The 1017658-nt window shown below is 41.3% G+C and overlaps 1 protein-coding gene, 1 long non-coding RNA gene and 1 other non-coding gene across 16 annotated transcripts; 2 read left to right on the plus strand and 1 right to left on the minus strand.

Moving 5' to 3' along the window:
• Window positions 1-31279: 31279 nt before the first annotated feature.
• On the plus strand, window positions 31280-954697 carry MAGI2 (membrane associated guanylate kinase, WW and PDZ domain containing 2). 14 transcript variants are annotated; one of them, XM_056573436.1, is made up of 24 exons: window positions 31280-31860; window positions 227750-227866; window positions 561184-561303; window positions 595980-596195; window positions 604369-604579; window positions 637446-637525; window positions 724532-724589; window positions 726987-727108; window positions 729389-729571; window positions 776018-776659; window positions 805712-805743; window positions 805860-806052; window positions 822650-822691; window positions 825252-825343; window positions 832432-832624; window positions 834217-834456; window positions 842247-842432; window positions 843978-844134; window positions 844513-844756; window positions 847355-847498; window positions 867352-867490; window positions 905949-906040; window positions 928288-928338; window positions 951677-951869. In XM_056573436.1, the coding sequence occupies exons 1-24, from the start codon at window positions 31563-31565 to the stop codon at window positions 951728-951730; spliced, it is 3906 nt and encodes a 1301-aa protein (XP_056429411.1). In that variant the 5' UTR covers window positions 31280-31562; the 3' UTR covers window positions 951731-951869. The 14 variants fall into 14 exon arrangements, 13 of the variants coding, with proteins under 13 accessions (XP_056429411.1, XP_056429410.1, XP_056429414.1 ...); XR_008892612.1 differs by having other exon boundaries at window positions 31282-31860; window positions 847352-847498; window positions 905927-906040; window positions 951677-951754; XM_056573435.1 differs by having other exon boundaries at window positions 31282-31860; window positions 847352-847498.
• Window positions 725639-756372, minus strand: LOC130368949 (uncharacterized). Its single transcript, XR_008892613.1, has 3 exons — window positions 756237-756372; window positions 729480-729544; window positions 725639-726559 (listed from the first exon to the last, which is right to left on the minus strand). It is a non-coding gene; the product is annotated as an uncharacterized LOC130368949 (long non-coding RNA).
• On the plus strand, window positions 746103-746296 carry LOC130267807 (U2 spliceosomal RNA). Its single transcript, XR_008843292.1, has one exon. It is a non-coding gene; the product is annotated as a U2 spliceosomal RNA (small nuclear RNA).
• Window positions 954698-1017658: the final 62961 nt, after the last annotated feature.

Raw genomic sequence — 1017658 nt, forward strand, 5'->3', positions numbered from 1 at the left:
CTCAGTGTTTCCCAATCCCAACCAGTGTGCCTCTAGCTGTTGCATAACTACAACTCCCAGCATGCACGGTCTGTCAGTGCATGCTGAGAGTTGTAGTTTTGCCCCCCTCCCCCCATGTGAATGTATAGGGTACATTCACATGGGCGGGGGATTACAGCATGTGAATGTACCCTAAAAACACTACACTAACCCTAAATAAAGAGTAAAACACTACATACACACTACACCCTTACACTGCAAATGCACCCATAAAATGCAAAAAATGTGTTGTACGTCAGTTTTTCCAAAACAGCCTCCAGCTGTTGCAATATAACAACTCCCAGTATTGCCAGACAGCCATTGACTGACCAGGCATGTTGGGGGTTTTGCAACAGCTGGAGGCACCCTGTTTGGGGAAAACTGATGTACAGTATTTTTGGTGGAGGAGGCAAGTGTAACGCTTGCATCCGGGTACACCCCGATGAAAATCCCAAATTTAGGCCTCAAATGCGCATGGCGCTCTCTCAATTCAGAGCCCTGTCGTTTTTCAAGGCAACAGTTTAGGGCCACATATGGGGTATTTCCATACTTGGGAGAAATTGCTCTACAAATTTTTGGGGTCTTTTTCTCCTTTTACCCCTTATGAAAAGGTAAAGTTGGGATCTACACTAGCATGTTAGTGTAAAAAAAATATTTTTTACTCTAATATGCTGGTGTTGCCCCATATTTTTCATTTTCATAAGAGGTAAAAGGAAATAAAGACCCCCCAAATTTGTAACACAATTTCTCCCAAGTACAGAAATACCCCATTTGTGGGCGTAAAATGCTCTGCAGACGCACAACAAGGCTCAGGAGTGAGAGCACACTATGTACATTTGAGGCCTAAACTGGTGATTTGCACAGGGGTGGCTGCTGGTTACAGCGGTTCTGACATAAACGCAAAATGCATTTTGGAAACTACACCCCTCTCGGAACGTAAAATGGGGTGCAGTGAGCATTTACACCCCACAGGTGACTGGCAAATTTTTGAAACAGTGGTCCGTGAAAATGAAGAATGTAATTTTTCACTTGCACAGCCCAATGTTACAAAGATCTGTCAAACTCAGTGGAGTGTAAATGCTCACTGCACCCCTTATTAGATTCTGTGGGGACGTAGTTTTCATTTTCTTCTTTTTATCGCCCTTGGGGGGGCTTACAGATTTTGTTTTGCCTAAGGCCTCAAAAAGTCTAGAGCTGCCTCTGATGCTGGGAGTTCTAGTTTTGCAACAGCTGGAGGCACACTGGTTGTGAAACACTGAGTTAAGTAACAAACTCTCAGTGTTTTGCAACAATTTGCCTCCAGCTGCTGCATAACTACAACTCCCAGCATGTATGGTCTGTCAGTGCATGCTGGGAATTGTAGTTTTGCAACAGCTCACTGCACCCCTTGTTACGTTCCTTGAGGGAGTAGTTTCCCAAATAGTGTGCCATGTGGGATGTTTTTCGCTGTTCTGGCACCATGGGGGCTTCCTAAATGTGACATGCCCACCAAAAACCATTTCAGCAAAATTAGCTTTCCAAAAGCCCACTGTCACTCCTTCCCTTCTGAGCCCTCTAGTGCACCCGCAGATCACTTTACATCCACATATGAGGTATTTCCTTACTTGAGAGAAATGGGGTTTCAAATTTTGGGGGAAATTTTCACCTATTACCCCTTATAAAAATGAAAAATTTGGGGTAACATCAGCATTTTAGTAAAAAAAAGAAAAATTTTCATTTTCACGTCCAACTTTATTGAAAATTCGTCAAACACCTGTGGGGTGTTAAGGCTCACTGTACAACTTGTTACGTTCATTGAGGGGTGTAGTTTCCTAAACAGTATACCATATGGGGTGTTCTGGCACCGTAGGGGCTTCCTAAATGAGACATGCCCCCCAAAAACCATTTCAGCAAAATTCGCCCTCCAAAATCTCATTGTCACTCCTTCTCTTCTGAGCCCTCTAGTGCGCCCAAAAAGCACTTTACATCCACATATGAGGTATTTCCTTACCCAAGAGAAATTGTGTTACATATTTTGGGGGGCATATTCTCCTTTTACCCCTTGTAAAAATAAAAAATATGGTTCTACAACTAGAACATGTTGGTGTAAAAAAAATGAAGATTTAGAATTTTCGCCTCCCCTTTACTCTACCTGCTGCTTTTCCTGTGAAACACCTAAAGGGTTAACCTTTCTGAATGTCATTTTGAATACGTTGAGGGGTGCAGTTTTCATAATGGGATTCATTATTGGGTATTTCTAACATAAAGACCCTCAAATTCACTTCAAAAATGAACTGGTCCCTGAAAAATTCAGATTTAGAAATTTACTTGAAAAATTGGAAAATTGCTGCTATACTTTGAAGCCCTCTGATGTCTTCAAAAAGTAAAAACATGTCAACTTTATGATGGAAACATAAAGTAGACATATTGTAAATGTGAATCGACATATCATTTATTTGGGATGTCTATTTTCCTTACAAGCAGAGAGCTTCAAAGTTATAAAAATGCTAAATTGTTCATGAAATTTTGAAAAATGATGCAAGTATCGACGAAAATTTATCACTAACAAAGTAGAATATGTCTCGAAAAAACAATCTCGGAATCAAATTCATAAGTACAAGCATCCCAGAGTTATTAATGCTAAGGCTAACGCAAGAAAAAACGGCAGTGCAATTTCCTGCGTCTGGTATTTTTTCTGGCGTTTTTTCATCTGTGTGGACATTGCACCTTGGCAGTTTTTTTTTGCACCCAAAATTTGTTGGGTACCAAAAAAAAAAAAAAAAAAAAATTTAAAAAAAGTTTAAAAAAAACAAACAAAAAAAGGATGCAGTAGTGATGGAAAACATTGTTAAACAAAATTTGTATTAATTGTTAATAAAGTGTGTGTGTGTTTCACTTTCTTTCTAAATTTTTTAAAATTTTTTAGGTAGTACTACTTCTCCCAGGATGGAACAGACTGTTCAATGATGGGAGTAGTAGTACCTGTACTAATAAACATATCGCCCCGGGTGTCAGTTGTGACACCCGATGCGATCGTCCATAATATAGCTGAGATGCTGCTCTATATAGCGCTCACATCCCTGCTCTGTACTCCGGCCAGTGATGTGAATAGAACATCACTCATTCATATTTTCTGCCCAGTGTGGTGATTGGCCAGATGGTTGCAGCCAATCACAGCTCTCTGAGGGAAATATGAATGAGTGAGTGGCCGGCCGGACTATAGTGCAGAGATGCGGAGTGCAGGAGAAAGCCGCTCCATCTCTGCAATAGACCGGACGATCGCAGCGGGTGTCAGTAATAATACCCACTGTGATCTGTTCTTACCTGCAGGTACTATTACTCCCAACATAGAGCACACTCTGCTCTATGCTGGGAGCTGTAGAACCTTCATTAATAGACAGATCGCAGCATGTGTAACTTCTGAAACCCACTTCAATCTGTCTATTAATGCAGGTACTACAGCTCCCAGCAGCTGGAGCAGATTGAGCTCCATGTTGGGAGTAGTAGTACCTGCAGTTAAGGAAAGATCACAGTGGATGTCACTCCTGACACCCGCTGTGATCCTCCTGTATAATTTATAGATGCGGGTGCCCGCTCTTCTATGCTCCCCTGCACTGACATATATATACACCTATTCATATTTCCACAGAGAGTTGTGATTGGCCAGATGGTTCCAGCCAATCACAGCTCTCTGTGGGAAATTTGTATAGGTGTATATATATGGCAGTGCAGGGGACCATAGAAGAGCGGCTGGTCGCATCTATACATTATACAAGAGGATCGCAAAGGGAGATCTGTTAATTAGTACAGGTACTACTACTCCCATCATGGGCTGCAGCACCCACCTGTTGCGGCTTCCCGCAGAGCTGAAGCTCTCATCCTAACGGCTCCCGACCACGGTGACGTGAGATCATGATGTCACGAGTCCGCCCCGTGTGATGCCACGCCCCCTCCCATAAACTTGCATTGAGGGGCGGGGCAGGATATCGCACGGGGGCAGAGTCGTGACGTAACGATCTCACGTCACCGTGGTCGGGAGCCGTTAGGATGAGAGCCTTCAGCGCTGCCGGAAGCCGCAACAGGTGGGTGCGGCAGCCGAAATCCCGGGGGTCCCCAGTCCCGCGATCTGACATCTTATCCCCTATCCTTTCGATAGGGGATGTGATGTCTAGGGCGGAGTACCCCTTTAAAGGATGCTCTAAGCTCGTTCATGAGGTTCAAGTTATAATTTATATAATCACTGTTTGAAAGAATGATGTTACATGGTGTATAAATAATAAAATCACCCAGGGATCACAAAATAGAAATTCAGACTTATAATCAGTGTTTGTTGACCAGTTGAGTGATCACAACAGTCTTCATACTTCCCAGGTACTTTCCTTTTATTTTACAATGTTCATGGTCCCAAATAATGTGTGGTTATTTGAAGTCACATCACCAAACCCAGATGCTCTGGACAGCTGGCAGCTTCAATATACTGGCAGCGAATCAGGAGTTGGAAAGGCTGGAAACAGAGTGGAAACAGAGTGCTCTTTTTTTTACTTACAACCTCCCCTTAAAGGGTACCTCTCATCAAATAAACTTTTGATATATTTTAGATTAATGAATGTTGAATAACTTTCCAATAGCATGTTAATGAAAAATATGCTTCTTTCTATTGTATTTTTCCCGATCAGTCCTGTCAGCAAGCATTTCTGACTCATGCTGGAGTCCTTAACACTCAGAGCTGCCAGCCTGCTTTGTTCACAGCCAAACAGGCTGTGAACAAAGCAGGCTAATAGCTGTGAGTGTTCTCCTATGTGAACAAAGCAGACTGGCAGCTCGTAGTGTTCTCCTTAGTGAACAAAGCAGACTGGCAGCTCGTAGTGTTTAGGACTCCAGCATGAGTCTGAAATGCTTGCTGCCAGGACTGGCAGGGAGACCCCTAGTGGTCATTTCTTCAAAGTGGAAAATTAAATAGAAAGAAGCATATTTTTTAATAACATGCAATTGTAAAGTTATTCTGCATATATTAATCTATAATATATCAAAAGTTTTTTTGATGAGAGGTACCCTTTAAGGACTGAGCGATTTCAAGTTTTTTGCATTTTCGTTTTTTCCTCCTTGCCTTAAAAAATCATAACCCTTTCAATTTTGCACCTAAAAATCTGTATTATGGCTTATTTTTTTTGCGCCACCAATTCTACTTTACAGTGACATTAGTCATTTTACCAAAAAATTCACGGCAAAAGGGAAAAAAAATTAATTGTGCGACAAACTTGAAGAAAAAGTGCCATTTTGTAAATTTCGGGGGCTTCCGTTTCTACGCAGTACATTTTTCGGTAAAAATGACACCTTATCTTTATTCTGTAGGTCCATACGGTTAAAATGATACCCTACTTGTATAGGTTTGATTTTGTATTACTTCAGAAAAAAAATCATAAATACATGCAGGAAAATTTATACGTTTAAAATTGTCATTTTCTGAGCCCTATAACTTTTTTATTTTTCTGTGTTCAGGGCGCTATGAGGGCTAATTTTTTGTGCCGTGATCTGAAGTTTTTAGCGGTACCATTTTTGCTCTGATCAGACTTTTTGATCACTTTTTATTCACTTTTGTGGTATAAAAAGTGGTTTAAAAAAAAAGCGCTATTTTGGACTTTTGAATTTTTTTGCACGTACGCCATTGAACGTGCGGTTTTAAAAGCGGTATATTTTTATAATTCGGACATTTCCGCACACGGTGACACCACATATGTTTATTTTTATTAAGGGTGCGTTCCCACAGGGTGTATACGCAGCGTATTTGACGCTGCGCAAAATTTATGGCAGCAGCAGGAAATACGCTGCGTATCCCTTGCTCACTATACACACAGCTTTGGAGGCGGGGCCGTGTGCCGGCGTGTCTGTGACGCACGGCCCCGCCTCCAAAACTCACTGCACACATAGGGCTGCCGCCGGAAAGCCCTGTGTGTATAGTGAGCAAGGGATACGCAGCGTATTTCCCGCTGCTGCCGTAAAATTTGCACAGCATCAAATACGCTGCGTATACGCCCTGTGGGAACGCACCCTTACACTGTTTTATTTTGTTACTAGGAAATGCCGGGTGATTTAAACTTATAATTCAGAAGGGAATACCTGACAGCGTTAACTTTTTTTTTTTTACACTTTTTTTTGGCGAGCTGATTGCATACACAGATTGTTGCCTTGCCGTTGCATGGCAACAAGCTGTGTAATCGGCGGTTGATTGCTCCAGCCTGTAACTCAGGCATGGAGCAATCAATCAGAGCCGGGACGCTGATAGAAGAAGGTAGGAACCTTCTTCTCTCCGGGTAGCTGATCGGGGCATCGCGATTTTATCGCGATGACCCCGATCAGCCCGACTGAGCAGCCGGGAAGAATTTACTTTCACTTTCACTACGTCGCTCAGCTTTGAGCGCCGCATCGGAAGGGTTAATAGCGCATGAACGATCGCGGCTGCACGCTATTAGCAGCGGGTCCCGGCTTTGAATAGGCGCCGGGACCATCCCGCTATTACGGGACCCCACGTTATAGACAGGGACCGGACTTAGGACGTACTCATACGTCCTTAAGGAGTTAAATTAAGTTTTTCATTGGGCAACCCCTTTAACCCCTCTGGGTCCGCTCCTCGTGAGGAATTCATGAGGAATTCACTTGAGTAATTCCTCGGGAACTTTCCACTTGAAGAAATACAACATCTCTTCTTCCCATAGACCTTAATGTATTTTGCTCTTTGTTCACACTGCGGAAATTCCGCTCGCGGAATTCCTCTCCGCTTGAAGAAAGAGCATGTTCATTCTTCAAGTGGAATCCACAATCAGAATCCCATAGAACTCAATTTTAAAAAAAGTTTTTTTTTTTTTTTTTTGGGGTAAAATGACTGATGTCATTACAAAGAAGAAATGTTTGCAAAAAAAATAAGACATCATGTGGATTTTTTGGTGCAAAATTGAAAGAAAGAAGGAAAGGAGGAAAAAATGAAAGTACAAAAACGGAAAAACCATGAGTCCTTAAAGGGGTACTACCGTGCTGACAACTTATCCCCTATCTAAATGATAGGCGATAAGTTGCCTGATCGGGCGGGGGATCCCCGCGATCTCGCAAGCAGCACCCCGCTCCCATCAGGCCCCGGAGCGAACATCCGCTACGGGTCTGATGACGGGGCCAGTGATCGTGACGTCACAATTCCGCCCCCGTGTGAAGTCGCGCTCCGCCCCTCAATGCAAGTCCTGTCATAGACTTACATTGAGGGGCGGAGCCCTGACATCACAATACTCTGGCCATGTGATCAGCAGCCATCAGACCCAAAGCGGACGTTTGCTCCGGGGCCTGATGAGAGCGGGGTGCTGCGTGCGAGATCGCGGGGGTCCCCAGCGGCGGGACCCCGCGCGATCAGGCAACTTATTCCCTATGCTTTAGATAGGGGATAAGTTGTCAGCACGGTAGTACCCCATGCAAATTTTTTTGCTGCCCTTTTATTTTCTCCTCCTTGTCCTTTAATAGCCATAACTTTAATTTTTTCATCTACACACTCATTTTTCTGTTAATGAGTTGCAATTGAAAAAAAAAAAAAAAACAATTTAGCAAATTTGGGATTGTTTATATTTTACATCATTCACTGTGTGGTCAAACTAACATATAATCTTGATACCATAGGTTGGCATGATTAAAGGAGGTATTCCAGGAACTCTTTTTATTTGACTATGCTACAGGGGCTGTAAAGTTAGTGTAGTTCATAATATAGTGTCTGTACCTGTGTAACGGTTTTCTCACAATTCTTCTGTGATTTTCACTCCAATATTTATTTTTAGCAGCATACAAAATTACTGTTGTCTCAGATTTTTCCCAGGTTGCAATGTGGCTGAGACCTGACTCACTAGTCAGCTGATGACAGGGAGCCTGTCTGCTTCAATGGGTGGAGGGATCGCTTGGTGGGAGAGGGATCAATCTGCAGCATCTGTAGGCACCCTGATTGAAAACCACACTGATTTGAATGGATGCAGCTCATTTATGTTTCAATGAGTGGGGTGGCTGATGTGTGGGAGGGAGGAAGATGGAATTGTGGGATTTGTAGTCAAAAAAAGAAAAGTCAAACAGGAAATACCAGTTCACAAAAGGCTAGCCACAGTATTATGGTAATCTCACAACATAGCCATTTAGCCCCAAGACAAGTGCGGATCCTTCCTAAGCATGTCCATTACTGTCTGCCAGGTATGTACTAAAATCCCCTTATGGTGGATAAACTCTTTAAAGCAATACCCAATTTGTTGTAGATTGCATCATGTTTTATTAATGTAAAAAAATTCGAAACTTTTTAGAAAAAAAAAATGTAATTACCATTTTCTGACCCCTATAACTTTTTTTTTTCTTTTTTTTGTAATTAGTTGTTTGTATCAGTACCAAACTTTTTGATCGCTTTTCACTTTTTACATTGGTTATGATGTGATAAAAAAATGCAACTCTGAGGTTTGATTTTTTTTATATTTACGATGTGCACTGTGGGATAAATAATGCTTTATTTTAATAGTTCTTACAATGATGCACGCAGCTATACCAAATATGTATTTTTTTTTTCAAGGGGGTGATTTAAGCTTTTGATATGGGGGTTAAACCTTTATTACAATTTTTTTCACCTTGCTGGTCCCCTTAGGACCAACAAGGTGTGTGATCTGTGCTCATTTGGTACAGTAGATCCTGCTGCAGACAGGCTCAATCAAATGCAGATCCACGGCAGCCATGGAAAGTGAGGTGAGCCCGCCGGATACCTCTGCAGTTGTGTGTGTGTGTGTGTGGGGGGGGGGGGGGGTAAGCATCCACTCCACCCCACTACACAACCAAGGGCAATTTAGATGTCCCTGGCAAACTAAGGGATTAATAGCCAGCCCAAGTCAGCAGCCTGTGCCATGTATGTATGTCATTGGCTGTTGGGGGTTAAAGATATCAAATAAAAGATCTGCAATCTATAGCAGGTTTAAAATCTGTATAGCAGGTAAATTTCCTTACAGATTTCATGCACGGTTCTCTGAGTTATATAAGAAATACATTAGACCCATTTCTGGTTTTGGCTTAACCCCTTAAGGACACAGACCATTTTGACCTTAAAGCGTACCCGTCAGATCCCCCCAATTTTTTTATTATATATATATATATATATATATATATATATATATATATATATATATATATATATATATATAATCACTCAGTACCTAATATTGACCTAATTTTTATGTGTCTAGCATCTTTATTTATTTTTTTATTACACTTTTAATTTAGCTCACTAGTCTGAATTCCTCTCAAACGGAGGGGGCGTGGCCTCACTGTGCAGGTCTCCGCCCCCTCCCTCAGTATGCTGTCTGCTCACATCTCCCCTAGCATTAGCAAAACTACAACTCCCAGCTTGTCCTCATTGACAGTAGCAGGACACAAGCTGACAGTCGGAGGATTTTTCCTCTAGCTGTGAGCCCTGCGCTCACAGCTGTCAATCAAGGAAGTGTGTCCGTGACATAGGTGATGACACATGGACACAGCAGGACTAGTATGTGTCCAAGCAGGCATGGGGGGCAGTTGTTTGACTGGCTTTTTCCATATGAAATACTGAAAATTTTCTAATTAAATCAATTGCAAAACCTATTGGTTTTGCATGCTTTAAAACATATCAAAAGTTTTTGTATCTGACAGTGCCCATTTAAGGACACAGGCAATTTTATTTTTGCATTTTTGTTTTTTTCTCCTCACCTTCTAAAATTCATAACTCTTTTTATATTTCCATTCCCAGACCCATATGAGGGCTTGTTTTTTGCGTGACCAGTTGTACTTTGTAATTACATCACTCATTTTACCCTAAAAGGTATAGTAAACCCAAAAAATTATTTTTTGTGTAAGGAAATTTAAACAAAAATCCTAATTTTGCTAATTTGGGGGGGGGGGGGGGTTCGTTTTCGGGCTGTACACTTTACGAAAAAAAATAACGTTTTTTTTATTTTCTGGGTCAATACGATTAAAATGATACCCATAATTACATACATTTCTATTATTGTACTGCTTTTAAAAATCTCTAACTTAAAAAAAAAAAAAAACTCAGCATGTTCAAAGTTGCCCTATTTTGACCACCTCTAACTTTCTTACTTTCCATATTCCATATTCAGGGATTTGTGATGGCTAATTTTTTGTGCCATAATCTGTAGTTTGTTTTGGTACCATGTTTGCGTATATGTGACTTTTTGATTGCTTTTTATTTAAAAAAAATTGAAGTTTGAAGTGACAAAAAAGCTGAAATTTTTTTCCCCCACATTTATGCCCTTCACCGTAGGGGATTATTAACATTATATTTTTTTATAGTTCGGACACGTAAGCATGCAACGATACCAAACATGTTTATTATTTATCCGTTTTTTACGCTTTTTTGTATTAATATGGGGAAAAGGGGTAATTTAAAACTTTATTGGGGAGGGGCTTTTTCAAATTTTTTTTCACTTTTTTTTTAAAAACTTTTGTTTCCATTTATTTTACTATTTTTTGTCCCCATAGGGGACTATTTATAGCAATCATTAGATTGCTAATACTCATCACTATTATCAGTGATCTTCTGCTCTGGTCTGCTGAAAGGCACATCAGTGCAGAAGAACCCGGGAGACGGACAGAGGCAGGTGAAGGGACCTCCGTCCACCATCTTGGCTGATCTGATCCCCGCGGTAGTGCCGCAGGTGATCAGATCAGACATTATAAGAGCTGCACTGCCGCAGATGCTGTGATCTGTATTGATCACGGCACCTGAGGGGTTAATGGCAGACATCAGTGCGAGATTGTTTTTTCATGACATTTTCTTCTTTATGTTAGTTGTAAATTTTTGTCGATACTTGCATCATTTCTTGGTGAAAAATTCCAAAATTTGATCAGAGGTCTTCAAAGTTCAGCATCACTTTTCCAATTTTTCACAGATTTGAAGTTGATTTGAAGGGCCTTCATATTAGAAATACCCCATAAATTACCCCATTATAAAAACTGCACCCATCAAAGTATTCAAAATGACATTCAGAAAGTTTGTTAACCCTTTAGGTGTTTCACAGGAATAGCAGCAAATTGAAGGAGAAAATTCAAAGTCTTCATTTTTTACACTCGCATGTTCTTTTAGATCGAGTTTTTGAATTTTTACAGGGGGTAATAGGAGCAAAAAGCCCCCAAAATGTGTAACCCAATTTCTATCGAGTAAGGAAATATGTCAAGTGTTCGGAGGGCGCAGTAGAGGGCACAGAAGGGAAGGAGCAACAATGGGATTTTGGAGAGGGAATTTTTCTGAAATGGTTTTTGAGGTGCATGTCACATTTAGGAAGCCCCTATGGTGTCAGAACAGCAAAAAAACTAAAACACATGGCATACTATTTTGGAAACTACACCCCTCAAGGCATGTAACAAGGGGTCCCGTGAGCCTTAACACCCCACAGGTGTTTGACAACTTTTCGTTAAAGTCAGATGTGTAAATGAAAAAGAAAAAATAATTCCCAAATTTACCATTTTTACAAAGGGTAATGGGAGAAAATGCCCCCCAAAGTTTGTAACCCCATCTCTTCTGAGTATGGAAACACCCCATGTTAGGGCGTAAAATGCTCTGCGGGCAAACTACAATGCTCAGAAGAGAAGGAGTCACATTTGGCTTTAGGAAAGCAAATTTTGCTGAAATAGTTTTTGGGGGGCATGTCCCATTTAGGAAGCCCCTATGGTGCCAGAACAGCACAAAATACCCACATGGCATACTATTTTGGAAACGACACCCCTCAAGGCACGTAACAAGGGGTACAGTGAGCCTTAACACCCCACAGGTGATTGACGAACTTTCGTTAAAGTGGGACGTGAAAATGAAAATTTTTATTTTTAACACTGAAATGCTGGTGTTACCCCAAATTTTCACAAGGAGTAATAGGAGAAAATGCCCCACAAAATTTGTAACCCCATTTCTCCCGAGTAAGGAAATACCTCATATGTGTATGTAAAGTGCTCTGTGGGTGCACTAGAGGGCTTAGAAGGGTAGGAGCAACATTGGGCTTTTGGAGAGTGAATCTTGCTGAAATGTTTTTTGGGGGGCATGTCGCATTTAGGAAGCCCCCATGATGCCAGAACAGTAAAAAAAAAAATAAAAAAAACACATGGCATTCTATTTTGGAAACTACACCCCTCACAAAACTTAATGTGTGCAGTGAGCATTTATACCCCACTGGCATTTGACAGATTTGTCAAAGACCTGAAGGGTGCTAAGGCTCACTATACCCCTTGTTACGTTCCGTGAGGGGTGTAGTTTCCAAAATAGGGTCACATGTGGGTGTTTTTTTTATTTGCGCTCATGTCAGAACCACTGTAACCGATCAGACCCCCCTGTGCAAATCACTAATTTAGGCCTCAAATGTACATGGCGCTCTCTCACTTCTGAGCCATGTAGTTTGTCCGCAGAGCATTTTACGTACACATATGGGATATTTCCGTACTCAGAAGAAATTGTGTCACAAATTTTGGGGGTCATTTTCTCCTTTTACCTCTTGTGAAAATGAAAAGTATGAGGCAACATCAGCATGTTAGTGTAAAAATGTTTTATATTTTTTTACACTAACATACACCAAAATTTGTAGTGCAATTTCTACCAAGTACGGAAATACCCCATATGTAGGGCTCTGAAGTGAGAGCACCATGCGCATTTGAGGCCTAAATAAGGAATTTGCAATAGGGGCGGACCCGCTTACCTACAGTAAAACCCTACAGCAGTGTTTCCCAAACAGGGTGCCTCCAGCTTTTGCAAGACTCCCAGCCTGCCAGGACAGTCTATGGCTGGGAGTTGTGGTTTTGCAACAGCTGGAGGCTCCCTTTAGGAATCACTGCCATATGAGTCATTTTTCATTTTTATTGGGGGGGGGGGGCGATGACGTGTAAGGGGGTGCATATGTAGTGTTTTATTTTTTATTATTTGTTACTGTAGTGTACTGTAGTGTTTTTAGGGTACATTCACACGGTGGGGTTCACAGTAAGTTTTCCGCTGGGAGTTTGAGCTGCGGCGGAAAATTTCCCGCAGCTCAAACTTGTAGTAGGAAACCCACTGTAAACCCACCCGTGTGAATGTACCCTGTACATTAACATGGGGGGGCACCCAAACCTTCACCTGTGGCAAAATGACAACTCCCAGAATGCACTGACAGACCGTACATGCTGGGAGTTGTAGTTTTACAACAGCTGTAGGCACACTGGTGGGGAACCACTGAGTTAGAAAACAGACTCTAGCTCAGTGATTCCAACCAATGTGCCTCCAGCTGTTGCAAAAGTACAACTCCCAGCATGTAGGTCTGTCAGTGCATTCTGGGAGTTATCATTCTGGGAGTTGTCAAGTTTTGCAACAGCTGGAGGCACACGGGTTGGAATCACTGAGTTAGGAAACAGACTCTAGCTCAGTCTTTCCCAACCAGTGTGCCTACAGCCTACAGCTGTTGCATTAGTTGCAGATTGATCTCTCTCCCACCAAGTGATCCCTCCACCCATTGAAGCAGACAGGCTCCCTGTCATCAGCTGACTAGTGATGTCAGGTCTTGGCCGCATTGCAACCTGGGAAAAATCTGAGACAACAGTCATTTTGTATGCTGTTAAAAGTAAATCTTGGGGTGAAAATCACAGAAGAATTGTGAGAAAACTGTCACACACAGGTACAGACACTATATTATGAACTACACTAACTTTACAGCCCCTGTAGCATAGTCAAATAAAAAAAAAATTCCTGGAATACCCCTTTAAAATACTAACTATATACCGACCAAATTACTACATCTGAACCCAACCTCAGAGATTTTTTTTTCCCAAATCCGGAAAGTAAGAACAGCATTAGTTTCCCAGTACTTTTCTTTCTGGATGAGAATATATTTCATGTATAATAGTAAAGTGATTTCTGCAGTTAGGTATATTTTTAGATCCCATTCACCTTCCATGCTGTTTCATACATATTTAAAGGCTTAAAAGGTGGCAAGAATTCCTCCAGTTGATTGCAAATGTGCTCTGTATTACTATATAATATAACACCAATAAACATGGTATTTAAGTTCTTCCTTTATATTTCCTGTTCCCTTTCAATAACATTTTTGCTTTTGGTTTAAGATACTGAATTCAAAACTGCCACAAAAACTGCACTGCATTGAAAGAAAACTCCTAAGTCTACATATTAAAGGGATATTCCAGGCCAAAACTTTTTTTTATATATCAACTGGCTGCGGAAAGTTAAACAGATTTGTAAATTACTTCTATTAAAAAAATCTTAATCCTTCCAATAGTTATTAGCTTCTGAATTTGAGTTGCTGTTTTCTGTCTAACTGCTCGATGATGTCACGTCCCGGGAGCTGTGCAGTTCCTATGGGGATATTCTCTCATCATGCACAGCTCCCGGGACGTGACATCATCATTGAGCAGTTAGACAGAAAACTTCAGAAGCTAATAACTATTGGAAGGATTAAGATTTTTTTATAGAAGTAATTTACAAATCTGTTTAACTTTTCAGAGCCAGTTGATATATGAAAAAAAAGTTTTTGCCTGGAATACCCCCTGTTTGTGTATTTCACAATTGATCAGTGGTGTAGCATGGGTTGCCAGCAAGGTAAGGAATTGCACCTTCCCCCAAATCCGGTTTGTAAATGTAAGTAAGCGGTGATGCAGACAGTATATGCATTGTCGCTCACCGAGGGCTTACACAGGATTTTTTCAAGGGTTGGAGTTAAAAAAAAAATTCAATAATACCTTAACACCAGAACTACATATTAGCACTACAGTGAGTAAATAATACCATTATACTGTTATTAAATGAAAACCATTACACACAGACCACTATAAACAATATTATGAGTATACAAGGGAAAAATAACACTCCCACTGCATGACTTTACATAGTAACTACACATGGGACTTGGTAATACCACCACACTGAGGCTGAATAAAAAACAGTAAAAACACATCACTATCCCCCTCGTATAAGTGATAACAGTGCAGTTACATCCACTGAGTCACAGGTGATGTCTTCTTGGAGTTGTTCAGTATGTAAATCCCCCCACATTAGGTTGATGCCCTCAATAAGTAATCCCCTCCGCCCATTAGGCAATTTCCCCAAGTTAGTGGGTCATTTTCAATGCCCCCATTAGCCAGGCCCCCTTCCATTAAGTAGATGGCCACATTATACAGGCCCTGCCTTCATTAGGTAGAGGTCCCCATTAGACAGGTCCCCGCATTAAAGGGGTACTCCACCCCTAGAAAACGTATTCCCTCCACCCCCGTGTGACGTCATGCCCCGTCTCCTCAATGCAAATCTATGGGAGGGGGCGTGATGGCCGTCACACCTTCTCCCATAGACTTGCATTGAGGGGACGGGTGTGATGTCACAGGGGGGCGGAGTCATGATAACACAAACCTCTGTTCCGGTGGTCGGGACCCAGACCCTCCAGCGGTTTGGGAGCAGCGGCGGGACCCCCGCGATCAGAAATGTTATCCCCTATGCTTTGGATAGGGGATAAGATGTCTAGGGGTGGAGTAACCCTTTAAGCAGATGCCCCCATTTGAATAAGGATCATTAATGTTCATGGCAAGTGAAGGTAAGCCTGCATGGTGTGATCCCACAGATTTATTACCGTAGCACAAATTGCTGTAAAATACATGCTGACTATAATAGAGAGACTTCAGAACAAATAGACAAATTACAGCTTGCTTTCTATGGGGCTTTATGGCCATAGAACTGGTCCACGTGCTTATGAAGTCCAGTGGCAAAGCTGCCCACAATGGGAATGTATACATTAGAACTGGATCATGGAGTACTTAAAGGGGTACTCCGGTGAAAACCTTTTTTTTTTCTTTTAAATCAACTGGTGGCAGAAAGTTAAACATATTTGTAAATTACTTCTATTAAAAAATCTTAATCCTTCCTGTACTTATTAGCTGCTGAATACTACAGAGGAAATTATTTTCTTTTTGGAATGCTCTCTGATGACATCACGACCACAGTTCTCTATGCTGACATTATTATAATAATAATAACGCTTTATTTATTGTTGTCCTTAGTGGGATTTGAACCCAAGTCTAACCACTGAGGCACCATGCTGCCCTTAACATACATCTGCTCTGCATGGTTGCTAAAATGGACAGAGATGTCAGCAGAGAGCACTGTGCTCGTGATGTCATCAGTGTTCCAAAAAGAAAGGAATTTCCTCTGTAGCATTCAGCAGCTAATAAGTACAGGAAGGATTAAGATTTTTTAATAGAAGTAATTTACAAATATGTTTAACTTTCTGCCACCAGTTGATTTAAAAGAAAAAAGGTTTTCACCAGAGAACCCCTTTAACACCTTAACCTGTTGGGGACGAAGGGCGTATGCATACGCCCTTGCGTCCTGGTACTTAAGGACGAAGGGCGTATCCATACGCCCGTGGGAATTTCGGTCCCCGCCGCGCGCCGGGCGGGGACCGGGCTGGGGTGACTGCTGATATCTTTCAGCAGGCACCCCGTGCAAATGCCCAGGGGGGTCATTAGACCCCCCCCATGTCGGCGATCGGCGCAAATCGCAAGTGAATTCACACTTGCGATTTGCGCCGATTCCGGGTCATTACGGGTCTATGGTGACCCGGTGACCCGGAATAGAAGGGGGATCGCGGGTGTCTAAGGCACCCACGATCCCCCTGTAGTGATAGGAGTGAGGTGGCACGGGTGCCACCCCTCCTATCCCTGCTATTGGTGGTCTAGACGCGAACACCAATAGCAGATCGGGGGCGGGCGGGGGTTTACTTTCGTTTTCCCCGTCCTGCCCACCCACAATAGGCGGGGCAGAACGGGGAAAACGAAGAGGACTGGGCGCCGACGTCCACTTACCCCTCCGGAGGCAGCGGAGCGACGGGGATCGGCGGCGACGGAGATCTGCGGCGGCATGCGGCAGAAGAGGACGGCTCCCGGATGCGACTGAAGCCGGTGAGTAGTTGCCTAGCAACATCTAGAGGGCTACAGTCTGAGACCACTATAGTGGTCTCTAGACTGTAGCCCTCCAGATGTTGCAAAACTACTACTCCCAGCATGCCCAGACAGCTGTTTGCTGTGTGGGCATGCTGGAATTTGTAGTTTTGCAACAGCTGGAGGTCTGCAGTTTAGAGACCACTGCACAGTGATCTCTATACTGCCCTCTAGATCTTGCAAAACTACAACTCCTAGCATGCCCACACAGCTGTTTGCTGTCTGGGCATGCTGGGAGTTGTAGTTTTGCAACATCTGGAGGTCCACAGTTTGGAGATCACTGTTCAGTGGTCTCTAAATTGTAGCACTCCAGATGTTGCAAAACTACAAATTCCAGCATGCCCACATAGAAAACAGCTGTCTCAGCATGCTGGGAGTTGTAGTTGCGTACCTCCAGCTGTTGCATAACTACATCTCCCAGCATGCCCTTCTGTGATCAGTCATGCTGGGAATTGTAGTTTTGCAACAGTTGGAGGCACACTGGTTGGAAAATACTGAGTTAGGTAACAGAACCTAACTCAGTATTTTCCAACCAGTGTGCCTCCACCTGTTGCAAAACTACAACTCCCAGCATGTACTGACAGAACGTGCATGCTGGAAGTTGTAGTTTTGCAACAGCTGGAGGCTCACTGGTTGGAAAATACTGAGTTAGGTAACAGAACCTAACTGAAGGTTTTCCAACCAGTGTGCCTCCAGCTGTTGCAAAACTACAACTCCCAGCATGTACTGACAGACCGTGCATGCTGGGAGTTGTAGTTTTGAAACAGCTGGAGGTTCCCCCCAATGAGAACGTACAGGGTACATTCACACGGGCGGGTTTACAGCAAGTTTCCTGCTTCAAGTATGAGCTGCGGCAAATTTTTGCCGCAGCGCAAATTCCTAGCGGGAAACTCACCGTAACCTGCCCGTGTGAATGTACCCTAAAAACACTACACTACACTACCACATAATAAAGAGTAAAACACTACATATACACCCCCTTACACTGTCCCCCCCAATAAAAATGAAAAACGTATTGTACAGCAGTGTTTCCAAAACGGAGCCTCCAGCTGTTGCAAAACAACAACTCCCAGCATTTCCGGACAGCCACTGACTGTCCAGGCATGCTGGGAGTTTAGAAACAGCTGGAGGCACCCTGTTTGGGAATCACTGGCGTAGAATACCCCTATGTCCACCCCTATGCAATCCCTAATTTAGTCCTCAAATACGCATGGTGCTCTCTCACTTTGGAGCCCTGTCGTATTTCAAGGAAACAGTTTAGGGCCACATATGTGGTATCTCTGTACTCGGGAGAAATTACAATACAAATTTTGGGGGGGCTTTTTCTCCTTTTACCGCTTATGAAAAGGAAAAGTTGGGGTCTACACCAGCCTGTTAGTGTAAAAAAAAAATTTTTTTTACACTAACATGCCGGTGTTGCCCTTTACTTTTTATTTTCAAAAGCGTTAAAAGGAAAAAAAGACCCCCAAAATTTGCAAAGCAATTTCTCCTGAGTACGGAAATATCCCATATGTAGGTGTAAAATGCTCTGTGAGCGCACAACAAGGCTCAGGAGTGAGAGCGCACTATGTACATTTGAGGCCTAAATTGGTGATTTGCACAGGGGTGGCTGATTTTACAGCGGTTCTGACATAAACCCAAAAAAATAAATACCCACATGTTATCCCATTTTGGAAACTACACCCCTCACGTAATGTAATAAGGGGGACAGTGAGCATTTACACCCCACAAGTGTCTGACAGATTTTTGGAACAGTGATCCGTGAAAATGAAAAATGTAATTTTTTTGTTTGCACAGCCCACTGTTCCAAAGATCTGTCAAACGCCAGTAGGGTGTAAATGCTCACTGTACCCCTTATTACATTCCATGAGGGGTGTAGTTTCCAAAATGGGGTCACATGTGGGGGGGGCCACTGTTCTGGCACATGGCCCCCGACTTCCATTCCAAATAAATTATCTCTCTAAAAGCTCAATGGCGCTCCTTCTCATCTGTGCGTTGTAGTTCGCTCGCAGTGCACTTGACGTCCAAACATTGGGTATTTCCATAGAAATGGGGTTACAAATTTTCTCCTATTACCCTTTGTAAAAAAGTTAAATTTGTGGAAAAACCAGCATTTTAGTGGAAAAATCTTTTTTTTCCATTTACACATCCGACTTTAACAAAAAGTTGTCAAACACCTGTGGGGTGTTAAGGCTCACCGTACCCCTTGTTACGTTCCTTGAGGGGTGTCGTTTCCATAATAGTGTGCGATGTGTTTTTTTTTTTTGCTGTCCTGGCACCATAGGGGCTTCCTAAATGGGACATGCCCACCAAAAACTATTTCAGAAAAACTCACTCTCCTAAATCCCATTGTGGCTCCCTTCGCTTCTGAGCCCTCTAGTGCACCCGCCGAACACTTGACATACACATGAGGTATTTTCTTACTCGAGAGAAATTGGGTTACAAATTTTGAGAGGATTTTTTTCCTTTTACCCCTTGTAAAAATTCAAAAACTGGGTCTACAAGAACATGCGAGTGTAAAAAAATGAAGATTTTGAAATTTCTCCTTCACTTTGCTGCTATTCCTGTGAAACACCTAAAGGGTTAACACACTGACTGAATGTCATTTTGAATACTTTGAGGGGTGCAGTTTTTATAATGAGGTCATTTATGGGGTATTTCTAACCAGAAGACCCTTCAAATCCACTTCAAACCTGAACTGGTCCCTGAAAAAGTCCGATTTTGAAAATTTTGCGAAAAATTGGAAAATTGTTGCTGAACTTTTAAGCCCCCTGATGTCTTCCAAAAGTAAAAATTCGTCAATTTTATGATGCAAACATAAAGTAGACATATTGTATATGTGAATCAATATATAATTTATTTGGAATATCCATATTTCTTATAAGCAGAGAGCTTCAAAGTTAGAAAATTTTTCACATTTTTCATGAAATTTTTGAATTTTTCACCAAGAAAGGATGCAAGTATCGCCAAAAATTTACCACTAACAAAGTAGAATATGTCACGAAAAAACAATCTCGGAATCAAATTTATAAGTAAAAGCATCCCAGAGTTATTAATGCTTAAAGTGACAGTGGTCAGATTTGCAAAAAATGCTCCCGTCCTTAGGGTCATAATGGGCTCCGTCCCCAAGGAGTTAAGGACCGGGGGTTTTTCCATTTTCCTTTTTTGCTCCTTGCTTTTAAAAAATCATAACTCTTTCAATTTTGCACCTCAAAATCCATATGATGGCTTATTTTTTGCGCCACCAATGCTACTTTGTAATGACATCAGTCATTTTGCCCAAAAATCTACGGTGAAACGGAAAAAAATATCATTGTGCGACAAAATCGAAAAAAAAACGCCATTTTGTAACTTTTGGGGGCTTCCGTTTCTACGCAGTGCATATTTCGGTAAAAATTACACCTTATCATTATTCTGTAGGTCCATACGGTTAAAATGATACCCTACTTATATAGGTTTGATTTTGTCGCACTTCTGGAAAAAATCATAACTACATGCAGGAAAATTTATATGTTTAAAAATGTCATCTTCTGACCCCTATAGCTTTTTTATTTTTCCACGTACAGGGCGGTATGAGGACTCATTTTTTGCGCCGTGATCTGAAGTTTTTATTGGTATTATTTTTGTTTTTATCGGACTTTTTGATCACTTTTTATTCATTTTTTAATGGTATGAAAAGTGACCAAAATACGCTTTTTTGGACTTTGGAATTTTTTTGCACGCACGCTATTGACCGTGCGGTTTAATTAATGAAATATTTTTATAGTTAGAACATTTATGCACGTGGCGATACCACATATGTTTATATTTTTTTTTTTACACTGTTTTATTTTTTTTATGGGAAAAGGGGGGTGATTCAAACTTTTATTAGGGAAGGGGTTAAATGACCTTTATTAACACTTAGTTTTTTTACATTTTTTTTTGCAGTGTTATAGGTCCCATAGGGACCTATAACACTGCACATACTGATCTCTCATCCTGATCACAGGTGTGTATTAACACACCTGTGATCAGTGTTATCGGCGCTTGACTGCTCCTGCCTGGATCTCAGGCACGGAGCAGTCATTCGTCGATCGGACACTGAGGAGGCAGGTAAGGGCCCTCCCGGTGTCCAGTCAGCTGTTTGGGACGCCGCGATTTCACCGCGGCGGTCCCGAACAGCCCGACTGAGCAGCCGGGTCACTTTCACTTTAGAAGCGGCGGCCAGCTTTGATCGCCGCTTCTAAAGGGTTAATACCGCACATCGCCGCGATCGGCGATGTGTGGTATTAGCCGCAGGTCCCGGCCGTTAATGAGCGCCGGGACCGACGCGATATGATGCGGGATCACGGCGCGATCCCGCTTCATATCGCGGGAGCCGGCGCAGGACGTAAATATACGTCCTGCGTCGTTAAGGGGTTAATGGGCACTGTCACTTGGAAAAACTTGTCCTAGCAACATGTCAAAAGTTTTGATCGGCGAGGGTCTGGGCATTCAGGAGAACCAGCTGGTAGAAGTCTGGGCTCAGCACATTCTCTCCCAGCTCTGTGTCACGTGATCGAGACACACTCTTAACGTAACTCTATGAAGCATGTCTTCATCATATGACACAGAGCACTCAGACCCCCGTCCATCAAAACATTTGAAATGTTGCTAGGACGTGTATGTTATTATAGCAATGTTATATACAAAACAGTCAACTCACTATACCCCATACAAAGATTTATATGTATATTCCGGGTTTTTTTTTTTTGTTGTTGGCTATGCTACAAGGGCTAGTTAGTGTTGTTCATAATATAGTGTCTGTACCTGTTTCATGATAGTCTCACAATTCTACTGTGATTTTTGACCCAAGATTTATTTTTAACAGCATACAAAATGCTAGTTGTCCCAGGTCGCAGTGCAGCCCGAGACATTACATTATTAGTCAGGTGATTAGAGGGAGCCTGTCTTTAAGTGGAGCGACCGCTGGGTGGAAAATCATTCTGTTTTTGTAACAGCTAGATGCACCCTGGTCAGAAAACACTGGTTTAATGCATTGAAGAGATCACACGTGTGTTTTAATGTGCGGGTGGCTGATGTGTGGGAGAGAGAAAAGTGACCTCACACTTACAAACAAGGAATTAGGAGATTTGTAGTTTAAGGGAACAAACTCAAACAGGAAATAGCCAGTTCACAAAAAGATAGCCTCAGCTTTATGGTAATCTCACAACATAGTCATTTAGCCCCAAGACAAGTGCGGATCCTTCCTAAGCATGTCCATTACTGCCTGCCAGATACATACCAAAATCACCTTAGGGTGGATAACCCCTTTAAGCTGTTAGCAGATGGTTTTTCTAACCACTCAACAACCTCTCATATATTGTTTATGAAACATGGGTATTGGGACACTGCAATAGTATGCAAAGAGTGGAGGTCATTTATATTAGGACCTAGGACAGTTATATACAGTACAACAGGCTACATCCTAGTATGCAGGTCCTTTAGTGCACTATATCTAGCACACAGCTGGTTACCTCCCAATAAACATATGAATAGGTTACTTTATTTGTATCTACTTTAAAAAAAAATTCAGTGAGCCACCAATTGTGCAAGCTCTCCCATTTAAAAAGATAAGAGAGGCCTGTAATTTTCATCATAGGTATACCTCAACTATAAGAGACATAATGAGAAAAAAAATCCATTAAATCACATTGTCTGATTTAAAAAAAAAAATGTATTTGCAAATTATGGTGAAAAGTATTTGGGCAATAACAAAAGTTAATCTCAATACTTATATACCCTTTGTTGGCAATGACAGAGGTCAAACATTTTCTGTAAGTCTTCACAAGGTTTTTACACACTGTTGCTGGTATTTTGACCCATTCCTCCATGCAGATCTCCTCAAGAACAGTGATGTTTTGGGGCTGTTGCTAGGCAACACAGACTTTAAACTCCCTGCAAAAGTTTTTTATGGGGTTGAGATCTGGAGATCTGGAACCTTGAAATGCTTCTTACGAAGCCACTCCTTCATTGCCCAGGCAGTGTGTTTGTGACCATTGTCATGCTGAAAGACCCAGCCATGTTTCATCTTCAATGCCCTTGCTGATGGAAGGTTATAAAGGGGTACTCCGGTGAAAACCTTTTTTCTTTTAAATCAACTGGTGGCAGAAAGTTAAACATATTTGTAAATTACTTCTATTAAAAAAATCTTAATCCTTCCAGTACTTATTAGCTGCTGAATGCTACAGAGGAAATTCCTTTCTTTTTGGAACACTGATGACAGCACGAGCACAGTGCTCTCTGCTGACATCTCTGTCCATTTTAGCAACCATGCATAGCAGATGTATGCTAAGGGCAGCATGGTGCCTCAGTGGTTAGCACTGCTGCCTTGCAGTCCTGGGGACTTGGGTTCAAATCCCACTAAGGACAACAATAAATAAAGCGTTATTATTATTATGATAACATCAGCATAGAGAACTGTGGTCGTGATGTCATCAGAGAGCATTCCAAAAAGAAAATAATTTCCTCTGTAATATTCAGCAGCTAATAAGTACAGGAAGGATTAAACATATTTGTAAATTACTTCTATTAAGAAATCTTAACTTTCTGCCACCAGTTGATTTAAAAGAAAAAAGGTTTTCACCGCAGTACCCCTTTAATTCAAAATCTCACCATATATGGCCCCATTCATTCTTTCATTTACATGGATCAGTTGTCCTGGTCCCTTAGCAGAAAAACAGCCCCAAGGCATTATGTTTCCACCCCCATTCTTCACAGTGGGTATGGTGTTCTTTGGATGTAACTCAGCATTCTTTCTCCTCCAAACATGACAAGTTGAGTTTTTACCAAAATTTTCTACTTTGGTTTCATCTGACCATATGACATTCTCCCAATCCTCTTCTGGATCATCCAAATGCTCTCTAGAAAACTTCAGACGGGACCAGACATGTACCGGCTTAAGCAGGGGGACACGTCTGGCACTGCATGATTTGAGTCCCAGGCAGCGTAGTGTGTTACTGATGGTAATCTTTGTTACTTTGGTCCCAGCTCTCTGCAGGTCATTCACTTAGGTCCCCCCATGTGGTTCTGGGATTTTTGCTCACAGTTCTTGTGATCATTTTGACGCCACAGGGTGAGATCATGCATGGAGCCCCAGATCAAGGAAGATTATCAGTGGCCTTGTACGTCTTCCAGTTTCTAGTAATTGCTCCCACTGTTGATTTCTTCACACCAAGCTGCTTGCCTATTGCAGATTCAGTCTTCCCAGCCTGGTGCAGATCTGCAATTTTGTTTCTGGTGTCCTTCCACAGCTCTTTGGTCTTGGTCATAGTGGAGTGTGACTGTTTGAGGTTGTGGACAGGTGTCTTTTATACTGATAACAAGTTCAAACAGGAGACAATAATACAGGTAATGAGTGGAGGACAGAGGAGACTCTTAAAGAAGAAGTTACAGGTCTGTGAGAGACAGAAATCAAAGGGTATATAACAAAGTATTGAGATGAAATTTTGTTATTGCCCAAATACTTTTCACCATAATTTGCAAAGACATTTTTTTTTTTAATCAGACAATGTGATTTTATGGATTTTTTTTCTCATTATGTCTCTCATAGTTGAGGTATACCTATGATGAAAATTAAAGGCCTCTCTCATCTTTTTAAGTGGGAAAACTTGCACAATTGGTGGCTGACTGAATACTTTTTTTTAAATCAGAATATCGAGCTTTAAGTTTAGAAAAAACAACTTAGGCAGTATGTTCCCCCACATTAGGTTGCAGTTCCCACACATTAGGTAGGCAGTATGTTCTCCCACATTAGGTTGGCAGTATAGTTCCCCCACATTAGGTTGGCAGTATGTTCCCCCACATTAGGTAGGCAGTATGTTCTCCCACATTAGGTAGGCAGTATAGTTCCCCCACATTAGGTTGTAGTTTCCCCCACATTAGGTTGCAGTTCCCCCACATTAGGTTGCAATTCCCCCACATTAGGTTGCAGTTCCCCCACATTAGGTTGCAGTTCCCCCACATTAGGTAGGCAGTATAGTTCCCCCACATAAGGTTGGCAGTATGTTCCCCCACATAAGGTTGTAGTTCCCCCACATTAGGTTGCAGTTCCCCCACATTAGGTTGTAGTCCCCCCACATTAGGTGCAATATAGTTCCCCCACAGACATACAGCCTTCAGCCATATACAGTGTATAGGCCATAGCAGTAGGTCCTGGGACCGGAGGAGCGGTGGTCGGAGCATCAAAGCTGAAGTGTAGCTGGTAACTTACCATGCCGGCCAGCGCATGTCCTCCTCCTCAATGCTCTGATGCTCTGCTCCTCTGTTCCTATGGGCGCACGCACAGAGCATCAGTGACGTCCCTGGTGCGCTGCCTCCCAGTGGCCCCTGCATTTTTAAAGTTAACGCGGGGCCGCAGAAAGGTAACCAGGACATCCTTGTGTTTCGAAAAGATCTTTCAGGACACAGGGATGTCCCAGTTTGCCCCGCCTGGTGAACTATGACCACGTGCCCACAGAGGGGGCTCGTCGTGTTAACTGTGGCACGGATGCCATAGGTTCGACATCACTGGTATATACTGTATATAGAGGTTTTAAAAAACACTTAAATTGATGTGATCTAAGGGGATACAAGGTGCTCAACTCCAAGTGCAGTTGTGCACCTAGTTGGAGTGGAGGACCTGCACCTATGGATCACAATGTGGTTTCACAACTGTGGTTAATGTAAACAATGACATTAGCTTAACCTCAAAACTGATGTAAAACTGAGACATTAGCCATTATATCCTTATATGAAGGAAACACTTGAGCTCGCACACCACGCCAAGGTTTCTCAAATGGTGCGGGTCCTATCAACTAACCTACCTGGCCAGATAAATAAAACCAGGAACCAAATTACGGCAGCGATAGGCCTGACTTGCAGATTGCTCCTCAGTCACCTCCAGTGTGAATCTAAGCACACATACAATGGGATTGAGTAGACAGGCTACAAGCCCCACCCCTGGTTGGTTCATTTATAGCAGGCCTCACAGGTGAAACCCTAATGCTACCCAGCAAGATAAAAGGGTGCATTAGTATAAGCCTTAAGCAAAGACATAATGGCTTATATTTGCATGAACATGGTTATAGCAGGAAAACTCAACCCCAAGTGCAGTTGTGCACCTTTGCTGGGGCGGAGGTCCTGCACTTGTAAACCGTTGCTAAGGTCGATCCCCAGCAGAAATTGCATGCAATGGAGGATGCCTGCAAACAGTCACAAGTACCACAATGGCATCCTAACACCAGATAAATGTGTATGTGGATGCGTTAAACATGAGGTATAAGATCCTTTAGTGCACTAGAGTCAAGCACTCTTATACAGTATACAGCAAGCTTCATCCTAGTAAACAGAGAGGTAAAGTCCTTTAGTGCACTAGGATCTAGAAGCTATATATTGCAGGTTACATATAAGCATGCAGAGAATTTAGGTGTTTTAAAATACTCGGATCTATCACAGTAATCCATAACGGCCTACATCCTAGTATGCCTAGTATGCAGGGACGCTATGAACTAGTCACTAGTATTTAGCACAGGCATATATAGCAGACTTCCTCCTCCTATACAGAGGGATAAGGAGGGGCATTTACTAAGGGGTTTAGTCATTTTTTCGGACTATTTTTGGCGCAAAATTGTCGCAATTGCGCCTACCCTATTTTTCGTGCGACTTTCTCTAGCAAGAGCTGGAAAGTAAAAAAAAAAATTCCCACTTGATTTACGCTAGTTTGCATTCTTGACTTGCAGTGGTCAGGTATTTATTAACAGAGACAGTCGCAGTTGCGCAATAAACTGTCGCAACGGCCGTAAAAATTGACTAAATTTACTCCAGCTCCAACATGGAGCAGGAAAAGCTACTGCCGCCCGGGCTCCGACATACTTTCTCCCCGCTACCCTCACTGCGCTACCGGGACACTGCAGTGATTTACATCCCACCCCTCTCACCTGCCAGCGCCACACAACTCCCATCTATCTGCTGTTGCAAGACTACAAGTCCCAGCATGCCCTTACAGTGAGGACACGCTGGGAGTTGTAGTCTTGTAGCAGCGGGAGCTGGGGGGGGGGGGATATCAGTGTCCCCTTAAGTGAGGGTAGCGGGAAGGCCGTATGAGGAGCCCAGGCGGCTGCACTGTAATGTCAGCCCGGGCTCCTGCCCTGACAGCCAAAGGCTTTGGCTGTCAGGGCATGCTGGGTGTTGTAGTTTTGCAACAGCTGGAGGGCCACAGTTTGCAGACCACTGGTTTGTGGTCTGTAAACTGTAGTCCTCCAGCTGTTGCAAAACTAAACAGATGAAGGGGACCGGCGAAGATGTTCACTTACCCTTCCGAGGCTCCAGCGACGATCGGTGATGGAGATCGTCGAGCGGCACTGTCACGCGGCATTGTCGCGCGGCAGTGTCTTGCGGCAATGTCGTGCGGCGCTGGATCCTACGGAATCCGGTAGGTTGCCCAAGCCCTAAGGCAGTGTTTCCCAACCAGGGTGCCTCCAGATATTGCAAGACTACAACTCCCAGCATGCCTGGACACCCTTTGGCTGTCCAGGCATGCTGGGAGTTGTAGTTTTGCAACATCTGGAGGCACCCTGGTTGGGAAACACTGGCCTAAAATGAAGTAGAAAAAAACAGGGTAAAATCCAGACTACATAGTAAAAGATTAGTAAATGCCCCTCAAGATCCTTTAGTGCACTAATGTCTAGCACAGATATACCGTATTTATCAGGGTATACCACGCACCGGCCTATAACACGCACCCTCATTTTACCAAGGATATTTGGGTAAAAAAAGTTTTTTACCCAAATATCCATGGTAAAATGAGGGTGCGTGTGTGCGCGTGTATACCCTGATACATCCCCAGGAAAGGCAGGGGGAGAGAGGCCGTCGCTGCCGGCTTCTCTCCCCCTGCCTTTCCTGGGGTCTAGAGCCGTGCTGCCGGCCCTTCTCTCCCCCTGGCTATCGGCGCCGCTGCCCGTTCTGTCCCCCTGACTATCGGTACCGGCGCCCCATTGCCGGCGCCGATAGCCAGGGGGAGAGAAGCGGCGCCGACAGCCAGGGGGAGAGAAGGGGCAGCGGCACCCATTGCCGGCGCCGCTGCCCCGTTGCCTCCCCCCATCCCCAGTGGCATAATTACCTGGGTCGGGTCCGCGCTGCTGCAGGCCTCCGGCGTGCGTCCCCTGTGTCGTTGCTATGCACGGCGCGGCGCACTGACGTCATGCGCCGCACCGTGCAGCGCATAGAAACGACGAAGGGGACGCACGCCGGAGGCCTGCAGCAGCGCGGACCCGACCCAGGTAATTATGCCACCGGGGATGGGGGGAGGAAACGGGGCAGCGGCGCCGGCATTGGGTGCCGCTGCCCCTTCTCTCCCCCTGGCTATCGGCGCCGGTACCGATAGTCAGGGGGACAGAACGGGCAGCGGCGCCGATAGCCAGGGGGTGAGAAGGGCCGGCAGCAGGGCTCTAGACCCCAGGAAAGGCAGGGGGAGAGAAGCGGGCAGCCTTTCCTGGGGCGGTATCGGCGTATAACACGCACATAGACTTAAGGCTAAAAATTTTAGCCTAAAAAGTGCGTGTTATACGCCGATAAATATGGTACATATAGTACACACAAAGTTATGTATCAATATTTGAAAGTTCAATTTTTACATGCATTTCTATATGCCCGGCTACTTTTTAAATTTTTTTTTAAATATGATCACATGATTCCTCTTAACATAACAATGTTTAAATTCAAATTGCACCAGATAAAGATATAATATCCCAGATAGTATACAGTTGGAGTCAGTCAGTTTCTAGAGCAACATAGAAAGTTTCTTAATTCAAATCTTTTCCCTAGGTCAAAAAGGGAAATTTGAAGAGCAACAAGGGACAGAGGGATTTGGGTCAAAGGTATGAATTTTGGGGGACTATCTCCTAATATAATGTTTCTCAAACTGTGAGTCACCCCCTAGTTTAAGAAACACTGATGAAGGCAGAGTTCACCAAAGTAACTATAAGCTGCACAGTTCTTTCCCTGGCTGCAAAAGTCACTGGTCAAGCAACATTGTTGCCTCATTCTGTACTAATTCTAATGTTATACAGAGTTAAGGAGAGAAATGAAAGGTGAACTGAACAATATATTTTGTTTCGAATGGACTTTCACCACAGATGCTCAGGCCCAGGTATCACTCTGACCTGTCTGATGAGGTCCAGGCAGTGATACAATTTAGGATGCCATATGCTAGTATACAGAGAGATAAGTTCTTTTGGTTTACCAGTCTAGAACTGTATATATATATATGTATATATATAAACATATATATATATATATATATATATATATATATATATATATGTAGCAGACTACCTTCTAGTATACAGAGGAATAAGGTCCTTTAGTCCACCAGGATTTAGTACAGTTATACACATTATAGTAGACTACCTTCAAGTGTACAGTAGGATAAGGTCCACTAGAACCTAGCACTGTTATGCATATAGCAAATTGTTTCATTTTAGTATACAGATGAATAAGGTCCTTTGGTATACTAGGACGTAGCACTGTTGTTTATAGCTGGCTATATGCTAGAATGTAGAGGCACCAGATTTTTAGTGCAATATGATCTCAGTTATGTAGAATAGGCTGCATCATAGTATACAGAATAATAAGGCCCTTTAGTGCACTGGGATGTAAGTGTACTAAGATCTAGCATTGTTATACAGTATATAGCTGGCTATGTGCTACTATGCAGAGGGATAAGGTCCTTTAGTGCACTAGGATCTAGTATTGTTATATATAGCTGGCTATGTGCTAGTATACAGAGGAATATGGTCCTTTAGTGCACTAGGATCTAGTATTGTTATATATAGCTGGTTACATGTTAGTATACAGAGGAATATGGTCCTTAAGTGCACTAGGATCTAGTAATGTTATATATAGCTGGTTATGTGTTAGTATACAGAGGAATATGGTCCTTTAGTGCACTATGATCTAGTATTGTTATATATAGCTGGTTATGTGTTAGTATACAGAGGAATATGGTCCTTTAGTGCACTAGAATAGTAATGTTATATATAGCTGGTTACATGTTAGTATACAGAGGAATATGGTCCTTTAGTGCACTGGGATCTAATATTGTTATATATAGCTGGTTATGTGCTAGTATACAGAGGAATATGGTCCTTTAGTGCACTGGGATCTAGTATTGTTATATATAGCTGGTTATGTGCTAGTATACAGAGGAATATGGTCCTTTAGTGCACTAGGATCTAGTATTGTTATATATAGCTGGCTATGTGCTAGTATACAGAGGAATATGGTCCTTTAGTGCACTAGGATCTAGTATTGTTATATATAGCTGGTTATGTGCTAGTATACGGAGGAATATTGTCCTTTAGTGCACTAGAATAGTAATGTTATATATAGCTGGTTACATGTTAGTATACAGAGGAATATGGTCCTTTAGTGCACTAGGATCTAGTATTGTTATATATAGCTGGCTATGTGCTAGTATACAGAGGAATATGGTCCTTTAGTGCACTAGAATAATAATGTTATATATAGCTGGTTACATGTTAGTATACAGAGGAATATGGTCCTTTAGTGCACTAGGATCTAGTATTGTTATATATAGCTGGCTATGTGGTAGTATACAGAGGAATATGGTCCATTAGTGCACTAGAATAGTAATGTTATATATAGCTGGTTACATGTTAGTATACAGAGGAATATGGTCCTTTAGTGCACTAGGATCTAGCACTATTATATATAGCTGGTTATGTGTTAGTATACAGAGGAATATGGTAATTTAGTGCACTAGGATCTAGTAATGTTATATATAGCTGGTTATGTGTTAGTATACAGAGGAATATGGTCCTTTAGTGCACTGGGATCTAGCACTATTATATATAGCTGGTTATGTGTTAGTATACAGAGGAATATGGTCCTTTAGTGCACTAGAATAATAATGATATATATAGCTGGTTACATGTTAGTATACAGAGGAATATGGTCCTTTAGTGCACTGGGATCTAGCACTATTATATATAGCTGGTTATGTGCTAGTATACAGAGAAACCTTGCTTCCACAAGGATCCAGGCACAGCCGTAAGAGCAGATCCATAAGTACAGTACAGGGAATTGATAGTAATAAGCTACAATACGGAGCTGTGGTGCTGGCCTCCTCCTCCTCTCTGGTTGCCTGGCAAACACACACAGCCTCTCTCTCACACTTCACTACCGGGTTATAAAGAGAGGAGAGAGCAGACAGCTCCCATCCCTCCTCCTCCTCCTCCCCCTACTGCTCTCCATCCTTCCCCTCCCTCTGCCCCTCTGCCAGTTATTACTGTACAACTAGTACACACACACGCTTACACACACTCACTGTGCCAGCTGCCAGCATGGAGATCAGCTAGTGACACTCACACCTGCATGTATGCCTATAGTGTGTACCAACATACAGCTGGAGCAAGAGGCTACACTACTTCTCCTCCTCCTTCCTATTCCTGCTGCTGCTGCAACCTCCCCATCCCCAAAGCCTGGCCATTCATCAGGAACCACCAAGGAACCCCCTCTTCATCTCCGCCACAGAACCAGGGGCCATGTCCAAGACCTTGAAGAAGAAAAACCACTGGACCAACAAAGTCCATGAGTGTGTGATTGACAGGAGCCTGGAAGGGGAGCTGGGCTTTGACATCAGAGGGGGTGCTGAGAATGGCCAATTTCCTTACCTTGGGGAGGTAAAGCCTGGGAAGGTGTCCTATCAGAGTGGCAAACTGGTACCTGAGGAACTAGTGTTGGAGGTGAATGATACTCCAGTGGCTGGACTCACTATCAGGGATGTACTGGCTGTCATCAAACATTGCAAGGACCCCATCAGAATTAAGTGTGTAAAACAAGGTAGGAGTGTTTCTTCTCTGTACTCGTACTGCTGTGCCAGTGTAATACGCATGCCATAAGCCCATGCACAGTCTATTGTGTAGTACACGCTGATTTGTGGCTTTGTCGTTGTGGCATGCCATTCCCTGATGACATACGGTGACTTGAGTTAGCATCATGTAAACAATACGGGCATGGCATGCTTGGGGTACCTGCAGGATGCCATTCTTTAGGCATCTCACATGGGAATGATCACAAGGAATAAGCCCAGCCCTGCAATGCAGCGTTATATGCAAAGGGAAACACATCCACATTCAGGAGTTGCCTGAGTAACTTTGTTTTCGCAGCTGTATTAATGACTTGTTGGAGTTTGGGGATTTCTTGGTGCTGGCACAGTGTGCGTGTGTGTGCCCGAAACAGCAAGGTGCTGTAAGTTCAGGACATGGACAGTCGTGTCGCAGAATGAAATGGAACTACTATGCTGGAGTATGCTAAAGACTGCACGTTGTTATTGATGATGGCTGCGTGCGCCCTGTGCGATCGTAAGCTTGGGTTTAGCATGTATTATTGATGGGCACCGTACGGATCCTGGCATATTAGAGCAGGGTAATGTGGATACATGCTTATTATCTGCTTGTTTGTTCGCTTTGAATGGGATTCGGAATTGATCTTTATTTCCTAGAACGGTTCTTCTCTATTTTTTTCTTCTGGTGGATTGTGTAAAGGAAAGAAACGTGAAAAATAAAAGACCTTGGGCAGAATGCAGGAGATAACATGACTGTAAATGAAATCTTTTTACAGTAGCTAGGTAACAGAATACATTGAGAACGGTAAAGCTACAACAGTACCGGCAACAGCAGTAGCATCAATGAGAGTACCTGTGACATCTCCACTAACAAGTCTTTAAATAACTTCCCCTTGTAGGGGTGTTAGGAGTAGTGTTGAGCGCTAATATTCGAAATGCAAATTTTTTTACGAGAATATCAGCACTTTGCGATTATTTAAAATATAGTAATATATATTCGTAATCATGAATATTCGTTTTTTTTTTTTTTTGCGAATATGCAAATATTCTCAAACATCGGCACTTCCAATCAGAGGACACTGATCCCTCCCTTCATTTAGGTGAAAGATATAATGGCGCATGCGCACTATGCGAATTTCATTACAAATATTCGCAAAAAGAGAACGAACATAGCGAATATGCGAATTTCGCGAACATAGGACGAATATTCATCTGTATATTCGCGAAATATCGCAAATTCGAATATGGCCCCTGCCGCTTATCACTAGTTAGGAGTGAGTGCCGGACAACTACATTAAGAGGGTAGCATACTAAAAGAGTCACCTAGCCACATACATTATGGGTCACACTACACCTGAGGACATACTGTGTATGGGTGAGAAGTGACTGGGGGGGGGGGGGGGGATATTGTTATGGTAGGATGGGAAATATTTATCAATAGAGATGAAAGAGAATCTAAACATGTTGTACTAATATCTAAAGCAACACTCAGATCTGGTTACCTGTTTGTAGAACAGTTGTTTACTCCACGAATGACTGTTCTGATATATATGAAAAACAGTACTGTCATTTTAACCCATTAACCCCTTAAGGACCGGGGTTTTTTCCGTTTTTGCATTTTCGTTTTTTGCTCCTTGCCTTTAAAAAATCATAACTCTTTCAATTTTGCACCTAAAAATCCATATGATGGCTTATTTTTTGCACCACCAATTCTACTTTGTAATGACGTCAGTCATTGTGCCCAAAAATCTACGGTGAAACGGGAAAAAAAATCATTGTGAGACAAAATTGAAAAAAAAAACGCCATTTTGTAACTTTTGGGGGCTTCCGTTTCTACGTAGTACATTTTTCGGTAAAAATGACACCTTACCTTTATTCTGTAGGTCCATATGATTAAAATGATACCCTACTTATACAGGTTTGAATTTGTCGCACTTCTGGAAAAAATCATAACTTCATGCAGAAAAATTTATACGTTTAAAATTGTCATCTTCTGACCCCTATAACTTTTTTATTTTTCCGTGTATGGGGCGGTATGAGGGCTCATTTTTTGCGCCGTGATCTGAAGTTTTTAACTGTACCATTTTTGCATTGATAGGACTTATTGATCGCTTTTTATTAATTTTTTCATGATATAAAAAGTGACCAAAAATGCACTATTTTGGACTTTGGAATTTTTTTGCGCGCACGCCATTGACCGTGCGGTTTAATTAACGATATATTTTTATAATTCGGACATTTCCGCACGCGGCGATACCATTTATGTTTATTTTTATTTTTATTTACACTGTGTTTTTTCTTTTATGGGAAAAGGGGGGTGATTCAAACTTTTAATAGGGAAGGGGTTAAATGATGTTTATTCACTTTTTTTTTTGCACTTTTTTTTTTGCAGTGTTATAGGTCCCATAGGGACCTATAACACTGCACACACTGATCTTTTACATTGATCACTGGTTTCTCATAAGAAACCAGTGATCGATGATTCTGCCGCATGACTGCTCATGCCTGGATCTCAGGCACTGAGCAGTCATTCGGCGATCGGACAGCGAGGAGGCAGGTAGGGGCCCTCCCGCTGTCCTGTCAGCTATTCGGGATGCCGCGATTTCACCGCGGCTATCCCGAACAGCCCACTGAGCTAGCCGGCATGCTTTCGGTTTCACTTTAGACGCGGCGTTCAACTTTGAACGCCGCGTCTAAAGGGTTAATAGCGCGCGGCACAGCGATCAATGCCGCGCGCTATTAGCCACGGGTCCCGGCCGTTGTTAGAGGCTGGGCCCGAACCGCTATGACGCGGGGCCACGCCGTGGCCCCGCGTTATAGATCGGGAGTGGACACATGACGTTCCAGTACGTCATGTGTCCTTAAGGGGTTAAGGACCGGGGTTTTTTCCGTTTTTGCATTTTCGTTTTTTGCTCCTTGCCTTTAAAAAATCATAGCTCTTTCAATTTTTCGGACAGCGAGGAGGCAGGTAGGGGCCCTCCCGCTGTCCTGTAAGCTGCTCGGGATGCCGCAATTTCGCCGCGGCTATCCTGAACAGCCCACTGAGTTAACCGGCAGCTTTCACTTTCGGTTTTAGCCGCGTGGCTCAGCTCTGAGCGCACGGCTAAAGGGTTAATAGCGTGGGGCCGCGATCGGCGCTGCGCGCTATTAGCGGCGGGTCCCGGCTTCACTATGACCTGGGCCCGCCGTGATATGATGCGGGGTTACCGTGTAACCCCGCGTTATATCAGGGGAGCAGGACCAAGGACGTACCAGTACATCCTTGGTCCTTAAGGGGTTAAGATAAGAACGAGCGCTATGATTCTACTAGTTGTGGTCACCAAACTGTGGACCTCCAGATGTTGCAAAACTACAACTCGCAGCATGCCCGGACAGCCGTTGGCTGTCCGGGCATGCTGCGAGTTGTAGTTTTGCAACATCTGGAGGTCCACAGTTTGGTGACCACTGTCCTAGAGTCTTAGAAATAACATTAATAATACTTATTGTATTCGAGTTTGATCCCTTAAACATCACACTACTGTGTATAACTACACCAATGAGCCAAGACCACTGACAATGTTTATGACAAGAAATCTATTCAGTCACTTTTGAATTAAATGATCAGTTTGAGTTAAATGATCATGATCAGGAACGCAACGAGAGGCATTATGGGTAGGATCTGGTGATCTGTATGGCACACTATGCCTTACATAAGACCCAGGACTTTACATTTAATCAGGGTTACTGAGTGTCAGATTAATGACAGCTCTGAAGGGATGAGAACAGTCAGGTTATTTACAAGAGCTTGGAGACAATGAAGTGATCTCATGACACTACTTCCATCTCCACCAGGCCCCTCCGCTGACATGAAGTCATCTTGGGAAGTAACACTGAATACATTTCTTGTGCTCGTGTGAAATGCAGCAATGCTGATCCTCAGAATTTACCTGTGAGCAAGCGTGACAAAGATTTAAAGGGGTACTCCGGTGGAAAACGCCACAGTGCCGGCCAGGAGATCACGAGGGGGTCCAAGCAACCGGACCCTCGCGATCAGACATGTCATCCCCTATCCTTTGGATAGGGGATAACATGTATAGGGGCGGAGTATCCCTTTACATCAATCAGGATTTGATAAGAAGAAATATACACTGCTTAAAGGGGTACTCCGGTGGAATTTTTTTTTTTCTTAACCAACTGGTACCAGAAAGTTAAACAGATTTGTAAATTACTTCTATTAAAAAATCTTAATCCTTCCAGTACTTATTGGCTGCTGAATACTACACAGGAAATTATTTTCTCTTTGGAACACAGTGCTCTCTGCTGACATCATGACCACATTGCTCTCTGCTGACATCTCTGTTCATTTTAGGAACTGTCCAGAGCAGCATATGTTTTCTATGGGGTTTTTCTCCTACTTTGGACAGTTCTTAAAATGGCAGTGTTGCCACCCCCTCCTATCCCCTGCCATTGGTCGCTCAGGCTGACCACCAATCGCAGGAGGGGGGCGGGGGGGGGGGGGGGCGGTTAGAGTTCATTTCCCCCCGCTCTGCCCACCGATAGAAGTTGGTGCAGAGCGTGGGGAATACGGGCGGCGAGGGGGGAGCATGGTCCGGCTTACCCGGACCGGTGGAGGTATCCTGGACCAGCGGTGGTGGCGACGGCAGTTGGAGCGGCCGGAAAGTGCGGCGTGCAGAAGGCTACAGTGAAGATGGCGGTAAGTGATCTTCTCTGTGGCCTTCTAAAAGCTGCAAAACTACAACTCCCAGCATGCCAACACAGCCAAAGGTTTTGCAACATCTGGAGGGTCACAGTTTGGAGACCACTGTATAGTGGTCTCCACACTGTGGTTCTCCAGATGTTGCAAAACTACAACTTTCAACATGCACTGACTGTCTGGGCATGCTGGGAGTTGTAGTTTTGCAACATCTGAAGTGGCAAAGTTTGGAGACCACTATAAGGTGGTCTCCAAACTGTAGCCCTCCAGATATTGCAAAACTACAACTCCCAGCATAGCTAGACAGTCAGGGTTGCTGGGCGTGTAGTTGTGCAATATCTGGCCCTTCATTTGTTGCAGAACTACAATTCCCAGCATGCATGGTCACTCTGGGATAACTTGAAGTTGTAGTTTTGCAACATCTGGAGGGCCACAGTTTGGAGACCACTACTTAGCAGTCTCCAAACTGTCCTTCCCCAGTTGTTGCATAACTACAACTCCAAGCATGCCCAGACTGTCCAGGCATGCTGGGAGTTGTAGTTCTGCAACATATGAAGGGCCAGATATTGCAGAACTACACACCCAGCATCCCTGACTGTCTGGCCATGCTGGGAATTATAGTTTTGCAACAGCTGTGGGCACACTGGTTGGGAAACACTGAGCTAGAGTCTGTTTCCTAACTCAGTGTTTCCAACCCATGTGCCTCCAGCTGTTGCAAAACTACAACTCCCAGAACGCACTGGGAGTTGTAGTTTTGCAACAGCTGGAGGCACATTGGTTGGAATCACTGAGCTAGAGTCTGTTTTCTAACTCAGTGGTTCCCCACCAGTGTGCCTACAGCTGTTGTAAAACTACAACTCCCAGCATGTATGATCTGCCAGTGCATTCTGGGAGTTGTCATTTTGCCACAGCTGAAAGTTTGGGGCGCCCCCCCCCCTCCCATGTGAATGTACAGGATACATTCACACGGGCGGGAGTTTACAGTGGGTTTCCTTCTACAAGTTTGAGCTGCGGCAAATTTTCCGCCGCAGCTCAAATTCCCAGCAGAAAACTTATTGTGAACCCTCGCCTGTGTGAATGTACCCTAAAAACACTACACTACACTAACAAATAATAAAAAGTAAAACACTACATATACACCCCCTTACAAGTCCCCTCCCCTCCCCAATAAAAATGAAAAATGTCTCATACGGCAGTGTTTCCTAAACAGAGCCTCCAGCTGTTGCAAAACCACAACTCCCAGTATTGCCGGACAGCCATAGACTGTCCTGGCAGGCTGGGAGTCTTGCAACAGCTGGAGGCACCCTGTTTGGGAATCACTGCTGTAGGGTTTTACTGTAGGTAACCGGGTCCGCCCCTATTGCAAATTCCTTATTCAGGCCTCAAATGTGCATGGCGCTCTCTCACTTCGGAGCCCTGTCGTATTTCAAGGCAACAGTTTAGGGCCACATATGGGGTATTTCCGTACTCGGGAGAAATTGAACTACAAATTTTGGGGGGCATTTTTTCTTTGCTGTTATGGCACCATAGGGGCTTCCTAAATGTGACATGCCCTCCAAAAACCATTTCAGAAAAATTCACTCTCCAAAATCCTACTGTCGCTCCTTCCCTTCTGTGCCCTCTACTGCGCCCACCGAACACTTTACATACACATATGAAGTATTTCCTTGCTCGAGAGAAATTGGGTTACAAATTTTGGGTGGCTTTTTCTCCTATTACCCCTTGTAAAAATTCAAAAACTGGGTCTACAAGAACATGCAAGTTTAAAAAATTTAGATTTTGAATTTTCTCCTTTACTTTGCTGCTATTCCTGTAAAACACCTAAAGGGTTAACAAACTTTCTGAATGTTATTTTGAATACTTTGAGGGGTGCAGTTTTTATAATGGGGTCATTTTTGGGGTATTTCTAATATGAAGGCTCTTCAAATCCACTTCAAAACTGAACTGGTCCCTTAAGAATTCTGATTAAGAAAATTTTGTGAAAAATTGGAAAATTGCTGCTGAACTTTGAAGCCGTCTGATGTCTTCCAAAAGTGAAAACATGTCAATTTTATGATACAAACATAAAGTAGACATATTGTATATGTGAATCAATCTATAATTTATTTGGAATGTCTGTTTTCCTTACAAGCAGAGAGCTTCAAAGTTAGAAAAATGCTAAATTTTCAATTTTTTCATGAAATTTTTGAATTTTTCACCAAGAAATGATGCAAGTTTCGACGAATATTTACCACTAACATGAAGTAGAATATCACGAAAAAACGTTCTCTAAATCAGAATGAAAAGTAAAAGCATCCCAGAGTTATTAGTGCTTAAAGTGACAGTGGTCAGAATTGCAAAAAATGCTCCCGTCCCTAGGGTTATAGTGGGCTCTGTCCCCAAGGAGTTAAGCAGTGTATATTTCTTCTTATCAAATCCTGGTTGAGGTAAAGGGGTACTCCGCCCCTATACATGTTATCCCCTATCCAAAGGATAGGGGATAACAAGTCTGATCACGAGTGTCCGGTTGCTTCGACCCCCTCGTGATCTCCGGCCCGGCACTGTGGCGTTGTGGTCATGGAAGCCTGGGGCTTCTGTGAGCGTGTTGTCATGCCACGCCCCCTCCATTCATGTCTATAGGAGGGGGCATGACGGCTAGTACACAGCCATCATTCCTCCTCCCATAGACATGAATGGATGGGGCTGTTTTTGCCAGTCATCCGGCACTGCATGGAGCTTGCTCCATGCTCGGATGACTGGGGTGCCGCGGCAGAGATCACGGGGGTCCCAAGCAGCCAGACCCCGTGATAAGACATGTTATCCCCTACCTTTGGATCTAGCAGCGGAGTATCCCTTTAATCCAAAATTTAGAGGAGAGAAGCCTAGAACATGTATTGAATATTTTTAGTTGGGCTAAGGATGTTTATCTGAAGGTTAGCTTTACCTTAGCTTTTTGATCTCATGGGTTATATGACTCATATTTCTCTTTGCGCACTTTTCATCCTCTATTCATTAATACTTTACTGATGTCAGGAACTGAGCTGTAGGTGTTTGCTGTACCCTGTGTGTGAAGAAATTGGCGGAGTATATGTTGGAGCTTCTGGAAAATGTCCATATCATAGACGAGGATATCAGTCTGACTAAATAGCATATCATAATTTGGGATTGTGCGTTATGCTGGTCAGAACTATAGTTACACTCTTTCTGAGAGATAAACATCTTGGTTTTGTTCGGACCCTAAGTGATATGTTATGAAATATGTAATTATCCAATTGCACAAATAAAAATATACTTAGTTCTACAGAGAGAACTATTTCACATCTGTATAGATTTCACTAACCTTATGCCTAATATAATCCCAGTGCAAGGGAGTGAAATTAGTAGGATAGTCTTAGGCAAGGGTCAACAATGCAAAACTAGTCATGTGTTGAATGTTTCTATTATCTCACAGCACTTGAAGCATATCTAAACATGTACATTGGGACATATAAGTAGCTAGAAAGTTTTATTATACCGTGATTAAAGGAGTACTCCAGGATATTAAACTTATCCTCTATCCTAAGTGTAAGATCGTGGGAGGGTCCAACCTCTGGGACCCCCCTGTATGGCGCCACGGCTCTCCTTCTAAATGGAGTGTGTCAACTACCATACAAAGTGATGGCTGACATGCCTCCTCCATGCAGCTCTATGGGAGAGCCGGAGATTCCTGAATTAAGCACTTCGGCTCTCCCATAGAGACGCATTGAGGGGACAAGTCTGCCACTGCTTCTCGCGGTGGTCAACATGCTCTATTCAGGAGGAGAACTGGGCGCCAAGTGGGAGATTGCGGGGGGGGTCACCTGAAACAGAAAGAGAATGTGCTGGCTCGTTTTGGTGGTTTGTTGGGATCTGAACACTCAGACCCAGACCAATAAAAATTTTGATATGTCTCTATGACATATCACACATTTTTTATTTCTTTTGCACTTTAAGTTTGCATGACAAATATTTGTCAGCTCTCCACTATGCATCCATGGAAGGATGGTGTGAGTCTTGATATGGAGCATGCAAGGTGCACAGGGCTAGGTCAGTTCCCAGGTGCATGTCAGTGAAACATCCAACAAATATTTTACCTCCAAGGATATAAAACATGTTGATGTGTATTTACTAAAAGTGATAAAATGCAGACATGGTTCAATCTATAAAAATTCTTAGCATTGTCAAATTATATAAAAATCATATTCCATGACAATAAACTGAGTATCAATTTTACAAGAGACTCAAAACTGGTATACGACCAATGATTTCTAGAAAAGCGGTATATAAAATCCTTAATAGGAATATAAACACATTATTTCATGTGATGGTTGTGGATGTTTTGCTCCTCTTTACAACTTTAAAGAGTACCTGTCACCAAATTAAAACTTTTAATATAGTGTTCCTTGTGTAATTAGCAGACAATTTCCAATTCACTTACTTTTCAAATCATCAACATAAATATGTTTAACCCCACAGTTTTATTTTTTTGCACTTTTGTATTTTCCACCTCACCTTGTAAATATCAGAACGCTTTCAATTTTGCTCCTACAGACCCATATAAGGGCTTGTTTGTTGCGCCTCCAATTGTACTTTTTGATGACATCAATCATTTCAACCAAAAATTTATGGCAAAACCAGAAAAAAATGATTTGTAACTTTTGGTGGCTTCCAATTCTACGCAGTGCACTTTTTGGTACAAATGACAATATGTATTTATTCTGTAGGTCCATATGGTTACAGTGATACCCAATTTATATAGTTTTTTATTTTTTTTATTTTACTACTTTAAAAAAATTATAACTACATGCACCAAAACTAGTAAGTTTAAAATTGTCATCTTCTGACCCCTATAACTACACTTTTTTTTAGCCCCCATAGAGGACTATTACATGCAATCCTTTGATTGCATACACTGAACAATGCTATGCCATAGCATAGCATTGATCAGTGTAATCTGTGCTCGATTTCTCTAGCCTAGATCTCAGGCTTAGAGCAATGGAGCTACGATCGGACAGCAAGGAGCAAGGCAAGGCACCCCCGCTGTCCTCTCAGCTGTTCGGGACGCCGCGATTTCACCGTGGCGGTCCCAAACAGCTCCGCTGAGCTAACCAGCAGTATTTTCTCCCGGTTTAGATGCCGCAATCAACGTTGATTTCTGTGTCTAAAGGGTTATACCGGACATCAGCCCGATCAGCGATGTCCGGTATTAGCCGTGGGTCCTGGCCGTTGATAGCAACCGGGACCCAGCAGATACGAAGCGCGGTCAGCTCCTGAGAGTGCTTCACATAACGGGAACCAGCCATGGGCATAAATATATGCTCGTGATTGTTAAGAGGTTAAAATGAAATTGAAAAGATCGCCACTAAATTAAAGCAATTAAATCAGTGAGTTTGATCTCCTCCCGGCCTGGCAGGAGTCCAAACTCAGGAAGTGTTTCTCTGGACGGAGCTTGATTTTCACAGACTGAAGGCTGTAGGAGAGCCTCACTCATAGCAACACATACTGAAACATGCACAGAGCCTGAGGTCTTCTATTCATCACAGTTCTGCAACACTGTGAGGGCGGAAGTGGTCCCTCAGCAGGCTTCAGTGATATCATGCCTGCTGGAAACTCCTACTTTCTCCTGTTGGGAGATTGCACTATGTGAGCAAAAAGAATGGTAAGATACACAGCTTTTTAAAGCTCTGAATTTTTTTTTTTAGGGGCTGGAGCGGTGTTAGGAGTAATTAGCCTTTTAGAACAGTTTATTTGGTGACAGGTACTTTTTACATTTTCGGCCCCACGTAAAATGTCTTTAAGAATCTCATGCCCTGATTTCCCTCTCCCTCGGGGAGTTCCTTTTCCATTAATAGGGTCAGTAGATGATTGAACATGGTTATTCATGTTACACTCCATATGAGTGAGCTTGCAACAACTCTGGCTAGACATAGTTCATCTTTATTATCAATATTCCTGTTTTATTTATTAGATACTGTATATGCATAATTTATAATAAAACAATGAATAAAATCATTCAGCTATTTTTATTTAAGGAATATATTATTTTGGGCACAATAACTTATAATACAAAAAGTGTGGGTTACCTAGTGTCTTTTTTCAATTGAGTATGAAAAATAAACCCATGAAGAAAAAACATTATGTGGAAGATATTGTCTTTTAGATATCATACAGAAGTAAGAATGAATCCTGACCATCTAATGCCACGTGTATTGTAAACATATATCTGACCTATTATAGAGCTCTGATACATGAAACAGGGTATAAACCACATCAGAGACACCTATCTATAGACAGCACTGGTCTAGAGATTTCCTCTCCTCATCACTTAGGCTAAGCGTGGCCCTGGGCACAATCAAAAGTAGGGCCCCAAAAGTCGTAATAGTGCACTAACCAGATTTGCTCATTTTTGATCATTTCAAATAGCATAAAAAAAATCTAAAAAGCAATTGAAAAGTCCCATGAAAACAAAAATGGTACCTATAAAAACTACAAATCACAGTGCAAAAATGACCCTTGTACATCCCCATATACAGAAAAATAAGAGTTATAGGGATCAGAATAGTACAATTTTATATTTTTGAATAGTTCCCCTCACATTAGGTTGTAATTCCCCCACATTAGATTGGCAGCACAGTTCCCCCACATTAGGTTAATGATCTAAAAGGAAAGCAGAAGGCGCTCCATGTGCGGGATCAGCAGGTCAGGCCCATAGGGAAAGGGAAACGATCTATCCCACGCCGCTTACCAGAGTTGGTTGTGTGCACACACACAACAATGGGAAGCGCCTGTAGATGCTTGTGTCCTCATCCGCAGCCCTCCTCAGAGGCAGTAGATAAGCAATTTGACAGTGTAATAGGAGATGTCGGCGCATGCCTGATGAAGCTGCGCATGCGCAGTGAAACGCGTTGCATCTAATAAACCCAACTTGATTTTATGCTTCACTCCTCCTGGTTTCTTCATCCAGCGCCGACATCTCCTATTACACGGTAAAATTGCTTATCTACTCCCATATTAGGTTGGCAGTCTAGGTCCCCCACATTAGGTTGGCAGTATAGTTCCCCCATATTAGGCTGGCAGTATAGTTTCGCCAACATTAGGTTGGCAGTATAGGTCCCCTGCATTAGGCTGGCAGTATAGTTTCCCCCCACATTAGGTTGGCAGAATAGTTCCCCCACATTAGGTGCAGTATAGTTCCCCCACATTAGGTGCAGTAAAGTCCCCCCCCCCACATTAGGTGCAGTATAGTTCCCCCCACCATTAGGTGCAGTATAGTTCCCCCACATTAGGTGCAGTATAGTTCCCCTCACATTAGGTGCAGTATAGTTCCCCCCACATTAGGTACAGTATAGTTCCTCCCACTTTAGGTGCAGTATAGTTCCCCCACATTAGGTGCAATATAGTTCCCCTCACATTAGGGGCAGTATAGTTCCCCCACATTAGGGTGGCAGTATAGTTCCCCCCCATTAGGTGCAGTGTAGTTCCCCCACATTAGGTGCAGTATAGTTCCCCCTCATTAGATGCAGTATAGTTCCCCCCACATTAGGTGCAGTATAGTTACCCCCACATTAGGTGCAGTATAGATACCCCCACATTAGGTGCAGTATAGTACCCCCACATTAGGTGCAGTATAGTTCCCCCCACATTAGGTGCAGTATAGTTCCCCCACATTAGGTGCAGTATAGTTCCCCCACATTACGGTATGTTTGGTATGTGTCATAAATAATTAATATATATATATAGTCTATAATAAGCCAAAAATATTCCAAAAGTGTGTTGGAATGTTATGTGTCAATATCAACTGCTTATTTTCTTATCAATAACAGCTTACATCCAGGTCCCTGGCCAGCATAAAAAATGAAAGGGGTTGCCATGATAAGTCAATTGTTATGACAGAGGAGAAGTGGATCCTCTGAACCTGTGTGGATGATGGCGTGGGCCATACCAGGGAGCGGAGTTTAAGGTGCTGCTGGTTTTCATCAGAGCCTGTCGCAAAGTGGGATGGACTTGCTGCGGCAGGCAGAATCCAGGTCGCTACCCTGATACGACTTGTCAACACAGGTGGCCAAGGTGTGACGTGGCACAGGTAGGATGAGGCTACATGAAGTCAGGACAGGCAGGAGGTCAGGGCTGGCGGCACAGTAGCAAGGTCAGGTCACATAGCAAGAGGTCAGAAGGCAGGCGGCACAGAAGTAAGGTCGGGATACGTAGCAGTAGGCTCAGATACACGTCAAGGCAAGACACAAAGTGAACGCTTTCTCTAAGGCTGAAAGGGCACTAAGATCCCGTAAGGGTAAAAAGGAAGTGCTTATACTTATAGGGTTATGGAGCAGCAACCAATTAAGTGTGTACTGGCCCTTTAAATTTCACAGAGCCAGCACGCGCGTGCCCTAGGAGGCAGGGACATGCGCACTGGCAAGCAGTAATAACAGAGGAGACATGGGGAAGGTAATGAGCAGAGGCCTGGGTTCCATCGCATCGCGGGATGCAAATTGCAAAGTGGTCTGGGTCAGACGGCAGAGAAGGAGTGCTTCCACGTCCAGCATGTCTGACCGCGTTGTGACTTCTAACATCAATCCTTATACTTTTGCAATTTACGTAGAGATAAAATTCAAAGGGTTATTCTTATCAAACAAAGTGATGGCCTGTTGCTAGTATATGCTATAAATTTGTATTTATTGGGTGTCTGACTGCCAGGACCAGCACCAATCCTGAGAATCAAGAGGCCAAATCTCTATTTAGCAATAAGCTGCCTTCAAAGTTTTCCCAGGACATTGGCATTCCCAGCTTCACATATATAGAGCTGTGCTACAGTTCCCTGAACAGCAGCTAGTCTGGACAGCAGTGCACAGGGAAATGCTGTAAGGGAGATGCAGTGCTGAAGCATTTCTCATGGTGGTGGGGGTCCTAGCAATCAGACCTCCACCTATCACAAAGTGATGGAAAGGCTTAGAGATATGTGTGATAGGAATAAACCTTTAAAGGGATACTCACGTGGAAAACTTTTTTTTTTTTTTTTAAATCAACTGGTGCCAGAAAGTTAAACAGATATGTAAATAACTTCTATTAAAAAATCTTAATCCTTCCAGTACTTATTAGCTGCTGAATACTACAGAGGAAATGGATTTCTTTTTGGAACACAGAGCTTTCTGCTGACATCATGACCACAGTGCTCTCTGCATATGTTTGCTATGGGGATTTTTTCCTACTCTGGACAGTTCCTAAAATGGACAGAGATGTCAGCAGAGAGCACTGTGGTCATGATGTCAGCAGAGAGCTGTGTTCCAAAATGAAAACCCTTTCCTCTGTAGAAGGATTAAGATTTTTTACTAGAAGTAATTTACAAATGTGTTTAACTTTCTGGCACCAGTTGATTTAAAAAATAAAAAAAAAGTTTTCCATGGGAGTACCCCTTTAACCCCTTAACGACGCAGGACGTATATTTACGTCCTGCGCCGGCTCCCGCGATATGAAGCGGGATCGCGCCGCGATCCCGCATCATATCGCGTGGGTCCCGGCGCTAATCAACGGCCGGGACCCGCGGCTAATACCACACATCGCCGATCGCGGCGATGTGCGGTATTAACCCTTTAGAAGCGGCGGTCAAAGCTGACCGCCGCTTCTAAAGTGAAAGTGAAAGTGACCCGGCTGCTCAGTCGGGCTGTTCGGGACCGCCGCGGTGAAATCGCGGCGTCCCGAACAGCTGATCGGACACCGGGAGGGCTCTTACCTGCCTCCCCGGTGTCCGATCGACGAATGACTGCTCCGTGCCTGAGATCCAGGCAGGAGCAGTCAAGCGCCGATAATGCTGATCACAGGCGTGTTAATGCACGCCAGTGATCAGCATAGGAGATCAGTGTGTGCAGTGTTATAGGTCCCTATGGGACCTATAACACTGCAAAAAAAATGTAAAAAAAAAGTGTTAATAAAGGTCATTTAACCCCTTCCCTAATAAAAGTTTGAATCACCCCCCTTTTCCCATAAAAAAAATAAAACAGTGTAAAAAAAATAAAAAATAAACATATGTGGTATCGCCGCATGCGTAAATGTCCGAACTATAAAAATATATCATTAATTAAGCCGTACGGTCAATGGCGTACGCGCAAAAAAATTCCAAAGTCCAAAAAAGCGTATTTTGGTCACTTTTTATATCATTAAAAAATGAATAAAAAGTGATCAAAAAGTCCGATCAAAACAAAAATCATACCGATAAAAATTTCAGATTACGGCGCAAAAAATGAGTCCTCATATCGCCCTGTACGTGGAAAAATAAAAAAGTTATAGGGCTCAGAAGATGACATTTTTAAACGTATAAATTTTCCTGCATGTAGTTATGATTTTTTCCAGAAGTGCGACAAAATCAAACCTATATAAATAGGGTATCATTTTAACCGTATGGACCTACAGAATAATGATAAGGTGTAATTTTTACCGAAATATGCACTGCGTAGAAACGAAAGCCCCCAAAAGTTACAAAATGGCGTTTTTTTTTCAATTTTGTCGCACAATGATTTTTTTTTCCGTTTCGCCGTGCATTTTTGGGTAAAATGACTAATGTCACTGCAAAGTAGAATTGGCGATGCAAAAAATAAGCCATAATATGGATTTTTAGGTGGAAAATTGAAAGGGTTATGATTTTTAAAAGGTAAGGAGGAAAAAACGAAAGTGCAAAAACGGAAAAACCCTGAGTCCTTAAGGGGTTAATGCTTTCCAGTCCTACCATTAGTGTTAGGCCTAGTTACAGATTTAACATTCAGCACATATAACACTAACATAGGGGCCCTAGAAATGATGCAGGAATTGTGATAGTCAGCTATGCATCCCTTGTGAGTGCTTTGTGGTGGGAAGATTGCAGAATTTACATAAAACAGCATTTGGTTAATTGTGGTTAATGAAAACTTAATGCACATAGTGAATGCTGGATGTGTGCGGCTAAGAGGCTAAAATTAACTCTATCATGGGTAGCAGAGGAGAATTAACATCTTATTATGAAGAAGGTGTAAAACTGACATAATTAAAACTGTGTACACTAGTGTGACTCTCATACCTTCGCCACTACTGACTGCGCAGCTATTATATGTATTCTGACATTCTTCTTTAATTATATTATTAACATGGTTGCCATTACCATGCCTGCATGTTGTGTTCATTGCTGGCAGTGGAAGAGTTCATTAGTAGCTGTGAGCATGGGAAATGACTTCTACACGTTGTTACACAGCGCTCACAATCCCATGTAAAAGTGTTAAGGTCTCATCAGTAAATTAAATTCCACAGAGAAGAAAATCGGCCATCTCAGCAGAATTCTTCCATTTTGCTTGCAGCATTCTTTTGTTTATCAAGCGACCCTGTTATTTATTTTGTCAGAGGGAAATATTTGCTTTGGCACATGTAATTAACTCCTTTCCCGCTCCCCTTGTTTTGGTGAGATTTGTGACAAAGAGGCTGGAAAGCCACCACAGTTGACAAGTTATCCAGCCAGGAGCCCTGCTTAAAATGCAAAATGTGGTAGGGAAAAATATTTAGAAAGTATTATAGATCTCAGATCAGTCTTCAAACAGAGAATTCAGGTTTGTCTATTTACAGCAGAGGGCATGTTTTGGAAAACATGACTTCCCCTGGCAATAACAGCTGATCACCTAAAGGCCGTCATGTGACAATGTCTGGAACACATGCCCTAGGTATTTTTCTCATCTATGTTATTTCGTGACCAGAGTTTGGAAAATTTGACATTGTGTAATATGGTCACAAAATTTGAATTCTTAAGTTTTCTGTAGGGTCTAATCTATTTAATTCTATGCAGAGAATGTAACATCAGTGCCAAAAGCCTGTACAATGGATGGGGGTCAAGGACTGATTCTGGAGAATACACTATTTTACCCCAAAAAAAACCCGAAAGACTGTTGTTGCATCTTACCGTATTTTTCGCCCTATACGACGCACCGGCGTATAAGACGCACCCAATTTATAGGTGCAAAATCTAAAAAAATAAAGATTTTGAACCCAATAGTGGTCTTCAACCTGCAGACCTCCAGATGTTGCAAAACTACAACTCCCAGCATGCCCGGACAGCCGTTGGCTGTCCGGGCATGCTGGGAGTTGTAGTTTTGCAACATCTGGAGGTCCACAGATTGAAGACCACTGCATAGGAGGTAGTACTCACGTGTCCCCGCCGCTCCGAACCCGTCATCGCTGCCCTGGATGTCGCTCCATCGCTGTCGCCGTGTCCCCGTCGCTCCGGAACGTCTCTGCTGCCGGCTGGGTATCTTCGCCGCCATCACGTCGTTACGCACGCCGACGCACCTACGTGACGACATGATGACGAGGAAGGAGAGCGCCGGCCATACAGGGGATCCCTGAACGGAGCAGACACCGAGGAGGCAGGTAAGGTCCCTCCCGGTGTCCTGTAAGCACTAACCCGGCTAGTCAGTCGGGCTGTTCGGGACCGCCGCGGTGAAATTGCGGTGGTCCCGAACAGCCCGACTGAACAGCCGGGTTAGTGTCACTTTCCCCTCAGACGCGGCGGTCAGCTTTGATCGCGCGTCTGAAGGGTTAATACAGTATTAGCTGCGGGTCCCGGCCGTTGATGGCCGCAGGGACCGCCGCGATAGGGGTGTATTTGCCATATAAGACGCACCGACTTTTCCCCCCCAGTTTTAGGGAAGAAAAAGTGCGTCTTATACAGCAAAAGATACGGTATATAATGATACCCTTTATTAATATGGCAGCATATTCCAAAGCACTTTACCATACAGAGGTGACATGTAGAAAGAAGGTCAGATATTAGGCTATGTTTACATCTCTGTTAGGGCTTCCTTCAGGGCTTCTGTCATCAACTTCATGCAAATAACCAGACAAGAAGTACCAAGCGGTAATTTTTTGCCAGTTATTTTACAGTAAATAATGGACACCAGATGAAAACCTGATGAAAACACCAGATGAAAACCCCTTATTAACCCCTTAACGACCACGGACGTAAATGTACGTCCTGGTTTGGCGGGGACCCGCCCGTAATGGGCGACATCCGCGATCGCGCGGATATCCGCCATTAACCCCTCAAATGCCGTGATCAATACAGATCACGGCATCTGCGGCAGTGCAGTACTTTAAAAGGATGATCAGATCGCCCGAAGCGCTGCCACGGCGATCCAATCATAAGCATGGTGGCCGAAGGTCCCCTCACCTGGCTCTAGCCATCTCCCGGGGTCTTCTGCTCTGGTCTGAGATCGAGCAGACCAGAGCAGAAGATCACCGATATTACTGATTGGTGCTATGTCCTCTGCATAGCACTGAACAGTATTAGCAATGAAATTATTGCTCTAGATAGTCCCTTATGGGGACATAAAAAGTGTTTAAAAAAAGTTGAAAAATGTAAAAATAAAAAGTAAAAAAAAGTAAAAAATCCCCTCCCCCAATAAAAAAAAAAATTGTCCGTTTTTCCCATTTTACCCCCAAAAAGCGTAAATTTTTTTTTAGAAACATATTTGGTATCGCCGCATGTGTAAATATCCGAACTATTAAAATATATTGTTAATGATCCTGTACGGTGAATGGCGTAAACGTAAAAAATAAAAGAAGTACAAAAATGCAGCTTTTTTTGTCACAGTTTATTTTTAAAAAATTTATAAAAATTATCTTAAAGTTTTATATATGCAAATGTGGCTTCAATAAAAATTACAGATGACAGCACAAAAAGTGAGCTGTCACGATTCGGCTGGCAGGAGATGGATCCTCTGTGCCAGAGAGGGATTGGCGTGGACCATGCTGGTGGACCGGTTCTAAGTTGCTACTGGTATTCACCAGAGCCCGCCGCAAAGCGGGATGGTCTTGCAGCGGCGGTAGCAACCAGGTCGTATCCACCAGCAACGGCTCAACCTCTCTGACTGCTGAAGATAGGCGCGGTACAAGGGAGTAGACAAGAGCAAGGTCGGATGTAGCAGAAGGTCAGGGCAGGCAGCAAGGATCGTAGTCAGGGGCAACGGCAGGAGGTCTGGAACACAGGCTAGGAACACACAAGGGAACGCTTTCACTGGCACAATGGCAACAAGATCCGGCGAGGGAGTGCAGGGGAAGTGAGGTATAAGTAGGGAGTGCACAGGTGAGAATACTGATTAGGCCTGCTGCGCCAATCAGTGGCGCAGCGGCCCTTTAAATGGCAGAGACCCGGCTGGGAGTAATATCGCAGCGCACCCGGTCAGCAGGTCTGACCGGGGCGCTGTGAATGAGAGAACGCTGCGAGCGCTCCGGGGAGGAGCGGGGACCCGGAGCGCTCGGCGTAACATGAGCCCTCATACCGCCCTATATATGGAAAAATGAAAAAGATATAGGTGGTCAAAATAGGGCGATTTTAGATTACTGATTTTGTACAAAAAGTTTTAGATTTTTTTTAAGCAGTACAAAAATATAAACGTATCTAGCCATGGGTATCATTTTAATTGTATTGACCCACAGAATAAAGAACACATGTCATTTTTACTGTAAAGTGTACAGTGTGAAAACAAAATCCTCCAAAATGTGCAAAATTGTGGTTTTCATTTAAATTTCCTCCCTAAAAAAAAAATTGGGGGGGTGGGGGTGGGTGGGTTCGCCGTACATTTTATGGTAAAATGAGAGGTTTCATTACAAAGTACAATTGGTCACGCAAAAAACAAGCCCTTACATGGGTCTGTAGATGGAAATATAAAAGAGTTATGGATTTTAGAAGGCAAGGAGGAAAAAAACGAAAATGCAAAAATAAAATTGGCCTGGTCTTTAAGGGGTTAAAGTCAGTGGGGTCTGTCCGGTTTTGCATCTGTATTACGAATGCAAGTCCCGTCTTGACTTTGGGTCTGATGACCAAACTGACAGCCCCCAGTACGGGTGATCTGGCCTGCAGTCAGCTGGGACCTGTGGCCAATTTACAACTGTATGTGAGAAATTATGGAAATTATGTTAAGCGAGACAAGATGGGTTAAAGGTTAAACAGAGGCACTGGGGTAGACTGGAGTGCCAGTGCTGGACTGGACAAAGTAAGAATACTCTCTTTTACACCACTAGCAGGCCTCAATTTATTTTTTATTTAAATCAATAGGCAAGTAGATAAATTAAGTTGATTGGATAGACACAGCCCTGTCTATATAAGGTTAAACAGCTGACAACGCACATCAGAACAAAAACCAAGAAATGAGGTGGAAGGAACTACCTAAAGAGCTTAGAGACAGGACTGTGGAAGGCATAGATCTGGAGAGGGGTACAAATATATCTGCTGCACTAAAAGTTCCCAAGAGCATAGTGGCCTCCATAATTCTTAAATGGAAGAAGTTTGGAAAAACCCTAGTCTTCCTAAAGCTAGTCACCCCTCCAAAATAAATAACTGTGGAAGAAGGGCCTTGGTTGGAAATATGACTGGACTCTGGCTGAGCTCCTGTGGGCAGATGGGCAAAACTCCCAGAAGGTTGAATAAAATTTTTTGTTCCAGTGGAGTACCCCTTTAAGAGGAGCTGCAGATAAAAATGGCAGAATATCCTCAAATCCAGGTATGAAAACCTGTGGCATCCTAGAAGACTGCAGGCTGTAATTTTTGCCAAAGGCGCCTCAACTAGAAGTTGAGTATAGGATCAATCCAATACTTTATTTTTTTTTTCTTTTCAATAAATTAATAAAGGTTTCTAGCATTCTGTCCTTATTATGGGGCATTGAGTGCAGAATAATGGGGGAAAGGTAGATTTGTTTTTTGTTTTCATTTTAGCACAAGGTATCAACTTAACAAAATGAAAAAAATAATAAAAGTATCTGAAAGCATGTATATAGCATCTAAAATGTCCAAATACAGACAATAGCAGCAGAGAACATTTTACCATTCCCAGGGCTCAAGTCCTGCAGGAACATGTGGGAACTGAGTTCCTGTACTTTTTCCACAGCAGGAACACCATTCCCATTAGCAGGAGTTGTAGCTATTAGCTTCCGCAATATAGAATTTTTTTCCCATTCTACAGTATAATATATATATATATATATATATATATATATATATATATATATATATATTCCTTATTGCTTTCCACAGTATACTATATATACATATATATTCTCCTTACTTTCCGCAGTATACTATATATTTTTCCTCTTTAAAGGGAACCTGCCACAAGCAGGATGGAGGTCACCAGAGGGCCCTTGGTCTCAGATTGCACTTTTTCCCATCAGCCATGTACAGCATGGTATATCCTGCGTATATGCCATAAATATCAAACTGGAAATACCTGTTTCACCCTTTCTTTTTTGCATGTGTGTTATCATTTTTATTCCTTACAGGGTAGGGCGGATTTGATGTATCTGTTTGTCCTCTTTTTTTGTCCAGATTGCTGGACCCGTAGTTTTAGCCATCTTAGCTGCATGAATTTCACCATGTCACCATGTATATTGTGGCAGCAAAGTCTCATATAGCTGTATTCAGTTTATGTTTTGCACAGGTCCCAAATATGACATCCTTAGCCTCCTTTTTGCCCATACACTAACTTCATGTGACTTCAGCAAGGGCATAGCAATAGAGGTAGCAGAGGTTGCAGTTGCACCGGGGCCCTGGTGCCTAAGGGGGCCCCAAAGCTACAAGCTACGCTTCTGGCCTCCAGTACCACATATAGCAGGCACCAATGTTTACTGTAATATGAAGGTATTTCACTGTCAATCACTGTCTCTAGTGGAGACTACGATAGTGTTTCATAGAGGCATCATACAGGTGCACACGAATTGCAGTGTAGATCTGGCCTTTGAACCCTTGCCTCCCTACACACAGATCTGCCCTGTGCATGAAGCCTGACTTGCTGCAGTAAGAAAGTTTGAGGATCCTCTGAAACAATAAACTACTTATAATTTATTTAGAGAGAAGTACAAATAGCATTCCCTAAATAGTTCTGGCCTTTATCAGGAATCCGATACCAAGAACATGATACGGTGGAAACCTGCTTCTGGATCATGCGTTAAAGGCTATTGTTCAGGAGCACATAAAAGCCCAAAGAAACCAATGCAGAAGATATCAGCGGCCCATCTTGAGAAGTGTCACTACACTAAGATGTGCTGAGTTTGCATTGTAACTATGAATCTAGTTTGATTTATCGCCCTCAATAGATCTTTATTCAAAAACGTTGCACTAAAAGCAGGAATGTTTGGTGCCTGTAGCAGCTTTTTAGATTGGTGAATAACTTCGCTCACTTACATTAGGAAGGTGTTGTAAAATGACAATTCTGATTGTTAAAGTTAAAGAAACTCTTCAATGTTTTGTAAAACAAAGCTACTGGTTGTTAAATATACTAGCATGGCTGAACATTGAGTGCAAAACACAACTTAAAGGGGTACTCCGGCGCTAAGACATCTTATCCCCTAACCAAAGGATAAGGGATAAGATGCCTGACCGCAGGGGTACCGCCACTGGGGACCCCCGTGATCTTCCACGCCGTACCCCGTTAGAATCAGCCCCCGGAGCGTGCTTGATCCAGGTCTGATTACTAGCGATCACAGGGATGAAGCATAGTGACGTCACAGCTCTGCCCCGTGTGATGCCACGGCTCCGCCCCCTCCATAGGCTTGCATTGGGGTCACACGGGGCATAGCCGTGACGTCACTATGCTCCGTCCCTGTGATCACTAGTAATCAGACCCAGAGCGAGCACGCTCCGGGGGCTGATTATAACGGGGTGCGGTATGGAAGATCACGGGGGTCCCCAGCGGCAGGACCCCAACGGTCAGGCATCTTATCCGCTATCCTTTGGATAGGGGATAAGATGTCTTAGCGCCGAGTACCCCTTTAAGTGCTAAAAGTGTTATTATTGGGGATCCTATACTACCCTGCCTGAAGGCAGCATACGATAGAAAAGGAGTTACTGAGCTCAATGATATATAGTTTTATAGAAATACGTAGAAGGAATAGATGATGGCACTCACTTTTTGTGTTGAAAAAACTTCACTTTCTTTATTGGTGAGGTAGCATGGCCATACAAACAAAGGAGCGGTAGCACGGGGTGATGACCGTTTTGCAGGTACTTCCTGCTTCAACTGGCCCCCTAGGGAGCCAGTTGAAGCAGGAAGTACCTGCAAAACAGTCATTGCTCCATGCTTCCGCTCCTTTGTATGGCCATGCTACCTCTCCAATGAAGAAAGTAAATTCTTTCATTCCAATAAGTGAGTGCCATCATCTATTCCTTCTACATATTTCTACTTGCCATTTGGGACTAGTCCTAAGATGATTGAGCACCTCAGAACATTGCGGACCACGACTAGCTTGAAAGCTGCGGTTGAACGGCCTGGTGAGCTGTCTGGATAGGCATCTAGATAGTGCCGACTGTCTACCTCTCCTCTGCATATATAGTTTTATGATTTCGTATTTATACGAGAAGCCTGTAAGTCCACAAATATTTATCCATTCATTCACTGTATACAAACTGTGGCAGAAAAGTCAGTCATTCGGTGGGAAAAATGTTACATTGCTTCATCAATGACAAGAATAAAAAGCCCCATTTTGCTGAGGTGAATTTAGTATTTGGCTACTGGACACATTTTGTGCACATTAGACCTACCAAATTTGACCATCGCATGTGTATGGAAGCTTTCTGACTTTTTCCCCATTGGCATATGTTGGAGGAGATAATAGAAGTTGAATTTCAACTGCCCGATTCTTTGATTCTTGGATAGGTAAGCTGCTGGCAAATGTTTCTTCCCCCTCTCCATTCCGAACACACATACACTCGGCTAGTAGTCCTGGTGGTAGTGCTTACATTTTGGCTTTTCAAATGTTTCTGGCTAATCTTGTTGCCTATATTGGTCAGAGTTTTGATTTGTTACTTTGAGCAATTATGACAAAACTTGGTTTCTAAAAGCCCTCTAGGGCACTCAAATGTCTACCGTATTTTTCACCGTTTAAGACGCTCCGGAATATAAGACGCACACAATTTTAAAGGAGGAAAAGCTAGAAAAAAAAGATTCTGAACAAAATGCAATGTAAAGTATAGGACAGTGATCTTCAACCTGCCGACCCCAGATGTTGCAAAACTACAACTCCCAGCATGCCCGGACAGCCAACGGCTGGAGTTGTAGTTTTGCAACATCTGGAGGTCCGCAGGTTGAAGACCACTGGTATACGAGGTAATACTCATGTGTCCCCGCTGCTCTGGACTCGTCACCGCTGCCCTCGATGTCGCCCTCCATCACTGTTGCCGCGTCCCCGGGGTGTCCCCGTTGCTCCAGAACGTCTCTGCTGTCCGATATCCTCGCTCTCCATCGCCGCCATCACGTCGCGATGGCGTGATAACGACGAAGGAGAGTGGCGCCTATGCAGGGGATCTCGGCACGGAGCAGTAATTCGCCGATCGGACACCAAGGAGGCAGGTAAGGTCCCTCCCGGTGTCCTGTAAGCTGTTCAGGATGCCACAATTTCACCGCGGCGGTCCCAAACAGCCCGACTGAGCAGCCGGGTTAGTTTCACTTTCACCTCAGACACGGCAGTCAGCTTGATCGCCACGTCTGAAGGGTTAATACAGGGCATCACCGCGATCGGTGATGTCCTATATTAGCCGCGGGTCCCGGCCGTTGATGGCCGCGGGGACCGCCGCAATATGACAGGATTTTAATGTGTATTTTCCCTATAAGTCGCACCAACTCCCCCCCCCCCCCCCCCCCCCCCCCAGTTTTGGGGAAGAAAAAGTGCGTCTTATACGGCGAAAAATACGGTATATGGCTTTCATTGTAGGCTGCCATATGAACATGCCTGTAAAAACAGGAACAGTAAGTAGCTATGGTATTTAACATCAGTGTTCAGGGATGGAACAAAGAGTAAGGTTTATTATTGTTGGTGAGGTGAGGTGCCACAATTTCTTCCTGGGCAGTTCCCTTCAGATATCACTGATTCTCATGAACTTTTTCTGACACATGCTACCATATTATACTGGATTTTCCCACTCAAATGTGCTTAGAAATCCAGCAACTTGTACCAGTGATAGTGTTACTAGTAGGCATGTCCCGATACCGGTATTGGTATCAGGGCCGATACTAGCCATTTGCATGGTATAGGGGACTCGTTTAATGTCCCCGATACCATGTCCGATACCTGCTGCCACTCTGCTGATCCGTTCTCCGGTCCTCCCGTCCGAATCATAGTGTTCCATGGAGGAGCATGTGACACACACGTCATTCCGCCTCCTCCCCTGTGCCCAGCGTAACGCTACGGAGGAAGCAGAGTGATTTATATGTCAGTATATGTCACATGCTTCTCCATAGGACGCCATGATGCGGCCCGGAGGACGGGAGGACGGGGCAGTGGAGCAGCAGCACCAGCACTCAACAGAGGAGGTGAGCTGCCTGCAAGGAGGGGGACTGCTACTAATGTCTACAGGGGGGGACTGCTGCTGTCTAAATGGGGGGCCCTACTGCTGTCTAAACGGGGGGCCCTGATGCTTTCTAAATGGGTGGCCCTGCTGTTGTCTAAATGGGGGGCCCTGCTGCTGTCTAAACAGGGGGGGCCCTGCTGCTGTCTAAACAGGGGAGGCCCTGCTGCTGTCTAATTGGGGGGCCCTGCTGCTGTCTAAATGGGGGGCCCTGATGCTGTCGAAATGGGGGGGCCCTGCTGCTGTCTAAAGGGGGGGCCCTGCTACTGTCTAAAGGTGGGGGGCCCTGCTGCTGTCTAAAGGGGGGGCCCTGCTGCTGTCTAAAGGGGGGGCCCTGCTGCTGTCTAAATGGAGAGCCCTGCTGCTGTCTAAATGGGGGGCCCTGCTGCTGTCTAAAAGGGGGGCCCTGCTGCAGTCTAAATGGGGGGCCCTGCTGCTGTCTTAAGGGGGGCCCTGCTGCTGTCTTAAGGGGGGCCCTGCTGCTGTCTAAAGGGGGGGCCCTGCTGCTGTCTAAAGGGGGGGGCCTGCTGCTGTCTAAAGGGGGGGGGCCTGCTGCTGCCTAAAGGGGTGGCCTGCTGCTGTCTAAAAGGGGGGCCTGCTGCTGTCTAAAGGGGGGGGGGCTGCTGCTGTTTAAATGGGGTCCCACTGTCTACAGGGGGGCTGTGGTCTACAGGGGGGCTGCTGTCTACATGGGGGGCTGCTGTCTACAGGGGGGGCTACTACTAATGACTGCCAGGTGGCTGCTGCTAATGTCTGCAAGGGGATACTACCTACTATTAAAGACAATCTTGCAGCAGAGTCACCTGCACTAACTTGAATTTATAGGTAGATAGGTCAGGTGACCCAGTTTCTACCGCTGCTCCCCATGTGATCATCAGTCTCGCCGCCAATGCAAATTTCCTGTTCTGTCCAATGGAGAAGAGAGAAATCTTGTCTCATACTACAGCAGCCGCCTCCATTGTACACAACAAGGAACCTAAATATATACGGTAACCAGTGGCAGAAACGGGGTCACCCTGGTGTCAGATTCCCTTTAAAATAAAAGTACTCATACTTGGTATCGGCGAGTACTAGAATTAAAGTATCGGTACTTGTACTCGATCTTAAAAAAATTGTATCAGGACATCCCTAGTTAAAAGATAAGGTTGCTTCAGATCACTGAAAATAAATTGTTGAACTAAGGCTTTATTCTGAATTCTACATTTGTACTGGGAATCAATTTTTCTCTGTAAGATAAAAAAAAGTTACCTTTCTGTGGATCAGCATTTCAGGATCACAGGCTGATCCGTATGGGTTAATGTCTTTTATTTTAGCCTTACAAGTTATGTTATTTTGTAGAATATTTATATGTTGTTGAAAAGGAATCGATGCCAAGTATTTCAAGCAACAATGTACATTTCTATTCAAGACAACAAGAAGAAAAAGATCATTTGCTGAGATGTTTCTTTGCATACAGAAAGAACCACATTTATTTGCAGTATATTTGAACGCTGCGGTAAAAGTTGTTCCATTTCTTCATAGTCCCAAAATGAATCCTCCAGAGTAGTATAATACATTTGCTTTGAATTGTGTGGCTCATCTTCTTGGTAAAGGAGAATCTATAACTATGTTATTGCAGTAGAGGAAGTTGTGAATTTACAGTATACTCTGAGAAATAATCAAAAGAAGATTTGCAGAGATAAGCCAAAAAGCCTTCCTTTTTATACTAAAGTAAGGAATATATTTATATTTAGCTACAGTATAAGTGTATATACGTGTATATGTTGTAAACGCACAGCAAAAAAGTACTGGACTAAATGTATTTCTCACCCAAATAATTAAAATGGTTTTCTGGGGTGTTTTCATTGATGGCCTATCTGCCAGAAAAAAAGGGCTTTTTAAGCCTGTAAGTGTTTTCATGCTGCACAAACTAGGGGCAATATGAAACCGAGACAAAGCCCATTAACACAACAAACTATGATTCTCATATTAAAGGGGTACTCCACTGGAAAACATTTTCTTTTAAATCAACTGGTGTCAGAAAGTTAAACAGATTTGTAAATTACTTCTATTAAAAAATCTTAATCCTTCCAGTACTTATCAGCTGCTGAATGCTCCAGAGGAAGTTCTTTTCTTTTTGAATTTCCTTTTTGTCTGACCACAGTGCTCTCTGCTGACTCCTCTATCCATTTCAGGAACTGTCCAGAGCAGGAGAGGTTTGCTATGGGGATTTTCTCCTACTCTGGACAGTTTCTAAAATAGACAGAGGTGTCGGCAAAGAGCACTGTGGTCAGACAGAAAAGAAAATAACTTCCTCTGTAGTATATAACAGCTGATAACTACTGGAAGGGTTAATATTTTTTTAATCGAAGTAATTTACATATCTGTTTACCTTACTGGAGCCAGTTGATTTAAAGGAAAATGTTTCCCAGTGGAGCACCCCTTTAAGATGTAACCCCCCCCCCCCCACCCCCACAACAATAGGGTAAATAGTCATAGGAGTGGATAACTATGACTTATTATTTGGTTCCTTGGGGCTGTTAAACCAATGATGTCTCTAAAACACCACTGTTATGTGCTGCCTGCTTTTCGTGCAGCATGAAACCACTGACAGGTTCCCTTTAAGTTGACATGTAGGAAAGCTGAGTATGCACAGTAAGCTTACTTCACGAGATGTTTTTTTTCTACTGATACATTTTTATAGAATGGTGGAATGTTGGCATTCGGCTGACTATTCCCTTTGGCTCCAGTAAAGGTTTTGTGTAATGGTCTTTGTATCCTCAGGTAAAGCTACTGGACTCATTGGTGGACTATATAGAGTCTTAGCCACTGGGCTAGAGAGGCAAGAAAGCCACACCTCACATAGGTGAGGAAACTTTCTTATGTTAAGCTAGGGCTTGGTGATATTAACTTCCTGTTTGTGGCTCATTAGTATATGTGAGGGGGGGAATTTTTCAAGATGTGTGGTGACCATGGCGGCCATTTTGAAGTTGGCCATTTTGAACCCAACTTTAGTTTTTTTCGATAGGAAGAGGGTCATGTGACACATCAAACTTATTGGGAATTTCACAAGAAAAACAATAATGTGCTTGGTTTTAATTCAACTTTATTCTTTCATGAGTTATTTACAAGTTTCTGACCACTTATAAAATGTGTTCAATGTGCTGCCCATTGAGTTGGATTGTCAATGCAACCCTCTTCTCCCACTCTTCACACACTGACAGCAACACCGCAGGAGAAATGCTAGCACAGGCTTCCAGTATCCGTAGTTTCATTTGTTGCACATCTCGTATCTTCACAGCATAGACAATTGCCTTCAGATTACCCCAAAGATAAAAGTCTAAGGGGGTCAGATTGGGAGACCTTGGAGCCATTCAACTGGCCCATGACAACCAATCCAATTTCCAGGAAATTGTTCATCTAGGAATGCTCGGACCTGACACCCATAATGTGGTGGTGCACCATCTTGCTGGAAAAACTCAGGGAACGTGCCAGCTTCATTGCATAAAGAGGGAAACACATCATCATGTAGCAATTTTGCATATCCAGTAACCTTGAGGTTTCCATTGATGAAGAATGGCCCCACCCCATATACCACACCATACCATCAATTTTTGTGTTCCAACAGTCTTGGAGGGATCTATCCAATGTATGAGCATTCCTAGATGAACAGTTTCCTGGAAAGTGGATTGGTCATCGTGGGCCAGTTGAATGGCCCCCAAGGTCTCCTGATCTGACCCCCTTAGACTTTTATCTTTGGGGTCATCTGAAGGCAATTGTCTTTGCTGTGAAGATACGAGATGTGCAGCACCTGAAACAACAGATACTGTAAGCCTGTGCTAGCATTTCTCCTATGGTGTTGCTATCAGTGTGTGAAGAGTGGGAGAAGAGGGTTGCATTGACAATCCAACACAATGGGCAGCACATTGAACACATTTTATAAGTGGTCAGAAACTTGTAAATAACTCATGAGAGAATAAAGTTGCGTTAAAACCAAGCACATCATTGTTTTTCTTGTGAAATTCCCAATAAGTTTGATGTGTCACATGACCCTCTTCCTATTGAAAAAACAAAAGTTGGATTCAAAATGGCCTACTTCAAAATGGCCACCATGGTCACCACCCATCTTGAAAAGTTTCTGCCCTCACATATAGCACCTTCTTGGTTGCAGATCAAGTACACCACTTTAGGCAATGTTATTACCTAACAGCAGGGGCCTCTTTTAGTAGGATAATACATTGTCCCACACTGTACACATGTAAAATAAATCAGGAATGGTTTTAAAAAACATGACAATGTTTTAAAGCCTCACCTATATAATCCTATACTCACTCCTCATCTTGCTGCCTGTCCATTACTGCCCCTTCTCTGAAGATGCCTTGTACACTGAGCATGGGATCATGTGGTTGTGGTGCTGGAGTGGTAGTGAGCTGAGAAGTGAGTATAGTTTATTTCTTTTGTACCACATTTCTTGTGCCTGTGTAATTCTGTAAAAATGAAAAAATAAATAAATAAAATAAACACGTTAAAGAATTAGTTTATAAATTCTTGCTGTCGGATACCACCGAACGGTCGGAGCTGTTCTGGGGGCACACGCGGGACCTGCACAGTCAGGCTACCTTCATAGCATCTAACGATAGAGTTATGACAGTCAAAGACCTCATTTACTTTAACAGGTGTTTTATTGGTGTTTTTCTCATGTCTCAAAGCAAGAATTTAGCAACAGACTGCACTATTCTTGCCGTCAAAAATATTTGAAACCTTAACCAAAACTTCAGCTAAATCCATAAATGTAACTGTGTACAAAGCTTTATCCTTAGTACAAAGCTTCATCCTCATACCGGGTCTATTATAATGGCAGCCATGCACTGCTGGTTTAGTTGCAGGAGCCTACTCGTTTGATATACCTCCTTCATGCTGTAGGTAATGTGCTTCAGGTAATCACATTCTCAAACAGGAGATTGTATTGTAAACTGTGTCTAGTGGATTGTTTGTTGTGTTTTATAGCTATGGGCTTTGCAAGACAGTGCCCTCCGGAGATTGCGATAACTGAGAATGAGATCATTCCCCTAATGTTCTGCATCATTTCATACAATAAATAAGTACGGTATTTCAAAGTCCCAGCCAGATAAAGCTACTGTGCAGATATTTCATTTCATGGACCAGCTAGAGGAACATTATGGATTATAAAATATGTATTTACCATCCAGTGTTACTGAGAAGAAACTGGCTTTAAAATGGATAACTTTTGCATGACTTTGTAAATAAAATTTATACAGTGATAATTTCTGCCACAAACAAGACACAAGCTGAAAGACTGTCGAAGACTCATTAAGGCAAAATGATATAAAAATAACATCTGCTATTTTTCGATCCAGTTATCACAATGTTTTACTACTCAGTCAAATTTTTTGTACAATTGACTTCCAGCAAAACAGTGCCTGCCAACAACAGTTTAGAAAGGAACAATATATACAGAGACACAACGCAAATGCCCATGACAAATGATACTGGCTAAATCCAGTTTGGTAAAAATAAATAATACACATTTTAAGGATCATTTTATGTAGGTTTTCTAATGATGGGCAACTGAAATGCTGAAAAAAGTCAAAAGAAATAATAATAATTATAGCAGTAGCCAGGTGTTACAATAATAAAACTAGATCCCATTAAAGGGGTTATCCGGCCAAAGAGCAGCACCCGCATTCTATGCACAACTGCGTCTCCAGGCTCAGAAAGCTCTTTGTTTCTGGGACTGGGGACGTGAAGTAACGCCATGCCCCCTGATCACGTCATGCCACGCCCCCTCCATTCATATCTATGGGACATGAATGGAGGGGGGCAAGGCGTTATTTACAAATCTGTTTAACTTTCTGGCACCAATTGATAAAAAAAAAATGCTTTACAGTGGAGTACCCCTTTAACCCCTTAACGACCACGGGCGTAAATGTACATTCTGGTGCAGAGGTACTTAGCGCACCAGGGCATACATTTACGTCCTTTACATGACCGCGAGCATCGGCCATCGGTAATGGCGCATATCAGCGATCGCGCTGATGTCTACCATTAATCCCGAAGATGCAGCGATCAATACAGATCACGGCATCTGTGGCAATGTGCACGTTTAAATAGATGATCAGATCGCCTGCGGCACTGCTGCGGGGATCCAATTGTCAAAAATGGCGGCCAGAGGTCCCCTCACCTACCACCGGATGTCTCCTGGGGTCTTCTGCTCTGGTCTGAGATCAAGCAGACCAGAGCAGAAGATCACCGATAATACTGATCAGTGCTATGCCCTATGCATAGCACTGAACAGTATTAGCAATCAACTGATTGCTATAAATAGTCCCCTTTGGGGACATAAAAAGTGTAAAAAAAAAAAAAGTTAAAAAAAAAGGTAAACAAATGTGAAAAATATCCCCGCCCCCAATAAAAATGGAAATTGTCCCTTTTTCCCATTTTACCTTCAAAAAGCGTAAAAAATAAAATAAATAATAAACATATTTTTTATCGCCGCATGCGTAAATTTCCAAACTATCAAAATATTATGTTAATGATCCCGTACGGTGGACGGTGTAAACGTAAAAAAAGAAAAAAATCCAAAATTGCAGCTTTCTTGTCACATTTTATTCCAAATTTTTTTTTTTTTTATAAAAAGTGATTTAAAAGTTTCACATAGGCAAATGTGGTATCGCTAAAAAGTTTCGATCACGGAGCAAAAAATTAGCCTTCATACCGCCCCATATACGGAAAAATGAAAAAGTTACAGGTGGTCAAATTAGGGCGATTTTAAAAATACTGATTTTGTACAAACAGTTTGATTTTTTTTAAGCGATACAATAGTTGAAAAGTATGTAAATATGGGTATATTTTTGGGGTTTGCAGTACATTTTATGGTAAAATTAGAGGTGTCATTGCAAAGTACAATTGGTCATGCAAAAAACAAGCCTTCATATGGGTCTACAGATGGATATATAAAAGAGTTATGGATTTTAGAAGGCAAGGAGGAAAAAATTAAAATGCAAAAATAAAATTGGCCTGGTCCTTAACCCCTTAAGGACTGAGCCCTTTTTCACCTTAAGGACTCAGCCATTTTTTGCAATTCTGACCACTGTCACTTTAAACATTAATAACTCTGGAATGCTTTTAGTTATCATTCTGATTCCGGGATTGTTTTTTCGTGACATATTCTACTTTAACATAGTGGTAAAATTTTGTGGTAACTTACATCCTTTCTTGGTGAAAAATCCCAAAATTTTATGAAAAATTTTAACATTTAGCATTTTTCTAACTTTGAAGCTCTCTGCTTGTAAGGAAAATGGATATTCCAAATAATTTATTTTTTTTATTCACATATACAATATGTCTACTTTATGTTTGCATCATAAAGTTGACGTGTTTTTACTTTTGGAAGACACCAGAGGGCTTCAAAGTTCCGCAGCAATTTTCCAATTTTTCACAAAATTTTGAAACTCGCTTTTTTTCAGGGACCAGTTCAGGTTTGAAGTGGATTTGAAGGGTCTTCATATTAGAAATACCCCATAAATTACCCCATTATAAAAACTGCACCCCCCAAAGTATTTAAAATGACATTCAGTCAGCGTTTTAACCCTTTAGGTGTTTCACAGGAATAGTAGCAAAGTGAAGGAGAAAATTCACAATCTTCATTTTTTACACTCGCATGTTTTTGTAGACCCAATTTTTGAATTTTTGCAAGGGGTAAAAAGGAGAAAATTTTTACTTGTATTTGAAACCCAATTTCTCTCGAGTAAGCACATACCTCATATGTCTATGTGAATTGTTCAGCGGGCGCAGTAGAGGGCTCAGAAGGGAAGGAGCGACAAATGGTTTTTGGGGGGCATGTCACCTTTAGGAAGCCCCTATGGTGCCAGAACAGCAAAAAAAAAACACATGGCATACCATTTTGGAAACTAGACCCCTCGGGGAACATAACAAGGGGTAAAGTAAACCTTAATACCCCACAGGTGATTCACGACTTTTGCATATGTAAAAAAAAAAATAATGTTTTCCCTAAAATGCTTGGTTTCCCAAAAGTTTTACATTTTTAAAAAGGGTAATAGCAGAAAATACCCCCCAAAATTTGAAGCCCAATTTCTCCCGATTCAGAAAACACCCCATATGGGGGTGAAAAGTGCTCTGCTGGCACACTACAGGTCTCAAAAGAGAAGGAGTCACATTTGGCTTTTTGAAAGCAAATTTTGCTCTGGGGGCATGCCGCATTTAGGAAGCCCCTATGGTGCCAGAACAGCAAAAAAAAAAAACACATGGCATACTATTTTGGAAACTAGACCCCTCGGGGAACGTAACAAGGGGTTAAGTGAACCTTAATACCCCACAGGTGTTTCACGACTTTTGCATATGTAAAAAAAATTTTTTTTTTTACCTAAAATGCTTCTTTTCCCAAAAATTTTACATTTTTAAAAAGGGTAAATGCAGAAAATACCCCCCAAAATTTGTAACACAATTTCTCCCGAGTACGGCGATACTCCATATGTGGCCCTAAACTGTTGCCTTTAAATACGACAGGGCTCCAAAGTGAGAGCGCCATGCGCATTTGAGGCCTAAATTAGGGACTTGCATAGGGGTGGACATGGGGGTATTCTACGCCAGTGATTCCCAAACAGGGGGCCTCCAGCTGTTGTAAAACTCCCTGCATGCCTGAACAGTCAGTGGCTGTCTGGTAATACTGGGAGTAGTTGTTTTGCAACAGCTGGAGGTTCCGTTTTGGAAACCGTAGCGTACCAGACATTTTTCATTTTTATTGGGGAGGGGGGCTGTGTAGGGGTATGTGTATATGTAGTGTTTTTTACTTTTTATTTTATTTTTGTTAGTGTAGTGTAGTGTTTTAAGGGTACAGTCGCACGGGCGGGGGTTCACAGTAGTTTCTCGCTGGCAGTTTGAGCTGCGGCAGAAAATTTGCCGCAGCTCAAACTTGCAGCCGGATACTTACTGTAAACCTCTGCCCATGTGAGTGTACGCTGTTGCAAAACTACAACTCTCAGCATGTACGGTCTATCAGTGCATGCTGGGAGTTGTAGTTTTGCAACAGCTGGAGGCACACTGGTTGTGAAACACCGAGTTTGGTAACAAACTCAGTGTTTTGCAACCAGTGTGCCTTCAGCTGTTGCAAAAGCTACAACCCCCAGCATGTACGGACAGCGGAAGAGCATGCTGGGTCTTGTAGTTATACAACAGCTGGAGACACACTGGTTTGCTACTTAACTCAGTGTGCCTTCAGCTGTTGCAAAACTACAACTCTCAGCAGTCACCGACAGCCAACGGGCATGCTGGGAGTTGTAGTTAAGCAACCAGCAGATGCACCACTACAACTTTCAGCATGCACTTTAGCTGTTTGTGCAAGCTGGGAGTTGTAGTTACACAACAGCTGAAGGTACACTTTTCCATAGAAAAAATGTGCCTTCAGCTGTTGCAAAACTATAAGTCCCAGCATGCCCAAAAGGGCATGCTGGGAGTTGTGGTGGTCTGCCTCCTGCTGTTGCATAACTACAGCTCCCAGCATGCCCTTTTTGCATGCTGGGAGCTGTTGCTAAGCAACAGCAGGAGGCTGTCACTCACCTCCAACGATCCGCGCAGGTCAGTCCCTCGTCGTCGCCGCCGCTGCTGCTGGGGCCCCGATCCCAACATTGACGCCGGGTATCGGGGTCCCCAGCTCCCGGGGTGCACGTCCCGCACCCGCTCACGTCCTCCGGAAGAGGGGCGGAGCGGTTTGCGGGAGTGACACCCGCAGCAGGCGCCCTGATTGGGGCGATCGTGAGGTGGCACCAGTGTCACCTCACCCCTGCTGGCTGTGGCTGTTCGGGGCCATCAGAGACGGCCCCGAACAGCCTGTAATTCCAGGTCACCGGGTCACTGGAGACCCGATTGACCCGGAATCTGCCGCAGATCGCTTTGCTGAATTGTCCAACGATCTGCGGCCATCGCCGACATGGAGGGGTCATCATGACCCCCCCTTGGCGATATGCCCCGATGCCTGCTGAACGATTTCAGCAGTCATCGGGCACCGGCTCCCCTCCAGCTAGCGGCGGGGGGCCGGGATTTGACAGGACGTACTCAAACGTCCTGAGTCCTTAAGGACTCGGAAAAGGGGCCGTTTGAGTACGTCCTGCGTCCTTAAGGGGTTAAGGTCAAAATGGGCTTGGTCATTAATGGCTTAAAGCTTTATAATCATCCTCTCATGCTCTAATATGACCGGATTGTAGAATACTGAATCTTCACCCACAGTTTCCAAAAATGTAATGCATTGAACAGCAAATAATTATTATGTTAAAAATACCAAAACCTCTGTTTCATTTAACAGACAATTGTAATAAAAATTGAATATTTCTCAATAAAAATACTTTCCTTTCTGTTACTTTACATTTACCTTGAATTTCATGGAAGTATACATGACTTTTATTTCTAGTGCTACTTTAATGGAGTTCAGGCGTAAGGTCAATTCTTTTCGAGATCAATGTGTTCAGATGCATATTTCAGCCAGTGTACATAAAATCTGTCTTTACTTTCCAAGATTAGGCCAACACCTGAGGTTGTCACTTGGCTCTCCCCAACCATGTAGGTCAATTGCCAACAATATAGGTGCAATTAACAAATGTCACAGCTATGACTATGGGTTACAGGTATGCCAGCAATACGAAATACAAGAACAATTGTTTTAGCTGTATTAAAGATGCTAAAAAAGTATAGATTGTTATCTCTTATAAACAGGGCCCTCACTTTTCTGTTTAAAGGATTAATCCGCCCTTGGAATCTTATCCCCTATGTCTGACCATGGGGGGGTCTTGCCGCTGGGACCCCTCACAATCTCCAGGTGGAAGCCAGGGATTCTAAACATTTTTGCTCAGAATGCTGGGTTCGGGTGGCCGTGGTTGTGACGTCACGCAAAGCCCCCTCCATTCATGTCTATGAGAGGGGGCATGATGAGCGACCACAGCGATCTCGCCCCCTCCCATAGACATGAATGTAGGGGTCATGGTGTGACCTCTCGACCATGGCCACCCTAACCCAGCATCTTTAATACACCCTAACCCACCATTCTGCCGCCTAGAGATTGTGGAAGCTTCCAGTGTCCAGACCCCAGCGATCAGACATCTTATCCCTATCCTTTTGATATGGGATAAGATGTCCTGGGGTGGAGTACCCCTTTAACCACTTAAGGACCAAGGACATACCGGTACGTCCTGAGTCCTTTCCCTTTCTATAATGCGGGGCCACGTCGTCATAGTGGGTCAGGCCCGGCCTCTAACAACGGCCAGGACCCGTGGCTAATAGCGCGTGGCAGTGATCGCGGTGCCGCACACTATTAACCCTTTAGACGCGGCGTTCAAAGTTGAACGCCGCGTCTAAAGTGAAAGTGAAACCATGCAGGTTAGCTCAGGGTGCTGTTTGGGATCGCCGCGGTGAAATTGCAGCGTCCCGAACAGCTGTTAGACACGAGGATGGTCTCCTACCTTGCCTCCTGGTGTCCGATCGCCGAATGACCGCTCAATGCCTGAGATCCAGGCATGAGCAGTCAAGCGGCAGAATCATCGATCACTGGTTTCCTATGAGAAACCAGTTATCAATGTAAAAGATCAGTGTGTGCAGTGTTATAGCCCCCTATGGGAGCTATAACACTGCAAAAAAAAAAGTGAAAAAAAAAAGTGAAAAAAGATCATTTAAAGGGGTTCTCCGGGGCTTACACATCTTATCCCCTATCCAAAGGATAGGGGATAAGATGCCCCACCGCTGGGGACCCCCGTGATCTTGCACGCGGCACCCCGTTTGTAAACAGTCCCCGGAGCGTGTTCGCTCCGGATCTGATTACCGGCGACCACAGGGCCGGCGGTGTGTGATGTCACGCCTCCGCCCCATGTGATGCTACGCTCCACCCCTCAATGTAAGCCTACGAGAAGGGGCATGACAGCTATCACGCCTCCTCCCGTAGGCTTGCATTGAGGGGTGGAGCGTGAAAGTTTGAATCACCCCCCCCTTTTCCCATTTAAAAAACAAAAAACTGTGTAAATAAAAATAAACATATGTTGGATCGCCGCGTGTGTAAATGTCCAAGTTATAAAAATATATCATTAATTAAACCGCACGGTAAATGGCGTACGCGCAAAAAAATTCCAGATTCCAAAATAGTGTATTTTGGTCACTTTTTTATCATGAAAAAATGAATAAAAAGTGATCAACAAGTCTGATGAATACAAAAACAGTACTGCTAAAAATTTCAGATCACGGCGCAAAAAATGAGCCCTCACACCGCCCTATACGTAGTAAAATATAAAAAGTTATAGGGGTCAGAAGATGACAATTTTAAACGTATAAATTTTCCTGCATGTAGTTATCATTTTTTTCGGAAGTACGACAAAATCATACCTATATAAGTAGGATATCATTTTAATTGTATGGACCTACAGAATAAAGAGAATGCGTAATTTTTACCGAAAAATGTACTGCGTAGAAACAGAAGCCCCAAAAAGTTACAAAATGGTTTTTTTTCAATTTTGTTTCACAATGATTTTTTTTTCACTTTCGCTGTAGATTTTTGGGTAAAATGACTGATGTCATTACAAAGTAGAATTGGTGGCTCAAAAAATAAGCAATCATATGGATTTTTAGGTGCAAAATTGAAAGGGTTATGATTTTTTAAAGGTAAGGAGGAAAAAATGAAAGTGCAAAAACGGAACCCCCCCTGGTCCTTAAGGGGTTAAGTGGACAATTGGTATGTTATTCTGTAATGTCTGATTTTGTCTGTATATGTCATCTCAGAATTGCAAAGTGCTGTGGAATATGTTCTCCCTCTATAAATAGGTGTATTTACAAATCTTCACCTATTCACAGGTCCTAGGACCAACTATTGTAGTGGGAAAACTGTAATGGGATAATTGTAATGGGAAAACTGTAGTGGAAAAATTGTAATGGGATAACTGTAATTGGATAACTGTAATGGGAAAACTGTAAAGCCTAATTGCACTTTGAACTGGAGTTAAAGGGGTTCTCCGGTGCTTACACATCTTATCCCCTATCCAAAGGATAGGGGATAAGTTGCCTGATTGCTGGAGTCCTGCCGCTGGGGATGCCTGTGATCATGCACGCGGCACCCCGTTTGTAATCAGTCCCCGGAGCGTGTTCGCTCCGGGTCTGATTATGGGCGACCACCGGGCCGGCGGCGTGTGACATCATGCCTCCGCCCCCGTGTGATGTCACGCTCCGCCCCTTTGCAATCCCTCTTTTGCCTAATGCCACACTCACAAGGGTCCAAGAGTTCTTTGGTGAGATGCTCACAATGTAGAGTTGCTTTAGTGATACTAGTGCTTTCTGATCCATAGCACAGCAACAAGATTTTTTACTCCTTGACCCAGTTGTCCTTCTATTCTGACTCTTTTCACACCATGCCAGTGGTGTCTGTTTGTGGGATGTCAGTAGTGTGTAGCGGCATAGGCCATATTCGAATTCGCAATATTTTGCGAATGTATGGACGAATATTCATCATATATTCGCTAAATTCGCATATTCGTAATATTCGCATGTTATTTTTGCATATGCGAAAATTCGCATATGCAAAAATTTGTATATGCAAAAGTTAGCATAAACAAAAATTAGCATATGCAAAAATTTGTATATACAAAAATTAGCATAGATGAAGATTCGCATATGCGAAAATTAGCATATGCGAAAATTAGCATATGCGAAAATTTGTACGCCAGTCTCACACAGTAGTATTAGAGCCTTATTTACACCACTCACGCTGGAAGCAGAGAGGGATGATCACTGTGATGTGTACTGTGAAAAAAAAAAGAATATTCGTAATTACCAATATATAGTGCTATATTCGCGAATATTCGCAAATTCGCGAATATGCGATATTTGAGAATAAAATTCGCATTGCGAATATTCGCGAGTAACACTAGATGTCAGTGGTGTTTGGGCATTTGGGCCTCTTTTTGGTTGGTTTCAGGTGAGGTATGTGTTTTTCTGCTACATAAAATATTGCACATTTCTGAGATATTAATTGAGCAGGATCCTGTAAAGAAAAATCTACCACTCAGTATATGGTTTTTTAACATGGGCACCATGTATACCACTTCGAACACCACAAAAAGGTAGGAAAATCACTGGTGAGTGTTTCCTTCTTGTCATTGAGAGGCAGACAATTTACAGATCTACTAAGTGAGGTCGCCAACAAACATTTGCCCATATCTTATTTGAGTGCCAGTAGCAGGGACCTAGGTGAAATGAACTACAGTCACAACTCTCATCTAGATGGAAGGTAAGGTTAAAGTCAAGTGAGCACATACAATATAAAAGATATCATTTTCTTAGACTTCACACCATGGATCTCCCAGAATGCATTTTATTGCACATACAAACAGCAGTAAAAACGATTTGTTTTACAGCCTTATTTGAGCCTTCATCTCAGTGTGTGAGAGTAAGGAATTTGCGATTTACTATATCATCTATATCATTTAAACCCACTATCTTTACACAGACCAAGGATTTGCTATGCACCTGTCTGCTATTACATTAAAGTCTTGAAGTTTGTAGGCCCCAATACTGCCTCCAAAACAACTCTGACCCAATGTAGTATATACTTGAAGCTCATTTAGCTGCAAGATAGAGCAGACTTTCCTTTACAGCACATCCCGCAGATGCTTGATGAGAGTGAGATCCAGGGAATTCGGAGCGGGCAGGGGTCAGTGCAGTAGTGACCATCCTTAGTCCGTAATTATCCTTGCATAACTAAGAAAGGAGTCTGAGGCTCACTAAGCAGGAACTCAATGGGGCAGATGTTGGGTAGGAAGGGAGTATGGAGGTGCCAGCTTGGTGACACTCAGAAGGAGGGGTAAAGGGAAGAGTATTAGGTAGGCTAGTCTTGATCTGGCACACCTCAAAAAGTTGACGGATGAGGGGAATCTTAGTTCAGGGGAAGCATTACTGCAGAAAAACACTGCCTCTGACAGCCAGGGGGGTGTCTGCTCTAGAAAGGAGGGAAGGAGAAGTGCAGCACAGACCAGACAGGTGCTGGTAGTGTGTTGTTGTCTCAGTGCTTGACATACTGTGGAGCGGGTTAACAGATTACAGGGAGGGGCTGGTGAAGGCCTAGTGCACATTGGTCCCAATGACAAAATAATGGGTGAAAGGTCCTTAAATTTTATTTTAGGGATTTAGACAATAAAGGCAAGGACCACAGGAAACAGACATTTCCAATGACAGATTACATATGGAGGGATAAGGCAAAGGCAGTGCTGCCTTAAAACATTAAAATATACAAATGGCTGGGCCCAGATGACATCCAACCCTGAGTTTCGCTGGAAGGTAGGCGATACAAACACAAGGAGGTGTGGCATGAAGACAGCAGCAGCAGGGAAGTGAAGGAGGATAAGTATAGGTTTTTCTGTGTCTTGAGCTCAGTTAAATAGAAAATAATTCTGCAGAATATCCTATGAACTCTTCTTTAAATAATGGAGCTATATCATCTAATGCTCTAACTTTACGGTAATGCTTAGTTACAGGGCTAAGCACGCCTGATTTCCCCCTCTCAGCACGTTATGTGCTGGGTACATGACCATGAAGCCATTGTTACATAATGAAATAATTTAGTGAAGTGTCCTTATAAATGTCTAGTGCCAATTAGTGCGCATGCAGTTGGGCTCTACAGTTTGACATAGAGGGCCCAATAAAAAAAGATAAGCAGATGTAAAAAGGTATTTAAACATCACGAAACACTGATAGATTCTCTTATCATTATGATACTGTATACAATTTACTCTGAACAGCCGTGCTGTTTCAGAGAAATCATGATCATCATTTTGGCTGGGAGCGGGGCTTAAATGGTCACTCTCATTAAAAAATATTTTGCTATTGCACTTCTTATGGTAAATAAAAAATATTTCTAATATACTTTGTTTTAAAAAAAAATGAAGTTTTCTATGTTTTATTTGTGCTTAAAAAAGCTCAAAAGTAAATTTTCCCCCATCTTATACACAGACTTAGGACCGAGGTCCAAACACAGGAAGTGCAGCCTGGAGTGCTGAGGGGAGTGTGTCCAACCAACAGCATAAGGCAGTTAAGTTTAAGAGGAGCTATGATTGGATGAGTCTGGACACCCCCCCCCCCCCCCCCCTCAGCACTCAAGGCTGCACTTTCGGTCTATAAGATGGGGGGAAATGTGCTCTTGAGCTTTTTTAAGCACAAATAAAACATTGAAAACTTCATTTTTTTTAAACAAAGTATACTAGAAATGTTTTTTATTTACCATAATGAGGGCAATAGCAAAAATTAGTTTTAATGAGAGTTACCCTTTAAAGTCATTGCAGTGGTCTGTAGGTCCTAATTAATGGATCTCTCTAGATACACAAATAGGGAGAGATCTATCATTCAGACCACAAGTGACCACTCCGATAACTCCCATCCAAAGTTACTACTCAGATGACTGTTCAGAGGGAATCATATATCATTGTGAATAGGAAGCCTGTCTGTGTTTCCTGCGGCCTTTTGTTTGGGCAGCATAAAACTTTTTTTTTTCAATTCTTAGGCTAGTGTGGTGAGGGTGTGATGCAGGGCAGATTGACTTACCCTAGGGGCAGATGGCATAAAACCCTTGTGTTCATGATGCCAGGGCGTGGTTTATCCTCTACACCACCTGAAGGTATACCGCTGGATCCTGGGCTAGGCACGGGGGCAAATAATGACTCCGACAGCAAGTTACGGAACAACATCAGCTTTACTGAGTCAGACAGGTGTAACAGTCTATACAGCTCAGCCAGACCCACGGAGGTGACCAGTGACTTCAGAGTCCACAGGCCTTGCTGGGACTGGGACAATTTGTTGCAGAGCCATGCTGACTTGAAACAGATTGACTTGGACTATCTTGACTATGACAGACTATGGCTGACTTCACCCCTTTCTGTAGCTTGCCAGGCTTTGACTTGACCTGTGAGGCAATAGACTTGAGAATCCGTGGATGCGTGGTAAACTTTAGGCCTCCTTGGGGCAACAGACACTCTCTGATAGGACTGGACTGCACTGAATCTCAGCAAAGACTCCAAGAGACTGAGAAGGCTCCACCCAGGGCTTATATGGGGGAGACTCTGGAGGGGTCCCATAGGTCACCCTGTAGGTCACATGGTCACTGGTACCTTCCCTGGTTACAATCACATGACAACAGGTCTGAAAGGCATAACACAATATATGTACATTACACTATATAACAAGCACATAAATAACTATACAAGGCACAGGTGAAGGAGGAGGGCCCAGAGGTCACTGGATGGAGTCTGCCAGACCGGGCAGCTAAGGTACAGGGGTGCAACTCCTGTACTGGGCTACCACACTAGTTTGACAGGGATTGGATCAGCTGCAGATTCCTCACTTGTGATATGTCAACAGAAAATCATCAGTAGATTATAATACCTTGGTTTTTTCTCTAAATCTATTTCACATCTATTTTGTCTTGAATGAAAATGTGGACATGATCCAAAGTAAAATAAGGTATATGAAAACCATGGAGAAACCAAGTAGGAATAGATTTCTGTGTACATTTCCTCTATTCTTTCTATTTCACATATTGCTTACTTTTCATTTCTTTTAATAGGAAGTTGTTCGCAGTCACATGATGAGATGAGAATTCTGATTCTTACTATATCATGTTATGTAAGGAAGGTGGCACAGTTCAGTTGCTTTACATGTTTTGATTTGTTTTTTACGGCAGAGATCCCATTGGCAGACAAGTGACACTCCCTCTGCAGCCTTACGGAACGTACATGGACTCATGCTTCTGGAATGCTGATTCCCTCTGATATTACAGAACAAGATTACATTTTTTAATGTGCTAGGAGATTTTCCTCCACTTTCTGGATGCCCCAGCGCACATTACATTTGACAACATTAACAGCTTTTCAGAGGTTAGAACATAAAAACAAGTCTTCTGCTTTCTATTAGAAATAAATAAGATTATCTGCAGAAGAGAATTCATGTATTAAAAGTCAAGTTGCATTTCTAAATCTTTTGTTGTGGAAAACTGACGCGCCTAGGGAAAGAATGATTAAACAACAGTGCCCAAAGGGATATGTTATGCTGCAGCGGCAAGCCTCAGATATTACATTCTGATAATGATGCATTTGTGTACTAAATTCTAGTATAGGGCCGGAAATAAAATACTTTAATAACGCGTGAAGGAGAGATGCCAAGTGCTGTACTGCTCTACATCATGATCAGCTACGTAATTTCTTTCTTAAAGTGAACCCAGCACCTTTTCACTATGTACATTCTCTGTATATGCCAGGAAACTTCTTATTTACTGAATACATTAAATGTGTCCATAGCCTAAAATGTATGCAAAACTATTAATTTTGACATGTTGTGTAGGAGGACCTACACAATATTAAACAAGTGCCATAATGTTATGGCTGATTTGTGTATTTTCACACAATGTTTACCATACTAATACTTGATATTTGAAAAATGGAGTGGTCTGTTATTCAGTGTGTTGTAGCAACTAGATGCCATATTTTTCTGATGTGTTTATATGATTCTTGCGTGCAATGACACATTGTAACAGACCCCTATTATGTATACTGTAACGGGTACTGGCAGGTGGTGGATCCTCTGGGCCTGTGTGGATGATGACGTGAGCCATGCCAGGGAGTGGAGTCTAAGGTGATGCTGGTTTTCACCAGAGCCCGCTGCAAAGCAGGATGGTCTTGCTGCGGCAGGCGGCACCCAGGTCGCTACCCCTGGCACGACTCTTCCACACAGATAGCTGGGAGGTGGCATGGCACAGAAGGAGACTGGAAGGATGTTGTTACGCCTAGCACTCCGGGTCCCCGCTCCTCCCCGGAGCGCTTACGGCGTCTCTCTCTCCGCAGCGCCCCGGTCGGTCCCGCTGACCGGGAGCGCTGCACTGTCATGGCCGTCGGGGATGCGATTCGCACAGCGGGACGCGCCCGCTCGCGAATCGCATCCCAGGTCACTTACCCATTCCCGTCCCCTGCTGTCATGTGCTGGCGCGCGCGGCTCCGCTCTCTAGGGCGCACGCGCGCCAGCTCCCTGAGACTTAAAGGGCCAGTGCACCAATGATTGGTGCCTGGCCCAATTAGCTTAATTGGCTTCCACCTGCTCCCAGACTATATCTGACCTCTGCCCCTGCACTCCCCTGCCGGATCTTGTTGCCTTAGAGCCTAGTGAAAGCGTTACTGTGTTGTCCTTACTGTGTATTTGACCTCCTGCTATTACCTTTCTGACTACGACCCTTGCTGCCTGCCCCGACCTTCTGCTACGTCCGACCTTGCTTTTGTCTACTCCCTTGTACCACGCCTATCTTCAGCAGTCAGAGAGGTTGAGCCGTTGCTAGTGGATACGACCTGGTCACTACCGCCGCAGCAAGACCATCCCGCTTTGCGGCGGGCTCTGGTGAACACCAGTAGTGACTTAGAACCGGTCCACTAGCACGGTCCACGCCAATCCCTCTCTGGCACAGAGGATCCACCTCCTGCCAGCCGGCATCGTGACAGTAGATCCGGCCATGGATCCCGCTGAGGTTCCCCTGCCTTCTATCTCTGATCTCACCACGGTGGTCGCCCAGCAATCCCGACAGATCGCCCATCTAACCCACCAGCTGTCGGAAGTGTCCACCATGGTGCAGCAACTTCAGTCGCAACTTCTGCCTCTGCTACAGCAGCAACCATCTCCTCCGCCAGCTCCTGCACCCCTTCCGCAGCGAGTGGCCACTCCTAGCCTCCGCTTGTCCCTGCCGGACAAATTTGATGGGGACTCTAAGTTTTGCCGTGGCTTTCTTTCGCAATGTTCCCTGCACTTGGAGATGATGTCGGACCAGTTTCCTACTGAAAGGTCTAAGGTGGCTTTCGTAGTCAGCCTTCTGTCTGGAAAAGCCCTGTCATGGGCCACACCGCTCTGGGACCGCGATGACCCCGTCACTGCCTCTGTACACTCCTTCTTCTCGGAAATTCGAAGTGTCTTTGAGGAACCTGCCCGAGCCTCTTCTGCTGAGACTGCCCTGCTGAACCTGGTCCAGGGTAATTCTTCCGTTGGCGAGTACGCCATACAATTCCGTACTTTTGCTTCTGAACTATCCTGGAATAATGAGGCCCTCTGCGCGACCTTTAAAAAAGGCCTATCCAGCAACATTAAAGATGTTCTGGCCGCACGAGAAATTCCTGCTAACCTGCATGAACTCATTCATCTAGCCACTCGCATTGACATGCGTTTTTCTGAGAGACATCAAGAGCTCCGCCAGGAAAAAGACTTAGATCTCTGGGCACCTCTCCCACAGTCTCCGTTGCAATCTACGCCTAGGCCTCCCGCCGAGGAGGCCATGCAAGTGGATCGGTCTCGCCTGACCCAGGAGGAGAGGAATCGCCGCAGGGAAGAAAATCTTTGTCTGTACTGTGCCAGTACCGAACATTTTTTGGTGGATTGCCCTATCCGTCCTCCACGTCTGGGAAACGCACGCTCGCACCCAGCTCTCGTGGGTGTGGCGTCTCTTGATGCTAAGTCGGCTTCTCCACGTCTCACGGTGCCTGTACGGATTTCTCCTTCAGCCAACTCTTCCCTCTCAGCCATGGCCTGCCTGGACTCTGGTGCCTCTGGGAATTTTATTCGGGAGTCCTTGGTGAATAAATTCCGCATCCCGGTGACCCGTCTCGTCAAGCCACTCTACATTTCCGCGGTCAACGGAGTCAGGTTGGATTGCACCGTGCGTTACCGCACGGAGCCCCTCCTAATGTGCATCGGACCTCATCACGAAAAAATTGAGTTTTTGGTCCTCTCCAATTGCACTTCCGAAATTCTCCTTGGACTACCCTGGCTTCAACACCATTCCCCAACCCTGGATTGGTCCACAGGGGAGATCAAGAGCTGGGGTACCTCTTGTTTCAAGGACTGCCTTAAACCGGTTCCCAGTACTCCCTGCCGTGACCCTGTGGTTCCCCCTGTATCCGGTCTCCCTAAGGTCTTTATGGACTCTGCCTGCCATAAGAAGTGCCTCTCCCCCCCCTCCCAGTCCAGTCAGGCAAGCCTCGGTGCCTCCTCATGGCCCCCGTCCTGGTGTCACACTGCCCCGTGCCAGGCCTCGCCCTCTGCCCTCCCTCCCCATTCCCACTCCTGCTGTACTGCCTGCCATTGAGGAATCCCTCCATTCTTTCCCGGTGTCCTCATCCCAGGGGAGGCAGTTACCGGACAAAGAGAAGGGGAGACCTAAGGGGGGGGGTACTGTTATGCCTAGCGCTCCGGGTCCCCGCTCCTCCCCGGAGCGCTTACGGCGTCTCTCTCTCCGCAGCGCCCCGGTCGGTCCCGCTGACCGGGAGCGCTGCACTGTCATGGCCGTCGGGGATGCGATTCGCACAGCGGGACGCGCCCGCTCGCGAATCGCATCCCAGGTCACTTACCCGTTCCCGTCCCCTGCTGTCATGTGCTGGCGCGCGCGGCTCCGCTCTCTAGGGCGCACGCGCGCCAGCTCCCTGAGACTTAAAAGGCCAGTGCACCAATGATTGGTGCCTGGCCCAATTAGCTTAATTGGCTTCCACCTGCTCCCAGACTATATCTGACCTCTGCCCCTGCACTCCCCTGCCGGATCTTGTTGCCTTAGAGCCTAGTGAAAGCGTTACTGTGTTGTCCTTACTGTGTATTTGACCTCCTGCTATTACCTTTCTGACTACGACCCTTGCTGCCTGCCCCGACCTTCTGCTACGTCCGACCTTGCTTTTGTCTACTCCCTTGTACCGCGCCTATCTTCAGCAGTCAGAGAGGTTGAGCCGTTGCTAGTGGATACGACCTGGTCACTACCGCCGCAGTAAGACCATCCCGCTTTGCGGCGGGCTCTGGTGAACACCAGTAGTGACTTAGAACCGGTCCACTAGCACGGTCCACGCCAATCCCTCTCTGGCACAGAGGATCCACCTCCTGCCAGCTGGCATCGTGACAGATGTGGCAAGATGGCAGTAGGTCAGGGAAGGTAACACAGGTCACCTCCTGACGAAGTGGGGAGACCCACGAAATGATGTCCGTTGAGGGTGAACGGGTTCCCTGGATGGCCACTGGAAATATGCCTGTTATAGATAATGTAGTAGTTCAATGTTTCACATTAGTGTGCATTTATGAATTGCGCCCATTACCTTTATTTTGGTGTATGGAGGATTCATTAGCTATATTGCATACTCCATTATTGTATTTGATGTGACTGGGGAACCCGTGCAATTATTGGGGTATATGTATTTTATGGGTTAGGGGCTGTCTGTCCAGTTGTATTTTGTTTTTTCTATGCTTTTGCTATAATAAAGTTTACAGATTTTGACATTATATGGTTGTTATTATTGTGGTGACAATTATAGGTGTATATACTGTGAGTGTGAGTGTCTATTGTTACCAGGTATATGATTCATATCAGATAATTTTCTTAGGAGGATTGTAGGTGTTATATAAGGTAACACAGGTGCAGGGGAGGTAAGGTAGCAAAGAACAGGTACATGGTAACAAGGACACAGACTATGGCACAAGGTAACCAAAGATCCAGCAGAGAGCCAAGGGAGGAGCTGATATTTAAGGACAGGTGTAGACACTTGATTAAATGAGCACTGGACCTTTAAGAGTAAGAGCTCCAGCGCGCGCACTCTAGGAGGTGGCGCCAGGGCTGCGAGGACACGGAGAGGCGAAAGATGAGGAAGGTGAGTGGCGGGCTGGGATTCACATGCGGGCGTGTCCCGCGATGCGAATCCCAGCCCTGCCGGCATCAGGGACATGAGCAAAAAGCGCTCACGGCCAGCGTGTCCGGCCGGAGCGCAGGCATTACATATACTATATAATTAATATCTTTTTTCTTCTTAGTTTGCTGTTTGCATTGACTTCTCTACTTGTCATGTGGATAGGGTACTGCTGCATATTCCTATTGGAATTATTTATAATATACAATATATGTGGTATTCTCACATTCACATGCCTTCCCGCTCTTTCACAGATCTGTTCTTGCCAACCCCATCTTACAAATTTAAAGGGGTTACCCACCATAAGGTGATTTTAGTATGTACCTGGCAGACAGTCATGGACATGCTTAGGAAGGGTCTGCGCTTGTCTTGGGGCTAAATGGCTATGTTGTGAGATTTCCATAATACTGTGGCTAGCTTTTTGTGAACTGGTATTTCCTGTTTCACTTTTCTTTCTTTGACTACAAATCACACAATTTTCCTCCCTCCCACACATCAGCCACCCCACCCATTGAAACATAAATGAGCTGCATCCATTCAAAAAACCTATGGTTTTCAGTCAGGGTGCCTACAGCTGTTGCATAAGTTGCAGATTGATCTCTTTCCCACCATGCGATCGCTCCACCCATTGAAGCAGACAGGCTCCCTGTCATCAGCTGACTAGTGATGTCAGGTCTCGGCCACATTGCAAGCTGGGAAAAATCTGAGACAACAGTCATTTTGTATGCTGTTAAAAATAAATAGTGGGGAGAATTGTGAGAAAACCGTCACACACAGGTACAGACACTATATTATGAACTACACTGACTTTACAGCCCCTGTAGCATAGTCAAATAAAAAAAATACCACTATAATGCTAATTTGATTTCATTCCAAAGAGCTATTTCCTGTTTTTTTAAATCATTTTATTTTGTTACAGAAATGTATCCAGCATGGTTATTTGCAGACTAGTTCAGTATAGGGCAAAATACACAATTCTGATTGGTTTTATTGTTGGTGAACTTTAACGTTCCTATTGGGAAATACTGGATTTTTACAGATAAAAGATTTGGTAAATAGAGCAGAATGGGCATGGGAAACATCAATGTGCTTGTGCCTGCTTGACCTAAACCTGCACATCCACACAGGGCTGGCTTCACCTATTGGCAAAATAGGCAGCCACCTAGAGCGTCCTCTTGATGGGGTGCCAATTTGCCCTCCGCAAGAAAGTTATTTCTCCAAGTCCTGACAGCCGCTAAGCTGTCACCCCAGTAGTAAGGTGAATACCTGAGGATAGGGTGTGTTACAGTGTGTCACCCCAGTAGTAAGGAGATTACATAAGGAGGAGGTTTGTTACAGTGTGTCACTCCAGTAGTACGTAGATTACATGAAGAGGGGGGTTTGTTACAGTGTGTCACCCCATTAGTGAGGAGATTACATGAGGAGGGGGTTTGTTACAGTGTGTCACCCTGGAAGTAAGGTGGGGCGTGTCAATGAGAGCAATCAAGGGGGCAGCAAAATTAGCTTTTGCCTAGGGTGGCAAAAATCCTTGCACCAGTCCTGCACCCACAGCACTGACCATAGTACACATTTGCTTTTACAGTGTCTATATTTTGCCAGTGGAGACAATACAGATAGACTGTTGGACTGTTGTGATGTTCTCTCCATTTACACAGAGCCTTTATTGTGCTGATACAGCTGTAGAGAGGGGGCACAAGCAAATTGTTGCCCTCTGTTATTACTCAAATTGCTTTCAGTTTGACTCTCTAGTATATAACGCAAGAAAGGTTCACAGAACGTGAGCCGGCAAGACAGTAAAAAAGCTCAAACTTCTCATTCTTCAAGTAAACAGCTGATTGTAAGCAGATCAATATGGCAGAATTCACAAGAATGGTGCCTGCACTTTAATCCTGTAAAATCTTAATAACTATTGATAGCAGTTGATAAAAAGAGTACCATAACAGTGACATGTTTAGGATTAAAAAGCATATGGCCAATTCAGTTGCTAAGGACTTGGGTGTGATGTTTTGAACTGGCATCAATTTGCTGCGTAAAGTTTAATGGTTGCCGTTCTTTTACTGAACTGTATTTTACAGGTCCTTTTAGATAAGCAGACCCATGCGCCAATCTGAAAGAGTTGTGCTTGTTTCACAAATAATAATCAACCCAGAAGTTTGAATATTTATTTTTTTTACATTTTTTATTTGCTTTTAACTGAAAGAGTACCTGTGATATCCCACAAAAAGTGATATGTTACTCAGTACCTAATCCTGATCATGTACATACACTTTTTTATGTCTATCACCTATATTCCTCTCACAAATACATTCTATCTATTGCTCACTTGGTTTGTCTGTCTGTGCTTTGGACAGGGCATGTCATCACTCTGCAGTCTGCTCTGTACCCCCTGCGAAAAAATTAGCTCTCACCCATCTCCATATACCGAAAAATAAAATAGGTATAGGGGTCAGAAAAGGACAGTTTTATGCATTCCAGTTTTGTTAAAGAAAAGTTTGTATTTTTTAATTAGTACAGTAATAAAACAACTATATAAATGTGATATTGTTTTAATTGCATTAACCTACAGAATAAAGATAATGTATCACTGTACCATAAAGGGAACTGTGTAAAAACCAAACACCCTAAAGTTGCAAAATTTCAGTTTTCTCATAAATTTCCAGTCACAAATAATAATTTTTTTGATGATATAATGGTAATAATGATTTAATGGTAAAATGAAAATTGTCATTACAAAGTACAATTGGTTGCTCAAAAAACAAGCGCTTACATGGGTCTGTAGGTGGAAAAATAAAAGTTATGGATTTTAAAAGGGAAGGAGGAAAAAATGAAAACACAAAAATGATAATTGGCTGTGTCCTTAAAGTGTACCTGTCATTAACTTAAATGTTTTATACAATGTATAAAATAACATTATATGTACCGTATATTTGTAATATACGTCGGTTAAAAAATGGGTATATTTTTGTTCCTGCAGCTATTGCCTGTGTGTCTCTGTGAGGAGTCCAAATACTGGAAGTGTGGGTGAACAAGCAGAGCTCTGTACACTGAGGACAAGCAGGGCGCTGTACACAGAGGATCTGTGACATGCCCCTGGCTCACACAGCAGGCTGAATGACAAACCAGGAGCCTGCACAGAGCCCTGCTTGTCCTGTCCTTACTTCCTGTATTTGGACTCCTCACAGAGACACACAGGCCATAGCTGCAGGGACAGCATTTTTCACCTAAAAATATACACATTTTTTAACCATTGTATATTACAAATATACATGTAATGGTATTATCTACATTATATTTAAAAGCTTTTGTTAAACTTAAGGGGTTAAACTAATGAACTCCTGACCTGGACTGGTGCACCCAGGCTAAGAGACAGTTCTGTCTAGTAAGTGGGATCAGATAAAGCTTTAAGCAATAAGAAATTTTACATACAGTTTATTGAACATGTGCATAAAAAAATAACTTATATTTAAAGGGGTTTTCCAGCCCCAGAAAAAGATTAAATGATAGTCAGGGTGTTCAAATAAAAAGAAGCCATACTTACCTATATTGATCCTTTGCTGCTGCTCTGACAGCTCCTGGTCCCTGCTGATCACTACTGCTCTACTACTGTTCCTGTGATATCAACCCTGCAGATACTGCTCATATAATATGTGAAAATATTCTACCTTTTTTGAATATTGCAGCCCAAAAAATGCTTAGATGATCAATTTCACATTTTATTCACATTTTATTTCTTGGGAAAACAAAGATCTTTCATATGAAAATGTGAATTGTGAAAAAGGATGAATTACATATCAGAAATAAGTTGATTTCTTAACGGTAGGCGAGCATGTTACAGAGATACTGAATGTTTCAGAGATTAACGTACTAACATAATCCTAGTAATCTTGTGAAATGTGCTTGAAGCTGAGTTTAGCACTGCGATTATCCGGGCTCTCTTTATCTCTCAGTATACAAATGCACATCTTATTCACAGATAACAATTATGTGAAGTTGGAAAAAATGCAAATGTACAACTATTATCAGCAAAAGTTGCGTCCTATAGGACTAAGTGCATTTCCCAGGGATGTACCTGAAATGAATTCTCTCTGAAGCCCATGTTACATGATGTAAAAAATCCCAGTGTTTGTTGGCAATTAACATACTGTATGCATTACATAAACAAGAAATAAACTAAATTTCACAGCGTGTGAAGTAAATTAGATGTAACAAATACATTATAAAATAAGACTTACTTGTATTTTTGTAGTACATTTCCATTAAAGGGGAATTCGACAGAACCATCCACAGAATAGGACTCTCTCAGTTAGGAGTGTGTGTTGTCTACCAATAGACAGCCAACGCTCCATTCATTTCTATGGGAGCCCCGATGATGCACGAGTGCTGTACTCTGGTCTCTTCATCGTGCTCCATTAGAAATAAATTGAGCTGGTGCCGTTTGCAGCACGCATTCTTCACTGAGAGCCGGGTCCAATTCTGGAGATCACGGGGGTCCCAGAGGTCAGACCCCCCCCCCCCAGGATCAGGGATAAGTTGAGTTTGGCTGGAGTTCTCCTTTAAGACTTCTTCCTGCATGAAAGCATGCACACAGCTGTGAAAACTCTAGACAAACAGTGGTGAGATCAGTTACTTTACATTTGGCTTTGTCATTTGATACCACCTATCTCTCTATGGAATGTTTTATTCTGCTAGATTTGTCCCTGTCAACTATCTAGTGGTTGTGTTTTTTACACAACCTCAAAAGGTGGGCACAAATGGAAAGTGAAGTTGAAAAAAAATCACATACGTTTTGCTATGTAATTTAGGTTTTACTGAAATTCACAAATAGAGAGGTGCTAAACAGTGGAGCCAAACAATATTCATTTTCAGCCATCACTTGGTCTTCTAAAATGCAGTAAACTCTCAGTCTACAATATTCTCAACAAACAGTGCTACAGACAGTCCGGATCTGTGGCTTGTGTGCATGGCTTGAAGATTCCACCAATCAAAGTGGGCATTTCACCGGTAAAAGTCCTGTATTAATGAAGGGAATGGACTGATAGACTGATTTGCTGTCTAGTAGCGCCTTCATACTGTATAGTGAGGCACTACATGTCATGTACTGCTTTTTACTCATGCCAGGGCTAGCTGCTTCATTGGACATCATATTGTATCTCTAGTACAGGACCCTGAAGAAGATAAAAAGGAAAAGAGAAGGGAACAAGCCCCTAGGGAAGTACAGTTAGATGATATTATCAAAAAGAAGATTGAATCTCACTCACCATATAGCGTTTTGCTAAGAGCACAACACCTCAAATCGCATGTAGAGTGAGTCTTTATTGGTCCTGCAGCTTACAATCCTTCCGAACACTCCCTGGAGTTGTCCGTGGTAACAGATGCAAGTGAATAAAAAAACAGATTTTTTTCTGCAGCGCTGGAGCAAGTGGAGTTAAAAGAGACCAAGCTCTTAAGAATATAATCAAATAGTGTTTACTTTCTGGCACATTTCTGGCCAAGAGTGGGCCCTTCATCAGGACAAGGTGCTAGACTAGCACATTGTCCTGATGAAGGGCCCACTCTGGGCCAGAAACATGTAGATGTGCTTCAAATAAACACTATTTGATTATATTCTTCAGAGCTTGGTCTCTTTTAACTCCACTTGGTCCAGCGCTGCAGAAAAAATCTGTTTTTTTTATTCACTAGGACCCTGAAGAAGAACCTGTCCTCTATATAGATAGGAATGTTTTGCTTCTATCATCTAGTTATGACTTTTGTATGTAAGGACTGGCTTTATCTGTATTAGTTATCTTGTCATTTCTCTTATTTTGAGTTGATATTTCCCAACCAATTACAGTACTAGTTTTCCATAGAGTTATAGTCTCAACAATTATTTCAACATACAATATTCATTCTGGAGCCAATTGATATTGTAACTTGAGGACCACTGTGCGGCTATCTGTAAAATAAAGTATTTATATAAGAAAATATTTTTGCTTTAGAATGATAAATTGAAAGGATGGCACACTTGCCTGGAAGTGCCTGAAAGTGAAATTATCCTTTCATTGTTGTAATCCCCGATGGTTTTAAGTCGTATGTTGTCAGGCAATTTTTTCACTTGACTGATTTAGTAAATTGCAAAGTTTAGAGGATTTAAGTGTTTTTTGTTTGACAAAGTCATGCTAAAATTCAGCAGTTTATTTACACTGATAAATAAAGTAGCTAGGAAAGACATACGCATTATGTGCAGTATGTGCCCTATAAGCAAGATGGGAAGAGGGTGGGGGGGAGTTGTAGTTTTGGAACAGCTGGAGGCTCGCTGGTTGGGAAAACGCTGACATAGAGTGACCCAATGCAATTCCAGCTGCCTGCAGATGCCCCTTGGTGGATATTAGCTTATACATTGGATTAATTGTGAGCTATATAGATTTATATACAGTAAATCACAAGCCTGTGGCATGATACTACTGTAGTTACGAGTAGTAACAGTATGTTGTAGTGTATATGTTTTTAATAAAATAATAATTACCAGATATTGCAAATTATTGGAAGCATATTGTCACGATTCGGCTTACAGGTTGTGGATCCACTGTGTCAGCGAGGGATTGGCGTGGACCGTGCTAGTGGACCGGTTCTAAGAGGCTACTGGTGTTCACCAGAGCCCGCCGCAAAGCGGGATGGTCTTGCTGCGGCAGTAACAACCAGGTCGTATCCACTAGCAACGGCTCAACCTCGCTGACTGCTGAGAAGGCGTGGGACAGAAGGACTAGGCAGAGGCAAGGTCAGACGTAGCAGAAGGTCGGGGCAGGCGGCAAGGTTCGTAGTCAATATGGATAGCAGGAGTTCAGGTAACATAGGCTTGGACAACACTAAACGCTTTCACTGGCACAATGGCAACAAGTTCCGGCCAGGGAGTGCAGGGGAAGTGATGTGATATAGCCAGGGAGCAGGTGGAAGCCAATTAAGCTAATTGGGCCAGGCACCAATCATTGGTGCACTGGCCCTTTAAGTCTCAGAGAGCTGGCGCGCGCGCGCCCTAGAGAGCGGAGCCGCGCGTGCCAGCACATGACAGCCGGGGACCGGGACGGGTAAGTGACTTGGGATGCGATTCGCGAGCGGGCGCGTCCCGCTGTGCGAATCGCATCCCCGCCGGCAATGTCAGTGCAGCGCTTCCGGTCAGCGGGTCTGACCGGGGCGCTGCAGGGAGAGAGACGCCGTGAGCGCTCCGGGGAGGAGCAGGGACCCGGAGCGCTCGGCGTAACAGTACCCCCCCCCCTTTAGGTCTCCCCCTTTCTTTGTCCGGCAACTGCTTCCCATGGGATGAGGACACCCGGAGTGATTGAAGGGTTTCCTCAAAGGCAGGCCGTACAGCAGGAGTGGGAATGGGGAGGGAGGGCAGAGGGTGAAGCTTGGCACGGGGCAGGGTGTCACCAGGACGGGGGCCATGAGGAGGCAAGGCACAGTCCAGATAAGCCTTGGGGGAACCAGGTGTAGGAGGAGGCACTGAGGCTTGCCTGACGGGACTGGGAGGGGGGGGAGAGGCATTTCTTGTGGCAAGCAGAGTCCCAGTTCTTGATCTCCCCGGTGGTCCAGTCAAGGGTGGGAGAATGAAGCTGGAGCCATGGCAGACCGAGGAGGACCTCAGAGGTGCAGTTGGGAAGGACGAAAAATTCAATCATTTCGTGATGGGGTCCAATGCACATTAAGAGGGGTTTTGTGCGGTAACGCACGGTGCAATCCAATCTAACTCCGTTGACCGCGGAAATGTAGAGCGGCTTGACGAGACGGGTCACCGGGATGCAGAATTTATTCACCAAAGAATCCAAAATAAAATTCCCAGAGGCACCAGAGTCCAAGCAGGCCACGGCTGAGAGGGAGGAGTTGGCTGAAGGAGAAATCCGCACGGGCACCGTGAGACGTGGAGAAGCAGACTTTGAACCAAGAGACGCCACACCCACGTGAGCTGGGTGCATGCGTGCGTTTCCTAGACGTGGAGGACGAATAGGGCAATCCACCAAGAAATGCTCGGTACTGGCACAGTACAGACAAAGATTTTCTTCCCTACGGCGATTCCTCTCTTCCTGGGTCAGGCGAGACCGATCCACTTGCATGGCCTCCTCGGCGGGAGGCCCAGGCGTAGATTGCAAAGGATACTGTGGGAGAGGTGCCCAGAGATCTAGGTCTTTTTCCTGGCGGAGCTCCTGATGTCTCTCAGAAAAACTCATGTCAATGCGGGTGGCCAAATGGATAAGTTCTTGCAGGTTGGCAGGAATCTCTTGTGCGGCCAGCACATCTTTGATGTTAATGGATAGGCCTTTTTTTAAAGGTCGCGCAGAGAGCCTCGTTATTCCAAGATAATTCGGAAGCAAGAGTACGAAATTGGATGGCGTACTCGCCTACTGAAGAATTACCCTGGACCAGGTTCAGCAGGGCAGTCTCGGCAGAAGAAGCTCGGGCTGGTTCCTCGAAGACACTACGGACTTCAGCGAAGAAGGACTGGACTGTGGCTGTGGCAGGATCATTGCGGTCCCAGAGCGGTGTGGCCCAAGACAAGGCCTTTCCTGAAAGAAGGCTCACTACTAACGCCACCTTAGACCGTTCTGTAGGAAACAAGTCCGACAACATCTCCATATGCAGGGAACATTGAGACAAAAATCCACGGCAGAGTCTAGAGTCCCCATCAAATTTGTCCGGCAGGGACAAGCGGAGGCTAGGAGCGGCCACTTGCTGCGGCGGAGGTGCAGGAGCTGGCGGAGGAGATGGTTGCTGCTGTAGCGGAGGCAGAAGTTGCTGTAACATGGCGGTCAACTGCGACAGCTGCTGTCCTTGTTGGGCAATCTGCTGCGATTGCTGAGCGACCACCGTGGGAAGGTCAGCGAGACTTGGCAGCGGCACCTCAGCGGGATCCATGGCCGGATCTACTGTCACAATTCGGCTTACAGGTTGTGGATCCACTGTGTCAGCGAGGGATTGGCGTGGACCGTGCTGGTGGACCGGTTCTAAGAGGCTACTGGTGTTCACCAGAGCCCGCCGCAAAGCGGGATGGTCTTGCTGCGGCAGTAGCAACCAGGTCGTATCCACTAGCAACGGCTCAACCTCGCTGACTGCTGAGAAGGCGTGGGACAGAAGGACTAGGCAGAGGCAAGGTCAGACGTAGCAGAAGGTCGGGGCAGGCGGCAAGGTTCGTAGTCAATATGGATAGCAGGAGTTCAGGTAACACAGGCTTGGACAACACTAAACGCTTTCACTGGCACAATGGCAACAAGATCCGGCCAGGGAGTGCAGGGGAAGTGATGTGATATAGCCAGGGAGCAGGTGGAAGCCAATTAAGCTAATTGGGCCAGGCACCAATCATTGGTGCACTGGCCCTTTAAGTCTCAGAGAGCTGGCGCGCGCGCGCCCTAGAGAGCGGAGCCGCGCGCGCCAGCACATGACAGCCGGGGACCGGGACGGGTAAGTGACTTGGGATGCGATTCGCGAGCGGGCGCGTCCCGCTGTGCGAATTGCATGCCCGCCGGCAATGTCAGTGCAGCGATCCCGGTCAGCGGGTCTGACCGGGGCGCTGCAGGGAGAGAGACGCCGTGAGCGCTCCGGGGAGGAGCAGGGACCCGGAGCGCTCGGCGTAACACATATAACAGTGACAGGAGATAACAGTGCATATTATAAGTATGTTTAGGAAGGCAATGGCGTTAGCAGGGTGGCAGAGTGGTAGGAATATAACTTCTTGAAATCTTCCTTCCCTGCATGGTAGATAGGGATTTTGACATGATGTGTTTATTTAATGCATTAGGTAAATTATTAACTGTGAAATCCATACCTGTCCCTCAGCAGAAAGATAAATTGACTACATTATAAGCGCCAATACCAAGTGAATAATGGTGAGAGATATATAAGTATACACCCCAAAGTGCTGTTTGCTTCAGCGCACAACATTTAGAAAGTGTCACTTTGAAGATAAAATCGCCTCTCCCCGGATAGTCTGTCAGAAATGTGATGAGATGCACTACTGAAGCTCTGACTGTTTCTTTCTATGTGCTTTGACTTTAAACTCCTTTGGGTTATACTTTATTAATCTAAAGAAATCACAGCTCATGGTAATTTCAAACTCTTTGAATTGTTAAATGTGGTGTGAATTGGTTTTCCATACATAAATAAGAGAGTTGTCTCACAGGCTGCTAACCATATTGCTTTCTTAAAGCGAACCTGTCACTAGTTTCATCCTGTCTGAACTTTGGGAAGCATGAAATACTGATAGCCCCAACAGCTGTGCCATTTTACAGAAATCATAGTTGCAACCTTGACCGAGAATGGGGACCTAAATGATCATGGTGGCCTCCTGGCCCTGAACAACAGATCTCCTCTCTCTATTTTCCTATCCCTTTAATGGGTATTCCTATCACAGATATTTAGGGTATATCCACAGGAAATAGGATACAGTTCCTACTTCTTGGATCCTATTTGTAGAATGACAACCCCCCCTTCCCTTCAACCCTTTTGCTGTTTCGTAAACCTGGGCCACCACAACCAGGCTGAATAAAGTCAGCGGGCCCTATAGGTGGTTTTGGCTGTTTTGTTACTTGCAACTATGTAAAATGGGGTCAGGATAAACCAGTTCTACAGATAGGTGCGGGTTAAAGAAGTAAGCCTGCATCTATTAGACATTCCAAATACTCTGTAGCTCACCAATACTCCATCATATTAATATAGTAGCCAATACCCTATAAATTGCATAGGTATACTACACATAAAATACATAAGGTGTATCTATGCAGTTATTGCTGCAGATTTACTTATTTATAGTTACAGATCATATTACTATTTATACGGATTGTTTTATTATTGCTGCTTGTTGCTGATTCATGTATGCAGGATCAAGGATTTTGTGTTGTAAAGACTGGCAGAAAACTGATACTGTACAGAGTATTATGTGATGTATATTTGCAACTGCAAGTAGTTGGCATCCCTAAAAGGTAGCAGTGTAGTGGACACACGTAGCAAAACAAAATCCATACTAAGGGGGTCAAACGGGCAGATTTGCTAGTGAACTCGCAGCAAGTTTCCCGCTGTGAGTTTGAATGGGGGCAGGCTCTCCACAGGCAGATTTTCGGCAGCAGAATTTCTGCTGGAGAAAATCTGCTATGGACCCCAATTACACCCCATTGACTTTAATAGGGTCTGCAGCTGATATTCAGCAGTGGATTCTCTGATGCTGAAAATATGCTGTGGAGAGCCCTCCCCATTCAAACTCGTAGCGGGATCCTTGGGAGTAAATCCAAATCTCCAGCCCTGGTAGAAAAAGTGGCACTGTTATTGTGAAGAAATTAAAGTTCCCTGTTTATCTGCAAAGAGGTCTGCATTGTTGAAGAGGATAGCCTGTGCATGGATTTATGTAGATTCTATTCACATAAATGGGACAAAAATAAAATCTCTGCAGCAAATCTGCTCCATGTGAACTTTACCTGTGATCGGTCTATTTTTATTTAGTTATTTACTTCTCTATATAGCTCCATGGAAGAAATAACCAGCAACAATCAGATTATGAGAGGATCACGGTAACAGGAGATAAGACTTGATGTTGTACAAAACAGTGATCTGTTCTTTTTTCTAATGTTATTAGTGTGAGGACGGATGCGTGTGTCAAGGCTGTTATATTTAAAGGCCCTACACTCCTTATAAACAGTGTAATATAGAAACCAGTGTTAGCAGTTCCAATGAACAAGGTTGATGTTAGGAGCGTAGTTTTTACTTTACATTCAACATCAATTTAAACTAGAATCCCTTTATGGAGAGTTGTGGTAGTTTATTGAAGGAAAAGGTTACCCCAGGAGAAGAGAACTAAATTTCTCATCTCTCTTATAGGCTCTGTTTACACTTACTTTTGTTTTTGTTTTATATCAAGTTTACATTGCCTTTTGACTATTAGAATAGAGTAGGATGTTGCACTATAACATAAAATATAAAAAAGCATGAAAACAAACCTATTATAATTCAGTAAGGGAGAAAAGGATCATAAGGTACCATAACAAATTAGACGGATCATAATGGATTTGCCAAATAGATAATATTGGATCCATCATTGATCTTGTTAAAAGAAACAATGAGCAGAGAATAGATTGTGGAGCTTAAAGGGGATTTCCGGGATTCACAGTAAGTTTTATATAGGCTTAAAATGGCTCAGAATATGGAAAATCACTCTAGACTGTAAAAAGAGCTTCGTGGACCGGGCGGACAAGTAGTATGGGAAATACATGATAATCAGACAGATGCAGTAACAATATTGTAAAATTTTTACTATACTATTTTAAGAACTATCATTATTTATAACATAATAAAATTATTATAAATCCTAGGAAGCACTTAGTTTTTGGATTTACTGTATAAACATATATTAAAGCATTTTGAATCATAGCTTTATAAATCCATAACAGATTCCTTGGTATGTCTAAACAACACTGAGATACAGTGCAAGATCTGTAATAAAAAAAAAATAGTGTTAACAGCAACTGATCTGATGAAAATAAAGCTACTGAGCCAAAGCCTTTCATTATTTTTTTGGACCAAAGTATGTGAAGTTCATTTACCTCTAATAAGGTTAAAAGGGCCATTAAACAGAAATCAAGTTGCTGAGAGCATTAAAACATTCTGTATTTTTAAAGTGTGTGGATATAAGGTAGAAGTTTTGGCATTGAATATATAGTCTGCAGTTGTACTTGTAAGACAAGTTTTTACATGGCAAGAAATCGATTGGCATTATATACATAAGAAATAATAAAATGTTTGTTTATTCAAGACAGCCCCTTCCAAAATTATTTTGAAGGCCTGTCTTTAAGATAGGGTGGAGACCATAAAATGCTAATTTCAATGACCAAAAATAGCTGATGACTAGGTATTTCTAAAGGCCAGCCCAGGAGGGTCAATTGGCCCTCTTTAATGTTAAAAGGGTCTCATTGCTGAAAAGGGTCTCAAGCCCTTTAAGCTACTTTATAAAATGGCAGTTACATCATGTCTAGATCTCTAATACATCTGTGTGCACTGAGCCTTAGGGTGGGTTCACACTACATTTTGATGATACGGTCACCAGAACCGGCTGGGGGAGTGAAAACCAGGCGCTCCCTTATGCCAGTCGGACCCGGCCCTAATCTCATTCATTTGAATGAGCCGACCGGAGTAAGATAGTGACTTTTGCCCTGTATCCGTTTTTCTGGCCGGACCTAAAACCACGGTATACCACGATTTTAGGTCTGGTCAGAAAACTGGAGATCGGGCCCCAGCCGGATCCGGTGACTGTATCATCAAAATGTAGTGTGAACCCACCCTTAGAGAGATAAACTAGTGACACAAGTTTCACTTAATGTATTTTACTCTGCTTGGGTCCGGTGTGTATCAAACTTTAACTAAAGCATTTCTGTATTGAGGACTGTCCATATGATGCCTTTAACTACTCATACAATTTAGTGAGTCTCTTTCATATTGAGCATTACACACTAAAAGCCACAAATCACAACCATTGTACTAAAATGTTATGTTTAGTTGCAGTGGCAAAAACAACCTCAAAGGTTTAGGTGCATTGTCTTTGGTTATTTTAACTTGACATTTTGATGCAGTTAAAACCATTTACCCTAAAATATGCATAGAACACTATAAAGAGCAATAAATGTTCATGTTAAATATTACTGTCATTAAAGGGAAACTGACAACTGGCTCGCACGCACTAATCTCAATACACAGGTTTATAGTGCAAGTGATCTGAATTGGTGCCGTCAATCTGCAGATAGACCCAGTATTAGCCTCCGGTGCTGATATGGAAGTAGCCAGTATTAAAAATGAAGGCAAACCCAGCATACCCAGCACCCCTGCCTCCTATCCCGCTTCTCCGATATGCCTTCTCACCTTGTGCTCTCATGGGCGGAGGGGTCTCATGAATATTTATGAGGTGGGTGGGCATATTGGAGCAGAGGGGCAGAGACAGGGATGCTGGGTATGCCGGGTCACGCCCTAATTGTGCAAAGCTGGGTATTTCCATATTAGCAACAGAGGTTATGAGGAGAGAGAGTAACCAAACCCAAACTGATCCAAATATCTCTAAGACTTGTCAGAAAGTTTTTAAATTACAATAACATTTTAAGATAAGATATAACAAATGTAACATACTGTGCACTTGTGGCTATTCAAGAAAAGCTAAACTATACAAAGTTACAGCAAGGTGATGCTGAAAAATGTACCCTTTGTTTATTGGGCATCCATAGGGGAACAACATTGCATACATAGATCTATGTGTGCTCAACAGAGCAAAAAGGCAGGCTGGACATCAGAACAATGGCCTAGATTCCCTAATAGTCAGACAGTTCAAACTTAGACTAAACTGTAGTTAAATATGCCTGAGTTATCACAATGCATCAAGCTGGAAATTCAGGCTTACTTAATTCCAAAATGTTGGCGCATAGTAACACACAATCCACACCCCATTTCACTGTAGCCACACCATATTCCTACTAAGCCATGCTGTTATTGAATGGGGTACAAAGTTTTGAAAACTCAAAAGTCATGTAAGGTAGTTTTTTTTCTTCTTTTTGCATTTTTGTTATAGCATTGTTCTACATCTCACATCACCATTTAGTGGCTTAAATAACAAACTATTCAATGCAAAGAACATTGCTTTTCCATTATCATCACACCATGACACTTTAATGAAAAGTATGACAACACATTGTTAACTGGAAGAGTTCAGTGACAAACTGGCACCTACTACAAACTGATATATACTGTGTTTTTAATACACTCTACAGGGAAATGAAAGACTAAATACAGAGATCATTGTAAAAACAACATAGCTATGGCTGATACTATCAGATGAGAAATTACTACTGTATAATAATATAATTTCAGTGAGATGGGAACATAGTAAGACTATAGTCGCTTATTTTCCAGATTTCTTATGTGAGTGTGATTGACTGAAATTCTAATCAGATGTGACATTTTTCAATGTTCTTTGCTTTCAGTCAAAAACATACCGTGCAACATTCATTTCCAGATTAGTTATACATCAGTAGTTTGTAATTCATTGGTTTCAAATTCCTTCTATATTTATTTGAGTTAAGGTTTTGTCAATAATTTATGTTAGGTTAAGAGATGACCTGTCATGTCCCCCCCCCCCCCCCAAAAAAAGGCAATCTGCCAACAGTTTTCTGTCCTATAGAGGTGACGGGGAGAGTCATACAACCTGCACGACCGAGAAAAACATTGTTTGATTGGAAGGCTATGGCTATGGCAAGTGCCCACAAAGTGGACTCTTTGTATTTGGTTCCCAAAGCTCTCTGAAATGAGAGCTTCCCTAGCCCCTCCTCTGAGCTCTGCGTGACAGCTCTAGCATTGAATTATGAGATTGTTAGAGCTGTAAATCATAGCTGAGGGAAGGGACAGGGAAGCCTTCAATAAAGAGAGCACTGGGCAGCTGACGTGAGGAGCCCACCTTCAGGGCACAGCCAAAGAGGTCACCAGGAAAGAGACAACAGTTGTCTCAGTAATGCAAGTTGTGTGACTAACGCACAAGGTATCATTACACTCCTCTCTCTGTCCACAATATCTTTACCCTGCCTTCCCTATGATACATAGCCTTTTTTTTTTTTATTCCTTTATGTGTCTACTATGTCATCTTTGGGGACTATGGGTTAACTGTCATGCAGTTAGGCCAGATGAGACTGATATCGACAGCACTGGTGAGGAGGTAATTCGTTCTTAGACTCAGGTAAGACATTTGGTTATCCCTCAGCATCTGTGTGTGAATGTATAAGGCAACGTTTGGGAAGCAGCATCCAGTGCATGTAAGGAACCTATAGGATGACTGAGGACAGTGGTGGAACTGGCAGGAAAAAGGACTTGAGGCAGGAGTGCAGAGGCAGCAGGTTATATTATCTAAGTGAAAAGATTGTATTTAGTAATGTAATATGCAAAAAAAAACATCAAATACAATGCTTTTATTTACACAGCTTTAACAGACACCCATAAGGGGAGCTTACAGCAAAATTAGTTGTGAAAACAATCAGTAAGCTACCCTCAGTCATAGGAAATATCAGGGAAAATATCTCTTCATATGTAACCCTTTAGAATCCCTCAATTGCAAAATAATTATAAGAACAATATTATATGGCAGCTCAAAGATGTGTTTGAAGGGAAAACCTGTTGAAGGCTAATCCACAGCCAGAATTTTTTATTTATTTTAACAGCCAACGAACGTGTTCAATCACCCAAGTGCAAGAAAAAGTGCAAACCTGTTACACAAAAAACATGCACGAAGATACAGTCTATCGCAAGCCTTTCTCAGAAAGAGAGGCCCCGCCCCCCAACAAATCATATCCTTCATCTGGGTTCAATGTCCCCTTTCACCAAAGCTACAAGGGAGATCACAAATGCTCCTAGCATCCACCTAGGCATCCGCCCAATGCCAACCTGGGAGTCGTTACAAGGCGGCATCCATGCCGAAGCAGGGACCCGGGGTTGCAGGGAGGTGAGGAAATGGCCACACACACCTCCCCTAGACCGACAGGAGGGACACCCAGAAAGGCGCCACACCCTGATTAATCCTAGTGTACAAATAAAGACACAAAAACTTTTACATAAGTGTGTGTCGTAAAAAAAAGCCTGGACATCCAGACTGATCTATAAAAAATCCTCTGTACTCGACAGCCAGAAACACAAGAGATGAGTGTCCAAATGAAGTGAGAGTAAATTGTGTGCTGTGTGCTTTCTCTCAAGTAGGGTCGCTACTCCCAGTAAGTTATGGCACCCTGGGGTTACAACTCCCAGCGTGCTTTTGCACCTGGGCTTTTACCCTGCTTGGACCTTAAGGCCAGATCTAGATTACCAGTCATGTGACCAACCCTGGCCCACTCTGTGTAGTTCTCCATTCTGCCTTGGTGGTCTTTCACACTGCCTACTAACAGAACAGATACTACACTTGATTTTAGCCAAAAGGCCAGAAGCCTTTGGCGCTGTATGGTGTGTAGTGGTGGCGCTGGTTACTGCAGTGCATCTCCTGTTCACTACAGTAATCAAGCCCCACCACTACAAAAGGTGCAGAGCAGATGCTTATATTTCCTTTCATTGTTTACATCCATGTGCCACAACTATATTGATTGGTGAGGGTGTCGGCATCCTGCTGATAAGCTATTGATGTTTTTTTTTCCCTGTAAAATCCCTTTAAAGAGGTACTCTGCCCATAGACATCTTATCCCCTATCCAAAGGATAGGGGATAAGATGTCTGATCACGGGGGGGGCCCCCACTGGGGACCCCCATGATCCCCCTGCAGCAGTCCAGTACCTCAGCAGCCCGAAGCTAAGTTTTCTCCAAGACTGATGACGCCCCTTCCATAGACTTGCATTGAGGGGACGGACATGATGTCACGAGGGGGCAGGCCCGTGACATCACAATGTCCCATCCCCTGCATAGCCCGTCATCAGCCTTGGAGAAAACTTAGCTCTGGGCTGCTGAGGTACCGGGCTGCTGCAGGGGGGATCGCGGGGGTCCCCAGCGGTGGGGCCCCCGTGATCAGAAATCTTATCCCCTATTCTTTGGATAGGGGATAAGATGTCTAGGGGTGGAGTACCCCTTTTAGCGTATTTAATCATCACTTCCTTGATTATTGCTGTGAAAAATTCTTGTCCTTTGTGTAGTAATGCAGCTTAGTCTTTGGAGTGAATCAAGCCCAGATGTAATATTACACATAAACTGAGGATAGATGTGGTGCTTTTTTTTTTTTTTTTTTTTTTCTTATCCTGGATAACACTTAAAGTCAAACCAGTACAGCACATTGCTAAGTATATATCAGAATAAGCCAAATATATACTGGCACCAGGTACATCAGTATAATAACATGACAACCATTTATCTAACCATTTATATTATTTGTGAGGACCAGTGATCTTTTGTAACACTTTAATGACATCATAGAAATAAGCTATTGAAATTATAATGATAAAATAAAGGTATTGAGACATACTTTATTGCTGCATCTAAAATTAGAAAAGACTTGAGTTGTTTATGCTACATTATGTCATATAGTTTCTATTGAGAAATAGTGCAAGGCTATGCTGCTCAAATGATCTCCAATAAACGTACTAGTCATTAAGGATGGTTCCTAAAATCTGTCATAAGCCATAACACAATAAATCGCCCCCGCCAATGATCATGCATGCTGTTCCACCATGTAACAAGATTATGTTGTTTTAAACTTTTGCCAGACATCTGTTTTCTGCGGCAGTGGAAATTGGTTGATCATTTGTGATAGTACACACAGATTTAATGCCACAAGGGTTTCCGCTGAATATTGAATTTCTGTCTGCTGACTAAGCATGATAAAGTGACATTACAGAGATATAAAAATATCACATCTGTATTTGGTACACACAGTTCTTCTGGATTAGTTTCTTGATGAAATACTACAGATGGTCCACTGCAACTCTTCTTTTTCACTATGACAATAAAAGGACCCAACACAACAAGTACATTGCATGCTGATCCAAATGTGCATCCCTGTGTCTTAACTAAGCCATGTCTATCTGGACAATTTCCCTTTTAGGTCCTCAACTTGTTCCATTGGTTTGTTGTAATCTTTATATGTTATGTTTATTTTTATAAACCTTAAACCCTTTTTTTTATAAGATTTGAATAGATCTTTTCTAAATGTGGATATTTTTAAATCACTCAGACCTGATTGCTAAACAAGATTGTATGATAAAAGATTTCTGCTCAAATACAACAATCTTTTGTGTATTTCTTTTAAAAGAGGCACAGACATGACCTAATTCAGATCTTTAGTGGAACTTATATTGGGTTCTCAAATTCAACTAAACCATAAAATGAAGGTGTTCAGAGTCATCAGTTTTAATGTACATCCTCAACTCGTGAAACTGATCTAGATCATCTTTGATTTTCAATGAAAAGAAAGTTCAGTTTCATATTTCAAAGTTTATGCACAGCTGACTTTACCTAGTATTTGCATTGGTATTGACTAAAAATGACTTTCTATCCAGGTGGTGCTGGATCAGGACTACCTCATCATCACCAATCATACCAGCTTAGTGTCAATAGATCAGCCGGTCTGGGTACTGTGCTCCCAGTCCAGCCAGTCTGTCCGGCCAGTCAGAATCAAACCAGACTTGCCTACTCCTTTTTATATAGCACCTTACCCAATACACAGAGGCACAGCTACATCTGTATGCCTAGGCTTAACCAAGGGTTGTAAGGCAGTTTCTAGCAAACAAATATACTGTTTCTATGAACCCAAAAACCCAAGTTATTATGATCACACCCTCTTATACAGCTAAAACCCACCACCTTACTAACTGCAGAGAACATACAATGTACAATGGACAGGACAGGACTACTCCTCCAACCTGGGTCACTGACAAAGCCTGCAAGAGAAAATACATACATGTTTGTAGAGCCTGCAGAGAGATAGTTGTGCAACACCACAGCCCCATTATCGATTTTCACTCACAAGACCCCACAAGTTGGCGGTGACCAGCAAAGGAAGAAAAAAACGCGTGTTTGCCTGTAAAGGGAAAATTCTTCCTAATATGAGGTTACTCACTGTTAGTTGTTAGATGTGCTCAATCGGATTCATGTCTGGGGAACGGGTGGGCCAGTCCATAGCATCAATGCCTTCCTCTTGCAGGAACTGCTGACATACTCCAGCCACATGAGGTCTAGCATTTTCTTGCTTTAGGAGGAATCCAGGGCCAACCGCACCAGCATATGATCTCACAAGGGGTCTGAGGATCTCATCTCGGTACCTAATGTTAGTCAGGCTACCTCTGGCAAGCACATGGAGGGCTGTGCGCCCCCCCTAAGGAATGCCCCCCCACACCATTACTGACCCACCGCCAAACCGGTCATGCTAGAGGATGTTGCAGGCAGCAGAACGTTCTCCACGGCATCTCAAGACTCGCCTGTCACATGTGCTCAGTGTGAACCTACTTTCATCTGTGAAGAACACAGGGCACCAGTGGTGAATTTGCCAATCTTGGTGTTCTCTGTCAAATGCCAAATGTCCTGCATGGTGTTGGGCTGTAAGCACAACCCCCACCTGTGGACATCGGGCCCTCATACCACCCTCATGGAGTCTGTTTATGACCGTTTGAGTGGACACATGCACATTTGTGGCCTGCTGGAGGTCATTTTGCAGGGCTCTGGCAGTGCTCCTCCTGCTCCTCCTTGCACAAAGGTGGAGGTAGCGGTCCTGCTGCTGGGTTGTTGCCCTCCTACGGCCTCTTCCACTTCTCCTGAAGTACTGGCCTGTCTCCTGGTAGCGCCAGGAGAATACGCTCTGGACAATACGCTGACAGACACAGCAAACCTTCTTGCCACAGCTCGCATTGATGTGCCATCCTGGATGAGCTGCATTATCTGAGCCACTTGTGTGGGTTGTAGACTCCATCTTATGCTACCACTAGAATGAAAGCACCTCCAGCATTCAAAAGTGACCAAAACATCAGCCAGGAAGCATAGAAACTGAGAAGTGGTCTGTGGTCACCACCTGCAGACCCACTCCTTTATGGGGGACATCATGCTAATTTCCTATAATTTCCACCTGTTGTCTGTTCCATTTTCACAACAGCATGTGAAATTGATTTTCAATCAATGTTGCTCCCTGAGTGGACAGTGTGATTTCACAGAAGTGTGATTGACTTGGAGTTACCTTATTTTGTTTAAGTGTTCCCTTTATGTTTTTGAGCAGTGTGCATTAATTTGTACCACTTGAATTGGGGAACATAGGATTAACTGCTGAGCCGTATCTGAACACTGTCAGAACGGCTGGAGATGCGCCACCGATGAGAAGCTTGGGGGGGCGTGTCCAGCAGTGACACGATCTCCCAAAATGGGATATGAGGTCAGACGCCGGCTTCTCCGGCAGCGTTCAGGTCAGGCAGACATAGCCAACCCTTCTGCCACTGCAGGAGTGTGCCACCATTACATAAACCACAGGACAACTAACAGTGAGTAACCTCTTAGGAGGAAGAATGTTCCCTTTACAGGGCATAGGTGTAGGGGATCTTATTTTCTTGTGGTATTGTTTTCTCTTTTTTGCAGGTCACCGCCAACTTGTGGGGTCATATGAGTGAAAATCAATAATGGGGCTGTGGTTTTGCACAACTATCTCTCTGCAGGCTCTAGAAACATATGTATGTATTTTCTCTTACAGGCTTTGTCAGTGACCCAGGTTGGAGGAGGAGTCCTGTCATTTATACTAAATATGGTGAAATTGTGGTTGCTAGGTTACTTTGTTTGCTGCTTTTTTTAAAGAATGTAAAATTAAAGAATTGTATATTTAGCCCCATCTGATAATCTAAAGACACTCCCCTGATGACGTAGCTGGTACAAGTGATAGAAACGTGTTGGGAGAATACGTATCTTTGATGCCATATTTGGGGATATGTGATGGGCATATATGCTACAGTGCACTCCAGATAGATTATTGATATATATTAGCAGCTTTAATAAGGATTGTTTTATAGATACCATCATATCAACACTATGAGACAACACTGAACTTATTTTTTTGGGGCTTTTAAAGGAATAATAAAAGTTATATTTTAAGCACCTTCTTCACAATGATAGAGTCAGCTGGTGTTTTGAGTTATATTATTTCCCTCCCTACTTTCACGTTTGGTTTCTTACTTGTTCCCTTGAACTTTGCAGTTTATTAAAGGGGTAACTCCAGTGCTCCCACAGTGCCTTCAGTGTCCTGATCCTGTCCCCAATGCGATCGTCTTCCAGAGCAGCAGCGATGTCCAGCGATTAACAAAGTTGCAGTATGACACACTGGACCCGGGTGTTTCCTGGGCCAACAGTCACACTGCAGCTCAGAAAGATGATTACTGCGGGGGGTGGGGGGGGGGTGTTAGAGTAGAATAATGGGGGTAAGTAAAGGTTTTTTTTTGTTATATCCCACACAATGGACATATCTTTGACTCCCCCTCCCTTTTGCTATAGAGCCGCATAACATAACATAATCCCTGACCGTGTTATGCTTTTTTGTACCCTTAAAGCGTTTGACGTTTTGTCCTAAATCTCTTCATTGTTGTTGTTGGTGTTCATTGTTTCTCTTATAATAAACTTAATACATTCTTCGAAACATAAAATAAGGGCAACAGTTTACTAGCAAATCTGGTGTTGGATGTTTTCCAGGCTCAATAGGGTACATGCATTGAAAAACAAAAACTGATGTTCATCCAGTTCATCACACTGATGCTGGAGGCATAAATCTGAATGTACTGTAATATGATAAAGCAATTGTAGCCACTGATGGCAAGGTTTTCTCATAGAGACCTCTAGAGACCAAAGCCACAGGCAAACTAGATATGTTGGATGGTCTGTCTGAGTGGTTCTTTTACATGGTAGCTTTATTCTAAAATGTATGTCTAATATATATATATATATATATATATATATATATATATATATATATAATAGATGCATACACATACAATTCTCTAGTGTGCCTGAGGGTGAGCTACTGTATACTGTATGACATAACCCATATTAAAACCACTGACAGGTGAAGTTAGTATAACATTCATTATACTGTGACAATGGCACCTGTCAAGCAATGGGATATATTAGGCATCAAGTAAACAGTTAGTTCTTAACCCTTTAATGACACTTAACAGATATATCCATAATGGCACTATTAAGAGTATATGAAGAGGTTTTGGGACTAGTGCGGCAACTAACAATTATTTTTATAATCAATTAGTTGGATAAAAAAAAAGGAGGGGGATATTATATGTAAGCTAAATAAGGGAGGAACTTAAAGGAAAACTGACAGGAGGGTCACATGCTCTAACCTGAATATACAGGCTTATGGTGTGGGTGACCTTCTTCCTAACAGTACATCTCTTACCACATTCCGTGCAGCTGTTGCCTAGATGTATAATTATGAGAAACTAGCATTCCCATTGCTCTCTTAGCAATTCTAATGCTGTCATCTCCTGGTCATTGGTGCTTATACTCAATAATGAATACATTGAGATGTTGTGAATATTGCTTTTCCATTTTTTTTTATTTTGTCTATTATATGTCTACATGTCTATTGATCCTGTGATTTCAATAATTCCATACTTTATTCCTTTTCAGTGTTGCAATTTCAATGTTAAGGAGTGTATCTTAATGTATACACTGCAAACAGCATTGGTTTAATGAGTTTTATCTAAATGGTTTTTACCATTTCTGTTTAGTTTTTTTTCATGTTTAGTAAAATTTTTGCATAAAAGTTTAATAATCTTTAATTGAAAAGCCACTGAATTTAGTTATCTGTTCTTAAAGATATTAGTAAATAAATGCAACTATCTGCATGTATGAAATCATTAGTTGAATTAGTAGGAATGATTGATGTAAGAACATTCAGCTAATGACACAGCATAGGCAACAGGTTGAAGAAATAATTCCTTAGCCCCCTGTTGGCCACATGCAAAATATAATTCTCAGAACTGGGCCCAACTAACAATAAAACTACTGCTTCGTGGCAAACCCAGATTGTGGTGAAATTTTCAGTTTTGGATAAGTCAGCAAGTTCTGAGGTCATCACCTCTACTGCTCTTCCATGTATAACAGAGCTTTAATTTCAAGTGGATGATAACTAGAGATGAAAAATCTGATTTGGCCGATTCGCCAAATTTTCCGAATTTTTTTTCCGGTACAAATTTATTTGCGGCGAATCGCTATTAAAAATGGCTAATTCTGGCCTACAGAGAGCCTCAGTAGGGTGTAGAACACTTTGCCTTGCTGTAACACACCTAGGGTGTGTGCTGGGTTAGGGAAATAATACTGTTATTCTGTATGACATGCAGATCAGAGGCATCGCTATTATAATCACTGTAACAGAGCAGCACAATGACAGAGCCTGGATCTGGCATCAGTATAAGGAGACCACATTTGGGCTGAATGACAGAGCAAGAGGTGGCTGCAGCATGAGGAGAACATATAGCGGCTGAATGACACATTGTGGAGGTGGCGGAAGCAGGAGGAGACCATATAGCCTCAATCGGAGTGTAGAACAGTTTGCCCTGTCCTAACACGCATAGCGAGTATGCTATGTCAGTGAAATAATACTGCTATGCAGTATGACATGCAGATTACAGGCATCACTATTAGAATCACTGCCGCAGAGAGCCTGGATGTGGCAGCAGGGAGACCATATGGCGTCAAAATTGAAAAGAATAAAGAGGATTTGTATGTAACTTTTATTTAATTTACTTTGAATTTATAAAAAAAATTAAGCACCCATTCTGGTGAGCATCAAGCTGGCCGTCCTCCTCCAGGCGAGATACCACCTGTTCCAGCCCCTGCCTCTCAGTGCCCCCCTGACTGTACAAGTGAGAATGTTTCATTTAATCAGTTATGGTTCATTGTCATCGCTCTATAAATTTTTTTTAAAAATTGAAATTTAAGATGTAATAATAAAATGTGTGGTTACAAAAGACCAAATACAACAAAGAGTCACAAGATACATGGAGGCACAATGACAGAGCCTGGAGGTGGAAGCAGCATGAGGAGACCACAATCTGGCAGAATGGCAGCCTGGAATTGGTGGCAGCAAGAGGAGACCATATAGTGGCTGAATGACACAACCTGGAGTTGGCGGCAGCATGAGGAGACCATAGGTGTCACGATTCGGCTAGCTTTATGTGGATCCTCTGTGTCAGCGAGGGATTGGCGTGGACCGTGTCGGTGGACCGGTTCTAAGATGCTACTGGTATTCACCAGAGCCCGCCGCAAAGCGGGATGGTCTTGCTGCGGCGGTAGCAACCAGGTCGTATCCACCGGCAACGGCTCAACCTCGCTGACTGCTGAGAAGGCGTGGGACAGAAGGACTAGGCAGAGGCAAGGTCAGACGTAGCAGAAGATCGGGGCAGGCGGCAAGGTTCGTAGTCAATGTGTATAGCAGAAGATCTGGAAACACAGGCTTTGGACAACACTAAACGCTTTCACTGGCACAAGGCAACAAGATCCGGCAAGGAAGTGCAGGGGAAGTGAGGTAATATAGCCAGGGAGCAGGTGGAAGCTAATTAGGCTAATTGGGCCAGGCACCAATCATTGGTGCACTGGCCCTTTAAATCTTAGAGAGCTGGCGCGCGCGCCAGGACATGACAGCCGGGGGCCGGGACAGGTAAGTGACTTGGGATGCGATTCAAGAGCGGGCGCGTCCCGCTATGCGAATCGCATCCCCGCCGGCAATGTCAGTGCAGCGCTCCCGGTCAGCGGGTCTGACCGGGGCGCTGCAGAGAGAGGAACGCAGCGAGCGCTCCGGGGAGGAGCAGGGACCCGGAGCGCTCGGCGTAACAATAGGGTCTCACAATCCCTAACATAAAAGAATTTTCACATTTAAATTGAAGATTTATAGTTGCTAGTGCTACCATAAAAATGTTTAGGTAATGTCCCAGCAGCATGAGGAGACCATATAGTGGCTGAATGACGCAGCCTGGAGTTGGCGACAGCATGAGGAGACGATAGGGCTTAACAATCCCTAAGATTAAAAGATGAATTTTAAAAGAAAATGTTTTTAAAGGTAGCACTACCTACCATAAATCTTCAATTTAAAGTAATGTACAAGCAGCATCAGGAGACCATATGGTAGCTGAATACAATAACAATAGAGAGGACCTATGGATGGAGGGTTATTATAGAATAATTATTTACAATTGATCGCTAAGCGATCACTAGAACCCTATATTTCCCATCCAATGTTAAAACATAACTTTTATTGAGCCATGATACTCACTATTGAAAAATAAATTGTGATTGCATGCTACTGCATGCTTAATAATCCCCGAATTGGAGATGTTGTGGCTGCAGTCCACAACTCTCAGGGTGAGTTGAAATGAAAATCAATGTCACATTGCCTGCCCGACGTTTGGCCACAAAGTGGCTTTCTCAAGTGGCCGTGAGATGTAGGCGCCACATCTCCATTGCCCTGACCAGCCAGTGTTTCCAACACGTGTTGTAGGAAATGAAGCAGTGGAATGATTTTGTTCATCCCGTAATCCTGGCGACTGACTGATAATGTGGCTTCTTCAAAGGGCATGAGCAAACGGCAGGTGTCACATATGAGCTGCCACTGGTTCACATTGAAGTTACACAGGGGAGTACCCCTATCTGCTTGGATTATCAAGAAATCGGTGATGGCTTTTCTGTGTTCATATAGACGTTCCAACATATGGAGGGTGGAATTCCAACGTGTGGCAACATCGCAAATCAGACTATGTTGGGGGATCCAGTTCTGATGCTGCAGCTCAAGAGGAGGGTGTGCTTTACGGTGTACGAGTGGCTGAAGTGCATGCAAAGTTTCCTTCCCATTGTTAGGATTTCTTGCAAATGGTGTTAACACTTCAGGAACCACTTGACAACCAGATTGAACATGTGTGCCACGCAGGGCGCATGGCTCAGCCTTCCTTGTCGCAGCGCAGACAAGATGTTCTTCCCGTTGTCAGTCACCATGATTCCCATTTCCAGTTTTTGTGGAGAAAGCCATGTTCCCATTTTTTTATGAATGACTTTTAGCAGTTCCTCCCTTGTGTGACTCTGTTCGTGAAAGGCAAACCATGTGAAGAACAGCATTACACCGCCGTGCCTAGCACACATGGTATACTGAAGGGACACTGAGACTTGTCTGTGCAGAGGAGGCTGAGGACACGGTGGAGGATGAGGAGGTGGAGTCGCACACTGTCCCAGGACCAATGGCCTGAGAGCATGGAGGAGGAAGCGGCGTGACATGTCCATGTTGCTGTTGTTGCTGTGCAGGAACCACATTCACCCAGTGGGCCGTAAAGGACATGTATTGTCCCTGACCATAGTTGCAGTTCCAGATGTCGGCGCTGCCGTGCACTTTGGTACACACCGACAGGCTCAAGGACTGGCCCACCTTCTGTTCCACAAAATTGTGCAGGGCTGGTACTGCCTTCTTCGCAAAGAAATGACAGCTTGGGACTCTCCACTCGAAAAGGGAGGGACTGCAGCACCAGCAACCTGGACAGGAGCAGATTCATCATCTGTGCCGTTGGATGAGTGGGCGCATACTGTTGTCTCTTGCACATGGCTTTGCTGATGAATTGCTGGTGGAATGACTGACCCAAAGTAGGAGGAGCAAGAGTATCTGAAGTGACAGAAGGAGGGCATGACACACAGCTCCCTTCGGCTGAGGTGGTGGAGCCTTGGCTGGCTGGAACAGGGAGCAGTGTGCCACTGGGTGATGCAGCAGGCTAGACCACCACATCAGAGCTACAGTTCTCCCAGGCTGCTTTATGGTGGCTCAGCATAGCCATGGTGCCAACATTGGGACCCTGGCCACGCTTCACCTTCTGCCAACACATCTTGAATGTGGCTATGTTAACCTCCTCCAGGTGCTTGATGAAAAACGGCCATACCGCCGAGTAGTTGATTTTCCCACCAACAGTCCTCACTAATTGACTGCTACTGCCGCCGTCTCCAGGAACCCTTGTTCCACTACTTCCCGAGAAGGTAGGCTACCGTGAAGCAGGTGGTCTCCCCAAGGCCCGTTTGACTCCAGATTTCCCACTATACTATATGTGTACAACACCAGCCAGTGAGTACTTTTGCCTGGCCTTTCACAGTATCTAGGCCCTTGAGACTTTAACAGGAACAAAAAAGTACACCACTTAGATGTACGTATGTGGTATGCACTTATAAGGGCAGAAAAATGTGCTACAGCATGCTCAAAAAAGTATTTGTGTACAACACCAACCAGTGAGTAATTTTGCCTCGCCTTTCACAGTATCTAGGCCCTTGAGTCTTTAACAGGAACAAAATAGTACAACACTTAGATGTACATATGTGGTATGCACTTATGAGGGCAGAAAAATGCGCTATAGTACGCTTAAAAAAGTATTTGTTTACACCAGCCGGTGAGTACTTTTGCCTGGCCTTTTACAGTATCTAGGCCCTTGAGACTTTAACGGGAACAAAATATCTAGGCCCTTGAGACTTTAACGGGAACAAAATAGTACACCACTTAGATGTATGTATGTGCTATGCACTTATAAAGGCAGAAAAATGCGCTACAGTGCGCTTAAAAAAGTATTTGTACACAACACCAGCAGTACACACCAGTACTACACCCAAAATCTCACTCCCTTCCCTATCAGTGCTTCTAGGCAAGATTTGTGCTTGAGCTGAATCACTGCTGTTCTTCTGTGCAACACACTGCTCTCTGACTGTGAGGTAAATTGCTGCAGTAAGAATTTTTTTCTGTGAAACACACACTGTTCTCTCTTCCTTTCTCTTTACAACAGAACACTGACTTGACTAGGAGGTGAATCGCTGATGGAAAAAGCTTTTCTGTGCAACACACAGTGTTGTATGTCCCTATCTATCTCTCTGCAGTGAAAGAATGAAGTGACTGGCCGCAATATGGCAGCTCATTATATAGGGCTGTGACATCACAGGGGAGACTGGCTGCTGATAGGCTGCATCCTGCATGTGATTCAGGGTCATCCTGCCTAACCTTTTTCTCACCTTCCCAGAATTCCTTGCCTCATGTCCTCACATGTGGATCCGCCATTTTAGATGCCCTGGAGCCTGGACCTCACTAAATGGAGTTTAATGAAGCGATTCGTTGCAAATCAAATTTTTCATGAAATTTGTAACGAATTTGGATTTGTCACATTCAATTCGCTCATCCCTAATGATAATTTTAGGAGAAACACATAGGTCATTCAGTGGTGCTGTTTATAAACATTTTAGCAAAAAAAAAAAAAAAATTGCTTTAGGTCAATTCACCAGATACACATTTTTAAAGTTGTGTTAATCTTTTAGTCATTTGTAAACCCACCTGTTGAAAAGGCTTCTGCACTGCAAAAACTATTTTTTCTGTCCATCCAATAAATGTATCATTTCTAAAATATGTCAATCATTTTTGACCCAACAATATTTGCTGACTAATCCAAAAAAATTGTCTGATGACCAGTGAAAAACAGGAAGCCGTATTTTTTTATTTGTTTTTCCTGAGTGGCTAAAAGGACTTGATCGACAAAGGAAGGATTATGCAGGAATAGTTGATAATAATAATAATAATAATAATTATAATTATTATAATAATAATAAAATGAATAGGTGTTATTATTATTATGATGATTATTATTATTTTAATAACTAATAATAATAATAATAGTTATATTCTGGTTTTAACAAGAATGAATCTATTCTCTGTATAGGTGACAACTGCAAGATAAGTGGGGGTTCAACTGTTGATTTCAGAATTGTGTTTAGCAGCTCAATTCAAAGTCTATGACATTGATAGAGATTTTTGTCAGTTCCATAGACTTTGAACAGAGAATCAACTCACATGTTTGACCACTCATCCAATGAAATTGGGAACAGAGGACCCCTGCTTTGACGATGGATCCCAGTGGTTGGACCCACACAAATCTTGTTCTCATCTATCCAGTGCGCAGGTGAAAACTTGTTACGAGAATAACAATGTAATGCCCAGTGACAGGAGTATTCATGTATATTTACAATAGTAACAATAGTATAAATTGTCATTACTCCATATAACACCTCCTAAAGGCATTCTGACAAATTTTAATTTTGATGTCTAAACCCATCTTCTCGTAAAAAGACGGTAGTCCTTCCTTTTTAAAAAATTTTTATTTAATGCTGGAAATGGATGGCAGAGCTTCTCTTAATGTTGTAATTTGGGAACCTGTCCTTCATGTCTGATTTAAAGATGAGAACAGATTTCTTCAGACACACTATGGGGACTAAATCCTGCTATGCTATAATTTCTTCAACTGGCTCCTCATTTGTTCTAGCTGCGGTCAGGACAGAAAGATGTGGGTCGTTCTAATTAAGACATCCTTTTTAAGCCGGTGAATAGATATATAAGGACTCCCGTAGAACGCATCAGCCAGAATGCAATGCGAAAGATGTCTGCTTTGCAGATCAGAAGTGCAGTATCACTCCTGCAGACAAAGTTAATGAGCTATGTCTAGAAGACTAAAGAGTACATTGTGAATGACTGCTGCTTAGGAGAGCTTAGGAGTCGCTGCATTTTAAGCATGTGTTACATTAGTAGTTGAACAGTCAGACAAGCATTACTCAAGCCCTATGTGTTTCCATTGAACTGACCCATACATCATTAATGTATCCTAATTTATTTTCACTTTTCAGAGCATATTAACCTGCAGGTCAATCTAATTATGCAAATGTCTGTTCTTAAGCATCAAAAAAAATGCTTTTACCATCTTGATGTTGAAGGTAAAGCTACCTATCTGTAATCAAATCACTCAGTGACCCCAGCGCCAGCCACATAAAGTTTGATCTATTTTAAATGATGTCGAAAATATGTAAAATAGGCAGAAGTTGCAGAATAACTCCTTCATAAGCACCCTTTTCTGTGCGTTTGTGGCCTCAATTTACATTGTTCTGCTTTAGAATGCAGAAACATTATAAAGCTATAAAGTAAGAGCACATTGATATAAGAGAACTTTACAAGTTAGATAATAGATATTTTTGTTATGTACCGTATTTTACGCCATATAAGACACACTTTTTCCTCCCCAAAACTGGGGGGAAAAGTTGGTGCGTCTTATACGGCGAATACACACCTATCGAGTCGGTCCCTGCGGCCATCAACGGCCGGGACCCGCGTCTAATACAGGATATCACAGATCGCGGTGATGCCCTCAATTAACCCTTCAGACGCGGCGATCAAAGCTGACCGCCGCGTCTGAAGCGAAAGGGACACTAACCCGGCTGCTCAGTTGGGCTGTTCGGGACCGCCGCGGTGAAATCGCGGCGTCCCGAACAGCTTACAGGACACGAGAGGGACCCTACCTGCCTCCTCGGTGTCTGCTCCGTGCCGGGATTCCCTGCATGGCGACGCTCTCCTTCGACGTCATCACGTCGTCGCGCATGCCGTCCCGTCATCCAATAGGAGTGGCATGCGTAGCGACATGACGGCGACATAGAGCATGGATCCTGGGGAAGAAGATGTCCGGAGCGTCGGGGACACCCCGGGGACGCAGCGACAGCGATGGAGCGACATCCAGGGCAGCAGTGACGGGTCCGGAGCGGCGAGGACACGTGAGTATTACCTCCTATCCAGTGGTCTTCAACCTGTGGACCTCCAGATGTTGCATAACTACAACTCCCGGGCATGCTGGGAGTTGTAGTTATGCAACATCTGGAGGTCCGCAGGTTGAAGACCACTGTTGGGTGCAGAATCTTTTTTTTTCTAGATTTTGCACCTTAAAAATTGGGTGCGTCTTATATGCCGGTGCGTCCTATAGGGCGAAAAATACGGTAACTTTGTACCAGCCAGTAGTTATGATACAGTTACCCGAAATGTAGAGCTCAAATTTAGGGGTACCAGATTTCTATAGCTTGTGTTAGGGTAAAGCATCCTCCTAATACTGTGTTGAAAAAGTCAAATGCACTGGGCACCACTGGAGGAAATTTTGCAGTTTTTTTCACCTCCTTCTAGTACAGTTCATGAAGATTATATTTAGAGATGAGCGAACTTACAGTAAATTTGATTCGTCACAAACTTCTCGGCTCGGCAGTTGATGTCTTTTCCTGCATAAATTAGTTCAGCTTTCCGGTGCTCCGGTGGGCTGGAAAAGGTGGATACAGTCCTAGGAGACTCTTTCCTAGGAATGTATCCACCTTTTCCAGCCCACCGAAGCACCTGAAGGCTGAACTAATTTACGCAGGAAAAGTTATCAACTGCCGAGCCGAGAAGTTCGTGACGAATCGAATTTACTGTAAGTTCGCTCATCTCTAATTATATTAATAATAATGATTATTATTTAGTTAAGCCTTTCTTGCACCAGATGAAAAATAATACCTACTAAAAAAGTAGTTATATATCTAAAATGTATTTATACTTAGCAGACAGACCAAGCTTGGGTACCAAAATGTAATACTCACCTGCTCGATCCCCTGTTGCTGCCGTTGTGATGCTTTTTACTAAGTTGAAGCAGTGGTGAAAAGTTTGTGAAATGATTTATAGATAGCTAGTTGACATGACAACAGTAAAACACAATCTCTTTACATGAAAAGTGTATATCATCTTAAAACTATTACAGATACTTATATATCTCATTAGTGGAGTATACATGAGAAAGGGAACTCTTCAACACATTTATAACCTTAAATGGGAGTCGTCGTAAAAAAAAACTTTGATGTGTCAGGTCTGATCAATAGATATATTAGAGTAAGCTAAGGATGTTCTCTCCCAGCTCTAAACCACCTGACCAAGATAGTTACAGTCTTGGCCGTAAATGTTGGCACCCCTGAAAATTTTCAAGAAAATGAATTATTTTTCACAGAAAAGGCTTGCAGTAACACATGGTTTGCTATATACATGTTTATTCCCTTTGTGCGTATTGGAACTAAACCAAAAAAAAGGGAGGAAAAAAAGCAAATTGGACATAATGTCACACCAAACTCCAAAAATGGGCTGGACAAAATGATTGGAACCCTTTCAAAATTGTGGAAAAATAAGATTGTTTCAAGCATGTGATGCGCCTTTAAACTCACCTGGGGAAAAAAACAGGTGTGGGCAATATAAAAATCCCACCTGTAAGCAGATAAAAAGGAGAGAAGTTCACTTAGTCTTTCCATTGTGTGTCTGTGTGTGCCACACTAAGCATGGACAACAGAAAGAGGAGAAGAGAACTGTATAAGGACTTGAGAATCCAAATTGTGGGAAAATGTCAACAATCTCAATGTTACAAGTCCATCTCCAGAGATCTAGATTAGCTTTTGTCCACAGTGCGCAACATTATCAAAAAGTTTGCAACCCATGGCTCTGTAGCTAATCTCCCTGGGCATGAATGAAAGAGAAAAATTGATGAAAGGAGTCAATGCATGATAGTCCAGATGGTGGATAAGCAGCCCCAAACAAGTTCCAAAGATATTCAAGCTGTCCTGCAGGCTCAGGGAGCATCAGTGTCACCGCTAACTATCTGTCGACATTTAAATTAAATGAAATGCTATGGCAGGAGACCCAGGAGGACCCCACTGCTGACACAGAGACATAAAAAAGCAAGGCTACATTTTGCCAAAATGAACTTGACTAAGTCAAAATCCTTCTGGGAAAATGTCTTGTGGACAGATGAGACCAAGATAGAGCTTTTTGTAAAGCACATCATTTTACTGTTTACCAAAAATGGAATGAGGCCTACAAAGAAAAAAATATGGTAGAGGTTCAATGATGTTTTGGGGTTGTTTTGCTGCCTCTGGCACTGGGTGGCTTGAATGTGAGCAAGGCATTATGAAATCTGAGGATTACCAATGGATTTTGGGTCGCACTGTACAGCCCAGTGCCAGAAAGCTTGGTTTGCCTCCAAGATCTTGGGTCTTCCAGCAGGACAATGACCCCAAACATGCATCAAAAAGCACCCAGAATTGGATGGCAACAAAGCGCTGGAGAGTTCTGAAGTGGCCAGCAATCAGTCCAGATCTAAATCCCATTGAACACCTGTGGAGAGATCTTAAGCTGTTGGGAAAAGGCGCCTTCCATTAAGAGAGACCTGGAGGAATTAGCTAAGGAAAAGTGGCTGAGAGGTGTAAGAAGCTATTTGATGGTTATAGGGAGCAACTGATTTCAGTAATGTTTTCCAAAGGCTGTGCAACCAAATATTAAGTTGAGGGTGCCAATCATTTTGTCCAGACCATTTTTTCTGTTTGGTGTGACATTATATTCAATTAGCTTTTTTTTTCTCCCTTTTTTTATTTTATTCCAATAAACACAAAGGGAATAAACATGTGTATAGCAAAACATGTGTTACTGCAATCCTTTTCTGTGAGAAATACTTAATTTTCTTGAAAAATATCAGGGGTGCTAACATTTATGGCCATGTCTGTACATTAAGCAGTTATATAGGACTGCCCTGGTCTTAAAGACAGGGAGCAGGGAGAGAAGTGTTCAGTTGGTGAAGGAGAGTTTACTTGTGTCGGTTAAATGGTATCTATCATTAGTAATAAAAATGATATGTTAAATGAATAAAATTTCTAATATACTTCTTAAAATAATTTATTAACTTTCTGTGTTAAATTAACTCCACCACCAGGGGTCGACCTTCTGGTCCTTCCGGCAGTCCTGCTTGCATATTGCCTCCTGTAGCAGCCTGGTAGAGATGAAAGTCAGGAAATGCAGGTGAAGGGTGGAGTGTGTACAGCTGAATATCACACAGAATACAATGGCTCCCTTTGAGATGACTGTAGAGTCATGATACCTTCAGTGCATAGTGCTAAATATTGTGCTGAATATTTCTGCTCCCTTTGCAAGCTACTGGGCAGAGCTGGCACTCTGTAGAATTCAGTGTCGAGAGCTGAGAGGTGTATATGGTTTCAACCAATCACAGCCCATCTCACACTGAACTACTCTTGACTGTGTGCAGCAGAGTGAGAGAGAAAGTTCTCCCCTGCAGGGCTTAAGATGATGTCAAGCCTTCTGGGGACTCCCCTTTGCAGTCTTTGGAGCTGATTGAGCAGAAATTACAGAACGATATCGAAGAAGAAAACGACAAAATAATTAAAAATAGAGGCAGGGGTGGTTTATCGTGATAGGAGGAGTGAACTGGGAGGATTAAAAATCAAGTTTATTACAGGTACTCTTTAAGAAAGTTAAAACAGAAAAACTGTTTACATTTTATAATAATTTTATTACAATTAAAAAAATGTGAGTACTTCTTACTTTTTAAGAAGCACAACACTGTGTCTATATATCTGGGATAAATGTATCTAAGTTTGTTGGCAGTTTTGTTGGCCCTCTGTAAACAAGTGGGTGAGATGTGCAAATGTATCTTTTTGTTGGAATGCTCTTGAAAACAGTGTAATGTTTGATAAGTTGTAGATCTCTATCTTCTTGTAGCTGACACTTTATTGTTATTACACAGTATGAGATTAAGTGATAGCATCATTTTACTAAAGTAGATTTGATTCTAAAGCAGTAGGGTGGTAGTCATTTTAGCAACAAAACAACAAATAGTAATGTTGTACTTTTCCAAACTCATTATTTGTTTGGTACCTAAATTGGAAATATTGATTCTCATGTATACAAAATGACATCAGAAAACAGTATGGGGGACCGTTATAAAGCCACACCAGTGGCGCAGACCCTCTAAAGTAACACTTTATGTGTGCAGAAATTGTGTTGCTATGTTTGAACATATGTTCCAGCAGGGATGCGCACCTTAGGTCCCACATTAGGGCTGATTTTAGGCACTTAAATTCAATTTGAAAAAATGTTGGAAAATGTTGAGGTATATTTTTTAAAAAAATATACCTCAATAGGTGGTGTATATTTGTGTATCAGGCACAATGGCAACCATGGGGCCATTTAACTTACTAAGAGTAAAAACAAAAATGGGCAAAGCTTAATTTACTGAATGTGTGGCGAACCAAAACACTGCAGAAGATTCATGTCCTCCTATGTGTTCAGAAGACTGAATGATAGTATAATTGATAAGTAAATAATGTATGTGCAAATCATGTTGTTTCCTAGATAAGGGCCATAATCAGGTAATGTGTTTCTTTGAGATCCTCCATAGTTTTAAAGGGCTTATCCTGGATTTAAAAAAAAACAAAAAACAAAACACCTGTCTTCAGATTGTCTGTGTTATTACAGCTTAACTCTATTAACTTCATTGGAACTAAGCTACAATATCACACACAACCTAAGGGCAAGTGTAGCACTGTTTTTTTTTTTTTTTCATTTTTATCAGTTTTTCTAATTCTGAATAACCTCTTCAACCACTCTTTAGTTGTAAATATATTCCACAGTGAGCAGACTCCTCACCTCTGTTTTAAGCTGCCTTTTCCACAATATCACAGGGGGTTGCATCTTTTTTTGTTGATCTCCAGCTATCACTCTGTAGTGAGGGCATTAGCTTATACCGATAAGAAACTAGAATAGTGTGGATTGGAATATTGCCAGGTGACTATATCCTTTAGGCATGTTTCCTACACTCTGCTTCAACAGTTACACGGGAGAGTCAAAGTATAACAGCTCACTTGGTCACTTTAAATCTAATTCCATAAATCTCTAAGTGCAGTTTCCCAAAAGAATAGTGGATTGTTTCTATTAGGCAATATAACCCTGTTTTGCATTTTTTTAAAAATAAGGTTTTGTATTATTTCCTTGCATTTTTCCTAATCTCCAGAAGATTTTTCTTACCTGCAGGTTCTCTGTAAATATCCATAAACTCTTAAGTCAGTAAAAAGCTGGTCTTTAATAACAGCGTAACTGAAAAAGTAAAAAAAGAGGAGAGACTCTGTACCAGGAAAACCCCACCTAGAAATGAAAAAGGGTAGAGGTGGACATCCGACAGATGGCTGTGTACATTTCTGGCTGCCTTAAATTTACTACACATTTATAGCTTGCTAAGGAGGATTGAATTGAATTTTAGAGTTTTAGGTGATAATTCTACACTATTAGGTCAAATGAATCCTAAAATGGCTTCTAGTTTGTAAAATGTTCTTGTTTAGTGTGTATTCACACCTACAGTATCCTGTGCATATTTGTAGTTTGATGCCGTGGTCAGTTATTTGGTTTACATTGAAATCTGTAGCGTCAAATATGTGCATTAAATATGCACAGAATACTGTACACGTGACTGCACCTTCAAAGGGGATCCACCATATTGTAAATACACCCTAACATGTGGGCAGCATGTTATAGAGCAAGTAGAGCTGAACGTATATACAGATATCCATATTAGTAGGGAAAGATTTAAAATAGCTAGTCATTTATTCTTTTAAACCTGGTCCTTCTAGGCTTTCATTGTGAAATTCTTTATATTCATAAATGTGTGTGAAATGGCAGCAAAAACAGGGGGAGGAATTTAATAAATGACTCAGATTGCGAATATATACATTTTGGAAAATTAGCTCATGCTGACTTTTGCTGAAAAAAGGGAATTTTTGGCACATTTGGCGCACAACATTAATCGAGTGAAATGCATTTGCCCATTCTTTTTACCAAACTTTACTAGGGTTGTTCTGCCAAAAAAAAAAACAACCTATGTATAATGTCAAAGCATAATAAAGCAACTTACTAATATAATGTTATTAGCCAGACGGCACAGGTATTCTATTATCAGTTGAGCTGATAGCTAGGTAGTCTGGCATGTAGCTTTGACCTCCCACCACTCTTACTAAAAGCAGTCTGCTCCATCCCTACTCCCCCCCCCCCTCTCTGCTGAGGACCAGACCAATGATGTGAAGTGGCGGATCTCATATTACTACTGAAGAGGGAAAGCTCATATTACTTTTCAATATATTTTAAGGCAGCAGGAAGCCTTTCTCAGTCAAAGTAGTAGTAGGATTGCTGCTTTCTTATCTGAGAAAGGCTTCCTGCTGCCATAAAATATATTGAAAAGTAATATGAGCTTTGCCTCTTCACATTAATGGTTTGGTCCTCAGCAGACATGAGTGGACTGGGAAGCAGGGACAGAGAAGACTGTTTTCAGAAAGTGTAACAGGACAATGTTATGTAATTTTCTTGTGTGGGCCATCTTTGCCTAGCCCCCACTTTTTTTTTTCTGGTCTTCTATGTACCTTTTGGGTTACTAGCTAGGTGTCGCCAGCTTTATTTAGTGGCTATTGCCAGTCCTATTTTTGTCTTCATTAGCCTAATAAATGTTAGGATTACTAGAAAGCCAAAGTATTTTTTTTCTTGTACACTACCCAATTAACCATAATTGCATACTATTATTTATTAGCCCAGTGCACTCGTAAATACCTTCTAAACCCATTCTACAACTTGCAGTTTGGAGTCTGGACTGCATTTTAATTGTGTAGGGAACCTTTATTTATTTTTTGGTCCCACAGTAAATATCTGCCCGTCAGTATCTGTCTTGAAAGTTTCATCATTATAAATTATTGATATATTTTACATGATATACATTACTTTTTTTTGTCTCTGTGCCATTTTGTCAGAAGTCTAAAGGGTCAGTTTGTGTCTGAACGGCTGAACCTGCAGGGTGGGATATGACCAATCAGGCGCAATGAAACTCAGCACAGTATGCAAGGTCTCAGAGCAAAATGTATTATCATATGTTTCTATAGTGATTGTGCAAGGACACAGGAAAACTGCATTTTGGTCACAGATACTTTTGAAGCAGTAGGTTTGTTAGTAGAAGAAAACATTCTAGACCTATTATTTTAAACAACAGTTTAAACTGTTCAAATAGCATAGTTCCCATTTTAGCTAATGGTGCATGAGGTTTTTGCCAATAATGGAAAACTTACAAAGGTACATGAATTTCTCAGAATCTGTTTAATGTGATTAATAAAATATGTAAATTGGATACAATAGAAATTACTCTATTAATTACATTTAATAGTCATTGAAAAACAAAGCAATATAATATTCTGTTTTCCATCATTAACTAATACTGATAAATATTAGAATACACAAACCACAGATTTATGAAGTCTAGTAATAAGTATACTCTGAATATCTGCATGCCTTTTAAACATTTCAACTCTTACTATGGTACTTTTTGCTTTAAGGCATGACTAACTTTGGTCTTTTTACAAAGTCAGATTTTGAGAAAAAAGCAAATGATACAACTAGAACTTAACATCTGGATGCAAAAGTATTTGAAGACATATATATATATATATATATATATATATATATATATATATTTGTATATATACAGTATATCTCAATCCACAGTATACACATATAGACATTAACTACAGCTTTCAATCGGTTGCCATTCAATTAGAAACCCTGTTCATATATACCCTTCATATACCCTAGTAGTGGTTGCCCCAATTTGGAGTCACAAGGTCTCCATGCACTTAACTATCCAGTATGCATTTGTCACGTTGGGCAGGGAATAGTGCAGCCCTGAGCTCACCCACAATGACTTTGTGGTGTCCCAGTACCGCATTTCATTCGGTACTTATTTATCTATGGGTCCCCGTAGCCAGAGTCCCTAGGACTTAGGGACTTAGTAATATCTGTTAGTCAGTCCGCCCCTAGTCGCCTCTATTATAGTGTATAGATTCCTAATTTATCCATAGAATAATGTATATAGTATTATTTCTGCATATAAATGGTTAATTACTTGTTTCCATGGTATCGCAGGGCCTTCGGGTCATGTGATGCGTTCCAAGCCTCATTCTGGATGCGTTCCAGGCCTCACTTTGTTATCTCTAGCCTCATTTTGGGTTTTGCAATGTATATAAATCCTGTGATGTAAGCAATCCCATGATACCATGTAAAGTGAGTGGCAGACGTTCGGACCAATCAAAATCGCCACGCCCCCTGCCCATATAAGGGAGCGGCGGCCATCTTATTTCTCTCTTGTTCCTGGGATAGCAAGCAAGCAAGACCTGTATAGAAGTAATCGCAGTTAGTTAGGCCTGAGCCTTGCGGCAACGGCTGAATGCATCCCCTAAGCACTCTGCAGTATCACCGGACCCAATATTTCCCCTAAATCCGGATGGATCTGCACATCACTCCCTAAATTCAGAGACTATAAGTTTAATGCAAGGTCCACAACTTCTGCCAGTTGCTAAGCAACTTAAGAACTGTTATATGACACTGTTACTAGGCATTGGATATTGCAAGCACTGCAGTAAAGTTATTCAATTTCAAGTTAAATCCGCTTATGGACCTTCAGTCATTTCATTGCACCTATCGCTTCTGGGAAGGGTGGCGATAGGCTGAAACATAGATTCAGCATACCTGCCCTCACCCTGGCGTCACGAGTGACTGGGTTAATATTAACCCCTCATATACCAACATCATACCATCCCTACCATACACCCCCCAAGGGCTACCACAACTTTCTCTGTCTGCTTGGTCAGATGGTCCACCCTAAGTGTAGGATCCCCAACTAGACCATAGTCCCTACTCTGGATAAGTGCAGGGGGTAGCAATGCTGACACAACTATAAAAACAAAACCAGTACTGAGATAAGGTAACAGGTCAAAAAGGGTAAACAATGAAACAGACCAGGAAGCACAAAACAGATATGCAGAAAATTGATAAACAGATAGCGCAAAGTCAGGCAGGCCAGAGTCAAAACCAGAAAGAACCAGGTGTACAAAACAGTAGGCAGCAGAGTTAGTTAAAGGGGTACTCCTCCCCTAGACATCTTATCCCCTATTCAAAGGATAGGGGATAAGATGCCTGATCGCTAAACAATCACGTATTGACGGGAGTTACAGGGGCTGGAGCATCGTGATGTCACGGCTTTGCCCCTCATGACGTCACGGCCCGCCCCCTTAATACAAGTCTATGGGAGGGGGAATGATGTCCGTCACACCCCCTCCCATAGACTTGCATTAAGGGGGTGGGCCATGACATCATGAGGGGCGGAGCCGTGATGTCACGATGCTCCGGCCCCTGTATCTCCCATCATTACGCACAGAACGAGTTTGCTCTGTGCAGTAATGACAGTGGGTGCTGCAGCCAAGATCTCGGGGGTCCCCAGTAGCAGTACCCCCACGATCAGGGGATAAGATGTCTAGGGGTGAAATACCCCTTTAAAGGCAGGCAAGGATTAGAACAGACAAACTACATGGCACAGGATGGCAGGCAGGAAAGAAGTCAGAAAAAAAGCCAAAAAGGTTAGAGCATAGGCAAGGCAAACAGGAATGCAAAAGCTACTAAGACAGGAAAACTACAATCAGGAGCAAAGTTTGAACAAACTGCTGGGATTAAAATATCCGGCTACTAGAAGTTGTGCACGCCGGGACTGCGGCTGATTAGCCTGGCTAATAACACTTCCCTTTGGCCATCTCAGAGCATGATGAACAACTCTGTGACTCCCATGGCCATTGCTACAGAAACCTGATACTCCACCTGGCATAAGAGATGGTGAAAGAGTCTATGCTGGAGCCCGAACAGATATTTATAGCAATGTTATTTACAGCAGAGTTATTTACAGCAATGCTACAATTTTTAAGACAGTGGAAGTGAATGCCCAAATTTGGCTTCTTCTGAAAATAACAGCTAATCACCAGGGTCTTGTAGACTGGCATAAATGTACTGTAGTCAGTAATACTAGAGTAATAGGGTAATTATGTCTTTTAGGTTTCCATGTAGCTGTTCTACACATTATATTGAATGTTATCAGCATCATTTTATATAACTATTATTCTGCGCCTTTTGAGGTGGACATCTCCCTGAAAGATTTTTTTTCCCAAACAACTTAAAATAAATGAGAAGCTTTATCTGAGCACAGAGCCTGTCCACTGCAGCAGTTTTAATGATGTTACTGTGAAAGTTCTGAAGATCACAACAGATCACATCAAATAAAGTGGTGGCAGGAGTGGCTGCACATTAGTGAGAGGTAATTAAGCCCAAATCATATTTGTCTGTGTTTCCCCTTCAGATGAACGTTTACGTCCTCATCATGTATTCATTTGGCAGGCTTTTTTGTTTTAACATTCTCTGTGACTCCTCTTTAAATGAGAGCCGGACTTTTATCTAGCCAATGTGGTGACGTTCTTTGATTTACTCTTACACAGAGAAGAAAGAACTTTCTCTCTCTTTAGTTTGTGCTTTACTTTTAAAGTAGTGCAATTATTACTGACAATATCACACTGCATTAATACAGTAGAAAGATGTGTGCAGCAGAGATTTCGTGAAGCTTTGATAAAGGAGTTGCATGGACATGACTCTATGCAGAAAGCTGTTGTACTTATTGGTTTGCAATTTCATTTACTCAAAGTTCAATTGAAGGTTGTCTTTTTTAATAAATATATTAGGGAAATGCTTTATTAACTATTTCCTATTATACAAGTATTATTGTTCTCTTTACAAACAGTAAAAATAGGACTAGGAGTTACCAAGAAATTCAAAATTTACTGACCCTAGTTTTGTCCAGATACCTATTTAGTAGTAAGTTGGCTGCCTTTTGTGCACCTGAATTTAAAACATTGTCAGCTATTTTTATTTGTATTTCTTTATCAGTGAAGGTCCAAAGATATTTTTCAAGATATCAGCAATGTGGTTCAAGCACTAGTACCATACCTATCACTAGAGGCATATAACATGAAGATGCTAGGCCAACATGCTACATCTGTGACAGGATCTCAAAGTATAATATTAGTCTCCTCATAGGGGGAAAAGAGACCTTAAGGGCTCCCTCAGGCCTCCGATTAAAGGAGTAATGCGGGATACAAAAATGTATCCCCATGCTAAGGATAGGCAATAAGTGTCAGTAAGCAGGGGGACCCTGAGATCTCTCTTACGCCCCCCCCCCCCCGCCTCTCCTCCTGAATGGGGTGTGTTCGGTCACCGCACAAAGTGACGGCAGACACACCTTAATGCAGCTCTATGGGAGAGCCAGAGCGCTGCACTCGGTGTTCTCTGGCTCTCCCATAGAGCTGCATTGAGGGGGGGTGTTGGGCATTGCTTTGTGCAACACACTCCATTTAGAAGGAAGGCGGGGCCCTGTACGAGAGATTAAGAGGGTTGGGGCAGCAGTCGGACCCCCTGTAATCTGACACTTATTTCCTATCCTTAGGATAGAGGAAGGGGATACGTTTTGGTATCCTGGAGTGCCGCTTTAAGTTCAGTGGAATTTCTTGTAATACGTTAAACAAATTATAAAGTCAAAAAAACACATGTATGAAGAGCTATCTAACCAGTCATGTCCCAGTGGCAGTGCCCACACCAGGAGCTGTAAAAGCCAGATCCTGATCACTCCTAAACTGCCCGGTCCCTATATTTGCCAGGGACTAAAATATTTGGAGTTCTTTGTTTGGCGCACTGCTTGTTATAGAATATTTAAGTGATATGGTCATGTTTTTATATAGGCATACTTCTAAATGTCATCAAATTGTCACATTTGTTAGAATATTGCATGACTATTCATATTATCCAAATAGCCTTGAAAATGCCAACAGCTATTGTTTTATCATGATCTACAAATGTCTTTACTTCTACACAAACAGTAGTGAAGTGTAGCGGTGTAACCGGACACTCCTGGGCCCTGGTCCAACATTATAACTCATCCCCCCCCCCCCTTATCCATCATATTTCATTTAATGAAATACCTTTATTCTGAAGTATTACATTGTATAGTCATATTTCTATGTCTATAGGTACTGCATTCATTTGCAAGTATTATTAATCTTCATCGCACTGCATTGTCCCTATGTAATTCTGCTATCTTTTTTGCTGGAGGATCCTTAAAGGGGTAATCTGGCCAAAAACATCTCATCCCCCATCCAAAGGAGGGAGATAAGATGTCTGATCACGGGGGCCTGCTGCTGGGATGCCCCGCGATCTCTCTGCAGCACCTGCATTCTATGCGGGGCTGTGTCTCCAATTTTGGAAACCTCCCATAGACATGAATAGAGGAGGCGTGTTGTGACATCACGCCCCCAGTCCCAAAAACTCAGAGATCTCTGAAATTGGAGACGTAGCCCCGCATAGAATGTGGGTGCTGCAGGGAGATCACGGGGGGTCCCAGCAGCAGGCCCCCCACGGTCAGAGGCCCCCTTTGGATAGAGGAATCAGATGTTTTTGCCCGGAATACCCCTTTAAGGCTCCCCAAGGCACCAGGGCACATGTGTGATTGTACCCCCTAAAGGTAAAGGGCTGAGTAGTTGATGTCTTAAAAGGACTTTGTAGTATTTTTCACAGTGGATTCTAATTTACAGGTATTATTTATAAATAACAGGTCTTATTTATAAAATAAAATTCCCTCCTATCAACGACTAAAATGCGGCTATAATAAATTTCCAAACTTACTTTCTAGTTTTTAATCTTTTACTAAAATATAGGCACAAATCTTTCACTAAATTGCAAAGGACAACAGATTTAGGAGAATTGATTTAATGAAATTAGGCTTTTGAGATAACTACCATTATACTTTTCTCTGAGAATGAATAGGCATCTTGGCAGCAATGGTTCCACATATATTAAAACTAAAATTCATTATTTAATCTGGCCAATGCAGACATTTTAAATTTTCTTTAAGATCAGAAATGCTAAATGGTTTCCTGCAACACTTCTTTTATGATTTGATGAATCCAGTGAATTAGTTTGGCCGATGTTCAGAAGCTAAAAATATTTTCCTCCCCCAACACATATTCTCTTATAGATCAACTTGAGTATCTCACCTTGCTTAGTCCCCAACTAAAAATAAATGGCCATTTTATCAGGTGTGAAATTCCCCAAAAGCAACCCTCACACCACTGTCTCCCCCCAGAATTGTACAGTCTACATCCCTGTACTTGTTCCTGGCCACTGTCTCTGTGACTGACAAACAAAGCCATGAGTGCCTGTGGAGTGTACCAGCTCCCCTCTTCAGTGTGAGTGACATTAGTCTGGAATAGTTACCCATGTGCAGTGTCCCTTGTGGCCAAGCATCCCATTCATATTCAGGCTGCTGCTTTGTAAACAGCTCAGATAAATCAATTGGTACAATGGGAAATGTGATTTCCAGAGTTCATCTTTATTAACCAGTTAAATCATCTTCATTAGGTTTAAAGGGGTTGTCTTACCAGACCAACCCTATTCCATATGTTCTATAAAACACTGGGAGGCTATTTCTACATTGATCAGCTTATCTCTGAAATGGCTATATTCCAAAGTGTTGTCCAGTTATAGAGGTTGTCACAGAATTAAGATTTGGGGGGTGGGGGGGATTTATCAAGACATTTAGAAAGCTTTTTTTTAAACAAATTCTCTATATTTGTTTCACAAAATGTCGCACAATGGGTCTGTGTGACTTTTTGTGCGAAAATTGCTTTCGAATAATTTCCATGATTCTTACCAATTTAGAGCACTTTGTGCAGTGGTCACCGATTTATTAAGTGCAACTTTTTGCGGAATGTCGCAAGATTGTCCCACGATCCCAGAAATAGACAGTTTGTCAGGTAATTTCAACCCTGCCCTACATTTTTCTGTGAGACTTTTGAGTCAGGGTATATGCAAATTTTCACACAAAAGTCTCAAGTCCGCAAATCTGTGACTTTCTTAGAAGTTGCATCAGCAAAATTTATCAAAGCCTGTGCTCTGTTTGATAAATTTGGTGCAATTCTGCAACTATCGCCACAACTTTTGTGCTCTAAAACAGTTAAGAATTTACACCACTATTTGCAAATGCCCCCCCTGGTGCTTATCTTCTGATCGGTGAGTAAAACCACTGTAAGGGTGCATGCATTCCCACTACGAATATGCAATACGGCTGCTGGATCTAGACCCGGACCCGTGCGGCATCCCATTCATTTGAATGTGCTGGACGGAGTTAGGTAGTGTCTCCGGTTGGCTCATTTTTAAACTGTATCAGTTTTTATTGCCGGACTGAAAACGGTGGTCTGCCACGAATTTTAGTCTGGCAATAAAACCGATTCATTTAAAAATGAATTGGCTTCCCAGAAATTTCCTATGAAATGATTGAGCATAAAAAAAATATTAGAGTCCTATTGGCTTCTGAGAAACTAATGTAAAAGCATCAATTGAATTTTTCTTGTTGATTTTGCAAAAAAAATGACCAATGAAATGAAATATGAAAATGCCAAAATTAAAACTGTGACTACTAATCTAAATTCTCATTTAGTAAAGGTGACCTTTTCTAAATTTTTGGTGTATATTTAAAGTACAAAATAAAAACATTTTGCAGATTACACATTACAAAATGGCTTCATCTTCAACTTTGGTGTTAACACAATAAACCATTAAAACTGAGCTTCTGAGCTGATCAAGGAACTTTAGCATGTAGTGAAATTGACATTGGTACTGCCATTACAACAATCAATAGTACAAGTAAATATAAGACACTTTGTAATGTATCTTATCATAGAAAAATGCCTACACAGGGGAGCTTGAACTCCTCTTCTGTGTGTACTGTATGGGAGACATCATAGCAACTAGTCACTGCTCATTCTGGAGATGAGCTCATGGAAAACTGATAATTAGACTCAGAGTCTACAGAATGGGAAACTTGTAAAAAAAAATCCTAAATACAAGTCATATAGTGGCCAATTTGCACATAAAATAAACTAAGGTAGGTAGCAAACCCTTGGACAAAGCCATATGATCCAGCAAAACCACCCTTAAGAAGTGATGGTACAATAAACCTCTTTGGAGGTACAATTCTTAGTTACAAATTACAGTTTCAAGCAAGTTAGCAATTGCAGCTGTGACCCAGTAATAAACACAAGCTATCAGTGCCCCCTACAGTCTTTACTTCACATTGTGTGGGGAATCACCTGAGGCATAACTTGAAGATTCTAGGCCAAAATGCAATATCTGGAACAGGACCTCACACTATAATGCTTTATTTATAGTACTGGTCTCCTCATATTGGAAAGAGAAAGCTTATGGGCCCCTCAGGCTCGTGGGCCCAGAAAAAACTGCACCCACTGCATATCCTCTAGTCACAGCACATGTCAAAAACACATGTATGAACACCTACCTAACCAATCATATCCCAGAGGCAGTAACAAGGCCAAAAGCTGTGAGTAAGAGCCAGATCTGGGCACTCCTGAGCTGCACAGTCCCCCCATTTGTCAGGGACTGAAAATATTTGGAGCATTTTCCACTCCAGAAACAAAAAAATTGTAAAATTACACAATATTACCTGTCTATAAAATGATTTACCTGGGTTTACATTTCACTACAAACCACAGCATCTTCTAAAGATATGATAAGCTTTGAATATGGAAAATTGTGTATCAGTACTGCAAAGCTGATGCAAAGGATCATTGAATGTGTTAATCCAGGATGGTTAAAGGGGTACTCCAGTGGAAAAAAAAAACATTTTAAAACTGGTGCCAGAAAGTAAAACAGATTTGTAAATTACTTCTATTTAAAAATATTTACCCTTCCAGTTCTTATCAGCTGCTGTATGCTACAGAGGAAGTTCTTTCCTTTTTGAATTTGTTTTCTGTCTTACCACAGTGCTCTCTGCTGACACTTTTGTTCATGTCAGGAACTGTCTAGAGCAGGATAGGCTTGATACGGGGGTTTGCTCCTTCTCAGGACAGTTCTTGACATGGACAGAGGTGTCAGCAGAGAGCACATCCTCTAGTCCAGAGGAGTTCTGTGTGAGAAGCTGTCGGGTGTGTCTCTTTTGAGCTCCAGACATCCAGAGAAGCAGCATTTTACATCAAGGCTTTCCCAGGGGTGTGGCAGGCTCCCTGGGAGAACTTTCCTGCATGGAGCCTCAGGCCTCCATTCCCCGTTCTTCAAGGCTGGCGGGGGGTGGAGAGAAAACTGCTACAGCCATTGTTCCAGCCGGAGGCAGAAGATCCAGCAGAGTCTGCAGCAATGCAAGCTCTGCTCATCAAGCAACAGGTGCCAGCCAGAGATCTGGTGGTGGAAGGAAAACAAGGAGGAAGAGTTTGGAGATGTGGGCTGAAAGAGGCCCCAAAGAATCAAGTGAGACCTACTGCTCCCGCATGGCCGCACGCTTTGCGGAATACGACCGCTGCAGTAAAGAGCTCAGGCTTGCAAGAGAAGATCTGCGTGGGACTCAGAGTCTGGCAAACTCTGGGTCCAGGAGAAGCAAGCCTGAGCTGAAGAAAAGGATCACAGCCCTGAAAGCCCAGATTGCCAAGCTGGAGGAGAGGAAGGCAGAGATCCTGGAGGGCAGCGGTCTTCTAAGAGAGAAGCTGGCAAATGATGAAAGGTTTGCCGCCATGAAATCCCCAGGTAAGGTGGAGGTTGAGGTGGATGATGGGGAGAGTAGTGGCGGTGAAGATAGTGAGGATGGCAGTGAAGGAGTTAAGGAGAAGGTAGAGGAAGGAGCGCATGTGGTGGAGGATGCTGTGTCTGTTCCTATGCCCTGTGACACCCAGGACAGCTACATAGAGCCAGCCCAAGTGGCGCTCCCTGTGACTGACAGTGAGGAGGACGATGTGGAGAGTGAGGCTGGGGGTTTATTGAGGGCAATTGTCATGCAGGAATCCCCAGTCCACCTCCAGAATTTCACCTTCGGTGAAGATCAGTGCGAGGATGGAAAAGTCAGGCGTAAAGCAAAGAAGCAGAAGACCCAACAATCTGTGCAGTACATGTTCGTACCTTTCCAGCAGTCTGGGTCAGCTGCAAAGCTGGTTCAGGCTGCTGAGCCCCCCAAACTGCAAGACGCCTTTCCTGTGGTGGAGCGGGGCCAGCAAGGGGGGTATAGAATGGCGTCTGAAATGGCTATGGACGCAATAGATGTGAAGCCCACCCGTCCTGCCGGTAGGGAAGGGCAGGATGGGCTCATGTTGGGCAACTCTGGCGCTGCTGGGACGCCCCAGGGTGGCGGGGGGCATGTCCAAATGCCAGAGAAGAGCTATGCTGCCGTGTGCTTGGGGGGCGGTTCCCCGAGTGCTGTGGGCACTACCGACGCTGCTGGGTACTCTCCTGTGAGGGGGGGGAGTGTCCGGGCGTCGGAAGCAGAGAATGGTCGGTCCGTGTGCTCGGGGGGCGGTCCCCCGAGTACTGTGGTTTCTGCGGGCGCTGCGGGGCACTCCTCTGTGAGGGGGGAGAGTGTCCGGGCGTCAGTGTCATCAGCAGAGCCTGAGCGGTCGGGCAAGCCTAGTGGTGGCATTGTGGGAGGAGCTAGGGTGCGCCCGGTGGGGCAGCCCCAGACTCAGGTGGTAAGATCGCCTATGAAGGAGGAGCCATCAGCGTTGACCCCAGCGGCAGCTAAGCCAGCAAGAAAACCTGTATTTAAACCGGCGGTACTACAAGTCCCAGCCAGCCCAGGATATGTTAGGCAGGAAGTGAGTGCAGGTTGTGAGAATGATGGGGGTGGTAGTGTTGTGATTGGGAGGAGTGCCAGTGGAGTGAATGATGGTGGGAGTAGTGGTGGTGTGAATGCAACATCTGGTATGGATGATGGGAGTTGTGGTGTGAATGGTGCTCCTGGGTCTGGGTCTGGTCCGGCTGCCCCCCCGGCAGTGACTGCTCCTAGGAGCTATGCCAGTGTTGCTGCCGGGGATTCGGTGGGGTCCCCATCTCCGTCCGGCCCCGGGGGTTGCTTGCAACAGAACCTCCTGGAGGCTCTGCGTAGGGGCGACAGGTCGATCCAGGTAGAGGGAAGGGGTGAGGTCTTTCTGGATAAAGAGGCACGGTTTGGGGGCTTTCCGAGAGCAGAATGGGGAGGTGGTCTGGTCCCTCCCGACACCCGGGCAGGACAATAACCGTAGGAATGTGGTCCGTCTGATTTGGAGGGGCGAGGATGCGTGCCCGCCTCGCGCTAAAGTGGTTGAGCTCCTCCTCCAGATGGAATTCAGGGCGAGTGACATCTTTGCCCTGATCCACCCCTACGGTTCGTTTGAATTTGACGTCAGTTTTGTTCGGCCGGAGGGTCTCAAACTCTTCTGGTCAAACTACGAAGTGGCGAAGAACGAGCCCTGCTGGCGGGATTTTGCTGTAAAGGCGATTTCCCGTCAGAACTCAGTCAAGAAAGTGACAGTTTTGACCCGTAATGAGTCACTTTCTTGTTATGACATCATGACCTGGCTCGGTCGATATGGGGATGTGACGGACATGCCCAAGAAAAATTTTGATGAGCACGGGATCTGGTCCGGGGCCTGGACGTTTTCCGTCAAACTCAAACGTTCAGGTAGTACAGTTGCCCACATTCCGTCAGCCGCCTTCCTTGGACGTGACAGGATCCAGGTCTTCTACCAGGGGCAGCCTAAGGTCTGTCACAGGTGCGGCAGCCCCACCCATTTTAGCGCAGCCTGTACTGTACAGGTCTGTGCTTTGTGTGGTGGGGTGGGTCATCTGGCCGCATCCTGTAGGCAGATCCGGTGCCACCTGTGTGGTGTTCTCGGGCACCCTTTCAGCCGTTGTCCGAGTGCTTTCGCCCGTGCTGCGACTGCTCCGGCCGGGGAGAGCTGTGAAGTTGCCTCGGCTGGGGAGGGTACGAGCAGGGATGGGGGCACAACAGGGCTAGTGACGAGGATAAAGGGCCCCGCCAAACTAAGGCGGGAGGAAACTCGTAGGAGGAGTAGGGAGCTGGAGAGTGCCCAGGTGACTGGGGTAGCTCCGGCCCCTGGTCCTGAAGCTGGCCCTGTAACCACTGAAGCTCTGGGGGAGAATGTGCTGAATGAGGAGATCAGGAGGCTGCGCAGAGAGGAAGGCAATATGGCCGACCCTTCCGATTCCTCCCACTATGAAAGTGTGGATGAGGAGAGTGGGGAGAGGCCAAAAAAGAAAGACAAGGGCAAAAGGAAAGGGAGAAAGAAGAGGTCGGAGCCCTCTGTTAAGCCTTGTACTACGGGCCAGGTCCAAAACGGAAGCCTGACTGCCCCCCCTCTGATTGACCTGTCAAACCGGTACCTCGTCCTCGATACCATCTCCTCCCCCTCCTTGGAGGGGGAAGGTGAGGGCGGGGTGCCTAGGGTGAGAGAGCCTCTGGGGGGAACTGGGCCCTGTCCTGCGGAGGCACCTTCCTCGGAGGGCAGGGCTAGACTGGGGCCGGACGGAGACGGGGACCCCATGGACCAATCAGAGTCTAAGAAAAGGTCGAAAAGTGGTCCTGCCCTTTCCTCTTCTTCAGGGGATGAGGGGGCAAAAAAGAAGGGGAAGCAGAAGTACAGGTGTGGCCGTCTAACTCAATCACCAATGATGGCGGCACTCACCCCATTGACGCTGGCATCTATTAACTGTGCCAGTATAAAGTCGGATACGGCTAGATTCGCAGCCTTCGATTTTCTCGGCCGTGTTGAAGCCGACATTTTCCTTTTACAGGAGACCAGGTTGTCAGATCTAGCCTCTCTGGTGAAAGCCAGAAGAGAGTGGAGGCGCGGGCCCTCCCACTGGTCTCTTGCGGCTGAGCCGTATAGTGGGGTGGCGGTCCTTTTTACCGCTCCGGTTGAATGCAGACGGGTTATTGAGTTAGAAATGGGGAGGTGCCTGATCTTAGATGTCCTCATGAAGGGACAAGAGCTCCAGCTCATAAACATCTATGCCCCACAAACAAAGCTGGGCCGTAAAAATCTCTTTATGAGGATTAAGCCCTTCCTTTTTACTAGCCGGCTGGTGATCTTTGGAGGGGACTTCAATAATGTCACAAGGTCCCAAGATAGGAGAGGCTCCAACGGTCCGCTGGATTGCGATAGTGTGGCCCTTAATAATATAGTTAGGGAAGCTCGCCTAGAGGATGCCCACATCCGGAGCCCCTCAGGCCACGCGGGTTTCACCTATCATCAAGGTAGTCGCAGGTCTAGGATAGACAGGTTTTATTTAAAGGAGGAAGCCGTCTCTTCCGCAGTGTCCGTGGTTGAGGTGGAGTTCTCTGATCACTGTATGATTTTGTTTTCCCTGAATGTTTCAGAGACCCCCCGGATGGGTAAAGGTTATTGGAAGCTGAATTCGTCCCTCCTGGAGGAAGCGGAGATAAGACAGTCCTTTGAGGATTTTCTTCAGAGTCAGGTACCTTTACTGGGCCTTTGTAGTAGTAAGTCAGAGTGGTGGGAGATATTCAAGAAGCGGGTTGCGGGGTTCTTCCGCCAGCTCTCGAGCCTCAGGTCCCTGAATAGATATCGCCTGTATCAGGGTCTGAGGAGGAAACTCGAGTTTCTTGTCTCGACTGGAGGTAGTCGTGATGATATCTCCAGAGTGAAGTCCTTGCTGATGAGGTGTCAGTACGATAGGCACGCATCTTTGGTTTTTGAGAGGGATTACGGGAAGTACCGCTCGCCCGACCCTTACAAGAACTGCAAGATGTCAGTGAGTAGTAAAGTAGTCTCAGGACTGGTTGATAGTACAGGATCTCTGAATCGGTCCAGATCAGGGATCCTGGAGGTCGTCAGATCCTTCTACTCACACCTCTTGGGGAGGAAGGATCTAGATCGAGACAGGATGTCGGTTTTCCTGGCTGAAACCATTCCTGAGCCAAGGGTAGACCCCTCTCTTGATGTTTTGGCAGAAGATATCAGGGAAGAGGAAGTGAGACTGGCGATCGAGGGGCTCGCCCCCAAGAAGTCGCCAGGTCCAGATGGCTTAACATCCGAGTGGTATAAGACCTTTAAGGAGTCTTTAGCTCCCCTCTTGACCAAGGTATTCAATGAGTGTCTCTCCTCGGACACTCTGCCAAAGTCAATGAGGAGGTCAGCCCTGATTCTTCTCTCAAAAGGTAAAGATCCTAGCCGTGTTGAGAATTGGAGGCCCATAGCTCTTCTCAATACGGACAGGAAGCTTCTGGCCAAGATACTGTTTAATCGGCTGGTGAAGTTTGCACCCCGGCTCCTTTCGGGGGCTCAGCACTGCTCTGTTCCAGGCCGAAGCACCTTAAGTGCTGTCCTCAGTGTCAGGGAGGCAGTGGAGCGGAGTAGTGCGGGTCTCTGGAAGGGGTGCTTGCTGTCCTTGGATCAGGCCAAAGCATTTGATCGGGTGAACCACGAGTACCTCTGGTCCGTCCTCCTGAGATATGGCTTACCGAGTACTTTTGTGAATTGGCTTAAGATCTTGTATGCCGGGGCAGAGAGTTTCCCACTGGTGAACGGGTGGTCTGGCCGCTCTTTTGAGGTGGGGTCCGGAGTCCGTCAGGGTTGTCCTTTGAGCCCGCTTTTATACGTGTTCTCGATTGATCCCTTCGTCCGGAGAGTAGATCGTGGGCCGTTGGCGGGAGTCGGGATGAGTCTGGTGGAGCTGGATGTCACCCAGAGAGTGGTGGCGTACGCTGATGATGTCACTATTTTCGTCTCCTCGAGGGAGGAGGTCGATGTGATGATGTCAGAGGTGGAGCGCTACTCGGAGGCATCCGGATCCAAGATCAACCGGGAAAAGTGTGAAAGTCTCTGGCTGGGAGGGGGGGATCCCACATTTGATCTCCCGGACACCCTCCCAGGGCCCCAAGACTCAGCAAAAATTCTGGGCATCACATTCGGCCAGGATGATTATCCCACCAAAAACTGGGACGGTAAGCTCCATGATGCCACTCAGAGGGTGAACCAGTGGAAGGGTTGGTCTATGACTCTCAGAGAAAGGGTACACCTGATCAAATCATACCTGCTCCCCTTGTTTATCTATCTGGGCAGTGTATGTATCTTGCCAGAGGCTTACTACACTAGGGTCTACAGCCTGTTTTTCCAACTGTTATGGGGGAACAGGTTGAACCTAGTCAAGAGGGAGGTTACGTACCGTACGAGGAGACTAGGGGGTTTATCTATGGTAAACCCTGTGGTGTTCTTAACAAACACCTTCTTGAAAGCTAACATCTCGAACCTCTGGAAAGAGAGGGCTTCTCCGTGTGTACTCTCCTGCAGGGAATGGTTTCGGCCTTTCTTCCAGGAATGGGAGAGAGGAGGGCAAGTGAAGGACCTCCGTACACCCCATGGATATCTTCCGGCTTACGCTACCCCGACTCTGAAGGCGTTACGTCGGTGGGGTCTGGGAGTGTGGGAGATCAGGACCCAGTCAAGGCAGTTCCTTGACAAACGGGTTCTGTTGACCCACTTCCAGAAGCCTCTGGCGCTCAGGGACTGCCCAGGTCGGGATCTGAGGGTGGGGTTGTATCTTTTAAACTTGAAAAGGATCCCCCAGAAGTTTTGGGACTTGGCCTGGCGCTGCTTTCAGGCAAAGCTAGGTGTAAGGGACAACCTGAAGTACAGGAACTCTGATGACCGGGGGTGTCCCAGAGAAGAGTGTGTGGACACGCTGGAAAGCATGGACCACTTCCTGCTTCATTGTCCCTTTAACGTAGGGGTCTACAACCGGGTGGGCGCTTCCATTGGCTGGAGTCAGCTTGCCGGCCTTACCTATCCGGAGTGGGCTTATGGGGCATTCAGGACCCTCGGTGGCCGAGATCGGGGCACTTTATTTTTAGTTAGCTTAGTGGTTAAGTATCACATGTGGAATGCACGGTGTTTAGTGTCAACCCAGCAGAAAGTCCTCTCCGAGGTGGAGGTCTGTAGGAACATCACCGGTGACCTCGGGAAGATCAGGTCTTTGGAGTATGACAGTTTTGGCACCAGTAGGGCTTCTCTCCTATGGAGAGGGTTTTCTTTTGATGTGCCCTAGGTACTAGACCTTTTTGGTAGAGTACCTTTATTTTGGTTAAGGAAAGGCATACAGGGATAGAGATAGGGTGATAGTAGGGTCAGTTTGATGAAGGGATAGAATTAGGGAGAATAGTAGGGGGAGTTAGGGAAAGAGTTTAAATTTCTTCAGTGTATCAGATCTGCCATCCTTCTCCCTGGTGGTGGGCTGTTGCATGTGCACCATAGCTTTTTGTTTTGTTTTCAGCTGATATGGTATGAAGGGCTTACAGGCACTGAACTTGGGCCTAAATTGGGTTGTGGTCTTGTATGTAAGGTTGTATTTAGTTGGTTGGTTGGAGTGCTAGGTGGGGAGGGGGCATTTGTGGGTGTTTTTATTTTTTTTTATTTTTTTTTATTTTTTTCTTCCTTAAGGGATCTGACATGGGGCAGTTAAGGACTGGACTTAAGAACTGTACGAACGGTTATGGACTGGCCCATGTACAGGAGGGGTGGTGTGGGAGAGGGCACAGTTTTAGTGTAGGATTTATTTTTGGGTTTTTGTAGGTATTTTTGTGAGGCACATTTATTATATTTGTATGTATACTGTGCTATGTATATTGTTTTATATTATTGTTTTATTTTATTTATTTGTTGGTATATTGTGTCATGTATTTTGTTTTATATTGTTGCATTAGCCATAAGAAAAGGGCAGTCGGACCAGTTGTAGTTATGTAGTATTATTATTGTATATAGGTGTTTTTTTGTCTGTGTATATATAACTTTTATTTAAAAAGCAGAGGTGTGCATTTAATAATAATTTTTTTTTTTTTTTTTTTTTTTTTTAATAAGCCAAGTTGTGCTGTTGTTATTTTCATTCTCAATATATGTGTGTGTGTGTGTGTGTGTGTCTTTCTTAGTTTTGGAGATTATGCGTGTGTTATGTTTTCTGTTGCTTTATTTATTTATTTATTTATTTTCCCAAGTATGGATGATTTTGAGTTATAGCCAGGTGGTGCTGAATTTTATGTTGGTTTATTTATTTCATTTAATTAGCCAAGTTGAGCAAATAATATTTATTTATTTATTTATTTTTTATTTTTTGTTATGTGTGTGAGTGAGTGTGAATTTCATAGTTTGCTTAGGTGTATAGGTATAGTATAGTTGTAGTTTGGTATATTTTGGAATTTATTAAAGCTGGGCTGGCCGGTTAGGCAGGGTTTTATTTTATTTTACATTTCTGTTGTAGCTAGTTAAGCTTGTTTTGTGTTCTTGTTTTTTGGAATTGTTTTGTATTTTTATAATAAAAAAGAGTGTCAGCAGAGAGCACTGTGGTCAGACTGAAAAGAATTCAAGAAAGAAATACAACTTTCTCTGTAGTATATAGCAGCTGATAAGTACTGGAAGGATTAAGATTTTTAAATAGAAGTAATTTACAAATCTGCTTAACTTTCTCGCATCAGTTGATTAAAAGAAAATTGTTTTCCACCGGAGTACACCGTTAGAGATGTGAACCTAACATTATGGAATATCAGAAATAACTAAACAAACTGCTTTATGTCATCAAACACTGACCCGGCCCGATCCCGGCTGTGTGCTGCTAGAGCAAATGTCCTACCCAGCAGGTCAGCTCGTACAAACACACCCCTGCTATGCATCTCTATGGGAGAGGCGGAGACACAGCATTCTCTCCCATAGAGATGAATGGAGGGGGCGTGTTTGTACCAGCTGACCTGCTGTGTGCGAAACGTCACACATAGCAGCTCAGCCTGGGCTGAGTTGGGGCCCTGTATGTTAGATTGCGGAGGATCCCAGCGATCGATCCCCCGCAATCTGACATTTATCCCCTATCCTGCAGATAGGGGATAAATTGCTTAACACTTTCTTCTTCTTTAACAAAAAATGTTAATAAATGTGAATAAGCTCCTTCCCTTATAAAAGTTTGAATCACCCCCCTTTTTAAATTTTTAAAAACATAAACATATGTGGTATCCCCATGTGTCTAAATGTCTAACCTGTCAAAATACAATGTTAATTAAACCGCATGGTCAATGGCATATACATAAAAAATACAAAGTCGAATTGGTGACTCATATGGGTCAGTAAGTGGAAAATTAAAAGCATTAAGAGCTGAACAGAAATATTTAAAATTTTACACCACTGTTTTTTTTTTTCTGGCTTTGCAGTATACTTTATTGAGAAATAAACTCTTAGAAGGTGAGGAGGAAAAAACAAAAATGTTGATTTTTTTTATGTGGGGTGAGGGGGTAATATTAGTATAAGTGATACATAAGATAGCGTGGTAATTACACTCTCTGGAGAACAGAACCGTAGACACTTATGTTCACTTATGTGTGATATGTTTCATATAAAGGCATGATCATCTTGTTACTTGGCATTTGCATTATGCGTATATTATCTTTTTGTTTTGATTGGCAGCTAGTGAACACTTGTAAATTTCAATCCATAGCTCAACCACAAGAGGGAACTGCATGTTAAAATATAAAAAAAAAAAAAAAAAATATCCAACTAAAATAAAAGAAATTATGTTAAATAGCAAGCCTTTGAGACCACTCTTGAAGAAACTGCCAGATGAAGAGGCCTAAAGGTCTTAAAATCTTGTTTTCTAACTTTTTTTTCCATTAAAATCTATCATAACTGCAAGACTTTTATTTTTTCTTATATTTAGAATAATTTGAGATATTGAAAGTTAAGTATTTAGGTTTCTTAAACTGTACTTTACAGAATATGGTTATTGGATCGGGGAAGGACGGAGCTGGGTTGTTTGCCAGCAGTACTCACAGCTGGACTTCCTTTACTTTACTTTTCTGATCAATCACAGGATCACACTTCCTCCTGTCTGCTATGCCTTGACATAGTGTTGGAGATACTGCAATGAACTGAACAGGATGGCACTTTTTGGGCCCTTTCTTCACTGTTATGCATTTATTTTTTAACACAAATGTGAAAGCTTCTTACAAATTGCTGACAAAAATTCACCCACTTTCCCTTTGGAATGAGCGTGTTTAAAATGTGATTGGTCCGAGGTGGAGTACAGATACGCATACTTTTGCAAAAATTATTATTATTTTTTTTAAATGCACTAATATTAAATAGCTGGGAAACACATGCACATTTAAAAACATAGCCCTAGAGGCTAATGATCTACACTTTGAAACTCAAAATTTGTTAGCTAATTCATATAATAAATCCCTTGAAAATTCCTTCCTACAACAAAGAGCAGCAATTAGCATATTTGGTGACATTATTGGCAAACATTTCCCACATAGTCTCACTCTTCCCCTCAGCATAGTACTGGCTATGATGGAATATATGTATTCTCCTAACAGGCTGTGAACAACAGATTGTAGGGAAAGGAGGCACCTAGTGGTTGAAATTGTCTGGCTTTTTTCTGGGGTCATTATAAGGTTATTTACAATTATATCAGGAATTTCATGGGCTATCATAAGAGGGGAGGTTGTTTGAAATAATAGTGGTCATTCAAATCTAATTTCATTAAAGCGCATAATAAAGCTTGAACTCACTGCATTTTCGTTTATGTTTAAAATGTTGTCTAAGGGTGCGTTCAGATGAGCAGATCTACAGCATATTTTATGCTGCAGATCTGCCACCAAAGGACTGCTACAGGGGGCCTTTAGATACAATACACCATTACGAGCAGACACACTGCGATGTGCGTGTCGCTGCGCGTATGCACAGTATACTCGCACAATGTGGCTTAGCTCAGGGAGAAGGGGGAGCGGCTGCGATGTGTGTGAGTACAGAGCACATGCGCGGCGACTCACACATTGCAGCAGTGTATCTGCTCATAGCAGCATAGTACCACTCCGAGCAGGCACATTTAAAGGCACCCTGTAGCGGACCTATGGCGGCGTATCTGCTACTCTGAACGTACCCTAACAGTTGATTAAATTAGGTTATTCAATCTTTGTACATAATGGTGAAGTGTTATATCCAATTAAAATGTGACCTTTTATAGTTCTACATTTGAATGTTTGATAATCTTTGATCTTGTTTTTGTTTGGCGTTATTTATAAAATATTTGCATGGAATTTCATTTAATTTCAGTGTTCAATCCTTAATCTCAAAATGAAAAGAATAGATAACAAGCAATATAAAATTGCAACAATATGGTTGGGAAAAAAAAAATTAAGAATGTTCATAATAGCGTAGCGCTATATTCGTGAATATGCGAAATTCGCAATAAATATTCGAATTGCGAACACTTGCACTCAACACTAATGCTGGGGCCAAATATAGCCAAATACTGGCCCTAACAGTAACTGGCATTAAACCGCTAAGGCCAGTGATTGGCTGCAGTGTGCCCCAGTATGTTCTGCCTGTCCAATTTACAGGGAATGAAAAAAAAAAAAAAAACATTATGGTGTATGGACCACTTGCATTTTTTCATTAACTGATGCCAGAAAGTTAAACAGATTTGTAAATTCTAAATACTTCTATATAGAAATCTTAATCCTTCCAGTAATTATCAGCTGCTGTATGCTCCAGAGGAAGTTCTTTTCGTTTTGAATTTATTTCCAGTCTGACCACAGTGCTCTCTACTGCCACCTGTGTCCATGTCAGGAACTGTCCAGAGCAGGATAGGTTTGCTATGGGGATTTGCTCCTACTCTGGACAGTTCCTAAAATGGACAGAGGTGTCAACAGAGAGCACTGTGGTCAGACAGAAAAGAACTATACAGGTGAAACTCGAAAAATTAGAATATCGTGCAAAGTTCATTTATTTCAGTAATGCAACTTAAAAGGTAAAACCAATGAGGGAGACTCAGTACATGCAAAGCAGGATAGTTCAAGCTGTGATTTGTCATAATTGTGATGAGTATGGCTTTCAGCTCATGAAAACCCCAAAGCTCCCCCCCCCCCCAATTACTATGATCTGGGGAGCCATGTCATCTGCTGGTGTTGGTCCAGTGTGCTTCATTAAGTCCAGGGTCAATGCATCCGTCTACCAGTAGATTTTGGACCACTTCATACTTCCTTTCCTTTTAAGTTGCATTAATGCAGTGTTTCTCAATTCCAGTCCTCAGGGCCCCCTAACAGGTCATGTTTTCTGGATTTCCTTAGGCTTTCACAGGTGACATAATTATGGTCAGTGAATCAGGCATCACCACAATTATATCACCTGTGAAAGACTAAGGAAATCCTGAAAACATGACCTGTTAGGGGGCCCTGAAGACTGGAATTGAGAGGCACTGCATTAATGAAATACAATAGACTTTTGCACGATATTGTAATTTTTTTGAGTTTCACCTGTACAACTTCCTCTGTAGTATACAGCAGCTGATAAGTACTGGCATAATTAAGATTTTTAAATAAAAGTAATTTACAAACCTGCAGATATATGAAAAGAAGTCCCACATTAGAGCGATGCAATCCAAATGCCTTTGCTTTATTAGATGAAATAACACCAAGATACAGACAGAAGGTAAACACTTTCTGACACGTTTCACGCTAATAGCACTTAGTCATAGAATAGTTTTACAGAAGTTAAACTCTCATTAAAATACTGTGGAATCACACCCTTCTTCCTGTGACGTTGATTTGCAATTAAACATGAACCTTCTGGACAGGTGAGTTCAGCCGCATGTTTACCTTTGCAAGCATAGTAAAGGTGCCTGTAGTAATTCTTATATCAGTAAAAGTAAAATAAACAAGCTAAACCCCTGTGTAAGCATGCAAGGTAACAGGCAATTTACATCAGCGGTAATGGGCACATCATACTGATCTAACATCCAAACGTATTATTCCACAAAAAAAAATAACATATCACATTATTCATCTTCATCTTTTGGAAAACCGCACAGTCTGAACAATCATTAATCCTTCTCCTTCTTAAAAATATGCAGTATTGAGAAGGTTTATGTAAATTCAAGAGGAGGAGATCTCAGGAAGAGATTATATAATCCTGAGACATATTGGATTTTTGTACTTGGTACGAGACATACATCCGGTCTGAATCGAAGACTGGATCTCATTACCACATATTAGAAGGATTAGTGATGAATAATGTCATATGTTATTTTCTTGTGGAATATTAAGTTTATATGTTATATCAGTATGATGTGTCTATTACCGCTGATGTAAATCGCCTGTTACCTTGCATGCTTACACAGGTGTTTAGCTTGTTTATTTCACTTTTACTGATATAAGAATTACTACAAGCACCTGGACTATGCTTGCAAGGGTTAACATGTGGCTGAACTCACCTGTCCGGAAGGTTCATGTTTAGTTGGAAATCCACGTCATAGGAAGTAAAACTATTCTATGACTAAGCACTGTTAGCGTGAAATGCGTCAGAAAGTTTTTACCTCCTGTCTGTATTTTGGTGTTATTTTGTCTAATGAAGCAAAGGCATTTGGATAGTGCTGGACTTTTTTACGTATATCTGCATCCTTGTTCAGCCGGAGAAGATACCTGTGGTTGTTTTTAATTTACAAACCTGTTTAACTTTCTGGCACCAGTTAATTAAAAAATATGTTTTCCACAGGAGTACCCCTTTAAGGTTCACTTTTGGACATTTTTCCCTTTCTCTTTTGTTCCTTATATTCTTTCCTTTTCCAACTTTAGCTTTTTTATGATAATATTTGAAACAAACTATGCTTTTCAAGTTATTAGCAACAGAAATCTCCAACATAGTAATTTATATAAACTCAACTATTGTATGTTTAATTGCATGTTCTAGCATAACGTCTAAATGGCTGAAGATATTTAGATGGAACTTGGTACACATGCTACATTTATGTCATCTTAAAATATAGTAGAGTTAAATACACTTTAAAGGGTACCTCTCATCAAATAAACTTTTGATATATTTTAGATTAATGAATGTTAAATAACTTTCCAATAGCATGTTAATGAAAAATATGCTTCTTTCTATTGTATTTTTCCCGATCAGTCCTGTCAGCAAGCATTTCTGACTCATGCTGGAGTCCTAAACACTCAGAGCTGCCAGTCTGCTTTGTTCACAGCCAAACAGGCTGTGAACAAAGCAGGCTGGCAGCTCGGAGTGTTCTCCTTTGTGAACAAAGCAGGCCGGCAGCTCGTAGTGTTTAGGACTCCAGCATGAGTCTGAAATGCTTGCTGCCAGGACTGGTAGGGAGACCCCTAGTGGTCATTTCTTCAAAGTGGAAAATTAAATAGAAAGAAGCATATTTTTTAATAACATGCAATTGTAAAGTTATTCTGCATACATTAATCTATAATATATCAAAAGTTTTTTTGATGAGAGGTAACCTTTAAATATCTTGTCGCCAGTCCAACATAAAGATAAAATATAATTTAACTGTCCAGTAGGCAGGAGCAGAAAATAGTTTGTGCAGGGGACAGGATATGAAGACGAGATGTGAGGTGGAGTTATGAGGTCGGTATATGACTTTGAGTTCTAGGGACAAGATATGAGGACATGATATGAGGTCAGCAGTGTCACTGTTGCTTTTCCTCTCCCACAAAGTTAAAGTAGGAAGACCAGCTAACAACGTGTACTCTGCTGATACAGTAATAAAACAAGTTGATTATTTACTTCCTGATAATATTATTCGTTTGCTGGTCAGTCTAAATGCAGTGCATCCCAAGCCATCTTATCAGCTGGCCGATGTATTGTAAATTTAGTGAGTGTTGTTTCCACTGTATCCCCTGTACACAGTATTTGGTATTCAGATATAAATGTACACTTGTAAACTTGTATTCTTTGTTTGTTGCTTTAAAACTGTACTAGAACTTGGCTATTGTATAGTGAATAGTCAGTGCTTTTGTATAGATACACGTGTGAATCACTGTATGTAAAGCAAGCAAGTGTTGCTAGGTACTGTAAATGAGAAGGATTTCCTCTACACTACAGCCTAGTAGTGTACATACAGTATGGCCCCAGATAACCTGTCTATGTATAGTATGTCTGAATCATAACATTTCTTCTCCTTCTAGTGTAACTGCTCATGCAATGAACTTTACACTTCCGTTACTATGACAAATGTTGGTTGTAATATTCATACGTAGAGTTATTTTGGTATTTTATTGTAGATAATTCTCTACCATCCGTAAAACCACTTCAGATTCATGGAAAGACTAGTGTGATATTATATTGGCACACAGCCTTTTTAAGATGTTATGCAACTGTAGTACCTCAGCAACAACCGTACTCCGGTGGAAAACTGGAAGCCTTTTTTTTTTTTTATCAACTGGTGCCAGAAAGTTAAACAGATTTTCAAATTACTCCTATTAAAAAACCGTAATCCTTCCAGTACTTATTAGCTGCTAAATACTACAGAGCTCTCTGCTGACATCATGACCACAGTGCTCCCTGCTGAAACCTCTGTCCATTTTAAGAACTGTCCCCACAGAAAACATATGCTGCTCTGGACATTTCCTAAAATGGACAGAGGTGTCAGCAAAGAGCACTGTGGTCATGATGTCAGCTGAGAGCACTGTGTTGCAAAAAGAACGTTTTCAGCAGCTAATAAGTACAGGAAGGATTAAGATTTTTTAATAGAAGTAATTTACAAATCTAGTTAAACTTTCTTGCACCAGTACATTTAAAAAAAAAAGTTTTCCACTGGAGTACCCCTTTAACATTAACCTGTTGGGGACGGAGGGCGTACCTGTACGCCCTCAGCCCGCTCTCTGTCTATAATGCGGGGCCACCATGGCTAATAGCACTCGGCACTGATCGCGGTGCTGCGTGCTATTAACCCTTTTCATGCGGCATTCAATGTCTTACATGACAGCAGGAGGGTCCCTACCTGCCTCCTCGATGTCCGATCGCTGAATGACTGCTCAGTGCCTGAGATCCAGGCATGAGCAGTCAAGCAGCAGAATCATTGATCAATGGTTTTCTATGAGAAACCATTGATCAATTTAAAAGATCCGTGTGTGCAGTCTTATAGCCCCCCTATGGGAGCTATAACATTGTAAAAAAAAAAGTTAACAAAGATCATTTAACCCCTTCCCTAATAAAAGTTTGAATCACCCCCATTTTCCCATAAAAAAAAACTGCGTAAGTAAAATTAAAAATAAACATATGTGGTATCGCCGCGTGTAGAAATGTCCGAGTTATAAAAATAAATCGCTAATTAAACCGCACGGTCAATGGCGTACTCTCCCATAAATTCCAAAGTCCAAAATAGCGTATTTTTGGTCACTTTTATATCATGAAAAAATTAAAAGTGATCAAAAAGTCCGATCAATACAAAAATCGTACCGCTAAAAACAAAACGCGGAATTCCGTAAGCGGAAAAATAAAAATGTTATAGGGGTTAAATGTATAAATTTTCCTGCATGTAGTTATGATTTTTTCCAGAAGTACGACAAAATCAAACCTATATAAGTAGGGTATTATTTTAATTTTATGGACCTACAGAATAAAGATAAGGTGTAATTTTTACCGAAAAATTTACTGCGTAGAAACAGAAGCCCCCAAAAGTTACAAAATGGCATTTTTTCTTCAATTTTGTCGCACAATTATTTTTTTTTTTCCGTTTCACCTTAGATTTTTGGGTAAAATGACTGATGTCATTACAAAGTAGAATTGGTGCTGCAAAAAATAAGCCATCATGTGGATTTTTAGGTGCAAAATTTAAAGGGTTAGGATTTTTAACCCCTTAAGGACCGGGGTTTTTTCCGTTTTTGCATTTTCGTTTTTTGCTCCTTGCCTTTAAAAAATCATAACTCTTTCAATTTTGCACCTAAAAATCCATATGATGGCTTATTTTTTGTGCCACCAATTCTACTTTGTAATGACGTCAGTCATTTTGGCCAAAAATCTACGGTGAAACGGAAAAAAAATCATTGTGCGACAAAATTGAAAAAAAAACGCTGTTTTGTAACCTTTGGGGGCTTCCGTTTCTACGTAGTACATTTGTCGGTAAAAATGACACCTTATCTTTATTCTGTAGGTCCATACGATTAAAATGATACCCTACTTATATAGGTTTGATTTTGTTGTACTTCTGGAAAAAATCATAACTACATGCAGGAAAATATATACGTTTAAAATTGTCATCTTCTGACCCCTATAACTTTTTTATTTTTCCGTGTATGGGGCGGTATGAGGGCTCATTTTTTGCGCAGTGATCTGAAGTTTTTAACAGTACTATTTTTGCATTGATAGGACTTATTGATCGCTTTTTATTCATTTTTAAATTATATAATTGACCGAGCGGTTTAATTAATGATATATTTTTATAATTCGGACATTTCCGCACGCGGTGATACCATATATGTTTATTTTTATTTACACAGTTTTTTTTTTATGGGAAAAGGGGGGTGATTCAAACTTTTAATAGGGGAGGGGATAAATGATATTCATTCACTTTTTTTTCCACTTTTTTTTGCAGTGTTATAGGTCCCATAGGGACCTATAACACTGCACACACTGATCTTCATCATTGATCACTGGTTTCTCATAGGAAACCAGTGATCGACGATTCTGCCGCATGATTGCTCATGCCTGGATCTCAAGCACTGAGAAGTCATTCGGCGATTGGACAGTGAGGAGGCAGGTAGGGGCCCTCCCGCTGTCCTGTAAGCTGTTCGGGATGCCGCGATTTCGCCACGGCTATCCCGAACAGCCCGCTGAGTTAACCGGCAGCTTTCACTTTCGGTTTTAGCCGCGCGGCTCAGCTCTGTGCGCGCGGCTAAAGGGTTAATAGCTATTAGCGGCGGGTCCCGGCTTCACTATGACGCCGGGCCCGCCGTGATATGATGCGGGGTTACCGTGTAACCCCACGTTATATCACGGGAGCAGGACCAAGGACGTACCAGTATGTCCTTGGTCCTTAAGGGTTTAAAAAGTGAGGAGGAAAAAACAAAAGTGCAAAAACGGAAAAACCCTCTGTCTCCAAGGGGTTAACATTGCAGCAATATTTAGAGGACATGCATTTCTGGGTGTTTCACATTGTTAAGCTCTTTAAGATAATGACACAGTAGGTGATAATGCTTGACATTCAAGCGCCAGTGATAGAAATATTCTGGTCTAGAAAACCCCAGCGGATTCAAGGTAGAGATGAATCATTGAGTGTTGTACAGGAATTATTGGAGAGGGCACACATGCTGACAGCCATTTATACAGATCCACCCTGCCTTCACAGTAGGATGCTCTATCATCTGCTCCTTCAGAAAAAACTGTTGATCAAGATTATATTCATCTTTAACCCCTTAACGATGCAGGACCTAAATGTACGTCCTGGTAAGGTGGTACTTAACGCACCAGGATGTACATTTACGTCCTATACATAACTGCGAGCATCGGAGCGATGCTCGGTTCATGCATGGCAGGTCCCGGCTGCTGATAGCAGCAGGGGAATCGCTGGTAATGGCGGACATCCGTGATCGCATGGATGTCTGCCATTAACCCCTCAGATGCCGTCATCAATACAGATCACGGCATCTGCAGCATTGCGGTCACTTAAAGGGATGATCGGATCGCCCTCAGCACTGCCGCGGCGATCCGATCATCCAGAACGGCAGATGGAGGTCCCCTCACCTGCCTCCGCTGCCTTCCACGGGTCTTCTGCTCTGGTCTGTGATCGAGCAGACCAGAGCAGAAGATGATGATAACACTGATCAGTGCTATGTCCTATGCATAGCACTGAACAGTATTAGCAATCGAATGATTGCTATAAAAAGTCCCCATAGTGAAAAAAAGTAAAAAAAAGTTACAAAAAAAAAGTTTTCAAAAATTGGAAAAACCCCCTCCCCAATAAAAACGTAAATTGTCTCATTTTCCTAATTTCACCCCCAAAAAGTGTAAAAAAAAATTTTTTATAAACATATTTGGTATCACTGCGTGAGTACATATCCGAACTATTAAAATATAATGTCAATGATACCGTACGGTGAACGGTGTGAACATTAAAAAAAGTCCAAAATTGCTGCTTTTTTTATGACATTTTATTCTAAAAAAATGTGATAAAAAATTATTTTAAAGATTAATATAAGCAAATATGGTATCAATAAAAAGTACAGATCACGGCGCAAAAAATTAGCCCTCATACCACCGTTTATATGGAAAAAGTTATAGGTCTTCAAAATAGGGGGATTTTAAACGTTCTAATTTGGTTAAAAGGTTTGTAATTTTTTTTAAGCGCAACAGTAATAGAAAAGTGTATAATCATGGGTATCATTTTAATTGTATTGACCCAAAGAATAAAGAACACGTCATTTTAACATAAATTGTATGGCGTGAAAACAAAACCTTCTAAAATTAGCAAAATTGCGGTTTTCTTTTTAATTTCCCCACACAAATAGTATTTTTCTGGTTGTGCCATACATTTTATGGTAAAGTGAGTGATGGCATTCCAATGGACAACTGGTCACGCAAAAAACAAGCCCCCACACTAGTCTGTGGATGAAAATGTAAAATAGTTTTGATTTTTTGAAGGCGAGGAGTAAAAAATTTTAACGTCAAAATAAAATTGTCTGAGTCCTTAAAGGGGTACTCCACCCCTAGACATCTTATCCCCTATCCAAAGGATAGGGGATAAGATGTCTGATGGCGGGGGTCCCGCCACTGGGGACTCCCGCATTCTACCATGCGGCACCCACCTGTAATGGCTTCCAGAACCGCTGGAGGCCCTCAGGCTAATACCATCCCGACCACAAGAATGGAATATCGTGACGGCACGAATCCGCCCCCGTGTGACGTCATACCCGTCACCTCAATGCAAGTCTATGGGGGGGGCGTGACAGCGGCGGGACCCCCGCCATCAGACATCTTATCCCCTATCCTTTGGATAGGGGATAAGATGTCTAGGGGTGGAGTACCCCTTTAAGGCCCAAATGGGCTGAGTCCTTAAGGGGTTAAGGACCCACTTTAAATACATTTTAAATGCCTTTTATGACTTATTTTTCAGCTATTCCAGCACAGTGTAAAATAAACTAAAAAGCAGCTTGTATGTTGCATGATCATATTCTAAAGCTCTACAAAGTTAGATTTTTCACTTTTAGCAAAACAGATTTTATTTTTTAAATCACCTAATAGGACAAAAAAAAAAAACATGCAATGCACCAAAAGAAATTTCCTATTATCATGAACTTACAGGTAGGCGTCATAGAGATGACACAGTTTATGTGCAACTATCCATAATTTTTGGGTTTATTTAAACTGTGAAAGATAGAATAAAATAAAAATCCCCTATCTCCTATTAGGTTTGTATCATCTGGGGAAAATGTGTGATTGTGATTATAGAGGAAAATATTGCGATTTCGATATGTGATTGCGATGTAATAAATTATGAAATTTCCCAATTTCATGTCCAATTTCCCCCATTTCATTTCTATCCCTCAATTTCACATTCCCCCATTTGATGGCCACAACCCGATTTCACATCTCCCCCATTTCATGTTCACACTCCTGTTTCACATCTATCCTTCCATTTTACCTTGGCCCAGTCCCTCTGAAGTCTGCCACAGATCCAGTTACTCTATTTGCAGTCCAGTGTCTTATGGGACTTACAGGACCTTCCTACTAAGCCAATCACTGACCTGACACATGGCACCGCTGCGGCCATTGATTGGTTGAGCAGAAAAGGTCCAGGAATCAGCTGTTTATCAGGAGCACAGAAAAGATACCAGATCCGCACAGAGGAGAACATCATCTTCAACAGACCTACAGGGACCAGGGCTAGGTGAGCATCAGGTTTTTTTATTCCCCTCCATGCCCCTATTATTACTTAGGACAATGTTTCTCAACTATGGTGCATTAAGCTGTTGCAATAGTATAACTCCGACCTGAGGGGACGGGACATATTGACATATCGCAGTTTGCAAAAATCGCAATGCGATATATCGTGCAGCCCTATCCCCTATCAATAAGCCAGAAATACGTATTTCACTGAGCAAAATGCAAATCAATTCATAACTTATTTGAAATGTGTTTTTCTGGATTTTTTTGTTATTCTGTCTCTCACTGTTTAGATAAACCCACCATTAAAATTAAAAATGTATAATTTTTTGTCAGTGAAAAACCTACAAAATCTGAGACTTTTCTGATGATATACTTTTTTCTTTCACTATATCTATTAGTTTATATTTATATAGGAGAAACTTGAACTATGTACCTGTAGTTTGTGCCATCAGTTCACTGTAGTATCTGCTACCTAGCTAGGAGCAAATAAATAAAATATTAAAGAAAACTATCCTAGAAGACCTGGGAACTGTAACAGTTGTTATGCATTTTCCTATTTTTTGTAAAATTATTGGATTCTTGACTATGTAAAACCGTAACATAGAATAAAAAGCAGATTGATGCCTAGGTTCAGCTACATTGATGCATCTGAAGTAAAACATAACGGATGTTTGCATATAGTCCTTATTAAAAATTATCTCTGATTTTGTGTTAACAGCACCTATGCAAACCTATGTTTCTTAGTGGTTACAGACTACAAATTAACCCTGAGCCTGCATCCGTGCTCCCTTCTATACTACCCCTATTTCATGCTAGCCTACCAGATGTGTTACCAAGAAGTAGGGAACAAACAGAATATAATTTAACAGCATCAAATCTATAGGGTTTGTTTGAAGCCTGTAACCATGAAGACACATAGGTCTGTATGGGTACTTTAGATGCAATAGGAGATTTTTTATTTTAGGTTGCTTAGTTTTCTATTTAACATGCAAAAGGGCAAAAATAATTGGTACATTTTTAGCTAAACTTTAATAGCTATCTAAAGTTTTATAATTTAAAGTAAAATAGTGTATTAGTAATTTTTTAGTATGGTATCTTCAATACATATTTTGCAAGATTAATTGGAATATAAGAAAAATCAATATGTATGCAAGCGCTTTAGACCTTTACTCCATGATTTAATTCAGTTGTTTATTTTATAGCATCATATGTTCTTAAACCCATAAAATCTGATTTTATTTTTAAGCAGAATTCTACAGCTTAAATATTTATATAAGCCGTGCTTTACTTATCTTGTACTGGTCTTAAATTATTTCATGCCCACTTTTCCTTTCGCGTGTGAGCGGCATCCTTAATTCTGCTGGCTGACTTGGAATCTGCCTGCACTGTATTATCATACACATCCCTGGGCTAGGCTATGGCTACACACAGACTTTTTATTTCTTCATACGAAAATATCGCAGTGATATTGCTGTCCATGGTAATAACAGTGGCTTTGAAATCTCTTCATAATCTTTACAGTCAAGCAAGTTTTCAAGGAAGTCTTTATTAATCCTTACATGCTGAGATTTTTTAAGTTATTTTAAAAGTAGTAGCCACTTATTACCTTTATAGAGTATCATAATAATTACTTGGAAAAGTGAGCCAAAAAACTATAGACCCTTAAAGTTAAAAAGCTATTGTCGGGAACACACAGATGTGATCACCACCAACTACATCGCCAATGCACTAAATTTGTTAGGAATCTCTGCTCTTTTCAGACTGTGACAGGAGTCCATACATCTCTACAAACTGCATAAAGAGCAGGGACTCCTGTCAAAGGACTTCTTGCATATGTACCTGTACATACCATACAATGAGGCATACACTGTATGCCTCACTGTTCATATACTAAGTGTAAGCTGGTGATGCATAAAGCATGACTGGCTTAGGGTACGTTCACATGTGCGTATTTTGCTGCAGATTTTCTGTTATGAGTCAATGATAAAATCAGCACATGTAAACTTACTCTTAGGACAAATGCATAGTAACATAGTTCATAAGGTTGAAAAAAGACCAGAGTCCATCAAGTTCAACCTATAATCCTAATGAGTCCCTACTGAGTTGATCCAGATGAAGGCAAAAAAAAACCTCATACTCAAGGTAAAAATTCCTACCCGACTCCAAATATGGCAATTAGAATAAATATCTGGATCAACCTTCTGTCCCTATAGATCTAGAATCCATAACCTGTAATATTATTATTCTCCAAAAATGCATCCAGACCCCTTTTGAACTCTTTTACTGAGTTAACCATGACCGCTTCCTCAGGCAGAAAATTCCACAGTCACTTACAGTAAAGAACCCCCGTCTGTGCTGGTGTAGAAACCTTCTTTCCTCTAAATGTAGAGGATGCCATCTTGTTATAGATACAGTCATGGGTATAAATAGATCATGGGAGAGATCTCTGTACTGTCCCCTGATATATTTATACATAGTTATTAGGTCTCCCCTAAGCCTTCTTTTTTCTAAACTAAATAACCATAATTCTGCTAATCTTTCTGGGTACTGTAGTCCACCCATTCCCCGTATTACCCTGGTTGCCCGTCTTTAAACTCTCTCCAGCTCCACTATATCTTTCTTGTACACTGGTGCCCAGTACTTTACACAGTATTCCATGTGTGGTCTGACTAGTGATTTGTACAGCGGTAGAATTATTTCCTTGTCATGGGCATCTATGCCCCTATTGAATCACCCCATGATTTTATTTGCCTTGGCAGCAGCTGCCAGACACTGGTCACTACAGCTAAATTTACTATTAACTAAGACTCCCAAGTCCGTTTCCACGTCAGTCATCCCAAGTGTGCTCCCATTTAATACATAATCCCAGCCTGGATTTTCCCCCCCATGTGCATAACCTTACATTTATCAGTGTTGAACCTCATCTGCCACTTCTCAGCCCAAACCTCCAACCTATTGAGATCCATTTGTAACAGTGCACTGTCCTCTATAGTGTTTACCGCTTAACAGAGTTTAGTATCATCTGCAAAGATTGCTACTTTACTCTTCAACCCCTCAACAAGGTCTTCATTAAATTTATTAAAGGGGTACTCCGGCGCTAAGACATCTTATCCCCTATCCAAAGGATAGGGGATAAGATGCCTGATCGCGGGGGTCCCGCCGCTGGGGACCCCTGTGATCTTCCACTTCGCACCCCCTTAGAATCAGTCCCCGGAGCATGATCGCTCCGGGTCTGATTACTGGTGATCACGGGGACAGCTGTCACGCCCCCTCCATAGGCTTGCATTGAGGGGGTGGAGCGTGATGTCACACGGGGCGGAGCCAAGGCGTCACTATGCTCCGTCCCCGTGATCGCTAGTAATCAGACCCAGACCAAGCACGCTCCGGGGGCTGATTCTAACGGGGTGCGGCTTGGAAGATCACGAGGGTCCCCAGCGGCGGGACCCCCGTGATCAGGCATCTTATCCCCTATCCTTTGGATAGGGGATAAACTGTCTTAGCGCCGGAGTACCCCTTTCAATAGAACAGGACCTAAGACAGACCCCTATGGTACCCCACTGATAGCAGTCACCCAATCAGAATAAGTACCATTAATAACCACCCTCTGTTTCCTATCACTGAGCCAGTTACTTACCCACTTGCACACATTCTCCCCCAGTCCAAGCATTATCATTTTATGCACCAACCTTTTATGTGGCACCGTATCAGATGCTTTGGAAAAATCCAGATATACAACATCCAGCGATTCCCCCTGGTCCAGTCTGGAGTTCACCTCCTCATAAAAGCTTATCAAGTTAGTTTGACAGGACCAATCCCTCATAAAGCCATGCTGATATGGAGTCATACATTTATTTTTATCAATATGCTCCAAAATAGCATCCCTTAGGAAACCTTCAAACAATTTACATACAACAGAGGTTAAACTAACAGGTCTATAATTCCCAGGGTCACCTTTTGACCCCTTTTTAAATATTGGCTCCACATTTGCACTGCGCCAGTCCTGGGGAACAGTTCTGTTACTATAGAGTCCCTGAATATTAAAAATAGGGGTCTGTCTATTACATTACTTAATTCCTTTAGAACACGGGGGTGAATGCCATCTGGACCTGGTGATTTGTCTATTTTGATTTTTTGTAGACGGCATTGTAATTCTTCCTGGGTTAGACAGGTGACCTGTACAGGGGCGTTTACCTTATCTTGCTGTATTTCACCTGGCATTTCATTTGCCACGGTGAATACAGCGGAGAATAATTTGTTTAATATATTAGCTTTTTTCTGATCCTTGTTTATAATTTCTTCCTCATCATTTTGGTTAATATTAAGTCCAGTAGGGCGCCCCCTCTGGTCGGGCCCTGCACCATTTGGGACAGATAATTGTCTTTAGCTATAGTCAGAAACCTGTTTCCTTTATGAGATTCACAGGTCTCAGTCTCCCAGTTTATATCAGGATAGTTAAAGTCCCCATTATTATCACATCATTCTGATTTGCTGCTTTGTTTATTTGCCTCCTTAATTGATCTTCTGCCTCTTCCATTTGGTGGCTTATTGCAAACCCCTACCAGAATTTTTTTTTTATCTCCATATATTTCTACCCATAATGACTCCACATTATCGTTTCCCTCCCATATATTCTCTCGCAGTGCTGCCTTCAGACTCGATTTCACATAAAGACAAACTCCTCCCCCTTTCTATTTTGTCCGATCCTTCCTGAATAGACTATAACCCTGTATGTTGACCGCCCAGTCACAGCTATCGTCCAACCAAGTCTCTGTTATACCCACTATGTCATAATTTTCTTCAGACAACCACTCCAGTTCCTCTATTTAATTGGACAGACTTCTGGCATCAGTCAACATGCAATTTAAAGGTATATGTTTTTTCTTCCTATGAAGCCTACCCCTATTAACTATTCTAACCCCTCCCACTGCTACACCCCGAGGTACATTAATAAGTCCCCCCTCTCTATCTACACTATCTTCCCCCTCTACATTGTAAGTTCCTTCCCCCCCAGTCCCTAGTTTAAACGCTCCTCCACCCTTCTCCCAAAGCACAGCTGCACCCTCCCCATTGAGATTCAGCCCGTCCCTACGGTAGAGCTGGTATCCGACATCAAAGTTGGCCCAGTTCTCCATGAACCCAAACCCCTCCTTCCTACACCAGCTTCTGAGCCACTTGTTCACCTCCCTAATCTCCCACTGCCTCTCTGATGTGGCTTGTGGTACAGGTAATATTTCAGAAAATATTACCTTGGAGGTCCTTGCCTCAAGCTTGCGGCCTAAGTCCCTGAAATCATTTTTTAGGACACACCACCTACCTCTTACTACTTACTTCTTACTCTTACTGTCATTGGTGCCAATATGTACCATGACTGCTGGGTCCTCACCAGCCTCACCCAACAACCTGTCAACCTAATCCACGATGTGCTGAACTCGAGCGCAGGAAGACACACACTGTTCGGCTATCCCGGTCTTTGTGACAGATCGCCATGTCTGTCCCCCTAATAATTGAGTCTCCCACTACCAGTACCTGTCTGGCCTGACCTGTACTCCTCCCTCCCTCCTTACTGGAGCGGACACCCCCCTGGTGGTCAGAGGCAGAGTCCTGCTGTAGTACTGCTAGCTCTGAAGTGGCATCCCCCTCATCTTTCAACTGGGCAAACTTGTTGAGGTGTGCCAGATCAGGATTAGCCTCCCTGATACTTTTCCCCCTACCCCATTTTCTAACTGTAACCCAGCTAGCTGCCTGACTGTCCTGCACCTCCGTCCCACTATCTTCCCCCACCTCTACCCCAGAGAGTACTTACTCAGTGAGCAGGAGACTCCTCTCTAAGTTGTATTGCATACCTTGTGCAAGATGCACACTGGACTACCTTGTCCAACATGGAGGCCATACTAGATTTGGGGATTGCAAAAATTGACAGTAAAAAAAACCAATCAAATATTTCAATTAAACTCCCTGAATTTAAAGTCCCTTAATTTTAAGTCCCTCTCCCTTTTATACTTGAATATTTTACACTCTTTTATACAGACACACAATCACTAGCTCAGACAATCGCTTAGTATACTTTCTTTTATAGTTACCAGACACCACCTCTCTCTTCCACTGCCTGGAAGTGAATGCAGCTTTTGTGTGCATACTACAGAATTGCTGCCCAGATTAATTCCATGTGGAGATTTTGTGTGCAGCAGGCCCTGTTGGAATGAATTAGTGCTATGACTGTGTTGATATGCTCTGTTCCCATAGACTGCAATATGCTGTGATTCCTTACTTGTTAGATACTTGTTATCTGGAATGACATTCCAGTTGATCACATGCAGAGTGAAGAGAGTCTTCCATGCTGGATTCCCTGCTACTCTCCTTCTACATACACATGGCTACGTAATTTGTAATCTCTCAGTGCCCTAGCTTTTAATTATTCCTTTTTGGAACATAGTATAAATCTGTGCTAGTTTATTCTCAATAAAGCAGCACAGTGTATGACTCAGCCCATTGATAGCACACAAGTATCTAGTAGAAGTTATGCCTCTCTGCAGGCTCCATTGCTCTCTATAATAGGCATGGAGAACTTGATTGCTTAGGTTTTTCTTCCTGGAAATGAGTGTAAAGCGTCAATTAGAAATACAATTTCTCTTCTCTAGTACTGCATGTAAAAATATAACCTACAATTATCAGACCTGTGGGATTCCAAAATATGAACTTTATTCCAGTATGTATTTGACTTATCTTTAAAACATATTAATACTATTACTAGACTACATGGAATGTATCAGTAAACAATGAAAATTTCTTAAAGCTCATTAAAGGGGTATTTCTATTTCATAACATGATGACATGCGACTAGGATATGTGTTTATGATTGGTGGGGATCTAATCTTTTGGATTCCCACCAATCTTGAGAATAAAATGGTCATGGTTTGGCCATGAAGCGAGTTGTAGCTCTCTGCACAGCCAGTTGGCTAGCCATGCCATTAAACAGAGGTAAACTCCTAATGGTGTATCCCCATTATTCATACAATCGGTGGATGTTCCAGAGGATGGACCACCACTGATTATAAGATGGCGGCATATACTATACTTGTGATATGCTATTAATTGATGAGATGGGAATACCTCTTTTAAAATATCCAATTACTGGCAGTATGATGGCTCAGTGGTTAGTACTGTTACCTTGCCTTGGGGTCAGGGGTTTAAATCCCACCAAGGACAACATCTGCAAAAAGTTTGTATGGTCTCTCCGTGTTTGTGTGGGTTTTCTCCCACACTTCAATGGGGACAGGGACCAATTTGTGTAGAGAAGTGTAGAGCACTGTGGAAGCTGTGCGCACTATATAAATAAAGAATATAGTAAGTTATGGTTACTAGATTTCTAAAGGCAGGATGTTGATCCAGGGATGTATTCTGATCAGAGTCGGGAAGGAAAGATTCCCCCTGGTATGGGACAATTGTCATCAGCCTCATATGGGTTTTTTCTCTTTTTCTGGGTCAACACAGCAGCTAGAACTTGATGGACTCTTGTCTTTTTTTTAACTATGTAACTAAATATATCCGTAGTCGACATGAGATCCATAATGTCTTGGTGTCACTGTTTGAAATGTCAGTCATTCCAGCTTTATTGCCACACAGTATCTTCCTGCAGTTTTATATACATACAGGCATAAAAGAATAGAATATTTTCAGTGGACCGAAATATTGTTCTCATTAGGTAAAGGAAATGTTTGAATCCAGCTTTTTCACAGGTCGATTTTATTTTAGGTTCATAATAAAAGACTAAATAAGATAAAAAATCAGGTTACACACATCCTCTGCTTACCAAATGTATTACGTTTACAACCCAGTGCTACAACACGTGAACAACAGTGTGCTTGCTTTCCATGTTCGGCATATTGGTAAATACTGCATTGGTATTACTAAGGCCAGTGTTTTTTCAACCAGTGTGCCTGCAGCTGTTTCAAAATTAAAACTTCCAGCATGCCCAGAAAGCCTTCAGCTGTCCGAGCATGCTAGAAGTCTTAGTATTACAACAGCTGGAGGCACGCTGGTTGGGAAACACTAACTTAGACCATAATAAAAAAGGACAGTGGATGAAATAACCTTTTTGGGTCCCCCTGTTTAATGATCTGTGGGCAGTATGATAAACATTAGCAGTGATAGCTTGGAGGTATGCTTTTTAATAGTTTATCTCAAAATAAAGCAAAAAAAAGAAAAGTAAAACAGTAAATTGTATCTCCCTTAAAACATGTTCTGATAATTCATTACTATATGACGTCAGAAAGTCCCCCCCCCCCCCCCATGCTCCAAGTCGGCCCCAGAACGTAAAATACATAGGAAGATAGTGGGAGAACGGGAGCACGGACTGTGACCAGTTAAGTATGGTTGTCATCAGTGTCACCTGCACTACCTGTCTGTACCCACAGTAAGGTGACAGTGATGACAGATTCCCTTAAATAAAAAAACATATACCGTAGAATCTCCCAATAGCAGACACTCAGGAAATAAAAAAGTGTCCACTATTGAGAGATGTCCCTTATTGGAAAAATGGCTCAAAATTCTTCCTGAAATGACGGAATACTGTCTAGTACAGTGTAATTACCTATGAAACACTATAAAAAGCTATATTACCGTAGAATCTCCCAGTGTTGTTTAATCTCCCCTTATCTCCCCTTTTTATACCCTGTACCATCTTATTCTCCCATGCATTGTGCAAAATTATCCCCCCTTACCCCCTGTGCCACATCATTTCCCCTTGACCCCCCCCCCCTCCCTGTGCCATTTCGTTCCCCCTTCATTACATTCTGTGCAAATTTATCACCCCCTCTTTATGAAGTGGCACAGGGGATAAAGGGGGAATAAAATGGCACAGGGGGTGGTAAAGAGGGGGTGATGAATTTGCAAAGAGGGCTATAAAGGGGGAATCAACCAGTTAAGGACCCAGGCGTATGCTCTGACACCCTGGTACTTAAGGACCCAGGGGGTAACCCTCCGGGCAGGAACCGGACCGGTATGACTGCTGATATTGATCAGCAGGCGCCCCGCGCAAATGCCCAGGGGGCTCATCAGATCCCTCCCCCCCATGTCGGCATGAATTCACACCGGCGATTTGCGTTGATTCCAGGTCATACGGGTCTCCAGTGACCTGGAAAATAAGGGGGATCAGGGTTGTCCAAGACTCCTACGATCCCCCTGAAGGGATAGGAGGTAGGTGGCAGGGGTGCCACCCCTCCTATCCCTGCTATTGGTCGTTAAGAAGCAAAGACCAATAGCAGATTGGGGGCAGGGGTGGTTAACTTTTGGTTCCCCCTTTGTGCCCACCCACAGTAGGCTGGGTAGAATGGGGAAACCGACAGGTACCGGGATTGGTGGCAGCAGAGGACGGCGATGCGGCTCCCTGGATCCTACGGAAGCCGGTGAGTTGCCTAGCAATATCTGGAGGGCTACAGTCTGAGACCACTATACAGTGGTCTCTAAACTGTAGCCCTCCAGATGTTGCAAAACTATAACTCCTAGCATGCCCACACAGCAGTTTTTTGTCTGTGCATGCTGGGATTTGTAGTTTTGCAACATTTGGAGGGCCACAGTTTGGAGATCACTGAAGGTTTTCCCACCAGTGTGCCTCCAGCTTTTGCAAAACTGCCAGCATGCACGGTCTGTCAGTACATGTTGGGAATTGTTACTGAAACAGCTGGAGGTTTGCCCCCCAATGTGAATGTACAGGGTACATTCACACGGGCGGGTTTACAGTAAGTTTCCTGCTTGAAGTTTGAGCTGCGGCAAATTTTTTGCCGCAGCACAAACTCCTAGCGGGAATCTCAACGTAAACCCCCAGCTGTGGCAAAACAACAACTCCCAGCATTTCCGTACAGCCTCTGACTGTCCAGGCATGCTTGGAGTTTAGCAACAACTGTAGGCACCCTGTTTGGCAATCACTGGCGTAGAATACCCCTATATCAACCCATATGCTATCCCTAATTTAGTCCTCAAATGCGCATGGCGCTCTCTCACTTCAGAGCCCTGTCGTATTTCAAGAAAACACTTTAGGGCCACATATAGGGTATTTCCGTACTCGGGAGAAATTGCACTACAAATTTTGGGGGGCTTTTTCTCCCTTTACCCCTTATGAAAAGGAAAAGTTGGGGGCTACACCAGCCTCTTAGTGTAATAAAATAAAAATATTTACACTAACATGCTGGTGTTGCCCCATACTTTTCATTTTCACAAGCAGTAAAAGGAAAAAAAGACCCCCAGAATTTGTAACGCAATTTCTCCTGAGTACGGAAATACCCCACATGCGGGCCTAAAATGCTCTTCGGATGCACAACAGGGCTCAGGAGTGACAGCGCACTATGTACATTTGAGGCCTAAATTGGTGATTTGCACAGGGGTGGCTGATTTTACAGTGGTTCTGACATAAACGCCACATGTGACCCCATTTTTGAAACTACCCCCCTCACAGAATGTGACAAGGGGTATAGTGAGCCTCAACACCCCACAGGTGTTTGAAGAATTTTCATAAAAGTTGGACGGGAAAATGAAACAAAAAGTTCTCTAAAATTCTGGTGTTACCCTAAATTTTTCATTTTCACAAGGGAAAATAGGAGAAAAGCCCCCCAAAATTTGTAACCCCATTTCTTCTGAGTAAGAACATACCCGATATGTGGATGTAAAGTGCTCTGCGGGTGAACTACCATGCTCAGAAGAGAAGGAGCGCCATTGTGCTTTTGAAGAGAAAATTTGTCAGGAATTGAAGGCCACATGTGTTTACAAAGCCCCCATAGTGCCAGAACAATGGACCCCCCCACATGTGACCCCATTTTGGAAACTACACCCCTCATATAATGTAAAAATGGGTGCAGTGAGCATTTACGACCCACAGGTGTCTGACAGATTTTTAGAATAGTGGTCTTATTACATTCTGTAAGGGGTTTAGTTTCCAAAATGGGGTCACATGTTGGGGGGTGCATTGCTCTGGCACTATGGCCCCTGACTTTCATTCCAAACAAATTCTCTCTCTCCAAAAGCTCAATGGCGCTGCTCCTCTTCTGAGCATTGTAGTGCACCAGCAGAGCACTTGACGTCCACACATGGGGTATTTCCATACTCAGGAGAAATGGGGTTACAAATTTTCTCCTATTACCTATAATATAAAATTTTGGAAAAAAACAGCATTTTAGTGACATTTTTTTTCTTTCTCATTTACACATCCAACTTTAACAAAAAGTCGTCAAACACCTGTGAGGTGTTAAGGCTCACTGTACCCATTGTTACATTCCTTGAGGGATGTAGTTTCCAAAATAGTATGCCATGTGTTCCTAAATGCGACATGCCCCCCCAAAAAAACATTTCAGCAATATTTGCTTTCCAAAAGTCAAATATGACTCCTTCTCTTCTGAGCATTGTAGTGCGCCCACAGAGCACTTGACATACACATATGAGGTATTTCCTTACTCGAGAGAAATTGGGTTACACATTTTAAGAAGATTTCTCTTCTTTTACCCCTTGTAAAAATTCAAAAACTGTTAACAAAGGTTGACAAACCTTTTGAATGTCATTTTGAATACTTTGAGGGGTGCAGTTTTTATAATGGGGTCATTTATGGGGTATTTCTAATAAGAAGGCCCATGAAATCCACTTCAAAACTGAACTGGTCCCTGAAAAATTTTGATTTAGAAAATTTAGTGAAAAATTGCAGAGAGCTTCAACGTTAAAAAAAATGCTAAGTTTTCAAATTTTTCATAAAAATTTGGGAATTTTTCACCAAGAAATGATGCAAGTATTGACAAAACTTTATCACTAACATAAAGTAGAATATGTCATGAAAAAACAATCTCGGAATCAGAATGAAAAGTAAAAGCATCCCAGAGTAATTAATGCTTAAAGTGAGAGTGGTCAGATGTGCAAAAAATGGCCGGGTCCTACGGTGAAAATTGGCTGGATCCTTAAGGGGTTAAATAGCACAGGGGATGAAGAGAAAATTATGTGGCACAGGGTGTAAAATAAAGGGGGAAAGGATTTGGCACAGGGGAATAAAATGGCACAGGGGGATCAGGGAAGGAGGAAGATGAATGATGTGGCCTGAGGAGGTACAGAAGCAGGAGATTACCGTTTAAACATTGGTCTTCTGCTTCTGTGCTGGTGCTTCTGCAGGGGGTACAACGGGGGCCTGTGCCCCTTACTGGGGTATTGGCTGTACCCCCTGACGGTAGCCCTATGTACAAGTTAGGGCCGGCACATAAGCTTGGTTGTCCCCTATTTGGAGTATTTTGTCTCCTATTGTCTTCTATTGTCCCCTATTGGGAGTATTTTGTCACCTAATGGGAGTGTTTTGTCCCCTATGGTCCCCTATTGGGTGTGTCCACAACCACTATTGAGAATGTCCCCTATTCGGAGGTTGCAAATACATTAAGTCTTATGAGACTCTGACGAGGAATTAAAAACTGTCTGCTATTGGGAGGTGTCCCCTACTGGGACGTGTCCACTAAGGAAGATTTCACTGTACTGCGTGGTAGACATTTTTTTTTTCTTTTTGCCCTAGAGCATTATTTATGACCCTGTTTTATTATTTTAGTCATGTATTAATAAATATTTGGATGTTATTCCTTTTTATTTTATTTTTCAAGTGAGCTGTAATTTTGCTTTTTTTTAATCTGTTTTTATCTACTACTACCCCCACCCCCAACTTTTTGACTATCACTACCATGTACTGTGGAAATGGGATCGAATTGACAACCTAAAAGCATTTTGATCTTGTTAGACCATAAAACCTTTTCTATTACCTCTACATCCTCTTTGGGAAACTATAGCAAAGATGAGTTAACCGGTGGTTTGCTTTTTATTATTGTTCCATAAAACTTTGATAAATAACTTAGGCAACGCCTATAGTATAAACAGTCTGTACTATCTAGGTCAGAGTAGCCTTTACTTTCTTAAGAGTTAACAGCATCCTGGCACTGTCATTAGTGGCATCACTAGGGAGCTTTTTGTTTTCTCTTCATTAAACTATTGTTGCAGGCAACAACTGGCCTGCTATATGCATCAGATCACCCATAGATGCAGCATAATATGTAGCATCATCTCTACACTTCCTATTCCAGTTACACAGTTGGCTCTCCATAAAAAACATACAAATTATTCCAGAATACATTTTTATTATATTTTGTTATAGTAAATAATATTAAAATCAGTTGTTAGAATTGTTTCCATGTAGTATTGGGGTATTGGGCCCTCATTTATTATTGCAAACCTGACCTGTTTTGTTTGGGTTGTGTGCCAGATTCTGGCTGTGCCATCATTTACGCCAGAATAAAAAAAAAAACCTGACTCACTCTCCATTTCACCCAGAAAACCTGAAAAAGGGGTGTGGCCGCCGGGGAAATGGGGCCTTGTTAACCAAAAAGGGGCATATCCCTGACATTTTCGGAAGATCACAACATATTTACTTTCATAAGGTTTCCACAGAAAATGTGGTGGATGTGAGCTGAGGAAAACCCCACAGATCAGAGCATGTGTAAAAAAAAAAAAAAAAGCAAAACGAAGGGAAAAGTGCAAAATATAGGGAAAATACAGTGGAAAAATATCTGTTTGGGGGAAAAAAACACAAAAGAAATACTCAGGGCTACTGTCTTTCTGTAAAAACTGGTGTATTTGCTCCACTGGTAACAGGGACTTATGACAGTTTCTGTGTAGAGTTTTGGAAGAGAATATTGTGAAGAGAAATAAATAACAGCAGTAAACATTTACATTCCCCTGCAGAGCAAATATGCTGAAAGTTTACTGTAAAACATTTCCCTCTGGATTTATAGAGTATTTACTGACTTTTACATGGTGAACATTAAGTTAAATAGATTGGCACAATGTTTTGACTGATGATTGTATCTGAAAAAGAAACAGGTTTTAAATAGTGTCTTTGCATAGTTTACAGGAGTAATACAGTATAAAAAAATCTATAGGTTGCTGGAGCTGGGGTGAAAAAATGGATACTTTTCTACCCTAGTCCCCTAAAGAAACCATTGTGCCTCTCTCCAGTTCTCTGTCAATCACTTCTCCTTACTTCCAAGAGGACATGTCTCTGCAGCCATATGAAATTGAAATAAGAGATAAAACAAATGACAACAAGGACCAATAAAGAAGAAGGGCAATGAAATAAGTATAGCCGGTGACAGCAATAAAGGAGAAAGTGAGCGCACAATACTGCCTGACTAATAGGTTAGGAGTAACCCACATGTTCTAGAAGGAAATGAAGAGCTGGAAAATAAGTGATGCTCAAGTAACAGAAAATGCTGTTATCCTCAACAAAGGGAATGAAGGTACATGTAGCTACATATGAGAAAAACCTCCATTGTTCCGTTTACTAAGTGGGGCCAAGCAATAGAGCTTCTTAAAACCTTGAATCTATACTACTTTTCATTGTATATAAAATGCCATTTTAGTTAATATAGTTCCTGTGATTGAGGATTTAATGATCGTTTTTCTATATAGTGGGATCACAATCCCCATCTTATTACTGATTATACCTTAAGCTATATAGCCGAGCAGCTGACTTGCTTTGTCTGTTACCAAACTGTCAATGTATTTTAAGCTAGAGATTATTTGGTGGGATGATCAGTCGCAATGTCAATAAGTAATATAAGAGTTGTAGATACTGTATTTATCGGCGTATAACACACATTTTTAAAACTAAAATTTGAGCAAGAAACCCTACCTGCGTGTTATATGCTGAAAAAGAGCAGAGGTGATCCATCGTATATGACGGTGCTGGTCGGTGTACTAAAAATGTGGCGGCCTGGCTGCTGATCTTGAATAATAAGCCATGGCCGTGGCCACTTTAAATCAGTGACCAGCACCGGCTGTCGGGACTAAGGAGTGACATTCTGATGCCGCGCTGAGGAGCTGTGCAGAGGACGTCACTCGTCAGTGTTGCAAAGAAGAGCGTCCTAGACGCCTTCTGAACCTGAGCCTGCCGGCGTGCCCAGAGACACAGGTCAGGTAAGTAAAAAAAAAAAAACAAGCACAGGATTAAAAAGATGGGTTAGAGGATGTGGTACTGTGGAAATGAGAGACGGGGAAACATGTGGCACATGGGGGAATCAGAGATGGGGAAATGTAGCACTAGAGGAAAAGCAGAGATGGGGAAACAAGGCACAGGGAAATCAGAGATGGGGAATCATGCAGCACAAGGGAAAAAGCAGTGATGCGGAAACAAGCAGCACAGGGGGAATCAGATATGGAGAAACATGCAGCACAGGGGGAATCAGAGATGGAGAAACATGGCACAAAGGGGAAAACAGAGATGGGGAAACATGTGGCACAAGGGGGAAAGAAGAGATGGGGAAACATGCAGCGCAGGGGGAATCAGAGATGGAGAAACATATGGCACAAGGGGGAAAGAAGAGATGGGGAAACATGCAGCAGAGGGGGAATCAGAGATGGAGAAACATATGGCACAAGGGGGAAAGAAGAGATGGGGAAACATGTGACACATGGGGGAATCAGAGTGAGAAGACAGATGTGGCATCAAGTTCAGAGCTTCTAAGTCATTTATTTAAAAATTTTTTAACTCAAATGATCCTGTTAAAATTAGGGTACGTGTTATACACCAGTGCACGTTATACGCTGATAAATAGGGTACTTGGAAACATGTATATCTAAACTAAGAGAAAATAAAATAAAAAGGAAATAATATAAAAACAGACTAGATCTTTTGTTGTTGTTGTTTTCCCTAACTCTAGCAACATGGTGATAAATGTTGGTTGTTATATTCTACAGAAAGTATATACAGCTATATAAAAAGTGAATGTAGGTAAATAGTAAACTGTTTAAATAGCCAGATGCCAAAGTGTTCTTTGTGAGCTTGTGCACGTCCATAATTCTAAAAGTAACAAATGCAATTTTTAAAAGGACATACAAACATTAAATTATCACAAGCCATCAAATAACATTTACTGAAAAGCATAAAGAAGACGGGTGCATTGATCGTTCTCGCAATTCTAGACTTAATGCAGATTGGCCAAAATGCCACCCTCTACTTAGATGCACCTCTGGTTAAAGTAATCCACAAGTAGCCTATTCTGGATTTGTATGTATCTCTGTTCTAGTATGGCTGCACTAGCTGAGAAATGAAATAAAGAACCGGAATGGAGATAAATGACCACAGAGATCTCTATGGAGACAAGGAGCTCTAGTAAAGCCAGGAAAGTTCATTATACCAGCGTCTCTTCATGAACTTCAGTTGTCTCTGGATTATTATTCATGTCTTCTCTATGCAGCCAATAGAAATGCTGATGTTTGGGTATAAAATGTAGTCAGGGACAGATCCAGGATTTTAAGAAAGGGAAAAAATTATTTTTACAGGAACTTTGTACAGAAATTAAATATGTAAACTACACCATCAAAAGAAAAAAATAAAAGTGGAATGCAGAAATGAAAGTCCTCACAGGGACACACATTATATAAAGACCAATATGACCAGTAATATCGCCATATAGTGATTATATAGTAGTCAGATGCCAATTGCATACAGGATGTAGCTTATTACCACACTGCAGACTATACAAGAGAACAACACTGATTCAATGCAGTCACAGGCAGGATACACCGTTACACACAGTGTCTAACAGGTGACGTCTTTTCTGATTGAAATTGTTCTCTTTGCTTCTTTTCATTCCTCCAGTCCAGAACACCATGACAACTGCAGAGTTTGCTTCCTTGAAATCTTTGGCACTTTGCTTTTGCAGCCCATACCTACCCTCGATAGCAACACAAATAAATTTAGACCCTAGATTTAGTTTACGCCAATGTCTTCATTCAGCAGGTATGATGTCTGAGGTTATTTTCACACTTTACTGTGCCTCAATATACTGCACGCTCTTCCACTTCCCAGCAGAAAGAATGTAATGATCATTTCATGGCTGAGAAAGTCACTTAAGATTTCTCTCTGAATACTTAGCAGAAGAAATTGTGGCTATCGGTTTTCTATTATTCTGTGTAGTCAACAATTATTTCTGACTAAATAAAGGAACATTTAATCTAAAAGTTCTTCAGCTGTACAGGCACTGTCCAGATCTCAAAGGAAGACAAAAGAACTTTTAACAGTGTTAGGCTTCTTTCACCCTGCCGTTAGTACGAGGCGGTGTGACGTCCATCGGGAGAGCAGTGCAGAATAGCGGGAGAAACATTACTGCATGTGCCGTCTTTTTCTCCTGCTATTCATAACGGCGCCCGGCACCCCCCATAATAGTAAATGGGAGCCGCCGGGACCCGTTGTTGCCTGTTGCTCCCCGTCATGAGAACGGTCGTTAAAGTCAGAAAAAAAATAAGAGACTTTAATGGCTGTTCCCGACGGGGAGCAACGGCAGTGTGAAAGGGGCATAACCAACTGAAAAGTTAATTGGAATCATGTCCCTTTTTAGTTTTTGTCAAATATTGGGATTCTGATATGTCTTATGAAGAATATGAACAGTGAACTATATTGGCAAAAAGCAACAATGTCTACATGGTTTTAGCCAGGTGTCAAGTCCTGGAAAAAAATGTGGGAACTCACCCAAGATATACAATCAAGGGCTGGTCCTGTAGGACTCCTGTTAATGGGAACAGTGTACCTGCTGTGGAAAAAGTGCAGGAACTCAATTCCCATGTGTTCCTGCAGTACTTGAGCCCTGGTTTTAGCATTGAAAATCCATTATGCAGTATATTCTCAGGAATTTAATATTCTTGGGTTTTAAAATTACACTGCATTATGTCAATATATAGCACTCCGTCTAAAATATGCTCAAAAAAATAACAGGAACACTTAAACAACACAATGTAACTCCAAGTCAATCACACTTCTGTGAAATCCCACTGTCCACTCAGGAAGCAACACTGATTGACAATCAATTTCACATGCTGTTATGCAAATGGCACAGACAACAGGTGGAAATTATAGGCAATTAGCAATACACCCCCAATAAAGGAGTGGTTCTTCAGGTGGTGACCACAGACCACTTCTCAGTTTCTACGCTTCCTGGCTGATGTTTTAGTCACTTTTGAATGCTGGCGGTGCTTTCACTCTAGTGGTAGCATGAAACAGGGTCTACAACCCACACAAGTGGCTCAGGTAGTGCAGCTCATTAAGGATGGCACATCAATGTGAGCTGTGGCAAGAAGGTTTGCTGTGTCTGTCAGTGTAGTGTCCAGAGCATGGAGGCGCTACCAGGAAACAGGCCAGTACATCAGGAGATGTGTAGGAGGCCGTAGGAGGGCAACAACCCAGCAGCAGGACCGCTATCTCTGCCTTTGTGCAAGGAGGAGTAGGAGGAGCACTGCCAGAGTCCAGCAAAATGACCTCCAGCAGGCCACAAATGTGCACGTGTCCACTCAAATGGTCAGAAACAAACTCCATGAGGGTGGGTTGTGCTTACAGCCCAACACCATACAGGACGTTTGGCATTTGCCAGAGAACACCAAGATTGGCAAATTCGCCACTGGCGCCCTGTGCTCTTCACAGATGAAAGCAGGTTCCCACTGAGCACATGTGACAGAGTCTGAAGACGCCGTGGAGAACCTTCTGCTGCCTGCAACATCCTCCAGCATGACCCGTTTGGCGGTGGGCCAATAATGGTGTGGGGTGGCATTTCTTTGGGGGGCCGCACAGCCCTCCATGTGCATGTCAGAGGTAGCCTGACTGCCATTAAGTACCGAGATGAGATTCTCAGAACCCTTGTGAGACCATATGCTGGTGCAGTTGGCACTAGGTTCCTCCTAATGCAAGACCTCATGTGGCTGGAGTGTGTCAGCAGTTCCTGCAAGAAGAAGGCATTGATGCTATAGACTGGCACGAGCGCTCGCATGACCAGCGGGTGTAAATCCAGCCAGCGGGCCCGCCTCCAGAGTGCAAGTCAGCGCTGAAAGAGGGGGACCTTTGGAGGATTGGGGTTTTGGACTGCAGGTTTTGCAGTGCTTCGTTGGCTGTCCGGGCATGCTGGGAGTTGTAGCTTTGCAACAGCTGGAGGTCCACAGTTGGAAGGGTGCTATTACCGTATGTTGCATCAATAAGTGAAAACCAGGAATGGGTCTAAAACATAGAAGAGAACTATTATAGTTTTTCTCATTGAAGCTTCCATTCTTGGTTTTGGCTTACAAATACTGATGTCAAATACTGCCATATGAAAGTATTCTGGCAAGTATGATGGATCTGTTTCCAAACCAATCTGAGAGAATAATAATGGAAGTCATTGATTCTCATTGATTGGAACACACTGAGTGAAATGTCTTTTCAGGGCCTCTTTGAAGCTTTTTTGGAGCTTTTTTTATTTATTTATTTATTTATTTATTTATTTTACACCATGTGAACACACCTTTATAATGTGGAAATTTAGACACAGGTCTCTTGCTTTTTAAATACTTTTTTTTCCTGTGAGCTGGATACTACTGTATGTGGATCTTGAGAGTGTGAACCAAGCTTAAATGGGGATAGTCCGTGGATGAGATCCTCTTAAAAAGGCGCTGGTACCCAGGAATGGATGAAAAGTTTCTTTTATTTGCCATCCATTCCTGGAACTTTTCATCCATTCCTGGGTACCAGCGCCTTTTTAAGAGGATCTCATCCACGGACTATCCCTATTGCTATTTACCGGATTGACGAGCGTCTTACCGGGCTTGGTCCTCGTGGCAGCGGTTTCCCGTTTACCTCCACACTTTGATGCTACTATAGGTGTTGTGCTCTGAGCGCAACACCCAGGGGTAAGAACCCATCTTTATGCTCACTCCTTTCATTGTTTAAACGGTCCTCACTAGGGGCGCACCTCTTGTGTGTTTTTTTTGTTTGTATTAACCAAGCTTAAATGGGCACTGTCAGATACAAAAACATTTTATATGTTTTATATCTTGGCAAAACATTAACCTTTCTAATATACTTTATAAAAAATTATATTTCCTTTTAATAGAAATCATGGCTTATAAAATCATGGCTTTGTCCAAGCTGAAGCACAGGCATGGACTAAGTGCAGTTAATGAGGGTGGGCTAGTACTCCTCTGTGCTCTCTCCTGTCTGATAGGGCTCCTCTGTTCTCTCTCCTGTCTGATAGGGCTCCTCTGTGCTCTCTCCTGTCTGATAGCACTCCTATGTGCTCACTCTTGTCTGATAGCACTCCTCTGTGCTCTCTCCTGTCTGTTAGTACTCCTCTGTGCTTTCTCCTGTCTGATAGCACTCCTATGTGCTCTCTCCTGTCTGATAGTACTCATGTGTGCTCTCTCCTGTCTGATATCACTCCTCTGTCCTCTCTCCTGTCTGATAGTACTCCTCTGTGCTCTCTCCTGTCTGATAGGACTCCTCTGTGCTCTCTCCTGTCTGATTGTACTCCTACGTGCTCTCTCCTGTCTGATAGTACTCCTCTGTGCTCTCCCCTGTCTGGTAGGAATCCGCTTCTGTCTGATAGTACTCCTCTGTGCTCTCTCCTGTCTGATAGTACTCCTCTGTGCTCTCTCCTGTCTGATAGTACTCCTCTGTGCTCTCCCCTGTCTGGTAGGACTCCTCTGTGCTATCTACTGTCTGAAAGGACTCCTCTGTGCTCTCTCCTGTCTGATATTACTCCTCTGTGCTCTCTCCTGTCTGATAGGACTCCTCTGTGCTCTCTTCTGTCTGATAGTACTCCTCTGTGCACACTCCTGTCTGATAGTACTACTATGTGTACTCTCTTGTCTTATAGGACTCCTCTGTGCTCTCTCCTGTCGGGTAGTACTCCTCTGTGCTCTCTCCTGTCTGACAGTACTCCTCGGTGCTCTCCCCTGACTGGTAGGACTCCTTTGTGCTCTCTCCTGTCTGATAGAACTCCTCTGTGTTATCTCCTGTCTGATATCACTCCTCTGTGCACTCTCCTGTCTGACAGTACTCCTCGGTGCTCTCCCCTGACTGGTAGGACTCCTTTGTGCTCTCTCCTGTCTGATAGGACTCCTCTGTGCTCTCTTCTGTCTGATAGTACTCCTCTGTGCACTCTCCTGTCTGATAGTACTACTATGTGTACTAACCTGTCTGATAGGACTCCTCTGTGCTCTCTCCTGTCTGTTAGTACTACTATGTGCACTCTCCTGTCTGATAGGACTCCTCTGTGCTCTCTGCTGCCTGATAGCACTCCTCTGTGCTCTCTCCTGTCTGATAGGACTCCTCTGTACTCTCTCCTATCTGATAGTACTCCTCTGTGCTCTCTCCTGTCTGATTGTACTCCTACGTGCTCTCTCCTGTCTGATAGTACTCCTCTGTGCTCTCCCCTGTCTGGTAGGAATCCGCTTCTGTCTGATAGTACTCCTCTGTGCTCTCTCCTGTCTGATAGTACTCCTCTGTGCTCTCTCCTGTCTGATAGTACTCCTCTGTGCTCTCCCCTGTCTGGTAGGACTCCTCTGTGCTATCTACTGTCTGAAAGGACTCCTCTGTGCTCTCTCCTGTCTGATATTACTCCTCTGTGCTCTCTCCTGTCTGATAGGACTCCTCTGTGCTCTCTTCTGTCTGATAGTACTCCTCTGTGCACACTCCTGTCTGATAGTACTACTATGTGTACTCTCTTGTCTTATAGGACTCCTCTGTGCTCTCTCCTGTCGGGTAGTACTCCTCTGTGCTCTCTCCTGTCTGACAGTACTCCTCGGTGCTCTCCCCTGACTGGTAGGACTCCTTTGTGCTCTCTCCTGTCTGATAGAACTCCTCTGTGTTATCTCCTGTCTGATATCACTCCTCTGTGCACTCTCCTGTCTGACAGTACTCCTTGGTGCTCTCCCCTGACTGGTAGGACTCCTTTGTGCTCTCTCCTGTCTGATAGGACTCCTCTGTGCTCTCTTCTGTCTGATAGTACTCCTCTGTGCACTCTCCTGTCTGATAGTACTACTATGTGTACTAACCTGTCTGATAGGACTCCTCTGTGCTCTCTCCTGTCTGTTAGTACTACTATGTGCACTCTCCTGTCTGATAGGACTCCTCTGTGCTCTCTGCTGCCTGATAGTACTCCTCTGTGCTCTCTCCTGTCTGATAGGACTCCTCTGTACTCTCTCCTATCTGATAGTACTCCTCTGTGCTCTCTCCTGTCTGATAGGACTCCTTTGTGCTCTCTCCTGTATGATAGCACTCATCTGTGCTCTCTCCTGTCTGATTGTATTCCTCTGTGCACTCTCCTGTTTGATGACACTCCTATGTGCTCTCTCCTGTCTGATAGGATTCCTCTGTACTCTCTCCTATCTAATAGTACTCATCTGTGCTGTCTCCTGTCTGATAGTACTCCTCTATGCTCTCTCCTGTCTGATAGGACTCCTCTGTGCTCTCTCCTGTCTGATAGCACTCTTCTGTGATCTCTCCTGTCTGATAGTACTCCTCTGTGTTCTCTCCTGTCTGATAGTACTCCTCTGTGCTCTCTCCTGTGTGATAGTACTCCTCTGTGCTCTCTCCTGTCTCATAGGAATCCTCTAAGCTCTCTCCTGTCTGATAGTACTCCTCTGTTCTCTCTCCTGTCTGATAGGACTCCTCTGTGCTCTCTCCTGTCTGATAGTACTCCTCTGTGCTCTCCCCGGTCTGATAGCACTCCTCTGTGCTCTCTCCTGTCTGAAAGTAATCCTCTGTGCTCTCCCAGGTCTGATAGCACTCCTCTGTGCTCTCTCCTGTCTGATAGTACTCCTCTGTGCTCTCTCCTGTCTGATAGCACTCCTCAGTGCTCTCTCCTGATAACACTCCTCTGTGCTCTCTCCTGTCTGATATCAGACAGGGAGTACTAGCCCACCCTCACTTACTGGACTTTGTCCATGCCTGTGCCTCAGCTCGGACAAAGCCATGATTTTATAAGCCAATGATTTCTTGAAAAAAAAGTGAATGCAATTTTTCTTATGAAGTATATTAGAAAGGTTAATATTTTGCCAAGATGTACAACATAGAAAAAGTTTTTGTATCTGACAGTGCACATTTAAGAATAGAATATGCACTGCTATGTAAGTGTACAGTCTATTACTCTACTCCTTTATATAATTGACAGATGTCACACAGAGACCATCTGTTACATGACCAGAATGGATTTAACTGAAAGTAAACAATTAAGTTATTATCAAATGACAGCAGAGAGATTAGAAACTGTAAAGCATACAGGAAGTTTATTTGAAAATTGTATACCTTTTCATTATAGAATAAATTACATGTATTTGCAGACAGCAGAATACGCTTGAAGATAACATGCACATATGAATCAGCATGAATTAAATTAAATGAATAAATAAAAAAGTATGTGAATTTCTGAAAACATATTTTCATCTCTTCAAGACTGCTTCAAGACAACTTTACTGTTTCCATACACAAAATGGGAATAGCTACCGCATAAAGCCTATGGACTACATTGCATCATGCATCTGTCTCCTGGTATCAGCATGGAAGAAATACTTGCTGTCAAACATATCACACCCATTAACCCAATTTCTAAAAGTTTAACTGTAGTTACATTACATCACTGGTCTGTGGTATTTGTATTCTTAAATGCAGCCATTTACTTTCGAATTACCAGGTGCTACCTATAGATGGCAGCAGAGAACTGACTTTGAGTGGCATTGTAGAATAGTATAAAGCGCTTGCAGTGACTTTATTGCTGCTTAGACTAATTGCATTGATAGAATATTGAAGTAATTATAATACAATAGAATACAATGGAGGCAGCAGTTTATATAATTGTTTCATAATGATAAATAGCTTTAAATGACTGGTCTTATATAACAAATGTAATGCATTGTGTCTAAATCAGATACAACTCGCTTTAAGTACTAAAAGGGGTTATCCTATTATTTATTTTAATACCAGAAGTCCAGAGATGGTGTTAATAGCTATTAAGTAGCAATTTTCAGAATTTAACTATCATAAAATATTAGCCTTTTCATTATCTTTTTATTCCTTATACCTCCCCTTGGTGCTACCGCTAATCTGTGCTGCTAAGGGTGGTCTTTGAAATAGCTGGCAGTACAGTCCCTTCTTACAATCCTCAACTACACTGTGATACTACTGCAGAACTCTATATTTCTTGGCTCTGCAGTGAACAGCGGATCACTGCACAGAGACCTGGCTGTAGGGGCATTGACAGCGTGTCTGTGCCCAACAACATGCAGGTCATTAGATCGACATGCACATTGCTATATACTTTGAACACTATATAAGTTCAGTTCATATATTTTTGGTGGATATTTTAATGAGCTTAATGCCTTAAAGGGCTATATCAGAAAACTTTTTATTTGTTGTACATCTTGGCAAAAATTAACCTTTCTAATATACTTAAATAAAAGAAAATGCTATCTCCTTTTTATAGAAATCCTAGGGGTCCCCATACTATTCAGAACATGGTCCTGTCCAGCTGCAGCATCATCTTTGTCCAAGCTGAAGCACAAGCAGGGACAAAGTCCAGGAAGTGAGGGTGGGACTAGCCCTCCCCTGTGCTAAGAATAGAGAGTTAGGGTTTTATAGAGCATCCTGTAGTGACTGGATGAGGAGACCCAGCACAGCAGACTAAGGGCAGAAATTAATGCATAATGAGTGAGGGCGGGCTCAGTGCTTGCCTCGGACAAGCATCTGTCTGAGCAGTGGATGTCAGAATTAGTGAGCAGCAAAACAGAGGGATTTGTGAGCCAAATACATAAGGTAGACACATAAAAAAAATACATGTAAAGCATCTGCATGACCTTGTGAGTAACAATTTTAATTTTTGCATTTTATTTTTTTTCTCTTCACCTTGTAAAATGTATAACTTTAGTTTACAATCTTCATAGCCCTATGAAGGCTTCTTATTTTTGTGGGACCACAATTGCACTTTACCATTGAACATATTGACAAACAAAAAATAAATATTTCTGAAGGTAAACAAAAAAAATTGCAATTCTGCAAATTTGACCCCTATAAGGTTTAAATTTTTTGGTCAGCAAAGCAGTGTAGGGGCTCTCTTTTTCACCATGATCTGAAGTTTTTATTGATACTTTTGTTGTGAACATTATACTTTTTGATTGCTTCATATTTCACTGTTTTTGGGATGTGATGTGACAAAAAACTATTCTCGCATTCGTTTTTGTTTAAGCTGTTCACCGTGTGGTTTCAATAACATCTATATTTTCTAGGTTTTTTTATTTGAAAAATATGAAAAGGGGATTATTTAAATGTTTTTTTTTTTTTTTTTTTAAACATAGATGTCTTTTTTTTTTTTTTAGTCCCCTAGGGAAGTCATATAAACAGCCATCCCATTGCTTATATAATTCAATGAGTATCGCGGAAGATCACTCATGGCAAAAGGCCTCCGGCTGCCACGACAATGGATTGGTTCCCCCCAATTGCATTGTGGAAAGCTGATCTAACCCCTGAACCACCAATGATAAGCAAAAGAACTGTTTAAATTCTGCTGTGAGCTTTGATAGCTGCATTTAAACAGCCAACAGCCACCAGGTATGGAGCAGGCTTAGCTCCTGAGCTTCTTCTACACATTTTAAATGCCACCCTGACATACAGGATTGTTCCCTTTTAAATGAGTGTGATGATAAAGTACCATAAAGTACATGTATACAGATGAAAAGAATAAGCCAAGTGCACTTCTGCTGATTTGTATGTAGCAAGGATCAATTAGGAATTGGCATATAGCTTATATAATCCTTTTATATTATTTAATATACCCCCCTAATATGTTTAATGGTTCTAATACTTGTACTCCAAAAATACCAAGAATACTAAATATAAACATATAAAAACAAATCTGTGTAGTGTATAGAAATTAATTACCTCAAATAAAAACACTACAAACGGTCATAATGTAAATTAAACAATATATCACTTTTATTTAGGAAACAAAAAATATCCCCTCAGGAACATACACAACATGAAGTAAATTATAGATAATTCAATTACATCAAAGACATGGTCACATGCTTATGAATAAGCCTATATAAACGGCCTAGTGCAAATATAAATTCCTATAGTAGGATCAACCACAGAATAATAACAAACAGATCTTGGTAGCTACCCTGTAAATAAACCTTACCCGAGTGCTTGCAAACCCCAACGTACATTTCGCTCTGACTGAGCTTCGTCAGGGGGCATGCTTCTTATACTTCTTTATCTGGCCCAGATTTATTCATAGTGGCTAATTCTTAGTGTAGACAGTTTACAAAAGCACTATTTATCAAAATGGATCATGCAGTTTAATACAGTAGTCAAATTCTTAGACTGTCTATTGTAAGTTTAAACCATATATTAGCTGGTTTAAACTGTACAAGGATATTGTGTCAGAATATTGGTGCATTTTTGTAATCCGATTTTGCATCTTAAGACAAACCCTTTAACCAAAATCAGACCCCTATTAACATAGATCATGCCTCCTTTTTGGACATGATGGAAAAGTGTCTAAAAAGTGTTGAACACTTTTTAAATTTGTCATGAGTCATGTAAGACAGTTTTCTTTTTTGGTGCAAATTGCACTAGAATTCTGTCTCATTTGCAAAGGCTTCATTCGTTACTCTCATGCACAGAATTTGTAGGTACATGAAATAGTTTTTTCATTGTTTCAGTTATAGAATTCCTCATGTTTCATAGGATTGGGAATCGGTCATCCACTTGTATTATCCATTTATATAGCCACATTAAAGGGTAAGTCCGGTGCTTAAACATCTTATCCCCTATCCAAAGGATAGGGGATAAGATGCCTGATCGCGGGGGTCCCGCTGCTGGGGACCCCCGGGATCATGCATGCGGCACCCCGTTTGTAATCAGCCCCCAGAGCGCGTTCGCTCCGGGCCTGATTACCGGCGACCGCAGGGCCGGTGGCGTGTGACGTCACGCCTCCGCCCCCGTATGACGTCACGCTCCGCCCCTCAATGCAAGCCGACAGGAGGGGGCGTGATAGCTATCACTCCCCCTCCCGTAGGCTTGCATTGAGGGGCGGAGCGTGACGTCACACAGGGGCGGAGGCGTGATGTCACACGCCGCCCGCCCTGCAGTCGACCATAATCAGAGCCAGAGCGAACATGCTCCGGGTCTGATTACAAACGGGGTGCGGCGTGCAAAATCACGGGGGTCCCCAGCTGCAGGACTCCCGCGATCAGGCATCTTATCCCCTATCCAAAGGATAGGGGATAAGATGTTTAAGCACCGGAGTACCCCTTTAAAGCTGTTTGTATTTATCATTTATCGTTTCATTATTACAGCAATAGGCCAAGTAGAGTGTTTTAGGGATTGCCATAGTCTTTCTGTCTGTTTTGACAGCAAATCTAGTAGACTTAAAGCTAGAAATGTGTCACTAGAAATGACTGACATCTATTTGTTGTGAAATCAACAGGCTGCCTAACAGGGTCTTTGGATTGCACCTTTACATTGTCATACTATTCTTTGCTTGAGGCATAAACAACCACAAGCCTACAATAAATGAAATCACACTGTGTCATCTGAACATGCAGAAACTCAAAGTATACAACAGTCAGGCTTGTATTTAATCTTAAAAAATTAACAATGATACCAATGTCAAAGCAGAAATGCAGCCTAGTGTCTAGAATGAAAGGATTGACCTTTGACAGAGTGATTACATTTGATGTTTTCAGATCACACCAAACCGCGGTGGCTGCCCTCACATGTATTCCGTGGCCTCCTGTCTATATTTGGCAGAATGTGTTACTTCTGCCTCTGTGACAAGAAGTGTAAATGGTTTTAAAGTAAATAAACAATTTAGTTTACATCAGTAACATTTAAGACTGTCTGAAATAATTCACTTCTTGTATTGCCATCAGCTATATGAACTTTCCCTTTGTCAGTAAAATGTAAAGCAAATGACAAGGAAATTCTGTCGAATTTCTTATTTTGTGGTCATACATAAATACTGTAAAGATTGTCTTTTACTCAGTACTGTCAAGATAGGTTAGAAAGTCTACATGTCTTATTACCTGAAAATTCCGAAAAAGATCATTGTGAGACAAAATTTAAAAAAAAAAAAAAAAAAACTTTTGTAACTTTTGAGGGCTTCCGTTTCTACACGGTACATTTTTCAGTAAAAATGACACCTTCTCTTTATTCTGTAGGTTCATACAATTAAAATGATACCCTACTCTGGAAAAAATCATAACCACATGCAGGAAAATGTATAAGTTTAAAATTTTCATTTTCTGACCCCTATAACTTTTTTATTTTTCCACGTATGGGGTGCTATGTGGGCTAATTCTTTGCACCGTGATCTGAAGTTTTTAGCGGTAACATTTTTGTATTGATAGGACTTATTGACCATTTTTTCATTATAAAAAAAATTACCAAAATACACTATTTTGGACTTTGGAATTTTATTGCGCATACGCCATTGACCGTGCGGTTTAATTAATGATATATTTTTATAATTTGGACATTTCTGCACGTGGCGATGCCACATATGTTTATTTTTATTTTTATTTACACAATTTTTTTTTACATGGGAAAAGGGGGTGATTCAAACTTTTCTTAGGGAAGGGGTTAAATGATCTTTATTCACTTGTTTTTCACATTTTTTTTGCAATGGTATAGCTCCCATAGGGGGCTATAACACTGCACACACTGATCTTTTACATTGATCAATGGTTTCTCATAGGAAACCATTGATCAATGATTCTGCCGCTTGACTGCTCATGCCTGGATCTCAGGCACTGAGCAGTCATTCGGCGATCGGACACCAGGAGGCAAGGTAAGGGACCCTCCTGCGGTCTCACAGCTGTTCAGGATGCCGCGACATCCCGAACAAACTCCTGAGCTAGCCAGCAATGATTTACTTTGACTTTAGATGCAGCGTTCAACTTTGAATGCCGCGTCTAAAGGGTTAATAGGGTTAATTAGCCACGGGTCCTGGCCAATGTTAGAGGCCGGGCCCGACCCGCTATGACGCGGGGCCACGCCGTGGCCCTGCATTATAGAATGGGAGCGGACTCATGACATACTGGTACGTCATGGGTCCTCAACAGGTAAGCCAAGTAACAGGTGGTCTAAACTTGGACAACAGAAATATCTAAAAATGCAACAACTTTATGTAACAACATAAATCACTCCCTTGAACCATTGCCTGCCTCATTGACTGATTGACTGAGTGGGCAATGGCTAGAACTGACCATGATCCTGGAAGTGTGGTGGATTGGGGAGCAGGGGTCTGTGAAAGATTCAGCTTCAGTGGAGTGTGGAAGGTAAGTATATGTCTTTATTTTGTTTTCAACCTGCCTGAGCACACATTAAGAAAAATGTTCTTAGCTGAAAAACTCTTTCAGGTCAGTTATGATTACAATTTATTAATTTATAAACTGTAAGTAAGTAGTGATAAATGATAAAACTGCATCTTACAAAAGTGAACGCTATTAGTAGTAATACAACATACAAATATGATTATTACAAGTGAGGAGGAGTTTTATGCAGCACTGGCTACAAAGATTTCCCTACTGAAAAACACTTGTCAAGCCTCATAGCCCTTGACAAAGCCTTGGATACAGGGAGATGTCAGGGAGGCAGTCTATGTTTTAAAACAGTGGTGCCTACAGAGAATTGGATTACCCCCACTATACAATATACAGTATTATAGCTAGTTAATAAAACAGCTATTGTTAGCAATTGAATTTGAGTGGGTGAAAACAGTAGAGGGTCGTAGCTCCACCTGGTGGTGTGAGAGACCACTAAGTGAAGGGTCATAATCATAGGAACTAACTGATTACTTTATTCATTTGTGTTTGTATGTGGTAAGATATCCCCTTTTAATCAGCATTAATAAAGGAAGATTTTTTTTTTTTATTCTTTTGGGGGGTCTTACGTTGAGGGCTTTCCCCACAGGGAGAAACTCCCAAGGGGTTGGTATCTTTAGCAGAAGATGCATTATAGCCCACCTGGAGTTTGCAAAGGACTCTCAGACTATTAAAACCAGACACTGCTTATCACCTACTAAGGAAACCAGTAAACCAGACACTGCTTATCACCTACTAAGGAAACCAGGAAACCAGACACTGCTTATCACCTACTAAGGAAACCAGGAAACCAGACACTGCTTATCACCTACAAAGGAAACCAGTAAACCAGACACTGCTTATCACCTACTAAATTCTATCCTTACAGTGAAACATGGTGGTGGCAGCATCATATGTGGGGGTAATTGGAAAAGGAAGACTGCTCTAGGTTAAGGGAAGGCAAATTGGAGAAAAGCACAAACATCTTGTTCATAAAAACCTGATCAAGTGTGTTCTGGTCTGGGTCTGAGACTGGGCTGAAGGTTCAGCAAGAGACCCAACTTGAATCCAATGAAACATCTTTGGAGAGACCTAAAAATTAAAGTGTAGACTACTGTCGCCATACCTACGTACCTGCTACACGGTCATTGGATACCGTTCTTCCTTAACTTCACCTCTCCTCCGCAGCAATCCGGTCTGAGGAAGGTAATTTTTGCCCGAAACATCACATACATATTTTTGGATTGCAAGAATAAAATTTACTACTATTTTCACCGCAGGTGGAGTGCTATGTTATAATTCCTTTGAATATTACATGGGTTGGGACCCACGCCCTCACAGAGAGTGCCGCATCTTCTATCAACATATATAAATAAATATATATATATATATATATATATATATATATATATATATTCATTTTAATAAATTAGTAAAGATTTTTAACATTCTGTTCTTGCATTTTCATTATTGTTACGCCTAGCGCTCCAGGTCCCCGCTCCTCCCCGGAGCGCTCACGGCGTCTCTCTCCCTGCAGCGCCCCGGTCAGTCCCGCTGACCGGGAGCGCTGCACTGTCATGGCCGTCGGGGATGCGATTCGCACAGCGGGACGCACACGCTCGCGAGTCGCATCCCAGGTCACTTACCCGTCCCGGTCCCCTGCTGTCATGTGCTGGCGCGCGCGGCTCCGCTCTCTAGGGCGCGCGCGCGCCAGCTCTCTGAGACTTAAAGGGCCAGTGCACCAATGATTGGTGCCTGGCCCAATTAGCTTAATTGGCTTCCACCTGCTCCCAGACTATATCTGCTCACTGCCCCTGCACTCCCTTGCCGGATCTTGTTGCCTTGTGCCAGTGAAAGCGTTTAGTGTTGTCCAAGCCTGTGTTACCTGAACCCTTGCTATCCATCTTGACTACGAACCTTGCCGCCTGCCCCCGACCTTCTGCTACGTCTGACCTTGCCTCTGCCTAGTCCTTCTGTCCCACGCCTTCTCAGCAGTCAGCGAGGTTGAGCCGTTGCTAGTGGATACGACCTGGTTGCTACTGCCGCAGCAAGACCATCCCGCTTTGCGGCGGGCTCTGGTGAACACCAGTAGCCTCTTAGAACCGGTCCACCAGCACGATCCACGCCAATCCCTCGCTGACACAGAGGATCCACTACCTGTAAGCTGAATCGTGACAGTAGATCCGGCCATGGATCCCGCTGAGGTGCCGCTGCCAAGTCTCGCTGACCTTCCCACGGTGGTCGCTCAGCAATCGCAGCAGATTGCCCAACAAGGACAGCAGCTGTCGCAGTTGACCGCCATGTTACAGCAACTTCTGCCTCTGCTACAGCAGCAACCATCTCCTCTGCCAGCTCCTGCACCTCCTCCGCAGCGAGTGGCCGCTCCTAGCCTCCGCTTGTCCCTGCCGGACAAATTTGATGGGGACTCTAGACTCTGCCGTGGATTTCTGTCTCAGTGTTCCCTGCATATGGAGATGTTGTCGGACTTGTTTCCTACAGAACGGTCTAAGGTGGCGTTCGTAGTGAGCCTTCTTTCAGGAAAGGCCTTGTCTTGGGCCACACCGCTCTGGGACCGCAATGATCCTGCCACAGCCACAGTCCAGTCCTTCTTCGCTGAAGTCCGGAGTGTCTTCGAGGAGCCTGCCCGAGCTTCTTCTGCCGAGACTGCCCTGTTGAACCTGGTCCAGGGTAATTCTTCAGTGGGCGAGTACGCCATCCAATTTCGTACTCTTGCTTCCGAATTATCATGGAATAACGAGGCTCTCTGCGCGACCTTTAAAAAAGGCCTATCCAGTCGCATCAAGGATGTGCTGGCCGCACGAGAGATCCCTGCCAACCTGCAAGAACTCATCCATTTGGCTACCCGCATTGACATGCGTTTTTCTGAGCGACACCAAGAGCTCCGCCAGGAAAAAGACTTAGATCTCTGGGCACCTCTCCCACAGTATCCGTTGCAATCTACGCCTGGGCCTCCCGCCGAGGAGGCCATGCAAGTGGATCGGTCTCGCCTGACCCAGGAAGAGAGGAATCGCCGTAGGGAAGAAAATCTTTGTCTGTACTGTGCCAGTACCGAGCATTTCTTGGTGGATTGCCCTATTCGCCCTCCACGTCTGGGAAACGCACGCACCCAGCTCATGTGGGTGTGGCGTCTCTTGGTTCTAAGTCTGCTTCTCCACGTATCACGGTGCCCGTGCGGATTTCTCCTTCAGCCAACTCCTCCCTCTCAGCCGTGGCCTGCTTGGACTCTGGTGCCTCTGGGAATTTTATTCGGGATTCTTTGGTGAATAAATTCCGCATCCCGGTGACCCGTCTCGTCAAGCCGCTCTACATTTCCGCGTTCAACGGAGTCAGTTTGGATTGCACCGTACGTTACCGCACAGAACCCCTCCTGATGTATATTGGACCCCATCACGAAGTGATCGAGTTCTTCGTCCTTCCCAACTGTACCTCTGAGGTCCTCCTCGGTCTGCCATGGCTCCGGCTTCATTCTCCCACCCTTGATTGGACCACCGGGGAGATCAAGAACTGGGACTCCGCCTGCCATAGGAAGTGCCTCTCCCCCCCTCCCAGTCCCGTCAGGCAAGCCTCAGTGCCTCCTCATGGCCCCCGTCCTGGTGACACACTGCCCCGTGCCAGGCTTCGCCCTCTGCCCTCCCTCCCCATTCCCACTCCTGCTGTACTGCCTGCCGTTGAGGAAACCCTCCATTCTTTCCCGGTGTCCTCATCCCAGGGGAGGCAGTTACCGGACAAAGAAAAGGGGAGACCTAAGGGGGGGGGTACTGTTACGCCTAGCGCTCCGGGTCCCCGCTCCTCCCCGGAGCGCTCACGGCGTCTCTCTCCCTGCAGCGCCCCGGTCAGTCCCGCTGACCGGGAGCGCTGCACTGTCATGGCCGTCGGGGATGCGATTCGCACAGCAGGACGCGCCCGCTCGCGAGTCGCATCCCAGGTCACTTACCCGTCCCGGTCCCCTGCTGTCATGTGCTGGCGCGCGCGGCTCCGCTCTCTAGGGCGCGCGCGCGCCAGCTCTCTGAGACTTAAAGGGCCAGGGCACCAATGATTGGTGCCTGGCCCAATTAGCTTAATTGGCTTCCACCTGCTCCCAGACTATATCTGCTCACTGCCCCTGCACTCCCTTGCCGGATCTTGTTGCCTTGTGCCAGTGAAAGCGTTTAGTGTTGTCCAAGCCTGTGTTACCTGAACCCTTGCTATCCATCTTGACTACGAACCTTGCCGCCTGCCCCCGACCTTCTGCTACGTCTGACCTTGCCTCTGCCTAGTCCTTCTGTCCCACGCCTTCTCAGCAGTCAGCGAGGTTGAGCCGTTGCTAGTGGATACGACCTGGTTGCTACTGCCGCAGCAAGACCATCCCGCTTTGCGGCGGGCTCTGGTGAACACCAGTAGCCTCTTAGAACCGGTCCACCAGCACGGTCCACGCCAATCCCTCGCTGACACAGAGGATCCACTACCTGTAAGCCGAATCGTGACAATTATGGGGTGTTGAGTGCAGAATGAAGGGAGAAAGGTGGCCCAAATATAGCCCTGACTTTCACCCAATTGAACATCTCTGGAAAGATCTAAATGGCTGTCAACTTCCAGTCGTTATCCATTCTGACAGCTTAGAGAGGATCTACAGAGAGAATCACAGAAAATCTCCAAATCCATGTTATCAAACTTTTTAGCATGATAGCCAATAAGAATGGAGGCTGTAATCGCTGACACATGGGCTTTAACTAAGTACTAAGAGTAAAGGGTCTGAATATATCAGTGCAATATTTAAGTCTTTGTTTAAATAAATGACCAAAGATTTCTAACATTCTGTTATCACTGTGTCCCTATGGGGTATTAAGTGCAAAATGATATGAGGAAAGTTATTTTTGTTTTATTATACATAACAAATGGGAATAAGTAAAAGGGACTGAAGACTTTGGAATGCATCAAGTGCACTTGAAGAGGTTTAAGGTATTGATTCATGTGTTGTTGTCACTGCCTGTTCCCTGCAGAAATTCCTTGATTAGAAGATAATTATATTGACACTGTTAAATATACTTTGCATAAGAACTGTGCACAGTGAGCTTTGCAATCATTATTCCCACATGTAGAGTTCTAGGAAAGGTGTTCTATTAGGCCAAAGTATTTTTAAAGCGTTGTGCTGCATTTCAACAAGGTCATTTATAATGTATTAATAACTTTAGGCACAACTTTTAGGCTTCCATCAGTCGTAATGTTACAAGATTCTTGAATCTTTAAAATTTGGAATTGATCACTTCCAGTATGCAGCTTTTAACTGCCTAATTTTATATTGTATTCATATTATTGGAATATCTACAAACAAGCTAAAGGGGTTATCCAGGAAAAGACTTTTCTTTATATATATATATAAACTGGCTCCAGAAAGTTAAACAGATTTGTAAATTACTTCTATTGAAAAATCTTAATCTTTTCAGTACTTCTGAGCTTCTGAAGTTAAGGTTGTTCTTTTCTGTCTAAGTGCTCTCTGATGACACGTGTCTCGGGAAACAACCAGTTTAGAAGCAAACCCCCATAGCAAACCTCTTCTAAACTGGGCGGTTCCCGAGACACGTGTCATCAGAGAGCACTTAGACAGAAAAGAACAACCTTAACTTCAGAAGCTCATAAGTACTGAAAGGTAATTTACAAATCTGTTTAACTTTCTGGAGCCAGTTGATATATAAAACAAAGTTTTTTTCTGGAATACCCCTTTAACCACCTACTACAATGTTGTGCATTCTAGATCCAACAAGATTACCAACCCTTTAAGTCATGTCCAGAAAAAGAAGGGACAGAACCATAATAGATGAATATATGAGTATTCTCAAATTTGAAGGAACTTCTGATTGCAATTGTCATTTTACAGTTTAAATTAAAAGCTGCTTCTTTATATATATATATATATATATATATATATATATATATATATATATATTCTAGACTGATTTTTCACATTGGTTTATGACAGTCTCTATCTTTTGACCCAGATGAACAATTCTGTACATTTTCTGAAATGTATATATTCCAGAAGTGACAAAAATACTTTTAGGTTCCCACAGCATATTGTTCCACCTAGAAATATGTGGAATACGCAGCAGGATTTCTAGGCATACCCTCCCAATTCTATAACGTGATTTAGTCTTGTTTTCCACTTTTTTTAGATGCAGATTTGCTTTATTTAGTGGGTCTGATCTGCGTCCTGGCTACTAGACACATTCTTTGTGTAGAACAAGTGTGGAAATCGTAATGTAATCGAAAATGTGACTATAGCTTTATTAACCCTTTCCCTTGTTCCAGCTGTTGGGGCCCCCTTCTACCATCCTGTGTTGGTAGGTTGGCTAGTCTTGGCCCTCTGTACTCCTGTATTACCTGTAGTGATTGGCCAATCTGCTCACCTTATTTGTTAATATTATGTATGATGCCTCATTGTAGACACCTGTAAACAGAGACCTGTACAACAGAAAAAAGGGGATGTTGAAAAATTGTCAAGGTATGCATTTTGAGTTATTATTGTAGCCTTTTTGTCAAACATACTATTCTTTTTATTCCCAGGTGAGCACTTTAAGCCACCTTCTATGTAGTAATTTGGGCAGTTTAGTGCAAAAAAGAGGACACATATTTTTCTGACTTTGAATATGTGCTTGATAAGCTTTACTGACCCTATTGCATTTTCTCTCATTTTAGTGCAATAAAAAATCATAACAATATTTCACTCAAAATATAGAATGTTTACATGGAGGATGCTGGGAAATGGGTAGTTTATTTTCAAAGATTAATTCAGGCAGATTTATCAAAAGTAGCTCTGCTGTGGTTGGTTGCTATGAGCAACACAGACAATTTTTCTTTTAGACAAAGTTTCCAGCTAAAATGCAGCATTGTAACAATAATTCCCAGAGTAGTGCTTACGGTATGAATATACATATCAAATAAACGTCCACCCTATGAAGCCCCTGTACAAAAGATATCCCAAGTCTTTACCATATCTTCTAATATAAAAGTAAACTAAGTAGAGTAATATAACAATTTTTACATGGTCACTGTCATTTCTGTATACTAGGGCATAAATCAATAGTGCAAGTGAATATAAGAAACTTTGTAATATATCTTATCAGAGAAAAATCCTTCTTTATTCTAGTAACAGGCTATGCTCAACAACTAAACTTTCATTTCTAACTTGTCTTTGCAAGATAGACTAGCAGCTCACCGAAGGATCAGGTTTACATGCTGCTCATACAAGTCCAAAAGTTTATACTGCTTAGCACTGCTCTATAATGTCTTCCATGCTACTGCTACTTCTTAGGGCTTACTATAAAGAGACAGAATATGAATATAACTATGTATATTCAGTGTATAAAAGACATCATAGCATCTAGTCTACACTCACTAGCTAAGGGGCAGCTAAAAAATAAGAGATGGTGCCTGAAGAAGGAACATCTGATAAAAATTGCTTTATACTATTATATATTGGACAGACCCTGAAAATATATCTAATACAGGTATTCTTTAAATATTGTTGCTATTAATCTTAACTTACTTTGCCATAGTGTGTTATTATTTGTATATTTATTTAGTAATGTGTATGGCCTGTAGACTATCTAGACCTATTTCCTTTCTGTATAAGACTCAGGAAAACATAATACAATAATCACAATAATTCAGGTCTTGTACAATAATTTGACTGCTAATTATTGCTGTGTGGATAAAATTATAGGTTATCTGATTATTTCCTCCATAAGACCTAGTTATAACATCATCTAGGTAATGCATTTGTGAGACTGTCCACATAAAAGTATTCATCACTTAAAATAAATAACTACGGAACTATTATGTTGATCTGGCACTCGGTTTATTTCATTGCAAACATTTTCTACAGTGGTATTCTATACTCTCTACCCTCTATCCTCACCACACAAAGAGATCATAAGTTTTTGTGAATGTAGGACACTTACTGTAAGCTAGTATTTGAGAAAAGAAAAGCTAAATAAAATATGATTATTATACTTATAAAGGCAAATAACTGTCACTTAAGTAAAAGATTAAAAACCAGTTGGGTACATGCCTTTTTGCTTTGATATGTATGATTAGAACATATATAACTACCTGGGGGTAACTCCACAACAATGGCAGTGCTATCTATACACAATGATGCACTGGCATTTTGATCCTTAGCTTTATTTACTGGTTTTTGCTTTGATGCAAGTTACTTTCCTTACCTCAGTATTGTGCTTAGTCCTCCCTGCATTACTTTGCCATGACAACAGCTGCTATCTGCATTCAGTGATAACTCTGAATTGTCATGGCAATGTGCCTTTAGCACGGTATCCAAACTCTGGTCTCTTTCCTTTTCTTTGACCTTTGTTTCTGTTGTCTGGAAAAAAAAGAAAATGAAAAACAGCAGACTGGTTTAAGAAAAAAAAAAGATTTACCCACCTCACAGAATCCCATCGCTGCCAGTCTGTCACTCATTCTTGAAAATTCCTAGTTCCTGGTCCTATCGCGAACTATGTGTATTTTATTTATTGAAACAAAAGATGAAGCAGCTGTGCTGTGAAACGCGTTGCATTATGGGTGAATAAACATTTGTTCTTACTACCTGGCTGTCAAGCGCCTTTGTATTTGTAAATGAAAAAGCTGAGTTGGAGGTACTCAATCTGCTTAGTATGTATTGTCCGAGATCTCTATCCTGGTGGAATCCTCAGACCACCTTGAAATTAAAGGAAAAGTAGTGATGGTAGTGGATGAGATCTCAAGGACTGGGGAATAAAGGGTGTGAAGTGGCTGGAATAAAAGATGATGCAGGGAGTTGAATGGATGAATGGATACAAAGTGATGGATGCGAATATAGATAGTGCGGCTTAGAGAATGACTCGGAGTATGTGTGATGCTTAATAGATGCAAGGCTGGTGACAAGTATGGAAAGATAGAGAGGTATATGTATAGTGTATATGTATAGTGTATAGTGTATATGTATAGTGTATATGTATAGTGTATATGCAAATGAATGGTGACTGTTGTGTGTATGTCTACTATGTTGCAAAATGAATCAGGTGTTGCTGAACTAACTACTGCAATAGATGTGTGAATAAAATTGATGTACTAAATGTCCAGGGTACAACACATTTATTAATCAAATAAAAACAAAATAATTAAGTCAATTTAAACAGTTAGGTAGAAATGTGGAGTAAGAGTGCAGGGCCCTTGCACTCTTTCCCACCTGTTATAATTAAAAGGTACAGATGAATATATAAAAAGATGAGAAATAAAACACACAGTATATGTGATTAGATGACAACACACTCTCAGTTTGAAAGTTCAGTGGTGGTTAGAGGCAGATCCACTTATGTGTACTCAGTGATCACTGAGGAAGGACTACGATAGTCCGAAACGCGTCTGATTACTCTCACACTGCCTGACACACCTCTCTAGAGACCACGACCAGATACCCCACGTTCACAATCTCAAGTCACCACCTACAGCTATCGCAGAGCGCTCCCTGGCTATCACCGAGCATTACCAGCATTATCACAAAGACCGAGACTCCCTCAGAGACAGAGACCGACAAATCCAGCGCACGGACTAGGCCACTGGCCTATCGGCAGACAGACCGCACCGCCAGGACATCCCAGCGCCACGGACATCGGGACCCCATCTCGCAGAGCCTCGCTCCACCTACCCACAGGACGGGAAAGTGGTACACAGTAACGAAGACTTTATTTTTACGGCCGCCGAGCCGCCAATTCATTTGCACTATTGAACAGCCACCGCTCTGTGTATGCAGGAACCATCTAACTATACCTTCAGTAGAGACATTGTTATCTATACCCCTGAACCTACGGATTAAGTGACTTCTTATTTATCCCCACCACTGTACTTTATTTAAAAACGGCCGAGCCGTACCTCTGTTTTTCCTGCAATGGTGGGCCCCAGACTGGGGGTCTCCATAGGTTGCAAGTACACATAAGTGGATCTGCCTCTAACTACCACTGAACTTTCAAACTGAGAGTGTGTTGTCATCTAATCACATATACTGTGTGTTTTATTTCACATCTTTTTATATATTCATCTGTACCTTTTAATTATAACAGGTGGGAAAGAGTGCAAGGGCCCTGCACACTTACACCACACTACTACATAACTATTTAAATTGACTTAACAATTTTTTTGTTTTTATTTGATTAATAAATGTGTTGTACCCTGGACATTTAGTACATCAATTTTATTCACACATCTATTGCAGTAGTTAGTTCAGTAACACCTGATACATTTTGCAACATAGTAGACATACACACAACAGTCACCATTCATTTGCATATACACTATACATATACACTATACATATACACTATACACTATACATATACACTATACATATACACTATACACTATACATATACATATACACTATATACTATACATATACATTATACATATACACTATACACTATACACTATACATATACATTATACACTATACATATACATATACACTATACACTATACATATACATTATACATATACACTATACATATACACTATACACTATACACTATACATATACCCTATTCATATACCTCTCTATCTTTCCATACTTGATCACCAGCCTTGCATCTAATAAGCATCACACATCCTCCGAGTCATTCTCTAAGCCGCACTCTCTATATTCGCATCCATCACTTTGTATCCATTCATCCATTTAACTCCCCGCATCATCTTTTATTCCAGCCACTTCACACCCTTTATTCCCCAGTCCTTGAGATCTCATCCACTACCATCACTACTTTGCCTTTGTATTTGTGTTTTAAAAGCAGTACAATAATAGAAAAGCACAAAAAGATGGGTATCATTTTAGTGGTATTGACCCACAGAATAAAGAGAACATGACAGTTTTACCATACACTGCACTGCTTAAAAATGAAGAACCCCAAAATTTGCAAAATTGTGGTTTTCTTATTATTTCCCACCATGAATAATAATATTTTGGCTGTGCCGTAGATTTTATGGTAAAATAAAAGTACAATTGGTCACTCAAATAACAAGCCCTCATATGGGTATGTAGATTAAAAAATATAATAAAGTTATGGTTCTTAGAAGGTTAGGAGAAAAAAAACGAAAATGCAAAAATAAAAATTTCCGGTGTCCTCAAGGCCAAAATGGGCTGCGTCTAGATTTTCTTTCTTTCTTTTTTTTTGTGGTTGTATTTATGAGACTTTTCATTTTGTTGAATGATTTATTGTTTTTTAGGAACCATTTTGGAGTCCATATATTGTATTTAGAGATGAGCGAACTTACAGTAAATTCGATTCGTCACAAACTTCTCGGCTCGGCAGTTGATGACTTATCCTGCATAAATTAGTTCAGCTTTCAGATGCTCCGGTGGGCTGGAAAAGGTGGATACAGTCCTAGGAAAAAGTCTCCTCGAATTTACTGTAAGTTTGCTCATCTCTAATTGTATTGAATAACTGTTCTTAAAATGCAGGTTGGGGAGGGGAGGGTGTTAAACTGTGAGTATTATTGCTTTTTTATTTTTTTATTTTTTTTTTAAGTCAAACACAGAAAAATCTTTTTTATATTTTTGTTTCCCCAGACTCCAACAGATGATCTGTCATATTAACATGCTATTTAAACAATGCCTTCCATATTATAGTATCACTGTATGCACCTAATCGGAGGTAGAGATCATGAAGCATGGGCACTCATGTTAAGACAAAGCAGAGCACCCATGGCAAGCTTTGCAGGGAAGGGGGCAAAAGTCACATGCTTCTCATCAGTGTCAGGAGACAGGTAGAAATCCTTCAGGGGCTTTAGAAAGTAGTATAGAAAGGAAGCTGTGCTCAAACATGAGAGTTAGCTAATAGGCTGTATTCTGGACACATAGACCTCATAAGCAGCCTGTATTACTGGAAGATATAAATATCTTAAACTAGGAACAAGTTTAAAACTACATATCAGGGGAGCTGAAATTGAATTAAGAAATACAGAAATAATACATTTACCACCAACCGATATACATTCAATATTTCAATGCAAAAGATTATCTACTGTATAATCTTTTGAGTGTTATTGTCATTTGGAAAAACTTTTGACATGTAATTCAGACATGTCAAAAGTTTAGATTGCACCAGATCTCAGTCCTGAGACCCACAAGTTATATGTCGGCAGTTCTATTCCCTCCAAGCCAACCATCCAGCCAACTCATTTACTGCATAGACCAGTCATAGGCAACCTTCTGCAGATGTTTCCGATTACATTTCCTATAATGCATTGGCAGCAATTTGGCTGTAAGAGTCTCAAGGGAGATGTAGTCCACAATATCTGCAGTGCCAAAAGTTGCCTATCCCTGGCATAGATTATGCAGTGAATGAGTTGGATTTCATTTACAGCCGGGGAGTAAAATGCACACTGCCAAGTACTGCACCAACTCCCAATCTTAGCGGTTCTCAGTATTGACAATAACACTTGAAATCTAAAAACTATTAGCATAGCAATTTCATAGAAAAGAATGTGTTCACTATGCTATCAGAGACAAGTATGGCTCCTTTTGCCCAGGCTCATGGAGGGGAATTCATCAATTGTTGTCTAGTATGTATACTATCTTAGAGCAGAAAAGTTGTGTTTGATGTTACCTTTCTGCGTCAAATTCATCAATAGTCGCAGGCCACTTGATGAATTTACCGAATTTACCCATGGTACCCGTTTAGACTGCTTTACAGGGCTAAAGTAAATTAATGCGGGTTTGTGTCTAAATGATGGCCTCTGTGACTTTTTTCGCATGTAATGAATCAGTGCCCACTGCATAAAACTAGTCTAAAGCACTGCAAATGGTGGTTTACTTTTAAATATGATCAAAAAATATGATCAAAAGCAAAAGTCTCACAAAAGTCACAAAAGAGACTTTTTGTACGACATTTTTAAACTAAAAAAAAAAAAGGTTCTAAATAGCTTGATGAATTCCCCTCATCAGGTGTAAGACAGCAAGGCAGCGCTTCAGCTTACACAAATGAAAGGAGGGGGATAAGCGGCCATTGTCCAAACCGGACATTCACTATAGTGGAGGTGTCATTACTACCCTATGCCTGAGAAAGTGGTGGAATACTGTGAAATGCATTGCATTGTGGGAAATAAAATATTTGTCCACTACCTTAGAAGTCTTGATGCGCTTGTCTGTATCCCATCACATTTTGGAGGAAAAGACTTAAACTATTACACCATGGCCACCTAGTAGTCAATGCTGTGCGAAAGCATTGTCTTATCGGGCCAGGAAAGACATTTACTTTTCCTGGTTATAAAACCATTGTTCTAATTGACTTTGTGTGTCTTTGTGTCTAACAATTAGATGAAAAAACACACTTTACATTGCTATTTATAACATAACATAAACTGTCACTTGGAGACAGATTGAAGTAAAGCTTTAGAAACACTTTAATTATACAGAATACTCTTGGGTGGCACAAAATGTAATGTAAGACAAAGACATGTTTTATCCAGCGATAACACTAAAATAATCTGTAGTAGACACATAATATGGTGTATTTACCTGCTAGTAAACCATACATGTCTACTGTAGAAATATTTATCTCCACTAATAATTCCAGTGTTTTAACTGGATGAAACATGTCTGGAGTTTAGAGGACAAAATAATGAATATTGGGGACACTTACTAATATATGTACTTGCAAGAAAAAGGGGGGCATATGATATGTGTATGTAGTTAATTTTTTAGTTCTTTTCTTTTTGAAAGTAATTTTTTTTTTGCGTGACTGCACCAAATTTATTAAATGGTTGCAGGGCATTTGATACATATTGTGCAGGTAAACATTTTCTGAAATTTCACTGTTCACATACACCAAAAAGCTAAGCTAAGTCTGGGCTGGTGTGATTTTGCAACTTTTTGGTGTTTTTTGCGACTTTTTTGCGACTTTTTGAAAATGTTGCAGTTGATAAATTTATTGCCACAGCACAAGACTAACCTTAACATTTCATCTATACGCTCTACTATACGCTATACTGGAAAGGCAGATTCTCGAGGACTTATAAAGGTATTACAGCTGTTTCATGCTTTACGCTTCATCGGACTTTATAAGGCTACTTTCTATTGTTAGGGAGATTTAGGGCTTATTAGGGGACAGTCCATGGGGCTGCCCTTTTAGGACAAATGCTCCACTAAGGGCTTATTAGGGGACAGTCTGTGGGGCTGCCATTTTTAGGGCAAGTGCTCCACTAAGAGCAAGAGTAGGGTCAGAGAAGAGGCAGTGGTTTATTATCTTATTCTCATTTAGAATCTGAACACTGAAAGAAACATAGAGAATAAAATTGTGTCCCTGCTTTTGCATGCACATTCTGTTGTGTGCTGCACTCATAGCCCAATATACCCTAGTCCAACACTGGTGTATTATTAAAACCAATACATACAAGTTGACTACAGTCTATTATAATATCAAAGGGAAATTCATTCATAAGAAATATAAAGTTAGAGTTCAATTTAGCCATTGAATGGTATGATTAGTTTTGATATATTTTTATAGGAAACTATCAGTTTTGATACATAGGGGGAGATTTATCAAAGCTGTCTATGTCCCACGTCAATATAGACCAAACTAAAGAGGGTTAGGCTGGTCTATTGTGCGCCTAATTTATCAAAAGTCGCATGGCTCTTGATAAATTTTGCGCACGGACTTCAGGATCTACGGTTTAGACTGTACTTAAACCTGCTTCAGCATGGTCTGACATTTCAGTGTATTTTCGCCTGATGCAAATTTACTCTGAAAATAAATTCAGCACCAATGCATTTTTTCTATCTAAAATAGACTAGAATGCATCAAGTACTAAAAGTCGCTAAAAAGTCGCACATATTTAGACTGAAACTTTCTGTGCGGGAAAAATCTGTCTAAATCCTTTGATAAATCCCCCAACCCATAATGTACCATTATTTAGTAGTAAATTATGACATTATCAGGTTGTTAACTGTGGTTTTGTGAGGATAAACTGGGTGAGGCCAATGTGCGAGAAGACTGTTGCGCTGACAAAATTCCAAACAGGCTATTATGTAGATGTCTTTTCTAATGTAATATTCAGTCATTTGTTTCTCAAGCACTAAGAACTAATCGGCTATATTCACAAAGATGCATATTAATAACTAGTCTTGATGTGCGATAGCCTGCATAAAGAAAAAGAGATAAAATATTATCGACTGAACAGGCGGCTTAATTATTTCTATCCATTTTGTGCTTGTAGTTGTTTTGTTTTCTTTAAAGATTTTGACTTGAATGCCAGCCCAACAAGCACGCTCCCCCTGTGCTTTTATTAGACTAATGTGTGAATTAGGATGTACGAAGCAAGGCTTTTCTCTTCTACTCGTTTCTAAACTTTGTGTTTTAGTCTGGTGGAACATAGCAATCTATTTTATCTGGTAAAGTAAATGATGTTCCTGAGTCTTTATAACAAGAAAAATGACTTCTTGTGGTGAGCAGTGCTAGGGTATGTGGACTGGTTTCAGTTAGAACTACCGGTATATCCATAGGGCTTTTATATATCCAGGCATTGTTTTATTCAAAATGCAGTAAAAAGAAAGATGAGAGGTGCACTTAACATTCAAAAAAATGGAGATTATTTCAAGTAGCATGGGACAGATCTGATGGAAGAAGGAGAGTTATTATAATTAATGGGAATTACAAAAAGTTATTCTTAAAGTTGTTTTCCCATTAAAAAACAATTAAATGTAGATTTTTTAAATGTACCAACATTACTGTCCTGTTTAAAACATATAAGATTATCCCCCATGCGTCTGCATTGTTTTGATAACTGTTGCTCTTGGTTACGACCATCTGAGGCAGGTCACTCATGCTCAGTTCAACTTGATTCGAGGGGCAACCCCTTTAATAAAAAGTCATTTTTTTAAAAAAAATTTTAAAGAACCTCAAAAATAAAAATGTAAAATCTGGTTCTCAATGGCAATGACTCCAATTATTTTCTATTATAAATCTACCATTAAATAGCATAGATATTATTCTGAACTATTTTTAAGTCTGCCAGAGAGTAGATCTCATAGTAGGAGGTATGATAGCGGGAAATTCTCCCTCTAAATCCAGCCCCTGGAAAAACAAAATGTGGTGTGATACAACCTTATCTTGAAAAGGGGTTAAAGGGGATATCCAGGAATAAAAAAAATAAAAAAACAGCTAATTTCGCTCTCTGTCTGTCTCCAGGTTGGGTGTGGTTTTACAACTCAGCTCTATTCACTTCAATGGAACTGAGCTGCAGAACCACACCCAACCTGGAGACAGAAAGGGAATGTTTTTTTTTAAAAGAAATTAGCTACAGTCAACCCCTTTAAGCCTTTCCATATTATTTTAAATAGCCTACTATCTAAGAGCTGGTAAGTACAATAGAACCTCAATGAACAGCTCCAAACCTCCAAATGAGTTTCCAACAACAATATATACTGTATGTAAAACAGCACGTCTCTTGTGGCTATTCTGTTAACCTTCTACTGGAGTCTTCTTCACCCTTATCCTAACAATCCTACAAAATTTTGTAGCAAGTCTTTCAAATGGGCCTGCTTTTCATATAGCACACCATCCTGGGAGTTCCAAATGTCGAAGTGAATGTGTCTCTATATGCTTTTAATAAACAAAGTCTAGGATGATTGCCTGTTCATTGTAGTATGCCATGCAAAGTTCATTTTAACCAGGAAATTATTGTTTGTTGCTATATGTCCACTGATGTAATATTGTACAGTAGTTTGTATAGGAAACCACATTCAGGTAGTTCACTCCTTCATGCAAAAGGTAGACATGAAAAACACACTTTTGAAAACTTGCCCATTGGGGACTTTATCAGAGCCGGCTCTGTTCAAATGATGACCTCTTCAACAAAGAGTGTAAAATAATACAATTCCGTCTTGTTACCAGGGGTTACCGGTTGGGCCTCAAAAATAGAGCGATGAATATTGTAAAAAAAAACTAAGAAAGAACACATTTTCTATATAGTGGCAAACGGCAACAAATAAATGATCACGGAACTACACACCCCAAGGTAGTTTTCTCAACAGTTTTCTCCAAACAATGCAAACAGATTGAAACTATTATCAACAATAACCTCCCTATACTCAAACAAGATCATATTCTTAACCAGATCTTAACTATGGACTGTAGATATGTTGCTAAGAAAAAATGCAACCCTCTGTAAACTTTATCTCTGAGCTTTTTCATGAGATCTCCAATTATTCCAAAATCAAGCACCAGGCTTTCCTTAGCAGGGAGTACACAATGTGAAAAAGTAGGTGCCCCTTATGTAAGTACATGATCAAGAATCAGCAGATTTCATCTTATACTACTGGCTACACATACCCCATTAATACTTAAATTTCTTGTGAATCCGATTACGTGGTGTATTGCATCAATTCTATAACTTGCCGCATGCAGTATTTCGGTTCCACCTCCTGTAAATTGAAGACGCGGATCTCAGAACATTTAGCAGGGTCTCGTGCACAGGAACTAGTTCACACGTGCACCCCAACATTTCCAAGAACAACATTAAGGGAATCTCTCCACCTTGCGGGTGGTCCCCATTAGGAGAGTGATCCGTCCACCCAGAGGTGGAGATTGAAAAGCTAACTATTAGCACGCAAGGCATGTTGGATCATAAAACTTGGTACACGCGCATCCTAGGGCTTGAATAACCGCTCCGACATCATGTTACATTACTAATATGAGCAACATTAATTTTCCTTATATGTACACAGCCGGTGGTATACATGCACCAGTAGGATATAGTTTTATTTACCTTGTTTATGCTTATATACATTCCAATGCACTTATCTGCTGCTTATTGGTATCGGTCATATATATATAGAAGCTATAGCATGAGATATATTTGTAAATATATACATATATATAATCATTTCTCTGCTTCGTATATACACTGTTTCATTCATTCATTTTTTTTCATTACTATTTTCATTTATATTTTCTGCAATTTATTATGTTTTGCAATATTCTATAATCATTTTATATCATTTTTGTATTTTTTCTTCCGTGTATTTTTTCCATAGAACTTTTTTGCTTTATTTCATTTATGTTTTGCCTAACATGCAATATAGGGTTAAAATCTAGAACACATGAAGTCAGGTGACCTTTAGAAATAAGTGTACGTATTCCAATAGTGTCTATTTATTCGGGCTTCATATTTTTACCGATCATGCCTTGAAGAAGGGTTATCCCTGAAACGCGTAGGTGTTTTTGCAGATTTTAACCTCTTTCTTTTTGTATGAAATTTTTATCATGGATTAAATAAAGCTTGAAGTTTTTATACCATTCACCAAGTATGGACTAGAGTGCTGGTTTCCCCCCTTGGTAAAAGGGATTCCTCTAATTTCTTTCATGGTTCTCCTGCTTGGCTTTCTGTGCAGTTTCCAATACATGCCCTGTCTGCCTTGGTGGAAGATGCTTTGACTGGGGGAGAATGTGTGCAAGTGGGTAAGTAACTGGCTCAGCGATAGGAAACAGAGGATGGTTATTAATGGTACTTATTATGATTGGGTGACTGTTACTAGTGGGGTACAACAGGGGTCCGTCTTGGGTCCTGTTCTATTTAATATATTCATTTATGACCTTGTAGAGGGGTTGAATAGTAAAGTAGCAATCTTTGCAGATGATACTAAACTCTGTAAAGTGGTAAACACAATAGAGGACAGTGCACTTTTACAAATGGATCTGGATAGGTTGGAAGTTTGGGCTGGGAAGTGGCAGATGAGGTTCAACACTGATAAATGTAAGGTAATGCACATGGGGAAGAAAAAATCCGGGCTGGGGTTATGTATTAAATGGGAGAACACTTGGGACGACTGACATGGAAAAGGACTTGGGAGTCTTAGTTAACAGTAAATTTAGCTGTAGTGACAAGTGTCGGGCAGCTGCTGCCAAGGCAAATAAAATCATGGGGTGCATCAATAGGGGCATAGATGCCCACAACAAGGAAATAATTCTACCACTGTACAAATCACTAGTCAGACCACACATAGAATACTGTGTACAGTACTGGGCACCAATGTACAAGAAATATATAGTGGAGCTGGAGAGGGTTCAAAGACGGGCAACCAGAGTAACACGGGGAATGGGAGGACTACAATACCCAGAAATATTATCAGAATCAGGGTTATTTAGTTTAGAAAAAAGAAGGCTTAGCGAAGACCTAATAACTATGTATAAATATATCAGGGGACCTTACAGAGATCTCTCCCATGACCTATTTATACCCAGGACTGTATCTATAACAAGGGGGCATCCTCTACGTCTAGAGGAAAGAAGGTTTCTACACCAGCACAGACGGGGGTTCTTTACTGTAAGAGCAGTGAGACTCTGGAATTCTCTGCCTGAGGAGGTGGTCATGGTGAACTCTGTAAAATAATTCAAAAATGGGTCTGGATGCATTTTTGGAGAATAATAACATTGCTGGTTACGGACACTAGATTTATAGGGACAGAACGTTGATCCAGGGATTTATTCTGATGCCATATTTGGAGTCAGGAATGAATTTTTACCTCTAGTATGACGGTTTTTGCCTTCCTCTGGATCAACTGTGGGACTCATTTAGGGTTGTAGGTTGAACTTGATGGACTCTGGTCTTTTTTCTACCTTAGGAACTATGTTACTATGACTTTGCACCTCTCCTCTTATGATATCACAAGATACAATTATTTTAACCTTTCACATGGTCCTCATCTATAGAGAGCATTTTCTGGCAAAAAGTTTTCATTCAGTATATAACACATCTTACTTACTGTTGTGTTGTTTTACTCTGTATTTAATAAACCATTCAGTCATCATGAGGTTCAGATGACTCATAAATTGTTTTTATTTATGGTAATTATAGCTTGAATGAAAAGAAATAACTTGTTTCCATGTATTATAAAACAGTGCGCGTCTTTACTGCAACCTTCCAAGTGATCTTTACTAGACCTATGCTTTGTGGTATAAATATTTTAACAAGATGAGCATAAGCAAGTAATTCCATCATGCAATATTAAGTAGGGCTTCAACCTTTCCCTTTATACCAAGACATAGGTCTTCTTACATAGAAAAAAATTCTGCTCACAGAAATTTGGCAATCTTCATTGTTTATTGGCATTGCTTGTTGTTGCCATTTTTTTCACACAATGCTATAGCAGTCACAAATAGTATCTTTGGGATTAAGACTGAATTTCCAAAACAATGTTTTAACCAAGCTTTCATGTAAGTACACAAATAAAAACATTTTAGATTCTATAGTTCCCCTCCCTTGACTGGCATGGGCCAGACATTCTTTAGACAAGCTCAATCCAAATACACATCTACAGTAATTTCCATGTGACCTATTCAGGAGAAATATCTGTAATTTGCTTTAAATCAAATGGGCACTGTCACTTTTAGATGGGTCTGAGTGTTCTGACCCTGACCAATCTCTAGAATAAGCTAGGTGAAGAGGATGCTAAACATGTTATTCATGGCTGTGTGCCATGTGACTAAGACAAAGTTACAATTTAAATCAATGGGATTGTTGCTATCACAGAGAGCAGGGAGAGAAGCACCCAGTTGTGCACTTCTCTACCCACTAATTCTAGCAATCAACCAGGGTCTAAACAGTCAGACCCAGACGGATCAACATTTTTGACATGTCTCTAGTATTTAGTTTAGTCTTAAAATATTGTTTTATTACCGTATTTATCAGCAAAATTTTTAGCCTAAAGTCTATCTGCATGTTATACCCCGATAAGCCGCTGCAGTTCAATGATTTAAAGAGGGAGCTTTAAATCAATGAACTGCAGCGGCTTATGCAGGTTCAGAGTCGTGCCGTCGCTGCGGGCTTCTCGGCCCCTGCCTATCCTGGGGTCCAGAGACTGCCGGTGCCGCTGCCCCATTATCTCCCCCATCCCCCCTGGTTTTTCTGACCCCGCAGAAGCCCCCAGGAAAGGCAGGGGGAGAGAGGCCGTCGCTGCCTGCTTCTCTCCCCCTGCCTTTCCTGGGGTCTAGAGCCCTGCTGCCGCCGCTTCTCTCCCCCTGGCTATCGGCGCCGCTGCCTCATTGTCGGTGCCGCTGCCCCATTGCCTCCCCATCCCCGGTTTTATGATTACCTGTTTCCGGGGTCGGGTCCGCGCTGCTTCAGGCTCCGGTCCCTTATGCGCGACGCCACTCGTCATTGCGTAGCGCAGAGCATAGCAACGACGCATAGATGCCACACCGGAGCCAGAAGCACTGCGGACCGGAGCCAGAAGCAGCGCAGACCCGACCCCGGCAACAGGTAATCATAAAACTGGGGATGAGGAGGCAATGGGGCAGCGGCGCTGGCAATGGGGCAGTGGCGCCGATAGCCAGGGGGAGAGAAGGGGGCAGCGACGGCCTCTCTCCCCTGCCTCTCCTGGGGGCTTCTGCGGGGTCAGAAACAGTGTATGGGGGTATACACATGCACACACATGCACCCTCATTTTACCAAGGATATTTGGGTAAAAAACTTTTTTTAACCAAATATCCTTGGTAAAATGAGGGTGCTCGTTATAGGCCGGTGCATGGTATACCCCGATAAATACGGTATTTTTGTGACACAGCAAATTGAATGGAAGACCATGTCAAGAGCATAATACAACAAGCATCCGATTAGATACACATACTTATAATAGTAGTATTTGATAACATTGGTGACCCTTACATGCCTATCGCACCTTAGAGACACACACCAAAATGATAAATCTAAGGTGCGATATGAAATGTTTTTTAAAGCAACAGATGTCAAAAGATCTTAAATTATTTTCCTTATGTTTATAACATTGTTTAAAACAATCTGCAGACATCATCTTTTTTCTTGATTAATTACTTTTTGCCATTTCTCTTTCTATTTGGACAGGTAAATCATTACTTTTAATGCAAGTATCTTGGTATTAAAGACTATTGGAATTTTTATGGCTTATGGAAAAGCTTACTTCAATGACTTAAGATTTAACCCTGCCAATTATAACGACAGTTTTCTTAAGGTTGACGAATATGCTTTCTGCAAATCTCTGAATGTATTTGATTTACAAGAGGAAAAAAAGTTAAATTGAATAGCTGTATAAAACCTCAAAGATAAAAATTTATTTCTCACACACTAAAAAAAAACATTTTGTTGATGAAAGCTCCTACTTCCATTTTATTTCCTTGGAGAATAAAAAGACCTATTTTACCAATATTGTTATAATCGCAAACATTTACGCTTTGATCTACAGTGTATGACAACCTTACTTCACATTAAAATGTATAAGCATAGCCTAAGGGTTGAATGGGTGGATAGCAGGCTTCAATGGAAGGGCAATAATTAAGAGTCTCACCCCCATAAAGGAGATATCCTGTACATGCTGCAGCTACATGCTTAAAAACCATCAAAATATAAGACAGCCAGTAATAACCATTCAGGTAGTCCTAGTGTATTAAAGGTATATTCCGGGATCTAACATTTTATCCCCAATCCAAAGGATAGGGGATAAGATGTCTGATCGTGGGGGACCCGCCGCTGGGACCACCCGCGATCTCCCTGCAGCACCCGCATTGTATGTGGGGCTGCATCTCCAGTTTCGGAAACCTCCGGTTTCCGGGACTGGGGACGTGATGTGATGCCACGTCCCCCTCGTGACATCACACCATTCATGCCTATGGGAGGGGTTGTAATGGCCCTTACACCCCCTCCCATAAACATAAATGGAGGGGGCGTGACGTCATGAGGAGGGCGTGGCGTTACGTCACGTCTCCAGTCCCGGAAACCGGAGATTTCTGAAACTGGAGACGCAGCCCCGCATACAATGCCGGTGCTGCAGGGACATTGTGGGGGTCCCAGTGGTGGGCCCCCCGCGATCAGACATCTTATCCCCTATCCTTTGGATAGGGGATAAAATGTTAGATCCCGGAATACCCCTTTAATATTTCTTACTTGGAATTGTAAAGTATGTACCAGTAAATCCAAACCTTTTTTTTCACCAAACCTTTGAAATAGCCATGAAGAAATTAAGGGAATATTTGGTATTAAATAAAGGTAACAATATAAATATCAAATAATATAATTTTTAAAGTACTATATGTGCTTATTTCTTGATGGTACAGTCAAAAAAAATTGTCATGAATGGTAATGAATCACCTATATTTTGTACTTTGGACTGAAACAAGGCCATATTTAAGGCACACTAGGACACGTGTTTAAGGAAGCAGAAGGAAGGATATGGCATTTTTTTTTTTATTACCTCTTTGGATGCTGCCGCTTTCCTGGTGATACTCACCTGCAATGCAGGACTACGGGGAAGCTACTTTACATGCCTTTAGCTCATTCTTAGCAGCCCTGTTACAAGAACTCATGAGTTGACGTGTGTGATAGCCATCTAACCCTGTATGGGCCATCTTGGAAGTTGGAAAAGCACCACAGCCAAAGGGTAGGGGGAGTGTGCTGCCTTGTTCCTTAGTTGTTGCTCTATGAATAAATGACTTCTTGAGAAATCTACTAGTGGATACAGCCAAAGGTTAGAGATTCTGTATCCTATTTCTTCTTAACTGCTTTGTGCCCTGCAGAAATGATAACTCAAGTATATTTGCAATAACAGTTTTAATCTGATTTGCATTAAATGATGGCAAAAACATTGTGGTTTTGCTGTAATTTGCATGAAATTTGATTTTACAAATATTTTATGCACCAGCTGTCATTGTGAATACTTCCAAGGTCAGGAAACTTTAAAGGAGTACTCATATGTGGAACATTTATGGCATATCTGCAACGTACCTTTTGCTCTGTCTGTTCTGCTTGACCGGAAAGGCAAAAAAAAGTGTAAGTGTGTTTACCCATTCATCCTCTTCAACATTGTGATGTCTTAGCCACACCCCTATAGGGACTTTTTTTTTCTAATCAGTCATACATTACCCAAGCAACTTACCAAAAAATTGTGAGCTGACTTAAAGGGGTTGTACGCTGCCCTGCCTTTTGGAGCTACGCTCGTAGCGTCCGGAAGTTCATTACTCCGAACGCTGTGTGCGGGCTTCCGTGTTCGCGGCCGCCCCCTTGTGACGTCACGCCCACCCCCTCGTGACATCACGCCCGCCCCCTCAATGAAAGTCTATGGGAAGGGGGCGCGACGTCACAAGGGGGCGGCCGCGAACACGGAAGCCCGCACACAGCGTTCGGAGTAATGAACTTCCGGACGCTACGAGCGGAGCTCCGAAAGGCCGGGCAGCGCACAACCCCTTTAAAATGTTATTGTCCCCTTACTGAATCAGAAATCTGTGCAGCAATTGGTGCAAATTCATAAAATTTGCAGAATCTGCAGTGGCCTTACAGTGGGTTTCAATTATTAGTTTTTCTGCCACTGATTTCATGCCATGCATGATTGTGTATAGTAGGGTGTCAGCAACAAGGGCACCATGAACTATAAATATGGCCCTGACTTAACCGTATTTTTTCTAATCTGTTCTCAGTTTATGAATGTATATTTATTTATTATTTATTCTATGTTTTCTTTACATGGCAGCCTTCATGCCCTGAGCTGTCAATGACACTTCAGAAATTAGCTTGACACCAACCACATGATCATGCGACAAAACAACTCGTTAACCTTTAGAGGGAAGTGTTGCAATATGTGCATAGTGTAGGTCACTTTTGAGCGGGAGGCGCGATCACTATAGTACTTGCTTCCAATTTTAATATATTGATGACATTTCTCATAATCCTTCCTGCGGTAAGAATAAGATGACTGCTAAAAAGTGATCTTATAGAACAGGAAGTGTCAGCCTATTTGTGGGGCTATTTGGTCTAAGTACTAGTTTTTGGAAAGTAAATACAGCACATGCAGTGCCACATAAATGACACAATAAATTGAATCTAGTCTGGTCTGACCATTGAAAAACTTTGTTGTGATGCTATTTAGTTTACTGTTAAACGCTTATCCCAAAGGAGAAAATTGAAAAAATTGTATCTTAAAAAATCAACAAAATATTTACATCCTTGTGTAACACCTCTGAACTACGAAGTCCGCATGACCTCTTTAGGAAAGCCTCTTTAACTTAAAGAAATATATGTCTATATTCTAACATTTTTTTATTAAATTTTTTTAGATTTTAGTTAAAAACAGAAACAAAAATAAAAAAGCATAAGTAAACAAGGGTATTAATACCATAAAATATGCATCCTCACAGGGATCAGCAATGAATAACAAAGAAAATCTAACCAAGTTATAAAAAGCTGATGCAAAACTGGAGTCAAATCTAAAATAGTATACCGTATTTTTTGCCGTATAAGACGCACTTTTTCTTCCCCAAAACTGGGGGGGAAAGTTGGTACGTCTTATACGGCAAATACAGACCTATCGCGGTGGTCCCTGCGGCCATCAATGGCTGGGACCCACGGCTAATACAGGACATCACCGATCGCGGTGATGCCCTGTATTAACCCTTCAGATGCGGCGATCAAAGCTGACTGCCGCGTCTGCAGCGAAAGTGACACTAACCCGGCTCAGTCGGGCTGTTCGGGACCACTGTGGTGAAATTGTGGCGTCCCGAACAGCTTACAGGACACCGGGAGGGACCTTACCTGCCTCCTCGGTGTCTGTTCCATGCCGGGATCCCCTGAATGGCCGTCGCTCTCCTTTGACATCATCACGTTGTCACGCACGCCGTCCTGTCATCCAATAGGAGCGCTGCGCTGAGCGACTTGATGGCGGCGACGTGATGACTGCGACGGAGAGCGTGGATCCTGGGGAAGAAAACATCCGGAGCGTCTGAGACACCACGGGGACGCGGCGACAGCGATGGAGCAACATCCAGGGCAGCGGTGACGAGCGGTGACGGGTCCGGAGCGGCGGGGACACGTAAGTATTACCTCCTATACCAGTGGTCTTCAACCTGCGGAACTCCAGATGTTGCAAAACTACAACTCCCAGCATGCCCGGACAGCCAACGGCTGTCCGGGCATGCTGGGAGTTGTAGTTTTGCAACATCTGGAGGTCCGCAGGTTGGAGATCACTGTTGGGTTCAGAATCTTTTTTTTTTCTAGATTTTGCACCTTTAAAATTGGGTGCGTCTTATATGCCAGTGCGTCCTATAGGGCGAAAAATACGGTAGATCATGAAGAAAGACTCTCAGCTATGTTAAGCTATAGGAAGTTGGAAAAGGGAGAGAGAGAGAAAAGATGAAAGAGGGCAAGATGATTTAGATACAAACATTATGGAAGTTATCCCTGAGAGCCTATTTATCATTGGAGTAATCAATAGGGAAGTAGTGTGGTAAAGTTCACTGGTGGTCAGAGGAGTTTGAGCCTTCCAATTTTTAGCAATAATGGATTTAGCCGACAGGACAATATGAACAATCGCTGTCCTACAATTGGAGGCAATGTTCTCAAGACCAATAGAACATAGAGCTTATTGTGCCAGAGGAGCTTATCAGAGTTTAAAGGGGTACTCCGGTGCTTAGACATCTTATCCCCTATCCAAAGGATAGGGAATAAGATGCCTGATCGCGGGAGTCCCGCCGCTGGGGACCCCCGAGATCATGCACGCGGCACCCCGTTTGTAATTAGTCCCTGGAGCGTGTTCGCTCCGGGACTGATTACCGGTGACTACAGGGCGGGCGGCATGGGACGTCACGCCCCCGCCCCGTGGGATGTCACGCTCCGCCCCTCAATGCAAGCCTACGTACGCTTGCATTGAGGGGCGGAGTGTGACATCACACGGGGGCGGGGGCGGGACGTCACACGCCGCCCACCGGGTCCCCAGCGGCGGGACTCCCGCAATCAGGCATCTTATTCCCTATCCTTTGGATAGGGGATAAGATGTCTAATCACCGGTGTACCCCTTTATTTATGGTGGAAATGTAGTCGAAAGAGGCTCTAACATCTATTTATATACATTTCAGTCTTTATTAATTACATGATTTATAGTAAACTCTGGACATACACATATCGTAAATAAATGACTTCAGAATATCCTAGGTTTTACTGTAGTCCCCTGTTTACACAATATCTTTTTTTATTCCATAATATTTTATTTATAATTTATATATTGGATAATTGCGGGTGATTGCAGAAATGATTGGTATATTCCACTTACATTCAACCCCCATCCTTTATATTTTCCAGTCCTTGGATATTTGTAATTCTATGAATGGACAGGTCATTGCTTCTTGTAAGTTCTGAACAATCATCTCCTACTGATGTTTCCCTTCTTAGGAAAGGACTGTTTCTATCTTTAAATTGTGTAGGATGAATTACTGTAGATCTGCTCTAATTTTCGCAGACCTATGTACAGTATGTGCCCTACAAGTACTGTTTAGTTATTGAGGACATAATTAAAATGTATGCAAACGAACCTATCATTCAATATAATGGTACCAATTCAGCACTAGTATCTGAATGGGTTTATAGTTAATATAAATATCTCCCGGATTTTATTTTCCAGCACAAACGATGCAAAATGTTCTGTTAAATTGCTTCTGGGTAAACGTGTTTTTTCTACTGAAGCATCTGTTTCATTCGTTTTACAAGGAAGTTAGACATTTTTTTTCTGGAATATGAGAAAATGCATCAAAAAGCAAATGAATTTGTACTTTTAGTGTTCTTCAGGTTACTTGTATTTCAATATTTCTAATTTCCTGCCATAAAATGTGAAATTTACATTTATTTCAGTCTTTTTACATTAACTTCCTCTCCTCCCTCCTGCACCCCTTATGAAAAATCTTATCACCTTACACCCATAAATGTATGTTGTTTATTATCTTTCACTACATCTCATGAATGCATCCACACTATGCAATTTATTTGCATGGGCCAATAAAATACTACCCTTATCCCCTCTATAGCAACATATGTCTCCGTAACCCCTATTTCAGAGTATTTCCACATTAAAAGACAATATTGCAGGGTTATCTTTGACTTGACTGTGGTAAGCAGTGGCATGTCATTGTGTGGAGCACATTATTATGGACAATAGTAATGGGACACCTACATATTGCACTTACAGGCGCTTCTAGGACCTTCCATTCTAAACCCTTAGACATTAATATGGTTCAACCTTTTCAGTATAACAGCTTCCACTCTTCTATAAAGGCTTTCTATAGGATTGTGAAGTATGTCTATGGACATTTTTGCCCATTCATGCAGAAGAGCATGGGGTCAGACTCAGTCTCCATTCTACTTTAGCAAAATGGTACCCTATGGGTTGAATTTAGGGCTCCTGCTTGTTGCAGTGGTGGTAACCAATAACAGTACCATACTGGAATTCAGTGAGCGCCTAGAACAAGCATGTCAAACTCAAAGGATAACATGGGCCAAAAAAACAAGGTTTAAATTCATGTGGGCCGCATCAAAAAAAAAAAAACATGCCCTCCCTGCACAACACCCCATGTCCCCTTTGCACAACAACCCATGCCCCCTGCACAAGACCACATGCCCCCCCTGCACAAGACCCCATGCCCCCCTTTGCACAAGACCCCATGCCCACCCTACATAAGACCCCATGCCCCCCTGCACAACACCTCATGACCCCTTCACAAGACCCCATGACCCCCCTTCACAAGACCCCATGCCCCCTTTTGTACAACACTCCATGCCCCCCTTTGCACAAGACCCCATGCCCCCCTGCACAAGACCCTGCCCCCATGCACAAGACTGTGCAGTACAGTTCCCCCACATTAGGTGCAGTATAGTTCCCCCACATTATGTGCAGTATAGTTCCCCCACATTTGGTGCAGTATAGCTCCCCCACATTTTAGGTGCAGTACAGTCCCCCCACATTAGGTGCAGTACAGTTCCCCCACATTAGGTGCAGTACAGTTCCCCCACATTTAGTTGGCTGTATAGTTCCCCCACATTAGGTTGGCAGTATAGTGTTCACACATTAGCTGCAGTACAGTTCCCCCACATTAGGTTGGCAGTATAGTTCCCCCACATTAGGTTGGCAGTATAGTTCCCCACGTTAGGTGCAGTATAGTTCCCCACATTAGGTGCAGTACCGTTCCCCCACATTACGTGTAGTATAGTTCCCCACATTAGGTGCAGTACAGTTCCCGCACATTAGGCTGGCAGTATAGTTCCCCACATTAGGTGCAGTGTAGTTCCCCACATTAGGTGCAGTATAGTTCCCCACATTAGGTGCAGTACAGTTCTCCCACATTAGGTGCAGTACAGTTCCCCCACAGACATACAGCCTTCAGCCATATACAGTGTAAACAACCACAGTAATCAGGAAAAAGGTCAGGGAACAAAAGGGTTAACTTACAATAGTACAGCAAAAAGACAGACAGGGAATGTACGTACAAATGTAAAACAAGAGTCGTAAAAGCCAAGTTGGAACTGTGAGAGAGTTGCACTACATATGTGGTAAGTAGAAGAATAGTTGGAGAACAAGCCAAGTTCATAATACATTTAAAGCAAAGCACAAGACAAGAACAAGTGTAGAAATAACACAGGCAATGAGTAAAAGCAGAATAAAGCCTAATAAAGACCAGCTCAGGAGGGTGCGGTCACTAAGGCCTGAGCTGATTGGCACAGTGCTTGCAGCTACTGAGTGGCCAGAGCCAGTATGTGATGCTTGGACAGGTACAATCATTACAGTAACAGTGACTGTGGGACTAAGGGAAACACGAGAATTAAATGATTTAAAGATGAGTCTCATTACTTATTGTTCATATGGAGTATGACATGTGCTATAATTTCGTTCAATATATGAAATATATTTAGGAAATGGTTAAGATCTTCCATATAAAAAGTGAGGAGACAGAGAAGTAATGAGATTGGTGCCATAATCACGATGATTTACAGATCTGTGATGTCACTGTTAGTTTCCTCAGGGTCATATTCTGAGAAGATATATGAGGCAGTGGAAAGCAATATCTTGTCAATAACTAAAAAGATTTATAGTTGTAATTTCATTAGGTTCATACAGGTTCTCAGCAGTGGCATAAACAGAAAATATGGCATACATGAAAAAGAACAAATTGGGTCTGCCACTGAGGTGTCATGGGTGTACCACCACTAGTTATCCTTGGGGACAGGACTAAGTAAGGCTCTATTCAAGGGCCCCACAGCAGCCCTTTGCCTCCATCTTATGTACCCCTTGGCTCTCAAAATGCAAGTAATACCTTGATCTCGTCATGGCCAAGCTCCTCAGGATGTCACACCCCCTCCCATAGACCTTCATTTATGGGGCGTGGCGTGTGCCTCATGACCCTCGCAGCCCACACCCAGTGTTCGGAACAAAATGTTCCGAACGCTGGGGCAGTGGAGTACCCCTTTAAGGCTGTGAGTTCAAGGAGACTTTGTTCATGCAACAGCAAATCTAATCTCAGTTGTGTGATCAAAATAATTTGCGAACCTTGTTATGACTTGCTGTTGCATGATTTTACTATAGTTGAGACTTGGCTGCAAAAAAAAAACGGTCAAATCACGCAGAAGTTGCCAGCATTATTATTGTCACTTGAGGCTTGCACTGAGGTCATTGGTGGAAAAATTGCATGCAATTTGTGACGTTAACCAAAAATTCATTTGGGATGGATCCTATTGATACTGTTGTGTTGCAGTCCAACTAGATGACATGCAATATCACTCACTAACCTTATGTGTGATGTTGTGCGATCTTTGTATTATGTTACCAAAGTTGCTGTGTAGCCCCAGCCTAAAGCAGCTGTCAGGGAGAAACCTTTTTATTCCCCTTGACCCTCCATAGAATTGTGCAGGAAACTTACTGAAATTGGTGATGATCTGGTGATAGCAATTCTCAGTTTCTGTTCATAGAGAAGGATCCTGTTTAGGTATCCCTTCTCTGTGGTTCACCAGGAAGTGTAGAAAGCAGACAACTCTGTTCATATGTCATTTATTTTATCTTTAAAAGCATAGCTATACATATATATATATATATATATATATATATAATTCTATGGACTACAATGTAATTAGCACAGTGTCAATGGCTTGCATGCACTTGAACATGTAAGACCTCATGCACTTGATCACACTAAAGTTCTTTACAACCTCTGTTTCATGCAGCAGGATACAGTTTTTTTTTGTTAGACGCTGTGTGAATCTACCAGTTGAATAAAATAGCATGGTCCATCTGATTTTGTGTTAAGGGAGGTATTGCTCATAGAGGAGCAGTGCCATAGTAAAGAAACACAAAAACACAATGTACATTGTACTTTGCCAAGGGCTCTACCTAACATTAAAGGGGTACTCCGGTGCTAAGACATCTTATCCCCCTCCATAGGCTTACATTGAGGGGGCGGAGCGTTATGTCACATGGGGGCGGAGCCGTGACATCACTATGCTCCGTCCACGTGATCGCCAGTAATCAGACCCAGAGCGAGCACGCCGAAGGCTGTCCGGGCAAGCTGGGAGTTGTAGTTTTGCAACAGCTGGAGGCACCCTGGTTGGGAAACACTGGTCTATGTAGAGGACTGGAGTTTCTTCAGGGTCCTGTACAGTACACGCAATTTCCTAAAAAAGTAAAATGGAGCTACCCTTACTTGGTGTCCAAAGGAGCAGCTAACTGTGACACAGGTTAAGAGTAGTACAGAACATGTAATACCTCCCTGTACTGTAGGGGGCGCTACCAAACAGGAATTCAGTGCATGCGCTTCAATACTACAGTGCACACGTTAATACAGGGGTTTTACCAGTGCATATCCATTCTGATTGGTCGGTTCTCCCGGCCATTGACATGTTTCACAGATCTGGACTGTCTGTACATTGTATGTTGAGTCTGGTTTCAAGTTACAATGGTCCAGAAAAGACCATTGTATGTTGAAACTATTGTATGTTGAGGCCATTGTAAGTTGAGGGATCACTGTACATGTATTTCAGGAAATATTAAATAACTTAGAGAAGTTACTGGTCAGTTTTAATTATGCAGTGATACTAAAGTTATACAAGTAGAGACTGTAAAGCAAAGGGTTATATACTTGACCTAAGTGCGGAACGTACAAAGGAGACCTATCAGTATGGTGATGCATGTTTTATCGTCAGTATGTGAAGCACATCAGACTGTCCTGGAGGCAGCAGTTTGCTGTTAGCATATTGTACACATGTAGGGAATGACTGCCCACAATGGAGCATATATGTAATGTTTGTTTGTCCAATGACCACAACACCATTTTCTCGGCAGAACTTCTTGGTTGATCAAATATTATCCATAAAGGGGTACTCCGGTTGAAAACAATTATTATTATTTTTTTTCCAAATCAACTGGTGCCAGAAAGTTAAACAGATTTGTATAGTACTTCTATTTACGTAATCCTTCCAGTGTTTATCAGGTTCTGTATGCTCCACAGGAAATTCTTTTCATTTTGAATTCATTTTCTGTCTGAACACATTGCTCTCTGCTGACACCTCTGTCCATGTCAGGAACTCTCCAGAGAAGGAGCAGATTCTGCTCTGGACAGTTCCTAACATGGACAGAGGTGTCATCAAAGAGAACTGTGGTCAGACAGAAAATAAATTAAAAAAGAAAAGAACTTCCTCTGTAGCATACGGCAGCCGATAAGTACTAGAAGGATTAAGATTTTTAAATAGAAGTAATTTATCAATCTGTTTAACTTTCTGGCACCAGTTGATTAAAAAATGTTGCTCTCTGCTGACACCTCTGTCCATGTCAGGAACTCTCCAGAGAAGGAGCAAATTCTGCTCTGGACAGTTCCTAACATGGACAGAGGTGTCATCAAAGAGAACTGTGGTCAGACAGAAAATAAATTAAAAAAGAAAAGAACTTCCTCTGTAGCATACGGCAGCTGATAAGTACTAGAAGGATTAAGATTTTTAAATAGAAATAATTTATCAATCTGTTTAACTTTCTGGCACCAGTTGATTAAAAAAAGTTGTTTTCCACTGAAGTACCCCTTTAAGCTTGATTCTGGGCAGTGTCTTATCTGTTTCTTGGCTGTGGCTGTCTGCCTGCAAGGACGCAATGTGCTCTAGCCAGATTACTTCTAGGTAGCCTAGTGTTTTTTTGTGTGTAAGAGCTAAAGTATATGTCAGTGACCTGTGCATGAAACGTGTACGGCAGAACATGAAACCTGTATGGCTCCTTAGCATAGACCAATAATGTGCTGGTGTGCAGACTGCATCAGACACTGTGTATGAATATATTCACTCCTTGCAGTGAACTTACCCGGCCCAGCTCCAGAATTTACTCTCTTTGGCAGCTAGAGGCAATCCCCATCACCCTGGCAATGGACCTGCATGTCGCAGGGCTGCAGATACCAGCTGGGACCTGTGGTCTATGAAGCAGTTGCAGCTCCTATTTGGGTCTGGGTGAGACTCAGGGTATACATGTACATCCTGGTGCACCAAGTACCAAATAGCTAGGGCGTACAAGTACGTCCTGTGTCCTCTAGGGGTGAAACATATGAAAACACTACATTTTGCACAACAAAGTACAGAGAACAAAAGTAGTTGGCAACTCACCGCTTCTTCTCAATCTTGGAGAGGGACACGAGTGGGGGGGTATGTGGAAGGCTTGCCTTCCACATAGCCCCCCACTCGTGTCCCTCTCCACTATCTGTGTTCATGTGAGTATTTTCTGCAATAAAGAAGATTGAGAAGAAGCGATGAGTTGCCGACTACTTTTGTTCTCTGTACTTTGTTATCGATTACAATAAAGACAATGTAGGAATACAGACCTCTAGATATAAATATAATGTTAAATAATTAGATTAAATAGCTAGTTGTACTAAAAACAGTAATGTATGTAATGGTATATCAATAGATAAGTCCAAGCAGGGCCCTTGTTATGGACTGCATACAATTAAAACACTCTGTCCGTGAATACATAAAATAAATAAATGAATGAATGGATAGATATCAGCAGTTACAGCCACCTACAGTCATGTGTAAATTCAACAAGGTATTGTTAATCCAATAGGTGTGGTTCAACAAGGTATTGTTATATCCAGTATTGTCATAGAAGGTTTGCTGTGTGAAGATCTCCGGAAAGTGAAAGTGTCAGGGCAGACTTCGCTTCTGTGGACTGGCACGGCTAGGGGGCCGGCCTGGGATGATATAGACGTCCGTATGAAGGTCTTACTGTGTCCGGAGTGGCACAAATCTGCGTCCGGCCATTAACCATGGTGGAAGGCTTGCAGCGGTCCGGCGGTGAGTGGGAGCGACGTCTTGGTGTATCAAGCGCAGGCAGGTGCATGTCTGAGCAGTGGGCCTCAAACTGAGGGGTTCCAGCAGTTGAGAATGGTGGATTTAGGTTCTAGGATGTATTTCTTCTGGTGGGTGGTCTGTGTTGCTGAATCATATATCAATGCTAGACGCGTTTTGGGGTGTTCCCTTCCTCAGTAGTAGTACAATGATATAGTGGTTACCCCATGTGGGTATTGGTCTTATATAGTCCATAAAATGGTGACGTTAATTAGTGTTACTTGGTGTCTCAGATGATTAGTGTTTCAGATAAATTATGGACCAGATTTTTCACCGGGAGAGACTCTAAATGCGGACCAGATTGACATTAGAGACTTGAATACAACTAGCTAGTTGATAAACTTGTTTTTAGTACAACTAGCTATTTAATCTAATTATTTAACATTATATTTATATTTAGAGGTCTGTATTCCTACATTGTCTTTATTGAATTTGTTTTGGCACGAAGGGTACGTGCAACACATCACCTCGATATACATATATAACCTATTTATACATTTTATATAGTGTGAGCCCCCCTAATTCCTGTTTTTTTGTTATCGGTACTGTGCTTAGTCAGAGCTCCTCCGCGGCTTAAGTTGCAACCACTACCCATCAAAGTACTTTCAGTAAATTTATGGTTTAGCTTAGTGGACCCCCGTGAAATCCTTGAATTTATCTTCCAGGGCACTGGACATACCATTGTCTAAATTGAACATGGTTCTGTTTTTTCATTTTTTGTTTTTCTTGTTTGTTAGTTTTTTACTAATTCAAATATTTTTGTTCCCACTTAAGTTCAAATTTTTTGTAATTGTTTTCATTTTTTCATTTATGAATTTTCTAAGAAGGAAACATACACAGAAACAAATTGTTGAATGCTTTTACCCTTGCAGTACAACTTAATAAAGACGATTATCAGCCACCAAATAACATTTCAGGTTTTATGGACATTGGCAATGAATGAATGTGTTTGTAGTAAAGCAGTTTTTCCTGTGGGTAATTTGCTTTGCCAGATGTCTTTTAATAATAAATCCTTTTAATGGCAATTTAAAAGACCGCACAGTGCCATCCCATTCAGGTATCAATCTTTTTCAATTCCGTGCTGGACTCAATCTTAATTACATTTATTAAAGGAACAAGAAAATTGTATACATCCCCTAAAACATTCATTTCCAGCCTCGTCTTTTATTTATTGTACAACTAAAAAACTACACAGAAAGTCCGCCTGCTTGACAAACTGTCAAATTTACACACAAGACGAGGTTAAAAACAAATATATCCTATTGTAAGATTTCTCTATACAGCATGTCTAAAATACATATAAGGAAATAGATAAAACATCCACATAAAAAAGCAATTATTTATATTTACAACAACTAAATAACCAGTCCCTGCTATTTTTTTTTTCATTTCACAGTTATCTTAGTTAAACTGCATGTCAGTCTTAACCCCTTAAGGATGAAGGGGGAATGGGTACGCCCTTGCATCCTGCTATTGAAGGACAAGGGGCATACCTGTACACCCTGTTTCCGTTACCGGTGTTTAAAGCACGCTTACAAGCTGAGCGTGCTTCAAACCCAGTGGGTCCCGAATGCTGATAGATTTCGGGACCCACTGGGTTTGAAGCACGCTTAGCCCGTAAGCTAGGACCCAGGGTTAATGCCAGGCATCACCGATCAGGCCAATGCTCTGCATTAACCCTTTAGATGCCACGATTAAAGTTAATCACGGCATCTAAAATGAAAAAAAAAAAAGCAATCCCGGCAGCTCAGCAAAACTGATCCGGACCATCACAATGAAATCTGAGTGGATGGCAGGAGGGCCCTTACCTGCCTACTTGCCATTCGATCGATGATCCTCTGCTGTCTCCAGCCTCCACAGGCTGGAGCAGCAGAGCACCGATAACACTAATCAATGCTGAGTCAAAGCTAAGCATTGAGCAGTGTATGCAATCGCAATATTGTATGTTATTGCCCCCTATAGGAGCTTGAATCACTCCCCTTTTCCCATTTTGTAAAGGAAATATTGTAGCAAAAAATTAGCATAAACATTTGTGGTATCACCGCATGCATAAATGTCCAAACTATTAAAATATAAGGCCAGTTCAACCGCATGGTCGATGCTGTACACATAAAAAATACCAAAGTCCAAAATTGTGCATTTTTGGTTACAATATACCATAAAAAAGGTATAAAAAGCGATCAAAGTCCTATCAAAACAAAAATGAAATGGATAAAAACTACAGACCATGGCGCAAAAAAAATTAGGCCTCTTATAGCCCTGTATGCGGAAAAATAAAAAGATTATGGGGGTCAGAAACATACAAATTTTGGTGCATGTACAGTAGTTAGGATTTTTTTTTAAAGTAGTAAAAGAAAATAAAGCCTACATAAATTGGATATCCTTGTAATCGTATGGACAGAATAAAGATAAGGTGTCATTTTTACCGAACAGTGCGCTGTGTAGAAACAGAAGCCCCCAAAAGTTACAAAATTGCATTTTTTTCTTTTCATTTTTGCAATTTGTTTATTTCACCTAATACTTTTATTTTTTGCTTTGTCGCTGATTTTGTTATAAAATAAGTGAAGTAATTCTCAAGTACAATTGGTGATGCAAAAAACAAGTCTTCATATGGATCTGTAGGTGCAAAATTTAAAGTGTTATGATTTTTAGAAGGAGAGCAGGAAAAAATGAAAGGTCAAAAACAAAAAATTGCCTGGTCCTTAAAGGGGTACTCTGGTGGAAAACATTTTTTTTTAAATCAACTGGTGCCAGAAAGTTAAACAGATTTGTAAATTATTTCTATGTTCCATAGGAAGTTGTATTTCTTTCTGGAGTTCTTTTTAGTCTGACCACTGCTCGCTGCTGTCCATTTCAGGAACTGTCCAGAGCAGGACAGGTTTGCTATGGGGATTTGCATGTATTCTGGACAGTTCCTGACATGGACAGAGGTGTCAACAGAGAGCGCTGTTCTCAGACAGAAAAGAACTCTAGTAAGAAATGCAACTTCCTGTGGAGCATACAGCATCTGATAAGAACTGGAAGGATTAAGATTTTTTTTATAAAGAAGTAATGTACAAATCTATTTCAATTTCTGGCACCAGTTGATCTGAAAAAAATTTGTTTTCCACCAGAGTACCCCATTTTATTTTTATTGCATCTATTTTGAAAATGGTAATAGTTTCTGAACTGTCTTCCATCCCTAAATAACAACTAAATAATAATTTAGATGTGAGTAATCAGATAAATGAGTTTACATCTCGTGTTTTACCAATATGACTCTTTACTCAACAATTTAGAAAATAAACTCTGACTGCAGAAAAACACATATTTCAAATACAGCAGAGATAATTACAAATACTAAAATGAAATGAAAATATTGGAAAAGCCACAGAAAAATTACTGAGTCTGTAATATATTATACAAACAATGAGTAATGTTCTCTTTGCCGATTCTACTGATTCTTATTAATAAGCATACTGCATTGTAGAAAGCAGTACAATCATCAAGTATATGGCCAGCTAATCGCCAGGGGTTTCAGGACAATTTTCAAACTTTCACAACATGAAACATTTACAAATAAAACCTCATTTCCATAAACTCATAAACAATATTATGTTCTAATGCCCATAGATTTAAATTGCTAAATGCAACAGAGGTGCCTTATTGTAACTTTTTACCAAAGTGTAACATTATGAAAAAATTGCCTGAAATTTCATGTTGAGCTGAAAGTTTAACTCAAGCAGAGTATGAGATAGGCTAAGCCTTTAAAAGGGTTTTCAAGTAATAGAGAACAGAGTTACTTTCTTAAAAAAAAAAAAAATAGGCTCCCTGTCTGTCTCCAGGTTGGGGGTGGTTCTGCAGCTCAGTTCCATTGAAGTGAATGAAGCCAAGTTATAAAACCACACCTGACCTGGAGACAGACAGGGAGCTGTTTTTGAAGGAAATAAGCTGTGTTTTTCTATTCCTGGATAACCCCTTTAAAAACCTTCAAGGTGTGCAGAGTTCATATGCTTATGGATAAAGTAAATATGCAGAGGACACCTAAAATGTATATACCATCTGTATTGTAATTGACACTGATGTTATCTAGCTTAGTAGCAAAAAAGTTCATATGGGGATACCTTGTGCTGACGGGGGCTGAGGAACTGAAGATATGCAACGTCTGTTATACAGCCTATTGTCCATTGGTAAAATCCCCCATGTTGCGTACCAGTAAACTGCCACTGACTGCTGCCATTAGCTGCTGTGCTCTTGATCTGTAGCACTGGTGTCATGTATGGGCAGGGAAGAAGTAGACACTATTCTCGCCCACTCTCCCTGCCTACTTACGTACGCGCCCTAGGTGACGGATCCGCAACCATGGTGACAGTCCCTCCCTATACAAGGGATGGGAGTCACTGTCAAAATAATAAATTACAATAAAACAGACACAGGTCAGGGTACAGTAGGGAGCAGACAGACTAATAGAAGCAAAACTAACACACTCACACCCAATAAGTCAATGTCAACTATCAGCATTGTCAAAGTACAAAATCACTAATACCAGAGAGAAGTCAAGAAGATAAGCCAAAAGTCACAGATACTGGGAAATCAAGAATAAACAGGGTAAATTGCTATCTACAGGAGTTGGACTCTTTCGCAGACACTGAATTAGAGCAAACTGCCAGGTTTAATAGGCAACCCAACAGGTGCTCTCATCAGAAGGTCAGCTGAACAGCCAGACAGCTAAGCGTAACCCGGCAACAAAACAAAGAACCTGTCAGAACCTTTTAACCCTATAGGTTCTGACAGCTGGGAGATCTGCCTCGGCCGGTGGCATCACACCACCGTGATGTCCACAAGTTGCGAAGGAGCAGGAAGATTAGGGACGTCACTACTGTTGCTTCGTAGGTCCAAATCATCAGAAATCCATCTACAATGGAGGGAAATATTACTCCTGTTTGCCCCTATTCCACAGCAGGGCTTTGATTCAGAGATAACATCCAATACGGTACCTATAGAAAATCATTTTTCTCCATTAAATGAGATTACAAATGAACCCTTGGAACATCAGCTTTAGATTGAGATTGAAGGGCCCTCTACGAGTCATAGGGTAGATAAATACACACAAAGAATAAGAAATAGGGGTCCTATTAACAATAAAGGTGGCTTGACTACTACCACTAAAATATTGGATAAGCATGATTTTTTTTCAAAAAAGAGAGAGAAAAAGCGCAAAAGAGGGACACGAGTGGGGAAACTCGCTCAAAAAATGAAACAACAAGCATTAGAAACCCCCTTATCCACTGCACTAACAGAACAACAACAAAAAATATATAATTTTAGTGGTTATAGCCTAAATGACCATGAAAGTAAGTTATTGCAGAAAGGGTTAAAATTTGCTCCATCTGTCCCTTTTAATCATTTTGAGGCCTTTATTGAGATATTTATTGGGAATCTTTTGTTAACTTTTTTTTTGTAAAATATCCCATTGTTAACCCTGAACCCCCAACCTACATGTACCTATCAGCATACATTTTCAGATGCATTTTGTACTTTTGATAATATGGTTATTAACGATATTCGAAAATTGAAAATTAACCATATGTATGCTCATAATAATCTTTCCAAGCATGAACAACTTGCCCTTAAATCACTACAAATCAACAACAACATTGTTATTAGGCCAGCAGATAAGGGGGGCAGTATTGTTATTTTAAAGGCAGAGGATTACCACCAAGAATCCCTCTCCCTTTTAGGGGATTCCCAAACTTTAAAAACAGGACCCCTCTGCAAAATTTCAAAAAGAATTATCATTTTTAGTTACACGGGGTCTGAATAAGGGTTTCCTGAGACAAAAGGAAGCAGAGTTTATTTTTATCTAAAACCCTAACAAGGCAGCTTTTTATCAAATTCCAAAGATACACAAGTCCACCACAAACCCCCCGGGTAGACCTATTATTTCAGGGGTGGGCTGTCTGACGTCCAACATGTCCCGCTACATTGACGTCCGCCTTCAGAAATGTGTTATTACAATACTCGCATATCTTAAGGATACTAAAAATGTTTTCCAGATTCTACGTGAGGTTGAGTGGTGTGACGATTTTCTTTTAGGCACCTTAGATGTTATGTCATTATACACAGTCTTTGAACATGATCTTGGAAGGCAGGAATACAAACTAACTTCTCCCCCACACAAGTTGATTATATTGGGGAATGCATCGCTTTCATTCTCACTCAAAATATTTTTTATGTACAATGACATTTTTTTTTTTTTTTTTTTTTGCTGGCATGTGGTACCGCCATGTGGACCAGATTTGCACCCAGTTTTTCTAATTTATATATGGGTTTCTGGGAATCTTCCACTATTTTCATCAATGGGGGTCTGGCCGCAAATCTGGTTCTCTGGCGTAGTTTTATAGACGATATAATTTTTATTTGGAAAGGTGATCGTGCTAGTCTAGATGTTTTTAGAGGATTTGAATAAAAATTTGTTTTATTTGAAGTTTTCACCTCATATCATTCAGACCGAGGTCAACTTTTTAGATTTGACAATATTTATACACAATGGTCGGTTACACACAAAAATGTATCAGAAACCCACATGGACAGTTGCCATCTCCCCATCTGGCTTCAAAATATTCTGCACAGCAAATTTATGCAACTCCGCCGCAATTGCAGCCAAATAGAGGACTTTAGGGATGAATCTTTGAAATTGTGTAACAAATTTGTACAAAAGGAATATGATGGTACCAAATTGGGAGCTATCATGAATTAAATTGGGAGCACAGACAGACCTCCTAAAAAAATAATGAACTTCAAAATAGTAGTGTTGTAAGTGAAATGGTAAAGGCCCAAAAAAATCAAGTTACTCGAAACATAGTTTTCTGTTTAAGCATATTGTGAACAAACATTGGAACATACTATGTAAGGATAAAATAGTAGGAGAGCTCCCCCCCAACCCTCTTTTATTTTAAAAAAAAAAGCACGTAATGCAGGGGACACAGTAGTACCTACAGTAAAAAAAAAATCAAAAAGAACCTCTAAAATCTGTACCCAAAAAAATGGGCTTTTACCCATGCGGAATGTGTAATCCCGGTAAAATCGGGGCCAACAAGGTCCCAAAATTATCGGTGACTAGTGGATACCTAGTGGAAAAACGTACATTGCTTGCACTAAGAGGGCATTATCCTCAAGTATAAAGCAACACACACACATATATATACATATATATATATATATATATATATATATATAATATCAGAAGAGAATATGAGGCTCACTTTCTTTCGAATCACTATAAACAGAAGCATGGCTCAGTATTTGGTGGTTCTATTTTTTTAAGGTATTGAAGTAATGAAACCACATTGGAGAGGAGGGAACTTTTTGGACAATTTGGAATTATTACTGACTTTGAACTTTTTTGCCTTTTTATAATGACTGCATCTGAAAAAATTGGTCACTATTCACATTGGGTGCGTTTTTTAATCTGGTCTGATATCTGCTGAACGCATATGCCATCGTTGAGAAAATTCCACTCCAGGAATTGCAAGCTGAATAGATCCAACTGTGGGCTGCATAAAAGGCAGCATAGTCCTATAGGTATTATCATTGAGAAAGGAAGGTGCATTCCTTCCAAAACACGTTGGGGACCTTTTTGGACCTCAGAAGTTACATCACTAATCTTCCTGCTCCTTCGCAACTCGCGGACATCACGCTGGTGAGACGCTGCCGGCTGGGGGAAATCTTTCAGCGCTACAGATCAAGAGCACAGCAGCTAATGCCAGCAGTCAGCGGCAGTTTATTGGTATGCAACACAGGGTATTTTACCAATGGACCATAGGCTGTATAACGGATGTTGCATCTCTTCAGTTCCTCAGCACCCATCAGCACATGGTATCCCCATATGAACTTTTTTGCTACTAAGCTAGATCACATCAGCGGCAATTACAATATATATATTTTAGGTGTCCTCTGCGCCAGTGTATTTAATTATTATATTTACATTTTGTTTGTTGGTGGTAAGATAGTGTCCACTTTTATACACGTGGGCAGCATAGTTATATTCCAGAGCGCCGGGGAATCCTAATATCTATTCTAAAGTAAATAAAGCACATAAGACAAAAGCACCAAAATTGAAGAGACCAACAATCCTTGAGATCTACATGATTGTAAATATTCAATTGGTCTTATTGGTAACATATATATGGTCTGATGTCCTAAGCATATATCTACTCACATAAAAACAAAGAAGAAAATCATACATCACTCCCCTGGAGTCACTAAAAGACTATATAGGTATATAAGACAGGTATTTCTTTTTTTTTTTCCCCTGCTGTTGTCACTTGCAGAAATGTTATAAAAGGGATTAGACAACACCCTTTGGATCAGTGCAGGTGCACCATAAAACTTTAGGAGAGATTCGCTCCTTTTTTCTATGTGTTAACAATTGGCATAAATTTGCCCAGATGCTTGTGTTCTTTTGGCATATGTCGTGTGATCTTTATTATGTCTTGGGCTAAAAAAAAACTTTGGTCACGGGTGTTTATGCGTTATTGTCTTTTATTGTGTAGCGACGGGACCTCATTCTTACTTTCAGTCTCTGTCCTCTGTACATTAGATTTAGAGCAAGTGAATGTCCCAGGAATATTATAGTCCTGGAGTGTGTAAGGTATACAAACCCCATCTGTAGTTATCATTTGGAAGCAGTTTTCGCAGGCCCTAACATTGCAGGGATAGGTTCCTTGTTGTAATTTAGAGGGCAGTGAGCTTCTTATTATAATGTTCCTCAGATCTATGAGTTGTTGGTAACACAGTACAGGAGGGTCTGGGAGAATAATTTTCAGACAGTCATTGACTTCATTGAATGCACTAAAAGAGAATGCAACAATTCTAAATAAATTATGATCACATTTATTAAACAATGAGTCAAAAGCACCCTATGTTGGGCGCTATAAAGTAGAACCTCTAACATGATACAGGTAAAGTCAGCTGTGTCATCATTGTCTTCTTATATTACAAACTCTGTAAAATAGATCTCAGAGTTCTATTGTACAAAAATGTCCATTTAAAGGGGTACTACCATGCTGACAACTTATCCCCTATGTAAACGATAAAGCAGTTATATCATACATGCTGTATAACTGGCATGATGGCAGCAAAGCAGAGTGCCCCCTCCCTCTGATCCCCTTCTGCCATTATCCCCCCCCCCTCCATCTTAATGCCCTTGTGCCATTATTCCCCACTCCCTCTGATCCCATTGTGCCATTATCTGATAATGGAAAAAAGGGGATCAGAGGAAGGGGGAATAATGGCACAACAGCATCAAAATGGAGGGGGGGATGGGGACTACCCCCCCCCCCCCCCCCCATTTTAATCCCCTGTGCCATTATTTCCCCCTTCATCTGTATCCCCCTGTGCCATTATTCCCCCCTCCATCTGATCTCCTTTTGCCATATCGGATGATAATAAGCACAAGGGGATAAAGATGGAGGGGGGAATAATGGCAAAAGGGGATCAGAGGGAGTGGGGAATAATGGCACAGGGGATTAAGATGGAGGGGTACAATCATTACCCCTCCCCTCCATCTTTCCATCTTAATCCTCTTATGCCATTATTATCTGATATTACATGCATAAAGCTTTGCTGTGCTGAGTTCCTATTTCACACCTGTCTATTACTGTTTCATCTTTGTTTCCTGTTTTAGTAACAGATAACATCTGGAGCACCGGGAAGTCTATGGGTGCATTCCTAACAATACTAGAAGTTCTAACTCTATGCCTCCAATACCAATATTTTGTTCTTGAAATGGGTATAAGGCTTTCAGTTTACCTGGATGGTGATTGAAGAAGTCACCTTTCTGTTCCTGTATAGTTAGACAATCGATGAATGTGACCACAATTGGTCCATATGTGACCAGTTTTCCATAGCAATGGATAATACCAGATTGTGTTAGAAAACAGGATTGTAAAGGTTCAGTGCCCAAAAATCATGTCATTAATTTTGTTTTCAAAACAGCAATCGATTCCCTTAAATGCTAAATGTACTGAAAGGAATTCATTACTGGTGATAAATATGTACCTCATCCACTCGTGGATAAATATTCATTATGGTTAATGCTCCGAAATGCATCCAAACAAGCTCAGATCTCAGTAAATTGTAACAGCATCCAATGCTTTATTATACTCCACATAAATTAGGAAACATAACACTGTGTCTTAATTTATGAGTTAAAAAGTAGAATGCAAAAGCAATAATGACAGTATATTACATAGCAACCTATCATCCATTCTCCAGATGCTGTAGCTAAATAGCTGTTACTTAAAAAGACATAGTAAACCATCTTGTTGAGATATAATTCTAGATGTCAATGACCATGATTCTTTGTCAGCATTCCCTTATTGCTTTCTTATAAATAACAGAAGATGAAGATTAACCCATTGAACACCCAGTCAAGTTTGTCTTGAAGACTAGAACATTTAAATGGTGCCTGCCACTTGAAAATGTTTGACATATCTAAGTGGCATGTCCAAAAGTTTTTCTGGTCAGGTTCTGAGCACTTACTATAGACTTACGTATCGCGCAAGATAGTTCCATAGACTTAAATTGTGAGTCCGTCTCAGTCACATGGCACAGAGCTGGTGGAGAACATGCTTAGTACGCACTTCTTCCAAGCTGTATCTAGTGATCAGTGGGGGTGTCAGCACTGAGGCTATGTTTGATCTCACTGCCCCTCTGATAACAATAAAGAGGTTTTGCAGAATAGTCATAAGTGATAGTCATAAGACAGTCTATAACAGAAGATCGATGCAGTGTGAGGTTTATAGTATAGACAACCACAGAGGACTATGTACATACAAGAAAAAGAAGAAACTGTTCATGAGTCTAAGTCCAAAGACATGCACAGATTAAGACTCATTGAGGAAAAACGTTTAAGTTTGAAGTCTTGCGTGAATTGGAGAAGACGCACGCATGGCGCTGGGTGCATGGCGCACATGACGTGCATGACACGTATGATGGAGCAGATCATGTGAGGATGTGAATGGTCATGTGATGATCACATGGCATTGTGAGGTATATATAAGAAAACACTCTATTGGGGAATAACAAGTACGAATAATAAACATTGTTCCCATTGGACCACGTCTGAGAAGGCCAAGACTGGAAGTGACATCAGAATAGAAGCTAATAAATAGCCGAACGAGCGTTTGAGCAGCCATAAGCCTCAATAACCCCTGACAAAGCCAGGTTATGGCGAAAAGTCGGGGAGGCTCTAGTTAGGATTTTAGGCAGTGCTGCCACTCTGCCATGTAAGAACAATAGAGATAATAAGGAGCTGATGACTTATATGCATCCAAGTAGCATAATAGCTACCATACAGAGGGAAGGCAAGTTAGAGACCTCCCAGAATTGGATAGCAGTGCTATCAGAGAGGCATTAAGAGAATGTATACAAAGGGATCCAATGGATGGTAGCCCAGTGTAAGTGCACTAAGCACAACAGTACTAAGAAGGTGTGAGAGACCTCCAATACTGGGGATTACCTATCTAATTGGAAAATATCCTTATACAACATTGGCAGCAAGTGAGCAGCACTGAGAATTTTAACTCACGTGTGGTTTTCTATGATTTAATAATATTAATATAATTCAATAAAAGTTATGTTTTTGTGAATCCCTAGTTAGATGGCTTTTTCTAGAGGGGGCTTCCCCAAAGGACTATGCTAATTGCAATACCACTTACAACCTGTGGACATACGTGGTCAGATCAGTATTTGGTTATATATAGGCATCTATCCGTGTCTATTAGAGCTGTAAAGTGAATAATTAGAGGCTTCTATTATTAAAATCATTTTCTTTTAAGTTAACTGGTACATGAAAGTTAAACAGATGTGCAAATTACTTCTATTAAAAAAAAATCCCAATCATTCCAGTACTTATCAGCAGCTGTATAATACACAGGAAGTTCATTTCTTTTTAGATTTCCTTTTTGCCTGACCTCTCTGTGCTCTCTGCTGAGTCCTCTGTCCATGTCAGGAACTGTCCATAGCAAAAGAGGTTTGCTATGGCAATTTGCTCCTGCTCTGGACAGTTCCTGACATGTACAGAGTTGTCAACAGAGAGCACTTGTGGTCAGGCAGAAAGGAAATAAAAAATAAAAATTCCTGTGTATTATACAGCAGCTGATAAGTACTGTAAGAATTTGGATTTTTTTTTTTATATAGAAGTAATTTACAAATCTGTTTACCTTTTTAGATAGAGACCAGAGCTAAAGGCTCTGGAGTATTGGTAAAACGTCTAGTGGAACAGTGTACATGCTTAACACAATGAACATTCATTTAATTATACAGTATTTCCTTACAGTTATTCTTTAGCAGTGTTTGTATTGTTACCCATCAATACATGAGATGCTTTTTCTGCTAATATTTTTCAGTAAAAATTGAAAAATGGGCAAATATTACAGACTCCATAGTACCTAGATAAGGAGTCCTGCATATAGCTGTAGTTACAAAATGTATCTTTTTATTTAAGTGTACCTGTCATTAGCAAAAACCACTATATAAGATAGAAAATAACATAATATATATATTTGTAATATACATTGGTTAAAAATGTGTATATTTGTGTCCCTGCAGCTATTGCCTATGTGTCTCTTTGAGGAGTCCAAATACAGTAAGTGTGGGATGACAAGCAGGGCTCTATACACTGAGGACAAGCAGGGCTCTGTACACTGCGGACAAGCAGGGTTCTGTACACTGAGGACAAGCAGGGCTCTGTACACTGAGGACAAGCAGGGCTCTGTACACTGAGGACAAGCAGGGCTCTGCACACTGAGGACAAGCAGAGCTCTGTACACTAAGGACAAGCTGGGCTCTGTGCACTGAGGACAAGCAGGGTTCTGTACACTGAGGACAAGCAGGGCTCTGTGCACTAAGGACAAGCAGTGCTCTGTGCAGTGAGGACAAGCAGGGTTCTGTGCACTGAGGACAATCAGGGTTCTGTGCAGAGAGGACAAGTAGAGCTCTGTACACTGAGGACAAGCAGGGCTCTGTACACTGAGGACAAGCAAGGTTCTGTGCAGAGAGGACAAGCAAGGTTCTGTGCAGAGAGGACAAGCAGGGCTCTGTACACTGAGGACAAGCAGGGTTCTGTGCAGAGAGGACAGGCAGGGCTCTGTGCAGTGAGGCCAAGCAGGGCTCTGTGCAGTGAGGCTATGTGACATGCTCCTGGCTCACACATCAGGATGATTGACAAGCCAGGAGCCTGCACAGAGCCCTGCTTGTCCCTCCCACACTTCCTGTATCGGTCTCTACACAGAGACACCCAGGCAATAGCTGCAGGGACAGTATTTTGTTACCTAGAAATATTTAAAAAAATTCTTCCCAAATATACATATGATGATATTATCTACATTATATGAAAAGTGTTTTGGTAATGACAGGTACACTTTAAAGATAAAATGAAGCAATAAGAAAGGATTTCAAATGTGTGCAAAGCCTATGGACTTTTAATAAAGAAATATCAGAGAGAAAACATGCATCACTACTTATAATAAGTTTAGGCTATGTTCACTCAATTTGTGTTAGTATTTTGTTTAGTATTTTCAACCAAAACTGGGAGTAAAAAGATTTACATCTCTTCTCTGTTTTGGATCCACTCCTGGTTTTGGCTAAAATACTGATCAAAATAAAGATCCTCAACCCAGATAAATGGGATATTCCAGGATTTAAAGATAACAGCTACACTCACTTTTCCTGATACACCCCCTGCTGCTCCTTTGGTTCTTCCATGCAGTATGATGACATATCAGAAGATGTGCAGCCAATTATTGACCGTGGTGATATTCCATTCATAGTGCACTTGGGAGATACTACTGCAAAATAATCTGAGCAGATCACTGCTAATTGCGATCTAATAGACAGCAGGCATTTACGGTTATTATCTGTTATCTACATAGAGAGAAAAGCTGGGAGGAAACAGAGTATTGTATCCAAGCTTCCACCCACCTAGGAAAAAGACTAAAATAAATAAATACAGATAAAAGACAAATAAAAATAATTTAAAAAGCCAGTGGAATTGAAACCGTTAGGCCCCTTTCACACTATAAAATTAATCAGTTAAAAGACCCGTTAGGATTAGAAGTTATTAAACAGGGGAGCAGACGGCATGCTCCACCACCCTACGATGTACGATGTATTTACTTTCATTTTTAAATCCCCCGCCGGGAGCCCTGAATGGCCGGTACTGAGGAGCCATTCAGGGCTCGTGGCAGGGTTTTCAAATTGAAATGCTATGGAGGGAAAGATATATAGAATCGCTGGGGGGGGGGGGGGGGGGTTGGTATATTTCTGGCCCCACAGCCCATATATCTTGCCCCCTGCAGTGCATTTATATATGTTCCCCCGCAGCACATTTATATATGTTCTCCTGCAGCGCATTTATATATGTTCCCTCCACAGCGCATTTATATATGTTCCCCCCGCAGCACTATGATAAGCCCCCTTCAGCAGCGCATCTGGCCGGCGCGATGTGCTGCTGAAAGAAAACTTGTCATTCATAGCGCTGCAGTGGCATCTGTATATAGATGTGCTGCAGGTGTCAGACATATATAACCATATGTCTGGCCCCTACAGCGCTTCTATAATCAAATGCCATTGCAGCAATATGAATGAAAAGTATTCTTTCAGCAGCGCATCTGGCCGGCGGATATATAGATATATTGAAGCGCTGTGGGGGCCAGATATATTACGCCAGCGATTCTATATATCTTTCCCCACTGCAGCACTTCTATTTGAAAACCCGCCGGGAGCCCTCAATGGCTCCTCAGTACCGGCCATTCAGGGCTCCCGCCGGGGAATTTGAAAATGAAAGTAAATACCTCGTGCATCGCAGGGGAGTGGAGCATACTGCCTGCTCCCCTATTTATTAACAGAATGAGACCCAATGCAATTAATCCCTCAGTCCCTGTACTACAACCCCCATCTTGGAACAGTCTGTTCCATGATGGGGGTTGTAGTAAAAACACTAATGTAGCCTCCGCAGCCACCGGTAGACTCCCGCAGCCGGGGAACTACTACTCCCATCATGGAAACAAGTCTGTTTTGTGATGGGAGTAGTAGTAGTCCCGGCCGTACATGAGGAGTGTTATAACGGGTCTTAACGGATGAATATGCCCTTATTTTGACAGACATTATTCAGCCGTTAGCACCCATTATTTAATCCATTATTATACATCTGTTTTTACACAGAAAACGGATGTTTAATAAAGGATGAATGCTCATAGTGTGAAAGTAGCCTTACCTGTTACATGCATTTTATGTGGACAACATAGACTTGTATAATGATGTGTCGTATGTTGAATCAAAATCAAACAACTGTCATTAGCGGTCAATATTTATTGTTTTCCTGGCCACGCCCCTTACATCTGCCTGTTCTAGACTACACATAGAACCTAAGGGTGTAACAGGCACTAGAAATACTGACTACTACTGTCACACATTAAGTACCCTCATGAATAACTGTCCAACAATAACATATATACAAATAGTTTATATTTATAAAGTCAGGGCCGTAAATGTTGGCACCCATGAAATTCTTCTAGAAAATCAAATATTTCTCACAGAAAAGGATTGCAGTAAAACGTTTTGCTATACACGTGTTTAGTCCCTTTGTGTGTATTGGAACTAAACCAAAAAAGGGAGGAAAAAAAGCAAATTGGACATAATGTCACAGCAAACTCCAAAAATGGGCTGAACCAAATTATGTGAACCCTTAACTTAATATTTGGTTTTACACCCTTTGGAAAAAATAACTGAAATCAGTGGCTTCGTAAACCATCAATAAGCTTCTTACACCTCTCAGCCAGAATGTTGGGCCACTATTTGTTTTTAAACTGCTCCAGGTCTCTCTTATTGGAAGGGTGGCTTTTCCCAAAAGCAATTTTAAGATCTCTCCACAAGTGTTCAATGGGATTTAGATCTGAACTCATTGCTGGCCACTTCAGAACTCTCCAGCGCTTTGTTGCCATCCATTTCTGGTTTCTTTTTGACGTATATATGGGGTCATTGTCCTGCTGGAAGACCCAAGATTTCAGATGCAAACCAAGCTTTCTGACACTGGGCTGTACAGTGCGACCCAAAATCCGTTAGTAATCCTGAGATTTCATGATGCCTTGCACACATTCAAGGCACCCAGTGCCAGAGGCAGCAAAACAACCCCAAAACATCATTGAACCTCCACCATATTTCACTGTAGGTACTGTGTTCTTTTCTTTGTAGGCCTTATTCCATTTTTGGTAAACAGTAGAATCATGTGCTTTGCCAAAAATCTTGATCTCATCTGTCCACAAGACGTTTTCCCAGAAGGAATTTGGCTTACTCAAGTTCATTTTGGCAAATTTTAATCTTGCTTCTTTATGTCTCTGTGTCAGCATTGGGGTCCTCCTGGATCTCCTGCCATAGCATTTCATTACATTTAAATATCGAAGGATAGTTCCCGTTGACAATGATGCTCCCTGAGCCCGCAGGACTGCTTGGATATCTTTGGAACTTGTTTGGAGCTGCTTATCCACCATCTGGACTATCCTGCGATGACACCTTTCATCAATTTTTCTCTTCTTTCCACGCCCATGGAGATTAGCTACAGTGCCATGGGTTGCAAACTTCTTGATAATGTTGCGCACTGTGGACAAAGGCAAATCTAGAGATGTACTTGTAACCCTAAGATTGTTGATACTTTTCCACAATTTTGGTTCTAAAGCCCTCAGACGGTTCTCTTCTCCTCTTTCTGTTGTCCATGCTTAGTGTGGCACACACAGACACACAGTGCAAAGACTAAGTGAACTTCTCTTCTTTTTTTACCTGCATTCAGGTGTGATTTTTATATTGCCCACACCTGTTACTTGCCCAAGGTGAGTTTAAAGGAGCATCATATGCTTGAAACAATCTTATTTTTTGACAATTTTGAATGGGTGCCAATAATTTTGTCCAGCCCATTTTTGGAGTTTGGTGTGACATCATGTCTAATTTGCTTTTTTTCCTCCTTTTTTTGGTTTAGTTCCAATACACACAAAGGAAATTAACATGTGTATAGCAAAACACATGTTACTGCAATCCTTTTCTGTGAGAAATACTTCATTTTCTAGAAAACTTATATACATTTAATTTCCATCTCAAGTCAAAATGGACAGTTTTCTGAATGTTTACAGGCTTAGCTGCTATAGCAGCAGCTCTAATGTTTCTTTTGATGCCATTGTTTTGATTATGTACTCCATTTACAGGAGGCATTGTTGACAAAGACCTTCGTCGCTACCTCAATTTACGGTTTCAGAAAGGTTCAGTAGATCATGAACTACAGCAAATCATACGAGACAACCTCTACCTCCGAACAGTGCCATGTGAGTACTGCACATCATGTACCGTATTTAATCTATTGAAGTGTATTCTCTTTATTCAGGTTCTTCAATGTGCATGAAAATTATGTGAATGTATCATTAAATATACCTAAATATGAAGTTAATGTTTACCTTACATGCTCGACAGCGGTGACTCCTATAACTGGACAGAAAAGTGTGTTGCTATTGGGGGAAAAAAGTGCTTACTAAAACTGATTTATCTCCTGAGACATCTGTTTAAGTAAATAGTTATATTCCCCTTAATATGAGGAATGCTGCACATCTTTTCTTAGAACTCTGACTTGTGCCATTCCTGTTACGGTCTGTTCAGAACACAATTCAGATTACCATTGAGTGTATACGTTTGAATGTGTAAAAAACTGAATCTTATCGGTTGATGCACTCATAGGCTATGTTCACACAGTATAAACTTCGGCCCATTACTTTTTTTAGGCGCACATTTTCAGCCGCAATCCGCAAAAATGTGGGTGCAACATAAAGTGCATGCATTTTTATCGACTTAGCACTCAACTTGCAGTTAATGTGAATTTATTGTACTGTACATTCGTTATATATACAACAATTATTGACTATTCAGACCTACCTGGACCTCCATCAGAATCATACAGGACTGTTACGGAAGCAAAGAAACGAGAATAGCGGGCCGCCAAGTGCCGTGCAGTGAGAGTAAAGTATCACTGACCTTAGTCACTCAGGCGATCGATCTGATTTAAAAAAAATCATGCAAAACCAACTTGCAAAAATAATGACAAAATAGGCAACTAACCAGTAAAAAAATGTTTTAAAAATCTCCTCTATTGAGCTTAAGCTAGTCTACTAAGGTAGAATGGAAGTTACAATCATATGAGCCATCTTGAGGCAACTAAGTGGGCAAGAATGCTAGGATAGTATTATTGGCATATAATGGGCCAAATTTTGAGCAGCCTAACCCAGTTTCATAGATACAATTGAACCACCTTGGCGATTGTCAGGTAACATATGTCTGTTATTTTATATTCCACATTATACTGAAGTCATTGCTGTTGAATTCAAGGTGCCAGATGACAACTTTCATTTAACTCACTGCATCAGTTGCCTTCATGTTTTTTACACTTCAGTATTGATTTGTGACCCTGCTTTAAATTCTGTGTTTATCTGTGACTGCAAGACACTTTGTTTAAATGCCATTGTATTACGCCATGATGAAAGCTGCATCCAAGCGTTGTTATGTCTGCAACTGACTACATGCATTATAGATTTGTCTATTCACACAGAGAAGAATCATTGCACTGCAGTTATTTTTTGTTGTTGTTTTGTTGTCTGAATTTTGCATTGCTTTTTTGTTTGTTTGTTTTTGTTTAGTATTTTCCAAATAATTATGTTTCCTGAACATGTTTTGCGTTTGTAGATCTGTCTCTTCATGTTGTCACAACAAAATACCTTAATTTTACATTCATATAGAAAAAGTAATAAGATTCAGGCTTATATTCCAGTGTGTATAAAGAAAGAAAAAAACACTATACCTAATTAAGATCAAATTAAAGTTAGGATGTTTTTTTGTTCCGTTGGGGTTTTTATATGCTGAATTAAATATTGCAGTATATAAAGCAGTATATAAACCAGTAATTATTTTTTTTTTTTTAAGTGGGCATTTATGTATGAGAGATGCTACTAAGCTTCATCATACAGGTGTATGTTGAGGAATCACCCCAACATATACCCCAAGTGGACACTGCACAATGTGAAAATGGTCTAAGGGTATGAGTTTTAGTCTTCAGACTAGGTGCAATCATAGAAAACTGGTTAGGTTTTAAAAATAGTATTTTAAAAAGAATATTTCCAAGACATAACAAGAATATATCTAGGAAATGGTGGGGAATTAAAAACAGACTATATATTTGAAACCTACATAACTATCCAATATGCAGTGAATTAAAAGGGTTGATGACTTTTAAGTAAAATTATTCAGTATACTGCATTTTTAAGGTTGTGTCTAGGGATGAGCGAATCGAATCTGACGAATCCGAATTTCAGGGAAAATTTGCTTTGCAACGAAACCGAATATTCGATCGCACAAATCGCTTCATTAAACTCCACTTAGTGTGGTCCAGGCTCCAGGGCATCAAAAATGGAGGATCCACATGTGAGGACATGGGGTAAGAAACTCTGGGAAGGTGAGTAGGTGGGATGACCCTGAATCACATGCAGCATGCAGCCTATCAGCAGCCAGACACTCCTGTGATGTCACAGCCCTATATAATCGGCAGCCATCTTGCGGCCAGTCACATCACTGTTTTATTTCAGAGAGAGCGTTTCATTGCATGGAGCGATAGAGCATTGTGTGCGCTGCACAGAAAAACAGCTTTACAGCAGTGATTCACCACAAGCCCAAATCACTGCATTAAAACATTGACAGAGAGAAAGTACACTTTTGGGTGTAATACACAGTGACTCCACTGCGGAAGTGGGGTGTACAGCAACTCTAAAGCTTAAAGGGATCAGTTAGGCAGAGCAGTAAAAGCCATTGTCTCCTGCTATTAGTGCCTCATAATGCTGTACTGGGCTCTACTACACACAGATTCTGTACTGCTGAAATTGGTTGTACAACAACTGTAAAGCTAACAGGGGCCAGTTAGGGTGAGCAAGAAAAGCCATAGTCACCTGATTACAGTGTGTAGCGGAGCTTATTGTCCTCTCAAAAGTGTAACCTGTGCGTACATAGGTGGTGTGCGTTTTTTTTCCCTGAAAAACAAATTTTGTCCCAGTTACTGTGGAAGGCCAGCCAAAGCTACACCCTGGTTTCTGTAGCCTTCTACAGTTTTAAGCGGAGCATATTGTCCAGCTCTCATAAATATAAAGTGTAGGCGCACCTACGTGGTGTACGTTTTTTTTCCTGAAAAACAAATTTGAGCCTAGTTACTGTGAAAGGCCAGCCAAAGTTACACACTTGTTTCTGTAGCCTTATATAGTTTTAAGCGGAGCATATTGTCCAGCTCTCATAAGTGTAAAGTGTAGGTGCACCTACATGTTGTACGTTATTTTTTCCTGAAAAACTGATTTTGGCCTAGTTACTGTGAAAGGCCAGCCAAAGATACCAACTTGTTTCTGTAGCCTTATAGAGTTTTTAGTGGAGCGCATAGACCTCCTCTCATAAGTTTAAACTGCACATACACCTATGTGGTGCCCTTTATATATTTCCCTGTAAAACTAATTTGGGCCTAGTTTCAGTGAAAGTCCAGCCAAAGCTACACACTTGTTTCTGTAGCCTTATACAGTTTGTAGTGGAGCGTATTGTCCAGCTCTCATAAGTGTAAACTGTACACTAGTTTTTGTAGTCTTATACAGTTTTAAGGGTAGTGGAGCGTATTGTTCTCCTCTAATAAGTGTAACATATACACAGTCAGCTGGTGTTTAAGTATTTCAGTCAGAGAAGTGCCAGGACGTGCACAAAGGAGTGGTAGAGGCCTAAATTCGTGAGGCAGAGCTCGCAGCAGACTAGGGGCGATTGGCAGCAGGAGTTGCAGCGAGGGGCCTGAGCTCCCGGTATCAGCTAGCGGTGGTGTCTCGACCAATAACCCATTTGCCATCATTGATTGATTAACTCGGTCATCCACTTCATCACAAGTGACATCTGACACCCCCAGTTAACAGTTGGTGAATTCCTCAGACACAACCCTCAGTTGGCATGGCCCGGGAGCAGTCCCCCTCCTCCTATTGCCTATGTCCTATGCTGTTCCTTCCCCCCTTACCCCTTTTTCCACACTTAGTGATTAGGAGTTTATATCCAAAGTAGGGACATTAGGTTAGGGATTCACCTGTACCTTTCTCCCTTCCCGACCTGTTAGTGTATTATATACCTTTGTCACTTTTTATTGTTAATTCAGTAAAAGTTATGTTTTATATCTGAGCCTCATTGGTGATCTCTTGTTGGTCATTTTCATCTCCCCTACAGAAGTATCTTATGTTGTGGGTTCAGCTCCATTATTTAGTGAGGACGATCTTCTAGAGGACAGTCAGAAGCTACTAACCAGCCAAGAAGTGGAGGAGACATCCGCCGCTTCCTCCACTAGGCAAGCAAGTAGTGATGAGGAGAGTGACGTGGGAGGTGGTGTTGCGAGTGTTCAGGCTCCTGAAGTAAAACACTGTTGACGAACCCGAGGAGGACATTAGTGACTTGTAGACAAAACTCGATGATGATGATGAAGCCAATTGCACTTGGGAGCCGGATGCAGAAGGGGCTTCATCATCATCAGGAGAAGAGGGTTGCAGGTTGCCCGTGAGGCAGCAGCTGAGCCAGCAAGGTGGTAGCATGGTTGGGAGTCAGCATGGTGGCAGAAGTGGGAAGTCTGGAGCCAGACGTGCCCGGGGTAGACCACCTGCTTTGTGGCAGCCTACCTTCCTGGGAGGTAGTGGAACAGGGGTTCCTGGAGTCAGCAGCAGTAGCAGTCAATCAGTGCGGACTGTTTGGGGGCATAATCAGCTAATCAGCGGTGTGACAATTTTTCATCAAGCATCCGGAGGATGTTAACCTTGCACACATGCAAGATGAGTCGGCAGAAGGTGAAGCGTGCCCAGGGTCCCAATGTTGGCACCATGGCCCTGCGTCAACATATGCAGCGTCACCATAAGGCTGCCTGAGAGATCCATTGCTCCGATGCGGTGGTCCAGCCTGCTGCATCACCCAGTGGCATGCCGCTCCCTGTTTCAGCCAACCAAGGCTACACCACATCAGCCGAAGGGAGCTGTGTGTCATACCCATCTTCTGTCACTCCAGATGCTCCTGCTCCTCCTACTTCGAGTCAATCATTCCGCCAGCAATCCATCAGCCAAGCCATGTCTAAGCCATGACAACAGTATGCGCTCATTTCCTTGCAAAAGAGACAGTACCAGCCCTGCACAATTTTGTGGAACAGAAGGTGGGCTAGTCCTTGAGCCTGTCGGTGAGTAGCAAAGTGCACGGCAGTGCAGGTGGAGCTGTAACTACGGTCATCTGGGTAAATGTGGTTCCTGCACAGCCACAATAGCAACATGGTCAGGTCACGCCGCTTCCTGCTCCATGCTCTCAGGCCGTTGGTCCTGTGACAGTGTGCGACTCCGCCTCCTCATCCTCCACCTCATGTCCTCAGTCTCCACTGCACGGACAAGTCTCAGTGCCCCTTCAGCATACCATGTGTGCAGGGCACGGCAGTGTCACGCTGTTCTTCACATAGTTTGCCTTTCGCGAACGGAGTCACACCGGGGAGGAACTGCTAAAAGTCATTCATCAAGGAATCAAATCATGGCTTACTTCAGAAAAACTCAAAATGAGAACCATGGTGACCGACAACGGGAAGAATATTTTGTCTGCGCTGCGACAAGGAAGCCTGAGCCATGCGCCCTTTGAGGAAGCCACATTATTAGTCAGTCGCCAGGATTATGGGATAAACAATGTCATTCCACTGCTTCCTTTCCTACAACACATTTTGGAAACAATGGCTGGTCAGGGCACTGGAGACATGACGCCTACATCTCACGGCCACATGAGCCCTGTGGGGGCTAAATTGGAAGAGGAGGGGGACAGTGGAGCACAATTTAGGTTTCGCTAAATGGGCGGTTTTATAGTCATCTGACAGGAGAGGAGGAACAGGAGCAGCCAGAGGATCTAGAGGCTCATGAAGAAGACAAGACAGAGGACCCAGACACACCATGGCAGTATGCAGTGGAGATGGAAGCAGGGAGTCCCTCCAAGTCACTTGCACAAATGGCACGATGCATGCTCACTTGCTTGCGTAGTGACCGCTGAATTGTCACCATTCGGCAGTGGGATGACTTCTGGCTCTCCACCTTATTGGACCCTCGCTACAAAATGGAGTCCTTTTTTACACTCACTGAGAGGGAGGACAAACTGACCACAGAGCGGGTGTTTAGTGCGGCGGGGGCCATAGTAACCCCAAGGAGATCTCGTCTGTCCACGAAAATTGTGAAGAAACTGACCTTGTGAATATGAATCATGCATGGATCAGCCAGGATTTCCAACCACCAATGCCTGATGCATCAGAGTTGATTGACCATGGTGCCACACCAATGCTTCACAAATATGGATAGTGCAAAACATATTTAAGGTGCTGCTCCCCAGTTACAGAAATGTTTCCACATCAGACCAGAAGTAAGTATTGTGAGTATTGAGGGTATGCGTTAGCTAAAACTTTTCTTAGGATAAAATATATGGACCCCAATTTTATTTTTATATCTAAGAAAAGGAAAGGTCTGCAAAAACACCATGTTCCACCTACACCACCAAGTATTGATATGATGCAAAGACCTCTAAAAGGTGGAAGGGAACAACGTATGGTCCATTGTAACTGGTGGGGGTAAAAACTAGCCCTGTAAGGGCCTACTCTCGCACTATTTATTCCCAAGTGTTACTCGCCCTAAAATGGGCAGCCCACACAGGAACCTCTGCCTATTTTCACCTACAAACACTGCCATTTCCCAGGGTTTTTAGGTGGAAATAGGGAGAGTTTCCTGTGTTAGGGCCGCCCTTTTTAGGGTGAGTAACATTTGCCAGGAAGGAAATTATTAGGGCTAGAGTAGGGCCTTACAAGGGAGGTTTTTACCTCCACCTGCTACAATGAACAATACGTTGTTCCCTTCCACCTTTTTGAAGAAAGTGTTACTCGTCTTAAAAAGGGCAGCCCCACACAGGAACCTCTCCCTATTTCCACCTAAACACCATGGGAAATGGCAGTGTTTGTAAGTGGAAATAGGGAGAGGTTCCTGTGTGGAACACTTGCCAAGAAGAGAATTAATAGTAAGAGAGTAGGGCCTTACAGGGGAAGTTTTTGCCCCCATCGGTTACAATGGACCATACGTTGTTCCCTTTCACCTTTTATTGATATTTGCATCACATCAATTCTTGGTGATGTTGCACACCTTTCCTTTTGTTAAATAAATAAAAAAATTGTGGTGCATTTATTTTATCCTAAGAATATTATTATTCAGCCACTATATGGTATCCTCATGCTGAGGCCAGCTCCAGGCTGTGTCATTCAGCCACTGTATGGTCTCTTCTTGCTGCTGCCAACTCCAGGCTGTGTCATTCAGCCACTATATGGTCTCCTCATGCTTCTGTTATCTTAAGGCTGTGTCATTCAGCCACTATATGGTCTCATAATGCTGCCGCCACCTCCATGCTGTGTCATTCAGCCACTATATGATCTCCTCATGCTGCTGCCACCTCCAGGCTGTGTCATTCAGCCACTATATGTTCTCCTCTTTTTGCCGCCAACTCCAGGCTGTGTCATTAAGCCACTACATGGTCTCCTTATGCTTCCGCCATCTCCAGGCTGTGTTATTCAGCAACTTTATGGTCTCCTCCTGCTGCTGCCAACTCCAGGCTGTGTCATTCTGCCAGATTATTGTCTCATAATGCTGCTGCCACCTACAGGCTATGTCACTGTGCCGCCATGTGGTATCCTCATACTGCTGGCACATTAAATAAAACATTTTATGTTCCTCTATTTGAAATCTTCGATTTAAATGTTAAAAAATATCTTTAATCTTTTCAATTGTGAGGCCCTATGGTCTCGTCAGGCTGTTGCCACCTCCAGGCTGGGTCATTCAGCTACTATATGGTCTCCTCATGCTGCCGCCACCTCCAGGCTCTGTCACTGTGCCGCTCTGCGACAGTGATTCTAATAGCGATGCCTGTAATCTGTATGTCATACTGAATAACAGTTTTATTTCACTAACACAGCACACTCCCTACGCATGTTACAGCAATACAAAGTGTTCTACACCCCTATTGAGGCTCTCTGTTGCCCAGAAATAGCTGTTTTTAATAGTAATTTGCCACGAATAAATTTGGACCGAACCAAATTTTTTCAGAAAATTTGCTGAATCAGCCCAATCAAATTTTGTCTTTTGTCATCTTTAGTTGTGTCATGTACGCACAAACAACTGCTCCTGCTGTGCTCCGTAGAATAGATAGAAGAAGCTAAGCCCCTTGTCATGACATCCTGTTTGGCGCCGTGAACAACAATCCCATCCATAATATGACTGAGCATGGAGGCTTGTGACCATGCACCTAGCTTTGCGTCCTTCCCTGAGCCTATATATGCCAAGAAGGATGCAAGTGACATGGTGAACCATATTTTGGAAGGGATTGCAATTTCAAGTGCTGAGCACAACAATGAGGTAGGTTTCTTATATGTGCACTACATGGAAAAGCAGAAGCAGTTGTAAGTACATGACATAGCCTAAGTATTCCAGTACACTGAATAATTTTACTACAAAGTGTCTGACCCCTTAAAGGGGTTGTCTCTACATTTACTTTCAGAATGCAGCCATAAATGCATTCAGTTGGCATCAATTTACCTTAATAGGGCATATGGACTGAGGTTGTACTCATATGACTTCCTTCTTAGGTGAAAACCCGTTTACTGTGAGATTTTTTTTATGTTCTTCTTTTACATTAAGAATACTCACATATCTCAATATTATCAAATCCCCATTCTCAATGTCTGAGTCAAGAGCACAGGTGCACACATTTCTTTGGTCAGATTAGTATACCAGAAGGGGCTGCAATAAACTTCAGGCTTTATAGAGGTGAATTCCAAATGCAATTATGTTAATTGTCTTACTTAATTACATTAAAAAATACATCTATTCAGAGCATTATATTTATGAAGGTTCCTCATCAGTTTTGCTAACAAAAAGGACATTATTCTAAGATGTGTAAAGTGAGCATGAAATTCCTATTGCGACTGATTCATAAAATCTTTCACTGATTTATATATATATTTTTTTAAACAGGAACATACAATGTATAATGCTATGAAAAACTATTTGCAGTTCGTTGGTGTAGGCCATGCATTCCCAACTAACCATGTACCCATTAACCGATGAACATACTACTCTAAAATCTAAATTTCCGATTAGTCTCAATTAATTAATACATTTTAATATATACATGCTTGGTTAAGCATTTTATTAAAGTTTATTTATTTATTTATTTATTTGATCCAAGCAAACAAGAAGACCATGAGATGAAAATGAATCACACTCACCACATTTGAGGTCCCAGGTAATGAAATCTTTTATTCCGCGGGATTTGATGCAGGTATTACAGGAACATAAGATCTATGGAGCGGGGAGTGAGAGTGGCCGCTCTCAGACGCAGGGACACACCACAGGTGGCAACTAGTTTTGTGTCAGCTGACGTTGCTTCCGGTGGTGTGCCCTTGTGGTGTGCCCCTGCGTCTGAGAGCGGCCGCTCTCACTCCCCGCTCCATGGATCTTATGTTCCTGTAATAGCTGCATCATATTCCACGGAATAAAAGATTTAATTACCTGGGACATCAAATGTAGCGAGTGCGATTCATTTTTGTCTTATGGTCTTCCTGTTTGCTTGGACCACATAAACATGTCTATTGCTATTGAAGCCGCACCCCCCACAGAGTCAATTTCAGCAGCACGTTACCACACACCGCAGCTGATACAATCTAACATACAGACTGGTACTATTTGTTGCCTTAGCAGTGCCTTTTTTTTTTCGGGGGGGGGGGGGGGGGTTGCTGTTATAGTAATGGCTTATCCTTAGGTTTGGTAGGGAATTGACCTCTGGTGAGCTCTGTGGCCCCTTCAATCACTAGGAGGGTTAGCCAGGAGTGGAGCCAGATCTAAAAGTTTTGACCTATTCTAAGGTTAATACACTAGGGTCCCATAAGGTGTATATGTGATCCTACGCGAATAGCAAACGCAAACATGAAAAACCAAGCGTATACAGATCAATTTTTCAAAAAGAGTTTCAAAATTTTATTAACATCAATGCAAAGAAAACATACATTTAAATTCACTTTAAAGTGTACAAATGTGTGTGAGCCGGACTACAACTCAACAGCCACAGAGGCAAAAGAAAAAGGAGAATCTGGTAGGTACAAGTTGCTATGGTACATAAGACTAAGGCATAAAACACCATAAAAAGTTGCCCAAAATGTAAAATACAATAGTAGTGGGGAAAGAAATATCACAAATAGAAAATCCCTAAGCTAGAAGTGCTATGAAATCATAAGGTGTCCTGGTGATTAATGATATAATGCCATATGAAAAAAACAACCATCCAAACACAAATACAAGTGTACAAGTATAATTACCAAGTGGACCAAGTAACAGTGTGTGCCAGACCTCCATCACCCAACGTTTCACCACTTAAGGTTTCTTCTGGGGTGTAATCTCAGTGGGTGGGTGGCTGTATTTTATATGCAAGGTCAGCCAATCATGGGCTTGAGAAATGTCATGGGATCAAATCAAAGTATAATTAACTGTTCTGCTCACCTATGCTAGCTCTCGTGGAGTACCTGAAGGGGGAGGAGTGGGCGCCGTCATGGGCAATAGTGCAGAGATCAGTGCAGCCTTTACTGATATGGTAAGAATACAGAACATATCTACTCATAATAATACACTAGAGATAGAGAGTATACCCATAATAAACATTAGATAAAGACTAAGGGGGACATTTATCAAAGCATTTAGTAGGTTTTTTTTTTGCTTAAAATTGTCGCAAAGAAGTCGCACTTGCGATTACTCTCTTTTTTCTGCGACTTTTTGCTTGTGCAGTGCCCTAAGCAAAAAAAAGATAATCTTGCTTACCAAAGCAAAAAGGGATTTTTGACTTGCAGTATTCAGAGATTTATCAAGTGCGAAAGTCACAAAAAAGTCGCATTACATGAAAAAACCTACTAAATTTACTCCAGCTCAGACATGGAGCAGAAAAATCCACTACCAAAGCAAAAAAAAGAAAAATTGCTTACATGAAACAAATTTATCAACAGGCTGAAAGCAATTGATAACTAAGTCGCACATAAGCAAACAAATTGTAAGAAAAAAAATAACAAAAAAAAGGAATACATAAGCAAACATTGATAAATGTCCCCCTAAGTGAATCATATATCATATTATACACCAGTTCAAAAGATCCTCAGGATCTAATAAAAACACAGTAATAATATCGAGTAAACTCACTCATGATGATGCAATCAAAATTATGTCCATATTTAAATACAGAATACATAAGATAAAGGGTGACCCTATATCAACTCATGACAACACCTAAATAACATTGAAATAAATATAACCACACATTAATGTCCGTTGGTGTGGCACAAAAAAAGCCCGTTTGACCCGGATGCCACGCGCTGACCTGACGTACATGCCTCGACGTCAGATGCCGTAAGTAGGTGCCGGTAGTGTTGCGCATGCATTATTCATGCGCAGCATGGCGGCACTACAGTGCAACTGCACTGATCTCTGCACTATTGCCCGTGACATCGCCCGCTCCTCCAATTCAGGTACTCCACGAGAGCTAGCACAGGTGAGCAGGACAGTTAATTATACTTTGATTTGATGACATGACATTTCTCAAGCCCATGATTGGCTGACCTTGCATATAAAATACAGCCACGCACCCACTGAGATTACGCCCCGGAAGAAACCTTAAGTGGTGAAACGTTGGGTGATGGAGGTCTGGCACACACTGTTACTTGGTCCACTTGGTAATTATACTTGTACACTTGTATTTGTGTTTGGATGGTTGTTTTTTCATATGGCATTATATCTTTAATATCCAGGACACCTTATGATTTCATAGCACTTCTTAATTAGGGATTTTCTATTTGTGATAATTTCTTTCCCCACTACTATTGTATTTTACATTTTGGGCAACTTTTTATGGTGTTCTCTTTATTTTATGCCTTAGCCTTATGTACCATAGCAACTCATACCTACCAGATTCTCCTTTTTCTTTTGCCTCTGTGGCTGTTGAGTTGTATTCCGGCTCACACACATTTGCACACTTTTAAGTGATTTTAAATGTAAGTTTTCCATTCTAAGGATAAACTATCAATAACAAAGTCCCACAAAACTTTTAAAATATTTGGTAGCTCCAAGATAGGCTAGAACCGAATGTTGACATTGAGTGCTTTATGATCACATGAAAACATCCCATCCTGTTTAGCCAAGGTATTACCTCATACCCTTCTAAAATGGTGTATGCAAACTTGGCGCAACAAAGTACACTTCTCATTGCTGGCCTACATACATTACAATGTTTGGAAGCATCAAGAATTGTCACATATTAATGTTAATCCTGGCCCATACTTTCTATATTGTTTTTAAAAACTATTCTATAAATGACAGATTTCTGTGCCTTTATTTTTTTACCCCTCTGCTAGTTAACAGGGAATCAAAGTAAAAAATTCAGTTTTCCATGGCCTGAATCATGCAGCTCACAATCATTGCCTTTGAATAACATTTTACATTTTCAAATTTTATCAGTAAGAACAAAGCAATCATTCCAAATATAAGGCAGATTTTCATATCCACATTTTAAGACTAAAGTTCCCTAAAGTCAAATTATCCATTTTACTATAATATTATTAATGTTCAACTTAGAATTTGAAACCATTTGAGGGTTTGGGAATTTATTCCAGTAGGTTTAAAATGGTTTTAAATTTGACTCATTTTGTTTAATGAGCGATCCTATTAAGTTATATGATGGTATTACCATATAATTTCTCATTTTGTTAGCCAAGAAATGCTTGAGTTGTTTTACTACTTACTGTAAGGAATTAAAGCTGAATAATATATTACCATATCATTTGTAAGTGCATATATATATATATATATATATATATATATATATATATGTATGGTATAATTTGGAAGTTTCATAACTCTTTGTGGTTATAAAATCTATAAACTGTTACTAAATTATATAGCATATGTACTAATTGGACATTGATAGAAGTAGCAGCCTGATAATGTCCAGTTCATGAAGGCTGAATTTGGCTGTGTTCACGTGTTGTGGCTAATAAGCGGTACTGCAGCTCATTAACATGTGCATTCTTCCCGCGAATGACCGCGATTGCGGTAAAAATGCAAATTATGCTCATAGTGGTAACATGATCCATTTACAGTAATTGCAGTTGTTTGCAGTGAAAACACATACCATCATTATCTCGGGTACTGCTAATTGGTTGCAGCGTGTGAACACAGCCTTAGGCTGTCTTTAATTTAACTTCTATTAATAATTGGAATACAATGCCTATGATAAATGGGTTGTAACCAGTCCAGTTGTAATGTGGAAAAGGAGTGGGTCACCAGAAATTGGCCTTTTGGTAAAAATTTTCATGTTAAGCATATTTAATAAACATTTTAGTGATTTTTTTTCTACTTAACGTTATTTATTTATTTTTATAAAAATCCTAACAACATGCAGTTTTAACTCAGTTGGCAGCTAAACTTAAAGGGGTAAACAACTGGTGCCCGAAAGTTAAACAGATTTGTAAATTACTTCAATTTAAAAATCTTAATCCTTTCAGTACATATCAGCTGCTGTATATTACAGAGAAAGTTGTGTAGTTCTTTCCAGTCTGACCACGGTGCTTTCTGCAGCCACCTCTGTACTTGTCAGTAATTTTCTGGGGCAGGAGAGGATTTCTACTGTTAAGGATAATATATGTAAAATGAAGATCATTCTTCTAAAATGGAGACTACATCCTGCATTAAGCCCTGTGTGCCCACCCTGCTAGGCACAGAAAAATATGATGCAATGCTTACGTAAAGTAGTCTGCTAACCATTTAGAAGGCTTATACAATGTGCTACGCCCTACTGAAGGATATATCTTGTGTGTACACTATACAATATATCAGAAAGAACTATTTTGACCTAAAGTTTGTCAGCGTGAGTTTTTTCTCTATGTGCACGTATTTTATGTAATTTGAAGCAGTACATCACCTAAAGCAGTCACTTGGAACGCATCCAAAACATTATGGGGATCTGCATTTGCTCTGGACAGTTCCTGACACGGACAGAGGTGTCAACAGAGAGCACTGTGGTTAGGTTAGAAGGAACTACACAATTTTCTCTGTTGTATACAGCAGCTGATAAGTGCTGGAAGGCTAAATAATCTTAAATAGAAGTAATTTACAAATCTGTTTAACTTTCTGCCACCAGTTGATTTGAAAACATTTGTTTTCCAGCAGAGTGCCCCTTTAATAATAAGTTGGCACTTCTTGTTTGTAGAGATCACTTTTTATTGATGGCAGGATTACAGTAGGAGGTAACACCTATTTATAGATTACACAAATTCACATAATTTATTACACAAGTTCATATCATTTACTATAGAGGATGGAGACAACTCCTCTCCACCCCTTTAGGGTATGATCACACTAAGTAATTCACACAAAATACTGCGGGCGTAATTTCACGATCGGAATTACGCGCAGTGAACTTTAACATCAGTGTGAATGGGTCTTCTGCGAGACCCGCTCATACTGAGCAATTTCAGCGGCGGACAATTCCGCCACTGAAATTGTTCCGCTCAAAGAAAGAACTTGTTCATTCTTTGAGCGGAATTCCGCGAGCACTGCATAGCCATCAATGGTGACGGCGCAGTGCTGCGGGGTCCTACCGCTTCCGACGGCTGCCAGGCTGCTCACTGAATTCCGCGAGAGGAGATTCAGCGTGCGTTCCTTAGTGTGAACGCACCCTTACTGAAGTTTAAAGGGAACTTGTCACTGTGATAAAAGGTATCTTAAAAAATAAAGGCAAGGGATAGTTTATCATGAAGGGGCAGTGAACTGGGAGGATTATCAAATGTAATAAGATCATGTGAGGTACTCTTTAATAAAACGAAGATACAGAGTGCAGTTAACATTTTTGTTGCCCCCACTACTTGTTAGACTTTGGACTGTGTTTGACATTTGCAGCAGCACCAAAAATGTAAACATTTGCACAGATTTTTCATTGAAATCAATGGGAAGCAGTTTGTTAGTGGATTATATGTGGATTTAGCTACAGAATATCCACATGAATCTATGAAGCCAAGGGATGGGAAGTTGTTTGCATAGTCACAATAGAGAGCTGGTTTACCTGTCCCTGTAATGCTCTCTGAGTGAGTATAGAGAGTATAACTCCATATAAAGTGCTAACCCTTTGTAATGTCAAGCTTATATTAAAAGGACTGAGGTATTGGGCCACATTTACTAAATGTGTAGGGTTTTTACTAGTGTTAAATATTTACCATAGGGATCACAGATTTACAAGTCAGGAACATTTTCTGACCAGCTTTTATTCGGTGGAAATTTCCAGCCATTTATTCAAAGGATTTTCTATGAATTCAATAGTAAATAGGTCGGGTGGTGAAACCACGCCCCTTTTTAGCTGGTTACGTCCCATTTGCTACAGACCATGTGGAAAAATTAAAACATTCCTGTAAATTGTTATTTAAACTTTTTGCATAACAATAGCATTTTCAAATTGAACATTTTCTTGGACTCCTGTTCTGTCCTATTTGTGCGTTAGGTTTGCTTTTGTGAGAGTCTATCAGATAATAATGTGTAATATATTTAGTTTATTTATATATCTGCATGTTGCAGGTTCTTCATACACCATCTTGTGACCACTGAATTAATAGTTAAGGTTTTATTTAAAAATGCCAGCCACTTTACGAGAGGAAAATAGTGCTTTTAAAGCTATAACCATAAAATCAATCAGCAGAATGGGATTGTTCTTGTTCTTACAGTTGCTATCAGACTTAATGTCATCTGGTCACAAATCAGCACACAGTGAGATATAATGAGGGGAAAATACTTGGAACCGATCCATCCAAGCAGCACAGATTGTCCAGTCTTAATGAGAAAGTGTACTTTAAGAGACTTTTTTTAAGGCGAAAAATTATTCAAGCTTACACTATATCTTTTAGGCAACAATTGGATTTTCATAGAAAATGCAAGGTTAACTACTATTGCAAAATAAAGATCACACTTACTACTTTAGCAGCTGTAATTATGTAGTAAACTATGTTTCAGGGCACTTGCATACATGTCTTTTAAACTATTTTCTCACTGAATGGGCAGAAACTTTTTGATGTGATACAAGTTTCACCATTGCTGTCTGCTCCCATTAGAACATTTGGTCAGATGGGTTCAACAGGTTCTTTATCAACTATGCGACATTAAATGCAGACTTTGTAGAAATAAAATAAAAAATGGTACATGCTTTCTGCAAAATCATTTTTGTTAACCAAAATAAAATGCAACATGGCTACAGTGGTAAAGGGCCCATGATCTTTTATGCAAGAAGGCAAGATCAGTCTCAGTCTACTCCTCCACAAAAAAATGCCTGTAGTGACTGTATGGCTAGCAATAATATGTGGGGGAACAGAGTATTTGTATCAAAAAATAAAGTGGATGATGATGTTTAGTATACTGCTATAGATTGCATGTGGGGGTATTTATACAGTGGGTTTAAAAGATGCTATGTGAGCAGAAAGGAAACAGATGGCACAGCAAGGAAGGGGTTACATCACAAAAGCAGCATTGGTCTAAGCAGTGAACTGCTGATAATGCCATACTGTGTATGAATACAAAAGAATACAAGCATTTAAACAAGGGACAGCTGTCCAGATTTTTAAGGATGATCAGAAAGAAGAGGGAAACCTTGATTTGCCTTTTAGGCACAGCATGAACTCTCTAGAGGAGACTAAAAAGGTTAACTTGCATGTATATAATCCATGCACTTTCCTGTGCTTAACACTATCTAAGCCCTACCCCCAACTTCCTGTGTTCTGTCCTGGTCTCTCTACTGCTAGGGGCAGAATTCCCCTAAAACCAAATTACAGAAAAGGGATTCACATAGAGGCAAATACTTTTTATTGGGAAAGGAGTCATTTATGGTATGCTATGAAGTGAACTACAAATATTTTAGAAAACACACGGGCTATTTAATGGAGGAAAATTGTTAAAACATCATTATTTAAGTATATCTGGAAAATGTGGCAAATTATTTTAAATCTGAAAAGAAAAATGTAACTGTTTGCTTGCTGAAATGCTTGCATGTTTGGTGCATATTTCTGTCTACGGTGCTTAAGTTATTTTACAACTGCAGAGAACAACATGGGAATCAATGACGCTGAATTTAAAGAAGAAGTAAATGGTATATACATATATTTGTTACATTCCATTTCTTAGAATTTGTATTCTTCTTGATGACTTTATATTCATTACTGTTTCTCGAGTTCAATAAAAACTATATGTAAAGATTGTTCCAATTTGCAATGTTAATACTTCCTCTCTGTTGCTAAAGGCAAAGTGATGGGCAGGTCATGGAAACCTTGTTACAATTCTCATAGAATGTCTGCTAAAAGTTTCCTACTGATAATTGTCTCATTTGCCTAAATGGAAATCTATTTCTCATTAGTGAATTCAGTAGGTGTGAATATTGCATCCAGTACACATATATTTGATCTTAAGACAGTCTGAAAGGGGTATATGGAGATCTCATATCTGAAATAACCATTAACGTACATAGTTGTGACAGTAAATTGTTCCTAGTAATGTGTAGTGTGTAGAAGAGCTCGTCCAAGCGGTTTATTAAAAATAATGAGGTATATGGCACAAACATTTCTCTCAGTTTTGCCACCAAGGAAACACTTTTTGTGGAATAGAAATCCTTCCTTATTGGAAATAAGAATATATATGTTTCATAAAACTGTCTTTTCAACTTTACACAGATTACATTCATTTATATTAGATAAATGTTGTTTTACATTAGTGATTGGTAATTTATTGATATGTATGTGCATTACTTTACAGCAGATACGGACTCTTGTTACATAATAGGAATGCTCTGTATCAGAATGAGTGTTATTTTGTATATTCATTATGATATGAAGTTTATGCATCAAACTAACATCAAACTCTACACAGGTCACATAGCCAAAGATCACCATGTCTCCCTGGGACACTGGCATAGCACCTACAGAGGCAGACCACACGATTGCTATTGTGCCCGTGAGATAGGGGGCCTTGCTGCAGCCAAATGGTTTGCTGCTCTTCTCAGGTCACAGTTGTGGTAGCAACAAGCCCCATTTAGTTATATTAGCAATCCAGAATGATCCACCCAATGAAAGTGTGTGTGTGTGTGTGTGTGAGAAGGGGGGGGGGGGGGGTTGTAAGCAAATACGGCTGGACTCCATAGCGAAATCCAGATTCCCCCCCCCCCCTTGAAAACAAAGGTAGCAGTATAAAGATTTGAAAACTGTCAGAGTTTTTTTTTCAATCCATATAGTTCTTACTCTGCTTTCATGAACTAACTGTTTCTGCCCTTCCATTCTACCGATCAGTAGGGATCTTAGCAGCTAAGTCACAGCAACTTTTTGCAATTGTTGAGCTGCAGCCAAAGTTGCCATGTAGATCTAGCCTTAACCCCTAGAGAGCATGCATATTAATGTACATCATTGTGCCCTGGCGCACAGTGATGTGCATGTATTAAAGGGGTATTACAGGATTTTTTTTATTTGACTATGCTACAGGGGCTGTAAAGTTAGTGTAGTTCATAATATAGTGTCTTTACCTGTGTGTGATGGTTTTCTCACAATTCTTCTGTGATTTTCACCCCAATATTTATTTTTACCAGCATACAAAATTACTCATGTCTCAGATTTTTCCCAGCTTGCAATGCAGTCGAGACCTGACTCACTAGTCAGCTGATGACAGGGAGCCTGTCTGCTTCAATGGGTGGAGAGAGCAATCTGCAAGTAATGCAACAGCTGGAGGCACCCTGAATGAAAACCACAGGTCTGCAGCTCATTTATGTTTCAATGGGTGGGGTGGCTGATGTGTGGGAAGGAGGAAAATTGAATCATGGGATTTGTAGGTAAAGAAGAAAACTGAAAACAGGAAATAAAAGTTCACAAAAAGCTAGCCACAGTGATATGGTAATCTCACAGCATAGCCATTTAGCCCCAAGACAAGCACATATCCTTCCTAAGCATGTCTATTATTGTCTTCCAGGTACGTACTAAAATCGCCTTCTGGTGGATAACCCCTTTAACAGCCTGGACCTCATAGATGATAGTGGATATCAACCATAGTTCTGATATCTGCCATTAACTCTTTAGATGCCCTGATCAATACTGATCACAGCATCTAAAGCATTAGGGAGGATTTCGGAGACTCATCAGACCATCTGCAGTACAATTGTGGGGGTCCAGTGAATCAAAATGGTGGCTGGGACTATTCCCACCTGCGCCTGTCCTCTGTGGGAATGTAAAAAATTGAAAAGAAAAAAAAAGTTATACATTTTAAAAAAGGTGATAAAAGTCCCTCTCTCAATAAAAATGAAATCACCCCTTTTTCCCATTTTACAAATAAAACGGTATAAAAAAAATAAAAATATTGTAAATCATTGCATGCGTAAGTTTCCAAACAATTAAAAAATAACCTAAATGATCCTGTGCTGTGAACGGTCTAAACGTAAAATAATTTTGCAGCACTCGAGTTGGTTTGCTGTGCACATAGATAGCATAGATCCAAATAAATAAATTAATCGCAGCACCAGCTTCTTCTATGCTTTTCAAGATTTATTAGTAATATAGCATATGATATTACACATATGCAAGACTCCTTTTGGCTTTATGCCTTTATCAATTGTACAATCGAAAAAAGGTAGAGATGAGCGAATTGAAGCTGACAAACCAGAATTTGTTATGAATTTAAGGAAATATTCAATACTCAACAAATGCGAATATCGCCGCGATTCTATTGCGCAAATCGCTTCAGTAAACCCCATTTCCTGCGGTGCAGGCTCCAGGGCATCTAAAATGGCGGATTCACATGTCAGTACATGGGGAAAGGAACGCTGGGAGGGTGGGAAGGCAAGGGGGGAAGGGAAGTAGGGCGGATTACCCTGAATCACATGCAGGATGCATCCTATCAGCAGCCAGTCACCCCTGTGATGTCACGGCCCTATGTAATCGGCAGCCATAATTCTGGCTAATCACTTCATTACAATTCACAGCAGAAGATTCATAGGATGCAGAGCATGTGTGTATGTGTGTTACAGCAGAGAAAAGCTCAGCCCAGCAGTGTTTAACATCCTCCTAGTCACGTCAGCGATCACTGAAAAGGATTTTTACTGCAGCTGCAGGCATTAACCTCCCAGTAACTTTCTTCGGCATAGTATTGCAGAGAGGGGCAGATAGCTGTGTGTTGCATCATACAGTTCAACAAGTTGCCTCCAGGCTGTGTCATTCAGCCAGTATATGGTTTACTGATGCTGCTGGGTCTAGGTCTGGGAATAAAGATTTTGTTATGGTAGCACTAGCTACCCAAAATCTTCAGTTTAAATTTCAGAATTCATCTTTTAATCTTAGGGATTGTGAAGTCCTAGTGTCTACTCATGCTGCTGGTAACTCCAGGCTGTGCCATTCAGGCAATATATGGTTTATTGATGCTGCTGTGCCTGGGTCTGGGAATAAAAATGTTGTTATGGTAGCACTAGCTACCCTAAATCTTTAATTTAAATTTCAAAATTTGTCTTTAAATCTTAGGGATTGTGAAGCTCTAGTGTCTCCTCATGCTGCTGCCAACTCCAGGCTGTGCCATTCAGACACTATATGGTCTCCTCATGCTTCAGCCACCTTCAGGCTGTGTCATTCAACCAAAATATGGTTTACTGATGCTGCTGGGCCTGGGCCTGGACCTACAAATTCTTTATGGTAGCACTAGCTACAGTAAATCTTCAAATTTAAAAATTATTCTTTTAATTTCAGGTATTGTAAAGCCCTAGTGTCTAGTCATGCTGCTTCCAGCTCCAGGCTGTGTCATTCAGCCACTATATGGTCTCCTCATGCTGCCAACACGTCCACGCTGTGTCATTCAGCCACTACATGGTCTCCTCATCCTTCAGCCTCACGCAAGCTGTGTCATTCAGCCACTATATGGTCTCCTCATGCTGCCAACACCTCTACACTGTGTCATTCAGCCACTATATGGTCTCCTCATGCTGCCAACATTTCCATGCTATGTTATTCAGCCACTATATGGTCTCCTCATGCTGCCAACACCTCCACGCTGTGTCATTCAGCCACTACATGGTCTCCTCATCCTTCAGCCTCATGCAAGCTGTGTCATTCAGCCCCTATATGGTCTCCTCATGCTGCCAACACCTCTACACTGTGTCATTCAGCCACTATATGGTCTCCTCATGCTGCCAACATTTCCATGCTATGTTATTCAGCCACTATATGGTCTCCTCATGCTGCCAACACCTCCACGCTGTGTTATTCAGCCACTATATGGTCTCCTGACACTGATGCCACCTCCAGGCTCTGTCATTGTGCCGCTCTACGGCAGTGATTCTAAAAGCGATTTCTGTAATCTGCATGTCATACTGAATAACAGTATTATTTCAAAACCCTAGCACACTCCATATGCGTGTTCTACACCCCTATTGAGGCTCTCTGTAGGCCAGAAATAGCCATTTTTAATATAGATTTGCTGCAAATAAATTTGATTTTTTAAATTTGGCAAATCGACCGAATCGAATTTTTCAAAAGTTCGCTCATCTCTAGATATATTACTAATAAATCCTGAAAAGCATTGAAGAAGCTGGTGCCAGGACTTATTTAATGTATTTTAACGTAAAATAATACCAAAGTGCAACATTGCTGATTGTTAATCACATTACATAAAAATAAATAAAAGGTGATAAAAAAAGTCACATATATGCATAAGTGGTACCGATAAAAACTACAAATTACAGCACACAAAATTGGTAATGCAAAAAATAGTCAGTGGATGGAAATTTTTTGTGTTTTTGTTTTTTCCTCCTTGTCTTTTAGGAGCCATAACCCTTTTGGGTTATGGCTCCTAAAAGATAAGTAGGAAAAATCAAAAACACAAAAATGAAATTTTCCATGTCCTAATGGCAAAAAGGGCTGTGTCCTAAACAGGTTAAAAGGAGTTTATGACCTATCAGCATGTTCCAAATCACTTAAAATAAAAGCCAATAATGTACTCAACATTTACATTTTCAAATCTTGTATCATATATGAACATGTGTTTCCACAGCCAATCACTAGCCCCAGAAGTTACATGTTGTTACATTATCTTTGTTTATTGCGGTACATTTGATATTTTCGAAACTATAGTGTTGTTACCAATGTTTGACATAGGTAACAACACTATATTATCTCTGCAATGTTAGGAAGTGTGCAGGGAGGCTTTATGTTATGCTATGTGCATCCGTTCTCGTTTTGTAATGGTAATTATGGGAGTTAATGGATGAAATTATAAAGCACATTCAGTGCTTTGAGAATCCCAGGATGCTATCCCACAGATACATCCTATTTAACTTGTCCATTTTCAGTGGTAGTCATTCTTTAGCTACATTACTTTTCTTAGTTTCCCCCTTGATAAAAGCAGATATTGCAGTAGTCTCATTACCACTGCCTGCCTTCAAAACAAGAAATGTGGAGCTATGGAAGCACAGACAGGTTTTTCTCAGTAGTACATAAGAGACAATAAGAACATAAGCTATTAACTTGATCTTCTCTCTGGAAGAAAAGCTTTTTTGTACAGACAAAGCTCAGTGGTGTTATTTTGCATCAGCTTCCCACTATAAGACCTTCCTTGATCATCAAATCTCTAAGGGATATAACATTTGGACAAACCAGGAACCTAAATATACAGAAAATATATTTTCTGAAAAACTATTTTGTGAATTTCCATCTCTAATAGTTATCCCCTATGCACCGGGTTATCAAAATATTATGCTGACAGTTAGGAGTCCCACAGATCAGATTGTACTCCCGAAAGAATGGAATTTTTACAAAGACCAGTCATACTCCTGTACTAAGTCAAACTATGTTATAGTTATATGCTTCAAGTGTATTTGGTAGTGCGTGCTTCCGTATACATTTGGCAAATGTTTGAATGTCCATACGCCTTGGAAATATATTTTATGCCCACTATAAAGAATAATTTACAACAATTTCCAGTGTAAATTATAGTAAAGCTGCCCTCATAAGTGTGACGTCACGAGGGGGCGGGGCTATTATGTCACAAGCTTTCGGCGCCGGCTCCAGAGTTCAGAAGTTTGTTTCAAATGTTGAGCAGCGCGGTACCCCCTTTAAGTAGGATTGTGCACTATACAAGAACTTTCACTTTAGTGTTTTTTTCAAATCCTTATGTCATGCAACATCTCCTCTGGACCTGCACTACAAACTATCACATCTGCCCAGATCATTGCTTTTGGTTATGGTTTAAGGCATCTTATAGAATTGTAAAATGAACAATTTCATGTTATGATCATTTGTAAGTCAGATGGACTTATTGAAAGCTGGCATGGCAGCAGCAAATAAAAAATTCCCCACAGCCACCATATAGGTGCCATTAAAGAGGTTTTCTTATTTAGGCAAGTTATCCCCTATCTAAAGGCTAGAAGATAACTTTGGGATCAGTGAGGGTCCCACTGCTTCATTTATTCTTTATGGCCAGGGTGTCCAACATGTGGCCAGTGAAGGTGCGGTCCACCAGAGATCTCCAGCAGTAACCAAACACCACTGTATTTAATTCTATCACATCCTTTTGATGCCTATACAATTGAAAGGCTGATCACCGGCAGGAACAAGAGAGCTCTTGGCTCTACGTCCTGCCGCTCAGCCTTGGTGAGTGATGCAGGATCGATTAGCATTGTTTTCATCCACATTAATCCTAACCAAAGGAGTGAAGAAGCCAGGACAGGTAAGTATCCCTAGGTGGGAAAATTATTAAGGGTGTTTTCCAATCTGTCCTGCTATTGGAGCTGTAGTTTTGCAACATCTGGAGAGCCACAGATTGGGAAACAATGAATTAGGGAAAGGGGGCAAAGTTCATTAGGGGCATGGAGGCACAGTTTATTAGGGGCATGGAGGCACAGTTTATTAGGGGCATGGTGGTACAGTACATTAGGAGCATGGTGGCACTATACATTAGGGTCATGGTGGTACAGTGCATAAGGAGCATGGTGGCACAGTATAATAGGGGCATAGTGGTGCAATGGCACAGATGATTAGGGGAATGGTGGCACTCATAATTAAGGGCATAGTGGCACATTTAATTTGGGCATTTAAACATTTTTAATATGTATTGTATTGCTGTAGAATATTAATATGCATTATACAGCTGAAAGCATTTTTTCTCTCAGTGGCAAATAAGTGATACATTTCTGATAAATGGCCACCTTCAGAAAAAAATGGAACAACCCTGCTTGCTGGGCTTTACAGTCATTGCACTCACCATGAGGGGCTGCAATTTTACACCACTCTGAGGATTGGCAGGGGTCCCAGGGTTCTGCTCTATAAACATTAGTGTGGAAAGGTCAGCCCTAATGCTTCTAAAGTTTACGCATGCTTGGATTTCTTATTAAAATTAGATTAATATGTGTAATAAAATTATAACTCAGTTTAAATGCATTATTTCACCGAGAAGACATGAAAGTGACTTTATTAGAACAATCATAATTATGTATTTATATTACATCATAATACATCTTATCGTTTTATGCTAATTAAAGTTGTGAAGGCCAATTCTTGTTTTTCCCTTTCATTTTCCTCTGTTACTGGCAGTCTAGTCCCCGATGGCTTTCTTTGGTGTAGACCATGTAAAAAGTGGAAATCCCCACTAGAAACGCTGCAATAATAATTACAAATGGGATTTCCAGGACTAATATGAAAGGCATAAACAGTTATTGCAATGAAGGCTATTTGTGTGGCACAATAGACATCAAACATCTTTCATTTAAATTGTGCATAAAGGAAATGAAAATCAAGAAGAAATCATAAAACTCCATGGATGCGACTGAAAAGGATTCAGTAAATGTTCAATAAAACTATTATTTTGTTTAGCTGCTTAAAATTATGTTACAATTAACTCAAATGTGTAAGCGAGATGTTGTGTGCAATGAAAGAAGACAAAGACTGCTATTTTTATTTTACGTTTTGCTGACAATAAAATAAGCTGAAATCCAGTCATCTCTACCTTAATTTTTTAGGCCATCTTGAAAGCAAAATATTTTGTGACAAAGCTTCATGGTGAAATTGAGGGTGCATTCACACCACGTTTTTGCAATACAGTTCCTGTATTAAGTTTTTGATGAAAAACATATTCCTCAAAACCATACTAGGCTGTATCAAAACGTGTGTATACGGTTTGAAAAATGATGTCCGGTTGCATTTGTTTTTTAAGAAAAAAAGCATATACATTTTTTACTTTTCACTCCATTATGAATAAAGTTTCACTTGTTTGATTGAAATTCCAAGAAAAAAACTGTTCAAAGTCAAAAACCGTATGGTGCAAATCGTACGCACATATGGTCCTCTACAGCTCACATTGACTCCCATGTTTAAAAAAGATATACGGTTTCAATATGGTTTTTCACCGGACCAAAACCCGTGTTAGGCTATGGTTTTGGGTGCTGGAAAAAAACGGACAAGACCGTACAAAATGCAAAGTGGACACAACAGGATGCATGGTTTGGCATACGGTTTTCAATGGAGAGTCGATGCATACGGTTTTCAATACAACATAGAAAAAACGTGGTGTGAATGCACCCTGAGACAGATTTCTACTCCCAGTAGTCAGAAAACTTTGGAAAATTCAAGCTGTAATCTGATCTGTTTGGAATTGCTCAGTTTTCCTTTGTATTGGTTTTGGTTTCATTTTAGCTGTAGACTTATCTGGCTTTAGCATAGCAGCTGTCAGTAGTTAATGTTTATTGCACCTTTTGAGGCATAAAACTGTTCCTCCCCAACATAAGTCAAGCCAAATATGACTCGGACCATACCAGGGAGCGGAGTCTAAGGTGCCACTGGTTTTCACGAGAGCCCACCGCAAAGCGGGATGGAATGCTGCGGCAGGCGGCATCCAGGTCGCTACCCTTGGCATGACTCGACCACACAGGCGGCTGAGGAGATGCGAGGCACAGGCATAAGGCAGCTCATAGTCTTGATAGCAGAAGGTCAGGGCAGGTGGCACAGTAGCGTAGTCAAGATGTAGCAGGAGTTCAGTAGGCAGGCGGCAGAGGAGCAAGGTCAAAGTCACAAAGCAAGCGATCAGATACATGGCAAGGCAATACTGAGGAATGCTTTCTCTAAGGCACAAGGCAACAAAGATCCAGCAGGGGAGTGAGGAGGGTGGAGGAATTTATAAATGAGTCACATGTGAATTATACTAATGAGCATACTGGCCCTTTAAATCTTAAAGCTCTGGTGCGCGCGCCCTAGGGAACGGGGACACGTGCGCCGGAGCAGAGAGGAAGAGGCGGAGGCAGGAGAAACACCCGGAGAGTGACGGACTGGGGCTCCATGCAAGTCCCAGCCCCGTTGGCAGCAGCAGGTAAGGAGACCATGCGCTCACGGCCAGCGTGTGCGGCCGGAGCGCATAACGTAACACTGAGGACATACAGTCATGGCCATGAATGTTGGCACCCCTGAAATTATTCAAGAAAATGAAATATTTCTCACAGAAAAGGATTGCAGTAACATGTTTTGCTATACATGTTTATTTCCTTTGTGTGTATTGGAACTTAATCAAAAAGGGAGGGGAAAAAAAACAAATTGGACATAATGTCACACCAAACTCAAAAAATGGACTGGCCAAAGTTATTTGTACCCTTTCAAAATTGTGGAAAAATAGGATTTTTTCAAGCATGTGATGCTCCTTTAAACTCACCTGGGGCAAGTAACAGGTGTGGGCAATATAAAAATCACACCTGAAAGCAGGTAAAATGGAGAGATGTTAACTTAGTCTTTGCATTGTGTCTCTGTGTGTGCCACACTAAGCATGTACGACAGAAAGAAGAAGAGAACTGTCTAAGGACTTGAGAACCCAAATTGTGGAAAAATATCAACAATCTCAAGGTAACAAGTCCATCTCCAGAGATCTAGATTTGCCTTTGTCCACAGTGTGCAACATTATCAAGAAGTTTGCAACCCATGGCACTGCAGCTAATCTACCTTAGCGTGGACGGAAGAGAAAAATTGATGAAATGTGTCAATGCAGGATAGTCCGGATGGTGGATAAGCAGCCCCAAACAAGTTCCAAAGATATTCAAGCTGTCCTGCCGGCTCAGGGAGCATCAGTGTCAGGGCGAACTATCCATCGAATGTGTGCAAGGCATCATGAAATCTGAGATTTACCAATAGATTTTGGGTCGCACTGTACAGCCTAGTGTCAGAAAGCTGGGTTTGCGTACAAGAGCTTGGGTCTTCCAGCAGGACAATGACCCTAAACATGCTGTTGGGAAAAGGCCCCCTTCCAATAAGAGAGACCTGGAGCAGTTTACAAAGGAAGAGTGGTCCAACATTCCAGCTGAGAGGTGTAAGAAGCTTATTGATGGTTATAGGAAGCGACTGATTTCAGTTATTTTTTCCAAAGGGCGTGCAACCAAATATTAGGTTATGGGTGCCAATAATTTTGTCCAGCCCATTTTTGGAGTTTTGTGTCATATTATGTCCAATTTTCTTTTTTTCCTCCCTTTTTTGGTTTAGTTCCAACACACACAAAGGGAATAAACACGCGTATAGCAAAACATGTTACTGCAATCCTTTTCTGTGAGAAATACTTCATTTTCTTGAAAAATTTCAGGGGTGCCAACATTTACGGCCATAACTGTATATCACCAGTCTTAATGCTTTTTTTCATAGTTGAGGTTTATATGCATATTGATGTCTACTTCTGAGAACCTGATCCTCCATATGATGTAGACTCATTGCCCTATGAAGACACAGCACAGGGTCCAACCTAATTTTAAAAATACATTTTCCCTAAGTCAATGTGGTTCACCAGGGAAACTATGTCTAGATGATAATGGCTATGACTTTTAGCTGTGGCCTGTACTGACAATATAATAATGAGTAGGCATGCGACAGAACAGCTTGGTTCCTACTGCTCTGTGAGCTGGTAAGTAGAGGTGATCCAAGTTCAGTTTTCTGAAAATAGAGCACTGCAACTGTCTGTGGTCGGTTTCTTTTTTCAATTATCTTTCATAGTGTTCTACGTACAGTATTAAACCTATATATCTAGCACATTTTTTAACAGTTATTTATCACTATACCATGTTCCATTCAAGTAATATATAAAATACTTAAATTTTTTAATTTTTTTAAAACAGATATAAATTTACTAAATATTTTATATAACTTAAATGAGCATTAGTGCATTACCTGCTGAGGAACTTGGGAAATCTCTAAATGAGTGGAAAACTTAAAAGCCTTAAAGGGGTACTCCCATGGAAAACTTTTTTTTTAAATCAACTGGTGTCAGAAAGTTAAACAGATTTGTAAATGACTTCTATTATAAAATCTTAATCCTTCCAGTACTTTTTAGGGGCTGTATACTAAAGAGAAATCCAAAAAAGAAATGCATTTCTTCTGATGTCATGACCACAGTGCTCTCTGCTGACCTCTGCTGTCCATTTTAGGAACTGTCCAGAGCAGCATGTGTTTGCTATGGGGATTTTCTCCTTCTCTGGACAGTTCCTAAAATGGACAGCAGAGGTCATGCATTTCTTTTTTGGATTTCTCTTTAGTATTCAGCCCCTAAAAAGTACTGGAAGGATTAATATTTTTTAATAGAAGTGATTTACAAATCTGTTTAACTTTCTGGCACCAGTTGTTGTCACAATCACTGCTGCATTTGTGGGCGATCGCAGGGGGGCCCAGCAGTGGGACCCCTAGCAGCAGAGTCTCATCTTTAACTGGTTTATTTGATTATTGAAGTGAAAAGAATTTCCCATGGTGTGCTTCCATGCAGGCTTTCCACACATAAAGGAGAGAACCTGTATGCTGTATATGGTTTAAATAATTTTTATTGGATTTTTTTTTTTGAGAAATTTACAACAAAGGAAAGATTGTCCAAAAAAAACAACGTGGCCAAGGAACAATACATAACAAATATAACACAGTTATATAAATATTACTAAAGCAATCACTCAGCTGTATGTAGAAATATTAATTTGCAGAATCATGTCTTTGGATGTTGCGGATATTATAGACATATCTGGTAGATCATTACAGGTCACCTTGAAAAGTAAAAACTTCACATAAGCAGTTTTAAAGTATTTTATAGTCATACCTATAACTCTGCAGCGAAGAATAGGATTTTTCATGACTAGATCCCGTAGTCCTCCCCTCTCTCGTCACAGGAAGACTCACCGGAAATATGTGCAAAGTGTGACACCCAGTAATCATAAGTAGTAATGGGTAGTTAGAGTAGTACCATTTAATAATATAGGCTGAACATAATTTAATGGAATGGATCCCAGAACAGCATGAAATCTAATAAAACCGTGATAGAAGTGATGTGCATGGTTAATTAGCAACACCTGGGCCAGTGGATAGTGCTTCGTCCAGGTCTTCCATCTCGACTCGCAGGTCCGTCTGTTGTTTAGCTTCCAAGCGTACGTCGTTTCGTAAAAACAATTGGACTTGACTGCTTCTATAATGTCGGCTGTAGAAGGGACAGAAGAGGATTTCCACCTAGCTGCCAGTTGGGATCTGTAGGCTATTAGGATATGGCATAAAGGTGTTCTATAAGCGGCGTCTGCTGTGTGAAGGCCTATGTTTAAAAGTACAAGTTTGCTGGATATGGATAATGACTTGTGTGAAACCAGTTGTATTAATTCCTCCACACCTATTTTCAATGTGTGAAGTGCAGGACACGACCAGAAAATGTGACTTATGGTGCCTGTCAACCCGCATCCCCTCCAACATAGTTGGGAACATGAGGGGATCATGTAATGCAATTTGGCCGGGGTATAGTACCACATAGATACCATCTTGAAAAATTGTTCTCTATGGCCTAAACACGATGTGTGTTTAGACTTCATAGTAACTAGCCTCCGCCTATTATGGAGATGAACCCCAGGTGTAACTGACAAATAGAGATTGATTGTACAAAAGAAGAAAACTGCTGATAAATGCAAATCATATAATGCCAGAAATACTGCTACTTCTCGCATATATACACAACAGCTTATTCTGAAAAGTCACCCTGAAACCACAGTTACACCTTAAAATTGCTGCCATAATAAATACATTTGAAGCTATTATCCATCGCAGTGTGTTCAAGGCATTTTTCACAATCTCTTCTCAGCTCTTGAGAGCCTGTATTATACTGTTGGGCAAAAGAATCAGCTACAGCAAAGAAATCATTCAGTGGCATCTGATACAAATCTTACTTGCGTCAATAAGAACTTACAGAAAAAAAATCTTATCTAAATCAATTTGTCATAATGTTATAGAGGGAGCCGAATATTGATTAAAATTGACTTAAAAGATATCTTAAAGAATGTTTCCTTCTAAGATAAAAAAAAAAAAAAACACAAAAAACTGCAAACATAAATGCTTTGAATGTGCTAAGACATTTAAAAGTCTGTTCAATGAAAGAGAAACCTGTTGGGCTATCTAGCTATTCATTCCTAAGTCTTGTATAGTGGGATACATGGACAGACTTCCTATTCTGGAGTCTAAGGCCTCCTTTACATTTGTCAAATGTCCAGCGGCTTTTCCCTCCAGCCCGAGGGAAAGTGATTGAAGGACTGATCCCGTTCATTTGAATGGGACAGTTTACATTCATCCTGCGTCTTAAAAAATCTGTCATCAGTGTCACCTGCACTAACTTGTACAGACAGGTAGTGCAGGTGACACTGATGACAACGATACTTACCTGGTCCCGTTCTGTGCTGTGGTTCTCCAGCTATCCTCTTTGATATCTTCCGCTCTGGGCCCGACTTGGAGCATGGGCGGAGCTTAGTGATGCCACCGCTGCTGTTTGCAGAGGGACCCAGCAGAGAACAGCACTACGCCTATGCTCCAAGCTGGGCCCGGAGTGGAAGATACCAAAGTAGAAAGCTGGAGAACCATAGCACGGAATGAGATCAGGTAAGTATTGTTGTCATCAGTGTCATCCGCAATACCTGTCTGTACCTTCAGATGTTGCAAAACTTCCGGGAATGCCAGGAATGGTAGTTTTGCAACATCTGGAGGGCCTCAGATTGGAAACCACTGATCTATACTATGGGGCATGTTGCATACTTAACATTCATTTTAGTTGCTTCTAAATCTGTAACATATACAGTGACACCCCGACCTACGATGGCCCCGACATACGATAATTTCAACATGCGATGGCCTCTCAGAGGCCATCATATGTTGAAGGCAGCATCAATATATGATGCTTTTGTATGTCGGGGCCATCGCATAAATGGCTATCCGGCAGCAGTGACTGCTTCAGCTGCCGCCGGATAGCCGAATACGGTGCCCCGTGTGCTCCGGTGATGGTCTCCTACCTGTCCTCGGGGCTCCGGAGTGTCCTCTTCGGGATCCTCTCCATCACTGGTGCTCTCCATCGTCGTCATCACGTCGCTGTGCACGCCGTCCCGTCATCCAATAGTAGCAGAGTACGTAGTGACGTGATGACGGCGACGTGAGAGCGACGTACCCGGGCAGCAGAGACGTTCTGGAGCAGCGGGGACACCACCAGGATGCGGCGACAGCGATGGAGCACCATATCCAGGTGACGGGTCCGGAGCGGCGGGGACAGGTGAGTACAACTTCCTATTCTTTACATTGCACGGATCCCTCAACATACGATGGTTTCAACAAACGATGGTTCATTTGGAACGGATTACCATCGTATGTTGAGGGACCACTGTACAGTATATGAATATGTTGTGGGTCAACTTTATACGGTATGAAGTCATACATTAGTACATATGAAATATAAACTGGCCACCCTATTATCTGATGGGATTTACTTGCATTTCAATGAGACTTGACACAGGATCCCCTGTGCTGTTGATTTCTTCTAAGTGACAGTAATATATACACTTCTGTGTTTTCACTAGTAAATTACAGGAATGACAAATAGATTGAATTGTTGAGTAGACATGCTATTTGTAATGGTTATGTCAAAAGGTTTGATACAATGCTGAAATACAGTACAACTGGAATTGTTTCACAACGAACACGATTGGTGGCTATAAAGAGTTTCAATTAAAGCAGAAAAACAAAACCTGAAATGTATCAAAAGGGAATTAGAACATATGTTAATTATCTCAGTTTGGCTTCAGCTGCAAACCTGCTCGAGATTAATTGTTCCATCGGATTGCTGTATCAGATATTTTCTCTATATTGCTTACCATACAGTTGTCTAAACACAAGTTTTACCACAGACGGGAAAATATAATATTTCCTTTAAGAGTGTTTTTATTTAAATTAGGTCATATTAGGCCTCGCGCACACAACTATCTTAGGGCTTCTTCGCCAGATCCGCGCCTCACCCCATTCATTTGAATGAACAAGTAAGAGTCAGATAGTGCCTCTGGAGTCACTAGTGTACTATGTCCAGCTCATTGAAATGAATCGGGTACAGCATGGGTCCAGCAGGGATACAGCAGCGGCTGGATTTTAAATTCTCTCGCCAGATCTGGCTGCCTTATCCCCAAAACGTGGTGTGAATGCACCCTTACACATCAATTGTGTGTATGACAAAAAACTTTGAACCAATATTTCTGTGCGTCTTTGTGAGGAGAAACAAGAGTTTCTATCACAGATTCCTATAGAATCCATAGGGACTCTTTCTGTGTATGCCATACAGGTTCAGTGAACATGGCTTACTGCATGCATGAAGCTTTAAAGGAAAACTGTCACATGTTTGCTCCCGCACAGGTACTGATGCATAGTGCGGGAGACGCTGATTCCTATGATCCCTACCTTGGCTGGATCCACCTGGCCGTTCGCCCATAATCTTAGTTTTATTATATGTGGAAATCTTTCTGTAACTGGCACAGGCGGGGTTTCTGTAGCTTAACTGGTACTGATGTCAGCGCCTCCCGTCCGCAGCGCCACCCACTTATGAATATTTATCCCCCCTCCCTCCAGCTCTCCCTCTCTTCGCCGCTCCTAACCAGAGGGAGGGGTGATAAATATTCATAAGCTGTGCGGTGCTGCGGACGGGCAGCGCTGACATCAGTGTAAGTTAAGCTACAGAAACCCTGCCCGTGCCAGTTACAGCCAGATTTCCAAGTATAATAAAACTAAGATAACAGGCGAGCGGCTGGGCAGATCCGACCAAGGTAGGGATCGTAGGAATCAGTTTCTCCCGCACTATCCATCAGTTCCTGTGGATAGTGTGGGAACAAACATGTGACAGTTTTCCTTTAATGAATCCTGCTATCACATTCATGCTGCCTGAGTCATTTTGATGAACACATTATTCCTTATTTTTACCCCATCAGCCCTGATTGATACATCACTCCCTTTTTAGGTGAGGTCTGTCAAGCAATGTAAACATGGCAGGCAGAACGTTCCAGATTCTTACATTCCAGATTCTTTTCAAGTAAATAAAAGGGGGCAATTTACAGAAGGTAGTCTTATCTCTAGAGAACTGCTCTCCCTCCCAATATCAGCTGGTCCTAAGTAAACATCAGATTCTAAATAAAGGGGATCCCAGTGCTATTTATGATTACTATAATCGCACACACAACAATACACTATATTGCTGTAAACATTTACTTTCTGCCTAGTGTAATTATTTATATGACCGTTAAAGGTTCACAGACTGCAGATATAGTGTTACGTCCTTATGATTTCTCTTCTGATTAATATGGTGCATTTACTGCAGTCAAAACAGCTGCTGATATCCAGGCCCTCCCACACTCTGCTACGAAGACAGCAACGAGATAACAAATGGCTTGTCTGAGTATATTTCATCTGATATAACATTTCAATTAGGTAGAGTCCTTTTTCAGTAAGATATTCAGTGCATTTTTTTAAGTTATTTGCATGCAAGAGTACACGAACCTCCCAACAAATACCTAAACTCCATATCTCTTTTTTCTGACATGAAAAAAAAATTGTTTAAACCTTTAGTTGTAATTTCAAACAATGTGAACAGTTACATGTGCAAAAATAACCATGTTTACAAATAATGTTTCTAACAGTGGGAACAGTTTTCCATATGAAATGTATCTCCATTGTTGTAGATACCTTGTAATACACAACCAGTCTTCCGATATTGATATTATCTTAACTCTGGTGAGATTAATATCAAACTGAGCAGTGTGTGATCAGTTTAATGTAATTCTTCAACTTTAACCCCTTAACAAAATGGGAGTAAATGTACGTCATGGTGTTGTGGTACTTAGTGCACCATGACATACATTTACGCCATGAACATGACCGCGAGCACCGGACCGGTGTTCGCATCATGCAGGGCAGGTCCCGGCTGCTGTCATTGCCAGGGGGTAATGGTGGACATCAGCGATCAAGCTGATGTCTGTCATTTAACCCCCAGATGCCGTGATCAATACAGTTCATGGCATCTGCCAGGATCCGGTCATCCAGCATGGCGGCCGGAGGTCCTCACACCTGCATCCGGCCGTCTCCAGGGTTCTTCTGCTCTGGTCTGAGATCGAGCAGACCAGAGCAGAAGATGACCGATAATACTGATCAGTGCTATGTCCTATGCATATCACTGAACAGTATTAGCAATGAAATGATTGCTTTAGATAGTCCCCTATGGGAACATATAGAGTGTAAAAAAAACTTAAAAAATGTTAAAGTCAAATATAAGCACAAGTGGTACCGATAAAAACTACAGATCACGATGCATAAAATGAGCCCTCATACGGCCTTGTGTACGGAAAAATTTGAAAGTTATAGGTGGCCAAATAGGGCAATTTCAAACATACTAATTTTGTTAAAATAGTAGATTTATTTAAAGCGGTACAATTATAAAAAAAAAAAAGCATATAATATGGGTATCATTTTAATTGTATTGACCCACAGAATAAAGAAAACATTCTGGTTTTCTTTTCAATTTCCCCACATAAATAATATTTTTTTGGTTCCGCCATACATTTTAGGGTAAAATGTAATGTCATTACAAAGTGAAATTGGTGATGCAAAAAACAAGCACTGATATGGGTCTATGGATGAAAATATAAAAGAGTTATGATTTTTAGAAGGCGAGGAGGAAAAAGTTAAAATGCAAAAATAAAATTGGCCTGGTCCTTAAAGGGGTACTCCACTGGAAAACATTTTATTTTAAATCAACTGGTGCCAGAAAGTTAAACAGATTTGTAAATTATGTCTATTAAAACATCCCAATCCTTCCAGTACTTATCAGCTGCTGTTTTTTTTTTATTTCCTTTCTGCCACAAGTGCTCTCTAATGACACCTCTGTCCATTTTAGGAACTGCGCAGAGAAGGAGCAAGTCCCCATAGCAAACCTCTCTTACTCTGGACAGTTCCTGATACAAACAGAGGTGACAGCAGAGAGCACTGTCAGGCAGAAAGGAAATTTAAAAAGAAAAGAACTTGATGTGTATTATACAGCAGCTGATAAGTACTGGAAGCATTGGATTTTTTAATAGAATTAATTAAAAAATCTGTTAAACTTTCCGGCACCAGTTGATTTAAATGAAAAGATTTTCCAGTGGAGTACCCCTTAAAGGCCAAAATGGGCTTGGTCCTTAACCCCTTAAGGACCAGGCCATTTTACACCTTAGGACCAGAGCGCTTTTTGAACATCTGACCACTGTCACTTTAAACATTAATAACTCTGGAATGCTTTTAGTTATCATTCTGATTCTGAGATTGTTTTTTCGTGACATATTCTACTTTATTTTGGTGGTAAATTTTCGGCGTTACTTGGATTCTTTTTTTCTAACTTTGAAGCTCTCTACTTGTAAGGAAAATGGATATTCCAAATAAATTTTAATTTTTATTCACAAATACAATATGTCCACTTTATGTTGACATCATAAAATGGACATATTTTGCTTTTTGAAAAAATTAGAGGGCTTCGAAGTAATGCAGCAATTTTCAAAAATTTCATGAAAATTGCTAAGTCTGAAGGGACAGATGTTACAGAACTACAACTCCCAGCATGCCTGGGCAGTCTAGGCATGCTGAGAGTTGTAGTTTGGCAACATCTGGAGGGCTACCATTTGGGCACCACTATAACAGTGGTCTTCAAACTGTGACCCTCCAGATGTTGCAAAACTACAACTCCCAGCATGGTGGGAGTTGCAGTTTGGCCTTCCTAGTGGTTGCCACAATAAAGATCACTTTACTTTCACTTTCAATTCCCCCCTCCCCCACAGTAGTTTCCCTTCCTGACCCAGGATCCAGCAGTCTCCAGCAACGATCGGGGTCTCCAGGCATCTTTTCCTGCAGGTACCGACCTCCATCTTCTTCCCACGATCCCCTCGACATCCAGGGGTGGCCAGAACGGGGGGTTGCCATGGCAACCCACTGTCCTGCTCTGCCATTTTTCAGAATCAATTCTGACCAATGGCAGGGGATATGAGGAAATCGCAGCATTGCGACTTCACTCCTACCCTTCAGGATGATCTGGGCTATCACTGACAGGTCAGATCATCACAATTTTCCGGGTGATCGGGTCACCAGAGACCCGATCATCCCGGAATAGGAGAAAATCGCATGTCTGAATTGACATGCGCTTTTCTGCGATCGCCGACATGGGGGGGGGGGTCCCGGGACCCCCCCTCGGCATTTTCACGGCATTCCTGCTGAAATCCTTCCAGAACGTCCTTGGTCCTTAAGAGGTTAAGGGATTAATAATCAAATTTAATCAAGTGTTGCACTTCTGGTCTCACTCCTAAGACCCTCTACGATCGTTAGTTATTAGTCGGGGAAGCAGGCGGCATTGTGCTTCACTCCCCAGCTGGCCAAGAGTTCCATCCATTTCTCTGCATAGAAATCTATGCAGAGGAGTGTAGGAACTCTCGGCTGACCAGGCAGTGGAGCGCAATGCCAACCGCTTCCCCGAATAATAACTAACAATCACAGCGTGTCCCAGGAGTGAGGCCAGATGTGATCATCAACTTTCGACATATCTTATAAAGTAATGTATCTACCTTTACCTCACAACTTAAAGCTAATTGAAACACATTGAAGGGTGAGGTATGACAACACCAGGGCGCCAACTGCACAGGTAAATTTGTTAATGCTGGATCTGTATATGATACACACTATCATTATATTATTCACACCTGTCTTATTGTTGTATATTTCATACATATATGTATTCCTTACTGTAATTTTGTAAAATATAGCCATCCCTAAATGATTTGCATATATACAAACCATTGTTTATGGGCTGTTGCAATATTAGTTATTTGGTACATTTACCTTTTCCCACTTACAGGCATATACAATTTGTATTATACATTACCATGGAACATTAATTCCCAGTATCCTTTTGTTTTACATTTTGTTCTCAATTTTTTCCACTTGGGCAGTGTACAATTGGAATTTTTATGACAATTATTTCATATTTATAAAATAATTGTGTTCTGCCACCACTTTTTTTTTATGTTTCCCATGTCTGTATGTTTTTAGGGAGGGGGGTTGTGGACCTGATGAATATATGTATAGATTTTTGCAATTAATAACATCAAATATTTTTTACACCATTAATGTTTACTTATAATGTAGGAGATATTATATACAGGTCCTTGCTGCTGCTTATTGCACATATGGCATGGAGTTGCCCTATGCATGTAGGTTTTGTGAAATCACGCCCATATGTGAAGTCGGATCCCCGGAGTACCCCTTTAACAGTACTCTCATTCCTAAAATTGCAGTTTTAGAAATCATAGTGAAGGAAACAGTTGTAGGTAGAATTGTTCTATAGAAGAATGTGTGTGACTTTACTTCTCCCTCTGATTTTCAAATTCAATGGGGAAATAACAATTGTACACATTTGCACATTTTTTTTTTTTATCTTAAGCATTTAACTACAAACTCTTTGCCAATAAAGCAGTGTGGTAATCCGTTACCAATCAATATCTCTCTGCTGATGGGAAACAATTACTAAATATTGAGTGATATCCCAGGGGGGTTGTGCTGTGGCAAAAGTCACAGACAGACCTTTTATAGTAATTAAATGTAACATAAATGCTGCCACATATTCCACATTCACCGGTAAGCGGCTGTACAATTCCAATCTTATTGAAGGATAAGTAAAAGTGCTTTCACAAAGGTAATTAAACAAGAAATGTTCTTAATGACTTTACTACTGGTGATTAATGGGCGACTGTGTCAACTCTCACTACTATATGGAGCTTATTGACACAAAAAGTTTACTTCTGTTTAAGAAAAGTTTAGATTACTATTAGCTTATGTTGCACTGAATACAGACTCTGTATTACAGTTACATATTTTTGTGTTATATATAACACAAATATATTTTGTTATATATAAATATATATTTGTGGTAGAGGGTGTGTTGCAGGGCAGATGGAATTACCCTAGGGGCAGATGGCATTAACCGCTTGTATTCGTGACGCCAGGGCGTGGTTTATCCTCAATACCACCCGAAGGTATACCGCTGGATCCTGGGCTAGGCACGGGGGCAATAGTGACTCTGACGACAAGTTACGGACAACAGTAGCTTTACTGAGTGACAGATGGAACAGTCTATGGTGACCAGTAACTTCAAAGACCTCAGGGCTTGCTGGGACTTTTAGTGGACTGGGACAATATTGATGCAGGCCACGCTGACTTAAGACAGATAACTTTGACTTGACTGACTGGGACTGATTATACCCTAACTGTAGCATATTTTTAGACTGGTGGCTGCTTGACTGACTTGAGGCCTCCTATGGACTCCAGGCACACTCTTGGGCTTGACCTTGCTGCAACTCAGCATAAGCAGGAAGAGAGAGAGAGCCGAGGCTCCACCCAGGGCTTATATGGGGGAGACTCTGAGGGGTCCCATAGGTCACCCTAAGGTCACATGGTCACTGATACCTCACTGGGTTACACTCACATGACAACTGGTAATCACATGTTAACAATTCTTAATGCTATAACGCCTTTTATAAACATTATACAATATAATACAGGCAATAGACATATATACAAGGGGACAGGTGTAGAGGGGGCCGAGGGTTCACTGTAGGGAGGCTGCCGGACAGGGCAGCAGAGGTACGGTTGTACAACTCCCGTACTGGGCTACCCCATATTATATATATATATATATATATTTCTGAGTGTTGCTGTGTAAGAGGGGGCGTGAAAGAGGAGTTTCAAAAACTGGAGTTTGAAAGCAGGAGGTTGAGATTGCTGTGAGTTTTAATTTTTGAACCTACAAGGTCTACAAAAAATTTTAAGTGTAATTTTGACTGTCTGTTTTTTCCTATACATTTGTGAAATCCCCATAATTAGATGGCCTCCATGTTGGAAAATGCAGTCCAATGTACATCCTGTTCAATGTATGCAATCCTTGAACAACAGTTTGAGGGTGCATATTGTTGTGCGAGATGTGTGCTAGTTGTCCGTTTGGAAGCCCAGATCCTGCATCTAGAGGGGCGACTGGCAACAATGAGAAGCATTAACAACATGGAGAGGAGTCTCCTGCTCACTGAGCAGGCACTCTCGGGAATAGAGGTGGGGGAGGACAGTGGGACGGAGTTGCAGGACAGTCAGGCAGTTAGCTGGGTTACAGTTAGAAAGAGGGGTAGGGGAAAAATTGTCAGGGAGGCTAGTCCTGAACTGGCACACCCCAACAAGTTTGCCCGCTTGGCAGATGAGGGGGAGGCCATTACAAAGCTAGCAGAACTGCAGCAGGATACCGCCTCTGACCGCCAGGGGGGTGTCTGCTCCAGTAAGGAGGGAGGGAGGAGTACAGGGCAGGCCAGACAGGTACTAGTGGTGGGGGACTCAATTATTAGGGGGACAGACAGGGCAATCTGTCATAAAGACCGGGATCGCCGAACAGTGTGTTGTCTGCCTGGCGCACAAGTTCGGCACATCGCGGATCGGGTTGACAGGTTGCTGGGCGGGGCTGGAGAGGACCCAGCAGTCATGGTACATATTGGCACCAATGACAAAGTAAGAGGTAGGTGGAGTGTCCTTAAAAATGATTTCAGGGACTTAGGCCGCAAGCTTAAGGCAAGGACCTCCAAGGTAGTCTTTTCTGAAATACTACCAGTACCACGAGCCGCACCAGAGAAGCAGCGGGAGATCAGGGAGGTAAACAAGTGGCTCAGAAGCTGGTGTAGGAAGGAAGGGTTTGGGTTCATGGAGAACTGGGCTGACTTCGCTGTCGGTTACCGGCTCTACCGTAGGGACGGGCTGCACCTCAATGGGGAGGGTGCAGCTTTGCTTGGGGAGAAGATGGCTAGAAGGGCGGAGGAGTGTTTAAACTAGGGACTTGGGGGGAGGGAACCTACAGCAAAGAGGGGGAAGATAGTGTAGATAGAGAGGTGGGAATTATAAATGTACCTGGGGGTGGAGCGGAGGGAGGGGTTAGAATAGTTAATAGGAATAAGCTTCATAGGAAAATAAAACTTACACCCTTGAATCCCATTAACCCCAATAACATAAAGGATGGAAATGTAAAGTGTATGTTCACAAATGCCAGAAGCCTAGCAAATAAAATGGGGGAGCTTGAGGCCTTGATACTGGAGGAACATATTGATATAGTTGGGGTCACTGAGAAATGGCTGGACTCCTCGCATGACTGGGCTGTCAATCTGCAGGGGTTTACATTGTTTCGCAAGGATAGAATGAACAGAAAAGGTGGTGGAGTCTGTCTGTATGTAAGAAGTGGTATGAAAGTCAGTGTGAACGATGCCATAGTGTGTGATGATTCTGAGGATGTGGAATCATTGTGGGTAGAATTACAAAAGGAGGGAAATACTGAAAAAATAGTATTTGGTGTAATCTACAGACCCCCTAATATCACTGAAGAGATAGAAGTTCGGCTTCATAAACAAATAGAGAGGGCCGCCCGGGCAGGTACAGTGGTAATAATGGGAGATTTTAACTATCCAGATATAGATTGGGGTCCGGGGTTGGCTAAAACTACAAAGGGGCGACAATTCCTAAATTTATTGCAGGATAATTTTATGGGCCAGTTTGTGGAGGACCCAACAAGAAGTGATGCCTTGTTGGATCTGATCATTTCCAACAACGCAGAGCTGGTTGGTAATGTAACTGTGCGGGAAAACCTTGGTAATAGTGACCACAATATAGTTACTTTTGACTTAAAATGTAGAAAACAAAGACAGGCGGGGAAGGCAAAAACATATAACTTTAAAAAGGCAAACTTCCCTGGGCTGGGGGCTGCACTACAGGACATAGACTGGGGGGAGGTGTTGTCAAATACTGATACAGAAGGTAAATGGGACATCTTTAAATCAACTCTAAATAACTATACAGCTAAATATATACCAAAGGGGAACAAATATAAACGATTAAAACTAAATCCTACATGGCTGACACATGATGTTAAAAGAGCAATAAACAACAAAAAAATAGCCTTCAAAAAATACAAATCTGATGGGTCAGCTATAACATTTAAACAGTACAAGGAGCTTAATAAAATCTGTAAAAATGTAATAAAAACAGCAAAAATTCAAAATGAGAGACAGGTGGCCAAAGAAAGCAAAACTAATCCTAAATATTTTTTTTAGATATATAAATGCAAAAAAAAACAAGGACAGAGCATGTAGGACCCCTTAATAATGATAATGGGGAGGTTGTCACAGGCGATCAAGAGAAGGCGGAGCTACTGAATGGGTTCTTTAGTTCTGTATACACTATGGAAGAAGGAGCTGACATTGGCCAGGTCGGTGCTGGTAACACATCATGTAATGTACTGAACTGGCTTAATGTAGAGATGGTACAAGGTAAGTTAAGTGATCTAAATGTAGCCAAGGCACTGGCGCAAGGCGAATGTGGTGCCAATCTTCAAAAAGGGCTCTAGGTCTTCCCCAGGAAACTATAGACCGGTAAGATTAACGTGCATTGTGGGTAAATTGTTTGAAGGACTTATAAGGGATTACATACAGGAATACATAGGGGATAATTGTATTATAAGTGATAGCCAGCATGGGTTTACTAAGGATAGAAGTTGTCAAACCAATCTAATTTGCTTTTATGAAGAGGTGAGTAGAAGCCTTGACAGAGGAATGGCTGTGGATATAGTGTTTCTGGATTTTGCTAAAGCGTTTGATACTGTCCCTCATAGACGTCTGACAGGTAAGTTAAGGTCTTTGGGTTTGGAAATTTTAGTTTGTAACTGGATTGAACACTGGCTCATGGATCGTACCCAGAGAGTGGTGGTCAATGATTCGTACTCTGATTGGTCCCCGGTTATTAGTGGTGTACCCCAAGGTTCAGTACTGGGACCGCTGTTGTTTAATTTATTTATCAATGATATAGAGGATGGTATTAACAGCTCTGTTTCTATCTTTGCAGATGACACCAAGCTTTGTAGCACAGTACAGTCTATAGAGGATGTGCATAAGTTACAAGATGATTTGGATAGACTAAGTGTCTGGGCATCCACTTGGCAAATGAGGTTCAATGTGGATAAATGTAAAGTTATGCATCTGGGTACTAATAACCTGCATGCATCGTATGTCTTAGAGGGGATTAAACTGGCAGAGTCACTGGTAGAGAAGGATCTGGGTGTACTTGTAGATCACAGACTATAGAATAGATTGCAATGTCAGGCTGCTGCTTCCAAAGCCGGCAGGATATTGTCATGTATCAAAAGAGGCATGGACTCAAGGGACAGGGACATAATACTCCCCCTTTATAAATCATTGGTACGGCCTTACCTGGAATATGCTGTTCAGTTTTGGGCACCTGTCCATAAAAGGGACACTGCGGAGTTGGAAAGGGTGCAGAGACGCGCGACTAAACTAATATGGGGCATGGAACATCTTAGCTATGAGGAGCGATTAAAGGAGTTACAATTGTTTAGTCTTGAGAAGAGACGTTTAAGGGGGGATATGATAAATGTATATAAGTATATAAATGGCCCATACAAAAAATATGGAGAAAAACTGTTCCAGGTTAAACCCCCCCAAAGGACGAGGGGGCACTCCCTCCGTCTGGAGAAGAAAAAGTTTAGTCTCAAGGGGCGACACGCCTTCTTTACCGTGAGGACTGTGAATTTATGGAACAGTCTACCTCAGGAACTGATCACAGCAGGAACAATTAACAACTTTAAAACAGGATTAGATACATTCCTGGAACAAAATAACATTAATGCTTATGAAGAAATATAAAATCTCATCCCTTCCCCAATATCGCGCCACACCCCTACCCCTTAATTCCCTGGTTGAACTTGATGGACATATGTCTTTTTTCGACCGTACTAACTATGTAACTATGTAACTATATATATATATACATACACATTTATATATATATATATATATATATATATATATATATATATATATATATATATATATAGTTCTATATTGTCAGGGATGTAAAATTATAATACAGATACAACTTGATCTGATCTCTCAATTTATTTCTGACAGGTTTTTGGCATATGTCCATTGAAAAATGTGGCTAATAATTATGAAAGCCCTGCAACACTTTTGTTTTGGCCCATATACACTCACTATTTCTAAATGTGGCACTTACTGAATAGGGGGGAGATACTGGTGCTTTGCTTATATCTGTGATAATATAAATACTGTATTTATCGGCGTATAACACGCACTTTTTAGGCTAAAAGTTTTATCCTAAAGTCTATGTGCGTGTTATACGCCGATACACTCCCACTCCCCTGCCTTCCCGGGGGTCTAGAGCGCTGCTGCCGGCCCTTCTCTCCCCCTAGCTATCGGCGCCGCTGCCCATTCTGTCCCCCTGACTATCGGTGCCGACGCCCCATTGCCGGCGCCGATAGCCAGGGGGAGAGCCAGGCCTCCGGCGTGCGTCCCCGGCGTCGTTGCTATGCGCTGCACGGCGCGGAGCATGACGTCAGTGCACTGCGCCGTGCATAGCAACGACGCTGGGGACGCACGACGGAGGCCTGCAGCAGCGCGGATCCGAACCAGGTAATTATGCCACCGGGGATGGGGGGAGGCAACGGGGCAGCGGCGCCGGCAATCGGTGCCGCTGCCCCTTCTCTCCCCTGGCTATTGGCGCCGGCAATGGGGCGCCGGCACCGATAGTCAGGGGGACAGAACGGGCAGCGGCGCCGATAGCTAGGGGGAGAGAAGGGCCGGCAGCAGCGCTCTAGACCCCAGGAAAGGCAGGGGGAGAGAAGCGGGCAGTGACGGCCTCTCTCCCCCTGCCTTTCCTGGGGGTATATCGGGGTATACACGCGCACACACGCACCCTCATTTTACCATGGATATTTGGGTAAAAAACTTTTTTTTACCCAAATATCCTTGGTAAAATGAGGGTGCGTGTTATAGGCCGGTGCGTGGTATACCCCGATAAATACGGTACTTTCCCTCATTGTCACATGCTTTCTCGGAAGTGTTTTGTCACAGCCCTCATGTCAAGGTGAAGGCAACTGCTATATTATGGCCCACATTTATCATTGCAGTGCAAGTGAAGCATTTTTTTACACCTTTTTTTTGTGTGCTGATAATGTGTAGGAGCACCAAATTTATTAAAAGGTAAAAGAGCTTTGATAAATTTTGTGCAGGTCACATTTTCTGAAATTTCTGTCTACACATACACCAAAAAGCTACACCATGTCTGGGCTGGTGTAGTTTTAGAGACTTTTCAGTGGCTTTGCTCCTTTTTTTGCTCCTTTTTACAAAAAGGGGCAATGATAAATCCCTTCCATATTATGTCTATTGCCAAAATCAGTGGATTGCAACTCAAAATCAGTGGATTGCAACTCAAAATCAATGGATTGCAACTCAAAACCAGCAGAAATGTGTAAACAAAAAGGGGCAAAAAAAGGTGCAAAAAACCCTGCTTGCGCCTTTTTTGCCCCTTTTTTAGACACAAAAAACTGTCTAAAGACAATGATAAATGTGGGCCTATATACTTAGGAACCTTTGAAGCATTCATTTCTGAATACAATGTAATATGTGGTTTCACTTGAGCCCTTTCAGAACCTTTCACCTAGTGAGGTAACAGTGAATGGAGTGGAGTAGGGTTTTTTTTTTTTTTTTTTGCGCATGAAAACTACAGGAAATCTAATTTGTCATTGGTTTACACTGTTTACACCTAGCTTTTACCGTGAATCACAGCACATATTTTGAATCCTCAGTATAGAGGCTGCAAATCTATCACCTTTAGGCTATGTTCACACAGCAGAATTTCCGCTGCAGGAATGCCATTAAAGTGAATTGGCTATAAATTCATGTAGAATTGTCCTGCAAAATTCCATGCAGAATTCTGTGCGGAAAATCTGCCATCTGATTGGGGCCTTAGAACACAAGGGAGTTTTATTATTGCTGGTTTCCCTCTTAACTAACTGAACAATGTAGCACTAGTAAACATCATGGGGAGATTTATCAAAACCTGTCCAGAGGAAAGTTGCTGAGCTGTCCATAGCAACAAATCAAATCGCTTCTTTCATTTTTCAGAGGCCTTTTCTTCTGGACAAGTTTTGAGAAATCTCCCACCAGATGTTGACAATCAAAAGCAATATCTTTCCCGCTGCGAATTTGAACTGGAATAAGTTCTTCGTGGCAGATTTTGGGCAGCGGAATATCAGCTTTGAAAAATCTGCAGCAGATTATATTGACTTCAATGGGGCCTGGTGCGGATTTTCCGCAACTGAACTTCGGCTGTGAAAAATTTAACTTATGCCTTTTGTGGGAAATTAATAATGCAAGAGTAGAATTTTTCGAGGGGGTTGCTCTGTGCGGCATGACGTGAGCCGCACCGCTCCTCCCCTTCCCTCCCCAGGCGAATGCTGAGAGAATGTCGGCCCTCACCAGCGGCAGTGGGAACGAGCCACCGGGACCTGCAGAACACGGGCTGCACCCGGCCTCTGGTGAAGTTGGCTGGCCGTGAGTGAAGGAGTGACGAACAGTACAACGGTCAGGTTGGTGGGTGCTGGAGGACTCACTGAGGTCCGGACAGTGGCGGAGCAATGGCTGGGGATGCAGGATGGGCGAGGGAGCGCCGTGGTTGTGACAGGGCCCCCTGCTTGAAGAGGAGGAGTGGCTCTGGGAAGTGGCCGGCCACTGGGAAGTGGAGCCGAGAGGCAGTCACTAAGGGGTTAATGTCGTGGCTCCTCTTGGACTCCTTAATTTGGGATGTGTTGCACACCTGTTATGCGGCCGGCTAGGACTCAGTGCTGTGGAGTGGAGAGCAAGCTGTTGAAGGGGTTGATGTCACCGCCTATCTCCCCCCCCCCTTACCCTTCTCCTCTGCCTATAGGGCTTGATTAAGAATACTGTTGGGCAGTTGGTCAGAGGAAAGGGGAGGGTAGAGAAGCCATGCTGAAGCTAAGGAGAGAGAGCAACAAGTGAGGCCTCTTACCCCCCCCCCCTCCCTTCTTTCTCCCCTCGTATCTGTGGGGAGGAAGACAGTGTTGGAGCATAGAAGATAATTTCGGCAGGTGATAAACCTTGAGATAACGATGAATACCTACTATTTTAAATCTGTCCCTGCCATTTGTGAACGGAAGGGGGTGAAGGGACAGTGAGACTAAGAGAGAATGTTGGGGAGGCAAGGACGGCTGTTACTGGAGACGGAGGTGCTTAACCCTTTATGAATATTACGTTAGCAGGGGCTGGAGAAATATATTAACTTACTGATAAAGGACTTGATTCTTATGGATATCCATCCTATGTCTGCTATACTATCTGCCGCTATGTACATGTTTTTAATAGATTTTATTGTTAATTGTCTTGTATCTCTCTGCCTCAGACTGGGCAATTATATGCAATTAGAAGGCCTTTTTGGAACTGATATATATGCTCGTATTGGAGGCTGGACTGAGGCCTTGGTCGGCATTTTGACTGTGTATGATACTGTTAGGTTAAGTCTTATGACTGAGGAATAATTCTTTGTATCTGACCCAATTAATATAGTTCAAATTGGGGAGACGTAACTGCAAATAAAATGGGGCCTAAAAAAGCCATAACATCCCCGCCCCACAAAGATATATCAATCTCGGGAAAAATTTACAAATATATTGTCTCGCTGGGGAGTAGAGTAAAACCTAAGGATAATAAGGAGATTAAAGATCTCTACTTTTTGAACTCTAAGAGACTCTCAAGTGCTGCAGATAAATTATCTTCGGGGGAGGAGGAGACAGCGGAGCTGGAAAAGAACAAAAATATCCTAGCCCATATTTTGAAGACACACAGCTCTGCAATGCAGGGTTGAAAGACTTAAAACACAAGTTGGAGGTCTTTCTACGGATATTATGCTAATCAGGGAGGATATGAATACTTTACGTTCCAGAGTGGGGGAGACAGAGAGAGTTATCCCGGATATGCATCACAAGCTGATTAAACTTAAACAAGAGGTGAAACAAGAGGTGAAACAGGAAATGTCTTTGTTAAAGTAGAAATTAATAGTCAGAGGATCGATCAAGGAGGTCAAATATTCGTATTTTAGGTCTTCCTGAAGGCACCGAAGGGTTAGAATCACTGGGATTCATTCAGAAATGGCTGTTGGACAAGTTTTGGGTTTGTCATCACTTTTTCCATTGAGAGGGCACATCGGATTCCAGGGAAACCCCTGCCTCCGGGGGCCTCTACTTGAATACTCCTAATTAAAGTGCTCTTATCATCCGACAGGGATAAAATCTTAAGGGGAGCGAGATTCATGCCCGATCTGAACTTTAACAGCTCTAAAATTTCTCTGTTTCCAGATTTTTCAAGAGACACCCAAATAAAATGTTATGGTTATGGGTTTGGGGGGGGGGGGGTGAGGAGTGGATTGGAGGAATGGTCAAGAGTCTCGGTGATATGGGGTTTATTTCTGAGACAGATTGGGGTGGTGGGTGGAGGGAAGGATGTCTGACTCTCGGGGGGGAGGGGGAAAAGGGGGGATATTTTTTTAATTCATTTTTTTTTTAAATGATTAAATTTGTTTCTTAGAATGTGAGGGGTATGGGAGATAGGGTTAAGAGATTTGCATTATTTCAACAGATATCCAGACACTTACCAGCGATAGTGAAGCTTACCGAGACACATTTTCAAAAGACTCTAGTGGAATACAGATGAAGAAATGGGCCAGCTTGCAACCCATTACAGTGGAAGAATTAGAAGAAGTTATTAGATCCTCCCCTTCAGGTTCAGCGTCCGGACCAGATGGTCTCCCATTTGAGCTGTACAAGAGATATGCAGAGGTTTTTGTGCTCCTACTGTGGGAGACATTTGGGGAGGCTATTCGGGAGGGTAAGTTGCCATCCTCTATGTTAGAAGCTCAAATGGTCCTGATCCTTAAAAAGAATAAAGATCCCCTCAAGGTAGAAAATTATAGGCTGATATCTTTGTTGGATATAGATGTCAAAATTGTTGCGAAAGTCCTGGCAAACAGGTTAAAGCAGGTGGTCAGTAGGTCCATGTGGACCAAACAGGATTTGTAGCAGGGAGACTGCTTTTTGACAACCTTGAATGAACTTTTTTTAATATACAATCTGGTGAGGGGGTCCTCCGCCCCATTCTGTCATTGAACGCCACAAAAGCATTTGACAGGGGGGAGTGAAGGTTTTTCTGGGTCTTGTTGGGGAAATTTGTATGTGGATATGATTAAATTATTGTATTCTCACCCTTCCACTAGACTGTTGTTGGGGAAGGACTTAACAATGCCATTTGAGCTTTTTAGAGGCACCCACCAGGGATGTCCTCCCTCCCCCTTCTCTTCTCCCTCTATATTGAGCCATTGGCTGGGAAATTAAGGGACATGGAGGAGCTTAGGGGGGTTGGGAGTCGGGGGAGGAGGAGAAGATTGCTTTATATCCTGACAACTTGCTTTTATATGTGCAGGATCCGGTGAGATCTGTCCCAAGGTGGAAACAAGCTTTTCAGGAGTTTGGAGGTAGATCGGGTCTGGAAATAAATTGGAGGAAATCATATAGGGGGAGATTTATCAAAACTTGTGCAAAGGAAAAGTTATCCAGTTTCCCATAGCAACCAATCAGATCGCTTCTTTCATTTTGCAGAGGCCTTGTGAAAAATGAAAGAAGCAAACTGATTGGTTGCTATGGGCAACTGCACCAATCTTCCTTTGCACAGGTTTTAATAAATCTCCCCCATACTCTTCCTATAGATCATAGGTTGGATCAATCTGAGTTGGGAATGCAAGTGGTTGGAGAATTATGATTCCTTGACTATTTGGGAATTAAAGTAACAGCTGACCCTTTAGACTATTTTAAAGAAAACTTAAAACCCTTGCTGAATAAATTGGTAAAGAAATTTGAAATCTAGAATAGACTACCATTGAATATAGCCGATCGGATGGCGGTATTGAAAATGGTGGCTTTTCCCCAGGTTCTATATTTTTTTTTTTTTTTATGTTTCCCCTATTTGGATAACTGATAAATGGTTCACTCGAATTGAAAGATTAATGAATATATTTGTGTGGAAGGAAAAGAGCAAGATATAAATACTTAGAACTAGTAGCCCCTAATGAAGGGGGTGCGCCTTGCCATTCTTTCTGCTGTATTTTATAGCTCGAATATTATCTGCTATAAAACAGAGGAAATGGGAATGGGTGGGAAAATTTAAAGAGATAAAGATATAGAGGGAGACCTAGGAACATAAAATGGCATCCGATTCCAGTAATCATCTTTTTCCTATGCCAATATGTTGATTAAGGGGTGGAAAAAATCTGCAAGATAAAAGGAGGAATAAAATTTACTCCCATCTGGTACAACCCAAGGCTGAGTGAATTTCTGACTGTTCCCAACCCAGTGTTTTGGGTGGGTAAAGAGATTAGGGGATTGGAGCATATTATTGGGGTGAATGACTTGAAATCATCTAGCGGGTCGGGCCTGACCTCTAACAATGGCCGGGACCCGTGGCGCTATTAACCCTTTAGACGCGGTGTTCAAAGTTGATCGCCATGTCTAAAGTGAAACTAAAACGTTGCTGGTTTGCTCAGGGAGCTTTTCGGGACCGCCGCAGCAAAATCGTGGCATCCCGAACAGCTTACAGGACAGCCGGAGGGTCCAGCCATGAGCAGCCAAGTGGCAGAATCATCGATCAGTGGTTTCCTATGAGAAACCATTGAACGACGTAAAAGATCAGTGTGTGCAGTGTTATAGCCCCCTATGGGGAGGGTGGGTGTTATGAGGTTCGGTTGGGTGATAAAAAAAAAGGGGGAAAGAATCTGGGATTTCTCTTGTTTTTTCTGCATTTGTATGTGATGTGTATTGGAAAATAAAAATTTAAATACAAAAAAAAATGTGTACAAACTATTTCTGAAAATATGGGGGAGACTTATTAAAACCTGTCCAGGCACTTCTTTTATTTTTAAAAAGGCCTCAGAAAAACACAGTCTGATTGGTTGCTATAGGCAACTCTGCAACTTTTCCTTTGGACAGGTTTTGATACATTTCCCCCATAATGTTTGAGAGATATATGCTTTATAATATCTGAGAAGGTGGCACATGCTCAGTTCATCTAGCATATTGCTTGCTAGTCTCTACAGTGTATGCATGCATGGGGGATTGTGGAAAAGTGTGCACTCTGTTGCCTAGCTGAGGGAAAAACAGGAAGTGATTAGTTACATGGCTAAGAAAAACTGCACATTGATGTAGGTCATTTTACCTGAAAAAATATAAAAATCTGCACATTTGTTCTCCTTTATATGTACATATGTAGTACACATCTGATCTTACCAACTTTGGCTCATGGGAAAACCCCTTTAACCTGTTAAGGATGAAGGTTGGACAGGTACGCCCTTGCGTCCTGATACTTAAGGACCAACAGTGTACCTGTAATTCCTGAGTCCTTAAGCGGCTTTAAAGTAGCCGGACACTCACTGTTAAAGGAGTACTGCAGCCATAGACAGTTATCCCCTATCCGCAGGATCAAAGATGTGTCTGATTGAACGGGGGGGTTCAACCGCTGGGACCCCCGCAATCTCCCGTACGGGGACCTGGCATTACCGTGGCTCTGCGGGGCTAATGCATGTGTTGACCTCACTGATGTTGACAACACTCCGACTCCATACAGCTATATGGGAGCACAAAAGCTGCATCTCAGCCTCTCCCATAGAGATACATGAAGGGGGTGTGTTGGCCACGTCGTCATGCTGCGGCCGACAAGCCTCCAGCGGATAGGAGATAAGTGTCTATGGCTGTAGATCTCCCTTAATGACAGGCAGCGGTGATCCTGCCGCTGCCGGCCATTAACCCTTTAGACGCCGTGATCAATGCCAATCACAGCATCTAAAGTGAAACTAAAATTCTCTGGTAACTCAGATGGGCTCACGGAACCCCCGTGAGCTAAAAAGGCAGAGGAGGGTCCCCTTACCTTCCTCCTACCACCGATCACAGATTTTCTGATGTAGAAAAATGCGTGGATAAATGTCCAAACTATTAAAATATAATTTTTATGATCACACATGGTAAACAACGTAAACGTAAAAAAAAATTCAAACACCAAGAATACTGATTTTTTATCACATCATATATCATAAAAAAATTATAAAAACGATCAAAAACTCACATCAAAGCAAAAATGGTACAGATGAAAACTACAGATCACAGCATAAAAAATAAGCCCTTATGCATAGTATAAAAAAATAAAAAGTTATCAAAGGGGTCAGAAAAGGACAATTTTATGCATATGAATTTTGTTAAAACAAAAAATTGCAGTTTTCTTATGAATTTCTATCTGCAAATATAAATTTTTTGGTTTCATGGTACATCTTATGGTAAAATGAAAGAGGTAAGCGGCATATAGAAAAATAAAAGAGTTATGGATTTTAAAAGGAGTTAAAAACAAAATGCAAAGATGAAAATTGGCCTGGTCCGTAGGGTCAAAATAGGCTTCGTCCTTAACCCCTTAAGGACGCAGCCCTTTTTCACCTTAACCCCCTTAAGGACTGTAGGTTTTTCGGTTTTTGCACTTTCGTTTTTTCCTCCTCACCTTTCATAACCCTTTCAATTATGCACCTAAAAATCCATATGATGGCTTATTTTTTGCGCCACCAATTCTACTTTGCAGTGAGATCAGTCATTTTACCCAAAAATCTACAGCGAAACGGAAAAAAAATCATTGTGCAACGAAATTGAAGAAAAAACGCCATTTTGTAACTTTTGGGGGCTTCCGTTTCTATGCAGTACATTTTTCAGTAAAAATGACACCTGGTCTTTATTCTGTAGGTCCATATGATTAAAATGATACCCTATTTATATCGGTTTGATTTTGTCGTACTTCTGGAAAAAATCAAAACTACATGCACGGAAATTTATACATTTAAAATTGTCATCTTCTGACCCCTATAACTTTTTTATTTTTCTGCATATGGGGCAGTATGAGGGCAAATTTTTTGCGATGAGATCTGACGTTTTTAGCGGTACCATTTTTGTATTGATCGGACTTTTTTATTGCTTTTTATTCATTTTTTAATTATATAAAAAGTGACCAAAAATACGTTATTTTGGACTTTGGAATTTTTGGGCACGTACGCCATTGACCGTGCGGTTTAATTAATGATATATTTTTATAGTTCGGACATTTACGCACGCGGCGATACCACATATGTTTATATTTATTTTTATTTACATGGTGTTTTTTTATGGGAAATGGGGGGTGATTTGAACTTTTATTAAGGAAAGGTTTAAATTACATTTATTAACTTTTTTTTTTACACTTTTTTTTGCAGTGTTATAGCTCCCAGAGGGGGCTATAGCATTGCACACACTGATTGACAACACTGTTCACTGCAAAGCCATAGCTGAGCAGCCGGGCAGCTTTCACTTTCATTTTAGAGCGGCGCAGGGCCCGGCCGGGATGAACGACAAGGTGGATTTAAGCATTTTTATATAACAGATGTATTATATCAGTCTGAATTCATTGTGGTTTTATATGTTTTTAACCAGTTTTTTATTATTGTGCATGTAATTCACATAAGGATATTATTGGACAGGTGCATGGTTACCTACATATGCCCACTGAAGTCATGTGCAGGTGTATTTATACCTCCACTGACGACAGTGGAGGAGTAGCCTGAAGAAGTGCGCCCAGCGCATGAAATAGCTATAGCTCTCCTGACGTCCCACTCCCCGATGCTGTAACCTGCCGATGCTTGAATAAACTACACAGCTTTCCACAGTGGTGAGTGCCATTGTGTTTTCTTTATCTTTGTTGATTGCCTATGTCATTGTACTGCTCTATGGTCTCTTCATGCTTATGCTACCACCTCAAGGCTCTCTCATTCTCCTGCTCTATGGTCTACTCATGCTAATGCTGCTACCTCCAGGCTCTCTAATTGTGCTGCTCTATGGTCTCCTCATGATGATGCTGCCACCTCCAGGCTCTCTAATTGTGCTGCTCTATGGTCTCTTCATGCTGATGATACCACCTCCAGGCTCTCTCATTGTGCTGCCATGGATACTGCAAGACATAGTTAAGGTGTTTGTCCCCAGTTTCAGACATTCCCTGCATTAGGGTCACTTTCAGGACTCCTGATGCCACCTCCAGGCTGTGCCATTCAACCACTATATGGTATCCTCATGCTTCAGCCACCTCCAGGCTGTGCCATTCAGACACTATATGGTCTTCTCATGCTTCAGCCACCTCCAGGCTGTGTCATTCAGACACTATATGGTCTCCTCATGCTTTAGCCACCTCCAGGCAGTGCCATTCAGACACTATATGGTCTTCCTATGCTGCTACAAACTCCGGGCAGTCATTCAGTCACCATATGATCTCCTCATACTGATGCCACCTCCAGGCTCTTTCATTGTGCTGCCATGTGACATGTGACTCATTATTAGATTTGGTCCTTTGTACCAACATGCTGGAGCCTGGGGCACTAAAACTAGGGAGTTAAAATTTCACTTTCAAAATCCTCAATTTCAATTTCAAAATCTTAAATTTAAATAAAAAAAATCTTAAATTTCAATGGTCTCCTCATGCTTCTGCCAACTCCAGGCTGTGCCATTCAGACACTATATGGTATCCTCATGCTTCAGCCACCTCCAGGCTATGCAATTCATCCAATAGATGTTTTACTGATACTTCAGCCACCTCCAGGCTGTGCCATTCATCCAATATATGGTTTACTGATGTTTCAGCCAACTCTAGTCTGTGTCATTCAGCAACTATATGGTTTAGTGATGCTACTGGCCCTATTACCTATATATGTTTATGGTAGCACTAGGTACTATACATCTTCTATGGTAATTTCAAAATTCATCTTTTATTCTTACAGATTGTGAGGCCCTATTGTCTCCTCATCTACCGCCAACTCCAGACTTACTTTTTGCATTTTTCTCTGTATAGATAAAATAACACAGTTTATTGTCTGTAGATTACAGAAAGGGTTCCTGTAGGTTACCTGGAGAATTCAGAGTAAAACATAGTATACAATATTGAAGATTTTTTTCAAACTGTAACGCATTGAGTTGCAGAATGTTGCTTTTGGCATGTTAAGATTATAGAATGTTAAAGAAAAATTGTAGCACATATGAAAAAGGAAAGAACATGGTATCTTGTATATGAAATATCTGAAATATTTTGTGCACATCTTCTTTCAGCAATAGGTAAAATGCTATCTGCATACTTTGTTTCCAAGGCAACCAAAAATATCAAGAGACAGGGCATGCAAATTACGATCCACAAAAGAAATAGCATATCAGTGGATGGCTGAATATTTTGAGTAACAACCTTGGCACTATATGGCTGTATATACCATATACTCAACAGTATGGCAAATAACTTATGTGGGCGTATATCTGGTCTATGTAGTTTCTATACTGATCTGTTTAGTAGGGTTGGAAAAAAGGAAAAAATGTCCTTTGCAAGATCACTGTAGGGGATTAGTCTGAGAACGGACGCTCTAGATTTCATAAAGGCCTCAAAGTTATGCTTAAGTAACCATAGCAACTCAACACTGTAGTTAAGAAATCTCAGTACGAAGTAAGTAGCATAACAGGGCAGTGCTGTAAAGTTTACCTCTGCTGTGGAGCCATGTATATCATACATGAAGTGTCAGCAGGATGTTCGTCTTTAAGAAATGTTTAAACCTAAGGAATAATTTATTTATTCTTTATACATGTCAGTCTGAAGGTTTATTGTATGTGCCTGAAACAGTTGCAGGCAGATGAATGATTGGGTGGGCTTCACTAAGGGGTCTCATTGTAGACAGAAGTGGGTGAGGATTTCTGCTTCAGTCATATAGATGTCTTATCTGAGGTTTGTAAGGAGGGTGAAAATGGATGATTTAGGCACACAGTGGCCCTTATTTTTAAGAGTGGTGTGTTTCTTTGTGGGTTTTAATTCCCTACAATGTTTTTCCACGGAATTTACTAAGGTTTCCCTACATTTTCAACTTTTCCTACACTTTGCTTTTTTTTACACATGCTCTGATCTGTCGGGTTTTCCTTGGCTCAAATCCACCACATTTTCTGTGGAACCTTAGTAAATATGTTGTTTTTTTGTGAAAATGTAGGGAACACGCCCCTTTTCCGAGACCATGCCCCCTTTCCCCGGCAGCCACACCCCTTTTTCGGGTTTCCTTGCAAAATTGAGAGTTAGTTGGGGTTTTTTCAATTCTGGCTCAAGTTCTGGCGCAAAATCTGGCGCAGAGAGAATTTATGGCGCAATGCGCCAGTATCTGGTGCAATGCGCCAAAGTCTGGTGAACAACCCGACAAAACATGTCAACTTTGCAATAGTAAATGTAGCCAGTGTGTGGCAGTATAATATTCAGGGGCACAGTGCATGGAAGTATTATATTCAGGGGCACAGTGTGTGGCATTCAGGTATTCATTCTTATTCTGGTCCCTCACATTTGGAAGCATAGTTTCCCCACATAAGCTAGCATAGTTTGCCCACATTAAGTAGCATAGTTTCTCCACATTAGGTAGCATAGTTTCCCCACATTAGGTAGCATAGTTTCCCCACATTAGGTAGCATAGTCTTCTCACATTAGGTAGCATAGTTTCCCAAAATTAGGTAGCATAGTTTCCCCACATTAGGTAGCATAGTCTTCTCACATTAGGTAGCATAGTTTCCGAACATTAGGTAACATAGTTTCCTCACATTAGGTAGCATAGTTTCCCCACATTAGGTAGCATAGTCTTCTCACATTAGGTAGCATAGTTTCCCAACATTAGGTAGCAGTTCCGCCACATTAGGTAGCGTAGATTGGTCACATTAGGTAGCAGTTTCCCCACCTTAGGTAGCATAGATTTCCCACATTAGGTAGCATAGATTCACCATAGCATAGCAGTTTCCCCACATTAGGTAGCATAGCCCCCCCCCTAACACATAGACATCCCAACACGCTTCTCTGACAGCGGCCTGACGATTGACATCACTGATGTAATCCTGCCCGGGTCTGCAGAGGCACGTCACTTACGTGATGTCCCTCATCAGACCCAGGTTGGCCGGCTGCAGACTCACTGCCTTATGTGCCTGCGGCGCATAATCGGCTGCTTCAGAACAGTGAGTCGTGTGTGTCGTTTGAGAGGGCCCGCCACCCTTTTAATGCTGGGCCCCTGTGCAGCTGAACCGGACGATATGTTCTCCCCTGGTTAAAGTGTTAGATATTTGTCTATGGGCATGCCTTCTGACTGTTCTCAATGTTCAACATGCATAAATGTGCATTCAGCTTTGAATTGCAGCTGTAATCACTGCTGCAACTAACAGAAGAGGTTTGCATAATAAAGTCACTTTAGCTATTTATGCTATTTGCATTTTTTTCTCTTGATCTGATGTTTTATGCAGTTATTGTGTACATTGACTTGCTTTTTGTCATCAGTCTCTACATTATGTTTGCTAACACTGTTGTGCATTGTTAACATATCACTCAATCAGCTCTGTCTTGGCAGCCTTCTTCTGCCCTTGTCCTCTGTACTGCATCACCTTATCACCTTAACTTATCAAAGGTGTGTAAATTTGTTGTTTCTTCCTCTTGTTTTATTTATTTGCCCACAAAATTGCTTGTGTCAGCATCAGTATCCTCTGCAAGCCAAAAACAAAAGTCTTACATTCAAGCTATAAATTGTTATTTTGTAACACAGAAACAAGTGACCTCAATTTAATTAAATGGAGTGTCAGCAACTTTCATAAAAGCTTTCTAAAGGGATACATTTTGGAGTTCATTGTTCTATTTAGCATATATTCTGGTATATGCAAGCTGAGATTCTTTTCAAAGGATACTATATCAGGTCACTTATCTTTATACTGACTTATAAATTACACAAAGGCTCCTTGCACATGTCTGCTTGCTTTGGGAAAGGGTTTTACTGATGTCATAGGACATAACTGATCCCATCCTTGTTTCTAGAATATTGGTTTTAATACAGCCTTGTGTAACAGACAGGGGCAAACATATAGTCTGTGCAGCCTGTTCAGCTGCACAGGGGCCCAGTGTGTGAGGGGGCCTGCCGCCCTTTCCAGGGCTGGCTCTAACATGGGACCTAGTGGGACCATTGGTCCCAGGCAGCACTATTCAGGGGTGGCACTTTGCTGCCCCCCTTTTTTTTGTTTTTGTGCCTAGTAGGTTCATGGTAGGGCCTGCCCTGCTCACTGTTCTTAAGCAGCCATGGTGCATAATAGTACAGCGGGCACTTTAGACAGTGAGTCTACAGCCGGCCAACCCGGGTCTGACGAGAGGCGTCACACAAATGATGTACCTCCGCAGACCCGCGCAGGAGGATGTCAGTGACGTCACTCATCAGGCTGCTGCCGGAGAGGAAAAGCGCAGCGTAGGCCGGGTAATTGTGTCTATGTCGCTCTCTGTGTGTGTGTGTGTGTTTCTCCATGTGTGTGTGTCTGTCTGTGTTGGGAGGCTATGTTACCTAATGTGGGTATTCTATGCTATCTACTCTAATGTGGGGAAACTATGCTACCTAATGTGGGGAAACTATGCTACCTAATGTGAGCAAACTATACTACCTAATGTGGGGAAATTATGCTACCTAATGTGGGGGGCCTGAATGAGTTGTCGCATATGTGAGGCCTTAATAAATAATTAACAAATGATATTAAAGGGGGGTCCTCCCGAGCAACTGATATGAGTGGGTCCCCCTGAGCAAGTGACATATGGGGGTGCATCTGAGTAAGTGACATTTGAAGGGGGGTTCCTGCACAATTGACGTATGGTGGGGGGGCAGGCACATTCTTTGCAAAGGGGCCCTCTGTTGTCTGTGTCCGCCCCTGGTAACAGACCTAATATTGTAAGTAAGTCAAACTTACCCATTATGCCTTTCTGTACACAATTCTGTTTCTTGCAAAACCTCTTTTCTTTTTATACATGTCCTTATTAATTTGTGATAACTATCGTATGTCACGTAGAGAACTGAGGCCCATTCACAGTAACACTTGTCTTTTACGTTTTTTTTTTTTTTTCTTTTTTTACAAATACCTCCATGTGTCGCAAACCGGGCAAAAAAAAACATATTTTTGCATATACCTCTATGTGATGCAAACTAATGCAATAAAAATTCTTTAACCCTTTCATTTTTCCATATTTGCACTTTGGTTTTCCTCCTTACCTTTTAAAAATCATAATCCTTTCAATTTTGCACCTACAGACCGATATGATGGCTTGTTTTTTTGCGCCACCAATTGTACTTTGTAATGACATCATTCTTTTTACCAAAATAGCTGCTGACAAACCAATAAAAAATTATATTTGTGGGACAAAATTGAAAGAAAAAAAAACACGCTATTTTGTAACTTTTGGGGGCTTTCGTTTCTACGTTTTTTTCGGCAAAAATTACATCTTATTTTTATTCTGCAGGTCCATACTATTAAAATGATACCCTACTTATAGGTTTGATTTTGTTTTACTTCTGGTAAAAATAATAACTGCATGCATGAAAATTAATATGTTTAAAAATGTCCTTTTCTGACCCCTATAACTTTTTTATTTTTCCGCATACGGGGCTGTTTTTATTGGTACCATTTTTGTTTTGATGGGACTTTTTGATCGCCTTTTATTGATTTTTTTTTATGGTATAAAAAGTGAACAAAATACGCTATTTTGGAGTTTGGAATTTTTTTTAACGCATATGCTACTGATTGTGCGGCTTAATTAACTACATATTTTTATAGCTCGGACATTTATGCCTGCGGCAATAACACATATGTTTATATTTATTTTTATTTACATAGTTTTGTTTTTTTATGGGAAAAGGGGGGTGATTCTAACTTTTATTAGGGAAGGGGTTAAATCAAATTTATTTACTTTTTTTACACTGTTATAGCCCTCATAGGGAACTATAACATGCTCCAGCCTGGATCTTTGGCATGGAGCAATCAATCGCCGATCGGACAATGAGGAAGAAGGTAGGGACCCTTCTCGTATGTCCTCAGCTGATCGGGACACCGCGGTGCCAGGAAACAGTTTTTTTTTACATTTTAGACGCAGCAATCAACTTTGATTGCCACATCTTAGGTGTTAATACCGGACATCACTGCGATCGGTGATGTCTGGTATTAGCCATTGGTCCCGTCCGTTGCTTGGTGCTGGGACTGACCCAATATGACGTGGGGTCAGCCCGTCACCCTGCGTTATCTCGCGGGCACAAGGCGTACAGGTACGCCATTTGTACTTAACAGGTTAAGTAAGAACCCAGCATCTGTATTTAAGAGATCAAAACAAACCAGATCAAATACAAGGAACACAAAAAATTATTCCTTTTATCAGTAATGCTTAGATTGCCCCTGAGCTCCTTCAATTGGAGCACGAAAATGTCACCAGTTCCCGGGGATCGTGTGTTTCTTGTGATGTATCACAGTCAATGTTTCTTCAATTACACCGCTGGTTCACTTGATCCTCCTTCCCAATTAGAATCCTGCAGACACTGTCAATGTCTACCAACCTGTTTCCCCAGCATCATTGTATAGATAGGAATTAACTTCAATAAATATTGGAAATTTACTAGCAGTTTGAGATGTTTCTCTTTTCTCCCTGGGACTAAAGGGATAATGTTTCTACTTAGGAAGAGTGTGGGGAGTTATAGGCCATTGATGCTTCAATGACAATTATTGGAAGAAAGGATATGTTAAGCAGCTCTCGCACCACCTTTTCAGGTAACTATCCCCAGAAGTTAATGTTTTCCTCCAACTAGGAGTCTTAAAGGGGTACTACAGTGGAAAACTTTTTTTTTTTTTAATCAACTGGTGTCAGAAAGTTAAATAGATTAGTAAATCACTTCTGTTAAAAAATCTTAATCCTTCCAATACTTTTTAGGGGCTGTATACTAAAGAGAAATCCAAAAAAGAAATGCATTTCCTGTGATGTCCTGACCACAGTGCTCTCTGCTGACCTCTGCTGTCCATTTTAGGAATCATATGATAGCTATGGGGATTTTCTCCAGTTTCTAAAATGGACAGCAGAGGTCAGCAGAGAGCACTGTGGTCAGGACATCACAGGAAATGCATTTGTTTTTTGGATTTCTCTTTAGTATACAGCCCCTAAAAAGTACTGGAAGGATTAAGATTTTTTAATAGAAGTGATTTACAAATCTGTTTATCTTTATGGCACCAGTTGATAGTACCCCTTTAAAAAATGACCAGGAATGTATGCCAATCTGTAAACAGCTGTTTGTCACTACGGAGCATGTAATATTCCCTTGAATTCCCACGCAGAATGGCACTTAGTGACTGGAGGGCCACTGCAATGCTATATATGGCTGTGCCCTATGCATGACTGTATACTGCTCATTTCTTAATTTGTATGCGCCACACACAGAATGATACATGCCCTGAACAGCCCACACCAGCAGAATGCAGGCTTTTACACCCAATCGTGGCTTATACAGGCTGTGGTACTTTATGTACAACTTTTTAAAGCATTTTTCAAACGTTTCTCATAATACATGCGCGGTTGAAAATACCTTTTCCCCTCACACTAGATTATCTGGCAAAAATAGACACTTATGTTGGCAAATATAGGTAAATACTGTGCAATCCATAAGTTATAAGATATAGGCAGATTCAGCTTTTCTACATGACCTACTGTGTCTGAGCTAGAACCAGTGGAAGGTGCTGATAATGAAGTTACAGCATTATATATATTAGCAGGCATTTGGACCATTTCTCACTTATGATAAGGTGTTGAAATGGGAAATATTGCTTCCTATTATTTGCATTATGTTGCAGTGAGTCATAGTTCAGTCAGAAGAAGCTGGAGGCTACTATATCTGGTGCAGTAAAATATAGTTACATTTAGTAAGAGTTTTATTCTAAATCTTCACCTCCTCTTACCTTTTTACTCAGCTCTTAATGCGATTCAGCTTTTAGACTCTATTTCCCCTGTAAATTTCAGCCTTAAATGCTTTTTGAGCTGAACGATTATGCACAAAGAGCACGATAGATTGGGAGATATCCAGGGACACTGTCAAATATGTTTCTTTCAACGTCCCTTTCCCAGTGCTCAGAGTTTGTACCTTGACCTGCAGACCTTTATGTGTCTTCCAGGCAACTGACATGTATATATTTTATTTTCTCTTGATTCTGGATGATTGGAAGAGACAGGACTTGATGAAGAGTGAAACAAAGAAATGGAAGGGTTATTGGAAAAGGGCACATTTATAGTGGCGCATAGAAATATCAGCATTGGGAGATGACATTAGATGTGAGATTTATTTTCTTTCCAATTTTTCTATTGAATATAATTTTATTTGCAGCTATAATAATATTAAGTGTCTCACTTTATGTCTTGCACTTTGTAAACTGTCAGAAATGTAGCTGTGTACACATCGAAACTTTTGGCTTCAGTGTTTGAATTTCTACCGTCTGGTTTCCTCACAGTTTGGCCTGAGGCTCTTGTCACTTTGTATGGAATATAGTAGTTTACTGTGCTATTCTCTACTGAAATAAAAAGGTATTCCAGCCTGACAGAGGTCAGAAGGACACTCCTTTTCCCTCCGACAGGTGAATGAAGCCCTATGGATATGTTTGGCATATACACGGGAGCTTTTCCTGGTGTGTAGGCAAACGTTGAGCTAAACATGTTGTGAACTTTGCCTTAGCAATTGTTTAAAAATTAAAAGAGGAATGGGATATTTTGTAGAAGATCCTCTTGGTAATTTTAGTGATCACTTGATTTTTGTAGAGTATATTAACCCCTTCTACCAAAAAACAGCTGCCACTGAAAACAAGATGCACTCCACTAGATTTGCAACAATATCTTTATTGGTACAAAACAGCAGATCAAGTTAACAGAAATATTAAAACCATTTAAAAGGCTCCTAAAGAGCCACAACACAGCCTCAGAGCAGGACCATGACCCCCTGCTCCGGGTAAATGACCTCGTCCTACTGAAGATGTAATATTAATAAATAGTGTCGGCTCAATGTGGCTACAAAAGACAAAATAAGGGCACAGTAAACACCACAATAATGTAACATGAAGAATAATTCTATCTAGGATGCAATGATGACATATGATACTGCCCTATTGCCAGTATACAATACCACACGTAAGATGTACTCCACACAGGCCTGCGACACAGATGCTGTAACAGAGGACAGGGTCACTAAACCCCACGCGTACCACTGAGGAAGTCGCTTTGCGTCGGAACGCGTGGGATTTAGTGAACCCGCCCTCTGTTACAGCATCTGTGTCGCAGGCCTGTGTGGAGTACATCTTACGTGTGGTATTGTATACTGGCAATAGGGCAGTATCATAGGTCATCATTGCATCCTAGATAGAATTATTCTTCATGTTATATTATTGTGGTGTTTACTGTGCCCTTATTTTGTCTTTTGTAGCCACATTGAGCCGACACTATTTATTAATATTACATCTTCAGTAGGACGGGGTCATTTACCCGGAGCAGGGGGTCATGGCCCTGCTCTGAGGCTGTGTTGTGGCTCTTTAGGAGCCTTTTAAATGGTTTTAATATTTCTGTTAACTTGATCTGCTGTTTTGTACCAATAAAGATATTGTTGTAAATCTAGTGGAGTGCATCTTGTTTTCAGTGGCAGCTGTTTTTTGGTAGCATGATGTATTGCACTGAGTTGCACCCACATCTATATATTATATTGCGGTGAGCCCCCCCCCACATTGCTTTTTCTTATATTAACCCCTTCAGCACTGCTTAGAGATTTATTTTACTAAAAAATGTAGTAATGTTTCTGATTCTAAATATACTTAATGCTTTACTGTCATTTGAAAAGGCTTTTGACGTGTCACCCAGACATTTCAGAAGTTTAGATCGCATTGGGTTTTAAGACCCCGAGGTATAAGCCAGTGAAGTTTATGGAAGCACTTTACTGCCCAACCGGATGCTCCATCCAACTCTTTCACTGCATAGACTAATGCAGTGAAAGAGTCAGATTCCATTGACAGCCAGGAAGTGAAGCATGCACTTTAGCGCACCTTGTGATCGCAGCATGTCTCAGGACTGTCTGCAGGGCATTTTTAAATATGCTTAATACTACCATGCGCTTGTCTTAGATAAAATAGTTTTATAGGCTCTATTTATTAAGGCCTTTTCTCAGTTCCCATCAGTGTCTGATATTACTCCTATGCTGCATATGTCAGCTTCTATTAAAGTGAAATGGTCCACAAGCTTGGTAAAATGTTCCTGTTTAGAAAAATGGAAGGTGTCCAAGTTAATCTTCCTGTATGTTTTGTGACCTTTTAAAACGCAGCATTCTGATACTAAGGGCTTCTGTTAAGTCCTGCATTGTGGCTGTCAGACAGTTTAAAAAATAGTTTATTTTAGTAGGACAGGCAGTTTATTTAATAGTACATAATAGAATCTGTAAAGGCAGAGGAGTCTCGCCTTGAAAGGATAAAAGATAAGTATATCATGGCACCTTTATGTGTGTCCATCATCGCCTCTCTTTATGTCTTTATTGAACTGATGGCGAGCAATTACTGAAGGTGCAGGAACCAGTCCAGCAGTCACCATCATAATTCTTCCCAACCATAACACCTAAGCTGTTACTGAATGACATTAGAAATAAACGTCCAGGCCAGCCTCTGGTTGAAGGTTCACTTTTATGTTACTTTGATGATGTTACCAGGACAAGTACAATAAGCCGGTCATTTTAAGAAGAACTAATGCTCAAGACAAAATAGAACATGATTTAACAGTACAACATGTAAGCTTGACATATACTGAGCTTCATCATTACTTGCCTTGTTAAAATGCGGCTTCACCCTAGGTGAACTTATTTAAATTATTCAGCAATGGAGAATTGAATGAAACAATGGTATATATAGCCAAATTATTACAATAAAGCATGGACTTTTAGATAAAGAGCCATAACATCATGTTAGCAGTTACCAGTCTGTTGTAAAGGCAATGATGCTGATAATAGAAATTTCAAGTTATATAATACCATAAAGGAGTATTCTGTTGTTGAATTTAATGTATGGCATATTGCTGGGATATGCCATAACATTATGACCAGAGGTGGTCTAACCTGTAGGACCTCTGCTGATCCGGCAAGTGAATAGACCCTTTGGCTCTCCTCTTGATCATTATTGCTTCTGGCTGGCTGCTGTGCAGGGAATGGCAGCACATTATTATTCCAGTAAACACAGTGGGTAAGCCTGAGCATTGTTGTGCAAGTTTGTGCCATCACATATTATGGTGGAAATCCCCTTTAATGCTGTGTTATAGGTTTACCCACTTTCTTCAGATACTAATACATTAGAAGTGGTCTGTTACTTTTCAGAATATTTTGCCTTTTTCTTTTTACCTATATCTCCAATCAAAATATTGTGCTTTTTTCTTTTTACCTACATATCCAATTATGCTAAAATATAAATATTATTATTATTATTGTAACAAAAGGCAGAGTGATGTTAAGTAATTAGATTTCACCGGATTAGATTTGAGTATTCATGTTATGTTACTTTTGATAAGTTACATGGAGAGAAAAAAATAGAAGTCATCCATAAAAAGGGAAAGAAAACCAGTCAATAAATAGATCACCAGAAAACAATATCCAGCCATGCATTTAAGATCATTCGGCTGACAGCTATCTCTCTGGATACCCACACATGCTTGCTTATCTCTGGATAGTGATAAGAGAGAAAGCTACTGCCAGACTTCTCTCCTGAAATCCAACATGCTCGACCCTTTTCTGCTATCAGGGGAAGAGCCAAGAGGTCATTATACACATTACTTGGTTGGCAAATCCCACCGAAATTGGTTAGTTTTGGCCCAATTATTGGGGTTATCCACTATATGGTGATAGTATTAGTACATACCTGCCAGAACTGGGTATTTCCTGTAGAATTTTGTTCTCTAAACTACACATCCCATAGTTCCATAGTTTGTAAGTGTGAGGACACTTTCCTCCCTCCCACACATCAGCCACCCCACCCATTGAAACACACCTGTGATCCCTTCAATGCAATCCACCAGTGTTTCCTAATCAGGGTGCCTACAGCTGTTGCAAAATGAACTTTCTCCCACTCAGTGTTCGCTCAGAGTTCCAGGTGCATAACTTAAAGCTCCTGGGCCCAATGTAAAATATGTAACAAGGCCTGCCACCCAATTTGTGGCACTTGTAATACTATTTTCGTCTTCTCATGTGGTAAAAGAGCCTATTGGTTGTCCTCAATGGATTCACAGTGCGACTGCTCCAGTACCTCCCACACCCCTCAGACCTATGCCTTATGGAACTCAGATCTGTTGTTTTGACAGTTTTGATTGAATGTGTATAGATAACTTTAATCAGTCTGCCAGACCATTCAGACAATTTTAGCATTTCCTTCTGTTCCTCCATGTTGGAAAATAATATTGCAAAAATGTCTTCTCCAATAAATCTTAATTTTGCTGCTTCATACAGATAACAGGGTCAGAGTCGGTATTGATTTCTGTGACAGAAATATAGCTATATTGTTTCTAAAAATAGCTCCTGTACCTTAGATATTTCATGGACCCAGTTATAAGAGGAAGAAGTCATGACTTACAGCAAGTGTCTGACAGGGATATAGTAATGTTCTCATTATGAATAAGATCTGATTTTTGAGATGTGGTAAAGTAACTTCCTTTCGCTGCTGTTAATACTTTAGATACACGTTATCATTAGAGGTGTAACTTGAAGATTCAGGGTCCCAATGCAAAATTTGTAACAAGGATTCCAGCATTCAATCATGCTACACCTATAATACTAGCAAATGGGTCTTTTGCCCCCCTGACACCTCAGGGTCCAGTTGTGATTACTACCTCTCTCTGCCCCCCCCCCCCCCTTTCCTGAGTATCTTCAACCATCGTAAGCCTGTCATGGAATGTAACACATGTTTTGTGTTGTGTGCTGCTCCAGAGTAGTACAGTGACCCCCCCAACTGGTGCCAGAAAGTTAAACAGATTTCTAAATTACTTCTATAAAAAAAAAAAAAAATCTTAATCCTTCCAGTTCTTTTAAGTGATGTATGCTACAGAGGAAGTTGAGTTGTTATTTTCTATCTGACCACAGTGCTCTCTGCTGACACCTCTGTCCATGTCAGGAACTGTCCAGAGCAGGAGCAAATCTCCATAGCAAACCTCTCCTGCTCTGGACAGTTCCTGACAAGGACAGAGGTGTCAGCAGAGAACACTTGTGTTCAGACCAAAAAAAACACTGTACAACTTCCTCTCGAGCATACAGCAACTTATAAATAATGGAAGGATTAAGAATTTTAAATAGAAGTAATTTACATTTTTATTTTTTTTTACTTTCTAGAACCAGTTGATTTGGGGGGGGGGGGGGGGGGGGGGGGGGGGAGAGAAATTGTTTCCCACCTGACTACCCCTTTAAGTTTCTGACTTGTCTCTTTAATATAGGGACGTCCAACAGGACATTTGGGGTTGCACAGACTGAGGTGTCCCAGGAATCTCATAGCCCTGCTATGTGTTGGACATCTACAGAATAACCTGTCTGTGGCTATGAGAACAGGTTTTTCAGTTGGTTAACTTTACAGTAATGTTTCTAGGCGTTATCCACAAGTACAATGATAGAAGTAAAACATATTACAAAAGCTGGGTATTCAAAGCCCTAATTTTACACAATTATAGCATCAAAACTACAAAGTGGCAACTGAATTGGAAAAAAAACTAAAGCTTTTAACTGCTAGGAAGAATATTGGAGCTGTTATATAAGATGTGAGGAAGCTAAACACATATCTCATAAAATGTGTTGCGAGGATTTGACAATAACAATTTAGGCTTTTGGTTTCTACAAGTCTATTAGAGATGGTTTTCCTTTCAGTGTTTTCCCAATAAAAATGGACATTTTTCCTTTCTGCAATTTACCAGTAAATGTGACTGCAGAGAACGTTGTTTTGGTTTTTTTCCTAACAAAACGGAGAATCTTTGCTTGCAGCAGGAAATGTTATAAAAATAAATAAATAAACACTTTTTAAATATCCGATTGATTCAGCACTAACAGTCCACTGGTCCCTGAATCCACATGACGGCAGTAGTAGGCAGTAATGCTATTGTATATGGCATAAGACCACTAAGGAGCAACCAATAGAGCAATGACATTGTACAAAACATGGCTCCATGCAAAATGTGGGGAGCAGATACCACCAAATAAATAAAGCCAAAATGAGGACTGGGCACTGCACAGAAAGTAGGGACTCCTAAGGCTAAGTTTCCACTTGGTTCTTTTTCTGGCAGATTTTGGAATACTGCCACTGCAGTTTTTGAGCCAAAGCCAGAAGTGTATTCAAAAGGAATAGGACATATAAAGGAAGGACTTACACTTCTCCCTTATGGATCCACTTCTGACTTTGGCTCAAAAACTGCAGTGGCAGATATCCAAAAACTGACAGAAAAAAAACATGTGGAAACGTAGCCTAAGTGTTTACTATAGGAAGTTGGTTATCACCCCTTTCAAGATGGGGCTTAATTTCACTTTTGAGATTTTCTTTTCAAAAAGCCATAATTCCTTTATCATCTACATTGAAGATTATGTCAAGAGTGAGGTTTTCTGCATTCTGTAGGTCAATATGGTTACAATGATACCCAATTTAAATAGCTTTTTCTTTATTTTACTAGTTAAAATAAAATAAAAAAATATGCTAAAAACTGCTCTATCCTGTCTTTTATCACTTTTTTTTCTTCTTCCCCCCCCCCCCCCCCCCCATCTATGGGGATGTATAAGGGCTGATTTTTTTTGCACAGTGACCTGAAGATTTTCATTTTTTAGATCATTGCTTAGATTTTTTGATTGCTTTTTATAAAATACATTTTTGATATTTGATGTGACCAAAAATAATCAATTTTGGTGTTTTGTATTTTTTTTCCCATTTACGCCATTCACCGTGCATTATTTTTTAACAGTTCTAACAATTGGCAAAATTAGAAAAATTGAAAAAGGTGAGAGATTTGAGCTTTTATTAGGGGATATATATATATATATATATATATATATATATATATAATAACTCAACTGAAATCTACCAATGAGGCCACAGATAAACACATTAAGCTAAAATGTATAATTTTTATTATTAAAGATAATAAGAAAAACAATGCCTCACAATACAGTGCTCAGAAAGGTGTCAAATCAGATATAGCACTAAATAATGAACACAAAACCAAGGGAGGGGGTTTGGGGTACAGGTGAAAAACCTGACCTGACCAACCCTACCTAGTCTAACCCCTTGCCCTCACTACAATAAGTGTGGACAGGGAATAGGGATAGTAAAAGTCACATATACATTAAGAATAAACAATGCAATGACTTAATATGCATATATTCCTACTCCTAATGACCAAGTGAAGCACACGTGATACAAAAGCATAATAGCCGCACATTGATACTGAGTATATGATGAATAGATATATGAAAAATAGATAAATCATTCCAATCAGGCCACAATGGTAGAAATATGGATCCTTAATTGTACTATGAGTAGATGAGGAATACGTCCCTTGTCCAAAGCAAGTACTCCAAATGTAAATAGGTATACATGAAATAGCCCAACGTCGTATTACAGATATATCACCCCAGGAATCACTGTTTGCCAAACCCTGGGTTGCTGAAAATGCTAGGACCCCCTGACCAGATGATGCAATGCGTCAGAATGAATCCAGGTGGATTGTGAATAGATTAGAAACACTTCCAAAAAGCACCTAATACAGGATGCTTGGAGCGTCAGGCGGCCCAAAATACATAGAGAATTTGATAATGAGGAAGCCTGGTGTCACCTCCCTAATGTGGAGGCTTCAGAGGAGACGATAACTCCCAGTCCCTGGTGTCCCTTGTGTGGACTCAGTATGCGGCGTGACATACTGAGTCCACACAAGGGACACCAGGGACTGGGAGTTATCGTCTCCTCTGAAGCCTCATTGGTAGATTTCAGTTGAGTTATTATTTTGTAAAATTGTCTCCAAGGACATGTATATTATTGGCTGAAGGACCATATATCTCCTTTTTCTGGGTTTCGTATATATATATATATATATATATATATATATATATATATATATTCTATTTGTAAAGAATTTTGGAGGGCACTGCTCTTTTTTATTTGTGTATTCAGACCTGGGTATGGGAGTGTTGATTGCGGTGTCAGTGGCCGTAGCTGCTAAATAACGTTTCACTGCCAGGGTGCTAAGTGAAGTCAAGTGCTAGTGTACATATGAAATATAGAGAAAGAATGTTCACTTGCACTCACCGGTCCTGTGACGGGATGAAGGTGCTCGGGATGACGACGGGATGGAGGTGCTCAGAGGCTAACAGCCGTTTTCATGCACAGCCGCGCGCTTCTTCCGGCCTCCTTGGAGGCCGGAAGAAGCGCACGGCTGTGCGCGAAAACGGCTGTTAGCCTCTGAGCACCTTCATCCCGTTGTCTCCCAGCGCAACGGAATAGTCCAAAATACAGTAAGTCATAGGACGGGTGAGTGCTAGTGAACATTCTTTTTCTATATTTCATATATATATATATATATATATATATATATATATATATATATATTTGAAAAAAAAATAACACTTTTCATTTACTTTTTGTCCTCTAAGGGAACTTTTAACTTTTATAAGCAATCATTAAAAGCGTTACATGACTGATATCAGATTGCTGATGATCATTGATGATCAGGATCAGTCATTAGAGGTAGGTGTCTGCTGCTGATAGCAGCCGGCAATCACCAAGTATGGAGCGAGTTCCGCTCCTAAGCATGCTTTATACAGCCTTTTGGGACCTCCGATGTATATAGCCATATGATGGTTGCGAAAGGGTGATAGGGGTATTCAGAGACTTCTTTTTATTTTTGAAATGTGGTCAGACTGGCCAAGAAAAATGTAAATGTGTTTTAAACCACTGTTCATAACCCCCAACCACCACTACGACAGTTCCAACAGAGCCCAGCCTGGTCACATTTAAGCATAAGCCAGAAATTTCCATTCAACCCTTTTGAATATATAATATTAACTACACCATTCATTATATGCCTTCTTCTTACAAATGAATACGCAGTAAAGCAAAATGTAATTTTTACCATAGAAAATATGGGCCTGCCTGGGCAATGTACAGCTGAAATTGACTTTCAAGATCAGATAACTAGATGTGGGATCATTACAAAAACAATAGCTTTCTCAGGATGTAATACGTTTTATTAAATGTATTAGACTCACTGTGCAAAAGAAGCCAAAGCTAATGTAGTGATGAATAATAATGCCTGGCTTCTGCTGGCAGAAAGTTAATATGGCTTTTTCTGGGGATTGTGTAGAGGATGCTTATCATATACACAAGATATACAAAAGCAAATTAATTTCCAGATGTAGCATTATTTCTTATTCACATGACTTGCTTTATGTTCAAACCTCTGAAGGTGGCTCCCCTGCTTGCAGCCTTGCAGTTAAAAAAATATATTTTTAACAGTGTCACAACTAAATTCTAAATGGGCCCCAAAACCGAGGCAGAGGACTTCACAGTTTATGTAAAGTTCCCACAAAGTCTGGTTGCACCAAAATTTGAGAATGGTCCCAAGCCACCAGGTTGCTAACACAGTTTCAATACCTTCCTACAAACTTGTACTCCAAGGTTTCATTCTGTCATGTTAATGGCATTGCCTAGTAAGCAAATACTGAAAGCAAACCTGGGACCTGGGGCCCTTTGTTAGGCCCCAACTGCCATGGTAACCATTATCTTCCAATAATTTCATCATGGAGCGCCCAAGGGATGACATAAGGAACACCTGGGATGTTAAAGGCCATATTCATCACTGGCCATTGGTCACTGTCAATCACCAATAAGCACCTTCTGTACCTGTGTAATACCATAACATATATGCACCTAATGGAGCCTTTAGGCAAGGCATTCCATGGTTTATGTGTTTATGGATTGTTTTTCCACAGACCAACTATAGATAACTGAAGATATTAGGGCTCAAATGACTCTGTGCTTAGCCAAGTTTATTTTTAATTCAGATCAGATAATAGTAGAACACATGTGGAGAGTAGCCTTTAAATTCAAGACATGCTGGACAAGACCGGAAACATCAGCTTAACTAATATTTTTTTCTTGAACACATATTCAAATTTGTTCCTCAGCCATTAACAGAAAATCTAACCAAGAAGCAGTACATACATTTTATACCAATTTCCCAATCTCTTGAAGGAGAGTCCAGCACAGTTGTTTCAACCCATGAGCAAAGAGGATGAGACACACCAGCACCGTGTTCCTTTTGTATAAGGGCCCCAAAGCCACCACATGTCAGTACACCCTTACCAAGAAGTATATTACTTTTATTCCTTGCAGACCATAGACCACTCAGGCTAAAGGGGTTATCCATCATAAGGTGATTTTAGCACTTACCTGCCAGACAGTAATGGACATGCTAAGGATAGATGTGTGCTTGTCTTTGGGTTAAATGGTTTTGGGTTAAATGTTGTGAGATTACCATAAAGCTGTGGCTTTCTTTTTGTGAACTGGGTATTTCTTGTTGGAGTTTTCTCTTTTACTACAAATCCCATAATTCCACTTTCCTCCCTCCCACACATCAGCCACCCCACCCATTGAACCACAAATGAGCTGAAATCCATGCAAAAGACCAGTGCTTTCTAATCAGGGTGCCTCCAGCTGTTGCAAATTCCCTATGCTCGCTGCACCCATTGAAGCAGAACAAGCTCCCTGTTATCACCTGACTAGTGACTGTCTCGGCCGCGCTGCATCCTGGGAATACCTGAGACAGGAGTATTTTCGTGTATTGCTGTTAAAAATAAACATCCAGAGCAAATATCACATAAGAATTGCGAGACCGGCCATTAGAGACAGGTAGAGACACTATAATATGAACTACTCTAACTTTACAGCCTCAGTAGCATAGTCAAATAAAAGAAAATTCTAAAATACCCCTTTAACAATTCTAATATTGCTGGAATTGTCTTTGTGTCCCAGATAATTTTTTGTGTCTTTATTGTCAATATTTTCTTTGGAAAATATGTATTCATAATAGCTTATCCAAACTCTTATGCAGCCTGTATCTTAGGTGATAAGATTTTTCTTTATTCAGCTTATTAGTTGTCACAGAATCTGCCGCACAACCCGACAAAACATGTTGGGTTTACAATAGTATCAGGGCCATAGTGCGCAATTTTACAGGTAATCTGTTCACAACATTATGTGGCCAAAAATACAGCACTAAATGTTCATGCATCTCGGCTACACTACATCCATGCATTCTAGTTATAACAGACTACAAACAGACCCTCTTTTGTGTGATTCGGCAGTCATACTCTATTCCAGCCATTGAATACATATCGCCATTTAGTAGGTAAACAAGAACAGATAGAAAAGTATAAGTGCAGGGTTTGTTTGAAACCTGTGATGCATAGGTGCAATGGAGCAAAAATAATATAATGCAATGGAGCTTATAATTAGAGATGAGTGAACTACAGTAAATTTGATTCGTCACGAACTTCTCGGCTCGCCAGTTGCTGACTTATCCTGCATAAATTAGTTCAGCTTTCAGGTGCTCCGGTGGGCTGGAAAAGGTGGATACATTCCTAGGAAAGAGTCTCCTAGGACTGTATCCACCTTTTCCAGCCCACGGGAGCACCTGAAATCTGAACTAATTTATGCAGGATAAGTCATCAACTGACGAGCCGAGAAGTTCGTGACGAATCGAATTTACTGTAAGTTCGCTCATCTCTGCTTATCATCATGAAAATAGAGCTACTATATAGATAATTTTCCATTGACAACACAGTCCATTCTACAAATAGTATGTTATAGACCAGGAACAGCTGATCAGATTGATATACAGTTTTGTGGGGGAAAGTTCTGTAATGTTATTTATTCATGTAAATCTCTGCTCAATCTGGGCTAAGTAGTCAAGTGGGTGGTCCTAGTTAGTGACATCTATGTATTGCTGTGCATATAGAGATAGCTGTTGATCAGTAATAGCCCCACACACTTGACTACTTAGTCCAGAATGAGCAGAGAATTACATGAATAAATGACAAGTTATCCTGGAACCTTTTCCTCAGAACTGTAAATCCTATTGCCCAGCTTCTTCTGCTCTATAATATGCTGCACACAGATTGGACTGCATTTTCAATGTGAGTGGTTCCCTTTAACTTGAGGCGTCATGTGTAAACTAGACAACGCACCCTATTTCTAAGGACTTGCCACTTACATTTCCTAAGTTCAAACATCATGTTTTCTTTGCATTAATATATGGATGTACTTGTGTCAGCTGATGTCTGACAGTTCTGATCATAAATAATGCATTGTATCTGTGGTACCAGATGGGAAGTGTTCATGTAACACAAGCTTTTGACAGTAGTATTTCATGAATTATTTTTATGCCAAATATTTAAAAAATATTCTCCAAAACTTTAAAAACTAAAGTATGTACATCGAATTTATGTTTATCACTTAAATTCTAACCTTAAAACACCTATCACTTTCTACTATGCATGACTCTGTGGTGCAGAAAACACACAACTTTATTATTATTATTATTATTATTATTATTATTATTTTTTTTTTCATTAAAGGGTACCGCCCATCAAAAAAAACTTTTGATATATTATAGATTAATGTATGCAGAATAACTTCACAATTGCATGTTATTAAAAAATATGCTTCTTTCTATTTAATTTTCCACTTTGAAGAAATGACCACTAGGGGTCTCCTTACCAGTCCTGGCAGCAAGCATTTCAGACTCATGCTGGAGTCCTAAACACTACGAGCTGCCAGTCTGCTTTGTTCACAAAGGAGAACACTCCAGCTGCCAGCCTGCTTTGTTCACAGCCTGTTTGGCTGTGAACAAAGCAGGCTGGCAGCTCTGAGTGTTTAGGACTCCAGCATGAGTCTGAAATGCTTGCTGACAGGACTGATCAGGAAAAATACAATAGAAAGAAGAATATTTTTCATTAACATGCTATTGGAAAGTTATTCAACATTCATTAATCTAAAATATATCAAAAGTTTATTTGATGAGAGGTATCCTTAAGCAATACCTCCAACCCTGTTTAGTCCCCATTGTCCCTACACACCCTATGCCAGTCTAGTGTCACTGTGGTAGTCTCACAGGTGATGTCTCCTCTAGTTGTAGTTGTCCCCTTACTTATTCTCTACATTTCCCACCTTCTACACAAACTTTACATTGCTACCATCCTCATCAGTGTCCTGCTCTGGGAAAAATAGATTGTGCCCAACACAGTACTAGCCCCCCCCCCCCCTCCCATTTGTGAAAATGCCATCTTAGTGTGCCACACAGTAATAGCCCCCCCCCCCCCATTGAGCCTCACATAGTAAAAGTGCCCCCAAACAGTACAGTGCCCACTTCTGACATCAGTAAAGTGTTTATTCCCCAGTGTAATGCTGCCTCTTACAAAGTATATGCCCCCCTCCCTTGTGCAGTACATAATAACCTTCACAGTAATAGCACCCCTTTGTACAATAATACAGGCACCATTGTGCCCTCACAGTAAAGATGACCTGCCACAAACCAAGGATGCAGCCTCAGGTGTGATAACACTATACATCACACAGCTTGCACTGATATCCTGTTCTGACATACCGTGGAAAAAGGTGCATGGAGCGGGCTTCTTGACACAGCCGGACAGAACCAGAAATTCGGGAATGCTTTGCAGGTTCTGGGGAAGTTTGGAGCTATAACAATATATTTTAATTGAGTGTAATAATAAAAATTTCCACAGATCAAATATTAAAAATCCCAAGCATCAGTGTGATAGTTATAAACAGATAATTCTACCTGCATTATCCAAATTACTCCTTTGACTTCAAGGGGTAAAATGCAGCTTTGAAAACCCAAAATGACTAATGCTAGCAGTGCTATCCTCTGCAAAACTGCAGCAATTCAAAATGCATTTATATACTATTAAGTAGTTATCTAGTATACAATAAATGTTATTATTCAACATTCCTTTTCCCTCTAATAGTATCACTTACAAGTCCTCATCTTTTAAGTCTCTTTTCATTTGGTTGGCCCTAAGAAACCTGCAGCATGACCTTGACTTATCCTTGTTGTATTGCCGCGGTGTCTATTAATAGTAAGCGCCCTGCAAGTGGAAAGTCCAAAGAAAAGCATGTTGCATTTTTCTTTAATATAATTGTGTTGTAAATCATATATTGTTTGTTCCACATCATTTACTCAGAATCCTTTTTTTGTAAGTGATTTCTATCGGCAGGAATATGGCTATTGTCTGATGGTTGACAACTGGTCAAAAACAACGCTGGAATGGTTTTGTCTAATGGGATTTAATTTCACACGTGCAAGTTGGCCTGCTATTAAAATTTGGAGTCTCTCAGACACCGAAGTGAATGCAGACGGAGAACAGTTCTCAATGACAGTGACATCTCCTGACAAAGCAATTCTTTGCATATCAACTGGGCTAATTATATTCAATCTGACAGCAACAGTTTAACCCATACACCAGAAGAAGCTCGCTTTTATACGACCACTGATCCACATTTACATTTTCATGTCAAGCTGGTGTACTGAACTTTTTAAGTGCACAATTAATTTTAACCTCTTGACTATGAAAAGAGAAGCAAACCTACAAAATCACACAATCATGTGAATATATTTGGTTAGATTTTTAGCCCAATTATCATTCTGGATCAGGGAATAAAATGCATTAAGACTTAATAATAATGAGAAATGAACTAAAAAAAAACATTGGTGCAGATTAATTATTGCAAATGTGCAAGGATTCTGGTGCAATGTGAGACAGAAAAAAATAGTTTACATGTCTTGCTCTACTTATATTATGTGTTTAGTGCTTCACTCTACAAGGGTCATGTCTAAGCAGAAAAGGGCATATGCCACAAACCGCTCTGAATATTCTCCTGTGGGATTGCATGGGGAAATCCACAGCGGATTACAGTAATAGCAATGTGAATCTCTTTTACATTCTCCATGGATATTGACCTACAGTGTGCATTTTAAATTACAATATTTCAATTGTTTTTGCAGACCCGCTGCAGATTTACAATGAGTTTTTGCAAATGACCTCAATGGGGAAGACAAAATTCTAAGGCTGGGTTCACATATGTCCAGCATTCGGCATAGGTGAAATCTCGACGCAACTGATGCCACAACTGATGACAACTTGTCATTAGTTGTATGGCATGCGGCATCCATTGTTTCTGGGCAACGGACAGGGGAACGCAGCAAGCTGCGTTCCTCTGTCCGGTGCCCTCCGGCATGTCCAACCATCCGGCGTCAAAATTGAGACGCTGGAAGATTGTGAACTGTCCCATTCAAATGAATGGGATCAGTTCTAGCATCAGTTTCCCTCCAGTGCACGCCGGAGGGAAACTGTGCCGGACGACTGATATATGTGAACCCAGCCTTACACAGCTGCAACAGAAATCTGCAGATTGTTAAAGGGGTACTCTGGTGGAAAACTTTTTTTTTTTATTTTTTTTTTTAAATCAACTGGTGCCAGAAAGTTAAACAGATTTATAAAGTACTTGATCCTTTTAGTACTTATTAGCTGCTGAATACTACAGAGGAAAATTATTTTCTTTTTGGAACACAGAGCTCTCTGCTGACATCACGAGCACTGTGCTCTCTACTGACATCTCTGTCCATTTTAGGAACTGACCAGAGCAGCATATGTTTGCTATGGGGATTTTCTCCTACTCAGACAGTTCTTAAAATGAACAGAGATGTCAGCAGACAGCTCTCTGTTCCAAAAAGAAAATAATTTCTTCTGTAGTATTGAACAGCTAATAAGTACTGGAAGGATTTTTTTACAGAAATAATTTACAAATCTGTTTAACTTTCTGACACCAGTTGATTTAAAAAAAAAAGTTTTTCACCGGAGTACCCCTTTAACAATTATTTTGTTTCTACTGTGCTGTCCAAAGGTTTTAAGCAGGTGTGGAAAAATGCTGTATTTTACAATAGAAGTTGCATAAAGTCAGGGGTTTTGTAGGGTTATGGTCAGGTGCATGATTAACTAGCTTTACCAAACAAGTAATGAACATCATATTTCATATGTAGGTTGAAACATAGTCAATAACTGAAACAGAGACCGCTTTGTTGGGTGCTTAAAAGTGGGTGTGGAACAGCCAAACTCTGCTACAAAGTTGAGGTTGTAGAAGACACCTTAGCAAGAGAAGCAAGGTAGCTATACTGCATCAGCAAGGTTGAACTATACTGAGGATTCAAGATTTGTCACCCTTTGAAGAAGCTCAAATAAACTGGCAATGTTGAGAATGAGAGACGCAGTGGTTGGCAAAGCAGTGCCATCAGCTCAGAACTAGCAAAAAAGTGGAACCCAGCTATACCAATCTACTGTTCATAGAAGTCTGGCCAGAAGTGCAACCAAAAACCCATACCTTCCATACGGAAAACGAGCCAAGCTGCTTAAGAATGCACAAAAACATAGCAAGGTAGGTGCAGAAAGATGGCAGAAGGTGCTCTGGACTGACTGGTGCAGCATTTCAGTAAAATTATTTTTAAAAGATTAATGCTGTACTCAGGTGAAACACAGGCAGATGCTTATACATCATCATGCAATACCACCAAGGAGGTGTCTGATTGGCTCCAAATTTCTTCTGCAGCAGGACAATTACTTATAACATACAGCCAATGGCATTAAGAACTATCTTCAGTGTAAAGAAGAAGAAGACCAGGAAGTGATGATACGCTCCCACAGAACCCTGATCTCAACATCATTGAGTCTGCCTTCGACTGCGCAGGGAGACAAAAGGATTTGAGTGAGCCTATAGGACGCACTGGCATATAAAACGCACCCAATTTTAAAGGTGCAAAATCAAGAAAAAAAAGATTGTGAACCCAACAGTGATCTTCAACCTGCAGACCTCCAGATGTTGCAAAACTACAACTCCGAGCATGCCTGGACAGCCGTCGGCTGTCCGGGCATGCTGGAAGTCGTAGTTTTGCAACATCTAGAGGTCCGCAGGTTGAAGACCACTGGTATAGGAGGTAGTACTCACGTGTCCCCGCCGCTCCGGACCCGTCATGGATGTCGCTCCATCGCTGTCGCCGCGTCCCCGGGGTGTCCCCGACGCTATGGACGTCTTCTCCAGGATCCACGCTCTCCATCGCCGTCATCACATCGCCATCATCACGTCGCTACGCATGCCGCTACGCATGCCGCTATGCATGCCGCTCCTATTGGATGACGGGACGGCGTGCGCGACAACGTGATGATGTCGAAGGAGAGCGCCGGCCATGCAGGGGATGCCGGCACGGAGTAGACACCGAGGAAGCAGGTAAGGGCCCTCCTGGTGTCCTGTAAGCTGTTCGGGACGCCGCGGTGAAATTTCACCGCGGTGGTCCCGACCAGCCCGACTGAGCAGCCAGGTTAGTGTCACTTTCCCTTCAGACGCAGCGGTCAGCTTTGATCGCCGCGTCTGAAGGGTTAATACAGGACATCACCGCGATTGGTGATGTCCTGTATTAGCTGCGGGTCTCGGCCGTTGATGGCCACAGGGACCGCCGTGATAGTGGTGTATTCGCCGTATAAGACGCACCAACTTTTCCCCCCCAGTTTTGGGGAAGAAAAAGTGCGTCTTATACGGCGAAAAATACGGTACATTTCTACCATTTCTATGTAATAATTTTGTCACCAAGTCAGTGACTGATTCTTTTGTGCGGATATCAGAATTTATAAAATGTTTGCACAATACCTTGAGGTTTTAGGTGTTATGGACGTTGTCTCTGGGTTATAGCAGGATAATATTATTAATTAAACATAATAATTATAATTGCTGGGCTGAATAATCTTTTGAGCAGTGTATAGGAGTGAAATAAGTCTGTATTTATTATATTAACATGGCAGGTTATATGAAGGAATAAGTGCCCACTTAAAAGTATGCTTCTCCTGATACCAGCGATTAAAACAAGAGGCTTTTATCGGCAGCTTTCCCGCGGAGTGAATTCCTTGGTGAGATATAACCTGTAAGTGATCAGTGATGGATACATTCAACTGGTCAAGATTTACATTTCCAGAAGTGTTAAACTTGCAGTGAACCCCAACCAATCTACTAATTGTGGTAGAGTGATACTTTAGTGTTTTTCATGCTATATACTATACTTATGCCTGTTTCTAAAAGCTGCATTTATTGCTGCTCTCATAGCCACATTTAATATGTATAATCTTCAGGTTAAGCATTTTACTATAGCCATATATTGTTATGATCAGATATACATATATTGCAGTGTTAACCAGCTGAGCAGTTTATTCAGTGTTCTACGGACTCGCCAATTCTTCCTCTCTGAGCGACATATTAAAACAACATCTGCAGAAAAACCTGTTGTGCGATGATTATAAAGTGAACAGTAAATGAAGACTGCGCATAAATTATCCCAAGAAGCTTTATGGTTTTAAATGAATGCATTCTGTAAGCAGATATTCTAGCGCTGAAACTGAGAACCTTGATGTCAAATTTCTGAAGATTAATGCAAATCCTGAAACTAAAGGATAGCTATAGGAAAAGGGTCTCAAAAAGATCCATAACAAAAGGAATCTTTTGTCCTAGTATAGTTTACTTATAGGGATTATAAAAGTTATTGATACATTGTAATATAGAAGTTACCATTGTATAGCACTTTGTGTAAAGAATCTATACTATAGAGAGCCCCTTCATTTCTTAAAGAGAAAATGTCAACAGGAATGAGGAATCTAACCTGTTGATATAGGCTAATAGGGCAGGGGACTGTGAATAACATTGTACCTTTATGTAACATTATGCCTTCCCACTGTGCCATTTGTCAGTAAGTTAATATTTATTAACATGTAAATGAGGGTGTTTGGTTCACTGGAGGTTTTACTTTATCTCTAGGTACACGATCCTCTCCTGCCTGCAGCTGTATATGAAGTGCTAGAAGGATGAGTTACGTCTTGAGTTACGTCACTGCAGAGGGCTGAATATTCATGAGTAGACGCGGGTAGATAGGAACTCAACATCATAATCGACCTATTTATTAATATTTTATATTTATTTAAATGTGTTTAATATTTAAATATGACTAAAATGTATTTTACCAACAAACGTTGCAGTGGGGGGAGCTTAAAGGGGTACTCCAGCCCTAGACATCTTATCCCCTATCCTTTGGTGTCTGATTGCTGGGTTCCCCCCCACGATCTCCCTGCTGCACCCACTTGTCATCAGCCTCATGGAGCGAAGATCGCTCCTTGTCTGATGACTCATTATACAGGGGCCAGAGTATTGCGATGTCACGGCCACGCCCCCTCATAACATCACACCCCTTCCCCTCAATGCAAGCCTATGGGAGGGGGCATGGTGGACGTCCACCATGCCCCCTCCCATAGACATGCATTGAGGGGGTGGTGACATCACAATACTCTGGCCCCTGTATCGTGAGTCATCAGACACGGAGCTATCTTCGCTCCGTGACACTGATGACAAGTGGGTGAAGCAGGGAGATTGTGGCCTCCCCAGCAATGGGACCCCCGCGATCAGACATTTTATCTCCTATCCTTTGGATAGGGGATAAGATGTCTGGGGCCGGAGTACCCCTTTAATGTGGTACAACTATAATGACAGTCCTGGGCTCTATAAATCCATAGCAACAGGTAAGATTCTTCCAACCTGCTGACAGTTTCCCCTTAGGGTACGTTCACACTGTGGAATTCCCAGGGACTTCCGTGAGCGGAATTCCACAAGTGGAATTTTGCGCAGTGAACATTACCATCAGTGTGAATGGGTCTTCCGCGAGACCCGTTCACACTGAGCAATTTCCGCCGCTGAAATTGTTCCGCACAGAGAACGTACATGTTCATTCTTTGCGCGGAATTCCGCGAGCACTGCATAGCTGTCAATGGTGACGGCACAGTGCTTTGGGGTCCTACCGCTGAAGTATTTAGGCAGCGGCTACCAGACACTTAAAAAATGCTCATACGGTTCTCTCACAGCTCTTGTCTTTATTATTAGATATTTCCATATTGTATAGGTCTTCTTACTGTCGGGGTTAATAACTCATTTATGAATTATAAATTATTAATTATGGTCAATAAAAATATTTTTTTTAAATGATGACCATTATGAATTGCCAAAAATATACAAACAATGCAACTCACCATATCTGGGCCTGACTATTTTCCCAGATGTGAGTTCTTTGAAGTAGTGGTAGAAGTAACTTTTTTAAATATAATAAAATAATAATGCAGTTATTATAAAAATGGTATGTACATTTTTGGTTACAATTGATTAACATTAAAAAGTAAAAAAAATAAAAATAGACCATAATATAAATAAAATTATATAAAGAATATCAATGACGTCATGTCAGATATAAACCAATGATATATTAGTAAGTTATGCAATAATATTAAGCCTAGTCACAGAAGTAGGTTAGTTCAGATATTAATATATTACTTTGTGTAGACATCATTACATTACATGTATCTAATGGGCATTTTACATGTATAAATGGGAGTAAACCCCGCCCAGTTCTAACCACAACTATCTCTGCTAAGATATGGTATTAAATATATAATTTATAGTTTGCTACTAATTAGGAAGACTTAAGTTAAGTTTCCTTCTTGGGAATTATTATGTCATGTGTTGGAGCAGAGGAAGATCCCAACAGACTATACTAATATACAATATGATCATTGCATTGATCTCCATAAGATGCGCCCAGTTCATCTCCAGTAGAAGGGGGTGTAGTTTATAAACTACTATTACATCTCATAATTGAGGTTAATTGAGGTTATATATATAAGCCAGGACTGCTCCTATACATAACATAATTCTGTCCACATTAAAAATTAGGTAACTTAATCAAATAAGAAACCTGTGTATCTTACCACCGAGAGTACTTCTGAAGAAATGAAAGATGGCTGCCTGGGGTCCATGGGAACGCCTGTAGTCATCAGAGAAGAATCGGCTTATGGGACCTCGCTTTTTCCCTTGTTCTTCATGGCTCCGTCCCTTCAGGTAGCCTCTAGGAACTTCTGTGATACTTCTGTAATGAGGATGGGGTCCCTCTTTCTGTGTTCCCCGTAGCTCCCCTGTTTCCATTCCCTGATGCCTCTCTCACCCAACTTGTAACCTCTTTTCCATACTAAGGATCCACCCAAACAATATAATGTCATCTAATGATGACTGGTGGGTGTTAACTATGTAGGTTCAGAGTCTAGTTACATGACATCACAGCTAAACAGTAATTTACTATAATTTTGTTAGAGATGCAAAAGATTATTGTGGCCACCTTATCAACTGTATAAATATAATCCAAGACAATGCCATTGATACTTGTCAGGCATCTCAAATAGATGGCCAGAGATATAGACAAATAGAATGCAAATACAACCCATTGTTAAACACACACACACACACACACCTATATCCAGGTGTACAGAGCAGACCCCCCACTGGAGTCAAAATGACAGACAATGAGTTTCACTCTCCAGGATCTTCCTTGAGACTGGTCAAACATCATGGGTATTGTCTTGTTTAATCCATTTTGATTACTTCACACATTCCACTCTGTGTTTCTCAAACATACTGTTTTTCTCAGAATTCCTGACATGGTGAATATTCATTAAATAGAATCATTTTGATTCATACAGCTTTCATATCATAACATCTGATAATATCTGTACCAAAAAGCCTGACATTACCTAGAAGTCCGGCACCAAAGGTCCCATAGACTTGCATGGGACTTTCGGGAATCCCTCTGATCAAGTAAGTCACAAAGAAATTCTTGAGCTACACAATTGCCCAGGAAGATTAAGGGTATTTTGCTGACGGAGGGAAGAGGGACTAAAGGGGATATTTATCAAAAACCTGTGTAGAGGAAGAATGGTGCAGTTGCCCATAGTAACCAATCAGATTGTTTATTTCATTTCCCAGAGGCCTTTTAAAAAAAAAAAAAAAAAAAAGGAGCAATCTGATTGGTTGCCAAAGGCAACTGCACCACTCTTCCTCTACACATGTTTTGATAAATCTCTCCCTAAGTCATTAAGTGCATTTTAAGTGCATGTAGGAAAATCAAAAGGTGCATTTTAAGTGCATGTAGGAAAATCAAAAGGTCTTTGTATAAGAAATCATAGATATAAGAAATGGCATATTAAAATACAAGTTTGGGTGTATTCACATCAGAAATATTCTGTACGCCAAGCATATACTTTAGAGTACCAGAAAAGGGTTCAATTAAGCAAACAAAGTCTATTCAGGTTTTTGTATCCTACAAATATAATTTGGTAACATAGACTAAATGTACAGTAGTTCTTTTTTTATTTTATTTACGTAATTCACTGCATAGGATCAATAACAATATATTTTAATATTTCAGACATTTCCACTTTTGGTGAAACCACAATTTCTTAACATTTGGGAGGGTTTATTTATAATAAAAAAAAAAAAAAGTACACTTTTTTTGTTCCCCTAGGGGACTTGTATGAGCAATCATCTTATTTATGTAGTATCTATGCTATGTTCTATTGGTAACAGTAACATCAGTTACATCAGTCATGGAGGCCTAGCAAAGTAACAATTATGTCCCACTGTTGGGACAATTACAATCATGGGGGGGGGGGGGGGGCTGATCTGAACCACTGTGCCACCACTAACACTTACCAAGGCTGTTTGAATGCCACTGTGATTGGCATCTAAATGGTTAATAACCACAGTGGAGTTAGCTCTGAGCCAGCTACTAACCGCCCGCCTTGAAAAGCTGAAAGCAGCAGCTGTGTATGGAGCAGGTTTGAGTCCTGAGCCCCCTCCTAATATACCTTTAATGGCCCCATAACAAAAACAAACATCATGGGTCGTTAAGGGGTTAAACTGGAAACACTCTTTACTGTTGAGGTTCTACCAATGCCTCATGAAGGTACCTAAAATGAAGTAATATTCCCAAAAAGTGTCACATAATAAAAATCCAAGAATTACTTTGATAGAAAAAAAAAAAAATGCCAATAGGCAATTCATCCAGCAATGTCTAAATCTCTAACCTACAAGCTACTAAATCTACAAAATTTTACTAACAGGTATGTGTGTTTTTCTGTTATCATATTTTTTTAATTATATATTTCTACCATTATTTCTCATTTTTTGTTTTTTAGACTAGTAAAAACCTATTGCAAATACACTGGTGCGGCTCTGATCTGTTCTGAACGATCACCTAATTGAAACATTTCCCCTTCTCAGCACAGGATATTTACTTTAAATGAAGACTTATTTTAAGTATATTCATAGAATGTTGATTCAACACACTGTATCACACTGAAACAATGTCTACAATTAACTTGTCACTCAAGCAGATGCCTGCAGCTATTATAGACCTGAGAAACTTAGAGCTTGGATTAACTATTTTATAGTCTACATAAAAATGTTTTATACACAGAAAGACAAATACTTCTAATAGCACAGCGCAGCGAAAATGAACACTAAGAATCTGCTTTCTTTCACTTACAGTACCTGACATACTGATAGAGGAAAATAACAACAAACGATCCTCCAGCACTTCTTTCAGATAAAATACGTTCTTTATTTTTTGCAAACATGAAAACTACATCAATACATCAGAGCAGCATCGATAAAAAGCCAACGCATTTCGGCCTATAACTTGGCACTGATATACATTACACTGAGAAATACAGTTTTAAAATACCTTTTGTAAGCATGTGACCCATGACTTACCATTTTATTACTGCACTCAACACACCTAATGAACATTGCATTAACCCTTTTTTAACTGCCTATGGGAATACTAGTACAACTATTATGCTATATAAATAAATTATGTTATTAGCCTATATAAGTGCACAGGCTCCAAATTTACAAACATGGATTCCGCTATCTTTCATATGAAAGTATGAAAATAATAGGCCGAAACACACTCAATTTTATCACTATGCTGCACTGGTCTATTATTAAAGTTTTTAATATATGCAAAGATATGAAGAAGAACAAATATTACCTGAAAAGCAGGGTTGGAAGATCATTTGTTGTTCCCCGTTCCTGGTGGAGTGGTGTGGCGGCTCTCCGTGCTTCTGGCATTGCAGCATCATCAGTAGCAGGTGGGCTGGCTACTCACACTGCAGTAAGTGGACTGTTTGTTTTTCATTGATAGAGGCAAACATATCTTCAAATAGTAGTAGTACAAGACAGCAGCACTCTTCAGTGAATGTCCATAAAGTGCAAGCATAGAGTTGGTGGTCTAGTTCCCAGTGGTCTCCCTTAGATACAAAAAGATAAAAATTCTGAGAAGCACTACAGATAAGGTAAATGTGAAAAAAATGTGTTCCATCTAAATGTGTAGTAGCAAAGTTTCGACACACTCCTGAGTCTTTCTCAAATATTTCTCAGGAGTGAGTCGAAAACGTTGCTGCTACACATTTGGATGGAATAAACTTTTTTCACGTTTACCTTATCTGGAGTGCTGCACTGAATTTTTATCTTTTTTCTTCTTCAAATAATAGTAGTTTTTATAATTTGTATCATGAGAAGGAGTGAAGAAAACGAAAAAAGATGCGAGGCACTCTCTGGCATAGTAAATTCGATATTTAATTGTTCAAGAGAAAAAGAGAAGGAAAAAACCACCACCACACCTGTGCTGTGGCACTGACCTTCAGGAGTTGTGCAATAGGTAAGGCCCGACTCTGCCTTGGTGCGTGGTTGGCTGTTTACAGCTTGCTGCTTGGTGCCCCCTTGTCCGTTGTCCCCAAGAAGGGGTCACGGAAAAGACAATAAAGGAATAGAAGCACAGAAAATGCGGGGGTTCTGTTTCCCAAGCGTTACTGTGTAAATGAGTCAGGATGCCAAATGGATACACAGGATTCTTTTATTTTATTTGTACGTAAAGGGTACAACGCGTTTCGGCATGTTCTCACGCCTTCCTCAAGTCCACAACAATAATTTTGCGATGTCCTGCTAGTGTTTTCCTGTGTTTGGGTCGCCAAAATGTGTTGTCCAGTTGCACCCTTTACGTACGAATAAAATAAAAGAATCCTGTGTATCCATTTGGCATCCTGACTCATTTATACAGTAGCACTTGGGAGACAGAACCCCCACATTTTCTGTGCTTCTATTCATTTATAATTTGTATCATACAATTTGCACAAAATAAATAGTTACAAAAGGCTTGAACTGGAGGTATGGTAGTTATAGTCCACTCCAATATATTTTAATCTTCACAGGGATTTCCATCCAAAAATGTATGGTCTGGTTTTCACTGCATAACATTTTTCAACATATTTAATTTTAAGCATGATTTTTTTGACTGTAAACAGAAAAAAGGCCACTTTTTTTAATGGAAGATTTTCTTTCCTGATTATAATATAAAAAAAAAGCGCAAAGTTAAATACGTGCAAAGTTTTATGCAGTGTTGATATGGCCTACAAATGGTCATATTTATGTTACTAATTCATGTTTGATACCAATGTTTGGTAATTATGACAATTTACGCACAGTGATAGTGTCAGTTTGTATTGTGAATGTAGTTGTGGTGACCATTTTTGCAAAAGCATATTTATTCCTAGAAACTGATAATTTACTGTAATTTAATTTTGATTGAAAATGTTGAGAACACAAGGTCCTCAGTTCCTTGGAAGATTACGCAAACCAGTACTATCACTGTACTGTATAATAGGGTATATTCACTTCAGAAACATCTCATATGACAAATGTTAAAGTCAGAATATGAGCAAAGATTTTAATCTCTAGAGTTCTACTGACCACACACAGTCTACTTATAGCTACTGTACATTTGGTCTCATAAAATAAACCCTCATATGGCTCTGTGGATAGAAAAATATAGAAGGAGATTTATTAAGCTCTGTGGTAGATTTTTCTATACATGCTGTGACTTTTTGATTTTTGCTTATTCCAAAGCACAAACAGTGTGGGCAAGTTTATCTCCTGTATACTGTAATTACATCTTTTTTGTTCTTGGTTTAATATTCCATTAATACGTTTAAAGCTTTGGAGCTGGTTAAAAAAATGTGTCAGTCCTTGTCTTTGGAAGAAGTGGGAATGTCCAGCATGGGTAAAGTGCAACAATCTCTATCTTTATTGTTTAAAAGCCAGCATACAAGAAAACTTTTCCTGTATGCTGGCTTTTAAACAATAGACAGACAGAGATTGTTGCATTTTATCCACGCTGGATATTCCCACTTCTTTCTATTCAGTTTGGTGCTTGCCATAGCAAGGTCTGAGTGGCAGGCAGGATTCAGGGTGAGCTGGAAGTTTGCTGCTATTGCATCTCTTTGTTAGTCCTTGTCCAGCTAACAGAAGTGAGTACAGCTCAGCAGGGCAAGAAAGGAGTTAATTAGTGCTGCTGCACTTCAGCGCTAGTTAACTCCTTGGGGGTTTATACATTATACAGCCATCTATATGGCTGTGTAATGTATACTGTGAAGAGAGTGATGCTTACCACCTTGTTGCTGGTGCGGGCCCCTTTTTGTGTAGCTCCACCCCCTCATGACTCTATCACTAGAGGCGGGGCTACAGAAGAAGAGGAGTTAACTCTTTCCTTGCTGGGTTGGGACGTAGGGCTCAGCCCAGCAAGATGTTATAGTAAGCTAGCACTGGGTTGCACTGCAGGGCACTGCGGTTCCCAAAATGCTTTAGAGGGAAAAGTAGAGGAGGTCAACCTATATGTAAACCCCTATATTGCAACTTACCAGCAGATTTCAGCATATGTGGGTTTTTTGATCTGTAACGTGAGTAGAAGTTGTCCAAATTCAATTACTCATTGATCTTCAGTTATGCTGAAAATAAGTGACAAGGCATGGGTTCAGAATAAGGCCATTTCTTTGGTTAATAAATTGCCTTTTGGAGAACTCTTATTTAAAGAAATGTGGTTGTTTAATAATTCTCTTCCTAATTTGTTCTGACAAAATTATTCTTACACATTTTTACTACTAAGTGACATTTTAATAACTGTCATTTTACATCCTTAAACTGTCTGCAGTCACTTTATACTTTCTATATTTATTTGACTGAGAACAGGTGCAGGGACATGTTTTCATCAAATGCTGTCAGCTCCTGTTTACTTTCTCTGCTTCTATAAGTGCCGTCATTTAACATTCAGGGAGATTTTTATAGGTGCAAGGTTACGAATCTCAGTTTGTGTCTGTTTTATGTACATTTCCTACAACATGCTGAAATTGAAAATTGGCATAGAATTTCATTCACAGGAGGGGGGACTCCCAGCAGCGAAATCACATGACATCTGCATGTAAGAGGCTTTGTGCAAGTGATACATATATATAAACAAGCAGGCAGGAAAATACAGCCGCACATTGCTAGCACAAAGATATATAGGAAATATGAAATGCTATATTGCTATAGTGAAAAATTGAGGCACTTGGCTTACCATTTGGCCAAATAGCTTATACAATGGTAAGCTAAGTACCTCAATTTTTCACTATAGCAATATAGCATTTCATATTTCATATATATATATGTTGGTGCTAGCAGTGTGCTGCTGTATTCTCCTGCTTGTGTATATAGGAAAGGATAGGGGATAAGATGTCTTATCATGGAGGTCCCGCAACTGGGGACCCCGGCGATCTCAGCTGTGGCACCCCAGACATCTGGTGCACGGTGTGAACTTTGCTCCATGCAGGATGACTGGCGATGCAGGGTGGAGGCTCATGACGTCACTGTCACATCCGCTCGTGCCGTCACGCCCCCTCCCATAGACTTGCATTGAGGGGGCATGGCTGCGATGTCACGAGCGGGGTGTGACCATGACATCACGAGCCTCCGGTGCTGCACCCAATGCTCTAAACGCAGCAGGACCCCTGCGGTCAGACATCATATCCCCTATCCTTTTGATAGGGGATAAGTTGTCTAGGGGCGGAGTACCCCTTTAAGTGTTTCCCTACCAAAACCTAAAAGTAGCTTCTGAGAGCTTTTTGTAGGGCAGTGGGGGAAGAACTTTTCCACCCTCTTGTGGCAGACCCAGTGTCTAATCAGACCACACCTGTAATCACTTATATATCTGTCTGAGACACAACTGCGTGCAACGTTTTCCAGCAATTTTGACATTTCTTGGTGCAATAATAATTTTTTTGTTAGTCATGAGTGTATGAGATGCTATGTAACATTATGATCTGAAGTCCACAATATTGAACCTTTCCCCAAAAAACTGTTAAAATTATGTGTAAGTTCTGTATAGAATCAGTACTACACTGCCTTATTTGCTACAGTTGAAAAGTATACAGTATTTACTACATCATTACTACCTCTAAAATGTTTCCCAGCTAGTGGCCCAGGGATGCCTACATGTTGCTACCATGGCTACCCAGCTGTTGGCAGTTATATACTATTGTGCATTAGAAGCACCCAGGATGTCATAGTGCTAATAGAAATTGGTACAAGGATCCCAACCATGTCACTGGCAATTAAAGAGAATCTGTCACCAGGTTTATGCTGCCCTTCCTAAGCCATGACTTTTACCAGCTCTGGGCCATCCACTTGCAACTGACTGACAAAGGCATAAAGCTGTCAATCAGTGACAAGTGGGCATCACGGAGCTTCGATTTATGAATATTACGTACCATCCTGATCAGGGCCCCTGTCACCAGGTTAAAGGGGTATTCCAAGAATCGAAAACAGGCCTTTTATTTTTTGTCTGTCTCCAAGTTGTAATGTAGAAGAATGGATGCAAAATACCCTTTGGAGAAGGTTATGCTGGTTTCTGGTGTAGATGAGAATGATCAGACCAGAGAAGATGTATAAACCAAAGCTGGACAGATTTATTGGAAATTAAGCAGTAACAAACAAGATAACGTGTTTCGGGGGACAGCACCCCCTTCTTCAGATCAGTGATACAGCTGCATGGGACATGCAAATTTTATACGTGCTCAAATTTGGTGCCACAAATAATAGGGAGGGGTCAAAGAGCAATACAGTGAATAACAGACTTAAATAAAGATTAAAAAATAATATATAATCATGAACAGATAGCTCAGTGTGAGATGGTATGCAGAAAATAGAACGGCATTAGGTACAGTAATAAACAACTGGTAATATGTGGCAGTCGGAGATCTCCGTTGCATATCCGTTGAGAGTGGGCGGAAGTGGTCGTCACCAAGGACGTGTCGCTAAGGTAGTAGCGGGACGTGAAGGAGCAAAGACACGATGTCATGGAAATGCGCCTAGTGCTGCGTACAGCTTTACAGGTAATGGAAGCAGACAGAGCGGCGCGATGTGCACTGACAGAGCTGTCAGGTGCCGTGCGCTCATACTGGCAGATGGAATGGTAAAAAGATAAAGCAGAAATATAAGTGGCAATGTAGTGCAATGAAAGGAAAAAAACACAACGAGGAGCGGACACACCTATGTTCTTTATGTCTGCATACACACGTTGAATACTTTCACCGGTGGAACTTACTTCACCGAGGGGAGCTGAGTCCGTCCTGATCCCCTCGTGCCGGTGAACTTGTGCAAAACGCCCACATACAGGTGAGCTTCAGGTTTCTCGCTTCTTTTCTTTCTTAAGCTGAAATGGTGATCCTGGCTCAAAAATGCTGTGTGAACCGAGACTATTAATAAAAGTACAATTTATTTAAAACAAACATAACACTATTTAACTGACGTGTTGCAGAGTTGCCTCCTTCCTCAGGGATAACCAAATCACAAATGAGTCCTGCTATTTCTACTCTGAAAAAACTCCTCCCACCAGAATTGACATCTGCACCTAAGGTGTAGCTTTAACGGAACAAATGATGCACATAAAATTTTCCCCATACCAAATCCATACCCGTTCCAACATCTCATTATAACCACAAGGAATTAGCGTATCTAACTTAAATATATAAAAGCTTTCTCTTTTATATAGTGTTGAAAACCTCCTTAAACTTTTTTCTACCTGCTCTATAGGGATCACTGTCAGGAGTTCAGGATCTGCATTATGCGCTACAGAGAAGTGCCGGGATACACTATGTTTTGTGTAGCGGTGTCGGCTATTAAACCTATGGGAGTTTATTCTTTTCCTTAAAGTTTGCGATGTCCTCCCTAAATATTGAATGCCACATGGACACTTTAACACATATATGACGTAATCAGAGCTACAATTTAGAGATGATTTTATTATTATTTCCTCTCCAGTAGATTTACTTATGATAGACTGTGCACCTTTTTTAATGCTATTGCACGTCCCGCAATTTTTATGTCCACATTTATGAACTCCTTGTTCCAGACTTTTCAAGTTTTTTTTTTCTTTTTTATTTATACAGGCATAGGAGGGAGCAATTTGCTGAGAGATCGTTTTTGCTCTTCTATAGATAAATCTTGGTCTATCTTTATTTTCTCCCAAGGCTTCTTTTAAAAAAAAATTCTATCTGTTTAGTATTGCTGGAGTAACGGGAAACAAATGCTGTTTCATATTTTTCAATTATTTGTGGTTTATTTTTTTGTCCTAATCTTTGATTATCTATTTGTTCCTTTTGTTTTATTTGATCGCCTTTCCTTCTAGCTCCTTTTACTATCCGTAGGGGATATGTTTTTCCAAACAACGGTCCTCTATAATTTTAGCTTGGATTTTATAATCTGTTTCTTCTGTACAATTCCTTTTTATTCTTGTCAATTGCCCAACGGGATATTCGTTTTCCAGCTTTTTAGATGCTCGCTCTTAAAGTGCAAATAGCCATTTGCATCCACTGTTTTAAAGTGCATCCTAGTGTGGCATAAATTATTTTTAATAAAAATTTCCAGGTCTAAAAAAGTAATACTCTCCTAATTTTTTCTGTAAATTTGATCCCCCAATAATTTTGATTAATACTGTAAAAAAAATTCATAAAAATGTTTTTTACTCCCTTGCCATACAATAATAAGATCATCAATATATCTCATAAAAAAAATTATGTACGGAATTAAAACACTATTTTCTATAAACACTCTCTCATATATAGATTTGCAAAAACCGGTGCGCATTTCGCGCCCATTGCCGTACCATTCTTTCCATAATAGTTTGCACCATTTTATATTTTATAACTCTCCTGTAAATAATAATGTTTATCCATGAGTACAATTCCCCCTCCCCCCATCCTCCTTTTTAATAATCACTTCATTTATCTCCTTCACATTTTTTAAAGCAATTTTTTCTTTTCCTGTGAGGTTATGACATTTATCATTTCTATTTTTATTATTATTGGTCTTATCTAACTCCCTCAAATCCTTTAAAACCAACTCATAAAAGGTCTCTAAAAAGTTCCCACGACTCTGGGTTGGGTAAAACTTGGACGGATTTTTTAAGCCTGATGGGATAGGACTGTTGAGGAGAATCTCAGCCAGATCCTCTGGTTCCGCAAAGATAATATTTGGAATCTTTTTATTTGAGTCCACGGAATAAACCGGTATATTTTATTTCTTACTCTTGATCTGGAAAAAACGCTTAAGGGGAAGTTTTCTAATATATTCGTTCAGGTCCACATAAATTTCAAAAAGATCCATATCTACAGTAGGACAATATGAAAGCCCATCAGGCTTAATAAATACGTCCAAGTTTTACCCAACCCAGAGTCTTGGGAACTTTTTAGAGACCTTTTATGAGTTGGTTTTAAAAGATTTGAGGGAGTTAGATAAGAGGTAGAAAAAGCAGGTAGAAAAAAGTCTAAGGAGGTTTCAACACTATGTAAAAGAGAAAGCTTTTATATATTTAAGTTAGATATGGTAATTCCTAATGGTTTTAATGAGATGCTGGAACGGGTATGAATTTGGTATGGGGAAAATTGTATGTGCATCATTTGTTCTGTTAAAGCTACACCTTAGGTACAGATGTCAAATAGCAGGACTCATTTGTGATTTGGTTATCCCTGAGGAAGGAGGAAACTCGGCAACACGTCAGATAAATAGTGTTATGTTTGTTTTAAATAAATTGCACTTTTATTATTAGTCTCGGTTCACACAGCATTTTTGAGCCAGGATCACCATTTCAGCCTAAGAAAGAAAAGAAGCGAGAAACCTTAAGCTCACCTGTATGCGGGCGTTTTCCACAAGTTCACCGGCATTAGGGGATCAGGATGGACTCAGCTCCCCTCGGTGAAGTAAGTTCCACCGGTGAAAGTATTCAAAGTGTGTATGCAGACATAAAGAACATAGATGTGTCCGCTCCTCGTTGTGTTTTTTTCCCTCTCATTCCAGTGTATAGATCGGGTGGTAATATTCCACCAGAGAGGAGTACAGCGGTAACCACAGAAGTTCTCCTTTTTCTAAAACAATAATTCAACGCAAGATAAAGTTGTGAGTGGTCTGTTTTTTTGCCCCCTCACAGAGTGTAAGTGCTTTTTTTCTGTTCCTCGAGTGAGAACTGTATGGTAATAGAATTGAAACTGCAGCTGCTCCCCAGTTTTTTATTGTATTGCTTTCAAGTGGCAATGTAGGGCAGTGTGGATTGGGGTAAATAGAGAGAATGGGATACGGGCGAACAATTTTAAATGAGTGTGGACGATGTAATGACTATGTAATGGGGTAGTAACGACAATGTGTAACATAGGGTGAAATTAACAAAAGGTATATATATATATACATAAACATATATATATATATATATATATATATATATATATACATATATATATATATATATACATGCATAAATATGTACAATAGGCAGAATAGCATAAGAGATGTAAATAACGGGTGTAACACAAGGATGGAATAAACAGCAAAATGGATATCAACCTGAAGATGTACGAAAGTTAAGAAATCAACCTGAAGATGTACACAATATGGAAAAAACGATAAGTGTGCGCATGGGAATAAATGCTATCCAAATGTAAAAAACAAGACGAAGTGAGGGGTAAATATGGCTGGTATGGCAGAGTGTGATGAGCAAGTGAATATGGGACATAGGGATGGAAAGCGGATGTAGGTACTGGTGCACCTGAATGAACCATTACTGGTACCTAAGTATAAAACAGACAATAGAACAAATGACAGGGATCAATGGGAGAGAAGGCTGAATCACAGGTTACATTCAATCATCTCGTTAAGACCTCAGGGGACCAGAGTCTGGACGGAATGGATCTAGTAGTTCTCTCTGCGTCTCAATGTACTCTACTTGTGGGAAACCTCTTTGTTAATCTGCTCAATGGGAGAAGCTTTGATGCGGCTAAAATCACCACCACTGGGTCAAAAAAGAAAACAACCAGGAAGAGAGGATGCAGAGGATGACACAGTTAGAGGGAAAGGAAAGAAAAAAAGAGAGCTTAACACCAAGAAGAAAATGAACTAATCATGGTGAAGATTTTCAATCTCTCAAGCTATGTACTACAAGAGATTGAACTTAAAGTACTATAGAAAGGATTATCCTATTGCCCCACAAACAAAGCCGACAGCTTTGAACTATTTCTTGATCTCAACAGTTTCATTCACATAATCACGATTCAAAGGTTCTTCGCTCTCAAGGAGGGACCCCCGTACCAACACAGAAGATCTTACCACCACCACCCTGTCACCCCCACTCATACATACAGGCTTACGCCCCAAGTCCACCTTCTATCCCCTACATGCCAAAGGTAGCCACATAGATATTTTCTCCACCATGGTCCAGTCGGACTTTGACACACTACTGAAAGACACCAATCATAAGAGATGCTCCTCCAACCTCTGCCATTTTGAGAGGACAGCCCTGAATTCCCTCTCATCCAACGACTCCATCATCATCCGTTCAGCAGATAAAGGAGGAGGTATTGTCATCCTAAACAGGAGTGACTACATCACCGAAGCCACCAGGATTCTTTCAGATAAAACATTTTACAGGTCTATTTCTGTTAACTCCACCAAAACATTCCAGGAGGAACTCACCATACTGGTTAACCCTTTAACCCCTTCCCGACCTATGACATACCTGTACGTCATGGGTGGCAAGGTGTTCCCGACCCATGACATACAGGTACGTCATGGACATTACTGCCGCTACTCGCGGCATCCCGCAGCGCCCGGAAAGATGGTGGCTATCACTGATAGCCAGCCATCTTACCGTGCGACCACGGGGGGTTTCGTCCCCCACCCCCCCCAGCGATCGCTGCTATCAGCTGGTCAAATCCGACTAGCTGATAGCAGCGTTTCGCTATGAAAATACTTAGCAGCGCGGTGTGTGAGTTCCGATCACGGGGATCGGGACACACACCGCTCTGCTAAGTGTCCCTGACCCGTCCCCCGGTGTCACTTACCCGTCGGAGCGGTGTCCCGAGCGGTGTCCCGAGCGGTCCCGGCGTCCTCCGTGCGGTCCCGGCGGCGCTGCGTCCCGGAGGTGAGTTTCCGGCAGCAGTGCGGCATCTTCATTGGCAGCAGTGAGATCGCCGTAAAGCGATCTCACTGCTGCCTCTGAGAGTTTCAAAACTGCAACTCCCAGCATGCCCAGACAGCCTTTGGCTTTCTGGGCATGCTGGGAGGTGTAGTTTTGCAACATCTGGAGGTCCACAGTTTGGAGACAACTGTATAATGGTGTCCAATCTGTGCTCTTCCAGATGTTGCAAAACTACAAATCTCAGCATGCTCAGTCTGTCCAGGCATGCTGGGAGTTGTAGTTCGGCAACATCTGATCCTTCAGATATTGCCGAACTACAACTTCCAGCATGCCTTGGCAGTCTGGGCATGCTGGGAGTTGTAGTTTTGCAACAACTGGAGGCACACTAGTTGGGAAACATTGTCCGTTTCCTACCTCAGTGCCTCCAGCTGTTGCAATTGTTGCAAAACTATAACTCCCAGCATGCACTGACAGACCATGCATGCTGGGAGTTGTAGTTTTGCAACAGCTGGAGGCACACTGGTTTGGAAACACTAAGTTTAGTTGCAAAACACTTGAAAGTTTATTACTTAACTTAGTGTTTCCAAACCAGTGTTCCTCCAGCTGTTGCAAAACTACAACTCCCAGCATGCACGGACAGCCAAAGGGCATGCTCGGAGTTTGCAACAGCTGGATGTTTGCCCCCTCCCCCCAATGTGAATGTACAGGGTACACTCACATGGGCGGAGGTTTACAGTGAGTGCTGCAAGTTTGAGATGGCGCAAATTTTGCGCTGCAGCTCAAACTTCCAGCGGCAAACTTGCTGTGAACCTCTGCCCATGTGACTGTACCCTAAAAACACTACACTACACTGACACTAACCTAAAATAAAAAGTAAAAAACACTACATATACACATACCCCTACACAGCCCCCCTCCTCAAAAAAATGAAAAACGTCTGGTACACTACTGTTTCCAAAACGGAGCCTCCAGCTGTTGCAAAATAATAACTCCCAGTATTGCCGGACAGCCATTGACTGTCCAGGCATGCTGGGAGTTTTGCAACAGCTGGAGGCACCCTGTTTGGGAATCACTGGCGTAGAATACCCCTATGTCCACCTCTATGCAAATCCCTAATTCAGGCCTCAAATGCGCATGGCGCTCTCTCACTTTGGAGCCCTGTCGTATTTCAGGGCAACAGTTTTGGGACACATATGGGGTATCACCGTACTCGGGAGAAATTGCCTTACAAATTTTGGGGGGCTTTTTCTTCTTTAACCCCTTATGAAAAGGTGAAGTTGGGGTCTACACCAGCATGTTAGTGTAAAAAAATAAATTTTTTACACTGACATGCTGGTGTTGCCCTATACTTTTCATTTTCACAAGAGGTAAAAGGGAAAAAAGACCATCTAAATTTGTAACACAATTTCTCCCGACTACGGAGATACCCCATATGTGGGCACAAAGTGCTCTGGGGGCGCACAACAAGGCCCAGAAGGGAGAGTGCGCCATGTACATTTGAGGCGATTTGCACAGGGGTGGCTGATTGTTACAGCAGTTCTGACAAACGCAAAACAATAAATATCCACATGTGACCCCATTTTGGAAACTACACCCCTCGCGGAATGTAATAAGGGGTGCAGTGAGCATTTATATCCCACTGGTGTATGACAGATTTTTGGAACAGTGGTCTGTGAAAATGAAAAATAAAATTTTTGATTTGCACAGTCCACTGTTTCAAATATCTGTCAAACGCCAGTGGGGTGTAAATGCTCACTGCACCCCTTATTAAATTCCATGAGGGGTATAGTTTCCAAAATGGGGTCACATGTGGGGGGGGTCCACTGTTCTGGCACCATAGGGGCTTCCTAAATGGGACATGCCCCCCAAAAACCCTTTCAGAAAAACTCACTCTCCAAAATCCCATTGTCGCTCCTTGCCTTCTAAGCCCTCTACTGCGCCCGCCGAACACTTTACATACGCATATGAGGTATTTCCTTACTCAAGAGAAATTGGGTTACCAATTTTAGGGTGATTTCTCTCCTTTTACCCCTTGTAAAAATCCAAAAACTGGGTCTACAAGAAAATGCGAGTGTAAAAAATGAAGATTTAGAATTTTCTCCTTCACTTTGCTGCTATTCCTGTGAAACACCTAAAGGGTTAAAACACTTACTGAATGTCATTTTGAATACTTTGGGGTGTGCAGTTTTTATAATGGGGTCATTTATGGGGTATTTCTAATATGAAGATCCTTAAAATCCACTTCCAACCTGAACTGGGCCCTGAAAAATTACGATTTTGAAAATCTTGAGAAAAATTGGAAAATTGCTGCGGAACTTTGAAGCCCTCTGGTGTCTTCCAAAAGTAAAAACTTGTCAATTTTTTTAATGCAAACACAAAGTAGACATATTGTATATGTGAATCAATATGTAATTTATTTGGAATATACATTTTCCTTTCAAGCAGAGACTTTCAAAGTTAGAAAAATGCAAAATTTTCAAAATTTTCATGAAATTTTTAGATTTTTTACCAAGAAAGGATACAAATATCAGTGAAATTTTACCGATAACATAAAGTAGAATATGTCACGAAAAAACAATCTCGGAATCAGAATGATAAGTAAAAGCATTCCAGAGTTATTAATGTTTAAAGTGACAGTGGTCAGATTTTCAAAAAATGCCCAGGTCATGAAGGTGAAAATGGGCTGGGTCATGAAGGGGTTAACGACGCAGGACGTATATTTACGTCCTGCGCCGGCTCCCGCAATGTGAAGCATCACATCGCGTCAGTCCCGGCGCTCATCAACGTCCGGGACCTGCGGCTAATACCACACATCGCCGATTGCGGCAATGTGCGGTATTAACCCTTTAGAAGCGGCGGTCAAAGCTGACCGCCGCTTCTAAAGCGAAAGTGAAACTATCCCGGCTAGTCAGTCGGGCTGTTTGGGACCGCCGCGGTGAAATCGTGGCGTCCCTAACAGCTTACAGGACACCGGGAGGGCCCTTACCTGCCTCCTCGGTGTCCGATCGACGAATGACTGCTCCGTGCCTGAGATCCAGGCAGGAGCAGTTAAGCGCCGATAACGCTGATCACAGGCGTGTTAATACACGCCAGTGATCAGCATGAGAGATCAGTGTATGGGACCTATAACACTGCAAAAAAAAGTTAAAAAAAAAGTGTTAATAAAGGTCATTTAACCCCTTTCCTAATAAAAGTTTGAATCACCCCCCTTTTCCCATAAAAATAAATAAATAAAACAGTGTAAATAAAAATAAACATATGTGGTATCACCACGTGCATAAATGTCCGATCTATAAAAATATATAATTAATTAAACCGCACGGTCAATGGCGTACGCGCAAAAAAATTCCAAAGTCCAAAAAGGCGGATTTTTGGTCACTTTTTATACCATTAAGAATAAATAAAAAGTGATCAAAAAGTCAGATCAAAACAAAAATCTTACCGATAACAACTTCAGATCACGGCGCAAAAAAAGAGTCCTCATACCGCCCTGTACATGGAAAAATAAAAAAGTTATAGGGGTCAGAAGATGACATTTTTAAACGTATACATTTTCCTGCATGTAGTTATGATTTTTTCCAGAAGTACGACAAAATCAAACCTATATAAGTAGGGTATAATTTTAACCGTATGGACCTACAGAATAATGATAAGGTGTAATTTTTACCTAAATATGCACTGCGTAGAAACGGAAGCCCCCATGGCGTTTTTTCTTCGATTTTGTCGCACAATGATTTTTTTTTTTCGTTTCGCCATGAATTTTTGGGTAAAATGACTAATGTCACTGCAAAGTAGAATTGGTGACGCAAAACATAAGCCATAATATGGATTTTTAGGTGGAAATTGAAAGGGTTATGATTTTTAAAAGGTAAGGAGGAAAAAATGAAAGTGCAAAAACTGAACAACCCTGAGTCCTTAAGGGGTTAACCATGGATACACACAAGGTGTACTCTTTAAAACAAAAAAGGATTACATCATCATTTCTGAACCCTCCATACCTATTTTTTATTACCTCCCCAAAATTCACAAACATCTCACCCAGCCTCCAGGTCATCCCATCATCTCCGGCATTAACTCCATCTCCTCTAACTTGTCACATTACATCAATTTACTGTTACAGAAACAGTAAATCACCAGTCTCCCCTCTCACCTCAAGGACAGGACAGAATTAATCAAATCCATATTACAATTCGATTGGTCACCATGTCACTATTCACTATGGATATCTCCTCGTTATATACTGTCATTGATTATGAGTTGGGAATCCAAGCAGTTTCCTTCTTCCTGGCCAGTGACCCCGACATGCCTTCAGCACAGAAGGATTTCATATTGGAAGGACTAAGATACATTCTGACCCACAACTATTTGGAGTTTCTTGGCCAAATACACTTACAGCATAAGGGCACCGCTATGGGGTCCAAAGTTGCCCATAGCTTTGCCAATCTTTTTGTGGGCATGTTCGAAGAGCTACACGTCTACACCCACCACATGTTTAATATTTGCATGTATTACCGACGCTATATAGACAACATCTTCTTCATTTGAAAAGGTGACAGGTTGTCGCTCGACACATTTCTGACAGACCTCAACAACAATACCTGGTCACTGCAATTTACCCAGACAATTTTCAATGACAATGCTGAATTTCTTGATGTCATGGTCTCGCACAATAACAGCAACTCCTTGTCTACCAAGGCATACTTCAAGCAGGTAGACAGCAACAGTTACTTGGACTTTGGTAGTGGACACTACAAGAAATGGTTAGGTAATGTGCCTTATGGCCAATTCAATAGGATCAGGAGGAACTGTACTGGAGAAGGGGATTATGTAGCCCAAAGTGAGATCCTGAAGGCAAGATTCAAAGCCAAGGGTTATCCCCATTCTCTTGTCCAATCTTCCTACCACAGGGCACATGCCCTGATCCCAAACGACTGCCTGTTACCCAAACCCACAGCTATCAATCCCGTTTGTGACAGTTCTTTTAACTTCATCACCACCTTTAGCTGAGAAGCATTAAGAAAATCTTGCTTGATCATACCATACGGAACCTTGTAGCCCCCAGCAAACTCAAATCCACCTGACAGCTCTGTCAGTGCACATCGCGCCGCTCGCGCCGCTCTGTCTGCTTCCATTACCTGTAGAGCTGTACACAGCGCTAGACGCATCTCCATGACCTTAACGACGCGTCCTTGGTGACGTCCACTTCCGCCCACTCTCCGGATACGCAATGGAGATCCCCGGCTCTCACATATTACCAGTTGTTTATTACTGTACCTTATGCCATTCGATTTTCTGCATACCATCTCACACTGAGCTATCTGTTCATTTTTTGTTATCTTTATTTAAGTTTGTTATTCACTGTATTGCTCTTTGGCCCTTCCCTATTATTTTTGGCACCAAATTTGAGCACATGTAAACTTTATATGTCCCATACAGCTGTATCACTGATCTTAAGAAGGGGGCGCTGTCCCCCGAAACGTGTTATCTTGTTTGTTACTGCTGTTACTACAATAAATCTGTCCAGCTTTAGTTTATACATCTTTTCTTGTCTGATCGTTCTCATCCACACTGGAAACCAGAAGCGCCTTCTCCAAAGGGTATTTTGCATCCATTCTTCTACGTAAATTCCATCAGGATTTCCACAGGTTTGTGGGTTGATATGCAAGTTTTCCACTCATAGTGGGGAGCACCCACTACCTACAGGCAACCTGTGCCCACCTGTACGTTGTTTCGCTTTGCTCCCGTTAACTTGTGGTAATACACTAGGCGCCTGTCCGCTGGTCTCCATTTTTTCCTTATCTACAGTGTCTCCAGTTTGGGTTTGGTTATGTAGATCAGTTTCATTGAAGTGAATGGAGCCAAGTTGTAATACCACACCCAAAGTGGAGACAGACAGGGTGCGGTATTTGAAAGAAAAAAAGGCCTGTTTTTTATTCCTGGAATACCCCTTTAAGGCCCGCTACTTGGAATACACTGATGAAGACTATGTTGTATGTCACGATAAATGCCACTGGCCCAAAAATATCATAAACTAAATAATTACTACCACAGCAGGCCTGTGTGCAATGAGGTTTGAAGGCCGGGCTAGTGTGTCAACATGACTGTGTTTCAGCTCATAGGAGAATACAGAGAGTATTTCCCGCTGCACAGAAGATTTGGTGCAGCGGGAAATATATGTGACCCTACAAGCATTTCACTTTTTTTTTAATAACCAGTAAGGCTTAGAACCACCCTTTGTATTTGAAAGTGGCTTACAGCCTACAAAAGGGGGTTCACTTTTGCTCTTTCACTCAAAACGATAGTTAGAAAATTTGATCAGATCAGATTTTTTTTCTGCATTTATTTTTCTTGAAATTTTATTTTGTGCTTAGTAAAATTACCAAAATGCTGCATACACTATAATGAAAGGGCAGTGGTTTACTCCTTCTCTTGTGTGTTTCCCTGTGATTAATTCATTTATTAAGATTAACTAAATATTATTGCTTAAACTATATACTATCTTATGATCCATACCCAGCTTTTATGAAATCCACAGTACTATGATGTTGTATGTCAAAATGACCTACAATTTTATGTGGTGAACGACCTCCTGTGTCTGGAGGTCATGTAAAAAAAATTGAGCAGCACTGAGTCTATAAATATCCTAAATTCACATGCCTACAGATTTACTATCTATATTATTTATTCATAAAAATGATATGCTTTTTATGTCTTCTACGTGATTTTGTATCGGACACACCTACTTTTTGAAATATATATTTATTTGTAGATAGAGATGCAAAATACGACTACTCCAATCTACTGTATGGTGTAGATATATGCAGTAGGTAGAACAATAGAATGATAGATGCCACTACCCTTAGCAGCAGTAGGTACACTAAACACATTATCACTATTGAGAGTTTGTAGCACACTTTTCCTTGGAGATTTCATGCATGAACTGCTTATTTTAGAATTTGTCACAGAACTACTTTTGTATTCAAGTCAGAACAATCCAAATCTTCAATTTTGTTTCTCATCTCACTTTCAGAAGTAGACTCGCTTTTACTTACAGACAGATGGCTGAAAATTTCTGAGCATAATTTTAATATCCAGAGCATAATTCAAAGTTCCTTCAATAATGTTGACTTGGGTAGAAATGTTGCTTTAAGGGTAGAAAGGATATGTAAGGCTGGGTTCACATATATATATTAGTTGTCCGACATAGTTTCCCTCCGGCGTGCACTGGAGGTAAAATGATGCTAGAACTGATCCCATTTATTTGAATAGGACACTTCGCAATCATCCAGCGTCTCAAATTTGATGCCGGATAGTTGGACACGCCGGAGAGCACCGGACAGGGGAATGCAGCTTGCTGTGTTCCCCCTGTCCGTCATCAGTTGTGGCATCAGTTGCGTCGAGATCTAGGCTGAGTTCACCTATGTCGGATGCCGGACATATGTGAACCCAGCCTAAGGAAGCTTTCATACCACCTGTTCAGTTAGCTTTCTCCAACTAGGAGTCTTAAGACATGACTGGGAATGTATGTCCCAGGGTTACTTCCCCATATCAGTACACAGCAGGGTGCTGGCTGGCTAGGGAGAAGCCTGTCATCGTGGGAACAACGTTTTTTTTTTTCCAGGAGCATTCCATGCATTTTCTGTTGTTTGTTGTTCTACCAGGAAAATACCTGTGAAGGTTTATTGTAGAAAAACTGGGTAAAAACCACCATAGCTACAGTATGCTGCATTTTAGAGCAATTGCCACTGAGTCAAGAAAGTGCAAAAAAAAAACACAAACAAAACAGCATATTGTGCATAGTGTTCTATATTTCCATATTGACTTACGGCCTACATCCTGCCCCAGAAGTGCCCCCCCCCCCCCCCCCCCCACTAAACCCTGCCCATTTACAAAAAAAATTATGAGAGCTGTGTAAGTGTATGCTCCAACATAATATATTGGGCTGTTCCTTGAGCTGTAAATGGCAAAGATGGATGAAAAAAAATGATGTGGGAACGCGCAAAAGCGATAAATGTCCAAAAATAAGGCTCAAAATATGGATCTGAAGACTGAATGAGGAAAAAAAATGATAAAAAAAATTGCTACATTTTTGTGCAAAACAGAAGTATGCAGAAATGTAAGTCTTATTTGCCCCATGAACCAGGTGTAAATTCACAAGTAAATTCCTCCCAATATGTGAAGGATGCTAAAAGCTCATTTCTTACTCTCTCTAAAGCAATGCCATTTGATTTGCTTGCAGAATCAGCAAATTTAGGAAAAATGTCCGCAGTGATGGAAGGCATCAGAAAACCAAGCAAGCTTTGAGATCTTGTCTTTATACATTTACTTGAAATTCCAAGCCATGTGATAAAACATCTGGTGTTTCATTATAGGGTGTAATTTAAAAGGCATCTAAGAATTCTGTCCTAATCAAGGCGTCTTTTTCACACATTTTACATGGCAGCAGCTAGAAAAGACGGCCTGTTGTAGCGGATGAAGAAAATGACTTAAGTTGAATGAGATGACTAGACTTATTACTTTTGTATTAAAAAGTGAAACAACAGTCAAACTCCTATGAAAAATAATAATAATAATAATAATGACCCTCTTAAAGTGAATTGCTCAGTCACTGGACATATTTCATTGGGCTTCTCTTCCAATAGAATCAGTACTCGAGTCCTGCAGGAACGTGTGGGAACTGAGTTCCTGCACCTTTTCCACAGCAGGAACACCATTCCCATAAGCAGGACCAGCCCATGAGTGGAAAACTTGGGTGAGTTCCCACACTTTTTTTTTCCAAGGACATGACCCCTGAATAGAATTACTTAAATGTGCTGGGTTTGAATCAGGCTTGAATGACACATTTTTAAGGCTGTGTTCACACATCATAAAATGAATGGCAAAATATGTCTGCTTTTCTACTGCTTGAAGAACTTCATGTTGACGTCATATCCGGGTCGCAGGAGTCAACATTGCTGACATCATAGTCAGCTTTGTAAGCCTTCTGCTCCGCACAGCCTCACCGAATGTAAATATAAGAATCTTATTACTACCAGTTAATGTCAGCAGTAAGGTGGCTTAGTGCTTAACACTGTTGCCTTTTAGCACTGGGTTTCTGGGTTTAATCCCCACCAAGGGCAATATCTGTTCTCCTTTTGTAAGTACATGTATATATATTAGAATAACTGTTTTTATGTCCATTCTGCCTTCCAACAAGAATAGAAAATAAGCAAAATATCTATGTACCCATGGATGGGATCAATGAGAACAACAAAATACTCTGTAAAAGAATTGTACACTGCTCAAAAAAATTAAGAGAACACTTAAACAACACAATGTAACTCCAAGTCAATCACACTTCTGTGAAATCACACTGTCCACTCAGGAAGCAACACTGACTGACAATCAATTTCAAATTCTGTTGTGCAAATGGAACAAACAGCATGTGGAAATTATAGGTAATTAGCAAGACACCCCCAATAAAGAAGTAGTTCTGCAGGTGGTGACCACAGACCACTTCTCAGTTCCTATGCTTCCTGGCTGATGTTTTGGTCACTTTTGAATGGTGGATGCTTTCACTTTAGTGGTGGGGTGAGACGGAGTCTACAACCCACACAAGTGGCTCAGGTAGTGCAGCTCATCCAGGATGGCACATCAATGCGAGCTGTGGCAAGAAGGTTTGCTGTGTCAGTCAGCATAGTGTCCAGAGCATGGAGGCGCTACCAGGAGACAGGCCAGTACATCAGGAGACGTGGAAGAGGCTTTAGGAGGGCAACAACCCAGCAGCAGGACTGCTACCTCCTCCTTTGTGCAAGGAGGAGCAGCAGGAGCACTGCCAGAGCCCTGCAAAATGACCTCCAGCAGGCCACAAATTTCACTTGTGTCCACTCAAACGGTCAGAAACGTACTCCATGAGGGTGGTACGAGGGCCCGACGTCCACAGGTGGGGTTGTGCTTACAGCTCAACCTCGGGCAGGACGTTTGGCATTTGCCAGAGAACACCAAGATTGGCAAATTTGCCCCATGTGCCCTGTCCTCTTCACAGATGAAAGCAGGTTCACACTGAGCACATGTGACAGACATGACAGAGTCTGGATACACCATGGAACATCCTCCAGAATGACCAGTTTGGCGGTGGGTCAGTAATGGTGTGGGGTGGCATTTCTTTGGGGGGCCGTGCTTGCCAGAGGTAGCCTGACTGCAATTAGGTACCAAGATGAGATCCTCAAACCCTTTGTGAGACCATATGCTGGTGCGGTTAGCCCTGGGTTCCTCCTAATGCAAGAATATGCTAGACCTCATGTGGCTGGAGTGTGTCAGCAGTTCCTGCAAGAGGAAGGCATTGATGCTATGGATTGGCCCGCCCGTTCCCCAGACCTGAATCCGATTGAGCACATCTGGGACATCATCGCTCCATCCAACAAGACACGTTGCGCCAAAGACTGTCCAGGAGTTGGTGGATGCTTTAGTCCAGGTCTGGGATGACATCCCTCAGGAGACCATCCGCCACATCATCAGGAGCATGCCCAGGCATTGTAGGGAGGTCATACGGGCACGTGGAGGCCACACACACTACTGAGCCTCATTTTGACTTGTTTTAAGGACTTCAAAGTTGGATCAGCCCGTAGTGTAGTTTTCCACTGTTTTTGAGTGTGACTCCATATCCAGACCTCCATGGGTTGATAAATTTGATTTCCATTAATAATTTTTGTGTGATTTTGTTGTCAGCACATTCAACTATGTGAAGACAAAAGTATTTCATACAATTAGTTCATTCATTCAGATCTAGGATGTGTTATCTTAGTGTTCCTTTATTCTTTTTTGAGCAGTGTACATAAAGCCATCATAATGCTATGTTGACAGAAGAATAAAGACGTGAAGGGTCCTGGCACAAAAAATATTTTTTGTAAAGAAAAGAAAGGTGTGTGTTTGGGTGGGGTTACTGTCCAAAAGCAGTAAAAAATAAAAAGATTATATAAACATAGTAGCACCATAATCCTAACCACATGCTGAATTAAAATAGTGGCCCTCATTTACTAAGAAAATCGGGTTGTAAGTCTATCTTGCTTTCTTACCCGACTGCTTTTTTCCCTTGGTATTTATTATTATGTCGCATCCTGTTTGTCGCACGTGGGTTTTGTTGGTTTTGGTTTCCAACTCCTCTGAGCTGTCGGGAAAAAATCCACAACAATACAACAAATTCGGGTTGGAAACCTTAATAAATACGTGGGAAAGCTCAGAAATGTCGGGTAACGCCCCTTTTTCGGTTTTGGGAGAATCCACATCGGGTCCATCGGGAAAAAATGTCGCATGGTGTCGCAGACTGGCGCACGATGTCTGCGACATGGCGCAGACAAAGATGCGCCAAAAAAACCCGACAAAAGAGGTCGGGTTTAGAATAGTAAATGAGGGCCATTATGTAATTCATACCACTTGCCATTATAACAATAAGAGAATTTGTTTTTTATTATTTTTAATTAATTACATGTCCTTTCATATACAGTATTAAAAAGGTATGTCAAAGCAGCATATAATAATAGGATACCTCATTGGCATATGTTGGGTTCATAGGAACCTATTTTTTGTGTGCGCACAAGATGCTTTTCAGGTGTATATGCCAATAGTCCCTTAACTATTAGTCCCTTAATCCCAATTCTGTAGAATTCCAATTCCAATAAAATACTCTCTGCTGCCACCTCTGGTGGAAAGCATTCCTGTAAAAAACCTTCTGGTATTCATCAGAATCCATTAGAATCCTTTAGTAAATAGGATTTTTTTTTAATTAGCTTCCAAATAGGTTTAACATTGTCTCAAGAGGGTCTCAAAGTCTGCAGGAGTTCCTGTTGTTTGTCTAAATTGGAGTTTATGCATAATTGCTAAAGCTTACCAGGATTACATGTACCCATACAGACTACTATGCAGATGACTACAGATATGGTGCATAAGGACTTGAAGGACCTAGTTCTTCCTTCTGATTATCTAAACACTACAGATCAGCATTTCCAGAGCCACTTAACCCTCTGTGTCTTTGTGGATCGTTGGTCAGGCCAGATAAACGTGTTTCTATTGAGAGCCAACCTACAGTGTCCTCCAAGTCTTTTTGAGGGGATCTGCCATGTCAGGGACTGCTTAACTGAACATCTTCACCCCACATGGGTTAATTCCTTCTGTACCATCTACCATCTGCTCTCTGCTAACACAGGTACTGTTGTTGTTCTGACTGTTTGAGATATTTCCCTAGTAAAAGTACCCTATTATACTGTAACACACTTTGAGTCCCCTTGTCTTAGTTTCTACTACACGCTTAAAGGGGTACTCTGGCCCTAAGACATCTTATCTACTATCCAAAGGATAGGGGATAAGATGTCTGATCGCGGGTCCTGCCACTGAGGACCCCTGCGATCTCTCATGCAGCACCCACCTGTCTCAGCTGCACGCAGCACTGGAGGCTCCGTGTCTGAAGCCTCCTATTGATGTCACGCCCCGCCCCCTCAATGTAAGTCTATGGGAGGGGGCGTGCAGCTTCATGTTTTATATTTGTAGTACCTCTTAATAGAACACTTGGGGTCTACCTCACCACTTCATCCACCTGGGACATCAGTGACTACTCCTGCTCTTGAATAAGTGTGGACTACAAGTGCTGGCAGAGTACCACTGCACTCCAGGTCACCACCCTATGACTTTGAAGTGTTTGTTATCAGGGTAATGACATCACTTTGTCTTGTGACAAATAGACTATGTCTTTTATATACTGTGCCAATGAATGGACTCTGGCATCATTGTGTGAATAATCCTTGTATGATGATTTGTATTCCTGGGCTTTTGTTTCACTTTGTCCATTACCCCTGTCCTTTGACACATCTTTCTTTATAAACCCTGTGCAGTCATTCCACTGTTCATTATGATTTTTTTGTGAAACCAATGTATATATTATCACTGGTAATTTTCTCTTTACAGTGACATCACCATAGTTACATAGTTCATAAGGTCGAAAAAAGACCAGAGTCCATCAAGTTCAACCTCTTACCCTAATGAGTCCCTACTGAGTTAATCCAGAGGAAGGCAGAAAACCCTCATACTAGAGGTAAAATTCCTTCCCAACTCCAAATATGGCAGTCAGAATAAATCCCTGGATCAACATTCTGTCCCTATAAATCTAGTATACATAACCTGTTATTAACTCTTTCACAGAGTTCACCATGACCACCTCCTCCGGGAGAGTATTCCACAGTCTCACTGCTCTTACAGTAAAGAATCTGTGCTGGTATAGAAACCTTCTTTCCTCAAGACGTAGGGGATGCCCCCTTGTTATGAATAAAAGTCCTGGGTATAAATACAGGGTGGGCCATTTATATGGATACATCTTAAAAAAATGGGAACGGTTGGTGATATTAACTTCCTGTTTGTGGCACATTAGTAAATGGGAGGGGGGAAACTTTTCAAGATGGGTGGTGACCATGGTGGCCATTTTGAAGTTGGCCATTTTGAATCAAACTTTTGTTTTTTCAATAGGAAGAGGGTCATGTGACACATCAAACTTATTGGGAATTTCACAAGAAAAACAATGATATTCTTGGTTTTAACATAACTTTATTCTTTCATGAGTTATATACAAGTTTCTGACCACTTATAAAATGTGTTCAATGTGCTGTCCATTGTGTTGGATTGTCAATGCAACCCTCTTCTCCCACTCTTCACACACTGATAGCAACACCGCAGGAGAAATGCTAGCACAGGCTTCCAGTATCCATAGTTTCAGGTGCTGCACATCTTGTATCTTCACAGCATAGACAATTGCCTTCAGATGACTCCAAAGATAAAAGTCTAAGGGGGTCAGATCGGGAAACATTGGGGGCCATTTAACTGGCTCACGACGACCAATCCACTTTCCAGGAAACTGTTCATCTAGGAATGCTCAGACCTGACACCCATAATGTGGTGGTGCACCATCTTGCTGGAAAAACTCAGGGAACATACCAGCTTCAGTGCATAAAGAGGGAAACACATCATCATGTAGGCCACTGGATATGCGAAATTGCTACATGATGATGTGTTTCCCTCTTTATGCACTCAAGCTGGCACGTTCCCTGAGTTTTTCCAGCACTTACCCCCTTACACACATTCTCACCCAGGCCCAGTCCTTCTCATTTTATGCACCAACCTTTTGTGTGGCACTGTATCAAATGCTTTGGAAAAATCCAGCGATTCCCCCTGGTCCAGTCTGGAGCTCACCTCCTCATAAAAGCTGATCAGGTTAGTTTGACAGGATTGATCCCTCATAAAGCCATGCTGATATGGGGTCATACATTTATTTTTAAATATTCCAAAATAGCATCTCTTAGAAAACCCTCAAACAGTTTACATACAACGGAGTATAAATAACAGATCTATAATTCCCTGGGTCACCTTTTGACCCCTTTTTAAATATTGGCACCACATTTGCCATGCGCCAGTCCTGGGGAACAGTCCCTGCTACTATGAAGTCCCTGAATATAAAAAATATGGGTCTGTCTATTACATTACTTAATTCCTTTAGAACACGGGGGTGAATGCCATCTGGGCCTCGTGATTTGTCGATTTTGATCTTTTGTAGGCGGCACTGTACTTCTTCCTGGGTTTTTTAAACGGCCTACACCTTCATTGTTGACCTTTTTGCTATTTATATAGTTAACCCCTTAAGGACGGAGGGTTTTTCAGTTTTTGCATTTTCGTTTTTTCCTCATCACCTTCTTAAAATAATAACCTTCTCAATATTGCACCTAAAAATCCATATGATGGCTTATTTTTTGCGCCACCAATTCTACTTTGTAATGACATCAGTCATTTTACCCAAAAATCTATCCAGGAGGCAGGTAAGGGACCCTTCTGCTGCTATCTAGCTGATCGGGACATAGCGATTTTACCGTGATGGCCCCGATCAGCCCGAATGAGCTGCCGGGAAGCTTTTACTTTCACGTTAGACGTGGCGATCAAGTTTGATCGCCGTGTCTAAAGAGTTAATGTTGGACATCAGCCCGATCGGCGATCGGCATTAGCCATGGGTCCTGATTGCTTATAGCAACTGGAACCCACCGGGTATGATGCGCGCTCACCTGTTGAGTGTGCGTCATACCTCAGGAGACGCTTATGGACATTCATAAACATATGCATTAAGGGGTTAAAGAACATTTTGGGGTTAGGTTTACTCTCTTTGGCAATAAGTCTTTCTGTCTCTATATTTTTGCGGCTTTTAACTGTTTTTTTCATATTTTACATTTTTCTCTATTGCTTTTTAATGCTGCTTCACTGCTGTCCTGTTTTAGTAGTTTAAATGGTTTATTTTTGTCATTTATTGCCCCCTTAACATTTTTATTCATCCATATTGGTTTTCGTTTATTCCTGACCCTTTTATTCCCATGAGGTATATACCTCTTACAGTGAGAATTTAAAATATTCTTAAAAGTCTCCCATTTTGTGTCAGTGTTCTTGTTTTTGAGGACATTATTCCATTTTATATTGTTAAGGGCTTCTCTGAGTTGAGCAGACTTTGCCTTCCTAAAGTTCATTGTTTTTGTTGCCCCTCGCAAGGTTCCCTTATTGAAGAACAAGTTATAATGTATTATATTATGATCACTATATCCTAGGTGTCCTTCTACCTGCACATTATTTACTCTGTCAGGTCTGTTTATTATTAAGTCTAGTAGGGTGCCCTCTCTGGTCGGGCCCTGCACCATTTGGGAAAGATAATTGTCTTTAGCTATAGTCAGAAACCTGTTTCCTTTATCAGATTCACAGGTCTCAGTCTCCCTTATCAGAATTTTTTTATTTTTATCTCCATATAGTTCTACCCATAGTGACTTCACATTATCGTTTCCCTCCTGTATATATCCTCCCGCACTGCGGCCTTCAGACTGGACTTTACATAAAGACAAACTCCTCCCCCCTTCTGTTTTGTCCGATCCTTCCTGAATAGACTATAGCCCTGTATGTTGACCGCCCGGTCACAGCTATCGTCCAACCAAGTCTCTGTTTTACCCACTATGCAATAATTCTCCTCAGATATTATCAACTCCAGTTAGTCAGTTTTATTGGACAGACTTCTGGCATTAATTAACATGCAATTCAATGGTGTATGTTTTTTTTTTCCTATAACGGCTATCCCTATTAACTATTCTAACCCCTCCCTCCACTCCACCCCCGGTACCTTAATAAGTCCCCCCTCTCTATCTACACTATCTTCCCCCTCTACGTTGTAGGTTCCCTCCCCCCAGTCCCTAGTTTAAACGCTCCTCCATCCTTCTAGCCAGCTTCTCCCCAAGCACAGCTACACCCTCCCCATTCCCCGCCCCTACGGTAGAGCCAGTAATAACCATGGTCATGCCTGTATTCACATCACATTAAATGCATGCATATTTGGGGGCCATGTTAAAGTTTTGTATTGAGGCCTAGGAACTTCATGCAGTACCTCTATCTTTTGCTCTAGATTGGTAAGATTTCCGAATGACTGCAATGATCTTAAGCACTACCATTCCCCTTGAATAGGAATTCTCTAATGTAATTTCATTGTTGAAATTGCTCATGCAGCTGTCTAATGATGCTACATCTGGAGGGCTGCCTATCAGTTATAGGAAGGCACAGACTATACAGCACTGGTAAACAGATTTACAATTATGTTCTGCTTGGATACCCCTTTTTCAGAAAATTATAGACAATGTTAAACATGAGCATACATATCCTTATATAATACTATTAGCTTTAACTCTATAGGAATTCAGTTCCCTATGGTTTCCAAGAGAACGCATCAGCATATAATAGTCTATGTTTTATGGCAGTCTATAGTTTGTAAACAGTATCAATAAATAAGTGTTCAGCCTGATCTCAGATAATCCACTGTAATTTCGGAATGCCTGTTAGGAGCTATTGAGGACATCCGATTATTCTAACTGATAATAGGAACAATTCTGCTAATAACATTATATTAAGGAAATACAGTCCCCAATTCCAAAATATATCAGGACCTAAAAACCACAAGACACTGACAGACAGTATACTGTATTCTGATAATCTGCCCCATCACCTTGATACTCTCTCTAGTACATTAAAGCACAGTGACCTAGAAGCCAATATGTATAACATAACAAGCTGTATCCTTTTCTAGTCTGTGTCATTAAATCATAGAAAATGCAAATATAAGAAACATGGGGAATTCTATTAAGCAAGGGAAGAAGCTAAGAATCTTGCCGAGGAGGAGTGAAGGGTAAAGATAGGACAATGCAGGCTTCGTGTTTTCAGTTTTACAGATGAACTTGTCTTAGCACAGACCATGAATAAAGTTGTGAGTTGGCATACTGTTACCAATGTGCCGCTTGTCTGGGATGATTCTGCATTGATTTCACAAGCTATACAGACTGCGTCTCAGATAGGAAAGCTGCTTCCTTGGCAAACTATCTAATCACTTCTAAGGTCTGATCATGACTCCTCAAGAAGAGGTGAGAAGAATTACTAAAGCAGCTGAGAACATCCTCTGGGAAAGCATCAAAGCTGCGTTTCTCTGGCACAGGTGCCCAGGTTACAACCATTTAAAGCTGAAGTATTTTTGCAGCAGGAAGCTATCATTTTCCAGTTAAGAAGTGCAAAGTGCATACATTAACAGCTCTATAGCTCGCAGTACAATAAGTTTAGACATTATTATTGGAGAGTACGGTATATTATGGATTCCAGGTTTAAGAGTAGAAAAGGCTTCTGTCCAGGGAACATAATGTTATAAATCAGAAGAGGAAATAATTACATTTTCCTGACATTATGTAGCATTATCATGAACCCATGCAAGGATCTACTCACCTTTGTATGAGAGGGGACCCATCCAAGATTACAGTACCTTAGATTTCATATTTACCCTCATCTACAGTATAATACAGTTCGAAAACTGACTGTAGACAAGTTTGAGTTATTAAGTTATTATTGTTTGTTAAAAAATGGTGTATGTCTAAAATTAGTTTGGCATACATTTGAAAGCTATGTGCATGTCAAAATAACATATTTGCATTGTTTTTACTTATAGGGGTACTCTGCACCTAGACATCTTATCCCCTATCTGAAGGGGATAAGATGTCTGATCGTGGGGATCCCACCGCTGGGACTTCCTGCGATCTCTGCTGCAGCAACACAGTCATCCAGTGCACTGAGAAAACTTCGCTCTGTGCCAGATGACTAGCGATGTGGCGCTGGAGGCTCATGACGTCACAGCCATGCCCCCTCATGATCTCAAGCTCTCGCTTTCATTGTAAGTCTATGGGAGGGGGCGTGATGACCGCCAACACCCCCTCCCATAGACTTGCATTGAGCGTGGCATGATGAGGGGGCATGGCCATGACATCACGAGCCTCCGGCATCGCAGACGGGGTTCTAACTGAATGCCCGGTTCTGAAGGGAGATTGCGGGGGTCCCAGAAGTGGGACCCCCACAATCAGACATCTTATCCCCTAAAATGTCTAGGGGAGCAGTATCCCTTTAAGCTAAACGGTGAGGCTATATTCACATGCCAGAATTTCTCTATGAATTAATAGCCAATACACTTTAATGAGATTCCGCTGTCCCATTCCGCTGCAGGAATTCCATTGAAAAGAATGGAAAATTAACTTTGTAGATTTCCTTCGAAATTGTAGATTTTTTTTTTTTTGGAAGACATGCCCCTTTTCACTAATGTCCATGTCCATTTGTAAGGTTTTCCGAGTAAAGTGGAGAGTTAGTAGAGTTTTTTTTTATTTTTTGTTGGAAATTCTGGCACATTAAACAAAAAACCCTACAATATCTACTCAGAAAAAATCGTAATATATTATAGAGAAATGCTTTTCTGCTTATCTGAGCAGGCTACACTGTAGGAACCCCAGTGTAAAAGCTTAAACATTGACATTGCACCAATTGCAGAATCTGAACACCTGTTACCATTGAGGTGGTTATTAAAGGGTTTCATCAGAAAAACTGTTTTTCAAATCAACTGGTGCTGGAAAGTTATACAGACTTGCACATTACTTAATAAAAAAAAAAAAATCAAGCCTTGTAGCACACACCTGCTGTTACATAGTCTTAAGGAAGTTGTGTAGTCTTTCCAGTCAGCCATGGTGCTCTCTGCTGCAATCATTGTCTGTGTTAAGAACTTTCCAGATCAGGAGAGATATTTGCTATGGTGTTTGCTCAAGCACTGAACAGTTCCTGACACAGACAGAGATGGCAGTAGAAAGCACTGTGTCTGACTGTAAAGGCTATACAGTAACCCCCCGACATGCGATGGCCCCGACATATGATAAAATCGACATACGATGGCCTCTTTTATATGTCGGGGCCATCGCATTAACTGCTATCCGACAGCGCAAAATGCTTAAGCTGCTGTAGGATAGCAGTTTAAGCATCCCGGACAGGTTCGCTTAACTATGCCCGCTGCTCCGGGTCCACTTCGCGATCCTCCGGCGTCTTCTGCATCTTCTCTGGGGTCCGGGCCTCGCTTACCGGCGTCGTTATTACGTCATTACGCACGCCGTGCCGGCGCAGCAGCGTAATAACATCACCAGAAAGCGAGGCCCGGACACCGGAGAAGATGCGGAAGAAGCCGGAGGATCGCGAAGAAGACACCGGAGCAGCGGGACTGCATCAGGAGCCCCTGAGACAGCATCGGGAGCAGTGAGGACCTGGTCCGGAGCGGCGGGGACAGGTGAGTACAGCTTCCTATACTTTACATTGCACGGATCCCTCAACATACGATGGATTCGACAAACGATGGGTCGTTTGGAACGAATTACCATCGTATGTTGAGGGACCACTGTACTAACTTCCTCCATGGTGTACAGCAGCTGGTAAGTACTGGAAGGCTTGAGATTTGCAAATTGATGTAACTGTTACCAGTTGATTTGAAGATTTGAAACAATGCGTTGTCTTTAGAGTACCCCTTTAACCCCTTAAGGACTGAGCCCATTTGGGCCTAAAAATCATAACTCTCTTATATTTTCATCCACAGACTAGTATGAGGGCTTGATTTTTGCGCAATCAGTTGTCCTTTGTAATGACATCACTCATTGTACCACAAAATGTATGGCGCAACCCAAAAAAATATACTATTTGTGTGTAGAAATTGATAAGAAAAACACAATTTTACAAATTTTGGAAGGATTAGTTTTCATGCTGTATACGATACGGTAAAATATACCTGTTTTCTTTATTCTGTGGGCCAATACGATTAAAATTATACCCATGATTACATACTTTTATATTATTATACAGTCTAAAAAAAACCTGAAAGTTTTTAACCAAATGAGTACGTTTAAAATCCCTGTACTTTGCTGACCTATAACTTTTTCATTTTTCCGTTTAAGCGGTGGTATGATGGCTCATTTTTTGTGCCATGATCTGTACTTTGTTGTTATACCACATTTGCAAATATAAAACTTTTAATAAATTTTTCTTCAATTTTGGTCTTTTTTTTTTTTACGTTCACGCCGTTCACCGCACAGAATAATTAACATTATATTTTAATAGTGTGAATATTTACACACGCGGGGATACCAAATATGTTTATTTTTTTTAAAGTTACACTTTTTGGGGGTAAAATGGGGTAAAACTGACAATTTACATTTTTATTGGGGAGGGGATTTATCAATTTTTTTTTACTTTTATTTTTTACTTTTACTTTTACACTTTAATAGTCCTCATAGGGGACTATTTATAGCAATCATTCGATTGCTAATACTGTTCAGTGCTTTGCATAGGGCATAGTACTGATCAGTGTTATTGGTCATCTTCTGCTCTGGTCTGCTTGATCTCAGACCAGAGCAGTAGATCCGTTGAAGGCAGCGGAGGCACATGAGTGGACCTCCATCTGCTGTTCTGGATGATCAGATCACTGCTGCGGGCGATCCAATCATTCATTTTAGTGACCGCAGCGCTGCAGATGCCATGATCTGTATTGATCACAGCATCTAAGGGGTTAATGTCGGACATCCGCGTGATCGCGGATGTCCGCATTACTGGTGGGTCCCTGGCTGCTATCAGCAGCCGGGTTCTGCCGCGCATGACCCGAGCATCGCTCCAATGCTTGCCGTTATGTATAGGACGTAAATGTACGTCCTGGTGCATTAAGTTCCACCGCACCAGAACGTATATTTACGTCCTGCGTCGATAAGGGGTTAAGGTAAAAGAAAAGGAAAAACCTGGGACATGCTTCAAATCTCATAACTTTAAACTCTTTGATCTCAGGAAGTAATCTTCATAGTTGTTTTAGTGTAAGAAACCAATAATAAGTAATGATGTACAATACTTGCCGCATTAGAAATACTAGCATACAATAAATCTGTAAAGTTATTGAAGCTAAGAGCTATCATTTATCAAAAGGACAAAAGCAAAGATGGTAAAAGTAGTAGCTCTCAATGTAGAGACACACCCTGCCATGAGTCACTGAATTAGTTTGGCCTTTGAGAATAAACTTGCTGGCATTATATCTAAGTAGGCATAGGGTTGGTTAAAATATCACACATCATAACCTTTATGGCACAAGTAATAAAACCTCATCATTTATAATTGAATTGGACGTGCACAATATAGCAGATGATAGCTAAATTAGGAAGTGTAACGCCAATGTGCTAAGATTCTAGAAATATCCGATCAGGAAAGAACATTGTAGCCTTCGGCAGTGCAATATAATAACTGCAATAAACCATTTCCCCCAGTGTTATATATCTCTGCAAATGCCTTGCTGATAAATTGCAGTGCAGTCATGTGTAAGCGGGAATATAGAACTGTGTGCACTGTATATTATTCAGAGCGGCTGCCCTCCCACACATCTGACTTTATTAGAACGTATGAGTAGCAGATTAAAAATCACTAGACATTAAGCCTAATATGTGAGGTGGCAATATAAAAAGATGTTAGGTCATTTTCTAAAAGCAGATATTTGCTAGTCATTTTATAGCATTACCCTTCAACCTCATGGGATATCTATTTGCTTTTCTCTTTATATGTTTTTATGAAGCTAATAAAATAGATTGATTGTTTACATACAATTACATTAAAGCAATGAGATGAAGAAATAGACTGAATGTAAATTAATCGATTGCAAAATTTTAATTCAGTAAATTCAGTTGTGGCTACTGGCACAATACACGGTGTGACAACTTGGAGGGGGTCCCTCTCTCACAGGAATTGATATTTATAGGTTCTAAGATGGTTGGCACACCAGAAATTTCAATCCAACACAGCAAGGTTATTTTTAAACTGGCCTCAGCCAGCTTTATTTTTCAAACAATGCTCACAAGAAATGGCAAGACAATTCCTGCTTGCCTGCTCTCTAACTAATACAATAAAGGGTCTGTGCAGCTAAATATGTTTCTAAGAAATTTGTCCAGCCTGTCTATTAAGAAAAAAAACTAAAATAAACTGTACTTACCTCCCTCACTACCCCGCAGCCTCTGGTATCACAACACCTAGTCTCCATCATGCTATAGATCTCATTGATACAGACAATATGTCACATTGCTTCTCAGCCAATCAATGGCTGATGTATGACACTGCTGCGGCAAGTGGCAATGTGACATATTTCCTAGGAACTGGGATGTATAGCCTGGCAGAGACTATGCACTGTGATCATGGAGGCTGAGGGGGAGCAAAGGAGGTAAGGTAGTTTTATTTTTTATTTTATCAGACAGCCTGGACACATTCCCTAACCCCTTGGGGACCAAGCCCATTTTGACCTTAAGGACCAGGCCAAATTTTATCTTTGCACTTTTGTTTTATCCTCCTCCTCTTCTAAAATTTGCAATTGAATTTTTCACCTACAAACCCATATAAGGGCTTGGGGAAGCACAGTTACATATTCAAGGTAACCAATAGGGAGGAGGCATAACAGAGGTACACACCTGGCAGCTGATAGGAAATCCGTGAGCGTGTTGGCCGCAGCCGGAAACCCCAGGGTATGGCGGAAGCCACGTTACAAAATCGTCATGTGATTGTGAGGCCGATCCTTCTATGTGCGCTGGCCTAGTGACTGAAACTAAGGCTGCGTGCATCCTTGCGCGCAGCGCTCGGGGAGGCAATTGGCTCCACCAAAATGGCTGAGCGGAGGCTTGAAAAGGAGACTATACCAAAATGGCCAACATGGTAGGCATGTATTTATATATACATAAAATACATAAAAGTGGTGACTAATATTAAAACGTTTTATATACATTATAGTATGTGAGTTAGTGTGATCAGAGTAATGTGTGATACATGTGAGTGGACAAAGAGAATGAATGAATGATAGTGAATGGTTAATGGATGATAATGAAAATTAGTAATTAATTCACGCACACAATACATAATAGAAAAATGTGAATCTATGTAATATAAGATACATGGATCAAAAAGTGATGCCAGGATGTTGCCAATACCTAAAAAGCAGATGCGTACAGTGTAGAAGAGAGAGAAAGGGAACCAGAAAGAAAAACAGAAAATAGGCAAGGGAGGGAAGAGAAGAAGAAAAGAGAAGAACGGAGGAAGAGGGGTGAAAAAAAGGGGGGAGGGGAGGAGGAAATAGGAGAAGAAGGGAGAAAAATGAAAAAAGTAAATCATAGTAAATGAGTAAATTAAACTGCAACCCAATGAAAAAAATAAAAAAAGTGAATAGATTAGCCCTGCTCAAAGTACACAACACAAATGACAGCTGATAAAATTAATAAAATGGAAATAAAAACAAGGACTGAAATACTCCACAGGACAAAGAAAACATCTGTCATAATGACTCAAAAGTATCCTAACGTTATATAGAAAATATATAATATATATATATATATATATATATATATATATATATATTTATATATCTATATAGAAAATCAGTAGAACACAGCACTCCAAAGTGAACTCGTGAATTTATTCTCTCATTGCGGCATACAATGTTTCAACTCCTCCAGGAGTTTTTTTCAAGCTTGAAAAAGACTCCAGGAGGAGTTGAAATGTTGTATGCTGCTATGAGAGAATACATTCACAAGTTTACTTTGGAGTGCTGTGTTCTACTGGTTTTCTATTGGAATATGGACTGTGATCGGGTCTTTTAACGCAAGCACCCCCCCTTACCTATGTCGGATAAGTAGTGCTGCAATTTTTCTACTGGTATATATATATATATATATATATATATATATATATATACAGTACAGACCAAAAGTTTGGAAACACCTTCTCATTCAGAGTTTTCTTTATTTTCATGACTATGAAAATTGTAGATTCACACTGAAGGCATCAAAACTATGAATTAACACATGTGGAATTATATACATAACAAAAAAGTGTGAAACAACAGAAAATATGTCATATTCTAGGTTCTTCAAAGTAGCCACCTTTTGCTTTGATTACTGCTTTGCACACTCTTGGCATTTGCTTGTTGAGCTTCAAGAGGTAGTCACCTGAAATGGTTTTCGCTTCACAGGTGTGCTGGTGTGGAGGAGGAGGTGTGATGGTGTGGGGGGTGCTTTGCTGGTGACACTGTTGGGGATTTATTAAAAATTGAAGACATACTGAACCAGCATGTCTACCACAGCATCTTGCAGCGGCATGCTATTCCATCCGGTTTGCGTTTAGTTTGACCATTATTTATTTTTCAACAGGACAATGACCCCAAACACACCTCCAGGCTGTGTAAGGGCTATTTGACCAAGAAGGAGAGTGATGGACCCAATTGCTTGCATTGGGGTTACCCCATGATGGTAACTGTGGACTAATGTGCCCTTTTTGTTCTTAGATCTCCTGTATGTCACTGAAGATCTGTTAGGTAGATATTTTGCAAGCACTTTTCAGGATAGGCCAATATTTCTCCATCCCTTGGGTCATTTCTTTTGTGCGTGAATGATAATCAGTAATAAATCTGATTGGTTGCATAGTGTCAGTAATATTTTTCTTCCTTCCCTGTAATAAACTTGTACAATTACTCCCTTTTGGTCGGTCATATGCTTTCCTTAAAGTTCTATTGTCATACCCCCATTCTTTGAACCTTACATGAAGGTCCTTAGCCTGGGTTTCAAATGTGTAGTCATCAGAACAAATGCGATTCCGTAGAAACTGTCCCATAGGTATATTTCTTATCAGATGTCAAGGATTTCCTGAAGATGCGTGTGGATTGTATTCGCAGATGTGCTTTTCCTAAATAAATCTGTTGAAAGAGGGCCATTGTCAGTAATTGAGATTTTGTCATCTAAAAATTCAATGATGAGTTCACCTATTTTTTATGTGAGTTTGATGTTTTTGTCATTATGGTCCAACATCTGTAGCAAATCCTCAAGTTCCTTTTTTGGGGCCCTGCCAAATTAGGAGGATGTCGTCTATATACCTCCCCAATAGTGGATTTTTTTTTCAATTCCAGGGACTGGGTTGCATAGAAAGATATGCCTTTCCCACAACCCCAGGAACAAATTAGCATATGAGGGTGCACAAGCCGCCCCCATAGCCGTGCCCTGGAGCTTCAGGTACAGGGTCTCTTTAAACATAAAAAAATAGTGTGACAACACAAATTCACAAAGATCAGAGTCCAGGAAGCTGGAGGACAAGAAAAAACTTACCGCTTGTAATCCATCACGGTGTCTTATGGCGGTTTACAACACCTCAACGTCACAGGTAGCGGGTATCATGTCTGGTTCCACCACTACATTTCAGATGGAACTATGCAACATTTTCCAAGAGGCTGTTGATCATGGAACTCTATCTATTAAGCAGATGGAGGCACTATTTCCAACTAACCCTACAGTAGTTTCCATTTACCTACTCCCTAAGGTACATAAAAATGCTACTTGCCCAGCCGGTAGATCTATGGTAAAGGGTTGTGGAAACTTGTGTGAGCCGCTCTGTAAACTAATTGATTACTATTTGGCACCTCTTGTAGGTGACTCTCCCATCCCATTTAAAGGACACCAATGATGTACTCAGGAAACTGAATAATCTGCAACTGGAACCAGACATGATACTCCCCACCTGTGACGTTGAGGCGTTGTACACCTCCATAAGACTCCGTGATGGATTACAAGCGGTAATCTTTTTCTTGTCCTCCAGCTCCCTAGACTTTGATCTTTTTGACTTTCTCCTATCAGCCCTTGAATTTGTGTTGTTGCACATTTTTTTATGTTTAAAGAGACCCTGTATCTGCAGCTCCAGGGCACGGCTACAGGGGCTGTTTGTGTGCCCTCATATGCTAATTTGTTCCTGTGGTTGTGGGAAAGGGATATCTTTCTATGCAACCCAGTCCCTGGAATTGAAAAAATCCACTATTGGGGGAGGTATATAGACGACATCCGCCTAATTTGGCAGGTCCCCAAATAGGAACTGGAGGATTTGCCACAGAAGTTGAACCATAATGACAAAAACATCAAACTCACATCAAAAATAGGTGAACCCGGGATCGCCATATTTGTTCTGATGACGAAACATTTGAAAACCAGGCTAAGGACCTTCAGGTAAGGTTCAAAGAAAGGGGGTATGACAATGGAACGTTAAGAAAAGCACATAACCAACCAAAAGGGAGTAATCGTACAAGTTTATTACAGGGAAGGAAGAAAAATATTACTGACACTACACAACAAATCAGATTTATTACGGATTATCATTCACGCACGAAAGAAATGACCCAAGGGATGGAGAAATATTGGCCTAACATACAAGAGATCTAAGAACATAAAGCACACATTAATCCACAGTTACCATCATGGGGTAACCCCAATGCAAGCATTTGGGCCCAAGGGACCAAAATGGGGTACTTTTACCTGCTAGCAATGTGTCGCTTGTACCAATATTGAACAGAGCACCACGTTTTTTTATGCCAAGGGCGATATATATGTTGTTATTACTTGACTACCTTTCCACTCTGTAGCCTCAATATTTAACAGATATACAGTGTGCTACTATATCAGGACTTTCAACCCAGTATCCCTTTGTTTATATGTGTATTTTTTCCATTCTTTGTGTGATCCTCTATATGTGTTTTTAATGCTTTTTTGTATATGAATAAAGATTTATTGATAAATTCTACATTTTACCTTGCCCAGAGTTTGTTTTTTCTTTTGGGGTGGGGGGGGGGGGGGTATTTGCACAGTTGTAGATATATATATATATATATATATATATATATATATATACAGTGTTTTAAACAAACCTCCATTACATATATTCAATATTGGAGCCGGTACAGGGGAAGGGTCCTGTAGGATGACTAGGAGAGTATCTAAATAAAGAGCCAGGTGAAGTATGTTGTAGACCATACCTACTAAACCTTTTCTTTGTGTCGTAATGTCTTTGGAATAATGATTATTTAAGAACTATAGAAATGATCCCTGAAAGTGTAATAATGGTAATTTAAATCAGATATGTAAGGTAGGATAGTAGTGTAAACATAGGATTCGAGAGAGGGAATGATTAAATTGGTTAAAGGGCACTGCTGTCTTATATTCAATGCAGAAGTTAAATCCCAGAATTTTTAAAGAGGCAGTGGGGTCAGACTACATGACCATAATCCACAAAAGCATTCAAAGTGACAAGCCAAAATACTTCAAGAACTGGGCAAGAAACCACAAATCCAAATCTGGCCGTTATAAACAAGAGTGTGTAGAAAAGGACTGTGGTAAAATGCCAGTATCTTCACAAAGGGTTTAGGGTCTAAATTTACTAAAAGACAGGGGGGGGGGGGGTATTTGCCTTTAATTGAAATGATAATAACATGGGTAAAGATAAAAAGTAAAAAAAAAAAGGCTCTCAGAAGGAAGGAGAAATAATTTTGTATTACTGCAATGTAAAACCAACGGGTCCTGAGGCCCTACCTCTCTGTGTGTCAGAGAAAGCTCTGTGACCATGAGAGGTTCCTCAAGGGAACCACTGAATTAGGCAGCAGGGAAGCCCTGCCATCTTGGTTGTAATCATTTTATATATGTAAAACAATTATATATATCACCTGCTCCCTTCTTCATACCCCATAAGCTCCACTTAAGTCTAAAGGCCTTGCATCTCATAATTATGTTGTACTGTGTCTCTGATGGCTGCAACTGAGGAAATATGTGTTGTCCTCCAATTGATAACAATAGAGGATGGTACAGCATTTAATACATGAAAAATCATCACTTGCATTGGTTTGGGGAGATGTTCTAAAGTTAAAGTTAACAATGCTACCTCAGGCCCCTATGGTATTCGTACACCTAGGAGAACCACCAAATTATGGTAAATCTCTGCCCATAGTGCACAGATTTCTCTATAGTCCAACCAAATATGTAGCAGGGACCCTATTGCAGCATTACATCTCCAAGTCGACGAGAAAGTAGGGTTAATTTTTGCCTGAGTACTGTTCTAGATGCCTCAAGGTGTGCTCTTTTGATATTTATAAAGGGCACAGTGTCATTTGGCTATCAATGCTCTGGATCTAAACATGTTTAGGGATCATATATGATTCTCATCAGGTAGGCTGAAAATCATGGTTTACTATTTTACCTATACTGCCCCTTTTAATTTTTATTATATAGCAGTGTACCCTGCAAATAATTTTACCAGGGCTGGCTCCCCCTGGATGCCAATTACTCTGTCAACCATGGCTAACTCAGTGTCTTTCTGGTGGGTTTCCATAGGTACTTCTCGTATGCTGACATTATTGTATCTTCTCCTATTCTAGTTATTGGCAAGGTATAAAATAGTCTTGTGCAACATTGAATCTAGTGAGTCCTGTCTGCTGAACAGTTCACTAACAAGGGGCTCAACTGGATGGTAGTTAGCACAGTGGCTTACCTGAGTGAGTTCCTTTGCAGAGTGCTGCAGCATATCCCATTTTTGCATATAATATTGGTATGTATGTATGCCATTCCTAGAGTAGTATAAAGGTAGGAAACTATAGGGGAGATTAATCATAACCTGTGTTGAGAAAGAATGGTGAAGTTGTCCATAGCAGCAACAAATCAGATTGCTTCTTTAATTTTTCAGAGGCCTTTTTTTAAAATGAAAAAAGCGATTTGATTGGTTGCTATGAGCAACTGCACCACTCTTCCTCTACACATGTTTTGCTAAATCTTCCCATATGTCTCAAATGCTAAATGTACGGCAATTCTGGAATTCTAAAATATTTTCAGACTACAGCACTCTCACTCAATTAGCACAGGAAAAAGCTGTGGTCCTGATGCCAATTCTAGTAATAAATATGGGATTAAATGAAAAAATGAAAAGGGAATTCATCAAAATAGTTTTTTTCTCCGATTTTTACTTTGCTCTGGAAAACCCAAATGACTTTGACTCAAAAGTACAAAATCTGCATTAACTGGTTACAGTTATTTGCCTGGAGGAACAGCATTCTGAAATGGTAAAAAGGAGGTGCTGGCTGTTTCCTATTCTGTCAGAAAACCCCAGACTATCATTCATATCCTGTATCTCTATAATTACAGAGCTCGGCTGTTAATGATGTAAAGCCTATCATTAGAGATGGATGTAGATCTGGTGAGACACATAGCATTCATTTCTGCTCTACATATTTGTCTTTGTTTCAAATAAATAAATGTAAAAACCTGCAGAGAAATGAGGTAGCAGAGTAAGTGGTGCAGAGATGATTGAAGCCATTTCATGTGTCTGCTACTTATTGTTGAGAGCATATTTTACACGAGAAAATGAAGAGGTGAGAGCAGGACGTTGCCTCTGGGGAGTGTTTTAAGAAGTGATATACAAGGTAAAAGAACAAACCATTCATGCAGATCAATACGGCTAAATATAGCAGTGCTCCAGCGCACAGTGCTTGTGAACAAATATGACTGCATTTATAGAGAAGCAGGCAAACCTTGTACATTTGGCTATGATGGAGCCTAGACCATAAAATTACATTGGGTGACTGCACTGAACATGAGCCGGGGCAATCCTGGTTATTATGACATACTGAAACATACAGTTTGTGACATGATGCAACAATATTATTGTTTCAATAGCAGCTTGCTCGATCTTTGGCCAATAGTGATTTAACACAGTGACAGGTGCCCCCTAAAACTTAATAGATTTTCATGCCTCATTCATAATGGATAGATAATACCCTTAGGAGCATTTTGGACTGGAAAAAGTGAATGACACAATCATAAGGGCAATGTACAGAAAGCGTCTGTACTTTTTAATGGTGATGTGATATTTGTGAGTTACATCTGAGCCAGGGTAACCCCAAGAGCGTGGGACTAATGAAATGATGGAGGACCAAGAAGGAAATCTCTCTTGTGTAAGAAATGCCCCGTGAAAACAGATAGGTCTTGACGTTTCCCAACTGATCAAGGCCTACAGAGGTTTATGTATGAAAGTTGATGGCATACAGAAGAGTTCTGCAAAATCTTTCTAGAACATAGCTATGAATGCAGACAGGGAAGACACAATCAGAATGCCTTGTTCACATAGAGTCAATACCCAGTCAAGAGCAGCCATATCATATTAGGCTTCTTTAACACTACAAAATTACTCCGTTTTAAAGATCCGTATGAAGGTCCGTCTAAAAATCAGCTGAAAACGTCAGTTACAAAATCCTATACGGCCAATAAAAAATCCCATTATAGTCTATGGTATTTTTCAAATAGCCGTTTTAACATGTTATAGCCCGTTATTAATAACGGCCGTTATTTTGTGAAGGAAGATAGTAACGGGAGAAATAGTGCATGCACTATTTCTCCCGTTACTATCTTCCTTCACAAAATAACGGCCGTTATTAATAACAGGCGATAATGGGTTAAAACGGCTATTAGAAAAATCCCATAGACTATAATGGGATTTACTAACGGCCGTATAGGATTTTGTAACTGCCGTTTTCAGCTGATTTTCAGACGGAACTTCGTACGGATCTTTAAAACGGAGTAATTTTGTAGTGTGAAACAAGCCTTAGCCACCTTGGCTCAGTCAGAGCTAAATTACCTGGACCACAGTTTAAGGTCAATAGTGATGAATAGGATCTATGTTGTATGTTGGTGTTGCAGGAACATGATTTATTGAAGCAATGATGGAAGAAAGAAAGAAATTATGTTGGAAACAGGAATAGAAGGTGGATCTGTAGCAGATGGTTGCATGGCATCCAAACTTATAAATATACTGGAGGCCTTAAATACTACTTGTTTATGAAATTTATAGATGTTAACTGGCAGCACAGTTGGAATCCATGGTCTAGTGATACTGCTATAAGTCAGTTACCAGATGGTGGTTTTCAAATGACCCCTGCAAGGATGTTCAGACTTTTCTGTGGTAAAATATCCAGGCAGCCGTTCCTAGATAGTCTTGGATTATCAGTAGTAACTCTACAAGAGCAGTGTCATAGTGAGGAGAACCACAAGATAAGGCTGGACTATAGTACAGAGAGTCCGGACTATTAATAGGCACATATTGTAGGTACCAGTAGTATCCAGGAGCATAAATTGATCATTGAGAAGTGGTATGAGAATTGTGTTTCCTCCTGGAAGAAGAAAAATATGTATACATCATATAAAATGCTAAACTATATCAGAACTATAGCCTTATATATGATGGCTACTATTAAAAGGATTTCAATTCCTATACAATTGTTACAGTAGCTGTACTGTGTTATTATTGTACTGCCAGCACTACTGTATGCGCTAGAAAAATGTGCCATGTGCTATATGGCCAATATTACCACAGATTTTGGGCAAATGATCATCCTTTTATCTGTTGGCCTATTTTTAAGAACTGGTAACCCCATATTGTATTACGAAGCGCACCTAGAAGAATTGATGCTGTTATGAAGGCAAATGATGATCACAATAAATAGTGTTTTGATTTAGATTTCTCCTTTGTTCATTCACTTTGGATTTTCTTAGTTGGTAAAAATAAACCATTTTATTATCGACAGCATATGTCACGATTCGGCTAGCTGGATGTGGATCCTCTGTGTCAGCGAGGGATTGGCGTGGACCGTGTCGGTGGACCGGTTCTAAGATGCTATTGGTATTCACCAGAGCCCGCCGCAAAGCGGGATGGTCTTGCTGCGGCGGTAGCAACCAGGTCGTATCCACCGGCAACGGCTCAACCTCGCTGACTGCTGAGAAGGCGTGGGACAGAAGGACTGGGCAGAGGCAAGGTCAGACGTAGCAGAAGGTCGGGGCAGACGGCAAGGTTCGTAGTCAAATGGAATAGCAGAAGGTCTGGAACACAGGCTTTGGACAACACTAAACGCTTTCACTGGCACAAGGCAACAAGATCCGGCAGGGAAGTGCAGGGGAAGTGAGGTAATATAGCCAGGGAGCAGGTGGAAGCTAATTAGGCTGATTGGGCCAGGCACCAATCATTGGTGCACTGGCCCTTTAAATCTTAGAGAGCTGGCGCACGCGCGCCCTAAGGAGCGGAGCCGCGCGCGCCAGGACATGACAGCCGGGGGCCGGGACAGGTGAGTGACTTGGGATGCAATTCGCGAGCGGGCGCGTCCCGCTATGCGAATCGCATCCCCGCCGGCAGTGTCAGTGCAGCGCTCCCGGTCAGCGGGTCTGACCGGGGCGCTGCAGAGAGAGAAAAGCCGCGAGCGCTCCGGGGAGTAGCAGGGACCCAAAGCGCTCGGCGTAACAGTACCCCCACCCCTTAGGTCTCCCCCTTTTTTTGTCCGGCAATTGCTTCACGTGGGACGAGGACACTGGGAGCGATTGTAGGGTTTCCTCATCAAATGCAGGCAGTTCAGCAGGAGTGGGAATGGGGAGGGAGGGCAGAGGGTGAAGCTTGGCACGGGGCAGAGTGTTACCAGGACAGGGGCTATGAGGAGGCAAAGCATAGTCCTGATAGGCTTTGGGGAGACCAGGTGTAGGAGGAGGCACCGAGGCTTGCCTGACGGGATTGGGAGGAGACGTGAGGCATTTCTTGCGGAAAGCAGGGCCCCAATTCTTGATCTCCTCGGTGGTCCAGTCAAGGGTGGGAGAATGATGCTGGAGCCATGGCAGACCGAGGAGGACTTCAGAGGTACAGTTGGGAAGGACGAACAATTCAATCTTTTCGTGATGGGGTCCAATGCACATTAAGAGGGGTTCTGTGCGGTGCGGTCCAATTTAACTCCGTTGACCGAGGAAAAGCAGAGCGGCTTAATGAGACGGGTCACCGGGATGCAGAACTTATTCACCAAAGAGTCCAGAATAAAATTTCCAGAGGCACCAGAGTCCAAGCAGGCCACGGCTGAGAGGGAGGAGTTGGCAGAAGGATAAATCCGCACGGGCACCGTGAGACGTGGAGAAGCAGACTTCGTACCAAGAGACGCCACACCCACGTGAGCTGGGTGCGTGCGTGCGTTTCCCAGACGTGGAGGACGAATAGGGCAATCCACCAAGAAATGTTCGGTACTGGCGCTGTACAGACAAAGATTTTTTTCCCTACGGCGAGTCCTCTCTTCCTGGGTCAGACGAGACCGATCCACTTGCATAGCCTCCTCGGCGGGAGGCACAGGCGTAGATCGCAAAGGATACTGTGGAAGAGGTGCCCAGAGATCAAGGTCTTTTTCCTGGCGGAGCTCCTGGTGTCTCTCAGAAAAACGAATGTCAATGCGGGTGGCCAAATGGATAAGTTCTTGCAGGTTGGCAGGAATCTCTCGTGCGGCCAGCACATCCTTGATGTTATTGGATAGGCCTTTTTTAAAGGTCGCGCAGAGAGCCTCGTTATTCCACGATAATTCATAAGCGAGAGTACGAAATTGGATGGCGTACTCGCCTACAGAAGAATTACCCTGGACCAGGTTCAGCAGGGCAGTCTCGGCAGAAGAAGCTCGGGCTGGTTCCTCGAAGACACTACGGACTTCAGCGAAGAAGGACTGGACTGTGGCTGTGGCAGGATCATTGCGGTCCCAGAGCTGTGTGGCCCAAGACAAGGCCTTTCCAGAAAGAAGACTCACTACGAACGCCACCTTAGACCGTTCTGTGGGAAATTGGTCCGACAACATCTCCATATGTAGGGAACATTGAGACAGAAAGCCACGGCAGAGTCTAGAGTCCCCAGCAAATTTGTCCGGCAGGGACAAGCGGAGGCTAGGAGCGGCCAGTCGCTGCGGAGGAGGTGCAGGAGCTGGTGGAGGAGATGGTTGCTGCTGTAGCAGTGGCAGAAGTTGCTGTGACGTGGCGGTCAACTGCGACAGCTGCTGTCCTTTGCTGCGATTGCTGAGCGACCACCGTGGATAGGTCAGCGAGACTCGGCAGCGGCACCTCAGCGGGATCCATGGCCGGATCTACTGTCACGATTCGGCTAGCTGGATGTGGATCCTCTGTGTCAGCGAGGGATTGGCGTGGGCCGTGTCGGTGGACCGGTTCTAAGATGCTACTGGTATTCACCAGAGCCCGCCGCAAAGCGGGATGGTCTTGCTGTGGCAGTAGCAACCAGGTCGTATCCACCGGCAACGGCTCAACCTCGCTGACTGCTGAGAAGGCGTGGGACAGAAGGACTAGGCAGAGGCAAGGTCAGACGTAGCAGAAGGTTGGGGCAGGCGGCAAGGTTCGTAGTCAAATGGAATAGCAGAAGGTCTGGAACACAGGCTTTGGACAACACTAAACGCTTTCACTGGCACAAGGCAACAAGATCCGGCAGGGAAGTGCAGGGGAAGTGAGGTAATATAGCCAGGGAGCAGGTGGAAGCTAATTAGGCTGATTGGGCCAGGCACCAATCACTGGTGCACTGGCCCTTTAAATCTTAGAGAGCTGGCGCGCGCGCGCCCTAAGGAGCGGAGCCGCGCGCGCCAGGACATGACAGCCGGGGGCCGGGACAGGTGAGTGACTTGGGATGCAATTCGCGAGCGGGCGCGTCCCGCTATGCGAATCGCATCCCCGCCGGCAGTGTCAGTGCAGCGCTCCTGGTCAGCGGGTCTGACCGGGGCGCTGCAGAGAGTAAAACGCCGCGAGCGCTCCGGGGAGTAGCAGGGAGCGCTCGGCGTAACAGTATACTTACTTTGTAGTATTTTTTCCACACCTACCTAAAACTTTTTGGGAAGTATTCAACTTTATAGACATTTGCATGCATTGGTCTATAAATTCAGCCTGACCAATTTCAGCAGCAAACACAATGTTCGCTGTATCCATACAAAGCAATGCATTTACAATGTTACTCGATGTAAAAATGATGCTCAAGCATGAACAAATGCTTCATTTCTAATATCTATCTAATATTTATCTATCTTTGTATATTATGGTAATGTAGGGAAAATACATAGGAGCAGGTCAATTTATGAAGTTGAATGTATGCTACAACCTAGTATTGCATTGTATAACCATAAGCCTGTATAGTGTTTATTGGCTTTGTTATATGAGAATAGTCAATGATAATGCCAGTGACTGGGGTTTTCATCAGGTGTCTCATGGTCCCACAAGATCTGGCTTGTACCTGCTGTCTGTAACTTTTCCAAAACACACAATTATATTCTGGCTTTGGTATATGCTTCCAGCTATTTATCTACAAAATGTGGCAAAGTCACTTATTGTCATTGCTTGATAACATGACATAAAGCAGAGAGCAATGTGAGTGTGTAAAGGCTTTGGACAGTGCTGAGGAATATGTTGGCAGTGTTGTATATAAATAATGTATAAAAATAACTAAACACCACCATGGTGCCCAATATAAAAAATGTAAATATATGCACACAGCATGGCAAAGTGTAGAAAACAGGTCATTAGGAATTTGCATTTCTAGTATCAATTATATTATTCTACACATACAACAAAGTAATCTGAGCCACTTAAAAATCTTATTGTATCTTATTGTAATAAATGACACTCCTATAGTCCCGTGTACAGCCAATAACAGGGTTTATAGGTGATGCTTCATTAGACAATAAATCTGAATATATCGTAGATTAACTGTAGAGCTGAAATGTCCTGCATGTTTGTTCATGGGACATTCATATATCACTACAACAGAAAGTATGCAGAACTGTCCCATGCCATCTACACTCTTTGGTCACCAGTACAGTGACCCCTCGACCTACGATGGCCCCGACATACGATAATTTCAAAATGCGCAGCAACATCAAGAAGGCAGCTGAAGGCAGCATCAACATCCGATGCTTTTTTATGTCGGGCCCATCGCATAAATGGCTATCCGGCAGCACAGACTGCTTCAGCTGCCACCGGATAGCTGTTTACGGTGCCCCGTGAGCTTCGGTGATGTCTCTTACCTGTCCTCGGGGCTCCGGCGCGTCCTTTTTGGGATCCTTTGCATTGTCGGCGCTCTCCATCGACATCATCACATCGCTGCGCACACCGTCCCGTCATCCAATAGGAGCGTCGTGCGTAGCGACGTGATGGCGGCAATGGAGAGAGAGGATGCCGGGGAAGCAGAGGCCTTGCCGAAGCGTCGGGGACACCTCGGGGACACGACGACAGCGATGGAAGGCGACATCCAGGGCAGCGATGACGAGCGGTGACGGTCCGGAGCGGCGGGGACAGGTGAGCACAACTTCCTCTAAAAGTGGTCTTCAACCTGCGGACCTCCAGATGTTGCAAAACTACAACCCCCAGCATGCCCGGACAGCCAACGGCTGTCCGGGCATGCTGGGTGTTGTAGTTTTGCAACATCTGGAGGTCCGCAGGTTATAGACCACTGTCCTATACTTTACATTGCACAGATCCCTCAACATGCGATGGTTTCAACAAACAATGATCCGTTTGGAACAGATTACCATCGTATGTTGAGGGACCACTGTATATCCAAATGTTTTCAAATCACTAAGACCCTTAGACTCAGTTTACTTTTAATTTTATGGAAACAAAGTTAGTCAGTATTTTTAGCCAAAAACCAGTAATGGAATTGACACACTATTACAGAAAGATTTGCACTTTTTTGTATTTTGGACCAACTCATGGCTTTAGCTAACAAGCCCTGTTTTGTTAGCCATTTTGATGTTGTATTCTGCTATAGAGTTTGAAACATTTTAGGGAAAACATTGCGAGAGAAACAGGACATTGCAGATTATAAATATACATTTTGGTGTCTTAAAAAGCAAAGCACTGAGTACAAATCCAGACTAGCATTTATTCGATAGTTATTCAATGGATGAAACACTATTGATACGGTTTTTGTTGGCTGTAATATTTTTTCTTTATTATCCATGAAATAAATGGCAAAAACAATATAAGCCAAAAGCTGAATCTATGAGCAGCAAGATAAAACACCATAACTTTTTTTTATATAAATTGCAGTTACTTTGTTTTGATGACTGTAAAGCAGGAATTGCCTTCCATGAGAAGTTTATTGAAATTGAAATGAAGGCATCATTGCAAAATCTATTTTTCTGCTTTTTTTCTATCATCACATGCAGGATTGTGATGTGATTCGACTATATCTATGTGCTAAATGGCATATCAGGAAGGAGAAAAGGAAGTTCCGGCTCCCAAGGCTGGGTAAAAAATCCAAGTTTATTTCTTCATGTTAAAATCCAGTGCATGAGCAAGAATAAAAGCATAGAAGAGGTAACACAACACAAAACGCATCGACGCGTTTCGACTTAACGCTAAGTCTTAATCTTGAATCTTAAAAAAATGATTAAGACTTAGCGTTAAGTCAAAACGCATCGGTGCGTTTTGTGTTGTGTTACCTCTTCTATGCTTTTATTCTTGCTCATGCACTGGATTTTAACATGAAGAAATAAACTTGGATTTTTTACCCAGCCTTGGGAGCCGGAACTTCCTTTTCTCCTTCCTGATTGCCTCACCTTAGGACTTGGCCTCAGAGATTATCCGAAGCTCCCGCTGGTCTAGGTGTATTGTGCCACGTTCCATATACCTTGGAGACAACCGGGTGAGCTGATAAACTTTTTCTTTCCATTGTTGCTAAATGGCATATAACCAAAATAATTTATTTTTAGAAATGATACCACCTAGGCAGTTCCAACACAACCATATACACTTTAGGGGGTTTACCATGTGGATGCAATGTTCCATACCAAGAGGTTTGGGGTGTAGATTTGGACCATTAATGTGAACAGAACCATATAGTGGATAAGATTTATGAACCAACTATCATCTATTTATATTAACTTCTAGCAAAATCATTTTTCCACCTAAAATGACAGCTAGGATGTACATGGTAAACAATGGGGAACACATTCAGCTGTCACGCTCTGCTTTATATTTTGTAACTTGTTAAATTCCATAGTCAGTAAAGACTGCAACATTTATATTTACTGCAAGCACCATATGAAATGAGTCTGGAACAACAATAATATAGTAATTTGCTACCGTATTATAAGACAAAGGCCATTTTACATTTAAAATATTAAATATCTTTACTTCAATAACAAAAAATGAGTTTATCAAGAGTAAAGTTAGTCAACTTGATTCGATTCAACAGACTTGGCATTTGCAGCAAATAAAAGTGATTTTCACTTTGTAGAATCAATGACGAATATCATTTGTAAAGTTTTAATGTATTTTGAAAGCTTGCTATCCATCTTGTTAATAGTGGGATTTTAACTCTGCTCTTTCTAGATTCTCTCAGTGGCACATACTGTAGACACAATTTTGCCACTTACCTCAAAGGATGTCTTCTATTGAAAACCATGAAGCATGTCAATGGTTAACACCATGAATATTTATTTGGGAAGTCACCTGTATTATTATCATCAACTTTCTATTTCTGTTTGTAAATGTGGTAATAAAAAGTCCCAAAAATATTACATGAAATAATAAAACTAAAAATTGAAAACTATATACTACAAGATCTTTGTGATACATTTACTTAGTTTTATAACTTTTGTATTTACAGAGTGAAATTCTACCTTAAAGGGGTACTCTGCCACTAGAAATCTTCTGCCCTATCCAAAGCATAGAGGATAAGATGTCTGATCGTGGGGGTCCCGCCACCATCTCGGCTGCGGCACCCTAGACATCCTGTGCATGGAGCAAACTTTGCAGATGACCGGCGATGCGAGTTGGAGGCTCATGACTCATGAACACGCCCCGCTTGTGATGTCACGGTCACGCCCCCTCAATGCAAGTCTATGGGAGGGGGCGTGTCAGCCGTCACGCCCCCTCCCATTGACTTGCTTTGAGGGAGTGTGGCCATAACGTCACAAGCGGGGCGTGTCCATGACGTCAGCAGCCTCCGGCGCTGCACACAAAGCTCTTAACGAATGCTGTGTGCAGAAGGGATTGGATAGGGGATAAGATGTCTAGGGGTGGAGTACCCCTTTAACCTAAAGGTGAAGCTACACTTTCTGCAGATTCTCTGCTGTGGAAATGCATGTTTTCCCACCATTTCCTCTACAGATGAAAATCTTTGCCATCGCCAAATCCTACAGCTTTTGATACTAATGTCAGAAAATTACCATTGTGAATAGCTACTATGCATGTTTTGTTTTGATTAAACTCTTTGACCTTCATTGGACTTTAGCATGTGAACACAGCCTTAAAGAGTACCTATCATTTGGAAAAACTTTTGACATGTTCCTGCGACATGTCAAAAGTTTTAATCGGCAGGAATCTGAGTGTTCAGACCTCCTCAGTCAGGAGAATGAGCCGGGAGAAGTCTGTACACGCTCATAGACTTACAGTGTAAGTTTGTCTGAATCACTGAGTGCAAACACTGGGTGGTGGTCTAAATGCTCAACCCCCCCCCCCCGGATCCAAACTTTTGACATGTTGCTAGGACATGTCAAAAGAATTTCCAAACAACAGTGGCCATTTAATAATGAGGATGTTCTGCATAGAAATATCAATAACAAATACATCTAATATACCCTAAATCTGACAAAAACTTCACGTAGTAAAACTTTTAGACAACTATCTGCAGTAGTGTGCATGTTTTATTAGTTACCCTGTTTTGGTGCTGCTTACATGTTTATTACACTGAACAGGGAGCAATGCCCCCTTCTTCTGTGTGATAATAACAATTAACATGCTGTCTCATCCAAGGTCAAGATTAATTCTTCTGTACGATCCGTACCGGAAATATCTAGATTTGTGAAGATTGTGGGTCATGAAACATCAACAGCACTTCTTTTATAGCTCTATTTATTTAATCACTAGGAAAGCTTTTTGGAACACTTGAAATGGCACAAATCCAAATTAGAACTTAACAGCAAATCATAGAAGCAGAGTACTTAACAATGGCATGCCGAAATGAGATGTAGCAGGCAGGTAAGATGCTGTTCCTGTAAATGCTCTATAAATAACGCAAAAGACAGCTTCATAAAAAATTACTGCTACACTTGTGAATAATTTTAAAAACAAACCATGTAAACATAGTGATATCTGTGTAAATGTTCAGTCTTTTTGGCCTACTTAAAGTGTACCTGTTGTTAAGAAAAACTTTTGATATGATGTAGATAATACTATTATATGTATATTTGTAATTGATAGTATAATTTATAGTATATTTTTGGGTGAAAAAATGCTGTCCGTGCAGCTATTGCCTGTGTGTCTCTATCTGGAGACCAAATACAGGAAGTGAGGGCAGGAAAAGCAGGGTTTTGTGCTGGGGCCTGGCTTGTCAATCATCCTGATGTGTCAGCCGGGAGTGTGTTCCAGAGCCTCATTGCATAGAGCCCTGCATAGAGCCCTGCTTGTCCTCACTGCACAGAGACCTGCTTTTTCCCACTGCACAGAGCCCTGCTTGTTCTCACTGCACAGAGCCCTGCTTGTCCTCACTGCACAGAACCCTGCTTGTCCTCACTGCACAGAGCCCTGCTTGTCCTCAGTGTACAGAGCTGTGCTTGTACTCAGTGCACAGAGCCCTGCTTGTCCTCAATGCAAAGAGCCCTGCTTGTCCTCAGTACACAGAGCCCTACTTGTACTCAGTGTATAGAGCCCTGCTTGTCCTCACTGCACAGAGCCCTGCTTGTCCTCAGTGTACAGAGCTCTGCTTGTCCTCAGTGCACAGAGCCCTGCTTGTCCTCAATGCAAAGAGCCCTGCTTGTCCTCAGTATACAGAGCCCTACTTGTCCTCAGTGTATAGAGCCCTGCTTGTCCTCAGTGTACAGAGCCCTGCCTGTCCTCAGTGTACAGAGCCCTGCTTGTCCTCAGTGTACAGAGCCTTGCTTGTCCTCGGTGTAAAGAGCCCTGCTTGTCCTCAGTGTACAGAGCCTGCTTGTCCTCGGTGTACAGAGCCCTGCTTGTCCTCAGTGTACAGAGCCTGCTTGTCCTCAGTGCACAGAGCACTGCTTGTCCTCAGTGCACAGAGCCCTGCTTGTCCTCAGTGTACAGAGCCCTGCTTGTCCTCAGTGCACAGAGCCCTGCTTGTCTTCAGTGTACTGAGCCCTGCTTGTCCTCAGTGTGCAGAGCCCTGCTTGTCCTCAGTGTACAGAGCCCTGCTTGTCCTCAGTGCACAGAGCCCTGCTTGTCCCCAGTCTATAGAACCCTGCTTGTCCTCAGTGTACAGAGCCCTGCTTGCCCCCTGTCAGCTGTCACTCCCCCTCCCATAGGCTTGCATTCAGGGGGTGGAGCGTGATGTCACACGGGGGCGGGGCCGTGAAGTCACAATGCTCTGGCCCCCTTGATCGCCAGTAATCAGACACGGAGTGAACTTGCTCCGGGGACTGATTCTAACGGGGTGCTGCATGCAAGATAGGGGATAAGATGTCTTAGCGCCGGAGTACCCCTTTAAGGACACAGGGCCCTGATGTACTGGTTCGTAAGGACTTAGGGCGTACCTGTACATCCTGAGTCCCGCTATCGGGGTTTAAACTGTTCTCATGAGCGGAGAATGGGTTAAACCCTGTGGGTCAATCGGGCCAATGCCTTGCATTAACCCTTTAGACGCCGCAACTAAAGTTGATTGTGGTGTCTAAAGTGAAATTAAAATTATCCCAGCAGCTCAAAGGAGCTGATCGGGACTATTGCGACACGATCGAGATGTCCTGATAAGCTTACTAGACTACAGGAGGCTAATCTACTGCCTCCTCGTCATCTGATCGGCGATCTACTGCTCCATGTCTCCTTAGCAGGCAGAGGCCGAAAACACTGACCAGTCCTATGCTATGACAAAGCAGTAATCAGTGTATGCAATCAGTATATTGCATGGTATAGCCCCCTGTGGGGGATAAAAAAAAAAAGTGTTAAAAAAAGAGAATACACCCCCCTTTTCCTATTTTTTAAATAAAATAATGTAATAAAAAAATAAAATAACCATATGTGGTACCGCCACATGCGTAAATGTCCGAAGTATTAAAATACTGTATAAGGTTAGCTATAGGTTAGGTCAATGGTGTACATGAATAAAAATACCAAAGTCCAAAATTGTGAATTTTTGGTCTCTTCATATACCATAAAAATATTAATAAAAAGTGGTCAATAAGTCCCATCAAAACAAAAATGTTACCAATAAAAACTACAGACTATGGTGCAAAAAAAATGAGCCCTCATATAGCCCTGTATGTGGAAAAATAAAAAAGTGATAGGGGTCAGACATTTTCTGACGATATCCCTGTAACCATATGGACTTACAGAATAAAGATAATGTTTCATTTTTACCGAAAAGTGCACTGTGTAGAAACGTAAGCCCTAAAAATTAGCAAAATGGAGTTCATTTCATCCCGCAAATAATTTTTTTTGTTTCACCGCACATTATGTTATAAAATAAGTAATGTCATTACAAAGTACAATTGGTGACACAAAAAAAGCCCTTATATGGGTCTGCAGGTGCAAAATTTTACGCATTATAATTTTAGAAGGCGATGAGGAAAAAACGAAAGTGCAAAAACGAAGAATGTTTTGAGTCCTTAAGGTGAAAATGGGCTTAGTCCTTATGGGGAAATTGCGATGGTCCCCAGTGGTGGGATGCCCGCGATCAAACATCTTATCCCCTATCCAAAGGTTAGGGGATAAGATTGCAAAATTTTTCACTGTATAAAGCGACATACCCTTGTTATAAAAACCAATCTCCCCCAAACACAAAGTGCTTCCATCCACAAAATAGCAAGAGATAGAAGAGCATGGGATCAGAAACATCCATCGTCAATGTCCATTGCAACCTATTGCACTACTTTTCTGGACATTTAGGACCTTTGCATGTGACTCTAGAATTGTAGACATCTATGAAACTAGCAGTATGTAAAGCGTGTTTACATAAAGGTTACATGCCCCTCCATCTCTGCCATTTTATGGATAGCGGGAACGTATGGTTGGGAAGGAAAAGCTTTGCTAACAAACAAGAGATATTGGCTTTAAAGTGTGAAAACAGACAATATATATATATATATATATATATATATATATATATATATATATATATATATGTGTGTGTGTAGGTTGCCTATAATGATGTAAGCTCCTTTGTTAACATTAAACCTATAACTGCCAGTAATGTGAATATAACTTTCAAACACGTAGCACCAACATTTCAATTGACTTGAGTAGACAGCTATTAGATACACCCATTTTTTACAACCAGTACAGTATAAAAGAGCATTTGTGGGAAACTGTAAATTCTATACTGAGGTGATAGATGCATTTTAAAGGAATATAATGGACTTTTCACATTTTAATGTGTTGTTTTCTATCAATGGAGGTCTTGGTTTATCAATTGTAAACATATGGGCTTGTTGTGGTTTATTTTTTAGATACTTGGATTAATCTTCCCACTATTGAAACTTTCTGGTTTTCTATTTTCTGCTTTATAAACGTTCACTGAAATGTATTGCAACCACAACACGGTTCATGCCTCATCTGTGAAGACTTTTACCTGTATAGTTGTTTTGGAAATTTTTTTCATTTTTCCACTTCTAAAACTGTAATGGCGGATGTCCTTTCATAAAGTAGCTTACTGATGTGTTATAGATTGCACGGATTAGCCAAATAAAGGTCAATTTGGTAATCTAACTAAATGTTTGCCCTTGCCAAGTTTTGGTGATTATCTGCATTGGTTTTTACCTTTGATTTTTATACATTTTACGACGATAATATGAACAGAGAAGCAGGTGTAGTTTTTTTTCCCCATATTGACAATAGTATATTTTGGTCATTCCTTATAATGTGCATACCAGCTTGTTTTTAAAATGAATGGATTCGTTTGTGCTGTGTACACAAGCCTAAGACAGTTTCCAAATGTGTGTAGAAAAGGGGGCACCAAAGGTATCCTAATTAATGGTATTCTTCATTTTGGTAAAAAACAATGTGCCTTAGCTATGAGGAAGAAAAAGTATCTAGCGTGAGCTGTGACATCTGATGTACTTTGCATTATTTTCTATTTTACTACTATTTCTTTAGTCAAAGTACCTCTCATGATCTTGATAAATTCTATAATCCTCCCATTTCACTCCCCCCATCATAATAAACCACCACCTGTCTTTATTTTTATAATTTTTTACCTTTATATTGTTTTGTATCTTCTGCTCAGTCTCAGTCAGCTCCACAGACTGTGAAGGGGATTTCACAGCAGGCGTGACATCATCTGAAGCCACACAGGGGAGAACTTCTTATATCATTCTGCTATACACAGCCGAGAGCAGCATAGTGTGAGATGAGTTGTGATTGGCTAAGGCCGCACACCCTCCCTCAGCACTCTGAACTCTACTGTACACTCTATACACTGTGTTGAGGTCCCACATGCATTTCCTGACTTTTGTCTCTGCCAGGCTGCTACAAGAGACAACCTGCAAGCAGGACTGCAGGCAGGACCAGAAGGAGGACCCATGGTAGTTAAACTGTAATTGGGTTAACTTAACACATAAAGTTACACATTTTTATTAAGAAGTATATTAGAAAGATAATTCAAATAGGCTAATCTATAATATATACATTTTTATTACTAATGACAGGTACCATTTAATGCAGTGGCCCCAAAATGTGGTCCTGCGGCTGCTGTAAAACTACAACTCCCAACATCCTAGGAGTTGTAGTTTTGCACCACTTGGAGATCCACAGTTTGGAGACTATTGCTTTAAAGTATTTGCTATAAAGGGGTACTACCATGCTGATGATGTATCCCCTATCTAAAGGATACGGGATAAGTTGCCTGATCGCACGGGGTCCCGCCGTTTGAGACCCCCGCGATCTCACACGCAGCACCCTGCTCTCATCAGGCCCCGGAGTGAACATCGCTCCGGGTCTGATGACTGCCGATCACAGAGCTGGAGTATCGTGATGTCATGGCTCCACCCCCATGTGACGTCACGCTCCGCCCCCTCAATGTAAGTCTATGGCAGGGGGCGAGACAGTTGTCTCATCCCCTGCCATAGACTTGCATTGAGGGGCAGAGCGTGACATCACACGGTGCGGAGCTGTGACATCATGATCCCTGGCCCCGTCATCAGACCCGGAGCAGATGTTCGCTCCTGGGCCTGATGAGAGCGGGGTGCTGCGTGCGAGATTGCGGGGGACCCCAGAGGCGGGACCCCGCGTGATCAGGCAACTTATCCCCTATCCTTTAGATAGAGGATAATTTGTCAGCACGGTAGTACCCCTTTAAAGTTAGACTTTCTTCAACTAACAAATGCTTAGTGATATGAAAGGCCGGTTGTAATGATCTGATGCACAGAATTCACACAACTGGTGAGGAGGAAGCCGTACTGTATCAGAGAGAAATCATGTACTAGGCAGCAATGTCTTGTAAAATGCTGCTACATTGGCATTTACCAGTTGTGTCATTGACTTTCTCCTTCACTTACAATGACCAATTTTCGGTATGATCTCACAGAAAAAAGCGAATGTGAACAGTGGTGTGCCATTGACCTTTTTAACAATTTCCCTTTCCTTGACAACAACATTATCTATTTAACGTTCTGGTAAGCCTTGCTGCACTTAGGACCCCAGGCAAAATTCGCAATTACCTTTTCAGTAAGTAAAATTAGCCAACTGCAAAATATGTGAATAACTGAAGACAAAAAAATCCAAACCCAAAAGGAAAACTCCTGGATCGCAGGATACAAAACCTCTGATTCTAAACCCCTCTACTTGCAATGTAATTATATATTAAATATCAATTCATTACTGTTTTAAAACAATTATGGTTCCAAAAGACATGTGTTTTAAAAAGACAGCTTGCAGTCCACCTGTATGTGTATCTTACTCTCAAAATAACAAGCGTCTTCAGAACACGACACTATATGGACTTGCTGATGATAAATACAAATTAACCCTTTGCTTTTGAGAATTTAAGGGAGGCAAAGGGTTAATTCATTTTCCGTGTTATTTGGACCCTCGGCTGTATATAAGGTAAACATACAGGTAGACTGCAAGCTGAATTTTTAACACACATTTCTTTTTTAAAACCCTAACTGTTTTAACACCTTAAGGACACCATTTTTTGTGGAAAAACTCCAAAATATTGTGTAAAATATGAAAATTTCTGGCTTTTTTAAAAATTAATTTTTATGGAATTCACTGTAGGGTAAAAATGATGTTATTTATATTCTGTGGGTGGGTACAACTATGGCGATACCCAATTTATATAGCTTTATGTTCTTTTCCCTTTTCTCAACAAAATCCTTTTTTTCCCTTTTTGTGTTGTCATGTTCTAACAGCCATACTTTTTTTTATTTTTCATCCAACGCCATTGTGTGAGGGCTTATTTTTTGTGGGACAAGCTGTACTTTTTACTGATACCATTTTTGTGATTCATGCTACCTTTTGATCTTTTTTATTCCACGTTTTAGTCCAAAATTAGCATTTTTTTGTTGTGGTTTTTTGAATGGTTTTCACTTTGCAGGATAGATACAATTATCAATTTATTTACAAGTCATTGTGGTCGTGGCAATACCTATTATGTATAGGTTTGGGCGTTTTTTTTGTTTTTTTTGGGGGGGGGGAGGTGATAATATATGGTTTTATTGGGAAAGGGGTATTTTTTTTATACTTTATTAATTATTTAAAACATTTTTATTGTTTAACTTTTCACTTTTTACCTGTTATACAATGCTGCATTATGTCTGTACTGCAGCACAGTATAACTGTCAGTGTACACTGACATGCAACCTGTGCTATCCAGCCTATGGCAGACAGGAGGCCATCAGCTAGCCTCCTGCTGCCATGGAAACCAATGGGATCCCACGATCGCATTGCAGGATCGCCATTGGTGGACAGGGGTTGCCCGCTCCTCCTGTCAACCCCATAGATTCCGTGATCAGGACTGATCACGGCATCTATGGGGTTAATGCTGCCGAGACTGGCACAATCCCGGTCTCAGCAGCTGTGATTGACAGCTGGGTCGCACCAGCGATCTCTTGCAGTTTATCGTGATGAGCAAGAGATCGCTAGGATGTATGCATACGTCCAGTTGTGCTACCTAGCTAGAAACTGGGACATATGCATACGTCCTGGGGCGGGAAGGGGTTACACATACAAAGATAAGTAATGTTTTAATATTAGTTACATTTAGACAGGAGGGCTTAGGATTAGGGGTTTGTACCCCACAAACCAGGAGTTTTCCTTCTGTAAACCCGGGGTTAAGCTCTATTATGGGCTGTTGTATATTATAACTTAAAACAGGTCACATATTAAACAGATACTATAAGAATACTTATACCAGTACTGGAAAATATTGGTTTCTTGTGAATGCTGCAGCTTGAAGTAGCAGGATTACAGTGAGGTTCCAATGCTTGGTTCCTTGAGAGTCATTTATAGAAACAAGTCAGCCTCCAAATATATACAGTAGACCAGGTGCACAGATAGTGACACCTAAATAAACTCTTGTTTCCATGTAGTATATTCATTTCTACTCTTAAAGGATTTGTCTATTTTTAACCATGCTCAGTGTAAAAATAAAGCAAAAACATGCAATCACTGGCTGGAGCAGGTCACTTAGAGGTGAGCAGGAAATGCTGAGCATTGAGGAATGGCACAGTTGGAACTGCATCGGCAGCAAGTGAATACATTTTATATCCAACCCTGAGCATGTTTAGCAATATATATAATTCTCAGGGCAACCCCTTTAGCCCCTTGGGGACAGAGCCCATTATAACCCTAAGGATGGGAGCATTTTTTACAAATCTGACCTCTATCACTTTATGTATTAATAACTTTGAGATACTTTTATTTGTAAATTTGATTCCGAGATAGTTCTTTTGTGACATATTCTACTTTATGTTAATGGTTAATTTACGTCTTGATGAAAAATTCCAAAATTTCAGGAATTTTTTTTGCATTTTTCTAACTTTGAAGCACTCTGCTTGTAAGAAAAAGGGACATGTCAAATAAATTACATATTTATTCACATATACAATATGTCTTCTTTATGTTGGCATCATAAAGTTGACATGTTTTTACTTTTTGAAGACCTCAGAGGGCTTCAAAGTATAGCAGCAATTTTCCAATTTTTCCCAAAAATTTATAAATCAGAATTTTTCAGAGACAGGTTAAGTTTAGAAGTGAATTTGAGGGTCTTTCTGTTGGAAATCCCCTATAATGGACCCCATTATGAAAACTGCACCCCTCAAATATTCAAAAATTGTGTTAACCCTTTAGGTGTTTCACAGAAATAGCAGCAAAATGGAGGAGAAAAATCTAAATCTCCATTTTTTACACTAAAATTTTATTGAAGCCCCATGTTTTTTCATTTTTACAAGGGGTAAAAGGTAAAAAGGCCCCCCAAAACTTGTAATTAATTTTTTCTCGAGTAAGGGAAGGAGCGACAATGGCATTTTGGAGAGCAATTTTTGCTGAAATGGTTTTTGGGGGGTATGTCCCATTTAGGAAGCCTGCATGATGCCAGAACAGTAAAAAAAAACAAAAAAAAAAAACACATGGCATAATATTTTGGAAACTACACCCCTCAAGGAACGTAGCAAGGGGTATAGTGAGCCCTAACACCCCACAGGTGATTGGCGAACTTTAGTTAAAGTGTGACATGAAAATGAAAAATTTGATTTTTAACACTAAAATGCTGGTGTTACCCCAAACTTTTCCTTTTCACAAGGGGTAATAGAAGAAAATGCCCCCCAAAATTTGTAACCCCCTTTCTCTCGAGTAAGGAAATACCTCACTAGAGGGCTCAGAAGGGAAGGAGCGACATTGGGCTTTTGGAGAGCGAATTTAGCTGAAATGGTTTTGGGGGGGCATGTCGTATTTAGGAAGCCCCCATGATGCCAGAACAGTAAAAATAAAACACATGGCATAATATTTTGGAAACTATACCCCTCAAGGAACATGGCAAGGGGTACAGTGAGCCTTAACACCCCACAGGTGATTGATGAACCTTTGTTAAATTTGGATGTAAAAATAAAAACATTTTCAGTAAAATGCTGGTGTTACTCCAAATTTTTCATTTTCACAAGGGATAATAGGAAAAAAAAGCCCCCCAAAATTTGTAACCACATATCTTTTGAGTATGAAAATACCCCATATGTGGATGTAAAGTGCTCTGCGGGTTAACTACAATGCTCAGAAGAGGAGGAGCACCATTGGGTTTTTGGAGAGAGAATTTGGTTGGAATGGAAGTTGGGGGCCATATGCATTTACAAAGCCCCCATGGTGCCAGAACAGTGGACCCCCCACATGTGACATTTTGGAAACTACACCCCCACAGAATTTAATAAGGGGTGTAGTGAGCATTTACAACCCACTGGCATTTGACAGATCTTTGGAACAGTAGGCTGTGCAAATGAAAAATTAAATTTTTATCATTATTACGGACGACTGTTCAAAAAATCTGTCAGACACCTGTGGGGCGTAAATGCTCACTGTTACCCTTATTACATTCCGTGAGGGGTGTAGTTTCCAAAATGGGGTCACATGTGGGTGGGGTTTTTTTGCGTTTATGTCATACCCGCTGTAACGATCAGCAACCTCTGTGCAACCAATTTAGGCCTCAAATGTACATGGCGCTCTCTCACTCCTGAGCCATGTAGTTCATCCACAGAGCATTTTACGTCCACATATGGGGTATTTCCATACTCAGGAGAAATTGCATTAGACATTTTGTGGGGCCTTTTTCTCCTTTTACCTCTTGTGAAAATGAAAAGTATAGGACAAGACCAGCATGTTAGTGTACATTTTTTAAAACTAACTTGCTGGTGTAGCCCCCAACTTTACCTTTTTATAAGGGGTAAAAGGAGAAAAAGCCCCCCAAAATTTGTAACGCAATTTCTCTTGAGTACGGAAATACCCCATATGTGGCCCTTAACTGTTGCCTTGAAATACGACAAGTGAGAGAGCGCCATGCGCATTTGAGGCCTAAGTTAGGAATTTGCAATAGGGGTAGACCCGGATACAAGGATGGGGCTTGTCTCTATCAAAACCCTACAGCAGTGTTTCCCAAACAGGGTGCCTCCAGCTGTTGCAAGACTCCCAGCATGCCAGGACAGTCAATGGCTGTCCAGCAATACTGGGAGTTGTTGTTTTGCAACAGCTGAAGGCTCCATTTAGGAAGCACTGCCACATGAGACATTTTTCATATTTATTGGGGGGGGGACGTGTAAGGGGGTGTATATGTGTATGTAGTGTTTTACCCTTTATTATGTGTTAGTGTAGTGTAGTGTTTTTAGGGTACATTCGCACAGTGAGTTTTCCGCTGGGAGTTTGAGCTGCGGTGGAAAATTTGCTGCAGCTCAAACTTGAAGAAGGAAACCCACTGTAAACCCCCGCCCGTATGAATGTACTCTGTACATTCACATGGGGGGGAGGGCGCCCCAAACCTTCAGCTGGTGCAAAACTACAACTCCTAGCATGCACTGACAGACCATACATGCTGGGAATTGTAGTTTTGCAACAGCTGTAGGCACAATGAGTTAGGAAACAGCCTCTAGCTCAGTGAATGCAACCCGTGTGCCTCCAGCTGTTGCAAAACTACAACTCCCAGCATGTACGGTCCGCACTTTCAAGCATGCCTCCTGTTGCTGCCACCGCCGCTCCCATGCCATCGCCACCACCACTGCTCCCATGCCGCCAGTAAGCCACCGGCCATGTCCCCCCTGCTCTGCCCGGACTTCGATAGGTGGGCAGAGCGGGGAAAATTTACTTTAACCTCCCCGCCCCCAACTGCCATTGGTCGGTCAGTCCTGATCGACCAATGGCAGGGGATAGGAGGAGGTGGCACCCCTGCCACCTCGCTCCTATCCTTTAGAATGGTCGGAGCTGTCTGTGTGACAGCTCTGATCACTCTTATTTTCCGGGCGATCAGATCACCAGTGAAGCGATTGGCCAAGAATCGCTGCAAATTGAATTGAGTTGACCGGCGATTTGTGGCGATCGTCGAAAAGGGGGTGGGGGTCTCAGGACCCCCCAGGCATTTGCACGGGATGCTTGCTGATAGATGTCAGCAGTCATCCCGGTCCGATCACCGCCCGGCGAGCTGTGGTTATCGGAAATACAAAATTAAGTACCAGGACGTGAGGGCGTACCTGTGCACCCTCCTTCCCCAACACGTTAAAGGAGTATTCTAGGATTTTTTTTTTGCCTATGCTACAGGGGCTGTAAAGTTAGTGAAATTTATAATATAGTGTATGTACCTGTGTTTGATGGCTGGTACCGCAATTCGTGTGTGATCTTTGCCCTGATGTATATTTTTAACAGCATACAAAATAAGTGTCATCTCAGGTTTTCCCAGGTTGCAGTGGGTCCCAAGACATTACATCACTTTTCAGGGATTTAAAGGGAGCCTGTCTGCTTCAATGGGTGGAGCGACTACTGGGTGTGGGGGGAAGATCATTCTCCACAGGGCTGCAGGGAATTTTCACAGATGTGTTTCAATGTTTGGGGTGGCTGATGTGTGAGAGGGAGAAAAGTGAACTCACACAAACAAGGGATCCTGGAACTTGTTATTTGAGGGAAGGAACTCCAACAGGAAATAGTAATTTCACAAATAAAAAAAATCTGCGTTATGGTGGACTAACAACACAGCCATTTAGCCCCAAGGCAAGCACAAATCTAAGCATGTCCATTACTGTCTGATAGGTAAGTACTAAAATCAGCTTATTGGGGATAATCCCTTTACGTATAATACACTGGTGATCATTAGAATTGGTTATTCCAGCTACCTTTATTAATTCATGATGTTTTCAGATTTGTCTCTTCCTTTATGCAACCACTGCTAACAATGTTAGGAACCCACTTTCTCAAAATCAGTGGGTTTCCAGAGGACGTACACCAGGTGTCAGACATTTATGGCATATCATGTAACCTCTCTTGTATACCCATAAACTTCCAAGATGCTAAATAAATTCATTTTAAATGAGTGAATTTTCCATGATTAAAGGTCATAATTCTAGATTATATGGATTGAGCCTGGAACTATATATCTTGGATACCACACACTGTATTTTAAGCACATATAATTAATTGTAAGTGCCAAATGTAATGCTATAATTAAAAAATGTCATTGTAGCATATGTAAGATAGAACTAAATTACATTTCCCTAACATAGCGTATCACACTGACTATTCACCCTTCTGACTCTCATTATGTGATTATAAATATTTAAACACTGCTAGGAAGAATGCTAGTTTTATTTTAGAGCATTCTCTACCAAGACTCTTGTGTAAAGCTAGAAAACTAATTGAATTCATACTCGGCATTATGGAGGCGACTTTCATTGTAAAATGGAAAAGTTGTGAGGGTTTTCATGTTGATACAATTTTAGATTTCATGAAAGACTAAACCAGTAGTTAATTGTTTATTGTAGGGATACAATAGAAATATGAGAAATTGCTGTAGAAGCATTATAGAACTATTCTATGTGACTAGACAACACTTTTTGTTCCCCTTCTTATTGCTAATGAAAAAGATTCTGGTATAATTCTTTTAGTGCCTGAAGTGAAGATGAGAAGTTATTTTTTTCATTATATTTTATGACAATCTATTCCATAATGATAAATGTTAAGGGTAAATAACAATGTTAAAGGGAGATATGTGTAAATTGTATATATGTTTGCATATAGTATATAAATAATATACGGTATATAAAATGGCCTATTCAAGACTCTCTTCAGAGACAGTATTGTTTGCAAGTGAAGGGTGGGGAAGTTGTCAAAGAATTAGGGCCATTTTTATTTGTTCTTGCCTTTTGTATGTTCTTGCCTTTTGCTGAGACATTGTCCAGCAAAAGTAACAACCTTTGCATAGTGTCAAAAAGTATAATAAAGCAACATACTAATATAATGTTATTAGCTATAGTGGACAGATCTTTCCATATTAGCTCTTCTCTCCACTTTAAAGCTGCCATCACATCACACTCTCTCCCATCCCTGCTTCCTCCTCTCTGTCTTTCGGCTTAGGACAAGACCATTGATATAAAAAGGGGAAGATATTAAGACAGCAGGAAGCTTTTCTTAGTTTCAGTCAGAACAGGCACACTGCAGATTTATCTGAGAAAAGTTTCCTTCTGCCTTAAAATTTAATGAGCAGTAATATGAGCTCCCCTTATCACGTCAATGGTCTGGTTTTCTGCAGACAGGAAGGGAGGGGGGAGCAAGGATGAGAGCAGACTGCTTTCAGAGAATGTGATGAAATGTTGAAGCAACAAGCCAGACAGCTCAGCTGATAATGGAAGATCTGTGCAGTATAGCTAATAACATTACATAGTTACATAGTTAGTATGGTTGAAAAAAGACATACGTCCATCAAGTTCAACCAGGGAATTGAAGGGAAGGGTGTAAGGGGATAAGGGGAAGGGATGTAGTTTTATAATTCTGCATAAGCATTAATGTTATTTTGTTCCAGGAATGTATCTAACCCTGTTTTAAAGCTATTAATTGTTCCTGCTGTGACCAGTTCCTGAGGTAGACTGTTCCATAAATTCACAGTTCTTATGGTAAAGAAGGCATGTCGCCCCTTTAGACTAAACCTTTTCTTCTCCAGACGGAGGGAGTGCCCCCTCGTCCTTTGGGGGGGTTTAACCTGGAACAGTTTTTCTCCATATTTTTTGTATGGGCCATTTATATACTTATATACGTTTATCATATCCCCCCCTTAAACATCTCTTCTCAAGACTAAACAATTGTAACTCCTTTAATCGCTCCTCATAACTAAGATGTTCCATGCCCCATATTAGTTTAGTCACGCGTCTCTGCACCCTTTCCAGCTCCGCAGTGTCCCTTTTATGGACAGGCAACCAAAACTGAACAGCATATTCCAGGTGAGGCCGTACCAATGCTTTATAAAGGGGGAGTATTATGTCCCTGTCCCTTGAGTCCATACCTCTTTTGATACATGACAATATCCTGCTGGCTTTGGAAGCAGCAGCCTGACATTGCATGCTATTCTGAAGTCTGTGATCCACAAGTACACCCAGATCCTTCTCTACCAGTGACTCTGCCAGTTTAATCCCCCCTAAGACATACGACGCATGCATGTTATTAGTACCCAGATGCATAACTTTACATTTATCCACATTAAACCACATTTGCCAAGTGGATACCCAGACACTTAGTCTATCCAAGTCATCTTGTAATTTATGCACATCCTCTATAGACTGTACCGTGCTACAAAGCTTGGTGTCATCTGCAAAGATAGAAACAGAGCTGTTAAAGGGAACCAATCATCGGATTTTACCCTATATAACTCTTGGTAAAGTGTTATATAGGGTAAAATCTTTATTTTCACCATTCCCGGGGGATGCTCCTGCCCCCAGGGATGGTGAAGATATGAAGTTATAAACTAGTCACCGCCGCCGCCGTAAGTAGTCACCTGGGCGGGGAGCTCTTCTCCCCTACTCCCGTTCTTTGGCTGGGAGCAACGCCCCCTCCGCTTGATTGACGTGCAGCGTCATCGCTCTGCTCCGTCTGTTCAGTGAGCGGAACAATGACGCGGCCCATCAATCAAGCGGAGGGGGCGTCGCTGCCGGTCGAAGAACGGGAGTAGGGGAGAAGAGCTCCCCGCCCAGGTGACTACTTACGGCGGCGGCGGTGGCTAGTTTATAACTTCATATCTTCACCATCCCTGGGGGCAGGAGCATCCCCCGGGAATGGAGAAAACAAAGATTTTACCCTATATAACGCTTTACCAAGCGTTATATAGGGTAAAATCTGATGATTGGTTCCCTTTAATACCATCCTCTATATAATTGATAAATAAATTAAAAAACAACGGGCCCAGTACAGAACCTTGGGGTACACCACTAATAACCGTGGACCAATCAGAGTACGAATTATTGACCACCACTCTCTGGGTACGATCCATGAGCCAGTGTTCAATCCAGTTACAAACTAAAGTTTTCAAGCCCAAAGACCTTAACTTACCTGTCAGACGTCTATGAGGGACAGTATCAAACGCTTTAGAAAAATCCAGAAACACTATATCCACAGCCATTCCTCTGTCAAGGCTTCTACTCTTCATAAAAGCAAATTAGATTTGTTTGACAACTTCTATCCTTAGTAAACCCATGCTGGCTATCACTTATAATACAATTATCCCCTATGTATTCCTGTATGTAATCCCATATAAGTCTTCCAAACAATTTACCCACAATGCACGTTAAACTTACTGGTCTATAATTGTCTGGCGAAGACCTAGAGCCCTTCTTGAAGATTGGCACCCCATTCGCCTTGCGCCAGTCCCTTGGCACAATACCAGACACCAGAGAATCTCTAAATATCATGAACAAGGGTACAGATATTACTGAACTTACCTCTCTAAGAACTCTTGGGTATAGTCCATCCGGTCCTGGAGATTTGCTTACATTTACTTTACTTAACTTACCTTGTACCATTTCTACATTAAACCAGTTCAGTACATTACATGATGTGTTACCAGCACTGACCTGTCCCATGGCAGCTCCTCCTTCTTCCATAGTATATACAGAACTAAAGAACCCATTCAGTAGCTTCCCCTTCTCTTGATCACCCGTGACAACCTCCCCATTATCATTATTAATGGGTCCTACATGCTCTGTCCTTGTTTTTTTTTGTATTTATATATCTAAAAAAAATATTTAGGATTAGCTTTGCTTTCTTTTGCCACCTGTCTCTCATTTAGAATTTTTGCTGTTTTTATTACATTTTTACAGATTTTATTAAGCTCCTTGTACTGTTTAAATGTTATCGCTGACCCATCAGATTTGTATTTTTTGAAGGCAATTTTTGGGTTGTTTATTGCTCTTTTAACATCATTTGTCCGCCATGTAGGATTTAGTTTTAATCGTTTAGATTTGTTCCCCTTTGGTATATATTTAGCTGTATAGTTATTTAGAGTTGATTTAAAGATGTCCCATTTACCTTCTGTATCAGTATTTGAGAACACCTCCCCCCAGTCTATGTCCTGTAGTGCAGCTCTCAGCCCAGGGAAATTTGCCTTTTTAAAGTTATATGTTTTTGCCTTCCCCGTCTGTCTTTGTTTTCTACATTTTAAGTCAAAAGTAACTATATTGTGGTCGCTATTACCAAGGTTTTCCCGCACAGTTACATTACCAACCAGCTCTGCGTTGTTGGAAATGATCAGATCCAACAAGGCATCACTTCTTGATGGGTCCTCCACAAACTGGCCCATAAAATTATCCTGCAATACATTTAGGAATTGTCGCCCCTTTGTAGTTTTAGCCAGCCCCCGACCCCAATCTATATCTGAATAGTTAAAATCTCCCATTATTATCACTGTACTTGCCCGGGCAGCCCTCTCTATTTGTTTATGAAGCCGACCTTCTATCTTTTCAGTGATATTAGGGGGTCTGTAGATTACACCAAATATTATTTTTTCAGTATTTCCCTCCTTTTGTAATTCTACCCACAGTGATTCCACCTCCTCAGAATCATCACACACTATGGCATCGTTCACACTGACTTTCATACCACTTCTTACATACAGACAGACTCCACCACCTTTTCTGTTCATTCTATCCTTGCGAAACAATGTAAACCCCTGCAGATTAACAGCCCAGTCATGCGAGGAGTCCAGCCATGTCTCAGTGACCCCAACTATATCAATATGTTTCTTCAGTATCAAGGCCTCAAGCTCCCCCATTTTATTTGCTAGGCTTCTGGCATTTGTGAACATACACTTTATATTGTGAACATACACATTATATTAGTAAGTTGCTTTATTTTATTTTTAACAAAATACACAGCTTGTTGCTTTCAATGGACAACCCCTTTAAGCTAAGCCAATGGATGGCCTATGTATAAAGTTCCTCCTGTAGACTGTGTACGATGTGAATGCTATATTGATGTGATTTTGTGAGCTCTTCCTTCATTATTCCTACATTTTGATATATAAAGCCAAACAACAACAAAAAAAGTGATCCCTTGAGTAGAACTTTCAGATTGCTCAAAGGTGAGGTTCCTGTAAAAGAAAACACTCACTAGAAATAGTTGTGCAAAATGTGAATAAAATGTGATACAACTGCAGATGGCTACTCCTCCCCAAAATGCTCTATCCTAAGGGATAGCCGGGCGCTGCCACATTGAGATCCAGGGAATTAGATTCAACAAAGAAAAAAGTAAGGCATTCAATTTATTTATTATATATTTCATATTATTAGTATAGTATTTACAGAAAATGTAACTTGAAAAGTGGGTGGGATTTACAGAGAGTGGCTGAGCTCTAACAATTTATTAAATGTATAGCCAGAATACAGTGACTACTGTGTACTAATAGCATGCTTAGATTCTATTTTCATAGATTTCAGCTACAACAAACTCTTGTTTAAGAGTAGTGAATGAAACACCAGTCTTTATAAATGCAGGCATATATATATATATATATATATATATATATATATAATTTTTTTTTATTCTGAAGAAATAAAAAAAACAATTTAACACTCTCCCACCACCAGCAGCAGCACCTGACTCCAAATCCATCAAAAGAAGAAAAGGAAAATCCAAACAAATTTTAGATTTGTCCTACTATTTCACTACTAGTGTAGCATCAGACGTCCCGACCTTTCACAAATCACCCTCCCATGTGAACCATTAATTCTCATAATGTGGGAAAAATTGGGATGTCCAGCACTGGAGTCTCGGATAAAAGCTGTAAGAACACAATGCCAAGCGCCTAGTGGTTTATCCCGTTCCCGGCTAGCTCAGTGGGTGGATCGGACTGCCACAAGAAAGCGCGGCATCCTGATCAGCTGGGAGGACAGGGGGAGGTGTCTTACCTTCCTCTCTGCCGTCCGATTGGTGCCCCAGCTTTGCTAGGCTGAAGCAATGGAGCACCGATAACTCTGATCAATGCTCTCCTATGGAGAAGTATTGATCAGGGTATGCTAAAGATTTCATATTATATTCCTCTATGGGGACTAAAAAAAAAGTGTAAAAAAATAAATAAATACATTAACCCCTTCCCTAATAAAAGTTTAAGGCTATGTTTCCACTTGTTTTTTTTACTCTGCAGTTTTTGAGCCAAAGCCAGAAGTGTATTCAAAGGGAATGGGAAATATAAAGGAAGGACTTACACTTCTCCTCCCTTATGGATCCACTTCTGACTTTGGCTCAAAAACTGCGGTGGCAGTTTTAAAAAAAACTGTCAGAAAAAAACCCAAGTGGAAACTTAGCCTAAATCACCCCCCCAACCCCCCCCTGTTTCCCATTTTTCAAATAAAAAAAATAAAACCTAAACATGTGTGGTATTGCCACATGTGTAAATGTCCGAACTATTAAAATGTAATGTTAATAAACTGCACGGTCAAAGGCGCAAGCATAAAAAAATTCCAAAGTCCAGAAATGCGTATTTTTTGTCACTTCATATACTAGAAAAAAATGAATAAAATGTGATCAAAAGGTGCCATCAAAATAAAAATGGTGTCGATAAAAACTTCAGATCATGTCGCAAAAATGTAGCCCTATACATCCCTATATACGGAAAAATAAAAAAGTTATAAGGGTCAGAAGTAAACACTTTTAATCATACTAATTTTGGTTCATGTAGTTATCATTTTTTTAAAGTAGTAAAATAAAATAAAACCTAAATAAATTGTGTCTCCTTATAATCGTATGGTCCTACAGACTAAAGATAAGGTGTCATTTGTACTGAAAAGTTCACTGCGTAGAATTGGAAGCCTCCAAAATTGTATCATTGTCAGTTACACAACCCCTGTTAACACAATGTGATGTGCAGTCAATATTTTTTTGGGGCTGCTCAAAATTTGCTAATCACAGAAAGTTAAACAGATTTTACTTCTATTAAAAAAATCTTAATCCTTCCAATAGTTATCAGCTGCTGAAGTTGAGTTTTTCTTTTCTTTCTGACAACAGTGCTCTCTGCTGACACCTCTGCTTGTCTCAGGAACTGTCCAAAGCATTAGAGGTTTGCTATGGGGATTTGCTCTTACTCTGAACAGTTCCTGAGACAAGCAGAGGTGTCAGCAGAGAGCACTGTTGTCAGACAGAGAAGAACAACTCAACTTCAGCAGCTGATAACTACTGGAAGGATTAATATTTTTTTTAATAGAAGTAATTTACAAATCTTTTTAACTTTTTGGAGCCAGTTGATATATATATAAAAAAAAGTTTTTTCCTGGAATACCCCTTTAACTTCCTGCTTCCTGCAGAACGCCGTATATATGGCGGATGACACGATACCTTTGCGCATTCCGCCATATATATATATATATATATAAATATATATATATATATATATATGGCATTCATTAAATATGCGCTGATCAGACCACTCCCGCCTTACACCCCGGGACCCCATTTGATTAACCTGATCAGCTATTGGGTGTGCATGTGCGACGGAATCGTGTGCGGGGCGGGATTAGGAGGTCCAGCGGCAGGTGTCCGGAGGTCCGTTGGCAGGAGCGGCGGGTGTCCGGAGGTCTGGCGGCGGGTGTCCGGAGGTCCGGTGGTGGGTGTCCGGAAGTCCGGCGGTGGCGACGATGATGTCGTAAGCGGGTGAGTGCTTCCCCCTTACAATTTGGAAAACTGCAACTCCCAGCATGCCCAGACAGTCTGTGCATGCTGGGAGTTGTAGTTTTGCAACATCTGGAGAACCACAGTTTTGGAGACCACTGTGTAGTGGTCTCTAAACTATGGCCATCCATATGTTGGAAAACTACAACTCCCAGCATGTCCAGACAGCCAATGCCTGTCTGGGCATGTTGGGAGTTGTAGTTTTCCAGGCATTAGCTGTCTGGACATGCTGGAAGTTGTAGTTTTGCAACATCTGGAGGATCACAGTTTGGAGACCACTGTGTAGTGGTCTCTAAACTGTGGCCATCCATATGTTGGAATACTACAACTCACAGCATGCCCAAACAGCTAACGGCTGTCTGGGCATGCTGGGAGTTGTAGTTGTGCAACATCTGGAGGGCCACACCTTGGCCATCACTGGTCTGCTGCATGCCCCTAGCTTTTTATGGGGTGCAGTGGTTTTTTTACACTTTTTTTTTTGGGGGGGGGGGCGTATGCGGTCCGTGCCACCAGTGACTATTCTGCACTGTGCAGCCAGACTGTACCCTATGTGCAGACTGCGCTGTGAATCATTTCTGATCAGCACTTTTTGGGGGTACAGGCACTTATAAATTTTTTGCTTTTTTGGGGGGAGTTTGCAGTCCGTCCACACAGCGCAGAACAGTGGCTGGTAGCACGGACCACAAACACCTTAAAAAAAGCCCCCAAAAAACTCAAGCACCCAAACAAAAGTGCTGATCAAAAATAATTCACTGTTCAGCAATCAGTGCAGTCTGAACATGGATTACGGTCTGGCTGCACAATGCAGAACAGTCGCTGGTGGCACAGACCTTATACGCTCCCCAAAAAGTGAAAAAACAAAACAAAACATGCACTGCAAAAAAAGCCTACAGTAAATGTAAAAATCACTACACCACACACTGAAATAAAGTGAAAACACTACATTTATACACTTACCCCCCCCCCCCCCTATAAAACATAAATACCCCAAAGCCTTTTCGGTGGAGGAGACATATGCCATGCGCTTGCCTCCAACACAGAGACCCCACATTTCTTTCTCCTCCCCCATGATCATCCAGTGATGATGAGCCCCCTAGAAGGTGGCGCTGGAGGGCAATAACAGTAGAGGTCCCCCATACTAGTGACCCTGTACCCTATACAATTCCCCCCCCCCCATATAGGTGACTGGGGTCCAGGCGGGGTTACCTATATCAGCCACTGATCTCTAGGTTTGTTGGCTGCCCAGAAATCCAAATTGACCCCACAGTCCTCATTGAAATGGACTTTACGTTTTTTTAAGTGAGGACTTTGTCCTCAAGCAAACTTTTGCGGCCCAGCACCCCAATGCAGTATTTCCGCTGCAGATGTTTATGTGGCAGAAATACCAATTCCAGAGTCTGCAGTAAGCATAGACATGTCTATTCTTTCTGTGGAGTCCACACAGAAGTGCATTGCTGTCTATGAGACAGTGCACTTCCCAACATTCATAGCGCCGGCATGTTCTGCCAGTGCTCCGCTGTCGGTGGAATGTTCTCATGGAAATTCTCTCTGCGGACATTCCACCATCTGAACATAGCCTCAGCCGCCCTCATGCAAATCACTAATTAAGGCCTGAAATGTGCACTCCGGAGCCCTGTAGTATTTCAAGGCAACAGTTTAGGGCCACATATGGGATATTTCAGTATTCAGGAGAAATTGTGTTACAAATTTTGGGTGGCTTTTTTTCCTTCCACCACTTTTGAAAATGAAAAAAATTGGGGCTACACCAGCATGTTCGTGTAATCAAAAAAATGTTTACACTAACATGCTGGGTTTTTCCTTAATTTTTTATTTTCACAAGAGGTAAAAGGAGAAAAATCCCCCCCAAAATAAGTAACGCAATTTCTCCCGAGTACGGAAATAGCACATATGTGGGCGTAAATTGCTCTGAGGGCAGACAACATGGCTCAGGAGTGAGAGAGCACCATGTACATTTGAGGCCTAAATTCAGGATTTGCATAGGAGTGACTGATCGTCCAGAGGTTTTGACTAGAGAGGAGCGAATTTTTGAAAAATTTTAATCAGCCGATTCGACAAATTTTCCCAGAAAATGAGGTTCGGTCCAAATTTATTTTTGGGGAATCTATATTAAATACAGCTATTTCTGGCCTACAGAGAGCCTCAATAGGGGTGTAGAACACCTTGCATTGCTGTAATACAAATAGGGTGTGTGCTGGGTTAGTGAAATAATACTGTTATTCAGTATGACATGCAGATTAGAAGCATCGCTATTAGAATCACTGTCACAGAGCGGCACAATGACAGAGCCTGGAGGTGGCATCAGTATGAGGAGACCATATAGCGGCTGAATGACACAGCATGAAGGTGCAGGCAGCATGTGGAGACCATATAGTGCCTGACTGACACAGCGTGGAGGTGGCGGCAGAATCAGGAGATCATATAGTGGCTGAATGACCCAACCTGGAGGTGGCAACAGCCTGACGAGACCATAGGGCCTCACAATTGAAAAGATTAAATATATTTTTGTGGCGGAAGCATGAGGAGACCATATAGTGGCTGAATAACCCAGCCTGTTGTTGGCGGCAGCATGAGAAGACCATATAGTGGCTAAATAACACAGACTGGATTTGACTGCAGCATGAGGAGACCATATAGTGGCTGAATGACGCAGCCTGGAGTTGGTGGCAGCATGAGGAGACCATATAGTGGCTGAATGACATAGCCTGGAGTTGGCGGCAGCATGAGGAGACCATTTAGTGGCTGATTGACACAGCATGGAGGTGGCGGCAGCATGAGGAGACCATATAGTGCCTGACTGACACAGCATGGAGGTGGCAGGAGAATGAGGAGACCATATAGTGGTTGAATGAAACAGTGTGGATGTGGCGTCAGCATGAGGAGACCATATAGGGCTTGAATTACCCAGTCTGGAGGTGGTGACAGCCTGACGACGAGACCATAGGGCCTCACAATTGAAAAGATAAAAAATATTTTTAACATTTATATTGAGGATTTCAAATAGATGAACCTAAAAAGTTTTATTTAATGTGCTAGCAGCATGAGGGTACCACATGGCGGTACAGTGACACAGCCTGGAGGTGGAAAAGCATGAGGAGACCATATAGTGGCTGAATGACACAGCCTGTAGTTGGCGGCAGCATGAGAAGACCATATAGTGGCTGAATGACAGAGCCTGGAGTTGGCGGCAGCAAGAGCCGACCATATAGTGGCTGAATGACACAGCCTGGAGTTGGTGGCAGCAAGAGCAGACCATATAGTCGCTGAATGACACAGCCTGGAGTTGGCGGCCGCATGAGGAGACCATATAGTGGCTGAATGACACAGCGTGGAGGTGGCGGAAACATGAGGAGACCATATAGTTATATAATGAGACAGCCTGGAGATTGCTGGAGACTTTAACAGGAAAAAAATAGTACACCACTCATATGTATGTATGTGGTATGCACTTATCAGGGGAGGACAATGCGCTCCAGTATGCTTAAAACAGTATTTGTCTACAACACCAGCAGGTGTGTACTTTTTCCTGGCCTTTCACAGTATCTAGGCCCTTAAGACTTTAACATGAACAAAATGGTAAGCCACTTAGATGTACGTATGGGGTATGCACTTATGAGGGGAGGACAATGCGCTCCAGTACGCTTAAAACAGTATTTTTCTACAACACCAGCAGGTGTGTACTTTTGCCTGGCCTTTCACAGTATCTAGGCCCTTGAGACTTTAACATGAACAAAATGGTAAACCACTTAGATGTACGTATGTGGTATGCACTTATTAGCGGACGCTGGTGTCCTGCAGTCAACTTTTTGTCACCTATCTTGCTGGACCCAGGACAGGGGGCTCCTGCGACTGCCTGCACCCAATACTTGTACTTTACTACTCCAGAGCGCTACTCCTCATATATATATATATATATATATATATATATATATATTATTTGGATGTATATTTTGTGGTAAAATGAATGATGCCATTACAAAGTACAACTGGCACTGCATGGAACAAACCCTTACCAAGCAGCAGGACTTCCTGAGCTGTTGACATTAGTTTGTTGTATTCCAAACTCATGTCCCTTCAGGTACAAGTGTTTAGATGGATTTAGCTGGCTCCCGGTACTCAGCAATTGTCTTCACAACCTAACGACATCAAAGCATCCAGGTTTTAGAATAAAATTAATCCAAAAGCCAGTCCACTGCAGCCAGTGTATCGCCAATAACAAGATCCACAAGACCTGGCATGTGGAGCGGTGCGGCATCCATTTGTCTACATGACTCTTCTATTTATCATTATGAGGATTGTTATAGATTTACCCATCACAATAACAATACATTAAGCAAAAGGCATCACTTTTGAGCAACTGCAGTATTTTCCCATATACTGGCTTTGTGAGGACTACTATAAATCTAGTATCAGTACTAAGCTTGCTCTATGGGCACTAACATTAATATTTTCAGTATTGCGTCTGTTATAGCCCAATGTAGACTAAAAAGTGTGACCAGAATATGTACAGTGGGGCTTAAGTCTGATTCAACCGATTCCATTTCAGACACATGGTGCAATGGCATTTTCTTTGCTACAAGAAAATATTCTATGAAATTAAACTAAGAAAAACCCTTTAAAAAGTCAGCAGAAAGGCCAATTTTTGTATATCAGGATACGAACAGTCAAAACCAATGCTACTCTAGAAAGAATCTCCCTCTCGATAAATGTGACTTCTAATGGTGTTTACTGTTGTGTCAATTGAGCAGTATTTAACCCCTTAAGGAATCAGCACATTTTTAACTTAAGTACTCAAAACAATTTTCGTTTTTGCACTTTCCAATTTTCCTCCTCACCTTCTAAAAATCATAATGCGTTAAATTTTGCACCTAAAGACCAGTATAAGGGCTTGGTTTTTTTGCATCACCAATTGTACTTTGTAATGACATTACTTATTTTATAACATAATCTGCAACAAAACAAAAAAAATTGTGGGGTGAAATGAAAAAGAAAAAAGGCCATTTTGCAAATTTTTAGGGCTTCTGTTTTCACGCAGTGCACTTTTCGGTAAAAAGGACACCTTATCTTTATTCTGTAGGTCCATACGGTTACAGGGATAACCAATTTATGTAGGTTTTATTTATTTTCAGACTTTAAAAAAATTATAACTACATGCACCAAAATTAGTATGTTTAAAATTGTCGTCCAGTAAGCTGATCGAGACATCGCAATTCTGTCGCGATAGTCCCGATCAGCTCCACTGAGCTGCCTGGATAGTTTTACTTTTACTTTAGACACCGCAATCAACTTTGATCGCAGCGTCTAAAGAGTTAATGTCGGTAATTGGCCCGATCGGCGGTGCCGGGCATTAACCCTGGGTCCTGGCTGCTGATAGCAGTCACGACCCACGGGGTTTGAAGCGTTCTTTGGTCCTGAGAACGGTTTAAACGCCGGTAATGGGACTCAGGATGTACAGGTACACCCTGAGTCCTTAAGGACTCGGGAACGGGGGCGTACCTGTACGCCCTGCATCCTTAAATGGTTAAGGTTTCATTTCAAGAGGGATATTATCTCTTGAGAAGAGTAAATTTAAATAAGTTACATTTGAAATGACTCTAGGATGTAATGTATTCTTAATATATAGTTACATAGTTCATAAGGTTGAAAAAAGACCAGAGTCCATCAAGTTCAGCCTAGAGTCATGGCCGTAAATGTAGAAAATGTAGTATATCTCACAGAAAAGGATTGCAGCAACACATGTTTTGCTATATACATGTTTATTCCCTTTATGTGTATTGGAACTAAACCAAAAAAGGGAGGTAAAAAAGGCATATTGGACATATTGTCACACAAAACTCCAAAAATGGGCTGGAATAAATTATTGGCACCCTTAACTTAATATTTGTTTGCACACCCTTTGGAAAAAGTAACTGAAATCAGTTGCTTCCTATAACCATCAATAAGCTTCTTACACCTCTCAGCCAGAATGTTGGACCACTCTTCCTTTGCAAACTACTCCAGGTCTCCCTTATTGGAAGGGCGCCTTTTCCCAACAGCAATTTTAAGATCTCTCCACAGGTGTTCAATGGGATTTAGATCTGGACTCATTGCTGGTCACTTCAGAACTCTCCAGTGCTTTGTTGCCATCCACTTCCGGGTGTTTTTTTTACATATGTTTGGGGTCATGGTCCTGCTGGAAGACCCAAGATCTCTGACGCGGGGCTGTACAGTGCGACCCAAAATTCGTTGGTAATCCTCAGATTTCATGATGCCTTGCACACATTCAAGGTACCCAGTGCCAGAGACAGCAAAACAACCCCAAAATGTCATTGAACCTTCACCATATTTCACTGTAGGTACTGTTTACTTTTCTTTGTAGGCCTCATTCCGTTTTCGGTAAACAGTAGAATGATGTGGTTTACCAAAAAGCTCTATCTTGGTCTCATCTGTCCACAAGACGTTTTCCCAGAAGGATTTTGCCTTACTCAAGTTCATTTTGGCAAAATGTAATCTTGCTTTTTTATGTCTCTGTGTCAGCAGTGGGGTCCTCCTGAGTCTCCTGCCATAGCGTTTCATTTCATTTAAATGTCGATGGATAGTTCACGCTGACACTGATGCTCCCTGAGCCTTCAGGACAGCTTGAATATCTTTGGAACTTGTTTGGGGCTGCTTATCCACTATCCGGTCTATCCTGCGTTGACACCTTTCATCAATTTTTCTCTTCCGTCCATGCCCAGGGAGATTAGCTACAGTGCCATGGGTTGCAAACTTCTTGATAATTTTGCACACTGTGGACAAAGGCAAATCTAGATCTCTGGAGATGGACATTGAGATTGTTGATATTTTTCCACAATTTTGGTTCTCAAGTCCTCAGACAGTTCTCTTCTCCTCTTTCTGTTGTCCACGCTTAGTGTGGCAAACACAGACATACAATGCAAAGAATAAGTTAAATTATCTCCTTTTTATCTGCTTTCAGGTGTGATTTTTATATTTCCCACACCTGTTACTTGCCCCAGGTGAGTTTAAAGGAGCATCACATGCTTGAAGCAATCTTATTTTTCCACAATTTTGAAAGGGTCCAATAATTTTGTCCAGACAATTTTTGGAGTTTGGTGTGTGACATTATGTCCAATTTTCTTTTTTTCCTCCCTTTTTGGTTTAGTTGCAATGCACAAAAAGGGAATAAATATGTGTATAGAAAAACGTGTTACTGCAATCCTTTTCTGTGATAAATACTTCATTTTCTTGAAAAATATACATGACTGTATATCCCTTATCAGTCCCTGCTGAGTTGATCCAGAGGAAGGCAAAAAAAAAACAACCTCATACTAGAGGTACAAATTCCTTCTCAACTCTATGATGTGATACAAACATATCAAAATATTTAAATACAGAATTGATACATAAAGGAAATAAGGTTATATGTTTAAAGGGGTAACATGTATGATCGCGGGGGTCCGGCCACTGGGGATCCCTTTGATCTAGGCAGTGCCACCCCAGTCATCCGATGCACGGAGCGAACTCCACTCTGTGCCAGATGCCTGGTGAACACAGCTGCCACACCCCCTCCATTCATGTCTATGAGAGGAGACGTAATGGCTGTGTACTAGCCATAATGCCCACTCTCATAGACATGAATAGAGGGGGCGTGGCATGACGTCACGATCACGGAAGACCCAGGCTTCTGTGACTGTAACTCGTAACACCGGCCCAGAGATAACATGTCTAGGGGTGGAGTACCCCTTTAATATAAACCAATTATACATTTGAAAAGAAAAGAGACAAATGTTACTGTAACAGTCTGAATAACTAGCATCCCCTGTCTGAACACCTTTCAGTGTGCATGTTCACCTTCACAAGGATATGGGCAAAGGGCTAGAAAAGTGAATAACTGCTGTTAAAAGTCTGGATAAGGCATGGCGAGCACATGCACTGAGGTTTAAGGTTCATTGCCCACACTTTACATACTTGTTAATAACATCTATATAGAAATATTATGCCTGTGTTTATTCTGTTATTTGGCATCTAATACATTTCTTGCTGGAATACTTAGCCAAGTATAGAAATAAAAACGCTTATATGTTCCCCTTTTCCACCTTTATTACTTATAAGATTTAGAGGGTTGTGTCAGAGAATAGTTACATCCTGCTAAAACCAATAGTTGTCAATGTAAAGAAATCTTCTCTCTCAGCCAGTAGCATCATATGTTATCTCAGTGCTAGTAAAATAGGCCATTTGTAGTATTCAGCACAATGCCTAAACCTGCAGGCACCATCCTTTTTTCTGATGAATGCTGTTTTGTATTGTTGAGAAATCAGCCGTGTAACAAGAAGTTTTAGCTGAGATGGAAAAGATAAGCACCATCAATTTAATAAAAATACTGAGCCCTGGTTTCATAACAGTGGACATTTTTTCTCTCTTGAGCATACGCCCGTGATGATGGATGAATTGTCGGGGAGAAGCAGTGAATATAGATTAGTAAAGCCAAGCTTGTTGTGACTGAAAGTTTGAGGAAGCATACTGACAGCAGCTTTACAGACATGTAAAATAAGCACCTCACATTAGTGTAAATGCATGAAAGTACCATCAGATATTGTTCAATTCTAAAAACATGGTAGCTATTTTCTTTTATTTTTGTATTAAATTAAATTATTTTTCGGCTTTTTGTTAAAAAAAATAAATAAATAAATAATATATATATATATATGTGTGTGTATATTAGATTCTGAGAATTAAAGTATCAATCCAGTGTTACTTTAAAATGTTAAGATCAGGCATGGGGTTACGTATCTACAGGCTGTGAGATGCAATTGCTGAGACCACCATTTGACCCCCCCAGCTTTTGCACATGGTTTCTATTAAAGGGGTACTCCGCCCATAGACATCTTATCCCCTATCCAAAGGATAGGGGATAAGATGTCAGATCGCCGGGGTCCCGCTGCTGGGGACCCCGAGGATTGCTGCTGCAGCACCCCGCTATCATTACTGCGCAGAGCGAGATCACTCTGCACGTAATGACGGGCAATACAGGGGCGGGAGCATCATTACATCACGGCTCCGCCCCTCGTGACGTCACGACCCACCCCGTCAATACAAGTCTATGGGAGGGGGCGTGGCGGTCGTCACACCCCCTGCCATAGACTTGCATTAAGGGGATGGGCCGTTATGTCATGAGGGGCGGAGCCATGACGTCACACTGCTCCGGCCCCTGTATCGCCCGTCATTACGCACAGAGCGAACTTGCTCTGCGCAGTAATGATGGCGGGGTGCCGCAGCAGCGATCCCCGGGGTCCCCAGCAGCGGGACAGCGGCGATCTAACATCTTATCCCCTATCCTTTGGATAGGGGATAAGATGCCAGGGGCGGAGTACCCCTTTAAGAATAGAACCAGTGTATGACACTTGCGGGGCCTTGTACATTGATCAGGTAAATGATGTGGATGGACTTCCACACAAAAGTAAAAGGAACTTTAGTTTATTACCCAGAATGCAACATGTTTCAGGGTGCTTGCTTACAGCTTCATCAGGCATACAAGATACAGAAGGGTAACCCCTTTAAAGGCCCGGGTTAACCCATACAAAGATACAAATCATATACTCACTGTATAAATATATAAATAACAAATAAAAATATGTAAATTACTAAAACAGCCAGTTACATGAGAATGTATGCAATTCTAATGCGGGGCTTCGTCTCTAGTTTTGGAAACCTCCGGATTTCTGGGACTGGGGACGTGACGTCGCGCCACGCCCCCTCCATTCATGTCTATGGGAGGGAGCATGATGGCCATCACGCCCCCACCCATAGACATGAATGGAGAGGGCGTTGCATTGAGTCACGTCTCCAGTCCGGGAGGTTTCCGAAACTAGAGACGCTCTGCATAGAATGCGGGTACTGCAAGGAGATTGCGGGAGGTGCCAGCAGCAGGCCCCCTGCGATCAGACATCTTGTTCCCTATCCAAAGGATAAGAAGTTTTTTGCCCGGAATACCCCTTTAATTATTAGTGAGTCTTTCTGAAATTAGTTAAGCCAGTTACATGAGAATGTATGCAAAAGAAAAACAATACTTGATTGTTCTTAATGGATATTTTCTATTGTCCTATTTAAACCATATTGATACAGGGTAGAAAGTAACTAATTTCAGAAAGACTCACTAATAATTAAAGGGGTATTCCGGGCAAAAAACTTCTTATCCTTTGGATAGGGGACAAGATGTCTGATCGCAGGGGGCCTGCTGCTGGCACCTCCCGCAATCTCCTTGCAGTACCCGCATTCTATGCAGAGCGTCTCTAGTTTCGGAAACCTCCCGGACTGGAGACGTGACTCAATGCAACGCCCTCTCCATTCATGTCTATGGGTGGGGGCGTGATGGCCATCATGCTCCCTCCCATAGACATGAATGGAGGGGGCGTGGCGCGACGTCACGTCCCCAGTCCCAGAAATCCGAAGGTTTCCAAAACTAGAGACGAAGCCCCGCATAGAATGCGGGTACTGCAAGGAGATTGCGGGAGGTGCCAGCAGCAGGCCCCCTGCGATCAGACATCTTATCCCCTATCCTTTGGATGTTAAGAAGTTTTTCCACGGAATACCTCTTTAATTTTCAGAGTCTGTATGGACAACTCACCGGTATAGTTTCCAACATTATACATTTTTATGAAACACTGTGCAGCATACATCATTTTTTCCTAATGTTGGATCAGTGCTTGTTCATGCGGGACCACAAACTGAAGCTGGCACTCACAAGTTAAAGGAGTATGCCGGTGAAAAACTTTTTTTTCTCAAATCAAGTGGTGCCAGAAAGTTAAAACAGATTTATAAATTACTTCTATAAAAAAAAATCTGAATCCATCCAGTACTTATCAGCTGCTATATGCTACAGGTAGAAGTTGAGTTGTTCTTTTCAGTCTGACCACAGTGCTCTCTGCTGACACCTCTGTCTATGTCAGGAAGTGTCCTCAGCAGGAGAGGTTTGCTATGGGGATTTGCTCCTATTCTGGACAGTAATTTTCAAATCTGTTTAACTTACTGGAGTCAGTTGATATGAAAAAAAAAAAAGTTTTTCACTCGAGTACCCCTTTAAAAAATAAATCGACTATGAAACTAAGATCTTAGCCATTTGTTTCCTTGATTAGAAAAGTGTATTTAGTCTAAATAGATGTAAATGACAAACTTACTGGTCCTTTCGTTGGACAACAAGGATCACCTAATATTCTAAAAATTGTTTGTACCCTTATAGTGTGAACCGATTTAGAGGACATATTAGATAGTTTTATTCTGCTGTCTGTCCCTCTCTCTCTCTCTCTCTCTCTCTCTATCTCACCCACTCTATCTCTCCTTCTCTTAGGGCCAACATACTCTGTAAACAAGAACCAATGTTGTAGATCAACATTCAGCTAAAGTGCTTATTACAAGGCTTGACTCTTGCGCAAGTACGGCCGCATGAACTATTTAGCGATTGTTTGTGTGGCCCATTGCTTCCATCATCCTCGTTTACACATCTTTTTGTGTACAATTATGGTTATTTTAACCTGCAAAAAAAAAGAAAAAAAAAAGAATTTGACCATTTGCTCATTTGTCAGCTGATCACTGGTCATATTATACAGGGCAATACTATCCTATCCGGCTGATAATGGTCACGTGTGATAGGACCCTGCCTCCCTATTACCCTCTTTCTCATAAGTTAATTTACTTATTCTCACAGATGATATTGAATTATGGAAAAATAAAAAATCAAGTTTAGTTATTCTATCTGCCAAGAAGGAAATGGACTAGTTTTTAGTGTGACTCTTACAATTAGAGATGTTATATGGACATCCAAGGGTTCCTATTGAGCTCTGAAGTAGATGGGGTATATTATCATAAGACACTTTATTGATTGCTTCTTTATATACCATAAAATGTTCAAGGGAAACTGCAATGTATTCAGCTCCAGAGGTGAAGAATATGACCGGCTTTTAGAAATGTTCCTTTTTCCATCCATTGCATAGTGGTAGGTCAAGTATTATGACATAGAATGCTGAATTAATTTGTAAGTGTCCTTTAGTCCCAGTACGGTTACGATGGGTAAGTGTGCTCTGTGGTTAAATGTAGAAAAGGTTTGTGAAATGAAACTCTCCACTGTAAGAGACACTATTTATGACAGAAAAGCAGCTTTTAAGGCTTGTCATGGTATAAAAATAAAATGGTGACCTTGACTCATGCCGTATTGTGCAGGAGTGCAGTGTTAAATCTGGATGGTTGCCAATGTTTTTACACAGCAAATCTGAATGCGTAGCATTCCTTTTAGCAGTCTTTCCAAAACTGGTAACTATGAGGTAACCTTAAAGGATGTCACTGACATTTAAAGGGGTACTCCACTGGAAAACATAATTTTTTTTTTTTTAAATCAACTGATGGACAGAAGTGTCAGCAGAGTGCACTGTGATCAGACAAGAAGGAAATTCAAAAAGAAAAGAACATCCTGTGGAGCATACAGCAGCTGATAAGTACTGGAAGCATTAGGATTTTTTAATAGAAGTAATCTGCTTAACTTTCTGGCACCATGTTTCCCAGCGGTGTATCCCTTTAGAATCCAACCAAAAAAATGTAAAGAAGGTGAATTATTTCTTGCTAAAAATTTTTTGCTTGGTTATGTATCCTCTGATAGGTTGAATATGGTAAATGTAAGTGGCACATTGATGGTTATTCCGAAATATGCAAAAGAAAATGTCCATCCACAATTGAAAAGTGTAAGATGGGACAAATACCACATCAATGGTACTGGGCATATCATACCATTATCTGATCGTACAAGGAAATCAGAGCATAGCCAGAGGTCCCAGGTAGAAATATGAAACATTTATTTATTTTACATGGAGTTCAACATTTTAGCAGAACAAATCTGTCTTTATCAAACATGCAGATTTGTGTGGCAGAAAGTTTGCATTTTATAGTGAACAAACTAAAAGCAGCAAGAGTATATCCTGGACCTCTGGTTATGCTTCGATTTCCTTGGATCCGGTATCTGATGGAATACTAGTCAATGACAGGGAGAGCAGAGGGACCTAAATCATGACTATTAAATACTTTCTACTATAATTGGATGATGGTGACAGGGTCAAAGCCATGTTGCTACTCAAGAAAAGTGTGAAGAATCATATCCTAGCTCTTTACTACAGCGTTAGTATCATATACCTAGAAGAAATTAGCCAACTTTTTACTCAACTTTTGTTACTGTACATAAGGACCAGAAAATTAGGGAGTTCTAAACGCATAGTGTTACTTTATAGCATATGTTTATTAGAAAGAAGTCTCTGATGTAAAATTTGGACATAGATGTGGAACAAATGGTTCAGTCCTCTGCATTGTCTGATAGACACAGCAGGGAGCTGTTTTATAAACCATGTAAGCGGTTTTGTGCCTCTAGCTGCTTTCATGGAAATCTATGTAACTGCTCCTGGCTAACTGTTATGAGCATAAGGATGGGTCACAGGGCTGAAAAGATGGTTCCACCACTGTTTGTTTACAGCTGCTGACAGACATGACATCGTTTAATAACTGTATATGACAAGATATGTGTCATTAAATCATTTATATTGTAAGTCCTGCACAACCCCTCAAATCCTTGAAGGGGTACTTCAGGGAAAACAATTGGAGTCAAATCAACTGGTGTCAGAAAATTATACAGATTTGTTAATTACAAATTATAAAAAAAAATACTTAGCTGCTGTATGCTCTGGAGGAAGTCATGTAGTCATTCCAGTCTGATCACAGTGCTGTCTACTGCCACCTTTTCCCTGACATAAACTGTCCAGAGTAAGAGAGATTTGCTATGGGGATTTGCTCATGCTTTGTACGGTTCCTGACATGGACAGAGGTGTCACAGAGAACACCATGTCTGACTGGGAGGACTATATGACCTCCTCCAGTGTATACGACAGCAGTAGTGAGGGGAGGGGGGGATAGCATTCATCAAACCACCCACTTGAAGTAAAAGTGAAAGGTGCCATACCCCCTTTTCTAGCAGAGCCTCTCTAGGCCATGCCCCCTTTCCCTGCATAGCTTTGACCCCCCCCCCCCCTTTCTTCCACATTCACTGATGTTACACATAGTTTCCTAAATGGAAGTGAATATTTGTAGTGTGTGGGCCGCTTTTACATTACTGAAAATACCTCTCACACAAAATCTCTGCAAGCTGGTCATTCCTTTTGACTGTCAGTTAAATGCATTCCAGATGTTTGAGCGTTTCTACATTTGTAGGGATAAATACATTTTATATAGTTTTTGATACATATATCAAACACATTTAATAGAATAAGATGTTTTCTTTTGTACATTTGTAAAGTTAAATACCATTCACAGAATACACTGAATAGTGTGTATATGTTAGATGTAAGTATTTATACCTCCTAATAATGTGTCCCATCAGCCATAACATTTATAAGAAAGCCTCATATTATGTCCCATCAGCCATAATATTAATACCACTCTCTAATATTGTGTCCTATTAGCCATAACATCAATACCACCGCCTAATATGTTTCATCAGCCATAACATTAATACCACTCTCTAATATTGTCTCCCATCAGACATAACATTAATTCCACTCTCTAATATTGTCTCCCATCAGACATAACATTAATACCACTGCCCACTATCGTGTCTCTAGGTTGAACTTGATGGACTCTCGAAGTGCTTTAGGTACTGTATACATGACAAAGATTCAGAAAAATATTACCCCCAATTATACACATTGCAACCAGATATTGTTCCACATGTAAGGAAAATAAATATATCCAAGCTGTATAAACAGAGTTTTCCAGCAGAAGCACATTTTTTCTGTACAGAAGCCACACATTCCACAGAGTAGTGAAATGGGGTACAGGCAGCTTGTGAGAAGTGCTTTTCTTACTATTATGATTTAGGAGTAGTACCCATATGTGTTACATTTTTCTATTACACCCTTAAACACTGTGCAAAAGCAGCTTATATAGCCGTTTGTTATAAACAAAGCGTTTTTCAACAGTAAGTACCCCTATTTCTCACATTAGACACTCCTAAAAGTAACATAGCTGTGTATGTAGGGGCTATATCAATGAATAAAGAGGCCTCTATGTAAGGGTTCTTGAATTATTTTAGTGTGGGATCTAACACAGATCATTTATAGTATCGTACATTGCATAACATTAATACCACACCTAATATTGTTTCATTAGACATAACATTAATACTACCATGAGCTATAATATTAATACAACAGCCTAATAAAATGTCCCATCAGCCATAATATTAATACCACTGCCTAATATCGTGCCTCTAGGTTGAACCACACGGCCTCTTGTCTTTTTTCCACCTTACAAACTGTTGCTATGTGTCCCTTTGGAGCATTCTGGGTTTTGTTTTCTTTCTTTGTAAACCATGATATTCTCAAAGTTCACAACTTACAGTTACAGTTATTTCACACCTCTCTATAAGTGCTTTTGGTACTGTATACATGACAAAGATTCAGGAAAATACTAACCCCAATAATATACATCACAACCAGGTATTGTTCCAAATGTAAGGAAAATAAATATATCCAATCATACAAATATAACTAACATATAAACTAAAAGAAAATACTATATTGGTGATGTTGCATAATTATAATACATAAATAATTTAATTTATTATTATCAGTGACAGTAATAATAATAACAGGACATGTATGAACACATAGTAAATACTAGAGTAGATGTATTTTAGGATTGGCTAAAAATAACCTACTTAGTTATGTTTTTTTTTGTTTGTGCATCATACAAGTAATGTGTAAAGTATATGCAGTATAGGCCAGAATCCCAGAGAGGTGGCCAGGAATCCAGAAGAACCTCGCAGCTTGCTGGGACCAATAAGACTGGGGAGGGCGCCATTCGGATGGTTCTATTTCTATGTTTGTTTTATCCTGCTTCAACCATACCTAGAGGGTACGGGCAAGGACGCCGAGGCTGCCACCTCTCCTATACTGCTACATCAGCGAGTCTACATGCACTTCAAGGTGTTGTACTCTGAGTACAACACAACACGGTAAGGTGTAATTAATTGCACACCTGAACCTCTCCACCACAGGACTTCACTAGGTGCGCACCTTTTTTCACTTATCTTTCTAATGTGAGAAATAGGGGGACTTACTGTTGGAAAACACTTTGTTTATAAAGATGTTCTGGGATACGGCTATGTAAGCTGCTTTTGCACAGTTTTTAAGGGTGTAATAGAAAAATGTAACACATATGGGTACTACTCTTAAATCATAATAGTAAGAAAGGCACTTCTCACAAGCTGCCTGTACTGCATTTCACTACTCTGTGGAATGTGTGGTTTCTGTACAGAAAAAATGTGCTTCTCTGTTTATAAAGCTTGGATATATTTATTTTCCTTACATGTGGAACAATACCTGGTTACGATGTGTATTATTGGGGGTAATATTTTCCTGAATCTTTATAATGTATACAGTACCTAAAGCACTTATAGAGCGGTGTAAAATAACTTTAACTGTAAGTTGTGAACTTTGAGAATATCATGGTTTACAAAGAAAGAAAACAAAACTCAGAATTCTCCAAAGGTACACATAGTAACGGTTTGTAAGGTTGAAAAAAGATGATATTCCATCAAGTTCAACCTAGAGACATGATATTAGGCAATGAAATTAATGTTATGGCTGATGGGAGACAATATTAGAGAGTGGTATTAATGTTATGGCTGATGGGACACAATATTAGGCATTGGTAATAATGTTATGGCTGATGGGACACAATATCAGGAGGTGTAAATACTTACATTTAACATATACACACTATTCAGTGTATTCTGTGATTAAAAATCACCTGAAAAGAAGTTAGCAGAACAGTTTCTATGTAAATATTTATCTACCTTATACACATATGCTAATAAATTATTCTCTTGGACAATAACATTGGATCCTTACTTATCTAATGCATCTAATCAGTGCCTGCGAACTTGAAGTTTACTTATCGAAGCTTATACACATGGAAAGAATTTAGCTGTTAGACTAGAACCCATATAATTACATACAGCTATCATTTATGCCTCTCACTCTGCTCTTTATTCCTGTGAATTGTATTTAACTTTACAAAGGTACAAAAGAAAACATCTTATTGTATGAAATGTGTTTGATATGTGTATCAAAAACTATATAAAATGTATTTATCCCTACAAATGTAGAAACGCGTAAACATCTGGAATGCATTTAACTGACAGTCAAAGGAATGACCAGCTTGTGGAGATTTTATGTGAGAAGTATTTTCAGTCATGTAAAAGTGACCCCACATTACAAACATTCACTTCCATTTAGGAAATTACGTGTAACGTCAGTGAATGTGGGAGAAAGGGGGGGCAAAGCTATGCAGGGAAAGGGGGTGTGGCCTAGAGAGGCTCTGCTAGAAAAAGGGTGTGTGGCACCTGTCACTTTTACTTCCAGGGGGTGGTTTGACGTATGGTATACCCCTCTGACTACTGACAGCTGTTAAGTATTGTAAGACTTAATATTTTTTAATAGAAGCAATTTCAAAATCTGTATAATATTGATGCACCATTTGATTAAAAACATTTTTTTTTTCTGGACAATAGCCATGTAACAATGATGCCATTGAAAGCCTGATGCTTATAAAACGGGTCAGATTTTCACTTCTAAATTATCAATAATTTTTATTCTTTCCGATCAGCGCACAATGCCAAGGAAATTTCTTGCTTCTGTATCCTGTTTGAGTGATAAGAAAATCAGACCCTTGTCTAAAATATTACTATAAAGGGTCTGAGGAGTCTTATCCATTAGATTTCTTGTATGTTAATTCAAATGTCATTAAAAATATTAAGTTTAAAAAATAAAAAAAAGTATGTAGAAATGTAAAATAACAACTGAACATTCAATGGCCTATCAATCATTTATCTATTGCTTCTATGGTGAATAATAGAAAGGTTTTAGGGTAAGGTATGAAAAACATAATGGAAGAAAAAAAACATAACAATCATACTTGGACTTTTGTGCTGAAATGGTGTTTGAAAGATGAGTTTGTTTATACATTCATAAAAAAAAGTTATATTTTAAAGGAGATGTCCGGCACAGACTTTTTCTATTCCGTCCTGCACGGGCTGCAAATAGAAACAAAACAAACTTTCACTTACCTCCATATGTCCCCCCGGAGCTCTGCAACAGCTGATCGGTCAGCCGGGCTGTCTGCTTCCTACTTCCTTTAGCCCGGTACGTCACACAGCGCTTCAGCCTATCACCGGCTGCAGCGATGTCCCGCCTCGGCCAGTGATAGGCTGAAGCGCCGTATGACGTATCGGGCTAATGGAAGTAGGAGGTAAACAGCCCAGCTGACCGATCAGCTGTTGCGGAGCTCCAGGAGAACATATGGAGGTAAGTGAAAGTTTGTTTTGTCTTTTTTTGCAGCCCGGGCAGGACGGAATAGAAAAAGTCTGCGCTGGACATCTCCTTTAAAAAACATACTATACATGTCATTAAAAGTTTTACCATTCAGCGTTTTTCTTTGCTGCACAACATAGTATGTTAAAAAGCTATAGCTTTTATAGGTCTTTCAATATATATATATATATATATATATATATATATATATATATATATATATTTAGATTTGTCCTATACAACTATTTTTGTTGCTTCCTAAACTGACCAAAATGGCAAAGTAAAGTATGCGCTTCAAAGCATCCATTTACATTATGGATGGGAAACAACTCATTCATTTTCACAAAGATGACATTAAATTCAAGCCATATTTTAAAATGAAAATTATCAAAAAAGAGCTAAAAAAGTGTCTAGAAATCGAATACTTACTCATGTTTGACCTAAGGGTTTCTTTATGGCAAGATTAATTGTTCGTATGAGTATAAAAATAAAGGAATACAGTGTTTATTTACTTTTATTGACAATTATTGGGAAAGGTTTGAAAAACGCCTTCCCCTATTTATATACATTGACCTGGATTTCCTAGAGCTGTCTAATTCTTAGACTGTGTAAACTTGTAAAAACTGTGTTTTTTTTCTCTATTTGCTGCCGAAAAACTACAGATTTTGCAGTGAGGGACTCAAGAATGTGTCAGATTTATCAAAGTATCAAAGTGGCTCAGGCTGTCTGATAAATCTGTCATATTGTTACACTACCTAGTCTAAATTTTGTCTAACTGTTAGATGAACGAAAGCTGGGTTTCAACGTCAGTGGTCGTGGTCATGACATCACGCCATGCCCCCATCATGTATGTCTATGGGAGGGGGCGTGATTGCCGCGATCAGACATCTTATCCCCTATCCTTTAAAGATGTCTAGTGGCAGAGTACCACTTTAAACTACACTAGGATTATGTGTTAGAATTCTAGTGCATAATTTGCATATGGTATTGCATCTTAACCTACACCTCTTTTTATCAAATCCATGCCCTTTTCCGAAAGTGACAAAATGGTGTGTAAAACAAAAAATAATGTCTCAAGTAAGAAAAGAATAGTTTTTTGTGTGCAAATTACACCAGGATTCTGTCTCATTTACAAGAGTAAATCTACGCCACTGCTTGTCAACAACAAATTCTCTGTATACATATATGTGCGGACAGTGATTTTGATGTTAACATAAAAGAGGCGATCAGCCGACAATGGCCCATTGGCTTGTTAGTCAGGTGATTATGATGATTACTGGATAATGATAAGAAAGTCATGTTTATATGTACATTTGTGTTCCTGATCATTTGTATCTACAGTACATGATCTGTAAGTTATTGCACCTTCTTATCCATCACTTTGGGAACCAAGCTAGGTGAACATCTAGGATAACAAAGCCAATTCCTCAGTGTTTGCCTATTGTAGCTGGAATTACAATACCATAGTTGCCTATTGAAAGCAAAGAAAGATTAAATGACTTCACAGTGTTTTAGTTTTTGTCTTGTTTATGTTCCGTATGATTTGTATCATTGTTCTTGCTTGTAGATTACCAAACAGGTCCCTGTGGGTATCTGCCAGCAAATCTGTCTTATTATATCATAGTAGTTTATGCCAGGTGCAAATTATATGAGAACCGTGTTTTTGTGTCTGACAAAAAAAGAGAAAGTAAGTAGTTGATGCGAGCAACATGCCATTGTTTTGCTATAATGATTTAACCTTAACGTCTAATGGATTGGTATAAAAACAAGAAATACAAGGCTTGCCTAGAGCAGTTCAATAGCTTTGCACCTCAGTCTGTTTCATAGCATACACCACTCTTTTCCATTGAGATAATGCACTGTGATGTTTGCCATATCTAGTGTTTTAGTTTAGCATTAAGAATTTGAGAAATCTTTTGTGTTTTAAATGGCTGATGTTTTATTATGGGAAAAGAAATAATACATATACAATTTGATACTAATTATATTGCTGCAAAAATAGATGGTAGGAAACACAGTAAACTTGTTCAGGGATGTATCCCCTAAAAAGTGAAGCTCCAACTTTGGAGGGTCATTAAGAAATACTCCCTAATATAAGGGTATATAATGGGACATTTATCATTGTTTACTTTGGTAAGGAAGTTCTGAAGTAATTTTTTTTTTGCTTATGTGCTACACATTTATCATACTATCACAGGAGGTTGTTAAATTTGGAGCACATAAGGAAAAAAAATTGCTCATGTACGGGATGGGGACATGCGCGCCAGAGCTTTAAGATTTTAAGGGCCAGTGCGCCCATTAGTGAAGTAACACCTGCCAGATCTTTGTTGCCCTAGTGCCTGAGAGAAAGCATTCCTGTGTATTGCCTTGCCATGTATTATACCCTTTTCTCTGTGACCTGACCTTGCTCCATTGCCACCTGCCTACTGACCACTTGCTACGTTCCTGACTACGCTAATGTGCCGCCTGCCCTGGCCTTCTGCTATCCTGACCATGAGTTGCCGTGTCATACCTGTGCCTTGAATTCCTCAGCCGCCTGTGTGGTCAAGCCGTGCCAGGGGTAGCGACCTGGGTGCCGCCTGCCGCAGCAAGTCCATCCCGCTTTGCGGCGGGCTCTGGTGAAAACCAGCACCTTAGACTCCGCTCCCTGTTACGGTCCGTGTCATCTGCCATACAGGTCCAGCAGATCCACATCCACCCGTGTTCCTGTGTGCTGAAACCTGAGTGTTACAGTAGCTACATTTTCTTATTTTAGATACATAATGATTGCAAAACTGAACATATTCTTTAAATCCCAACTTGCACAAGTTATATTCTACCTATATCATAGACACAAATGTATACAGCAATCTATTATTGTCTTTCTGTTTCACTAGTTACAAATTCATCATCTCCTATTTGAGAAAAATATGCTTTCTCGATGAAAGCACATACAGTACAACAGAACCTGCCCAAAAGACCACTCTTTTGAAAAGACTACCCCTTTATCCAGATTACAATTTGTGTGATAGACATTCAGTCAACAATCTATTATGCATAGCGGCACACCAATGGAAGAACACTTTTTAGTACAATTTTGGGTGGTTTTCTCAAAGAATTTTCCCTAAACAATTATGATGATGTTTTGGACTTCCAGCATGAACTAAACAGAGCAGTTCTCCAGTATTATTTCATTTCACCTTTACTCTAGGTCAGTACAATGCTTTACTATAGTATGCTAGTCAGTTTTATCACATTAAAAAAGTTTTACAAAATTTGGAATACAATTAATTGGGATTTTATTAAAATATGTCAAATAGACAGAAGTTAATACAATTGTAATGAATTCTAACATTATTAAATACATATCATTATAATAAATCATTGATGCTTTGGCAAGACATTCCATTCATAGTAAGCTTTGTAAATCTTTTTTTGCAATAATTGTCCTTAGGATTTGAAGACTCACAATGCAGTTTTATCTATTACCATCTACCCACTTTTCATCAAAAATAATTGGAGGTCGTCTCACCCCTGTTACTATTTCTACTCTAAAGAAAATATAATCCTGTTTAGACAATTGGCTGCTAACATAATGTGAAGAGCTCCACTTAAAAATAGAGGATCCACTCAAAAGAGGATCAGGGAGCAGATGTAATAAATGTTGCTGTATTGTACATAAAAAATCCTAATTGAAAAGCATTGTTTTAATTTTAGATCAACATGGTCAATGAAAGCAGGGGCAGGGACTATCTGTTTAATAATAATACATTGTGGATGGTCTGTTATGTACATGGCGAGCATTGTTTGAGAAGATTGTTAACAAACAAGATCTGTTGACAAACAAGACTGAATTCTTATTTTTCTCTTAGGGCTAAAACATTCAGGCATCATACAATATCCATAACATCTTTTGTAGAAGGCAAATGGGATGTGATCTTAATAAAGAGTTCTGGGTCTCCCCCGGAAATAATAGACCAGTAAGCCTAATGTTTATTTTGGGAAAGCTTCAGTGGGATTTTAGGTAGGAATTTGTAGCAGAAAATATTACTCAAAATGATAGCATTATTTTACTAAAGACTGAAGGCAAGTGAGATTCAATGTAGATTAATGTAAAGTTATGCATCTGGGTACATATAACCTGCGTGTATCATATGTCTTGTGGGGGCTAAACTGTGAGAGTCACTGGTAGAGAATCATCTGAATGTAGATTATGGACTACAAAACAACATGCAATGTCAACTAGCTGCTTCTAAGGCCAGCAGGATATTGTCATGTATTAATACAGGCATAGACTCGCAGGACAGGAAAAGAAAAAATAAGTGGAGATACATTTGGGCCTCATTGACTTCCATAGGTGCCAAATTAAAGAATATTTGTCAGCTCTAGATCAATGCTCAGAGCTTGAGTTTTAAGGAGGCTTACCTGAGCTGCGGCATGCACACCCCCTCTCTCTTCTTCCCTACCCTGACTGATTGATATACAGGGCTTGGCTTCCAGCACTGATCTGCAAAGTCTAGGCAGGAAGGGGAGGGGAGAGAGAGTCAATTAAATGAGCTCTCTTTGAAGCTTGTATGGCACTGAATTAAAAAAAAATGATATATATATATATATATATATATATATATATATATATAGCCATATGCCCAATCCTTGACTATAAGTAGCCTGTATGAATATATTGACTGGGGAAGTTGTGTATAGACAGTGCAAAGCCGTAAATGCTTTGCTTTAGTTATTTTTTTCCTCCTGAAGAATCTTAAATGAAAAAATTGCTTCCTATTGCCGTTGAAACAGCTCAATCGCAGTGAGACATTTCAGTGTATATTTTGCAGAGTGGTACAGTTTGACATTGAAATGAAATATGCAAGACCGTGACATGGAGGTCCTGATGTATACTTTGATTATAGGTGTTCAGAGTAATGGGGTAACTCTTATGACCATGTCCTTTCCAGATGAGTTGTCATCTAATAGTTTAGCATGCCACTGAGGTTATAATATAGAAATGACAACTCTTTCAATAAATGGTTACATGTATTACCCTCTGCAATCTTGCAATGATTGGAAGTGAAAAGTGTCTGCAAATGATGTCTTTTTCCTTTTGTCCATGATCATGAGAAAATTACCTGTTGCTGCTTTAAGAATGTGTAATACTTATTAGCTTTAGGATCAGTTTTTCTTACTTTACTAAATAACACTGACATTTTGCTATTGGCCAAAATCGACATCTGAATCTCTAAGCTTCATTCTCAGGAGCCACTCCAAGTACTGTTTAATAAAAAAAATAAAAAAAATGTAAGAAAGTCCTGTGCTGGGATAGATTAAGTATTGATTTATCAGACCTTGGTGTGAGTAACGTTGCATGTATTATAAGTGTAGGCTTGTTTCTAAGTTTATTGTTAATTGATCCTCCAGACTAAAGCTAATGTGATGCCCAGAAGTATTTCACAGCATTAGAACGTGATCATATACGGTAGTTATAGTAAGCTTGGGTGTATGGATGTATTTACACTGCTCAAAAAAAATAAAGGGAACACTAAGATAACACATCCTAGATCTCAATGAATGAATTAATTGTATGAAATACTTTTGTCTTTATATAGTTGAATGTGCTGACAACAAAATCACACATAAATTATCAATGGAAATCAAATGTATCAACCCATGGAGGTCTGGATATGGAGTCACACTCAAAATCAGAGTGGAAAACTAAACTACAGGCTGATCAAACTTTGATGTAATGTCCTTAAAACAAGTCAAAATGAGGCTCAATAGTGTGTGTGGCCTCCACGTGCCCGTATGACCTCCCTACAATGCCTGGGCATGCTCCTGATGAGCTGGCGGATGGTCTCCTGAGGGATGTCCTCCCAGACCTAAACTAAAACATCTGCCAACTCCTGGACAGTCTGTGGTGCAAAGTGGCATTGGTGGATGGAGCGAGACATGATATCCCAGATGCAGCCCCCAAAGAAATTCCACCCCACACCATTACTGACCCACCACCAAACCGTTCATGCTGGAGGATGTTACAGGCAGCAGAACATTCTCCACGGCGTCTCCAGACTCTTTCACGTCTGTCACATGTGATCAGTGTGAACCTGCTTTCATCTGTGAAGAGCACAGGGCGTCAGTGGCAAATTTTCCAATCTTGGTGTTCTCTGGCTAATGCCAAACGTCCTGCATGGGTTTGGGCTGCAAGCACAACCCCCACCTGTGGACGATGGGCCCTCATACCACCCTCATGGAGTCTGTTTCTGACCGTTTGAGTGGACACATGCACATTTGTGGCCTGTTAGTGGTCATTTTGCAGGGCTATGGCAGTGCTCCTCCTTCTCCTTCTTGCACAAAGGCGGAGGTAGCGGTCCTGCTGCTGGGTTGTCGCCCTCCTACGGTCTCCTCCACGTCTCCTGATGTACTGGCCTGTCTCCTGGTAGCGCCTCCATGCTCTGGACACTATGCTGACAGACACAGCAAACCTTCTTGCCACAGCACGCATTGATGTGCCATCCTGGATGAGCTGCACTACCTAAGCCACTTGTGTGGGTTACCACTCATGCCACCACTAGAATGAAAGCACCGCCAGCATTCAAAAGTGACCAAAACATCAGCCAGGAAGCATAGGAACTGAGAAGTGGTCTGTGGTCACCACCTGCAGAACCATTGCTTTATAGGGGTGTCTTGCTAATTTCCTATAATTTCCACCTGTTGTTTGTTCCATTTGAACAACATCATGTGAATCAGTGTTGCTTCCTGAGTGGACAGTGTGATTCCACAGAAGTGTGATTGACTTGGAGTTAGATTGTGTTGTTTAAGTGTTCCCTTTATTTTTTTGACCAATGTAGTATACAGTATATATATAATATAGTATTTTATTCATTTGTATATTATCTGCTTCATTCAAAATGGATGTCACACCAGCAGAACCCCATAATTTTCATTGTTACCTATTTCTTCAAACTTAATTATACTGTTTATATGCTTAAAGGGGTAATCTGGTGGAAAACATTTTTTTTTTTTTTTTTTATCAACTGGTGCCAGAAAGTTAAACAGATTAGCAAATTACTTCTATTTTAAAAAAAATCTTTATCCTTCCAGCACTTATCAGCTGCTGTATAATACAGAGAAAGTTCTTCTTGTTTAGAATTTCTTTTCGGTCTGTCCACAGTGTTCTCTGCTGACACCTCTGTCCATGTCAGGAACTGTCCAGAGCAGGAGAGGTTTGCTATAGGAAATTGTTCCTGCTCTGCACAGTTCCTGACATGGACTGAAGTGTCAGCACAGAGCACTGTGGACAGACAGAAAAAAAAAATTCAAAAAGAAATGAACTTCCTTTGTATTATACAGTGGTTGATGAGTACTGGAAAGATTAAGATTTTTTAAATAGAAGTAATTTACAAATCTGTTTAACTTTCTGGCACCAATTTATAAAAATAAATATGTTTTCCAGTGGTGTACCCCTTTAAAGACTGCAGGGAATTTTTGTTTTTTGCTTATATTACATTCAGAGACATACTACAGTCTATGCCTGTAAACATAGCTGAAATCTATGCCAGCTTGGAGGCATACATTTCAGTGAGGGCACACAGGCAGCTTCAGGTGCACTCTTATATTGAAGTGTGTGTGTGTCTATACAAATCTGGCATGATCATGCTCTGGCGGATTACTTATTTTAGTAAATCCGAACTCCATAAAGAAGTTGCCCTTGGTCAAATATGAGCGCAAACTCCATGCAGCCAGGACCCCGGTGCTGCAAGACAACAGTGCCAACTACTGAGCCAATGTGCTTAGTCCTGCTATGAATACGTGTATATATGGCTTCTGTGAAATAAAATCAGAATAGCATGCATGTATGTTATTTTATGTGAAGAATATTTGCCCTATTGTACTTATCAGTAAAAAAAACAAAACCTATAGTTTCAGATGTAAGCTTAGATGGTCTCTTGATGGACTGTTATTATTGAAATATCAGGTTACTGCTTACAAAATACAATACAAATGTGATTGCACTTCTCCTGCTCTTGAGCATTTTGTGTATTTCATTATAAGGAAATCGATGTGTTTTGTTATTATTCTGTGGTTAAGAAGAGATAAATAAAGCACGTATTCATTAACTGTTGTAGAGATGGCAGGAAACTTGTGTTCACTTTGTACATGTATTGATAATGATGACGAATGGTTGGAACAAACTCTGTACTCAATGACAAAATGAGTTCTATCAAGACACTATAAAGAAATCTAAGCTTACATAATATAGTACCAGACAATGTATATTAATGTAATAAGACCAGCTGGTGGCTAGACGGCAGAGATGGACTTTAGCTATAGCAATTGCCTTACTTGGGACCTAAACTGTGGCTCCTAGTACTCAGATATATCCCCGGGACTTACAGTAAAGCCAACTAGAATGATCAACAGGCAGCTGCAAAAATAAAAACAAACAAAAAACAAGCACTTATCAATACTGAAAGGTCACAAGAATTAGATTCACAGTTCATCATCAGCTGACTGGATATCATGGATTGGATGATGACATATGATGACATACAGGACAGCCATGATTGACACAGGAACACATTCAAGGACTTACCATAATTCTCCTTAATTCTTCCCTAAATTTTCAGCAAACAGACAACTAAACCTCACCACCTGTCAATACTGTGGTAGCACTTGACTATAAACAATCCCTAGCAGAAACAACAAGCATGCTCTAGGACCCAAAGAAATACAACGGAGCAAAACAAAAAACGGTTAAAAAGCAAGACTGCTTCCACTTCCATAATAATAATGGATACATACAGGAATCAAGAATTACCCAAGCAACTAAGAACAAGGGCTAGACTAGAATGAGAGATATATGAGAAACACTTGAACAAACTCACATAGTACACAGGGTAATGCAAACTAATGAACTTTTGAAGAGAGGCTAACCTATAGTAATCTATCCAAAACTATCCTGGTCTGAACAATCTAGATCACCCGATCCACTGCTCTGGATCAGGCTATGAGACAGTTTCTTAGCAGCTGTCTTAAAATAGCAAGAGGATTCCTCTTCACATAACTTTCCTACTACATTGTGTGTTGCTATTCTGTTTTAAAAAGCAATGTGGACTTAAATTAGAATGTGAATTAGATATGAGAGCTGTGCTGGACTTCTATTAAGTGTGTTGGACTTCCTCCAAGTTGGTCAATGCTGTGGCTGGCATACTTTGGGTAAGCTGATTCTTTGAACTGTGTTCAGATGGTATAGTTGCTATATGTAACATATGTACTAGAGATGAGCGAATTTTTAAAAAATTTGATTCGGCCGACTTGTCAAATTTTCCCAAAAAATGAGGTTCGGGACGAATTTGTTTGCCGAGAATCTGTATTAAAAACGGCCATTTCTGGCCTACAGAGAGCCTCAATAGGGGTGTAGAGCACTTTGTCTTGCTGTAACCAGGGATGTGGAATTCCTATTGCCCGATGCCTGGGACATGCAGTTAAATTTTTCCAGCCCTTAGCCCGGCTTTGGGCAAGCAGGGCCAGACCTGACAAGCACGGCAGCACTCAGCAGCCTGTATGGAGCGGGCTCCAGACTCGTGCCCGCTCCATACTCTGCAGCCCCCGGCTGTTCTCAGTAGCCGGGGGCCGCCGCTAATAGCCAACATGCGGCGATCGCCGCTGCTGGCTATTAACTCTTTAGATCGGCATCTAAAGGGACATGTGAATGCTCCCTGGTGGGCTACTATAGAGGTAGCCGGAGGGCTTACCTCTGCTTCCCTGGTGTCTGTGGCTCTGTCATTGATAGAGCCTGGCTGGACTAGGCTCTATCAATGGATCACAGAGCACACAGATATATAGAGTTAAATAGAACTCGATTGATCTGTGTGAGGAATCTAATGATTCCTCCTAAAAGTCTAATAAAGTGTAAAAAAAAGTTTTCATAAATGTTTAAAAGACACACATTAACCCCTTCCATGTTAAAAGTTCAAAGCACCCCCTTTTCCTATATAAAAACATATAAACATAATAATAAACATGTTTAGTATCTCTGTGTGCGTAATTGTACGAACTATTAAAATATAACATGTATCCCATATGGTAAATTACGTAAATGTAAAAAAAAAAACACCAAACCACAGAATTGCAATTTTTATAATATCCCAGAAAAAAAAGTTAAAAAGCGATTAAAAAGTCAGATCAATACCAAAATGGTACCAATATAAAAAACTGATTATGGCACAAAAAATGAGCCCTCATACAGCCTGGTATGCAGAATAAAAAATAAATAAAAAAGCTACAGGGGTCAAAAAATGGCAATTAAAAAAATTGGAAAAAGTTCAGAATTTATTTTAAATTAGTAAAGCATGACAGAAACTATACAAATCTGCTATTGCTGTAATCAGGCTAGCCTAAAGTATCAAAACAACATGTTAGCTCAACCACAAGGTAAATGGCATAGAAAAGAAAACCACCAAATCTGCCAAATTATCTTTTACTATTTCAATTTAACTTCACCGATTTATACATCTATATATATATATATGTATATATATATATATATATATATATATATATATATATATATATATATACATATATATATATATATATATATATATATATATATACATAAAAAAAATTACGGAGAATATGTTATTGAAAAATTAAAAGGTATCATTATAGTAGGTAGTTATGGCTATTATTGGGCGAGGAGGAAGAAGCAAGAGTGTAAAAGCGAAAATTGGCCCAGACAAGTGGATCATCATGAGGGACAAGTAGATTTTGCTCTGTTTTAGTCCTGCGGACTAATAGTTTTTTATTAAGTTCCCACAACCCTGTGTAACACGCATAGGGTGTGTGCTGGGTTAGTGAAATAATACTGTTATTCAGTATGACATGCAGATTAGAGGCATCGCTATTAGAATCACTGTCGCAGAGCGGCACAATGACATAGCCTGGAGGTGGCATCAGTATGAGGAGACCATATAGTGGCTGAATGACCCAGCCTGGAGGTGGTTAAAGCCTGACAAGACCATAGGGCCTCACAATTGAAAAGATTAAAGATATTTTTTAACATTTAAATTGAAGATTTCAAATAGATGAACCTAAAAAGTTTAATTTAATGTGCCAGCAGCATGAGGAGACCACATGGCGGTGCAGTGACACAGCCTGGAGGGGGTGAAAGCATGAGTAGACCATATAGTGGCTGAATGACGCAGCCTATAGTTGGTGGCAGCATGAGGAGACCATAAAGTGGCTGAATGACACAGCTTGGAGTTGGCGGAAGCCAAAGCAGTCCATATAGTGGCTGAATGACACAGCCTGGAGGTGGTGGAAGCATGAGAAGACCATGTAGTTGCAGAATGAGACAACCTGGAGGTGGCAGCAGCATGAGGAGAACATATGGTGGCATAATGAGACAGCCTGGAGCTGGCATCAGGATGAGGAGAACATATGGTGGCAGTATAAGACAGCCTGGAGGTAGCATCAGCATCAGGAGTCCTGAAAGTGACCTGGTGACCTAGTGGGGCGGTGGGTGGCAATACCAGTATGCGGTGATGAATGTGGGTGAAAAAAGGAAAACTTGGCATCAGATGTATGGCATCAGGCAGGTGGCAGGATCAGAATAGCAGCTGAGGCAGGTAGGCAGAAGAAAACGGTCTCTTTTGTCAAAGTGTTAGTGTGCACAAGTAAGTATTGAGGATATGCATTACGTAAAACTTAACTTTTAATAATATTGTTAGGATAAAATATATGTACCCCCAAAAGGAAAGGTGTGCAAAAATCACCATGTGCCACCTACACCACCAAATACTGATGTGATGCAAAGTCCTCGAAAAGGTGGAATGGAACAATGTATGGTCCATTGTAACCGGTGGTGGTAAAAACTTCCCCTGTAAGGCACTACTCTCGCATTATTTATTCCCTTCTTGGCAAGTGTTACTCGCCCTAAAAAAGGTGGCCCCACACAGGAACCTCTCCCTATTTCCACCTGCAAACACTGCCATTTCCCAGGCTTTTTAGGTGGAAATAGGGAGAGGTTCCTGTGTGGGGCCACCCTTTTTAAGACGAGTAACACTTTCCTCAAAAACGTGGAAGGGAACAATATATTGTCCATTGTAGCAGGTGGGGTAAAAAATTCCCCTGTAAGGCCCTCACCCTATTAATTCCCTTCTTAGCAAGTGTTACATGCCTGAAAAATGGTGTCCCCACACAGTAAACTCTCCCTATTTCCACCTAAAAACCCAACGAAAGGGCAGTGTTTATAGGTGGAAATAGGGAGAGGTTCCTGTGTGGGACCACCCTTTTTAGGGCGTGTAAATCATGCCAAGAAGGGAATTAATAATGCGAGATTAGGGACTAACAGGGGAAATTTTTACCCCAATTGTTACAATGGACCATATGTTTTTCCCTTCCACCTTTTGGAGGTCTTTGCATCACATCAATACTTGGTGTAGGTGGCACATGTTTTTTTTTTGCACACCTTTCCTTTTGTTTGATTTAAAAATAAATCTGGGAACATATAATTTATCCTTAGAAAAGTTAACTTTTAGCTAATGCATATCCTCAATACTTACTTGTGGTCTGATGGTGAGGAATGTCTGTATCTGGGGAGCAGCACCTTAAATCTGTTTGGCACTATCCATATTTGTGAAGTGTTGGTGTGGCAACATGGTCAATCTACTCTGATGCATCAGGCATTGGTGGGTGGGAATCCTGGCTGATCCATGCCTGATTCATCTTCACAAAGATCAGTCCCTCTACATTTTTCATGGACAGATGAGTTCTCCTTGGGGTTACTATGGCCCCCGCCGCACTAAACACCTGCTCTGATGGTACACTACTGGCTGGGCAGGACAGCTTTTCCAGGGCAAACTCTGCTAGTTGCGGCCACAAATAGTTTGGCTGCCCAGAAGTCCAGCAGATCTTCAAGGTGTGTTGGCATGGTCATGTCAAGGTATGCCACCACCTACTGGTTCAGGTCCTGCTCCAGTTCTTCCTGCGGCTGATAAGTTGCTTCACTATGCGGGTGAAGAAAGGGACTCATCAGAAACTGTAGACTGCTGCTGATGGAGCTGATACTGCTCCTGCCACCCCACCCCTAACCAGCAGCCATGGCAGTGGAAGGTGAGTGCGGAGGGCACTCCCAGTCAGACCCGCGAGAGGATGGACGATGGCGCAGATAAGTATCGGCCAACTGACTACATAGGATGTCTCTGTAGTAGGTCAGTTTGTCCTCCCTCTCAGTGGGTGTAAAAAAGTCCCCCATTTTCTGTCGGTAGCAAGGGTCCAATAAGGTGGAGAGACGAAGTCATCCCGCTGCTGAATGGTGACAATTCGGCGGTCACTACACAAGCAAGTGAGCATGCATCGTGCCATTTGTGCAAGTGACTCGGAGGGACTCCCTTCCTCCATCTCCACTGCATACTGCCACAATGTGTCTGGGTCCTCTGTTTTGCCTTCCTCATAACCCTCTAGCTCCTCTAGCTGCTCCTACTCCTCCAGTTCAGAACCCACAGGGCTCATGTGGTCGTGAGATGTAGGAGCCATGTCTCCAGTGCCCTGACCAGCCATCATTTCCAACACGTGTTGTAGTAAATGAAGCAGTGGAATGACGCAATTCATCCCCTAATCCTGGCGACTGACTAATAATGTGGCTTCCTCAAAGGGCCTGAGCAAACGCAGGTGTCACGTATGAGCTTCCATTGGTTGACATTGAAGTTACACAGGGGAGTACCCTATCTGCTTGAATCATCAAGAAATTGGTAATGGCTTTTCTCTGTTCGTATTGTCTGTCCAACATATGGAAGGTGAAATTCCCATGTGTGGAAATGTCGCAAATCAGACTATGTTGGGGGATACAGTTCTGATGCTGCAGCTCAATCGAGGGTGTGCTTTGCTGTGTACGAGTGGCTGGAGTGCATGCAAAGTTTCCTTCCAATTGATAGGATGTCTTGCAGATGTGGGGAACACTTTAGGAACCGCTTGACAACCAGACTGAACTTGTGTGCCACGCAGGGTGATGCAGCAGGCTGGACCACCACATCGGAGCCATGGTTCTCCCAAGCCACTTTATGGCGATGTTGCATATGTTGACGCAGGGCCGTATTGCCAACATTGGGACCCTTGTCACGCTTCACCTCCTGCCGACACATCTTGCATGTGACCATATTAACCTCCTCCGGATGCTTGATGAAAAACTGGCACACCGCCGAGTAGCTGATTTTCCTACCAACAGCCCGCACTGATTGACTGCTACTGCCGCCGACTCCAGGAACCCCTGTTCCAGTACCTCCTGAGAAGGTAGGCTGCTGCGAAGCAGGGTCTACCCCAGGCACATTTGGCTCCAGACTTTCCACTTCTGCCACCATGCTGACTGCCAACCATGCTACCACCTTGCTGGCTCAGCTGCTGCCTCACGGGCAACCTGCAACCCTCTTCTCCTGATGATGAGGAAGTCCCTTCTGCACCCAGCTCCCAAGTGCAATCGGCTTCATCATCATCGAGTTGTGTCTGCACATCACTGATGTCCTCCTCAGGTTCCTCAACAGTGTCTGCTTCAGGAGCCCGAAGCTCGCAACACCACCTCCCATCCCATTCTCCTCATCACTACTTGCCTGCCTAGCAGAGGAAGCGGCGGATGTCTCCTCCATTTCTTGGTTGGGCAGTAGCTGCTGACTGTCCTCTAGATCGTCCTTACTAAATAGCGGTGATGAAGTGGATGACAGTGTTAACCAATCAATGACGGCAGATGGATTACTGGTCGAGACACGACCGCTATCTGACACCGGGAGCTCAGGCCTCTCACTACAACTCCTGCTGCCACTCGCCCCTAGTCTTCTGCGACCTCTGCCTGATGAATTTAGGCCTCTGCCACTCCTCTGTGCACGTCCTGGCACTTCTCTGCCTGACATACATAGTGCATATATGAGGGGAGGACAATGCTCCCCAGTATGCTTAAAACAGCATTTGTCTACAACACCAGATACTTTTTCCTGGCCTTTCACAGTATTTAGGCCCTTAAGACTTTAACAGGAACAAAATGGTACACCACTTAGATGTACGTATGTAGTATGCACTTATGAGGGGAGGACAATGATCTCCAGTATGCTTAAAACAGTATTGTCTACAACACCAGCAGGTGTGTACTTTTGGCTGGCCTTTCACAGTATCTAAGCCCTTAGACTTTGACAGGAACAAAGTGGAACACCACTTAATTGTACACACAGGTTACACTTAGTAGAGGACAATATGCTTTTAGCGCTCTGCTCACCCTAACTGTCTGGCTACTATTAGCTTTTCAGTTGTTGTACAAACCAGTGCTGCAGCACAAAGTCGCTGTGTACTACAACCAAAATTGCACTTTCTCTCTCAATCTCACGCCCTTCCCTATCAGTGCTTCTAGGCTGGATTTGGGCTTGAGGTACATCGCTGCTGTAAAAAAGCTTTTCTGTGCAAGACACTGCTCTCTATCCTTCTCTGCAATAGAACGCTGTAGTGACTGGGAGGTGAATTGCTGCTGTAAAAATTATTTTCTGTGCAACACATACTGCTAGCTGTCCCTCTCTCTCTCTGTAATAGAACGCTGATGTGACTAGCCGCAAGATGGCTGCCGATTATATAGGGCTGTGACATCACAAGCCTGACTGGCTGCTGATAGGCTGCATGCTGCATGTGATTCAGGATCATCCCCCCGACCCTTGTTCCCTCCTTCCCAGGATTCCTTGCCCCATTACCTCACATATGGATCCGCCATTTTAGATGCCCAGCCCCTGGAGCCTGGAATGCACTAAATTGAGTTTAATGAAGAGATTCTCGCGATCAAATCATTACGAATCAAATTTTTCCTGAAATTCGTAACGAATTCGGATTTGGCAGATTCGATCCGCTCATCCCAAATCTGTACAATACTTGTACCGCCCAACTGTGAGGATAGTTATGGCGGAGCCTGTCATCATTAACCTTTGTTTTAAAAAAAATATTTGTGCTAAATGACATTGCAGGCTGTTTTGCTCCTTCTTGCTCCCATATACAATGTAATAAAAGAAGGAACAGCAAGCTATATAAATGAAATCTCTGAGGATAAGCAGAGCCGTAGACAATGCATTGTTTTATCTCCATTTGGCAAGGCTCACCTTTGAAAAGCCTTTTTTAGAACCTTTTGCATAGGGACAAGATTATTCTTAATCCTGTAAGGGTCTGGTTAACACCATTTTCCCTGCATTCTTGAACCTGATTTACTTCTTGGTGAATGCTTTTCATTTGCATTAAGAATCACATTCAGTGCAGTGATTCCATTTGCCTGAGTGGAAAAATACCTCCTGCCAAAAATGAGTCTTGTCAACAGACCTAAGCGACACTTCATCTGTGCGATATCAAGCATGTCGATTGTATTGAATATATTGTATTGTGTTGAGTATAAAACAAAAATTTCTGCATTCCATGTCCATCATCTGTAATTATAACTCTCATCATCAACTGATCATGCTGAACAATGTTGGATGACAATGTTACTTTAGCACAGGATTCTCTAGAAGAATGCCTGAATACCTGAATCAAGATGTATGCTCTGGCTGCCGATGTATGCTCTGGCTGCCTGTCCTATTTATGTCACATCATATACATGAGTTGTGTGAGTTTAAGCTGTTTGTCTATTTCATAAGGTCATTGTTTAACTTTCGTGAAGCCAATTTTGTTTTTATAAATGTTAAACAGTTACCCGGAGTGTAACGTCTATGTTCCGCATGTAAGGAAGGAAAAAACTTTAGCAGGCGAACAGTATGAGTTCTACCGCAGTAATTTATACATTAAGCCTTTTTCCTCCTTTATCATTAAAACCTCATTTGCATTACCATACATGAAATTGGTTTCTACTTATAGATTGTTTATCAGCCGGCATTGTAAGCACTTAAATATTTCTCTATTTTTTCCTTTCCTGATGATTTGCTTCATTAGTGGCATTCTTCAAATCACATTTACCTAATCCACAGTTTCAGTATACTAACAAGGGTACGCTCCAGTGAGCGCAGACTTATATAACAATGGGACTGCTCAGCTGGAGAGGATTTCTAATACTCTCCTCATTGAAAAAATGCAAGCCTCTGGTTTCCTCTGGATTTAATGTTCCAGTGTTTCTGTTTGAATTTAAGGGCAAATGAAAGAGTCTGAAAATCCATATAATCTGTCAATCTCTATATCTGCTGAAACACTAGTTTCTGTTTTGTGCGTTTGTAGAAAACAAATGGAGCAAAGAAAGAAACAAATACCACTACCTAGGTGTTTTGGACTTCTTATCTAGGATGTGTACCATCAAAGTCATATTAATATTGTTCGCTGCTTTATAATTGATGTTGTATTTGAAGGGAAACTGACAGCTGGTTCACCCGCACTAAACCCAATGCACGGGGTTATAGTAAAAATAAATGATGAATTACCTACTATCAGAGAAGTAGGAAGGGATGCTGGTTATGCCAAGTCCTGTCTCCATCATGCTAAGGGGGTTTACTACCATACTAGCAATGCAGGATAAAACTGGTTATATCTCTGTATCACCAAGGCACTGATCTGGGTGAGTTATACATGATTTTAATCCACTTCACCTGCAATATAACCCCGTGTTTTGGGTTTAGTGTGGATGAACCAGCTGTCAGTTTCCCTTTAAAGAGACATCACCATAGAGAGAGAAGAGACAGAGAGAGAGAGAAGTGGGAACAAATTTAGCAAGAATAACCAAGAGATACCCATTAGGGTTAAACTGGTAGGTATTAGGAAAACTTTCTATACAGCTCCATGAGTATGAGGTGGCTAAAAATAAAATCTGGGAGGAGTATTACGGCTATTAACTGCTCTCAACCAATCAGCATTTCTGAAAACACTTGTGGGGATGTTGATTGGCTGGGATCAGATTGGAAGTGATGTGCTGGATGCTGAATCGTGTAGTGAATCGTGTAGTGTCTACTAGACTAACCATTTATGGACATTTCATACATTGTGGCTTTTTAGAAATCTTACTCTTGCTAGTGGTGTTTTATGACCATTGTTAGTCTACTTTCACACTGCCGCTGGACTCCACCACAAAAGGCCATTAGGCTCTCTCTTTTTTTTTGCCTTTAACGGCTGTTAGTGTGACGGGGCCCAACGGGAAGCATAACGTGCACAGAGGATCCCATTCTTAACAGGAACATAGTATCCCATTAACTTGAATGGGATTCTCTGACGTCCGTTATTGCGGCCGTAATTTCACTTTTTTTGTGCTATTAAGGGACTTCCTGTCTTTTGTGCAAACTTATGACGTGATGTGCACCATATAATGAATTCTGTGCAGCAACTGAAAAAACATACGCTTGCGCAGCAGGTTTTACATTGTATAAAAATCTGTGTTTATGATAGATTCCTTCCCTAAGTGTAGTCTTTGGTTTAGCTAGCTTAAAGGCCTTATACACAATTGCTTAGGTTTATTAATCTGTACGAGACAAAAATTGATGTGACTGATTTGGCCATAACAACCAATCACAGCTCACAAGAACTCATTTACATATGAAAACGGAGCTGTGATTGGTTGTTATGAGCACAACCAGACCGTTTTAATCTCAGACTAATTGATAAATCAGGGACCAGGGCGTTTCTAGTTGAAACAAAGCACTAAGTTCTGCTATGAGGCGTTACTCATTGCCCTTAACAGTAACAGTGGGGTTATGTTGTTTGGAGCACATGCCAAGCATTTAACAGCTTAGTGGGGGACAAGCTTCAGATACCCAAAGTGTCGGTACGAGAAGATCAAAACCAAGATGGAAAGATGGATCAGTTGAATTTCAATTTGGAGCTTCCTATATTGTTTGTGGAGAAAATGTGTATGGTCTGCATCTTATTCTAACCTTCTCCTACCAGCTCTATAGGATGTCAACAATTATTGAGCAGTGTAAAAGGCTTGTAAAATAAATGTCGATCTGCTAGTTTGGCCCTCAATCAGGCATGAATCTGCCAGTCTAAAAGAATCCTAAGAAATACTGGAAAAAAAAATAAAATGGGAGACTTCTTAATAGGAGATACCTTTAAAAGGCTATCAAATAAGAAATATAGAAATTAGATAAAGCAACAAGAAATTAACATTACACTGTTGCATTTAAAAAATGGATTGCTAGACTAAAAGATACAAATATAAAAACCATTATCCACAGATTCCACAAATCTGCACCAAACCATTTGGCTCTTAATTCTATTATAATGGACTGCCTTGGTAACAGCATTTTACTGCTATCTGCATAATTACAACTTATAGATGTGCTGGAAATTTCCATTATCTAGTGGCAGCGAGATTTGTGCTTCTCTTCATTATCAAACATGTTGCCAGATCCACCATTTAAACTGGGCATATATAAAATATATGCATAATGCGTGACTAAAATAAAAATACTGATACCAATAAATGATCTCTATCTTTTTACATAACCCGATTCTGATGGAGTTATAGGAAGCAGTATACCATCAGGAAATCCATACATTTCATTGGTGTGTCCCCCTCCTATAGGGGAATATCGTGAACAATTGTCACTCTAAATATATCAAAAAAGCATTAAAGCACTGACAGTACATTATACTTTTATTTTTTTTTAAATTTATTTATTTAGTACCAAATATTTAATCTTTTTAGGCCTCTTTCACACACTCTTTTTGGTGTCTTTTTCGGCTTGAAAAAGAGTCACCCAACTGCAGCATTTTTGGTCAAGGATTCTCTGAAAGGATAGGATAAAATGCCACAAATGATGCATAAAAACACAACACACATTTCCACATGCATCTCCTGTTTAGAGCCCCAGCTCTCCTTTACAGTGACACGTCACAACCCCCGCTTGAAGTGGGAGCCACGCCACTATATAGTTCTATGTAGTTCTATGAGAGAGACAAAGATTGCTGAATGGCTCTCCCATACAGTTATATGGAGGGGGCGTGATGCGCTGCTGCGAAGGAGAGCTGGGGCTCTAAACAGGAGATCATGGGGGGCCCCAGCACTCAGATCCCCACAATCTAAAACTTATCCCCTATCCTTCGGATAGGAGATACATAATTTTTTTTCATGATACTTGTCCTTTAAAGTCCAAGAAAATTTCAAGGCAAAATTCATATGATACATGCATATTTTAGGCAGATATTGCTGTGGTTTTTGCTGCAGATATACATCAGATCAGCAATGCAATAGCTCAGATCCGCTGAGGAAATTCCTCGCTGAATTTACTCAGTGTGCGTGTTACCTCACACCTTCATTGTCACTGTCATCTACATTTAAATTTATAATTCAGGCAATAGAAGAAAGCTGGTCGGTACTGCCGCTAGGTTACAACCCCCGCTGTGATTTCTGCTTTGTCTCAAGGAAGCTCAATATGCTTGTGCTCTACTGTAGAAATGACAATGCTTCAAATATAATCCAGAAGAAGAATGGACAGTGGCACTCACCAGGTAAAAACTTCTTATCTTCATTTCATCATGCAGAGCAGGTTTGCTATGCACAAAGAAATAAAGATTGGAAGTTTTTACCTGGTGAGTGCCACTGTCCATTCTTCTTCTGGATTATATTTAAATTTATAATGATATAATAATAATATAATCATTGTATAAAGAAAATGGAGATAAGGACCTTCCCTTTTATTGTATCCTCTATTCTAGCATAAACCCAAGTTATTAGGCTTTTGTGGAAATAAATTTACTTGCCTTTTTTCATAGATGCTAAAATAGTGATCGCATTATACTGAATAAAAAAAACTATAATGCTAAATCATTTACTTTTTACATTTAATGCATATCCATGACTTCATGTGGCTCACCGGTTTCTAGTAGTAGCTATAGCGGTGCAGTTTCAGCTGAACCCATACTTTTAAGAGCCTAAACCCCCAAAGGGTCTAGAGACACAATATATTTTTTTATTTTAGTGTTTTGTAATGATGTTATTTTGCTATGCAAAGCTTTTTTCCCATACATATAAATACTTGATTTACTGGATATTACATGTAAGACCTTCGGTGACATTCCTTCTGAAATGTTACTACGTTATATATTTGGGGGGGGGGGGGACTTTGAGTGCTGCCAATAACCACTTCTGTTTACTTAGCTCCAAAAGCAGCATAGCTCATTAACCAAAGCAAATAATAATTAAAGTACCAGCTCCTGACCCTCAGCAGATGTTTACTTTACTATAATATACCCCAGAGAAGATTGAAAATATTCCATAATTGCTTAAATATGGTCTGCTGTATTGTATATTATCTCCAAGGGACGGTTCAAGAATCTAAAGATAAAAATCAACATCAGAAGTGTTCTGCACAGTCAAGAATGATATGTAAAATATTACATTATAAATATAATATAGAGGCTTTAAAGGGGTTGTTTTGCGGGAGGGTTTTTTTTTTTGTTTCTTTTTTTATTATATAAGTATGGCCATTGTGTAGAATATAAAAAATAAATAAACCTCTACTTTGCTCTACCGGTGCCTCTGGTGTGCAGATCTGGTCCCTGGTGCAGTCTTCTTCCTGCTTCTGCGGCCCAACACATTACATTGCAGCTCAACTAATCTCTGGCCACATCGGTGTCTTGCCTCAGCCAGTGATTGTCTGAGCAGCAATATAACATATTGGGCCCTGGCACAGGGAAGATGACCGGGCCCAATCTGTAATGTAGCCGCTCAGACAAATCACTGCTGGAGGTGGGACACTGCTGCAGCCAGCAATTAGCTAAGCTGCAGCGTAACATGTCGAGCACTAGAAGCAGGAAAAGACCACACTAAGGACCGGAGCTGCACACAAGAGGCACTGCAGGAGAACTGGAGGTAAGTAGAGGTTTATTTTTTCTGTTCTATACTACAGAATAACCCCTCTAAAAGATGAATGTTCTCATAATATAACAGTACTAAATATAAAAGAGTTGGGAGGTTTATGTAAAATGTTTAAAGTATTGTTTAAGAAAAGGGAGAATGGATGTTTTTTTCTTCTTGCTGTCAAAGTTTCTCTTTGTGATAGTATACAAGTCTTGTCTGTCAGACTCTGTCAAATCAAGCATGGCAAAGCATGGAAGGAGTGGAGCTTGCTCTGCAGGACAGCACTTATGCCTTGTCACCTGCTGAGAGGAATACCTCATCTATTGATATAACTGGAAAATGTATATTCTTAATCAATACCAGCTTCAGACTGGAATAACGTGTCGTTTTCAATGTAGTTTTTGATGCATTTTGTTTTCAAAAAATATTATATGGCTACAATAGTGGTTTGTTGTTAAAGGAGTACTCCAGCACTACTTTTCTTTATCTTATTGGGCCCTGGCTGCAAAAAAATAAAACAAACCTTAACTCACCTTCCGCTGTTCCCCCATTGCGCCACTATCAGTTTTCAGTCCTCTGGTCCGGGCTTCTTCCTGCTTCCATATACATGGATCGCCACACTGTGGTCAACACATTGCCGGCCGCAGCGATGTTCCACCTCTGCCATTGATAGGCTGAGCGCAGTGTTATGTAAGGATCCCAGGCCCCGCCTTCTTCCTGCTGCCCAAAGACTGATAGCGGCGCAATAAGGGAACGGGGGATGGTGAGCTAACTTTTTTTTATTTATTTTTTAAGCCTGGGGACAATAGGATGAAGAAAAGCAGTGCTGGGGTACTCCTTTAAGATAAGGCACCAGATACAGCAGAACATATGGATGAGTGCTCTGCTTGTGTACAATGAAAGGTCCTAGACAGTAGCTGGAGCCCTTCTGGCCCTATATTTTTCTAATCAGCAGGGGCCCCGCAGATTAGATCCCCACAATCAATCATTGATGGTCTACCCAAAAGGCAAGCTATCAATATGTGACTCCAGAAAAAACCTTTTATAGTCAGTATTAAAGACAGCCTGCTATTTTGTTCATGTAATACATAATTGTAAACATTAAACCAAAAGTGTCATTATTAGTGAATATATACAAATAATATGTTTAAAAAAAAAAGCAGTACTATGTTTCACGTTAAGTGAAAAAAATTGTAAAAATTAGCTGTGGTTTCACAGATATGAATTGCCTTAAGGCCATATTGTGGAAATAAATTGCATTATTAATGTTCTTAGATGCCTGAATGTTCTAGTTTGCGGTTAAGAAACCTGATGTTTTGCAGGAGGGATAAACGCTCATGCATGTTGTCCTTTGACATGAAATATATTGAGTGGAGTGTTGGCTTTGCTATTTACAAAATAAAATTCTAAGATTATATCAAACAAAAATAAATAATTGCATCATTCTATAGCGAATAATTATAATGCCCAACTAAAAGGAAGTATTGTTGCGTAAAAACAAAATACATGTGTGTACATACCCCCCAAAGAATGTGTCAAGTATATGGGCAGGCTCAAGTGCTGTTTTGCAAGTCACATGTGCATATTGTAAGAATCCTGCATTTAATGTGGGAAAAAGCACTTGAGAGTTAACATGACAAACATGGGCAATTGGCGCAAAAAAAAAAAAACACATATCAGGACCACTTCCGACCAGGTCTAAAAAAAGATTACAACTCCTGTCTGTATGCAAAAAAAGAAAAAATCATCAGTCAGAGTGAAAGAGAGAGGGAGAGAGAGAGAGAGAGAGAGAGAGAGAGAGAGAGAGAGAGAGAGAGAGAGAGAGAGAATAAGGCAGAGAATAAGAACGTTTAAAGACAAAAAAAAAAGTTAAAAATTAAAGAAACCTGCAAATGAAAGGTAAAGCAGTTGTCCATATGAAAGATTAAGATATATTTTTTAAGGTGCAAAAAAGGAATGGTAAAGAAGTAATAAACAATAAGATTGTTAGCAATGGCCAAAATCTAACAATTTAATATGCCAACGTTTAAAAAAATATCTGACAAAGTGATGATAACAAAATAGTGAAAGGTAAAAAAAATAAATAAATAAATAAATCTGTTCAACTAAAACCTCCATCTCTCGAACAATAACTTTTTTTTTTCCTGGCCTGCGGCAGGGTAAACCACTACTCAAATGTGAGACTCTCTTTGCAGACCTTCTTTTAGACATTAATATGCCTTAAAATTAAAACTAAAACAAATAAAGCCAAACACAGACAAACAAGCTTCTAAAGAGCAGGGTAGACATGATCTGAAAGCAGCGGTAGAAAATGATCTGGGTGCAGATCTGCGTGAAATTGATCACGCTCACTGCAACAATATGATAAATTTGGAGCAGCACCGCCAAAAAAAAAGTGACGCCCATTTTTGTCCTATCCCTCCCCCCCCCCCCCCCCCCCGTGTCAGCTTCCCCCATGCTATCAAATTTTTGTTATTAACTTAGCATTGATAACAGAGTGTTACATTTTGAACCCTAAAATGACTCCAATTTTTCTGTGGTTTTTGATAAACAACCCCCATAGTACCAGAAAGGAGGGTCTCAGTTTGTCGTATATGTAATGTCTCTACACAGACACTGATATATTTGCTTGTATTACTTTCTAGAACCTGACTAAGGGCAATAGCCCAAAAGTGTCTTATATATTACAAAACTTTATAAATGAACTGCTGGAGTTGACAAAATACGATTTGAGTAGTAACATTTTCTGTATGACATGGATTAGTAAAGCTCAGTGCCTGCATTTTCATCCCTGGGATGCTGACTCTAATCCTTATTAATTAAACCCATTGTCAAGCATGCGTCGGAGTGTGATATCATTGTACTTTTTGGGTCCAACAGTCATCCATGAAGGTTAAGTAACAGCCCAAAATTATTTGGAAATTCTAAGAGACCAACTCTATCCCATAGTTCAGAGTTTGTTTCCAGAAGGTAATGCAATCTTCCAAGATGACAATGCTCCTATTCACATGGCTTTTGCCAGTAGTACATACAAACATATGGACTTCCTTTCCTTTCAATCACAGAATAACACATACTTCCCTTTGCTTTGCAAATGCATAGTATTAGGGAAAGTGCACTGAATTAACATGCTGCACTGTGTGTGGGGATGAGTTACCCAATACATTATTGTAGATTGCATGAGGGGGAAATATGTGAGCAGAAAGGAAAGTAACAGCAGAACAGCAAAGGAAGGGGTTACACTAAGCACTTAACTGTGGCTGCTTCTGCTAATGATGATGCCAAGCTTGTAGACAATAAAATACCATTTCCTAAGCCAGCAGTGTAAACACACTACACAGTGGTAAACACACTGGTGTTTACACAAGGGACAACTGCCTAGAGTTCATCGGAGGACAAAGATGAGAGGATAGAGGAGGATTGAGGATAACGTGCTGATCCGACAGCTGGAACCCCATGGATTCCACCTTTGATCGGAAGCCAAATAAAAAATGAATGAAACACTTGCCACACACATGCAGTGCACTTTGTTCATTCAACGTGGTGTCCCCTATCCAGTGAATGTGAGATAAAATGCTTTGATGGAAACACCCCTTGGTCTCCCGAAATGAGATGGACTTGGCTTCAAGCTGGGAGATAAAGAATGCTGCCACATGATTTTTTTATTTGACTATGCTACAGGGGCTGTAAAGTTTGTGTAGTTCATAATATAGTGTCTGTACCTATGTGTGATGGTGGTATCACAATTCTAATTTGCATACACATCCAAAGATTCACTCGGCACTGCTTCAGTGATTAATAATACCCCTAGGAGTGGTTACTCTCACAATTCTAATTTGATCTTTGCCACAATGTTTATTTTTAACAGCATACAAAATGACTGTTGTCTCAGATTTTCTCAGGATGCAGTGCGGCCCGAGACGTTACATCACTAGTCAGGTTTTCAGTGGAGCCTGTCTGCTTCAATGGATGGAGTGACCGCTTGGTGGAAAGGTGATCACTCTGCGGTGAATTGTAGTTTTACAACAGCTGGAGGCACCCTGGTTATAAAACACTGGTCTATTGTTCACAGCACAGCATAGAAGGCAGCACACCTGTGTTTCAATGGGTGGAGTGGCTGATGTGTGGGAGGGAGAAAAGTGACCTTACACTTACAAACAAGGAATTTTGGGACTTGTAGTTGGAGGGAGGAAACTACAACAGGAAATAGCCAGTCCACAAAAAGAAAGCAGCAGTGTTATAGTGGAAGCACAGCATAGCCATTTAGCCCCAAGATAAGCACGGATCCTAAACATGTCCATTACTATCTGGCAGGCAAGTACTAAAATCACCTTATGGTGGATAACCCCTTTAACCCCTTAAGGACCGAGGGGTTTTCCGTTTTTGCATTTTCATTTTTTCCTCCTTGCCTTTAAAAAATCATAACTCTTTCAATTTAGCACCTAAAAATCTATATGATGGCTTATTTTTTGTGCCACCAATTCTACTTTGTAATGACGTCAGTTGTTTTTCCCAAAAATCTACGGCGAAACGGAAAAAAATATCATTTTGAGACAAAATTGAAAAAAAATGCTGTTTTGTAACTTTTGGGGGCTTCCGTTTCTACGTAGTACATTTTTTAGGTAAAAATGACACCTTATCTTTATTCCGTAGGTCCATACGATTAAAATGATATCCTAATTATATAGGTTTGATTTTGTCATACTTCTGGAAAAAATCCTAACAACATGCAGGAAAATGTATACGTTTAAAATTGTCATCTTCTGACCCCTATAACTTTTTTATTTTTCTGCGTATGGGGCTTTATGAGGGCTCATTTTTTGCGCCGTGATCTGTTTTTAGCGGCACTGAAGTTTTTAGCGGTACTATTTTGCATTGATAGGACTTATTGATCTTTTTATTCATTTTTTCATTATATAAAAAGTGACCAAAAATGCACTATTTTGGACTTTGGAATGTTTTTGTGCGTACGCCATTGACCGTGCGGTTTAATTAACTATATATTTTTATAATTTGGACATTTCTGCACGCGGCAATACCATATATGTTTATTTTTATTTACACTGTGTTTTTTTTATTGGAAAAGGGGGGGATTAAAACTTTTAATAGGGAAGGGGTTAAATGATCTTTATTCACTTTTTTTTCCACTTTTTTTTTTTTGCAGTGTTATAGCTCCCGTTACATTGATCACTGCTTTCTCATAGGAAACCAGTGATCGATGATTCTGCCGCTTGATTGCTCATGCCTGGATCTCAGGCACTGAGCAGTCATTCGGTGATCGGACAGCGAGGAGGCAGGTAGGGATTCTCCAGCTGTCCTGTAAGCTGTTCGTGATGCCGCGATTTCGCCACGGCTATCCCGAACAGCTCCCTGAGCTAACCGGCATGCTTTCACTTTTACTTTAGACGCGGCGTTCAACTTGGAATGCCGCGTCTAAAGGGTTAATAGCGCGCGGGACCGCGATCAATGCCGCGCGCTATTAGCCACGGGTCCCGGCCCGCTATGACTTGGGGCCACGCCATGGCCCCGCGTTATAGATCGAGAGTGGACTCATGACGTACCGGTACGTCATGGGTCCTTAAGGGGTTAAAGGGGTACTCCGGTGCTTAGACATCTTATCCCCTATCCAAAGGATAGGGGATAAGATGCCAGATCATGGGAGTCCCGCCGCTGGGGACCCCCGTGATCTTGCACGCGGCACCCCGTTTGTAATCAGTCCCCGAAGCGTGTTCGCTCCGGGTCTGATTACCGGCGACCACAGGGCCGACGACGTGTGACGTCACACCTCCGCCTCCGTGTGACATCACGCTACGCCCCTCAATGCAAGCCTACGGGAGGGGGTGTGATAGCTGTCAGGCCCCCTCCCATAGACTTGCATTGAGGGGCGGAGCGTGAGGTCACACGGGGGCGGAGGCGTGATGTCACATGCCGCCGGCCCCGTGATCGACAGTAATCAGACCCGGAGCGAACACGCTCCAGGGACTGATTACAAACAGGGTGCCGCGTGCAAGATCACGGGGGTCCCCAGCGTCGGGACTCCCGTGATCAGGCATCTTATCCCCTATCCTTTGGATAGGGAATAACATGTCTAAGCACCGGAGTACCCCTTTAACCAAAACTGTAAGTAATGATCAGAGGAGGTTTCAGCCCTTAGACCCTGACCGATCAAACTTTTGACATATTTGTGCAACATCTCAAAAGTTTACTTAAATGACAATATTTCTTTAAGGTGAGAAAAACATGGGTTGTGTATTTCTCTTTAAAATAAAAAATGCCTAACACCCAGTTTTTAAAGTGAAGGCAACAGAAAACAGATTAGACAACATCTGCACACATATTTTACTGTACAATCTTGGTGCCAAAATATTTTCTAAATAAAACATGAATATAATAATGTCTATAAGCGCATGTAGAAATTGTCATTTAATAGGACATCACCTCTAGACAATTTTCTTGTGCTCCCATTAGACATCAACTTAACCACAGCACTTACCATGATTTCTGTAGCAAAGCATTTGTCAGTCAGGCACTATTGATGTATCCCTAAAAGTCACAGTAATAAATAATCGGTTATCTTGGCTTATTTATGACTTTACGTAAACTTGACATATATTGCAATAAAGCTTTATTTAATAGGGTATTTTGATTAAGGTTTCACTTATTGTTCCATTTCTCCTATAAATGTCTGGGGGCATTGTAACATGCCAGGGTCTTCTTCCCATACACTGACAACACTACTGTTCCCTGAACATCTTCATGTGGAAAAATGTCCATTCATTTAGAAAATAACCAGTCCACTAGACCGCAGTAGACACAGTAAAAACTAAATCATACTGGTACTGTGAGTGAATGGAGGAAAAGGATGGCTGTCATCATATCAGAATAAACCATAGATTTATATCCCCATACGTACTTCAGTCTGCTGTGTAACACCAATATATACAGTACTTAAAGGGGTTGTCCAGTGAAAATTATTATTTAACCTATGTGCCCAGACTGTATCATAAGCACAAAAAAAAGCTTCTACTCATCTCCCTTTCTCCCTTTTAGCCTCCGGTTTTGACACCTGGTTTTAGCCGCAACACTTCACAGAGTTGCAGACCCTACATCACATCGCCGCTCAACCAATCAGTGACTGAGGTGGAAAATTACTGCGGCCAATGATTGGATGAGCTGCAATTTGACATGGCATCTGCCGCTCTGTGAAGTTCTGTGGCAGCTGAGACCAGGCACAGATACCAGTGAGCAATGGAGAAGAGTAGATGCTTTTTTGTTCTAACAAGGTAAATGGACAAGGGTTATCTTATTGAAACAACCCCTTTCAGGTCTCAGTATCTCCTGACAGTGATCAGTCTTTAACTAACATATCACCTTGATCTGTGACCTATCTTGGCTTCTATTAACAGGATGCAAATCTGTCACTTGGCCTGAACGACTTTCCAAAGACGGCACCTGACATTGAAAAAATTTAACACGGCAGATCGTTTCCTCAGAAATCTGCCTTAGGTCAGTGTCTATCATGCTCATTCATGTCACATAAAGTCTCCAACAAGCTACAGAAAATGCCTTTTTGGCCATTTAAAATCCCTAGTGAATGGTCAACATCACATAAAAAGTGTATTTCTCTTCCCTTGGATCTTTGTATAGTAAAAGTGATCACTTCAGACGCCAGCATTCCTCCACCAAGATAAAGAAGAATTGGGTTAATAAGACCATAGAGAAGTGAATATTCAGATAACAAAAGTTGTTTAGCACTAGTCTGACTTTTTGTTCCATACATGTAAAGGAAAATAAGGCATTAAAGGGGTACTCCGGCCCTAATACATCTCATCCCCATCCTAAAGATGTCTGATCACGGGGGTCCCCCCAATCTGTCATTCAGCACCCACCTTTGCAAGCTCTCTGCACTCTGCAAGTACTGGAGGCTCCGAGTGTGCAGTGTGACGACCACGGGGCCGGATTATCGTGATGTCACGACTCTGCCCCCCGTGTGACATCACACCCCGCCACCTCAATGCAAGTCTATGGGAAGGGGCGTAACGGCCGTCACACCCCCTCCAATAGACTTGCATTGAGGGGGTAGGGCATGAAATACATGGGGGCGGAGTTGTGACATCATGATTCTCCGGCCCTGTGGTCAACATGCTGCATACTCAGAGCCACCAGCGCTGTGGAGAGCTCGCAAAGGTGGATGCTGAATGACAGATCGCGGGGGTCTCCAGCGGCGGGACCCCCGCGATCAGACATCTTATCCCCTATCCTTTGGATGGGGGATAAGATGTAGTAGGGACAGAGTACCCCATTAAGTGGTTGTTATACTTACAGGTGGTACATTGTTAAATAATGAGGTCTACAAATATGCGAATATGATGTATTTTTGTCTCATTGAGTTACTGTAATGAAATAATATCCATCTCCCTATGTTGACATTTAATCTTTTTAATTGCTTTGGAACAACTTTTGCAATTGCAATAGCAGAAGCAATAAATCCGCTATTCCAATAAATGGAACAATTATGTTAACCACGGAAGTCTAGCTTGTCATTGCCATGAACACAAAGGTATTAAAGTCTTATGTCCATTTGATAAACCTTTCTTCTACATGGGCTGATAAACTTGAAAGGCTTTCTTTCATCTGATTTGGGTAATACAGTAATACTTAACTACTTCTTTGTCTCTTTACCCAGCAGATGTCATTTACCGACAAACAGGATTGTGTTAGATGTCAGGATTTTATTGCTACATAGTTGAGTGTGTGACTCAATTGATGTAAATGATATTTCAAAAATTGCAACATTTTCACATGTTGAAAATTCTAAGCTGAAGGCAAAAGAGATTTATAGTGATTTTGCAACAGCCATTCGTGAAATTTACACATGCAGGAGAACAGTTAAAGGGATTATCCACTATAAAGTGATTTTAGTACTTACCTGCCAGACAGTAATGGACATGTATAGGAAGGATCTGTGTTTGTCTTGGGGCTAAATAGCTGTGTTGTGAATCCACCATAATGCTGCTGATTTCTTTTTTTGAAATGGCTATTTCCTGTTGGAGTTCCATCCCTCTAATGGCAAGTCCCATGATCCCTTGTTTGTAAGTGTAAGGTCACTTTTCTTCCTCAAACACCCCAGCCACCCAACCCATTGCAGCACACCTGAGCTATTCGGGCTGCTCATGAAACTACAATTCCTTGAAGCCTTGTGCAGAATGATCTCCTTCCCATCCAGCGGTTGCTCCACCAATTGAAGCAGGCAGGCTCCCTCTGAACACCTAACTAGTGATGTAATGTCTCCAGTTGCACTGCAACCTGGGAAAACCTGAGACAACCCTCATTTTGTATGCTGCTAAAAATGAACATCGGGGCAAAGATCACATAACATTTGTGAAACCAGCCATCAAACACATGTTCAGACACTAAATTAAACTAATTTACAGTTGTATATATATATATAGAGTCACAAAAAAGTCATACTGACCTCACAATACTCTTGATGATCTACAAAATTGTTCAATTAGTACTGTCTGGCCCCTTTTTCTACAGTAGAGAAAAAAAAAAAAAACAGGAACACCTGGTGCATTACCTGGGGCACTGTAGTATCAGCATGGGGTGGGTTATAAACTGCTCACCTGCTAACCAAGTTATAAACACATTGAACCCACTGACCGGGGAAAAAAAGGTTGAGTTCCACTTGATCTACATCTTACCTCGATCAGTGGGTTCAATGCATGTACAGCATGCAAAGATCTGGAGGCAACCAGTCCGCAATGTCACATATAAAGTAAAGGCAAAGAAAAAAACTTTAGTTTTTTTTCTTTTAAACCAAAATTTTTTAGTGTATACCAATAAAGTTATATCTTAAACAAGAATTTTTTTCTCAGGGCAGTTGACAAGTCCTCTAGCAGCATGTAAACAATATTTTTTACATAAAGACATTAAATAAAATAATAGTGTGGTGACCCAGTACAGGATGTTGTCCTGTAAACATGGCCTCAGGCACTTCCAGTATCACTGTTCTGGGCCCACTACTCCAGGATAAATTGTATTTTGTTATTCTGCCATTTTGTGCTATACATATGTCTATCAGTGTTACTGTAGCCTTAAGTGAAGTCATGCAGAGTGAACCAGCTGATCCTGATGCCCCAATGGGATGCCCCCATTACAGTTAATCCTTATGTAGTGTAGGGGGGAGGAGTTATTAGTTAGGAGTAGTGGTTGGAGGAGAGCTGAGGTACAGTGTGGAGATGAGCTGGGAGAAGTCTGTAATAATCTGAGGAGGTCTAAGGAGAACTCTAAACTCTACAGCAACACAATTTCGAAGAACCCCATCGCACAGGTACAGTTCCAAGCCTGGTTATAAGTTAGAAGCTCCGGGGGAATATTCTTCTGTCAGTCTAAAGTCAGCAAGGGTTGTCACAAGTCTAAAACTATAGTATAAAGTCTGCAGCAGCATAAAACAGTAAATGGAAAACCACTAGCAGCAGGCTCCCAAGGGTTACTCTGTATTTCCCCTATTCTGATCTGTACTGTAAAGGATTTTACTAACATACCTGCCTCAGTGAAAGTTTTCTGTAACCCTGCATCTGTAGTTATTATTGTCCCCAGCGCTTGGTCCAGGAGAACTGTCTAAACTTTGGAACATGGTGATTAATGTTCCCCTGGCGTCCCAAACTATGAATTACATCATTCACACAGTAGACACCAGAATAGAAAACTATTTTTCTGAGCTTAGATATCCTTTCCTATCCTTAGATAACAGATCCACTTTAACTATTCTCATTTATTAATGAAATATATCATGTTTCTGAAGATAGGAGCTGTAAACAGTGCACACTCTCCTATTTCTAAAAGACTCCCGCTATTAAAGGAGTAATTTACATAAAAGGTGTACATAAGAGTATTACGTTTACATGGCTTTCCTTCAGGCATTCCAGTTCCTTCCTACATTCCTAAAATATACTGCTAGATTTAGCAGCTTCCTATAAAATTAGACCTACTGTCATAAGGGTAATACACTTGTGACTGGGGACAGGGACTGATGTTAGTGATGACGAAAACTGTACCATATAGGCATTTAAAAATAAATGTGTTCTGTGAATCCATGGACATTTTGCACCAAACGTAAACCCCTGATATAAAGTCCATTACAGAAGTCAAGTTTAATATGTAAGGACATTTTATTAAATAGCATTTGCATTTTTCTGACCATTGCTATCTTATGTGGTTAGTCTTAAAATTAAGTCTCATAACCAAATGATTGATTGGACCACAAACTAATATTGTGTATATTCCCACAAGACAAGTTTTGACCCATCAAGGCTTTAAAGGGGTACTCCGGTGGAAAACTTTTTTTTAAATCAACTGGTGCTAGAAAGTTAAACAGATTTATAAATTACTTCTATTAAAAAATCTTAATCCTTCTAGTACTTATGGCTGCTGAATACTACAGAGGAAATTATTTTCTTTTTGGAACACAGAGCTCTCTGCTGACATCATGACCACAGAGCTCTCTGCTGATATATCTGTCCATTTTAAGAACTGTCCAGAGTAGAAGAAAATCCCCAGAGCAAACATATGCTGCTCTGGACAGTTACTATGTCAGCAGAGAGCTCTGTGGTCATGATGTCAGCAGAGAGCACTGTGTTTCAAAAAGAAAAGAATTTCTGCTGTAATATTCAGCAGCTAGTAAGTACTAGAAGAATTAAGATGTTTTAATAGAAGTAATTTACAAATCTAATGTGCAAGGAGAAGGTGAAAAAGTCGGCAGACTCACCAAGGCTTCTTTTTTCAGGGTTGCTTCTTTATTAAATACTCACATACAAAACTTTGTGCGAAAGGGGAGAGAGGATCACATGGAGAGGGGTATTCACTGTCTTGCCAGACAGTGAATACCCCTCTCCATGTGATCCTCTCTCCCCTTTCGCACAAAGTTTTGTATGTGAGTATTTAATAAAGAAGCAACCCTGAAAAAAGAAGCCTTGGTGAGTCTGCCGACTTTTTCACCTTCTCCTTGCACATTGTATTTGACTCGTCTCACAAGTCAGAGCACTACCTCAGCTTCGGGGATTACTCCTATTCATCCTAGATCCAGGTCCTTTTCGGTGGTCAGCAGCAGTGCCGGACATTGATATCTCTGTTTTTTGCCTTTAATTTACAAATCTGTTTAACTTTCTATCACCAGTTGATTTAAAATAAAATAAAAGTTTTCCACCGGAGTACCCCTTTTACTCCATCAATTAATTGTAGTATCTGGCACCAAGTGGCAGCAGATCCTGTAAGTTGCAAGGTGCAACCTAAATGGATCTGACTTGATCTCCAGCACATCCCAAAATACTTGATCAGTTTGAGCAAGAATTTGTTTGTGTTAGAATTTGTAGTGCAAGGCAACACCTTCAACTGTTTATCATATTCCTTAACCAGTTAACCCCTTAAGGACCAAGGACGTACCGGTACAACCTTGGTCCTGCTCCCGTGATATAACGCAGGGTTACACGGTAACCACGCATCATATCACGGCGGGCCCAGCGTCATAGTGAAGCTGGGACCCGCCTCTAATAGCGCGCAGCGCCGATCGTGGTGCTGCGTGCTATTAACCCTTTAGCCGCGCGCTCAGAGCTGAGCCACACGGCTAAAAGTGAAAGTAAAAACTGCCGGTTAACTCAGTGGGCTGTTCGGGATAGCCGTGGCGAAATCGTGGCATCCTGAACAGCTTACAGGTCAGCGGGAGGGTCCCTACCTGCCTCCTCGCTGTCCGATCGCCGAATGACTGCTCAGTGCCTGAGATCCAGGCATGAGCAGTCAAGCGGCAGAATCATTGATCACTGGTTTCCTATGAGAAACCAGTGATCAATGATAAAGATCAGTGTGTGCAGTGTTATAGGTCCCTATGGGAGCTATAACACTGCAAAAAAAAAAGTTTTTAAAAAAAGTGAATAAAGATCATTTAACCCCTCCCCTATTAAAAGTTTGAATCACCCCCCTTTTCCCATAAAAAAAAAAAACACAGTGTAAATAAAAATAAAAATAAACACATATGGTATCACCGCGTGCAGAAATGTCCGAATTATAAAAATATATCGTTAATTAAACCGCTTGATCAATGGTGTACGCGCAAAAAAATTCCAAAGTCCAAAATAGTGCATTTTTGGTCACTTTTTATATAATTTAAAAATGAATAAAAAGCGATCAATAAGTCCTATCAATGCAAAAATGGTACCGTTAAAAACTTCAGATTACGGCGCAAAAAATTAGCCCTCATACCGCCCCATACACGGAAAAATAAAAAAGTTATAGGGGTCAGAAATGACAATTTTAAACGTATTAATTTTCCTGCATGTAGTTATGATTTTTTCCAGAAGTACGACAAAATCAAACCTATAGAAGTAGGGTGTCATTTTAATCGTATGGACCTACAGAATAAAGTTAAGGTGTCATTTTTACCTAAAAAATTTACTACGTAGAAACGGAAGCCCCCAAAATTTACAAAACGGTGTTTGTTTTTTTTTCAATTTTGTAACACAATGATTTTTTTTCCGTTTCACCGTAGATTTTTGGCCAAAATGACTGACGTCATTACAAAGTAGAATTGGTGCAAAAATAAGCCATCATATGGATTTTTAGGTGCAAAATTGAAAGAGTTATGATTTTTTAAAGGCAAGGAGCAAAAAACGAAAATGCAAAAACGGAAAAAACCCTGGTCCTTAAGGGGTTAAGGACCACAGTTTTCATTTTTGCACTTTCTTTTTTTCCACCTCACCTTCTAAAAATCAGAATGCTTTCAATTTTGCACCTACAGCCCCATATGAGGTTTTTTTGTTTGTTTTTTTGCGCCACCAAATTGTACTTTGTAGTGACATCAGTCATTTCACCACAAAATTTATGGCAAAACCAGAAAAAAAATATTTGTGGGGAAAAATTGAAAAAAAAATGCCATTTTGTAACTATTGGGGGGTTCCGATTCTATGCAATACATTTTTCGATAAAAATGACACCTTATCTATATCTATATAATTTATATAGATATTATTTTATAATCAAATAAATTTGGGATCAGACCTCAAGGTATAAACTGACTAGTGTTATAGGTGTGTTATTATTTACATAATAGTAGAAGTGTAACTAGAGTAATAATATGTAGCTGGTTTTATATAAAATTGCATAATTTATTAGATAAATACAATGACTGTATCTGAGCAGGGCCCTTGCTACAGATCTAGTGATATATGTTTAATAAAATCATATTGATGTTGAAGCTCGTCATCATTAATACAGGTATCTTGTATCTGCAGGTCGGGCGCAGCCTGTGCCTAGCTGTATAGCCCATCCTAACTGGATAGACTGTATCTCTACTCTGCTAACTCTTGATACATTCAGAAAATACTTTATCCCTGCACTGAAACTATTACTGTAACCTACAACTGTTATTAAACTGAGATATCCGTTGCTTAGTGTTGCTCACGAATATTCGCAATTCGAATATTATTCGCGAATATCGCATATTCGCGAATTCGCGAATTTCGCGAATATAGCGCTATCTATTCGTAATTACGAATATTCGTTTTTTTTTTTCACAGTACACATCACAGTGATCACCCCTCTCTGCTTCCAGCTTGTGTGGTGTAAAGAAGGCTGTAATACTACTGTGTGAGACTGGTGCGCGAAAATTTGCATATACGAAAATTAGCATATGCAAATTTTCGCATATGCAAATTTCCGCGCGTACTAATTTTGTATATGCTAATATTCACATATGTTAATTTTCGCATACGCGCATTTTCGCATATGCGAAAATAAAACGAGAATATAACGAATATGCGAATATTCGCGAATATATGACGAATATTCGTCCATATATTCGCGAATATTCGCGAATTCGAATATGGCCTATGCCGCTCAACACTACCGTTGCTGGCATCTGATACAGTAATTCAGTCATCCCACTTATGGCTTCATATTGGATCTAGCATAACCAACGTGATTACTTGACTTTAAAGTCTACGAATAGAGACTTTATCATTAAAGGGTACCTCTCATCAAATAAACTTTAAATATATTTTAAATTAATGAATGTTGAATAACTTTCCAATAGCATGTTAATGAAAAATATGCTTCTTTCTATTGTATTTTTCCCGATCAGTCCTGTCAGCAAGCATTTCTGATTCATGCTGGAGTCCTAAACACTCAGAGCGGCCAGCCTGCTTTGTTCACAGCCAAACAGGCTCTGAGTGTTCTCCTTTGTGAACAAAGCAGACTGGCAGCTGGTAGTGTTTAGGACTCCAGCATGAGTCTGAAATGCTTGCTGCCAGGACTGGTAGGGAGACCCCTAGTGGTCATTTCTTCAAAGTGGAAAATTTAATAGAAAGAAGCATATTTTTTAATAACATGCAATTGTAAAGTTATTCTGCATACATTAATCTATAATATATCAAAAGTTTTTTTGATGAGAGGTACCCTTTAAGGCTGGGTTCCCATCATGATTTGAAGTTCCGATGCACAGATACGATTTTGGAAGCTCGAATGCAGCCTATTTACTAACTTTGTTTTATTTTCATCCTAGTATTGTTTAATAAACTTATCATTATTTTATTAACCATATATCACTAGATCTGTAGCAAGGTCCCTGCTCAGATATTAGTTGTTGTATTTATCTAATAAATTATGCAATTTTACATGAAACCAGCTACATATTATTACTCTAGTTACACTCCTACTATTATGTAAATAATTACACACCTATAACACTAGTCAGTTTATACCTTGAGGTCCGATCCCTAATTTATTTGGTTTTAAATTATTTTTCGGCACTATGAGTATAGTTCAGTACCTTGGTCAAAACTCTGCCCAGTTCTTTTTAGTGTGTAGCCACTCAATTTTCGTGTTATTATTTTATATAACTATTTAAAAAAAATATAACTACATGAACCAAAATTAGTATGTGTAAAATTGTTATATTCTGACCCTTATAACTTTTTTTTTCCATATACAGGGATGTATGTGGGCTAATTTTTTGCGCCATGATCTGAAGTTTTTATCGGTATCATTTTTGTTTTGATGGGACTTTTTGATCGCACATTTTTTTTAGGGTATACAAAGTGACCAAAAATAAGCAATTTTGGACTTTGGAATTTTTTATGCATACGCCATTGACTGTGCCGCTTAATTAACATTATATTTTAATAGTTCGGACATTTATGCACGCAACGGTACCACATATGATTATTTTTAAATTCTTTATTACACTATTTTATTTCCAAAAATGGGAAATGGGGGTGATTCAAACTTTTATTAAGGGAGGGGCTTATTCACATTTATGAACTTTTTTTCTTTACACTTTTTCTTATTTTTTTTTTAGCTGTAGGGGACTATAACATGCAATCTTTTGATTGCATACACTATTCAATGCTATGCCATAACATAGTATTAATCAGTGTAATCGGTGCTCTGCTGCTCCAGCCTGCATGGAAGGCTTGGAGCAATAGAACGCCGATCGGACAGCAATGAGAAAGGTAAGCACCCTCCTGCTGTCCTTTCAGCTGTTCGGGATGCAGCGATTTCACAGCGGCGGTCCCGAACAGCCCTCCAAGCTAACCAGCAACTGTTTTCTCCTGTTTTAGATGCCACCATCAACTTTGATTGCAGCGTCTAAAGGGTTAATACCGGACATCAGCCCGATCAGCAATGTCTGGTATTAGCCACTGGTCCTGGTTGCTGATAGCAACCGGGACCCACCAGGTATGAAGCACGCTCAGCTCCTGAGCGCGCTTCACATAACGGGAGCCGGCTATGGACATAAATATATACGTCCGTGGTCGTTAAGGGGTTAAACTATTCCTGAACAGTTTTTGCAGTGTGGTAGAGTACATTATTCTGGTTAAAAGGACCACTGCCAGTGCATTGTTTCAGCTGTCTTCTTTATGTACATTTAAAAAACTGGTGGGTACTAACAGTGCATATCTTGGGTATTGTCTTCCATTTATCTTTGATCTAACTATGCAGATTTAGCCTGGAGAAGTAATTTGCTCATCTAGCTGATGAGACCCTTATCAATGGCTAGTTCAATGGGGCTGTAGCATTTAACTGAATACTGTCCCCAACTCTGCAAGTCGAGTGAGTTGTGTATGAAAGCAGTGAAAGTCCATAGACTTTAACTTCATCTGTAAAGTGAAAATCAGAGCAAAATCAAATTAAAATGGATCAATTCACTCATTTCTAGTCTGACTCTACTCTAAGAAATAGATAATCCATTAATGAAGTTGAGTCATAGAAGTTCTTAAAACATCAACAGAGTTGGAACTTTTTGTAGAAGACTGTACTATGCAATTCCTGAGTCCACAGAAGCAGGACACAATTCATGGGAGAGACTTGAATTTTATGGTGATGGAAACTAACAACTTTTCATCAGTCAGATGTAAGATTTTCTCCCCACTCTCATTTAGTCCTTGGAATATTTCTAACCTTAAGGGGCACACGAGTCATTTAGATGTCCTCTGCCCAGAGTATTAACATGGCCACTGGGTCAAACAGCAACTTTTTGTTTGCTGTGTCAGAACCATTAAGCATAACTGCATGGGTGCCCCTGGAATAGGAATGGGGGGACAGATGAAGGTTAGTCCTATATTCAAGATACAGAATAGAAAGGCCGCACTCACCAAGTCTTCACAAAGTGCTTTATTCCATCCAATGACAAGAGGGGATACTACATGTGGGTGCTGTGCAAGAGCATTCAAAGCAGCTCCCACACTTTGTTCAGAGGGATCTCACTCCATTTCCATTTTAAAGCAGGCTGCTGGTTGTCAAGTGTGCTCTATTTTATATAGAACAGTGAATCCAAACATGTGATTGTAGATGTGAACTGGCACTACTTCATGCAACTTCTATATATATTTGCAGTCTGCAGATAAACTCATGTGGGTAGCTGACAGTATGCACAATTGGTGGTGCTGTGCCTAAAGTCCAGTGACAGTCCAATATTCAAGATAAAGAATAGAAAGGCCACACTCACCAAGTCTTCATAAAGTGCTTTATTCCATCCATGGACAAGAGGGGATACTACATGCAGGTGCTGTGCAGGAGCATTGCCTTGGTTAGGGCCAAGCAAGGACAGTAGTGATCGCTTTTCCTTTCTGTAGTGTTACCCAACCAGTGTGTCTCCAGCAAAACTAAAACTCCCACACTGGTTCGAAAACATTGTTTTAGACCTCCCAGAAATAAACATCCACTCCAGTTTCTTAGGAGATTGAGTCATTAAAGTGTACCTGTGGTAAAAAAAATAAAAATAAATAAGTTTTATATAATGAAGATAATACCATTATACGTATATTTGTAATATACATTGGTTAAAAAATATGTATATTTTTGTACCTGCAGTTATTGTCTGTGTGTCTCTATGAGGAGTCCAAATACAGGAAGTGAGGGTGGGCAAGAAGGGTTCTGTGCACTAAGAAAAAGCAGGACAGTGTGCACTGAGGCTCTATAACGTGCTCCTGGCACATACAGCAGGATGATTGACAAGCCAGGAGTCTGCTCAGAGCCCTGCTCGTCCTACCCTCACTTCCTGTTTTTGGACTCATCATAGAGACACACAGACAATAGCTGTAGAGACAGCATTTTTTCACCCAAAATATACACAATTTTTAACCAATGTATATTACAAATATACATATATTGGTGTTATCTACATTATATTAAAATATTTTGTTGATGACAGGTACACTTTAAGGGTTAAGGGGAAATTCTTAATTACCAATTTATCTGGAAACCTAGTTTAGTACAAATAATAATCTGGCAAGTCTTAGGATCAAGTATCAAGGAGGAACTGGAAAATGGGTGGTCACAGAAGAAGTCTGCTAGATCACAGGGGCAGCAGAAGGAAAAGAGGTAGGTGATTGCAGACCACTCAGTAAACTGTTTCATTTCTTTGTGGCAGGAACTTTGCTTGGCCACTTGTTTGGCAAGTTAATAAACATCAAGAACCAGGGGAGTACATACAGCCGTACTGTTTAACTTTATGGCCTACTGTTCCTGTCATGGTTATATACTGGAGATGTGAATTCTCTAGGCCATTATCCATTTGATGCTGACTAAACTTGGGTGAGGAGTCTAAGGGATTCTCTGACATTTACCTGTAACCCCTGCATGGGAAGTAGTAATGGTGGCATAGTTAGGAATGGTCATCATCAGGAAGCTGTTAGGACGGAATAAGCCAGAGGAGTAGACAGGAGTAGTGGAGCTAAGGGTCAGAGCCAGGAGTAAAACAACAGGTACCTGACAAACAATCCAAAGGGCAAGTGAGATGCGATACCTAGGAAAAAGGCTGAGATCTGGATGAAGGTCAAATAGAAATAAGAATCAGATGCACCAGGAACAGTTGGCAAAAAAGGGTATAATTCTCAATTAGCAACAAAGGCATGGTATGCCAATCCCCTTTAAACAGACTGTGAGCCCTGATGACATCTGCAAGTAATAGTTGCCTTAGAAAACTAATGCCAAAGTGCAATCAGAGCAAGAAAGTTGTAGACACAGTGCTGGAACCATGCAAGCTTAGTCACAGTTACAATTCTTCTATTTCCTTAGTTAAGTTCTGTAGCTTATCTGTCCCTTTAAGACACTTTAGGCAGTGAAAAGGGACCAATATAGGCAGTGTCTGACTATTCTGTGGCTTCAAATCCCCAATTCACTGTGTGATCAGACCTAATGGACTAGCTTTTGCTCCCCATGTACCCCATGACCCTGTTGCTAGGTATACCAGTTGCCCCTCCATTGTTTACTTTTGGTAGATACTAATTAAAGCATATCAGAAACACTCCACATGACCATTTTGGAGATGTTGTGACAGTCTTCAAGCCATCACAATGGAGCCCTTATCAAGTTGACTAGATATCTAGGTTATGTTCCCATAATGCAGTTCAGGACCACATACAAGAAAAAAAAAAACACATTTGAAAATTATGCTCTTTTTTACCAAAACATTGACTTTGAGAACAACACACAACAAATAGCTGCACAGCAAAACCACAACAATGTGCATTTTTTAAAGTATGTGAATACACCCTTGGGCTATGTTCACACGTCGGAATGTCCTGTCGCTAGGAGCGCATGGAATGCACTGTCTCAAATACAGCAATGCATTCTGTGCGCAGTCCACAGAAGGAATGGACATGTTCATCCTTTCTGCAGACACTGTGCACAGTGCAGCAGAATTCCATTGAATTCAATGAGACTCTGCAGCAGAATCTGCATGTGGAACTCCAATGCGGAATTCCGCACGTGTGAACATAGCCCTACAGTACTTTTACACAGAACAGAAAAAAACACTGTGTTACTGTATGTAAATATGCAGCTGCAAGCTCATTCTAGATCATTAAATATTTGTTGCTGATTTGCCGCATCAGACATAGGTGTGAAAATGCAAAAAATATATTGTGTATTTCAAATTGGTAGTCTGCAAAATGTCTGCAGCAAAATCCACACCACTGGTTTCATTGTAGATTTTTACTTCCCAGTTAAAGTCAGTGAGGAAAAACCAAAGTGGGTCTAGGTCCACACTGTTTTAGTGCTTTAGTCAGATGTATCTATCGGCATAACACATAACAACATGAGATGGCGATGTATACTGTAATGAAGGGCAATAAATGCCATTTATGACCCAAACGGGATTCCATTTGGGACATATGTGTTATTTTACGTGGATTCAAAAATGTGGTCTGCTGTGTTGTCCAGTCTGCTTAAAATAAAGCATATGTTTACTAACTGAGCCAAACTCGGGCTATTAAAATGAATAGCATTTGTTGCCCTCAGTGTCAGTATATGTGGGCATCCCATTTTTAGTGGGTGTGCCAATGGATATGTTTGATGAAGCTTTAACGCAGTATGGAACTAGCCTTAAAGAGGTTAGCTAACATAAGGTGACTTTAGTCATTAAGTGTTATATAGTAATGGACATGCTTTCCAAGGATCTATGCTTGTGTTTGTGGTAAATGGCTGTGTCCTGTTACCCCATCACATGGCTGGCTTGTTTTTGGGAACTGGCTGCTTCCTGTTTCTGTGGCCTCCCTCAGACTACAATCCCCAGGATTCTTTGTTTGAAGGTTCTTTGTTTGAAGGTGGAAGTGACTTATTTCCCTCCCACACATCAATCACCCCACCCATTGCAGCACAGCACAACCTGACACACAAGCTGCGGATCTGTGTGATGATGAATGTATGCACATGTGCACTGGTAACGTCATCAGGGGGCTGGTATGCAAAATAAATTGGCATACAAGGGATTTAAAATTGCAGGTTAATTTCTCTGCAGATTTCCCTGCATATTTTCCCTGCAGCGTGTAAAGGAGCTTTCTTAAAATCCCAATCACATTGATACTGTAACACGTAGCGGTTTTTCGGCACACAAATCTACTGATGTGAAAGTACCCTACACTTGCCTATTTTTCCTGCTTTTAACTTAATGTATAGGAGAACACAGCAGTCTGTGCTTTCTTATACAATGGACCACTGCAAAATAAGTAATTGTACAGAATTTTTTTTGTGGCGGACATTTGCGACTCTATAGCATACACCTGGTGTATACGTCAGAGGTATACGTCAAGGGACAACCCTGATGTATAGTAAAACGCGGAGTGTACATGGCCTCAGCTCTGATATATTCTCTCCACTTGCCATTGGGTTCAGCTGATGCAGATAAACACTGGTAATGTCAGAGAGGTCATCTGCTTTCAAATCATCCTTATTACTGCAGCTGATACCTGGGGAGGAAGAGGAAATTTGCTGTTCACAACCCTAGCTGAAGAAAATTCTTTACCAACCCCCTCCTGAGGAAACCTGGAATAATAATGTCATTTAGAAAGGGGAAAAAATTGAAAATCTATGGCAATCCGCTGGCGCTGAAGACAGATCACATACTGCAGAATATATATTTCAGTTAGCTCGGCACCTGGGTATGTTCGCTATGTTATTCTGGTTATGATTTGTTTAATATCAATTGCTAGAAATATTTCTATAAAGGCTATTCCCCAGTCTAGCAGACCCTACAAACAGTGCAGATGAAGGGATGCAGAGGGGTCATCATGCTGAGAAATGTAAATGACCCTGGCTGGGCTGAGTTTGGTTAGGAGGGGGAGGGGGAGAGAGGAAAGACAGCAAGAACAGGCTGGGAGAGACTAAGGGGAGCACTAGCTTCATCTCTTAAAGGGAGGGGAGAAAGGGAGCTCAGCTGCAGTTTGTGGCTGTGTCTGGTTTGTGCAGAAAATTCTAGGCATCCGCTCTGGAAAAATATATAGCTCAGCACAGCTGAGGCTTCTTCTATCAGGGAGAATAATGTCCGTCTCCTTTTGAAAATGGGATGGATCAGTACAGGTGACTTCAATTCAGGAGGATGGAGAGGCTGAGGATGACAATAAGGTAAGAGATGACTGGGTATATGTCTCCATGCATCATTATATGCTATACACTGGGGCTTGTCTGAACACTACAACAGGGAGATGACATTAAAGAATGCAGAACCATTGTGCTAGGAACCTCTGGGTACCGGTTGTCTATGGAGGACTGGATGTCTGTCAGCTTATTGTGAAGGGTGCAGAAGAGGGTTGCTGCTATTCTACAAATACAGTAGGTGTTGTATTCCCCAATTGTAAGCTGCTGCAGAGCATGTCCTGCATTGTGAAATGTGCATGCCATTTTATTCCAAAGTAAGCAGTGGCTGTCATTTTTCCATAGCTTGATGGTTTCTTCCTATTAAAGCACCTGTATTTCCACAAACAGTGCTGTATATGGCCCATTGTGTGTCGCCTTCTAGTAAATAGAAGGGATTATTAGCTGTAAATAACAAAGAAATGCTGCACTTGCCTGAAGAGTGCTGGAGGCTTGGAGTTGGCGTTGAGCAATGAATGCATGTATACCGTTCACTTAAGATCTGGGTATTTAAATGGCATGAGAAGCATGCTGCACATTGGCATTCAGAAATGGCAGAGTGTATCAGGAAGCATGTAAGCCTATTTGGACTGCTGCTTTCAACTCTGCAGTCTTCAGTGATACAGAAGGGGCTGAGGGTGTATTCACCCTTTGTGTTCAGTCTACATCAACCTGGTGTAGGGGTTTGCGCTGGCAATGATTGGGTTAAAACACAATGTAACTTTGGTAGTGCGGTATGGAACCATGTATCTCAGGCGGAACCTTTTTTATGTATAGGGGATAAAGAACATGTTTATACTGTATTCCCAGTTGCCATTGTAAGTGACATTGTGTTGCAGTATTCTGACTTTCATATGTTATCAGTTATAGCTCTTTTTACCTTTAAATTAACTTTGTGTTTTGCAATGGAAAGAAGATGTAAGGGACTTTTATGTCTATTCGCTGAAGACATCTTTGAGCCGCTGCTACTTGATCTGGAGTCTAGTCAAGTCAATGAACAATATGGCAGAGCCATTTTTATTGATAATGTTTGGTTTAGTCACTAGGCATGTGACTAATATGGCTTCACCCATTTCAGCTAGAACGTCTACAATGTGTTCAACTATGACTGATTCCAGTGTCTTATTTTACTCCGACGTATAATGTCACAAACATAGGGTGACATCTCTGTTTACAATGTTCTCATTATATCTGAACTGCAACAGCTTGCCAGGTATTATTCCTCTTTCTGGATACTCTATTGGGAGGGCTGTCTGGCAACCTAAAATAACAAGCCGGTAGCATGCCCAAACCCCTCCACTATGTTACTTCAGTGTGTAAGTTTCTCAAAGGCATGCCCAGTGGAGGCTGGGTGCATTGTGCTAGAGTAGAGAGGAGCCAGTGATAGCATGGGGAAGGCTGGCTGGCTGGCTGCATTCTTCCTTTCCAGCCACTGAAGTCAACTGGACTGGGTTCAGAAGCAGTGACTGGCTTAAATATTCAGCGAAAGGTAAGGAGCCTTAAAAGCGATGTGCTAGAGTGTGATAAGGGATTAATGCTGGCAAAGAGATGTGATAAACCCGCCTGATGCTTATTATGCACATTTCTTTAATAAACAGGCAGCTTTTTATAGCATTCTGTATTCTAAGCAGCAGCTGTCAGTATGAAACACCCCAAGGCCATCATTACTATTTCAAAACGTTGATTTTATAGGTCTTTGAATCCCCCACCTGAAAAAGAAAAGCCCCTTTTTTCTTTTCAGGACCTTAAATACCTGTAATTGTTTTCTGTGTTGGAGTTGTTTCTTTGAGAAGATGATATGGCCAAGGCAGTCACTGCTGCTATTATGATGGGGGTACTAATAATTCTACACCAAAAAAATGGATATAGATCATTTGACTTTGTTAAATGCTTAGTCGATGAGATTGTATCATTAAAACATGGGAGGCAAACAGACAATGCAGTTCTAATACATCTGAGATGTAATAATGCCTTGTAAGGTTCCTCTTCTTCACGACCTTCTTGAACTGATCTTATAGATGCCATATTTATCTTTTTATTTTCTTAAGATCTTCTTGCTAAATGTGACATTATGATCATTTCTACGGAACGATAAAACATTAAATATTATTTCTTATTTGGAAAGGGTGCACAGATGGGAATGTTTACTGGCCAAGTCCAATCGTCTTGAGACAACCAATGAAGTATTTTTCTATACTGTGCAAAACAAACTGGATCAGCCATGTACACCAAAATGTATAGGGAAGCAACTGTCCCATTCATTGACCTCTTATAAGATCAAGGCGTGCAACCTACGTCATGAGTAAAACCACAAGTGACTAGCTGAGTGACAGGAAGAGGTATCTATCCAATCACAAATCTGTCTCCTAGAATTCATGAATCAGCTCCTGTGTACCCGGTATGTGATGTTACGCTACCAGAACAGACTCTTATTGGGACCATTGGAAGATAGACTGTTCCCTTTTAGTTTGCATTAATAAGGGCTTATTGCTGTCTGGTTGCTAGGAGATATTAGACATCTTAACATGGTAAAGGCCCATTTCTTCTAACAGTAAGCTTATCTTTCAGAACTAGGAACATTTGGAAGTGAGCAAAACAACCAACAGTATAATAGTCATTATTAATAATTCATAGAAGTTATTACTCTGCTTTTCCAAATCATTAATGAATTAAACGTCCTGTTGACAAATCATGAAAACTGACTCGTCTAATAACAGCACATATACTTGCCTAAATGATTTTCATCTTTTGCACTTTCTAGCATAGATATAATGCGCATAGCCCAATATGTAACTGTGTTTATACATTATACATTCATCTGTATGAAAACTGTACACATCAATGTAAATTCCTGTAACACAAACACATTCAGATTAATAGAAAGGATTCAGTGTCTGAAATGTCTGCACTGTGTGAATATACCCTGATGATATTTTTGCTAGCTGTTATTGGAAACCCATACCAGGCCTGCCGAAGGAAACAATTAAAAGTGGGCTTCAAAAATGAACTGATGTAGTTAAAGGGGCTCAATGATAAAAAAAAAATAAAATCATGATATCCTGCTAAGGGTGTAAAATAATAAAACACACTACACCCAGTCTGTCTACTTCACTACCTCTGTTTATTTCACCTGATAATGTTCAGAATGTGAGTATAGTGTAGTTTATTTTACCACCTTAGCAGGCTGCCATGCATCTTTTCAATCCGAATCAGGGAAGCTCTTTAAAGGGTTACTGCAGTGGAAAACTAATTTTTCAAAGTCAACTGGTGCCAAAAAGTTATACAGACTTGTAAATTACTTATATGTAAAAATCTTAATCCTTCCAGTACTTATCAGCTGATCTATGTTCCACAGGAAGTTGAATAGTTCTTTTCTGTCTGACCACAGTGCTCTCTGCTGACACCTCAATCCATGTCAGGAACTGTCTAGAGCAGGAGCACATCCCCATAGCAAACATATGCTGCTCTGGGCAGTTCCTGACACAGACAGAGATGTCAGCAAAGAGCATCATGGCCAGTGTATTCAACTTTCTGTGGAAAATACAGCAGATGAAAAGTACTGGAAGGATAAAGATTTTAAATCTTTTTGGCACCAGTTGACTTTAAAAAAAAAAAAATCCACTGGAGTACCCCTTTAATAATGTTTCCTACATCAAATTTATGTATAGGGAAATATGCTTAGCTCCCAGTCTATACAGTAAACATTTTCATAGATCTGAATGGTAAAAGAACTGTGGAGCACTCACCAAGGCTTTTCAGCCAGCGGCTTTTTTATTGTAACATATTACAGTCGGGATACATTCAGGGGAGGATGGTATGGACGCAGGGGTATTCAAGACGCGACGGGCCATTTACGAGCCAGAGCGCTTTGTTAGGCCGATGCGCATAAACGGTCCGTCGCCGTCTTGAATACCCCCGCGTCCATACCATCCTCCCCTGCATGTATCTCGACTGTAATATGTTACAATAAAGGAGCCGCTGGCTGAAAAGACTTGGTGAGTGCTCCACAGTTCTTTTACGGTTCATATCAGCTGCTTTACTTACATTGCGTGGTAGCACCGATGAGTGTGTCTGAATTGGCTTCCAGGGACTGTGTGGATCAGGTGTCCGCCTGCTGATTTTATGCAACATAGGGAAGGTGCTGAGAAAATTCACATGTATGCAAGATAGTGGATCTTGCATACGTGTGAATTTTCAAAGATCTCTGTTACTGAACAGGTAATTTTTTTTTTTTTTTTTTTTCATATCTGTGTCTGTACAGGGCATATATCACTCCATCATTGTCATAGGTATATATTGGTGAGTCCCCCCAGCATCTAGCTCACGCAAAACTGAAAGACACAGTGTGAAAATAGCCTAGAGGTACCCATATACATATTGTTCATAAAGTGTAATTTCACCACATAAAATCATTTTAAGTGATCTGTAACTGGCTGTCACCGTCTATAAAGTAGTAAGCTGTTTTAGATATTTTTGCCCATAAAGGTGCCCTGTCACCTTCAGTAAATTTGATTTGGCGGGCACTTATCTCTCCTTATTCCTACATTAACATGTGTTTAAGGTGTTGATTGTTCATATCATGTATATGGGGAAAGGGGAGGTAAGCTGCTGACTGAGCTCTTTGGTGGTGACATCACCCTGTAAACAAAAGTGTTGTGCAGTTGAAATCCAACATGCCCAGCATAATCTGTTGGCGAACAGTTGGGAGACCGGCCAACATGGCAGATCATTTTTTTGCTCATATCATTCCATGTCCAATGTCAACAAATGTAATGGCCCATATGAACCAAAAAGTGTAGTTGTGTCTGTCAAACGGTAGTTCAGACGATCGTTCATTGAACAGTTGTTTAACCATCAACCTGCGTCTATCTAATGTGTGTGGCTGCCTTTAGAAAGCTAAGACTTTATCATCAAATGCCAGCCATTAGAATGAGCTATGTGCAGGTATTACTACTATTACAGCTCTAAACTCCGCAGAAATGTTCATGAAAGAAATAAAATAGAGGCCGTTTTCAGTACAAGATTCTTTGTATATTGTATTCACAAACTATATGTAGGTAGATTCATTTTATGTATAAATAATATAAGCTGAATATATGCATGGTGCATTTGCTGTGGATATTCTGTGCAGAATTTCTGTACGAAAAAAATTGATAGCATTTACATAAAGTTGATTAGATAAAAAAAATGCTGAAAAAAATTGTCAGGCTTTTCAAGTCCATTTCAATTGATAATAAACGAAGAGCAAGTAGGTGCACTCACCGCTTAGCAGAGACAGTTGAATCTGGGAGTCCGGTGACGGGTCATGGCATAGGCGCTGGAATGTGGCGCTCGGAGGCTACGCCGGCAGTTTCGCACGTAAGTGCGAAACTGCCGGCGTAGCCTCCGAGCGCCACATTCCAGCGCCTATGCTGTGACCCGTCACCGGACTCCCAGATTCAACTGTCTCTGCTAAGCGGTGAGTGCACGCACGTGCTCTTCATTTATTCTATATTGATACTTCACATATTTGCATGTGCACCCCGCAGGAGACACTGACATAGGTCACCGAGGACAGAATTGCAAGTTATATCCGGTGATCTTGCTTCCTGTGTGCTCTCCCCGTTTCTTGCTACATTTTGCCATTTCAATTTATAACATTTCATTACAAATATGCTGCAAATTTATTGCAAAGTTCTCCCAATAACTTTCATAAAGATGTATGAGATTTATCAAAACCTCTGCAGAGGAAAAGAGGAGTCATTGCCCATAGCAACCAATCAAATAGCTTCTTTTTTTTTTTTTTTTGCTTTTTTCTTCATAGGCTCTTTGCTTCTTGCTTTTTGCTTTGGGCAACTGCTCCACGTTTCCTATGAACATGTTTTGATAAATCTCCCGCTTGGCAAAAATGCTAAAATCTTTTGGAGGTCTTTTTTATTTATTTGTGTTAGGGAGAACTCTGTGTTGTCACAAGTGGTAGCCATGCCGGATTCTAACATCTCTATTAGAAATGAGATACTGCAGATTGAAACCTAATCGGAAATAAGGAATTATTCAAAAATAATGAGGGGTCCGGTTAACCTTTGAATGTCTGTATTTTTTTTTTCCAATAGAAAGACAATGAAAACTGCCTAAAGGCAAAGTGCCAGTGAAGCCTGGGTCCCCTGCTGAAGTGACAGACATAACAGATTTACCTAAGTCAAATAGCCATCACGGCACTCTACACAATCAACGAGCAAAGATTTACAACTACATTCAATTTTGAAGAATATTATTTTAGTGCCCTACAATTATTATTGGTTATAATTAGTTTTATTTTATACTAGCAAATAGGTTTATTTTATGGGTATTATGTAAGTCTTAAAAGTGATGCTAACAAGTATTCCCATTAGTGACCATATAAAGTTTAGAGACAGATCAGGGTAACTTGGTTGCAGTGGTGTATGTGCTATAAGAGTAGCCCACACTATTGCTGTGAGATCCATTGTGGGATAACACATGATGTTTAACATTTTCCCCTGTTTCTGTTCAGGGGAAGCTGTCAACAGGGGAGCCCAATGGATATAGATTTATATATTCTGATCAATGACAGCTAATAGCTATACCTAGTGGAGGCTGCAGACAGAATTCTATCATTTAAAGGAAAGAAGTTAGCTCCTAAGTTTGATTGACACCTTAAATGCTGGGGACTTCATGTAAAGCCTAGTAGTCAAGGTGGCAAGCAAGCCTCAATGGCTGGGAGCAGGATGAAGGCATCTTGACTACATGCCACTGCAGCTATGCCCCCGTGCCTACTTTCTGTGAGCGGTTATTTAGGTTGCATCAGAAAATGTGGCATCACAGGAGACTTACAGGCACAGGGTCCAAACACTGTGCCCGGCAGCTATCAAGGTACTGGGAGGGTTTCTAAACCATAGCAGAGCAGACTGTTTTCTTTAAGGGCATTGTCCAGCTTTAACCCCTTAAGGACCAAGCCCATTTTGATCTTAAAGGGGTACTCCGCCCCAGCATCTTATCCCCTATCCAAAGGATAGGGGATGAGATGTCAGATCGCCAGGGTCCCGCTGCTCGCTCTGTGTGTAATGACAGGCAATACAGGGGCCGGAGCATCGTTACGTCATGGATTCGCCCCCTCGTGACGTCACGGCCTGCCCCCTCAATACAAGTCTATGGGAGGGGGCATGGCGGCCATCACGCCCCTCCCATAGACTTGCATTAAGGGGAAGGGCCGTGATGTCACGAGGGGGCGGAACCGTGATTTCACGATGCTCCAGCCTCTGTATTGCCGGTCATTACGCAGAGAGCGAGTGTGCTCTGTGCTGTAATGATAGCGGGGTGCCGCAGCGGAGATCCCGGGGGTCCCCAGCAGCGGGACCACGGCAATCTGACATCTTATCCCCTTTCCTTTGGATAGGGGATTAGATGTCTAGGTGTGGAGTACCCCTTTAAGGACAGGCCACTTTTATTTTTGCATTTCCGTTTTTTCCTCCTCGCCTTCTAAAAATTGTAACTATTTTATATTTTCATCCACAGACTAGTATGAGGGCTTGTTTTTTGTGCGACCAGTTGTCCTTTGTAATGCCATCACTCACTTTACCATAAAATGTATGGCACAACCAAAAAAATACTATTTGTGTGGGGAAATTAAAAAGAAAACCGCAATTTTGCTAATTTTGGAAGGTTTCATTTTCACGCCGTACAATTTACAGTAAAAATTACATGTGTTCTTTATTCTGTGGATCAATACGATTAAAATGATACTGATGATTACATACTTTTCTATTATTGTTGCGCTAGTTTTTAACCAAACTTTTTAACCAAATTAGTACCTTAAAAATCCCTCTATTTTGACGACTTATAACTTTTTAATTTTTCCGTATAAGCGGTGGTATGGGGCTCATTTTTTCCGCTGTGATCAATGCTTTATATTGATACCACATTTGTGTATATAAAACTTATACTTTTTCTTATAAAATTTTTTTTAAATAAAATGTGACAAAAAAGCAGCATTTTGGGAACTTTTTTTTTTTAAGTTCACGCCATTCACCGTACGGGATCCATACCATTATATTTTAATAGTTCAGACATTTATGAACACTGCAATACAAAATATGTTTATTAATTTATTTATTTTTTACACTTTCTGGGGGTAAAATGGGAAAAAGGGACATTTTAAATTTTTATTAGGGGAGGGGTTTTTCTAATTTTTATAAAACTTTTTTTTATTTCTTTTTTTACACTTTAATAGTCCCTTATAGGGGATGTAGCCGTGCTGCCGCAGATGCCATGATTTGTATTGATCGCGGTCATGTACGGGACATAAATGTACATCCTGGTGCACTAAGTACCGCTGCACCAGGACATACATTTACGTCCGTGGTCGTTAAGGGTTTAAAAAAAAATTTAAATTTCTTATATACTGTGAGAGTTCTAAGGTAATAGCCAGCGTACCATGTTCTGGATCTCCTGTGGTAGCATTGTAACTAAACTGAAGATATTTGCTGCCAAGTTTCCATACACATTACAGGTGATCGCTGGGTGTTCCAGGAGGGAGACACTTTGTAACCTGCTAATAGTCAAGGGACTTTTTTAGTCCTATATATCTTGTTACTAGTATTTATTTTTTGTCTTTTTTCAATAAAATGGGGATATCGTGTTTTAGATTATAGCTTAATGTTAATACAATATTGCATATAGGGTACAACATAAACCGGTAAAGGGTATATGTGTCCATAAATAGTGTATGACTTGATCTTGTTTAGTTGAAGAGAGTCAAGGGACTAGAGATGAGCAATTTTTTATTAGGATCAGTAGTCCTTCAATCTGGAAAGAAGGTACGTATAATCTGTCCTCAAATGTATCACTTGAGACACGGTTAAGTGTAAGATAGATACATGGACAACTACTAAAGGAAAGATCACCTGGATCACATACAAATTGGATTTTATTCCTGGACAACAGTTATACTACATAAAATGTAAAATAATAATAGCATAATACTACAGTAAACCACATTAGGATTATATTGTAGGATTATGCTATTATTATTTTACATTTTATGTAGTATAATTGTTGTCCAGCAATAAAATCCAATCCAGGTGATCTCTCCATTGGTAGCTGTCCATGTATCCATCTTACACTTGACCCTTGTCTCCAGTGATACATTTGAGTACTGATTATACTTACCTTCTTTCTAGAATTAGCCTATACTCTCTGGGTGTGGGAGACTTCAGTTAACCTCGTGAATTCTAGTGTGAACTCCACAATATCATATTTTCCAGTCCCTTAATGTGGTCTTCTACATAGATAAATACATTAGTATATGCACAGTATATGCATTTCCTCTTTTTGGAACGAAGCCCGTTTAGAATTTAATGACAAGTAGGTATATAAAGAAATACTTTATTTCGGAGTCATTCTGGTTAACTATTCCTTGGTTATATAATGTTATAAGTAGAAAAGCTCTCTTTAGAAGTCCTGGTTGGTCTGAAACTACTAAGTGGATAATATTTAAGTTGCTCAGAAAATATAATGAACGTTTTTGGTATTGTACTAAATTCTATGTAAAGGTGTTAAAATAAATTAGATATTCCCTCCTAAGCAAGAGAAATGTAACTTTCAACAGTTGATGGATATAGGAGCCTGTTATTGGTGGTTGTGGTATTTTGGTTAATAATTTATCTCCTCTGAAGACATTAAGGCACATAAGTTAAAAGTGTAATTTTACAGAACCTTTTTAGTCTACAAATATATATACAAACAGAAAAGATTTTTTTTGGAGACCAAAAATAAAATGGATGCTACATGGTGCTGACGGTATCTGAGGGTTTAAAAATGACGCTGGACAAGAAGAAAATTCCAAAGTGCTATTTTATTGTATTAAAGGGGTATTCCAGGCAAAAAAAAAATTTATATATCAACTGGCTCCAGAAAGTTAAACAGATTTGTAAATTACTTCTATTAAAAAATCTTAATCCTTCCAATAATTATCAGTTGCTGAAGTTGAGTTGTTCTTTTCTGTCTGGCAACAATGCTCTCTGCTGACACCTCTGTCTGTCTCTGGAACTGCTCAGAGTAGAAGAGGTTTGCTATGGGGATTTGCTTCCACTCTGGACAGTTCCCGAGACAGGTGTCATCAGAGAGCACGTAGACAGAAAAGAACAACTCAACTTCAGCAGCTCATAAGTACTGAAAGGATTACGATTTTTTTATAGAAGTAATTTACAAATCTGTTTAACTTTCTGAAGCCAGTTGATATATATAAAAAAAAGTTTTTTCATGGAATACCTCCTTTAAATCACGGACTACATGTTTTTAGTGGGAGCTATATCCTCTATATCAGGATCTGAATGAAGAGAGGAGCCCTCTTTTAAAGCACGTAGCCTGTTTTTATAGTGAAAGATCCATTTTTCTTTCATTCTCGGTCCCAATGGATGGTCATCTTCTCTGGAATTTATACCACCCTCCACATTAGGATGGAGGTTGGATGTAGGCTACTCCCGTCATACATATGTTCTAGGCGATAAAAGGGGTTGTGTCCTGCACAACCTGCAAGGTGGACGCAATATTACTGCTGTTGTACAGTATCGATCGCATAAAGAATTTCCAGCTCATAGAGCACCTCTGTTGTTCTTTCTTTCATGCACCTCTGGTGTGTATATTATTTAATTTTTTTTACTTTGAACTACAATGTTGTGGAATTCAGTGCAATAGATATATTGGTCTATGACTCTGTACAACCTCTGGTTTGTATGTAGCCATACAGTGCATATAGCCTTCTGTGTGGTCCTACTGTATCTCTACCAATTCCAATAGAAGCTCATAGTAACCTGTTAGAATAAACAAGACATTTGGACTCTGGTGGTAGTTTCAGGTTGCTGTACAGATAATGTGAGATTATTTTAGTATTGATAAATTGCTATTTTACTTATGATTTCCACACAGCGGCTGTGAGGTACATGGTATATAACATGCTGTATGCTAGAAAATGTTGAGTGTTACATTTATAAATCAGCTCCTCATTATTCCTTAAAAACCATTTTTCCTTGTAATATATAGGATTTACTTTGAACGGACATCATTAGCAAACAGATTTTCCCTATGTGGTGATAAAAATATGGTGTGAAGTCATAGCAGGTTATCACACTTACTGAAACTACATCTTGGAGAGTTTGGTGATGGCAATTTAAGACAAAGGATAACATGTCATAGTAAGAAAAGCTAGAGTTCTCAAATTTACAATAACACATTTAAATAGCAACCAGCATGGCTGAGGACTGGGAATGTTACATAGCCAGCGTGCAACTTGTGTTGGGAAGAGGAAAATTCGAATAAGATAATATACAGTATAATAAAAAAAAATATATATATATATACATTTATTTTTCAATTGCACTCATTGAATAAAAGGGTACTCCGGTGGGAAACACACACATACATATATATATATATATATATATATATATATATATATATATTTTTTTTTTTTTTTTTTTTTTTTTTAAATCAACTGGTGCCAAAAGGTTAAACAGATTTGTAAATTACTTATTTAAAAATTGTAATCCTTCCAGTACTTATCAGCTGCTGTATACTACAGAGGAAGTTGTATAGTTATTTTCTGTCTGACCACAAAACTATCTGCTGACACCTCTGTCTTTGTCAGGATTTGTCCAGTGCAGGAGAGGTTTTCTATGGGGATTTGCTCCTTCTCTGGACACTTCCTGACATGGACAGAGGTGTCAGCAGAGAGCACTGTGGTAGGACTGAAAAGAACAACTCAACTTCCTGATAAGTACAGGAAGGATTAAGATTTTTAGATCGAAGTATTTTAAAAATCTGTTTAACCTTTTGGTTTCAACTTGAGTACCCCATTAAAGCTTATTTTATATGTATTTCATTGCAAGTGTTGAGACTCAGTACGTGTGTAATACATGCATAGAATGGAGATTGAATTGATCGCTTAAAGGGGTATAAGATGTCTGATCGGGGTGGGGGGACCCGCCGCTGTGGCCGTCACGCCCCCTCCCATAGACATGAATGGAGGGGGCGTGGCGCGACGTCACTTCCCCAGTCCCGGAGGCTTCCAAAACTGCAGGGTGCTGCAGGGAGATCGCGGGGAGGGGGGGTCCCAGTGGCGGGCCCCCCGCGATCAGACATCTTATCCTCTTTACTTTGGATAGGGGATAAATGTTTTTGCCCGGAATACCCCTTTACAATGTGCAAAGAACACACTGTTAAAAGTGGCACATATTTTCCTTTGGGTTTGTAGTCATAGTACATATGTATTCCGCACCTAAATACACATGTATTCTGCTCCAAACATACACAATAACCTCTTAACGACCAAGGATGTAAATTTACGTCCTGGTGCAGCGGTACTTAGCACACCAGGACGTACACCCGCCGGTAATGGCCGACTTGCGCAATCGTGCAGATGTCTGCTATTAACCCCTCAGATGCGTGAGTGCGGTCAGAAATATGGATGGACAGATCGCCTGCAGCGCTGCCGCGGTGATCCGATCATCCAGAACGGCACACAGAGGTCCCCTCACCTGCCTCCGCTGCCTTCCACGGGTCTTTTGCTCTGATCTGAGATCGAGCAGACCAGAGCAGAAGATCACCGATAACACTGATCAGTGCTATGTCCTATGCATAGCACTGAACAGTATTAGCAACCAAAGGATTGCTATAAATAGTTCCCTATGGGGACTATTAAAGTATAAAAATAAAAGTAAAAAAAAACCCTCCCCCAATAAAAATGTAAAAATATAATGTTATTGAACCCGTACGGTGAACGGCGTGAACGTAAAAAGAAATTAGTGCAAAATTGCTGTTTTTTTTGTCACATTTTATTAAAAAATTAAAAAAATAATAATAAAAGTTTTATATACACAAATGTAGTATCAATAAAAAGTACAGGTCATGGTGCAAAAAATGAGCCCTCATACCGCTGCTTATACGCAAAAGTGAAAAAGTTATAGGTCGGCAAAATAGAAGGATTTTAAACATACTAATTTGGTTAAAAAGTTTGTGATTTTTTTTAAGCGCAACAATAATAAAGTATGTAATCATGGGTATCATTTTAATAATATTGACCCACAGAATAAAGAACACTGTAATTTTTACCGTAAATTGTACGGCGTGAAAACAAAACCTTCCAAAATTTGCAAAAAATTTTTTTTTTTATTTTCCCCACACAAATAGTATATTTTTTTTGTTGCGTCATACATTTTATGGTAAAATGAGTGATGTCATTATGCAGGACAACTGATTGCACAAAAAACAAGCCATCATACTAGTCTGTGGATGAAAATATAAAAGAGTTATGATTTTTAGAAGACGAGGAGGAAAAAACGAAAATGCTAAAATGTAATTGGCCTGATCCTTAAGGTCAAAATGGGCTTGGTCCTTAAGGGGTTAAACAAATATAAAAATTTAGACCCTCCTTGTTTTTCCTTCATTTGGCTTAGCTTGCAATTGCAATAACTTTATATTTCAGCTCCTATGCACATAACCTTTTATACAAAAAACCTACAAAACATACATCATTTAGATTACACAACACTTGCATAAATTCTACCCAATGTAAATGATACATAAATCATTAGTAACACATTTTTCAGCCTTAATCCATTTATATAATTAAACTTGTAGTCCAGTATATTGTTTGCAGATACAAATGAGTGTCCATTCGTTGCTCTGAGCTTCACAACATGAGATCATGAACATGTTAAATAATCTTCCAGATTATAATAATATATTGTCGGGAATATAATTAATACTACAGTTGAAATTATTTTGCTACCATCAATAGGCATATTGTATGTAGAGATCACTCGGAAGAGAATGGGAAGCCGGTTCCCACAGTTCATGGAGGCCATGCACCATAAGCAGTTAATCCTAGTGGATAAGACTCCATTATATATTAGGAGGATGTCTGTGAACATGATAATCTACATTGATACTCTGCTTAGCTATGTAACTTCCAAAGTTCATGGTAATTTACCAGTGAGATGTTAGTGATCACAGCCTGGAGAGTTTAGTTCTTTATTTGCTTTTGTTTCGAGAGTATATCCTGTAAGGTATTATGTGTTTCTTAGTTATGAAATTGAAAATCTGCTTATTATGCAATCTTTAATTTGTATTTATTTTGCAATAAGTACATGAGTAGATGGATGTGTATTGGGCTATATGAAGGTAGTGCATAATATATTTTTATTTGTTTTTCTTATTTTGGATCTAGTTTTACTATGTATATTCCTAAATAACAGACTATTTTAAACTTCCTATCAGATTCAAACCAGACTTGGCCTTCCTAACTTTTTGGGAAATAATGAGTTTATATGGCCCTGCTTACTGTGTTTTAGGGTTTTTCTGGTATTTTTAAAGTGCAATAGACACTCCTGTATGAGGTACAGATATCCAAACACAACATCAATTAGGGCATAAAGAGATAAAACCAACTATAGCTTTCTTTACTTAGCCTGCAACTTGTAAACTTATACTCTCACAGTTTTGTACTTCTGAAGAACACGAGAGGCCGGCTAAGGTGCAACAGCGCACATACTTCTTGCCCTGACTCTCTCAATTGATGTACAGGATTGCATGTTAGGAGCAGGACAGGGCGGGGAGGAGGCGTGCGGCTGCTCTTTATGTTCACTATGTTTCAAATTTTAAAGGAGAACTCCAGACCATAAAAATTGTCCCCCATAGTGCCGGCAGTAAAAAAAATGAAGATGTAGATACCTTCCTCCGCTCCCCCGGGGCCTCCGGTAACCGACTCCGGTCTCCGCCGCAATCCACTTCCTGGTTGCCGGTGGTCGGATGAATCAGCCAATCACCAGCCGCAGCGCAGTCCGACTCGGCCGGTGATAGGCTGAGCGGCAGAGTGAGAACGCTTCAGGGCACAAAATTCTCCACTACACCGGCACCTGCGGCCGGGGATGAAAACGTCACACTGCCGCTCAGCCTATCACCGGCCGAGTCGGACTGCGCTGCGGCTGGTGATTGGCTGATTCATCCGACCACCGGCAACCAGGAAGTGGATTGCCGTGGAGACCGGAGACGGTTACCGGAGGCCCTGGGGGAGCGGAGGAAGGTATGTACATCTTTATTTTTTTTACTGCCGGCACTATGGGGGACAATTTTTATGATCTGGAGTTCTCCTTTAAGCTGCATTGAGATGGCAAGAAAAGTGTCCATTTTTTTAACTGCAGGAAAAGGCCATTAAATGCGGTGTTCATCATGCGACTTATTTGTCTAACGTAAGCAGAAAACCATGATGCAAGAAGATCCTTATTTCTATGTAGTAGTTTTATTGTTGGTTGCGTTATAATTCTGACTGCAGAATTGTCAAATTGTGGAGGCAAAAGGCAAATGTTGTCACTTCTTAAGTTTTTGCGTATAGTATATTTATACTGGTCTTCTATTACATACTCCTGAATGTGATTTATATTGTAATTAATAATATACGTAACTTTTGTAGTTGCTAGGTGTAAATGCATAGGTACGGTTTGTACTATGCTTTTGTTAGGGCAGCACAGTAACGTTGTGAGAGTTTTCTTTTAATTTAGTACAGATTTTTCTTGATAAGAAAAGTGGTTTGAGTATTAAAGAGTACATTCAAAGAGAAATAAATATGGCACTCTCCAAAATCTTTTGGTGCACAAGTAGGTTCCCAACCCGCCTTGTCACAATAGAAGAAAACTTCGCACTCAAAATAGATGAGATGTGAATGAATTTTTATTGGTAATCTTGTATACAAAAGCTGATGTTTTGGTCCTATTATCGGACCTTCCTTAGAGATAGATTGCTGCGGAGGTGTGAAGCATAGAAGTTCAGCTAGTTGCCGGGAATAAGGAGCTGGGTAATGCGATCTGTGACCGCTGAATGGAGTCACACCATTCAGCGGTCACAGACCGCGCTACCTAGTACCTGATTCCCAGCAACTAGCCGAACTTCTATACTTCACACCTATAAAATTCTATAAAAATTCATTCACATCTCATCTATTTTGAGTGCCAAGTTTTCTTCTTCTATTAAAGAGTACCTGTCATATCCCACAAAAAATGTTATACGTTACTCAGTACCTAATCCTGATCATGTACTTTTTATGTGTCTAATACCTATATTTCTCTCACAAATACCTTTTATCTGTTGCTCACTTAGTTTTTCATCCTGTGCTTTGGAGGGGTGTGTCTTCCCTCTGCATGACTCAGCTTCCTCCCTGAGTCTTCTGGTCTGCTGTACAGTGCTGGGTGTCTTCATCCAATCACTGCAGGCTACTCTGTAACTTCCTCCTCTCTGTTTTAATGCTGTATTCTTATAAGACATGAGTGAGCAGCTCAGAGAAGTGCTAGTCCCACCTTCACTTATTGGACATCGTCCACTAATTATACCCGACTACCCCATACACACACTCCATACACAGTATTCCCAACTGGGAGAGAAAAATGTGTATAGATGTCAGTAGCAGCTTGTCTCCTGTGGGGAAAAAAGCATGTAGAATACTGAAATCCAACATATCTGATCTTTTTTTCACAAGCTGTTTTTGAAATCTTTTGGCCTTCATGGTGAGTTCAGCTAAGTTTTACAGCTGAATATTTCCTTATTAGTCCTTAGAAGTGCTTTTCAACATCTACCAGCATTGAAGTTCTATGTACGCTATTCTTATATGTTTAGAATTGAAAGTGTCAGATCCTGTCTTCAGTTTCAAATAGATGGAACTATTACCACTGCCAAATTATCCCAGGTCTCAGTGTCCATGATTTATAAATTATTTGCCGGCTTTCTGACAAGGAGGCTGGGTACTCTGGGTCCCATCTCCATTGTGCAAATCGGCAATTAACATATTAGCAATGCCAGCTAACAACTCCAGGACCGGATCTGGGATCCGGGTAAATTTTATACTTAATTTTAATCCAGTTTATTCTCACTGTAACCCTCTGTATTGGGTTTGGTGCGGGTGAACTGGCTGTCAGTTTCGCATTTATTGTAGTCAGAAAGGAAACCTGACATGCAGGTGTTTATTCTGCACCTTGTATGGATTTTACTGATGGGATGTTCACATTGACAATACCTTTAGACTGTTATTATAGCTCCTAATGGGGTTGTCAGCTATGGGGGGAAAACAAGCTTACTTCATGTACTAAAATGCTGTTTAAAGCATGCAGCCATTCCTACCACACTCTCCCTGAACTTTCTGTGGCATTCTCAGTAAACCTAATGTCTCCTTCAGTTTTCACCTCTATATGATACAGACTGTCACAGAGTTTGGGAGTCTGCAGTTTTTATTAAATAGAGCTGACACAGCAGGCTGAGATAAAATCCTTGATAATATGTTTTTCTAGGGTACTGTAACAGATCCTAGATTTCTATTTGTGGGATTAAAGGTATGAAAACACAGGATAAAAAGCAGAACTTGTCTGCCTAGATATTCTGCCGGTGTCGTTCCTATGATACCTACCGCATTTTTCGCCCTATAGGACACACCGGCGCAAAGTCCGGTGCAAAATCTAAAAAAATAAAGATTCTGAACCCAACAGTGGTCTTCAACCTGCGGACCTCCAGATGTTGCAAAACTACAACTCCCAGCATGTCCGGACAGCCGTTAGACCACTGGATAGGAGGTAGTACTCACGTGTCCCTGCCGCTCCGGACCCGTCACCGCTGCCCTGGATGTCGCTCCATCGCTGTCGCTGCGTCCCCGGGGTGTCCCCGACTCGCCGGACGCCTTCTTCCCCGGGATCCACGCTCTCCGTCGCCATCATCACGTCGCTACACACGCCGCTCCTATTGGATGACGGGACGGCGTGCGTGATGACGTCGAAGGAGAGTGCCGGCCAAGCAGGGGATCCCGGCACGGAGCAGACCCCGAGGAGGCAGGTAAGGTCCTGTAAGCTGTTCGGGACTGCCGCGATTTCACCGCGGCGGTCCCGAACAGTCCGACTGAGCAGCCGGGTTAGCGTCACTTTCGCTTCAGACGCGGCGGTCAGCTTTGATTGCCGCGTCTGAAGGGTTAATGCAGGGCATCACCACGATCAGTGATGTCCTGTATTAGCCGCGGGTCCCAGCCGTTGATGGCCGCAGGGACCGCCGCGATAGGCGTGTATTTGCCGTATAAGATGCGCCAACTTTTTCCCCCCAGTTTTGAGGAAGAAAAAGTGCGTCTTATACGGCGAAAAATACGGTAGTCCCTGCTTTTCACCACTTTCTAGTGAATTTTGACGCCATTTACTGGCCATAGGGGTGACTTGCCTCAGGCAGTGATTGGGCACTTTCCTGTGCCGAGCAGCAGGGATCGGGCACCAATGAAATGGCAGCAGTGAGGGATATCAACAGGTAAGTGCAGCGTTGTTTGTTTTTTATGTTAGTGTTTAAAATGCTGTCTATGTGATCCCAGTTAGAGCAGAGCAACCAAGTTAGGTCCAGCTGCTTTTTCTGTTGACCTAAACTGACAGCTGTCATTTCGAGTCATCCGTCCCATAGTCAGGCCAGGACTTGAGGCTATAATACAGATTCAAAAATGCATTCATATTATGCTTGTGTGAAATTGAGCATAGATGGGTTTATCTATCTATGGTTAAATGGACTACATTAACACTTGTTGATCCATTAATAAAGCTATATATAAGGTGATCTTAAATTGGAGGCATAGGTCTATACACTGTCTGCTTTAAATCTATTCCTAGATTAAAAACAAAGAAAAATAACTTGTTTAAAAAGAAATGTTATATATAATTTCTGCCATTTAAATTTTTTAAAACTGTCTGTCAACCAAAATTGATGTATGTAGAGAGCAAACAGAATTACACATTTATTCTGACATTTGAAAATACATCAGCAGTAGTTTGCCATTTATAATGTTGCACTTGCACCATTACATAAACTTTTGCTGTGACAAAAATAACAAAACACTTTTGGATTAATAAAAAAAAAGTTTTGAGAAAAAAAAAAAAAGCTAGCAGATGGTTAAAGGGGTACTCTGGTGGAAAACTATTTTTTTTTTTTTTATCAACTGGTGCCAGAAAGTTATTTTCTTTTTGAATTTCTTTTCTGTCTGACCACAATGCTCTCTGCTGACACCTCTGTCCATGTCAGGAACTGTCCGAAGCAGGAGTAAATCCCCATAGCAAACATATGCTGCTCTGGACAGTTCCTGACATGAACAGAGGTGTCAGCAGATAGCACTGTGTTCAGACAGAAAGGAAATTCAAAAAGAAAAGAACTTTTCTTACTTTGTATATACATATGTTCCTGTAACCAACAAGCATACTTTCAAGTTAACCCCCATGCCCCGTGCTTTTCCCGTAGGGGTTATCAACACTACACCACACTCCTGCACCTCTCTTTCAAGTGTATCACGACAGAACTGACTTTCGGACTATGATAAAATCCTATGCCTCGATCCCTCAGACTCAACCACATCATCCACAGTTTTAAACATGGCCTAAGGACACATCTCTTCAAGCAGGCTGATAACATTCCCTAGTTGGCTTCCTTTACTACCACTTTGCCCCTTTTGAGACCTCTAGGTCTTTGAGACATCAAAAGGTTCATATTTGACAGTTCCCCTATTCTCCATGTACTTTAGACCTTCTGAGATTAGCTAGTGACTGGTTTACTCCTGTATGTAACTTTTTTATTCATAAAATATGGCTGGACCATTGTATCAATAAAGCCCTTATGCCTTCTCTCTCAACCCCATTCCTCGTAGTTTGTAAGCTCTCGTGAACAGGGCCCTCACTCCTTCTGTTTGAATAGTTAGTGTATAGTATTGTTATATCAAACAAATAAATTCCAGCTCACCACCTCGAGGGCCGTGCTCGGATCCTGTGCCCGGCAGGGCAAGTCAATTCGAAACAAACAAGCGATGATCCAGCACTTGCAAACGATAACAGCTTTATTGAAGATTACTGGACACAGGTAAAACCAACCATTCCACAGACGTGTTTCGAGCGCATGCTGGATCATCGCTTGTTTGTTTCGAATAATATTGTTATGTCTGATACTTGTCTTTATTTGTACCCCAAAATTGTAAAGTGCTACGGAATCTGGTGGCGCTATATAAATAACATTTTTATTATTATTATTATTATGGCCTGGGAACAGGTCCACTGTTGCCCAGGGCATTTTATATCCTAAAGTAGGAGGAGGGGTAATGTGTTCTGTGATAAAGTATAATTTTGTTAGTACATTTTTAATAAGTTTCCTGACACAATGGTAATCTCATCTATGGTGCTTTAAATTGGAACACGAGGTTGTATATAAATCTGTTGGGTACTACATCCTATTCAACCTGGGTCATTTATTGCACAGAATCTTCTTTCCATAATTTTAAGGGATTAAGGTATACATGTTTTTGGTAATTGCTTTATCTACGGGACCATGTGGTTCAGACATAAAGAGCCCTTACCTTGTTTTTCTGTAGCCAATTTATCTTGAAATAGTGTAATGCATACTACAAGGAGCACTTCATGTGTGCTTTGGTTTTCAGAGCTCCAGATGGAATCTATTGGAGATGTACTTCATAAAACCACACAGCTGTTGTACGGTACATTACATTTGCATTAGAGGTTGGGTTGAGGGTAAATTAGACAACATCAAATACTTGTGGTTGTCTATTGCTGCAAAACTTCTCATTTTTGTAGTACTTGTTGTAGTCTGGTTTATGTACGTTCTTTTGTGAGAGTTATATTTATACATTAAATAGATTCTATTGTATGTTCAACAGTTGTACAGGCTTTAAGATTGAATTATTAAAGGTTTCCAATTAGGCCTAGTAGACTCTTCCCAGAGGAAGACCGAGTTCACGGCCATGGTCAGATGACAGTCCTATGTACTTCTCCCTAATGTGGCACAAATCGGACTGCCTTTGTGAAGTTCTTAGTCAGCAGAGGAAATGTTACCTGAAGGAAAATGGGTGCACTCATGTTAAATTTAAAGGAAAACGGGAGACCCTTGTTTAATTTGTTATCACTACTTAAAGGAGGAAAAGCTGTGACTGCATGAAGTGAGAGGATGAAATTCAGATTTGGCTTCCATTGAGAAAAGACACGGCTTGGTGGGCAAGAGTTTTCTTACACAGTGCAGGGGCAGTTTTGCTGTGCAGGTTTTAAAGCCAGAATCAGGTTTGGATCATTATGGGTAAGATAATATAAAGAACAGGTGCTACATGCAGTATAGGGTCACATGTGCCATATTTTGCTGCAGCATATTTTCCTACCCATTGAAGTCAATGGTTAGCAAAACCAGAAGAGTATTTTGCTACCCATTGACTTCAATGGGTAGGAAAATAGGCAGCAACAAATACAGTACAATATGTGTGACTCTACCCTGAGGGTGCATTCGCACATGCGTATTATTGCTGTAGATCTGCTGCTGAAGATTTTGCTGCCCATTGACTTCAATGGGTAGCAGAAACTGCTATGGCAAATCTACAGCAGAAAATATGCACGTGTGAACCTACCATATGGGTATATTCCCACGTACAGGACATGCTGCAGATTTGATGCTGCAGATATTCCATGTAACTAAATGATTGAACACAGTATCAAATCTGCAGCAGATCCTGTATGTGTAAATGCACCTTAGTGAAGCAAATGTTACAGATTGAAATTCACAGTAAAAAAAAATAAAAAATCCACACCAGATCGATTGCATTATGTAAATTTATGTACAGCATAAGACCGAATGAATATTCGGCAACTCACAACTGCTGATCAACGTGTGGACTTTAATCCATGGAGCAGATCATGACACAATCCTTGGTAGGGAAGGGAGAAGATGGAGGGATAGGGTTCAGGTGGAACTGCACGGTTTTGGCACTGTTCCATCTTTACCCCATGCCTCCATCTTCTCCCTTCCCTACCAAGGATTGGGTCATGATCTGCTCCATGGATTAAAGACCACACGTTGATCAGCAGTTGTGAGTTGCCGAGTCTTTATTCCGTTTTATGCTGTACCTATTGTGGCTATGGTACCTGTCTAGTGGGAATCCAGACTGCACACCTTTGGTTGCACTTGGTTGTTGGATCCAGTGGGGGTAGTAGTGCCAGATTGTAGTCACTCTTCTATATTGTTTGTTCCACAGTATGTATATTTATACTGAGAGAAAGTTTGCCCTTTATCTGCATCCACTGTGTTTCTGCCTTTGAATCTACAACACTGGATTTATTTCTGCTTTTAATTCACATAGAGTGTTTTTTGGATAAAGGTTGCTTCAGTGGCATTTTTGTTTTTAAAGTACAGTATGTTTTCTGTGGTATGTGTTTTTTTGTTTGTTTTTTATTTTTCATTTTGCCAGATGGAATGCATGATGCGAATGTGGTGCATAGAAAAAAGCAATCTTAAAGTTCCTTGAAATACAACAGTTTTTTCCCTACATTTTATATCTATATTTAAAGTAAATATTGCAATTACATTGTTCTTCATAATAAAGCTGTTGTAACACCTGCGCTCCGGCCAGACACGCCAGCTCTGAGTGCTCTTTGCTCATGTCCCTGCTGCCGGTGGGGCTGGGATTCGCATCACGGGACGCGCCCGCATGCGAATCCCAGCCCGTCACTGACCTCTCTCATTTTCCACCTCTCCGTGTCCTCGCAGCCCGGGCGTGCGTGCCACCTGCCTCCTAGGGCGCGTGCTGCCGAGCCTCTTACTCTGAAAGGGCCAGTGCTCATTTAATTAAAGGGGTACTCCGCCCCTAGACATCTTATCCCCTATCCCAAGTATAGGGGATAAGATGTCAGATCGCCGCGGTCCCGCTGCTGGGGACCCCTGGGATTGCCACTGCGGCACCCTGCTATCATTACTGCACAGAGCGAGTTCGCTCTGTGCGTAATGACGGGCGATACAGGGGACGGAGCAGCGTGACGTCATGGCTCCGCCCCTCATGACATCACGGCCCTCCCCCTTAATACAAGTCTATGGCAGGGGCTTGACGACCGTCACTCCCCCTCCCATAGACTCGTACTGAGTGGGACGGGCCGTGACATCATGAGGGGCGGAGCCGTGACGTAACGATACTCCAGCCCCTGTACTGCCCGTCATTTCGTGCAGAGCGAACTCGCTCTGTGCAGTAATGACAGCGGGGTGCCGCAGCGGCAATCCCGGGGGTCCCCAGCAGCGGGACCACGGCGATCTGACATCTTTTCCCCTATCCTTTGGATAGGGGATAAGATGTCTAGAGGCGGAGTACCCCTTTAAGTGTCTACACCTGCACCCTGTCCTTATCTCCTCCCTTGGTTCCCTGCCGGATCATTGGTTACCTTGGGCCACAGTGAAAGTACTGTGTGCCTGTTACCGTGTACCTGTTCCTTGCTACCTTACCTGACCCTGCACCTGTGCCACCTGCCCTGACCCTGCACCTGTGCCACCTGCCCTGACCTACTGCCATCTTACCACATCCTGCCAGTCTCCTTCTGTGCCTTGCCACCTCCCAGCTACCTGTGTGGATGAGTCGTGCCAGGGGTAGCGACCTGGGTGCCGCCTGCCACAGCAAGACCATCCTGCTTTGCAACGGGTTCTGGTTAAAACCAGCGGCACCTTCGAATCCGCTCCCTGGCACGGCTCCCGTCATCATCCATACAGGCCCAGGAGATCCATCACCTGCCGTGTCCCATCACAGTAAGATCCGGCCATGGATCCCGCTGGGGTCCCGCCAGATGTCTCTGATCTTTCCACCGTTGTGGCTCAGCAGTTGCAGCAGTTAGCCCATCAGGCGCAACAACTGGATCAACTTTCAGCCATGGTGCAACAGCTCCTTGCCACTCAGCAGCAACAACAGCAGTAGCCACCTGTTCCTAAGCCTCCTCCTGTGTCTGCAGCTTCCTCTGGGACCAAACTTTGTCCCAAACTGTGTAGAGGCTTTGTGACACAGTGTTCTATCCATCTAGAACTCAAGGCGGATTTGTTCCCAACGGAGAGTGCTAAAGTGGCGGTTGTGATCAGTCTACTGTCTGGAAAAGCTTTGGCCTGGGCTATTCCTCTCTGGGATCGTAGAGATCTGGTCTCCCTGAACCTGTCAGCCTTCCTTGCAGAATTCCGCAATGCATTTGAAGAACCCGCGTGAGCCTCCTCTGCCGAGACGGCTCTACTAAACCTTTGCCAAGGGAATTTCTCCATTGGCTACAACGTGGTTCAGTTCCGCACTCTTGCCTCTGAACTTTCTTGGAACGACGAGGCCTTTTGTAATACCTTTAAAAAAGGACTTTACTCTTTCCTCTGCACGAGATTCTCCGAAACAATAAGGCTCTGTTAACACTTCGGAATGCCCACATAGAAAATCTCAGTGCGAACATTTCAAAAACTGAGGGGTGAACATAGCCTAAAGGTAGAGTGGTGGCAGGAGTGCAGTGGAACCTTTAAACAACTGACTGGTGGAATGCTGAAGGTCTGACCCCAGCCAATTTAAAGCATACCTGTCAGATGCAACAAAATTCTTTTTTTTTATATATCACTTAGTACCTAATCCTGACCATGTACATCTAATTTTTATGTGTCTAGCACCTTTATTTATTTTTTATTACACTTTTAATCTCTCTTTTCCCTAAGCTCTGTGCTTAATACTTTAACCACAAGTAACACAACGATCTTATTATAAACCAGATATTTATGCCACTGTTGTGTTACCACAATGGGTTTTGAGACCTACTCGCAAAACAAACTTCTCTGCTAAACATCACTTTATGGAACTTGTAAGGAAATATATTGTCAACATTCACAGTTGTTCAAGATATTATGCCGCAGGCAGCAAGAGTCCATAGAGGGAATCAACAATCTCTTTTAAAAATGCATCCTAAAAGCTTTTTTGGGAAGTTTTTAGTCCAGTAAACATTACATTTACATTGTATCTCTAAACGACAGCATACATTACAGTTTAGTAGCATAGTGCTATTTTTTTTCTTGTGTGCATAAACACATTGGATTATATCAGACTTTTATTATCAATGTACAGTATAAATATTTGGTTTAATTTTACTGATTTCTCAGTTTGCATTAACATACACCAGATCTGCCGCATGTTTGATAAAGTAGCAAAATCCACAGTTGCGTTAGCATTGTTTTTTCCCCGACTTTTCAAGTAGATGATTTTCTGATGATTGTGTTAGTATATGTAATGGAGCTGGACCTGGATCCTCTAACCTGTTGGTTGATGACACAGACCGTATCGGGAAGTGGAGTCTAAGGTGTCTCCAGAGCCGCCGCAAGGCAGGACGGGCTTGCTGCGGCAGGCGACACCCAGGTCACTACCCCTGACATGGCTCGACCACACAGGTAGTTGGGCAAGGCGAGGTACCAAAGGATAAGGCAGTAGTGTAGTCAGACGTAGAAGAAAGTCAAGGCAGGCTGCAACAGTGTGAAGTCTATAACGTAGTGGGAAGGTCTGGATACACAGATAAGGCAAACAGGCAATATGGAATGCTTAATCTCAGGCTAGGGGCACTGAAGTCCGGCAGGGAAGTGGGGGAGGTGCAAGAACTTTATAATGTAGTGACAGGTGTGACAGTAATTATGGGCATACTGGCCCTTTAAATTTCAGAGCTCCAGCGCGCACGCACCCTAGGAAACGGGGATGCGCACGCCGGAGCTGAGACACAGGGGAGGAGGTGGCAGCGGAGCATGGTGAGTGAAGGGCTGGGATTCGCATGAGGGCGCATCCCACAATGCGAATCCCAGCCCCGCCGGCAGACGGGGACACGGACTCTGCGCTCATGGCCGCCGCTTGTGGCCGGAGCGCAGAGTGTAACAGTATATCAAAATAACGTTTTTTGCAGTGGTCATGAATTTAGTAAAAGGTAACAAAGCCCTTAAATTGTCTCAAATCTACAACAGCCCTGAACTGGCTTACAAAACTGGGAAAAAGTATGGGAAAAAGTCGCATATGAGGGACCATACATAGTGGTGCACTGAAGTGCAATTTCCAAAAATGTGTACTAGCACCATATTACATGCTGTGCAACCATTTAATACATTTGGCAAACATCATTTTGATAGTCCTGCCTTTCATTTATTGATTCAAATTTTTTTTAACCCCTTAAGGACACATGACGTTCTCATACGTCTCCATTTCCGAGTCCTTAAGGACACATGAAGTATGAGAACGTCATGTGTTTTACCGGCCCCCCGCAACCATCTGGAGCGGAGCCGGTCCCCGATGCCTGCTGAAATCGTTCAGCAGGCATCGGGGCATATCGCCCAGGGGGGGTCATTATGACCCCCCATGTCGGCGATGGCCGCAGATCGCTGGACAATTCAGTCCAGCGATCTGCGGCGGATTTCGGGTCAATCGGGTCTCCAGTGACCCGGTGACCCGGAATTATTGGCTGATCGGGGCCGTCAGAGACAGCCCCGAACAGCCAGAGCCTGCAGGGGTGCACTGGGGTGCAGGGGTGCACTGGTGCCACCTCACGATCGCCCTGATTCGTCGGCCGGATTACCGGCCGACCAATCAGGGCGACTGCTGCGGGTGTCACTCCCGCAACCCGCTCCGCCCCTCTTCCGGAGGACGTGAGCGGGTGCGGGAAGACGACCCCCGGTGCTGGGGACCCCGATCCCCGGCGCCCCTGTTGGGATCGGGGCCCCAGGAGCAGCGGCGGCGGCGGAGATGACGAGGGACTGACCTGTGCGGCGAGGATCGTTGGAGGTGAGTGACAGCCTCCTGCTGTTGCTTAGCAACAGCTCCCAGCATGCAAAAAGGGCATGCTGGGAGCTGTAGTTATGCAACAGCAGGAGGCAGACCACCACAACTCCCAGCATGCCCTTATGGGCATGCTGGGACTTGTAGTTTTGCAACAGCTGGAGGCACATTCTTTCTATGGAAAAGTGTACCTTCAGCTGTTGTGTAACTACAACTCCCAGCTTGCACAATCAGCTAAAGTGCATGCTGGGAGTTGTAGTGGTGCATCTGGTGGTTGCATAACTACAACTCCCAGCATGCCCGTTGGCTGTCGGTGACTGCTGAGAGTTGTAGTTTTGAAACAGCTGAAGGCACACTGAGTTAAGTAGCAAACCAGTGTGTCTCCAGCTGTTGCATAACTACAATCCCCAGCATCCCCAGCCAAAGTAGTATGCCTCCAGCTGTTGCATAACTACAACACCCAGCATGCCCTTCCGCTGTCTGTACATGCTGGGGGTTGTAGCTTTTGCAACAGCTGAAGGCACACTGGTTGCAAAACACTGAGTTTGTTACAAAACTCGGTGTTTCACAACCAGTGTGCCTCCAGCTGTTGCAAAACTACAACTCCCAGCATGCACTGATAGACCGTACATGCTGGGAGTTGTAGTTTTGCAACAGCTGGATGCTCCCCCCCCCCCAATGTGAACGTACAGGGTACACTCACATGGGCGGAGGATTACAGTAAGTATCCGACTGCAAGTTTGAGGTGCGGCAAAATTTCTGCCGCAGCTCAAACTGCCAGCGAGAAACTACTGTGAACCCCCCCGCCCGTGTGACTGTACCCTAAAAACACTACACTACACTAACACACAATAAAATAAAAAGTAAAAAACACTACATATACACATACCCCTACACAGCCCCCCTCCCCTCCCCAATAAAAATGAAAAACGCCTGGTACGCCACTGTTTCCAAAATGGAGCCTCCAGCGGTTGCAAAACTACAACTCCCAGCATGCACTGATAGACCGTACATGCTGGGAGTTGTAGTTTTGCAGCAGCTGGATTTCCCCCCCCCCCCCCCCAATGTGAACGTACAGGGTACACTCACATGGGCGGAGGATTACAGTAAGTATCCGGCTGCAAGTTTGAGCTGCGTCAAATTTTCTGCCGTAGCTCAAACTGCCAGCGAGAAACTACTGTGAACCCCCGCCCGTGCGACTGTACCCTAAAAACACTACACTACACTAACACAAAATAAAATAAAAAGTAAAAAAACACTACATATACACATACCCCTATACAACCCCCCTCCCCAATAAAAATGAAAAACGTCTGGTACGCCACTGTTTCCAAAACGGAGCCTCCAGCTGTTGCAAAACAACTACTCCCAGTATTGCCAGATAGCCATTGACTGTCCAGGCATGCTGGGAGTTTTACAACAGCTGGAGGCACCCTGTTTGGGAATCACTGGCGTAGAATACCCCTATGTCCACCCCTATGCAAGTCCCTAATTTAGGCCTCAAATGCGCATGGCGCTCTCACTTTGGAGCCCTGTCGTATTTCAAGGCAACAGTTTAGGGCCACATATGGGGTATCGCCGTACTCAGGAGAAATTGGGCTTCAAATTTTGGGGGGTATTTTCTGCTATTACCCTTTTAAAAAATGTAAAATTTTTGGGAAAACAAGCATTTTAGGTAAAAAAAATATATATTTTTTTACATATGCAAAAGTCGTGAAACACCTGTAGGGTATTAAGGTTCAAATTACCCCTTGTTACGTTCCCCGAGGGGTCTGGTTTCCAAAATGGTATGCCATGTGTTTTTTTTTTTTGCTGTTCTGGCACCATAGGGGCTTCCTAAATGCGGCATGCCCCCAGAGCTAAATTTGCTTTCAAAAAGCCAAATGTGACTCCTTCTCTTCTGAGACCTGTAGTGCACCAGCAGAGCACTTTTCACCCCCATGCGAGGTGTTTTCTGTATCGGGAGAAATTGGGCTTCAAATTTTGGGGGGTATTTTCTGCTATTACCCTTTTAAAAAATGTAAAATTTTTGGGAAACCAAGCATTTTAGGTAAAAAAAATATATATTTTTTTTACATATGCAAAAGTCGTGAATCACCTGTAGGGTATTAAGGTTCACTTTACCCCTTGTTACGTTCCCTGAGGGGTCTAGTTTCCAAAATGGTATGCCATGTGTTTTTTTTTGCTGTGCTGGCACTGTAGGGGCTTCCTAAATGCGGCATGCCCCCCAAAAACCATTTGTCGCTCCTTCCCTTCTGAGCCCTCTACTGCGCCCGCCGAACAATTAACATAGACATATGAGGTATGTGCTTACTCGAGAGAAATTGGGTTTCAAATACAAGTAAAAATTTTCTCCTTTTTACCCCTTGCAAAAATTCAAAAATTGGGTCTACAAGAACATGCGAGTGTAAAAAATGAAGATTTTGAATTTTCTCCTTCACTTTGCTGCTATTCCTGTGAAACACCTAAAGGGTTAATACACTTACTGAATGTTTTTTTGAATACTTTAGGGGGTGTAGTTTTTATAATGGGGTCTTTTATGGGGTATTTCTAATATGAAGACCCTTCAAATCCACTTCAAAACTGAACTGGTCCCTGAAAAATAGTGAGTTTGAAAATTTTGTGAAAAATTTCAAAATTGCTACTGAACTTTGAAGCCCTCTGGTGTCTTCCAAAAGTAAAAACTCATAAATTTTATGATGCAAACATAAAGTAGACATATTGTATATGTGAACCCAAAAAAAATATATTTTGAATATCCATTTTCCTTACAAGCAGAGAGCTTCAAAGTTAGAAAAATGCAAAATTTTCATTTTTTTCATCAAATTTGGGGATTTTTCACCAAGAAAGGATGCAAGTTACCATAAAATTTTACCACTAAGTTAAAGTAGAATATGTCACGAAAAAACAATCTCGGAATCAGAATGATAACTAAAAGCATTCCAGAGTTATTAATGTTTAAAGTGACAGTGGTCAGAATTGCAAAAAACGCTCCGGTCCTTAAGGTATAAAATGGCCTGGTCCTTAAGGGGTTAAGGAAAGCCCTCCTTGTTTTGCTGTCAAATAGATTGTGTGAGATTAACCGGATTCTTAAAGTGGTACTCAGGTGGAAAACATTGTTGCTGTTTTTTTAAATCACCTGATGCTAGAAAGTTAAAAATATTTTTAAATTACTTCTATTTAAAAATCTTAATCCTTCCAGTACTTATCAACTGCTGTATGCTCCAGAGGAAGTTCCTTTCTTTTTTTAACTTCCTTTCTGTCTGACCACAGTGCTCTCTTCTGACACCTCTGTCCATGTCAGGAACTGTCCAGAGTAGGATAGGTTTGCTATGGGGATTTGCTCCTGCTCTGGACAGAGGTGTCAGCAGAGAGCACTGTGGTCAGACAGAAAGAAAATTTCAAAAAATAAAAGAACTTTCTGTGGATCATATAGCAGCTGATAAGTGCTGGAAGGATTAAGATTTTTTAATATAAGTAATTTACAAATCTGATAAAAACTGGTAACTTTCTGGTAACCAGTTAAAAAAAAATGTTTTCCAGTGGAGTTCCCCTTTAAATGTTAGTAAAATAGGAAATGCAAAAACAAATTGGGCACTACTAGAAGTGTGAAATATAAAATACTCATCTTGCTGATTTGGACCCCAGCGCCTCTGTTTACTTACCCTGATGATAGTGATATTTTTATTAACTTCAAATAACCTTATTTACTTCTTCAATAAATGTTCATAGTTAACCCCAGTTTAACCAATATGTTTTGACAAGGTAGAACTCATTGGTTATTATCCCTTACGCTGTATTGATTGGTGGGTGTTATAGGGGTTTGACCTTTACCTATCAGCAAGTAACATCATATACTTGCCACTGCTGAACTACTCCTTATGGCTACCTACCCAGTTTTCTTTTTACATAATGCTAAAATATCAGCATTTAGTCTTACTGTAAATGTCAAATTCTTTTTGTTCACTATGTTTTATACCACAAGAATTATCATACTGTTTCAGTACACAGTCCTGTAAAATATGTTCACTGTGGTTAATGTAGGCATGGGACTCTATTGTGTGCACAGTCCAATTTGTAATGTCATTCTTCAGCCAAATACCTTAACTCTCTTAAATGAAAATTTCCTAAAAATAGCAGTGGTTTTGATTATAATCCATCTTCCATAAATAAGTAATCCCTGCTTCACTTTTTGTATTGATTCAAAGTCATTAGAGAAGTACTGGGCTATTTTGAGTTTGCGGCCTCCGTAGAGATATAAAAAAACACATCCATAATTCATGTCCACTACGCTAATTAAAATGGGTACAATTCGCTGACACAGAGGATTTCATATACGGATAGTGATATGAAGGGGACAAGGTTAAGAAATCAGCCAATAGTTATTAGTGAGTTTAACAACATAACTTGCCAGGTAAGGTAGAGTAGTCACCAAAAAATGTTAGATAAGCAAGTATGTCATAAACATGTATTTTCGATTCTGCCTGTGTAGTCTGATACAGACGACACATCACCACAGGGGACCTGCACAGTTATGGTGTATGAATTCAGGCCGGCCCCCAGATTGGGGACTAATTGGGGACTCATCCTGTGATGTCTGCCTGCTGCAAGTTCCCACCTCCATCTTGTTTTGTGCCATTTCTCTGTTGTTTGTTTTAGAAATTTAGGAATACATAGACAAAGTGTTAGAAGTTGAGGACATGTACCAACGGACTTGGCCACTGTGTCCAATAAAGCCAGACTGTGTCGAGAAACACCCCTTCAGCAGGAATAGTAACACTTAGGTGTCAATTTTTTTTTCTGACCCCTTTGAGTAAACTATACCAAACAGTGACAAATCAAATGTAGGCATCAATATCCAAATTTTGAAACACTGGTAATCATGACAATATTTGCCAAACTTTTTACATTTGTTTTATACACAATGCTTTAAAAAAAAAAAAAATACATCACTCAAACAGACTCATTTAACCCTTTTTATGTGCACAGACAGTTTTCATCTTCATAAACACATGTGACAGCTTGTTCAACCAATCACCAGCTGCAGCAATGTCCTGTCAGAAAAAAGTGTCTACTGCATTGAAGAGATCACAGGTGTGTTTCAATGGGTGGGGTGGCTGATTATGGGATTTGTAGTTTAAGCAAATGAACTCCAACAGGAAATAGCCAGTTCACAAAAAGATAGTCTCAGCTTTATGGTAATCTCCCAACATTTAGCCCCAAGACAAGCTCTGATCCATCCTAAGCATGTCCATTACTGTCTGGCAGGTAAGTGCTAAAATCACCTATTGGTAGATAGCCCCTTCAATAAGGTTCTGTAGGGCTGGTTTCACAAGCCGCATTTTGCAATTTTATTTTATTTATTTATGTTTTACACAATATTTGAGCTTTTTCAGGGGAGACCTTTCTTTATAGTCCAATGTATGGTAAAACAGACTTCATAAAAAGCATTTCTGACTTGGAATACTTTTAGCTTTAAAAAACAAATGCTGCATGCTCTTGACTTGGCTTTTTTCTGGCATTTGTGACATAATCTTCATTTTAGGAGCTAAAAAATGCTAGAATAAAAACACTTGTTATAAATAATTAACTAACTCTTTCAAACAGTTGTTAAAATAACACTATGACAAACACTTGAGATGCATGGTGCTTTATACAAGCATTTTAACACCCTGCAAAAAGTGTGTATAGAGGAGAACAAAGTAAAAATATGGCTGATGTTCTCATCATACAACTACAAAATGAATTTGAGTGCAAAATGTGTGTAGGGAGTTTTTCCTTATTATTATAATGAAACACAATTCACACTGGAACAAACAAAATCCTAGGCCGTCTAGCCACTGACTAAACATTAGTCATTTCCCTCTCTTTCCACTAGTCTCCACCAGTCTAAAACACATGTTTCCTGCTACCTTTTAACTTACTGTTCACACTGTGCAGTTTCACAGCCTTGCTGCTTTAAGCTCCTCAGCTGGTACATCTAATGGTCTCCTATCCTTCAGAAAGAGCCTCCACTTGTGTCTTTAACACAGCCTCCTTGCTGTGTACTCCCACATACAGACCTCTGTGTACTCATCCAGCGAGAGAGACTCTGAACTCCTGGATTCTTAAAGGGGTACTCTGGCCCTAAGACATCCATCTTATCCCTTATCCAAAGGATAGGGGATAAGATGTGTGATCGCGGGAGTCCCATCACTGGGGACCCCCCGCAATCTCTCATGCAGCATCCCCTTTCATCAACCTCACGGAGCGAAGATCGCATAGCGTCTGATGACTCAAGATCACGGGGACGGAGTATTGTCCCGCCCTGCCCAGCCGTCATGCCCCCACCTATAGGCTTACATTGAGGCGGGGCGGGCCATGGTGTCACAAGGGGTTGGAGCCCTGACATCAGGATACTCTGGCCCCGTGATCATGAGTCTTCAGACACAGAGCTCCATGAGGTTGATGAAAGGAGGTGCTGCATGAGAGATTGCAGGGGTCCCCAGCAGCGGGACCCCTGCGATCAGACATCTTATCCCCTATCCTTTGGGGTAAGATGCCTTAGTGCCGGAGTACCGTTTTAAATATCCACCCTCCTTGCTGCTCTGTCTTAATTCTCAAGGTCAATATGTATAGGTGCAGTAATGTTGGTTAAAATTGCAAATGCTGAAAATTGGTATACACTGAGTTTTATAGATATGTGGTGTGACTGTAATTCTGTATTTTGTATTTAATATATGTTGTTTGGCAATGGTAATAATTAACAGGGCTACTATAATAGCAGTAGATGTATACTGTGGAATCAAACAATGTCCTGTAATGTATAGGCAGAAAACTTAATGAGATAAAGCACTCACAGAGTAGGTGGAGAACAGCGGCTATATGTTTGTAGCAGATAGAGTATCTATCAGAGAATTTGATGCAGATAGCGATAGAACTATTCTGCTTTGGCTGGAATTCCACTTGCTTTTTTTTTTTTGTTTGGGGGGGGGGGGGGGAAATGCCAAGAAAAATGGCAATTCTGCTGCATGGCGTTTATTCGGTCAAAAAACGCTGCGGCCAGATGTTAGCTGTAAATCAATGAAAAAACTCAACTTTCTTTTTCCACGTTGCATTTTTCAGTTTGGCGTTTTTAAATCCTTTTGGTGTTTTTTCACTCTTTTTCAGCTCCTTGGCGGTTTTGCAAAATCGCAGCATGTTGAGCTTGTGGCATTTTTTTCCCTGAAATCGGGGCGTTTTTCTCCCATAGAAGTCGATCTTTCCTTAACTGCAGGTACTACTGCTTCCAGCATGGAGCACACTCTGCTCCATGCTGGGAGCTGTAGTATCTGTATTAATAGACAGATCACAACCGGTGTCAGAAGTTACACTCGCTGCAATCTGTCTATTAATGCCAGTACTACAGCTCCCAGCATGGAGCAGAGTGTGCTTCATGTTGCAAGTAGTAGTACCTGCAGTTAAGGACAGATCACAGCAGGTGTCACTCCTGACACCCGCTGTGATCGTTCTTTCTATTGCAGAAATGCGGAGCGGCTTTCTCCTGCGCTCCGCATCTCTACTCTGTACTCAGGCCGGCCAGTGATGTGAATAGAACATCGCTCATTTATATTTCCCTCTGAGATTCGGGATTGACTGCCACCATCCGGCCAATCCCCACTCTTGCCGGAAAATATGAATTAGTGATGTGAATTGAAATTCACATCACGGGCCGACCGGAGTATAGTGCAGAGATGCGAGCACTGTATAGGGCTGCTCTGCATCTCTGTTATATTATGGACGACCGATTCGGGTGATGTGTCTATTAGTACAGGTACTACTACCCCCATCATTGAACGGTCTGTTCCATGCTGGGAGTAGTAGTACCTAAAAAAAAAAATTTAAGTAGAGAAAAAAAAAGTGAAACACACACACTTTATTACAAATTTATTTTAAATACATTCCCCCCCCCCCCCCTCCAAAAAAAAAAAGGAAAAGGAAGAAAAAGGGATGCAGTAGGGTGCATCCCTTTTTCTTCCTTTTTTTTTTTTGGTACCCAAAAAACGCCAAAGGGGCCAAAAGTGCAATTTCCACTCAAACGCAAAAATGCCAGAAAAAATGTCATACGCAGGAAATTGCACTGACGTTTTTTCTGGCATTTTTTTTCTGTGAAAAAAACGCAGAAAAAAAAAACAAGTGGAATCATAACCTATTAGAGTGTGTGAGGTGGTTGTATGCACTAGATATAAAGTAAAAGAAAAGAAGAGGAGAATTGCTGAGAAAAGTGGCTAAAAGTTAGACAATTTATTTATAATAAATTGCAGGTAGAGCGCTGGGCCCTAGCGTGTGATTTCCCAATAAATTAAGCTGTTAATTACACTCAAATATCTTAAAAGAAAATCGTATATCACATATAACATACAATAAAGTGAAACTGATAGCTGCTTGGCACCATATAAAGCAGTCCGATCCTATTTAGGAAACTAAAAAGTCATTCAAGGAACATGAAAGCAGTCCTTTCCTGTTAGGAGAAAGAAAGTGTGATAAGCGCTATGCGCTGGGAGACCGCTCTGTGGCTTTTGATCCACAATCCTCTCTGAGGCTGTAAGTAGGGGAGAAAAAAGTTCAGCGGTACTGTGTACCTCTCACTGTGAGGGTCTCTGTTAGATTAACAGACCAAACAAGGTGGCGAGCTGATTGTTGGATCCAGTGACTGTGAGCATGCGGTGGGTTGGCACGTATCTGCACTCTGTGATGATGCTGGATGGTCTTGCTGCGGTGATGCTGGTTTCTCTCTCCTAGAAGGTATATCCAAAGTGCCAGTGCAGTAGTACAAAGTGCCAGTGCAGTAGTACAAAGTGCCAGTGCAGTAGTACAAAGTCCCAGTGCAGTAGTACAAAGTGCCAATGCAGTAGTACAAAGTGCCAGTGCAGTAGTACAAAGTGCCAGTGCAGTAGTACAAAGTGCCAGTGCAGTAGTACAAAGTGCCAATGCAGTAGTACAAAGTGCCAGTGCAGTAGTACAAAGTGCCAGTGCAGTAGTACAAAGTGCCAGTGCAGTAGTACAAAGTGCCAGTGCAGTAGTACAAAGACTATATGCGTTTCGGACTATCTTACTCCATCCTCAGTAGTCATGCTGAGACTATCATACAAAGTGATGTTTATATAGGTCTCAGGTCTTAAGGCAAACCTGTCTGTGATTCTACTAATCAGACAATTCTTGTGAAAATAAATGCAGGAATGGAGTAGAAATGGAATGGAAGTATTAGAGAAAAAGGAGATTTAGGGAAAATGTGTAGTGTAGTGAGCAGTAAATAAGTATAGGATGAGAATCAAAGGAGAAAATGATTATCTAGTGCATAATCTAGATATATATTAATGCAATGTGTTGTGTATAGCAGTTGACAAATGGTAGGTGTCCAACATAATGATTTTGCTTAATGTTATGTATTATAATGAAATTATAATACATAACATTAAGCAAAATCATTGTGTTGGACACCTACCATTTGATATATATATACATACTGTAATATATCTTTATACAGTAATATATATAAATATGTATATAAGCAAACTGCCCTGTGGTATTTTTAGTCCCTTCCACTGATGTATAATGTATCATAAATAATCCATGCCAGGAAGATTCTCCTTTCTATCCAGAATGGATGGCATCTGGCTGCCCATGCATATTGTTATGGGCAGTGCTGCTGTCTGTGAATTCCTGCCGACCACATGACGCACATCACACCAAACTTAGCCATAGAGGCACTGCTTCCATAGTTGGCTTCCTCTCTTGTCTTTTGCATTCTTCTGGTCAGTTATTGAGTTCATAGGATTCCATCAAATTCCCTTTTATACTTCTATTTGAGTTTCTAGTGTTGCAAATAAGGGAAAACCTTCAGCTAGATCAGAGAAACCACTGGGAAATCAGATTCCTTGCATCCCATTTACAGGTTATTATTCTTTGTCAGACTCCAAGGGCAAAAGTAGAGAATGGCTTCCATATAGGTTACCTTCTTAGATATTTGCTGCTTGAAAATCAGATCAGTATCCACCAAAAAATCTACTCACTGCCACTTCTTGTCACAATTTGGCTTCCTTTTCTTATACAGAGAATCGAGCAGCTTTTAAGTGACGTGACCCTTTATTTATGCTTTTAGTATACCACTGCGCTCAGTTGGAATGCTTTGTTTAAAACAGTCATAAATGTCTACTTTGAGCATTTTCATAGTAAAGTAGGTAAAAAGGCAGTAAAAGTAATGGTGGCTTCAATTTGCGCATTTCTGGTCACTGTCTAAAGGAAAGGGAAAGTATTATTGCGAGTCAGATGTAAATAGAATGTGGAAAAAGAAATGAATTGGCCTGCTGCCTAAAGCAAGTAAAATATCATCATATAAGATATTACTATAGGAAAAATAAGTTCACGGCATTTGTAATATAACCCACAATTATTGTAAGTGTTGTAGATGATTTGAGTTTTCATTTGGCATGATCTGCCATGCTATCTTTTCTTTTTCTATAGGACTGCAGAGAAAGCTTTCCAAAACTTTTCTGTTTTGGAATTGAGTCCAATCTTTTTTTCCTGGATAGATTGTTCCAATTTTTGGCACAAAATGGCATCTGAATGCAGCCTTAAAATGTTAAATGCTTAAAGTTTACAAAGAACGGTTAAAAGTATATTCAAATTGTAAACATAGTATGAAGTATCTATAAATGCCTCATAGGTGCAGGTTCCTCCACTGGGACACTTACCTTGGAAGAACGGGCATCCTATAAAAATGTTTACTAATTCACACCTGCTACTATCTCGACCATGAATTGCATGGTCTTGGTCTATCTGTAATGCCCATAGGCTAATGGAAAGGCAAGCACCTCTCTATTGCTTTCTATAGTGAATACAGTTAGTATGGATCTGTGAACAGGCTAACAGGACTTCTGTTCCTCATGATAGGTGCAAATCTCACCTCTGGGACCCTCTGCTGTCAAGCATTTATAACCTATCTTCTTATGTGGCCATCATTATTACATGTTTATGCTTTTACCCGAGTAACATTAAATGACTAATTCTAAGAGAAGATCTATCAACACTTGTTCACACTTCATGGTGAGACTGGGGTTAAGCCCTATACATAGCCTGCCCCAAAGAAGTAACACACTACCAGCAACTAAGTTCATAACCAAATAATCTGTAACTGCTCCCATACTGTACCTCCAATCCTTCACATGTTGCACTGTCTACCCATAAAATGGAGAACTATGTTTTAAAATGTGTTTGCTTTAAAGTGTACCTGTCCTCAACAAAAACTTTTTATGTAATGTAGATAATACCATTATATGTATATTTGTAATATACATTGATTAAAAATGTGTATATTTTTTGGGTGAAAAAAGTGCTATCCTTACAGCTATTGCATGTGTGTCTCGATGAGGAGTCCAAATACAGGAAGTGAGGGCAGGAGAAGCAGAGCTCTATGCAGGCTCCTGGCTTGTCAATCATCCTGATGTGTGAGCCCATAGCATGTCATAGAGCCTCAGTGCACAGAGCCCTGCTTGTCCTCAGTGCACAGAGCCCCACTTGTCCTTAGTGTACAGAGCCCCGCTTGTCCTCAGTGTACAGAGCCCTGCTTGTCCTCAGTGTACAGAGCCCTGCTTGTCCTCAGTGTACAGAGCCCTGCTTGTCCTCAGTGTACAGAGCCCTGCTTGTCCTCAGTGTACAGAGCCCTGCTTGTCCTCAGTGTACAGAACCCTGCTTGTCCTCAGTGTACAGAACCCTGCTTGTCCTCAGTGTACAGAACCCTGCTTGTCCTCAGTGCACAGAACCCTGCTTGTCCTCACTGCACAGAACCCTGCTTGTCCTCAGTGTACAGAGCCCCGCTTGTCCTCAGTGTACAGAGCCCCGCTTGTCCTCAGTGTACAGAGCCCCGCTTGTCCTCAGTGTACAGAGCCCTGCTTGTCATCAGTGTACAGAGCCCCGCTTGTCCTCAATGCACAGAGCCCTGCTTGTCCTCAGTGCACAGAGCCCTACTTGTCCTCAGTGTACAGAACCCTGCTTGTCCTCAGTGTACAGAGCCCTGCTTGTACACCCTCACTTCCTGTATTTGGACTCCTCATAGAGACACACAGGCAATAGCTGCAGGGACAAAAATATACATATTTTTAACCAATTTATATAACAAATATACATATAATGGTATTATCTACATAATATAAAAAGCTTTTGTTGATGACAGGTTCACTTTAAGGCCAAAATCCACTTGGGACCCAGCTACTTAAAGGGGTACTCGAGTGGCAAACAATTTTTTTAAAATCATCTGGTGCCAGAAAGTTAAACAGATTTGTAAATTACTTCTATTTAAAAATCTTAATCCTTCCAGTATCTTATCAGCTCCTGTATGCTCCACAGGAAGTTGTATTTCTTTCTGGTCTGATCACAGTGCTGACACCTCTGTTCGTATCAGGAACTGTCCAGAGCAGAAGAAGTTTGCTATGGGGATTTGATTGTACTCTGGACAGTTCCTGATACAGACAGAGGTGTCAGCAGAGAGCACTGTGGTCAGACAGAAAAGAACTTTCCTCTGTAGTATTCAGTAGCTAATAAGTACTGGAATTGTTAATATTTTTTTATATAGAAGTCATTTACAAACCTGTTCAACTTTCTGGCACCAGTTGATTTGAAAAAAGTTGTTTTCCACTGGAGTACCCCTTTAAAAGAAAGAAGCCTCACACTCCTTGCCTTTCTCTAACATCAACAGGCATTAATAAACTAATACTTAGGGTATCATAAAACATGTGAAGCTAGAGACTTCTGCCTTGCAACCCCACTCTTTGGAACGTATTACCTGGATCAATCCTTTGCTACATTTAAATTAAGACTTAAAATGCACTTGTTCAGTTTGGCAGCAAATATTCTTGGATGTATTTTATAGTTCATTCAGCCATAGGCACTTTTAGTGCTCATGAATTCTATTGATGAGTAAGGTTGTCCATACCTCTTAGATATCTGTTGGCTTTCATATCTTATAACTCTTCTATATACACGCATTCTCGGCCAAGAGTGCATAGGATTTTGATGGAGAGAAGGAAAGAAGTCACTGTCGGACACCTCTATTTTGTGGCTTATCTCCAGTGGAAACAAAGGATCTTTTGTTTCCTCAGCATTAGATGTTATAGGAGAGTGTGGTGACCTTATTTTTATTAGATGTCAGCTAATCCTGCCAAAATGAACAGGTTCATCTGACATATATTTAATGTGAACAAGCACCATAAGTTCTCCCATATTGTAATGCACTTTATCAATCATGTAATAAGGAGCTCTCTGCCTGTGCAAACAATGGTCGCTTAAAGAGTACCTGTCACCAAATAAAACTTTTAATATGGAGTTCCTTGTGTAATTAGCAGACACTTTCCCATTAACTTGCCTTTAAAATTATCAACATAAATATGCTCAAAATGTAATAGAAAAATTGGCCACTAGGTGGCTCTGTTCTGTTCCCTGTCACAATTAATACAGTGAGTTTTGTCTCCTCCCGGCCTGGCTGGAGACTAAACTCAGGAAATGCTTCTCTGCACTGAGCTTGATTGACAGCTGCACAGAGCCTCACTGAAACATGCACAGAGCCTCACTGAAACATGCATAGAGCCTCACCCAAAGCTGCACAGAGCCTCACTGAAAGATGCACAGAGCTTGAGGTCTTCTATTCATCACATTGCTGCAACGATGTGAGAGTGGAAGTGGTCCCCCAGCAGGCTTCAGTGATGTCATGTCTGCTGGGAAACGCCCACTTTCTCCTGCTGGGAGATTGCACGTGAGCAAGAATAAAAGTATGATACTGAGCTTTTCAAAGCTGCATTTTAAACTATCTTTCCCTTCTCCTGTGTGATGAATCAGATATGTTCAGCTAGAGCAACAGGAGGTAGCGGGAGCACTTTCTAAATCCTAAACAATGCAGCTGACTCAAGGACATCTTGTGTTGTGTAGTCCAAGGTGAGTTGTGTGCTGACTGATTCACCACTTTGTTCACTTCCCACCAGGTTTGTCAACCATTCGTAAATTCCGGACAGTGTGAAATAATAGGGGGGCCTCTAACCAATTATTGCAATTGTAATTATCATCATTTAACAGTACACAATGTATACAGCTAAGGTGTTCATATTAACATTCTAGCACTCTCCTTTGCTGTCTCGTGCACCTTTGTGCTTGCGCTCTGTCTCTCTCACACTCGGGGAAGCTGATTGGGTGATAAGTATACATACACACTGAATTTAATGGAAGTAAGTACGCTGTCCATATTTTTTTTGACCGATCATAGTGGGCCAATAAATAAACAATTCTTTCCATAAAAGAATGTTACCAGAGAAGATAATTTGTCCTTGCTTGAAGTGGCTAAAAATCTTAGGTCTGTGTGAATAACGTAATGGACAATGACAGACATTTAACCTACTAAATATACTCCAGCCGAACCTTGACTTAACTAACAGAAACTGACCATTGTTTTCGCTTAGGTGGGAAAAAAAACTCCTGCTTTTGCTTACCTGCGAAAAATGTATTAAATGTATGCAACAATATAGTTAATTTGTCGCACGTAAGCAGAATGGAAGTGAAAAAAAAAAACAAAAAAATACATACCTAAGCAAACTTTCATAAATGCCCCTCAATATGATTGAAAAGTGCTTGCACAATAATAGATCACCTAACATTTAGCCATTGGGGATAAGATGTCTGATCGCCGTGGTTCCGCTGATGAGGACCCCCACGATCTCCTTGCTTCACCGGGCGTTCATTTAGAGCGTCGGGTGCAGCGCCCCGCTCGTGACAACAAGGCCACGTCCCCTCAATGCAAGTATATGGGAGGGGGGGGTGATTGCCATCACGCCCCCTCCCATAGACTTGCATTGAGGGGGCATGGCAGTGAAATCACGAGCAGGGCGCGGCCGTGAAATCACGAGCCTCCGCCTGGCATCGCCAGTCATCCGGCACAGAGCAAGGTTCGCTCTGTGCACCAGATTTCTGGGGTGCTGCAGCCTAGATCCCGGGGTCCCCAGCGGTGGGACCCCCATGATCAGACAGCTTATCCCCTATCCTTTGGATAGGGGATAAGATGTCTAGGGGCCGAGTACCCCTTTAATATTGTTTTATTCTAAGTTGTATGGCAAGATCTGCATAGTTCCAAATTGTAAATGTTAACAACATTTTTATATTCATTGAGCTCAAGAACAGCAAGGAAATAAAATGATAAGTATATTCAAAGGTTGCAAAGATTTTCTTTATACAATAAGGATTTTTTTATTTAATAAATCCCAAAATCCTCTCTGATAAAAATGTATGACCTCTTTGCTTTTATTTTTCTGTAATCAGGTGCTGAATTGTCTGCAAAAGTAACATTCGCTTGTAAAAGCTACTGTTGTATCAAGCCTGTGTTTGTTTTCTGAATTTGATAGTATTCCATGCTTATTTGATATATTTTATTCTGTACTTGTTATTTTGAACTTTTATTAACATCCTGAGTGGAGCAGTTTTGTTTTTTTTCCGTCTGGGCCTTATCCTTTGTCAGTACATGAGTTGGCGATGCTTTGTGAAGCTTGTCTCATATGATTCATCAAACCAAAGAGATTCAGACAAAGCAATATGTGTAATACAATTTCTTCATTGGTAAATATAGATCTGCCTGATTCACAATAAATGGCAGAAAGTGAAATATTTATGAGCATTATTTTTCATTTATTTTCTTGGTTCTACTTTGCAAAGTTGGGCACCTACACTGCCACAAATGAATTGTGTTGTAATAATCATACAATGACAACCCATTCGGAAATGGAAAAAGAAAAAACTGGAGATCTGTCTGAACCTTGAAGTGGTGACTATTTCTCCTCTCTTACAAGAGCAGACGTTTGTAAGGCTAAAAATAGCACACGCTTTTCATTGTGTTGCTATGAGGTGCCACTGACTCCTTTTACTACAATGCATTTGACAGTCACATAGCAGCCGCATGGTCTGCCTCTATGGTAACATAGTAACATAGTTCATAAGGATTCAAAAAAGATCAGAGTCCATCAAGTTCAACCTATATCCCTAATGAGTCCCTACTGAGTTGATCCAGGGGAAGGCAAAAAACCCTCATACTAGTGGTAAAAATTCCTTCCCGACTCCAAATACGGCATCAGAATAAATACCTGGATCAACGTTCTGTCCCTATAAATCTGGTATCCATAACCAGCAATGGTATTATTCTCCAAAAATGCATCCAAACCCCTTTTTGAAATCTTTTACAGAGTTCACAATGACCACCTCCTCAGGCAGAGAATTCCACAGTCTCACTGCTCTTACAGTAAAGAATCCCTGTCTGTGCTGGTGTAGAAACCTTCTTTCCTCTAGATGTAGAGGATGCCCCCTTGTTATAGATACAGTCCTGGGTATAAATAGATCATAGGAGAGATCTTTGTATGGTCCCCTGATATTTATACATAGTTATTAGGTCTCCCCTAAGCCTTCTTTTTTCTAAACTAAACAACCCTAATTCTGATTATCTTTCTGGGTACTGTAGTCCTCCCATTCCCCGTATTACTCTGGTTGCCCGTCTTTGAACCCTCTCCAGCTCCACTATATCTTTCTTATACACTGGTGCCCAGTACTGTACACAGTATTCTATGTGTGGTCTGACTAGTGATTTGAACAGCGGTAGAATTATATCCTTGTCGTTGGCATCTATGCCCGACACTGGTCACTACAGCTTAATTTACTATTAACTAAGACTCCCAAGTCCTTTTCCACGTCAGTCGTCCCAAGTGTTCTCGCATTTAATACATAATCCCAGCCCGGATTTTTTTTCCTCATGTGCATAACCTTACATTTATCAGTGTTGAACCTCATCTGCCACTTCTAAGCCCAAACCTCTAACCTATCCAGATCCATTTGTAACAGTGCTTACCACTTTACAGAGTTTAGTATCATCTGCAAAGATTGCTACTTTACTATTCAACCCTTCTTCAAGGTCATTATTGAATATATTAAATAGGACAGGACCCAAGATGGACCCCTGTGGTACCCCACTAGTAACAGTCACCCAATCATAATAAGTACCATTAATAACCACCCTCTGTTTTCTATCACTGAGCCAGTTACTTACCCACTTGCACACATTCTCCCCCAGCCCAATTCTACTAATTTTATGCACCAATCTTTTATGTGGCACCATATTAAATGCTTTGGAAAAATCCAGATATACGACATCCAGCGATTGCCCCTGGTCCAGTCTGGAGCTCACCTCCTCATAAAAGCTGATCAGGTTAGTTTGACAGGACCGATCCCTCATAAAGCCATGCTGATATGGTGTCATACATTTATTTTTATCAATATGCTCCAAAATAGCATCTCTCAGAAAACCCTCAAACAATTTACATACAACGGAGGTTAAACTAACAGGTCTATAATTCCCGGGGTCACTTTTTGACCCCTTTTTATGGTATGTATGCCCGTGTTTAATGTTAGACTATAACCAATAGCTTGAATTAACTACTTCAGAGACAAATGTTACTGCTAATCCTAGTAGTGCTATTCAGTAATATTGTGCAAACTTCCAGCTCCCATCTGTTTCTAAAAGCTGCTCAGATCCACATTGGCTCAAAGCTTTACACAGAGTAATACACCACTAGTAGTATCCAGACTATTTTAGAATACTAAATGTATTAATTTATGGGAAATCACTAAATAAAATATCTATGTCCACCTAGCAGTTTAAAAAGGGCTAGATCTAGAAGAAGACTAAGCATCTTTCACCCTGTAATAAGTGAGCTCTAGTACTGCAGATACAATTGTGATGTCTGTAGCTATGCATTAGAATTTACTGACCAATCAGCAATAACATTAAAGAAGCACTACGGGAATTTATGTGTGCTTAACCCCTTCCCTTTTTGGCGATTTTTCATTTTTGCACTTTTGTTTTTTTTAAATTTTCCACCTAAAAATCCATATGAGGGCTGGTTCTTTGCGCCAACAATTTTACTTTGTAATACCATAAAAAATGTCACCACAAAATCTATGATGAAACCAGAAAAATATTATTTGTGGGGCAAAATTGAACAAAAAAGCCATTTTGTAATTTTTAGCAGCTTCGGTTTCTAGGCAGTGCAGTTTTTGGTAGAAATTGCACCATATTTATTCTGTAGGACCATACGGTCGCAAGGCTATCCAATTTTTATAGGTTTGATTTTATTTTACTACTAAAAAATAATTATAACTACATGCACCAAAATTAATATGTTGAAAAATGTCCTCTTCTGATTCCTATAACTTTAAATTTTTCCGTATAAGGGGCACCATGATCTGAATTTTTTGTCGGTACCAATTTTGTTTTGATCTGACTTTTTGATCACTTTTTATTCATTTTTTTATGTGACCATAAATACGCTACTTTGGACTGACTTGGACTGACCGTGCAGTTTAATTAACAATATATTTTTATAGTTTGGACATTTATACATGCGGCGATACCACATATGTTTATTTTTATTTACACAGGTTTTTTTATGGGAAAAGGGGGGTGATTCAAACTTTTATTAGGGAAGAGGTTAAATCACATTTATTAACTTTTTTTTGCACTTTTTGTTGCATGCTATAGCCCCCATAGCATAGCATTGATCAGTGTTTCTGACGCTTGACTGCTCCTGCCTGGATCTCAGGCACAGAGCAGTCATTCGGCCATTGGACAGCTAGAAGGCAGGTAGGGATCCTCCTCACATCCTGCAAGCTGTTCGGGATGATTTCCCCGCGGCGGTCCCAAACAGCACCATTATCACTGCGTCAAAAACTAAAGTAAACATTGCCGGTTAGGCAATGTTTACTTTCGTTTTAGATGCAGCGGTCAAGTTTGATCGCCGTGTCTAAAGGGTTAATACTGGACATCAGCCCGATCGGCAATGTTCGGTGGTCCCGGTTGCTTATATTATGATGCGCGCTCACCTGCTGAAATTTAAAGGGCCAGTGCGACCATCAATTATGTTACACACCTGACACTTGTCTATAAGTTCTTGCACCTCCCCCTCTTCCCTGCCGGATCTTCAGTGCCACTAGCTTGAGATTAGAACAACAAATACCCCCCAAGGATTCCAGGGCATTGATTCAAACAACAACTTTTAGGGGTAGCCCCCCAAAAGGGGTTTGCCCTAAAACTAGAAATCCCCCCTAATAATATTAAAATTCACAAGGCTTTATTTCATTCATTAAAATAATCTGATATAAGGACAAAGAAATGTGTTGTGCTCTTTGAAAACACAGCTGTTGCTCAGTAAGGTCACTGTGAATGTCTTATACCGTGCTGAGTGATTTTATAGTATTAAGCTTTTAGCTGTGGACATTCACTTATATTGCTGCTGGCTAATTTGGCTGCTTATTTAAAAGGTGATGTTAGCCATCCGCCCCCGACGTTTCGTCAGCCCACGCTGACTTTCTCAAGGGAGTCCGGCTAATGGGACTAGCCTGAGATTAAGCATTCCATTTTGCCTGTTTGCCTTATCCGTGTATCCAGACCTTCCCGCTACGTTATTTGGCTTTGCACCTTTGCCGCCGGAAATAGTTTCCTAATGAAACCGCTGTCTTTGCAAAGAGAGGAATTTGAGTCTTATCACTGCATTTCATCTAATGAGATTACCTGGTGATCCAATTATTACCTGGCTACACTTCAGCAGGAAGCAATCTAAACTGCAAAGACTCATGATTTTGAGTTATAAAGGGGTACTCTGGCACAAAACATCTTATCCGCTATCAAAAGGATAGGGGATAAGATGTTAGATCGTGGGGATCCTGCCCCTGGGGACCCCCACGGTCGCCTGCACAGCATCCAAGTCATCCATGCATGAAGTGAACTCCACTCCATGCCGGATGACTGGTGACTACAGCCACCGTGCCCCCTCCATTCAGGTCTATGGAAGGAGGCGTGATGGCTACGTACTAGGAATCACGCCTTTCTCCCATAGACATGAATGGAGGGGGCGTGGCGGGACATCACGAACATGGGAGCTCCATGATTTAACATTGTATCCCCATCCTTTTCATAGGGAATAACATGTTTTGCATCGGAGTACCCCTTTATGGCTGTGATCACATTTTGCTATTTGACTGTGTTTTTTCTGTAATATCCAAAATGTACACGCTTTTACCACAATTTGTGCAATTACAATAAAATAGCAAACAGTTTTTCTGCAATTTCAGGAATATCACAGCAAAAATATTACCGATGTGAACACAGCTTTAGGGGAGGTTTATAACTTATATAGATCCTGCTCCCATAGAGAGAGCAGAGGCAGCAGCATACAGATTTGAGAGGGGAGGGGGTTGTGAACAGCTAGAAGGAGTCTGAGAGGTGATGTCATCTGGTGGTCACATGACCCAGGTACAGCAATAAAACACATGAAAGCAGCTGTGCTGAAATAAAACAGATGGTGTTGTAATGTACTGTTAAAATACTAGATGTGAACCCAACCTTAGACCAGTGAACTCTAAACCAGTGTTTCCCAACCCAGTCCTCAAGGCACACCAACAGTCCAGGATTTACATTTTTCCCTGTTCTATTCCAATGGAGTAACTGAAAAAACCCGGAATGTTGGTGTGCCTTGAGGACTGGGTTGGGAAACACTGCTCTAAACTCTAGTGATAGATTAAATAGCCATACCTTTCAACATGTAATTATTATTATTGGGATACTATTATTGGCCCAGGCATAGTGATATACTTAATTCTTAACATAAATGATGTAAAATAACATTTTTAATTTTATATTCTAAATGACTCCCATCTTGTACTAAAAATAACAATTTATAAAGTAAGATTATGTTCTTTAGTAAGGTGTCATCTGTTCCAATCCAGTTCCAGATACGGGCACTCAGTAGCAATCTGTGCTAGTCTAATCAGTGGGGGTATAAAAAAAATTGTAAAATGTGAAAAGTATTTCAGTTTGAATAGTCCTGAAGATTGAAGCCGCACAGATACCACTATTTTGAATGTTTAGTCTTGTATGCTTAACCTCTTAAGGATCGGGGGTTTTTCCCTTTTTGCTCTTTCATTTTTTTCCTCCTTACCTTTAAAAAAATAACTCTTTCAATTTTGCACCTAAAAATCCATATGATGGCTTATTTTTTTTGTGCCATTAATTCTACTTTGTAATGATATCAGTCATTTTACCCAAGAATCTACAACGAAACAAAAAATAAATCATTGTGCGGCAACATTTTAGAAAAAACACAATTTTGTAACTTTTCGGGGCTTCCGTTTCTACGCAGTACTTTTTTTGGTAAAAATGACACATTCTCTTTATTCTGTAGGTCCATATGATTAAAATGATGCCCTACTTATATAGGCTTGATTTTGTCATACTTCTGGTAAAAATCATAAACTACATGCAGGAAAATGTATACGGTTAAAATTGTCATCTTCTTACACCTCTAACCGTTTTATTTTTCCGCCTATGGGGGAATATGAGGGCTCATTTGTTGCGCCGTGAGCTTAAGTTTTTACCGGTATCATTTTCGTATCGATCGGACTTTTTGATCGCTTTTTATTCATTTTTTCATGATATAAAAGTGACCAAAAATACATTATTCTGGATTTTGGGATTTTTTCCGCATACACCATTGACCGTGTGGCTTAATTAAGGATATATTTTTATAATTCGGACATTTCCACATGCAGTGATACCACATATGTTTATTTTTATTTAAACGTTTTGTTTTTTTAAAATGGGAAAAGGGGGGTGATTCAAACTTTTATTAGGGAAGGGGTTAAATGATCTTTATTAACATTTTTTGCTCACTTTTTTTTGCAATGTTATAGCTTCCATAGGGGGCTATAACACTGCACACACTGATCTTTTACATTGATCAATGGTTTCTCATAGGAAACCATTGATCGATGATTCTGCCGCTTGACTGCTCATGCCTTGATCTCACTTAGCAGTTAATCAGCGATTGTACACCAGGAGGCAGGTAAGGGGACCCTCCTGCTGTCCTACAGCTGTTTGGGATGCTGCAATTTCACTGCGGTAATCCCGAACAGCCCACTGAGCTAGCCGAGGGTAGTTTATTTTCCCTTTAGACGCGGCGATCAACTTTGAACGCCGCATTTAAAGGGGTAATAGCATGCGGCACTGTGATCAGTGCCGCATGCTATTAGCCACGGGTCCCGGCCATTGTTAGAGGCTGGGCCCGACCTGCTATGACGTTATAGAATGGGAGCGGACTCAGGGCATACAGGTGCACCCTTGGTCCTTAAGAGGGTTAAGATATAATAAATTATAGGAATTAAAATTTCAAGTGGCGCACATAAACACCTTGTACAACTACAGATGTATTTACAGGAGAACCTACATTTTTATATGGTGAAGTCATTCAGGGCCGGCATTAGGGCATGGCAAACTGGGCGATTGCCCAGGGCCCCCGTCCTCTGGGGGGGAGGCCATTGGCTGCTAAAGTGATTGTAGCTGGGGGGAAGCAGTGTAGCCCTGCAGCCAGCAGCATCCAGGATTGAGCCTCGCTGAAGAGTTCACTTACATTGTGCTGGCAGTGAGAGGCTCCTTTAACACCCCCCCCCCCTTCCCCCGTCTCCTCCTCACGTCTCCTCCTCTTCCTCCTGGTGCTGCTGTGCCACAGTTTAGCTGCCTGTCGGGTAGATTAGGTAGATAATCTGCAGGCCCCAGGAGACATTAATATCTAGCAGCTCCCGAAGTAGTTAATGCACCCAGCCAGCTTTTAATAAAAGTAAGTAGATGTAATGTGTAGATGTACATGTGTGATGTAAATGGTTCATCTGTTACATCTATGTGTGTATAGTGTTCTGTATGTGTGTGTAATTCATGTGTGGATATACACATGTATGATATATGTGTGAGTATATATGTGTTGTATGTATGCATGTGTATATGCATAGTTTTTTTTAATATATGTGATATTCAGTGGTGCATCTGTCACTATCTGTCACAAGGCTTACCTAAGGCCCAACCCTAGTGCAGCAAATATCGCAGCAGTGGAAAAATTTCATGGCGCTAACATTTGAGATATATATATATATATATATATATATATATATATATATATCCAAATAGGCAGCAGCACACACGAAGTAGGTGAAAAAACGTGGCAAAATTTATTGCATCAGCATGCCAGTGTACAGAGAACAACGTTTCTGCGGCCTCTCGCCGCCATTTTCAAGCTGTGTGCTGCTGCCTATTTGGATATATTTACGCTGGGATCCCCTTGCCAAGGCTCCGACACAGCTTGCACTATTTACGTATAGCCTCAGTTTTGGTTGTGCTGCTCTTCTGTGAAGTGTATATATATATATATATATATATATATATATATATATATATATCACTTAAAAAGATGAGTGGCCTGTAATTTTCATCATCATCAGGTATATACCTCAACTATGAGAGACATAATGAGAAAAACAAAATGTATAATATCACTGTCTGATTTTTAAAGAATTTGCAAATTATGGTGGAAAATAAGTATTTGGTCACCTACAAACAAGCAAGATTTCTGGCTCTCACAGAGCTGTAACTTCTTCTTTAAGAGTCTCCTCTGTCCTCCACTCGTTACTTGTATTATTGGCTCCTGTTTGAACTTGTTATCAGTATAAAAGACACCTGTCCACAACCTCAAACAGTCACACTCCTAATTCCACTATGGCCAAGACCAAAGAGCTGTCAAAGGACACCAGAAACAAAATTGTAGAACTGCACCAGGCTGGGAAGACTGAATCTGCAATAGGCAAGCAGCTTGGTGTGAAGAAATCAACTGTGGGAGCAATTAATAGAAAATAGAAGACATACAAGACCACTGATAATCTTCCTTGATCTGGGGCTCCACACAAGATCTCACCCCGTGGTGTCAAAATGATCACAAGAACAGTGAGTAAAAATCCCAAAACCACATTGGGGGACCTAGTGAATGACCTGCAGAGAGCTGGGACCAGAGTAACAAAGGCTACCATCAGTAACACACTACGCTGCCAGGGACTCAAATCATGCAGTGACAGACGTGTCCCCCTTCTTAAGCCAGTACATGTCTGGGCCCATCTGAAGTTTGCTATAGAGCATTTGGATGATCCAGAAGAGGATTGGGAGAATGCCATTTGGTCAGATGAAACCAAAATAGAACTTTTTGGTAAAAACTCGTCGTGTTTGGAGGAGAAAGAATGCTGAGTTGCATCCAAAGAACACCATACCTACTGTGAAGCATGGGGGCGGAAACATCATGCTTTGGGGCTGTATTTTTTTGGCAAGGGACCAGGACGACTGATCTCTGTAAAGGAAAGAATGAATGGGGCCATGTATCGTGAGATTTTGAATGAAAACCTCTTTCCATCTGCAAGGGCATTGAAGAAGAAACGTGGCTGGGTCTTTCAGCATGACAATGATCCCAAACACACCACCCGGGCAACGAAGGAGTGGATTCGTAAGAAGCAATTCATGGCCTAGCCAGTTTCCAGATCTTAACCCCATGGAAAACCTTTAGAGGGAGTTGAAAGTCTGTGTTGCCCAGCGACAGCCCCAAAACATCACTGCTCTAGAGGAGATCTACATGGAGGAATGGGCCAAAATACCAGCAACAGTGTGTGAAAACCTTGTGAAGACTTACAGAAAATGTTTGACCTCATTTGTCATTGCCAACAAAGGGTATATAACAAAGTATTGAGCTGAACTTTTGTTATTGACCAAAAACTTATTTTCCACCATAATTTGCAAATAAATTCTTTAAAAATCAGACAATGTGATTTTATGGATTTTTGTTATCATTATGTCTCTCATAGTTGAGGTATACCTATGATGAAAATTACAGGCCCCTCTCATCTTTTTAAGTGGGAGAACTTGCACAATTGGTGGCTGACTAAATACTTTTTTGCCCACTGTATATAGATATATATACATAGATATTGTAAGGATTCCTCCTTGGGGATAGCTCCGGGATCGTCCTGAACACTGTTACGAGACACGTTTCCACTCAATAAACCTGCAGACAACGGTTATTCATGCAAGCTTGGCACCTTGCTAGCTTTATTTAGACAGTTTGCAGGGGAAAAAACAAACATAACGCAGGAACAAAATAAAATCCTAGACCGTCTGGTCACTGACTACACATATCAGCATGCCCTGACTACTAGCTGGTGAGCTACCCTCAGCCAGTTAAACATGTGACTCCTGCAACCTGTTACTCACAGTTCACACCACTTCTTAGACCACTCACAGATTCCAGCTGTGTGCTTCCTCAACAGGGTCCGGGTGTCTCCCCCTACAGCAACATGCTGTTTCCCAGGGAGAGCACAGATCAGACTGAGTCTCCATCTTATATACACCTCCCTTCCCTGCTGCCTCATTACATAAGAAGCAGGTGAGATTCTTCAGGGTGAGCAAGGAAATACACCCTTTCCTTGCTACCTTGTCACAATATATATATCTCAATATCAGTGTTTCCCAACCAGGGTGCCTCCAGCTGTATAGGCTGTTCGGGCATGCTGGGATTTGTAGTTTTGCAATAGCTGGGGGCATCCTGATTGGGAAACACTGATTTATGCATGTGTGTGTATATATCAATGTTTCGCAACCAGGGGCCTCCAGCATGCTAAGAGTTGTAGTTTTGCAACAGCTAGATACAGTCTGGTTGGGAAATATACATTTTTTCTTCTTTCCTATGATATATATATATATATATATATATATATATATATATATATATACATACATACATACATGCACGCACACACACACAGTAGTGTATTACAGGGGGTGTAATCCAAATTTCTGTTTCTAGCATGTCCAACCATTTGGCGTCAATAATTAAGATGCAAAATGATTGTGAACTGTCCCATTGAAATGAATGGTATCATTTCTAGCATCAGTTTCCCTCCAGTGCAGCCTCATTCAGTCTGCAGGGTGCCGGCGTATAGTGGGTATCTACCACTATATGTTACTGTATGTAAGAATATTGGTCTATGTATCGTGGTTTTTATTTAAGAACAATATAGCAGTATTGTGTTTGTCTAGCAAATATTGTGTGTCTACAGGGACATACGATTTGTAGCTTGTGCTCCTGATGTTTTAACCCTTTCAGGATTCAGCGTTTTTCCGTTTTTGCACTTTTGTTTCCTCCTCACCTTCTAAAAACCATAATGATTTCAGTTTTCCACCTACAGACCCATATGAGAGCTTGTTTTATGTGATACCAATATTTGTAATGACATTAATCCTTTCACCACAAAATCTATGTTTATTTCTATTTTAGGGTATAGAAAATTACCAAAAATAAAAAAAAATTTGACTTCAGAATTTTTTTACGTATACGCCATTGACCGGGCGATTTAATTAGCATTATAATTTTATAGTTCGGACATTTACACAATACAATGGCAATACCACATATGTTTATTTATTTATTTATTTTTTTTTATGGGAAAAGGGGGTGATTCCAACTTTTATTAGGGAAGGGGTTGAATCAAATATAATAGCTTTTTTTTTTTTTTTTTTACACCATTTTTTAGTCCCCATAGTGGACTATTACATGAAATCTTCTGATTGCATACACTTTTCAATGCTATGCCATAGCAAAGATCAGTGTTATTGGTGCTCTGCTGATCCAGCTGATTTCACAGCGGCGGTCCCGAACAGCCTTACTTAGCTGCCGGGAACGGTTTTACTCTTATGTTAGATGTGGCGATCAACTTTGATGGCCATGTCTAAGGCTAGGTTCAGACTACGGAATTTCCGAGCAGAAAATTTCCGCCCGGAGATTCCGAGTTCCGCCTGCGCCGACTGAATTAGTCGGCGCTAGGACCGCGCGGACATTTCAGTCTCCTATAGACTGCTATGTGTTTCTCTAGGATTTCCGCCTGAAGAAAGAGCAACCCCTTTCTTCAGGCGGAAATTTTCTTGCAGATTTTAGTAAGCGGAATTTCTGCCGGAAATTTCAAAGCGAAAATTCCGGCGGAAATTCCGTAGTCTGAACCTAGCCTTAGGGTTTAATGCTGGGCATCACCACGATCGGTGATGTACGGCATTAGACATGGGTCCTGGCGGTTGATAGCTGTGGGGACCACTTGGCTATGATTTGAGGTCAGCCCGTGAGCCCGCGTCATAGCAGGGGAGCGGGTGCAGAGCATACAGGTATGCCCTGCATCCTTAAGAGGTTAATAAACTTGCAACACTTGTGGCATGCTACATCCTAAATTAACTAAATGTGACTGACTTGTTCAGCTTTTGGGGCCCCACTTTTAATTTTGCCCAGGACCACATTAATTCTAAAACTGGCCCTGCTGTCATTATTGGGAGATGTTTTCTCAGGTTTCCACCACCCCACCCAACCCCCAAAATTGATTAACAAGCACATTTGGTATTTAATAATTTGCATAATTGAAGGACATATAGGACATAAGACTTGATTATATGGCTGGTTCAGAAAAATATGATAATCTGCTCTACTGCCAATGCTGCAAAATGCGAATAATTTTTTATTTTTTTTGAGCTGTTGAATCTGAAGTGGAAACAGATGCCACTTTAAGATACATAAATCTCACATACTCCTGCCATACCGATATGATATATTTTCAGTTTAAACTGTTATAGATAGTTCAATTTTAATTTTATGTAGCTATCATATAAATGGCAAGTCTTTAAAGTGAATAGATGCGCTGTTGGCTAGATTGATAGAATATGTAAAGCAGTAAACAAAACTTGGATGACAACATAGAGATGGGTATACAGGGAATTCTGGGATTTTATTAGGTTTCTATTCTTTGTTTGGCTATGTTTCAAAAAACTGAAATGAATAACATGATTCCATATGTAGCCAGACAATCTCTATTGAAGGCAGGGTTCCACTATGTGCCAGTTAAAGCAGGTACCGTTCTGGAGAGCCTAAAAGCTAGTTTAATATTGATGGCTGGTGCATAATATTAAACTTCCCGTGTATCATGGATAACCCAGAAGTCTGAACTATGGAGATCAACTTATCGCTAAAGGGGCTATGAGTAATTGGAGAAGATCATGTCATTACATATGTTGTAGAAAACCATAGAGGACTTCATGTGCTTCCCTATAGGCACTGTTCACAAGCTTAAAGGGGTACTCCACTGGAAAACATTTTCTTTTAAATCAACTGGTGTCAGAAAGTTAAACAGATTTGTAAATTACTTCTATTAAAAAATCCCAATCCTTTCAGTACTTTTCAGCTGCTATATAGAGGATGTTGTTTTCTTTTTGTATTTCCTTTCTGTCTGACCACAGTGCTCTCTGCTGACACCTCTGTCCATTTTAGGAATTTTCCAGAGTAGGAGAAAATCCCCTTAGCAAACCGCTCTTGCTCTGGACAGTTTCTGACACTTACAAAGGTGTCAGCAGAGAGCATGTTGTCAGACAGAAAGGAGATTCAAAAAGCAAAGAACTTTCTCTGTAGTATACACCAGCTGAAATGTACAGAAAGGATTGGGATTTTTTAACAGAAGTCATTTACAAATATCTTTAACTAGTTTCCACTTGTTTTTTTTTCGGGCAGTTTTTGGATATCTGCCGCTGCAGTTTTTGAGCCAAAGCCAGAAATGTGTTCAAAAGGAATGGGACATATAAAGGAAGGACTTACACTTCTCCTCCCTTATGGATCCACTTCTGACTTTGGCTCAAAAACTGCAGTGGCAGTTTTCCAAAAACTGCCAGAAAAAAAAACCAAGTGGAAACTTAGCCTCACTGGGTGCATGCTGTTTAAAGGGAATCTGCATCTCTAAGGCTTTGTTCACATGGCAGAATTCCTGCACAGAATTCCGCATGAAAATTCTGCAGTAAATTCCATAGAAATGAATTGCCCATTCACTTCAATGAAATTCCTGAGTGGAAATTCTGTAGCAGAAATTATGCTGTGTGAATGGGACAGCGGAGTCCCATTGAAGTGTATTTGGCTATAAATTCATGCAGAACTCCATGCAGAATTTACTGCAGAAATTCTGCCATGTGAACCAGGCCTTAGTGTTCTATAGAGCTGTCTTGCAAAGATCATGATTATCAGATTATAAGATCATGTTTTTCTTCTAAGCAGGAGAGTCATAGAGCTTGGGCTCAGTGTTGGAAATCAAACCCTTCACATCAATCATGCAGGGCACAGAGAGGTAGGGGAGGTGGCGAACATTCTGCATCTCAGCCTGGCCTTTATGACAATTGAACTATGAAGAGAAAAACTTAAGGCAAAATCTGAAAGGAATTCAGTGCGGATTTTGCCTTAAATCGCACTCCCATTGACTTCAATGGGTTTTCTGCTGCTGCGTTCTCACAGCAGAATTTCTGTGTTGGAATCTGAATTCTGAAATGAAAAAGTACATTAGTCAATGGGACTTTGATTATCGGCGCTTAATTTTTTCAGGATATTTTGGGTGAAATAAGTTCCGATTTAGCATCATTTCTGATCATTTTACCATGGAGCAGAAAGGGTACAGATCCACAGAGGAATTGTGCAATAGAAAGGGTTTTCTCATCTTGGCAGCACACTTCCACTATGTCTGGAGCTGGAGGAGAGTGGCTAAAAAGAGCATCTCTTGTGGCGCGTGGTCATGCGGGGTCCCCCACATCCCATGTACGCTCTCTGATGTAGCATACTGTCTTGTGAAGGATTTGCCCAATGTTTAAAAAATATATATACAGTGATCCCCCAACTTACAATGGCCTCAACATACAATAGTTTCAACATACAATGGTCTTATCTGGACCATTATAAGTTGAAACCAGACTCAACATACAATGTAAAGACAGTCCAGATCTGTGAAACGTGTCAATAGCTGGAAGAACTGATCAATCAGAATGGGCAATTTACTGGTAAAGCACCTGTATTACTGAAGTGCATGCACTTACTGGTGTCTGGTAGCGCCCCCTACAGTACAGAGAGGTATTACATGTTCTGTATTACTCTTTACCTGTATTACTGAAGCGTATGTACTGACAAATGTCTGGTAGCGCCTCCCTATAGTACAGAGAGGTATTACATGTTCTTTACACTTTACCTGTACCAGGGTTACCTGCTCCTTTGGACACCAGGTGAGGGCGACTCCATGTAACTTTTTTAGGACATTGCATGTACTATATAGGACCCTGAAGAAGCTCCTGTCCTCTACAAAGACCAGTGTTTCCCAAGCAGGGTGCCCCCAGCTGCTGCAAAACTACAACTCCCAGCATGCCCGGACAGCCTTTGGCTGTCCGGGCATACTGGGAGTTGTAGTTTTGCAACAGCTGGAGGCTCCCTGCTTGGAAAACACTGACATAGAGAGTGATTTACAGCTCCCAGCAGCTCTTTATTACTTTTATATGTAAGGACTTGCTTTATCTGTATTAGTTATCTACTTATTTTTGTTTAATCCTCACTTTTTCCTATTTTTGGATGACATTTTGGTGGCTTCAGAACCAATTACCAGGTTTCCATAGAGTTCTGGTCTCAACATACAATGGTTTCAACATATAATGGTCGTCCCAGAACCAATTAATATTGTAACTTGAGGGACCACTGTATTTGATAAACCTTAAAATCAACAAATAAGCAGCATGCTTCTCAATCCAAAATGCCATGTGTTCTCTTGAGATGAATACAATTAAAATACGGCCTTTCCTTCATGGTTAAAAACGTGATAAATTCAACGTGATATATATATTTTTTTATATTGGCAAAGTCTTTATATGCGTGATAATCCACAGACCACAGCTTTACCAGAGAGCAAAATTTCAGTTGTCATGGAAACAGTTTCAGTTTTGCCCCAAGGTTTGACTTTGAATATGGTTAAGACATCATGCATTGCAACACACAAGTGCTTTACTACTCTTCCAGGAGCAAGTGCACACTGTGTCGTCTCTGAAAGGAGTATATGTATGACTTTCCAAGCATTCTGACAGAATTATAAGCCATTTTGTGGGCATATAACACGTCTACTTGCATTATTTTAGTAGTATTGTATGATAGATATACAGTGGGGAAGAGGAAAAATTGTTGAGTTGCCCATAGCAACCAATCAAATCGCTTCTTTCATTTTGCAGAGGCCTTTTCAAAAGTGAAAGAAGCGATCTGATTGGTTGCTATGGGCAACTCAACAACTTTTCCTCTGGACAAGTTTTGATAAATCTCCCCCAGTATGCGTAAAATAAACATATCAAATAGATTTACATATCATTTTATATGTATATTCATTTATTGGCCATGACATTATAGGTAAAGTGGATATCCTAAAGGATCTGATAAGAATGGTCCCTATTAAGGGATGGGATATATTAACCCCTTAACCCCTTAAGGTTTTTCCGTTTTTGCATTTTTGTTTTTTCCTCCCTACCTTTAAAAAATCATAACTATTAAAATTTTGCACCTAAAAATCCATTCGATGGCTTATTTTTTGCGCCGCCAATTCTACTTTGTAATGACGTCATTAATTTTACCCAAGAATGTACTGCGAAACGGAAAAAAAAAAAACATTGTTAGACAAAATAGAAAAAAAACACCATTTTGTAACTTTTGGGGGCTTCTGTTTCTGCACAGTACATTTTTCGGTAAACATGACACCTTCTCTCTATTCTGTATGTCCATACGATTAAAATGATACCCTACTTATGTAGGTTTGATTTTGTCGTACTTCTGGAAAAAATCATAACTACATGCAGGAAAATTAATACGTTTAAAATTGTCATCTTCTGACCCCTATAACTTTTTTATTCTTCTGCGTATAGGGCGGTATGAGGGCTCATTTTTTGCGTCATGATCTGAAGTTTTTAGCATTTTTTGCATTGATAGGACTTATTGATATAAAAAGTGATCAAAAATGCACTATTTTGGACTTTGGATTTTTTTTGCGCGTACGCCATTGACCGTGCGGTTTAATTAATGATATATTTTTATAATTTTGACATTTCCGCGCGTGGCGATACCACATGTTTATTTTTATTTACACTGGGTTTTTTTTAAATGAGAAAAGGGGGGTGATTAAAACTTTTATTAGGGGGTTAAATGATCTTTATTCACATTTTTTTTTCACTTTTTTTTTGCAGTGTTATAGCTCCCATAGGGACCTATAACACTGCACACACTGATCTATTACATTGATCAGTGGTTTCTCATAGGAAACCAGTGATCGATGATTCTGCCGCTTGACTGCTCATGCCTGGATCTCAGGTACTGAGCAGTCATTCGGCGATCGGACAGCATGGAGGCAGGTAGGGACCCTCCGGCTGTCATGTAAGCTGTTTGGGATGCCACGATTTCGCCGCAGCGATCCCGAACAGCTCCCTGAGCTAACCGGCATTGTTTTACTTTCACTTTAGACGCGGCGTTCAACTTTCAACGCTTAATAGCGCGTGGCATCGCGATCAGTGCCGCGTACTATTAGCCACGGGTCCCGGCCGTGGCCCTGTGTTGTAGAATGGGAGCGGACTCATGACGTACCGGTATTTCATGGGTCCTTAAGGGGTTAAGCAGAAAGTGAAAAGTACTTTTTTTTGTTAAACAGATTTGTAAATTACTTCTATTTAAAATATCGTAATCCTTCCAGTACTTATCAGATGTTATATGCTACAGAGGAAGTTGTGTAGTTCTTTCCAATCTGACCACAGGGCTCTCTGCTGACACCTCTGTCCATGTCAGAAACTGTCCTGCCTTGGACAGTTCCTGAAATGGACAGATGTGGCAGCAGATATGCATTGCAGTCTATGGTGACAGCAGATATCTGAGCGGGCCTGCTGTGCACCGAATATCTGCCGGATTTTCCCCAGCAGACATTCCATAAGGTGAAGGCACCCTAAAGGTATATATGTGACAAAATGGAGATAGCAATGATAATTTATTTTTTCTTAGATCATTAGTTCTTTTTGTTCAAGAATTATCCCTTACACTTATGGTCAGGTAGTATCTTTTAAGAGGAGACCAACAATCTGCAAAGACTAAAACTGCAAACACTTAAACAACACAATGTAACTCCAAGTCAATCACACCTCTGTGAAATCACACTGTCCACTCAGGAAGCAACACTGATTGACAATCTAATTCACATGCTGTTGTGCAAATGGAACAGACAACAGGTGGAAATTATAGGCAATTAGCAAGACACCCCCAATAAAGTAGTGGTTCTGCAGGTGATGACCACAGACCACTTCTCAGTTCCTATGCTTCCTGGTTGATGTTTTGGTCACTTTTGAATGCTGGCGGTGCTTTCACTCTATTGGTAGCATGAGACGCAGTCTACAACCCACACAAGTGGCACATCAATGCGAGCTGTGGAGAGAAGGTTTGCTGTGTCTGTCAGCGTAGTGTCCAGAGCATGGAGGCACTACCAGGAGACAGGCCAGTACATCAGAAGATGTGGAGGAGGCCATAGGAGGGCAACAACCCAGCAGCAGGACCGCTACCTCCGCCTTTGTACAAGGAGGTGCAGGAGGAGCACTGCCAGAGCCCTGAAAAATGACCTCCAGCAGGCCACAAATGTGCATGTGTCCACTCAAATGGTCAGAAACAGACTCCATGAGGGTGGTATGAGGGCCCGACATCCACAGGTGGGGGTTTTGCTTACAGCCCAACACCGTGCAGGACATTTTGGAATTTGCCGGAGAAAACCAAGATTGGCAAATTTGTGTTCACACTGAGCACATGTGACAGACGTGAAAGAGTCTGGAGACGCCGTGGAGAACATTCTGCTGTCTGCAACATCTTCCAGCATGACCGGTTTGGCAGTGGGTCAGTAATGGTGTGGGGTAGCACTTCTTTGGGGGGCTGCACAGCCCTCCATGTGCTTGCGAGAGGTAGCCTGACTGCCATTAGGTATTGAGATGAGATCCTCAGTCGCCTTGTGAGACCATATGCTTGTGTGGTTGGCCCTGGGTTCCTCCTGATTTCCATTGATAATTTATGTGTGATTTTGTTGTCAGCATATTCAACTATGCAAAGACAAAAGTATTTCATACAATTAGTTCATTCATTCAGATCTAGGATGTGTTATCTTAGTGTTCCCTTCATTTTTTTTTTTAGCTGTGTTTATAAAATATGTATTTTATACTTACTCGATATTTCATTACAGGTATGATTTTACAAATACCAAGGATATTTTTAGCATTGTTCTTTACAGAAGGAAATTGACATTTCTTTCAAACCAATACAATCTGACAGCCATGCAAACAGACACACAGGAGCACAGTATGATAAAGATAAATATATACCTCCAAAGTCAGAGCGCACATACTGAAAACAGAAAAAGAACAGAGGAGACAGGAAGAACGGAAGATGTGCAATGGAAAAAGGAATAGATGGAGAACAGAATTTAGAGATATGGAAGGTTTGCAAAAAATTTGTAATACTCTGTTAAAAGAAACTTGTATGTACACAGTTTTTTTTTTCTCCAAAGCATCTCTTTAACCCTTAAGGACACAGCCAATTTTATTTTAGCATTTTCGTTTTTATATATATTTCTTTACAATCTTTTATATTTCCATTCACAGACCCATATGAGGGCTTGTTTTTGAGTAACCAGTTGTACCCTAAAATGTATGGTAAACCCAAAAAATTATTTTTTGTGTAAGGAAATTTAAACGGAAATCATAATTTTGCAAATTTGGGGGGTTTAGTTCTCACCCTATACACTTTACGGTAAAAATTACATGTTTTCTTTATTCTCTGGCTCAATACGATTAAAATTATACCCATGGTTACATACATTTTTATTATTGTACTGCTTTTAAAAAATCTCAAACTTTTTTTTAACAAAATCAGTATGTTTAAAATTACCCTATTTTGACCACCTCTAACTTTCTTACTTTTGTGTATTCAGTAATGTGTGAAGGCTCATTTTTTGCGCCATGATCTGTAGTTTGTTTTTGTACCACATTTGCATATATGTGACTTTTTGATCACTTTTTATTAATTAATTTTGCAGTTTGATGTGACAAAAAAACCTGAAATGTTGGCCTTTTTTTCATTTTATTTTTTTATGTTTACGCTGTTCACCGTAGGGGATCATTAACATGATATTTTTATAGTTCGGACATTTATGCATGCAACGATACCAAATGTTTTAATTATTTATAATTTTTTACACTTTTTTTTAGGAAAAGGGGTGATTTAAAACTTTTTTGGTAAAGGGGCTTTTTCACCTTTTTTTCACCTTTTAAAAAAAAAAAAATTATTTACATTTATTTTACACTTTTTATGTCCCCATAGGGGACTTTTTATCATCAGATTGCTAATACTGTTCAGTGCTATGCATAGGACATAGCACTGATCAGTATTATTGGCGATCTTCTGCTCTAGTCTGCTGGAAGGCTGATCAGTGCAGAAGACCCCGGGAGACAGCCAGATGCAGATTAGGGAACCTCTGTCCGCCATCTTGGCTGATCTGATCTCCACAGCAATTTTAAATGTTGCACTGCCACAGATGCCGTGATCTGTATCTGGGGGGTTAATGGCTGACAGCAGCGTGATCACTGATGTCCACCATTATCGGTGGGTCCGTGGCTGCTGACAGCTCCTGCGCTTGCGTCACAGCCCGTGCCGTAAATGTACGGCGCTGTGTGCTAAGTAGCGCTAAGCAGCGGCGTACATTTACGGCACATGTCCTTAAGGGGATAAACAAGATTTGGTTCACATTAGCATCATTTATTTAGCGCCATTTATTATGGTGTCATGACAGAGATATGCTGGATCATCTCTTTAAAAGATAATAGAGATTTCTGAATCTCTGACTTTATGGGGTGATTTATCAGAGCTGTAGTTTTATGATGACAAGAAAGACTAAGTCCCAGAATGTTTCTAAAATACTTCTCATTGTTCTAAACATTTAAATAAACATTTCATAGTCTACATTACTGTTTGATCGATAAGACAGTATACTGTTTAATATTTAAAAAAAATGTAGTTCTAGTTGATTCAGTATAGACATTGATATTATATTTCAAAACTAAATGTATATTTTCTTTACATCTTGCATAACATCTTTGAGTGCACTAAAAGTACTTCAAGGATTGTTCTATATTTTCTATATGCTATTAGTCTTTGGCTCTCATTGGTCATGGTTAGTGCATTGCCTTAACTAGTTCAGACTCCTTCTATACACACCAGCAGTATACATTTTATTTGCTTTTCCTAAAACCTAGACACAAGCTCCAATTCCTAAATCTCTCATCTTAAAAGGGTGATCCAGGAATAGAAAAATACCGCTAATTTCTTTTAAAAACAGCTCCACGTCTGTCTCCAGGTTGGATGTGGTTTTACAACTTTGCTCCAGAACCACACACAACCTGGAGACAGACAGGGAGCGGTTAAAAAAAAAAAAAAAGCAGCTGTGTTTTTCTATTCCTGGATAACCCCTTTAAATGTTGGCTTCTACAGTCTCGTGCCATTTGTTATACACACTCTGGACTTCACCTGACATATTGGAAGATGGCAACTCTGTATCCATGAATTTCCTTAAGGGTACGTTCACACGTACGCAGAATTGATGCACAGGATTTTCTGCTGCAGATTTCAGCTTCTAGTCTGCAGTTACAAATCCTGCGCATTAAATCTGTGCAGGATCCTGTACGTGTGAACATACCCTAATGGTACGTTCACACGCGCGGATTTTCTGAGGATTTTACGCTGCAGATTCGCTGGTGAAGGCCCGATCTATGCTGGCTTTGCCTGCTCATCGTGGCAATACGCCGCTACCAGCAGGCACACTGCGATGTGTGAGTCGCAGTATACTCGCACATCGCGGGAGCTCTCTGCCTAGCTCAGAGCAGGGAGAGCGGCCGCAATGTGCGAGTACGCTGCGCACATCGCTGCAGTGTGTCTGCTCATAGCGGCGTATTGCCGCTACCAGCAGGCACAGGCACGGCGTACTCACACATTGCGGGGCCTTCACCAGCGGATACGCAGCTAAATACGCTGCAAAAATCCACGCGTATGAACATACCCTTAAGGAGTTATTCACCATAAGGTGATTTTAGCACCTACCTGTCAGACATTAATGGACATATTTAGGAAGGATTTGCACTTGTCTTTGGGTTAAATGGCTGTGTTGTGAGATTACCATAAAGCTTTGGCTTTCTTTTTGTGAACCTCAGTATTTCCTATTGAATTTTTTTTATACAAATCCCATAATTCCACTTTCCGACCCCCACACATCAGCCACCCCACCCATTGAACAACAAACAAGCTAGATTCAATGAAAAAGGTCAGTGCTTTCTAATCAGGGTGCCTCCAGCTGTTGCTAATTCCCTGTGGTCGCTCCACCCATTGAAGAAGACAGGCTCCCTGTCATCACATGACTAGTGATGTCAGGTCTCGGCCACACAGCATCCTGGTAAAATACCAGAAACAGGAGTCATTTCGTTTTCTGTTAAAATGGACATCCAGAGCAAAGATCACATAAGAATACGACACCGGCTGTTAGAGACAGGTACAGACACTATATTATGTACTACACTAACTTTACAGCCCCTGTAGCATAGTCAAATAAAAAAAATTCCTGGAATACCCCTTTAAAGAATTGTCCATGTTATTGCGGAATTGAAGCATGCATTACATAATGTAGAAAGAAAATTTGACTTTACAGAACAAACACATTCAAATGAAAATAGACGATGGAATAGGCATATGTTTAGAAATGTTTGTTCTACATATGCATAATGCATATGCATATTTTATAGTTCAAATAGAAGATATTTGCATATTTCTTTACATATGCCAGAAAGTTAATGATTTTAGGTATCACTAATTTCCCCTGTTGTCTCCACAACATCACACCTGAGATAAAGGACAGGAAAACCACTGAGAGATTAAAGGGGTACTCCACTGGAAAACATTTTTTTTTTTTTTATCAACTGGTGCCAGAAACTTAAACAGATTTGTAAAGTGCTTTGATTAAAAAAAACCTTAATCCTTCCAGTACATATTAGCTGCTGTATGATCCACAAGAACATCTTTTCTTTTTTAATTTCCTTTCTGTCTGACCACAGTGCTCTCTGCTGACACCTCTGTCCATTTTTGGAACTGTCCAGAGTAGGAACAAATCCCCATAGCAAACCTATCCTGCTCTGGACTGTTCCTAAAATAAACAGAGGTGTCAGCAGAGAGTACTGTGGTCAGACAGAAAGGAAATTCAAAAATTAAAGAACTTCCTGTGGATCATAAAGGCAGCTAATAAGTACTGGACAAATTAAGATTTTTTAATAGAAGTAATTTACAAATCTGTTTAACTTTCTGGCACCAGTTGATTTGAAAAAATAAATATAAAATGTTCCCTGCTGAGACACTTCTTCTGGCCTGGTGTGTTTACCATAAGAAGAACAGAAGGAAGTCTAGTACAGCCAGTGTGCAGATAAAAAAAAACTTTAAATGTATTTCATATTGCAGGTAAAATGCTTTTTCCTCCCTTGCACTGGCACATGTACGAGTGCCCATTATTATATTTTTAGTTATATTAAGGCCCTGTTCACACTGAGGAATTGGAGAGGAATTCTCGCTTAAAAATTCCACCGTGGAATTTCAGTTTTTTTCCGCATGAAATCTGCATGGAATTGACACAGAATTCTGTGCGGAAATATAGGAGGAAACAGTTTTGTTTTGTTTTTTTGCTGGACGACAACCACCAATTAGAATTTCCCTATATTTATTAAAAAAAAAAATTTGTGCAGGATTTTTATGCAAATTCTTGCGAAAACAGTGTTGGGCGGAAACATTTTTTACAATTGAGTTATATGGGATTCTACTTGCAGATTTTACTTGAAGAATGAACATGTTCTTTTTTCAAGTGTCGAGGCATTCCACGAGCGGAATTTCCGCAGTGTGAACGAGAAAGAGCAAAATACATTGAGGTCTATGGGAAGAAGAGATGTGTTTTTTCAAGCAGAGAATTCAAGAGGAATAACTCAAGTAAATTCCTTGTGAATTCCTCAGTGTGAACGGGCCCATATTTGACTGTGGATATACTGTCTGGTGATTCAATGTCAAGAATGTTCCGAATTGTTCACATTATTATAAACGCTCAGTTGTTTACCAGGCGCTTCTTTGTTAAATCATTGTTTATGCAGTCTGAATGTGAATTGTTACAATGAGGGCAAGCTTTAAAAATGTATGTATCTAATTCATTGGAGATAAACAATGATGACATGAATACACAAGATAACAAGCTATCCCATGTATTTTATAAACATACTGTACAAATACCAACTGGATTTTCGGTGCAATTTTACATTTTCAAGAAGAAAAAGGGAGGAAAAACATTTCTTCTAGTAAATGGCTTCTTTCATACTTTTTACTTTAATGCTTTTTACATATTTTATTAATCTTTTCGTTTTGTTTTTTTTTTTTCTGCATTTTTAAGACAAGATATTCTTATCCACTGGAAACATTTAAAATGACACATTACAATTGTTACTTGTTCCCTAGCAACAGCGATATTTGCAAGATATTTAATCACAATGGAGATGATTAGCAGGAAGAGTGGAAAACAAGATATTCACATAACTTAGCACATGATTACCCTCGGTTAAAGGGGTACACCAGTGCTCCAGCATTCTGAACATTTTGTTCAGAATGGTCGGAGACAGAGGCCGTGATCGGGACGTCACGGCCACGCCCCCTCATGACTTCACACCAAGCCCCCTCCATTCATGGCTATAGGAGGGGGGCGTGTTTACTGACACGCCCCTCCCATAGACATGAATGGAGGGGGCTTGGCGTGACATCATGAGGGGCATGGCCGTGATGTCATGACCACTGCCGCAGGAACCCCGTGTTTGTTTAGAACGCCAGGTGCTGCAGGAGATCACGGGGGCCCCAGTAGCAGGACCCCAGCGATGAGACATATTATACCCTATCCTTTGGATAGGGTATAAGATGCCTAGCAGCAGAGTACCCCTTTAATATCCTTGTTCAGTCATAGTAAAACAAGTCCTAGGCACTGTGCAAGGACCATTGGTCGGTCTGATCAGGCCTCTGCTATATGTAAGGCAAAGTGGCCATATGCAATTATAGCAGAAGGAAATATGTAAATGCAGCAGAACTCCGCTTGTCATTTGTCAGTTATCTGTACTTTTCCATTGGACGATAAGTAAACTTAATGGAGGACATAGGACATAGAGGAGCTCGGACACAGAGTCCATTCTAGCAACAAACAATGGACCTGGACAGTGTGTTGCACAATGAGACCCAACGGGTCCTGTTGACTTTGAATGGGGTCTGTCAGGTGTCTGCTGTATCGAATACTGCAAGATACAGCAGACACCTGACAGACCCCATTCAAAGTCAACAGGACCCGTTGGGTCTCATTGTGCAACACACTGTCCAGGTCCATTGTTTGTTGCTAGAATGGACTCTGTGTCCGAGCTCCTCTATGTCTTATGTTCTTATTTTTTTTCTCCACTCAAGTCCCGTAATTTGAATGGACTTAGTGAACAGAGTGCCTCTGACTAGAGCTAAACACTAATGTGAGCCTTAGTAAAGTCAGCAAACTGAAAATGAAGGAAGCTTGACATACATGCGGAGTATGAAAATACTGTCCCCAAATCAGTTTTCGTGTTAGAGAGTTTAACCTCTTGGAGACCAAGTAAGTTTTATATCTTGGGGTAATACATTTCCCAACGCACCAACACTAATGATCTGATCTGTCCCTGCCAATCTTTGTTCATTTTTGTGCTTGTATAGCATATCACCGTGCTAGGCAAATAAAGACTAACAAGGACTAGTGATGAGCGGCATTGGCCATTTCGAATTCACGATATTTTGCGAATATATAGACGAATATTCATCCTATATTCGGGAATTTCACGGATTCGTTATATTCGCATATTCAAGGAAGAAAACAGTGAGGGGTGGGCAACTTTACTATTGGTTGCTAGGGATGTTGTTGATAACCTCTGATAAGTGTATTTGCATCATTCTAATTGGCCCGCAAGTGAAAAGAAGGAATATGCGAATATTCCCATATCCGCATATGCGAATATGCATAAAAAAGTGAATATTCGTAATTTTGAATATATAGCGAATATATTCGCAATATTCGTGAATTTGCGATATTTGCGATAAAAATTTGAAATGCGAATATTCGCGCCCAACACTAACAAGGACTACATTTTGAACTAACAAAAATTTAAGCTGGACCAGGTATATTTCTTAGGTGTATTTGGTTTTCTTTTTTTTGGGGCATGGGTTAGGTTAGTACTCTGGTGGGAAAGCATTTTTTTTAAATCAACTGGTGCGAACAGATTTGTAAATGACTTCTATTTAAAAATCTTAATCCTTCCAGTACTTATCAGCTGCTGCATGTTCCAGAGGAAGTTCTTTTCTTTTGAATCTCTGCTTACACTTCTGTCAGGAATTGTCCAGAGCAGGATAGGTTTCCTATGGGGATTTGCTCCTGCTCTGGATAGATCCTGACATGGACAGAGGTGTAAGCAGAGAGCACTGTGGTCAGACAGAAAAGAAATGTAATAAGAAAATAACTTCCTCTGGCATGCAGCAGCTGATAAGTACTTGAAGGATTAAGATTTTTAAATAAAAGTAATTGTTTTCCACTGGGGTACCCCTTTAACCATTCATTAAACCTGGGACCAGAAAAAAGTGAGGGTTATGGCTATAACTAATTATGAGGTTGGAGCTTCTATTTTTTCAAATACATCTTGAAAATAAAAGATGAAATCTGATATTTGTGAAGAGCACCTGAAATTTTTCCTTGTTCTAGATTTTATATTGTCCCAATACTTCTTATTTATGTGGCAGAGCTTTCGGCTGTTTTAACTCTTTCCCAACATGTGAAGAATCAGGTTCATCACTCAAAAAAATCAAAGATCGCTTTCTCTGCTCTTTCAGCTATGGGACCCGGCTGTCAATCACAACCAGAAACCGGGACCGAGATTGCGCAGCTGCCAAGACCATAGATGCCGGGATCAGTACTGATCAGGGCCTCTATACGATTGACAGGGGGCGGGGAGTTCCTCTGTCCCCCCCATCGACAACCCTGCAATGGGATTGCAGGGTCCAGATGGTTGTCATGGCAGCAGGAGGCCAGCTGATGGCCTCCTGTCTGCCAAGTACGGAAGCCTGTGACGTCCAGCTATATCACAGGCTGAATGTCAGTGTAATACTGACAGTTATACTTGCTGATGTACTGCAGTGTAGGATAACAGGTAAAAAAAATATATATATATATAAACAAAAAAGCTTTCCAATAAATAAAAATTATGATAAAGTGTAAAAAAATAAATGCTACTTTCCCAATAAAGTCCTGTACTTTAAAACAAAAGAAATATAAAAAAAAAGAAACAAATAAAAACTATACATAATAGTGTGTATAAATTGGGTATCGCTATAATAGTACCGATCCACAGAATAAAAATAACATAATTTTTAAGGCACTGTGAACACTACAGAAAAAAAAAGCCATTGGACACCAATAGTGTTGAGCGGCATAGGCCATATTCGAATTCGCGAATATTCGCGAATATATGGACGAATATTCGTCATATATTCGCGAATATTCGCATATTCGTTATACCCTCGTTTTATTTTCGCGTATGCGAAAATACGCGCATGCGAAAATTAGCATATGTGGAAATTCGTATATGCGAAAATTAGCATATACTAATTTTCGCATATGCGAATTTTCGCACGCCAGTCTCACACAGTAGTATTACAGCCTTCTTTACACCACACAAGCTGGAAGCAGAGAGGGGTGATCACTGTGATGTGTACTGTGAAGAAAAAAAAAAAAAACGAATATTCGTAATTACGAATATATAGCGCTATATTCGCGAAATTCGCGAATTCGCGAATATGCGATATTCGCGAATAATATTCGAATTGCGAATATTCGCGAGCAACACTAGACACCAATAAAAAGACCTGTATTTTATTGTAACTCTGTTAATGACCATCATGACCTATGGGCTTCTTACAATATAATTCTTAGCCTGTTCTATTGCATAGTTGCTCACCAATTCAGATGGAGTTAGAGGTTGTTCCATGATGGTGTTATGATACCTTGTAAGAAAACATGAATTTGTTTAAATTAACCAATTAAATATTGAATTGTTTACTAGTTTAGTAGCACTTTCTGATGTTATACAACCTTCCTGATTTTCATCAACTCTACCCTGTAGGCTCTAAATAGGATGACATATTTCAGGCTGCACTGTGGATATTGTAGATGACTTGACAAGTGTTTAATAAGCTGCTGTGAAAGCCACCAAAATACTGTGATGTCTTGCCGTCCTTAAAGTTTGCTCCAAAGATTGTTCCACAAGAGCTTCTGAACAAGCTTGACAGTTTTTGATGGGGGATCAAGGTCAGCCAATGCATGTTATCTACATATCTGCCTCTTAGCTTGCTACTTAAAATGAAACATTTGACAAGCCAATGCCTAGTCCTGTTTAAATGACGCTGGTCTTTAGCGTAGAGAATGGGTCTGTTGTAGTTAAAAGATTTATACAGCATGGGCAAGCATTTTCTTTAATACTACCTACACATGAATACCTTTTGCTATTGTTTTAAACACTTCACTGTTCAATAATAATATTTTTTTCATAAATCTACAAGTGTTAGATGTGTTGGCAATGAATGGTGTAGTACTAGCATCAGTGGTTATTCTGTTCTGTCAGAGCAGTGAGCCTAATGTGCAGGTGCCTCAACTGCATTGGGAATCCCATTGTTATTTCTATAAAGACCACAATTTTGTAGAATCTATTGGCCATTGACACACACAGCTGTGTCCCTCAGAAAAAGTTGGTTGACATGGCATGGACTTGAATTCATGTTATGATATTTAGAAAAATCACAATAGAATTGAGACAAAGATGCAGCATATGTCATAGAAGCCTGGGTTATTTGTTCTCGTGTTTGTAATTCTTCTATTAGCTGTTATTGTTTTTTTTATGGGACTATAGATCAAAAGGGTTTTCCAACCAAAAACTATTGATGGCCTATCCATAGGATAGGCTTTCAGTATTTGATTGGTATAATGCTAACCCCTAACACCCCCCACCGATCATCCAGAATCCTCAGCTCTATACCTTCTTTGTAGTGGTGACACTGGCTTACTGCAGACCAGCTTCTATTCATGTCAATGGGAGCTGCTCCGCCATAACCCAGGTCCAACACTTTAAAGGCATATGGAGCGGAGGCTTCTGGCTTCAATGCTAGTCCCATAGACTTGCAGACTTGCATTGAGGGGATGGGGCGTCGCACGGGGGGGGGGGCGGAGTCATGAAGTCACGGACTTCCGTTCCCGTGGTCGCGAACCAGACACTCCAGTGCTTCCGGATAAGAAAAAGGTGGGTGCCGCATGCTATACTGTGGGGGTCCCCAGGGGCGGGACCCCCAAGAACAGACATCTTATCCCCTATCCTTTGGATAGGGGATAAGATGTCTAGGGCTGGAGTACCCCTTTAACCCATTTATTAGTCCTGTAAGTTCATCTGGATTACCTCCAATACCAGCAGCCTAATTTGATGATCATAATGCCACATCCAATCTCTCTGCAAAGCCTGAGGATTTATGGGAAATGTAGGCAACATTAGGAAATCATTTCAGTGAAGGAATTCCAAACCAGTATGGCTGCAATCTTATACATGTGCCTCAGTTTATACATTCTCTAATTATAGCATATTCTGTACTATATAAGTTGAAAAAGTGCTTCTTTAAGAAGTATTTTGACTCTGTGGTAGTTTTTAGTTTTCAATAAAAACACCAGTAGAAGACAAACATATAAACCATAAAGATCTGAAAAAGGTTTTTACACACTTGTCAGCAGCGCACAATACTTATTCTCGGTTAGATATGTTTTTAATAGATAGGCCCCAGATTAATCACACACTATCTAATACGATCAAAACTATCACTTGGTCAGATCACTCAGCTATAACTATTATTCTGAACCACAATATTCCTCCCCACCAGTCATATCACTGGAAAATCAGTCCTTTTCTTCTCTCTCATAAAGAATTTTCAAAAAAAAAATTGGTTCCGACATATAGGATTATTTTGAACATAACACCCACTCTGTTAATAATCCTATTCTTATATGGAACTGTCATAAAGCAGTTATAAGGGGACTATGTATCAAATATAGTTCTATTCTTAAAAAGGAAAGGGAAAGAGTGATTTCTGATTTAGTGTCCAGAATTAGACTTCTTGAAACAGCCAACATAGATAACCCTTCAGATGCCTTGGCGACTGAATTATCTTTACTAAGACATGATCTCAGATGTCACATGCTTACTTCCCAGTATTATTCCCAAGATAATAAATCTGGCAAATTGTTAGCCTTAAACAGACTTAAAAATAAACAACTCAAATCGAGAATTCCCTTACTTATTCACCCAACCTCTAAATGTAAATTATATTCCCCAACAGATATTGCAAACGGGTTCAAATCATTTTACTCACAGCTATACAATTTAAAAGATACCATTCCAACTCCTCAGGATCATTTAACTTCTATACAATCTTATCTCCATAAGCTAAACCTACCCAAATTATCAGAAACACAACTTCTAAACTTGAATGCAAAAATCTCTCTCCCAGAAATTCATAAAGTAATTAAATCCATCCCCATGGGTAAAGCTTCCGGACCTGATGGGTTTGCAAATATATATTATATGAAATCTCTCACCATCTTAGTTACATAGTTACATAGTTAATACGGTCGAAAAAAGACATATGTCCATCAAGTTCAACCAGGGAATTAAGGGGTAGGGGTGTGGCGCGATATTGGGGAAGGGATGGGATTTTATATTTCTTCATAAGCATTAATGTTATTTTGTTCCATGAATGTATCTAATCCTGTTTTAAAGCTGTTAATTGTTCCTGCTATGACCAGTTCCTGAGGTAGACCATTCCATAAATTCACAGTCCTCACGGTAAAGAAGGCGTGTCGCCCCTTGAGACTAAACTTTTTCTTCTCCAGACGGAGGGAGTGCCCCCTCGTCCTTTGGGGGGTTTAACTTGGAACAGTTTTTCTCCATATTTTTTGTATGGGCCATTTATATACTTATATACGTTTATCATATCCCCCCTTAAACGTCTCTTCTCAAGACTAAACAATTGTAACTCCTTTAATCGCTCCTCATAGCTAAGATGTTCCATGCCCCATATTAGTTTAGTCGCGCGTCTCTGCACCCTTTCCAACTCCGCAGTGTCCCTTTTATGGACAGGTGCCCAAAACTGAACAGCATATTCCAAGTGAGGCCGTACCAATGCTTTATAAAGGGGGAGTATTATGTCCCTGTCCCTTGAGTCCATGCCTCTTTTGATACATGACAATATCCTGCCAGCTTTGGAAGCAGCAGCCTGACATTGCATGCTATTCTGTAGTCTGTGATCTACAAGTACACCCAGATCCTTCTCTACCAGTGACTCTGCCAGTTTAATCCCCCCTAAGACATACGATGCATGCAGGTTATTAGTACCCAGATGCATAACTTTACATTTATCCACATTGAACCTCATTTGCCAAGTGGATGCCCAGACACTTAGTCTATCCAAGTCATCTTGTAACTTATGCACATCCTCTATAGACTGTATCGTGCTACAAAGCTTGGTGTCATCTGCAAAGATAGAAACAGAGCTGTTAATACCATCCTCTATATCATTGATAAATAAATTAAACAACAGCGGGCCCAGTACTGAACCTTGGGGTACACCACTAATAACCGGGGACCAATCAGAGTACGAATCATTGACCACCACTCTCTGGGTACGATCCATGAGCCAGTGTTCAATCCAGTTACAAACTAAAATTTCCAAACCCAAAGACCTTAACTTACCTGTCAGACGTCTATGAGGGACAGTATCAAACGCTTTAGCAAAATCCAGAAACACTATATCCACAGCCATTCCTCTGTCAAGGCTTCTACTCACCTCTTCATAAAAGCAAATTAGATTGGTTTGACAACTTCTATCCTTAGTAAACCCATGCTGGCTATCACTTATAATACAATTATCCCCTATGTATTCCTGTATGTAATCCCTTATAAGTCCTTCAAACAATTTACCCACAATGCACGTTAAACTTACCGGTCTATAGTTTCCTGGGGAAGACCTAGAGCCCTTTTTTGAAGATTGGCACCACATTCGCCTTGCGCCAGTCCCTTGGCACAATACCAGACACCAGAGAATCTCTAAATATCATGAACAGAGGTACAGATATTACTGAACTTACCTCTCTAAGAACTCTTGGGTGTAGTCCATCCGGCCCTGGGGATTTGCTTACATTTATATCACTTAACTTACCTTGTACCATCTCTACATTAAGCCAGTTCAGTACATTACATGATGTGTTACCAGCACTGACCTGGCCAATGTCAGCTCCTTCTTCCATAGTGTATACAGAACTAAAGAACCCATTCAGTAGCTCCGCTTTCTCTTGATTGCCTGTGACAACCTCCCCATTATCATTATTAAGGGGTCCTACATGCTCTGTCCTTGGTTTTTTTGCATTTATATATCTAAAAAAATATTTAGGATTAGTTTTGCTTTCTTTGGCCACCTGTCTCTCGTTTTGAATTTTTGCTGTTTTTAATACATTTTTACAGATTTTATTAAGCTCTTTGTACTGTTTAAATGTTATCGCTGACCCATCAGATTTGTATTTTTTGAAGGCTATTTTTTTGTTGTTTATTGCTCTTTTAACATCATGTGTCAGCCATGTAGGATTTATTTTTAATCGTTTAGATTTGTTCCCCTTTGGTATATATTTAGCTGTATAGTTATTTAGAGTTGATTTAAAGATGTCCCATTTACCTTCTGTATCAGTATTTGAGAACACCTCCCCCCAGTCTATGTCCTGTAGTGCAGCCCTCAGCCCAGGGAAGTTTGCCTTTTTAAAGTTATATGTTTTTGCATTCCCCGCCTGTCTTTGTTTTCTACATTTTAAGTCAAAAGTAACTATATTGTGGTCGCTATTACCAAGGTTTTCCCGCACAGTTACATTACCAACCAGCTCTGCGTTATTGGAAATGATCAGATCCAACATGGCATCACTTCTTGTTGGGTCCTCCACAAACTGGCCCATAAAATTATCCTGCAATAAATTTAGGAATTGTCGCCCCTTTGTAGTTTTAGCCAACCCCGGACCCCAATCTATATCTGGATAGTTAAAATCTCCCATTATTACCACTGTACCTGCCCGGGCGGCCCTCTCTATTTGTTTATGAAGCCGAACTTCTATCTCTTCAGTGATATTAGGGGGTCTGTAGATTACCCCAAATATTATTTTTTCAGTATTTCCCTCCTTTTGTAATTCTACCCACAGTGATTCCACCTCCTCAAAATCATCATACACTATGGCATCGTTCACACTGACTTTCATACCACTTCTTACATACAGACAGACTCCACCACCTTTTCTGTTCATTCTATCCTTGCGAAACAATGTAAACCCCTGCAGATTGACAGCCCAGTCATGCGAGGGGTCCAGCCATGTCTCAGTGACCCCAACTATATCAATATGTTCCTCCAGTATCAAGGCCTCAAGCTCCCCCATTTTATTTGCTAGGCTTCTGGCATTTGTGAACATACACTTTACATTTCCATCCTTTATGTTATTGGGGTTAATGGGATTCAAGGGTGTAAGTTTTATTTTTCTATGAAGCCTATTCCTATTAACTATTCTAACCCCTCCCTCCGCTCCACCCCCAGGTACATTTATAATTCCCACCTCTCTATCTACACTATCTTCCCCCTCTTTGCTGTAGGTTCCCTCCCCCCAAGTTCCTAGTTTAAACACTCCTCCACCCTTCTAGCCATCTTCTCCCCAAGCAAAGCTGCACCCTCCTCATTGAGGTGCAGCCCATCCCTACGGTAGAGCCGGTAACCGACAGCGAAGTAAGCCCAGTTCTCCATGAACCCAAACCCTTCCTTCCGACACCAGCTTCTGAGCCACTTGTTTACCTCCCTGATCTCCCGCTGCCTCTCTGGTGTGGCTCGTGGTACTGGTAGTATTTCAGAAAATACTACCTTGGAGGTCCTTGCCTTAAGCTTGCGGCCTAAGTCCCTGAAATCATTTTTAAGGACACTCCACCTACCTCTTACTTTGTCATTGGTGCCAATATGTACCATGACTGCTGGGTCCTCTCCAGCCCCGCCCAGCAACCTGTCAACCCGATCCGCGATGTGCCGAACTTGTGCGCCAGGCAGACAACACACTGTTCGGCGATCCCGGTCTTTATGACAGATTGCCCTGTCTGTCCCCCTAATAATTGAGTCCCCCACCACTAGTACTGTCTGGCCTGCCCTGTACTCCTCCCTCCCTCCTTACTGGAGCAGACACCCCCCTGGCGGTCAGAGGCGGTATCCTGCTGCAGTTCTGCTAGCTCTGTAATGGCATCCCCCTCATCTGCCAAGCGGGCAAACTTGTTAGGGTGTGCCAGTTCAGGACTAGCCTCCCTGACACTTTTTCCCCTACCCCTCTTTCTAACTGTAACCCAGCTAACTGCCTGACTGTCCTGCAACTCCGTCCCACTGTCCTCCCCCACCTCTATTCCCGAGAGTGCCTGCTCAGTGAGCACGAGACTCCTCTCCATGTTGTTAATGCTTCTCATTGTTGCCAGTCGCCCCTCTAGATGCAGGATCTGGGCTTCCAAACGGACAACTAGCACACATCTCGCACAACAATATGCACCCTCAAACTGTTGTTCAAGGATTGCATACATTGAACAGGATGTACATTGGACTGCATTTTCCAACATGGAGGCCATCTAGTTATGGGGATGTCACAAATGTATAGGAAAAAACAGACAGTCAAAATTACACTTAAAATTTTTTGTAGACCTTGTGGGTTCAGAAATTAAACACTCACAGCGATCTCAACCTCCTGCTTTCAAACTCCTGTTTTTGTAACTCCTCTTTCACGCCCCCTCTTACACAGCAACACTCAGAAGAGCAAGCTCTCAATAAGAGTCCCAAGCTAAGATTTATACACCTGTGCCCAATCTACTCCTCCTCCCCCTAGAGGTGGAACAGAGAAAAAAAAAATGAAAAGGGTGTTTAAACTCTAACAGTTATCCCACTATGTGCAAAAGAGAAAAACTTACCCAAAAGATGAATGTGGGCTATAGGCAGTCGCACCCACTCCACAGATTCACTCCGCACAACAGATAATCACAGTTTTTGTAACTCCTCTTTCACGCCCCCTCTTACACAGCAACACTCAGAAGAGCAAGCTCTCAATAAGAGTCCCAAGCTAAGATTTATACACCTGTGCCCAATCTACTCCTCCTCCCCCTAGAGGTGGAACAGAGAAAAAAAAATGAAAAGGGTGTTTAAACTCTAACAGTTATCCCACTATGTGCAAAAGAGAAAAACTTACCCAAAAGATGAATGTGGGCTATAGGCAGTCGCACCCACTCCACAGATTCACTCCGCACAACAGATAATCACAGTTTTTGTAACTCCTCTTTCACGCCCCCTCTTACACAGCAACACTCAGAAGAGCAAGCTTCTTAAGTTCTACCAAGAAGAAATGTCGTCCGGCTCCTTGCCAAAAGAAAATTGCAATTCTTGATCACAACCCTGCCCAAACCTGGTAAATCCACAGATTTACCACAAAATTATAGACCGATATCCCTCCTGAACCAGGATATAAAGATCTATCCTAAATTAATAGCCACGAGATTGGCAGTAGTACTCCCTAAACTAATCAACAGTGATCAATCTGGTTTTGTCACTGGAAGACAAACGTCTGACAACACTAGGCGTATGCTAAACATATTGTACTATATAGAACACATATCCACCCCTGCCTTGATCCTGGCCTTAGATGCAGAGAAGGCCTTTGATAATCTTAATTGGGAATATGCCTTTGCTACATGACAAAATATGGGCTTCTCTGGAGAATTAATCTCTGTGATTTCATCACTATACTCCAATCCGTTGGCCAAAGTATTGGCGAATGGAACATTATCTGCTGAATTCCTAATCACAAATGGATCGAGGCAGGGGGGCCCCCTATCCCCTTTAATTTACATATTATCTATGGAACCCCTTGCCCAAACTATCCGCTAAGACTCTAATATAACGGATGTGTCGATAGGAGGTAATAATCCTATTGTCAAGGCTGATGATGTAATACTTACCTTGAAAAATCAAAAAAACTCACTTGCAACAGTTATGGAAAACATAGAAAGTTTGGACATATACCTTATTACCATCTAAATAATACAAAAACCAAGCTTTACCATTAAACATCAATCCTTATACTCTTTCACTTCTGAAATCCCATTATAATTTTGACTGGCGAAACAATAGTATTCAATATTTAGGGGTAAACTTATCTTATCCCATGACACCCTATATACTACTAACTATGAACCCATATCTCTTCGGAAACACAAAAACTCACAAAATTGAATATCTCGTGGACGGGAAGCCACATTCAAAATGTTCCTGCTTCCAAAATTCTTATACTACTTTAGGACCCTTCCTATCCTCTTCCCTAAGTCCTTTTTCAGAAAGCAAATCGTACATTGTCAAACTTTATCTGGGCAGTCAAGAAACCCAGAATTTCGTTATCTATTCTTACTAAATCCAAAAGGGCTGGTGGATTAAGTACTCTGGATATAAGGGGATACCACATCACAACACTTGTTTCTTTACTGAAACATTGGTATTGGTAGATACAAATTCCTCATGGGCCATGATTGAACAACTTTCTACTTATCCATACACGTTACACGACATGCTTTTACTTCCTGCCTGGAAATTACCAGTCCCTAAATTATATAACCCGTTAGTCAGAGCATCCTACAAAGCATGAACACAATACCTATACTCATTAACCCCCCTTAAATATTCAACTATAGAGGATCTTCCCCTCTCCATAGTCCTTGCCAATTCCCCTGATTTGGACCTAAAAAGTTGGTCTGATAGAGACTCTGAGATCATTCCTTTCGAAATTATTCATTCAAGTTATCATGTTAATAATAACAAATTTCACAAATACCTAATTATTAGACACTTTATAAATACAATTATGCCTTCTCAGCTTAAATTGGATAGTAGCACTTTACAATATTTTTCATCCCCTATAAAAGGCATAAAACCTTTATATAACTTGTATACTAAATGTGATACATTTTACAAAAGCTATCCATTTCAGTTATGGGAAGGAGACTTAGGATTAGACATAGAAACAGAAGACTGGCAATGTGTCTTTAACCCCTTAAGGACCGGAGGTTTTTCCGTTTTTGCATTTTCGTTTTTTGCTCCTTGCCTTTAAAAAATCATAACTCTTTCAAATTTACACCTAAAAATCCATATGATGGCTTATTTTTTGCGCCACCAATTCTACTTTGTAATGACGTCAGTCATTTTGCCCAAAAATCTATGGTGAAGCGGGAAAAAAAATCATTGTGCGACAAAATTTTAAAAAAAACGCTGTTTTGTAACTTTTGGGGGCTTCCGTTTCTACGTAGTACAATTTTCGGTAAAAATGACACCTGATATGTATTCTGTAGGTCCATACGATTAAAATGATACCCTACTTATATAGGTTTGATTTTGTCGGACTTCTGGAAAAAATCATAACTACATGCAGGAAAATTAATACGTTTAAAATTGTCATCTTCTGACCCCTATAACTTTTTTATTTTTCCGTGTATGGGGCGGTATGAGGGCTCATTTTTTGCGCCGTGATCTGAAGTTTTTAACGGTACCATTTTTGCATTGATAGGACTTATTGATCGCTTTTTATTCATTTTTTCATGATATAAAAAGTGACCAAAAATGCACTATTTTGGACTTTGGAATTTTTTTACGCGCACGCCATTGACCGTGCGGTTTAATTAACGATATATTTTTATAATTCGGACATTTCCGCACGCGGCAAGACCATTTATGTTTATTTTTATTTTTATTTACACTGTGTTTTTTCTTTTATGGGAAAAGGGGGGTGATTCAAACTTTTAATAGGGAAGGGGTTAAATGATGTTTATTCACTTTTTTTTGCACTTTTTTTTTGCAGTGTTATAGGTCCCATAGGGACCTATAACACTGCACACACTGATCTTTTACATTGATCACTGGTTTCTCATAAGAAACCAGTGATCGATGATTCTGCCGCATGACTGCTCATGCCTGGATCTCAGGCACTGAGCAGTCATTCGGCGATCGGACAGCGAGGAGGCAGGTAGGGGCCCTCCCGCTGTCCTGTCAGCTGTTCGGGATGCCGCGATTTCACCGCGGCTATCCCGAACAGCCCACTGAGCTAGCCGGCATGCTTTCGGTTTCACTTTAGACGCGGCGTTCAACTTTGAACGCCGCGTCTAAAGGGTTAATAGCGCGCGGCACAGCGATCAATGCCGCGCGCTATTAGCCACGGGTCCCGGCCGTTGTTAGAGGCCGGGCCCGACCCGCTATGACGCGGGGCCACGCCGTGGCCCCGCGTTATAGATCGGGAGTGGACACATGACGTTCCAGTACGTCATGTGTCCTTAAGGGGTTAAATATATACATAGATCCTTTCAATGCTCTTCTCACATTGAATCCATGTACAAAACTATCCTCAGATGGTACTTTACTCCTGAAAAGATTGCGAAAGCTTATCCTGGTTATTCAAAGTTTTGTTGGAGAGGTTGCGGACATAAAGGTACTCTCCTTCACATACAATGGAACTGCCCAAGCATCCAAATATTCTGGTTAGAGTGCAAAAATCTCTTGACTTCTATATTTAAGTGTTCCATTCCATGGAATCCCCAATTAGCCCTTCTTTATATAGGTTTATAAAATATGCCCCCTCCTCTAAGAGAATTATTTGGTATTATCACAATAATTGCTAAAAACACATTACTAAGTAACTGGAAAACTCCATTGGTCCCCTGTTTTGATATCATCCTGAATAAAATAAATACTACATATTTTTCGAAAAGGTTATAGCTAGGGGGTCCAGACCAGCGGCAGCACAGACGCACACAGGACCTCTACCCAGCGCTAGAGTACCACAACAAGCATTCCCTTGGGTACTTTAAATGGACCTGCGGAAGGCATGAGTTCATGCCAAAACGAGTTGTCCCCGTTATACCAATAAAATTATTTTATTGTCCTGTGCTCCTCGAGTCCTCGCTAATGTTCTAGTTGTGCAGCGCCTCCGCCAAACCGTTTTTTTCTGCCTCTTCTGCCTCTCATTGTAGAGATATTTAAATTAACAGTGATTTTTCTACTGAAATGATACTTACACAAAGACATTGTTACAAGAGGCACATTGACACTCCATCAATAGAGTTAAACCTTATCATATCATCATCTTTTTAGTATATAAATTTATTATATTTATTTATTTATTTATTATATTTATTATATATTATGATATATTTATTATTTAAGTATTGTCTTGGCATTTGCACTTTTCTACTGCATTTCATTATGCATCAGGCACATAAAGATAACAAAAGAAAAAATATAACATTATTGGTACGCAGGTATACTACTATGTATGTTATCTTGGAGATGTTATATTTCCTTTATTTTTTATTTTTTTTTATTTATTTATGATTTCCTTTTTGATTTGGTTAAACAACTGCCTATCTTATATGTAAGATCAAATCAACAATCAAGTCTACTTATATGCAGTAAACAACTATTCGCTGTGTTTGTTTTCTACTATGGTAAAATTCTATAAAAAAAAAAATTGAAAGTAAAACCATAAAGGTGATCCAAAATGGTAACTGCTTGCCAACAAACATGTACTAGCAATTATGTCCTGGTGTCCCTGTGTACATTCACTTCTTCTTGGCTCAATGATTTATTATCCAAATGTTTAGTAATCCCTCACCTGTTCCACACTGTTAAGGCCCCATACACGTTAAATATGTCATCAGAACACAAAGAGTCTTCCAAGCTTTGATTTTCAAGTGTGTGAGTTTGTAGCCTACATTTAATGGTGTTCCCAGAATACAACTGATTAGCCCAATAGATCTATAATCTATAGATGGTTCAGGTGCACATGTTAGGTAAGCATTCATCTGCATTACCGAGTTCGTTTCTAGCCGTATAGTTTGTAAAGCATAAAGTGAGACCTGATGGATAGCTAATATGACCCCGTAAGGGTGTCCATCCCAGACTAAAGACTAGTGATATTTTATGAAGTAAGTTGCTTTCCACTGCTTTCCTCCTCATTTCCATATGATCCATGCGTTTATTGCGCACTAAATTAATTGTTTTATGCAAATCTGCAATCAGGTGTGACTGGAGATTACACCGTCGTAATGAATAGGTAATTGTGCATTAAAGGTTACCCACCTGATCACTGTTGATTAATGTAAATATCACTTAGCTTCTCCAGCGATAATTCCAATAACTTTATATATCACCTACCATGGTATTTCACTGCTTCAGCTTAGTTATTTTTTATAATTTTACACACAGTACCCTATGTATGACTGAGTGGTGTCCGGCATATGTCAGAGGTACACATCAGGAATCCCCTGACCTAGATACCTTCACAGGATACTGCAAAATGCAGCGTGTAAAGAGCCTCAGGGTGGCTCAATAGAACTTTGTAGGTATGGGTAAAGTAGAATTTAATGATGGACATATCTTTAATTGTACAGGTCAGTGTTTATGGTTATAGTGATGTTATATGGTTATGTTATTGATGATGTGAGAGACTTATCGATAGTAGGTGATGCAGATTTATCCATGTGAAAGTATGAACATGCTGTGGATTTTTTTTTAAACTACAGTATGTTCACTTTGTTGCAACTGAGCATCAATGTAACAGGGATAAATCTGTAGCACAATCTGCATTGCTATGTCTAACAGCTCCAGTAGACAATAAATTGAGTCACCTGGTAACTCTGTTTGGAATTTATGCACTATTATAAGTGGACTGGGCAATGCAGCAAGCATTGTCCAATAAGTGATGGTGGGACTAGAGCTCCTCTGCACTTACGCCTGTCCTATCAAACTGCAGCATGAAAACAGAGAGGAGGGGTTATAGAGCAGCCTGCAATGACTGGATAAAGATACTCAGCAGGGCAGACTCAGAGAGCAAGTGAATGCATGGTGAGTGAGGGCGGGCTCAGTGCTTGCCTCGGACATGCCCTTTACTGAGCAGTGGATGTGAGAATAAGTGAGGAGCAGATCAGAGGGATTTGTGAGAAAAATATAGAAGCTAGACATATTAAAAAGACATGTACAGCATCTGTATTACCTAGTGAGTAATATATAAGAATTATTTTTTATGTTATATGACAGGTAAGCTTTAAAATAGTGTATACACCCCAAACAGATAAACTAGGTGATGATGTTTAGGCCATTGAAATGAATGGCATCTGCCAATCTCTTTTACAGTTTTTATCAGGATGCCAACAGATATCTCAATAGACTAATAGAATGCATGGAAGTAACATAAAAAAACTTTTCTAAATAAACTTTTGAAACCTTTTTTATTTAATTAATATAGTGGTGTCGGAATAAATGATCACTGCATAGATGTCACCCTGCCCTTACTTAGCTAAATGTGATACATCATTTTAGAAAGACTCATGTTGCCTTGTGTATGAAATGTGCTAATGTCTACAGTAGATAGCAGTATTTTATCCCATGTGACTATTGCTTTGACAATAAATGATAACTGTATATATGTAAGCATCTGTGTTTGAGCAAGAAAACTTGCTTGTCTTATGTCTGACTGCTTAAAAGATATACAGTTAAGAAGGAAAAAGAACATATTGCTTAAGAACAGCTGCACTTTAATAGTACTATACAAGTTGTGTGTTTGTCAATAAATATCTTAAATGAAAACTCCTAATGTAACACTAGCAGTTGGTACCCACTGGTTTGTGGCCTGTCCTGACACTCAATGCTACTTGGTCTCTGTCAGTCTCCCACCAGACCCTGACCTTTGTGAACTATGCTCCCATAACACTGATGCTGAACCTATGTGACCTGCCACCACTCCTCTGCTGGAACCAGACACTGAATCTGTGCCTCTTACTGCCACTAGTCTGTGGGAAGCAGCCTCCACTACCTGGCTGCCATCCTGCCACTCATGTCTGCACCATTCCCACCAATCTTCCTGTTTCCTGGTGTGTGGCCCCAGAGCCATTTGGCCTGCTTGGTCAGCTTTACCCACATCAGGACCACTCTCAAAGTGACTCTGTACCCTCAAGCAGCTTTTCCAACCTGCAGTAGGATGAGGGATGAAAACCTACGGCGTTTGAGTTTGATCTAAAGTCAAACTAGCAGGGATGCACATTTGTTGGGGTGTGACATCTAGCCAAAAAATAGTCACTTTAAATGACTGTAGAACAGGGAAAGAACCTCCATAAATAATAAAAATCTGTTATAAAATAATAAAAAAGTTACTTAGAAAAGTCCTGAACTAACAAAGAAAATATGCCAGTGTCCCATGAAAATAATGAATACCTCAAACACCTCTTAAAGGAGTACTCCGCCCCTAGACATCTTATCCCCTATCTAAAGGATAGGGGATAAGAGGTCAGATCGCAGGGGTCCCGCCGCTGTGGACCCCCGGGATCTCGGCTGCAGCACCCATTTTTCTTGTGGGTTCCGGAAACGCTGGAGGCTTCGGTTCCCGACCACGGTGATGGGAGATCATGATGTCACGACTCCACCCCCGTGTCACGTCACGACCCGCCCCTCAATGCAAGTCTATGGGAGGGGGTATGACAGCCACCACGCCCCCTCCCATAGACTTGCAGTGAGGAGGCGGAGCGTGATGTCACACGGGGGCGGAGTCATGGTGTCACGATCTCCCGTCACCGTGGTCGTGAAGCGTTAGGATGAGAGCCTCCAGCACTGCCGGAAGCCACAACAGGTGGATGCTGCAGCCGAGATCCAGGGGGGTCCGCAGCGGCGGGACCCCCACGATCTGACATCTTATCCCCTATCCTTATGATAGGGGATAAGATGTCTAGGGGCAGAGTACCCCTTTAACCTCTATGGGCAGGCCCATCCTAGTACCGATAGACCTCTTTATATTATTTGGCCTGTTTTTCCTAATATATAATCATTCTGGGGATCAAATTACATTTAGAAATGCCACAATTACATTGCAGTAAGTTGCCTATAAACTAATGTGTTCAGTTAGGTACTGTAGAAGCAATGTGGATGATTTCAGAAGCCAGTTTAATTGTTTTCAGATTATGGCCAGACAATAAGATTATTTATTGACTTCATACAAGAAAAACCCTATAAAGTTAGGAGCTGGAAAGACATTTCTGGGCCAACTGTCTATCTGGCTTATTTCATATCTGCATTAAAGGGTCTATTTGAGATATGACTTTATTATTTAGCCCTCTTATTCTTTTAATCTGATATTTTTGGGGGAAAAAATACTAAAGAAGTAAAGTTTCAACAAAACTCCTCCCAGTGTGACTGGGAGGAAAATGAGCCTTATACAGACTTGAACGTTGATACAATATTTACAGTGTTTTTAAAGGGCTTTTCTTGTGGAATTATTATTTTTTTTTATCCACTGGTGCCAGAAAGTTAAACAGATTTGTAAATTACTTCTATTTAAAAATCTTAACCCTTCCAGTACTTATCAGCTGCTGTATATTACAGAAGAAGTTGAGTTGTTCTTTTCAATCTGATCACAGTGCTCTGTGCTGCCACCCCTGTCCATGTCAGGAACTGTCTGGAGGAGGAGAAATTTGCTAAGGGACTTTGCTCATGCTATGGACTGTTCCTGACACAGACAGAGGTGTCAGCATAACTTCTTCCGGGGCATACAGCAGCTAATAAGTACTGGAAGGCTTCAGATTTTTTTTATGGAATTCGTTTACAGATCTGTATAATTTTAAAGCCATAGAGCATAGAAAAGTAACATAAGGGGAAAATACAGACACAAATGAAAAATGCACAAAAAAAAACAAAAAACACCTGCAATTTTACAACATTACGTCAGAAGAAACGATGCATGAACTCTACCTAAAGTTATTGTTCAATTTGGATGTCACATGTACACTCACGACTGATAACACTGTAATGTTTACTAACTTTCTCCTCAATGTCCTTTTTTTCTATTGCATTGCATCTAGTTCTAGTCCATTGGGTAACATTTTTATTACTACATAATAGCAATTTATCACTATAGTAAAACCCAGAGTACAGTCTTAACTAGATATCCCAGAGAAATGTGTGTATATTTAAGTAGGCCTGTGCTTGTAGATAAATGTATAAGAAGTTAATCAGAAATTCACATAGGATTAGTTTTTAATGTGTAGGATTATCTGATACAATAAAATCAAATTACAGTTTTCATTCTTGAAAGCTTTTTTTTTTTCTTATATACATTCACCCGCAAGTTTAGCTAAATAAGCAGTCTTAAATCCAAAGTAGCAAATATGCCACAAGGGAGTATTACATTATTGCTTTCCTTGTGCTATATATTAGCAGCAGTTATTGATTGGCACAATTTCGTAATGATGCATTTTAAACGGACAGGCTGTGAGGACCTAAACGAAGCTAGTTATTGTGGGATCTAAAGTAAATGAATGCGTAATGTTTAATATTATCTATTTATTTAGGGCTAGCCTGTAATTTTAATAAGCTCTATTATTGAGGCATACATAAAATGTTTTAACAAGGTACAGAAAATACAGACAATATGGGGGGAATTTATCAAAACCTATGCAAAGTTGACCAGCCCATCCCAACCAATCAGATTGCTTCATTACTTTTTAAAGTAAAAAGTGAAGTGCTCTACTTTTACTTTGCATGGGTTTTGATGAATTGTCCCCTTATGAGTTTTAGACCTGATTGAGGCATTTCCTCATGGTTTTTTTTACCAACACGAAGGGCCTGAGATCAATCCCAAGAATTGTTGTAGACAAATAATTTTTCTTCTGTTATGTGCTATTGGATGCCTCCATTCAATTTGATCAATATGTTAGGATAATCTTCTCATTGACCTTCAGGTGAACTTTGTTAAGGCCAGGTTCACATTGCCATTGTGCTCCCTACTTTTATGGGTTCATTTTTATGTCCGATTTTTTTTTTTTTGCGCACAACTGACACCACCAGGTCACTATCAGGTCCCGATGGACTCTTTTGACTTTAATGGGGTCCATCGGGGATACAGTAGTTTACCAGAGTTTAGCAAAGAAAAAAATAGTGATGCATTATTAACTCCTGCCGTTCCAATGGACTGGCAGAGGGAGCTCCATATAACAGAGCTAAACAGTAATGTGAAAGAGGTAATATCTTATCTAGTTTTGTACTTTTGTATATAGTGGTCCCTCAACATACAATCTTAATAGGTTCAAGGACAATCATTTTATGTTAAAAGGGTATTCCAGGATTGTTTATTTTTTATTGACTATACTACAGGGGATGTAAAGTTAGTGTAGTCCATAATATAGTGTCTGTACCTGTGTTTGATGGTGTTCTGGCAATTCTTCTGTGATCTTTGCCCCAATGTTTATTTTCAAAAGCATACAAAATGAGTGTTGTCTCAGGTTTTCCCAAGTTAAAGTGCAGCCCATGGTATTACATCACTAATCAGGTGTTCAGAGGGAGCCTGTCTTTGCTTTTATGGGTGGAGCAACCGCTAGGTGGGGGGGATCATTCTGCAGGGAATTGTAGTTTTGCAACAGCTGGAGGCTGGGAGGGAGAAAAGAGACCTCACACTTACAAACAATGAATCATGGGACTTGTGGTTGGAGGGGGAAACTCCAACTCCATTTCACAAAAGATAGCCACAGCGTTATAGTAATCTCACAACATAGCCATCGAGGTAAGTACTAAATTCACCTTATGGTGGATAACCTCTTTAAGTCCATAACTCTATGGAATAACTGGACAATAATTCTAGAGCCCCTGAAATGTCAATCCAAGGTAAAAAAAAAATGTGAAGAAAAAGGAAAACGAGCGGAAACATACAGGTGGATTGAATTCCAGCACTTAAAAACATATCCCCTATCTACATGATGGGGATAAGTGTCTGATCACGGGGTAAGGGATTCGACCATTGGGACCCCTTCCATCTCCAGAATGGGGCCCTGTTGCAACTGCTGCATGGAGCGGTGTGCCGCCATGCTTTCCATGCATAGTCTATGGGAACGCAGGGAATACCGGAGTCCAGACCAGGGGCCCTGTTCTGGATATTGTAGGGGTCTCAGCGGTTGGATCCCCAAGCCCCCTGTAATCAAACACTTATCCCCTCTCCTGTGGATTGGGGAAACATATTTTTTAAATATTGAAATACCCCAATAAGAATGACTGCCTAGCAAAGCTGCACAGAGTGCTACAAATACTAGCAGGTCTTAAAGGTCTGTTGCAGTCAAGGCATGCTGAGACTTGTAATTCTCCAATACAGGGGTACAGGTAAACAGTATGGGGTGTATTGTGTATGTGTGAAATTTATGGGATGTGGAAAACTTTACATGCAGGTAAATTTACCTGCACTGTGGGACTGGACTGGGACTGCTGCAATGATGCTGACCGCCCTCTGGCGAGACCATCGTAAATTGAAACTGCCACACTTGTCGGGGACATGTCATGTGTCGGGGGATTACAGTATTGTGAAATCCCTTTAGATTGTAAACCCAAAGGAGTATTCCACAAGATATGGAAAAGTATCTGATTTTGGACCCTCCTCAATCAGACACTTACACCCTCTGCCAATCACCAGCCCTGTACAGGAGATTGCAGAGGGTGCGACTGCTGGGTTCCTGTGGATAGGGAGAAGTTGAGTTGCCCAGAATACCCATTTAAGGCTTGTAAATCTGTTAATGTCTAAGTAGAAATTAAATAGTGGCACTCACCATCCATGGAGTCATATACTAATATAATTGGGGAGATGAACAATGGGGTGTACAGTAGATAGGAGGCTACAGCCATTTTGCATGTGTTAGTGCTTCCACAAGCCTCTTCAGATGTGTTTTAATATGAAGAATGGCCCATAGACTTCTATGGGGTCCTATTACATCTTTGAACTACTGTCACGATGCCGGCTGGCAGGTAGTGGATCCTCTGTGCCAGAGAGGGATTGGCGTGGACCGTGCTAGTGGACCGGTTCTAAGCCACTACTGGTTTTCACCAGAGCCCGCCGCAAAGCGGGATGGTCTTGCTGCGGCGGTAGTGACCAGGTCGTATCCACTAGCAACGGCTCACCTCTCTGGCTGCTGAAGATAGGCGCGGTACAAGGGAGTAGGCAAAAGCAAGGTCGGACGTAGCAGAAGGTCGGGGCAGGCAGCAAGGATCGTAGTCAGGGGCAACGGCAGAAGGTCTGGAAACACAGGCAAGGAACACACAAGGAACGCTTTCACTGGCACTAAGGCAACAAGATCCGGCAAGGGAGTGCAGGGGAAGTGAGGTGATATAGGGAAGTGCACAGGTGAACACACTAATTGGAACCACTGCGCCAATCAGCGGCGCAGTGGCCCTTTAAATCGCAGAGACCCGGCGCGCGCGCGCCCTAGGGAGCGGGGCCGCGCGCGCCGGGACAGAACAGACGGAGAGCGAGTCAGGTAGGGGAGCCGGGGTGCGCATCGCGAGCGGGCGCTACCCGCATCGCGAATCGCATCCCGGCTGGCAGCGGAATCGCAGCGCCCCGGGTCAGAGGACGTGACCGGAGCGCTGCCGCGGGGAGAGTGAAGCGAGCGCTCCGGGGAGGAGCGGGGACCCGGAGCGCTCGGCGTAACAGTACCCCCCCCCTTGGGTCTCCCCCTCTTCTTAGAGCCTGAGAACCTGAGGAGCAGACTTTTGTCTAGGATGTTGTCCTCAGGTTCCCAGGATCTCTCTTCAGGACCACAACCCTCCCAGTCCACTAAAAAAAAATTTTTCCCTCTGACCTTTTTGGCAGCTAAAATTTCTTTGACCGAGAAGATGTCCGAGGAGCCGGAAACAGGAGTGGGAGGAACAGATTTGGGAGAAAAACGGTTGAGGATGAGTGGTTTGAGAAGAGAGACGTGAAAGGCATTAGGGATACGAAGAGAGGGAGGAAGAAGAAGTTTATAAGAGACAGGATTAATTTGACACAAAATTTTGAAAGGACCAAGATAGCGTGGTCCCAACTTGTAGCTAGGGACACGGAAGCGGACATATTTAGCGGAGAGCCATACCTTGTCTCCAGGGGAAAAAACGGGGGGAGCTCTTCTTTTCTTATCCGCGAACTTCTTCATGCGTGATGAAGCCTGTAAGAGAGAATTTTGGGTCTCTCTCCATATGATGGAAAGGTCACGAGAAATTTCATCCACAGCGGGCAGACCAGAGGGCAAGGGAGTAGGGAGGGGGGGAAGAGGGTGACGGCCGTACACCACGAAAAATGGGGATTTGGAGGAAGACTCAGAGACCCTGAAGTTATACGAGAATTCGGCCCATGGGAGGAGATCTGCCCAGTCATCCTGGCGGGAGGAAACAAAATGTCGCAAATAATCACCCAAGATCTGGTTAATCCTTTCTACTTGTCCATTGGACTGGGGATGATATGCAGAAGAAAAATTTAATTTAATCTTGAGTTGTTTACAGAGAGCCCTCCAGAATTTAGACACGAATTGGACGCCTCTATCCGAGACAATCTGCGTAGGCAACCCGTGAAGACGAAAAATGTGTACAAAAAATTGTTTAGCCAACTGAGGCGCAGAAGGAAGACCAGGAAGAGGGATGAAATGTGCCATTTTGGAGAATCGATCAACGACCACCCAAATAACAGTGTTGCCACGGGAAGGGGGTAAATCAGTAATAAAATCCATACCAATCAGAGACCAAGGCTGTTCGGGGACAGGCAGAGGATGAAGAAAACCAGCGGGCTTCTGGCGAGGAGTCTTATCCCGGGCACAGATAGTGCAGGCTCGCACAAAGTCCACAACATCCGTCTCCAGAGTCGGCCACCAATAGAAGCGGGAGATGAGTTGCACAGATTTCTTGATACCCGCATGACCTGCGAGATGGGAGGAGTGACCCCATTTGAGGATTCCGAGGCGTTGGCGAGGAGAAACAAAGGTCTTTCCTGGAGGAGTCTGCCTGATGGAGGCAGGAGAAGTGGAGATCAGGCAGTCAGGTGGAATGATGTGTTGCGGAGAGAGTTCAACTTCTGAGGCATCCGAGGAACGAGAGAGAGCATCGGCCCTAATGTTCTTATCGGCAGGACGAAAGTGAATCTCAAAATTAAATCGGGCAAAGAACAGAGACCACCGGGCCTGGCGAGGATTCAGCCGTTGGGCAGACTGGAGGTAGGAGAGGTTCTTGTGGTCGGTGTAGATAATAACAGGAGAACTTGATCCCTCCAGCAGATGCCTCCATTCCTCAAGTGCTAATTTAATGGCTAGAAGCTCTCGATCCCCGATGGAGTAGTTCCTCTCCGCTGGAGAGAAGGTCCTAGAGAAAAAACCACAAGTGACAGCATGCCCGGAAGAATTTTTTTGTAGAAGAACAGCTCCAGCTCCCACTGAGGAGGCATCAACCTCCAATAGGAAGGGTTTGGAAGGGTCAGGTCTGGAGAGGACGGGAGCCGAAGAAAAGGCAGACTTGAGTCGTTTAAAGGCGTCTTCTGCTTGAGGAGGCCAGGACTTGGGATCAGCATTTTTTTTGGTTAAAGCCACGATAGGAGCCACAATGGTAGAAAAATGTGGAATAAATTGCCTGTAATAATTGGCGAACCCCAAAAAGCGTTGGATAGCACGGAGTCCGGAGGGGCGTGGCCAATCTAAGACGGCAGAGAGTTTGTCTGGATCCATCTGTAGTCCCTGGCCAGAGACCAAATATCCTAGAAAAGGAAGAGATTGGCATTCAAACAGACATTTCTCAATTTTGGCATAGAGTTGGTTGTCACGAAGTCTCTGAAGAACCATACGGACATGCTGGCGGTGTTCTTCTAGATTGGCAGAAAAAATTAGGATATCGTCCAGATATACAACAACACAGGAGTATAACAGATCACGAAAAATTTCATTGACAAAGTCTTGGAAGACGGCAGGGGCGTTGCACAGTCCAAAGGGCATGACCAGATACTCAAAGTGTCCATCTCTGGTGTTAAATGCCGTTTTCCACTCGTCCCCCTCTCTGATGCGGATGAGGTTATAGGCGCCTCTTAAGTCCAATTTAGTGAAGATGTGGGCACCTTGGAGGCGATCAAAGAGTTCAGAGATGAGGGGTAAGGGGTAGCGGTTCTTAACCGTGATTTTATTAAGACCGCGGTAGTCAATGCAAGGACGTAGGGAGCCATCTTTTTTGGACACAAAGAAAAATCCGGCTCCGGCAGGAGAGGAGGATTTACGGATAAAGCCCTTTTTTAGATTCTCCTGGACGTATTCGGACATGGCAAGAGTCTCTGGGGCAGAGAGAGGATAAATTCTGCCCCGGGGTGGAGTAGTGCCCGGGAGGAGGTCGATAGGGCAATCATAAGGCCTGTGAGGAGGTAGAGTCTCAGCTTGTTTTTTGCAGAAAACATCCGCGAAGTCCATATAGGCCTTAGGGAGACCGGTTACTGGAGGAACCACAGAGTTACGGCAAGGGTTACTGGGAACCGGTTTTAGACAGTTCTTGGAACAAGAGGACCCCCAACTCTTGATCTCCCCAGTGGACCAATCCAGGGTAGGGGAATGAAGTTGAAGCCAGGGAAGTCCAAGGAGAATTTCCGAGGTGCAATTGGGGAGGACCAAAAGTTCAATCCTCTCATGATGAGATCCGATGCTCATAAGAAGGGGCTCCGTGCGGAAACGTATGGTACAGTCCAATCTTTCATTATTTACACAATTGATGTAGAGGGGTCTGGGGAGACTGGTCACCGGGATGTTGAACCTGTTGACTAGAGAGGCCAAAATAAAATTTCCTGCAGATCCAGAGTCCAAGAAGGCCACTGTAGAGAAGGAGAAGGCAGAGGCAGACATCCGCACAGGCACAGTAAGACGTGGAGAAGCAGAGTAGACATCAAGGACTGTCTCACCTTTGTGCGGAGTCAGCGTACGTCTTTCCAGGCGGGGAGGACGGATAGGACAATCTCTCAGGAAGTGTTCGGTACTAGCACAGTACAGGCAGAGGTTCTCCATACGGCGTCGTGTCCTCTCTTGAGGTGTCAGGCGAGACCGGTCGACCTGCATAGCCTCCACGGCGGGAGGCACAGGAACAGATTGCAGGGGACCAGAGGAGAGAGGAGCCGAGGAGAAGAAACGCCTCGTGCGAACAGAGTCCATATCTTGGCGGAGTTCCTGACGCCTTTCGGAAAAACGCATGTCAATGCGAGTGGCTAGGTGAATAAGTTCATGTAGATTAGCAGGAATTTCTCGTGTGGCCAGAACATCTTTAATGTTGCTGGATAGGCCTTTTTTGAAGGTCGCGCAGAGGGCCTCATTATTCCAGGACAATTCTGAAGCAAGAGTACGGAATTGTACGGCATACTCGCCAACGGAAGAATTACCCTGGACCAGGTTCAACAGGGCAGTCTCAGCAGAAGAGGCTCGGGCAGGTTCCTCAAAGACACTTCGGATTTCCGAGAAGAAGGAGTGTACAGAGGCAGTGACGGGGTCATTGCGGTCCCAGAGCGGTGTGGCCCATGACAGGGCTTTTCCGGACAGAAGGCTGACTACGAAAGCCACCTTAGACCTTTCAGTGGGAAACAGGTCCGACATCATCTCCAGATGCAGGGAACATTGGGAAAGAAAGCCACGGCAAAACTTAGAGTCCCCATCAAATTTATCCGGCAAGGATAAGCGTATCCCAGGAGCGGCCACTCGCTGCGGAGGAGGTGCAGGAGCTGGCGGAGGAGATGACTGCTGAAGCTGTGGTAGTAACTGTTGTAGCATAACGGTCAGTTGAGACAGCTGTTGGCCTTGTTGCGCTATCTGTTGTGACTGCTGGGCGACCACCGTGGTGAGGTCAGCGACAACTGGCAGAGGAACTTCAGCGGGATCCATGGCCGGATCTACTGTCACGATGCCGGCTGGCAGGTAGTGGATCCTCTGTGCCAGAGAGGGATTGGCGTGGACCGTGCTAGTGGACCGGTTCTAAGCCACTACTGGTTTTCACCAGAGCCCGCCGCAAAGCGGGATGGTCTTGCTGCGGCGGTAGTGACCAGGTCGTATCCACTAGCAACGGCTCACCTCTCTGGCTGCTGAAGATAGGCGCGGTACAAGGGAGTAGGCAAAAGCAAGGTCGGACGTAGCAGAAGGTCGGGGCAGGCAGCAAGGATCGTAGTCAGGGGCAACGGCAGAAGGTCTGGAAACACAGGCAAGGAACACACAAGGAACGCTTTCACTGGCACTAAGGCAACAAGATCCGGCAAGGGAGTGCAGGGGAAGTGAGGTGATATAGGGAAGTGCACAGGTGAACACACTAATTGGAACCACTGCGCCAATCAGCGGCGCAGTGGCCCTTTAAATCGCAGAGACCCGGCGCGCGCGCGCCCTAGGGAGCGGGGCCGCGCGCGCCGGGACAGAACAGACGGAGAGCGAGTCAAGTAGGGGAGCCGGGGTGCGCATCGCGAGCGGGCGCTACCCGCATCGCGAATCGCATCCCGGCTGGCAGCGGAATCGCAGCGCCCCGGGTCAGAGGACGTGACCGGAGCGCTGCCGCGGGGAGAGTGAAGCGAGCGCTCCGGGGAGGAGCGGGGACCCGGAGCGCTCGGCGTAACAACTACTCTTGTACTTTCTCATAATATGACCTTGTTTTCACAAGCTAATGCATAATCCTATTTGTATCAATATCTGTTCATTATAACCATTCATCCAGCAAGGATTTAAGGATTCCAATTGCTTTCTGCAGCAGCTGTTATATGTGTAACTTTGCTTTTAGCATTTTCACACATTGCTGACGTTACTACAAAATCAGATGCTGAATCATTGGTATATATAGCCCTTACCTGGCAGTACAGTCTAGATAGTTTTCTTTTTAACAGGAAGTAAATGAGTCAAGCATCACGATGATAATAGCATTACGTTCTCTCCTATACAGTATGGAATATGTCCCTTCAACTTGGTGTAATTCATCATATATTCAAGTCTTTAGAAATGTGACTTACTAATAAAGGAAACTAGTGCATTCACTTTTGTTGAGGCCTAAAATAGTTTAACTGCCATTTGTACTCATTTCTTAAGTCTTGCACAGTTACAGTATGTTATTTGCATAATGATTTAATTCTAACTTGTGATAGAAATTAGACCATACTTGAAACACTGCCAACTGGAAATGCAGTGCAGGGAAATGGGCATTCAGTGTACTCTATAGTATAGTTGCTCTACCTTTTTAAGAACGGCAACATAATGGTCCCTATAAGTAAAACACACTGCTACTTTTCCAAATAAACCATGGTATATGCTATAGTTTGTCATTGAAATTCTAGATAGATTGGCATGTTAAGGCAGCTTCTAATTAAAATCCTATTGCAAGACTCCAAGGGGCATTAAACATTGCAGAGATGAAGCTCGCTTATTCCATCCTGAAGCCATGCCGCTGTGTTTTCCATTTTGGCTTTGACCTTGTCGTAGTTGCTGTTTCCCTTTAGTTTGCTGCTGTTGATGATGCTGTCATTACAGTCCCATAATTGTTTCTATTATATTGCAATTTGTAATAATTACCTGGAATTTAATTTGGAAGTCTAGCATGCGATGAGCTTGAATTACAATATAAACCAGTGTCATCTGTTGGTTCTCTAACAAAGCCTTTGCTAGTATGCCAGTTGACACCTTATATGTGGTATAACAGTAGGAGGAACTGCAGTTTCTATTGAGGTGGTGGACCCCATACTAGTAGGGCTTCTATACAGTTGGTAACTCCTTGTCTGTCCATGTTTCAATAAAGTCACAATACTTTTTTCAGGTGAAAGAGCAGGAATGCACAAGCTAGCATTGAAGGGGTTATGTAGCTTTATATTAATATAAACCACATGTACATATTTTTAATTTGGCAGTATTAATAGAGTCTGCTCTATAGTCCAGCATTTAAGCAAGGGCGTAGAGGATTACATTGGGATTGGGTTCCTACCGGACCTTTTTAAAAACATTTGGGAGCAGGTGGTCACACACTATACCTGCGGGTCCCACAAATCTTGGCAACTCCTGAACTCTGCAAACCCCAATCATCTGCTCTTTATATGTTCCAGCAATGAACCTCAAGTCACTTTCACTAAAATTAATCTCACCCAGGTGAGATGAATTTTAGTTCATCTCACCTGGTTACCTGCAGAATTCAGTACCACAGGTTACCTGTGGAAATTTCACAATTTTTTTAATCTAAAAAATGGGGGGGGGGGTTGATCAGAATTTTTATTAGTGTAGGGGCTTAGTAATATTTTTTAAAGCATTTGTTTATTATTTTATTTAGACTTTAAGTCGCCACAGGGGACTATTACAAGCAGTCTTTTGGTTGCTTGTGCTACCCAATGCTTTGCAATGGCATAGCACTGATCAGTACTATTGCTGCTCTACTTGTACAATCCGTATGAGGCAGACTGTATCAGAGGAGCGGCGATCAGTGTCACAGATGTATTGGGTCCTGTGCAGTGCGGAGGACCCAATCAGACCCCAGAACCCATAGACACATGTAATTTCAACTTTTAGATGTTGCGAATGGCATTGATCACAGCATCTAAAGGGTTAATAATGAACATCAGTGTGATTGCTACTGTCCATCACTAGCAGGGAGTCCTACCTATGGCAGCAGCTGGTACTTACTGGGCATGAAGCATGCTTAGCAGCTTCCCCTTGTTCTGTCTACCTTGATTAGTGTTATGTGCTTCTGCCGCACACACTGACTGTGTGCGCATGGTCTCATTACCTGCTGCTGCCGGCGGGGCTGGGATTCGCAATGCGGGAGGAGCCCGCATGCGAATACCAGTCCGTCACTCACCAGGTGCTTCTCCTGCCGCAGCCTCTGCCTCTCTGCTCCGCCACGCGTGTCCCGGTCCCCTAGGGCGTGCGCATGCCGGAGCTTTAAGATTTAAAGGGCCAGTGCGCCAATTAGTGTAGTACACCTGTGGCTCATTGATAAATTCCTCCTCCTCCCACACTTCCCTGCCAGATCTTTGTTGCCTTGTGCCTGAGAGAAAGCATTCCTGACAGTTGTCTTGCCGTGTATCTGATCCTTTACTCTGTGACCTGACCTTGCTCCTCTGCCACCTGCCTACTGACCTCCTGCTACTTCTTGATGCTACTGTGCCACCTGCCATACCTTCTGCTATCCTGACTATGAGCTGCCTTATGCATCTTGTGCCTCGCATCTCCTCAGCCGCATGTGTGGTCAAGCCGTGCCAGGGGTAGCGACCTGGGTGCCATCTGCCGCAGCAAGTCCCTTCCACTTTGAGGTGGGCTCTGGTGAAAATCAGCGGCACCTTAGACCCCGCTCCCTGGTTCGGTCCGAGTCATCTGCCACAGAGGTCCAGCGGATCCATATCCACCTGTTCCTGTCTTCTGAAAACATGAGTGTTACAATTGGTAGATCCTTCCCTGTTTTGGGATAGTAAGAGATCTGTCAATTAAGGCTGGTAGGGCAGGGAGAAGCTGCTGGGGATCGCCCTGAAGACTTATGGTTCGGGCAGCATGAAAGTAATGGTGTGCTTCTTTTAAAGGGTAATAATTACCATTATTACCTGGTGATCTGCAAAAAATCTGGCACAGTCACATCATTATTTCCATGATAGGACAAAGCAATCACGCCTGGTATGTCACACATCCAATTGATCTTATGTGTTTATTTTAATGATAACTCATGGGAGATGGTTAGATAGATAGATAGATCTCCACATACAATAGAAATTAATTAAGCTGGTTTATCTAGATAATTTATATACTTTATTTCAATTTGTATTTTTTTCTGGCTTTATTAAAATAATTATTATGAGCTGGTAGGTAATCATTTTTATTTCAATTTAGGTCCAATAGCTGTTTGGTTATTGTGCCTCAGTATGCAATAATTGAATGGTGTACTTCATCACAAGAAGGTGAAAATGAGATATGGGATCCCTGGAGGCAAACTGATATTATAATACAACAGCACATTGCAGCTGCTCTGGGAAATTCATACAAATAATTATTTTTTTGTGATTTTAAAATACACATGTGGTCAGGTGCCGCTTTTCTACTTTACATATGGACACTTTATATGTGTATGTGCCAACTTAATAAAAATAATCATTATTGTTTGAGTAGTTAATAACAACAGGGAAAGCTTGAGGAGCAGAAGTAGAATGGATGGGCTTTTTTTATTTTTCAATTTCATAATGCAGGGTTTTCCAACCAGGTTACCTCCAGCTATGGCAAAACTACAACTCCCAGCATGGCCCGGACAGCCTTTGGCAGTCCAGGCCATAGTGGGAGTTGAAGTTTTGCAACAGGTGGAGGCACACTGGTTAGGAAACACATTTAATGGGACAGTCGTGCAATACCATTTGCAACCCATGCCGAAATAAAGCTTTGATTTTTAACAATCCCTTTAATCCGGCTGCCGAATCCCCAAAATGGGATGTGAATGTACCCTAAATGATAGTTCCCTGTCTATACCCAAGCAGAGGGAGATCTGTTAATCAAGTAGTGGAGAAGCCACTGGAGAACTCCTTGATGACTTGTAGTTTGGGCAGCATGAAAGCCATAGCTGATTTTTTTCTAATAACAGTGTCACACTTGTCCTCAGGTTGTGTGTGGTATTGCAGCTCAGTTCCCTTGAAGTCAATGAAGTCAAGTTGTAATACCATACATGGCCTGAAAAACAGGTGTGGCACTATTTTTGAAAGAAAAATATGGTTTTGTTTGTTTTTACTCCTGGAAAGTGTCTGTGTCACTTAGCAACCAGACAGGTCAACAAATAAGTAAAAAAAAAATTAAAAATTTAGGTGACAGTGGCCATTAAGTGGCCATTAAGGAGACAAAATTGGTAAAGTCTACCAATCACCATCATATGGTGCCTGATAACTATAGTATGAAAAACCTTTAGGGTAGTACACAGCAACTGTGTGCTGCAGCACTGGTGTGTACAACAACTGAAAAGCTAATATTAGCCAGCCAGTTAGGGTGAGCAGAGCACTAAAAGCGTATTGTCCTCTATTAAGTGTAACCTGTGCGTATATCTAAGTGTTGTACCATTTTGATCCTGTTAAAGTCTTAAGGGCCTAGATACTGTGAAAGGCCAGGCAAAAGTACACACCTGCTGGTGTTGTAGACATATACAGTTTTAAGCGTACTGGAGCACATTGTTCTCCCCTCATAAGTGCATACCACATATGTTCATCAAAGTGGTGTACCATTTTGTTCCTGTTAAAGTCTTTAGGGCCTAGATACTGTGAAAGGCCAGCCAAAAGTAAACACCTGCTGTTGTTGTAGACAAATACTGTTTTAAGCGTAGTTGAGCGTATTGTACTCCCCTCATATACGCACTAAGTATGTCAGGCAGAGAAGTGCCAGGATGTGCACAGAGGAGTGGCAGAGGACTAAATTCATCAGGCAGAGGTAGCAGCAGACTAGGGGGGAGGGGCAGCAGGAGTTGCAGCGAGAGGCTGAGCCCCTGGTATCAACTAGCGGTCGAGTCTTGACCAGCAACCCATCGATTGGTTAACACGGTCATCCACTTCATCACAAGTGACATCTGACACCCCCAGTCAACAGTCGGTGAGTTCCTCAGACACAACTCTCAGTTGGCATTGCCCGGGAGAAGTCCCTGTCCTCCCATTGCCTCTGTCCTATGCTGTTCCCTTCCCCACAGTAGTATCTTATGCTGTGGGTTCAACTCCACTATTTAGTGAGGACGATCTACTAAAGGTCTGTCAGCAGCTACTGCCCAGCCAAGAAGTGGAGGAGACATCTGCCGCTTCCTCCACTAGGCAGGCAAGTAGTGATGAGGAGAGTGGCGTGGGAGGTGGTGTTGCAAACGTACAGGGTCCTGAAGCAGACACTGTTGAGGAACCTGAGGAGTACATCATTGCACAACTCAATGATGATGAAGCCTATCACACATGGGAGCCGGGTGCAGAAGGGTCATCATCATCAGGAGAAGAGGGTTGCAGGTTGCCCGTGAGGCAGAAGCTGAGCCAGCAAGGTGGTAGCATGGTTGGCAGTCAGCATGGTGGCAGAAGTGGAAAGACTGGAGCCAAACGTGCCCAGGGTAGACCACCTGCTTTTCGGCAGCCTACCTTCCCGGGAGGAAGTGGAACAGGGGTTCCTGGAGTCGAGAGCAGTAGCAGTCAATCATTGTGGACTGTTGATGGGAAAATCAGCTACTCGGCGGTGTGGCAGTTTTTTTTTATCATGCATCTGGAGGATGTTAACCTGGCCACATGTAAGATGTTGGCACCACGGCCCTGCGTCAACATTGCAGCATTACCATAAAGCTGCCTGGGAGAACTATGGCTCCGATGTGATGGTCCAATCTGCTGCAGGCTGTGTCATTCAGCCACTATATGGTCTCCTCATGATTTCACCACCTCCAGGTTGTGTCACTGGACATCCATGTGGTCTCCTCAGGCTGCTGGCACATTAAATTAAACTTTTTAGGTTCATCTATTTGAAATCTTCAATGTAAGTGTTAAAAAATATCTTTAATCTTTTCAATTGTGAGGCCCTATGGTCTCGTCAGGCAGTTGCCACCTCCAGGCTGGGTCATTCAGCCACCATATGGTCTCCTCATGCTGCCGCCACCTCCACGCTGTGTCATTCAGCCACTATATGGTCTCCTCATGCTGCTGCCAATTCCACGCTGTGTCATTCAGCCACTATATTGTCTCCTCATGCTGCAGCCACCTCCATGCTGTGTCATTCAGCCACTACATGGTCTCCTCATGCTGCCAACACCTCCACGCTGTGTCATTCAGCCACTATATGGTCTCCTCATGCTGCTGCCAATTCCACACTGTGTCATTCAGCCACTATATTGTCTCCTCATGCTGCCGCCACCTCCATGCTGTGTCATTCAGTCACTATTTGGTCTCCTCATGCTGCCGCCACCTCCACACTGTGTCATTCAGCCACTAAATGGTCTCCTCATACTGATGCCACCTCCAGGCTCTGTCATTGTGCCTGTAATCTACATGTCATACTAAATAACAGTATTATTTCATTAACCCAGCACACTCCATATGCATGTTACAGCAAGGCAAAGTTTTCTACACCCCTATTGTGGATCTCTGTAGGCCAGAAATAGACGTTTTTAATACAGATTCGCCCCGAAATTCGGACCGAACCAAAAAAAATTTCGGAAAATTCTAGTGGCCATATGGGTTGTCATACAGTTTTCCCCCTGTAACTTTAGAATTTTAACCACTTGACAGACAGGATTTACTTACTGGTGTATTTAGCCCACGGGGGGGGGACATTTGGCTCCTCCCATCACTGCCTTTTGTAACAATTAAACAGAAATTGAAAAATATAAATAAAAATGGCTTGAAACGTTAATAAGAATAAGAGTTTGAAGGCATCAGAAATGTGAAAATATCATGACTAGACTTGTTTTCATCATTTACCTATACGTAGAGCACACCATGGCTATCTTTATTTTTCTGCTCATCTAAGCAGAAACCAATAGTGTAAGTTAATTTTACTTTATGTATGCTTAGATATGCTTTTGTAATGGAATTTTATCTGTGGGGAACATAAAATCCATTTGAGTTGAGATGATTTCATTTGTTGTAATAACATTTTGACATAATATTTCTCCGGGTGGAAGATTTATCATCCTCTAGCATTATTATAGACTGTGTAATTTTAAATTCAATACCTTATTTCTTTGTAATGAAAAGAGGTGAAAATGGACAGAGCCAAAGGATATGTAACCATGTTCAATGTTTAAAACCGGTTCAATGAAAGGGGCTACCACAAGTGGCAACAACCTGAAAATCCCCAGGAATCCATCCAGGAGGAATTCCTGGTAGCAGTCGAGGCCAGTCTCCATGTAACCTCTCTTTGCTTACATTAGCTGCAAAAGAGCTCAATTCTGGAGTACAACATAGCAATTTTTGCCATGTGAATGTGTGCCAATGTCTTTTTTCAATACATTTGTAGTACTCTCAAAGTCTGCCTTAGTACCCATTTGAGTAAGGTATTTGTTCTTTTCAGTAGACTACTTTAAAGGGGTATTCCGGTGGGGAAAAAAAAATTGTAATCAACCGGTGCTAGAAAGTTAAACAGATTTGTAAATTACTTCTATTTAAAAATGGTGCTCCTTCCAGTACTTATCAGCTGCTGTATACTACAGAGGAAGTTGTATAGTTATTTTCTGCCTGACCACAGTGCTCTCTGCTGACACCTCTGTCCGTGTCAGGAACTGTCCAGAGCAGAATAGGTTTGCTATGGGGATTTGCTCCTGCTCTGGACAGTTCCTGACACGGACAGAGCAACAAACAAGGTGCCTAGCCTGTACCTCTGATGAAGCTCATTGAGAGTGAAACTAGTTAGGGGGCAGTGTCTGTATAGGTTTTAAATATCATTGTTGTCACAGAATAATAACCCTGGGATTGCAGCCTTTGGCTAAAACATTCATATTAACATCTACAGACAAAGTGGGATCAGTAAAGCTGTTATATGGGATGCACTTACATCCTATGTATATTAACACTTTCATACTACATGTAAATACCTTGAACTCTGTGACAATATAAACCAATGGGGTGAGATAAAGTCGGCACTACCACCATAAGTCCTTACTGGAGTATACACAGAACCCCTAAGCACTGATGCACTGCTGCCGCAGCTTACAGGAAAGTCCGTACGAGCGGTGCTCAAGTCCCAGAGTAGCAGAGCTAATGTAGATCCAAACAAGTGAGAAAGAAAGGGACGGCTACTCACTCAGTTCCACTGTGTCTTTATTCAAAATCAAGGGTGCATAGGACTCACACAGGCACGTTCACAGCTGGAGCGACGTTTCGCGTTTGCACGCTTCTTCCGGCTCACTCTGTGACAATATAGGTTCATTGATAAATCTCCCCCATTACGCTTTTATAAACTGCTACATGTTTCAACATTAGGCATTAATATTTGCATTGATACCTTGTATTATTCCAATACTATGTAGCTCATTGCTCCACTTAAGACAAGTACATGCTATCATAACTATAATTAAGTCATATGAAGTTTACTTCTCTTTTCAATAAAACAATTAAAAGAAATACCCCCCCCCCTCCACACACACACACACACACACACACGCACAACACTTGAGTATTTCATTTCCTACCCTTTAGTCTTGTCTTGTACTCATGCTCATTGTTTATCCGAAGAACACCTGCACAATTATCTTTTGCACGTATGCAAGAATTCAGCATTTCTATGTAATAAAACAAAACCTTTTGTGGGTCCCAAACATTTAAAAGACCAGGGTAGCCGATTTTTTCCATCCCTATGCAATGCTTGAAATTAGACTGTCCTCAGAAAATGGCATACTTTTATCTACAAAGTGCACAAAAGGAGCGATAGCATGCACTCACCGCTAGGTTGGTATCTATGCGTCTGGAGGTCCGGGGCATCGGGAGGACATCGGGCTGGATGCGAAGCGCTCAGAGGCTACGCTGGTCGTTTCACGCGTCTAAGATGCGTGAAACGACCGGCGTAGCCTCTGAGCGCTTCGCATCCAGCCCGATGTCCTCCCGGTGCCCCGGACCTTGGGACGCATAGATACCAACCTAGCGGTGAGTGCATGCTATGGCTCCTGTTGTGCATTTTGTTGATACTTCATCTTTGTGTTGCATGCACCCCGCAGGTATGAAGATGCATACAGGATTCCTAGCCTCTTCTACCCACACATCGCTCCTATAGTAGTGACATATCTGTGGTGCTCTCCCCTTCATTCTTTTGCTCTGCTGTGTATATGTTTTATCTACAAAGATCAGGATGACTGGTGTGAATAGCTAGAAAGATGTCGAATTTACCAGCGTGTAATAGGTAACCTGCTTTGGTTACTACATTTCCTATAGGTTTAGTTTACAATGGTTTTCTGACAGATTAAGTTTTGTATCCTTCTGTATGGATGAGGCATCATTGCAAACTTCTAGTCATTTAGGGTTATTCTTTGGAGCTTTCTGCTACACTGTTCAGCTTGGAGGAATCAAGTGGGAAGATGAATAGTTATGTGATGCTATTTAAACATTTATTCTACTTTGTCGGATAACAGCTGCCTGCAGCACAAAAATCCATTTGTTTTCTGCTGCTGGAAGATGAAAAATACATTCATGTTAAATAAGCAATAAGAACCATCCTCGCCAACACTTCCAGCACAACAATTTGGAAACAATATGCTTAAAAGCCCTCAGAGTTTGCCATATCACAACCTGCAAGACTTGCATTCAAAAAATGTTGATTGTTTTAGTTTTGTTTTTCATCTTGATGATGTAAACCAGAAATGTTGAGGGAATGGGGGGTCCTTCAATCAGAACCCCTCTCCATATTGCCTCAAATTTACATGGCCAAAGAGGGGTCAGTTTACACACAACAATTTCCGCATAGTTGCAGCAAATTTTATACATTTGCTACCATGCAAAATCCATGTGGACAAACATTGCAAACTTGACCTCAAGGCTGCAGAAGACCCCTACTATACAATGACTTAAAGGGGTACTCCACCCTTAGACATCTTATCCCCTAACCAAAGGACAGGAGATAAGCTGTCTGATTGCGGGGGTCCCACAGCTGGGACCCCCCCCCGCGATCTCCCTGCAGCACCCAATGTCATGGCCACGCCCCTTGTGACATCACGCTATGCCCCCTCAATGCAAGTCAATGGGAGGGGGCATGGCAGCTGTCATGCCCGCTCCCATGGACTTGCATTGAGGGGGTGTGGTGTGATGTCACGAAGGGACGTGGCCGTGACATCACGAGCTTCCGACGCCTCACTCAGCGTTCCAAATGAACATTGGGCGTTGCAAGGAGATCGCGGAGGGTCCCAGTGGCAGGACCCCCGCGCTCAGACATCTTATCCCCTATCCTTTGGGATAGGGGATAAGATGTCTAGGGGGCAGAGTACCCCTTTAAAGATGTGTAGGTAGTTATGCATTTAGTTGTTACGTAATTTATCAATGTAGCTCACTGTTTAGAGACTTGTCTTCACTTGACTTTTCTGTTGGTTAATGTAAAAATAAATAAAATAAACAAATACATGCTGTAATAAATGGACTATGATTCAAATTTGAGTTAGCTGACCATGAAGCCCATGCCTTTATGAGTCATATCCATCCATTTGGAATTTTATCTTGTTTTTGGACATTAAAAACATCCTTTTTCTAAAAGTCTATCTTACCTAAAACAGATGGCAAGATCAATTATACATTACATCTGGTGACTTAAAAGATGTTGACCCTCAAGCTCTTTTTAATGAAACTTTAACATATATCATAACCTAATTGCTTTTCCTTTTATACTGTGGGGCATTCATTCAGGGTTAACGAACAAAAAAGTCCAAACAAATCTGATACTGCATTATGCCTAGTACAGAACCTGAGGGTGGTGTGTGACACATGGTTTCTATCTTTGGTGTTCTTAAATCCCTGCGTCATGCACTGCTTCCTCTCGCCCTGCGATGGGCATAGCACTGTGCTTACATTTTGCCCACAGTGTTAATTTAATCTAAAATGCAACATTTGACAGCAGAAGAAAAAGAGAGAGCTGTAGAAAATATTGTGCTAGAGGATTGTATAGGAATTACCGGATGGGATTATTTAACTGCTTACAGTATTATCTGTATCAAGGGTTAGGCAAAAACTAGAACACCAACTACAGATCTTACTATTTATTCATTGTTATATATTTAATAAGGGGTAGGACCCACATGTGCACTTAATACAGCAGACATACATTGTGACAAATATAAATTGCAAATAGCATTTATGTCACCTAAGCAGGTGTTGGTAATCTATTCCTAACTTTATTCTCAAGAATATACAGACTCCATAATATTCTAGTGACTGGGCTGGTCAATGTAGATGGTTCAATTCATTTTCCTGTTCCATGAGCCAAGACCAACTGCAGCAAGCAGTGTGGATAAGAGCATTGTCACCCTGGAATATTGCAGAACTAATTGGAAACAAAATCTGGACCATGGGATGGAGCTAGTCAATTACAATATGCAGATATTTCTGGGCTGTTACCTTACCTTTAGTGACAACTATTGGACCCAAAAGAGTTCTACGATATTGCACCCAGAACCATAAGGAACCCCCACCATGTTTCATAATGGGTTTAAAGTGGTATTCCATTTAAAAAACAAACAAACAAACAAACTTATTTTTTTCCATTTCAAATGGCTTCAGAAAGTTAAACAGATTTATAAATTACTTCTATTAACAATCTTAATCCTACCAGTACTTATCAGAATTGAGTTGTTCTTTTCTGTCTGACCACAGTGCTCTGCTCTAGAAATTGTCCAGAGCAGGATATTGTCCAGATCCAGACCATTATGTTTCCATGCCTCTAGTGTCAACAAGTTTGGCTATTATATCATCCTACTGTAGTCCACACCTGACAGCTTGTGCTGATACTTGCGCTGATACTGTTAAACCCCACCCCACCCCCTCTCTAGGAAAAGTGAAATAGGTTAGATGAGGGGAAAAATGGGGCATTGCAGATGATGACAGGTGTGCCGAACCATACAACACAATAAAATAAAAAAAAATACAAATTCTACTATAGTGTCTCCTCCTAAAATGTACAATTTATTCTGATGATGTATATTTATGTTACAGAGGGTCCTTGGGGCTTTTTCAGGCACCAGGTATGACCGCTACCTCTGCCCCCACTATAGCTACCTGTCTGCATGACTCGTATTTACTGGTGTGTTACCATCTTTATCTTTTATTTAAATGACTGCACATGTTGTCCTCTGCTTTTTGGTAAAAGTGTGTCTAATAACATGGATACAATCTTAAATATTAACAAACCTGTTTTAGCTGAATAGAGAAAAGAAAATCATCAAATCCATTGTTGTTTATCCAAATGACTGAAAGAAATAACCTGCTCCAGTCTCTATCAGACACTCTTTGTTGTTTTCTGTCTTGTATTCTGTTCACAAGTGACCTGATTTGCTCCAGGCACATGACAATGTCATTTTAATCATACACACTTCCCAGGAGATCAGGCAGCAGCAAAGGAAGAGCTACACTTCACCAGCGCTACTCTGCATACAACACCATCATTTTAATGGTAGTAGTAAAATTAGACATGTATGTCATACTATGACATTATTTTTAGCAAACATATGCATATGCTGTGCTAGCTTAGGGTATAGCCTTCAGCAAAACTTTATGTATGCAAAACAATTCTAGTTAATGCAGACACAAGCCAGGTACTTTCACAAGATGTATTCAAGGTAAAAAAAAAATAAAAGCAAAAAAAACGCTTTATGTGCACGACTAGTGGGATTTATTAAATAATTCAGGGTCAGAATTGAGCAAATATGCAGTAAGATTCACCAAATCTGAATGTAGTATATAAGCAATTGATCTATTGAGTAGACAGCCTACCACTTTCCAAGTGTTCTGATTCCCCGGAGAAGTCTGAAATGAGACAGTTGCCCTGTCGCCTTACTGGGACTTATCCCATGCTGACTAGGGTTTTAACAAGGTCAAATTACTATCACCACCAGGGTTTGACTCACCAACTGTATGGGAACACTTGCAGAATGGCTGACTTGATTTAGAATATTCCTCAGGCTTCCCTCTGGATTCACCACACTCGTCTTCTACCTCCTTTCCACACTGTAGCTAAGACTCAGCTCTATACTGAACTGGACTGAGGCAATTCCTCCCCCCTACACTACATACAGGAGAATTTAGGGGTTCCCAATGGGCAGACAGGGTCACCTGATTGCTACTGCATCTCTTGCAGTGCAGTACATAAATAACATGGTGAATACAGGAAATACAGGGAATATAATAAAAAGCATGAACATGATAAACAATGCAACAGTGGGCCCAGCACAGGAGCAGCAGGTATGCCCGAGGAGATCCGCAGCTCACAGGACAGCCTTTGGTGTTGGGACACCACAAAGTCATTAGATTTGGGCTCAGCAAACTTACTGTAGTTTCACCAAAAGAGGACCCTTGTCTGAAAAGTCAGGAAATCCGTCAGATGGGTGTGAACTTAATTTTAATAATGGGAGTGATGGGTGGGATTATACTGGTAGGGGGTATAAATGTTGTACAGTGAGGGGCGTGTATGCTTAGTGCTAAAATTAAGATCACTATCCTTATTAAAATCTGAATGATTACCTAATATTAAATCTATGAACCCACATTTCTTGCGAACAGGAGGGTGTATCAAAAAAATTGTAAAAAGGTGTGTTATAGTATGACAAGGTGTGTCATAGTATGACAAGCAAAACTGAAAGAGTTATATGTCACTTAAAATTTTGAAGTGTTGCTTAAAATGTGGTGAAGAGGGTGCTAGCACGAAACGTTGTTAATATTATAATGAAGTAAAATGCTATATGAATGTGTATGCTGTGTAATACATTGCTTTTCATTTTATAGTGAATTTGTTGATTGTGAGAATAACTAGGTTCACGTACAGTTGTTAAGTAAATAGATAGTAAAAAGATAGTTCACTAAATTGATAAAGAATATGATCAACAATAAATACAGAGATAGACATGCAGTAAACTTAGCTGACACAATTTGGGGGAGTCCACTGTTGGTTAGCCAACACCCAGAATAGAGAGTAGTGTTGAGCGCGAATATTCGAATAGCAAATTTTTATCTCAAATATCGGCACTCCGCAATTTCGCGAATATTTAGAATATAGCTAAATTTATTTGTTATGACAAATATTCAGTTTTTTTTTTCACAGTACACATCACAATGATGTGTACTGTGTAAATAAAAAGTGATCATCTCTCCCTGCTTCCAGCTTGTGGTCCAAAGAAGGCGAATATGCAAAAATTTGTGAATATCGGCTCTTCCAGAGGACACTGATCTCTCCCTTCTTTTAGCTTGTGGGCCAATGAGAAGGATGCAAATACATTTGTCAGAAATTAGCAACATCCCTAGCAACCAATAGGAAAGTAGTTAGTTGAAAGATATAATCGCGCATGCGCATTTGGCTAATTTCATGACCAATTTCGCATGAAAAAAGAGTGAACGAATATGCGAAATTCGCAAATATAGGACGAATATTCATCCATATATTCGTGAAATATTGCAAATTCAAATATGGCCTATGCCGCTCATCACTAATAGAGAGCAGCTTGATATACATGCACAGTTCCCAATTGGCTCCACAAATATGATATTCGTGTTTCCTCTGGAGCAACTATTGATGCACAAAATCATTTCTTTAGGTTCCTAATAAACCAATATTTTTGCAGTGTGCATGTTATAAAATGAACGTTGTTTAGTACCTATCTTTACAAAGCACAGGCATTAAAAGATACTGTATGTAAAATAAAGATACTGTATCAGCATTTTCTAGGGTAGCTACTGAAAACAGACAAACATTATACTCCCTGTTTCCCCACTTCCTGTAAAGAATAAATGGAGTATTAGTATGCATGTTTGGCCTGTTGCTCCATCTTAATTGGAGGCTATTGAAATTGGATGGTGTCCTAGAGGTCAGATACCCTGTGATCAGCTGGTTATGCCCTATTCTGTGTCTAGGGGATAAACAAAATTTGAAAGGAATCACTGTGAACAAACCAATGATCAAAGTATTATACATAAAACTTCTATTTTTTCGATATGCGCTACAAAGTTCAAACAGAAGAAATTATTAAAAAAGGAGGTATACCCTGTAATGCCCTGGAGGATCATCCCTGTCTTCTCCAATAAGGGCTTCCTCATCCTGGAGACTTTTCCGGTAATCCTACTCAAAACCACTGTTAAGGAGCTGGATGTGGATCCTTTAACCTGTGTGGCAGATGACTCGGACCATATCGGGGAGCGGAATCTAAGGTGCCGCTGGTCTTCACCAGAGCTCGCCGCAAGTCAGGATGGGCATGCTGTGGCAAGCAACACCCAGGTCACTACCCCTGACATAGCTCGACCACACAGGTGGCTTGGCAAGATGAGGTACTGGAGGATGAGGCTGAAGCATGGTCAGTCTTAGCGAGAGGTCAAGGCAGGCAGCAAAGGTGCATAGTCAAATAACAAAGCAGGAAGGTCTGGATACACGGGTAAGGCAAACAGGCAATAAGGAATGCTTAATCTGAGGCTAGGGGCACTGAATATCCGGCAGCTAGGTGGGGGAGGAGCTGGCTTAAATAAGGTATGGCATGGACCAGACACCAATTAGTGGTGCTCTGGCCCTTTAAATCTAGAGAGGTGCTGCGCGTGCGCCCTAGGAGGCGGGGGCATGCGAACAGAGAAGCAGAGAACCTGGCAGCAGCAGATAATGAATGGGCCGCGATTCACATTCGGGACCAGAGCGCTCGCCGTGACAACCACATCCCAGGCACTAAGTGTTCATGGTATTACCGCTTCAGCAATTTAGTCAGAACCATTAGAATGGTGCCAGGAGCCAAGAGCAAATGTTCACACATTCACATATATATATATATATATATATATATATATATATATATATATAAGCTTACGGTTGGCCATATAGTGCCAATATAAAACAAGCATACAGCATCCAAGTATTACTCCAAGACATGTTAGTAAATATTTGTCCAAACAGTAAACTAAACATTGTGGCCACTCTTCCTTAGTTTCAGCTACAAAGTGTGGAATTAGAAGTGTAAGCTCTGGGAGCCCAGACCATTCAGGTAAATGGTGTCCCTTTCAGTAGTGACAAGTGTCCGCACAAAGGCCATCCTGAATGCTGTACATACCTTGAGCAATACTGCTGCCTGCTGATGCTAAAGAACTGTATTATAGCTCAGCAATTAAATGCTTATTTCTGGATAATAATGGGTTATTGAAGAATATTGTGGGTTTTTTTTTGTTTGTTTTGTTTTTCACAAGGTCTATTATAATGTTCAACTTACATTCACCTACAGCATATATACATTAAACAACTGTAGATATGTTCCTATATGCCCCAATATTGTCATATTTTACCTTGTAGAATAGCGTGTACAATGTGCATTTAGTGTCCGTAGGCGAGATTTAGGAATAACTACTGGAAGCAAAACCAGTGTAGGATGATAATCAACAGCAGCAAATGGAGCTGTAGAGAGAACATCTATTACACACCGAGAGCTATGAAAAAGCAGGCTTATTTGTATGAATAATAAGCAGAGACACATTTTAATCCACTACCCTCTGCAAGAGCATGTTGGTTGGCAAGGTATGTTTTATTCAATAACATTTTTTGTTAGATTTTCTCTTGCTTTTCAGATTGATGACTTCAATATTCCCTTTACTTATAATACTAGATCTTCACACATGCTTCAAGATTCATTCAGGCCTGGACATGTTTTATTAATATTGACAGCTACTTGGCCACATTTTGTATGGAATACTGCTGCTCTAAAATATATTACCTTCAAGCCATACAGTTAAACAGTCTACAACAGATTTTAACTTTCCAAGGAGTCCTAGCGGTAAACAGATCTATTCTAACTTTAAGTTCTGGTACTTAAGTATACAAGAACATTCTGTGCAGGCAGGGAGATGTCTAGGTTAGTGTTCTCTTAGCCAAGAACTGTGGGGGACAGAGGATCATTGTGTGTTTTAAACAGTATGAAGATGAACACTTTTGGAACTGTGCAACAATATAGGCAACTCTATACAACTCTAGACAACTCTATACCAAGCATTGGAACAATTCCCCTGTGGTTCATATAATAGGAGCAAGGAACAGCTCATCCGTTCTAATGCACACACCTGTGCTTGGACCCACCATCACCGCTCACAGCTTCAACTTAGATGCAACAGAGAAGAAAGCTGTCCAGTACCATCGATGTGTAGAAAAAACAATTCCAGCTTTATTGAAGGTTGCATACAAAGGTTCAGAAATACAGGATAAAAGTCTCTAGCGCGTTTCACTCCATTGGCGCTTAATCATAGAATGATTACGACTCTATGATTGAGCGCCAATGTCGTAAAACGCGTTAGAGACTTGTATTTCTAAACCTTTGTATGCAACCTTCAATAAAGCAAAAATAGTTTTTTTCTACACATCGATGGTGCTGGACAGCTTTCTTCTCAATTGCCTTGTGGTAACTCCTCCCAGAAATATCCATAGCCCCCTTCACAGGAGGCCAGGTATTCCATAGACACAGCAAATCACAACCAGGACAAGGGTTGTCAGAAATCCGGGCTTCTCTGGGCGCTCATGGTTGGCAGGACATATTCAGCAATTCCCAAAGTGCAGAAAACGCTACCAGTCCTTCTTTTTATCCTAAAAAGTGTATTTATTCTCCAATAAAACCACCATGTAAAGGGTTAGGGCCCGTATGCCAAGGGCCTTCATCAGGCATTCCTGAGCAAAGAAGAAAGTGCCCTGCCTTAGAGTTTTCCTTTATTGGGGTTTTATCAGAACAACCAGAAGATGGGTGATATATGTCTAATGGTTGCTCCAATATGGCTATATTCATTTTGTTTTATGGATGTATATACTTAAGCACTGTTTATACGGGACTGTTTTTGGGTCCTGCACATACAATATATAATTTCAGGAAATAAAACAAACATAATCACCGTTACACTATGCTCAATCCATTTAAGTTGACAGGTCCATTGGCAACAGGAAGGTTGCATGCATGTCTGCATCCCCTTTTTGATAGGATGCCAATTTACAGTCTGAAAGAGCCCTGAAAACCTATGATTAGGACCTTAGCTAGGAACATCTAGAGCAAGAATTAGCAGTGCATAATGGGGGGGGGGTTGTTTAGAAAAGATCAATAACCAATAATCTCTAAATCATGTGGCTCAGGCCCTGTATGAGGCATGACACAGGGGGAGTAAGTGAAGAATGTCTGGCTGTCGGTCTGACCTATATTAGGGATTTTGTAAATGAAAGAGGAACATGCTGTTTAAATATATGGTATATGGTGTGCCAAAAGTAGGCTCCAGGAAATTTTGGTCATAGTGTTAAAATTACCATAGAGAGGTATTGTTTTGTCAGTGAATTGTACTTTCAGTCCAAAATAATGGATTGGTTGAAAAGTTGTGGACATTTTGGCATAGCTCGTACAGACTAGCCCTCCACAAGCCAACATATCGGTCTAAAATTATCCATAAAAAAATTTGTACACAGTTTCATCCCATCAACACCCCCCCCCCCCCCCACACACACACACACACAATGTATCAGATTTGCTAGTAATGTTCCTTTTAAAGGAGACCTGTCAGCTCTCCTGACTATTTAGTAAATGGTTATACTGTATTACCAATGAGGTAACAGGAGAATCTGGAGAATATTTTCTTAGAACTTTATTGTATTTTGTTGTACCAGAAAATGTGTGAAAAATCAGACAACATGGTGTTGTTATTCCTCTGGTCAGTGAGGTGTATCCCTACAATAATGTTGTACTGTTTAGAGACACAATCTACATTTTTTGGAGGAATAACAGATACACAATGAAGTTCTATAGAAGAGGTTCCATTTATCATTTGTAAAAGCAGAGGAGCTGACAGGTCTTGTTTAATGAACAGCAAGAATAAGATGCAGTAGCTCCTGGTAATCCTGAAGTTTTTGTCTTTGAACCCCACTTTATAGTGAAGCCATGTCAATATTTCTATGATCTTATTTGTTCAGTCTACTTGTATCATGCTACACCAAGCAGACAGAACTGTCTTCAAAGGATGCAAGTGTCTTTGGTAGCTTAGTCTGTTTGATCATTTTGTGTATTTGTATAGCATTTAAAGCAGTGAGCGTTTGCGCATCTAAGGCTATGTTCACACTACATTTCAGTGTATATTTAACAAAAATTAAGTGCAAGAAAATGTAAGAAACTTTGTAATATCTTATGAGCGGGGAGAAAAATACTTTTCTCCCTCTATGAGCCTTTCATAACCAATTTCATATTAAACTTCCATTTACTCTGCAAAAATGGTTCAATTCCATCCTATCTTTACAAGACAGAAAAGCAGCTCACTGAGAAATCAGATTAAATGCTGCCCATGCAGGTCTATGAAGATATTAGAGGGACATACAGTGGGGACTGGGGAGTAATTGGAGAGATTTTTGTGAGAAATGTTCATAGAATTGTAATTGGAATCAATGGGAGCTTTAAAAAAAAAAATTAAATGCTACATAAAAAAACACTTTACAATCAGCATAAAAAATGTAAACAGCAGATTTTATGCTGATTTTAAGGGTGTTTTTTTTCCAGATACATGTTTGCCTGCTTGCCAGAATGAAGCTGCTGTGTCTGTCAGGTGAGGTGGGCTCCCCTGTAGTGATATCACAGCCACTCATGCAATTACTTGTTTTACCTCTTCTTATGCTTTGTGATTAGGATGGGCTTTATACTTTAGCACATACACTGCTTAATGGTTCCGTTGCTATTACATTACACTGCAGCCCATTTGTTTATTTCGCACACACATCCGTATATTCTTGTTTTACAGGGACTCACCAGTCCTTAATTGTTGTTTTTTTTATTCTGCACCTTTTCATTGTTTTTATCTATTTGATGTGTTTTAAGATGCTTTTCGCATGATTTTAGTATTTCTGTATGAACATACCCTAAGGGAGACATTATACATGCTCCATTCCCTAGGTCAAAGATGACTGAAAATTAGAGATGAAGCCTGTAGAGCAGAAATCTGGTGTAAAATGCAACATATAATGGCCAGAACTTAATAAATAAAATATAAAAGAGAACTTCCTATAGGGTAATATAGCCTAATAAATAGTCAGCAGATTGCGGCACCCTTTACAGGCATCTTCTCACCTTTTATTATGACCCAGCAGCTTGTAATAACCTTGTATATACAGTGGTATAGCCTCCCTGGAAGTCAGTAGTATCCTGACTAAGCAGTATAGTAGGAGATAGGAAGAATAACTAAAGCCAAGGGTTCTCTGCAAAAAAAAAAAAAAAAAAAACTTCCTATGTGAAAAGAATTCTCCTAGTTTATTCTTTCAGCAAACACATAACTTATTTCTAGGATATTCTGCCTCTTTCTCAGATGTACAGTGGTAATACCCATGATATCCCCATATATAATGGCCAGAAAGAGTGCTACTTCTCATGTTCACACATGTTCACAACTTATTCTGAAAGAAAACATAAATAATAATAAAAATGATATGTATATAAAATAAAATTAGCTATATAATTGTTTCATTGTCAAGTTTTTTGTCTATGGGAACCTTTGGGCAAAAAAAGCTGATTTTAGCCCGATGTATGCCTACGTTGTAGACAATGCGAGTGCAGTGTGAACACATCCTAATATTTCATATCACTTTCCATGACCGCTTCTAATATTCAGTTTTTTTTTTTGTTTGTTTCTTTCACTACAGCCTCCCTGGTTACCTATCACCTTTTATTTCTTTAGAGAATCTAAGGGTTGGTCTAATTCTGTATATGTTCATACAGGTTTTATGATACTAGAAAAATAAAACTGGGAAAAAAAGAGCCATTAAGGACCCTGTTAGTCTTTGCTCTAACTGTTCTGAGGTGGCAAACATAATGGCATCACTTTGGGGACACTGGAAAACTCATTGCCATACATTGATAAGAAAAAGCAGCAATAAATATAAATAAATAATAATAATGAATGTTTATTGTTGTTGTTGTTCTGGTTATTATTTAAAATGTTTTAATATGGTGAGTCTATTGAAAACTACTTTACACTTTTAGAAATCCCTTTGATAATTTGTTTATGTTCTTAGGCCTCTTTCACACTACAGTTATGTTCCTGCATTCTGACATCCGTTATTCAGCAATAACGGGTCATGAAAAAATTGATAAAATAACTGAATACAATGGATGATAACTGATGACAAAAATAACGGAGATATGCCATCCGTTATCACCCATTTTAACCCGTTATTTTATGTCCGTTATTTTATTTACATGTGACTTCCTGGTGGTAAAAATGGATCATAAAAAACGGACAATAACGGATAATAACGGATGTTTTTTGTGAACATCTGTTTCCCATAGACTTCAATGTTAAATTTTAATGGATGTTAATTGACCTTTATTTTTGCTGGAACAAAAATTAGTGCATGCATCGTCTTTTGTGCCGGCAAAAATAACGGAGATTAGTAAAAACTGACATACCTGATGCAAAAGGATGGTAAAAAAAATCCCATTGTCATGAATGGGATTTTTTGACGACCGTTTTCAGGGAGTATTTGATGGGAGTAATGACAGAGGTTTTTACAGGATGATACCTGTAGTGTGAAAGCGGCCTTAACAGATTTGTAGCCTGTCATTTTTCTGTTTTTATTAATGTTTATTCCCTGGTTTACTTCTTTTAGGCACCACAAGGCAGCCTAAAGAAGGGGAGGTGCCTGGTGTGGATTACAACTTTATTTCTGTGGAAGCGTTTATGGAATTGGAGAAAAGTGGAGCCTTATTGGAGAGCGGTACTTATGAGGGTGAGTTTTTAAGAAGAGACAAAGTGAAATATAGTGGTCCTTTTGAAGTCTGCAACAATTGAGATGTTCTCTGTGAATGAATGCCGGCATGTGATTATATCACTTCTAGTGCACTCCATTTCAGAAAAAGGCCATACTATGGAAATCCTCTTTGTGCTACAGTAGAAGAAAGCTGCAAAAAACTGGTATTTGCCCAGGTCAATGTGGATGTGTACTACATAGGTATCCACCAGGGAATGCATAATGCACTATACAGTGTTCTGCTAGTCCCTACATGACATGCTTAATAAGGAGGGATAAAGACAATGGGATAACCTATTTTTTTATTCTTTTATAAATATTTGTATTATTTTCTTATCTGGCAAATTCATTTTTATATTTTGCATACTATTTTTTCTTGAATGTTTGTTTAAAAGCATTGGTTGTTATATTTAAGTATATTTTTAAACAGTTAAAATAGCGAAACATGCCTGTGTTTAGAGCTGGGCGGTATGACCAAATATGTGTATCACGGTATTTTTGTAACTTATGGCGGTTCCACAGTATATAACTGGATATCTGTCATCACCCCCCCCCCCCCAAATAATGTTACCCGACAGCGCTGTTCTGCTCCCCCCCCCCCAATTAATTATCAGCCCAGCGGGGTACTACTCACATATGTCACCCACAAGCACTGCCCTCTTTCTCTTTGTTGCGGGCCACAGGCACTGGAATTCTATACTGTATGCCAGTGGTCTCCGACCTGCGGACCTCCAGATGTTGCAAAAATACAACTCCCAGCATGCCCGGACAGCCAACGGCTGTCCGGGCATGCTGGGAGTTGTAGTTTTGCAACAGCTGGAGGTCCGCAGGTTGGAGACCACTGCTGTACACTGTATACCTATGCCCGTGATGCAAAAGATAAAGAAAAGAAACTTTAACTTACCTACGTCGGCCTCACGCTGTTCCTTGGGACTGGAACGTCGGACAGTCGTCAGCCTATCACCGGCCGGAGTGATGTCCCGCCCCGGCCAGTGATAGGTTAAACGCACTGTCATGTAAGAAGCCGGCCAGAGCTCCTTACAAGACAGTGGGCTCAGCCTATCACTGGCCGAGGCGGGACATTGCTGCGGCCGGTGATAAGCTGACGGCTCTCAGACGTTCCCTTCCCCAGCGTAAGGCCGACGTAGGTAAGTTAAAGTTTATTTTCTTTATCTTTTGCAGCCCGGGCATAGGGATACAGTGTACAGCAGTGGTCTCAAACCTGCGGACCTCCAGCTGTTACAAAACTACAACTCTCAGCATGCCCAGACAGCCGTTGGCTGTCCGGGCATGCTGGGAGTTGTAGATTTGCAACAGCTGGAGGTCCGCAGGTTGGAGACCACTGGCGTACAGTATAGAGGAGGAGGGCAGTGCTTGCGGGTGACATATGTGAGTAGTACCCCGCTGGGCTGATAATTAATTGGGGTGGAGCAGAACAGCACTGGCGGGTAACATGATTTGGTGGGGGGGGGAGCAGAACAGCGCTGGCAGGTCACATGATATGGTGGGGGGAGCAGAACAGCGATGGCGGGTCACATATGATAATTTCCCCGATGTGGGGACAGCGCTGCACTGGGCTGATAATTCATTCCCGAGGGGGAGGGGCCCAACCGGTATTGCGGTATGGGGAAAATTCATATCGTGCAGCCCAAAAATTTCGATATTCGGTATGAACCGGTATACCGCCCAGCCCTACCTGTGTTTATACTAAATTGAATATATGCTTGCTACTTGCTAGATCACACAACATTTAAAAAAAGAAAATGTTTATTTACAGGGATTGTCCTATGAAGAATACTGTTTAGAGTTAAATCCAGCAGCAAATTCTGAAACTTATTTACACTTTAACATTTACTGGGTAATATTAACAATATTCCTGGAAAATCTAGTGAGTTGAACATTTTTTTTTTTCTAAAAGAAGTAAATGCAAAACAATAGTTCAGAATTTGGGGCTGGATTAATGTCCCATGATAACAATTGAAAACATTGGCCCTGATTTATCAATCAGCCTGAACCCTAATTGTCTGCTTTTTCCCACAGCAATCAATCACAGCTCAACTTTCACTTTACTAGAGCTGTGATTGGTTGTTATGGGAAAAACCAGACAAATAAGGTTTCAGGCTGATTGATAAATATGGGCCATTATGTTTCAAAGCATATGATGACAATACTTGTGTACACCTCTGGCCAGCCTGATTTTGTTGTACTCCTTAAGAAAACAATAGCAGCCATATTTTTGTAGTTTGCATTATAATCTATAACATAAAGCCTGAGTCTTAGTGTATGCAGTCAGTGTAAGGATATGTTTACACAGCAGAATGTCCGTGCAGAATTCAGCTGGAATATTCCGCACGGACATTCCGCTGCAGCAGAGTCCCATTGATTTCAATGGGATTCTGCTGCACTGTTCACACAGTGGAATTTCAGCTGCAGATTTTTCTGCACAGAAATCCAAATTCCGGTGTCTGCAGAAAGAATGTCTATTCTATTCTACATGTCTAATCATTCTGGTGATTTGGCTCAGAAATTCACTGCCATCTATGAGAGAGTGCGCTTCCAAGTGGTCCTAGCGCCCGCCGGATCCTGCAAATGTGCGGGATGTCTGCCCATGTGTTTCGGGTGGACATTCTGCACATTATACGCCATGTGAATAGAATAGCAGAAATCAGAAAAGCAGGAATTGTTCTGTCACCCTTGTACAAGATGATCTGGATAGTGAGATTTTGAGAGATTGAACAACTGAGCAAGTGTGAACACTGGCATTGGACGTGTTCGCTAACCCTTAGCTCTCTAGGCATGAGGCACTGGTTGGAGATCACTGCATTAGGGTCTTTTCACCCTGTGTATTGCAGTTTTTATCATGGTTATACATGGTGAGGATGCCCCAGTATACCTGACACTTCTGCACTATTCCATACTGACAGATATCAGCCATATAGTATAAACCATGATAAACTAAAGTGGAGTAAATACTGGAATATTAGGTCAGCATTCAGGATTGCATAGACCTATTGTATTTGGAGCCAACTCTATGGGGTCTGTATGGATTTACAGCTTCTAGACTTTTCTTATTTAGTGATAAGCAGCAGATATCTTGAAATTGGTCAAGATCTGAAATAAAACAATAGATAACTTTTATTTACAGAAAATTGGAGACCTCCCTCAATGTCCAGGCATTATGTTACGTTATGCTGATGAATTATAAACTGTTAATATTATTATTATTTTTATTATTATTTGTTTGGTAAACATTATCTTGTTGTTATGCAGTTTACAATATCTTTGTACAGTTCAAACATAAAGATTGATTACTAAGTTTAAATGATGATATAGAACAACAGTAATAACATTACAGAGACAAAACGCACTAGTAAGGTCTTCATGCTGTGTTGGTAAAGAAGCTACATAAAGTCAGCTGTGATACCAGGACGTCTACTAATCAATGAGAGACATGTCATGAAACCTGGAATCTGCTTCTGAACAAGATAGAAGAGTAGAATAGAATCTCATAAATCCATCATTATGTATGGATCTGCTCTGCTGTGCTCAGCAAGATATTTTAAAAGCCTTGAAGCTTCATTTGAAAAGGTATTATTTATGTTACTAGAGTACATGATGCATATAAATAACCCGTGTACAAGATTTATTGTCTTCGTGACTTGCAATCAACATTTTCCAACATTTTGTCTAGAAGGGAACAGAGGATATTTGTGTACGAGGTGTGAAGAATATTTTAATAACAGCATTTTGTAAAAGTTGTGTTTCCTGGTGATTGTGCTGCTTTTGGTTTACATTGGGGGGAGGGTAATTTGTATAAATTAATGTATAGAGTAAAAGAGATAAAAGAAGAATAGTAATAACATTACAATTTACAATCTGTAATTGTTGTTGTCCTGTAATGTTATTAGCTGTTAGAGTTATTGTGTGTGGTTTATAATACTGAGAAAGTATTGTACATAGACAAATAAGTGCTATATTAATACACCAACAGGACTACTAAAGCAAAATGATGACCTTCTAAGACTATGAACTTTAGTGAGAGATATGCCTTTTCCTGGAAGTTTTAAGTCTCCCGATCAGATTGCAATGTAAAGAACATAAGGCACCTTCTACAGTTGTGATACTGAGTTAGGGCTACCAGACTGTCTTAAAGGAAACCTGTCACATTGTGCATGCAGTCTGATCTACCAACGTCATGTTATAGGGCAGAAGGAACTGAGGAGAATGATGTATATCTTTGTGTGGAAAGACAGTATTTTGTCATTTGTTGATCTGTTGATTGATCTCTGAACTTTTTGGCCCACATTTATCATTGTAGGTGTAAGTGAAGCATTTTTTTACTTTACTTTTTTTGTGTGCTGATAATGTGTAGGATCACAAAATGTATTAAATGTTCACCAAGCATTTGATAAATTTTGTGCAGGTAAACATTTTCTAAAATTTTTCTTTTCACATACACTAAAAAGCTACGCCAGGTCTGGGATGGTGTAGTTTTAGACACTTTTCAGTGGCTTTGCGCCTTTTTTGCGCCTTTTTACAAAAGGTGCAGTTCATAAATCCCTTCTATATCATGTGTATTGCCAAAATCAGTGGATCGCAACTCAAAATCAGTGGATTGCCACTCAAAATCAGCAGAAATGTGTAAACAAAAAGGCGCATAAAAGGCGCAAATAAACCCTGCTTGCGCCTTTTTGCACCTCTTGTAGACACAAAAAACAGTCTAAAGACAATGATAAATGTCGGCCTACATTCTTAGAAGTCCAGTAGGTGGTCCTCTATTTGAGTGACCCTGTCCAATGGACTCCTTAGGTAAGAGATTTCATAATTTATCTTAATCTTTTCTCTTAACCCCTTAAGGACGCAGCCCATTTGGGCCTTAAAGACGCATACAATTAAATTTTTACGTTTTCGTTTTTTCCTCCTCGTCTTCAAAAAATCATAACTCTTTTATATTTTCCTCCACAGACTAGTTTGAGGGCTTGTTTTTTGCATGACCAGTTGTCCGTTGTAATGCCATCACTCACGGTGGAGGAACTTTTCAATGAGCCACAGATAAATTACACTAATGAGCGCACTGGCCCTTTAAATCTTAAAGCTCCAGCGTGAGTGCCCTAGGGGACAGAGACAAGCACGCCAGAGCAGAGAGGCAGAGGCAGGGGCAGGAGAAGCACCAGGTGAGTGACAGACTGGGGCTCACATGTGGGCGCGTCCCGCCATGCGAGTCCCAGCCCCGCCGGCAACGGACCATGTGCTCACAGCCAGTGTGTGCGGCCAGATGCTGATATAATATATAGCATTTTTTATGGTGACAGGTTTCCTAGTAGTATAGTAGGATGACAATACTTTCAAGATGTTTCTTACCTTCATAAATGTACCTTCATAAATTTTGTGACAAAAGCATTGGAAATTGTCCTCAATAATAGATACTTTCAGTTCAATGGTGTTTGGCATAAACAGGTAACAGGGACCGCGATGGGACCAGCAGTATCGTGCACATATGCTAAAAAATTTTTTGTCTTGGTTAGAAGCAAAAATGATCTATACCAAGAATAATCCCTTTTTGAGACACATCAAGACATATAAACGATACGTGGATGATGTGTTTATAGTGTCACGTATCTGAACGACAAAAACAATATGAACATGTTTTTCACCTCTACCTATAGCAAAACCGAACTCACCTTCCTGGACGTCGCCGTGCACGTGTGTGATGGATCCATCAAAACAAGAGGATACAGGAAACCCTCTTCTCCAATGTTATACTTACATTATAAATCGTACCACCCTGAGCATACCAAACAGGCGTTACCATATAGCCAGTACTTGAGGTTGAAGAAAATCAATAGTAACCCAGATATATTTCAAGATCAAGCAGCTGAATTAACAAAACACTTAACTGCACGGGGTAACCTCAATCCTGCCTTCAAGCGGCAATGCAAAAAACTGAAAAAGTAACCCGTAACTCACTCATTAAAAAGGAGTCTAGCAAAAGTGTGAAGAACACTGCGGAAAGATTTACTTCCTCCTTTCAGCATGGGCCCATGATAGACAATATCCGCAGAACCATACAACGTCACTGGCACCTTATAGAGGAAGACCCTATTCTACATTGTGTTGCAGTCCACAAACCCTTGATTGCCCACAAACGCACCAGAACCCTGAAGAATGTGCTAGTACACAGCACATTCCTCAGCGGGAAAGAGGAGAAGAAGAATTGGTTAGAAGAAAATTGCCCGCATGGGAACCATTAATGTGGACACTGTTCTTTCTGCCCACAACTGGAGAAAGGCAGAAATTATCATGTAGGAAGCACAAATGGGCATGTACCAGACTTCATAACATGCAGGACCCAGTTCGTGGTCTATATTATCAAATGTCCATGCAATTTTTTCTAAATTGGATCCACCACCAGACAGATGTTTGTATGATTTAGAGAGCATCTAAGACTCTCTCGGATGGGCACAGGAGTCCCAAGACTAGCCAGCCACTTACATGACAGCCACAAAGGAAAATCTGAAGTTTTCAAGTTTTTCGGGATTGAACATGTTAACCAAGCAGACCCAGGCTCAAGCAAGCATACTACACTTTTGAAGAAAGAAGCCATTTGGATTTCCAAATTAGACGCATACGCAGTGACCAGTCCGGCAGTAGCGACTCGTTGCTTAGCGACGAGACGCAGCATCAGCTGTTTGTTGTTATGCACGATAGGGTTTTTAAACCCTATACACGTGCAGCATAGGTGGGCGTGACCAAGCGGTATTTGACCGTGAAACGGAACCGTCGGACCACAAGCTCCACGGAGCTCCTCTCTTCTCCCTCCCGCACTGCTTTTTGTACCCCATAATGGAATAAAGTCTTCCTGAAACTTCTAATATGGGTGAGTGCATTCCTTGCAATCTTTTGTATGTTTCCATTGTTGCCTTTTTGCTACAGTAGAATTTTTTGCACCCCCGAGAAGCCACAACACTTCTCCTTACTCTGCCTTAACATACCTGTATCCGATAAAAGCAAACTGATAGGAGTGCCGAGTCTTCACTCTATCTTTGTTTATATTTCAAGATGTATCTTGATATGTTTGACTGGAAATATTCTTATTTCCTACATTGTAAGAACGCACTTGTTAGCAATAAAGATCAGATTTTATTCACTTTTACATAATGGCTTTACTTTATAATGGAAGTTATTATTTTGCACTGCATGTGTTGTGTAACAGGTCCAATAGGTACCCAAAAAGTCTTGGGAATTTTATTGGGGTTCTTTCTAGTTTTTTGATGTTTTGACTGAAAAGCTTGGGTTTCATGTTGTTCTATCCCTGTTGCCACAATGGCCCGAATTTATGAATCTGTGTGAGATGCAACAAATCACAGCTCAGCTTTCTCTTTACCAGAGCTTGTAAAGAGAGGAAAGCTGAGCTGTTATTGGTTGTTATGGGTAAAACCAAAGGGATTGTCCGAGATAAAATCATAAAACGACAGCCTGTTGTAAAGCAGCATACTCACCTGTTTTATCCTTGCCAAGTCCAGCACTGCCATTCTGGTCCTCCTCGCTGCCTCTGTTCACTGGATGACTTTTTCTCCCAATCACTGGCCTCCGTAGTAGTTAGCATGAAAAAAACAGAGAACAGCATTGTCTTCAGAGTATTTGGAACATCATCAGAAGAGCACTGAGAATGTGTCATCTAATGAAGTAACCAGAGGCCATGGCAGGAGGACTAACGTGGTACCACTGAGCTTGAACATCCCCTCTAAACTGTTCAGTTCAGAAGACTTCCATACTGTTCCAAAATCTTTGGAACATTTCGTTTGTGGAGACCTCAATATGAATAGATAGTATTTTACTGTAGATGCAATGTTTCAGTAAATACAATCATGTTCAGCTGTGTTTTTTTTATTTTTTAGTTTTTTTTAAGCCAATAGTAGTCCTGTTCACCTGCAATCCTATATTTGTTTCATTCGAGGCCTGTGGGTAGTCCTAGACAGGAATGGCCCTTGCCAGCACTTCTCAGCAAGGAGCTTCAGTGAGGAGGCTTGGGAGCCAATCTGCGCTCGTGTCTGTTCACACCGTATGTATTTTACTGAGATGGGGTCAGGAGAAATAGGACTGATGTGCTCGCCTGCCGTAAATAAGCTTCTTCCCTTCTCTGGCTTAATTGCTTGTTCACATATGTTCTTTGAATTAACATCTGGGGACTTGTTATAGTCAGATCAACACCTTAAACTCTGTCCTGTTTTTCAACAATTTCTCTTTTTGCATTGTGAAAGGGTATTTTATCCTGTTAAAAGAGACCACTGCCATTAGGATATACTGTTACTATAAAGGGGGTGTACTTGGTTTGCAACAATGTTTAAGTAGGTAGTAAATGTCAAAAGAACATCTACATGAATATCACAAGCCAGGGTTTCCCAGCAGAACATTGCTTAGAGCATCATACTGCCTGCACCTGCTTGCCTTCTTCCCATAGTGCATATTGGTAATGACTAGTCATCCATTACATAGAAGAACATGTATAAGAACTGACCACATTCTTTCATTACCTAGAGTTCTAGCTCTTATGTATACATGCCCATATTTGATGCTTTTGTAAGTGGATAGGAGGCCAACGTGAGAATCTTCACCTTTCTGCACCTATGTAGCCCAATTATGCCTTGCAGTGTGTGTCCCTAATACCTATTGTAGCCAATATTACAAATTGTTGGATCAGACCAGATGGTTAGCATTTATTAATACTGTGAATGAAGGGTTCACTGGCTTTTCATCCATTCACTTTTTACTTAGCTCAACATACCAGCTACACCCCACAAGATCTCAAGTTTTACTCATGTTCTTACCCAGTTTTTTAGCCATTACAAGTTTGCTCTTGTCAAAACCACTCAGATCCATATACTTGCCCAAATGTATTGCTTTTAACACATAAACTTTCAGAATAGATTGTTCTTCTGCTGTCTAATATATCCCACCCCTTGAGAGGCACCATTGTAACAGGATATTCAATGTTATTCAGCTGCCATTGGATTTTATTGTATTGCTAATTACTGTGTATAAATGTTCAGATCCATTATATTTATTGGAGTAGTTAGTATGCATAAGCTGAACAAAACTGTGGATTATGATACATTTTGAAAGATGACTGTGTTTTAGGTTTCTTATTTTATTTGATGTTTTTACTGAAATGTCCTGTGGTGCTTTTTCTTCTACGTATGATATCAGTGTTTTATTTTCTCCATTACCTTTATAAACAAAAGCATAATCCATTTTATATTATCTGTTGCTACTTGAATGCTTCATTATTTGAATGAATGGAAATAAGTCATACTTGAAAGCTTTAAGCCATGTTATTGTAAGCTTAAGGTTTATGTAAGACAGCTGGAAAATCTATAATAAATTGAAGTTGTTGAAGCTGAACTCTTAAATTATAATTGTCCTTATTTAGAAGGTTTTTGCATATATACAATTGGAAAGGATTTTATCTGTAAGTTGTATATGGCATGGAGAATGTAAAAGAATACATTGTTAGATGGACTCAATCATGTCAGTTATGTCCCATCTAAAATACAAAGAAGGTTATTGGAATGTTTAATGTGAAAAACCTTAATGTAGCTGTGATAGCCTGGGGGAGTAGGGTATATGGGAGTGTAGCCGTGCGGTTACAAAGGGTGCTTGCTTAACCCTTTCTATTTGTGACGCCAGGGTGGGGACTATTCTCCGTATGCTTGTCCTATCGCCACCCTTCCCAAAAGCGATAGGGAGATAGGAAATAATTGATTGTCCACTACCGGAGATTTGCAGAAACTTTTCGGAACTTTTACTGAAGATTTTAGGCAATAATGAACAGGAACAGTCCATACAACAGAGTATATTAGAGCTTGACAAGTGGTTGGGACCTCGTGAGTCTATTGAGCTTAGGAAGATAATTGTTGCGGTGATCCACTGGATTTAGGGGTATAGATTTGGTCCAGTAATCACGCTAGCTTTAGCAGGGATTGAGATTTTAACACACGGTTTAGGTTATGCTGAGGCCAACAGGTTTCTGGCCTAGCTTGTCTTTGAAAGTTGCGCAGATCCGTCCTGCTAGACTGGCATCCACGAGAGCAGCAACCCAAGAGAGCGATAATTGACTACAGCTCCCTTTATATGGACAGGGGCTGGACTTAAGCTCACTGGTCCATACAACTGTCAATCTTCTGTACAGAGAGTTATGGGTAAACATGTGACCCAAGGCCCTCCAAAGGTCCTCCAACATACCATAGAGGAATTAATATTGTCACATGACCGAAGGCCCTGTGACGCTAACAGGGTAAGTAGACTAATATACACCATATTAAGTATACACATTATGAAATATATACATAAGAGCATTATGAAATAAGAGAAGGAGGAGGTGACTAGGGGCTGTCCCACCTGGGGGACCCTACCTGAATGTAGTAACTCTGACTTTGGGGACCACCATACAAGGTACAGTATTCAATACGGTACCGGGACACCACATAGCCATATAATATTAGGTTAATATAATATATTGTAATTGCATAAAAATTAAGGAAACACCACACATTTCAAAAAGGAGTGTAAAAATCAAAAACAAGGAAAAGGTACATGCAATGGAAGTGAAATTGTGTAGTCCTTATGGGTAGTAATATGTGGAGGGTCAAACTGCTTTAAAAAAAATTAAGTGTTTTTTTAAAAGGCCACCAAATATAACAGCAGCTGCAGGTTATCTATTACTAAGGCAAATAGAAGAGGCAGAAGTGGTTGTTATTATGGGGGACATAACTACCCTGAAATAAAATAGGAAATTAAATAAATAATCTTTCCCATCTGAGGCAGGACTGAACCAGAGAGGGATACCTATTCGACTTAAATAGTCACTGTCTTCTCAAACAACTTCCCTCCATTTAATAGCCCATGTGATCTGTAACATATTTGTAAATCATTTTATTTACCAAAAATACTCCTTACCCCAGAAAAGCAGCCCTAAAGTTTTGCCCACTAGATGTCTCTCTTCATTGCAATCTGTTGTCTACTATTGTCAAGGAAAATCTGTCTCTAGTAACAGAGAGACCAAGGTTGAAACCTAAGAAGTGAGGGAGAGGTTTAGCATGTGCTATGTGCAGTACAATGAGAGAGAGCCCAAGAAAGCCTTGGCTGTATATTTGCAAGTTGAGCAGTCTTATTGCTGACACTTTCTTTTTTATAAGGTGTCGGGGTATAAAGCAAAGCGCTTTATTCAAAAAAATAAGGATAAAAAAAATCATAAATATGATTGATCTTACGAGGTGGACATAAAAACACCTCAAAAAGAATTCAAGGATAGGTAATTATGTTGTGCAATTAGTAAATCAGGGTACAAACATCTATGCAAAATATATAAATGATTTAATACACAATAAATTTAAATACAATCAAACTAATCAATACAAAACCTAATAATACACAATAGCATCCAGTATACAAATTCGTACACAAGATGGCTCTACCACAACAAAACTGTCTCTATCCCCTTAAAACACAATGGGACAGTAGAGCCACCCTGAATAAGGCAGGAAATATATAATGGCAATCAATTACACCCAAGGAAACAATTACAATATTATACACACAACTATTTGCTCTGCTCAGACTATAACCAATCTCAGATATCTGGTAGTATAGTATCCCAAATTACCTGGCTTGATATTAACTCCCCAGAATATGGATTCCAGGAAAGAGATTTTCCTCTGAGTCAATTTATAAACAATATTCGGTAATATGCATCTTTGCCAAATAGCACTAAATAATGACTTAGCACCTTCAACACTACACCTCCGCTATAAGGCAGGAATGACTAAATATCAAGCCAGTTAATTATAATCCTTACTACAGGTAATCAAATGTATACTTTACCGGATATCTGGGCCTAGTATGTTCAGGAATGCAGACAATATGCAGGTTCTTTAGGAAGGTCAGCTCTTTGGATCAAGTCTGGTCTCTCGGATGTGGTGTCTGATTGATAGCTAATCCTGGTGGATACTACCATAAGAAAGTATATGAAATATATTATTTAGATATATCTGCCTATATCTACCATTATATAATATGATATCCTTGCCCATCTAACCTGAGATAATATTATTCCTGATCAGGCAACTCAAATTATAAGATTGGATACCCCAAACATTATTTAGACAATTTAACATAGCATTTAGCTACATAGCTAAACATAACAAGAATAACCCTTATAATGCTATAACTATCTATCAGTTACATATATATATAGATATATATATATCAACATCATTACAATAGGGCAAAGTAGCGTATTAGTGCTACAGAGATCATATTATAGGATCATATATAGGAATGGTTTTATAGAAGTGCTTCTCCTCTTCCTCCTACCACTAAGGAGCAGCAACAGGCCCTTTGTTCCTGTAGTTTAAACCCCTACTTGGCAATGTAGCTACTTTAACTGTGAAAATGCTGAAACACTCACCTAGGTGATAGAGAGAGCTGACATACTCTGTTGTACACAGATTATACATTCTAGACAAATTCTAGCTACAAAGTAGTGAACGTGGTATAAGTAGCAGAATGTCATCTAACACTCTCAATGGTTATTCAGGACTTCTAAGCAAACAAAGCCATTATTACATTGCACTCTCCTTATTTTATCATGGCAATAGAGTGTGCCATTAAAAAAAGGAAAACCGGTATCTTCAATAATGTTTGTTATATGTATAATGTCAAAGCAAAATGGTGTCACACATCTGAGGATATAATACAACAAAATGCGTTTTAGAAATCCTGAAGGTGGTCTGCGAGGAAACCTTGTGCAGTCATTTGTCTGGTCTACACTTTGCTGAGTAGCTGAAAACACAACCCTGAAGTTCATCAACCACATCACATCTAAAGCCATAATGAAGTCCAGATAACATTGTATGTTCTTAACTGCTCAGGCTAGCAGAAAAATCTGTTTCTTGACCTACACTTGGTGACCTTTTGCAAAGCGTTCTTGACAACCATTTGAAACAATAACAGTGATTTGGGTCATGGTGACTAATATTTCAACTGCTCTAAGGATGATATTTACTGATGAAACAAATCAGTAAATATGCATTAGAAAATACTTGTGGTTATAGGGGGACATTTATAAAGCTATTTAGAAGTTTTTTTTGCTTAAATTTGGCGCATAAAATGTTGCATGTGTGCCTAAGCACTTTTCTGTTCGACTTTTCTGTTGTTTACAAGTGTAAGGCAAATTGTGCAAACTCACTTTCTTAAAGGGGTACTCCGGCCCTAGACATCTTATCCCCTAAACGAAGAATTGTGATATCGTGCCCCACCCCCTCAATGCAAGCCTATGGGAGGGGTTGTGGTGTCTGTCACGCCCCCTCCCATAGGCTTGCATTGATTGGCCGGGGCGTGATGTCACGAGGGGGCGGAGCTGTGATGTCACAATACTCTGGCCCCTGTATCATATCGTGAGTAACAAGGAAGTAAACAATTGGTCAGAATAATATGTGAAAACTGGTGCATCTTGTGAACCATGCAAAAGTATCTCTCTGCAGTGCGCAGATAGTGCCACACCTATCATCTGTGTACATACGCAATTGATAAATGGGGCATAGACTAAAAACAACATCATGTTGTACTTATTAGTAACTTAGTGGCACTTTGTCTTATTTAGACGCCCCATTTACCTTTCAGATGCTGTATATATGAGCCTAAATCCACAGATGCAACACAGGATGAATCAAATTCATATTTTTCATTGTACCCATGATAGAAACTGTAACAAATACTTTGATTGGTCTTCCTAATTGTTTTAATTGGACTGCACTATTTTCAAATAATTGCTTGATTACAATTTGAAATATAACAATTCTTCCCGTCTTCCCGGTCAAGCCAGCCCTCGGTGACATGTGCAGCCCTTCTCTACGTCCCTTCATGCCTGCATTGAATATGCCCCCGCTATCTTCAGTCTGTGCTGAGATCATGTAAGAGTGGAGGAAGCATTAATTGGGACGTAGAGATGGGCTGCATATGTCATCAGGGGGCTGGCTCGAGATAACAGTAATTCCTAGTGCAGAAGAATGCAGAACCTCTCTGGGCATAAAAATTCAAAACAGGACATTATCTACTGCAGACAGGTAATACAGGTGCATTTACAACATAAATAACTTGCCATCAGGGGCACATAGCTTCAAAGTGCAAAAAAACTGGAATACATCTTTAATGGGAAACTTACACTCCTAGATCATGCTCAGAACTTAAGTGTCAGGGAGGCTGTCCTGATTCACCACATGCACCCATCCCACCTCACCCCCAACTTCCACACTCAGTTCTGCCTTGGTTGACTAACCTACAGGGCTCGGTGCTGGAAGAAAAGCCCTGTATATCAATCATGCAGAGAGAGATCGGGGTGAGGGTGCTGCAGTTCAGCACTGTCTTCTTGAGCGAACTCTCTAACTGTCTTAAAATTATTTTTGTTCTTTATAGAAATCTGTAATAAGAATTTAGTGGTACTTCCTATTTATTTAATATTGAAGGGGTATTGTGGAGTACTGAGGAGTACTATATATAGATATATATATATATATATATATATATATATATATATATATATATATATAATGATCAGGCTGGTATAAGAATAAATATATACTCACTTTTCCTGTTCCCCTGCCATCACCGCTGTAACATAGCCCAGTCCTACTGCTGTAAATCAGTACATGAGCTCCTTGTGCATGACCCTAGTCATTTTCTGTTAGTTATTGATTCACATCTAAGGAATATAGCAAATAAAACTAAGGTACACGCTGTGAAGTGGTTTAATTCAGGAAATGTCAAGAAAAAGCTAAGAGTTCGGGTGACTATACACAATAATTGATGTTATGCCTTATACCGAGGTACCGAGTTGCACTGAATTAAAGGATACAAACAGTATTAGGATTCAGAACTCAAGGTATAGGGTGAACTGGGAATGAAAGTAAGACTGGAGATCAAATAATGATATGGTACATACACACATAATGCCACCTAGTTTTGTGCCAATTTAAATGTCCAGTATAATGCGCATATATAGGTTTTCAAAGTCTTGTTAAATCCGTAAGTTGGAATGCACAGTGGGAATCAAGTTGTGAGCATTGCAGGTATGGCACGGGTATTCGCCTGGCCTAATAGAGGGATATTACCTGCGAGTTAGATGAATACTGCGAGGTGAAGATGATATTGCTGGGACTTGCTGGGAGATGCCGGCTCCCTTAGCTTTTGGATGGCACTGCTCACTAGGTGAGAAGATTCCGGCAGTAGGGGTGATGTGCCCTCCTTAGCCGTGGCATCCTCGTGTAGAGATATGTATTTTAGGTGCGTATCACACCACAGTGGTCCCCAAACAGGGGGACCGCAATGCTTGCAAAAGTCAAAGTAAAAACAACATGGTTGGTTATTGCGTTTGCAGACAATGATATAGATGGTGGTATACAGGCAAACAGGTGGCAATAGACATACAGGTGAAGCCAGTTGCATTTCAGGGGGTCCCCCCTTAACAATGGCTGACTAGAACTGACCATAAGGAAGGTGGTCTTATACAGGCTATCATTTTGATTGACATTTAGGTAGTGCCAATCATAGCATGAGAAATTGGTCATACTTTTCAAAATAGGAGTTGCAGGTGATGGATACTTATATAAACAAAAAAAAAAACTTTAACCAAAAAGGAATAGACTTACATTTGAAATAAAGTTTTTAAAAAATCTTTAAATTCAAATGCACGTCTATTCCTTTTTTGTTTAAAGTTTTTTTTAACCTTTATTTCAAATGCACGTTTATTCCTTTTTGTTTAAAGTATCCATCACCTGCAACTCCTAATTTTGAAAAGTATCACCTATTTCTCATGCTGTGTTTGGCACTACCTACAAATGATAGCCTGTGTAAGACCACCTTCCTTATGGTCAGTTCTGTTAGCCATTGATAAAGGGGGACTCCCCGAAACGCATCTGGCCTCACCTGTATCTCTGTTGCCACCACCTGTATCTCTATCTTCTCATCTACTGAGATGGACGCACTTCCGTGCCATCCGCCAGCTAAAGAAGTTGGCATCTCACCGCAGTCTTCCATGAAGACGGCAAGTCCCAGCGATATCATCTTTACATCGCAGTATTCATCTAACTCACAGGTAATATCCCTCTATTAGGCCGGACGAATACCCCTGCCACACCTGCAAAGGTCACAACTTGATTCCCACTGTGCATTCCAACTTACGAATTTAACAAGACTTTGAAAACCTATATATGCACATAATACTGGACATTTAAATTAGCACAAAACAAGGTGGCATTATCTGTGTATGTACCATATCATTATTTTATGCAACTATATTTTACCATATTTGATTTTACCACATTTTATTATATAGTGTATGTACTATATCTGTAGCAAGGGCCCTGCTCAAATAATAGGCAGTCATATTGTATCTAAATAAAGCATACTTCATTTTGTACAACCAGCTATATCTCCAGTCTTACTTACCTTCCCAGTTCACCCTATACCTTGAGGTCTGAATCTTAATACTGTTTGTATCCTTTAATTCAGGAAATGTAAAGTTTATTCATTAAGACCTACCAGACATAATTATAACATTGCTTCAGAATATGGATCATACCGTAGATGTAAATGACTGTGCTCCTTTCAGTTCATATTTAAGAAATGAAGGGTTTTGTATTGAATATATTCAGCAGCATCTGACCAACAATGTCAATAATAAGTAGATACTAATTGGTAATATTGCTTGGTACAGGCCCACTTGGTGGAGCTCCCCGTAAATTGAACAGAAATATTGACACTACGTGAGAAAAATAATAGTGTAAGGGAGGTGCTAAATAAAACTTAACATTAGTGATGTCTCAGTAAAATAATTTTACTGAGACATCAATAAATGTTAAGTTTTATTTAGCTCCTCCCTTACACTATTATTTTTCTCACATAGTGTCAATATTTCTGACCCACAATGTCCTTCAATTCCCTACCATCCGATCATTGCAAGTTTTATTTCTTTTTAGCTTATAGTTAGTAGTCTTCCGATCTATAACAGCCATAGGAAGATTCTCTTTAATTCCATCATCAAAGAAGAATGGTCACTTCTCCTGCAGCGACCACTACAGGGGAATTGTAATATGAAATAAGGACTTTAAAATTAATGGCCAGCTTTTGAGCTGTTGCTTGTTAATAGATTTCTGCTTATACTCTTAAAGGGTGGTGCAAAACAGAGGATTTATCTCTATAAAGTATATGGTAAGATGGGTTTCCGGTGCTTTATCTATGCTGTAAGACACATAACTCCAACACCATTACCTTAATGTTCTCCCTTATTATCCTGTTCTTGCACTTTCTTAATGTTGCACAAATTGTTAACTGTAAATGACTAGAAGAAATTAAAAGTGGCGCTCACCAGAGTCAACGCAAAGTGCTTATTTTATTAGAATGCAGTGCAGAAATTTGTAAGATCTTGGGAGTGTAGGTGCCGGTACAATCACCATGCTGGTTTTACCAGTAATCTGCCACCACTGTATTCATTTATAGCAATCCATTTCCCTTGTTCCCCACGATTTTACCACTAAATAATGTGTTCTTCCCGGAACATCCTTAATTTATGGTATATGTAGGGTTATAAATTTACTTAGCTATATTGAACACTTTAATAAATCAGTACTCATGACACAGGTGTACCCTTCCAGATCACCTGTTGGCAAGTCTGGCTTAAAGAGGTACCATTATGGATTACAGTCAGACTTACAAAGAAGTTTTGTTAACTTTAACAATAGAATATCACAATATTACAGCAGTAACAACAAGCTGACTTCTGATTTTCCCAGCTTGAAGGTATATACTGTACTGATAGAGGTAATAGTTCTGATATCTTTAACTTAACGTCTCTGAGCACCAGACGAATCTGCTCATAGTCAAAAGTATGAAGATAGATCAACATAGGATAAAAAAGTAGACCGGTGTCGGAAATAGCAGTAGATGAATAGAAAATAGCACATAGGTGTAGCTTTCTTAGTATTCAAAATAAAAACGGATACATATCTTATTACTTACGTATGGACAAAAATGAAAAAAGCATTAACAGTAGACTCTGTGCCAATTGAAGGAACCGTTAGCAAAATGTAGCAAATACCCTAGCCGTGTCCAGCTCGCACTGACCCTCCTGGCCCTTGTCACCCTACCTATTACTGTTGGGTGGTCTTCCTATCGAGGGGCAGCGTGCAACAGGAACCTCCTATCTTACCCTATAGTTCTAGAACAGATATCTGGAGGCATTCCATATAACAATGGGACGACTTAAGAAAGCTAGCTAAGTATAAGGCTACAGATACTGTATCTTCCAATTTCTACCATATGAGTACTCTATAATGTGATTCCCACACTACATCCATCCAAGTGATGACACCATTCCAAAAATCCAACGCATTTTGTTATGTCATGTACAGGGTGACTCTTCAGGGAATAGCAAGGATATTCAGAGAGGAGCCAGAGTGGCAACGCAGTGCTGTTAACACCTGCCTCCCCTCACACACAAAGTAAATGTCAAGAATTGACAATATAGAGGAATGGCATGTATATGTACAGATAATAAAATATTTATGGGTAGAACTCTGTCTTAGGTCTTTCCAATTGTCCAAAAAATTGCAATATTCCAGATAAGTTGGGATGTGCCAACATGACAACAATTGTATTTCTTCATATTTATTATTTTTAGATCAATACGGTGCAGGGGAAGTATACAGATCTAAACAAATTCAGCAGCAGATCATGGACAATGCCCATAACCCGATCCTCAAAATTCTAGCCAGCACAAAAAGTCATTTAAAACTTTTATGTAAGGCAATTATACCCACAACAGTGGCTGTCCAACGCATCTGTCATTAGTGTTGCCCACGAAAAGTCACGGTGGTTGACTGAGTAGCTAAGATATGATAAATCATGCACCCAGCTAGGGGAATTATCAATCAAAGTAGACACTGTGCCAGTCTCTTATTCACATTAGGGTGGGAGGAGCACTTAACACAGCCTTCACAGCTTTTGGGCTCCCCAGGCACATCTCTAATAGACTTCTTGTTTTCGCCTCTTTCTGTGTGTCAAACATGGTATCTCGGAATGTCTTCATGACTTTACAATTACACAAGCCTACCTATTACACAATGGCCACAGTAGTTTTTAAACACATGAACACACTCTTGTTCTACTTGCAAAAGGTGCAAAATCATCCCAACCTTCCAGGGACATGAACATCCCATGGGCTCTGCACAGCCAAAAGATGCATCTGTAAACTCAGGTACTGAGCCCCTTAGAGCAGTGATTTTCAACTGGGTGCCATGAGAACCCATCAGGGGTGCCAGTGCAACAAAAAAAAGGATGTATTCTATTGTTCACTATAGCCATTTGTGGTATGGGGTGGGAGATGCAGGGCAGATGGAATTACCCTAGGGGCAGATGGCATTAACCCCTTGTATTCGTGACGTCAGGGCGTGGTTTATCCACCCGAAGGTATACCACTGGATCCTGGGCTAGGCACAAGGGCAATAATGACTCCGACGCCAAGTTACGGACAGTGGTAGCTTTACTGAGGTTAGACAGGTGGAAAAGTCTATACAGTTCAGCCAGGCCCACGGAGGTGACCAGTGACTTAAGAGACCTTAAAGGACTACTGGGACTTGCAGTGGTTTTGGACAATTTAGTGCAGGCCACTTTGACTAGACAGCAGATGACTGTGACTGACTTGACTTGTGACTGACAATGCTGTGACTGTAGCTTACTTGTAGCTTGTGGCTGCAGGACTTGACTTGAGGCCCCCTATCACTCCAGACACACTCCTAGACTCGACTGCACTGGACCTCAGCTTAGCAGAAAGAGAGAGAAGAGACTCCTCCCAGGGCTGTTATGGGGGAGACTCTTGGAGGTCCCATTGGTCACCCTTAAGTCACCTGGTCACTGATACCTCCTAGGTAACAATCACATGACAACCCACATGACAACTGATGATCACATGTTAACTTTTCTTAAAGCAATAACACTTCTATATGTGTAAAAGGGGCCCAGGGGACACTGAAGTGAGGCTGCCTGACAGGGCAGCAGGGGTACGGGGTAACAACTCCGATACTGGGCCACCATACATTCCTTGCTCTTTCCCTTTACCTTGGTAATATAGGAAAAAAATGTTTGTTGAAATCTCCATACAATTCAGTTATAGCTGTGCATTGGTACAAATAAAGATAAAGGAGAAAGGAACGAGTGCTGCCAAAATATTATGCAATCTCAAAATGTGAACTCATTTAAAAAAAATTCATTTTTGTAAGCCAAAAGCCATCAAGAAAGAATTTCAAGCTAAGAGTGGATGTAGGTCTGATAAACGCTATTCTCCTTTCTACCTCACTGCAGTGGTGTATGTGGATGACAGGAAGTACTTCGTACTGTTGTGTGGTCACAGTTGCCAAGGAAACAGGTTTCATTATGGAGAAATGTATGGGACATCTGTGTCCCGATCAGCTGAGCTGTGTGTATTATATTGTGGTAGAATAGCATCTGCATAAGGGAAAAAGTACTACAAATGCATAAAATGAAAATGAACACATAGGGGCCAATTAATCTGCTATACTGTGAATTCCTGAATATGGTCCTGGACACTTCATAAATGTGCTGCAGACTGCATTGTTGGATGTCTACAACCACTTAAGACTGACAGCATATGATATACAGATGCCAGCTCCTTATATAGCAACGGAAAGAATGTGAAGAAAATATGAAGAAAATGTTTTGGTTTTATGTAATCATGGCTTTGTCCAAGATTAAGCACAGGCATGGACAAAGTCCAGTGAGTGAGGGTGGGCAAGCACTCCTCTGTGCTCTCTCCTGTCTAATAGGACTCCTCTTTGCTCTCTCCTGTCTGACAGTACTCCTCTGTGCTCTCTCCTGTCTGATAGGACTCCTCTGTGCTCTCTCTCCTGTCTGATAGGACTCATCTGTGCTCTCTCCAGTTTGATAGGACTCCTCTGTGCTCTCTCCTGTCTGATAGGACTCCTCTTTGCTCTCTCCTGTCTGATAGGACTCCTCTGTCCTCTCTCCTTTATGATAGTACTCCTCTGTGTTCTCTTCTGCCTGATAGTACTCCTCTGTGCTCTATCCTGTCTAATAGGACTCCTCTGTGCTCTCTCCTGTCTGATAAAACTCCTCTGTGCTCTCTCCTGTCTGATAGTATTCCTCTGTGTGACAGTACTCCTCTGTGCACTTTCCTTTCTGATAGTACTCCTTTGTGGTCTCTTGTCATGTCTGTCTTGGTCTGTGTTCACACACAGCTATTGGATTTGGTTGTGTTTTAACAGTGATATGTTTCCCGGTCAGGGAATAGTTAAAGCCTTTTGCTTTCTATCCAGTAGCTCTTTGGGTGTGGTTACTTAAGATCAACTCAGTTTAGCCTCTGAGCTGGTGATTACATATTGACATCTTGAGTTCCTGACATGCTGCTATGGAGCTCTTGGTGAAACACTCACAGTTTGAGTTTTTAATTCTACTATCTTTGTCTTAGCATGCACCTTGCATTTATCTTTGATATGTTCTGGGCTTTTACCCATGGTTAGATAGCATGCCCATAGTAGATTTTAATCTGTGTTTGTATAGTCGGTTTTAGGATTTGTATATCCATTCTGTTAGGTATCTGTTCACACTGTGTTTTCTTTTGCATCCATTTTCTATGTTTCTATAACTAGATATCCCTGTTACCGATCCATGGGGACTCTGGGAGATTGATCCTGTGTCTACTGGAGGTTTTCTAAGGGATTGCGATTATTCCTGTTTAGCAATAGATTCTGTTTACCTTTGTGGGGTACTCAGGTGGTATTGTTATTCCTGTGTCTAACAGAGGTTTTCTAGGGGATTATGCTGTATCCCTGTCTGTTCCTGGAGTCTGTTTAGACTCATCCATTTTCCTGTCTTGTGTTCAGTAGGAACAGTGTTCTATAATTATATCCTGTCTTGTGTTCAGTATGGACAGTGTTCTATAATTATATCCTGTTGTATCTGTTTTCTGAGTTGTAACTAGGCATCCCTGTTACCACTCCATGGGGACATTCCTGTGTCTACTGGAGGTTTTCTGAGGGATTGCGACTATTCCTGTTTAGCAATAGATTCCATTTACCTTTCCATGGGGGCTTTGGGTAATTAGGAATGTATACAAGATATCTCCGTGCTCCATCCTGGACTCTGGGAGATTGAGTTTTAGGGTCAAGACATTCCTGTGCCTACTCGAGGTTTTGGGGGGATTCCTGTGCCTACTCGAGCTTTTGGGGGAATTGTATATTCCTGTTTGTTTCTGGAGTCTATGTTGACTCATCCGTTTACTTGTCTTGTGTCTTGAACTCTATTTGCTTTAGTTCTTGATTTCAGATCCTTGGAGTTTTTGCGCATACACTGATCATAGAGTTCCTAATCACTTAGCTAGTGTTTTCTTCTCACTTTACCATTGGTCTATAGTGTCCTCTTTGCTGCTCACTGATCTGTGTCCCCTGAACTTAATACTATAGAGTTCTATGTTCCTGTTATGTTTCTGGCTTGTGGCTGACTATTTATTTGTATGTGTTTTTAAGGCCACTGCACTTTAGTACAGGGAGGGGCCAGCACCCAGTTGTCGATCCACTGTTTAGGGTGGATGGGCACATAGGCAGGGAGAGCTGTTTTAGGGTCATTTTAGGGCTCACTCTCCCTGTCCCATGGTTGGTCCCTGACACTCTTCTGTCTGATAGGACTCCTCTGTGCTCTCTCCTGTCTGATGGTACTCCTCTGTGCTCTCTCCTGTCTGATAGTACTACTTTGTGCTCTCTCCTGTCTGATGGTACTCCTCGGTGCTCTCTCCTGTCTGATAGGACTCCTCTGTGCTCTCTCCTGTCTGATAGGACTTCTCTATGCTCTCTTCTGTCTGATAGGACTCCTCTGTGCTCTCTCCTGTCTGATAGGACTCCTCTGTGCTCTCTCCTGTTCTATCATGTCCATGCCTCTGCTTCAGCTTGGACAAAGTCATGATTTCTATAAAAAGGAAATATAGATTTCTTATTAAATATATTAGAAAGGTTAATGTTTTGCTAAGATGTACTACATATAAAAAGTTTATGAATCCGACAGTGCCCATTTAAGTATTCTACAGTATCATTTGCACAATTTCATTGTGGTTAGAATACAGGACTATTGCTTATTTCAATAGGTGACAAGCCTTGATAGTAAAATACGTGGCATCCATACCAGGCACTGTATGTTGATGATCTGCAACAGCCATGCACACTGACAAGTAAAGCTGTGTTCACACATAGTAATTATAGAAAAATTATAGTAGAAATGTTTGGACCAACCACTGGATTTGGTCAAAAATACCAACTAAAATTATGGCCTAATACTGAATAAAATACTAACCCTAATTTACTAAGAGTGCAATGTAGTTTTCTTTGTAGGTTTTGGTTCCTGGCAGGTATTTTTCCATGGTATTTACTAATGTTTCCCTAAGTTTTCCACTTTTCCCTACATTTTACTTTTTTTACAACTGTTCTGAGCTGTCGGGTTTTCCAGAGCTCAAATCTACCCCATTTTCTGTAGAAACCTTAGTAAATATGTTGTGATTTTTTGAAAATGTCAGGGACACTTTCTAGGTTGCCATGCCCCTTTTTCAGGTTTTCTGAGTTAAATGGAGAGTTGGTCAGGTTTTTACAATTTTTGGAACAAATTCTGGCACAAACACAATTTGTGGTGCAATGCGCCAATTTCTGGCACACAACCCAGCAAAACTGGTTGGGCTTACAAGAGTAAATCAGAGCCACTATCTGTGAACCCAGCCTTCCATTGGAATAATACGTTTTTTTTATATTATTACATTGATGATCCAGATAAATTGGTCAGCCGTTATTTTTGTTGTTGTTGCTTTTCTTCAAAAAGACCACCCACCTGTCCACATGTGGTGTGTGATGTTCCACCTCATTTATTCACTGGACCAGAGTAGAAATACCCTCACATAACCTGTGGACAGGTTTGTGTTTTGGTTTTGGGACAAAGCAGCCATCCTGGACAACACCTTTTTAAAAGGGTTTTCCAGAGCACAAAAATGTTTTAGAATGGTGTTGGGGTGCTTTCAATATAAAAAAAAATATATATACTTACCTGCCTGATCCCCTGGAGCTGCCATTCTGGCCGTCCCCACTGGTCTTGGCTGCTTCCCGTTTTTTCTGTGACATTTAATTCCTGCTCTGTCAATCACTGGCTACAGCAGTGACCTACATGCTGCAAATCTCTAATGTTTCTGTTGCATTTCTCCAAATACACCATCATTTTCTGCTCTCCGATGGACCGTCCTCTTCTGCCCACTGCTCCATTTTCTCTCTTCTACTTTCTCCTGCACACCCTATTAAAACTACATTTCCCTGCAGTCCTTACTACCAAGACCATTAGAAGTGACAACAGAAAGGGCGTGGCTTACAAGGCCAAGATGCTAAGAATCAGTACAACGTGTCACAAGATCTCTGTCTCTGTTGGGAGAAAGGAGGCAGAGTGGATGGAGGATGGCAGATTTTTCTTCACTTCCTGCCTGTTATAACATATTCCATATTCCAACAGGAAAAACCTTACAGGTATTAATTATGAGCTTCGTCAAAACCCGCCCAGAGGAAAATTTGCCGAGTTGCCCATAACAAACAATTAGACCGCTTCTTTCATTTTTCAGACGCCCTTACAAGAATGAAAGAAGCAATCTGATTGGTTGCTATGGGCAACTCAGCAACTTTTCCTCTAAACATGTTTTGATAAATCTCCCCCTAAGTCTATATTACAATACAGTTGGTCTGGCCATGAAGGTACAAAATATTAATAATGTTTGCTGTCCGGAGTACCACTTTAACGCCCCAGACCCAAGCACTGTACGGGAATACACTACCAGAGCCAAGTAATACAGAGATTAATTGCAAAGCCAGGTTCAATCTTGCCCTATAAGTTTGTACTGCATGAAACTACAACCTCACTTACTAGCAAGAATACTGCTACTTCTCTTCCTGTTGCAGATAAATGGTTACAGGACTAATCAAAGACACAGGAAGAATAAGCAAAGACATCCAGTGACTGTGACATATCCTCTAATTGGTGTTGTTTTTGCTTTTGTTCTCCATTTTCTCCAGACCATTCTGACATCTTCAACCTGTGCTCCCTCAATAGAAAAAACATTACCTGCTTTAAACACCCTTAAAAATACATATATTTTGTTCCTTGCATAAAAAGTGGCCCACTCATTCATAGTAAATAATGCTCACCTCTCTGCCTCCAATCTCTTCTCCTTTTCTATCTGCATCAAAATATTCTGCCTGTCAGGCATATAGTTGGGATTAATAGCATACTTACTGGGCATGACAAGTAAATAATACTGTCCAGAGTTCTGTACAAATGGAGAGTAGATTAGGGAATGAGCAGAGAATAATCACTATGTGCTGGTGTTAGCAGACATTCAATAATATTTTCTAAATGCAAAAAACACTAACAGCATATCCAAGGGGCTTAAAAGTAACTGTTATGATTCGGCTGGCTGGAGTATCCACCGATAACGGCTCAACCTCTCTGACTGCTGAGACAGGCGAGGTACAGAAGGACAAGGCAAGAGCAAGGTCGGACGTAGCAGAAGGTCAGGGCAGGCAGCAAGGGTCGTAGTCAGGAGCAACAGCAGAAGGTCTGGAACACAGACTTGGGACATACACAAAACGCTTTCTCTGGCACAAGGCAACAAGATCCTGCCAAGCAGTGAAGGGGAAGTGAGGTTATATGAGCAGGGAGCAGGTGGAGGCCAATTAGACTGATTGGGCCAGGCACCAATCATTGGTGCACTGGCCCTTTAAATCTTAGAGAGCTGGCGTGTGTGCGCCCTAGACTGCGGAGCCGCACGCGCCAGAACGTGACAGCCGGGGACCGGGACAGGTAAGTGGCTTTGGATGCGATTCGCGAGCGGGCGCGTCCCGCTATGCGAATCGCATCCCTGTCATGAGTGTCAGTGCAGCGCTCCCGGTCAGCGGGTCTGACCGGGGCGCTGCAGAGAGGAGAACGCCGCGAGCGCTCCGGGGAGGAGCAGGGACCCGGAGCGCTCGGCGTAACAGTAACTTTTATGCTGCAAAATGTTTTTATGTTGGATGCTTCTCATTTTATGATAAAGCTGTTCATAATTTTGTTTATAGTTTGCTATAACTTACATTATAACTTGGTAACAATGTTGTAAAGTAATTTATTTTTTATGTCAAAAGAAAAACAGTCCTCAGTGTCCTTCCCGAGAGAAAGAGTGCGTAATGGACACGTGGTTCAATATAACATTTATATCACCGAATAACAGTTACATATCAGGAAAATAGATGCAAAAAAAAGAAAATAATAAAAATGTTATTAAAGTTATTAATAACATTTTATTAAAATTATTAAAAATAATCCACAGGGCCCTTGAGGTTAATGTGATATCTGGATAAAATAATCAGCCTATAATAACTTGTCTCACCATTCCTGAAAAAATCTGAATAATGTAATAGTGAAGTCCACAATCCACCCCTGCTGCCTGTAGTCCACCTTTTTATACAGCTGACAAGTGTGAACATCCATCTCTGCATAGGTTTAAATCTCCGAGGGAGCACGCGCCCTCACAGTTTCCGTAAACTCGCCAGCATGCGGCCACAGTGAACATCATAGACACCATTGGCACGTGGCCGCAACAAGTTGGCTGGAGCGCTGAAGCAAGAACACAAGTCCGGACGACGTGGTGCGTTGAATGGCACATAGTGCCAAAAAATCTTTCTCCCGCAGGCAGCCCACGAGAGACCGTCAATATACCGTCATTATACCAACACTCCTATTAGGTGGAACTGTATACTTCCTTACAGGTGGACACCGGCAACATACCGGCATCATACCCTCTTTGCTATTTGGTGGAACTGTACTTTCTTATTACAGGTGGACATCAACTTGTACCTGATGCAATTGGTATCAATAGAGGGAATTGAGCATTTTTTTTTCCTCTAGGTGAAATTAACTATTAACATTCCATTGCCGGCATTGAGTTACTGATTCATTGGATTATCTATTGAACTTTCCATCTATAGCTTGTGTGAACAACTACCAATAGATTTGGACTTCACTATTACATTATTCTGATGTTTTCAGGAATAGTGAGACAAGTTATTATAGACGGATTATTTTATCTGGATATCACATTAACTGCAAGGGCCCTGGTGATTATTTTTAATAACTTAGATTTTTATAAATATGATTTTTATTATTTTATTTTTCATTTTCTTTTTTTTTTTATTGTATTTTGTATCTATTTTCCTGATTATATGTATCTGTTATTCAGTTATAATAAATTTTATGTTAAACCACATGTCCATCACTCATTCTTTCTCCCGGGTAGGACACTGAGGACTGTTGGCTGTTTTTCTTTTGTCAAAATACTATCTCTCTCTGGGTGAGAGGATTACAGTTAACTTCGTGTCTTTTGTTGTAAGCTCCACAGTCTTGTATTTTTTCTTGCATTTTTTTTATGTGTTCCTTGTTTTTTGGCCAAGTAGTAGTAGATTCAAGATAAAAAGGAACATGCCTCTTCATACGTCAGCACTCGCTCTCTCTGTTTCATACACAGGCAGAGAGTGAGTGCCATTCCCTGCCTATGGCCGAACCGCACTTCCTGAGTTTAGTCTTTTGCCAGGAGACCAGAGTCTGTGCTTTTGAGCAGACGGAATGCGGTCTGGATCAGAAGGGAGACCCCTAGTGGCCAGATGAATTAGGCCATGAAAGTGAAACTAAAAGACATTTTTTTTACAAGGAGTAAATTATATATCTTATTTATTTTACCTGCTCCATCACATGCAAAAAAAAATAATATTTTAATGACAGTGCCCGTTTAAATACTTCTCTATGGTACAGTACTACATGTACTGTACTGCACTCTATCTGTACCATGTATGTTGTACACAGGGCTCACGTCCTGCAGGAATGCATGGGAATGGAGTACCTGCACTTTTCAACAGCAGGAACACTGTTCACCAGCTTTTGAGTGGAAATCTTGGGTGACTTCCCACAGTTATTTGTCCCAGGACTTGACCCCTGGTTGTACAGCTCTAGAGCTGCCATGATAATTTTCTTCTCTGGACACCAGGTGAGGGTACCTCAAGCAGCTACTTATGGCCTCTGTTTATAAAAATCTGGCATGATCGTACACTGGTGAAGTTTTACGCTGCTCTTAAAGTGGACCTGTGGTTACTCTAAGAAAAAACAAACAAGTTGCTGTAACTTAAAGAGGTACTCCACCCATAGACATCTTATCCTTTATCCAAAGCATAGGGGATAAAGTGTCTGATTGCTGGGGTCCTGCCACTGGGAACCCCCACGATCTCTCTTTCAGCACCCCCTGTCATCACAGGCCCCGCCTCTCATGATGTCACACCCCCTGAATGCAAGTCTAGGCTTGCCTTCATGATACTCCGGCCCCTGTATCGCCCATCATCAGGCACTGAGCAACATTCTCTCCATGCAGCAGATGACACAGGTTGTTGCAGGAGACGGGGGTTTCAAGCAGCGGGACCCCCGCGATCAGACATCTTATCCCCTATCCTTTGGATAGGGGATAAGATGTCTATGGGCATAGTCCACTTTAAAGAAAAATACTGTTTATAGTATGTCTATCTGCCCCCTCTTGCTGAGATATGGGGGTTTGTAGCCTCCTGCTGGATTCAGTTAATACCTCAGAGAGACGGTACTTACTGTGGTGGGGGAGTGCAAATTTAATGTAGGATTGTGTATTTAACACTGGCTGCACTAGATTCTACTATTCACATACACCATTAATAACATGTTAGATTTAAAGGGGTACTCCAGTGAAAAATAATTGTTTTAATCAACTGGTGCCAGAAAGTTAAACAGACTTGTAAGTTACTTCTATTAAAAAATATTAATCCTTACAGTACTTTTTAGGGGTTATATACTACAGAAGAAATGCTTTTCTTTTTGGATGTCTCTGATGTCACGACCACAGTGCTCTATGCTGACTCTTTTTGGAATTATCCAGAGCAGAGAAAATCCCCATAGCAAACATATGCTGCTCTGGACAGTTCCTAAAATGGACAGCAGAGGTCAGCAGAGAGCACTGTGGTCGTGACATCAGAGAAATCCAAAAAGAAAAGCATGTAGTATACAGCCCATAAAATGCATTGGAAGGATTAAGATTTTTTAATAGAAGTGATTTACAAATCTGTTTAACTTTCTGGCACCAGCTGATTTAAAATAAAAAGTTTTCCACTGGAGTACCCCTTTAAACTTTGGGTCAATTTGATCAATACAATAACAAATATATATGTTTTGCAGTCATGCTGAACTTCTGAGTCTTGCACTGCATTTCAAGACTCATTACTTTGTTCTTGTTCAAAAAATGCAGGCGATTGTGGACTTTTTTTGCGAGCCACAATGTTGTTTTTGGTACAATTTACATTTTTTTTTTTGGGGGGGGGGGAAGCAACTGCTGTTGTTATTATGACACAAATTGTCGGATTTTTTTTACTGTACATACTGCCCCCAGCTGCAATGACAAACTGCTGCAAACTTCCTAGATGCCATGTTAGCTATTGAGCACAGCATCTAAGAGTTTAAGCGATGTCCATCATAAGATAATTTGGCACAGCCTGGCTCCCACAGTGATCATGCCAACGCCTTGCCTAAGCCATCTGATTGACATGCTTGTGACATACTACTTTAAAGGGGTATTCCAGGATCTTTTTTTATTTGTCTATGCTACAAGGGCTGTAAAGTTTGTGTAGTTCATAATATAGTGTCTGTACCTGTGTGTGACAGTTTTCTCAAATTTCTTCTGTGGTTATCGCCCCAATATTTATTTTTAACAGCATACAAAATTACTGTTGTCTCCGGATTTCCCAAGTTGCAGTGCATGGAGACCTGACATCACTAGTCAGTTGTGCAAAGGGAGTCTGTCCTGCTTCAATGGGTGGAACAACCACTGGGAGGGAGAGAGTTCATTTTGCAACAGCTGTAGGCACCCTGATTAGAAAACACTGAATGGATGCAGTTCCTTTGTGCTGCAATGGGTGGGGTGGCTGATGTATGGGAGGGAGGAAAGTGACTATGGGATGTTTAGTTTAAGAGACTGAACTCCAACAGGAAATGCTTAGTTCACAAAACGATAGCCTGGCAGGTATGTACTAAAATTACCTTATGGTGGATAACCCCTTTAACTATTAAATCTATTAAACTGTTTATCAAGTGAAATTAGTTAATGTATTATTGTCTCCAGGCTGCCTACAAAAAATAACAAATACTTTAATTTACCTTCCGCTGCTCCCCCATGGCTCCGGGATCAAGGTGCCCCATCTCCATCTCTGTTTCACCTGAGCCGGCTGGAGTGGTGTCCAACCTTGATTGGTGAGCTGCATGGTGAGTTCCCCCGGATCTAGACGCTATGCTCTGCAGCTCGTTAAAAAGAAGAGTCACTGGCCGTGGATGGGGCACCCCTAATACCAGAGCCAAGATAGAAGTGGCGGAACATGAGTCAAAGTGTATGTTATTTTTGTAGGCAGCCTAGGGAAAATAACAAATGTACTAATTCCACTGGATAACCCCTTTAAAGGGTTAATCTGGTGCAGTACTGACTTAATTCAACAACAAAATGCTTTTCTCTAGAATGTCTGTTGTCTTTTTAACATGTTAAACTGTCTGCTGGAACAACAGTAGTGTGGTCAATCTACAGAATGTGCTCCTATTACACATTTGAGCTCTATAATCAATGGCGTCCGATTTTCAAATGATTTAGCATTGGTTGGGAGGGTTGGCTGTGAAGAATTACTGATGGGAAGAGTGAAAAGCTATCCCCCCAGTTTCTGACCTTACCAATGTGATTCCCAGAGCTTTGCTTGAAAGACATTGATCAGCTAGCAAAGCATGAGTGAAGTATAATTGCTCAAGACGTGCCATCTGTCGGAGCTGTGGATAGATTTCAAAGCACTCCAGCTACAAACGTAGTTTCATGAGCTTCTCGCAGAAAAAAAAAAAAAACACAAAATGGCTCAGAGCTAATTTTCCACAGCAAATTTCCCAAGATACCAGCTATCAGTGAGTGACAAACCCCCCCACCTTAACTGCAAGATACCTCCATTGTCTTCTAATTTATATAAATATAATTAATGTAACAGGTTTGTACAGGTATTTCCCATGATACTGCAAAAACATGTTAGTTAAAGTAAATTTCTTTATCTTTCTTTATCATTGTCATCTGAACATTATTATTGAGCTTTCGAAAGATACTGCAATGTTCGGAGAGAGAATTGGTGCAGTAATAACAAAATCAGGTAAAAGGAGTTAAAAGAAAGTATTTATAAAAATCTTCCCCAGACCAAATATATATTTTGCAAAAGTTTTCTTACCACTGTCAGTAGATGTCTGGAAGAAATAGTCACTACAGCAATCCCATGTTGAAATATTAGAAAAAATTTGAAATTACTGTTATCTTTTAGAAATAATTGTGACTTTTACATATATATATATATATATATGTATACCAAATCAATTCTTGATTGATTTTAGCAATATTAATAGAGGGAAAAGTTTTTTTGCATTGCTATGTTATTTGCAATTTGTGGCTTTGTGGCCTCAATCTAACCTCGACTTGTTTTTTTCCTTTATGATTGGTAACTCAGTGGCCCTAACCTCCTATTCTCTCATCCTTGGGCTAGCTCCTTTTTTTTTTTTTTTTTTTTTTTTTTTTAGGGTACGTCTACATTTTTTCTGCATATTTTGTGCAGCTGATTTTGCTACCCATTGAAGTTAATGGGTAGTAAAATCAGCTGCACAAAATACGCAGAAAAAATATGCAGCATATCCTGTACGTGTGAACATACCCATAGGTAAGAACAGGGACCATCTTCATGGTTGACGCCATCCTTTTCTGCCACTAGTCTCTTTACACTTAAGTTAGAGGCCTGGACCTTTGGCTCACCATGTGTGAATGTCAGCCCTTGTATGGGGTTAGTGACTGATTTTAAACTTAAGTAATAAAGGTTAAGTTTTATTTTAGCCTTATTTGTGATTATATTTTTGGTGATTTCTATTTTTAAACAGGTATCATCAAAAGTTATTCCCTATCGATATTAACTAGTAGAGTGGTTTTTAACCTTGTTGGAGGTACTGAACCCCACCAGTTTCATATGCGCATTCACCGAACCCTTCTTAATTGGAAAAATAAAATATGATAGGGGTAGCTAGTTAGGGATAAGGTTAAAAAAGATGATAGGCACAGATAAACAAATATTGAATACAGGCAGTGGTGATTCAGTGTAAGGATAGGGTTAATTATGAACTAGACACAGTTAACCAGGCATTGAGTGAAGGTAGTGGTAGTTGAGTGTGCCTACCTGTTCCCGCAGCGTCCGTGCGTCCAGGCTTTTCCGCTTGACAGAGGGACCGTCTGGCTGAGTCTGTTTAAGACGCCGCGGGATCGGAAGTGCATCACGGGAGGCCTTGCCGGAAGTGGTTCGTTCCAGCGTGGGACGCATGCAGGCAATCGCGTAGGAGCAGAGCCACAAAGGATAGGAGGCTTACTTTACAGTAGGGTATAACAGTACTCTGAGATCTGTTAGGTGGGACATGATCACCTACAGCCAATGATGGACAAGCGGGGCGTGTCATCACGAATCAGATAAGTCGGGAGTGTGTCTTTACCTCCACTGAACCCGCAAGACTGACTCACCGAACCCCTGGGGTTCGATCGAAAGTGTCTCATCACTGAGACCTCCACAGATCTCCAGAACAGAGGGGAAATGTCTTCCGAATTAATGAGCTCGTAAATGAGTGGCGCACTGGCTGTGCGTTCACACTGCCTCCGAATTCAAAGGACATTTGTCCTCCATTCCGGGCTTCGGTGGGGATCCCAGCATTCGGACCCCTAGCCATCCGTTAGTCATCCCTTATCCTGCTGTTTTTTTACTAAGACAGAGGCAGAGTTGGTGCAAGGATTTTTGCCACCCTAGGCAAAAGCTGATTTTGCAGCCCCCTTGACTCCTCCCATTGGTACACCCCACACTACTACTGGGGTGACACGCTGTAACAAATGCCCTCCTCATGTAATCTCCTTACTATTGGGGTTACACACTGTAACAAAACTCCTCCTCATGTAATCACCTGACTACTGGGGTGACAACTTAGCGGCTGTCACGACTGCAAGAAAAACATTACTTGCGGAGAGCAGAACGGCGCCCCCATCAAGAGGGCACTCTAGCCGGCTGCCTATTTTGCCTATAGGTGGAGCCGGCCCTGGACACAGGCTGCAAAGCACACACGTGTTACTCAGGATGAGCATCATACTTCTATTTCAAGGTAGCTTACCTTGTAGGCCTGCTTACGTAAAATGACACATCGAACACTAAGTGCACTGTTTCTTTTTTATCTCTCTAATAGGAATCATATATTTGCAATAAAGTAAAAAAAAAAAAACACAAACCTGCAGTTTGTTGAAAGTGCAGACTTGATGCGCAGGATTTGTAACTGCAGATTAGAAGCTGTGCTCAGTCATTTAGTTTACTTTGAAATCTGCAGCAGAAAATCCTGTGCATCAAATCCTGTGCATCAAATCTGCCTACGTGTGAACGTACCCTTATGGCAGAAAAATAAGCTGGAAAAAATATCACCTGCGGCACAGTGCTAAATTCTTTATACTGGGTTTATATGATTTCTTTCTTTATATTATGTCTCATGAAAAGTCTCTGTTCTGGACCAGGTTATTCTAAGCTTCATTACTGCTTTTTGAATACCAAATGTTTGTAGACAGTTTTTGTTTGTTATAGTTTTCCAGGTTGATTATATCTTTCAGGACACAGCTGGAGGGCCATATGCCCTGAGTGCTAGGTGTCAAGTGGGAGAAATTCAACAAGCCACTCTGCCAGGTTATATAAGGCTGCATTCACACCTCCTTTTCACTGTACGGTTGCTGGATCCGGCTGGGGAGGGAAAAACCACGCGCTCCCGTACCCCAGCCGGACCAGTGCTAAAATCCATTTACTTTAATGAGCCGACCAGAGTCAAACGGTGCCTCCGGTTGGCTCATTTTTGACCCGTATCCGGTTTTGTGGACGGACCTAAAACCGTAGAGTACTAAGGTGAATGAAAAGCTCTATTTCTCTGGAGGTTTCATTGTAACTATTTGGAAATTATTCTTTAATCCAGGCTAACCATATTTAGGTAAACGTAGGAAAACTGTTTAAAGGTTTTAAAAATATTTTGCTTAACTGTGGTTCATTCATTGGTTATCACAGAAAGTTGCAAGCAGGGCATAATTAACCATGAAAATTGTAAGGGATGAACAATGCGAAAGACAACAAGAACTGAGGCAGCTGATCATTTTTCATTTCAATAGTTAATCACTGAACAGTAACACGGCCAGATGCTTGATTGCTAATTCCAGCCAACAGCTATATATATATATATATATATATATATATATATATATATATACATTTTATTTTGATCTCTCATTTACAAGTTGTTACATAGCAACTTTCCAAAATGGACTGTAAAAGTCGTTATTTTACATTTTTAGTTATTTAATAATAAACTGAAAATGTTACACTTATTCACAGAGAATTACTACGGCACTCCAAAGCCCCCAGCTGAACCTGCTCCACTCTTATTAAATGCAACAGACCATATTTTTCCTGGTGGCATTCCAAGAGTTGAGGGGAAACGCAAACGCAATAAATCTGTAAGCAACATGGAGAAGACTGGGATTGAACCTCCAGAAGAAGAGGAAGAGGAAAGACCTGTCATCAATGGAAATGGAGTAGCAGTCACACCAGGTCAGTACAGTTATACTTTTTAGAGATGAATTTGTTTACATATGCTATGTAAATGAATACAGAACTTGATTGCAAACAACTGCCATGCCAGGAAACGCCTGATTATAAGCTTGGAGTGAATGCCAATCCAGGACTGCCACAGGCTGGTTTGCAACCTGCTAAGAGACTATTCCATCATGGAGAGTTTGGATGTTGAGGAAGAAGAGGACTAATACCCCTGTTCTTTAACAAAGCTTTGGATTCCTAGTTCCTTTCCCTCTTTTTCATATTCCTTATCACTGGCTGGTAATTTTGTTTTTCTTTGACACATGGTGCTTTATTAGACTGTGGATGCAGTGCAGAGGTGTAATATACTGTGTAGTGCAGTATATGTGTCTTTGCTGTGTGTTGTACTTCTGTGCTACTTTAGTATGTGTCATTACCAAAAAACAATAAAGGCTATCTGAGAACCCTTATCATCTGATCAATTAACATAGAAACACCGAAAAAACAAGGACCATAGTGAACCAATCCATGAAATATTAATCATAGAAAATCTTTATTGATGTACAAACATATAGATAACATTGTCATAAAAAGCAGAAAGGAGATGGGTACACAGAATACACAGGCAGATAATTGCGAGGTGGATGTAATCATATAAACAACATGATGCGGGTGACTGTCTGGAGACGGATCATGGTAAGTATGAGCACAAAAAGAAAGTGGCATTAACTGACTAAATCAGGCCCATGAATATATTGAGAGGATCTAAACAGGTCTAAGCAGAGAGCACTGTGTTCCAAAAAGAAAAGAATTTCCTCTAGTATTCAGCAGCTAATAAGTACTGGAAGGATTCAGATTTTTTAATAGAAGTAATTTACAAATCTACAAAAAGAAAAATAGCCAGCACAACTACCTAATTCACGTGTGCACGCTGCTGTGGCAAATACAGAGATACAAAAAAAGAAGGTTGCAGCAGCACACTTGGTCAAATAATGGTGGGTCTTAGCGCACTTTTTGATCAAAACATGTCCCTCCCATCCACCACGCGAAGGTGGCCTCATTTCGGATGGGACCCTAACACACATTCTGAGCCTAACACTCATAACACTCACCTCTACTGGTCATATAGCCTCTGACTGGGTGACATGCTAGATCCATTATCAATTAAAATTAAAATACCTCCTGTGAAAAAGGGGAGGGGTGCACGGCTACAGAGGGTGCCATTCCCCCTAAGTTGCAAAAAAAGAAAAAGAAAAATAGCCAGCACAACTACCTAATACACGGGTGCACGCTGCTGGGGCAAATACAGAGAATGCAAAAAAAGAAGATTGCAGCAGCACACTTTTAGTTTTTTTTGCAACTTAAAGGGGTACTCCGCACCTAGACATCTTATCCCCTATCCAAAGGATAGGGGATAAGATGTCAGATCGCCGCGGTCCTGCTGCTGGGGATCCCCGGGATCCCCACTGCGGCACCGCGCTATCATTACAGCACAGAGCGAGTTCGCTCTGCACGTAATGACGAGCAGTACAGGGGCCGGAGCATCCTTACGTCACGGCTCCGCCCCTCGTGACGTCACGGCCCGCCCCTTTCAATACAAGTCTATGGGAGGGGGCGTGGTGGCCGTCACACCCCCTGCCATAGACTTGCATTAGGGGATGGGCCGTGATGTCACGCTGCTCCGTCCCCTGTATCGCCCGTCATTACGCACAGAGCGTACTCGCTCTGTGCTGTAATGATAGCGCGGTGCCGCAGTGGGGATCCCGGGGATCCCCAGCAGCGGGACCGTGGCGATCTGACATCTTATCCTCTATCCTTTGGATAGGGGATAAGATGTCTAGGGGTGGAGTACCCCTTTAAGGGGAATGGCACCCTCTGTAGCTGTGCACACCTCCCCTTTTTCACAGGAGGTATTTTAATTTTAATTGATAATGGATCCAGCATGTCACCCAGTCAGAGGCTATATGCCCAGTAGAGGTGAGTGTTCTGAGTGTTAGGCTCAGAATGTGTGTTAGGGTCCCATCCGAAATGAGGTCACCTCCGCGTGGTGGATCGGGGGTGACACGTTTCGATCAAAAAGTGCACTAAGAGCCTCCATTTTTTGACCAAGTGTGCTGCTGCAATCTTCTTTTTTTTGTATAATTTACAAATCTGTTTAACTTTCTGGCACCAGTTGTTTTAAAAAACTAAAAAAGTTTTCCACCGGAGTACCCCTTTAGTATTACATTGATTTGTTCACTGGATCGGTGTTTCTTCTTTAGTATGTGTGTTAAATTTAATACTGTGATTTGGTAACCAGTGTGTGTGTGATTTGATGACTGATTGTAAACAAAATAAATAAAAAAAAGAATTGGAAACAACAATATTATAGCTCTGCACAGAGGAAGGGGTCAGTACAATTTTATAACACATATTCAAAAATACTAGAAGTAAATGTGGTCTGGATTTCCATAAAAGTCTTCTCGGTCGGTTTAAAAAAAAAAAAAAAAAAATATATATATATATATATATATATATATATATAAATTTAATTAATAATAGTCTTACCCCTATGGTCCCCCAACAATAGGCCTATTTGCATCCAGCCAGCATCCAGGGCAATGACCTTCATACAGATGTATACCAATGATCTATCAGAAGGCACCCCGTGCAAACCCCTGGGGGGTCCTGAGACCTTCCATGTCTGCAATCGCCACAAATCGCCGGCCAATTCAGACCGGCGATTTACGTCGATTCCGGGTCAATCGTGTCTCTAGTGATCCGGGTCCCAGAAAAAAAGGGTGAATGGGGCTGTCCGAGTTAGCCCCATTCACCCTTACCCAGCAGGAGTGAGGTGACACCCGTGCCACCTCATGATCACGTGATTGATCAGTCAGAACGACCGACCAATCATTGTCCTGCTGGGCGGTAATCGGGGCGGAGATCGGGGACGGCGGGGGTCTCTTACCTCTCAGGAGTGGCGGCGGCGGTCCCAGTGGCAGGAGCGGTGGCAGCAGCGTCGGCAGTTCCGGCGGCAGGATACGCCTCCAGCTGTTGCAAAACTACAACTCTCAGCATTCCCTTCGATTGTCAATGCATGCTGAGTGTTGTAGTTTTGCAACAGCTGGAGACACATTGGTTGTGAAGCAGAGTTTGTGTCCTAACTCAGTGTTTCGCAACCAGTGTGCCTCCAGCTGTGTCAAAACTACAACTCCCAGCATGCACTGAGAGACTGTACATGCTGGGAGTAGTAGTTTTGCAACAGCTGGAGGCACACTGGTTGCGAAACACTGAGTTAAGTAACAAACTCTCAGTGTTGTGCAACCAATGTGCATCCAGCTGTTGCATAACTACAACTCCCAGCATGTATGGTCTGTCAGTGCATGCTGGGAGTTGTAGTTTTGAAACAGCTGGAGGTTTGACCCCCCCCCCCCCCCCCCCCCCCCCCCCCCGATGTGAATGTACAGTGTACATTTACACGGGCAGGGGTTTAAATCGAGTTTTCTGCTGCAAGTTTCAGATGTGGCAAATTTTCAGCCGCAGCTAAAACTCCCAGCAAGAAACTCACTGTAAACCCCCGCCTGTGTGAATGTACCCTAAAAACACTACATTGTACTACACAAAATAAAAAGTAAAACACAACATATACATATTCCCCTGCACAGTCCCCCCCCCCCCAATAAAAAAAAAAAACATCTTGTACGGCACCGTTTCCAAAACGGAGCGTCCAGCTGTTGAAAAACAACAACTCCCAGTAATGCTGGACAGCCACTGTCAAGGCATGCTGGGAGTTTTGCAAAAGCTGGAAATACCCTGTTTGGGAAATACTGCCGTAGGGTATTTTGGTGGCGGATGCAAATCCCCAAAATAGGCCTCAAATGCGCATGGCGCTCTCTCATTTTGGAGCCCTGTTGTATTTCAAGGAAATAGTTTAGGGCCACATATGGGGTATTTCGGTACCCGGGAGAAATTGCGTTAATAATTTTGGGGGGCTTTTTCTCCTTTTACCCCTTATGAAAAGGTAAAGTTGGGGTCTACACCAGCATGTTAGTGTAAAAAAATTTATTTTTTTTATACTAACATGCTGGTGTTGCCCAATACTTTTAATTTTCACAAACGGTAAAAGGAAAAAAAGACCCTCAAAATTCCTTACGCAATTTCTCCTCAGTACGGAAATACCCCCGTATGTGGGTGTAAAGTGATCTGCAGGCGCACAACATGGCTCAGAAGTGAGAGCACACCATGTACATTTGAGGATTAAATTGGAGATTTGCACAGGGGTGGCTGATTTTACAGTGGTTCTGACATAAACAAAAAACAATAAACACCCACATGTGACCCCATTTTGGAAACTACACCCCTCACAGAATGTAACAAGGGGTATAATGAGCCTTAACACCCCACAAGTGTTTGACGAATTTCCGATAAAGTTTAATGTGAAAATGAGAAAAAAAAATGTCACTAAAATGCTGGTGTTACCCTACATATTTCATTTTCACAAGGGAGAATTGGAAAAAAGTCCCCCAAAATTTGTAACCCCAATGCTTCTGAGTAAGAACATGCCCCATATGTGGATGTAAAGTGCTCTGCGGGTGCACTACAATGCTTAGTAGAGAAGGAGCGCCATTGGGATTTTGGAGAGAGAATGTGTCCAAAATTGAAGGCCATGTGTGTTTACAAAGCCCCCATAGTGCCAGAACAGTGAACCCCCCACATGTGACCCCATTTTGGAAACAACACCCCTCACAGAATTTAATAAGGGGTACAGTGAGCATTTACACACCACAGGTGTCTGACAGATTTTTGGAATAGTGGTCCGTGGAAATGAAAAAAAAAAATTCATTTGCACAGCCCACTGTTCCAAAGATCTGTCAAACACCAGTGGGGTGTAAATGCTCACTGCACCCCTTATTAAATTCTGTGAGGGGTCTAATTTCCAAAATGGGGTCACATGGGGGGGTCCACTTTTCTGGCACCACGGGGGGCTTTGTTAAGCCACATGGCCCCACAACATCTATTCCAATCAAATTCTCTCTCCAAAAGTTCAATGCTCTTCTGAGCATTGTAGTTCGCCCGCAGAGCACTTTACATCCACACATGGGGTATTTCCATACTCAGAAGAGATGGGGTTACAAATTTTGGCAGGCTTTTTCTCCTATTACCCCTTGTGAAAATGAAAAATTTGGGGTAACACCAGCATTTTTGTGAAAAAAATCAAATTTGTCATTTTCACGTCCAACTTTAGCAGAAATTTGTCAAATATCTGTGAGGTGTTAAGGCTCACTGTACCCCTTGTTACATTTCTTGAGGGGTATAGTTTCCAAAATAGTATACATGTGCTGTTCTGGCACCATAGGGGCTTCCTAAATGCGACATGCCCCCCAAAAACCATTTCAGCAAAATTTGCTTTCCAAAAGCCAAATGGGACTCCTTCTCTTCTGGGCATTGTAATGCGCCAGCAGAGCACTTGACGTCCACACATGGGGTATTTCCATACTCAGAAGAGATGGGGTTACAAATTTTGGGGGGCATTTCAGAAATACTCACTCTCCAAAATCCCACTGTTGCTCCTTCCCTTCTGAGCCTTCTATTGCACCCACAGAGGACTTGACATACACATATGAGGTATTTCCTTACTCAAGAGAAATTGGATTACAAATTTAAGGGTGATTTCTATCCTTGAGGGGTGCAGTTTTTATAATGGGGTCATTTATGGGGTATTTTTAATATGAAGGGCATTAAAATCCACTTCTAAACTGAACTGGTCCCTGAAAAATTTAGATTTTGAAAATTTTGTGGAAAATTTGAAAATTGCTGCTGAAATTTGAAGCCCTCTGATGTCTTCCAAAAGTAAAAACATGTCAACTTTATGATGCAAACATAAAGTAGACATATTGTATTTGTGAATCAATATACATTTTATTTGGGATGTCCATTTTCCTTATAAGCAGAGAGCTTCAAAGTAAAAAAAAATGCAAAATTTTCTATTTGTTCATCAAATTTTGGAATTTTTCACCAAGAAATGATGCAAGTATTGACGAAATTTTACCACTAGCATAAAGTATAATATGTCACGAAAAAACAATCTCGGAATCAGAATGAAAAGTAAAAGCATCCCAGAGTTAATAATGCTTAAAGTTACAGTGGCCAGATGTGCAAAAAATGGCCAGGTCCTTAAGGTGAAAATGGGCTGGGACCTTAAGGGGTTAAAGGAAAAACTGCCAGCATGTTCACTCACACTAAACCCAATATACTGCATTAAAGTGCGGGTGAACAGCATTAAAGAGAATCTAACATCTGTAAAAGAGGGGTCACTTACTTTAATCTTTGCTTTTGTGCAGAGTTATGTTAGTGAATACTTTAATTCATATTGCGCTCCAGCACACATTGGAGGTGGGGAGCCAACTCACCAAGCTCCCCTGCCTCATCTTTATTCTGCCCACAGCCCACCCTTGTCTTGATTATTGAAATTATTCATTCTCACTTCACTAGGTTGTGAGAGCCTTTGGGGGGAGGTGAGCGATCTGCTCTCTGCGAAGAGCGCAGGTGCCGCTGCCTTGCTACGCCCAGGAGTCAGGTGTAGCAAGGCTTCCATGATACAGGTAAAGAGACACATGCACCTTTCCCCGCAGGCTCTCATGTCCTAGTGTTAATAATCAAGAGGGGGGAGGGAGCTGACCACAGGCGAAATATAGATGAGGCAGGGGTGTTCTGTGAGCCAGCTCCCTGCCTTTAATGCGTGCTGGAGCGCATAAAAGTATTCACTAACATGACTCTGCACAGGAGGCACTGTAAGTAAGTGACACCTCATTTTACAACTATTCACACACACTATTACCTGTTATATTGGGTTTAGTGTGGGTGAACCAGCTGTCAGATAATCTTTAAACTGAGTGATCACTTACCTTAATTGGTCTTGTATTGGCAGAGTTATATCCATTTAATCCCCTCTTGCACTTCTCATCCGATGCGTGATCACTCTGCTGTTCTGAGGCAGCGGCGTCTGCACTTTGCTCACAGATTAGAGTGCTCACATGCCAGCATGCTCTCATGTTTTAGTGATGTGAGAGTGAAGACAGTTCCATATTCATTTCAGGGGTGGGCATAGCAATAGATATTGAGGATACAGGGAAGCACAGTGAGCTGGCTCCCTGCCTCCATTTTGCAAAGAAGCGCAATGGAAATAGAGGATTAAACCGGCATAACTTTGCCAATACAGGACCAATTAAAGTATGTGACCACCCTTTTTAATAATACTCACTCACACTATAACCATATATTGAGTTTGGTGCGGTTGTACAGCTGGTCAGTTTCCTTTAAACTTTCCTTCTGAAGAGATTTCTGGCTTTTTGTAAATCCCCAGTCATCGTTATAAGGCTCCTAATGAAACACTGATGTCACGTTTAGGAGATATCTTTCCTTTCTTTTTATACCATCTTCCCAGAGTTTCTTGTGGAACATAAATGGCCTTTAAGCCTCCATATGTCTTTATAATATATATCTGCCTAAGGCAACAGTGTTGAGGGGGCAGCATTTCAGTGAGTAAAAAAAAGTATAAATCCTTTTGATGTAGCTGTTGCTTCCACCATGCAGTGGTAGGGAGAAAAAAAAAGTTTCCCCATTTTTGTAAATCCACATTGGTAAGAATCGCTGCTCATATCTGTAGATTTGTAGCCACTCAGTATGTTTTGGAATTGTGATGACTTTCACCACTTTTTGTGCAGGGGAGGGGGGGGGGGGGGGGGATCCAAAATAAATCTGCAACAAAATTTGCATGTAACACATGTAGTTTTTGCTGGGTGGTTTTTGATGTGTGACGGATCTGCATGAAAAAGATTCCACTGTTTGGGGAATCACCCGAGCTGTAAATATAGCCCTGCTGTTCACATAAAGGAAGTATAAAAGTATCAGATAGCATGTGTAAACAGCATGTTACATCTATACAAAGCAGGCAAGATCTACATTGCTCAAAAAGTGTCACTCTTAAATATATACTATTGTGCCTCCACTGTAGACTCTAGATTTGTTGTAAAAAAAAAAAAAATTATAGCAAAAGATAGTCTCTCAAAGATCTTGTTACAGCAATACTTTCCTGGCTATCTATTTAACATTGGTGATATGATTTGACTGAAGACACTTGATTGTTGAAATGCCCAGAAGAGCTCTGGAGTTCAGAGGTGATAAATGTGTGTTTTTATATCTGATGTAGAGTCAAGTGAACATGAAGACAAGAGTACAGATGCCTCAGGTGAGATTTCATCCCTGCCTTATTCTGCTCCATTGTACGGCCAGCCAGATGAGTCAAAGGAAAGCATGGATCTGAGGAAACAGCTGAAGGCTGAAGAGAATGATGAATTGGGGTCCTTGCCTGATAACTGGGAGATGGCGTACACAGAAAAAGGGGAAGTCTATTTTATTGAGTAAGTTTATAATGTTTTTCTTTTGATCCAAGTCAACCATTTGGTGCTTAAGCACATATCTGTAAACTGTAAGAACAGCGATAACCTACAGGCCGGAATAATTAGAGGGGCATTCCCAAATTACTATCATATGTTGTCACTTTGTGACTGGTGTTAGTCCCACCTATGGACACTTAAGTAAATGGCTGCAGGGTGGCTGGAACCAATCATACAGTGATTACATATTATAGTAATAGTAGCATTATACCATTACTTTTCAAGACGGGAACCCTTTAACTCAAAATGGAATAAAATTTGAGCAGAATTGAGCTTAACATTTGTCTCATAATACCATTATATTCACTAAACTCTCCAGTTCCAAATGTTTAAATGGCATACTATGCATTTCTACATCAGTATTTTTTAGTTTAGAGGATATGGTAATTGTGCAAGCATTCTTCTTTCTCCTATACCTCCAATTATGAAGAATGAAGCAACTTTACTAATGTTGCAGATTTATACTGTTTTGTGCCGTGGTTGAAGGCTTCAAATAACCTTGTGTAGTCTGATCCTGAAGTCCACTTTGCTGCAGAGAGTAAGAGAGAGGGTAGATGGCAGTAGAGAGAGGGTAGATGGCAGTAGAGAGAGGGTAGATGGCAGCAGAGAGAGGGTAGATGGCAGCAGAGATAGGGTAGATGGCAGCAGAGAGAGGGTAGATGGCAGCAGAGAGAGGGTAGATGGCAGCAGAGAGAGGGTAGATGGCAGCAGAAAAAAAAGAGAGGCAAAGGGAGTGAAGAGTAAGGCTAGGTTCAAATTGCCTTTATACATCCCCTTTTACAGTTGTTTTTTTTTGGGGGGGTGGTTTGGGGGGGCAGGGTTATCTTTTCTGTCTTATGTGTTAAAAATGGGATCCAAATGGATCCTGTTTATTCTTTTTAATATAGGTCAATACCAAAAGAACACAACAGAATATACATCCTCTTGCATGCAAGACAACAAAAAAAATTGTATTGAACAGGGTCTAACATGTGTTTACAAGCTCAGACTACACCCTGGAGTTTAGTTGAAGAAGTTTATGTAGCCAGATCTCCAGAATTCATTGTAAGGTCACCTGCAGGATCACCTTTTTTAAGTGAGATAGGGAGAAATTAAAAGAATATTTGAAAATGTTTAGCATTGATGACAGAAAAAAAGATATTCAAAGTGTCACTATAACTTAAAGATTTTTTTTTGTTATCTTAAAGAGACATGTCAAAAGTTTTGATCTATGGGGGTCTCGGTGATCAGACCCACTGCTAAGCACTTCTCCATCCTGCCTCAATCATGGCTGTACAAGATGGGCTCTATTATAAGTTGATAGGGCATGGATTGTGCAGCGACGTGTCAGGCAGGAAGAGAAGTGCTTAGCCTGTCTTCAGGTTGTGTGTGGGGTTTTTTGTGTGCACTCCTCCTTATGAGCTTCACTCTATTTATGCTCTCCTCGCTCTTCACACTTTAAGCTGCTAACATTAAAGCCAATGGTTAGACATACGGATTTAGGCAATACCTCTTTTATATTTATACTCTGTGTCTGTGCCAAAATATAAATGTTTATATGTGAATTGGGCTCAAAAGCCCATGGTACAGTCTCCCAGCAACTTTACAACTATTCAGCACCTACACAGCTCTCTACACTGGTCAGCTGTATAGAAAGCCGGGAGAAGAATGCATCAATGTGCACTTGCCGCAGTATGGTCTGACTGCTTTTGATGACCAGGATGGAGCTGGATTGATATGGAGCAGGGGGGTGCACCATGAGCTTTTGATCATAATAAACATATGAAGATAAACACATATATATCTTGGCATAGACATAAAGTATGGATATAATCGGTATTGACTGAACCCTTATGCCTAATCCTATTAAACCATGCACTTAATTTGACTCCTTAAATCCTGGGTATAAATCTGCTTTAAGGCATGGGAGAGCGAAAAGAAATCAAATTTTTCTAAACTTTTTCTGTGAGCAAGAAAGAGGGATGGCTTACAGAGACTCCACAGCAGCTAAATGGTATGAAATTATTAATGAAAACTATTTAGAACATTGTTTATTTTTTTTATACGGGACATAAATAATATTTAATAGAAAAATTATTAAAAGAAAATCAGTGCAAAGCTGTCTATGGCCTTCAAAACTGTTTACATGAGCCTTTCACTGAAGAACTTCTTTTGCTGGAGGGTATTGTTGAAGCAATAATTTTTACATTACTAGTATTGTAACACTTTGTACTTGTATGAAATACTCCTATGATATGTGACGTTTCAAAGACTTTGCTCTTAGGCGAGGTTTAGTTCTGTGACACTTGATTCATTACTGTCTTCACTTGAAATGATAAATAACCTGTATTACTTGCTCATTCTAACTGTCATCCCACCAGAAATTGTATTATTAGGAATTCAATGTAAAAAGATTATTTTAATATATGGAAATACATAATCTAAATGTATCAACTTTTGACTGAAGAAAATACCTAATTTTTTTATTAACTGCAATAAAGATTTTGGAATATTGCAATAGCCTGGCAGGATTGTTAGTGCTATAGCATCAGCAAAGCTGTGTCTGTTAATTATTAGCTTTCATTATCTTACATTTTACATTTCTTAATTATATAAAATATTGGATTGTGTCTGTAAACAGTAGGAAGCTTGTATTTCTTTCAGGGCAGTAAGCTATCCCTCTCGCCCACCTTTGGTGACCGTTGTACAATTTTAATTGTGAAAGATTATTCTTGGGTGCTAACCAGACGTGCCAATTTATTGTCCATGACCTAGTATCCAAACAACCTTGTTGGTTTTCTCCATATAATTAGTGGGGTGATTGTTGGTCAACCCAACAATGCCCTCCAAGTACCCACTAAATCCTGTCATAGCCAGCTTGCCTTGGCTATTGATAAATTCATTTGCATCTAGACTAGCTCAAACAATTCTCAGAATTTAAGATGGATATTTACATGGTGTATTAAATACAAGGCATTTTTTTTATTTATTAATTTATTTATTTATTGTTTGAAACATATCGATATAAAGGGACATTAATCGTTGTGTGTCTTTAGAAAGGGTGTTTTAAAGTCATATATTTTTGCTGTAGATTTGCTTACGCAGCATATTTATCATAATATCACTCGTGGTTAATACATTTGGGACACGTAAGGAAAAAACAATAAATCCCTTCAGTACAATAAACAATAAATCCCTTGCATGATTACTCTTCTGCAACTTTTCAGCGACCTTTTACCCCACTGCACAAGAAATGTGCGACTTTTTAAAAAGCCAGGTCTGGACTGGTGTATGTTTGAGGTTTATTTAAGGGCTTTGCAACACACTTTTTTAAGAAAAGTCACACTTCATAAATCGGCAACAACTGCAAAGTAAGAAAACAAAAGGGGTGTACCAAAGTCATTTTAGTCAAATCCCTTGCAAAACAGACATTTCTGCAACTTTTCTATGCCAAAACAGGCAAACTGTTGATAAAATTCTCCACTATAGTCTTGATTGTCCATTAATGTTCTATGTAAACTGTCTGCCCTTATATTAGGATAGATGTATGTTTATCCCAGGCATACTTAAATTCTCTATCCAGTTTTACATTTTGGTACTTTTTGTTTTTACGGTCTTATTAAAAGCACTTCTGTCCTAAACCTTACCAGGATTTTTAGTTTTCCGAATTTTTTTTTTTTTTTTTTTTTTTTTTTGCTGTCTATGTTTTCCTTGAAGCCTCTGGCTTTGCAGAGTGAGTGGGTGGAGTGTCATTACTGCACCTGATCATTTAATTGGGCTGCTGATGCTGAAATTAATCCAGGTGAACTGGTTAGACCAGTGGTCCTTAACCTTGTTGGAGGCAATGAACCCCACCAGTTTCATAAGCGCATTCACTGAACCCCTCTTAATTGGAAAAATAAAATATAATTTTTTCAAATTCAAAACATAGGAGTTATATATTTAAGTATATATTTATACATAGATGCACAAAATGAACAAAACCATTAAGAACAAAGAACAAAACCATGAAAACATGATTTTCACACAAAAACATAATGAATATTTACTGCAAATCAGTGTGACTTCTGCTGTTGTCTTTCACAGACCAGTTCAGAAATGCGCGGCTTTACCTTGGCAAGTGCCACTCTCATGTCGTTTTCGCAACAATGGCAGTGTTCCCCCACATTAGGCAGGCAGTGTTCCCCCACATTAGGCAGGCAGTGTTCCCCCACATTAGGCAGGCAGGGTTCCCCCACATTAGGCAGGCAGTGTTCCCCCACATTAGGCAGGCAGTGTTCCCCCACATTAGGCGCAGGCAGTGTTCCCCCACATTAGGCAGGCAGTGTTCCCCCACATTAGGCAGACAGAGTTCCCCCACATTAGGCAGACAGAGTTCCCCCACATTAGGCAGACAGAGTTCCCCCACATTAGGCAGACAGAGTTTCCCCACATTAGGCAGGCAGTGTTCCCCCCACATTAGGCAGACACTGTTCGCCCACATTAGGCAGATAGAGTTCCCCCACATTAGGCAAACAGAGTTCCCCTACATTAGGCAGGCAGTGTTCCCCCCACATTAGGCAGACAGTGTTCCCCCCACATTAGGCAGACAGTGTTCCCCCACATTAGGCAGACAGAGTTCCCCCACATTAGGCAGGCAGTGTTCCCACATTAGGCAGGGAGTGTTCCCCCCACATTAGGCAGGCAGTGTTCCCCCAATTAGGCAGGGAGGGTTCCCCCCACATTAGGCAGGCAGTGTTCCCCCACATTAGGCAGGCAGTGTTCCCCCACATTATGTAGGCCAATGGTCTTCAACCTGCGGACCTCCAGATCTTGCTGGGAGTTGTAGTTTTGTAACATCTGGAGGTCCACAGGTTGAAGACCACTGATGTAGGCAGTGCTCCCCCACATACATACAGCCTCCAGTCATATACAGTGTATGGCTGGAGCAGGGGTCAAGTCCCAGGAAAAAAAGTGTGGGAACTATTCCATCCAATAGCTGGTCCTGCAGGACTCCTGCTAATGGGAACGATGTTCCTGCTCTGAAAAAGTGCAGGAACTCAGTTCCCTCGCGTTCCTGCAGGACTTGAGCCCTGGGCTGGAGGCTGTATGCCTGTGTACTGCCCACTTCAGTGCTCTGACCACCGCTACGGCTATAGCAGTAGGTCTCGGGACCGGTGGTCGGAGCACCGAAGTTGACGTGCCGCTAGTCACTTACCAAGCTGGCCAGCGCGTGTCTTCCTCCTTCTCTGTCCTCCGGTCCTCGGCACCTTCGTTTCCATGGGCGCACGCACGGGATGTCAGTGACATCCCGGCGTGCACTATATCCTGGCGGCACTGCGTTTTTAAACTTAACGTGGGGCCGCAGGGAGTTAATAGTGATGGGGGGAATTGCCCCGCAAACATTGGCTCTGCTCGGGGCCCCGGGCCAGCTCGGGGCCCAAAGCAATTGCTTGGTTTGCCTGTCCTGTTGCAACCTCCCCCGCCAACCCCCCGGGACTGACTCACCGAACCCCTGGGGTTCGATCGAACCCAAGTTAAGAACCACTGGGTTTGACCCATAAGTGGGTTGCGGTGAGTTCACATAATGTGTATTTTTGATGCATTTTTTCTTCATAGTGTGTTTTTTAGAGAAATATTGCCATGAATCTTAAAGTTATTTGACCCATAATCACAATTAAAGGGGTACTTAGAAGGAAATAAACATGTTTTGAAATGTACTGGTGATAGAAATGTCTAAAAATGTAAAAATCTTAAGCCTTCCAGTACTTATCAGCTGCTGTATGCTCCCAAGGAAGCTGTGTAGTTATTTCCTGTCTGACCACAGTGCTCTCTGCTGACACCTCGGTCCATGTCAGGAACTGTCCAGAGAGGAAGAGAGAGATATGAATAGATATGCGATCGAAAAATAGATATAAATATGAGAGAGTGCGGGAGATAGACAGACAAAGAAGAATCACTGCAGCCCTTCAGATAAGATGGATAAGATGGAATCCTATGTCCTTTGCTTTACCCCACTGGTACCCTAGCATCTTCAAGGTTAATGTGCTGCTCTGCTTCTTCAGTAGATATGAGATTGATACAGGCCTGGACTTGGACCAAAAATAGTCCTGGGCTTTTTAGACAAAACAGCCCATATTTCTATGTGGGGGTCCGAATGCTTGGACCCCAACCGATCACCTTGGTAAAAGTGGCTCTCCAGCTATTACAAAGCTACAACTCTCATCATGCCTGCAAAGCATCAAGAGAGTTGTAGATTTGTAACAACTGATGAGCAACATAATGGGGTATAGCTTCACCCATCATCCCTGCAGAACTTACAAATGACTGTAGCACTGATGGGGCAGTCAGACAAAATACACAATGGCCAAGATGAGAGGGAGCACTTGCAGTAAAGTTTAATTTCCTAAATAAGATAGATTTACGTGGAAATTAGCTCATATTTTACTTCCCATTATACTCTATGGACATTCCATTTTGTCATTACCCTTGTCATTTCATAGAAACCAAGTATAATTCCACTCAATCTTAATTAAAAAAAAAATATCCAACTAAATTTGTATAGTATGCCTGCTCAAGATTTATTTCATATGTTAAACAGTTCAGATTTTACATCAAATTTTACTTCCCATTATAGTCTATGGGCATTCCATTCTGTCATTTACCTTTGCATTCTATAATAAACAGCTGTAATTCCAGGTAATTTTCATTTTACAATGTGCTACTCTACCAGGGAACACTTGTGGTAAAGTTGAATTTCCTAAATAACACAGATTTACATGCAAATGAGCCCATATTTTACTTCCCCTTATAGTCTATGGGCATTCCATTTTGTCATTCACCTTTGCATTCTATACAAAACTGCTATAATCCAAGGTAATTTTCATTTTACAATGTGATACTTTACCACGGGAACACTTGTGGTAAACGCAGGTGTTACGCCGAGCGCTCCGGGTCCCCGCTCCTCCCCGGAGCGCTCGCAACATCCCCGCTACTGCAGCGCCCCGGTCAGATCTACTGACCGGGTGCGCTGCGATACCGCCCCCAGCCGAGATGCGATTCGCGATGCGGGTGGCGCCCGCTCGCGATGCGCACCCCGCTCCCGTACCTGACTCGCTCTCCGTCGGTCCTGTCCTGGCGCGCGCGGCCCCGCTCCCTAGGGCGCGCGCGCGCCGGGTCTCTGCGATTTTAAGGGCCACTGCGCCACTGATTGGCGCAGTTGGTCTAATTAGTGTGTTCACCTGTGCACTCCCTATGTATACCTCACTTCCCCTGCACTCCCTCGCCGGATCTTGTTGCCATTGTGCCAGTGAAAGCGTTCCCTTGTGTGTTCCTAGCCTGTGTTCCAGACCTCCTGCCGTTGCCCCTGACTACGATCCTTGCTGCCTGCCCCGACCTTCTGCTACGTCCGACCTTGCTCTTGTCTACTCCCTTGTACCGCGCCTATCTTCAGCAGTCAGAGAGGTTGAGCCGTTGCTAGTGGATACGACCTGGTTACTACCGCCGCTGCAAGACCATCCCGCTTTGCGGCGGGCTCTGGTGAATACCAGTAGTAACTTAGAACCGGTCCACTAGCACGGTCCACTCCAATCCCTCTCTGGCACAGAGGATCCACCTCCTGCCAGCCGAATCGTGACAGCAGGGTTTTTCCATTTTTGCATTTAAATTTTTTCCTCATCACCTTCTAAAAATCATAACGCTTTCAATTTTGCACATAAAATTCCATATAATGGCTTATTTTTTGTGCCACCAATTCTACTTTGCCGTGACATTAGTCATTTTACCAAAATATCCACGGCGAAGTGGAAAAAAAAATGCCATTTTGTAACTTTTGGGGCTTCCGTTTCTACAAAGTGCATTTATCGGTAAAAATTACAACTTATCTTTATTCTGTAGTTCCATACAGTTAAAATGATACCCTACTTTTATAGGTTTGATTGTGTATTACTTCTAAAAAAAAAAAATCATAACTACATGCAGGAAAATGTATATGTTTAAAATTGTCATCTTTTGACCCCTATAACTTTTTTATTTTTCTGTGTACGGGTCGGTATGAGGGCTCATTTTTTGTGCCGTGAGCTGAAGTTTTTAGCAGTACCATTTTTGTATTCATCGGACTTGTTGATCGCTTTTTATTCATTTTTTCATGATATAAAAAGTGACCAAAAATACGCTATTTTGGACTTTGGAATTTTTTTGCGCGTACGCCATTGACCATGCGGTTTTAACCATATATTTTTATAGTTCAGACATTTCCACACGTGGCGATACCACATATGTTTATTTTTATTTACACAGTTTTTTTTAATGGGAAAAGGGGTTTGACTCAAACTTTTATTAGGGAAGGTGTTAAATAATCTTTATTAACTTTTTTTTCACACTTTCTTTTTCAGTTTTATAGCCCCCCCCCCCCCCAGTGGCTATTACACTGCACATATCGATCTCAAACACAGATCATTGCCGCACATTGACATGGCAAAGATCAGTGTTATCGGCGGTCAATTGCTCAAGCCTGGATTTCAGGCTTGGAGCAATCAATCGCCGATCGGACACGACGGAGGCAAGTATGGGGACCTCCGCTTGTGTTCTAGCTGATCGGGATATCGCGATTTAACCGCTATGGTACCGATCAGCCCGAATGAGCTGCCGGGAAGCTTCTACTTTCATTTTAGACGCGGTGATCAACTTTGAACGCTGCGTCTAAAGGGTTAATAGGCACAACGATCGGTGCCGCATGCTATTAGCCCAGGGTCCCGGCTTTCATTAGCCACCAGTGACCCTGCGTTATATACCGGGACCAGGTGCAGGGCATACAGGTACACCCTGCATCCTTAAGAGGTTAATTTGATATGTTAAAGGGGTTATCCAGCATAAGGTGATTTTAGTACATACCTGGCAGGCAGTAATGGACATGCTTAGGAAGGATCTGCGCTTGTCTTGGGGCTATGATGTGAGATTTCCATAACACTGTGGCTAGATGTTTGTGAACTAGTATTTCCTGTTTGACTTTTCTATTTTTTTTACTACAAATCCCACAATGCCATCTTCCTCCCTCCCACACATCAGCCACCCCACCCATTGAAACATAAATGAGCTGCATCCATTCAAATTAGTGTGGTTTTCAATAAGGGTGCCTCCAGCTGTTGCATTAGTTGCAGATTGATCCCTCCACCCATTGAAGCAGGCAGGCTCCCTGTCATCAGCTGACTAGTGAGTCAGGTCTCAGCCACATTGCCAGCTGGGAAAAATCTGAGACAACAGTCATTTTGTATGCTGGTAAAAATAAATTTTGGAGTGAAAATCACAGAAGAGAAAACCGTCACACACAGGTACAGACACTATATTATGAACTACACTAACTTTACAGCCCCTGTAGCATAGTCAAATAAAAAGAATTCCTGGAATACCCCTTTAAATGGTTTAGGTTTTAAATCACATTTTTCTTCCTATTATTCTCTATGAGCATTCCATTGTGTTATTTCCCTCATCATTTTATAGAAACCAATTATAATCCCACTCAATCTCAATTTTAAAAAATCCCACTGAACTCGAACAGTATGACTGCTATAGATTTATTTGATATGTCAAATGGTTCAGACCCATGAAATTTTGCTTCCCATTATAGTCTATGGGCATTCCATTTTGTCATTCCCCTTTGTATTCCATAGAAAACAGCTATAAGCCCAGGTAACATTGTCATCTTCTCTCCTTCTAACACCCCAATTCCCCCCCAGATTCCTCTGTCCTCCTTGAGACTCCTTTATCTCCTCAAACCCCTAAATCCTCCTCCAAGCCCCTCTGACCCCCTGCACCATGGCTCTTAAAGCTGCAACCGACGGCAGATGGCCAATCTGCCCCTGGATAGATATGAAATAGATATAATATAGAATAGATAAATATAAGATAGACAGATGAATGGGAGCAGACATCTTATCATCCCTGTCCTGGTACAGCACCTAAAACATTTCCCCAGGAAACTGGTAGCAGTAATCTCTGCTCCAAGCAGGACAATGTGAAAGCAGGAGACTACACAGAGAGCAGGAGGAGCCATCACAGTTGTTGGGTAAGAGCTGCTGAGGGCTCCTTGCTTATTGTTTGTATCAATAGGTTAACAGCATTTTTAAAGGAGGGGGGCCACAAGTCCCACCCCTGTGGATGGCCATAATTCTGCCTGCTGCTCCTAATGCATCGCCACGCTGTAGACCCACAGGAGCAGTTATTGTCGATTTATTATACAATATTTAGTTGTATTGGGTGACAGCTGGTTCAGTGAAAAGGTTATTTCTATTGCTTACCTTGTTAAATGGGCACTGTCAGACCAAAAATGTGTTACTGGTAAATATTAAAGACTTTATGTAATATGGTTGTTTAAGCATTTTTTAATATTTAATAAAGAAAATGGCTCCTGAAAATCCCACCACTAGGGGTTCTCATAGCTACTGGGACACCAACTAGTCCCGCATCAGGCCTGTCCATGAATCATGTACAAGAGATGACTGATGGACAAGGCTGCATGAGCAGACACAACAATCACCTCCCACCACTACAAAGGAGGGACACGCCCCCTTCCTCTGAGAGGCTTTCTAACACTGTGAGCTAATGAAAAGAGGTATTTTTTATAATAAATATAGGTGATAGAGGTGAAAAAATTAGATGTACATGGTCAGGATTAAGTACTAAGTAATATATATATGTATATATATATATATATATATTTTTTTTTATTTCATTATTATTATTATTAAATTTTTTTGGGATCTGACAGGTACAATATAATGATGTTCTTTGGAGGTTACCAATTTAAGATCTTCTTTCAGGGCGGAAAACTAAAGGATTCCTTCTGTGTTTACTTTTACTAGTGTGAAATTAGTGTTACATACTTCCTTTTCTTATAAATTCAAATAATAGAGCACATGGTTCTAAAGGAAATACCATTTTTAACCCCTTAACGACGCAGGATGTAAATGTACTTCCTGGTGCGATGGTACTTAACGCAACAGGATGTACATTTACGTCCTGTACATGACCGCGAGCACCACCCCAGTGCTATGAGCAGCCAGGGACCCGGTAATGGCGGACATGAGTGATCGCACTTATGTCCGCCATTAACCCCTCAGATGCCATGATCAATACAGATATCGGCATCTGCGGAAGTGTGGTCAGAAAAATGGATGATTGGATCGCCCTCAGCGCTCCCGCGGGGATTCAATCATCCATAATGGCGGCCAGAGGTTCCCTCACCTGCCTCCATCCGTTTCCAGGGTTCTTCTGCTCTGCGCTATGCATAGCACTGTACAGTTTTAGCAATTAAGTCTAGTCTCTTATGGGGACATAAAAATTGCAAAAAAAAAAAAAAGTTTAATAATTTTAATAATCCCTCCCCCAATAAAAATGTAAATTGTCCCTTTTTTTAATAAACATATTTGGAATCGCCGCATGCATAAATGTCCGAACTATCAAAATATAATGTTAATGATCCCATACCGTGAATGGCGTAAATGTAAAAAAATAAAAAGTCCAAAATAGGGGTGCTTTTTGTCACATCATGTTCCAAAAATAATTATAAAATTGTTTTTAAAGTCTTATATACGCAAATGTGGTATGAATAAATAAAAAGTACAGGTCATGGTGCAAAAAATTGAGCCCTCATACCGCCGCTTATACGGAAAAATGAAAAAAGTTATAGGTCATCAAAATAAAGGAATTTTAAATGTACTAATTTGATTAAAAAGTTTTCGTTTTTTTTAAGCGGTACAATAGTAAATAATCATGGGTATCATTTTAATTGTATTGACCTACAGAATAAATAAAGCATTTCATTTTTATTATAAATTGTACAGCGTGAAAACTAAACCTTCCAAAATTAGCAAAATTGCTGTTTTCTTTTCAATTTCCCTACAAAATGTTTTATTTTTTTGGTTGCGCCATACATTTTATGATAAAGTGAGTGATGTCATTACAAAGGACAACTGGCCATGCAAAAGCAAGCCCTCATACTCCTCTGTGGATTAAAATATATATATATTTATAGGCATGTGTTTGCCCACAGTTGCTTAGGATGTAAATCTGATTTTAATTTTAAATGTTTTTATAGTATTTACTGTAGACAATAATGAGTTTCAGGACATTGAGGCAGCCTGTTCTCTTACCTCTGCATTATGTAAACATCAGTAGCATTTTCTTTTCATGGTAGAATTATATATAGTAGATGATAGATAATTTTATCTCTTTCCCATTGGATTTAGAGCGGGTTGAAAATGTTATTCTTTGAATTAAGAAAGGGACAAATGTTTGTTTGAATAAATCATTGCTGGTTCTTCGAGGAGCGTGCAGATGAAGATAAAAGACTAACAACAGCTAGTCAAGCTGAGAAAAGATTATTGTGAATAGATTTGAATTCTTTAAAGCAGAATAAAATAACTGTACACAAGAAGTCTTTGTCTATAACCCTTTATCATGTGTATGCAATAAACAATTTGAACACTTGGGGGCAGTAGACTTGTTTTTTCTTGTTATTTAAATTTTATTTATTTTTTGTTATGTTTTGTTTTATAAAGCATTTAGAAAGATTAAACTTCTCATAAAATCACATGTGATTGTCTTTAAACAAACATATATATCCTTGTTAAAGAAGTGTGGTTTCTGAAGGAAACATGTTATTGATCAGCTCAGGATTTTAGTAAATATGTGTTAAATGTCTATCTTATTGTGGTATAATTTATTACTTTAAGTAGTAAAACAGATTTACTGCTTCAGTCAGAGCCATAACCAAACAAGTGGTTTCCAGTTGAAGAATGAGTTCATCTATTTCTTGGCAACATCTGCTGTACGTATATAGCAAATGTACACTGTGGTGAGAATAGAGGGGCTCATACGCTTAGCACACTTCTAACATAGCTTTTTTGTTTCAACATTGAATTCGTGGAGTGCACCCTTATTCTTTATTTTTGTATATTAGACAATTGATGAAGAAAAATACCCAGATTTCAGTAGTGAAGGACTTGCTAAGGCTAATATTATTTAGCAACAAACACACTTTATTATATGCAACAATATTTAAAAGCCACATACATAATGCTATGGCATTTCAGGGTATAAAACACCCCTTCACATCTGATGAAAGGGTGTTTTATACCCTGAAACGACATAGCATTATGTATGTGGCTTTTAAATATTGTTGCATATAAAAAAAAAGTGTGTTTGTTGCTAAGTAATATTAGCCTTAGCAAGTCCTTCACTACGGAGTGGTTCCTGCGCCTGATATCCGGGTATCTTTCTTCATTCATTGTCTTGTTCCTGTGGTTCCAGTGGATCTAGGATCAAAGACGGACACCCGGTGCCATTTTCTTCACTGATTAAGCATATAACTGTTGTGTCTACCACACAACAACATCAGGTGAGCAGTTACCTGGAAGGGTTTTTCTCTCACCTATCCATATGCTCACATCCATGTCTTTATATGCTACTCTATGAAGAGCTCTGCTGTGCTTTTTTTTTTTTTATAGAACTTTATATACTATATTATTTTTGTATATTGACTTCTAGACTAAGGGTCTGGTCTTGGAGCTGTGCACCTACATTGGATTGCAAATCCTATTTTGTGACTAGAAGTCTCTCTATTTCTTCAATTATTCTCCTAACAAAGTGGGTGCTGACGCTGGCTGTTAGTGACTGGCATTGGAGTTACCTTTGAACCCAGTAACTTAATCCTCTAAATGCCGCGGTCAATAGCAACTGCAGTATGTATGTGGTAAGTATCCCCCACAAAATATTCACAGAGTGCTGATCGATTGTCAAGGCAGCCGGGTCCTTCTGAAGGCCTCTGTGGCTGCTGTGATAGGACTGATTTTCTATTATAGCCATAGGCTGTTATAGGAAATCAGTTTGAGCACAGTACACTGCAATACATAGGTGTTGTATTGTACTGTACAAAAGCATACTGAATAAAATGTGCTTAAAAAATCCCATCTAGAAATGTTGTAGAGGTCAGAATAATGCAATGCGAAAGAATAGTTAAAAAAATATATATATTTTTTTATTCTATGAAAATAGTGGCAAAATTATATAAATTTGGTATTTCTACAATGTTAGTCAATAAAACTGAAGTGTCAAGGATTATGAACACAGCTGGCCATCTGTACTGGATGGAGAAGAAATGGAAAGGATACGCCTCCTGTGAGTCACTGGATGTAACTGCACTGTAATCACTTATGTGGTCTGCAGAGCCTCTGTAAAGCTGGTATATATGTCTTAATTGAATCTATCTGTGCAGTATTATTGGTAATGTTGGTCTCTGTATTCAAGATATGGTCAGTAACAGTCTGATGGTTACATGTGTAGTGATAATTTGTTTGTTGCATACACCCCTACCCCTTAATTCCCTGGTTGAACTTGATGGACATATGTCTTTTTTCGACCGTACTAACTATGTAACTATGTAACTATGTATTATTGGTTATATTGGTCTTGCTATGGTGGAGTGATATATATGGTAATGTCCTTGTTCCATGTACAGTACAGACCAAAAGTTTGGACACACCTTCTCATTCAGAGTTTTCTTTATTTTCATGACTATGAAAATTGTAGATTCACATTGAAGACATCAAAACTATGAATTAACACATGTGGAATTATATACATAACAAAAAGTGTGAAACAACTGAAAATATGTCATATTCTAGGTTCTTCAAAGTAGCCACCTTTTGCTTTGATTACTGCTTTGCACACTCTTGGCATTCTCTTGTTGAGACTCAAGAGGTAGTCACGTGAAATGGTTTTAACTTCACAGATGTGCTGGCGTGGAGGAGGAGGTGTAATGGTGTGGGGGTGCTTTGCTGGTGACACTGTTGGGGATTTATTCAAAATTGAAGGCATACTGTACCCGAATGGCTACCACAGCATCTTGCAGCGGCATGCTATTCCATCCGGTTTGCGTTTAGTTGGACATTTATCATTTATTTTTCAACAGGGCAATGACCCCAAACACATCTCCAGGCTGTGTAAGGGCTATTTGACCAAGAAGGAGAGTGATGGGGTACTGCGCCAGATGACCTGGCATCCACACTCACCGGACCTGAACCCAATCGAGATGGTTTGGGGTGAGCTGGACCGCAGAGTGAAAGCAAAAAGGCAAACAAGTGCTAAGCATCTCTGGGAACTCCTTCAAGACTGTTGGAAGACCATTTCAGGTGACTACCTCTTGAAGCTCATCAAGAGAATGCCAAGAGTGTGCAAAGCAGTAATCAAGCAAAAGGTGGCTAGAACCTAGAATATGACATATTTTCACACTTTTTTGTTATGTATATAATTCCACATGTGTTAATTCATAGTTTTGATGCCTTCAGTGTGAATCTACAAATTTCATAGTCATGAAAATAAAGAAAACTCTGAATGAGAAGGTGTGTCCAAACTTTTGGTCTGTACTGTATAGCCGTATGATTTAGAGATATGAAAGCAGTTCTAGTGCAGTTCAAGTAGTGCAGAAATCTCATTTACTGATGAATGGACAACTACACAGGTAGTGTGAACAAGTCACATGTTTCAGGCGTTGCCACCTATAGTCAGTATGACTAAGAGTGGCGACACCCGAAACCTGTGACTTGTTCACACTGCCTGTGTTGTTGTTCATGACTTTTATACCTCAAATGGGATTGCTGCACTGTACTTGAACTGTATTGGAACTGCTTTCTTATCTCTTAATGTTTATGTGCTGTCCTGCACTATCCAAGCTGTGGCTGGAAGCTACTGGAGGAGAGATAAAAGAAGAATGTGGAGCAGTATTATATGACAGCAATAAAACTATTATTTATCAGAATACTATCATACATAGACTGGTGCTTTTAAAGAGTGCTTGCAGCACTGATTTATATTATTATCTTATTTATATTATTATAATTGAATGAAGAGACAATGCACTGCTGAGGTGCTGTATCTAAGCCGCTGCTTACTTGGTGGTCAATGTCCTGATGCTAGTGTGATTAGGAAGTTGGGAGGGGGCTGTTCAAAACTTTGTTGTGGGCCCGAACCTTTTCTAGCTACGCTTCTGAGCATGGGCTATGTGTTGTTTCTTTTAAGACACATTTATTATATGCAATCTTTTAAAAAGTTACTTAATGTTTTTGAAGTATCATTATTGTGTCGTACAAACCACACAGCAAAAGAGTGCATTGAAACAAAATGTGCAAATAATCTTCATGCGACATCATGCAATAATTATAAATTGTCTTAAATTTTAAATGACTTAAAGTAGAAAATTCAATCTAAAAAACTGGGGTGGAAAAGTTGTAGATGATAAACCTACCCCAGCACATTTATTGCGGTAGTATGCTGGCCCCATAAACTTTAAAGCATTGTTTCTTATGGATCCCTAAAAAAAAAAATTGTTTTGCTTTCTATAAATGTGCCTAGTAGTGAATCCCATAAGAATCCTGCTGATCTCTCCCTTCCCACATCCCAGTTGTAAGTAGTGAAATGATAATCCAGCGACACGAGGATCTGAGTAAGCTTGTTAAGTATGTTGTTTGTGGTGCTGTAAATGACAGGATCCTGCACATCTGGTATTCCTAGCAGGCTTGCTGTTTCTAAATTGCGGATCTCCATAACATTGCTTAATGTCGGCTCATTAGGGACTTGCCTTCATTCAATGTACTGTGCCCCAGGCATTCTGTGACACTGACCCACCTTTACTGTGTAAGCGCAAACAAGCAATCTTATCAATGCCACTCGAGGGGTCTGTTGACCATGCACCCATGTAGCAAACTAATTCTGCCATTTTACTTTTGCATGCTGTGAACACTTTGCAGTCCTCTTGAAGGCTACATATAACATCCATTACATATGTACATAAGCAGTACAAGCAAGTAGAACCAGCTCCACCCCAGGCTTCTGCGCACGGACAGGACCAGGACTAGGTCCAAACATATGCAAGAAAGGAAGGATGTCCAGCGCACACACGTATAAAACCGAGCTGCTTTATTGCATAGTTGCCATAGGAAACATCGGACACTCAGGTAACGTGACGCGTTTCGGCCCGCAGGGCCTTAGTCATACACATGTTACTAGCACTTAGATCATTTATATATGCAGGGTGGTAGTGACCTGGGCGGGGCTTAGCCCCGAATCACGTGACATCACGTCTGCACATATAATTACAAACAATGTTAAAAGGTACGTACCATATCTTTATTTCATCACACTTATAACAACATTTTTTATAAAAGAGAAAAAAAGAAAAATGAAACATTGTAAAAATAAATCTTATTCATTAGTTGTATATATCTGGTTCAAAGACCTAGAGAACCAGACTCCATCCATTTAAAAATATATATCCAGACGGTAATAAACAACTAGCACTTGGACCTAAAAAAATTCAATGCTGATCTTGGAGAACGGTTATGTACCAGAGCAAGGAAAAGATGCAGGTAGTCAAGATGCCATGATAAAGACAGGTTAAACAAAAAAATTATAATTATTCTTATACACCTATATAAATATAAAAGATACTGAACAGGTGACTGGAAAGCATAATGCAACCAAGACATACATAGTAATGTCTAGATTATTAGTACAGTATTGCGGTCATTAAAACCAACTCATTTAATAGTGTAAGATCGTATCCAATCTCCTGTTCAGACCTAGCGGTATCCTAGTTTCAAGGGTGAGGATCCAGTATATTTCGCGATCCAACACCTTCTGTCTCATGTTTCCACCTCTCAGTGGTTTGTCCACCCTCTCAATATCTTGCACCACCAGACTAGAGGTATTTCCACCATGTACCTCAGCACAATGCTTGCTGACCATTGATACGTGCCGTGCCTGGAAATGTGCAATATCTGATAGATGTTTTCGTACTCTGATTTTTAGCGGGTTGCAACCCACATATTGCACATTGCAGGCACGGCACGTAAATAGATACACAACTCCAGCTGTGTTGCAATTAATGTATTGTCTGATATTGAATGTTTTGTTATTACTTGTAGATGTGAATGATACTGAATTGTTCATGTAGTTACAGCAAATGCATTTTCTGGATCCACATTTGTATGTACCTTGGCAATTAAGCCAAGTAGAAACTTTTTTCGGAGAGGTAGAGAAGAGGCTAGGGGATAGTGTCTGGCCCAAAGTTGGGGCTCTCCTGGATACACACCTAATGCCCCCCTTCAATGCCGTCCGAATTTTTTTTTAAGGTCCAAGTGCTAGTTGTTTATTACCGTTTGGATATATATTTTTAAATGGATGGAGTCTGGTTCTCTAGGTCTCTGAACCAGATATATACAACTAATTTATAAGATTTATTTTTACAATGTTTCTTTTTTTCTCTTTTATAAAAAATTTTGTTATGTGTGATGAAATAAAGATATGGTACGTACCTTTTAACATTGTTTGTAATTATATGTGCAGACGTGATGTCACGTGATTCGGGGCTAAGCCCCGCCCAGGACACTACCACCCTGCATATATAAATGATCTAAGTGCTAGTAACATGTGTATGACTAAGGCCCTGCGGGCCGAAACACGTCACGTTACCTGAGTGTCCGATGTTTCCTATGGCAACTATGCAATAAAGCAGCTCGGTTTTATACGTGTGCGCGCTGGACATCCTTCCTTTCTTGCGTACATAAGCAGTACATGTAACTAATATGTGTTCATAAGGCAATTACAAACAATATAGTGTATAATCATAGTTCCATAATATAGTAAATATTGTTAAATTTCCCATCTAGGGCCAGTCTTAGGTTATGCGACAGGGAGCTTCATTGTCAGTTATAGTGGGGGGCACCACTGTGCCTGATAACCTGGGAACCAGTATATTAGTATCCTAATCCTAGTTTGTTGTTTGTTGATGGTAAGCCTGCTTGGCCTGAGGAAGAATGTTGTATGAATTGGATATTCATTTTCATCACGAAGAAGTGCCCGATATTGGTCTTTTCTTTAGCACTGCCTAGTGCCTTCCTATATAGTTTGTTGTTTAGGCAGTGTTATTTGGTAATGTGTAATAGGCTTTCATCAGAACCCTGCACAGCCACTAGCCTGAAGCTTTACAGTCAGGAGAAACTTTGAAGGAAGCATAGCACTAAAAATAGCCCCAAAGTCTCTTTTTATGATTGGTGGGGATCTCAGAGGAGGGACTATAAAAAAAAAAAATAATAATAATTAGAGTGTATCTTAGCAACATGTTATCACTCTGAGGTAGGGAAAACACCTTTAACCTTTAGCCCCACTTGTCATTGATGGTTCAGGGGTTGACTTGGCTCAAGATTGCAGGGATTGATCTGATGTCATGGCCTTCTAAAGACCTCCATGACTGCCTTGACAGATCTGCTTTTACAGCCTGACATAGGCAGGCTGAACTGGCAAATCACAGATGGATCAATTCAATACATTGAAATAACCTATAGAAGTGCCCTAGGCAGGGTAAACAAAAAAATAAATAAAAATAGGTCACAGTATTTAAAAAAAAAAAAATTAAAAAAATCCCTGTATAATAAAAATTCAAAACACTTCCCAATTCCCATTTTTCAAATAAAAACATGTAAATGAACGGAAAAAAAGATAAACACATTCAATAGTAATAATAATAATAATGAACTGTACAGTAATGAATGGCATGAATGTAGAAAAATACCAATCAATATCAATGTCAAATTGTGTGTTGCTTGTTTCTTTTTTTTTATCATCATCGTATATAATATCAAATGGCTCTGTAATTGAAAAAATAAAAGCATTATGGCACTTAAATGGAGGTGATCATTAAAGGAAAACTCAAATGTAAATATCCTTTGTCATTAAGGGGTTAAGTGTCCCTGTCATTAGAAAAAAAAAAACTTACAACATGTTGCAGAGATTTGTCAAAGTTTTGATTGGTTGGGGTCTAAATGTTCAGACCCCCACCAATCATTAGAATGAGCCAGGAGAATAGCAGGGTTAAATTCTGCACTCCTTCACTCCTCCTCCTCCTACTTTTTCAATATTGCTAACAAACACTCCATTGTAAGTCTACAGAGTCTCATGCAGCAAGCCAGGTAGTAAAGCAAGTTGTTTCTTTTCTAGCAAAATCTTCATATCAGTTCTAGATGTTGGAGGAAAAAGAGTTTTGTAATGTGTATTCAGCGTAAATGGGACCAATACATCTGCTCTGTAATGTCAGTCATTTATACTGTATTTAATATCAATTTAAATGGTTCTTATTCCTTGTCTTGTCTGCTGTTTTTTTTTAACACATACTGAACCTATGTTGCTGCTTGTTTGTGATAGACTGATGTGCAATAAAATGTTTAGCTTCCCGCAGTGTGATGCTTTATTATACATTAACCTATAGAGCTCTCTTTTAATTTTGAAGCCAGTGGCCCAGCTGTGAATCTGAGTATCATTAAATTTATAAAACCATTAATAATTGGCAATAAAAAGTTGTACAAGAACATTGTTTGTTCCCATAGGAATTATGCTTTCAGCTTGAGAGTTGCGTGTTCATTGTTGATAGCCTGTGCATTGGTCGGATTGGCTCAGGATTGCAGGGAGCCGATCTGTTCTCATGGCCTACTAAATGCCTCCCTGACAAATCTGCTCTTACAGCCTGTCACAGGCAGTCTAAACTAGCAGATCACAGATGATCAATTCAATGCAGTGCAAGAAACGTGCACCTTATGTGGTCACTCCACAAGTGTTGTAATTCACATATGCTGAGAAGCCATTGCATTTAAAAAGGTATTCCGGCCCTGAGACATCTTATCCCATATTCAAACGATAGGGGATAAGATGTCTCACCGCAGGGGTCCTGCCGCTGGGGACCCCCGCAATCTTGTATTCGCCACCCACCTGTTTGAGCTGCACGCCGCGGTGCCAGCTCACAAACAGCCGGGTGGCGACCACGGGGCCGGAGTATCGTGATGCCACCCATAGACTTGCATAGCGGGGGCAGGGGTGATGTCACACGGGGGCGGAGTCGTGACATCACGATACTCCGGCACCGTGGTCTCCACCCGGCTGTTTGTGAGCTGGCACCGCGGCTTGCAGCTCAAACAGGTGGGACCCCTGCGGTGAGACATCTTATCCCCTATCCTTTGGATAGGGGATAAGATGTCTCAGGGTCGGAGTACCCCTTTAAAATGGTGATCAAAACCTCATATTGGCACCAGTCAAGAAGTGAGGTATGTTAGGCAGCAAATAACTAGTCAGTTTTATAAAGTTCATGTAATGGAAGTCTAAGTAGGCGTAAAAATCTGCGTAACTTTAGCTAGGGCCAAATTGTGGTGACTAGATGACTCGGAGCATTTCCATAATAGCAGGTGTTATAGGGTTTTCTTGGTCTGCAGTAGTTAGCATCTACCAAAAGTAGTCTCAGGAGGGGCAACTGGTGACCCAGCAACAGAATCATGGGTGCCAAAGCCTCATAATCATTAGCTTGTCTGATCCAATCTCACAAAAGAGCTACTGTAACACAAATTGCTGAAAAAGTTAATGCTGGCAATAAAAGTAAGGTGTCAGAACACAGAACGCATTGCAGTTTGCTGTGCACGGGGCCATATAGTCTCACAGACCGGTCAGAGTGGCTATGTTGACCCCTGTTCTCTGCCAAAAGGGCCTAGAATGGGCAGTGGAGGATAAGATATGGTCCTTGAGCAATGGAAGAAGGTGGCCTGGTCTGATAACTCATGTTTTTCTTTACATTAAGTGCAAAGCTGGGTATGCATTTATCACTTTCCTGGGGAAGAGATGGCACAGAATGCACCATGGGAAGAAGGCGACGGAGGCAGTGTGATGATCTCCTGCATTTACTGCTGGGAAACCTTGGGTTCTAGTATTTATGTGGATGTTACATTGACTTATACCACCTACATGAACATTGTTGTAGCCTTAATACATCTCATGGCTGCTGTGATAATAGTTTCTTCAGCAGGATATTATGCCATCACAACACCCTGCACAACAATATGCTGAAACAATGCAAAAGAGTTCAAGGCAATGGATTGGCTATCAGACTCTCCCAATTTTAATCCAATAGCTTCTGTGGGATATGCTGGAAATGGCAGTCTGATCCATGGAGACCTCACCTCACAACTGTCAAGATTTAAAAGATCTGCTGCATCCTAATGCCAAATACCACTGGACATCTTGTGAAACCTTGGGGGGGCTATACCGCAATGGGTCAGAGCTGTAGCACATGGGGGACCTACTGTATATGTTAGGAAGGTGAATTTAACATTATGATCAGTGAATATAAGAAAGGTATGAAAGACAAACTCCAGAAATAGATTAAAGTGGTTATCCAGGAAACAACATATATATATATATATATATATATATATATATATATATATATATATATAGTAAATTTGAAAGCTTGTCTCTACAAAATGCTGTTAGTCCAATAAAAAAGGTATTACAAGAAACTGCAACATTTTATGATTTGCATTTATATATATATATATATATATATATATATATATATATATATATATTATTTATTTATTTATTTATTTTTTTTATATCAACTGGCTCCAGAAAGTTAAACAGATTTGTTAATTACTTCTATTAAAAAACCTTTCAGTACTCATACTGCTGAAGTTAAGTTGTTCTTTTCTGTGTAAATGCTCTCTGATGAGACCTGTCTCGGGAACTGTCTAAAGTAGAAGCAAATCCCCATAGCAAACCTCTTCTACTCTCTGCAGTTCCCGAGACAAGCAGAGATGTCAGCAGAGAGCACTGTTGCCAGACAGAAAAGAACAACTCAACTTCAGCAGCTGATAATTATTGGATGGATTAAGATTTTTTAATAGAAATAATTCACAAATCTGTTTAACTTTCTGGAGCCAGTTGATATAAAAAAAAAAAAAAAAGAAGTTTTTTCCTGGAATACCCCTTTAAGAACTAGGAGGATATACATAAGCGAGCTTGATGGATACATATGAACTGGACAGATAGATATAAGATAGATTGATGAAGGGATTGCTCATGCACTGGCTTATTATAGGGAATATGCATTAAGAGCTGTTGGTATTGGTGCTGACTAGACACGAGTGCATTCTTCACACTACATTACGTGTACAAACTAATTCTGTATGAGTTGCTAACACTTTGATGACATGGGACTTAAACAAATATCTTCTTGAAACTGCACATTGTAAAGTAGATAATGTGGAGAATTGCATAGTAATGATTACTCCCACTGAGGGCCAGTTCTTTATCTCCATTACTCTGTGGGCCTTACGTAATAATAATGAGTTCTGTAGTAAGCGTTCCGGTGAACCTGCCATTGCTCCCTGTTGTGCAATTGTTTAATATGATCAAATACTATTGATTTACTATTCCTACTCACTGAGCCAGAGTTGTGTTATTTTATAATTATACAACCTACTCAAACCCGTAAAGAGTCCAGCCCTCCAGTGTATCCCAGCTGATTTATAAAGTGAATTCTCATGTTGGTGCTGTTTGTCATGCTAAAAATAATGGGGGGTATTTATCAATTTTGCCTGTTGACAGTTTCTTTTTACCCTTTTTTTTTTTCCACTTTGGTTTTCATGGACATGCACCAAATTTATCATTTGTTAGTAATTTTGTCTCAAATGTTGAAATCAGCCGTTCACAGCGTCTTTTACACAGAACTTACCGCCACAGAGGACGCGTATTTTACCCTGTAGAGCAGCCATTTTGGAGTCCCTCCTGCAGTATATCAGCAAGCGACATGAGTTACTTTCTTTTGTGGGGTTTATAGCCACCATGTGAATTGGATTTTATTTTGAACTTGAGTAGTTTTTTTTTTTTTTGTTACTTTAGTGCTTACCTTTCCTGAACCTGTGTGGCGTTGTCCAGTGCTGGCTCAAAGGAGGGTGAAGGTCCTTCAGAGACAACTATGTTGCAGGATAGTGTTGCGCAGCCCCGGAGGCATCGCTGCTTTCACAAAAAATGTTTTTAATGTATTTTGACGCCTTTACATTTTCTGACATTGCTAAGTGTGTTTTCCATGTGCAAAATTTCTTGGCGGTGAATTGCACCAAAAAAAACCCTAAAGGCGCAAAATTGCGCCAAAGATCAATTGGCGCAAATGAGGAATTACCGACTAAAGTTGAAATCACACACAGGACCGTGTGATTTTGAGAAAGTTGTAAAAATGACAGTGGAGAAGATGCGCCAAACTTTGGCGCAAAAAGACTCTGCACCAAAGTATTGTGCCAAGGTTACTGGGGAAAAAAACACATAAATCCTTTAACAAATACCGCCCAATGTGTTCAAGAAGTTTTCCCCATTATGGCAAACCCTATTTATATGCCGTATCAGTGGATATGTATGTCACAGAGGGAGGTTACAATATACATTGTGGAAAGATGCTCATTTTAGGACCTGCAACAAGCACATGGACATTAAAAGTATATTCCAGAGCATTCATTTTATACTTAAAGGGTCTTAGGGTGGGGGGGAACAAAGAAAAAAAAGAATATGATCACCTGCCCCCACCAGTGCCATTCTGACAGTGCCAGTCTCCACTTCTGAGTGCTTCCTGGTTTCCACTTGACACATGGAAAAGGTCTGGTCAGCCAGTCACTGGTCTGGTAGTAGTGACCCACCTTAGACAATGACTGGCTGGGAGGGCATTTCTTATGGCACTTGTGGCTGCAGCTGAGCAGCTGTTTTTCTCTTCAACAATTTACATTCTAGACTACAATACCAGCAAATGCTATAATTTAAGTCTACTGTCCTTTAACCCCTTAAGGACCGGGGCTTTTTCAGTTTTTTCATTTTCAATGTTTCCTCCTTAACTTTTAAAAATCATAACTCTTTAAAATTTTCAGCTAAAATTCTATATGATGGCTTATTTCTTGCACCACCAATTCTACTTTGTAATGACATCAGTCATTTTACCCAAAAATCATTGTGCGACAAAATTGAGAAAAAAAATGCCATTTTGTAAATTTTAGGGGCTTCCGTTTCTACGTAGTAGATTTTTCGGTACAAATGACACCTTATCTTTTATCTCTAGGTCCATACGGTTAAAATGATACCCTACTTGTATAGGTTTTTGTATTACTACTGAAAAAAAATCATAAATACATGCAGGAAAATGTATACGTTTAAAATTGTCATTTTCTGAGCCCTATAACTTTTTTTTTTTTTTTTCCGTGTTCAGGGCACTATGAGGGCTCATTTTTGCGCCGTGATCTGAAGTTTTTGTCGGTACCCTTTTTGTATTGTTCTGACTTTTTGATCGCTTTTTATTCATCTTTTCATGATATAAAAAGTGGCCAAAAATACGCTATTTTGGATTTGGATTTTTTTGGCGCATACGCCATTGAATGTGCGGTTTAAAAAGCGGTATATTCTTATAATTCGGACATTTCCGCACGCCGGCGATACCACATATGTTTATTTTTATTTACACTGTTTTTTTTTATTCTTGGAAATGCCGGGTGATTCAAACTTTTATTAGGGGAAGGGATCATTGAAAGGGTTAGTGATTTTTTTACACTTTTCTTATGCCATATTATAGCCCCTAGGGGGGCTATAACATCGCATGTACTGATCTTTACCACTGATTGATGCATCTCCATAGGAATGGATCAATCAGTGTTTTTGGCGATTGAATGCTCAAGCCTGGATCTCAGGCTTGAATCATTCAATCGGCGATTGGACTTCAGGAAGCAAGATAAGAGACCTTCCTCCTGAAGTATAGCTGTTCGGGATGCCGCGATTTTACTGCAGCGATCCCGAACAGCTCCCTGAGCTAACAGGAACATTTTACTTTCACTTTTAGCCACGCGGTTCAGCTTCACTATGACGCCAGGCCCACCGTGATATGATGCGGGGTTACTGTGTAACCCCGCGTTATATCACGGGAGCGTGACCAAGGGCGTAAGTTTACGCCCTTGGTCCTTAAGGGGTTAAGTATGCTTTTCTTGTTAAGTAACAAACATACAGGGAAGATTGCATGCGAGGATAGCCATCTCTGTGCACTTGCCTTTGTTTTTCCTGGGGCATGGCTCATTTAAAAAATTATACAGAACCATGAATTGAGTTTGTAACTCTGACGCCCACACATTACCAATGACTCAAGTATTGAGTAGTTTATCTTGTTGCTATTTTTAGTATTTAATATATATTCATTCAGAATATTTGGTGTTTATGTAGAATGGATGACTAATCAACAATAAAAAAAATTGCAAAGAGACTTAAAGGGGTACTCGAGAAAAAACAAACTTTTTAAATCAACTGGTACCACAAAATTATGCAGATTTATAATTTACGTCAATTTAAAATCTTAAACTCTTCAGTACTTATCAGCTGCTGTATGGTCCAGAGGAAGTTGTGTAGTTCTTTTCAATCTGACCACAGTGCTCTCTGCTGACACCTATGTCCATGTCAAGAACTGTCTGGAGCTGGTTTATTGATAAGTCTTCTATGTGGGACAGTGTCAAAAGCCTTACTAAAATCTAGATATGCGATGTCTATTGCCCCTCCGCCATCTATTATTTTAGTCACTCAGTCAAAAAAAATCAATAAGATTTGTTGGACATGATCTCCCTGAAATAAACCTATGTTGTTTTTCATCTTGCAATCCATGAAATTTTAGATGTTCCACAATCCTATGCTTTAGTAGGGTTTCCATTAATTTCCCCACTATTGATGTCAGACTTACTGGCCTATAGTTGCTTGATTCCTCCCTACTACCTTTCTTGTGAATGGGCATGACATTTGCTCATTTCCAATCTTCCGGGACAACTCCTGTTACCATTGATTGGTTAAATAAATCTATTAACGGTTTTGCTAGCTCAACACTAAGCTCTTTTAATAATTTTGGGTGTATCCCATCAGGCCCCTGTGACTTATTTGTCTTCACTTTAGACAGCAAACGTAGAACCTCTTCCTCTCTAAAGACACATGCATCAAACAATTCAATAGTCTTCCTCCCTAATTGAGGTCATTTTCCTTCTTTTTCTTCTGTAAAAACTGAACAGAAGTATTCATTGAGGCAGTCGGCTAGTCCTTTATTCTCTTCTACATACCTTCCTTCCTTTGTTTTTAATTTAGTTATACCTTGTTTTATTTTTTATCTTCCTATCTGCCCATGCCTGTAGCTCTGAGCATGGTATATAGAGATAGAGGGTATGAGATTACTGTATGATGGGTGTGGAGATAAATTGATTTATTTATTTAAAAATAGTTAACTGTACCTATTTTTAATATTTGATTAATTGTGTTAAGTTTTTTACATCCCATTTGTAAGTCCTTACTTTAAACAAATTACAATAACATAAAGTACTGTCATGTGCCTGTTTGACAGTACATTACTGCCCGTGTATGTAAAATACACTGACATCTGTTAGGGTATAAGGTATGTGACCTGACAGTCCTGGGGGCTTTTATAGGCCAAGGGCTGTCTTAATTACAAATGCAATCCAAGCTATCATGTTGTTGGGGCTGGCAGGAAAGAAGGAGTATCCTTGATCGTCATTCTTAATGTGTCTAAGGTCTAGGGTTGAGGTTTTATTCAATCTCAGCTATTATTGCTGGATGAGAGCTGTCAGTTACAGGCATCCTCCAGTGGTTGATAACAGGAGCATAGGCTAGACTTTTGACCTGTTAGAAATAGCCAAACTCATAGATATATCAATGTGTCTTAGATGTGAAACTGGAGTAAATGTTACTCTTTAACCCCTTCCCAAATCAACACAATGTTGGCATAACTGAATCTACAGAACAAGCTTCCTTGACTTCGATCATTGGCCCCAAACAAAAGAATGTACATATGTCTTTTAAACCCCAAATACTACGCAAAGCTGAGCTGCTCCACTTGATCTAACATTGGTTTTATCTTCAGTTCCAATGTCTTGCTCTTACAGATAGACTCAAGTAAAATGCAATGACAGCCATGTCTAGAGGTAATGGAACTACAGAACTCTGGTCCGTAATTCCCACCATTAAAGGGGTACTCCAGTGGAAAACTTTTTTTTTTTTTTTTTAAATCAATTGGTGACGGAAAGTTAAACAGATTTGTAAATTACTTTTATTAAAAAATCTTAATCCTTCTAGTACTTATTAGGTGCTGAATACTACAGAGGAAATTCTTTCTTTTTGGAACACATTGCTCTCTGCTGACATCACGAGCACAGCGCTCTCTGCTGACATCTGTGTCCATTATAAGAACTGTCCAGAGTAGGAGAAAATCCCCATACATCCCCAAACATATGCTGCTCTGGACAGTTCACTGAGCACTGTGCTCGTGATGTCAGCAGAGAGGACTGTGTTCCAAATAGTGATGTCGCGAACATAAAATTTTCGGTCCGCAAACAGCGAACGCAAACTTCCGCAAATGTTCGCGAACCTGGCGAACCGCCATTGACTTCAATGGGCAGGCGGATTTTAAAACCCACAGGGACTCTTTCTGGCCACAATAGTGATTTAAAAGTTGTTTCAAAGGGACTAATACCTGGACTGTGGTGTGCCGGAGGGGGATCCATGGCAAAACTCCCATAGAAAATTACATAGTTGATGCAGAGTCTGGTTTTAATCCATAAAGGGCATAAATCACCTATTATTCCTAAATTCTTTGGAATAACGTGCTTTAGCCCCCTTTAGGCAGCACATAGTTAGATCCCCCCTTTTGACAGCACATAGATTCCCCCATATTCGTCAGCACATAGGTAGAGTCTCCCTTTAGGCAGCACATAGAGCCCCCTTTAGGCAGCACATAGTTAGATCCCCCTTTAGGCATCACATAGTTAGATCCCCCCTTTAGGCAGCACATAGATTCCCCCATGTTAGGCAGTACATAGTTAGAGCCCCCCTTTAGGCAGCACATAGAGACCCCTTTAGGCAGCACATAGATTCCCCTTTTAGGCAGCTCATAGATTCCCCCATATTAGGCAGCACATAGTTAGAGCCCCCCTTTAGGCAGCACTGGTTTTATTTCACAGCCAAAAAAGGTATTATTTTTATTTTATTTGAACAACTGTCACACCAAATGTGATTTGCACTAGTGGGACAATGAGCAAAAAAGGTTGCCAGCGGAGTTACCCTTTTAAGCAGAGGTCCCCAACCAGAGTGCCTTCAGCAGTTGCAAGACACATACGAAATGAACTTATAGCCCTTTTAATACTGTAGTTAGTTGCTTGAAGGAAATTAAGTTTTACATCGGAGTACCCCATTTAACCAGCGGTTCCCTCCCAACCTGGGTGCCTCCAGCTGTTGCAAGACACACGGACTGAACTTATAGCCCTTTTAATACAGTAGTTAGTTGCTTAAAGGAAATTAAGTTTTACACCGGAGTACCCCTTTTAACCAGCTGTTCCCTCCCATCCAGGGTGCCTCCAGCTGTTGCAAGACACATGGACTGAACTTATAGCCCTTTTAATACTGTAGTTAGTTGCTTGAAGAAACTTAAGTTTTACACTGGAGTATCCCTTTTAACCAGCGGTTCCCTCCCAACCAGGGTGCCTCCAGCTGTTGTAAGACACACGGACTGATATTTGAGCCCTAAAAAGGGCTTTTTTGGGTGCTGTCCTTAAAGCAGGTGTTAGACTAGTGCTTTAGGAGTAAAGTGGACTACCTAGCAGCAACCTACCTATCGCTTTCCCTATTACAGCAGGAGCAGCTTCTCTGTCCCTCCACTTTCTAAGCCTGCAGCATGCTTAATGAGGGTAAAATGGCGTCCGTGCAGGAGGTAGGAGGGTCTGGAAGGGAGGGACTGCTGCTGATTGGCTGTAATGTGTCTGCTGACTCTGACTCACAGGGTCAAAGTTTACCGCAATGTTAAAGTATAGGGGGCAAATCAAACTTCACATATGTTCGCCCGGTGATGCGAACGCGAACATGCTAAGTTCGCCGGGAACTGTTCGCCGGCGAACAATTCGCGACATCTCTAGTTCCAAATAGAAAATAATTTCTTCTGTAGTATTCAACAGCTAATATGTACTGGAAGGATTAAGATTTTTTAATAGAAGTAATTTACAAATCTGTTTAACTTTCTGGCACCAGCTGATTTAAATTTAAAAAAAAGTTTTTCACCGGAGTACCCTATCAGCTTTAAGAATCAGGGAAATCATATTTTTTCTACAAGAAAATTAGGATTTATTGCAGTATCCTAAGAGATATCTCAACATGAAGTGGTATAAAAATGACAGCCCGCCTGCTTTACAACTCCTTCCTAGTGATTAAGATAAGTGCTTGGTGCTTATTTCTTGGCCAGTCCTGCATTTTTGTACATTAGCTATCTATGCCTAGTCATTACCACATCAAAGATAGGGATACTACACACTTCGTATCTCATCTCTTATACAGTTGTGCACTTGTTTTTATTGCTTACAATTGTCCTCTGACCTGTAAAGGTAACAATTTATTTTGGTATTTGAGCACTCTAAAAAAAAAGTTTCTTAGCTTTATTGCTTGTCTAATCTGTGCACCGAGAACACATCTATTTTGTCTTTTTGTTTAGGGTAGATTTACTATTGCAACTGTGCCAGAATTCTGCCACAATTTGGGATGTCAAAAAATTGGCCTACGTGATTTGCACCACAGTTAAAGGGGTATTCCAGGCAAAACCTTTTTTTTATATATATCAACTGGCTCTGGAAAGTTAAACAGATTTGTAAATTACTTCTATAAAAAAATCTTAATCCTTCCAATAGTTATTAGCTTCTGAAGTTTTCTGTCTAACTGCTCAATGATGATGTCACGTCCCGGGAGCTGTGGATGATTGGAGAATAACCCCATAGGAACTGCACAGCTCCCGGGACGTGAGTCATCAGAGAGCAGTTAGACAGAAAACAACAACTCAACTTCAGAAGCTAATAACTATTGGAAGGATTAAGATTTTTTAATAGAAGTAATTTACAAATCTGTTTAACTTTCCGGAGCCAGTTGATATATATATAAAAAAAAGTTTTGGCCTGGAATACCCCTTTAAAATGAGTTTTCAACACTTTTAGACACTTTTGGATGTGGCTTCATTGGAAGCCACATGGAGTAAAATAAGATAACTAATATTTAGTGTAACCTAGATCATGTAAATATGCTCTAGATTTTAAATAACCTGAACCACTGTGATAAATTTGGTGCATTTTTAGACTGCCTATTCAATGTTTGCAATGTATGTAAGACAGTACTGTGGTCCCTCAAGTGACAATATTAATTGGTTCCAGGATGACATTGTATGTTGGGATCATAACTCTAATGAAACATGGTAGTTGGTTCTGAAGCCATAAAATGTCATCCAAAAATAGAAAAAAGTAAGGATTAAAGAAAAATAAGTAGATAACGATATCTCGATATTGTACCTCCCCCTCTCCCCACCCACTTGCCTCCATACTGCAGAGAGGCTCTAACAGACAGCCGTCCGGTGCATGCACTTCCGTAAGGTGTTTTACCAGTGAAATGCCCATTCTGATTGGTCGGTTCTTCCAGCCATTGACCCGTTTTGCAGATCTGGACTGTCTGCAGCTATGAATGTTGAATACAGTTTCAAGTTACAATGGTCTAGAAAAGACCTTTGTATGTTAAAAATATTGTAATCTAAGGTCATTGTGAGTTGAGGGACCGTTGTATTAGGAAATTTTGGCTACTGTTTTCTTGCATGGCAATCATAAAAAAACAAAAAAAAACAGGATACCATACCATATAGTTCCCAAATAATTGCTGTAGGGTACCAAAATAATGGAGCCATGTAGTTGTATAGATAGCCATGCCATATCAGGCCATTTAGTAGTCACAATTCTTCCTGTTAGACCACTCGTGCCACAAATGCCTAGGGATTATTGTAGACACTTTACTATTTATGTATGCACATCTAAGTGGCTATGTGTTATTGGATCTCCTGCCTAAGAATACAGTAAAGGAGGTACGAAAGATTGAAAAGATTTGATAAATAGTTATGAGGACCTTATTCTGATGAACTGTATAAACATGGTGCTCAAGAATAATGACTGTATATATAACAGTGCAGCTGTGGGCTGGTGCCTGACTGTTCAGGAAAGAAGGCAGAAATAGTATTTATCTTTTTTGCTCTCGATCATTATATAGAAGTGCTGTATCAAAAACGGAGGAAGACACTTCCAACGAAGCCCTTTTAAAAAATTATTTTGTTTTCTTTTTTTTAAATATTGAGGGTACACTTTAATATAAAAAAAAAAGTAAAAATGATAAAAAAATAACAATGAAAGCAATCATAATACAAATAAATAAACCCTAGACTCTGTAGATATATGTGCGCTGTTAAGCAGTACCATTTGTATATCAGAACACTGGGGTTTCAATCTTATTTCATCCATTCCACCTGACCATGAAAGGTCTTCTCGGCATAGCAGCAATAGCCACTGCGATGTGTTTTCGGTGGGATTTGTAGCAGGCATACTAATAATGTGATATTTGTGCCACAGAGTTGATAACACTTGCTTATGAGCTGTCACTGTTATTGGAGGAAATGTTGGATTTCCTGGGGCAAGCTTGGTTATATTCTGACAACATTGCCAGTGATTATTAATGAGTAAATGCGCATGTAACACAGTTGAATCAGCACCTAATTCCTGCCTGACCTGTGACTGTGGTTAGAGACTCACTGAGAGCACTAGTCTGAACGCAGAACTGTGTGTATCTAATACATTCCTTTAGCTGTGAATGAGCTCTGAATCTTCAATGAGGCTCTCTTGGCAGACGTGCTGGTTGATTTTAATAAAAATAGCTGCGAGTTCAGGATGCCAAATTTACAGCTGCCTTGCACGATTACTCTTAAGACTCCTTTAGGGATAATTAGAACCAGTGGGAAAATTAAGTGTATCCATTGCAGTTCTCTGGAAATAACCCCCTTTCTCTTCCCTTTTGTTTTCTAGGAGAAATGAATGTTATTCTTTTCAATGTCCCCTTCTCAAAGTAGTGTTTTTTTTCTTTTCAGTCACAACACAAAGACCACGTCATGGCTGGATCCACGACTAGCAAAGAAAGCTAAACCCCCAGAAGAGTGCAAAGAGAATGGTAAGTTTTCACGGTTCTTCTGGAAAGGGTCCTGATAACCCCTTCCGCGCCAGATTTGCATAAACATGGTCATTATGTAAATAAGCAGCAGCGAAAGAGCATTTTGGATGAGAACCACTACGCAGGAAGTAGTCATATCTTCATTGGTGCTTTCATCAAGCACCTCCCTTTCCATGTATTCACGCTCAAGGTCTACAACAAACAGTTTTATTTTGTCTGGGGCACTGGTCTGTTAGCCCTCCCATGCCCGCCTCTGCCAGGGACTTTGTGTGGTAACACTGGGGCTCAGTTCTCTCAAGGAAGATGCAATGCAAAGAGAACCAACAGGACCATTTCAAAGGATTATGATTATCATATCATGTACCCTTAAAGGTAAAGGCTCTGTGTTTTTAAGTCTGTGCTGCTTATATTAATAGATCAGAGGTTGTCTTTATTTGCAGCTTAAGTATTATCTTGCAAGCGTCTAAAATACATTTGTGCTGGAAAGTGTTTTACAGTTGTAGGAATAGCTACATTTTGTATTTGGTTTTTAACAAAGCCCCTTATTATTATATATATGTTTTACGATATGTAACAGTAGTTGTGCAATGAGCATATGCTCCATTGCTTTTTCTTGTAATAGCCTTTTCTGGTGCAGATTTGATACAGAAGAACGCGTCTTGTAAAAGAATAGTGGTCTCCGCACAACACCTGTAAGTGCACACCTGCGTGTTATAATCACAGGGCTGCGACGGTGATAGTAACACAAATTACTTGCATCTCAACTTAAAGATGTCAACTTGTGAGCTATTTTCACAGTTGGCTACAGCTCAGCACATTTTGTCTGAGAGTCCGTATGCTCATTAAGGAAAGTTACAGCTCTTCTTGTATGCAAAGGAGAACATCTGACAAGCCCCATTTATCAATGAACATTCACATAGTCAACACTGAGAAGAACTTTGCCATGTTCTTGTTATGCTCTTCGCTGGTATCATTTTGTTGTTGGTTTATATTTTTCCTAGAATGACATTTAGCTCTTATTTGTAACATTGGGCATACTTTACATAACACGGAATGTAGCTAGAGATTTTCTTTATGTGAACGTTGCCTAGTGCAGTACACTGTATATTACACTTCAGAATACAGAAATAAATGTTACCCACGGAAGTCATTTTATTTACATTATCCGTGTGACAAGCAAAATAGTGCACAATATCGATAAAATGTCCACAGTATATTTTACAGGTTGCTATCGTTTAGATATGTAAGTGTGGATAAGCCAACAGAAAATAACAAAAAACAAGGCTGTGATGTTTCTCGGAATGTGGCTGTAGTTATGTGCAGTCTTGTGCCAGTGCCATCCACAACACGTCTTAATGCCATTCATTTAGTAAGGAGGTGTAACAGGAAGACGCATACAAATTAAGCTGTACCTAGTCATTAATTGAAGAAGAAATGGATCCATTCATAACTTTAATGCAGGTATTTATTCAGGAATAATGGCTGTGTCTGTTCTTAGGCACTTGCATTGATATTCCATTTGCACGGCACTGCATCTGCTGGAGCCATAATTGCATTTAATTGCTAGACAGATTGATTTCTACCTGGAACCCCTCTCAACAGCTTCACAAAAATGACTTTTTTAATTTACTGGTTTCAGGATGGATTCTTAATCATTAGCCACCCGTAGATCTACTTGTTGCATTGAACTAAAGCAGCATATTTATCCTTGTTTTTCGTTTTTAAGTAGAGTTGTACATTGTGTTTTAGTACATTTTCTTATATAATCTTGGAGAAAGGGAAAAGCTTTTCATGCCTTTTATAACTTGTCATCTGGTGATTTTATGTAGCCCAAGGGGCAAAACAATGCATGATGTCACATGGACAGGTGATTCATTTTTTAAAATCTTGGACACGTGTCCTGCTAAATACGTCTCTATATCTATGACAGCTGCAACAATTTTAAGGACCATCTTTAGCCTGTTTTATTGATGCAAAGCACTAAAAGGTCTGGACACACTGCAGAGACATATGTACGGAATCTGTATGGCCACACGTGGACTCTCTAAGGCTTCACACCCACCACACAGCCATAGGCACACCCTGTGGCAGCCATCACAAAGGTATTGCTTTTAGGGAAGAAATATTTGTCTTTTAATAGAGCCTGCCACAATTTGATAATGAAGACATATGAAGGGGAAGTAGAGCCCTATACTCCACTATGTATTGTGCAGTAGGGCCCTATACTCCACTATGTATTGTGCAGTAGGGCCCTATACTCCACTATGTATTGTGCAGTAGGGCCCTATACTCCACCATGTATTGTGCAGTAGGGCCCTATACTCCACTATGTATTGTGCAGTAGGGCCCTATACTCCACTATGTATTGTGCAGTAGGGCCCTATACTCCACTATGTATTGTGCAGTAGGGCCCTATACTCCACTATGTATTGTGCAGTAGGGCCCTATACTCCACTATGTATTGTGCAGTAGGGCCCTATACTCCACTATGTATTGTACCATAGGGCCCTATACTCCACTATGTATTGTGCAGTAGGGCCCTATACTCCACTATGTATTGTGCAGTAGGGCCCTATACTCCACTATGTATTGTGCAGTAGGGCCCTATACTCCACTATGTATTGTGCAGTAGGGCCCTATACTCCACTATGTATTGTGCCGTAGGGCTCTATACTCCACTATGTATTGTGCAGTAGGGCCCTATACTCCACTATGTATTGTGCAGTATGACCCTATACTCTACTATGTATTGTGCAGTAGGGCCCTATACTCCACTATGTATTGTGCAGTAGGCCCCTATACTCCACTATGTATTGTGCAGTAGGGCCCTATACTCCACTATGTATTGTGCAGTAGGGCCCTATACTCCACTATGTATTGTGCAGTAGGGCCCTATACTCCGCTATGTATTGTGCAGTAGGATCCTATACTCCGCTATGTATTGTGCAGTAGGATCCTATACTCCACTATGTATTGTGCAGTAGGGCCCTATACTCCACTATTTATTGTGCAGTAGGGCCCTATACTCCACTATGTATTGTGCAGTAGGGCCCTATACTCCACTATGTATTGTGCAGTAGGCCCCTATACTCCACTATGTATTGTGCAGTAGGGCCCTATACTTCCGCATTGTATGATGATTTTGTACAGAGCTAGTATACAGCCACATACATTAAACTTTAATTGAAGGATTTATAAATGATGTACTAATTGTATACTGATAAAAAAAAGGTCAAAATACAACACACGATTTAAGGCTTAAAAACTCACCAAAGATAAACTGCAGATACATTGGATAATTCTGTGTGATCATGTCACATTTAGTATGAATGATTCAAAAATGTAGTGAATTATATTGTTACCAAACGTATGCCAATTAAGGTGCACTCACTTTAAGACAGGTGCAGATGTTTATAACAGAGACAATGCATTTCCTTACCAGAAGAAAAGCTTGTGGATCAATAGCCATGTAAACAGAAGTATAGCTATAAGGGTGTGCAGTCATTCACCTGGGCCCTGGTGCCTAAGGAAGCCCAGTGCCCCCTCTGTCACATGAGAAGACATATAAGGCACATGTTGGGTTGTGCCCTGTAATGATCTTGCAGGGTAGTGCAGTTACTGCAAGTTAAGAATAAGCATGGCCAACTAAATTATATTATGATAACTTGCATTCTGGTGCCACATTGTAAAAATGCTTAATTCTGTATATAACATAACATTTCATTGATCTTGAACTCCCTTTCACTGTTACTTAGAAAGGGATAAACCCTCTATTCTGTAGTCTTGTCTTCTCCTTGTGCAGCTAATGAATGACTCATTTTGCATGTATGCTGCTGGCTTCAGATCCATAGGAAGTCATAGCTCTGCATGCAAAAGACTCTTCTCCAGTCAATGACAAGCAACTAATAAGGAAACTGGTGTGTGGTAAAGTATTATAGATAGGGAGAAAGCTGGGCCTTACCTCCAGGGGCTGCTCCTGGCCTTGAAGTTTAAGAGGTCCCAAAAAGTTCATCTGTCCTATATGAGAAATATTAATGATTCTTCATACTTGGGGCCCAAAAGCTTTAAGTTACCCCTCTGGCAGGAAGACTCTACATGAACGAATCTGCTCTTATCTTTTGGTGCCCAATAGCATCTAGTAATGGAAACAGCTTGGGAGATACATGCAAATGCAGGCACATGTGGTTCAAATTGTACTGGTTGGGGATATAGGTCCAGATTTATTAAGCAATCTAAGGTCAAAAACTGTTTTGCCCATAAAAACCAATCACAGCTCAGTTTTCATATCCTAACAAGCGTTGGTAAAATAAACGCTGAGCTGTGATTGGTTGTTATGGAAAAGCTAGTCAGGGTTTTGATAAATGGCTTTTTCTTTACATTACTAACAGTAGTAGTAAGTAGTAGTAGTATTAGGGATCTGGCACAAACACTCACAAGTGTATGCTCTTATCTTTCCTTTAGTTTTTCTAAGTTAAAATTTATATGTGCCCAGACTGTGCAATAAAATAAATAAAAAAAACTATACTTACCTCTCTTGCTGCAATATAAGGGCACCCGGTCTTCACCGACCTCCACAGACACAGATGTGTCCCTTGGTGGAGAGGCGATGTGGCGTAGCATCTGCAGCTCTGGGAAACTGAGTGGCAGCTTTTTTTTTTTTTTTTCATTATTTTATTAGCAAATATCTGGGCACATACATTTTTAGTTTTTTTGCTGGAGAACCCCTTTTAAAACTCTTACCCAACCACTGACATATGTGTACATCATGGGTCGTTTGAGGTAGTACGTGCTTGGAAGTGCAACCTTGGGACCCAATTCTGCCCTTTTAAGGGGTACTCCATTGGCCAGCGTTTGGAACATTTAGTTCCAAATGCTGTGCGCGTGCTGCGGGGGGTCGTTCACTCCCCCTCATGACGTTACATCAATACACCCCCTCCCATTGACTTGCATTGAGGGGGCGGGGTGTGACATCACGAGGGGGCAGGGCTGACCCCTGCAGCGTGCGCACAGCGTTCGGAGCTAAATGTTCCGAATGCTGGCCAGTGGAGTACCCCATTAAAAGGCAGATGCCTGCTACATCTGCCTGTAATGACAGGACTATGTCCATTTCGCAGCCTCTGCTGCTTTAACTGAACTCCGTAGTCCTGTCATCTCGCTCTCTCTTGATGTAACTTGCTGTCCTCATTAGAAGAACCCACATTTTTTTACCTGCAGAATGTGAGTGCTGTGGTACTTTTTACCTTACGTTATTTTAGTATCAGAGTGTCAGGAAATCATGTTGTTGAGAAAAGCTGGTAATCTCATACCATAAATCTATGGATATATTAATGTTAGAGATAAATTAAGAGATTAAGGCACAAGTCCCAAGTTTCAAGACTGCTTGATCTTTTCTGATGATAGAAGCCTGTGAATAGAACTTCACTGAGCGTGGTATGGCTGCCTCATCAACTGTACCACCCAGCTTAGCCTGTGTCTCCTCATGCTGGAGCTGAAGTTCGTTTGATCTTGGCAGTTTTATTGTCATCTAGATTTCCGACCTAACTGTCTCAGAACAATAAGATGTGTAGGCATATTTTCTTTTAATTTATCCAATAATTAAAGCTTAAATGGGCATTGTCAGATACAAAAACTTATTTTATGTTGTATATTTTGGCAAAAAATTAACCTTTCTAATATACTTAATAAGAGAATTCTATTTTCTTTTTATAGAAATCATGGCTTATAAAATCATGTCTTTGTCCAAGCTGAAGCGCAGGCATGGACAAAGTCCAGTAAGTGAGGGTGGGCTAGCACTCCTCTGTCTTCTAGGACAGGAGAGAGCACATAGAAGTACTATCAGACACCAGAGAGCACAGAGGAGTACTATCAGACAGGAGACAGCACAGAGGAGTCTTATCAGACAGGAGAGAGCACAGTGGAGTCCTATCAGACAGAAGAGATCACAGAGGAGTCCTAAAAGACAGGAGAGAACACAGAGGATTGCTATCAGACAGGAGAGAGCACAGAGGAGTACTATCAGACAAGAGAGAGCACAAAGGAGTCCTAAAAGACAGGAGAGAACACAGAGGAGTACTATCAGACAAGAGAGAGCACAGAGGAGTCCTGAAAAACAGGAGAAAACACAGAGGAGTCCTAAAAGACAGGAGAGAACACAGAGGAGTGCTATCAGACAGGAGAGAGCACAGAGGAGTACAATCAGACAGGAGAGAGCACAGAGGAGTCCTAAAAGACAGGAGAGAACACAGAGGAGTGCTATCAGACAGGAGAGAGCACAGAGGAGTGCTATCAGACAGGAGAGAGCACAGAGGGGTCCTATCAGACAGGAGAGAGCACAGAGGAGTCCTATCAGACAGGAGAGAGCACAGAGGAGTCCTATCAGATAGGAGAGAGCACAGAGGAGTGCTATCAGACAGGAGAGAGCACAGAGGAGTACTATCAGACAGGAGAGAACACAGAGGAGTACTGTCAGACAGGAGAGAGCACAGAGGAGTGCTATCAGACAGGAGAGAGCACAGAGGAGTGCTATCAGACAGGAGAGAGCCCAGAGGAGTGCAATCAGACAGGCTAGAGCACAGAGGAGTGCAATCAGACAGGAGAGAGCACAGAGGAGTGCTATCAGACAGGAGAGAGCACAGAGGAGTGCTATCAGACAGGATAGAGCACAGAGGAGTGCTATCAGACAGGAGAGAGCACAGAAAATTGCTATCAGACAGGAGAGAGCGCAGAGGAGTCCTATCAGACAGGAGAGAGCACAGGGGAGTACTATCAGACAGGAGAGAGCACAGAGGAGTGCTATCAGACAGGAGAGAGTACAGAGGACTCCTATCAGACAGGAGAGAGCACAGAGGAGTACTATCAGACAGGAGAGAGCACAGAGGAGTGTCATCAGACAGGAGAGAGTACAGAGGAGTCCTATCAGACAGAAGAGAGCACAGAGGAGGACTATCAGACAGGAGAGAGCACAGAGGAGGACTATCAGACAGGAGAGAGCACAGAGGAGTCCTTTCAGACAGAAGAGATCACAGAGGAGTCCTAAAAGACAGGAGAGAACACAGAGGAGTGCTATCAGACAGGAAAGAGCACAGAGGAGTGCTATCAGACAGGAAAGAGCACAGAGGAGTACTATCAGACAGGAGAGAGCACAGAGGAGTACTATCAGACAGAAGAGATCACAGAGGAGTCCTAAAAGACAGGAGAGAACACAGAGGAGTCCTATCAGACAGGAGAGAGCACAGAGGAGTGCTATCAGACAGGAAAGAGCACAGAGGAGTACTATCAGACAGGAGAGAGCACAGAGGAGTGCTTATAAAGTGTATTAGAAAGGTTAATATTTTTCCAAGATGTACAACATATAAAAAGTTTGTGCATCTGACAGTGCCCATTTAAGTATGTACCAATGGTCAATAATGTTGTAACATATACTGACATTGCCATGACGATCTTAATAATTATTTTATCTGGTTTGAGTGTGATCTCATCAAATAATTGCACTAGTAGAAGTAGCAAGACTTTCTATGCCTCGCATTCTCAGATGTAGCATTATGCCATAATTTGTGCATTTCTGTGAAATTCTAAAAGAAAAATTCTAAAAGGTAAAAGAAATATGTATCATATATCAAATTTGGTATTATGTACTGTAGTTTACCATATAGGCTGTCATATGCCTTACAATGTTCTTGGTGTTTAGATCACACACGCTTAAAAAAAAAAAAATATATATATATATATATATATATATATATATATATATATAATATATATATATATACATATATTTATTTATTACAAACCAGAAGCAACTTCTTGTGGTGACACTGCCTCATTCCATAAGAGGAATTGATGTGAACATCTTCTTGATGTATTGTTTATTATACAAGCTATGAGGCTGGAATGAGGCATTACAAGAACAGAAGGTTATATTTGTAATCCCAAATGTGGCAAATGTATTTATTATCATGCTGTCGGAGGTGCTTCTCAGCTGTCTTCATCAAAATATTTTCCTCTTTATTTTGACACGGCCAATTTATTCTGAATGGAGTGCAGGATGTTTCTGAGATATAGTTTTCATTACAACTTTTTTTTAGAGCTGTGTGAAAACAAATCCATGTATTCCGAATCGCTAAAAGAGCACTCGTAGGTCAATATTATATTAAATCCTATTACTGTCATGCAGTGTTATAGTCACATTTGAATGTATTGTTGACGTGCAATAATGATATATTTAGACTTGGAAGTATTTAGATTAAGAATTGTCACCCGATAATTAGCTTTTTCCAATTCTAAGAGCAAGCCGGATTATTAAAGTGTTACTGTATGACGCTATTCTTCAATGTGGGATCTCTCTGAAAGTCAAATATAAGATCAGGAAGAATTTTTCGTGGTAGTGCAAATTAGACTTTTTTCATTGTTTCTCTTCCACTGAATAAACTGAAGTCACATTTATCATGTCAATTACCATTATGCAGCAAACTTTATCTACATATCAATAGCATGTCATGAGTTAAATGTTTACTACATCAAGTCTGTAACAGGGGTGATAGTATCTATCATAGTACCTTTCCCCTGGATCTCCAGGCAACTACCAGTATCAATTAGCCAACACTTTATAGCTAAGTAATATGGCAGAGTAGGAATCTGCTGCCCCCATCCCCCAATTCCACCATTCACACTCATAAGCTACAGGCCAGTTCAAACCTGCAGCTTATGAGATGCTGGGCAAAGACCCCTGCAATTCTAAATATGAAGAGTTTCTATGTTTATTGTGTGAACAGGGCTAGGTTAGTATTCATTTATTTTATCGATTAGGTCACTTGTCTAGGGAACACTAAGGGGACACCAACAATAAAGGGCATTATAATTGAGTTGGGGGTGAGGATAAAAGGAATTACCTCTCAGTGCGTCATATTCAGTTATAATAAAATACTGTGTAATGGGCACTGTAGGGCTTTATAATGGCATGGTAGCCACTAGGGAGCATTTTAAAGGGGTACTCCACTGGAAAACATTTCTTTTAAAATCAACTGGTAACAGAAAGTTAAATAGATTTGTAAATTACTTCTATTTAAAAGTCTTAATTCTTCCAGTATTTATCAGCTATGTTCCAGAGGAAGTTCTTTTCTTTTTGAATTTCCTTTCTGTCTGACCGCAGTGCTCTCTGCTGACACCTCAGTCCATGTCCGGAACTATCTAGAGCAGGAGCAAACCCCCATAGCAAACCTATCCTGCTCTGGACAGTTCCTAAAATGGATAAAGGTGCCAGCAGAGAGCACTGTGGTCAGACAGAAAGGAAATTCAAAAAGAAAACAATTTCATGTGTAGCATATAGCAGCTCATAAGTACTGGAAGGATTAAGATTATTTTTAATAGAAGTAATTTACAAATCTGTTTGACTTTCTGGCACCTGTTGATTAAAAAAAAAAGAAAAAAAAAGAAAAAGGTTTTCCAGGGGAGTACCCTTCTAACTGTGTAAGGGGCATTAAATCTAAGTGAGGAGTACTAGGGGGCATTATATCTAATAAGGTGGAACTAATGGGGCAGTACTAATAAGGAGCAGGCAATAAGAGGGCACCTTTACTGAGTGGGGGACACCACTTCTGGGTGCTGGGGGAAAAGTTATTTGAACTGAATATAAGGTCTACAGTGGGGTTATATTCTGCAGAGTATCAGTGTAGGTCTGTATATGACCGCTATATGGGCTATGATGGTTATATTGGTGCAATTATGGTTATATTGGAACTTGTAGTGGTCATATTGTTGGGGTATTATTTGGCCATTTTACAGTGCAATCATTAGGTAAATGTTTGCCTAGTCTGTGATCTGCTACCGTATATACCATACATAATAGATTATGATGAGGTCAATTATTTTGGGACAAGGCCGATGTATCTATGACTGCAGGTTTCATGATATAGTAACATCTTGGGGCCATATGCTTATGAAATGGTGTGTAAAGCTCAACTAGACCTGGTAAAAATAAAAAAAACTCATATTGGGCACTTAATATGTATGTGTGATGATTTTAATAAAGTGCATTGTCCTTTTTGAAATAAAAACTAAGTAAGCCCCAAAAAAAGAACTTAGAAATTTACAATATCCTCTTTAGTAAAGACTTTAATATGTGAAAAGTATTAAACTGGTTTGAGAAAGAAAGACTATCCACTCCAATCCAATCCACACAAATGTACTTTCAGATTGATTTTATCATATATTCACTGTTATAATGGCGCCATCAGCAGAATTGTATTCGGTAAAGCTGAACACAGAATTGGACTATTTCCATACAGTGTCTTTCGGCTTTATACTAGTGTTTGACTACCAAACCTACTATAATGAATATATTAATGGCCTATAAAAAATTTTCTTCATCCAAATTTACTTTACATTTTAGGTATACCTACCAATCCATTAAGTTTACTAAAATCCCAATTCTTCATTAAATGGAATAAACCCTATTAAGGTATACACCTGTCATTCCCTAAGTTTTAAAGCCAGTTTATTTATTTTGTCCAAGCTATTAAAACTATTTCACTTGTTCGGTTTATCCACTACATATTGCACGGCATAAAGTATGACACCTACTAAATATTAAAATTGAAAGAGCCAATAAACTTTAAAGACCTATATATGGAATAAACTTTTTTTTAATTGGAGCGCAAATCTTATAAAGACTGCACAAAAGGAAAGCGGGTGTTCTTTAGTGTTACAGAGCTTTAATACCGGACCAACTCAAATGATTATTACAAAATGACATATGTAGCCTCTAGGGGGGGGATTTATCAAAACCTGTGCAGAGAAAGAGTGGTGCTGTTGCCCATAGCAACCAATCAGATTGCTTCTTTCATTTTTAAAGAGTACTGTGAAAAATGAAAGAAGCGATCTGGTTGGTTGCTATGGGCAACTGCACCACTCCTACTCTACACAGGTTTTGATATAGGTTCCTACTGAATCCCATTTTCTGGCATAATGCCATTCTAGAAATGAATCCCATTTACGTGTATATGCTACAGTAGATTGATATGTGGGAAAATAACTTGGCCCTTTTGCAGTATATATATATATATATATATATATATATATATATATATATATGGATATATATATATATATATACAGTAGCTACAGTAGAATATTTAATTCCTTGAATTACGGAACGCTAAACTCTTATTTGTGGGATTATAATTCAGTACAGTAGTCCCTTAACATACGATGGTAATTCGTTCCAAACGAGCCATCGTTTGTCGAATCCATCGTATGTTGAGGGATTCGTGCAAAGTAAAGTATAGGAAGCTGTACTCACCTGCCCCGCCACTCCGGACCACGTCCCGCCGCTCTCGATGGTGACCCCGGGCCTCCGCTGGGCTCTCCTGGTCTTCTCCGGTCCTCTGCTGTCTTCCGCAAGGCCTTACTGGGCCTGCGTAGCGACGTCATTACGCCGCTGCGTACACCGTTCCTGTTGGATGACGGGACGGCGTGCGCAACAGCGTATTGACGTCACTGGAGAGGGCCGAGAAGACACTGGAGGACCAGCGCTGGACCCGAAGGGCACCCCGGAGCATCATGGAGGGGTAATTAATACTCACCGCACCACACGGGGAACATTAAGCTGCTATCCGGCAGCAGCTTAAGCATTTTGCGCTGCCGAATAGCACTTAATGCGATGGCCCCGACATAAAAAAGCATCGTATGTCGATGCTGACATCGACATGCGATGGCCTCTGAGAGGCCATCGTATGCCGATTTTATCATATGTCGGGGCCATCGCAGGTCGGGGGGCACTGTATTCTCTTCATGGAGAATTTGTAAATATTTTGATAATAATTAATTAATTGTTATTAATACTGATATTACCTCTCAACAAGCATTATTATTTATACTAACATTACCTCTCAGCAAGCATTATATTGCAGAGCAGCTGTTCTAACACATAGATGCTTAGATACACAGCTGAGAGCTTGCAGTATCACTCATTATAGGCTGCAGGAAGTAATACACTTAGACACATTGGCCCTCATTTACTATTGAAAACCTGACATGTATAGTCGGGTTGTGTGCCAGATTCTGCACAAGAATTGAAAAAACCCAGGATAACTCTCCATATTGCTAAGAAAACCCGAAAAAGGGCGTGGCCACCGTGAAAAACCCAGCAAATTTACTAAGGTTTCCACAGAGAATGTGGTGGATTTGAGCTGAGGAAAACCCGACAGATCAGAGCATGTGTAAAAAAAAGCAAAATGTAGGGAAAGTGGAAAATGTAGGGAAACCTTAGTAAATACCGTGGAAAATAAATTGTAGGGAATTAAAACCCACAAAGAAACCTACACAACACTCTTAGTAAATAAGGGCCATTATTGTAAAGTCAGTATCACACATATTTGGGGGGAAATGATCAATACTCGTGTAGAGGAAGAGTTGTGTAGGTGCTCATTGCAACCAATCAGATTGCTTTTTATTATTATCATTAACCTCTTAAGGACCAATGACGTCCTGGGACATCATGGCACCCTGGGCCTTAAGGACCAATGACGTCCCTCGACGTCATGGCCTTTTCCGGTCCCTGCCGCTCGCCGGGCAGAGATCGGGACTGGATGCCTGCTGAAATCCTTCAGCAGGCATCCAGGGCAAACGCCGAGGGGGGCCATGGGGGCCCTTGCGATCTGCGGCGATACCGGGCTGATCGGGTCTCTGGGACCCGACCGCCCGGTAATTTCGCATGATCCCGGCTGTCACAGACAGCCAGGACCATGCTAACGTATAGGAGCGAGGTGGCAAACCTGCCACCTCCTCCGATCCCCTGTGATCCGTCGGTTAGTTAACCGACCAATCGCAGGGGGGGGGGCGGTTACTTCCTCCCGCCCTGCCCGGCCCCTGAAAGTCCGGAGAGGACGGGAGGAAGACCGGAGGACGCGGCGGGGGACGGGGGAGTGCTGGGGACCGGCCCCGGTACTTACCTCGTCCCTGAAGACCCGGATCCCGGCGAGGAAGACGGCGGCGGCGGCGACAGGTGAGTAGATCTTCAGCCGCGGTCGGGCCCTTTACAGCAATGCACGTCGCCGTAAAGCGACATGCATTGCTGTATTGGGACCCTGTATACTACAACTCCCAGCATGCCCAGACAGCCCTTAGCGTCTGGGCATGCTGGGAGTTGTAGTTTTGCAACATCTGGAGGTCCACAGTTTGGAGACCACTGTGCCCTTCCAGATGTTGCAAAACTACACATCCTCAGCATGCCCTTACTGTCCAGGCATGCTGGGAGTTGTAGTTCTGTAACATCTGGCCCTTCAGATGTTGCAGAACTACAACTCCCAGCATGCCTGGACAGTTTGGGCATACTGGGAGTTGTAGTTTTGCAACATCTGGAAGGGCACAGATTGGGAACCACTGTATTAGTGGTCTACAAACTTTAGTCCTCCAGATCTTGCAAAACTACAACTCCAAGCATGCTGGGAGTTGTAGTTCGGCAACATCTGGCTCTAAAGATGTTGCCGTACTACTTCCAGCATGCCTGAGAATGCTGGGAGTTGTAGTTTTGCAACAACAGGAGGAACACTGGTTGGGAAACATTGTCTGTTTCCTAAATCAGTGTTTCCCAACCCGTGTGCCTCCAGCTGTTGCAAAACTATAACTACCAGCATGCACTGATAGACTGTGCATGCTGGGAGTTGTAGTTTTGCAACAGCTGGAGGTCCCCCCCCCCCCCCCCCCCTGTGAATGTACAGGATACATTCACATGGGCAGGGGGCTTACAGTGAGTATCAGGCTGCAAGTTTGCAATGCAGCAAATTTTGCGCGGCAGCTCAAACTCGCAGCGGGAAAATTGCTGTAACCCCCCCTGCCCATGTGACTGTACCCTAAAAACACTACACTATACTAACACAAAATAAAATAAAAAAAGTAAAAAACACTACATATACACATACCCCTACACAGCCCCCCTCCCCAATAAAAATGAAAAACATCTGGTACGCCACTGTTTTCAAAATGGAGCCTCCAGCTGTTGCAAAACAGCAACTCTCAGTATTGCCGGACAGCCGTTGACTGTCCAAGCATGCTGGAGGCACCCTGTTTGGGAATCACTGGCGTAGAATACTCCTATGCAAATCACTAATTCAGGCCTCAAATGCACATGGCGCTCTCACTTTGGAGCCCTGTCGTATTTCAAGGCAACAGTTTAGGGCCACATATGGGGTATCGCCGTACTCGGGAGAAATAGCCTAACAAATTTTGGGTGGCTTTTTCTTCTTTCACCCCTTATGAAAAGGTGAAGTTGGGGTCTACACCAGCATGTTAGTGTAAAAAAATTAAATCTTTTACACTAACATGCTGGTGTTGCCCCATACTTTTCATTTTGACAAGAGGTAAAAGGGAAAAAATTTGTAATGCAATTTCTCCCGACTACGGAGATACCCCATATGTGGGCGCAAAGTGCTCTGGGGGCGCACAACAAGGCCAAGAAAGGAGAGTGCGCCATGTACATTTGAGGTGATTTTCACAGGGGTGGCTGATTGTTACAGCGGTTTTGACAAACGCAAAAAAAACAAAACCCCACATGTGACCCCATTTCGGAAACTACACCCCTCATGGAATGTAATGAGGGGTGCAGTGAGAATTTACCCCCCACTGGTGTCTGACAGATCTTTGGAACAGTGGGCTGTGCAAATTAAAAATTTTGTACAGCCCACTGTTCCAAAGATCTGACAGACACCAGTGGGAGGTAAATGCTCACTGTACCCCTTGTTACGTTCCTCAAGGGGTCTAGTTTCCAAAATGGTATGCCATGTGGGGGTTATTTTGCTGTCCTGGCACCATAGGGGCTTCCTAAATGTGACATGCCCCCCGAGCAAAATTTGCTCTCAAAAAGCCAAATATGACTCCTTCTCTTCTGAGCATTGTAGTTCGCCCATAGTGCACTTCAGGTCAACTTATGGGGTACCTCCATACTCAGAAGAGATGGGGTTAAAAATTTTGGGGGGTATTTTCTGCTATTAACCCTTGCATAAATGGGAAATTTGGGGGGAAACACACATTTTAGCGAAATTTTTTTCAATTTTTTTTTCATATTCAAAAGTCGTGAAACACCTGTCGGGTATTAAGGCTCACTTTATTCCTTGTTACGTTCCTCAAGGGGTCTAGTTTCCAAAATGGTATGCCATGTGTTTTTTTCCCTGTTCTGGCACCATAGGGGCTTCCTAAATGCAACATGCCCCCCAAAAACCATTTCAGAAAAACGTACGCTCCAAAATCCCCCTGTCGCTCCTTCCCTTCTGAGCCCTCTACTGCGCCCGCCGAACACTTTACATAGACAAATGAGATATATCCTTACTCGAGACACATTGGGCTACAAATATAAATATAAATGTTCTCCTTTTACCCCTTGTAAAAATTAAAAAATTGGGTCTACAAGAACATGCGAGTGTAAAAAATGAAGATTGTGAATTTTCTCCTTCACTTTGCTGCTATTCCTGTGAAAGAGGCATGGACTCAAGGGACAGGGACATAATACTCCCCCTTTATAAAGCATTGGTACGGCCTCACCTGGAATATGCTGTTCAGTTTTGGGCACCTGTCCATAAAAGGGACACTGCGGAGTTGGAAAGGGTGCAGAGACGCGCGACTAAACTAATATGGGGCATGGAACATCTTAGCTATGAGGAGCGATTAAAGGAGTTACAATTGTTTAGTCTTGAGAAGAGACGTTTAAGGGGGGATATGATAAACGTATATAAGTATATTAATGGCCCATACAAAAAATATGGAGAAAAACTGTTCCAGGTTAAACCCCCCCAAAGGACGAGGGGGCACTCCCTCCGTCTGGAGAAGAAAAATTTTAGTCTCAAGGGGCGACACGCCTTCTTTACCGTGAGGACTGTGAATTTATGGAACGGTCTACCTCAGGAACTGGTCACAGCAGGAACAATTAACAGCTTTAAAACAGGATTAGATACATTCCTGGAACAAAATAACATTAATGCTTATGAAGAAATATAAAATCTCATCCCTTCCCCAATATCGCGCCACACCCCTACCCCTTAATTCCCTGGTTGAACTTGATGGACATATGTCTTTTTTCGACCGTACTAACTATGTAACTATGTAACTATGTAACACCTAAAGGGTTAAAATGCTGACTGAATGTCATTTTGAATAATTTGGGGGCTGCAGTTTTTATAATGGGGGTAATTTGTGGGGTATTTCTAATATGAAGACCCTTCAAATCCACTTCAAACCTGAACTGGTCCCTGAAAAATTGTGATTTTGGAAAACGCTCTGGTCCTAAGGTGTAAAATGGCCTGGTCCTTAAGGGGTTAAATAGCCCTGGTTGGTTGCTATGGGCAACTGTGCCACTCTTTCTCTACACAGGTTTTGATAAATGCGGAGGGAGATCGGTGAAACCTAGTGGAGGCCAGTGGCGGATCCAGGGGGGGGGGGGGGGGCAACGGGGCAATTGCCCCCCCAGATTGCCGCACGCAGCACCCGCCCCACCACCTTGCATGGTGGAGCCGAAGCTGTAAGCTCCAGCTCCACCATTCACTGAACTTTCACACGCTGTGATTACACAGTGTGTGAGCTGCGGGGACGCGATCCACTAGAGGCCGGCGCGATGACGTCACATCATCGCACCGGCGCCCAGAGATCCTGTCCCCGCAGCCCACATACTGTGAGTACTGAAGAGTATGCTCAGGGCCCAGGGGATTTGGGGAAACTATATACAGGAGGAGGGGAGGGGGATTTAAAAACTTGGAAAAAGGGAATATTTAATGTGTAGGGCAAAGCACAGGGGGCATTATATGGGAAGAGCACATGGCAGGGGGCCCCCCTGTGCTGTGCCCCTCACATATAATGCCCCCTGTGCTGTGCCCCTCACATATAATGCCCCCTGTGCCCCACACATATAATTTATATGTGTGGGGTACATCACAGGGGGCATTCTATGTGAGGGGCACAGCACAGGGGGCATTATATGTGTGGAGCACAGCACAGGGGGAATTATATGAAATAATGCCCCCTGTGTTGTGCCCCTCCCATATAATGCCCCCTGTGCTGTGCCCCTCACATATAATGCCCCCTGTGCTGTGTCCCACACATATAAATTATATGTGTGGGGCACAGGGGGCATTATATGTGAGGGGCACAGCACAGGAGGCATTATTTCATATAATGCCCCCTGTGCTGTGCTCCACACATATAATGCCCCCTGTGCTGTGTCCCACACATATAATGCCCCCTGTGCTGTGCCCCTCACATATAATGCCTCCTGTGCTGTGCCCCACACATATAAATTATATGTGTGGGGCACAGCACAGGGGGCATTATATGTGAGGGGCACAGCACAGGGGCCATTATATGTGAGGGGCACAGCACAGGAGGCATTATTTCATATAATACCCCCTGTGCTGTGCGCCACACATATAATGCCACCTGTGCTATGCCCCTCACATATAATGCCCCGTGCTTTGCCCCACACATATAATGCCCCCTGTGCTGTGCCCTCACATATAATGCCCCCTGTGCTGTACCCCACACATATAAATTATATGTGTGGGGCACAGGGGGCATTATATGTGAGGGGCACAGCACAGGGGGCATTATATGTGAGGGGCACAGCACAGGAGGCATTATTTCATATAATGCCCCCTGTGCTGTGCTTCACACATATAATGCCCCCTGTGCTGTGCCCCTCACATATAATGCCCCCTGTGCTGTGTCACACACATATAAATTATATGTGTGGGGCACAGGGGGCATTATATGTGAGGGGCACAGCACAGGAGGCATTATTTCATATAATGCCCCCTGTGCTGTGCTCCACACATATAATGCCCCCTGTGCTGTGCCCCTCACATATAATGCCCCCTGTGCTGTGTCCCACACATATAAATTATATGTGTGGGGCACAGGGGGCATTATATGTGAGGGGCACAGCACAGGAGGCATTATTTCATATAATGTCCCCTGTGCTGTGCTCCACACGTATAATGCCACCTGTTCTGTGCCCCACACATATAATGCCCCCTGTGCTGTGCCCCTCACATATAATGCCCCCTGTGCTGTGCCCCACACATCTAAATTATATGTGTGGGGCACAGCACAGGGGGCATTATATGTGAGGGGCACAGCACAGGGGCCATTATATGTGAGGGGCACAGCACAGGAGGCATTATTTCATATAATGCCCCCTGTGCTGTGCCCCACACATATAATGCCCCGTGCTTTGCCCCACACATATAATGCCCCCTGTGCTGTGCCCCTCACATATAATGCCCCCTGTGCTGTGCCCCACACATATAAATTATATGTGTGGGGCACAGGGGGCATTATATGTGAGGGGCACAGCCCAGGAGGCATTATTTTATATAATGCCCCCTGTGCTGTGCTCCACACATATAATGCCCCCTGTGCTGTGCCCCTCACATAAAATGCCCCATAATGCACCCCTCACATATAATGCCCCCCTCACATATAATGCCCCCATCATGCACCCCTCACATATAATGCCCCCATCATGCACCCCTCACATATAATGCCCCCTGTGCTGTGCCCCTCACAAATAATGCTCCTTTCATGTGCCCCAAACATAAAATGCCCCCTGTGCTGTCCACCTCACATATAATGCCCCCTGAGGGGACAGGATGGGGGCATTATATGTGAGGGGCACAGCACAGGGGGCATTATATGTGAGGGGCACAGCACAGGGGGCATTATATGTGAGGGGCGCATGATGGGGGCATTATATGTGAGGGGCAAAAAACGGGGGGCATTATATGTGAGGGGCACAGCACGGGGCATTATATGTGAGGGGCGCATGATGGGGACATTATATATGAGGGGCAAAAAACAGGGGCATTAAATGTGAAGGGCACAGCACGGGGCATTATATGTGAGGGGCGCATGATGGGGGCATTATATGTGAGGGGTAAAGAATGGGGGCATTATATGTGATGGGCACAGCACAGGGGGCAATATATGTTAGGGGCACAGGACAGAGGGCATTATTATTATGTGGGGGGAACAGAACGGGTCATAATTAGTATATGTAGGGGCACAAGATGGGGCATTATTACTATATGTGAAGGCACAGAGTGTTCTGCATTTCAGAAGTATATGATGAGGAATTTCTGGGGTGGTACGTTTTTTATGGGCCACAAAACATTTGGGTATTTTATTCAGAGGGTGTAATGCACAGCAAGCTATATTCAGAGAGTGCAGTGTTTGGTAGCATTAAATTTAGAGAACACAGTGTGTGGTAGTATTATATTCAGAGGGTGCAGTGTGTGATAGTATTATATTCAGAGGGTACGGTGTGTGATAGTATTATATTCAGAGGGTACGGTGTGTGGCGGTATTATATTCAGAGGGTACAGTGTGTGGCGATATTATATTCAGAGGGTACAGTGTGTGATAGTATTATATTCAGAGGGTACGGTGTGTGGCGATATTTTATTCAGAAGGTACAGTGTGTGATAGTATTATATTCAGAGGGTACGGTGTTTGGCGGTATTATATTCAGAGGGTACAGTGTGTTGTATATTCAGGAGGTACAGTGTGTCAGAATTATATTCAGAGGGTGTGTGGCGGTATTGTATTAGAAGAATACAGTGTTTGGCAGTATTATAATAATTATTGTTTTCATATAGAGGATCAGAATCCGCTGACATAGAAACCATCTGGGCGTCAAGTTCTGCTGAGAGAAAATATAGCTGGAACAATTCCTGGCGGTATGTACCATCTGAATTAGATAAGGAAAGACTATAGAGAAGACGTCACCTGTAATCACTGATATCATTCTGTATTCTCCTCACTATAGAGAAGACGTCACCTGTAGTCACTGATATCATTGTGTATTCTCCTCACTATAGAGAAGACGTCACTTGTAGTCACTGATATCATTGTGTATTCTCCTCACTATAGAGAAGACGTCACCTGTAATCACTGATATCATTGTGTATTCTCCTCACTATAGAGAAGAGGTCATCTGTAATCACTGATATCATTCTGTATTCTCCTCACTATGTCCCATCAGAGCTGTAGTCACTTGTAAGTTCTGCAGTAATGATGGGTGAAACAACAACTCCCAGCATCCCCTTACCACTGCTTAGGTCATACTGGGAGCTGTAGTTTTAAATGGTAAAAATTTCTTTAGCACTTTCCCATTCTGCGGCAATTGGTATATTTGATAATTATTCTGACTAGTGAGCACGGCCTAAGAGTCTTAAACAAGGTCAGGACTGTATGATACATTTAATAATATTGTAAGTTCCGTGAGCAACATCTTGTTTTCTGTCTGCCAACACAAAATACTCTAATAGTGCCCCTCCCGAGACTCGACTCTGGATACGCCCCTGGTGGAGGCAAACTATTAATATTGTAAGGTAAAACTGACTCTTTTTTAATTAATTATATGTGTGTGTGTGATGCTATCATTTACAATGACAGTGCCTCTTTAATGCTTTAACCCCTTAAGGACGCAGGGTTTTTCAGTTTTTGCACTTTCGTTTTTTCCTCCTCAATTTTCCACCTAAAAATCCATATTATGGCTTATTTTTTGCCCCACCAATTCTACTTTGCAGGAACATTAGTCATTTTACCCAAAAATTCACGGCAAAATGAAAAATAAATCAAAAATCGCTGTGCGACAAAATCGAAGAAAAAACGCCATTTTGTAACCTTTGGGGGCTTCCGTTTCTGCGCAATGCATATTTCGGTAAAAATGACACCTTATCATTATTCTGTAGGTTCATACAGTTAAAAGGATACCCTACTTATATAGGTTTGATTTTGTCGTACTTCTGGAAAAAATCATAACTACATGCAGGAAAATTTATACGTTTAAAAATGTCCTCTTCTGACTCCTATAACTTTTTTACTTTTCCACGTACAGGGCGGTATGAGAGCGCACTTTTTATGCAGTGATCTGAAGTTTTTATCGGTATGATTTTTGTTGTGATCGGACTTTTTGATCACTTTTTATTCATTTTTTAATGGTATAAAAAGTGACCAAAATATGCTTTTTTGGACTTTAGAATTTTTTTACGTGTATGCCATTGACCTTGCGGTTTAATTAGCAATACAGTTTTATAGTTCGGACATTTACGCATGCGGCGATACCACATATGTTTATTTTTATTTACACTGTTTAATTTTTTATGGGAAAAGAGGGGTGATTCAAACTTTTATTAGGGAAGGGGTTAAATGACCTTTATTAACACTTTTTCTTTACTTTTTTTTTGCAGTGTTATAGGTCCCATAGGGACCTATAACACTGCACACACTGATCTCCTATGCTGATCACTGGCGTGTATTAACATGCCTGTGATCAGTGTTATCGGCGCTTGACTGCTCATTCCTGGATCTCAGGCACGGAGCAGTCTTTCGTCGATCGGACACCGAGGAGGTAGGTAAGGGCCCTCCCGCTGTCCTGTAAGCTGTTCGGGACGCTGCGATTTCACCGTGGCGGTCCTAAACAGCCCAACTGAGCAGCCGGGTTACTTTCACTTCAGACGCGGCGGTCAGCTTTGATCGCCGTGTCTGAAGGGTTAATACAGGGCATCACCGCAATCGGTGATGTCCTGTATAAGCCGCGGGTCCCGGCCATTGATAGCCGCCGGGACCGACCCGATATGCCACGGGGACACCATGTGACCCCGCGGCATAACGCGGGAGCCATACGTAGTTCGTCATTAAAGGGGTACTCCGGTGGAAAACATTATTAGCAGGAGAAAATCCCCATTGGAAACCTATGCTGCTCTGGACAGTTCCTGACATGGACAGAGGTGTCATCAGAGAGCACTGTGGACAAGACAAAAAGAAATTCAAAAAGAAAAGAATTTCCTCTGTAGCATACAGCTGCTAAAAAGTACTGGAAGGATAAAGATTTTTTTTATAGAAGTCATTTACAAATCTGTTTAACTTTCGGGCCAGTTCATTTAAAAAAAAAAAATATATATATATATGTTTTCCCCCGGAATACCCCTTTAAGCATGCATAGTATTTTCCGCCTTATTTTGTTGCTTTGTTTCTCATCTTGGCCAGTACTTTAACCAAAACTAGGAGGGGATATAAAATGCAGAAAATGGCAACCATTGGAACAGTTTAGGATTTCTGAAAATCTCATTCTAGTAATAAGTAATAATAGTATTAAAAATATTGTTGACAGTGGCTGTCTTTAGGCCCCCTTCATATGTATCCGTCATCCAGCAGCCTTCCCCTTTATTGCTGCAGAAAAAGCATTTGAGGGAAACTGATTGTAATACTAATCCCATTGATTTAACTGTTCACATTTATCTGGCATCTAAAGTTGGACACCAGAGGGTAAAACACGTCGCATGGGCACCGAACAGGGGAGCATATCTTGCTGTGTTGCTGTGTACGATGTGTGATCGCAGGGACCGATTGGACCCCCAAATCTCAGGACGGCACCCCAGCATTCTGAACATTTTTGTTCAGAACGCTGGGTTCGGGGGGCCATAGTTGTGACATCACACCATGCCCTCTCCATTCATGTCTATGAGAGGGGTGTGATGGATGGGGATGCTCGTCACACCCCCTCACATAGACATGAATGGAGGGGGCATGGTGTGACATCCACAACCACGACCGCCCGAACCCAGCGTTCTGAGCCAAAATGTTCAAAATGCCAGAATGCCACACGGAGATCACGAGGGTGTCCCAGCAGCTGGACCCCTTGCGATCAGACATTTTATCCCCTATCCTTTGGAAAGGAGATAAGATGTCCAGGGGAGGAGTACCTAAATAAAGAAAACTGTTATTTTTTAATAACAATGTGCTTAATATTCTGTTACCTATACACCCTGTTCCAAATTATTATGAAAATTATATTTTTCTCATTTACCTAAATAATTGATGTAAATAACAGTCAGCATAATTCTCATGTTATCAACTATTAAGAGTACAATTCAAATTTTATTGAACAAACCTCCTAATGATAACAGTATATTTTTTTAAACATTAAAAACTTACAATGCACTGTTCCAAATGATTACACCCAGTAAGTTACAAAACACTTTTTAGGTTGTAAAGAACTGAAAATTTTAATTTCTTGTGTTTGCAGCATATTTACTGAAATCAAAAGCTATTTCAATCAAACTTTTAACAACATTTTAACAGGTCACGTTACATTTTAACATAGGAGCCCTTATTTGATAGCAGCTTCACAAGTCTTGCATCCATTGAACTTGTGAGTTTTTGGACAGTTTCTGCTTGAATTTGTTTGCAAGATGTCAGAATAGCCTCCCAGAGCTGCTGTTTGGATGTAAACTGCCTCCCACCCTCATAGATCCTTTGCTTGAGGATGCTCCAAAGGTTCTCAATAGGATTGAGATCAGGGGAGGATGGAGGCCAAACCATGACTTTCTCTCCTTTAATCCCCATAGCAGCCATTGATGCAGAGGTATTCTTTGCAGCATGAGATTGTGCTTTGTCATGCATGAAGATGATTTTATGACGGAAAGCATAGTTCTTCCTTCTGTACCAGGGAAGAAAATGGTCAGTCAGAAACTCCACATACTTTGTAGAGGTAATTTTTTCACCTTCGGGGACCCTAGAAGGGCCGACCAGCTCTGTTCCCACGATTCCGGCCCAAAACATGACTCCACCACCACCTTGCTGACATCACAGCTTTGTTGGAACAGGGTGGCTGTCCACAAACCATACACTACTCCATCCAGCTGGACCATCCAGGGTTGCACAGCACTCATCAGTGAAAAGGACTGTTTGAAAATTAGTCCATGTATTTTTCTGTGCAATGCAGACTTTTCTGCTTGTGAGCATGGGTTAGTAGTGGCTGAATAGAAGGTTTATGCACAGTTACAAGACTCTGGAGGACGCTACACCTTGATGTTCGTGGGACTCCAGAGGCACCAGCAGTTTCAAATATCTGTTTACTGCTATGTAATGGTATTTTAGCAGCTGCTCTCTTGATCTGATGCATGGATCTGGCAGAAATCTTCCTCAATGTGCCTCCAGCTGTTGCAAAACTACAACTTTCAGCATGCCTGCACAGCAAAATGATGTGTGGGCATGCTGGGAGTTGTAGTTTTGCAACAGTAGGAGGGACACAGCCTGCAGCAACACTGCTGTAAATCTGAGTTTTACAAATCATATGCCTCCAGCCTGCTTGGAGCTGTAGTTTTGCAAAAGCTGTAAGCACACAGTGTGTGTGTATAGCATAAAACCAGAAAGGAAAGGATTACAGATGCTCACTCCCGAGACCAGTGACTGAGGAGAGGGAGGTAGGGAGGGGGAGTGGTTATCACTTGAGGAAAAGAAAGGGACCGCCCCCCTGCTTCTGGTCGACAACATTAAGGTAATTCAGAAATAAAGCTAATTAGAGATAAATAGACGTTATAGACACATAAACATTATATATACATGATCAGGATGAGATACTGAGCAACATGTGACAGTTTAGTTTTTTTTTGGGTGATCTGCCAGGTACGCTTTAAATTGGGCTCACCTGGCAATCTAATTATCACAGGTGTCCAAGATTGTTTTCAGTGATCAAAAGAGCCCTAAGACACAATGCCATCCATGAGTTAAACTGAAAAACTAAATATTTAATCTTTGTGACACTTAAGTAGATTTTGCATAACAATTTGGAATAGGGTGTAGTGAGAGTTTTTAGTTCATATCCATACAGTCATTTAATGGGTTATATTCCCCCTAAAGTCCCCTGTTGGTTAAGAGTATTCCGGGTTCACTATTCAAGGAAATATGGCAGCGTATTTTGCTTCTATTAGCTGCAGACAAGATAGATAGCTATTATGGTATAAAAGCAAACTGTACCTTTCCTGGAGCTGATGGTGGTTGCCAAACCTATAAAATCTTTTTATTTCTCAACCAAGTGTCAAGAAGACAGAGCTAAGCTGCTAAATTGCCGCAGTCTGGCACTTCTTCTCAGTCCAAGCCCTGTTTGGACTGGTAGTTGAGAAGCTTGGCTTCACTTTCTTAGCACTTGGTTGAGAAATTAAAGTTTATGTGATAAGTTTGCTTTATACCCTCTTAGCAACAACCCCCTTTCAGTATGTTTTTCTATAATATGCTCTTGGCGTTAAATTAAAATGTTAATGTTTTTTCTCTATCTATTTCCATACTTGTAAAGTCATTCTATCCTTACTGTACGTTATGTGAGAAGATTGGCTTTAAAGGACAACTGCAGCGGTATGACACTTATCCCCTATCCACAGGATAGGGGATAAGTGTTTGATTGTGGGGGGTCCGACCGCTGGGACCCCCCGCGATCTCCCTAATGGGGCACCGCCATAAGCGCTCATGGTGAGCGCTGAGATGTGTAGCGTTGACCTAGAGGTCGACAGTGACGCCCCGTCTCCTCCCCGTCTCCATATAGTTCTATGGGGGAGACGGGGAGGCACGAACGCTGCCTCCCCGCCTCTCCCATGGAGATGTATGGAGGAGGCGTGCCGGCTGCAACGCACGCCCCCTGCATGGGACAGCCGCGGCCCCGTACAGGAGATCACAGGGGGTCCCAGCGGTCGGACCCCCCCTCGATCAAACACTTATCCCCTATCCTGTGGATAGGGGATAAGTGTTAATCACGCTGCATATGTCCTTTAATAAGAATGAGACATTTGCAACAACACAATGAATTTATTGTATGCATGTTTGTTCTGCTTTTACCTGTTTCTATAATTCATTCAGTATTGTCTCACATGCCAGACACAAAAACATAGACTAAGGCCCTCGTTATTGCCATCGATACTCTAAAACTATTCCTTCACTTGTCAGAATATCTGTATGGCACTTTTATTCACAGCAGTGTTCATTGTGTAGTATAAGCTAAAGGATGACATATTGGTTTTTATTTAAGTTATTAGATACATAAAAAGGGATATCCAATAATAATAAACTATGAGATCACAATAGTGAAATATGTGATCAGTAAAGCAGCACTGTTTTCTAGAATTAAAGTGATCTTAGACCTCTTTGACAATGCTCATATTTTTTTTTAACTTGCAAAGTCCTTGGTGTCATATTTGCAGTAAAAAAAAATCTATCAGCATTGCCAAAAGGGTTTTAACATTTAATAGAGCCTTTTTTGTTCCTGAAATCAGTGGGTATAGACCAAAACAATCAGCATGTGTATTTAAAAGGGTATTGTGGTTTTTAAAAATGATTTTTGGGGCCAGAATGAAAATACGGTAGTAACAAAATAAATAAAAAAATAACATATACTGACCTACCTCCCTCTCTTGGTGGTTTCCCTGTGAAGTCTTCCGGTCCCCCCACTGAACGCTTCTGCACACAGTCCCAGCTGCTGTTCGCTTCTTCCTGGTTTCTATGACATTTTTTTTGTGCAGAAAGTGCCCGCTCAGTGATTGGCATTGGGCAGTCCCTGCATGACTTTTGTAGGTTTTGGAATTGATATCTTTTATTATTCCTAGAGTGAGTTTATTCTCATACAGTTTTCATTCTGTCACAAATTTATCGCTTCCTTATTTTGGCAACATTTACTTTTTCAGCAGAACAGTCATAAGACAGTATCACACTTTCAACCCCTATTTTATACCACCTGTAATAAACATTAAGCTGTGAAAACTAGTTTTTTTATCCTTATTTTGTGAATATTTTGTGTGCCAAGTTCTTATTTAGAGCTCATGAATTATTCTGAACAATTTGGACAAGACTCACTATTACATTCAGCTTTACTACTGTTTTATGATGTGTCAGAGCAGCTGTATAATGTCACATGCGGTTTAGTATTAAACATAAATCATAGCAATCAAAATTAGACATTTGCAGCAGAATTGCCATAAAGTAGGTTTCTAAACACTACATCTACCACAATCTTTTGTTCAGCAATGTATAAAGTATGGGAATAAAACACATAATTTTTTTGTATGCTACTATAAAAACTCAACATGAATAAACAAGCTTGTTTACCGTAAACAGTAACGCCAGGTATAAAACAGTGGGCTTTCCAATAGACAAGGCCAAATTTGACCGGAGGTCTAGCGCCGGTGAAATGTTTTTGTTTAAACATCCTTTCCTCCATGCAGTCTCTAATATTACTAATAAAATGAATGTGTTTAGTGGGAGGAGGACAGCACTGATGGCATAAGAGGAGCAGGCAGGGGCTTCTCTCCACTGTTGTACTGGCAGCCACACCACCAAAGACTGAAGGAGGAGCACTATGAATAGAACCATAGATAGATAAAAGCAGAGTGTTAGTATTGCCCTACATGCCATGTGTGTTCATAAACATAACTCCTTCAGGGTTTTTACTCTTATAATTCCTACCATTTTTTTTTCATGAAGTGTTGGGGTGTCAGGGGCTTCTGTTTAATGCTCCACTCAATAGCATACCTCCCAACTTTGCTGAGCGCAAAGAGGGACAAGCCACACCCACTAATCACGCCCTCGGTCTCACCCCTAGCCACGCCCCATCACATCAGCACATGCAGAATGGGAATACCTCTTCAACAGCAATAACGTCAGTCTGTCATCTAAGTTTAGGAGGACGTCCTATATAGTGATGAGCGGCATAGGCCATATTCGAATTCGCAATATTTCGCAATATTTGGAAAAATATTCGTCCTATATTCGCGAATTTAGCATATTCATTAACTTTTTTTTCTATGCGAAATTCGTAACAAAATTCGCAACATGCGCATGCACGATTAAATCTTTAAACTAACTACTTTCCTATTGGTTGCTAGGGATGTTGCTAACCTCTGACAACTGTATTTGCATCCTTCTCATTGGCCCACAAGCTAAAAGAATGTATTCTATGGAGAAAACGAAAAGGGCAGAGCTCCTCATAGGGCAATATTGTCTGCACAGGTGGTATTGTGAGGGTGAGCGTCAATATCCAATAATGGAAACTTGCTCACCTTGTTCTGTTGTGTATGATGACACAACAGCAAAAAATGCATGAATCAAGAGTTCCAGTGGTAGTGCAGCTTCCTGGAGTCGGCGGCAGGAATCCTGGCCGAAGGGACAAGCAGAGGCAATGGAAGAAAGATCCAGGTTAATACAGCGCAATCCACCATTAAGGAGACTCGGTCTTGAATAAAATAGGATTTATTTGCCAAACATAACACGTTGCAAGGGTTTAGACCCTCTTCATCAGATGTACAGGCAGTATACACATAGAGGTCACAGGGAAGTTTAAATGCAGAAAGAAAGGCACCAAATTGTCTTAGCTCTGCCCCCTGGGGGCGTTGCTAAGCTGAAAATAAACAGACAGTAATACAAAAAAACACACTTAATTCTAAAAAGAATAATACCATTATGTCATATGGTATGTGATGTGGTGGCTATTAGTATAGCCCTAAACGGTAGTAAAAGCAAAATTGTGTAGCATGTCGTCTTTGTGAAGTTCCGAGTGTTTCTCGGAGCTGCAGGTATATGGTGTGTGCGCAGACTCCCGGGGGAGCGGCGCGGTGTCAGTGCCGAGTGCACTGACATCGGAGTCGCCAGTGGCGCATGCGCGGGCTATGGGAGGAGCAGTGCGGCGCCCGTGCTGAATATATAGATAAATAAATAATGAAGCTACAATACATCGGCCGCACCATCCAGCAATTACGCCTTAGGATGAACAAACACAGATCTAATGTGTCCAATGGGTTTGCCAAGCACAGTGTCTCCCGACATGCGGCAGAGTATCACAATAAGGATTTCAAAGCTTTCTCTTTGAAAATTATCGAACAGATCCCCATCAATTCACCCAACAGATTTGAAAGATTACAGCGCAAGGAATCATTTTGGATTTTCAAAATGAATTTGCTGATACCCAACGGTTTGAAAGAAGTTATGGACATTATCCGCTAGAACAATTATCCGCTTCAATCTATTATAAAATTATATTATATAACATCTCAATATACATTCGTTCTAGTATCCCAAGATTCCTGGTCACACCAGATTTTGGCATCTTTTTAATTTCATTCCTTCCCTTTTTATGCCAATTACCCTGTGCCTGACACCTTCTATAGCACCTTCCCCCATATTTTGTCCTTTACTCATGAACCAGCGCTCACAGCAGCAGTAACTACTATAGCTTGTACTGCTTCTGTTCTACAATGCTCGGCATGGCCAATATATCCGCGCATGCACGAGGTGCAACTCCGATGTCAGTGCATTCAGCACGGGCGCCGCACTGCTCCTCCCGGAGCCTGCACATGCGCCACTGGCGACTCCGATGTCAGTGCACTCAGCACTGACACCGCGCCGCTCCCCCGGGAGTCTGCGCACTCGCCATATACCTGCAGCTCCGAGAAACACTCGGAACTTCACAAAGGCGATATTCTACACAATTTTGCGTTTACTACCGTTTAGGGCTATACTAATAGCTACCACATCACATACCTTTTGACATAATGGTATTATTCTTTTTAGAATTAAGTGTGTTTTTTTGTATTACTGTTTGTTTATTTTTAACTTAGCAACGCCCCCAGGGGGCAGAGCGTAGGCAATTTGGCGCCTTTCTTTCTGCATTTAAATTTCCCTGTGACCTCTATGTGTATACTGCCTGTACATCTGATGAAGAGGGTCTAAACCCTCGCAACGCGTTATGTTTGGCAAATAAATCCTATTTTATCCACCTTATTGGTGGATTGCGCTGTATTAACCTGGATCTTTCTTCCATTGCCTCTACAAGCTAAAAGAAGGGAGAGATCAGTCTCCTCCCCCCAATAGATAGGCCACAGGTAGTTCCCCCACATTAGCTAGGCAGCAGACAATTCCCCTCCCCCACATTAGATAGGTGGCAGGCAGTTCCCCCCATTAGATAGGCGGCAGGCAGTTCCCCTCCCCACATTAGATAGGCGGCAGGCAGTTCCCCCCCATTAGATAGGCGTCACGCAGTCCCCCCATTAGATAGGCAGCAGGCAGTTCCCCCTCATTAGATAGGAGCAGGCAATTCCCCCACATTAGATAGGCGGCAGGCCACTTTTGTTAAGAAGTGTTTTCCAGACAGTGTGCCTCCAGCTGTTGCAAAACTACAACTCCCAGCATTGTAGAGTTGTAGTTTTGCAACAGCTGGAGGCACACCATCTGGAAAACACCTTTCTACATATTTTTCTGGAGATGAGGGTGCTTGCCCAAGCCCGTCTACCCACCATACTCCCCCCCCCCACCACCACCACCACCACCACCACCACCTCATAAGAGGCATTTACAGTTAAATGCGGGACATGTGGGGGCCTTTGCGGGACAGAGGGACATCACCCCAAAAGTGGGAATGTCCTGCCGGATCGGGGATGGTTGGGAGGTATGCAATAGCTCACAACAAATCACTGTGGACATCCCCCTTTCCCATCTTCGTTTAGAGACTATGGAGAAGTTAGAAGAACTTAAAGGGGTACTCCTCTGGAAAATATATATCTTTTTAAATCACCTCATGCCAGAAAGTTAAACAGATTTGTAAATGATTTCTATTTAAAAATCTTAATCCTTCCAGTACTTATCAGCTTCTATATGTTGCACAGGAATTTCTTTTCTTTTTGAATTTTCTTTCTGTCTGACCACAGTGCTCTCTGCTGACGCCTATGTCCATTTTAGGAACAGTCCAGAGTAGAAGCAAATCCCCATAGCAAACCTATCCTGCTCTGGACAGTTCCTAAAATGTACAGAGGTGTCAGCAGAGAGCACTGTGGTCAGTCAGAAAGGAAATTCAAAAAGGAAAGAACTTCCTGTGGAGCATACAGCAGCTGACAAGTACTGGAAGGATTAAGATTTTTAAATAGAAGTAATTTAAATCTGTTTAACTTTCTGGCACCAGTTGAACAGATAACCATATTACAGAGGGAGCAGCCAAAAGCCATATTACAGAGGGAGCAGCCAACAAGAAGAGTGCAGGTCTGGCTCCCCATGCATCCTATGAAAATAGCTTAAATTTTCAGTGAAGTGCCCCTGCTCTGGGCCATGTTCTGGGGGAGAGTAAAAGATGTCTTGCTGAGAAATGATAGAGGGTAACTCCATCCCCTGCCTGAAAAATGCAGCAGAGTAATGTCTCTTATATTTCTCTCTAATAGTCAAGCAGCCCAAGTTTGGCACAAAGCTTTTCACAATTATATTTAAGTCTCTTTAGTGGTTTATCTGCATAACATAGGTTGTACATAACATTGCAAAAAAAGACGACAGCGCAGCAAAAATAGAATAGAAGGTTAAACCATTAGATTATTTTAGAATAACTTGTTGCAAAAAACTGTAAAAAGCTGTTTACTTGTGTACAGAGTAAAACCTGATCGGTTAGAGGAATAGTGAGGAACCCATAGAATATAAGAGCCAGACTAATATATCAACCGTTTTAACTCCTTAAGTACACAGCCAATTTTGGCCTTTCAAAACAAAGGCCCATTTTTCAGATCTGGACTTTGTCTCACTTTATGTGGTAATAACTTTGAAATGGTTTAACTTATCCAAGTAGTTCTCAGGTTGGTATTTTTGAGACACTTTGTATTTTAGGTTAGTGGTACATTTAGGTTGGCTCTTTACTTTTAGCCCTAATTTGTGAAAAACTCGAAAACTTGAAATTTGCAAAACATTGAAATTCTATGCTGTAAGTAATAGTCATGCGGCATAAATGAATTCAGATTTATGATATGTATACTTTATGTTTGGCATTATTTTATAAACATTTCTTTACTTTTTAGGATGTTAGAGGGATTACAGTTTAACCAGTAAATTTCTGTGCTCTTATTTCAATATCAAAACTTTTATGCTCAGTGTTATGTAGACACCTTTCGAAAACTTTTTTAGTGATGTATCCTAATGTGTGTCTTTTTTTGGGGGGGGATACAGAATCAATTGTGCCATTGGGCTGTCTATCATATGATTAAACAAGGGTCAAATCATTTGCTCAACACATGTTGTCTTAAGTGAAATATTTAGGGCACCGTTGGTGGGATGAGAGCTTTTCTTTTCACAATGAATCTTGTGTGTCAAGCTCGGCTATGTCTAACCTTGTTTCTGTTTGAATATATATATGTCTTTTAAGTCAGTTGGGACTTTGGAGGGTTTGAAGAAGTAGAATTCCTGGGGCTGAAACGTACAATATTGATCTCCCCCCCAGGGCATTGAAGTTCTTAAGAAGTTTATCTTTTGAAGTGGGTTAATTTTTTGGGATAAACTGTGTTAGGCTGGGTCCACACTACGTTTTGTCCCATACGGGAGCACATACGGCAGGGGGGAGCTAAAAGCTCGCGCTCCCGTATGTTACCGTATGCGCTCCCGTATGCCATTCATTTCAATGAGCCGACCGGAGTGAAACGTTCGGTCCGGTCGGCTCATTTTTGCGCCGTATGCGCTTTTACAACCGGACCTAAAACTGTGGTCAACCACGGTTTTAGGTCCGGTTGTAAAAGCGCATACGGCGCAAAAATGAGCCGACCGGACCGAACGTTTCACTCCGGTCGGCTCATTGAAATGAATGGCATACGGGAGCGCATACGGTCACATACGGGAGCGCGAGCTTTTAGCTCCCCCCTGCCGTATGCGCTCCCGTATGGGACAAAACGTAGTGTGGACCCAGCCTTAGATCTTGTTGTCAGTTGAGACTTGCGGCTACTGACTACTACCTATATACTGAAATTTGTGAAGAAATTATGTTTATTGATTAGTGTTGCTCGCGAATATTCCCAATGCAATTTTTATTCGGGAATATCGCATTTTCGCGAATTCGCGAATATTTCCGAATATAGCACTATATATTCGTAATTACGAATATTGTTTTTTGTTTTTTCACAGTACACATCACAGTGATCACCCCTTTCTGCTTCCAGCTTGTGTGGTGTAAAGAAGGCTCTAATACTACTGTGTGAGACTGTCGTGCAAATTTTTGCATATGCGAAAATTTGCATATGCTAATTTTCGCGTATGGGAATTTTCGCTCATGCTAATTTTTGTATATGCTAATTTTCGCATATGTTAATTTTCGCATACGCGAATTTTCGCATATGCGTAAATAAAACGAGAATATTACGAATATGCGAATTTAGCAAATATATGACAAATATTCGTCCATATATTCGCGAATATTCGCGAATTCGAATATGGCCTATGCCACTCAACACTATTATTGATGTATACATTTCTATAATTTTACTGTTTTCTAACATTTGAGACAAATATGGCAACATTATAACTCTGTATTTTCCCCGTTTTGGAGTGAAGGTTTCTTGTAGTAACTGTATTTTTCTCGCACACTCTAAATGTACAAGTACTTTACTAGTCTTACCATAATTGACTCCACTCTAAAGCAATGTTGGCTAGTAGTGAAGGAAGTATCATATGGCCACACCAATCAGCTTCCTTTACTAACATGAGCAATTAAAAGCAAAGCAATTTAAGATGTAATTGTCATAGCTATATGTACAACATGATGTGAATAGAAAAAATCATGGTTTCTTGTCGCTTCAGGACATATATTTGATACATTTGCACCTTGGTATTTTGTGTAGTTGACAGTCAAAGATTCTTGCTCAGTGTAGACAGCAGAGAACTCTCATGTCTTTTTATGCTAGAGTATGAAAATTCAAGTGACAAGATGGCTAGTATTTCCATAGATATTGCCCAGTCTTGGATCCTTGGATGTCAGAAGCTTTGATTAGTGTGGTCCAGGTGCTAAGACCCTCACCAATTGCTAAAATGGAGAGTGTGAATGGGAGTGCGGATTCCCGTAGAAGTCTATGGGCTTTATTTAAAGGGGTATTCTGGGCAAAAACATTTTATCCCCTATCCAGGGGATAATTATTTTATTATTTCTTTGCAATATCGTAGAAAAACGTGATCTTTTCTTGGCGCTTGTTCTCCAGGATAAGCAGTAGGACACGATATAAAGTCCAAAGGGTATTTTTATTGCACTAAAACAACATGTTTCTGGTCCGAAAAGGACCCTTCCTCAGGTAAGGTGCAGCACTTATTGGTAGTATTGATTTCAGTATACAGGATTTGGTTAGTAACAATATGATGGCAATATGTATGGTGATAAAGGGCTCTTGTTTTTCTGGTCCTGTGGCTAAATTATTTTTTTTGATGATTTGGAAGATAGCGGGAAGGCCCGGGGGGGGGGGGGGGCATAGGTGCAGAGGAGTCGGGGGGAGGGGGGGGGCAAGCCTTGAGCTGTGTAAAGGGCCCCAAAATTTCTGTTGCGGCCCTGTACGGTTGTATAGTGGTTATAAATTCTTATAATGTGATTACTTCTTATGAATAAAGGACAATAACATCTAATTGTTGTAACACTATTTCCACAAAGTATATGCATTTCTACACCAATAAAAGGAAAGCAGAGCTTCTCATGGGGTAGTATATAAAAAAAAAGGTTGGAAGGCATGCACAGGGTGGTGAGGTACTTCACTCACCTTTTGCTGTTGTGTTTTGGACACAACAGCTAATTCACCTGTGCTGCGTTATACGGTGCAGCCTCCCAGTAATCGGATAAGGTGCAGTGATCCTGAGTATAAGGAGTTTGAAAAAATCTGGTCCTATGGCGCAACCTTCAGGAAAGGATCAGCAAGAGGTCCAGGTGCCTTTTAAAACATTTTCGGTTTATTGTAGAAGCCTGAAAACAGACTCGTTTCGGGACATAAGCCCCTTTCTTAGTGGGAACCAGGCAGACATGCAGGATATACAGTGATCTCTATTTATAGGGGAACTGGTCCCTCCTACTATGACGAGATCCAGTTGGGCCCAATGATATGACATTACATGTTCAAATTAGTTAATAAATAAATGAATAAAATTGTATATGATACATTTAACATATAAACAAGAGTAATATAGGTATACATGCAGGTGGCATTACATCACCTAAATGCAATAAAAGCATTTGCTTAAAAATAAAGTGACTAGGGAGCCAGTGTGTATAACATACATTGATGTCAGCGCGCTGGCAGACCACTGATCTATCTCTAGATCGCGCTGTGCCTTGCCAACTTTATGCTGACTATTTAGTTAACAGTTGCTGTTTGGGGGTAATGTGTAACATTTAGTATTGCTGAAACAACATAATACTCCGTTCGAAGTTGGCGCATGCGCGAACTGAGAAGAAAAGATAACTGTGGACATGACGGTGACAGCTCTGCAGAGGGAGCCTGTATGTTGGCTAGTGTAATGCAAGTGTCACGATTCGGCTTGCAGGTAGTGGATCCTCTGTGCCAGAGAGGGATTGGCGTGGACCGTGCTAGTGGACCGGTTCTAAGCCACTACTGGTTTTCACCAGAGCCCGCCGCAAAGCGGGATGGTCTTGCTGCGGCGGTAGTGACCAGGTCGTATCCACTAGCAACGGCTCACCTCTCTGGCTGCTGAAGATAGGCGCGGTACAAGGGAGTAGGCAGAAGCAAGGTCAGACGTAGCAGAAGGTCGGGGGCAGGCGGCAAGGTTCGTAGTCAGGATGGGTAGCAGAAGTTCAGGTACACAGGCTTTGGACACACTAAACGCTTTCACTGGCACAAGGCAACAAGATCCGGCAAGGGAGTGCAAGGGAGGAGACTAGATATATCCAGGGAACAGGTGGGAACCAATTAAGCTAATTGGGCCAGGCACCAATCATTGGTGCACTGGCCCTTTAAGTCTCAGAGAGCTGGCGCGCGCGCGCCCTAGAGAGCGGAGCCGCGCGCGCCAGCACAAGACAGCAGGGGACCGGGACGGGTAAGTGACCTGGGATGCGATTCGCGAGCGGGCGCGTCCCGCTGTGCGAATCGCATCCCCAACGGCCATGACAGTGCGGCGCTCCCGGTCAGCGGGACCGACCGGAGCGCTGCAGGGAGAAAGACGCCGTGAGCGCTCCGGGGAGGAGCGGGGACCCGGAGCGCGAGGCGTAACAGTACCCCCCCCCTTAGGTCTCCCCTTCTCTTTGTCCAGTAACTGCCTCCCCTGGGATGAGGACACCGGGAAAGAATGGAGGGTTTCCTCAATGGCAGGCAGTACAACAGGAGTGGGAATGGGGAGGGAGGGCAGAGGGCGAGACCTGGCACGGGGCAGTGTGACACCAGGACGGGGGCCATGGGGTGGCACAGAGGCTTGCCTGACGGGACTGGGAGGGGGGGAGAGGCACTTCCTGTGGCAGGCAGAGTCCCAGTTCCTGATCTCCCCGGTGGTCCAATCAATGGTGGGGGAATGAAGCCGGAGCCAAGGCAGACCGAGGAGGACCTCAGAGGTACAACTGGGGAGGATGAAGAACTCAATCCTTTCGTGGTGGGGTCCGATAGACATCAGGAGGGGTTCTGTGCGGTAACGCACGGTGCAGTCCAATCTGGCTCCGTTGACCGCGGAAATGTAGAGCGGTTTGGCGAGACGGGTCACCGGGATGCTGAATTTATTAACAAAGGACTCCAACATAAAATTCCCGGAGGCACCAGAGTCCAAGCAGGCCACGGCTGAGATGGAGGAGTTGGCTGTAGGGGAAATCCGCACGGGCACCGTGAGACGTGGAGAAGAAGACTTAGAAGCAAAAGATGCCACACCCACGTGAGCTGGGTGCGTGCGTGCGTTTCCCAGGCGTGGAGGACGGATAGGGCAATCCACCAAGAAATGCTCAGTACTGGCACAGTACAGACAGAGATTTTCTTCTCTACGGCGATTCCTCTCTTCCTGGGTCAGGCGAGACCGATCCACTTGCATGGCCTCCTCGGCGGGAGGCCCAGGCGAAGACTGCAAAGGATGCTGTGGGAGAGGTGCCCAGAGATCTAAGTCTTTTTCCTGGCGGAGCTCTTGGTGTCGCTCAGAAAAACGCATGTCAATGCGGGTAGCCAAATGGATGAGTTCTTGGAGGTTGGCAGGAATCTCTCGTGCGGCCAGCACATCCTTGATGCGACTGGATAGGCCTTTTTTAAAGGTCGCGCAGAGAGCCTCATTATTCCAGGATAGTTCAGAAGCAAAAGTACGGAATTGTATGGCGTACTCGCCAACGGAAGAATTACCCTGGACCAGGTTCAGCAAGGCAGTCTCAGCAGAAGAGGCTCGGGCAGGTTCCTCAAAGACACTTCGGACTTCAGCAAAGAAGGACTGGACTGTGGCTGTGGCAGGATCATTGCGGTCCCAGAGCGGTGTGGCCCAAGACAAGGCCTTTCCTGAAAGAAGACTTACTACGAACGCCACCTTAGACCGTTCTGTAGGAAACAAGTCTGACAACATCTCCATATGCAGGGAACACTGAGACAAAAATCCACGGCAGAGTCTGGAGTCCCCATCAAATTTGTCCGGCAGGGACAAGCGGAGGTTAGGAGCGGCCACTCGCTGCGGAGGAGGTGCAGGAGCTGGCGGAGGAGATGGTTGCTGCTGTAGCAGAGGCAGAATTTGCTGTAACATGGCGGTCAACTGCGACAGCTGCTGTCCTTGTTGGGCAATCTGCTGCGATTGCTGAGCGACCACCGTGGGAAGATCAGCGAGACTTGGCAGCGGCACCTCAGCGGGATCCATGGCCGGATCTACTGTCACGATTCGGCTTGCAGGTAGTGGATCCTCTGTGCCAGAGAGGGATTGGCGTGGACCGTGCTAGTGGACCGGTTCTAAGCCACTACTGGTTTTCACCAGAGCCCGCCGCAAAGCGGGATGGTCTTGCTGCGGCGGTAGTGACCAGGTCGTATCCACTAGCAACGGCTCACCTCTCTGGCTGCTGAAGATAGGCGCGGTACAAGGGAGTAGGCAGAAGCAAGGTCAGACGTAGCAGAAGGTCGGGGGCAGGCGGCAAGGTTCGTAGTCAGGATGGGTAGCAGAAGTTCAGGTACACAGGCTTTGGACACACTAAACGCTTTCACTGGCACAAGGCAACAAGATCCGGCAAGGGAGTGCAAGGGAGGAGACTAGATATATCCAGGGAACAGGTGGGAACCAATTAAGCTAATTGGGCCAGGCACCAATCATTGGTGCACTGGCCCTTTAAGTCTCAGAGAGCTGGCGCGCGCGCGCCCTAGAGAGCGGAGCCGCGCGCGCCAGCACAAGACAGCAGGGGACCGGGACGGGTAAGTGACCTGGGATGCGATTCGCGAGCGGGCGCGTCCCGCTGTGCGAATCGCATCCCCAACGGCCATGACAGTGCGGCGCTCCCGGTCAGCGGGACCGACCGGAGCGCTGCAGGGAGAAAGACGCCGTGAGCGCTCCGGGGAGGAGCGGGGACCCGGAGCGCGAGGCGTAACAGCAAGTTATTGTAAGTGGAGTTGGGAGAGAATGGCGGCTTGTATTGATGAAAAAGATGCATGAAAGGATGGCAGTTATTTATTTCCATGGTTATACAAGTGGGAAGATTTTGAGGAGGTTTGTGGTAATGAAAAAAATACATGGAAGAATTGTTGATGATGATTGTGAGAGAGTGCATATAGTGTGTATTAGTGGATAGGATAGGGAAGAGTATAAGGAGGATCGTTAATGATGGTTATTAGTGTTGCTCGCAAATATTCGCAATTCGAATATTATTCGCGAATATCGCATATTCGCGAATTTCGCGAATATAGCGCTATATATTCGTAATTACGAATATTCGTTTTTTTTTTTTTTTTTTTTTTTTCTTCACAGTACACATCACAGTGATCACCCCTCTCTGCTTCCAGCTTGTGTGGTGTAAAGAAGGCTGTAATACTACTGTGTGAGACTGGCGTGCTAAAATTCGCATATGCGAAAATTCGCATATGCAGAAATTCGCATATGCTACTTTTCCCATATGCGAATTTTTACGTATGTTTATCTTGCATATGCTAATATTCACATATGCTAATTTTCCCATACGCGAATATTCGCATATGCGAAAATAATACGAGAATATAACGAATATGCGAATATTCGCGAATATTCAACGAATATTCGTCCATATATTCGCGAATATTCGCGAATTCGAATATGGCCTATGCCGCTCAACACTAATGGTTATGAGAGAATGGATGTAATGTTTGTTAATGGATACAATGGGGAAGAGTGTATGAGGGATTGGTGATGATGATTGTGAAAAAATGTATAAAATGTTTATTGGTGGGTGTTGGGTGTGGATGAAGGGGTGATTTGGATGTATAGTAGAAAACGAAATATAGAGTTGGAAATAAATGTGATATGAAAGAAAGATGGCTGGATGGAAAAGGATGATGAGATTGTTAGTTGGTGGTAGCTGTCAGAATTGGACAACAGCATTAGTTGGAAACCTAGTGGGTAGATACAAAAAGGGAGGCCAAGGAGATATAGGGGTATAGAGGGAATGTGTGTATGTGTGTACCTATATAACAGGTACGGGTGGTGTATTAATAGATATTTTCAATGCCCTCATTCAGGCTGTATGGCACTAAAGATTTCATTTTAAAAATCCAGTACGACTCCCCCCTTTTGAGGGTCAATGCTATTTTCTGATATCTGTTCTATGTCTGTGATTGTGAAATCTGAGAAAACATTATTATGGAATTGGTTGGCATGGCAAGATACACTATGTTTCTCGAATTTATGGAGTACTTTAAATCTGTGGCTATTCATTCTACTCCTGAGTGTTTGGGAGGTGCGTCCGATGTATTTCAGTCCGCAATTGCATTCAATTAAATAAATGATATATGTTGAACTGCAGTTTATATGACCATTTATTTGAAAAACTTCTCCTGTTTGGTTGCTTTTGAATTGTGTAGCTCCATTGTTTAGATACTAGCAGAGTTTACATGTGCAAGTATTGCAGGTGAAGCACCCTGATGTCTTCGTTTTTACCGTTTCATTGGATTTGATGCTTTTTAATCGGCTAGGAGCTACCATATTTTTATAGTCATGGCTCTCCTTTATATGAAACCTAAACCTGGGTTTTTTGGTAACATTTCTTTCAGAAATGGGTCTTGCAATAAGAGTTTCCAGTGTTTGTTGACTATACTTTTGATTTTATTGTGACCTGCTGCAAAGTTAGTGATGAAGTTAAAGTGGTGGGGTTCCTTCTCTGGCTTTTTCGATCTTTCTGTGTGCCCCATCTTCTTTTTGTTCTCCATTGTAGGTTCTTTGTCTGTTGTTTTCTCCTTTGTTTTCTCCTGTTGTTTTCTCCCACTTTCTTTTGTATGCTGCTTGTATGATTTTTTTTCGGATATCCTTTATCTTTTAAACGTTTACTGATAATCTTGCTTTGGGTATAGATATTGCTGTTTTTGGTGCAATTCCTACTGATCCTAGAGAACTGCCTATTTGGGATATTATTCTTCCATTTGCGAAAATGACAGCTTTGATAATTTAAAAGATTCTTGCAGTCAACAGTTTTAAAATATGTTTTGGTGAGTATGGCATATTTTTTTGAAAATAATACTAGATCAAGATATTCTATCCCAGTGGCACAACATTTACCAGACATGGTGAGGTTCCACTGATTGGTGTTGAGATACTGGGTAAATACCAGGAAGGATTCTTCCGTACCATTCCAGATGAAAATGAGATTGTCAATGTACCTTTTGTACATTATTATTTGACTCCTCCATTTATGGTTGCTGTATACGAATCCCTCCTCAAATGTCCCCATATATAGATTGGCAAATGAGGGGGCAAACCTTGTCCCCATCGCCGTTCCTGTCCTTTGTATGAAGATGTTGTCCTCAAAGGTGAAGTAATTGTGGTTCAGGATGTATGCTATACTGTCTACGATGAAAGACTTTTGTTCAGATGTATGGTGGGATCTTCAGCTAAAATGCATGTGATAACTTCCAAGCCTTTGGTGTGTGGGATATTGGAATAAAGTGTTGTAACGTCTAAAGTAACCCATTTATAGTTGGTTCCCAGTTGCGGTTTTTAAGTATCTCGATCAGTGATGGATTGTCCTTCAGGTAGGATCTAAGCTTTATAACATACTCCTGCAAGATGACATCTACATAATGGGATAGATTGCTGTTTACAGAGTTCATGCCCGAAATTATCAGGCATCCGGGCAGGTTTATGGGGTCCTTATGGACTTTTGGAAGGTGATAAAACAAATAACCATCTTCGGTTCTTTTATAATGATAAAATCTTTTTTCTTTTTTTGTGATGACTCCTTCTTTATAGGCTTGATCAACTAGATTTATGCAACTTTCTTGAAAGTTTTTTGTGGAGTCTTCTGAGAGGGGAGCATTATGGTCTGATATGATGCAGTAGGCTTCAGAGATGTAAGTGGACCGATCTTGTATAACTATTCCTCCCCCTTATCGGCACTGCGGATAACGAGTTCCTTGTTTTCTTATAATTTTTTTATTGCAATTTTTTTGTTGGTGATCTAGATTGTGTTTGTATGTATTGTGATTGTGTTTGTATGCTAATGTTTCCGGAATTCTTCTTTTACCATAGAAAAGAAGGTGTCTATAAATTGTCCTCTATGGTGCATAGGGTAGAAAGTTGACTTCGGAAGTAAATCCGTCATCCTCGATTGTGGGTTTAGAATGGGTTCTAAATCAGCAACTGGTACTTTTTCAGGTCTGTCTGTATTATTCTTTTCCATAATGGCAAAGTGGGGTGCAAGCGTTAATTTTCTGATATAGGTGTTGAGGTCCATGAATGGATTGAACTCATTGATTTTGTCCGTTGGGCAAAAGGAGAGTCCCTTGTTTAGGACTTCTCTCTTGCTCAGACAAGACATGGGTGGACAAATTGAAAATCTTCAGTGTAGTTTTTTGTTCTTTTTTGGCTTGGGATTGTTGTTCTCTGTTCTTTCTTTTTCTTTTTCCTCGGGAGCCTCTTTTTGTTCATCTTCTGGGGCTTTTCTCTTTATCCTCACCGGGCTGTAGTATTGTGTTATTAGTGAATTGAGTCTGTCCGGTGTTCCGCTGGTATGGGGGTAAATTGTGAGGGGAGTTCTAAAAAATCTGGTGAACCCCTGGTGATGCTTTCTGGTGTAGTGGTTGCTAGAGGGCCAGTCGCTTGCAGATCCGATGTGGATGATAGGTCTTCATCAGTATTACTCCTTGTCGGTGTATTGTGCACTGTAAAGGAGGAGATATCCAAAAGATTGATAGATGATAGGTGGAGTGGGGTAACTGTGTTTTTGGTGAATGATATATGTGATTCTGATCCCTTTTCCACTTCCGATCCAGGTAGGTTTTCATGTGTGTCTCCAAAGACCGTAGGTGGTAGTTCTAATGACGATAGGGTTCTTGCTTCTTGCATAAGTAGTTCAAGGTTGATGTTGATATCTGAAACTTGATGCATTTCGGTGGTGAATCTTTCTGTGGGAGTTATAAGATTACCTGTTTTGTTCCACCCCTGCAGTCTGGGGGTGTTTATAATTTGTTCTTTCTTTGCCAGAGTGTTCTTGTTATCTTGTTAATTGATTCTTTGTGGTTGTCCGGTAACGGAGCTTGTTTTTTTTGCTTGTGTAGATTACTGTTGGTGAAGAACCGTATTCTATTTGGTTGTTGTATGGGTGTTTTCTTTGGGTTCTTTTGACAATGTTCTTTTCGAGGATGTTGGATAGAAACAGATTTTGATTGTTGGATTCCAATTAAATGATGTAGCTGGTGATACTGTTCTTCCTCTACATTGATCCTCCAGTTCTTTTTCTCTTTTCCAGTATTTCACGTTATTGTTGATATAGTCAATCTTATCTCTGTTTAGTTTGTTTGTTTTCTTCTCTAATGTATCTTTCTCTGTGTTCATTATCCTTATGTTGAGTAATCTGTCCATCCTTGTGAATTCCCTGTGAGATCTATGTTTTTGAGAGTGCTAGTTAGATTGTTTATTTTTTGTCTAGATTTTGCACAGTTCCTCTCTTTTTCTACATAAGAGTTCCATCATCTGTATTGAAAAACTGTGTATAAGGTTCTCCCATTCTCTGGCAAAATTGAACGCTGGTTCAGGTCCCAATCGCAGTCCTCTAGGTATGATGCTTTGTTCCATATAGAGTCTCATGAATGTGAGGTCCAAATGGTGCTGTACCATATGTTCCTTTCTAAGCCAAGGAACATATGGGGTAAATCTATCCCCTCTTTGGTGTCATTATGTTCCTCTGTATTCGTATGGTTACCGTTTGGTAGATCAGTGAGAATTTGTTTTGTGGATAATTCAATTAGACATTCTCTTTCACTAAGTCTAGTGTGACAGTACACCATTCTAGAGGATGGATGGAGTTAAGATCTGGATGGAGTAATGATCTGATGGCTGGGTAGTAGCCGCAGATGGAGGGAGGAGGGAGAGGGGAAGGAGAAAGGAGGGGAGGTCAGGGGGAGGAAGATGGAAATTGCAGAAATGCAGAAGATGTATTGAGCCTGTATGGTCTATATGTCTATTGTGGGATGGAAAAATGGATAGAATTGAATTGTGTATATGACTTAAAACAGTGATAGAGATAATGCTAAAAGTGGCTGTCCATGTCCGGCAAAGTACAATGTTTATGCAACATACAGTGATGGTGTACCATTAATGAATCATAAATTGACATGCATAATGGCGTGAGGCTGTAAAGATGTTATTTTGAATAGTACAATGCTCAATGGTTAACCTTGGAAAATGAAAAGAAAACACACATACACACAGTCAGCCCCTGGTCATTAAGGGAACTGGTGTGACAGTGTAATGATGGTAGGTGGGTGGAACATAAATACACATTAAGAAATGAATATAAAAGTTGGTAATAGTCATGGTAAAACAGAAGGTCCCCTTTCACATGGGATGCTCAAAGCTTGGGTGGCACAGTTCCATGCTGCATGGAAAGTTGTATAATAGAATATTCCATGTCTTCAGTGGAAACTCAAGCCTTCGGAATCCACTTGCTCATGGTCCGATTCAGTGCATGCGATTCTAAACCAATAAAAGGAAAGCAGAGCTTCTAATGGGGTAGTATATCAAAAAAAGGTTGGAAGACATGTACAGGGTGGTGAGATAATTCCCTCACCTTTTGCTGTTGTGTATTGGACACAACAGCTATTTTACCTGTGCTGCGTTATACGGTGCAGCCTCCCGGTACTTGGATAAGGGTAGTCCTCAGCCGAAGGTGCAGTGATCAGAAGGATACTCCGTGTGAAGATCTAGAGATAAATCAGCGGTCTGCCAGCAGGCTGACATCAATGTATGTTATACACACTGGCTACGTACTCACTTTATTTTTAAGAGAATGCTTTTATTGCATTTAGGTGATATAATACTACTTGCATGTATACCTGCATTACTCTTGTTTATATGTTAAATGTATCATATACAATTTTATTCATTTATTTATTAACTCATTTGAACATGTGATGTCATATCAATGTGCCCAACTGGATCCCATCATAATAGAAGGGACCAGTTCCCCTATAAATAGAGTGATCACTGGATATCCTGCATATCTGCCTTGTTCCCATTGAGAAAGGGGCTTATGTCCCGAAGCGCATCTGTTTTAAGGCTTATACAATAAACCAGAAGTGTTTTAAAAGTCAACTGGACCTCTTGCTGATCCTTTCCATTGCCACAAAGTGGAAAGTTCACTTTTTCACAAACCCTGCTAGACAAAATCTCTTATGCCAGGTTCACATGACATAGCTCAATTAACCACATAACCACATACAGCTTTCTGCTAGAATTTATGTACTTATTATAGTATTCATACAATAAGAAATCACTTTTGCAATCCTACTATGGACTTCTACAATGTCAATAATAATTTTTGACGTAGGACTTTACACAAGTTAAAGGGTACCTCTCATCAAATAAACGTTTGATATATTTTAGATTAATGAATGTTGAATAACTTTCCAATAGCATGTTAATGAAAAATATGCTTCTTTCTATTGTATTTTTCTCGATCAGTCCTGTCATCAAGCATTTCTGACTCATGCTGGAGTCCTAAACACTCAGAGCTGCCAGCCTGCTTTGTTCACAGCCAAACAGGCTGTGAACAAAGCAGGCTGGCAGCTCTGAGTGTTCTCCTTTGTGAACAAAGCAGACTGGCAGCTCGTAGTGTTTAGGACTCCAGCAAGAGTCTGAAATGCTTGCTGCCAGGACTGGTAGGGAGACCCCTAGTGGTCATTTCTTCAAAGTGGAAAATTAAATAGAAAGAAGCATATTTTTTAATAACATGCAATTGTAAAGTTATTCTGCATACATTAATCTATAATATATCAAAAGTTTTTTTTGATGAGAGGTACCCTTTAACCAATATTGATATAATGTTCTAGTGCCCAGTAGAGTTTTGAAATGAATAGGTGAATGAATAATATGTAGAATACATCTGTAATTAAGTTGCAGCTCTTGAGTAAAACTTCTGAAAGTTGGTTAGAATATTATCCAAGTACAATGTGTTTTCTTGTAGAAATGAATGACAATTCCTTTTTAACTTGCAGCAGACAAGCTGTTCTCATCAAACAAAGCAGATTGATTCAGAAATAAGAAAAGAAAAGATAACAAGAAAAATTGCAGTTATTATAGGACAAAATCGGAAACATTTTGTTCAAAATGTACTTAAATTTTTTTTAAAGGTCAATTCACAAAGAAGGAATCCACATTTGTTTGTTCTTTTGTTTTTATGTGATTTACCAATAGTACAAGAAGAAAACATGTGAACTGTTAAAATGCAACTATACAGTAAGCATGTATCAGTCAGTACAACAAAATAGCAGCATATTGCCTTTTTATGGGTTCATCACATGGTGGCACCTAGCATGTCTTTGGGTCCTAATAGGGGCATGAACTTGGCTTGGCCATGTGCATAAACTTATAGGAATATTGACATTACAATGCCCGTTGGAAGAATGTTACATTATTTGACTGTTTACATGTATGCATGCCTATTTTGGTACACAATTGTGAATCTTAATAAACAATGCTATGCATATATTTTTCCAGAATATGTGGATAATAGATTTTTTTCTTTGTTTCTTTAGGCTGTTAAAAATGTTAACACATTTTGTTTCTTTTTACTACAGAGGGCCTTAGAGGGGTACTGCACTGGGAAAAAAGTTAAACAAATATGTAAATGACTTCTATTTAAAAATCTTAATCCTTTCAGTACTTATCAGCTGCTGTATGATCCACAGGAAGTTATTTCCTTTTTGAATTTCCTTTCTGTCTGACCACAGTGCTCTCTGCTGACACCTCTGTCCATTTTAGGAACTGTCCAGAGTAGGAGCAAATCCCCATAGCAATCCTCTAATGCTCTGGACAGTTACTAAAATGGACAGAGGTGTCAGCAGAGAGCACTGTGTTCAGACTTAAACAACTACACAACTTCCTCTGGAGCATACAGCAGCTGATAAGTACTGGAAGGCATAGGCTTTTGAAATAGAAGTAATTTACAAATCTGTATAACTTACTGGCACCAGTTGATTTGAAAACATTTGTTTTCCACTTGTTTTCCAGCGGAGTACCCCTTTTAAACTCTCTCTACGATATGTTCTTTTAGTGTTTATTACATTGGTATTGTTTTCCCTCTCAGCATAATAATTGTTGGTTGATGTGCAGCATTTTAGCTGACATATAGACCTCATTTACTAGTGTGTTGCATGTTTTTGTTTTGAAAGAAGAATTAAGAATTGTTAAGAATTCCATTGCATAAAGTATATAAATACACATTGCTTTTACTGTTATTCAGATGATACAGTATTATACTATCAAAGAGTTTCAAAAGCTGTATTTCATTTTTATATTTAGCATTAAGCGGTGAGGCAGGGCCAGTTCCTTTTTAGATGGACACCACTAATCACTCCTACAACCTTTACTTTACTGCTTGTAAACTTTTATATTTTTTTCTTTGGGCATTGGAAGCTTCTGAAGATATGCTTGTTACACATATGTATGTTTATATATGCATAGCCCTCCTACATTTACAAAGTCCTCCTATGGCATGTTACACTAAGATTCTAATATCAGATTACCAAGAGCAATGGGCCCAGGATGTGTCATTTTACGTTCCTCATTTTAACAGTTCCTCACTGACTGTTTGCTATTTATAATATTGGTGGCTCTTTATGTGTAATAGGTGCCCTTCAGTTCCCTTAGACAATAGAGCCTGGGTGTGATTGCTTCCTATATCTACTCCCCTGCATAACATTATGCATTCAATAACATATTCAAGTGATATATAAATGTAAGTCTAATGGTTGTATTCAGTTGTTATTTTTTATCAAACTATTTAACCCCTCGATTGTGTGGATGTCCGCCATTTACCCCTCAGATGCTGTGATCAGTACAGATCACGGCATCTACGGTAAATGCTCTGTGAGCGCACTACAGGGCTCAGAAGGGAAGGAGCGACAATGGGATTTTGGAGAGTGAATTTTGCTGTTATGGTTTTCGGGGGGCATGCCGCATTTAGGAAGACCCCATGGTGCCTGAACAGCAAAAGAAAAAAAACACATGGCACACTATTTGGGAAACTACACTCCTCAAGGAACATAATAAGGGGTACAGTGAGCCTTAACACCCCACAGGTGGTTGACGAACTTTCGTTAGAGTGGGAAATTAAAATTAAAAATTAGATTTTTTTTCAATAAAATGCTGGTGTTACCCCAAATTTTTCATTTTCACAAGGGGTAATAGGAGAAAAATCCCCCAAAAATGTGTAACACCATTTTTTCTGAGTATGGAAATACCCCATGTGTGGATGTAAAGTACTCTTCGGGCAAACTACAACGCTCAGAAATGGAGCGCCATTGAGCTTTTGGAGAGAGAATTTGGTTGGAATGGAAGTTGGGGGCCATGTGCGTTTACAAATGCCCCTGTGGTGCCAGAACATTGCACCACCACACATGTGACCCCATTTCGGAAACTACACCCCTCTTGAAATATAATAAGGGGTGCAGTGACCATTTACACCCCACTTACGTTTGACAGATTTTTGGAACAGTGGGCTGTGCAAATGAAAAATTTACTTTTTTATTTTTATGGACCACTGTTAACAAAAATCTATCAGACACCTGTGGGGCATAAATGCTCACTGCATGCCTTATTACATTCCACGAGGGGTGTAGTTTCCGAAATGGGGTCACATGTCGGGGGTCCACTGTTCTGGCAGCATGGGGGCTTTGTAAATGCACATGGCCTTCAATTCCAGCCAAATTCTCTCTACAAAAAAACAAATTTTGCTCCTTTTCTTCTGAGCATTGTAGTTCGCCCGCAGAGCACTTTACATCTACATATGGGGTATTTCCTTATTCAGAAGAAATGGGGTTACTTTTACCCCTTGTGAAAACGAAAAATTTGTGGTAACACCAGCATTTCAGTGGAAAAAAATAAAAATTTTCATTTTCACGTCCAACTTTAACGAAAATTCGTCAAAGACCTGTGGGGTGTTAAGGCTCACTATATCCCTTGTTACATTCCATGAAGGGTGTAGTTTCCAAAATGGGGTCACATATGGGTTTTTTCACTTTTGCGTTTATGTCAGAACCGCTGTGCAAATCACCAATTTAGGCCTCAAATGTACATTGTGCGCTCTCACTCCTGAGCCATGTTGTGCGCCCGCAGAGCACTTAACGTCCACATATGGTGTATTCCCGTATTCAGGAGAAATTGCATTACAAATTTTGGGGGTCTTTTTATCCTTTTACCTCTTGTGAAAACGAAAAAGTATGGGGCAAAATCAGCATGTTCTTGTAAAAAATTTGCTGGTGTAGCCCCTAACTTTTCCTTTTCATAAGGGATAAAAGTAGAAAAAGACCCCCAAAATTTGTAGTGCAATTTCTCTCGAGTACGGAAATACCCTATATGGGGCCCTAAACTGTTGCTATAAAATACGACAGGGCTCTGGAGTGAGAGAACGCCATGCGCATTTGAGGCCTAAATTAGGGATTTGCATAGGGGCAGACCCGGATGCTAGAATTAGACTTGCCTCCTCCACCAAAAATATCCTACGGCAGTGTTTCCCAAACAGGGTGCCTCCAGCTGTTGCAGAACTCCAGGAATGCCAGGACAGTCAATGGCCGTCCAGCAATGCTTGGAGTTGTTTTGCAACAGCTGGAGACTCCGTTTAGGAAACAGTGCTGTACAAGACGTTATTTATTGGGGGGGGGGGGCAGGAAGTGTAAGGGGGTGTATATGTAGTGTTCTACTCTTTATTTTGTGGTAGTGTAGTGTTTTTAGGGTACATTCACACAGGTGGGGGTTCACAGCGAAGGAATTTCCTTCTGGGACTTGAGCTGCGGCAGAAAATTTGCCGCAGCTCAAACTTGCAGTAGGAAACCCACTGTATACCTGCCCGTGTTACTGTACCCTGTACATTCACATGGGGTGGGGGTGGGAAGGACGCCTCCAGCTGTTGCAAAACTACAACTCCCAGTATGCACTGACAGACCGTGCATGCTGGGAGTTGTAGTTTTGCCACAGCTGTAGGCACACTGGTGAGGAAACACAGAGTTAGGTAACAGACTAACTCAGTGTTTCCCAACTCGTGTGCCTCCAGCTGTTGTAAAACTACATCTCCCAGCATGCACGGTCTGTCAGTGCATACTGGGAGTTGTAGTTTTGAAACAGCTGGAGGCACACGGGTTGGAAAACATTTAGTTAGGAAACAGACTCTAGCTCTGTGTTTCCCAACCAGTGTGCCTACAACTGTTGCAAAACTACAACTCCCAGCATGCACTGACAGCTGAAAGGCATGCTGGGAGTTGTAGTTATGCAACAACTAGAGAAGAAGAGTTTGGAGACCACTTTGTAGTGGTCTCCAAATTGTGGCCCTCTAGATGTTGCAAAACTGCAACTTCAAGCCTGCCCAGACTGTCCAGGCATTCTGGGAGTTGTAGTTTGGCAACATCTGAAGGGCCAGATGTTGCAAAACTACACCGCCCAGTATCCCTGACTGTCTGGGCATGCTGGGAATTGTAGTCTTGCAACATCTGGAGGTCTAGAGTTTGGAGACCACAGTATAGTGGTCTCCAAACTGTGCCCCTTCAGATGTTGAAAAACTACAACTCCAGACTGTGCAGGCATGTTAGGAGTTGTAGTTCTGAAGGGCCAGATGTTACAGAACTACAACTTTCAGCATGTCTGGACTGTCTGGGCATGCTGAGAGTTGTAGTTTTGCAACATCTGGAGGACCACAGTTTGGAGACCACTACACAGTGGTCTTCAAACTGTGGCCCTCCAGATGTTGCAAAACCAATGTTTTGCAACTTTGAGAAGGCAGCAGTGAAGATCACTTACTATAGATCTTCACTGCAGCCTCCTCTGACATCTGTGCTGCCGCCTGCTGTCTATGCTGCCGTCCGCCATCTATCAATGCTGCCCGGTAATCATAATATTCCCCCCTTGTCCCACTTCTTCCCCCCCGCTCTGCCTACTGAACCCAACCCCTTCACCCCCCCCCCCCCCCGCACCCAACTGCCATTGGTTGGGCAGTCCTGACCAACCAATGGCAGGGGATAGGAGGAGGTGGCACCCCTGCTACCTCACTCCTATCCTTCAGAGTGATCGGGGCTGTCTCTGATCATCAGCTCCGATCATGCTTATTTTCCGGGCGATCAGGTCACCAGAGACCCGATCAGCCCGGAAAAACGTGATTCGCCGGTCAGAATTCACCGGCCAGTCATGGCGATCGCCCACAAGGGGTGACGTTACGGGATGCCTGCTGAATGATTTCAGCAGGCATCCCATTTCGATCACCGCCCGGTGAGCGGCGGTGATCGGAAATGTGGAGGGCGTACAGGTACCTGTACACCCTCCCTTGACAACAGGTTAAAGGATTACTCCACTTAATAAAAATGTATCCCCCATACATGCTCCAGTCCCCACCCTTGGAGACACACTCTTGAGGGTGCTGTGTAGAAGCGACAAAGCCTGCATTTGGAGTTGAGAGAAGGGGCACCATACAGAAGAACGCAGGGAGTTCCAGTGGTCGGACTCCCTTGATCAGACAAATTATCCTTTGGATAAGGATAAGTTTTTATTAAGTGGAGCACCACTCTAAAGAATACCTGTCACCAAACTAAACTTTTAATATATTGTTCCTAATGTAATTATAAGACACTTTGCTATTTACATGCTGTTAAAATTCTCAACCTTGATATGTTTGTGGTTCTGATACAGAGGCTTTTAAAGCTCGGAAAACATTTTTAAGGGCAGGAGGGGTGTTAGGAGTATTTAGGGAATATAATCTGAGTTAGTTTAGAAAATATGCTTTGATGACAGGTACTCTTTAAGGACTTTACCCTTACATTTCCATACTAGATGAAATTTACTGCTTTACTGTTACCACAAACAGACAAATAAAAAAGGTTGTTGGATTTAATATGTTCATTTCTTTGTTTGTTTAGCTCTTACTTCATCACACTGCTCTCATCTCACACGCAGAACAAATCTCTAAACATCTGCCATATGATTTAAAAGATTGATCATGGAGTGTCTGTGATGATTTGGGCATATGTGCACTAGTGGGAAATGATACCATTGTTTGGGAAAATACTGTATGGGAAAATGCGTTGTCTTAAGCTTTACTGACCGGCTATTAACCAGGTTTGTTGCTATTAAGGCACTTGCTGGATGTCGTTCTTATACTAAACAGATACAAAATGTAGCTTTGGGGTATTTACAGAATCACTAATAATCAAATCACTAATAATAACAGGTGGAGGTTTCTCCAGGGTGAGCTAGGGAAATACACCCTTTCCTTGCCACAGTGTCACTATATATATATATATATATATATATATATATATATATATATATATATAGTGCTCAGTTTCTTGACTGGAGGGAAGAAAAGTGAAAAAAATGATATTTAATAACTGAAAACAACCCTGCTTAACAGTTGGCATCATATAGTTATTAAGTACCATCACAATGATGCAAAGCATAACTGTATGTATAAAAGCAAACACAAAGGACACATTTCATAGGAATGGGCAGGAATTCACCAGCGTTGATCAAAACCACCACTTGAGTTGAAGGAGTTGCTTTATTGGACCATCATGAATCATTACCATAAGTCCAATAAAGCTACTCCTTCAACTCATGTAGTGGTTTTGATCAGCATCCTGTCCATTTCTATGAAGTTTGTCTTTTTTGCTTGCTGCTATCATCTGGGTCAGGAAGGCTGCAGATCCCATCCTTGTTTTACCTTATTCACCTTCAGCATTGTTCATCATGGTGGGGAAAAAAAGCCTATACTTGGCTTCCTCACTCCCCCACCACTGTTGCTGGGTGGCACTTACTGATGTCAGTATCAGCACAAGGAATGTCCCACTCTCAGCAGTGTTCCGCCAATGACTAGCTATGTGGGTAATTCCTTGTATTGACACCAGGAAATGCTGCACAACACGACCAGGCTCCATAAGAATGGTGACATCAAGTGAACAGGGAAGGTGAGTATAATTTTTGTATTTTTTACACCAAACAGAGCAACATTTACCGTATTTATCGGGGTATACCACGCACCGGCCTATAACATGCACCCTCATTTTACCAAGGATATTTGGGTAAAAAAAGTTTTTTACTCAAATATCCATGGTAAAATGAGGGTGCATGTGTGCGCGTGTATACCCCGATACACCCCCAGGAAAGGCAGGGGGAGAGAGGCCGTCGCTGCCCGCTTCTCTCCCCCTGCCTTTCCTGGGGTCTAGAGCCCTGCTGCCGGCCCTTCTCTCCCCCTGGCTATCGGCGCCGCTGCCCGTTCTGTCCCCCTGACTATCTGTGCCGGCGACCCATTGCAGGCGCCGATACCCAGGGGGAGAGAAGCGGCGCCGACAGCCAGGGGGAGAGAAGGGGCAGCGGCACCCATTGCCGGCACCGCTGCCCCGTTGCCTCCCCCCATCCCCGGTTGCATAATTACCTGTTGCCGGGGTCGGGTCCGCGCTGCTTCAGGCCTCCGGTGTGCATCCCCTGCGTCGTTGCTATGCGCCGCACGGCGCGGCGCATGACGTCAGTGCAACGGGGCAGCGGCGCTGGCAATGGGTGCCGCTGCCCCTTCTCTCCCCCTGTCTGTCGGCTTCAAGAAATCAGTTACATAGTTACATAATTAGTACGTTTAAAAAAAAGACATACATCCATCACGTTCAACCAAAGAATTAAAAGGAGAGGATATGGTTGGATGAAGGAGAAGGGATGTGATTTTATATTTCTGCATAAGCATTAACCCCTTAAGGACCGTTTTTTCACTTTCGTTTTTTACTCCTCACCTTTTAAAAATCATATCCCTTTCAATTTTGCACCTAAAAATCCTTATGATGGCTTATTTTTTGCGCCACCAATTCTACTTTGCAGTGACATCAGTCATTTTACCCCAAAACGGAAAAAAATATCATTGTGCGACGGAATTGAAGAAAAAAACGCCATTTTGTAACTTTGGGGGCTTCCGTTTCTATGCAGTAAATTTTTTTGGTTAAAAGTGACACCTTATCTTTATTATGTAGGTCCATATGAATAAAATGATACCCTACTTATATAGGTTTGATTTTGTCGTACTTCTGTAAAAAATCATAACTGCACGCAGAAAAATGTATACATTTAAAATTGTCATCTTCTGACCACTATAACTTTTTTATTTTACCGCATATGGGGCGGTATGAGGGCTCATTTTTGTGCCATGATTTGATGTGTTTAGCGGTACCATTTTTGTATTGATCGGACTTTCTAATCGCTTTTTATTCATTTTTTCATGATATAAAAAGTAACCAAAAATAAGTTATTTTGGACTTTGGAATTTTTTTGCCCATACGCCATTGACCATGCGATTTAATTAATCATATATTTTTATAGTTTGGATATTTATGCACGCGGCGATACCACATATGTTTATATTTCTTTTTATTTACATGTTTTTATGGGAAAAGGGGGGTGATTCAAACTTTTATTAGGGAAAGGGTTACATGACATTTATAAACTTTTTTTTAACACTTTTTTTTTGCAGTGTTATAGCTCCCATAGGTGCACACACTGATCTTATACACTGTTCACTGCAAAGCCATAGCTTTGCATTGATCAGTGTTATCGGTGGTCGATTGCTCAAGCCTGCATCTCAAGCTTGGAGCAATCAATCGCCAAAGGGACACACCGGAGGAAGGTAAGACGACCTCTGCTCATGTCCCAGCAGATCGGGACACCGCATTTTCACTGCGGTGGTCCCGATCAGCCCCACTGAGCAGCCGGGCAGCTTTCACTTTCGTTTTAGACGCGATGTTCAACTTTGAACGCCTCGTCTAAAGGGTTAATAGCGCGCGGCACCGCGATCGCCGCCGTGCGCTATTAGCCCTGGGTCCCAGCTTCAGAACCATGCCGGTACCGACCCAATATGACGTGGGGTCACCGCGTGACCCCGCGTTATATCGCGGGACCCAGCCAAGGACTTAAATATACGTCCTTGGTCATTAAGGGGCTAATGTTATATTGTTCTATGAATGTATCGAACCCTGTTTTGAAGCTTTCAACTGTTTCTGATGTGACCAGTTCCTGAGGTAGACTGATCCATAAATTCACAGTTATTATGGTAAAGAAGGAGTGCCCCCATGTCCTTTGAGGGGGTTTGATCTGGAACAGTTTTTCTACATATTTTTTTGTATGGGCCATTTATATACCTATATACATTGATCTTATCCCCCTTAAAAGTATTTTCTCAAGACAAAACAAATGTAATTCTTCTATTATTTCTTCTCTTGATAGTTTGGTTGCGTATCTCTGCACCCTTTCCAGCTCCACAACATCCTATTTATCCCAAAACTGAAAAGCATATTACAGGTGAGGCCGTACCAATGCTTCATAAAGGGGTAGTATTATGTCCTTGTCCCTCACGTCCATGTCTCTTAGATACATGACAATATCCTGCTAGCCTTAGAAGCAGCTATTATTCTGTAGTCTGTTATCTACAAGTACACCCAGATTGTTCTTTACCACATTGAATCGCATTTGCCAAGTGGATGCCCAGAAACTTAGTCTATCCAAGTCATCTTGTAACCTATACACATCCTCTATAGACTGTACTGTGCTACAAAGCTTGGTGTCATCTGCAAAGATAGAAACAGAGCTGTTAATACCATCCTCTATATCATTAATAAATTAAACAACAGCGGGCCCAGTACTGAACCCTGGGGTACACCACTAATAACCGGGGACCAATCAGAGTATGAATCATTGACCATAACTCTCTGGGTATGGTCCTTAAGCCAGTTTTAAATCTAGTTACAAACTAAAATTTACAAACCCAAAGACCTAAAAGGGTTTATCCACCATAAGGTGATTTTAGTACGTACCTGGCAGACAGTAATGGACATGCATAGGAAGAATCTGCTTTTGTCTTGGGGCTAAATAGCTATGTTGTAAGATTACCATAATACTGTGGCTAGCTTTTTGTGAACTTGTATTTCCTGTTTGACTTTTCTTTTTTCGACTACAAATCCCACAATTTCATTTTCCTCCCTCCCACACATCAGCCACCCCACCCATTAAAACAAAAGATCTGTGGTTTTCTATCAGGGTGCCTCCAGCTGTAGTTGCAGATTGATCCCTCCACCCATTGAAGCAGACAGGCTCCCTGTCATCAGCGGACTAGTGAGTCAGGTCTCGGCCACATTGCAACCTGGGAAAAATCCGAGACAACAGTAATTTTGTATGCTGTTAAAAATAAATAGTGGGGTAAAAATCACATAAGAATTGTAAGAAAACCGTCACACACAGGTACAGACACTATATTATGAACTACACTAATTTTACAGCCTCTGTAGCATAGTCAAATAAAAAAAATTCCTGGAATACCCCTTTAACTTACCTATCAGATGTCTATGAGGGACAGCGTCAAACTCTTTTGCAAAATCTAAAAACACTATTGGGGGCATTTATCAAGGTATTTAGAGCCATTTTTTTGCATACAAACGCCGCACAAAAAGTCGCACATGCACCTAAGCATTTTTATGTGCGACTTTTGTGAATAAGCAAAAAGTTACAAACAGCCTTACCTAAGCAAATTTCAGTTTTCACTTTGCAGTGGTCAGGTGTTTACAATATGATGTGCGAAAGTCACACGTGGGCAAAAAAAAACTTTTTTTTTTAAATCAACTGGTGCCAGAAAAAAAGATTTCCTCTGTAGTATTCAGCAGCTAATAAGTACTGGAAGGATTAAGATTTTTTTATAGAAGTAATCTGTTTAACTTTCTGGCACCAGTTAAATAGACTATTGGGTCTTGCTGTTTGCTTGGTAATGCTTAAATGGCTGTCATCTTTAGAAAGCCTATTATGAGGTCTTTTAAAACCTTGCAAGAACTGAGAGGTTTGATGTATGAATACAGATGTTACTTATGAAACTAAGATCAAAAAGTTCTTTAATGAAACAATGACAATTTATCATCTATTGCTAGACTGCAGACGCAACGCTATAGAAGACATTTTGCCTTGATGGATTTTATTGGATTTTTTTTAACCAAAACTTTAATGCAGAAGGTTGGGAAAGGTTATGACTCCTCACATTTCTGTCCCTTTTTTCTGTGGAAATACACTGTGTCGTGGACGTTTAAATTTAACTCTCTCTATCGTGTTTATTTACATACACATGACTGTACTGGGGTCAAGTGTATTTTTCTGGAGAACTTTATATTAATTTGTTTGGGGGCAATACATCCACCCACAAACTTGCACTCCAACAACAGATAGTCCAGCTTACCTGAAATCACTAAACTTTGCCACATATAACTATCAGGAACCAAAATTCCAATCTCCCATAAAACTTGAACCTTAATTGTATCCCTCTAAAATCCATACATAGAAACAGGACAGGTAGCAGTTTACATTTTTGGCAGAGTCATTGCACCAGTGACCTGCCTCAGCTGCCTATGTGTCGAGAAAGAGAAAGGAAACTCTAACAGAGGGCAATGGCATTTGAGTATGTGTTTTTTTTGGTCATGTTTTGGATTTTATTTTCCTCTTTAGTAATAGAGACACCAAGATAGAACAGAGGAAGTAGGGGATACTGTGTACATACTGCTATATGCTGGAGAGAGTGGGAAAAAGTCTGTATTTTGTGCATGCAAGCTGAGGCTTTCTACATAGCACCTTGCAAAGCCAATGCAATAGTATCCCCTTCTACCCCCATGTATGCTATATTTGTGTACTGTAATCATCTCTCAGCACAATGCAGCCCATTTAGTCCAGTGCACTATAACTAGCACTATGTCATGACACAACAAATAGGATAAGGTGCTGTGCTGTTATTGGCCAGACAAGTAGAGAAGAAAAGTATGTGCGTGTGTATTACTTGTAAACAGCCACACTCTGCTCCTGCCTCCGAAATGGAGAGAATAAAAAACAGCTGTACAGTATGAAGTGGACTCTTAGAGGACAAAAATGCCCTTTTCATTGTTCTGAATGGTTAATCTAACAAAGCCATGCCGGCTTACAAAAAATCTTTAGAAATATTGCGTATGGAGGTGAATTGTAAATGACAGAATCCAATCCATATGGGAAAACCTGCCGTAAATGATTGCTGGAAAATTCATTCTCATGCACTTTGTGGATTTAACTTGGCAAATCTCCATGAATCTGAGCATTTACAAGTCACTTTAAGATAGCTATTACAAGCTCTTCATTTTCAGGAATACTCATAGCCTGAGATCCTGTGCTGGATCTTGTTTAGGTGCGGAATGCACTTTTTTTTTTCATGTCTTAAGATACTGAAATAATTTTGCATTCGTGACATTAATTTGCAGACATAAAAAAACATGAAAGTGTTTAGAGGCTGGTTTCATTTCACGGCCTGTGTGTGCGTTAATGTATTCTCTTGTGGCAGCGGAGAGCATTGAGGGTATCTGCAGGTGCCTGAGTTACAATGGCATTACAGCTAGATAGAGATACAGAGCGTCTTTGTGATGTGCATGTTCCCAGTCTAGATAAAGGAGCCACAAAGGGGGTTTCTGTTTTCTGTGACTTGAGCGCTACAAGAAAGGTCAGGCTAAAAAAGCCACTGGAGCTTGTACTGTAGGTATTGCATACCTAATTTATACTGAATTTCTGACAAAAGTAAATGCTCATCTCATAATCACACTTTTGTCCAGAGATTAAAGTGAAAAGCTTTTGATATCTACTTCTGTCACAGTTTTTTCATAGATATTGTTGTCACATTTCCCATACACAAATACTGTGTTCTGCAGGTGAAGCATGTGTGGAAATGTTTCTCATATATATGTGTCTAGAAAGTAAGTCAGCTGTGTTAGGTTCAATAGGAATTGTTTGCACAAATTACCGTATTTTTCGCCATATAAGACGAACTTTTTCTTCACTTGTTGCGTCTTATACGGCACATACACATTAAACCTTGTCCTATCGCGGTGGTCCCTGCGGCCATCAACCCAGGGCCGGCGTTCGGGCGGGGCATCCTAGGCAGTTGCCTAGGGCCCCCATCCAAAAGGGGGCCCCTGAAAAGCTTTAGCGCATTACTAACAGTACTGCATTTTGCGCAAAATCGCAGAGAAATTGCTGCGTTTGTGCCGCGATTTTACCGCGATTTCGTGCAAAATGCAGTATTCCACTAATCAGATGTCACCACGCTCAGGCAGCGCTCCACTTGTAAACCCCCCTCACATCCTAATCATATTTAGTGGAGGAATGAACGCTGCACTGCTCGGGGCCCCTGGCGATCGCTGCCAGCACTTTTTTTTCCTTCTACTATGTACGGCCCTGCAGGGCTGAGGAGGCCAGGGGCTTCTGGGAGCTCCTACTGACGTGACCTGGCGCAGAAGCAATGCAGCCTCAGCCTACCCGATCTCCAGCAATCATCTCCTGGGGGTAAGGAGAAGCTTTGGGATGGGGATGTGTATTGTATATGTGTGTATATGATTTTTTATGTGTACATGTATTATGTGTGCATGATAGATGTATGTGTATGTATGATGTGTGTATGTGTGTTAGATGTCTATGTATATATGTATGTATGATGTGTGTATGTATGAGGTTTGTTACAGTGTGTCACCCTAGTAGTAATGAGATTACATGATGAGATACAATGTGTCACCCCAGTAGTAAGGAGATGACATGAAGAGGAGGTTTGTTACAGTGTGTTACCCCATTAGTAAGGTGATTAAATGAGGAGGAGGTTTGTTACAGTGTGTCACCCCAGTAGTAAGGTGGGAGTCAAGGGGCTGAAAAATTAGCTTTTGCCCATGGTGGCAAAAATGGGGGGGCATCACTATTAAGGACGTCCCTGTGTCCCGAAAGATCTTTTCGGGACACAAGGTTGCCCGCATTAACTCTCTGCGGCACTGCAATAACTTTAAAAACACAGGGGCGCACGCCAGAGAGCGCACGCCGGGACGTCACTGACATCCCGTGCGTGTGCCCATAGGAATGGAGGCGCAGAGCATCAAGCAGGAGGACGCCCGCTGGCCAGCATGGTAAGTTACCAGCAGTACGTCATCTTCAGTGCTCCGAGCACTGCTCCTCCGGTCCCGGGACCTACTGCTATGGTCTATAAGCCAGGAGGAGCGGTGGTCGGAGCACTGAAGCAGGGCAATACATAGACATACAGCCTCCAGCCATACACTGTATATGGTTGTAGGCTGTATGTCTGTGGGGGAACATACTGCCAACCTAATGTGGGGGAACTATACTGCCAACCTAATGTGGGGGAACTATACTGCCAACCTAATGTGGGGGAACTATACTGCCAACCTAATGTGGGGGGACTATACTGCCAGCCTAATGTGGGGGAACATACTGCCAACCTAATGTGGGGGAACTATACTGCCAACCTAATGTGGGGGAACTATACTGCACCTAATGTGGGGGAACATACTGACAACCTAATGTGGGGAACTATACTGCCAAACTAATGTGGGGGAACTATACTGCCAACCTAATGTGGGGGATCTATACTGCCAACCTAATGTGGGGAGAACTATACTGCCAACCTAATGTGGGGGGAACTATACTGCCAACCAAATGTGGGAGAACATACTGTCAACCTAATGTGGGGGAACTATACTGCCAACCTAATGTGGGGGAACTATACTGCCAACCTAATGTGGGGGAACATACTGTCAACCTAATGTGGGGGAACTATAGTGCCAACCTAATGTTGGGAGAACTATACTGCCAACCTAATGAGGGGGGAACTATACTGCCAACCTAATGTGGGGGAACTATACTGTCAACCTAATGTGGGGGAACTATACTGCCAACCTAATGTGGGGGAGCATACTGTCAACCTAATGTGGGGGAACTATACTGCCAAACTAATGTGGGGGGGAACTGTGCTGCCAACTTAATATGGGGGAGGGGGGAACTATGCTGCGTACTTAAAGGGGTAGTCCACTGCCCCAGTGTTCGGAACATTTTCAGCAGGCCAGGGGCCGGCGAGGTGGGGAAAAGGGAGTGGCAACAGCTGGAGGCACAAAATGGGTCGGGTCACCGGCAGATCCACAGATGTTTGCGGTACGGAAATTCCATTTTCTGTGTCCACACAGAATGCATGGCTGTCTATGAGACGGCGCATTCCTGTGCAGTCCTAGTGCTGGCATATTATTTTGGTGTCCTGCAGTTTGCAGAATATCTGCACGGAGATTCTCCATGTGGACATTCTGTCCGTGAACTTAGCCTTATAGTATATGTGGACGCTATTACTGATAGGTAGCATTGAGATCACTGTTTATCTGTGTGCAGTGACTATTACTGTATAAAGAACAAGGTGACAGTATTAGGTTAGGGCTAGATGGCAAAAATGGGTCGCACAGTCATAGAGCGCCATGTTGTTCTCCTTGAATCGTGCTGAATCTCAGCTAATGTAAGTAAATGTCACACATAGAGAAATCCAGCACAAATCAGTTCTTGCTCTTTGGGGGGTTTATTAAACCCTCAAAACAGCATCATAAACTGTATGGCTTTCTATGACCCTGTGGTTTCCTCTGACCATACATTTTATGATGCCGTTTTGCGCTGAATTTCTTGTCCTTACAAGTTACTGTTGCTCCACAGCTGTCCGTGCACTTCGTTCTTGCAAAGGGGGGAGCTGAGCTGATCTGCACTAAATGGGGTCACATTGTGACCCCCAAATTACCACAGCCACAAATTCATCCTGGATGCAATTATTACGTTTGTCATGTTGTAGTCACAGCCATTTGTGGTTTTCAGCTCAATCTCATTTACTTGCATTAGCTGAGCAGCACAATTAAGGGGGCGCAACATAGTGATCTTTGAACACACAATCTGGGGGCCCCATTTTTCATTTTTGCCCAGGGCCTCATTTAGTCTAAAACCGGCCCTGCATCAACGGCCGGGACCCGCGGCTAATACAGGAAATCATCGATTGCGGTGATGCCCTGTATTAACTCTTCAGACGCGGCGATCAGAGCTGTCTGAAGAGAAAGTGACACTAACCCCGCTGCTCAGTCGAGCTGTTCGGGACCGCGGTGTCCCGAACAGATTTCAGGACACCGGGAGGGACCTTACCTGCCTCCTCGGTGTCTGCTCCGTGCCGGGATCCCCTGCATGGCCGGCGCTCTCCTTAGTCGTCATCACGTCGTCGCGCACGTAGCGGCGTGCGTAGCGACATGATGGCGGCGACAGAGAGTGAGGATACCGGGCAGCAGAGACGTTCCGGAGCGACGGGGACACCCCAGAGACGTGGTGACAGCAATGGAGGGCGACATCCAGGGCAGCGGTGATGGGTCCGGAGCGGCGGGGACACGTGAGTATTACCTCCTATACCAGTGGTCTTCAACCTGCGGACCTCCAGATGTTGCAAAACTACAACTCCTGGCATGCCCGGACAGCCAACATCTAGATGTCCGCAGGTTTCAGCCTTTAAAGGGGTTCTCCGGTGCTTAAACATCTTATCCCCTATCCAAAGGATAGGGGATAAGATGCCTGATCGCGGGAGTCCCGCCACTGGGGACCCCCAGGATCATGCACACGGCACCCCGTTTGTAATCAGTCCCCAGAGCGTGTTCGCTCCGGGACTGATTACCGGCGACTACAGGGCGGGCAGCGTGTGACGTCACGCCTGTGCCGGCATGTGACGTCATGCTCCGCCCCTCAATGTAAGCCTACGGGAGGGGGTGTGATAGCTATCACGCCCCCTCCCGTAGGCTTGCATTGCGGGGCGGAGCGTGACGTCACACGCCACACGCCCTCTAGTCGTCCGTAATCAGACCCGGAGCGAACACGCTCCGGGGACTGATTACAAACGGGGTGCCGCGTGCATGATCCCGGGGGTCCCCAGCGGTGGGAATCCCGCGATCAGGCATCTTATCCCCTATCCTTTGGATAGGGGATAAGATGTTTAAGCACCGGAAAACCCCTTTAAAATTGGGTGCATCTTATATGCCGGAGCGTCTTATATGGCGAAAAATACGGTATATAATTGAATGAGCTATATTGGTGTTCAGTGTGTAGGATTTGAGTTTATTTTAGCACAAGAGGGCAGGGTGACCATGACAGAGATGTTTCACAGTATTTATCAAACAAAAGCATGCGTCAGCTTACTATATTGTGGCTCTGTCAGTATAGTTGTACAGGTTTATTTTTTGTGTTATGTTGTTCTGTACTGTACTAGCTTTAGTATTATTCATATGCATCCTTTAGTAACCTCTGCCAGTTTCCGGCAGTCAGTTGTACTACCAATCCACAGCACCCTTTTGCTTCCCCTATATTTTAGAGGCATGACAATCCTAAAAGAAGACAACAGTAAAATAAAACCTCAATTTTTTGTTTTATTTAAGAAGGCGGCTTTATTTTCTGTGTTCTTAAGGGTCTATTATATCATGTAATAGACAGTTGTTCCATTAAACGTGTTGGTTGTAAAGGAAAGCTTTACAGGAACCCACTAAAGATTTTGCCAGTAGTGTAGTCATCTTATTCACAGTTTTGAGAGAACTACCATATCAAATCAACTATAAACATATCAACATGAAGCTACAAGTATAAAACCTTTAAAAAAAATTTAAATTAATTCCGATTGAATAACAAATACAGTTAGACAGGTGCAACAATTTGAGATATCAGATCATGTATTAATGACATCTATAAATTTTTATAGTACTGTGTGTCCAGTACAAAGTAATACTTGATTTTGCATCATAGCTGTTATAGCTGACACTACACCAGGGTGCCTGATATTATTAAGTAGAGACCTTTTTGTGGGGCTGGACTTGTGTGCATGTTAACCTTTACTTCTTTATTTGGTGTGAAAATAATAAACTGCTGCACAGGTGTTCATAAACTGTGTGTGTATGTATACAGTATATATATATTTTTTATATATATATATATATATATATATGGTGGGGGGAAAAAAGTATTTAGTCAGCCACCAATTGTGCAAGTTCTCCCACTTAAAATGAGAGGCCTGTAATTTTCATCATAGGCATATCTCAACTATGAGAGACATAATGAGAAAAAAAAATCCATAAAATCACACTGTCTGATTTTTAAAGAATTTTTATTTGCAAATTATGGTGGAAAATAAGTATTTGGTCACCTACAAACAAGCAAGATTTCTGGCTCTCACAGACCTGTAACTTCTTCTTTATGAGTCTCCTCTGTCCTCCACTCATTACCTGTATTATTGGCTCCTGTTTGAACTTGTTATCAGTATAAAAGACATTTGTCCACAAGCTCAAACAGTCACACTCCTAATTCCACTATGGCCAAGACCAAAGAGCTGTCGAAGGACACCAGAAAAAATTTGTAAACCTGCACCAGGCTGGGAAGACTGAATCTGCAATAGGCAAGCAGCTTGGTGTGAAGAAATCAACTGTGGGAGCAATTATTAGAAACTGGAAGACGTACAAGACAACTGATAATCTCCCTCCATCTGGGGCTTCACGCAAGATCTCACCCCGTGGTGTCAAAATGAGCCCAGAACAGTGAGCAAAAGTCCCAGAACCACACGGGGGGACCTAGTGAATGACCTGCAGAGAGCTGGAACCAAAGTAACAAAGGCTACCATCAGTAACACACTACGCTGCCAGGGACTAAAATCATGCAGTGCCAGACATGTCCCCCTGCTTAAGCTAGTACATGTCCGGGCCCGTCTGAAGTTTGATAGAAAGCATTTGGATGATCCAAAAGAGGATTAGGAGAATGTCACATGGTCAGATGAAACCAAAGTAGAACTTTTTGGTAAAAACTCAACTCGTCATGTTTGGAGGAGAAAGAATGCTGAGTTGAATCCAAAGAACACCATACCTACTGTGAAGCATGGGGGTGGAAACATCATGCTTTGGGGCTGTTTTCTGCTAAGGGACCAGGACGACTGATCCATGTAAAGGAAAGAATTAATGGGGCCATGTATCGTGATATTTTGAGTGAAAACCTCCTTTCATCTGCAAGGGCATTGAAGATGAAACGTGTCTAGGTCTTTCAGCATGACAATGATCCCAAACACACTGCCCGGGCAACAAAGGAGTGGCTTCGGAAGAAGCATTTTAAGGTCCTGGAGTGGCCTAGCTTGTCTTCAGATCTTAACCCCATAGAAAACCTTTGGGGGAAGTTGAAAGTCCATGTTGCCCAGTGACAGCCCAAAAACATCACTGCTCTAAAGGCGATCTGCATGGAGGAATGGGCCAAAATACCAGTCCCTGTGTGTGAAAACCCTGTGAAGACTTACAGAAAACGTTTGACCTTTATCATTGCCAACAAAAGGTATATAACAAAGTATTGAGATGAACTTTTGTTATTGACCAAATACTTATTTTCCCCCATAATTTGCAAATAAATTCTTTAAAAATCAGACAATGTGATCTTATGGATTTTTTTTTCTCATTATATATCTCATTGTTGAGGTATACCTATGATGAAAATTACAGGCCTTGCACAATTGGTGGCTGACTAAATACTGTATATACATACATAAATATAAATATATATATATATATATATATATATATATATATATATATATATATTGTTATCCCTTGTCATTGTAATGCCTGACAGGCTTTTACTCTCTTTCCATTGATAAGGATTAAAAAACACTTCCAAGTTTCTTTTAACATTTCTTTTTATTGAATTTTTCATACAAAATTTAAACCAAGCACATAAGAGTATAGCAAGCCTATAAACATCAACATCAATGGTTGACAATAAGTTTCTTGCCAATATGGAAAATAAAACAAAACAAAAAAGTGGTTTGCTTCAATGCTCTTCACCCTTCATGTCAAAGTAGACTCTTCACAAAACTATCTCTGCAAATACAGATTATGTAGAATCTCTTTATTTCTGTAGTGAACACATTTAGGGGTAATACCCAAAACCCCTCTTCATCAGAAGTATAAAGGGACCATTTCCAACATAATTTCCTTATCTATTAGATCTAAAAACTTACAGTATCGCCGTAGACATTGGCTTATCCTCCCATTTGTGCAATAGGTGGGTATCTCCACTACCAAAACTGCATATCATGGCAGCCAGAAGGTAGTAAAGCTTTTGTAGCAAAGATCTTTCTTTGTTTTCTTGCTGCATTTAATGTAGCTAATCTATCTAATGTATAAAGTGGCAACCAACCGGTTACATCTTGCACTGGTTTATAGAAGTCCAATAATGAGAGAAATGTCAGTATGTTAAAAGATGTTGGAGTGTAATAAAACCATACATCACATTGAAGAAGCTGAAATCAATCACTTAATCTTTAATAAGCAGAAAAGGACTTAGTGACCATAAAGTATAATACACACATAGCCTTGTTTTATCCATCTTGGCATTACGATATCCATTTATTTATTAAGAATCTTTGTGTTATTAAAGTGGTACTCCACTGGAAAACCAGAAAGCTAAACAGATTTGTAAATGACTTCTATTAAAAATCTTAATCCTTCCAGTACTTATCAGCTGCTATATGATCCACAAGTTCTTTTCTTTTTGCATTTACTTTCTATCTGACCCCAGTGCTCTCTGCTGACACCTCTGTCCATGTCAGGAATTTTCCCGAGCAGGATAGGTTTTCTATGGGGATTTGCTCCTACTCTGGACAGTTCCTAAAATGGACAGATGTGTCAGCAGAGAGCACTGTGGTCAGGCAGAAAGGAAATTCAAAAAGAAAAGAACTTCCTGTGAATCATACAGTAGCTGATAAGTACTGGAAGGGTTAAGATTATTCAATAGAAGTCATTTACAAATCTGTTTAACTTTCTGGCACCAGTTTATAAAAATAAAAAAATGTTTTCCAGTGGAGTACCCCTTTAACGAATATAACTATAGCCGGTGCAGAAGTTGTGATCACACCTAGACACTGGAGCCTGAGGAAGGCATAAAGGTCTCAGCCCCTTATGAGAATATCAATGTTATACATTACATGTGATAGATAGGGAGGAGGGGGGCTGCTACAAGTTTTGCAGTAGTACCCAAAAGCTTTCTTGTACTGCTGGGGGCATTCATATTTAGAAAATAGACAATGTATGAATCTTAACACAGATTCCACGTATCATGGCTCTATACATTCCAGATGTGTTACTGGAAAATGCATTTTAATTGGAAATCTCCTTTCAGTGTTTGATATCTCTCTGATGAATATTTATATATGGTTCAGCTGAAGTTCATTAACACTGGTATCTTTAAGATATTGTTAAGTCATGCACAGCAAGCCAAGGTTATATTATGAAATAGTAGCTGCTATTCAAATACATGAAATACATTCAATTAAAATAAATTAATAAATTAGTTTTTTATTTATATTTTTAGCTGTTCAGTGAGATGTTATTATCTACAGCATATATATGGTATTTGTTAATGGCGGTGGAGATTCTTTTTAAGGTATGATAAAGGGACATTTTTGTTACTGAAATTCCCCCACTCTGGACTGTGTCTGGTATTGCAGCCCATTCCTAATTAAAGGGAAACTGACACCTCTGGTTGTTGGATTAAAATCTGACATAATTTGCTCACATCGGTGTTGCTGTTCAAGAGATACAAGAAGTATTAGGGTTCATTGCTAATATGTTAATACTGTCCTGCGCAATGGAGGCAGGCTACAGGCATTCCACCCTACACTACAGGCATCCCACCTCCAATGTCCCAGACGTACAACAAAGGATGTGCCGTGGAGGACCGAGACTACTACCGCTAGCAATGCACCCCCTTCACTGCACTGACCAGAAGAATTGCAAGAAGGTCAGTGTGCCTACTACTGATTCTGTGACAAACCAACTCCATAATCTGCAGTACTACTACTTTTACCATTATCTGAACTTACCTACACCCATAAATTGTTCCCCCATATTGTACACCATCCACAAGGTCAGACTTCCCACATTAGGCTCATGTGGCTTTTAGTGGCTCTATAGTGTCCACAATAAGCCCAGCAGCTTCATCTGAGCATACAAGGACCCTACAAAATACCTGTATTGGAGGAGGAGGGAGTAGCGGGCCCACTGCCAACCATTGGCAATAAGTAAGAGCTTACACATTAAAAAGTGGGAGCCAACTGCAAGGGCTTCTGGAATGTGGCTGCATTTATATATGTGATGCAATAAACCTGGATTTCAGTGAATTTTTCCTCCATGTCTTTATATCATCTGATCATTTGGCAAATTCTAATTATTTGTTATACTTCAAAACATGTCTGAATAACCTGTGCCACCACGCCCCTAATAATCTGTGCTACCATGCCCCTAATAATCTGTGCCACCATGCCTCTAATAATCTGTGCCACCATGCCACTAATAATCTGTGTCACCATGCCCCTAATAATCTGTGCCACAATGCCTCTAATAATCTGTGCCACCATGCCCCTAATAATCTGTGCCACCATACCCCTAATAATCTGTGCCACCATGCCCCTAATAATCTGTGCCACCATGCCTCTAATAATCTGTGCCACCATGCCTCAAATAATCTGTGCCACCATACCGCTAATAATATGTGTCACCATGCCCCTAATAATCTGTGCCACAATGCCTCTAATAATCTGTGCCACCATGCCCCTAATAATCTGTGCCACCATGCCTCTAATAATCTGTGCCACCATGCCCCTAATGATCTGTGCCACCATGCCTCTAATAATCCGTGAAACCATGCCTCTAATAATCCGTGCCACCATGCCTCTAATAATCTGTGCCACCATTCCCCTAATAATCTGTGCCACCATGCCTCTAATAATCTGTGCCACCATGCCTCTAATTATATGTGCCACCATGCCCCTAATAATCTGTGTCACCATGCCACTAATAATCTGTGCCACTATGCCCCTAATAATATGTGCCACCATGCCTCTAATAATCTGTGCCACCATGCCCCTAATAATCTGTGCCACCATGCCTCTAATAATCTATGCCACCATGCCCCTAATAATCTGTGCCACCATGCCTCTAATAATCTGTGCCACCATGCCCCTAATGATCTGTGCCACCATGCCTCTAATAATCCGTGCCACCATGCCTCTAATAATCTGCGCCACCATGCCGCTAATAATCTGTGCCACCATTCCCCTAATAATCTGTGCCACCATGCCTCTAATAATCTGTGCCACCATGCCTCTAATTATCTGTGCCACCATGCCCCTAATAATCTGTGTCACCATGCCACTAATAATCTGTGCCACCATGCCCCTAATAATATGTGCCACCATGCCTCTAATAATCTGTGCCAACATTCCCCCAATAATCTGTGCCACCATGCTCCTGGCCAGTGAACTGTGCCACTTTGCTCTCTAACTCTAAATCATCGTTTCTGAATCATTGGTTCTTTAGATTATGCAAAACTACAACTCCCATCATTCCCCAACAGATTTGTAGTTTCACACCATCTGGAGAGCCACATGTGGTACCCGGAAGGGGGTAATGGTATCTGGGGTGTTGCGGCGATAGTGTAGGGTATATTTGTATTAACCGTCAATTGTCGTGACGCCAGGGTGCGGTTTCCTCAATGTAATAATTCTACCGCCAACCGTCCCACAAACAGCAGGGAGAAATAACGGAATGTCCACAGCAGATTTTATTAAGTCAATTTGAAGTAACTTTACTGCATATTTTCTGCAACGGCATGGAACATAACAGTCTTTGTGAGAGAGAACCATGGTACAGGTTCCTCACAGGCTTGCTGGGACTCTGGGATCAATGAGCTTTCATGCTAGCCACTGTGCTACTATTTTTAGGAGATTTGAGTTTCTAGTAGTCACACAGAATTTGTAGGATTGAGCTTGGAGTAACTCACAGTCTGGCCGGGAGGACTTTAGACAAAGGGACAGGACCAGGTCCTTTACCGGGACACCACACTCAGATTGGGAAACAGAGCCTAATGGACTGCCCCTTTATTAACTACAACTCCTACAATCCCCTCACAGCATGACATGATGGGAGTTGTGGTTTTGCACCATTTGGCAAGCCACAGATTTGGGAGTATTGAGCCAAATACTTACCTGTTTCGGCTCAAGCGCTGCTCTGGCTCCTCTTCTTAATATTGATGTTTTAAAGGGGTACTCTGCTGTAAACCTCCAACCTCCAGGCCAGCAGTGGCAGCATCCAGAACATGGAAGCTTTCAGCTTCCGCGTTCGTGATGTCACGCTGCATGCCCTCCATTCATGTCTATGGGAGGGGGAATGATGGCTAGTACATAGTCATGCCTGCTCCCATAGATGGGAATGGAGGGGGCGTGGCGGCCAGCTTTGCCGGTCATCCAGCACAGAACGGAGTTTGCTCCGTGCACCGAATGACAGGGGTGCTGCAGCAGTGACTGCTGTGGTCCCCAGCGGCGGGACCCCCGCAATCTAATATTTCATCCACTCACCTTTGGATAGGGGATAAGATCTTTACAGCAGAATACCCTTTAAGGTTGGTGATACAATTGAATGCAGCACCAGCAGGTGGCAAAGGGGGCCTAGCTAAGGGCCTGGTTACAATTGCAACTTTTGCGACCTCTATTGCTACGCTAATTTTTTTATGTTTTGTTTTACCATGGAACTAGATATAACATAAATATATGTGATATAATGAATTCGGGTAGAATACAGACATGGCGCACATCTACAATCTTGTATAATGATCTGATTGCTTCTCAGCACAATATCAAAAACTAACAGGTTGTTAGTATACATTTTTGATCAAAAAGTACAAGCCCACTCGCCACATCAAGGCCACCTATTCAGAGTGGGTCCCTAACGTCCCTAGCATAAAATGGCGTAGCACCGGGCGGCGACCACCACCGCCGCGACACAAGTGCCCGCAGGGGAGGGGGAGCGACCCACTGGCAGAGTGGGCCCAATGCCTCTCAAACCAGTCTATGGGCCGCACCCGCCCGCAGACACGGAGCCACGGCAGCAACAGACGCCGCCCCGCACCACACCAGTGTGAACAAGGTGTAATGGCTCACTTACCCTGCACTCCCAGTCAGACTGGGAGGCTACTAGGAATGAAATGGCCCTAGTGTGGCTAATTACCACCTATATAGGGTTGGGCTGAGGGGGTGGGGAAGAGTGCAGCACATGTTCAAACAAAAAAAAAAAAGGAAAGGATAGAAATCACAGTATGAATTTGGGTAGAATACAGACATGGCGCACATCTACAATCTTGTATATGTGATATAATGTTTGAAATAATATTTTTCTCCTGTGCACTTGGTAAATTATAAATACTGTTGTTTTTTCCTTATATATTGTATACAAAGGAAAAACAAATATTGATTTTGGAACATGGAGGCAGCAAAGATGTGGTAGTCAATGAAGGAATTAAGCTCTATGAGAGGAGACAAGAATACTGTTTGTTGCAAGTATCTAATGATATGCAGTCACATCTGTCAATGCACATTGTAGCCAGTAATTAGTAACTGGTAGGATTTAATGACTTTGTTATGCTAGACAGAGTAACACAACATTAAATATGCTGACAAGGACCATATGGCTGGAGTAAGGGGTTTTATGGGAGCATGAGTTGGATTGGAGTACTGAATTACATGTATCATAAAGCCATGGTCACTACCATGTATTATTATGTTGCACCTCTATGTCAAGTCACACATTTCTATAGATGATTTGTAATGATCAGTTAAGCTATCAGCAAGTGCTATTGAACTCCTTTTTGTCATCATTGCCAGAGTAAGGAATAATCCCTTTTTCTTATTCATATACTTGGCCTTTTTATTTAGTTTCATAATTTATAGTTATCATATGTCTTTTACAATAGAATTTCAGATTGGAACCTTTATTTTTTTCCTGCTATTGTTGAAGCATTTTCCCATCCACTTCTAAATCTAGACTAGTATCAAGTCCTTGGAAGATATTTTTGATGTGACCTTAAAAAAAGAGCCAAAAAAGGTCAGGGTTATGTTCTTAAAAAAAGATCAGAAGATGGCCATGGTTTTAGTCGAACGAACTCACCAGTGTTATCTTGAACTTTTAAGTTTTTTCTTTGTTGGTCATTGAGTTTAATGTTAAATCCACACTGTTCAGTACAACACTTTTTTATTTTTATTTTTTTAATGGTTTGAAGATTTAAACAGATAGGGGACGTATGTTCTCCTGCTGTATTATTTTCAAAACCATAAGTATTTAGCTATATCTAAAATAATTTCTACTTTCCTCTGTAATAAAAAAGGATATATTTTATTTGTACCTTTTTTACACAGAACAATATTTTATGCTGTTATATTGTTCAAAAACAATTCTTGTTTTCCTTTTTTTTTTAATACTAAAATGAATAACAAGACAGATTAAAGTAGACAGTATTTTGTTTTGTTGAAAACTAAATATCACTTTGAAAAAGTGATGACTATATAAAATGTGGGGGTCTTTTTAATTCTCCAGCAGTGTCCCCTTGATAAATGACCAGGTACCAATATGGTGCTCCAAGATAAAGGTGGCACTACACTAGGAATTGTAGCTGGGATAAATCAGTTTTAGCCATTTTCTGATGACCATTAGGGCCTTTTTCGTCACACAAACTAGACTGAAACATACTGACTGATGGTAGATATCTGTCAGGGTTATCCACAGTGTTGGATATTTTGGTCATTGCTGGCTGTAGTTGTAAAGTTATTCATGCCAAACAGGGCTGCCCCCTCAATGGTAGCTCAGACCCAGCCAAAGATTATATCAAAGTTCGACTGGTACTTTGTCACTTTAATTTATGGCCTTGTCCTCTAAGATGATAACCTTCACAGATCAACCATGGATGAGATTCATAAAATTGCTGTCTAAAACCCTAATTTATGGCTAACTTAACTTTTCCCCAGGGATACCTGCCTTGTCATGTTCTTTTCTCAGCCAATAAAACCATTTCTGTTTAAAATCCAAAGATTTGTTATTTTGAGAGTCCCTTAATTGATTTATTTATTTGTTTGCCTTACTATAGTTATTAATAAAATGTACCATACCATTACTTGGGAGCTCCTGCTGCTATCATGGGTAAACATTGTGATCTGAAGATTCATACCCCTTTACCCTGCTGGTATGCAATCAAACTTGCTTGGTCATTTTATTCACTTTTCTATCTATATCTCAATTTGATATATTTGATTATAAATGAAGCTAATCCAATTAGACCAATGTAATATGAGTAATAAAACATAATTCCTCCATTTCAGAAGTTTACTGTATATTTTTCTGTTGCATAATTATCTTACAGTTAGTATATCAGAACAACATGGTTTATAGATGAGGAGAAATGATTAAATAGTAAAACCCTTTGACACATGTTGTGTTGTTATATTGAGATGCTAACAAGCAAGAGATTTCACTGGCGTCCATGACTGAAAATGCATATGGGGATTCTCAAATGAGCTCTTATACAAGAACTTATGGCATAGAGCATGGAGAAACACAAATTGCCTTATAAATTGGGCTGTAAAATTAGCAAATCCCCACATGGGTAAAAACAAAATAATGTAATTTGTATATTGAGTAATGAACAGATGCCAGTTTTAAGCACATTTTCTTCATAGTACTGTCAATCCAACTTGTATTAGAATAAACAAGTTTGGCAGATGGCATAACAAATCAAATAGAGTACAAATTACCACATATACATATTTCCTGTGGTCAGATGGAGGAAAACGCTGCTTTACATACCCATTTTATGATGTTAGGAATTAGCTTGAGTGCACTCAATAACAAAACTGTACTCATAGAAAGGAGCTCTGCCTCCAGAGGCTCAGATTTAGGGGAATAAACATAACTAGAAAAGGGTTTAATTGGTTCGGTCGAAATGAATATTATTTGTATAACCTGCATACATTACATGATGAAGAAAACTTCTGACAGGCTAATCTATGTTATTACTATGTATAACAACTACAATATCAGTTGCCTATTTTAGGTGTATTGTTCTGGAACCTTCAAAGAAAATAAGAAAGCAATAGTTTCCTTATGATTAGGGTTCCAATTTTTTGGATTGACAGGCCACCATAGTGGTGAGTGGAAATTCATAGGATATTGGCACTCCAGTAGGAATTCTGGGAAGGGAAGATATGCTCAACCATGTTCAGCTCAACCACACCACCTTTTCAGGTATCTTTACCTAAACATCAGTATTCCGCTCCAACTACAGAGTTTTAGAAACTAACTGGGAATTTTTGACAAGCCAGAGATCTCTTCAGAGGAAAATAGTACCCGTCTGCAGACAGCTGTTTCAGGGTTTTGTTTTGGACCCAAAGCCCTATTTTGAATATACCCAAAGAGAAGCTTTTTTTTAGGAAGGAACTAGTTTGTCCACTGATTACCATAACAATAGAGAGAGTTCCATTTACAGCTGGTTCATTATTTCACTTACTCCATCACACTCGCATCAGCAGCCCAGGACATGATTCTGTGGAGTCCACTTAAAATAGAGATGCTAGACCTCAGCAAACTACAATGGCAACCATTGGCGAACACAGCTGCCCTCAAGGCGAGTGGCAAGTGCTGCTATACATTGGCTTACAAAGAGATAATGCTTCCCATAGAAATTGCACTTATCAGTAGTGTTGAGCAGCATAGGCCATATTCGAATTCGCGAATATTCGCGAATATATGGACGAATATTCGTCATATATTCGCGAATATTCGCATATTCGCAATATCCTCGTTTTATTTTCGCATGCGCGAAAAAAACGTGAATGCGAAAATTTGCATAAAAATTTACATAAACGGAAATTCGCGTATGAGAAAATTAGCATATGCTAATTTTCGCATATGCGAAAATTCGCACGCCAGTTTCACACAGTACTATTAGAGCCTTCTTTACACCACACAAGCTGGAAGGAGAGAGGGATGATCACTGTGATGTGTACTGTGAAAAAAAAAAAAGAATATTCGTAATTACGAATATATAGTGCTATATTCGCGAATATTCGCGAATATACGATATTCGCGAATAAAATTCGCTTTGCGAATATTCGCGACCAACACTACTTATCACCTATGAATAGGTGAGAGAGGTAGCCAGATTTTGAACACTGGTATGAAAACTTTATGATATAATGTCATGCTCCAAGAGATACTGTTGACTTCTGAAGGGTGACATCCAAAAATCCAATGTGAAGATTGGCTCTGACAACACCAAGCATGAATGCTTAAAGGGGTACTCTCACAAAAACCTTTTTTCTTTTAAATCAACTGGTGGCAGAAAGTTAAGCATATTTGTAAATTACTTCTATTAAAAATCTTAATCCTTCCTGTACTTATTAGCTGCTGAATACTACAGAGGAAATTCTTTTCTTTTTGGAATGCTCTCTGATGACATCACGACCACAGTTCTCTCTGCTGACGTTATTATAATAATAATAACGCTTTATTTATTGTTGTCCTTAGTGGGATTTGAACCCAAGTCCCCAGCACTGCAAGGCAGCAGTGCTAACCACTGAGCCACCATGCTAAAATGGACAGAGATGTATGCAGAGAGCACTGTGCTCGTGATGTCATCAGTGTTCCAAAAAGAAAGGAATTTCCTCTGTAGCATTCAGCAGCTAATAAGTACTGGAAGGTTTAAGATTTTTTAATAGAAGTGATTTACAAATATGTTTAACTTTCTGCCACCAGTTGATTTAAAAGAAAAAAGGTTTTCACCGGAGTACCCCTTTAATGGAGCTTCATAGTCTTAGAAAAACTAGTGAAAATGGAGGGGTATTTGCTGTGTTAAATAATACATGCATAAATAATAACATGCATAAATGTAGAAATAAAGCCAATGAATGGTACTTACCAGGAATACTTCAGGTAGAACTTTTTACTAACCACATATGGCTCTGGGTATAGACAGGGAAGATTGAACAACAGCCGTTTTATACAACTCTCAGGGGGAGATTTATCAAAACTGGTGTAGCTGCCCATAGCAACCAATCAGATTTTTTTTTTTTTTTTAAAGAGGCCTGTGAAAAATTAAAGAAGTGATCTGATTGGTTGCTATGGGCAACTGCATCCCTCTTCCTCTACATAGGTTTTGATAAATCTCCCCTAAAGCAAAATCTACTTGAATAGCACCAAAACTCTGGCTCAAATAGCACCAAAAACTGGAATATGTGCTCTTTTTTGTGCCTCAATAGACAGTTTTTAAGTGTGTCTACCAATAGCTAAATGGAGTGAGAAAAAGCACCAGATTTTTTTAACAATGTGCACCCTTACATTAGCAATAAAAATACTTTGAAAGTACTATAAATTGGTAATGAATTATATCTATTAAGATGTACCCATTTTATCACCCACTCTGCGCCACTATAATACATTTGGAATACCTACCTGTCTGGGCTAGTTTGACTCTGTATTGATAAATTACCTGATTAATTCTAAGAACAAATAGAAAAAAATTACATTAAAAAAGTGAAATGAATTCATTACTACCAACGATGTGCCTTCCCTGGTCTTCATTGTAACTAAAGCAGTGCTAATATATTTCTCTCTATTTCATTGTACAGCCTAAACACTATTGGAAGGATTTCCCCTGCCCTTGCTTGCAGTTACACCTGGCTGAATAGTGAATAGTTTGATAAGAAATAATTTGAAATTATTAGACACTTTCACAAAGGATCTGAGATTGAAAACCCACATGTACCTTCTCTATTGGATTAACATAGAGCATGTGTTACTTGGATGTACAATCCTGGCCATAACTAATCTGTTTATTTTAGTAAATGGGGCTGTTACTGGAACTCTTGTACCCAAGATTTCACATGTTTATATGCTATGCATCTAGAAAGTAGAATTTTATAGTTACAGCTGATATGTTTAAGAAATATGAAACAATACTTCTTGGTTTTGCTATTGTACAGAGTACTACCACATGCGATCCTTCATTGCAGATGAGACCGGGACTTGCTGCTTTAAAGGGTACTTTATAGGGTACTCTGATCGCTGGGGTCCCGCCGCTGGGGACCCCTGCGATCTCGGCTGCAGCACCCCAGACATCTGATGCACGGAGCGGACTGCGCTCCGGATGAATAGCGTTGCGGGGCAGAGGCTCGTGACGTCACGGCCATGCACCCTTAATGCAAGTCTATGAGAGGGGGCGTAAGGGCTGTCACGCCCACTCCCATAGACTTGCATTGAGGGGGCATGGCCGAGACATCATGAGCCTCCGGCACTGCACCCAGCACTCTAAATGAATGCTGGGTTCAGCAGGGAAATTGCGGGGGGGGGGGGGGCAGCAGCGGGACCCCCCGCAATCAGAAATATTATCCCCTATCCTTTGGATAGGGATAAGATGTCTAGGAACGGAGTACCCCTTTAAATTGTTGGTGAATTGCAAATGCTAGTGGCTGACTTCTCTTAGAGCACCAGCAACACACCTTTTCATCGGATCGTCTTTGCCTTTCCTATTGGCATTATGGCTTGTCACTACAGTGTCACAAAACACACACCCACAGCAGCACTAGGCTCTTCTTGTTACTACACTGGAGCCAGATCCTCTTCCTGTTCGCTGCCAGCTATTCTAAGTGGGCATGGTGGAGCCACCAAGTACTCTGGTCCACCAGTCCTAGCAACCAAAGACCTATAGATACATCAAACACAATATCATATGCACACTGTATAGCATAGTGTACACACATATAGTGGTCCCTCAAGTTACAAGGGTGTCAGGTTACAATATTTTCAACATATAATGGTCTTTCCTGAATCATTCCGGATACGTGGCTTGTGTGACTTGCTGGAAGATCCAACCAATCAGAATGGGCATTTTACTGGTAAATTTGGTGAAATATAGCCATACACATAAGATAGATGTAGGTTTATGAGTGAACAACTAGTGAACAGGCAATGATCTGGTGAACCATTGAAGTAGCCAAACATATTTTAGTCCATATTACTGAAGGGTCCATTCACACTACAGAACATCCTTGCGCAGTTATGGCCACTAAAATCAATTAGTGTCTGGCTCCACCTGTGCAGGAGAAGTACACAGGACCGATGCAGGCAGACAAGCCCAGTGTGTCAATGAACAGGTTACATAGCCTGAGAGAGTGTGGCCCTGAAACATAGCGGACCCAAGCCCCGTCTCTCCGACTGTTTGTCTGACTCCCTTATGGATTACAAATGAATTTTTGGGAATGTACAGCAGCCCACATTATCATGAAAGAAGCAATCTGATTGGTTTCTATGGTTATCTTTACCACTCTTTCTCTACACAAGCTTTGATAAATCGCCCCCAATAGTGTACGCTGGTTTGTGCATGAAGAAGTAGAATGTTTTAGCTTTTCCTCATTCGTTTTTTCACCAGTTTCCCAGTGTGAACAGATTGCGGATCCACCTCAGGACGGAAATTACGTAGTGTGCATGGGCCTTAAATCTGATGTAGCATTTTTTTTGCTGTGACAACTGTGAAATTGCAGCAAAATGTGACAGTTTTGCAGCAGATACTCAATAGGGCTAGAATCAGACACACTGCTTTTGTGCAAAAACGCCTCACAAAAATGCTATAGTCACCAAAAACACTGGCCAGATGTTTACTGGGAGTTAATAGGGAAGTTTGAAATGTTGTATATACAATTCCCTCCCCTCCCCCCCCCCCCCCCTATTGACACTTTTTCTCAGTTTATCAAAATTGCAGCATTCTTTGTTTTTTGTTGTTTTTTTTTTCTTTAAGAAATTGTGGTCTTTTTCCTCTCATATACCTCTAAAGGTTAAAAACACACCAGAAAAGTGAATGTTTACATGTATGTGGGTAGTTTGTTTTGGCATTTCCCCCACACAAAGCACACAAGTGGCTCAGGAAGTGCAGCTCATCCAGGATGGCACATCACTGCTAGCTGTGGCAAGAAGGTTTGCTGTGTCTGTCAGTGTAGTTTCCAGAGCATGGATGCACTACCAGGAGACAGGCCAGTACATCAGGAGAAGTGGAGGAGGCCGTAGTAGGGCAACAACCCAGCAGCATGACAACTACCTCTGCCTATGTGCAAGGAGGAACACTGCCAGAGCCCTGCAAAATGACCTCCAGCAGGCCACAAATGTGCATATGTCTACTCAAACGGTCAGAAACAGACTCCATGAGGGTGGTATGAGGGTCCGACGTCCACAGGTGGGTGATGTGCTTACAGCCCAACACCGTGCAGGATGTTTGGGATTTGCCAGAGAATACCAAGATTGGCAAATTCGCCACTGGCACCCTGTGCTCTTCACAGATGAAAGCAAGTTCACACTGAGCACATATGACAGACATGACAGAATCTGGAGACTCCGTGAAGAACATTCTGCTGCCTGCAACATCCCCCAGCATGACCGGTTTGGTGGTCAGTAATGGTGTGGGGTGGCATTTCTTTGGGGGGCCGCACAGCCCTCCATGTGCTTACTAGAGGTAGCCTGACTGCCATTAGGTACAGAGATGAGATCCTCAGACCCCTTGTGAGACCATATGCTGGTGCAGTTGGCCCTGGATTCCTCCTAATGCAAGACAATGCTAGACCTCATTTGGCTGTAGTGTGTCAGCAGTTCCTGCAAGAGGAAGGCATTGATGCTATGAACTGGCCCGCCGGTTCCCCAGACCTGAATCCGATTGAGCATATCTGAGACATCATGTCTTGCTCCATCCACCAACGCCACATTGCACCACAGACTGTCCAGGAGCCACCTCATCAGGAGCATGCCCAAGCATTGTAGGGAGGTCATACAGGCACGTGGAGACAGCATACACTACTGAGCCTCATTTTGACTTGTTTTAAGGACATTACATCAAAGTTGTTTCAGCCTGTAGTGTAGTTTTCCATTTTGATTTTGAGTGTGACTCCATATCCAGAACTCCATGGGTTGATAAATTAGATTTCCATTGATAATTTTTGTGTGGTTTTGTTGTCAGCACATTCAACTATGTAAAGATGAAAGTATTTCTGACGATTAGTTCATTCAGATCTAGGATGTGTTATCTTAGTGTTCCCTTTATTTTTTTGAGCAGTATATATGGGCCTCTATCCACAATCTGCTTATATATCATCTAAATAATCTAAATGCAGTTATTACCCTGAACTACTTACAAGTGTACATATTGTAATGTTGTAAAAGGTTGAGGGGGGTTGTCTTGCATGGAAGATATCGGGGGAGATTTATCAATGGATTTAGAGGGGTTTCGTTTAGAAAAGTCGCACGTGTGCCTAAGCAATCAGCACTACCTAAGCAATTTTCAGTTTTCACTTTGCAGTGGTCGGGTATTTATCATTGCGAAAGTCGCACGTACACAAAATAAAGTCGCAAACCCCTTTCAAAAAGTCACAAGTGTAAGCCAGGTCAGGCATGGCTTGCAGAACTTGCTTTTTGACAGCATTTTTAACCCCTTAAGGACTCAGCCCATTTTGGCCTTAAGGACTCAGACAATTACATTTTTAAATTTTCATTTTTTCCTCCTCGCCTTCTAAAAATCATAACTCTTTTATATTTTCATCCACAGACTAGTATGAGGGCTTGTTTTTTGCGAGACCAGTTGTCCTTTGTAATGACATCACTCATTATATCATAAAATGTATGGCGCAACCAAAAAACACTATTTTTGTGGGGAAATTAAAACGAAAAACGCAATTTTGCTAATTTTGGAAGGTTTTGTTTTCACGCCGTACAATTTATGGTAAAAATGACATGTGTTCTTTATTCTGAGGGTCAATACGATTAAAATGATACCCATTATTATATACTTTTATATTATTGTTGCGCTTAAAAAAAATCACAAACTTTTTAACCAAATTAGTACGTTTATAATCCCTTTATTTTGATGACCTCTAACTTTTTTATTTTTCCGTATAAGTGGCGGTATGGGGGCTCATTTTTTGCGCCATGATCTGTACTTTTTTTTGATACCACATTTGCATATAAAAAACTTTTAATACATTTTTTATAATTTTTTTTTTAATAAAATGTATTAAAAAAGTAGGAATTTTGGACTTTTTTTTATTTTTTTTCGTTCACGCCGTTCACCGTACGGGATCATTAACATTTTATTTTAATAGTTCGGACATTTACGCACGCGGCGATACCAAATATGTCTATAAAAAATGTTTTTTACGCTTTTTGGGGGTAAAATAGGAAAAAACGGACGTTTTACTTTTTTATTGGGGGAGGGGATTTTTCACTTTTTTTTTACTTTTACTTTTACATTTTTTTACTTTTTTTTTTACACTTGAATAGTCCCCATAGGGGACTATTCATAGCAATACCATGATTGCTAATACTGATCTGTTCTATGTATAGGACATAGAACAGATCAGTATTATCGGTCATCTCCTGCTCTGATCTGCTCGATCACAGACCAGAGCAGGAGACGCCGGGAGCCGCACGGAGGAAGGAGAGGGGACCTCCGTGCGGCGTTATGAATGATCGGATCCCCGCAGCAGCGCTGCGGGCGATGCGATCGTTCATTTAAATGGCGAACTGCCGCAGATGCCGGGATCTGTATTGAGATCGCGGGCGTCGGCCATTGCCGGCGGGTCCCTGGCTGCGATCAGCAGCCTGGATCAGCCGCACATGACACGGGCATCGCTCCGATGCCCGCGGTTATGCTTAGGACGTAAATGTACGTCCTGGTGCGTTAAGTACCACCTCACCAGGACGTACATTTACGTCCTGCGTCCTTAAGGGGTTAAAGTCACACAAAAAGTCGCAGCTGCGACTTTTGTGTGACTTTTTGCGCAGCTCCGCTCCCTGGCCACCCGACCGCATCTACCTCCCGCTCACTATCTAATGCCACTACAACTCCCAGCATGTCCTCACTGTATGGACATGCTGGGATTTGTAGTCCTCCAGCAGCTAGCCGGCGGGTGGTAGATACAGGCGGACGGCCAGGGAGCAGAGCCGGCTTTCTCTTAGAAATATGAAAGTTCGGCAATGTAATTTTATATTTCCCGCCCCGAGTCCTGATCACAGCTCCAGCAGGAAATATGAAATTACGCTGTAGAACTTTCACATTCCTGTGAGCCGGTTCCACTCCCTACCACCCGCTAGCTGTTGCAACTACAACTCCCAGCATGTCCTCATCCAACATGCTGGGAGTTGTAGTTACTACAGCTAGGGGGCGGTAGATGCGGGCGAGTGGCAGTGAGCGGAACCGGCCGTTCAGAAATATGAAAGTATGGCAGTATAATTTAATATGTTGTATTTCTGTGGTGCAGGTGGCAGGAGATGTGTGAGCAGGTGACAAGCTTCTATGGCTTGCTTGTCACCCACCTGCACATCTCCCACCAGCCTGCCGTCACATGACTACAACTCCCAGCATGCCCTTACAGTGAGGACATGCTGGGAGTTGTAGTCGTGTGGTACTGGCGGGAGATGTGCGAATGGGTGACAATAAATGTACTAACCTATTGTATTTTTCTTCTCATTTCAGATCCATATATCCTGTGGACTACTTCAGATTTGGTGGACTACATCGATGACCAGCGTTTATGGGGGAGTGTTTTTTGGAATAAAAGTTTTATTAAATGTGTTTTTTTTTTTTTTACTTTACAGGCTTAGTAGTGGAAGATGTGTTATAGTCGGAGTCCATTACCAAGCCGGGGCTTAGCGTTAGCCCCAAAAATAGCTAGTGCTAACCCCCAATTATTACCCTGGTACCCACAACCACAGGGATAATGGGAAGAGCTGGTACCAACAGGCCTGGAGTGTCAAAAATGACGCTCTGGGCCTAGGGGCAAACAGGCTGCCATTATTTAGGCTGGGGAGGGCCAGTAACAATGGTCCTCGCCCACCCTGGTAACATCAGGCTGTTGCTGCTTGGTTGGTATCTGGCTGAGAATAAAAATAGGGAGAACCGTATGCATTTTTTTTTATCTTTATGAAAAAAATGTGTGGGGTTCCCCATATTTTCATTCACAGCCAGATACCAACCAAGCAGCAACAGCCTGACATTACCAGGGTGGGCGAGGACCATTGTTACTGGCCCTCCCCAGCCTAAATAACACCAGCCTGTTACCGCCTAGGTCCAGGAGTGCCATTTGTGATGCTCTGGGTCTGTTGGTAGCGGCTCTTCTCGGCACCCTTGTGGTGGTGGGTACCAGGGTAATAATTAGGTGTTAGCAATAGCTGGTTTTGGGGCTAACGCTAAGCCCCGGCTTAGTAATGGACTCTGTCTATAAGACATCTTCCACTACTAAGCCTACTAAGTAAATAAATAAAAAACACGTTAAAAAAAACTTTTATTCCCAAAAACACTCCCCCACAAGCCCTCGTTAACCATTTTAATAATCTTAAACCAAAAAAAACTCTGGTCATCGTACTCCACCAAACCTGAAGTAGTCCACAGGATACATGGATCTGAAATGAGAAGAATAAAAGAACAAACAAAAAAAAGGTTAGTACATTTAGGGTGCGTTCCCACAGGGCGTATACGCAGCGTATTTGACGCTGCGCAAATTTTACGGCAGCAGCGGGAAATACGCTGCGTATCCCTTGCTCACTATACACACAGGGCTTTCCGGTGGCAGCCCTATGTCTGTAGTGAGTTTTGGAGGCGGGGCCGTGTGCCGGCATGTCTGTGACACGCGGCCCCGCCTCCAAAACTCACTACACACATAGGGCTGCCGCAGGAAAGCCCTGTGTGTATAGTGAGCAAGGGATACGCAGCGTATTTCCCTCTGCTGCCGTAAATTTTGCGCAGCGTCAAATACGCTGCGTATACGCCCGGTGGGAATGCACCCTAAGAGGGTAAAAAGTGGTTAAAAAATTTAATAAAGACACATATATATATATATATATATATATATATATATATATATATATATATATCGCACAATTGTTTCACAGCTTTGACTTGAGGTGGGGTTATAAATTAGTGTTCTGAAGTCATTTATTGGTTTTTGCTTATGTGTGCTAAAAAACTGGTATTCAAAAGTGATTTATTGTTTTTTGCTTATGTGAGCCAAATTTATCAACCCCCTGTGATAGTATAATAAATGTGTTGCACATAAGCAAAACCCAAAGCAAGAAAAAATAATGCCTATAGAACTTGCTTACCAAAGCAACGATGATAAATGTTCCCCATAGACCTAACCAGCTCCGGTAAACCCAGTGTTTCAAATCAGGGTGCCTCCAGCTGCTGCAAAACTACAACTCCCAGCATGCCCGGACAACCAAAGGTTGTCCGGACATGCTGGGAGTTGTAGTTTTGCAACAGCTGAAGGCACCCTAGTTGGGAAACACTGGGTTAACCTGTTAACTGCCCAGTCCACAGTCGTATGGTGATTAAACAAACACCGAGGTTGTGGTCATAGGATAGTGTGTTGGATTCAGCTGTGTGTAGAGACTGGTCTGCTGCTAAGATCCATATACCAGGAGTGAACGCATACCACCAGATGGGTGAGAGCCTAGCCTGCAAGGATCTGGGCTGTCCCATTATTTCAAGTGTATTAGTAATGTTTTAGTCATTCTTTTTTAATAAAAACTAAGCTTCATTTCCCATCTCCAAGACCCATCTCCTACCATACAGCTATGAGCGGCGACGGTGCGTTTTTCATGTAAACATTACAGGTACACTTTGAGGAGGACTGTATTGTCTTCATTTGGGCTTGTGCAGCAGAAGTTTATTTCTGTAAAAAATGTTTTTCCTTTTGTGCTTCAAGAAAAGCTGCAATTGTGTTTATTGGACTTCCCTGAAAATAAAGCCCCCGGATTCCGCTTTGGAATGATCTCTTTACCCAAGCCATTGCAATATATTGTAAACTAGTATTACCTTACTGTGGTATTTAGAAATATTGTATGAAGATTTAGTGTAACCATATGATTTGTTACCTGTAGTGTATATTGTGTCCCACGGAAGAGTATAGGTTTTGACATATGAGTTTGCAGCCTACGTGTTTATGAAGTCGACACAGAGAAATGTGTGAATCTCTTGGCTGGTCGGGAGTAAAAGTGGAGCAGTTGCCCATAGTAACCAATCAGATTGCATCTTTCAGTTTTAAAAAAGTCCTCTGAAGAAGCAACCTGGTTGCTATGAGCAACTGAGTCACTCTTCCTATTTCGCTCTCATAGGGGGAGATTTATGAAAACCTGTGCAGAGGAAAAGTTAACTAGTTGCCCATAGCAACCAATCAGATCGCTGCTTTCATTTTTCAGAGGCCTTTCCAAAAATGAAACAAGCGATCTGACTATTATGGGCAACTGGTTAACTTTTCCTCTGCACAGGTTAAATCTCCTCCATAATGGCCCTCATTTACTTAGAAAATCGGGTTGTAAGTCTATGTTGCTTTCTTACCCGACTGCTTTTTTCCCCTGGTATTTATTATTATGTCGCATCCTGTTTGTCGCACATGCGTTTTTTTGGCTTGGTTTCCAACTCCTCTGAGCTGTCGGGGAAAAAATCCACAACAATTCAACAAATTCGGGTTGGAAACCTTTTATAAATACGTGGGAAAGCTCAGAAATGTCGGGTTTCACCCCTTTTTCGGGTTTGGGAGAATCCACATCGGGTCCGTCGGGAAAAAATGTTGCATCGTGTCGCAGACTGGCGCACGATGTCTGCGACATGTCGCAGACAAAGATGCGCCAAAAAAAAAACAACAAAACAAGTCGGGTTTAGAATAGTAAATCAGGGCCAATGTATTCAAAAGCTTTGCTTTAACCACTTTGTTTTTCATTGTATTTTTTCTAAGAAACATAATATTTTTTTATATTGCCATTTTTTCAGTGAGCCTTATGAGGGCTTATTATTTTGTTGGGTAAATTTTTTATTGTTTGCTTTGCTTTGTTTGGGAGGCAGGATGAACAAAATCATTTATTTTCATTTGTCTTGCAGAATAAATAACATTTTAATGTTCGATTGGTTCATTATAGTTATGGTAATACCAGTTATATATGTGTGGCGCGAAAAATCCCCTTGCGGATACTGTGGGCGCTGGCAAAATATGCACCATCTCATAGACAGTTATGCATTCCATGCGGACTCCGAACAAAGAATGAACGTGTTCGTTCTTTGTCTCGGACACAGAAAATTGAATTTTCGTGTTGGAAACATCTGGTACAGAAATACTGCCGTATGCACAGAGCAGCAGAATCCCGTTGAATTTAACTGGACTCTGCTGCAGTGGAAATTCTGAAGTATGAACATGGCCTTAATGTATTTGCACCCTCCAAATAGGAGACTCTCCCAATAGCTGATGCGGATACTCCCAATAGGGGACAAAACACCCCATTAGGGGACAACCAGGCTTATGTGCCGGCCATTCCTTGTACACAGGGCCGCCGTTGGAGGTACAGCCAATACCCCAGTAAGGGGCCCTGGCTTTCAGAGGGCCCTAGCCCCCTCTGCACCCCCCCCCCCCCCCCCCCGAGTGAATTTGCACAGAGGGTAATAAAGGGGGAATGAAATGGCACAGGGGGATAAAGGGGAAATAATGTGGCACAGGGGGTAAGGGGGCATGATTAGGCGCAGAAGGGAATAAAGTGGCACGGGGTTTAATGCGGGATGAATGAAGTGGCATTGGAAGGATCAAGAGGGTTAATAAAACGGTACAGGGGGGGTGAGAAGTGATTCTACTGTAATATTTCTTTTTATTGTGTTTTATAGGTAACTCTGGAGAGAGAGTACAGTACAGTCATTTAGAAAGATTTTTGAGCCTTTTTTCCTAATAGGGGACATCTTTCAATAGTGGAGTTTTTTTCCCCTGTGAGTGTCCGCAATTGGGAGATTCTACTATATATTAATATTTTCTCAAAATAAAGCCTACTGTAAGGGGCACTCGCTTGTCATCAGCTGCACAGAGCGAAGATCGCCCCGTGCTGATGACTTGCGATACAGGGGCCGGAGTATCGTGACACCATGGCCCTGCCCCCTCATGACATCATGCCCCCTCAATGCAAGTCTATAGGAGGGGCTGGCAATGGCTGGTATTAGAGATACTTCATGTATCTCTAATACCAGCCATTGCAGCTTTATGTCCGAAGTATATTGTATGACCGCCACTTTAATATTAATAATTTATCCAAAGCATAGGCTATTAGTCTTAAAGAACCCCTTTTAAGGTGCAGGTATTAAATTCCAATTACTAAACACAAAGCTAGGAATAGATCTGAAATGTTAGACATGTATAAAGGAAAGACTGATACTTTTCCACTTTTCAAATACATTTTTTGCTTTGCATTCAATTACTGCACAACTTTTAAAAGGGGTATTTCATGGAGATTTTGTGTAATTGTACTCAGGTAACTAAGGTATGAAAATGTTATAGAAATATTGGTTCCAAAATAATCATCTGAAAATACAAAAAGTCAAAATTTCTTACCAGGTAGACCTTGAAGAAATGGATTTCCAGTTAGCTATCCTCTTCTGAAGGTGCTAACATTTTAGACTTTTACTTGGCCCTACAATAATATACGCTCTGTATCCATCATTATTTGCCTGTCTAGCAGGCTTTTTCTGCTAATGGATGGCAGACCCTTAGGTTTTGTACTAATAATATCCTACTAACAATATGATATTCTGCAAGTATGTTGTGATGAATGTGTTTTCGATCCTTCTCACTCATTCTCAGAAATATTATGTAACCTTACTGTCTACTGTGAATGGGCATTTTATCTGTATTGCATGCATTGTCCTGGTACTCTATGGTAAGGTGCTTTTTATATATGGCAGTCCTATAATAAGGAAAGTTATTTGCAATTATTTTCTCGTGCAGCATGTGGTAACTACAAGAGACACCAGTTTGTACATATGTTACAAATTCCCATCATGCAACAGTCACTGCTCTATCTATATATTTTTTTATGTTAAAAGGAGGGGGCTAAGTTGTGTTTCTAATAGTTTTTTTTTTTTCTAATGAGCAAGACTGTGTATTATTTTTTTTATAAACTAACTCTTTTCATGTGTGCAATTCTGTACAATAATCGTTACACTGCCACAAGGTCATTCTTACAAGTTGCATAACATGATATTTCCATATTTTTCTTTCAGAGCTTCCCTATGGCTGGGAGAAAATTGATGATCCTATATATGGCACATATTATGTTGAGTAAGTTAACAATTTTTTTTCCATAAATTTTGTGTAGGTAGTATAATCAGTGACTTAAAGGGGTACTCGGGTGCTCCAGCATTCTGCTAGTCTTTGGATAGGGGATAAGATATCTAGCAGCAGAGTACCACTTTAAATGATTTTTCTGATATGTCATGGTTAGTAAATACTTGTTTTCCCTATAAAAAAAAAAATCTTAACCTTTTTAATGATCACTTGTACATACCAGATTGTTCCATTAAGGGACAGGGAACCAAGCCTACTCCATAACTGGCAGCTTCCGGATGCTTTAAGCACCAGAGGGCCACTGCTAATAGCCAGCATGGAGTAATCTCTGTTGCCAGATAATTTAACTGTTTAAATGCCACTGTCAATGCTGACAGTGCCATTTAAACAGCAGCAATATGCACCATTTGTGGTACAGCGAGAAGCTAATCCACAGTCATGGCAGCCTGACTGCAATAAGTGAGCAAATGATTGCAAATTTCCTAGGGGGACCTTAAAATTGAGGAAGAAAAAAAGTTATTTGATATCCCATGTGCGAAAATGTCCAACCAATTAAAATATACCGTATTTATCGGGGTATACCACGCACCGGCCTATAATACGCACCCTCATTTTACCAAGGATATTTGGGTAAAAAAAGTTTTTTACCCAAATATCCTTGGTAAAATGAGGGTGCGTGTGTGTGCATGCGCATACCCCGATACACCCCCAAGAAAGGCAGGGGAGAGAGGCCGTCGCTGCCCGCTTCTCTCCCCCTGCCTTTCCTAGGGTCTAGAGCCCTGCTGCTGCCGCTTCTCTCCCACTGGCTATCTGTGCTGCTGCCAGTTCTCTCCCCCTGACTATCGGTGCCGGCGCCCCATTGCCAGCGCCGATAGCCAGGGGGAGAGAAGCGGCGCCGACAGACAGGGGGAGAGAAGGGGCAGCGGCACCCATTGCCGGCGCCGCTGCCCCGTTGCCTCCCCCATCCCAGGTTGCATAATTACCTGTTGCCGGGGTCGGGTCCTCGCTGCTTCAGGCCTCCGATGTGTGTCCCATGCGTCGTTGCTATGCCCTGAGCGGCGCAATGACGAGTGAAATTTTTATAGATCCGGGCAGTATATCTGCACACATTAACGTATTTATTTCCTTTTTGTCACTGTGTCACTTTTTGCGTGTTGTGTGTTCACAGGATTGTTAGGATGCGGTAGCCCTTCTGGGTGTCCCTCCTAGCGGTCTAGGGGAGGTGTGTGTCGCCATTAGGTTCCGCACCTCCCTGCAAAAACCCCAGGGTAGTTCACCGACCGTTATCGGCTCTGCGGGCAAATACCTTAGCTAATGCCAAGGGGGATGCCGGGAGCATTTGTGGACCCTTAGTAGCTTCGGCGAAAAAAGGGACATTGAGCCTGGAACCTCGCAGGTACCTTTTGGTCCGGAGGCAAAGGGTAGGGTTTGTTGGGGGGCCTCTCTCCTGTCGGAGAAGGGCTTACAATAGACCGCATCCTTTGTGCACGTTTTTTTAGTGTAACACGTTTGCACTTTTTCTTGCACTATGGGTGATTCGAGAGCACGTTCCTCAGCTCTTAGAAAAACCAAGGGAAGCTTCTGTTGATCCGTCTGAATGGGCTTCCCCCTGCCCTGCAAGTGTGCCTGGATCCTGGTTCTCTGCAGGAGGGCAAAGGATAACCGGGGGGGGGGGGGGGAATTGTTCCCTTGCCACCCTGTAGCAATGCTACTGGTGGTGTACCAAGGTGTGGCCATAACTGTTAATGTTAGTCAGAATTCGGAGTAGTTCTTTGGTACAGGAAAGGATGATGAGGTAGTCTGTGAGAACGCTAATTAGAAATTGCTAAAACAGTCAGTGTTAGAATCAGTCCAATATATCCCTCCAATACCACTCCTCAAGGGGCAATTCATCTCCCAGTTGTCAGAATTATTCTTCTCTTCTGAATCTGTCCAGTCTAAACACTGAAGCACCATTGACCTGTCTGACAGGAGAGATCAAACAGTTTTTAACATTCTGTTAATTAAAAAACAATATTTAATATGTTAACTGTAAGTCATAAACCACTTAGGAGATAAAAAGCAGAGAAAATAATCTATCCATGAAAAGCAAAGTCAGGTTAAATTACGTACAATAAAGTAACTTCTGACTAGAATGTGATAAAACATTATTTTAATTGCTTTGTCGAACATCTTGTTTTGTATTCTGCAATAAAACCTCAATTTACCCTGTTTTTTTGTTCGGCATTATTCTGCTGCAATGTTTTTTAGCTTTCAGTTTTAATATATATTTAACTAGTGCAGTGACACTCATGTTACATATATAAAATCAGTCTGAGTGTTGACTTACTAATAGATATATGATGTAGCTTTAGTAATGTGATTTATTACTTTATATATTCTATTAACCAGTCACATAAACAGAAGAACCCAATTTGAGAACCCAGTGTTAGAAGCGAAAAGGAAGCTTCAACAGCACAACATGCCCACAACAGAATTGGGAACTCAGCCGATGCAGGCTCAAGTTTTTAGAGGTATGAAGCAGTCTTAATAAGTAATTAATACTGGTCATGTCTATGAATGTGGTGTACTTTACAGGTTATTTAATGTCACTTCATCTAAGCTAACCCCTTTGTATTTGACATGTGCAGCACCATGGACATCCTCAGAGGCCTAACTTAAAGGGGTACTCCATAGCCCCAGCATCCGGAACACTTGGTTCCGAACCCTGGGTTGGAGCTACGGGGATTGTGATGTCATGGTCATGCCCCTCGTGACGTCATACCACGTCCCCTCAATGCAAGTCTATGGGAGGGGTGTATCGTCCGACACGCCCCCTCCCATAGACTTGCATTGAGGGGGCATGGCATGACATCATGAGGGGTGTGGCTGTAACGTCCCACACCCAGCATTTGGAACTAAATGTTCTGAATGCTGTGGAAGTGGAGTAGTCCTTTAAAGGGATATTCCCATCTACAGAATCAGTGTTTAAAATGTAAGGCATGTAAAGTTATGCAGTTTTGTGTATATATAAATATAATTATAATTTTCATGTTATAGCTGCTTTTCTCTGCCTCTTGTTTACTGCTGATTGTATAGGCAACAAACTACCTCTGGCTGCTACTGACATTACACACTCTCTGCACAGAACAGGAGAGAGGTTATCTGCTGGTAACATTAACTTTATGTAAACCTTATCACTGACACACATACTCTTCTGCTTGTGTGTAAACTGTGCTGTGGCAGTGAGTCATGCAAAGTGCTAGTAGTTTGCACACAACCAATGTGTCTGAAGTGTCCATTACAGAACAAGAGCTCCTCATGCTGAAAGCAGGAAGAGAGGGAAAGCTCTGCTCAGCTTGGAGCTGAACAGGCAAACAAGAAAATCTCTTTGAGGCTCCTGGGCACCAGTGCAAAATTTGATCTGGGCCACAATCGATCATGTGCTATTTAGAAGACGAGTTTTTTTTTTTTTTTCATCCGGGCCCAGGTACAAGTGCTACCACTGCACCCCCTCAAGTTATGCCCATGGTCATCCTACTTGCATGACTAAGAAAGCAAATTTTAATGCATCTTGTACAGGGATCTGGGTCATGCAAGGAATATTGTTTTCCTTAGTTAAGTAATTGCTTACCGAGTCCCTTTAACGGGTTGTCGTCTAAGGACGAGTCGGCTCTTCCTGACACCGCAAGAGATGTATGGCGCGGGCTCCTGACTCAAGCCCGCGCCATACCGGAAGGCCCCCAGCTGATTCTTGTAGCTGGGGGCCAGCGTTAATAGCCAACATACAGGGATCCCCACGGCCGGCTTTTAACCATTTAGATTGCCGCTGTCAAAGTTGACAGCGGTGTCTAAAGGGGCATTTAAACCATCGCTTGTGGTCCAATGGTGCGATCGCGGGGGGAGGGAAGGGGGCAATCCACTGCTGAGGTAGCTAGAGGGCTTTAACAATGAGGGGCAGAGCACACAGATAAATGTGGTTCTATGGAATCACATTGATCTGTATGAGGAATCTACTGATTCCTCCTAAAAGTCCCACTAAAAGTGTATGAAAAAAAATCATAAAAATTATTAAAAGTTTGAATCACCCCCTTTTCCCGAATTCCATATAAAAAATATGTAAACATAATAAAAATAAACATGTGGTATTGCCGCGTGCATAAATGTCCAAACTATAAAAATATAATGTTAATTAAACCACACGGTCAATGGTGTACACATAACAAAAAATGAGCACTCATACCGCCCCGTATATGGAAAAATAATAAAGTTATAGGGGTCAGAAGATGTTGATTTTACACATACTAATTTTGGTGCATGTAGTAAAATAAAATAAAAACAATACAAATGTAGGTATCCTTGTAACCGTATGGATCTACAGAATAAAAATATGGTGTAATTTTTACCGAAAAGTGCACTGCATAGAATCGGAAGCCCCCAAAAGTTACAAAATGGCATTTGTTTTTTATTTCCAATTTTTCCACCGGACCTAAAATCGTAGTCGAACACGATTTTAGGTCCGGTGGAAAACCGCATAGGGGGAAAAAATGAGCCAACCGGAGTCAGCGTTTCACTCCGGTCGGCTCATTGAAATGAATTACAAATGGGACCGCATACGAAGGGGTACGGAAGCGCAAGTTTTCAGCTGCCCCTGCCGTATGCGGTCCCGTATGGGACAAAACGTGATGTGAACCCAGCCTTAGTTAGAATTGGTTTAAAGGTACAAATATACTGTGTAAAGTGAACTAAGATGTATGCACTTTTGGATGTGTAATGCAAAGTTGTTGTTTTTTTTTCTTTCTGTCTTGCTATAGAAAAACCACTTTTTACACGGGATGCATCACAACTTAAAGGAACATTTTTGAGCACCACACTTAAAAAAAGTAACATGGGCTTTGGATTTACCATTATTGGGGGTGATGAGCCAGATGAATTTCTACAAGTGAAGAGCGTAATTCCAGATGGACCTGCTGCACAGGATGGCAAAATGGAGACAGGTACAGCATAACTTTTATATTGATTAGTACAGTTGTAATCATATTTAGTGAAAGTACTGTGTATTATTAGAGGGTACTTATACTGATTTCAAACTATTTGTGCTTGCGGCTGTTAGCTTAATTAACCAATATACTCTCCACTGGATGAATATTATTCACACATTTGATGCAGCAGGGATACTCTCTTTCTGATGCTAGCACAAGTGTGCCTCCATAGGTGTTATCTACTAGAAATCCTTAGTTCGACTTTGTGCCAGAAAAGACGATTTTAAAGATTGAAAGGGAACCTGTCATCATGCTGCCTGAATCGGGAGTCATCAGGGCAGTCCCTGGAGTTGGCCTTGTTTGATGGATCTCTTCCCGTTTAGGTATAGAGAGAGATCTATCAATCAAGACTGATGGGTAGGGGAGAAGCCACGGAGGACCACACAATAACTTGTTGTTCAGGCAGAATGAAAATGTCCTTTTAAAAGGGAAACTGTCATCAGTTTCACCAGCACTTACCTGTTATCATTAGTGTCACCCGTACTACACACGTGTACGAACTATACTTACCTGTCCCTGTTCCATAGTCCTGTTGGCCCCTTATCTCCCTCATTCGGATGGCAGGAATAGTGCACAGGTGGAGCTTCAGAAGCATGGTGACATCACTGCTATCACCATGTTCCTAAAGCATCACCCATCCACCAAGCCTGCTGCCTGAATGGAGAAGATAACAGACCAACAGGACTATGGGACAGGTAAGTATAGTTATTATTAGTGTCACTCGCACTACCAGCCTGTACCAATAGGTTAGTTTGGGTGAAACTAATGATAGTTTCCCTTTTAAATAGAATTATTTTGACTAGAATATAGTTTGAATGTAAGTATTCCCTTCATATGTTCGTTTATTTTGATATAATCAATATATGGTCTTATTAGTACACATTTGCTAACAATGGTATAAAAGGGGTGTTTTTATACTGTATAAAAAAAATTCTGACATCAACTACCGAAACTGAACAGTCTGTCTGGTGGAGAGGGTTAGCAGCAAAGTGTATGATCATGGTGTGTCTGATTAAAGGGGTATTCCAGGAAAAAACTTTTTTTATTTTTTTATTTAGATCAACTGGCTCCAGAAAGTTAAACAGATTTGTAAATTACTTCTATTAAAAAAGCGTAATCCTTCCAATAGTTATCAGCTGCTGAAGTTGAGTTGTTTTTTTCTGTCTGACAACAGTGCTCTCTGCTGACACCTCTGTCTGTCTCAGGAACTGTCCGGAGCATGAGAGGTTTGCTATGGGGATTCACTCCTACACTGGACAGTTCCCGAGACAGGAGTCATCAGAGAGCAGTTAGACAGAAAAGAACAACTCAACTTCAGCAGCTGATAAGTACTGGAAGGATTAAGATTTTTTTATAGAAGTAATTTACAAATCTGTTTAACTCAGGGGTGTGGAAATTTTATAAAAAAAACTACTTGTCCACGAGACTAAAATGGAGCAAAATCTACTTGTCCCTCATGATGATCCACTTGTCCGGGCCAATTTTCGCTTTTACGCTCTCATTTTTTTCCTCCTCTCCCTAGAATAGCCATAACTACCTACTATAATGATACCTTTAAATTTTTCAATAACATATTCTCTGAATCAAAAAATAGGTGAAGTGAAATTGAAATAGTAAAAGATAACTTAGGGGATTTGGTGGTTTTCTTTTCTATGCCATTTACCTTGTGGTTGAGCTAACATTTTAACTTTAGGCCGCCTGATTACAGCAATACCAGATTTCTATAGTTTTACAAATAAAATAAAAAATTCAGAACTTTTTAGAATTTTTTTAATTGCCATTTTCAACCCCTGTAGCTTTATTTTTTTCCCCACATACCAGGCTGTATGAGGGCAAATTTTTTGTGCCATAATCAGTTTTTTTGTATCGGTACCATTTTTGTATTGATCTGACTTTTTTAATCACTTTTAACTTTTTTTTTCTGGGATAATATAAAAATTGCAATTCTGTGGTTTGGTATTTTTTTTACATTTAGTGTACGGGATATGTTATATTTTAATAGGTCGTACAATTACGCACGCAGCGATACCAAATATGTTTATTTTTATTATGTTTGCATGTTTTTATATAGGAAAAGGGGGTGATATGAACTTTTAACATGGAAGGGTTAATGTGTGTTTTTTTTTAAACTTTTATTAAAACTTTTTTTTTTTTTTTTTACACTTTATTAGACTTTTAGGAGGAATCATTAGATTCCTCATACAGATGAATAGAGTTCTATTGAACTCTATAGATCTGTGTGCTCTGTGATCCATTGATCCAGCCAGGCTCTATCAAAGACAGAGCCACAGGACAGCAGGGAACCGAGGTAAGCCCTGCGACTACCTCCATAGTGGATCGCCCCCCCTCGCGATCACGCTGCGGGGGGGGCGATCCATCCCACTAGCCCACCAGGGAGCATTCACATGTCCCTTTAGACCCCGCTGTCAGCTTTGACAGCGGCGATCTAAAGGGTTAATAGCCAGCCACGGCAATTTCCGCATGCTGGCTATTAGTGGCAGCCCCCGGCTACTGAAAACAGCTGGGGGCTGCAGAGTATGGAGCGGGCACGAGTCCAGAGCCCGCTCCATACAGACTGCTGAGCGCCGCATGCTAGTTATTAGTGGCGGTGTGAAACTTGCGCCCCGTGCAGACGTGCGTCCGCTCCTCCCCACAGCTTTCCAAAGCTAGAGCTGTGCGGAGCGAAGGCAGAGGATGCAGGTCTGCACGGGGAGCAAGAAGCCATGCCCCCTCATCTCCCCCCGCACGTCTGCATGGCAGAAAGAAGGCAGAGCAGGGGAGAGACAGCTTCTCATCTCCCCTGCTCTGCTTCGGAGGATGCAAGTTTCCACAGCCGGGGCTGCAGAGTATGGAGCGGGCAGGAATGTGGGAGCCCACCCCATACAGACTGCCGAGTGCCGCCGTGCTTGTCAGGTCCGGCCCTGCTTGGCCAAAGCCGGGCTAAGGGCCATGAAAATTCACCTGCCCGGCGATAGGAATTCCACATCCCTGTAACTTTCTGGAGCCAGTTGATATATATAGAAAAGTTTTTTCCTGGAATACCCCTTTAAGGTTTCTTTCCCACTGCCGTTAGCACACGGCAGTGTGACGGCCTTCAGGGGAGCCGAGGGGAATAGCAGGAGAAAAAATACTGCTTGTGTCGTGTTTTTCTCCTGCTACAAAATAACGGCGCCCAAAGGACCCCATTATAGGAAATGAGATTCATCGGGACCCATTATTGCCCGTTGGGCCTCATTCAGATAAAGGCTGTTAAAGGCTGAAGTAAAAGGAAAAAAAGAGCCTAACCGCCATTTATGGTCGGTGCACAGCGGCAGTGTGAAAGTAGCCTAAGTTATTCTTTGACTACACTTCTTTCCATACAATCCAAAGGGATGCTTTTCGCTCAAACAAAAACTACTGTATCATTTTATAGTACAGTTTTATATAAGAAACCTTTTTTTTCTCTATTTCTGAACTTCATGCACTCCAACAATGCATTGTGGGAAAGGGGCAAATAGTCTTAGATCTAACACTGCGTAAACTGGATAGTAAATAATCTAAAACACTAAATAATGTTAGTTTTGTGCTTTTATGACAGCTTATGTGATATACTGTACAATGGCGGTGATTCCATTGCTAGCTTGGTTCCTGTCACTGGTGCTTTATCTTAACTAGACTACAGTTAAATATAAATTGATGTAAATTACATTTTAAATGTAAATTCTTAGAATTTGTTTGCATTTTTGTCAGTATGATGCGATATATGCACGTGGGAACTGCATTATGGACACACATTAGGAGTGGACAGAGTATTAAAGTTTCATTTAAATCCAGAGTGAAGTTTGCTTGTGTGACATGTGGATCCTCTAGCACAGTGTTACCAGCCAATGGCTGTCCAGGCATGGTGGAAGTTGTAGTTTTACAACAGCTGGAGGCACCCTCGTTTGGAAACTTTTTTTTTTTAGCAAATTTCACTGTGTTTTTCATACTATGAATTGGAAGAACAAAACATTTGAGTTTGTCTTACTATGTCCTTCAGAGGCTTTTAAGCTTGGCTCTTTTTATATATTGTATGTAATGGGAACTGTAATATAAAAAGTCAATACCTTAGATTACAGAATAGGTTCAGATGGGTTTAATAAGCCTTATTTTAGACACAAAGCAGTGTAAAAAATGTATAGCCTGAAATATGAAATGAAAGGCTCATTTGACTTTTTAAGCAATAGCAGGTGAAAACCAACACACTTTCGGCAAATGTTGAATTCATACTTCAAAAGACGTTAAGGTGAAACTGACAACCACACTAAACCCAATACATGGGGATAAAGGGGGTTATCCAGCATTGAAAAAATGTATCCTCTATCCTTCGTCAGATCCCCCCCCCCCCCCCTCCGGCCCAGCATCCTGGCTCTCCTAGCTGCTTAATAAAACTTTAATGGTACCTTCACACTTACAGGATCCTGTGCAGACTTGATGCGCAGGATTTGTAACTGCAGATTAGAAGCTGTGCTCAGTCATTTAGTTTACATTGAAATCTGCAGCAGAAAATCCTGTGCATCAAATCCTGTGCATCAAATCTGCCTACGTGTGAACGTACCCTAAAGGGGTATTCCCCTTTGGATAGGGGATAAGATGTTAGATCACGGGGGTCCCACCGCTGGCCTGGCAGTGGTGGCATCCGGAACAAGGAAGCTTGCAGCGTCCGTTTTCGTAATGTCCCACCACGCCCCCTCCATTCATGTCTTAGGAAGGGGGTGTGACGGCTAGTACATATCTGTCACGCCTCCTCCTATAGAGGTTAATGGAGGGGGCATGGCAGCCAGCATCGCCAGTCATCGGGCATGAAGCAGAGTTTGCTCCATGCACTAAATGAAAGGGGGCCGCAGCGGAGATCGTGGGGGTCCCCGGCGGTCTGACACCTTTTTCTAGGGGATAAGATGTTTACAGTGAAGTACCCCTTTAAGGAGCGTTCCGAGTAAGCGGTCGGTAAATAGTGATATTATCCAGTATTGTAAAATATTTAGTTCATTAGCAGAATAAAGAAAGTGTCTTGAAGGCTCTCATTTATCAGGAAAGCATAGCAAGTTCTGCAAGTTGCCTGCAGCAATTACTCATTTATAAGACAAAATGCTGAATATTCAAGTTTTTGGAGTTTCACATCTGCTGGACGTTGTTTTATTTATTTTCCTCAAGCATAATGAGACCTTGTCTGAAAATGTGAACAATCACATCAATGGTCTATTGATATAAGGGTGACATGTTTAACATTGTGTGTGCCCTATATTCTTGGCATTGATAAAGTGCTGCACAAATATTCTCACCACCTTTTTTTTGTCTTCCTTGGTAAGTGGTGCCTCAGTCCATTGGATCCACTTGCATTAGGATTTTTTAAGGGCAATATGGATCAAGTCTAAAAATCACATTGAATATAGGTATCCAGGAAAGTGTTCAAAATGATCGGGAAATGATTAAATATTTGATGTGAACAGCCTCTAAGGCATCATAATGTTTGTTTCCCCCCAGGAAAGCTCATACCATGGAATAGCATAGTAAATATGCTATTTATATGTTTAATGTTTTCTTATATTATTGATCTCTAAGTTATGGAATGGCGCATGTTCTTTTAATGAGGTAGCCTATGGGTTATTGATGCCACCAGGTGGTATCCAGAACTGGATACATCATGAGCTTTTCAATGGTTAGTAATGATAAATATGTTAAATGGATGCCATAATAGTCTATGGGGGATCTATGGCGGATCCTGTGTGTGGCCAGACAGCTCCTCGTTCAGAAGATGGCTTCTTATGGAAGCGCATATAATGATTCACGTCAATGTATCATATATGGTCATGTGCTTCTCCATAGAAAGACATCTTATGGACAGCGATAGGCGATTGAAAGGGTAAGGAGCTACATAATTGCATAGAACGGCAGCAGCGGAGCATCAGTATATGAAGTGCCTTATTGTAATGGTTACTGTTCATTTCCATAAAGTTGCTTAAAGATTGCCAATCCCTTTTACTTGAGCTGAGCGCCAAACTCTAGAAATCCTACAGGTTATTGAATATGATAATCTAGGATTTCATCTCCTGACTTCTTTACCTATACCATTCTTTTTTATTTGATCTCTCTCTATCTATCTTTCCCCTCACTCATCTTTCCCTTCACCTCTATTTGTATAAATACTCAACACAACATTTGACCATTATTGAAGAATAAGTAACGGGTTAATTTAGTATAAGATGTAATTTACTTTTATTCTGGGTTACAAGGATCTCATAGCAGCAGCAAATGGGGCCACTTTTCTAGAGAACAAAGAGGGTGGCACCTCTAGACAGCATGAATCGTCCCTCACATTGAATCTACAAGTCAGGCTCATAGACAACTTTAATTAGAATCAGAAGTGTCCTACTGAGACAAAAGCAAATAATGTCGAGTGAGGATTCTCTTGTTTTCCAGTGGAGAGAAAAATCGTGATATTTACTCAGATAATATGGTCATAAGTCTCCTACGTCCAATACGATTCACTACTTCAATTAGAAGCACAAAAATGGAAACACAAAGTGTGTGCTCATATATACCCATTGATGGTTAATTGAAATCATGTTTTCCAGATGTCTAAAGCTTTTACCGTATTTATAATGGCTTTGTAGCTTTTCACTTACTAGCACAATTTGTTTTAAACATATGTTCCATATTTGGTAAAAAATAAGAATAGTAATTTTGTGCATCAGTTTGAGAGGTTTCCATTTATTTAAAGCATGCTTACCAAATCTGAATAATTCACACCACAGGATATTAGCATTTGCTTTGTGCCTACCAATTGCAGATAACATGGCAGACAAACAGAGCATTATATAGTACATAATAGATTTCTCAAATCAGCAAAACATAACAACACATATTTATTTCTCTACGCCTATTTTGCAAAACTGCTCTATTTGCAGTGAATAAAATATGTTTGACCACCTGACATCTCTTTTTAATCTTCTCCGAAATGTTAGGAAATATTAATCCTTTTAATTGCTTCAAGGAACCCTAAGCTGAGTAGTTAGGGTCTTCTTAAAAACCAGTAGGTGCTATCAAGGGTGATATCTCAATATAACATTTCATTTTCATAAACTAAATATGACGCTATGGTTTTCCCGCCCATGCACCTTACTTAGGCCTTAATAAAAACATATTGGGAGATTTATCAAAACCTGTCCAGAGGAAAGTTGGTTAGTTTCCAATAGTAACCAATCAGAAGCGATCTGATTGCTGTGGGCAACTCAGCAACTTTTCCTCAGGACAGGTTTAAATAAATCTCCCCCATTATGTTTATTAGTTAAAACATTACATGATAGTATTGATAGTTTATGATATGTGACCTTTTCTGCATCATTAAAGGGGTTATCCACCATAAGGTGATTTTAATACTTACCTGCCAGAACTGGGTATTTCTTGTTTGATTTTGTTCTCTAAACTACACATCCCACAGTTCCATGCTTGACAGTTTGAGATCCCTTTCCTTCCTCCAACACATCAGCCACCCCACCCATTGAAACACCCATTGATGGGGGAGATTTATCAAAGTTGTCAATGTCCTGCATCAATATAGACCAAACTACAGAGGGTTAAGCACCTAATTTATCAAAAGGCGCACGGCTCTTAATAAATTCTGTGCACAGACTTCGGGATCTATGCTTTGGACTGTATTTAAATCTGCTCCAGCATGGTCTGACATTTCAGTGTACTTTCAGCCGATGCGACTTGTCGCCGAAAAGTCGCTTTTGACAAATTCAGCACAAATGCATTTTTCCATCTAAAATGGACTAGAATGCATCATTTTCTAAAAATCCTCTAAAGCAATAGTCGCAGAAAAGTCGCACATATTTAGACTGCGACTTTCTGTGCAAAAGATTTAGACTGGTTTTTCCTGTCTAAATTTGTCGATTAACTCTCCCCCCAGTGTTTTCTAACCAGGGGGCCTACAGCTGTTGCAAAATTGAAGCAGAACTGGCTCCCTCTGATCACCTGACTAGTGATGTCAGGTCTCAACGCATTGCAACCTGGGAAATCCCGAGACATGAGTAATTTTGTATGCTGTTAAAAATAAATATTGGGGCAATAATCACAGAAGAATTGTGAGACCAACGTCACACACAGGTACAGACACTATATTATGGACTACACTAACTTTACAGCCCCTGTAGCATAGTGAAATAAAAAAAATCCTGGAAAACCCCTTTAATCTTTTCCTGCCTGGAATGTATATTTAGTCATAGGCGGGAATACATTAACACAAAAGGACTTATGTTTATGATAACAGTCAAATCAAAAGATTGATAAAAAAAAGATTAATAAATGTGAATAATCTCCTTCCCTAATAAGTTTAATGCCAAAATCCAGAATTGTTGATTATTGGTCACTTCAAATACCAGAAAAAAATGAATCAAAAAGGGACATCAAAACAAAAATGATACTGATAACAACTACAGATCACAGTCCTATATGCAGAAAAATAAGTGTTAAAGGGGTCAGAAGAGGACCATTTTATGCATACTTATTTTCTTACTCAAAAGCCATTTGGGTAAATCATTCAAAACCTGGGCAGAGGAAAAGTAGAGCAGTCGTCAACAGGAACCAACCAATTGCTTATTACAGAATCAAGATAACATGTCATTTTGACCATAAAGTGTACTGTGTTTTTTCAATTTTGCGGCGTCCTCAAGGCCAAAACAAGGTTGCTTAAAAGAGTTAGTCCAAAAAGGAGAGCAAGGAGACCATTTTATTATTTCCCTGATTTACTGTTGTTGTTTTCTGGTAACCCAGTTCACTTTAAGAATATATTGGTGGCACTGGCTGGAAAAGCTAGTAAAGAGCAGTGCTGGTTTAGATGAATTCCCAATCTCCTTGAATCAGAAGATCTAAAACTGTTGAGTCAAGGCTGAAAATCCTATTGCCAGATCAACTAGATCAGCCCTGGGTTACTAGATTTTGCTCCCTTTCATTGAAGTGTGTTTTCTTGACTTTCTTCTACAGTTTTATTAAATTTGCATCAGCCACAAATGAAATATGTGAACACAGCCCTACATCAAGTCACTGCTGGCTCCTAACTTTTGGAGCTGGCTTCTAGACCTGGAAAAGATTGTCATGCGCTTGGGTCAAAAGCATTGTAAAGTTATACTGGCTATTGTGTGAGATCTTTGTTTTGTACTGCAGTGGTAAAAATGTTAAAATTGATTTGAATATTTTATTATTTATTGATTTTATTTAATACATATTTTAAGTTGATTCCATTTATAGATATTAATGTACATTCATATTGGTGCATTAATGTATCAGTAAAAATACTTGAGGGTGTAGAAATAAATGTTATTCCTTGTATAGATATTCATTGTATGCTGAAACATTCTACAAAATGTAAAGATGATCTATCAATTCTTAACATATTTCAATATCTCAGTTTGCAATCTTTCATTAGCCTTTTAGTAACCGGCAGTAGATAGTTTTTATGGTAGTCTGTGTTGGGGATCACTGAAGCTTGGTTGTCTTATGACAATCAAACTCCTGTGCCAAATGCCAGGAGTGAAAAAAAAACGCAAATCCTGGAGGTTTACTCCTTTCATTGTCTTACATTAGAAGAAACCCAGCGCCAACTGCACCAGCATATAGTCTCACAAGGGGTCTGAGGATCTCTTTACCTAATGGCAGTCAGACTACCTCTGGTAAGCACATGGAGGGCTATGCGGCCCCCCAAACAAATGCCACCCAACACCATTACTGACCCACCTCCAAACTGATCATGCTGGGGGATGTTGCAGACAGCAGATCGTTCTCCACGGCATCTTCAGACTCTGTCACGTCTGTCACATGTGCTCAGTGTGAACCTGCTTTCATCTGTGAAGAGCACAAGGCGCCAGTGACAAATTTGCCAATCTTGGTGTTCTCTGGCAAATGTCCTGCACGGTGTTGGGCTGTAAGCACAACCCCCACCTTTGAATATCAGGCCCTCATACGAGGGCCTGAGTCTGTTTCTAACCGTTTGAGTGGACACATGCACATTTGTGGCCTGTTGGAGGTCATTTTGCCGAGCTCTGGCAGTGCTCCTCCTGCTCCTCCTTGCACAAAGGCGGAGGTAGCGGTCCTGCTGCTGAGTTGTTGCCCTCCTACAGCCTCCTCCATGTTTCCTGATGTACTGGCCTGTCTCTTGGTAGTGCCTCCATGCTCTGGACACTACGCTGACAGACACAGCTAACCTTCCTGCCACAGCTCGCATTGATGTGCCATCCTGGATGGGCTGCACTAACTGAGCCACTTGTGTGGATTGTAGACTCCGTCTCATGCTACCACTAGAGTGAAGGCACCGCCAGCATTCAAAAAAGACCAAAACATCAGCCAGGAAGCGTAGGAACTGAGAAATGGTCCGTGGTCACCACCTGAAGAACCACTCCTTTTATTGGAGGTGCATTGTTAATTGCCTATAATTTCCACCTGTTGTCTCTTCCATTTGCACAACACCATGTGAAATTGATTGTCAATCAGTGTTGCTTCCTGAGTGGACAGTGTAATTTCACTGAAGTGTGATTGTCTTGGAGTTACATTGTGTTGTTTAACCTGTTGGGGACGAAGGGCGTATCCATACGACAGTGGGAATTTTGGTCATTAGACTACCCCCCGCCCCCCCATGTCGGCGATCGGCGCAAATCGCAAGTGAATTCACACTTGCGATTTGTTCCGATTCCGGGTCATTACGGGACTATGGTGACCCGGAATATAAGGGGGATCGTGGTTGTCTAAGGCACCTACGATCCTACGGTCTAGACATGACCACCAATAGCAGATCGGGAGCTGGGGGTTAACTTTCGTTTTCCCCATTCTGCCCACCCACAATAGGCGGGGCAGGACTGGGAAACCAACGGGGACCAGCGCCGAAGATCCACTTACCGATCCGTAGGCTGCGGCAGACTGTTATCGGCGGGCGGCGACGGAGATCGGCGGGCGGCGATGACGTGCGGCAGAAGAGGATGGCCCCCTGGATCCTACGGAAGCCGGTAAGTTGCCTAGCAACATCTGGAGGGCTACAGTCTGAGACCATTATACAGTGGTCTCTAACCTGTAGCCCTCCAGATGTTGCAAAACTACAACTCCCAGCATGCCCAGACAGCTGTTTGTGCATGCTAGAATATGTAGTTTTGCAACAGCTGGAGGGCTACAGTTTGAGACCATTATACAGTGGTCTCTAAACTCTATCCCTCCAGATCTTGCAAAACTAAAACTCCTAGCATGCCCAAACAGCTGTTTGTTGTCTGGGCATGCTGGGATTTGTAGTTTTGCAACATCTGGAGTGTCACAGTTTGGAGCATTGGTCTATAAACTGTAGCCCTCCAGATGTTGCAAAACTGCAAATCCCAGCATGCCCAAACAGCTGTCTCAGCATGCTGGGAGTTGTAGTTATGCAACAGCTGGAGGTACTTAACTACATCTCCCAGCACGCCCTTCGGCGATCAGTACATGCTGGGAGTTGTAGTTTTGCAACAGTTGGAGGCACAATGGTTGGAAAATACTGAGTTAGGTAACAGAACCTAACTGAAGGTTTTCCAACCAGTGTGCCTCCAACTGTTTCAAAAGTACAACTCCCAGCATGCACGGTCTGTCAGTACATGCTGGGGGTTGTAGTTTTGAAACAGCCGGAGGTTTGCCCCCCCCCCCCATGTGAACGTACAGGGTACATTCACACGGGCAGGTTTACAGTAAGTTTCCTGCTTCAAGTTTGGGCTGCGACAAATTATTCGCCACAGCGCAAACTCCTAGCGGGAGACTCACCGTAACACGCCAGTGCGAATGTACCCTAAAAACACTACACTATACCACACTAACACATAATAAAGAGTAAAACACTTCATAAACACCCCCTTACACTGTCTCCAAACCCCCCCCCCCCCACCCCCCCACCCCCCAATAAAAATGAAAAACATATTGTACGGCAGTGTTTCCAAAATGGAGCCTTCAGCTGTTGCAAAACAACAACTCTCAGCATTTCTGGACAGCCATTGACTGTCCAGGCATGCTGGGAGTTTAGCAACAGCTGGAGGTACCCTGTTTGGGAATCACTGGCGTAGAATATGTCCACCTCTATGCAATCCCTAATTTAGTCCTCAAATGCGCATGGCGCTCTCTCACTTCGGAGCCCTGTCGTATTTCAAGGAAACAGTTTAGGGCCACATATCGGGTATTTTCGTACTCAGGAGAAATTGCTCTACAAATTTTAGGGGGCTTTTTTGGCTTTTACCCCTTATGAAAAGGAAAAGTTGGGGGTTACACCAGCCTGTTAGTGTAAAAAAAAATTAAAAAATTTACACTAACATGCTGGTGTTGCCACATACTTTTTATTTTCACAAGCAGTAGAAGGAAAAAAAGACCCCCAAAATTTGTAACACAATTTCTCCGTACTCAGGAGAAATTGCTCTACAAATTTTGGGGGGCTTTTTTGGCTTTTACCTCTTATGAAAAGGAAAAGTTGGGGGTTACACCAGCCTGTTAGTGTAAAAAAAAAATAAAAAAAATTTACACTAACATGCTGGTGTTGCCCCATAATTTTTATTTTCACAAGCAGTAGAAGGAAAAAAAGACCCCCAAAATTTGTAACACAATTTCTCCTGAGTACGGAAATACCCCATATGTGGGCGTAAAATGCTCTACGGACGCACAACAAGGCTCAGGATTGAGAGCACACCATGTACATTTGAGGCCTAAATTGGTGATTTGCACAGGGGTGGCTGATTTTACAGTGGTTCTGACATAAACGCAAAAAAATTAATACCCACATGTGACCCCATTTTGGAAACTACACCCCTCATGGAACGTGATAAGGGGTATAGTGAGCCTTAAAACCCCACAGGTGTTTGACGAATTTTCATTAAATTTGGATTGGAAAATGAAAAAAAATTAATTTTTCACTAAAATGCTGGTGTTACCCTAAATTTTTCATGTTCACAAGTGAAAATAGGAAAAAAGCCCCCCAAAATTTGTAACCCCATTTCTTCTGAGTATGTGGATGTAAAGCTCTCTGCGGGAAAACTACAATGCTCAGAAGAGAAGGAGCGACATTGAAATTTTGAAGAGAAAATTTGTCCGGAATTGAAGGCCACGTGTGTTAACAAAGCCCCCATAGTGCCAGAATAATGGACCTCCCCACATGTGACCCCACTTTGGAAACTACACCCCTCACCTAATGTATTAAGGGGTGCAGTGAGCATTCACGCCCCACAGGTGTCTGACAAATTTTTGGAACATTGGTCTGTGAAAATGAAAAATTTTATTTTTCATTTGCACAGCCCACTGTTCCAAAGATCTGTCAAACGCCAGTGGGGTGTAAATACTCACTGCACCCCTATTAAATTCTGTGAGGGTGTAGTTTCCAAAATGGGGTCACATGTGGGGGGGGGTCCACTGTTCTGGCACCACAGGGGGCTTTGTAAACGCACATGGCCCCTGACTACCATTCCAAACAAATTCTCTTTCCAAAAGCTCAATTGCACTCCTTCTCTTCTGAGCATTGTAGCTCTCCCGCAGAGCATTTTACGTCCTAACATGGGGTATTTCCATACTCAGAAGAGATGGGGTTACAAATTTTGTGGGGCATTTTCTCCCATTACCCTTTGTAAATATGGTAAATTTGGGGGGGAAAACTGCACTTTAAAGAAAAAACTTATTTTTTTTCATTTACACATCCGATTTTAACGAAAAGTTGTCAAACACCTGTGGGGTGTTAAGGCTAACTGGACCCCTTGTTACGTGCCTTGAGGGGTGTAGTTTCCAAAATGGTATGCCATGTGGGGTTTTCTGCTGTTGTGGCACCATAGGGGCTTTCTAAATGTGACATGCCCCCCAAAAACCATTTAAGCAAAATTCACTTTCCAAAATTCCATTGTCACTCCTTCCCTTCTGAGCCCTCTACTGCGCCCGCTAAACACTTGACATACACATATGAGGTATTTCCTTACTCGAGAGAAATTGAGTTACAAATTTGGGGGGCTTTTTCTCCTATTACCACTTGTAAAAATTCAAAAACTGAGTCTACAAGAACATGCGAGTGTAAAACATTAAGATTTTGAATTTTCTCCTTCACTTTGCTGCTATTCATGTGAAACATCTAAAGGGTTAACACACTTACTGAATGTCATTTTGGATACTTTGAGGGGTGCAGTTTTTATAATTGGGTCATTTATGGGGTATTTCTAATATGAAGGCCCTTCAAATCAAATCAAAACTGAACTGGTCCCTGAAAAATTCCGATTTTGAAAATTTTGTGAAAAATTGGAAAATTGCTGCTGAACTTTGAAGCCCTCTGATGTCTTCCAAAAGTAAAAACATGTCAACTTTAGGATGCAAATATAAAGTAGACATATTGTATATGTGAATCAATAAATAATTTATTTGGAATGTCTATTTTCCTTACAAGCAGAGAGCTTCAAAGATAGAAAAATTCAAAATGTTAAAAAATTTTCACAAAATTTTGAATTTTTCACCAAGAAATGATGCAGTATTGACGAAAATTTACCACTACCATAAAGTAGAATATGTCATGAAAAAACAATCTCGGAATCAAATTTATAAGTAAAAGCATCCCAGAGTTATTAATGCTTAAAATGACAGTGGTCAGATTTGCAATAAATGCTCCTGTCCTTAGGGTCATAATGGTCTCCGTCCCCAAGGGGTTAAGCGTTCCCTTTTATTTTTTTGAGTAGTGTGCTAAAAAAACAGATACCAATAAAAGCTAAAATGTTTACTGCAAAGAGTAAGCACCCACACAGATCAGACAAGAGCAGAAACATAAAAAAGTTATGGTCCTTGGAATGTGACTTGACAATTTGTTTTGTTTGGTGCCAAAGTAGTAAAAAAAAAAATGTGTGTGTGTGTGTATATATATATATATATATATATATATGTATATATGTATATATAAAATATACATTTGGTATTGCTGTAATCGTACTGACCCTGAGAATAAAGCTGTAACATTATTTTTACAGCGAACCTTAAATGAGTACTCCGGGGCTCTAAGCCCATAGCCCATCCTTTCCCTCTCGCCAACCTATGTATTTGTCTAAATATGATTAGCTATATAGAGCAGTTTCCCTCTTTCAGGTGTCACTTGCATGCAGCAAGTGAGAGAAAATTCTAATTTCATTTTCAGATCCTCAGATCCTCAGTGAGACCAAGCCCCCCCCCCCCCTTCAAGACAATACCACCTGATGTCTGTCTGATTTCTGTTTGATCTAGAGTTCTGGCTGTACAGCCACACCGCCCCTCCCTGTGTGAGGCGTTTTTGAGCTGTGAGAGAAGAGCAGTGAAGATTCTCAGTCCCAACTAAGCACATAGCTGCTTTTTCCTGTGTAGAGCTAATCAATGACTGCTGCCATTCAGAGCACAGCATGATTTATTGCTGGAGGAAGTATAGTCTGAAGGAAAAGACCTGTTCAAGTGTGTGTGTGCTGCAGTGTAAGCGTGCACACGGATAGTTAAAGCAGTTGGCTGGCAGCCATTACAGAGCTGCACTGACGTCTGGGAGTTGTAGTCTATGCTGCAAACAAGGAAAAAGTATTTAGGAGACACAAGGGGCCAAAGGAGCTGCAAAAACCACATGGATAACTACAGAGGACACAGAACAGGTATTGTGGTGGCTTTGGGGCATCTCTATGTTTCATAAAGGAAATATGTCAGTAGTATCATCCACATTAAACCTGTTACACAGACTTGTAGTCCAGGTGATACTGATTAAAACGGTACTCACATTTGAGGATTCTCCCAGCCGTTCCGCCACAAATTGCTTTTTTCTATATATGCTAATGAGGGCCTTGGGGCATGGGCAGAGCTCCGATCCGAGCTTCGGGCACCCTGACATATTTGCCGGGCGGCCGCTGGTCCCGGCTCATCAATATTCATAAACCCCTTCCCTGCTCCTTTGGCCGTGTTATAGTACTGTGCATGCGCTGCCTACTGTGTCTCTCCCGGAAACGGCATTCCCCTCAGCTTTACAGCTGCAGACATCGGTGCACAGTAAGTTGCGCATGCGCAGTACTATAACACGTTCGAAGGAGCAGGGAGGGAGTTTATGAATATTGATGAGCCGGGCACAGCAGCCACCCAGCAAAGATGATGTCAGGGTGCCCAAAGCTTGGGTTGGAGCTCCACTCATGCCTTAAGGCCCTCATTAACATATATAGAAAAACGCAATTTGTGGTGGGACGGCTGGGCGGATCTACACAATGTGAGTACCGTTTTAATCAGCATCACCCGCACTACAAGCCTGTGTGACAGGTTAAGTGCGGGTGATACTACTGACAGGTTTCCTTTAACTTCCCTGGAGTACCCATTTTAAAAGTACTACTTGTTCTGCAAAAAGAAAACACGCTCTCGTATGGTTGTGTTAATGGAAAAATAAAGATAAAATGAAGAGAACTGTTTGGACAATAAAGTCCATATTTGCTTAATCGCAAAGGGGTTTGGAACTTTCATAATATTTGCTTCTCGGCCTTTTGGCTAAGATCAAGTGTAGTATCTGTTCTTATCAGTTTCATGCTGGTGGCAGGCGACACCAGTGTGGAGCTGGTGGGATGGGTGCTGCATGGTAGGGAGCAGGTGTTCCGGGGCTGGTTCTGAGGAATCAGCTCGACGGCTGCCCCGATGTTTTCCTCCAGGTCTCGCCATAAGGCTGAGAGGGTCTAGAGCCAAGGTACTTTAGTGCCTTGGGGAGTGGCGACCCCGAGGTGCCGAAACTCACTGGGAGGATAGACTCACTGAGTTGAAGCATGGGCACCATGATCTCTGCACCTTTGTGGCACTCACCTCTTGATTCCCGGCCTTCTGGCTAGGATTAGAGAAATTTTTATAGATCCGGTCAGATGTCCGGGCAGTATATCTGCACACATTCACTTATTTATTTCTTTTTGTCTCACTGTGTCAATTTTTGCGTGTTGTGTGTCCACAGGATTTGTCAGGATGTGGTAGCCTTTCTGGGTTTCCCTCCTGGCGGTCTAGGGGAGGTGTGTGTGGCCATTAGGTTCTGCACCTCCCTGCAAACACCCCGGATACTCCTGCTCTGGCAGGGTACCTACCATTATCGGCTTTGCGGGCAGATACCTTGGCTAATGCCAAGGGGAATGCCGGGAGCATTTGTGGACCCTTAGTAGCTTCGGCGAAAAGGGACATCGAACCTGGAACCTCGCAGGTACCTTTTGGTCCGGAGGCAAAGGGTACGTTTTGTTGTGGGGCCTCTCTCCTATCGGAGAAGGGCTTGCGATAGACCACATCCTCTGTGCACTTTTTTTTAGTGTAACACGTTTGCACTTTTTCTTGCCCTTTTGGTGACTCGAGAGCACGTTCCTCGGCTCTTAGATAAAAAATAAAAAAACAAGCCTGTGTGACATGTTTAGTGTGGGTGATACTACTGACAGGTTTCCTTTAACCCCTTAAGGACACATGATGATCTCCTACGTCTCCATTTCTGAGTCCTTAAGGACACATGACGTATGAGAACGTCATGTGCTTTCCCGTCCCCCCGCAGCCATCTGGAGCGGAGCCGGTGCCCGATGCCTGCTGAAATCGTTCAGCAAGCATCGTGGCATATCGCCCAGAGGGGTCATGATGTGCGGCGGATTCCGGGTCAATCCAGTCTCCAGCCATAGCCAGCAGGGGAGAGGTGGCACTGGTGCCACCTCACGATCGCCCTGATTCGTCGGCCGGTTTACCGGCCGACCAATCGGGGCACCTGCTGTGGGTGTCACTCCCGCAACCCGCTCCGCCCCGCTTCCGGAGCACGTGAGCTGGTGCAGGACGTGGACCCCGGCAGCTGGGGACCCCGATCCCCGGCGTCCCTGTTGGGATTGGGGCCCCAGGAGCGGCGGCGAGGGACTGACCTGCAGCGAGGATCAGCAGTTGGGTGAGTGACAGCCTCCTGCTGTTGCTTAGCAACAGCTCCAAGCATGCAAAAAGGGCATGCTGGGAGCTGTAGTTATGCAACAGCAGGAGGCAGACCACCACAACTCCCAGCATTCCCTTATGGGCATGCTGGGACTTATAGTTTTGCAACAGCTGGAGGCACATTTTTTCTATGGAAAAGTGTACCTTCAGCTGTTGTATAACTACAACTCCCAGCTTGCACAATCAGCTAAAGTGCAAGCTGGGAGTTGTAGTGGTGTATCTGCTGGTTGCATAACTACAACTCCCAGCATGCCCGTTGGTTGTCGGTGACTGCTGAGAGTTGTAGTTTTGCAACAGCTGAAGGGACACTGGTTGTGAAACACTGAGTTAAGTAGCAAACCAGCGTGTCTCCAGCTGTTGCATAACTACAATCCCCAGCATCCCGTACATGCTTGGAGTTGTAGATTTGCAACAGGGTACACTCACATGGGCGGAGGTTTACAGTAAGTATCCGGCTGCAAGTTTGAGCTGCGGCAAATTTTCTGCCGCAGCTCAAACTGCCAGCGAGAAACTACTGTGAACCCCCGCCCGTGTGACTGTACCCTAAAAACACTACACTACACTAACACAAAATAAAATAAAAAGTAAAAAAACACTACACATACACATATCCCTACACAGCCCCCCTCCCCTCCCCTCCCCAATAAAAATGAAAAGCGGAGCCTCCAGCTAATGCAAAACAACTTCTCCCAGTATTGCAAGACAGCCACTGACTGTCCAGGCATGCTGGGAGTTTTACAACAGCTGGAGGCACCCTGTTTGGGAATCAATGGCGTAGAATACCCCTATGTCCACCCCTATGCAAGTCCCTAATCTAGGCCTCAAATGCGCATGGCGCTCTCACTTTGGAGCCCTGTCATATTTCAAGGCAACAGTTTAGGGTCACATATGGGGTATCGCCGTACTCGGGAGAAATTGTGTTACAAATTTTGGGGGGGTATTTTCTGCTATCACCCTTTTTAAAAATGCAAAATTTCAGAGTAACCAAGCATTTTAGGTAAAAAAAATATATATATTTTTTTAACATATGCAAAAGTCGTGAAACACCTGTGGGGTATTAAGGTTCACTTTACCCCTTGTTACGTTCCCTGAGGGGTCTAGTTTCCAAAATGGTATGCCATGTGGGTTTTTTGTTTTTTTTTGCTGTTCTGGCACCATAGGGGCTTCCTAAATGCGGCATGCCCCCAGAGCAAAATTTGCTTTCAAAAAGCCAAATGTGACTCCTTCTCTTCTGAGACCTGTAGTGCGCCAGCAGAGCACTTTTCACCCCCATATGGGATGTTTTCTGAATCGGGAGAAATTGGGCTTCAAATTTTGGGAGTTATTTTCTGCTATTACCCTTTTTAAAAATGTAAATTTTTTGGGAAACCAAGCATTTTAGGTAAAAAATTTTTTTTTTTTTTTTACATATGCAAAAGTCGTGAATCACCTGTGGGGTATTAAGGTTCACTTTACCCCTTGTTATGTTCCCCGAGGGGTCTAGTTTCCAAAATGGTTTGCCATGTGGGTTTTTTTTTTGCTGTTCTGGCACCATAGGGGCTTCCTAATGGTGACATGCCCCCCAAAAACCATTTGTTGCTCCTTCCCTTCTGAGCCCTCTACTGCGTCCGCCGAACATTTAACATAGACATATTAGGTATGTGCTTAATCGAGAGAAATTGGGTTTCTCTGGCTATTATTCAGAACAGCATATGTTTGCTATGGGGATTTTCTCCTTTTCTGAACAGTTCTTAAAATGGACAGCAGAGGTTAGCAGAAAGCACTGTGGTCATGACATCAGAGGAAATGCATTTCTTTTTTGGATTTCTCTTTAGGTATACAGCCCCTAAAAATTACTGGAAGGATTAAGATTTTTTTAATATAAGTGATTTACAAATCTGTTTAACTTTCTGGCACCAGTTGATTAAAAAAAATAAGTTTTCCAAGGGGATAGCAATTTCTCATGGTCATGTGATGATCACATAGGTGCAGGTCTCCTAGCAGAATATAGCTCTGATAGCTACACTTGTAACTGCTCGGTCCTGCTACTGTGTCCAGTACATGACTGGGGCAGTGAACAATAATGATTTCTCCTGAATGATAGCAAGCTGAGGTCTTACCAGGTGGGTATGATATGAAAAGTATATGGTATAGTTTTTTAGAATATAAATAGTGTTTATTTGCAGAAACCTACAGCCCCCCCAAGCCTACTTTTATGCACTTTTTAGGACTGAATTTAATACTGATGGACATGTATCCACTGTAAAACCCTGGATAACCTATTCTGTGTATGGTTGCTGGGCTATTATTCAGACTGACAACTTATAGTACAGCACCCGCTTGTTGGTTATGGTTAATATTGGTTTGCTGTTTTCCATAAAGAGGATTTATGCTGAGATGGAGTTACAGTATGTCTTCTAGTCTGCGTTTGTTCTAGAAAATGTTATAGCAGCTGCTTATACTACAGTGATGCTTGTTGCGGTGACTTTAAATATGCGACATACCGGAGATTTACAATATATCATAAAACCAATGTGATATAAGAGTGACTACAGTTGTTTTTTAGCTGTGAGCTAGGGAAATGATGCTGGCATACTGTAATTGTGGAACAGTAGTCACACAATGCAATCCCAACGAAGCAAAACACAAACAGCCTTGTGGATACATCTGGGTGAAGCATTAAATTACTTCTAAGGGTCAGATTTACTAATGGTCTATTAAGTTGAAAGCCTATAAGGTGTTTTAAAGCGCTGTACTGTTACAGTCCTAAATCTTTAGTGATTTGTAATAACTTCCAGTCAACACGGTGTGACCCCGCTGAGTACTGATTAACAATTCACTGCGGTCCACTCGTATAGATAATGGCTTAGACTATATATATTTTTTTTATTCCCATGAAAATCAAGATTCTTGCTGTGCTGTTAACCCAGCTCATCTTAAGCTCTAGATAGTTCAGTAGTTAACGCCATTGTGTTAAATACAGATTAAGCAATGGTGAGAAGAATAAAGCTCGCTGTGCAAACAATATGGTTTCAGCTATTAGTTGATGTTACAGTATTTGTGAATGTATCCAATCTTATCTTGTGTTTAATAAAACTATTCGGCTATACCTAGAAAAGAGATGTGTAGTATAGAAAGCATGTAGCACGCTTTATTTCCACAGACCTAATAGTTCTAACATCTGAGAGTTTGTAGGTATTGTATCTATGCTAGGCAATGCCACTGAGCTGCTTAGAACAGCAGCTAAACCCAACTCCGGTCCTGATCTTTAACTCCTTCCCGCAAATGGACGTGTATACACGTCCAATACATTTTCTATCACCATGTCCGTTGGCAGCTGTCCTGGAAAGGTAACCGATGACACTATGCAGCAGGGGACCAATCAGACTGGTCCCCTGCTGCAGATCGTTGTCATTAGTCAGTCAGTTAGCCACTGACTAATGACAATGACTTGCGGGGTTCCGGGCTGATCTGGTCTCTGGTGACCCGATCGCCCGGAAAATAGGGATGATCGGAGCGGTCAGAGCGGTCATCATCCTTAGTGATAAATGAACCCTTGCCATTGGTCGTTAGGACTAGCGACCAATGGCAGGAGGGGGGCGGGAGGTTAGAGGTGAAATCCCCGCTCTGCCCCGCCCCTGGATGTCGGGGCAGAGCGCGGGGAAGATGGCGGATGGTCCCGGGACCAGCGATCATGTCCCGGGACCAGCGATCATGTCCCGGGACCGGCGATCGTGTCCGGACCCGCCGCGGTATCCGGACCGACAGCGTGGGACTGGCGGACGCAGCAGTGAAGATAAGCGGTAAGTGATCTTCACTGCTGCGTTCCAGGAGTTGCCAAACTACAACTCCCAGCAAGCCCAGACAGCCAAAGGCTTTCTGGCCATGCTGGGAGTTGTAGTTTTGCAACATCTGGAGGCCCGCAGTTTGGAGACCACTGTGCAGTGGTCTCCAAACTGTGCTCTTACAGATGTTGCAAAACTACAACTCCCAGCATGCCCAGACATTATTAGAGCCTTCTTACACCACATAAGCTGGAAGCAGAGAGGGATGATCACTGTGATGTGTACTGTGAAAAAAAAACAAAAAAAAAACGAATATTCGTAATTACGAATATATGGCGCTATATTCGCGAATATTCGCAAATTCGCGAATATGCGATATTCGCGAATAAAATTCGAATTGCGAATATTCGCGAGCAACACTATTGCCGGACAGCGATTGACTTTCCAGGCATGCTGGAAGTTTTGCAACAGTTGGAGGCACCCTGTTTTGGAAACACTGCCATAGGGTATTTTTGGTATCTGAGGCAAGTGTCATTCTTGCATCCGGTTCCGTCCTTATGCAAATCCCCTTATTTAGTCCTCAAATGCGCTCTCTCACTTCAGAGCCCTGTCGTATTTCAAGGCAACAGTTTAGGGCCACATATGGGGTATTTTCGTACTCAGGAAAAATTGGCTAACAAATTTTGGGGGGCTTTTTCTCCTATTACCCCTTGTAAAAATGTAAAATTTGGGGAAAAAACAGCATTTTGGTGAAAAAAAAAATCATTTACACATCCGACTTTAACGAAAAGTCGTCAAAAACCTGTGGGGTGTTAAGGCTCACTGTACCCCTTGTTACCTTCCTTGAGGGGTGTAGTTTCCATAATAGTATGCCACGTGGATTTTTTTTTTGCTGTTCTGGCACCATAGAGGCTTCCTAAATGTGACATGCCCCCCAAAAACCATTTCAGAAAAATTCACTCTCCAAAATCCCATTGTCGCTTCTTCCCTTCTGTGCCCTCTACTGCGCCCGCCGAACACTTGACATACACATATGAGGTATTTCCTTACTCTAGAGAAATTGGGTTACAAATTTTGGGGGGTTTTCTCTCCTTTTACCCCTTATAAAAATACAAAAACTGGGTCTACAAGAACATGCGAGTGTAAAAAATGCAGATTTTGAATTTTCTCCTTCACTTTCCTACTATTCCTGTGAAACACCTAAAGGGTTGACACACTTACTGAATGTCATTTTGAATAATTTGAGGGGGTGTAGTTTTTATAATGGCATCATTTAGGGTTTTTTTCTAATATGAAGGCTCTTCAAATCCACTTCAAACCTGAACTGGTCCCTGAAAAATTCAGATTTAGAAAATTTTGTGAAAAATTAGAAAATTGCTGCTGAACTTTGAAGCCCTCTGATGTCTTCCAAAAGTAAAAACATGTCAAATTTATGATGCAAACATAAAGAAGACATGTTGTATATGTGAATCAGTATATAATTTATTTGGTATGTCTATGTTCCTTACAAGCAGAGAGTTTCAAAGTTCGAAAACTGCAAAATTTTCTAATTTTTTATAAAATTTTGGAAATTTTCACCAAGAAAGGATGCAAGTATCGTCAAAATTTTACTGCTATGTTAAAGTAGAATATGTCACTAAAAAACAATCTCTGAATCAAATTCATAAGTAAAAGCATCCCAGAGTTATTAATGCTTAAAGTTACAGTGGTCAGATGTGCAAAAAACGCTCTGGTCCTTAAGGTGAAAATGGGCTTGGTCCTTAAGGGGTTAATAACATCTAGAGAAATAAGTTGTAAACCATTTGGATATAAATGCATGTTAAGTACTGACATTCTGGGTTGTCAGCAGTTCCTTTTTACCATTTAATTTCCTTCCCGTTTTTTAAAATACACTTATGCCTTATAAACAATGCAAAAAAAAAATCTTTATCCCAAAGAAGTTCATTATATTGCTCTCTCCAGGACTATGATCATCAAACCTAGCATAAAAGCTTCTAGTCTTCTTCTTTGTAGGATTGCTGCATCCCAGGAAGCTGCTTCTCTGCATGTTTCCAAAGCAGAAACTGCTCAAAACATCTTCCTCAAAGTTGTGATAATGGGGTTCAATAGGACCCTTGTATTCTCACTTTATATGCAGGGTATAATTCACTGTGTACAAGGCAAATAAGAAATAACAAAGTAATTGCTCACCCGATACCCTTTAAACCCAACAGAAATCAATAGATCTCTATTTTTCTGTGTTTCTCGTTTAGCCTCATCTGTTGACTTTGAAGGTCACTTAATTTGTAAACCTACACTGGAATTTTGCAATACACAATCTGCACAAAAGCAGAGAAAATATTATTGGTCTTCAACACATTCTATTCTAATGCTTTGGCAAATTCTGTTTTGATTATTTAGGGGTTATTCAAACAACAGAGAAATAAATACATTATTGCAAATAAACCATCTGGGTATTTTAACCATGATCGTAACTATGAGGGGTGCAGGGTAGCATCTGCACAAGGGCACTGAATCCTGAGGATGCCCTAAGGCACCTCTGACCTATAAAAAGACAATTATAGAACGGACATGGGGCCCTGTTACAGATTTTGCATTGGGACCCAGAAGCTATCACTGAGTTCATCGCCATTTTTTAAGTCATCAGTCACCTCCATTACCAACTGGACCAACTTTGCAGAAAATCCCAGGTATTGATTTGTATATGCAGCTCCGGCACAAAACTTGTGCAGAGAAAAAGGCAACCAGATGCCCAGAACAACCAATCAGATCACTTCTTCCTTTTTTGAAAAGACCTCTGAAAAATAAAAAGAAGCAATCTGATTGGTTGCTATGGGCAACTGGTCATTTTTTCCTCGGCACAGATCTTTATGAATCTCCACCATCTGTGTAGTCTTGTCCTAATATCAGAAATGTATAAAGCCCTACATAGTATCCGGAAGGCATTGCAAGAGGGGTCAAATAGAAAAGAGTATTAAATGCAAAGTTTATAATTGTTGAATCATAAAAAATAATAATAATAATTAATTAATTTTAAAAAATGGGACTTCAAAGTTGCACAAGGTGGACTCCAAAAAAAGTGAAGTCAGTGGGCCTATCTGTAATATATTAGATAATCAAGTTGGGGGAATATCTGTACTATATTGGATACATTAGTGAAGGATATCTGTACTATATGATATTAGTTCACATAGAAGGAAGCAAGAGGAGGGATAACAAGGTAAAAGAAAAAAAATGGGGTTTCCCTGTTTGTCACATGACAAGTCCTAGATGAAGCAGAAACCGTGCTGACTCCACACATGCTCATATAAGACAGTACTTTCTTTTGAAGCTGGCATGAGTGCAAAGGAAAGTGTTGACCAAACTAGAAGTATTTACCATATTTTTTGCCGTATAAGACGCACTTTTTCTTCCCCAAAACTGGGGGGGAAAGTTAGTGCGTCTTATATGGCGAATACACACCTATCGCGGTGGTCCCTGTGGCCATCAACGGCCGGGAACCACGGCTAATACAGGACATCACCGATCGCGGTGATGCCCTGTATTAACCCTTCAGATGCAGCGATCAAAGCTGACGGCTGTGTCTGAATCGAAAATAACACTAACCCGGCTGTTCAGTCGGGTTGTTCGGGACTGCCACAGTGAAATCGCGGCGTCCCGAACAGCTTACAGGACACTGGGAGGGACCTTACCTGCCTCCTCTGTGTCTGCTCCATGCCAGGATCCCCTGCATGGCCGGCACTCTCCTTCGTCGTCATCACGTCGTAGTGACGTGATGGCGGCGACAGAGAGTGAGGATACCGGGCAGCAGAGACGTTCCAGCGCGACGGGGACACCCCGGGGATGCGGCGACAGTGATGGAGGGCGACATCCAGGGCAGGGGTGACGGGTCCGGAGCGGCGGGGACACGTGAGTACTACCTCCTATACCAGTGGTCTTCAACCTGCGGACCTCCAGATGTTGCAAAACTACAACTCCCAGCATGCTGGGAGTTGTAGTTTTGCAACATCTGAAGGTCAGCAGGTTGAAGATCACTGTCCTATACTTTACATTGTATTTGGTTCAGAATCTTTCTTTTCTAGATTTTTATCTTATAAAATTAGGGGCGTCTTATATGCCGGAGCGTCTTATATGACGAAAAATAAGGTAAATATAGAGAAAGTCCAGCAGCCACAGATTCCAGCATAAAATGATTTTCTTTATTTTTTCATAAAAAATGACAATATAAAACAGCAGCATATACGCTAGACACATTTCCTTCAATACAAAATCTTTATCACAGTATTGCCAATAGCTTAGAACTGAAGCTAGTGCTGCATATCATTCTTTTAACAGGGGTCTTTTAGAGGGACTTTTATAGTCCAAACCATTAATAATGCAGGATAGGGGTGAAAATTATTTAACCATCACATCTTTATTGACTTGAGGCTTGGCCTTTGAAGTGAGCCGGAAGTACCCATTAGGCAACCCAGTCAATGCCAATGCCCACTCCCTCCCCTTGTCCAACTCGTGTACCTTATGTTTTTGTTTGAACGACAGTTGCTTTTTTGTTCTTATGTCTTGTTTTGTAATGTTTTACACAAGCTTTAGAGTACATTCACACAGTTGGATCTTCTGCAACTTTTCTGCTGTGGGCTAGAGCCGCAGGGGAAAATCCACAGCAGATTACTTTGACTTCAACAGGGTCTGCAGCAAATTTGCAGAAGATCAGGCGGTGTGAACATACCCTTGGGGAGCGTTAAGGACAACATTAGGGCTATCTAATGGTTGAAAGGTGGAGGTGTGAAGCTTGCAACTCATAAGTATATTACAATAATGAGGTTTAAAGGAAAACTGTCACATGTTTTGTCCCGCACTATCCACAGGTACCTGTGGATAGTGAGGGAGACGCTGAACAATTTGAGTCCTACCTTGCCTGGGTCCGCAACGCCGTTTGCCCGTTACAGGTCTTTTTCTGTGTATTAAAATTAGCACTTAGCACTTCAACTGCCACTGTGTTGTAACCGCCGCCCTGCCCGCAGCACCGCCCGGCTAATGAATATTCATATATTGTCTTACTATGTTGTCTCATATCGGCCGAGTCCTGGACGCTACTGCACATGTGCGGGATTTCTCACAAAACCCGGAAGCGGTCTTCAGCGCTGCTTCATTCGTCCGGTGAAGCGCTGAAGTATGGGTGTAGGCAGTTTGAGACTCGGCCGATAAGAGACAACATAGTAAGGCAATATATGAATATTCATTAGCTGGGCGGTGCTGCGGGCAGGGCGGTGGTTACAACACAGTGGCAGTTAAAGGCAGTAACCCCACCTTTGCCAGTTAAGTGCTAATTTTAATACACAGAAAAAGACCTGTAACGGGCAAATGGCACAGCGGATCCGGGCAAGGTAGGACTCAAATTGTTCAGCGTCTCCCGCACTATCCACAGGTACCTGTGGATAGTGCGGGACAAAACATGTGACAGTTTCCCTTTAAGCCTGCATCTGAGGTTCAGAGGTTGCAAAGCAGATACAAAGGCAATGTTCACATGTCTGTAATGTCTGCTCAAAAAAATCTTGATGCGGACATTCCGGAGACTGCGGGCATCGGCGCAAAGACCGCACAGTAATGTGCCTTCTCATAGACTGCTATGCATTCCAATCGGAGCCCGCAGAAAGAATGAACAGGTTTATTCTTTCTGCAAACATGGAAAACAGAATTTCCGTGCCGGAAACATCTGGCACGGAAAATCCACAGTGTGCACGTTGCAGCAGAATCCCATTGAATTCAACTGGATTCTGCTGCTCCGGAATCTTTGGTGGAAATCCAATGCGGAATTCCGCACAGAAGTTCGAGACATTTGAACATGGCCAAACCGTTTTCAGTGGGGTCATTGGATTTCTGGCATTATACAGGACAAAATTGTACAAGGTGCTGCTCTATTGTGTTGTGTATTTTTTATGGAACCTGTGATGGAGGGCACCTAACACTGGCGTAAACCCAGACCTAGCCTCAGATCAATGAATGTTTGATTGTTAAAATGGCTTAAACCATTTTCCAGCACCTTAACTAGACTATAAAAAGTTCTCTCGCAGGCTACCTTTAAATGCTTACTTTTATTGTGCACAACAATTGTGTTGATGGAAATTAAGAATGTTAGCAAATGCAGTTTGACCCCAGTACATTTGCTCTGCTCAGATTAATCATTTCTCTTTTTCTCCTTGAGAAGGGAAATCTAATTTCTTTGGTAAAACCATTGAATGGCACATCTATCTTACTATAGCATATAATACATTTCAATGTGTCTGGATTTAAAGACCAGAGCTAAATTGTTACAGCTCCTCAGCAGCATCCCTGGTCCCATGACGGACATCAGGATGGGTTGATTTGTGGCTTAAGAAAACTAGCACATTCAATATGTGTAATTTATGAGAGTGCATCCAGCTTTTCAAAGCTTACTGGTTGTGAATGATAGGAATTACAAAAGGTATTACATCTAGAATATCCAAGGCACTTCAGCAGCCAACAAGTGCTGTTCATTTAGGAGTCTATAGAATGTGTGAATCACTGTTCTAGTGCTAAGCACAATAATCTCACAAATCATTTAAAGTCTTACTGATTTAGTATGATAAAAATATTCTGTGCTTTAATGTCAAATAAGATAATTCAATGTTAAAATCACCATAGAATTAGTAAAGGTGCCTAATGTAGTACAAGTACATAATAATTAAGAACCATGTAACTTATGTGTTTCCAAGTATAAAGTTAGGGTTATTTTACTTCAAAAATTTCATAAATTTCACCTTCTCTTTTTTTTATTATTCTTAATTATATTTCACTGTATATCTATCAAGCTGTTACATCTATTACCATCATACAGTTACTGACTCCTGAATACTAAGACCAAGAACACCAGTATACAAGGAGGAAATATCACCATACTGTTACTGACCAAATCCTGTATACTGAGACCAATAATACCTGTAAAATAGGAGGGGAGGAATATCATCACCATACCTATTTCCATCATACTGTTACTGACCAAATCCTATATACTGAGACCAATATTACCCATATTACCAGTACTGAAGGAAGAAATATGTCCTCTATACAGTGACCATATAGTGGTAGATAGCAGCTGTACACAGGCTCTGCAGACCATATAAGTGATTACATACAGTTACATCATGTGACATCTTCTCTGATCTGAACTGTTCACTTTCCTTTTTTTCTCCATCTGGCCCAGCCACAACTCTTCTCCACAGAACCTGCCAGACAAACATTTTAGGTTCTGCACTTTTCCAGCATCTATAGCACTCCAAACAGTAATAATAACCCCTTGGTGTCTCACACAATAGAATGGGTAGATATGTGGGTTGGGGCTGAGTAGGTAGGTTCCTGCCCATTAAGTAGATAGTTCCCTCCAGTAGGTAGACAGGTCCCTTAATGTGATTTCCCATATTAAAGAGGTGCACCAAATAAGTAGGTCTCAGTGTTGTTGGCTTCCCCCTGTAGGTAGTTACTTTCTGTAGGCAGTAGCAGCCTCCTATAAGTAGGGTTTATTCCCTGTAGGTAGGTCCCATTGTAGATAGTAGTGCCCGTGTATAGTTGCAGCCCCCTATATATAGTAGAAACAGCCTCCTTTAGGTAGTAGTAGAAGCCCCCTTTAGGTAATAGTAGTAGCAGTCCCTTCTAGGTAGTGTTAGTAGCAGCCATCCTTTAGATAGTAGCAGTAGTAGTAGCAGTAGCAGTCCCCTTTAGGTAGTAGCAGTAGTAGCATCAGCAGCCCCCCCCCCCTCTTTAGGCAGTAGCATCAGTAGCACCCCTTTAGGCAGCCCCCTTTAGGTAGTTGCATCAGCAGCCCCCTATAGTTAGTAATAGCAGGCATCCCCCTTTTACTCTCCCTCCTTCCCCTAGGTAGACAGACAGGCAAGCAGCCCCCCCCCTTTCCTTTCCTCCCCTCCATGTTAGCTAAGGTTATGTATAAAAAACAACAAAGAAAAACTCACCTTTACACTGCGTCCATGCAGAGCCATCTGCTTCAGTAACATGTCATGGTGTCGGCGGTGCAATGATATGACGTCATCGCACCGTGAAAGATGCTATGTGTGGCCTCCCGGCAGGTACTGGAGAGTGAGTATAGGGGCTTACGGCTTAGCTCTTAGCTCTGCCACTCTACGGCCGCTGCACACAAGGTCCTGATATTAAAGTCAGGACCTTGTGTGCTTGAGCGGCCGCCGGGGTATTTATGCTTTACAAGTTTAACTGTAAAGGTTTTATTATTAAACTCACGATCGAATATTTAACTTTTAGTTCTTTCATTGTTCTTTCATTTGTTGGCTTTAGGTCTCAAAAATGAAAGTGTCCTAATTCATTTGCTAAAAAGAATGCTGAGTTTGGTCCCGTGTCAGTATATAACTATAACAATAATGCTTGTCAGTATGCCCTATCAACTGAGCTGGAGCATAGAGCCTCGAACAAAGAGGAGCTGTTGGTCTGTTGTATTTTATGGCCGGTTGCTGCAGGGGAAATATTTTGTAAATGAGGAGTCCTTAGCCAGCAAAATGAACTATTTGCCATGCAATGGAGAGCTACACCCATGTTGATCACCTCAGAAGCTTCAGTCAGAAGAGAATTTTTACCAATTAATGAACTGAAAATGTTGAATACAATACAATACCCCCCCGGAGGTGTCTCACTTTCCCAGCTTCCCTCCTTCAAATAGATATCCTTATTGCATCTACTCCACCCTTTCACCTGGTACTTCACCTGTCCCTGTTGCCCCCTTCCTAGTAGATTCATCACCATCCCAGCTTCCCTGTGCCCATGAATTTCCTCATTAACCCAGTTAACAATCACTCCTCCTCCAAGCCTCAGACACACACACAGTCATCATGGCTGTCTGGGCTGGATAAGAAGGAAAAGAAATGCGGGAGATTTATCAAACCCGTGTAAAGGATGGTGAAGTGGTGTAGATGTGCACAGCAATTAATTAGATTGCTTCCTCAAAAAGGCCTCTGAAATATGAATTTAAAAATCTAGTTGGTATGGGCAACTGCCCCACTCTTTTCTTTACACGTTTTGATGAATCTCCCCCAATGACTCCAATCAGAGAAGACGTCACTTGCCTGCTTCTGACTGCTTTGGATTAGTACTGGGTTTATTTGTTCAGTCTGTACTGGGGTAGGATCCTGACACTGTGTGTTTAAAACCTAGTTTTTATATCCCTTCAATGTACTGGGTGATTCTTACATACAGTGAGCTTGGTTCTGGTGTGTGTATTCAGTGCACACCCTAAATGGGCTGCACATGCCTACAATAGCAAATATTCATATATATTTAATATTAATAAGTAGCTTATGCAGTTTAGTCATGGTAGGTAGGTAGGTGGGCATTTGTGTAATCATTTTGATAATACCATTTGATAATTCTAGGCTGAGGGCCATAGTGTTTTAGAAAAATAACAGGTATAATGATGTACAAAAATATTTACATAGGATCCACATCTTGTACATTTAGAATATGGTTACATTGTTTGACTATTAGAATAACAAAATCCTAGTCACTATGAGCACACATATAGGTGACATATTTTTTGAGGCAAATTCTTTACTGTATGCAGACAATAAGGGGGATGGCATACATTTGAAGGCCCTATCACTTTGAGTAAGACATTAAAGGGGCTCAGTTAATGTAACGCTGATACTACTATTGTGTGGACACTAATAGTGTGGATTGCACTATTACTGCTTAGGGAACAGTTTGACACTATTTTGGAGGGAGCAGCAAGAAGGTGCTGTTTAAGGGGTGAAAGAATAGGAGGTTTGTATAGATGGTAGGATATAGGTGGGAAGAGTATGAAACAAGTGCGAAGTCAAAGATGTCTGTTATTACTGATATGGTCTTCACAGCCTGTGTACAACTGCTTAGGAGTTACCTAAGGTTGGAGGGCCTATAATTGCTTTCTTGGCCTCTGCCACAAAGTAATAGGGTTCTCAATGCCCACAAACTATTATGGTGTCCTACCCGTTAATAGTGCCAATTTTGTGCCCTCTACACAGTTGTGTTTTTGTTCCCATACATAGTAATAATGCCTTTGTTGTGTTCCTTACAAAGTAGCATTGCCCCCATTGTGCACCCTAGACATGATGATGGATTGTAATGTCCCATTCTGTCCCTAAAAAGTAATAATCATTCTCTTTGTGTCTAACACACAAAAATAATGCTTACCAGGGCTGTTGCATTAGCATTTATTTGCCACAGATCTGCACAAAAACATGTCATGCATATGATTGGGTTGTGGGAATCCTATTCACTTGCATTGGATATAGGCTGTCCTTGAATGCGATGTGGATATCATGCAGAATCTTTACTGAATTCCAGATCAAGTGCGACCCATGTAAACATAGCCTTATAGTGCAGAGGAATCGATCCTCATTCTCTGGACTGTAGTGCATGTGACTTATAGCAGCTGTAAGGAGGCATATTGTTTTCATTTTTAAATATTTTGTCCCTCTTCTAAGAAAGCACTTTCAGGATAGGACCCCAGACTATTGCCCAGTTACCTAGTACCAGAATGGGCGTCTTATGATCAGGGGACCCATGTTCTGGAGATAGAATCAGAATCCAAAGGTAGGATCTGCACTAATCAGACGTTTATATTTATCCTGTCCATTTGCTATACATGTCTAAAGTGGGAATACCTCTTAATTATGTGTATATAGCAGTATTATATATGTAATGTATAGCAGGGTAATTAGATTACCTAATATGTGCAGCTATTTGGCCACTTAACAGTATGTTGGAATTATGTGGGTACTATATGAGGTATTCATTTAATATGGCACTACTATTTTTATATAGAATAGTTATATAGCACCCTTTTAATTATTTTATTGCCAGTATAGATATATGTAATGTCCCAGTACAGGGTGCAATCCTGTACAATAACCTTAGGCCCTGTCAGGTTGAGTCCCTCAGTATCCTGGGGGGCTCTCCTGCAGTGTCTCCCCCATAATGAAGTTGGTATTACTATGTCTAGCCAGTACAAGTTTATGTACTATATGTATGGTCAGTATAAAGTTATGTATTTTGTGTATAAAGTGTTAAGGACCTGTGGAGGTCACACGATATGTTCACATGATGTTATCACATGTTACCCAGAGTGCCAGCTTAACACATGACCCACAGCTCGACCTACGGGCTTCTAGTACAGCCCCCCTTTATAAGGAAGGGAGGTACTGCAATCTGCCTCTTCTGCTGCTGAGGAACAGAGAGACCAGATGTCTCCATGCTAGCTGGAAGGCCTCAAATCTACAGTCACTTCCAGTAAGTCAAGTCTATGTCTGCTGTCGCTACCTACAGTCCAGTCCAGCTTAAAGTCAATGATCTAAAGTCCATTACAAGTATAATTGGTCCCAGCAAGCTGCGAGGTTCTTCTGTGTTCCTGGCCACCTCTCGGGGATCCTGGCCTAGCTGTAAAGACTACAACAACTGTCTGACCTCAGTAAAGCCTCCGTTAAACCGTAACCAGGTCGTGGACTCTCATTTCACTGTCTAGCTATTGGGATAGGGGAGATATCGTTTGGGTGGTTCCCACTACCCAAAAACCACTCTGGCATCAAGAACATTAGGCCCCTCAGGTTAATACCATCTGCCCCCTCCACCTACACCGCTACACCACGTGGTCCCGCCATTTACCGTGGCTCACCACATATACTTTAAGTACGTGTAAATTCAGAATCTGTATACTAAGGGGTATATCAAGAAGCATAATGTCAATAAAACAAGATGGCTGCATGAATTTAAAGTTGCTGCATTCATCCCAATAATTTAAATTTTTATTCTTGTAAATAAACTTTGGTATTGTCTACAAAACACACACTGGGATGATATTCCCCGTGCATGCCATATATTTATTTCTCACATGGAAGTTATACTCCACTGTCAACATTTTCTGAGACAGTGACACATGCCAATTTCTTTTGTACAGCATGAAAAGGAAATCTGTCACAAGTGCATAAGGGAATGCAAGTTATCTTGCTCTGCCTTCCAATGACACATGCTGTTAAACCAAGTACTGGCACATTGGAAAGAAGGAGCCGTGGGGAGAAATAGCAATTGTTCCAATTCTGTCTTCATTTACACTTGGGAAGTTTTCAGCTGGATTACTGCCAAGTGTGATAATATTTCATTAGAGAAGGGAAAAGAAGTAGACATTATGTCTTTGTTACTTTGGCTTCATTTCCACAATGTGGACAAAAACCCATGAAAGCAATGTTAGAGGGTATTAAGATGTTTTGTATACTAATATATCTTCATAATTCAGATGCTCTGTTTTCCAGTCCTGCATTTAATGACTTTGAGTTTATTTATTTTCTATACTGTCTTGTACAAACGACTAAAAAGACAGTCGATCAGTATACAGTATATACAGTGTATTTAGAAAGTTTTCAGGCCCTTTCTTATTTTGTTATATTGTAGTCTTGTACTAAACTAAAAATTAAAGTTTTCCCCCATCATTCTGCCCCCCACAATGAACTCAGCGAGTGAGTCCCAACTGGAGCCTGAGGAAAAACGAGAGCTAAGTGAAGCTTATCGATGCCTGGCAATCAACCGTATTACGAACAATGGCGGAAGATAATGAAATGCTTATTGAAACTTAAGACAACGCGTTTCAATAGGTGGTTTGTTTTCTTCATCAGGACATGACATAGAAAGGAATCCACCTTTCCTGCGAGTTTATGCCTGTATAATTACGTGACCATATCCTTCTGACCTTAGAAGCAGCTGCTCGACATTGCATGCTGTTCTGTAGACTATGATCTACAAGTTCACCCAGATCCTTCTCTACCAGTGACTCTCCCAGTTTTACTTCCACTAACAGTTATGATGCATGCAGATCCAGATCCATAACTTCCCATTTACCCACATCTGGCTCCTACCTTTGGAGATGCACAAGAGTGACTGCTCGCTCAGCCAATTGCCAGTTGTGACAGGGCCCCATTTCAGCCGGTGATTGGCAGAGTGGGCCATCTTTCCTGTGAGTCTCTGAAGTTGGAGGCCAGAGTGCTCAGGGTACTGCTGAGTTGAGCAGCAAGAGCTGGGCCCTGAACAGGAGATTGTGTGGCTTACCCCCTCACCCCACCCCCCATGATCAGACACTTATCTCCTATGCTGTACATTATGGATACGTTTTATTCCCCAAATAACCCCTATGAGGTATTTTAGGTTTCAAAAGTTCAGTTTGTAACCTGATTTAACCCCTTAATGACAATGGACGTAAATGTACATCATGGTGCCGTGGTACTTAGCGCACCAGTTATACATTTATGCTCTGTAATGACCGTGAGCACCGGAACGGTGCTTGCATCGTGCACGGCAGGTCCTGGCTGCTATCATAGGCAGGGACCCACCAGTAATGGCAGACATGAGCGATCACACTGATGTCCACCATTAACCCCTCAGATGCTGTGATCAATACAGATTACTGCATCTGCGGCAGTGCTGCACTTAATGTGTATGATCAAATCGCCTGCAGCTCTGCTGCAGGGATCCGTTCATCCAGCATGGCGGACGGAGGTCCCCTCACTTGCTTCCGGCTGTCTCTTGGGGTCTTCTGCTCTGGTCTGAGATCAAGCAGACCAGAGCAGAAGATCGACGATAATACTGAGCAGTGCTGTGCCCTTGAACAGTATTAGCAATCAAATGATTGCTATAAATAGTATCCTACGGGGACATAAAAAGTGAAAAATAATAATAATAATTAAAAAATAATTAGAAAAATCCCCATCCCCAATAAAAATGTATATCTGCTCTTTTTCCCATTTTACCCCCAAAAAGCACAAAAAAAGCATAAATTAATATTTGGTATTGCCGAGTGCGTAAATGTCCGAACTATCAAAATACAATGTTAATTATACCGTATGGTGAGCGACGTAAACGTGAAAAAAAAGTCCAAAATTTAAATTGCTGCTTTTTTGTTACATTTTATTCCCCCAAAAAATTTATAAAAAGTGATTAAAAAGTAAAATATAAGCAAAAGTGGTACCAATAAAAACTGCAGATCACGGCACAAAAAATGAGCCCTCATACCGCTGCTTATATGGAAAAATTAGAAAGTTATCGGTGGTCAAAATAGGGGAATTTTAAACATACTAATTTTGTTAAAATAATTTGAGATTTTCCAAAAGCAGTACAATAATAGAAAAGCAAATAACACGAGTATCATTTTAATCTTATTGACCCACAGAATAAAGAAAACATGTCATTTTTACAGCTTGAAAACAAAACCTTCCAAAATTTCATAAATTGCGGTTTTCTTTTCCAATTTACCCACATTTTTTTGGTTTCGCCGTACATTTTATGGTAAAATGAGTGATGTCATTGCAAAGTAAAATTGATGATGTAAAAAGCAAGCCCTCATATGGGTCTGTGTGTGAAAATATAAAAGAGTTATGATATTTAGAAGGTAAGGAGGAAAAAAGGAAAATGCTAAAATAAAATGTCCTTGTCATTAAAGGGGTTCTCCTCTCTAGACATCTTATCCCCTAACCAAAGGATAGGGAAAAGATGACTGATTGTGGGGGTCCCGCTGCTGGGGACCCCCGCGATCTCTCCTGCAGCACCCACAGTCATCACTGCATGGAGCTAAGTTTGCTCGGTGCATGAGGACTCACGATTCAGGGGCCGTAGTATAGGGATGTCATGGCTCCGCCCCTCAATACAAGTCTATTGGAGGGGCGTGACGGCCGCAACGTTTCATAGGCTTGCATTAAGGGGCGGACCCTGACGACACAAGGGGCGGAGCCGTGACATCATGATACACTGCCCCTGTATCATGAGTCATCACGCACGGAGCAAACTTAGCTCCTTGCAGTGTTGACTCTGGGTGCTGCAGGAGAGATTGCAGTAGTCCTTTGGATAGATGCAATAGAAATTCCCTCCAAACAGGCAGAGATCAAGAAGGTGCTGGAGATCAAATAAAATTTAGATTTTCTTTATTCCCACAATGCAACGCGTTTTGCGGAAGTTCCGCTTCATGCCTGATGAAGCAGAACTTCCGCGAAACGCATTGCATTGTGGGAATAAAGAAAAGCTATATTTTATTTGATCTCCTGCGCCTTCTTGATCTCTGCCTGTTTGGGGGGAATTTCTATTGCATCTGTGGTTATGTGAAGCGGAGCGGCTGCTGAGACCTTATTCTTAAACCTACTCTCTTCCATGGTTGTACTTGGATGGAGTACAACCGCATCTGGTAAGCGCTAATTCACATTGAGCGTTACCACTTGTTATTCGGGTATCACACAAGGGAGTGCATCCTTTTGTCGTCTTTTTCTCCTTTGGATAGGGGATAAAGTGTCTAGGGCGGAGAACCTCTTTAAGGCCTTAAGGGGTTCAAACTGGCTTAACTCCTTAACGACGTAGGATGTATATTTACGTCCTGCACCGGCTCCTGTGATATAACGCGGGGTCACGCGGTGATCCCGTGTCATATCGGGTCAGTCCCGGCAGCCATCAGCGTCCGGGACCCGCGGCGAATACTGGACATCACCGATCACAGTGATGCCTGGTATTAACCCTTCAGATGCAGCGATCAAAGTTGACCGCCGCTTCTGAAGTGAAACCGAAAGCATCCCTACAGCTAAGTCGGGCGGTTCTGGATCGCTTCGGTGAAATCCCGGGGTCTCCAACAGCTTGCAGGACACCAGGAGGATACCTACCTGTCCAATCGCCAAATGAATGCTCCGTGCCTGAGATCCAGGCAGGAGCAGTCGAGCAGCGATAACACTGATCATTGCCATGGCAGTAAACAGTGTAAGAACAGTGTGTGCAATGTTATAGCTGAATTTACAAAAGGAGTAAAATCCTCTTTCTGTCCCCCCATTTTTGCAGGTAGTAGTATCGATTTGTTCCAAAAACGTGTCCTGGAAGACATGAGAGCACTATGTTACCCCCGAGATCCTCCTAATTTGTCCAACAAAGAAAAACAGGCATTGGAAACCTTAAGGAGAAGAGAGGATATTATTGTAAAGAAATGGGACAAAGGGGGTAACATAGTGCTCATGAATAAAGAATATTACCTAAGCGAAGTAAACAGGCAATTGAAAGATGAAAAATCATATGTTGTACTTCCAGCAAATCCTTTAACTAAAATGTCATCAAGGTTACAGTCATTTTTACGAATTAATGTGGAAAAGAGAGTCTTATCTAAAAAGATGGCAGAGAGACTCTTACCGTTAAATCCGAAACCGGCGAATTGGTATTTTTTACCTAAGACGCATAAAACTTTAGTGTCCCCACCGGGGAGACCAATTGTCTCCGGGGTGGGGTCGCTGACGGAACCCCTCTCTAGGTACATAGATTGGCTGCTGCACCCTCTCCTGAAGGAGATACCTGGCTTAGTCAAGGACACAAACGAATTTTTGCTAGCATTGGAGAGCATGAATTGGCCACCCAATGGTATTCTAGTGTCCTTGGACATTGAAAGCCTTTATACCAGTATCCCTCAGGAGAGAAGTGTAGCAGCCATTCGTGAACTATTGCAAAATTCAGACAGGTCATCAAGTTATATAGAATTCATTTGCGAGTCCGTCCATCTGATCCTAACCTGCAACACCTTCAAGTTTGGCGAGACCTGGTATAAGCAAGTAGGTGGCGTTGCCATGGGTACGCCCATGGCTTGTACCCTAGCGAATATATATATGTCGCTATGTTTGAAAAGAAATTTATATTTTCCAGCTCTAACCAATTTTTGAAGTGTGTTGCGGGTTACCATCGTTTTGTAGACGATATTTTTATCGTATGGACAGGGACGGAGTTAGAATTTAGTGAGTTCGTGAGTGAATTGAACAGCATTAACGATATGAACCTGTCTTTTACTTTTAAAATAGGACGAGGGGAGTTAGAATTTCTTGACGTGCTCGTGGAAGAAAATAATATTTTTACCAAAGGTTACCGCAAACCTACTGCGTGTAACGCACTGTTGCATTACGATAGCTACCACCCCGAGTACGTAAAGAAAGAGGTCCCATATGGACAGTTTTTGAGACTTAGGCGCATAAATAGTAGAGATGAAGATTTTGTGTTGCAAGCTAACAATTTATTAAATCGACTGTTAAATAGAGGTTACCCAAAAAAACTCTTAGAAAAATCACTACAAAAAGCTCTGAACCAAAATAGGAAAGAACTACTAGCTGGTGGGAGAAAAAAGAAGAACTACTTACAACAAGGAAGGGGGGGGGAGGAGTCCTAATGTGAATAGACAGGTTACATCAGGTAATGTTATGTCTACATTAGAGGATATAACTGAACAGAAGGTAGAAAAGATAAGAAGGGTAGAAAGTTCACACTTTACTTTTTCCTTTTCATTTAGCCCGATGGCAACTAAAATTAAGAAGGCCATAAGTGACAATTGGTTCCTGGTACAAAATGACGCAGATTTAGCCGAATATACTAGCCAGAAACCAATTGTGGCATTCAAAAAGTGCAAAAACATAAAAGATGTACTAGTGAAGACAGTACTCAAAGAAAAACCTAATCAAGAAAACTGGTTAAATAGATCCTTGTCCCCAGGTATGTATAGATGTGGCACCTGTAATTGGTGCCAACATGTATGCATAGATAGGGACTTGTCTCTAGGAGGTGTAAGAATTGCACAAAAAAGTACTATGTGTTGTAGAACAACTAACGTTGTATATGCAATCTTCTGTACATGTAAGCGATTTTATATAGGTTGCACCATTAGATCAATGAATGTGCGTTTTAGAGAACACGCCAGATCTATAGTGACAAAGAAAGCGAGCCCTAGATTAATCGCATACATAGAAGAAGAGCATGGAGGAGACATCAAAGTTCTGAAGTACACAGGTATAGAGAAGATATTCCCGATTCAGGGCACTTACAGCAAAAGACACTTATTATAAGCCAAAGCAAGATGGATCATTCGGACATCTCCGGAGGGAAACCTCGGTCTGAATGATCGGCTTGACATGAGCGTCTTTTCCTGAATATTTTCTGACAATGGTGTTTTTTGGTTCCAATTAGCGCTCACTTTCGCATAAGGTCATACTATGTTTTTAATTGGGTTTTTAACTAAGTGTCTGCATCCTGCATTTTTGTAGTGCATGTTTGTATACGCCTCCCTCCCGATGACGTGGGGTTTCAGGAAGTATTTATCTGACCCCTGTTCACCTGGAGAAGTGTGACCCGAAGAAGTGCCGGGAGCGGCACGAAATAGCTATCGTCTCCTGACGCCCCACTATTGTTATGGTTTTACCTGCACCGATGAAATAAAGAAGCCTGTTACCTGATCACCCAAACGTGAGTGCCCCCGCTTTTTCTTTCTTGTGGCTATAGCTATAACATTGCGAAAGAAAAGTGTTAATAAATGTGATTTAATATCTTCCCTAATAAAAGTCAGAATCATCCCCTTTCCCATAAAAAACTATGTAAATAAAAATAAATATAAACATATGTGGTATCGCCACATGCATAAATGTCAAAACTATAAAAATATATTGTTAATTAAACCGCACGATCAATAGCGTACACGTAAAAAGATTCCAAAGTCCAAAATAGTGTATTTTTGGGTCACTTTTTATACCATTAATATAAAAATTTATAAAAAGCGATCAAAAAATCTGATCAAAACTAAAATGGTACCGATAAAAACTTCAGATCACGTGCAAAAAATAAGCCCTCATACCGCCCCATACGCGGAAAAATGTAAGTTATAGGGGTCAGAAGATGACATTTTTAAACGTATACATTTTCCTGCATGTAGTTGTGATTTTTTCCAGAAGTTCGACAAAATAAAACCTATATAAGTAGGGTATCATTTTAACCATATGGACCTATAGAATAATGATAAGGTGTAATTTTTACCAAGAAATGCACTGAATAAAAACGGAAGCCCCCAAAAGTTACAAAATTGTGTTTTTTCTTCAATTTTGTCACACAATAATTTTTTTTTCCTGTTTCACCATGGATTTTTGTGTAAAATTACTAATGTCACTGCAAAGTAGAATTAGTGGCGCAAATAATTTGCCATAATATGGATTTTAGGTGGAAAATTGAAAGGGTTATGAATTTTATAAGGTAAGGAGGAAAAACAAAAATGCAAAAACTGAAAAACGCTGAGTCCTTGAGGGGTTAAGGACTGTGCCCAGAGAGTTGTGGTCAATGGTTCCTTCTCTGAATGGTTCTAGTTATAATTGGTGCACTCCAAGTTTCATTACTAGGTCCACTTTTATTTGGTAAATCTGGTCCAGAATTTCCAGATAAGTTAAGTATTACAGTGTATTGTACAAGTGATCTTTTTTTATTTTTCTTTAAATTAGAGAGAACTAAACGTCCCCAAAAATGCAGAGATTTTTCCTCCCATTAAAATGATTTTGTTTTTTAACTTAAAAAAAACCCAGACACCGACCTTTTCGATTCTTTCAAAAGAACTCCGAATAGTACATGCCATAGTGCTCCCATGACAGAGCCAAAGTCGTGGTGGTCACAGTGCCCATAGAGTGGCCTTCCTCTGCCCCGATAAAAGTAACAATCTCATGATATGATAAAGTGTTTACCTTCACCACTAAATACTGTTGTCCTCCTTCCAATGTATGCATTTATAGAATTGCAAATCTGTCACATCCAAATAACTGACACAAACAGAATTTGCTAGGTCAAATGGGAAATAAAGCATTAATATGGTCCTCCTGGAGGATGTTAGATTACTTCTTTTTGTAGTCCTTGATGTGTTAAAGGGAAGCAAAGTAAACGTTACAAAAATAACAGATGCTGCCATTATTTTAGCTCTATGCCAAACCATTTTCATGAGTGTACATTTTTAGAGATGATAAACGTGAAGCGCGTCACTTCTGTTCTGCTTGATGCATTGCTGTCACTTTGTTGCTACGGTAAAAACCCTTAATGGGCGCCATCAGTATTCCGAGCTTTGCAATGTGTTTGGAAGCATTAAGCTACTAACTGTATGCACCCCCACTAATCACGGTTAGCTGCATTACCTCATCAGACTGGAGTTGCTGTGACGATGTGGTGGTGCATATAAAATGTTGTCTGCTGTCTTTTGGAGCCTGGGCCTTGACAAGCGAACTCCTGCTGTGGACCCCATATTGTAAGCTATGCCGAAGGACATTTACATCTTTGCATCATTCACGGTGTACCTATTACACTTGTCATTGAATGTTTGCCTTTAAATATAAGCCTGTTTTTATCATTGTGATCGTAGCGTACTTGATCTGAGTGATGAAATGTACAAATGTGTGTAATACTTTAATGGAGAAAATAATTTGGGTTAAGAGCGTGAATGAGCCTTGTAATGACAGTACCTTCTCTTGGTTTTCATTGACGTTCAGATGTGAGAACATATTGAGATAACTAGCGTGCTCATTGATGTGGAAATGTGTGCGCGGCATTGTACTCGGTTAGCAGCGCTTCACTGAGAGGAAATCTGTGGCTCTCTAGACTCCGCAGTCACCGTACTGAGTGGGGGGAATGACTAGAAGGTGTTTGTTTCCTTTCTAATTAAAAGTGAACTCAGACGTGACCAGAGGTTCTGTTTGTGCTCGCTTACATCAGTCAGAAGGTTTTGTATATATTTAAAATAAATTTGCCGGTGACATCTTTAACGCCACATACAGTGGATATACTGTGAAGAATGGGAATTAATGTTTTTATGGTTGTGACCCTGTCTAGGTGATGAGATTCACTTTAGAATTTTATAGGCTTTTGTAGGAACTGAAATCTAGAAAGTTGTTATAGCTGAAATGTAAAATGTATTTTATCATTACCATATATTCTAATTTCTATCTGTTCTTCTGCAAGAAATGGATTTATGAGCAGCTACCAACCCTCAGGTTTAAGAAAGGATTATAGAAGTGCTTAATAAGAAATGTAGCAATTTATATAATTTAACTGGTTCTTTTGAGCTGCCTAATAAAATTCTTATGATAATTCCTACCTGCAGTCCTGTGGAATATCACAGATAGAGCACTACATGTATTGTGCCATATGACAAACTCAGTTTTGTTACATCTGTTAATTCTATTCTAAACTCCCCACTATGGAAATAGTTTGTTTGTGAGAATCTACAGTGGAAAAGGAACACTTAATTGTTGAAAGGGAATTGTTACTTGTAATCTAGATTGTACTGCAGGTTTTTGGGTTTTTGTTGCCCATCAATGCACGTTCTCCACCACTATTCTTACTGCATCATCTATTTTATTCCAGCATAGCTCCATCTATGCATTTCATTACCGTACCTGGGTCATGTGACCAGCATTTGGACCACCAGAAGATTACATGGTTTTATGTGTCTCGGGAAGTTGTCTTCCTGTGAACTACAGAATGGCATCATTAACTTCAGCAGATCCCTCTTGGCAGAAGTCTACGGAATAGCCAAAAGTCCCATAGACGTGTATTGCAATGCAAGTTTTTGGGACTTCCGGCAGTTCAGTAGATTGTTTGCTTTAGAAGTGGGCTATGGAGTTGCCAGGAGTTTGAACTTGTATCCTGCCGTTGCAACAAAATCATAATTACTTTTTAAGTGTCTATTCACATACAGTATCTTGTGCATATTTTATGTGCAGGATTTGAAGCTGCAGTTTTCAATGTAAACTTAATGAACACAGCTTTAAATCCTGTTCATTAGATATTCACAGGATACTGTAAGGCTAAGTTTCTACTTGTTTTTTGTTCTGCGCTTTTTGGTTTTAAAAAAATGCAACGCCTGAAAAAACACCAGTGCAATTTCCTGCATCTGGTGTTTTTTCTTGCGTTTTATCAGGCGTTCTATCATTTGTGTGGAAATTGCATTTTTGGCCCCTTCTGGCCTTTTTTTTTTTTTTTCTGGTACCCAAAATTTATTAGGTACCAAAAAAAAAATGTAGTAGTGATGGAAAAAAATTTATTTAATGAAATTTGTATTTTTATAACAACATTTTAATACATTTTTAATAGTGTGTGTGTGTGTGTGTGTATGTGTTTCACTTTTTTTTCTCTCTTTTTTTTGACATTTTTTAGGTAGTACTACTACTACCAGCATGGAACAGACAGTTCCATGATGGGAGTAGTAGTCCCTGTACTAATAGACATATTGCCCGATGCGGTCGTCGTTAATAATATAGCAGAGATGCAGAGTGGCTCTATACAGCGCTCGCATCTTTGCACTATACTCCGGCCAGTGATGTGAATAGAACATTCATATTTTCCGCCCAGAGTGGTGATTGGCCGGATGGTGGCAGCCAATCACAGCTCTGAGGGAAATATGAATGAGTGATTCACATCACTGGCCGGAGTATAGTGCAGAGATGCGAGCGCTGTATAGAGCCGATCCACATCTCTGCAATAGAAAGGATGATCACAGCGGATGTCAGGAGTGATACCCACTGTGATCTTTCCTTAACTGCAGGTTCTACTACTCCCATCATGGAGCACACTCTGTTCCATGTTGGGAGCTGTAGTACCTGCAGTTAAGGAAATATCACAATGGATGTCACTCCTGACACCCGCTGTGATCCTCCTGTATAATGTATAGATGCGTGCGGCCGCTCTTCTATGGTGCCCTGCACTGACGTGTGTATGTATCACCATCTGGCCAATCACAGCTCTCTGCAGGAAATATGAATATATATATATATATATACACACAGATACACACACACACATACAGCAGTGCAGGGGACCATAGAAGAGCAGCCAGCTGCATCTATACATTATACAGAAGGAACCTGGGGCGATCTGTCAATTAGTACAGGTACTACTACTCCCATCATGGAACAGTGTGTGTTCCATGCTGGTAGTGGTAGTACCACCTTAAAAAATAAAGAATAAAAAGTGAAAAACACACACACTACATTTTTATTGTTGTAATAGTACCTTACAAAATTTTATTATCTCCATCACTTTTTTTGGATCGCTAAAGTCAAAAAGAGAATAAAAACTGCCTGAAAAAATTTGATTTTCTTGGCGTTTTTTTACTCACATAGACTTCTATGGGAGAAAACACCACGATTTCAGGGAAAAAACGCCAGTGGCTCAACATGCTGCGATTTTGCAGAACCGCCAAGGAGCTGAAAAAAGCCACAAAAAGTGAAAAAACACCAAAAGGATAAAAAAAAAACGCCAAACTGAAAAACCCCAAGTAGAGAGAATTTTGCGATTTCTCATAGATTTACAGCTAACATCTGTCCGCAGCGTTTTTTGGCCGAAAAAACACCATGCAGCAGAATTGGAGTTTTTCTTGCCGTTTTTTCCCAATGAGAAAAACAAGTAGAAACTTAACATAAGGGTAGGTTCACACGGGCAGATCGTAGGTTCACACGTAGCAAAATCCACTGCGGATTTTCTGCAGCAGACACGCTGCGGAAATTCTGCAGGTAATCCACCCGTGTGAACGCACCCTAAGTGTAAATAAACCCTAAAAGAGAACATTTGGATTACACAAATAGGAAGTTCTGCTAAAAACTTCATCATAACTGTAAAGCACTGAAGTGATTTTAATGCTTTTACATGATAAGAATAAACGTTTGCTTTCTATCTAACAAGGAAACATTGAAGCTGCATTATGGTCATTCTGCTAGACATTGAGATCCAAAGTGTAATTCGTTGTTTTATATGGTAAAATTGTGAATAATTAAAAATTTTTATACCCACTTCTTAAAGTAAAAATACAGTGGGTGGTAAAGGTACACATACCTGTTTAATTTTGTAAGAAAAGTAAACATTACATTCCTGTAGTCGGAGGCTCCTGAGAGCTCCGGAGAAAGCTGACAGTTTTCCTTTAAATATTATGAGTTTTGATGTTTCAGAGCTGTGTGCCCTACGGATATACACATCATGATTAATAAATAAAAGGTTAAGTAAATTTGAATATTTTGCATTTAAATATGTATCTAAATACGTGTGTATGTATATAGATATGTGTGTGTGGTTATTAAACCATGGTTCAATTACTTGAGTTAGTTTTTAATTTATTTTAACTTAAAGGGGTACTCCGGTGAAAATCTTTTTTCTTTTAAATCAACTGGTGGCAGAAAGTTAAACATATTTGTAAATTACTTCTATTAAAAAATCGTAATCCTTCCAGTACTTATTAGCTGCTGAATGCTACAGAGGAAATTCCTTTCTTTTTGGAACACTGATGACATCACGAGCACAGTGCTCTCTGCTGACATCTCTATCCATTTTAGCAACCATGCATAGCAGATGTATGCTAAGGGCAGCATGGTGGCTCAGTGGTTAGCACTGCTGCCTTGCAGTGCTGGGGACTTGGGTTCAAATCCCACTAAGGACAACAATAAATAAAGTGTTATTATTATTATAATAACGTCAGCAGAGAAAACTGTGCTCGTGATGTCATCAGAGAGCATTCCAAAAAGAAAATAATTTCCTGTGTAGTATTCAGCAGCTAATAAGTACAAGAAGGCTTAAGATTTTTTAATAGAAGTAATTTACAAATATGTTTAACTTTCTGCCACCAGTTGATTTAAAAGAAAAAAGGTTTTCACCGGAGTACCCCTTTAAAACAAATGTTTTCTAATTTCACTTTGTTTTGTATCTGAGACTTAACATCAGTAATGTTGTTCTCTTTTACTTACAGATTGCATAGACCACTCCTCATCTTATCTAATATATATACATTTTCTTTGTTTGAATGGTATTTGTAATATAATTTTATCCTTCGTTTGTGTTCTCTTTGTAGGTGATGTCATTGTGTATATTAATGAAGTGTGTGTACTTGGCCACACACATGCAGATGTGGTCAAACTCTTCCAGTCAGTCCCAATTGGTCAAAGTGTAAACTTGGTGCTATGTCGAGGATATCCCCTACCCTATGATCCTGAAGATCCTGCAAGCAGCTTGGTTTCACCTCTGGCAGTAATAGAAAGGCCTCCAGTAGTGGTAAATGGAAGAAGTAACTATGAGACCTATTTGGAATACATTTCTAGGACGTCTCAATCTGTACCAGATGTAGCAGAACGACCAATGCCTTCTTTGCACTCCATCCCAGCAGATAGTCAGCTTGAAAATACATTTCCACCACCTCCACCTGCACATGATGATAATGTATCAATGGCTTCTTCTGGGGCTACTCAAGCAGAACTCATGACCTTAACCATTGTGAAAGGGGCGCAGGGATTTGGCTTCACAATAGCAGACAGTCCAACTGGGCAGAGAGTGAAGCAAATACTAGATGTTCAGGGATGTCCTGGTTTATTCGAAGGGGACCTTATAGTGGAGATCAACCAGCAGAATGTACAGAATTTGAACCATTTAGAAGTAGTAGAGTTACTCAAAGAATGTCCTGTGGGAAATGAGACCTCATTGGTAATTCACAGAGGAGGTAAGTAAAGTGACATGCTATATGGCTTTCTTTGCATGTACAATTTTGTATTTATCTTTTCCTGCTGTTTGATATTTCTAGTTAAAATAATATTTAGTCATAAGTATACATGACGCGTTGCTATTATGTGACCCGGCTTAAGACGGGTATAAACTGTCTGGAAGGGTCGCCACTGTTTGTAGTCAAATATCTTGTCCATGTACTGGGCAGATACGATGCCAACTTACTCAATATGGATTCTTTCAGTTGATTGATACTTTAAAGCGTACCTGTCATAGTGCAAAAAAAAAGAAAAAAAGTGATATGTCACTCAGGACCCAATCCTGATCATGTGCATATAATTTTTATGTGTCTCGGACCTATATATCCAGAGATATAAGCATTTATCTGCTGTGAGTTACTTTTTCATTGTGCAGGCTGGAGGGGGCGTGTCAGTCTGTCTCCCTCACAGGAGCAAGCCTGTGCAGTCAGCCAATCAGTACTCTCTACTCTGTAACCCTTTCCTCTCTGGTTTTATGCTGTGTCATGTTACACAGAGGAAGATGCTTGGAGCTTGCCTGCAGTAATCAGAAGACATTATGGTGAATTCATCACAGGATAAAATGTATAAATATAAGAATAAATCTTTATAAGATTAGTGCAAGGATTTTTTTGATAAAAGTACAGCCTTTTTATGAATACATGTTCTATCTGTTTTATCTTCTCCTAGTAAAGCTGGATGCTAATCAGCATAGCTGTCACTATGTGTGTAATTCTTCTTTCACAGACTCCTGAATGTCTGATCAACTTATTTGTCATTCAGGAGTCTGAGAAAGCTTTGACTATTTCAGCATGCTGGGAGTTGTAGTTTAGTAACAACTGAAGCTGCAGTGTTTGTAAATAACTGTGTTAGAACAGTGTTGCCTCCAGCTGTTGTAAAACTACAGCTCCCAGCATGTCCACACATCCTTTATCTGTAGTTTTGCATACACAATAGAAATCTCCTATACTGGATACGGGTATGCTTTACAGCAGCTATCCAGTATGCTGTAAAATCTAGACTAGTCCGTCTGGCTAAAAGACAGGCGACCCCTAGTGGCGGCTATTTTGAGCTTGAATTTCAGGTGAAAATGTAAATTTTTTTAAACAGATGTATATTGTGAAATGTCATATTATAATGAGTACAGCAATATATGAAAAGTTTTTAACAATGACAGTGCCTCTTTAAATTCGGACCTGGTTTCTCCCTTTGAGATTAGCTTTTATGCATTATGTTTTGCCTAGCCTTATGTTTTCTATCCCTTCCTGAAAAGCTCAGGTCTTTAATTGCTCTATTTTCTATATGAAATAGCCATTGTGTTTTAAGAAATGACCTCGACTTGATGTCTCTTTAATTATTTGTATACGCAGAAAGGTCTTTTTCATTCTAATTAAGCTTATCATTAAAACAAAGTTACATTAAGTAAAATGACTTTTATATTTTGGTAAATTACAAATATTCCCTTCTGTTATCATTTCACATGTGGGAAGATTTTAATGGAAATTTAAAAGATCAAAGTAATGTTGAACCTATTAAAATGTAATTTCACACTAAGTTGTAACATTGTATTTCTGACTAATCTGATAATCAGAGCAATTATGAAAATGTAGTCTCTCAAGGAAACCTGATCTGACTGATTTATCTTGTAAAAATATGTATTTCTCAGTATTCGAGGGAGATTATTTTATGAGCGAGGTCAATGGATGTTCACTTTGTGTTATGTAAGTAGGAGGCACAAACTGCCTTACATTAATACACTATTGGCATTTATAGAGATACGTCACATTGGTATTTACAGAGATACATTACAAGCCCACACATATATCTCATTTTATTAACATTTAATGTTTAGACCTGAACATGTGGTAATGTCTTCAGGTTATGAATCTAGGTATTTTTGTCATGCCCACTACCTGGGAAATGTAAAATTTTTATTTTATTTATTTATTTATTTATTTGTATTTCAGCGATTGTATCCTTCTAATACAATCGCATCTTATTTAATAATAATCATAATAATTTGATTATTTATCCCATTGCAGACAACGGGTGTACAAGTACGCCCTTGCCATCCGTGACATAACACACCAGGGCGGGTGCCCAACATTTCTACAGTGCCTAGGCAATAACAATAGCCCAGGAAAATATATTCTCAATATGATGCAAATAAAGTCAGATATTACAATAAGAACTGGCTGACCAGTAGTGTTGAGCGGCATAGGCCATATTCGAATTTGGGATATTTCGCGAATATATGGACAAATATTCATCATATATTCCCTAAATTCGCATATCCGTAATATTTGCGTTTTATTTTCGCATGTGCGAAAACTTTGCGTATGCGAAAATTAGCATATGCGAAAATTAGCATATACATAAATTAGCATAAGCATTAGCATATGCACATTTTCGTATATGCGAAAATTTGCACGCCTGTCTCTCACAGTAGTATTAGAGCCTTCTTTACACCACACAAGCTGGAAGTAGAGAAGGGTGATTACTGTGATGTGTACTGTGCAAAAAAAAAAAAAACGTTATTACGAATATATAGTGCTATATTCGCGAATATTCGTGAATTCGCGATTATGCGATATTTGCTAATAAAATTTGCATTGTGAATATTCACGAGCAACACTACTGACCAGTGCAGTTTGGGAAGCCCTACTTGTATAACCCTTTAGTGGAATCTACCAAGGTTTTCATATGTTGCTCAATGTTAGTGTTGAGCAGCATAGGCCATATTCGAATTCGCGAATATATGGGCGAATATTCGTCATATATTCGCGAATATTCGCATATTCGTAATACCCTTGTTTTATTTTCGCATACGCGAAAATTCGTGTATACGCAAATTTGCATAAGCAATAATTCGCATATGCGAAAATTTGCATATGCTAATTTTCGTATATGCCAAAATTCGCATGCCAGTCTCACACAATAGTATTAGAGCCTTCTTTACACCACACAAGCTGGAAGCAGAGAGGGGTGATCACTGTGATGTGTACTGTGAAAAAAAAAAAAAAAAGAATATTCGTAATTACGAATATATAGTGCTATATTCGCGAATATTCGCGAATTCGCATATATGCGATATTCACGAATAAAATTCGCTTTGCGAATATTCGCGAGCAACACTACTCAATGTGAGCATTTTGTCTTCTTTTTTAAATAAAGGATATTCACCTTATCTTGTAGGTTATGCGCATTACATTGTATTGCCAATGTTGTTCTGTCAAAAGATTCTCCTCTGTCTTCACTGCAGTCATATTTTGGTAGACTTATGTCACTCTCACAGTTATCATGGTATATAAATAGTTTATGTTTTGGTTTTCTCAAATGGGATGTGGAATGCTTCAACCTCCATGAAGGCTCTAATATAATGTTCTTTTGGAGATGTTGTTCAAGGGGTGTAGGCTACAAACATCTACACGCAAAGCCTGTTTAGTTTACTTTTACAGTAGTTTTTTCTGTGCTTCAGGCAGAATTTCATTTTTGTAAATATTGTTTAAAGGGGAATGCCAGGATTTTATTTCTTCAGCATTTGAGCCCATGATGCCAAGTTATAGTACTGTGTCATATGCTTCTATTACCTCCTTGCGCAACTTTGTCGCGTTTTCATGCCAGGGACCCTCACCTGGGGGGCTTGGGGGTTGGATGGAGGAGCGGAATGATATCCACCCACCCACTGCAGCATAGCTACTCCCCTGGAGACCATGTGACTTAGGATATACAGTGGTCCCTCAAGTTACAATATTAATTGGTTCCAGGATGACCATTGTATGTTGAAACCATTGTATGTTGAGTCCATAACTCTATGGAAACCTGGTAATTGGTTCTGAAGCCCCAAAATGTCATCCAAAAATAGGAAAAAGCGAGGAATAAAGAGAAATAAGTAGATAACTAATATAGATAAAACAAATCCTTACATATAAAAGTAAGAAAGAGCTGCTGGGAACTGTAAATCACTGTCTATGACAGTGTTTCACAACCAGGGTGCCTTTAGCTGTTGCAAAACTACAACTCCCAGCATGCCCGGACAGCCGTCGGCTGTCCGGGCATGCTGGGAGTTGTAGTTTTGCAAATGCTGGAGGGACCCTGGTTGGGAAACAAAGGTTTAAGTAGAGGACAGGAGCTTCTTCAGGGTCCTATACAGTACACCCAGTGTCCCAAATAGAGCCGCCCTTACTTGGTGTCCAAAGGAGCAGCTAACCCTGGTACATGTAAGGAGTAGTACAGAACTTGTAGTTCCTCCCTGGGCGCTACCAGACAGCCAGTCAGTGCATGCACTTCAGTAATACAGGTGATTTACTAGTAAAATGGCCATTCTGTTTGGTCAGTTCTCCCAGTTGTGATAGGTATCACAGATCTGGACTGTCTGTACATTGTTTGTTGAGTCTGGTTTCAAGTTACAATGGTCCAGAAAAAAACATTGTATGTTGAAACTATTGTATGTTGAGGCCATTGTAAGTTGAGGGATCACTGTATTTTCTCTTGTCACAATAAATGCTGGGAAAAGTCAGAGACAACAGTAAGATCAAATAAGTTGTACTACAGTACTTCCGTGTAGCATACAAACATTGTTATAACTTGGCATCATGGGCTCAAAGGCTGAAGAAGAAAAAATCATACAATACACCTGTAAGGAAACAGAAATGCTCTAAACATGTCTATCATTTTAGTGCATTCCAAATTAAACATTAGTGCATTGCAGAGTAGCAACATACAAAGTAATAACATTTTCCTCTTTAAACATTTGTGCACCCTTAGTCCATAAAATGGCGTATTTACTTATTTTGCAACAAATGTCTTGCAGTCATTTGTAACAGTTGGGAATTGAAGTGAATATTATAATTTTTTTTCATGTGATAAAGCTGCCTGTTCTCGTCAAAAAGTATCCAGACCCTTTTAAATTCTTTAAGAAAAATGATAACGTTATTCTTTCTAGACAATCAAAGTGTCTCAATAATGTTTAGGTCATGTGACTATAAAAACCTTCATCTTTGTTCTACGGCAAACACTAAAATAAAGTATTGAGATTATCTTGGATGTTTCATATGATTGTCATGTTGGCAAGTGGAAGGGTGCCCCAGACATTTTAGATGCATTTGGAGCATTTAAAATGGTTCTGAAGGTTTCTCTAGTCTTTGTAGAATCATTTAAACAACTTGATAGCTTATGTGATGTATAACATATTTGTAAATCATTTTATTTACCAAAAATTACTCCTTTATTAAAAGTTCTACATTTTAGCTTCATCTAGCAGTCACTTCCTTAAAAAAAAATGCTGTCCACTGCCTGTTAGGGGAATTCTGTTTTTAGCAGCAGAAAGACCAAGATGGGACACAGGAAATGGAAGAAGGGGTTAAATCATGTTATGCAGGGAATAAAGCTTGTCTGCCTCCTCCAGATGGTCCACACTGAAAAATCATATCTAATTCTCCATAAAGTTCTCGGTAGCTATCCCTCCTATAGATTATCATTAAGAGCAGCAGTTTACTGCTTAGACTAGAGTTTCTTTTGTGATGTAACCCCTTCCTTATTGTAATCCCATTTCCCACTTGCTTTTAGCTTGCATCAGCCAAATCAGCAGTTCACTGCTTAGACCAGGACAGCTTTTTGTGATGTAACCCCTTCCTTATTGTAATCCCATTTCCCACTTGCTTTTAGCTTGCATCAGCCAAATCAGCAGTTCACTGCTTAGACCAGGACAGCTTTTTGTGATGTAACCCCTTCCTTATTGTAATCCCATTTCCCACTTGCTTTTAGCTTGCATCAGCCAAATCAGCAGTTCACTGCTTAGACCAGGACTGCTTTTTGTGATGTAACCCCTGCCTTGCTGTGATGCTGTAGCTGTTTTTTCTTTTTTGGTTACGTAGCACTTTTCAAAGCCACTGCATCAAAAAAAAAAAAAAAACTCGATCCCCTTACTATTTAAATCAGCGTACTGTTTAAGTCATTCCCAGCACCGTATCAGCTTGTTCAGTCTAGTGCTAATTCTCCAGAGCTATGTTATGGCATAACAGGGAGCATTAGTTTCTGTGATTGGCCAAAGACATAAGGGAAAGTATGTCTAGGTGTAAGTACTGCTGGCAAACAGTCCAGCTCTGGTCCCACCCCAAAAACTGTAGAAAATGAGAGATAGCTGTGCACAGTGAGGTTCAATAACATTAGAGAGAACTCCAAAGTCACCTTTTCATGCTGTAAAAGGCTAATGTAACATAATTCAGGCTTTCAAATTTCTTATCTAAAACTGTAGTATTGTTCATGATCACAGGTACAGTGTAAAGTATTGCAAGACTGCGATTTGTTAGAAGATGCACTGAATTTGCTCCCTTGTAATACTGATGACTGGTAATATCTATTTGCTAAAGAGAAACTGCAGTAAAAGGAGCGTAATTCATTAGGGAGTCCTTGAAAACTCCTTATTCTGCATTATGTGCTGACATTAAAAGGCAGTGCTAGAATTTGTTCACACTCCTGCCTATTATTAGTTCTTTGTACAATCTAATAAAATGGGTAGTTTCAACTCAAAAACTGGTTCTTAGGATATAGTTTCTTCCATAGACTTCCCATTGTATTGGTTTTAGCTTCTCTTATCCCCAGTTATAAGCTGATTTCTTTAAAGCGTATCCGTCAGATCCAACAAAAAAAACATTTTTTTAAGTCACTAATCCTGACCATGTACATCTAATTGTTGTGTCTAGCACCTTTTATTTATTTTTTTATTATACTTTTTTTTTGTTTAGCTCACTAGTCTGAATTCCCCTGCCTTTCTGTGCAGGTCTCCGCCCCCTCCCTCAGTATGCTGTCAGCTCACATCTCCCCTAGCATTAGCAAAACTACAACTCCCAGCTTGTCCTCACTGACAGTAGCGGGACACAAGCTGACAGTGGGAGGATTTTTCCTCTAGCTGTGAGCCCTGCACTCACAGCTGTCAATCAAGGAAGTGTGTCCATGACATAGGTGATGGACACAGCAGGACTAGTATGTATCCAAGCAGGCGGGGGGCAGTTGTTTGACTGGCTTTTTCAGTATGAAATACTGATAACTTTCTAATGAAAGCAATTGCAAACCCTATTGGTTTTGCATGCTTTACAACATATCAAAAAAATTTGTATCTGTGGGCTGTCATTGTCCAGATGGGACAGTTTCTTTACACTTAAGATGTTACCACATTATCCTTAACAGCGGAAAACATCCTATACTGCCTATAACCTTTGTACAATTCTTTGCATTAAGACAATGGGAGCAGACACAACACTCCATGAAACACTTGTGCATTTCAACCTCAATCAATCTGCATTACCAAACATGGCCCATGGACAAGATTCAAACTGTCTTTAAGGGGAAAAAAGCAAATCTTGCATTTTATCTTACATGTTTAAAATGCTATTTACAGAACTTTATCCTTTAATATGATGGACATCAACTTTTAGTGGGGTCTTTCATGTTGTCCATTATTTTGATGAAAAGAAGAGCCGCTAAACTGACTTTCCCATCAAATGAGGACATTTCCACCAAGGCTAGAAATGCATAGTATGAACAGAGCCCTAAAAGAATGTAATTACAAGTAACATTTACATAATTTAAATGATGTTGTATTTACAAAGAGACCTTTTAAGAATTTTAATTCTTCCCTTTTGGGATTTATTTAATTGTCCTGTGGAAAGAAAAATGTATTGACAATTCTGCCATACAGATGGCAGCAAATAAAAAGTAAACATATTGCCATGGAAATGAAGCAAAAATGAAGGCAGTCATTTGCTTTAATTCCCAACTGTTAGAATAAGTTTTAGCAGAATAATTAATTCGCAGGCATGCTTGTTTCTGTGAAAATGGGTCATAAATGCAAAGATAGCTCAAATGTTAATAAATGTAAGAAATGTAACATTAAAGGGGTATTCCGGTGGAAAACTTTTTTTTTTTTAATCAACTGGTGCCAGAAAGTTAAACAGATTTGTAAATTACTTCTATATCAAAAATATTAATCCTTCCAGTACTTATTAGCTGCTGAATACTACAGAGGAAAATCTTTTCTTTTTGGAACACAGAGCTGTCTGCTGACATCATGACCACAGTGCTCTCTGCTGATAGCTCTGTCCATTTTAAGAACTGTCCAGAGTAGGAGAAAATTCCCATAGAAAACATAAGCTGCTCTGGACAGTTCCTAAAATTGACTGAGATGTCCGCAGAGAGCACTGTGGTCATGATGTCAGCAGAGAGCACTGTGTTCCAAAAAGAAAACCATTTCCTCTGTGGTATTCTGCAACTAATAAGTACAGGAAGGATTAAGATTTTTTTTAAAAGAAGTAATTTACAAATCTGTTTAACTTTGTGGCACCAGTTAATAAAAAAATAAAAAATTGAAAAAAAAAGTTTTCCACCGGAGTACCCCTTTAATGTCTCTAACACTATTATATCATTGTACTATAAAACCTGCCATCCTTTTTCTTTTTTCTTTTTTTTTTAGACATTGTGTCCCTGTCATTTAACAAAACTTTTCATGTTACATGGACATCCTCAGGAAAGAAAGATAGACAGCATCCAAAAAAGTGCATAAAGTTTATATTTATTTACATCTTGCATTCCAATGTTTTGGCCTCCATTAGGCCCGTCTCAGGCTTGCACGAGAAAGGCCTAGTAGAGACCAAAACGTACAACTTTGCACTATATTGGGATGCACAAAGTAACTTTACTTGTGAATATTTACTTTTCTTTTTTTGCACTATTTTTGTATATATGGTCAGTCTTGCTGTTCTTTGGATGTTGTTGCCAAGATACTGTATGGTATTACTGGATAACTGACTCTGCATCTTTCCTCCCTAAATGAAGGGGGTTTGTAGTAATTGTTTTTCTGCTGCTGGACTCCTTTTTTCATTGTTTGGAGTCTGGGCGTTTAGACTCTCATCAATCATTGCTGCAATCTCTTTTAAGTTGGACTTCATGATAATCCTTTGCAGGGTTTTCCTCTGCATCGCTTAAGTGTCGCAATCTGATGACATGGCCAGGCATAATGTTTCTGAGCTCTTCACTGTGGCCCATTCTACTCCTAGAGTTTGACTGTGGAAATGTATGTCTGTGTGTTGGATTTTAGACACCTGTTTGCAATAGGTGTAGCTGAAAAACCTGAAATTGTTATATAGGGTATAAAGTTTCTTACAAAGTCTTTAGCAGTGTTGTTGGCTTTCGCTAGTTTTTGAAAGTCTTTGACAGTTACTGTATTTGGTCTTTTTTTTGTCTCCAGCTTAATACATTGATCATTGTAATTGTAGAAATGAAATGTAATGCCTGTTAAATGGTACTCCACTGGAAAAAATTTTTTTTTTTTTTTTTTTAAACTGGTGCCAGAAAGTTAAAAAGATTTGTAAATGACCTCTATTAAAAAAATCTTAATCCTTCCAGTAATTATCAGATGCTGTATGATCCACAGGAAGTTCTTTTCTTTTTGATTTTTCTTTGTGCCTGACCACAGTGCTCTCTGCTGACATCTCTGTCTATTTTAGGAACTGTCCAGAGTAGGAGCAAAGCCCTATAGAAAACCTATCCCTCTCTGGACAGTTCCTGACATGGACAAAGGTGTCAGCAGAGAGCACTGTGGTCAGACAGAAACGAAATTCAAAAAGAAAAGAACTTCCTGTGGATCATAACAGCAGCTGATCAGTACTGGAAGGATTAAGATTTTTTAATAGAAGGGGCAGACCTGTTACATATGGTATGGAAGTGTGAAAAGGTACAAGGGTTCTGGGAAAATGTACAAATTCAGATAAAAGCTAGGATGGGAATAGAACTGATATGCCGTCCAGAAATGTTTCTATTTGGAGTTATCCCCCTAGTACAGGGAAACAAAAGAAATTTACAAAAAAAAACTATTAATTCTGGGAAGATTGATAATTATGAGAAAGTGGACAACAAAAGAGACCCCATTGCTTGTGGATTGGCTAGTGGAAATCGAAAAGGTTAGTAGGTATGAAGAAATAAAATGCAGAAAATCTATTTTAAAAAAATGTCAGAGGTGGCAAGAGAAAAGGAATAAGAGGAAAATAAAATAGAAAGGGTAGATTATTATTATTATTTTTTCCTCAATTGGTTGTCGGGGGGGGGGGGGAAGGAAAAATAGGGGTAAAAATGAAGGAATAGGGGATTATAGTTAGGTTATATGTTATTTTTGTAATTTTTTGTAATTTGTCGATTCCTTAATAAAAATTCTATTAAAAAGAAAAGATTTTTTAACAGAAGTAATTTACAAATCTGCAGAGCTTTCTGGCACCAGTTTATTTAAAAACATTGTTTTCCAGTGGAGTACCCCTTTAGGGTTCACACAGGGTTTTTTTCCATCATAAGAATCTAAATCCCAAAAATGCCATTGTGAATGTGCGACAGAAATCCAAGACCTACCCTGAGATTTCTGCCATCAATTATTACTTCAAGTGTGGTGTATTTGGCTGCAGTTAAGTTCTGTTTATATAAAAGGGTACCTCTCATCAAATAAACTTTTGATATATTTTAGATTAATGAATGTTGAATAACTTTCCAATAGCATGTTAATGAAAAATATGCTTCTTTCTATTGTATTTTTCCCGATCAGTCCTGTCAGCAAGCATTTCTGACTCATGCTGGAGTCCTAAACACTCAGAGCGGCCAGCCTGCTTTGTTCACAGCCAAACAGGCTGTGAACAAAGCAGGCTGGCCGCTCTGAGTGTTCTCCTTTGTGAAAAAGCAGACTGGCAGCTCGTAGTGTTTAGGACTCCAGCATGAGTCTGAAATGCTTGCTGCCAGGACTGGTAGGGAGACCCCTAGTGGTCATTTCTTCAAAGTGGAAAATTAAATAGAAAGAAGCGTATTTTTTAATAACATGCAATTGTGAAGTTATTCTGCATACATTAATCTATAATATATCAAAAGTTTTTTTGATGAGAGGTACCCTTTAAATTGAAAACTTGTTTTTCACATGGAATCCACATAGAAAAAACTGTGTGAACATTTCCTCTTATGTAAATACAGTAAACGGTATTTCTAATTAAGACAGTTCCTTCCCGTTTACAATATGCTGCTTTTAGTTTAGTCCTGTTTCACAATATGCTGCTTTTAGTTTAGTCCTGTTTCACAATATGCTGGTTTTAAATGAACATGGTTACTATTGTAGAAGTCTACATTGGTAAATTATATTTACATTTGTAATGTGTATTGTTAGTTTACTAGTCTGTCCATCTACCAGACTGCATGCCTAAGAAGTCAGATAATGGCCCAGATTTAAGAGAGGAGTGGAGTGTAGTTGTATTTGTGGGTTTTGATTCCCAACAGGTAGTTTTCCACTTTTTATTTACAAGTTTCCAAACTTTTTGCACTTTTCCCTATGTTTTGCTTTTTTACAACTGTTCTAAACTGTCAGGTTTTCCTCTATGAAATCCACTATATTTTATGTGAAAACAGTAAATGGTAAATATGTTTGGTTTTTATAAAATGTTGAAGATATGCCCCTTTTCCGATGACCACGCCCCCTTGTCCAGCGACCATGCCCCTTTTTCAGGGTTTTCCAAACAAAATGGAGAGATGGAGATGTTTTGTGGGATTTTTTTGTTTGCAAATTCTGGCGCAGACACAATTTGTGGTGCACAACCCGGCAAAACAGATAGGGTTTACAATAGTAAATCAAGGCCATTGTCTTGAAGGGGATATGACCTTTATATGTGAACATCGTAATTAGCAAAGGACATTGAGGGACATGTATCAATAATGGTGTAGCAATGTGTGATTTTATGGATTTTTTTTGGGACAAATGGTGCATTTTTATCATTTGTCGCAAACCACGTGTTAAATTTGGCGCAATTGATGCGCCTATAAAATGCGCAGAATCCTGCCCTAGAATTCCAGGCAACATTTTCTGGCTGTGTTGTAGCAGCTGAAACTTGTTAATTCTCCACTTGGATTTTGCCCTGCTTCACAAACTTAAATCTAACCCAGTTAGTTCCTTTTTCCAACTTAAAAATCTGTTCCTAGGGTTGATAAATGTTTGACTGGGATAAATCTTTCTTTTTACCTTAGCTAAACATTATTTTTTTTTTTTTTTTTTGTTTTTTTTTTTGATTTGTGGTCCTTTTTAAATAAGCTCTTTTTTTTTTTTTTTTTTTTCTTTACATGGGTTAAGGTTTTTGTTTTGTTTGTGAACTTGAAAACAGCCACGTACTAAGACATTGGTAAGCCACTTTGTTTGGCCTGTGTTCTACCTTGTAATGTTGTTTAGCTACTTTCTGTGTCACTTTTTTCTTGGCGCAAGTTTGCGACCTAACGGCCATGATTGCGCCAAAACAAAAGTCGCAAATGATAAATTTCATACCAAGGCATGATTGTAACTGAAATCACAACTAACAAAGTGAAATCAGTGATTTTTTTCTAAACCATTTGGTGCAAACATTTGTCGCAAAAAATGACATAAAGGAAAAATTGCGACAAATCACAGACAAAAAACAGGGTAAAAAACTTCATACATACCCCCCATCATTTTTTGGCTTCTCTTTAAAATCTGGATCATTTTCTGATCTCCCTAATTATAAAAACCATCACAAAGATGAGATTTACCATGAAAAGGACACCTAAAGCAACTGAACCAAAAAACAACTAGGCAAACTCTTCCAAATTTTATTTAAAAGGCTTTTGAAAGGATTTCATACGGCAACTATGCATATATATAGAGGAGTATAGTGGCTGAGGAAGCAGAATACCAGGATACACTGATGAGGATGAATAAACCTTCCCTGTAATTTGGATTTCTACTGGCATGCTGTGGTTTTTACTGTTTTGTATGACATTGAACCCTGGATCAAGATATTCCCTGCTGACAATCTTGTGTATCATACTGGGTTGAAAAGTGCTCCTTTCCTGGAAGAACACCACAAAATTCAACAGCAATCTTCAATTGGGAGGGCAAATAATGTGCACGGGTGCGAGCAGGGGTTAACTAACTTAACTATCCTGCCCATTATGAAGAATTAATGCTAGCTTTACATTTACTTGCTATACTGCTCTGCCGTGGATCATCTTCTTTTTCATCATGATATGGTCCCCCCAGGTCTAATGTTTCCTTTCAGGTTCTGATGACGTTCGTCTCACAACTCTTTGCGGCTCGAGGCGGCAGCTGGTATTGGGGCTTGGCTATTTCTTGTATTTCCTCACAAGCCAGCCCCCTGATGACATTTGTGGATCATATGTACGTCCTGATGTGCCGGCGTTCCCTTAATTCCCTGCGCAGATTGCCGAGATCACGGAACATCAGGAAGTACAGATGGACCGCAAGCATCATCAGGGGGCTGGCTTGTGAGGAAACACAAGAAATAGCCAAGCCCCGATAATAGCTGCCGCCTAGAGCCGCAAAAGATTGAGAGACGAACGTCATCAGGACCTGAAAGGAAACCCGGGGGGACCATATAATGAAGAAAAAGAAGACGATCCACAGTAGAGCAGTATAGCAAGTAAATGTAAAACTAGCATAATTATTCATAATGGGCAGGATAGTTAAGAGTTAGTTAACCCCCGAATATCTCTTTAAGACTAAGTCAAGAGATCCCAGGTGGATAAAAAAAAAAAAATCTCATGAACCTTGTGCTGATGAATTTCTCTTGAAATGCATATAGTTCTTCAGGGTAATTGGAATGAGATTTGAGGATTCTGGTGATGACTCAGTGAATCCCATCCATTCCCTCTTAATTTGGTCTTGCTAGAAAAATGATCTATTGGAGCAAGGTTTGTTTTATCCTTGCAGACTGCATACAATTTTGAGAACAAAAAGAGTTTCCTTTTTCCAGATTTCGGAATAGTTTTTGAAGTGTACATATCTTTGTTACATTTATCTTCAGCAATATTCAGCAGTGACTACATGAAACTATGTAATATCTTTTATATAAATGTCTTGGAGTTGACATCTTCGTTACCTTCCGCATGCTGTACTCACCTTTTTTTTGTCTACAGACTCTCAGAAATGAGTCGGCTTGGAAAAAATACACCACAAATATGTGGCAGAAATGACTGGTAGCCTGCCTTGTATTTTCAGTCTTTTGACCACAAATTTAGCAACTGGGAATGCAGTTTAGCTCCATTCAACAGGACTAACTCACACCTTGTATACCGTACGCATTTGCCACTCAGTATACATTATTTCTGTTTATTTGAAAGAAAAAAATGCAGTGTGAGTGTTCCCCTTGAAAACAATAGGACTTGTATTTCAAGCGGTCTTTGGCTTGCATTATGGTGCATAATAAACTGCACTTAAGCGTAAACGTGAAACTGGTATAAGATAAAATTAGAGGAACAGAAATATAGCCACACATCCACAATTTGTATTTTGATCTAATTGCTTCTCAGCCTAATTTCAAAAACTAACAAGTTGTTTGTATTCATTTTGATCAAAAAGTGCAAGCCCACTCGCCCCGTCAAGGCCACCTAGTCAGAGTGGGTCCCTGACCTAACACTGGCGTAGTGCCGGGCAGTGACCACTGCCTCTGCGATACCAAGCCCAAAGGGGGGATGACCCAGTGGCCATGCAGTCCTACTGCTGAGTAACCAAAACCGGTTTGAGATTCTGTGAGAGGGTGCGAGCAGAGAAGCAGCGCTAGCAGGTGATTGATAACAGTACACAGCATGTCTCCATCTCCACACTAGGAAGTGTCCACTCACTTGGCACAGTTAGAGAGAGTAAATTAACATGATGGGGGGGGGGGGTTGTTTTTAAAGTTTTGTAACATTAGGTGCCCTTTAAACAAAATGTAATCTTAGAACAAGAAAGCCAGAGTAAACCTGTAATGTAATTACTATGCAAGTTGCATTCAACTCAGATTTTACATACAGCATGTAAAAAAGTTACTGCCCCTTTAAAATACTTGCTGGCACCACCATCGTAACAAAAATCAAATATTCCTATAATATCCTTTTTGAATGTTACTGCAGGAGGGGGATCCTGGTTTTAAGGTTATTGGGGAGATTTATCAAAACCAGTGTAAAGGAAGAGTGGTGCAGTTGCCCACAGCAACCAATCAGATCCCTTCTTTCATTTTTCACAGGTCTCTTTGAAAAAGAAAGAAGTGATCTGATTGGTTGCTATGGGCAACTCAGTAACTTTTCCTCTAGACAGGTTTTGATAAATCTCCCCCTTTAAGCTTCCTGGCGCTAAACACAGAGCGAGGAATGAAAGGCTTTTCTCCTTTCCTCTTAAAGGATCTTTATTAGAAAAATATGCCAATGGTTCTTTGTCTAGGTCCCTAAGTAGTCATTTTCTGTGTATGCAAGTTATCAGAGATACCTATTAGAGAAATACTTAACATTACTCCCCCAAAATGTAATATCCGTTTTATGTACTAAGCCTTTTAGGCAAACAAGTGTCCATTTAAATAATAGAAAATGTATCTCTAGCTGATTCATTTTTGCACCAAAATTGCTTATGTGACTTGTGGTAATAAGGGGGTATTTATGTTGTGGGTGTAAAATTACTATAAGCTTTTTAAATATTTTTTTTGCATTGATCTTAACTGTTGCTGCAGTCAGTGTCTGTTTCTACATATTCATTTTCTTTGCTATGTTGGGTTATCTTTGCTTTCCAGAAGGACATAAAATGAGGAAATGTTTCACACCCCTCTGCTATTTGTCAAGTCTGGCAGAATTATTATACTTTGGAGAAATCTACATTATATCCGAATGCCACACTCACTGCGTCTTTTTATTAGTTCTTCCTCGCCAACCCTGACATTGTAAATGAGATGAAAAGTCAGGGACGTGTAATAAGCAGTTATTTCAGTCCATAGATATAAATGTAGTATCCTAAAGGTAAAATTTCACATAAAACTAAAGCAAAAATAGATGTCATGGGTCACACCAAAACTGCCTGTGACCTAAACATGAAACAAAAACCGCCTGTGTAAGCACTTTAAAGGTTACACAATATTTCTTACCTTCACTCCTGTCAGCAGTTCAGCAGCAGAGTCAGAGAGGTTGCGTGTTACTCTGACCCAGAAGTCTCAAGTAGCGGAATTCAATTTCTATGTCTCACTTGTTTGTTTTATACCTAAAATGGTAGGAAACAGAAAGTAGCATTGTAACCAGCCACAACAATCAGGCTCACTGCTAAAAATGGAGCTACGCAGATTTATCATATAGACTTGCCATTATTATATAAGCTAATGCACCCTTTATGTGGCCCCCAGCTATTGACCCCTTAACAACCACGGAGGGAAATGTACGTCCTGGTTTGGCGGGACTTCCTGCACCAGGACGAACATTTACGTCCTGTGTATGACCGCTAGCATCGTAACTGTAAATGTAAAAAGTCCAAAAATGCAGCTTTTTTGTTACATTTTATAAAAAAATTTTTTTTTATAAAAAATGATCTAAAAGTTTTATATATGCAAATGTGGTATCGATAAAAAGTACAGATGATGGCGCAAAAATGAGCCCTCATACCGCCCAATATATGGAAAAATGAAAAAGTTATAGGTGGTCAAAATAGGGCGATTTTAATTGCTGATTTTGTACAAAAAGTTTTTGATTTTTTTTTTAAACGGTACAAAAATATAAAAGTATCTAACCATGGGTATCATTTTAATCATATTGACCCACAGAATAAAGAACACGTCATTTTTGCCATAAAGTGTATAGTGTGAAAACAAAACCCTCCAAAATGTGCAAAATTGTGGTTTTCATTTAAATTTCCTCCCTAAAAAATTTTTTTTGGGTTCGCTGTATATTTCATGGTAAAATGAGAGTTTTCATTACAAAGTACAATTGGTCACGCAAAAAACAAGCCCTTATGTGTCTGTAGATGGAAATGTAAAGGAGTTATGCATTTTAGAAGAAGAGGAGGAAAAAATGAAAACGCAAAAATAAAATTGGCCCTGTCCTTAAAGGGGTAGTCCAGTGCTGAAAAACGTATCCCCTATCCTAAGGATAGGGGATAAGTTTGAGATTGCAGGGGGTCCGACCGCTGGGGCCCCTTGCGATCTCTCTGTACGGGGGCCAGGCTCTCCGGTCAGTTAGCGGGTGTCGACCCCCGCACGAAGCGGCAGCTGACACGCCCCCTCAATACATCGCTATGGCAGAGCCGGAGATTGCCGAAGGCAGCACTCCGGCTCTGCCATAGAGTTGTATTGAGGGGGCGTGTCGGCCGCCGCTTCGTGCGGGGGTCGACACGCCCCCTTCGCACTGGCTGTCGGGGCCCCATACAGGAGATCTCAGGGGGGCCCCAGCGGTAGGCCCCCCTGCGATCGGCAACTTATCGCCTATCCTTAGGAAAGGGGATAAGTTGTTCACCACTTGTTCACTACTGGACTACTCCTTTAAGGTGAAAATGGGCTTGATCCTTAAGGGGTTAAAATTGCTATTTTTATATATATATATATATATATATATATTTTTTTTTTTAACCCCTTAAAGGGGTACTCCGCCCCTAGACATCTTATCCCCTATCCAAAGGATAGGGGATGAAATGTCAGATCGCCGGGGACCCACTGCTGGGGACCCCTGGGATCGCCACTGCGGCACCCCGCTGTCATTACTGCACAGAGCGAGTTCGCTCTGCACATAATGACTGGCAATACAGGGGCCAGAGCATCGTTACGTCACAGCTCCGCCCCTCGTGACGTCACGGTCCGCCCCCGTCAATACAAGTCTATGGGAGGGGGCGTGGTGGTCATCACGCCCCCTGCCATAGACTTGCATTAAGGGGATGTGCCGTGATGTCACGAGGGGCGGAGCCATGACGTCACGCTGCTTGTCCCAGGTATCGCCCGTCATTAGGCACAGAGCAAACTCGCTCTGTGCAGCAATGATAGCGCAGTGCCGCTGCGGCAATCCCGGGGGTCCCCAGCAGCGGGACAGCGGCGATCTGACATCTTATCCCCTATCCTTTGGATAGAGGATAAGATGTCTAGGGGCAGAGTACCCCTTTAAGGACGGAGCGTTTTTGCACTTCGTTTTTTTCCTCCTTACCTTTTAAAAATTATTACCTTACCTTCTAAAAATTATAACCCTTTCAATTTGGCACCTACAGACTCAAATGATGCCTTTTTTTTTTTTTTTTGCGCCACCAATTCTACTTTGTAATGACATCAGTCACTTTATCCAAAAATCTACGGCGAAACCCAAAAAAATAATTGTGCGACAAAATTGAGAAAAAAATTCAATTTTGTAAATTTTGTGGGCTTCCATTTCTACGCAGTGCATTTTTCAGTAAAAATGACACCTTCTCTTTATTCTGTAGGTCCATATGATTAAAATGTACCCACCGATATAGGTTTGATTTTTTCTTACTTCTGGAAAAAATAACTGCATGCACGAAAATTAAAACATTTCAGAATGTACTCTTCTGACCCCCTATAACTTTTTTTTTTTTTTATGCATACAGGATCTGAAGTTTTTATTGGTATCATTTTAGTTTTTATCTGACTTTGAATTTTTTTTAATGGTATAAAAAGTGACCAAAAATACGCTCTTTTGGACTGTGAAAATTTTTTACGTGTACGCCATTGACCGTGCAGTTTAATTAACTATATATGTTTATAGTTTGGACATTTACTCATGCAGCAATACCATCTTTTTATTTATTTATTTATTTTTATTTTTTATTTTTTTACACATTTGTTTTTTGAAATGATAAATGGGGGGTGATTCAAATTTTTATTAGGGAAGGGGTTAAATCATCTTAACTATAAGGGACTATAACATGCAGTACATTGATTGCCCACACTGATCAATGCTATGCCATAGCATTACATTGATCAGTGTTAAAGGCAGTTGATTGCTCAAGCCTGGATCTCAGGCTTGGAGCAATCAGTCGCCGATCGGACACCGAGTAGGAAGGTAGGGGACCCTCCTCGTGTGTCCTCAGCTGATTGGAACACCCTGGTTTCACCACGTTGGTCCCGATCAGCCCGACTGACTCAACTTTGATTGCCGCTTCTAAAGGGTTAATACCGGACATCACAGTGATCGGTGATGTCCGGTATTAGCCACGGGTCCCCGCTACCGTTAGCCGCCGGGACCGACCCAATATGGAGGGGGGGCAGGGCATACAGGTATGCCATTCATGCTTAAGAGGTTAACCCCTTAAGGACGCAGGACGTAAATGTACGTCCTGGTGAGGTGGTACTTAACGCACCAGGACGTACATTTACGTCCTAAGCATAACCGCGGGCATCGGAGCGATGCCCGTGTCATGCGCGGCTGATCCCGGCTGCTAATCGCAGCCAGGGACCCGCCGGCAATGGCCGACACCCGCGATCTCGCGGGCGTCCACCATTAACCCCTCAGGTGCCGGGATCAATACAGATCCCGGCATCTGCGGGAGTTCGCGATTAAAATGAACGATCGGATCGCCCGCAGCGCTGCTGCGGGGATCCGATCATTCATAACGCCGCACGGAGGTCCCCTCACCTTCCTCCGTGCGGCTCCCGGCGTCTCCTGCTCTGGTCTGTGATCGAGCAGACCAGAGCAGGAGATGACCGATAATACTGATCTGTTCTATGTCCTATACATAGAACAGATCAGTATTAGCAATCATGGTATTGCTATGAATAGTCCCCTATGGGGACTATTCAAGTGTAAAAAAAAATGTAAAAAAATGTAAAAGTAAAAGTAAAAAAAAGTGAAAAATCCCCTCCCCCAATAAAAAAGTAAAACGTCCGTTTTTTCCTATTTTACCCCCAAAAAGCGTAAAAAACATTTTTTATAGACATATTTGGTATCGCCGCGTGCGTAAATGTCCGAACTATTAAAATAAAATGTTAATGATCCTGTACGGTGAACGGCGTGAACGAAAAAATTTTTAAAAAGTCCAAAATTCCTACTTTTTTAATACATTTTATTAAAAAAAAAATTATAAAAAATGTATTAAAAGTTTTTTATATACAAATGTGGTATCAAAAAAAAGTACAGATCATGGCGCATAAAATGAGCCCCCATACCGCCGCTTATACTGAAAAATAAAAAAGTTATAGGTCATCAAAATAAAGGGATTATAAACGTACTAATTTGGTTAAAAAGTTTGTGATTTTTTTTAAGCGCAACAATAATATAAAAGTATATAATAATGGGTATCATTTTAATCGTATTGACCCTCAGAATAAAGAACACATGTCATTTTTACCAGAAATTGTACGGCGTGAAAACAAAACCTTCCAAAATTAGCAAAATTGCGTTTTTCGTTTTAATTTCCCCACAAAAATAGTGTTTTTTGGTTGCGCCATACATTTTATGATATAATTAGTGATGTCATTACAAAGGACAACTGGTCACGCAAAAAATAAGCCCTCATACTAGTCTGTGGATGAAAATATAAAAGAGTTATGATTTTTAGAAGGCGAGGAGGAAAAAATGAAAACGTAAAAATTAAATTGTCTGAGTCCTTAAGGCCAAAATGGGCTGAGTCCTTAAGGGGTTAAAGGGATACTCCACTGGAATTATTTTTTCATTTCATTTTTTTATCAACTGGTGCCAGAAAGTTAAACAGATTTGTAAATTACTTCTATGTAAAAATCTTAATCTTTCCAGTACTTATCAGCTGCTGAAATTCTTTTCTTTTTGAATTTCCTTTCTGTCTGACCACAGTGCTCTCTGTTGACACCTCTGTCCATGTCAGGAACTGCCCAGAGCAGGATAGGTTTGCTATGGAGATTTGCTCCTACTCTTGACAGTTCCTAAAATGGACTGAGGTTTCAGCAGAGAGCACTGTGGTCAGACAGAAAAGAAATTCAAAAATAAAAGAACTGGAAGGATTAAGAGTTTTAAATAGAAGTAATTTACAAATCTGTTTCACTTTCTGGCACCAGTTCATTAAAAAAAAAAAAAAAATGTTTTCCAGCGGAGTAGCCCTTTGACAAATAGTTATGTGCAGGTTCTTATCAAGTCAATGAGGTGTTTGTGTTTTATTTTGATTTACGTTTTTCTCTGTATCATCAAAACCTGTTTACAGACCATCTCTGACCACAGACTTTTTAAATGGCTTTTGAATGACTGTGGGGACAGTCTTATAATAGTGGTAGAGATTTGCTTTACAGAAGGCACCTTGGCTAGAGGCCCTTTTACATGGGCCAGTTATAGGGCGATTAAGGGTTCTCAGTTCTCAGTTATTAGCCAGTGTAAAAGGGCCAAAGGCAAAGATCAGCCAGTAAATGAGCAAACTTGTTTAGCAGCTGATCTCGTCTTTTGCGTGATCAATTAAGTCGTCATCATTGTCAGCTGTACATCACCTGTTTTCACGGAGTGATGTGTGGCCAATAATGAAGTGAGCAGCCGCATGAACTGTCCAGCTACTATTTTTGTACCTTAAGGCTGTCTTCACATTCTGCGGCTAATTAACTGTACTGCAGCTATTTACCACATGTGATTTTGCAGCAAATGACCAAAATCACATGATAAATTGTGCAGGTTACCATGATTTGCACAATTTCCATTTTACCCAAAAATCGTGCAATAATTTGCTACTATGCTGTATATGAACATCACCTTAGAATTTTTTTATTTTTTAAATAAAAGATTTAAACATTTTGTAATGTTCTAAAAGGAAACTGTGTTTGTTGCCCACAGCAACCAAGCTTGATTGGTTGCTATGGCAACAAAATCACCTTTTCAGTTTATCCTTCCCTGTTTTTTTTTTTCTTTTTTGTTTTTGTTTTTATTTTCTAATGTATATAAAATGGAAAATTAGGCAGAATGTCCTACTGTTTTGAGCCTACAGCTCCTGATGTGCTTACATACTACAAACAATAACAGTGTAGCTGCCCCACTCACTTTGTTACCTTCTTTTTGCTAAATTTGCCGAATGTATGCTATGATAAAGAAGGAAACATATGGGAGCATTGATGTACAGTCAAGATTTTGCTACAATGGAGAGACACGGGTCTCAATACACACTATAAACACATAATGGTAGGGACTTCTTGATCTAGATCTGATGCAAAGTTAGTGAGCTTTTTATTCTGGATGTGATAAAAAAAATTTAAAAAATTGAAAGTTTAAGTCTTTAAAAGTCTCAGTCATTCAGTTCAGTGTGTTTAGTATTTACGAGCCTGTTTCAGCATTTCATCTCTTAGGATGTACACGATTCAATGTTATTAGCTTTATTTTTATTATCAAAACAAGATCAGATCTTTATTTTTTTATGTCTTTTCTAATGGGAACCAATCAGCATATTTTATTTTAGCATATAAAACGCTTGACAACTCGTTATATATGCTAAAATCATTATCCTCACCATCCCCGGGGGACGTTTGTGCCCCCAGGGATCGTGAAGATATTGAGTTATAACATGTCCCCCCACCCCCTCCCGCCCGGCAAGTAGTCCTCTGGGTGGGATTTACACTTACCAGCTCTGTTTGCTGCGGCTGTGGCCCTTCACCGATTGAATGATGGCACGTGTCACCACTCTGCTCCGTCTGCATAGGGAACAGAGCAGTGTAATATCTTCACCATCCCTGGGGCCATAAACGTCCCCCGGGGATGGTGAGGATAATGATGTTAGCATATATAATGTGTTGCCAAGCGTTATATGTGCTAAAATCTGCTGATTGCTTCCCTTTTTGGTTTAATCTTGTGATCAATATATGTTGTAGCTCCAGCACACAACCAAGTTATGACTGTAGTAATGTAGCCTTGCTCTGTACCACAGAGCCATACATACTGCGGTGGTAAAAGCAGGGCAAAAAAATATTTGTGTTGCATTTATGAAAGATGGTCCATTTTGTGTGCAGTTTTGTTTAGAATACTTTGCAGTTTAAAAAGAAAAAAAACTACACTTTTAGTCAGTATTGTGTGTGTATATTAAAAAAAAAGTTTTTTGTTATTGGCTTTTTAAATCTCTAAAAAATGAAGACTTTCTATTTTTTCCTGAACTCTCATTTGTTTTACCCCTTAGGGACTTGGCCCATTTTCACCTTTAAAGGGGTACTCTGGCGCTTAGAGATCTTATCCCCTATCCAAAGGATAGGGGATAAGATGCCTGATCGCGGGGGTCCCGCCGCTGGGGACCCCTGTGTACTTGCACGCAGCACCCCAGTTAAAATCAGTCCCCGGAGCATGTTCGCTCCGGGTCTGATTACTGGCGACCCCAGGGCCGGTGGCGTGTGACGTCACGCTCCGCCCCTCAATGCAAGCCTCCTATAGGCTTGCATTGAGGGGTGGAGCATGACGTCACACTGGGGGGGAGGCGTGACGTCACACGTCGCCGACCCCATGGTCTCCAGTAATCAGACCCGAAGCGAACATGCTTCGGGGACTGATTTTAAGTGGGGTGCTGCGTGCAAGATCACGGGGGTCCCCAGCGGCGGAACCCCCGCGATCAGGCATCTTATCCCCTATCCTTTGGATAGGGGATAAGAGGTCTAAGCGCCGGAGTACCCCTTTAAGGACTCAGCATTTTTTCTGACCACTGTCACTTTATGCATTAATAACTCTGAGATTCTTTTGCCTTTCATTCTGATTCCGAGAATGTTTTTTCATGACATATTCTACTTTAACATTCTGGTAAATTTTCATCATTGCTTGCATCCTTTCTTGGTAAAAAATTCCCAAATTTCATGAAAATTTTGAAAATTTAGCATTTTTCTAACTTTGAAACTTTCTGCTTGTAAGGAAAATGGACATTCCAAATAAATGATATATTGATTCCCAAATACAATATGTCTACTTCATGTAGGCATCATAAAGTTGACATGTTTTTACTTTTTGAAGACATTCAAAGGGCTTCAAAGTATAGCAGCAATTTTCTAAATTTTCACGAAAAATTCAAAATCAGGGACTGGTTAAGTTTGAAGTAAATTTGAGGGGCCTTTCTGTGAGAAATACCCCATAAATTATGCCATTATAGAAACTGCACCACTCAAAGTATTCAAAATGACATTCAGAAAGTTTATTAACCCTTTAGTTGTTTCACAGGAATAGCAGCAAAGTGAAGTAGAAAATTCAAAATCTTCTTTTTTTAAACTCTCGTTCTTGTAGAGCCATTTTTTGAATTTTTACAAGGGGTAAAAAGAGTGAAATCTCCCCAACTTTGTAACCCAATTTCTATTGAGTAAGTAAATACCTCATATGTAGATGTAAAGTGTTCTGCGGGTCCAGTAGAGGGCTCAGGTGGGAAAAAGCGACAATGGGATTTTGGAGAGTGAATTTTGCTGAAATGGTTTTTGGGGGCATGTCACATTTAGGAAGCCCCTATGGTGCCAGAACAGCGCAAAAAAAAACACATGGCATACTATTTTGGAAACTACACACCTCAAAGAATGTAACAAAGGGTACAGTGAGCCTTAACACCCCACTGGTGTTTGACGACTTTTCATTAAAGTTGGATGCGTAAATGACATTTTTTCCCCAAAAATTTTACATTTTTACAAGGGGTAATAGGAGAAAATGCCCCCCAAAATTTGTAACCCCATTTCTTCTAAGTATGGAAATACCCCATGTGTGGATGTCAATGCTCAGAAGAGAAGGAGTCACATTTGGCTTTTGGAAAGCAAATTTTGCTGAAATGGTTTTTGGGGGCATGTCGTATTTAGGAAGCCCCTATGGTGCCAGAACAGCAAAAAGAAACCCGCATGCCATACTATTTTGGAAACTACACCCCTGAAGGAACATAACAAGGGGTACAGTGAGCTTTAACATCCCACAGGTGTTTGACGACTTTTTGTTAAAATCTTCTTCTGAGTATGGAAATACCCCATATGTGGATGTAAAGTGCTCTGTGGGCGAACTACAATGCCCAGAAGAGAAGGAGCGCCATTGAGTTTTTGGAGAGAGAATTTGTTTGGAATGGAAGTCAGGGGCCATGTGCGTTTGGATAGCCCCCATGATGCCAGAACAGTTGACCCCCCACATGTGACCCCATTTTGGAAACTAAACCCATAAGGGGTGCAGTGAGCATTTACACCCCACTGGCATTTGACAGATTTTTGGAACAGTAGGCTGTACAAATGAAAAATTAAATTTTTCATTTTCAAAGAACACTGTTCCAAAAATTGGTCAGACACCTGTGAGGTGTAAATGCTCACTGTACCCCTTATTACATTATGTGAGGGGTGTAGTTTCCAAAATGGGGTCACATGTGGGGGGTCCAATGTTCTGGCACCATAGGGATTTTGTAAACACATGTGGCCTTCAATTCCGGACAAATTTTCTCTCCAAAAGTCCAATGGCGCTCCTTCTCTTCTGGGCATTGTAGTTCGCCCGCAGAGCACTTTACATCCACTTATGGGGTATACCCATTGTTACGTTCCGTGAGGGGTGTAGTTTCAACAATGGGGTCACATGTGGGTATTTATTTTTTGTGTTTATGTCAGAACCACTGTAAAATCAGCAATCCCTGTGCAAATCACCAATTTAGGCCTCAAATGTACATAGTGCGCTCTCATTCCTGAGCCCTGTTGTGCGCCCGCAGAGCATTTTACGCTCACATAATGGGTATTTTCGTACTCAGGAGAAATTGCATTACAAATTTTGGGGGTCTTTTTTTCCTTTTACCTCGTGTGAAAATGAAAAGTATGATGCAACACCGGCATGTTAGTGTAATTTTTTTTTTTTTTTTTACAATAACATGCTGGTGTAGACCCCATCTTTTCCTTTTCATAAGGGGTAAAAGGAGAAAAATCCCACCAAAATTTGTTAGGCAATTTCTCCAGAGTACGGAAATACCCCATATGTGGCACTTAACTGTTGCCTTGAAATAAGACAGGGCTCCGAAGTGAGAAAGCGCCATGCACATTTGAGGCCTAAATTTGTGATTTGCATATTGACGGACCCGGATGCACTCTATGGCAGTGTTTCCGAAACAGGGTGCTTCCAGCAGTTGCAAAATTCCCAGCATGCCTGGACAGTCAATGGCTGTCCGGCAATACTGGGAGTTGTTGTTTTGCAACAGCTGGAGGCTCAGTTTTGGAAACAGTGCCATACCAGACGATTTTCATTTTTATTGGGGGGGGGGGGGTAACTGTGTAGGGGTATATGTAGGGTTCTACTTTTTATTTTGTGTAGTGTAGTGTAGTGTTTTTAACATACACTCACACAGGCGGGGATTTACAGTGAGCTTCCCGCTGGGAGTTTGAGCTTCAGCGGAAAATTTGCTGCATCTCAAACTTACAGCGAGAATCTCCCTGTAAACCCTGGCCCGTATGAATGTACCTTGTACATACACATGGGGGGGAGGGGCAAACCTCCAGCTGTTGTAAAACTACAACTCCCAGCATGCCCTTTGGCTGTCCGTGCATGCTGGGGGTCGTAGTTATTCCACAGCTGGAGGCACATAGTGTGCCTCCAGCTGTTGCAAAACTACAACTCCCAGCGTGTATAGTATCAGTGCATGCTGGGAGTTGTAGTTTGCAACAGCTGTAGCCACACTGGTTGCAAAGCACTGAGTTAGGTAACAAACTCTGTGTTTTGCAATCAGTGTGCCTTCAGCTGTTGCAAAAGCTACAACGATCAGCATGCATTTACAGCCGAAGGGCATGCTGGGACTTGAATAGGGGTGGAGTGGGTGCGGTTAGGGACACCCCCACAGCAGGAGTCCTGATTCGTCGGCCGACGAATCAGGACGATCGTAAGGTGGCACCAATGCCACCTCACTTCTGCTGCTAAAGCAGTGTTTCCCAACCAGGGTGACTCCAGATGTTGCAATACTACAACTCCCAGCATGCCTGGATAGTGTAGTTTTGCAACACCTGGAGGCCCTTTGGTTTGGAAACACTGTGCTAAAGGGTGATAGGTGCAGTCTCGGACGGGTCACCGGGACCCAATTGGTCCGGAATCGCCGCAAATCTCCGATCTGAATTGATCGCGATTTGCAGCAATTGCCGACATGGGGGGGGGGGGCTCACGGGATGCCTGCTGAATGATTTCAGCAGGCTTCCCAGTCCTGTCCCCGCCCGGCGAGACCAGAATTTTCACGGGCGTACAGGTATGCCCTGGGTCCTTAAGGATCGAGGATGCAGGGTGTACCTGTATGCCCTGCGTCCCCAAGAGGTTAAAGAAATACTTAATCCTTCCAGTTCTTATCAGCTGCTGTATACTCCAGAGAAAGTTGTGTAGTTCTTTTCTGTCTCATCACAGTGCTCTCTGTCTAAAGAAGGAGAAGTTTGCTATGGGGATTTGCTCCTACTCTGGACAGTTCCTGACATGGACAGAGGTGTCAGCAGAGAGCACTGTGGTCAGACAGAAAAGAAATTCAAAATTAAAAGAACTTCCTGCAGCAGCTGATAAGTACAGGAAGGATTAAGATTTTTTAAAATAATTAATTTACAAATCTGTTTAACTTTTTGGCACCAGTTGATTTAAAAAATAATAATTTTTTTTCCACCAGAGTACCCCTTTAATGAAGCTGAGCTGCAATATCATACACAAACTGTGGACAGGAAAGAGGCTGTTTTTTGCAACAACAAAAAAAGCAGCAATACTGGACAATCCGTTTAAAGGGGTACTCCAGTCGGAAAAAAAAACTTTTATATCAACTGGTGCCAGAAAGTTACAGGTTTGTAAATTACTTCTATATAAAAATCTTCCAGTACTTATCAGCTGCTGTATGGTCCACAGGAAGAATAGGCTTACATGTCCCCGCTGTAAGCTCTGATTGCGCTTGGAGCAGGGCAGCAGCGGGGATATGTCGGGCAGTGGTGGGGAATATATGAATGAGGCAGCGCATTGGGGATACAGGTCAAGTACCGGCGGCGGGGAATGGAGCGCTATAACAGTGCACAGTGGGGACAGGTCCCTCCATTCTCCACTGCTCCTCTGTCAGATACAGAGGTGAGCAGCAGGGAATGGAATGACATGTCCCTGCTGTACGCTGTGACAGCACTAGAAGATAACCGGGCAGCAGGCAAGGGGGGAATCATACATATACACATGGGGGGAATAAAAGGAATATACTTAAGGGGGAATGTGATTATACAGTGAGGAACACTGAAATTTAAAAACCCCGCCGGGAGCTCTGAATGGCTCATTCGTACCGGCCATTCAGGGCTCCTGTCGGAGAATTTGAAAATCAAAGTAAAATACATCGTACATCGCAGGGGGGCGCAGCATGCCACCCTCTCCCCTGTTTAAAAACTTCTAATCGCATCGGGTCTCAGAAGTGAAACCCGGTGCGATCATTCCCTCATTTCCTGTACAACGACCCCCAACATGGAACAGAGTCTGTTCCATGATGCGGGGTAGAAGAACAAGCACTAATGTAGCCTCCCCAGCCACCTGCAGACTTCTGCAGCCGGGAAACTACTACTCCCATCATGGAAACAAGTCTGTTCCATGATGGGAGTAGTAGTAGTCCCGGCTGTGGGAGTCTGTAGGCAGAGGTGTTAAAACGGCCGTACATGAAGGATGTTATAACGAGTCTTAACGGATGAATATGCCCGTTATTGTGACGGACGTTATTCAGCCGTTAGCACCCGTTAATTTATCCTTTTATTATGTTTTATTATGTTTAATAATGGATGAATACTTATAGTGTGAAAGCAGCCTTAGAAAATGTTTTTTTTTTTTCCACCGGAGTACCCCTTCAAAGTAAATGGGACTAAGCTGCAGTACTTCACATAACCTGTGGACAGGAGTAGTGCTGTTTTTTAATACTGAACTGGCTGTTGATAAACCTTTAATCTACTTAATCTCATTTGACTTCATATGGTTCATTCAGTATGATTGCTTCTTATGGTCTCTCCCTAGGTCCAAAAAGGGATGAAATGAAGCTTACCCTCTGTAGGGTACAACTTATCAATTGCCTATGTTACTGGCTTTTAGCAGGATTTTAACCAAACATGACACTTCTATTATATGCGATGTGGAAAATATATATGTGACTACATCACATTGTACAACAAATTGTCAGTATTTTCTAACAAGTGTGCCTCCAGCTGTTGCAAAACTACAACTCCCAGCATGCCCAGACAGCCAAAGGCTGTCTGGGCATGATGGGAGTTGTAGTTTTGCACAGCTGGAGGCACATTTGTTGGGAAACCCTCCTTTAAGCATATATAGAAGTAATAATCAAATGCCTTAATAGTGTTTTCTTTTGTTATTTTCAGGATTCTTTTCTCCGTGGAAAAGTTCCAAGCCTGTGAGTAATTTATTTATTTTATTTATATAAATGTTGTTATTCTGGATCTGTTGATATATGTAATAAACAGTTGTAAAAATGAATAAAACAATGAATGAAATATGATTATGTTGCAGATGATGGAACGGTGGGATAATCAAGGAAGCCCCCAAACTAGTTTATCGGCAGCGCCATCACTACCACCAAATCTCCCCTACCCACCAACGCTACATAGAAGTTCATTTCCTGATTCTACAGATGCCTTTGATCCAAGAAAACCTGACCCTTACGAACTCTACGAGAAATCAAGAGCAATTTATGAAAGTAGGCGTAAGTACAATAATTTCTGCCCTAAAAATAGCCTGCAGCAGCACAAAAAATACAGATGCGTCACTGACAACCGTGGCACAATATTTTCATTATATTGTAATTTTCCAAACCGCCTAGAAAACAACAAATATGTAGAAAATATTTCTCCATATTTCTAACTTGTCTCTATAATTAGATCATTAGCGAAGCCACTTTCCCAGCATGTAATTGCATGTGCTATGGAGGCTATTTTTGCATTGCTGTATTATTTCACTAAACAATGTCAGCCAGCACATGATTTATTATTGGAAGATGTGTAACAATTTATTTTAAATGGTTTAATTCCAGTTGCAGAGATGTCCATGTTAAATAGATTTTTCTTATTAATGAAGATATAGATATATATCATTTTTTTCAGTTGATAATACCTACCACAATTACCACTTTCTCACATATATATATCTATATATATATATATATATATATATATATATATATATATATATATATAGATCAACCCTGACCATTGGCTGCTTCCCTCAATGATAAGGTGATCTCGGGTTAAAGGGGTACTCCACCCCTGGACATCTTATCCCTATATTTTGGGTGTCTGATCACGGGGGTCCGACTGCTGGAACCCTTGCCATCTGCATCACCCCGGGGTCCTAAACATTTATGTTTAGAAAGCCAGGTTCGGGCAACCATGGTCATGGCATCATGCCACCCCCCCTTTATTCAGGTCCATGGGAGGGGGTGTGAGGGCTGTAGTCACTAGTCACACCCCCTCCCATAGACATGAATGGAGGGGGCGTGGCATGATGTCACAACCACGGCCACCCGAACCTGGCGTGCAAAACATAAATGTTCAGAATGCCGGGGTGCCGCCCCGGAGATCGCAGGGGTCCCAGGGACTGGTAGGCCATGTTCACACTACAGAATTTATGAATGGAATTCTGCTTAGGAATTTCAGTTAGAAATTCCGAGGCAGAAGTATCCCATTACTTCTAAGGTGATTCCGCTGCATAGTTAACACTACAGAATTTCAGCGGTGACCATTCCACCACCGAAAGAATGAACTTTCTTTATTCGGAATCCGCTCTGCAGACATTACTCTCTATGGGGACAGCAACTGGCACACGTTCCTAGCGCCAACTGATTTAGTGGGCGCTGGCACCGCTCGGAATCTCCGGCTGGATTTTGTCCTGCTACAAATTTCGAAGTGTGAACCTGGCCTTATAGATGGTGCATACCACTTAAAAGATTTGTCCCATCATCTAAAAAGGTTGTGCAATAAATATACTTTTTAACTTTGTATATATTTTCAGCCATGCTAACACTCACATAAACAAAGTTTGAGTAGAGGAATGTACCTCAGTATAATGTGCTCAAATGGGTTTTAAAGCCAAAAACCCTTAAAGGGGTGCTCCGCACCCTAGACATCTTATCCCCTATCCAAAGGATAGGGGATAAGATGTCTGATCAGGGATAGGGGATAAGATGTGACGGCTGTCACGCTCCCTCCCATAGACTTGCAGTGAGGGGAGCGGCCAGGACATCATGAGCACAGAGCAAAGTTCGTGCATTGGGTGTTTGGGGTGCCGCAGATGAGATTGCGAGGTCCCTAGCGTCGGGACCCCTGCATCAGACATCTTATCCCCTATGCTTTGGATAGGGAATAAGATTTCTTGGGGCAGAGTACCCCTTTAACTACAATTTTTTTTTTACCTCTGAAAAAACAGTTTCCCTCTTTCCTCACAGGTTTTCATAAATCTCTCCATAATCTGTAAAAAAGAATATAAAAGTTAATTGCAAACAGTTAAAGGGGTACTCCCGTGGAAAACTTTTTTTTTTTATCAACTGGTGCCAGAACGTTAAACAGATTTGTAAATTTATTAAAAAATCTTAATCATTCCAATACATTTTATGGGCTGTATACTACAGAGGAAATGCTTTTCTTTTTGGATTTCTCTGATATCAAGACCACAGTGCTCTCTGCTGACCTCTGCTGTCCATTTTAGGAACTGTCCAGAGCAGCATATGTTTGCTATGGGGAATTTCTCCTGCTCTGAACAGTTCCAAAAATGGACAGCAGAGGTCAGCAGAGAGCACTGTGGTCGTGACATCAGAGAAATCCAAAAAGAAAAAGCATTTCTTCTGTAGTATACAGCCCCTAAAAAGTACTGGAAGGATTAAGATTTTTTAATAGAAGTAATTTATGAATCTGTTTAACTTTCTGGTACCAGTTTGTTTAAAAAAAAAAAAAGGTTTCCACGGGAGTACCCCTTTAACTGTTTGCAATTAACTTTTATATTCTTTTTTACAGATTATGGAGAGATTTATGAAAACCTGTGAGGGAAACAGTTGCTTATAGTAGCCATTTAGATTTTTCATATATTTCCCACTATATTTTGTTTTCGGATTCAGTTCTTGCCCAGTTAATACAGATGTGCATTGGTGGTCTTAGTCCTCATATTTCAGACACACTGTATTACAGTTGGTCAGTCTCTCCCTTATATGCTTTTCATAGATTTCTGGTCTTGTAATTTAAAACAACCTACCTCTGTTCCAAAAAAAAACCCTGTGGAATACTGTCAGCTTCAATTCATTTCATTCCAGAGAAGAGTTTAATGGAGAGTTTTCCAGACTTCTGAAAGTGCTCAAAGAGCAAGTTATAAGGCTGGGTTCACACCACATTTTCAGCCATACGAGACCGCATATGGCTGGGGGGAGCTAAAACCGGGCGCTGCCGTATCCCTGCCGTATCCCTGCCGTATCCCGCCCGTATGTAATTCATTTCAATGAGCCGATAGGAGTTAAACGCTGACTCCGACCGGCTCACTTTTGTCCCATATGCGATTTTCCCACCGGACCTAAAACCGCAGTGGACCACGGTTTTGGGTCCGGTGGAAAACTGCATATGGGACAAAAATGAGCCGACTGGAGTCAGCGTTTCACTCCGATCGGCTCATTGAAATGAATTACATACGGGTGGCATACGGCAGGGATACAGGACCGCAAGGTTTTAGCTCCACCCAGCCAGTATGCGGTCCCGTATGGCTGAAAACATGGTGTGAACCCAGCCTAAGGTGGATATCGGAGCAGACATATGGGAATATAGGAGTTCCTGTCCATAGCAACCCGATTTCGGCTGAAATATTTCTATTACCTTTTATTAAAAATGGATCATAGTTGATACATTACCTCTGCCCACATGGTTTGGTTAGAAGGCTTTAGACACCTTAAGGATACAGGGATTTTTCTTTTTTGCCCTGTAGTTTTTTTTCCTTCTCACCTTCTAATAACCATAGCACTTTCAGTCTTCCTCTTACAGACCTATATGAGGGCTTGTTTTCTGCACCACCAATTGTACTTTGTATTGACATCACTCATTTTACCACAAAATCTATGGTGAAACAAAATAAAAATTTGTGGGGCGTAATTGGAAAAAAAAACACTATTTTGTACATTTAAGGGGTAATGCCATTTTGTAACTTTAAGGTCTTTATTCTGTAAGTCAAGTCAATATGATAACAACGATTTTTAGGTTTTGTTTAATTTTACAATTTTTTTTTAACTTTTTTGTCAAAAATTAGTATTTTTCCTTATACAGAGCTGTATGTGGGCTCATTTTTTGTGCCATGATCTGTAGTTTTTAACAGTGTCTTTTTTGCCTTCATGGGAAATTTTTATCGCTTTTTATAAAAAATTTAAATTAATTTTTAAAAAATCTGGTATATGAAGTGACCAAAAATGATCAATTCTGGACTTTAATTAATGTTATGTTTTAATAGTTCGGACAGTTCTTCACGTGGTGTTACTACATATGTTTATGTTAATTTTTGTTTACATTATTGTATTTTACTAAGGGGAGTGATTCAAACTTTTATTATCATTATTTTATTTTATTTTTTGTGAACTCTGCTTTGTATATAGGGAATTGTAAGAAGCTGTATATCAGAAAAGTAACAATTACTCCAGTGGATCCCCTATAGGAGTTTTACAGGTTAATGTGAACAGTCAAGGTCAATTCGTACTGTATTTTTTAAGCTGCATTTTCTTTTCAGCTCAGTAATCTATTTAGTTATCTATTGCAGAGTTATATCATCTAGATTTTTCCTGTTACCGTACATTACTTTCCTTAATTTGTTTTATTCAGGCTATAAATGATACTATGACAAAATTGGTGATCAGCTACCTTTGTTTGGTATTTACCGGTTGTTTGGAATATAGACTATGTAAGCGATCACACACTTTGTTGCCAATGTATATGAGTGAACAGGGATCTTCCCTCCAAAAGAAATAAGCCAGCCCTGGCCGTATAACAGGATTCTACCTTGAATAGTCAGTTGAAATGAAATCAATCTACTTACTCTGTTTGTTCTGTGTGTATCTGATTACGTTTATTTTATAATCAGTGTTTTTTGTAACATTTGAAGTCTGGACTATTAATCATTATTGAATGAAAGCGTGCTAGCATGTCATTAAGTGCGCCGGTCGCTGGCATTAGTTTAGGTGAATGCACTAGTGCCAGAATCTTTCTAAGTGAGACATCAATCATATACTCTCCGATGAGGTGTTAGAAACTACAGCAGTGCCGCAGTGCCAAGCTAATTTCTATGGAGCGAACAACATTGATTTTCCTCTCTGTGTTTTTTTTTGTTTCTGTTATTAAGTCAAACTACACATAGGAAAACCTCACAGTTGGCATCTTAATGTCTGCTGCTAAAAAGCATTAGAGCAAAGTCAAATATGGCCACCAATGGTCCACATAGTGCTTTTGTTTAGGCTAGAACTGTAGGCTTTTTCATACATTAATTTGCATTATAAATAAAATGTGTATGTGTATATATATATATATATATACATGTGTGTATGTATATATACATGTGTGGTAAAGGGTGTGCGATGCAGGGCAGATGGAATTACCCTTGGGGCAGATGGCATTAGCCACTTGTATTTGTGAAGCCAGGGCGTGGTTTATCCTCAATACCACCCGAAGGTATACCACTGGATCCTGGGCTAGGCACGGGGGCAATAATGACTCCGATGCCAAGTTGCGGACAAAGGTAGCTTTACTGAGTGACAGATGATAAAGTCTATACAGTTCAGCCAGGCCCATGGAGGTGACTAGTGACTTCAGAGACCTTAAGGGCTTGCTGAGAGTTGCAGTAGATTTGGACAATTTTAGCGCAGGCCACTCTGACTTGACAATAGATGACTGTCTAAAGGGGAGAAAAGGGAGAGCGCTTCTTGGTGTGATAAAAGAGAGATAATCAGTATAAAAGTCATACAGCAGCTCGCCAGATGTGGTTGTGTAACGTCATACACAACAATGGTAAGCGCATCAAGAGGTAGTCTCTCCGCATCCCTCCGGCTAGGCAAGGTATTCAATCGGTCTGGCTTCAAGGAGAATGCCAGCTCCACATGGCGCAGGATACAAAAGGAATGGAGATCAGATAAAATCTAGGTAATTTATTTCCCAAGATGCAACATGTTTTGCTGCGGGAAAGCAGCTTCATCAGGCATAACAGGGAATGGATATTTTATGGGAGTGATAGTTTGTTACGTCGGTACAAGGAAGGGAAAGGGAACATTTGGAATAAGTAATGTGAGATAACAATTGCAGGAGAAACGGATCAAAAACCTATATGGACAAATATAAAAAAAAATATAAAAATACAAAAAGTAATGAATTTTATTTACTCAGAGTGAAATGCCTACATGCATGCACACTTGCAGAAATAGGCGTGCATGCATATATGCAAATGCATGCAAATCTATAACGATATAGTCACTATAACACACACGAGAAGTGCATCCATAGCGTGGAAAAAAAAAATAAAAATACAATGGGATGAATAAAATACATAAAGATTATACACATAAACAGAAAATAAACACATTTTATATAAACCCCATGCTGATTAAACAGATGTAAAAATAGAAAAATAAGGAGACCAAACAGTTAACAGTGGAAATAATGAAAAATAGAGTAAAAGAGAAGAAAAAAGAAAGAAAATGAATTAAATAATAATGGGTGTAAATATAGGATGAAAATGTAGCAGGGACATGTACATATATTTGATCCAGTGTATCTGAGTGTAGGGAGTAGAGTTTAGCAAAAATGAAAAGTAAAGAGAATGTCAGCAATAATCGAGAAATTGCGGTCGTCATATTGCAACTGAAAATGCATCTGCAGAGCATGAAAAATGTACAGAACAGAGGGTTATGATTATGGCATATGGTAATGTGATAAAAAAAAAAAATTTAAGAAAAATAATAAAAAAAATTTAAAGTAAAATTATTCCTATTGTGCAAACCATGTAGACTATGCGGTACCAGTAAGTACGGCCTGCGAATAATTATCGATGTCATATGTTTTTGATATGTTTCTCCTGTAATTGTTATATCACATTACTTATTCCAAATGTTCCCTCTTCCTTCCTTGTACCGACGTAACAAACTACCACTCCTATAAAATACCCATTCCCTGTTATGCCCGATGAAGCTGCTTTCCTGCAGCGAAACGCGTTGCATCTTGGGAAATAAATTACCTCGATTTTATCTGATCTCCATTCCTTTTGTATTCTGCGCCACGTGGAGCCGGCGTTCTCCTTAAAGCCAGACCAATTGAATAGATGACTGACTGACTTGACTTGAGACTGACAATGCTCTGCTTGTAGCTTACTTGTAGAATTGTGGCTGCTGGACTGACTTGAGGCCTCCTATGGACTCCAGACACACTCTAGGACTTGACTGCTTTGCAACTCAGCAGAATGAGTGGGAAGAGACTCCACCCAGGACTTTTATAGGGGAGACTCTGGTGGGTCCCATGGGTCACCCTTACGTCACATGATGACCGATACCTCCTGGATTACATAACAACTGATGATCACATGTAATAACACTTTCTATATGCATTATACAGTATAACACATGGCAAACAATGTATACATAAGGGGACAGTTGTAGAGAGGGCCCAGAGGACACTGTAAGGAGGCTGCCTTATAGGGCAGCAAGGGTACGGGGGCACAACTCCCGTACTGGGCCACTACGTGTGTGTGTGTGTGTGTGTGTGTGTGTGTGTGTATGTACATATATAAAAAAATAACCATAGTGGAGAAGAAGATAATTTGTTAGTCAGATTAGGGAGGGATATAATGGAGGAGGGGATCGGACTGAAGGTCTTCCGTGTGTTTTTGGTAAGGGATGCATTGTGTGAGATTTTGTGGTGTCACCTAGATGCTGAGCTTAGCAGACACTAAAAGGAGTAGCTTTTTATTATATTTAAATATGTAGTATAATTCTTTTAAATATATATATATATATTTTTCCTGGTAAGGGCTATACCACCATGTTTTTACCTGCGGACAGATAGGAGGGGCAGCACATTGTCTGGTTGTCCTTCCTACGTGCCCTCAGCAGCCTATTAACCCCTTAAGGACGCAGCCCTTTTTCACCTTAAGGACTTAGCCCTTTTTCGCAATTATGACCACCGTCACTTTACCAATTAATAACGCGAAAACGCTTTTACCGAATATTCTGATTCTGAGATTGTTTTTTCGTGACATATTGTACTTTATTTTGGTGGTAAATTTTCGGCGTTAATTGCATCCTTTTTTCGTGAAAAATCCCCAAATTTCATGAAAATTTTCAAAATTTTGCATTTTTCTAACTTTGAAGCTCTCTACTTGTAAGGAAAATGGATATTCCAAATAAATTTTATTTTTCTTCACAAATACAATATGTCTACTTTATGTTCGCATCATAAAATGGACATATTTTTGCTTTTTGAAAAAATTAGAGGGCTTCAAAGTAGAGCAGCAATTTTCAAAAATGTCATGAAAATTGCTAAATCTGAAGGGACAGATGTTACAGAACTACAACTCCCAGCATGCCTGGGCAGTCGAGGCATGCTGAGAGTTGTAGTTTGGCAACATCTGGAGGGCTACTGTTTGGGCACCACTGTAACAGTGGTCTCCAAACTGTGACCCTCCAGATGTTGCAAAACTACAACTCCCAGCATGTCCAGACAGCCTTTGGCTTTCTGGGCATGCTGGGAGTTGCAGTTTGGCCCCCCTAGTGGTTGCCACAGTAAAGATCGATTTACTCTCACTTTCAATTCCCCCCCCCCCCCACTGTCGATTCCCTACCTGATCAGGATCCTGCAGGCTCCAGCGAAGATCCCAGGTCCCCAGGCATCTTCTCCTGCAGGTACGGCCTCCATCTTCTTTCCAGAGCCCCTCGACATCCAGGGGCGGGCAGAACGGGGGTTGCCATGGCAACCCCCTGTCCTGTGCTGCCATTGGTCAGAACTCCGTTCTGACTAATTCCAGGGGATAGGAGTAGATCGCAGTTTTGCGACCTCACTCCTATCCTTTAGGCTGATCGGGGCTGTTGCTAACAACTCCAATCAGCCCTATTTTGTAGGGGATCGGGTCACCAGAGACCCGATCAGCCCGGAATTGGAGAGAATCGCATGTCTGAATTGACATGCGATTTTCTACGATCGCCGACATGGGGGGGTCTCAGGACCCCCCTGGGCGATGTGCCGGGGTGCCTGCTGAATGATTTCAGCAGGCATCCGGCTCCGGTCCCCAACGGGCTAGCGGTGGGGACCGGATTTCCCACGGGCGTATGGATACGCCCTCGGTCCTTAAGGACTCGGAATGCAGGGCGTATCAATACGCCCTGTGTCCTGAAGAGGTTAAGTCAAGAGGGGGCCAGTACACATAATCTTTCACTTCTGCGTAATTGCTCTGCAACTGTGGCGAGTCTGGCCTTTAGCACAGAGCCTGACTACCGGGGACTCACGATAGCTGCAGAAAGGAGCTGCAGGAATCAAAAGATGGTGTGTGATTGGCCCCCTCTTCACTAAACAGGCTGCTGAGGACCACAGTTGCATATATACATAGTGATAATCGCTAAGTATAAGTGAACTTTAGCAATTGGCTCTCTAACAGTGCTCTCTGCTGACACCTCTGTTCATGTCAGGAACTGTTCAGAGCAGGTGAGGTTTGCTATGGGGATTTGCTCCTACTATTGGACAGTTCCTGACATGGACAGAGGTGTCAGGAGAGAGCAGTGTGGTCAGATAGAAAAGAACAACTCAACTTCTGCTATAGTATTCAGCAGCTGATGAGCACTGGGAGGATTAAGATTATTACACAGACCTAATTTACAAATCTGTTTAACTTTTCACCGCCAATTGATTTGAAAACATTTTTTTCCAATGGAGTTCCCCTTTAAGCTCCCGTTCTATAACGCAGGGCCACAGCGGGTCAGGCCAGGCCTCTAACAACGGGCAGGACCCGTGGCTAATAGCGCGCGGCACTGATCACGGTGCCGTGCGCTATTAACCCTTTAGACGCGGCGTTCAAAGTTTAACGTTGCATCTAAAGTGAAAGCAAATTAATGCCGGTTAGCTCATTGGGCTGTTTGGGATCGCAGCGGCGAAATCGCAGCATCCCGAACAGCTGTAGGACAATGTTTTTTTCCCATAAAAAAAACTATGTAAATAAAAATAAACATATGTGGTATCGCCGCGTGTGGAAATGTCCTAATTATAAAAATATATCATTAATTAAACCGTCAATGGCGCACACGCAAAAATATTCCAAAGTCCAAAATAGCATATTTTTGGTCACTTTTTATATCATGAAAAAATGAATAAAAAGTTATCAAAAAGTCCAATCAATACAAAAATGGTACCGCTAAAAACTTCAGATCACAACGCAAAAAAATAGCCCTCATAGCGCCCCATACACGGAAAAAACAAAAAGTTATAGGGGTCAGAAGACGAGAATTTTAAACGTATAAATTTTCCTGCATGTAGTTATGATTTTTTACAGAAGTAAGACAAAATCAAACCTATATAAGTAGGGAATCATTTTAACTGTATGGACCTACAGAATACATATCAGGTGTCATTTTTACCGAAAAATGTACTGCGTAGAAACAGAAGCCCCCAAATTTACAAAATGGCATTTTTCCTTTAATTTTGTCGCACAATGATTTTTTTTTGTTTCACCGTAGATTTTTGGGTAAAATGACTGATGTTATTACAAAGTAGAATTGGTGGCGCAAAAAATAAGCCATCATGGATTTTTAGGTGCAAAATTGGAAGGGTTATGATTTTTAAAAGGTAAGGAGGAAAAAACAAAAATGCAAAAACGGAAAACCCTCCGTCCCCAAGGTGTTAATGTACTTTTTAAGATGTGAAACAAATATGTAATTTTATATTTCACTGTAGGTCTCTAAAAACCAAATGTATTAAGCTGTATTGTGTATTATTTTCATAGTTGGCAGATTTGCTGCAGATATTTCTGTGACTTTTTTCATGCATCTTATTGAGTCTTTGTTTTGTTTTTTTGTAGCATTTGCATGGATTTATTTCTATATTATAGCTTTTTCACAGAAATGGTTGTGGTCAATCTGCTGCCTATGAATGTACCCTTATATATAACCCATTGACATATATTCAGGAGTCCACTGATTTGCGTTAATAGTGGTTCTCACCTCTAGCTAATGCCAGTTGAAGAACTCCCTTTATTAACTCATGATAACAACTAGAGATGAGCGAATTTACAGTAAATACGATTCGTCATGAACTTCTCGGCTCGGCAGTTGATGGCTTATCCTGCATAAATTAGTTCAGCTTTCAGGTGCTCCGGTGGGCTGGAAAAGGTGGATACAGTCCTAGTAGAGTCTCCAGCCCACCGGAGCACCTGAAAGCTGAACTAATTTATGCAGGATAAGTCATCAACTGCCGAGCCGAGAAGTTTGTGACGAATCGAATTTACTGTAAATTCGCTCATCTCTAATAACAACTAGGAAGGCACATCCTGGGTCCTCCTCTTATTTTCAATGGTGAGAAACAGCATAAATATAGTGTAGATTTACAGTAGCAGACTAGTATTTACATTTGCTGCAAAGTGGCCGAAAGTAAATAATCTTGTTCACATGCTGCGGACAAGTATTTGCACAAAAAAACCATACAGATTTCATATCCATATTTGTCAGATTTTATGTTGTCTATGCTGCAAATTTATTGCGTGAAGTTAGATTGTCCAAAATGGCCACAGCTGTTGTGATTTTTCCTCCAGATATACTGTGGTTCTGCTGCAAAGTGAAACTTTCATACATTCATTTTTTTCTTCAGCAATAGAAGTATATTTATCTCTAAATCGCAAATAAGCAAATAATGCATCTGCATTGACTTGTAGGTACAAAAATGCAAAAATTTTATTGTGGAAAATCCACAGAATTGAAAATGTATTAGATTTGCATTGTGTAAACAACGCCTGATTCTGACTACGTGGCAAAGATTTATTCCGGGGAAATTTAAAGGGGCACTCCGGTGGAATAAAAAAAATAATAATAATTTAAATCAACTGGTGCCAGAAAGTTAAACAGATTTCTGAATTACTTCTATTTAAAAAATCTTAATCCTTCCAGTACTTGTCAGCTGCTGTATGTTCCAGAGGAAGTTCTTTTCTTTTTGAATTTCTTTTCTGTCTGACCACAGTGCTCTCTGCTGACACCTCTGTCCATGTCAGGAACTGTCCTGAGTAGAAGCAAATCCCAATAGCAAACCTATCCTGCTCAGGGCAGTTCCTGACATGGACTGAGGTGTCAGCAGAGAGCACTGTGGGTCAGACAAAAAAGAAATTTGAAAACAACTTCCTCGGTAATATACAGCAGCTGATAAATACTGGAAGGATTAAGATTTTTAAATAGAAGTAATTTACAAATCTGTTTAACTTTCTGGCACCAGTTGATTTAAAAAAAAAATGTTTTCCACCGGAGTACCGCTTTAAGTTAATAAACTTTAATTTAGTAAGATTTAATCTTAGATGAGTAGTTACACAGGATCGGATAGAGCAGGCATAGGCAACCTTCGGCACTGCAGATGTTTTGGACTACATCTCCCATGATGCTTTGGCAGTATTTTGGCTGTAAGAGCATCATGGGAGATGTAGTGCATAACATCTGCAATGCCAAAGGTTGCCTATGCTAGAGACTAAGCTGTCAGAGTCTCTATCTGCTGGATTTGATATGGAACAGTATTGAGCATGAACATACATGCAAGCTTTAGAGGACAAACTATGCAAATAGTTTTATAAAAAAAAAAAAACTGTTAGAAATCAGTTACCTCTGTTACAAGTTTATATTTCTGTGAAAGTAAATACAGCTACAAAGATAATTTTTAGTCCATAAAACATACATTTGAAATTATCCAAGGATGTCCCAAACCTTTAAAGGGGTATTCCAGGCAAAACCTTTTTTTTAATATATATATATATATAATCAACTGGCTCCGGAAAGTTAAACAGATTTGTAAATTACTTCTATAAAAAAATCTTAATTCTTCCAATAGTTATTAGCTTCCGAAGTTTTCTGTCTAACTGCTCAATGATGATGTCACGTCCCGGGAGCTGTGCATGATGGGAGAATATCCGGGACGTGAGTCATCAGAAAGCAGTTAGACAGAAAACAGCAACTCAACTTCAGAAGCTAATAACTATTGCAAGGATTAAGATTTTTTAATAGAAGTAATTTACAAATCTGTTTAACTTTCCGGAGCCAGTTGATATATATAAAAAAAAAAAGTTTTGGCCTGGAATACCCCTTTAAGCAGTTACTTAAAGAAAAACTTTAGATTTTTATTATTTCCTTCAAAGTATGCAAGCAGTACATAAATACAAATGGGAGATGTTTGCCCGTCTCCTTGACACATACTGTACATCAGTGGTCTTCAACCTGCGGACCTCCAGATGTTGCAAAACTACAACTCCCAGCATGCCCGGACAGCCAACGGCTGTCCGGGCATCCTGGGAGTTGTAGTTTTGCAACATCTGGAGGTCTGCAGGTTGAAAACCACTGCTGTACATCCTTGAGTTAAGCAGACAGCTCAATAATACTCCAAGGCACATCAGAAAGAAGCTTGTGCAGATGGCCCTGGAATAGAAGTGCTGCAATTCTCCTGGAAGCCTTTTAATAATGCAGGCAGGCATGTTAGAGTCAGGGGATAGTAAACATGTTGAAAGTAAAGTTTTATATAGTATAGTTATTTTCTATGAACAGTTAACAATATCTGTTATTTTATTATACTGTACATGTATTGTGTAGGTATTTTCGGATACCAAAAAAAAAATCTTACTTTTTTTGTATAGAATTATTCATTAGCTTGACTTAAAACGAGACCAACAACCTTGCATAATTATTGTGGTTAAGGTATCATTAAGCTTAAAATGTTTCCCTTTTGAATTTAAATACAGCTTTTTTATTGTGTAAGTGAAATTTTTTTCTAATGTATTATTTTATTTTCAGAGTCTTAAAGGGGTACTCCGCCCCTAGACATCTTATCTTATCCTCCTATCCAAAGCATAGGGGGATAAGATGTCTGATCGCGGGGTCCCGCCGCTGGGGACCCCCGTGATCTCGGCTGTGGCACCCCAGACATCTGGTGCACGGAGCGAACTTGTGATGCAGGGCGGAGACTCGTGACGTCACGGTTACGCTTATCTTGTGATGTCATGGCCATGTCCCTTAAATGCAAGTCTATGAGAGGGGGCATGATGGCCATCACGCCCCCTCCCATACACTTGCATTGAGGGGGCGTGGCCGTGATGTCATGAGCCTCCAGCTCTGCACCCGACGCTCTAAATGAATGCCAGGGGCAGCAGGGAGATGGCGGGGGGGTCCCCAGTAGCAGGAATCCCCCGATCAGACATCTTGTCCCCTATCCTTTGCATAGTGGATAAGATGTCTAGAGGTGGAGTACCCCTTTAAGCCTCCATATTTTTAATTGTTTGCTCACCTTGTGCAAAGAACTTAAAACGTATAGCAGAGTAGATTTATCTATCTTTAAGATTTCAAAATAAATAAATAAATCCTAATTGAATACCTTTACTAAAGTACCAGTCTGCTATTTTAAATATCTATACAGTATGTAACAATGAATACAAGTGAGCACAGAAATCTTTATTCTGTATACAGTAGTATGCATGTTCTATATTTTAAATCACTATGGATTCGGGGTCCCAAATCTAATTAAATATTTTCACACATTATAATTTTGCTGATAGTTATAAATCTCCCAGAAGAAGATGAAATATGATCAAGTGAACTGGCAAAAATGAAAGCTAACAAAGTTTTTGTTTTATTTTTCATTTAAGTTAACGTGTTGATTTTATTTCATAGGTTTCATATGTTCATTTGTTCACTACTATCAAACATAGATTACAGCATTTTACATAGTTGTGAGGTTCCAATTAGAGATGAGCGAACTTACAGTAAATTCGATTCGTCACGGACTTCTCGGCTCGGCAGTTGGTCTTTTCCTGCGTAGATTAGTTCAGCCTTCAGGTGCTCCGGTGGGCTGGAAAAGGTGGATGCAGTCCTAGGAAAGAGTCTCCTAGGACTGTATCCACCTTTTCCAGCCCACCGGAGCACCTGAAAGCTGAACTAATTTATGCAGGAAAAGTCATCAACTGCCGAGCCGAGAAGTTCGTAACAAATCGAATTAACTGTAAGTTCGCTCATCTCTAGTTCCAATAAAACTATGTAAATGTGAATTTCGGTGTGGAAGTCAGCGCCATAGGCAGGTCATCCTTAGGTTACATGGCACCCTGTCCAAAATTGCCTTTCCGCTATCCCATGCCCTTTTTCATTGTAAAGCTTCTGGTGTATACTTGGCTGCAATTGACAGGAGTAACTAAAAAAGATTGAGCCATAAATCATACTCTTAAATGAACGCCATGAAGTATTATCCACAGGCATGCGGGTGCAGTGCCTCCATGATGTCAGCTCTTTAGGCAGCTCTTTAGGCAGGTCGATTTTTTTCCTCCTGAAATACGAGCTTGTGTGTTTATTGGCAGAAATCTGAGACATCTACAATTAGACTTTTACCACAGATTTGCAGCTTGTATTTTGTATATGTGATGTTTCTGGTCCACAGACCTCTTCACACTATACAGTGGTCCCTCAAGTTACAATATTAATCGGTTCCAGGACGAGCATTGTATGTTGAAACAATTGTATGTTGAGACCAGAACTCTATGGAAACCTGGTAATTGGTTCTGAAAGTCCCCAAAATATTATCAAAAAATAGGGAAAAAAAAGTGAGGATTAAAGAAAAATAAGTAGATAATTAATATAGATAAAGCAAGTCCTTCCATATAAAAGTAAGAAAGATCTGCTGGAAGCTGTAAATCACAGTACAGTACATGCAATGTCCTAAAAAAGTTAAATGGAGTCACCCTTATCTGGTGTCCAAAGGAGCAGCTAACTGTGGCTCAGGTAAAGAGTAATACAGAACATATAATACCTTCCTGTACTGTAGAGAGGCGCTACCAGACAGCCAGTCAGTGCATACGCTTCAGTAATACAGAAAATGGGTTTTACCAGTTAATGGCCTCATTGGTCAGTTCTTCCCGCCATTGATATGTTTTTCAGATCTGGACTGTCCGTATCATTGTATGTTGAGTCTGGTTATCTGATCCAGAAAAAAACATTGTATGTTGAAACTATTGTATGTCGAGGGCTTGAGGCCATTGTAAGTTGAGGGATCACTGTACTTCTATCTGGCAAGGGGAAGAACTGAGATTATAAAAACAAAAAAGTTTCCTTTTAGAGCCATGTTCTCCTTAATTTGTATATGTCATTTCTCCAAAGATAGATCCACTCCTTCGTAGAGGAGGTAAAGAGCTACCTTGTGAAACTGTATGTATAAATATATATATTTGTGTGTATGTGTGTGTGTATATATATATATATATATATATATATATATATATATATATATATATATATACACACACACACACAAGCAAAAAGAATCCTCTTTTTTGTAATATATATATATATATATATATATAATATTGCTTTGCTATGAAAAAACAACAACAAAGAAACACATGTGGGGAGATTTATCAAAACCTGTGCAGAGGAAGAGTGGTCCAGTTGCCCATAGCAACCAATCAGATTGCTTCTTTCATTTTCCACAGGCCTCTAAAGAGGCCTGTGGAAAATGAAAGAAGCAATCTGATTGGTTGCTATGGGCAACTGCACCACTCTTCCTCTGCACAGGTTTTGATAAATCTCCCCCATGATGTCTGATAAACAAACCATTTCCCAGTTTAAGAAGAGGTGAATTGAATGTGACACTTTGCTATTGTCTTTACACCATATCACCCAAGAGAACTCCACGTTGCTTTTAGTTTAGGTATTTTCATCTAACCTACATTTTATCCCCCTTTAGCATTATTCTGCAGTATTTGTGGATTTTATTTATAGATATTTATATCTTTTTTGACTGAATATTTTAGATGTGTATTTTCAGCATGACAGGTAGAGTTTATTGACTAGGTCATGAAGATGTGCTTCTAGGGTCTTAAAATGTATTTTGTAAATGGTAACATTCCAAAAAATGTTTTATTTGTTTTAATGGATACACTTTAATATGCTTGATCCCTTATTTATACCACAGTGACTTTGTTGCCTTTATTAAAAATAAACCTTTTATATGTACATACAATGCACAGCTGAATAAGTTTCTGTACAGTTAGAAATGTTCCAGCATTTTCTTATGAAAGTTCCTCATCTTCCTATTCAGAGCAAGTGCCCCCCAGAGCTGGTTTCAGATCGGATCCTGCTGGCAAGTATTTCATAGCGCTCATTGTCCTGGTCAATAAGTGTCCATCATGTTGTGTCCTTGTGTAATACATGTGCTGTAATGACTGATCTGGATAATATAAAGTGTGTTGATGTCTCATTGTTGTGGTCAATATCATGTCACTAAAAATGACACTGCTCATACTGGGAAAATGGACCTCATCTCACCCTCTAGTTTCACTAAATCCCTATTCTCTACATATTCACTCACATTTTTCGTGGTGGATTATGACTTTAGGCCTCTGAAAAGTTAGGTATGGCTAATCCACAAGCCTTCAGAAAATGAAAAGGGTATTATGGGTTCCGCTAATAGAGCATTCCTGCATTATTCTACTTTATGTATTTCTCCCAGTTACCAAACCACTGCTTGCTGTCATTTAACAGGATTCTTAACTTATAGTGGATAAATATTTCTCCTGGTCATGTAATGGGCAGCTGCAAGACTTAAAGGGGTACTCCGGCGCTTAGACATCTTATCCCCTATCCAAATGGTAGGGGATAAGATGCCTGATCGCGAGGGTCCCACCGCTGGGGACCCCCATGATCTTGCACACCGCACCCAGTTAGAATCAGTCCCCGAAGCGTGTTCGCTCCGGGTCTGATTACTGTCGATCACGGGACCGGAGCATTGTGACGTCAAGGCTCCGCCCATGTGTGGTGTCACGCTCCGCCCCCTCGATGCAAGCCTATGGGAGGGGGCGTGACAGCTGTCACGCCCTCTCCCATAGGCTTGCATTGAGGGGGCGTGGCGTGACATCACACGGGGCGGAGCCTTGTCGTCAACCCTGTGGGATAACTTTACCTGACTTTTCTGTTCTTTGGATAAAAGTAAAACTGTGGAAAGTTAGAATTGTTACAGCATACATACTTCATGTCACGAAGGTGGATGTTTTCCTTCTAAATACTTTTAAGGGAAACGGTGACATTCAGAATGTTGTCCAATCTGAAGTCGTCATGTTATAGAACAGAAGCTTAGTGCATTGAATACATTAAAACACATCTAGTAGTAGAATACGGCACTCTAGATCAGTAGAATGGTGCTCAGGTAGGATCCCACTCCTTAAGTCATAGAGCAAAAGATTTGGCACTCGGATATTGCGAATGTGAGTTTTATTTCATGTGCAATCCAATATAAGTGATAACGTTTCAGTCAACCATTTACCGAAACGTTATCACTTATATTGGATTGCACATGAAATAAAACTCACATTCACAATATCTGAGTGCCAAGTCTTTTGTTCTATACATTAAAATACAGTCATTCATGTAAATCTCTGCTCATTCATGGCAAAGTAGTCAAGTAGGTCGTACTTAGTGATTGAAAGTTATCTGTGTGCATATAAAGGTCCGCCCATCTGACAGCCCAGAATGAGTAGAAAGTTACATAAATAAATGGTTATTCTAAATCTTTTCCCATAAAACTATATATCAATCTGTTCAGCTCCATCTGCTCTATATCATAATATAGATAATTTTTCAATCTGACAATAAAGGATTTTTTATACCAATAAATGAACATAAAACAAGGGATAGTACTTTGCAGACCTTCCAGTGTTCTTAGGGCAGAAATGTTCTTTGGTTATAAATCAGTTGCCCATTGTTATTGTATTTGCTTGTTTGTTTTTTATAGTAAGGACCCCAAAAACGTTTCAGTAAATCATTTTAGATTTCAGTACCAGAAAACCCTATTCTTTTGTCATGAGCTACTGGTTATGAAATATTTTTAAGCATGGGTAAAAAGAGCTTTGCTTTCATAACCCTGTTCTACTAGTAACATTGCAAAGCAGCATACGATATTGATAAAATGAATGAATGCAGACGTGTCAGTGATGGGGAATACGTGCCAGAGAGAGTGTGACAGAGCATCAAGCCACAGACAGCATGTCATCACTTAGCAATCCCAAATATGTAATTATGTAACTTATGGAAGTGCATACGCAATGTCACATTTACAAAGCGATCATCTGCAGCATAGCACACATTACATTGTGCAAGTTCTGAGACATGTGATTGATTCTATAGATGTACGTATCCACCATGAGCAAATGATATCTCAACACTTTCAATCTTAGGGATGAGCTTTTCTATTCAGTACTAAATCACTGAGTGTACATTGCAGCTTATTTCACAGTCAGCCGGCAAAACTCCACACCAGTAGTTATTAATAGTGCTGCTTTATAGCTTCCACATAGTATTATTAGCATTAAACTTCCCACTTTAACACTACCAGTGTAAATAATGCATGAGATTTATTGTGTCGCTGCGGTGTTATGTATGTTTGACAGTGATCATTCTGGTTAACTTGAGACTAACCTTTCCCTTTGTACCATGTAATTCAATTAATATGGTAAATAACATTATGTCTGTGTCAGTTCAGCATGGTCCTTTCACTTGTTACGTTGTGATCCATGTCGAATGAATAATATCCATGAACCACTCATCTTTAATACAATCATGCTAATCTCTTAACAGTGTTTGTTTATTGCTGGTTACCTCTGCACCTTATGTTAATATTAAAGTCTATTTTATTTGTGTACCATCAGGACCGGATTATAAGGAATTGGATGTTCACCTTCGACGACAAGAGTCAGGCTTTGGCTTTAGGATACTTGGAGGGGATGAGCCTGGCCAGCCTGTAAGTTCTTTGCACTTTACTGTACACAGTGTGTAGCATACAATGCTTCCTGAACTCTTACTTACAAAGAATTCTAGTTGTTATCATTGTACTTGTCTATTGCTAAGGCTGGAACTTCATGTAGACTTGCATGACTCTACTACAACAACGATAACCGGGTTATGTAAACTAAGCTAATTTCATCATCCCATGTCTGTCTATTTTTTTTTATATAAGCATCTATGTGTATATGCTACCATTAGGTGGCTTTTTATGTTATTCTTTGGGAAAGACAAGCATTTTTTTTTCCATTTGACAGAAAAGTACTATGAGGCTACATCTAGTACCCAAGTTGCCTTGTAACATATAAATTACACTATTGCATTTGTATTCATATTGTTTAAAATTACATTTTAGTCAGCTGTGTAAGCATGAAGCATATTGACAAATATATTTTTAGATGTAATAGTAGAAAGGTATAGCTACCGGTACTGCTGCAATCACAGGAATAGACGAGCAACAGGTGTGGTGGATGAAGTATAAGTCTTATACAGGTGCTACGTCCAGAAAATATACAATTCCAAATATCCAAGCAGAAGGAAGTGTAAACGGCACTCACCAGGATCGTAGCTTCAATCTCTTTATTGTTCTTTTTCAAACGTGTCGGATAAAGAGTGCAGTGTCAGACAGGTATCGTGGCGGAGAGACGATGTGCCGTCTACACATCTTTCTGCTTGGATATTTTTAGATGTGTTTAGATTTTTATAAACCTTTACCAGTACAACCCCACATACCATTTGCTAGTGTCTCCTGTCTCTGAACCCCTAAAGCTACACTATTAAGTTAAATGTGTGAATCCGATGTATAGCCTACCTTAACTGTTTTGTTCATTTAAATTATTATGTAGGCATGACTTTGACCTAAGTAACAAACGCAATGGTAAAATGAAAAGACAAAATGTATTAATTGGCATATTAAAATATTATCTAAGTGCCAGTTCTTGGTTTTCTACTTGTAGGGACCTATTCACATGACAGAATATCCACCCAAAGAAACTCCGGGTGGATATTTCCTATTAAGCAGCAAGCTACTGATATATATATTAGGATTGCTTGGAAATACACCATTCCCATTGACTGCAATGCATTACTGAGCAGATTCCGAACAAAAAAATTAATGCACATGTTCATTCTTGTGGCGTAGTCTGAAAATTCCGTAACATGTACAGTACAGCAGAATCCCATTAAAAACAATAGGAGGCTTCTGCACCAGAATTACTCCAATCTGTAGAGTGAATGGGCCCGAACTCCATACTTACATAACATAAGAGTGGCACTATGGTTTCATGGATTTAGTTTGCAGAAAGCTGTGTGCTTTCCATTATTTGACCTACTTAAAGTATTAATCTATAGCAGTATATTCCTCTATACTGATTAGGCAATGTTCACATTGCCATTGTGTTCCCTCTCATTGTGGGTCCATTCGGCTCTTTTTTGTGCACCTAATGACTCAACCGACTTCACCATGTAACCACCAGGTCCTGACAGATCCCACTTGACTTAAATGGGGTATTTTTTTTCTCTGCTAAACTCCCATCGTTTTGACGGAATTGCAGACAGAGCTCCATATAGCAGAGCCTGACTACAATGTGAAAGAGGCCTTAAACGGGTACTCCACTGCACATATCTTATCCCCTATCCTTTGGATCAGGAATAAGATGTTAGATCATGAGGGTCCCGCCGCTCGGGACACCCATGATCTCCGGGCCAGCAGCGGTGGCATCCGGAACATGGAAGCTTGCAGCTTCCGCGTTCGTAACGTCACACCAGGCCCCTTCATTCATGTCTATGGGAGGGCGTGTGACGGCTAGTAATAGCTGTCACGCCTCCTCCCATAGAGGTGAATGGAGGGGTCATGGCCGCCGGCATCACCAGTCATTGGACATGGAGCAGAGTTTACTTTGTGCACGGACTGACTGGGGTGCCGCAGCGGAGATTGCGGGTGCCCCCGGCGGCAGGACCCCTGCGATCTAACATCTTATCTCCTATCATTGAGTAAGGGATAAGATGTGTGCAACGGAGTGCCCCTTTAACTACAAATCTATCAACAGTCTGCCTAGTTTTCCACTACTATGTACTGAAATGGTAACAGAAAATGCGAACTGTTAAAGTAATACACTACCAGCCCATCTTTCACACACTTTGTGTGCCTGTGAGTTATGTATAGCTGGAAGATACTGGGACAGATTTCTTAATACTGTCTATTTTTATGTAAACTTATTTTTATGTAGACTAAGAAGCTCATAAATGCACCAGATTTACCACAGTTGCTCTTGCGGTTTGAGAAATTTGGCGCATCTTAACACTGTCTAGTCTGTGCTTAGACCACCTAGTAGGCTGGGTTCACATCACGTTTTATGCAATACGGGACCGCATACGGCTGGGGGGAGCTAAAACCGGGCGCTCCCGTATCCCTGCTGTATGTGGCCCCTATGTAATGTATTTCAATGAGCCGACCGGAGTGAAACGCTGACTCCAGTCAGCTCCTTTTTGTCCTGTATGCGGTTTTCCCACTGGACCTAAAACCAAGGTGTGGTCCCATATTGCATAAAATGTGATGTGAACCCAGCCTTAGTTGACGATTTTTACAAAACGTGTAGCACATTTTTGTCACACAGTGTGACTTTTGTGACAAACCCCCATTCAGCTAAACCTCGGTCAGCGAGGCGCAAAAGTGTCAAAATGCATAATAAGCATGGTCCAAGTCCTGCATGCATTTTGTTGGTGCAAATTTTTCCAGAATTCTAGCATATTTGCATGAGTAAATCTGCCCCATTGTGTAGCAAATACAAATTAACTTTCATCTTCACCGCAGGTTTTACAATGGGACTTTTCTGACCTAATAAAATCTGGTAGAAAATGCATAAAAAGCATTAAAATACTAAATAGTATCTAAAATGTTAAACAATCATCAGTGCAGTTAAATATTATGAGACTATATTCATTCAGCATTTTACTGCACTTTGATAGTCCCGCAGCTTCATCTCAATGACATACAGGAGTGTGTAAATGTGTGCAGTGCAGTGGTCATAAATGTTATCTGAATTACCTTAAAAACTCAGAACAATTTTAGGCATGGTTATTCAGTATGCTCCCGTAATATATGCAGCGATACATTCAGCTTGGCAGCCTTTCCTTTGAAGGGATAAGCTTAAAGAGTACGAATTTGAGGAGTGAGGATTAAAAGACCTATTCTGGAGTTTTATCTTAAAAATGAAAGCCCACTGGATGTATGATCTACACAGAGCTCCTACTGTGCAATGTATTTTAGTTCTACAGATTTCTGTTCATTCTTTATCCTAAAGAGTCATTGGACAGTAGCTGTATCACTGCACCTGCAGCAAGGAAATTAATAATGTAATTCTATGTGCATGAACAGTATATTTTCAACAACGCATAGTTGAGATGTACCCCCTTTATTAGATGAAAGCTATACTGATCCACACGTGTTAGGCAGAAGGTAGAAATCAAGAGAAATAAACTGCACAAGGTCCTACGACTAGTGAGGGGTGACCACAGATGAGAGTAATGTCAGAGGAGAAGATGCTCACACATTGATCTGGAACTGGGGGAGAAGGGCAGCACTATAATATCATCCTCTGGTATCACCGCTTACTCTAGGAAAAAAGTTCAATGGTAGAATCGTTGTTCAAAACGTTTACCGTAAGTAGAGGATGTTTTGCCTTTTTAAGGGGTACTCAGGTACTTAAAAACATTTCCCTTATCTAGAGGATAGGGGGATAAGTGTCTTATTAAGTGTCTTTATAGTTTCAAGATGTCTTCCACTGACACCGTAAGTAGTTCCCTGGGTGGAGAGCTATACTCACCTAGTCCTGCACATCCAGCGGATAGCCCTCGTCACTGGTTTGCACCCTAAGCAGATACAGCAAAGTGATGAAGCGGGCAGTGCCAAGGCTGTCAATCACACTGAGGGAACGTGATTACAGCTTAAAGGGGTACTCTGCCCCTAGACATCTTATCCCCTATCCCTGTCCACTTAAAATATAGGATAGTTAATTTAACCCTTAACTACCCCCCTTTGTGAGGGTCGGGGTTTTTGTTTAAAGTCCCATGCAAATCAATCCGTACGGCTGGAGATATTTCAATAACTGGTACACATATTACGGGTCGGGATAGGAGGCCGGGATAGGAGGCCGGGATAGGAGGCCGGGATAGGAGGCCGGGATGTGAGGCCGGGATGTGAGGCCGGGATGTGAGGCCGGGATGTGAGGCCGGGATGTGAGGCCGGGATGTGAGGCCGGGATGTGAGGCCGGGATGTGAGGCCGGGATGTGAGGACAGGATATGGGGTTGGCATATGACAACAATACATGAGGACGGGATATGAAGTCAAAAGCTTCCTCCTTTGTTTATTTTCCTCCCCAATAAGGATTTGGAAGGAAAAACTCTTTCCCAGTTTAGGTACCTGTATTTTGGTTGGATTTTTTTAGTTTTTGTTTTTTTTTTGCATATTTTCATGTAATTTAAATATTTGTTATAAGAGGTTGAGAAAAATGTACCAAAGAGAAAAATTGGGCAATTTGTGGGTGATCTAGCTGTTAAATCCAGTGTTCCTTAGGAGGGGCTTAATGTGTTCCAATTGGAGTTTTTTTTTTTTTTTATTGTATCAAGCTATTTTGGTCATAAACATTACATTATAGATAAGATTTATTCTGTTATGTTGCTTCCTAAATACAAATGTATGGCTCATTTGAGGGTACTTCCAAGTCTAGCTAAACATTCTACGTAGGTACGAAAAAGCACTACTGAAGGGCCATTTTTCTTATGCTGCAAATGCTTCTCAGCATGGGAATGTTTAAATATATTTTTAGAGCTTTTAGGTTTAAAAGGAAGCTCTAAAAGTATAGCACTAATGCTTTGCTGGGTTCTTAATGTTTGAAATTCCATTGTTGAAGCTTTTGAGTAAGAAACATTTACAAAGATCTCAGCTTGGAACATACGTAAGAGAACGTTTTATCCCACACTGGCTTGACAGCTAGAAGAATGTGAGAACGCCTGTAATATTTTTACTGCATGTTTGATGTAAAAAATGTATGATGCCTGTACAAGCTTGGCGCAGGAATCCCCAGTGTGATGGCACTGTTGCCTAAATCATGAAATGCTGTTTCTATGTAGTTTCCTCCACTCAGGACATGGTAACTATTGCATGTTCCTTGCCTTCCCTTGGTGATTTAAATGATGGCATGGCTCTGAGTAAACACAGTGTTCCTCTTCAACAGTTATTCTGCTAACAAGAAGCGGAATTCATGTAGAGAGCATTGTTCTCTGTACAAAAGCTTTTTTTTTTTTTTTTTTTTTTTTTTTAAGCAAAGTCCCTAACATTTATGCTAGAACTATATAATTGATAGTCTGTTTTATAGGTGAAATTGTGCTAGAAAACATCTTTTTCAAGGGAAGTTTAAAGGAAATCTGTCTTCAGTGTCCCCTACACTACTTGTCTGTACCAACAGGTTAGTGCAGGTGACACTTATGACCTATTTCCTTTAACCCCTTAAGGACTCAGGGATTTTCCGTTTTTGCCCTTTCATTTTTGCCTCCTTACCTTTAAAAAATCATAATTCTTTAAATTTTGCACCTAAAAATCCAAATGATGGCTTATTTTTCTAAATCTATGGCGAAACGGAAAAAAAATCATTGTGCGACAAAATTGAAGAAAAAATAACCATTTTGCACATTTTGGGGGCTTCCGTTTCTACGCAGTACATTTTCTGCTAAAAATGACACCTTCTCTTTATTCTGTAGGCCCATACAATTAAAATGATACCCTAATTATATAGGTTTGATTTTGTCGTAATTCTGGAAAAAATCATAACTACATTCAGGAAAATGTATACGTTAAAAATTCTCATCTTCTGACCCCTATAACTTTATTTTTCCACGTACAGGGCGGTATGAGGGCTAATTTTTTAGCTCCGTGTTCTGAAGTTTTTATCGGTACCATTTTTGTATTGTATTTAAAAATCCCCTCCCCCAATAAAAATGTAAATCGTCCCTTTTTTCCCATTTTACCCCAAAAAGCTTAAAAAAAATTAAGAAACATATTTGTTATTTCCACATACATAAAGGTCCAAACTATGAAAATATAATGTTAATTATACTGTATGGTGAACAGTGTAAACGTAAAAAATAAGTCATAAATTTCTGCTTTTTTTCACATTTTATAAAAAAAAAAGTGATTAAAAAGTAAAATATAAGCAAAAGTGGTACCAACGTACAGATCACGGCGTGAAAAATGAGCCCTCATACTGCCCCAAATAGGGAAAAATTTGAAAGTTTATAGGTGGTCAAAATTGGGCAATTTTAAACATACTAATTTTGTATAATATATTTTTTTTAAGCGGTACATTAATAGAAAAGCATATAACATGGGTATCATTTTAATCCCATTGACCCACAGAATAAATAATACATGGCATTTTTACCCTAAAGTGTACGTGAAAACAAAACCTTCCAAAATTTAATAAATGGCGGTTTTCTTTTCAATTTCCCCACATACTTAATGTTTTTTTGTTGCACCTTACATTTTATGGTAAAATGAGTGATGTCATTACAAAGTAAAATTGATGATGCAAAAAACAAGCCCTCACATGGGTCTGTGGATGAAAATACAAAAGTTATGATTTTTAAAAGGTAATGAGAATTTTTTTTTTTATGCGGGGTACCCCTACCGAAATAAAAAAAGGAGGCAATTCAGAACATCCATTTATCCATTGGCTATGTAGATCATAGTGCTGCTTTATACAGCAACTCACAAGTGACGTCTTCTAAAATCAGCGTTGTTCCCTTCTCTTCTCCAAGTCATCATAATGATTTCTTCCAGCCACAATTCTTCACCGTTAAACCTGAAAAAATGAACATGTACTTGGTCATAACAGGGTTAAATGTGTTTATTGACCCTGGGATGTCACTGACACTTTTATCTAATATTTGGGAGTTTAAAATAACAAACTTTGTGAATGACAATAGCAATAGTCTATGCTTCTCATAACTTATTGTTTCTTATCTGGACTTAAACATTTCTTTTGTCTAGATTTTAATTGGTGCTGTAATAGCAATGGGTTCAGCAGACAGAGATGGCCGTCTTCGACCTGGTGATGAATTAATATATGTAGATGGGATTCCAGTTGCTGGCAAAACCCACCGATATGTGATTGATCTTATGCATAATGCTGCTCGTAACGGACAAGTTAATCTTACTGTGAGAAGAAAGGTGCTATCTATAGGTATGTACAACCTAATAAAGAAGTATAACATGGAGCATTATAATGACTTTTCATGAACTGTTTCTGTTATTACAACTGATCCCTATTCAGATTAGTCAGGCTTGGTTTCACTACTTGAGATGGTCAATGGACAAGCGTAAAACAGTTTCTCGAAGAAAGCAGACATTTTTCTCTTTCTTTCGGCCACTTTAAATCAGATGTTTAACTATGGTCCTGTTGGTTGCTTGGCTGTTATGTAGCTCCTATGCCCTGTGACTTTACCATACCTATAATGTCTAGCGGGAGTCTATGGTAGTCTGAAATCTATCTCTTGTATCATAATTTTCTCAAACTATTGCTCTAGCAAGCTCTCTAGTAAGTCAATGCATGGAGATCTAAACAAACCATGAGAAAAAGTCAATTAGCTGGTAATTGGCGTACATGTACGAGAGGCAGTAAAGTTTTGCAAAACAGGAGGCTACAGATCTTAATAATAATGTAAAGGAGTAGTGTCAATCCAGTATAGCTGGATGTAGCATTCACAGTATCTGAGAGAGGTAATATCATTAATGTTGTCTCCTACACGGTGTTCATTCCTTGTCTAAAAGGTCTTTGTTAACAATTGATGGTTATCAATAGCAAATGAAGCATGCATGAGAACTGTGCAGCAGGTAACTCTTTGTAATAGCCTCAATTTCAGATGTATTTATTTAATCTACTGTGCGGCTGTGAAGTTTTAAAGAAAGCAACAGACTGTCACCAGTGTTACCTGCACTAACCTGTTTGTACAGGTGTGTAGCGCGGGTGATACTGATGACAACCATATTTACCTACCCTGTTCCATGGTCTGTTGTTCCTGTTCCTGTTGTCTTGCTAACTTGCTCCATATCTTCCATTCTAGTGGTGGGCTTGGGGCATGGGTGGAACTTCCTGATGTCACTGCTGCTGTTTCCCCAGGCCTGCTCACAGCGGGGCCCAGCAGAGAAACAACAGCGATGACTTAAGGACGCTCGGCTTATGCCCCAAGCCCTCTTCTGTACAGAAGATATGGAGCAAAATAGCAGAACGGGACCATGGAACAGAAACAGGTAAGTATCATTGTCATCAGTGTCACCTGCACCACACACCTGTCACAGGTTAATGTGGGTGACACTGATGACAGTTTCCCTCTAGAGATGCTTGAGGTCAGTGATGTGTTTTACACTTGTGCTTCTGTCTTTGTCTATCTGCATCTTTCATTGATTTATGCTTTTAGAGACTGTAGTTACAGCCCTAATTCTGCTTTAGTATTCTGTAACAAATGTAGGATTATGCTCCTAGTAAAGCTATGTTCATATCTGAAAATTCCATCATATTTGATAGAAAGAATATCCCATATTCAGTGCTATGCTTCGCAGTAAAACAATGGACGATGTGGCTGACCTAATGCACCATCTATATATCAGTGTGGTCACTGCCCATGTCCATCACTCACCTCTGTTTTCCATCATGTGATGAATATGCCATAATGCTGTGATTTTCATTTATGCTAGAAACCATGTTATGACATGTTATAGATACATACGGTAAAATTAAGAATGTTGCTTTGTTAATAGAGCTTTGTGTATTTTTAGGTGATGCATGTCCAGAGAATGGCAGGAGTCCTGGCTCAGTGTCAACGCACCATAGTTCCCCAAGAAGTGACTCTGCATATCCAAACAGCAACCATACTGCTCAGAGCAACACTTCCCCCCCTGAAGGCTTATCTCAGAACTCCCAATCCAGTGACGTGGTCATCCACCGCAAGGAGAATGAGGGCTTTGGTTTTGTAATTATTAGCTCTTTGAACAGGCCGGAATCTGGGGCAACAATAGGTATGTGTGTGGTAGAGAAAATAAATGAGGATCTGGTAGTAGGAGTCTAGTTCTTGGTCACAACAGTTATGTAGTATAATGTATTTTGTGTGTGAATTTAGTAAATTTGCCTTCCAAAATAACAGAAGAGAAAGCAATCAGAAAGTGATATGTATTCCAAAATGGTCCATAAAAAATGACAACTTTCCCTGTAATAAAATGAGCTGTTAGGTGGAAAATAAAGTAATAAATCTGGTACTGTAGCAACAGGAATTATTCATTTTTTTTATATTTCTATTATGGCAAAGTAGTTAAACCCACATAAATTTAGTGTCTCTGAAATCATACCGACCTGCAGAAGAAATCAAACTTCAAAAATGAATGAGAAAATATTTTTTTTTCCATTTGAAATTAGTTACTAAAAATTAACTGATAAAATATATGAACCCCTACATGGTGGCATTAAAAAATACAGCTTGTCACACAAAAAAACAAGCTTTGTGGACAGAAAATAAAAAAAAGTTACAGCCCTTAGAAGGCGACAATGGAAAAACTGAAAAAAAAATTGCCTGGGCATTAGGACCCCAAAGGTATTCCAAGGGAAAGGGTTAAAGCTTTCTAGCAGATACTAAGGGTTAAACCAAACAAGAGAAAGCAAATTGATTTCTTGTGATCATTAACAAATATATTTGGATCTTACTGCATCAGCCATTGAAAAGCCTTAGGAAAACTAATATTTGGACAAACACATACTGTATCTTTTCAATACATAATGTTTTTATGATATTTTATTTTGAGTTTTTTTCCAATAATCAGCTGCTAGATATTTAGTGAACATGAGTTGAATGGAGATGCAGTAGATGTTAACATTTCCTATTATACTGCCACATGCCCTCAATTTATTAAATTACAAAGCAGAAACTCTCTCAAACATTCATGACATAGAAATGAACAGAAGGGATTTAGAACTAGTTTAGTTCATGATGATTTATCCGAGTGGAGCGCCACAGTTTCATTGCAGTCTACATTTAATTGCTCAATTTATAAAACAAAGAATTATAGGTAGGTTTTATTTCTGCTCCATCTTTCTGTAGGTATTGATTTAGAGCTTTCTGTTACACAGCATCACTGTTTTTCAACTAATTTTGTCTCTGCTAAAAATATAAATCCCAAAGGTCCAAGGAACAGGTACTCAGCAAACAGTGCAGATAAGATTAAAGAATTCGCCTACAAAAACTGTGAAGTGGATTAATATGCTGTATAATAAAAAGCTGAGAAAAAGGCCGATGGGAATTTTTAAGAGTGCATTACTTTTGGGAAACAGGGTCCAAAAGATATATTTAGAGATGAGCGAACTTACAGTAAATTCGATTTGTCGCGAACTTCTCAGCTCGGCGGTTGCTGACTTTTCCTGCATAAATTAGTTCAGCTTTCCGGTGCTCCGGTGGGCTGGAAAAGGTGGATACAGTCCTAGGAAAGAGTCTCCTAGGACTGTATCCACCTTTTCCAGCCCACGGGAGCACCTGAAAGCTGAACTAATTTATGCAGGAAAAGTCAGCAACCACCGAGCCGAGAAGTTTGTGACGAATCGAATTTACTTTAAGTTCGCTCATCTCTAGATACATTGTAATGGCTGGAATAGTGGATCCACTGTACCACTGAGGACAATGGTGAAAGCCGCACCAGGGAGCGAAGTCTAAGGAGCCGCTGGTTTTTATCAGAGCCCGCCGCAAAGCAGGATGGACTTGCTGCGGCAGGCAAACTCCCAGGTCGCTACCCCTGGGGCGACTTGCCCACAGTGGTGGCTAAGGTGAGGCAAGGTACAGACTAGTAAGGGACAGGCAGGAAGGTCAGGGACGGCGGCAAGATACAGTGGACTGGAATGTTTCAGACAGAACTGGTACGCGGTATAGCAAAACACAATTAGGACACGCTTTCTCAATGGCAAGGTAGCACTAAGATCTGGAAGGGGTCAAAGAAAGTGAGAACAATTTATAGGGTCAGCGCCCGGCAATAGCCAATTACCGATGCTCTGGCCCTTTAAACTTCAGAGAGCCGGCGCGCGCTCGCGTCCTAGGAGGCACACGCCGGCTGTCAGGAGAAATATAGGAGCCAGGAACGCAGTGGGGTAAGTATCCTCAGGCCTGCGGAGTGTGCCCACAGCCATACATGCAAGCTGTCCCTGACACAGTACAGGGAGACGAGCAAGGGGTGCGCCCCTAGCCAGCATGTCCAGCCGCGGTGCGAGTTGTAACATATATTTAATATTGCATAATATATCGGGCAGTTACAAAGACAATGCATTCATTAACTCATGTTAAAACAGAAATAAATCCTTATAGACTTTCAGTAATAGTACTATGGGAACCGATCATATTCACTTAGTTACATTAACATACATTAGCAAAATGTAAATCTGTCACATCATTTACTTCACAGCTACAAAATATGCTAGAAGAAGGCAACAAAGTGAGTCGCTGGGAATTTTGTGACTTTAGGTTTTCCTTATGTTCATGTTTTGACGTTATGGTTTAATATCCACTGCTATATAACTAAACATCCTTCAAGTCAAGTCACAGTATTAAAGGGGAACTCCCCTGGAAAACATAGTTTTTTTTTTTTATTAACTGGTGCCAGAGAGTTAAACAGATTTGTAAATTACTTCTATTTAAAAATCTTAATCGTTTCAGTACTTATCAGCTGTTCTATGATCCACAGGAAGTTCTTTTCTTTTTGAATTTCCTTGTGCTTTCTGCTGACACCTCTGTTCATTTTAGGAGCAGCATATGTTTGCTATGGGGGTTTTCTCCTACTCTGGACAGTTCCTAAAATGGACAGAGGAGTCAGCAGAGAGCACTGTGGTCAGACAGAAAGCAAATTCAAAAAGAAAAAAAACTTCCTCTGTAGCATACAGGATTAAGGATTAAGGATACTGGAAGGATTAAGATTTTTAAATAGAAGTAATTTACAAATCTGTTTAACTTTCTGGCACCAGTTGATTTAAAAAGAATTTTTTTCCAATGAAGTACCCCTTTAACATACACTGAAAGTAAATTCCACTTTACAGCAGCTCTTTCTGACTTTTATATCTAATATCTAGTTGTTTCTGTATACATTTTTAACTAGTTTTTTTTTTCCATTAGTTTTTTATAAAAAAAAATGTTGGACTTTGAAACCAATTAATAGTTTTCCATGGTACAGAGTTATGGTCTAAAGTCACAATAGTAGTTTTGGAACAAATTGCATAGGAATGCATCTATACTTTTATACTTAACTTTTGAATGCATCAAGATTGTACATTCTATCTTAATTGATTCCCCTAGCAAAAAACAACACTGTTTTTTTTTTTAGTTATTTTTTTATTTTTTTTTATTTAAGGGGTGCTTCAGGGAAGTATTTTATTTGCCATCCTTTCCTCCCTGCAGCAGGATACTACAATTCCCAGCATACATTGGAGCTCTGCTCTCACTGACATCCTATTCCCTCTCTGAGAGCAGCCCACACCCACATGCACTGTGAGCAGAGAGATAGTGTGTCTAATTAGCTGAGGCTGCACACACACCTCTCAGCACTAGAGGAAGCATGAATCATCATTGCAGGGCAGAAACCCTGTGATCTGTGTCTCCTAGGAGGGTGAGGGCTGCTTTCAGAGAGGGTCTTTGTCAGAGACAAAGTGGCTGGCTGAATTACTACTTTCCTCACTCCCTGCAAGCGACAACTTAAAGAAGAAAAACTGCTTTATATAGATAATAAATGCTATTCAATCAATTAAATAGGTTGGTGAGAGGAAAAGGATGGGCAATGGGTTTGATTCCCCTAAGTACCCCTTTAATAGTATGTTTTAGGTAATTTTGGCTTTTTTTTTTTTGTTTACTTGCTAAAAGAAAAACTGTTGCCCATAGCAACCGATCAGAGCATGTCTTTTATTTCAGAGTCTGCTCTTAAAAAAATAAATGTACTGTGATTGGGTGTTGACAATTTTCGGAAAACTGTCCCTTGCCTCTTCACCATATCCTATATTCTGGTTATTTATCTAAGATGAATGAATAGAATGACCAGAGTATTGGAAAGGTGTGATGACAAGAGGGACATAGTTAAGTTTATGGGAAGACATTGGTGAACAAGATTTCATTTTAAAGGGATACTCCAGCCCTAATACATCTTATCCCCGATCCTTTGGATCGGGGATAAGATGTATTAGGGCTGGAGTACCCCTTTAAGAAATCTTTATTATTATCTACAGTATATTTAACTATAATTGAAAATTTAGTTGTAAGCCTTTAAAACAAAGGTTGAAATGACTGGTGTTTTTTTCAGTTTGAACCTAACTGGTGTATAGAACACTCTTTTCTTTAGAAAATTCCAGATGCTTACGATTACGACCAATAGTTTTCTATTGAGTTTTGTTCAGGTAAAATAGTGTTACTAACAAGCATGAACATAAGCGTGAACAGTAAACAGAGGTAAAAATATAGAAGTAACAAGCAATGGTATGTATTATGTTGGAATCAACAAAAACCCTAGAATCTCCTAAGGAACTTGAAGGGGTTATGGGATAAGCAGTAACAGAGAGAAGACTAGGAGGGAAGAAAAGGAAAAGAGGGGAGAAGGAACAGGGGCTAAAGAGCCATGCCTGTACAATGGCACATAATGGAATAATACAGCATCAGACAAAAGCAATTAACAAAGTTCCATGTAAAGGGCTTGCACCAATAAGCAATCATGGAAAAACCAGTGATTCAGGGTGCCAAGAGAGACTTAAACTGTGTAGACTTAAATCTACACAACGCTGGGAAGAGCGCCAAAGTTCCCAGCATTTTAAAGGGGTATTTCGGGATCTAAGCTTTTATCCCCTATCCAGATGATAGGGGATACAATGTCTGATCGTGGGGGGCCCGTCGCTGGGACCCCCGCGATCTCCCTGCAGCACCGGCCACATTGTATGCAGGGCTGCGTCTCCAGTGTCGGAAACTTCCGGGTTTCCGAGACTGGAGACGTGACTTAACGACACAAACCCCCCCCCCCCCCTCCCCCCCCAGACATCCTGCCATGTCCTCTCAATTCATGTCTATGGGACCCAGAAATTTCCGGCACTGGAGACGCAGCCCCGCATACAATGCAGGTGGTGCAGGCGGATCGCGGGGGTTCCCAGCGGCAGGCCCCCCGCGATCAGACATTATATCCCCTAAGGGGGGATAAAAGCTTAGATGCCAGAATACCCCGTTAAGAAAGAGTGAAACTTAACAGAACCCATGGTAATTGCTTTTAAAGGAGTAGGTAGTATTTATTTTGGCTACCTCTAAATCTAGAGATGGAATAGATGCTTATTTGCAGTTGCTTGTTAGTAGAAGTTTAGCAATAATACAAATCAAGCAATGGTAAAGGTTTGACAGTGCCAGACACTCACTATTAAGGAAAATTATGAATGTTTCCCTTCTTTTCAACCATTACTGGACAGTTCTGACTATCAGCTATCCACTTGGTAAACATCTTGTCAAAGGGAATGGGAATTTTTTTTTTTTTTGTTAGTTTTTATTTAGTTTTTTTGAGAATAGCTAAACTTGGTGTTAGCAACAGATGCAGCCCATAGCAATGGTTATTCATCACCAAATATTGAAGGTATCTGCTTAGGTCCCATAGATGAGAACATTTCCCAAATCTCACATGACACTTTATCTGGACAACAGCAGTCATACTCTTAGTTTCACTATTTAGAGTTAAAAGTATATTCTGCATTGTTAAATCTGGTTCCAAATGATGAACTTTCTTTGCATTTATACTTTTTTAAAGGGAATAGGTCAGCTTTTTTGCTGCTAAGTGCTCCAGACACTGTTGGATAGCTGTTAGGGTATAAAACAAATGGCCCCTTTCCTAGAGCTGATGGTGGTTTCCACACTTATAAAATCTCCTTTCTATTTCTAAGCCAAGTGTCTAAGAGGCAGGGCCCAGCTTGGCACTCCTCTTCATCTTCAAGGCCCATTCTTGATGTATATACTGCATATATATATATATATATATATATATATATTTTTCTTCCTACATTTAAAACTTGGGCTAATAGGAATCTTGCATCAAAGGGCTTCTTCTCTGGAATTAGTATGACTATCATGCCCTCCTGCATGATGGACTAAGAGAAGAAACTCTTACTGCTGCTTTCAAAAGTTCACAGTTTTGGGACTGGCACTGATCACGGTGTCCACATATATGAATGGACAGTCCACAGATCTTTCTTGTGATCTTTTTCTATCTAGAGCTGTAATCATGAAGCTGTATGTACTACATCTAGAAGGAGGAAGATTTTACTGTCATCGTGCCAAGGATTCTTTACTAAATAGATCAGGAATGACCAGCACCAGTATTAAGTCTGGCATCACATTCAACCTTATGTGTTTTGATCCACAATGGCTCTGAATCATAGTTTAATATATGACAGCCCTAAAACTATTTAGAAACAATGTGAGCCAAATGATAAACTGGTAATGTGTCACATTCACCTAATAATATATATCATTTTGAGAAAATATTTTAGAGATATGACATCATGTGATATACTTTACCAGTTGGCTAGCATTGTATTTAAATGTTGTATAAGAGGGTTGCCACACATTGTTTAGATTGTAAGGTCACTAAGTGTGGACTCGCCTTGATATAGATCTCAGTTGGTAAACAAAGATAGCTAACAAAATATTTCGATTTCTCTGCTACATAAGTCATTTCTTTGGTAGTATTTTTGGAATACCAAATGGTTCATCATTGGGGATCATTTATTTATAGATATTTAGATGTTCATTATCCTGGATTGACCATTCTTATGAGCAAAGTTGATGTATCCAAAGCTGTCTCTCCATTCTATAGCTCTGACATAAAATGGATTTTGTCCTGTCATTTGGCATTTCATTTTATGTCATCAATACTGAGCTTGGCTTTCTTGTTCCTATTGCTTCATGCAATTTGTGAAGGCACAAGATATCTTTTAAAGAAATCCAATACTTATTTGAGTTCATTTCATCAGTAAATGTCCTGTCTATAGAACTATTCCTAAATTTAAATCAATCATTTTGTCATAAACTAATCCTTTAGGCCTACAACAAATATATCAGGATTACAGCAGAGTTTGCTTCCTGCTTGATTTATCCTTAAATAAGCATGCCGAGTGCAATGTCAGCTTGAGAGTGCTTATCTGTTAAGTCAACTGTCAAAAATAATAATTCTGGGCTTTACAAAGGAAAGCATTGATGAATGAGTCTTTTCTTAAGCAATTGATGTTCTGGTCTAGCATGGAAATGCAACAGTTCTTCTGAATATCTTCTATGGTAAATGCTTTATGATGACATACAATGTAAGGGGTGGGAAAAACAGGCTCTAGTAAGCAGAGAAATGTAGTATTGTAAACATATGATTATGTAAAGCAGTTCTAATCTATTTAGTGATCACACTACAATAGTTTTCCTTTATATCACATACCAGTAGATCTACGGAATATAAAGATCAAATAACATAATCTAATCTAGGGCCATATGTATAACTACATGTTAGTAGGCATGGCAGCTGCAATGGGGCAATGTCACTTAGAAATCCTATTTTCTATCTAAAATTGTTTAATTTCACAATTATCCTAAGTATATATTTGGAGGACAGAGACGAAAGCAAAGAGAAAGTAAAACAAAAAAAAAAGTGTATAAAGGAAGAGTATAAAGGCATTGTACAAAATAAATATTTTTTTTTAATAGTAAAATGGTCTGTATAAAAAGTGTGGCTTATTGCGGTAATCTCCTAACCTCTACAGTCTGATTGGTATGATTGTTTTACAGCTGTACCACATAAAATTGGTCGAATTATTGAAGGAAGCCCTGCAGATCGCTGTGGAAAGTTAAAAGTTGGAGACCGGATCTTAGCTGTGAATAGCCAATCAATCATCAACATGCCTCATGCAGATATAGTAAAACTGATTAAAGATGCAGGGTTAAGTGTGACGCTATGCATCATTCCTCAGGAGGGTAAGAATCCTGTCACAATTTCCACAAAAAATCATGGTCTCAATGCGGCCAACTTTGAATAGGATAAAAAATGTATTACTAATGTAAATAAAATAATCTTCAGAGTCGGTTCTCTAGTGAAACCAATGTGAAACCAGCAAATAGTTTCCTGGCCTTGAGGTTTGATGCAAATTTTGATGGTCTCTATTATACAGTTCATAGCATATCAAGCTGTTAGAGATGAGCAAACTTAGTGTTTCAATTCGTCACAAACTTCTCGGCTCGGCAGTTGCTGACTTTAGCCTGCATAAATTAGTTCAGCTTTTAGGTGCTCGGGTGGGCTGGAAAAGGTGGATAGAGTCCTAGGAGAGAGCCTCCTAGGACTGTATCCACCTTTTCCAGCCCACCAGAGCACCTGAAAGCTGAACTAATATAGGCAGGCTAAAGTCAGCAACTGCCGAACCGAGAAGTTTGTGACGAATTGAATCACTGTAAGTTCGCTCATCTCTAAAAGCTGTTAATGATGTTCACCTGTCCACCAAAACGATAAAAGTGTTTATCTTTGTAGATGGTTCCAGTGATGGATTGTCTTTAGGGGCCACCTAATCTGATGTAAAATAGTTGTGATTGTATGGCCAACATTCAAATTCCAGTTAATAAAGACCATTTTTTGTCTTTCCCATGGCTTGTTCGTGAAATGCAGTAATAACAACAAGGGATGTTTATGTCTGAAAAGATTGGGAAGCTTTATAGTTAGAAATAGGTGGAACTTGTGAAGCTAAATTTGAAACTTGGTACAAAATAGCAAAATTATATATAAACACTGCTCAAAAAAAGTTAAGGAAACACTAAGATAACACATCCTAAATCTGAATGGACGAACTAATTGTATGAAATACTTTCGTCTTTGCCTAGTTGAATGTGCTGACAACAAAATCACCTGAGCCACTTGTGTGGGTTGTAGACTCCGTCTCATGCTACAAGTAGAGTGAAAGCACCGCCAGAATTCAAAAGTGACCAAAACATCAGCCAGGAATTGAGAAGTGGTCTGTGGTCACCACTTGCAGAACCACTCCTTTATTGGGGGGGTCTTGCTAATTGCCTATAATTTCCACCTGTTGTCTGTTCCATTTGCACAACAGCATGTGAAATTGATCAATCAGTGTTGCTTCCTGCGTGGACAGTGTGATTTCACAGAAGTGTGATTGACTTGGAGTTACATTGTGGTGTTTAAGTGCTCCCTTTATTTTTTTGAGCAGTGTGTATGTATATATATATATATATATATATATATATATGTGTGTGTGTGTGTGTATGTCAAAGGATACCATGTACTGTAGATGTCACAAGCTGGAAACAACTAAAGCATGCAGAATTACGGTACACTTTATTTTTATTTTATAAATTGTTTTTTAAACTAGAAAAAAAATCTTTAAATTTTACATGATGTCTGCTAACTGCTGTACATATTTCATACATATTATTTTAGATGTCATGAAGTAAAATAATTGAACTAAAAGTTGTGTTAACGCATCATTTTACTGATTGATATTTTTGGCTTTACAGAACTGAACAGTCCAGCTTCTGCTCCAAGTTCAGAAAAGCAGAGTCCAATGGCGCAGCAGCACAGCCCAATGGCGCAACAGAGTCCAATAGCTCAACACAGTCCAGTAGCGCAGCCACTGCCTCCACAGCCTCTACAGTTACAAGGCCATGAAAGCAGGTAGAAAATTATGAACTAGTTAAAAAATTTACAAAGGATATTAAAATTAAACATTTATTGTTTTTAAGTGTATTTTTGTTTCCAAGTACTTAGATTTTTCTTACATGAATCTATAGTAAAATGGAAACAAGTATCACAGTATTAGATATAATAGGTCACATAAAATGTTTTATGAAGCATTCTGTTATAAAATTTACAAAGACTTAATGTTTTACAGTGGCTTCATGAATTGCGAGGCTAAATCAATTTATACACAAACATGTTTTAATTAAGTGAAAACCTACATTGTCTATTTCTTGGCAGAGCTATTAATTTCCAAAATAATAGTAAATGTATGGGACAATTGGGAGAAACATATTAATATTTTGTATTTTGTAGTAGCTACAGGTCAGAAGTAAAAGCCAGACAGGACGTAAAACCAGACATAAGGCAGCCACCCTACACGGACTACCGTCAGCCATCAGCGGACTACAGGCAACCTCCAGTAGATTACCGACACCCACCAGTAGTTGATTACCAGCAACCTCCCCCTATGGACTACAGGCAACCTCCTCTAATAGAGTACCGGCAACATTCTCCTGACACTAGGCAATATCCACTCCCTGACTATCGGCAATTCCAGGTAGGCATTGTTTTACTACTGTTGTTATTGGTGGTGTTGTGTTTTTATTTGTTTTTTTTCTTAAATCATTTTCCTATATAAAGGCATATCATTGGCATGAGGTAGCTGACGTGCAATGCTTGCATTTGTTATAGCAAGGTCACCAGCATAAGGGTGGCTCTCTTCATACATGGTGAATAATGGCTGTTAACTGCAATTAGCAGCTGTGATCCGAGATAGTTCTAATCCTAGCTGTCTAATCTATAAATGTCAGTACAGTAGTCCCTCAACATACAATGGTAATCTGTTCCAAATGAACCATCGTTTGTTGAAACAATCGTATGTTGAAGGAACCGTGCAATGTAAAGTATAGAACAGTGGTCTCCAACCTGCGGACCTCCAGATGTTGCAAAACTACAACTCCCAGCATTGGCTGTCCGGGCATGCTGGGAGTTGTAGTTTTCAACATCTGGAGGTCCACAGGTTGAAGACCTGGTATTGGAGGTTATACTCACGTGTCCCCGCCGCTCCGGACCATCACCGCTCGTCACCTCTGCCCTGGATGTTGCCCTCCATCGCTGTCTCCGCGTCACCCGTGGTGTCCCCGACGCTCCGGGAAGGTCTCTGCTGCCTAGGAACGTCGCTCTCCGTCGCCGCCATCACGTCGCTACGCATGTCGCTCCTATTAGATGACGGGACAGCGTGTGCGGCAACGTGATGACGACGAAGGAGAGCGCTGGCGATGCAGGGGATCCCGAGGAGTATGCTACGGAGCCCCGGGGACAGGGGAGTGATCGTCAGCGGACCACATGGGGCACCGTAAACGGCTATCTGGCAGCAGCTGAAGCAGTCTGCGCTGCCGGATAGCCGTTTATGCGATGGCCCCGACATACAATACTTTTTTATGTTGATGCTGCCTTCCACATGCAATGGCCTCTGAGAGGCAATCGTATGTTGAAATGATCGTATGTCGGGCCATCGTAGGTCGGGGGGGTCACTGTAAATGGCAACCGCAGCATCTAGGTAGTTATAGGGGTCAGATAGCCACTGTTGACCACTGACCTGGTAGGGTTGTGCTAACGATAGGCACAACACTATTTTGAGCATATAGTGAAAGCAGTATGCTGCCAGAGTAACCCAATACATAGACCATGATTGGCTGAATCTTCAAGAAGAACCCAGTGAAGGCAGAAAAACAGATCACAGGCACCGATAGTTCTATGAATTTCAAACTAATTTTTTGAGCATAAGAGAAGCAGGTATCCCGGCTCAATCCCTGGTCTGGACACTGGGCGCGGAGTGGGTGTGGACCTCACCCGGAGTAATCACAAGGAAAGAGAAGAACTCCAGCTCAGTTCAGGAAGATATGGCTTTATTTACATCAACGAGGCAACAGGTACAGGGAGGAAGTACTTGCTCCCTGTACCTGTTGCCTCGTTGATGTGAATAAAGCCATATCTTCCTGAACTGAGCTGGAGTTCTTCTCTTTCCCTGTAATTTTTTTGAGTGCTTTATGGCACTCGCACTTACAAAATCATTGGAGTCTTTATTCTGAGCTTCACAGCAGGATAACATTAAAGGAACAGACACACATATACCATCTTTAGGCGCTTTGTCAAGACTTCAAGAAAACATTTGAGAATGTGATACAGCCACCACTTGTGAATCAGTAGCGTAGTGACACTGGTCTCTGCAAGGTCTGGCATTTTGGGAGTAATGGCCGCTGTGAAATATTTCTGCTGCCTACCAAATATTACACAAGGCACTGCATGTAGGCGTTTATTGCAGAGGCTGGGCTGTAAAATGACCTAAAGACATATTCTTTATTCACCTTTTTTGCACAGTGGAACTATAGAGCATCACCTTTCTTTTTTTGCCTTTCTTTACTGTCTTTATCAATATTTTAAAGGAAATAGAGTATGAAAGATTATATATAATGCATAAATAAATAAATATATGTATATATTTATATGTGTGTGTGTGTATATATATATATATATATATATATATATACACACACACACATACAGGGTGTATGAATACACCTTAATAAAATGGGAATGGTTGGTGATATTAACTTCCTGTTTGTGGCACATTAGTATATGTGAGGGGGGAAACTTTTCAAGATGGGTGGTGACCATGGCGGCCATTTTGAATCCAACTTTTGTTTTTTTAATAGGAAGAGGGTCATGTGACACATCAAACTTATTGGGAATTTCACAAGAAAAACAATGATGTGCTTGGTTTTAACATAACTTTATTCTTTCATGAGTTATTTACAAGTTTCTGACCACTTGTAAAATGTGTTCAATGTGCTGCCCATTGTGTTGGATTGTCAATGCAACCCTCTTCTCCCACTCTTCACACACTGATAGCAACACTGCAGGAGAAATGCTAGCACAGGCTTCCAGTATCTGTAGTTTCAGGTGCTGCACATCTCGTATCTTCACAGCATAGACAATTGCCTTCAGATGACCCCAAAGATAAAAGTCTAAGGGGGTCAGATCGGGAGACTTTGGGGGCCATTCAACTGGCCCATATATATGTGTATACTCTTTTGTTTAACCAAACATAATGGACTGATGGCATTTTAAATAGCTTTCTATTTATTTTCAGCAGGATTATGACTACTTCACAGTAGAGATGGAAAAAGGAGCTAAAGGTTTTGGATTCAGTATACGTGGTGGAAGAGAGTACAAGATGGACCTGTATGTGTTAAGGCTTGCAGAGGATGGCCCTGCAATACGAAATGGGAGAATGAGGGTAAGTAATTGCTATCTGTTCTCTATTCATTTATATCAATTTATCCATAGTCAATACTTTTTTGCAAATGTAATCAGAACAAAGCATTCGTACACATTGCTTAAATCAGATAAAGGTTTTAAAAATATCTGTCTGCTTTCCTAACTCAGTGCTATGAAAGGGATTGAAGCAGTAAAAATATTGATATAGTCTTTAAGGAGAGGAAAAATAAGGATTTTCAGAATTTTGTTTGGTAATTTTATTCTGTTGTATGAAAAGGTTCGCCTTTAAATGTATTTTATGCATTCATATATAATCCACAGGCCTGTTTTCATAGCTTTATTCTTTTCTAGGACTGAACACTTTGTAGCCCTTTAATGGAAGTTTGGGTTTCTATGTGTTAGCATGGGGAATAAGTGGTAAATGAGAACACTGTTGAGTAAAAGGCTGTAGTAATCAAGCAGGAAGAATAAATAGGTTAAGCATGGCCGATTAACACAGCAGTGTTTTGTGGCATAATTTCCTGCTCCATCAGGTCATTGGGAAAAAAGTAATTTTGTCAGAATTGCTTTTATTTCCATATTGAAGCTTAATTGCTAAACTCGCTCCTAAATTATTTTATGGTTTTATTAACATACAAAACATAGGAATATTACTATAAGTCCTGTACGGTAATACAAAATAGAGTATCTAGAAAAGGAAATATTAATGATTTTATTTTGCTATAAATGGAGAGTAAAAGGTTATGGCATTGTACAATGTTCTCACCTTAAGTTTTAGGAATTAAATAGAGTCTCACATTCTGCACAGTTGCACAAAACAGAAATGATTACCCTCTGGTATTAAAGGGCATGGTCAAGGTGAGGCTCCTGTGTCACCTATGGGTTTTACACCATTTATTCTTCTTTTTGTGATTTAAAGTATACCTTCATTCACTTAAACTAATTTTATGAAACTTAATATGAAATCCTTATTTAGCTTCCTGCAACTTTACATTAACCCCTCAGCTTTCAACATTTTGTCATCATCCTTTTTTCTAGCTGGGAATAACTTTCTGCATTGGTGGAGAACACTGTGTGGGTACAGATGTACTTACTTATTGTAAGCAAAACTAACATCACAATATAAACATATAAATATAGATAACAAAAAGTGGCACAGGTCATTAGGACAATTACACAAGACAGCGGTCTAGGAGGAAAGTCACAACTAGGGATGAGCGAATCGAATCTGACAAATCTGAATTTGTTACGAATTTCAGGAAAAATTTGCTTTGCAACGAATGTGAATATCGCCGCGATTCAATCGCACAAATCGCTTCATTAAAATCCATTTAATGCGGTCCAGGCTTCAGGGCATCTAAGATGGTGGCTCCACATGTCAGGACATGGGGCAACAAATGCTGGGAAGACAGGAACAAGGGTCGGTGGGATGACCCTGAATCGCATGCAGCCTATAAGCAGCCAGCCACCCCTGTGATGTCACAGCCCTATATAATTGGCAGCCATCATGTGGCCACTCACATCAGAATTCTATTGCAGAGAGAGAGGGACAGAGAGCTGTTTGCACAGAAATACATTTTCACAGCAGCGATTTACCTAAAGCCCAAATCCAGCCTAGAAGCACTGATAGGGAAGGGAGAGAGATTGAGAAAGAGAGTGCAATTTTGGGTGTAGTACACAGCATCTGTGTGCTGCAGCACTGGTGTGTAGAACAACTGAAAAGCTAATAGACCAAGCCAGTTAGTGTGAGCAGAGCACTAAAAGGCACAATCACCTGCTATTGGGGCCTAATACTGGTTGAGTAGTGGAGCGTATTGTCCTCTATTAAGTGTAACCTGTGTGTACATAGGTGGTGTACCATTTTGTTCCTGTTAAAGTCTTAAGGGCCTAGTTACTGTGAAAGGCCAGCCAAAAGTACACACCTGCTACTGTTCTAGACAAATACTGTTTTAAGGGTAGTGGAGCGGATTGTCTTCCCCTCATATATACACTAAGTATGTCAGGCAGAGAAGTGCCAGAACATGCACAAAGGAGTGGCAGAGGCCTAAATTCATCAGGCCCAGGCAGAGGTCGTAGCAGACTATGGGCGATTGGCAGCAGGAGTCGCAGCAAGAGGCCTGATCTACCGGTATCAGCTAGCGGTCGTGTCTCGACCAGCACCCATCTGCCATCATTAATTTGTTAACAAGGTCATCCACTTCATCACAAGTGACATCTGACACTCCCAGTCAACAGTTGGTGGGTTCCTCAGACACAACCCTCAGTTGGCATGGCCCCGGAGCAGTCCCTGTCCTCCCATTTCCTCTGTCCTATGCTGTTCCCTCCCCCACAGAAGTATCTTATGCCGAGGGGCGTCAGCTCCACTATTTAGTGAGGAAGATCTACTAGACGACAGTTAGCAGCTACTGCCCAGCCAAGAAGTGGAGGAGACATCCGCTACTTCCTCCGCTAGGTAGGCAAGTAGTGATGAAGAGAGTGGCATGGGAGGTGGTGTTGCGAGCATTCAGGCTCCTGCAGCAGACACTGTTGAGGAATCTGAGGAGGACATCATGATGAAGCCGATCGCACTTGGGAGCCGGGTGCAGAAGGGGCTTCATCATCATCATCAGGAGAAGAGGGTTGAAGGCTGTCTCATATTGCCACTATATAGTCTCCTCATGATTCCGCCACCTCCAGGCTGTGTCATTCAGCCACTTTATGGTCTCCTCTTGCTGCCGCCAACTCCAGGCTGTGCCATTCAGCCACTATATGGTCTCCTTCTGATTCCGCCACCTCCAGGCTGTGTCATTTAGCCACTATATGGTCTCCTCTTGCTGCCGCTACCTCCAGGCTGTGTCATTCAGCCACTATATGGTCTCCTCTTGCTGCCGCCAACTCCAGACTGTGTCATTCAGGCACTATATGGTCTCCTCATGCTTCTGCCACCTCCAGGCTGTCTCACTGTACCACCGAGTGTAGAATAAAGAGAATGGGATGCTCAACCTAATAAATACAATAGGGTGCTACTCAGTGATAAGAATGACAATTCAATATTTAGATAAGACATCACTGACAATGTTAGCACACCAAAGAATAATCAAATCCAAATTTTATTAATGACAAAAAATAGTTTTACAAAAAAAACAACTACAAAATGCACACACAGAGGGACATTTATCAATGTTTGCTTATGTATTCTTTTTTTTTAGTAATTTTTTCCTTACTTTTTTTTTGCTTATGTGTCACTTATTTATCAACTGGTTTCATTTCAGCCTGTTGATAATTTTCTTTCACGTAAGCAATTTTTCCTTTTTTACTTTGGTAGTAGTTTTTTCTGCTCCATGTTTGAGCTGGAGTAAATTTAGTAAATTTTTAACCCTGTTGCGACTTTTTTTTGCGCAGTTGCGACTGTCGCAGTTAATAAATACCTGACTACCCGTAGTCCATTTTAATATTATTACTACGTAGTTAATTTTTGGAAAACTTGCTTTTCTCGCTTTCCAGTCAAAATGTTGCACGAAAAATCACGTAGTCGCAGTTGCGACAATTTTGCGACAATTATAGTAAAGAAAACCTGACTAAACCCGTTGATAAATGTCCATAATAGTAGTTTATCAATTAGTGACATAAACCACATTAAAAACATTTAAAAAGTCTGGCTCACAGGAGCATTGCACAAACTAGGGGAGGGGCCATAAACCCCCTCACCTACACTGACACCCGTCCTCATATATAACAGCTAAATGTAGTAATCAATAATCCAGTCTGGGTACAGATATGCCATATAACCAAAGTATAAAATATATAGCTTATAAAGTGCAAAGTAATGTGCAATATGTCATATAAAGTGCTTGATACCAATGAAATAATGAAATAAGATAGTAATATCAAATCACAGTCATGAGAAGGTCCACCCAAAAAATTGCAAAAAAATTGCAGAAAGAATTATGCACAGATAAATAACTAAGCAATAGATAAGAGAAAATTAACAAAATCTTTATTAGAGTATATCATTAGTTAAAAGACAATAGCATAAATACAACATAAAAACAAGGCACCAGAAAATACTGCAGATGGGTAGGTAAGGACTGGAGCTAGGTATAGAAAAATACTGATAATGGATATAAATGCTAGGTCATAGGGCAAAAAGAGTATGAGTCAAACAGGGAACGCACCAGATGGCTGCTAAACGCAAGCACAGGGGCAGGGAAAGAGTAGACACAAAGGATCAAACCCAGGGACCAGAGAGAACAAGTATGCCAGACCTTACCTACCAACCCCAACGATCGTTTCACCACTGAATGGCTTCCTCAGGGGGTGTGGCTATCCTACCTTCTTACTGGCCTTATATACCGCATCATAGCCAATACCAACTCTCCCATCGGGATTAACATCTATTTCCCCAATCAATGCAACTTAGAAGATGAGCCCGCCCATAAGATTAGGCTATATCCAGTTATACCTGTAGCAAATGATCGCCAGAGCTGCTGTATCCGGGACGCCGGTGGCGTACTTCCGGTGAGGAGACGAGTCACATGATCAATGTGATCATGTGACCGGGCTTCAGAGGTGTGTGCGCACGCGCACTGGGTTCAATCGCAATCGGATGCGATCATGTGGTACATAGACCACATGACCGGGATCCCTAGCGAGAGAGCGCAGGCGCAAACCGAATAAGCCGGCACAAGCGAAAAAGTGAATAGAAAAGCGCGCAGGCGCAAAGAAGATAGGGGCAAGTGATGCGAAAGTGGGGGAAGTGAGCAAAGTGAGTGAAAACACAAAACACAGCACATCACACGTGCACATCAAGGAAAAGAAAAATAATAATAAATAGTGACCTATTGAACCCAAAGAGAGATTGTGCAGTGAATAAGATAGATGTGAGTAAATGGATGCTGTCAAGATGGGAAAAATAAATTAGTACATTTAATGGAATGATGCAATGATACATAATAAATAATGAAATAATAAAATGGTAAAGAAAATAATTAAATATAAAAAATATATGTTAAAGTGTTATTAGTGAGAATAGTGAAAAATAGTGATGGTAAGTTAAAATTGGGTGAATGGTGGAAAGTGCAATAGTGGACTGTGAACAGTGCAATAAATGATAGTGCAATAATAGACAGCGGGCAGTGCAATAGATGGTAGTGTAATAATGGACTAAGGACAGTGCAAAAGATGATAGTGCAATAATAGACTAAGAAGAGTGCAATGATAAGTGTAATGATGGACTGTGAACAGTGCAATATATAATAGTGTAATAATGGACTGTGAACAGTGCAATAATATATAGTACGATAAACTGTGGACAGTGCAATGCATAATAGTGCAATAAAAAACGTGAACAGTGCACTTAAATAATTTATATTTTTAAAAATATATTTAAAAAATATATATAAAAATATATCCATCTATGTATATATATATATATATATATATATATAACGGTTAGAATATTGAAACAAGCATTATAAGAGCAGGTGACATATCTTAAAGAGTACAATAAAAGACAAAAGGAGAAATTGAAAAATAAATTGAAAAATAAAAAAAGGTCTGGCAATACTTGGGTAGGAAGACGGAATACTGGAAACATGGAGTGGGGAAAAAAATAAAGTAAATACAGATCAGTACAAAAATCGATGATGCATAAATTGAGTGGCTTGACGGCTATATATGGGCAATATAAGGTGCTAGTGCATAATGTATAACAGATGACTTCATGGAAGAAGGCTTAAAGGTGGCTCAAAAGCGCAGGAGACGACTCTGCAAGAAAGGAAACAAAAAAAGAGAAAAAGAGAGAAAGATAAGAACTAATATAAAACTTAGATTAAAAACCAAGAATAAAAAATCTGTGAGAGCCTAACCTAGGACGGTCACAAACGAAGGGACGGATCAGGGTGAAAAAAATAATCTAACATCAAAGAACTCTACTATAGATGAAGAACGGATGAGGACAATGTAATCAAAACTACCTCATATGAGGTATATCGGATATAGTTAAGGAATAGGGGGGTCACAAAAAAGGGGAAAAGCTGAGTGAGTCATTAAGACCAAGGGGATAAGTGGTTTTTAACTTAAAAATCCAAAAGACCTCCCTTTGGGCCAATAATTTTTTCCAATTTCCCCCACGTTGGCCAGGAAAGATTCGGTCAATACCTCGGAATTGGAGACCAGAAGGGTCGCAGGAGTGAAAGGACTTGAAGTGACGGGGTATTGTAGTCAATGCAGTTTCATCTTCTTCATTTTGAGCTGACCGGATGCCCAGGACGTGTTCACGAATTCTCTTCTTGAATTCCCTTGTGGTGAGACCTATATAAATCAAACCACAAGGGCAGGTAGCATGATATATAACGCCAGCCGTATTGCATGAGATAGTATGAGTGATCTTGTATTCTCTAGTTTTTTTCGAGTCACAGAATTGAGTATCCTCCACTACATTACAACATGCCACACATGAGCCACATGGTTTACATCCCCATTTTGGGCCACGTGATCCAAATATTTTATGAGGTATCTTGCCCCCATAGTGGCTCTGAACTAGAGCATCTCTAAGATTAGGTGCTCTTTTATATGTAATGGACGGGTGTGGTTTTAGGTATAATCTGAGAAGGTGTATCCCAAAATAAGCTATCAATACTTGCATATCCTAATATCCTATATTAGAAGCGAGCGTCCCAGACCGAAGTAAAGTTGGTGTACAAAGATAGGGGAGTACGGGGTCACCAGAGACCCCACGCATTCCATTGCCCAAATGGCAACTGCCTCAGGGGTGTTGGGCTATTGTGGGCATATGGCATTTATATATATATATATATATATATATATATATATATATATATATATATACACATATATACACATATATACACACAGTCATTAATCAAACATACCCTGCAGATGGGATTAGAGTGGTATCTGTGTGCTGCAATGTGGCCGAACGCCATTATCACTTCGTCTATCGATACCTCTTCCGTTTGCCCAGATATGATGCGATGGGCTCAAGAGGAACGCATGGTGACACGCATTGTTCCCTGTGCACATGCACATAGGCGCATATTGTGTACTATGTCTGATACGAACACAGTGGGATGCACAATGATGCACGTGAATGTGCATGCGCGCAAGGAAAATACCATGCGCACGTGCATATGAAACAATGCACTCAAGTGGGATGCATGGTGACACGCATTGTTCCCTGTGCGCAAGCGCATAGGCGCGTATGATGTTTACGCATAGTACGACCACAAGTGATGTGCATCGTAATCAATGCGCATGCGCACAAGGAAATATCACGCGCACGTGCATAGAAACATGTGGTCTCCTCATGCTGCTGGCACATTAAATAAAACTTTTTAGGTTCATGTATTTGAAATCTTCAATTTAACTGTTAAAAATATCTTTAATCTTTTCAATTGTGAGGTCCTATGGTCTCGTCAGGCTATTGCCACCTCCAGGCTGGGTTATTCAGCCACTATATGGTCTCCTCATTCTGCTGCCACCACCTCCACGCGGTATCATTCAAGCACTATATAGTCTCCTTATGCTGCTGCTGCCACCTCCACGCTATGTCATTCAGCCACTATATGGTCTCCTCATACTGATGCCACCTCCAGGCTCTGTCATTGTGCCACTCTGCGACAGGGATTCTAATAGCGACGCCTCTAATCTGCGTGTCATACTGAATAACAGTATTATTTCACTAACCCAGCACACACCCAATGCATTTTACAGCAAGGCAAAGTGTTCTACACCCCTTATTGAGGCTCTCTTTAGGCCAGAAATAGCCGTTTTTAATAGAGATTCGCCGTAAATAAATTCAGACCAAACTAAATTTTTCCGGAAAACTTTTCAAAAATTCGCTCATCTCTTGTCAAAACCAATGATGATAGTATCACAATAAAACATTAGCAGGGGACAACGGAGCTCAGATTCGTTTGGTAAGTGTCCCCGCAAGTCAGGGGGTGTAATTTCAGGGTAAATCAACTAGGTGGATGGGAGCTCGGCGGACACACAAGGCCACGCCCCACTTTACTGTTATTTTAATGAGTTTGTATGACGTTAGCACTTTAGAGTCTTATGTGTATGTGCCCTTCCAGTTACTACTCTGGTTATACAATCAAACATTCAACAGGTCAGTTTGACACAGATGCACCTTCTATCTGTAAGTAACACCTGCTCATGTATAATCAGGTGTTCACTTCTGCTGATTCCTATGGGGGTGCTTACTCGTGTAGCAGTCCATACATCCAGCAAAAGTCAATTACACAAGAATAGTGGCACTTCTAAATATGTAGAAATCTTCATATCTTTTTTTCAATAGTGCAGATATAGGCATGCAGCGAGAGGACATATACATGGACAGTGGGAGCGATGCCTAGCAGCTACAGATGTTTCTTGCGTCAACACAATAAACAGCTGTAGCCACTAGATATCGCTCCCGTTGTCTAAGTATATGTCCTTCTGCTGCATGTCTATATCTGCACTTTTGAAATAAAGATAAGAAGATTTCCGAATATGGGTGCCGCCATTCTTTTCTTATTGAATATTTTATACTCTGGTTATAATTTTGCACACCAAATTTAGGGGATTTTCAGTATTTTCATTGATGGGGAGCCAGGTCTTGAGGTTCGACAAGTGTTTGTCGTTAATCTGTACTGCTTTTTGTCTGATGTACTAATACTGGATTTGATAAAAAGATGCATATTATTGTTAATATTTTTACATGTGGATTTTCCTTTGTGTACTATTTATGCTATGTAGTATACAACCTGTTTGTTCCTCATTTTTGTGTTACATTTTGGGGGGGAATTTATTAACCCCTTGAGGACCTGGGGGGTTTCCATTTTTGCACTTTTGTTTTTTCCTCCTTACATTTAAAAAATTATAACTTTCAATTTTACACCTAAAAATCCTTATGATGGCTTATTTTTTGCGCCACCAATTCTACTTTGTAACGACATAAGTCATTTTACCCAAAAATCTTGGCGAAATGGAAAAATAAATCATTGTGAGACAAAATTGAAGAAAAAACGCCTTTTTGGAAATTTTGTGGGCTTCTGTTTCTACACAGTAAAATTTTCAGTAAAAATGACACATTCTCTTTATTCTGTAGGTCCATACGATTAAAATGATACCCTACTTATATAGGTTTGATTTTGTGGTACTGAAACAAAAATCATAACTACGTGCAGGAAAATTTAAAATTGTCATCTTCTTACCCTATAACATTTTTATTTTTCCACGTATGGGGCGGTATTAGGGATCATTTTTTGCGCCATGATCTTAAGTTTTTAGCGGTACCATTTTTTGTATTGATAGGACTTATTGATCGCTTTTTATTCATTTTTTCATTATATAAAAAGTGACCAAAGATATGCTATTTTGGACTTTGTAATTTTTTTGCGCATACGCCATTTACCGTGTGGTTTAATTAATTAGATATTTTTATAATTTGGACATATCCCCACGCAGCGATACCATTTTATTTTTATTTACACAGTTTTTTTTTTCTTTAAATGGGAAAAGGGGGGTGATTCAAACTTTTATTAGGGAAGGGGTTAAATGATCTTTATTAACTTTCTTTCACTTTTTTTTGCAATGTTATAGCCCCCATAGGGGGCTATGACACTGCACACACTAATCTTTTACATTGATCAATGGTTTCTTATAGGAAACCATTGATCGATGATTCTGCCGCTTGACTGCTCATGCCTGGATCTCAGGCATTGAGCACTCATTCGGCGATCGGATACCAGGAGGCAGGTAAGGGGACCCTCCTCGTGTCCTACAGCTGTTCGGGATGCCGCGATTTTGCCGCAGCAATCCCGATCAGCCCACTGAGCTAATCAACAACGTTTTAGTTTCACTTTAGACACAGTGTTCAACTTTGAATGCCGCGTCTAAAGGGTTAATGGCGCACAGTACCGCATTATAGAACGGGAGCGGACTCAGGACGTACAGGTTCCCCCTGGGTCCTTAAGAGGTTAAACATGTACACCAAAAATTGAATTGAAAAAAAGCTTTTGTGCAGGTTTACACCGCACTTCCCAATTTGGGAAAAATGTCCTGTGAAAGGGTGTAGTTTATCAGATTTACTATGCCACTAAATTGGTGTAAATAATACTTTAAATCTACACCAACTTGGAGCTGGCATATATATGTCACTACAAAGTGAATGGCCAAACACTGCAGTGCCAGATTTATTAAGGGCTCGTCACTTTTCTCATAGTTTTTTTTTTTTTATGAAAAAATTCCAGAAGACATGGCCAATGTGCAGTTCCGCTGTTATCCTTACAAGAAATGTAAGAAATTGAATAAATAGCCAACAGGGTGTTTCTGGTTGGGGGCATGTCACTACACTGTGTGTCAGTGGCTGCTTTTGGGGAACACATCCCAAACTGGTTACACGCAGGTGACCATTTAGTCATAACAAAGTTATAATAAAATATTTTCCAATAGGTATTTAATGGAGAAAGCAAGTGTCTATTAAGGTCAGGAGATTCTACAAGTCTTCTTTAATCCCTTATACATATGGGGTATAGCGTTCTCAATGTTTTGAACTACAAGTCCATAGATGTGCATGTACATGGTATGAAATACAGTTTCTGCTATAATACTGCCTTCATGCTGTCAGGTCACGCCCCCTCAATGCAGGTCTATGGAAGGGGCATGGCGGCAGTTACGCCCCCTCCCATAGACTTTTATTGGTGGACGTGGCCGACCCCCGCAGCGCACGCACAGCATTTGGAACTAAATGTTCCAAACTCAGCCGGAAGTCTGGCCAGTGGAGTACCCCTTTAATTTCAATCAGTTGTGTTTTATTGTATCTTAGTATAAATAATACAGTTATCTTAAACATACTATTTATGTACACTGTTCCTTAGGTGAATTGTATTCTTTCTGTATATAAATCTCTTTTCTCCCTAACTTTTGCTTTAGCTCAGAGCTATGCTGTGTTGATTCCAATTCCACTTTGTACAAGATACCCTTCCAAGAGAACAGAACTGTGAAACCTTAACTGTAGGCTTTCTATCATTTAATGTTTGTACTGTATTCACCTACTATTTAAGCTGAAATCTGCACTAAGGCTCTGACATGTTCATTAACTGCTTCGGGGAGAAACAGTGAACATTGCAGAACTGCCATGTAACTGTTGAACTATTGCTTGCTACCAAGGCTGGTTAAAAATTCTACAATACGTCAATGTGCCTTTTAGTCCCTGGGACTTTTATTTTGTGTATTGCTTTGTTGCTTTAAATAATATATCCAGCTCCCTGAATTCTCCCATTCTCCATTCTGTGAGGTAGAAAGAAATCAATATGAGAGAGAACACAATTATAGTGCTCCCTTCTGCTATACTTACTGCACAGAATTCATTTTCTGGTATTACGAAAATGTTTATTATGATGCCGGTAGAACCATTGAATGCCATTTCAAAACAATTTAGTAGAGTTTTTAGTAGAGTTGTGCAAACTTACAGTAGAGTTGTGCAAACTTACAGTAAATTGGTTTGTAACGAACCTTGCAGCTCGGTTGTTGATTACTCTAGTCTGCATAAATTAGTTCAGCTTTCCAAGTGTTCCGATGGCCTTGAAAAGTCTGGGGTGACAGTCTTAGGTCTCCTGGGACTGTATCCATCTTTTCCAGGCCACCAGAGCACTTGGAAAGCTGAGCTAATTTATGCAGACTAAAGTAATCAACAGCCGTTAGTGTAGTTCATAATATAGTGTCTGTAAATGTGTGTGATGGTTTTCTCACAATTCTTATGTGATTTTCACCCCAATATTTATTTTTAACAGCATACAAAATGACTGTTGTCTCAGATTTTTCCCAGGTTGCAATGCGGCCGAGACCTGACTCACTAGTCAGCTGATGACAGGGAGCCTGTCTGCTTTAATGGGTGGAGCGATCGCTTGGTGGGAGAGAGATCAATCTGCAACTAATGCAACAGCTAAGTCTTTTGATGGATGCAGCTCATTTATGTTTCAATGGGTGTGGTGGCTGATATGTGGGAGGGAGGAAAATGGAATTGTGGGATTTGTAGTCAAAAAAAGAAAAGTCAAACAGGAAATACCAGTTCACATAAAGCTAGCCACAGTATTATGGTAATCTCACAACATAGCCATTTAGCCCCAAGACAAGCGCAGATCCTTCCTAAGCATGTCCATTACTGTCTGCCAGGTACATACTAAAATCGCCTTATGGTGGAGAACCCCTTTTAACTATTGGGAGGGTTTGAACAAACAATCATCCTGGACCAATCATTTAGGTTTTCAATTGCAATTATAAATACAAAGCTAGGAACAGATCACAGAGGACACACATAATGGAAAGACAGAGACTTCTCTTTTCAATTTTATTCCCGACTTTATATTTAATAATTGCAATACAAAACCTGAACTTGTGAAACCCCTTCTCTCATGGAGAAATATTATCAGCAGTATATATCCTTGTGTAAACAGGAAATAAACTACTAACAAGCAAACCATTTTAAAGGAAAATTGTCACATTAAACCCAATACACTTAATTATAGTGTGGGTGAACAGGAGTCCGAGGGGTTAATTACTTAAAGGGGTACTCCCGTGGAAAACTTTTTTTTATTTGTTTTTTTTAATGAACTGATGCCAGAAAGTTAAATAGATTTGTAAATTACTTAATCCTTCCTGTACTTTTTAGGGGCTGCATACTACAGAGGAAATGCTTTTCTTTTTGAATTTCTCTGATGTCACGAACACAGTGCTCTCTGCGGACCTCTGCTGTCCATTTTAGGAACTGTCCAGAGCAGCATATGTTTGCTATGGGGATTTTCTCCTGCTCTGGACAGTTTCAAAAATGGACAGCAGAGAGCACTGTGGTCATGACAGAACAGAAATAAAAAAAGAATAGTATTAGTAGAATTAATAGTATATAGCCCCTAAAAAGTACTGGAAGGATAAATATTTTTAATAGAAGTAATTTACAAATCTGTTTAACTTTCTGGCATCAGTTGATTTAAAAAAATAAATAAAACAGTACAGTGAAAGTAAAACAATGCCGGTTAGTCAAGCGATCAGTGTGTGCAGTGTTATAGCCCCCTATGGGAGCTATAACACTGCAAAAAAAAAGTGGGAAAAAAAGTGAATAAAGATCATTTAACCCCTTCCCTAATAAAAGTTTGAATCGTCCCCCCTTTTCCCATTTAAAAAAAAACCTGTGTAAATAAAGATAAATATAAACATATGTGGTATCGCTGCGTGCAGAAATGTCCGAATTATAAAAATATATCGTTAATTAAACCACACGGTCAATGGCGTACGTACAAAAAATTTCCAAAATAGTTTATTTTTGGTCACTTTTTATATCATGAAAAAATGAATAAAAAGCGATCAATAAGTCCGATCAATACAAAAATGAGCCCTCATACCACCCCATACGTGGAAAAATAAAAAAAAAGTTATAGGGGTCAGAAGATGACAATTTTAAACGTATACATTTTCCTGCATGAAGTTATGATTTTTTCCAGAAGTCCGACAAAATCAAACCTATATAAGTAGGGTATCATTTTAATCGTATGGACCTACAGAATAAAGAGAAGGTGTTATTTTTACCGAAAAATGTACTACGTAGAAACGGAAGCCCCCAAAAGTTACAAAATAGCGTATTTGTTTTCAATTTTGTCTCACAATGATTTTTTTTGTTTCGCCGTAAATTTTTGGGTAAAATGACTGACGTCATTACAAAGTAGAATTGGTGGCGCAAAACATAAGCCATTATATGGATTTTTAGGTGCAAAATTGAAAGAGTTATGATTTTTTTAAAGGTAAAGAGAAAAAAACGTAAATGCAAAAACAGAAAATCACAGCAGGTGGTGGATCCTCTGGGCCGGTGTTGATGGAGACGTGTGCCGTGCCAGGGAGCGTAGTCTATGGTGCCGCTGCTTTTCATCAGAGCCCACCAAAAAGCAGGATGGTCTTGCTGCGGAAGGCAGCACCCAGGTCGCTACCCCTGGCACGACTTGTCCGCACAACTAGCTGGGGGGGTGGCATGGCACAGAAGGTAACTGGCAGGACATGGCAAGATGGCAGGTCGTCAGGCAGGTAACACAGGTAAAGGTAGGTAGGGTAGCAAGGAACAAATACACAGTAACAGGAGCACAGGGACACAGGACTACACAATGGCATAGACTACCAAAGATCCGACACGGAAAGCAGGGAGGAGCAGAGATTTATGGAGCTGGGGACAGGTGCAAGCACTTTAATTAATTGGGTACTGGCCCTTTAAGAGGAAGAGCTCCGGCGCTCGCGCCCTAGGAGGCTGAGCCACTCGCGCCGGAGCTGCAGGAACACCGGATAGCTGACACAGAGGACAGTGAGTGATGGGCTGAGACTCTCATTCGGGTGCGTCCCGCGATTAGAATCTCAGCCCCGCCGACAGTGGGGACACAGGCAAGGAGCGCGCATGTCCGGCCGGAGCGAAGATGTTACGTACAAGAAATGTTTTCAGAATTGTTTGTATAACTGTCTGTGAGAGCTGTAGACCTACTTATAAATGCACCTTTCCCAAATATGCTTAATTTAAATAATAAAAGGTTCCATATGAAGTTTTCACTATAATCCAATAGTCTCAAAATGATTTCCTGTAGATTTCACAGCCACCGAGAGCCTGATATTTGATAGTGATATTTTATCTTTCTCCCCCTTCCCCACAAGTAAATTTAACAGCTCTGTCCGCTGCATATGCAGCCCAATTTAGTTGCAGGCACATTCCCACAATCTTAACAGCTTATTGTGTCCATCTAGAATGAGAATCTATTTGCCTTGTAGTTATCTATTAAATATGAGCATAATGGGGGTATTTATCAAAGGATTTATGTGTTTTTTTTCACGTAACTTTGGCGCAGTGTCTTTTTGCGCCAAAGTTTGGCGCATCTTTTCCACTGTCATTTTTACAACTTTCTCAAAATCACACGGTCCTGTGTGTGATTTTAACTCTAGTCAGTAATTCATCATTTGCGCCAATCAATCTTTGGCGCAATTTTGGCGCAAATCCCGTTTTTTGGGCGCAAATCCCCGCCAAGAAATTTTGCACATGGAAAGCACACTTACCAATGTCAGAAAATGTAAAGGCGTCAAAATACATTAAAAAAAATTTTTTGTGAAAGCAGCGACGCCTCCAGGGCTGCGCAATACTATCCTGCGACATAGTTGTCTCTGAGCGACATTCACCCTCCATTGAGCCAGCATTGGACATGGCCACACAGGTTCAGGAAAGGTAAGCACTAAAGCAGTGGTCTTCAACCTGCGGACCTCCAGATGTTGCAAAACTACAACTCCCAGCATGTCCGGACAGCCAACGTCTGTCCGGGCATGCTGGGAATTATAGTTTTGCAACATCTGGAGGTCCGCAGGTTGAAGACCACTGCACTAAAGTAACAAAAACAAAAAAAATACCCAAGTTGAAAATAAAATCCATTTCACATGGTGGCTATAAACGCCACTAAAGAAAATAACTCATGTCGCTTGCTGATATACTGCAGGAGGGACTCTGAAATGGCTGCTCTACAGGGTAAAATACGCGTCCTCTGTGGTGGTAAGTTCTGTGTAAAAGGCGCTGCGAACAGCTGATTTCAACATTTGAGCCAAAATTACTAACAACTTGCACCAAATTATAAATTTGGTGCATGTCCACGAAAACCAAAGTGAAAAAAAAAGGGTAAAAAGAAACTGTCAACAGGCAAAATTGATAAATACCCCCCAATGTGTCCAGTAGGACAATGGAATTATTTCAATAGCTGCTTGTATTTTTTATGATTCATACTTTATAAGAAATAATAATGACCCATCTCTCAAGGAAATATAGAAGTACTAGCCTTGAGCTGACATCACAAGATGCTTGGCTTGTCGAGCTCTAAAGCCCATGGAATGTATGTGGAAATGTCTGATCTATTAAAATATTATGTTAAAGGGGTACTCCGGTGAAAACCTTTTTTCTTTTAAATCAACTGGTGGCAGAAAGTTAAGCATATTTGTAAATTACTTCTATTAAAAAATCTTAATCCTTCCTGTACTTATTAGCTGCTGAATACTACAGAGGAAATTCTTTTCTTTTTGGAATGCTATCTGATGACATCACAAGCACAGTTCTCTCTGCTGACGTTATTATATTACTAATAACGCTTTATTTATTGTTGTCCTTAGTGGGATTTGAACCCAAGTCCCCAGCACTGCAAGGCAGCAGTGCTAACCACTGAGCCACCATTCTGCCCTTAGCATACATCTGCTATGCACGGTTGCTAAAATGGACAGAGATGTCAGCAGAGAGCACTGTGCTCGTGATGTCCTCAGTGTTCCAAAAAGAAAGGAATTTCCTCTGTAGCATTCAGCAGCTAATAAGTACAGGAAGGATTAAGATTTTTTTAATAGAAGTAATTTACAAATATGTTTAACTTTCTGCCACCAGTTGATTTAAAAGAAAAAAGGTTTTCACTGGAGTACCCCTTTAATGATCCCATAAAGTGATCTAAAAATCACATATATGCAAAAGTGATACCGATGAAAACTACAGATCACGGCACAAAAAATGAGTCCCTGTATATGGAAAAATAAAAAGTTTTGTGGATCAGATTTGGACAATTTTAAACATACAATATTTGTTAAAAAGTTTTAAAATAGTACAATAATAAAAAAGCATGTAAAGATGGTTATCATTTTATTCATATTGACCCATAGAATGAAGCGAGCATGTCAGTTTTACCATAAAGTGCACTCTGTAAAAAAAAAAATTAAGAAAAGAAAATAGCAAATTGTGGTTTCTTATCAATTTCCCATCATAAATAATCATGTATGCCCTCATATGGGTCTATAGCTAAAACATAAAAGTTGTGAAAAATTGTCCCTAAGGGGTTAAATAACACCAGAAAAGGATAAAATTACATTAAATAAAGAATTCCCCATCCTGATGAATTTTAAAAGAAATTGGAATAATTAACTTTTTCTGTGCTATTATTATTAATCTGACCAGTGTTTATTGCGGCAAGTAATGCCAAACAAAAGAACATTTTTACTTTTTTGCTTCTCTAAACTATAGATATTTTGCATTTAAAAACGAGAATCATTTTTATTTCTCACTTTTTTACGGTTACAATGGAAAAAACATCAAAAAAGGATTTGGTCAAATTGAGTGAATTTAAAGTTTTATACTCTGTTGAATGGGATTCTACTAAAGTAAGAAGGATGAAAAGGGAATAATACATCTGGAGGCTTACATGTCACATCATTAAGTTTCCATTGTATTAGAAATTGCATCTGTGCCACATTTGTGTACAATGGCATCAATACTCTGGTTTGAGAGCGCAACATAAACAAATAAGATTTGAATATCTGTCATAGTTCAGTTGCAAGAGAGAAACGAGAAATAATCGTATTATACTGTTTCAATACACTTACATCAAATTGTCAGTTCTCCTTACTTCTCTGTATGTATAAATTCTCCACATTGGAAGTAAAATGTGCATATGAGATGGAGAGAGTTAAAGCAGTGGGCCAGTGCCACTTGTTTTTATTAAAATCACAAAAAAACATGGTACCTTGTTGCCCCCTCAATGCAAGTCTATGGGAGGGAGTGTGGTGGTGACATCACGCCGCATCCCTAGTCTTAAGGCACGGAGCAAAGTTCGCTCCATGCACCTGATGACTGCAGTGCCGCAGAAGAGCCGCCATTGGGACCCCCGCGAACAGACATCTTATCCCCTATGCTTTGTATAGGGGACAAGATGTCTAGGGGGTGAAGTACCCCTTTAAAGGGATACTCCACTGGAAGTATCCCTTTTTTCATCAACTGGTGCCAGAAAGTTAAACAGATTTGTAAATTACTTCTATTAAAAAAATCTTAACCTTTCCAGTACTTATCAGCTGCTGTATGCTCCTCAGGAAGTTCTTTTCTTTTTGAATTTCCTTTCTTTCTGACCACAGTGTTCTCTGCTGACACCTCTGTCCATTTTAGGAACTGTACCGAGCAGGTTTGCAAATGGGATTTGTTCCTACTCTGGACAGTTCCTAAAATGTACAGAGGTGTCAGTAGAGAGCACTGTGGTCAGACAGAAAGGAAATTCAAAAAGAAAATAACTTCCTCTGGAGCATATAGCAGGGTTAAGATTTTTAAATAGAAGTAATTTACAAATCTGTTTAACTTTCTGGCACCAGTTGATTTAAAAAAAAAAAAAAATTCTTATCTCCAGTGGAGTACCCCTCTAAGGACATTTTCACCTTTTCATTTTTGCACTTTCATTTTTTCCTGTTACCCTGCTAAAAATCATAACGTTTCCAATTTTGCACCTACAGACCCATATAAGGGCTTGTTATTTGCGTCACCAATTGTACTTAGTAATGACATCACTTATTTTATAACATAATCTGCGGCAAAACAAAAAAAAACTTATTTGTGGGGTAAAATAAAAACATTTTGTAACTTTTTAGGGTTTCCGTTTCTACGTAGTGCACTTTTCGATAAAAATTACACCTTTTTTTTATTCTGTAGGTTCATATGATTACAAAGATACCCAATTTATGTAGGTTTTATTTTACTACTAAAAAAACATAACTACATGCACCAAAATTTTTATTTTTAAAATTGTCATCTTCTGACCCCCTATAAATTTTTTATTTTTTCGCATAAGGGGCTATATGAGGGCTAATTTTTTGTGCAGTGGTCTGTAAATTTTATCGGTACCATTTATGTTTCGATGTGACTTTTTAACCACTTTTTATAAAAAATGTTATGATATATGAAGTTACCAAATATGCATAATTATGGACTTTAGTATTTTTTACATGGACGCCAACGACCGTCCGGTTTAGCTAACCTTATATTTTAATAGTATGAACATTTACACACGTTAGGGCAGTACCACATGATTATTTTTATTACATTATTTTATTTTAAAAATGGGAAATGGGGGTGATTCAAACTTTTAAGGAAGGGGCGTATTCCCATTTATTAACTTTTCTTTTTAATTTATACTTTTTTTTTTTTAAACCCCCCCATAGGGGACTATATCAATGATTGCATACACTGTTCAACAGCATAGCACTGATCAGTGTTATTGGTGTTCTGCTGCTCCAGCAATTTCATCACGATGGAAAAATAAAACCAGACCAAAATTTATCTTGCACCGTAGAATGTGTTACCACAACGGAGTGATGTCATTACAAAGTACAATTGGTGGCACAAAAAAACAAGCCCTCCTATGGATCTATAGGGAAGAATTGATAGTGTTATGGCTGTTAGTAGGCGAGGAGGAAGGGATGAAAGATGGCTTCATACTTAAGGGATTAAAGGTTACTATTTAGTTCTATGTGCTAAAGTACTTTGCTTCCATATTGGGTACAACCCCCCCCCCCCCTCCAACCTAATAGGTAAGCACATCATTAGGTAGGTAGAATGATATCCCCAGTAGATAAATACATAGGCAGGTAGGTAGGTAGCCAGCTAAGTAGGTAGTCAGGTATGTATGTAGGTAGTCAGTTAGGTAGCAAGCTAGCTAAGTTGTTAGGTAGTCAGGTATGTATGTAGGTAGCTAGGTACCTACATACATACCTGGCTACCTGATTAGCAAGCTATTTACCTAGCTACCTACCTGACTACTTGCATACATACCTGTAGCTAGCTAGGTAGTTAGATAACCAGGTAGGTAGGTAGTTGGCTACTAGATAGATAGGTAGCCAGGTAGATGGTCAGGTATGTAGGCAGCTAGCTAGGTAGTTAGACCTCTCCCATCTCCAACCCCTCCCCCCCCCCCACCCCAAGGACACAGCTGCTTTCTCAGCGATCTCTGTTAAAGAAAAAATGTTGTTCTTAAAATGCACATTTTATTTAATTCCTGCTTTATTACATCTTTTTTTTTTACCCAACAGGTTGGTGATCAAATTATTGAAATCAATGGGGAAAGCACAAGAGACATGACACACGCAAGAGCAATAGAACTCATCAAATCAGGAGGAAGGAGAGTAAAGTTGTTACTAAAGCGTGGAACAGGGCAGGTCCCGGAGTATGGTGGGTTTTCAATTTCTTAACATGCTATCTCTAGTTAAACTGTTCAGGAAGAGACATGAGTTTTTACTTTTTCTGGAGATTTATTTTATGCATAGATTGTACATAATTTATTAGCATTGCAGATGAAAGCCTCTCGAGCGCACAGCGCTCATGTAGTATAAACACCGTTCACTGAGTATTGGCATCTGAGTGAGATGGGAGTTAGAATGCTATGTCATTTGTACCACGGTCCAGAAGATATTACAATTATACTTTGTTTAAAGTTTCTAAACATTGGTAACAAGCATGAAGAAGTACATAGCGCATTTACTAATGGCATAGAGAGAAACAAAACTAATGTGATAATGCAGTGAATATAAATCATAGCAATGATAATACTGTATATATGAAAATGTATTTTATATCTTGCGTCTGGCAAGCTTAAGAAATTATTTGTGTATTTGTGTTGTTAAACAATGCACTTGGTGACAAACATTCATGTACTTTATTTTGTATTTTTCTTTTCTCTACCTCCCACCAGTATTATTACCAAAACTTCACTCCATGACGGATAACTGGTGATAACTCATGATGTCACTGTCATGCCCCACTCGTGACGTCATGGCCGTACCCCCTCAATACAAGTCCATAGACTTGCATTCAAGGGGGCGCGGCCTTGACGTCAAGAGCCTCCAGTGCTGCCCCCGATGCTCTAAACGAAGGCCGGGTGCTGCAGGGGAGATTGCGAGGGTCCTCAGCGGGAACCCCTGCGATCAGATATCTTATCCCCTATCCTTTGGATAGGGGATAAGATGTCTAGGGGCAGAGTACCCCTTTTGGTGACTTGGTCACTAGCTGCACAGCAGAGGTGGAAGAATATTGGTGGAGTAGCAGAAGCTTTTGTCTACTTCTAGACTATTCAGCTCAGCCACATTGTTCATAGAGCGACAGTAAAAAAAAATTTGACTTAACAGAGTAGCAGAGGTGTGTAAGTGCCTGCTCTATGTTGGGGTAGGGGGAGAAGAGCAGTAGATTTAAATTCTATATGGGGAAGGGGAAATGTCATTTACAGCTCTATCATGGGTCTAGGTGGATTAGTTCTGAGCTCCTCGGATATTTGGGGGCTTGTAGCTCTTTCGGCTATATTTCTGGCTGCTCCAATGCCTCCTTATGCCTGACTTTTTTTATTCCAGCAACATGTCAGGAAAATTCACCATCACACTGCTTCCATACTTGCTTCCTGAGTTGACAGGTAGTGTTAAATCATTATTACAATAGTAATCAGTAATGGTAAAATATAGTAGTAAGTGAACAGGAAAGCAAGCACAATTGTGTTTTATCTATGTGGAAGTTGAAGTTGCTCAATGCTTACCAGGTGCTAGTTAGTTCACAACTGGACTTGTAGCACGTGCAGTATATGCACTGTAAACAGACTAAAGACAAGTTAGTAGACCAAATTTATGGATCACCATGATATAACATTGGTTCTTTAGAAAATGGACACTATAACAATGGTTCTTCAGAATATGGACACTAGCGATGTTACCTTTTAACCACATACTTTAAGGTAGTAAATGTGTCTAACACATAATTAATCTGTGTAAATATGGACTAAACACATTGGAGGACATTTATCAAACTGTTTAGACCAGTTTAGATGGTCTATATTTGTCTCTCGGAAAGCCTGTCTTTTAGTTGAGACGTTTATGCGACATTTGCTTTAGAGCTCTTCTCTGCAGAAATAGTATAGTTTGTACAATAGAGCTTAAAATGCAGTGGTCAGGAATTTATCAACTGAGACTTTTATTTTAAAGTCTGAAAAAAGTAGCATCAAGGCAAAATACGCAGAAATGGCAGACCCTGTCAGACCTGGCAGAAATCCAATCTAAATAGTTAGTAGAAAGCCTTTTAGCAATATTTTTGGACATACAAGGCGACACAGTGCAGTGTATGTTTTAAATGACATTCTAGCTTTAATCTGAAGGGTAATCTAATAATATATAAAATTCTAAAATAATACAATTTAATCCCAATGATCCCTAATTTTTTTTTATCCCTTCATTTTTGTTATCCTTGTAGATATCGGATGCAAATTTTTTGTTTTGGTTTTCTATATTTTAGTGCTCCAATTTCCCTTTTGCAGCTGATTTGAAGAAAGCATATGAATTTACACCACTCGCATGGTGCAATTTAGTCTCTTTGGAGATTTCTCAAAACCTGTAGTCAAAGTGTGGTGCAGTTTCTCATGGCACCCAATCAGACTCCTTCTTTAATTATTTAAATTTTGTTCTGACCTGCGGAAATTTTTTAAAGCAATGATTGGTTGCTCTGGTCAACTGCACCACTCTTCCTCTACACATGTCATCAATCTCCCCCTTTTGAATTCCACGACACTATGCTGCTGAATAATGACTGTGCCTAAGGCTGTGTTCTCACGACGGGATGTCCACACAGAGAATCTCTAAGCACACATTCCGTACAGTGCATGCGCTGGCAGAATATTCCGGCACTTGGACAGGAAGGCGCTGTCTTACAGACAGTTATGTATCCGTTAGGCTTCCGCACAATGAGTGACCGATTTCATTCTGTGCGGACACGGACAAAGGAATTTCTGTTCAGGAAAGAACTGGCATGAAAATTCCACCGTTTGCACTGACCAGCAGAGTCATGTTGAATTAAAGGTGACTCTGCTGTAGCGGAATCTCCGATTCAATTTCATATCCTAAATTCGGAATTGAATTTCTATGGTGTGAACCTACCCTATGATTCTAGCTAAATACCACATGGATAACGCTGCTTTTGAACTTAGACCAGTGTTTTCCAACCCTTTTCGGCTCGGGGAACCCCTTGGAAATTTCTTTTTCCTGGGGGGGGGGCAGCCCCAGGAAATTTGAGGAGCAAAAAACGGGTGGGGGGGGTGTAGACAGCCGCAATGCACAACATCAATTTATCTGTTGGCTATGTAGATTACAGTGCTGCTTTATACAGCAACTCACAAGTGACGTCTTCTAAAATCAGCGTCGTTCCCTTCTCTTTTCTGGGTCATCAGAATGATTTCTTCCAGCCACAATTCACTGTTAAACCTGCAAAACAAAATTATTAGGCTCCACACTTTTCCTGCATCGGCCTCCAGATTCCCCTTTTACAAGTGAAGAGGGATACAGGGGCGTATAAGTGTAATGGGGTAACAGGGGTGTAGAAAAGTGTACATGGGTGACAGTGGGGTGTATGGGGTAATGGGTGTACATGGGTAACGGGTGCTGGGGGTGTAGAGGAGTGTACATGGGTGACAGAAGGGTGTTGAGGGATGTACATGGGTGACAGATGTTGTAAAAGAGTGTACATAGGTAACAGGGGGCGTAGGGGGTGACAGGGGTGTACATGGGTGTAGAAGCGTGTACATGGGTGACCAAGGCGTAGGGGGTGACAGGGGTGTACATGGGTAACGGGTGTTGGGGGTGTAGAAGAGTGTACATGGGTGACGGGTGTAGAGGGGTGTTCATGGGTGACAGATGGGTGTAGAAGAGTATACATGGGTGACAGAGGGGTGTACATATGTAACAGGTGTTGGGGGTGTAGAGGAGTGTACATGGGTGACAGAGGGGTGCTGAGGGGTGTAAATGGGTGACAGAGGGGTGTAGAAGAGTGTACATGGGTGATGGGGCGTAGGGGTTGACAGAGGGGTGTACATGGGTAACGAGTGTTGAGGGTGTAGAGGAGTGTACATGGGTGACAGGGGTGCTGAGGGGTGTACATGGGTGACAGATGGGTGTAGAAGAGTGTACATGGGTGATGGGGGCGTAGGGGGTGAAAGAGGGGTGGACAGGAATGAAAAGGTGGTAACGGGTGGACAGTTGTGACAAGGAGGTAACAGGGGTGGACATTGGTGACAGGGGTGAATAGTGGAGGTTGGACATTGGTGACGGGGGGGTAGACTGGGGGGTAGACTGGGGGGTGGTCAGAGGGGTGGTGAACATGGGTGACAGGGGCGGACAAGGTGGACATGGATGACAAGAAAGTGGACAAAGTTGAAAGGGGGTGACAAAGGGGGTGACAGGGTTGACAGAGAGAAGAGGGTGCAGTACCTTTATTAAGCAGGGGGCCGGGAAGATGGTTCTGGGGCCGGGAGGATGGATGCTTCTGGGGCCGGGAGGATGGATGCTCCTGGTCCGGCGCACCATCCCCATTGCATATATCTCCTTCCTGGCCTGTGGCTCACTCACGGCACCACAGGGGGAGGGGGACGCTGTGCGCACGTACATGCAATGCGCATGCAGGCTTCCCTTCGCCACCGTGATTCACAGGCATGCAGGCCGGGGCAGGAGATTTTTTTTTTTTTTTAATGTAAAAAATTGCCAGAGCGTCACGGTACCCTGGGCAGGGCCTGACAGTACCCCGGTTGGGAATCACTGACTTAGACTAACAGAGTTCAGGGCATAGAGCAGTGTTTCTCAATTTAGTTTAGATGATTGTCTCAGGCTGTGCGACTTTTGTGAGACTTTCTGGTCTAAAGTGCTGCGAAGAATAGACAATGATGGTAAATCTCCCCCAGTGAGTACCACTAGGTGGTGGGCACAGCATGGATCATCATTAACTAGTAACATGATACACCGGTGAGTTCTTGGGGTACATATTGGGTAAATTTCACCAGCAGCACACAAGGCCTACATTTATCCTAGCACAGAATGGTATTTTACATACAGTAACAGCGTTACATACAATATTAAAGAAAAATTAAAGACTGCTCGCCAAAAGCTGTTTTAAAATATTAACATTCTGCAGCTGTGTTTATTTTAAGTAAACTTTAGAACACAAATGTATGATGGAAATGGATCAATATTCATTTCTTTTAATATTGCATATAATGGGAAAATGCTTCACTTTGCAATCATATGCACTGTTTTATTCTGCCTGTGTTAATATTCATAGACTATTTACTTCCACTTGGATTGGTGATATATAAAGAGAGTGTCTCATGCTGAAACTATGAATATCAATTTCGTCTGCTTGTTTGATGCCTGTGATGTTCAAACTTGGGGTTTACTAAGTACAATTTTAAATGATTATCAGAACTTACATATGTTTTTTTCCTTTTCTTTGGACGTGCTACCATTACATTGAAATGGCAAGTTATATGAAGTTTTCATTTGAAATGATATCATTCTGGTACTTGTTCCTGACCTTGGTAAATTTTATTTTTAACCTCCTAATACTCATAAGCCTAAAATAAAAGCTATCATAAACTAGATCACCATCGTAATGTTTCCTTAGGGTGTATTCACACACTCACAGTATTCTGCGCCTATTTGATGCGCAGGATTTGAAACTGCAGAATTTAACTTCAAAGGGCAGCAAAAAATCAGCTTCACAAAATATGCAGCAGATCCTACGTGTAAACATACCCTAAATGACTGAACATAGCTTCAGTTCTGCAGCATCAAATACGCACAGGATACTGTACATGTGAATAGACCCTTAAAGGAGTTTTCCCAAAGTAGAAAATCATAGCAGCTTCCTTGGTCTCAGTTTGTGTGGTATTGCAGCTCAGTTCTATTGAAGTGAATAAAGCTAAGTTGAAGCTAATTGTCTGCCACTGAAATTTGCCGAGGACCCATTCACATTGATGGTAATGTGCACTGTGCGGAATTCCATAGTGTGAATATACCCTTAGGACACAGTTCATTTTGGCCTTGAAAACACAACAAGTTTTCTTTTTTGCCTTTTCAGTTTTTTTTTGTTTTTTTTTTGCCTTGCCTTTTAAGAACCATAACTCTTTTATTTTTACATACACTGACCCATATGAGGGCTTGTTCTGTGTACAACCAATTGTTCTTTTTAATGACACTTCATTTTACCATAAAATGTACGGCACAAGCTAAAAAAAGAATATTATTATATGGGGGAATATTAAAAGAAAAACCTAGTTTGGCATTTTTGAGGGGTTTCATTTTTATGGATTGCACTTTGTGGTAAAAATGTGATGTTTTCTGTGTGATCTGTAGTTTTTATCAATACCACTTTTGCACATATATGATTTTTTTTTTTATCACTTTTGACTCCATTTTATCTGGGATGTGATGTGACCAAAAATTATGATTTTTGATTTTACTTAAACTTTTTAAATCCCCATAGAGGCTTTGACTTGCAATCATCAGATTTAATACACTGAATAATGCTATGCTGTTGCATAGCATTACTCAGTGTTATATAGGATCTGATGGTAGAGCCTGCCTCAGCAGGCTCTAGCAGCAGATCGGAATCAGCACCCACGCACGATTAAAGACGTATCTGTCATTGCCCTTATCTGTTATTGACTGCTCATAGCAGCCATAGCTTACAGTCTATGAAGCAAGCGAGTGCCACTGCTGCTCATTACTTATTGGTACCTTAAGTAACAGGGCACCAGGATGTACATTTAGGTCTGATGTCCCGAAAGGGGTACTCCGGTGGAAAAAAAAAATTCATATCAACTGGCTCCAGAAAGTTAAACAGATTTGTAAATGACTTCTATTAAAAATCTTAATCCTTCCAGTACTGATCAGCTGCTGTATACCACAGAGGAAGTTGAGTTTTTCTTTTCTGTCTGACCACAGTGCTCTCTGCTAACACTTCTGTTTGTGTCAGGAACTGTCCAGAGCAGGAGCAAATCCCCATAGAAAACCTCTCCTGCTCCAGACAGTTCCTGACATGGACAGAGGTGTCAGCAGAGAGCACTGTGGTTAGACAAAAAAGAACTATTCAACTTCCTCTGTAGCATAAAGCAGCTGATAAGTACTGGAAGGATAAATATTTTTTAATAGAAGTAATTTACAAATCTGTTTTACTTTCAGGAACCAGTTGATTTAAAAAAAAAAATTTTTTTAATTCCACCGGAGTACCTTTTTAACCCCTTAAGGACGCAGGACGTAAATGTACGTCCTGGTGAGGTGGTACTTAACGAACCAGGACGTACATTTACGTCCTAAGCATAACCGCGGGCATCGGAGCGATGCCCGTGTCATGCGCGGCTGATCCCGGCTGCTGATCGCAGCCAGGGACCCGCCGGCAATGGCCGGCGCCCGTGATCTCGCGGGCGTCCGCCATTAACCCCTCAGGTGCCGGGATCAATACAGATCCCGGCATCTGCGGCAGTCCGCCATTTAAATGAATGATCGGATCGCCCGCAGCGCTGCTGCGGGGATCCGATCATTCATAACGCCGCACGGAGGTCCCCTCTCCTTCCTCCGTGCGGCTCCCGGCGTCTCCTGCTCTGGTCTGTGATCGAGCAGACCAGAGCAGGAGATGACCGATAATACTGATCTGTTCTATGTCCTATACATAGAACAGATCAGTATTAGCAATCATGGTATTGCTATGAATAGTCCCCTATGGGGACTATTCAAGTGTAAAAAAAAATGTAAAAAAATGTAAAAGTAAAAGTAAAAAAAAAAGTGAAAAATCCCCTCCCCCAATAAAAAAGTAAAACGTCCGTTTTTTCCTATTTTACCCCCAAAAAGCGTAAAAAACATTTTTTATAGACATATTTGGTATCGCCACGTGCGTAAATGTCCGAACTATTAAAATAAAATGTTAATGATCCCGTACAGTGAACGGCGTGAACGAAAAAAAATTTAAAAAGTCCAAAATTCCTACTTTTTTAATACATTTTATTTAAAAAAAATTATAAAAAATGTATTAAAAGTTTTTTATATGCAAATGTGGTATCAAAAAAAAAGTACAGATCATGGCGCAAAAAATGAGCCCCCATACCGCCACTTATACGGAAAAATAAAAAAGTTAGAGGTCATCAAAATAAAGGGATTATAAACGTACTAATTTGGTTAAAAAGTTTGTGATTTTTTTTAAGCGCAACAATAATATAAAAGTATATAATAATGGGTATCATTTTAATCGTATTGACCCTCAGAATAAAGAACACATATCATTTTTACCATAAATTGTACGGCGTGAAAACAAAACCTTCCAAAATTAGCAAAATTGCGTTTTTCATTTTAATTTCCCCACAAAAATAGTGTTTTTTGGTTGCGCCATACATTTTATGATATAATGAGTGATGTCATTACAAAGGACAACTGGTCGCGCAAAAAACAAGCCCTCATACTAGTCTGTGGATGAAAATATAAAAGAGTTATGATTTTTAGAAGGCGAGGAGGAAAAAATGAAAACGTAAAAATTTAATTGTCTGAGTCCTTAAGGCCAAAATGGGCTGAGTCCTTAAGGGGTTAAGGTGACAGTACTTGTACAGATGAAAGCATATTATTAATTTTATTGATGCTTTCAACACCTATCAATACAAGGGGTTTTTATCAATCATGCTTTGCACTATGATTTTCTAAGTATTTGATTGTGTGGGGGTTAATTGAAAGGGGTGCTTTTTTTTGTTTTGTTTTTTTGTTTTGCAAAAACAGCACATCTCTTGTCCACATGTTGTGTATAGTAATGCAACTCAGTCCCATTCACTTCAATAGAGCAGAGCTGTAATACCAGACACAACCATATTGTTCTAATCCTGGACAACCCATTTAAGGTGTGTTCACACATTCAGATTTTTATTAGCTATTATTGAATACAAAAAAGGAAGGGATTCAAAAACATAAGAAGTCCCATTCCTTACCCTTTATGTCTCCCTCCATTTCTGAAAGCAACCTTAGAGTGTGAAAAGTAGCATATAACCAATGGGTGGTCAGTAGCCAACAGGATACACATGTATCAGCCACATAACTAATAAATCATGCAAACAATAGTGAAATAAGTCAAACCAAGAAAAGCTATGGCACAGCAGGTGTAATGAGTTACTCGGGAGATAGCCTCAGGGTCGGCGTCTGTGGGTGGCGGGGTGCTGACTCTATATGGAAACCATGTAGTACTAGATAATATAAATCACAAGAAGAGAAGAACAGAGTCGCGACTCACCGCACTGTACTGTAAAACTTCAGGCTTTAATGCAACATGCCACGGGGTCCATGAACAAAGACGTCCGACTTCGGGAGAAAACGGGGAGGGTGCAGGGGAAAAAACAGAGTAGACAACAGACTGTTTCACATCCAGTGATGCTTCATCCGGTCTCCTATCTTAAAGGTTTGAGCCCATATAACCAGTATAGTTGTACATAAGGCAGGATGGCTGAATAGTAAACAGCATATGTCAGTGTTTCCCAACCTTTTTCGGCTCAGGGAACCCCTGAAAGAAAAAATTTAGTGGGAAACCGCTGCAATTCAATGCACAATATCAATTTATCTATGGGTACCTGCTGCTGTTCTAGACAAATACTGTTAAGCGTAGTGGAGCACATTCTACTGCCTTCATAAGTGCATACCACATACGTACATTTAAGTGTTGTACCATTTTGTTCCTGAAATAGTCTTATGAGCCTAGTTACTCTAAAAGGCCAGCCGAAAGTACACACCTGCTGCTGTTCTAGACAAATACTGTTTTAAGCGTAGTAAAGCGAATTGTACTCCCCTCGTATACGCACTAAGTATGTGAGGCAGATAAGTGCAAGGACGTGCACAGAGGAGTTGCAGAGGCCTAAATTCATCAGGCCCAGGCAGAGGTGGCAGTAAACTAGGGGCGAGTGGCAGCAGGAGTCACAGCAAAAGGCCTGATCTCCCGGTGTCAGCTAGCAGTCATGTCTCGACCAGCAACCCATCTGCCATCATCGATTGGTTAACACGGTAATCCACTTCATCACAAGTGACATCTGATACCCCCAGTCAACAGTCGGTGGGTTCCTCGGACACAACCGTCAGTTGGCATGGCCCGAGAGCAGTCCCTGTCCTCCCATTCCCTCTGTACAATGCTCTTCCCTCCCCTACAGAAGTATCTGATGCTGTGGGTTCAGCTCCACTATTCACTGAGGACGAACTAATAGAGGAGAGTCAGCAGCTACTGCCCAGGGAAGAAGTGGAGGAGATATCCGCCGCTTCCCACTCTAGGCTGGCAAGTAGTGATAAGGAGAGTGACGTGGTAGGTGGTGTTGCCAGCGTTCAGGGTCCTAAAACAGACTGTTGAGGAACCTGAGGAGGACATCAGTGACGTGCAGACACAACTCAATGATGATAAAGCCAATCGCACTTGGGAGCCCGGTGCAGATTGGGCTTCATCATCATCATCATCAGGAGAAGAGGGTTGCAGGTTGCCCGTGAGGCAGCAGCTGAGCCAGCAAGGTGGTAGCATGGTTAGCAGTCAGCATGGTGGCAGAAGTGGAAAGTCTGGAGCCAAACATGCCCGGGGAAGCTGCTTCGCAGCAGCCTACCTTCCTGGGAGGTAGTGAAACAGGGGTTCCTTGAGACAGCGGCAGTAGCAGTCAATAAGTGCGGACTGTTGGTGGGAAAATCAGCTACTCTGTGGTGTGGCAGTTTCTCACCAAGCATCCGGAGGAGGTTAACATAGCCACATGCAAGATGTGTCGGCAGAAGGTGAAGCGTGGCCAGCGTCCCAATATTGGCACCATGGCCCTACATCAACATATGCAGGGGCACACGGCTTCCTGTTTCAGCCAGCCATGGCTCCACCACCTCAGCCGAAGGGAGCTGTGTGTCATACCCTCTTTCTGTCACTCCAGATGCTCCTGCTCCTCCTACTTTGAGTCAGTCATTCCGCCAGCAATCCTTCGGCAAGCCATGTCCAAGAGAGTCCAACAGTATGCGCCCACTCATCCAACGGCACAGAAGCTGAATGTGCTCCTGTCCAAGTTGCTGGTGCTGCAGTCCCTCCCTTTTCAAGTGGTGCACCTTTCAGAGAACTGATGGCTTGTGCTGAGCCAAGGTGGAGAGTCCCAAGCCATCATTTCTATGCGAAGGAGGCAGTACTGGAAATGGGAACTATGGTGACTGACAACAGGAAGAACATCTTGTCTGCACTGTGACAAGGAAGGGTGAGCCATGCATGGCACACATGTTCAATCTGGTTGTCAAGCAGTTCCTGAAGTGCCCCCCCTCCCCCCATTTGCAAGACATCCTAAGAATGGGAAGGAAACTTTGCATGCACTTCAGCCACTCGTACACCGCAAAGCACACCCTCCTTGAGCTTCAGCGTCAGAACGGTATCCCCCAACATAGTCTGATTTGCGACGTTGCCACATGTTGGAATTCCACCCTCCATATGTTGGACCGACTATACGAACAGAGAAAAGCCATCACCGATATCTTGTTGAACCAAGCGGATAGGGCGACTCCCCTGTGTAACTTCAATGTCAACCAGTGGCAGCTCATATGTGACACCTGCCGTTTGCTCAGGCCCTTTGAGGAAGCCACATTATTAGTCAGTCACCAGGATTACGGGATGAACGTCATTCCACTGCTTCATTTCCTACAAAACGTGTTGGGAACGATGGCTGGTCAAGGCACTGGAGACGAGGCGCCTTGTCGGGCGTGTCCATAATTGGTATAAATATAAATCAAGATATTTTATTTTGCTTATAGAATTCCTAGATCATGGCTCTGAAGCCAGAATTTTCCTGTATTCTGTCAGGCCTGGTTATAATGCTGACCTCACCTTTTTGCCCTCTGTTCCAAGGTAGACAGATACTAAAACCTGTTTACAAGGAGAATAATAACAATGGAAGTCCTAGTCCAGATGTCTGGGAACTCAATATAAGAGTTTACAAATAAGCCACTATTGTTTAACTCCTTAACGATGAAGGACTTATATTTACGTCCGCCGCCGGCTTCCGCGATATGCTGCGGGGTCGGTCAGGTTGGACCCGGTGGCCATCAACGGCTGGGACCCGCAGCTAATACAGGACATCACCGATCGCAGTGATGCCATGTATTAATCCTTCAGACGTGGCGATCAAAGCTGACCGCCGCGTCTGAAGCGAAAGTGAGACTATCCCGGCTGCTCAGTCGGGCTGTTCGGGACCGCCGCGGTGAAATTGCGGCATCCCGAACAGCTTACAGGACACCGGGAGGGACCTTACCTGCCTCTTTGGTGTCCAATCGGCGAATGACTGCTCCGTGCCTGAGATCCAGGCAGGAGCAGTCAAGCGCCAATAACACTGATCATAGGCGTGTTAATACATGCCAGTGATCTGTGTAAAAGATCAGTGTGTGCAGTGTTATAGCTCCCTGTGGGGGCTATAACACTGCAAAAAAATGTTTAAAAAAGTGTTAATAAAGATCATTTAACCCCTTCCCTAATAAAAGTTTTAATCACCCCCCTTGTCCCATTAAAATAATAAAACAGTGTAAATAAAAATAAACATACAGGTTCTTCTAAAAAAAAATAGCATATTGTGCTAAAGTTCATTATTTTCCATAATGTAATGATAAAAATTTTACTTTCATATATTTTAGACTCATTGCACACCAACTGAAATATTTCAGGTCTTTTATTGTTTTAATACTGATGATTTTGGCATACAGCTCATGAAAACCCAAAATTCCTATCTCAAAAAATTAGCATATCATGAAAAGGTTCTGTAAACGAGCTATTAACCTAATCATCTGAATCAACTAATTAACTCTAAGGCCGCTATCGAAGCATCCTGGGCCTCCATAACACCTCAGCAGTGCCACAGGCTGATTGCCTCCAAGCCTGGTTCATTACTCAAAACCGCAATCATGGGTAAGACTGCCGACCTGACTGCTGTCCAGAGGGCCATCACTGACACCCTCAAGCAAGAGGGTAAGACACAGAAAGAAATTTCTGAACAAATAGGCTGTTCCCAGAGTGCTGTATCAAGGCACCTCAGTGGGAAGGAAAAAATGTGGCAGAAAACGCTCCACAACGAGAAGAGGTGACCGGACCCTGAGGAAGATTGTGGAGAAGGACCGATTCCAGACTTTGGGGGACTCAGAAGCAGTGGACTGAGTCTGGAGTAGAAACATCCAGAGTCACCGTGCACAGGCATGTGCAGGAAATGGGTTACAGGTGCCATATTCCCCAGGTCAAGCCACTTTTGAACCAGAAACAGCGGCAGAAGCACCTGACCTGGGCTACAGAGAAGCAGCACTGGACTGTTGCTCAGTGGTCCAAAGTACTTTTTTCGGATGAAAGCAAATTTTGCATGTCATTCGGAAATCAAGGTGCCAGAGTCTGGAGGAAGACTGGGGAGAAGGAAATGCCAAAATGCCTGAAGTCCAGTGTCAAGTACCCACAGTCAGTGATGGTCTGGGGTGCCATGTCAGCTGCTGGTGTTGGTCCACTGTGTTTTATCAAGGGCAGGGTCAATGCAGCTAGCTATCAGGAGATTTTGGAGCACTTCATGCTTCCATCTGCTGAAAAGCTTTATGGAGATGAAGATTTCATTTTTCAGCACAACCTATCACCTGCTCACAGTGCCAAAACCACTGGTAAATGGTTTACTGACCATGGTATTACTGTGCTCAATTGGCCTGCCAACTCTTCTGACCTGAACCCCATAGAGAATCTGTGGGATATTGTGAAGAGAAAGTTGAGAGACGCAAGACCCAACACTCTGGATGAGCTTAAGGCCGCTATCGAAGCATCCTGGGCCTCCAGAACACCTCAGCAGTGCCACAGGCTGATTGCCTCCATGCCACGCCGCATTGAAGCAGTCATTTCTGCAAAAGGATTCCCGACCAAGTATTGAGTGCATAACTGAACATAATTATTTGAAGGTTGACTTTTTTTTGTATTAACCCCTTAACGACGCAGGACGTATATTTACGTCCTGCGCCGGCTTCCGCGATATGAAGCGGGATCGCGCCGCGATCCCGCATCATATCGCATCGGTCCCGGCGCTCATCAACGGCCGGGACCCGCGGCTAATACCACACATCGCCAATCGCGGCGATGTGCGGTATTAACCCTTTAGAAGCGGCGGTCAAAGCTGACCGCCGCTGTGAAAGTGAAAGTGACCCGGCTGCTCGGTCGGGCGGTTCGGGACCGCCGCGGTGAAATCGCGGCATCCTGAACAGCTGACAGGACACCGGGAGGGCCCTTAACTGCCTCCTCGGTGTCCGATCGGCGAATGACTGCTCCGTGCCAGGCAGGCAGGAGCAGTCAAGCTCCGATAACGCTGATCACAGGCGTGTTAATACACGCCAGTGATCAGAATAGGAGATCAGTGTGTTCAGTGTTATAGGTCCCTATGGGACCTATAACACTGCAAAAAAAATTTTTAAAAAAAGTGTTAATAAAGGTCATCTAACCCCTTCCCTAATAAAAGTTTGAATCCCCCCCCCCCGTTTCCCATTAAAAAAATAAGTGTAAAAAAATAAAAAAAATAAACATATGTGGTATCGCCGCATGCGTAAATGTCCGAACTATAAAAATATATCATTAATTAAACCACATGGTCAATGGCATACGCGCAAAAAAATTCCAAAGTCCAAAAAAGCGTATTTTGGTCACTTTTTATACCATTCAAAAATGAATAAAAAGTGATCAAAAAGTCAGATCAAAACAAAAATCATACCGATAAAAACTTCAGATCACGGCGCAAAAAAGGAGTCCTCATACTGCCCTATACGTGGAAAAATAAAAAAGTTATAGGGGTCAGAAGATGAAATTTTTAAACGTAGAAATTTTCCTGCATGTAGTTATGATTTTTTCCAGAAGTGCGACAAAATCAAACCTATATAAGTAGGGTATCATTTTAACCGTATGGACCTACAGAATAATAAGGTGTCATTTTTACCGATATATGCACTGCGTAGAAACGGAAGCCCCCAAAAGTTACAAAATGGCGTTTTTTCTTCGATTTTGTCGCACAATGATTTTTTTTTTCTGTTTCGTCGTGCATTTTTGGGTAAAATGACTAATGTCACTGCAAAGTAGAATTGGCGACGCAAAAAATAAGCCATAATATGGATTTTTAGGTGGAAAATTGAAAGGGTTATGATTTTTAAAAGGTAAGGAGGAAAAAACGAAAGTGCAAAAACGGAAAAACCCTGAGTCCTTAAGGGGTTAAAAACGCTTTTTTTTTTATTGGTCGGATGAAATATGCAAATTTTTTGAGATAGGAATTTTGGGTTTTCATGAGCTGTATGCCAAAATCATCAGTATTAAAACAATAAAAGACCTGAAATATTTCAGTTGGTGTGCAATGAATCTAAAATTTATGAAAGTTTAATTTTTATCATTACATTATGGAAAATAATGAACTTTATCACAATATGCAAATTTTTTGAGAAGCACCTGTATGTGGTATCGCCGCGTGCATAAGTGCCCGAACTATAAAAATATATTGTTAATTAAACTGCACGGTCAATGGCGTACACGTAAAAAAATTCCAAATTCCAAAAAGCGTATTTTTGGTCAATTTGTACACCATTAAAAAATGTATACAAAGTGATCAAAAAGTCAGATCAAAACAAAAATGGTACTGATAAAAACTTCAGATCACGGCGCAAATAATTAGGTCTCATACTGCCCTGTACATGGAAAAATAAAAAAGTTATAGGGGTGAGAAAAGGACATTTTTAAATGTATACATTTTCCTGCATGTAGTTTATGATTTTTTCCAGAAGTACGACAAAATTAAACCTATATAAGTAGGGTATCATTTTAACCATATGGACCTACAGAATAATAAGGTGTCATTTTTACCAAAATAGGCACTGCGTAGAAACGGAAGCCCCCAAAAGCCCCACAAAATGGCGTTTTTTCTTCGATTTTGTCGCACAAAGATTTTTTTTTCCGTTTTGCCGTTGATTTTTGGGTAAAATGACTGTCACTGGAAAGTAGAATTGGTGACGCAAGAAATAAGCCATAATATGGATTTTTAGGTGGAAAATTGAAAGGGTTATGATTTTTAAAAGGTAAGGCGTAAAAAATGAAAATGCAAAAACTGAAAAACCCTGAATCCTTAAGGGGTTAAAAAGCTAATTGGTGTGTATTTTAACGGGTTATTTAACCCCTTAAGGACGCAGGACGTAAATGTATGTCCTGGTGCGGTGGTACTTAACGCACCAGGACGTGCATTTACGTCCTGTGCATAACTGCGGGCATCGGAGCGATGCCCATGTCATGCGCGGCTGATCCCGGCTGCTGATCGCAGCCAGGGACCCACCGGCAATGGCCGACGCCCGCGATCTCGCGGGCGTCCGCCATTAAGCCCTCAGGTGCCGGGATCAATACAGATCCCGGCATCTGCGGCAGTGCGCGATTTGAATGAATGATCGGATCTCCCGCAGCGCTGCTGCGGGGATCCGATCATTCAGAACGCCGCACGGAGGTCCCCTCACCTTCTCTGGTCTGTGATCGAGCAGATCAGAGCAGAAGATAGCCGATAACACTGATCTGTTCTATGTCCTATACATAGAACAGATCAGTATTAGTAATCATGGTATTGCTATGAATAGTCCCCTATGGGGACTATTCAAGTGTAATAAAAAATGTCAAAAAAATTGCTACTTTTTTAATACATTTTATTAAAAAATAAATAAAAAATGTATTAAAAGTTTTTTATATGCAAATGTGGTATCAAAAAAAATTACAGATCATGGCGCAAAAAATGAGCCCCCATACCGCCGCTTATACGGAAAAATAAAAAAGTTAGAGGTCATCAAAATAAAGGGATTATAAACGTACTAATTTGGTTAAAAAGTTTGTGATTTATTTTAAGCACAACAATAATAGAAAAGTATGTAATAATGGGTATCATTTTAATCGTATTGACCCTCAGAATAAAGAACACATGTCATTTTTACCATAAATTGTACGGCGTGAAAACGAAACCTTCCAAAATTAGCAAAATTGCGTTTTTCTTTTTAATTTCCCCACAAAAATAGTGTTTTTTTGTTGCGCCATACATTTTATGATATAATGAGTGATGTCATTACAAAGGACAACTGGTCGCGCAAAAAACAAGCCCTCATACTAGTCTGTGGATGAAAATATAAAAGAGTTATGATTTTTAGAAGGCGAGGAGGAAAAAATGAAAACGTAAAAATTTTATTGTCTGAGTCCTTAAGGCCAAAATGGGCTGAGTCCTTAAGGGGTTAAAGTGCATTTTTGACCTAAAACAATACTTATCCTGTGGACTGTGAGCTTTGAATGGCAAAACAAGTTTGCAAGGGAATATTCAAAGTGTCTTCCCCCAAAACTACCAGTGAAATGTGTGAACTCAGCTAAAGGGTGAAATGAAGGTCTTATACTGTGATCAATGTAATATTAATATGAGTAGCAGGATTGTTGTCTATTACAACTGATAGTTATGCCAGATATAGCTAAACAATATATTTCATATAATTTCTTATGGTAGCATCGAATAACATATTGGCCATGCAGATGGAACACACGTTTTTGATTTTCTATTTTGATACATAATATTCTAATATTTCCAGGTATCTATTTGAATTGATTGAGAAATTAAAGGGGTACTCCGGTTGTTAATTTTTTTTACTATATGGCATCTTCTTTGTAAGTTTTGTTTTTTTGCAATATACATGTGTTTATATGTTTTGGCAGCATGTGTGTGTTTTTCTTGCCTGTTTGTTGGGCAGGAAGTTCTGTAGTTCAGAGGGTTTTATTTTACTGTTGTCCACAGTTCTGAGTCTGTTGTGGACAAGATGTCACAGCTTTTTATTTTTTTTCCCTCTGTCTGCATGAGGGGAATAAGCCATTTCACGAAAAAGGTGTAAACCATGCTTTAAAATCGGGGAGTTACAAATGTTACAGAAAAAATTGTAGATGTTGCGGAGAAATTACACATGGCCTCACCCAAATCATCTCAAAAAAAACGGGAGAAAGATTTACTATAAAAAACCACCTCACATGTCAGTCCGACTATGTGATATACGTTATAGAATGTACATGCTCACTTCAATATGTCGGGAGAACCACACAACCGCTCCATAATAGACTAAATAAACACCGACACAACATCAAAAATAAATTTATGCTACATGGGGTTTCCAAACATTGTGCTCTATTTCATCCAGATATAATTAATCCCATCAAAATTACCCCCCTGGAAATAATACCACACAATGCTTCCAACAGGTTTGAACAACTGAAAAGAAAAGAAGTATACTGGATCTACAGAATGGGAACTTTGATTCCTGATGGCCTTAATGAACTATCGGAAGTCATCCTCTAACCAATCAAAAACAAAAAACAATAAACAAACAAATCTCTACAGAAGACTCAAACAAATCTCTACAGAAGACTCAACAAATAAATTGAGAGAAAAAGGTGATGACAAAAAAAGATCTTTCTGTTTCCACTTACCGAGTAGTTGTCTTCCCACACACTCTCCTCCGGGTGGTTGCTATGACATCCATCATTTTATAACATCAGGGCCACATTGCCATCTAGTGGTAGCTTTTGAGCAACTACACCATAAAATGGTTATTCCCCCTCTACAACACCGCCACCCAGTGGTGGTTTTTAGGTATTGGTTCCCTTGTACATTTACGTACTACAACATTGCCACCTAATGGTCACACTTAGGTACTGCTTTTCATTCATTCTTTTAAGTTCTTATATTTTATTAAATTTATTGTAATACTTTCACTATTTTATCATTTATATCTCGAATTGGTATTTTTATATATTTTTATGGATTTGACTGAACAAATACTTCACCAGTGTCATTTTTATCAGAATGACACGTAGCAATGACACGTCATTTTCCGGTTCCCCGGAAGTGGTCATCAATTTTCTGACACTATAAATGTAACCTTATTTTATTGTATTGTATGCCTGACGAAGATCCCGGTTCGGGATCGAAACGCGTTGCAAATAAAATAACTTTTCTTCCATCCCTGGGTACCAGCGCCTTTTTAAGAGGAACTTATTCACGGACTATCTCTATGAGTACAGCTTCTAATCAGCAGTTACAGATCCTGCGCATCAAATCTGCGCAAGATCCTGTATGTGTGAACTTACCCTTAAACTTAGGGATTGTGAGGCCCTATGGTCTCCTTATGCTGCCGCCAACGACAGGCTGTGTCATTCAGCCACTATATGGTCTCTTCTTACTGCCCCCAATTCCAAGCTGTGTCATTCTGCCAGATTATGCCAGAATGCTCCTCATGCTGCTGCCACCTTTAGGCTCTGTCATTGTGCCGCCATGTGACTCCTTGTTAGATTGGGTTTTGTGGTCATACAGTATTATGGACATTAAACTTGGAAATCTAATATGAATCTTAAATTTAAAAAAAATCGATGTAATCTTTTCAAGACTGAGGCCCTATGGTCGTCGACATCATATTACCTGTGCAATTATCACAAGAATCCAATGAAACAGCTTGGAGCGATAACAATGAACCAAAACTGATTAAATGAAACATTTGCACTTTCACAGTCGGGGCACTGAGAGGCAGGGGCTGGAACAGGTGGTATCTCCCCTGGCGGAGGACCACAGCTCGATGTTCACCAGAATGGGTAATCAAAAAATTAAAATAAATTTAAATTAAAGTTATATAAAAAATCTGCCACATCCAGACGCTCTGCGGGAGTGATTCTAATAGCGATGACTAATCTGCATGTCATACTGAATAACAATATTATTTCCCTAACACAGCACACTCCCTATGCGTGTTGGGACAAAGCAAAGTGTTCTACACCCCTATTGAGCCTCTCTGTAGGCCAGAAATAGCCGTTCTTAATAGCGATTCACTTCAAATAAATTTGGACCGAACCTAATTTTTTCGGAAATTTCGGCGAATGAGCCAAATAGAATTTTTCAAAAATTCACTAATCTTGACTTGGGATGATTACTTTTCTGTTCACTTTCACACAAATTCTTTTCTACTTTCTCAAATGATCTTTTGTTATAAACTAGTGAGGGGCGGAAGAGGTGAGGTTTTTAAAGGAGTACTCCCGTGCCACAGCGTTCAGAACGTTCTGAACGCTTGGAGTGGGCGGCAGTCACGCCCCCGCCCATAGACCTGAATGGAGGAGGCGTGGTGTGATGTCTTGACCACTGATGCCTGATCCCGGCATTTGGGGTGCTGTGGGAGATCGCTGGGGTTCCTTTGGATAGGGGATAAGATGCCTAGCAGCGGAGTACCCCTTTAATATGTCCATTTTTTTTTGCTGTTCAGGGAATCTGTTCAGGCTGGGACCATAATACAGACGTGTATCATGTCATAGTAAAAAAAATAATAATAATTCTGATTCTGTGATCAGAAATTAAAGTATATGGCAAAAGTTAATAATATTTGATGCAATAAATTGAGCATTGTCCAGAAACAACAGGCTGACCTGTAACTCAATGGTAACCTATAGAGGGCCAGCAAAATTGGAAACAAAACAATCTGACAATTTATTTTGGATTATGCCAGCAGTTCTAGCATACACATCCAATGGTCTTAGCTCACAAACAATTCATTAGTCTGATCATTATTCACATTATTATTTTAATAATGCTTTAATAATTTAATAATACTTATCAATGTCAATTACAACCAATGCAGAGTGTTCCTAGGTCTCTGACAGCCTCGTTTCATATGCGCATTTCGAACCCTTCTTAATTGGAAAAATAAAATATGATTTTTTTCAAATTCAAAACATAGGTATATATTTAAGTATATTTTTATACATAGGTGCAGAAAATGAACAAAACCATTAAAGAACAAAACCATTAAGAACAAAGAACAAAACCATGAAAACATGATTTTCACACAAAAACATAATGAATATTTACTGCAAATCCGTGTGACTTCTGCTGTTGTCTTTCAGAGATCAGTTCAGAAATGCGCAGCTTTACCTTGGCAAGTGCCACTCTCATGTCATTTTCGCAACAAAGTCTGTTCCTTTTCTTTGTTTTTATGTCCAGCATCCTCGAAAAGGATTGCTCGCAAAAATATGTTGTAACAAACGGTATGAAAACCTCCAGAGCTTTCTTAGCAATAATAGGGTACGCTACCATTTTTTGACACCAAAACGTTGAGAGCGTTGTTATTCTGAAGAGTTGCTGTTGAACCTGGCTCTGCTGAAGTTCAATGATTTCATCGAGGTATTCATCATTGACATCTGTTGTCTCAACACTAAATGTGAACAGCTGTCTTACCCATGCTGGATATGACTGTCAGAGGGATCCGTCTGGCTGAGCCTGTTTAAGACTCCATGGGACCAGAAGTGCGTCACGAGAGGCCACACCGGAAGTGGTTCATTCCAGCGTGGGACGCATGCAGGCGATCACGTAGGAGGGGAGCCACAAAGGATAGGAGGCTTGCTTTACAGTAGGGTATAACAGTACTCTGAGATCTGTTAGGTGGGACATGATCACCTGCAGCCAATGATGGACAAGCGGGACTTGTCATCACGAATCATATGAGTCGGGTGTGTGTCTTGACCTCCGCCGAACCTGCAAGACTGACTCACCGAATCCCTGGGGTTCGATCGAACCCAGGTTAAGAACCACTTTCCTACGCACTTGACTCTTTGCCGAATGTCAATTAAAAGCTTCCACTAATTCCTATAATTTTTTTCAACTGCTTCCATAATTTATTTAACATTTTCATTAAAAAAAAGTGTTACCTCACCCCATCCTCTAGTGTTTCCCAAACATTATAACCCTGTTTCGTAAATCTTTGTAGAAATATCTCTATCATACTCTTATGTCACCAAAAAGCTAAATTGTGCTGCCATATAGTACCTTCGGAAGTTGGGCACCCCAAACCACATAATTTGACTGGTGGAACAATATATTTTTGCTCTATCCTCACATGTTTCCGACCCCATATAAGATCATTTATTTTCCGCTACATCCCTTTAAAGAATGTGTCATTTATGAGAATTGGGGCATTTTTTTTCCATATACCGTATATACTCGAGTATAAGCCGACCCGAGTATAAGCCGAGACCCCTAATTTCAACCCAAAATCCCAGGAAAAGTTATTGACTCGAGTATAAGCCTAGGGTGGGAAATACCTCATCCCCCCCTGTCATCATCCAGACCCGTCATTAACATCCTCATCATCATCCCCTTGTCATCATCCCACACATCCCCCCTTCATCATCCCCTTATCATCCCACACATCCCCCCTTCATCATCCCCTTATCATCCCACACATCCCCCCTTCATCATCCCCTTGTCATCATCCCACACATCCCCCCTTGTCATCATCCCCTTATCATCCCGCACATCCCCCCTTCATCATCCCCTTATCATCCCACACATCCCCCCTTCATCATCCCCTTGTAATCATCCCACATCCCCCCCTTCATCATCCCCTTATCATCCCACACATCCCCCCCTTCATCATCCCCTTATCATCCCGCACATCCCCCCTTCATCATCCCCTTATCATCCCACACATCCCCCCTTCATCATCCCCTTGTAATCATCCCACACCCCCCCCTTCATCATCCCCACCCCCCTTCATCATCCCCACACCCCCCCTTCATCATCCTCTTCTCATCATTCGCCCTCAGTGGTCTTCAACCTGCGGACCTCCAGAGGTTTCAAAACTACAACTCCCAGCAAGCCCGGGCAGCCATCGGCATCATCCAGCCCCCTCTCACCCCCTTTAGTTCTGAGTACTCACCTCCGCTCGGCGCTGGTCCGGTCCTGCAGGGCTGTCCGGAGAGGAGGTGGTCCGGTGAGGAGGTGGTCCGGGCTGCTATCTTCACCGGGGGCGCCTCTTCTCCGCGCTTCCGGCCCGGAATAGAGGCGTTGCCTTGACAATGACGCAGAAGTACGTTGGCAATGAACGCACCTCTGTGTCGTTGTCATGGCAACGTGACTATTCTGAGGCCGGGCCCGAAGCGCTTAGAAGAGGCCTCCCCGGTGAAGATAGCAGCCCGGAACCAGTATCCCACCGGACCACCTCCTCACCGGACAGTCCTGCAGCACCGGACCAGCGCCGAGCGGAGGTGAGTACTCAGAACTAAAGGGGGTGAGAGGGGGCTGGATGATGTTGAAGGCCGCAGTGGTCTTCAACCTGCGGACCTCCGGAGGTTTCAAAACTACAACTCCCAGCAAGCCCGGACAGCCGATAGCTGGCCGGGCTTGCTGGGAGATGTAGTTTTGAAACCTCTGGAGGTCCGCAGGTTGAAGACCACTGCGGGTGGGGGAGTTCACTCGAGTATAAGCCGAGGGGGGTGTTTTCAGCACGAAAAATCGTGCTGAAAAACTCGGCTTATACTCGAGTATATACGGTACATATTTTACCTTCAATCTTATCCAAAGCTGGCACGAGATTGATTTTAGGATATTCTTCTATATTCTTTGAAATTTTTTATTCCTAAATATTCATGTGATTCATTAAGTTTCAGATTTTTCATATTTCCTATCGGAACATTAATCTCCTCATCCAGTGGTAGTACCCCTGACTTGGACCAATTCATTTTATACCCGGAATGTTGTCCGGATTCCTCTAACATCTTAATTGTACGCGGAATACTTACAATTGGATTTTTAACAAAAAGAAGAACGTCATCCGCGTATATTAACCTTTTTTCCCTAACTCCATTGATCCCAAAACCATCAAAAATATTTGTTGATCTTACTATATGGGCCAGGGGTTCTTTTAAAATCGCGAAGAGTGTGGGTGATAGTGGGCACCACTGTCGTGTACCTCTATTTAAATCAAAGCTCTCATATAATGTTCCATTGATTTTTATCTAACTTTTGGGGAATTATATATTGTTCTTACAGCCTTGTTCACCATATCTCCAAAATTCAGTTCCTCTACCACCCTTTCAAGGAATCCCCACTCCACCCTGTCAAATGCTTTATTTGCATCTAAAGACAGGATGGCCTTCTTCAATCACTTGAACGTTCAGGAAAGTTCTTTGAATATTACTATAAATATTCCTTTTTGTTCTTCCCCAATAATTTGCTCTACCACCTTATGTAGCCTTAATGACCAAATTTTTGTGAATATTTTACAGTCCGTAGTTTATAAGAATATTAGACGGTAGGAGTTGATATAATTATAGTCTTTTCCCTTTTTTGGAATTAAAATAATACAATTCTTTTATTTCTTCTTCCATTTTATTACCTTCTATACAATTCTTGATAAAATGTTAGGGCAACCTGTTCTATCTCTTCTTTTATAAATTACTATTTTCCCTGTACAATCTCTAAGTGCCTTTATACTTTTATTCTCTTTCTGATTTTTAATGATACCTGTAAGCCATTTATTTGATCTTCCCCCTTCCGTTTACTGTTTTTTGCCCTGCAACAAAGAACACGTGTTGGGCTTTTTCTAAGGCTTTTTCACAAGGTATTTCTCTTGTGCTGAAATCAACTTTTCCCAGTGTTCCTTATCCTTAACCCTTGCAAATAATTCCTCTGCCACCTTTACCTCTTGAATCAATATTTTTTCCTGTTCTCTAGACTTCCTTTTAAATGTAGCTATTCTCTTAACCAAAATACCCCTTAAAAAAGCTTTTAACGTGTCCCACACTATTAATATCCCAGTGGATCCTTTATTAATCTCCCAAAAACTAGACAACTTTTCTTGTAAGCCCTGTGTAACTTCCTCAATATGTAACCAATGTCGGTTAATATTTATCTTGTGAAACCCTCCCCTGTTATGTGTACTAGTAATATACCCAACTAACATTGTATGGTCTGATACCGTTTTTATATCATATGCTATTTTTCTAATTGACCTTAAGGCGGCTTCATTCACCAAAAGTAGATCAATTCTTGAAGCTGTCAATTGTGTCAAGTTGAAACATGAGAAAACCTCTTTAGCCAGATAGAGCTGTCGCCAGGCATCTTTCCACCCAATATCCTGACACCATATATTCTACAGGGTACGTCCTCTCTTCAAATCCTTACCCCTCCAATCTTTTGTGTTATCCATAATATAGTTAAAGGGGTACTCCGCACCCCTAGACATCTTATCCCCTATCCAAAGGATGGGGATAAGATGTCAGATCGCTGGTGTCCCGCTGCTGGGGACCCCCGGGATCTCGGCTGCTGCACCCACCTGTACGGCTTCCATCTCACACCGGCAACGCTGGAGGCTTCGGATCCCGACCACAATGGCGGACGAGCGTGACGTCATGACTCCGCCCCGTGTGACGTCATGCCCCGCCCCCTCAATGCAAGTCTATGGGAGGGGGCATGACTGACCTCCCATAGACTTGCATTGAGGGGGCAGGGCGGGACATCATACGGGGCAGAGTTGTGACGTCACGCTCATCCACCATTGTGGTCAGGATCCGAAGCCTCCAGCGTTGCCGGTGGGAGGTGGAAGCCGTACAGGTGGGTGCCGCAGCCGTGATCCCGGGGGTCCCCAGCAGCGGGACCCCGGCGATCTGAACTCTTATCCTCTATCCTTTGGATATGGGATAAGATGTCTAGGGGTGCAGAGTACCCCTTTAACCCCTTAAGGACCGGGGGGGTTTTCCGTTTTTGCATTTTCATATTTTGCTCCTTGCCTTTAAAAAATCATAACTCTCAATTTTGCACGTAAAAATCCATATGATGGCTTATTTTTTGCGCCACCAATTCTAATTTGTAATGACGTCAGTCATTTTGCCCAAAAATCTACGGTGAAACGGAAAAAAAATCATTGTGCGACAAAATAGAAAAAAAACGCGGCTTTGTAACTTTTGGGGGCTTCTGTTTCTACGTAGTACATTTTTCGGTAAAAATGACACCTTATCTTTATTCTGTAGGTCCATACGATTAAAATGATACCCTACTTATATAGGTTTGATTTTGTCGGACTTCTGGAAAAAATCATAACTACATGCAGGAAAATTAATACGTTTAAAATTATCATCTTCTGACCCCTATAACTTTGTTATTTTTCTGTGTATGAGGCGGTATGAGGGCTCATTTTTTGCGCCGTGATCTGAAGTTTTTAACGGTACCATTTTTGCATTGATAGGACTTATTGATATTCATTTTTAAATTATATAAAAAGTGACCAAAAATGCACTATTTTGGACTTTGGAATTTTTTTTGCGCTCACGCCATTGACCATGCGGTTTAATTAATTATATATTTTTATAATTCGGTGATACCATATATGTTTATTTTTATTTACATTGTGTTTTTTTTTATGGGAAAAGGGGGGTGATTCAAACTTTTAATAGGGAAGGAGTTAAATGATATTCATTCACTTTTTTTTTGCAGTGTTATAGGTCCCATAGGGACCTATAACACTGCACACACTGATCTTCATCATTGATCACTGGTTTCTCATAGGAAACCAGTGATCGACGATTCTGCCGCTTGACTGCTCATGCCTGGATCTCAGGCACTGAGGAGGCAGGTAGGGGCCCTTCCGCTGTCCTGTAAGCTATTCGGGATGCCGCGATTTGGCCACGGCTATCCCGAACAGCCCACTGAGTTAAACGGCAGCTTTCACTTTCGGTTTTAGCCGCGCGGCTCAGCTCTGAGCGTGCGGCTAAAGGGTTAATAGCGTGCGGCGCCGCGATCGGCGCTGCGCACTATTAGCAGCGGGTCCCGGCTTCACTATGACGCCGGGCCCGCCGTGATATGATGCGGGGTTACCGTGTAACCCCGCGTCATATCAGGAGAGCAGGACCAAGGATGTACCGATACGTCCTTGGTCCTTAAGGGGTTAAAGGGGTACTCCGGTGGAAAACTTTTTTTTTTTTTTTTTTTTTATCAACCGGTGCCAGAAAGTTAAACAGATTTGTAAATTACTTCTATTAAAAATCTTAATCCTTCCAGTACTTATTAGCTGCTGAATGCTACAGAGGAAATTATTTTCTTTTTGGAACACAGAGCTCTCTGCTGACATCATGACAACAGTGCTCTCTTCTGACACCTCTGTCTATTTTAAGAACTGTCCAGAGTAGGAGAAAATCCCCATAGAAAACATATGCTGCTCTGGACAGTTCCTAAAATGGACAGAGATGTCAGCAGAGAGCACTGTGGTCATGATGTCAGCAGACAGCACTGTGTTCCAAATAGGAAAATAATTTACTCTGTAGTATTGATCAGCTAATAAGAACTGGAAGGAGTAAACATTTTTTAATAGAAGTAATTTACAAATATGTTTAACTTTCTGGGACCAGTTGATTTAAAAAAAAAAAAAAAAAAGTTTGCCACCGGAGTACCCCTTTAAAGTCTCCCATAACATATAAATCTTTATATCTTTTCCCTTCTATAAATTTATTAAGACTCTGTAGCACCTCAACCCTAAACGGCGGTGGAATATAAATAAATGCCAATATTGTATGCATTCCTTCCCACCTATAGTATAGAAATACATACCTCCCTCTGGAGTTTATATCTGTAGCATAAACCTGAATATCTATTGCATGGGGAATAAGACACAGACAGCCCTGATGAGTAATTAGATACAGTAGAGTGATAAGAAATCTTTACCCATTTATTTTTTTATAAAAGTTTTACTGTATGTGAGATGTGTTTCCATTAATCCAACTATCGCCGGGAGATAATTCACAATCCTATCAAAAATGGCAACCTTTTTTTTTTTCTTTAATCCCTTGGACATTCCATGTCATTATTTTTTTTTCTCCATTTGTAATTTGGTTAACTCCCTATATCAGGTCCCTCTAGATCTACTCTCCCACCAACAGGCAACAGGCTGCATTTCCCCCTTCCCACCCACCCCCTACCCCTATCCTACCCTCTCCCCCCCCCCCCCCCCATTTGCCTTGACACCATTAGTCTCAAAGCTCTTATCTACACTAACCCCACTTGGACCGCCCCGCCTCTCACCCGCTCAACCTATCTTAACACAATATTATACATTTCATCCTGCTTATAGGCCTTTACTCTCCAGCCATTCATTTATCTCCTGCCCAGAATTTTAAAAAAATTGTTAATTATATACAATCTGCATTTTGGCTGGAAATAAAAGTGAAAATGAAATGCCGGCAGTAAGCAGTCTCTTTGTTGCTGCTGAGAATGCTATCCTCCTTCGCTGGGTGTCCGTAGAAAACTTCGGGTACATTGACACCTTGGCACTGCCTTTTTCCCTGGAGAGCTTCAGCATTGAGTGTATATCTGTAAAACACAGTAAAGTTCTTGGGGGGGGGGGACCCCGGGATAGGTTTTTTCGATGGCACCCTGTGTGCCCTTTCCAAACAAAAGGATGACAATTTTTGAGAGGCATAAAGTTCAACTAGCCAGTTTTTGATTAAACAGACTGGATCATGCCCTTCCTCTCCCTCTGGCAGACCAATGATACAGACATTGTTTTTGTCTGGAACAATCCTCCAGATCTATTAGTTTCTTTTTTAGTGAATAGTGATCCTGTTTTAATGTTTCCCATTCTTTCCTCATTTCTCCCAGATTTTTCTCCACCTGTGGGACAGATTTTTCCATTTGTTTAACTCTTTCATTGATTTTATTAATGTCATCTCTAATAAAGGTTGATTTTTATTAATATCATCTCTAATAAAGGTTGCTTTTATTAATATCATCTCTAATAAAGGATACATCTGTACTGAGACCCCCACTTGTGTCGGGAGGTCTCCAATTGCCTTATTACACTTTTGTATCTCTATGAGGATGGTAGTGAGCACTTGTGCATTTACTTCCTCTCTTGCCCCTTCCTCCTGCTCTTCTTCTACTTGAAGGGCGCTGAATCTAGAACCACCTGGTTTTCAGAGAGACATTTAGGTTTTGTGTACGTGTTTTTACAGTTTCATGGGGGGATTTCAAAAATGTCTCCATTTTAGCTGAATGTGTGGATTCCACCCTACTCCCACCTGATCTTCTACCATTAGCTTTAGGCGGCATTTATCTATTATTCAATATGTTTACTGTCGACTTTCTTGATCGAAGTTTATACAAAATTCCTGTCTGCCCCTGGATATTCTATAATGCAGTGCAATGCGATGTGTTTCAATGTCATCTCTACTCAGTAACCACCGTTCTATATCCTTAAAGGGATACTCCGCCCCTAGACATCTTATTCCCTGCTGCTGGAGACCCCCGGGATCTACCATGCAGCACCCACCTTTAGCGGCTTCCGGAACCACTGGAGGTCCTCAGGCTGAGTCTATCTCGACCACGAGGACGGAGCATAGTGACGCCCCGTGTGACGTCATGCTCCGCCCCCTCAATTTAAATCTATTGAAGGGGTGTGACATCTGTCACGCCCCCTTCCATAGGCTTGTATTGTGGGGGCGGGGCGTGACATCATACGGGGCGGAGCCGTGACTTCACTATGCTCCGTCCCCGTGATCGCCAGTAATCAGACCCGGAGCGAACACGCTCCGGGGACTGATTCTAACGGGGTGCGGCATAGAAGATCACGGGGGTCCCCAGTGGCCCCTTTGGATAGGGGATAAGATGTCTTTTTCTCAGCAGTTTCTTTTTTTTTTTCTTCCTCCCCCTTCCATATCCTTTAGAAGGGAGATTGCTTCTTCTGTCTGTTGTCACTCCCCAGCCTTTCTTAATATTACTGGGGAGATAAAAAGTCACATTTACTGGCAGTATATGATTCCCAAAACTGTTCATATTCAATCTGCATTTAGACATCCCCCAGGAGTCCTAACTACAAATTGTCACAGTAACAAGTTAGCACAGTGGCAGCGCAACCAACTTTCACAGCTTTAAAACGCAGCCGCATAAGTTTCCATAGATCCAGGCTTAGAGATGAGTATCCTTCTATTTCATACATTTCCATGCCATATATCCCAGTAATGACTCACCTGACCAGAGAGGGGGGGATACAGGGAGAATCTTTGTATCCTGTCTGTCTGTAGGTTTACGTAGCAAGTGTGGGTGTTGCTCTTGTTATATAGTGACCTACAGTATCCGCAAGGATTATTATTATACGTCTATCAATAGACATATCCATTCCAGATGTGTGGTATTTCACCACAAGCAGTATTTACTTTTTCCATATACTTCATATAGTTCATACATTTGCCACTATTTATTTCCAGGGAGAAAAAACATACCACACCTGCTAAACATTTACAGACAGCATCCATAGTACAGCCTGCAGCCAGTTGCTACCGCTTTTTAACTTCCATCCCACACTGTATGCAGTATCCCCCACTCCTCTATAGTCAGGGACCTCCATTTATCCAGCAGGAGTACAGTTCATAATGCATAGTATAGTTTAGCGTTCAATTTAGCCCATTATCTGAGGAGGTTTTTCCCTCACCGGCACTCTAGGGAGGCTTTACATTATTTACATATGCCTTTGCATTTCCAATATTGCGTCACTTACTACTACTGGTTATGGTCGCGTCTAGTCCTTCCTTCACGTGGAGTCAGCGGCACTATCCGCCAACACCAGCGTGCTGGGTTTTGTTGCTCCCCAGCATTCACTTTGCGGCCACATCACGGGGCTTACTGTAGTCTCGCGTACCGCGAGATCTCGGCAGCTACCAGTTCTCTCCCGGCACTCTCTTCCACTGGAAGACCTTCCTTCTCACCTATCAGTGGGGCCATCACCTTCATTCCCCATGGCTGAGTCAGTTAGTGCACTCAACGGGGGTTTAGTCCAAATTTTCAGCATGGCGGGCATAAGGGACACCAAAGAGCACAGCCTGGGATCCATCACGAGCGCAGGTAGCAGGTGGGCGGTTCTGGATGCGAGGCTGATGGCTCACGTCATCCAGTCACGTGTTCCTGAGATGCCTATGCTTTACTTTGTGGTGGTACAGAATCCGGCTGGTTTAAAATAACACTTGTCTGGGGAATAAGGGAGAACAGAAATCCAAAACTTGAATGCACCTGTAGCAATGTCCTTAGAATGCAGATAATCCTGAGTTACCAGGCACTGGCAGGTGCATTGGTATTCTTTGCTCGTGATTCACGATTGATGGCTTCCAAAACTTTTACTTCCTTCTGCAGAAGAAGAGGCCAATGCAGCATCTCCAGATGACAGCGCAGGAGAGGGTAAGTATATTTTATATCATTTCGTAAAATGCATTTCAGGGACACAGTGCAGATTATAATTCATTTAGGGCAGCATAGTATATTATTATGTTCTGGGGCACAGTGTAGACTTTGAGGTCAGGGGGCTTAGTGTGGTTTATTTTTTATTTAGGGGCACTGTATATAATTCAATGGTTACAATTTAGAATAGAATTTATTTTGAGGGCCTAGTGTAGAATAAAAGTTAAAGAAGTGATCTGATTGTTTGCTATGGGCAACTGGTCAGCTTTTTTCTTTACATAGGTTTTGGTATACATTGGGGGACACTGTTTATAATTCAACGGACACAATGCAGAATTGAATTTATTTTGCCGGCCTAGTAAAATATTAATACAATGACGTAGTCTAATGACGTAGTGTGTAAAACTAAACATATTTTCAATGTGCATCCTATTTAGAAAGATATACCGTATTTATCGGCGTATAACACGCACTTTTTAGGCTAAAAATTTTAGCCTAAAGTCTGTGTGCGTGTTATACGCCGATACACCCCCAGGAAAGGCAGGGGGAGAGAGGCCGTCGCTGCCCGCTTCTCTCCCCCTGCCTTTCCTGGGGTCTAGAGCGCTGCTGTCGGCCCTTTTCACCCCCTGGTTATCGGCGCCACTGCCCGTTCTGTCCCCCTGACTATCGGTGCCGGCGCCGATAGCCAGGGAGAGAGAAGCGGCGCCGACAGCCAGGGGGAGAGAAGGGGCAGCGGCACCCATTGCCGGCGCCGCTGCCCCGTTGCCTCCCCCCATCCCCGGTGGCATAATTACCTGAGTCGGGTCCGCGCTGCTCCAGGCCTCCGTCGTGCGTCCCCGGCGTCATTGCTATGCGCTGAACGGCGCGGCGCATGACGTCAGAGCGCCGCGCCGTGCATAGCAACGCCGCTGGGAACGTACGACGGAGGCCTGGAGCAGCGCGGACCCGACTCAGGTAATTATGCCACCGGGGATGGGGGGAGGCAACGGGGCAGCGGCGCCGGCAATGGGTGCCGCTGCCCCTTCTCTCCCCCTGGCTGTCGGCGCCACTTCTCTCTCCCTGGCTATCGGCGCCGGCACCGATAGTCAGGGGGACAGAACGGGCAGCGGCGCCGATAACCAGGGGGTGAAAAAGGCCGACAGCAGCGCTCTAGACCCCAGGAAAGGCAGGGGGAGAGAAGCGGGCAGCGACGGCCTCTCTCCCCCTGCCTTTCCTGGGGGTATATCGGGGTATACACGCACACACGCACCCTCATTTTATCATGGATATTTGGGTAAAAAACTTTTTTTACCCAAATATCCTTGGTAAAATGAGGGTGCGTGTTATAGGCCGGTGCGTGGTATACCCCGATAAATACGGTACATACTAGTATTCCATGTATCCTATGTCATGCCCTGTTGCTCTTGGTTATGACTGTCTTAGGGCATCTTTTGAGATGGTCAGGCATGCTCTGTAGCCTCTAAAGTGTAAGAAAGCAAGAGGGATTGTGGGAAAATGTGCAATCCTTTTCATAGATATAGAGGGACATTTATCATTGTTGCTTTGGTAAGCGAGTTCTGAAGGGATTTTTTTGCTTTGGTTTTGCTTATGTGCTACATATTTATCATACTATTACATGGAGTTGATAAATTTGGAGCACATCAGCAAAACACAACTTTTTAAAAGTGCTTACCACAGGCAGTTTTGTAAACTAGGTCAGACCTGGAGTTGGCTTGAGACTTTTTGAAGTGGTGTGCGGCTTTTTATTTTTGCCTATGTGCTACATTCGCACATCAAAAATTCATGACCAATGCAAAGTGAAAACTGAAATTTAATTAGGTAAGACTGTTTGCTACTTTATGAATACCCACAAAAGTCACATAAAAAAGTGCTTTGGCGCACGTGAGACATTTTGTGTACCCAGACTAAGCAAGAACACTATGATTAATGACCCTCGTAGTTTTGTGCATTGGAAAGTTCTCAGATCTTTTACTTTTCACACATTTTTTTTATGTTGAGGTCTTGTGCTAAAATAGAAATAAAAAATGATTTTTATCCATATCGTTCAGCACTCAATAGTCCATATTCATAAGTAGAATTTTGCTAATTATACATGCACCTAAGTATTCAGGCCTTTTGCTATGATACTTGAAATTTATCTCTGGGGCCCTCAATTTTTCCTGATAATTTTTCTATACCTTGATTGGAGTCACCTGTAGTAAATGTACTTGATTTTACATTGGAAAGACACAGCCCTGAGCAAAAATTAAGCCATGAGTGGGAAATAACTGCCCATAGAGCTCAGGATTGTGCAGATGCACAGATCTGGGGAAGGGTCCAAAAAAAATTCTGCTGCACTAAAAGTTCTTAAGAGCACAGTTTGCACAGAAAAATTTATGGTTTGGTGAATACATTAATTTGGGGTAAGAAAAAGGTTAGGATTAGATTAGACACATTCACGCTGCCCAGAGATAGGGGGGGTTAGGGGTTCCAAACTTTAGACTGTATTACTGGGCGACTCACCTATCACAGCTCACAGGTGACCAAGGTCAGCTGATTCATGACCTCTTAAAATTTAAATACAAGGTGTATAGGAAGCACGTGTTTGAAGTATTGGAAAATAATTTGAAATTTGGTAAGAAGGATACAATTGGTGCACAGGCAAATTGGGTGTGGAAGAAAGTTAAAGGTGTTTTAAGCATTATAGGAAGTGTGAAATTTACTCCACTGTGGGAAAATAATAATTTGAATGAAATAAGTAAAATTGAGCATTATGGTTTATGGTTAAGAAAGGGGATAGTATATGTTGAGCAAATGTTCAGTGAAGGAAAATGAAAAAAATTCGAAGATCTGCAGAGGGAGTTTGGGTTAGATGATAAATTTGGTTTCCTCCAACTAGAACATGCTGTAAAGTATACTAAGGATACAAGGGCTCTTAGTATCCAGAACCATCCCTTGATTGAATTGGTGGATGGGGGTAGGAAATTGTGGTTGTCTGCAGTATATAAAATTCTTCGATTAGGAAACTAGAGGGGATGAAAGTTAAAAGTAAAGCAGAGTGGGCAAAAGAAGGAGTGCTGTCGGATGAGACCACTTGGAAGGGAATGATTGTGTGGTCCAGATGTCGGAAAATAAAAAATTTCGAACCTCTCAGTTTATGCTATTGCATAGACTATATTATACCCCTAAAGATCTATGCAAATGGAAAATTCGTGCCCATGCGGACTACCCAAAATGTGGAAGGGCCAAAGCGAATCTGCTTCATATGCTGTGGGAGTGCCCATATATAAACGATTTTTGGTTTGAAATTAAAGAACAAATTAAAAGAAAAATAGGTGTTAGTTTGGAGTGGAAACCAGGAGTTTTCCTGTTTGGTCTAATCCCTAACCTACCTGTGGCCAAAAACAAGTTGATCTTGAATGCATTGAGTACAGCGAGGTTGAAATGGATTTCTAACAAAAACCCGAGTAGTCTAGAATGGAAACTAGAGTTGCAAAGGGTTAAAGGGTACCTCTCATCAAATAAACTTTTGATATATTTTAGATTAATGAATGTTGAATAACTTTCCAATAGCATGTTAATGAAAAATATTCTTCTTTCTATTGTATTTTTCCCGATCAGTCCTGTCAGCAAGCATTTCTGACTCATGCTGGAGTCCTAAACACTCAGAGCTGCCAGTCTGCTTTGTTCACAGCCAAACAGGCTGTGAACAAAGCAGGCTGGCAGCTCGGAGTGTTCTCCTTTGTGAACAAAGCAGGCCGGCAGCTCGTAGTGTTTAGGACTCCAGCATGAGTCTGAAATGCTTGCTGCCAGGACTGGTAGGGAGACCCCTAGTGGTCATTTCTTCAAAGTGGAAAATTAAATAGAAAGAAGCATAATTTTTAATAACATGCAATTGTAAAGTTATTCTGTATACATTAATCTATAATATATCAAAAGTTTTTTTGACGAGAGGTACCCTTTAAAGCTTTTGAAAAGGCTAAAAGCAAAAAGTCAGAAAAAATTTTGATATATGGAAGAAAAAGTGGGGACTATGGGACACTGATAATTAGGATGATTCCGGAATTTCCAGAGAGAGGTGCGGAAAAAACGAGATATTTTCAAATTTCTTTTTTTTTTTTCCCCTGCCATTGTGGGTGGAGGGTGGGGTGGGTTATAATAGGACCAAATAAATGCATATGTATTTGTAACCTGTTGTATTGTATTTGTAAGAACTTGTATTTTTTTTTCTGTAAGCGTTGAATAAAAAATAATGTTAATAATAAAAAAAAGAGCACAGTTTGCTCTCTAATTTTAAAATGGATGAAGTTTGGAACAACCAGAAGTCTCCCTAGGGCTGACCACCCCACCAAACTGAGTAATCAGGGTAGAAGGGCCTTGGAAGGAAAGATGACCAAGAACCCAATTGTCACTCTGGGTGAGTTCCAAAGATCCTGTTTGCAGATAATTGAAACTCCCAAAAGGTCAACCATTACTGCAACAATCCACAATTTTGGCTTTTTGGCAGAGGGTCAAAAAGAAGCCTTTGCTTAGTAAAAGACACTTGAACATTCACCTGGAGTTTGCAAAAAAGCACCTAAAGGACCCTGACTGTGAGAAACAAGGCTTTCTGGTCTGGACCAAGATTGGACTCAGTTCTAAGCATGATATCTGGATGCAACCAGGCACTGCTCATTACCTGCCCAATATCATCCCTACAGTAAAACATGGTGGCGCCATGATGGTTCCATCCAACCTGATAGAGCTTGAGAGGATCTGCAGAGAAGAAAGTCAGAAACCCCAAATCCAGTTGTGCAAACATTTGTGGCATCACACCGAAGAAGACTGAAGGCTATAATCACTGCCAAAGATACTTCAACAAAGTACTGAAGGGTCTGAATACTTGTGTCAATGCTAATTTATTGAAAAGGAAAAACTACAATATAACAAACATTTCTAAAAATCTATTTTCACTTTGTCTTTATTACTTATTGAGGGCAGATCGATGGGGAAAACTTGATTTTATTTTTATTTTAGCACAAGTCCGCAACATATCAAAATTTGATAAAAGTTAATGGGTCTGAAAACTTTCCTAACGCTCAGTATGTATGTGGTACACATCTGATTTTCCCAAATTCTTTAATTTCTTAGTATAGAGGGTGGGGATCTGGTGCAAATGAATCCAAATATGTATGGGATCCAAACTATTCTGCATCTGATCAGTATTGGATTCAGTTGTATGAGTTGCAGTGAGAAAAAGTGGGGACTATGGGACACTGATAATTAGGATGATTCCGGAATTTCCAGAGAGAGGTGCGGAAAAAACGAGATATTTTCAAATTTCTTTTTTTTTTTTCCCCTGCCATTGTGGGTGGAGGGTGGGGTGGGTTATAATAGGACCAAATAAATGCATATGTATTTGTAACCTGTTGTATTGTATTTGTAAGAACTTGTATTTTTTTTTCTGTAAGCGTTGAATAAAAAATAATGTTAATAATAAAAAAAAGAGCACAGTTTGCTCTCTAATTTTAAAATGGATGAAGTTTGGAACAACCAGAAGTCTCCCTAGGGCTGACCACCCCACCAAACTGAGTAATCAGGGGAGAAGGGCCTTGGAAGGAAAGATGACCAAGAACCCAATTGTCACTCTGGGTGAGTTCCAAAGATCCTGTTTGCAGATAATTGAAACTCCCAAAAGGTCAACCATTGCTGCAACAATCCACAATTTTGGCTTTTTGGCAGAGGGTCAAAAAGAAGCCTTTGCTTAGTAAAAGACACTTGAACATTCACCTGGAGTTTGCAAAAAAGCACCTAAAGGACCCTGACTGTGAGAAACAAGGCTTTCTGGTCTGGACCAAGATTGGACTCAGTTCTAAGCATGATATCTGGATGCAACCAGGCACTGCTCATTACCTGCCCAATATCATCCCTACAGTAAAACATGGTGGCGCCATGATGGTTCCATCCAACCTGATAGAGCTTGAGAGGATCTGCAGAGAAGAAAGTCAGAAACCCCAAATCCAGTTGTGCAAACATTTGTGGCATCACACCGAAGAAGACTGAAGGCTATAATCACTGCCAAAGATACTTCAACAAAGTACTGAAGGGTCTGAATACTTGTGTCAATGCTAATTTATTGAAAAGGAAAAACTACAATATAACAAACATTTCTAAAAATCTATTTTCACTTTGTCTTTATTACTTATTGAGGGCAGATCGATGGGGAAAACTTGATTTTATTTTTATTTTAGCACAAGTCCGCAACATATCAAAATTTGATAAAAGTTAATGGGTCTGAAAACTTTCCTAACGCTCAGTATGTATGTGGTACACATCTGATTTTCCCAAATTCTTTAATTTCTTAGTATAGAGGGTGGGGATCTGGTGCAAATGAATCCAAATATGTATGGGATCCAAACTATTCTGCATCTGATCAGTATTGGATTCAGTTGTATGAGTTGCAGTGAGATAATATCTAGTAGTCTTCCAGCTTATAAAATAGCATGATAGTATTGCTTAGGTCATATGTAAATATGTAGTCTGCACGTGCCTATATACATCTGTATTCTGCAGGACAGCTACCTATTTTGTTACACTAGGAATCTTCGCATAGCACTGTAGGCTGTGCTGCGATTACATGCATACTCAATTACTTTCATCCTAAGCCTTTTTACTGTTACATTTTAAAGAGTTATGGAAGTGTGGTTACCATGACAACATCTGCTTGGTATAACTTATAACAAGGCTATTGTAATTCTTCATGTGCCAAGTACTTAAAACATTTTAACAACCTAGTTTCCATGTGCAAAATGGCTGCTGGTCTTCATTAATCATTTCTTCGATTTGTAGCCGTCAAATTTGATTTAATAAGATATTGGATTAAGGGTTACTTTTTATACCACAAGATTATAAGTAATGTCAAATGCTAAAGGGTCACTTTCAAGGTTAAGTAAGATCTGAATTCATATTAATATTCATTGATGAAATGATTAAAAGGATATAGTTGTATTATTTGTGATTATGAATTCAGTACGGAAGATTCTTTAACCTACTCAAATTAGTCTTCCTTTTAAATCACAAATACTGTAAGGGGAATATGTAGCTTTTATTGTTCAATAGGCTGTTCAGTTTGACTGACCAATAAAAGGAAATGTGTATTTATATAATTTTACCCTATGTAACTCATTTAAAAAATTTTATTTTATTTTATGGTCTCCAAAATCCATTCAAAACCTTTACTTTAAGGCCAGTTTCACAAGGGTTTATTATCAATGTCTTTTTGTGCTTGTATTACTTCTGCAACCCCAGCTTTACTATTGGTCTAATGACCCGAATGGACACCTGTCAGTTCTAGTCATGAGATCCATGGTCAGGCCTAGACTTACAACCGTATTAGAGATGCAGAAATGCTTCCGTAATACACCTGTGTGATGCGTAATACGGCCTAAGGCTAAGTTCTTACATCGTTTTTTTGCATCATTACCATCCAGTGTCCATATAATTTTACAAGCGCATAGGGAATACCCTCTGGCTTCTTGGTACAAATACTCAGCATCTAACACAAATGTTCTCACTTCACCTAAAATGCTTACAGATGCCTTTTAACATTTATGTGCTATCTATTTAAATAACAAATAAAATCTAAGCTATCACTAATATTAATATTTGCATGCTTTTTACATATTTATAAATACAAATTCTATTTCCTCTTAGAAATATTCCTGTAACTTTTCTAATTATACTAAGAATTCTTTGCTAACAGTTTTATATCTTTGTGTCACTGTTCTGTTAATTCTAATGATTGGTCCTAGGCTGTTCCTCCCCTTCCTTTAGGAATGGTACCTTCTTCCAGTCTCTCCATGTGCATGAAAAGTGACAAGCATGGGTCCCCATATTTCTACTTATTGGGCCACCCTAAAGACACGGTTTGTAAACTCTGCATGCATCTTATCATTTTCTAATCTGCTCTTGTTTAACATGTAGATGTCTGTTTACTTATACTTTGTAGTTTTGTCTCTTCTGCACAACAATCTTGTCTTTCCTCATTATAAGTTTATATACTGAGCCTGCATACACTGGGTAAAGTTTTTTGTGAACCTGAGGATTATGAAAAACTAAAAAATATCATTGCCACTCTGAATGTCCTCTAAATGATTGACAATGCATAACTCCGCTTTAACACATGGCTGATAATGCATCATCCCAATAATATGTAAGTTTTTCAAACAAATAATGGATAATTGGTTTACACAGATTCTAAAATCATAAATAAAACCTATTTTCAAACGAAGGGTATAAAACTTTTAATACCGTAAATACTGCTAAAACTTTTCTTAGTAGTATTTATTAAAAGCAAAGTTTTATGCTCTTCATTTGAAAAAAAAAAAAGGTTTAGTTTATTTAGTGATTTTGGTTGATGATAATCTCTTTGCATATATAAATGGCGCGGGACTGCGCATTATCTACGTCTGGTCCTTGATCGGTGATTTTTATACATATTCTAGCATTACATATATTAAGAGGGTGCAACATTCTAATTCCATGTAGCCCTCTAAAAAGAGAAAACGGCATATAGCTGACAGGAGCCAAAGAGGCATGCTACTTTTCTAGCCTAGCTGCCACATGGTGCCCACGGATCAGACATTGATGGCACACCTTATCAATATACTGTCAATGTCTTCAGTGAGATCATGTTTTAAAAGCTGCTTGCCAATTCCTACAGTATGTTTAAATGTGTATGCAGTGTGGTCACTCTAAGGTGTCTTTCACAGAAAAGGAGACGTATGAATGGAAAGCACAGCAGCAAGGTTTTTCATGGTTATTGCATTACGAAATATGATTCTGTGAATGGACGTAGGCTTCAGGCTGGGCACTGTTTTCAAAAATGTAAAATAGATATTTGATAAGCTTTCTACTGAAATGGAAAAAACTAAGGATCATTAAAGGGGTACTCCGGCGCTTAGACATCTTATCCCCTATCCACGCCCCCTCCCATAGGCTTGCATTGAGGGGCGGAGCGTGACATCACACAGGGGCGGAGGCGTGACGTCACACGCCGCCTGCCCCGTGGTTGCCGGTAATCAGACCCGGAGCGAACGGTCCCCAGCGGCGGGACCCCCACGATCAGGCATCTTATCCCCTATCCTTTGGATAGGGGATAAGATGTCTAAGCGCCGGAGTACCCCTTTAACTCTAAGGGCATATTCACACACAACAGATTTGTTGCACAAATTTCTGCAAATGAGAATTTGTTCTGTATACCCAAACAGGGATTTTTCTACAGCATGCACATAGTTTTCTGCAAGCCTCATCCAGGTGAATGGGTCAGTCATTTTTACAACAAGTCTGGGTGGTGCAAATACCCAAAGGATACATCATTTATTGTGTATTTCTTAGACTTATAAATGTTTTTGGTCTACCTTTTGAAAACACAAGAATGACAGCACTATGGTAAACTCTTTTTTTTTTTTTTTTTTTTTTTTTTTTTTTGTTTGCCATCAAGTTTAACTTGTTATATAATATTAATAGATTTCATTTGATAGTTTATTGCTGACAATTCCATTATTAGTAAAAAAAAAAATAAAAAAAAAACATGTGCATATGCAGAGAGTATAGTCAGATGGTGTCCAAGTTCTATGTTTAGTCAGCAGATTTTACACAGCCAAATCCTAGATCAAGAAGATTAGTCAGAAATGACAGGTCTGAGTGCTAATCTGTTAATTTGTCTTTAGTGTATTTGCTTTCTATTGTGTGTCAGGTCGGTGCCTGAAGCCCCATTATATGATCTCGTATAACTATCCTTCAGTATTTAACTGTCTGGATTGATGTGGTTAAGCGGAAGCATGAATTTCTGTTTACCTGCATGTCCTGGAAACATCAGAATAATGGTCCTATCAAAAAATCAATCTGAATTGGTACTGCAACAATTGCACTGAAAGCTGATTGTGTAACAATGTAAATGTTGTTATATAACAATATAATGAATGACATGCTGCATAAATTCACTTTACATTTCTATACTCTGGATTACTGGATATGGAAACATGAACTTCTATTGTAATCTAAATGTTATTTGCCCTTTTGCCTAACATGTTGTTGATACCAGTGACCAGGCACTATCTGAAATTAATATTTTGATGGAGATGTCAGGATGAGTTTATACAGAATTTCAGAAACGTTAGCCTTGTCAAAATGTCAATGTTAAATGGTATTTCCTAGAAAATGCACTATTACAAGTTGCCTTGAGACCTTCAAGATAAGATGGGTGATGAGTTTCTCTTTAATTTTCTGTTTGATCATATATTGAAATGGCCTATCTCAGTCAAGAGGAGTTGTTAGAAATGTTTGTAAATACCACCCTCCTAGAAATGCTTCATTTGCATTATGCAAATGTACTGCACTGGCGAAAATGTGATTTCATTGAGAATGTCTTGAATATCGAGTGTCTTATTAAGGTCTAGTACCTTCTCAGTGTGCTCATCAGACATCTCTCTCCAGGAAATGGCGTACTAATTTAGAAGTCGGCTTCTGCTGGCCATAGTTCCATGCCTATTTTGCAGTCCACCCACAGAGAAATAGAAACAGATTTTGGCAGAATGTTGGTGCAAATTGTGCCATAATGGTTATATAGGACTTCAGTCACGTTTACTATGCATTTAGCACACTTTTTTAGTCACCTTTATACCTAGTCCTAAAACGGCATGTCTTAGGTAAACAATGGTTTGGAGTTGCAGAAAAAGGGCATTAAATGCACTAAAAAAGTATGCCAAATTCTGGTGCTTAAGCCAACTGATAGTTGGTACAAACTCAAATGCAACAGATGTATTGATAACCCTAATACACTGTGAGAATTCTAAGACATTAAAAGTCTTTCCGTCAGTCTGAAAATAAGATAGTTTTAATAAATCTGGGTCACAGTCTCTCTCTTCTAAATTCAGAATTTTGTTTATTTAGCACTTCAATTGTATTTCCCTAAAAGAAGTCTTCCTTTAAAGACTTAGAAAGGTTCCTTGGCTTGTAGGTCTACTATTTAGTCGCCTGTTCAAATCTTCTACCTGATAAGAGAAACAAGGAAGAAGAGTGTGACAACAAAAAACATGGAAGTCATGCACAAATTGGGGTTCATATTTTGAAGTTAAAGCAGTTGTCCAGCCACTTAAAGGGAGAGATTTATCAAAACCTGTGTAGAGGAAAATATTGCCCATAGCAACCAACCAGATCGCTTCTGTTATTTTTAAAAGGGCCTGTGCAAAATTAAAGAAGCAATCTTTTGATTGGTTGCTATGTGCAACTGTGCAACTTTTCCTCTGCACAGGTTTTGATAAATCTTCCCCAAAATTTTCTAAAATGGCTTAGAGTGGTATAAAATTATAAAGGGATGCTAACCATACAGATCCTTAAATGCTCCCATTCCAATGCTTCCCGGGTGCCAGCAGTGACCTCACATCATCACATGTCTATATAGAGATGGATGAGGAAATACAAAGACGGGTGAGGCCTGGGAGGTGGTAAAACTGAAACTGCAGGGGATTGGTAAGGTTAGCATGACTTTCATATATATATATATATATATATATATATATATATATATATAATTTTTTTTTTTTTTTTTTTTTTATGCCATTCTGACCTAATTTATAAATATTTTAGATGGCAACCCCCTTAAACCTTGTATACAAAATATCCTGCTATTCTCTAATATTATTAACTTGACATGGTTAAATAATCACATGGTCTATTCATTACCATTTAGATATCATATTGCATATGTTTGTGTTATACATGTAGCAAAGGTTCTATAGTCTGCAAGTATTTGAGAAACTGTCCATGGGACGGATATAGTGTTCTTAGATAAGTCCTGTAACAGGATTTATCTCTTTAGTCACCAAGATGTCTCCTGATACTGAATGATATAATGTGCTATAAGTGGCAGACGGACCAGTTGTAACAGTCCAGACCACACCGGCTAAGTGTGCAAGAAAGAACAGTGGAATTTATTTGTAGTGCTACAACAAGTTTCGAGCCCGAGCAGCGCTCTTCAGCTGATGGCAAAATCCTTTTTTTGGACCTGATCCGCCTGCCACTTATCCACTGCTGAAGTGACCTTGAGCCACTTGTGAAGTAAGCCACGGCCAGCTGACCTACACTATTGCGATTCTACATGCACACTACGGTGTTGTGCCCGCAGCACAACTAGATCTGGTAAGCAGGACATTTTTACCTTTAAAGGGGTATTCGCTTACCAAAGTCCTCTGCACTAGGAGCGCACCTTTTGTTTTCCTTTTTTTAATTACATAATGTGCTATAAGACTTTTAAAATGAAGAAAACTTTGGTTTAAAAAATGTAGCACAAACACAATTCTAAGATCCCAAAGCATTAAAGGATTGATTTAATAGATATATACTTGCAAATAATTTTTAATGTTCTAGTGCGATCCATCATTGTATCTAGGTGACCTTTAATGTTTTTGTATGCAATGTAAGGCATAAAAATCTCTGTCAGTGTGGTCATCCTTTGTTTAACTCTGTGCATGTTATATTAGAAAAATAAGTGGAAATCTAAGAATGTTTAAGAATCTGAACATCTTCAGAAATGTATTTTTTTTTATAACTATCTAATCTCCAGTTATTCCACTTTGTACTCCAATTCTTTTTTAACTCAAACTTTATTTACTCCAGTTCTCTTGGAATGTTTTTATTTTATGTTCCTTTACTCAAATATGTAATGGATTAAGGGTAACTAAACATACAACTGCAAAGCAAATTTGCTTTAAGCCTACCTCGAAAAATTACTTCCATTATTAACATAACTAAAACTTGATAATAATTATATAACTTTTCATGGATGGTTACACTACTTTAATTTATGATTATCCCCTTAAGGACCAGAGCATTTTTTGCAAATCGGACCACTGTCACTTTAAGCATTAATAACTCTGGGATGCTTTGACTTATAATTTGTTTCCGAGATTGTTTATTTGTGACATATTCTACTTTATGTTAGTGGTAAATTTTCATCGATACTTGCATCATTTCTTGGTGAAAAATTAAAAAATTTCTTGAAAAATGTGAAAATTTAGATTTTTTTCTAACTTTGAAGCTCTCTGCTTGTAAGGAAAATGGACATGCCATATAAATTATTTATTTAATATGTCTACTTTATGTTTGCATCATAAAGTTGATATGTTTTTACTTTTTTAAGACATTAGAGGGCCTCAAAGTTTTTATGAGCAATTTTCTAATTTTTCATGAAAATTTCTAAATCTGAATTTGTCAGGGACCTATTTAGTTTTGAAGTGAATTTGAAGGTCTTTATGTTAGAAATGCCCCATTATGAAAACTGCACCCCTCAAAGTATTCAAAATGACATTCAGAAAGTTTTTTTAACCCTTTAAGTGTTTCACAGGAATAGCAGCAAATTGGAGGAGAAAATTCAAAATCTAAATTTTTTACATTAACATGTTTTTGAAGACCCATTTTTTTTTTTTTTTCATTTTTACAAGGGGTAAAAGGAGAAAAAGACCATCAAAATTTGTAACCTAATTTCTCTTGAGTAAGGAAATACCTCATGTGGATGTAAAGTGCTCTGCAAGTGCACTAAAGGGCTCAGAAGGGAAGGAGCAACATTTGGCTTTTGGCAAGCAAATTTTGCTGAAATGGTTTTTGGGGGGCATGTTGCATTTAGGAAGCCCCTATGGTGCCAGAACAGCAAAAAACAAACAAACACATGGCATACTATTTTGTAAACTACACCCCTCAAGGAATGTAACAAGGGGTACAGTGAGCCTTAACACTCCACAGGTGTTTGACGAATTTTCACTAAAATTGAACGTGAAAATGAAAATTTGATTTTTTTTTCACTAAAATGCTGGTGTTAGCCCAAATTTTTCATTTTCACAAGGGTTAATAGGTGAAAAAGCCCCCCAAAACCTGTAAAACCATTTCTTCTGAGTATGGAAATACCCCTTATGTGGATGTAAAGTGCTCTGCGGGCGAACTACAATGCTCAGAAGAGAAGGAGTGCCATTGGGCTTTTGGAGAGAGAATTTGTTAGGATTGGAAGTCCCCATGGTGCCAGAACAGTGGATCCCCACATGTGACCCCATTTTGGAAACTACACCCCCCATGGAATGTAATAAGGGGTGCAGTGAGCATTTACACCCCACTGGTGTTTGACAGATCTTTGGAACACCGGACTGTGCAAATGAAAAATAAAATTTTTCATTTTCATGGACCACTGTTCCAAAAATCTGTCAGACACCTGTGGGACGTAAATGCTCACTGCACCCCTTGTTACATTCTGTGAGGGGTGTAGTTTCCAAAATAGGGTCACATGTGGGGGGGTCCACTGTTCTGGCACTATGGGAAATTTGTAAACACACATGGCCTTCAATTCCAGACAAATTTATTTAAAAAATTCATTTTGACATCCAACCTTAACGAAAATTCATCAAACACCTGTGGGGTGTTAAGGCTCACTATACCCCTTGTTACATTCCGTGAGGGGTGTAGTTTCCAAAATGGGGTCACATGTGGGTATTTATTTTTTTGCGTTTGTCAGAACCGCTGTAAAATCAGCCACCCCTGTGCAAATTTAGGCCTCAAATGTGCACTCTCACTCCTGAGCCTTGTTGTGCGCCCGCAGAGCATTGTACGTCCACATTTGGGGTATTTCTGTACTCAGGAGAAATTGCGTTACAAATTTTAGGGGTCTTTTCCTTTTACCTCTTGTGAAAATGAAAAGTATGGGGCAACACCAGTATGTTAGTGTAATTTTTTTTTTCTTTTTACACGAACACCAACTTTTCCTTTTCTTACGGGGTAAAGGGAAAAAAAGCCCCCCAAATTTTGTAACGCCTTTGCTCCCAAGTACGGAAATACCACATATGTGGCCCTAAACTGTTTCCTTGAAATATGACAGGGCTCCGAAGTGAGAGAGTGTTATGCGCATTTGAGGCCTAAATTAAGGATTTGCATAGGGGCGGACCCAGATGCAAGCGTTGCAATTGCCTCCGCTAACAAAAATATTCTACGCCAGTGAATCCCAAACAGGGGGCCTCCAGCTTCTGCTAAACTCCCAGCATGCCTGGACAGTCAGTGGCTGTCCGGCAATGCTGGGAGTTGTTGTTTTGCAACAGCTGGAGGCTCCGTTTTGGAAACACTGCCGTCCGAGACATTTTTCATTTTTATTGGGGGGGGGGACAGTGTAAGTGTGTGCATATGTAGTGTTTTACCCTTTATTTTGTGTTAGTGTAGTGATTTTAGGATACATTCACACTGGCGGGGGTTTACGGTAAGTTTCCAACTAGGAGTTTGAGCTGCGGCGGAAAATTTGCTGCAGCTCAAACTTGAAGCAGGAAACTCACTGTAAACCCCGGCCCTTGTGAATGTACCCTGTACATTCACATGTGGGGGGACAAACCTACAGCTGTTGCAAAACTACAACTCCCTTCATGCCCTGACAACTGTGCATACTGGGAGTTGTAGTTTTGCAACAGCCTGAGGCACACTGGTTAGAAAACCTTGAGTTAGGTTATGTTACCTAACTCAGTATTTTTCAACAAGTGTGCCTCCAGCTGTTGCTAAACTACAACTCCCAGCATGTACTGATCGCCAAAGGGCATGCTGGGAGTTGTATTTTTTTGCAACAGCTGGAGGCATGCAAATACAACTTCCAGCATGCCGAGACAGCCGTTTGCTGTTCACGCATGCTGGGAGTTGTAGTTTTGCAACATCTGGAGGGCTACAGATTAGAGATCACTGTATAGTGGTCTCCAAACTGTAGCCCTCCAAATGTTTCTAGGCAACAACTCACCGCGTCAGTTACTGGATCGCCGCCGCCGCCACACGCAAGGGAGGATGGCCAGCCGCCCGCCAACGATCACCGCCCACTATAGGCAGGGGACCTCCGCCGCCACTCCTAGCACAGTTCCCCAACTCTGCCCGGACTACCATGGGTGGGCAGAATGGGGGAACCAAACTTTAATCCCCGATCTGCTATTGGTCGGTCGCTTCTGACAAAAATGTTAAACTTTAATAAAAAGATCTGATTAAAAAAAAACACAACAATAGAGTCAGCCACTATAAATTGTATTGGGTACCACAACCTTAACAAATGAAGAGGTCCCCATTTATATTTAAAAAACAAAACAAAGTTAACCCCATTTCCTAGAATTATACCCTTTTGTTATCATTTCAAATGATGATAACCCCACCAGGACCAAGGGCGTACAGGTACACTCTCGCATCCCTGGACTTAAGGACCAAGGGCAGTGAATGGAACGGGATGCCTTCAGGGGGATCGGGGCTGTCTTGGACATTCACTGCCCTTGGTCCTTAAGTCCTGGGACGCGAGGGCGTACCTGTACGCCCTTGGTCCTGTTGAGGTTATCATTTGAAGTGATCACGAAAGGGTATAATTCTAGGAAATGGGGGTTAACTTTGTTTTTGTTTTTTAAATATAAATGGGGACCTCTTCATTTGTTAAGGTTGTGGTACCCAATACAATTTATAGTGGCTGACTCTATTGTTGTTTTTTTTTTTTTTTTTTTATCAGATCTTTTTATTAAAGTTTAACATTTTTGTACTTAAAAACACACATATACCATCCCCAGCCCTAACCCACCCCCTCCCCCAACAAAACAGTCCCAAGTCCACCAAAAGTTCAAGTTCAGGTGTGACATCCTGCAGAATGAGCATTCACTTAGTAAAGATGAGTCCTAGAGTCACCCAACCAACCCTCCCAATAAAGGTTATTGGTACATTATAAACAAAAGGACATAGAACCACTATGCTAGGAGAATGGGCTCAAGCAAGGTAAAATATCTGTAATATCCAACACCAAAGACAAGAAGGCTTACTCTATTTAATGACCTATTCAGAGAATTTTTTTTGTATACATTTTAGTAGCCAGTTTAATTGTAATTAAAAGGTAGATAAATATTGCCATGATAATTCCATTGTATGAGTTCTGTAAAGATTCAAGTGCATTTTCTCTGAGAGAATAGAAAATAGTCTGTTCTATCATAATATTAAGTTAAATTACTGCATTGGATCTGTCCAAAATTAAGATTCTAATCTACAGCAATGAATACATTAATATTGCTCAGCTATACAAGCTAAATCTGCCATTTGTATTGTTCCTGTTAATAACGTGAATTCATTATGCTTGGAGGGTGTGAATTTTCTTACTGTAAATGAGTTTTCCTTGTGACTTAACTTTCTCTGCCTTATGTGATTCCTCCCAGGCAGATATGAAAATTTTCAATTTCAGCATAGAAAAGTCCTGTTAATATCAATGCAGTTTTGAAGCCAATAACCAGTCCAAGACCAGACATATTTTTATTGTTTTCTTATTTGTTTATTAAAATAATTTTTTATTCTGTGATACTTAGGTGGGAAACTACTAAGAGTGGCGTTTCACACACTGGTCTTAAAGGGGTATTCCAGGAAAGATCAACTGGCTCCAGAAAGTTAAACAGATTTGTAAATGACTTCTATTAAAAAATCGTTCCAATATCAGCTGCTGAAGTTGAGTTGTTCTTATCTCTCTGGAAACGGTCTCTGCTTGTCTCAGGAACTGCACAGAGCAGAATAGGTTTGCTATGGGAATTTGCTTCTACTCTGGACAGCTCCCGAGACACGTGTCATCAGAGAGCACTTAGACAGAAAAGAACAACTCAACTTCAGCAGCTCATAAGTACTGAACGGATTAATATTTTTCAATAGAAGTAATTTACAAATCTGTTTAACTTTCTGGAGCCAGTTGATATAACTAAAAAAGTTTTTTTCCTGGATATCCCCTTTAAGTAAACCCCTGCCAGTATAGGATTGCATTGGATTTATCAAGAGGTACACACATCTTTATAAATCCAAGGTGCATGTGAGGCTGCCCATGCGACAGCTTCAGAAATGTAAGTCAGTTCTTAGCAGACAGCTGCTAAAAGCCATAAATTTGTTAATGCAGGGTGTCCACACTCTTCACACAAAACCAAGCCCCCATGTGCAAAGCCCCACCCATGTGCCATAGAGTTTTCTTTTTATATGATTTTTATATTTGTCATATTGGGGGAAAATGTTAAAAGAAAATACCTTTTCTCCATTGTTGTGTGTCATGTAATTGTGTCCCCTTGCAGTCACTTTATATTGGGGATATATAGTAAATAGTAAGTGGATTTGGAAGCTGTCATTTGAGCCATCTGTGGCTTTTTTTCTTTAGAGACATTTTAATATTGCAGTATTTCCCCTGTAAGTGAGAAAAAACTATATATATATATATATATATATATATATATATATATATATATATATTACATTGAAGACCTTAGTATCTTTTCCCATTTCCCTGCTTTCTACAAGTGAAATGTAGCTTTCATGATTAATATTCATTCCAAGCGTGACGCATCGCAGGGTCATCCTTAGTCTTGACTGAAGGACATGACTTGAGAGTTGATCAAATGTTATGCTCTTAAAATGAATGACAGGACACATACTTGTTCCATATAGAAAATGAGAGGAATGTCAGTTAATTGTGACTGATCTAGTTGACATTCTACGTAATAATGTGCAGTGATCTTTTAATGGATCATAATGTTACCTGACTTCTTGCTAGGCCATTGTAATAAATGGAGTAGCAATTATAACACAGTGCATTTAAGTGTGCTATGTATCTCTGACATATAATCTCTTCATTCTGTATAGCCCTACATAACAGGAGGTATCCTTAATAAATCACATTGGTTTGTGCAGCTCCTTATAGGAAGACAATATTTTATTCTTTTTTATTTATTTTTTTTTCACTAACTTTCTTACATGTTTTTTTTTACTATTTTATCTGGCAGGTATTTTTTCTTTTGTTTATGTGACATCAGGAACAGATGTGAAGTGTGTCTTTGTACTATTGCATTCTGACTTTGAGACAGTGATTGGGAATGTGCTGCGGAAAGACCTATTTATTTCTCCCAGTAAAGTTCTACTGGAGCCTAGAACATTCATATATGTTAGTGAATTTCTGCTGAAAGTTTTACCTTTCTAGCTCTGGAAGAAACTGATAAAAGTTACTATTTATTTTTGGGCTCCCCATTAAATGGGTACTCCCGTGAAAAACTTTTTTTTAAATCAACTGGTTCCAGAAAGTTAAACAGATTTGTAAATTACTTATATTACAAAAAATCTTAATCCTTCCAGTACTTATTAGCTGCTGAATACTACAGAGGAAATGGTTTTCTTTTTGGAACACAGAGCTCTCTGCTGACATCATGACCACAGTGCTCTCTGCTGACCTCTCTGTCCCTTTTAAGAACGGTCCAGATGTCAGCAGAGAGCACTGTGGTCATGATGTCAGCAGAGAGGACTGTGTTCCAAAAAGAAAACCATTTCCTCTGTAGTATTCAGCAAATAATAAGTACTGGAAGGATTAAGATTTTTTAATAGAAGTAATTTACAAATCTGTTTAACTTTTTGGCACCAGTTGATTTAAAATCCCCTCCCCCAATAAAAATAAAAATTGTCAGTTTTTCCCATTTTACCCCCAAAAAGCGTAAAAATGTTTTTATGAACATATTTGGTATCGCCGCTTGCATAAATGTCCAAACTATCAAAATATAATGTTAATGATCCCTTACGGTGAATGGTGTAAACGTAGAAAATAAAAAAATCCAAAAATGCAGCTTTTTTATCACATTTTATTCAAAAAAATGTATAAAAATCTATCTAAAAGTTTTATATTTGCAAATGTGGTATCGATAAAAAGTACAGATGATGGCGCGAAAAAGTAGCCCTCATACCGGCCTATATACGGAAAAATTAAAAAGTTATAGGTGGTCAAAATAGGTCGATTTTAGATTACTGATTTTGTACAAAAAGTAGATTTTTTTTTTAAGCGGTACAAAAATATAAAAGTATCTAGCCATGGCTATCATTTTAATCGTATTGACCCAGAGAATAAAGAACATGTAATTTTTACCCTAAAGTGTACAGTGTGAAAACAAAACCCTCCAAAATATGCAAAATTGTAGTTTTCATTTAAATTTCCTCCCTAAAAAAAAATTTTTGAGGTTCACCGTACAATTTATGGTAAAATGAGAGGTTTCATTACAAAGTACAATTGGTCACGCAAAAAACAAGCCCTTATATGGGTCTGTAGATGGAAATATAAAAGAGTAATAGATTTTAGAAGGTGAGGAGGAAAAAACTAAAACGCAAAAATAAAATTGGCCTGGTCCTTAGCCCCTTAAGGACGCAGCCCTTTTTCACCTTAAGGACTGAGCCCTTTTTCGCAATTCTGACCACCGTCGCTTTACAAATTAATAACTCAAACACTTTTACCGAATATTCTGATTCGGAGAGAGATTTTTCGTGACATATTCTACTTTATTTTGGTGGAAATTTTTCGGCGTTACTTGCATCCTTTTTTGGTGAAAAATCCCCAAATTTCATGAAAATTTAGAAAATTTAGCATTTTTCTAACTTTGAAGCTCTCTGCTTGTAAGGAAAATGGATATTCCAAATAAATTAAATTTTTATTCACAAATACAATATGTCCACTTTATGTTGGCATCATAAAATGGATGTTTGCTTTTTGAAAAAATTAGAGGGCTTCAAAGTAGAGCAGCAATTTTTTAAAATTTAATGAAAATTGCAAAATCTGAAGGGACAGATGTTACAGAACTACAACTGGGCAGTCTAGGCATGCTGAGAGTTGTAGTTTGGCAACATCTGGAGGGCTACCGTTTGGGCACCACTGTAACAGTGGTCTCCGAACTGTGACCCGCCAGATGTTGCAAAACTACAACTCCCAGTATGCCCAGACAGCCTTTGGCTGTCTGGGCATGCTGGGAGTTGCAGTTTGGCCTTCCTAGTGGACAGTTGCCACAGTAAAGATCACTTTACTTTCACTTTCATACCCCCCCCCCCACCCCCACCGTAGTTTCCCTACCTGAGCCAGGATCCAGCAGTCTCCAGCGACGATCCGGGGTCCCCAGGCATCTTCTCCTCCAGGTACCGGCCTCCATCTTCTCCCCATGTTGCCACTGTCCCCACTGTCCTTCCCTGCCATTGGTCAGAATCAGTTCTGACCAATGGCAGGGGATAGGAGGAGATCGCAGCACTGGGACCTCGCTCCTATCCCTCAGGATGATCAGGGCTGTCCCTGACAGCTCCGATCATCCCTATTTTCCGGGTGATCGGGTCACCAGAGACCCCCTCGGCGAAGTGCCGGGATGCCTGCTGAAGGATTTCAGTAGGCATTCCGGTCCGGTCCCCAACCGGCTAGCGGCTGGGACCGGAATTCCCACGGGCGTATGCATACGCCCCACGTCCTTAAGGACTCGGGATGCAGGGCGTATGCATACGCCTGGCGTCCTTAAGGGGTTAAAAGAAGTTTTCATGTTAAACCTATTTTTAGTAGTAGCAGCAGGCTATAATACAATCAATAAGATAAACCAGCACAATAGGGTAAAGTACATCCAGAAACCTGTGGGTGTAAGAGGTGTGTAAGGCTCCTTTCACGCTGACATTTGTGCCCATCAGTGTACCGGGAGAAAATTTTTTGTGTATGTCAAGTCTTTTCCCCCGCTATCATAACGGGACTTATAACGGATGTTAGAGGAATCCCATTCAAGGGAATGGGATCCTCTTTGCCCGTTATAACTCGTTATGATAGCGGGATTTGCTCCATTACAATAACAGATGTTAATGGCAGCCAAAGTAGGAAAAAAAATTAAAGCCATTAACGTCCGTTTGTAACGGAGCAACAGTATAGTGAGAAAGGAGTCTAAGCTGTTGTAACCAGTATCCATAGCTCTTCAAGACCAGGTGGTCACCTGATAGAGCCTTCAGCAGTGGAGTTAAGGTGAGGGAGGGCCAATGTGGTCCAGTAATCTCTTCTAAAGGATACCAATGAGGGTGAACACAGCAGACCCAGTATTGTAAAATGTGGACATTCTTTTACATGAAGAAGTTGTTTTCATAAACCAGAAACACGTTATTTCAGTTCCCACTGTGCTAAACTCCTTGTGTGTCTGTGTGAGCACAAGGACCTTCCTTCTCACCCAATCAGTGGCTGTAGCTGTGTGCCCGCTCTAGTCAACAATAAGCGAATAATCAATTGTAGTATCCTAGAAGAACTTCATAATGCTACTTGCACTTCCCCGGCTTATTATCCTGATTGGCGGGGGTCTCCACGCTGAGAACCCAACCAATCAAAACTCTGGACATGTCTTTGTGACATGTTGAAAGTTTAAAGGGGTACTCCCGTGGAAAACTTTATGGTTTTTAAATCAACTGGTGCCAGAAAGTTAAACAAACTTGTAAATTACTTATATTAAAAAATCTTAATCCTTCTAGTACTTAGTAGCTGCTGAATACTACAGAGGAAATGGTTTTCTTTTTGGAACACAGAGCTCTCTGCTGACATCATGACCACAGTGCTCTCTGCTGACATATCTGTCCATTTTAGGAACTGTCCAGAGCAGCATATGTTTGCTATGGAGATTTTCTCCTACTCTGGACAGTTCTTAAAATGGACAGAGATGTCAGCAGAGAGCACTGTGGTCATGATGTCAGCAGAGAGCTCTGTGTTGCAAAAAGAAAACCATTTCCTCTGTAGTATTCAGAAGCTAATAAGTACTGGAAGGATTAAGATTTAATAGAAGTAATTTACAAATCTGTTTAACTTTCTGGCACCAGATGATTTAAAGAAAAAGTTTTCCATGGGAGTACCCCTTTAAGGCTTATTATGTTTTTTTTAATGACAGGTGCATTTTAACAAAATTTTACCACTGAAGAAGCAACTGAAACATATGCATCATATCTAAATATTGTCATGAAAACACAAAAGTTCTCAAATTATGCATATAGGTATACCATGATTATGGTCATATGGAGTTACAATAACTAAATTTTAATCATCAATTACATACAGGTGAGCTGAAATCAGGAACCATAGACCTTTTTGCAACTGGTAGATCGTGTGCAACTGGTAGATCTGTTTAGGTAGCACCTTATGACTTTAAAATGGTTTTGTATGATAGAATGACAGAACCTGTTTTGCTTTTAAATTTTCTACATTTTAAGAATATATAGTATCTGTGTTATGCTTTTAAGCCATATTTAGTTATACATGGCTATATCATACATTGTTAAAGGCTCGTATTATTACATTAAGGTATAATTAGATTTTCAAGGTGAGTATAATGGAAGCTTTATTCTTTTACTAACATTTTGATCTGAAAAAATACTTTGCCTGGATAACCCTCTCAATATTTTTCAAACTACCGCATATACTGCAGTCTCCTGATTAAATCTCACCATCTCAATCCAGAGGGCCCCTAACTATACAGAACATCGTAAAGTGGTTACGTTTTCTTCTCTTTGCCTTTCCACTTTGCCCTGTGATTGTCTCCGAGAGATACCTTCTAAGACGAGAGGGGGCAGGTACCATGTGGTGATCATCGCATGTGGGAAAAACCACACCTGCATGCAATGTCCAATAGCCATACAATGTTGCCATAACATCGACATTGTGCAGCTATCTAAGATCGCATGTGGACATGGTTTCCCCTGCACACGATGATGGGGATTTTGACCTACCCCCTTTTTATGTCTGATCGCGGGGGGGGCCTGCCACTGGGACCACCCGCGATCTCCGTGCAGCACCCGCATTCTATGACCCCTCCCATGGACATAAATGGAGGGGGCATGGTGTGACATCAGAAGGGGGCGTGGCATGTGGTCACGTCTCCAGTCCCGGAAACACAGGTTTCCGAGACTGGAGCAGCAGCTCGGCATAGAATGCAGGTGCTGCACGGAGATCGCAGGAAGTCCCAGCAGCGGGCCCCCCACGATCAGAAATCTTATCTTATCCAAAGGATAGGGGATAAGATGTTTATGGCCGGAATACTCCTTTAAGGGGAATGTATACCAAGCCATAGTACTGTTCTTGTATATAGGGGAAAAAAAAGAGTATGATTTTGTAATATCTCCTATTAGAGAGGTATAACTAAGTGTATCCTTACAGTTCATATTACAAAGTGATTTAGTATAAATGTTGATATGAGACCATCCATGAAAATTGTTATATACAGAATAGTATCATAGCACAAAATTATTTTTTTTTTCATTTCTGCATCCAAATTAGGCACTAGCAACCAAAAGCTGTATTTTGATGATCCACATTATGCATCCAGGAAGAGCTGCATGCTGATATTTTCAATCCAGTTAATATGATGACAAATGTATGTACAGAACATGTGATGAAAAACAGTGGAAAAGGCACTGTTTTCACAGAATCACAGTCTCCAAGCATGTTGCGTATGAAGCACACTGCACTTTGCATGGTAACATAGCACAGCAATATAGGTTCACATGCACTCTAGCACCCTGTCCATGCCATATTTCTTAAGGGCGACAAACAACCATACTGTTAGTAGTTTGAATTCCCTCTTTGTGGTAATGATGGAATTATCTTTTCCACGTGTTTTTGGAAAAGACTTATTAAGCGTCTTAGCATTCTGTTCTATTTTATTCAGGTTCATAATGGCGCAATTCTGTTTCTTAGAACTCCAATAACCGCATCCTGGAGAACAGATTTTTAGAACCTATCAACTTTAGTTAGGTCCTTGTCTCCACAATGGAGTACAATACATGAACAAGAGAAGAACAAATTTGTTATGGATGCCCATGCTCAGATGCTATATACCTACTAATAATGTTTCAAAGGAGAATGCATCACATGCAATTCTGTTGTTTTACAATATACTGTGTAATTCTCAAATAGTTTAAAAGTACACTTAAAACATTTTTTTTTTACATATACTATTTACATTTATTGGCTATCCACCTTTTTATCAAAATTAATTATTTGTGCTCTAAAGATTACACTGTTTATGGCTGATGATCCAAAGTTGGTTAGGGATACTACTATCCAAAGAAGGCCCAACCAGTTAGTTGTTCAAATTTGTCTGACACCACAAGAGTACCTGTAATCAAACCATATTTTCTAAACTAACTCGGATTATATTCACTAACTACTCCTAACACTCCTCCTGCCCTTAAAAAATGTAAACAGCTCTGTATCATACCTTTCCCCTTGCTGTGAGCTCCTGGCAAGAGAAAGTGGGCGTTCCCCAGCAGGGGCGACATCACTGAAGCCTGCAAGAGCTGTGACTCACCATGCCCGTCATGCACTTCCTGAGTTAGGACTTCTGCAATCCGGGTGGAGACCATATTAACTGTTTGGGATCAGAACAGAGCCACCTAGTGGGCGATTTTTAAATCACATTAAAAATAAAATGGTAGCCAGGACCCGGGGCAAATAGGGCACATCACCGATCGTGGTGATGCCTGCTATTAACACGATCAAAGTTGATAGCCGTGTCTAAAATGTAAAAAAAAAAAAAGCATTCCCGGCAGCTCAGTCGGGCTTATCGGGATCACCACAGTGAAACCGCGGTGTCCCGATCAGCTAGGATGCAGCAGGGTCCTTTACCTGCCCCCGGTGTGTTTGAGATCCAGGCTTAAGCAATCGACCGCCGATGACACTGATCAATGCAATGCTATGGCATAGCATTGAACAGTGCTGGCAATCAATGTACTGCATGTTATAGCCCACTATGGGGACTATAACATAGCAAAAAAGTGTAAAAAAGAGTTAATAAATGTGATTTAACCCCTTCCTTAATAAAAGTTCAAATATACCCCATTTCCCATTAAAAAAAAGTAAATCAAACTAAATATAAACATATTTATCGCCGCATTTGTAAATGTCCAAAATATAAAAATATATCATGAATTACACCGCACAGTCAATGGCGTACACGTAAAAAAAAAAATTCCAAAGTCCAAAATAGCATATTTTTGATCACTTTTTATACCATAATAAAATGGATAAAAAGCGATCAAAAAGTCAGATCAAAACAAAAATGGTACCGCTAAAAACTTCAGATCATGGCGTAAAAAATTTGCCCTCATACCGCCCCATATGCAGAAAAATAAAAAAGTTATAGAGGTCAGAAGAGGACAATTTTTATGAGTTTTTTCAGAAGTAAGACAAAATCAAACCTATATAAGTAGGGAATCATTTTAATCATATGGACCTATAGAATAAAGATAAGGTGTCATTTTTACTGAAAAATGTACTGCGTAGAAACAGAAGCCCCCAAAATTTACAAAATGGCATTTCTTCTTCAATTTTATCGCACAATGATTTTTTTTTTTTATTTCGCCGTAGATTTTCGGGTACAATTACTGATTATTTACAAAGTAAACTTGGTGGAGCAAAAATAAGCCACATGTGAGTCTGTAGGTGCAAAATTGAAAGGGTTATGGCTTTTAAAAGGCGAGGAGGAAAAAAAAAAACACCAAGGGGTTAAAAGTTTAGTTTGGTGACACTCTTTAACATTTTGATCATGTACAGTCAAAGATTGTCACAAACAGAAAAAGAAAGAAAAACAATTATCGATATAGGGGACTTTGTGCTTAACTCAGTGTAAAAAATGCAAGTGTGGACCTAGTCTTTGGCTTAGTTTACTATAATTTTATGTATTCATTCTGTCAAGTTTCTTGTGTTCATGATGGGCAGAATGTTCTGCTATTCTTGCCAAGGAAAACCCTGAAGCCTGACAGACCCATTACTATTCAATGGAAGCTATTAGAATCCATTATAGGATATCGACATAACAGAATCTATGATACCAGTATGAACAGAGCCTAAAAAAATCAATTGGCAGTAGACTGGCATTGACTTGATGATATTGTCATTTACCAGATTATAAAAATACAACAAGTTAACATGGCCAATTAATTAACAAGCTGGAAATACTGTCTAAATTTCTTATCACTTATCCCATGCATATGGTTAAAAGAGACACGGTTCCAAGCGTTATGGGCTATAACAGATCTACCATATTATTTATAAAAGCCATAACTCCAGTGGGGGTACTTTATTTCTTTAGTATAGGATCTATCAAATGATCGAGGGGGGGTAATGTTGTTGTTTTTCCTGACATTTTTATGTAAATTGAAGACAATATATGATCAGATTAAGACTGGTTCAGATCATGACTGTCCATAAAAAATCTGTATAAAATTTAACAAATAGAATATGTGGCTAGTGCAAACAGAACCATATATAGTGTAAGGATTCCTCCTTGGGGATAGCTCCGGGATCGTCCTGGACACTGCCACGGGACACGTTTCCTCTCAATAAACCGGCAGACAACAGTTTTAATGCAAGTCTCGCACCTTGTCAGCTTTATTTAGACAGGTTGCAGGAAAAAATAAACATAAAGCAGGAACATAATAAAATCCTAGACTGTCTCATCACTAACTACACAGATCAGCATGCCCTGACTGATAACTGGTGAGCTACCCTCAGCCAGTTCAACATATGCCTCTTGCAACCTTCTACACACAGTTCACACCACTCTTTGGGCCACTGACAGCTCGGGCTGTGTGTTCCTCAGCAGGGCCCCTGTCTCTCCCCTACAGCCAGCCTGCTGTTTCCTAGGGAGAGCAAAGACTACACTGTTTCTCTCCCTTATAAACACACCTCCCTTCTCTGCTTCCTCATTAACTAGGCTACAGGTGGAGGTTTCTACAGGGTGAGCCAAGGAAATACACCCTTTCATGGCCACAGTATCACTATATACAGTGAGGATCAAAAGTTTGGGCACCCCAGGTAAAAATTTGTATTAATGTGCATAAAGAAGCCAAGGAAAGATGGAAAAATCTCCAAAAGGCATCAAATTACAGATTAGACATTCTTATATCAACAAAAGTTAGATTTTATTTCCATCATTTACACTTTCAAAGTAACCGAAAACAAAAAAATGGCATCTGCAAAAGTTTGGGCACCCTGCAGAGTTAATATCTTGTACTGCCCCCTTTGGCAAGTATCACAGCTTGTAAACGCTTTTTGTAGCCAGCCAAGAGTCTTTCAATTCTTGTGTGGGGTATCTGTGCCCATTCTTCCTTACAAAAGTCTTCCAGATCTTTGAGATTTCTAGGCTGTCTGTCATGCACTGCTCTTTTAAGGTCTATCCATAGATTTTCAATTATGTTGAGGTCAGGAGATTGTGAAGGCCATGGCAAAACCTTCAGTTTACGCCTCTTGATGTAATCCCTGTGGATTTCGAGATGTGTTTAGGATCATTATCCATTTGTAGAAGCCATCCTCTCTTTAACTTCAGCTTTTTTACAGATGGCATCAAGTTAGCATGCAAAATTTACTGAAATTTTATTGAATCAATTTTTCCTTCTACTCATGAGATGTTCCCTGTGCCACTGGCTCCAATACAACCCCAAAGCATGATTGATCCACCCGCATGGTTAACAGTTGGACAGAGGTTCTTTTCATTAAATTCTGTTCCCCTTCTTCTCCAAATGTACCTTTGCTCATTCAGGCCAAAAAGTTCAATTTTAACCTCATCGGTCCACAGAACTTGTTTCCAAAATGCATCAGGCTTGTCTATATGTTCATTTGCAAAGTTCAAACGCTGATTTTTGTGGTGAGGGTGTAGAAGAGGTTTTCTTCTGATGACTCTTCCATGAAGACCATATTTGTATAAGTATCTCTTTATAGTGGAATAGTGTACCACAACTCCAGTGTCTGCCAGATCTTTCTGGAGGGGATTGTGCAGTCAAACGTGGGTTTTGAATTGTTTTTCTCACAATCCTGCGAGCTGTTCTGTCTGATATTTTTCTTGGTCTTCCAGATCTTGCTTTAACTTCCACAGTTCCTGATGACTGAGATTTCTTAATTACATTCCGAACAGAGGATATTGACATCTGAAAACGTTTTGCTATCTTCTTATAGCCTTCTCCAGCTTTGTGAGCGTCAACTATTTTCAGTTTCATATTTCTAGACAACTGCTTAGAAGAACCCATGGTGCTGATTGTTGGGGCAAGGTCAGATGAGTCTGGGCATTTAAAACCTTTGAGATTGACATCACCTGGTCTTCCCAGATGATGATTGAGAACAATCCATGACACTGGCAGGTCCCAGCTTTGCAAAGGGGGCAGGGCATGCTATAAATTCTTCACGGTGCCCAAACTTTTGTAGACGCCATTTTTTTGTTTTCTGTTATTTTAAAAGTGTAAATGATGGAAATAAAATCTAACTTTTGTTGACATTTTATAAGAATGTCTAATCTGTAATGTGATGCCTTTTGGAGATTTTTCCATCTTTCCTTGGCCTCTTTATGCACATTAATACAAATTTTTACCTGGGGTGCCCAAACTTTTGATCCCCACTGTGTATATATATACTGCACTTTTTTGGACCTGCTACAGTACTTCTACATTTTACGGTAAAGTATAAAAAGGCACCTCTTAAGGAGTTGTATACTTTTGAACGTGTTTTCCGGATTAAAGGATGAATACAGAATCTTTTGAGTAAAACCTTCTAATTGCTATATATTCTTTCTCATGATTCTGCTGGGGGATCTACTGGCATACACGTTATAATTAGTACCAAGGAAAGCTATGGAATCCTTTTAATATTAGTTACTATAAAGGAATGCAAAGCATAACCTCCTGTGGAGAGACTTGGGGCTTATATACATGGAGTGTTTATGGGTCCAACAGAATTGCTAAGTCCATGATATGGTGCATCCAGGTAGCACCACATTCTCCACTAGAGGTGGTGCTTAGTGCTGGTTAGCTAAAATGGATACCTGCAGAAATTATCTTTACTTTCATTTGCATTAAGTTTATATCAAGTTATTTTCTTATGGTATTCAATCTATGCATTTGTCTCCTTATTTAATCATTATTACTGCCTATTGTACAGGAGTCAAAGGCTAAAATAAAAATATTACTTTGAAAATCAGTTACAAATGAGTCCGTATGCACCATTTGCAAAGCCAGTGCCTAATAAAACATGGTCTAAAATTCCCTTAAGTAAAAATGTCTACACTATAGAAAAGACCCCCAAGCATCTGAGTATTGGCATCTTTGCATTGTAATGCCTTACTTTGTTCACTAAAATTCTTCCCTTCTTTTGGAAACAGCACTACTGCTACCTCAGGGGTCTTTCCCATGGGTTAGTGCTGTTACCTTATGATGACTCAGAGGTAATTCAGACCAAACAAAATCATCAGCCTATTAAGTCTCCATCATATCACCCAGCGCTCTCTCAATGGCTTCTATTGATTGTCCTCTTTGCCACATGCAGGCATCCAAGCTTTTTATATTGGTCTCAGCTTTCAGAAGATTTGTTCAATTGGTAAGTTTAAAATATGTATATTTTTCTGCTACATCTGGAAGTTCCTTAATGGCATGTACGTAGTTACCATTGGTCTTTCCTAACAGCAAATAGGTTACATTGTTAGTACCAGATACTTAAACTTGTAAAGCCTCAATAAGGACCACAGGATGATTATAATGCTGGATAAACTGTAGCCTTATGTTAAGTTTTAGCATTCTTTTCAGGTTTATGATGATGGAAATGTTCAGCTTTTCTCTTCCAGTATTCTTTTTTGATATTTCATGATTATATGATTATAAAAGCGGTATCACAGTGTTTTGTGTAAGCTTTTCAGTGTTTCGAATCCTTAAACATTGCAGGACTCTGCGTTATATGAAAATTACAGTCAATACATAGCATACTGTGTAACAAGAATTTCACACATCTTTGAAGTATAATTATTCTTAGTAGAGCATAAAGTACAGCCATTCATCGGAGTGAATGCAAACAAAGGCCTCATATTAAAGGTCTCCACAGTATAATAGTAACGTAAGCGAGGAGGTGCCTACACTCTGATTTTTGAGGAGTAAAGACAGCTTTCTTGGGCTATGGTAAATAACAAGTTATCTGGTGGTTCTTTATATGCAGCACTCTAGATGTTTCTAGATGCTTAAAGGAGAACTCCAGACCATAAAAATTGTCCCCATAGTGCCGGCAGTAAAAAAATAAAGATGTACATACCTTCCTCCGCTCCTCCGGGGCCTCCGGTAACCGGCTCCGGTCTCCGCGGCAATTCACTTCCCGGTTGCCGGTGGTCGGATGAATCAGCCAATCACCAGCCGCAGCGTAGTCTGACTCGGCCGGCGATGGGCTGAGCGGCAGTGTGAAAACACTTCAGGACACAAAAGGGTTCACTACACCGGCACCTGCGGCCGGGGCCAAAAACGTCACACTGCCGCTCAGCCTATTGCCGGCCGAGTCGGACTGCGCTGCGGCTGGTGATTGGCTGATTCATCCGACCACCGGCAACCAGGAAGTGGATCGCGACGGAGACCGGAGCCGGTTATCGGAGGCCCCGGGGGAGCGGAGGAAGGTATGTACATCTTTATTATTTTACTGCCGGCACTATGGGGGACAATTTTTATGGTCTGGAGTTCTCCTTTAATATTCTTTCAGTTGTTTATTATAGAAACTGATTTTATAGATAAACTATTGTTATTAGTATTTAATATTTTTAAATAGCTACTTGCTTTTCTAGTACCATCCCCAGCTATTATCAACCTGCTGCACAAAGTTCCCGTCTGCCACCCCTTTTAGCAGTACCTTCCTGCTGATTTCTCCAATACTGTTGCCCTTAAGTATAGTTTCCCTTAAGTGTAGTTACCTCCCCAAAAATTTGGGCAAAATCAACAGCAGACACTGTTCTAGATGGTACGAGTGGCACACTATAATAGTACCCATCTTTGTGCTTTGAGAAGTTACATAGTTACATAGTTAGTATGGTCGAAAAAAGACATATGTCCATCAAGTTCAACCAGGGAATTAAGGGGTAGGGGTGTGGCGCGATATTGGGGAAGGGATGGGATTTTATATTTCTTCATAAGCATTAATGTTATTTTGTTCCAGGAATGTATCTAATCCTGTTTTAAAGCTGTTAATTGTTCCTGCTGTGACCAGTTCCTGAGGTAGACCGTTCCATAAATTCACAGTCCTCACGGTAAAGAAGGCGTGTCGCCCCTTGAGACTAAACTTTTTCTTCTCCAGACGGAGGGAGTGCCCCCTTGTCCGTTGGGGGGGGTTTAACCTGGAACAGTTTTTCTCCATATTTTTTGTATGGGCCATTAAAATACTTATATACGTTTATCATATCCCCCCTTAAACGTCTCTTCTCAAGACTAAACAATTGTAACTCCTTTAATCGTTCCTCATAGCTAAGATGATCCATGCCCCATATTAGTTTAGTCGCGCGTCTCTGCACCCTTTCCAACTCCGCAGTGTCCCTTTTATGGACAGGTGCCCAAAACTGAACAGCATATTCCAGGTGAGGCCGTACCAATGCTTTATAAAGGGGGAGTATTATGTCCCTGTCCCTTGAGTCCATGCCTCTTTTGATACATGACAATATCCTGCAGGCTTTGGAAGCAGCAGCCTGACATTGCATGCTATTCTGTAGTCTTAGATCTACAAGTACACCCAGATCCTTCTCTACCAGTGACTCTGACAGTTTAATCCCCCCTAAGACATACGATGCATGCATGTTCTTAGTACCCAGATGCATAACTTTACATTTATCCACATTGAACCTCATTTGCCAAGTGGATGCCCAGACACTTAGTCTATCCAAGTCATCTTGTAACTTATGCACATCCTCTATAGACTGTACCATGCTACAAAGCTTGGTGTCATCTGCAAAGATAGAAACAGAGCTGTTAATACCATCCTCTATATCATTGATAAATAAATTAAACAGCGGGCTCAGTACTGAACCTTGGGGTACACCACTAATAACCGGGGACCAATCAGAGTACGAATCATTGACCACCACTCTCTGGGTACGATCTATGAGCCAGTGTTCAATCCAGTTACAAACTAAAATTTCCAAACCCAAAGACCTTAACTTACCTGTCAGACATCTATGAGGGACAGTATCAAACGCTTTGGCAAAATCCAGAAACACTATATCCACAGCCATTCCTCTGTCAAGGCTTCTACTCACCTCTTCATAAAAGCAAATTAGATTGGTTTGACAACTTCTATCCTCAGTAAACCCATGCTGGCTATCACTTATAATACAATTACCCCCTATGTATTCCTGTATGTAATCCCTTATAAGTCCTTCAAACAATTTACCCACAATGCACGTTAAACTTACCGGTCTATAGTTTCCTGGGGGAAGACCTAGAGCCCTTTTTGAAGATTGGCACTACATTCGCCTTGCGCCAGTCCCTTGGCACAATACCAGACACCAGAGAATCTCTAAATATCATGAACAGGGGTACAGATATTACTGAACTTACCTCTCTAAGAACTCTTGGGTGCAATCCATCTGGCCCTGGAGATTTGCTTACATTTATATCACTTAACTTACCTTGTACCATCTCTACATTAAGCCAGTTCAATACATTATATGATGTGTTACCAGCACTGACCTGGCCAATGTCAGCTCCTTCTTCCATAGTGTATACAGAACTAAAGAACCCATTCAGTAGCTCCGCTTTCTCTTGATCGCCTGTGACAACCTCCCCATTATCATTATTAAGGGGTCCTACATGCTCTGTCCTTGGTTTTTTTGCATTTATATATCTAAAAAAATATTTAGGATTAGTTTTGCTTTCTTTGGCCACCTGTCTCTCATTTTGAATTTTTGCAGTTTTTATTACATTTTTACAGATTTTATTAAGCTCCTTGTACTGTTTAAATGTTATATCTGACCCATCAGATTTGTATTTTTTGAAGGCTATTTTTTTGTTGTTTATTGCTCTTTTAACATCATGTGTCAGCCATGTAGGATTTAGTTTTAATCGTTTAGATTTGTTCCCCTTTGGTATATATTTAGCTGTATAGTTATTTAGAGTTGATTTAAAGATGTCCCATTTACCTTCTGTATCAGTATTTGAGAACACCTCCCCCCAGTCTGAATCACTATGTCACCAAACCCTGCCAGTTAAACTATAATTCGAAGTAATGCCAACTTATTTCTAAAACTTGTGGCATGGAAAGAAGTATGAAATAATGAATGAAAATTATATTTCTGCATAAAATTGGACAGGTTGAATTTGAGATCCCAAATGTGTCAGCAGTTTCATTGCTATGGGTAAAATTTATTCAAGGATAAAATTGAGTATTAAAATGTGGTTTACATACTCATCTGTACTGCATAATAAATATGCTGGAGCAAAGCTAGTGTTAGCATTGTCACTAAGGCATAGGTGTTTTTGTGGCATGACAGGGTGACCTTTCAATATGTTCACAAATAGAAAGCATCAGAGACCTACAACATCAGAACATTATGTGCCAAAACCAAATAAACAGGCAGTTATAGAGCACATTACTGACTTCAACAAGCAAAAAATATTAAAGAACATTCCCATAAAATAGAAACAATCATTTATAAATGCAGGTCCTTGAGATTTGTTTTACTTGCATCAAGTCTTTTAGGATTTTGTTTAGTTGTTCCTTTTTTTTTTTCTATTTTTTTTTTTAGAAAAGTTCAGCCACAAACCTGCTACTATTAGAGGTCACTTTGGGTTTTTCTATGGTCCTGATGGGCAACTCTGCCTAATTATACGTTAAGGCACTTGCAAAACTGGATAAATACTTTCCCTGAATCCTGCAATTAAAGGGGTACTCTGGCACTAAACATTTTATCCCCTATCAAAAGGATAAAGGATAAGATATTAGATCACAGGGATCCCGCCGCTGGGGACCCCTGCAATCCCTCCTGCAGCACCCCCAATTTTCATCTGCACAGAGCAAGGATCGCTCTGTGGCTGATGTTAGGCTGTGCAGGGGACGGAGTACTCGTGACATCATGGCTCCGCCCCTTCATAATGTCAAGCCTCAACCCCTCAATGCAAGTCTACGGGAGGGGGCATGACTGCCACCACGCCCCCTCCACGTCACGATACTCCTTCCCTGCACTGCCAGTCATCAGCCACAGAGGGATCCTCACTCTGTGCTGCTGGAGAGATCGCAGGAGTCCCCAGGGGCGGGATCCCCACAATCTAACATCTTATGATAGGGGATAAGATGTTTAGCATGGGAGTACCCCTTTAAGACAAGATACAACAAAAAGTTCTACACCTTAAAGGGGTACTCAGGTGAAAACCATTTTTTTTTATCAACTGGTACCAGAAAGTTAGATATGTAAATTACTTCTATTTAAAAATCTTAAAGGGGAATTCCAGTGAAAAAGTATTTATTTCATATCAACTGGCTCCAGAAAGTTAAACAGATTTGTAAATTACTTCTATTAAAAAATCTTAATCCTACCAGTACTTATCAGCTGCTGAAGTTGAGTTATTTTCTGTCTGACAACAGTGCTCTCTGCTGATACCTCTGTCTGTGTCAGGGACTGTCCAGAGCAGGATAGGTTTGCTAAGGGGATTTGCTGCTACTCTGGACAGTTCCTGAGACAGAACTCAACTTAAGCAGCTGATAAGTTCTGGTAGGATTAAGATTTTTTTTAATAGAAGAAATTTATAAATCTGTTTAACTATCTGGAGCCATTTGATATGAAAATAATTGTTTTTCGCCGGAATACCCCTTTAAGCCTTCCATTACTTATCAGCTGTATAATACAGAGGAAGTTCTTTTCCTTTTGAATTTCTTTTCTGTTTGACCAAAGTGCTCTCTGCTGACACCTCTGTTCATGTCAGGAACTGTCTAGAGTAGAAGCAAATCCCCATAGCAAACCTCTCCTGCACTAGACAGTTCCTTATATGGACAGAGGTGTCAGCAGAGAGAACTGTGGTCAGACAGAAAAGAAATTCAAAAAGAAAAGAACTTTCTATGGAGAATACAGCAGCTGATAAGTACTAGAAAGATTAAGATTAATAGAAGTAATTTACAAATCTGTTTAACTTTCTTGCACCAGTTGATTTAAGAAAAAATTCCACTGTTGTACCCCCTTAACCCCTTAACGACACAGGACATATTTTTACTCTCCTCTCCGGCTCCTGATATGTGAGGTGCTCAGGGGCTAAGCACGCTTCATACCCAGCAGGTCCCGGTTGCTATCAGCAACCAGGACCCGCGGCTAAAACCGGACATCGCCGATTAGGCTGATGTCTGGTATTACCCCTTTAGACGCCACGATCACAGTTGATTGCAGCGTCTAAAACAGGAAATAACTGTTGCCGGTTCAGGACTGCCGCGGTGAAACCACTGTGTCCCAAACAGCTGAGAGGACAGTGGGAGGCTTCTTACCTTGTCTCCCGCCATCCGATCGTCGCACTGCTGCTCCATGCCTGAGATCCAGGCTGGAGCAGCAGAGCACCGATAACATTGATCAATGCTATGCTATAGCATAGCATTGTTGAGTGTATGCAATCAAGGTATTGCATCTTATAGTCTCCTATGGGGGCTATAACATTGCAAAAAAAAGTGTAAAAAAAATTTATAAATGTGATTTAACCCCTTCCCTAATAAAAGTTTGAGTCACCCACCTATTCCCATTTTTAAAATTTTTTTAAATAAAAATACATGTGTTAATGCCGAATGCGTAAATGTCCAAACTATAAAAATATTATGTTAATTAAACTGCACGGTCAATGGCGTACATGTAAAAAAAAATCCAAAATCCTAAATTGCGTATTTTTGGTCACTTTGTTAAAAAAAAATTTAAAAAGCGATCAAAAAGACCCATCAAAACAAAAATGGTACAGGTAAAAACTTCAGATCATGGCACAAAAAATAGTCCTCATACATCCCTGTATATGGAAAAATAAAAAAGTTATAGGGGTCAGAATATGACAATTTTACACATACTAATTTGGGTGCATGTATTATAATTTTTTTTAAAGAAGTAAAATAAAATCTACACTGCTCAAAAAAATAAAGGGAACACTAATATAACACATCCTAGATCTGAATGAATGAATGAACTAATCATATGAAATACTTTCGTCTTTACATAGTTGAATGTGCTGACAACAAAATCACACAAAAATGTGGTTTTGGTCTGGATATGGAGTCACACTCAAAATATGACCTCCCTACAATGCCTGGGCCTGCTCCTAATGGTGTGGCAGACGGTCTCCTGAGGGATGTCCTCCCAGACCTGGACTAAAGCATCCGCCAACTCCTGGAGAGTCTGTTGGTGGATGGAGCGAGACATGATGTCCCAGATGTGCTCAGTCGGATTCAAGTCTGGGAAACGGGCGGGCCAGTCCATAGCATCAATGCCTTCCTCTTGAAGGAAATGCTGACACACTCCAGGCACATGAGGTCTAGCATTGTCTTGCATTAGGAGGAACCCAGGGCCAACCGCACCAGCATATGGTCTCACAAGGGGTCTGAGGATGTCATCTGTACCTAATGGCAGTCAGGCTACCTCTGGCAAGCACAAGGAGGGCTGTGCGGCCCCCCAAAGAAATGTCACCCCACACTATTACTGACCCACCGTCAAACCAGTCATGCTGAAGGATGTTGCAGGCAGCAGAACGTTCTTCACGGCATCTCCAGACTGTCACATCTGTCACATGTGCTCAGTTTGAACCTGCTTTTATCTGTGAAGAGCACAGGATACCAGTGGCGAAATTTGCAAATCTTGGTTCTCTGGCAAATGCCAAATGTCCTGCACGGTGTTGGGCTTTAAGCACAACACCCACCTGTGGATGTCAGGCCCTCATACCACCCTCATGAAGTGTGTTTCTGACTATTTGAGTGGATACATGCACATTTGTGGCCTGCTGGAGGTCATTTTGCAGGGCTCTGGCAATGCTCCTCCTGCTCCTCCTTGCACAAGGGCGGAGGTAACGGTCCTGCTGCTTTGTAGTTGCCCTCCTATGGCCTCCTCCACATCTCCTGATGTACTGGTCTGTCTCCTGGTAGTGCATCCATGCTCTGGACACTACGCTGACAGACACAGCAAACCTTCTTGCCACAGCTCGCATTGATGTGCCATCCTGGATGAGCTGCACTACCTGAGCCACTTGTGTGGGTTGTAGACTCCATCTCATGCTACCACTAGATTGAAAGCACCGGCAGCATTCAAAAGTGACAAAATCATCAGCAAGGAAGCATGGTCTGTGGTCACCACCTGCAGAACCACTCCTTTATTGGGGATGTCTTGCTAATTGCCTATAATTTCAACCTGTTTTCTGTTCCATTTGCACAACATAATGTGAAATTGATCAATCAGTGTTGCTTCCTGAGTTTACAGTGTGATTTCACAGAAGTGTGATTGACAATGTGTTGTTTTAAGTGTTCCCTTTATTTTTTTGAGCAGTGTATATGAATTAAGTATACTTGTAACCATATGGACTGACAAAATAAAGATATTGTGTTATTTTTATCGAAAAGTGTACTGCATAGAATCTGAAGCCCCCAAAATAACAAAATGACGTTTTTTTTTTCAATTTTGCCCCACAAATATTTTTTTCTGGTTTTGCCATAAATTTTGTGGTGAAATAATTGATGTCATTATAATGTACAATTGGTGGCGCAAAATAAAAGCCCTCATATGGATCTTTAGGTGCAAAATTAAAAGTGTTATGATTTTTAGAAGGTGATGATGAAATAACGAAAATGCAAAAATGGAAAAACCCTGCATCCTTAACCCCTTAAGGACACAGCCCTTTTTCACCTTAAGGACTGAGCCCTTTTTCGCAATTATGACCACCGTCACTTTACGAATCAATAACGCGAAAACGCTTTTACCGAATATTCTGATTCTGAGATTGTTTTTTCGTGACATATTCTACTTTATTTTGGTGGTAAATTTTCGGCGTTAATTGCATCCTTTTTTGGTGAAAAATCCCCAAATTTCATGAAAATTTTTTAAATTTAGCATTTTTCTAACTTTGAAGCTCTCTAATTGTAAGGAAAATGGATATTCCAAATAAATTTTATTTTTCTTCACAAATACAATATGTCCACTTTATGTTCGCATCATAAAATGGACAAACTTTTGCTTTTTGAAAAAATTAGAGGGCTTCAAAGTAGAGCAGCAATTTTCAAAAATGTCATGAAAATTGCTAAATCTGAAGGGACAGATGTTACAGAACTACAACTCCCAGCATGCCTGGGCAGTCAAGGCATGCTGAGAGTTGTAGTTTGGCCACATCTGGAGGGCTACTGTTTGGGCACCACTGTAACAGTGGTCTCCAAACTGTGACCCTCCAGATGTTGCAAAACTACAACTCCCAGCATGCCCAGACAGCCAAAGGCTGTTTGGCCCCCTAGTGGTTGCCACAGTAAAGATCGATTCCCTACCTGAGCAAAGATCCAGCAGGCTCCAGCGAAGATCCCAGGTCCCCAGGCATCTTTTCCTGCAGGTACGGCCTCCATCTTATTCCCAGAGCCCCTCGACATTCAGGGGAGGGCAGAATGGGGGGGTTGCCATGGCAACCCCCTGTCCTGCGCTTCCATTGGTCAGAACTCCGTTCTGAGTAATGGCAGGGCATAGGAGGAGATCGCAGCTTTGCGACCTCACTCTTTTAGGCTGATCGGGGCTGTTGCTGACAGCTCTGATCAGCCCTATTTTCCGGGTGATGGGTCACCAGAGACCCGATCAGCCCGGAATCGGAGAAAATCGCATGTCTGAATTTACATGCGATTTTCTCCGATCGCCGACATGGGGGGGGGTCTCAGGACCCCCTGGGCGATGTGCCAGGGTGCCTGCTGAATGATTTCAGCAGGCATCCGGCTCCGGTCCCCAACCGGCTAGTGGTGGGGACTGGATTTCCCACGGGCGTATGGATACGCCCTCGGTCCTTAGGGACTCGGAATGCAGGGCGTATCCATACGCCCTGTGTCCTGAAGAGGTTGAGGGGTTAAGAGCCAGGGGCTGTCAATAAGTATCAGTGATCATAGGTTATTTAGAAGCTCTCGGCCCCAATTTAAAATCTGTAACAGGGCCTCATTCATAATATATTTCTCAATCACAGCAACCATTGCACCCCCTATAGTCATAGCCATGAAAATGATTCATTTTTATGCTGCTGAAATCCCCTAAAACACTTCCTCATTTGCAATCATTCCTGGTTTATTCAAAAAACAGTGCCCAATAGTCCACAGGTTGTATATATTGTATATATAAATGCAGTTGTAGTATTGTTTAAAAAACAAAAAGCTATGCTTTTCTAATTATGTATAGTTCCAATAAAGAAAAAAAAAAAGACCTTCACTTGTATATATTGGTAGCAGATTTGCAAAAAAAAAAAAAAATGATTATGGTTCCTTATGAGCCTGTCTTCAGCAGGTTCTTATTTTTACTGCCATATCTGATAAAAAGTGTTTCAGGACTAAGCTCTGACATAAGTAGATTCCTCATTATTACTATTTGGTTTTGTGCTCATGAAAACAATCCAGTGGACCTCCACTGGCTAGAAATTGAGGCTCCATCATAAGGACAGACCATCAATTGAAAATTCTGCAAAATCTATTTTTGAGCAAAACATTTTTTGATGGATCACTTCTTTATATACCCTAATATACTAATGTTATTCTGACATTTACCTTGTGAAACCTTTTTATTAGGCTGATACGTTTTGATATACTTTTATATTAAAGGGGTTTCCAGTGTGAGAAAAATATGTAAAAGAGTTCAGGTCACATCAAAAAGAAAAGAAAAAATTACCTGCTCGATCCCTTGCTGTTCCATCCAGCATTACCCACCTCGGCCAGTGATGGGTAAGCAGGCACTATCAGGGTGCCAGCAGCAGGGGATCAGGCACGTGAGTTTCCATTATTTTCTATTTCTAATACATTTTGAGTACATCAAATTTATTTTGCCCCTTGGATAAATAAAACTTAAATTATTAGAACTTGAACATGGAATCACAACTATGTATTTTCTTTGTTTTTTTAGGCACAGTAAGTGTTTTTGCTGAACATCTTTGACCATTTTTGAGTAAAATTTTTCCTGCAGCTGATATTTGTCATTTTGGATAAATAAGGTTCATTTGCACATCCTTAGTAAACATGTTTGTAACATTGAACAGCATTATATGTCACAATAGGTTGTATAGTATATATACTGCACTGTATATAGAATGTCATTTGCGTTGGCTCAGATACATAAAATGTTTTCAATTCATTAAAGAGCACCTGTCATCAACAAAAACTTTTAATATGTTGTTCCTAATCATTAATGAAGACATATTGTAATATATCTTCATTAAAAAAATATTAATATTTATAGCAGTTTTTTCATTTTATACTTTTGGCCACTAGAGGTCACTCTTCTATGCCTGGTCTGCAGGCAGCATCCTATGCTTTGCATAGTAAGTGTACAGCTCTTAGGACTAATGCTGAAGGGCACTGGTCCTTCGACAGGAAGTTCAGTGCCTGTCAATCATGCATGAGCAGCACTGTGAGCTAGAAGCCTACACCACCTCCCCCGCCCCTCAGCACCTGTTATCTTATACATTGTATCCTCTCACTGCACTCCCTACTCCCTGCATCTTACTTCTGTCACTGTAATAACTCCTTCCCCTGGTTCTTCTCCCCGCCCCTCACATTATATTTGTCCAGCCATCAGCATTGACTTTTTAGTGCAGCGCTGATGGTCTGAGGAGAGAGTGTGGCACTACTTTTGTTGGCTCTGATTGAGCTCTTATTTTTCTAAATGTAAGTAATAAAAAATAATAATCTTTGAGAAATGAGTAATGATCATGGACATGCACAGACATTTTAGGGGTCAGGGGATGAACTGAAAAAAGGGCACATAATTGATATAAATGCCCATATAACAGTGGTGTCCAAACTGTGGCCCTCCAGATGTTGCAAAACTACAACTCCCAGCATGGCTGTCCGGGCATGCTGGGAGTTTTAGTTTTGCAACATCTGGAGGGCCACAGTTTGGGCACCACTGTCATATAATGATGCCAGACAGTCAGGGCCGGTGCAAGGAATTCTGCCTCCATTTTGGCACCCCCATCCCAACCCTCCACCCCTGGCCAACAGAACTTCTTCACGCGACCAGCCAAAAAGCATCTAATGTAGTAGATGTGACCTGCAGTCCTATGTAACACCACAGATAACACAGTGATAACTATGAGTAGAGATAATGTAGTAGATGTGACCTGCAGTCCTATGTAACACCACAGATAACAGTGATAACTGAGTACAGATAATGTAGTAGATATGGCCTGCAGTCCTATGTAACACCACATATAATACAGTGATAACTATGAGTACAGATAGTCCCTGTTAGGTGTGTGTATGCTGGGAGTTGTAGTCCCTGTTAGGTGTGTGTATGCTGGGAGTTGTAGTCCCTGTTAGGTGTGTGTATGCTGGGAGTTGTAGTCCCTGTTAGGTGTGTGTATGCTGGGAGTTGTAGTCCCTGTTCGGTGTGTATGCTGGGAGTTGTAGTCCCTGTTAGGTGTGTGTATGCTGGGAGTTGTAGTCCCTGTTAGGTGTGTGTATGCTGGGAGTTGTAATCTCTGTTAGGTGTGTGTGTATGCTGGGAGTTGTAGTCCCTGTTAGGTGCGTGTGTATGCTGGGAGTTGTAATCCCTGTTAGGTGTGTGTGTGCGTGTGTATATATATGCTGGGAGTTGTAGTCCCTGTTAGGTGTGTGTGTGTGTGTGTGTGTGTATGTGTATATGCTGGGAGTTGTAGTCCCTGTTAGGTGTGTGTGTGTGTATATGCTGGGAGTTGTAGTCCCTGTTAGGTGTGTGTGTGTATATGCTGGGAGTTGTAGTCCCTGTAAGGTGTGTGTGTATGCTGGGAGTTGTAGTCCCTGTTAGGTGTGTGTGTATGCTGGGAGTCGCAGTCCATGTTAGGTGCGTGTGTATGCTGGGAGTTGCAGTCCATGTTAGGTGTGTGTGTATGCTGGGAGTTGTAGTCCCTGTTAGGTTTGTGTGTGTATGCTGGAAGTTGTAGTCCCTGTTAGGTGTGTGTATGCTAGTGTTTCCCAACCAGGGAATGCTGGGAGTTGTAGTCCCTGTTATGTGTGTGTATGCCTGTGTTTCCCAACCAGGGCATGCTGGGAGTTGTAGTTTTGCAACACCTGGAGACACCCTGGTTGGGAAACACTGGTGTATGCCCTGTATCGGTGTGGTGAACTACAACTCCCAGGAGACTACAGAGGCAGCATGCTGGTGTTATACCACAGACTGAAGACTCATGAATGACACATGCTGGGAGTTGTAGTCCCTTTTGTGTGTGTATGCCAGTGTATCCCAACCAGTGCTGAGTTATATTAGTGTGCTTTGTATAACGCAGGTTTCCTCGGGCTGCAAGGGGAGGACAAACTGCACAGGCTGGTTTCCGCTTTTTCATGGGGTGTTCATTAGCCCCATAAAAAGGACATAGAAATGAATGGGGTTTGTACAGGACATGAATATCACTGTATGAACCCTGTGCATTTCTATGTCAGCGTTCATACCGGGACGTAGAAATGCACAGGGTTCATACAGGGACGTAGAAAGGCACGGGGTTCATACAGGGAAGCAGAGATGCACGTGGTTCATCCAGGGAAGCAGAGATGCACGGGGTTCATACAGGGAAGCAGAGATGCACGGGGTTCATACAGGGAAGCAGAGATGCACGTGGCTCATACAGGGGAGCAGAGATGCACGGGGTTCATACAGGGGAGCAGAGATGCACGGGGTTCATACAGGGGAGCAGAGATGCACGGGGTTCATAAAGGGAGCAGAGATGCACGGGGTTCATACAGGGAAGCAGAGATGCACGGGGTTCATACAGGGAAGCAGAGATGCATGTGGTTAATACAGGGAAGCAGAGATGCACGGGGTTCATACAGGGAAGCAGAGATGCACGGGGTTCATACAGGGAAGCAGAGATGCACGGGGTTCATACAGGGAAGCAGAGATGCATGTGGTTCATACAGGGAAGCAGAGATGCACGTGGTTCATACAGGGAAGCAGAGATGCACGGGGTTCATACAGGGAAGCAGAGATGCACGGGGTTCATACAGGGAAGCAGAGATTCACGGGGTTCATACAGGGAAGCAGAGACGCACGGGGTTCATACAGGCAAGCAGAGATGCACGGGGTCCATACAGGGAAGCAGAGATGCACGGGATCCATAAAGGGAAGCAGAGATGTACAGGGTTTGTACAGTGGTCTTCATGTCAGCGTTCATTGAACAGCAGCTTTGAGAGAAAATCATGTCAGGAGGGACGTGCAGGAGAAATAACTCTGTAGCACGTACAGCTTCATTCAGGGGAAATTGAGAAGGAGGAGAAAACAGATGAAGCTGTACGTGCTACAGAGTTATTTCTCCTGAACGTCCCTCCTGACATGATTTTCTCTCAAAGCTGCTGTGCAATGAACGTTGACATGAAGACCACTGTACAAACCCCAATGCATCTCTGCTTCCCTGTATGAACCCTGTGCATCTCTGCTTCCCTGTATGAACCCCGTGCATCTCTGCTTCCCTGTATGAACCCGTGCATTTCTGCTTCCCTGTATGAACCCCGTGCATCTCTGCTTCCCTGGATGAACCCCGTGCATCTCTGCTTCCCTGTATGAACACCGTGCATTTCTGCTTCCCTGTGCATCTCTGCTTCCCTGTATGAACACCGTGCATCTCTGCTTCCCTTTATCAACCCCGTGCATCTCTGCTTCCCTGTATGAACCCATGCATTTCTGCTTCCCTGTACGAACCAGCACTGGTTGGGAAACACTAGCATACACACACCTATTAGGGACTGCAACTCCCAGCATACACACACCTAACAGGGACTGCAACTCCCAGCATACACACACACCTAACGGGGACTGCAACTCCCAGCATACACACACCTAACAGGGACTACAACTCCCAGCATACACACACCTAACAGGGACTACAACTCCCAGCATACACACACACCTAACAGGGACTACAACTCCCAGCATATGCACACCTAACAGAGACTACAACTCCCAGCATACACACACACACACACCTAACAGGAACTACAACTCCCAGCATACACACACACACCTAACAGAGACTACAACTCCCAGCATACACACACACACCTAACAGGGACTACATCTCCCAGCATACACACACCTAACAGGGACTACAACTTCCAGCATACACACACACACCTAACAGGGACTACATCTTCCAGCATACACACACCTAACAGGGACTACAACTTCCAGCATACACACACACCTAACAGGGACTACATCTTCCAGCATACACACACCTAACAGGGACTACAACTCCCAGCGTACACACACCTAACAAGGACTACAACTCCCAGCATACACATGCCTAACAGGGACTACAACTTCCAGCATACACACACACACCTAACAGGAACTACAACTCCCAGCATACATACACACACCTAACAGGGACTACAACTCCCAGCATAAATACACACACACCTAACAGGGACTACAACTCCCAGCATACACACACATAACAGTATCCCCCCCCCCCCCCTCTCACATAGAAATCATCCTCAGGCAGAGATTTATTCCCAGTCCCTGCAGTGTATGAATCCCCAGCCCGTGTTCAGTAAACACAGTCAGAGCTCAGGCAGGGGACATGAGGAACAGTGCTCTGGCTTCTAGACCTGCTCTAGCCATGCTCCTCTCTCCCCCTGCTCTGGCTTTCCGTGGAGATCTGAGGCCTCAGCTAGGGGAGGTAAGAGAGGGGGCGTGTACTTCTCCCCGTGGAGATCTGTGTCCTCTGAGCTCGGGGAGAGGAGGGAGGAGGCGTGTAACTCCTCTCTCCCCTTGCTCTTCCCTCCCCCAGCTCTAGCTTCGGAAATCTTCGGAGAGCTGGGGGAGAAGCAGACGCAAGAATTGACGGGGCAAAAAAAATCCACCTCGCACCGGCCCTCCCCTGTACTCCATCTGTATGCGCGCTCCAGAAAGGGAGCGCAGCATACAGGAAGAAGGGCGGATGCTGGCCCGGCCAGGCTTCTGATGACGTCGCGCCTGCCAGGCCACGCCCACTTCCTGCCTTCGTATACTGCTCAACACTGAGCTACCGAAGATGCTATGAAAAAGGTATATACATGGGTTTTTAAACAAAAATAAATACAGGGATAGAGATAGTCAGGGACAGATGGGGAGGGGGATTAGGAAAAGTTTAGTTGATGACAGGTGCTCTTTAATGTCCACATACTATTTATAAATAGGTCTAGGTAAACTTCATGGGGAAAATAACTTGCTCTTCAAATTTGTGGAATTGCATTTCATATAATTGGGAGGACGAAATCTTCCTACATATCTAATTTATTTGAATGATTACTTGTCTTATGTAAACAATAGAACAGATTTTTTACAAAAATATTAAATTATTTGTAGAAATAAGTTAGCATCATGAGTGTCCTCGACCTTAGCCCTTTTTTAAAAAAAATTGTTTTTACAGTTTTCTATTAAGGTATATTTGCAAATTCAGGAGATAATCTAAAGTTTAGAATAAAAAAGGAAGGAAGTGTCAGATGGGAAAAACTTTTTTCATATGTTGTTTTAGTAATTAGTCACTTTTACACTGTATGGAACCAGGGCCACATCTGCCATGAGGCGAGATAAGGATCTTGTCTCAGGCGTGACAATACGGTGTCCCTGGGCGTTATTGCACTCACTTAGTGGTGAGTAGGAGACAGTGGCCCTGATTTACTATTGTAAACCTAACATGTTTTGTTGGGTTGTGCGCCATATTCTGTCACATTGCGCCAAAAATTCTGTCTGCGCCAGAATTTGTGGCACAAATGAAAAAAGCCAGACCAACTCTCCAATTTACTTAGAAAAAGGGGCGAGCTCATCAGGGAAAATTATGGTGGATTTGAGCTGAGGAAAACCCCACAGATCAGAGCATGTGTTAAAAAATAAAAATAAAAAAAAAAGCAAAATGAAGGGAAACCTTAGTAAATATCGTAGAAAAATTGTAGGGAATTTAAATCCACAAAGAAAACTCCACTCATCAGGGCCAGTATGACAGTTCTCCTTTTCTCTTCTGGAGACTTAATGCATCGCAGCATGTGCAAGATTATATCAGTCATCAAGCATGGCCTGCATAAGAGGAGAGGTCCCTTCCAGCACAGGAGGAGAGCCAAGCATATTTATTTTCTAAGGGTTGTCTCGGTCAACTTGGTGGTGGTGGGGGGGGCACAGTATCGATATGCACCTACAGGGACAGTTCTGTCTACTTGGGGGCCACTTTGCCAATTAGGGGGTCAATTTACCTACTGGGAGTCACTATACCTCCTGGGGTCGGGCAACTTTACCTACTGAGGTGCCACTGTGCCTACTTGGGTGGCACTGTACCTACTGGAGAAGCTCTGTCTACTGGGGGGAGCACTGTACCTATTTGGGGGGCACTATACCTACTTAGAAAGCATGGTACCTACTGGGGTAGCACTGTTTACTGGAGGGATGCTCTATGGGGCAACACTACCTAGGTGGGGGACTTACAATACTAATGAGGACATTATTTGGGACACCATGTGAGAGCAAAGGTTAGGATGGCTTTGGAAAGTGCTGGAATGAGTGATGGATGGAAGTAATCTTTGTGGTAGTATACACCAGATGGAGAAAAAAAGGAAAGGGAACAACTCTGATCAGAGAAGACTCCAACTGTTAGTAACTGGATGTAACTGCATTATATTGTCACTGTATGGGGTAATATTGGGCTGTGTATTATAGTTTTTATTAAGCTGTATTATTAGTGCTATTATTCAAAAATTAGGCAGTGGTGGTATTATGTGTTACATGTATAGTGTTGGTATTGGTAATATTGGCTTTGGGTTTTATTCAGTAACAGTATGGTCATAATATTCAGTCACTATGTGGTGTTAAAGGACATCTGCAGCGTTACGAACACTTATCCCCTATCCTCAAGATAGGGGATAAGTGTTTGATCTCGGGGGGTTCGAACGCTGGGGCCCCCGGCGATCTCCTGTACGGGGCAGCAAGACGTTGCGGCCGTCACGTCTCCTCCATACATCTCTATGGGAGAGGCATGGAGGCGGCATTGGTGCCTCCCCGCTTCCCCCATAGAACTGTATGGGGACGGGGAGGAGACAGGGCGTCACTGTCGACCTCTAGGTCGACGCTACGTCACCATGAGCGCTTATGGCGGCTCCCCATTAGGGAGATCAGGGGGGTCCCAGTGGTCGGACCCCCCGTGATCAAAGACTTATCCCCTATCCTGTGGATAGGGGATAAGTGTAAAGCCGCTGCAGTTGTCCTTTAATATGTGGTCATAATGGAACAGTATCATTTGGCCTATATATAATGTTGATTTCAGTACAGAAGGTTTTGCTCAGATAAATATTCATGTCTTCTTCCGCTAAGCATGTACGCCTTACGTGTTTAGCGGAAAAAGACATTAATATTTGAAAAATGGGCATTACTAAGGAAGAAATGGGTCAGCCGTACACTGCAATAAACAACTAATTAACATATCCTTTTCTGTGGAAGCCTATTTGTAGATTTTCTCATTAGATATGTACTCTGTGTAAAGCTAATCATCCCCAATTCGTGGACATCTAAGAACCACGTTAGAAGACTGGAGCAAATATCCAATCTCCTAGCTTGGTCAGGTGTTAGGACTGGGATCAAAAGGAAATATAGCAGCTTAGTTAAACCCTTTTTGATTTCTAAGTCCCTACCTCAAGAAGGTATCCTCAGACTTAATGTCACCTTATACCAGCACAAATTAAACAGGGGTCATGAGTTCCTAACAGATTAATGCTATCCATCTTGCTTCCAATGAACTCCCTTTTGGCTTGTAGAGGCATCATAGTGTCATTAGATCTGGCAAGACAGTCTTTTCCCTCCCATGGGTCTTTCATTATGAATTCACTTCTACCTGTATTTCCGAATCTGGGATTCAATAGGTAATAAAGTACTTGGCCAAATTAATCTCATCATTCCTTCCCCTAGCTCCTCTTTTCCCCATGAATGGAGAACCCTCAGGCAATTCATGCTTAGTCAGCAGCAGGGCTAACAAAGATGTACCACCTCCTAACTATAGCTTGCAGTTAGTCTAGTCATGGGCTCACTATGTCAGTAATATCCCTTTTGCTTTTCCAGTTCTCCCATCCAACTCTCGAGAAGCTCCAGATCTCCCTCTCCTCTCCCCCCTTCCCCTTTCCCTTCCCTTTTTCTGCACATTTGTCACTGCCCACTGTCTGTTTCAATGCCTTAAAGGAAACCTGTGATCACTTTTATGCTGCCTAAACCATGAGCCACGGGCAGTGTAACTTCTGCCTGAATTTGATTTAAAGGGGTACTCCACTGGAATTATTTTTATTTTTTTTTATCAACTGGTGTCAAAAAGTTAAACAGATTGTAAATAGCTTCTATTTAAATCTTAACTCTCCCAGTACTTTTCAGCTGCTGTATGTTCCAGAGGAAGTTCTTTTCTTTTTGAATTTCCTTTCTCCCTGACCACAGTGCTCTCTGCTGACACCTCTGTCCATTTTTGGAATTGTCCAGTGGAGGATAAGTTTTCTATGGGGATTTGCTCCTACTCTGGACAGTTCCTAAAATGGACAGAGGTGTCAGCAGATAGCACTGTGGTCAGACAAAAAAAGGAAATTCAAAAAGAAAAGAGCTCCCTGTGGAGCATACAGCAGCTGATAAGTACTGGAAGAATAAAAATTTTTAAACAGAAGTAATGTACAAATCTGTTTAACTTTCTGGCACCAGTCGATTTAAAAGAAATGTTTTCCAGGGGAGTACCCCTTTAATAGATCTCTCCCTATACCATTCTGTACTCTTACATGCTAACAGGGAGATATCTATCAATTTAAGGCTGATGGGGAGGGGAGAAGCCACCAGGGACCACTCTGATGATCTGTGGTTCAGGCAGCATGAAAGAGACAGCAGGTTCCCCTTGAACCGCACCTTTATAGTAGTTTCTCTATAGAACTTTATGTCCACCGTTCTACCTCTCAGCTTCAACTGCAGTGTATGCCAATCCAGTGAGCAATCCTAGTACCACCTTAGTCATTACCATACACTCCCTAGGTTTCATATTATATGTTCAATTAACCACCTGACTGCACCCATGTGGTGCTTTGGCTATATACTAATTCTGTTGCTCATAATGTTATTTCTATGTATTACTTGCACAATCTGTTTGTTACACTCTTTTGGCCATTTTCTTGGCCTGTTTACATCTCCTTATGTACTCAACTTCAGATGTGCATTTACTGTCTGTAAAAATAAAAGTGTAAAGTTCTTTATAATGCTTTATACGTTCTATTTAATATGATAGAAACCATGATATTGTTAGATTCTTTGATATGATATACACCACTATGTGGCCAATGTCTTTCATACAAATTGGAAATTTATTTACAAAATGGATAAATAATTTAAATAATAATATTGCCAAATGCAGCAAACCTTTATAGAAAATTTTCATTGCACTGCAATACAGTTTTTAGTTTTATAAATGTTGGTTTAAGTGTTATTCTGATGAGAAAAAATATGGTAAAACTGTTTGTGTTTTTCTTTGTTAGCTTTAAATCCCTGATGTATAGTCACAACATATAGACCCCTCACAGTCATACTGATCCAAACTTATGTCATCACAGTGTAGGATTTTGGTCTCGGGAATGACATGTAGTCAGGGAGCCCCACTGTATAAGTTAAAGGGGTATTCCACTGGAAAACTTATTTATATATATATATATATATATATATATATATATATATATATATTTTTTTTTTTTATAAACTGGTGCCAGAATGTTAAACAGATTTGTAAATTACTGTTAAAATTCTGTTAAAAAATCTTAACCTTTCCAATACTTTAGTTGTATACTACAGAGGAAGTTATTTTCTTTTTTAACTTACTTTCTGTCTGACCACAGTGCTCTCTGCTGACACCTCTGTCCATGTCAGGAACTGTCCAGAGCAGGAGAGGTTTTCTATGGGGATTTGCTCCTACTCTGGACAGTTCCTGACATGGACAGAGGTGTCAGCAGAGAGCACTGTGGTCAGACAGAAAGGAAGTTCAAAAAGAACTTCCTGTGGATCATACAGTAGCTGATAAGTACTGGAAGGATTCATAATTTTTAATAGAAGTAATTTACAAATCTGTTTAACTTTCTGGCACCATTTGATTTAAAAACATTTTATTTTCCAGTGGAGTACCCCTTTAAAAAGGGGCCTCACTCCACCATGACCCCATTCAGCAGCATATTCAGAAAGCTTATATAGATAGTCTCCCTTATTCACAGGGCTAAGGCACACAGTGATGTCATAGAACAGTCATTATTCACACAGTGATGTTACAAAATAAAAAGATAATGCTCACAGTGATATTACAGTACATGAATACTGAAGACTATTATGTAGAAAACTGTGCGCAGTTATGTCACAATATATTGACAGGGCACATAGTGTTGTCACAGTGCATGAATACCATGCACAATACAGAGATAACAAACACAGTGATGTCACAGTACAAGAAAAATTTTCTCAGATGTCACAGTGCAGGATTAAGTTGTGACTCACAAGACAAGTATTATACAAAGGACTGCCACAATAAAGAGATAATACACACAGAACATAGGGCGTAATAGTAAAATGTAGACTAGGTTTTCATTACATTTCCCATGGCACATTAAATGCATTTCTGCACTAACTGCACCTTATGTCCAGTGGACATGATTCCCCTTAGTTGTTGGGCCCCATAGCTACTGCTAGCCTGGTTGTTCTGCTTATAGAATGGTTATTTTTGGACTCTTACATGCTAATGTATTAGAATCATATGAACTGGCTTTATTGACATAATGCAAAGTCTCTTGAGAGGCACTTTAGAGGAGAAATCTGGCACAAATGTATCCCCTATACACAGGATAGGGGATAAGTAGCTGATCACCGGGGGTCCGAGTGCTGGGACCCCCTGAAATCACTGGGATGGGAACCAGTTTTCAGTGAGTAGTGCATGCTGTATGCTTAATACAGAACTCGGGCATCATCAGTGCTTTCATAGAAATGAATGGAGGGTGTGCCGTCTACCAGTAGAAGTTACGTGCTTCTCAGTGAGAGTTACGTGGTCCTGTCCCGGAGATCGTGTGGGTCCCAGTGGTCAGACCCCCACCCCCCAATCAGCTACTTATCCCCTATCCCATGTATAGGGGATATGTTTACTTTCGCCTAAGTTTTCCTTTGAGTTTCAACTAAAGGTCTATTTATAATTTATCATTTTCTTAAAATTGTTGCAAAACAAGCATTGAAGCATGGGTAAATTATAAGTTTTTAGTGAAGTACACAAAATAAAACAAGACTGTAGACATGCTGGATGTTTAATCCTAACATCCAGATTTCATTATTATTACACAGAATATTTAAAGGAGTTATCCACCATAAGGTGATTTTAGTACGTACCTGGCAGACAGTAATGGACATGCTTAGGAAGGATCTGCGCTTGTCTTGGGGCTAAATGGCTATGTTGTGAGATTACCATAACACTGTGGCTAGCTTTTTGTGATCTGGTATTTCCTGTTTGAGTTTCCTTCTTTGCCTACAAATCTCATAATTCCATTTTCCTCCCTCCCACACATCAGCCACCCTACCCATTGAATCATAAATGAGCTGCATCCATTCAAAAGACCTGTGGTTTTCAATCAGCTGTTGCATTAGTTGCAGATTGATCTCTCTCCCACCAAGTGATCCCTCCACTCATTGAAGCAGACAGGCTCCCTGTCATCAGCTGACTAGTGAGTCAGGTCTCGGCCGCATTGCAACCTGGGAAAAATCTGAGACAATAGTAATTTTGTATGCTGTTAAAAATAAATATTGGGGTGAAAATCACATAAGAATTATGAGAAAACAGTCACACACAGGTACAGACACTATATTATGAACTATACTAACTGTACAGCCCTTGTAGCATAGTCAAATAAAATACAAATCCTGGAATACCCCTTTAATCCTAGTTTATTGTAACATGGAGAAATAGTTTTGACTCTACATAGTATTCACATAAACCTTATTTAACAATTGTATATATCTCAGGTATCCTCCTGAGTGAGTAAAAAAGATGAAAAAAATGTGCTGATTGATCTATGCCCAGATAGCATGCCTGCATTATGTCCGGTAGTTCTTAGTCTTGTTTTGTTTGTTTTTCCTTCATTATTTATGCACATACATTTTAAAATATTTTTTATTATTCTTACATGGTTATATAACATGCTAGATATGTCCTTCCTCAAGTATTTATTGTATTAATAATAGCCTTATGTATGATATGGGTATTTACATGGTTCAGGAAGATACATTACCAGTTACTAGCTAGTCATGTCTATTCAGTCTGGTCCACTAAGGTGACGTTTATCTTTGTAGACCTGATGGTAAAAAGGAAGAAAAACATTCAACCTTACTTTACAGCTTTAAAATAGTGTATGATGTTTTATTATATGGATTTCAACTGATACATAGAAATACTGTCATAGTACAATGGTGCCCTAGTATTTTAAGATAGCTTTTAATGCATGATATTAATGTTTGCAGTATTTGACTTCATCACCCAGTTCTGCACTGCATATCCTCTATTAAAAAAACTCCTATAATAGTATATCTTATGAATACATATTTACTCTTTTTACTTTATATATTTTTTTCCTTTTAGTGCTGTTTGTGCTCTTAGTTTTGAAGTTTTGTTGTGCTTGCCTAGTGAAATGTTTTGTAATATGGTTGTGTATATTTGTACATTACAGGAAATGTAACAGCATTATTACACATGCTTTTATATTTTTTATTTTACCACAGACGAACCAAACTCCTGGAGTGCACCCTCTGCCACCTCCCCAGGGCCGGAAATAGCCGTTTCTCTTGAAGACATGATTGCACCATTATCTTCATCACATTCAGCCTTGCCCTCTGACCCTACTCACCAGATACACCCAGAGCCAGCATGGGATATCTACAGGGAACAAGATATGGGAAAACCAAAGGAGCATACTGCAAATGGTCATAAAAAGAAAAGGCTGGGAGAGTCAAGGGAGAGATCAGCAAGCCCAAAGAAAGTAGATAGGTCAAGACGGGAAGAGAGTTTCAAAAAAGAGATTCAAGAAGGCAAGCCGAAACAATCTGATAGTGGCAGGACCATTTCTGCAGGGAAAATGACAGTGAAAAACGTTGGTGATGTGGGAGAGTGCGGGTACTCTGCAGTCAGTGATAGTGGAGGTCGGATCTCCAGGTCCATTGAAGCAAACAGAGAAGGAAACTTCTGTACAAAAGACATATATAAGGATGTAAGCAGTGAGAAAAAATCAGTGGCCGCTCTTGAGCAGAGTAGGTCAGATTCAGGTGGGGTATCAAAGGTGTACAGTAGCAATATGTCCACCTCTCGAGCAGGCACCATGGACCAAAATGAGAGAGATGCTGAAGCTAAATGCAGTGAATCTCAAAAGGAAAGTCATCTCCATCCTAGCAGCACCCGCAGCGCTAGCACTGCACCTCGGAAAGCAACTGTCTCACCAGGACCATGGAAAATTCCTGGCTCTGATAAGCTACCTAGCAGCCTGAAATCTGGCACTTCAGCCATGAGCAGATAACTGAAAATGTGACTGTTCCCTTTACTTGTTTCACGTAGACTTGAAACATTTTTTTCTTAGCTTCTATCTCAAATAATTTAATTTTGATTTTCTTTTTATTTATTTTAATTTTCACATGTATTTACCAACACAAGTGCATATGGGACCAGAAGCATATCTTTTGTATTTCTTTAAGGTTGTGCACAATGTCTAACCAGTGTAAAGATGCAACTGAACATCAGTACCTGGAGCTCACAGGTCATATCTCTGGGCCTACCAGCTAAGGAAGAACCAAAACAGCCAGAAGTCCACCAGAGGCAGACAGTGCAGTTTAGCTTTAGTCTATTTTTTCACTGTATGAAGGATATGGGATCCACTCCAGTGTTTTCTGTAGCAAATTAAAAAGGACAAGCATAGAGCAATCACAAACTGGAACATCGCCTTAAATCAAACTGCACTGAGTAAGATGAAGGAGAAAAACGAATTATGCCTTGTAATTCGACAATGGTATTGTAAATATATTGCTATCAACATATCTAGACAGGGGTTAAGATATTTCTCTGAAGCTTTGAATCTGCAGACCATAATGTGTTCAGTAGGAACGTATCTTCATTAACCCGCCTGATTAATGCAGCATATGTAGGTAGGTGTGTGTGCTGCCTGTTACTTGGACACTTCGTGTACTGACTGACGTGGCTCCATTGAAATGTCATTTTTCTGTGAATAATCCATATTTCTGTACATCTCAAAGAAAGTTAAACTGAGTTTTATGTGTACATGGTTAAGTGTACATGCATTGTATTAACAGTACATAATAGCTTTCATAATTCTGTAAGAAGCAGTAGTAGTCATCCCAGAAAAAAAAGTAAACCGCACTGTTGGAAAACACATCATTTGGACATATCAAACTTATTGAAAAGATTGGGAAAACTACAAAATCTCCCAGTGGATATCATTAGGTCTGGCCTAATTTTGTTGGTACGAATGACAGCGTAAAGTTTAGGCTTTATAGCATGCTAATCTGCAGCTTGACTTCTTTTCTGACCCTGCATTGTAAGCAATACTAGCACCTTGTATAGTCCATTGCCATTTACACAAAGTCACTTTTAAATATGAACATAGGGGATCCTTAGGTATAATTTAACAGTAGGCCTCCTGTAAATTGCGTACTCACGACGCATAATAGGTTTAACAAAACGTCAAGTCATAAATTCAGGTTACCAGTCACAGCTACTAAAGGAGAAGAAACAGAAAAGGTTTCCCCTTATTGCCTTACACTCCACCATACCATTTATCTGGGTTCCTTTATCTACTTTTGGAGGAGAATTACAAATTCGCATCTGCACTTTCAAAGGGTTTGCTATATTTATATTGCAACCAAGAACAGTTTATTGAGATGCCTATTTTCATGAAAGTATTATACGTAAATATCTAAGAAATGTAAAAAAAATATATATATTAGAGGGATGTTTGAGGAGAGTTGAGGGTGCATTTCATTTCACTTCTAACTATGCTTTTAATCAGATGTGCAATTTTCAAGACTTACCAGTCTGTCCCCATTCTTGGACATCTTCTAGTTTAGTCCTGTTTTAAAAGGGGTGCATTAAATGTTTAATGTTCCATCTGTGTAAGTCTATGAAATAAAAAAAAAAAATGAGCATTTGGATGCTAATTGAATTTGCAGCTTTAAGAATAGAAATCACTATATAATAAAGCACAAATACAGAGCATTTTACTGATGTTCATGTCCACCTCTTGCTTGTGCTCTCATATTAGGCAATTGCCATTACCTTGCCTAATTCCTTTTTGGAAAATGCTTCTGTAGTGTAAGCGCACGTCCCAATATTTCTCATTTTCCATATGTGACCAAGCTGGTAGCAAAAGAAAACACTACATGAAATAACATTATAAAGTCTATGTTGCAGAGTATAGAGCAATTACCAATGAAGTAATTGTTTTATACAGCTATAATGGATATCTCTGATGTCTGAGAACAAAACCTAATCTAAACCCCATTCCAGATGATAAAACTGTGTAGTGTTAGCTGTGAATTTACCTTGTACAGCTGTATCTCTATAAATATAATTCCATGTATTAATAGTCACAGAAAGGCTGTAAGTGAGCAACTATTTTTATGAAATGCACCACTACGGTTAAATTAACTTTTACATAAATCTTGTTTACTGTATGATATTCTAAAACACTGTCAAATAAAATATATATCCAAAAATCTTAAAAAAGGTTAATGGTCGTTTCTGAATGAATGTCATGCTGACCAGCAGGAACTTAACAAGGAAGGATTGTTACATTGAGGAGTTGTGACTGTACAGGAAAGGCTTAGTACACTCCATTAAAGGGAATGGCCATTCGTAAGCACCACTTTGTTTTTACATCTCTAGGTTCATAGTCTTGTGGTGATTCATTTCATAATATGTCGTTATAGCAGCTGAGCTCTGCTTTCACATATAAAGTTCCAAATCCGGCTGCATTGTAAAAATTCTGGCTGTTTGCCGCCACCATAAACGGAAGCTTACTGCATAAGTAATACTTTGAATTGAATTATAGAACCGCTTTTAGTCAGCTCCTAAATTCCCCCCAGTGGCTTCTGTAGGTAGACAGAATCTTCCATGAAGGGCCATGCAGATGATTTGAAGCTCTGTACCAGATGAAAAGTTCTTAATAGATGAATGAACGTACAAAATGTTGATCCTGAAAAAACAAAGTTGTGTGAAGAGGTTATCCAGGAAAAAACTTTTTTATATATATATATATCAACTGGCTCTAGAAAGCTAAACAGATTTGTAAATGACTTCTATTAAAAAAAATCTTAATCCTTTCAGTACTTATGAGCTTCTGAAGTTAAGGTTGTTCTTTTCTGTCTAAGTGCTCTCTGATGACAAGTGTCTCGGGAACCGCCCAGTTTAGAAGAGGTTTGCTATGGGAATTTGCTTCTAAACTGGGCGGTTCCCGAGACACGTGTCATCAGAGAGCACTTAGACAGAAAAGAACAACCTTAACTTCAGAAGCTCATAAGTACTGAAAGGATTAAGATTTTTTAATAGAAGTAATTTACAAATCTGTTTAACTTTCTGGAACCAGTTGATATATAAAAAAAAAGTTTTTTCCTGGAATACCCCTTTAAGATTCCCTTTTAAGGCATTCTGATGGGAAAACCTTGCAGCAAGTATGTGGTGCAAAATACTATTGTAACAGAGACTTTTTACTCCACTGTTACTGCAGCTATCCTCAGCCAAGTGACTGGTACTCTCATTCAGTTATGCGTTGCTGGATGTCCACTGCAATGAATCACTGGTAGGGCCGGACTGGGACTGAAATTCAGCCCTGGCATTTGAAAGTACACAGGACCACTTTATGTGAGGTGAATTGGTTCTGAGAAAATGTTTTTGTTTTTGGCTAACCTCTTTTAAGAGACCCAGTCACCAGATTTTACCTGATAAAACAGCTCATACCATTATATGGGCCAATAAATTATCATCCCTACTGTACCCATGGTATATCAGGCCATTGGGGCAATCCAAGAGAAAAGTAACTTTATTTTCTCGTGTGCCATATGCAAATTACTAGCAAATACTCATCAATCTCTTCTCACTTGGAACCAATGGGCACTGCCATGGTCTGATAACACTGAATATATATTAAATATTTATTAACGCATATAACTCATTTATGAGCCAATCCCGCCCCTTCCTCTGGTACCTGAGGAAGGGGCCTGATCGGTCCAGAATCTTGTATGTTTTCATAAAAATTTGGTATTTTATCCATGGTAGTAGTAACACTGGTATCAGATTGTGGCATATTGAATCCCATGTGTGAGAGAAGATTGAGTATTTACTGGTTCTATACGCTATGAATAATCCACTTGTCCTTAAGTCTTATGAGAGTTGCGCCGCAATATGAACAACCACATCTCCGTTGACTAGAGAATACCACACAGGAGAGCGCTCCACAGGGGGCTAATACTAGTCACCGCCATTTGCCAGTCAATTGCGTTGTTCACAAGTAAGGAGCTTCTTATGTCACTGTCTGCAGCCACAAAAGTGCCGGATCACTGTGCCTCCGTGTGATAGTCTGAAACACAGCTTGAAGAAGAGGGTCACCACAGCACATCTTCCAGGTGCCAGGAATCATGCTGGAATGGCAGCATTTAATCCTTTAAGACAGAATAGGTATTACTTACACCTTGACAGCAGCATAAAAGTCCTGGAAGGTGTCCTGCAGTAATCCTCTTCGTCAATTGAGGCTATCGCACACAGACACAGGGATGCCATGAAGACAGCTGGCTGCCGACAGTGATGTAAGAAGCTCCTAGCTTGTCACTTACGCCTGCCAAGGCCTGATCACAGGGGGCCGTGACTAGTTTCCGCCCCAGTGACTACTAGCTTGTCAATTGAATGTGGCAAACAACAAAGTTCCTTTTCTCTGGATTGCACCAATGGGCTTGTAGGAATGATTACTTATTGGCCCATAACATAGTATAAGCAGTTTTATAAGGTAGAATCTGGTAACAGGGTCCCTTTAAGGCTTCCTTCACACACTCTTTTATGATGTGATTTTTTGTTCATGTGGGTCAAAACATGCAGCATGCATTTATGAGAAACACTGTGTAAATGTATGTGTTATTGAATATTTTTTAACCCCTTAAGCATTTTTCTGTTCTTGCACTTTCGTTTTTTTCCCCTTTCCTTTTAAAAATCATAACCCTTTCAATTTTGCACCTACAAATTTATGGTGAAACCAAAAAAAAAATCATTGAACGACAAAATTGAAGAAAAAATAAAATGTTGTCAATTTTGAGGGCTTGCGTTTCTACAAAGTAAATTTTTCGGTAAAAATTACCCCTTACCTTCATTCTGTAGGTCCATACGGTTAAAATGATACCCTACTTATATAGGTTTGATATTGTCGTACTTCTGGAAAAAATCATAACTACATGCAGGAAAATGTATACATTTAAAATTGTCATCTTCTGACCCCTATAACTTCTTTATTTTTCCACGTACGGGGCGGTATGAGGGCTCATTTCTTGTCGTGTCGTGAAGTTTTTATCGGTACCATTTTTGTTTTGATCTGACTTTTTGATCGCTTTTTATAAAAAAATTTATGGTATAAAAAAGTTACCAAAAATATGCTATTTTGGACTTTGGAATGTTTTTGCGTGTACGTGCGGTTTAATTAACAATATATTTTTATAGTTCGGACATTTACGTACGTGGCGATACCACATAGGTTTATTTTTCTTTACACAGTTTTTTTTTATGGGAAAAGGGGGTGATTCAAACTTTTATTAGGGGAGGGGTTAAATGATCTTTTTAACTTTTTTAAACTTTTTTTTTTTTTTGCAATGTTATAGCCCCCATAGGCATTGCTATAGTATAGCCTTGATCAGTGTTATCGCCGCTTGACTGCTCCTACCTGGATCTCAGGCACGGAGCAGTCATTTGGTGATCTGACGAGGAGGAGGCAGGTAAGGGACACTCCTGGTGTGTCCTAGCTGATCGGGACACTGCGGTTTCACCACATCTAAACACACCCCACACCACATCGCCACATCTAAAGAGTTAATGCCGGAGATCTACCTGAATGGTGATGTCCAGCATTAGCCACGGGTCCTGGCTGCTGATAGCAGCCAGAACTGTTCGGGTATGATGCGAGCTCAGCTTCTGAGCTCGCTTCATAACCCTGCCGTGCCACAGCGCTGTTTGTAAACAGCATTTCTCTATCGGCTCCATTGGGGACACAGACCATGGGTGTATGCTGCTGTCTCTAGGAGGCTTGACACTATGGCAACAGAAAAGTCGGCTCCTCCCAGCAGGATATACCCGCCTCCAGGCCACTGAGCTAATCAGTTTTTAGCTTAGTGTCTAAGGAGGTAGGCACTGGTCTGGGGTTCTCCCAGACCAGGTCTCATATTTTTTATTTTCCTAGGTTTAGGAGACGTGTTAGTTTTTTTATTCCTTTTTCTTTCCTGTTTTCAGGTGGGGACTCAGGAACTGAGGTTCACTGTTTCCCCATTGCGATTGAGGGGGCAGGCATCTTGGATGTACTGTTAACCCCCTCTCGCCAACGGTCAGCGCCTGGGGCTGTACCTCATGGGTCCGGGTCCCCCTACCTCCCTGCTCGCCTCGCTATTACAAAAAGCCCGACATGATGCAGGTGACAAAAGCTGGCTGAAGACTTCATTATGAAGACTTCATTAGGCAAGTTCTTCTGACTAAGGTGAGTATTTTCCCCTTTTTTTCTTTAGGTGAGGACTTTCAACATCTGGAGACCCCCAGTTTTTGGCCCACTCTTCTATATGGGGACTGTTGGGGCTGGCCAGGAGGGATGTTCCTCCTTTCCTTTATGGGGGGATTTTTATTATATCTGGGGCTGAGCAGTGTGTGTGGTGTTTCACAGTATTCACATGTGTGTGTGGTGTTTCACAGTATTCACATGTGCATGTGGTGTTTCACAGTATTACCGTGGCTGCAGGAGGCAGCCGCGGCGCATATCTTTCATATCTATCTCGGCGCCCGTTCTTACTTTCATTTTGGCAGCGCAGCTGCCGACAGTATCTCGCTCGGGCCGGGCTATATATTACTTCGGCGGCCCGATTCGCGTTGGCTCCGCCCATCCAGGGCCGCCGAAGCCTGCATAAAGGCGCGAACTGCACCCCAATCAGCACTGTGCGTGCGCATAGGGGGTTATTGCAGGGCCAATCACAGCGCCCTTGTGTTTAGCACAGCCCCCTCTTCTTCATCAGCCGCAGTTCTCAATGGGCAAAAATGCCTTAGGGACAGATTTGGGAGAAACTGTTCCTTTTTTACTGTGGTCCGTGCCCAGAACTGTTCCTCCATCCAAACAGATAACTAGCCCTTAGTTACTTATTACACTTTTAAAGCTGTATCTCAAAAATGTTTGGTTCTGCTGAACCCACTTGTTCTGCCTGCACCACTGCTCCCCAGACCCCCCTGCTATTTCTACCCCGGATGCTCTTCCAGACCCGGTGGGTTCGGCCGCCCCTCCAGCCTGGGTTTCATCCCTCTCCCAGTCTATATCCGACTTGGCTCAGGTCTCCCATTTTGTGGTGACTGCCTTGGAGAGGTCCTCCATACACCGGCCCTCCAGAGGAACCCACTCCCCCCTATACTGACCCTCTCGCAGCTTCATAGGGTTGTTTCATCTGTCTCATCCTCCGAGTTTTCTGGCAGGCACGGGCGCTCCCCTCACAGGCATCGCCCCGTTACTCCAGCTTGTAGCAAGCGTCGCTCCCCTAGAGGACACTCCCATGGTCGCCACTCTGGCTCTCCAGACCCGCGTACCAGGTCAGTCTCTCTGTCTTCCAGGGCCACCTCACACGTTCCCATTCATCTGGAGAACTTGTGGATGAAGTTTCCGCTTAGGACTCTGATTCACCAGCGGACAAGAAGAGGACCGCATGGATATGTCGGACATGGTGCACTTATGGTTTTGGCCATAAGAGACACCTTCCATCTAGAGGACCCAGGAACTTCGGACGTGGCTCCAGAAGTTCCTTTCATCGTGCCTGACCTCTTCCAGGGCTGCCTCACCTCGTTCCCATTCACCTGGAGAACTTGTGGATGAGGTTTCTGATTCGGCCTCCGACTCAGAGGACCGCACGGATATGCCGGATGTGGTGAACTCATTGGTTTCGGCCATAAGAGACACCTTCCATCTAGAGGACCCAGGAACTTTAGACGTGGCTCCAGAAGTCTCCTTTCTTCGTGCCCGACCGGCACCCAAAACTTTCAGCTCTTACGCTGATTTTGACGCCCTTCTGGAATCCGCCTGGAGGCACCCTGACAAGGAGTTTCAGGAAACAAAGAAGGTTCAAGCGCGGTATCCCTTCGCCAGGACCTCATTGCTCGGTGGACCTCCTCTCCAACTGTGGATCCACCGGTCTCCCGCCTCTCTAAGGCGACTACCCTGCTGTTGGCTGACGCGGCTGCCTTCAAGGATTCAGCGGACAAGAAGGTGGAGACTTTGGCAAAATTTGCCTTTGAGACAGTAGGTTCCTCCTTTCTTCCTGCTTTTGCTTCTGCCTGGGTGTCAAAAGCCCTTACAGTATGGTCTCCCAACTCCGCCAGGGTAGTCTTCAGGATCCCCTCCGGAGGATTTATCTACCCTAGCTCTCCATTGCTCCTCAGCTGGAGATTTTCTGTGTTCTGCTTCCATGCGCTGCCTGCTGTGCTGCATTTGCCACAGGCTACCTGGAACCCCTCCGTCGCTCCATGTGGCTTAAAACCTGGAATGCGGACACCGCCTTCAAAAGTGAGGCAACGGGCGGACAGAGTTCCTTATTACCTCTGGATAAGGCTTGCAGAACCACTTCCCGTCGGAAGTGCTCCTCCTTCCGGTCCTGCGGACCTTTGGTACCAACAAAGGGTCCAGCCAGGCGCCTTCACGGGAAGAGGGCTCCCTCCTTCCAAACCCGTCCCTCCCGGAGGTCGGCTAACTGTTCCGGCCGTCTTGCGGCCCTATCAGGCACCCATAGGCCTACCTTGGCCTGAAGGGTCACCCCCACCCGCTGATTTTTCTCGGGTGGTTGGTCGTCTCTTACTCTTCCGGGATGCCTGGACCACCCACATTCAGGATTCCTGGGTCAGGGATGTGGTAGTCAACGGATACAGGATCGAATTTGCCTCCCGTCCATGGGATTGCTTTTTTCTTTCCCGGTCCCCCTCTCTAGCGAAGGCAGTTCTGGGCGCTCTCCAGTTCCTTTTCATCCAGGGAGTAATTGTCCCGGTTCCTTCAGGGGAACGTTTTAAAGGTTTCTTTGTGGTCCCCAAGAAAGGCGTTACTGTTCGCCCAATCTTGGTTCTCGAGCATCTCAACCAGCATCTTCTGGTTCCCCATCCCGAATGGAGTCTCTCTGTTCGGTGCTGGCGTTCAAGGGGAGTTTTCTTTCCTCGGTGGACATCAAGTATGCTTGCCTCCACATCCCAATATTCCCGGTCATCAGTGTTACCTCCGCTTTGCAGTTCCGGACGGCCATTTTCTATTGTGGCTCTCCACTTTGGTCTGGCCACTTCTCCGCAGGCCCTTAACAAGGTCCTGGCGCCTGTGATAGCCCTTTTACGGACAAGAGTTGTTTCACTGATTCCTTACTTGGACGACCTCCTGATCAGAGCTCCAACCAGGGCCTAGAATCTGGAGAGTCTTAGTCTCAACCTCCAGACCTTGTCTCTCTTCGGTTGGATGGTCAATCAGGACAAGTCCAACCTCTCTCCTGGGGCTCCAGTTCGACGCGGTCTCTGGCCGCTTTCGACTCCGCCGAACAATCGGCTGACTCTCTTGTCAGGAGTCCGATGACTTCGGCATCCTGCTCCAGTTTCCATTCGCTTTTGCATGGATGTCCTGGGTCGGTTGGTGGCGGCCGTGGAGGCCATGCCATTCGCCCAGCTTCATCACTGACCTCTTCAACTGGTGATTCTTTTCCGGTGGGACAGGTCTCTATTGTCTCTCGACCGCAAGATCGTTCTCTCTCGACAGTCTTGTCAGTCCCTTCTATGGTGGCTTCGTTTCCCCCCCCCCCCCCCCCCCCCGCCTGCTTTTTCAGGGCGCTCCTTCCTGCCAGTCAGGCTGGGGAGGTGTTTTCAAGGACCGGCCGGTCTGGGGCCTTGGTCCCGAGAAGCCCTTCCCCCCTTCAACATGTTGGGCCTAGGGCAATTCTTTCCTTGCTTGCTTCTTGGGAAATTCTGTTCTGGGCGGAACTCAGGTTTCCGGCCATCTCAGCGAGCTTCATTACGGGCGTACTCTCTGGGATAGGGTCTCAGCCGGTCCTCAGCCATCCAAGACGAGTGGTCACTACATCCAGAGGTGTTTGCAGTGATCTGCAACCTCTGGGGCACTCCAAGAGTGGATCTCTGCACATCCCGCCACAACCAAAGTGTTCCTCTCTCTTGGTCGGGCTTTGCCCTACCTTATGCGTTTATTGGTCGGGCTTGGCCCTACCTTATCTGTTTCCTCCTCTTCCTCTCTTTTCGTGGTCCTGAGGAAACTCGCAGCAGAGGGCGTTCCCGCCATTCTCGTGGCCCAGACTGGCCCCGGCGGGCCTGGTACGTCATCATGGTCAGGCTCCTGAACGACTTACCCCTGCGCCTTCCCTATCGTCCAGACCTCCTATCTCAGGTCCCCTGTGCCACCCCTATTTACTGTCTCTGCTTTTGACGGCGTGGCGGTTGAGACTGCGGTTCTAAGGAACTGCGGTTTCTCTTCCCAAGTGGTTCGCACCATGCTGAGGGCTCACAAGCCTTCCTCTGCAAAGATTTACCACCATACTTGGCGGTCTTATTTTCGTTGGTTTGAAACTCAGCCTTTTTTCTCTGGTCGTAGTTTTACTTTCCCCCGACCCCTTTCCCTTTCCAGTCGGGGCTGGCCCAAGGGTTGGCTTTCAGCTCCCTTAAGGGTCAAAGTTCGGCCTTTCCATTCTTTTTCAACATCCTCTGGCGCTCAATTCTCATGTCCGAACCTGCTTCAGGGAGTGGCACAAGCTGCCCCTCCTTATCGGTCACCTTCTTTCCCTTGGGACTTACACTTGGTCTTAGGTGCCCTGCAAGGCGCTCCGTTTGAACCTCTCAGGGACATTCCTCTTCGCCTTCTTCCCCGGAATGTGGCGTTCCTTATTGCTCTTACCTCTGTTAGGAGGGTGTCAGAGCTGGCAGCTCTCTCCTGCCGTTCTCCCTTCCTGGTTGTATACCGGGACAAGTTGTTTTCCGTCCAGGTCCGTCCTTCTTACCTGAGATGGTTTCGACTTTTTCATCTTAATTGGGACATCGTCCTACCGTCCTTTTGTCTGGCCCCTTCTCATCCCAGGGAGCATTTGCTCCACAAACTGATTGTGGTGAGGGCTGTTCGGACTTATCTCTCAGTCACTTTTTCCTTTCGACAGTGTGACTCCCTTTTTTGTTTTTCCGGAAGGTCGTCGTACAAGACAACCTGCTTCCATTTTTCGGTGGATCCGGTCTGCTATTTCGGAAGCTTAAAGCTGCAAGGGGAAGATCCCACCCTTCAGGGTTTTGGCTCATTCCACCCGTTTTTCGGGGCATCCTGGGCCCTCCGCTACGTGGCTTCGGCCTCGCAGTTCTGTAAAGTGACCATGTGGTCGTCTTTGCACTCTTTCACAAGGTTCTACCAGATTCAAACATTCGCATCAGCTGATGCTACTCTGGGCCGTAAGACGTTGCAGTCGGCGGTGGTCCAACCGTCTACCTGACTGATTCCTTACCCACCCAAGGGACGGCTTTGGTACGTCCCATGGTCTGTGTCTCCCAATGGAGCCGATAGAGAAAAGGAGATTTTTATGCTTACCGTAAAATCTCTTCCTCGAAGGATCCATTGGGGGACACAGCTCCCACCCCTTTTTTCTGGTGTTCCTATTTGTTTCTTCTGGTTGCTCAGACAGTTTGTGTTTTTTCTCTTGACCTGTCGGTCTTCTCCTATTGCTCTGGGACTAAAACTGATTAGCTCAGTGGCCTGGAGGCGGGTATATCCTGCTGGGAGGAGCCGACTTTTCTGTTGCCATAGTGTCAAGCCTCCTAGAGACAGCAGTATACACCCATGGTCTGTGTCCCCCAATGGATCCTTCGAGAGAGAGATTTTACGGTAAGCATAAAAATCTCCTTTTTGCGGCAAGGGGTTAAATATTCACACCCTTTCAGGCCCTTTTGTTATGATCTGGCCTTGTGTTAAAAAATAAATATATATAAAAAAAATTTCCCCAATAATTCTGCACTTAATACCCTATAATGACAAAATAAAAACTTAATATTAGAAATTGACTGAAAAGTAAAAACTAAAATTATGCATTGACATAAGTATTCAGACCCTTTATTCAGTACTTAGTTAAAGCACCTTTGGCAGAGATTACAGCCTCAGGTTTTCTTGGGTATGATGCCACTCTTGGATTTTGGGATTTTTTGCCATTCGTCTCTGCAGATCCTCTCAAGCTCTGTGAAGTTGGATGGGGACCATCGGTGTAAGCCATTTTCAGAAATCAGAGATGTTTTATTGAGTTTAAGCCAGGGCTCTTGCTGGGCCACCCCAGGACATTCACAGAGTTGCCCCTAAGAGACTCTTGTGTTTTCTTGGCTGTGTGCTTAGATTATTTGACTTGTTGGGAGGTGACCCGTTGGTCCAGAACACTGTGGATCGGAAATTCACAAAAAATATCTGTATATCTGTACTTTGCTCCATTAAGGTTTTCTTAACCCTGACCAGTCTCCCTCTACGAGCCACTGAAAAATGCTCCCACATTATGATGCTTCACTGTAGGGATAGTATTTGACAGGTGATGAGCATTGCCTGGTTTTCTCCAAACATGACGCTTTGATTTTAGTTTGATCTTCGTTAATTGAGACCAGAGAATCTTGTTTCTCACAGTCCTTTTAAATGTTTTTTTGCAAATTCTAGGTGGGCCTTTATGTGTCTTTTACTGAGGAGAGGATTGTTTCTGACCACTCTGCCATAAACTCAGATTGGTGGCGTGCTGCAGTTATGGTTGACTGTCTGGAAGTTTCTATCATCTGCACAAAGGATCTTTGTAGCTCAACCAATGTGACCAGTGAATTTATAGACACTTTTCTTAACAATGGCTAAACTTTCTCCAGATCTTTGCCTCCACACAATCCTTACTATACAGGCAGTTCTTTCCTCCCCACGGCTTGATTTTTGCTCTTATATGCACTGCCAGCTGTGAGACCTTATATAGACAGGGCTGTGTTTTTCCAAATCTTGGCCAGTCATCTGAATTTACCACAGGTGACTCCAATCAAGGTGTGGAAACATCTCAGATAAACAAGAGAAATGGGAGGTCTCAGGGCTAAATTGTATGTGTCATACACATGTATATGCAAAATTTTAGTTTTTCCTTCTTCATAACTCAAAAAAAAAATTTAATTCTGTTTTCACATTCTCATTATTAGGTAATGAATGCAATTTGATGGGAGGAAAACTTGAATGTTTGTATAGTTTAACACAAAATTAAAAAAAAAGTGAAAATATTGAAAAAATATGAAAACTTTCGTAATGTTACCATACAGAGTACACTTATTGCTTGCATAGCTCTATTTTTATTTATTATTTTACTTTTTGTAGTCTATACTGGTTTATAGGTGTGCATCTATCACTTTGGTGGTGCCTGCATCTATTCAATGGTTCAGAGAATTTATCATTCATTGAAAATGATCTCTATGAAATAGTTAACCCTGTTAATTTCAGATTAGCCTATAGCATAGAGATTTTTTTTTTGTATTTTATATTAAAATCTAGTCTTGTTTGGGTATTTTTTTCTAATTGTCTGACATAACATGGACGCAATCATCATTGTTTATGTTTTAAGTGTATTTTATATGAATTTATCTGGTCCTGTTAAAATTTAGTCCCTTAGACAGAAGACAAGAACTAATACTATTTATTCCTGTGTGTAAAGGTAAGTGTAATACCTCATTTTAAAAACTCATTAACGTACATGTAATAAAGATGGAGGCACACATTTGGCTCCCTAACATTTCTACTGAAAAATCACCTTGTCATTAGCAAATCCTGCACTTGCACAGAGTATTTAAAGTGAATGGGTTATTGTCTATTTGTATTTCTGTATGCAAAGCTAATCATTAATGCACTGCTGAAGAGAGGGCATAAAATCCAGCTTAAAAGGGTACCAATAGGTCATATAGAGGGGTACAAAGAGTTAGGTGGGATAATAAAGACACATACTGCATAGCCCAGACAGTGACAGACTTTTTTGCCTTTCTTTTGTCACAAACAACATCATATATATCATGACACCCAATTTAAAAATAAACTTTGCTTTCTTTTGAATTTACCTACAGTATCTCACATAAGTGACTACACCCTTCATATTTCTGTGAATGTTGAATCTTTTCATGCGACAACACTGAAGAAATGACACTGCTACAATGTAATGTAGTGAGTGCACAGCCTGAATAACAGTGTTTAAAGGGGTACTCCGCCCCTAGCATCTTATCCCCTATCCAAAGGATAGGGGGATAAGATGTCAGATCGCCAGGGTCCCGCTGCTGGGGACCCCCGGGATCTCCGCTGCAGCACCCCGCTATCATTACTGCACAGAGCACGCTCGCTCTGTGCGTAATGACGGGCAATACAGGGGCCGGAGCATCGTGACGTCACGGTTCCGCCCCCTCATGATGTCACGGCCCGCCCCCTTAATGCAAGTCTATGGGAGGGGGCGTGATGGCCATCACGCCCCCTCCCATAGACTTGTATTGAGGGGGCGGCCTGTGACATCATGAGGGGGCGGAGCCGTGATGTCATGATGCCCCTGTATTGCCCGTCATTACGCACAAAGCGAGCGTGCTCTGTGCAGTAATGATAGCGGGGTGCTGCAGCAGAGATCCCGGGGGTCCCCAGCAGCGGGACCCCGACATTCTGACATCTTATCCCCTATCCTATAAGATGCTAGGGGTGGAGTACCCCTTTAATGTTGTCTCCACTCAAAATAACTTAACACACAGCCATTAATGTCTGAACATTGGCAACAAAAGTGAGTACATGCCTAAGGGGAAATTAATCCCAAAGTTTCAATATTTTGTTTGGCCACCACAGGTTGTCGCTGGCATTCTCTTCCATTCCTTCATGATGACATCACATAGCTGATGGATGTTAGAGACCTTGTGCTCCCCACCTTCTATTTGAGGATGCCCTACAGATGCTTAATAGTGTTTAGGTCTGGAGACATACTCAGCCAGTCCAGTCCCCTTTACCCTCAGCTTCTTTAGTAAGGCAATTGTGGTCTTGGAGGTGTGTTTGGGGTTTTCATCATGTAAGAATACTGACCTATTATGACCTAATCTCTGAAGGGGGGGGGGGGGGGATCATGTTCTGCTTTATTATGTCACAGTACATGTTGGCATTCATGAACTGTAGCTCCCTTGTGCCAGCAACGCTCATGCAATCCCAGACCATGTCACTGCCATAACTATGCTTGACTGTAGGCAAAAAAACTTGTCTTCGTACATAGGCTGCAATGCAATTTAGTCACGGCCGTCAGGGGTTTTGTAACGGCCGAGTTTCGCCGATATAGTTACGGAACTGGTGGCGGAAGTTCCTAAATGGAACTATTTCATAGTGTGAAAGAGGCCTAAGATTACTGACGAGAGTTGGCATGGCTGTGGAATTTAGTATACTTCTTCTCCCTAGGCTTCTCCTCAGCTTGCTAGCTGGAACACACTCTCCTTACTGCAGCTCACTCTGAGCTCTTCTCCTGACTGAACTGCACTGAACTGCGGCTCCTCACAAGACTGAACAGCTCATCCAGCAATCCCCCCCCCCCAACACACACACACACACACACTACATAAGGGCTACATTTGGGGGTCCCCCATTGGGGCATTAGGGTCCCCTGGTCACTCTGCCACAATCCCTTTCAGGTACAGTGCATAAATGAACACATGATTTAACATGACACCACAATATTTCACATTATTACAGGATAGACTATGGAGCAGTGGGTCCAACATAACAGCAGGGATGCCCAAGGCAATCTTTTGTCCACAGGACAGCCTTTTGGTGTTGGGACACCACACATCCCCCTTCCCATTCACAAAAGGGTGTGGCTATATGATGTTACCAATGTTTCTATCCCTTTACTAAAGATAATTTTCCATTATAATATCTTATACCTAAAAACATGCAATTACCAAATACCACCACATAATGACATATTTTACCCCCACACTGCTACTAAATAGAATGCACTATAAAATAACCAACATACAGTGAACATATAGTGGTAAATACCAGCTGTACACAGGCTCTGTAGATCGTATATAAGTGATTACAGTTTTATCCAGTGACAGTGACAGTGACATCCGGTGATGTCTTCTTTGTTGAAAGTTTTCCTTTCCTTCTCCATCTGGCATTTTGAAAATTTCTACTGGCCGCGATTTGTCTCCATAGAATCTGTCAGACAAACATTTTAGGCTCCTTGCTTTAGCATCATCTACACCTTTATACAAACTCCCCATATATATCGCCCCACACAGTAATAGTGCCCACTTTGTGCCCCCATATAGAACTAGCCCCCATGTGCTCTCATATAATAGTTAGGCCTCCTCTATGCTCCTATATAATAGTTAAGTCCCCTCTATGCCCCCATATAGCATTAGGCCCTTCTGTGCTTCCATATAGTAGTTAGGCCTCCTCTATTCTCCTATATGGTATTAGAATCCTTCTCGGGCCCCATATAGTAATTAGACCACCATACTGTGCCCACAGGGAGTTTATGGCCACCATTCTGTTCCCCCCAGGTAGTATACAACCCCCATGCTGTGCCCACAGGTAGTATATGAGCTCCATACTGTGGTGCCCAAGGTAGTATATATGGCCCCATACTGTGCCCCAGGTAAGGTTTTCTTCCCCCTTTCCCCATTACTGTGCCCCCAGGTAGTATATGGCCTCTATATTGTGCCCCAGATAGAATATGGCCTACATACTGTGCCACTAGGTAGTAAATGGCCTCAGTACTGTGCCCCCATGTAGTATATGGCATCCATGCTGTGTCCCCATGAAAAATACCTACCACACAGCTCCCCCACAGATCCTCTCTGCTCCTGAGGGGCAGCAGGGGGTGGCACACCAGGAGGCACAGGAAGTCCCAGCTGCTAGCTCCTCTGCTTCAACTGAAGTTTTCGCCAGGCAGCAGGGACTCCCTGAATCTCCACTACATCTCTACTTTTTGGTGCTGAGCGGGTGCTTATACACTGCAAATGGCACTAACAGTTCAGTTTATCAGCACCTGCTTATCTTGCCCTTCTTCCTTAGCTCCCTGCTTACCTGCCCAGGATCAGCTTGGCTGCACCTGGGGGTGCTCCCTTGGTGGCTGCCTAGTTTGTCTAGCTGCAGTGCCGGCCCTGCCGTTGGTGATGGCGTAATAATCCACACTTCTTTGCAATAGAGACCTCCTAGCAATAGGTTCCAATAAAAAAAAAATAATACATTTATATTCTAGATATGTGTAATCTGTAATAGTCAGCACAACACACAATTGTATTAGCTCCCTACTTCAACAATGAGGTAACACTGTCCTACCACTGCAAGAGAAAACTGGTTTATTGATACAAAGCATCTGTCTCTGCTTTGAGCATAAAAGTAATCTTCCCTTAAGATGTCCAGTGTTACATGTGGTCTGTAAAACTATACGGCCACATACCTTGATAAGCATGTAGCTTTACATTTTTGGATGATGCAGTTAGAATATGTGTCTGATGGTTGTCAGCTGGACCATGCTCTGGAGGGAGCTAAGAAGTGAGAAGTTTCATCCAGAAATAAATTAACAAAAATAAAAACAAAAAAACAACCATTTAAAGAAGATATCCAGTGGAAAAAACGTGTCCCCTATCTGCAGGATAGGGGATAAGTAGCTCCCCAAGCAGAGTCCAACCGTTGGGACCCCCCGCAATCTTCTCGTCTGGGCTCGGCTTCACTAAAGCATGGAAGCTGGTTGAAACATTCATTTCTATGGGAAAGGCGGACACATAGGGGGACATTTACTAATCTAGTCTAGTCTGGGTATGCTTATAGACCAGCGTATGTGGTAGTCTCCTGTCTATTGTGCTCCTAATTTATCAAAGATCTCACAGCCCTTGATAAATTCTGTGCTCAGACTTCAGGGTCTACAGCTTAAACTGCATTTAGACCTGCTCCAACAAAAGTCGCACTTGATAAATTCAGCACCAATGCATTTTCCAATGCATTTCCGTCTAAAATAGACTTGCATGCATCATGTTCTAAAAATCCTCTACAGCAAAAGTCGCAGAAAAGTCGCACATATTTAGACTGCGACTTTCTGTGCGACAAATTTAGACAAGAAAAACCAGTCTAAATCCTTTGATAAATCTCCCCCATTGTGTTTGCATGTCTCCGCCTCTCCCAGAGAAATGATTGAAGGAGGCTTTTTTCGACCAGCTTACGGGCTGGGTGGGAAACATCATTAACAGCAGCAGAGCCAGGGCCCCATATGGGAGATTGTAGGGGAGTGGGTCCTAGCGGTCGGACCACCCCCGCGATTAGCTACGGTACTTATCCCTTATCCTGCGGATAGGGGATATGTTTTTTTTTACCCCAATGGATAGCTTCTTTATGGTGTATTCACACGTACAGTATTCTGCGCAGATTTTCTGCTGAACATTTCAATGTAAATTTACTGACTGAACACAACTTCAAATCCTGAATATCAAATCTGCATAGGCTACTGTACATGGGAATAGACCTTTTAAAGGGGTTATCCACCATAAGGTGATTTTAGTACTTACCTGCCAGGCAGTAATGGAGACATCCATTGAAACACACCTGTGCTCCCTTCAATGCAAAAGATCAGTGTTTTCTAACCAGGGTGCCTCCAGCTGTGGCAAAACTACAATTCACTGCAGACTGATCTCCCTCCCACCCAGAGATCACTCCACCCATTGAAGCTCCCTATGAACAGGCTCCCTATGAACACCTGACTAGTGATGTAATGTCTTGGGCCGCACTGCAACTAGTGTCAACGTTTTTTATGCGGTTAAAAATATACATTGGGCCAAAAACCACATTGGAATTGTGAGACCACCATCAAACACAGGTACAGACACTATATTACACTATATAAAAATCCTGGAATACCCCTTGGCACCACACACCCACCAATCAGCGATCGATGCGAATTTAATGAGATCTTAAGGGATATCCTAAACCAATATATCCTTGATTACCTTGATTATATCCTTATCTATTGCAAGAACCTGAAAACTCATGATCATCTACTTTGTTACTTCTCGGGGGTCTTGGCATAGAGACGTCTAAATCACTGTGGGTCTGCATTGGCCTTAACCCATGGGTCACATGCTCATTTGGGTTTAAAAAATGATCATGTTATGTTTTTCTGAGATAGTATCACCTGACTGCAGTAATCCAGAAAGAAGGGAATACCTGGGATTAGTCTTTTCCTATATTATGCTTTTCGTATGCCCTTGTTCTCCATTATCCCAACTCCAATAGGCCACTCTTCTGGAAGGTGATACCTTCTGATGTATACCTCTTACATAGTAGTGGTGGACTGAATAATACAACAAGTTAAGGAATTTCTTGCCTCCACCATCTTTAGGACATCTTCAGTCTTTAAAATCTTTGACCAGGGTTATATTGGAATGGACAACGGACTTCCACTATCTTTCTTTGTGGTGGATAGGCTCTCTAAAATTGCTCATCTCATTCTTTTACTTTGTCTACCTTTATCTCTTAATTCTTGTTCAGTCTTCTTCTAGAAAATATTATGTCTACTTGCTCTCCCAACTGACATTATCTGATTTTTTCCAATTTCTTGAAAGTGCTGTGTGAAGCCTTGGTGATCCCATTGTATTGGTGATTTCATTTTATTGGTGATTTCATTGTATTGGTGATCTCATTGTACTCCTCCTCTGGATCCCATATGCAAATGCTCATCAGTTTAACAATCTTAGCTGTAGCCTTGTAGAGTTTGCTATAACAACCATGTTTTCAAATCATCTGGTAAATTTCAATTCCTAATACTCTAGTCAGAGCTAAAATATTCCTCTCATGATTTTGGCACAGCCTCAGGTACCTGTTGTGGATATTTGTCAAGATAGTCATGATATTTGGATAGAGGTTCACAAAAATTTGATGACGGTTGCTTTTACAGATCAATGTTCAGGTCCAAACAATTTCTGAGGAATAGCATCTACCCAGCAGTCTACAAAGAATTGACTAAAAGTTCTGTCTATTTGCCTGACTTTATTTGGCCGAACCAGATACTGAAGCAGATTAACCATTTCACCTTCTGTGTTAAGCTGTTAATCAAAGTAGAACACATCACTGACCAGATCAGTTTGTGCATCTACAGGCACAACACACATCAAAGCCGAATCATGTGGATCATTCAAGGCTGCCTCTTCTCCCAATGCTTGAATTGAAATCAACAAAGCACTCTCTCCACTCTTCTTCCTTCAGGGAATAATGGGCTCTGCCATGATCCAATATGGACAATAGAGGAAAATATTTATTAACCCCTTAAGGACTCAGGGTTTTTCAGTTTTTGCACTTTCGTTTTTTTCCTCCTTACCTTTTAAAAATCATAACCCTTTCAATTTTCCACCTAAAAATCCATATTATGGCTTATTTTTTGCGTTGACAATTCTACTTTGCAGTGACATTAGTCATTTTACCCAAAAATGCATGGCGAAACGGAAAAAAAAATCATTGTGCGACAAAATCGTTTGATTTTGTCGCACTTCTGGAAAAAATCATAACTACATGCAGGAAAATTTATACGTTTAAAAATGTCCTCTTCTGACCCCTATAACTTTTTATTTTTCCACGTACAGGGCGGTATGAGGACTAATTTTTTGCGCCGTGATCTGAAGTTTTTATCGATATGATTTTTGTTTTGATCGGACTTTTTGATCACTTTTTATAAATTTTTTAATGGTATAAAAAGTGACCAAAAATGCGCTTTTTTTGACTTTGGATTTTTTTTGTGTGTACGCCATTGACCGTGCAATTTAATTAATGATATATTTTTATAGTTCGGACATTTACACACACGGTGATACCACATATGTTTATTTTTATTTTTTTTACACTGTTTTATTTTTTTTATGGGAAAAGGGGGGTGATTCAAACTTTTATTAGGGAAGGGTTTAAATGACCTTTATTAACACTTTTTTTTTTACTTTTTTTTCGCAGTGTTATAGGTCCCATAGGGACCTATAACACTGCACACACTGATCTCCTATGCTGATCACTGGCGTGTATTAACACGCCTGTGATCAGTGTTATCGGCGCTTGACTGCTCCTGCCTGGATCTCAGGCACGGAGCAGTCATTCGCCGATCGGACACCGAGGAAGCAGGTAAGGGCCTTCCCGGTGTCCTGTAAGCTGTTCGGGAAGCCGCGATTTCACCGCGGCGGTCCCGAACAGCCCGACTGAGTAGTCGGGTCACTTTCACTTTCACTTTAGAAGCGGCGGTCAGCTTTGACCGCTGCTTTTAAAGGGTTAATACCGCACATAGCCGCGATCGGCAATGTGTGGTATTAGCCGCGGGTCCCGGCCGTTGATGAGCGCCAGGACCGACGCGATATGATGCGTGATCGCGGCGGGATCCCGCTTCATATCGCGGGAGCCGGCGCAGGACGTAAATATACGTCTTGCGTCGTTAAGGGGTTAAACATGCACAACATGCTTTTAGGCTGTTTCTGCTACTGCAACCTCTGCACCCCCTATAGCTACACCACTGAGTAGAAACTATGTATTAAAAATGCACACTTTTTTAATAAATAGTTCATACACAGGGGCGTAGCTATAGGGGGCACAGAGGTAGCAGTAACATCGGTGCCTAAGCGGACCCCAAAGCCTAGTATTATAATTGGCACATGGGGCCCTACTGCAGATTTTGCATTGGGGCCCAGAAGTAACGCATTTGTTTCTATTATCCATATTGGGTCATGGCAGTACCCATGATTACTTGGAGGATTTGTGGAGAGAGTTTTTAGTTAATACTATATAAAGAGTGAGTACACTAATAAATGTCATAAGGTTTCCAGATAAATAGTGCCTTACAGTAGCCCAATGCTGTTGTGACCCATAGTATCCTAAATAAATAAGTTCTAGTTACATAAATAGTTCTTAAGGGTGAAAAAAGACCAGAGTCCATCAACTTCAACCTATAACCTTATTTTGTCCCTCCTGTGTTGATTCAGAAGAAGGCAAAAAACCCTCAAGAGGCTGACTCAAACCGTCCTACGCCAAGATCCATTTGTAACAGTACGCTGTCCTTTATTGTGTTAACCACTTTACTATACAACCCCTCTACAAGGTCATTAATAAATATATTAAAAATAGGACACAATACTGATCCCTGTGATACCCTACTAGTAACAGTCACCCACTCAGAGTATGTACCATTAATAGCTAACCTCTGTTTCCTATCACTGAGCCAGTTATTCACCCACTTACACACATTTTCCCCCAGCCCAAGCATTCTCATTTTATATACCAACCTTTTATGTGGCACCATATCAAATGCTTTGGGAAAATCAAGATACAAGACATCCAGCCCTTCCCCCTGGTCCAGTCTTGAGCTCATCTCCTCATAAAAGCTGATCAGGTTAGTTTGACAGGACCGATCCCTCATAAAGCCATGCTGATATGGAGTTATACATTTATTTTAACTCAGATTCTCCAAAATAGCATCTCTAAGAAAATCCTCAAACAATTTATAACCAGCGGAGGTTAAACTAACAGATCTGTAGTTCCCAGGGTAAATTTTTGACCCCTTTTTAAATATTGGCACCACATTTGCCATGTGCCAGTCCTGGGGAACCATCCCTGTCACTATAGAGTCCCTGAATATTAAACATAGGAGTTTGTCTATTACTTTCCTTAACTCCCTTAGAACATGGGGGTGAATGCCATCTGGACCTGGTGATTTGTCTATTCTGATTTTTTGTAGGCGGTACTGTACTTCTTCCTGGGTTAGATAGGTGACATGTCCTGGGGAGTTTTTTATCCTGCTGCATTTCACCTGGTATTTAATTTTCTTCTGTGAACGCAGTGGAGAAGAAAATATTAAATATATTAGCTTTTTCCTGATCTATCATCTGTAATTTTTTCATCACTTTTTAAACTGCCAAAAATTAAATGTTTAACCTTTTTACTATTTATATAGTTAAGAAAACGACATTTTGGGTTTAGTTTTACTCTCTTTGGCAATTAGTCTTTTTGTCTCCACTTTTGCTGCTTTTATCTCATTTTTACATATTTAAATTTTTTTCAATTGCTTTTTAGTGCTCCTTCAACTACCTTTCTCTTTTAGTAGCTTAAAGTAGCTTTTTTTTTTGTCGTTTATTGCCCCTTTGCATTTTTATTAATACACATTGATTTTCTCTTGTTCCTGCCTTTTTTCCCCAAAAAATAGTCATACAATTAGTCATACTATTTTTGCATAATATCTCCACATGGATAATGACTACACTGCTCAAATATTTTTATACAGCGATATGTTAAATGGTGAGTACACCATTTAATGTTTTACTGCTTCCAGATAAAGTGTCATAAAACATTTAGATCTTGTCCCATAGCATATAGATGAATTATGGCACTATTTATCTGGAAGCTTTATAACTGCCTTTGACTGGTGTACTTATTTATCTGGAATATGTGTGACACGTTTTATATAGAAATAGTATGAAACTTTCGGGTGTGTAGCTGCACGACAGGGACTTCAAGATTTGCCTTTTCGCAGACAATGTCCTCCTCACTCTGCAACACCTGTCCCATAGGGCCTTATCTAAAAAAATAAAAAATAAACTGTTCAAACTCTTTATGCACATTGTTCTAGCTGCTAAAACACTGACTGCGAAATGTTGGAGGAAATCTACTCCCCCTATGAGTTCTGATCTTCTGGTTTGTATCTGTGAGATCCGGTCTCGAGTCTCTTACTGCTTCCTTGAATAATACTGTGCCCTTGTTTGTGTTGGTTTGGGATCCTTGGGACCGCTTCACTGATCGTCAACCCCCCTGATCTCTCCCTCTACCACATCCTCCCCTCTCTTGATTGGTGCCATCCTCTTTGTCCTGTGTTTTTTTGTTAGTTCTGTCCATCTGTGTGCCTCACTTTGAGGCGCTTCCTCTGCTTCTGTGCTTTTTCACCTGGTTGCTTCCCATTGGTTATTACTTTCTTAATTGCTGACTGTACTACATGCTGCGTGATATAACACGTTATACCTGTTCATGCCTATTGTTGACTAGTGATGCTGTTTTGTATTCCTTAGCTATTTATCTAGAGGCTTTTATGACATCATATATCTGAGAAGTTAATTTGCTATATCTCTGGATATACTATTGCCTTATATATCTCAGCAGTGTATGTACTATTTATTTGGAAACCCTATCATGATATATCTCTTAATGGATATAAATGGTTGATCTGGACATAGTGTGACGCAAGTGGTAAATGTTGTTTCAAATTATTTCCCTCCATTCAATAGCCCATGTGATTCTTAATGTATTTGTAAATCATTTTTGTTAACAAAAATTTCTCCTTACCTCATAGAAATAGCTCTTAATCAGTAGGTGTCTCACTTCCCTGCAATCTACTGTTCACTGCCTTTTGCGGGAAATCTGTCTCTAATAACAGATACATCAAGATGAAACTAGAAATGGGGTGGGGCTTAGCATGTTATAGGTGCAAGAGAGGAAGACAGCTTCCGCTGTATACCTGCATGCTGAGCCAGCCTGCCTGCTGAAGATGATCTACACTATGCCTGGAAAGTAAATTAAGGCTTCTCTATTATCTGTGACCACCCATGAAGTTAAGGTCAGCTGTCCTTTGTGTAAATTCCAGTGTATATACTGCTGTACATCCATACATGATGCTTGAGCCATGTATAGGCTAAGAGATTGGCGCTTGTTTACAGGGCTGGGTCGGGCCATGTAGTAGGGCCCTAAATAATTTTTGTTCAAAACTCATGCCTAAAGTGTACGGAAATCTGCCAAATATAGATTCTATTTAATCAGATTAAGTCAGCCAGCTAAAGTAATACACAGTTATCCTCATTGTTATTTTTATTGCTATAACTGGTTTTGTTTCGGGATAAAAAGAAAAAGCTTCAGTGTGTGAAAACAGCCTTGTATTGAGGTGGCTTTTATTTGGCTATTCTGGAAGGCAAAGGTGTGCAGTTTGCTTTAGAGATTTAATCCCGCTGTTTCATCACATCATTTAATAATTCATTAGCATAGTATACACATTGTTCAGTGGTTATGAGCATCAAATGAGATCTTCCCTTATTGTTACATTTCCTCTAAGTAGGTAACTGCCTCAGGATCTAATTAGGGTGGAAATTAATTTTTTTAATGACGCAGTTAATTAGCAAGTTGCACATTTTTCTGGTAATAAATATGGAATTCAGTCAAAGTCTTCAACATATGTCCTAAATATAATCCATTAATTATGTCAAAAGGGAATGAACCTCAAGGCTGTTAATGAACAATGCTGGATCATGAAATTTAGGTAAGAAACTATTAAATATAAAGATTTAGCAAACAGAACACAGGATATGATAAAAGTACTGATTCTGCTGTATTGTTTTATGCACAACAATTATCTTATTGCCCCTTGTCAGGGTTTAAAGAAAAGGGTCTATTCAAGAAACCATGCCACTCGTGTCTGTGGGCCGTGTCTATTATAGCATCTCAGCTTCACTAAGTGAAAAGGGCCCTGTTGCATGGATTGATTATAAACCGGACAGGCTCATTTCACCTATGTAATAGTGCCGGTGAACAAGTAAACGGTCATCTGTCTGATGGTTTTGTTGTGCGCTGCTTTAAAACCATTTCTCACCGGAAGGATATCTCCCTGTGTAACAATGTAAGTGTGCAGGCAAACGAATAAAGTAAAGGGCCACATGTGATACTCAAGCCTAGTGATATGTCTTTAAATGAGCTCTGGTCTACAAGGTCAGCATACATTTGCACAGCCATCAGCCAACATAATAGGGCCCTTAGTCTGAACTGTTGTACAAGAAACACATTACAGACACAAATGAAGCTGTTCCTGGGAAAAAATAAGTTTTTTTGCCAATCTAAAGCATCTTCTACCCTACACGTTCCCCATATAGGTTTATGTCCTTAAATTTTTATTTAACCTTTTTTTTATTGGCTAATACAAAACAGGACCATAACATTAGATTTTATGTGGAAAAGAAGCCTTTAAACACATAACTGGGATTGAATGGGAACCAGAGAGGAGAGTCTGTCACAACTAGAGATGAGTTGATGACTTTTCCTGCATAAATTAGTTCAGCTTTCCGGTGCTCCGGTGGGCTGGAAAAGGTGGATACAGTCCTAGGAGACTCTTTCCTAGGACTGTATCCACCTTTTCCAGCCCACAGAAGCACCTGAAGGCTGAACTAATTTATGCAGGATAAGTCATCAACTGCCGAGTGGAGAAGTTCGTGACAAATCGAATTTACTGTAAGTTCGCTCATCTCTAGTCACAACGAAAGCAGGAATACAATGCATTCTTCCAGGAGCTTGGGTTCGGTGTATCACAGATCTGGTTGACATATTAAAGAGAATTTTATTTCCCAACTAGAGCAGGATAACAAAAGAGGAAGTCATTTTATCAACCGACCAGACAGAATAGGAAAAGTACAGATGGAGGGTCAATAAGATTGTAACATGGGGTTATCCTTTTGACTGGTTCCCCTTTTCATAGAGCATATTTTCAGATCAAGGTTTACTTAACACCTCTACACATACAGTAGCATAACAAACTAGACTGTTACATTTCTCTGATGAAATACAGGATTGGATAGGAATGGCTCACTTTATCCCTGTACACTGCTAACTGAGCAGACCAATTGACATTTATACCATTTGTGTCCAAGAAATTGAGATGAAAAGGAAAGGTTTGGTGCTCAAAAGTTACATGGAGTCATGGTCAGATTATTAATGAAATAAAGTAAATATACATAAAAAGCTTCCTTTGGTGTGTCACAGGGTCCTTGTGACTCACCTTGGGTAACAAATAAACAAATAGATAAGAAAAAAAAACACAAACATATAAAAAATTAAATATTAAATGCCTGGGACCACCTTAAAGAGTACCTGCCACCAAAACTGTTCTAAACTAACCAAGGCTATTTTCCCTAACTACTCCTTACACTCCTCCTGCCCTTAAAAAAAAATTGAGAGCTTTAAAAAGCTGTGCATCATACCTTTCTTCTTGCTCACATAGTGCAATCTCCCAGCAGGAGAAATTGGGTGTTTCCCAGAAGGCATGAAATCACTGAAGCCCACTGGGGGACCACTTCTGCTCTCACATCGTTGCAGCGCTGTGATGAATAGAAAACCTCAGGCTCTGTGCATGTTTCAGTCTGTGTTGCTATCAGTAAGGCTCTCCTGCAGCTTTCAGTCTGTGCAGCTTTCTGTGAGAATCTGTGGAACCTTCACTTTCTGCGCAGCTGTCAATGAAGCTCAGAGCAGAGAAACACTTCCTGAGTCTCCTGCCAGGCCGGGAGAAGACCAAACTACCTGTATTAATTGTGGCGGGGAACAGAACAGAGCCACATAGTGGCTGTTTTTTCTATTGCATTTTAAACATATTTATATCGATAATTTTAAAAGCAAGTGAATGGGAAAGTGCCTGCTAATTACACAAGAAACACCATATTAAAAGTTTTATTTGGTGACAGATACTCTTTAAAAATATATATCATACATATCTCATAATACTGTTAAATGTGGCCTGTCATAAACCAACAATAAAGAACAGTGAAAAAGAAAACTGAGTATAATGTAAACTGTATAGTTCTTTTAAAAAATCAGCATAATTTGTACAAGACACTCTGTGACTTGTAGCCCCTGCAAATAGGTCAGTACGATACTCTTGTAAACAGTTAATTGTATAATAATGTAACGACGGTGGTTGTCGACCGGCATCGTGTACCATCTACTTCTGCCTAACTTGTCCGAACAGCTCGCACAGCTTCCCCTCCTCATTGCAGGCTCCAGAATGTGATTCCCACACAGACTCATTCTGCATCTGTCTCTGGTGCATCTAGTACGGGCCGCACGAAGCCTGTCTCTTTAGGGGTTCATGCCTGCCTCTGATTCACTCCCTCTCCAATCCCTAATCAGCCTTACATATTTAAGGACACTCCATCCTGCCTTCCATGCCTGAGCAATATTGTGGTTTTACCATAGCGAAGGTTCTGCTGCTAATCTGCTCACCGTTCTGGCTGGCTAAGCGTTCGGACCTGTGCTGAGGTTAGTTATTCTGGCCTCTCTTGGAATAGGAGATTCAGTGGAGTATATCGCAGGTAAGTGGTGGGATGTGGACATAAGATAGCAGCATCCTCGTGTCAGTCTGGCATGGGGGACTTGAGATTAACAGTTCACATCAAGTGGAGACAAAAAATGGGTAACAGTCCTACTAGGCTAGGGGTAAGAGATAGGAGAAAGAACAGAAGAAAAAATGCAAAGAGTAATAAAATAAATAAAAAAGAAAATGAGAGAGAGAGTTTCCAAATTAAAATAGCATTTATTTAAATAAACGTAGTGGAGTGAGGTCCTTAGCAGGGCCCTTGCTTCGGACTATTCACGAGATATATAATATAAAATATAGATATACTATGAAAACTGTACTGAAGGTATATATAAAAACAACACTGGATAAAAAAAAAACCCTATTAAATATAATTAGAACTGGACACGGAAATAGGAAAGTCTTTGCGCTATATTAGGTGCTACAAGTGCTGTAGATATGGAAATTTCCTCCGCAACTGGAGATGGATTGTGTATAGTCATTGGCTTGGCAGGGACGGCAACATGTCGAAATAAGTTAGTTAGCAGTAGATAATGTTTTGTCGTTTGGCAGCGCTCGATGCCCCCTGTTTGGAGCCCACTCTACCCTGACTGCCCAGGGCTACAGTATGAGTGGCTTCTAACTCAGTGTGGGTTGTAGCTGATTGTTCACAGTTATTGAATTCCTCTGCTTCGGGACCTCGCTATCACCTGGCGGCGCGGGGACAGGTATGCGAGGCTCCGAGCACAATGTGAGTTTGGCACTGTGTGCCTCTTACCGGCTATGCCGATCGTGGGCTGGATGCAGTCGTCCTAGCTGTGGCTGGCCAGCAGAGCAGAAAGAGTTCCTTATGGAGCGTGTTTCTCTAATCTAGTGAGTAGTCCAAAGCAAGGGCCCTGCTAAGGACCTCACTCCACTAAGTTTATTTAAGTAAATGCTATTTTAATTTGGAAACTCTCTCTCTCATTCTCTTTTCTTTCTTTTTATTTTATTACTCTTTGCATTTTTTCTTCTGTTCTTTCTCACCCCTAGCCTAGTAGCACTGTTACCCATTTTTTGTCTCCACTTGCATTTTTTGGCACATTGGGTTTTTTGTGCAACAAAGTATCCTCGGCTTGGGCAATCACGTTTTATGTTGAGCTCCCTATTTTAACAGTTCACATCAGTTCAAAGTTCTGGTGTATAGAAAACAAGTATAATGTGATGAATGGTGGTCCAAGCTATAAGCTGTAGCTCTGAAATAAGGCACTTCAGGCAGTGGCGTACCAAGGGGGGGGGCGGCCCGCCCTGGGTGCCACTCACAAGGGGGGTGCCATGACGGAGTCACCCCCCCAATCCAGTGGCGTAGCGGCAGGGGTGCGGACTGAACCGGGAGACACCAGCCTGATGGGGTGACACCATGCCGCTCAGTGACCGGGGTGCCCCCCTCATCTTCAACTGCACTCACTCCCGTCCATTTACACACCATTACCCCCGCCGACCCCGTTTGCAGCTGTGCTGGCGGCCGGCCCGGGTCTGATAAGGGACGTCGCGCATGTGACGTCCCTCCGCAGACCCGCGCAGGAGGACATCTTTGACGTCACTCATCAGGCCGCCACCGTAGGGAGGAAACGCTGCCAGGTAAGTGTGCCTATGTGTGTCTGTCTATGTGTGTGTGTCGGTGTCTGTCTATGTGTGTGTGTCTGTCTATGTGTGTGTCTGTCTGTGTGTGTGTGTGCTTGTCGGGGGGGGGTCAACTATGCCTCCTAATGTGGGGAAACTGCGCATCCCTAATAATGTGGGGAATCTATGCTACCTAATGTGGGGAGACTGTGCTTTCTAATGTGAGGAGTCTATGCTGCCTAATGTGGAAAACTATGCTGCCTAATGTGGTGAATCTATGCTACCTAATGTGGGGAATCTATGCTACCTAATGTGGGTAATCTATGCTACCTAATGTGGCGAAACTGCACTTCCTTATGTGGGGAATCTATGCTACCTATTGTGGGGAAACTGCGCTTCCTAATGTGGGGAATCTATGCTACCTAATGTGGGGAAACTGCTACCTAATTTGGGGAATCTATGCTACCTAATGTGGGGAATCTATGCTTCCTAATGTGGGGAATCTATGCTTCCTAATGTGGGGAATCTATGCTACCTAATGTGGGGAAACGATCTCCAAGAGGAAATACTCAGTTCACAAAAAGCTAGCCACAGCGGTATGGTAATCCCACAACATAGCCATTTTGCCCCAAGACAAGCACAGATTCTTCCTAAGCATGTCCATTACTGTCTGGCACCTTATGGTGGATAACCCCTTTAATTTCACTAGCACCTCTTGATAACTGTCTCCACTATCCTCTATTGGTGCCTGGAAAAATTGATGATCTGTCGTCAGAAAAGGCTATGAATATTAGGTTGGTGGGGGGTCCCAATCCTTGCACCCCTGCTGATAAGCTGTTTAATGAGGCCACAGCGCTCTTGCTGCTACTAATGGTATACCGATTGCAAGCACAAGTAAATATTAAAAATGCTGCCCAGCTGATCAGTGGGGGTTCGGGAGTTAGACCCATCCCCATCTAATTTTGATGGCCTATCCAGATGATAGGACATGAATTATTGCAGGCTGGATGTTTAGTAGAGGAGCAACAAAAACACTAAAGTTCAGGAAAGCTGATGTTACCAGCTTAAGGATGACCTCAAAATACTCAAAAACAAAAGTACACAAACTACTGTGTAGATTTTTAAAAGTGTTCTACTTAGGTATTGTAAAAGATTTATTCCTTATTGAAATAAAAGTTAAAGACATAATGATTAAATAAAGGTAGTGAAAAGACATTAATGCATTATAAGGGAAAATAGAATAATACAGACATTAAGAAAGATGTTAATAGACTTAGAAATCACACTCATCTTGTACTGCCAGATCCAGTGGCGTCTTTCTGCATCCTCTCAGTGGGTGCACAGTGTTGCTCAGCAGGCAGTATACACCAATGAGGTTGGCAAAGGCATCCAGTTACTGTGGTAAACAGATGCCACCTTGGCTCCTAAACAAAATGAAATCAAAAGTCACATCCATCCTAATATAATAAAAAATAAATTAAAAAAAACATCTCACTCCTCTAAAAAACTCAACCCTCACTCGGGTCTACTGATGGAAAAAGGTTAGTGTCAGAATGTAGCAATGAAATGAGAGGGGCTTTTATTTTCTAAAGGCAGCAAAACTGAAAAAAAAAATGGTAATGTACACATTTGACCCATAAAGTTAACATGTTACTTTGCAACTTTTTTCCCTTTTTATCCCAAATATTTTATGTTTTAGTTTTTCAATATGTTAATATATATATATAAGTACAATTAATTATTTATTAACAATAAATACATAAATAATTTGTCCACATGTCTAAGGGGAAAATAAAAAAGTTATGGCTCTTGGAAGGATAGAAACACCTTCACCAAAAATTACTATGAGAGGACAACCCCTTTAAAATAGCACAATAGTTGTATGTGAAAGGGGTCATCCAGGAAAAAACTTTTTATATATATATATATATATATATATATATATATATATTTATCAATTGGCTCCAGAAAGTTAAACAGATTTGTAAATTACTTCTATTAAAAAATCTTAATCCTTTCAGTACTTATGAGCTTCTGAAGTTAAGGTTGTTCTTTTCTGTCTAATTCCTCTCTGATGACACCTGTCTCGGGAAACGCCCAGTTTAGAAGCAAATCCCCATAGCAAACATCTTCTAAACTGGGCAGTTCCCGAGATGCGTGTCATCAGAGAGCACTTAGACAGAAAAGAACAACCTTAACTTCAGAAGCTCATAAGTACTGAAAGGATTAAGATTTTTTAATAGAAGTAATTTACAAATCTGTTTAATTTTCTGGAGCCAGTTGATATATAAAAAAAATTTTTTTTCCTGGAATACCCCTTTAATATGTAACATGTTGATGGAATTTTTTTCATTACTGCAGTTTTAACACCGCTACACATTATTTTAAGGTTATAAGCTGTACTGCAGTATGTATCCCCATTCTCCCCATGCCATGAGATAGCATGTAAGCAATTCAGCCTTACAGAATGACCTTCACGCATCATGTTTGCACTGCATTAAACCTTACAAGCCAAAATAAATGAGATTGCAGCCTCTGAGAAAGACAAAGCCTAAACCGAAAAATGTAAAAGAAAACAGATATAGTTTCTGCGTCTATTGCTAATCTAGTGGAAAACAAAATGATCCATGACATGAAATGACTGCAGGGGAATTATTCTGCTCAGTACTTTTGCCTATTGAGCTGAACCTTAATATAACAGATTCCCTCACTCCCAGTATTTGCTGACAGTAATATTCCATTAGCCGTTACTTACCCCTGAATTATATCTCTGCCAAGCCTTATGTTTGGTGCACATTATCATAATGAGGAATCCTTTTTTTTAACTAAAAGCTGAGGTTACCTTTAGCTTGTGCCACGTTCTACTTCATTGTGATGAGCCATAATAAAAACCTGGTGACCAGAAATGCATTGGATTGTGTTTTCTACAGATGGCTGATATTGCTGCTTAGAAAAATGACATTATGTGCTTCACTAACAATTGTCTTTCCAGTTTTGTCTTGTTTGTTCTGTTTGATTTCTCCCAGTGGTGCCTCTATCCAAAAGCCAACATTTCACAAGAGCAGCTGGTAACCTGAGCCATTCATCAATTACTAGGGCAAGGCAGTGAAGATGTTGGAAGAGTAAAATGGGACATAAGTCGAAACAGTGCATGAACTGTAAAGAATCCAACAATTCAGCTGATCTGGGGGCAGGATTGCTTTCTTGGCTCCATATTACACAGTTATGACATATATTCCTACCAGCATATTAGAAAGGGGCATGATGTGTTAAACACAAATCAATATATGATATATTCCTGTATTATCCTTCAGCATTAACTTGGTTAGTGATTACAATGCAGAAGAAAACTGTCCAATCACTATTTCTGTACTGGTAAATCTGTACACACACAACATATGATAGCCATCAGATACCTAATAGTATCAGTTGAAAAGCATACGTAACCGTGCCGATATCCTACCAACCACAATGCATATACTGTAGAGTCATTTACTAGCCAGTAAAGTCACACACATACAGTGCATTTAGAAACTCCTCCGACCCTTTCACTTCTTCACATTGTGTTGAGTCCTTGTGCTACAATGAAAAAAAATATATATAATATGTCATCTGGGAGTGGAGGAGTTAGAAGGTAACACCTTGATGATGTCCTGGCATGGACCTCGTTTGATCTGGTGGCGTCTGACGTCAAAGACACGTAATGTATTACCGGAGTGAACTGCCGAATGAGCCGGAGGCAGTGGGCTGGAAACTGGGAGGTTACATCACACCTCCCTGTTTCTGTCCATTCCCTCTTCCCCCTCCTTCATGTAATTCTCCCCTCTTTTCTATCTCTCTACTATGTCCCTCAGTAGCTCCGCCGCTTATTCTGTTTCTTTCCACATCATATCTGCCGAACCACTATGCGCTGAGCGCAATACGCGCTCCTTCATTCATTTCCCCACAGAACGCATGCGCAAGTACATGCTCCCCGTCACACATGTAAACACAGTCATGCGCAGGCGCACCACGCCGCGCATGTAAACACTATCATGCGCAGGGGCACCATGCCGCGCACGTACGGCACTGCGCTCCCGACATGTGCAACTCCATGTGCATGTCCAGAAGTATGTGCACTCCGGCAGGCTTATAAAACACTGGCATGCCGATCCATTCATGTTGCCGCCAGGACACAGGAACCCACTCACAGGACGCCACACAAGTAAGTTCCAGGCAGCAATAGAAACTACTTTTTCCCTATGAGCTCCTCAAATCCTTTTCCAACTCTTATTGTAATATATACAATAGCCACCTGGAGAACAGTTTTTACAATATATATGCCCTACTCTTGCTATATATATATATATATATATATATATATATATATATATATATATATCCTACTTTTGGTATAGTACTACAACTGCCTTCACGAGACCTCAAGTACAATGCCACTGATACACCAAGGATATATCATATATGTTCTAATACCATCATGTAAATACATTATGTATACACCTCTATTCACTGGCTCCTTACTAGCTCTTTAGCAATGATTTTATTTTGAGTTTTACAAAGTTTTCCAGCATAGATATATTTGGCGCTCTGCCATTTGAGAGACATTTTTGTTTTTATACCAATTATGTATGTATATTTATACATTTTTACAGTTTATGTTGTGGACTTGAGGAAGGTGTGAGAGCATGCCGAAACGCCTTGGCCAGCTGTACTTTTTATGTACGAATAAAAAAAAAGCATCCTGTGTACCTATTGGCCCAGTGTATCTTTCTTACAGCAGCGCTTGGGATACAGAACCCACGCATTTTATGTATCTCCTTCCCATATAGCTTTTTCTGTTGCCCAGCTCTTGGTATAACGGACAAGGGGGTACCAAGCAGCAAGCTGTAACTATCAACCCCACACGACTCCAGAGCCGCGCCATACACATCACATAGCTCTCAAAGGTCAGTACCACTGCCCAGGTGTGGTGGTGGGGTCCTTCTTATCTCTCCTCTCTTCATCAAGAGGTTCGAAACATACTACGCCAGAGAGTGCCCCGCATCTTTTCTTCTTTTCCTCCCTTTCTTTACAGAGCGGGAAGAAGAGGGAGAGGCGGAGGGAGGGGAGGAATATTGATGAGCTTGCCGGCGCTGCAGCCCGGCACTGACGTCAGAGTGCCAGTTAGCACCTCATTTGAATATGCTGAAAATTGAAGATTATGGCTGAACGGTGTGGTGGATCCGGGCATGGTAAGGATCAAACTGATCAGCGTCCCCCACACTACCAGCCAGTACCGCTGGATAGTGTGGGGGGAGAAAGCTGACAGTTTTCCTTTTAATATTACAGATACAGTGTGTGGCAGTATTAGTATTATGGGTACAGTGTGTGGCTATATTATTATTACTGGTACAATGTGTGTCAGCGTTCTATTCAGAGGGCGCAATGTTTGGCAGTGTTATATTAATTATTTTCACCATACAGAGAATGAGGATCTGCTGACAAAGTGAGGAGCCAATGATGTCCGGGCGTCAGACTCTGCAGAGGAAAGATGTAGCTGGAAGAAGTCCTGCCATCTGGACCAACAGAGAAAACTTTACACAGGTCATTGATGCCATTGTGTACTCTCCTGACTGTCCCATCAGAGCTGGAGTCACTTGTAAGTGCTGTTGGGATGATTAATGAAACCATACCCCAATCTGTTGCAAAACTACAACTTCCATAATACCTGAGTCTTTCCAGGCATAATGGGAATTGTAGCAACAACAGCTGAAGAGCAACTTAAAATGATGTGATCGGTCAGGGTCCCAGTAGTCAGACCCCCACCAAAAAAAATTGGCTGCTTATTATGAAATGCCCGGGCCTAGTTTTGGTCCCGGTGCGGCCCTGCACATTAGTATTAATAAATTATTAGGATTTTACACCTTTGTGAGGAAGTAATTTAATACATGGAATCAGGGATAACAATGTTTGCGGTTGTCTAATGCAATATTCTCTGACTATTGGTATGGCTTTAGCACAAACCGAAGGAAGGAAATAGAATTAAGAGGCCCTAAAATCAGAAATGTCATTGGAGAGAAGTGGATCCACATTGGAGAGAAGTTGATGTAACATGCTATGAATAATAAAGTACTCCAGAGAAAGTGTAAGATAGAGCTGCAGGTCATCCCGTCCTCATGCATCGCTGAGAGGAGGAATGGATTTTTTATGTTGACAGCAGGATGTATTGGCAGGAGGCCTAGAATCCTTAGATTAAGTCTGGCCAAAGACGGAGATCTGAGTGTGTGGCTACAGATTCCTATTTTCACATAATTTATACAACAAAAACAGAGCGGAAAGAGATTTCTTAATGGGAAGTTGTTTGTCAACCTTAGGCTCCCCTAATCTAAGTGCAAAATGATAGCATTGTAATATTTTCCAGAAAAGCACATCATTAAATTCAATCTGCTACAATACGTATTAATGCTTGCTGCTTGATCATGGAAATACCTTACTGGTTCCAGATTTTAAAGTGCATCAAATATACTTATTGCAGAAGGGTTTACCAATCATATGCCGGGCATACATTTCATCCTCAGTTTAACTGCTTTATTTCTATTTATTTATTTTTTTTTTAAATTTTTTATTTTTTTTTACTTTTTTTTTATACCATCCCTGAGTGTCAGAGAGGCATGGCTCTAAGTCTGCTATGCCCTCGGAGTTTCTATTGACATCATGCCCACTCCTTCTGGTGAGTGACACACAGTGATCACCTGCCCGTGAAGGCCCTGCATAGTTAGCCTGCACATGCTGTCAATGTGTCGTCCCTGGCTATTGAGGCGCAGGGAGTCAAAGAGGGTCAGGATTACAGTCATGGCTGTAAATGTTGGCACCCCTGAAGTTTTTCTAGAAAATGAAGTATTTCTCACAGAAAAGGATTGCAGTAACACATGTTTTGCTATACACATGTTTATCCCCTTTGTGTGTATTGGAACTAAACAAAAAAAGGGAGGAAAAAAGGAAAATGTCTCGCCAAACTCCAAAAATGGGCTGGACAAAATTATTGGCACCCTTCCAAAATTGTGGAAAAATAAGATTGTTTCAAGCATGTGATGCTCCTTTAAACTCACCGGGGGCAAGTAACAGGTGTGGGCAATATAAAAATCACACCTGAAAGCAAATGAAAGGAGAGAAGTTCACTTAGTCTTTGCATTGTGTGTCTGAGTGTGCCACAGTAAGCATGGACAACAGAAAGAGGAGAAGAGAACTGTCTAAGGACTTGAGAACCAAAATTGTGGAAAAATATCAACAATCTCAAGGTTACAAGTCCATCTCCAGAGATCTAGACTTGCCTTTGTCCACAGTGAGCAACATTATCAAGAAGTTTGCAACCCATGGAACTGTAGCTAATCTCCCTGGACGTGGACGGAAGAGAAAAATTGATGAAAGGTGTCAACGCAGGATAGTCCGTATGGTGGATAAGCAGCCCCAAACAAGTTCCAAAGACATTCAAGCTGTCCTGCAGGCTCAGGGAGCATCAGTGTCAGCGCTAACTATCCGTCAACATTTAAATTAAATGAAACGCTATGACAGGAGACCCAGGAGGACCCACCTGCTGACACCGACACATAAAAAAGCAAGACTACATTTTGCCAAAATGAACTTGAGTAAACCAAAATCCTTCTGGGAAAACGTCTTGTGGACAGATGTGACCAAAATAGAGCTTTTTGGTAAAGCACATAATTTTACTGTTTACCGAAAATGGAATGAGGCCTACAAAGAAAAGAACACAGTACCTACAGTGAAATATGGTGGAGGTTCAATGATGTTTTGGGGTTGTTGATGCCTCTGGCACTGGGTGCCTTGAATGTTGCACTGTACAGCCCAGTGTCATAAAGCTGGGTTTGCGTCCGAGATTTTGGGTCTTCCAGCAGGACAATGACCCCAAACATAAATCAAAAAGCACCCAGAAATGGATGTAAACAAAGCACTGGAGAGTTCTGAAGTTGCCAGCAATGAGTCCAGATCTAAATCCCATTGAACAGGGATTGAGGGATCTTGAGGCTAGATTTCCACTTTTTTTTTTTTCTGGCAGTTTTTGAGTCAAAGTCAGAAGTGGATCCATAAGGCAGGAGAAGTGAAAGTCCTTCCTTTATATGTCCTATTCCTTTTGAATACGCTTCTGGCTTTGGCTCAAAAACTGCAGTGGCTGTTTTACAAAAACTGCCAGAAAAAAAAAACCAAGTGGAAAGCCAGCCTAAAGGGGTATTCCAGGAAAAACTTTTTTTTATATATCAACTGGCTCTAGAAAGTTAAACAGATTTGTAAATTAGTAAAAACAAAAGGAAAAATAACCAGCACAACAACCTAATACACAGGTGCCTGCTGCTGTGGCAAATACAAAATGTACAAAAAAAGAACGTTGCAACAGCACTCTTGGTCAAAATGGAGGCTCTTAGCGCACTTTTTGATCAAAATGTGTCCCCTCATCCACCACGCGGAGGTGGCCTCATATCGGATGGGACCCTAACATGATAACTCACCTCTGCTGTGCATATAGCCTCTGACTGTGTGACATGTTGGATCAGCCATTGACTAAACCACCTCCAGCCTGAGAGGGGTGGGGTGCATGGCTAAAGAGGGTGCCACCCCCCCCCCAACTTACAAAGTAAAAACAAAAGGAAAAATAGCCAGCACAACAACCTAATACACAGGTGCCCGCTGCTGTGGCAAATACAAAATGTACAAAAAAGAAAGTTGCAACAGCACTCTTGGTCAAAAAATGGAGGCTCTTAGCGCACTTTTTGATCAAAATGTGTCCCCCCATCAACCACGCGGAGGTGGCCTCATATCGGATGGGACCCTAACATAACTCACCTCTGCTGTGCATATAGCCTCTGACTGTGTGACATGTTGGATCAGCCATTGACTAAACCACCTCCAGTCTGAGAGGGATGGGGTGCACGGTTATCATGTTAGGGTCCCATCCGATATGAGGCCACCTCCGCATGGTGGATGGGGGGACACATTTTGATCAAAAAGTGTGCTAAGAGCCTCCATTTTTTGACCAAGAGTGCTGTTGCAACTTTCTTTTTTGTACATTAAGATTTGTAAATGACTTCTATTAAAAAATCTTAATCCTTCCAATAATTATCAGAGGCTGAAGTTGACTTGTTCTTTTCTTTATGGCCATAGTGCTCTCTGCAGACATCTCTGCTTGTCTCGGGAACTGCACAGAGTAGAATAGGTTTGCTATGGGGATTTTCTTCTATTTGGACAGTTCCCGAGACACGTGTCATCAGAGAGCACTTAGACAGAAAAAAACAACTCAACTTCAGCAACTAAAAAGTACTGAAAGGATTAAGATTTTTTTAATAGAAGTAATTTACAAATCTGTTTAAGTTTCTGGAGCCAGTTGATATATAAAAAAAAAAGTTTTTTCCTGGATAACCCCTTTAAAATTGCTGTTGGGAAAACGTGCCCTTCCAATAAGGGAGACCTGGAGCAGTTTACAAAGGAAGAGTGGCCCAACATTCCGGCTGAGAGGTGTAAGAAGCTTATTGATGGTTATAGGAAGGGACTGATTTCAGTTATTTTTTCCAAAGTGTGTGCAACCAAATATTAAGTTAAGGGTGCCAATAATTTTGCCCAGACCATTTTTGGAGTTTGATGTGACTTTATGTCCAATTTGCTTTTTCCCTCCCTTTTTTGGTTTAGCTCCAATACATACAAAGGGAATAAACATGTGTATAGCAAAACATGTGTTACTGCAATCCTTTTCTGTGAGAAATATTTAATTTTCTAGAAAAATTTCAGGGGTGCCAACATTTACGGCCATGACTGTATGTGCAGAAACACTGTGGTGCTGTAATACACATTGATGGTGCATATGTGAAATATCTACACAAGGCTGTTGCTGGCAGGCGAGCCTTTTCTTTCAATCTCCATGAGGAGCGGGTGTGATGGCAGTGGAGAAAGGCATTGTGGCCCCAAGACATAGCGGATCCTGGGCCACTCTTTTCTGACGCTCAGGGATGGTATAGAATAAATATTTTTTTATGGAAATAAAACAACCAAATCTTTGAAAAAGTTTATGCCTGGCATATGCTTGTTCATTGCTACTGCAATACATTCCCAGCCTAACAAGTATATAAGATGCGACAGATGCACTTTAATAGAGAAGAGGACAGTTATGATTGGAATTATGTTGCTGACAGCAATAATTACAATGTCCTATATTAGAAATGCTGACCTGTTGATATGACTGCCAGTAAACCAGCGCATTTTTTTATAAATCCAGATTAGGGTTCCAATTCATTTTCTGCTGGTGTTCCTGTATAAACATTCAGCTGCTCGTTTTGGTATTCCTCATACTATACTGTACATTTATAACCAAATAAAGCAGTGTTATTCAACTCCAGCAGGACATGCCATAAAGGGAAATCCTTGTGCTGGATCCGTTATCCCATAGAATATCAATGCCTGACCTGCTGAGGTTCCATGCTCTTACAAATAAGATTGCTGGATCTTTATAACCAGAAATGATAAAAAATGTTTTACATACCTTCCTCTGGATCAACACTGTATGGTCTTGTATATTTTTTCTAATTTACTGTTACTTTAAGCCAAACAAAGGATAGTGATGGATATCATTTTCATATAGTAATGCCTAATAATACCAAATAGCCAACATATATTAATATACCAAATGGCCATATGACCCACTCTCTTTTGAGGGTTATGGTAAGTATGTCAGTCATGCCACAAAATCCTCTCATAGATAGGGTTTAGTTTAATCTGCATAGTCCCCCTGTATATATCAACCTCATCCTTGTGTCAATTAAAGGCCTTATGCAAGTGGAGAGGACCTATTGCTGCTCAGGACGCAGTGAGGTAATGCTGGTGTTTGGTTGCTTACTAGAGGAAGGTGTTGATGAGCAGGTAAATGTAGTGACTTAGAGTATCTGTCATGATCTTGATACATTCTTTCATCCTCCCAGTTCACTTCCCCCCCCCCCCCCATCATAACAAACAACCCCATCTTTATTTATTTTTGTTTTCTACCTTGATATTGTTCTTCTTCTTCTTGTTCTATTAATCTTCTGCTCAGTTTCAGTCAGCTCCACAGACTGGGAAATGGAGTTCCTTGGCTGGCGTGACATCATCTGAAGTCCTGCTAGGGAGAACTTACTCCCTCACTCTGCTACATACAGCTGAGAGCAGATCAGTGTGAGATGGGCTGTGATTGGCTGAGGCCCCCTCAGCTCTCTAAATTCTATGTACACTCTATACACTGTGCTGAGTTGAGGTCCCATCTGCATTTCCTGACTTTTGTCTCTGCCAGGGTGCTACAGGAGACAATCTGCAAGCAGGACTGCAGGCAGGACTAGAAGGAGGACCAATGGTGGCCAAAACATTTAGGGGTTAATTTAACACACAAAGTTACAAAATGTTATAAAGAAGGATATTAGAAAAGTAATTCATATAGGCTATTGTATAACATATTAATTTTGATAACAATGACAGGTACCATTTAAAGGGGAGAAGGGAAAAGATCACTTGGGGGCTAGAGGAGCTGAGCAAAAGCTTAAGGATTTAAAAATAAAAAATAAATACGCCTGCTAGTTCAAACACAGTAACATTGAAGAGGCTGCTGTGTCATAGCCTCATGTTTTTAAATACGATAAGCCTTTTAGGGAAGGGTCACATAGAGTGCATCCGCAACGCATATTACAGTCACAAGAGCGAGCTCTCTGCTTCGGCTGGGTAGCGCTGTGTGTTCACTTGTAGTGGCGGATTTCCCGCTGTGCATCTGTTACCAACATACACTGTGTCTACAGCTTGAAATCCATTGATAAGAGCGGACACACAGAGCTACCTGGCCGCGTAAGGAGACTCGCTCTTGTGACTGCTCATCCATCATCCATAGCATGAAATACACTGCGAATGTGCTCTGTGCAGTGCAGCAGGCCTATAACCTCCTCTAATTGGTATCCCCTACTATAACTTTGCCTCCTTTTGAGTTTTGGAGACTTAAAATGTGCCATATTCGACAGTCTTCCCCCTACGCTCTATGCACTTTAGACATTCAGATATTCGCTAGTGACTGGTTCACTCTTCTTCATGTAATCTCCTATATTTATAAAACATGGCTGGACCATTGTATCAATAAAGCACTTTCTGCCCTTCTGCCTTCTCAACCCCATCCCTCTCACAAGCAGGGTCTTCACTCCTTCTGTCTGGTACTTGTCCTTATTTGTACCCTCAGAATTGTAAAGTGCTGCAGAATCTATTGGCGCTATATTATTATTATTATAATAATAAATTAATATTAACTTAGACTAGACAGTCTTCAAGTGCCAAATATGTATCAATCAACATGAGCCACTTTATCATTAGTTTGCACCTGAGGTCTTCCTGATGATCCACATGAGTGAAATTCCACATAGGAGACACAGTTTTGACTTCCTTCACTTTATCTATATAACATTAAGCATATTTTGTACATATCTTGTACACTAGTATTAAAGCCCCTTATTAACATTTTCTCTAGGCACTCTTTATATCTCTGCATTTTGGGCCTGATTTGAGTAGGAGACAGGCACCAGAGGCGCAGAGGTCACCCTTTTTAAGGCGATTGCCCTAGCTACAGGCCGGTCGGCTAGGGTCTGCCTATTTTAGGGTAAGACACTTAGGCGATTAATCCATTTCCCCAATAGGGTAAGTGTGGGGACATTCGATAATGCAGTGTACTTACACATCAGCCAATGTTTAGTTTTTAATACAGTTCCCAAAATATTTCCCTTTACTAATATTTAGGTGCCCATGTAACCAGTTAATAATTTTGTTTCGCAGGTGCTTTAATATACGATGCTTAAATATATTTCTGACGGGGGGGGGGCATGTCCTGGGGGGGCGTGTCCTGCTATGGCGCGTGTAGGACGCTAGAAAGAAGAGCTCCGTCTCCCAGGCCTGCAAAACAGGGGAAATCATTACCTCACATGGTCGCCAGGAGATCGGGGAAGAGGGGGCGATCTGCAGGGGCACCCAGGGTACGGGGACCCCGATCCACAACTTCTTCAGCCCACTGAGTGAGCTAACGGAACCGCCACATAAGATGCCTGCGCAATCCAAGATGGCGCGGGACCAACGGGATCCAGGGGCTCCCGCCCATTCCCCTCCAGCCACGAGACAGCGCGCCGCGGCCTCAGGAGCGGCTTCACAGGGGACCCCGCTGCCTGCTCTTCTGGACTTGCCCTCCCGGGATCGGCGTGGAACGGAGCAGCTGCCGCGGCCTTTCGACAGTGCAGAGGACAGACCCCGGCCTCTACAGCAGCAGCTGAGCGGCTGCCTTCCCTCAGACGGCCGCCATCAGGAGAGAAGCAGCGTGAGGCAGGAGGGACAGGGTGACCTCAGACCGGCTCCTGTCGCTGTGGAACCACGGGAGGAGGTGAGTGCTAGGGGGGTTCTAGCCGCACAACCATCTGAGTCCCTGGCTCCTCAGTCATGATGGAGGGATGCAGGGCCCCCTCGCCATCCCTGAGCATCCCCTCCATATTTAGGAGCCAGGAGGGGCCCCCCCTCGCCCACCCCCCCGCTATACCCCTCTGAGATGGAACCCGGGCAGGAGCAATCATATTCAGCTAGCCCGCATACTGCTACCCTTGGAACCCCCTTGGAACACCCAGGACACTCATCACCCTGGCTTTCTCCCTCTGTGGCCCCCAACCTAATTATTGCAGATAGGGGTCCAGCCCCTCGCCCACAGCAACTGCAGAGGGTCCCAGAACCAGCAACACCATCTCACCAAGGGCCCCAGGGCTCTCAGGACAGTGTGTATCTTGCATCCTCCCTTCCACCTCCTGCCCAGGCGGTTGCACTTTTAAAGGGACATCCCGAATTACAAGCATTACTGGCGCTACTGCCCACCAAGGCGGACTTGTCTGCATTGGCCTCTGATCTCAAATTTGCATGGCGCCAAGATCTACAACCCGTTCAGCGTGAAGTGGCGGACTTGCAGGGCAGGATGACGGTGCTGGAGGACTTTAAAGAATCTGTCACTGCCTCATTGAAAGATATGCAAACGGCATTGAATGCCCAGACGTCCACTCACCATGCATTTGCGGATCATCTGGACGACATTGAAAACAGGAATCGCAGAAACAACGTCCGCATATGGGGCCTCCCTGAGGCGACCAGAACGCCTGACCTACACGCTACGATTACTGGAGTCTTCAATATGATCCTGGGACGTCCTCCAGAGACCCACATCGAGCTTGATAGGGTGCATAGAGCGTTGAGGGCACCCTGTACTGACCCGACCCGCCCCAGAGACGTCGTCTGCCGCATTCATAAATACACTGTGAAAGAGCAAATCATGCAGAAGGTGCGACAACAAGGAGACATTGGCTTTGATGGTGCTGTTTTGCAAATATACCCGGATCTATCACGCCGCACTCTCCGCCAAAGAGCACTTCTGCGCCCACTCCTATGCCTGCTACAGGAGCGTAACATTCAATATCGGTGGGGGTTCCCGTTTGCGCTACACGTCACGTCTGGCAACCTGACTGCATCTCTGAGACATCCTGGGGACTTGTCTAACTTTCTGGCTACTCTGGGACTTCCGCCTCTCACCTTGCCTGACTGGATTGCCTTCCTGAGGGACCCATATGCACCTCCACCGGCCTTGTGATCGTCGCAACGCTCCTCGACTCGGCGAATGGCTACTGGAGATCCGCTCCCCCAGAGGCAAAGGAGACCGCCTTTCAGACCGGAACCTGGAGACATGGAACCTTGAGCGACTGCTACTTGAAGTGAAACTCCAGTTCCCTAGGCTGGACTAGTCATGAACAGTACACATCCCCTCCAGTTTTGCCATATGGTCAGAAGTCAAGCCCCCCTCCAGTAGATAATCCCAGTTCCTATTTTGCCTCTGTCCCCTCTATCCCCCTGCCCCGCTCCCCCCCCCCCCTCAGATTCCTGGAGCTTCATACCGACCATGGCTTGGACTGTAAGCACTTCCCCCTTATATCTCTAGTTCAGTTGAAGAGCTTCAAAAACCTGGTGTAGACGGGCTCAACAGACAGGTTAACCTTTCCAGCAGATAGGTGATTGACAGGATTGTCTTACTGCTATAGTTTAACTCCCCCACCCAGGGTTGGTGTAGGTCACATACACCTGTTTAGCAGAAGTTTTGTTCTGCAGATAGCTAAGATTGCAGGTTGACTTGCTTTTTTTTCGTTTTGTTTTGTTCTCTTATTTTATTTTTAATTTTCTTTGTTTTTTGTTTCTTCCTGTCTCTTTCCCTTTGCCTCACTTATCTAACCTCCCTCTTCCCCCTGTGTGTTTTCCTATCCTCTGTCTAGGCCTCGGGACTCACCGCTGACCCCTCCACTCCGTGCCTCTGCTCCCGGACTCCAAGATCACAGGTACCATGTCAGGCATTAAGATTACTACATTAAATGTCCAGGGCTTCAACACTCCGGAAAAGAGATCCCAGGTCCTCTACCACCTACACAAACACCATACCAAAATTTTATGTATTCAAGAAACTCACTTCAAGACAGACCACATGCCGGAGCGTCTTGGCCGATACTTCACCACTTGGTTCCACAGCACAAACCCTGAGTCTCGTTCGAAGGGGGTTTCGATTGGTTTCCATCGTTCCCTGCCCTTCACTGCCTTGGACGTCAAAGTTGATCCTGGCGCCAGGTATCTATTTGTTAAGGGGATGATCCTGGAACAAGTGGTGACAGTGGCGACAATATACGCTCCTAATACCATGCAAATTCCATTCCTAACGCAAACGCTAGAGGACTTATCCTCCTTCACCCAGGGTATGCTGATACTGGGGGGTGACCTGAACCTGGCCTTGCAACCCATGCTGGACGCTTCCACGCAGCGCTCGGCTGTCTCGTACGGTCAACTTAGTAAGCTCAGGAAACTTTTACATGCCATGCAGTTGTGCGATGTGTGGAGGCTCCAGCATGCCACTGACCGAGACTACACCTACTACTCCAGCCCCCATAACTCGTACAGCCGACTGGACTACATTTTCCTCCCGCACTTTTACCTACCCAGACTGTCTTCATCCCAAATCGGGAACCTTTTCTTGTCTGATCATGCACCAGTTCACTGCACACTCTTCCTCCCCACCCTTAGTACACCACGATTTAATTGGCGTTTGAACGAATCCTTGCTACTGGACTCGCTCTGCCTGTCTGACCTAAAATCCACAGTGGTCCACTTTGTATCTGACCACGCCACTGACGACACGCCGCTCCCCACCCAATGGGCAGCACTTAAATGCGTGCTGAGGGGGGTTCTGATTAGACACGGTTCGCGTCTCAAAAGGGAGAGGTCGGACAGGCTACGGCGATTACTGGAGTCACTGACATCCCTAGAAGCCCAACATAAGAGATCATTGCAGGAGCAGTCCTTACGAGCCATTATTAAAACCCGTCATGAAATTTGTTCTCTTTTAAATGACAGCTACAAGTACTATCGGCAACACTGCTCGAAAGCCTTCTACGAGTGGGGCAACAAACCCGGGAGGTATTTAGCCAGGGCATTGAGAGACAGGAGGGCGACACTCTATATCCCTTCCATCTCCTCCTCACCCAACGGGAAATCATTCCTTACGATGGATATCCTGGCTGCCTTTGAGCGATATTATACCGACCTTTATAATCTCCCCCCACCGGCCGACACTCTCCCCTCCTCCTCACCTCCTCTTTCCCTGACTGACTATATTACCAACAATGCCCTCCCTGGCTTGTCTGAGGAGAGCGTTGCATCCTTGGAGGCCCCATTCACGGAGGAGGAGCTGTCCACAGCAATAACGAACCTCCCGTCTGGGAAAAGCCCGGGCCCTGACGGTTATACTGCCAAGTTCTATAAAGCCTTGAAAGGGGATCTGCTCCCCCTCCTGCGTGGGGCTTTCAATGTGATCTCCCATGAGATTTTTTTTCCACACGATGCCTTAGATGCCCACATCACTGTAATACCCAAGGAGGGCAAAGATCCCAACTTGTGCGCCAGCTACCGCCCCATTTCATTATTAGATGTAGATACCAAATTGTTCGCCAAGTTGCTGGCGAACCGAATGGCTGCCGTTCTGTGCCCCCTGATTCACCCTGACCAATCTGGCTTTGTTAAATTGAGAGAGACTCGTGACAATACCATTAGAGCATTCTCTATCATTCACTTAGCTAAGACATCTCGCCAGAAGCTGATGTTACTGTCGCTCGATGCCGAAAAGGCATTTGACAGGGTGGACTGGGGGTTCATGAGGGCCACCCTTGCTCAAATTGGTTTAGGCCCTGCGATGATGGGACGTATCATGGCCCTCTACTCAAACCCTCAGGCGAAAGTGAGAGTTAACGGCTCGCTCTCCTCCCCCATACCGATCCGTAATGGTACGAGACAGAGGTGTCCGCTCTCCCCCTTGCTTTATGTTTTATGTATGGAGCACCTGTTGAACGCTCTGAGACTGGACCCCGCTATCATGGGGTTCCAGCGGGGAGGTGAGAACCACGTCTGCTCGGCGTACGCGGATGACTTGCTCCTCTACGTCGCAACACCACAGTCATCCCTGCCCGCCATATTACAGACCATACAGACGTACTCGCACTTCAGTAATCATAAAATTAATCTTGATAAGAGTGTGGCCCTTAATGTCAGTCTTCCCAGGGAGCAGGTGACCCAACTTAAGAAGGATCACCCTTTCCGCTGGAATTCCACGTCCATTAAATACTTGGGGGTTCAGGTACCGGTGGACCTTTCTGACAGTTTCACCCTCAATTTTCAACCGGTAGTGACCGCGATCGACAGCGACCTGCGCAAATGGACCAAGGGGACTTTCTCATGGTTTGGGAGGGTGAGCATTCTTAAAATGAATGTTCTCCCAAGGCTGCTTTACTTATTCCAGACAATACCCATAACTCTCCCCCTTGCCTTCTTCAAGAAGTTAGAAGCGCTATTCAGGACCTTCATATGGGCGGGCAGACCGTCGAGGATAGCCAGACAAATCCTGACCAGGCGTAAGCAAGCGGGGGGCTTTGCAGTCCCGGACTGTAAGGCCTACTATATCGCAGCTATGTTGGTGAGATTACTGGACTACTTCCACGGCCACACGTCCAAGAGGTGGGTGGGGGCCGAGGTACACGTTAACAAACATTTTGCTTCCTTTCCATGGTTGCCCCAGGGGGCCACGCCGTCAGGGCTCTGCAGCGACTTACCTTGGGTGTCTCGAGAGTTGGTCACGACATACCGTAAATATGTTGCGGGTGGGGGGTTGATAACGCCCAATGGACCCTTAACTCCGGTCACCGGCAATCCCCTCTTTCCTCCTGGACTACAGCGCACTGAGTTCCTGGGTAGAACCGGCCAGGCGCTCCTTCCATTGGGCTCCTTTCTGGACGGGACAAGACTGAAACCCTATACGGACTTGGTTCCAGAGCACTCCCGTACACCGCTAAGCCATATGCAATACTTACAGTTAGACCACTTTATACAGACCGCGGGACTGACCTTACATCTAGCCAGACCACTCTCACCTCTGGAACGGATGTGCACTTCTGATTCCATGCCTCTCAGACCGATCTCCCAGATCTACAATCTACTGATGGATGAGGCTGAGCGATCCCCACCTAGATTTGTGGGGGCGTGGGAGTCAGAACTGCACACGACCTTCTCACCGTCTGACTGGTCGACAGCCTTTACTTTGTGTCATCGCTTGTCTATCTCTTGTAGGGCTCAGGAGACGAATTATAAGCTCTTATCCCGGTGGTACAGGGTCCCAACTATACTACACCACATGTTTCCCTCGATACCAGACTCATGTTGGCGCTGCGGTGAGCCCGAGGGGACGATGACACATATTTGGTGGTCGTGTCCCTCACTTGCCAGTTTCTGGGAAGCGGTGGTTGCCCGCATCGCCTCCATATCTGGGGTTTCCTACCCGAATGACCCTAAGGTCCTTCTTTTGTCCATTTTGCCTGCCACCAGGAAGACCCCTTCAAGGACATTGGCTCATTTCCTACTGATGGCGGCGAGAACTGTTATACCTAGGCACTGGAGGGACACACTTGCCCCCACCATCTCTGAATGGTACAAGGAGATCCTTTTCCTGTGCCGCATGGAGGAGTTGATGGCGAACTCCTCTGGTAGGCAGGACAACTACACCAAGATCTGGCCCCCTGGCTTGCTTTCCTTGAATCACCACTTTACACGACTGACGGTGGGGTATGACGGGGACATGGACCCTCGGAGAGCAGAGGATGGAGTGTCGGGCGGTGGATGTGCTACGCAGTTGTTGTCTGAGTGAGTACCCGAGTCCTATTGTCCTTCCCTTACAGCCTTGTGTGTTCTCTTTTTCGCCCCCCACTGATGTTTCTCATCCCTTCTGCATCTTTTTCTCACTTACCTATTCCTGTGGATATGACCTCCCGAGCTCGTTGTCATGGAGCATCCTTCCTTTCATGCGCTTTTCAGCTCGCTTCTCCAACCTATTTTTTCTCATTTTCATCCCGCCTTTCTTACACCCCCCCCCCCCCCCCCTTTCTAGCTACCCATCTTCCCTTCTCTCTTTTTGTATCCTATTTGATAACGGAGCTTGGTTTCTCAGGCTTATATTCCTTCAGCGGTCGACAGTATTTTGGAGTTATGACTGGTGGTAGACGATGATTTCAAACAGCTCAGTTAGACGCATAATCCCTCTGTCTTACCACCGCTGATATACGCTATTGCCAGTGAATGCTGACCTCTGAGTTGTGAATTTTATTTCATTGTCTGTTGTTCAATTTCAGACCAATAAAACATTCTTGTTTGAATAAAAAAAAATATATATATTTCTGACATCCCATAAATTATTGGCATCTATTTCTTGACCTAGGTGTTTGGTCAAACTGTATTTATGTTAAAGGGGTTATATGTTTTTTTATTTATGAATTTTATATATTTTTTTTTTTAAGTTCCCCACCATGTATTTATGTCTGTATGGGCAGGATCTAGATTATATAAGTGGAATCTGAAAAAGCATTATAAAAGACAAGAAAAGTGTTTTCTTTATTTATTTTTTATTTTTCTTTGTTTCCGAAATAGCCCTATTATTGGGCAATGTTCACTTTTGTAGTCCAGCCTAAGGGATGTGCTGTAATACCACACATACTTACAACACATTTATAGACATGGCGGTGGTATGAGTGGAGAAAATGCTGAATAGCTTCTCTGTGAAATAGTTGTGGGTTTGATGTCTATGGATGAAGCAATGAACTGATGTTTCATACTGGTCGCCTGGGTGGCATTTTACGCAAACGAATTGCTTCTGAAGAACGTGCGGCTGACCCTGTCAATAAGGGTTGCTTGTTATCGGGTTGCTATGGGACGCATCAATTCTAATTAGAGATTTTGTCCTTTTTCTTTAGCAAACAGTTTCAGTCAATGTACTGTATAAAGATTAGATTGCAGTACATCAGGAAGCCTTCATTGGGAATAATGTGTAGAACTATAAGCACAGGGCACAGGAGCATATTGGCAGTGATAGAGAAGTTCTTGGGGTTTTTTTTCGCTGAAGATCTGAAGGCGATTTTTCAGTCCTTGCAAATAGTTACCTTCCCATGAAACTTTTTAATTAAAGAAGGTTTTAACTGGATCATAAAAGTGTCTATGACCTGATGTAGTCTGCTGCGGAGAGTAATGTTTATGCTCAACAAACTCCAGGACATCAACAGCCTGAAGCCTTCACTCGTATACACTCAGCATGAACTTAGGAACATAGTATTACCTCCTAGTGCTGCAGGTACTGTATAAATAACGTCTGTATACGAAGCAGAGCATGGACTATTTTATAAGTGTCCTATCTTCCCTTGTGTTGTCCTGACATCTACTGAATGTGTAGTTACAGTACTCCACTAAGATAGTATTGCTGCAAATTCTCTATAATGGTACATGTGTGTTTAAGTAAATAAGGGAGAAAATAGGTGAAAGAATTGGATTGATAATTAAATATAATTGGGGGGGGGGTAGAAGTATGTAACTCTTTAATGACAATTTTTGCCATTTTTGATGCTGGTTTGATTTATTTTTTAATTGTGATGCTATTACAGTGATTTTTTTTTGTACAATTGTTGTTGTGTTTAAACAGTTTGTTAGTGAAAATAGTCAAACAAATAGAAAGTTCCACGTTTTGTAGTCATTAACACCTTGGGGACGGAGCCCATTCTGACCTTAAGGACGAGAGCATTTTTTGGAAAAATCTGACCTCTTTCACTTTATGCATTAATAACTTTGGGATGCTTCTACATAAAAATTTGATTCCAAGTCTGTCTATATGTCTACTTTATGTTTTGACGATATTAGAGGGCTTCAAAGTTAGAGTTAGAATTTTTCCTGGAAAATTGCTCCAGAGAGTCTTGATGTTAGAAATAATGGACCACATTATAAAAAATGCACCCCTCAAAGTATTTAAAATGACATACAGAAAGTTTATTAACCCTTTAGGTGTTTCACAGGAATAGCAGCAAAGTGGAGGAGAAAATTCATAATCTCCTTTTTTTTTTTACACTAACATGTTAATGTAGCCCCATTTTTTTCCTTTTTAAAAGGAAATGGTGAAAAAGACCTAACATTTGTAAACCACTTCCTCTCGAGTGAGGAAATACCTCCTATGTGGATGTGAAGCGCTCTACGAGCGCACTACAGGGCTCAGGGGGGAAAGGAGCGACAATGGGATTTTGGAGAACAAATTTTGCTGAAAAATGGTTTTTGGGGGGCATGTCGCATTTAGGAAGCCCCCATGGTGCCAGAACAGCAAAAAAAAAAAAAAAAACGGCATTACTATTTGGGGAACGACACCACTCAAGGGGTATAGTGAGCCTTAATACCACACAGGTGATTGATGAACTTTCATTAAAGTGGGACGTGAAAATGAAAATTTTTTTTTTTTCACTAAAAGGTGTAATAGGAAAAAAAAATGCCCCTCAAAATTTGTAACCCTATTTCTCTCGAGTAAGGAAATACCTCATATGTAGATGTAAAGTGCTCTTTTGGTGCACTAGAGGGCTCAGAAGGGAAGGAGCCACATAGGACTTTTGGAGAGAGAATTTTGCTAAAATGGTTTTTGGGGAGCATGTCGCATTTAGGAAGCCCCCATGGTGCCAGAACAGCAGCAAAAAAATAAAAAAATAAAATGGTGGCGTTACCCCAAATGTTTCATTTTCACAAGTGATAATTGGAGAAAAAGCCCCCCAAAATGTGTAACCCCATTTCTTCTAAGTATGGAAATACCCCATATGTGGATGTAAAGTGCACTACAGGGCTCACAAGAGAAGGAGCGACATTGAGCTTTTGGAGAGAGAATTTGGTTGGAATGGAAGTCGGGGCCATGTGCGTTTACAAACACCCCATGGTGCCTCAACAGCGGAACCCCATATTTGACCCTATTTCAGAAACTACACCACTCAAGAAATGTAATTAGGGGTGCAGAGAGCATTTACACCCCACAGGTGTCTGACAGATTTTTTGAACAGTGGTCCGTGAAAATGAATTTTTTAATTTTATTTGGTTAGCCCACTGTTCCAGACACCTGTGGGGTGTAAATGCTCTCTGCACCCCTTATTACATTTCGTTAGAGGGTTAGTTTCCAAAATGGGGTCACATGTGGGGAGGGTCCACTGTACTGGCAGCACCGGGGCTTTGTAACTGCAAATGGCCTTCAATTCCAGCCAAATTCGCTCTCCAAAAGACAAATTTTGCTCCTTCTCTTCTGAGCCATGTAGTATGCCCACAGAGCACTTTACATCCACATATGGGGTATTCCCTTACTCAGAAGAAAAAGCCCCCCAATATTTGTAACACCATTTCTTCTATTAGCCCTTGTGAAAATGAAAAAAAATTTGGTAAACAAAATAACATTTTTCATTTTCACGTCCCTCTTTAACGAAAGTTTGTCAAACACTTGTGAGGTGTTAAAAGCTTACTGCAACCCTTATTACGTTCCTTGAGGGGGGTAGTTCCCAAAATGGGGGTCACATGTGGGTGTTTTTTTGCGTTTGTCAGAACCGTTGCAACTATCAGCTACCTCTGTGCAAATCCCCCAATTTAGGCCTCAAATGTACATGGTGCTCTCTCACTCCTGAGCCCTTTTGTGCGCCCGCAGAGCACTTTAACGTCCACATATGGGATATTTTCGTACTCGAGAAATTGCGTTCCAAATTTTGGGGGTCTTTCTCCTTTTACCTCCTGTGAAGTATGGGGCAACACCAGTATGTTAGTGTAAAAAAATAAAAAAATTTACACTAAAATGCTGGTGTAGACCCCAACTTTTCCTTTTCTTAAGGAGGAAAAGCCCCCCAAAATTTGTAACACAATTTCTACTGAGTACGGTGGCCCTAAACTGTTGCCTTGAAATACGACAGAGCTCCAAAGTGAGAGAGCGCCATGCGTATTTGAGGCCCGAATTAGGGATTTGTGGACCTGGATGCAAGCATTACACTTGCCTTCGATACCAAAAATACCCTACAGCAGTGTTTCCCAAACAGGGTGCCTCCAGCTGTTTCAAAACTTCCCAGCATGCCTGGACAGTCAATGGCTGTCCTGCATTGCTGGAAGTTGTTGTTTTGCAACAGCTGGAGGCTCCATTTTGGAAACAGTGCCGTAATTGGGGGGAGGGTAATCGTGTAGGGGTGCGTGTATATGTAGTATCTTACTCTTTATTTTGTGATAGTGTAGTGGAGTGTGTTTTTTTTTTTAGGGTACATCCATATGGGCGGGGGTTCACAGCGAGTTTCCCGCTGGGAGTTTGAGCTGCAAAGGAAAATTTGGCACAAGCCTCCAGCTGTTGCAAAACTACAACTCTTAGCATGCACAGACAGACCGTGCATGCTGGGAGTTGTAGTTTTGCCACAGCTGGAGGCACACTGCTGGGGAAACACTGAGTTAGGTAGTGGACCAAGTGTTTCCCCACCAGTGTGCCTCCAGCTGTAGCAAAACTACAACTCCCAGCATGCACGGAGTGTCAGTGCATGCTAGGAATTGTAGTTTTGCAACAACTGGAGGCACACAGGTTCTGTTACCTAACACAGTGAAAAACACTGAATTGGGTTGGTAAACAACCAGTGGGCCTCCAGCTGTTGCAAAACTCCCAGCATGTACTGACAGCCGAATGCTGGGAGTTGAGGAATGCAACAGCTGCAGGCACACAACTACAACTCCCAGCATGCCCAGACAGCCGTTTGCTGTCCGGGCATGCTGGGAGTTGTAGTTTTGCAAGATCTGGAGGGCCACAGTTTAGAGACCACTGCACAGTGATCTCCAAACTGTGGCCCTCCAGAGTCAAGGCCACATACTCACCAGGATTGCCACCAGTCCAGGATCGCCGCCCGGCCCAGGCCTGATCGTTGATGGAGGTAGGTAAGTTGCCTGCCAGTGTTGCTCCCGCTCTGCCCGTCCTTCCATGGATGGGCAGAGTGGGGGAAATGAACTTTAACCTCCCCGTCTCCATCTGCCATTGGTCGGTCGGTCGGTCCTGACAGACCAATGGCAGGGGATAGAAGGAGGTGGCACCTCTCACTCATATCCTTCAGGGTGATCGGCGCAGTCTTTGAAAGCACCGATTACCCTTATTTGCCGGTCAGAATTGACTGGAGAATTACGGCGATTGCCATTATGGGGGTGGTCTCTAGACCCCCCTAGGTCAGCAGTCATCCCAGTCAGATCATTGACCGGCGAGCGGCGGTGATCGGAAATACGGATAAACAGATTTGTAAATGACTTCTATTAAAAAATATTTAACTTTCTGGCACCAGTAGATTAAAAAAAAAAATGTTTTGTACCGGAGTACCCTTTTAACAATGTGTTTTGAAGGTTGAGAAGCTGCATACAGGCCTAAGATCCCCATTTGCGAAACTAAGCAAATAATACTAAATCTGGAGTAGTGGAAATGTGTTCCCTATGGTGATAAATTATATCACACTATCTGGTTGTCTAGAGAACACGAAATACCAGAATGCGTAGTACCAATTATAACATTTGGTGGGGGAGGTATAATGTTATTGGGTGGCTGTTCACAGTTTGTGCTAGGACCCTTATTTCCCAAAAATATTTTAAACAAACACTTGTATGTGTTTTTAACTTTGTGGCAACTGTTTGATAAAGGCTCTTTTCTGTTTCAGTATGACTGTGTTCAGTAAGATCCATACAGACATGGTAAGAAAAGTTCTCCACTCAAGTAGTAGTCTACATAAATTCCTACTTAAAGGGGTACTCTGCCCCTAGACATCTTATCCCCTGATCACTGGGGTGCCACCGCTGGGGACCACTGCGATCTCAGGAACACCAGCAAAATTCACTCCATGCAGGATGACTGGAGATGCGGAGGCTTGTGACATCACCACCACGCCCCCTTTATGCAAGTCTATGGGAGGGGACGTGACTGCCGTCACATCCCCTCCAATAGACTGGCATGGCTGTGATGTCACAAGCGGGGCGTGACCATGACATCACGAGCCTTCGGCGCTGCACCCGATGCTCTAAACGAACGCCGGGTGGTGTCTAGGGGCGGAGTACTCCTTTAATGATCTGTGTGACCCCATCAAAAAATGAATGAATTGGAACACCAATTGTAAGCCAGGTGTTCTCATTTAAAAGGGTACTCCGGCGCTTAGACATACTATCCCCTATCTGTCCCCACAGCTGTCACGCCCCCTCCCATAGGCTTGCATTGAGGGGGGCTGAGCGTGATGTCACACGGGGCGGAGCCTTGATGTCACAACGCTCCGGCCCCGTGATCAACAGTAATCAGACCTGGAGTGAACACGCTCTGGGGACTGATTTTAAACGGGGTGCGGTGTGCAAGATCACGGGGGTCCCCAGCGGCTGGACCCCCAAAATCAGGCATCTTATCCCCTATCCTTTGGATAGGGGATAAGATGTCTAAGCGCCGCAGTACCCCTTTAATGTTCGTGTCTGACTTCACAAATGCTCTTTGAGCTGTATACACACAAATTCCCACAGGTATACTCCAATATATCCCCAAAAAAGTGGAGCCTAATATAGCAGGAATAGAGACTATATAGCTGGACCTCCTTATGGCCAGATAGTGTAGCCACATTACTGTATAAAATGTGTCTGTGTGCTACCTGTTTGCATAGTTTTCACATTATTAAAATGTACATAAAAACCCCTGTAATAAGGTGAAGACTAAACGGTTCCCATTTTTATACAGACAAATACATGCAAGTCCAAGTTTTTCTGCAAATTGACTTCCGCCATCACTCACCATGCATTCACTTCCTTCGTGAGTCTGCACTTCATTAAAGAAGCATGACACAATAAATGTTTTTTTAGGTTTTTATTTAGCGTTAAGGTTTGACAGCATTTCCTTAACTGGTGGTTTATTCACACATTTGTTTTTAAAATATATCATTTGTGCAAAATGTAGTTTAGTGAATGCTTGTACCTTAATTTGAAAAATGTCTTTTATAAAATGATTTTCTATCAAGATTTAGAAGACTACTGACAGAAAAAGTATTGCAGCACATCAACAAATCAGCATGTAGTCCACTCTCTACACTTCTCCCAATGCACTTTGGTAATTAACTAAATACAAAAGAAGCAAAATGTATTCTGCAGTGTTTGTATATAAGGGTGACAGCACAAGTCAGAACGCAGTACTACATATGCATGGTGTACATCTATATTCACCACTTTTATTCAAACACTGGATTTGCAATCTCTAATGTTCAGTCTCTAAAGGCTTCCATGTGTAGAATGTCAGTAATGCTGATTTGTAACTGTACAGACCTTATTTATACATAGTCAAAACCTAAACATCGCTTTAATGCAGCCAACATTGTTTCTTGAAATGTGAACACTGGAAACAGATGTAAGTATTCTGAAGACTTCTCACCGCTAACCCTTTCACAGTTTTTATTTTTATTTTTTTAAAGAAATGGTTAAAAGGATTGAATTGCTATGGGGAAATGAAAGTGTAATAATAATCCCTATCTGCTTATCAAGATTTCCTAAGAACATCTCTGTACTCCAATCATGTCATCTTTAAAAAACAAAAAAAAAAAAAAACACTATCAGTTTGACTTCTTACAAAGAGGACATCAGCCTTGTATTCACCCACAATCCATAATAGTAGCATTTTCATTTTAATTGTGCCTTTAATCCCCACTGAGATATGAGCACTTTGTTTTAGTTTAAAGGAGATATCCAGTAGTGAAAAACATATCCCCTATCCTAAGGATAGGGGCTAAGTTTCAGATCACGGGGGGTCCTACCGCTGGCCCCAAACCCCCCCCCCCCCCCCCTTGATCTCCTGTACGGGGCCTGCGGGAAGGTGGTGTGTTGACCTCCGCCCGAAGCAGCGGCCGACACGCCCCCTCAATACAACTCCATGGCAGAGCTGGAGCGCTGCATTCGGCAAACTCCGGCTCTGCCATAGAGTTGTATTGAGGGGGCGTGTCGGCCGCTGCTTCGTGCGGTGGTCAACACGCGCCATCTGGCCAGCGATCCAGGGCCATGTACAGGAGATCGCAGGGGGCCCCAGCGGTCGGACTCCCCGCGATCTGAAACTTATCCCCTATCCTTAGGATAGGGGGATATGTTTTTCAACCACTGGACTACCCCTTTAAGGTTATGTTCACACACAGTATTTTCATCAGTATTTTAAAACCAAACAAAACAATAATGGAAAGATTTGCACCTTTTTCTGTGTTTGTTCCACTCCTGTTTTGGGTAAAAAATACTGGCATACTATGTGTGAACATAGCCTTAGGCTGGTTTCACACATAATAGGGTTGCATTTTTGCTTCTGTACTACAGCTTCAAGTCCTGTCCACAGGTCTAGTGATATGAAAAGACAGCATCATATTGATCTTTTCATTTCTCCACTTTAAATTAGGAGGTTGACTGGGACTTGCAGCCATAAGAGAGATGCAAAAATGTGATCCTATTAAGACTCAACTAAAAACAGTAGCACCCTGAGTGACCTGGACTAGAAAGCGGGCCTGGCAGTTGCATTAGTAGCATTGGGAATCCAGGGCACATGTCCCAAATTCCCAGGCAAATGCCTCTGGAATTAAATACAGTTTGGAGCAAACATTGGCTTCCTACCATAACAGGTTCTCTTAGAAGCTGCCAGCTGCTTCAGGCCTGTGGCCTATAAGAGGTAAAGAGCAGCTCAGGACATCAGTGTCCTGGTACAGGGAGAGTGGTGCATTGACCTAAAGAGCTCCAGGCCACTTGGCATGAGAATAGGGAGCAGTGAGCTTTTTATTTTATTTACTTTTTTAATTCTCAACACAAAGCACATACACGTAACCACTATAAGGGAGCACCAAAAGGGAACATTACTGTAAGAGGGCACAAAGGGATGCCTAATGTATAAGGAGCATAAAGTTGTGGGGTACTATAACTGTGTGAGGCACTAAGGGAAATACCATTACTGTATGGGACCTAAATGGGGCTCTATTGGAAGCAACAGGCTTGCTTAGTCCTGTAACCTTCAACAGTACAGCAGTGTCCTTGCACAGAAGGTTCAATGATACCAATTAGAGATGAGCGAACTTACAGTAAATTCGATTTGTCACAAACTTCTCGGCTCGGCAGTTGATGACTTTTCATGCGTAAATTAGTTCAGCCTTCAGGTGCTCCGGTGGGCTGGAAAAGGTGGATACATGCCTAGGAAAGAGTCTCCTAGGACTGTATCCACCTTTTCCAGCCCACCGGAGCACCGGAAAGCTGAACTAATTTATGCAGAAAAAAATCATCAACTGCCGAGCCGAGAAGTTCGTGATGAATCGAATTTACTGTAAGCTCACTCATCTCTAATATCAATACACTGCACAGGAAAGAGGACACTGTTATAGTGCTCTTAGTGTCACACACACACACACTAAGGGTATGTTTTCACAGCGCAATGTCCAGAAGCAAAGTTTCCACTGTGTGCAAAGTGCAGCAGAATCCCTTTGAAAACAATATGAGTCTGCTGCAACAGAATTCATGAGCAAAATTCTGCCATGTGAACAAGGCCTAATAGTGTGGGACTTAAAAGCAACAGCCTTACTGTATGGGGCACAAGAGAGGTACTATATTTGTGAGACAACAAGGGGGGCATTTTATTGTTTGGAGTACTATGGCTGAGGAGTTTGTATAGAGATGGGAAAAAAATGGGGCAGAGTTCTGTAAAAGTGAAAAGCTTTGTATCTGGAAGAAGTCTTCATGGCAGTCTGGGCAAGATGGAGAAAAAGTGAATGACTCCAATAAGAGGAAAGGTCACCTGTGAGTCACTGGATGTAACTTTATCACCTATATGGTCTGCAAACGAACCTGTATTGAAATGATATCTACCACTAAATGGTCACTCATGGGTTGTAATATTGGAAGGGGGAAAGAAGAAGAAAAAAAAAAAAAGCATTGGAAGAAGGATGGCAATATGCAATCACTACATATTGGTAATATGTGGTCATGATTTAGAGGTGCTATTTGTTAATGTGGTGGTATTCAGAAACTATAAGGCCTTTGTATACTGGTTTTATTTAGTAACATATGTTTATTTGTTACTTGTATATTGGTATTATGTGGTAACTGACTATTATTAAAGTTATACTGTATTATAACATGTATAAAGTAGTCTTCAATTTTTTGTCTTTGAGATGTTAATTTTGGAATAGGGTAGGGTTGTGCAAAATCTTTATACACCCTATGGTGGAGATTTATCAAAACCTGTATAGAGGAAAAGTTGACTGTAGCAACCAATCAGATCGATTCATTTTTTACAGGTCTCTTTAAGGCCCCTTTCACCTTATAAAGTTGCTCCGTTAAAAGACCCATTATAAACTTCTGTTAGAAAAGTCTTAAAAACGTACGTTAACCCCTTAAGGACTGCTCTCCTGATATAACGCAGGGTTACATGGTAACCCCCGCATCATATCACGGTGGGCCCAGCGTCATAGTGAAGCTGGGACCCGCCTCTAATAGCGTGCAGCGCCGCGTGCTATTAACCCTTTAGCCGCGCACTCAGAGCTGAGCCGCGGGGCTAAAACCGAAAGCGAAAATTGCCGGTTAACTCAGTAGGCTGTTCGGGATAGCCGCGGCCTCCTCGCTGTCCGATCGCCGAATGACTGCTCAGTGCCTGAGATCCAGGCATGAGCAGTCATGCGGCAGAATCGTCGATCACTGGTTTCCTATGAGAAACCAGTGATCAATGATGAAGATCAGTGTGTGCAGTGTTATAGGTCCCTATGGGACCTATAACACTGCAAAAAAAAAAGTAAAAAAAAAAAAAGTGAATAAAGATCATTTAACTCCTCCCCTATTAAAAGTTTGAGAATGCTCAGAAGAGGTGACATCAGCAGACTCCTGCAGTGTTGAGGGACTACTACTACTCCCATCATGGAACAGACTTTTTTCCATGATGGGAGTAATAATTCCCCAGCTGCAGGAGTCTTCCGGTGGCTGGGGAGGCTACATTAGTGTTTTTACTACAACCCCCATCATGGAACAGACTCTGTCCCATGATGGGGGTTGTAGTACAGGGGTGAGGGATTGATCACACCGGGTCTCACTTCTAAGACCCAAAGCAATTAGAAGTTATTAAACAGGGGAGCGAGCGGCATGCTCCACTCCCCTGCCATGTACAGTGTACATTTACTTTCATTTTTTAATTCCCCGCTGGGAGCCAGGGCTCCCGGTAGGGTTTTCAAATAGAACCGCTGCGGTGAGGAAAGGTATATAGAATCACTGGGGGGGGTGGGGGGGGGGGGGGGGGGTGGGTGTGGTGCTGTGGGTGTATGTTTGTCTGGCCCCCGCACCGCTTCTATATATCTTGCCCGCTGCGCATTTATATAGGTATTGCCCCCCCGCAGCGCATATATATATATATATATAATATATATATATATATATATATATATTTCCGACACACAGGGCCCCCCCTCCGGCACATTACCTGTATATATTGTCCGCCTGCAGCGCTATCATAAGCCCACGGCAGCACTAAGAATAAAAAGTATTCGATTAGCAGCGCATACCTGCCTTCATAGCGCTGCAGGCAGCATATGTAGAAGCACTGTGGGGGACAGATAACGCTATATGTCTGGCCACCACAGCGCTTCTATAATCATATGCCTCCGCAGTGCTATGAATGAAAAGTATTCTAACAGCAGTGCATCTGGCCTGGAAGCCGCCTGGCGTGATGAGCTGCTGAAAGTATACTAGTCTTTCATAGCGCTGCGCGGCATATGTACATAGAAGCACTGTGGGGGCCAGATAACTATATACGTCTGGCCCCCACAGCACTTCTATAATCATATGCCTCCGCAGGGCTATGAATGAAAAGTATTCTAACAGCAGCGTATCTGGCTGGGAAGCACTACGGCGGCATATGATTATAAAAGCACTGTGGGGGCCAGACATATGGATAAATGTCTGACCCCCGCAGCGCATCTTTTAAAAGGGGGGGGGGAATTATACATATACACATGGGGGAATAAGGGGATGCACTGACGTTTAAAAACCCCACCAGGAGCCCTGAAGGGCTCCTCAGTACCAGCTATTCAGGGTTTCCCTGTTTAATAACTTCTAATCGCATCGGGTCTTAGAAGTGAGTCCCGGTGCAATCATTCCCTCAGCCCCTCTACTACAACCCCCATCATGGAACATTCTGTTCCATGATGGGGGTAGTAGTACAACACTAATGTAGCCTCCCTCAGCCACCGGCAGACTCCCAGCAGCCGAGGAACTACTAGTACCATCATGGAAACAAGTCCGTTCCATGATGGTAGTAGTAGTAGTAGTCCCGGCTGTGGGAGTCTGTAGGCAGAGGTGTTAAAACGGACATACATGGCGGATGTTATAACGGGTCTTAATGCATGAATATGCTCATTATTTTGATGGACGTTATTCAGTCACTAGCACCTGTTATTTCACATCTGTTTTTACACAGAAAACAAATGTTTAATAACAGATGAATACTCAGTGTGAAATGAGCCTAAAAAAAAAAAAAAAAAAATATATACACAATCTGATTGGTTGCTATGGGCAACTTGTCAATTCCCCCCCCCCCCCCACAAGTTTTGATAAATCTCCCCCCAAGATATTTATGCAACATAGCAACACCACTGGGAACTGAGCAATGTTTGTCAGTGTAACATCTCTAAGAGTTGCCCTTGTCACACACAATCTCATGAAAATTGTATTTATATATATATATATATATATATATATATATATATATATATATATATATATATATATATATATATATATATATAATCTCAATTTTCTAAATTAGCATTAAAAAAAAGCAGGATTGTGTTGAATTTGAGGATTGTGTTGAATTTGCACCCGTATATGCGCGTAATTCATTGCGGACGTTATACAGTGACGGGACATCGTGGCGGAAAAATTACTGCATGCAGTAATTTTTCTGCCACGATGTCCCATCACTGTATAACGTCTGCAATGAATTACGGGCATATTGGGTGCAAACGGGCAGTTACAAAATCCCATAGGCTGCAATGCGATTTAGTCTCGGCCGTCTGGGGTTTTGTAACGGCCGGGTTTCGCCGAAAATTGTGACGAACACGCGACGGAACTTCTATAACGGAAAAATCACTAGTGTGAAAGGAGCCTAAGTGAAATTTTAAAGCAACAGTTAGAACATGAAGCTGCTTTTGTTTTTCTCAGGAAACATCCTCCTGCCAGATTGGCAAACTAAATATGCCGATAGGATCAATATTACATTTGTTGATGATGGTAAATACTTTTAAACACCACTTAAATGTTTTAGTATGTTGAGTGATACCTTTCTTAGCTAATAAGAAAATTAAATATTCTATCTTTATTTGCACAAAAGTATTTACTGTCTTGCAGATTTTTTTTCTGGCTAAAATGGTACTGCTTTATTAGTTAGCTCCACATTGAAACATGCTGGTGATATTGGGCACATTCTGTTATTTTTAATATGTAAGTAACCTCTTTGCCAAATCTGTTGTATACATTCCTAATTATCAACCAATTAAATGTAATATTACATATAAGTTTGTGTATGGCATCCCTTATGCTTTTTGATTTATAGGTGTGTTCTAAGCAGACCAGAAAAAGTACATTATGCCCTATTTCTATTGTTGTGATGATGCTTTCCCCATGGTTTTTATTAATGAAAAGGACAATGCTGGATTAGTGCAAGAAAACGACACCTTTAATCTTCCCCTACAGTACCACAATGAAGTTAATAGAAGATAAATTATTAATGAATGCAGCTGTTATTTGTTTTACGCCCACCATGATTGTCACCAAGTCTAGCGCTTATGGGATGTGCCACCAGATGCTTATCGGCATACAGTATAAATCAAGCAGAAGGATAAGCAAAAAATCTAAATCAAAAAGGTCACTACCTGAACAAAATATAAACAATATTTTGGCCGTGAACAAAGGCTCGAGAAACATTGTGAATATGAATGTACAGGTTATGACCTACACTTGACTATGACTTCTGTGGTCATCTATTCTGCAGGTACCTACATCAGAGCTTGTAGACTGGTTTGGATATGAAGGTCTTACTACCGCTTTTGTTTTGTAATGCTTCTTTACATTTTCAAAATAAAATCTAGTACAAACACTGTGACCATATAACAGAATAAATCATGACTGCGCCTACCCATTATCTAACTGTCAACGTCTAGCGAAGCTGCAAGTGGGTCCAGCATCATAGTTGGTAGAACCAATGCATCTTGCTCTGGCTGTTGAAGACCTAACAATCCCCATTTCAGAAGGCTGAAAGCTGCCACTTTATTTGGAGTAATAAACAATTCCTATTTACAGTAGCTGCCTATAATTTATTATGTTTTTCTTGGTATTGCTTAGATGCTGGTACAAATTCCTATTATGCAGATAGGATTCATCTCAAATTGATATTTATATGATTTTAAAGACAATACTGCAGAACAGAAAATGCAATACCTTTACTGGAACTTAAAAATTCACCCTTACAAATAGGGACATTTAGATGAAACACTGTACATTTAGACATTTTTGGCACTCACAAAATTCTGAACCTATGGTGTAAAATAGCTTACATTCCCCTCCCCCCAAAAAACATTAATACTTTAAAAGGAAAACAAAACAAACAAAAAAATGCAGCTGTTGAAATGCCCCTCTCCTGCATTTTTGTGGGCTTGCATTGGTATAGATAATGTCACACATTAGTGAAAACAAAGTGAAATGGCATAGGCCAAGACTCAAAATCAAAGCTTTTAAACATATTAAAACAACTACAAAGGACTACACATAAATGTAACAGTAAAAGGTGCAGGGCTTCAAATTGATATTAATGCAAATAAGCAAATACACATTTCACAAGTTCATTTCCTATAATACAAACCTACTGAATAGTAACCAAGTAAAGTTACTCTACTAACAGCTTAATGAGAAGCAGCTTTAACAATTTAAACAGAACCATGAGGGTAAGGGGGGTTTAAAGGGGGCTATCACATATTTCTTTACATTGATTCAATAAATCTATATCCCCTATATCAGAAAAGCATACAACAAAGGTTCGGCTTTTTCGAATACATAAAAAAAATTTAAAAAATAAACATTTGTCATAAACTTGACATAATCCCACCTGGCCATTTGTGAAGTCTCCTGCTGATCATGTGCAATGGATGATTATATTATTGGCCTGTTTTAACCATAATTGTCTTGATAAAGTATCCTAACAAGTAAAAAACAAAACTCCTTTGCAAAACTTTTCTTTTCATTACCATTTTTGGCAACAAATAAGTATAAAACTAAAAATACACAGTTGTGAGAATGCATGTTTTAGAGGTTTTTCAAGACACAAAAAAATTATAATAAATGGCCTATTCACAGAATAGACTATCAAAAGCTATTTATTAGGTTGCCGACACCCAGCACAGCCACAGCACCTAGATGGAAACGTTGCACAGGGCTGTAAGCCTTAGGAGGTTACTGAAGAACATCTTCCATTTACTTTCATGGGAGCTGCACTGCAGTATCCCAGTGCGGCCAACTACACAATGGGGAAGATTTATAAAAACATGTGCAGAACAAAAGTGGAGCTTTGCCTATAGCAATTAATCAGATTGCTTCTAAAAAAATTTAAAAGTTCTCGAAAAGTGGAGCAATTGCCCATAACAACCAATCAGATTGCTGCTTTCATTTTTACTCTGCTCAAGTTTTAAAATGTGCAGAGCCAAGGCTAACAACTTCACATTTTGACATGGAATACGAATGCCACGGCTCCTCTGAACAGCGGGTCAGTGTGGGTGAGGAGTCTCGGCACCCTGCAGATCATCTATTGATGACCTATCCTGTGGATAGGCCATCAATTTATTTTCCCCTGAAAAACCCTTTAAGCTGCATTCACAAAGCCGGCACCCACAAAAACTACGCGAAAACTGAAAGGTTTTGTTTTAGAGCAGCAAAAGAAGAAATAAAAAATGATATCATAAGAAATTCTCTTCCATCAAAATGTAACAGTTTTTTGTACATATTTTTGCCTCAAAAAGGTCTGTTCTACAGGCAATTTTTCTAATGTTTTTTTTCCTGCCATTTGGAAAGTGTTTGCAGCCTTTGTTTTGCTATTGGACCATTTATTTGAGCATATGAAACACACGCCAAAAGCTGAAATGTGACATTTGACATAACATTGGCCCAACAGAAGTCCCTTGCACTTAATTTTACATAATTATAGGAATAAACTTAATCTTACTGTGAACAGAAGTTTTTCATTAAATTCAATAGTTAAAAAAAAAAAAC

The sequence above is a fragment of the Hyla sarda genome, chromosome 4 (assembly GCF_029499605.1).
Source record: "Hyla sarda isolate aHylSar1 chromosome 4, aHylSar1.hap1, whole genome shotgun sequence".
NCBI classification, from domain to species: domain Eukaryota; kingdom Metazoa; phylum Chordata; class Amphibia; order Anura; family Hylidae; genus Hyla; species Hyla sarda.

What these genes read in the sequence shown, in the direction of transcription:
- MAGI2 (XM_056573426.1), top strand. Translation starts at nt 31,563, where the DNA reads ATGTCCAAGACCTTGAAGAAGAAAAACCACTGGACCAACAAAGTCCAT. An exon ending in GGATGGCAAAATGGAGACAG is followed by an intron (nt 729,572 to 776,017) that starts GTACAGCATAAC and finishes TTCTCTTTGTAG; the next exon opens with GTGATGTCATTGTGTATATT. An exon ending in AGCAATTTATGAAAGTAGGC is followed by an intron (nt 806,053 to 822,649) that starts GTAAGTACAATA and finishes CTTCCTATTCAG; the next exon opens with AGCAAGTGCCCCCCAGAGCT.